The 1,153,433-nt window shown below is 33.3% G+C and overlaps 23 protein-coding genes and 1 long non-coding RNA gene across 31 annotated transcripts; 16 read left to right on the top strand and 8 right to left on the bottom strand.

The window, feature by feature from the left end:
- The first annotated feature begins 10,225 nt into the window (after nucleotides 1–10,225).
- Nucleotides 10,226–13,949, top strand: LOC128984978 (prisilkin-39-like). Its single transcript, XM_054404350.1, has 3 exons — nucleotides 10,226–10,399; nucleotides 12,696–12,810; nucleotides 13,258–13,949. Exons 1-3 carry the CDS (start codon nucleotides 10,226–10,228, stop codon nucleotides 13,821–13,823), a joined length of 855 nt encoding a protein of 284 aa, XP_054260325.1. The 3' UTR covers nucleotides 13,824–13,949.
- Nucleotides 13,950–53,484: 39,535 nt separating this feature from the next.
- LOC128984977 (uncharacterized) lies at nucleotides 53,485–79,803 on the top strand. The gene is made up of 4 exons (XM_054404349.1): nucleotides 53,485–53,583; nucleotides 76,268–76,601; nucleotides 77,553–79,146; nucleotides 79,671–79,803. Exons 1-4 carry the CDS (start codon nucleotides 53,485–53,487, stop codon nucleotides 79,801–79,803), a joined length of 2,160 nt encoding a protein of 719 aa, XP_054260324.1.
- A 6,626-nt stretch (nucleotides 79,804–86,429) lies between these two features.
- Nucleotides 86,430–104,473, top strand: LOC128987344 (uncharacterized). The gene is made up of 3 exons (XM_054408142.1): nucleotides 86,430–86,514; nucleotides 90,166–90,265; nucleotides 102,792–104,473. The coding sequence occupies exons 1-3, from the start codon at nucleotides 86,500–86,502 to the stop codon at nucleotides 103,637–103,639; spliced, it is 963 nt and encodes a 320-aa protein (XP_054264117.1). The 5' UTR covers nucleotides 86,430–86,499; the 3' UTR covers nucleotides 103,640–104,473.
- Nucleotides 104,474–150,549: 46,076 nt separating this feature from the next.
- LOC128984976 (glycine-rich protein 3-like) lies at nucleotides 150,550–153,479 on the top strand. Its single transcript, XM_054404348.1, has 3 exons — nucleotides 150,550–150,589; nucleotides 152,893–152,962; nucleotides 153,247–153,479. The coding sequence occupies exons 1-3, from the start codon at nucleotides 150,581–150,583 to the stop codon at nucleotides 153,477–153,479; spliced, it is 312 nt and encodes a 103-aa protein (XP_054260323.1). The 5' UTR covers nucleotides 150,550–150,580.
- Nucleotides 153,480–155,098: 1,619 nt separating this feature from the next.
- Nucleotides 155,099–159,144, bottom strand: LOC128988025 (uncharacterized). 2 transcript variants are annotated; one of them, XM_054409198.1, is made up of 3 exons: nucleotides 159,113–159,144; nucleotides 156,070–156,349; nucleotides 155,099–155,287 (listed from the first exon to the last, which is right to left on the bottom strand). In XM_054409198.1, exons 1-3 carry the CDS (start codon nucleotides 159,128–159,130, stop codon nucleotides 155,175–155,177), a joined length of 411 nt encoding a protein of 136 aa, XP_054265173.1. In that variant the 5' UTR covers nucleotides 159,131–159,144; the 3' UTR covers nucleotides 155,099–155,174. The 2 variants fall into 2 exon arrangements, with proteins under 2 accessions (XP_054265173.1, XP_054265172.1); XM_054409197.1 differs by having other exon boundaries at nucleotides 156,070–156,355; nucleotides 159,113–159,138.
- Nucleotides 159,145–163,209: 4,065 nt separating this feature from the next.
- On the top strand, nucleotides 163,210–163,986 carry LOC128984975 (uncharacterized). The gene has a single exon (XM_054404347.1). The coding sequence runs from the start codon at nucleotides 163,210–163,212 to the stop codon at nucleotides 163,984–163,986; it is 777 nt and encodes a 258-aa protein (XP_054260322.1).
- Nucleotides 163,987–174,941: 10,955 nt separating this feature from the next.
- LOC128986379 (uncharacterized) lies at nucleotides 174,942–189,437 on the top strand. The gene is made up of 3 exons (XM_054406730.1): nucleotides 174,942–175,000; nucleotides 187,905–188,286; nucleotides 189,155–189,437. Exons 1-3 carry the CDS (start codon nucleotides 174,983–174,985, stop codon nucleotides 189,235–189,237), a joined length of 483 nt encoding a protein of 160 aa, XP_054262705.1. The 5' UTR covers nucleotides 174,942–174,982; the 3' UTR covers nucleotides 189,238–189,437.
- Nucleotides 189,438–197,648: 8,211 nt separating this feature from the next.
- On the top strand, nucleotides 197,649–240,195 carry LOC128985341 (blastoderm-specific protein 25D). Its single transcript, XM_054404757.1, has 23 exons — nucleotides 197,649–197,858; nucleotides 202,824–203,079; nucleotides 203,804–203,967; nucleotides 206,776–206,875; nucleotides 209,044–209,186; nucleotides 210,774–210,961; nucleotides 211,706–211,939; nucleotides 212,863–213,003; nucleotides 213,669–213,831; nucleotides 214,769–214,885; nucleotides 219,105–219,253; nucleotides 219,912–220,084; nucleotides 221,318–221,421; nucleotides 224,605–224,718; nucleotides 232,984–233,034; nucleotides 233,959–234,828; nucleotides 235,713–235,850; nucleotides 236,145–236,274; nucleotides 236,838–236,920; nucleotides 237,503–237,718; nucleotides 238,228–238,363; nucleotides 238,887–238,987; nucleotides 239,631–240,195. The coding sequence occupies exons 1-23, from the start codon at nucleotides 197,832–197,834 to the stop codon at nucleotides 239,763–239,765; spliced, it is 3,933 nt and encodes a 1,310-aa protein (XP_054260732.1). The 5' UTR covers nucleotides 197,649–197,831; the 3' UTR covers nucleotides 239,766–240,195.
- Nucleotides 240,196–247,065: 6,870 nt separating this feature from the next.
- Nucleotides 247,066–318,235, bottom strand: LOC128986417 (reticulon-1-A). Of its 6 annotated transcripts, none has more exons than XM_054406779.1 (6): nucleotides 317,076–318,235; nucleotides 282,689–282,724; nucleotides 259,295–259,502; nucleotides 255,029–255,237; nucleotides 252,315–252,420; nucleotides 247,066–248,229 (listed from the first exon to the last, which is right to left on the bottom strand). In XM_054406779.1, the coding sequence occupies exons 1-6, from the start codon at nucleotides 318,085–318,087 to the stop codon at nucleotides 248,172–248,174; spliced, it is 1,629 nt and encodes a 542-aa protein (XP_054262754.1). In that variant the 5' UTR covers nucleotides 318,088–318,235; the 3' UTR covers nucleotides 247,066–248,171. The 6 variants fall into 6 exon arrangements, with proteins under 6 accessions (XP_054262754.1, XP_054262756.1, XP_054262755.1 ...); XM_054406781.1 differs by lacking the exon at nucleotides 317,076–318,235 and adding an exon at nucleotides 292,752–292,895; XM_054406780.1 differs by lacking the exon at nucleotides 282,689–282,724.
- Nucleotides 318,236–318,563: 328 nt separating this feature from the next.
- LOC128986416 (serine palmitoyltransferase 2) lies at nucleotides 318,564–347,205 on the top strand. Its single transcript, XM_054406778.1, has 11 exons — nucleotides 318,564–318,722; nucleotides 324,740–324,904; nucleotides 326,024–326,178; nucleotides 327,612–327,757; nucleotides 328,236–328,454; nucleotides 342,795–342,958; nucleotides 343,160–343,321; nucleotides 343,749–343,875; nucleotides 344,907–345,042; nucleotides 346,236–346,365; nucleotides 346,984–347,205. Exons 1-11 carry the CDS (start codon nucleotides 318,600–318,602, stop codon nucleotides 347,089–347,091), a joined length of 1,635 nt encoding a protein of 544 aa, XP_054262753.1. The 5' UTR covers nucleotides 318,564–318,599; the 3' UTR covers nucleotides 347,092–347,205.
- A 525-nt stretch (nucleotides 347,206–347,730) lies between these two features.
- LOC128984974 (KIF-binding protein) lies at nucleotides 347,731–394,381 on the bottom strand. Its single transcript, XM_054404345.1, has 16 exons — nucleotides 394,270–394,381; nucleotides 389,766–390,185; nucleotides 381,991–382,237; nucleotides 380,015–380,187; nucleotides 379,006–379,119; nucleotides 378,797–378,847; nucleotides 378,661–378,711; nucleotides 378,525–378,575; nucleotides 378,253–378,303; nucleotides 378,016–378,167; nucleotides 360,100–360,236; nucleotides 358,499–358,602; nucleotides 357,209–357,362; nucleotides 356,501–356,607; nucleotides 349,419–349,569; nucleotides 347,731–348,093 (listed from the first exon to the last, which is right to left on the bottom strand). The coding sequence occupies exons 2-16, from the start codon at nucleotides 390,182–390,184 to the stop codon at nucleotides 347,965–347,967; spliced, it is 2,091 nt and encodes a 696-aa protein (XP_054260320.1). The 5' UTR covers nucleotide 390,185; nucleotides 394,270–394,381; the 3' UTR covers nucleotides 347,731–347,964.
- Nucleotides 394,382–399,961: 5,580 nt separating this feature from the next.
- LOC128985828 (protein mothers against dpp-like) lies at nucleotides 399,962–423,147 on the top strand. The gene is made up of 8 exons (XM_054405746.1): nucleotides 399,962–400,098; nucleotides 407,590–407,874; nucleotides 408,337–408,508; nucleotides 408,809–409,018; nucleotides 410,712–410,827; nucleotides 415,629–415,827; nucleotides 416,333–416,573; nucleotides 418,449–423,147. Exons 2-8 carry the CDS (start codon nucleotides 407,602–407,604, stop codon nucleotides 418,606–418,608), a joined length of 1,371 nt encoding a protein of 456 aa, XP_054261721.1. The 5' UTR covers nucleotides 399,962–400,098; nucleotides 407,590–407,601; the 3' UTR covers nucleotides 418,609–423,147.
- Nucleotides 423,148–427,293: 4,146 nt separating this feature from the next.
- On the top strand, nucleotides 427,294–581,077 carry LOC128988076 (uncharacterized). 2 transcript variants are annotated; one of them, XM_054409271.1, is made up of 15 exons: nucleotides 427,294–427,436; nucleotides 507,245–509,838; nucleotides 514,710–514,834; nucleotides 541,077–541,187; nucleotides 543,893–543,976; nucleotides 554,163–554,273; nucleotides 570,707–570,879; nucleotides 572,812–572,893; nucleotides 573,483–573,605; nucleotides 574,341–574,396; nucleotides 575,266–575,490; nucleotides 575,719–575,936; nucleotides 576,463–576,623; nucleotides 577,344–577,428; nucleotides 578,949–581,077. In XM_054409271.1, exons 1-15 carry the CDS (start codon nucleotides 427,425–427,427, stop codon nucleotides 579,934–579,936), a joined length of 5,148 nt encoding a protein of 1,715 aa, XP_054265246.1. In that variant the 5' UTR covers nucleotides 427,294–427,424; the 3' UTR covers nucleotides 579,937–581,077. The 2 variants fall into 2 exon arrangements, with proteins under 2 accessions (XP_054265246.1, XP_054265247.1); XM_054409272.1 differs by lacking the exon at nucleotides 543,893–543,976 and having other exon boundaries at nucleotides 578,949–581,076.
- Nucleotides 481,703–483,421, top strand: LOC128988077 (5-aminolevulinate synthase, non-specific, mitochondrial-like). The gene has a single exon (XM_054409274.1). The coding sequence runs from the start codon at nucleotides 481,722–481,724 to the stop codon at nucleotides 483,264–483,266; it is 1,545 nt and encodes a 514-aa protein (XP_054265249.1). The 5' UTR covers nucleotides 481,703–481,721; the 3' UTR covers nucleotides 483,267–483,421.
- Nucleotides 581,078–583,882: 2,805 nt separating the features above from the next.
- On the bottom strand, nucleotides 583,883–596,646 carry LOC128986429 (cytochrome P450 4V2-like). Its single transcript, XM_054406798.1, has 10 exons — nucleotides 596,550–596,646; nucleotides 595,092–595,182; nucleotides 593,221–593,406; nucleotides 591,913–591,988; nucleotides 591,316–591,455; nucleotides 590,630–590,739; nucleotides 589,794–589,862; nucleotides 589,037–589,205; nucleotides 584,697–584,876; nucleotides 583,883–584,108 (listed from the first exon to the last, which is right to left on the bottom strand). The coding sequence occupies exons 1-10, from the start codon at nucleotides 596,640–596,642 to the stop codon at nucleotides 583,945–583,947; spliced, it is 1,278 nt and encodes a 425-aa protein (XP_054262773.1). The 5' UTR covers nucleotides 596,643–596,646; the 3' UTR covers nucleotides 583,883–583,944.
- Nucleotides 596,647–609,886: 13,240 nt separating this feature from the next.
- LOC128986449 (pancreatic triacylglycerol lipase-like) lies at nucleotides 609,887–641,823 on the top strand. Its single transcript, XM_054406828.1, has 10 exons — nucleotides 609,887–609,915; nucleotides 610,895–611,022; nucleotides 611,355–611,486; nucleotides 615,599–615,768; nucleotides 616,269–616,523; nucleotides 617,350–617,532; nucleotides 618,290–618,446; nucleotides 619,917–620,047; nucleotides 622,039–622,081; nucleotides 641,805–641,823. The coding sequence occupies exons 1-8, from the start codon at nucleotides 609,907–609,909 to the stop codon at nucleotides 620,038–620,040; spliced, it is 1,158 nt and encodes a 385-aa protein (XP_054262803.1). The 5' UTR covers nucleotides 609,887–609,906; the 3' UTR covers nucleotides 620,041–620,047; nucleotides 622,039–622,081; nucleotides 641,805–641,823.
- On the top strand, nucleotides 625,835–652,075 carry LOC128986448 (cytochrome P450 4C1-like; the record flags this gene model as incomplete). Its single annotated transcript, XM_054406827.1, has 11 exons — nucleotides 625,835–626,021; nucleotides 626,360–626,478; nucleotides 627,163–627,253; nucleotides 627,538–627,723; nucleotides 627,858–627,933; nucleotides 628,677–628,816; nucleotides 631,140–631,249; nucleotides 632,346–632,414; nucleotides 633,290–633,458; nucleotides 651,245–651,424; nucleotides 651,933–652,075. Coding segments are annotated over exons 1-11 (1,347 nt in total), but the record flags the coding sequence as incomplete, so codon positions are not given.
- A 520-nt stretch (nucleotides 652,076–652,595) lies between these two features.
- On the bottom strand, nucleotides 652,596–695,377 carry LOC128984973 (uncharacterized). The gene is made up of 15 exons (XM_054404344.1): nucleotides 695,300–695,377; nucleotides 692,556–692,718; nucleotides 691,601–691,752; nucleotides 689,227–689,478; nucleotides 686,404–686,595; nucleotides 684,342–684,507; nucleotides 683,708–683,796; nucleotides 667,152–667,208; nucleotides 661,934–662,075; nucleotides 658,972–659,120; nucleotides 656,020–656,274; nucleotides 655,355–655,540; nucleotides 654,493–654,661; nucleotides 653,181–653,280; nucleotides 652,596–652,613 (listed from the first exon to the last, which is right to left on the bottom strand). The coding sequence occupies exons 1-15, from the start codon at nucleotides 695,361–695,363 to the stop codon at nucleotides 652,596–652,598; spliced, it is 2,154 nt and encodes a 717-aa protein (XP_054260319.1). The 5' UTR covers nucleotides 695,364–695,377.
- Nucleotides 695,378–696,560: 1,183 nt separating this feature from the next.
- Nucleotides 696,561–711,805, bottom strand: LOC128986706 (cytochrome P450 4V2-like). Its single transcript, XM_054407200.1, has 13 exons — nucleotides 711,717–711,805; nucleotides 710,971–711,154; nucleotides 710,538–710,656; nucleotides 707,038–707,122; nucleotides 706,301–706,486; nucleotides 705,542–705,617; nucleotides 703,439–703,571; nucleotides 700,723–700,789; nucleotides 699,998–700,089; nucleotides 699,271–699,339; nucleotides 698,445–698,613; nucleotides 697,623–697,802; nucleotides 696,561–697,276 (listed from the first exon to the last, which is right to left on the bottom strand). The coding sequence occupies exons 1-13, from the start codon at nucleotides 711,717–711,719 to the stop codon at nucleotides 697,116–697,118; spliced, it is 1,524 nt and encodes a 507-aa protein (XP_054263175.1). The 5' UTR covers nucleotides 711,720–711,805; the 3' UTR covers nucleotides 696,561–697,115.
- A 9,936-nt stretch (nucleotides 711,806–721,741) lies between these two features.
- LOC128986556 (uncharacterized) lies at nucleotides 721,742–726,811 on the bottom strand. The gene is made up of 3 exons (XR_008490139.1): nucleotides 726,577–726,811; nucleotides 723,108–723,270; nucleotides 721,742–721,898 (listed from the first exon to the last, which is right to left on the bottom strand). It is a non-coding gene; the product is annotated as an uncharacterized LOC128986556 (long non-coding RNA).
- Nucleotides 726,812–729,701: 2,890 nt separating this feature from the next.
- Nucleotides 729,702–740,804, top strand: LOC128987141 (beta-1,4-glucuronyltransferase 1-like). Its single transcript, XM_054407866.1, has 6 exons — nucleotides 729,702–729,937; nucleotides 731,141–731,353; nucleotides 732,222–732,569; nucleotides 734,050–734,241; nucleotides 735,095–735,262; nucleotides 740,610–740,804. Exons 1-6 carry the CDS (start codon nucleotides 729,764–729,766, stop codon nucleotides 740,802–740,804), a joined length of 1,290 nt encoding a protein of 429 aa, XP_054263841.1. The 5' UTR covers nucleotides 729,702–729,763.
- Nucleotides 740,805–836,295: 95,491 nt separating this feature from the next.
- LOC128984972 (uncharacterized) lies at nucleotides 836,296–836,799 on the bottom strand. The gene has a single exon (XM_054404343.1). The coding sequence runs from the start codon at nucleotides 836,797–836,799 to the stop codon at nucleotides 836,296–836,298; it is 504 nt and encodes a 167-aa protein (XP_054260318.1).
- A 101,584-nt stretch (nucleotides 836,800–938,383) lies between these two features.
- Nucleotides 938,384–1,074,321, top strand: LOC128987060 (uncharacterized). Its single transcript, XM_054407732.1, has 6 exons — nucleotides 938,384–938,604; nucleotides 1,069,981–1,070,189; nucleotides 1,070,966–1,071,101; nucleotides 1,071,877–1,072,010; nucleotides 1,072,461–1,072,728; nucleotides 1,074,073–1,074,321. Exons 1-6 carry the CDS (start codon nucleotides 938,553–938,555, stop codon nucleotides 1,074,165–1,074,167), a joined length of 894 nt encoding a protein of 297 aa, XP_054263707.1. The 5' UTR covers nucleotides 938,384–938,552; the 3' UTR covers nucleotides 1,074,168–1,074,321.
- A 39,986-nt stretch (nucleotides 1,074,322–1,114,307) lies between these two features.
- LOC128984971 (uncharacterized) lies at nucleotides 1,114,308–1,130,198 on the top strand. The gene is made up of 6 exons (XM_054404342.1): nucleotides 1,114,308–1,114,368; nucleotides 1,125,872–1,126,080; nucleotides 1,126,863–1,126,998; nucleotides 1,127,777–1,127,910; nucleotides 1,128,346–1,128,613; nucleotides 1,129,950–1,130,198. The coding sequence occupies exons 1-6, from the start codon at nucleotides 1,114,308–1,114,310 to the stop codon at nucleotides 1,130,042–1,130,044; spliced, it is 903 nt and encodes a 300-aa protein (XP_054260317.1). The 3' UTR covers nucleotides 1,130,045–1,130,198.
- Nucleotides 1,130,199–1,153,433: the final 23,235 nt, after the last annotated feature.

The raw sequence follows: 1,153,433 nt of genomic DNA, 5'->3' as shown, positions 1-1,153,433 counted from the left end.
ATACACTTATAATACCCAAGTCAAGGACCTAACAAGGCCTTTGCTCGTATCTCGGGAAAGCTCATTACAGTATTAGGTACTCTTCATAGGAGGATAATGCTCCATCTCTATACCCAGTGTACAGTTGTTTATTTACTATGAAATAGCGTTTGATTTATTTATTTTTGTTCAATTTAACGATGCTACAGGACAGGTGGGATGTAGTATTTTGTAAAAAAAGTCTCATTGGCATTCATAGTTAACGTTCATTCGTTCTGAAACAACTTACAGAATTATAACACCCAACATTACAAAAACATCGAACGAAAAAAGTAACTACAAATAAATTTTTTCCCCGTGAAATTTGTCAAATATTTTTATATATTTAGTAACGGTAGTAACAGTACACAAAATTAACAAAAGGGAAAAACATTTTGAACAAGGCGATGCACTGCAACATACCATGTGAGTTAAAATACATCAATGTCAACACTAATAAATAAATTTAAAAGCCGAAAATGTTGTTCGATGACACATCTTTAAGTTTGATAAAGAGAATGAGGAAGAAGAGCAAACGCGAACTAATTCTGTTTTAATGAATAATGCTGCAATAATTATTGCCATCATGAGGTAATGATGGCAATAATGAGAATTCTCCAATAACTGAAATCTATACTCGCTTGAGACTTGAGATTATACTTACCAGTTTTTTTACTACATAAACGAACTCTACAGCTTTGGGCATGATATCATCTTGAAAAGTCTACGAAGTATTAGCCTGCGTAATCATGAGATTCACATCTATAAACTAAACCAACCTACTCTGTTTATCAGAAATGTTTATGTTATTTTTTTGTTTCTCAGAAATTAATTTTGACGGTCATTTGACAGATGTCTGAAATTGGCTCAATCTTGTGTGTTTACTTTTACTTTGTTAAAAAATGAATTTAAAGAGTTAAAAAAATATTTTGGCCAAATTTAAATAGCATTTGAATCTAGAATGCATAAGGGGCATATTTGACTTTATGGTACGGATGGAGTCTGTAGTAATACCGTTACATGATTTCTCTATTTTAGACATACTGAAACAATCTGTACGTACACATAGTGATTTATTAGTATATTTCATCAGTAAGGCGTAAAGTGACTCTTTCTGACCCAAGTTAAAAGTTTCACGTTCATGAGTGAGGGTTAAAAATACACTTTTTGACCGTATGATGAACTATATTTTTGTCATATTGCAACATTGTTTGACAAACCAAGTCAGAGAACGAAAATAGTTTTAATGCAAACATAACCTCTCAAAATTACTTACCCCACTATATTTTCAATTTTATTAATCAAAACAAGCAACTTTCAATAATTTAATTACTTCCATCTAGGACTAAAAAGTCTTTATACTCACTGTTAATAACTGCTTTAGATCCACAACCCATGTACTAAAAACTGCTTTTTTTGCTGCAGATGACGACAAATACCATGATTTTACTTAGATCGATAACTATTCGATAAGAGAAACAATACATAGTGCTAAAGGCATCTACTGCAATATCTCAAAGGAATAAATTAGTTTAAGTATTATATTTGCACTTATAGACACTCTGTATTAATAGGCTGAACTCTTAATTATAATAATTTGTACCAGGAACTTTCAAACTTTGAGTCTTACAAGGCAATGTAATGTTGCCTTTTGAGGTCCAGACAAATGTGAAGGCCTCAGATGTACTTATAATGATAGATATTATGGCAATGGCTGTAAAAACTCTGGTAGCTCAAGAGTATAAGGATGTTAGTAAACGGGGTCGGCAATACGACATACAAGGTGAGAAAATAAACTAATGATTATGAGTAGAAACATATTTTTACACCAAAATTCAAAAATAATCATAAGACTCTGAAGCTTTGGGTTGCATAAAAGGAATATCATACAACATTATGATTATATTTTATAAACGTCACGTCGCTGACTATTGAAAAGGTGTAATAGGCGTACACAACATAATTACAAATTGTAGTTCCTTCCTTAAAGAGTATTGTTAACAATTTTGGGATCCACATGAAATAGGCTATTCGATTAAAATTACCAGTACCGTGTGTTTAACCATAATCTTGATTACCTGCTAATTCTAATGATAATTTAACATTTTATTTAGACAAAGTGATCTTAATATTAAAAGAAAATGCATTAGGCTACATCTAGTATAACTTCAACATGTAGGTATATACTGTATACCAAAGCTATATTAACTTTGGTTTATGCCAAGAATTATGGTCGTCTTGCAGGTTTTACACATCCAAAAGGACGATAATTGCCTATTGTACAGCAGTGTAACATAAAACTATTTATTCTGGTAACCAGATTAAAATTAAATTTATTATTCATCTACATACCAAATAAATTTTCATTATGATGGTTCAATTATTTCATTTATTTTCGTAAACGATATTATATATCACTTTTTAATCTTACTTCTATTTACTTTAGTAGCCTCCCATGGTTTTTTTGTGGGGTGGGGGTAAAAATTACAATTTTGTAAATTTAAATATTTAATGTTCTAACTCCTATTTAGGAAATGTTTACTGTAATTGTCCACAAGTAGGAATGAGTTAACGCAGTTTTTCTGTATTCCTTCTTGCCGTAGCAGCAAACCTACATCTACCTCTTCTGTAGGAATACATAACAGGCACAGTATCGTTTGGTTAGATGTCAAGGTCCTGAGGGTCTCTCTTAATCATAACGTTTCAGTGATTTCCAGACCAACAACTGCTAACCATACAAAGTGAACATAACTCAGAAATAAATCCAATACTTAAAATACATGTCGTGTGTCGTGAACTCGTTTTTATACATTATATGTATAAACAAATCATTGTCTATACAAATTACTACTTTACCTAAAAATAATATTGCGATTAAGATAATGACTGATTAGCAGAGTGCATCAATCAAAGGTGCTTTTACACTAACGAAATTGTGTTTAACTGGATATCAACTAATACATTCATAATCCATTTTGAACATTTGATATGTCATTTATGCCACGATATTGTATAAATAACACGAAATAACTACGTACCGGAAGTGGGAAATACATCAAACATGCTTTAGTTTTTACAGCTAGAATTGTAGTAGAATCAAAAGTCTTTAGTTTGAATCAAAATTATGTTCTTTTCGTTGAAATAAAATTAATAGTCTAAAGATGCATTAACGAATCATATCAGATTGGAGCTCGTATACTCCAAGTTCAATCTAAACATGGAGTTTTAGAGTTGAAGTTCAGACCTGAGTCAACTTCAAAACCGGATTTTCGGTTTTATGGAGATATCTTGTAGCAATTTGTTTGATGGCTCAGGTTGAACTACGGTATTTGGGTAGGTTGAGCTATGTTGATACCTACCGGGGAATCCCTACCTCAAGATGGACTGAAGACTGCAAAACCGTAAGCCACTTATACAAAACCTCGGGGAAATTCGTATGCTGTTTAATATTATTAAAATTCATTCGTTTAGCAGTTGTTTATGATTTTATATAATGCTAGTAAACATAGGTGTCTAATTATTTTTGTGGTTAGTGCGCTACGGGTGGTTTTCAACATATTTCCCATTAGTTTTTTACACTATGTAAATTCCATAGAAGGGGATGGAAAAACTTCTCATAACATCAAATAATCACATAAAATCAATGCATCGAACTCACATAAATAATAAATTTTATGTGTTAATCGGGTTGTGACACTTTTAGTACAAAACCACTAACATACTCAACGAATTTGTAACATAACGTTACGAAGCTAAACTTTGTTCTTGAAATAACACAAACTAATTTCCAAAAGGCTTTTCCCGTTTCTTTTCCTTTCACAACAATTCGCTTAAACTAAAGGGCCACAATTGATTACAATGGTGTTTTGATAAGTATAGGCCATAACAGGAAAGCCGGGTTTTGGGTTTGGTCCATTTTAATCCTAATTACCACTTCGGAGGAAACAGGGTCTGCGTTTAAAGCTTGACTTAGCACAAACGTGGTGAAGATATGGCTTGCCGTTAGCAAGATTGATCTTTCGTTGTTTTCTTTTGAAACCGTAGAGTAAGTGCTACATATTTAATTCAGTTCGGTTATCACATTTCATTTACTAGGTAAGAGCTGAAGTATACGTTTGGTTATTATCAAGCATCCGATATTCCTCCCAATAGAATAACATCTGTTAAACTATGATAGTTAACAATTTGAGTAGCAATAATAATTCAATAAAATTATCTGAAGGGTTTCCAGCTCAATTCTTATCATTCAAAGGATTTTTGATATTTTTGAATGGACCTAGCTGGCCTTGATCATTATGCTTTTAGAAAAATTGTCATGGCCAAAGTCATGGCAAGAACAAGAAAAGCATAAAGATGACCCAAATTCTTCTCTTTAAAGTTGGTTCTTCTCTGAGTGGTTACATTTCTTAAGTATTTTTGTCAAATTAATGAAAGAGTATCTCATAAATTAAAACTAATTCATATTTGTAAAAATTGGCCAACAAATAAATTAAATGGTATGTTCTAATGAAAAAACTTCATTTATTTATGACAATTTATTCTACCTAAAAAGTGTTAAACTTAAAAAATAAATACGTCTATCATCCAATGAAAAACTGAGTACCTAGTATCGACAAAATATTTCAACTGGGTATTAATTTGTAACACTGATCGCCGTAAAAGTGAAAAAAATCACTGGTGTAATTACATGTTCATACAGCTGTAAAGTTTCTGGAAAACCAATCAATGGCGGTGACCAAAGGTTGTTTATCCTTTGATATTGTGATGAAACGCCTCATTGTGGTATGAGCTGTTCTGTGACCTAATTAACTTTTAGGATACAGCTATCCTTCTGGTAGGAGACATTGTAACAGTGGGCGTGGAGACGTCCTAAAACACTTTCACTTTGTGCAAGGTCCAAGGTTGTGATTTTTTACCTCGTTGGTGAATCATTTCTCTGCACTTCAATTTTCTTCTTTCCTAAAGTTTAAATTGTGTTTTAAACGTTGGGAAATGGGGTTATCTGACCTTTACATATGCGAGACTTCAAACCTGAAAAATAAAGTCTAAATTCTGCCAACCCGAATGGATTCCAGGTTGGTTTTTTGCCTAGTTGGTGAATATATTCTTTGAACGTAAATGTTATTCATCTTTCTTAAGAGTATCGGTTAATATATTTTGAAACTACAGAAATACGGGAGGGGGTTTGTCTTATCTAGTGATCAAAATAAGAGACGAGATGATCTTCATGATCTCCATGATATTCAGTCATGGAGGCTGAAGATCAAATCTTGTCAATCACGGATGAATTTTACGTATGCGCTAGTTTTATGACTCGGTGGTTCAGAACCCTTAATCTGTATTGCTCCCTCTCTAGAAAAAAGTATGTCTTTCGTTGCACTGAAAACTTCCTAAACTAGAAGCCTGCTAAAAAATGTACAATAGGAATATATCTTGATTAGTTGCTATAAAATTATATACTATGTAGAAGCTATTTGAGTCAACAGTGTTATTGTACATGACAGTAACCTATTTACGACTAAACAGTTCAAAACGGTACTTTTATCATTGATAATTTTGTACCGTGAAAAGTTTTAAATATGGAATACTAATTACTCAGACCTAGTTTTAGTTCTCTCATAGATTTGGAGAAACATAGAAAAACCAACCAACCTTGAGTTTCCTTGACTGCTGTCCCAACAATACCTATTTCAGTGGACGGTTTCGCCACAGACTACTTCTTCCCGATCACCGTAATCATCGAATCCAATTAACGATCGAGATATCGATATAGCCTATCGCCACTCTTGTTTGAAAGTCCCCGTAGTCACGTTCTGGGAGTATTGTTTCCTGTAAATGACCTCGAGTAAGGATTTGGGTCACCTTAGGACACTTCGTGGTTAGACCATGTCTCCTGTTGTTCCTGGAGGACATATTACACGTCAGTGGGTTTTGGGAGGTCATATTATACTAAGTGTTGAGAAAGATTATCGTCGTATTGTAATGTATTACCTGAAACTATAGACCCATCGTATGATAGCCGAATGAATGTCCTTGTAAAACTGTATTTGGAAGATCTTAGTTCAACTAAGCTGTCGCATAAAACTGAAAGGGCATTTTGTTAAATGTAGCAGATTTACCCGTCGTCGCCGACGGGGAGCATTCTGGTCTAATATAGAGTGCATGGCATGGTCCAAAGCTAATGTGAACTCTAACCCTAGTTAACCAGGTTAACCTCAACCCTAGTTTATAAAACGTCCGGGCTTAAAGCTTATCACCATAAATAGTTCTCTACCAACTAGCATTATAACAATAACTCATAATAGCCTCTTAGCTCATCGAGAGGCAAGTATACAAGTATATGATTCACTTCGAGTAGAAACAGTTGGTAGTTGGTCCATAGATGATATGTTTACTTTAGTATACCAGTAATTAAAAAAGTGTTTATGGTTTCAATTGAGGGAGATACTAGGTGTAGATACTACCTTGTAAAAAGTAAATAGATTTATGTTTCATCAAAAGGTCTAGTTTAAGCTGTACGCCCGTTTATAGTTTAACGATATAAAAACTAAAACGATCTGTTGATTTGATTTCTCAATTAATATTTCTTAAAGCGTGTTCCATTATCAATCGATTTTGATCTCAGGACACTCTATACTTGAAACTAGCAAAAAGTGCAACAATTTTACATAAATATCGAGTTTACCTAGAAGTTTCATTAATTGTTGGCCATTTATATTTTATTTAAGTAAGTACTTTAGGTTCCTTACGTTAGTACTACATACTTTAACAATTATATAATTGAAATCCAAATGTGCATCTCTATGACTAAACTACACACTGCATTCAAATTTTACAGAAATCAAATATTGCCATACAGTAAAATCGTCAAATTAGAAAATATTGCATTGTTCAGGCATAATATTAATAATTATCAAAAACATAATGTTTTCAATTACATTTTCCTTTATGCCAATATTTGTAAATCACTTAACCAAGCCACTGCAACCTTTAGCCCGTTGTATATAACACATCTAGGCTCTACTGACCTCGGCACTAAATTCGGTCATTAATTTCTTCATCTTCCTCTTTTTAACAGGCTGCAGCGTTTCAAAACTGTAGACATTACGTGCTTAGGATGCGCTCTGACGTAGCAGCTGGTACTATAACTCTACGTCAAGACTAGATGTTACTTTTTTATTTGAACGGACAAAGCTACTGTATTTCTCATGCTGTGTGTCCTCCATTTGGCAAACTATCCAGAGTTCTACAGTACATTTAGTTAGTTTCAAGTATTGTTTGATAGAATACATTCGAAACAGCTTTAAGTTAATACTTTCATTGTCATCGTAAAACATAACCATAGGTCACATGTAATTTGAGTTACTATTGAACACTAAATACAGCATAACAATTACTACTTTAACAGATATCGTCCCGTTTTAATTGGCAATGTTTGATAAGAAGCAGTATGTTTATGTATACATAATTTACCAAAGTTGCAATTCAATGTTTTATCTTAAATCTCAGGCATACATATTTTAAACCAGCCGCGATTACCCAGTAATTCAGCAAGCTTCCGGATTAATTTAATCAGACCCACTTGCAATGCAGCGCAGGTAGCTTCTCATGAAATATAACTCGTATTCATAGAACTAGCTATTTTCGTATTTCATACGAGTTTAAAATTCGCTTGTAAGGAAATGTTTCATCCTTTAATTAAATTATTCAAAAATGTTCGACCTAAATTTGTAGAGGAAGAATAATGAAAGAAACTCGAACTACGATTTCTATGTAGCCACTTAATTCTTCATTTAAAATAATTATTAATTGGATAATCAATGACTCCGTTTAGTGCCTAGGTGAATTACAATTCCATGGTAGCGATTACGTAGGTTCGAATCCCGCTATCCCCTCTAAAATCTATTAGTACAGTTCTTACTCTGCAATGTAAACCCTTTCTTTGCTTGACAGTTTCCATGTTCATGTCCATGGTATATTGCGCATAGTATATCTCTGGATGAAATAGATGGCTGAAATAAGTCACCAACCTATTTTATAAAAACAAAAAAAAACATGTCTTTAAGAGTTACATCAAGCATTTGCAAGAATTTTTACCCCAATATTTTTGTCATTGTTGACTTTGACAAATTTAGATTTTTAAAACTATGTAGGAATGATAATTGAGAAATTGTAAATCAACACCTTTTTTGCAAATATTAAATATATCAAAAATGAACATTAAAGTATATTTTATTTTAATCGTGCTACATAGTTTACTTTTACGTACAATTAACATTTATCTCTACATTTTGATAAAAAATTTACCAACAAAAAATATAGCCTAGCTAACGTTTTGTTAAATATGTGATACACTTACAAGCCAGAGAACATTAACTTCGAGTTGTGCCAGTAGAGGCGGCGGGATTTGCAAAAAAATATTCAAAGATAGCAATTTCTAAAATGTTTATGGCAACTAAGCCTATAAGTTAATAAATCTAAAAACTCTTTAAGTACTGGACAAATTCGTTGAAATAATATAATAAGTTATCTCTTCCAAATTACGTTGTTGTTTTAGAAAAAGATTAAGGATTTCTCAAGAAGCCAATACATTTACTGTACGAGATATGTTAGACATAATAGAGTGATTTTGTTAACCATATTAAATGTTGTGTTTTAATTATCAATCGTGTTTAGTATAACAAAGTAATCTACATCACACTGTAATTGTAAATACTCCTTGCCTGCTCATGTAATTACATAAATCTATCAATTTGTACTTTTGTACCTCACAACTATATCTTTGAAGTTTGATAAGCTTGGTCTCTAAAGTGACTGCGTTACACCATTGATAAGGGGGTTTAATTTCAACATTCTCATTTTCCAGCAACGTGAGAGTCCTTATCGTAGTTGTCACCTTTGTGTCCTCAACGAACACTAAAAGGTTAAACCTTCTAACTGTACATTGAGTTTGATAACTGTCCCAACACTGGATAGTAGCATTTAGATTAGTATTCCATCAGATGTAACATAGCGTTTGCCTTTAATACTATGGACGGTAGTAGCCTTGTGCCAAACATTTAATAGGTAATGATTCGACTTGCGTAAAGAAGCTAAGACAAGTAATTATCTCCTTGATGCAATTAAAATTTATTTAATTGTGAAGCGTGTACTATAATTGATAGTAACGGTTCTGGACTCATAAGGATCGTTAAGACTCATTATAATCAATTTACAGCTGCGTGTGACATTCTGAGGTGAATATTAATAAACTTAAATTAATAACTGAGCCAAACCACATCCATATCACAGCCATTATGATTATCTAATACTTCTAATACATCTGATTATATAATAAAGCTAAGAACAAGTAAAACTTCCACTCGCACCTTAAGGGTACGAGTGTGCTAAAAAGTGGAATTTACATACTAAGCCGATATAGTTAATAGTTCCCTAAACCCCTTAATCCCCCCCTCTTTTATGAAAAACTTATGAAAACTTCTGAGAACATATCTATAACTGTTTAAAAATCATATCATAAATGGCGTAGCTGTTTCTTTGTTTCTATGCACAATTTAAAAACCATATAGTGTTCAATTACTAATGCCATTCAATTCAATTTTAATTGGGAGTAAAGTTACGCGATTTTCCCATATTTAAACAGTTTTACAAATGCTCAAAGTTTACTCCCAGAAATCATTATAGGAACTGTATTAATTTTGGACCCTTAACACGTTATGTACAATTATTTTAGATTATTGTGGGTGTATAAACAAGTACGGTTTAATTAGTATAAAAATATATTTTTAATCACTTCGTTTAATATTTAAGGTACATATTATATAAAGCTATGATGTGGAATAAATGTATACTTTCTTTTCGTCATTTTTCTTTCTATTAATCGTGCTTGCCACAATATACATCTTCTGATATTTCTTCTGAGCTATTATTAATTTTAGTCCCTAAGTAAAACAAGTGACTAAAATGTAAACTCCAATTAATTCAAATTGCGCGTTTACACATTTTACCACCTTATTTGAAATAAGTGCCTTAAATAGATTTAATATACCTTTTTAACTCCAACATTTTCAAGTACAAAAAAAGGAGCACTAAAATCAACTGCTGTAAAGTAATCCTTAAAAGCTCCAGGAAAGGCTTAATCTCTTCAGAGTGATGACCTCATCAAATCACCGGTCTGATTAGGGGGTGATTTCGGCGGGACGGCAGGATGGTCAGGAGCCGTGTCCTTGGCATTCGCAGGACCAGGACGAGGATGACATTTATCGTCCAGGCAGGAGAGGGGAGGTCCTGCTGCTCTAGTATAAAGCTCCAGAAGGACCTCAAGTCGTCACTCCTGAGTCCCACATCAGACATCATGGCTTCCTCTCTATACAAGCTCCTGGTAAGTCATGCTACAACTTATTTTGTAACTTCAGAAAAACTTCATAAAAACTTAAAACAATTTTCAAAAACCATACAATACAACAAATTTTTTGTATTTGTAAGGATTTTTTCTATGTTTTCATAGTTTCTTGGCTTTTAGGCATCTAAGTATAGTATACCTTGTTCTGTTTTAATCATAGCTTAGACTTAGACAGCACTAGAATATAAAACATTTTTTTCTTAGATATGTTAATCCGAAACTAATAAAACATAATTATCGTATTCATTGACAAATACAACACGAATCAAACTTATTCAGCAAAATAAATGCTTATTAAGAGTTTGTTTCATATTAAGGCACATATGAGGCAATCTCTGGATTATATACACCTTATTTTACATACTTTTCCCCTAAATAGACTTATGAGGAAATATTAATCAATAGTTATACTAAAATGTTCTATTTCTTCACCACGGTATAGATACAGACTACAGTTGTTAAAGTGTATTGTTGTACTTTGTTGCTACTTACTACAAACAAATAATTTGCAATTTAATTGTCTATAAAAAAATCTGTTAACTTTATAGAAGGTTGTTTTATAAATGAAACAGATTGTTTAACATTTTTCTTTTAGAAGTCACAATAATTTATTTTAATCTATAACGGTCATTAAAAATTCTAAAACCTACCTTAGTGCCTAAAAAAGTAATTATTAGTTATGCGTTGTCATTATACGATTTCTTTAAAATTCTTGTTCATCTAAATTTAAAAAAAATAACATAACATCACACAATATCTTTCAGTTTTTAGCTTTATGGTAGCTGTTATTTTTTTATGTATTGTATTCGTAGAAATGGCAGTAATAAGTGAGATTCTCTTGATCTCAAGAATGTAATGTTTCAAGATATTTGTTGATCTCCAAATTTGTTTTTTAAGGATATTAAAGAAGGATTGTGTCTAATCAAAACTGTTAAAAACATTCTCGTTCATCCACATTTTCTCTCAAATTGTAATTAATTCAAATAATTAAAAATTATAAATAGTAGCAATGCTGTTGAATATGTATGAGAAAGATGGTATTTGTTATTTTGTTATTCTTTTCAAAACGATTTACGTAACATTCATAAATAATTACTGAAAATGTTTTATCCTACTTAATCATTGAACTTAATCATCGACACATACTAAACAACCAAGCTTGTATTAACAATACAATCATAAAATTACTTGTAATTACGCAATATTAATTTCAAAGTGATGTTATTTAAATTTGATACTGCAAATCAATAGGGATGTTATGTGCTGTAACCATTATAACAAGCACTTAATTTTATATCCCTAAACTCATAACCCATAATGCTCTTTTTACTGTTTTAACGTTACACTCTACATGAATTTTCATTATTTGAACAATTGACGCTTATCAAATTGCTACAATGTTGCTAGTTTTAGGTTCACATTCAATCAACATAGATAACATGGCATCTGATGCATTAATGATTAGTTGAATGGACATGAAAATAAACGTGGTGTCTTTTTGTGAAGACCATTGAGTTGAGTTCATGTATGTTATAATCATACTATTTCGTTTTAGGGTTGCTCTACAATATGCCTTCGGTGTACGGGTTTATATAAATTCGTTTATCTAAATCGTATTTCAAATAAAACTTATTATTTGAAGGGGATGAAGTAATTTGGAACCATTTAATGAATAAAATATTACAGTAAGAGGAGTTTATTGACAAAATAATATTGCTTGAGAATCCCTGCAGGCATTGTGTTTAGCATTTGAGAACTTTTTATAAATACAAACAAATAAACGAATTAAGTACGAATAAACGAATCAATAAAATATAATCACTAAATTATAAAGTATTAAAATTCCTACATAAAACAAAAACCCTTTAAAAAATTAAAATTAAACTATTTTAGTAACAAAACATTCTATCCATCATCTCTCAACGAAATACTTTTCCAGCTTGATAAATACATTTTTGCATGCACCAATTACAAAATGACTATCAACAGAGTTAAGTAAACATTTTTTTTCATTTCCAGTTTTGACTTCAATCTTGGAAAAACCTATCAAACCAACGAATGTTAAAATAGCTTATAACAGCTTTGTTATATTTCAAATGGTCAATATGCCCTTTTCAAACTACCTCTTTTCATTGTAGAACTAAATTACTACACCAGTTAAATGCCAGTTGTCAACATTGGCTATTGTTTCTGGATGTTGTCTCACTAGAGTCTTTGTCATCTGTTGTTTACTCTGTGTTCTCTGTGCATTTGACTCACCTTACTCTATGTTCAGGTCGTGCTGGCGGTCGTTGCCGCCGTCCTTTGCGAGGAGGCTAAGGACCAAAAGTCCGAGAGACCCAAGAAGGACACTGAGAAGTCTACTCTCGCTACAGCCGAGACTGGATACGGTAAATATACTTAACCACACGTATAATAAACTAGCATTATACCGTACGTATAGTATTCATACGTTACATGTATTACCTATTATCGATACAAAATGCCGATTACTACACGATAACCTTTACTGCACTACTGGATATTGCAGACAGACTTATCGAACTAACTATTTTTTACTAAGATTATTTTCATTTCTCTCATGCGCGGACAAGTTTGAGGGCTCTGCTATGTTGACAAAACGTGTATCATTGAGGGTTAATTTAACAGTGTCCGCTTGACTGTAATAACTAAGAAGCAGATTTAATATATATCTTTCGTCAATCGTACTTGTGAGGATCCGGACCTAGTAAAACAACAAGATCTTTTTAATTTACAGTGTTATATTTTAGTTAGAAAGTGTTACTGCTGTTGTTTTGGAATACTTTTTGGTTGACTAACTTTATTTTACCTTACAGCTGGCTACCCTTACGGAGGAGGCTACGGTTCCTATGGAGCTGGATACCCTGGATACACAGGATACTCTGGATACGGTAACACTGCCTACGCTGGATACCCAGGCTACACCGGATACTCTGGATACTCTGGATACAAGGGAGCCTACCCCTCTGCTGGATACACTGGAGCAGGATACACCGGGGCTTACCCTTACACCGCCGGATACACCGGATACAACAGTGGATACACCGGATACAACAGTGCCTACCCTTACACTGCTGGATACACCGGATCTAAGGCAGCCTACCCCTACTCCGCAGGATACACCGGATACACCGGATCCTACCCATACACTGCTGGATACACTGGATCTTACCCCTACACCGCAGGATACTCCGGCTACTCTGCTGGTGCCTACCCCTACAACACCGCCTACGCTGGATACAAGGGTGCCGGATACACTGGATACCCATACAACTCTGGATACACTGGATACTCTGGCTACACCGGATACAAGGGTGCTGCTGCCTACGGTGCTTACGACGATGGAAAGTACTACCCTGGAAAATACGAGGGTACCTACTAAACCCTTCTCTGACGTTCCTACAACCTGTCACCAACCTGACTGCCAATTGATAAACTATGATCGGACTCAACCTTAAATTCGTAAATATTTTGTACCAAACCAATAAAAATATCAGTATTAAATAAATTTAGTGTCCATTATGTTCCTATAAATGCAATATGTACGTGTTAAAGTTCTAATGATAGCTTGAAAATACTAATAATTTAAGTTAAGTAATGTGTAAATAATATTTTTCTAGAGACAAGACTGTTTTAGAGGTTAACTGGCATTTCCAATAGCAGCTTTTATGTGACAATTTTGTAGTCACTGGTTTCATGCAATCATAAAACTTTGTCTACTTTTAAGAGAGCACTGCCTTTAGTACTTGGGGAAAGTCAAGTTTTAAAATGATTTGATTCTATACAATTTATACACTTATTAGACTATCAATATATTGAGCTATCTAAAGGGTATTAACTCGTTGTTTTTTCTACTCATATAACGATCATGGCGTGTGATCAAGGAAGTGTTTTCCATATTCACTAAAACTGTTTCATAAGATTTAAATGAAGTTGTTTTTTTTTTACAGATGAAAACTATTTCAATATTTTCCATACCCTTGCGAGGATTGTGTTTTGTATTTCACATGGAAGAATTCCTCAAACAATATAACCCGAGGGATCAAGTTATGAGTCCACATTACTCCAAGATGGCGAACTGTAATATCTTCCAAACATAGTATCTTATAACAGTCACGTCCTATATTACCACTGGGCTGGGCTATTGTTTCAAATGTAGGCCATCGGGCTGTGGAAAAATGAAGAATTTATATTAATAATAAACTAAATATAACGCAATGCAATCCTAGGATTTGAATACAGATAGGAAACAAAGTTATTTTGGTTAATAACATAGTTGCTCGAACGTATATCACGTATAGTTTATGCTATCTGGCTTAATTAATTAAAATCTCAATGTTAGCAATTGTGTGCAACTTGACATAAACATGTTTGCAATTTATGTAAGGCGTGAACAGTTACACGATCTGTTTGGTTTAACTTGACACGCCATCATTGACTTCTGGTTTTAAATTGATTTAACTAGACGTCCCGTTCCCATGGTCAAATTGTAGCCGGTCTGAGACTAAAAATATTGATTAAGTCAAACTTAGCCAACGACAATTGTGCTGATGAGCTAAACAAGCAACATCTTTAGCTGAGCCAAATTAAAAAGCACCATTTTGTAATGAACAAGTTTTTGTATCTCATCAAAAATCAAATAATACAAAAACAGAAGGAGAACAATAAATGTTTTGGGCAGCGCAATCTGCGAATGGCTAATTCAAGCGTTCTTTTTTATGGTGACAGTTGTTACATATAGTATCTACTGCTATATTATCTAAAAGTAAATTATACTGGACATTGCAATGCTAATAAGGCAGACGTAATACAGATACGAAATAAATGGCCTAGGCAAGCTAATGTTGACGGCAGAGATAAAATAATACAAGATATCGGTTATAGCCTGTCTGAATCATTAACTTAAGACTGGTGTTCACATATTAATTATTCAAGGGTATGTTTCTTATCGAAACACTAATACCATTTTTAAATTTACTTGAAGTTTTTTATGATGGATTTTGGCAAATATTATTTAAAATATCCAAATATAAATTATGTATGAATTCATGTTCTAACATGTTCTAGCGATTTTATTGGTAAACTAAAGGAGCATACTATGGATACACAATATGACTTATACTTTATATTGTATATTATTTAATAGAACACTTTAAAATAAATCAAACAATTGACTATTAAATCTAAACGGTAGCATAATTACTTTCCTTCAAATAAATGTAATATAATAATTATTTCTGTAAATCAAATAATTAAAAAAACATCTCCTCTTATATTTTTTTGTGTATGAGCGTTTATCGGATTTCATAGGATGTATAAATTCTTAATTTATATTACAAATTAGGTTATTGTAGTCGGAAAAATCGGTAAACACCAAATAAAATATGTAAATACTCAGTTTAATTTGTTTAAGTTAAAAGGTATGAATAATGTTAGATTGAATATGGTGTAAATTAGTCTGAATAGTCCTGATGGAATCACGATTTGCAGCAATTCAGAGGGACTAAATCTCCCGGGTGCAGTCCAGATGAATTTCGGAGGAACGTGATATGGGTCCAACTTAGATTCTGTTTCAGTTTTCCTTATCGTTACTTTTTGACTTTTGAAAAGACATTTAAAACTGATATAAAATACGTTAACCTACAATTACCGCTTCGAAATTAAACCTCGTCGATGTCCGGTAAATCAAGATTTTTATTAGCTATGGGTGGTTACAAAATTATTTTAACCAAAAGGTTTATGAAAATGTACATTAACATATCCGAAATAGGTATTTCTTTAGATAGCATTAAGCTAGACATTATACTTCCCTGAGTCACCACGATATTAAAATTACCAAAGTTTTTAGTGATATAAAAAAATATATATAATAACATAATCTTTAAAAATATAAAGGCAGGCACGTTGAAAAGGATTATATAAATTTTTATCTTTCATCATGGCTGAAGAAAATGTAAGGATTATTTTCCGGATGAAATAATGGATGATTGCTGTATATAAATACAGTAATTTTAAACTTTTACTCTGATCATCTACTTTACATTTGGGGTGTCTATAGGGGAATGCTGGTCTAGGGATTGAAGTGTTTCCCTTTTGATCTGGAGGCTTAGGATCAAATCTCGCCATTCACCAACAAATTACCATTTTGATATTTCGTCCCACGTGGTTTGGTGCCAGCGATCAGGTGAAAATTTGTTAAAAGATTCCCTAAACTGTACCCCTTTGAATGAATCCCTCCCTCTATTGCAGGATAGTTTTTATTGGTCTATAAATTGTGATAGTTACATTGCTTACATTTATTTTTGACACAATACACTTTGGCAAAATTACTTCTTGAAACTAGAGCTTTCACCCCAACTCCAAGTCTGTCTGACCTATACTTTCGTTTGTTTTGTCTATTTTTATACGGGCGTAAACACTTTCAGAGGATAAAGTTTTATTGCCACGTTTATGAGCCTTCAGAGACTCTTTGGAACTGTATTTCTTGAAAAACATGAAAAGTCACTACAGCTATTACTGTTGTTACTTTTATACTTACCCTTTGCTGCAATTTTTTGTGTAATACCAATTTCGTTCCAGATTTGTAGGCAATAAAGTTCTGTGCACTCTGCAAATATGTAGTAGAAACCAGAAAATTAAGTTGGATAAACCACCTGTTTCCCAAACAAAACCTGTCTCAATGAATTTATAGAAACAAAGAATGTTCAGTTTTGATCGATCATACTGTTCAATATATTTCACGGTTGCATATGTGAGTAAGATTTTATTAAAACTCTGGTCATAAAATACAAACTGATAATTGAAGCGTGGAGTTTCTGCGTAACAGTCTTAGTTCAAATCAAACCGATCATGGCTATTTTCTATGTGATCTCGTAGTAGTTTTGGTAATTCAACAGCTAAAACCCATCGATAGCTATGGGTTTTGGTCTACATTAAAAAATATTACCATTCATCTTTACGAGGAGAGCTTTCTTTGAACTGAATAACACCTTTCATCAAGAGCTTACAAGAAGTTTTCTTATTTTTTATTATTATCTTACTAGGGGTTTAAACATTTTATGTTTATTTAAAGTACGCATAAGTTCGACGTTTACTGGTTTGAAACAATAATGAGTAACACTGTAATGAAGAAAATATACACAAACAAAACTATTTAGTACTAAATAATAATAAATACTCCCCACTTTCCAATTATGTTGATTTATACATACAAATGCAATAGTAATAATATATTTCATAATGTGCACTTGGAACGAGACCTGTTAAGGTACAATACTTTTAAATTCATCTCATGGAGTTAATTAGCAAGGTGGTAAGGTGTTTTAGCCACCGCTTAAAACAATAAAGGCCTAAGTTGTAATGTATAACGTGACGAGCCTCACAATATTTATTTAGCAAATGTTCCGGTTTTTAAAAACTGTAGAAACATTTTGAGTTAGATATTTAAATAAGTAAGAATAAACATAAACATAATCGTGCAGTAATTAAAAAAAAATTAAAACTTTTTTTCATACTGCGTCAACAGCCATTTTTAATGCATGCGTTGCGGGTATAAAGTAGTTATTTTACTCTCTAGGAAGTAAAAATCCGTTTTACTCCCTAGCGAGTAAATATCATTTGGTATGTCCCGTACCTAAAACCGAAAACCATTTCAGCCCGTGGTACGAAGGCTATTTTTCACCACACTACTTATAAATTTATAACAAACCCAATTTAGAAGGAATCATTTTATTGGCCGTCAATTACAATAAATTATGTCTACCAATAAATTTACACTAATTAATTAAAATTTTACTCCTTATCCCAATACTGGAGTTTACTTGAGTACTGCTATTACAGTGGTCTGCGTTATTTTAACATGAGAACGGTTAGCCTATTGTTATGTTTTACAAAAACATCTCCAAACTTTCTGGGCCATATCCTAAGAAGTTAATCCAATACACAATGCTCCTTGAAATTAGGTACTATCTTATAGCATATTCATAAATGTGTAACTGTTTTAAAGACGCTCTAAATTCGTAAACAATTTACATACAAAAAGTATATAAACATATAAATAAGAGAACATAGACTATTTCATTTATCATAACCATTTACTCCTTCAACTAATAAATACGACCTTTTACCTATGCCTAGCTATATTTAAAATTATGTTTTTTTAATAAAAACTACGAGGTAATTATTGTAGTCTCTATGGCCACAAAAACTGAACCACATAAAACTAAACTCATGCATGTATCCCTTCTCATTATAAATGCAATTGGTGAAACCGCAGAGCATTTCTTGTTGCATATGCATGACCTGAAGGCGTAACGTTTCTTAAATATCAATTACTCCTACATTATGTGAATAACCCATTAACTTATATCACCAAATTGCATTTTTAAACAGATGTCATTTGAAAAAAAAACTGTTACCCCTTTTTAAACCGTGTTTTTTATTAGTGAAACAGGTCTACGGGGAAAATTCATTAACATATGTGGAATACTCACGACGGCCGTGCATTCTAGATATCGTAGAACCTTGATAACAAGACTCTCATAGAGATTATAAAATAAGACTTGTTATCAAGATTGACTTCTTATCGAGGTTTGCAATAACATGTGATTAGGGGTAAAATAATTTCGATGGTATTTGAAAATGACCCTTGTAATCAAGGGTGTCTTGGTAACAAGGTTTTACTGTATATAACCAATGATTCTACCCTGTAGAATTTTTTATTTTTGTTTTAAGTTCCACCTTTGTATACTAGGTCGTCAGGTTCTAGCCCGAAACTAATTATTTTATGCTACCCCTAGCTAGATAATTGAGGTATTTTCGAAATGCTAACATTAATGGGCGTTTGAAGGGATTTGTACCAAGAGCCATCAGACCAGTTCATCCCTTCTGTTTATAGGGGATGAAACATTACGGTGGAAAAAATGTACGAGGTAATTTACCATTGATTGTGTAATCATTATTGTGCCGCCTATTTTGCCACTTTTAAGTAAAATACTTTTTTAAAAGGTTACCAACTTTATGATAAACTTTTCTTAAACAAATCTTACAACTTTTATTAATCTAAATCTGATTTATTAAAGTATTAAATACACTTTATACACAAAATATAGAACCTCCTTCCCTAGGACTTCCAGCAGCCATTCATCCATGGTCAAAATATCATGGTAATGTCCATTGAAATCGAACACATGTTACCATTATCTATGCATATAGTAAATTTCATATGTAAAAACAGTATCAATTTAAATGCTTCTGTAAATATTTTCATCGATAGTTTTTCATAAGCATTCATTAAAGACACAACTGCAATTATAGGTCTACTAATCCCAAAGTATTTTTCAAATTGCGTAAACCCCTTTAGTTGAATAGTCGATTCAATGTTTTTCCAAATTCGCTAATAAGTAATGAAGTACACAATAGTAATATGAAAAAACTTGTTCTAAGAAATATAAGATATATTTTCCTATTAACTGTCTTTTCTTTATGCTTAGTTTGTTTATTGTGTTGATTCTTCTTCTTTCTACAATTTAGAGAGAAGGGTAATAAACTATTTTTTATTGGGTTGTTTGAAATTCCTATCGCAATGCATATCAGTTACTACAGTATTAAACACTCAATTATAATACAGTTTTGTTTTTATATTATATATTCAGTTAACCATTCAATTTCAGTTGCGCATTCAATTGTGGCATTCTATTGAACCTATTCAAACGTAAAGTTTGACTCGAAAACTAATTCCGATTGCGTTCCTTTGAGACTAGTATCAATGCAACGATGATTGGCCACTGAGGTATGTGAAAACATGATTGGTTGTTAAAACTTTCAATGTGCGGTGTTTTAATATGAATACGAAATTGGAATTTATATGACCTTCCAATAGCGAGAAATGCTTAAAATGCATCGATCTTGGTGTTGTTTTGGGATTATCTTTCACAGTAGTTATCTTAAAGACTAACAAATGTATATATTTTATTGATATACGTTGACAAGGCACTTTAAGCAAGTAGTGGTTTACGGTGAGTCGTGGGTAGTTGGGGTGGTGATTTAATTAGTTTTTAACTACTAATACCAACCTTGATCATTGATCAACCACAGATTCAGTTTTGAATCTTAATTTTATTCATAACTTATTTGTTTCAAGACTGAACTGACAACCTTGCAAGCACAAGCTGCAAGGTTGCTTACCAATCAAAAGGCAAACCTCCTTAAAAGATCTCAAATTACAGAAACACTCCAAACGCGTGGAAGCAAAATTACCTACCGCACTGACATTTATAAATCTTTTCCAATAGTCAATGGTGATACTCAATCGATGCAAGTTATTATAAATTGTCTAGCCTACTGTTTGGTAGCATGAAACTGACGTATTAATACACAGTTGATATTATGCATGTGGTTTCAATGCTACTTACACCTTGGAAGCGTGAATTTTGACGATGTTGTAAATAATTTTGTACAACAAAAATATAGCGGGCAAAAGTTTTAAAAATTAAAACAGTTAAGCTTTACGATTTGTTGACCTAAAAATTGAAATTATAACATTACCTATTTACTTTTAGTAATAGTATATAGATTATACTAAAACAGTCGAATTGGTCTTTTGCATGTTAATTAATGTAAAATAATAACAGTAAACATTAAAATTGTTATAATACCCAATTATAAGGATGGTAATGGGTTTTTTCGGACGTTGTTTCAATAGAATCAGTTCAAGGATAGTACCTGAAATAGAAAAATCATTTATTTACAACTAATTTAACATATAAAAAAAACAACTACACCTCTCGATTCCAAATCTTTCCTACTATATTTGGCGTTCTGTAGTTCAGTAGAATTGTGTTGTTTCCAAGGAAACTTGACGTGTTTCCCTTGCTCTATTAACTGTTGGCGTTTTTTAGTAGTACTTGACAAATATTATTCTTGACGAATTAGCTATGTTTGCTATTTACCTATGTGGGCTTTTGTACCTGACATACTACTTAACAACACTTCCCCAGTTCTATAATATGTGGCGTTTAGTAGTAAAAATTACTGGATAACCTCATGTTTTACTTGTTTCCTCTACTTCGTTTGCTCTTAGATCTACTGTTTTGTAGTACAGCATTTGATGATATTATTATCGGATATAGCTTTTTTTCTGTTTGACGTTATGTAATAGTTGTTTCATGGCCTGGTGTTTGATGTGTTTCCTCCTTAGCACTGTTTACTCTTGGTGTTAGTAAGGATAATATTGTACTTTCCAGACGTCTCTAGCTATGTTTACTATTTGGTGTTTTGTAGTAATACTTGATGATCTGATGTTTCATGTATCTCCCACCTTGTGTGGGTGGAGGACTAGGCAATGGCTTGGAAGTGTTGGAAGATCTCTTGCCATGGAAGGATCTCTCGTCTGGGTACTCGTGTGCAGGGTGAGGTTCGCGGACGCTTGACTCTGAGTCAGTTTTTATATTGTAGTCTATATACTCAGTAGACTCACTAGCCGAGTAGTGAGGGTTGTAGTCGTCAGGATAGTACTCAGGATGCCTCAACCTATGTTCCGTCTCCTCTTTGTGCTTATCCATTTCATTCTCCAGATTCTCATTGTGTTGTTCATAATCCTCATGACCTTTCTTCACGTCGTCTTTCACCTCCGTTTCCTTCGTGATTACTTTGATGTCGTGTTCGTAGTCCTCTCCGTCTTTAAAGTTGATCCCTTCGAGTGGAGCAAGCTGTGCGCTAAGTTGAGGGTCGTAGTGATGAAAATGGATTTCCTTTATTATCTTCTTCGGCTTACACTCTCCTTTGGCCTTCTTCTTTTTCTTCTTCTTTTTCCCCGAAGGCTTCACGGAGCGGAACTCAGCTGTGGACATCATCACTGGAGTTCTACTTCTGTAGTAGTTTCTCGGATGGTGTACGAAGTTTTGTGTCATAACTTTCACTCTGTTCCATTGAGAACCAGGGAATCTGTAGTAGGTTCTGTAGTTTCGTGGGTAACGCATGTAGACTCTCGGACTCTGAACCACTGCCACGGGATGTCTTCTATTTCTATAAGGATAAGGAGATCTGAAAGACACAGGTTTCGGTGAACCATAATGTACAAGAGGTGGTGCTATCGGTGGTTGTCTGAACGCTTGTTGAAGCATTATTGGAGTGTGGCTATTCGACAGTTCGTGTTCACTTTTCATACTCGCGAATCCTACAATCTGCCTGTATTCATCACTGTCTTCGTCACTGTCTTTTAAATGGAACCGCTCATTGGTAGCATACAGAGGGAACGAGGTAGTTATGACCAAAGGCTTACTCGGGTCAGGTCTATTTCTAATGATAAACTTTATGTCTTTTGATCTATTTCTGGTCTTCTTTACCACAGGTTGAGCTCTCGTTGGTTTCACAGTATCTCTAAACTCAGGAGGTTCTAGGAACTCATCGGTGAAGTAGTGATCGTTGTTAGGAACATTCTCACTTTCCTCGTCCTTCTCTTCGTCGTATTCCTCTTCATCGTCCTCTTCTTCTTCGTCCTGCGGCGGAGGAGGATCTGTGATAAACCCGGGTAACCCAACATGTGGTATTCGGATTTTTGCTATTTCCTCTTCAAAGTCGGAAGGTATAGTCGGTTCTACTGTGAGCACATCGGAGTGATTTTCTGTGGGGGTTGCTTGAGCTACGGTACTTGTGATCTTCTTTAACGGGACCAGAGTGTACTTTGGGGCGTCCGGAGTTACTGGCACTTGAGGTACGAGTTGTACTTCTTCAGGGTAGTTGTAGTTAATGTCTTCGTCAGATCTCTCTTTGAATCCTTCCCCAGGACCATCGTAATTGCGATGGTCTATCAGCAGCTTCTGGTCGAAGCCTAAAACAGTTAAAAATTTTGAATTTACAGACACAGCACGTGCAAGGTATATAGAATCAATTAACACACAATATGGGATACCGTCCAATAGAATGGCAACCGTATCTGTACTAAAGTATTCGAATTTCAATTCTTGTCAAATTTTCTCCTTTCCTATTTCTCAATGAAATTATGATTTATTTGACCATCAAACTGGTTTTACTTTTGACGCTTTAACGAAATTTCTTCGTTACGAAATCGTTGACAAAAATATATTTTTACGTCCATAAACACCACGTTTTTTTAAATACAGAAATGCCATTCTAGTGATAATTTTGTATTCCAACAAAGTCCAAAACACAGTATAGTAAAAAACTTTTTTTTCTCAAGTGCTCTCCGCACGGATAGATCAGAATCAGATCAAACCCAACGTTACGCAATTTATAACGCACATAATAATTACCTTGACGCAACGCCGTTAACGTAGTGGAACCAAACGATAAACTATCACTTTCCAAGTGGTGTTTCGGTTTATCGATGATTCGGTTGTTGTCGATTACCGTGCAGTGATTTGCGGTATTTTTGTTTTTGTAGGCTTTGGTGCTTGATGGTGCGTAGGTCGGACTTTGATTTGACAGTTTGTAATTTAAAATTGAATATATAAATATATTTAATATTTAAATTGATTGCTTCTTGAGTGAATGCACTTTTTTATATGCTACTGGCTAATGTAAATAATTTAATATTACCCAATTCTAGTAAAATCCACGTAAAATGTTATAATGTTTTACGTATGTTGTAGTTTAAGACCTTAGTTTATTCTTACTACTTCAGGTAAAAAAAAATTAAAATGCGTGGTGATATCGTACTCAAAGATGTGACATAGGCCTACAGACTAATGACTTTGAACGGTCACAATATAAAGTCAAAAATTTTAATGCATTGATAATGTATTGTTATCCACCCATGAAATTAAATGGGAATAAATTCTGGACTGGTCGCTAGGTTTAGATGCTGGATTATGAAATACGTTATTAATTGAACTATTGCTGTTTACTAGCCTTAAGTGGATTAGCATGACTTTGGATAAAAGAGCTAGGTCTGGATTGAAATCGACAAGACCAATATTTATGGAAATCATTTAAGTTTTTTTGGTAAGTTTTTTTTTAATAGTTTACACTGTCCACATGGCAAAAAAACATTTATACTCCCGAAATAAGTAACTGGTAATATATACTTGTTAATTGTAAATAATCACACATATAGTTTGAACTATTGATTAGTGTGTATTGCTTTTGAACCCGATAGTGGTGTATATGTTCAGAAATGAATAGGATTAAAAAAGGTTAATGTATAATCACCCTACCTACCTAGTAAAATAGTGACATATCTTAGAAGCTAGTGGATGGTTAAAATACTCTTTTTGTTTTGTAATAAAGTATTATCTAAAATGAATCCCATTGTCTAAAGGTAAGGAGTGATGAAATCACAATTTAATTTATTGGAGTATGAATAGAAACGTCCTTTGCAGAAGTGCTAATAGTAGGACATGCAATACTGTCTATTTTTCAAAGCGCCTGCAACTACTGATGGCAACAGTATTGCAATCAAGTTGAAAGTGTAGTTTAGCCGGCAGGTGCACTACTACCACTTCCACGTTATATTCACATAGGGTCTAACTCTAAGTACAAAGTGTTCAAGTGTAATAGACCCTGACTATTAATTAAAAAAATGTTTCTTCAGAACTGTCAACTGTTATTTCACGTACTTACTTCCTTTCAACTGTTCCGTAATCCTTGAAACGGGCGCGTGGGCGTTTTCGGTAGATTTGCTTTGTTCGGAGGATGTACAAGTACAGAGACAGATGCATGCCAGTAAAGTAACCTGTAACAAATTTTGGTCATGAATTGATAACGTTTATGATTGCTTGGAGTCATTATGGTCTAAACTAATTATTCAGTACTTTGATTTCGGCTTATTTTATTCATTTTAGCGAATTTCCCTATAGGGAAGTAGCTATTACCGTAGGTGGCACGGTAAGACCTAGACCCGGGACCGATTTACTTTTTCATTTTGATGTCCCCAGAGGCCAAAAACACCATTCGTTCAAATTTTTATATATGTATATATATATATATATATATATATATATATATATATATATATATATATATATAGATTTATATATATAGATTTATATATATATATATACGTCCGAGAACGCGATAACTTGAGTAATTTTGGTCCGATTTTGATGAAATTTGGTTTAAATGTGTAAAGGGAGATAAACTTGAATGAGTTCGCGAACCAGCATGATCGGACCATGGGAACGGAGCTTTACGGGGGGTTTTATGGGGTAAAAATTGGTTTTTCTCACTTTTGACCCTCAAAACACAAAATTTCCCAATTTCTCTTTAGACCTTTTTAAAGAGCTTAAAAAAACAAATAATTTAGTATATAAAAGTATTTTTGTTCGGTTATTAGTAACGGAGAAAATTTAAAAAATTGTAAATTTAAAATTCCCATGTTATTCTTATGGAGAATATTGTCAAATGTTGTAGTTTGCTTGTTTATGGATATATTTTGATCAAACTTGGCAAATTTATTTATTTTGTACTAAGCTATCAATATTTTACTCAAAAACACACTTTATTAGTTTCCTTGTAGCAGCAAACCTAGGTACTCGTTAAACCTAATGTTATTAAAATATATTTAACTGAAAATCAATTCAGACAAATGGAAATTCGCTTAGTCGGCAGGTTTGCTGCGGCGGGGGTATTTGTAATATTTTATTTATTTTAATGTCCTGAATACAATGCTTGGTTAGGTAGTTTATTTAAAGATGCTTTTTGTTCACATAGCCTATTTTTTTGTATTAAAACAAGAAAATAGATCAGTTAAAAAATGTTTTGTAAAATCGCATTAATTTGGTTGTATTTTGTATGTAGTATGAAATTGAGTAGGTTCATTAGTTTAAGGTGTCAAACACAAAAATATAATAATGAATTAACTAATTCATAATTTAAATTATAAGAATAATTCATTTGTCCCAATTAAATTTTATTTGTTGAGTTTCAATTTTAGTTAATTATTTTCTTTAGCATACTTGTATTGTTGTCTATGTAAAACATATTTATTGTATTGTTGCATTCAAGGTGATGGTAAAATGACACAAGACATGAGTTATATTATACACAGAGTATATTATATGTGAATATAATGTATCAATTTAATTCAACGTATTGTAGAATTTAAATAAATACAAATAATAAGTGTTCATTAAACGTGAAAATATAACATTAAAAGTGAAATCATGTACAATAACACATTACATGGTTATTAGTGCTTATTAAAAGCGTCCTAGGTGGTTAAATACATATTTCACAATTGCATGCAATGGAACTACAATTAGCGTTTTAGAACATAAAAATCATTTTAATACTTCCTTAGTAATTCCCAGAATACATATAAGATATTGTATCATAAGCATCGTGTTATAAATTAAATATTTAAAAACGCACACATGTTTCTCTAAATTTATCTCTAATTATCTAATTTATCTACTAATCAACAGTTTACACAATTTACCTACTTTTTATTTTTAATTATTTTTAATTTACCAACAATTTATCTACTAATTACTCTAATTTATCTCTAATTTATCTCTAAATCTTCCTAGAAAATTACGTGAATTTCTAACTACTACCTTATTCCCCGGGTATAATTACAACTGCAAATCATCGTAAAAAGGAAAGTACAATTGAATACAAAACTTCAACGGATAATATTTAAATAATTACATTACGGTGATTTCTTTATAGCCTTCTTTATCCCTTATAGCATCCATTTCCATAGAATGCAACCGGCCATAGGATGCAAAAAATAAAATGTATCGATTCATTGTTACTATGCAAGATTTATAATTAGTGTTGGGTAATACGTTTTAATTAGCAAAAGTGCTTACAATTATTAAATAATAAATATTATAACACATATTTACGGAATTAAATATTATCTTTCGTTGATTTCAAAAGCCTCTCTTTTAGAAAATGCTAAATTGACATCGATGTATTTACTTTTCTTTTATAATATATTAACAATTTATTTAGTATCTATGTATTTATTTCATAATTTGCCAATAATAATGAAAGTTTGATTTTTTTTAGTTTCGCGTTTTCCTGCGTTCATCATCTGATCATATGGAACATGCGTTAATAATTTAACAGGTGATTGTTGTACAGTATTGTTATTTCCTAGATTTTTCTACGTTTACATTTTGTTGTTTATAATTTGCATTTGTGGTATAAGTGTGATCCTTATGTTATAAGTTACAGGGTGTTCATTTGAAAACTTCAGTAGAAAATTGTGTTTTCCTATTGCAATTTTTAAACGCTAAGAGATAGAAAGAAAATTTAAATACGTAAAATGTTTGTTTTAAAAAGATCTTACACATTACATGAAATTTGTTATGAACTGCTATTTAAGAATTTTGAGTTTTCAGCTTTCTTTTATTCTTCAAATTTGAAATGTTTTTTTATAGGAAAATAGCACGCAAAATATCCTTACTACAATTCATCTTGAAGAGTAGCTCAAGAATAAGCCTAGAAAAACATTTGACGCTGTTCCATTAGGGTAATAGGTAATGTTAGGTTAGGGTAATACGGTACTTAACTTCAAAGTAGTTTTTTAAAACGTTTGGACCCATTCTGTAAATATGGTTTAAGATGAATAAAACTTTTTGCACCAAAATTATAGGGGTGATTAGACCTTTAAATTGATGTATCACACAAACCATGTTTACATTTTAAATTTTCTCACAAAGCACCCCTACCCCCCATATTCCGCCTTTTTTCGGGGATTTTTCAAAATTGAAAATAATTTTATTGGATTTGGCATGACCAAATTACGTGGAAATGAGAACGAACAAGTGCTAAAAGCCTTACCTTTGTACACAACAGATATGGAAAGTTTTCAAATGAACACTCTGTATATGTGATTTTAAAGTATGTCTTTAATCTGTACCAATAATTATTAATGACTTAAATGGTGTATAGATTCCATAACTATTATTTTTCTAGAGACCGCAGTGGGTTCTGTGGCTAGTTTGAAATAATATTGTTGAATGAACCACAGGCACTTTGTGCTATTGTCAGAATTATTTCTTGTATTTATGGGTTTTCGATACTTTGATCATTATTGCGGTAAAAAATGAGTTGGTCAAAGAATCGGTATACGTCAGGAATTAGTACATAATCAGAACAAACTTTGTTGGCGTTTCCCCAGTTTGTGTTTGAAATTGTTGTATTTGTTTCTTGTTTTTTTTTTTGCCAAATTTTTCAAAAAAGTACTTTAAACTGAAGAAAACTATCACATTTTATACAATAGCTTACACCATCATATTATACTATTAATAAGTCAAGCTAGTACAATCAAATCTAATCTAACAAAAAAGAAAAAACGTTTAGTCAACCGTCTCAAAAGTCTCAAAAGCTACAAACACGAAAGACTCATAAGCTTCAGGTTGAAATACAGAATGAGAAGTCTACTTCGTTCAACGTCAATGATTTAAGTTCTCTCAAGACATTGTTGTAACTCATGGTTCAGTTTCTCCAGTTCTGGTGAACGGACAGACCAGCTGGTCGACAGATTGTTAACTGTTATGACATTCCGTCAGCTTCCGCTAGCCATCTGGCGTTTATAGTATTAGTTATGGGGTTTTTTTTGGCCAGTCATACACATCAGAAGCGGCCTTCTTGATTGCTTTTGTAGGTTTCACTTTTGACAGTTTACTTGGACTTGGACAGTTATGTTGTTTGAGAGTTTACTTTCCTCTGTCAAACCGGTATTATTGATAAAATGTTGACTATGGAAATTATTGCACTTGTAAATGAAATTTAAAGTATTTAAACAATAAATGTTTCAAGTAGCTCCTAGCCATTATTAACCCTTAAAATTAATCTTGTATCTTAGGGTCTCATGCTTCATGTTTAACTAAAAAAGTCATATATTAAGGAAATATTGATGTATTTTTTTCATTTTGTAAACTTCTATTTTTTTCAGAGTCATACCTTAAACATAATAAACAAGATGCAATGGTAGTTTTTCACCACCATCATAAGAATAATTATTTCCTATACAGTTCTGTAATACGAGATGGTTGAATTCTGGAAGCAACGTGCAGAAAATACTTTTCCGAAACATTTACATATACTGGTTTACAACTGCTTAAACAACATTTACAACTGCTTAAATTGCTTAATTTTAAATTTTTAAATTCAACCAGTAGCCAATACATTTTAATATCATGTAGTTAACTATGTTTTAATATCCTATATATTAGTCATTTCGTCCGAAGTTTTTTTATTATTTTTGTTTATTGAGCCACATTAATAATTACCGTATTTGGCCACGAGACGTCGATTGGAGTTGGTCACAAGGCTGGGGAAAATCCAGTTTCCGCCCAACAGCCCTTGAAAGTGCCCATGTTATTAACTATACCTTTTTGTAGCTGCATTCAATAAAAACGGCTTATACAGGTGATCTTATTGCAATCTATAACTTTATAAAGGTGTATTAAAATGTTTTCTTTGTATTATCTACAATACTTTTACATTGTTTACCGTACATAATAATTCTTAATTTAGCTAAATAACTTATCTAAAAATTTTATGTTTAGTCAAATGCGAGTAAAGCTCGGTCTATTGGTACTTAGCGCTTAATCTATTCATTTAATATTTTACAATTGATTTCAAATTACAGTTAGTGTGATATAGTTTTAATAACTTTTAATAAATTAATTTTTTTTATCTAAGCAGTAGTACAATACGTGCAATATATGTGATACGTGTAATGTGACACGCGTAATATAATCAATTAGTTAATAATTTACTGTACCACGTTGTAAACAAACTGAAAATATTACAAAAGCATTTCGTTAAAATATTATTCAATCCCTCCAGTAAATGATTTTTTTTACAGAAAGCTTAGAAAGAGTTAGTACTGTTAACACTTAGTTCTGATATATTTATCACTTGTATGTCTTTATTTTGATTAGCTAAAACCATTCAATATCTCAACAAATGCAGCTATTCGAAATCATATAATGAGACTCAACTTGAATTGCATAAACCTAAATTAAATTATTATCGTATTATAATATTAACTCTGCGGCGTCAATAATCACTCTCACATCTTTCCGTTTCATTAAATGTGTTAATGTGTAAATGTTTATCTCTTTTGCCCTTTTGCGGATGAGTACCAGTTGCATTTAGTTACGTTTTAACTGTCGACCAACGGTTGATATTGTTATTGTTTCGTCTGAATTGTTTAAACATTGTTTAAAAGTATTCTGATAACCTAACAGATATATCCATTGAGCACAGCAAATGCATTTCTGGTATATTATGGTACCTGTTGTATAAAATTGTTGTGTACTTCACGTGTTCATGTGGAGCAATTACCCATAACTCGTAAAAATAGTACAAAATCATATGATCCACTAAAAATCTTAAACAAATCTTAAACATCTTATCTTGGGTGATTTGTTTGATTAAAAGTGGTTACGATGAACTATTTTGCGATACATTTAATTCAAATCACTTGATCCATGAAACGTCAAGATTAATCAGTAATTAAATTTTGAGAACTTGTAACGTACTACTAAAAAAAAAAAACCCAATATTACTTGTTAGATGAGTAATATATTTTAAAGTTCGTTTACCCACAACAATTACAGTAAAATAATTATCTTACACAATAGAGACATTGTTGTTATAGCATAAACTACATACAACGAATCGTTGTCATTCTGTATGTTCTCTTCTAAGATTTACACTACCTAAATGCTCAGGACTTTGGGTTTTTCATATTTGTCATGTTCCATTGATCAAACATGCTCTTTTTATTACTTAGCATTTGAATGGATCAGCGAAGACATATGACGTGTGTCTCTAATTGAATCACAATTACTCAATATGATTGTCAAACTAAGCAGTATATCATAGAATAAGGGAATGATGACAACACGGATATTGGTACGGGAGCTCCAGAGCAAACTAATCACCGTTTGCTAACATCGGTAAGGTTGGATGGGTAATTTAATTACTTTGTATCCTAGCATAAATTTAGTATTACAGTATAACTTTATAAAAAAAATAGTCAAATTATTTATCACATGATTTTAAAATATTCCATCAGATAAACATTTAATAGTACGGTACCAATTAAACAACAGAAAAAAAACATTGAATCGGTAACAAAATAATAAATATAATTAATTGCATAGGTGTTACGGAATTTTTGTCTGGGTGTATCTTTATTTGAATTTTTCCATGATATTTAACGTACTGTTCTAAGTTTAAATTATAAATAATCATTATAAGGCTCAATTTTAAAATGCAAGGTCTATCCTACTAACCAATAACAATAATTAATATAATTGCTGGAACTGCCGGTAGTATATAAGTAGGGGGGAAGCCATCATAGTTCTTGTCATTAATCCATTTTAGTCTGATGATAATTGGCATATCCAATCGAAATCGATCGCTACCATCTTTTATATGTATTTACCGTCTTGTGAGTCAACAGTAAAAGTGTAAATATATTGTGACAAGTGTTATTAGACGAAATTTCTGTACTTTAAGGTTCAAATAAATAATGGTATCGTCCTGTTTATTTGTGTTGTATAACTAATACTTTATTGTGTAGTGTACACGTTAAAAAAATATTTTACCGTCAACATTATTATGTTATTTAGTTAGTGAATGTGTTTCGTAACTTGAGATTACCCGGATGAATTCCGTAACGAAATATTAGTTAGCATTAGAAGCAAATCTTACATGATTTTGTGATAATTTTACGAGGAAATAACTCCGCTTGAACACTTGGAGTGCACAACAATTTCATATTGTAACAGGTTCCGTAATATAACAGAAATGCCTTTGTTGAACAGTAACTTCAAGTCAGCGAACATACCGAAAACTCGTATCATAGCATTCTTTTACTGCAAGGTGATTATCATTAATTTATGGTTGTGCTATGAATCTATGTTTGAGTTAGACCTACAATAGAAACTTTTCTATATTTTCTACTAGGGCTCCAGAAATCTTTTTTTACAAATATTTCAGTTTATCAGTACTTAAAATAACTACGTGTTTGAACAATAAATTAGCCTATAATCTTCATTTTAATTTAAGTGTACGATAAATATTAAATACTACTACATTTATGTACTCATTGTACTGTATGATTTTAAAATTCGGGAGATTATGAATCCTGCAAGAGATTGATAGTTTTTTTTTTGTTTTTTATTACAATGTAATGCACGTGTATGTGTTATAAAGTTAAACCAAAGTTTGCAAATTAATTAACGATATCCGATATTAATCCACTTGAACTGAAGTACATGGAAATTTAACATCGTAACATAGTTGTAGAGTTGTGTTCGCTGAGCTCTAATGCTAAGAGACAGAATAACAATAAAACGTTTTGTAGTAAGGAGATTGTATTAAGCTGCTGCGTATTGTATTGTTGCACTATCAGTGACAGTATGTTTTGGTTTTGATAATGCTTTACTTATGTTATAGGTTCACACAGAATATAAACATGCTTTGCATGAATATAGTTTGTAGCAATCTTAAATCATTACTACTTAAGTTGTGAATAAATTTAAAATATTCCATCGAAATAATTGAACGAAATCACTTAATCGCTGAATAATACAAGTATTCAATTTGTAATAGTTAATAAGGTTTAGACAGATTTTGTTTTTGTATGCTTTACAAACACCAAATATCAATTTAATATATCTGCGTAACAATTTTACAAAGTCTGCTAACATATTTAATGCTATCTACGTTTTTACCTGCGTACATAGAATTTTGAAGAAACTTCGTTTATTGCTAGGCTCACACCTGTCATCAATAATAGTTTTGAAAGTATTTTTTTTATTTTATTTTATTCTAATGAAAAAAAAATATGTTAAAAGTAGACTACTTTTTTCAAAATAACCACACTAACATTATCATGATATATACTCTTAATTATTAAGGTAAAATGTCCTTTTATTCTATTTGTTAAAGGATATTTTTATCACTTTAAATATTTTCTGCAGATGTAGTGTTCATGTTCATTATGAGTTAAATGTTCCCAATGATTACTATGTACATTATATATATTAAATGTTTTATGATTATTTTAAAATTGTATTACGTATTCTTAAATGCTATGCACAAACTGCATTTTCATAAATAATTAGAACTTTGAAATTTGTCTCGCCTAAAAGACCTTAAGTTAACGGTCGGTCCGAACCACTAGGTATACGATACTAAGCATAAGCTGTTATTGGTTGGGATGGTTACTATCCTTCCAGCCATTCCATTAAATATTGTTATACATATTTGTTTTTGCATGACGTTTTTTACTGTAACTTTAAAATAAAATAAATTCTTAAAATAAAATAGTCACAATAATTAATCACAAATTTCTCCTGTAGATTAAAAATCCAGTGGTAACGTAACGAACGAGAAAGTGAAGTGCATTATTCCAGAGATGGTAACAAAAGGATGGTAAAGAAAGGTTTTTATTTCTCCTCGCAATTTCCAGATTGTATCTTCGTCGTTGCAGGTCACAAGTCACAAGGTTTTTGCCCTTCTCTAACTTACTGGAAAACTTTCACTTAAACAAACACCGTAAGTGAATCCAAAACTTGTCATCCTTCATAGAACGGGGATTAAGTACTTTAAAATGTTTTATTACAATGTTGTGTGCTTGAATAATATTGGCCTTTTTTGGGATTTTTGAGTAAAGGAACGGCCTTTTATGTTGTTCGTAGATAGCGTCATTAATTGATAGACCAAATACAAATTGAATCTTGGTACATGATCAACCGCTGTTAGGATATAACCAGCCATCTTCAGATATGAATGCGAGCGCTGTAACCACTCTGATACCCAGGCTAAAGTAAATAACTAGGCACTAACCTTGATTATTCATCACCAATCAAATAATTATTTTGAGTTTCAAACAAGTTTGCATTAGTATCAGTCAAAATTTGTCAGCCAATGTAAATTCAGAAAAGTTGAAATTATGAAAATCAAAAACCAATCTAAGACCCGTTTTGCAAACTCATGTCTCCAAAATATTCTACCGGGTGAGTTTTAAATGAGTTCCCCCTCTACTTTTTTCTACATTTCTTAAGATATCAACTACGGACCACGTCAGATCATTGTGGAGTAGTAAGTACTTCATTTTGACTGGGTATAAAATTTTGGCTGCCATCTTGGATCTGCCATATTGGATACAAAGGTTTTTTTTCAAATGGAAAGGTAGGATTGTGACCCATCGTTCCAAACTAGATTTTTACGCTGAATATGATGCTGCAATCCATTTTTTTTTTAATCTTGATCCATTCTAAAGTTATGAGAACATTTTTTAACTTATTTTCAGCCCATTTTAACATTGTGCAGTTACAAACTCAGACTATAATCGTAAAATAGAGCTAGATAAAGATAAGTATACACCAACAGTCATTATCAACCTATTTTCACTTGGTTATGATCACTTAGACACGATTATGGTCTTAGTTTATAACTGCACAATTTTAAAATTGGCTAAAAATAAAGTTTTAAACAGTACTCATAACTTTAGAACGGATCAAGATTTTTAAAAACGGATTGCAGCATCGTATTTAGCGTAAAATATAGTTTGAAACGATGGGTCACAACCCTACCTTTGCATTTGAAAAAAAACTTTGTATCCAATATGGTGGATCCAAGATGGCGGCCAAAATTTTATACCCAGTCAAAATGAAGTACTTACTACTCTACAATGATCTGATGTGGTCCGGAGTTGATATCTTAAGAAATGTAGGAAAAACTAGGGGGGGAACTCATTTAAAACTCACCCTGTATATATTCCAAGATATGTTAAACAATGAGCCCTTAAACAAAAAAACTTAACCTGAATAAAACATAACTTTTTAATATTCTAAAATCTTAAAAAATCTCTATAAATATAACTTTTTAGGTAGGTGTAATATTGGATAATGGATCATAAATTCTTTTCATAAAATAAGTTAGTAGTTGCCAAATAGCTAGAGGTTAACTGTAAGAAAGGAACATGAGGTCCTAAGTTCGCCTCAATAAAGAAGGATTTTCATTTTCATTTCATTTCATTTAAAATATAGAACTGCACAAACCCACATAGTTACTTTTTAGTTGTTTTCAATTAACTATCGATTATTTGGATAAAAACCCTTAACTCCGAACATCCGAATTACTGCCGTTTTATTGTAGACATTTTGGCAATCCAAACACTATACAACTGCATATTGACATTTCCAATACATTTACGAAACAATTCACCCTAAAACAACTTAACTACACCGGGTTACCGTGCATAACTAACTATGATCATGGTAGCGTCATTCCTGCTATCCAAGGCACAACACTCATCACTAACTCACTATGAAGCGCATGCCAGAAGGACGGTCACTGGATGTTAGCTGACTGTAGATCACTATATAGCTTCACGGTCGCTGGCGCGCCGTCCACCGACTGAAGAAAGCTTTCCGAATTGGTTATAGTACGGTAACCGTTTCCGTAATTGGTGAGCGTTGGTTGGCAGCCGTGACAACTGAAGCAGCGGACCAGTTGGTACCCCTGCAATGGGGGATGTTTAGTATTATGATCACAAAGCTAATAAATATCTGTAGGTACTGGAAAGGATTTCCTGCCGCTTGTGGTCATTTTGTAGTGCCCTGGGAGGGAATATAACGAATTGGAAAAATATTCAAACGGTATGGATTTTAATATAGGAAAAACTAAACTCAACCATATAAAATACTCGTTAAATTATTAAACATTATATATTAACTTTAACTTATTGTTTATCAAATTTCTAAAAATTGATTTTACATGAAGGCATGACCCTGTCTGGACTAGACACTACCACCTTAAACACCAACCGCACGGTTTAGTAGTCAAACTCTAAACTACTGTTACCTCCAAAAATAATAATGCTCAGTGGTTATAAAATAATGTCTTCGTGAATGTTGCTGGTGCATAGTGTGGTTTTGCTATACGTTTGTACATTTTACTTATGGATTTGTCTTTATTGAGGTACAGATAAAATTTAATGAGACAGTATTTTGAGTGTCTGTCTGGTATTTGCAGAGCGTGTTTTGAATTTGACTGTTAAATTATCGTTTCTTTGTCTGTAAAATTGAAAAACTATATTAAACCAAATGATCACCCTTCCTCTTACAATAACTGTACCAAAGTTAAGTCAACTATCGCGTGTCCACTGGCGATATCATTTAAGTATTTCAAATCAACACGAACAAAAAGTATCATATACAAAATCATATTGGTTTTATAGTTTGGAAAGCTAACCTTGAATAAGATTTGGTTTTCACAGTAAGTATCCAATTTGTTGAATGTTCCTATTCCTAATCTAATTACTCTCTTTTTATCCATGTAAATTGACTTTACAATTCAACTTATCGTTTTAAGCTTAAATTTTTCATCGTGAAAACTTTAAATAAATTTACCATTATTGTACAAAGCAAACGTTGTAAACTATTCATCTCCTTAATGGTGTTTGGTCGCAAATTTTCATGTCTGATTTTGTTATTGTTTAATTGTACTAAAAATTAGAGATACAAATATATAAGAAAAAATGTTTTATTTTGAATATTAATCGAGATATGGAGCTTGAAAGTAGTAAATTTTTAATCTTTGGTACCAGTTCACAGGGAGAATGGGTAATGCGATTCTCACCAAAATTTGCATTCAGGTGTGGAAAAATAAGATAATAATCACTAGCTATTAAAAATAAAAAAATTAAAAAAAATTCTTTTTTTATTTTTTAAAATTTTTTTTAAAAATTAAAAAAAAATTTTTTAAATTTAAAAATAGCTCTTTGTTTTTGGGAAAAATGTATCTGTATGTTGGAATAAAAAAAAATGTGATATGTTAACTCGTTTGGGCTGTGAATTCGTACCTTTGATGCCTTGCGCTGTCGGAGCACTACTCGTTGAGAGTTTGTACACTAACACCGGGGCTTTAGAATACTTTAACATCACGTAATTATTAACATCCTTTAACATTGAAAGAATACGTTTATCGTTGTATGCTTTGTTGCAACTTTAATAGCGTTGTAAAATCCATTCTACAATTAGATTTAATTCACTGTTTACGACAATGGCATCGTAATCAAATTACAAATGTCATCTTCACATATTACATCTCATCACTAATATCGATTGAATTATTTCTCAACACTCAATCTTCCCGCGCAAAGTACCATGACGAGATTGCGATTTATCGATACATCGATTATACACAGTTTTCTGATGTAACAAATCATCTTGCACCTTTCACAGAACCTTCTGCGTTACAATGTGGTGAGAACGAGTGTTGCAAATATATTCACCAACTCAGGACATTACCATGTTTTTAGGCCTCGTACATTATGGATTTTCACAAATTTGTTTTTTTACTGGATATGTATTTTGTATTTCTGGGTCACTAAATATAGTCATGAGAGAACAAAATTTGCAATTACGGAAAATAGATAAGGATACAGCTAAGAACACGTGAAACATATATTTACACTTATACTCTTAACTCACAAGACGTAAATACTTATAAATCATGGTAATTGGTAATCGATTTAGATTGGCCACTCCAATCGTCATCAGACACAACAGGCGAATAAAAATTGCATCAAATGTAAAGTATAAAATTGTTAACTTTCACTGTTTTGTGTGAATTTATGGTAAAAACTAGTATTGCGCTGATTCCTGCCATTGGTAAGAAAATAAGAAATATAAACAACGTTTTTTTTGTATCTACAATTAGTAGACTGGTCAAATGTTAAGATTAGGACCTTGAAACTTATATATAAATTAGTGCGATAAGCTCAAATATATAAATATTGTTCCTGAAAGTACCCGTTTCACATTAATAAATGGGAAAACTTTTATAAAGCATCTCAATCATCGTTAAACTGATAAATGATGGCCCCTTAGTAAGTGTTAACAAGTTACCTTAGAACTTTAGTAAACTAGATGCCAAACGTAAATTAAGTTGTTTTTCACTTGCTATAACCTTTAAACTGCCATTTATGATTACACAATTTTACTTTTGGTACATTAATATTATTTTTATAAAAAACAGCATTGGTAACCAGTATCATATAAAGGAAATTTGATTTGTAAAACAACAAACCAATTTACCACACGAAATACACTATAGAACAGTATAATATTTACATAGATTTAATTTATCAAACAATTAATTTTTCAAAATACATAATTTTCTAACTGACAACAATGTCAAGTATAAAGTTTTTTATAAGTTTTCAATCGTGTTCTATCAAGTTATAATAAATTTATGAATTCATTATAAAATTGATTGGAATTTTCCTGTTTACGAAATCCCGGAGATTTTACAGGTTTTATGATTTCAAACTAAATTTTTTTGATGTTTAAACACTACTTTTGAATATTCGATTACGATTTAAGACCATGAAAATAAAAGTTTCCGTAGCACCCTAAGTTTCCTAAACATTAGACGATGCAAAATTTTTTTTGAATTTAATACGAATCCTTATGCTGTACTAATTGCGGTTATGTCCCAGATTATTAGATTTAAAAATCCTTAAAATTAAAACCTATGGAATCGGAAGTGTATTTATACTTTAGTATTTAATAGTTTATGGAGGAACTCCTGCCGTATTTAGGCAAATTGTCAATTGCATAGGATATAAAGCTGATTATACATATAAAACCCAACCGTAAATAATAGGTTAACTTATTTAATGATTGTTTTAAGTCAAACAAAAAGAGGAATCAATTTCTTAGTATACTGTAGCCCTTAGCACGTCGAACAATAGAACATATTTCATCGTTCGAAACACTCCATATCATGAAAGGCAGAGTTAAATCACGCCAACAATGTGAGCTATTCTCATATACAGTAATTGTAAATTTCAATCTCCAGAGAAACATGAGATCCATATCGTAGCATTTTGCATTATACAACTTTAACACTAAAGATTCCCCGAGGTATGTTGAGTTGTAGTAATTTTTTGAATTCATTTGCGAATCAGCTTCAATTTGTTGTAAAAGTTTTATATTTTGGTATTAAAGCTGCATACCATAATTTGGACAAGTGGTTAAAAATTATAAGTATTTGTTGATTATATGTTTAGCTGTGTGAATTGTGAAATAATAACCCAAGATTTGAAGATTTGCAAAAGTTTATTGTTACAAGATATAGGTTTTTAACTCACTTAAAAGTTCAAACACAAATATTCGCTGCTTTATGCATCAAATGGTTACAGATGGTTTGTTTTTTTAATAGGGTTATTGGTCAGTAGCTTACACACACTAATAAATAATCAATATTCTTGCGAATTTATTTGTTCGAATTAAATATATTTAAATAGTTTTTGACTGTGGGAAGGTAAATACTAAATTAAATACTGTAACATCAAATAATAATAAAGTGGCTGATTTTAACTATACTAAATCCTTCTTAATGTAGGAATTTTTACTAGATTAAATCATTAAATACAATATATTATTGTCCTTATTATATGCAAGTACTTGTTGCCAAAATGTGAACCCAAAGATGTATGACGATAATGTCCAACACCATTAACGACTAAGCCACCCAAACCCCAAATATATTTTACAGCGTAATATAATAAGAATTTTACAGAGAAGCCCTTATGGTAAATTAAGACCAGGTTCTGTTTGAGCCATCAAGATTGCTTGGATATCAACAACAAACTGACCACATCTTTATTAGTAGGTGAGAACTAATCCTGGTCAAGAGCACTTTTCCCATCCTCCATTCTTCCTCTAAACAATCGCCGAAATCGAACACAACAATTCGATCAATCATTACTTGGCTTTCCATGGTGAAAGGTAATCTACATCCAATATCAAAGTCTCCACGCTGTCGAGACTTACAATGGACAACGTTCTTACTGACCAAGAAGTAAATCACATCGCACTATGTTACAGAATATTCTGTCCCTGACTTAATATTTAACTGTTGTTTGGTGAAAAAAGTAGTTTAAATGTTGACTACAGTAGTTAAAAAAAAACTATCTGTCTGTTTTCATCAATAAAAAGGTTTAAGTACATTAATTTAATTTCCGTTAACCTGTGCTTTATAATTTATTTATTAAATCTCGTGCCCAGGACAAACTTGTAGTCATTGTAAGTTAGATTAAATATGTTATTAGTTCATTAGTAACGCATGCTAAATGTATCATACAATGTATGTAAATGTATCATACATTTGAAATTACCTTTACTAAATAAGCCTTCAATGATTTATGAAATAAAAAATGTTTACTATGTGACTATTTATATGAAATTTTGTCCATTTACAGATAGGTTCCAGTGAAGTAGTAGAAATGGGCTACAGTAGAAGGGGTCTATATAAAAACACTACTCTATATAATGTAATTTATATTGATATTTGTAAACTTATTTATAGAATTTTGTTTATCGAAAGATTGTTTTTATCATTAATTAAATTTAAGTTGGTAAAATGTTGAATTAATTATAAGTTATAAAATGGCCTAGTTTTAGGCTAACCAGCTAATTAGAACATTTGTCTATACTCCTTAATTAATATATTTACACTCTAAGTACAAACATTTAATTAATAAATCAACTGGTGATTCTAATTTACCACTAAACAAATAGTAACAGTGTCTTGGTCTTATATCCAATGTCAATAGGCATTCGATCTCACAGTCTGTGTGTAGGCCTTCACATACCTAGTAATACGATCCTAAACTTGTCTCGATGTTCATCCCTTTAGCCATTACACAATTAGACATGTGGTACTGATTCATCCATCAAGACATATGATCCTCCTTAGCTATTATACAGGGTGATTCTAAATTATTGTTACACTTTTGAAACTCTATGAATGAAAAATTGTACAACCTATCATCACTGGGTAAAGATCTAATGAAAGAGGAGAATTAAAGTTTTGTTTTACACCACTTGGATAAGCATAGTTGCAAAACTAGCAACTGTAGACATTTAAAAATTTTAACAACGATTTAAAATTAACTATACACTTTTACCTAACTGACTCTCAAAACATGTTTTGGCCACCCAGATCGCTCTGTCTCACAACTTGTGATTTTTTTTTCTTTTGGGCTTTTTTTAGAGAACGTCTAGAGACTAGCGGCCCCTGCCGACAACTCTTGACGATCTCAGACATTGTATCACATCAGCGATAAATCATCGAGAGAAATGTTCCTGCGAATTTGGGACGACTTCAATCATCGAATGAATATGTGCTGTGCAGCCAGAGAGGGTATACAGAGCATTTATAGTTTTTAGCCATCATGTTGTTAATTTTTATATCACCTTCTATTGTGTAAGTGCTTTTTTACGCCACGAGTTTCGAATTGTGTATTAACTAAAAATCTGAGTTAAAATCCAAAAGTCTCTGTAGTGGCTAATCTTGCAACTAGTTTTAATAAAGTGGTGTCAAACTAATTTTTTTAATCTCCTCATTTATTTGTTTCTCATAATTGCAAAAAAGATTGCATAGTTTTTCGTTTATAGAGTTGCAAAGTGTACAATAATTTAGAATCGCCCCATATTAAAAAATTACAAATTTGTAAACATGTCGCATTGGCAATAGCCTAAATCCCTACCTCACTTTTGGACTGATTCTGCAGTCCTTAGTTGACCCCTGTTCACCATTCTAATTCTTGCCACTCCATCCCAAACCAGTGTTATTCATAAGTCAAGTCCATTTACTATATCGTTACTGGAGATACAATTTCAGTAATTACCCACATTGGCTGTTGAAATGTCCAACCAGTGACCTTAGATCAATTTCAGTATTTACTACTAGTAGTAATTTAACAGCCCAATGTTTCATCTTGGTTTCGGTAACCGTCATTGTACAGCATATCAAACATTCAGTATTAGAATCCCATTGATATCTTCAATTAAAATACAGAACATTTCATCCTGTCCTGGTAGTAATACTATACTACAATTATTACATCAATTACAATCCTAAGATAGTTTACTACTAGTTACTAGATATTCAATCCCGACGTCTCAAAATTTTTTTCTGTGACAATTACTTTGCTTTATCATTTGCCCATTAAAATACAAACTGTGCTTTGCATTTAATTCTGAACATGCCCCAGCCCTGATTCCTGAATCTGTTGGCCATTGTTTCATTGGACATTTAACTATAGATCCATCTCCAGTTAACGGTCAATACATTACTGAAAACCCCGATTCTAGAGTTCCAATACCCGATGTCTTCGAGCTTAAAAATCCAGTACTAATATTAAATTAATCCATCCCCATTCCCAATTAACTTACAGTTCATTTGAGTTCCATTACTTAACTTCATTGTACTAGTTCTAGAGTTGCAACGCTGTTATTTGACCATACAATTTTGATTCAAGAGTTCTAGTACTATTCCCATAACTGACTTTTACAATAATGTATATTCAACTCCAAGTTTCAGTTCTGCTATCCATTGACTATTACAATACTGTAAAATCGATCCTATAGTTCCAGTACTGGTACCCACTGTCCACTACTTTACTACAGAAGACCAGTACAGATTCGCTAGCCATTACCTAACTGCGGTATGAGGTTGCATGCACCAGTGTGGCTAATTCCAATGGGTGGCCATGCACGAACCTCGTGTATTTTTTGTCACACATGTCACCGTGATTTTGTGTGGCTTTCATCGTAGCCCACTTACAGTCGGGTGAAACCCTCATAGTGAGGGGATTAATTGAAAACGTGTCTGTCACTGTGAGACGTTTAAAAATGTCAGGAAATAAATGTCCAGTTTGGTTTGTTGTTAACAGGTGTTGAATTGCGTCCAGAATTGTCCTGTAGATTTTTATGCTTTTAGAAACATTAGTGATTAAACATCAGCTAAATTTGTTATGCTCTGAATAAGACATTTGTGACCTTAGTTAATTCCAAAATCACGGTCTAAAATGCCAAAGACACAGAAACGTAACTTTAACCAGGAAATTTAAAATGAAACTAGTAAACGATTTTTGTTGGGGGGAAGAAGAAATAAGCTATTGAAGCATTTGTATTTTGCTTTGTTTACCTCTGCTTTGTGAGAATGGAATCTTAGTGTTTCTCAATGAGAATTTATGTTCAAACATCTCTTCATATTTTCTTTTTTTACCTGGTTGGCAACTGCCTCTGGAAACAAAAAAAAACTCATTGTCTACGAACCTAAAAAAACTAAGACAACAAAATATTGTATGGCGTGGATTATAAAACAATTGATGTTTTCTTGTAGTATGCTGCCAATAAAGTTTTCCAAGTTAAAGTTCCTCCCACGAACCTACTTAGAAGTTGTACATTTAGGAAATTTTGTTCTAAGAAAAAAAGGAGAATAAATGTAAACGTTTTGTTTTTTTTTACCTTTATGCATCAATGTATGCATTTATTAGCTTGACGTGACCAAGCTGTTGGAATTTCTTTAATAAATATATTTGAATGTTTAAAACCTAGAGTACTAGTTCGTTTAACACATAATTGTTTTTATATGCCTCATAAATGTTTCCAAAATTAAACTTTGGTTAAAATGTCAAAGTGGTTTAATAAATAAAAATATAAACACGTGTTAATAATATATCATGATTATTTAAACTTTGTAAGTGATTAAAATTTATGTTTGTTTACTTAGTTGAGTGTGATTTAATTAATAAGAACTTTGCAAAATGTATTGTTCAAGAAAGGGGTTTTTCCCATCCAAACTAAACCATTTAGCTCCTGTTCAGTAATAATAATATTATTTCACTGCATTTCAAAAGTTATATTTACCAATTTTATAGATTTCAGTTATAAGTTACAAAGTACAGTCTTCCGAAAATTGTTTCACATGCAGTGTTATTTAATTAAATACAATATCATTGCATGTTTTATCTCACAATCTATGTCAATACTTTCAGGAGGTATTACTGTAAATGACTTCACCAAAACTCCATTTTGACTCTTGTCTAAGATCTTTTACGATGTGCTTTGGCTTAGAGCCATGTTACGCTAGAACTGTGGTTACAGTAAAAATATACAACTGGAGTGGAGCAAAACGTTAGAATGTGTTTATTGAAAAGCGTACTAGTTGTTTCCTCATTTATTGGAATTTTAATCGTAACTAATTAATATTATTATATTTTTCTTGACACTATATATTTACTATTTTTTCATTCTCCAATTGACGTAACAGCCCAGAAAACATGATAAAAGTGGTATTATACCTTTTTCTGCCAAGCAGTTCTTTAAGTCCTACCTAGGCTACCGGTTTTGGTAATAATTTGAACCTTTAAAGTGACACTTTTCGTTCGATTAGAACATGTCCGTTTTAATAAATCAGACCATAAACAGGAACATATACGTAAACTCATAAATATTAGAACAAATAGGTGAACATTTAATTGTGCAGACATATCCGGCCCTTAGTCCATTTATACTATTATTTATTTGTCTTGTAGAAAGGTAGATATAGTCTTATGAGGAATAATTTTCAATACTTAGAAAAATTTTACTATACATTTATTCGAAATAAATAATCTTCAATCTTGAGCTATATATTTGGTATGAGGTGTTGGTTACCACCAGTAAATTTTTTAAAATATATTTTAACAAAATGTATAATGACAATATTTTAACTCTTATAAACAGATAAAACTATTTCGGAAAACATCAGTCGTGTCACTATTTGTATATAATGGATATAGATAGTTCATACCAAGTAAACAGAAGTTGGCGGGTTCAATCCTGAGAAAATTTTGTGTTGGCGAAGTAAAAATATAATCTAATTTAATTTATGAAGCCAAATCTCTATGTCTAATACATGTCAACTCTGCCCCATACATGGCATGTCTCTGTGTCTGAATTTTAGTGTTAAAGATATATAGGTACTCGTAACTCATCCCCACTTGCATTGCCAGTTCCATAATTGCATCCACCCACATTGGTAGGAAATCGGATTAATAAAGCCCACTCAGGGGGAGCTTCATACTACCCACTGTTATTGATGGATCAAAGATTAAAGAGTGAGAGATATTAATTCTCTTTAAAAGTATTAAAATCATGTTGAGTCAGCTATTACAGCATATAGTTTTATTTTACTTTCTGCAAACTCAAGCTAGTAGCTTTTTGCGTAATAAACAAAATTATGATACATTCCGGGCTGCTAAAGTGTATCCTTGTTTTTTATATGGTCTTAAATTAGAATATTCGTAAATTAAATGCAACAAAATGCTGTGCAGTAATCATTAATATGTAAAACTATTATGGCAAACATGCCATAAAGCTTAGTAACAACGTGTAAAATAACATTTTAATAAAATCTCATATAATTTGGACACTCAAAGGTATAAAGAATTGAGGTTATATGGTCACTTTTCAAAATTACTTATATATATATAAAATAACATTAGACTTGGGCCTTTCTGTAAAATATTACGTTCAAATTATATTAAGAAAGCAAATTAAATGTGAATGCAGCACTTGGTTATATTGAGAGTTTAATAAAACGGGAAAACTGCTGGTTAATTTAAATAACAAGAAATGTTCTTTCAAAAGATTACGGTTCCCGATTGTATTGCTGTAAGACGATTACGAACTTTCTCAGCTAATAAATTGCTGCAATTTCAAATAAGTTTTAATAACAGGCTAATCTTATCATTTACGTTTACTTGAGTTATAGCTTTGACTATTGATACAACTTCAGCATCCAATAGTCAATGGTTATAAATTGTATCAACACTTTGTTTATTTACGATTTATTTTCTACGATATTGATAAGAAAACGTCAATTTGTTAAATTCTTTGCTTGTAAGTTTCTTTTAAAACTATAGTACTGCACATGGTAACGTATTTTATAAACATTATGTTCTCATCATAAAATTTAAAAATATTTATTTATGAACGCTTTGATTCATACAGTCAACTGTACACATTGACGATGATTTAACGAAGGCTAACGTTATTTGTTTGAAATACATGCATTGTGAAAAAAACTAACAATTCGGATTTCAACTAAAATTACATACGGTGGTTGACAGTTGTATTCTTTGGGTAACCAAATGGTTGCAGTGCTTACTTTTAAATTTGATGGTTACTGTTTTTATTCCAAGGATGATAGATTATTGACTCAGATAACAAGATAGCATTTCTCATAGCACTATCAATAATTAATTCTATTTTTTGACCTTGGATGTAACAATTCTCTTATGAAACACGTCAAGAGCTAATAACTTAGGTAACCACAAATTAAATTACGTTAAATTGGTTTATAGATTTTACAAAAACACTTCTAACCCAATAAAGCCCAAGACTAACACAAAATTCATCAACTATATTTTCATAAACATATTCCAAAGAAGCGTCTTCGAGGAACAATCAGTGAAATGAGATGGAGGCTAAGCGGAAAAGACAACCGTCAGGTTCCGGTCGACCACCGACGACGACGTCATTGCCACGGTCAACGCGATCTCTGTGAAAATAACACTTTCGCCGACTCGTGCTGGGATGGTAATGCGGAAATTACAATGCAGAATAAAATATTGGTTGGAAATTAAGATTCGAAATGTAATATTAAACATTGTTTTTTTCTCGTTCTATTAAGACAATGAAGGAAATACGCCAGTAATTTAGGCTGACGAGATCATGGTTGATTTTTATAATTTTCCAGTATTTATTCCTAATTTATTTTATTTTAAGTTTGTGGTACAATGTCATATAGTTTACTCTTGAAATACTTTTGTTGTTTATGTAATTGGTTTTAAAATGTATAATACTTTTAGAGGAAAATTAGTTCCTGTCAGATAAGAAACAATTTTAAGTCCATTTTTATAGATCGTGTTTGCTTGGTTGGAAAAGGGAATTCGATTAAAATGTATTATTTAGGAGGTTTGATGAGGTAGTAACCCCCATAAGGTTTTTTTAGTCAAATAATCTATCTCAGTTTCTCAAGTACAAAATGACGATTTAATTGCAAGGCTAATAATTTAATACATAACTTTGCCCATAAAGTTACTAAAAATGTTTATTATTGTGATATATATTTTTTATTTTCCTACGAATTTTTAGTCTCAAAATATGCATCAAGCTAAACAATGTGTATCCACGCATTGCATTGAACAAAACAGTTCAGTACGATAGTTTCAAAACTTACATGGATTGTAAATGCAAAATATCTATTGAATAAACACCTTTTCAGCACAAAGTGTTATAAACCTTCGATGTCAACAGTTCCATGGTAAAAAATTAATGGAATGAATGTAATAATGTGTTTACAATCATAGAAATGTTCCCACTAGGATAGCACATGGCTCATACTCCACCAGAAGTAAAACCCAGCAATATACATATACAGGGTGTCTATAAAAACGTTTTTGAACTTTAAGAAATGAATCCTCATACTAAAAGGAAGAAAAAAGTGTAAGTAATGGTATGACCGAAAATGCATATTTACCCAGTTATCCGTCTTTTTGTTTTTATACAAAAAAGTTTTATCTGTAAAGTTTTTCATTCGATGATTATGACATTTGGTAACCATGTTAACATACATAAGACCTATTATGGAAAAAAATAATAAAGTTTTTCCGATAGTAAATCTCAAAATGGCGCCCGTTAGAATTTGTATTACTGAAATAACTCAAAAAAAGCTAATTCTATGAAAGAATGTTAGAAATACATTTTTTTTTTTCATTTTAATTCCCTATCAAACCATACCAAAATCAAAAAGATCGGACGACAAATAACTGAAATAGAAAGTTTTTTTAGTTGTAAGACCAGGAACAATTAAGGGTTTCCCGACTAGCTTTGCCTTATTTTTATACAAACTTTTTTCATCCTTTTAGTACGAGGAATCATTTCTCAAAGTCTTAAAACGATTTTTAGGAACACCACATTGAGTAATTGACCAATAGGGTATTATAGAAACAGTGTAAAAGTGAATGCAGGAAACTATACTCGGAGCAATTACAACATGATTGTTGTAGAAGAAACTATCATTTCATACACGACTGGTTCTGTAGGTGTAAAACTGTTGCGACTTGTTTTGCTTAACCACCACAAGAAGTAAGCCTCAAGACGATTACAAGAACTCTACATTCTCCTTTACCACAGAGAAATGTCATTAGAGTTTCTAAGATTAAATAATATCTTTGATTAAATTTTCAATAGGCTTCATTATTGTGTTTAGTATTTGAGAACTCATTACGTATGTCACAAAAGTGTTTCGGGTACTGTAAATGATTTAAATATACCAAAGATAGTTAAATAACATACAATTTAAAATATATATTCAAAAAAGTAAATTAAATGTATTTTTTTCCCCCATTTCTTACCTCACATTCTTAAGTGACGATCAAGGACAAGCCTAAACATATCCCTTTGAAACATAGCCGGGCCGAACCCATGTTTTACCTATGCACATGTAAACATCTTTATTTTTATTAAATAAATTGCCTGTCATTCTACAACACAAAACCACTAGTAAAGGGTTTTCTTAAAGATATACGTATCTGGTATTACTATGAACCCATTCTCGCTTACATCAATCAGGGCTCTATCTGCGGATTTGAGAATTTCTCTGGTTAAACTAAGGATTGTGGAATACATTGGTCTCCATGAAAAAAAGAAACCATAGTATTTATGTTTCGTCTCCTTCTTTAATTTTTCCAAAACGTACAATATTCTTTATTATTCGTTCTGACAAGCTGGTTATTATCAAACTGAGAATAAGTTTGTATAAATTATTAGTGAGTTAATAATGTATAATCAATGTTTGTATTGTTTATCGCACATCTAATATAGAATACTGGCACATCTCGAAATAAGCAACATTTCAGGAGAAGCAAAATAAGACAAGAATTGTAATTAATTGACAGTTTTACGTATAAGAGCAAACATTTCTAAAAAAAATTTACTTGAATTAGTATATTTTGAGATAAAAAACGCTCATATCTAATTTACTATATTATACGCCATGCTCTTTTCTCTAATCCAACCATAAACAATGTGACTTGATTCCAGTGGTCTCTGTGTGTCCAAAATGTCAAGCAAAGAAAAAGAGGGATCTTCACGAAGTCCAAACCGGGATACTTTCACACATGAACACCATTGTTCGGTTTTTCTCCAGCAATTTGGCGGGAGATTGGCGTAGTTTGGCGCGAACGTGACGGTTGGCAGAACTGCGCGTGGCTGGTAACATTGAGGCACACGACACGCTTGCCAACCACCACTCGTCTCGACACAAAGGAAGGGCGTTAGGCGTTAGTAGTTCACTGTAATTACGACGTTGTTGTTGGCTTACAAAATATGTTTTGCAATATCATAAAGGTCATAAAGGTGCAAAAGTCTTATAATTTAATGTGTTCCAATGGTGTGACGTAATCGTGACTTTAGTTTGTGATGAATTTGGAGAGCTTTGACAGCTACTCACTTTTCGATCTTTTGTTACTCATTAACACAAACTGAAATTAATTATAGATTTGTATCACATGTAATGGTTCTCTAATCAGGGGAACAAGCTGGTGTATTGGTAGAGCGTCCCCAAATACTGAGGCCCCCAAAACTTCATGTTCAAAATCAAAGATGCTCAGGCCTAACCTGGAGTAGTCTGTAAAACATTTCTGAACTAAACTAAAGCTGAGAGTCAAGAGACAAAATACTATACAGGTGGATCGTCTTTCAAGATTACTCAATATTTACACTTAAACTGTAAATATACAATATGGTACATGAATATTGTACCCCTGCCGCAGCAAACCTACAGACTAAGCGAATTTCAACTTGTCTGATTACATTTTTACTAAAATATTTCCATAAATAAGACATATTTATTCCCAATTTAGATAACATTAGATTTAACGAGTGCTTAGGTTTGCTGCTACGGGGTTGAATATAACTGGAGATGGTAGTTGCTGGTGACTGTTCATGTTGAGTTGCTGAGGTTGAATATAACTGGAGATGGTAGTAGCTGAAGGTGGCAATATACAGAGGTGATGGTTGCTGAAGATATGAGACCTTACAGTGGTTGCTATTGTTTGGTTGGTTGCAGGTTTGGTTTTAGCTGATTGCAATATTGACTTCAGTGGAGATTGGTCTTTATTATTTTATTTTTTTATTTATTTTTTTTATTGTTTAAACGGACCGACTTGTGCCTTCGGACCGGCACGGCATGTGCTTTAGGTTTGTACGTGAAAAACCGGCTTATGCCTAGGTGCTAGACATATATATATATATGGATTTGAACGGATGGTGTTTTTGGCCTCTGGGGACCTCAAAACGAAAAAGTAAATCAATCCCGGGTCTAGATCTTACCATGAGACCTACGGTAATAGCTTATTCCCTATATGGGAAATTCGCTAAAAAAGACACTGGCTATTGATTCTACCAGTTCCACCCGTCATAACTAGTCCCATATCGAGAATACAGAAAGTAAAAATGACTGGTCTGAATAATATTTGCCAAGGTATCTACATAAATTCCATGTAGATATTTTTAACCTGTTGCTTAAATCTCAAAACTGTTCTGTAATAAATATATATGAATTGAATTGAATACTTAAAATTAGTTCCATCTTACAACTTTTATTAGAGTTGAAACCTACTTCATTAAAAAATCTACCATGATATAAAAACAGGTATTTTCTATTTTGTGTTTAAATGTGTCTAATGTAATTTTACAAAATATTGTATTTCAGTAATTATTAATCTTTTTCGCAATACGAATTTCATTTTATTTTGTTGTTTGCATATAAATAGGATGTAAGAATCAAACCAGTATAATAAATTCAAGATTTTAAAATGACAAAGTAATTAACGAAAAAATTGATGATTCTTTCAAAACTGACTACTTGAAATGTTACTTTTTTTTATTTCTGAGTCACTCGTACACGACATTGTATTGCATGCTGAAACAATTAGCATTTTTAATCAATTTTACAGTTTATTAATTTAAGTATTTAATAAAAATTTTCAATATTCTATTAAATTTAAGGTAAAATATATCAGTTAGCGATAATTGCATCAGATTCTTCTAGAGAAAGATGTTTTTACAACTATTTTAGCAACATGGATTATTGGTATTTTTCATGGGCATTATACAAACATAGAAATACAGAGTACCATTGGAACAAATGTTTCAGCTCATGCACTTACTTCTGAACACTCTGTACCTCAAAATAATATGGTGACAAAACTCAGAGTAAAAGATACCCAAACGTTGAGTTATAACGACATCTAATGCACCTTGTAATTAAATTCATGGCCTTACAAACCAAATGAATCAAATAATTCACTAAGACTACCTTAAATTCATGCCAGGGTTGCATTTGATTTAGATAATTTATTACACAGCAAATAATTAAATATAATACAATTTCTTCGTTTAAAAATGTATATACGATTAGTCTATATATAAATTAAAACTTGTAGATTAAATAAATACAATAATTTTGGTTGGAGATAGTTAAAGCTTTTACAGAATTCCACAACTGTTCAAAAATATTTATGTCAACTGCTTTAGTACTATTAGTCACTGACTTCTTATGGTCATACTGCACTAGAATTCTCATCCTTTTAAAATCTTAAAACTTTTTCTGGGTTTTATATACAGTTACGTTTGTATGCCCTACTTTTGACTAAGATATGTAATTTCCTCTAATTTTGGTCAGATATGATACTATGCACATTATTTCAACTCTAATGGCAGAGGACAATTAATAAATATAACTTAATAAATATTATATTTTATTCAGCTTGAACAGGATTAAACTTAACAAAATAAATAAATAAAGTAAATAAATGCGTGTTAAGTATGACAACAAAATATACACATTAGTAGTGGCAATATGATGGTTTAACATCACTTTAGGCACGTTTTCCCCATAAGAATAACATGGTGAGCTTTTTTTGACCACTTTTTTAAAAATCCAGCTCTCGGCCTATACAAGCCTATATAAATGTTCAATACCATTGTATAACACTATTACTATTTCAAATCCACATCCATTCACAAAATCATCAACTTGACAGTGCGAGGTTTGCACGCGAACTCGTGCGCGCTCCCCCATATAAAATGCATGCTACCCATATAAAATAATGTTAAATTTTTTTCTTACTTTTTGATTTTTTGATGTTGTAATATTGTTTATAATCAAAAGTTGACACCCACTACGTTTGCCAGAATTTCAACTGTTTTGCCGTATCTCAAGCCGTTTTCGAGATATAAGCGTTTTTAGATAGTTTTTACGGACTTAGACGATTTTTCATGGTAAATTTTATTCCTACCCATATAAAATAATGTTAAATTTTTTTATTACTTTTTGATTTTTTTATGTTGTAATATTGTTTATAATCAAAAGTTGACACCCACTACGTTTGCCAGAATTTCAACCGTTTTGCCGTATCTCAAGCCGTTTTCGAGATATAAGTGTTTTTAGATAGTTTTTACGGACTTAGACGATTTTTCATGGTAAATTTTATTCCTACCCATATAAAATAATGTTAAATTTTTTTCTTACTTTTTGATTTTTTTATGTTGTAATATTGTTTATAATCAAAAGTTGACACCCACTACGTTTGCCAGAATTTCAACCGTTTTGCCGTATCTCAAGCCGTTTTCGAGATATAAGCGTTTTTAGATAGTTTTACGGACTTAGACGATTTTTCATGGTAAATTTTATTTGTACCCATATAAAATAATGTTAAATTTTTTTCTTACTTTTTGATTTTTTTATGTTGTAATATTGTTTATAATCAAAAGTTGACACCCACTACGTTTGCCAGAATTTCAACCGTTTTGCCGTATCTCAAGCCGTTTTCGAGATATAAGCGTTTTTAGACAGTTTTACGGACTTAGACGATTTTTCATGGTAAATTTTATTTGTACCCATATAAAATAATGTTAAATTTTTTTCTTACTTTTTTATTTTTTTATGTTGTAATATTGTTTATAATCAAAAGTTGACACCCACTACGTTTGCCAGAATTTCAACCGTTTTGCCGTATCTCAAGCCGTTTTCGAGATATAAGCGTTTTTAGACAGTTTTACGGGCACTGTCACAAGGGTCAAGTGAAGTGGTCACGAGACTGGGGAATCCTCAGGTGGTGACGTCACCGGGGACGAGTCTATATATAGAAGTGGCATCCGGGTGATATTTCATTCTCGAGCGTGATGCCGACCTGTCAACACCGCTCCGCCTCGCTGTCCAAGAAGAGCAATTTGGTCCGCCACTACAAGCTAGTACATCAAATGAAAGTGAAACTGTGCAAGGTATGTGATTTAATCTGTGATGATAATGTGGTTCTAAAATCGCATATATTACAAAGTCATAAGAATTGTAATTTTTGTAAGAAAAATGTGGTTGGTCATTTTAAAAGACATGTCAATTCTTGCAATAATTGTCCATATACAATGATTGAATTTGTTGGTGAATCGATTAGAACTGAACTTAAAAATACTCTTCAGTCTTGTCCTCTGCCAATAAAATGGACTTTAGTAAGGAGAATTAAATTTATAAAATATTCAATGGATCAAAGTGGACAATTAGTTAATGAAAAAGAATGTATTGCAGATTTTAGAAGCCTTACTACCTTAACTATTGAGAAAAGAGATTTAAAGCCTCAAATTGAAAATGCACTTTTAAAGATTGATGCTTCCATACACAAATACCAAGCCCAAGGCAGTGGATGGATATATGACCATACTAAGTATTGGCAGTTGCATGTTTACAAATATAAGCCCTTAACTCCAAAGTCATATATTCCCACACCAGAGAGTATTAAATCGAAACATGCAGTTTTAAATATAAAAAATGATGATAATAAATGTTTTCTTTGGTCGGTATTAGCAGCTTTATATCCAAGGAACTCTAATGAAAATGCTAATAGAGTCTCCAGCTATGCACCCTACATAGGTCATCTGAATATGACAAACATAAAGTATCCTGTGAAAATATCTGATATAGATAAATTTGAAAGACAAAATAATATAAGCGTTAATGTATTTGGGGTTGAAGATGATAAATGTATATATCCATTAAGAACAACCAAACTAAATAGTAATACTCACATCGATTTATTATTATTACAAGAAGGTCGTAAATCACATTACTGTTTAATTCGTGATTTTGATAGGTTAATGTTCCACTCTACAAAACATATGAATAAGAAGCATTTTTGCAAGTTGTGTTTGCAACATTTTTACACTAGTGATAAATTAGAACGTCATATAACATATTGTAAAAACTTTGATGCCCAACGAGTGGAAATGTCGAAACAAGATACATTACAATTTAAAAATTATAAATATCAACTTAAAGCCCCATTTGTAATTTATGCTGATTTTGAGTGCTTTATAAACTCTAACAACCATATTCCATCTGGATTTGCATTTGTTGTAGTGAGAGATTCTAAGATTATTTCTGAAGAGTTATATAGTGGTGCAAATGTTATGGATGTATTTTTCAAAAGGTTATTTGAGACTTATGACTTCATTAAACGTCAAATGTCGATATATATTCCTCTTGTAATGACTCCTGAACAAGAGGCATCTTTCCAAAACTCAACGCATTGTCATATTTGTGAAAAACCCCTATATTTTGATAGGGTGCGAGATCATTGTCATTCATCTGGCCGATACCGTGGAGCTGCCCACAATGATTGTAATTTAAACTATAAAGTAACAAAGAAAATCCCAGTATTCTTCCATAACTTGAAAAATTACGATGGACATTTAATAATGCAACACTTGGGAAAATATGATCGTAAATTAAATTGCATAGCCAAAGATATGGAAAAGTACATTTCATTCTCTGTTGATGATTTAATATTTTTAGATTCCTATAACTTTCTGTCACTTCCATTATATAAATTGGCTTCCAATTTAAATACATTTAGATTCATAGACAATCCTCTACTACAGTGTAAAGGCGTATTTCCCTATGAATATATGACGGGACCAGATAAGTTTGCAGAGTCTCTACCCCCAATTGAAGCATTTTACAGTACTCTAACTAAAGAACATATCTCTCCCATTGAATATGAACATGCTAAAAATGTCTGGACCCATTTTAATATAAATAATTTACAAGAATATCATGATTTATATCTTAAAACAGATGTATTGCTACTGGCTGATGTCTTTGAGACTTTTAGAGACCTGTGTTTAAAGGATTATAAACTTGACCCCGTACATATGTATTCACTTCCTGGATTAACATGGGAGGCCTGCCTTAGAATGACTGGTATAAAATTACAATTATTTCAAGATATTGACATGCATTTGTTCATAGAAAGTGCAATCAGAGGAGGAGTCAGTATGATTTCCACACGTTATGCTAAAGCCAATAATAGATATATGGGTGAACACTATGATCCCAATCAAGAGAGTGTGTATTTAATATATTTAGATTGTAACTCGCTATACTCTACAGCAATGTGCGAGCCACTGCCTGTGGATGAATTCCGTTGGACTAATGAGATAGACTACAAATACAATCAAAATTATGAGTTTGGTTACATTTTAGAAGTTGATTTAAAATATGATAAAAGCTTACATGATTTACATAATGACTATCCATTGGCACCAGAGAAAATGAATGGGAAATTAATACCAAATTTAAAAGACAAAACTAAATATATTTTACATTATAAAGCATTACAAAAATATGAGGAATTGGGGTTGGTTGTTACAAAATACCATAGAATTTTAAAATTTAGACAATCAAAATGGCTTGCACCCTATATTAATTTTAATATTGAAAAACGAAAAAGTGCTAATAATGATTTCGAAAAAGACTTTTACAAATTGTTAAATAATAGTCTCTTTGGTCGAACAATTATGAATCAACGAAAGTTCCGTGACATATATCTCAAGGATGAGTCACTATTAACAAAATATGTCACTAATCCAAGGTTTGACTGTAGCAAAAAGTTCGATAACAATTTACATGCTATACATTTAAATAAATTAGTTGTAAAGTTTAATAAACCAATATATTTAGGAATGACAATTTTGGATATTAGTAAAGTAATAATGTATGATTTCCACTATAATTATATGTCAAAATTTAAGAATAAAAGATTTCTAATGACAGATACAGATTCATTAATGTATGCTATAGTTACAGAGGACTTTTACAAGGAAATAGAATGTGACTTGCACTATTTTGATACCTCTGGATATAGTAAAGACCATTTCTTATACTCTGATAAAAATAAAAAAGTCACTGGAAAGTTTAAAGATGAATTAGGTGGTCATATTATGTATGAATATTGTGGTTTAAGACCAAAGTTATATTCTTACATTCCTCTAAAATGGTTATATGAAGAAGACAAGCAAGCTTTAGAGGTGAAGAAAGCTAAAGGAGCTGATGGTGCCACTGTTAAACATCTCCTCAGACATCAACATTATTTGAACTGCCTTGCAACTGGGCAAGATTACTATGAGAATGTGACAAGAATTAAATCTACAAATCATCATCTTCAAACCTTGACCATGAATAAGAAAGTACTATCCTTTGACGATGACAAGAGGTTTATTCTGGAAGATGGTATCAATACTCTTGTGCTTGGTCATTATAAAATTGATCAAACATAGTTATGTTCAAATGTATGTAGATATATAATAAATACAAATGTTAAAAAACTCCAGTCTTTTATTTATTTACCCTTACCATCCTCTTGATAGAATTGGTCAAACATAAATCTATATTTGCCATTATTCTTTGACCTTTCTTTGTCTATTACGAAAAAGCCATATTTAGTTTTATCCCAACATTGATGACAGAGATTTTTAAATTGGTCAAATGAAAAGTCATTACCAACATGATTGTGATATACATGTTTTAAATTTAAATCATCTTGTTTGAATAATATTAGGAAATTTACATTATCACGTAAATGTTTGTGTACTTTGCTGTAAGATTGACACAAGTAAAAACAGTTAATATTTTTGTGTCGACCCATTGAGAAAAATTGTGTAATATTTGGACTATTTATGTCATCAAATACAACAACTGACTGTGGTTTTACATCATTTGGTGTGATTTCACAGTCAGTAAACGTGTGTAATTTCACTTCGTCACACAAACTAAATATTTCAATTATTTTTTTATATTTTTCTTGTTCTAAAGATTTAGATATTAAATATAAGTTTGTAAATTTTAATCCTTCCTTTCTTACAATTAAATTGTAAATTACAACCGTCTTCCCACTTCCACTTGGACCACAAATAACACATCGAATATTGGTAGGAAATAGACCCAACTTCTTTGGTATATTTTCCTTAGTATGTACTATTTTAAATTTATGTTTTTGTTGAATAAAAGACATTTTTTATATAATAAAAATGGTAAAAAATGATAAGAAAACATGTAAAAAGGGCAAAGGTCTATTCCTAAAGCCTTACAGGGGTCGAGGGTTATTGAATACTCTTATAAATAACCTTCCATTCCCACTTCACATACCATCATATCAGTACTGTGGACCTGGAACGAATATACGTGGGAATCTAGCCAAAAATGTACCGCCAAAAAATAAACTAGACTCTTATTGTAAAGAGCATGATATATTCTACATGAATAATCCTGATACCGCTGCTCGGAACAAAGCAGACATGAGATTAGCAGACTTAGCTTGGACTAGAGTTACGGCCAAGGACTCAAGTCTTGCTGAAAAAGCTGCTGCTTATGCCGTGACAAATTTGATGAAGGCAAAAGCAAAAATGGGAATGGGATTAAAATTTAATAAAAAAGATGGACAACTACCAGCTGTTAGAGGCCGCAAAAGACGTGCCTCACTTCAGGGGGGTGTACCTAAAAAACGAGCTAAAAAATCTAAAACCAAGAGTAAAAGAGTGCGGAATAGTTAATTTGGATAGCTCATCTGGCACACATTGGACAGCATATCGTAAAAATAAAGATATTGTAATTTATTTTGACCCATTTGGAATCCAACCTCCAAAAGAAGTAATTAAATATTTTGAGGGATATAAAATCTTCTATACAACCGATCAAATACAAGATTTAAATAGTTCTATTTGTGGAATTTTATGTTTATCATTCATAAAAAATTTTTGTTTATAAAAATGGATTCATTTACTATAACATTTTCGGGTACAGAGCCAGAGCTTAAGTCAGTGTTCTTTCCTCCCATAGAATTAAATGATGATTATGTAATTGGATTAGTAGATTTTCAAAGTTATAATTCTATATTTAATGTTAAAAAAACCTCTAAATACTTTAACATATTATAAAGTAGAGAAAAAAACATTACCAAAAGGAGATATCTCAGTTGATGATTTAAACCAGTTATTAGATGGTAAACTTAAAGTTATAATGGATAAAAATGGAGACGCATTAATTAATACTAAATCCAAACTTTTATTCAAAGGGCTTATTCCAAAATTAAATCAACTTAAAGGCAACAAATTAACCATTGGAGAAGGTGATGATGTTTTCTATTATGATCACAATGCTCCAGTTACAATAGAAATTTCTGAAGGAACATATGAGGTGGTTGAGCTTGCAAAGGAAATTCAAAAGCAAATCCCAGACTTTTTCCTTACAGCTAATAATAAAACTATGAAAGCGACATTACTTTCTAGCCATGTGTTTGATTTTACAAAACCATGTTTAGGGTCTGTCTTATTGGGATTTAAAGGTGTTTCTACTCCTGGTGTTCAGTTTGAATCTACAAATAAAATAAACATTAATAATGTAAATGTGATTAGAGTAAAATGTAATATTGCAAACGGGTCCTATTTAAATGGCAACAAATCACACACCATACATAGCTTTTATCCAGAAGCTCCTCCTGGCTACAAAATTATTGAAGTTCCAAGAAATATTATATATTTTCCTGTAAATAAGAGAAGTTTAGATGTTGTCAGTATTACATTTGCCGATCAACACGATAAGGCAATTGACTTTAACGGAGAAGAAACTACAATTACTTGTCATATAAAAAAGATATGAGAATTTATAAGAATTTATCTATAAGTGTACAAAATGCTAGGTTCCTAAAGTCAATAGGACTAAAGTTAAAATTTTCTATTAATAAAAATGGAAGATTTTCTAGACGTTTCAGGGAAATCCCAATTCGACGATAGTGTGGTTAAAATTACAAATCACTCCTATGTTCCCCACAACACTTTGGCAATAAATAATTCTGATGAAATTCGAATATGTATTAATAATCAAGATTTGCTAACTCTCCCATGTAGGAGTTATCTGTATATTAAGGGAGAAATTGAAAATCATGATAAGGGTCATTTTATAAATAATGCATTTGCGTTCTTATTTGATGAAATTAGATACGAAGTTGCAGGTAAAGAAATAGACATTGTAAGAAACCCAGGAATTTCTAGTCTTATGAAAATATTGAGCTCTTACAATAAAACTACTAAATTGTCAAATGCAGCATTTGATTCTGACACGAATTTAAAAGAGTTCCATAAAGGTGGCAAGTTTAGTACTTGTTTGCCATTAGAGATGTTAATGGGTGTATTTGAGGATTTTAATAAGGTATTAGTAAATGTCAAACAAGAATTGGTGTTGAAAAGATCCAAAAATGATTTGAATTGTATATTAACAACCACTAGTGCTCCAGCCAGTGGCACTGCTGATACAATTCCCAAAATTACACTTAACTCTATTCAATGGGTCATGCCACATGTGATACCATCAGATGGGGAGAAGTTACAATTACAAAAGATGTTATTGCAAAATAAAAATTTGCAAATTGCATTTAGAAGTTTAGAGTTGCATGAACTTCCATCATATCCCAATACCACAAGATATACATGGTCAGTATAGACATCTTCAAGTTTGGAGAAGCCTAGGTATATTATATTTGGTTTCCAAACAGCTAGGGATAATAGTGCACGAAAAAGAACTGATGAATTTGATCACTGTAAATTAAAAAATCTCAAAGTATTTCTAAACTCTGAATATTATCCTTATAGTGATTTAAATCTTGACTTTGAAAATGGAGATGTCTCTAAAGCTTATGAGATGTTTATGAGGTTTAGAGAGACTTACTATAATACTATCCCAGATCCTATGATTAGTAGGGCTGAGTTTATGAAGAAATATCCACTAATTGTAATAGACTGTTCTAGACAGAACGAAACAGTGAAAGAAGGAATTGTTGATATTAAATTAGAGATTGAAACTGCAGACAATGTGCCAGCAAATACATCTGCATATTGTTTGATAATACATGATAAAGTGTTTGAGTACAATCCTTTGTCAAATGAGATAAATAAAATGTAAATAAAAGATGAAAAACATTCAACAAGAATTGGTTGACTCTGCAAATCAAATACGAGAGAAATATAGAGCTTTAAAACGTGGCAAGTTTCTAGAGGCTGAAGAGAGGTTCCAAACATTCCAACCTTTAATAGAGCCATTACAAGAATTAAAGAAAATCACAGCTATTGGCAAAACAGAGAGGCCTCGAATGGAGATACTCCCAATGACTCCATCTAGAATATCAATGATACCAAGATTACAACCATTACAACCATTACAACCATCCACCCCACAGAAATTAGATTTTGGTCTTTTAGCATCAGACTATTTAGGAAATAACCTCAGTAAAAGTAGTATGACAGACACTACATATGGTATTAGACGAGAAGCAAATAAATTTTTTATTGGAAATAAGGAAGTTGATATTGGCAATGATGATGTTACAGTTGCAAATAAAACCTACAAGGGGACAAAAGGTTTATGGGAATTGTTAACGTTAAAAGAACCTGAGAACTATACTCAGGCTGATTTGCAAAATTATAAAGAGATTTTGGAAGCTACAAATGGACATTTAAAGAGTTACAAAGATGGTGCACCAATTTCAAGTAATAGACATACTAAATATCTTAATATAATTAAACCTCTATTTAAATCTGTTGGTGAAGGTTTGAGACAAGTGACTGGTAATAAAATAGACTATATTTATTGGGATGATCCTAATGAGCTTGTAGATAGGTTAAGACTTCTTTGGCTAAGTCGCCAAGCCGGTAACTCAGGAGTGGATAATGAAATAGATTCCATTATTGAGGAATTGAGAGAAAGTGGAATTATTTATTAAATAAAAATATGTTTATAGATAAATTTTATCGTTTATATAATCCATATAATAAGCCTACAGAACCCAGGGCTAGTAGTGAACCTACTTTAAATTTACAAGACGATAGTTGGAATGGTTTAAACCGTAAAATTGGTAATGTTAAAGATGGGGAGTTTGTAGATGATGTATCAACTTTGAGACAGACATTAACTAGAAAAGGTGATGTCTTTTTACAAGGTAAAACTAAATATGAGTTTTTAGAATCTAAGAATAAAAATTGGAATGCTAAAAAACAGAAAATTACTAATGTGGAAAAGGGTGAAAGTTTAGATGATGTGCCCACTTTACAACAGACTTTAATACGAACAGATGGTGGTACATTTGTACAAGACAATAAAAATTATGAATTTTTAGAATCAGAGAATGGTGTTTGGAATGCTAAGAAACAGAAAATTACTAATGTAGAAAAGGGTGAAAGTTTAAATGATGTGCCCACTTTACAACAGACTTTAATACGAAAAGAAGATGGTAAATTTATACAAGACGATAATAATTATGAATTTTTAGAATCAGAGAATGGTGTTTGGAATGCTAAGAAACAGAAACTTAGCAATTTGATAGAAGGTACAGATAGTAAGGATGCTGTGAATGTTTCACAAGTTCCAAAAATGGAAGCAGGCTATTGGGATTTTAATAATAAAAGGTTAGTACGTATAAAACCCGCCGTTGATGACACTGACTGTGTTACAAAAGAACAGACTATAACTTATGATAAAAAAGAAAAATGTTGGGATGCCAAAAAACAATTTATAAGGAATCTGCCAATGGGGGAATATTTAGATGATATTTGTTTAATGTCACAAGCTATGTATTATGATGGATCAAAATTTGTATATGCAGGAAGAAAATGTAATTTGATGGAATACAATCCTGATTTACTAGTTGCCGACCCCACATCTTTGAGTGGATTTAAGTATATAGATAATAGACCATATATACCAGAAAACTATGTATTTAAAAGAATGGAAGATAATCTATTGATTGGGGCTAATGGTAATATATTTACAGTACAAGGAAAGAGTGATGTTATAAAAAATGAATGAAATTGCATACGAACTTCATAAGCCTGCAAGAAAGAATTTCATTAGAAGGTCTTTTAAAGTATTAGGTATAAACGAAACTGTACAAATAGATTTAATTGATATGCAAAACTATGCTAGAGAGAATTCTGGCAATAAATATATTTTAACTTTAATAGATACATTTTCTAAAAAAGCTTATGCTGCTCCACTAAAGAATAAGACGGGTTTGGTGGTTACAGAAGCCATTAAAACCATTCTACCAAAGGGGGTTAAAAACATTCAATCTGACAATGGAAAAGAATTTTTTAATCAATATTTTAGCAAACTAATGAAAAAATTAAATATTAATCACTATCACACTTTTTCTACAACTAAGGCTGCAATTGTGGAGAGGTTTCAGAGAACTTTAAAGAATTGGTTATATAGGGAATTTAGTGCTCAGGGAAGTTATAAATGGTTGGATTTACTTCCAAAGTTAATTCGAAAATATAATAATAAGGTGCATAGATCTATAGGAATGAAGCCTAACCAAGTGAGTATTAAGAATAGTAAATATGTGCATGAGAGGTTGACTTCTAAAGTAGTGCAAGTTAAAAAGCCAAGATATAAGGTAGGTGATAGTGTGAGAATTTCCAAGTATAAACATGTTTTTAGTAAAGGATATACCCCGAATTGGACAGGTGAGCTATTTACAATAGCAGAAGTTAAGAATACAAAGCCTGTGACTTATATCTTGAAAGATGAAAATGGTAATATAATCAGGGGAGGCTTCTATACAGAGGAATTGTTAAAGACCAAATATAAAGACATGTATTTGATAGAAAAGGTTATTAGGAGAAATGGTGATTTATTATATGTCAAATGGCTTGGGTTCCCAAGTAGCCAGAATTCATGGATTTCCACTAAGGATGTCCAAGGGAGCGCGCCATGAGCCGGGAGCGCGCCCGAGTTCGCGTACAAACCTCGCACTGTCAAGTTGATGATTTTGAGAATATACATGTGAATGGATGTGGATTTGAAATAGTAATAGTGTTGTACAATGGTATTGAACATTTATATAGGCTTGTATAGGCCGAGAGCTGGATTTTTAAAAAAGTGGTCAAAAAAAGCTCACCATGTTATTCTTATGGGGAAAACGTGCCTAAAGTGATGTTAAACCATCATATTGCCACTACTCACATTTCGTGCAGAAATGTACCCTAATCCTCAGGAAACTCAAAAAGGTTGAAAAATCCATAAAGAAGTACAGTATACTGTACAATCTAATGGACGTATGAAGCTTTTTTATTTCTAAATTGTGTTACGTTTAATTACTACTGTGTTAATGACGCAACTATATAATCGCCTGGACTTTGCACTTACACACTACAATGTTACGTCAACGCACGCTTCGATGCGCTTCAACACACTCAATCAACGGTCAAATCTCGATTAAACGTTACTTCCTGTCTCGACCTCACTGACGTGTCATGATCTGATTACTTACTTGATTAACTGGAGGATTGCATTACAATGTTAAAACACACTAAAATACAGTACCGGTATCGTATGAGAAATTTGCATTACGAAATCCTAAAACTACGTATATTGCGATGTAAAGGCTTGTTGCAGACATTTTCCATCACAATGGTAAAATACACAACGTTTAGGGATCTGAAATTAAATCAGGCGAAAAAAATTAGCTAAAACATTGCAACTAACAATACACAACACCCATCCTAAGTTGGAATAGACTACAGAGAGTAGCAGTCGAGTATATGCACTGTGGAGCAGTCAAGTCATGACACTAAATTTAAAATAATACCAATCACAAAACACAATATAGGAAAAAATTAGGTGTAGGATAAATAGCTCACAACAGTGGAGTGCTAATCGCACTGCTCGCAAGATATATTAGATGTAAATCTTGTTGGACCCCACAGATTTTGTAATTGAAAAATTTGTTTAATGCCTGCTTCTGTTTAGTTTAATTTATAGTTATTGTGCTACAACAATTTTTGACCTTTCAAGAGCTCATCTTGAGGATATGTGTCATATTAGGGACTGTCATGATTGCTTTATAAGACATTTGCCATTTTACAAACGATATGTATTATACTGTACATTAATGTAGGTCTACATTATGTAAAATAACGAACTTCAGATAATGCAATTGTGATATTCAACACAACTGAAGATTACTTCTCGAAAATTTGAAACTAATTGTGCCACAATAAGCAAATAAAACACTGCAGAAGCAGGCGTTAAGACCAATTATTTTAGGTTTAAAAATTAGCATTTTAATGGTTTTCATTAAAGAACAAGTGCTCTATTTTCTTGTCCACTTTACTAAAAACCCACATTACTATACAAATTGGTTTGAATGCACAAATAAGCAATAAAACCAAGAGTATATGTAATAATACAAATACAAAATCAGCAGCATTGTTCTGAATCGATCCACAACAAGTTATGCTAGCATTACCATCCTAATGGTCTAGAATGTTTAAACTATATGTCCCATATTATTTACGTATAAACTACCAGAGTTTAGACGTATAAATGACACCATACAACTCTGTAACTGCAGCAAAACATGGTATTTGGCATTTAAGGGTAGTCTATACAACCGTTAAGCCATACGTGTGATTTACTGTTATAGAAGAAGAAGAATTAATGACGTCATGATGATCTAACGGCAAACTGGTGTATAGAAGCAATCTAATCTAAATGTATGCATTTATAAAGCCAGCCAGAGGTGTATTGGGAGGGTGGGGGGGTAGAGGTTTGGGCCCTCCTTAACATTAAAACATGTTTTACATTTGACATTTTTCCTACGATTGAACATTCTTTTTTATGTCTCTAAATAGTCTAAACGCAAGCTTACAGGTCTAACTTTCAATGATTGGCAGCGGGACTCTGTATTGGAGAGGTGTATAGTAATTGGTTTTACCATTAAAGTCAAATATAAGTCAACTGGAAGCGTCCCGAAACATCAAACACATAACATCCAGCTGTCATTTATTAAAATAAATCTTTTCACCTTTACTCAAAAAAAAGTCTGTCAAGCAATGAAAACTAACTATGCTTTTCTGCATAGGACGAGTGCCCCCTTTAAAAGCCATACTAAAATAAACAACCAAATAACCCTTTGTCATTAACGGCCAATGATTTACAACTTTTGCAAGACGTTACCATCCTGCAATTGCGCTTAAACTACACCAACTGTCGTTAAGAAGACCAGTATGACTCCAGCAACTTCTAGTTTACGACCGAATTATAACTCTATGTCAAACTGTGACCTGATGACATTTTTTAACCTAACAGTGTCTCATAAATATATTTTTCCTATCTCCATAAAAAATATTTAGGGAATTTTCAACTAAAGTAGATTAAACTATTTAAATAGACAACATAAACAAAAGAATGTAGGTTTCTCTGTTTAGAGTGAGTTCTTTTAGAAATGTACTTTACGATCTCCAGTAGTATTGTAATTTGTACACTTCATTAAAATCATCCCCCTCAAACGATAGTCTGCTCCCAGGTAAATAAAATAGAAAGTTGATAAGAAACACGTAAACAGTTGGCATATAAATAGGTTTCATAAAGGCATATTTCTGTATTGAATTTCCTAATGCCTGTATATTTTAAGTTTATAATATACAAAGTGTATCTATATATTTTAAAATAATATGTATATGCTTAAACTAATATACACTATACACATATTTATGTATGAATGCAACGTATATTAGCGTGACCATAATTAAAAGGTACCATGAAACAAGCTTATACCTATTTCAAAGTTAATTTGTTCTGTAAATACTCAAAAATACAATAACAGTAACGAAACTAAACTCAAACGCATTTAATAATATTCACTTAATTATTTTGTAAAAGTGCATTTTAATGTATTTATTTCTTTTAATGTACACTGATTCAATCCATACAACAAATGTTATAAAATGTATGTGGGTGTATGTCAAGTTCTGCGTGGGTTAGGTTAGGGCGTGAAAATATACACAAGATTAATTACCTAATACCCCGCCGCAGCAAACCTGCAGACTTAGCGAATTTCCATTTGCCTGATTGGATTTAAACTAAAATGTCTCCTTAAAAATATCACACTTATTCCCTATTTAAACAGAATTAGTTTAGTGAGTACTTAGGTTTGCTGCAACAGGGAGGGTAAAAATTTTTTTTAATGTAAAATGTTAAAAAGTACTGTGGTTTAGTACAAAATGTATTTTCCAAATTTGATCAAAATATGTTCATAAACAAGCAAACTACAACAGTTGACTTATTCTCCATAAGAATAACATGGGAATTAAAAATTACAATTTTTTTGAATTTTCTCCATAACAGTTAGGCGCATTATAACGCTTCAATATACTAAATTATTTGTTTTTTTAAGCTCTACAAAATGGTTTAAAAAGAAATTGTGAAATTTTGTGTTTTTATGGTCAAAAATGGGAAAAACCTATTTTTACCCCATAAAACCCCCCATAAACACCCGTTCCCATAGTCCGATCATGCTGGTTCGCGAACTCATTCAAGTTTATCCCGCCTTACACCTTTAAACCAAATTTTATGAAAATCGGTTAAAAATTACTCAAGTTATCGTGCGGATGGACATATATATATATATATATATATATATATATATATATAAAAATTTGAACGAATGGTGTTTTTGGCCTCTGGGGACATCAAAATGAAAAAGTAAATCGGTCCCGGGCTTAGGTCTTACCATGAGACCTACGGTAATAGCTACTTCCCTATAGGGAAATTCGCTAATAAGACCAAGAAAACAAAGGCGCTCCATGTTCTCGACAATAGTCAAGTAAACAATGATAAACAACACCATAAATATTAACCATTATAAGAAAGGTCTTTCAAAAACTGCAGGAACTGTTTATACATTCACAAAGGTATTTTAACTTTGTCTAACAAAGGTCAAAACTCACTGCTAATTTCAAAATAGCTTGTCTAATCTAAGTTCATAAAACCCTTTCAGATTATTGTACTGCAGATTGTACAAAATATTTGAAGTTTACTTTTTGAGTTGTGTGTTTTTTTTTATAATGTTGTATGGGATTTTAATAATAAAATTTAAAACGAGATTTTTTTTACTAATACTTTTACTGATTTATGATTAAATATAAAATGCAAAGTTGTTACAATAAATTCTCTTTATATTTAAAATAGATTGTCGTTTGCTTCAGTGTTTCAAAACAACCAACAGTTGTATCGGTCAATACATGCATAGTTTTAACAAATAGTTTAATCTAACTTATCATTAGAATTCTATACTAGCCGGTTCCTTGCTAAAACAGTGAAGTAGTCTAATGTATACAGAATTGTTGTTTTTTTAGAATTTTCCTGTATATTTATAATATAAATTTGTATATTATTCCTACTCTTTCATCACTCTCAATATTTCCTCAAGGGCTATACCCATAATAAATTGTCTTGATACAACTATCAATAATACATCTATAGTTTTCATTGTTTGAAATAAATTGGTTTAAAGTGTATTTTTTTAGAAAAGGGAATCATTGAATAATTACAATCTTAAAACGTAAATAAATAGTGAAAAATCAATTGTATGTAAGAGGTCGTGACGTGATTTATATTAATAATTTTATCAATATTAAAATATACATAAAGTCCAAAACTAATAATTTATGTAGCTTTATCCGATGTAGGAAAGGGTTTAGTGGAAAGTCAGTTTCCAAACAGAATGTTATGAACAAAGTTTATATCCCCACAGTAATTTGTAAACCTCTAATAGTTACATCGATCGTTCAAACTCCCATTAACTAGGCATCAACTTAGAATACTGAATAAATTAGTGTATGCAAATATAATAGTATACAGGAAAAGTGTTATACGCTCTTTAAGTTTCCGAAACTAACGAAGATCGTTGTGATAATTAGAGAGTGTAATTTGTTCATTTTAATTAGCAATTCATTCATGAGATAGAAATTTTCGTTTATCTGTTGTAATAATTAATTTTAAGATCATATAAAGGATAAAACGCATTTGCCAACTATAAAGTAAAATTATCCTGACTATTAATGATTGTCTTATTCATTGTAAATTAAACACACACATACAAATGATGTCTTTTGAATTTGTATATTTAACTAAAATTATAAATTAACTAAGCAGTGTAGTAGTTTGGGGTAAACTTATTGTACAAAATGCTCTTCCCCTGCTGTTGTCAGTAGGCAAGCAGAAACACGGACACGCTTGGAAACAGTTTTCCCGTGTTCCGGGCACTTTGATTTGTAGTGTATTTTGTCTACAACAAAGAAATACACTAAGATAATGGCATATTAGTTTATCTTTTTGAAATCAAGCACTGCTTATTTGGGTTGTAAGCTGGGAATGTTGTACTTCCGTTAGTATGCTATGTTGCGTAATCTGTATAAAACAAACTGAATCAATTATTTTGTAGTTCTCATATATTTAACAAAATCAAAACAATAAAACAAATTCTTGGGATAAAAGTAAATGTGTGTCCAGGTTTGTCGTACGGTAGGAGTGGTCAGTATTTATGAAAACTTAAACTGTTAATTTGCTATATAGAAACACCGTATAAACATTCACACAGAATAATGCAATGCCATCAAATATAGCAGCAAACAACGTTATCGTTATAAATAAATAAATTTAATTAAATAATCGAACAGATATCAGTCTCTGAGAGTTAAAAAATTTATGTTTACTACATACAGTAACTAGGTGTAACGATTAGTCCTACATGCACTGGTAGTTTGGACTGGCGTTATCAAGTGTGTTTGTATAAGTTTTAGTAGGTACAAATATTTTGTAATATTTTTAACGAATTGTGCAATTTTATACCAGTTAATGATCCATCGGATGCTTATCAAAGGCTCAAATTACAACAGCTTTGAGCAATGAGGAAACTCAAAGGAAAATGTTAAATTGAGACTTGTTACTCTAAAAACAGACGGTCTGACGAATATTATAGTGATAAGTAAAGATTTACAAATATTTTCAACCTAATATAGAATTTTAATGGTTCTATCAAACTACATAATAACAGTTGGAAACTTATAAAATTAATTGTTTTTTTACAGGTTGCAAGTATTTCAATCATTTGTCTCTTGAAGTGAGGCAAATGCCTTTACCAAAATTTAAAGCTTTTCTAAGTAATTGGCTCTAAGAAACACCTTTCTATAACTATAATGGGTTCTTTGAGACATAAATCCACCTGTAATTAGGTAATGCATATTGTGTGTTTTTTTTACTGCATTTTGATTTCTTTCTCCAAATGTGCATGGTCTTGATTAGATGTTTTTAACTTTTTATATTGTTTGCTGGTTGAATTTAAACTAATCATGGTATGATTTTATTGCTAACCAAGCTCTGATGTATTGTATTTTTATGTAATTGAATTATATATATTAGACATAGCCTATTACTGTAATGTTTAATGGCTAAAAAACATTTGAATTTGAAAATTTTCGTACATCGTTTTCAACAATATTGTAGTTGTGTTTCAATAGCTTTCCATGGTTAGTTTTTTTTCCAGTTTTTTTTTGTTGTTTTTTGTTTTGTTTTACAATTTTTCAATCAGATTAAGTTAGATCTTATCAACTAAATTAATCCATGTTTAGTTCGAGAAATCACCACCCTGTTATATATAATATTTTATTATCATTTTATACCGCTTTGAAATACAAGTTCTAAATACATTGACATACATGGTTTATAATCAGAAACCTCACACGACGGCTATATGACGGATTATATGCCCCAATTCAAACACCAATAAATAGATAATCTTGGAACATACATGCATCCTACTGTTGATGACACTTCACTTACCAGGACAAAGGTTCTCATATATCAAGAAATCCTTGCAGATTCAATCGTACTTTTTTCTTTGAAAAATATAGGTATCGTTTCTATTGATATTTATTTTTTTCAGGTAAATTTTTTATTATTTAAATTACAAAAACAAAATCATATATTTAATCATTTGTAAGACAGAATACGAAATAGTGTCCAGTATTTTACTAGATGATAAGGAATTCAAGCTTTGTCAGTTAATTTTTACTGGAAAGAGTAGTCTGGATACAAGTGGTTGCTGTAGATATTGTAAGTAGAATTAAATATTATTTTATAATAAGATTTCAGAGAATTAATATCCACTTTGAATTTTTATGTAAAGTAAAGTAAGAATAGAAAACAAGTTAAGTTCAGACTTTTCACAAATTATTGTATGGATCTTAAATCCGCTTTCAATTATTACAATTTATAAAGAACAGTTTTTATCGCCTTGTTTGATTCAGATTCAGATTCAGACAGAATTTAACCACTTCTTAGACTTCTTGGTGCCTTCTTGGCTCCTTGGCCCATAAGATTTCCACTTTTGGGTTTTAACATGTCATTTTCTGACCACTAAATCCAGTTCAGGAAAATTAAAATAAGATCCAACCAATTTTATTAGTTTATGATAGTACAGAAATAATAAGAAGTCATTATATTTGTCCTTAAAAGAGTGTTTTGTATGAAATTTGGGAAATCTGAAGATTATATATATTTTAAGCTATTTTGTTTTATTAATTATTCTCACGCCTGCTACCGGCTAAATATGATTTATACTAAATTAAAGTATACCACCTAATTGGAAATATTGGTGGGGGTATAACAATGATTATACTTTTACAAATATTGTTTAAAGAAAGTTAAAAAAGTATACGATTGTTATTTAAATGAATCAAATAGTTTACTTAGATTAATATAGCATGAAAATCAGGTGTCACAAAAGGCTCTAGGCATAGAGGTTGAATATCCGCGTATTTTTTTGACAAGTACTGTAATGCTATTTTTTGTGTTAATTGTAAAATGTAAAGCAAACAAATATGCATATGTAACGTACCTAAAATCACAGAAAAGGTATTAAATACGTATTTCCTTTGGTGAGCTAGAATCTAGAATACACTCACAAAGAAGTGCGGTTCATCTAATTTTTTGAACACCTTTTCCGTCATAGTCAAAGCCGCCAATCACAATAAATTAACAAACAAAAGTTGCATTGTTCATCTATTTTTTTTCTTGTATTTCATTTGAACTTAGCAATGTGTTTGACCTATTAGACACAAATGTTCACCAAAATCTTCTTTTAATATCATCATTCGTCACTATCCTTGCTATTGTATTAATTTTGTACCATTTATTATTCATTTAATGCCTAGTTTTCTAAATGTCTTACTATATGGCTGTAACGTAGTTGTTTTATGTTTTATATTGTTCTGCTACATTGCATACCACGTCTAGTTCTTCATTTCTTGTATGTTTTGTCTATTTGTTGTTGGAAATAAAATAAATAAATAATCGTTAAATCAGCTATGAGATATATGGCAGCCAGGTAGTTGAAAACACTACTTATGGACTATAATTCTGCCTAGAGAATAAAGACCAGCGATTCTCTCAAACAAGGTTAACTGAATCTGTAGTTAACTTACTCTATTAGTCATTCGATAATAAACAATAAAATAACGTTGTGTCACAAACGGCCAATGATTTACAACATTTGCAAGACGTTACCATCCTGCAATTGCTCTTAAACTACACCAACTGTCGTTAAGAAGACCAGTATGACTCCAGCAAACAACTGCTAGTTTACGACCGAATTATAACTCTATGTCGAACCGTGTTCTGGAGATCGTCAAATTTGATATTGTCTCCAGGTATCGCGGGCTTGAAAAACAAATAGTAAAGATGGACATTCTTATGTCAACAAATAAATTTGTAAAAAACCAATTTGTAACAAAATATTTTTTGAAATTAGTGATGGGTGATAAATAAAAACATGTGACTGATTATTGTAGGGAGACTTCCTTTGAACATAATTGTGTGCTTAGTATATGTTTTAATAGTGTCAAGAAAGGTAGAGAAATTACTCTCTTTCGACACCTAGTAGCATCGGTCCTCCAAAATAGAATGACCACTAAATTGCCAGGGTTAGCTGAAGTAGTCGTAAATATGGCAGATCTTTACAAGCATGGTTATTTACTAACTTTATTTATAAGAAAATCACATGATTTATGCCTATCCTACTGTCAAATGCATGTTATTTATCTTTATATATTATTTATCATGTATAATAATATAAGGTCTTATTTAAATCTTTCATTGGTTCATTACGTGGTTGAATTATTTGTATTATTATTAAATATCTTGAGTTATTATTAAAGGATATTATTTGTGTACCCCCGCATATTTTTGAACCATTAAAAATAATTTTCCAATTGAAAACAATAGGATGGTAGGTAATTAGGGTAGGCCTACATTTTTACCAAATCACTCACTTTATAATGGTGAAGATGGAACGCTAATGTTTAATTTCTAAACGTATAACTTAATACTTCAGTTTTAGCTCCGTCTTTTTATGGTGGTGTTGATAAGCTTCATCACTATATCGCTTGTTTTACCTCTATGTAAGTAATACTGATTTCGTGTTGTTTGTATGCATAAAACAATCGTAAGATGTCTAGGATCTTATTAATACAATAAATACCTAGTTTATTTAACTGTCATAAACGGTATCAGTATTCTGACACATACTTTCTCCCATAAGTTTGTCAACAACCTTTATCATGTGTAAGCGGTGAGAGTAAATATACGGAAATGGGATTTGTACAATTTTCTTCAGAATTTAAAGGACTATAATATATTAAATTTTTATCAAAATCGTTCGAGCCAATTTTGGAAAAATCTGATTTTCCGTTATTTTATGGGGTTTTTATGGGAAAATAACATAATTTACAATAACCGTATTTTTTTACAGAAATGGGATTTGTACATTTTGTTCAGAATATAAAGGACTGTAACATACTAAATTTTTATCAAAATTGTTCAGGCCATTTTGGGGAAAATCCAATTTTTCCGTTATTTTATGGGGAAATCCCCATTAAAAATAAAAATTTCTAAAAAATGAAAAAAAATATCAAAATTGTAAGGACCATAACATACTATGTTATACCAAAACCGGATTTTTGTCTAAAATCCTATTTTTCATTATTTTATGGGGTTTTTATGGGAAAATAACATAATTTACCATAACTTTTGAATCGTAATTTTTACAGAAATGGGATTTGTACCATTTTGTTCAGAATTTAAAGGGCTACAACATACTAAATTTTTATCAAAATCGTTCGGGCCATTTTTTAGAAAATCCGATTTTTCCGGTTTTTTATGGGTTTTTATGGGAAAATCCCCATTAAAAATCAAAATTTCCAAAAAATGAAAAAAACGCCTAGAGATACCATGGATTAGAACCTACATACCAAATTTCATCGAAATCGGACCACAGGTGTAGTCTCTAGCTCTGTACACATCCAGACACACAGACACACAGACACACGGACACACACACACACACACACACACACACACACACACACACACACACACACAGACATCACTTCGAAAACCACTTTTTTGGGTCCAGGGGGACCCAAAACAAATATATCCACTCAAAACTCAAACTCGAAAATTTTGACGAAAACAATACTTTCTCCATATACTATGGTATAGGGGGAGAAAGTAAAAATGCAAATGTGCAAAACAATGGTGTACAGAAACTATACCAAATGCAATGCACGTGTTTGGAGACTAAGTACAGCGTGGGATGGGTTGACAGGGGCGTGAAAACACAATACCACACGAGATTAATTACCTAATAAGAGCAAGAAACAAAGGCGTTTTGTCATGTTCTTGTCAACAAAATACACGACGAGATTACCTAACATAGAGTAGTTATTAAATTCCCTAATGGAAACATATATTAAAAGCATACAAAATCTAGTGTTTAATATGTCAACACACATATCAATACATATAAAATATGTCAATATGAAATCTAGTGTATTGATGTCTTTTGCTGAGACATCCGTCTTTCCAGTTTTATTCTAATGGATATTAAGTTAATGTTGTGTTACTTTACTTGGTTATGAATATACAATGTAGTATTTGCCTTCACCTTTCAGTCAAATATTAGTATTAATTTAGTACCTTACAACCTTCTTACCTTAAAACCACGTGATCTATAAATAATTTTGTTCCGTATTCAAGCGCTACCTAGATATTTCCAGACGTTTCATATCATACAATAACCTTTGTCCTGTCACGTGATGTCTGGAAAGTGGAAACCCCAATCTCGCCCCAGTTCTCTTGCATTCATGCAACTACTAACATGTCCCCGGCACAATTAACTCCCAATTGCTGCTCTCATCTCTTAACCCCAAAGTATATTTAATTATTATTAGTGACACATATTAAAAGTAAAAGTGAACTATTGAACATTTGTGAAGTGAAACACTACTACTGCCGGTCCGGGTCTGTGTACGAGCAATACGCAATAGCTGGCCAGCAGAAGAAACTCGTGTACGTCTACCGGCTTCGTCTTCTCAACACTTCAGTTAAAAGGAAGGTACCTCATCAATCTCATTATATCTGTTAAATAATTAGTGACAAGTTTTTAATATTGCTCTTTCAACATACAGTCCATTTGAACATTTTTAGGCAAGTTTACCCCCCATCCGCTGGTCCTGTCGAGTCGGACGAAAATCATATCATTAATAATATATTGTGCTTTTATTAGCCTAGCTACTGTAACTGTTAAAATTGTACAACTAAACTCTTAAAAGTGTCACTTCTCTAAATAATTAGAGCAGTATTTGTATTCTCCATTACTAGTTTTGGTGAATAAATAATATTTTATTTCATTCCCCTGTGCCATCTCAGACGTGAATATTTCATGTTAGTTTCATGCTCATGTCCTCCCACTGCTACATGAATCACGTCATATTTCCTTTCAACTAGTTATTTGAAATCAGGAATTAGTTAGGATATTTAATATTTTCTCTAAGTTTCTCAATCAATTCACCATATCAATTATTGTCATTAACAATAATTTTTGTCTGCACTTTGTTTCGTCCTTAATTTTCTAACATATTTTCACTTATCAGAAAGTCAGGCATTTTATATTTTCTGTCCTTGCGATGCACCTTGGTAGCGAACTTCTCCACTAGAGCGCTCTGCCTACAGTCTGCACGTCGCAAGAACCAATGAGCGTCGAGATTCGTAAAACAGAATAAATCGCCCAATGATATTGCTTCTTCAAATTGATCATATGTAAAACTCAGTTTCAAGCACAGGAAATCAGCTGACTGAATATAAAACACACTCCAGCTACATACAGCTGTGTGAATTGAATCAAAATATAAACGTAACCTTCAAGTTTATTTACATCTTGGAAAATATTGTTTTGTGTGAATATTAAACGAAATATTAGTGGTTGAATCGATTCTTGTCTATATTAAGGATATTGCTCATAATAAATACTTCCCTACTCAATTTATTCTGCGAAAATACTGATTCAAATGAAATGACTTGTGTTAAATAGACTTTACTTTTATTTACTATGTCTATCTTGGGTCTGATGGTAAAGTGAAATATAATTTTACATTCATTATTTCTTATAGAGTGAATGTAAATGAATTGATTTATTCTGAGCTATTAATTTGCTTTATTGTTAGGTCTAAGACTTGGAGTTATTTTGATATTTAGGTGTTGGGGAATATTTACATAGGCCTAAACTTATGATAAACTTAGGCCTATAGCTTACTCTGTTGATTACATAAATGGTCTGTTAAAATGAGATTCTCTACACTAGAGAAAAAGGCAAAACTTGTCAAAAATAGGCTTCAGAAAATAAGCAAGTTTGTGTCAGCCCAAATTATTCTCTCAGAAACTCTATCATTAAATGTTGTTTCCATTCAGCGCTTACACAACTATGATGATGAAGTTAGAGGTTTATTCTCTGATTTTAAAGCTTTATTCGATAAAGTGGTTTATGATGATCCTGGTTCTGATTATGACGAAACTGAAGCATGCTCTATGCAAGATGAAATTTCGGCTTTGTACATTTCTCTGATCAGTGACTTGAAAATAGTGTTACCTGCTAAAACTAAAGAAGTAACACCTCCCACCCAACCATCTCTGCGACTGCCCAAATTTGAGTTGCCCAAATTCAGCGGTAACTACGAAGAATGGGTTAGCTACTACAATATTTTTGAGGCTTCTATTAATAGGAATGAAACTTTGGCCCCTGTGAGTAAGTTCCAATATCTGCTTAGTTCTTTAAGTGGTGAACCCTTAGATTTAGTAAAGAGCTTAAGCATAACTGCAGAAAACTTTGATGTTGCACTTAGGCTGCTTAAGGATCGCTATGACAATAAAAGGCGTGTTGTAACTCAGCTTGTTACAAAAATCATTGATTTGCCATGCATAAGTAGTGGTTCTCTCAAAAGTCTCCAACATTTTCTCACAGTTTATAAAGAGAACACTCAAGTTTTGAAAAATCTCAACCATGACATAACAGCTGAAAATACTCTGCTTGTCCTAACGCTTTTGAAAAAGTTACCTACTGATTTAAGAAAATCTTTTGAGGATTCTCGCATCACAAACAATGACATACCTGCAGTAAATGATCTAATTCAATTCCTTGAAAGAGAATTTAAACGATTAGATGGAGCTAGTATCGGTCTTGGTCCCTCAGCTAACACAAGATACCCTTCAGTGCAAAAGACTCAATCTAATAGTTATAGGCTTAAACCTATTCGAGATAGTAAACCTTACTCCTCTCAAGCTAAAACAGCTTTCGTCACAGTGACTAACACTTGTAAGTTTTGTCAAGCATCCGATCACAATATATACAAGTGTCAAGCCTTTCAGGCTAAAAGTAGAGGTGATAGAGTTGAATTCACTTGTAAAAATAATCTATGCGCCAACTGCCTAGGCCATCTACATGATACTAATAACTGTCCTTCTCATAGAGTGTGTCGAATTTGTTCAAAGCGACATCACACTCTCTTACATGACTCAACTCCCACACAACATCAGTCAAGTTACCCAACCAAGGTTTTTGAAAAAAAATATGGTAAGCCGCCTACAAATAACGCACCCCAAAGCCATGTCACCGCACCAGTGAATAAAAGTGCTCTTGTAGGATTGTCTAGCCAGTTAAACCCAACTAAAACAACAATTTTACTTGGAACATGTTTAGTTCAGGTGTTTTCCAAAGATGGTCAGCAAACTGTACTCCGTGCTGTGCTCGACTCTGCATCTCAACTTACATTGATATCTGAAAGAGCTGTTCAGCTCATCAGTGCCTCCCGTACTCGAGCACATGATGAAATCCAAGGAATTTCTGGCTTACTAATTCATTCTAGAGGAATAGTGCACATTGATATATCTGCAGTTAATGGTCAACGCTTAGCCTACCATCATCCATGCTTGGTTTTGAAGCGTATCACTTCACCACTGCCTCAGATCCCAGTCTCACCTCAAGTGAAGGGATCCTTAAATGATTTTGTTCTTGCAGACCCCTGTTTTGACAAACCTGGAGAAATTGATCTATTGATCGGAGCTGATTTATTCGCTCTCTCACTGACGGGTGAGCAGCACTTCTTAGGCCATAACCTGCCCCAAGTTTTAGGAACTATATTCGGATTTGTTGTAATGGGCATAGCTCCTGTTGCTACATCTGAGTTATCAATCCCAAAAACTGTTTCTTTTCTCACTACACATGATGGAGACCTTCACAGTTCAATTCAAAGGTTTTGGTCAATCGAAGAACCCCCGACATGTGTCAAGACTCAGTCAGAAGAAGATGTTCTCTGCTTACAGCATTTTGAAAGAACCCATACACGTGATAACTCTGGTCGATATGTTGTTAAGTTACCGAAAAGACCAAATCATCCACTATTAGGTGAATCTTGTAGTACAGCTCAACTTAGACTTAAAGCGATGGAAAGAAAATTTGCTGCTCAGCCCGAATTCAAAGATTTATACTCCGAATTTATGGATGACTACATCAAATCAGGTCACATGAGTGCATGTGAGCAACCCCTTTCTGGTGAATGTTACTATTTACCCCATCATGGAGTATTTAAGGAGAATCCCCCTAATTCCAAAATACGAGTCGTATTTGATGGTAGTTCCAAAACAAACAATGGCGTCTCCCTAAACGATATCCTCATGCCTGGCCCTAAGTTGCAGAATGATATTAGTGATGTCTTGCTGTACTTTAGGTGTCACAAGTTTGTGTTCACTTGTGATATACGACAGATGTATCGCCAGATTCTGGGGGCTGAAGATGACAAGAAATATCAGTTAATCTTTTGGCGATCCAACCCTGATGAATCCCTTCAAGTCTTAAAGTTAAATACCGTCACCTACGGTCTCAACTGTTCCCCCTTCATTGCGATCAGAACATTACAACAATTGGTCAAAGATGAGGGTCACTCATACCCCAAGGCGTCTGAGATTCTAACTAAATCAATATTTTATGACGACATCATCGCTGGAGCAGAAAGTCTTGATGAAGCTTTGTCTGCACAGAATGAACTCAAGAACTTGCTCTCTAGAGGAGGTTTTGAACTCCGAAAATGGATTAGCAACGCACCCCAACTATTGGACCAAGTCCCAATTGAACACAAAGAGACTCCAGTGGAGTTAACTGAAAATAGTGAAGCCTTCTTCAGTGTCCTAGGTCTAAAATGGACTCCAGAGTCCGACATGCTTTCTTATAAGGTTAAGGATGTTGAAATAAGTGCTATACTTACAAAGAGAAGAATATTATCTACAATCGCTAAACTGTACGATTTACCAGGATTTCTTACACCCGTAATTTTCTGGGCAAACACACTTATTCAGTATCTCTGGACAACAGGGCTAACTTGGGATGAACCTGTTCCAAATGATGTTAGAACCAAGTGGCATTCATTCTTAGTAGAACTCCCAATAATTCAAGAATTAAGAATTCCACGCTACATTTCTACTTCTCTGCATACGGCTGTGCAACTCCATGGCTTCAGCGATGCTTCAGAGAAAGGCTACGCTGCTGTTGTCTACCTTCGTGTCACTGACTCTCAAGAGAATACAAGGCTCCATCTCATCGTCTCTAAATCAAAAGTCGCTCCTTTGAAAATAATTTCTCTGCCACGGCTTGAACTTTGTGGCGCTCACTTACTGGGAAAACTTCTTCAATATTCTTCAAACATACTCTCTGCTCATATGAAGATTGAATCAATCTATGCTTGGTGTGACTCCACAATTGTCCTAACCTGGATACTTACTCTTCCATACCGCTTGAAAGTCTTCATTGCCAATCGTATTTCAGAACTCCAAGAATTGGTCTCTCCTCACTCATGGAATTATGTCAAATCTCAAGACAACCCGGCAGATTGCGCCACTCGTGGTCTTTCACCCTCTCAACTTGTGACTCATCATTTATGGTGGAATGGACCGGATAATTTATTTTTATATATTGTAACGTCAATATGAAATCCAAACCCTTCTAATTTATGGATCTTCTAAGGGTTTAGGAGCGAGAAGGGTTTAGTTGAAAAACAGTTTCCTAAGTAGAATGTTATGAACAAACTTTAAATCCTACAAGTGCTTATAATGCTAATTTTGATAATCGCTTAAACAATGGTTAATGCATTAATTTAAGAGTATTTAAAGTATTAGTGTATGCAAATATGTTTGTTCATCGCAGCGAAAATGTGTAAGTCTTCTGTATTATTTGAAACCTAAGTTAAAGAATAAAATTGTGAAATTTTTTTTAATAAATGTATACAATTAAAAAAAGTTTTATGTGGAACTGAGCATTATTTTGCCTTGCCCCTGCTATTGTTAGTATGCAAGAAGGTACTCGTACAAGTCTTGTATTAGTGGCCTCCTACATCAGGCAGTCTATCTTTCGTTCTTCTTATGTTTGTATTTCTCCCAATAAGAAGCCTTAACAACTAATTTTGGTTTTATAAAAAATCGAGAAAATAAATAGGTTTGACAAGGGACAGGGATACATAATTTTAAAAAGTAGAATGTTACAGTAAACACCCTTGAGATTTAAATTTTTAATTTTCTGTTTGTACAAAAATATACTCTTTGTTATAAGGCATACTATATCAATTAGACCAACCACATATCAATTACATCAACCCCATATCAATTAGACCAACCGCATATCAGTTAGACCAACCACTTAAAAAAAACACACGTGAGCTGTAAAAGTTATTCAAAACATACATTTACTTATTCAATTTGTTACTGTTACCACTGAAACCAATTAATACAATTCGGTATTTCTCATAGACGCGGTACGTGTGAGAGCGTGGGGGCATAACATCGAAACATTGAGGTCGAAAATAAAACAGAAAAATTGGTCTTTGTACCTTTGGGAATCGTAGCCTCAAGAGGACTTTGGTACGTATTTAATGTTCACCTCCCATCTACCCCTAATATTTTCAATGCCTTTCTCATGGGAGCGATCCTGCCTAAAGGTAGAGTGTGGGACTTCGGTCTTCAAGGTCCCGGGCTAAAACCCCACCAATCACCAATGTATTTTATCCAATTAATAATACCGTGACCTCAAGGCCTAGGCTGAAGTAATGTAAGAAATACTCTAGGTCTAGAGCCTAGTTAAAAAGCTCCTCTCCCGATCAGGATATGACCTTCATTACTTTGTCTTCACATCTCATCCTTCATCTGCTAAGTGGACGTCTGTATATCTGGTGGCACTACTTGAAATGCGTTTTGATGAGTGAAGGTTCAATTCTCTCATTGACACATGACCTTATCTTATCCATATAGTCTGCTAGAGATACTATGTCTGGATGTTTACTGAGCCGTCTGGTTTTTCGCCCCTTTTCATACTTCAGTCTTCATAATTTGATCAATACATTTTGCTGAAATTAATCCACATCATATTTCTCTTTTGTGTATATTTATTTATTTATCATAATGAAGTCAAGTCTATTCAATGATTGGAGGATTTCAACTTGAAATGTTGAATGAGATCGCGTGCTTAACAATAAAACCAGGCGTTTTCCTAATGGTCAGGCCTTCTTTCACTCTCTATGTCAAAATATTTACCTTTACTTCGAAAAATGAATAAGTGTCTGAATATTAATTCATGATAATAATATTCTAATTGCAGTCAACTACATTGCATTAAAAAGTAAAATACATAAACTACGTAATCAGATTGTTGATCAGTTTTTTTACATAATCAGATAATAACTTACGTAATAATGTATCATTATTTCATACAATGGGTTGGATTACACTTGTAAACATTTAAAAACTTTGTGTTTTGAACAAGTTTTTAAAATTTCATGTCATCTTTGCAGTTCTCATCGGAATAAATTCTTTTAAACACAATAAATAAATATTGAAGCTTAAGACACCTATTGTATGTATATGTATTTTATCATAATATACTTCAATTACATAAGGTTGGTTTTTATTTATTTGTACAAATTGTGCCTAGTAGGCTACTACAAAACTATCACGTATTTGCATAGAATAAACAATGATTGTAGCTTAATGTTTTATTAATATTATTTATTATTCATTTATTTGTTCATAACAAACAAACTTTGTATGTGTACTAACTCATATAACTCTACAGTTATCTATTGTTTTTTTTATACCTAGTTTTCACTCATAAAAATGAAACTAAAGCTACTTACTATAGTAAGTTAAAATTACTTGTTGATGAAATCCTTAAGAAGCACATACTCTGTTTAAAAAATACTTTGTATTAATAATGGTATTACTGCAAAGTCAATCAGCTCAAAAACTTCTTTCAATCCAGACGATTGATTGGTAGTTTCTAAACCATTGTTATGTCAAGACTACCTCGTCATATTCTCTCCCGAACCCAAGTATTGGTTCATCACAACATGTTATACTCTATCGGTGGTTTGGAATATAGTGTTACGCCAACTTTATGTCCTCATATTCCCTTCTTGTTCTAGGTACTTCAATGTCTTGGTTCATAAATGTTGTCCTTTATCAAGAGTTGTCCCTTCGATAAGTCAGTAGCGAAAATCATTCTATGTGTTACTGTAGCCTTCACGTGAGCTTCATTGATTGATATAAGTTTTAATTTATTTTTTGTTTATATTATCGTTCAATTTGTAAGCCTGATTAAATAGTAATGGAGCAGAAAAATTCTATTACAATAACATTTTAGTTCTTTTTACATTATGAGTAAATAGATTTCAATTTAGATCAAGGCAAAATATTTATTACGAATTACGCATTTCTGCTTAAAATTAGGTTTGGTGATAACATAGGAAATATATATTCTGTTTCTGCTTTTAGGACTAATGAGTTGTTAGGGCTAACATTTGATTTTTCCTTTCTTTGATATAAATTTAAAAATCAACAAACTTGTTTATTATTTGCTATGTTTGTAATTAACTTTGGAGTGGCTGAAATGTAGAAAAGAGGTTTTCCTATGTTAGGAAAAAAGTGGGACTGTTTTTTTAGCTATAAATAAGTCTGTAATTGTAATACCTGATGAAAGGTCAGTTAAAATTATAAATTATAGGGCAAGTTACCCTGTTAAAAAAGAAAGGTCTTGTTAAATAAATAAAAAACTTGAAGTAAAAAAAATCAATCACTTACGTATAGTTCTCTTTATAGATGATTATTGTTGAATTTTTATTAATCATGTTGTTTTTTCTGTTAAATGTTGACTTCAACATATTTCTTCATATAATTTCTTTTGCACACTGGCAGAATTTTAGATCTGCATTTTGGCTTTCTTTCTTGGTAGGTTTTCACAACATGTGTTCTTCAATATTTTTGAAGCAGGCCATTGCTTGACAATTTGTACCAGGGATAGTCCGGTTGGTTTTGTTCCACATGCAATGATATAGTGATAGCCAATAGTTCAACATTCTTTAAGCTATAGATTTTATGTTCTATAATTTGATTTAGTAAGATAGGACATGTGTTTATTAAAATTGAATTCAAACTGAAACTTTAATAAGTACAACAGAATTATAGGTTACTGATTAAAATGAATACAAACTTATTCTTGAAATACTTGAATTGTTAGATTTAAAAGATTACAACTATTAATAACATTTTATTTAATTCATTCAAAAATAATATGCTATCCTTGAAAATGAATAAGCTATTTACAACATCCCTATATCAATAAATACTTTTATTTTGACGAAATTACTGCAATATTGTTTTACAAAATAATGAAAATTAAAGGTATGATTTCAGGTTTTAAGTAACCTTCAGGCATTCACGACAGACTTCGAATGTTTTGTAAAACAAAACAATGATTCACCGCAGAGAAGATCTGTTGTTGGCAGAAACCAAGAGAGGTGAAGAAACAATTCACCTCCACTTGACGAGTAAATGTGTTGTACAGCTTCTTGTAAACAATATCTCGTTCCTCTGTAGGATTCAAAACACTTGAAACTATCATCCTGTTAATTACACGACATTCATCACAGTAATTTATTTAAGCATTAATAACCTTTAGTTAATTACCAATAGGTCCGCTCGTAGATTATTCATATTATGATTAAAATCCATCTTAGTCACCAAAGTCGGTGTGTTGATTTTTTTATCAATATAAGCGTTGTTTATCAAATTGATAAAGTTTGCTTAACAAGATGAACAAAGCTTATGCTTGGGAAACCAATTGTATTTACTAGAATAACTTAATTTTCGCAGAAAATGTAGATTACTGGTACGTGTCCATTTCAACGCTAAAACCTCATTAGCATTGTGAAACGCATACTGTTCTCTTACAAACAAAAATATATTTTTTTGTCTTCTAATAATGACAAGATTCAAAAACTACTTCATCAAGGATGATAGATAAAAAATTAAATTAAAATATAATGTCAATTTCTCTTATAAATTATAAGCCAAACTACTAAACTCACAACGTATTCATTTCATTTTTAGTTTATACAATAAAAGATAACCTTATATAATCTAATTTAAAATTCAAGTTTTTTTAGACAAATAAAAGTCCTGTTCTTAGACATATCATGAAATAAACTACTGCAAATTAAAATCCCATTGAAACAAAATACCATTGTATTGTCTTAGTGATTCTATTAATTCTCTATGAATGTTTATAAAATGCTATCAAAGCTAGCTGTTAAAAGCTTTATCTCTGCTATATTTTCATTCATTTAGTAATGTGGCCTAATATCCATAAAGAACTTTTAGAATTTTAAGTGTGTTTGTCACAAATATATATATATATATATATATATATATATATATATACATTTATTTTTTATATATATAACGTGTGTGTGTTGACTATAGCTATTTAGAAATGGTAGAAAATTACTTACCATAAAACTATGAATTAAGTTATTTAAATTGTTCCACAATTTAATTAAATATTTGTGCTTTCATACTTATATTTCTTCAGTTTCCTTCAGTAGTCATGGAGTACAATGTGATACAAGGGATCAAAGACTTGACTGTTTGCCTTTATTGTTTTAGTCAGGAAATATTCCGCGACGCATTCAAAGACAGAAAGTAAGACAAGAATTGAATTGCTTTTCCAGATCAAGTGTGTCAATATAAATATGAGTATTTCTGAGCTTCGAAAACAATATCTTCCTTTTCAAACATGAATATTTTATTGCACTTGTATGTTGTTTGTAATATAATGTCATTATCTAATAATATTTTTTTATAAATTTGAATAATATCTTACTAATCACATTGTTCTGTTAGGCCAAAAAGATTTTTGCTTGAATCACCGAACAATATTTTACATAAATTTTAACTAAAATCACTTAGCTACCTTAGACAACTTTTTTCAAGTAATAAGTCAAGGTGACTAAAATATTATAGCCTATGAACAAATTTTAACTACAAATTAAACGTTCTCTTCTCAAACGTTGTTAATAAGACGAAACAATTAATCGTAGTGAGGAGATATGATGCTTTTTTAATCAGTCAGTAAAATTGTGATAGTTTTAATATAACATTATATACTTTTAATAACTCTATAGTAATAATTCAAAATTATTAAAATTTATTGCAGGAGGATGCAATATATGCATGCAACAAAAATGCCTTTTAGATAGTGTACATCAAAACGCTGTAAACATTTCGTAAGGACCAAACTATCAAAGGGAAAAATGACTACATTACTTGCCTTTTGACTTGCAAAGTCGATTTATTTCTTTTTGAACCGTTTGAGGTAGCAATATTTTTACATATTACATACCAAATACATAGAGATGCCGAATTGTAAGACGTTTTGACGTTAGCTTAGTGTTTTATATGCGAAACCTGCATCTTTAACGTTAACTGCTTTTGAAAAATGTTAGAAAACCTCCATTTTGTAACATACCTAGATCTTATTCCGATTTACTTCAATTGCATTATGATGACACAGCATTGTGTATAGATTAATGAGTACACTTCCATAAAGGAATTATCTATTGACTTATGGTAAAGGAAGATTTCCAGCGTAAAAAATGTCTGCTTATCTGAGAGATCTAAAATTTGTCTATGTAACTTAGGTGGATTCCGAACCCCTGAGTAATATCATTATCTTACTTACTTACTTACTCCCATGGCCATAGATACCCTAGGTGGTATTTGGCCTCGCCAACAAGTTGCCTCCGACTCTTCCTGTTCCTTTCCTTGATCTTAATTTTCGCAAATCTTTCTTCACCTGGTCTAATAATAACATTATCACTTAGCTAAAATCCACTGGTGATTGGTTGGGTTCTAACATATGTCTCTAGGATAGAATCCCTGCTCTTTAATCACTACATCACCAGTACTGAATAAATCGGACGTATATTATATTTCTTTGAATTTTTGAAAAATTATCAAACGGTGTTTTGAAAATACTTAAATCTCTATAACACTTTTCGCACCTTTCCCATGAAACTCTTGCATCGATCAAATTCAGCTACAAAAAGTTAACACGTAACATGGTTACAACGTATAGTACTTGTAAAAAATCAATTTCTGACTTTAGCGATCGAGCATGCAACAAGCATGTGTTATGTATAAGAAGTGGGAAGACGGTGTTTGGGCGCTGGAGTTGACTGGAGTCACTGGAGCTACTGGAGTGCTGGAGTTAGACACGCACTGGAGCACAATCAGTCACTCTGTGGCTGCTGGAGGCTACACACAGCTACATCATGGCGGCTACGGTGGTGAGTACAGAGTTTATGGGGATTGTTATGGGGTTTATAGTGGTAGATGCTACAGTATATTGGTGACCGTCTACTTTGGTTTATGTATACAGTAGTACAGTTAAGAATACAACTGACCAACATGAAATAATAAATATACACACAGACAACTGTAAAGGGTAATACCATTATGGTGAATTTATTTTGTTGAGTCGGAACATTAACTCATGTGAAATAAAGCAAACACAGTAGGTGTTACAGCATACCGGCTTCTGTAGTAAAACCAAATTCTATAGGTTTTCATTTAGTTTGTGGTGTTTTTAATCAGTGAATCGGTTCAGTTAGGACTGGAACTAACATCATGAAATAAAATAAATACAAATAGTACACTTCAGCACTGTGTGTGCACAGAACATAATATGGAGTATCATTTGGAGTTCGCAGTTGTTTGATATGTTAAAACTAATACAATTACTGCTATATCTAAACATTTTATATGAATGCCACACACCTCAGGTCAAAAATAGTGTAGTTACCTTAGCGAATAAAGTATTTATAGTTTTTCCATTGGGTTTATTGAAAATAATATTGTTTTTGTTTTGGTTCTTCTAACATATAAATAAGAAAAATTCACAAAGGTATACGCTTTATGACGTTAGCCATGTTTGGAGTTTTTGGTAATATCAGTTATGGATTAAATGTTTGGTTATATTAATAGCCAATGTTGGCTAAGAATTGTCAAATAGTTAAAGGCTGGTAATAACAGCTATAAACAAGAAGGTTGAACGAAAAAAGAATTGTACATAAATACACTCAACAATCTATCTATTTACTACTATCTATCTATCTACTATCAAAACAATCCAATTTTATTAGTTACAGTTAAACTAATACAGTAGTTAGCGTAAGGCAGTCAGATAATGATTTGACATACTTTGAAACCCTCAATGCCAAAAAATAATTATTTAATTTTTACTCCCTCAATAGAGTTAAAGGTCGATTCACACACATCAGTTACGAAACGTCACAGTCCAGTCACTTCAGGCACGTCTCAGTTAACAAATATATTCTTTAATGGAGTTTCTAATTTGCTATCTACACTCATCCGTTGCAGTTCCGCCAGCTGTTCTGACGGCGTCCGTCAGTCAATTTCAGATTTCTTTTCACCGATATTTGTTTATTGTTCTGACGACTGACGGACGTATTTGAGGTTAGAAAATAGTACTTTTTTTATTTAAATGATCGAGTTTATATTTAAATTATTGTTTGTATAAATCATAAATCATTTTATTTTACAACCAACGACTGACGATGAAAATTTTATAGAATATTGTGTTTTAATTAAACATTTCTGACTGTAACAAGACTCTAAATAAAGTGACGGAAGAGTGACTGAAACCAAATGACTGATAGTTTGACTGAGAAATTGCAGATGCAACTGTGACTGGACTGTGACTGGACTGATAGGGTGAATCGAACTGTATAAAGCAAAAAAAAGTGCAGTACTTGTTTTGTAGTGATAACGAAATAATTCCTTTGCAGCATCAAACGCCTTCAACCAACTATCACGATTGTAAGTAACATGAGATAAATAAATAAAACCTTTTAGCTAAAAAATCATTTTGTTTTAAACTAAAGTTTGTTTTTTGATAGAATTGTTTTGTAATATATTATTGTCTTTTATATGATTTAACGAAATGTCAAGAACACTACCAACTAAAAATCCAAATTTCTAACATACAAGTTCAAAACTAGTTTCTATAGAAAAAAATATGTAGGAATTTCACTACCAACACAGAGGTACAGAACTCGGTTTAATAGTAAAGAAATATCCAAGAGACTGTCCACTGTCACAATGGAACTGTTCTGCAGGTGACAGAAAGCTGTAAAATGTTTACAGCCACTTCTCAGGGTTAAGGAAATAATCAACATAGCTTTCCGCTTTATTGTAATTACTGTCAATGCTCAACAGTACGTTTAGCTCCCAGATTAACTATTAAAATTTCTCTTTCGCCGATTTTCACTTAGTATTTTTTACGTAACTTTCACAACTACGTTTAGGGCAAGTCTTAACCAAGTGAATCGTTTAGCTTCTTCGTCCAGCCGACACAATTTGAACACACAAACACACACAATTTGATTAGATTTTTTTTTATTTTTAGAACATATTAAGTAGCTTAATGGATATACTGTGATGAAATTGTATGACGTTGCTATACATGTATTTATAATGTTGATGGCAATAAATGGATTTGATTTGATTTGATTTGATTTGAATCAATTGTTACAGGTTTTGAACTCCGTTCAGTAGATTGACATAGATAACCAGTATGTTTTACTCTGTGATTGTACTAGCCTATCTTAAATTTATAAAACCATATGTAACGATTGAACTATATATCTATGTATTTAAATAAAATCATGTTAAGTTTGCGATTGTTTATTTCACTCACCTACATTACCCGGTTTATTCTTTAATGATATCTTTTAATTTATATCTCAAACGTGGTACCTAATTAACAAACATTAGGTATAATTGAACAAAAATTTCAAATCCAGAGTTTCCTTCGAATGATTTAAGGAGGAAAATATAACGCATTCAATTGTTCTGCAGCTTTACAATTTCATTATACAGGGTGTTAAAAAATGGTTGGGACATATTTTACCTAGTGATTCCTTGGGTCAAAATAAATAGAAAATCAATTATAACATTTTATCCAAAACCGATTCGTTATCCAAATATCCGATATTTAGTATTTTTACATACAAATATTAATCATTACACTTTTCCCACCGATGTTTATGAAACTTGGTAGGCCTATGTATGTTAAAGTAAGAGAGATCCATCTTATAAAAAAGATTCATCTTGGTTCACCATAAAATTTCAAAATGATGGCCATTTTAATTTCTTAAACCTAAATTACTCAAAAACTGCTGATTTTATGAAAAGATGCCAAGAACACTTTAATTTAGCATTGTTAATTCAAAAAGACCAAATAATAAATAGCTGAAATATTACGATTTTAGTTGTAAAAGGGGGCAAAACTGACCAGATAACTCTTTTTACCCCATTTTACAACTAAAAATCTTAATATTTAAGCCATTTCTTTTTCGAAACCGTTGGATAGGGAATTAAAAATCCTAAATAAAAGTGTTCTTGACATTTTTTCATAAAATCAACCGATTTTGAGTAATTTAAGTTTAAAAAATTAAAATGACCGCCATTTTTAAGTTTTAAGTTGAATGGAGATGAATTTATTTTCTAACATGGGTCTCTCCTACCTTAACATATATACCTAGTTTCAAAAACATCGGTTGGGAAAGCCTAAAGATAAATATTTGTATGTAAAAAATACAAAATGGTGGATATCTGGTTAACGAAGCGATTTTGGAAAAAATGTTATTCTTAATTTTCTATTTATTTTGACCCAAGAAACCACTAGGTAATATATTTCCTCACCTTTTATGAACGCCCTATATATCGATTTACATGAGTTTGTTTTTCTATAAACCCTACCCTGAAACTACAAATTGCTTAAACTCGTGTTGCTTCATTGGTATTTCTCGAATAACCTGGACTAACCACTCATAGTATTGTTTTATTTTTTTACCACAATTACGTAGTTTTATACTACTTTAAACCGTGAACAATAACCCTGTCTTTGTTTTTAGGTGAAACTTCTTCTTCTACTTACATGTCTACACCAGAACCATGCGATTACTCCTGGAAGAGCGGCGGACAACGCTGTTGGATACAGCAGAATAGTCGTCGGTAAGTGGCATTTAATTATTAAAATCATTAAATCCCAACATAAAGGTTAGTATGATCTTGGATTTTATTTGTTTAAGGTATACTTTGGGTCTAAATAAAATCTGGAGTGTTTTAATTTGATGTGTATTTCATGTGATTTTACAATTAATTGTGTTAAAAGGTCAGCGTACACGAATTCGTTTACAAGTAGATCGTTCTATTTGGTCTTTGTTAATAAAAATAGTTGAAAAAGTAAAACGCAATAAATAGAACTCATACAACTAAGAGTCGATGGACTTGAATATATCTTAGAATATTATTTCCGGCTGATTTATACGGGTTAGTAAATATAAAACATTGCTATGAACAAACATACCAATTATTATGACACCATGGCAATATGTTCTATTCATTAAATGTACAATTCATAACAACTGTAAGCTAGATGTAATGTTTTATACCACGTCTCAAATCCAAAGTTAATTTTGACTCACGCTGTATTTTAACTGGTTTCGATACAGGTAATTAAACAAAGCCAGTTTATCTATGAACATCAACAGTCGAACTTGTTTCAAAAATATCGCTACACAAATTAAATACTTCTGAGATAATCCAACGATTGTGTTTTCAGATGTAAAACATGCAGTCATGACGCTGAACTGTTGGCTCCAATAATTTGGTCGAATTTCTTTCCTGTTTTAAAATAAACAAAAAGTAACACATTTATAACAATTAGGTATTGTTGGCAGTATACGTTGACTCCTCAAACCAACCAAGTGGTTAATCAATGGGTTTTGTTGTATATCTTCGGTCTATATACAGTAATTAGTACAACAATTACCAAAGAGTTTTTACCCTTTCACTAAATTTTCTTTAATGTATATGGATTTTGCATTAATTGTTATGTCTTGGAAACGAGTTTTTCAACCTTGCAAAATAAGCAATATGTGCAAAGACGCCCTGTTATTTGCATTGTTCTGTTAACCCTCAAAAATAATAGTGACGGGTTGCACTATTAGAACGGCTGCTAGAAGGACCGGGTTCGAATACAGTACCACCAATCCTATTAGATTGTTGCTTTATTTTATGGTACCAGTGGATCAGAGCTCACACTTTAAACAATAAGTTTACCTTTCTCTTGTATGAATAACATAAAAATATATGACTCAGCTGAGTGGGATTTCTCCACTTCGAGCCCAACTTTCTCTAAATCCATTGCTACTTGAACAGATAATATTTTAAAATTTAACATTGCATACATGCATAGCAACAGTTTTTTAAATAATGTGTTTACTTTCATAGTTTATAATGCATTCAAACTATATTTAGGTATAACTAATCTATAAATGTTTAAAATATAGTTATTTATTTTGGCAATACCTTAATATACAATACTTCTACAATGTTGCCCAAATTACCTTCCTACTTGTGGTACTACTGGGTTGGGTACTACTTACAGAAGTAAAATCTTAAAATCACAGTATTATATTTTTCTTAGCTATAAAAAGGCTGAATATTTTTGCACCATGAAAATGCAAAAAGTAAGTAAATCATCGTTGATATCTACTTCAGAACTATTTATTTGTAGAAAGCTTAAATAAGTGATGAAATTCAGCTATTTTAATCGTTACACATGTATGTTGGATAAAAGCCTAGTGGTAGAACAGAGTAATTACGATATAGTTTATCGCCATTTTGGTAATTATCACAACTAATCTTCACAAACAATTAAAATGAAATGCGTTTTAGATGGTCTAGAGCTTAGAACTAATCTGATTGGTTGAACAGTTCAAGTAAATCAGAGAGGTTAATGCGAAGCGCTGAGTTTGGGATTTTGGCAAAGAGAACCCAAAGTTCTTTCTTTATTTGGTCTTTGGCCGTTTGATTATTAGAGTAGTTCACTCCATTATTTCGATCAAAGTTGGATAATTTTATTTTATTTTGTAAATTAATGTTGGAACAGATAATTTTTTTATATTTACATTAAAAATGTGAATGTTTTAGGTTTGATCTTATTATTTAACTTTATCTTTGTATGCAAAATGGTATAACTATTGTTTATGGTCATATTTTTTATGTATTTATACTATACACTTAACACATGAAAACAGTATGGTAGTTTATTATAAATAAATACAAATAGTAATTTTACCGTATTAAAACCCATTTCTTACAATTCCAAACCCGCAATGCTACAGTTTAACTGATATTATAATCATACTGACCAAATTATTAATATCATATCATATTATTAATCATACTGACCAATTATACTTAAATTTAAAATTCAATTTACAGGGTTCAGCATTTGAACCCTACCCAACCATAATTTTATTAGGACCTTCGCAGTTCAGTTACATAACATAAATTTAGTTCAAGTGCAAATAAATTGTCCCTAACTTCTAAAGTATTTCATATTTTGCTTCAGTACTAATTATTTAGTTTTGGTAGATAGGTTTTTAGTGTACGTAAAGTATTGATCCGGTTTAAACAGTAGACCGCCTTTACACTTATAGACTATAGAAGCTTCGACCGTTTCAATCGATTTCGATGATGCAGTGCAGTTTGTCCGAGCGAGTGTGAGACCGCGTGTTTGTCACGTTGTCACGTTGTCATATTGTCACGCTCGCCCGTGACAAAGGACAAGACGTGTGACAAAACGTGGCGAGTGCATTGACAAACCGAGAGAAACTAAAGGCGGAACTCGGTGACTGCATGTCGCATACTTGGCTGTGAAATTTTATGGCCCAGCTTTAAGTAAGATAAAAAATGCAACAGTTGAATACAATTTTTATCAGGGCTTAAATGCTTGGACAGTTAAAGAGTTTTTTTTTTTTTTATTTTAACTAAGAGATTAGGGGTTTTTGGTTTCCTGGATTGAGTAAAATTATTTATCTAGCTTTGTTAATGAATATGATGAGCTGTTTCTTCAAGCAGGAAATTTATTATAAGACCAATTATCAAGGACGGCTAAGACCAGTTTTGAACCATCAAAATAGTTCAGCCTCTTCTTAGGAAAGAACCGGTTACTTTCTAAATCCTAGGTGATCACTATTATGCACTCAATTACCGGGCTATAGCTGCATTGCCTTTGCAATAGGTTTGATCTATATATTTGTTTTGTTTTGTAGTGTTTTTTATTATTTATATTTATGATCCCTTTAATTTTATTATTATTCATTAAGTATTATCCGTGCTTTTACAAAGTGGCTGGAACGCAGGATATGTTTTAACTTCATAGCTAATGCTTCGAGTTATTTATCATACTCTCCGAAGTTCGCCTTTAAATTAAAACCACAATTATTGTTGTTCATGGCTTTACCCAGCCTAAGACAGGAAAAAGCAAAATATTATAGAATTATGATTATTGTAGAAACTCAACGGCAAAATGTCTAACAAATACAATATACAAATTAGAGTTTTTTTTTTTTTTTGTATTTGAGACAGTATTGTGACTGTAAAATATTTTACATGTCTTGACGACATGCAAAGTTGCATTTTTGATAGCAAAATTTAAAAAAATACATTCATTGCTGATAATATCTCGAATATTGACAACTATTATACAATATTCTCCCAGAGGCTGGGTGTCTGCAAATACTGACCACGGGTAACGTTGTTATCCATTGTTCAGCGTTATTGAAGGTGGAGTTCTGGCGGCAAAAACTTGTCACTTTCCCGCCATTATGCAAGCCTGAATCTATTGTTAGACTCTCGGCTGCAGTTTGCACGATGTTGCTTTTGAAGAGCTTTTCTGATAAAGCCTGGGAATCAGTTAGAATATAAGAAACATTCTTTTTCTCACGGATGTAGTAGATTTTATCAAGCATATATAATATATTGTTGATTTATACTATTCTTGATATAGTAATAACCCTTAGTGCATAATTTTAGTATGCATACTTTATTCAATAAAGTCTATAAACAGCACCTGGATATTTTCGGTGAGATACAAGTCTGGCACATAGAATCATAACTTTTCCTGAATCTTTACGATAAATTTTCATTCCTTTTTTTTATTTGTATTGGCATAACTAACAACTGTCCAAGTCTACGTTTAATTCTTAGCCGTACTGTGTTTCAGTAATATTATTCATTTTAACCAATATTATTATTTTTTTACATATTGAAAGTATATTTAATTTACATTTTAGTGAGGTTTCTATGTATGTGAAGTAAAAACATTTGTATTAACTTTTATTTTCAATTCATAAATATATTTTTTTAAGTTTTTTTAAGCAAATATGTCAAAACATTGTTATACTCTGCGAGAGCTTCTTTTAAATGCAACAATGTTAAAATGCTTTCAGCTGGTAAATAGGAAGTCAATGTTGTATCAAAAGTCAATGATGTAATACATAATCACTAAAATACGTGTCAATTTGTCGAGTGTTTTAAGCTCAGTTAGTTTAGAATTGCGTAATTTCTTCCTCGGCCCTCAAGCCCTTGTCAAAGGATCTAGTCATTTAAATAAAAGTTCATAATACCAGATATACTATCCCTTAGGACGTATGAACTTTACGTAAATTACCTATCCTTTGAAGTATTTAATAGTCTAAGTTTAATAATCAATTATACGTACTTTTTTATTTGAAACCGTTTCTGAAAACCTAGGTATTATTCCATATTAACGCCTTTAAGAAGACAAACCCAATATCAGATCAAATGAAGATACATTCGGTTAAGATAGATACTAGAAGAAACTGACACAGGTAGTCCAATAACCTTCATGTAAAACTATAAATAAAGTACTGTAGTCATGTGAAAAAGGTTGCCCTCAAAATTCCTTTGCAATGAATAATACCATGTAATATTCTTCTGAAACAATATGTTGTAACTCAAGGTGCTACAATTAAACTAAGATAATGTAATTTGAGATATTATCAGATCGTTACAAATACTACACGAACATATTTTGAAAACATGCTAGACCCTGGGGGTTCGCGGACCCAATTTAAGAGTTTCTTATCTCTTGAAAGATATATTTCAGACTTTTCGTGCGGGCTGGATTACTTTGGGATGAGAAATCAATTTCATCTTCCTTTCCTTACTCATAATCTACTTTTGTACCATTCCTTATGTATTGGATTGCAAACATTTAGCAGGTGAAATACTCAAGAAAACGCAATAGAATAGTAGGCTACATTATAGTTAGGCAGTAAAATAAAAACTGTGTACCTTAGATAGTCTTGCTAACGTTATATTATTTATTATTTACTATGATATACATATATTTACAAGGTAGGAATTTCAATTGCACGAATGCAATTACCAATTAATCGGTATTTTAAAAGAACACTTATTTATTAGTATAAAAATTATGGAAATGTGTTTGTTTTTGTATAATTAATATTATAAAAGGTACAAATCGTAATACGTTTAGCAAAGAAAGAGTGTATTTAAATAATATTATACAATATCTAAACTGTCGTCAAACTCGTTTCATTAAAGTTCTCTATAAAACGTGGGCTGAAAAATACTAACATGTATGAATTTCCACTATACTGATTGTATCATTAGTTATAAATCAATGATTTTATCAAATTATTGCGATGCAGGATTTTAACATATGATGAAAACATACTGGTTAGTTTTGGATTGCGATTATCTTAACTGGTCTACACCATTTTCTATTTAAATGAGGTAAATCTTATCGTGATAATTTTCCACTCATAGCATACTAAAGGTAGTGCTTATAACAGTAAAAATAAAAAAAAATACTTATATCGTAAGCAGTTAGCAATTTGAAATATGTGTTATTAAAATGGTTTGGGTAAAAATAAAAATAAATCCTAATAACACGTAAAATTAGCCTTAGAATAATTTTAACGCTTAAGTTAAAACAGCACTTAGATTTTGTTTGTGGAACCACTTCACAGTTTTGGAAAAAACTGTTTAATATGTTTTGACAAAACTAATTACACCAAGGATTTCAATGATATATTTCTTTCCCGAAATGTCTTTAGGAACAAATATCCTAAGGATTTATGGTGTGTACGGACAAAACGAGACTGTACAACTGGGTTCTTTATTTACTTGTAATACATATTTATAAAAAAAAATGAAAACTAAATATCCGTATGGAATAACAATTATAAAAAAATATGGAATGTTGCGAAACACCTACACAATGACGATAAGATATATCGAGAAGTTTTGGATGACGTATTCTATTTTAGTATATTTTCATAACACTTAATATAATGGTATTTCCCACCATTTTCCATTTAATTTCTTATAAGCTGAATAAAATAAAACCAGGAAAGAATTTTGCTAAAATAATTGGCTCTATTATCAGGATAAGTCTAAAATTTATTGCTGGAAGGTTTTACAGTAAATATTTTGGCACATCATAGATTAGAGTATGATGGACATACTCGATAAATGGCGTCCTTATTCTGAATTGCTGAAGCTATTATTGTTCAAATAAAGGTTGTATTGTAATTCATGTGTAATCTTCTTATCAACACACAGTTTACACAGCTATCACTTGTGCAGGACAACGTGTTGCAAACCGTAGCGGATTGACAGCTAGGAAAGCAGGCCTCCGTTTACATAAACAAAGACTGTGACAATCTGTAAACATGTGAGCAACAGACGTGGCAACATGGCGAAACATTTTTGCAAACATCAGCAATCCCTCAAATTACAAACTGTTTTGTAAAAGTAACCTACTTACAACATTTTATGAGGTAATCCTATCTATTAATAGGCAAACATGTTTCTTGAAATCATTTTGTCTCAGCTCGTGTGCATCGCAGGGAAAATCTACGCATACTGTTAGAATATTTTCTAGTTGAGATGTGCAGAATCCCTTTATAAATTAAAATCGACTAAAAAATAAGCACACAAAATAAATTTGAAATTTAATAGAAATTATCATGGGCCTTATGGGTTTCCATGCTGGTGAGGAAATGTAAACAGAAAATCAACACAAATTCCAATGACATGTTTTATTTACAGCATGGGGTAAAAATAGAGAAGTCTCTACATTACATTTTTTTCGAGTTTTCAACCAATGGACGACCTCTAGTATATATTAATGGGCAAGCATGTTTCTTGAAATCCTTTTATTCTCAGCTCGTGTTCATCGCAGGGAAAATCTACGCATACTGTTAGAAAGATATTTTCCTGTAGAAATGCAAAATCTCTTTGTAAGTTAAAATAGGCTAAAAAATCACTAAAAATAAATTTTTAATTTACAAAAAATCTACATAGACCTTATGGGTTGCTTTCGTCCTGGTGTCGAAATAACAACGAAATATAAACAGAAAATCAAAACAAATTATAGAAATTCCTGTCAAATGTTTTATTTAAAGCGCGGGGCTAAAATAGAGAAATCTGTACAATACAGTATATAGTATATATGACCACTGGACGACCTCTATATTAATTAATGTACATGGTTCATAAAAGAAGAAACATAAATAAATTATTGCGAATTTTGTTTTATTTTATCTGTTTTTTCTCATTAAAATAAAAATATTTTTCCATACCTTGGTAATCTGAAGTTTATTTCTTCCCTAATATCGATTCCAAAGTCGGAACGTTATCAACTAGGTTACGTTCGATCCCCATGTTAAATTTGTAGCCAGCTTTTTTATCAAAATTGTCGTAGTTGATGTGAGCCACCTACAGATTGCACTGATACAGATTACTGACTTCTGCCAGTTACACGATGGTTTTTACCAAGTCAAACTGATTGAATGACTTATTATGAGCTATAGCAACTGTTATGACCCAGTAACTATGTCAGTAACAACAAATAAGGTACAAAATAGAGTTTTAGACACTAGAGCAATCTGTGACTGCCTCACACAACTAAATTAGTTTTTAGTAAAAAATTGGCGACATATAGATGGGATGTCTTCTTCTGTATCCAATAGTCACCGAAACATTTAAAACTTTACATTTTCTCTTTAAAAGGATTTTACCTTGACCATAAAACAGTGTATAAACACAAAAGGTAAACACTGACATGCATAGAAAACTATGTCTTCCTTCTTGTGTTTGTATTCTCTTTTCTCCTAGTCATTCTTGAACAAGTTAATATTTATACACATGGGCGTTATTTAGGAAGAACGTAAAAGAATTATAAAAAGGGGAATGCCGTTAGCGTCTTTAACATCGGTGCGAGAGGAGTTGACTAATTTTCCTAAAGCTAAACCGATTTGATTGGTTCAAAATTGAGCTTTTTTATAAATTGCCATATACAAAAACATCAACACACAGTCAATTCACACACAACACATTCACAGTCAATTTATTTAACTAAACTAACTCCTTTTTTAGTGAAAACTAATGTGAACATGTACCATTAAATAATCCAATTTTAATATTAAAGAAATGTGAATCCACATTTTAATTTTGTACCAATAAATGTTAGGATAAATATAAAATATAATAATTTGCGCCTGCCTAACGTTGAACCGATTTTAATCCGTCCTTTGATAGCTGACGTGATTGCGTTATAGGGCCAGAGAGATTAATTTCATATTCGGTTCTCGTAAATGTAATATACTCAAAAGAGAAATTCCCCTACACGTTCGTTTGATGTAGGACAATAGTATCACTATATTACACCACTAAACATAGCCTTTTGTAGGTAAAAAGTGTATAAAACGGATTTAATCATCAAATGTGATAGTTTACGAAAAGTAAAATAAAGTATTATTTATGTAAAATCTTATTATATGTATTTTTTTGTAATATTACTTATGTTGTAATCATGACAAAAAACTTTTGAATATAGAATTATATCTTGGTATTAAATATTTCACTAAACATCCAACATATCTTAATTAGTTAAGTGAGTATCATCACAAGCAAAATGATTGATACTTTTATACAAAACGTAGGCCTATTTATTCAAAATAGCGTTATAATAACGGGTGGTTTATAGTAGATATCATAATAAACTCAAAATAAATTCTTGGTGCAAATAACGAAATGGAAAAAAGTTACAGTGGTTAATCAAAATACAATTAAAAACACTTTTTCTCATCTACAAAAGCCATTAAATGTTTACCTTAGAGTTTTCGTCGTCGTGCATTATCAAGTTAATGTAAGCAAGGATTTTTATGTTAAAACACAAAGTACGTTTACTCGTTAAAAGTTGTACATTTTTGTCTCTTACTAGAATTGGCTTGAATTTTACGTTAAGCTCTAAGCTACTTAACATGCTGTTCATTCTAAGCTATTCAGTCGTTGAGGTAGTGAAGTCAATAATCAATGGTTTTAAAAGATATTTTTTACATTTAGTCTCCAATGAATAGTAAAGTTATCTACAACAATTGTCACGGTACATTTAATAACAAAAAGTACGCTAAATATACATCATGAGTATACTATTTGTAAGACGAAAGGTGTTTTTGAATTTGCCAGCAATAGAAAATTGCCAAAAATATAAAAGAAGAAAAATCGCTATTTATTTAACAAAGTGTTTTGGTCAGGCAATTAACATGTGTGTTTTGTATTTTCTTATATATTCAGGAGAAATTATACACTACCCAAACGGAAAGTATTGCATTGGTATAAAAGAGGCTTTCGACAACACTTGAGCGTAAAAAAACCCTTGACAAAAAACAACACTATAAACAAGCCATAAAATTGCAATAGTTCGCTTCTCGTTTTCAGCTTGGTGCTACTGATGAGTATAAGTTTTGAAGGATACAGACGGATCAGTATTGTATATGTGTGGTACAGTCACACCAGGTCAAACACCATAGAACACTGCAGATCCAACAAATGCTGTCCTAATAAGATTTTCTAGGGGATTATTTGTTCTAACTAACACATGAGAGAATGGCTTTCACAGCTTACCGTTTTGTGTTTATCTGTGTGTGAAGGGAAAATCTTGTGTATCCATAAATACTTTTATTTATTATAACTAATCAACAAAAGTTTTTCTCTGACTTAAACCGTATACTGTACTGTATTAAATCCATACAATCAACATCCATAGGAAACATTTTGTCGAACAATTTGTCGATGATTGGTTTAAAAATTTCATAAAATAATCTTGATAAACTTCATGAATATTGGTATTTGATTAATAAATAAACACTTGACGGTGTGAATAATATTGCAACGCTAAAAGCACAATTATCTAGCTTCGCATCGCAAAACCACTGCTTGACAACGCAAACCACATCCGAAGCCGAAGTTGATTGATTTGGCGGTGATAGAACCAACAACCTTACACTCTAGAGTCACGCGTTACTCGAAGGACTGTGAGGCAAAGTTGTCAGTTTCGGGCAACTCTGTGAGGCAACAGGTTAATTGAGGCTGTCTGTTGGGCAACTGTGGTTGGGTGTTGGGTGCTACCGAAACAGACGACTCAATGACTGGGAATTGTCTCAGTCTCCTTTAGTTTCGGTGTTGTGACCTTGATGGTGTAACATCTCTAGTATGGTCATAGTCTAGGCAACGTCTCGATTAAAACTGTGCGTGCTGGTACTGTAATAAAAATGTTACAGAATACTTCATTTAATACTGCTTAATGGGACCGGGATAGAGGTATTAAGAAATAAAATTGTTTATGCAGGAGAAATATCATGGTCTATTGCTGATTTAAACTACAAATAAAAAGTAACATAACCAAGATTGTGGGTATAATAATTTATAAACATTATAGGGATTTTAATTGATCTATATCCAATCGAAAAAGGTTAAATAAGAGATGTCATTAAATTAGCAGTTGGTTACGCTGTTTCTTTTGTTAAAATCTAACTCAGTAACTCTTAAAATGTATACAAATTGGACAAGCATTAGCACAATAAGATAGGAATTAAGTCAAATGAAAAAGCTTTTACAGGTATTAAGAACAGTACAATAAAAGCTTTAGCCGTAGTTCTTACGGATCTTGTTCTAATTAGCCCAACATTAAGCAGATACTAAAAGAACTCCTTTTTACTCTGTAGAATTTCATTTAAGTCTTATAAATCATTTTTTCCGTAGGATCTCTTATATATAAAATAAGTTTTTTAAATATACAAATGTGTTTTAGTTATCGGAAGTAGTTTATGAGTTTTGGTGTGAAATGACTATGAGCACTATGTTATTATAATCAAGGTTTATATTTTGGGAAATTAAAATATCCAATTAGTAAACTAAGACAACGGTGTTGAAACATCGTCGTTAGGGTTTCAAAGTTTTCACCGTTAACTTCAATAACTATTTCTTGTTGTTGGAGCTGTTCCTTGTTATATGGTAAGGGTCCTTGGATCTATAGGTTTTGAGCCGATAACTCTCAAAGGTTTTTGAAGTAATTTTGTTTTCAACTAGACACCAAGGAGCAATAATCATCAGTTTGATCGTAATTGATTATTATCAAGCTGTAAAAAGTAAATATATTTATTATTTATATGTAAATACAGTTAAATTACAAAAAATAAATAAACACAAATACTCCTCTTATATTTTTCTATGTTCAAATATTTAACCTAACTTAAATCTAAAGAAATATTTATTTCGCCTTAGCAAAATAACTGACTGAACAATACGAGATTTTTTTATGATGTCCCCTTTTTGGGTTCATATGTTTAGAACCACTTAGGTGTTTCACGATCACATAGGTAGTAGCCATTAGGGATTGACTATATTTTAACCTGTGGGGGGGGAAGTTTTTGGCACTAATCACCAAATCGCCCACTTAGACCCCTAATCCTTCAACCATAGTAAGATTTTTGCTTTAAAACGTTTTGGTACATGTGTGTCCATCAAATCGTCCTTAGTTTAAAAATATTGAAATATGAACCTGATAACCAATTGACGGCGTTCTTCGTACTTTATTGTTTTCTTCTGTAGAAGTTTTAGCGAGTTATGTCTTATCCTCCGATTATCTTTCGGCTCAATTTCGCCAGTGAAGTAATTTATGCAGTTTATCCTACGTTAGCGACACGCCAGGCTCCGGCAAATCGGCTGCCATTGTTAAGCAACCACAGTGAGCCGCACTAGCTACGGTTAGACGGGGATTGTTCCTGGCCAGATTATAGCAACTATTACCATAACACGTTCTGCTTTTTGTTAATATTTATCTATTACTGGTTACATAGCTCAGTTTATACTGTGGCTGTATAGATTCTAGGTTTTAGATGTTTGCAGTGAGTAAAACTTTTACTCTAAGAGTAAGTGTGGTTCAACAAGAACAAGTGCTTTATGTGTTGCCATTCGTAGTGATATTTTGATTTTGTACATTAATAATATCACAATACTGTAAACATAAATCAGCATTTTGGAATCTTACTTAAAGTTTTATTTGGTTTATTTTGACTCCGATAAATGGAATATCATACAGATATTCTGTACAAAGACTATGTTTGGTTGTTTAAAACAACCATAGACTAGAGCATTTATTTTGTAAACAACTGCTGAACATCCATAGTTCTCGTAGATAAATTTGTCATCAATTATTTTAGACCAATGACAAGTTCTGTGTTACTGATTGCATAAACTACTATGCAATTGTGTTATAACCGAAACCTGTTATAAACACGAGTGTATTATAGCCTACTCTTGATATAAAATTTATTTATTTATGTTACAGCCACACCTGGCATGAGAAGGTACACCTACGACATCGCGCATGACCCAGAAGGTAGAGACTTCTCAATCGACTTCAGCCCGATAGACAGAGACCTGGACCTGAACAATTTCCTTCCTGAGCCCGAGGGGCGATTCCTTCCTCAATACGATGTTATTCCGGTCACAGACAACGAGGAAATTCAACTCCACGTGAAGCACCCAACACACGAAGAAATGGAGAAAAGTTCCAGGGCGATTCAGAATGTTCATGCGGCCTACTCGAAGAAACCTCCGCAGCCCCAGAAAGCTATGCTGGAAGACTTCGACCTGGGTATTATGGGCTATGGCGACTTCATGGACCCTCAGGATGAGCATAGAGTGAACAATCCAGCTTACGTTTCACACTCTCCAGTCAAACAATTCCAGCACCTTGGGCTTAGACCAAACATGAGGTACAAGCAGTACCTCACTCAACCTAAAGCCCCTTACCTACCCAAGAAACTTTACCCTAAAGCAGTGCCTCAAAAAGCGTACGTGGAGAAGGTAGAAACCCCTCAAATAATGTACGAAGCTCCAATAAAGCTTCAGAAACCATTGTTTGTACCTGCTTTTGACGAAGGACGACTGAACGGCTTAGCCGATAAGGCTTACAGCAAGGTCTTCATGGCTCACGGGTTTTCAAAGCCTGTTCCAAGGTTTTACCCTAAACAAGGATTAGAAGGGGAAGGGATCGATATGGCCAAAACACTGTTTGTACCAGTAGTTTTAGTGCCTGGTTCACAGCAAAAGAACAAAGAAAGCATAGACCGTACAAGTTTAGCAGCTTTTGAGCCTAGAAGAATTGTTAAGAAACAAGTACAGTATCAATAATTTAACGGATGTGTTTCAGCATAAGTAAAGCTTTATTCTTATATGAAGTAAATGTTTTATATTTTCGTATGATATGTTGTTTTAGTCATTCAAAGAAATTCCAACGGTTTTCAAAAGAATAACTAAAATTACAAATATTTCATAGTAAACCACTATTTATTTCATTACTTTATTAAAATTTTACTTTGTTTTTAGTTTTTTGACATATTTTTACGAAATTAAATCACTAACAGTAAAATTACTGTGTTTTTTATACTCAAACGTATTTTTATATAATATTTATGTAAATATACGTAAATTTAAAGTATTTACACATTTTAAATCCATGTGTGTAGCCCCTGAGCTGTTGGACATAATGTAAGACTAAATTACTTACGTAATTCCCGTCACAGCTCAATAAAATATGTCTATTCAGGACATGTTTCGGTGTTAAAACACCATCGTCAGCTTCAGGTACATAGTGTAGAGTTGATCAGTTGTTAACATCGTCAGAAGATAAACACAGTACGGACATGAATAAATACATAAAACAATGAAACATTTAAAAAAACAGGCCTGTTCTAACAAAAATGACCGACCACACAGGTAGCAAGGGACAGACTATACACTATACAGGGTGAATAAAAAGTCAAGACCCCCCCCCCCTCTAATATTTTTCCAAGTTAATATACAGAGATATCCTTTTGGTGGTCGAGCAATCTTAGCAGGAAGTTTCATTTTATCATTTTGAAATTTTTGAGTGTCCCCCAAAAAGGGGGATTTGGGGAGCAACTCAAATATTTTAAATGTAAACCCCCTTCAAGTGACACCTCATTTTGAAGTGTTTACAAAAACTTAAAGAATGGTGAAAACTAGAGGTCGCTGTCTTATCTCTATCCAAAATGGTAGCCCGTCAAATGTTGTGGAAAATCAACGGTAAAATTTTTAATATTGGCTGCCATTTTGGATAGAGAAGAGATAGCGAGTTCTGGTATTCACCATTCTTTAAGTTTTTGTAAACACTTCAAAATGAGGTGTCACTTGAAGGGAGTTTACATTTAAAATTTTTGAGTGTCCCCCAAAAGGGGGATTCAGGGGACAACTAAAGAATTTTCATTAGAAACCCCCATCAAGTGACACCTCATTTTGAAGTGTTTACAAAAACTTAAAGAATGGTGAAAACCAGAGCTCGCTATCTCTTCTCTATCCAAAATGGCAGCCAATATTAACAATTTTACCATTGATTTTCCACAACATTTGACGGGCTACCATTTTGGATAGAGATGAGATAACGACCTCTAGTTTTCACCATTCTTTAAGTTTTTGTAAACACTTCAAAATGAGGTGTCACTTGAAGGGGGTTTACATTTAAAATATTTGAGTTGCCCCCCAAATCCCCCCTTTTGGGGGGACACTCAAAAATTTCAAAATGATAAAATGAAACTTCCTGCTAAGATTGCTCAACCACCAAAAGGATATATCTGTATATTTACTTGGAAAAATATTAGAGGGGGGGGGGTCTTGACTTTTTATTCACCCTGTATATATTTATTATTGACTCTGTATATTTTATTGAGCTGTGACGGGAATTACGTAAGTAATTTAGTCTTACGTTATTTACACATTTTCTTGTTGTGTATGTCCTGAAAAATAAATTTAAATGTTATTAAATTTGTGTATAACTATCAAGTATTAATTACTCAGTTTTGAGAAAAGCTAATGGACTCTATGATGACTAACTATTATGTATATACATCGTTAAGCATTTTGTTATTGTTATGTTTTGTTTTTATATTAGCTTTATAATAACTCAATTAAAACGTTGTGTAAATAAAGTTTGAAAAACTGTGTTTGTTTTATTTCAGCAATGTGCAATTACACTAATGATATTCAGAGCAAGAACCCAATGCTTGTGTGTAATTAAAGTTTGAAAAACGGTGTGTTGTTTTATTTCAGGAATGTGCAATTACGCTAATTGTATTCAGGGTAAGACACCAATTTCCTGGAAAGTCGTTATCAATTTTCCAGCAATATCTTCCCACACGCTCAAGTACGAAGGCTTGACCTAGATATTGGGTCTTGCGCTAAAAACACACACAAACTTCCAATAAGTGTGATCAAAAACATCTCTACACTTAAGCCCACACTACGGCAGTATTTATTTAATTGGTCGTGGGATGGCATGTACTGTATTTAGGATTTTCAGCATCAAAAAGCTGTTAAAAAACAGGTAATACCACATTAACAATTAATTGTGTAGATTAATATATTAATAAATATATGTAATACACAGTGTGTAAATAAAGTTTGGAAACAAATATTTATTTAATTCACCGAAATAGATAGAAATGTTCTGTTTGTGGCGTTGATTGTTAACAAAGGTTCCGCATTCGTTTCCATCAAAAATATGTTTTCACCTCCCTAACAAGGTTTAGGGTAGGGAGTAACTTATTTTGTTTCAAACAGCGACCCCTATTGAGTGACCCCTCATTTGGAAAGGTTTTGCAGGAGAAATTCAATGGTGCAAGCCCGAGGTGGATATCTCACCCCTAGCCTAAATAGCAGGTATTCCAAAATTTTATTTATTTGAAAAAGTACCAATTTTACAAATTATATTGAAACAAGTCTGTATTTTTTTACCGAAATATATAGAAATGTTTTGCATGTGGCATTGATTGTTAACAAAAGTTCAGCAATCATTTACATCAAAAATATTTTTAACCCCCCCCCCCCTCATAATATGTAAGGGCACAGAAAACATGAGTATGTTCTCTGTGGTAAGGGGTAGGTAGTAACTTATTCTTTTCAAACCGCAGCCAAAATAGAAATAGGCAGAAATATTTTGTTTGTGGCATTGATTGTTAACATAGGTTTTCGGGAATTTTTACATCAAAAATATTTTTTACCGCCCTAACAGGATAGGGTGACTTAATTTCCAAATAGCAACCTCAAGTGACCCCTCATTTTGAAGGGGCCTTAGAAATAAATACAATGATGCCAACCCGATGTAGATACATCACACCTAGCCAAAACAGAAGGTATTTCAAATTGTGAATTGTTTGAATGAGTGCTTTTTCACATAAATCAAATTTTGTAATAGCTGCCAAGGATGACATCGCGTTTGCGTCATTGTATTTCTTTTTTAGCCTCTCTTAAAAATGAGGGGTCACTTATTAGGTGTTGCTATTAGAAATAATAGGTTACCCCCTACCCACAACTCTGTTAGGGGGGGTTAAAAATATGTTTTTATGTAACAGATTGTGGAACCTTTGTTAACAATTGATGCCTCAAACAGAATACTAATATCTATTTCGTTAATAAACAGATTTGTTTCCATACTTAATTTACACACTGTATACTTGTATTACTCTGCATTAAATTACATCACTAATTAGTAACTAAGCTACTACTTAGTTTTACTAGCTAATACCAATCAATTTATTTCGAATAAACTAACCTTAGAACTTTAAAAATCTGGGAGGGCAGAGCCATACACTTTCTTTTGGTCCTTTAAACTAAAATGAAATAATACTTATGACAGTACATTAAAAGCAGCAATGTACATTAAGGCAATGAATGTTTTTTTTTTCAGACCCAGTGCTTAAATATTTATAAAAAATACATTTGTAAATTTTTGTTTGTGTAAAGACTTACTGTAATTAATTGTTAGCAAAAAGATTCAACATATAAAATATAGTAAGATATAGGCTGAGGGCTTTCCTTTTTTAAAGATTGCTTATGACAAATTTTGCTGATTTATAAATTTTTATTGACTAAAATATTTTATATTTTACCTCATTGTTACATAAATATATTACTTAAATATTTAGGCATTGTCTCAATCTCTGTCTCAATCAAAAAATGTTTTTGAATTGCCTTTTATGTAGTATATCCGTTGAATGATGCATATAATAGAAAATTGCATTTATTACTGAGGCCTACTGTCTATTGAAAGCATTCTTGAAAATTGGCAAATTAAAATCTACTATCACTATCATTGAAAGCTTAGATATTTGCCAGTTCATTGTTTTCATGATAGTTGTGTAAGTAAGGTATCCACAGGTAAATATATTGCAGACGTATTAGGGAGTTCAAGTTAGGATACATGTTTTCATTAGCGCAGTTTATTTAAAACTATGTTTCATTAGTTGCGCAGTTAGAACCAATCAGACATGAAGCTAATAACAGTCAATGTACAATATTTAATATCTCATGTACACTCAATGTTATTTTCTTCTATTAGCTGTAATACTATATACTATATAAGGTCTTATTTATGTTCCCATAAAACTTAAATGCGTAAGACATGTTCTACTTATGTAGTTCACGATTCAAGCCGTACATTATAGAAACATTGGACACTTTGGCGTTTGACGTGGATTATTATTGGAAAACGTGTTTTCTCACTCGAGTGATTCATTTTTCTGCTGTTCTCAGACACACAGCGTGGAAACTGGAAACTTATTTGACTGTTTGTATGTATTATATTAGTAAATATTAGCAGTACTTGTTATAAAAGTATCATTGGGATACTATATACAATAAAGTGTTTTAATAATAGAAAACCAGAATATAACCCCTATAACCAGAATATAAGACATAACCCCTGACAGTGCCTGTTCTTTTCTGTTAATATTATAGAGTAGAAGGAATAAAAATCAAGCACTTTATTAACGACACTGTCTGATGGGCTTAAAACAATTAGATACAGGAACAGTATGTATGAACAAAGTCTTTTTTTCTACGACCAAAGTTGTTTCTAAATGTGTTCCTAAACAACTATCTTAAAACACGGATGATGTCTTTGACAATAGTTTATGTGGAGATAAAATTTTTTTATTTTTTTATTTTCTCTTAATTTCTAAACGGACAATAAAAAAAATACTATTGTCAAAATTGTTTTATGTATTTAACAGAATTTTACCAAACTCAGAATTGTTTAGTTACCTAGAAATTACGATTGAGTTTTTCAATAGTATTTCATTAAATCATGCATTTTTTCTAAATCTTTATCATACCTTACTTAAATTATAAAAAAAAACTACTAAAGGATAACGTTTTTTATGAATATTTTCCAGTAAATACACACCTAATTTATGTAAGTTGAGGTTTTTTTACTTTATATTGCAATGAAAATACTGTGAAACACCAGACTAAACACGGTGGAAAGTTCCTGAGTTAAATAAAACATTTTAAGAAATAATAAAAAAAGAAGAACTGCGAAAAAATGTTACTAAGCACAATGATAATAATGTAGCGCTAAAATCAGTAACACGCTAATTCCTCTCATAGGAAAAAAGCTATGAGGGGAAAATCGTTTAACGTATTTTTTAACCCGGTTGTCCGTTTAAGTTCAGGTTTTTGGAAGTGTATCTTCTAATAAGACCTTTAACTTTTTAAATGACTTATCAACTTGTGCTTATATTTAAAGCTTAATTCTGACTAGCTGACCGTCCCCTGATAGGGGGTGTTTTACTGAATAATGCATTAATTTGTTTTATGTGCACATTAATTTTGTTACAAGCTGGGTAACTTAATTAATATTATTTTTGTGTATCGGCCAATCCCTTACTCCGTTGCACATGGTAATGTAGCCGTTGATTTTACAATGGGTCTGTATAAAAATACACCACTGAATAACTGCTATAAAAGGTAATCTTCAATGTAGAAAAGGTGAATTATTTCCATATCCTAGTACCTTTTTATCTCTTTCTTACTATCCGAGATCTAATTCCTGCAACATTTCACTGTTATACTATAAAAAATAATCCCAAAGACGCCAATACAAACGCTGCAAGCAATAGCCAAACAGTCGTGCATTGTTAAACGTATGTTCTAACATGAAGGCGTATTCCAAGGAGGAAAGCGTAAACTATCTATATGCAGGTGAATATATTGCCTTTTACTATATTGTATTTTTTATAAAGTCATTTTAAACAGCTTAAAATAAATAATGTTTTACTAACTATTTATGTTTTATGCGGTCCAAAATCGCCAAAAATGTCATAGCACAGTAAGATTGACTGTGTTCAATAGATAAAGGATATGCTATTTTTTAATATTTACCCAGTTCAAACCTTTATACACAGTATAAACTGTATCTAAAACAGAGAAAAAACTACAGCGAGGAAGAAAAATATTTCTACTTCTGTGCTGATATCTATTTACTCTGTTTACCACGGGAACATTAATTAATGCTATTAACTAATTATGGTGATTACTTTATTGCTTTTACAACTTACTTTAATGGCACGAATTAATTAATTAATTAATTATCTAATTAATTATACTCTAATACGTGGATTAATTTAGTTCAATTATGGACAATGAAGTGATAACGTCAGTGATCTATCGAATTTGATACTAATAAGCCTAGATAATTTATATCCAATTCAATTGTCACTATGAGCTTTAGACATCATCAAATGCAGGACTATTTAGAATGATTTTCATGTTTTACAGATTAAATAACTCTTTGAAAATGATGTTATTCTGATTATTTGCTATTGTGAGACAAAATATTGGAGTTTTCAATTTAAATCAATCAACTATTGCTATTTATATGCACATTTACAGTCGAATTTGTCAATGCAGTATTAGTGTATTAAATATAGTTGCATTATTTTAGTACTCAGAATTAGATTACAAAAACTGCTCAAATACTGTTCTCGTAATTTGTTATAATTTTATCATTGCCAGTACATCATCGATTTAATAATGCAAATACAATTTTTATACATAAATTACTCCCGTATTGTTTTTCATAATAATTGTCCAAAGCAATTTTTCTTGGTTTTTGTTTTTACGAATACATATTGTGACATTTATTGTCAACTGCTAGTTTTTTTTTATCTTTTGTTAAATAATAGTTATTATATGTATATTAGTTTTTTTAATCTGTCTCCTGTTTTAATCTATTATAATTATGAATACCTTTATACTGTAATAGATATTTAGTAATCGTTTACTTTTTTCAAGTGTTGTGTATAAATAGGATTTGTCAGTAATAAGAAAGAAAATGTTATTTTATTAACTCTTTAAAATTGTTACTACTTATTATGGAGTTTCAGACATTTCACTGTGTGTATGCTCAATGTTATCAGTAATGATGACAATACAAGACAATACCTCCTTAGACAGTTTAATACAGTCGATAATACAATACATGTAATTTGTCATAGCTCCATTCAAACACATCTTTCAACGTCTTATGATAACCTCCATACAATATTGTTGCACAATAGAACGTTTCCGTTCCGATACCTTGCCCAAGTGAGATATTCGCTTAAGATTTATTTAGTCTAAAGGTAAATATCTGCGTCTTTATATTAGTAATATCTAAATTGGTTATTAACTTTATTTTCTTCCTAAGATGTGTATCGTTTCTGGAACATAATGTATACTACATACCATCGATGCAAAGAATTTTAACACTTGGTATTAAGTATTTGGTATTTGGTATTATTTTATTAAGCAATATATAAGCCAATGTAAAAAATATAAGGATGACTATTATAAAGCTAAATTAAAGTCTCAATGGAAAACAATAACGTAATTTAAGGCATAGCCTGTGACGAACGGGTTTAGTTGCACTCTTTACATTAACGTGATTTTATGAGTGATATATTGAGCAATAAAAGGCTTACTTAAAATATTTTTGCATTCTTTACAAGTTAACACCAAGCACAGTTTAAAGCCTCTCGTGTAACTAAATCAAAGTTTCCGGATGTTAACGAACGTTTTTGGGATAAACAAACCTTCGCAGTTCAATGTTGTTTTATCCTAAGTAAATAATGAGAAAGCAGAGTTGTTGGCTTATTGTTTGCGTTTGATTAACTGTAGGCCAACGAATTACAGGCTGATTTCAGCAATTGATTAGGTAATCTTTCAACACTAATAACAAACAATTAGTACGTAAATCTTTTTTTACCTACGACTTTTTTGTTAAACTAGCCTCTTCATAGAAGGCAATTTACAGTAGTGTTTACTTACTTTACAGCATTTCTTTTTACTTAACATCGCTAGTAACGGACCAATTAGGTTCAAGGATTGAGAGAAAAGAAGTAAGATTGCCATAATTAAAAACTGGCGTAGGTAAAGTAGTATACGCAACTCGCGTAAATAGTCTTTAAGCGATCGATGTGTAAACTACTATTACATACAGTAAATACTTTACTTTACATTGTTGATTGGAGGACTCTAACTTGGGTCTTGAAGGCGTTAATGGCCTGATTCAATATACCAGCCAGCCCTGCCTCAAACAAACATTATTGTCAAATACACAAAATGGGTGACTTTTCAGCAGTGAATTTGTCACACACAGGGTGTTAGAGTCTTTACGTTAGTGGCCTGTCTCATTAGTGACATTATAGTTAGTGACCTCGGGCACACCAGTGACATAGTGACGTGATCAACTGTAAACATTGCCATTGTACATCATTTGACACGGCCACTGACTCTTTGGAACCTGCAACACTTTACTTTCCATTTCACATGGTGGTGTATTTGTCCATATGTACTCCAATCTCAAAGTGCGCAATTTTAATTGACACGAAGATTTGGGAGCAGATTAGGATTTTATATATAACTAATTAAGTAGTAATGCACTTTGTTTGTATATAAATCTGTTATACAAACTCATGAATATTAATTAGATATTTTCCTAAATGTTTTAAATAATTTTTTTCCCACCTATACATCCTGTTTGACACAGGCCTACTTCAGTTCAGGTTAGTTCTAGAGGGTCGAGGCATTATCACATACATACAATCTATTGGTGGTTGGCAGCATTTGAACCTGATACCTCAGGCTCATAAGCACGCTCTCTCCACTCTCTACCACTAGACCAACTCACTCCCCACATTTTTTATACTAAACTCTATTTAACATACAGCATTTTACTCATTCTTATCTTCCTTTTCTTATATCCTATTAGACGTAAAGGTATGTTTTTCTATATCGAGAAACATTAGTTTTTTATGTTTTAGACCTTAAATCTTTAATCTACCGCATACAAATATACCAACCAGCCTTTGTTGTGTAAGCCACTGGTCGTTCTTTGGGTTTCAAGAGCGAAGTAAAATTATAAAAGTTACTCTAAAATATTAAACATGTTGTTGACAACGCACCAAAGCGTTGCCGGACGGGGGTCGTACATCAAAACGGCCCTAAAACAGCCCAAATAGGATGAGAAGTCAACTTTTACTAAATAGTCCAGTAAATCTGTCAGAAAAATATGGGGTTGCTGTGCAAAAGGTCGGGTAGTTCTGATTTTTGGATATGTTGTTAGTATTGGGCCCATAACATAAAATCCAAGTTATCCACCTCGAGATACTGCCGCTCGCCGCGGGGCGCGCCACTTGTTATCGAAATATCAAAAGTATGGCAATTCCTATTGTTTTTCACTCAATCTCGCGAACTGTTGATTTTACCGAAAGTTTTATATTATTAAATTAAAAAAGAATAAATTTGTGACAGTTTAAGCCCAACAGCAAGTATGTAGCGTAAATAATGGTCAAAATACAACCCATCAAAATAAATAAATTTTCCAAAGACGTATTAAAATTGTGGTTTTTTCAATATTTCCACAATATAGCTGTTTGAAGCAAACACCGTATTGATTTAGAGAGTATGCCAGTTTATTTGCTATTATTAGAAAATAAATGTAAGTGTGAATAAAAATACCCCCACCTCAGCAAACCTGCAGACTAAGCGAATATCCATTTGCTTGATTTGATTTTCACAAACCTATTTAAATAACATTAGGGTTAACTGGTACCTAGGTTTGCTGCTACAGGGCATATAGTATATAAAATAATAATAGTATGATAAGAAACAAATAAATTTACCCAATTTTATAAAAATGTGTCTATAAATAAGGAAAAAACAATAATTAAAAATCTTCGCTTTGGAATAACTTGAGGTTTTTTAATTTACATTTTTTAATTTTCTCCGTAACCAATAACTGTAAAAAACATTTTAATGTTCTAAATTATTTGTTTTTAAGCTCTACAAAATGGTTTAGAGATACATTGTAAAATTGTATGTTTTGTGGGTCAAAAATACGAAAACCCCGTTCTTAACAAAAAACCTTATACAGCAACCGTTCCCATGGCCTGATCATGCTTCGTGAACTCGTTTTAATAAATGTAGGTTTACATGCCGAAAAAACAGACCTTCAAAATATACCTTCAACGGCAAAACTACTCTTCCCAAAGCTGTTAAATTTTATACATAAACATTTAAGCTAACCTTTGGGTACAATACTTTCACATGAAAACTAAATAAAACAGTTTAACATAGTGAACATTTTATTGAGGCTGAAAGATCAGGCAAATAAGATCTTCCAATTACAATCACTCTACAGATCTTCCATGCAGCGGGTAATTATTCCACGCCAAGTGCGCCCATCTATACAGGACATGCTGAATATGAATTTAAATACAGGATTGATATTGAAGAACACAAAAAATCATAAAGATCGGAAATTTCACTACAAGACGTACAGACAAGTTCTGTTGTGGAATTTGGTCTGATTAGGCCATCGGACAGGCCCTCATAAATACAATGAAAAGCTCTGGTGGATTGACTCGAGGACGAGGGATAACAGACAAAATGTTGTAACTTGATGGGCGCTTGGGATGATCCGTCCTCATCAAATCTGTAGGAAGTTGAGAAATGTTATAAAAATGACGTCAGTTGAACATTAACAGTGAGCAACATGTTGACGTGCGCCATTCTCGCATTGCTCGAGACAACGAAATTGATGAAAAGATTAAATAGTGGTTTCCTCAACACACACCATTCAATATAAATGATATGCAGATTATTAGCAAATTTCTTTTATAGGGAATACGTTATTACAGTAGGTCTCATGGTAAGATCTAGACCCGGGACCAATTTCCTTTTTCATTTTGGTATTCCTAGAGGCCAAAAACACTGTTGGTTCAAATTGTTATAACATATATAAATATATACATATATATGTATATAGGCCTATACCGGGTGTCCGAAAAAGACTCCATCGTTTTAAACATACCTCACGATACTATTGTTCAAATGGATGAGTAATAATCATTTCGTGCTGTGTAGAGTATACTTCAAAGTTTTAGTTTCGTACGTTGGCAATAAGTTGCGTAAACCTATTTGACCTTGAACATAGTTTTGGAAATAAATTATAATACAAGTAATAAAATATTAATGATAAAAATGAGTAAAAATAGCTTGCATGTCTGCAGGGCTACAAATGGTACGCATATTGAGGTGTGATAGTGTTAAAATAACTTTTATTTTATTACCTTTCATTTAATATATCAGCATAGCCTTCTCTATGGTATCAGTCGTTGAACAGTAGTTTGTATCTAGTACAATAAATAAATACATTTCCAAACTAGGTGAGTTTTTTGGAGACCCTGTATCCAAAGATTTTACTAAACTGTATCCAAATAAGTTATTATCGTCCGTTAGCACGATGATTCCCAGAAATCATCCGATTTAGTGGAATTTGGTACAAACATTACTTTTATTTGTGAAACAAGAGATGGACTATTTATCATTTACTTTATTGCTTTTGCTTGATGGCCTAATAAATCAATGAATCATGTAAACGTACATTTATTTATTAAAACGAGATCGCGAAGCATGATCGGCATGATAAGGCCATAGTAACGGTTGCCTTATAGGTATTTTGCCGGTAAAAATATTTTTTTTTCATTTTTAACCCTCAAAACATACAATTTTACAATTGTATCGTTAAAGAATTTTGTAGAGCTTAAAAACAAATAATTTTGAGCATTAAACTGTTTTGTTTTTTTACAGTTATTGGTTACGGAGAAAAACCTCAAGTTATTCCAAAAGCGAAGATTTTTAATTATTGTTTTTTCCTTATTTATAGACACATTTTTATAAAATTGGTTAAATTTATTTGTTTCTTATCATACTATTATTATTTTATATACTATATTACTCTCCCTGTAGCAGCAAACCTAGGTACCAGTTAAACCTAATGTTATTTAAATAGGTTTGTGAAAATCAAATCAAGCAAATGGAAATTCGCTTAGTCTGCAGGTGTGCTGAGGTGGAGGTATTTTTATTCATACTTTCATTTATTTTCTATCAATAGCAAATAAACTGGCATATTCTCTAAATCAATACGGTGTTTGCTTCAAACAGCTATATTGTGGAAATATTGAAAAAACCACAATTTTAATACGTCTTTGGAAAATTTATTTATTTTGATGGGTTGTATTTTGACCATTATTTACGCTACATACTTGCTGTTGGGCTTAAACTGTCACAAATTTATTCTTCTTTAATGTAATAATATAAAACTTTCGGTAAAATCAACGGTTCACGAGATTGAGTGAAAAACAATAGGAATTGCCATATTTTTGATATTTCGATAACAAGTGGCGCGCCCCGCGGCGAGCGGCAGTATCTCGAGGTGGATAACTTGGATTTTATGTTATGGGCCCAATACTAACAACATATCCAAAAATCAGAACTACCCGACCTTTTGCATACCAAAATGTCTTATTTTACTGGACTAAAAGTAAATTCGGCCTAACAGATAATTTTATTTACAGGAACATATTACAGAATGGAGTAAGAACAAGTAAAATGCTATTTGTGAATTTTGAGTCTTAAAAACTTAACATAGTATCAACAGTGCACCATAAAACTAACAACGATAACGACACTACTTTAAACTACGAACCATAAATTACACACACACAAAACTTAGGTTATAATGTGTTTTTTTACTAAAACGTTATGTTTTTATATTATTATCTTTTAATAAACGTGTTAGACAATCAAGTTTAACAATTTCCCTATTCCTTAGTCACCCAACCTGTATAAACAGCCTCAGTATCAAAGGTCAAACCCCAACCTTATCTCTGAAGCTAGTTCCGCGTTAGCCACTGAAGAAGACACATGGGGTACCCCACTACACTACAAGGTCAGTAAGCAAATTTACTCTTGCAAAAGGTATTTATTACTTTCACTTTAATTTTTTGGGCTGTTCCCATTATTATATCCAACATTTGGTCCTTCGAACCCTGATAATCAATCCAGTACCTAACTAAAATATTTCCAATTTAATTTTTAACCCACCATCAAGTCACATTCAAGCATTTCATGTTAGTTCAAGTGATGTGGACAGGACCATTGGACCTTTCAATTCCTTCAATTCCACTGTCTCAGAGTATTTCAATTAATTCTTTCAAGTCCACTGTTCCACCAACAACCTATTTTACTTTGTCCCTCGACAGGGAATTTTTGTGCTAGAAGAGGGTAATTTTTCTTATTACCCAGAAGAGTAGCAGGGAAATTTTTGTTCAAGAAGAGGGTAATTTTTCTATTACTTCTACATCAAGAGGGTAAAGAGAGTCAAAGCCTGCATCACTGCTGGTACACCTGATTTCCCAGAGTTACTTTAACTTATTTGGTTTCATTCAATGTTGACAACCATTCTCTCCAATTTCCATTTATATTGAGGTTATGTTATGACTGTATTCTGAATAATACAAGAAGATTGAAGAATCCCATAGATCAGTGCAACAGCCTGAATCCTCTGGTGATCCCAGAGTATTTGCTGCATCTCCTGTTCAACGTGCTGTTCCTGTTCTCGGGACAGTGGTTCTCACTATGTCTCAACATACCACTTATCGCCTACCACATCAACAGGTATCGCACCCGGCCAGTGATGTCAGGTCCGGGGCTCTACGATCCAACAAGTATCATGAACGCTGATACTTTAACCAAATGTCAACGGGAAGGTTGGGTCAAGCTAGCCTTCTATCTACTCTCATTTTTCTACTATTTATATGGAATGATTCACTCTTTGATCACCGTATCCTAGATCAGTTGCCAGGAAGCTTCGCACACAAAAGTGTTCACAGTCGCAGCTCTGCGTCAACAGTAGCCGTCGATGTGTTATGGATTGTTGTTTGTGTTATCGAAAGGCAATTTTAGTCATTAGGTTAAGAGGCACCAGTACTGTTTAGTATAAGTTGTTAACGGTTTAAAGTATAATAAACCTTTTGTAATAAACTTATTACTTTTACAAAAAAAAAAAAAACAAAAACAAACAAACACCTTGTTCAAAAAGCTAAAAAATCTTCTATGGAGTATGTAAATATACTTCTTCTTACTCCATGGGGAGAGGACAGAGCTTTGAGACTGACCTCTTGAAAACTCCATTTGAAGTTTTGACGCTCACAACACAGACAATACCGTCTTCGCCACGTGTTGAATGGATTCTAAAGCTTTACATGTTACTTTTGTTAAAATATGTACCAAAATGTGGTAATTTTCACTCTCCACTTACATTCTAAACACCATAGCAAGGTGTTAAGGACACTTTGATGAAAGAAAGTAGTTAACACAGTCAATGGCAGGCTATTGTGTGTGGTTTGCACGCTTGCATCGATCAGGATACAAAGTTTCCAACAAATCGCCCTTGACTGAACACCATTAGGAGGGAATGACAAGCTGGATTTCCCAAGGGCTCGACCGTAGTGCCGCATTTCCCCCCTCCTGTACATGTCTAGGCGGCATGTCACTAAACAGCTGATAGAGAAAAAATTGATGTAAAATATTTTAAACATAATTCATCATGCATGTAAGACAAAACACATGAAGAAACACTTATGCTTATTTTTACTTTACACAATAATTTTTTTTTGTGAACTTATGTTACAATGATAATAGCTGCAGTACCCGTGCTTCACAACCGGGAGATGTACTATACCACCTAATTCAAACACTTGTTGAGTAGTTCGAATTTATAAACAAAAAGCCACCGAATTTGTACAAAAAGTAGGATTGTTCTACTTTTTACATTGAAACATATCAATAACATTTTATTTTCAATAAAAATCTGCATTGCTTACAGTTATACAATCTTTCTTTCTCAGCTACTTGCTCAAGTTCGGGAATGTATTATCCTCAACAGGCCTGTTTACAAAACCCCGTTTTGACAAATATGTGTGTGTTTCTTGTATATGTTTTTGTGTTTTAACGACGCCTTTTGGTTGAACAGTCCGACGATGGCACAGTGATGCCGAAACGGCCGTAACAAGTTGAATAAATCAGGAGCTGGATGACAAAGGTAAAATTTCAATTTAGTTATACAACCAGCTCAGGGGCTAGAAAATATGGATTATAATCTTTCTTTATTTTCATGACCAATGACGTAGTGTTAGAATTAAAAATTGATGACAAAGTTTGAGAATAATTAAACTTGCCACATAGTTGGGTTTTACAATCTTGATTCAATTTTATGCACATTTTTCATTTGTTAACATACTCAGTATACTATTTATTACAACGAAAACACTAATGTTAACTAAAATGCAATCACCAGAGTGGTTATTCTAGAGCTGATCATTTAAGCTCGTGGCTATGAACTAAGAATTAACTGACAAAAGGCCGAGTTTAAAATATCAACACCTTGGACTATTCCCGTGCAAAATTTAAGAAGAAAATTCCAACGACATTGAAAACCCCCAAACACTCGTTTTATTTACAGAAAGAATAATATAGTAACTGAATATTAATTGTATCAAATTAATTGACGGGCCTCACTCATTATATCCTCTAATTTCATTTATACTTTGTTTATATACTCTATTAATTGCATCTGAATGGCACAATCTAAATTATGCAATGAGATAAAGCCCTGCAATATGTAATATTATAAATTTCGATGAAAAACTGTTAGATACCAACCTTTAAGAGGGGTAAATATATCAAATACTTTTTGCATAATCAAAAATAAATATTAACAGTTGATCTTGTTCGCATTGTCTCATAGATAGCCAAGGGTTTTAACTGCCTTATAATACTCATTACAATGAGTCTTGGTTAACTTTTGAACTATTTTTTGTCAGATTGTTGATGAATATAAAATAAAAAGTAATTATTGTAGAATTGTTACTACCTTTCATCCAGTTACAGAATTACAAATAGCTTTCATTTAAAAATGTTAGTTTAGACAAAATATTTTTTAGACTTTTAAAGATGATAATATGTGTTGTGACGAATAAAAATTCAAATAACTAGTAAACGATGCTTCCTGAGGAAGAGCATTACTCTATATTCTCTTTATTATGAACCATTTCCTAGAGTTAAGCACCCCATAAGGGACACCCTAAATATTTTACAATACACTAAAATATTGTTTACTCTTTTGGTTTATTATAAATTCTGTTATATTTATTGCGGAGTAGTTGTTACCCTTCACTGCAATAAAATGAGCATCACAGCAATTAGCTCGGACTGTACACCACTTTAGGAACTTAAGTCAGCCTGTGCTCAGGATAGCTTAAATTTCATGATGTCCAAATATACACGATATTAAATATAAGAAACATATAAAAAGATTATAAACAGCAATGAATGGTGCAAACTATCTCGTTAGGATAATGGATTATGTTAATTTTCAAGAGTTATTTCCACTATTAACTTATCTCTAAATTCGTAGACAAAAAATAACACTTTTACAGTTTTTTTACTACCTAATAAAGAAAACTCTTTTTTAACAGCTTTTAATTGATTGGTATGTATATGCATTAAAACAATATTTCAACTTTAGTAACTAGTGGGGCGAATCCCTACTTGAGTTTTAAAATAAAAATATAAAATGTCCATCTATGGTATGCTGGCTTTATTCCTGCAAACTTCCAGCTCAATATAGTAGTTTTCACACTGTGAAATTCAAGACTTACCCATAAAACTCCTGTTCCTACAGTTACCTAAATGTAGGCACAATGTGCATGTTCTCTCACTGATTTGAGAAAGCAAAGTGGTCAATTCGCTCATCAGTGAGACAATGTTAACATTTTCTCACTCTAATTACTTTGTCTCACTCCAGATTTGCAACATGAAGGCACGTTTCTTTACCAATTGATTTGTTTCATGGTAACTGCAGGAAAAACATAATGTGCAACTCGAGTGCAAAGTGCAATCGAATCACTTTGCTCACAAGTAGCACAAATAACTGTTTCCATTCATAATATTAGTAGGCATTTTTTAAGTGTACGTAAATCACATAATCACAACAAAATTCTCTCCCCCGCTGGGTGATATGATATATTGTAGTGTTACAGTCACACTTTGGCCACACACGTCTCCATATCTCAGTTGGCCACAAAAACCTGCGTCCGAGCGGTCACTACATTATGTCAGCCGAGAATTGGAATTGAATGTTGTATAACATACGTTGAAAACTGCCTAAACCAGTGAGCCGAGTGGGAAAAGATTAAAAACTTAATCGATTTTCAAAAAGATTGTGTATTTGACTTTTTTACTCTCTATACGGAGGAGCAGGTAGTGTTTTGAGTTTGGGTATGTTGTACTGCAACCCTGGGTTCAAACAAAGCCAGTCACCAATTATTTCGAACTATGTTATGATGCCCCGGTAGTTTGGTGCGTTCCTCAAGCTGTATGTCCACATTAAAGTGCAAAAGATGATCAAGAACTGCCTCTCTATTGAATATACTCTACAGGGTGTCCCGGAACTCTCTACCAATATTTTAGGGCATTGCTCCTGGGTAAGAAACATACCTAAATATCATATTTAAATTGCCCGGAAGTCCTTAGTTACTCACACAGCCACCATTTTGTTTTTTTTCAGTTATTAATTTTTTTCTAAAGAATGGTTAAACGTACGAAATGGAATTTTTGCACATACATTTATGACAACTAGACAAAGCTACAAAAAAATTAGGAAGATTTTTCAAATTCACAAAACAAAATGCCGGTCATTAAAAATGTTTATAGAATCAACGGTTTTTGAGTTAATTAAGAAACAAAATTTTAAATGGCCGCCATTTTGTTTTATGAATTTGAAAAATCGTCATAATCTTTTTGTAGCTTTGTCTAGTTGTCTTTAATGTTTGTGCAAAGTTTCCATTTCGTATGTTTAATCATTCTTTAGAAAAAAATTAATAACTGAAAAAAACATAATGGCGGCTGTGTGAGTAACTAAGGACTTCCGGACAATTTAAATATGATATTTAGGTATGTTTCTTACCCAGGAGCAATGCCCTAAAATATTGGTAGAGAGTTCCGGGACACCCTGTATAAATTAAATTCTACAATATGTGTTTTTAAAAAATCTTTATTTTTAATATAAATTATTTCTCTATATTGCTAACACTCAATTTAAAAACAGAATATTCTTCTATATGTCTTTGGTATTGCTTAAAACATTGATTATTAACAATGTGTATCATTCGTTCGTATAAATATCAATATACTGAAAATATTAGTTTGGTTCAAAAATAAACCAGCACTTAGGAAATGTCAACAAACAACAGCACCACACACGCATTAGTGGTTGGGGTTGACAAATACAATTTGATCTTTGCAAATGATGTGGAATTGAAACACACGACATGTATTAAGGAATAGTGTTTAATAACTTACCCTGTATCAGAACGTATGTCCCATTATAGCTCATCGCTTATTAGTTGTTGTTTTGATTGTTTTATACATAATTTTTGAAATGTAGTTTTTAAACTTTTGAACATGTAGCCCCATTAAAGTAGTCCTTTACTCTTAATTTAGCTCAAATATGAAATTAGGCTACAATGGGTATTTTGTTGAACCATAAAAGCTGCAAATATTTGGTAATCTTCTAAAATACTATTTTAATTTATATTTTCAAAAAATGTAAGGACCACATGTAGCTGCAACGCAAATCCTAATCGGCGTTTCATATACCAAAACGTGTTTAAAGTGGTTTAGAGTTAACTTTACTGCAGGATAAACAACATGATCTTATCATTCGGTTAAGTGTCACTTAAGCCAAAACCGTCAATAAGTGGGTGGTCATAAGCTGTATTCTATATCCAGGGTAAAAGTACGCTAACTGGGATACCTTCACCATTTACGATCTTTTATACCTATATTTAAAATAAAAATATGTACAACTATTAGTTTTTTATGAAATATTACTTTTAAAAGTACAGGTTCTATAACTTTGTATAACTATCTAAGCATTAGTCTTGTTAAAAAGTTCAAACATATTTCAATTTAAGGTTATCTGACAAATTTATCTAGCGATAGCCTTAACCTAACCTAAATAAGTCCCCTATACGTTTTATCGCATGCCACAGCATAATACCTTATATTTAACAACACTTTACTTACAAGGCAATTGGTACTCAAAATATACTATTATGTTTTTGCAAATGCTTCAGAATAGTTAGAAAAAATTGAATATTTATCCAAATTTCTGTTCAACTGGGTTTTTAGGTGTTTTTATAACGTACTTGCCAACCTCCTCTAATGTATTCGTGCAATTTTTTTTTAAATTACGTAACATTGACTGTTTCACTGCCCGCTTTATTTCAACTTTGTTACAACTCTAATCTACTAATGACGACTAACAGCTAGGGGGCCTGGGGGCTGGGCCCCCAGCAAGCCAAAGGCGAGTAATTCAATATATTTTGAAAGCGTTTTGCAAGATATTGTGGTGGATATGTTTGGTCATAAAATTGTAATTACTGTACCTTTATAAATAAAAGTCACTCAACAAAGGGAAATTAAACTCGTTCAAAAAACAATTAATTTTTCACAAGGCTCGATGTTGTTATTAACTCAGCCAAAATTGAAAGTATTTTAGCTATTGTAAAAATAAAACAATAAAACCTGTGTAGATTAATTAAAAAATACAACCCATTGTAGTAAATTTGGAAACGAAGCATCAAAGCTGACATTTTAACAATGACCTTTTATTTGATGGCGAAGCTAACTGAAAAAATATAATATCTTTTGACATTATTGCTAATTTTTAACCATCAGTTTAACGCCTTTTAGTTCTTAGTGTATGCTGCTTTCAGGTCCTAGATATGAATGTCAACGTTCACTCCATGTTTGTTTGTCCCCCTATATGAGAGCACGAGTGTAAACCAGCGAGCACAGAATATAAATCTGGTGTAAACGTACCTAGTTGTAATTACACACTATACATATTATAAATGCCCGTAAATTTACCAGTTTTACGTACACGCTGGCCCTAGGTTGGAATATATAAATCAGAGTTAAATATATAGTTTTGAGTCAAGTTAAAAACAAGAATTGGTAATAATGTTTTGTTACTAATATTTGTGTTAAGAACCCAATCCTAATGACAATTCGGTGGTCTTATAGGCAGCTTTGTAGCCTTAACTTATATTAGTATTTTAGTTAACAGGTTGACAGTCCTTAGCGCTAGCTAGGAACTATAGACATATGTTTTTACTGCAGTTGTTTGAAGATGAACAGTAAAGCACAGGAACAGCACATTGGTAGGCCTAGTCATTATTTTGTAACGCTTGCTGTGCTAGGCACAAATGTTTTTAAATCATAAATGTCTAGTGTTTTAGTCTGAGTACCATTTTTAACTACCAAGTTCAGATTTTCTAAGATAATTTCATTTTGATTAAATCTTGATTTAAATTGTTAACTTAACAGTGTATCTATGTAGGTTGGCATGTCCAACTAGTACCATATTCTGAATACGGAATGAAAAAGACAAAACTTGTTCATGATTTCTATATTTTTTTTAATTTAATGTTCTAATTTCTCTAAATTTTCTTAGTTTAACTTAACAATTTAAAATAATTGTAACTTAGATAAATCTTTCATTGAAAAAGCTGTATACGGAAACCAGAATTAATTTTGAAAAGTATCAGACAAAACGACAACCGTTTATTTTCACATAAGTTTTCAATCAATGTCTCTTCAACCATTTAATCACAAATGCTGAAATATAAAAAAAAGATACCATACTTCGACAAGAGTCCAGTCGATTTTCGAGTTCATTTTTCAAGTGTCACCCAAAGTAGATTCCGTTGGGTGAGGAAAGCAACCTTTCACAATCAGTTGGATAACGGACGCACAATTTGTCCCCCCCATTGTACCTCTGGACCCCGTATATAATCTCTCCCTGGTTGTTATCAATCAACATATCAGTTCTCAGTGTCTCAGTTCTATACCACCCCGCTGGTCGGACAGAAATGCTTGCAAACAAGGTAAGTTTTTTTATTATAATTATTTTTTATTAGGATACGTGAATTAAACATCTTTGCTCCTTTCCGTAAGGTTTTGAAATAATCCAAACTTTGTTTTCTATAAAAAAATATATTAATTTCTTGAATGAATATTCGATTTAAATACATACAGATAGTTGCAAAAGGATTTTAGGTTTGAGGTCGATATTTCAAAATGGAGACACGATTCATAACTCAAGAGAAAGCTAAATGGTTTTGGTATTTAAAAAAAACTGTTTTAAACTGTTTTTTTAGTTAGGGAACCATAATTCTTTTGAACTTTTTGACTCTCAAATGTAGCCCCTATTACATGTAACAAGAGATGTTGAGTTTTGTGAAATTAAAACTATTTTGGACTCTATCAATAAGAGAATACTATAAATAATAGTTCAACTAATAACATTTTATTACCTTATTCTACTGTTGACTCTAGGTGTGAATCTAAAGAGTGTTTTAAAATACAACCTCCACCCCTATACATATTAACTCAATTGCATCGATATGCATATGCAAAGCATGTATTAAACGAAAACGCGTTCCTTTTATTATACAACTACATAGTACATACTTGATGGATCAATCTAAACGAATTAGCAGATTATTTCTCCAAATTGTTGTGTTATTTTAAAATATCAGGGTAAATTGATTATATTTCTAAAGAATGATTTAAGTGAAAAGGTGTTATAGATTTCTTTGTTAATAACAACGAACAATAACAACGGATTGAAGCTATTTAAAATCTTTTTAAGTTGTATTTTGAATTATTGATGTGTGGTATTTATTGGAATAAATGTTTTGACTTATAGTGCTATAAAAATAAAATGATCCAGTAATAACAACTTTAAAAACCTGACAAACCTTCCTTTTTTTGGGTCATACCAAAAACATTTTCAACATTTCTGTCATAAATAAACAAACACAGATTCCTCAGAGTAATTACGTAAAATTAATTGCAAATTACATTGAATACGCTATTGATTACAACTCAATCACAAACAGGCTGTTTGTTTCCAAAATGGAAGATTTCAACCTCTGAGAGAGGAAACAGCACAACTTAACGAAGCCATTTCTGATATTGGTGCTCTCTTAGCCAACTTTCGCAACTTTTATGCGAAGCTCGCTAGTTCTGAGGGATTAATCCAATTCCAAACTTGTCATTCCCTTTATCTTCATCTTGAATCTCGCTAATTATTTGCCTCTAATGGATTAATATGGCCAAGTTTTGTTTGAAGTGGAGTGGCGTTCCATCCATTCAAAGACCTAGTTTCGAAAGTGTGCCTTTGATTGTTACTTACAGTATTTTTTATTCGATATTTTTCTAGTATACAATTTTTATGAACACTTATTTAAAGCTTTGTAGGACAATACGTGTATAGAATATATTCTAAACATATCTTAAGATGCAAGTATGTAATTTAGACTACTTATCTATGTCCGTTAATAATTCTTTCTGTCCTTACAAACAAATAACGCTTATTCTGAAATTATGTTTTTTATCAAAAAACCACACAAAAATATAGTTACACAAATTATATAATATTCAAACAATGGATGGTCTCCACTTAGGCAAAGCCTGTGTGTGGGGAACAAGTTAAATCAGTCCATAATCTTATGATTTAATAACAACACCTAACTACATACTAATACATAATTACAAAGGAAGAAAACACTTTCACTGGGGAGCCACAGCAGATAACTTAAGCCTCAAAAGTTAAAAGAGAATAAAATAAGGTAAAAATTGTATTAAGGTAAACATTTTAAATGGTAAAGTATTTTTTTATGATTGAATTAAAAAGGATAATCATATTAGTTTTGATTTTAATAATTAAATTATATGAATTATGCTACAAACCAATACAATTTTTTTTATATTTGAACTATTTTCATACACTTGGCTCTTAAAATTTTTACATCTGTTTGCTAAAGCTTTTTGTTTGGACGAATATTCCCATAACCAATATTCAATATCAATATTCAATAACAATCGTTAGAACTTCTGAAAAAATCATGCATTTTACATTTCAATTAATAGACCAATAAATCACTTATATTTGTTTACATAATACTGTGGATCATTTTTTACTCCTAAGAATAAACAACATTTTCCAGATCTTTTCCACCCTCCTAATGGCTGTTCTATCCCTAATATTTCTGGCCGGAACTGCGTTTGGAGGACACGGAACAAGCTACGTATCCGTCCGTAAGTGATTTTGACCACCCAAATTATTCCTTAGTAACTTTATCAGTGAATATTATGGTGCATCTATAAAGAACCTAGGGTTTGTCTTGGTTCAGATCTTTAAGTAAGTATAATTTTAACAATTTTTTATCGTTGATTAGTCAGGAATCTATTGACTACAAAAACTTAAATATTTATATTATTTCTTATCTACACTAACAAACTTGGGCCCGGTTTCCCCAAAATGGTGTAAACTACGTTTATAATAAACTAGTTTATTTTTAAACTCCGTTTAAAATGTGTGTTCGGTTTCTCCAACATTTTACTGGCTTCGTTTAAGATAAACGGCAATTCAAGCGGTTGGCAATCCTGAATGTGTATTTGTAAGGAATCTTCGGTGGGCTTTGGGGCTTTGGGCTACTGTTTCCTACAACCACCACAACGCTACGCTACAACTCAGTAGAGCAGACAGCAAAGAGCAAAATGCGAATGCAGCTAGAATAACATCGCTGTTTAGGGTTATGTTATCAAGATATTATAGGTTGTTGCCAAATTCAGATTCATTTCATTTATTGAAATGGTAAATTCTGTCCCTTATTTTAGTAGGCTCTCTTGTTCTAGGCACTAAAGTGTCATAATCTTTATCTTCTACTTCTTCTAAAATGTCTATTAACTCTTCCGCTTGAGTTAAGGGGCAAGTACTGCAATCAAAGTAGCCTAACTGGAAATAAAATCAAATGTAAAAAAAGAACTTAATAAAAACAATAAATTACAATATAAATAAAACTTAACTTATAAGCTAGCCCTAAACCAAGCATATTTTCGTCCAAATGAATTTGTAGTTGCTTCAATTATTATTGTTTTAACCCCTACGTTTTGTTTTGATTTGAGGTTATGTTACTGTTGTAATTTACTAATTTGAACTCAGTTTATTTTATCCCCGGTAGTTAAACCAAGTCGAGAGGTGGTTTAGTTTGAACTTAGATTAATACCTAGTTTAAATTTGGGGAAACACAAATCAAAGTTAAACTAAGTTTAAATCGCCGTTTAACTTAAAACTAAGTTTAAATGAGTTGGGGAAACCGGGCCTAATAGTTGTTCCAAACAAACATTGTTGGTTTTAGCTTTGCCATAACAGTTTTCCATAACAGTTTTACAGATTGTTAGTAATTTAGTGTGGCTACAGGTGCATACAAGTAAGCTGCTAGGTGATTTTTTCAATAGAATATCTAAGCAATCATTCAATAAACGTGAATTTTAAAATGTGTAATTTTTTAATGTCTGCAGCGTGCTTCAGTCGTTTTTTATCTTTCCTTCACTAGCTCCTACAAATATGGTTAGAACTATTACCAAATTTGGATTTAAAGTTTTCTCGTCATCAAAATCAAAACTCAAATTAGTTATATATAATAAGTTATAAGTTAAGTTATAACTTATATACCTTATACTGGTAGGAGGTATGCCCTGATTTTATTACTACTGATGAGTAATAGATATATATAAGGTAAACGCACCAGTAGCTGACAGTATAAGAAACTATACGCACTTAATAATCCGTGGTTTTGAATAAATAGGAACTAAAGAGATATTACGGATTTTATGTGATTCTAAATTTAGTGTAGTTTTCAAATTTGTCATACAAAAAGGGTTTTTTAAATATATTTTATAACATTTTTAAACTTAATTCAACCTTGGTACGTGTTCCAGTGGCTGACAGTGAAAAAAGTGCTTGTACCAGTAGCTGACAGTCAGTTGTCCCAGTAGCTGACACTGGAACTATACATGTACTAGCTGCTAAACCTAAGGGTTTTATAATTTATAAGACGAATAAAATCTAACTTAATAACTAAATTATAAAATCATGTAAAACGTTATTAAGAAAATTTATTTTACATATTTTAAAATAAAAAATATTTACATTAAAAAATATATACAGGGTGACAAAAAAGTCTGGAAACGGCTTGATATCTTTTTAAAGAAATTCGTTAGAAAATTCAAACTTTTCACATCAACTTATATGTATGACAACTACTTTTTGCAAGCATTACTATTTTTTGACCTCCACCAGGGGACGGCCCATGAGGAGTAGGTACATAATCTTTAATATAAGCATAGGTTGATATGCACGTCATTTTAAAGGTCTGGTCAAGTGGAGTTCATTGCCGGAAACCGCGTTTAAAAAGGTTCATCCGTTACAAAATGGCGGCAGTCCAAAGTTCTTGCGGAATACCAGCAGAGGCCTTAGAATTGGTAAATACTCAAATTCAAAATTAGCCGGGAAATCTGAAACCCGTTTAAATTTGTTTTGAAGATTGAATAATATTAGTCTATGAGCTAGTTGACTTTAAAATACAGTTTCAGCTCTCAAGCTAATGTTTAATACGAGTATTTACCAATAGTAAGGCCTGTGCAGGTATATTCAACAAGAACTTTGGACAACCGCCATTTTGTAACGGATAAACCTTTTTTGACGCGGTTTCCGGCAATGAACTCCACTTGACCAGACCTTTAAAATGATGTGCATATCAACCTATGCTTACATTAAAGATTATTTACCTACTCCTCATGGGTCGTCCCCTGGTAGAGGTAAAAAAATGATAATTCTTGGAAAAAGTAGTTTTTATACATGTGAGTTGATGTGAAAGGTTTGAATTATCTAACGGACTTAGTTAAAAAGATATTAAACCGTTTCCAGACTTTTTTGTCACCCTGTATATATTTTTTATTTATATTAAAAACATATATACATTTTTTTAGATAATTTGGCTTGTTAATTAAAAAATTAAAATCATTTTATAAAAATGTGAGATCACATAAATTATAAATAGCATGCAAATTTCGATGGGTAAAACCAATTTAATATTGTGCAAGTAGCAAATATCCCCTGTCAGCTATTGGAACTTGTATGGCTTTTGTGTACCAAAGCCTGACATTGATATAATTTTTAATCCAAAACCCCTAACACCCCAATTTTATCATGAAATTGTCAACAAAGGTATAATTGATAAAAATAATGAGCCTAATCATTAATACTATTTAAGAAATTTAGCGAAATGACTAAAAACCAAACTTACCTTCTTAACAATTTCATTAAGGGAATCGACTAAATGTGATGTGTACAGACAGGGTCGCTTTCAAACCACCACCATTCAGCGAGTATGGGCTAAATTTCACTGATTTTTTTGTAAACAAATCAAAAATAAACATATGTTCTTCTAACAATGCAATCATGTGTAAATATTTTTAAGAGACCACATTATAATGTAAAGAAACTCAAACTGTCAGCTTCTGGAGCACTGTCAGCTACTGGTGCATTTACCTTAAGTACAATTTTGATTCATCCTGTACCTCTAGTAGTATTGTGTATGTGCATTGTTATATTATAAATTAGGTTTTCGATATTCACAACGTAAGGAACATTATTGTTCAAATTGTGTATCAAACAACGACGTTGGAAGGGAACGACTGAGTTGAGTTGAGAACCTTTATAACACGTTTGATCTTTTCTGAAAAACACTTGTCTTACAAATTGGTGAAAACACGCCAGAAAAGTGCCAGAAATATTCACAAAACATTTATACTCTAAGTATAATCAATTGGCAAATATGTTTGAAATGTGTTCAACATTTCCAGTTACTATTTCACGAACAAAATTCGAATATTAACAATTTTATCAATACCTCGGTTCGGAACGAAGTATTCTGTGTCGAATTTATTACTCAAACTTCGAATCATAAAGTGTTTGTAGTATAAACACTAAAGCTGATATAATTTGTATTATATTGAAAGATTTTTCTTCACTTTCAATATTGTTGTATAGGTTAACTCAACGCTACAAATTAGGTTAAGAAGCTCGTTATTTGTTTGTATTTGATGTTGGAAAGCTGAACATGTGTTGTAAGAGAGGATTGTTAGTTTATGTCCTGAAAATATTTCTGTAGCATGATTATATATTTTAGCAACACGTGAGTGGTATCTTGTACCTTAGTATCTTGTAGCTTAGAGTATATATTTTTGACCTAGTTGTTAAAACCAATATTTTTTTGTGTTTACCTTGAAAATTTCCTCAGTTTTGTATCATTTCTAGTCTTAACCAACGATTAAGAACTGAGGCAATCTTCAAGGCAAAATATTGATTGAAAACCTTTTCGTATTATTGTTTTCTTTACGTGTTTCTTTTTCCCAGACAACAAGGGTGGTGGATACAAGTACGACTACAAGATTCACCATGGCAAGCACGGGCATTGGAGTGGCCATGCTCATCCCCATGGCTATGGGGGTTTTGGGGAGAAACACTACCGCCGATAACAACATAAGCTGCACTGACACTTCCTTACTCTTCTAGTCCAGCAGAGAAGAAACAGAGACTATTACAATATAATTTGGAGCCTAGTTTCCGTCTACTGTATTTAGATCAAAATTACAAGCAACTTAGAAAATCTTTTTTTATGATTAATTAATCATGAATTATATTGTTAAGATAATAATTTCTATTGATTCACTTACTGGATTATTTTCATTATTGAATTGAATTGCACATACAATATGAGGAGTTACTTTTACCCGGAACTAAAAGTGTAAATAGTTAAACAAATTTCCTGACAAACTTGTCAAGGAGTATCAATATGTTAATGTCATAGTTACAATCTGAAATAAATGTATTGTTTTTATCAAAAGGTTTTTATACTGTGATTAGCTTCTTCTCTGCAAATTCTGTTGTATTACTTCATATTAAAGAAAAGTATTTATTTATTTGTGGAATTTGTATTTTTTTCCATTACCTCTATTACTGCAATATCCGTACCTACGAGATATCCTTGTTCTGATAAGGGAGTAAATTAAATAGTTTAATCCCTAACCGTTTCCTGTAACATTCAGTTTTAACATGAGTGTAGAAAATGACAGTTTACCCACTGACAGTAGAATTAGTTTTAGGAGTATGTTTTATCTATGGTTTTAGCTACAAAGTCATTAATAATTAAAAGGTTAGGGGAATATGACAATTTATTCATATTCCTTTTTATCGTTGTTATCAACACTGTAATGATTAAACCAAGTCTTACTGGGCTAACTGTTAGAAATATGAGATATTTTCAGAGACGCAAAAGCTTAAATAAATTGTTATCCTATTGTGACAGTTGCAAGAATATTACTTATAAGCACAACTTATTTCTTTCCCGAGATACAATGACTGAATTATTAAACAAGGAAATGTGCAATTATTGTTTGTAGAATCAGTTGTTATCTTTTATTATTTAAGAAAGTAATGAGAAAAACATCTCCGATAATTGATGTTAGGTTCTAATTGGACTAATCCTTGGTTACTTGGATGTGGTTATAAATATATTAAAACTTGAAAGCCGAAATCATACAAATCTATTATTATGATTGATGAGTTCTGTTTTTCGTACACAGTGGGTTTTAAGATATTATATAATGTTACCTATCAAACGCCTATATTTCCCTTTGTTTAGAAACACTTTTTGAAACACATTTGTATTAAAGGAGCAATACATTTTTCTACATATTTGATCATAGAAAACAAATTATTAGCACACCAATACACACATTTGAGGTTATTAGTTTAGCTAAGCCACAGACCTAGGTTGCATGTGGTGAGGATAACAATCACTGGATGTATCATTGACACAGCCATTGGTTTACAACCACTAAGGATGCTAAATTGCTTTCTACATTGTTAACTCTAGTGGTATAAACGGTCTTTCATTATTGTGTTTATTTTGTCTTTTATCGTTAAATAGGAATATTTTATATTCGTTGAGGGGAAATTGCTTGGTCCGTTCTTTTCTTGAATGTTGAATAGGTACTTAACTATTTTGAATGAACCACATGAGTCTAGGTAACGTTAGGCTAAATAAAATCATTTTCTCTTTAAAGTCTTCGAATGTTTTTTCGAAAAGAAAGTACTGCCCATTTTAACAAAAATACTTATTGTTTTATTGCTGAAATTGCAATTATATTTCGAGATGTTGCAAATCTTAACCTCGGTCTCCAAAGACCCTGGGTTCAAATCTTACCAATCACCAATGGATGTTCTGTCATGACCTTAATCCTGAAGTAATGTTTTAATCAGTCCTTAGATCATAGCTACCTAGCATGTGAAAGGCAGGACATATAGTTTGTAATAATTATGTTAGGTATCCTGGGATCCAGCCTACGAACATATGGCTGCGATAACACGAGGATATAGCCTCATTGTTTCATACACCTTTAAAGTTTGATGTTATGCCACCATATTACCGTCACTCCTGGTACAGCTCCTGACTGAAGGTGTCGGCGTCCTCGTCGTGACCAACGAATCACCGAGTCATGCCGGTGATGCGGTGATGGTCTGGTGACAAGGTTAAGAGCTCGCAGTTCTCACGATCACAAGATCAAGGACAGAATCATCACAAAGTCGGCACCACTATGCTATTCCACTACACTCTGATGTTCTATGCTACTCAAATTGTGTGTTTTTCTTAGCTACCTAGCATGTGAAAGGCAGGACATATAGTTTGTAATAATTATGTTAGGTAGCCTATCCTGGGATCCAGCCTACGAACATATGGCTGCGATAACACGAGGACTTCACTACTCTACTTCTTAACTGCGTTACTACCTCACTACTTCAATCGTACTTGTTAGACAAATCCATCACCATGTGCTATTCCACTACACTCTGATGTTATATGCTACTAAAATGGTGTGTTTTTCTTAGCTACTTCACTAATCTACTTCTTAACTGCTTTACTACCCCACTCAATCGTACTTGTTAGACAAATCCATCATCATGTGCTATTCCACTACACTCTGATGTTCTATGCTACTCAAATGGTGTGCTTTTCTTAGCTACTTCACTAATCTACTTCTTAACTGCTATACTACCTCACCACTTCAATCGTACTTGCTAGGAAAATCCAAATCTTGCATTTCTAGTCACATTACTATTACTTCTTATCATTACATTCCTATTCGACTATTACCAAATGACGATACTCTACTAATCTGTTGCAAATTTACTGAAATGAACCATTACTCTGCAGCTTTCGTCACCTACTCCAATAATCCGTTACTTTACTACTCAATTATTGCTGCTTCGTTACTTAAATCTCATCAACTATTGAGCTATTCTTTTAAAGCTACTCCCTACCATTCCACTTCTGCACAACTGAAATACAGGAAAGCTACTCCCAAGATTTCCTGTCCACATAATTATTTAACTCTTTCATCTACTACAGACACAACCCTACTACAGAACACAACCCTCCTTATTATTATTATTTTTTACTTCCAAACTCTAATGATTATCTGATCATCCAAATCTTGATAGCAACCTCAATGCTGTACTATTCTATAATGTTAATACCATAACTCCATCCCATTCGTTCACTGTTTAGATACACTGTTGCTATGTTTATACGCCAAACCATGGATTAAACATCCTATCATATGGATTTATCCAAGGCCACTAAATAAATTTATCATTCTTATAAATCTGCTAAAAACATGTTTAAAGTATTTTTCCGAATTAAGTATAATGTGCCTGTTGTTTATTATAATTTATTCATCATTTATTAGACAGTATTTGAAACTGTTAAATTCAAATATCTATTTGATAAGCGATTTGTCGTTCTCTGATATAATATTAATAATGAGTTGACTAAAATATAGCCTAAAACAAGAACACATACTCAAACACTCAAAAAGAATTAACATGAAACACCCATCTGTAATATTATTCAATTTAACAAAAACCATACTACCTTACCATAGTACTATTTATGCCATTATTTATATTTCCGGCAAAGATAAAAGAGCGTAAGAAAGGGATATTTTTTATGTTAACATTCAGTTTAAAAAGTATCTATTTTTCTTCGGGAGCATAGAGTAAAAAATATTACACAACTAGCTTGTAAATCGCATAATTCAGTGGATAATGCAGTGGCGGGCTTGTAGTGCTCGTAGTGGACCAGACTACAGGCTTCTAGGCTGTCAGTATCGCAACCTACTACAAAACCTGGAGTTGTTAGTCACGGTAGACGAATTACCGTCACTGGCCCAGACACCCAGGTGAGTTCACATTCACAATCACCAGTGTGATGTCAATGGGGTATCGGTTACTAGTGGATATATTGTACCAATCATTAACGGGAAGACGGTATTGAAAACTTTTGAAACTAAGATGTGATTAAAGTAGAAATTAACCAGGTTACTTAACTGGTAAAGTAAATCCTGTCTTTAAGTAAGTTACTGTCTTTGCAGTTTAATCCAATGTGTATACTCAATAGTACTCAACTACTACTTTTGTTTCTCTCAATACCTGAGTAAATATCAATATAATTTCGAGAACCTACACAATATCAGTTGAAACTAGCAAATGACTACAAGCACAGATAATAAACCCCTACTAGGGGTTTATTATCTAACCTAATATAACCTAGGGGTTATATTATCTGTGCTACAAGACTGCGATGCATTTTTATTCGCTAGCGATATATCATTTAAAGGTTACAGGTAATTTAAAATCTTGAAAGATCAAGTAGGACCATTGGTCGAAGTTTAGGACGACTCGCCCCATCAAAAATAACTTAACAAACTGATAGCTGATAGTAAACATTATTTTAGCTCTTACACCTTTTAGCTCCCTAAAATAAAGCACGTTTTAAGAAGGTTTGACAAAACTCGTGTGGCTTTAAAATATCGAGGGTATAAATTTAAGCCTTTTTTCTAAAATCTGTTTTTAATTATGTACGAATTATATAAAACTGGTGTTGATGAAAAATCTTATAACAACTATTACATTTTCAAAACATGATTGGTTTTTAAACAATTTATTAACTGTGGAAACAAAAACAAATTAGTATTCACATTTGTCATAAATACCTCAAAATAAAACAAATAACCTTTTTAATGACGGAATTTCAACCATACAGGGACTAAACACTGGTAGTCAAACTAGTGAAATTAGTGTTTACATTTTAACTGGCACCAACAAATATTTTTACTCAAAAACCATTACGCTAAAGCTTTGCTCACTTTTTTTAATAAATATTTACGAATAAAATTAAAGACTATGTATTTATAAGTTGTACTTTGGACGCAGAAATAATTTAATTATCAAGTACTTTGAGTCTGAAAGATGAAATATATCAGAGGAGAGTCTATGAATGCACACAATCTGCTTGATCCGTTTGTTGTCTGACTGATTTCTGTCTATTGTCTTTCAAGCTCTCTTACCTTCAATGGCTATTGTTTGAAACTTACAGCTTACCAATATTAATGTTAATATAAAAAGGTTTAGAAAACCACAAGTTTCTTGTATTTCAAAGCAAATATAAGTGCTGACGATGTTTTACACTATATCAAGTAGCCTACGTAAACAAAAGGTCAATTGCAAAAATAGCTTTAAAAATATGGTTTCTATGCACTCTTGCGTTTGTGCGCAACATAATACTTTCTTAATCGAACAAAAAGTTCAAATGACGCGACAAGAACAGGAGATAAGAAGCCAAGCGTTGTAGAAATGAGATCCTCTAGTAGTGATGTGAGAAGGTAGCGTAGCTAAACGACATTTTATTTTATCCAATTCAATGGTCAAAGATGCATCGCTCAAATATTCGGGCAAGTATAAAAGAAAATATCTGACAACACTGGATGTAAGTCATGGTAAATCATCTGCTAAACTGATCATTATTCACGTTTATAGAAGAGTTTATAATATAGAGGTTTTTTTCTGGGAGTTCAAGTGTCTATAGTGACTGCCTAGTCAGAGGTTATTACTATGCGGGCAATACCAACCAGCTACTGTTCAGCTATGGTTCAGCTACTTAACCAATTATCCGCAATGGCTTTGTTGATAATACAGACTACAGGTTCAATTCCATCTCAGGCTGAATGGAACTTAGTCCCAAAACATCCACAGGTTTTCAACCCACTGGAACCCACACCCACACGAAACAACAACAGATACACGAAAACTAACGAACTAGGTATAACGAAAGTAGGTCTATTTAATTGTTTCAAACCCAAAACGTTCCATCAATACAAGAATTTGTCAAAACAGTCTTGTGACTATAATAACGGTGTTCATCATTGCTACCCGTTTTAAATACAAGGACTTCTGACTTTTGTTTTAAACTATAAATGACTTAACGATTTTAATAATTAGCCATGTTATAATTATAATACTTGTAAGAGGAAAAGGAAATTACGGAAATAACCGAACATTTTTGTTAAAACTAAAAACGTATAACCTTCGAAAATTTAAACAAACGCAATTATGAGTAATTTATTTCTGTGCAATTAGGTGAGTTTAGAATTTTTTACATTCATGCAGTGCAACTACGCTAACTAATTTACAAAATCAACAATCAGCGCACTAGGGTAATATCATATTCTTTTTGTAGGTTGTGGCCTAAACTCACCAGAATCCCCACTATCTGCGGTTTATTAATATTTTTAACCTAAAAAAATTGTTTTTAATCATTATCTGGTGTTCACTGCTTTACTATTGTTGATGAACTACTTCATCTTTATTTCCCGCCATGTCTCAGGCTTGAAGCATGATGTCAAGCAAGCTAAGCCCCACTTGATCCATTGGTGTGAAATATAATATTGTATGAACACCCGGTTAGCCAAATTATCTGGGCTGTTAAAAATATGCAGTATAATCATTGATTAGACAGCTATTACTATTTTAAAACGTTTTTATTAGCTCGCTTTCTTGTCCGGTACAAATTTTGCAATCAATTTTATACTAACTTCCCGATGAGCTAGAGACTTAAAACTTGAAACATAGCTCACAAATGGAAGACAATGCAATATTATATCATTTATTTTTCATATTTCCTCTGGGCTACGCCCCACGGGCTTGTTTTTATTAACTCGCTTTCTTGAAAATTTTGATACTTCCCGATGAGTTAGAGACTTAAAACTTGAAACATAGCTCACAAATGGAGAACAATGCAATATTATATCATTTAATTTTCATATTTCCTTTGGGCTACGCCCCATGGGCTTGTTTTTATTAGCTCACTTTCCTACAAATTTTGATATCAATTTTAAACGAAGTTCCCGATGAGCTAGAGACTTGAAATTTGAAACATAGCTCACAAGTGGATGACAATGCAATATTATAGCATTTAATTTTCATATTTCCCTTGGGCTACGCCCCACTGGCTTCCAAATTTTCCATGTTTACATTTTGAAAGAATGTAAATATATCAATTAATTAAAGTCAGCTGTAAATACTTAAATTTGACAGTTCAAAAAGCAGAGGTTAAGAGGTACAGGTTCTGCTCCCAAGAGATTCTTTATACAAACAAACATTTCAAAATAAAGATAAACAATCTGATTGCAGATATAAAGGTGTTTGTTAATAACGTCATTTGTTATTTATTTAGTATTCTATAAAGTAAACAATAAATTAAATAGATTGATATATTTATAGTTAGTAGGTAGCCCATACATTCAATCTAATACATAATTATATGAAAAGAAACTCAAATAATCCTTAGATTTCCCACATGCCTCTGTATTAATCTGATATAGATGCATTAAATAGATTTAACATCCACACACATTAAAAACTAAAAAATAGAAAATAATTTATAAATAAAAAACTGTTTTAAAACAAAACTTTTTTAAATGCACTAAAAAGAAGAAAATAATTTATAAATATGTGGAGAGTATAAACACTTTTAAGATTTAAAACGAAAAACGTGTGGTGAATGCAATTGATAATAATACATTAGTTCAATAGGTGAAGGTAATTGTAAATTATCTATTGCATGCACCCCACGTTTTTCGTTTTAAATCTTACAAGTGTTTATACTCTCACATATTAATAAATTATTTTCTACTTTTTAATGCATTTAAAAACGTTTTGTTTTAAAAAAGTTTTTTATTTATAAATTATTATTGCAGAAATTTTCACACTTTTGTTACAAATTATTATTTGTTTCTTACGTTTGTTTTGCAACTACTTATTTTTTTTCACGCTTAAATTATCTGGATAAACTTGACTCCGAATATATTTTAAGGTGAAAATGTATTTATCGAATTTATGTTTGCATATATTAAAATAAACCAAATTTAGGCTATAAACAATGAATTTCAATATTTTAATAGCATTCTATTTGGGGCTTAGTATACACATGGATGAGTATACATGATGAATATTACTTGAAAGGATGAACGATAGAGGCACTTCAGCATCCACGCGCTGAAACTGCTGTATTGGTTTTATAAGTAATTATAATGTTATAAAAGCAATATAATGTTATCTTTTAATTCCGTTAATGCAGATTTCTTTTTTATCATAATTGTATTTGAAGAACCTATTTCTTTGTAGTGTTTTTATTTTGTTTATGAGTTAGAACGTCTAGACCCCGAAGGACGCTTAAACTGACAAATAAAATCTGTACATATAAATCCAAATACTAAAATGTTGGCTAAATTTTATAACTCTACAGGTATTCTCAGATATGCTTAGTTGTGACTTTTGAAAATATTGGATTTCGTAGTAAAGTATCTTCCCAAACACACTTACAGTAATCTTTTAGAGAGCGCATAAACCAATGTTATTGTATGTAGTACAGGGTGGGGCAATGAGAACGCCACAATTTGTTTTAGCTGTCACATGTTAATTGTTGCAACAACAAATGATCAGCTGTGCTTAAAACATCAATTAAACTATGCCATTTTAGTAAATATTATGCCCGAGGCTATTAACACTGAGATTTTGATGTGCAAACCTATTTTTAAAATAGTGGTTCTTGTGCAAAAACCCAGAGATTGTTTGGACCACATTCCATCCTTGGTCAACATGGCACTGTTCCAGATTGGAAAACAATGGTGAACTGGGTAAAATTATTTAGGATAAACGCGTAACCTTACAAATAATCGGTGGGTGCAGCAAAACTCTTTGTACACCAGCAAATGTTGAAAAGTGCGAGTCGCAGTAACTCAAAGTCCAAAGAGATTTGCCAGGAAGCTGTTGTTGTTGAAAGCTTTACGTTGGCTCCTTTTTTTGGAAGGGGGGGGGTTTCTAATAAGCTACTTGAAGTTCGAAGTTTTTCAAAGTCACCCCACAGATTTGCTTGAACCGAAGCTAAGAATTGTCCAAAAACTAAAGTGATTCCTGAAGAAATGCTGGAGGAGTATTTGATGGAGTTTTCAAGTGCCTAATGTCAAGTAGGACAAGGACGTCACTTGCAGGATTTCGCTCTCAAGAAATGGAAAAATGACTTTGTTAAGTTAAAATGGCAAAAGATAAGCTGGGTTTTGATGTGCTATTTATATCCATAGGGTGAATATTATTGAGTTTGTACTGCTTATAAATTGGGGCGCTTTCATTGCCCCACCCTACATCCAACCAATATGCTAGTTATTTTATGCTTACTTGATTTATCTCCCAATCTCATTGAGCAAATAGCACATAAAAACAAACACATGTTCTGTAATATGAATATCTTCACTTTTATTGCACTTTACTTCCTTTGCATCGCGTATTTACATATTCCTTTATTTTGCGATGGATGCTTTATCTCTATGTATTAAATATTTCTTTTTAGAACTTAATCCCCAAGAATTAACTTTGAATGCATGTTAAGTTCTAAGTAAATGATATATTAATTGTTAATACATTTTTAGTAAAAGGTGTCAACAATCTATTAAAAATTAATAACGTTATAGTTTTTTTTTTTAATTAAATATCCAGTAATAAACAAAAATCAAGGACTTTGTTATTGTAAATGATTCCCTCGTTTCGGAGACGATAATGTTAGTATGATAATTATTAACTTTTCAAGAGTTGTTACCACTTGAACAAGTTGTAATCATCCTTTAACTTAGGTCTACAATGGAAACTCCATGTACAGTATCGAAACTTAAATTTATTAATTATAATACAAAACTGATAGTAAAAGAAAAGAAAAGGGTTCACAATAAATTGTACAAACAGTGGGAAATGAATTTACTTTAAAATCTTTAGGCTAGGCCTATTACAATGGTTTTAATTTAGGTTCAAGTGTTATAACTTACTGCAAGGATCTTTATCTTAGGTGGGGTGATCGAGCGGCATTTGAATTTAATCTTGTGATATAAGCCTAATTAAATTTTGTTTTAAAATATAAAGTATGTTCGAATTATAGATTGGTTGAATTAATAACAGTTCTGATTAAGTTAAGCTTCTATTAGTTCTTGACTTTGAATTTGAGTACAAATGTCCAAAGGTTAGGCCTTAAAAAAAAAATTGTAATGGCTTCCAAAGGGAAAAATGTCTATTGGAGGGATCTCACCAAAATTGATGTCTTCTTTGCAGCAAAATTCTTGATGTTATAAATGATTAATGTTCGTAACAAGGATGGGTCTTCTTTCAACAAATTCCACTAATTTTGTCCGAATAAGGTACTTTTTTTATAAAATTTTGATATTAAATATGTAGTATCCAATCTACATCTTCATACTATCTTGGCTCTATTGGAAGTAATGAAGGTCTGATGCATTGTTGCACTCACATATGTCAATGCTGACTTAATCACATAAAATTGTAGGCCACTGTTTACACATATATATTATAACAAATTTCATTTGCTATATAGCTATATTATAATTTAGAAAAGTTATTTAAATAAAATTATATTGAATTTGAAGCATTTTGTTACAAAAGTTATAGGCTATTATATATTTACATGAAATTATGTTATTTGAAAATTTCTATATTATATTGTATTAAATTGATTACCTATTGGTCTGTATGGACAATTGATTACTATATATGGTTTGAAAAGGGATTTACATTTAGATAAAATGAAAAACATATGGTGGAAATTAAATTATTCTATTACAAAATATTAGTGAAAATATTGAATTGTTACAAAGTCACAATTATAAAAATATAAAAGAGTGAAAAGTAATGAAGGCACTAAAATTACATGAACAATTTATATACATTAAGATGCATCTTTGATTAAAATAATTTATTGGAGATAATTTTTTACATAAAAAGAAATTATCACGTTCATATTATATGAAGGAGTCAATATTTTCTTGCGTTCAAACGAATCAATTCTAAAGCCAAATATATAAAGTCAAATGTATTGATATGCTGAATTTGCAAAGAATTGTACATAGAAAAGGGGGAAAAGTTTCATCGTGCAGGTTACAAATAAGAGTGAATTTATACAACTTTCAAAATATCTTATACTGTATACAGTTAGAGGTGTAAAAGAGTTTAAACGTACAAATTGATTTTTTATTGGGAGTTTGAAACTATGGGGTGTTGAATATAACTGTCTGGTAAACTTGAGTTGATCAATTTGAGTTTTAATTATTAATTTATATTTTACAAACAAGCTTGAATTAAATCATATAAAGAATTAATCGTAACATAATATATAATTGTAAATCAGACCGTTGCAAACAATAAAAATGCAATCATATTGCCAATCTATTGTTTTATTGCATACAAAACATGCAGACATTACAAAAATTATAATGTAAATACTGTAACGCTATTTCTCATAAAATGGACATAGTTCTACGTACCCTTTAGTATAAGAAAGGCATATGCTTCTATCGATGTATGAACTAAACAAAGGTGTTCAAACAAGCATGGAATCACGCCCCCCCCTGGACAACTTAAAAATGTGTCCAGGAATACATTTTTTCGTATCCAAGGAAACAAATCATAAACATTCTAAATCTTGTCCAGTCAACTTAAATTTCAAGTGATTAAAATCCTGAATTTATTTTACCAGTAAATATTATAAATTAATTATGGAAACCGAAAAAACACACCCACAATTAACATAACAAATAACTATTACAATATTAACTTTTTTTGTGTAATATACCTCAATAGACCACACCCTAGACTAAATCAAGAAGAAAACTCACCCACAATTAACATCACAAATAACTATTACAATATAAACTTATTTGGCGTAATATACATAGACAGACAAAACCCCAGGCTTCAAGAAAACTCGCATTAATAGGCCTACATCTACTGATAGAACAGATAGAAGGTCCAGCTTACAAAGAATGAATGACTTCGGTTACCAAAAAATGGCGTGCTTTTGTAAATATCGTGCAAAGCCTATTTTCTATTTTTGGACGAAGTTAAATTTCAGTAAATGAGTTCTTTGATAATGACTTGTTTAAAAATTATAAAGTCAAACGGGGTAGTCATGTACTAGCTTCTCAAAAATCGCTGCGAGAATTTATAAGGAAATACAAGGCTTTCTCTGAAAACTAGTGCGGATTTCAACCGTAGGGATATAATTTTTTTAGGTTTTAACTGGTCTTTTTTTAGTTGAAGATAAATTTATTTATTGGAAATAAATATATAGAAATATTGATGTATAGTATAGTATATTTGTATTGACCTGGCTAATGCAAACTGTATAATTGTTAATTTGGCCCAATAAAATGATTTGATTTGATTTGAAATAAAGAAACTATGATGGATTTAGTAGATGTCGAGGCTAGTGACACTTAGCGGAAATTAGAAGAACTGTTGCGGAGATTAGAGATCACACGAACTGAGTGTGATGATGACGTCACTTGACTAATTATCGTATAGTATTATAACGAATGTAAAACTCTGGTAACTTGTAACCCTAGACAAGAGTAAACTGAATAATTACTTCAACCGAAAGAATAATTCATATTAACACTTGACTTGAGACTTGACAATAATATTTTCTAGAGGCGTAGAGGTTAGTATTTATTGATTACTTTAGAATATTGTATAAGGGTTACTTTGTAGTTTCTGATTTGTTTTACAAATTGATTTGGATTTATTTAAGTCAAATATCCCTATTTACTTGAAGATGGTTAGTTCCATACCAATAAATGTAAAGCCCTCACTGACTGACTGACTGATTCACTCATCACTAATTCTCCTACTTCCCATTTTTAGTTTATAATGATGAAGAATCGAAATACATCGTTTGGTGCAGAAATCACACAGCTGTGAAATAATTTTAGTTATAGGATTTCTACAATATTCAAATGAACTAAGCAGCAACAAGCTGTGATACACAATGAGAACTTTTAAGTATGTTTATGTGTTTAATTTAATAAATAACGAGGTGTTAGCCCGTCCTACGTACGGGAATTCAGTAGTCAGTTCAAACCGTGTACAATTCAGATCGGCTAGTTTACACATAAAAAAGACAAAGTTTCTTGCAGTTTTAATGTGAAAAATCATCTTGTAAACAAATGTTGTGTGACCAAATATGTTTTTATTCCATCATAGGCCTATACGATATGCATTTTAAATCCGATAATTTTACAATAAAATAGCAATTCTGCAATTTTTACAATGTGAAAAGCATTTGAAGTGAGATTTGCAGCCGATTCGCACAGACGCACACTGATTATAAGTAGCCTACAGTAGAGAGAGTAATAGTCAATTGAGAAGTGTATAGACCTAATCAACGATACCACCTTCCATAGCATACCTGCCTCTTCCATAATTATTATCACCACAATACAACTACTATACACAATTTCCAGTAGGTCTGAATAGAAACAACCTAAAATAAAACGTTAATATCCAATAAAATTCACAGTACACATAATTTAACTTTGGTGTCCTAACATCAAAACTAATCGTCACACCTATCTTTAATATCAATTTCACTGCATTAATTGCTAAATGAATAAGCGTAAACAAAGAAAAGTAAAAACAATAACAGTTTGTTTTGAAACCGCTGTTTGGTTCAAATAACATTCATTTGAAAAAAAAGAACTGGTCACATGTAGCAGGAACATAAAAAGTAAACACGCTAGTAAAGCTAATGACGTAATTGTCAATGTTTATTATCCACACCGTTATCAGTTCTATCCTTGTGATTACCCACCCTCATTGAATAAATATATGATTTCAGTTATAATGAGTACTTAGGTTTGCTACAGGGAAGACAATAAGGTTTTTTATTGAAATATTGATAGCTTAGTATGAGGTAAATACAATTGCCAAGTCATTAAAGTACCCATGTCCATAGAAGAGCAAGCTATATCAGTTTATTTATTCTCCATAAGAATAAAATAGTAATTTAAAATTTACACTTTTTTGGAATTTTCTCTTCAACTGTTAGGCATACAACAACGCTCCAATATACTAAATCATTTGTTTTTATGGTCTGTACAAAATGGTTTGGAAATAATGTCAAAGTTTTATTTTTTTAACGTAAAAAATTAGAAAACCCTAGGTTACCCCATAAAACCCCCATAAACCCCCGTTCCCGTGGTCGGATCATGTGGGTTCGCGAACTCATCGTTCGAATAAATGTAGGTTTACGCGTTTATACAGAATTTAAAATATATATATGAATTTGAACTTATGGTGTTTTTGGCCTCTGGGGACCTCAAAACGAAACAAATAAATCGCTCCCGGGTCCAGGTCTTACCATGAGTACTACGGTAATAGCTTATTCCCTATATGGGAAATTCGCTAACAATTAAGTACATAAAAGCGTTGTTGTGTGCCTAACGGTTAAGGAAAAATTACGAAAAAGTGTAAATCTAAAATTGGTATGTTATTCTTATGTATAAAAAAATACCCCCGCCGCAGCAAACCTGCAGACTAAGCGAATTTCCATTTGACTGATTTCATTTACACTGAAATTTCTACTTAAAAATATAACATTTATTCTTGATTTAAATAGAATTAGTTTAACAAGTACTTAGGGTTGCTGCATCAGGGAGGGTAAAACTGTTTTTTTTTTTTTTTTTTGTAAACTGTGAATAGTTAGTAAGAAATGAAAACATTTTCCAAATTTGATCAAAATATGTTCACAAACAAGAAAACTACAACGGTTTACTTATTCTCCATAAGAATAACATGGGAATTTTAAAATTACAATTTTTTTGAATTTTCTCCGTAACCATTAGGCGCATAATAACGCTTCAATATACTAAATTATTTGTTTTTTAAGCTCTACAAAATTGTTTGGAAAGAAATTGCTAAATTTTATGTTTTTTGGGTAAAAAATGAGAAAAACCTATTTTTACCCCATAAAACCCCCCGGAAACCCCCGTTCCCATGGTCCGATCATGCTGTATCGCGAACTCGTTCGAATAAACGTACGTTTACACGTTTGCACCAAATTTCATCAAAATCGGATCATTTTTGCTCGAGTTATCGTGCTGACGGACACATATATATATATATATATTTATATATATATATATATATATATATATATATATGTGAATTTGACCGGATGGTGTTTTTGGCCTCTAGGGACCTCAAAACGAAAAAAAAAATCGGTCCCGCGTCCAGGTCTTACCATGAGTACTACGGTAATAGCTTATTCCCTATACATGGGAAATTCGCTAATAAACTGTTGAACCTTGCTTGTCTATGGACATATTTTAATTAAATTTGGAAAATTTGTTTACTTCATACTAAGCTATCGGTATTTAAATATAAACACACCTTATTATCTCCCTGTAGCAGCAAACCTACTTACTCATTAAAATTAATGATATTTAAATAGGAGATAAATATGACAATTTCAAGGCAGTAATTTAGTGGAATTCCAGCGAGGTAGATGGAAATTCGCTTAGTCTGCAGGTTTGCTGTGTCGGGGGTATTATCTTGAATGTTATCAGTTTTGCAGTAATCTTTTAATGGTAAAGGCCAAATTGATACTGCATTATTGCCCCGATAATGAGTTCTGAACCCTGTAAAAATGCAAAATTTGTAGACGGGCCCTTCGCTTTATTTTATTTCTATTTGTACTCTATTAAAAATAATCGTAAATAAAGGTCGACTGATTACACAGATCTGATTCTTTGTCTGTGGTTTAAATCGTATCTATGGAATATTCCTCATCAGTTCTGGTCTTTTGACGTAGCCACGCCCACCACGATGTTCAACACAATGCATTTCTCACTCCATTTGTTCTCGTTCAATCAATCAATCAATCAACTTCTTTATTTCATAAAATGTACATATTGGTACATGAAATTGTGTCAACATAAGTTTTCTTATCTAGATTACTAAACTAGTGATTTTACAGTAGTAAAACAGAATATATGTAACAATTAATTAATGGCCTTCAAATTGATTTTCCTTTCTTTATATAATAATAAGTCCAGCTGAATAATACATCAATCAAATGCAAATTAAAGTAACAGAAAACAAACATAGAACAATCAATGGAGATACTTAAGTTTTTTGTTTAAAAATAATTCTTGAATGGAGTAAAATGATGATTCAATTAAAAATCTTTTTAATGATTTTAAACATTTATTTGGATTCTTCTCCAATTTTAAAGTTTCTGGAAGGTAATGTAAAAAATTGTTCCCTAAATAACTAGGTTTTTTTCTTATAAAATTCCAAATTGTGCTGCTCTACCAATCGGTGTGATCTTGTGTTATATTTATGAATATTTTACTATAATTATAATATTATATTTAATTATAATATTTATTGAATATTTTTTTGTAATAGGGTTACCTATTACAATTTTATCATTCATCAAAACAAATTTAATTGACTCATAAATGAAAAGACTAGACTGTGAATATTTTATGCAAACAAAATAATTGCCTCACTGAGGCTGTTGATCTTAAATTCAACATTATCTTCAATGCCCTTTTTTGCTGGAGTAAAACTCTGTCCATGTTTTTTTTTTTTTTTTTTTTTTTTTTTTTGTGGTAGATCCATAGACACAGACGCCATAGGCAATATGTGAATGAATCAATGCATAATAGACTGCTTTTAACGTTTCAATATTGATTGACATTGATTAACTCAAGTGATGTTTTCAACTCCCTTGATTGGACGAAAGTCACCCCCCCCCTCCTTCCAGCATTGAAATAGCTCAAGGGTAAAACTATATATTTGTACGAGATATACACGACAATGTAAGATAAAAAATTGACTTGTTTACTCATATTTAATATTTTGTCAAAATGTTTTGCTTTAAAATTCAAGCCATGCGTCTGCTTGCATACAGTGCGTTTAAAAATGAAAGAGCGACAAATTCTTTTCACACAGGCATCAAAAGTCCAGTGCTTGCTTATTTTTAACTGCATAACCAAATACGCTTGAATTTGAAAATCGTAAGGTTTACGTGAGAGTTAATTAAGAACAACGCTATTAAACCTACATATATAAAGGTAGCTATGAAAACATCATTCTGATTTGTAGTTCATAATCAAAGTCACTTTTATACGCAGCCCATTATGAAACTAACGATTTAGAGATCACTATTTACCCCTGATAATACTACTCTCATTTTTGAAACCTACTGATAAACTCAGTATTAAACCTTACTGTACACAATACGCACATAAATCAGTACTAGCAGAGTCTGGATTGGCATATAAGTATAAAATGGTTATTGCAGTAGTTAAACTCAAGCTTTGCGTAAGCAATGGGGGAAGACACAGTTTGATCAAATTTGTTAAATTTACGGTATACTATAGTATTACACATCTACCTAGCTATAATGTTTAACCACTTCACTTTACAAAACAGAAAAATAAATTGTTAAATACTAGAAGAGTACCCGTCCTTCGTACGGGGTTGACATGTTTATTGCAGTTATGCTTAAGCTTTATGATTGCAATGGGGAAGGACACAGTTTGATAACATTTGCTTCTTTAAATTTAAGGTATGGTCTATACTACCATAGGTAGGTAGGTCTATGCTACTATAGGTAATACATCTATTAGCTGCTTTCATAAATGCAAATTAACGGTATCAGCATTCTGACACATACTTTCTCCCATAAGTTTGTCAACAACCTTTATCATGTGTAAGCGGTGAGAGTAAATATACGGAAATGGGATTTGTACAGTTTTGTTCAGAATTTAAACGACTATAACATTTTCGATTTTTATCAAAATCGTTCAGGCCATTTTTGGAAAAATCCGAATTTTCCGTTATTTTATAGGGTTTTATCGGGGAAATCCCCATTAAAAATAAAAATTTCTAAAAAATGAAAAAAATTTTTCAAATTGTAAGGACCATAACTATGTTAAATCAAACCCGGATTTTTTTCAAAAATCCAATTTTTTGTTATTTAATGGGGTTTTATGGGAAAATAACATAATTTAATATAACTTTTGAACCGTAATTTTTACAGAAATAGAATTTGTACCAGTTTGTTCAGAATTTAAAGGGATACAACGTACTAAATTTTTATCAAAATCGTTCGGGCCATTCGATTTTTCCTGTTTTTTATGGGTTTTATGGGAAAATCCCCATTAAAAATCATTCGCCAAAGTAAAACTGTTCACAAAGTATGGCTTTCTGCACTTTAATCTGTGCAAGGAAGCCCACTTTGCCGGGTGACTGTAGGAAAAATATATTGCATTTAACTTGATCTACTCTTTTAAGAAGATAATAATCCACTTATCGAGATGAAAGGATAAGACTTATTCCTTAGTCTCCCGGTCTTTCCGAAGAATATTGCTATTCCATCTAATATATAGAAATATTGAAAGGGTGACTTTTTTTAATTTTTATTTTCATACGTATTTATGTTACTGATTAGTAACTATTTATTGTTTGTTTTTCATTTATTTATTTTTTTAATTAGTTTTTAAAAGGAACTAGGATGCCATGTCATTATTTTTATATGTTGTTCTTTTCGATGGCAGAGGACTTTTTAAATAAGGAACCCTAAACACTTTTTTTTTTAAATAAGTTAAATTCGTTTACTCATATGCAGGGAATCGAACTAGCCCGTCTCACACCATATTTCAAGAAACTAATTATTGGACAATAACCTGCCCCAATTTAACATAATTTAACTTACTTAGGAGTATAATTAATGATCTATAATGAGTATACTAATGAAACTAGTTGACTTATGACAGCTTAATGAGCAGAGTTGACCTTAATATTCTACCCAATTATCTGAGAAGAAAATTCTGAAAATTAGTTTCCCTTGGTGAAGTCGGATTTTGAGTTTCAAGTTCAATTACTTATCTTTTATACTAATTGCATATTATTTTCATTAAACCAATCATCTTGAAAGCTACTTCATTTATTTTATAGGAAGGACATTTTATTTTGATAGTGTTTAGTGAAACATTGACAGTTAAAATGTTGCTTTTGCAATACCTTCAGTTTGGTTGTATATGTTTAAATCATTGTATTACTTTTATATTGGAAAGACCACGTAGAGAGAAAACTCCTAGCTCAAGAGAAATATTTTAACATAGAGACCTTGAGCGTATAGTAAATGCTAAACCATCTGATTACGAACTTACTGATAGTTACGAACTGATCACATAGTTCAAACTCATCGGCGATTGGCGGAATTTGAACCCGATCAACCATGTGTAAAGTTTCAAACATAAGGTAAACCTCATGTAAAATCGTACACATGCATATACAATATAACATATACAAGTGCATTTTACTCGCAAAATTACCTCAAGAATGGCTCGAACAATTTCCTCATTTTTTTGGGGGGAATTACTTAGTACTATCAAAAAAAATTTAATTACTCTAATTTGACATATTGCAAAACACACATGTCCATAGAGGACATTTCCCCAGCACAATATTGGAAGCTAATGTGTCGAATTGCACAATCGGTTTATTTGGAGTCCTTCGCAATGTGTCGAAAGGCATTGTAGTCATTGAGACGTAAAATGGGCCTCATTATGACATTGAGATTGTACATGGCTAGTTACTATAAAGCCCGGGCATAAGTGACAGTGGACACAGTTTGTTGTCATTGGACACTCACGATCACTATGTTCAAGGTAAGTTGTTGTTCACACATCAATATTTTCCTCTGGATTGAAAACATACTAGATAATAAGAAGAGTAAGAATTTCTTTTTTGATTGATTGGTCATTTTCCCAAGATGATGAGCTACATTGGGTATAACTTTAAGTTATAACCTTATAGTCTTGTGGCGAAAAAATATGTTATTGTTAACCAAATGTATATTGGACATAAAGGGTTCCCACGTATGTTATTAAATAGTAACGCAAGCTAAAGCAGAAGAATCATAGCATTATATCTTATTATCAAACAATCATAACATTTTTTTTTCACCAGGACACTTTAGCCAAGTATTACTTAATCGGTTAAATATTAACATAGATAAAATACACCCTTAGTAGATTTCTCATCCTTATGGAACAGCTGAAGCCAATTTTATTGTTAGTTCTATACGGTGCACTGAAGAGGTCGTGTTTAGTTTACAATTTGTTTCTTGTTATTTCAGTCAATTAAATACTCGTTTAACCAAATAAAACTATCTAACCAACTTAAACCCTAGTTATATAACCAAACAATAAAGCACAAATGATGAAATTAACCCTAAAATAATAGAATCGAAAATTCGTCGACGCTATCTATCAGAGACGCCGGACTTGAACTAAACACGAATCCCGAGCTTTAAAATGTACAATGAGATCAAAAGTCTACTTATGTTAGTAAGTAAAGTAAGTTTATATGATATTAATGACTTTTGTGTAACTGTACAAAACCCTAAACTGTACATGAATATTAAATTTTATGTAAAAACATTATTAAATTGAGAAGACTTATTCTTTGAAATTTCGAAGCTGTAAAAACTTAAGTAAAACAAATACGCTTGCAAAATAGAAACAAATTGACTAACAAAAGAATAATATCCCTTGATAAGATGAGACTCTTCATTTCGTCTTCTCTTTCTGACATTTCAATTTGTTCCACGTGTCCGTTTGGAGAAATTCTGGTTTCAAATGTCACTTCGTAGATAATACAATAATCTCTGATTGTTATTTCAACTCTTCATACTGACATTTATGATTTCATTTCGACTTACACTCCAACCAAACGTAAGGCTGTAAATATTTACTTGAAATAATTTCATATTTTATACTGCCTGCAACCATTAATAATTTTTATTTAAGGCGAAAACTCTACACAAATAGCCTATACTAAATATTTGTAAGATTTCAAATTGTTAAGAGATCATTCTTAAAAAAAAAACATGCGTCTTCATTGTAACAAAATAAGGATATGTAATAAATATGTTACGTATAAATATGTAATTCAATTTTTATGTAATTTGTGTTATTGTATTTAAAATACAGCAACACTAGACATACTGTTTCAATGTAAAACATAAAAATATATGTATTATTTTTTCCAATATAGTTGAAACCATTACACAACAGCATATAACATGCAATATCATACATCTGTTGAGTAAACAAAATGGCTCTCTAGTTATTAGTTTTCTGTGTACTTTGCCTAATTAATAACAGTCAGGATAATCGATTTAATACTAAACCAAACCAACTTGTCGCAAAACTATTTTTTCGACTGCCTTAGATTTAACACACTGTATAGCATATTGTTACTTACCTTACGTCTCAACTTTTAATTCTTTTCTGTGAAATACTCCCACTATTTAAGAATAATTTGGTTTTTACTAAACCTAAATGGAAACTCAACTATTGATTACTATTCATATTAAATCTCTTTCTACTAAATAAACTGCCATTTGTTTGTAGTGATTGTCTTATCAAAATATCATTGCATTTTCCACTAAACTCTTTTATGATATACTCTTGTTTTAAGAAGCTGAATTTACTTGTTTCGCAGAGTAACAAATTAAGTCAACTTGGTTTCCTAAAATTATTTGATACTCACTGAGGATATCTATTAGTTTACAGCTTACAAATGAAGAAAAAATTATGTAACCACTAAAGAGTATACTAATGTATGCCGGAGTCTATGACATAGCTTTGTATTCATACTATAATAATGAGAGCGATCTGGTCTGGTGGTGCAGCGCAGGACGTCGGTCCTCGATACCCCAGGTTCAAATCCTGCCCATCACTAATAACTTTTTAGATATATATATATATACAAATATTTATAAATTTGTAAATAAATTTATTTATTTATAAATTTTTAGATTATACTACCAAAACCTTCTAGACATTCTCGTCTAAAAGTGTAAAATGGTCCTGTTCTTGAGTTAAACGTCTTAGAATGTGAATGTAGGACATAAAAAACAATTAATATGATTATTTTTACGATTAAACAATGACTTTGTTTGCAGGTTCTGATTGCAGTCGTGGCTTGCGCCGTAGGCATGGTCTCAGCCGTAGGCCATAGTCATACACAACTTTGTAAGCTAACATTTTAACTACTATAGTACGTAAAGTAATCGAGTTTTGACAAACTACAGTCCCACACATACCAAGTACAAAATTCACCAATCATCTATGGATTTTATCTATGTGATGATGACGTAACACTTTAGGCCTAGCCTAAAGTAATGTATACAAAAAATGTTCCAAACTAAAACTTTTGTCCTGCAAATTTAAAATGGGGTATAAAAATAAACCATAGATTTTAATGGGTTTTAAGAATGCAAGTACTTTACTAAATCTGACACATTTGTGTTTTTCAGCTAACCACCTCGGCTACAAGTTTGGCTACGACATCCACCATGCCTACCACGCCCCTTGGCACGGGTACGCCCATCCCCATGGTTATGGAGGGTTTGGTGACGACCATGGCGCTGTAGGGTATGGAGGAGCTGTCGGTTATGGTGTCGGCTATGGGGGTGGATATGGGGGTGGATATGGAGGTGGATATGGAGGCTATGGAGGTTATGGAGGATATGGTCATGGCGGATACTAAACTGGCTAAATAAATGTTTATTATTTTAAGTTTGCATTTTTATTTCCATTCCTTTTGATTTTTTTTAATGTATTATGACAGTTTTTACAGTTTTACCATGTAAAACTACCATTGTAAAACTACCATTGTAATATTGTTTTTAAACTCGACAATATATGTTTTAAACAATTGTTCAACTATTTATTATAACCATTCAAAATATTTTTTAAACTTTTAATGCAAAATTAATTTATTACTACACTGTTAGTTTGATTACACTTAATATTACACATGATAACTTAATAAACTGAGTTAATGTAGTTATTCGCATGGTCATAGATTAATTTCATTAATGTGGCGAACGTGTCAACGGTTTAAATTATAAATGGGATATCAAAACAACGTTTAATAAAGTATACTTTACTACCAACTAACTAAAACATTTGTTAGAAATTAGCTAAGGAACCAATTACAATGGTTGTTAAACATTTTACTACTTCCTCTTAATTCCAATGTTTTCCTGATCTCACTTAAGATTTATGTTTCCTGAATGCAAATTTCCACGTTACAGAACCGTTTGTCTATCTCGGGACATTGTTCTCATCAAGGTCAGACTTCTGATCATTGTTTTCTGTGGTTTCACTATCCCGACGTAGACCTATTATTATTTCCGCCAGCTGATAGTTTTTTAAGCGAAACGCAAGGCCGAATTACAATCGTAATAACGACAGAAATGATTAAACGATTACAAATCGATCTAATGGGATTGTTAACTTTACTGTTGAATTAAATACGTATGGGATTTAGTAGTTTTTATTGTAGGAAAATATGTGCTACAGTGGTCTCCATGGAAAGATCTAGATTGGAACGAGTAAATACTCCAAAATATACTCCAGAAACACCAATTAAGTACACATGTAATTTAATAAGTAAGTGAGGTAGTCCTCAAGCAAAGTGAAAACTGCAAATCATGTTTCCAATTGTTTTAATAGGTTATGTTGATTATACAGGGCGTTTCAACATGAAAAAGCCGTTCATATTCTTATAATATGCAAGTTTCTAAACATAAATATTTTAAAATCGTAAAATTTCTTTTTAAAAAAAAATAAAAAAACTACCTATTCTAAAACTTAAGATGGTGAACTTTTTGAAATCACATTGCTACTAGGATGTCGGAAATGCTGGAATGATACGCAATCCGGAAGTCCAATTTACAACTCGTTGATCCAGCACTATAGTCACAGATCAGCAATAACGTGACATTTCATAATTTCTAGGTTATCTTTGGTTAAATTATATTCCACCGTTAAATCATAGATAAAACATACTCCCTTTTATTTTTATGATAATTAATCAACATGCCACTCTTTGGGTGTTGTCATCAATTTATTGCTTGGATTTATTAACAGGAAAAAAAGAGTTTATCTTTTTATAAAAACACACCATAGGGCGTGCATTTAATCTATTATGTATGTATGCCTAGTAAAATAGCGTTACCAAAACTAATAGCAGGCATTTTAAATCAAATTTAAAACATTAAACTGTGTGGCAAAGGATAGATACTAAGCCTCAGAAATAATACTCCCTAATATTTTTGCTACAGATATATACTTAATGTAACAACTTGGTAAATAGAGTATACGAAAAATAAAAAAAAGAGTTTTTATTGATGTAAAAGTGGAAACAGAAGATAGGATTCATAAGGCAGGGCAGTGTCTACCAACTCCCGGGCTGTCGCCAACCCCCAGAGCCAAGATTGGTGGGTCTGTAGGAAGACATCTGAGGACCTCCTCTGTCTGCCATGGTCGAGCCCCTGTAGCTCTGTTGTCCTGCAATATGGTTCATATATCATTAGGAGTATACTGCCAGTTTACAAAAACATTTGATTTTTAATTCAATGTCTTTGAGTTTGACTAGAAAAAACTAAATTGGAACTACCAGGTCAATTTAAATCTTTCCCGAAGTTATGAGTACATTTAAAAGCCAATAGATGTAATGTTTCTCTTTGATCAATAGATCTTTGTGTTTGTCTACTCTAAGAACTAGCTAGAGCAGTTTTGATCTACAATACAATAATTCCTTTGTTAGGAGATTGAATTTGACAGTTTATCCCGACCTTAATTTAAAAATCACTTTAAATTTTCTAAAGTATCTAAACAACGTTCATGGAACACTGGCTTTCAATTTTGGCAAAGGAACAGTACGATGGAGACTACCCATTATATGACTTTATACTGATGAGCGAAGCCTAGAAAATTACCTTGTTCAATTTTGACTAAATTTGTTACAGTAAATGTTTTGTTCAAACTTGTGGGAAAAATTTAACCACTGAAACATAAATAAATGTTTAAAAAATATTTGTTGTCTGGAAGTAGTTATTATTTTTAAACATTATTGTTTTAGCATTTTAGGTACCATTAACCATCTTTAGTGTTTGTTTTTTTTTTTCACGGATGCTTCATTTTTTACACCCAAGGTAAGTTAGATGGATTAGCTGACTCAATTGTACCATTTACTATGACACTATCTGTACCCAATAGGTCTACTAATTTGAGTGCATTAATAGGATAAAAGCCAACCTACCGAGAATCTCATACTAAAAAGCACTTACCAGGTCCTCTGTTAGGTCCTAGCAGGAAGAAGCTAGTCCTTCCTCCAGGATAGTTGGATACATATCCGTATCTATCAGGGGCGTCCACAATCTCGAACCCATACCTGCCATCACTCGGGTACCCTTGAACCCCCCTGTACCCCTGGCGGAACCCCTGGCCTGTACCCTGGTATCCTGGAAACCCTGGATACCCCTTGGTTGACCACTGAGGTACTAAAGGGGCCCTGGTAGCCTGCTGAAGGGAAGATCCTGCAAGCGCTACCAGTAGAATGATCTTGACCTGGAACTGGAAATGTTAAAAGAAATTTTTGTTGATACCCCAAAATAAACTATTGTAAAAGTTTTCTAAATTATCAAACATAAACCTATGGCTTAAAAACGAGAAATCTACTTCTATATGTATCATGACTGTTTAAAGTTTTGTTTATTTTTTGTACATTGTTTTTATTTAGGTTATGTAATGAGTCAAAGAATTATTGAGATAAAACAAAATATTGGATGGGTTGAATTAGATATGTAATTAGGTAAATGTGACTTAACAGTTAGTCACTTGAAAACAAGAGGGGTTTCCTTACTTACCGAAACGTAGTTTAGGCTAATCAAAACACTTACTATAGAAAAAGTTAATTAACTAAAACCAAACAAGCGTAGAATGATGCCTTATTTTTCGAATCTCGTTATAGGGAAGCAGAGCTATCAGAGTAGGCGGCGCAAAATGACCCGGGACAATCTACTTTTTATTTTCCCCAGTGGCCAAAGCACTAGTCATTCGTTCAAATTAATATCTATGTCTGAGAACAGAGTAACTCAAATAATTTTGGACCAATTTTAATCCAATTTCGCACGAAAGTGTAGGGTAGCATTACCTTGAATTAGTTTGTGAACCAGGAATACCGGGTCATGGGAACAGGGTGTTATGGGGCTTCGGGGTGAAAAAATTAGTTTCCAAAATGTTTCCCCAAATGTCGATGTATCGATTTTTCATAACAGCCATCGTGTAGAGCTTAAAAACAAACAATTTGCGATAGAAATTCTCACCTGACTGCGCATAGGTTTTCAATTGTTTTGGGTGAACCAGCAACCATCGATATATAACTACACGCAACTAAACTGACCGTAAGAGCAGACGATGCGTAAACTTTTTTGTAGTAGATAAATATAATTAAAGTTCTTAACCAACTTAGTCTGCAACTATCTAACCTAAATAAATAACTCGAAGCTACTTCAAATAATATATAACCAGATGCAATTCACATGAATTTAAATAGTTCCAAAGCATAAAGAACACAACACAACAAACTTCTTGGTTTGTGCTACGTTCTATCTTTGAATAATCATGAGTAAAGAGGTGGCTGTGGTAAAACTAACTTATAACTGAAACAAAGTCAAGCATTTTATGGATTAATTCATTATCATTACGAGGTTTGGATAAAAGTATTGTTAGAAACCTAAGAGCCGTTATATTATAAAATTTTAAAACCACTATAAGTTGAATTTGATTAATAAAATAGTTTCTGAATGTGAATTCCTTATTTTAGTGACTTGATATGTATCATTTATTTATTCATTTAGGTAATACACTGCTCCATCTTATGGAGTAAAATTTTAAAATTCTTTTAAAATATGTTACAGGGTGATTCTAAACTATTGTTACACTTTTGAAACTCTATAAATGAAAAACTATATAACCTATCATCTCGGGGTGAAAATCAATTGAAACAGAAGATTCTAAAGTTTTGTTTGGCACCACTTTGGTTGCAAAATTAGCCTCTACAGACTTTTTTAATTTTCACTTCTTTAGATTTGTTAAGGCTATCCAAACAATTGCTATAATCAGCCTGTAATTCGTTGGCCTACAATTAACCAAACGCAAACAATAAGCCAACATCTCTGCTTTCTCATTATTTACTTAGGATAAAACAACATTGAACTGCGAAGCTGTGTTTATCCCAAAAACGTTTGTTAACATCCGGAAACTTTGATTTAGTTACACGAGAGGCATAGAACTGTGCTTGGTGTTAACTTGTGTAATTGAATAACAAAAAGGAATTTATTCCAAGTAAATCTGTCATTACTGTGCTCAATTTGTCAATCTGTGTGTAATCACTCTCTCAATTAGGTAATGTAAATTCAAGTTGTGCATATAAACTAATTATTCACAGGCTATGCCTTAAATTATGTTTTTGTTTGTCCAATGAGGCTTTATCCTTTAAATTTTTATGTTTATTTATTCCTTTGTAATCCCTCCCAAATGGATTTTATCGTATTTGATATATTTTTTGACAACTGAGATGTCTGTAAATTTAATGTCTTTGTTTGACGATGTTATGTTTTAAATCAAATGGAATCAATAAATTATTTGGTAGTGGACCGTATTGCATAATCAATATGAACATTAACTGCATGAATAGTATTTGGTAAATACATTAAAACAATGAACAATTTACACATGTAGTAAATTTTACTGAATAAAACATTTACATATTCTTAACATCTATTTGTTCCACATTTGTATTTAGAGACAGATATATTTTACTTTTATTTTAATGTTATGAATCCTCAGACAGTTTTCTGTGACGTTACGTTCAATTTATTAATTAATTTTATACATACGGCAAACACCAATACAATTAATTACACAACCAGTAGTACATCAACCCATATATTGATTTACACCAAACCTAGGATTGAACAATTTTTCACATCGTGATAAAGATGAAAAAAGATTAAACATAATAAAACTTGAAAGACAACAGCAAAATAAATAATTCTTGAGCGATAACAAATAAAATAAATTCTGTGATAAGGTAATAAAATAAAAACCATGTGTACGAACTATCAAATGTAACGATACTGCACTATGAAAACGTAACAAAGAACTAAAACATCAATTAATTACCGTCCTGCTTAAGTTAGATACCGAATAGAAAAACATTGTGTATAGTACCGTTATTTACTAGTATGAGTAAAATATTATTACAAATAACATATACTTTACATATTTAATAAATATTTATTTCATTTTTGGGGAATAGTAGCTTACCATGAGCAGGTGAGTCATGACGTGTAAGGATGTGAAACACTGACCATTGTCCTACAGAGGTCCTTCTTATACAGGACCTGCCCCATCCTGACCTTGAACTACCCAGACCGACACATTGCAGGCCAATTAAATGTGGTTACCAGCAAAACATAATAATGGAAATGTTGGGACAAAAAGAAGAAGTTCCAAAAACGTGTTCGTGGAAATGAGCGTTAATTTTTTTAAGTTTTTAAGTTTTGTGTGGTATCACCAGTTAAAAAAATGGCGTAAATATTACTTTATAACTCTCATTCGTCACCCACCGCTACCTTCTCAGTTTGCACCGTAACGTTGTAAATAGTGTAGTGTTACTGTATTACACTAGAGAAAAAATATATATTGGCCTCGAACATACTTCAAGAAGCTGGCGAGTTTTCCTCCTAATTTATGTTAATATTTTACTTAATTTAAAAATCTGTTAAGACAAAGTATGCCGAACTATATGTAAACTATAATTTTCTTCCAACCAAACAAAACACAAAATTTCTCTCAAATGTACAGATGCGTGTAATGGAAATAAATACATCGTAGGTTAAGTTATGTAGGAGTAGACCAGAGAGCACAGAATATGAAATTCTATTGTATCAAGCATAAATAGTATTCTTCAGATTTTGAGTAGGTACAAAGCGTAAATTCAACAATACATATCTTGGTATGTGTCGTATTTCTTCTTCAGCCAACCACTAAAGGCAGCTTAAGTTATTAAAAGGCATAGGCCTATAATAGTGTGTGCTAATGTTAGTTTGTCTCATAAAGTCTAAAATAAATCGAAAAGTACTTTTTCTTCCTTGAGTTTGACAATTGGCTTATAAAATAAATAGTACATGGGTTTTTAAGATGTATCATCCTTTCACAAAGCGTAACACTTAGGGAAAAACATGAAAGGTCAGCTTGGCTTATGCTATAAAGACTGGGCAATCATCAAATCAATTTAATTAGTTTATTGATGAATACTGTGACAAAAGGATAAACATTTTAGGTAATAAGTTTTATTTTCTCCAACGAATAGCACTTGTTGAAACATCATCGGAATAAAAAAGATTTCACATTTTTTAAATTCCCTGTATTCAAAAATAATACATAAGTATTTTTATCTCACTAGAACATGTTTTAATAGGGTAATATTGGGTTTTCTCCCAAATATTTTTTCAAACGAACTACAACTACTGAACGTAAGCTTGAAGAGAATTTAATTCACAGACTATGAAGTATAAATGAATGAGTTACTAACCCGCATTGTTTGAATGGAATCTTGAATTTTTCAACTAAAACTTACTTAATTATTCCTATGTAAAGATTAATTACCAAACAATATTTCAAAGGTGAAATTATGGATTTTATTATTTTTATTAAAAATATAATCTTGAAAACCCTTAACTGTTCATGCAATTTCACTGGGTTTCCCTGATGTGTTATGAGTACCTTGAAGTTTCTCGGAATGTTTGGACAACAATGTGTGTTGTTTTGACGTCACTTGAAGTAGACAATAGATTTTATAGTCATGTAAATGTTACTTAGGCCTCGAGTTTGGCCAGCCCGGAACTACCAACTTGACAACAATCCGACTGCTGACGTTGACTTTTTACTTTGACTTAAGAAGGGTTTAAAATCTTTGAACTTTCATACAGCTTCACATAGTCAGATGTAGATGGATAAGAATGTTTCGGGTTTTAACTACAGTTTAGAACAACGATCTGGAATTTTTAATATGGATAATAATTTCTTGCAAATTCACATATATTCCAGTTTGTATGAAAAACATGAGACTTTTAAGTGATACTTTTTATGATGCAATATTAGCATCATTTGTAATACCGCAGCGAATTTATTCTCGATTCTCAGAATTACTTAGTTACAAATTAGAATCAATATTGGCAGTGAGTGACCGGAGTTTACTATCATACATGAATTACTTCAGCTAAGTTATTACATCGTAGTCAACTATTTAGTTTGTAAGTAACGTGTTGTCAAAACTTGTTTGTTTGGTTTAAACATACACATTTAACTGTTGTTGTCTATTGCACACAGAGATGTGGGGATAAGTACAGTTATACTAAGCTAAAGGCTAAGAAATTTTTCCTAAAAGTTCTACAAACGGGCAGTGCCCCACTGGTCTTCTGGGTTCGGGGTTCTCATAGATTTTATCAAACAAAGTTCAGTTAGTTACACTAAACAGCTGTTAACAACGGTTATTTGTTAACATCGAAAGGCATAAAAGGAAGATTGTAATTTAATTGAACAGTTTAACAGTTGTTGGTAACAATATTTACCTTATATCTTTGACAACAAATAAATAGTCTCTGTTGGATGTTAAGCTATGGATACATTCTAGGTAAACTTTTTTCTATCATTCAGTTCCGTAATCTACCTTAATCTACTTGTGTTTTTTTTACATGACATTTTACATATCGTCGGCCCAAACACGAAGTGGCGTACCTGTAAAACCCTTAAGCCCCGTCCTAGCTGGACGGCAAGTGCGACGCGACCGACGCGACCGACGGTCGCTGCTGTCGGCGGCAAAATGTGTGTCCACACTGAGCGGCGCGACAGAGCGACGCGCCATGGGCGCGGCCGCGCCGTCACCCCGCATTCGGCACTGTCAATCTGTACTGAGCAGTGTAGTATCCATATACAACCATGCTAACTGCGGCTAAAAAGAAAAAGTTGTTTTTGCTTGATAGCTCTACTTTAACATATGCTTATCTGAAAAGGAGGTGTAATGTTGATAGCAGAGGACCAATAAATGAAATATTTAAAGAACGATACGAGTATGGAGAATTTCACCACTTATTTAAACAATTGAGAGAGTACCCTGAGTTGTTTAAAAACTACACTAGAATGTCGATCGATACCTTTGATCATATTGTGGAGGAACTGAAAAACGACTTTCACAAGAAGACGACCAATGTAATGAGTCCAATTTCAGTTGAAGAGCGACTTATTGTCACCTTAAGGTAAGTCAGAATTTAACAATTAAATAGAAATGAATTGAATTAAAAGAATACAACAGCCTGATGCATAAATATTTTTACCATTTTTTTTCAATAAGAAAATAGGTGTAAGTAATGAGTTAACATTTTTTGTACACAAAATGTTTATTACTTAATTAATAGGAAATAAAAGTAATTAAATTTGTCAAAGCATGGCGTTAGTAAAAAAACATGAATATGACTGTCTTAACGGTGTCCAATGCTTATCTACTGCTACTCCTGTCCAAGGTTTGGGTAGTAATAGTCATATGCACTTCCAGGTGTCGAGGGTGTAGTGACAGATTCTCTGTGATTGGTAGGCCAAGCACTCAACTCGTCCATGATAACTTGTTGTATTTGAGACCGCACTTTGAGCTTTTGCAGAGGGGCCATCTGCTTGAAATATGGCACTAACGACCGAAAAAAATGCATGTCGTCGTCTTCAGGTGGATCCTTAAAAAGTTCGAGCTTTTCTTTTTCGTTTTTCAAGAGTTCTCGTTCGAACTGTGACAACGGAGCACTTTCTTTGCCCTTGGTTTTCTTAGTAGGCCTTACAGTTTCGGGGTCCACGCACGTAGTGTCTGTTTTTTTCTTTTTCTTCTGACGAACTTGTTCTGTGTTCGGTGATACACACTCTGCAAGTACAGACACTGACAGTAATTCATCGTCGGGCATCTGGGTCTCGGATCCCTCGTCCAAGGCAGACTCATTCTTTGACTGGCTCTCGGTAATGTTGGACTCGGTCTCCCTTGGTGTGACCACGTCTTTCAAAAAGAGCATCAGATTGAAGTGAGCCCATTTCCCTGTGTAAATGGGCGCGTCTTCTGCTGAAGAGCCAGAGCGGGGCTTAGGTATTTTCTTGTACTCTCGATTGAAAGAGTCTCTGAGGCTCTTCCACCTTGCTTTTGCAGTTTCCTCTGAAATAAAAAATACAATTATAGTATTCCTAAAATATTTTTTTTCAGATATCTGGTTACTGGAATGCAGTTTCGACAGTTGGCGTACTCATTTCGGATATCAAAATCTGCAGTAAGCAACATTGTTATTGAAGTTTGCAAGTCGTTGTGGAAATGCCTCCAGCAAAGGTACATGCCTGTACCTACGAAGAAATGTTTGAAGAAGATAGCTTCAGATTTCCAAGAAAAGTGGAACTTCCCCAATTGCATAGGGGCTATAGATGGAAAACATTTTCGTATCAAACGTCCTCCTAAATCGGGTATTATGTACCGAAACTACAAAGGATCTTATTCAATAAATGTCCTTACTGTTACAGACGCGAATTATAAGTTTCTATTTGTTGATGTGGGTGGCTACGGTAAGGACAGTGACGGAGGGATGTTCGGTGCTTCAAAAATTGGGGCGTTCCTAGAATCAAAATGCATTGATCTACCTGAAGAATGCAATCTACCAAACACCAACATCGTGGCACCTCATGTTCTAATTGGTGATGAAGGCTTCCCATTGCGAACATATCTGATGAGACCATATCCGAGGAGACAACTGTTACCAGGAGGGGAAAAAGATGTCTTCAATTACAGACTAGCAAGGGCAAGAATGGTGGTAGAATGTTCGTATGGGAGTATAAAAACCAAGTTTAACGTGCTGTCACTTCCCATTGAGACGAAGGTGGAAAACGCAGTCGTTATTATCAAGGCAATCATGCTCTTCCATAACGTCATTCGAGAAAGAGATGGGATTAGTGAAGAAGAAGCTCAGTCCTTTAGGGAGGTGGCGGAGAAAGGTTCCAAGGGTGCTCCTCGCGTGGAAAACAACAGCACCACTAACCAAGCTAAGATTATTAGGAAAAGGTTTTCCTCCTACTTTGTGCGCCGGGAAGGTGTAATGCCACACCAGATGCTTCTGTAGGTAATAGAAAAGCTTGTTAACATAAACATTGAACATGGAACGTTAATATTTGTACGATATCATGTGAATATTTGTCTTCTTTTACGATTACATGTGCCTGAAGTTTGAAGTATCTATGAAATAAATTAAGTGTGTAATTTTGTATTTGCTCTTCGTTATTCCATCGCTTTTACATATCCCAAAAACGTATTATAGTAAATTAAATAGTAAATTAGTTAATTAGTAGAAATTAATACTATTCTACAGTAAAACTAGAGTAAAACAATTATTGTTTTCATTGAGTTTTAAGAACAGTCTTAATATTTATAGCTTAAAATGATCCAAAAAAGTTGAAACTTTTTATATTTACTATTGATCGTCCAGTAAAAATCTAGTAAATGTTATGCAGATTACAACGACATCTTATGAGCTTGATTTGGAAAAAAACTGATAAATATTGAATTATTGGTATTTATTTACTATATATGCCTCCAAACGAACTCACAATTTTGATATCTTGCCTTACAATTTTTTACCTCCTGAATCCAAATATAGCAATATTTTTTAGCGCTGATGAATATTACTCAAGATATAGGCGAAGCCATACAACAACATTAGCATAAACAAGGTAGGCCAGATAACATTGAAAAATGGAACGAAGTGAGAATAATTGCATGTAACTTAAACTTATTATTTTAGCAAATTTGTTACTGTATTGCATTTAGTATAGCATTGCAGTTAGGTTAGATTAGGAAGGTAAATTTTAGGTTAAAATAAGTCGAGATTTTTTATGTTATCTTAAGACTGTTTTTGTACAATGAAAACCCTAGAAAAACACTTCAAACACTTTTAATAATGGTATATTTAAATTCAGGAGGTAAAAAACTAGGTACAAGTAAGATATACAGATCAAAAATTCTTTTTGAGACACCTATAGTAAATAATTACAGATTATACAGTCTCTAACTAATTTGTAATAAATATAACAGAACTTACTTGGTAAATTTACCACCTCTCCAACTGAAGCCCACAGCCGATCATTCATAAGTCTGTTGTGGTAGTTAACGTTATGCAGATTCCATAAACTAGGGTGCTTTTGCACCTCTGATATTAGTAATTCATTGGACATCACGAAATTTTATCTCACAAAACAACTCTAGACAATGTTCAACTGACGAAGACTGGGAGTCGAGTGAAGGTGCGGTGTGTTGGATGGCTCTGTCGCCGGTGTAGCGCTACCAAATACAAACATGTTTGTATCTTGAAGCGCTTGTAGCGCGACCGACAAGAGCGGCGCCGCTGTTGCTGCTCAGCTAGGACACTCCCATTACTTAACATGTGTTTGTATCTGTCGCTGTTGTCGGTCGCGTCGGTCGCGCCGCTCTTGCCGTCCAGCTAGGACGGGGCCTTACTTTACAGGGTGGTCAAAACAAAAATAAGCGTTTTTATAACCTCTGTATACCTTGATTTTTTTAAAAGCTAATTTCTACCTTTATTTTTTAATATATAGTTAAAGATGTCTGGTAACACTTTGCTGTCAATTTATGACGAAAATGTATACTATTTATGGGGAATTTTTTTTTATATATATGACATTGCAGTTACGTCACTTTGTGATTAGGAATGTAACATTTTTTAAAACTTACGCCAGAGAGATTGGCACTATTGTTACATTAAATAAATGTATTTTTACCCGAGATATTAAGGGGAATATCAATATAACTGAGAATAGATACAATTATACATTACAGTTATATTATAACAATGTCATCTAGACGAAGAAGGTCTGAGTTGGGCTATAGAACGACTAGCTCTACGTACAAACAACAGATATGAGCAAATATACCAGGACAATATGAGTTAGATGTGCGTTTGAAGGTGGTGAACGTCTGTGAATTGTAGTAAGAGTGTAGCAAGAGGCACAAATTGAACGAAATGAACGATGACGATCAGAACAAAGACGAGCGCGTCGATTCGTAGTTGACAAGCGCAGAGAAAATACCAACATCTCCAACAAGTATATCGAGCATTTACGTCTGATTCATACCATCGTCTGGTATTCAAGTATGAGCTTAATATTAATTATTAAGCTTTCATATTGAAACTCATTAAAATAAATCATCCTAATAAAACCAGAACAAATAACAAAGTGACAACCAGGCTATTTCATCAAACCTGAAAAATGCCAGGTAGAGAGCCCGTGCTTGGATTCAATACATTGAAGGGTGAATATTAAATAGTTAAGAATATGAACTTCAGTATGTAGTACAACAGTTCAGTTAAGAGTAGGCCTACATAGGACCCTTAAAGTTTAAGACAAGGAAAATTCATGATGAATTCTGGGAGGCGGGCAAAAGGATTTTGATCTTTGGATGCAAGAAAAAAAGCTGTCTTGGTTTTTGAAAAATGCCACGATATCAAAAGAAAACACAAGAGGATTGTGAGTTTCAAATAAACCAAAAAGTAGATCCTTGATGAAACGCTAGAGCCTACAGCAGGAGAGTACTTTAATGAAGCTTTTTAGACTGTCCAGTATTTGTATTTCCTTGCGTAAACTTAAGCGATAGCTATAAATATAATTTGCGTTGTCAATGTTTTAATAAATTAATTAATTATTTAAAATATGTTAAATTCCCTCGATGTTATTATTTATTACCTAGGGGGACAAGAAGCTAATGATAATATGGTCAAAACAGATTCCCCACATTGGGATCAAAAATGTAAGTTTGCGTTTTGCATCATTGAATTTGTACAGAAAACATTTTATCATAATTTTCTTCTTTTCGTTGGCCACAATAGAGTTATTTTTATTAAAACTTCTAATATGATATTTGTTTATCGCTTTAATTATTGCTAAAAGTATAAACACATAAGAGTGTTAGTTTAATTTTAATGTCTGTAACATTCTGCATCTATGTTTCCATCTGTTGTATTCCATTAACCGTAGAGCAGCGTAATTTCATTATTCATTCTCGTCTTACATTCAATTCTGTGTCTTTCTCGTTCTACATCTTCTTTGTTCCTTCCTCAGTTTTGGACTTTCCAGCTCTGTTTCGTCTCACCAACGATAATCCCAAAACATAAAAAAATCTTAAATTATTAAGTATGGTGTCATAAAACCTGGCATGTACGTATTAAATATAAAACTAATAAATTCAATTGTGTAAACAATCTATAAACATGGTCACTGAACTTCTCATAGATCAAACTATCATTTTTAAGCAAATGTTGACGTTTTCAAATATTTTATGTAACAGTTGAAGAAATTTTAAAATTACAGTCTCAATAAAATTGGGTTTTAAAATTAATTAATGGTTATGAGAGTTGAGGAAACGTTTTTAACATTTCATGATTTTTTTCATGATCAAAGAAAAAAATATATATATTTTTTTTTTTTTCTGGACATATATATATATATATTGTTGTTGTCATTCTGAAAATATTTATTTGTTGTTAATGGTTTGATAAATGGTATATGGTGATGTTATATTGTTACATGTTCATAGTAGGCCTACACATTTTTAGCTGTTGAATTTACACTTATTGTATCAATACGTTGCTGCTGTTGTTGATTATTTGTAGTAGTTGTATCACATCTTGCCTTGATTTTTATTGTTATTTCTTTGTAATGTAACAACGTAATGGGTTTCCCGTTGGAATAAATAAATAAATAACTTAACTCATTTAATAGTCATCGGTAAAATTATTCCAACAAATTCACATACAAAATTTATTGTAAATTGAAAACACTTTATAGAGATACAGAGCTGTCTGGTGGTAATTTCTGGAGTTATTTTGATTGGTACACGTTCACAGTACAGTAATATTTAAAATACGAGTGCGATGTTGTATAAAAAGTTTTTTTCTCCATAGACCCCGAAATTCACATCCAATTCTCTACTTGAATTTATTAAATAGTTTGTCTCAATCCACTCCAATACTAGAATAGATGTTTTATTGGCGTTACTAACGTTATTTACATGATTTAATCAAGGTTCTCATACTGTAATGTTATGTGTTTACTGTACACATATGAATTGTTATTTTTTCCAGTCAATTGGCATTAACCATTCCCTTACAATCTCTGACAACTGCAAGTTGTACCTTTGGTACAACGAGCGGTTAAAAAATCAAAGTGATTATTAAGATAACAACTTAATTAAGATTTGACACCATTCATCATTGTACATTGAACAACTTAACTATGAATCTCAAATAAATCATTAAACGAGCAGTGAGTAAACATACCAATTTTCTTTAAAATCATTGAAATACAACAATATGTTGAGGAATTAGATGGGGAAATTATAAAAATAAAACAATATCCCTAACAAACCTAACCTTATCTAACTTGCACTCGAGTGTATTAACTTGTGTTTAACTTAGGTTAGTGCGGCTTTAATTTAACCTGACATTCCTTGAAATGCTTCAAACTGATAGCAAAGAATAGGTAAAGAATAAAAACAAGGTAGGAAACTCTAAGGTCTTCCTAAACCTTCTAAAATCCTTCCTAAATCTTCTAAACCTGCTAATAAGTAAGTGAACTTTTCATCTTCAAAACGTACTTACCTCTACACTGATTCCATCAGAACCCCTCAATGCCTAAATTTCGCGTGTCATTTCTGTTTCTAATGCTGTGAAACGTTTCATTACTCCATCACTTGTTATTATAATCTTTTCAGAAAGTTTAATTCTTTTTGTGATCTAGCCTTGGTGTAAAAAATCTAAATCGACTGTGAAGTATTGTATGTTTCCTAGATTTCGGTACCACAAAAACGTCAAATTGTCAACAATTAATTGTTACTTATGTTTTATAAGACTTCAATAACTAAAATTTTCTATAAGTTTATTAGTCGTCAAGGTAATTTTAGTGAAAGGTTATATTTTTTTAAACCTGAAAGATATGTGTAGAAAATTAGTTAGCTAAGTACCGTATGTATGTCTGAATTTTATACACCCACCAGCTTAAATAAACTCATAATAATGTGCGGTAAAATGTGCTAAGCGAGAAAAACTAGTTTTAAATGAGAAGGATAATTGCGTCAAATCAAAATAAACAAGGATTGGAATTAGTTCCTTTGGAAGAAAGTTCGTAGAAATAACAAATATTACCACTAATAAACTCTATGATAGGTCATGTTAATATTTTTTCTTTTACTAACACAATGGTTCATACAAAGGGGTGTATTTTTTCGTCACCCAACACCAATGCTTGATTTCTTAAAATATCAAACTACTGTTAAGGCTTTGCTAAACTACAAAGTTGTATGTTTCAGACCCAAGTCTACCAGATGCCATACTTGTTCGTAAAATATTATTAACAGTTAGTGAACTCTTCTTTACATACGAGGACAATAATTAAGAGTTGCATCTTTTAAAAAACAGACCTGCAAAACGGGTTTTCAAAGAACGTCAAAGATTTTAACTTTTCGTTCCCTTTACATTTACAAAACCTTGCCCTTCCTGAAACAAAACATTATCAACAAGGTCAATATTTTTCACAACCATGATTATAGTTTAAGAACTTCTTAATCTTCCTATCCCTGTCGATCATACTTTTGATCGATAAACTACGTTTGCAATGCAGTAAAATATTTTAAACAATCCAACGCATGTAAAGCCAGTGTAAGGCCACCTAAAATTAAAAAGGAATTCAAAATAATTTCTTAAAAATAAATCCTACTACAGCATCCGTAAGTTCCTGGCTGATAGCTAGCATTTAAATCATCCTTAGACAAAATAAGTTTTGTAAAGTATATATATAAATAATATATCTCACTTCGGTTAATGTATGAACAACATTAACCACCATAAACCTAAATGGAGGTCCTCTCAAAAACATCGAAGTACAAATTCATAAGTAAGTAAAATTAGTCAAAAGAAATTTACAATGTGGCGTCACTTTGAAACAGCAGTTTCAGTGGTTGGCGGTTCTATTGGTAGTGTAACCAATGGTAGGACGTGCAGCGCCAATAGCATTTTTATTGGTCAATTTAAGCATTGGTCATATATCTCAGCCGTCGTGGTCCAGCATGTTGTAAAAACGGATCTAGTTAGGTAAAGAGAGGAAAAGTACAATTTTAGTTGAACTAAATAACAATATTGATTTATTTACGTAGTTTCAAGTCCTGAGGATTTTTGTTATGACTAATACTTGTTATTCTATCCCTTTATAGGTACGGATTCCTTTAGTGTAGGTTTTAGCTCACCTTAATCAATCTCCGGCCGTTGAAAGAAATCTTAATCTTAACTATTTGATCCACTGTTAACGGCATTAGCAATTTGTGAGTGGATTTAAGTTGGAGCAATTAAATATTTAGCTGATTTTACTTGTATTTTTAAAGGAATGGATTTAGATTGAGAGACAGTTGAAGGGGCTTGAACCGTTTCATACCAACGTACAATGTGTGTTGTCTTCAAAGATTTTTTGATATGAATTGGCAAGATAATCCTTACGTACTTTTGTACTCTCACGATCTGCCTTTATACTATAAAGTCGTCCTTATGCGTGACCATGACGACCTCCAACAACGCATATTCAAGTCACGGTGGTCTAATTAGATGTTTGTAACGTATTGTACACGTTCACTTCTGCATGACTCCAAGACTGCGGATGCTGCTAGTAGACTCTTAATCCTTATTTCAAGCCTTTTTAGTGAATTTCTCTGCAGGGAAGTAGCTTTTACTGTAGCATGATCATACCTACACTCGGGACAAATGTACTTTTTCATTTTGATGTCCCCAGATTCCAAAATACTATTCGTCCAAATTTGTATATACAGGGTGGAAAAGTTAAAATATAAAAATATATATTATAAAGATAGAGCTGCAAAGTCATGGGCCTTAAAAAGTATTTTAAAACATTATTTAATGGTGCGCTACCTACCTCCTCAGCAGGACGGACGCTAGGAGTCAGAAGAAAATGTAAGCAGCTCAATATGTACTTCAAATTAAAGGTTTTTATTAGAAAAACTGCAATGACATGAATTTGAGCTCAAAAGACCAACTGAGTCTTTTAACCATAATGGCAGCCGTACAATGATTCAAAATTGCAAATTCAAGTAATCTTTGAATTGATGCCATTTTTGACTCGGCTGTCTATTTTATTTTGGGTTTGCGCCAATGTATTTAACTAACATAGACCTTTAATTTGATGTACTTATCGACCTAGCTTACATTTAATATTTTCTCTTGACTACTAGCGGGCCGCCCCCCTGAGGAGGTAGCGTATCACTGAATGCTGTTTTTGATATTATTTTAAAAGTTTCTCCAACCATTGATTTTGGATTAAGGGAGTAAACATCTCACACTATTGCTGAAGCTTAAATTAATGTGTGAAATACATTGTTTTGTAAATTATAAATTTAAAGTGTGTGCGACGGTTGATAAATTATATAGATGTACTGTATTAGTTTTAAGTTGGTAGAAAAAAATTCAAAGTCACTTAAACATTCAAACATAAATACACATCAAAACTAATTTGATTGATCCATAATCGACCAACAGCATTGTTGGCTGTTGCTTTGTTGTCTATTACGTTTAGAATAATTAGTAATTGGTTACTCTGGCTCATCAAGAACTGTTTGATGCACTACCTAGTGACATGGTTTAGGTACAGAAATATCTTCACACAACACAAACAACCTAGGTACATATTACCCCCCCCCCCCCAAACTGTGGGGGATAATTAGGGGTCGTGTTGTAACGAGGGTAATTGTGATACATGGCTTTGTGGCCTAAAATGGATTTAGGTTGAGCTTAGAGCTGCTTTCAGGTCCATAAACTATTAGGCCTATGGATACAAATTTGTTTAGTAGATAATACAAGTTACTGATTTTTTTGAGTTTTTTTAGTTCAAATGAAGTTATAAATTCAATTTTGTAATATTTTGGTTATTTTTATGAAACTATTCTGTTTTGTTATTCTGTTTTGTCTATGTTGTATTTCACTAAAACTAATATCTAGCTTTATGTATTAGTTGAAACCGTAATTCCACCTATGGGGCCCTTTTACTCATTTAGGACTAAGTATCTGTGGACAGTCTGTCCATTTAAGACTATTTTAATAAGTGAAAAAGTATTTGCCTGCCACTAAACGAATTACTGTAATCTTTTCTTTCATAGTAACGGTAGGTTGCGAACCACGCCAGTTTTAATTTTTCCTAAGATGCTAGGCACGAGCCCGTGATGTTTTTTTTTCACATTACTTAGGCTAAACCTAGGGGTTGCGGATTTATCACTTAGATAAAATCCATTGGTGAATTGGGAGGATTTGAACTCGGGACCTCAGGGACAAAAGTCCCGCGCTATTCCACTAGACCAGCTCACTCCCCAACCATTTGTTGTTTTTTTTTTGTTGTTTTTTTGTTATTTTATTCGATTTTTTTTTACTAAATACTACAACTCCTAATATTTCTCTTCCGACGAAAGAATAATTAGTTTATAAAAGCTAAGGATTACCACGTAATGATTAGGCCTATCCACATAATTTTACTTAAAATTGTATACTTAGAATAATAGAACAGAATCAATTTTACACTAACAAGTAGAATCCAATTACACCAAACAACATGTGTTTAACTTGTTTCAGTAATTGTCTAAAGTAAACTTTAGCAGACTAATTGCTACAGAACAAAGTGGCATTGAACCGATAAACATAAATTATGTAAATTGCTTCAACGTTGCGTGACGTCGAATAATTGGTTAACTACGTTCAGATAATGTGTCACATAGAACGAGGGGATTAATCTATTAAATTGATATGTTGTAAAAAGATTCGTGACCGGCAACATTTGAGCAGAAATGTCATTGACCATGGATAATGCAGAATGTTTTTTTCTCGTCCAATCATTGAATCCAAGTATAATTTAGGTCCAGTAGGCATTATTATAATAGCGATAATAATTTAATAGCAATAAATGATTCTCCAGTTTCTCCATGAAATTATTTACAACGCGTTCTTTACTCTTTGTTCTATAATGATAGGACAAACAATAGTTGTTCATGCATAGATTGTTTAGCTTGGTTGAAGTTGAAATAGTTCAAAGTTGGTAAAACAATTACAAAGAAATACCTTTTGATGATAATAAATATCAAAAGTCACTGTACGTACAAAAAAAATTAGTACTACTGGCAACCGTCGAAGTAACTAACAGTGCGCAGTTGAGCTGTCAACTATAATCTAAAGTCACGTCAGCTACAATCAAGTCAGCGTAGAAGAAATCGAAGATTGCAAACCGATGCTCTTAGTAACACTCCTTAGGGAAAGATTCAAAGAGAGTTCTAAAACTGCACTTTGCTTTTATAATGATGACTTCACCCTCAACTTACTTTAATGCTTTTTACATTCAAATGGCGTTTGCAGTTCCCATTTGAATTGAATTAAAACTCATAGTGCAAGGGGTAAACTTGTCATAAAATTTGTTTTACGAAGTGAAGATTTTTTTTTAAGTATCGTAGCATTTTATCATGATCTTAATACCTAAGCAACAAAAACTAAGACACCACTTATTGCAGTTTTGTGTTGTTGCTGCCATCATAGTAAAGAACGAGTAACTTGTCTACTATCTCAACAATTTACTTGTGGCCACTCTCCTAATTAGAATGTTTTACAAAAGACTTTAGAGTAATATTCACTCATTTATCGGTGAATATTTTATGTTTTGGCGATATTTTATGAGGTAATGGGCATTTTGTGGTACATTTATAGAAGGATGATAAATATATAAATTTCTTTAGCTTTACTTGGAGACAATTTAAGGCAACACTCGAAGCTATTAAATTTAAGTAACAGTACGAATCAACCTTAAACTTGGACGAAATCAATAGAAAAAATGTATAATTATTGGGCAGCTTTGAAGTCTGAAAATATCGGAATATAAAACATCGTCTAATATCCACTAATGAAAAACGATATTTAGGATGGTAGGCATACAGTTTAGCTTTTAACGTTAATACATACTATGCTGATGTAATCAAAGTTCAATTAATTAACTTTCAATTAATGATATTTCATATTATGCGTTGAGTAAATCAACAAGTCACACTCCTTTATCGTTGCTACGTGCCACTTAGTACCATCAGTGTTAATGAACAATTTATTCCCTGTGCCTGCAGAAACATTGAACCATTCCCATCACAAAGCTATTGAGCGTCGTTGCTTGCTCTTTGACACTCTAACCAATCAATACATTTAACTACTCTAATTAAAGGAGCAAAATAAAAGTAGTATGTAGTACCGAATGGCACCGAAATTAAAATCTTTGACACCGTGTCCCGTTTGGGAACACATGCAAAGTTGAAAGATACGTTTTGAGTTAAGCTAAATTGTACATAGCCGAGTGGTTACAGTGCTGACCTTCAGATCTGAAGTTTGCTGGTTCGATTCCAAGCAAGATACAATGAATACAATGAATACAATGAATTTATTTGGCCAATCAACAACAGCATTGTTACAGGCTATGTCTATGTAACATAAAATAAAATAAATATTTTATTTTAAGAATAAAATATCCCTGTATAAGATCAATTCTGTACACCGATGCCATTTGTTATTGGGCAACCACTCAATGATGCAATTCAACAAAAGATTGCCTTTAGACAAGACCAGGGTTTGGACCGTTCCCTTCCAAATATATTTTACACTCCACAGTTGTAGATATACAAAAAATAAACACTCACTCACAAGTTACTAATATAGTTACATAAGTGTAGTTACTAATATTCCTAATAGAGTTAACAAAAATACAAAACATTATAAATATGGACCCTATATTTCAGCCTTCCAACAAACACTTAAGTATCTTGACTCACATTTTTTATGATCAGTAGCCATTGAGACTAAAGGTATTCATTTGAGATTTGACGTCCCATCTCTTTGATGTCTGTCTGAAGTATCCTCCACCAGGATGCTGTCTTCTGCCCAAGGCCTTCTGGAGGTTAAAAACCAGCTCATTGACAATCTTCTGTATATATAGCAACAACTCCTCAGGTTCATCAGTGATAGTGAATCTACCATCATGTACTCTCCAGTCCTGGTACGTAGAGGGAGTTTTGTCTAAGGGATAATAATGTTTTAACTATGACTAATTTAGATAACGGTTGAAATTACAAAAATACTGTTTTAGTTTGAGATGATCATAGTAGTGTCAAGGTTTTATGGATTGTGATTTATTTTAAATTATTCTACACAGTTAATTGGTATGACATTTTTAGTGGGAAAATGTTAAAATAATATTTTTATTAAAGATCATGGTACTGACTATTTTTCTGGTTTAGTGGAGGAAGGTTTATTACCAAGAATTGAAGAGATTTAGAGGTTTTTAGGCAGATTCAAATTATTCTTATGGACGTACAACAATGAGTTGTAAGCATACATGAATTTTATTGTTATCAATCGGTAGGTTCGTGTGTAAAAGCTGGAAATGGAGTTAAAGACGTAGATAGTAGAAAGTCATCACGATGAGTAAATCCTCCAAAAAGACTTGACTTATTAGTGAAGAAGGAAGATAACATATTATCTAGGGTTTATTTACTAAAAAATAATTTAATAATACATCAAATATGTGCATCAATATGACTTATTGGTCATAAATAAATAGCAAGTGAATAGTTAACTTGGTTTAATCAAGGCTTCAGATTTTGTAAGCACAATAACAATTACTGTATTTTAATTATTGTAAAAGTAATAGTAATTCAGTCGAACCTCTATAAGATGAATTTCAAGGGGTAGGGGGGAAATTCGTATTATCGAGGTATTCTTAATAAGGGGGTTTGTTTTATCGAGGTTATTTACTGCTTAGTTGTCTTATAGAGGTTTCTCCTCGTGCCAAACACTGATTGAAAAAGGAAGAGGGATGAGTGGGGTTCATGTTTAGAAAAGCTTCGGTTTGTTTTGTAAACTACGTACTCCATAGTACTGTACGTACAGTAGTGTTAAAAACAAACGGAAGCTAATATCATGAGAAATTCATCTTATAGAGGTTGCATTCGTCTTGTAGAGGTTTTGTGCTAAGAAAATTCGTTGCATAGAGGTTAATTAGTCCTAGCCCATGTCACAAACAAATTCGTCTTATGGAGGTTTTCGACCTAATTACTACGTTGTATAAAGGTGTTTTACCATTGACCTTTATGAAAGTTTCAAGGGGGTCTAAACAAATTCACCTTCGTTTTACATAATTCATTTTACAGAGGTTCGTACCAACCTTCGAACCTCGCTTCGACTGTAACAACAACATCATAAAACAGTACAGCATTTGTTAAATAGGTATAACAAAAGAATATCATTATTGATTTTCCCAACAATCTCCTAAAGAGTAAAACACCTTCTCCAATCCAAGCCTTTACATAAGTTTTAAATTTTGTTAAAGAAAATAGTATTTGTTTTATGTTTTACGGTAGCTTGAAGACCAGATTTAAGAAAAATAAATTCTAATGTTCATTGCTTTTGGAACAAGTGTTGTAAGGGTAATTTGTATTTTTTTATAGTATTTAGTATTGTAGGCCTAACCATACAAAATTAATATATTTCTCTATTTTTAAAGAGTAGTATTTAAAAGAATCAGAGATTCTCAAAACAGTATTTTTATATAATAGTATGGACCAAGCAATTTTTAATTTTTTTTTGCACAACGATCTCTTGGATCTTTGCATAGCCAAAAATAATTAAAAATGTCACATACAGTTAGATCATGAAAGGCTTTTTCAGTGAGTTTTAGTTAAACAAACATTAATCTCAAAATTTGGCACATATGCTTAAATGAGAGCCTCTTGGAATACCAAGAAGACGTGCTTAAACTTAATGTAAGATATTAGATAACAATATTTTGACATGGTGCCTTTTCAAAAAAATCGTAACTGAGCATTCCAACTCCTTAGTTTGTGATGTAAGGTGGCAAAAGAACCATACCAAACACACATCCAACAGTAGGCCTACAGTATTGGAAAATATTATCCATTACTAAAGGCTTTTCTGAAATTGGTTGAATAAATTAAATTAAAAATAATAAGTTCATTCATTCTAAAAAAAAACAAAATAAACGAATCATGTCTCTTATTTCAATACGTTAAGGATTTTTGTTTGTTATTTGAATCGGGACAGCTATAAATGTATAGCATATTTGATGGAAGGGTGGGGGGTCTTGACCTATCTAAAGTGCTTGCAGTTTTTAGATGTATAAATATAAAACCTTTTAACCATTTTTAAGAATATTAAGTGTAAAAACGCATGATGGAAAAAATCAAAGATATTTCTAGTAGAATTGTATTATAATTTATTTATGGGCTCTGATGTAAACATTCTATCCATTTGGACCAGCTGTTAGACAATTATTTCATCCAAAAAGGACATAGGCCACTCACAAAGTGTGTGCTCGAATCAGAAATTATATTTTTCTACAGTTACCTGACAAAGTGGGCTTTTTTTGTACTGATTATAGCACTCAAAGTAGCTAATTGCTGCATTTACTTACTTTTGCCACACTCATTTTACTTTTGACGCACTCATGTCTTTGCCGCACTCCAGTATTCCAACTGAACAACAAAAAACAATGTGCTTTTATTAGCAGTGTTGGGAAGTAGCGCGCTACAAGTAGTGACGCTACAGTAGCGCGCTACTTTTTATGTAGCGTTAGCTGTAGCTACACTACTTTTAAGATTTTGTAGCTTTAGCCGTAACTAGCTACATTTTTAAAGTAGTTGTAGCGGAATTTTAGCTACTTTTCTCGCTACATTAACATTGATTGAGATAGTGATTTTTATCACATCCTTACGTGAAACAACCTCTTTCAAACTAAAATTTTCAAGAACATTAGGCCTACTTTCTTGGCTTCATACAGCTGGTCGCAGCCGTTTCATTACCTATTACAACGTTGCGTGGACATGAAGGCCATTATCTGAGTGTTATCCACATTTTTGGCTCTCATTTCCTTCATTTGATACTCTATGATTACTGTCAGATAAAATAAAATCGCTAGATGCAGACGATGTTTAAACGTTACCGGTGACGAGAGAAGCTATTGAATGCTTGCAAGTGATTGACAGGGAAATTAGTAGGCCTAATCAATTTAGTTTCTTTATTTTATCGATATTTTCAACTTGCGTTTTAATGGAAACCAACATTAAGTATTAAAATAATGAGAAAGCTGGTCTATAAACCTTTGCTTCATAGTGCGTGGAACAAGTGTAAAAATCTTTCACTTCCGGACACCAGCACCATACTTTGGGAATCGGCTAAATACATGTAAAAGAGTGAAAATCAACCGAGAGGCAAGCTTTAAAATAATAAGGTCACGGCAGTGACGTCATCAAAATGGCCGCTCAGCCAATTATAATAACAATCACGGAAACCGCGTAACCGATTTTGACGTATGACATCTTATTTGAAAGGTCTTATCATCTATATAAATAAAATTACAGTTTTGTCTGTACATTGAGTAGAATCATGCATTTTTTGGTTATTTTTACGTTTCATAGCCTGCGAAAGCCGAAACGAGTCTTATCTCAATTTCTGTCTGTCTCTTTGTCTTTCTGTCATTCTGTCTGTGACGCCAAAATGTCATTTTACGCGGCCTACTCCTAAAAAACTAGAGTACCGATCAAGGTTCAAATCATTTTTCTGTATTTACTGGATTGGTGAGAGTGTCTTTGGCTATAAAAACATGGCCTCTCTTCTTTGAAGACAAACTATAGAACCATCAAAGCCCCAATTTTGTTCGATTTTTGTCAAATTTTCTTCCAATGTTTACTATTACATTTTATGAAATAATGATCAGCTCTTTGGATTAGTTCTCACTTCTAGCTAGCTGTCACTGATATGTTTACATTAAATACTGTTTACAAATACCGCAACCATTTCCGATTAAGTTTTATAAGCACATCCAAACCAAGTGAGATTAAAAACGTTGTACCTTAACCGGTTTAATTAATTTCAAGTTCAACGATTGTTGTTGAGTTTTGATAACCGGGGAAAAGACCGTGAATCAGTGTTGTATAGTGCTGGGAAACTTACATTTTTTAATCATCGTCACCAATAGCTTACAAAAAACGTTTACACTCATTGACACTTGAAGAAGGACATTCGTGTAAAGTGCAAAGTAAAAAATCACAACTGCAGTGGGTGATCGTGGATGTGTTGCTGCGATCTTGGAAGATCTTTAACTTACAGATGTAGCTAAACTCGCTTTTCCAATGTGTCACTTTTGGTTTATACTTACCTCTTTGTGCTGCAATCGCTGGACCATACCGCAATCGCTGGACCATAACCTGGAATCTGATCCGATGGTCAACAACAATGCAAAACTATTGACTCCTGCAGACTCCAGTCTTAAGGCTATCACAATTAATTATTGTTTTAGGGATTTTTTTTATGGAAACAGTAGAGACATTTAAGTTTATACGTGTTTTGAATTATTTTGATATTTTGTTTACAAATTTAATTTGCCTTTAATAAACAGCGGTAAATAATAGTGGACGTCTTTCTATAAAAACACCTTTACTTACAAAAATATTTATCCTCGCCAAATTCTATATCTTGACAGGGGGTAAAATTCCAACCAGTACACTAGTACACTCTAGGTTATAATTTAATTTGTTCTGATTAAATTCACAATCGCAAATAAGATGCGTTTAATTCCATCTTTGATTTATTCAACTCCACAACTCAGGTTGTGCAACTCAAAAGTTCGCGGTAAGAATTTTACCCACTATGCTGTAACTAGACCTTACAGACAGAGACTGCTCCTCATTTTTTTTCTCACTGGGTGACAATGACAGACAAGTTTAGTACCGTAGGCCTACTATTTTGAAGACGAAACCTTCCCGAACGGAACGACGGAACGTTAAAATTTAAGACATTTATAATTTTATTTTATGAACAGAATTTTTTTTATATTAGTAAACGTTCATTCGACTTTTTCATTATCAGCAAGATTGGTTAGTTTGGATAGGTTTAAAAAATCTAAAATTTAATTTGAGACATTTATAATTTTACTAGCTGTAACCCGCGGGCTTTGCCCCGTTTAACTTCTTAATTTTCAAGATTATCTCGTTCGCATGCCTCAATCACGTCCTGGTTGAAGTTTGTTCGCTACGCTCACTCACCTTTAGGTTGGAGCTCGTTCGCTACGCTCACTCACCTTTAGGTTGGAGCTCGTTCGCTGCGCTCACTTGCCTTCAGGTTAGCTCGTTCGCTACGCTAATTTTTGACAGCGACAGTGTTCGTGAGATCGTGCAGTGATTTTTCTTGGTCCTAGGACGCTAGGCACGAGCCCGGGATTGTTTTTCACATTACTTCAGGCTAGACCTAGGGGTTGCGGCATTATCACTAAAATAACATCCATTGGTGATTTGGCGGGATTGGAATCCGGGACCTCACGGACCGAAGTCCCGTGCTCTAATCACTACACTAGCTCGCTCCCCATCGATCGTGCAGTGATAGTGAAAACAATTTGCCGCTTTCAGTTTGGCTATGCACGGTATCTACCTAGGTTCTGTTGACAAAAATTTTAACGTAACCATATAAAAGTTCCAACGAAATTCAGAAAAGCTAAGAAAGTGGCTGGATCCTTATCAAATCTAGAAAATATACTCCTAAAATGTTTGATTTTACCAAATATACGAGGTGTTAGCTCGTCCTACGTACGGGAATTCAGTAGTCAGTTAAAACCGTGTACAATTCAGATCAGCTAGTTTACACATATAAAGACAAAGTTTCTTGCAGTTTAATGTGAAAAATCATCTTGTAAACAAATGTTGTGTGACCAAATATGTTTTTATTCCATCATAGGCCTATACGATATGAATTTTAAATCCGATAATTTTACAATAAAACAGCAATTCTGCAATTATTATGATGTAAAAAGCGTTGAAGTGAGATTTGCGGCTGATTAGCACAGACGCACACTGATTATAAGTAGCCTACAGTAGAGAGAGTAATAGTGGTTTGTATTCATTGGTAATAGTCAATTGAGAAGTGTATACACCTAGTCAACGATACAACCTTCCATAGCATACCTGCCTCTTCCATAATTATTATCACCACAATACAACTACTATACTCAATTTCCAATAGGTCTGAATGAAACGACCTAAAATAAAACGATAATATCCAATAAAATTCACAGTACACATAATTTAACTTTGGTGTCCTAACATCAAAACTAATCGTCACACCTATCCTTTATATCAATTTCACTGCATTAATTGCTAAATAAAAAAGTGTAAACAAAGAAAACTAAAAACAATAACAGTTTGTTTTGAAACAGCTGTTTGGTTCAAATAACATTCATTATTTGAAAAAAAGAACTGGTCACATGTAGCAGGAATATAAAAAGTAAACACGCAGTAAAGCTAATTACGTAATTGTCAATGTTTATTATCCATACCGTCATCAGTTCTATCCTTGATAATTACCCAGCCTCATTGAATAAATGTAGGCTACATAGTAATTTCCTATATTAGTTAATTTAAACTACAATATATTTATAGTTGAAATAAAAGTGATATTTTCACGTTTGGGGGCGCTGATATATGCACCCCCAAACGTAACCACAACTGAACACGATTTCATAAAAGGATGGTTTGTCTAATTGCAGTATCCTAGGTCAATGTTGACGTTGTGTTCAATCTATGTCATCCATCTGTTTATCTCTGTATAAAACCCGGCTGAGGTTGGGGTGGTAATTTAAAATCGTGATTCCTGATTATTCTTGATCTTCTTTTTATAACATCAATATTTCCGGGCCTAATCCAAACAAAGTTAAAGCAGACAAACATTAATTGTAAACAAAAAGCTACCATGAAGAATTAAAACATGTAAACATTGTTATTTTTCTAATATTTCCTTGAAAAGTGGAGCAGTAAAATAATTTGCAGTTATCCTTTTTTATTAAGACTCGAGTACAGAGCCTCGATTTGTACTGTGGTTTAATTGATTTTGGTCTAAACTATTTTAAACTGTGGTCTAAATATCTCTACTAACATTACTTATTTCCTATAATCAATGACAAAATAAGAGTAAATAAAATAACCTCATAGTTCCATAGTTTATATTTAACAAGCTGTTAGTTAAAACAAATTATATTGCTCTAAAACAAATCGAAGATTACGAAGATTGCTTTAAAAATAATTTGAACATCCTAGTATTTTACCATGTATATTTAATTAATCTGTCATCCTCTTACAGATGAATTGAACCACAGATAATATAACCCCTACTAGTAGGGGCTATATTATCTGTGATTGAACGTATCAATGATTAGCATTACATATAGTATAAATAAGTCAACCCTAAGTATGTCTTTACATTTTTATCCAAATGCTGAATTTGTGACACAAAAGCCGAATGTTTACAGCTGTTTTGTTAAGCAAATTATTTTATGCCAAAAGCTAGTTTAGAATTTTAGCGTCGGCTGCTAGACTTTTTAAAAATTAATTTCTAAAAAACTGGGACTATAAACTAAAATTATGGCTTCGACATTCCCTAGTTCTCAAAATTATCTTTCTTTCAACACGAAAATCCGTCGAGTGGTTGATTCAGAATTGTGAAATAAAAAAACACTGTTTCGTTTTAATATTGTAGACAGATGATGCGTAAGCGTTCGGCACGGCACGGTGGTGGGGGTGTTCCGATGGGGAAGGTCTCGTTGATTGATTTAAGTTAATAAGCCAATCATCGACCTCACAAGTATGAAGTTCGACTTTCGGCTTTTCAAATAATTATTTAAAATAAAATAATGATAATCTTAATAAAGTTATCCTTGAGGCCAAGGGGGGTGTGATGTAAAAGCTACTCAAAAATCACTGCGAGAGTCGTAAACCAAAACGGCTGATTTACCTAATTGCCAGAGGTTTTTTTAAATGAAAAAAAATTTGAAATGTCATTAATAAATTACATGATAATTTCTTAGTAAATATAAATTTTGTCTATTGTACTAAAGGCAATTAGAATTATGGATAAAATGTCTCAACAACAGATAGTGGATTGAAAATTGGATATCAGCGTTACCTAGCGGTGACTAGACGGACTGTGGCGAACGTGACTACTAGTGACACCTAGCGGTAACTGGGCAAACTAACATCGATGTACTAAATTGGCAATCTCATACACTAAAACAAGCGCGTTTACGGAAAACAAAAAAAAACGTTTATTTTATTTTCGTTTGAGGATTTATATTTTTGTGATTTTACGTTAAACATCTAATAAATGTCTATTTCAATCCGAGCAAAGTTCGGTCTCCTGGCAAAATTCTAATAAAATTTGTGGAACAGTAAATAACAATATTGTTTTTAGGATTTTTTACCAGTCACTATACCAGTGCTTACAACGGGATCAGAACGTAAAGGAGACAATGCTGGTTCTTTGAAAATTAAATAATGAAATAATGAGTGTATTCCTTCAAAACAAATAAATACAAAATAATACAGTCACTTGGAACTACGTTGCCACATTATCTAGTAATCGTGGCAAACGCGGGCAAACGTAAAATGCCGTATTTGGTTTTACAAATCTAGAAATGAAATTCAACTATAAGTTATCTTAATATAAGTCTATGTTTGTTAACTCATGAGCACTTAGGCTACCTGGGAGTACATAAAAGTGGTACTGGTGCACCTATGACAATATTGTATGTTTAAACCTATATTTTATGTTTATAAGATACGCTCATTTATGTACATTCATTTTTTTACATATTGGAAGCAAATTGTGGAAATCCCGAATCCTACAACTATCTGTAGTGTATAAGAAATCATTGATTGTTATTAATCTATCTATACTATTATAAAATACCCCCGCCGCAGCAAACCTGCAGACTAAGCGAATTTCCATATGACTGATTGGATTTACACTGAAATGTCTACTTAAAAATATAACATTTATTCTCTATTTAAATAGAATTAGTTTAACTAGTAATTAGGTTTGCTGCATCAGGGAGGGTGAAACTGTTTTTTTTTTTTTTTTTTTGTAAAACGTTAATAGTTAGTAAGAAATAAAAACATTTTCCAAATTTGATCAAAATATGTTCATAAACAAGCAAACTACAACAATTTACTTATTCTCCATAAGAATAACATGGGAATTTTAAATTTAAAATTTTTTGGAATTTTCTCCGTAACCATTAGGCGCATAATAACGCTTCAATATACTAAATTATTTGTTTTTTTAAGCTCTACAAAATGGTTTGGAAAGAAATTGCTAAATTTTATGTTTTTTGGGTCAAAAATGGGAAAAACCTATTTTTACCCCATAAAACCCCCCGTAAACCCCCGTTCCCATGGTCCGATCATGCTGGATCGCGAACTCGTTCGAATAAACATAGGTTTACACGTTTGTACCAAATTTCATCAAAATCGGATCATTTTTGCTCGAGTTATCGTGCTAACGGACACACACATATATATATATATATATATATATATATATATATATATATATATATAAATTTAGTATATATATATATGAATTTGAACGGATGGTGTTTTTGGCCTCTAGGGACCTCAAAATGAAAAAAAAAATCGGTCCCGCGTCCAGGTCTTACCATGAGTACTACGGTAATAGCTTATTCCCTATATGGGAAATTCGCTAAAAGAGGTGGTTGCTGTATGTGTGTATGTGTGTATGGGAAAAGTAAACTCGAAAAATACTGGTCGGATTGGGCTGAAATTTGGCATGATGATAGCTCACATTCCCGATTAACATATAGGCATATTCTTATTTCAAAAATCCTTTCGGGCTCCGCCCCAGTGGCTCTGGAGTTTCCCATGTTAACCTTATGAGAAATGGAATTATTGAATCTTAACAGCTGTTAAGTTGGTTCTGTTCTATGATGTTCAATAGCATTAAAGTTACAAGGATTACCAACAGGGTGCAGCACTATTATTTCTTTTACATTTATGACAACAGCTAATTTGCAACCAAAAGGTGAGTGAGCGTAGCGAACGAACTTCAACCTGGAGGCGAGTTAGCGTAGCGAACGAGCTAACCTGAAGGCAAGTGAGCGCAGCGAACGAGCTCCAACCTAAAGGTGAGTGAGCGTAGCGAACGAGCTCCAACCTAAAGGTGAGTGAGCGTAGCGAACTAACTTCAACCAGGACGTGATTGAGCCATGCGAACGAGATAATCTTGAAAATTAAGAAGTTAAACGGGGCAAAGCCCGCGGGTTACAGCTAGTGTTACATAAAATAACCACACATACAAAAATAATACTTACAAATAACACGAACGCTTCAATTTACTATGGCCTCCTTTTAATACTTTTTAATACTTTTCATTGAAATGGCGACCATACAAAGTAGGTATTTAAAGCCATGTTATGGATGCAGATGAGTGTAGGATGAGTAGCGCGATCTTTTAGTCTTGTTAGTGACGTAGGCCGACATATTCCTTAGACACAGCTGTTAATTAATTGCCCATATGCTAATAATGGTATTATTAGCTAATATAGCTAATAATGGCAACTAAGGGACCTAGTAGTGGAATCAGAACCACATTTTTGCCTTGGTATTAACAAATTGGTCTAATATCAGGATAGTACTGCGGACAAAGAGTTTAACAGTAAATCTACTGGTTTTCGACAGTAATTATCAGGATAATACTGCGGATAGTCGTAGTACTCACAAGTCGCATCCACAGTGCATGCCTATAAATATCCACAATTCGTGACCTCCTAGTAGTTTGATTGGACGACACCACCGTCCCAGTCTGCATATATTTATAGTAACTTTTACTATAAGTATGTTTCAAATTGTGCAAAAGGAATTTACTTATAAATCCGGATACAATCTGAATGATTTTCCTAAAGCAGATGGAATTAGTGGTTAGTAATAAATATTGACTCTTTCCGTAACATGATAGACTAATTATATGAACTCATTCTCCCATATAGTGAAAGTGGCTTTGGTATGAAACAAACTCATGAAGAAACAATTATAAGACTCCTAAAAAACCTTTTGGGCAACCTAAAGCCGATAAAAAGAAAGGTAGAAAATATTGTGTTAAACGAATTCATCAATCACGTTTTTTAGGGAACACAATCGTCATACTTATTATTGCTTATCCTCCCTTCATATAACTAAGATTTTAATGACTTCATTCTATCCAACGCAGTTAGCTGAATTTACATAAAACCTCAAGATTAACCGTCGATTTCGACGGGACGGGGTTCCACTAGTAATATTATAAATATGAAAGTTTGTGTGTTTGTTTGTTTGTTTGTTTGTTTGAAGTTCAATCACGCATTAACTAATGGACGGATTGGGCTAAAATCTGGCATGACGATAGTTCATATTCCCGATTAACATATAGGCATATTCTTATCTCAAAAGTCCGTTCGGGCTCCGCCCCAGTGGCTCTGTAGTTAAGAGTATGTTAACCTTATGAGTATTCATATTTAAAGGGAATTAAAGAATTTAGTCAGCTGTTCCAACTAAAAAGTTTGTTCTATGATATGCAAAAGTATTAAAAAGTTATGGGATTTACCAACAGGGTGCAGCACTATTATTTTTTTGCATTTATGAAAACAGCTAATTTGAACTAAGCATCAACAAAATACTGTGATAGGCAATGAGAACTGTCAAAATTGGATTGTTAAGAGTTATGTTTATTTTTTTAAATGCATGAATAATTTCGCTTTTAACATTAAAAATAAAGAAAGGCAATAAATTCCAGTTTCAGTAGGCTAGGCTCTGTAACACAAAAAAATATTTTTAAATAATCGTTTTACAGTTTTAGTGTTTTTAATTGTTGATATAAGACATATCTATAAATGAATGTACAATTAAGAAATAAAATTAGCTTTTCAAAATAGTTTGGTTGTATGTCCTTTGAACTCAATGAAATTTACATATACGATGCTTAAAAATATAAATAATGCAATAATTTACAAATAAGTACTAACTTTGACTATTAATACAACGTACTAAATATGAACGAACACCCAACTATTTTGGTTGTGTTGTTGTAATGTTAGGTTTATGATGCCAACAAATTAAATATAATCTTAGGAATAAGTTGTTTTCCAAGTAATGTTAAATACAACACTGACATTTTGTTGTTTGAGTGTTTGTTCAAAAACATTTTGTTGATATTAATTTTACATTTACCTAATGTGCGTGGAATAAAAGAAACGTCTTTGGAAAAGTCTTAGCGAAAAATTAGCTTCCCCAACACTGTTTATTAGGCACGTAATACGTGTACGCTTCAAAATAAGTTGGCAAAATACTACCTTTGACTATTAGTATCCAATAGTCAATGATACTACCTACGACTACGATCAGCTGGTGCAGTGTTTCCATTTCGTTCAACGCTTGGATTTAACCTAACCTAAAACGTGTTGTTTAGTGTTTGAAAGACTAATTATTTCTATGCTTTATAGGACGAATACTAGAAAAACCCCGGTATGATGGACCATAAACATAAACAAATGACGTTTTTGGCCCGAAATTAAACAAAACCATATGTTAATTAATGCTATTAGAATAGGGGTTTTGTTTACTTTCGGGTCAAAAACGTCATTTGTTTAAGTTTATGATACATACCGGTATTTTTCTAGTATTCATGCTTTATAGTAACTGTAGGAAAAATATAATGTGTGTAACACGAGCGCAAAGTGTCACATTGCACACTAGTTACACAAATAACTATTCATCCTTTAGTTTTTTACTGTAATAGTTCATGTGATATGAAAGATAATATAGTTACAATCAAGAGATGACCTATCAGTTTTTGTGGCTTGGTAAAAAGGTTGCATAATGGCCTTTAGTGCACTCTGTGGGTGGATCGACTCAACTAGATACGTTCATTTTTACTGTAAAGCTCTTTCCGGCTTAAACAAGTTGATGGAAATCTATTTTTATTTATAGTCAAAAATACCATAACCTAAATTGCTTTTGCAAAGAGTGTTGTTTCATAATGAATCCTGAAAATCTAAATATTTTCTTTTTCAGTGTATTGCAGCCCTAGTGATGGTTTTGGTGGGAGTTTCCCACCAAGAGCCAATTCCAGGGGGTGGCCAGTTCCAAGGAGGGGGAGGTGGAGGCTATCTTCCAGGGCAAGGTGGAAACGGTGGACATGGAGGGCAAGGGGGGAGTTTCGGTGGTCAAAGTGGAGGTTTTGGAGGCCAAGGAGGTGGTTTTGGAGGCCAAGGAAAAGGTCAGGGTAACGGAGGGGGAGGCTTTGGTAATCAAGGAAGAGGTTTCGGTGGTTCTGAAGGATCAGATGGCAGATATGGATTCAACATTGTAGACACTGACGACAGATACGGCTACGAAGCCAACATCCCTGGTGCTAAATCCAACTACTTTCTCCTTGGAGCAAATAGAGGACCAGGTCTGTATTGAAATTATTTACTTCAGTAATGAAAACTAAGACTGCTTGTTAACTTTGAGGTAATGATAGTAGTAGACACTCCATCTAATAAATTTGTTGGAAGTTTTAGAATAGAAGTTAACTTTAATTAAGACATTGACACAGTGTACTGATTTAAATTACCGATTTATAAACACGCCAACGTTTAAACAACACCAAAATGATCACCTATTGCTATATCCATTCTATAACTTATTGAAACTGAAAGCTTAAGGGAGAAAATATAATGTTAAATAGTACTAAAGCTCTAATAAGAAAATAGGCTACAGTGTAATTGATCTACAAACCTTAGATGGTATGTCTACTTCAGTATTGAGTATCCAAAATGTAATTTATATATTTGTACAGTTTTAGTTTTGCAATAAATTTATTGAGATTCCATTTTTCATGACAGTTTTCTACAGTACATATAAATAAAATTGATATATTCATTTTAAGAACCAAATCTACTTCCTAACCCCCATGCAAAGCTTATGACACAACCAGAGTATAAGAATATGCTATTACATTTTCTTTACATAGTACAGTTAATTTTATATAGATGCGCATATTTTTCTCAGTTAAAATACGATATATTGCCCACAATGTCTTAGTTTCAAGTTACACTGTACTATTTAGCTACATTTTTTTATATTTGGAATACGAATACTTAGACTTTCACAATGTTTAACCATGTTGAAGGTAGTTGCACTTTATACGGACTTGTGGATTTACCAGGTGATAGATTGAGAAAAGAATGGGATAAGCTACAAGTTGTCTATAGTGTAATTTTACAGCTAAATTGATTTATTAAATATAGTAAATATTTGACATTTTATATGTATTGCAGGGGCTAAACGCAGCGGTGGGAGCGGCAGCAGTGGTATCGGCAGCGGTGGTAGCGGCGGTGGTGGTAGCTACGGCAGTTGGTGAACATTCTGATCTGTTGCTCATTATTCTTCCATATCCAATATGAGGGAAAAGTTGTAATATCTTATGAAAGAAATATTTTCTAACAACATGTTTAAATTTGTTTTGAATCGAAATAATTGTACAAGAATTCCTATGTTTTATAAGTGTTTTGTATCTATCGAACGAAATTCTTCAATAAAATCGTCCTCAGTAGTTTAAAAGTGAGTGTTTTGTCCAATGAAAAACCAGGATCCAGTTACAGACCATCAAAAATCTACTGTCAGCTGATGTAGCCCATGTACAACTTATTGTATGACAATTTTATGGTATGTACATCAAATTACAAATTTGCTGGAGGATTTTCGATTAAATATTTTTTCTATGCCTAAAAATGAGTGTTAACATATTAATCAATTAAAAGAGAAAAAATATTTGCTCACAGTCGCCTATATTTATTTAAATAACGCCTAGCCAATTATAAACTCATTCAGATATTTTTTTATTGATTTGTTATTATCTGTTCATCAGTCATCACAAGCTATGTTGCTGAAAGCTTTATGATTTAATGTAAACTTGGTTAGTTAAAAATCCATACACTATCAAAACTTTAACAATTAACGTTGTAGTTTACTCTAGATTTGCGTTTGCAATGGGGGGCTTGAGAGAATTCGGTTCTTTATATTTACGGTATGCTGTAGTATTACAGATATAGTATAGTATATACAGTATAGTATTACACATCTACCGTAGCCATTCTGTGTTCTAACTCTGGACCTGAACAATATAAAAAAGTAAATTATCAAACATTCACACAATATCACAAATTATGTATTAATTATGTTATTAAAAACATAAACATTACTGTAAAAAATCCTACTTTGACAGTTCTCATAGTGTTGCGACGCTACCTTCTGCACTGGAAAAAAAATAAATATTAAAAGTGCAGTCGTCGCAACCGTTTGCCGGGGATAGCTCAGCCTACGATGGCTGGGTAAAGTTCCAGGGTCTGCGATAAGGTCAGGGAAACCACTAGGCCAATAGCCGGGTCTAACCGGTATAGGACTGGCTCATACACGGGCACTGTGAACAAGTCAAAAACAAGTCACCAAAACAAACGTGCAATAATCACTACCAGGCCTACGCCGATTCTCCACACTCCTAGGGGGTCGTTGCTGACTACGCAACTCGGGCTTCGTCCTAACTATCCAATAGTTAAGCCCAGAGTGCCTAAAACACGGTGAGTTACACGACGACTTGCCAATAAAAACCACAACGCGTGTTATCACCAGGCGGGGTCTACTAGGCCACTATAATCCAATACACAACTCTATGGCCCAAGCTAACAACCAAACAGTTTACTCAATAATAATACCAGATAACAATACAAGTGCACTATAGGTAGAGTGACTACACCACTAGTAGCTGGTCTCAATAAATACCAAGCCAAACAAGCAAAGCTAAATGGCAATCGCACTACTATTAAATTATTGAGCTACTTAGTAACAGATAAATAAATATTAAATACGTTCCAAACACTAGATAAATATATTATCTGATAGCCGGTACTCCGCTATCCAAGCTACCAAGCTACCAAGCTAACGTGTTGGATTACTAAGCAAGCTGTTCAGGTTAAATTAAAATAATCAAATGAATAAACAATAACAACCCTACTACTGCTACTACCAACTTTATGTTACTTAGCTGGGCTTCTGTTAATCGGCTAATAATATTAGCTACTAGCCTACTGGCCACGTGTTTCCAACTACGCACGCTAAATCGTGCAGCCTAGGTTTGTCGGGCCTCAGAGTTATTAGTAATATAACTAACTCTAGGTACAACGCAAAATAATATCTACTACAGTCGATTAAATTATATTATTTGCGCTCTAGCACCTGCCCAGAACCGTCAGGAATACACTTTAATATTATTCCTGACTAATATAAATCCTAACTACCGTCAGGCTTTGACCAGCACGGTTACAACTCTAACCCTCGCAATAAAATCAGATAATAATATTATCAAACTAATAATATCGGCTCCTTAACCAAAATCAAAAGAATGTCGTCCACTCACCAGTAGTGGGTCTTAATACCCAACTCTACACCGACACTCATTGTCCACCAGTCTCACCAGTCACACCAACGTACACGCCACTCGTCTCCCAAATCACTCACTTCTTGACTGTCCGAGATCCACCACTAGAATGTCCGTCCTAGGCTATCCTGAGAAACTAGGATATCCCAGGCTTATCGGCACTGATAAGCCGGGTCAAAGGGCGCTCGCTTGCTTCGCCACCGCCGCTTGCTGATGCCAACAATAGGTGCGCGGCCAAATAGCAAATATTTACCCCCCTAGGAAAAATAACTCGTTACATCCCCCACTTACATCGGGATGAAAAAAAAGAAAACGGCCAAAAAGAAAAAAAAATCTTTGAACTCCGGCCAAAACAAAATACTCCAGCCCCTAACCCAATGGTGAATTCTACACCACAGGTCTCAAACTCAAACAAAGAAAAACTCTTTTACTAGCCACTACCAGCCAACATGGTACTGAAAGATTTGGCATCAGGAATCAGACGGGGATTTCCATTGCAAGGGCCTTCGGGGTCTTCGTCACTAATTTTGACACTGTCCATGCGGCCCACTTGACCAGAACAGTCATCACCCACGCCCATTCTTACTACCTCTGTCCCACATGTCCCCAATCCGAGGTCTCGGATAACATCCATACCCAGAATCATGTCTATGGTGAGAGTGGGGACATACAAGGCATCTCCCATCCACCGTCTTCCCGCAGCTTCTCCTGCTAGCCGAAACGAACACTCGGCCCTCGACCGTGACCCATCTGCCATCCTTAGAGGAGTGGCCTTCTTACATGGCTCTATCCCCTGGCGTTGAAGATGTTCGGCGACTCCTCGCCCAACCAAGTTGATGACGGACCCAGTGTCCAGTAACGCCACGAAAACGCTGCCCATCAGCACAACTTCAACAAAGGGCCTAGAGTCCAAAGTTAGCCGGTCCTCGTCTACTCCACCAACCAGGCTGTTTAGTTTTCCGAGCCACTCGGACCACTCTTCTGAGGTCGTTCGTTGTCGGTGGCCTTGCCCAGTTGACCTCCTGATGTCTGGGCTGGCCTGCCGTTTCCCGCCCGACATCCACACTGACTACCGTCAAACCAGGTTTGCCACACCCATAACAGGAGACGGTCCTTGGTTCACCACATTCTCGGGCAAAGTGACCAATGTCCTGGCACCTAAAACATTTCACCGTCCCCTTTGGACCCTCAGGCGCTCTAGCTGCTGTCACGGGCCGTTGACCGTGGACCCGATCCGACTTCAAAGCTACCCGTCCACGCGACTCGGCTTCCGGAGATGGTCTCTCGAAACTCCGCTTCTCGACGGCGGCAGTTTTGGCACGCTTCTCCACCTTCTTTTTGGGTGTGTAGGCGGTTTCCAAAACCAGCGCTACGTTCGGAGAAGGAGGAGGTCTAAAGGCCGCCTTCTCTCGCAGATAGGCCTCGTAATCTTCGGCTAACTCAACCATCTCGGCCAGATTGCGGAAGTCCCGCCGTCGCACCATGAGTTTGTACTCTGGTCGCATGTTGTTGTAGATCAAGTCCAATCTACCATGCTCTGACAACGTACCACTACGCCTAAGCAAGGTACTTATGGCAACAACGTAGTCCCGGAAGTGCTCGCCTTCACCCTGTGTCCTTTTCCGGATCTCCTCATCCAAGTTCCTCCAATATCCTGGTGGGAAGAACTGGATTTCAAACTGACGCCGGAAAGCTTCAAAGGAATACAGGAGCTCCTTGCAATTCCTGTACCATAGAAGCGCTGAGCCTTGCAACAGCTCCGGCAGCGCTCTGAGCAGGTCCTCCGACGATATAGAGTACGAGACCATCAGCTCTTCAAGACGCTCCAGGAATGACACAGGGTCTCTACGTCCATCAAACTTCAAACCCCACTTTCGGACAATGTCACATATCTTGGAGCAATTCTTCGGCTCCACCCTGCTGGCCTCATTCGAGAGCATATCCGATCCACGTGGCACCTCCACGCTAGAAGGACGGACTGGTCTCTCCGAATGATCACTAGGTCGCTGCCATCCCTCGGGTCTACTTGGTAACCCAAAGGTAGGCATGGGAGCAGCCACAACAGGGGACGTAGGGTTGGCAGGTCTTTCGAACCCATAACCGACCTCATTACTCGGCGAGCCTCTCGCCTGTCGCACCACCGATGCCAGATATTCTCGAAGAGTCCGGGTATCAGTCTCCAAAGACAACCCAAGAATCTCTTTGACCGCCTCTAACTCCCTGCTACGTTCCACTATCTCTATTTGGCCCGAATCAGTACTACCCAGTACCTGAGGTACGGTTCTCGGGGGGTCAGGAAGTCCCACAGTTGTAGTAGCCGGCGGTACATATGTCGGTGCAGCAGCCCCAGCCGTACACAGCCTGTCATCGCTGTACCGACGGGCATTCCGCTGCTTCCAAAACGACGAGAATCTCTGCCGTAATTCTGCAGCAGTCCCAGTGGTCACCAAACCATACTGGTCCATCGTCCTCATGAGCTCCCCTTTCGAGAGGTCATATATCCAACCCACGCGACCGTCCCGGGGCTGCGACCCCAAGGACATAGTCGCTGGCGCGGAATAGGTCAGAGACGTTGTCACCGTCGTACCCACGACCGATGAAATAGTCGGCCAAACAGGCGAAGACGCAGGCCACAATGACGACGTCGTCATCACCGACAGTTCGGAGCTAACCCCAGAACTAGTTGTAACAATAGCAGACGTGATAGGCGTACCGCCTAGCACAGACGTCGTGCTCGTAGTCACAACCATATTTAAAATCCAAATACCACGACAAATCCGCAAAAATAAGATCGAAACCAATTAAAATGTATTTAACACCGTTATAATAAATCAAACCAATTATAGGTGTGAAAGTCAAACCACAAATACACAATAAGGGTTCTCACTCAAATAATATTCAACACTAAAGCTCAATTAATTAGCAAAATAATATTTACCAACTAATATCTATGTATACAACCACTAAATAAATAAGGGTTCACAACACACCACGCTGTAACAGAAAACAGGTTAGGCCTACCCAACCGACTATAAAATCACAGCAGGTCTGCCTAGAACTCTGCTCAACAGCTCAGGTCCGCAGCCAATCTGCACAAGTCTGAAGCAAATCTGCAAAAAAAAATTATTTTGTTCGGGCGCCGTTAATACGTCAGCAACTCAGCACCACTGCCAACCTCAGTCCCTGTTCGCAGGCGCCATCTTGCGACGCTACCTTCTGCACTGGAAAAAAAATAAATATTAAAAGTGCAGTCGTCGCAACCGTTTGCCGGGGATAGCTCAGCCTACGATGGCTGGGTAAAGTTCCAGGGTCTGCGATAAGGTCAGGGAAACCACTAGGCCAATAGCCGGGTCTAACCGGTATAGGACTGGCTCATACACGGGCACTGTGAACAAGTCAAAAACAAGTCACCAAAACAAACGTGCAATAATCACTACCAGGCCTACGCCGATTCTCCACACTCCTAGGGGGTCGTTGCTGACTACGCAACTCGGGCTTCGTCCTAACTATCCAATAGTTAAGCCCAGAGTGCCTAAAACACGGTGAGTTACACGACGACTTGCCAATAAAAACCACAACGCGTGTTATCACCAGGCGGGGTCTACTAGGCCACTATAATCCAATACACAACTCTATGGCCCAAGCTAACAACCAAACAGTTTACTCAATAATAATACCAGATAACAATACAAGTGCACTATAGGTAGAGTGACTACACCACTAGTAGCTGGTCTCAATAAATACCAAGCCAAACAAGCAAAGCTAAATGGCAATCGCACTACTATTAAATTATTGAGCTACTTAGTAACAGATAAATAAATATTAAATACGTTCCAAACACTAGATAAATATATTATCTGATAGCCGGTACTCCGCTATCCAAGCTACCAAGCTACCAAGCTAACGTGTTGGATTACTAAGCAAGCTGTTCAGGTTAAATTAAAATAATCAAATGAATAAACAATAACAACCCTACTACTGCTACTACCAACTTTATGTTACTTAGCTGGGCTTCTGTTAATCGGCTAATAATATTAGCTACTAGCCTACTGACCACGTGTTTCCAACTACGCACGCTAAATCGTGCAGCCTAGGTTTGTCGGGCCTCAGAGTTATTAGTAATATAACTAACTCGAGGTACAACGCAAAATAATATCTACTACAGTCGATTAAATTATATTATTTGCGCTCTAGCACCTGCCCAGAACCGTCAGGAATACACTTTAATATTATTCCTGACTAATATAAATCCTAACTACCGTCAGGCTTTGACCAGCACGGTTACAACTCTAACCCTCGCAATAAAATCAGATAATAATATTATCAAACTAATAATATCGGCTCCTTAACCAAAATCAAAAGAATGTCGTCCACTCACCAGTAGTGGGTCTTAATACCCAACTCTACACCGACACTCACTGTCCACCAGTCTCACCAGTCACACCAACGTACACGCCACTCGTCTCCCAAATCACTCACTTCTTGACTGTCCGAGATCCACCACTAGAATGTCCGTCCTAGGCTATCCTGAGAAACTAGGATATCCCAGGCTTATCGGCACCGATAAGCCGGGTCAAAGGGCGCTCGCTTGCTTCGCCACCGCCGCTTGCTGATGCCAACAATAGGTGCGCGGCCAAATAGCAAATATTTACCCCCCTAGGAAAAATAACTCGTTACAGTGTATCACAGCTTTTTGATGCTGCTTACTTCAAATTAGCTGTTATCACAATGGAAAAATATAAATAGTAAAAAATATAATAGTGCTGCCCTGCTACCATAGACAAAAAGAATTAAATAAATTTCATTCTTTTTGTCTATGCCTGCTACCCTGTTGGTAAACCTTATAACTTTTAATGCTATTTGAATATCATATAATACTTTTATTGGTCAAATCAGCTGACAAAATTATTTAATTCCTTTTAAATGTGAATACCCATAAGGTTAACATGGGAAACTCCAATGGGCAAGGCCCCACGTTTTTCTAGTGGGGCCTTGCACTGGGGCGGAGTCTGAAAGGAGTTTTGAGATAACAATATTGTCAATATGAATGATACCCCGAATGTAATCTTTGATTCTCTTACAAATTTCTATTGAAATGAACAACCTCGCCGATTAAATAAGATCAAACCCCACTCCATACATGGAGGACATCACTAATGGGCCTAAATATTGGCAGAATCGATTGGAGAATCAATGGCAGAACACAGGTTGTTTGTAATTGTATTGTAAAATACTATTAAAAAAAAGATAACAGAGGGAGGTTCTAGTTTGGATGAACAACAGTGAACAGAATGTAAACTGCTGCAATTTGTTTGCAAAATAAAAAAGAACGAAGAACAGCTGAACATATTATATTATAAAGACCACAAAAGGGAAATAAAAAAGGCAGGTTGCGAGCCTAGTGGTTAGCGTCTCGGACTTTTTTGATCAATTGTCAATTATTTAAGATGGGGACGCCACTATGTGAGTATTTTAACCCAAATATGAGTGTGGATAAGTGGCGCGATCTTAGTCTTGTTAGTGACTAAGGCCGACATATTCCTTAGACACTTTGGTGCGGGAAGGATGGGTTTTTAATCATAGACAAGGGAGTATGTTGCACATTCACAAAACTTTTAAAGGGTTTGAATGGGCCGCTTTTTCATAACTAAAAGCGTTAGACTTTACTTCATTACAAAAATTCCACAGGCGTATTCCAAATTCCAACTGTGGTAGGTAGGTACACGATCAACACAATACCTATAGGATAGGTACAGTACAAAAGGAAAATTATATAATGGGTAGTGTATTGACACAGTCTCTCTTAATAATTAACAATTGCCTGCTATTGCTAAGCCTGACAGTTTTAATATTAACTGGCCGAGTGCTATTAGTCAATCTTTAATGTATTTCTTTCCACAAATGAATTTGAGTATAAAGTTTTCTTCCTTTAAGTACACACACTTTGGTAAAAACTACCATTTTACATTACGCTATGTTTTGATAACATAATATAATTAATATATATCTATTAGTATATAGATTATAGATAGTTATATCGATGTAATATATTATGTAGGAAATATTATTTCCTAATTATGGATAGTACCACTACCACTTGTACTACTAAAATCAATGGCAATGACTGTTGCTTACATTTTTGTTTGAAGACTCTTTTTAAGGATCAAAAAGTTCTGAAACAGCGAAACAGCTGACTTGACTAGTAAATTGATCATGTGGCGGTTGGCTCGAGTCGATGGCTGGTTGGTTTATTCTGTTTGGTTAGTTACGTTATGTCATTTTTTTGTTGTGGCCTAAATGTTATTCCATTAATACTGTACTGTGTCTGTGTATCTCCCTACCACTTACTTTTGGCTCAAGATAAATTTACTTACACAATCATTTGCTCATGAAAATCAGTTGAAGTTCCTTTATTAGTATCTATAGTTTAAAACAATATTCTTAAGACATACATATCATCTTTAGTCATGATACACTGTATAGCAAACTGTTTGTTTCCCCAAGAAATTATTAATGATTAGATGTTGCACGGTAATGTGGAAAATAAGGTAGGTAATTTCATGTCAACCATACTCTACTGCTTATTGTTAACCTTTTAACCTATTTAAGATTTACCAGACCTGATTTAATGGCCCTTGTTACCTCCAAAGCCTTTTCATGAGGTCTACAGATTTTGGGAATAGGTCAACAACATTTTAGGCTTTTAGAAAATATCAAAATAATCTATCCATCTCTTGGCCTTAATAGGCCCAATTCAGGCATAGGTTCTAGTTTTACATTTTGGAACTAGCCAATGGCAAAAATCTCAAAGAGAAGGTTCTGAAATCGATGAAGGTCTAAGTTAGTTCCTTATTAGTTAAACCAATAGGCTAGGCCTAACTCTAAACCTTTACATCTATTAAGTAAGCTATGTGGATGCTTGAAGAAGCAGTTGACTACCTAAGGTATCCAAAAATTAAATACAGGATTGGCCTAACCCTTCAAAGCCACAATAACCTAGATTTAGTCATACTGGGGAACTGTGATAAAGTTATGTTAGGTAACGGAAGGGGCTGCACTTAAGTTTACGTCCTACATTTACTCACATACTGCAGTTTGGTTAAGGTTAGGCCAAGTTTAGAGTAGTTTCATTTTATAATTAGCTGACAAGTATAGTAGTTAATGTATAGCCTAAACTTAGGCCTAATGTATAGGCCTAATAGTAAATGTAGCCTAGGACGTAAACTAAAGTGCAGCCATGGAATGATCGTTACTTTTCTTTTCTATGTTCTCTATGTTAACGAAAGGATCTGATCATGATGTAGGCTAGCCTAAGTTAGGTACCTACCATAACTCAAATTATAAGTTAGCCTAGGCCTACTTCTCCTCTGTCCTTTGTTAAGGATAATTTCTTTGCAACACTCTTAGTTATTCATTGACAGATTGTTAAGTCACGGATTAATCGTTAACCCTCCGAGTGTCCATAGTTTAGGCCTTATACATGAAATGCATAGATAGGTCAAAATGTTGGTTAATACATCTCATATTCAGTCTTTGAGTAAATATTTATACATTTATTTACTCAAAGACTGAATACGAGATGTATTAACCAACATTTTGACCTATCTATGCATTTCATATGTAAAAAATGATTAATAAATGTCTTATGTCTTATGTCTTATGTCTTATGTCTTATGTCTTAATGTCCGCCTATTTTTGGCGCATTTGCAAGGTTTTATTAAAACGGATCTGAGAAGCTTAAAACAATGTTAATTCTACTGTTCTATATACCATTTTGTTTGGAAAATCATGGGCTTCAATATTATACATAAAACATAAGGAACATTTGTTTCAAAAAAAATTTTTAGGTAAAAAAAAATATTTTGAAAAATTAAAAAAAAAATAAGTTTGCGCTCAATGAAATTGTATAAATTATAGGCCTGTAAATATTTGAAAATAGCCACTTTGTTCTAAATTTTATGAGGATTACAAATATATAATAATATAAGAAAGTAGATTTGCAAATAAATAAGTTATGGGCAAAAAACAGATTTCAGTACATAGCGTTTAGCTAAGAATGCATAGCCTAACCATAGCTAGGAATCTGGCTGATAATTTACATCAATATCACTACCTACTTCTTCAGGATCATCAACCAGCCCTTCAAAATCACTTAAATCTTCTTATAATGCACCACGTATATCACTACTTTTGATTTTTAACACTAAAACAATGATAAACGTAATAAAACACATCAGTCATCGGTCCGAGGGTAACCTAGCTATTTACAAATACGCACGTCAGCTGTCTGCTACAATTACGATCGGCTCGGAGAACATAAAGTGCTTAGAGACAGACCTCTGGAGAAAGCGTAGAGTATAACAAAAAGAACGATACCTAACTCGATCCAGTTCAATCCGATTCAGTCAGTCATAGAGCCTTCGCCGGAAACGATGTTCGTGAGTCGAAAAATCGACGCGTGACACTACACAAAGTGTGTCGCGCGTCGATTTTTCGACGAGTGACGCTCGGAGGGTTAAGGAAAGGAGGATGTTCATTCCAAAGGCCTTGAGAAAAGAAATCTTATCAAGAGTACATGAGGGACATTTGGGCATAGTGAAATATCGTCGGCGTGCTCAAGGATCTTTTTGGTGGCCAGGCTGTTCAACCGACATTAGTTCTACAGTGGAAAATTGTCCGACATGTAGGTGTAGAGCATAGACTACAGCGAAAGGAGCCTCTGATGTCTACGCAGCTTCCTCAAGAGCCTTGGACCCATTAATTCGCAGACATTTTGAAATGTAACGAAAACTGGTATTTGGTAATGCAAGATAATTTCTCACGATAACGGTGGCGTTGTCCTGTAATCCAGCTAGCCTACTAAACTTGTGAGGTCATGAATCGTGGATATTAGGCATGCTCTGTGGATGCAATGCTCCCTGGTGTGGATTAACCTTAGCACTAGTGAGTACTACAACTATATGCACTACCTACTATCCTTTTTATTTATTTATTTCCCAACGGATTGCACCATTTTACAAAATATGTGTTTACAATATGAGATAGCATTTACAATAGTATACTAACTATAAAAGTAATAACAATAGTAGCCTAATAACAAAGTAATAACAAAGTGATAATAAATAGTAATAGCAAGTAATAACGAAGTAATAACAAATAGTAATAACAGAAAGAATAAACTAAAAGAGTACCTAATAACAATGAATTTACTCAGCAGGTTTCAACGATAAAAGATAAATATGCATATGTGTTGGGGTGTGGTTACTCAAGTGAGCAGGGAGACCTTCTTCTTGGACGGGAGGGGCTTCTCACAGGAGAAGTCCAGTTGAGCGGCCTGTTAATGAGACCATTTTGTTAGTTAAAAGGGGAAAAATGTGATTCGGATTCCACTATAAACTATAGGTCCCTTAGTTGCCATTGGTTGTATGAGCTATTAATTAACAGCTGTGTCTTAAGGAACATAGTGGCCTTCGTCACTAACAAGACTAAAAGATTGTGTCATCCTACACTCATATTTGGGTAAAAATACACACATAGTGGCATCCCCATCTTATAATTGTTTGGTTTTGAATTGTGATTTAAAGGATATGTAGGCTATAACTTAAGTGAATGTCTGATATTTGGGAGTTTTTAGTTTCCCTTCTGGTGTCCTGGGCTGAGGACTCTGAGCAAGAGAATGAGAATGAGAATGATTTATTTCCTGAAAGCATAATATGTACAAGGAAACGTCAATACATCAAAATCTTAGCCTAAGCCTGCAACACACCATGCAGAGAATTGAAAAACAAAAACAAAACTTATTTATCATCACACATTGGCACTCATTGGCTAAAAAAACTTACTTACTTGGCCAGGTGAAATTTCAAAAATACTCTTTGAATGAGTAAATTGGATTTGCCAAAAGAAGAGATTCTATCCCCATTTTGAATTTTGCCTCCGGCAGGTTCCGAGCTGTACAAGGGAGTTTGTTAAAAAACTTATATCTCTGTATACAATAGCTAGATTGGACCTTTCTTAATCTAACATAGGGTACATTCAAGTCGTCCTTCCTCCTAGTATTGTGAGGGTGGATATCACTTCAGAGTTCGAGAGAGCCTGACTCCTGCTTAGTACACACTAAGCAGGGAAGTCGTTGATTGTAGTTATTACTGTAAACATGTTTATAGCTGTTGGAAAATTTTGCTAAGGTAATAGGCTTGAGTTTCATAATGTTGGTGACATTTAACACAGTTAACTTAAGGCATAAAAGGCTCAATTAGGCAAACCAAACACTTCCATCGAGTTTCGGTGTGTACCTGAGCTATGACTATCATACTCCACCAATTTTGGAGCTGCTTCAGAGTTGCGCTTGAACGTCCAACCTCTCCAATCTCAGTCCAAGCTGCTTGACCTGCTTTTCCAGTTCTAAGCTAGTCCATGGTGCGATCCATTCTGACAACCTACTGCAGGAAATTCCTTATACTAGAGCAACACGATCTTTGGATAGGCCTAGGCCTACTTACTTTGTTCACTTAGGCTATACCTGGCAAAAATTCCTCCATACATTTTGGATTGCCCAGATACAGTGTCTTGGAAATTAAGTGGATCTCGAGTTGACTTTCAATGAACAGTTGCCGTCTTTCAGAAGAAGAGCTTCGGAAGAAACCTTGGCTTTGTTAAGTTATGCCTGTTTGATAGCTTCATCTTCTCTTTTTATTGTTACTCCTAATCTTAGTAGGGACCTGTGGCGTCGTCCTGTAATCCAGCTACTAGGAGGTCACGAATTGTGGATATTTATAGGGATGCATACTCCCTGGTGTGGATTAATGTCCGTACGAGTGAGTACTACGACTATCCGTAGTACTATCCTGATAATTAGACCAATTCGTATATACCAAGGCAAAAATGTGGTTCGGATTCCACTATAAAATGTAGGTCCCTTAGTTGGCATTAGCTTTATGGGCTATTAATTAACAGCTGTGTCTAAGGAATGTCGGCCTTAGTCACTAACAAGACTACAAGATCGCGCCACTCATCCTACACTCATCTCCATTCATTCTTGGCTTAAAATACCTACTTTGTATGGTTGCCATTTAAAAAGAAACTATAAAGTATTTGATTTGTTTTTTATATAGTTTAATAGATTATCAATATAATTGTCTCATGTAGGCCTAGTCAACTATTGTTATAATAATAATAATTAATGTTGTAATAGTTTATTTTGTTGTTGCTTTCAAAATCATTTTATAGGGTAGGACTTTTTCTGAACTCATATTTAGGCCTAATATAGGCCTAAGGCTCAATATTTTGTTGTTAAGAATTCAATAACCTACTTTGGTGTTGTAATTATCTGGATTAATATTCATGCTGTTGGTGATCAATGCAATGAAATGAACATTAACTTTACTGGTATTTGAACTCTGCTCTTGTGTCTACCAAATATGTAGGCCTAATATTTATAAAATTATTGTGCCTAAAGATACTTACTCCTCCACTGGGGAGCATCTTGTTTAACATACTCTCTTCATTCACAGAGCCAAGACACAGTGACCATGACAGACCCGTATGAGCAGCAACTACGTGCAGTGTTTGAGAGTTGTGATGTGAGAGGCGTCGGCAAGCTCGACTCAGATGGTTTGATGAAGCTATGTGACCAGTTACACCTGGAGGATGGCCGATGTCAGCTAATGGAATGTCTACTGCCGGCCTTCACATTTGAACAGTTCAGAGACGCACTGCTTGCATTGCTTGCTGCCTCCCGTAGACAATCGGACAGAGAACCTTCACCAGGTCAGTGTGCGATGTCTAGGATTTTCTTATTTTAAATGTGTAACATAATGCTTATTGTAGGCTAAGTAATAAAATCAACAATTATTTCATAGTAAAATATGGTGTTGTTAGTTACCTTATATAACTTGACAGTAAATTATTTTTTTTAGCTCACCTTTACATCTTAGGAGTCTAGGCCCTAGCGTGGAACTGTTACTTATTACTTCAGGTTAGTCTTAGAGGGTTGCGGCATTATCACTTAGGTAAAATCCACCAGTGATTGGTGGGATTTGAACCCGGGACCTTGGGATTGGAAAACTTGCTCTGTACCACTAGGCCAACTTGTTCCCCATCAGTGAAACCTGAAAATTTTATGAATTGTGCAACAATATCTCAACCAATATAAGGCTGATATTTAAGTTAGTTATTGTACACATACAGTCTCTCTACTTACCCGGGTTTAACAGACAGCAAGTGATGTGGTGAATTACATTTAAAATCAACAACTGGCTGTCTCTACTTTTCCTGTCTAGTTAACTCGCTATATAAAGACAAGACTTTGATGGGTAACAATTATATCCAATTAAAGAAGTTTTCAAGATCATTAAATTTACATCTAACAATGCAGGAATTGGATCTTGGCCGCAACACATACAATTTCACCTCTATCTAAAGTTAATACAGTTGATATTAACCAAGCAATAGTAATTACCCGTACATTTAAAATTTTGTTTCACAATTTCAGAACGGGAGGTGTCCCCAAAATTTGTGTTTGGCCAGAAAAAGTATGGGCGCAGATCAAGACCAGAAAGTACTGATCAAGAAGATGACGATGATGAGAATTATGATAATGATGTTGAAAATGAAGATCCTTTTTTGCCTCTCTGTGAGGACAATATTTCAACAAAGGTAACAAGTTTTGTTAATTTTAACATATTCAGCTTGCATATGCTATGAAAGCTTACTTCTAATCTCAGATATTTTGCATAATTTAATCTGAATATATTTTATTTTCAAGATTATATTATTAAACCCAAATCACTTCTAGTCTATATAAATAAAATTAGAGTTTTGTCTGTACATTGCTCAGAATCATACATTTTTAGGTTATTTTTACGTTTTATACATTAAAGAAGCCGAAACAAGTCTCATCTAAATTTCTGTCTGTCTGTCTGTCTGTCACACTCAAGATGGCATTTTACGCAATCTTCTCCAGGAAAACGAGAGTACCTATCAAGACCCAAGTCATTTTAATGTATTCACTGGAATGGCGAGAGTGTCTTTAGCCATTAAAATATGGTCTCACTACTTTGTAATTAAAATTACGGACATTCAAAAATGCAGTTTTGTGCGATTTTTGTCAAGTTTTCTTCCAATTTGTATCACATAATCATCTATGAAACAACGAACAGCTGTTCGGATCAAGATTATTTTTTCTAGCTGTCACTGAAATGTTTACAAATGTTGTTTACAAACACCACAACCATTTCCGATCACGTTTTGAAGGCAAATCCCATCCAAGTGAGATTAAAAACGTTTTTATTACATAAAGGATTTAATTAATCGCAAGTGGAATAATATAGTGTAACCGTAATTTAAATAACTAGGCATCATCCAGGTCAGGAACCAGAAATATGTGTATAAAATTGTTTTGGAGTTTTGATAACCAGAAAGAAGACATTGAATCAAGATTGAATCAGTGTTGTATACGGCTGGGAAACTTAAATTTACTAATGACCGTCGCCAATAGCTTAGAAACAATGTTCCACTCATTGACGGCTCTTCAATGGCGGTTGTGTAAAGTGTAAAGCAAAAAATTACAACTGCAGTGGGTGATTGTAACAGAGGTTTACGGATGATGCTGAACTCGATTTTCCAATGTGTCACTTTCTGTTCCTACCATTGACTATATAAAGTCAATAGTTCCTACTCACCGTGTGATGCAATCGCTGGACCATACAGCCAATAGGCCCATAGCCCTTCTCTTGGGTACGTGTGGTACGTATGCTTACCCAATTATTTATAACAACCCTTTCGACAACGATCCTTGATACCGGTAGACTACTTTTCCATAGAATACACGGCCTACCTAGGTACTTAAGAAATAAAATTATAAATGTCCAAAAACCCAACGTTGTGTGATTTTTGTCACATTTCCTTATAATGTTAATATATATACCAGCAACCATTGTTTAGAGAATATGTAATCTATTAAATAACAGAAAATTATGTTGTATAAGGTTTTTTTTCAAACTGACACCGATAAGTTTACATTAAGAGTTGTGTACAAATAAAGCAATTAATGGAAAATAACTTTGATTGCTGATAACTTTTTACGAGAAAAACCAAAACCAAAAGATCAATAACCTTGATTAACGCATATAATTGGTCGGCTGTACTACAGTTCTTAACTGTGAACATTGGTTTTTGGTACGGTACTGGTTCTTTTCCTTTTAACCTTTAGTAGCAGCAAGAATCATTTTTACGTACCAACACATCACAGTAATTTACAAATTATCTTATTATTAAGGAAATTGACAGGAAAGCAGGCTTACCTTTAAATAAGTCCATAGAGACACATAAAACATCACAAGGGTAAGCCTGCTTTCCTGTCAATTTCCTTAATAATTTACAAATTAGTTATCGTTGGTGTTGCACCTTATTTATTACAGGCGTAGGCCTATTCAATTTAATTGATGTCTTAACTGTATAATTTTTGCTTTTTCTATCTGGATTCCAAAATGTTATGCTAAGAAAACTATAACGCATTTTAGTAGAACATTTATTCAGCAAACCATCATGAATTGTTCAAACACTTTGAACGTTGTTTATGTATCAATAGTTCGTGGCCTATTTTGGTAATTTTTATTACAAATTACCAATCTAAATCGTCTATAGTAGGCCTACTGTACTTCATTTCATATAGCTAACCGATTCAGATAGCATTTCAACAGAATTTCGAGTCATCTCCGGTCCAAGCAAATATAAATTGTTATGATCAAATTTTATGGCATTAACAAAGATTTCAAGTACTAATTTTATATGTACTTTTTTATGCTTAAAGCGTAGCAGATTCCCTAATTAAGTTCGGTATTTTCGTGTGTATGTATGATGGTAACGCATTAATGTCCTTGTTTCTCAATGTTTCACGGAAAGGACAAGAGCGCCTTGATAATGAAAATGTCAACCCGAATAAAGTGTTAAATTAAGAGGTTGAGGTAGTACCTTAAATACTTTTAACCATTATGTTATAGTCCTTTAAATTCTGAACAAAATTGTACAACTCCCATTTCCGTATATTTACTCTCACCGCTTACACATGATAAAGGTTGTTGACAAACTTATGGGAGAAAGTATGTGTCAGAATGCTGATACCGTTTATTTAGTTTAATCATTGGATATAACATATGGACCAACAAGATCCGGGTGACATTTAATTGCGAAGCATTAGTTTTGGCTTGAAACTGTCAGATACTGTATTTGCGAAGAAATAGTTTTGTCAGCATATCTGAAAGTATGCAAACCAACTGCTGTGCTTTATATAAGAAGGTTTTAACTGACTATGATAAGATCCCCGTGCGTAGAACGGGCACACAGCTAGTCTAGAACTAAATGAGAACTAGCTAGATTTTTTGTTGGTTTGTGACTGTTATTGAATTTAGTTTAATTTTAATGTCTCAGCTGTTATTTATCGACTGATAACTTGTGATGTTTCAGAAAAAGCCAAGCAGTTTGTTAATTGACGACTTTGATTTGAACGAAAGAGATTCTGTGATTACGCCAACTTCTGTACAGGCTGTTATTTTGGACAAAGAAGGTCTGTAAAAACCTAGTCAAGTCAAAATTTGTATTATATATTCAGGGTGTCTAGTAGTCGGGAAAATCGGGAAACTCGGGAATTAGTATTGAATTTCAAAATGGTCTTGAAAAGTCGGGATTTAGTCTTAAATTTGATTTCAAATTCGGGAGTTTTCATTATTTTGAATCGATCGTCGTCTGGCGTTTACGTAACCGCGAAAGCCAATGATGATGATGTCTACACGGCCTCGGGAAATGTTTACGATTTGGCCGCGATAGTGGACGATGACGATGAAGTTTCCAAAATCGCGGGAGACGACGATGACCTTTCCGTGACCGCTGGGGACGACGATGACGTTTCCGTGGCCGCGGGAGACGACGATGACGTTTCCGTGACCGCAGGAGATGACGATGACGTTTCCGTGACTGCGGGAGATGACTTTGATGTTTACACGGGCGATGGTAATGTTCTCATGATTTTGCCACGATCGCGGAGGACGACGATGACGTTTCCGCGGCCGTGGAAGATGACGATGACGTTTCCGTGACCGTAGGAGTCAATGATGATGTCTACACGGCCGCGGGAAATGTTCATGATTTTGCCGTGATCGCGGACGACGACGATAACGTTTCCGTGACTGCGGCAGTCAATGACGATGTCTAAACGTACGGTACGCGGAAGATTTCTTGAAAAAAAAACCAAATTTGCTAGTTAGAATTTTTTATTGCTGCATTATTTCTTAACTTGAAAACACCACATTATCATAATACTACTTTATGACAAAGACAGGGGCTGGTGTAGTATTATTTAGAAAATTTGGTTTTAAGCTATAAAAATTGGTAACTGTATCAAGAATCGAGAATCGATACATTTTGGTATCAACACCCACTAATTGTTGAAAAAACTAGTCTTGAAAAATCTGGAATTAGTCTTGAAAAGTCTGGAATTAGTCTTGAATTTTATAATGGAAATAAACTAGACACCCTGTATTTTTTCATACATTTTTTCAAACATTGATGCCCCCCAGGATTTATTTATTGTTTTACAACCCCTCTAATCCGTCACATACAGGACCGTCCCAGTCACATGGTCGGAACAGTAAAAAGGTTGAACTATCTGAGAAGCATATTAGATGTCATGGGAGACGATGTTGCTGTTTCTGTCACTGCTGAAGACGTTCAATATTTTGCCACAACTGCGGAGGATAAGATAAATGTTTTTGTGATCGCAAAAAATTATGATGATGTTTCCTTGATTGCTGTGTATGGACAAGATGTTTGCCGTGATTGCAGGAGATGGCGAAGATCTCTACACGACCATGACAAGTAGTCACAAACTTAAAACTTATCTGTAAAATCTTCACGAAGAACTGGTAATATTGGTGTCAATTAAATTTAGGGATGGTCAAGTCTCGAAATTTCGGGAAATTTTAAATCTCGTTACACGAGACGAGATTTATTTTTGGCCGAGATTTTTATCAAGACGAGAATAAAAAAAATAAAAAAATAAAAAAATTAAAAACGCCTGCAGAAAGTCAATGCAATACCCGCAATACAGGAGCGTGTTGTAGTTGCGTTTCCATTGCGAAGGCGTTCTTATTTAATTAATTCTTTAAATGTAAATATTACTTTAATAATTTTAATAATATTACTTTAATAACATTTGAGAAGTTTTGTTAAGTGTAAGCAGTGTGAGGAATGTTTTATTACTATAAAAAGTCAAAACAAGTAACTATTTTATAAAAATTAATATTGCTTTTATTTTATGATTTATTTTATTTTAGGATAAGTTGAACTCTATCCTAACTGATATCACTATGTTTCCTAATCGTAGGCATTTTTAATAAGTTAGGCGTGATTAATAAAAAAATGTTATGCTGATGTTTTTTAATAAAAGATTGTAAATCTTGCCTATTATCATTATTTTTGTATTTAAACAGTCATCTAACAATGTTACAAAATCAGGTAAAAATTTTGAACGTGCATTTCCCGTTGTGTATGAGAAGGGAAATCCCGTCTCGATCTCGTCTCGAAATTTTATGAGAAATAAAAAATCTCGTCTCGTCTCGTCTCGAACTAAAAATCCAATCTCGTCCATCCCTAATTAAATTTAATCTTTAAAAATCTAAAACTAACCTATTAACAAGTGAGTGTATCTATTTCATAGCTTTGTTGTAACCGTTCCAGAGATTGAGTCACCGAGGGGCCAAGGAGAGGCAGAGCTACGCAAGGCTTGGAGGAAACTAGGAGTGGGAACTGATGGATACCTCGACCCAACAGAACTGGCCCTGGTGTGTAGGGCAGTTGGCATGGAGAAAATGGCAGATGAGGTACAGCATGATATGGCTATCTAGAACAATGTTTATAATGAGAGAAATGGTAAGCTGATTAATACATACGAACATATCTTCCTACGGAGGAGGATTCTGGTTGTTTCCTGGATGTTGTTAATGATTCTTCTTCTACCATACTTCCGCAGTTTCTTTTCCTCTGTCTCATCCACAATTTCCTCTTTTATCTTCACTTCAAACCTTATCTAATCATCACCTGAGTTTTCCACTTGGTCTCTCTTGGGATGTGCCAGTTCTCAATACCGATACCAATAATACCACCAATTCTTGGACACCATTGGTATCAAGAATTGATTGTCTAAATGCCAATACCGATAACGATACCTGACACATCATCAAAAGTTCCGGGGTCAAAAAATTCACTTTTTCACCGCAATTGCAGACAACAACAAACATTATCGTTTCCATGAATACCGAAGAGGATGATAATGTCTACAAGATACCGCTAGAGATGTTCATGCTTTTGCTACGATCGTGGAAGATGGTGATGATGTTTCCCTTTATTGAAGGAGACACTCAGGATTTTGCCGCCATCCCCGAAGACAATTGTCATATTCCGTGAACGTACAGGATTTTTGTTATTTTGCCACCCTCGTAAAAGGCAATGATGATGTTTCTGGTTTACATTTAAATTTTAACTAGGCCTTGTTAGTTTCATTGCTGCTTTATTTTTTTCACATAAAAAACACCCTATTAGGCTACCCGAAAATTAATTTGTGTTAGGACCTAAAGACTAGAGGGATTGTTTGTTTGTTTTAACAGAACCATATAGAAGATTTGTTAAGTTAATAAAAAATTGTTTCAGAATCGAGGATAGATTTTTCTGGTATTGGTATAAGGAATCAGTAAGTTTTGGTATCAGTACATCTCTTTTTATCACTATAAACACCCTAAGGATTATTTCTTCTTGTTTCCTTCTATTATGTCGAAGCTATTTGTGGATTCTGATCTTTTCATCCCTGACTATCCACAAAGAATTAAGAAACAGAGGATACATTTAATGAAACACTTAAGTGGTATCTAGCACAATTTGTTGGTGTGCCAATTCTATTCGTTGTACCTGTCCACTCTCCTTTCCTCCCTCGTCATCCTGTACTACAGTGCTCTTACGGGGTAGGAATACCCTGTGCGCTACAACTGCTATACAAATAAGCTATGTATTTGGGCTCTTCCTTGCTCGATACTAGTACATCTCGGCCCCAACATACCAGAGCTGTAGGCGTGCGGTTGTCTCATAAGCTTGAACCCTCTGTTATGCTCTATCACACCTAATATTGCTCTTGGTCTTATATATTCTTCAAGTTAGTAGGTGTTGGTTTAAAAACTCATACACATCTAAACCTCTCCCTTCTGCCACCTTCCCTTGATTATCAAAAATGGTCATTACAAATTTAAATGGTCGTAAAGCAGCCCTTTTCCATTTTTACAGTAGAGACTCTCCAAGAGTCTATTAGAAGGGAGGAAAAAATATTAGACTATAGTTTATGTTAACAAGTGAGCTTTTAAAATTGTCAGCTCCCAGTTAGTTAACTACCTTTTTCTATCAGTCAATGATTTGTTAAACAGGTGGTCAAGCAGGTTTTTGCCAAGCTGGACGTGGATGCTGAGGGGAGGATAAGTTTTGAAGAGTTCCTGGAGTTGTTCCGCAGTACACACACGCAGACGCAGTCCGCAGACAGTGATAGTCCTCGGAACATTCAGCCCTCGTCCTTCCAACATCAGCATCTCTCCAGCCTGGACGTCACTTCCTCTGGGTCAGTTCATTTGCTGTCTGTAAAAAAATCATTGGAAAAATGTATTGTCCTTATGCACTCCGTAGTAGTAGACTCATTTGCCGTAGACTTTTTGCACTGTTTTAGAGGCAATCCATTGATTAAATAGCTTCATATAAATTGTGAAGTTGAGCCATCCCATTTTGTAACACCTGTAAATTTCACGTAATAACCATTAATTGACTCCCAAAAACTATTTATCTCTTCTTTATTTGTAGGCCTACCCTTTGAAGTATGCTCAATTTTTTTGTATTTGATGTCTCATTTTCAATGGTAAGTTTGATATAAAATAAGTTATGATGATAGAACTTTGATATTAATTTAGAGACAGAGTGCAAGCTATAACTTAATATGCAAATTAATCTTTAGGCTATTAAGTTCAAATAGTTTTAAAGTTTCAATTAAATGAGAAATAAAGTAGGCCTAAACATTTGAACTCACTGGCAAATTAACTCAGTTTTCAGTTGATCGCCACGATAAAAAAACTTAAACGAATATGTTTAATCTACAGGTGTGATTGAGTGTTTGGTGTGCTGCTAGCTTAGTGGTTAGTAGAGTCTTGGACTTCAGTGTGAGAGGGGTTAGTTCCATTTTTGGAACAAAATATTTCATAGGTCAGGATTGCTTTTCCTTAAAAGTGGTTTAAATTGCCATATTGAAAATGCTATTAGTGTTGATGCTGTAAAAATGGACTTTCTATGTCTCTTTCTGATTTTTTTTTTCCAGTTACGTGAGCAGTGAGAGCCTAGTAGACCTGTGGGAAGCCGGGGGAGTCGTCAACGCTGCATCACTGCTACTTGACCTCGGTGTGTCCAACCCAGAGGTCAACCTGACCTCACTGTCAGCTGTGTTGGAGGAGGAGGTGCGCTCCATGGCTACCAAGACTGCCAGTGTCTCTCCTCAGGTCAACGCCCTCACTGCCGCCCTTGTGCTTGCTCAGACACAGCTCAAGTGGACCAGGTATAGCCAAATATTATCTTTAGGCCTACTATAATTTGCTATGATTATTAAAAAATACGGAAAGTAAATAAAGATACGTCTTATAACACTTAAAACATATATTTACGCTTATACTGTTACTCACAAGACAGTAAATATACAAAAGATGGTACATATACATTTCGCCTATTGGGTCTGATGATGATTGGAGTATCCAATCGAAATCGATCACCATTACCATCTTTTGTATATTTACCGTCTTGTGAGTAACAGTATAAGCGTAAATATGTGTTTTAAGTGTTATAAGACGTATCTTTATTTACTTTCTGTAAATTTAATAACACGTACAATGCTGATCAAGAAGTTATTTATTAAAAAATGTTAACATATTTTTTCTAATATTGTTCGGTAGACTCCCTTTTGCTTGGGTAACACCAGTTTGAAGTCAAAGTCAATGTCCTGTCTAAAAGTAAAAATGTGTATAATTCCAGTCAGGAAACGGTACTGTTCTGTTACCAACCTTACAAATTTGGTATTTGTACATTGCTAATTTGAGGTTTAACATTGGTTGATAACATGTAATTGATTTTTTTTTTTATTATTATTACACATATTTCTTAGTGATTTTGAGTGTCTCCTGCGATTGTAGCAACATTCTTAAGCATATCTTGCGGTCTCGGCGACAGAGATGATTGTATTCTGTAATCGCGGCAAAACCCATGAGAACTTAATGCCAAGATTGATCAATTATTGTGAGACCATTAGAATTTGTTCTTTATTTTTTACTCTTGTTGAATGTTTTCAACCAAGGTAAATCCAACGGTAGCTTGAAAACGTCTTGATTTCATAATCAGACTAAATTATATTCAAGCTACAAACTGTGTTTGAAATACAGTAAGTTTTTTAGGTAGGTACATTTTTTTCACCTACAATCTGCTTGTTAGGTCTTGCCTGGAACAGATGACAGGGGAGAGAGACAAACTTCACAGTGATCTGGCGGAGGCCAATCAGAGAGCTGCACTGATAGCTACGGAGGTGGATGATAGACACGCACGTATGGAAAGAGCCTCACAGACACAGATCAAGTAAGTCCAGAGACTTGTGAATACGTGTTAAAAGGATTTAAGTGTTCCTCATTTTAGTATTGTAATAGACTAGATTTACACACAAATTGTGCCAAGAGAAAGGTCATGGAAGAAATTTAAATCATGTTTTATTTACAGAGTGGGGTGAAAATAGAGATGTTTGCACAAAACATACTTTTGGTTGAGTTTTCGACCACGGGGCGAGCTCTTGTTCTTGACTTAATTAAGTTTTTCTTCTGGACATTAATTTATCTCTCACTCAATAGAGCTTAACTTATGTACTTTTTTTTACTTTGAGTCTGTGCCTAAACGTACATTTGTATTGATCCTCCAAGCAAAATCTAATCACACATTTTTCCTATATAAGGCCTACTCTTTTCTTTCAACTAACATAATATTTTTTCTCCTTCAAACTTTTTTTCTAACAATCAATCAAGGCAAATTATAAAATTATAAGGGAGGATAGTGAGAGAATATCTGTTTTATTAATAATTGTCAAGAGAGTTGGCGGTCAAGTTGACTTGGTGTATTCCAAGTTATATCATGATTAGCCTCAAAGAGAGGAAGAATCACATTTTACCTTATTCCTGTTAATCTGGTGTTGTTGCTGTTCTTATCTTGCCATTCAAAGTTGTTCGACAGGCTACATTTACTATGATTTTCAGGCTGTTGGAGCAGAAACACGCGGAGCAAGTGAAACAGCTGAGCGCACAGCTGGCTGTAGACAGAGATCAGCTGACTGCCACTACGCTGAGACTGGAACAGAAACTGGCTTTGCAGCAGGAGGAGGAGGCTAGACTTCGGGCGGAGTTAAACACCCTACAACAGGTGGGAGTGTTACGTAAATGATACATTTGAGTTGAGTGAATTGTGGAAACCAAAGGTTCAAGTCAGTCCTTTTTCAATCCAAGTTGTATGAACAGTTGGTACTAAGGTTGAGTTAACTTTAAATCTACTTGTGTCAAATGTCGATTCATCAACGGTAAAGACAGAAGACGGGACACGCTCTGGGGTGTCAAGTGTCAATGCATTGATGGTAGTGCAGATGGTTACGTAATTTATTTTAACTCAGTCAATTTAATTCTGATTTGGACTGGATTTATATCACTGTAAACAGCGGAAAACAGGCTTTCTTCAGAGGTCTGTCTCTTTATCCTTAATCGTTTCTCTGTCTCCAGATGTTTTGAGAAAAAGTCAATATTACGGTTGCCATATTGTGTGTTGTTATTGTTTACAATATTGTTACTTTCTCTATCAAAAATGGATTAGATTTTTATCTAGTTTACACTATGTACCGGTATTTAGATTTTAAAATAACCAATAATGAGTATGGTATCTATCTTGTTGGTTTGATGGTTTGATTCTGTAATGATTTGAAGCTTATCTGCAAAGACAGTTAAAGTAACTGTCCTTAGCCTAATGACTTATGAGTGACTTTACAACTGTTCTATCATGTTTATGGCTTTGGCCATCCTAAAAATAAAGTTCAAGTTGATATACCGTTGCCGCAGGAAACCTGCAGACTAAGAGAATTTCAATTAGTCTGATTGGACATGGGATTTAACGAGTACCGGTACTTACTACTTATCTTTGCTGTTACAGGAAAGGAAATTTTTTTAATTGAACGCTAATAGTACAGTTGTAGGTCTATAGGATGAAATAAATAAATTTGCAAAGTTTAGTTTACTTTTGTAGTGCAGAATAATGCTTCTTTGTGCTCAAATAGATATCAACACTTGTTTATAATAACCGTTGATGTTGGCAGGACTTTGAAGTGATGGAGCGAGAAAACCAAGCACTGAGTGAACAGCTGGCAGACTATGTAGTGTACAAGAACAAGTCTGAGAGGGATGGCCTGCAGATACAACAATTGCAGCAGAGGGTAGGTCACTTAGTATTTTTTAAATTTTTTTCCCCCACCTTCACATTCTAGGACGTAGACACTAGCCCATAATTACACATCATTTCAGGCTAGACCCAGAGGGTTGTGTCACTATCACTTAGATCAAATCCATTGGTAATTGTCGTTATTTGAACCTGAAACCTCAGGGTTCGAAGTCTGCACTCTTCCACTAGTCCAGTTTGCTCACCAATTGCTACATATTAGACAAGTTGGGGGATCATCCATCAGTGCATCAACCTGTGAAACTAAAGCGCTAGAATAGCCATACCCGGGCCTTAATACTTGCTCAATAAAGCTCTTCCATATTTATGGCTCAATTCAGATAATGGATCCACAACTTTATCAGATTGGATTGTGTGTATTATCCCACAAGATTGATCCATATGTACAACATGCTTAACACTGACCTCCCACAGTTAGATAGAAAAATCTTTTGAACCAACACTGTAATCCGTCACCTTCACAGTCAAAATATTAGGATTCTAGCAAATTTACTGTTGGGTATACAAAAATTTAACGATACATTTCTGGTGAAGTAGTTAAATCAACATAGGTATCTATTTCTATACAATAGATTATTGTTTCTTCATAATATTGCCAAACGGCTAATAATTTTCCAAAATAAACTTATCACACACTTTTTAAATAAAACTCTATATTTCGGCATAAGCCTTCTTCAGGGACAAACAATAACAAATATATATGTAGAATCCTAATATATTTGTTATTGTTTGTTCCTGAAGAAGGCTTATGCCGAAATATAGAGTTTCATTTAAAAAGTGTGTGATAAGTTTATTTTATTCAATAGATTAATAAGCTTTGTTTTCAAAAGAGTATTGTTAATTTAATCAAAAACAGCATCGACTCCTAACTGTAGAACATGAACATTTTACTTACGTGGTTTAAATTAATCTTAATTGGAGGGGGGGGGGGGGGGTTATGGTTGTTGTGAATAAATTATCTTTTACCTTAAACTAGTTAAGAAGTCTTTGGAGTAGAAGTGTAACTATACCTTGGCCAGTTGCAAATGTTTAGAACGTAGACATTTGAGTTATAAATAAACAACTGGCAGGATCCCAGCATTGCTGGAGTAGTTATTAGTCTTTCAGTTGAGTAGAGTGCTGGATGTTTCTAGTTTCTGGACATTATATTAAAAAACTAAAGTAATGATTCTTATAGGCTAACATAGGAAATAATTATACTATACAACGTGATAAGTATAAGCAACCATAACCAATAAATACCATAGATTACTACACATACTGCATTATGTTACTATCCTTATGGCTCAGCTGAAGGAAATTTCAAGGTCAGGTTTGTATAGTTTTTGTAGATAGCCTATTTTGTTTATTATTTTATTCTTGTCATTTGACCAACTTTAAAAATGTCTGAATTGAACATGATAATCTATTTATAAACTGTTGTTTTTTTTATATATACTAACCAAACAGTAAAGCACAAATAGTAAAATCTACTCTAAAATTCAAGGAACATTAGTTGACTTGTAGTATCACCACACGAGCCTGTTATCATGTTCCCAACATGAAACTAATGTCAAAACAAACTTCAGATCTTAAAATAGGATGACGTGAAGTCTACTTGCTCTGTTGACAGTTGAAGCAGGGTGTCCAGCCAACCTGAAAACAGGGAAAACGGAAATTGTTTGTGAATTTTTATGACTAGGAAAAATCGCTGAATAGTACGTGAAATTTGTATGGGATCGGAAAGTTTTTATTTTGGAATAATCGCAAAAATCTACCCTAAATTGTCAAATTGTTTTATGTTGTAAAAAATCGTAATTGCGAAAAACTATCATAATTTGGACAGTGCCATAATTGTAAGAAACGATCAAGAATGTTGCTGTGATAATATGAGAGGCTCACAAGTCACAGGTTTGATGGTTATTTTGGCTTTGCCGCAATCATAAGTAATGATCATAACATTGCGATGATCATGGGAAATCAAATAATCACAAATCCTGTGGTCATTTGCAAGTTATGATCACGGATGTGTCCGAGATCGCGAGAAATCGTCATGGATGCTGCTACGACTGCAAGATATGATCACCGATTTAGCCGCGATCGCAAGAAACTATCACGGAACTAGCCGCAATCGTGTGAGATACTTACAACGTTGTTGCAATTCTGGTGTTAACAGTTGAGAACCTATTGTTTAAGAAATTATTTAAAATAAAGTAAAAATCAGTAAGAACATTGAGTAAGAACCAATTTTTTACTGAACGTTCTGTATTTCAGCACATCTGAAATTGTATTCTCAATTTTTAGGATTTTGATTCGATATTTTTTACTCCTGGATTTCACTAACGTCTGTGGTTACCATGATTAAGCAAAGTCTTAAATTTTTGTATGCCAAGGTCCTGGTAATAGAATCGCAGAAGGTAGGCCCGCAGTTTGCATAATGCGCCATGGGCCTAAAAGATAATTAAGCCCATTTCCACATGGCTCACTGGGCTCATTTATTAAAGTGGTGCTGGCATGAAGTACCACCAAATCGTATAAGTCTTGTTAAACTGATATTTGTTAGGTTGCTTAATAATGTTGGTTTTTAACACATTGACCGCTATTTTTTTTTATTTACTATTTACTTATCTCACAGTAGTGAAAGGTTAGATGTGCTGAAAAAAATTTGCTTTGGTCTATTTCCAGTGTGAGGAAGACTTCATAGATTAGGAGCATAAAAGTTACCAAGTTTAGTCCAAGATCAGTTAGTGATTCATCTCTATCTATTTGTAGTATCAGCTTATGTAATCAGCACTGAATGACTAATATAGTTTATATTAGGGAAACAGTAAGTATCTTAAGTATCTGAAGTAGATGTAATGCAAACATTCTTTTTAGCTTTGATTCAAAATAGAAAATCATGTTGTACTAGATAGAAAGTAGGTATCATATTTATGTAGAGTTATATTACCATTTATTTTCCATCATTTGCACTTGTAAGGGATTCTTTAGTTATAATAATCTTTCATGAATGTATTCTCAATGATTTAGTGTTACTCCATGTAGCTGTTCAACATGTTATAATTTTTCACCCTGAGGCTGTTTAAATTGTGTTTTCATAACAAATTGTGGAGATTACTCACTAAATTAAGGTTTTACCCACGGCATCATTTACCGTCACGTCGTACTTATTATATAGCCTTCTGAAGAAACGTAGCTTATAGAATAAACATGTAAATATTTATTTTTCAATCAATTGTGATACATTTTAGTAGATAATTTGTTAACTCCTGCCAGTATTTTTGTAAATACATTCCAGAAATTTTAGAGTTATAATGTGAATACGGTATGACTGTTACTCTATGGATGAAAGAGTTAAAGGGGCTAAGTCGTTCTCTTTGTCTCAAGTAAACGACAAAATTGTAGGTCGTAAAATGTAAACAAATTAAAAGAAGAAGGTAGCTCAAAATGTTAATCTTATGGGACAAAATTTAAAATGTTTTTTTAAGATTTTCTCTTAATTACGGAACAAATATTTTTCAACAACGAAAAGTCGCAAGATATTGTGGTATAGAATCTTTGTGCAACACATCAAGTTAACTTTAGTCATTCTCGAGATTTCAGACAACAGAAAGATGCATCTTGCAACAGTATGAGAATTCACTTCGTTCATTCAATTAGAATTTTACTTAGTTTATAAATTTGGAGTAAGGATAATCAATATTTCATATTGTAATCAATATCAATATTTTAAGTTAATCAACAGATTAACTTGTTATCAAATGCACTCCCTGGACTCCATATTCAAAATACAACTGTTCCCAGAGGTCTCCAATAATCTACTTACTAACTAACTCTACTTATTTATGTTTGCTATAACCATATTGTTTAGAGTTAAAATTTTGACATGGCAATTTAGAGTTAATCTTGAAATCTAGGATGAATACCAGTTTGTTACACACAGTTAAAAATATTTCCCTCGAAACAATTATCACACACTGGTTAATAAATTTGGAATATTTCTTAGGTTACATAATCATTATTTTGGTAATACATCGCAATGTGACTAAATGTAATGCAGGTTTTTCAGTAAAACTTCAGTGTTTGTTCTTGAAAGATCATATTTTCTTTACACTGACCTCGGTGCAAAATGATGTAACTTGTACGTTAAAACCTTGGTGGTTTCACATCTACTTTAAAATAGTTTGGTTTCTCTTAACGGCTTTACTGTTTGGCAGGTGCAAGATTTGGAGGGTAATAGTGAGCAGGTGCAGAGTTTGGTTGAACAGTTGGCCAAACTGCAGACGGAAAACACCAACCTTCGCGACCGCAATGATGAACTAACCATACAAGTGGAGAACCTGACCGCCCGGCCCATCTGTAAACGGTAGGCAAATAAAATAAAAATGTCTGGTACTTTCCTGATAAAGGGAACATTCATTATTATCGATGATTTTTTTTTCGATATATCAATGTTTTTGTTTTCCGATCCATTACAAATTGACAACAAGAAATGAAACTGTTCTAAGCTAACCTAACATAACCAACCATACTTGCTGTACCATTTAAAAATTCCCTTTGGGTTTGAATATAAAAGGCAAGTTTTAAACACGGAATTTTTAAATGTTACAGCAAGTTTGGTTAGTTATGTTAGGTTATTTATATGTTTCAATTTGTTAATATCGATATATTGAGAAAAAAATCATCGATAATAATGAATGTTCCCTTTAACAGGAAAGTACCAAATGTCTTTATTCTTGAGCGCTTCTCAGTACATTACTGGTTTGCAGTATATCTCACGTCACTAAAACTAAATATTTATAAGTCATATCTTTAACAAATTGAAATTAGGTACATGATCTAATATTAAACAAAAATTACAAGCATGCTCTACAATACATTTTGACCTTTTTGTTCAACTACAGTAAAGGTCGAGAAACAGTTCAACAAATCAGGAAAATATATTGGTCAGTAGTTGACATCTTGTGATAAAACTCTCTCAATACATTTTACAAGTGAGTACAGTTGTGATGTTTGACTCGCAGTCAGAACAGCAGTGGGTCAGTGGAGGGGTCCAGTGGTGGTACCAAGCGGAGAGGTCACTCCCCCCTGGCCTGTCCCGTGCCAGACTCCTGGGAACAGGACAGTCCACGTCTAGGCAAGGTGCGGAGATACTGCACAGACACAGACCTCTCACTAGACAGTGTCCAGCTGGAAGGTAAGGTAGCAGCATAGACAAATCTTAGAAGAAAAACACACAAAAAACACCTAGAGCCTTTTTCTAGCAGCCTATTTTATAAATGCATTCGAAACTCTTCATTGCATGGTGAATGTTGGTCAAATCCAATAATTTCAAATCTCAATCCAAATAAATCCTAAATATAAGTATCATTTTGTATAGAACACAATATAAAATGGACTGTGAAATTGGTTCTCGCTATTTTCTACTTAATTTTGAGTCAATTCTAAAACATTGTTATACCTCATTTTCAAAACTAATAACATCAGCATTGTATACATGTCGAGATCATCTTTTTATGATTGCAGAAATTTCTGATCATTTCCCACAATTCAGATAATAATATTGATACCATAAATCTGTTAAATCAACAAGAAACAACAATTTTAAGCCATTGATTATCCCTTTTTAGATTTCAATATGTTCACTGCATTTGAAGAATACATTAGTTGTGGTGACATGGACAAATGGTATGTGTAACTAATTAAGCTGGGACCATAGAATCTCAAATTTGAGATTTTTTTTAGATTTGGGTTGAATATTTAATTTTTGCACATAATATTTTGTCTTTGAAGGCTCAAGAAGAAATGTTAGTACTTTGCATAATTGTAAATGTATTACTTTGCACAAACACAAACTCATTTCTAAGATAAACTGGAATCCTCTGGACATTCCCAGTAGGGTGGGTCGAAAAAATCACTAATTTCTATTGAGTTGTAATACCTTGGAAAAGTTGCTAAATTGTAAGACCAAAACAGGGTAAAAATATTAGTTGTTGTTATTTTCCGGTCGCGCATGTGCTCTAAAGTTTGAGCAAAAAATGAAAAACTCATATTTAATGAAATGTATATTATTTATTCAAATTTTTAAATTTTTTTATTTTTAATATTTTATAGTTGAAATTGAAATCTACAAGGCACTTTAAGAAATTGATATTTAACTTAACAAAAACAACAGACTAATTATTGATGATCAGAATTGATCTTCCGGTCGCGCATAGCAATACATTACAAATTCACTTTATCGCGTCAATTTTGGGTCAGTGACCCGGGCAACGCCATGTAATTCCGAAGTTTAAGATTCCAAGGTATTACAACTAAAAAAAAATTAGTGATTTTTCCCGACCCTTCCTAATCCCCAGGTCTACTGTCTACTATATCGTTTATTTATAAACAATGTATTATTATTGACACACTGGTGTGCTGTTCACAGGCTTGGCTATTGGCAGGACCATGCGCCACAGTGAGAGTGGACTAGAGGCAGACTTTGACACTTTGGATAACTCTCTCACTCTTTCCTCCCCCTCAATTGACAAGGTAGTCATATACTGAACTTAGGCTACGTACACAGGGTGTCATGTATTAGTGATAGATATTTGTAATTTTTTTCCCCTCATACCCATAGAATTCACTTTAAATGTCACACATTTTTAAACTAATCTAGAACAATCGGTTTTTGTTTATACTGTAATTGGCTTAGTAATTAAATAATTGGTAATCCTATATGATTGTAAAGTGTAATAGAAACTATAGTTCGGCCGCTTAGAAAGCGACCTCCTCTAGCATTGGTTTAGCATTAGCACGCAGGTCGCTTTCTAAGCGGCCGAATTATAGTATCAGTACACATGGAACCATCATCAGGCATCACAAGGACAGTAACATCACTTATTTGGAAGGTCATGTTTTTAGGAAAAATCATTTATTTTGGATAAAAGAATTACTTACGATGGAGAGGACACAGCTAAAGGTCGATTCACACACATAAGTTGGGTAGGTCACAGTTCAGTCACATCATTAACGTCACACTCAACCAAAATATTCTTTAATGGATTTTCTATTGTGTTATCTACACTACACTGACGGGTGCAGGCCCGTAAGTCGCTCTGCCGGCGTCCGTCAGACAATTTCAGATTTCATCTCACCGATATTTTTGGATTGTTTGGACTTGTAAGGTGAGTAAAGTGAATGAGGACTCTGTCTTGGTGTCTGTCTAACCTACAGCATGGACCTCTGCTAGGAGTTGGGGTATGGGGGTAACAGGTAAGGCCCCATGAGAGGTACGGTGTTATGTACAGTGATATGTAATTACTCTAAATTTTCATGATTGTTCTTTTCAGATTCTGTAGTCAAAATGCTTATCTTATTTCTAGTGTCACCTTTCAATATCAATATTACCTCAAATGTTAGGTCACGTTGTGTCCAGTTGTTTGATTAATAATTTATTGCATATATTCAAAGACAATAGTATTTATGTTCAATCAATCAATCAATCAATCAATCAATCAATCAATCAATCAATCAATCAAATCACTTTATTTGTCCTTGTACATGTCATTACAAGAAATGGCGTCAAATATAAAGCTAAAAAACAATACAATTATAAATTTTAAAAAAACTACCACTACTGCTTCATAATTTTGTTGTATTCATAAAATTCCTCTATTGAGTAAATGGGTTTGTTGATCAAATATATTTTCAATTTACATTTTAGTTTGTTATTATTTTTTTCTGATCTTAGTTCATTCGGAAGTGCTTTAAAGAATTTATTGCCAATGTATGTCGTCTTTTTTTTTAAAAATTCCAATCTATGCTTTTCAAAATGTCTTTTGGTCTGTCTTCTTGTATTATATTGATGACCTATTGGTTGTACATAAGTTTTTGTTATAAAAAATAAGATACATTCAAAAATATACAGACCATACACAGTTAAAATTTTAAGATTTTTGAAGTGTTCTCTTGCGGAGTCATCATCTTCAAGTTTGAGCATACATCTAATTGCTTTTTTCTGTAGGTTTAGAATTGTATTCAGATTATTTATTGTTGTTGCACCATACAAGCCAATTCCATAAGAAATATTAGAGTGAATCAGAGCAAAATATATTTGTTTTAGTACAGGCAATGAGCATAGGCTGGCCATACGCCTTAAGGCGAATAAACCGGAGTTAATTTTTCTCGATATATGTTCGACATGTTTGTCCCAGCATAGGTTTTCATCAATATATAGACCTAAAAATTTAGCCTCATTCACTTGTTCAATAATTTCCTCTTCAATCATTATATTTGGAGATATTTTTTTACGATTTTGCTTTGTGGAAAATGTAATAAATTTAGTTTTATTTGGATTTAACAAAAGACTATTATTATTGAAGTATTGCTTTATATTAGCTAGTTCTATAAAACTTAAATATTCAATTTCATTTTGGTTCTTTGCTGAGATTTTTAAATTTGTGTCGTCTGCATATAAACATAAATTACTATGGGGAACAGTCTGTAGCACTTCAGGAAGTCCGGTTATGTAACATAAGAACAGCAAAGGACCCAGAATCGATCCCTGTGGGACGCCACATGAGACCAAACATAAGTCCGATGCTGCGCCCGTGATCCTATTTGAAATGGTTTGGTTAATTTCAACATACTGATATCGGTCGGAAAGGTATGACTTAAACCAATTGTATGCAACTCCCTTGACACCAAAGTTCAATAATTTATCAAGTAATAGATAACGCTTTCAAAAGCTTTTGTTAAATCCATAAATATGCCCACTACGTTCTCCCCTTTATCTATGGACTCTATGATGGATTCAATAAAAGAAACGGCTGCAGTGAAAACCGATTTTCCGGGCCGAAAACCGTGCTGGGACATATCTAGAATGTTTGAATTTTCTAAGAATTGGGATAATCTTCTGTACATGACTTTTTCATAAATTTTTGAAAAGGATGGCAGAATCGAAATTGGACGATAATTGGACATGTCTTTTGTAGAATCTTTTTTGTGTATAGGTACAACTTTGGATATTTTTAATTTTTTTGGAAAAATGCCAGATTGCCAGATTGTTGTTACAATGGTTCAATTAGTATAAATCACCATCAAAGCTGGCTCTTTGGGCCTGTGATTAGCCGTAAAATGTCTCCTCTGGTTAAATAAAGAGATTCAGTTGTCGTTTCCTACATGAACGGTTTGGTCGTAACAGTCAATCTATCTACAAAAATCGCCAATAACGAAGCTTAAACGCCACATCCTCAGGTGAGATAGCTGTGTCCTCTCCATCCTGTATAGTTCTATATTTGAAAGGCCGTAATCTTTTGTCATACCCATTCACACGCATGACTAGACTTCACCCCACAGCCGGCGGAAGTTAGGTCTACACTCAAACTCCCTCCCCCTAACAACTTGGGGAACCGCCCAGAACAAATAATTTTGGTGCCCCAAATATTTTGGTGCTTTGTTAGTATAAAATATAAATTAATAATACAAGTTGTACAGTTCAACTGATTGATCTCTAAAAGATCATCGCTGTTTCATACAAACACCAGGCGATTTGTGATTGGCATTTATTAGTTTTTGGTCAAAAATCTTGATTAAAATCATATTCAACATACTTAAACAATCCTGACTAAGCTATAATATTTGATTGGAAAGCAGAGGTTAAAACCACGTCTTCACACTTGTTTATGCTTTTTAAAACTATTTTCTAATAAAAAGTATATTTGTTTTGCCCAGGTAACCTTCAACATTGGAGGATGTGATGATGCTTACCTCATAGAAATCGAGAATCTTCGAGCAACTGTCGCAGAACTCCAGAAAACTAATGATGAAATGAAGACAAAATTAGCGGTAAATAACTGCCTGCACGTATAGTCGATCTTAGTACACCGCTCTGTGGTTGATTATTTATTGTTTCAATAACTCTTTGATTATTTTCTGACAAATTTTATACTGTTGAATATTTAATTTATGTATTTTATGCTTAGAGTATTGTATTAAGTGACATGTGCAACATGCTTTCTTATTTATAACCGGCCAATGTGATTGGCTCAAAAGCTCAACCAGTATTAAACTTAACTATAATTGAGTAAAAAGAACAAAGTTCTGTTAGTTTGTAGTGATACAGGGTGTCCAGCTAACGGAAAAATCAAGAGTGGTACATGAATTTTACTGTTGTTGAGAAAATCTGTAAATTATTTGTGAATTTTGTATTTGACCGGGATTTTTTAGAAATCGCCAATAGGCCAACCAAGTGTTAAAACCTTAATGCTCCAACCAATCCAATTGACCGTCATAATGTCAAGTAAGAGAATAGCGATCACGGAGATTGATTGAGATGTTGCTGTGATCGGGGAAGATGATAATGATTGTTGCCGCCCAAAACCGGATATGATAATGATTGTTGCCGCACAAAACCGGATATGATAATGATTGTTGCCGCCCAAAACCTAATATGATCAGGATTTTGTCATGTTTGAAAAAATACCTACTATGCTTTTGCGATTTCGTTTTTCTTTGTTGATGATTGAAAATATATTTTCAAAGTAGATTCTATATTGTAACTTATAACAATTAATTGACCTTGGATTTGAGATTTGGGACCTGATTTTGTAGAATTTGGATCACTAATGCATCACAAATGTTGACCATGTAAATAGATGAACCTGAAACACCAAGATCAAAGACACAAGATTTAATTAAAGAAGGAGAGGGTAAATGAATATTCACTACAGTAACAGAAATATTCCCCTAGTGTTGTTTAATGGTTGTGATTAGATTTTATTTTATAGGTTTACTGGTATTATTTTAACTTTTTTGGTTACACATTTTTTTACTGCTTTTTCAATATACTAGGTACTAGTTTAAGTTAGCTTCCTTTTTTTAGAAATAAATGTTGACCTTTACAAACCTTGAAATGGTTATAATTTTTAATATAGAACACGATAAATTTTCCTTTTAGTTTAAGCTTCGTGGCTTGCTGGACACCCTGTGATAGTAAATTAAAACGCTTTAGGTTGTATTTGATTTTAATTTTGCATGACTAATGTTTTCTGTAGTATAGTTTTTAATTTGGAAGTATTTAGTGTGACCTAACACAAATTTGTTTTTTATTATGTACACAATCTTTACATGTAGCTTTTAGAAGCCTAATGTGAATTGAATTTTTGTACACTTTATTGTTCATGACTTGTTTAGTATTGTTATAAATCTTTTGCATGTTTTATGCCACCACCCCATGTCATTACCAAGCCAACTTTCAACGATTAGTTTCAAATTTGTTGTCAATCGCACATGTTTATTTTTTTCTTAACTAGTAATAGTATCAAATGTATGCAAAGTGTGGTATAACATTCCATTTGTTAAGCAACACAAACATTAATTTGTTTGGCCTACTTGATATGTCACAAAGATCAGTGTTAGTTTCTGCAACTCTCCTTTTTAATAGTTTCTAGTTTTTTCAATGTTACAATAATGCCTGGGTATTTATTTTTCACTCCTTAACCAGAGACATGAAGTAGGCTTCTTATTTGTGAATAAATTATTTCATTTTCTTTGTTAAGTTTTCATCACCGATCCTTCCTAAATTCCTTCCTAAAAAGTAAAATCATTCATTTAAATGACAATCAATGATTTTCATTTGGGGGTGCTTTGTGATTAAATTCAGTATTATTTTTTAAATATTCTTTGTGATAAAAAAAAGACTGTAGGTTTCTGCAATTTAAGTTTAAAACTATTTTTACATTATTAATTACCTACCTTTTATTTTACTATTTTACATCAATGTAGCAATGCTATGCTTCATAGTATTTTTATGACTATAACATTTATTGTGGAAATGCTAATTCACGGTTATAAACCAAAAGTTTTAGGCATTAAAGATTTTGTTAAGTTGTTATTGTTTGTTTTTAAATTGTGGTAATTTCTTCTACATGTTGAAATATTACTGCATCATTTGTCTTTTGTATTTGTCTACTATGTTTTGTTTATGCTGTGTTTTTTGTATTGCTTTGGGAATTAAATGCATGTTGTGGTACAATTTGAGTTTGTTTATTTATTTCTCTGTCTTATGAGAGAGTTGCAGAAATTAACCTTGGAACTTGACCTTTTTTTATATGATTGTCTGAAGATAAAATTCATACAAAAAGAGAAAAGGTTTTGGTGCATGTATTAAAAAGTAAGCCTTTATTTCCTCATCAAGGCCTCAAGTAACTCTTTATCTCTTTTTTGGCTCGTGCTCAAGTTGATCAAAAGAGAAGTATTTTCATTGTCAAACTGCTCCAGTAAGCTAAATAATTTTAAGCAGGCCGATGGATAGCAGGCTTACCTGAATGGGAAAGAGTACAAACTGGTGCAGGATACCCAAACTTTACACATTACACAAAACCTTTTGTCTAAGGAAGCCATGGCATGTTTAGTGTATATAGTGTAAAGTTTTGTGTGTCCTGTACCAGTTTGGACTCTTTCCAATTCAGGTAAGCATGCTATCCTCATAAAAAAAAAAAAAAAAAACTTGAAAACCTAGGCCCTTGTGCTCTATATTAATTTCTTAACTTAATTTCTTATATTTTAATTTTGATAATTAGTTCCCAAAATGGTTTCCTTCTTGTTTATTATATATATGTAAACGTCCGATACTGCTATATTTGTTCAATATGTCAAGAAAAAAGTGGAATATTTTTGTAGGGAAATATTTAGTATTTTTTTTATCAGCAGAAGAATTTTACAGGTTTACAATTTACAGCTGATGTCTTTGCCTCCAACTGATTCTATTTGGGACTTTGAAAAAACAAGCTGTTTAAGTATGCATGTATTGAAAACAGGTGTTTATTTATTTATTTATTTTATTATTACAATGCTGCAAAACAGGATAAACCCAATTACATTGTAGCATTAATATTCAAACAAAATCTTGACATGCATTATAAATAATAAATATGGTAAAAGTTCATCTTGCTGAAGAAATTATAATTATTAGTGTAATCACTCACAACAATACAATATATGACAAAAACGAATAAATATCAATAAATAACGTACAAATAAATATCTTAAAAAATAACCCCGCCGCAGCAAACCTGCAGACTAAGCGAATTTCAACTTGTCTGATTACATTTTTACTCAAATATTTCCATAAATAAGACATATTTATTCCCTATTTAAATAACATTAGATTTAACAAGTGCTTAGGTTTGCTGCTACGGGGAAGGTAAAAAGTGTTTTTTGACCATACGTGAATAGGATGGGATGAAATAAATAAATTTGCCAAATTTTATCAATATATATCCATAAACAAGTAAACTACAACAATTTTTATTTTCTCCATAAGAATAACATGGGAATTTTAAATTAAACTAATTTTGAATTTTCTCCGTTTCCGTTAGGCATACAACAGCGCTTCAATATACTAAATTATTTCTTTTTTTAAGCTCTACAAAACGGTTTAGAAAGAAATTGCAAAATTTTTTGTTTTTAGGGTAAAAAATGGGAAAAACACATTTTTACCCCATAAAACCCCCCATAAACCCCTGTTCCCATGGTCCGATTATGCTGGATCGCGAACTCGTTCGAATAAACGTAGGTTTACACGTTTGTACCAAATTTCATCAAAATCAGATCATTTTTGCTCGAGTTATCGCGCTAACGGACACATATATATATATGAATTTGAACGGATGGTGTTTTTGGCCTCTAGGGACTTCAAAATGAAAAAAAAAATCGGTCCCGCGCCCAGGTCTTACCATGAGTACTACGGTAATAGCTAATTCCCTATATGGGAAGTTCGCTAATATTCCCTACTAGCTGGCCCGACAGACGTCGTCCTGTCCTATTGTGGTTTTATGTCACATGCTCGTTCATTTTCAAGATGAGCTCGTTCGCATGGCTCAATCACGTCCTGGTTGAAGTTCGTTCGCTACGCTCACTCACCTTTAGGTTGGAGCTCGTTCGCTGCGCTCACTTGCCTTCAGGTTAGCTCGTTCGCTACGCTAACTCGCCTCCAGGTTGAAGTTCGTTCGCTACGCTCACTCACCTTTTGGTTGCAAATTAGCTGTTCTCATAAATATAGTGCTGCACCCTGTTGCTAAACCTATTAACTTTTTAATGCTATTGAACATCACAGAATCAAATTGTTTAGTTGCACCTGCTGTTAAGATTCTTTAATTCCATTTAAATATGAGTACTCATAAGGTTAACATGGGAAACTCCAGAGACACTGGGGCGGAGCCCTATTGACGGATCTGCACCAAACTTCACACAAACCATCCTTGAATAATGCTTAATAATGCCTGAAAGTTTCATTACAATTTGTCGAGCGGTTTTGGAGTCCATAAAGGACAAACATACAAACATACATTGGATTTTATATATATAGATATGGGAAATTCGCTAATAACATTGGCAATTATTTAAACGAGGTGTTAGCCCGTCCTACGTACGGGAATTCAGTAGTCAGTTAAAACCGTGTACAATTCAGATCGGCTAGTTTACACATATAAAGACAAAGTTTCTTGCAGTTTTAATATGAAAAATCATCTTGTAAACAAATGTTGTGTGACCAAATATGTTTTTATTCCATCATAGGCCTAAACTATATGCATTTTAAATCCGATAATTTTACAATAAAACAGCAGTTCTGCAATTTTTACAATGTGAAAAGCGTTGAAGTGAGATTTGCAGCCGATTCGCACACTGATTATAAGTAGCCTACAGTAGAGAGAGTAATAGTCAATTGAGAAGTGTATAGACCTAGTCAACGATACCACCTTCCATAGCATACCTGCCTCTTCCATAATTATTATCACCACAATACAACTACTATACACAATTTCCAGTAGGTCTGAATAGAAACAACCTAAAATAAAACGATAATATCCAATTAAATTCACAGTAACTTTGGTGTCCTAACATCAAAACTAATCGTCACAGTTATCCTTTATATCAATTTCACTGCATTAATTGCTAAATAAATAAGCGTAAACAAAGAAAAGTAAAAACAATAACAGTTTGTTTTGAAACAGCTGTTTGGTTCAAATAACATTCATTTGAAAAAAAAAACTGGTCATATGTAGCAGGAATATAAAAAGTAAACACGCTAGTAAAGCTAATGACGTAATTGTCAATGTCTATTATCGATACCGTTATCAGTTCTATCCTTGATAATTACCCAGCCTAATTGAATAAATGTACATAGTAATTTCCCATATTAGTTAATTTAAACTACAATATATTCATAGTTGAAATAAAAGTGATATTTTCACGTTTGGGGGCGCTGATATAGGCGCCCCCAAACGTAACCACAACTGAACACGATTTCATAAAAGGATGGTTTGTCTAATTGCAGTATCCTAGGTCAATGTTGACGTTGTGTTCAATCTATGTCATCCATCTGTTTATCTTTGTATAAAACCCGGCTGAGGTTGTGGTGGTAATTTAAAATCGTGATTCCTGATTATTCTTGATCTTTTTATGACATTAATATTTCCGGGCCTAATCCTAACAAAGTTAAAGCAGACAAACATTAACTGTAAACAAAAAGCTACCATGAAGAAGTAAAACATGTAAACATTGTTATTTTTCTAATCTTTCCTTGAAATGTGTAGCAGTAAAATAATTTGCATTTATCCTTTTTTATTAAGACTCGTGTACGGAGCCTCGATTTGTACTGTGGTTTAAACTGTGGTATAATTATCTCTACTAATCTTACTTATTTCCTATAATCAATGACAAAATAAGAGTAAATAAAATAACCTCATAGTTCCATAGTTTATATTTAACCAGCTGTTAGTTAAAACAAATTATATTGCTCTAAAACAAATCGAAGATTACAAAGATTGCTTTAAAAAATAATTTAAACATCCTAGTATTTTACTATGTATATTTAATTAATCTGTCATCCTCTTACATAAGAATTGAACGTATCTATGATTAGCATTACACATAGTATAAATAAGTCAACCCTAAGTATGTCTTTACATTTTATCCAAATGCTGAATTTGTGACACAAAAGCTGAATGTTTACAGCTGTTATGTTAAGCAAATTATTTTATGTCAAAAGCTAGTTTAGAATCTTAGCGTCGGCTGCTAGACTTTTTCAAAATAAAACTTAATTTCTTAAAAACTGGGGCACTAAACTAAAATTATGGCTTCGACATTCCCTAGTTCTCAAAGTTATCTTTCTTTCAAGACAAAAATCATGAAAATCCGTTGAGTGGTTGATTCAGAATCGTGAAATAAAAAAACACTGTTTCGTTTTAATATTATAGATATCTATAACAACAATAACGAATTAAATAAATAAAATACAACAACAAAGTCTGAACAGAGTGTTTTTATTGCAGAATAGCAACATATACGTCATCACTAGGGCGTAAAGTTACTCTTTTCGACCCAAAGATTCACCTGAGTAAATGAGGGAGGGATGAAAAGACATGTTTGCCCATGTGATGAACTATATTTTTTTGTCCTAATTCATCATCAATAGACAAACCAAGCTAGAAAACAAAAATACTTTTCGTGTAAAGATATCCTCTCATAACGACTTCCAGATTGTTCTCAATTTTACTTATATAAATATGCAGCTGTTTAGTAAGTAATCCAATAATTTTGTCTATTACAATTATTGTGTTTCTGTGCACAATGCGAATTAGCGCAGACGTGCGTTCTAAAAGAAAGCTCATATCTTGTGAATTATACAAGATAGAAACATACTGAACTGCATTTTGTTACACACACATATTCGTTAAAAAAAGGTCATGAAGAAGAATCGATATAAATTATGTTATTTTGCATTTTAAAAGATTTCCGAGGAAGTGACAGCAAGTACTATAAGATACTTAATTTGAATGAAAATGGATTTGGCCGCTTTTATCAAATCTGATTTTTCTGTTATTTTATGGCTTTTAATGAGAAAATCACCATTAAAAAATCTGTATTACAGCAGAAATGCTATAAAACGTTTGATAAAAGGTGACAATTGTAAATCCTAAAACATTTACTATATTTTGAACAATAAAATATTATTATTTTTTCAGTAAACTATTTATTACCATGAAACCATGAAAAGCTTATGAATGATTTTTAACTAACAATAAATAACAACTGAACGGTTTTAATAATATATCATAAACTTTACAGACTATATTTGCAAGTAAGTAATAGAATATTCTCAAGGTGGAATCTAACATCTGAAATATTTATTCTTTAACCCTTTCAGTGCTATGCGACTATCGTTATGCGTTGTTTTCCTGAAATGTGCTATGCATTAATATGTCGTTGTTCGCGTTTAATCTGAAAAGTGCTAAGCGACGATATATTGTGCCGGCGCAACTTTTGATTGTGTGTTTTTAAATGGGCATATCGGTTGTTGTTTCGATGGATTCTTCTGATTCCTTATTCGATCGAGGCCCTATATATATATATAATTCCTTAGCACTTTTGAGATGAAAAATTGTATTTTTAAATTTTTTTTCTCACACACTAGACTTTGCCCCCGTAGCCTAGACATTGACCAAGTTGATAGATCTTTTAAGCTAAGTTTGAAATATATTATCTGGACGGACTGATAAAATCTTTTAAGCTCGGTTAAACATAAACTGAGTTTTGTAGTGTTTGCTTTCAGTAGATCGTATACTCTGAAATCCATAGAATCTTTTGTATGATTCAAAACTTTACCTATATTTCCTTTAATTTTGAGTTTTTAATTAATTGTCATGTCATAACTAAAGAAACATGTTAACCTACTAACAAAACTACACAGTAGTAGGTACACAGATCATCTCACAACTGCATTTAATATTCAGTTTTTAATAGTACACAAAGAGATCCCCTTTGTGTACTGTTTAGGTGATAAAATAAAATAAATGTTTGTGTTAATAGCTTAACTAATTTAAAATTGTTACCAAATCACAGTAAAAATGTCAGAACACGTGTTGTCTGGTGTACGAAAGATAGAGGTTGTTACTCTTGCAAACAAAACGTAAATTATCAACTATGAATAACCGTCCTACTCCTCCAGATAACAACCGATACTTGAACAGAAAACTCAGCTGAAAATGATTACAGTTGTCAATCTTTAAGTTAAAAGTTAAGTGAGAAGATTTTCTTTGTATTTTTCAGACTCAGTCACAACTAGACTCCATGAGCACAACAGAAACTTCTGCGATGCAGGTAAAGATTATGTACTTTAACTCTATTTCATGATCTCATCTAATCGTGATTATTTTTGTTTTGGATGAATAATAATTTTAGAAACAGTTATAAAACCTTATAAGTATAAACAGTTTATTTATTAGATGTGCAACTTTAAAACGTTTTAGTTTGGATCTCAAATTACATTCAGTTGCATACTGGTTATCATTGGTTTTTAAAGGTAATCAAACTCAATTACAGATCAACAAATACAGTATTTTGTAGGCTTGTTTTCATCTTAGGACCTTTAATCAAAATATAATCTAAGAGCCGCTTTCAAAATAATATTCTTAACTCGTTTTTTTAATGGTTTTTAACGAACGGTTCTAAAGTCTGGTTTTGGCTTACTGTGACCTTTTGTTATTAAGCATCATTAATTGAGCTCAATGATAAGTGGGCATCTAGGTCCAAATCCCATCAAAGTTACTTACCTAGTAACGGATCAAATTGCTTCTGTCATATTTTGTCATCACCTGCACAAAATGCTGTGAATCGCCATGCAAATAAAAAATACTTACTTGTCATTCAACTATACAATTCAGATCGTATATCATGAGTTGTGTTGCTTGTGATTATTTAAACTAACAAGTCTCTTAACTTTATCGAGGGCAATTATGAGTGTTAACAAACCATGACAGGATTCAAGCTAGAGTAGATAATATCAGGGTAAGGTGAATCTAAATCTACAATTTATGGCACGAGGCGGGAATGCAGCATATAATTGTGTTCAACAAACTGCATAATCCCGTAAAAATGCAAACCCTAGTTAAGTCCAATTAGGGATTTCTGTCTGGTATGAATATTAATGTAATTTAGATGAAACCTTATACCTAATTTCTCCTAGTAATGAATTATTTTATCAGTGCCACTTTAATTCATAATTGGACTATAACTTTTCTTCAGTTGGCGAGTGAAGGCGTTGCTGTGAAGGAAGAGAAGTCAGCTGTTGACGACTCGTGTGGAAGCTCCAGTCTGTTTGCTACTACCTTGAAGACAGAATCCACTGAAGTTCAGACATCGTTTGACGACACAACAGATGTCAACCAATTAGAGAGACATTGCCACGAGCTGCGACACACATTAGACGAGGTGCAACAAGAAGTACTCAAAATATTGTCGGAGAAGAGAGCTTGTAACGAGGAGAACTGCGCTTTGAAACAGAGAATTCAACAGTTGAGCAGAAGGTTGCCGAAGACATTGACCGAGGATGTGGCGAGTTTGGATGAAAATGTCAGCGGACCTTTGACTTATACTATATCTAACAATCTAGACACCGTCGTTCCTAGTGCGAGTGAGAATATAAACTCCCCGAATAACGTAGCACTAAAGTGTTTTCCCTTTTTCGAAAAACAAGGAAGTTTGAATTCATCCTATTGTCTTTTCCCCGCCAAAGATGTCAAGGACAACGGAAGTTTTAAGTTTGAGAATCTTTCACAGTTCGCATTTGAACTTTCTCAGTCGCTCAGTGACGCGAATTTAGCCGTCAGCCCTCTTGCGGTGTCTGAAGTGAAGCCTTTATCCCCGTGCCTTAGTGAAGAGAAGTGTAGTGTAATAGGTAAACTGGCGTATGAGAACAGTAATGAGGAAAGTGACATGGACAAGTCCAAAGATAATGACAAGACTGAAATATTGAGACTGACCAAGGAGAACACAGAGTTGAAAGAGAAATGTACCGAACTGGAAAATGCTCTAGAACTGATGAGAGAGGAGTATGAGAAATGTGAAGACTATTGGCAAGGGAAACTAAATGAGGAGAGAACCATATTTTACCAGGTAAATATAAGTTACACTCGTATAATAAAATTTCAAAAAAAAATCCAAACCTCAGAATTATTTTTAATATGTCTAATACAATGGCAGATTATTTGTTATTTAAACCCAACCAAACATTTTCTGTTTTTATCAAACAAGTAGTATTTAGTGTGGTATACATTGCCAGTAAATTGCATAAATTAATTGTTAATTAAATTGTTGTTGATTTTCTAAGTCTTGTACATTTGAACTGGCAAAATATCTACTGTATTATACTTCTATAATTCTTACAGTCCCTCCTTGACAAAATATTTTCATTTATTTGTATTTCACATTTCTTTAACTTTTTGGGTTTGCGGATATGTCAATGAGGATCGTCACAGTGTAGCATGTATATGATGTCTTATGGGCATGCAGAGTACAAGAACATAATTTATTTGGTTTGTTTGATAGTTGGAGCTTTGTTTTTCCGTTTATAATCTCACAGATTACAATATTTATATTTTATTTGGTACTTAGGTATTATACGGAGGCCACTTATTTTACAGCGCGCTGCGGCGGTTATGTTAGGTTGGGTTATCATAAATATGCTTGTAGGAATTTCCTCATTTCGTTATGAATCGAACGATACCAGATAAGTCATACTTTCTATTTATGATAACCCAACCTAACATAACAGCGCGCTGTAAAATAAGTGGCCTCTGTATAATACCTAAGTACCTTTTATTTTCTTTCATTTTGGTATTTCATAATTGTAACTTCATTTTAATGGAATGTAACGTTGACAGTATACAATTCATAAATTCAAGACAAAATGTTATAAATTTTTAAGATGATTAGTAAAATATTTCAATATAAAACTCAAGTGTCATTCTTCATTTCTGATTTACCTTTTATGACTACAGGAGCAAAAAGTGAGTGATGAGAAGTTTGTGGAGCTAGAAACTAAGATTCAAGAATACGCAGAACTGTTTGGAATGGACGAAAGAAGACTTAGTGGCAGACTCCCGACCATAGACGAGAAAGATAACTTGGAGAAGCAGGTATTGGCAGCAGTTATCTTTAGTTTAGAACTTATCAGCTTTGTTTGAGCAGCACCTAAGTGACATCGCAAGAGATACATTGGTAATTTCAAAGTTAGACCTTATTACAGTGTAAGGTCCTTAATGAATAATGTTTAATAAAAAGGTTTTGATATTAATGCAGTGATCTCAGTTTTTAAATTATGTCAGCCATATAAAAAATCAACAAATTTTAACCCATTGGTGGCATTATCAATAAAATATGACTTCTTCTGTTCTTTCTTTCATCTCATTATGTTTGGTTTTCCAAACAAGGTAACTGACTTGGAAGAGGAGTTTGAGGAATACAAGAAAGTTGCACAAAAAGAAACCCAACAAAAAACAGAGGTTATTGAAAGGTTACAGTCACAGTTAGAAGAAATGCATCAACTACATTACCAAAAAGGTGAGCAGGCTAATGTTGTATGTTAAGCGATTTTAATATGTTTTCAAAGATTTGTTTATGGTATATTTTGACTGTTGTAGTGTAGTTTTAGCAGTGTTGTTTTACTGTTCTGTGTCAGTGTAACATTTATTCGTCACTTAAAATGTCAGACATCCGTCAAGCCTCTCATGATTTTCTCATGGAATTTATTGAAATGTGCAAGAGTTTCCCTTGCTTATGGGAAGTAAAAAATAAAGATTATTCTGACTTGTTCTTGTCTTGGGAAAAAGACCTGGCCTATGTAAAATTGATCAACAAATATAAAGAAATCGAACAAAGTGGTTTGAGCCAAAGTTGGAGGAAAAGACGGAACGTGTAAATGGCCCGCCCAACCTCCGACAAAACATAACGATTAGTCGTTATGTTTTATCAAAGCTTGTAAGCCCGCCTTTATATAAAGATGTATGTCTTGCTAACTAGCAAATAATTACAATACAGTTTTAGTTGTTTTGATATATTGAGTGGTTGTAAAAATGTTTTATTTTAACCATACTTGTTTCATTCATACAGTGTGATTTTTTTAGATGTTCAAGATACCGGTATACAAGTAGCTCTGTCTAGTTGTGAATTCAGACTCCACGAACCAAAATCAAACTCAAATACAAAGGTATTGTATACAATACGATCAGTGTGAATAAAAAACATAAATCTAATTTATAATTGTCTTATTGCTAAAATACATGACCAACGGAAGCAATAAGGAATCAAAAGTTTTACTAAATATTATCAATCAATCAGAATCAATCAATAAAACTTTATTCAGAACGTACAGATGTATCGTACATGAATGCGTCATTATGTTATTTTTAAATAACTTAAATATATTACATAAAGTTAAAAGATTTATATAACAGCAATTTTTAGATAAAATAAATACATTACTTAAAGTTAAAAATAATCATTCAGACTGTAAAAAGAATTTCCTATTAAAAATTGTTTCAGTTTCTTTTTGAATTTAATTGTGTTTTGCTCCATCCTTATGCCATCTGGGAGTTGATGGATAAATTTAATGCCAATATACTGAGGACTTTGCTTAAACCTCTAAGACCCTTGTAAAACTAGTTCATTACACCACTTTCGTAACATTATTAATTTTTACTTCATAATATCCACATCTTCCTGATGGACTGTCTTCATGTTACATTAATAACTAACTATCAGCTGAACTTAAACTGATTGGCTATTTCAGCTGAGCGTCCCATCAATAGAGGTGACTGGGCCGGGAGGTGTAGAATGCTGTTGTCCTTGCCACACGGGTGCGATGTCGCGTAAACACATGTCGCGCCTGCGCGAGTGTCGCACGCGACTACAGACAGAGTGTGAGATGCTCCACAGACGACGGGAGATTCTACTTCACCAGATGACTCAGTTGCAGCGTACCAACCTGATATACACTCCATCCATGGTAAGATATATTTATTTTGTTGGTGAATAATTTCTTAAATAATACATGTTTTGAAAGTAAGAGTTACTTTAAACTGGAGTCCTTGTGTGATTTTTTCATCCAACGGATGCAAATAAGACAACAAGTATCCTTTTTGAATTTTTTTCGGAAGTTTTTTTTTTACAGTTACAACAGCTGTTTGTTCAATCTCTGACTCACAAAACACCTTAGGCCTACTTGTTTTATAATAAAGAAGTCTGTCACAGTTAATCAAGTAAAAAAGACTAAGCATAATCAAATCAAAATAACGTTATAAACATTTAATATGCTCATTCCATTGTTGGTTTTAAAAGTTGTGTTAATCAAGGTGAACAGAAAATGAACCTGTTATACAGCAATCTTTTCCTTTTGTATAACATGGTATACAACTGACCATATTAACTATGACAGTAACTCTTAAACACCTTGAATTTACGTGTTTCTAGATGTATTATCAAATACTAATATAGTTAATTAACTTTGTCTGTCAGGGGGATCGCCGGCTGGCATCAGACGTGGAGATGTTTCACAACCTCAGTTCTCGACTGCGCCATCAGGAACTTCGTTGTCGCCATCTACAGTCAGCACTTAAACATCACCAACGCGAGACAGATAAGCTGTTACAGAGTATGTAGCTTCTGTGGTTACACCCATTTATTAGATGAAAATATTGTCTAGATTGTCTAAACTGTTTAATGCGAATAAGCAGCTGAAACTGTAGATGTATTACTTAATTGAGAGGAAAATTGTACAGTGTATTTAAAATAAAAGCTAGATTTAAAAATCGTAAGTTTTGGAAAAAGAGGTTTTTTATGAAAGAATAAAGGTAGGTTTCAGGAAGAATTTCGTAAGGCATTGGTCAATACAGTCAGTAAAATTGACCGATAGACAGCTGCCTTCTAAAGGTCTGAGGCAAGGATTTTACCTTTTTGAGCAATAACATTTCAAGGTTTGACTGAAGTCACCTCTGCCAACTGATTACTTTCCTTAAGCCTATTTTTAGAAAAAATAATGGTCAGGCAGTCAAGTGTCAAAAAGAGTCAGTATGAATGACAGGTACAATGATCACCACAAATGGAAAACAACCGTTTTCTTTCTAAACAAATTTTGTACACACCAGTTTACTCATCTTGCTTATGGCTTATTGCAGATGCGTGGGACCAGCATAGATTGGACCTCAGCTCTATTCAGAAAACACTCCATACAACACAAGAGAAACTAATTCATCAGACAAAATTGTGCAAACAACAGGTAAGTCGACATCCTGCACAGTTTACAGTAGAATAATATAATAAAAAACACCCTGGAAGACTAGGTTCACACACTTCATTAGCTTGTGTACAGTAGTAGTTTATGCAAAGTTAAGTATTAAATCGTGTAAAGATAGTTTTTACCAACCACACAAGTAGAAATTTAATTTAAGTAAAAATTTCTACAAGTGATGTAACGGCTTACTACGAAAGATTCTTATATTATTTTACCTACAACCATTTTTTTTATTATGTTAGAACCACCTGACATTTTCAAAGTCTTTCAATAAACGTTCCAGCAAAAGTTGATTGGCAAATGGTTTAGAGGTCCAGGAAAGTGTGTGTGTTTTTCTTGCAGAAGTCAGCTGATCAACAATTGATTTGGTCGATATCAGCTGGTTAGTTGGTGTTCAAAGCATTACAATTTTACTTCTTAATTCTCAATCCTTGAACCCTATTGGTTTGTAATTTTACCACGCACTAGTGCTGTAAAGTGGATAAACAATGTGGTAAAGTGAATCTTTGTTTAAAATTGTAATTAAAAAGGCTCGCTTAAAAAACGGTAGTATATAAATAGATTTTTACTAATCTGTGTATTAGTTGAGTAGAAAGTGCAATTTAGTAAACTTGTGGTCTGTAAACAGATGGAGAGGCTGTCAGCAGCAGATGTGCTTGTGAAGGACCTGTACAAGGAGAACGCTCATCTTACAGCGCAAGTACTCAAGTTAGAGGAACAGAACATGTTTGTAGACCAGTCTATACTTGGCAGCACTGTATAGCAGCCACGGCTCAACATGGCGTGTGTTGTATAAACTAGCAAGTACTTTTTAAGAAACTATGCAAAGAGCATACTCACCTGACTGGAGTATGCAAGTTGGAACAAAACATATTTGGACATCATTCTATAGGCCTACTATTATTGAGTATTAACTTTTAAAATAATTATTCTGTCTCGCATCTCGTTTCCTTGAATGTTTGGCGGTTGTATCCTTGTCTATTGGGGATGTGTCGGTACCTAAGGGAAATTCTCTACCGGTTTTTTTGTGGACAGTACCAGTACCGGTTATGAAAGAATACTGAAGTAAAAATTTAAGCAATACCAGCAGGACACAAGGCTATTGGTGGGCACAGCCTTACGTATATGGTTACAGGCTGCAGCATCAAACTGTGGTATGTTGGTCAGGAACAGCGACTGCCTGGGGTGGGGGGGGGGGGGTTGCAGATACGTTATTTCGTCCCTGAAAGCCAGATTCAATTCTTAGCTTGAAATTACAAATAAAACTATAAATCACAAAATGATAGGGCTGTGCAAACAGCCAATACTTTTTTTAAACATGAACAAGTCATATAAAAATGTTAAAAACTTACTTCTGGAGAGTGAGTACTATTTAGGAGAGTAACTATGGTTTGGTACTAAGACCCAAGAATCGATTTTTGTCAAGGACCGGTACTGGCACCAACTTTGACAAATTTCTTCCGATACATCAGTATTAGATAATCAATCAATTTCACAACTTATTTAATATTCAGTAAGTGGTGATTTTACATATCTTGTATAAACAATTGTAACGGATCAATATGGTATAATCATTGACTATTGGATACTGAGGTTGTATTAATAGTCAAAGGTTTAATCCAAAGTCTTCTTGACAGAATGTTTAGTTTTTGTTGTTTTTTTTTTTTTACCTATGAAACACATGTATGTTTCTCTAATGGGCATAGTTTGAGGCAATATTAGGAAATAATAGTAATAAAAAACATTTGGTCTAAATTACTTGTGTGTTCTTAGGTTTTGTGATAGCCTACTCTTGAATTAAATGTGTATTATTCTGTTATCTGCCGACCATAATGCAAATATGCAATGTTTAATGTTATTATACTGTACTGTTATTTTAGTTTTAGCTTTGATTAGACTCCTTTATACTCCATTCCCAAAATTTAAGCGGTTTTAGGGTAAGAAATCTATTCCCTCTACTTGATCGTACCTTTAAAACAATAGCTGGACAGCTGAGGTTTGCAAAAATACGTCAATCAGTTTCATGTATTTTAAGAAATAAAAAACACGGGAGCTCCCTCTCAAACTGCCTACATTTTGCAAACAAACTATTTATAGTAGGTTTGTCATCCTTATGGATCAGCTGAAGTCACTTGTTAGTTCCGACCAGTGCCTAACCATGTGTATTTGTTTCTTGTTATGTTATTTACAACCGTATTTAACCAAGTAAAACTATCTAATCATAAACATTAGTTTGTCTCCTGGCTATATACCCAAATGTAAAGCAAACTTTTTAAATCAACCCTAAAATAATAGAATAGAAAGAAACTTTTGTCGACACTAGCGCTCACTGCTCAGTGTCATCAACATGAACTAGACATGAAAAACAAGCTGCAGATTTTACAATAAGATGAGAAGCCTACTTTTGTTGGTTAGTCTATGGTTTTAGTCAGCATAATATAGTAAAATCCTGTTACTTTTCTTTAAAATTGTGTTCGGTTGACACAAATTGATGTATTGGCCATCCTTTTTGATGGCCAAGTGGTGACATAGTTCCAATGCACTAGATTTACGTAAAAGACACCTTTTGAATGTGATTTGTTGTGATTTTGTCCATGACTAGTTGTAGTACAATGCCTTTGTATTTTAAGTAAAATAGTTCATGTTTAACAAGTTATATATAGAACTTTGTAACAAAATAGACAAATCTCATCATTAAGGATAAGTTCAGTGTATTTGGAAAACTTTGATTAAATTATTGTGTACTCAGAGAAAGCGGTTGATATGTGTCTATGTTATAAGTAGCTAATACATACAATGTAATAAAACACTTATAAAATGTATTTTTGTCCTTGCAAAATATTTTGACTCAAGTATACAAATGCTCTGTGACAGTGATAATTTCATTTTATAACTGTTTAATGAGGTTAAGTTATCAGATTTTGTCAAACATGCAACATTTATAATGAATTAGGATAATACTTTTTTTTTACTTTAGTATGGGTAAAATTCCCTGTCTTTACAGTGAAAATGTATCACTTCATCTTATGACTTTAATATTGTAGGTTTGTGGTCTGTATACAAGTTAAAAATAGAAAGTTTGCAATGCAATACTGAAATTTTATGCCATTGCCCATTTTTGTCAACATTTCCAGTGCCTTTTTATAGGTGCTCTCTCTCATTTATCCTAAAACTGTATTATTATATATAAATATATATTTATTTAGATGAAATATATTATTTGTGTTTTTTTTTTTGTATATGGTGTGTAAGGTGTTATCAAGAATTTTGTTGGCTTTGCTAGGTATTGTAAATATTATTATCTATAAAATGTATTATATTGTTTGTCAACTGGTTTTTTTTTACTCGGTTAGACTGATTTTGGTATTCAAACAGTGTAAAGTGCCATAAAATAATATAAATCCTAAATATATTATGGAATAGTACTTTTGTAATACAATTTTTTGAAATACATTGAAAGCAACGATAACTTCTTTTAATGATCATCATTATATGTATGTACCAGTAGCTAAAGTTTTGTTAATCCATTATGTTACCGGTGATAACTTTTGAGATTTTTTTAGAAAAACGAATATCTGTGGCTGGTTAAAATAAAAGTAAGTAATAAATTATTTAATGAGATGTCTTTTCAATAGTTTTACAGTTTTACTTAATTTAACATTTACTCAATGGCAACACAGTAAACAAGCAGACCTTAATTTTCTGTTATTAAATGTTAAGTGTTAATTCCTACGGGTTCTTGAGGAGTAATAATAAATAAGTGAATGTTAATTCTAATTGTTAAATACAAATTAGGATTGCCTCCAGAAACTTCTAAGTTATGTTGTTAAAACAGCTAATACTGGTAAACAGATCAGTTCTCCTTGTAGGAAAATATTGAATGATAACAACATAATGACAATGTGATTCTTTACGTAGTAAATCAGTAATTGTAAATCGTCAAGGAAATAATCGAGGATCGTCCTGTCCTGTGATAATAAACAAAAACTTTGTCAATCTAGCAATTCAATTATTCTAACAAACGATAAATAATAATTATATAACAAGATCTATAAATAACAAATATAGAGTTTAAATATTGAAAACTATGTTCAATATTAATTATTGTCTTTTAAAGTTAATTGATTCAAAAATGTATAGCAGATAATTACAAGGAAAAATAGATAAGCTATGAGTACTAATCGAAAAAAATATCTACCTTATTTAAATGTCTTTGAAGTATGGCCATAGAGAAGTACAGTTACTGGGGATTTTATGGTGTATCATTCACTTTTTATGATTTTTTTGTCTGATTTTTTAAACCCTAATAATGTAGGAATTTTGTTTTGCTAATCATTATAATTCCAAGTCATCTTCGATATGACACATTTGATTGGAGATGGTCAGTTTAAATAAATTGGAGTCATTATTACAAAAAATGTTATTGGTAGAATATACTTTCACATTGTAAAATATATGAATTATTGGTAAGTAAATTATATCTTGGAAAAATAGAATACCATATTTAGGATACGCTACTGTATTAGTATTTTTTTATTATCCATCGGTAGAGTATGAAATTATATTTTAAAGTTGTAAAGTGTACCATCCTGTAATAAGACTATACTTTACTATTGTTTACTACCTTATCATTTTTTATGGTCCATGTTTTGTAAAACGTAATAATGTAGATATTGTTTTGCTAATCATTATAATTTAATGTTTGTATGTAGTATTGATATTTTTTGTACTGCACCGTTTTAACTATTTACTAAAAAGGTTGTTTCAAGTGCCTCCACTATGTTAGTTGCTACATCAAGCCAAAGATTCAATATATTGTTAAACAGAATAAAACTATTATTTAGAAATTGAATCCTTATTTCTTGGTTCCTTGGCTAATGTCAGAATGGAAACATAGTATACTAGTGATGTGCGTATCGATACGTATTGATACAAATATCGATACAAGGACCGCAAAATAAAATATCGATATTTAGTATCGATACGTGGAAGTGTATCGATATGCCCATATCGATGCACCTATAGCCGATATCGTATTGTTTATTTATTAATATAAATCTTATTTTTATGGTAAGAAATTTGTCTTCCCATCTTCCTCCCCTCAAAAGCAGTAGTGAAAATTTGATATTTTACCCTAGCATCTTCAAAAACACTGGTAAAACGTGTATTTTCAGCTGTTTTGCAAATAACCTCAAAACTAAGGCCACCATTAATGGAAGTGGGGACCCTCACTATCCATATTATACTATTTAATGAGTAAGTGGCATACCCACCATCATTATTAGTACTTTTTGGTTCAATTAATTATCCTTGTGTAAAAACTAGGAAAACAATAACAAAATGTTTTCCAATTTTGAGGGTTTAGCAGAATTTGGAGGTTATGTATGCATGTTTGATACAAATAAAAAGACACAGGAAGGAAACGACTTTTCTAAGGTAAGATTACAAGCACTAACCCTCTTTACAAGCTTGTAAGTAACATGGTATTTGTCTATACAGCCTGTATATTTGAGATATTTAAATTTTAAAAAAATTACAAATAAACAATACGATACGATATTTTATCCGATACAGATAAAAATCGATACATGAGGATACGATACGATACATGTATCGATACACCACGTTCCGATACCCACCATCGATACGCAGTATCGATACATTGACCCATATCGCCCATCACTATAGTATACTCTTGATTGTTCAAAATAGGTGGGCCAGGCAAAGTAATTTGAATTATAAAGAGTTTCAAATTAAAAGAAAATTGAAATATCAGAAGAAAAATAAACCATTCGAATTATAAAAAGTTAATTTTTTCATGTATAATGCGAGGTACGTATACTAAAATAGTATGTTTTGGATTTTTTTTTATTAAACCTACAGTCACGTTTTAATTTCTACATTGCCTCAACCACATAACTTAACATTCTTCTAGTTAAGAATATTCCCCGTTAGTGGTTTTTTTCTTCCTGTAACGGCATTCACTCTAACAATTGTGACCTTATTTTTTAAATCGTTGACAACTTTCTTGGAGGGATTTGAAAAGCTTTCACAAGCTCCTGACTTAACTCTACCACTTTCTACTGTTGCGATAACTTTTTTGTGCGATTGAAAGGGACTTGTATTAAAAGTTAGTTTCCATCACAATACAACAAATTGAGTTTCGGCCACGGTTCCACACAACATGCGGAACAGTTATCAATCACACTGACTAGGCTATAATTTTAGCTGTTTTATGACATTGTCAATATTTTTTTTTTATTCCAAAGACAATACATTGTTCATTTCATTTCACAAACAGTTTCAACAAAAAGTACAAAGGGAACTAAAAAACTTATTGCGCAAGCAAACACTACCAACCAGACGACTGCCAATAGCCGGTACCCGTATGTTTTAGTTTGGCTAGTAGCGACCCATCCACGCGCACAGAAGTTTTGGCCGAACTGTACTAATGTACAGGTTGTATAGTTTCCTATTAGTTACAATCCCCTTTTTACTACATTTTTTATGTGAGATCATATCAGTTTTGGTTGTAAGCGAATTAACTAAAATGTATTTACAAACGACAAGTTAAAGAAATAAAAGTGTTGCAATGAGAAATAAATAAACATTTTTATAAGGAATTTATAGAAAGATAATAGAATATTTTTAGACGGAATAACATGTATTTTTTACTACTGATATCCAAGAAACACCATTTAGTATGGTATTGGCATTGGATGAAATACACTAAAACGTCAATAATTGGGACCCCATCCCGATTATCAAATTATCTGAATCATCTAAATTACCTAAGGTACAGCACACACACTATTTGAGTAGACAACTTTGTAAAATTTTATATTTTCTAGGTAAAGAAAGTGCCTAAAAGATAATGTATTCAAAACATATTTTATGTTCAAGCACTGTATTCAGTATTGTATTTCACCTATAGCAACATGTGTACTGTGAACTACATATTTGAGCTTTTAAAACATTGAGTGATAAGCTTTTGAACTGTGGCAGTGGTTCGTCTTTTTATAGGTTCTGAATTTGTTTTAAAAGAAGGTTTGATTTCTTGCTAGGGACAAATCTGGGTTATTAACAGTCCAGATTTTTGACGTCCGAATTATCATTGTTGTACTGTAATTCAAATTAAAAATAACTACATATAAAAACAGTGTTAGAGCAAAAGAAAAATCTGCTTGGAAATGTGAGGGTGTAAAACCTATTTAGCATTGTACACGGGTATAACAAGGAATGGTAATGTAGAGTTGTTGTTCCCTCACTTTGAGATTACTGGGTTGTTGCATCTCAGATCTTATAATTTAATCAACCATTTAACTTTGCACCTTCTCAGTACTCAACGGCAAGCATAACTTATCAAATTAAGCAAGTGTTGTTTATATCGTGGAGCAATCTTTTTCAGTATATGGTTAACCTCAATACATTTAGGTCTATGAGTTTCCAGCTTTTTGTTAGTGTTATTGAATCTTATTGAATTTAATCTTATTGTTTCATACAAAATAGTCTCCATTGGTGGACCTTATATTTTTGACTTGGGACCTCTTCTAAGCACCATCACACTTCATTTACTTTGTACTTACAACAAAACATTTTTGTAACACTGATGACCAGAAAACCTGTAATTTTATCTCTTCAAACACAATTTTATGTCTCCATGCATTCATTGGTTTAGCTAACTGAAAAGCTAGTCAGACCATTTTATATTAATTTACAAAACTGAAAAATAAATCCCTGCCAATTTTTTATTTAAAATTATGAAAGTGAGGGTGTAAGTCAGGCTCATCTTAATTTCTCTATGGCATTAAAGCTCAGCCTTTCTCAAAAGACATATTCAGTATCTCTATATATATCTAGTTTAATATTAAATCACAAAGCAAACAGTTAATTTTGGCATAACACAGCAGGTCAGACTTTGTGAAGGGTTTGGTTTGATGCTCGAGGATCTATAAAACTTGCCTTCTTATAAAATATCACCTCTTCACTACCCTGATGAGAAAATATTCTCTATATTACTCCTACTCAATGACAATATACAAGGGTGAAAATGAAAACATTAGTAGTTTTTAATTTCTGTATTTAGTGTACAAAGCACATAACAGAAACTTAACCTACAGGGTCCTACACTTAGTCTACCCACCAGCAGTACATTTAGAAATAAATAAACTTTACAAGATCTGAACGTGAGAAGCACTCATCAGGCGTTGCACCGTCAAGCCTCCGCCAACACGAGGAGAAACAAAAATGCATTCACTCTTATGATTGGCTTAAAAACCTCACACTCTTGGAAAAAATCTTAAAAAACTTATAGTGCGTTTTCTCAGTCAGAATAAGTCGAACCTTTTGTAGAATATTTATAAAATTGTATATTTTAAATCTTAACACTAAATTCTTTCTTGACAGCGTATAACTACATATAATAAATAAGATATATATTTCAACATTGTTTTACTATACACAAGAAGATAACGTACGTGTATAACCTTAAACTTGAAAAATAGTCTTTTTTTTATCATTCGACCGATATCAAAACGATATTCACGTGACAACGACAATAAACTAGCGGAAAACAAGCAACGTCAAAATAACGAGGGCAGTAAATCAAACGTTGCAATAACAGGCGAATCAACACGGATAGAGTCTGTAGCATGCAACACAACCGATTAAACATTTTAAGTAACATTTTGTACAAAACTCTCCCTCTTCAATTCAAAGCTTTCGAAGCGATTAAGATTTCAGTCGCACAAGAACAGTTATATATATATTTCAAAAGGAGCCGATGACTATATCTATAAAAAGTAAAAATATTGCAAAATATATAGCTCATTTTAAAACAACATTAACGCTTCCCAATTCCAGGAACAACAATCATTAAAAATACAAAATGATTTCACCCTGTTCTGAAACTCAAGACTGAATCGAACTATCTTGTTAATATTGCTCGTTAAGGGATGAATGCAAAATTAAATAGGCCTAGATAATGACTGGTAGCGAAATGAGAACAAAACATATTTTAATAATAAAATAACGAACAATTAAAAATGAAAACGATAAAAAATGACATATAGGACGATACAATTTAGTGACTGAGTGACTGCCAGGCACTAGACGATAGTGCAAGGCAGTTCCTCCGAGCTTTACACTCTCATGTCATGTGTTACTGATTCTACTGCTCCTTGTCTTTCTCTGGCTCTTTCTTGCCGATCGGAACTGCAGCTTTCACTCTGAAAAATATCATTTCCTTCTTAGATGTTTAGAGAAACATAAATTATGTTAAAGGACATTTAGTAGAAAAATCCTGTGTCAACCTATCAAGGCCTGCAACATAAACCATTTTGGCTTTGTCCTAACTAACATTACAACCTAGAAATATGTGAGGACAAATGCCTCGCGTAATTATCATGGAGAAGCTAGAAGCAGCAATTTGGTTGCAGCATGTTGGTATTATATATATAACATCATCCTTGATTTGACATAGTATACTGGTCTCAAAGTAAATACCTGGTTAAATAAAAATATACCGAATGACAGATGGTCGAGAGCCAACAATTTTTAAAAGATAAAATTTGAAGTCAGTGAAAAATCAGAGATCACAGAATCTCTATATTATTTCTTTTGAGCATTTGCTACTTGAGAAACTAATGTACACAAGATGCACTCATCTTCAACCTTAATCCTGGCTGAACATGCTGATATCAGGTTTTGCATGATTGCATAACTGCTGAACACTACCCTGAAGAATATTGCTGTTGTTAGAGCAAGAACATTACTGCAAGTCTTTACTAGTTGTTTACGATTCTTACAACCTAGTTAAAGTCATTATTTGTTGTGTTTTTACCTTATTAAGTTAGGAGTACTGTGATATGGTGTACTTTTTTGGAATGGCTCGTGGCAGTGCAAGAGGAGAGGCAAGATTATATGCAGAACACTATCCGATCAGGCTATGTCCTAACCATTAAGTCATTCGGTGTTCAGACAACAATACTTTTATAAATAACAAAAACAAATGATTCAATCAGCTAAGTTGTTTTGAAACTCCTGATTGACGTATATAAGATGTTTGTAAAGATATTTAGACAATGTAAAAGGAGTATTAGCATTGTTTAAATAGGCTAGATAAAAGTGGTCATGCATTACGGAAATAACACATTTCTCTTTTATTATTTATCCATTCTTTACAAATAACATCATTGAAAATAGCATAAAATTTACTACCTTTTTTGTCTCTTGCAATTTTTTTGTTAAGTTAACGGTTTTTGTGAAATTTAGCATCAAATATTTTAAATGGCCGCCATTTTGAAACGGTTTATGATTTTTACTATAATTATAAATAAAAATAGGTCTTTATAAGATTTTTTAAATAGTAAAGACCATTAAGATCATTTTTGCAAAATCTCAACGCTGTATCTCAAATTGTTTAGGAATTATCAATTTTGTTGTAAAAAACTCATAAATACAGACAGTTGGTAAACTAGGCACCACAGACCCATGTTCCTGCGGTGAAATGTGTTTGTGTTAAACTAAGCAATAACGCTATATATACGTGAGATACAAGAGAGTTACAAGTTTTTTTATGTGTCCGTAAACGCGATAACTTGAGTAATTTTTGTACCATTTCGATGAAATTTGATTTGAAAGTGTAAGGCAGGATAAACTTGAAGAATTCGTGAACCAGCATGATCTGACTATGGGAACGGGTTTTTTTGGGGTAAAAATTGGTTTTTCTGATTTTTGACCCCCAAACACAATATTTTCTGATTCCTTTCTAGACCATTTTAAAGAGCTTAAAAAACCAAATGGTTTAGTATATCAAAGTATTTTGTATGGTTATTGGTTACGGAGAAGTTTCAAAATTTTTTAAATTTGAAATTCCCATGTCATTCTTATGGAGAATATGGTAAAACTAGCTGAGTACCTACCCGTCCTTCGTACGGGGTTGGTATACAATGCTTTTTGTTGTTAAATACTCGTGCTTAGCATTTGCAATGAGAGAGGACACGTTTTGAGAAAATTTTGTTTACTATAACCTACGGTATACTATCGTAGATAGAACATCTACCATAGCCATAATGTTCTACCACTTCATTTAAACAATAGAAAGAAGTAAAGTTCTCACACTCAGGTTTTTGTTGCTGCTTGGTTCAAATTAGCTGTTGTCATAAATGTATAAAGAACTAATGGTGCTGCACCCTATTGATAAACCGTATAACCTTTTAATGCTATTGAATATCATAGAAACAAATTGTATAGTTGAAACAGCTGGCAAAATTATTTAATTCCTTTTAAATATGAATACTCGTAAGGTTAACATGGGAAACTCTAGAGCCCCTGGGGCGGAGTCCGAAAGGATTTTTGAGGTAAGAATATGTCTATATGTTAATCGGGAATGTGAGCTATCATCATACCAAATTTCAACACAATCCGACCAGTAGTTAATGCGTGATTGAACTTCAAACAAACAAACAAACAAATAAACACACACAACACACACAACACACACAAACACACACACACACAAACTTTCACATTTATAATATTACTAGTGGCTTGTAGGGACATAAGTCCCTAAAAAGCTCAATAATATAAAACAATTTATTCCAAAATTTAAACAAACAAAGAAATATATTATCACTGTGTCAGAATAGATATCCCTGTACGCCATATCTTTTGTGTAGAAAACAGTTTGTTGTTTGTCTTTGTTTGCCTTTGATGATGTTATTTTCAATAAATCATTTGAATAAATACATAGCTTTTACGTCTGATAAAGACAGCAAACATATAATTGTTTTTGAATAAATGATGGTTTATTAAAGTAGCTTTGGTCTTGTGGTTGATTGTCATAAAAAAGACCTCCCTGATTGGAACTTAGGAAATTGTCTTCGTCAAATAAGAAAAGGCAAATAAAGGTGTTTTGAGGTAAGCTTAGTTCTTTGCCACACCCGCTAAATTAGCATCCCTACCCAGTTAATAATTCTAAGTTTATACTTCTTTTGTTTGGGTTTATTAGTGTAAAGTAAAGGCATCCCATTGACCAAACTTAACCCTAGATTTATTCTGATCGACATAAAAAAACTACAATTCGTGAAAGTTTATGTGGTGGTATTCCTCTTAAAGGTGCGATTGACGTTACATACTGTATTCTATCAAATTAAGCCTAATCATTGGCTGATTCTTAACTCTTTTGCGAGCAACAGACAGTACCTGTTTAAAATCTCCAAGCATATTGTTTTTCCTCCCATTCGAACTTGTCATAGTACTTACTTAATTAACAAATATATATTTCCCGTACGAACCTATTCCATCTTTATTTCTAGGTTATTTTCTAAAGCCATTGAGGTTATTCATTCCACTTCATACAAAGTATTGATTAAACACTACAATAAATCTCAAATTTAAAAGAAAGAAAGTGTAGAATAAATCTAGAACATATGTTTTGAAATAAAAACAAAGCAGAAGTGTTCCATTTAATCTTGAATCGTTAATTATTTAGTCAATGTGGTTATTTAATGTTAAACGTTAAAAATACACAAATTTGAAAAGTTTCACAGTAAAATTATTTATTTCCCCATTCCATAACGTAACTAAAAAGTCTTAATTTTTACAGGTAACGTTATCCCTGGTTTTATATAGTACGTTGCAGAATTGACTGGCAATTAAGTAATCCAAATGTTAAAATTCCTTACTGGCTTGATGATAATTGATAAATCACGATCAGCTGTATTGAAGTAAACAAAAATCAGCAGTAAAATTGCTTCTAATGCTATTCTTATGGAAAACATTATACGTTATATCTCGTTTTCTGGCAACTTTATGGGAATTCTGCTATTTTTCCCGAGTCCCTGGGGTCAAGACCTTTAATTTAAGACCCCTCCCACTTTTCTGCGACTTACCAGACGTCCACAATTTTCTGGTAAAAATTTGGTCTTACAGAATTATATATAAGGATAGTATGATATTGTAGTTTGCTAGTTTATGGACATATTTTGATTAAGATAGGCAAATTTATTTAACTTATTTTATACTAAGCTTTTGTTATAAAAAAAAAAAAAATACTTTATTACCTTACCTGTAGCAACAAACCTAGGTACTCGTTGAACCAAATAGATTTAATTGAAATTCCTATCAGGCAAATGGAAATTCACTTAGTCTGTAGGTTTGCTGCGGCGGGGGTATTATATGTATTTACCATCTTTTGAGTCAACAGTATTAGTGTAAATATATGTTTCAAGTGTTATCAGACATATTTTTATGTACTTTCAGTAACTTAAAGACTTGTGAAGACTGCAAGAAAGTAATGTTAATTACTTACTTTGATGTGATTTCTGCAACCTTGCTTCGTCCCATATCAATGTATTGGTCGATACTGGCTTTGTTGTTTTCGTAAATCTTCGGCACTGTAAACAGGGCCACGAACGCTGCAAAATACAAGTCAATTAGCAATGCGTACTATACTAAAAGACTGTATACTTCATCAATATTTAGTTACAAATCATATTTTACTTTAGTCAGGGTGTCCACAGATAAATTGTCATCAATTTCTCTGACTTTCCATGACTATCCATGACCATTAACCATTGATTTCCATGACTCACGAACTTAACTCAAAAATTATAATATACCGTACACACACAAATAATACTGCCTAGACAAGTTATTCCACAGAAAATATAACAACGGAGTACAATAGGTACAACAATGAACTAATACAAACTCAAAACCCATAAACTAAGACAACTGTATAAATTGAAATTGTCGTACATTTGTGAAAAATTCGGAAAAATGCTACGATAGTCACGGTTACGGCCGACTAGAGCATTGAAAGGTCCCCTGAAATCCATCCATCATTGGGGATTTCCATGACTTTCTATGACTTTTTGCCTATTTCCATGACTATCCCTGACTTTCCAGAATGTGGACACCCTGTTAGTATACTTGTGCAAATTTTTACTTTAGAGTCAACAAAAATATGAAACATTTCTAAGGAATACTTGGTGTTTTTCTTAGTGGAGATTTCCATATTACAGTATAGGAATATTCATTTTATGACCTAGAGGGGCTGCGTTTGGCTAATAATAACTTGGCATCTTTCCAATTTGGAAATCGACAAGAGGTGCCATAGGCTATTGGTTCAATGTACTAAATGAATTAAACCTTCTATATTTTGTGAACTCTTTTACTTCCACAGTAGGTTAGCCTGATAATAAAGCTTCTGGTCCCATGATATAATCTATCACATGTTAAACACCATTAAAAATATTTTATGAATTCATAAAATGTAAAATACAAAGTTGTGGCAATGGGACAGTGGAACTACTCTGCTTGATCTAATGTAAATAGACAAATTGTCACAATATTAACCAGCAATAAATGTCAGGATCAAACATTCCAGCCCATAAATAATGTTTCAGGAAACTCTAGGTACAACCCGGAATCTTACTCCCCACGTCAAATAACCCGAGCAGATAAGTTTTACACAATATTTATATTAATAATATCAGGGCCAGAATTAAAATTTAATTTAGTTTTTATTGTTCACAACAAATTATGGTTTTATATGTTAGAGTACCTGGTACTCTGGGAGAGTAAAAGGCTTGTTATTGTACGCGGTTCATATTTCTGTAAGTGTTTATTTTTTAAGAAAATTATGTTTTTGTATGTTCAAAGAAATTAGGCCTACTATTCATTCTCATTCTTATATTATTTTGTCAGGGTGAGGAGCTTACTTGGCTGATAAGCTTTAGCATTACAGCCCAAATGCAGTGCTATGATTGGTTGATTTTGGGTATGCATGTCGCATGGTCAATTGACCTTCCAGTTCCTTATTTATTTAATCCGGGTTTTCCTAGACGGGGAAAAGGAGCGCGGAGGGCGGAGAGTGGAAAACCGATTATCATGGCATTCTGCTCTGCTTCTAGGAAAACAGTAATATTAAATTGCCTAAGACAAGAGGAGTCCACTCTCCGCACTCCGCTTCCGCCCCTAGGAAAACCCAGCTTTTAAGTAGGTATCTGTAAAATATCTAACATCCACTGACTCTATCTTAAAAACATTTCTCTAAAAACCGTATGGACTATCCCCTCTCCTGTTCAATATTGCTCCAAAGGAAGCCCTACAAGCAGTAAAAAATTCACCCTTAGTACTAAAACTGGGGACAAATATTAATATATTGGCTTTTGTGGATCACATAGTACTGATGACAAAAAAGGAAGATGATCTTAATATGTTAATATCTTATTAAGATTTCACAGAGATATTAATTAATGAAACTGAATGTGTAAGACTAAAGATAAATGACGTGAAAACAAAATTTATGAGAGTAGCAAGGGAAGAAGATGGAAATAATGCTATTTTTTTTCAAAATAAACAACCACGAATCCCAAAGAGTTAATAATTTCAGATATCTAGGCGTTGTACTATCTGATAGAAATACAGAAGATATAGAAATTCAATTCAGAATAGGATAAATGCAGCAAATAAAAGTTGGTATGCATGTGGAAAACTAATTAAATCTAAGTTGTTATCAAGGAAAACAAAAATTAGAATCTACAAAACAATAATTAGACCAGTTCTTTTATATGTAGGGGAAAATTGAATCCTGAGCGAAAACACCGAAAAGATTACAAACTTAGAGAATAAAGTTCTAAGAGCTATATATGGTCCAGTATGTGAAGATGGAATATGGAGAATCCGCTACTACCAAGAGTTAAGTGAATCGTTCCGAAACCCCGATATTGTAGGAGAGGCCAAAAGCATTTTAAGGCTAAGGTGGGTTGGCCATATCTTGAGGAGAAATGAGGAAAGCTTGTTGAAGAAGGTACTAAGGGGAGATCCGAGGGGAAGGAGACCAGTAGGAAGACAAAAAGCTAGGTGGTGGGATCAAGTCCAAAAGGATATGGAAACATTAGATAAGTAGAAGAAGATTCGGAGGACCGAGAGAACTGCCGACAACGTTTTGGCAAGGCCAAGTACCAGCTTGGGTACAAGTGGCCATAGTAAGCAGTATGTAAGTAAAAACAGACTCACCGAGGATTACTAAGGTCATTCCGTTGAAAATGGCGCCGACGTATGTCAAACACCACAGACATACTCCAAACTTGATAGAGTCGATAAGGTCCTCCACGAGGAAAAGTCTCCTGAGCTCCAGAACGGAGGCGTTGACGTGGACCACTGCAGTATCCACGATCTCTCTCACCTTGTCTTGGGGCAGTGACAGTTCAATGTCGAGGAACTCCCTGCGAACAACACATCACTGGTTGAGAAATGAAACATCAAACGGCACATTGATTATTGTCAACTGTACAGATTTTGAACATGCAAACACTGAGTTACCTTTTTCGTAGCGGTTTTTCTATTCTTATTTTAGTCTCTATGTTTTGACCCAGATTGTGTCTTCTTCAGGGAGTGTGGCATGTTCATCTATTACACTCTTTATACACATCTATTACAATGTATTATACACTCTTTACACTTTACATTGTGGCATTCCACACACCATGGTGTTACAACATAAAAAATGTTACAAGAAGGCTGCTTCAATAAGAGGAAATTCAACAAATGCAAGAGGTTAATAAACCAAACTGTGTGTTAGTTATACTGTTCACCTTGTGTCAACAATTACAGCTAATGTTAGCCAAAATATGTTTCACAATAACTACAATAGAACGTCAATAATGCAGATTTACTAGGACCCCATTCAGATTATCAAAATTACCTTAAAAAAAGGTCAGTAAATACGTGCTGTACTACTTAAAAAAACTTGTTAAAATTGTATATTTTCTAGGTACTGTACAAAGTCTAAGAGAGCGATGAATTTCAAACATGTTTTATGATCAAGCACTGTAGCCTATTGTACTTAGTTGAAAGGAACATGTGTACAGTAAACAGTTTAAACATCAGAGACTACATAAGTTATTTCAGCGTTTAAAAAAATATGTGAAAGGCTTTGTTTAGTTTTTTTATTTTAATTTTTTTATCCAAGTCATTAATTTGTTTTAGAAGACAGTATTTCTTGCTAGAGACAAATCTAGACGAATTATCGACGTTCTATTGAATATATTGTATCCAGCATTGCCTCCAGGATTGATTTATGACAATATAAAATAGGTTTAAGTACCTTATGTCATCAATCCTATTATAGTCTCGGGCGACAAGTTTCGAAACAGTATTTTCATTTACATAAATTATTTTAACACACGGTCGTCGTCAGTGCTTGAATTGTAAAAAAGGAGGTGCCGGAACTGTAAACTATTTAATGTGATTAGAACCTATTTAGGTACCTATTTATGCCAATATTTTTATCTTTCTGAAAGAGAGGTTCAGAACTCCGTCCCCCCCCCCCCCCCCCCAATGGAGCACTGGTCGTCGTCAATACACAAAAATATAACATTTACACACACACACAAAGAACATAGATACATTGATTTGACAAATTTAGGAATGGCGACGTAAGGTATGTAACATATTTTATGCAGTATTGCTATACCTATAGTTTACCAACAGCAGCAAGCAACTTTATTACTAACAGCTTGAAAACTTGCCAGGTTTTTGTACTAAATTGGCTCATAATAAAAGTGTAATATTTTAGCCACTAACAACTATGGGAGTAGTATGGGAGTGTTCAAGGCGGTGTTAATCTTTCTTGAAACTAATAGCGCTATCAGCTTCTTGTGAGCCTAAGAATAGCTAGTACACTTGCCTCAAGCTCAAGTGCAAGGGAGCTCGGTTTAAGTTTACAGGCCCTGTCACACATTGTACAGTATCTGTATATACTTATACCCTACTTATACTTATCCAGTATCGATAAGAATTTAAAATCACAAAAATACAAAATTATAAAATTATGAGGATTGAGAACTGTAAACGGAGTTTAATTAAATCTTCATTCAATCTTTGTTTAACTTAGTGTTGACTTTTTGCTTGAGCTAGCTTACACGTTAATTTCTTACTTTCTTCCCACAAACTTTGGCCACTATTCCAGGCTAAAAAAAGGACTGCCACTTTAAAAATGTTGAAAAAAAGTTTCTTCGTACCCTCAGTAAGTTTATATTTACTCCTTGCATCAAATCACTAATAGTTTTGTTTTAAACAAAGTTCACTCATACAATTGTAAGAATTGGTGCTTCAAATCAGAATAATACAGCTTTGTGTGTAGGTTGGCACTACTGCTTGAATGACTGCCAACCGCGGCCTTGCACTATAATCAGACCCAGCCAACATCACCCAATATCAGCAAAATGTAGTTTTATCTCTTGCTGTGTTCAAATATGTATCTTTATTCAAAATACCACTATTCATTAGTATACCGTTATACCATCCTAATTTAAACTACTCCTATACCTCTGTTTAACAGCCAGAATATCATATTAATCATGAGAGGTTGTAAGGTTTTGGAAGCAACAAAATAACAGGAAGTATCCAGACTTAAATATTTAACAGACCCATATGACACTTGTGCAAATAAAACCATACGGAAAGCCAAAAAGATTTTTTTTCCAATAAGAATGCACTATTATAAATTTAAATTTAGTCAAGACACCTACCTACATGTTTATAATCCGTTTAAATTTATATTTTAAAGGTGTGAGGTAAAAAGCTTTATGTGTGAATAAAGAAAGAGAACCCGGATTGTAAGAACACTTCTGTAAGGAGCTCAAAAGGACTCAGTCTCATTGTTGGTTTTAATTTGTGTCTCTTGGCTTTACTCCACAACCTTTATATAAACTCTCTCAACAATTCACCTAGCCTCTCATCAGTCATTCACTAATTACAGATATAATAAATTACATTCGTGTTTTATGAACAAATTAAACACTTATTTTCAAAAGTTTTGTGTTCACGCTTAACTCTTTAAGCCACGCGGACGATCCGCCACGTGGTGCCCCGGCCTTACATACACTGTAAGTAAAAGTGTGGTTGTGATAGGTAATCTTGTGTCCATTATTTTGGTCTTATTTGAACTCTAAATGGTTCAAATTAAATATATAGTGTATTTCACAAAAAGTATTCTACCTCAGTATTTGCTACTCCGACGAAACAATGTTTTTTTCATCATTAGCCTATATTGTGGTTCTTTAGAGATCTCATGTGAAAGTTTCTACTGTCTTTTTTCATTAGTTAATTAGAGAACATGACGTCTGTAATGGTGAAATAGACTTTAAAACAAGCTCACAAAGCAGAGTAAGTGATTGGATTTGGGAAATTTAGAATGGAATTCACTAACTCAATTTCTATTACACCTTTTGCTCCCACTCAATGGGTTCAGGTGACAATTCCAGATCAGTAAAACAGCCTTCCTATTAGTTTAATGCTTTTTGAGTATGGGGACAAAGTAAAATAATTGTTTCCATGAGAAAATTCCCTGAATTCCTGGTCAGTTTTTTAGTGACTAAGTTGTATAATTTCCTGTGTAGGAACACTTTTTAAGTTTGACTTTGTGTCTGAGCTAACCCAATTCTACTAAAAATGGAGCTTACTTTGTGTATTGGTGGTAACTACAGTAGAATCCCTCTCATCCGGACTCCTCGGGACCGAGGCCAGTCCGGATAACAGTTTTCACAGTTAAACTGACGTACGCAAAAACTCATAAAAACAGACTGTTTAAATGCATATTTAACTTAAATTTAGGAGAGCATTTTATTCAGACACGTGATCACTGGTCTCAAATCTTTCCCACGAGAACTATTGTTTCAGTACCATTCACTTCCTGCCTATCTAGTCCGGTTAAACTGATGGGCTGATAAAAGTTTTCCGGTTAAAGAGATGTCATTTCCACCGAGTGTAGTCCGGTTAAACCAATGTCCGGTTAAAAGGTGTCCGGATAAGAGGGAGTCTACTGTATCAATTATTTACCCCATGATTCATAATTATTCAGTTGTCTACAAACTGCAAAGCACGTTTTGAATGGTTAACTGATCAGTGATCATAGTGTTAAGTTTTGTTTTTAATATTCTTGATAAATTGTGTGAGGATGTTGATTCAATTGTTGGATTGTAACAAACTAATTTGATATCTCTGCATTTATGTTAGAGAATCAGTCGACCATATTTAAAATCCTGTACTGCTTACGTTTCTGGCAAGGACATCAACATTCTGATGAAATTTTGTACTTGATTAACTAGTATAGTTTAGAGAAATGTCTCAAACATGCAAAAGACATAAGACATGTAAAAGACGGGCGTCTTTCAATTTCATCAGACTCGAGACGTGTCTGCGAGACCAGAGTGTAACACATTACTATAACTGGCTATAGCTTATAACTTTAATCTGGGAATAGAATGTCTAGTTACTCACTTGAAGGGGTGGCCTTCACTGGTCTTCTGTACAGCCTGGAGGATGTTCTTGTAGATACGGAAGCAGATGGTGCCGGTGAGAGCTAGGAGAGACGTGTAGGCGATCACACTGATGAGAGACATGAAGCAGAGGGAGAGCAGTATCGCCATGCCTCCTCCGAACACCACTCCGGACTTCTTGGGATCCCTCCAGTATACCAGGGCCTCCACTGTGGACAGAACATGAGGTTATATACTGTGTCAGACAAAAATGGACAAATACAATATTATTCACTCTGTGTTAGATAAAAATGCGAAAAAAAACCTTTATTGTATACTCTATGCCTGACAAAATAGGGAAAAAATGCAATATGTACTATCTACACTCTGTGACAGACAATAACCACAATATATTATAAGACAAAACTGGGTAAAACCACGATATTATTTACTCTGTGACAGACAAAAAATAAAAGAAAACCATCTCGATACTATACTACTTGGTGTGACAAAAAAAAAGGCAAAAATTAGGTCGTGTACTAAAATTACTGAAACACACAATTTTGAACAAAAGTTAAGGTTATATACTTTTTAGTACACAAAACATGGTGGTTAAAGTTTTTGAGACAAATCCAAAAAGATAGTATAGGCTACACTTTTGTTTAGACAAGATTAAATATTTTGAATCAGATAAGACATGATGTTTAAATCTCTGAAACAGACAAAGCATGAGGACGCGAAACAAAAGGTTATTTGATTTAAGCACCCTTTGTCATAAACGTAAATAAAGTCAATTTGTAGCTGACGAAGTTAACAATATTCTGTCATTTAAAACACGAGGCTATGAAGTGTGTGTGGCCTTTCAATGTAAAAAGTAAAAGTAATAGTCATATTCCAAAAGTAATAAGTTTTCCCCAAAAGGGAAATACTGTGCGCCAAAGCACCACCTTTGCAACCAATGAGAAATGTGATTTGACAAGTCAAACCTGGTGACAATTTATTCAGTAGATAAATTAGCAACTGACAAAAGAAAATAGTCAATCTTACTGAAAATGTATTTACAATCACAACACTATAAGCGTAAATCGTGTTGTATCATGTACCAAGGTAGTAATATTGCACACCACGCGTCATATTGAGGTAGGTCGGGATTGTGCGAGAAAGAGAGGAGACAGAGGATCAAATTCAAGGTCCAAGGTTGTTCTTTCAAAATCTCCCCCTCTCACCTCCAATACAACTACTGTACAATTATTGTAGTGCATTCAATACACAACTAAATCATTCCAGAGACGATAATAAACTAATTTTTTTAACACACAATTTCCGATTTCTTTGTTTTGTCATGTACAGTAATTATTGCAAATTGATCTTATAGAACCTTGCTGTATTGCTCCAGGCTTCAATATGAACACCTAACAACTACGTAGGGTGCTACAAAAATATTGGGTACTCCAGTCAATTATTACATACGTACTGTAAATTAGGCCTGCTTCGTTGTTGAGTTGAATGGGTAGGAAAGTAACAATTAAATTGTTAACACAGTGGCGAATCTAGCTTGGGATGTGCTACTATATCGTCTGCATAATGTTACTGGCAAAGTTCAACTAGTTGCGTTATTTTGACTCATCAATTGCTATGACTAAATAAGCAGTTTTACCGACATGACTAATGCAATATTGCTTAGTCACAGCCACAGTAGAGATGGCAATGACAGAAACTGTAATTTACAATACAAAAAGGATTAATGTTACAAAACGTAGATAACTAACCATTTTTTTTTAATTTTTTTTAACTGTGGAGTTCCGATATTCGGTGGGTTCAGATTGCATTGATGGAACACAAGAGATATGATGAAGATATAACATCTGGATGGCATTATAAAATAACCAGTCGATTCGAATAAAAAACATAAAAGCAGCATTTGACAATTTTACTAGTTGTTACTCGATTCTGATCACGGTATAAAATCTATTCTAGGTTTTACAATAGTGTGCCCAAAGGAAGATCACAGAGAAGTACACCATGTTGGCAGCCTTTTAAACTAAACATATACGTTATCCACATCATGCAAGCTACAAGTCTTTCAGTTTACCGTTTACCTTTTATCAAGTTGAACTCAGGTATTCCCCTCAAAATCGTGCGTTGCATCGACAAAACGCGTCCAAAATAACTTAATTCCCATCAAAAGTGAATAAATTACCTCGATGGATTAACAATACAAGGACAGTTTTGTACGGGCAGACGCCCAAGAATCCGAAACCTCCTCCGTCCGCGGTTATTTGTATCTTGGCGTCCAAGTTATTCCGCCTCTATCGTCCAATCCTACTGGACAGTGGACACGTTCACGAACACCAGAGTTTGGACCGTTCCCTCACAGAGAAATGTCGAAACTGTCACTTGGTGTGAAAACACACAAAAGAAAAAAACACGACGGTAACTACATCTCCACCGTAGACACGGTTAAAACAAAACTACAACCATCACTAGCGACATAATACCACAGATTTAAAAGAGTATAAAAGTCAAAGTCTACTAAAGACAAAGCCTACCTACTAAATACGTACCTACCCTACTAAGTCTACTAAAGGCAAAGTCTACTAAAAGTCTGTGATGATCTAGGCTAGGAGGGGATGATACAATCCCCTATGAGGTGTATACTGCTACAGCGAGACTACAGAAGGAATATTGTTGGACGAAAAAACGGGTAAATTTACAACCTTGGTAGTGAAAGTAAACTAGTTCTAGTATCTCCTTTGTCGTTGCAATTGTTTACTTGTATCAGTAAACACAGATAACACGGACTAAACCATAAAGGAAGTGTTTTGAAGAGTCTTAGAATTGGCAAATTTCAAGACTGATTCAGCCACACAAGTAGTTTGACAGGTTGGAGTCGAGTTAGAGTTGCCAGAACGTACTTGATTGTTACCATCGCACAACAAAACCGGTTAAAAACTTTGTATCCACTTGATTACAAGCATAAAGGATAACGTCGTTAACATAAGAAACACAATTTTAAACCGTAAGATTTTAAACTCTTAACTCATTGGTGAGAAATTCAGCAGTAACAATAATTTGGATCTCTTCTTCTAATTACGAGATCTTAAAATATTTACATAAAAAGTGAAAAGGTTAACGACGACTAAAATGTAACTCATAACCCGTGTTACAGCCACATGGACCAAACTTGGCACAGTTCCCAACACGTTTCCACAGTTCACCGACATTTGACCCATCGATCAGTTTTTCCGGCGTTTTTAACACATGCATTTAAACAAAAGATAACACGTAACAGCCACGCTAGCATTGCGAGTGATAACTTTACCGATAAACTGTAAACTAAGTTATAAAACTGAGCAATCAACTTAATTTTTCAGTTAGTAACATCCTTTTTTCGTTGGAAAGGAATCATATATGACTATCAGATTACGATTAACAGATTAAATGTTTACACTCTGTATATTTGTCTAAAATGCAATGAAAAAGGCTTTACACTGACCCTTTTTTGTGCCGAATTCCATAAGATCGTCTAAATCAGTCTGACCGTAACAACAATAGCGCTTTAATGAATAATTAGCCCAAAAACTACTACATTTTTACGATGATTTTGACTGCCATGCTAGTGATAAGGTTTGATTTACGTTACTTTTATGGATTCCATTATTAGTTTAATTAATTACAATGACAATCTGGAGCAGCGTTTAAAGTTTCCATTATCCTACACAATCGCACTCCCCAGACGCTAATTAAGGAGAGTTCAGATTTTAAGTCTCAGGAAAGGTAATTGAATTGAACCGTTACCAACAATTAACCTCTAATTACCTCAAAAGTAGAATATCAGACTATACAGTTTAGATTAGCATAATTCCCTGCAGTCGTTATAATCACAATTCACAATTGTATTAATAAATCAATCAAACTGTCTCTGTGGTTAAATACGTAGAGAAATTATGTAAATCACGTCTTCGTTCAACATACAGATTCAGAAAGCGTTACTCTAATTATACTGCTTTCTACCTGTTTTAATTGCATTCCACCAATCTAGTGTTTGTGTGCCAGACTGAATGATCGTAATAACTTATTCCAAATGTTTGATGGACACATCGGTTTAGAGCACTACAGTACATATATCTAGAGCTATTAAAAATACTGCACTGAGATAAAAGTTTAAGAATACCTAGCCTTATCAAGTTGCCGTACAAAAATCTTTGGTATTGAATTCCATTACTCACGAAAAAAGGATAGTACAGATGATTAATTCAGACAAATTGCATGATAACGTGCTTGAAAATTTACAAAAATTTGAAATTACAAAAATGAACCAATCGCATTGAAACTGCATACAGAACTTGCAATAAGTAAACGCTACCCACTACCTCCGACATTAAACAAGAAATGATACATGTCAAATGACAATGAACTGTTCCATATGTTACACCTACAATTTAGCCTTCGCCCACGTGAAAATCTGGAGGTCGTCTGGTCAGTGGGGCGTAACGCCCTTCTGAAGAAAATTCTTTGGAAAAACTCAACTTAGTTGAGGCAGTTAAGATATAGCAGTTGGGAAATTTTAAGTTGTAAGTGTTAAGATTCCCAATTACAACCTATATTTCGCTCAGACAAATATATCCGCCTGTTATCTGTCTAATTTGAACAGCTGTTACCTATTTATCGTAAACAACCCTATAACGTTACGCGGTCAGTAGAGAAACATTTATCATGATTTTCGCACCTCCTACTTGAAAAAATTTCAAAATACAGCCTTCCAGAATAAAAATAGTTTCCTACGAGTCAACGAGCAAAAATCTGTTTCGTGATTTTTTATGGCACATTTCTTATAGCCTACTACCGTAACATAACCCTACTAAAATACCACGACAATACAGTTTTAGTTCGAATAAATCACTAGTTTAACGCATATAAGACTTTGAAAACACTGCAAAACACCTTCAAACGTAAACATACCACTAATCACATTGCATTGCCACTACACTACACTTCGCGAGACAAAGAACACTTATCCTCTGGTCACTCTTCAGAAACTCCTCTCGTTCTCCAACTTACCAGGACCCCTGGGGGGCAGCTCAACCTGGACGTACGACTTCCTATCGCTCTTCTCATTCCTGCGAACCATGATGGACGGTGGACAACTGACACAGAGGGTCCCGGTGGCACTCCGGCTGCGGCTACGACGTGTATCGACGTGGAGCCAGCGGGGCGGAGTGGGGAGGCCACGGCCGGTGGAGTCGCGGGATCCAGTTCGTCGTGTGCAGATTGCGGTTCACTCACTTTCCCCTCCGCCACCGCTGTCGCTGGTCGTGTTTTGACTAGGATTAACATTTTAAAGGGTCACAAGTTACGTGGGGCCACGTGGCCGGGTATAAGAGACGCGTGGCGGTGAACTGCATAGTCGGTGAAATGCAATCGGTTGCGACAACAACCATACATCCACTATCACAAAGATTAACGTACAAATTCCCAGAGATTTTTTTGCATTTAACTCAATTCACGATACAAATTTACAATCGGAAATTTGCAATAAGCATTATATTACGTTGAGCAGTTTTTGCAACGATGTAAAGAACTATCGTTGAGATGTTTAACGACAGTCGTTTGTCGCCGATTATATAGTGCGTTCTACAATGCCCCAAATATAATATAGTAATCGTATTTAATATTGTCCACTAGCAAAATTTGCACTCGGTTGTTTTATGATGACTACAGTATTACCATTGCTATTACACTACTTTGAGTCATAGTGTAACTGGTGTAACACTAATAGGTCATGTTTGTTCAATCATGTACAATGATGTAGCCTATCATGTTCAGAGCTATCTCAATTATCTCAACCTATCAAATTACTTTTTTCCTGATCGTCGATCGTCGGTTAGCGATGCTTGCAGCCTGGCGTATTCGAGAAAGACTGTTCAAGTCATCTTGAAAATTGCTAGAAACACAAAGTGATGAAACCGCTACCGCTTCCAATTGGCAATTTGGCTACATAAGTAACTATTTCATGGTTTTACCCGTTGACAAATATCATAAACTTAACACTGTTTGTTCTTTGTCTGGAACTTGTTGCAAAATATGTTAATTGATTGTCTCAAGTCACTACGAAACCGTCTTTCATCGTTAACAATACAGACGTTGGTTCATAAACTAAATATTGACTCAGAGTAAATATTAGTTTTTCTAGTGCGTGTCATCTAAATGAAGCGCGTGATCAATTAAAGAATATGCTAGTCACATTGGAGAGATTACGGAAATACTAAGACATACAGTAATCCTCTTTTGTCAATATTGGAACAAAAAAAATGTAAAACCAAGCTGTTCGGATTAATGCTATTCAGTATTTAAGTAAATAAACTTTAACTTATATGAAGAAACACAGCTCAATATCCCGGGATCGTATGGATACCCTCGTTTTTTATGTAATTAACGCATACAAAACCATAAAAATCAGTGATAACTATTTATTGGCAAAGTATACAGAGGTAAATTTCTAACTTGGGTGACATGTTTTACAAACTGCTGCTCAATGACTGTCCGAATCAACCAAAACCCCAAATCCCCCGGGTTTACTACTGTAGCACACGCAAGAAGAGGAAAAAATTGATTGTTTGAAAAAAAAATGGCTTTTGACAGTGGAACGTTTTTTAGAGAACGCTCGGCAAATCCACCAAGACCGATCTCTAATTGCGAACCATCGTCAAGCACCTGGTAGAGATCATTAAGTAAGTGTGTCAAACGTCACAGACTTTGCTCCACATGTGCGATTATTTGCTACAGACTTGATGCCACGTTATCAGAAAACCCTAGGGACGAAATCTGGTGTGAAGCCCTGGGATACCTACTCCAACACTCGATCGTAACATGAGCCACAAATAATGTGATATAACGAGATAATTTTGATATATTTGAAGAAAAGTCATGCAAGGTAGGCATAATAGTTGATCAATTCACGTTACTGAACTCAGTTGCGCGTTTGATTAGCTAATAAACAATGTATCATATGGGAGTTGACTGTCATGGATCAGCTGAAGGTATTGTTGCATTGTTTCATCCAACAATGTGCTCAACTCAAATAGAAGGGGCGGCGTCAAAGTTTATCACGGTGTAATTTAAATTTGATTGAAATTGTTGCTTATTTTCCAACAAAATTATATTTTATTGTCAATTGTCAGTCAACAATTCTAACTTTATGTTCCTAAAGAGGGATAAGGTAGCATAACACGGATTTTGAAGGCTGAGTGTAGAATGGAGTGAGATAATCTGATTTGTTACTAAGATCAGCTGTTTCATTAGTCAGGATTAGTTATTTGTGCAACTAGTGAGAAAAGTGAGCAATTGACTCACTCGAGAGAAATCCTTACTCACGAGCCGTAGGCGAGTGAGGAATGGTTTCTCGAGTGAGGCAATTGTACTTTGAACTCGAGTTGCACATTATACTTTTCCTACAGTTACCATAAAACAAATAAATTGGTGAAGAAACATAACCTATTTTTACACAGAAGTGAACTTTTAACATAACATTTAATGCGAAGTGACAAATACAACAGTACAACAGCTGACCAGCTGATTTACAGCCAGTGCTGCCAACGTATTTCGCGCGCATAAGACGTTGACTGCATGTTACGCGCTCACTATTTCGTGCCTTCACGTTGCAAATCTGGAGTGAGACAAAGTAATTAGAGTGAGACAATGTTAACATTGTCTCACTGATGAGCGAATTGGCCACTTTGCTTTCTCAAATCAGTGAGAGAACATGTACATTGTTAGGTAACTGTAGAAAAAATTTATTGTACGCCCAATTTACAGGAACAGCTGAGTGTAGTTTCGAACCCATAAAAAATCTACTGACTTTTCTCTGGATGGATCATGTGACCCTTTGATTGTTAGGCGAGCACTATAACCTCCGTTACCCAGGTGAACATAAGTTTGTGAAACAAAAATCAAAATTATATACTAAAAAAAGTTAAAAACAGCGATAGAGTAGTGTAGGTGTAGTTATTGTTTGAGTGAGACATAACAAGTTTCTCGATATTTTATGTGCCTCTTGCCCTTATTCGTTTAGTGCTTACTTCATTCTGCTCAATCGTCAAGTTGAATGGAACTGGAAACAACTGCGAACCCTGCAAACGCATGCTTTAAAAATACAAGAATAAAAATAATGTGCCCAGAATTGGGAACGTTAGCAGAGTGACAATACGTTGTTTGTAACCGATAAATAGACAATATTTATCCATATAGGACGTTGTAAAAAGATTATTCAAACCAAGGAGGCTTTATGTAAACTAATGTAAAAATTTGAATCGTTGTCCATCGCTCGTATTGCGATTTGCGAGGCATCAAAGAGCAAGTCACAAATATCACGCTACAAGTTCTAAGTCTATCCAGCCAAGTTTTACACGTTGTTTGTCGCTTTGGTGTTATGGTGTTGATGTGTATGTCAGTTAGGGCTGCAAGATATTTGTTTGTTCTTATAAACATTCTCCACCGCCTGCAGCCTACACTACGTCACTGGTTCCGTTATACACATGACCGTCGACACTACTGTCCGTTCTACGTTCAGGTGAACACTGTGGTGGAAATCTGCGGGAAATCTTTTGAATGATTTAATTCAGTTCGGAATGCTCATCAGGGAAAAAATATTTCAAATTTGCATTCCAAAATGTTCAGTAGCATTAGAGTTAGTTGAGGAAGATAACCAACTTCCAATGGAACTTTGACAGAAAATGCCCACTTCCTTTAAATATCTATTTCTATATAATATAATTGTATTTCTATTTTTGGTTGTATTCACGATAAAGTTGTATTCAATTATATTGGCTGTATGATAGTACTGTACAACAGTGTTGAGCTTTCAAACTAATTTCACAATTTCTCTGTTGTTGTTTGGTTCGGTTGAACAAGGTTAGCTTGAAGTGAGGTTGGTTTGTGTTGAAAAAAAAACTTAGTAGGCCTTTGGTTTATTATTTTTCATCATCGCTGTACTACAAATGTGGGATGCAGGTATCTGTGCTCACAATCAAGGGTTTTTTTCGTTTTATAAACAGTTCATTCAAGATAATATCAAGAGTCTAGAAAATTTTACATCAATTAAAATAAAGTGCAATGCAGCACAAACGTTAAATTTAAATTCTACCAAAATGCTGAACGACTTTTTACGAACCCAGTAACGTATTGAAAGACGAATCAATACTTTTTCCGAGATATATTAAGTCTTCTATTGTTTATTACCACTTATTCGATTGTGGGAAATAGCGGTCCTCTTTCTGAGATGTTGATAAGCTTAAGAAGCTTGTTAAATACAATTCCGTTATTACGATCGTTTTTCCCCTTGGTTAACCAAACAATGAATAACAATGCGCCATTCATTTTTCACTAATAATCTTCTTGACATATATACAGAATTTTGTATTAAACCAATGTTATCTATCTATATATTAATAGGCAAGCATGTTTCTTTAAAACCTTTTTTCTCAGCTCGTGTGCATCGTAGGGAAAATCTACGCATACTGTTAGAAAGCTATTTTCCTGTAGGTGTGCAGAATCCCTTTATAAATTAAAATAGGCTCAAAAATAAGCACAAAAAATGAATTTAAAATTTTGAAAAATTTAACATGGATATTATGAGTTGCCATGCTGGTGACGAAATAACAACGAAATATAAACAGAAAATCAAAACAAATGGAAGAAACTCCAATCACATGTTCTATTCAAAGTGTGGAATGAACATAAAGAAGTCTGTACATTAAATATTTTTGGTCGAGTTTCGACCACTGGACGACCTCTAGTATTAACTTATTACGAGCTACTCAACGAAGCTGGTGTAGAAAGCAACGAAAGAAAATATTTACTTTCACTTCAAAAGTTGAAACGCCCCTCTCTTTTGAACCGAAACCGAAAGTACAAACCAGTTTGATGGAAATTAACCGACGACCTACCAAAATGGCTTTTAACACGCGCGATCGGCTTAGAAACTGACTCCAGCAAAACTTCGGTAGTATAATCCTGAAGAAAACTAAAACAGCGAGAGATGGTAGAAATCAGAATCTTGTGGGAAGGACTGTGTCTCGGTGTCTGACGAAGGATGGATGGAGGGTGTAGAATTACATTACACAAGAGATAGAGATAGGCTGCAGACAAACAAACTCATCTTGCTGCACTGGGTATAGGATTAAAGCCTATACAGAACATGCAGTTGGTGAAGCTATCGCTTTAGTGATCGAATGAGGCTTATATCAATGGTAGTTTTCTATATGCGACTAAGCTATTGCGACCAAAAGAAGTCTTCCATTTTTGGAGGGAATATAATATAACGTGACCTATTCAGTCCAATGATGTAATGCGTTGCACAAAAATGTGGTTTGTATATGGAGAACCCGCTCAAGTTACGTCCTAAAGAGGCGTGCACCCAGTAAAATTTACTGGGTATACCGTACTGAGTAGGCCTATACCGTATATAGTGAGGGAAATTTATAAAAGATAATAAGCTTTTTGAATTGGCGTACAAGGGGATGTAATATAAAATTAAAATTATGGTCCTATCGGCTTCGTCTATGTTTTTGAAATTGTTGGAAACTTTTGGAAGATCTAATTATCTCCAAGGTAGTTTTAATTATAGGCTACCTAATCTTCATTTGGATAAGTTTGGTATAGGCCTAGTTTTCGCCAAGTGCTGATTAAAATCTGACAATGATCATCTCATAAAATATTTGGTGAAATTAATTTTTCCATTATCAATACTGATACCGTGGTTTATTCCCCAAACCTAAAGTTTCATCGTCTACAACCTCCCCATTGCAAAGCACGAACTACTAGTACTACTAGTAGATCTGACTATAAATCTAACAGCTGCAATACATAAATGTGTCAAGTTATGATGTAAATGCCACGTGGTAAATACCCAGGCGGTCTCGTTGCTAAGGGATGTAAAAGGGTTTAGGGTGGAGTGGGGGAAGGTAACCAGGTCACTGAGAGCATTGTCCCTTTCCCCTTATCCTCTTTCCACCCTCCCCAAGCATCCCTGAGGGTTGCGCTACCGATGACTCAACTATGTCGCATTCTCTGGATTCCCCTTGAGCAATACGAATCGCCTCGTTACGATTTGTCTTTGGACACATTGATCGTTAAAAATGTTTTGTGACAAATAAATCTTTTGTTTTCTTCCTCACGGAGTTTTCTACAATATCGTATTTCATGGAGATGTCGATCGCGTATGTCTGCACAACCGCAAGAACCCAAATCTGTAAGTATAAAATATAGCGTGTGCCAACTTATAGATTTTCTTAATTTTATTGGTTGGTAAAAATTACACCGAATTAAACAGTTTAATTTGGTCGGAGGCAATCGATGTTAAAGGTGGAGCAATAGTTTAGAAAAAAAGGATACATTAAGAAGTTTAATTTTGTACCTGGGGTAGGCATAATCTGGTTCATTTTCAGAATGTGGTTGGAACTACAGTAGGTACATCAAGGGTATGAATTCAAAATCTGCTGTTTTAAAGGTTTCAAAAGTTGGGTATTGATATTATTATGTCAGCTTAACAAAATCATGCGCCTTAAACGAGTTAGGCACAAACAAGGCTTGTTTTGAATACTGCAATAGAAGACTTTACTTTGAATCATATCAAATATCATGCCATATGTAAGAAACTACGGAGGTAGGTAGACCTACTAAAGAGTGATGAGCCTTGTTGTAAAACTGAAAACCAGAACACATACGAAAATGATTTCCAAATAAACATTTATTTTAAACTAAAGCTAAAGCCTTTGAATGTAGACAATTGGTCAAGCGGTGGTACCTGTAATATATTGGAATCAGCTGATAATTTGGTTTTATTTTTATTATGAACATGTAAACAAATAATGTTATGTTTTGTTCTATGATTAAATGAGTTTAACTTAGTTCTTGATTTTATTTCACTGGCGACGATGAATAAAAAACGAACCCAAAGATGTGAAGATATTGGTTGGAACAATAAAGAAGAGGTGCGAAAGAGAATGGAAAAGTTTTCAATAGAACCCTATGATGAAAAATTGAACTGGGAGGATTATGAAGCTCACTTCCAATTGATGTGCAAGGTAAAGGGATTGGGTGATGACAGTAATGAAACTGAGGAGGCAAGAAGGGATCTTCTTCTAGCATATGTTGGACCTGTACCCCTCAAAAAGGTATCTAACTTCGTTTTACCTAGGCAAATTTATGACATACCAATGACTGAACTGATTGATACATTTCGGTGTGTTTATAAACCTAGTAAAACAATCTTTGCAGCGAGACTAGACTTTGAAAAATGTGTGAGAGGAAATGATGAGAGTTTTTCAAATTTCGTCTTGCGTTTAAAAGAGTTAGCCTCCTACTGTAAATACGACAGGTATTTTGAGGAAAGAGTAAGGGATAGATTTGCTGGTGGCGTTAACTTTCCACAGTTTGAAGTTGAAATCAGGCAAAGGTGGCCAGAAGGCATAAATAAAGATGGTTCACGTTTAACTTTAAATGAGTTGGTAGATTTAGCTGAAGCGATGGATAGAGCTAAGCGGGAAATGAATATTTTAGAAGAAGCTATGCCTGTAATTAACAAGGTACATAACTATGATAAGAAAAATAGATCTTTGGCAAAAGAAACATACAGCCATTCTACAGAAGATTGTAATCAGTGTGGACTAGTACACAGTGAAGAATTTTGTCCAGCTCAAAAGTCTAAGTGTTTTTCATGTGGAAAGCAAGGTCATTTCTCACGACAATGTGGAACCAAAAAGACAAAACAATGTCACTTCTGTGGAAAGATGGGTCATTTTCCGCGACATTGTCGTTCAAAAAAGGCCTATTTGAACCAAATCAACGACACAGACATAAAATCTGAGGAAGAAGAGGTACAGTTAGGAATTTCTGAACTTAAACCTAATAGGAAGATCCCAAGAGCACAAATTAATGTTACCCTAAATGAAGTACCAACAACCATGGAGTTTGATTCAGGAGCTAGAGCATCGATGATTGATGCACCCCTGTGGAAACAAATTGGATCACCAAATTTGAGGGCATGTAAAACAAAATTTGTCGCTTATGGAAACAATACCCTGGATGTTTTAGGAGAGTGTGAAGTTAATGTTAAAGTTGATGGACAGATTAGGAAACTTAAGGCGGCTGTGGTAAATGGAAACGAATCTCCTTTGTTTGGATTACCATGGATGCTTGCCTTCAACATGAAATTACCACCTAGTGTTACGATTCGTAAGTTGGATAACACCAATAAAGATGAAAATGCTTCTACAGTAACCGAAGAGGAAATTAACTAAGTTATTTCAGAGTTTAGTGACGTATTTAAGAAAGAATTGGGAACAATTAAAGGCTATCAGGCGAAGATACATGTTAAGAGTGACTCAGAGCCTAGGTGTTTTCCTGCTCGCAGAGTGCCTTTTCCACTAAGAAGTAGAGTTGAGCAAGAACTAAACAGACTGGTAAGTGATGGTGTTATAGAAAAGGTAGATCCTTCCAAAACTCCTATCGAATGGGCAACACCAACAGTAAATGTTGAGAAGGAAAATGGCACAATTAGAATATGTGGAGATTTTCGGGTAACCTTAAACCCAAACATCGTTACCCATACAACACTTTTGCCAACTTTTGAGGAACTGACGAATAAAGTATCTCGAGGGAAGCAGTATTCAGTTGTCGACTTGAGAGATGCATATCTCCAAATGGAAGTATCGGAGGAAGACAGAAAATATCTGGTAATATCCACGCACGTTGGATACTATAGATACAAGAGACTACCATTTGGCATAACCTCCAGCCCAGGTATCTTTCAGGAATACATGGAGAAGCTCCTTGAAGGCATACCACAAGTGGGGGTACTTCTAGATGATGTAATCATTACGGGCCGAAACAAAGAAGAACACCTCATGAACTTAAAGGAAGTATTAAAACGAATGAGTGACGCAGGGCTAAAAGCGAAGAAAGAAAAATGTAGATTCATGCAGAATTCAGTCACCTATCTTGGACACTTTATCGATGAACGGGGTATCCATCCAACAAAAGAGAAGATTGAAGCAATACAAAAGGCACCTAAACCTACAAATGTCAAACAGCTTAGGTCTTTTTTAGGATCCATAAACTATTATGAAAGGTTTATCCCTAGGTTGCATGCGCTGTGCTCAAGGTTACATCGACTTACCAGCAACAGATCGAAATGGATCTGGACAGAGAAAGAAGATGAAGTATTTACAAAGGTCAAAATGATTCTTTCGGAAGAAGACACAGTTGTTCCATATGATGAATCCAAACCTCTAGTGTTGGTGTGTGATGCGTCAGAAGACGGTCTTGGGAGTGTCCTAATGCACAAGTGTGAAGATGGTCTGGAAAAACCAATCGCGTATGCTAGCAGAACTCTTTCAGATGCTGAGAAAAGATACTCGAATATTGATCGAGAAGCACTTGCAATTTTATTTGCTGTAAGAAAGTTTCACCAATATGTATATGGACGAAGCTTCACACTTGTCACCGATCATAAACCCCTTCAAAGAATATTTGGAGAAAACCGGAATCTTCCAAAGGTAATGAACAATAGGTTGGTGAGATGGGCCCTAGAACTTAATCAGTACAATTTTCAAATCAAGTACAGGAAAGGAGATGAAAACGTTTGTGCTGATGCACTATCCCGTCTTCCCATCAGAATCAGAGAAGAAGCTACCGATGTAAGGGACATAAAGTTTTTAAACATGGATAAAGTTGAGACATTGGTGTCCTATAAGGAACTCAAACATAACAGCAGTTTGGACAAGGAGATAAAATTAGTACAAAGTTATGTGCTAAATGCATGGCCAGAGAAGGTACCAGATAACATTAAAACATTTAAACAAAGGAAAGAAGAATTATCAGTTGAAGATGGTGTTTTGATGTGGTTTGGTAGAGTTGTTGTGCCAACAAATATGAGAAAGAAAATCTTGAGAATTTTGCACTGTGGCCATCCTGGAATTTCAGCTATGAGATCAATTACCAGATACTATGTATGGTGGCCTGACATTGACAAAGACGTTGAAATGCATGTTAAGACTTGTGAAGCATGTCAAGAAAACAGAGGAAACATTGAAGAAGTCCCGGTCTATCCATGGAACATTCCTGAAAAAGTGTGGGAAAGAGTTCATTTGGATTTAGCTGGACCAGTTGATGGAGTAATGTGGTTAGTAGGGATTGACGCGCTATCTAAGTGGGCAGAAGTTGAATGTTTAAGAACAACGACTTCAACTGCCATAATTCAAAGATTAAGATCGTGGATGAGCAGGTATGGGATACCATCACAAGTAGTAACTGACAACGGGCCACAGTTTGTCTCTACTGAAATGGAAGCATTTTTCAAGAGACATTCAATTCGACATATAAGAACTACTCCTTATCATCCTAGAAGTAATGGCTTAGTTGAACGTCTAATAGGGACTTTGAAAAGGCGTTACAGAACAACAAAACAAGAAATTAATGATTCTTCATTGGCATTGCAAAATGTGTTGTTCAGTTACAGAAATGCCCCACAAAAAACAACAGGACGAGCCCCTGCAGAGTTGTTTCTTGGTCGAAGAATGCCAACTATGTTGGACAACATGAAACCAAACCTTAGACAACAATTAGATCTGAAAATTTGGAAGGAACAACAAAATCCAACTCAAAAGAAAACCTTAAGAGCATTCAGTGAAGGGGAAGAAGTATGGATTAAAAAAGAGAATAACCCTGGTTGGATAGCAGGAACCATAGTCAAACGCAATGGCTTATACTCGTATGAAGTCATGTGTGGTGGAGTGATAAAAAGAAAACATTCGGATCAACTGCGAAGAAGAGAAGGTGCGGTAGACGATGAGGAGGGAAAAGTGTAATATATTGGAATCAGCTGATAATTTGGTTTTATTTTTATTATGAACATGTAAACAAATAATGTTATGTTTTGTTCTATGATTAAATGAGTTTAACTTAGTTCTTGATTTTATTTCAGTACCTATCATTTTTTCCATTGTAATGGAACAATGTCGTATTGGCAATTTCCGCCACATTCATTACAGTACAATCAAACAAAAGACACAATACCAAACTTGCAAGCAAGGCAATTAAACAAATGTAGAAACGCGTGCCAATTTGCAAACGCAGTCAAACATGTGATGGCATTTATTGTGCAAGGACGTTTGAAACAAAGCCAAGAAAGTGCAAGATGGGCGAGTTTAAAACATCGTCAGCAATCAGCATTGCTGAACAAGGCTAGAGAAGAGCTGAAGATGCTGGTTTGTCAGGTTGGCAGCGCTGCGGCATTTGGTCTTTGAGGTTGGCAACACTGACTGTCCTGATAACAATACAGAACACCTCTCAAGGTCGAGAGATCCTACAGCTGTTGCCACCTCGTGTTGCCGAGGGACAAAAATCGTCAAGGACCAAATCGCATTTGAACGCAGAAGACTGATTTGAGAACTATCTACTATCTACAGTACAGTTGGAGAATGCTGCCAACCGGTCTCTATTGGAACTATTTTTTCTTAAACCTCTGTTTGATAACTTTTTAAATCCTTGTGATGGATCCAAATAGGCTAATTATATTTTAAAACAAGACTTATATTGGAACTTTATTGTATTTAACAAGAACCATGCCCAAATCAATCCATGTAATTTTATCAAACATTTTTGTCAATAGATTTTTAGCCCTCCCCCAATGGCAATGAATGTCCAGAATCGAAATTTTAAAAAATCAGTGCTTTAATACGAGTATATGAGGATAATTCCTTCAATACGGGACTAGACCTATCTTATATTGTTGGTTTACCTTGAAAATTTGGTCGATAATAACATTACAGAGCCGACTTCAACAACAAATTCCAAGTGATCATTTTATTACTGTTCAATTAAATCTTATGATCATGATTATCTCTAAAGATGGATGATTCTCAACGCATTAAAATAATTGTGTTTATAAAAATTCACATTGTTAGTTCATTTTGTCGTATCAAGTAGGTAGGTACTAGTTTTGAGAGTCTAGTCAATTTTGTAAATATTCCTAAAGTTTGTTTCAATTGAATGGCACTAGGCCCATATTTTCTAATTCCAGGAAACATGGAATCAACATGGTTCAGTAGGCAGTTCAGATTTGCTGATGAATCCAACCCAGCGATCACCTTAGACCAGTGACCAATCTCCTATCACATAGTAAATAATTCAATTATCTGGTATATACTGTAAGTGTAAGTGATATAACACGTTGTCCAATATTAATAACACCAAGATAGGCCTAGGTAATTCATCAGCAATTAGGTGTTGAATTGGCATGACAGTTGAACGATGGACAGTTGGACTTGCCAACTCTGTCGAAGATTTGTATCTGAGTTTGAGTTAAATGAAACTGTCACAAAAAGTGACATCTCTTTGCTGTTATCACAACTCAAGAATTACCCAACAAAACTTATATTTCAATTTCAGTACAACTATAAAGTACTATATTACTTTCACTGCAAACATCGTATGGGAAATGTAATGTAGGAGTTTTCATTAAGCTCAGATTAACCACGTTCTATTTTACAAACTTTTACAATAGTCAAATTAAGAACTCATTTAAAAACACAATACGATAGGCTTACAATGGAGACCAGTTATAAAAAGATTTCCGCTTTGGCAAAGGCCGCAAAGTTGGCATGCGATCGCGTTTCTTTCGTGCATGACTAATCAATCCAGTAATCCAGCAAACAAATTTCATTCAGACCAACAGGTAACTTACAGTCTTCTTTGCGTATGGGACTCATCTCGGCAGTGAAGCAGCACTAGGAATGTTTGACACAGTCGACACCTGTTTACAACCCCCACTGCCCACCAGAGGGTTCAACTTGACACAGGGGTAGTTTGACGAACTGAGTCACACTACTGATTCACTTTCTCCACACTGCACCCTCTGTACATCCACAGCAACCTCACTCGCGTTCACACCCTGTCACGTCGCACCCCAGACAGTCGAGTAGCCAGGTCCGCTGCGGTCATTTCGGGTTGGCAAAATTCCCGCCACAATTTCACCGCCGGCTGCTAAATTTAAACGGTGAGCTAGCTGAGTCGACCGGTACTCCCCTACTCGGACGAGTCCACTTGGGGTAGATCAATAGCTTGGCGGCGGCGCGATCAGCTGAGGTTTGCCACGCGGTCCGCTAGGGGCGCCACCGTACGGAGGAACCTCACAGATGTTCCTCAATCCTCTCCTCAACCTCAACCTCAACCTCAACCTCAACCTCAAGATCTGTCGTTGGTAGTTGAGGAGGAGGGACTACGTACGACTACGAGTGTGGCACTTCTTTGCCTTTGCTCGGACCTGAGTGTAATTACACAGAGGATGAGTGCAAAACCTCTTTACAGTTTTCATTAACCTCGCTCGACCTTAAACGAGTTTGAAGGTTGCACGACTCTTTTCATCGGAGCACGTACTACTTTTCACACACACACTATAAAAACTTACATCTGCTAAAGAGCTAATTTTAAATTTGAAAAATTTGAATTATATTAAATTTGAAGCAATTTTGTTACAAATAGGCTATATAGGCTATCACACAATTACATAATTAGGTTATTTAAAAATGTTCTATATTACATTATATTTAATTAATTACCTATTAATTGGTCTGGTTGGACATTTATTACCCATGGTTTGGAAAAGGGAGATGAATTATTATATTGGCATACAGAAGAGAAACATATGGTGAAAATTTAATTATTTTATGGACAAAGTGAAAAAATACTGAATTGTTACAACAAATAGAGCACTTTTCAATTGTACTTTAACTAAGTGCAATTATAATAATTTCACCAAGACAAGGTATATATTTAAAAACAAAATCTTTCCATACAGTATCCATTCTAAATAAAACCTACATAAATTGTACAATTGTAAATTAGCATAGAGAACGTATTCAAGTTAATAGACTGGGAACTTACAAATAAATGTTAACATAACATAGTTCAGTAATTAGTACAGTAAAGATCTATTGTCGTGCACAGCAATTAAAAAACGTCTCGTGAAGCGCCCTACAAAACACGGCCGCAAAACTAGCACACGCAAGTATCACAATCACATCACGCAAAATGAAGGCGTCAACGTTATACTTGATAGAATACAAGTGTTTATAGGAGACATTGGCCTTTCTTCATATAAATAAAACTTTGATTTTTCGAAACAATGGCCTCTATTGATATACAGTAAAACTGTGGATTTCTCGATAAAGAGGTAACTTTGCCTTTCTAGATACATAACAAACTTAAGCTTTTGCATGGATATTAACATTAGATAATTCGAACTATTTTTACTAGAAGATAGAAAACACTATTTTCTCAATATACTTTTTATAGGGGTTAAGTAAAAATGAACTACATCACAATATTTTTATATAAAATGTATGGCATTTACAGGACTTTGACTAAAAATCTATCGATAAAAGAAGAAAAATTTACATGATTTTTGCTTACTGAATTTGTTTTTTTAATATTTATCAGGGTTATAATACAAGAATTTAAATGTTAAACAGGAAAAATCAGATTGCCTCTCAGAGGTAAAATAGAATCAGTGGTAAACTAAATTATCACTACTGTATACGGCTTTGGTTAAGATTAAAGTGTACAGACAATTTACTTGAACTATTCTTGTAAGCTTTGTTGTTAAAATTTGTATAATTTAACCAATTATATTCAACGGCCTAGAAGTCAAAGGCCAAAGATAGTGTGGATAGTACATATCAGCTGATATGACTGCTTATGCTGCGCTATCAGTTCAGTTTAAGTCAGTGATAATGGTGACTAATGAGTCGTTCTGACTCATCTATCCCCAAAGCTTTAGTTTCACAACCGAAAAAATAATAATATCAAAAGTAGCATTTGAATCGAAACATAGGTTAGGTAAAATAAATGCAGAGAGGGAAAAAAACTTTTTAACAATTCAAATTTTTTAATAAATGCTGAGTTACTGGTTTTAAATTGCCAGCTGTTATCAAATGTAAATATTTGTATACGAATGCTTATTAGTTGGTAAGTTGTGTGTTGTCTTTTGATCAAAGAAGGTGTTAAAATAGTTCAATTAATTAAAATATTGTTATTACCTACTTTCACTGAGTACTCATCATTTTTGTATTCGTAACAGTTTTAAAAAGTAAAATTTTCGTAGCATTTACAAAACAACCAGATGAAGATTCAAATCCATAAGCAACGAGGGTAATTTGAAATCCCTAACGACGAAATGACGTTTTATTTTTATCATGACTTTTTTATCAAGCTTTTTGCTATCGGTCTGAAGTTATTTCGTGTAAAAGGTAAAATAACTGATTGGGAATGTATTTCGGTTAGTCTACTACAATAATTTACAAATTTAGAGTATTTTTAATTTCACGAATTTTAAGTGTGGAAAATAGTTTTTTTTCAAATTCAATTTAACATAATTATTCAGGTCCAGTAAGAGAAAATTTCGTAAATTTGTTAAAAATAAATCCTGTAACTGATCGTTTAAACGGATCGTGGGCTCATGGGCACTTAACTTGCACTTCTAAAAAATATTCCTAATCATTTAGATGTATAACAAATTCGTATACAAATATCCAAATATCTATTTAGTAAATATCAAGAATACTTGAACAGAACCGGTATGGATCATAAACAAATTATGTTTCTGGCCCGAAAATAAACATTACAGTATTTAAAATTGCTTAAATTGAACTGTCCAAACTATTTGTTAATTCTATTATTAGTACCGCATGGGATTCGGACCAGTAACGTCATTTGTTTATGTTTGATCCATACCGGTTCTGTTTAAGTATTCGTGGTAAATATGTAATAAACTGTTATCTTGGCTCTAATCTGAATTGCAACTGGCTTGGAACGCACAAAACTGGATTAACCAAGGCGGTCTGTATATTTGGCAACGCATTTTGGCAGATGATGTGAAGTTCATCGGTGAGTGAATAAGTACAGCTGTTATATACAACGTACTGACTGTTATACGTCTAAACGAGCTCAATCAGTACGTGAGCTAGTGAGCTTGGGAACTAGTCTGGTGAGTATGTAAACTGGCGACCTTGTTAATTGGTGAGCTAATGGTCACGTGAACGTGAACTCGTAAGCTCGTGGTATGAGATGGTGAGTTTGTTAACAGGTAAGCTACCACGTTAACTTGTAAGCTCGTGAACCTGTTGGTAAGCTAGTGAGCGTGTGAGCTCATGAGCTGGTGAAATAAATGTTAACATAACCCGGGAACCGTGTAAGCTCCTGAACTGATGAGCTAAGCAAGCTCAGCATATTTACTGCTTCCAGTGGACATTAAGCTCAATAGCAGAGGTCAGATGAGGATGATTTGCTGAGTAAATGCATCATTGACTTGCAGATGAAAAAGCAACAGTATGCCTTAAACTACAAATCTATAAAAATTCACACGGGTTTACCAAAACGAGAGCTGGGATGGTTGTAGGGAGTATACTACATCGTCATGTACTCTAGAATCAAACAGTATAGGAATTTAAAATATGATAACAGGCATTTTATCCACAAATCATTGACTTTGGGTACCTAAAGTAGACTTATCCTACATTTGTAAATTAAGTACCTTATTTGGCGTGTATTTCTTGTACGGTATCGAAACACGACTTAGAAATATTTTGAAAACATCAGTTGACGATATGAAACACAAAAGTGAAAAAAGCTTCACTTTGTACATTGGGATGACAATTCCGTAGAACTTAGCAATGTCAAAAATCAAATTGTAAATGTAAATTTTGGTAACGTCAAGTCTAAAACCTGCTACCTTCTGCAATATAAGCAAATATAGTTTATATAAAGTCGAACCTGAATAAATACCAACCAATTCCAAGGCTTTGGTTTAGCTTTGAGGTGGATATTTGAGGGCGTGAGACACCTCCCTCCTACGATAGGGATCTTAATTACATATTCCATCAGTCTCACCGCATGTTGACTTGCCACGATATTGTTGATTGATCTGGAGGTGGAGCAGTTAACTTCACACTGTTAACACTGTTAAGTGATATACCTTTTTAGGCTGCGTTCAAACACAGGCTCGCTGCAAATCGTTAGGCCAAAAAATCCATTCAAGAAACGAGAGAAAATAAAATGTTCACTTTATGTCAAGCTACGTAAAATAGAAAATTATTATGTCAATAAAATCATACTAAGACCTGAAATTGTTTTGGTACGTATTAAAAACTAGATAAGATGTATTTCATGTTTTAAAAATACTGTACTATTGAAACGAAAGGAATATCGTACATTCCAACTTATAGGTTATTTTTTAATCATATTCAATTGCAGCTACAAAAGACAAGTATTTAATAAACAATAAAGCATCGTAAATTTTCTTAGTTACAGGTATGCGCTGTGCATCGAGATATCCTCCACTCAAAAGAATTTATGGAAAGTTTGAAATAGGCCTACAATAGTGCCACATTGGACACAATAGTATTACATTGAAATAACATTTTTCGGCAAGACACTATACAGCTAATAGATTGTGCAGTGTGTCAACAGAAAATTTGTCATTAATTTCCATGACTATCCATGACACTTGACCATTAATTTCCATGACTCACGAACTTTACTCGAAAATTATAATACAACATACACACACGAATAATACTGCCTAGACAAGTTATTTCGCAGAAAATACTGAAATATGTATTAACAGATAACAATGGAGTGCAATAGGCACAATGAAATAATACAGACTCAAAACTCATAAGCTAATACAACTGTAATAAATTGTGAAAAAATCCTAAAAGATGATACAATAGTCGGGGTTAAGGAAGACTAGAGCATTGAATGGCACCCTCAAATTCATCCATCATTGTGGTTTTCCATGACTTTTTGCCTATTTCCATGACTTTCAATGGCCAGAATTGTTTCCAAGACTATTCCTGACTTTCCAGAATGTGGACACTCCGATTGCAAGAATATAACAATTAAATTACAAAAAAAAAATTAATAATCATACAAAACCTGCTGTAAATCACAACATATTTCCCAACGATAAAAAATAACAGTAACAATGTAAACAGCGAAAAGTTCAAAAAACAATACTGTACATACACAAGTCCTACAAACCTGTAAATGAAAACATCTTACCTCTAACATGCAATATCTACTACACAGTTTGCATGCATTCATTTTTCAACAGCTACACTACAATCCGTTTTACTTAGTGCCTATTACAGCCTCAAAGTAAGCGAATTCTAGTCTACAGCGCATGCTCATAAACTACACCACAATCCGTCTTACTTAGGGCCTACAGAACCTCAAAGTAAAGTGGGCTCGACATTTACAGCACATGCTAACTACACTGCAATCCACTATACTTGAGGCCTATTCCAGCCACTAAGTAAGAAGAATTCTACATCTACATCGCATGCTCACTTGCGTTTACCTTTTGGATGTAATCGCTCTGGAGTGAACCATGCGTCTGAAAATATTTAAATAAGTTAGTTGATAAAATATGTACACAGTAAAAGCATTATAAATGCTGAGTGATTTTATGTTAAAGTCATTTATAATAAAATATCAAAACATTATTTTTATTTTGAAACAAATTATTTTCGTATTTGCAAATAGCAGTTAAATGGGTCGATAAGTTAGTTACGTATTTTATAGCAAAGCAGTAAGTTTTGTGTTTGATTAGGAAAACTTGCATTAAAATCACCCAGCATGAATCCAACACCAATGCTAAAGAAGTAGAAGAATCAGTCAATAATTCTTAAATGTATGAGTAGCAACATTATGAACTGTTCAAATAACAACAGATTTGTTCGTGATACATTTAACAGCATAGAATGTGATTCAGAGAGTACGGAATACTTAAAAGAAGACCTAAAATACTGAGCTTACAAATTAAGTGGCAAAAGACGTTGCTGTCACTTAAAGCCAGCCCTCTCCTTGGTTCGTCCATTCTAAGACCTTTCAAAGTGATGGGAGCAACCAATCATTTGATTTATAAACAAAAGCTCGTTCTGGTAGATAGCAATTTCTATGGTTTTGTGTATTTTAAGATATGATTTTTTAAAATTTATTGTTCCTTCTATAGATTGATCAGGCGTCAATTATGAATTTATCTACAACAGTTTCAGTTGCCGACAGAGGCAGAAGTACAAAACAGTTAAGTACTACAGTCGGAAATCATTTCTACGAACAAAATGTACATTTAATGTGTATGTAAAAGAATATTTCTATGGTAAGCAACCAATAAAGTAATTATAATTTACTCCTGTGGCAACTTTGCTAGCAAGAAAGGGATAGAGTATATTTTACATTGCAGATTATCCAGGAGATTTAATAAGTGGATTTCAAATTCGCCAGTAAAACATCACACCAAAACTACAATCTAATCACGTAATTGATCATCTAAATAGTCAGTTACACCCAAGAGTGCCCCTGTGATGACCTTGATTACGTAAGTGTCATTGATGACGTCACTGACTAGCCTGTAAAGTAGGCGGGTCTAAGGATATCAGCACTGCATGACACGGAGATACATATGAGCTTTTTGGCCTATAATATGTGGATATTTTTTCAACGTCAATGACATTTTGAAAGGCTCAAGCCCTAATCTTGTTACTATAGTATATAGCGTCACAATTTCTTTAGATATTCATCATCATTAATTGAGGTCAATGAAGAATTGAAAAAGTAGTATGCAAATACAAAGTCAATAGGATAAATTAATAAACGGTATCGTCCGATTAAAACACACTTTCTCCCATTAGCTTTTCAACCACCTTTGTAATGGGTTAGAGGGAGTACCTGTACTGTGGTGCATTATGGGTAAAATCACAAAATTTGCAATAACTTTTAAATCGTATTTTTTACAGCTATGGGGGTTGTACCATTTTTGTTTAGAGTACAAAAACGTAGGCCTACTTAACCATAACGGTAACATACTAAATTTTTATTAAATTCATTCATGTCGTTTTTTTATATCAGTATCCCAAGTCAATACGATAAGCCAATCCAATTCACAAATATTAAAAAAAAGAATCGTAATTGAAAATTATTCAAAACTTGATGACCACCAAAAGTAAACGTCAATGGAACTCTATGGATTCGTCGTGTAATGATAAGGTTCCAGGAATAAATATCGTATGGTAGCAATGATAAAGGCAGTGATCAAATTATGTCGACACGATGACAATATGACGATGACGTCACTATTGTATGACGGTATTTTATTGGTCCAAGGTCATAACATATCATCACGTGACAGACAGGACTGGAATGGCACGTTGGACACAATGGTGCAATACACAGTCCACATATTCACACTGCGAACTTTGACAGTCTATTTGTGCTGATGGTGCAACAATGAAACAGCTGATCAACAAACCTTATTTCAAGTAACGACAGAACGCATCGCGTCTTTTATTCAACCGTTGACAATGGATGGATATTTGGATGCATTACCGTGAAGTAACATTATTGGTAGAAGCACGATTACTAGAAAAATACCGGTATGGATCATAAACAAATGACGTTGTTGGCCCGAATCTTATACTAAACTAATTGAACATATGTTTTGGCAGTTCCATTTAAGCAATGTTAAATAATGTTTATTTTCGGGCCAAAAACGTCATTTGTTTTTATTTTCGGGCCAAAAACGTCATTTGTTTATGTTTATAATCCATACCTACCGGTATTTTTCTAGTAATCGTTGGTAGAAGTTAGCAGATATACCATTAAGAACTTCATTCAAATGATCCGCTAACAATATGTGCTTCTGAAAAATTACTTTTCCTTTGAAAGACACTAATTTCAAGATGTTTGCAACCTATTGCAACACATCTTTTATTGCTATGTCAACTATAAAAGTATGAAATGACGTACAATCAAGTCTCTATACAAGAAATTCGCTAACACGAAAACAATTCATTTGCAGCACACTATGAAAGGTTTATTTAACAATGCTCTCTTTAAATAACAAATTTTCCACCTCAAATTTTAGATGCTTTATCCATTCAGTCAAATGCTCTCTTTAAATAAAAAATTTTCCACCTACCCTATAGGAATGGGATGTCTTTCTCCAGTATGTAAAGTCAATGATTTAACATAAATAGTTTGTACATAAACGAGCAAACAATAATGAAAGTGAACGTACAATGCTGTTTGTATGAATATTACCTATACTTACGAAGAATCATGCAAATAGCATAAATAATTATATTTTCAAACAAAGATGGGTATAGTTGACAACCAGTTTTGGTTATAACATGTTCACTTTATTAGCCATATATTTTATATGAGTTGAAAAGCTTTCTCAATGGGTCTTCGAAATGATCCAATTGCATCAAACTATTTTGTAGAACAAAGGGTGAAGTGTTCCACGAGGCAAGGGATTGAGGGAAGTGGATGAAACAGAACAATGACGAATCGATGTGAACTGCCTCTCGTGGTACAATGTCTGGCTAGAGGAATACTTCTTGTGTCTTGTGGTGACTTTAGATCAACAAAGTCCGGACAAAAGTATTCAAATACAAGTCGTCGAGCATATTAAAAGAAAAGCTCTTGCATTTTTGCTTGTACATTAATTCTTTCAAGTTTAATATTAGTTAATTAATTTCTTAGGTACATTAAATCGTTTTTGATTCTCAGTCACCCAAATTTACGAAATTAATTACGATAAAAAAGAACTCACATGTTAGGACGAATATCCCCTCGAGTTCAATTTAAAAATAAGATTGTTATTATATTTTAATAATTTTCCAAGCTTAGGTTAGCAAATAGGCGATTTTCAACCTTCTGTCCTTCAATAAGGGGTTGAAAGAGGAATATTGGCATTAAGGTTTTGAAGTCAAACAGTAGATTTTGTAAACAATTTCCGATTTAATTTCATTTCATGGATTATCTGGTTTATGTATTCAAAGGCTACAGGGAAATGGCCATGACAATATAATAATAATTCAAAAAATATAAGAGTTTTGAGTACGAATGTTTATTATTGCGTTTCATCACATCACAGCTTCCATTCTTTATTAGAAGGTACACATATACAAAGATTTATAATAGAGTGGCGCCTTAGTTTTATACAGCAGATATTAAGATTTACAATGGCCTTTTGTGAACGCGGCGCTATTGTCCTTTTGAGAGCACAAAACCCAGACAACGGTTATTTAAATTTTGAAAAATTACATTACTTGATTACAAAAAAAATTATTAAATTTGATGTATGCTATTAAATGTTTTGCCAATTTGTTGAAATATGAATAAAACTACCAAAACATACCTAAATAATATTTATTTTTATTTTTTAGGTTTGTCTTCTCATCAACTCAGAACTATGCAAAACATTGTCAGGGATTCACTGCGTCACAGAAAAACATATGGTAGGAGCTGACGTTTCGGTTACATTGCAAGTACCATCATCAGAGCAGGCGTCAAGCACTACTACCGGCGTAGTCCACGAGATCGCAGATTATATTCACAATATAGTAATTCATCGAACTGTAATGCAATTGTCACTTGAAGCGTTAATCCAGTAAGATTTGCAAGTAACACAAATAATCCAACTAACGCACAAGTAATTATGTATTCTCCCAAAACCTATTAGGAAACCAAGCTTATAAAATCACAAATCCAGTTAAGTTTACAAAATAATAAATAAATGTTACAACTATTTTAGATACAGTAATTGTATTAATTGCACCACTCATACTGCGGCAAAACTTTTTCAGCTATGGATTTCAGAATTTAAAAACCGCCAATTTTCAAGCTTTAAAGTAAAGTCAATCACGGAGCTGTGCAAGTCTCAGCATCATATGACGTCATCAAGGAGCGAAACTAACAAGGGACCTCTCAACTTTGACCCTTCATGCTAAACGTGGCCTCGCAATTACAACTCTAGCAATAGGCTGCTATGTCTAAAAAGTCTAGTCAGTAGCTTTTTGATGGTTCGAAACTGGACCCAGCTGTCCCTGATCATTGAGCTTTCAATAAATTATCCTAACTAATTAAACAGCTGATCTTAGTCAGTAATAAAACTACACAGATCATCTCACTCCATTCTACAATCATCGTTCACTCATATTGGGGTTACATTACACCTAGGTGGCGTCCCCATCTTAATAATAATATTTAATGAATATTATGTTTCATAAACCATTTTTTGAAATACCAGAAGATTCACTATATTTCTCTGCAACGAGGTGAATTAAACAATGGTTATTAGAAACGATTGTGGTCAGCTATTATATAATTTGACTCCTGCTGTAACGGAACACAGATAATGTCACCTTTACATAGTCACCTTTACAGTTAAACAAAATCCTTGATAGAATATTGTTTCGATTGGTGTAAAACGAGTATATCGTGAACACAGGTTTATTGAAAGCCTAGTTTAGCAGCGAGACCTGAATGGATCGATGGTAAAATGATAACTGGCGCCGGCTCGGGCCGTCCTGGCACACAACTTGTATACTTTTATAGCATAAACGTGTCACCCACCCTGTCAAACGCGCACGCATATCATACCTACAAACACGCGGGGCGATCACGGACGATTATTGTCATGGATAATTATTGGTTTGTGAACTATTGATATACGGGAGGTTTAAAAGGATTTACCATGGTTGTGAGTATCGACTCACGAGATATAGTTACAGTTTATCCAATGAATTTCCCACACCTGCATATTAAAGAGCAGCGTATTTACCGAATCGAACAACTTGTCCACATTAGTTAGAATTAAGATAACCCATAATAACAACTAAGGCACATTATAGTTTTAGTTTAAATCTTACAGATATAGGACCTAGCTAACGACAGTGAAACACGTGTTGTCAAATTATTGAAATAGGCTTCAATAACCGTATTTCGTTATGCTTTAGGTAGCCTGCATGAAAATAAAGTAGTTCAGAAAACAACTTAGTAGTTTCGCAAAATTTTGTGTGAAAGCATACACCAAACAATCTTCCCCTCATATTACAGACGTTCCAAAACGTTATCAAAACGTACAACGATCTTACACTTTGTAATTATTTATTTGACTAAACGGACCAAAAAAGTTTTAAAGTATTGCATTTGCAACCGAGGACCGATTTACAGATTTCCATAAGCAGTTGGATCAGTTCAAGAAAATCGTGTCCGAAAATGTTTGCTAAACCCGGATTGCAAATAAATACTGCAGAAAGTGCAGATGACATTGTGCTACGTGCAAGTCTCATTACATCCACTATCAGCTTATCAGTCACCGCGACCTCCGTGTGACCTTGCGCTGATAACAGGGTCTGCCCTCTGTTGTGTTGTACAATGTACTGTACTATCACTAACCTACTATCACTCGCTTCCCTAGTTGATGTTTCCATGACGTTTGTTCAATCGTTTATTTTTAAATTCATATGTATTTATTTTTGGTTCAAATTGACTTTTATCTAATTTTACTAATGCCTAAATGAAACAGCAGAAAACCTGCAGTGTCAGCGAATTTCTACTTGCCTAATGCAAGGATTTTCCTGATTTGATTGGATCCTTACACATGTCAAATTTATTCCTTATTTAAATATTATTATATTTAAGAGTACTTAGGTTTGCAGCTACATGGAAAGTAATAGGGTGTGTTTTGTCTATAGTCTGCGATTTTAGTAAAATTTAATAGAGAGAGAGAGAGAAAATTCTTCATTTTCTTTATAATAAGTTTAGCATTCCATGAAAAAATGTGCAAAATTTAATGAAATCAATAAACAAGCAAACGACAACACATGCACTGTATAACTCATCGGTTTACAACAGTTTACTTCAAAAGAATAACGTAGACATTTTAAATTGATAGGAATTTTAAATCTATATGTTTTTAATACACTCGGTAATTAGAAAGAGTACAAAAACGCATCAATATACTAAGCTGTTTTTAAGCTCCACTAAATTGTTTGGAAATAAATTGCAAAATGATATGCTCAAAAATGGGAAAACCAATTTTCACTCCATAAAGCCACGCTTTTAATAGTCCGACCATGCTGGTTTGCGAACTCGTTTAAAGAATTGAGTTCTCCTCGCCACATAGAAATGTATTTTTAATGTTTTTTTTTTTTTATTAATGTAAAAATCTATTATTTTTTGACATAAATTAATACTACTTGACTTAATTTGAAATAATTGACTTACTGCAATGCAATTCAAAATTAATAGTGTCTAAAGCATCATGACTCACCGTTTGAATTACTGTAATATTGAAATGATTCAAACATGGTAGTTATTAAATTCGTAGAATTACACATGACTCTCCACAAGTGTTTCGCCATAAACAAACACTACTTCCAAGGATTAGTTGACTAGTTTAAAACGGTTTAAATAAGTGTGCTACACTACACACACGTATAAAATTCATAATTAGCATTACTAACCAAACAGTCATATTGCTAGCAAGCTGGCGATCCTGGCATTTATTTAGAGAAAACTCTATTTCGGAAACTCTATTGCGAAGAGGGTCAATTTCTGCATGTAACAACAGAGAAGAAGTCTAGCACTTCAATACCTATGGTAATTTATCAAGAACCACCTTCTTTGGCGATCATCAACGTTTAACTGATCATTTTGGTTCAATATTTTAAATCTTACAAGATATTCTTATAACTCACATAAGATATTCTTATAACTCACATAAGGCACTGTTTCATAATTCACTACACAAATACTATGCTGTGGATACCTGCGAGTGTGATATCTATCGTATCTGTGCCTCCATATTGTGTTGGAATAAATTCGGCAATGACTTGCACTTAGGCTAATGGAAGAATTACGTAAATTGCAATTTGCAATTGAGTGTTCCGCGAAAAGTTATAACAATAAATTTTGTGAAAACTATACAATTTACAGGGACAAGCACACAAGCATTTATCAACAGCGTGTTTTATCTCAAGTGATGCTCACTACCGCATTGATATATTCCGTGATTGCGTCAATGCTATCAGCAATAATCTCAAGATATCATATGACAACCAATACCACTTCCAACATACAAGATTACTGGCCTAATCAAACACTTTTATTTTCAATCTGTTCACTTATTATAATTCTATTATTTTGCACTCAGCAGAGATGTATTTGGTCGAAGAAAGTCTTATCATATGAGAGACTATACAGGGTGTCCCGGAACTCTCTACCAATATTTTAGGGCATTGATCCTGGGTAAGAAACGTACCTAAATATCATATTTAAATTGTCCGGAAGTCCTTAGTTACTCACACAGCCACCATTTTGTTTTTTTTTCAGTTATTAATTTTTTTATAAAGAATGGTTAAACATACGAAATGGAAACTTTGCACAAACATTTATGACAACTAGAAAAAGCTACCAAAAAATTATCACGATTTTTCAAATTCATAAAACAAAATGGTGGCCATTCAAAATTTTCTTTCTTAAATAACTAAAAAAACCATTGATTTTACAAAAATGACTAAACATTTGAGATACTAATACTGGTACTATACTAATATTGGTAGAGAGTTCCGGGACACCCTGTATAGAACTATACAGTATAGCCTATAAGGGTCGACGACGCCATTGAATATCGACGCTCTGCTTTTATACGTAACGGTAGTTGTGTAATTCAACAATTGATTCGATAAGGTTGTCAAACGAGTGACCCAACCGTGACCTTACGACCTCATCCTACGTGTAGTAGCTACTGTTGACTACGCTCTAGACCGAAATAATCATTCAAATATAGTACTCTGGAATTCGTTGCAAAGTTATTACCAGCGAGGACAGAATATAAATTGTAGGCCTATTACTTTCTCTGAATACTGTGACTGCGTCTATTTACCGTTTAACACCCTCTTAAGCGGCTCTAAATGAATTCCAAATTGGCTTGCTTGACAAATGCTCTCAAAACGCAATAGTGTAACGAATACAGTCAGTTAGAACGAGATTTGTTATTTGAATTACCGTGGTTGGAACACGATAAAAATAACTAATATTTTGAGAAAATTTTGTTTTTTGTCTTTGTTGTTTTATGGCGCTCCCTTTCAAATCTTAAGGTTGCCAGTTCGATCCCAAATGGGTTCGAATTTGGATCCAGTTGCCATTATTATTGTCTATCTCTCTATCAGTCATCTTCAAAAGAAACAAAATCAGAAGATCCGAAGTTAATATTAGTTCACTAGATACAAAGGACGTTTGTTTGAATCCAAAGATCAGAAGATACAAAGTGTAGTCATTGCCAGAACTTAAGTTTTAAATTGTGGAGAGACTTATGACAGAGAATGTCCTTTGTACTTTGGATCTTGTGAACGTGTGAGGGCCAGGAGATCCAAAAAAAAAGACTCAGTAGTTCCAAAGATCCGAGGATCCAAAAGTAGGAACTATTGAGTCTCTCAGATTGAAGGCGTTTGAATTTCGACGTCATCAGCCGCGTTCCTTGCTAAAAAAACTTGCTAAACAAACATCAGTTGGATCTTGTGATCTGAAACATAAACTTTGGATCTTTCAAATGTTCCCCCAATGATGTAATTTTAAGACTAGAAGAATTGGAGGGTAAACGTTAGCAAAAAAATACGAGGATTTGGACTGCTCCTTATAAAAATACAAATATACCCTATATTTTTAATAGGAGTGAAAACTGTCTTAGTATCAGTGAACTTCCACTTATGTAAAAACCCCCAATAACTAATTAAATGACCCTCCAGAACCTATTGATAGCTGCTTTGCTTCTATTTCATCATTCAAAATGTGTCGGAAAATGTAATTGTGTAATTTGTGCTGTACTTATGCAATGGCAGAGAGTGTTTGTCATGTGACGGGTGATAACACAAAAACTACGCTAGTTTGCTTTAGTTAAAGTGTCAGCAACAGTGTGTTTGAGTGGTCAGCAAACACGTAAATACATTTCCATTTACGACAGAGGTCGAATGGAATATTAAGTATAAGGATTACGCAACCAGCGCAAGATTATAAATAATAATCGCAGATTTCTGGAATTGAACGAAGCAGTGCGGTCAAAAAGCTGACGAATTAAAATAAAACCTTATAATACTACTGGAATGATAATGTACTGTAGTTTTTAGCTTAATTTGGTATTTATGATTCCTTTGTAACTGAATTAATATAGCAGATCTGAAAAAGATAATTTAAAAACTTGTCTGTAAAGTCTTGATAAGATCCTGTTAATTCCTTATAATCTCGTTGAGTGTTTTCTCATTGAGAATCAAAAATAAATCTATGCAACTCAACTAAATCCAACGATTTCACAGTATAATTTTAATTACGTGTTTGAGGGATTCTTATAGAATTTTCCATTACGATTAATAAAATGCAAGTTCCCCAAAATACCATAAACCCAGCATTACTAAAAATGAACTACAAACATAGAATTTAATGAAGTATTGAACGTATTTTCCTAACAAATATATGATACTAATTCCTCCCGAAAACCACAATAATCGCCCAATTAGGCTACACAGCAGCGCTGAGTATTCAAAGTAACAGCAACAATTTTAACAAAAAATATTTACATGGATCCAAAATCGAGTATGAGTTGTCCTGTGTGGGCTTGGTAGCTCCATTTGTTGAGGTAACTTCTGTATCCATGTTAGTGCACTACACTTCACCAGTTAACCACTAACCAGTACCAAAACTACCAAGGCAGTACAATTAGTAAAGTGTACTGCACTGACAACACTAGCGCTGCTGTCTCCAGTGCCGACTCGGGCAACTACACATTGATCACTGGCCTCACCATTCATACAAACACGTGAATCGGTATGTGATTAATTGCACCAAAGCTAATGGGGATTGGCTAATTAAACCAAGTGGTGATCCATATAAAATGGGGCATTAAAGTAATTTATGAATATTTAAACGATTTTTGTTTTATAGTAGTTGGATAATAGTAATCGTGTTAAACGTTATGCCTAAATCTATATAAATTAAATAAATAAAGACAGATAAAATTTCGCAGTATTTTGAACTAAAATCAAACTAAAATTATTAATAAAACATATTTTATAAAAAAAAACTAAATATTCTTTATTAAAAAGCTTAAAAACTGTATTACTTACTTCCCATTATTGATACACGTATCACGTGTTAACGTAATCTAAATTTTATACCGATATTTTCAATTTTTACATATTTTATGTTTTATATGCTACTGTCGTATTACTAATAACATACAAATACACACTAAAGATGCTTTATAAACAAATATGCGAAAGTAATACATAAACAATAAATTAAAAAATGCAAACTAAATTATTTACGTTCGTATTGGATATAAATACCAAATAATAAATACGAAAATATGCATAGAAACAAGCATTGTAAAATCCTAAATAGATTTACCCATAAAAGGCATAAAAATCAGATAAATAACTACACCTACCGTATGAGTGTATATTTGTCAGTACTGTATGGACCAAAACCTTCACTATAGCATATTTTTTATAAAAACTATTGTATATTTTGAGAGGATGTTATATTTATTTAAATCGTCACATAATTTAACAACCAGTGTTCGTTCGTGCAAATAGGACAGCTTATCTCTCAATTAGGCAAAAAGCCAAGATAGAGGAAGATTACCCAGTTTTAGAATATTCGCCTGCTTTATCACGTTAGTTCATACATGCTCTTTCACGCAGGAAGTCAACAAAAGTCAACCTTGTCGAGACAATTAAACATTTTAACAGAAGTTTTCCCGAATGATTATTTAAGTTTCAACGAGGTGGAATATTTATTTAAACACAATAATTAAAATGCTTAATGATGGAGTAAGTTTTAAAACTTTGGCTAGTTTATTTAATCAAAAACGCATGGTGTTGTTTTTTTCTGATAACCGATCACACCATTAGCATAAATTTGCTGGATGTAAAATTGTCTTCGACATTAATTAAATACTGTACACGATTGTGATTAATTAAGCCTTTTAATGAACCTTTATTGAAAAAGTTAATGAATTTCAATTTAATATTTTCCTAACTATTGATTGTCAATTGCATGAGTAGTTTAACTATCACACTACTTTTAACCTGTTATTTATTTAGTTTACAATATGACAACACTAAAATGTTTATGGTTTGGAGTAATAAACTTTATTTGCCACTTATTGGTTTTGAATATAGTAGAGTAATCAAATACTGAACAGAAATACAATAATTAACCGCATTAAAAACCCATAAATCGTCAATATTCCCTAACCAGATGCTGGGTTTCTGTTAATTGGGTCAATAGTTTTGGGTGGTCTAGAAACCGAACATCCTTATAACGTAGAGTACAGTACAATCCCATTACTAATTAACTAAGTAGACTAAGTAGAGTGGGACGAAAGAAATTGCTTAAGCTACACAAGAGTACAAGAACACGTGGAGGGTTGCATTAATCAAGATTCTACTATTGTCATTGGCTATTTTCAATTCATTGAACTTATAAATCCGTGATGTACAAACACCAACCAGACAACCGATCTGAAACTTTTACTCACCATGGTTTACTAATGACCAATTAGTTAGTGCTGTCTATAATCAAAGACGACACTCAGAGCACAATGCAGGGTGTGGGTGACCTAGATATACTAGCGGATAGTTGTAAATCTGACACAAGACACGCAAGACCCTTCAGATAGTTGAATACAACACGCCATACAATACTGTATGCAATACTGCAGCTTGCCTGCAGGCGTCACTCAATTCATCTGTTAAAAAATTATCAACACTGAACAATGTAATTGAGTTTTTGAAACATAAGTAGACACCCCATTAGTACAGAACATCAAATTTGGGCATGTATTCGCATTAGAAACACGAATTACATTAAGCTAATAATTGTAGTGTCAACTGATCATTATTTAAAGTTTCTTTTTTTTTTTGAACGGGCAATTATTTTTAAGTAGGCCTAATCTAAAGAATGAATATACATTTTAATAAAGGTGTAAAGACTTTTAGGTGGTTTTTGACAAAACTCGGGATTTTATACTGTTTATTTCGGAATAAGCGAGTGAAAAATTACTGGATCCGGTGGCAGTAAATAAATTATACGCTTCCGACGTCTCGACAAATTGATCTTTTCCTTTGCATTCGTTTAAACGTAGTTGCGGTGTATAGAATTTGTAGTTTTTCCTATAGAACATCGATCCACCAACTCACTGAAGAAAATTGTGTTTATGTACAGGGGGGGAGATGTACATTAACTCAAATCCGTTTTTACTGTTGTAATGCGGTAAGCAATTGCATTTTGTGGGTAAAACGATAAAAGATTCGCAAAACAATGAAGTACCTACTAGGTTATTGTGTAGTAAATGTAGTACAGCAATATTAGTCTGTACGAAGCACCAAAAAAGTCAACTTAGGTGCAACTCCTTCCAATAGTGAAAAAGAAAATTAACGCACCACTGTTAAATTACTGCATCAATGGCAAATTTGTAATGCTTACTCATAGCTCAGAGTAAATAAAACAAAACTCATAGTCATTGTCATGAGTCACGACTGAGCATTCCATGACAGTTTCTAAGTTGCAAAATAGACTGTAAAGTTTATAGCTGGCGACTGCCATAGGATGAACCCATAAAACGTAATTCAGCCACACCGAGTTCCGTTCTCTGTAAAATACAGTTAACTTTCGTATACACAAATTGTTAAATCGTACAAGACAGGCATCTGATGCACATCTATTGAAATATTCATCAGACTCATAAACTATCATAGTACGGTATGAACAAGTTAGAAAGAAAAGGAACTGCTTAATTGACAGGCTCGACTAAACCATCGAAGTACTTCGATGGTTTAGTAATCCTTAAGTAATCCTACAGTAACAGCTGGCCAATTAAATGGAAAGACTACTTTAGTATCCAAGAGACATTGGTAATGTAATTCAGGTATTGTTTATTTATGGAATGCATTAAGACACTTTCAATTTGCTTTAGTACTTTTATCAGATTTATCATCTTAATGGATCAGCCGAAGACAATTTAATGTTAGTTCCGCCCTGTTTATGTGAAAATCGTTTTGTTGCTTTCTAATTACTTTGTTTATTGCTTTCTTCAGCTAAATACATAACTAACCAAATAAATCGATGTATGCACAGCAAAGTATACGGGTTTGTTTGTCATCTAGTATTTTAAACGAAAGAGGAAATTTCAAATTGTAAAATTTACCTAGAAAATCAGAAACTTTTTAATTTCATTAGCACACTGAAATGTGACCAATATTAACCACTAAAAATCGTAGATCAAATTTTACGAATTACAAGAATTATTTTAGAAATCTAGACCTAATTTATTTTATGTATCGTACCCATTGAAGGGAAATCAATAAAGGATAATGATGACGGTGAAACTTTACAATTAAATTAATGCGAAGACCACTACAGTACCGGTATCCGTATATATTAGGGTATGAGAAAGTTCTGTAGGTAATGCAGATTGTCGGAAACGCAGATTGTCACCAAGTAGCGCTCCTACAGTCCGACGTCGGTACTGCAGTTTGTACTCTCCGCCGCTAGGTTGCAGCACTGAGCGGTTCCCGACAACAATCGATTCTTCAGCTGATGTTACACCCTCGCCCAGCCGTAGCCAACCCCGTGTACGTGTCGTCCTACCCACCCCGTGCCTTGTAAAAACTGGTGCAATCATGCAATCGGTGCAGTAAACCTAAATATAGAACTGACCTTGAATAGTGTGATCTTTCACAAAGGACATAAGCTAATAGTAAAATCGCTGCGACATTATATTAGGTTCAGGTACTATTTATCTTTAGCTGTAGACGAGCCATAAAACTAATGGGAACAATGTTTTATTTAAAAAACCTGTTTAATTATAATTTGTGTATGGAAACATCACTGAGATGGTTATAAAACTGCAAGTAATCCTAAAGGCTTAATCCCACCAGATGAACTTTGAATGTCACAAAACAACAACAAAAAACATTACATAAACGGTCTTTCCTTATCATTACATAAAGGACAGATAGTTTTTCCACATCCAGTAAACAACAAACAATATCCTGAACACGAATTATCATGTAAACTATTACGCAATCTGCTACAACAAGTGTATGAAACATTGTGCACCCATTGTATAGAGAAAACAAAACACAGAAAAAGTTCAATTAAATATCACACAAAATACGTTAAAGTTAACACGCCTGGGAAAACCTATTGAACATCAATGGCAACTTTAGGTGGTATTGTATTAGTGGTAATTGGAATTGAAAATCGAACTTTTATACTGCGTATACTTCAAGTTGGCCGATGGACCCGGGACTACCTGTGGCCACCCCTATAATCCCTCGCAGTGTTCGCCGGAGCAGCCCGATGTCTAGGCGATGAGTCACCTACTGGCTGTGTTTATACAATGGTAAAACTTTTTAACGAAACGAACGTTATCCAAATTGTTGAAAAACCTTGGTTTCCGCTGGAAAAAGCTCAACAAAAGAAAACTGCTAATGGAAAAACCTAGTATTGCTTTATCTAGGTGTAGATTTTTAAGAAAAATGAAAAATGTTGATTGAAAAATGTAATTTTCCTCGATGAAACGTGGCTTAACGCCAACTCAACAAAGGAGGTGGGATGGACGGACGACAAGTCTGATTGCAACTTAAATGCTCCGCTCGGAAAAGGGAAAAGACTCATAATATGCCATGCAGGAGGATACAATGGTTGGATAAACTCACCACCATTGATTTTTGAATCAAAAAAGACAGTTGATTTCCACGAAGAGATGAACCACGAAGTTTTTGAAGGCTGGTTTTTTGAGGTGTTGTTAAAATCAATCCCAGCTGGCTCTACAATAGTGATGGACAATGCCCCCTATCATTCCCGGGTGGATAATCCAGCACCAACAACATCGTCTAGAAAAGGGGAGTACATTGACTGGTTGCATAACCGTGGAATTCCATTTACTCCAGATATGCGTAAGCCTGAACTCTACAATCTCATCAAACTTCATAAGCCTCAGCTTACTTCCTATGTTATTGACAAGAAAGCTGCTGACCTAGGATTTAGAGTAATCAGACTTCCACCATATCATTGTAATTATAACCCCATTGAAATGGTATGGGGCCATTTGAAGCGGTACGTAGCATCAAAGAACACCACATTCAAGTTGTCAGACGTTCAGACAATCTTCATGGAAGCTGTGAACTCCTATCCCCCCGAAACCTGGGAAAAATGTGTCAAGCACGTGAAGACTGAAATGGACAACGATTGGCTTAGTGAAGGTCTCGACGATACCAGTGTGCAGGAACTTATCATTAACCTGGCTCCAGGGGACTCGGATGTGGATGACAGCGACTGGGACAGCGATGAGGAAGACGACTTGGGAGTCGCTCAGCTTGAATGAGTAAGTTATTTCCCTTATTAAAAAAAGTATTTTTATCAGTTTTGTAGAGTTAGTTTTAATAAATAAAATTATTTTAATATTTAAAACTATAAAAACTTCTACTTATTAAAATACTAGATTGTAAACAAACGTATTATTATTTATAAAAATTATAGTTATCATAAATTACCGTGTATAATCTGTTTTTTTTTTTAGCTTAATTCTATTTTATTTTACTAAGAAGTTTGAAAAGATGTTTTTCTAGCATAATTGAATTTTTCAGCTGACAACTTTGCTCAAATTAAATAAATGGTTTTCAATTTTTCGTCAGTCAATTTGGTTACAAACAAATCGTAACTTACTTTTTACTTACTTATTTACTTAATTACTTTTTTCTCTTGCAGAGAGAACACAAGAATCCATATTTAAGAAGACCTTGCCAGTGAAACTATCAGAAGCAATTACAGACCACTGAAGGTTTAATTTGGTTTAATAGTTAATAATTTGTTGTACAGTATTGTTTTTTTATTGATGCGTATGATTTGTTTTGTATAGTATTTTGCATTGTACAGTATATAGCATGTTGTATATATAACGTTTTTGACTGATTGTTATTGTGATTCGTATTAGGCTTATTATATCTCATTAAAACAGATTTACTATTAACAAATTCTACGATCAATTTAATTTCACCCAAACAGTCCCGAACTTAACCTATTACTATTGATTTACAGCTTATAACTTGCCTAAATCGTTTTGTTCAGGTCGAGTTTTATATCATTTTTCATAACTTTTTTAGCAGATTTCAAATACACTTTTGAAAATGTAAAATTATTACTCTGTTAAAAAGTTTTACCATTGTATAAACACAGCCAGTAGGTGACTCATCGCCTAGACATCGGGCTGCTCCGGCGAACACTGCGAGGGATTATAGGGGTGGCCACAGGTAGTCCCGGGTCCATCGGCCAACTTGAAGTATACGCAGTATAGTGTTAACGTCGAATGTATATTTTATCACCAGGGCTAACTCAAGCAAATTTTGAGGTGCAGTATATTAGGTCCAGATGCAACATTCAACACATGTTTGTACTCAACAGAAGAATGCAAATCCGCATTGCTACAACCCAGTGTTCTATATAGCTAGGGATAAAAAAAAGCCTCTCTCGGTATAGTCATTCTTGCGTTTCTTTCACAACACAATATAACATTGTGGTTTTTTTTAGCATTGCTTGTTTATTCTCAACGATGTAATCTATGTTATTGAGATGGTTTTATGTTTAAAAAAAAATACAACGTCAAAAAGAAGACACACGTTGCATTGAATACTATAGGTCAACTATGTTGTGTCAAGAGATATCGATACATTTGATATAGAAACTGTAGTCTCTGATTACAAGATGGCGATAGTATCCAGTGATGCGGAGGAGGCTGACGGGGTAGGGTTACGACTGCATCACTTGCAGCATAGGTAAATAACACATGATGCTACGGCAGCATAGGTAAATAAACACACGTCGCAACTACACTTGGTTAATTATTACATGTTGCCGCACATTGGTAAATAAAAACAAACACGACAGCACTTAGTGCTGATAAATAAACACACGTCACAAACTTGACTGTTAAATACATATTGCCACACATAATATTGCTATGTAAGCGCATACGGTACCACGTATATAAGTGGTAAATTAACACACGTTATAGCCTTTAACACGTTGGGTGCTGATGACGGGAATTCCCGCAATTGCTTAACATTTAAATAAATGCAACTTTTATGTTCAAACATGTCGACAGCACGAATAGTGTTAATATTGGGGGAAAATACATGTGACAACACCTAGTACGGATGAATAAACACAAGGGACAACCCTTACTGTTGGTAATGGTAAATAAACACATGTATCTATATAACCAGCGTGGAGAAATTAACATACCTGGCAAACTATATACTCATACAAAATATTAGACGCAAAAGTAAACCCTACAAATAATCGCTCGTAAAAACAACTTCTACAGGTAAAAAACACTCGCAATGACAAATACTATATGCTAAGAAATAAAAGTTTTAAAGCCTAGTGTGTGAAAATAAATATACTAGGCCTAGTAACAATTATTAGCGTGGGTAATACGTAATTACATCACTGTAATTCATGAATATTATTAGCGGAATACGCACTGCAGAGAAACTAATCGGTCACGTCCGCTGAAGTTTATTGGATTTGATAGAATCACTATTTGTTTGATGTAAGAAGAAGACGAACATAAACGTGTATTGTACAAACTTCGATAAAAAACGAAAAACGTCCTCCTGTCATCTCGAAAACTATAAGGCTATATTGTTTATAATAGTAGCTGAAACATACTACTAAAAACTCTGTGGATGTATGAAAAACACATTACAGTATATGCTTTGAATTTACATGCAAATTTCTAAGTTTTACTCTTTCTAACAAATGCTTTGCTCAAATCTTATTCACAATTCGCAGCTATCAGTCATGAACTACTTTTAAAATGAAATGCAATATAATTATAAGCTTTCTGATGAATGTAGAATGTAGAGACTAGTGATTGATAAGCTAGTACGGAAACGGAAGCAAACATATCACTAGCGGCTAGCGAGTAGCGAACAGATCATGTAGTGTTCGCCTCTTGGAATAGAACGAGTATATTTGCCACCAACCCACACTTCACACTAATTTGATCTTTCCGCCGCCGTTCTGGAATAGGCCTATACAACGACATATTCTATTGCTATTTCGCATTACCTTTTATTGACTACATTAAAATGTATTGGTGCTTACAATTGTGTCTAAGGAATAAGTCGGCCTTAGTTACTAACAATACTACAAGATCGCACCACTCATCCTACACTCATCTCCATTCATACTTTGCATAAAATACCTAGTTTGTATGGTCGCCATTTCGTTGAAAAAGTTATTAAGTATAAAAGTATTTCCACGAATTTATAAATAAAATATCACACGTAAAAACTACTTCTTTACTCTAAAAATGAACATAAGTTACTGTAGTTGAATTTATGAGTTCGTGGCTGTGTATTACGTATTTTGACAAAGAACAACTTTTGTAACCATGTCGAATTTAAAGAAGTCTCTAGGTTTACACATCAGAAATTTGTGTATCAAAAACTAAGAGGAAAATAAATTATTTTGAGAGTGCGTGTGCGGCACTCTATGAGAGATAAGAAAGACAACTTAAGCGTAGTTTTAAGTCCAATTGTGTTGTTATTAGTGTATTATTTCCAACATATTCCTGTCAGTAGTATTTGATACGGATATATTCTATTTGGACGAAGTTTGATGGGGAATGATGAAAGGTCGTAGTAAGTCAAATGACGTAGGCCATCAATATAAAATCACACCGCCTACCCACGAGGCCTTGTGTCGGACAGCTGTGAGCATGGAAAAGTTACCTTTAAACATGGATAATTTTTGGGTTTAGGTACAATCAAATGGGCAGGGTATATTTCAAAGTTATATGAGCGATTTAAAATGTCGCCTGCACATGTGGATGTCTTTATTCCTACACTTATAGTATTGTTGAATCGAATAAAAGTGAGCATAATTCCGGTTATAAGATGCAGTAATATGATTTTCATTGAAGATTGTAAGGGGTAAATAGCATTGCAATACCGTTTATTCAATAGTAATACGAGATAAATGGTTTAGGGTGTATTTCTAAAATATGACTAGGCAAACAAAATATCCACTAAGTTTTCCACCTATAATCGGTGTAAATTTTGTTAAATCAATCAATTATTTTTTTAAGTTAGCTTATTTCTTTAACTTCTAGATGAGGCACAGAAATACAGGTATCTTCAGCATTAACAACCCTACTTGTATGACTACAGTATTAAATGCCAGAGCAGCACAGTATTTAAACGAGGTTAACATCAACGTTAGAATATATCCGAGAATTTTCCTCAGGCTGGGAAAGGCTGCAAACTCGCTTTGGCAACACTGCCTTGTAAAAACCCTTGCGTCCAATTTGTCGATTTACCAACCGTAAACCACGGTGATTCACTCAACCAGACAGACAGACAGACGGACGCCTGGTCTGGGCCAGTCCATGTTATTGATCCAACAGCTGTACCGTTGCACCATACTGCATACTGTACTACACTAAGTACCCAGCAGTGTTTAAAACGATTAAAATAGAAAAAGTCTTAACAACAGTCCTTGTCACACTATACATGTATGAGGGAGTCGTTAATGCGTCAACGTCACTTGCGTCTCATGGAATAAGTTATTTCACTCAGCTCAGTGATAAAATAGGTCTAGCATTTATGCAATTACTAAACCAATAGTAATAACTGAAATCTCTTATGATAAACAGTAAATGAGTATACATTTATTTTCCGAAAGCACGATGCATTTGGTAAATCAATGTCCTAACTTCTTTCCATGTAGATGCACGTTTGAACCTACAAGAAACAACATGTACATGGGATTCAACGGTCGTTACTGTACTTAGCTGCAGACACTACGAATGCAACTCTAATATAGACATACTTATGTTTTAGGATTTTTACGAATTTTGGTTAAATAATTTATTAAAGTAACGTTATTTTGAATTAAGCCCGTTTTTTGTTTGTTTTTTATTTATTGGTTCCGTGAAACCATGTTAATCGTCAACCTAAAAATCTTTAAGTTTAACAACCCTAAATTGGAAATTACGCATATGGGGAATTTACTAAAAGTTATGCTTGATATGTAATTTCAAAACTATTAAAACCTAGACTAAACTAAATCCTAATTTTAAATGCTCGGCACTTAAACCAAGAATAAGGTTTGAAAACAAAACATCAGTTTTCTGTTTTAGTGGATTTGTGCTTAACATTTTGCAGAGCGCTTCGGCGTCAGGCAGCTCGGCTCGTTGAGTTAAGATTCGACTTTCTACCGGCATGAAGTTTTATACAAAATCACTACCTACCGCAGTTTTATCCGACAATTTTCAAAAACTATTTAACTACATTATAAATGTATGTACCCTGGATTCCTGGATATGTCTCTTATATTACTATAAATACAATTTTCAAGGATATTTTCACAATAAAATGTAAAAATTCAAAGTTTGATTTTAGAAACGCAGTCGTTAGCGACACTTTTTACTACGTCAGTATTGCAACATAGGAGAATCGAGAAACGATGGAAAGAATTAAAGAATTACATTTTTGTATAGAGATGAATGATAGGTCTACTTAATGATAATACTGTGAAATAATCAACCAAGTTTCAAATCCATTTCCAATTGCCAACCAGACTGTACACACGCAGAAGCAGAATGGGGATCACAATCACATAAATTTATGACAAATATCAACTCGTGTTAGGCGTGGTGGGAGGTAAGGGGTAGCTTATCGATCTGTAAGCCCCCGTGTTGTGCTCGTGGAAGATGCTAGGGGTGTAACGTGGCGTGGCTTGGGGAGGCTGTCCCACACTGCGGCAAACCTGCGTGCTCAATAGGTATAAAGTCTCTTTACATTGGCTGCTAAGTTTTACGTGGACAGATTGTAAGATGAATCGAAATTTGAGGAGAAATAAGCGGTTCGATGGCGAAAAATCGAATTGTGTTCTTTTCTAAACAAAGGAATTACAGAAAGTTAATAATTCTTTTAACACACGATAATTAACCTATAAAATTTTTTTCTAGAACGCTAGGTACGAGCCGGGATTGTTTTTTACATTGCTTCAGTAATCAGGCTAGACCTAAAGGTTGCGGCATCACCACTTTGATCAAATCCATTTGTGATTTGGTGGGATTTGAACCTGAGACCTCAGGGACCGAAGTCCCACGCTTTGACGACCAGACCAGCTTGCTCCCACCCCTGACTATTTATTTATAACATTAACACTGTGCAAAGTAAAATTATCATTCCCTTAGCAATATGGCAGTACCCACGAACATATGTATTTTACCTTGGTCTTATGTGATCGTTGATTTTACCTGGTGTTCAGGGACAACTCCCACATTGTATAATAATTTTACTTTGCACAATGTTAACGCTATTCATAAACTATTGTTTACCTTCATTATTGACCTAGCGACGGATCCTCAAAGACAAAATTAATTTCAATGTTTTTTACAAATAAAAGTAGGGTTTTGGATGAAAGAATTGTCAAAATCCCATTGCGAAAAACTACGGCAAACATTAAACATAAAATTTAAACACAAACTTTGTTTATTCCTGATCGCAAATAGTTTAAAACTGAAGTAATTGATATCTTTGTGCTACGTTCTTGAGCGAGCAATCAATAAAACGTTACAAACTTTTCTCATTGGCAAAGCTGGAGCTGAAGTATTGCTACTAACTAGTTGCAACTTCAAAGTAGCTTTTACAACAATGACGTTGGCTACTTACATAGAATTTACATTTAACAGACCAGATATAACTTTTTTCAACTCAAAGAGGACACAATTATACGACCCACGCGTAGAGTAAGCTACTTGAAGATATATTTCTTCCCTTGCCATACCATATAATTGACGAGTATATAAAATATATTAGCCAAGAAAATAAATTTTCCTAACAGATAGCATGATTAAAATGTTGGAGTGTAAAAAATTAACTATATTTTAGAGCAGCTCGCTCAAATTAAACTAAGTGTTTTAAGTGTTCTAAATCCGTTTGAACATTTAACATGGAAATTTAATGTCTCTTACAAGGTAGATCACATGTACTGTATTTGATAACCATTGAACATACAACAATAGGACCTTAACAATAATTAATTGGGATTGATACATTTTTCTACCCTATTTTGCTGATCTGTGATCACACAAGTCATTTTACAGTAATTGGATACGAAACATAACATGACCTGAATGTGTCTATGAACGATCCACGAATTTTGTTCTAATATTAGTGGAGCGTGATATGTAATGAAATGAAATGAAAATGAAACGAAATGAAAAATCATTTATTTATACAGGAAAAGTTAGGGCCACATGGTCCTTTCTTACACTTAACCTGTACTTTAAAACATAATATAAATATTTTAACATAATCAGCTTATACAATATAACAAAACAGAAATCATAGATACAAAAACTTTCATCAAAAATCAGTAAATTTTCAAAATACTTACACACACACACTCACACACACATACATACAAGTCAGCGACCGCCATGCGCACAGGCCCCTACGACAAACTTTAAAGACAAACTTTTCATATGTCTTTGCATAGAAAAACGTGGGGACATGTGCCTGACTTTTCAACAATATAAACTGGCTTCCATGTGTGTCAACATCTTTTCCAGGCTCATATGCCAAAACACATGACAAAACATACGAACTCGACGATGTACGGGTTTAAACAATTATTCTCAACCAGTTCAAGGGAATTTCCACATCTCATTTTGTTAAAAATTTATAGTTTGATTATAATTTGCCGTTTTATGTTCACCGCGCGATTCAATGTGGGTTTCATAATGAGCACACAGCGAGAATCGTTCCAAAAATGCAAAAAATATGATTTAATGATCGCGATGCATGACAGCTGATAAGATGACAATCATGCCGCCCTGCCAATGCGGTGTTATCATCGCAGCATCCACATAATTACACGAGGCCGACCTCCAGGACCACAGCACATCATATGTTTACTGGATGAACATCGCTCTGGCGTTAAATCATGTGAGTATTACATTAATAGTCAAAGGTATTACATTTAAAGTATTGGAATTTTAACAACAGTTTTCGCGTGTTTAGTTACAAGATTTCCAGATAACATCTTAAGATAATTTTACGTAGTGAACCTTGAACTTGAACCGAGATAACGATTCATTTTGCTGGAGTTTCCTCGTCCTACTTGTTTAATCCTATCAATAACTGACTTTTTTTGCAAATATTTTGTTTCATTCGACGATCACATAAAACCAATAAATTGTTGGTCTTATGTGATCGTTGGTTTCACTACATAGTCGATAATATAAGCTATTTTTAACTAATTTAAACAGTAACTCGAAATAACGACTTTTGTGTTTTCTCGATTAAGATTCGTATAACGTCAACACACCAGGGTGGGTGGATAGATGAGATGGCAGATTTCTACAAGGATCAACTGGGGTTTCTTTAGCTAGAGCATTGACTAAGGAAATCAAACTTTTGTTTCCCTTGTCCGTGGCTAAAGCCACCTATTTTTGTATCTTCTATATACTTAAAACAATGAGGGGATTACTCCCTATTTCATCCGTCCTACCAAGCAGATTTCTACCATTGAGATATCATTTTAAAGATTATGATGGAGTGTAAGGACGAATGTTATCTAAAAAGGTAATTTCCTTTAGGACTTCATTCCTCGTTAGGGTTTAATTTGTTCTAGGACTCGCTTACAAAGTTCCTTCAGCATAATTTTTAACCACAGTCAAATTGTAAACAAGATACTAACGAATTATGAAATAAAATTTTAAATAGACTTCTTTTAATCTTCGCTAGAGCCCTCTTGTTTGGAGCTGGGTGCACATTCTAACGAAAAATCGACAGTCTCTTTTTAGGATCGAATCAGATATTACTAGGCGAACAGGGCGAACATTATAACATCAAATTAGACACTTCACGATAGTAGACCTATTGTAGAGCTACGATTGTTGTCGATTAATAGCGGTATTATCTAATTCTGGTTCAATTATTCTTCTTTTTCATTCATCTCCAATGGTAACCACAATTTCCTAAATATACCAAAAACTAACGAATGACTTCCAGACACCAAACATTCTCTTAAGGCATCGTTTTAAGATATGTTTTCTAGCTTAGTATATTAGATGAGAATGGCAAAGCTTGGGCGTGGTTAGTTTGATGATAACATCGTCACATTAAAACAATCGACTAACAATTCCTTCTTGTGGCAGACACGAGCTTTGCTAGGAGTAGGAGGAGGGGGAGGTTAGTACTGCATGTCATTTACTAAAGATCGCTTGAGTCACTTGACTATCACGTTATCACATTGTGACTCAAGACTAATAATAATCTCGTCATACAGCAGAGCTTACTCATACGATGGAAAGCTGTTCATGATAGACCGAAGTGACTTTCCTTCGTGGACCACTTATTCAGCCGCAGCATTTACTTCTAAAGATACTACATTATGTGTAAATCTAAGATGTTTTGACAGCGTTATCCCATCAAAGTTACGAAGACAAGTTTTCATCTTGAGTACCTAGATAGGAATGTCGTTGATTATTTAAGTTTCAATGGTTGATACTTCAACGAGATGGTAAGAAGGTAATCTTTATGCTGCACAGAGATTCTATTGTTTATTGTTCAAAACACACGAAGTAAAACTGCAAAGACTAATCTACCCAAACATACGTTTAATAAGTGTTCCATTTCAACCACGTGTAAAATGAATGTCGGCATGATTTTGTAATATGCCAAAAGAACGATTCGGAAAAATCGACGCACGATTCAACATGCCTACGTAGTCTTGTTGGCCTAGTGTCGGATGATTTTCAGTATTTTCATTACAGTACATATAATTGCATGTGTACATGTTGTTTATCTATAAAATGTACTTAAAACGTGAAGAGTAGCTAAACAGACATAAGATAAAATGCGTAATCCACAAACAGCAATTTAGTGGTTTCGTTTTATTATTCACTTTTAGGGTTGATATGTCACTTATATATTATTTATTCATCAAATTTCTACCAAATACACAACAAAGGACTTGCTACTACATTGAATGGAAATTTTCGAACCCAAATATGTAATTTCACTGATATTCGAAAAAACTTGTTTGTAAACACAAAAACACATAATTTAAACTGAATAATATTGAGTCACGATAGTCACAGCAATTAAAAATGTGCAACGTCCCAAAAACATGCAATTACGACGTAATTTTTATTATATACACAAATTGAACAGCGATAGCCTACAGTAGCTTGGCGACTGAACAGATACATTCATTTAATTAAAAACGTTAAAAACATTTTTCGTAGGCTCAGCTACGTAACTTACGTAATTAGCTAACTGTAATACTTCTAGCAAATTTACAAATATTTTAACAAAATTGCAATCACTTTCTTTGCAACTATACATTTTCTCGATATTCTGTACTACAGGGAGAGACGGTAACCTTACACGGTCTACGGCCATGAGTATGAATCAGCCAGACCTCGTCCTCGTTGTCTGCCTACGTCATAGACACATTCACCTCTGTCTAGCCTACGTGTATCCTGCCTTCCTGTCATCCTCATATACATAGACGGCGTCTTGCATGCACTAGGGTAACTTTGAGTAATGCATTGTAACATACACATTCAGAGGAGTAAGAGCACACGTTGTAATTTGGCAATATAGGAGTGCTTCTAAACACATGTATTCTACCTGTCCTTCAGGGGCACTCCAATATTGCTAAACAGAATAAGCATGGAGTTTGGTGCTGTACTTAACACTGACACTATTAAATGAATTAAAGTACTTCGTTGATGATTTAGGTGTTAAATTACTTCATGTTTAGATTCTGGATCAAGTTTTTATGAGTAAAAGGATAAAAAAACACTTTGTACTGACAATGAAAAACGGATCATTTACAGTACAATAGGGTATTTAACCTTTTCCACTTAAAAAATTGTATGGGTCATGGGCCATACTTCATAACAAATGCAACAGAAATACCCCCTCTCCCCAAATAAATGTAAATAAAACAGCTGCATGTAAGAACTTAAGATGCTAAAAACAAAATTATTTTTTAGCATAGCAATGGGAGACTGTACTTTTTTGGTTCAATTCTTTTTAAATGGATATTCTCTACAAGTTCAAGTACATATAGCACGAAAACTACTAAACCTATCAGACTGATTTTTTGCACACTTAATTAGCCTATCACATCCATATCTTTATGTTAAACCACTTTATAAAGAAATATATCAACATACAAATTATTTTCAATCATTTAAAAAATAAAAATGTTTATGCAATATTCTAAAAATAAATTATTTTTTAAATGAAAAGTGACAAACTAATCAATATATGATTGGTTTAATGTACTCACCAAGTACCCAGACTAATGCATGCAAAATTTTAAGTCTCTATGTATTACAGTTTTTGAACTATGTGTACCTAAAGATAAAAAAAACAAACATCCGGAAAAACACACTTAAAGCTTTGCAGCACACACTTAAAGCCATAAGAATAGTGTGGCCGAAACCTCAGTAGAGTTAGCTTTGTTTATTGTTATCATAAGAAGCATTTTAATATTCTAAGTATTATATATTTTCTTAATCAGGAAGAAACGGAGATTTATTTTAGATGAAAAACAAAAATTTAATTTTTTACGACATAAAAGGTTTAGTCTCCCCTACAAAAACTTGAAAATTATTAAAAAAAAACAATACAATATTTATTCATTAATTCTGATAATCTCTAGTCCATCAATCACTAGACTGTGTTTTTAATCATCTACGCATGGCATATTTTTAAGGAGGCATAGCATAGAGGAGAAGCACAAATGTTTTTTGGGAGAGCGGTCCAAACCCATTTGATTAGTTTTATTATGTCGTTTTATTATACCTAACCCGTCCTTCTCCCACCGAAGTCCGAGACGCTATAACCACAATGCTAGCAACTTACTAAGTTATATCACAGAAATTACAAGGATATTCACAAAAGTATAACTGCCTAAGTATGATAGTGTCTCTCTGAATGTATACAATAATCAATCGATTGAAGTTTTTCCCATTAAATAAAATAGTTTAAGCAGAGACATAAGGGAATATCACATGCTGAAAATAGTGAAAATTAACTGACCCCACCCTTGATAGAAGTGCAACCCCCACTATTTGTTGTCATTCCACAATTCATCAAGCGATTGACAGACAGTTGTTAATTACAGGGGATTCATTTGTTCTCGGAATGATATCGCTAATTAAACTGTTTAAAAAAGGGTCATTTATTTCTTGAGGTTTAATTTAACCCCATTATTGAATTTATAAATAGTGCATAAATTGATAATCAAAATTTTGGTTCATCGTTGAGTAAAGGCGAAGTAACCCTTAGACAGATATGTTGTGCCACCCCAGAGACGAGTTTATGAGTTGACATTTAATACCCTCTAACTAGAGGGGTTGGTATTGGTGGAACCATGTGCTACTCATCGATATCTGGATAAGGCTTCTTTACAAATCGTACTAGCGTTATGTGACACCCACTGAAAACTGTATTACCACAGTTTTCAGTTAGTTAAAAGGTTCAGTGTTTAAAACAAGTAACTATTGAAGTAAATAGTTCAATGATGAGTATTAGGAGAATTCAGAATTTTAATTTTACCTACATAAGTTAAATATTGCACCCCGTAAAAACTGAAAACAATTGAAGGAGATACTCCACAATTCAATAAAATGTAATATTTATTTATTTTTTAGCAAGGCAAATTACAAGTAATTTAGCAGTAGGCCTAAATATATCTTAATTGAATCAAACTGAACTTTTTCCTGAGCCGAACTAAAAAAGATGGCTCGGGACAAATTTACCGAGGGATGGACCAAAACTTTTAGACAGCTGCAATATAAATACTAAAGACCAGTTTTATTGTAAATATATTTGGATTGTTTTAATCTATTTCAACAATTTTAAAACATTTTACTCAAATCCAAGGCATACTACCCAATGAAATCCTAATTAATCCGTTATAATGTTTTTTATTCATGTATGGAATTTATCCCACGAGTGACAGATTATCTCGAGTCCAGAGCTGTATTTTTGTGCTTGACTCACAACTTACAAGTTTAAACTTAGGAGTATTTATATCTGCTATGCAACCGGCCATTACTCCACTACTCAGTACAACAGAATTACTTTTTGACTTAATCCACAAGTCCGGTTAAACTAGCAAGGAAAAGTTGAGATTGGTACGTATGGTTGAGATTGGTGCTACAAAGGGAGGCAAAAAAGTCCAGGGACAGCTAAATATAAAAAAATAATAATAATAAAAATGGACCACAAAACTTTAAACAAAGTCACTGGACATTAAAATAATTTTAACACATTTTTCAGTTGATACGATACCTCTACAGGGGGACCAGTGCTAGGGGTCAGAAGATGATCTTTAATGCAAGTATAGGTTGATATGCACATAAGATTTAAGGCATTTGTTAGTAAAATAAAATACTGCAAATGGACAACCGAGTCAAAAATAACAGCTTACATATTTCCTGAATTTCTAATTTTTCCTCTCACAGGAATTAGATGAATATTGTTACACACTTCTTCACAGTCATAGTTCAACAAAATATGACTAATGCCTGTCAACCTTGTCTTTCTGTCTTATCTATCCGAAATAGTCAAAATGCACTGTTATCACTTTGTGCTACTTAAATTAACTTTGTTCAGCTACTTCATTGTATTTGTGAACACTTCTTCCAGATCTAAAGGACTGTTCACACCGGCGTAGCTAGACGTATTAATACTTTTTCGAAATACGTAGCTGACGTAGCTCTTAATGTAATTCATAGAGAGTGTTCACACCGGCGTATTAATACGTGAGCTACGGAAGCTACGGCGCTGCCGCTACGCCGGCTAGCTACGCCGAATACGCGCATGCGCACAAGCACACCGGGCTGTCACCGCCACCCTCCCACCACCTCATAATTAATTTATAAGTGGTAAATGTTGGACTAAAACACAAAAATTCACTATAATTAAAATCATTAAATCGTGTTAATCTATCACATTCAAATTAGACTATATATAACATAACAATCTTAAGACAACTTTATATGATCAATATAATAATACTTCATCATACGAGTACCTAGTGTCCACTAAATTTTTTTGTTTATGCTTGCAAATCTCCTTTTCAAAAACAATGTCTCTCTCTTAATATGGTTTATTGTGGTTCATATAGTGGGCTGACATTTATAAAACATTAATGAATTATTTCTATACATAGGCCTACTACGTGTTTTTACTTACACCATAGACTATTTTATTATGTAATCCTTATGGATGAGCAAAATTATTGCATGTTCTCTGGTAATTGTTTTTTTATATTATAATATAGCATAGCGCAAATCTTATAGTCTACTATATACGGCTTAAAAATTAGAGTGAAATATTTTTGTCAACATTAACACATTAATCAACAGACTTTTCAGGGTACAGTACTATAAAAGCTGCAAGTGAACCGTGGCAATCTTAACTGAAATTCATGAAACCCTAATAAAATAAACAATAAATAAACAAATATAAAATATTATAATAATATAAACAAACGACAGCCGGCTCACCGGCTACGCAGCCGTCAGACGTAGCTGCGGTGTGAACAGTGCACTGGCGACGTATTAATACACCGAATACGTCTGCAGACGTCTAGCTACGCCGGTGTGAACAGGCCTTAAGAAGCAAGACAGAAGATGACCTCAAATCAGCTTTGCATCAATGGCTCATTAATCGACCTTTTTACTCTTTAAAAGAATACTATCAACAGATCTTTGACTAAACAACACCTCAACCACATATTTAGAAAAAATTTTTAATTGACGCTACTACTATTCCTAATGAATGTGTAAATAAAGATTAATTGTCTATTGTCTTTATTTAGATTAACTGATAGCAGTTTGGAAACTCAATATAACTTTCAGCATAAACAACAATTATTTGTTATAGAACTTTATCTTATGATTGGCATTAAGGTTTCCTTTTTTAGTAGGCCTACTATTCTTGCAAAATGCTTTCTAAGTGTAAAGCAATAATAATGAATTGTGATTGTATTTGTTTAAAATTGGCAGGACTTTTAAATGCCGTTGTATCCATTAGTGGAAAAAATGAGCCCATAGGAAAGTGATTAAACTCATCAAGGATTGCATATTAGCAAAAACTATATTTTGCCATTCAAACCCCTATGTATTTTTGAATCGGTAAGTTAATTAAAACTCAAGTTAAAATACCTACAAAGGTTTACTCAGAGAAATTGATTTAGAATCCTGGGAGGTATTTATTATAAATTTCGACCTCAAAGATCTAATTTTTACTGAGGTAACAAGGCTTCACTTAATTAACTATACTTAATCAAATAATTTAATTATAAGTTACAAATGGTGCAACCCATGCCTGATCAAAATTGAATCTTGTGCAGTTTTACTAAGAGAAGACATTATTAAAAGAACATTTTAAATTTTAGAAATTTGTACTGTAGTAATATGGGATTTGGTTGTTAAAAAAAAATCTAAAGAATTTAACTAGGTAACGTACCGGTACTGAAATGTATCAGTGAAAAATTATTTTCCTATAGAGGACCTATATTAACACACAATCATTTCCATAAGAATAATGTGTGGGAAAATTTAAAATTTTACTAAAGTCACACTTTTCTAGGATATTCCTTGAAGATAGGCGGATAAAGTAATTCGAGAAACAAATGTTGTTTACTTGTATCAAAGAGCATTTAGCTACCTACCAATTATGTACCCAATTTATCAATTTGGTTTTTCTTGACTTAAAGCATTCAAGAGTATTATTATGTGAAACATTAAATGTAGGACTAGCAGAAAAGCTCTTCTGCATACACACATGTATTTAGATTTGTTAAGCAAGGCAACTTTGACAGATGTCCTGGCTGTCACAGAACACATCAACTGTCTCCTAATTAGTTCATTGAGATGTCCACATTTAGAAAACACATTTAGAAAGGAGTATTTAGAGACTTCTAGAAACACTTTTTTTATCTGCGCAGTTAGAAACACACAGACACATGTTTTCCGGATTTTTAATTCTTTTTAAAAGCATTAAGCTTTATGCAAAGATAGCATAAGGCTTCATCAACTACTCCAGTAAACTACTGTTGCATTGTAAACTGCAACTGCATCTTATCCTGGTTTGCAAGGGTCGTTGCCCGAACCCATGAGGCATGACCATCGCCGCCACGGTATCACGCTTTCTACCTAATCCACATCTGAAGTAATGACCGGTCTGGACAAGTAAATTTAACTCAACGTTAAAATAAATAGGCTAAACTAAGAGAGAGACTAAGTCTACTTAAAATAAAAATACGGTATGTAATTTCTTCTACATCAATGAATTTGGGAACAGGAGTCAAAATTACTTCTCCTTTCTCACCTTTTTATGAATAGATGTACCTAGAATAGATGTAGTATTGTTATTAACGGCACTATTTGAAACCGTTTGAAATTTATTAAAACTAGTTCAAAAAAAAGATTAGACAAATTAAATTTAAAAAATTGAAGAGAATCAGAAAGTTTTTGCTAACTAATGGAAAACAAATGAGGCGTAAAGATGTCCTAGCAGTAAAAACAAAAGATATAACATTTACTGTACCGTATAAGCAATTTAAACCAGGTGAGTTTTGACCTAATTACTGCAGTTTTCTTATTCAAAAAGGTTTAAAATGTTGAATAGAAAAGAAAAGCTTTGAAGACTATAGTAAAGGAAGTTAGTTCCATTTCAAAGCGGAGCGATCTTCAAAATTTATTTTTATAAATTAGATATTTAGAGATTCGATTACTAGTAGGCCTAGCATAAACATATTATAGGGCTCTTTTATCCATAGCTAGAAATTTGCTGCTATTTAAGAAAATAAATACACCCTGGAATTCTTCTAGGAGAGAAAACGCTATGCGTCTCTGGGAAAGAAAACTATTTGAATCAATCATACACAGCTATAAAAAGTGAGTTTAAAAAAGAGAGGGGGCTTTGTCTAAAACACCATATGTTTATAATGTCTACATGGGTTCAACAACCAGCAACAACCATCAGACCCAAACTAATTGACTCCGTTTTTCTACCCTCGTTAGCTTCCGCTAGTCTGTGTTTGCTTTAGATCTCACCGCTGGATCATCATTTAATTAAATTAACCAAGCAGTTTCGACTAATTAGAAACCTAATTCCACATCTGGATCTATTTATCCATGCAATATGGGAAGTGCAATTAATTTAAATTAAAGTGTTAATGGGATTCAATATGAAGTGAATTTGTTAAGATGTTGCATAAGTTCAATAAGCCTACAAGTTACCAAACCCAGAAACAAGGGTTAACATGGCAAAAATTTAGGAAATTATAGATACTAGATTTTTTTAATAGACTAAAGAAAACCCCCAAAAGCACTATTCTTAAAAATTAAAACTTAGTGTTTTCAGGATTAATTATGTAAAATTCAAAATTAAAGGCGAGTACAATCAGCTACCTACCTACTAAGACTTTCATTAAATTTCATTGTTTCAGTGTTCCATATTTGGAATAAGCCGGCCTGGGACCAGAGCCGGACACAGGCATGTGCGAAAAGTGCATCTGCACTGGGCCACGCACTTTGGGGGACCCACACTTTGGGCAAAAATATAAAAAAAAATTAAAAGTCTTGGCAAATTTAATTTTTATATAGGTAGTCCCCAATATTCTTTGCCCTTCCTATTTCAAGTAGGCCTAAACAATTGCAATCGTTGAACTTGAACAAGATGTTACCCTACTTATGGGAGTTGCTGGGACACTAAAATTCATCTTGATTATTGCCGCAATCGCAACAAATTATCATCCTATAAGCAAGAGCAACACTACGGTATGGTGATTGGGGAGGAGGGGGGGGGGGGGTTTAGTAGTAAGGGCCAAGAGGCTCTTCTCTAAATGTTTGCACAGGCAGACAGGCCCCCTCACTACCTAAGGCCGCCTCTGCGAGGAACTGATCTACATAATTACATTGAGCTAGTTTTACTTTTAAAGGGGCGTGAGCTAGCCCATTTTCATTCCTTTTAAGTACCTAGCCTAAATAAGTTAGGGAGGCTACGTTTTTTTAAATGCTCAATTTTTAGGTCAACGTTTATTATTTAGTGCAGAGTAAATATAATAAATATAAGTTAGCCTACCATTATTTTGGATCAGTTAGGAAAGATGATAAAATTAAGAGTACCGTTGCTCTAGAAAGTAAACTAGGCTCTAATATTAGATTAAAAATTCCTAACCTAGCCTAAATAAGTTAGGGAGGCTACGTTTTTTTAAATGCTCAATTTTTAGGTCAACGTTTATTATTTAGTGCAGAGTAAATATAATAAATATAAGTTAGCCTACCATTATTTTGGATCAGTTAGGAAAGATGATAAAATTAAGAGTACCGTTGCTCTAGAAAGTAAACTAGGCTCTAATATTAGATTAAAAATTCCTAACCAAAAAAAAAGGTTAGAAAATAGGACTACAATGTTGCACAGTATAAATACTGCACACTCTGAACAGTCCACAACATATGGCAACAGGTAGGCCTACATAACAGCGTAATTTTAGTGGGGAGTTCATATCTATACTAAATTTTGCGACCTCGATGTTGAATTAAGATGAAAAAAAGAGGCAGAATTCTTTATACCGGTATTTAAGTCTGTTCGACTTTTAAATTCTTACATGATTTGAGTTCAGACCAGCGTAAGGTTGATCTAAAGAAAAAATATACATTTTATAGGCTTATACAAATTTAAGTCACTAGTAACCTAACTTGCTGTGACTTAAGCTATGTTTCTTAATAAGTTATGTTAGTAGGATTTTCATACAGTGGAATATAAACTTACCAAGACCAATGCGCTTGAAAACATCTTCAGGTCCAATGATATCATCCAAGTCAGAAACAGAAATCTTCTTAACAGCCGATTTCACATTATCCTTTGACTCAGGGGGTGTAGGTATAATTGTAGATTCGGGTACTGCAGGCTCTTCAACATGTTTGACCAGTGTTTTTATTAATTCTTCGTGTGACTCGAAATCATTAGCATTTGAAAACTCTGACACATTCTTACGCAAATCAATTTCTGGTTCTGAGGGAGCAAAATGTTCAATTTTTGCATGTGGTGGGATTTCTGGTTTTAAAATGTCTGGTTCATTTAGTTCAAGTTCTCTTTTGGTTATATAATCACCCTTTTCTGGACTTTCTCTTTGTTCAAATTTCATATCATACTGTGGTAGGGCATCATCTTCTTTCATAGATTTTGGATTGGTTAGGTCTGAAGGAAGAATGGTGTCACTGGCTTGAGTGGTATGATAATCGGGAAGATGAAAATCATCTTTTTCCGCTGTACTTAATTCTGGTAGGATATCTAAATTGGGAATGTCATGTCCTGTCTTGACATTGTTGAAAGCAATTTCTGAAGAAAGAAAGCTTTTGTTGAGCTCATCATCAAACTGTTCACCATCGGAAAGAGGGTTCTCATTGTCAATTCCAAAGTCAAGTAAACTTGGTTTACCTTCACTATCAAAATGAAAATCTACCTCTGTTTTTATTTGCTTAGAATCCTCGACATTAGACAGATCAGGGGTTGTTTTGCCCGAATCAAATTCTGCTGATTTGGAAGGGAGCCCTAACCCAGAATCGACACCATGAGCTTTTTCAAGAATGTCAACAGGCATATTACTATCTTTTTTATCTGTGTTAGTATCAATACTTGTCTTTACGTGTCCTTCACTAGGAGATAAATCAGGATCCAAATGTTCAAAATCATCAACAGAATCATGATCCCTTTTCATATCTGTGTTACTTTTCTTAGCACTTTTCATATCTAATTCACCTGGCATGTAGGTAAGATCCATGTTTCTTTGACGAAACCTATTCTTCTTGCAGATAAACAGGAGAGGAGTCCGAAAACGAAACAACAAAGATTTGTAACCTCACACCGGCAACCGATAACGCGCGTCCCTACAGCTCGAGTATGAATTTGACGTTTCGTTCGTTTCGCTTGTCTGCTGTAGCGAATGCGAATGTACGAATGCAATGAGGTTTTAGGAAAGGGAGAGGGGAGAACATATGACTCGACTCATAGTTAGTCAAAAATATGGTTTTAAATTATGGACGTTCCAAGTATAAACATCAAGAATGACTTAATTTTGCACAATGGAATCAAAAAATGTTACTTACATTCAACCTGCTATGCTTTTTATTTTAAAACTAATTTGTACATATATTTTTATTTTAAATAACACTTTAAACATTAACTTGACGTTCTAGTGAGAGAAAAGCACACTCCAATCTTCGTTTTTTGCCGATTGCTGCGCTGCAGTGAGAAGTTTTGAAGTCTTGTCCTTACTCGCTCGAGCAGAACAACATGGCTTTGAACGGTGTCAGTGGAGTGGTAAAGAAGAGAAATATAAAGGAAAATGGTTTATTTCCTCCAAGAAACGGGAAGAAGAATGGTCATTCGAAGGAAGAGTGTATTTCCAGCAAAACGGTATGATTATTTTTAAGTTAAATATCTTACGAAAGACTGTTTTGTTAGCAATATTACCAGTGTATAAACAACCTAAGTTATGCTTAAATCCTACATTACTTTAGAAGCGGGTGTAACCTAGACCTAATTTGAAGCCTCAACAACGCAACATTTACATAAACAAATATGCCTATATCTACATAAACTAGGGTTCCTTATGTGGCCGATGAACTACCGGTAGCCTAGTTTAAAAATAATCGATTCTCTTTAGACAAGTCTAAAAGTAAGTTAACTTAAGTCTTGTTTGCTTAAAAGTTTTTAGGTGTTTTCATCCAAATAAAACTAGGCCTAAGGCCTAACTCACAAGAAATTATTAACATTCCATCTCAATTACAAAGTGTTGGTGATAGGCTAAGATAAGTTAGGCTAGCCTATGGCCTGAAACGGGTTGTTAAGTTGAATCTTTCAATGAGTCAGAAAGAAGTAAGTTAACCCTCCAGTAACTTACACGCCCGGCTAATAGTAACACCAGTACACACGCGCGGACCAGCATTCCTTCTTACTGGAAACGCTCTTATACCGTATGTTAAATGCTTAGTAAAATTCATATAAGGTAGGTTTCCTATCATTAAAATTTCAAAATAATTACAAATATTTCAAATTGAAAATGTCCTGTTGTAAACCAATCAGTCAATCGCTGGCCTGTTCTTCACTCTCTTGAAACATGACACGCCTAACTTTACACCCTCGTAGCTCAGGGCCAACTGATGCTAAGACGGTCAAAACACCGCCATTGTCTTTGGAAAGGTAAACTTAGTGGGTTAAGGTAGATGGCACGTCATGCCATTAGCTCGCAGATTCACTTATTTCGGCACGCTTTTTCAAATGTGCGGAATCACAGTCCGCGGCGCATATAAGTTATTGGAGGGTAAACCTAAGTTGCCTTAAAAGTTATTTCTCGGTACTTTGGTATATAGTATACCAAAGTACCAAACTTATTTAGTTTGGCATATTGGTAGGGCTATAGTTATAGGTACCGGGCAGCCGTCAGGGGGTTTTGGCTCCTTCGACAAACAAATGAAATGAAATGAATGGTACTTTGGTATTCCGTAGGCCACCCTTATACAGCGTGCTGCGGCCTGCGGCAGATCATAAATAGAAAGAACATTCTTTAATTGACTTAGGCCCTACTGTTCCAATTTGACATGATTACAATTAATTAGTAGCCTTTGAGTTCTGCCTCCCAGAAGACAGTGATGTCGGTGAGGATTGAGTTGAATGCAACGCCACCTCTAGCTGCCACACCAGATACAAACGTTGACAGACGTGATGCGCACTCTGGTCAACGACCTCACTTTGGCATACCTAGGCTACTCGGAGGGGATTTGGCGAGCGAAAGTAGAATCATCTGGTATTGTTTGATTCATAATGAAACGAGAACAGTCCTACAAGCATATATATAATAACCCAACCTAACATAACCGCCACAGCGTGCTGTATAAGGGTGGCATCCGGATAATACCAAAGTATGCTACCTTTTTCTCTTCCTTGTAAGTTACATCAGAATAAAATCCTGCAGATGTTTAAAAGTATCCTTTTATTAGAGTTAGATTGGTTACAGAAGGAGTTTCCCTAGGATTTTAGTTCCATTGTTATCCCCCAACCCTAAGTCCATCCGCTGGGAGATGATTTTAAGCTATTTCATTTGGTTATCGAGAAGTAGCCTATTCGTCACTTATCAGTTACCTACCTTCGGGTACAGTTCCACAGAGGACCTGCGATGTATTATCAGATTAAATCTATAGGCTATATCAATAAACCAGTTTTCTTTTCACAGTCATAACTTGATAACGGCTAGATGGATTTTAACGTTTGAGGTGTCAAATTAAAGGTATTTTCATGTAAATGTGCAAATACGTCTCAGAATATTAGGCTAAGAAAGGGCATCACTTTAAGTACAGTTAAGGGCTAAAGTTTGGGAAGGGCGGCGCTATCTGTTGACATGACATTAGATCAAACCATCAACCTCAATTCCCTTTGTTTACAACTAATCATATGGACGTAGTTTGAAATAGTTTTTGAAGTTTAACCACAAACTGCAGGACTTAGGCCTATTACTTCCAGAGCAAAGCCGTAATTTTATATCATATCTAGATGTAATATTTAAACGTAGCAGGGTTTTTTTTTATTTCACGATTCTGAATCAACCACTTGACAGATTTTCATGATTTTTGTGTTGAAAGGAACATAGTTTTGAGAACTAGGGAATGTCAAAGCCATAAAGTTTAGGGATTCAGTTTAAAAAAAATAAGTTCATATTTTAAAAAGTCTAGCAGCCGACGCTAACATTCTACTCTAGCTTTTGGTATATTACCATTTGCTTAACGTAACAGCTGTAAACATTCAGCGTTTTCAACACAAATTCAGCATCTGGATGAAAATGAAATAACATGTACGTAGGGTTGAATTATCTATAACTATGTTTAATGTTTTAATCATTAATAAGTTAATTTTTTCATTTAGAGGATGGCAGATTATTCGACTATACATAGTAAAATACTAGATGTTCTAATTTATTTTTTTGAGCAGTCTTTAAAATCTTTAGTTTGTATTAGGCCTAGTGCAATATAATTTTGTGTTGACTATAGTGCAATATAATTTTGTGTTGACTAACAGCTTGGTTGAGTATAAAAATATCATATAGAACTATGAGGTTAGTTTATTTACTCTGTAGTTTTGGGTTTTGTCATTGATTATAGGAAATAAGTAAGATTCTATAACCATTGCTGTATACGAATCGAAGCTCACGAGTCATCAAAAGAAAGCTTATGAAAATTATTTTACTACTCAACTTTTTGAAGAAAGGTTGGGAAAATAACAACAATCACCTATGTTTTAATTCATCTTGGAAGCTTTTCTTTACAATAAATTTTGAACTGCTTAGACCAAGCTTGAATTAGGAGTAGACAATTTATTTAACTATAGGTATACAGTTTTAATGGACTACTCGATTCTTGTACGTTGGACGGGCCAACAGCTCGTTTTTATTTAAACTAAGTCTGGTTCATAAATAAACAGTTTGCTAGGAAGAACTGACAACAAATTGTTTGTAATAGTTGAATTTATAAGTTGAAAGTGATTATTCACCGTGCAGACCGTTACATTACCAGGGTTGGTAGGGTCAGGGAAAACCTGGAAAAGTCAGGGAATTTTTTTGGCCTGGAAAAGTCAGGGAATTATGAAAAAATTCTGGAATTTCTCCTGAAAGACTACTTTTTTACAGATATGGTAGGCCTACATTCTGCACCTAAACATGTTTTTACCAAGGTGATGACTAATGGCAAAAAGAACGACATAAGCACTGATGCACATTTTTATATCGATAGTTATTTATCGGTACGGAGGAGGCATTTATGTACATAGTTTGAAACAAGTTTTTCCTACAGTTACCCGACAAAGTTGGCTTCCCTGTACTGTTTATAGTACAGAAAGCTGCTAATTGCTGCATATTTATACTTTGCCGTACGGTTTATACTTTGCCGCACGGTTTATACTTTGCCGCACATCAGGATTCCAACCAAACAACACAAAACAGCGTGGTTTTATTATGCACGTAATCCGTGTACGCTTGGAAATAGGTTGGCAACACTTAAAGATAATAATACTATGAACAGCTGATTGACTATTATAACTACGATTTAACCTGTCATTTCGTGTTTATAGTTTTGGTATTTCTGAACTTTCTGGACTTTTCTTTTAAACGTTTTTAAAACATTCCTACGGTCTTAATAAACAAGAAAATACCTTTAAAGCATTTTTTTTAGGCGCGGAAACCACTTCAAATTACAAAAACATACGGAACTATATTCTCAAAAGACGGAGCACATTTCTTGCCGAGGAAAAATAGCGGAGTGATACGGACCACGGGTACTACTTTCTCCAGGGCACCATTTGTGTAATTGTGTTGCTAGCTGAACCTAAAAACGTGTTGTATAGTGTTTGAAAGACTAATTATTTATGTTTTATAGTGACTGTAGGAAAAATATAATGTGTAACACGAGTGAAAAAGGCCTTTGCTGCACTCGAGATAATTCCGTACTCGCCTGCGGCTCGTGCGTAAACATTGCTCTCGTGTGCAGCAAAGTGCCACTTTCACCACTAGTTACACAAATAACTATTGTATTCGGGAGTCATTAAATAAGTTAAATATTTACATTTTTTCTAATATATCTTGATTTTGATTGGGTGATATTGACTTGCGGTATACCTGGAAAAAGTATAATATCAGTCTGGAAAACCTGGAAAAGTCAGGGAATTTTGTTTTCCAAATTTAGTACCAACCCTGATTACCATATTATCATGTACGGTAATTTAAATGTGTATCAAAATTCCTTGGTACCGTAGTGTTTTCTGTTGATTGGTCAACTTTTGTATTTTATCTAAATTTAAAATTAAATGCCACCAGTAACATGAAGAACTAGCCTAACTGTAAGTGGCTGGAGGGAACGCAAACGTGATCGCTTGCATCAACCACCCAATTTGACAGATACAGTGGCAGTACCGCTGTGGTGATACATCCAATCTTGGACAAATGAACGTTACAATTTTACATTGTGGTGGCTTACATTTTAAGCAAGAAAAGACTGGCCGTGACAGTTCAATTTTTACTCTTTGTTGCCATAAATGAAAGGTTTGTTTACCTCATTTGCGGAATTCACCATACTTTCAGGAACTTATTGGAAACTCCCAATCTGAAAACAGGGCTGTGAGGTTTGGATCCAGAAGTTATCTGGATATAATTCGTCAATTCAATTCCGCCTTTGCCATGGTCAGCTCTGAAGCTCATTTTGACGAGAGGGTCACACAGGGGATCTAAAATTTCAAGATCCATGACACATTTTACCACCGAGTAGGTAATCTAATTCCTCAAGAAGGTCATGATCCTGAATATGCACAGATCTATAAGTAGGCCTACGACGTTGGCACTGGAACCCAACAGTGCATGTAAAACAATTCAAACAGAAAATGCAATGAAAAAATATGCGGGAAATAGGGTCACAACGCCAACCCATTTGCCCAATCTTTTAAAACTGTGACAGAAATTTGTAGGGACGAGAGCTCCGAGGATCCAGGTTAGATTCTTATGTGCATAATAATAGACAAAAGAAGTGGCTTCCCTCCCTACAATAATGCTACCTGAATAGATGTTGCAGCTATTTTAAAGCTAAAAACTGAGCACCACCTGGCCAAATAAATCTTATAAAAGGTTAAATACCTGTAGTACTGTCTGTGATCCTGGAATTTAGGTCAGCGACCCAGGTTTCGAACCTAAAGGTTCATTTTCAAGCAGGTGCCAGAGTTAAAAACACATGTCCTCTTCATAACTGTGGAGAGTCGTTACCTGCTTGAAAATGAACCTTTAGGTTCGAAACCTGGGTCGCTGACCTAAATTCCAGGATCACAGACAGTACTACAGGTATTTAACCTTTTATTAGTAAATTACGTGATCCAGAGGCTAAACATGTTCAAATAAATCTTAGTTTTTTTTTTTATTTTCAAAAACTCATAGTGTTAAACGTTAATCCGTTTTCTAGATACGTCGTTAAATCCACTTTTATGTTCCTAACCAGAGACTTTGGTTGGGGCACCTAATTTAAACACGCCTAAAACAGAACATATCGTAGAAATAATTTAACAATGCTAATAAAGTAAAGTACGTGTTGTACTGGTTGGCGTCAAGAGGGGGATTTTTAGCTTGCTACATTAGGTCTGAAAAGCTCACTTTATAGTGTGTGGTTGACATCTACTTTCTCATAGAGGGCACCCATATAGGCAGTATAAGAACAGATCTATATTTAAATATTGTTGTACCTTGTACCCTAATGTAAATAGTTTTAATGGTTAAAACATATTTAGCCCTGGCTGGTCAATGGTGAAGAGAATATAATCAGGAAATGTTACTGAGTCTCATTATTTTTTTTAAGTTACCGTAATAATCAGTTTCAATCTAATAAATAATCTTTTTTATCGTTTTACAGGACCATGCGCAAGATCACATCAATCGTCTGTCGCGGGAGTCGTTTGAAGAAGTACCACTTTACACTGCCGTTATGACCTACATAGGATTTTATATGTTAATATTTTTGGGATACTTGAATGAACTGTTTTTTACACCAAAAGTTGCTAAAGAGAAAAACAGAGAGGTAAAATACCGGTATTCATTATTGCTTTGATAAGATGCATCATAATTTTACTTAGTTGTAAAGACGTCTTGTTTGTTTAACAAACTGAATTTTTTAAAGATTTTACATAAGAATTTTGTAGTTTTTAATTTGATTCTGTCATGGAACTTATTATATTATATTAGGCCTATATTAGTTTGATTATATATTATATTATTATATATACAGACTGTCCCAAAAGTCCCGGACCGGCTTAATATTTTCCAAACGACGAGTGTGGTGTTGATGTGCAAAATCTTATTGATTTATCTGTTGTCGTTTATAAAATATTAAACCGGTCCGGGACTTTTGGGACAGTCTGTATAAACTTATTATGTTATAAGAGGATATGAATAATATGTTGTTTGTTTTATATTCAACATACCTATTTTAAAAACAAGGACTTTTTATATACCTGTACGCCTAAGGATCTTTTTATAAAAACGCTTAACAGCAGGCTGATTATAGTGAAATTATTTTTTATATGTGTGATTATCTTTATATTTTTTCTGTAGGCCTACGCCGCCCTCAATTTCGTTTTATTTCAATTTTTAAAATATCTTGAATGAATTAATCCTGACCGAAGTTGTTTCTTTTACATGCATCATAAGAAGTTATAGAAAAAAATGGAGTTAAAGAGTTAACTTATTTAATATTGGAATTAAAGAATTAACTTATTTAATATTACCTACTTATGTTTTCTAAACACCTAACGGCACAGAAGTTCTTCTTATCTTGTTAAAAAGCAGGACAAACAATACAAAAAGTAAACAAAACAAATGTGGCCTATCTGATAAAAACTACCTCCAACCGATCAACATTATTGATGTGTCTCTGAGGTATTTAACTGATAAGTTAAATTATGGGTAGGCATACCTATTTATAAATCTATTTGAAATTTATTTTAGTAGATTAAGTTAGTTGATTCCATTAAAATGTTCTGTTACAAGAGCATTTTTTTTAATTACAGTGTTTTAATTCACACAATACGGCAGTTGCCATTTTACCTATTCCTCTTTTATTTATATTGGATTAATTTTTTTTCTTGTTTCATCCCCGTCTATAACAATTAAGAAAATCTAAAGATTGTGTGATTTTCAGGGATATGTGCCTTTGTATGATAATTTTGAGAAGTTTTACCTTCGTTACGTATTTAGAAGAGTCAGAGATTGTTGGAACATCCCGATCTGTTCAGTTCCCGGGGCTGAGGTGGTGATAAAAGATAGAGTGACTCATGATTATGGTTGGACTTTTGAGTAAGTGGATACATTATAGAGCCTAAGCATCTAAAATATTACTTAGGCCTATGCAAGATATTTAAACACACTAATCTTAACTTATCTGTTTTGTTTGATGTTTGTTTTTCAGTAGAGGCTGTTAAGTAGATTTTTTCCATTGTATCAAATTTTTTAAAGGATAGCAAAACATTGCGTGTTTAAAACTTATGGGGGGTAAATAAATAAGAAAACCACAGGCAATTCATGCAACCACAAAAATATTATCACACAATTTTACAATACACCTAAGTTAATGTAAATAAAAACCTCTAGCCTTATCACTGTTTTGTATATGTACGAATTGCGTAAGAGCAGTATAAACTGTCAAAACAGAACAACAAGAGAAGTTGTTGAAACATTTGTTCCCTAATGTTTATGGCCACAAAAAAATACTGGCATCTAGACAACATATTCACAGATATGACATAAATTTGAAAATTGAATCCCTGCCTAAAAAAAATCATTTGGATTCAAAGATTCAAAGATTTATTTCAACAAGAAACAAGATTGCACACTTGTACAGTTGACGTCAAGATACTAGGACTAATAAATTAACAAGAGTGAATATATATATATATCTAAAGATCAACAATGCCATCTATTTCACTAACAGACAACATACGACCTAAACATAGAAAAGTCTAGGAGACCCTTACATTATTAGGATGAGGATATTCATTTTTGTTATCTCGGTCATTAACCTATTGGAGAAGGAATTAATGAGCTACCTGCAGCACCTTCTGGCGGCAATTAATTTTACCAAATTTTTAGACTTTTACTCTAACTGCTATAGAAAGAAAACCTTAGGTAATAAATTAATTATTCTTTCACCATTTTGTTCACAGTAAAATTGTCTACAGAAAAATGGTAATTGGATAAAGTTCAATCGATTCCCTACGTAGAAAAATCAAAAGTTGTGTACTTTTACTTTTATAAGTAATAACATTTTTTTTAAATTGTTTACCTTACCGCAGCTGATTTTTTGTGATATGTGGTTTCCATGGCAACACAAAATTGTTTGTTATTCGCTAAAATAAATGAGTAAAAACGCAAATCAAGAAGCAAGATATTTATAAACATTATAATAGTAAGAAGAAACAAAAAGGGCGAAAAATAATAATAACTAAATAACTAATGGCGGTGACACGAGCGGCACTCGTAAGTCAGCCGCCGGGCCTGCAGCGGCCGTACGAGTAACGCTCGTAAGTCGGCGCCAATGGGTTAGTAAAAATGAACAACCACAGTCATACAGCTTGGCTTGTAGCTAACAGTAATCACTATTATAATTTTCGGTGTGGACTTAATTAGGTATCCAATTAAATATTCTCACAAGCAACAATTATCAAGCACAATTATAAAAAATGTGACGTCTGCTTCTGATCCTAAATAAAATATCCTGTTTGTGTTTTTAGATTTACAGGCACGGAGTCCAAGTGTATCAATCTAGCATCGTACAACTACTTAGGATTTGCCGAGGCCACCGGTGCTTGCGCTGAATCAACTAAGCTGGCAATAGAAAAGTATGGACTCGCCCTATGCAGCTCTCGTCAAGAATTAGGTTGTTATTTCTACGTCTATAAAAATATTGTTATTTTAGACTTCTAACAATTTAATTTTATAACACTAAGTAATGTTAAAGACTACATTAGTTTTTAAAACAGTTTGAGAAATGCTATACAACAAGGAAAAAGGCTAAAAATAAACTGAAACATAATATAGTACATTTTCGTTTTATTCCTACAATGTAGGTACTTAGTAAACGTCAGGATTGAAGTAAGTCAATTCAAAGTGTCAAAGAATATGACTAGGCTAATAGCTAGTCAACTGTTTGCAAGTAGCGCTAGGTCTAAATGCTAATGTAAAGTACTCTGTAAGAATTAAAACTAGTGAGTTCTAAGTTCCCCTAGAGACAAAATGTTTTGTCTTTGGTGTTTACTGTGAACTTCCTGGGCATATTCTATGTAAACTAGCTGCCAACCTTTTATTCTAACAATCACATTAAGGATGATCCTATTAAATTTGTGATGTTTGCACAGGCACCAACGAGCAGCACGTGGAGCTGGAGCGACTAACAGCCAGGTTTCTGGGGGTAGAGGATGCTATAGTGTTCGGTATGGGGTTTGCTACAAACTCTCTCAACATTCCTGCATTGCTGAGTCCCGGCTGCCTCGTGTTGAGTGATGAGAAGAACCACGCCAGCCTCATCCTAGGGCTGCGACTGTCTGGGGCTACCATCAAGGTCTTCAAACACAACAGTAAGTTACTAGGAATGAGTTTGCCAATCATTTTAATTGGTTAATTTTAGTGATGTGTCGGTTTCAAAATTGATCGATTCTTAAAATTGATACAATTTTTTCAATAGTTTTACCAAACTTAAACTGTCTGAATAAATTGATTAATACTACTCCAACCCCTGTCTATGTCTTTCCATCAAGTATTTTTGAGGTAATAGGGTATTTTTAAGTAACGGTAGCCTAAAAAAACTATTAAATAGGCCTATCACTTTTTCACCTCAATGCAAAATTATTTTAATTTGTTTCTAAAACAAACCAAAATATATTTTGTTCTTTTTGCTTACTACTTTTATATTGCTGGGAGTGCTACTCGTAATAGTGTTCATTTAACTCAAAAATTATTTTGATGCATTCATTGATTAGAGGAAAATTATTTGTATTATTATTATTATTTTATGGCCATCATTAGACCACTTAAGTCAATATAATGGTCAGATTCTTTTTAAATTTTGTCTCTTCTTGTCCGCCCAATACTTCTTCATTCTTTCCGACCGTTGTTTCTTTCTTCTTCCGAAACCACTCTTCCTTGTCTCTGATTGTTTGCTCCTATTGGCAGGATGATATTTTTGTCTTTGAGTACTGCAAGCGCCTCTGACTGACATGTTTTTCCAAATCTTCTAATGATATTTTCAACCTTCTCACGTCGTCCTTAATCTCTGTAATCCACCTAAAGTCACTCTTGCTATTCCACAACTTGTAAATTATTTTCTTGCTTATTCTATTTTCCGGTGTCCTTAAAAGATGTCCAAGAGAATGAAATTCTTTTCTTTTTAATTATACTTGTCAATGGCTCTATTTCCTCACAGTTTTATTTGAGGCCAGTCTCCTAACTCAATCTTTTTGATATTCTTTGTTTATACATGTTCTGATGATTCTTCTTTCTATTTTCAGTATTTTATCTATTGCTACAGTGTTGGTTGTTTTAAATATAGTTTCACTTGCATATGTTATTTGTGGAAGTATGACCGCTTTGTAGCGGTGGGACAAACGGGAGGGACGATGGCTAACGCCTCTTTCACACGAAGCTGCGCGCGCCGTACGGCGTCCGCCGCGCGGCGCTGCACCGGACAAGCGTGTGTCTTCACACTAGTACGATTTCGTGCGGCGCGCGCCGTACGGCACTCCTAAATATTTATTATTTTCTGTTCAGTTGTAGCTTTTAAATGAATCATCCACTTAAAAGTTCATATAAAATGAAGGGGCTAATTTTAAATATAATAAATTACTGCACCTGTTGCTCGAATTTGAGCAATTGCAAAATATTAAAGGAGTTTTTACGAATAATTGTCACAATTTCCGTTGACGTGTGAGAGTCAACTCAAAGATAATGTAACCAATCACTCCACTCCAGTTATAGAAACTGGAAACGAACTCACTCTGAAAACAAACGCTCACTCCACTCCATCTATCGAAACTGAAAACGAAAACTCTTGTGTGTATCATGCGTGTACTATGAACAAATTATTTGTCTGTTTAACTAAACAAAATCTTGTCTTCATAAGATATACATTGGGATTTTGATGGCCTGAGGGGCAAAGCCCGAGGACTTTTACTACAGGAATTGGTGAAAGGGGGCGTGTAACACAACAAATACTTAATGTTGACACAGCCAAACCAAAAACCTCCTTTCAAGAGCCCCTTCCATAATCTATAGGCAACCCCCAAATTTGAGGAATATGCTAGTCCACCCAAAACTCCCAAATCCATCAAAAATACCATCTGAGAAACCAAGACCGGGCTCATACCCATGCAATGAAAACCGATGTAAATCTTGCCAGATACACCATCCTACAGAAACTTTTACCAGCACATACCATAATAAAAATTACAGAATCCAAGGCCATCATACCTGCAGCTCAGAGAACCTTATCTACCAGCTTCAATGTTCACATTGTCCAGCCCAGTACATAGGCCTAACAACCGAGACTCTCCGAAAACGCATGAACGGCCATCGACATGATGTTAAAACTAGCAAAGAAAAACCAGTTGCACAACATGCCTTATCCCACCAACTTCTATTTGATGACAGTTTCACCATAAAAGCTCTAAAATCATTGCCAAAGAACCAATGCAATAGTTCAATGCTCAGAAGATGGGAATTAGCTTACCAGTTTGTGACCAACTCCAGAACCCCACCTAACCTCAACATTAGATAATATCCTCATATCCTCACCCTCACAGCTAACTCTTAAGTATTTATTTTCATGGACAAAACTAATTTGCTTTTCAATGTACATATTATATGTAAATACAATATTGCAATGTGCCTGTATTTAGTGCTTTGTGCAGTGTCAGTTGGACAACCTGTCAGACATTTTGAATTCAAACTGTGTCATCCTATTTAAACTGTTGTTTTGTAACTACCATCTAGGCCTACTTCTGAAGAAGCCTCTGAAAGAGGCGAAATATTAAGTAAATTATGTGAGTGATTTTATGTGTTCTTTGACTCATCTGCAACCTTTCATCAGGTGAGTTAGCTGTGTCCTCTCCATCCTATATTTATTTATTTAATCCAAGCTAAATGCTTTTTCCTAAAAACATAACCTTAAAGTGACAAATCTTTTCACTCTTTCCTTTACTCCTTTCTTTCCTTAGTGTTACTGTCCAACTATCCTATCCACTATGAACCTATCTTCCTTTTGGCTAAAACAAGCCAAACAACATGCTTTCAAATTATCAAAAATTATATGTCATGTACATTTCCTGAGTTCTTGCCTTACTCTAGGCCTAACTCCAGTGGGCCTAACTGTAAAACCAGCCATCAGTGGCATGCCCCCTAATATGTGGCCTGCTATATTAGCCCTAGCCTACAAACAATCAATAGATTTGACTAAATCTGTCCTACAACTGTACTCTGAACAAATGTATAACCACAGAAAGGCTCTTTCTGACCTCACAAAGCTGATTTTGAATGACAAACCACAACTAGCAGATAATCTCAATTCAATAGCACAGAAAGCCTTAATTAATATGAACAAAGAAGCTGAAAGAAAACTCAGAAAACTCTCTAACCTTTGTATCAAACATATACATCAATATGGATCTATAGGCCTAGTCCAACAAACCCAACCACATCAGGTTCCTCTAATCTCAGATAGGCCTTGTCTGGCCTCCCTCTTAGGACTACCTATACCAGTAGGCCAAAAACCCTTTCTACCTAAACCACCGAAGATTCCTACTCCCCCATTCAAGAGCAATTCTGTCCCAAACAACCCTGAAACCTCTACAAATGAACAACAAGTTTGCAACTTATCCAACCACCAGCTCTCAGAAATAGAAAAAACAGTTTTGACCAAGGGTCTCAGTTTTTGTCCCACACCCCGTTTTGACCATTTTGGCCTAGTTAAAGACATCATGTCGCTAGCTAGGAACCTACGTCTCAAACATTATTTCAACTCACAAGATCAAGACAACTCGAAATCCAACAGTGTGGCGCCCTCCCTAGCGAAGTTTGCTCCACCCTCGGACTTCGATCCCCCTCCGTTACCAGCAGACCATCCGATAGAACAATACATCAACTTCTTGGTACAAAACATCTCAGATCCCACTTTCGAAAACAACGTAACCTCTACAACACTCCATAACCTCACCGAAGCCGAGAAAAAAGCCATTTCAACTTTAAAATCAAACACTGATATCATGATCCTTCCAGCTGACAAAGGCTCGACCACAGTGATAATGAATAAATCTGATTATGTGTCAGAAATCCAACGCCAGCTCAGTGATTCTTCCACCTACCTCCCTCTGAAAGAAGATCCAACTATAAAGTACACCGCTGAACTCAAGGAAATAATTTACAAACACTCCAAATCCAACAATATCTCCCCAGAAACAACAAATCTGTTAATACCAGAAGAACCCATCTGCCCTAAAATCTACATATTACCAAAAATCCACAAAGGCATAACACCACCGCCAGGAAGGCCCATAGTATCAGGCTGCGGTTCTTTAACGGAACGTATCTCTTCATACGTAGACGCCTATCTACAACCGCTAGTACAAAACTTGGCCTCATATATCAAGGACTCCAATGATTTTTTGCAAAAACTTAACAATGTCAGACAACCACTCCCCGCTAACACTCTCATGGCCACTATTGATGTCACCTCACTCTACACAAACATACCTCATGTCCACGGCCTAACAGCAACAGAAAACTACCTTCAAAACAGACCCAAAGGATCCCTACCCACCACTTCGTTTATAACTCAACTGATAAAATTCATTCTGGAAAAGAACTATTTCCAATTTCAGGACAAACACTTCCTACAGATCAAGGGCACTGCCATGGGTACAAGAATGGCCCCATCTTATGCTAATCTCTACATGGGGAATTATGAAGAAAAGTTTTTGTCTAGCCGTGAACACCTCCCCATCTGCTGGTTTAGATACATTGACGATATTTTCATAATTTGGACCCACGGTGAAGAATCACTACGGAAGTTCCTGGAAGACCTCAACAGTTTTGGACCGCTAAATTTCACCTGGGATTTCTCTGAGACTTCCATCAACTTTTTAGACCTTACAATTCATCTAAGGAACAATAGCCTCACCACATCTATCCACATAAAACCGACCAACCACCAACAATACCTCCATTTTTCTAGTTGTCATCCGAATAACACCAAGAGATCACTTCCTTACAGTCTTGCCCTAAGGGGAAATCGCCTAATTTCAGAACCGAAAGACCGTACACAATACCAAACCCAACTTCAAAAAGCCTTCGAAAACCGAGGCTATCCTAGCACTCTCGTAAAATCTCAGATCCAAGCGGCTCAGAACCCACGTCCAACTACAAAGAAAAATACCAACCATCTTCAAGTAAATTTGATAACCACTTACCACCCTGGCCTGCAACAACTAAACAACCTCCTTAAAACAGGTTTCAAAATCCTAGAGTCCTCCAGCCAAACCAAAAACCTCCTTTCAAGAGCCCCTTCCATAATCTATAGGCAACCCCCAAATTTGAGGAATATGCTAGTCCACCCAAAACTCCCAAATCCATCAAAAATACCATCTGAGAAACCAAGACCGGGCTCATACCCATGCAATGAAAACCGATGTAAATCTTGCCAGATACACCATCCTACAGAAACTTTTACCAGCACATACCATAATAAAAATTACAGAATCCAAGGCCATCATACCTGCAGCTCAGAGAACCTTATCTACCAGCTTCAATGTTCACATTGTCCAGCCCAGTACATAGGCCTAACAACCGAGACTCTCCGAAAACGCATGAACGGCCATCGACATGATGTTAAAACTAGCAAAGAAAAACCAGTTGCACAACATGCCTTATCCCACCAACTTCTTTTTTTTTTATGACAGTTTCACCATAAAAGCTCTAAAATCATTGCCAAAGAACCAATGCAATAGTTCAATGCTCAGAAGATGGGAATTAGCTTACCAGTTTGTGACCAACTCCAGAACCCCACCTAACCTCAACATTAGATAATATCCTCATATCCTCACCCTCACAGCTAACTCTTAAGTATTTATTTTCATGGACAAAACTAATTTGCTTTTCAATGTACATATTATATGTAAATACAATATTGCAATGTGCCTGTATTTAGTGCTTTGTGCAGTGTCAGTTGGACAACCTGTCAGACATTTTGAATTCAAACTGTGTCATCCTATTTAAACTGTTGTTTTGTAACTACCATCTAGGCCTACTTCTGAAGAAGCCTCTGAAAGAGGCGAAATATTAAGTAAATTATGTGAGTGATTTTATGTGTTCTTTGACTCATCTGCAACCTTTCATCAGGTGAGTTAGCTGTGTCCTCTCCATCCTATATTTATTTATTTAATCCAAGCTAAATGCTTTTTCCTAAAAACATAACCTTAAAGTGACAAATCTTTTCACTCTTTCCTTTACTCCTTTCTTTCCTTAGTGTTACTGTCCAACTATCCTATCCACTATGAACCTATCTTCCTTTTGGCTAAAACAAGCCAAACAACATGCTTTCAAATTATCAAAAATTATATGTCATGTACATTTCCTGAGTTCTTGCCTTACTCTAGGCCTAACTCCAGTGGGCCTAACTGTAAAACCAGCCATCAGTGGCATGCCCCCTAATATGTGGCCTGCTATATTAGCCCTAGCCTACAAACAATCAATAGATTTGACTAAATCTGTCCTACAACTGTACTCTGAACAAATGTATAACCACAGAAAGGCTCTTTCTGACCTCACAAAGCTGATTTTGAATGACAAACCACAACTAGCAGATAATCTCAATTCAATAGCACAGAAAGCCTTAATTAATATGAACAAAGAAGCTGAAAGAAAACTCAGAAAACTCTCTAACCTTTGTATCAAACATATACATCAATATGGATCTATAGGCCTAGTCCAACAAACCCAACCACATCAGGTTCCTCTAATCTCAGATAGGCCTTGTCTGGCCTCCCTCTTAGGACTACCTATACCAGTAGGCCAAAAACCCTTTCTACCTAAACCACCGAAGATTCCTACTCCCCCATTCAAGAGCAATTCTGTCCCAAACAACCCTGAAACCTCTACAAATGAACAACAAGTTTGCAACTTATCCAACCACCAGCTCTCAGAAATAGAAAAAACAGTTTTGACCAAGGGTCTCAGTTTTTGTCCCACACCCCGTTTTGACCATTTTGGCCTAGTTAAAGACATCATGTCGCTAGCTAGGAACCTACGTCTCAAACATTATTTCAACTCACAAGATCAAGACAACTCGAAATCCAACAGTGTGGCGCCCTCCCTAGCGAAGTTTGCTCCACCCTCGGACTTCGATCCCCCTCCGTTACCAGCAGACCATCCGATAGAACAATACATCAACTTCTTGGTACAAAACATCTCAGATCCCACTTTCGAAAACAACGTAACCTCTACAACACTCCATAACCTCACCGAAGCCGAGAAAAAAGCCATTTCAACTTTAAAATCAAACACTGATATCATGATCCTTCCAGCTGACAAAGGCTCGACCACAGTGATAATGAATAAATCTGATTATGTGTCAGAAATCCAACGCCAGCTCAGTGATTCTTCCACCTACCTCCCTCTGAAAGAAGATCCAACTATAAAGTACACCGCTGAACTCAAGGAAATAATTTACAAACACTCCAAATCCAACAATATCTCCCCAGAAACAACAAATCTGTTAATACCAGAAGAACCCATCTGCCCTAAAATCTACATATTACCAAAAATCCACAAAGGCATAACACCACCGCCAGGAAGGCCCATAGTATCAGGCTGCGGTTCTTTAACGGAACGTATCTCTTCATACGTAGACGCCTATCTACAACCGCTAGTACAAAACTTGGCCTCATATATCAAGGACTCCAATGATTTTTTGCAAAAACTTAACAATGTCAGACAACCACTCCCCGCTAACACTCTCATGGCCACTATTGATGTCACCTCACTCTACACAAACATACCTCATGTCCACGGCCTAACAGCAACAGAAAACTACCTTCAAAACAGACCCAAAGGATCCCTACCCACCACTTCGTTTATAACTCAACTGATAAAATTCATTCTGGAAAAGAACTATTTCCAATTTCAGGACAAACACTTCCTACAGATCAAGGGCACTGCCATGGGTACAAGAATGGCCCCATCTTATGCTAATCTCTACATGGGGAATTATGAAGAAAAGTTTTTGTCTAGCCGTGAACACCTCCCCATCTGCTGGTTTAGATACATTGACGATATTTTCATAATTTGGACCCACGGTGAAGAATCACTACGGAAGTTCCTGGAAGACCTCAACAGTTTTGGACCGCTAAATTTCACCTGGGATTTCTCTGAGACTTCCATCAACTTTTTAGACCTTACAATTCATCTAAGGAACAATAGCCTCACCACATCTATCCACATAAAACCGACCAACCACCAACAATACCTCCATTTTTCTAGTTGTCATCCGAATAACACCAAGAGATCACTTCCTTACAGTCTTGCCCTAAGGGGAAATCGCCTAATTTCAGAACCGAAAGACCGTACACAATACCAAACCCAACTTCAAAAAGCCTTCGAAAACCGAGGCTATCCTAGCACTCTCGTAAAATCTCAGATCCAAGCGGCTCAGAACCCACGTCCAACTACAAAGAAAAATACCAACCATCTTCAAGTAAATTTGATAACCACTTACCACCCTGGCCTGCAACAACTAAACAACCTCCTTAAAACAGGTTTCAAAATCCTAGAGTCCTCCAGCCAAACCAAAAACCTCCTTTCAAGAGCCCCTTCCATAATCTATAGGCAACCCCCAAATTTGAGGAATATGCTAGTCCACCCAAAACTCCCAAATCCATCAAAAATACCATCTGAGAAACCAAGACCGGGCTCATACCCATGCAATGAAAACCGATGTAAATCTTGCCAGATACACCATCCTACAGAAACTTTTACCAGCACATACCATAATAAAAATTACAGAATCCAAGGCCATCATACCTGCAGCTCAGAGAACCTTATCTACCAGCTTCAATGTTCACATTGTCCAGCCCAGTACATAGGCCTAACAACCGAGACTCTCCGAAAACGCATGAACGGCCATCGACATGATGTTAAAACTAGCAAAGAAAAACCAGTTGCACAACATGCCTTATCCCACCAACTTCTATTTGATGACAGTTTCACCATAAAAGCTCTAAAATCATTGCCAAAGAACCAATGCAATAGTTCAATGCTCAGAAGATGGGAATTAGCTTACCAGTTTGTGACCAACTCCAGAACCCCACCTAACCTCAACATTAGATAATATCCTCATATCCTCACCCTCACAGCTAACTCTTAAGTATTTATTTTCATGGACAAAACTAATTTGCTTTTCAATGTACATATTATATGTAAATACAATATTGCAATGTGCCTGTATTTAGTGCTTTGTGCAGTGTCAGTTGGACAACCTGTCAGACATTTTGAATTCAAACTGTGTCATCCTATTTAAACTGTTGTTTTGTAACTACCATCTAGGCCTACTTCTGAAGAAGCCTCTGAAAGAGGCGAAATATTAAGTAAATTATGTGAGTGATTTTATGTGTTCTTTGACTCATCTGCAACCTTTCATCAGGTGAGTTAGCTGTGTCCTCTCCATCCTATATTTATTTATTTAATCCAAGCTAAATGCTTTTTCCTAAAAACATAACCTTAAAGTGACAAATCTTTTCACTCTTTCCTTTACTCCTTTCTTTCCTTAGTGTTACTGTCCAACTATCCTATCCACTATGAACCTATCTTCCTTTTGGCTAAAACAAGCCAAACAACATGCTTTCAAATTATCAAAAATTATATGTCATGTACATTTCCTGAGTTCTTGCCTTACTCTAGGCCTAACTCCAGTGGGCCTAACTGTAAAACCAGCCATCAGTGGCATGCCCCCTAATATGTGGCCTGCTATATTAGCCCTAGCCTACAAACAATCAATAGATTTGACTAAATCTGTCCTACAACTGTACTCTGAACAAATGTATAACCACAGAAAGGCTCTTTCTGACCTCACAAAGCTGATTTTGAATGACAAACCACAACTAGCAGATAATCTCAATTCAATAGCACAGAAAGCCTTAATTAATATGAACAAAGAAGCTGAAAGAAAACTCAGAAAACTCTCTAACCTTTGTATCAAACATATACATCAATATGGATCTATAGGCCTAGTCCAACAAACCCAACCACATCAGGTTCCTCTAATCTCAGATAGGCCTTGTCTGGCCTCCCTCTTAGGACTACCTATACCAGTAGGCCAAAAACCCTTTCTACCTAAACCACCGAAGATTCCTACTCCCCCATTCAAGAGCAATTCTGTCCCAAACAACCCTGAAACCTCTACAAATGAACAACAAGTTTGCAACTTATCCAACCACCAGCTCTCAGAAATAGAAAAAACAGTTTTGACCAAGGGTCTCAGTTTTTGTCCCACACCCCGTTTTGACCATTTTGGCCTAGTTAAAGACATCATGTCGCTAGCTAGGAACCTACGTCTCAAACATTATTTCAACTCACAAGATCAAGACAACTCGAAATCCAACAGTGTGGCGCCCTCCCTAGCGAAGTTTGCTCCACCCTCGGACTTCGATCCCCCTCCGTTACCAGCAGACCATCCGATAGAACAATACATCAACTTCTTGGTACAAAACATCTCAGATCCCACTTTCGAAAACAACGTAACCTCTACAACACTCCATAACCTCACCGAAGCCGAGAAAAAAGCCATTTCAACTTTAAAATCAAACACTGATATCATGATCCTTCCAGCTGACAAAGGCTCGACCACAGTGATAATGAATAAATCTGATTATGTGTCAGAAATCCAACGCCAGCTCAGTGATTCTTCCACCTACCTCCCTCTGAAAGAAGATCCAACTATAAAGTACACCGCTGAACTCAAGGAAATAATTTACAAACACTCCAAATCCAACAATATCTCCCCAGAAACAACAAATCTGTTAATACCAGAAGAACCCATCTGCCCTAAAATCTACATATTACCAAAAATCCACAAAGGCATAACACCACCGCCAGGAAGGCCCATAGTATCAGGCTGCGGTTCTTTAACGGAACGTATCTCTTCATACGTAGACGCCTATCTACAACCGCTAGTACAAAACTTGGCCTCATATATCAAGGACTCCAATGATTTTTTGCAAAAACTTAACAATGTCAGACAACCACTCCCCGCTAACACTCTCATGGCCACTATTGATGTCACCTCACTCTACACAAACATACCTCATGTCCACGGCCTAACAGCAACAGAAAACTACCTTCAAAACAGACCCAAAGGATCCCTACCCACCACTTCGTTTATAACTCAACTGATAAAATTCATTCTGGAAAAGAACTATTTCCAATTTCAGGACAAACACTTCCTACAGATCAAGGGCACTGCCATGGGTACAAGAATGGCCCCATCTTATGCTAATCTCTACATGGGGAATTATGAAGAAAAGTTTTTGTCTAGCCGTGAACACCTCCCCATCTGCTGGTTTAGATACATTGACGATATTTTCATAATTTGGACCCACGGTGAAGAATCACTACGGAAGTTCCTGGAAGACCTCAACAGTTTTGGACCGCTAAATTTCACCTGGGATTTCTCTGAGACTTCCATCAACTTTTTAGACCTTACAATTCATCTAAGGAACAATAGCCTCACCACATCTATCCACATAAAACCGACCAACCACCAACAATACCTCCATTTTTCTAGTTGTCATCCGAATAACACCAAGAGATCACTTCCTTACAGTCTTGCCCTAAGGGGAAATCGCCTAATTTCAGAACCGAAAGACCGTACACAATACCAAACCCAACTTCAAAAAGCCTTCGAAAACCGAGGCTATCCTAGCACTCTCGTAAAATCTCAGATCCAAGCGGCTCAGAACCCACGTCCAACTACAAAGAAAAATACCAACCATCTTCAAGTAAATTTGATAACCACTTACCACCCTGGCCTGCAACAACTAAACAACCTCCTTAAAACAGGTTTCAAAATCCTAGAGTCCTCCAGCCAAACCAAAAACCTCCTTTCAAGAGCCCCTTCCATAATCTATAGGCAACCCCCAAATTTGAGGAATATGCTAGTCCACCCAAAACTCCCAAATCCATCAAAAATACCATCTGAGAAACCAAGACCGGGCTCATACCCATGCAATGAAAACCGATGTAAATCTTGCCAGATACACCATCCTACAGAAACTTTTACCAGCACATACCATAATAAAAATTACAGAATCCAAGGCCATCATACCTGCAGCTCAGAGAACCTTATCTACCAGCTTCAATGTTCACATTGTCCAGCCCAGTACATAGGCCTAACAACCGAGACTCTCCGAAAACGCATGAACGGCCATCGACATGATGTTAAAACTAGCAAAGAAAAACCAGTTGCACAACATGCCTTATCCCACCAACTTCTATTTGATGACTGTTTCACCATAAAAGCTCTAAAATCATTGCCAAAGAACCAATGCAATAGTTCAATGCTCAGAAGATGGGAATTAGCTTACCAGTTTGTGACCAACTCCAGAACCCCACCTAACCTCAACATTAGATAATATCCTCATATCCTCACCCTCACAGCTAACTCTTAAGTATTTATTTTCATGGACAAAACTAATTTGCTTTTCAATGTACATATTATATGTAAATACAATATTGCAATGTGCCTGTATTTAGTGCTTTGTGCAGTGTCAGTTGGACAACCTGTCAGACATTTTGAATTCAAACTGTGTCATCCTATTTAAACTGTTGTTTTGTAACTACCATCTAGGCCTACTTCTGAAGAAGCCTCTGAAAGAGGCGAAATATTAAGTAAATTATGTGAGTGATTTTATGTGTTCTTTGACTCATCTGCAACCTTTCATCAGGTGAGTTAGCTGTGTCCTCTCCATCCTATATTTATTTATTTAATCCAAGCTAAATGCTTTTTCCTAAAAACATAACCTTAATGTTGACACATCGTTTGTAAAAATCCGTCCATTATTAACGGAGGAGTAGTATTTCGTAGAAATCGCCTTCACGTATTATATAAGTATTCGTCATATCTGAAAAATATTGTATTCTAGAAGTTAAAAAAAATGTTTCATTGCGTATAAATTACTAAATTATTAATTTAATACTAAATATTATCCTCTAGCTATTAAATGAAAAAATTTGTTTTGATACTTTAGTTAGCCGATTTGCATGGGATGAACATAAAAATATATGTTTTGTAATAACTTAATATATATTATTAATAAATATATTATTTTCCAATACAACGATATATAATTTCTTAATTAACTGTTGCACTCTCTTGGTCAGGTAGTTTGCCTCAATTGAGACAGTGTAGGGGTTGGGCCGTGCGGCGCGCGCCGCACCGTGTGAAAGCTCCTATAAGAACCAATGCACCTTCACCGAATTGTGCGGCGTGGACGCCGCGCGGCGCTGTCGTCCGGCTGAAGGTGCATCCGGCGGTAACTCGCGCGCCGGACATAGTGTGAAAGGACTCATATACTCCCATAGCCCTACGCCGGACCCGGCGGGCGCCGCACGGCGCGCGCCGCGTCGTGTGAAAGAGGCGTAACATAGTGTCAGCGTTCGCCGCTAGAACCGCTAAGTTGAAAAATTTACATTAAGTTAATTTTAAATTTTTAGTTATAAAATTAACTTTTTAATTATAAAATTAAACTGTCATAACCTAACCAACCAAACTTGCTGATAATATGAAAAATATATAAGATAAAAATGAAATTAATGTTTATTTATAATTTTTAATTATAAAATCAAAATTTTGTATTATACAATTAAACTGTCATAACCAACCAAACTTGCTGATAATATAAAAAAGATATACCTAAGATAAAAATCAAATAAAGCAAAATCTTTGACAAAAAGTTATTGTCCCCGGCGGGTTTCGAACTCGAGACCTCCTGATCACTAGTCCGATGCGCTATCAACTATGCCACGAACGCCGCTGGAATCACATCGTCTCGTCACGGTAATCGTGTTGCCTCAAGAGAAGACATTAGCCACTATAGATATAACGTCACCACACTTTTAGTCATCGTCCCTCCCGTATCCCAATCCGCTTTGTAGTGTATCAATTTTGTTGCTATTGATAGGCATTTGTTGTTGTATGTGTAGTAATATGTTGCATTCTGATCAATTTATTAATTCTATTTTGCCATGATGGATTTTCTTTAAGATTGTATGTTATAACTTCATCTAAGTATTTGAAATTTTCTACAATTTTGATGCAATGTCCTCCAATTTTGATTTTGTTAGCCAATGGTGGTTTTGTTAACATTGTTTCAGTTTTCTCAAAATAAATTTTTAGACCTATGCTCTGGGCTATTTCCTGAAGTGATTTTATTTGTTGCTTGGTTTCTTGGATGTTATTAGCTAGAAGAGCCAGATCGTCAGCAAATCCTAAACAGTTTAACTTTATGTCATCTTTTTTTTGTTCCAACAGTAATTTTTTGGGTTTGTTTAAGCCATTCCCTCATAATGTATTTAAGTGCACAGATAAAAAGAAGTGGTGAAAGGCCATCTCCCTGTCTTAAACCAGTTTTGACCAGAAAAGGTTCTGATATTTCTCCTCTAAATTTGATTTTATTGAAGGTATTTGTCAAGGTAAGTTCTATAAGTTTTATTAATTTTGGGTGGAGTCCGAAATGTCTGAGAATCTTTAACAATGATGGTCTATGGATGGAATCGTAAGCTTTCTTAATCTACAAATGTTAAATTATTTGTATAGGGAAATGTTGTTTGTTTTAATTAATTGTGAGCATATGTCGCATTCAGACATTGTTTGTGTACAGACATGGCAAGTCTAGAGAAGCACCTGAGAGACGCCATTATCCATGGTCAGCCAAGAACGAGAAGACCTTGGAAGAAGATCATCATCATGGTGGAAGGTATCTTCAGCATGGAAGGATCTATAGTCCATCTACCAGAGGTTCTCCGGCTCAAAAAGAAGTATAAGGTGCGCAATATTATATGCATTTTGATTTTTAAATAAATCTCAGGGTAGGCATATTTATTTGTTGTTCACAGGTTAATCGCAAAACTTTCATAGCGGAAGGTGGGGCTGTACTGAGATCAGTGTTCTATTCAGTGCCAAAAATAATTGAAATCACAGTGAATACTCAGCGTTTTACAAGTGTTTGTTGTGATTGTATGGCAGGCGTACCTCTATCTTGATGAGGCCCACAGCATCGGAGCCCTGGGTGACCGGGGTCGTGGAGTGGTTGACTACTTTGGCTGTGACCCGCGCGACGTGGACATCATGATGGGAACCTTTACCAAGTCCTTCGGCTCCGTTGGTGGATACATTGCAGGCTCCAAGGTAATTTCCTTGCTGTAAACTGTAGCCTAAAGCATGCTTATTAATAATGGGCAGTCATTTTACGTTTGGTAAAACAAGTTCTTTTGTGCATCTACTGAGGATTTTTAATATAGGCCTAAAATGTGCAACTGTAAAAATACTAACTAACATCAGTTACACCAACTTTTGGACTTTGTCCTAAAAATGAAAACTACTCATCTGGTCAATCACCTTTCTCTCGTATCGACCTTCCAATGAAAGCAAAAGAAGAAAGCCAAGAGCGGCCAATCTCGAACCGAAGCGACATACCAGTAAAGAAGAAATTCAATATTTCCATTTAATTCTTCATAATCTTTAGCTTTCATCACATTTTGTCTTTTTCAGGTCTGTGTGCTAAATTTTGAAATCATTTAGCAATGTCAATTATTATCACAACTGTTGTTTTCAGAAACTGGTGGACTACCTGAGAGTGCACAGCCATGCTCACTGTTACGCCTCCTCCATGTCTCCTCCTGTCGCCCAGCAGGTCATCACCAGCATGAGGATAATCATGGGAGAGGACGGCACTAGCGATGGTCAGTACAGGGAAAAGCAAAAACTTTATACTTACATATGTGGTCGATTTAACACAGTGTACTGTTTCTTTCTTCTATTCTTTGATAATCATTTAGAACTGATTATTTTAGCATTATATTATTATGGTTCTAGTGATGGCTAAGTAGTGATGCTTGCAGATATGGAGTTTTATTTATCATTTATGTCATCAAACTTAGTTCAAATTCGAGTTCAATGTTCGGTTTCTAGTCTAAAGTATCTTAGACTAGTATCCAAACTTGGCAATGTACCTTTTATGTTTATACTCACTTCTGCATTGTTTGCTACAATTCTTTCTTTTATAGATTTTTTATCCAAGTGTATAATTCAATTGAATTATAAAGAACGTATAAAGTGTATATTGGATTCAAAAAGTAGCTTCTGCTTCCTCAGAGATTAAAAAAAAAATGTCCTGCAAGTTCTTCAACACACTAAGGTTTCTAGATAAATTTCGACCCTTCAAATTCAAGCGGAATTGATTTATACCTTGTGTTGCACATAATAAAACAATACTGTATAAAACAAATAAATTTTTATTCTTTAGTGACAGTCAAAGTGTTGCACATAATAAAACAATACTGTATAAAACAAATAAATTTTTATTCTTTAGTGACAGTCAAAGTGAAATGGAAAACCACATCTTCAATCCTTTGCCTTTAATGTATGTTGATGGGCCTATTAGGTCACAGCATTTCAAGGTGTGGTAGCCCCACTAGCGCTTTAAAGAATCTGTTAAAGCAAACCTGTGAGCGTCAATTGTCGCAATCAGGCATTTTTTGCACTCATCCTAGCTGGTCGAAGGTCAAATGGAAGCTGAGTTGTCTAAGACATTGGACTGATAATAGTAGCTTAGAAGCCGTTCTACACGGGTTTGATTCCATTATATGCGCAATGCATATTAAGCTTACTGTGGGACGTCAAACTTGATGGAAGTTGACAGCAATAGTGAGGTTAACAGCTGTTTGTGATAGCCACGGTTACTTGCAAGGTACAACTTGTGTCTGTATTACAGGAGTGCGCAGGATCGCCCAGCTAGCTCGCAATACAAGGTACGTACGCAGGAGACTGCATCAGATGGGACTGATTGTCTACGGCAACGACAACTCACCAGTCATACCTGTTCTAGTCTACATGTTCTCCAAAATTGGGTAAGAAACATCTTTTCGCTTACAATATTGCTGTAGCCTGTCTTAATTAAGTTGAGACAAGCTAGTTTCTTAACAGTCCTCTAAATTTGTTCAAACTTTTCTTAAGCTTAGTTAGACAACAGATTAATAATTTAAACATAGTTTCAAAATCCAGTGTTTTATACAGTATTCTGTTACAATTTTAATTCAGGAGTAAGCTATCAGAAACTGTTTTAATGTAAGACTATAGCCCATGTAACATTCATGACTGTCATTCCTGGCACAGTGTTGTGGGGTTAGCGTGCATTGGGTATCATTCCAGGCTCTTTGATTTCCCACAGGGTCTCATCATATCCCCATATATTAGATTAGATTGAACTATCGACCGTCGCCTATCATGTAAATTTGCATTAGTAGTTTGTAATGTTTTTAACAAATTAATTTTTATGATTTAATATGTGTATATTATTGATGAATTGCCATTTTAACCTAAATGTATTATGAAATTTCAATTAGACTATGTATCTATATAACTCTTTACTCGTCATAATGTTATATGATGTTTACAGCTGTTCCTTACAACCCTTATGATGTGTATTAACTTAAGATAATAAATATTTCTATGCAGTAGAATGTCAATAATCCGGATTAATTGGGACCGGACCCCATTTGGGTGATCAAATTATCCGGATTGCTACCTTAAAAAAGGGCCAGCTCAGACTAGTTGAGTAAAAATCTTTTAAAAGTGTATATTTTCTATTATAGGTACCGTACTGAAATTCTTAAAATTGTGTTTCATAAAGCGTATTAATATGCATTGTATACTAGTTTGGTCCATTGTCTCCCACATTATTTTTGTTGAAATATCACATTTCAGTGGACAAAAATTACATAAACAAGAAGCAGAAGAAATATCAACGGCAAGCTCTAAGGTGAGTCACGCTTGCGCTTTCAATCGTCTGCTCCTCACTGCTGATGACGATATAATGCTTTAGCTGCCTGTGATTGATAAGTAACCGTGGCAACTCGTTAAATGCGTTAGAAGAGTACCGCATTATTATCCGGCATTCCTCAGTTCTGAGCCTTTCTCTAGGAGTAGCTTCCTAGACTTTCTGTTTTGTTCTTTACGGTATTTATTGATGTACAGTGATATCACATTTTTTTAAGTAATTTTTAAATCACTTGCACCTGTATTAATATTGTTAAACGTTTAGGGCTGTGGTGAGAACCCTGAAACAGAAACAGTTAGCCGTGGTAGGGGTTGGTTTTCCTGCCACTCCGCTCATGGAAGGGAGAATACGAATTTGTCTGTCTGCAGCACATACCAAAGAACAATTGGATAAAGTGAGTATGCCGATGTACATCTTTTATTTCCAAATGTGTTATTGATCTAAGGAAATATATAAATATAATATGTGATAAATTTCATCCTTTTGAGTTGTGATGTAACAATATGAACAAGTGTTTTTTAATTAATATTAGGCCTATTCAATTTTTAGCTGATAATGTTAATGTTTAATACACAGTTTTTCTTATCAGTTCTCTTGCTAAAATCCACTAAATTGAAGTGGCCTTTAGTCATGAAAATTATCTTTCAACATCAATTAACAATTTTAGTAGTTCTTTCCTTATTAAATGCTGCAATTTGAACCCCATACTCATTAATTCAGGTGTCGTTAGACATAAGAAGCTGTGAATTGTTTCTACGTTATCTGACTTACACCTTGTCTTCCTTTTTGTATCAGCTTGACATCCATTGTAGCAGCTCTTTTCATCAGTTTGGAATTATTTTATTGACGTAACAACTAACATTTTATCTGATCATTTTATGGTCATTGCTGCTGGTCTCTCCAAGGGTAAAATTGTTTTTAGTCTAGTCAGTACATAATATTGCACCCCATATTGCCACCCATATTGCAAACGGTTAGTATGTAAAATAAGTGATTGATTTGATTTCCGTAGGCGTTATCGTTCCTAGAAGAGGTGGCTGACACTCTTGGGCTGCGGTATTCACAGAAGCCCCGTTCTCCTCTGCCTGTCGTCTACGGATCAGAGGATGAGATAGAATAGCCTCCGCCACTCCACTACCCGCTCTTCGATCATTCCCACTCGCCAGCCACCTGCATTTCACTTTTCAAGAGTTTGCTTAGTTTATAACAGCAATAAAATGTATTTTTTACAGTTCATGTCGGTTTCATTACTTCCCTAACGCAATGTATTGGGCGTAAACTGTAAATATAGAAATTTTTATGTGAGATAGGCTTAAAATGTATTTGGAGAACTGTATGAATATTTTAAACTATTATTAATCTATTGGCCTATTAAATTTAGTTTGATGTTGTTTTTATGTATACTTGTTATTCTTTACTTATTTTGAATATTTATGAGAAGTTTATATACTGTATGTAAATATATGTTTGAAAATATTGTATAATGTTTAGACGCACACAGATTAGAATTACAGATTTGTGGATACATTTTTATTTAATAAATAAGTTTGAAGTAATTGTGAAAGCTGGATTATTTTACTCTTGTTAACTTGGGGTAAAAGATTTTGTTTGTAGTTGTGAGGTGACTATAGCCATTGCTATAGTTAAATTTGTCCATTTTGTTTACTGGCCAAACAATTATACTTCTTTTAGGAATCCGAATCCAGTCATATTTACCATTGTTGTGAGGCTACTAAATCAATACAACTAGACGGTTTTAAAACTTCTTAAGTTTAATATTTTTACACTAGAGAATACAAAATCATAAATAAGTAACAAATATCACAAAAAAGACTAAAAATTATACATTTACAAATGGATTTCATTGATAAAGCATTATTTAGCAGTTAGCGGTATCAGCGCAAACGTTGATTTTAGACACCAGTAACTTCTAGTTTGGTTTTCACTAAAATATAGTAATATCTATATTCAGCAGTCTCGGGGTAGTAAGTATCTAGTGAAGGGCCTCGGCTAGTTTGGTCAGTTTGATGGGTAACAAGTTGACCATTTCTCTGCAACCTCCTAGCTCAGCTGCTACGTTTTCTTGGGCTCCGTCATTACGGTCACAATAACCCACCACTTTCTGTAAAACACACAAAGGTAAAATAGGCCTACATAATAATCAAGTCTCATATAATATCTTAATACATTTGACTTTATGGAAATAGACACATTCCATTCCCACGAGGTTAACTCTCCAGTTTTATAATCAAAATTTACATACAGTAATTAAGATGACAAGAGTGCTGTAAATTAGAGTTTCCTGTCAAATATGCTATGTCACAAACAAAAAATTTACCTACTAACTCTTGAGTTATTAAAATTTTTTTTTATTTCCTCCATTAAGAGTCCTTGGAGGCTAGCGGCATCTTTAATTATTTCAAACCGCTGAGGGTTATTTATCATCCAAAATACAGGTATGCTAAAGAACATATAGCAGACATACAGAACACACAATATTTACTTTGTCAAGTAGTGTAGAGAAACATTCTCTCCACCAGGGGACTAAATATTGTGTGTTCTGTCCGTCTACTCTTTTCCATGGCCTACCTTTATTTCTTCAAGGTAAGCTAGGGGCTATTTACTTGCCTTGTTTATTTATACTCTTAATTGTATAAATGAACAACCATGTTTTGTAAACACCCCCGCCGCAGCAAACCTGCAGACTTAGCGAATTTCCATTTGCCTGATTGGATTTAAACTAAAATGTCTCCTTAAAAATATCACATTTATTCCCTATTTAAACAGAATTAGTTTAATGAGTGCTTAGGTTTGCTGCAACAGGGAGGGTAAAAAAGTTTTTTTTTTTCATGTAAAATGTTAAAAGGTACTGTGGTTTAGTAAGAAATTAATGTATTTTCCAAATTTGATCAAAATATGTTCATAAACAAGCAAACTACAACAGTTGACTTATCCTCCATAAGAATAACATGGGAATTTTAAAATTAAAATTTTTTTTAATTTTCTCCGTAACAATTAGGCGCATAATAACGCTTCAATATACTAAATTATTTGTTTTTTTTAAGCTCTACAAAATGGTTTAAAAATAGTGAAATATTGTGATTTTAGGGTCAAAAATGGGAAAAACCTATTTTTACCCCATAAAACCCCGTTCCCATAGTCTGATCATGCTGGTTCGCAAACTCATTCAAGTTTATCCCGCCTTACACCTTCAAACCAAATTTTATCAAAATCGGACAAAAATTACTCAAGTTATCGTGCGGATGGACACACATATATATATATATCTCTCTATATATAGATATATAAAAATTTGAACGAATGGTGTTTTTGGCCTCTGGGGACATCAAAATGAAAAAGTAAATCGGTCCCGGGCCTAGGTCTTACCATGAGACCTTCGGTAATAGCTACTTCCCTATAGGGAAATTCGCTAAAAGTGATGTTTACCTTGTAGTACTCAAAGCTTGTGTTGAGGTTGGCCAGTTTAGTGGCTTTGTCTGGTGTGATCATCTTGCCATATAACCTGGCCAGGTAGAAGTAACACAGCAGAGCCGGTCGCTCCACTTCAGGCTTGAACTTGTCTGGTAACTCCTTAGTTCTGTTTAATTCAGAGTGTATATATTAAAGCTTAAGTTTAAAATCAACTTCACACTTGTGTTATGCAGGTTTTTAAAACAGAACTGATGTTTTTTATTCATACTTATCTTATTTATAAAGTTTTCAAATATCATACAACAAATTGGGTCGGCATGTTGTTTTACTTGACATACCTATGCCCACGTGGCACATATTATCTTTTACGTATTAAAATGGAAAAAGTGTGTTTTGAAAAGGTTTTAAGAGGCATCCACACCCCTTCTCGTTTTAGAATCGAACAGACAGACATTGGTCGCGCAATAGAGATATAGAAAATAGTGCGGCAGAGCACAGCGCAAGAGTGACGTGTCGGCCAACCCTCCTCCCCCCCAACCCTCCACCGTCATGGCTCTCTCTCTCTCTCTTTCTCACTCCCTCTCTCTCACACACAACACAACACACTCGTCTACTGTACTGAGCTCTGCTAGCTAGTGCCACTGTCCTCCATGCCCTGCGTCCACACTAGGCCTACATTACATCTTTTTCTGTCTTCATTTAATCCTGCAACCACGCACGTGTTTTTCCTTGAAGTAACATTCTAAAACAGTTAAAGGTTACTGGAAAAAATCTATTTTTTTTAACTTGCGATGCTAATTCCCACCACAGTAGTATCCAAATAAAAACGAACTAGCATGCGAGGTAAAACACAATGTTTGTTTAAAAAGTGTAAAAATCGGGATTAATTAAAAATTTCAGCAATACAGTTCTGTAAAAAACAACTTTAATTATGTATAAACTTAATTATATGATATAGGCCTAATACTTTAAGGCAAAACATGTTTTAGAATAGTGCATAGGTTACATCAGAAATGTTTTCCCACGAAATGTATCCGAATATTACCAGGATGAAAATGCAATAAAACATTATTATAAACACAAACGAACAAATGTATTACATTATGACATGTTGTTTGGACAATAAAGCGTTTAGGTTGCATAATTTATATTTACATAATAAGAAAATGCAATAACATTACATTGTGAACACAAACAAAATACTATATAACAGCACAGTATATAAAAAAATGTGTCGTATACACACAAAAGGACCTTATACTTGAGAAATATATTACATAATTTGTTTCATAATATTAATAGAATAAGAAAATGAAAGAACAGATTATTGTAAACACAAACAAACATATATATTAAAGTGTACAAAAAATTGTTTGTAAACACAAACAAGCCTTTACATAGACTTCAGAAATATATCATAAAATGAACCACAATAGCAAGAAAAAAATTAGTAGGCTTAACTAACATTTGTAAATACAAAAAACCAAAATATAACACATTTGTATAACAAATATTAATATTGCAATTAACCATTAGCGGGAAAATCTAATACTATTTTCGTTCTGTACGTTCTTAGTGTCATGTAACGTCCGAGTGATGATCCGTCCGCATTACTTTACGTACATATATCACACAGTGGAGGTACATATTCAAAAATGACAAACTTTACTTTTTTGCTCGTTTATTTTTCTTGTTTTTCAATTTTTCTTCCCTTTTCTCAATAGCGGCCAAAATGTAGTACGGATTTCTGATAGGCATACTTCTTCTCTTCCTGGGGTCAATAAGTTCAGGTAAAATGTAGTTCATGTAAAACTGTGTCAATTTATCAACCATTTTCAATGACCAGAAACTATCGTCTCTTTCTATTTTTTCAATTTTCATCCCCTTAGGCGTCCAAACAATAAAATTACAATAGCTTCGTCTTGTGACGTGTAGTTGTCCTTGCATTTGGAAGTAGTAGTCATGGTTTACATTTATTTCTTTATTGCCAGAAGTTTGGTCTTCTTTCCAAAAGTTTGCAAAAACCCCTTTCTTTTTATTCATTATTTTGCCTCCTGAACTGTTATTCAAAGTATTATCTAGGTGTTTTAATGTTTTAAATATTTTGACGAATCTGCAAGATGAATAATTGACAAATGTATCCACGGACCTGAAGATAGAGCTTAAAAGCTCTGAAATGCGCATCGTCCTTTAGTGACTGTATCAGAACTGTTTTGACTGTATAAGGTACGTAACCTAGATAACCCTTTCTTTTGCTTGATAGCTTCATCTGGAGTCATATCTGCTGCTGCTGATGGACATTTTATTTCAATTATTCCATCATCACCCAAAAGCCCATCAGGTGAAGCTGCCAGAAAGGGAAGTTCTCGGTCGATGAAGAGGCCACATTCTTGGATCTGAAGACCAGAAGACTGCAGTTCTTCTCGGGCCGCTGCTTCATTTTCCCTTCCATACTGTTAACTAGCAGAATCCACCTCGTCAATATATAATAGTTTGGTAACAAGTTTGTCACATTTAGTGTGTGGCAGTCTCTTACAAACCGCTGCAAAGTTGGAGGCAGTGAGCAGTTTTCGCCTCTCCTCTCTCCACAAGGTGGATTCGTGCTGCAACCTAGTCGCCGTTTCGATTTGAACGATTTCCTCGTCAGTTTTATTTAAACTACTTAAGAACTCGATTTTCCTGGATTGAAATTCCTGTTCGTCAATATCGGGTCTTTGGGCGTGTCGCCCGTAGTGTGGATCGTTTGTTGGTTTTGTTGTTATCAAAAGCCGCCTTTTACTCTTTGTAGCTGATCGTCGTTTTATTGCAGCTTTGACAATTTTAGCTTTTCTCCTCTGTTCAAATGTCTTGGCGAATTTGCCCGGGCTGTTCTTATACAAACATTTGTGCAGTTTGTAGTGTGGCGTGTTAGTGTTGTGACTAACAACTGCTGCAGCGCAACGAGCCTGGTAAGAACCCTTCTTAGTGTAGTTCACTCGTTTTCCACCAATGAATTTCGCTACTAACGAGTTGAAGTGTTCGGCATAGTTACTGTTTACATTTACTAGCAAACTTTTGGCATTGTCTACCAGGGAGCCAACAGCTGTCATGATTTTGCTGTAAAGACCCATTTTCTTCAATGTTGGAATGAGATTCTCTTCTTCAGGTTTTTTGCCATTACAAAAGTAATTTCTGTCGGAGCAATGGAGGTGTTCTCCAAAAATGTGACTTGGGCCATTCAGAAGATCTTTTTTTTAGTTCTACAGATTGGATGTTTATTGGTTTGTTTTGGTTTTTCCTATACTCCACAGCCTTCGTAACCGCCGACCTAAACTTTTTTCCAGCCCCTGCAATCTTTTTTCTCATGTCTAGTGTGGATAACATCTCTCCCTTCTCGTTTGTGTATTTTGTGGTGTCTCTAGAAATGTCTTTGATTTTGTTACAGTAATTTCTTAGTAAATGATTGGTACATTCTATTTTTTCTATAGTCAGGTTTTCGTAGGGTCTCTCTTCCAGTAACTGTTTGTAAACACTACTGTCTCCATCAGATATTAGTCTAGCATACTTGATGCCGTACATAGATTCGCTCTGCCTGAATCCTTCAACGATAATAGCGGCCTCCATGCTGCTCGATGAGTCACTCCAATTTCTGTAACAGGCATGGCTTGATATCTCTTCTCCTTCACTTTCGAATCTCGCACACGCTGTGCAATATTTATTTTTCACTCCTATGTAGAGGACTTTTCGAGTTCTGTACCCCAGGATAGCAGCCTACAACAAGGGCAAATCATTGAAATAAATCCAGTCGTGATAATATACTTCAGCTGTGAATAACATTAAAAATATCTGCCAAAGTTGTTATTATTATTTTTTAATTCAGTTTATCATTAAAATATGTATAGCTTTTCCAATATGGCCGACAACTTTATTTTTGTAACAATTAACAATTGTCAAGAACAATTCTATTTAGTATTTAAAATTCAGAATCTACTGAAATTTCCAATTTACCAAATTAATTTTTTCCCCAAATATAAAAATCTTTTACTGTACGGTAATAAAATACGAGGTTTCATAAAGACCGGTTGAAAAAAATTGAAAGATGGAAATGTTTATGTAAAAAATACTAAATGGCGGATATCTGGCTAACGAAGTGATTTTAGAAAATGTTTCAATATTGTTGGGCTCTTTATAATGATGGAAACATTTCCCGGAGTGTGTCCTAGTAGAAGCTGGACACCCTGAATATAAAACAGTTGCCAATACCACATATTTGCCATACGATTTCCTCAACCTGCTATTTCCCGACTGAACTACAAACAGCAAACACTTACAACTCCTGAAGCTGAGTTGTAGTTTGAGGATTTGTAGGACCGTTTTGCCCAGCTGGCATCTGCGACGACGGTGATGAGCGGCACGCCGTCTCGATCCACCTCGCCACTCTCCAGCGCTAATCGTGCTTCCTCCACCGCCGCCTCGCGCATCTCCTCTAGTGCTGTCTTCTGCCACCCTTCTGCAACCTGTGAACCACCATTACCCGAAACTTTACAATTGTGGTCAATATTGCCGTTTGGAAGGTCACATTGAAGTTGTTATCAACGTCTACAATAATATCTATAGGATAAGATTTAATCCTGTAAGTTGGTATTATATAATACACTATACTAGCAGAGAACCCGTCCTTCGTGCGAGATTGGCATATAAGTATAAAATGCTTATTGCAGTTATGGGAGAGGACACGGTTTAAGAACATATGTTTCTTTTAATCTATACGGTAAGCTATAGTATAGCACATCTACCATAGCCATATTGTTCTACCGCTGCACCTAAACCATAGAAAAAAAGTAAAGTACCACAGCTTTTTGTTGCTAGTTGGTTCAAATTATCTGTTCTCATAAATGCCAAAAAATAATAGTGCTGCACCCTGTTGGTAAACCTTATACGTTTTTAATGCTAAATATCATAGAACCAACTTGTGTAGTTGAAACATCTAAAATAATTTGTTAACTCATACTAATTGTCAATACGTACTAATTGAGTTACCATAGAATGATAGCGGTCATAAGTAGTGTTGCTCATGCAGTGGATGTCCATGGATCCTAGCAGCTCCTGGAGACCGGAGTATCCACTACCGATGGACATGATGCCGGCCACCGCTGCAGTGTTGACGTCCATCTGCTGGTTGTTGTTTTCTTCAGACCAAATCACGTCACTCAAATTGCACATTTCAATCTTAAACTTGTACCCAGATTTCAATCTGTTTGTTATTTCACCTTGGAAAACCATGTTTCCAAAATGGCAATCAAAAGGCCCGTCATGGTGGCTAAGCCGCCGGATTTCGTCGAAGAAATGTTTTATTTGCACAATGCGCCAGCCGGTCAATTCAGGGAGGTTTTCTCCAGCGGAAGAGGAAGTTTCCATGGGCAAGGGACTTGAGGATATTACGGGTGTTTGGTATGAAGGTGTGGTTAGGGGTGACTGAGGAAGGGTCTGTGTCTTGGGGGGAGTTACTGGCAGTGGTGCCGGTTCAGATGGAGTTGGTGATGTTGACGTTGACGCCTGGTTTCTATAAGCCGCCGTATGTCGCAGCAACCGCCACTCCGCCAACCTTTCACCTCCACGGTTTTTTTTCGTTTTACCCTTTGGGGCCTCACTTTACGCACCATGTTTTCAAAGAAAGATAAGAATGGCTAGTCTACTGTAGTTGTATAAGATTATGTGTAGTGGCCTATACTAAATAATTAAAACACAACACAAAACAAAAACACGACACAGAAATGTATAAATAGATAGCCCACTATTTATACATTACAAACACGATCTATTTATTTATACAAACACGATGTATTCACATAGACAGGTACAGAAAAATAATATGAGAATATATAGTGTGTACTATGCGAGCGTCCGAGTGCTACTACAGGACAGTATGCCAGGTAGGAACTGCAAAAAACAATATTTCTTGCGAATTTCTTAGAACTGAGTGACTCATCCCTCACCCCCCCCCCCCCCCACACTCTTACCCCAAACACAACTCTAATCAAGTTGAGACTGTCAAGTTTGGCCGTTCACTTTCCTAAAATGTCTAAGAATATTCGCAACTGCATTTTAGCTACTTGTTTATAATTTGGTTGGAAATAGGTGTGCAAGATTTTGTAGGCCTGCTGCGAAACCAACAATGAATAAACAGTTTTACGTAAAGTGATTAATCTCGCCATTGCCAATTTCAAGTGTTAATATACAGTATCTGTAAAGCTTTATTTTGTAGTAAGGCGTAGTTAGAAACATATATTGTTGCACCAATATACCAAAGCTATAGCACTTATAATAATAGTAAACGTTATTAAAATATCTAGGGAATTGTACTTAAACTATATTTTTACTACAGTAGTACTCGCAACTTAGGCCTACCAATAAGTGTAGTGCTTCTATCACACCCACGATACGATGAATATCGTAGTTACTGTAGGGATAAGGTTGTATACGTCATTTAATAGTAACGTCACGGAATAAACTACGTCATTCTTAGTATGAACAAAAATTACTGCGCGAATATATGGAAGCGCCTCACTTTGCCACTAGGATCGCTCTAATCAGTGAGCATTCCGCGATGTAAGGGTTTGCGCAGTCCCATTTTGTGCCCGTATTTTTCAACATATCAATGTAATACAATATTATTTGAATAAATAATACTCTAAACTACTCGAAATGATTTTTTAAATTTTGAAAAAAGACATAAAATAAGCGATATTAATATCCAAAGTTGATGATTTTCAGTTGACAATATAAAAAAACTATTTAAGTTATCGAAATTTCCAAAAAGCAATTCTAGTAGTTTGGACTTTTCTCGTTATGAATATATTTAGTTTATAATTTTCGCTCAATTACTGGGGCGTCTATATGGGACCGCGTGAAAGCTGTTTTTGGAAATTTGCGACTGGGTGTGGAGGACTCTTAACGTTAAAAGTCTATACGGATTTTCCAAAAAATCCACTGATGCAAATATCTCAAAATCGAAAAAAGTGTCGATAAGTGAGTTTTGGAATGGAAAGCCTCAAACATTATTATACTAGGCTGGGTTATCGAGATGCTAGTGTAAGTTATAAGGAAAATTTACTTACGAGAAATCTTTCAGTGTATCCAGGAATTGATTGTACGCTGCTATTGCCTGTTCTGCTATGACATTAACTTTTTGTAGAGCATGTGGTGTTGGTATAACGGAATTACTCTGTAAAAGATGCAGTGAGTTTTAAAATGTATTTGGTTGAGCCTTTGACAATAATATTATTCAATACTATTTTTAAATTGGACTCACAAACAGAAATAACAAAATTATTCCTCAGAAACCAAATAATAATAATTTTGTGAATTTATTATTCCTTAAATTTTAGAGCAAGTTTTAGTCAAAAGCAAGGCAGAGGTGTTAAAATGGTAATTAAATATTTATTTTGGTGTTGATTAATCAAAAACTATAAATTAGTTTTGTTTAAGGAAAGGCTCTAGGCCAGGATTTTAAATTGTAGAAAAAGGAGGATAGCAGCTAGCTTACCATGAAAGTGTGGGTAGGCCATAGAACAAGTAGAAAAACACCCGAAATATTGTGTGCATAGTGTTTTTCTACTTGTTCTATGGTCTACCCACACTTTGAAGGGAGGCTAGCTGCTATCCTCCTTTTTCTACAATTCAAAAACTATAAATGTATGAATAGGTAAACAAAATTAACATAGGCCTATCGTTAGAGTTAATATCGGTTATAACATCGATTTAAATATCTAGTGATTCAAAAGGGTGAATTCATTGTGTTAATTTATAAAAAGATAACCAATCACCTGAAGTTTTTGGAGTTTGATGTCCAGCATTGCAGAATGCGCCTCTCCAAGCTCAAACCACAACTCCTGGCATGGAGTTAAGAAGTATGTTGGGTTAAGTTCCTTGACAACTGCTTCTAAGAGGTCCACTCTCCGTTTATGCATTTTACATTGCCTGTAGACATCATTAGTAGCTTCATCTATCTAATTATGTTAATTAGATATGGCAAGACTGTTTGGGATATAAATGTAATTCAGGGTGTCTAGTTTGTTTCCATTTCAAAATTCAAGACAAATTCTGCAGACTCTTCTAGACTAATTTCAGACTTTTCAAGACTAGCTTTTAGAAACAATTAGTGATGTGTCGATACCAAAATTTATTGATTCTTGATACTAATACCATTTTTTATAGTTAAGATAAAATGGGTTTTTTTCAAGTTAAGAAAAAATAATGCAGCAATGAAAATTCTAACCAGCCAATTTGGGTTTAAGCCCTTCTTAACACATTAAATAATTACCACATCAAAGGTAAATGAAGATCTGAGTGTGCTAGCCTGATATTTTCAGTCAAGCCAAACTAGAGGTAATAGCGGTCGTGGAGACATCATCATCGACTTCTGAAATCTGGAATATATTCCTTTAATCACGTAAACATCATCGCGGCTGTGTAGAAATCATCATTGTCCCCCGTGGTCAAGAAAAAAAAAAACGTGTTCGTCGTTTTGCGCAATTGTGGCAAAATCATGAATATTTCATCAGACTTTACATGGAAAAAGAAAGTAAAGACTAAATCCAGACTTTTCAAGACAATTTTGAAATTCAATACAAATTCCTGACTTTCCCGTTCTTCCCGACTACTAGAATGGAATCATTGAATTGAGATGTAACAGTAGAGATCCTCTCTAAAGGCCAATAAATGGCTGGAGCCAATTTTTTTTTTTTTTTTTTTTTTTGTTTGTCCTAAGACGCTAGGCTTGAGCCTGGAATTGTTTTGATTACTTCAAAATCAGGCTAGACCTAGGGGTTGCGGCATTATCACATAGACAAAATCCATTGGTGATTTGGCGTGATTAGAACCCGGGCGCGCTATAACCACTAGACCAACTCGCTCCCCCGGAGCAAATTTGTATTAAAAATATATTATTTGAATATTACAGAATAAGCTACTTTCGAAATATCCTCTCTTGATTACTACGATAGCTGCTGTAAAAAAAGCAATCAGAGTATTTATCAGCTTGGCATGTTTGAAGAGAGTTTTTGAAGGTAATAAAAAACAGTCATAATTTAGTCAGACTAAAGAAAAGTACTAACCTTTCTTCATCATCTTCAAAAAATATGAGGTTCCTGAACAGCTCACTGTGATCTTGTACTATTCTGATATGGTCAGACGCTCGATCTTCAAGAGAGTAGTAAACCTGCAGGATGAAAAATTTTGGATTGATATTGACCAACAAATAAGCACTGAAAAAATGGAAGTACCTATATATACTTTTGCGAAGGAAATATTTGGAAAATCCATGTTAGGTAATGATGTAATTTTAAAATCTATATAAGAAATATAATAAGGGTTTTCCCCGTTCATCACTTTTCCAGCCGTACTACTTCACTCATTATCAGGATTTAGAGGTATAATTTTAAAGCTTATGAACTTGCGCACCTGCTTAAATTGACTGAAACTTACTTAATTTGGAAGCTTAATACATTTATTTATAGAGTACATTTTCAAAGCTCCAATTACGCTGACCAACTTTTTTAAGCGGATTAAATATGAATTGTAATCTTATACTGCTGATAATTCACTTTTTTGATAATTGCAACTTTATTGATGTAGGTAAATCACTATTCAGCCTTTGTGGTGTGGATCTAAATCTTTGAAACGTAAAAGGGGCATTGCAATATTATTTTTAACTTGGAGTAAACTTTTGAAATTGAACCCTTAAAATGTTGCACTTTAACCCTTTCAGTGCTATGAAACGATATATCGTTGTTTTAAAAAATCTCTAAGGGATATAGAGAGAAAGGTTATTTAAAAAAAAAAAATTGCAAAATGGCCATTGGTGACCTGCATGTTCATAGGATACACTAACAACCACTTAGCTAAAAGATTCGCCCAATCCGATGATTTCGAGGTGTATGTCTAAACCAAGGATTATGAACACCTCACTATGCCCCAGTGGTTGTAGTATATCGCTACAAACACACAGGTCACCAATTATTTGCCACACAGGACGGGATTCGAAACCGAGCAGACGAATGCCACTGGTCAAGTGACACACGCCCTAGTCTTCTCGGCTATCTGTGCTTGAAGACTGAGGAGTCAAAAACCGGTATTTAAGCTGTCGCCACCGATTGCGAACAGATAGCGCTACAGATGGTTGTTCAATGCGTTACTAGGTAGCAGCACCAGTTAGTCACGGACTATTTAGATGAAATCTTTTAGTTTAAACACGACAGTGATCATAAAAGTGTTCCTGAGACTTTGCTGCAAAACATTAGTTTCCCTAAAATGGCTATATTACGATAACCTCGTCCAACTAAATCAAGGTTAAATTCAATATTACATTGTAAACTATTTGTCTTTTGATTTTATGGGATTTTGGTTTCAAATAATGCTATCAACATAAAAATTTATAGGAAAACCAGGAAAATTACAACAAAAACTAAGTTTTATTTAATGTTTACTACAAATACCGGGATTTATCTTTCTTATATATTTTCTTATTGTGTTATTATTCAAAACTAGCCTAATTAATAAAATAGTGACAACATGACAGTTAAAATTCAACAACAGGTAATGGAATTAAGAGGCAAACAAAAAAGTCTTACAAAATATGAATTATTGGCCTAGCACTGAAAGGGTTAAGCATGGGTCCCCTTGTGTTATATAATGACTGGCTACAAAATATGTTTACCTTGGCTTGATTTAGCCACTGTTGGCAGTTGAGGAAGACATTTCGAGCATCTTCAAAAGTTAGGACATAGGCGTCAGTGACTTGATCCTCGTACACAGACAACTCAAGCTGAGAAAACTGAAGACCTGACAGTTCTCCTGGAAATATTTAAAAACATTCAATTATAACTAATTTTGATTTGGTAGTACCATTGACTTTATATCTCTACACTAGACATCTTATCGTGTACTAAAATCCGTCGCCAACGATTTCAGCCGAACTAGTAGAGTAAACCCTCCATGCAGTGTCGCTCCTAGTGGCCGTGGCTTGAAACTCGATCCGGCTCCACCTCCAGTGCTGCGCGCGCACACATAGTGGCATGACGTAACCGACGTGCCCATGCGTATACCTCCCCCCACAACCCTTCCCCACAACCACTACCTCTCCTCTCCTCTCTCCGTACTGCCAGCCACAGACGGCCCGGCGAATGCGTTCTGCTAATCTTTGCAACACGCCGCCGGTGTCTCCGAGCCCAAGCATTGTGGTCGCTCGATCGCATACATGCTAAACTTACCTCTTTAAGAATACAATTAATTGGTTATAGTTTTACACTATGTAATTCCCAAGTAGTTTATATATATTATTATAAAAACTAAGGAAGAACCGTTTTGATGTAAATAGAATAATGATAAAATCAAATTTATTTACAAATATAAGCTTGGTAACTGTATTAATATAATAAATACTGAAATTAGTTTGTACTTTTAAAATGGCAAAAACCTTTATAGGACATCTATATATTTAATACACAGTTGTAAGTCTGTTTTCTCAGTGACTACTGGACCGATATGCAAGATTTATATGTCAAATTAAAGGGAATAATGCCCAGATTTGCCGAATTTCCTTAGTGCAGTATATAAGTTTTTCAAATGCCCTTCAAAGGGCGAGTCATTACAATTCTTATTGAAGAATATGAAATCTATACTATTATAAAAAAGAGGTGGTGTCTGTGTGTGTGTATGGGAAAAGTAAACGCGAAAACTACTGGTCGGATCGGGCTGAAATTTGGCATGATGATAGCTCACATTCCCGATTAACATATAGGCATATTTTTATCCCAAAAATCCTTTCGGGCTCCGCCCCAGTGGCTCTGGAGTTTCCCATGTTAACCTTATGAGAAATGAAATTATTGAATCTTAACAGCTGTTTCAATTAAACAAGTTGGTTCTGTTCTGTGATGTTGAATAGCATTAAAGTTACAAGGATTACCAACAGGGTGCAGCACTAGCACTATTATTTCTTTTACATTTATGACAACAGCAAAAGGAGAGTGAGCGTAGCGAACGAACTTCAACCTGGAGGCGAGTGAGCGTAGCGAACGAGCTAACCTGAAGGCAAGTGAGCGTAGCGAACGAGCTAACCTGAAGGAAAGTGAGCGCAGCGAACGAGCTCCAACCTAAAGGTGAGTGAGCGTAGCGAACGAACTTCAAAAAGAACCGAAATTTCTTAAACCATGTCCTCACTCATAACTGCTATAAGCATTTGATACTTATATGCCAACCCCGTACGAAGGACGGGTACTCTGCTAGTTAGTTATAATTATAAACCATTTGTCAGATGTGAGATATTTGTTACTACTTTTATAAGAGAACCATCAAATTAAAAAAGTAAAGGACAGTGATGGTGTTAAATGTGCTCTGGGAGTACCTACAAAAACACTGACTTTTGAATTGCGATCGTTTAATTGGATTTGTCCTTTGTCAATAGGCCTACTGCAAATCTATGAATTTCGAGACAGAACAGGGGCACAAATACATTGTCCTCATGTTGTCCCAAGGGAAGGTTAAATTAGCTCCTTATCAACATTCTGAGCTCTTGGAAAATCTTATCAACTACCTATATATTTAATACACAGTTGTAAGTCTGTTTTCTCTTTATGTATAAGCATGAGTATGAGATGTATGGCTACATCCTATGTAAAGAAACAAACACAATTTCGAAAAACTATTTGAATAATATAAGATCATACAAGTATATACAATTTGTAATGGTGAGTTCTGCTGAGTCCCAACCAGATAAATCAAAATCTGATTTTCTTCTTTTGGCTCTATCTTTTGATAATGGTTCAATAGTGACTCTTTCAGTCTTTCTAGTTTATAACAATCGAAACCCGCTATTAGCACACAGTTCGTAAAATACGAATAGTAAAAATAATACTGGAACTGTAATTAAAAACTGCCTTCAAGGACGACACTTGATGGCCATAAAGAACACACAGGGATGTTTGTATATTTATTGAATGTTGAAACATGTTCGCTAACATTAAACCTTTTATCAAGCCAAATATATTTTGTCGTTTCAAAATGTTGTATCTTATAATATTTTTGCAAAAGTATATATTTATTTAAATTTAATTTTGAGAACATGAATCGCAATAGGATAGCGCGAAACAGTTTTGGCGGGGGCGAAGAACCTTAACCTCTACGGCGCATGCGCATGTCAAAACTCTTGGCCTTGAGCTCTTGTTCAAAACTCTTGTTCAGGCCAATTCTGAGAAAATTTTATTCATCCATTATTTTATAGGGTTTTATGGAATAAATAAATAAATAAATCTTTATTGTCACATAACGTTTACAAAATATAGCAATGCTATAAAACAGGTGACATTGTAATACAGTATACAAATACCTTAAAACTAAGGAGTTATAAAAGAAAAAAATAAACTAACGCTATGAAAATAGAAATAATTGTTGTAGACAAAATAGATAAATTAAAACATTGCATTTAAAATACGAAATAATTACACATCTTGATCACATAAAAACTCATCTATACTATAATATGTTTTCCTTAAAAGAAAATTAGTAAGGCTGCTCTTGAAATGCTTAGACTGTATTCTGTTCTTGAGCTCTTGAGACAATTTATTAAACAATTTTTTGCCCATGTATGTCGGAGTTTTTTCTACTAATGAAAGACGGTGCCGTGGATATTGAAAATTATATTTAAATCTAGTATCGTACTTGTGCTCGACATTTTTACTACATAATTTTTCAAAATTTCCCTCCACCATCAAAAGTGTTTTAAAAATAGTTAAACTCGGAACAGTCATTATCCCTAATTCTTTAAAAATAGGTTTACATGATGTTCTCCAAGGTGCAAATATCATTATTCTTAAAAACCTTTTCTGTATCTTAAAAATTAAATCGATGTTTGATGCAAAGCCCCAGAATTCAATTCCATACTGAAGAATCGAATAGAAGTATGCATAATATAACATCAAACGAGTTTTTAAGTCAATTGTGTTTCTTAAACATATCATTTGATAACATGCCGAATTCAGTCTACTAATCAAATTTTCAATGCTTTTGTTCCAATTTAAATTTGAGTCTACGTACAATCCGAGAAATTTTGCATCATCTTGAACACATAAATTTTGGTCACTAAACTCTCTTGCCTGAGCAGTACAAAACTTTACAAATTGGGTTTTCTCTTGATTCATTTTTAAACCGTTAATATTGAACCACCGTTCCAATTCCGATAGGGCTTGTTTAATTTTGAGAGATAGTTCTGAATCATTTTTAGATTTGACAACTGCAGTTGTATCGTCGGCATATAAAACAAGGTTGTTTGAAACATTTTTAGGCAAGTCATTTATATATAAAATAAAGAGTAAAGGTCCGAGAATTGACCCTTGGGGAACACCAACTGTAATTTTTTCCCATTCTGATATTGATTTTTCATTATTTTTAAAAATTACTGTTCTTTGAAATCGATTTGTCAAGAATGAAGTCAACCATAAAACAGATTCTTTTGAAAAGTTATAAATTTTTAGCTTTTTTAAAAGTATATCATGGTTGACACAGTCAAATGCCTTGGATAGGTCACAAAACACTCCCATTGTGCTCTGTGACCCATCCAAAGCCCATGAAACCTCACTAATAAAATCTGATAAAGCTTTCATTGTGCTTAAGCGCTTTCTAAAACCAAATTGTTCATTAGCCAAAATATTGTTATTCTCGAGAAAGTTTGAGATTTGTTTGGATGCTAATTTTTCAAACACTTTTGAAAATGATGGTAAAAGGGAAACTGGTCGATAATTGTCCGGATTTTGTCTCTCGCCCTTCTTGAAGAGAGGTTTGAGCTCTGCATATTTGAAATGGTCTGGAAAAGTTTTTTTTTTAAAGACTGATTAATAATTATAGATAAAGGTTCAGCTATGAAATTAGAGACAGTTTTCATCAGATCGATAGGAATACCGTCCCAGCCAGCAGATTTTTTACTTTTGAGGGATTTTATATTATTAATAACTTCTTCTGTACTTACAAAACTAAAGTCAAATTGGTTAGGTTGATTTCCTGCCAATGAATGCCTTGTCATTTTTAGTGCATCCTCTTCATGAGGTATTAGGCCAATTTCTTTTGTGATATTTTTAAATTTTTTATTAAAGAATTCAGAAATTTCCTTGCCATTTTTTAGATGATTGTCATTAACCTTAATATCAGGAAAGTTTAAGTCACTTTTTTTACAACCGAGTTCAGATTTAATGATAAACCACGCAGCCTTACTCTTGTTACATGATTCTTTTATAAATTTAGCATTATACAATTTTTTAGCTTCATTGCATACCTTGTTGAAAGTTAACTTATACCTTTTAACATAGTTAATGAAATTATTATCATTTGATTTCTTTACTAGTCTGCTTAGTTCCCTTTTTCTAATACTAGATATTTTAATACCGGTTGTTATCCAAGACTTTTTTTTTATTAAGCGGTTTGGTATGATAAAACTTCATAGGAAATGCCTCTTCAAATAAATTTTGAAAAGTGCCAAAGAAATTTAAACAGTTATTTTCAAAAGAATTATTTACAGATACATTCCAGAAAGTTTCTTTCACATTATATATAAATTTTGCTGTATTTTCTTCTGAGAAAATTCTTTTTTTACATTTGTTACCATTTATTATATTTTTATCAGTTTTACTAAATATATTTAAAAATAATGCTCTGTGATCAGAGATCCCTAATTCTAAATTCATTGTTGTTGATACAGACAGATGATGATTCATTTTTGGTGATAAAATATTATCAATACAGGATTTTATGGATTTGGTAATTCTTGTTGGAGAGGAAAAATTTATTTTAAAACCATATTGCTCCAAAATAGAAATGAACTCTAACTTTTTCTGTGGGTGGCTAGAAGTATCCAGTACATCAACATTAAAGTCAGCTGCAATATATACATTTTTAGTACATGTAGCTTTAACCAGAAGTTTTAATAACCTTTCCAACTGTCTAAGAAAATGTTTAAAGTTATCAACATTAGGTGTTCTGTAAATAGCAACAACAATAATATTTAGAGTAACAATTTCAATACAAGAAATTTCAAACACATAATCTTCGTTTAAGGCACATAAATCATTCCTTACTTTATATACTAAATTTTCTTTTAATAGTATGCAAGAACCACCACGAATTCCTTCCTTCCTGCAATAAAAGTGTCCTAAAGTATAGTTAGGAATACTATTCAAGATTAAAATATTATCATTTTTTAGCCAGTGCTCGTTCAAGCAAACCACTGAAATGTTAGAATCAGATAATATTATTTCTAAATCATTCTTTTTGTTTACTATGCCACCTTCAATATTCAAATGCATTAACCAATTAAATTTATTATCAGTTTTGGCTGCACTACAAACTGGCCATTAAAAATAAGTATTGGGTACTGAGTCATTTGAAAAGAAAGAAATATGATGGTTCTTACAGATAACACAGAAAGACGTCTTTTTTAAATCTAAGTTGGACTCACAATTTGGTTTGCCATCAAGTTTTTTTTGTTTTACACTGGATGGAGAGGATAGCTGCTGTGACCTTATAGTGGTGTCTGGTGTAGTTGACTGTGGTTGAACAACAGGGCTGGATGATCTTGTTGAGAAAGGCTGTTGATGGAGGTGACTTGAAGTGTCAGCTTCTGGTGTTGGCTGCTGGCTTGTAGAAGAACCACCGGACAATGACTGCTTGGTTTTAGGAGTAGTAGTCCACTTCTCAACTGATTTTTCCAGTGCTCTCAAGAAGTCCCTATGCGAGTCCATTCCTCAGGATTCTGGTAGACCTTTGAAAATATGAAACAACGATGATAGTGGCCTGAGTCGCACGTTGAAATTCGACAAGGTTTTGTATGAAATGGTCTGGTTGGATTATGTCTCTTACACAACCCATCGGTGAACACACAAGAGTCTTAAGTCCACTTGATTTGAATTGTTCCGTCAGCTGTAAAAATGCATTGTCATACTCCAGCCTCGATGGTTTTCCCCAATACACTTCCTTTGTCACCAGACTGAAGATTGTTGCTCCATTTTCACATTGTTTAGTCAATCTGTCAGAAATGTAGTGATTTGACTGAGGTCTTCCAAATTTATTTCTGAAGGTAACAGCAACTCCAGCAGACATATGTTTGGGATCTGCAAAATCCCCAGAAATGGTGTGGGCAAGACCCACTGACCGGTCATATCTCATTTTGTCTATCATGATACTCATGTTTGTTTCAACAATATTAATTTTCTTTTTGACAAAATTCAGAGTAGACTTCTCTTCTGCTGCTTCGTTGGCTCTAACTATTTTTTTAAACTTTTCAGCCAGCTTGATTTTACCCCTGTTGCTGAAGTGCAGTCCATGAGATGTAAATAGGTGTCGGGGTAAAAGATGAAGGGGCAGTAGGGAAACATTTGAGTGCAAAGCCACAATGTCCTCCAAATCTTTATTAATTTTTCGAATTTTAACGTCCAGTTCTGGTTTGTCATGTCTCCATGGCAGGGAAGCAATCATTAAATTCGTATGATTAGATATCTCAATGACATTTTTCACTTTATTTAGAAGCTCAGGGTTATGGGATTCCACGTCATTAGTGCCTCCAATGACCAAAAGATAATCCTCCTTTCCAAAGCCACTGATCCTCTCTCTCGCACATTCAACCACATTACTGAACGTAGCGTTTGGTTTCACAAAAGAGCAAACATTGAAATTAGTTCTTTGTTCAATGAGGTGGCCTAAGTTTCTTCCGTGGCTGTCAGCCAAAATGATGAGTTTTGCCTTATTTGTTCGTGCTTTATATGAATATCACTATTAAAAATCCAAAATGAAAAAAAAAACATCTGGAGAGATCATGGATTGGTACCTAAAATACCAAATTTCATCAAAATCGGACTCGGACCACAGGCGTAGTCTGTAGCTCTGTACCATACATACACATATACCACATACATACCATACCTTACACATACAACAAACACATCACTTCGAAAACCACTTTTTTGGGATCAGGGTTTTTACATAAACAATTCTTTTACCATATTAAATTGTAGGGGAGAAAGTACTTAAAGTTATGTCAAAAAGTTTGAGATATTTTTCTAAATTACCCTTTAATCCACTTCTGAGTTTGGTCCCTTTTAAATAAGTGTAACATTTTCAGTCTCAAAAATATTACTAGGCCTAAACTTAATAGTATATTTCGTGCCCAGGGCCAAAAATGAGCCAAAAAATCGCACTTCCTTACCCTCCCTGCAGGCAGCAAAAACCTAGGTATTCGTTAAACCTAATGTTATTGAATTAGATTTAAATGAAAATAAAGGCACACAAATGGAAATTTACTTTGGCTGCAGGTTTGCTGCGGTGGGGGTATTATGGAGTTGTAATTTATGTAGAAAGAATACTTTGTGGTAGTACATGATTAACTCTAATTCATATTAGATACTAAACAAATCAATCCTGTTGGTGCAATTAGTAGCGCCATTGAACAGCTACTGCAAATCAGCGCTACTATTCGTATTTGCTAGCAGCTATACCCGTGCCTTGCAACGGGGTCAAAAAAGAGACAATGTTGGTTCTTAGAAACATGCCAAATGGTTTTCCAAATGCCAAATTTAGAAACAAAATTTAACTGTCCTACTTAACTTGATAATAGTACGTTTTTGTTAACTCATACTTATTTATGCTACCTACGATACAAAACCAATGATAGATTTTAAGGTATAATAAAAGAATGTATTTCATGGTTTGCACTGTAAACGAAAAGCTATCACATAGTTCCAAACCAAAAAATAGGAAAATAGAAATAAATATGGAAAATAAGAGTAATTTTATAGCATATTTTAGTGAAATTTTAATCAGACAAATGGAAATTCGCTTAGTCTATAGATTTGCTGCGGCGGGGGTTATTACTGTTTACACACAAAAAAAATATAAAAACCTCATAAAACTCACGATAAGAGCCTAGGTTGATACGGCAATGATTATAGAATCTTAATTATTCCCTATATCCATGAACGATTTTTTTTTACAACGAATTATTTCCTGTAAAATATTATTACAGCATTTCACAAGTATTAGAACAGACTCAGTATAATAGATCATAAACATATACAAATGAAGTAACTGAAAGAATCATATACTAATGAAATTCAAATTACATTAACATATGGTTTGACAGCTCCATTTAAGTAATGTTAAATAATGTTTACATTCGGGTTAGTGACATCATTATTTTAAATTTATAATCCTTACCCTCTTTGTTCTAATATTCGTGCAGTATTTAATATGTTTGAACCAGCTGTGTGGAATTATGAAATCAAAATTCATTTGACAGTTAGTTCTGCTTGTTTACATTTTTAAACTTTGTAGGTTTGTTCTTTGTTACCATGGATACCATCAATCAATATTTACTTTTAAATCTTTCACCTCAAATATTTGAAAGCCCACGGGGCAGAGCCCTAGGACAATATCGAAGCGGGAATAGTTCTATATGTATCCTCGGAGCTGTAGCTTCATTTGTGTGCAATTTGAGCCCAGTCGGTTCAGTAGTTTTTGAGATTACCTCATACAAACACACACACAGACACCACCTGTTCTTTATAATAGTATAGATTTCGTGCCCAGGGCCAAAAATGAGGTTTTGCTGGTTCGAGATAGTTTTTAAGTTCGATATGAAGTCGAGGACTTAAAACGATCGAGAACTGCAAAACCATTTCAGTCCGTGGTATGAACGCTATTATTCACCACACTATAACCTATTACCACTTATTCACCTCAATGGTAATGCACTGCACACTGATATAGTCAACACAACTACAACTTTAAGGTCATGTGGATAAATTATTTGAGGAATCAGCAAAAATAATAATAAATAGTTGCTAGGCAGCGGTGACAATAAAACAACTCTATTGCAATGCTATGAATACTGATTGTGTATTTAATATGCATTAATGTTTTAAGATTTAAGCGGGCAGCTGATTTTGCGGCCCTAGGGATGTAAAAACCTGCTCGATCCCCGAATGACGATGACAGCTGGCATGGCCTGCAAAACGTAACTTTCAGCCACCAATTAATGTACCTAAATGTAAAACAGTTTAAAACATCATAGTGTGGTAAAATAGTATATTACGTTAAAACTAGTCCTGAATCCCGTGCGAGACGAAGTCGAGTAGTGGTTTTTTTATACGAGTCCGGCCAACACAATTTATGACGAGTGACGTACGATAGTTTACGCCATACTACTAAATCTATACTAAACCTATATATTAGCACCAACTAAAGGACTAAAAATCACTAGCCATAACCTCTAAGAGATTATGTTTTTGTTATAACCACTCATTGCCACCCAAATCCTATACTCTAATACGAGCAATGTTTGCTTGTATGTATGTATGTATGTATGCTTGCTTGCTTGCACCAAGATCTCGAAAACGGCTCCGACGATTTTCTTCAAATGTTGTAAATAGATTATTTTTGGCCTAAAAACGAGTTTACTACAGTTACAACTGCCAACAAAAATCTAATTACGTAGAAAAACGAAACTGAAAGTCACATTTTTTTAACATTAGTCTTATGGGTTGCTAGGTAACCATCTTGGCTGAATTAAATAACAAGGAAAAAGTAAACAAAAGACTTGTAAGTTGTCTATCCACAGTATACTAGCAAAACAAAATACAGTACAAAAGGAAAAATATCAGTAGTTAGTTTTGAGCAAAGATTATACTGCACATTACTTGATACATTGTAGTCAAGGGTGTATAGAGTGTGGGATCAGTTAATGACGATTAGATTACGGTATCTGCATTCTGAAAATGCTAGGGAAGGGAGGGAAACAGGTCCGCGTCGTAGGAAGTGGTAAAGAAATAGTCAAGGCAAGCTGTCCGGAGTGCGGGAACTGTTTATGACGATTAGGTTAAGGTATTTGCAATCTTAAAATGCTAAGGGAAGGGAGGGAAACAGGTCCGTGACGTAGGAAGTGGTGAAGGAAGTAGTCAAGGTGAGTAGACCAGAGTGTGGGAACTGTTTATGACGATTAGATTAAGGTATCTTCAATCTTAAAATGCTATGGGAAGGGAGGGAAACAGGACCGTGACGTAGGAAGTGGTGAGGGAGGTAGTCAAGGCGAGTAGTCCGGAGTGTGGGAACTGTTTATGACGATTAGATAAGGGTATGGGCAATCCTAAAATGCTATGGGAAGGGAGGGAAACAGGTCCGTGACGAAGGAAGTGGTGAAGGAAGTAGTCAAGGTGAGCTGTCTGGAGCGTGGGAACTGTTTATGATGATTGGATTAAGGTATTTGCAATCCAAAAATGCTATGGAAAGGGAGGGAAACAGGTCCGTGACGTAGGAAGTGGTGAAGGAAGTAGTCAAGGCGAGCTGTCCGGAGTGTGGGAACTGTTTATGATGATTGGATTAAGGTTTCTACAATCCTAAAATGCTATGGGAAGGGAGGAAAACAGGTCCGCGACGTAGGAAGTGGTGAAGGAAGTAGTCAAGGCGAGTAGTCCGGAGCGTGGGAACTGGTTATGACGATTAGATAAGGGTATGGGCAATCCTAAAATGCTATGGGAAGGGAGGGAAACAGGTCCGTGACGAAGGAAGTGGTGAAGGAAGTAGTCAAGGTGAGCTGTCTGGAGCGTGGGAACTGTTTATGACGATTAGATTAAGGTATCTATAATCCTAAAATGCTATGGGAAGGGAGGAAAACAGGTCCGCGACGTAGGAAGTGGCGAAGGAAGTAGTCAAGGCGAGCTGTCTGGAGCGTGGGAACTGTTTATGACGATTAGATTAAGGTATCTATAATCCTAAAATATTATGGGAAGGGAGGAAAACAGGTCCGCGATGTAGGAAATGGTGTAGGACGTAGTAAAGACGAGCTGTCCGGAGTGTGGGAACTGTTAATAACGATTAAATTAAGGTATCTACAATCCTAAAGTGCTATGGAAATGGAGGGAAACAGGTCCATGACGTAGGAAATGGTGTAGGACGTAGTAAAGGCGAGCCGTGTGGAGTTTGGGAATGGATCTATGTGTCTCCAATACAGTACGTAGACTGATTTCAGAGTGGACTAATGATTTTCCCCAAGCAAAGCTCGGTCCCCAGGTACTCTATTCTAAGACTAGTAAAATTTGTTTGAAGCTCTTTCTAGATTCAAGAAAAGACAATAACAAATACAATTTAATTAATCCAGAATCATGTGTTTCAATTCTTGAAGTTAACGTTAACACATAGCCTATCAAAAACCTTAATTAAATTGTCACAGTAGGCCTACTGTATGTCAATTTCTTCCAATGAATAAATGACCCAGGGATAATTATTTGGGAGAGCCAAAATATTATCACAAGCTTTCATGTTGTTGTCCATGTTGTAAAAATAGCAAAATGATTATCATTATCATAATACTGGTTTTTAATGAATCAAGTATATATTATAATAACAAACCTAAAAACCCGTCAATAGGTCCTCAAGACAATGAGAATATTTGAGAATGAGTTCATAATGAAAGGTAAAAACAAACTCAATTTGCAGATACAATTTAATAAGCCAACCATAATCCTTTGACAGCAGTTGGCATGGAGTTGTTCTCACTGTCAAACATGATACGAGTCAGAAAGTGGAAATCCACATAAAAGTATCTATATATTTTATAGCAATTATAAAATGATTTATTAATCAAGATAAAATGTCAAACGGGATTTTGATTGCATAATTACCCCAGTAATAAATTAAGGAGGTCGTAAAAATTATCTAATTAATCTTATATGTGCTTTTAACCAACCACTGGCTTGAATCCCCCCCAAAATCATAAAATCCCCCAAATAAATTTCTGATGTCGCATTTTGCGACATCAAACCCCCCTGTGGGCACCCCTGATCCAACTTCCATTAACTTCCACCAACTTAGGTTAAGAATACGCGAGTATCAACAGGAAAAAGTCGGATCAACAATTAAAATTGTCAACTGATCAGCTGATCAGCTGATTAGTTGACGTTCAAAGCATTACAATTTTACTTCTTTTCTCTGAATCCTTGAACCTGATTGGTCCGTTACCCGTGTTGTTATGAGAAAACTATGCTGTTATGAAATGAAACTATGCTATTATGAAAGTAAACAGCTGTTAAGTGAAACTTTTTAATTCTAAGAACTGAGCTGAAATGGCTACTTTAAAAAACTGTTGTGGGTAAAAATCTTTTCACTATCTTAATTAAATATGCTGAAAATTAATTACAATAATCAGCGTTCTACTCTACATCGATATTTTAACAGAAAATTATTTATTCAAACTTGTTAATATTGTAATATTTCAACTAACGAATGTCAATCAATTTTATACAGGTTTTATGAGCACATGCGAAAAAACGGTTTCGCCTTACCAAGTAATTTGTATTATGCCTACATAGTTTTTTATTAGGCTAAAAATTGCAAAGGACCAAGGACCGTCGTGCTGCTAAAAGGTTTTTATCTGTTAAAAAGTTAAGAAAAATAGAATGAATGTAATGAAACTATAATTTAAATTCATCCAAAAAGAATATTGTTTGAAAACCGTTAGTGTTTTTGTTTTTTAGTGGCAATAACATTTTGCCTCTGTTCCGACGACGTGTTGTGGCCACACAGCTGCATTCAGTACTCGCATCGGAGTCGGATCTAGTAACTAGTGGCATAGACTAAGCAACACAAGGGAGTATGTTTTATCTATGCTAATGGGTAGTGCAAGTGCCAAGTGTGGTGTGAAGAACAAGATATGAATGAATGTCCATGCAGCGTACGGCGCCGGCGGGCGGGCGCAGTGGCAGTGGCAGCGGCTGACGTCACGGGAGGGAAGTGAGAGCCGTAGAGCGCGCTATCTTGTAGAGAAGAAGCGAACTAAGACCGAGTGCTGCGCTGTCTTTCGGAGGGTCAGACCAACTACTTGAACCACCGATTCTGGCTCAGATCCGCTCACTATGGCTGGACCGTTTCAATAAGATGTCTAGTGTAGAGATATAAAGTCAATGGTAGTACTTTTTACAGCAAAAAGAGAATGTCAAATTTATTCTCAATCACATCTTCACTAAGACATTCGTTCTTAGACCTGTGGACCCTCGGTGTTACAAGTTGCAGTATTGTATTTAAAAAGTATATTGTGATGTGGAAAGCGAAAAGGGACCTCGTCAGGAATTTTTGATTTTAAGTTATATATATATTTCAATTCCGAATCCCTTGGTGCTAGCCCATGCATCTAAAATTTTTTTGTTAAAGTTATAGGACTTTGAAATTTTTTTATGGAAATGGGTCATTTTGATAAAAAATATTTTGAAAATATTAATATACGCATAAAAACAGTTTTTTCCTATCTAAGAAACGATTCTGGTATCAAAAGAAAGCTTAAAATGTCCTCTTTAGAGGCAATACAAATTGTTGTTTTTGTTTTAACTCACAGTAGTTTTCATTTAAATAATTGTTTTATCGAAGCATGTCGTAAAAATAACATTTCAGAAAAGGGACCTCTTGTCGGTTCCGCAAAATTTGTGAGATATTTTGTTCTAGTTAACTAGATAACTTTGTTGTAGTTCTTTAAATTTCCACTAGCATGCATTAGAATTCATTTTTGGACTATAGTCTGTTTATAAAGTGAATATTAGAAATGGGGCCTCTTCTCAGTAACATTGAGGGACAAGAGGTACCCTTTCTCAGGCCGTGCAAAGACTAACAAAATGACTTATTTCAACCTTTTACATATTTTATTTGATATTTTTATCGATACTGTTCTGTTCTATGTTGAACGAGTTATAGAAACTGAATTTCGATATTTTTGACCTTAATTACTTCGGCGGGTCCGCGGAATTGGCTAACTCTGGAACTCGCTAACCCCATGTTAAAAGCCCTATCTTCAAATTTGGTCGATGAGAGAAACTCGCTAACTTGTTCGGTTTCGGAATTGGCTAACTCCGAAACCCGCTAACCCGCTCTAGAGCCGGGTTAGCGAATTCCGTCCTCGTACGGAAGTCGCTAACTCGGTCCCTCGGCGGAACTCGCTAACTCCCAATCAGAAGCCTCGCGGGCCGTCCAATGGGAGCCAAGCACGAATATTTTTGGCCAGTGTTACCGAAAGTGTAGTACCTGTATAGTATCGGTACCATAATGTCGTATCCTACGATTAATTAGGAGTAAGAGCAACGTAGTTGATCAAATAAATATATTGAGAAGTATGTTTAACATTATTCTCATGATTATTAGGGTGAAAAATGCATTATAGTCTTACCATAGACTAACCAACACAAGTAAACTTTATATCCCATTGTAAACTTTGAAGCTCGTTTTTCGCGTCTAGTTCATGTCCGACGACACTGATCGCTAGTGTCGCAAAAATTGTGTTTCTATTATTTCTAAAGTTAACTTCATAATTTGCTCTTTACTGTTTGGTTATATAACTAGGGGACGTGTTATTAGTTGTGATTAGAGCGTTTTATTTGGTTAAACGAGGTTTTAAATGTTTTTATTTATTTATTTTTTTATTTTTTTACTTTACAATCTGTTCTATTATATATTGAACAATAAGTAAATGCTATGTAATACAAAAAATTGACTTTGGAACATTAAAAATAGCTGTTAAGCACTCTCAACAAAAATTTTTCAATAAAAACACTTTACAAAAATCTGAAGGGCAGGTCCAGAATAGATGGCCTCTTAAGTCTGTAAATTGTATCCATGTTGTTTAATAAGTTAAGAGCTAAATTATTTTGATGAGATTCCAATTTCGTAATATATCGTTCACTTATGGTCATGATTTCGTCCTTAACTGTAGGCATCTTAAGGTCTTGACTGGAAACAAGAAACAATTGTAAACAAAACACGACCTCTAAAGACAGTGCACCGGACAGAACTAACAATAAAACTGTTTTCAGCTGATCCATAAGGATTAGAAACATACTAATATAAGGGAGTATGTTTTATATTTGGGCTTTTTACTTAAATAGTAGCTTAATGGTATGCAAAAAGATAAAAATGTACATTTAATTTGGATCTTTTACATGTTATGAAATATCTATTTGCGTAGTTCTCCATTTGTTTCTTTTATTCGAATAAATACCATTTTTTGAACTTCTGCAAATAAATTATTGAGTTCGTATTTTATATACTGGGCTTGTAACCTTGAATCTTAAAATTGAATCATAAATCATGATAAAATTTACACGTTAAACGTCAGTCCAGAAATACATTGTAGTGGTAATGTATTTTTAAAAAGAGCTATTGAATTTAAATACATATTTATCAATACAATATTATAAAGTTGTAGGCCTAATTTATTCATAGATTGCATTAAAAATTAGTCTATCCACAAATACAACTTGTAAATTTCTTTTATCGTAGGCTATTAGTGTAGAACCCGGGTCATCCTCTTAATTTTGTTTAATTAATATTAATTTTACCTCTTTTAGTAGGCCTACTTTTTAAAAGTCTGGAGTTTTTCTCCAGGCTGGTTCTAAATCGACCCAGGCTTTATTGTTTGTTACAATTCTTATGAATGGTGGCCATACCTAAAATTACTTGATCTTATCCAAAAACAAAGCTATTGTCTATTGAGTAGCTTAGTACCGGGGAACGGTGAACCGAGCAATGGCTTGGTATAGTTTATTTCGATTGTGAAACCAATGTAAAGGAAACCCAACTAAGAAAATCCGTCAATTTGTTGACTAAGAATCGTGAATTAAAATTACCCTGTCACGTTTTATTATATGAGTATTATATCTTCTCCTATTATTTACTAGTGGTGCTTAGGTGTACAATCTAAAAACTGTTTTAAAACATGTAACATTATTACTAAAAAATTCAACACATTTTAGAATTAGGCAACTATTGACTAGTAGGCCTACAATGCTTTGGCTTAAACTTTTAGGCCTAGATAAAAGCTTAGTCTAATGTCATATTTTTACACGTAAGTTGGACGATTCAACGACGAACATTTAATTTTAAATCTATGAATTAGTTATGGAAGTTACGATGGTTGATGACTGATGGTTGATGTTTGATGACATTACGATTAAATTTGTTTTCCGTGTTTGAGAACTAACGTGTATTTTAGCTTAATTTCGTAGAGGTTTAATTATTTAGTACCTTTATATCTTATATCAATATTTTTCAACTCTATTATTTTCTTTTATACTTATGGCATTTATATTTAAGATCGAAATCATAAACATTTAACTGGCCATTGTAGAGTTAAATAAAAAACACTTTTCATGAATTTTTAATAATTGTCTTTGAATTACTTTGGGCTAGTTATCTGTTAAAAGTGAAATTGATAACAAAAACAATTACATTTACTGTATCTTCATTGACACTGATATTTTGAAATACGGTAATGTACGATTATTTTGTCGTGCAAGGTTGGCAACGCTCCATGCAGTGGGCGCGGCCGGGTTAGCGACTTCCAGAGTTAGCGAATTCCGCCGCGAGACAAAATCGAGTTAGCGGGTTCCGGAGTTAGCCAATTCCTGACTGAGACGGTTAGCCTGTTCCAGAGTTAGCCAGTTCCGACACATGACCGAGTTAGCGAGCTCCTGAGTTAGCCAATTCCTACGTCTCACTTCGGCCGTACTGAAAATTTTGCAACGCTGACAAGAAGTCCCTTTTCGCTTTCCACATCACCTATTATGCTTCTATATTGGACCTCAAAGTGGTGATATTTATTAGTGTATTACATGGCAGCTGCCATAGCTGGGAGATTACAGGTTTAGCTGTTCAGCCACCAAAGTCGGATGTGCAGCACCACCCAAAGAATGTTTAGCAAAAGGACTCTTAATGTGTACTAGTGATATTAGCCGGAAATATTCTCGGTGGGAATGGACATAAATGAGAACATTTAGGGGAATAACAAACACAAATGGCACAAAGTTAGTTAAAAAAAAACATAATATTTTATTACCCTTTCCTCTGCCTATAATTACGGCCTTTTTGTTTTATCTACGTTCAGGTAAGGAAGATAAAACTTATTTTTTGTATTTAATTGTCGGATTAGTATTGAGTAGCTTATGAGTTAGGCCTACTAGACTAGGCCTACTACTAATATTCCAAAGAAGATGCAATATATTGTAATCCAACTGCAGTCGATCACAACATAAATCCCCTGAAATGTATACATTTTGAAAATATTACCTAAAAGTTGTTTGGGAATATTTTCTTGATTTTTATTCATAGGAATTTTTCACCACTAATTTGTACGTGAACATAACCCCTGCCAAAACAACTACCATGAATACTTTTCAATGAAAATGGCGACCATACAAGGTAGGTATTTTATACCAAGTATGAATGGAGACGAGTGTAGGATTAGTGGTGTGATCTTGTACAGGCGTGATCTTGCGTGTACAGCTGTCAATTAATAGCCCATACAGCTAATGGCAACTAAGGGACCTACAGTTTAGAGTGGAATCCGAACCACATTTTTGCCTTGGTATATACGAATTGGTCTAATTTTCAGGATGGTACCTGCGGATAGTTGTAGTACTCACCAGGGAGTATCGCATCCACAGTGCATGCCTATAAATATCCACAATTCGTAACCTCCTAGTAGCTGGATTACAGGACGACGCCACCCGTCCCAGTTAATCAAAGGAATAAACATTTTACCATCAAACAACACATTGTGTTATACCTGGAGGTCGTAACCGCTGAGGTGTAGCGTCAGTGGATGAAGTGTTCTCTTCCGCCTCCATGAGCCTGTCTCTAGACGCAGAGAGCAGCATCAGTCCATACTTGGCCCAGCATCTGGCCACATCAGCACATCTGTGTTTCAGTCTCTCCTTCCTACAACATACAACATCTAACTCAAGTGTTCTCCTCCGCCTCCATGAGCCTGTCTCTAGACGCAGAGAGCAGCATCAGTCCATACTTGGCCCAACATCTGGCCACATCAGCACCTCTGTGTTTCAGTCTCTCCTTCCTACAACATACAACATCTAACTCAAGTGTTCTCCTCCGCCTCCATGAGCCTGTCTCTTGACGCAGAGAGCAGCATCAGTCCATACTTGGCCCAGCATCTGGCCACATCAGCACATCTGTGTTTCAGTCTCTCCTTCCTACAACATACAACATCTAACTCAAGTGTTCTCCTCCGCCTCCATGAGCCTGTCTCTTGACGCAGAGAGCAGCATCAGTCCATACTTGGCCCAACATCTGGCCACATCAGCACCTCTGTGTTTCAGTCTCTCCTTCCTACAACATACAACATCTAACTCAAGTGTTCTCCTCCGCCTCCATGAGCCTGTCTCTAGATGCAGAGAGCAGCATCAGTCCATACTTGGCCCAACATCTGGCCACATCAGCACCTCTGTGTTTCAGTCTCTCCTTCCTACAACATACAACATCTAACTCAAGTGTTCTCCTCCGCCTCCATGAGCCTGTCTCTTGACGCAGAGAGCAGCATCAGTCCATACTTGGCCCAACATCTGGCCACATCAGCACCTCTGTGTTTCAGTCTCTCCTTCCTACAACATACAACATCTAACTCAAGTGTTCTCCTCCGCCTCCATGAGCCTGTCTCTAGATGCAGAGAGCAGCATCAGTCCATACTTGGCCCAACATCTGGCCACATCAGCACCTCTGTGTTTCAGTCTCTCCTTCCTACAACATACAACATCTAACTCAAGTGTTCTCCTCCGCCTCCATGAGCCTGTCTCTAGACGCAGAGAGCAGCATCAGTCCGTACTTGGCCCAACATCTGGCCACATCAGCACCTCTGTGTTTCAGTCTCTCCTTCCTACAACATACGACGTCTCACTCAAGTGAATAGTAGAATGAGTTGGACAACCACAACTGATTAAATCAATCTTACAATGCCTCATCAAAGTAAAAAGAAGTCTGAGTCACATTTTCACTGATAATTTTAAAACGTAAATAATCAAAAGTTGATTTTCAGAAAATTCATTTTTTATTTCCATGCAAATAATAAAGAGATACAAAGTTAGCTACACTTGTCCCAAGCTGGATTTTCCTAAGTGCGGAGGGTGGAGTCCTCTCTCCTCTTGTATTAGGTACCGTAATTAAATGGTACTGTTCCTAGAAACAAAACGGATTGCCACATGACAAGCGGAATATCGCCTCTACGCACCCCGCTCATGCGCCTAGCAAACCCTAGCTTAAGGGAATCATGGTAGGCCTATATTTGATGCAAAAACTGGTTGAAACATTCTATGGCTCAATTATGTTCAATTTGAGGTAGAATCCTACAAAAGGTAATATCTTTTAGATGTTTTCAGTTACCCAACTGTACATTTTTTAAATCAAGCACTTCTTGTAACTGAGGCTAAACAATTAACTTGATTGAAAGGTAAATGTTCAAGACTTGATCTAACAGCAGAACACATTACAAAGTATATATAGTAGAAATTTGTTTGAACATCTTCTGAAATCAATAAACAATTATACTGTACATCTTGAATAAAACACTCTCTCATTTTTAAGGTACCTACACAATTTTCATGTACTAGGTACCACCTTACTAGCCTCAATGATTGAGATCCTAAATCAATTATTAAACAGAACTAAGAATACCGGTTTGAAAATCATGAAAGGTAATGATAAAACAGGAGGGAGGGGAGGAGGAATAAAACAAACTTTTGTTAAGCAGGGAAATTTAACTCATAAATACTTACTTAGCTTCCAACTCTTCTTCAGAACATTCTACCATCTGCAGCTCTTGCTCATATCTGTCAAGTGCGTAAGATGCAGCGGCTAAATGGTGTCGAGCTTGGCGGAAAGCAAACTGTTCCATGAAAAACTGAGCTAAAGTAGCTGAGTTTAGGGCCCACTCTATCATGTCAAAATCCTGCAAAAGACTGATGTTGTTGGATGATCAAGCTCCAAACTATAGGCCTATTTAATAAATGATTGGTTGAGAAATGTACTATATCTGGTTCATATGTCATGATTATTATTATATAGCTGAAATTAATTTTATCATGGAAATGCACGTTAATAATAGGTTTTAGACCTTTGGGATGTGGTTACATCACGGCATACTTACAGTACAGTAAAACCCGTAATTTGGCATCCAAAAGCTTGGAGCGATTTTCCCAGTATTAATTTAGGTGTCATAAAAAAAATTTTTTAATTCTGTTTTAAGCGATATTAGTGTATTTGGCAGAGTCTGGAGCAATCAACAGTCAGGAAGAATCGGCAGACGGGAGGAAACGGCAAATGTCGCTGGACAAAACCCCAGAACAGCAGTATTTAATGCAGTATTTTTGTAGACTCATAATAACAACTTTTGTTAGAAGAGATTCAGTAATCCAATATTTTCAATAATCCGACACTGCCTAAGCCCCGAATGTGCCAGATTAGCAGGGACCTACTGTACACCAAAATATAAGGGTCCCAACAAAAAAATAGTAAAAAAATTCTAGAATGGGAGCACAAAGAGTCCTATGAGTGCAGAACACAAAATGTGTCCCAGTAAAAGGAATAAAACATACAAAACATAGTCAAAATATAACCTGATTCATATTTACTCAGTATCTGACAATTAGAATCCTTTATAAAATATTTTTATCCAAGTCTTCTACCTACATCATAATTGAAATTTTTTTCTACTTTTAGCCAAATCAAGATCCATTTTTGTTTATTTCAAAACTATCCACATTGAAATTTGAATTATATTGTACCCGAGTTCCCTAAAGTAACTAGAGCGACTCAATTCAATTCAAAACTACTTTATTCATTTCCTGTACATAATACATTGAATAGTGTCAACAGTTGCTTAGGCCTAATAGTTATTAAATACATTTCTAACATAATAAAATAAAAACAAAATTTCACAAACTTAATTTTTTTTTTAGTCTAAACAAAAAATACATAAATTGAATTTGTTTTTGACTTCAAAGACTATTCAACTCTTCAAAAGAAAAAATAGCCTTGCTGATGAGAAATCTCTTTAATTTATTTTTAAATATTGTTTTGGAAGTCTCTGATTTAATTTCAATTGGGAGATTATTATAAAATTTTGATCCCGCATACATGGGTTTTTTCTCAAAAAGTTTTAGACTATGGTGGCCAATTGCAAGGTTTTCCCGATTTCCAGTGAAATAATTATGACTATCCCCAACTCGTTCCAAATCATGAAGTCTGTCCTTTACTGATAAAACTGTGTCAAACGTACATTCCGTAAATTGTCATTATATTTTCCGATTTAAAATGTTCTTTATTAACAGAAGTTTCAAAATCTAAATTGCAGATAATTCTAATAGCTTTCATTTGCTTTTTTAGAATAGAATTCAAATTGTAATCACTAGTTGCACCATAAAGTGAAATCCCAAAAGATAAACTTGAGTGGATATATGAAAAATATATAACTTTTAGAGTTTGTTTTTCACAAAAGGGTTTCAATCTAGATAAAGCAAATAATCCTGATGTGATTTTGGCAAGTAACTTTTCAACGTGACTGTTCCATTTCAGATTTTTATCAATTACCAATCCCAAGAATTTCATGTTGTCCATACTTAGAATTTCTGTGTTCTCTCTAACAAAAAAAAAAAAATAATAATAATAATAATAAGTAGGCCTACTAAATACTATACCACTTGATACCACCTACCAGTAATATTTTCCCCATTTTAAATTTGAAAAAACTCACATTGCTTTCAAGCTGGCGTTTGAGAGTGGTGTGGCAGTAGATGGCAGACTTGATGGGATTACCCAGGGTTCCATACACCTGTGCCAGGTAGTACAGGGTGAGTGTGTGAACTTTTTCCAGCGGTGACTCTGCCTTAGTTTGTGGCTGACAACTGTCAGGCGTTGTGAAGAGAGCGTAAACATCAACAGGCTGATCTGATACCTGGTCCACATAGTCTGTATACAGTTGCTCAGCCTGTTGTAGGTATCTGACAAAAATGTTTTTACTGTTGAATGTTTTACTTAACAATCCTATTCTAACGTAACATAACATTTCTGAAAAATTTTTTTGCAAATTTAAAAACAAAATAGAACACGGTTAAGATGAGCTATCGATTGACAGTACCGTAGATTGACAGTACCGTTTGAATTCTGTCCCTACCAGAACTGTTGAGCAACTTCAAAGGAGTTAAACTGTAGCAGAGATTTTTGGGAGAGACTTGCCAAAAAAAAATGGTAAAACTGTCTATATAATTTATTTACAGCAGTAATACTAATAATTAATCATTAATAACTCTCACAACTTAAAATCATCTAACCTCAAATATTCATTTTATTTGTTTATAATACTGATTTCAAAATCTTTTATTATGTAAACATTACCAATCTTTTTGTTCACATCTATTCCACAATTTTAGGAATTGAACTATTTTAATATAATTTTTTTTATTGGACCAATGAAGTAAAATGACTTTAACATTTAAAAGACAAAATGTACTAGGTGACGGCAATTGTCTTTTTAGATCTTTGAGTATATTCTTATTTCAATCTCAAAATCAGTTTAAAAAACTTAGGTTAAATACTGTCGAACATATGTATACAAACTGGAAAGAATATGAACGTTTTATCCTGTATGATGACCAAACTGAGATTGATAAAGAAAAATACTGCCAGGAAATGAAAAAAGATGGTACTTATGGAACTAGTGTTGAATGTATGGTTATATCTGACTTGTTTAAAATCAACATTAACATCTTTTATCAAGCTAAACATTTTAAAACTAGAATCATCCATTTGGAAAATAAACCAACATTAATATCAAGATCTTCTCATAAAATTACAGCGGACCTACTTTTAACCGGCCGTTTGGATTGTGGACATTTTGAACTTTTAATTCCAAATGAAAGTATAGTCAGCCAAATAAATCGAAAAGATAAAATATGTGATGAGATGATTACTAATAGTAAAATTTCTAAAAGCATTTCCAGAGAAGTGAAATTTAGGACCTCAAAAGTAAAAACTAAAGCCAAACCAACTCCAATTTCCGATAATACAAATAAAGCTGTATACAATGAATGCTATGACCACGGAAGTGTTCAATTTCTTGTAACAGCAGACGATGTCAATCAAGATGATATGATTAAAGGCAATTTTATGAACAAGTTATTTACCAGAGGATTCGGAGTTCCACTTCTTAACTCTGTAAGTTCTCAAGAAAACAATGAATGGCACAAACGGTGGCTTTGTGCAATGAAATTAAAAGGAAGACAATATACAATACCACAAGGTTCAATTGGAAGGCAATTTGTAGATGTTCTAGCCAAAGAGATCCAAGCAGTCCCTAATGGTATAAATTCAACCGAAAGAATATTTTTCTTATGTGCTACCATTCTTAAAAAAGATAAAATGATAAAAAATGGGTCTGACATAAGACGTTTGATGAAGAAAAGAATGGAAATGTGGGAAAATGATCAATTTGACGAATTAATACGTGAAGCTGAGAGATGTGATCGGCAAATGAAAACATCACAAGAACACCAAGAAGAAGACCAGAAAATAAGAATTGTAGTACTGTGAGTTAATTATGTAAAGTAATAAGACATTTTCGTAAGAAAAGTTATATTTGAAACACCAAGTAACTATGTTGTTCTGTCAAACGTAAACAAACAACAATGTAAACAAAGTATTGAAAACACATTTAAATTGTATCAGCTGATTCAGTACACTACATCGTCCGAATCTGCAGATATGCATCTTTGAGATCTATGACGGAGAATTCCTGGCCACCTGTAAGTTTTGAGGTGATCTCTTCGAATGTAGGCATAGGATATTTGCTGTAGTACGGTTGTAGGTTAGTGTCTTCATTATTTTCCAAAGGCCAACAACCCCTTTTTAAATAGTTTACTACTTTTGAAAGTTTACAGAACGTCACTGAGAAGATCTACTGGAAAAACTCCAGCATTTATGATGTTTGGTCGCGAATTACGCTCCAAATTAGACATGTTGTTTCCTGACGTTGAGCAGAAAAACGACATGTGATGTAGTGTACTGAATCAGCTGATACAATTTAAATGTGTTTTCAATACTTTGTTTACATTGTTGTTTGTTTATAGTATTTTTGAAATCCGCGCATATGCGGATAGCTCCAGACGGTTTTACCACTATTACTATGGGCGAAGCCCAAATGATAGGTTCATTCCTGGCATCGACTGGTTCTAAAACTCCACTGTCTACTAATCGTTGAATTTCATTTTCCACAGGTTCCCGTAAAGCAAAAGGAACTGGCCGTGGTTTTGAAACTACAGGAGCTGCATTTGAAGCCATGTGAAAAGATACCTTGTGATTTTTAATCGTACCTAAAGAGGGACTGAAAACTTCTGGAAAACCGTTAACAATGTCATTAACAATCTGTTCACTTACTTGTTCTGTTTGCTGTTTGGACAATGTACATATTTGAGCCCCAGGTGGCAGTGGTAAGTTAAAATCAAGAACCCAGTCTAGGCCGAACAAAGGTATATCGTTTTTCTTAACAACAATTACCGGTAACTTACGTTTGGAACCAAAAGCTTCAACTGAAACATACGTTTTACCCATAGTTTCAATTAGAACTCCTGTGTATGCATTAAGATTATCTGTGGGAAATAGTTTAGGAGCTCCTAGATCTCGCCATATGTTTCTGCTAATGATACTGAACGCTGCACCTGGGTCATACAACATTGAAATTGTATGATTGTTTAACTTGACTGAAAGCATTACTTTCGACCCTTTATTAATCGCTTGGATTTGATCTGTATCAGAAAAAGATTTAACACTAGAGTTACAAGACGAGTTTTTTGCCTCTAACATGTTAAGTCGCTTACCTTTGATAATGACTGCATTACCCACTTTAAGACAAGTGCGTGCAAAATGATTCAGTCCTCCACAGGCGTTGCAAGTGGCATCGACAGCGGGACAGCTCGTTCCTTGTGTATGTTTCTTGTAACCACACCGAATGCAGTCAGTTCTCTTGTTAAGATGTAAGATGTTTTGTTTCGAAGTGTTTCCTTTTGTTTCTTGTTTCAACGGTATCGTTTCGAAAGCATTCTTCTTGTTCCTGTTGCTTATTCTGTTGACTGAACGTGTATTACGGAATTGTGACTGTTGATTGTCAACATTTTCCAATAAAGTAGCGGTGTTTGTGACTTGTTCAAATGTAGTATCTGTCGTAGCATGTAAGCGCAAAAGTTCAAGTTGCCAGCGATCATTGTTGATGCCCAGAACAAACTGATCTCTCAGCCGTTCGTCTAAGTTGTCACTAAAGTCACAGAGACCTGCAATTTCGCGCAAAGCAAATTCGAAATGACTAACAGATTCACCTTCTTGTCTGAAACGGCGACTAAAGATAACCCGCTGTGATAGTGGTGCGGATTTTTGTGTGTAGTATTTCTTAAGTATATCAATAACTCCTGTAAAGTGAAGATTACTGACGGGATCAGGTCGTGCGTGGTCAAATACTAGCTTGAAGGGTTGAGGTCCAAGGTTCCCTAGCAACAAGTCTCGTTTTGTATCCTCATTCTTGATTCCTCTGTTTCGTAATGCAATCTTGAAACGTTCGAGCCAGTAAGTCCATTCTTCAGAATGACCATCAAAAGCATCTATACGTAAATCGTCGGTCCGTTTAGTAGACTGCGCCATTTGTAGTACTGTGAGTTAATTATGTAAAGTAATAAGACATTTTCGTAAGAAAAGTTATATTTGAAACACCAAGTAACTATGTTGTTCTGTCAAACGTAAACAAACAACAATGTAAACAAAGTATTGAAAACACATTTAAATTGTATCAGCTGATTCAGTACACTACAAGAATCTTCACAAGATTGGTATTACAAGGAAAATTGCGTGAAGCTACAAGATGGCTCACAGATCGCTCCGGCGATGGAGTACTCACACCTGAAGATATCCTTCCTGATGGTCAAAATGTTTTTCAAGTTTTAAAAAATAAGCACCCACGTCAAATGGTTCCGAATGACAATACCTTTCTAGCTGATGAGAACTTACCATTGATGGTAGATGTGGATATATCCAGTGACCACATAGAGAAGATGGCTAGACGTTTGCATGGAAGTGCTGGCCCTAGCGGAACAAATGCTGATCAATGGAAGAATATGTTGCTGCGCTATGGAGCACATAGCACTCGTTTAAGGGAAGCAGTCGCATCGTTAACTCGATGGATGGCAAACGGGATAGTAAACTGGAACTCCATCAGAGCTCTGTTAGCTAGAAGAGGATTAGCACTGAACAAATACCCTGGTATTCGCCCAATAGGAGTTGGAGAAGTTTTGCAGAGACTATGTGCAAAAACCATGGCTTTTGTAACAGGTGACGATGTTCAAGAAATATGTGGATCTGACCAACTCTGCGCCGGAACGAAAGCTGGAATAGAAGGTGCTATACATGCTATGACGGACCTATTCAATGAAAAGAACCAAAATTGTATTTTACTTGTAGATGCTTCAAATGCGTTCAACGCCTTGAGCAGGCCTTTAACTCTGTGGAATGCTAGGGTGCTTTGGCCTCGTTGCGCTCGTTTCCTATTCAATACATACCAAGGCTATGCAACCATTATGTTTAGAGGAAGCAATAAAATCATCCTTAGTCAAGAAGGAACCACTCAGGGAGACCCTTTAGGCATGCTAATGTATGCAATTGGCATATTACCTTTGGTAAAAAAACTAATATACCCCCGCCGCAGCAAACCTGCAGACTAAGCGAATTTCAACTCGTCTGATTACATTTTTACTAAAATATTTCTATAAATAAGACTTATTATTCCCTATTTAAATAACATTAGATTTAACGAGTGCTTAGGTTTGCTGCTACGGGGAAGATAAAAAGTGTTTTTTGACCATACGTCAATAGTATAGGATGAAATAAATAAATTTGCCAAATTTTATCAATATATACCCATAAACAAGTAAACTACAACAATTTTCATTTTCTCCATAAGAATAACATGGGAATTTTTAATTACACTATTTTTGAATTTTCTCCATGACCGTTAGGCATACAACAGCGCTTCAATATACTAAATTATTTCTTTTTTTAAGCTCTACAAAACGGTTTAGAAAGAAATCGCAAAATTTTTTGTTTTTAGGTTCAAAAATGGGAAAAACCCATTTTTACCCCATAAAACCCCCCATAAACCCCCGTTCCCATGGTCCGATTATGCTGGATCGCGAACTCGTTTGAATAAACGTAGGTTTACACGTTTGTACCAAATTTCATAAAAATCGGATCATTTTTGCTCGAGTTATCGCGCTAACGGACACATATATATATATATATATAAATATATATGTATATATATATATAAATATATATATATATATATGAATTTGAACGGATGGTGTTTTTGGCCTCTAGGGACCTCAAAATGAAAAATTAAATCGGTCTCGGGTCCAGGTCTTACCATGAGTACTACGGTAATAGCTTATTCCCTATATGGGAAATTCGCTAAATATTCCCTATATGGGAAATTCGCTAAATATTCCCTATATGGGAAATTCGCTAAAAAGCCTAAATTGGAAGCAAAACTGGTACGCTGATGATTCTGCATGTTTCGGTGAAATACTTAAAGTTAGAGAATGGTTTAACGCTTTACGTGTTGAAGGGCCAAAATGGGGGTATTACCCAGAACCCAAGAAAAGTGTATTGATAGTAAAACCTGAATATAAAGAAAAAGCAGAAGAAATTTTCAGAGACCTACAAGTGAAAATTGTAACATCGTACAGGTTTTTAGGGGGTATTATTGGTAGCTCAGAAGAAAAGAAGGAATTCGTGAAAGAAAAAGTAAAAAAATGGGTTGATTGTATAAAGAAATTTGGCATAGCTGCACATAAAAGTCCTCAAGCAGCTACTGCCTTTACTAAGTCATTACAAAATGAATGGGCATTTCTCCAAAGAGTAACAGAGGGATTTAGTGAAGAATACGAAGACTTAAAAACTGCCATACATCGCCATTTCACTCCCAACCTTTTCGAACAAGAGATTTCTGAACTTGAACATGACTTGTTCTCTCTCCCTACTCGTTTTGGAGGCTTAAATATTCAGGACCCGACAAAGAACGATGGTATTTCATTTAAAGCATCAAAACAATGCACAGAAAAATTAATATTAGCCATTAAAAATGGACAACCATTAAAGATTAATGATCATGTATCAACACTACAAGATGTAAAAAAGAAGAGAAAACTAGAAAAAGACATGTTGGCTAAAGCAAATAATGAACGAATTATGGAATTACTTCCTGAAAGTCAAAAGAAGCCAATAATTAGAATTGTAGCAGGGAATACTAGCCAATGGTTAACTGTGACACCATGTGCATCTGATCATACGGATTTGTCCCCGGATCAATTCAGAGATGCTTTGTCAATTCGCTATGGCCGCACACTAAGAAATTTACCAGTACGATGTGATGGTTGTGATCAACCTATGAATCTTACACATGCATTAAATTGTAAAAAAGGAGGATTGATCAAACATGGGCATGATCAACATCGAGACCACTGTGCTGCGATAGCAAATATGGCCTGGAAAGGGGTTGAAGTCGAGCCTATTATGAGAGAAGCTGACCCTGCAAACAATGTGCCTGCTTTAAAAGCTGATTTTAAAGTTAATGGTATTTGGGAGGCTGAGAGAGTAGCGTTTTTTGATAATCGCATTGTTAATGCTGACGCTCCTCCCTCTTACGCCAACCAAGAATGGGGAACAATATCTCGAAACCATGCCGTTCAGAAACACAATAAATATGACAAAGCAGCCGAAGACATCAGAGGAAGCTTCACACCATTAATATGTTCCACGGAAGGAGTCCCCCACAAAGAATATGAAGCGTTTCAGAGGAGAACAAGCGAAGCCCTGGCTGTAAAATGGAGAAAACCATACTCCCAAATTATCGGATGGTTGAGGATCCAAAGCCAGCTTTCCATCATTCGAGCAGTTTCGCTAAGGCTACGGGGAACTAGACGAAAAATTCGAAGCATTCAATTTGAAGATGGTGCCGCAATTCCCCCATTGCTCTATTGAGCATTCATTTTATTTTTTTAAACATTTATATTTGATTGAAAATCATAGTCATATGTTGAATTATTTGAAATGTATAAATAAAGTTTTATTGTTTCAAAAAAAAAAAAAAAAAAAAAAAATTTACAGCAGTATAATAATACCTGAAATACCTCCTCTTCATCGTTGACCAGCCTGGGCCGGATGGATAGCATCAAAATCATTAAAAACTACTATTGACATTAAACATATATTTAAAATATACTGACTGCGCAGCGGCGGTGGATGCTTATACGGTAATACGTACTGTAGTAAACTTGTCTTAAGTTAACTACAGTATCCCAGCGTTCAGTAACATTAGGAAGGACAACACTACAAATAAGTGATGCAGTAATTATTTAGCAAAATATGATTCTAAAAGGGCATAAAAGGCTAATTAATGTGGATTAGAAAAAAATATCAGTCTTCAATGCTTACCCATGTGATTTGTTGGGGTCGCCTCGCTGAGACCACAGCAGTCCCAGCTGATTAAGAGCTTTGATTACAATTATTATGCTTTGCGGATTTAAAGCTTTGTCTTCCAGCTTATTCAAGCAATTCATCAACTGCTCTTCTCCGGTCGCCAGTTCTTCTGTATCAATTGAAATAGTTCCAAGCAGTAGCATCACTGCACCATACATGTTCTCTATCAACTCAAAACTCGGATCATTTGAAGGAATGCTATCTTTTATATTTGAAAGGCGAGATTTCATGTCATTTAATACCTCTCGAGCAGCATATTTAGACTTGTACGGATTATCTTCTGGATCCCGCTTGCTCTCCTCCTCCAGTAAGTTTTGAACCTTTTCACACTTCTCCCTTAATTCTATGATAACGTCTTGACTAACTTGGCTCATCCTAGAAATATAAAGATTGATGCAATAAGTTATTACCAAATAAAACAATAAATGTCTACAACAACAACATAAAGTATCTAGAATAAGATATTACTACCGGTATTTAAAAATATACACTGCAGGTAATTTACTAGAGAACCTATCGCATGGAATCGTGCGCAATCTACACACAGGAAATGCAAGACATTTTATTGTTAATCTTTTATTTGACGTTTTAGGGTATTTTGGTTTTGTTCGTAGATAGTGGAAGGCGTAATTGAGTTTGCAGTTTACCGTCTTTACCGTTTTTCTGATAGCTGCTAAAAGATTCTTGTATGATTAATCAACTTTAACCTAAATAATTCTTTTGGATTTAATTTGATTTTCTATAGTAAAATACTGGTTTTTATTGTTTATATTGTAAATTTAAAAATGATACCTTGCGTTCACCAAGTGTGTATTATATAAACAAAGGCTGTTTTTTTAGCACTTTTCCAACAAAACCCACTGTCATTGAGATTTACCGATGTCCATGGCAAACGAAGAAAAGACTGGGAACAGATCTTTCAAGAGCAAAGGGCAGGACAGATTTAAATAACTGCAGTTTGATCCTGGGAATCAATATTTACTTGCCAACCGATGAGCCCGATAGTGTTAAATGCCAATGATGACTATGATGTGACTGAAGAGCTCCATCACCCCACACTCGATAGTGTGCGATACATTCTTTTAACACGCATACCGGCATACATGTTCCATTAATCAAGCCTGATGACGGGATCAAGATTCCTGATTAACATAACAATGACGTTTCCTTGAACTTGAGTACATGAGGTGGTACACCACTAACAGAGAGGCTGTTACAAAATTCTGGATAACTACTTTTCCCAGCGTCGTTTTCTGTAAGTACCTTATCGCTGCTTAAATATTGTTTGCAATGGCCAGGAATATTGTCCATGATTGCGCTACAGTATTCATTTCGGAACAGTCTTCATTTTTTTAACACAAAATGGCACGGTCAATTATGTCATTGCTCTTAACAATTGCATACACTTTCCCATAAATATTGGCAACATGATTGTCCGAACCAATTACTGTAGATTCTGTGGCATCTCAATTACACTGTATCAAAATTCTGGGTAAGTTCCCAGAGTGTCCCATCCCTGAGACGTTAAGGGAAAAGCCATGAATTCTTGTTTAAATGCTGAAGATCTCTTTATCTTTGTGTCAGTTTTGCTTAATCTCATGCAATGCTGTGAAAGAATTAACGCATTGTTATAATGACCCACTCCAGATTCTTATTTGACTGATTGGATTTTAACCAGGCCTAAATTTATTTCTTAATCGTGTCAGATTATTCCCTATTAAACTTGAAATACTTAACGTTAGGTTTCCTGTTACAGGGGAGGTATAAAGTGCATTTTTTATGTGTAGATCAATTTGCCAAAATTTACCATTTGCGGTAGGGTACTCCATAGGCCTACCATTGTACTAAGAAATCTTACTTAAACCATAAGAAAGTTAATAGCTTAAGTTATTCCCTTAGGCCTAAGGGAAATTCACAAAAAATATGAAGTTTTTTGTAAATTTTTTTGCTTGCTCAAATTTAAAAAATAACTCAACTTATCTTATACGCCCGAGAGTCCGATCAGAATAAAAACAACTTAGTTTGCCTATTTAATGCCTAAAGAATCAGTGTACCAAATTTCAGCCTCCTAGGTAAATGGGAAGTGGGAGAATTAGTGATGAGTGAGTCAGTCAGTCAGTCAGTGAGGGCTTTGCCTTTTATATATATAGACTAGCTGTAACCCGCGGGCTTTGCCCCGTTTAACTTCTTAATTTTCAAGATTATCTCGTTCGCATGGCTCAATCACGTCCTGGTTGAAGTTTGTTCGCTACGCTCACTCACCTTTAGGTTGGAGCTCGTTCGCTACGCTCACTTGCCTTCGGGTTGGAGCTCGTTCGCTGCGCTCACTTGCCTTCAGGTTAGCTCGTTCGCTACGCTAACTCGCCTCCAGGTTGAAGTTCGTTCGCTACGCTCACTCACCTTTTGGTTGCAAATTAGCTGTTGTCATAAATGTAAAAGAAATAATAGTGCTGCACCCTGTTGGTAATCCTTGTAACTTTAATGCTATTGAACATCATAGAACAGAACCAACTTGTTTAATTGAAACAGCTGTTAAGATTCAAAAATTCCATTTCTCATAAGGTTAACATGGGAAACTCCAGAGCCACTGGGGCGGAGCCCGAAAGGATTTTTGAAATAAGAATATGCCTATATGTTAATCGGGAATGTGACCTATCATCATGCCAAATTTCAGCCCAATCCTACCAGTATTTTTCGCGTTCACTTGTCACAAACATACATCCAAACTTTCTCATTTATAATATTAGTCCTACTAATATTATAAATGAGAAAGTTTGGATGTATGGATGTATGGATGGATGTATGGATGTATGGATGTATGTTTGTGACAAGTGAACGCGAAAAATACTGGTCGGATTGGGCTGAAATTTGGCATGATGATAGCTCACATTCCCGATTAACATATTATAGGCATATTCTTATTTCAAAAAACCTAAAGGTGAGTGAGCGTAGCGAACGAACTTCAACCAGGACGTGATTGAGCCGAATAGAAAGACCAAAAATATTGTCTACCCACTAGCATTAATATAAGAGCAATAATAAAGAATCGGTTATCCTTTGTACTATATGTGTTTCATTAGTTGTCGTACGTATTTTAATTTAGTTATAAGCACTTCATGTACAATAAGACAATTAAACGTTACGGTACTTAAATTATAAATAGTCAAAGGCAAGACAACGTCTGCCAGGTTCAGCTAGTTAGTATCTAAAATTAAAATCACAGTTTCCCTCTTTTTTTATGATAGTACTTCTTGAAGTTAATATTGCATGAAAAATAATTTAATAGCTTTTATTTTTTTTATTTTTTTTTTACTTTTAAATACTTTAAGTACAGTAAGTTAGCCTAACATATGTGTTTTGGTAAAAAGCTTGGATTTTTCATGTTTGTTTAACTTTTCCAGGAAAACTGCAATCATAATTCATTTCACGACATAATAGTAAAAAAAATGTATTTTACCTGACGGCTGTGTTCAATATAACTTAATTACCGTTCATTTTTAACAATCTCGGCTGCACTTTACTTTAGGTCCTACACAAACAACCGAATGAAAATATTGATTATTTTATTGTTTCATTCGAATGAGTGTAGGACCCAACGAACTATACTAACTAGTAGTATACTAACTATAGTACACTAGTAGTATAGTTCGTTGGTAGGACCTAAAGTAAAGTGCAGCCACAATCTCTCAAATGAAACTGTGAAAAATTGAGGGCAGTAATTAGTATAATACCGGTACACACTATTGTTTCAGTTTTATTTAGAGCTGATTCCACCTACACTAGGGTTACCATACGTCCGGATTTCGTTCAGACAGTCCGGAATTGGAACAGGTGTCCGGTTTGCATCCAAATCTGTGAAATCTCCAGATTTTACTAACTTAAGTTTAATATGACCTGAAAACTTAGCCTAATTGGGGAATTTTACGCCACACGGCAACTAAGTTTGTAACACTGTCAGCACTTTGCGCTCACTGCCTTCTGTCTGCGTCTGTCTGAGGCTTAATTCTGATATATTTGTAATTTTATTAACCCCGATAAGTTTTATTGATCTGAGTTTGATCACATTTTTCATAGGTACCTCAGAATGGCTAAAAACGCATACGGTAGGGCCTATTTCATTGCTTAGTTTTCCAAAATTCTCCGGGGGAGGGCCCGGACTGGTATGGAATACCCCCCAAACCCCCCTGGAAAGCTCATGTCCGGATCTGCCATCAAAAAAATATGGTAACCCTAACCTAAGCCTAGCCTAGTACGAATACCAATATGTTTAATTATTTATTTAGTTGCTTGCTATATATTTAAATAACATAAGGTTCAAAGTTTATTTTGTGTCTACTAAATTTGTCTGCTGTAGAATTCTGAAAAAATAAATTAGGCTAGGCTCATCAAGTTAAAATGAAATTGGACATCCATTTAAGCAGATACATCAGATTATTATCGTAAATAATTAACAACTTACTTTATTCGTTTAAAGTTGATGTTTTAAGCAATAACACAAATTACTTAGGCCTAATCTATAGTTTACTATTTACTACTTTAAGTTTATGCGGTTGTTTATAGTTAAGATATTCAATTACTTAACACGTTAGCTGCCAAGGCTATTTTCCGGGGGGATTGTTGCATTGCCAACTATATGCTCACGTAATATTTTAGTTATATGATGTTATTTATACTTATCTCGGTTAGTTATAATGTTATCTGTCCAAATACCTAAAAGAAAATGGCGGAAAAAGTGTCACCCCGATCGGGGTGACAGTGATTGTTTTCAGTCAAACTTTGCTGGAAAAAATCGCTGTCACCCCGATCGGGGTGACACTGAAATTCGACCATTTGGGATGTATTTCATTTTGTTCGGTTGGCATTAGCGGCATTTTGGTGTGTGAAGACAACAACACCTGCTTATTACTCGACTGTGTTATGTTTACTTCTTCTTGTATTGTACTTTTTAGCTATTTATAGCCTAGTTTTCGTGTTGGTTTTCATAGTGTGTTGTGGCTTTTGTCCAACATGAGTGACAATCTTGGTGATGAAGATATCAAACGTTTTTTGGGTTTACCTATGTCAAGTGAACTAGATTTTGGAGATCTGAGTGATGGTTTTTTGGGAGGTAGTGCTAAAGACAGTGATGAGTCAGACAGGGACGACGAAATGGACATCGACCCTGACTTTCAACCTACCCTCCTGTCAATGTCAGAGAGCGAGCACAGCGACAATGGTCATGTTTTTTCATTATTATACATATATTTAGTTTTTTTTAGCAATGTAATATTGTTTACAGTTTGACATAAAAGATTTAAAAAATATGTTTGTTTTCTTTCTTATCTGTTTTTCATCAGTAGCCTATAACCCAAATACTTACTTTTATGTTTTGGTTAAGGACATAATTTCAGTCATAAGATACAAAAAACCCGTATAAAATATAAACACCAACTGAATAAGATAAACGTTACGTCATTTTATGGTACATATTCCAATAAAGAGTAGATAAAATTGTTGAAAAAAATAGCGTCACCCCGATCGGGGTGACAACATTTCGGTACTTTGTGACGTAAGTTTGGACATGTTATAAACATCAGAATGCAATATAATATTGATATCTAGTTGGCTTGGAGTGTGTATTTATAAGCCACAATGTTTGACTGCCGTTGAACATCAAAGACTGTCAAAAAGCGGCAAAGAAAAAACCCCTTACAAATTACAACTGTCACCCCGATCGGGGTGACAGTGCTCACATACGAGCCAACTGGTGGCACCCCGATCGGGGTGACATGGCAGCTAACGTGTTAACCTCAAAACACTCATGATTTTGACATTGACATTAGCAATTTAGAAGAAAATAGCAAATTTACAAAACGAGAAAGCCTATCAGCACCCAGCAGCCAACTATAGCAACACTTCTTCTCCCTTCTCCAATGAATATACTGTCTTGTAAATTCAGATGATCCATAGATTAAATCTTTGACAATTATTAATATACATAGTATATTATAGATTTGTTCAGATGTGGCCGTGGATATAACGTCCTTTTGTGTCAAATTGACAAATTTCAAAATCAAATTTCCCTATAGGGAAGTAGCTATTACCGTAGGTGGCGCGGTAGGCTCCTTTTATACTCTGTGGCGGGCCACACCGCCGCGCCGCAGCGTTCGACGCGGGCGCTGCATGCATGTTTGTGCAGCAGCCATCGGCATCGGCGGAGGTATCAGGGCTACCAAATTATTGTCGGGACCAGATAAGTTTGCAGTTGAGGGAGGAGCCTATTTACCATAATAAGGTTTTGAATGAACCAATGAGAACGGCACGGTGTTGCCATATCGAATTATACCAGCTGATTTGAAAATATTGCTTTGTATATTTTAATTTGTGTTGTCATTGGCGATGTGGAAACGTCGCACTAGCCTTGTCTTGTGATTGGCTGCCACCAACTGCAAACTTATGTGGTCCCGACTATAGGGATTTCTATATTTACTTCAATCGAATCGTAGTACCATCCGCGTAATTTTACATAGACAAAGCTTGATGCTAAGAAAAGAAAAAGTAAAGCACCTACCATTGCGGCAATCCCGGAAAGTGGAATGGGGGGAGGCAAGGCAGTACCGTTGTGCTGATTATGTTGTTTTGATCAGTTGGCACTTGGCAGCAATCGACAGCTCAGCGCCGCTATGCGTGGCGTGCCGCAGAGTATAAAAGGAGCCTCGGGGCCGGGACCGATTTTACTTTTTCATTTTGATGTCCCCAGAGGCCAAAAACACCATTCGTTAAAATGTTTACATGTGTAAATGTCTACGTGTGTGTGTCCGTGAACGCGACAACTTGAGTTTTTTTTTTTCAATTTTAATGAAATTTAGTTTGGGTGCAAGGTGGGATTAACTGGAATGAGTTCGCGAGCCAGCATGATCGGACCATGGGAGCGGGTGGGGGGGGGGGGGTGGTTATGGGGGTAAAAATTGGGATTTCAAATTTTTGACCTTGAGGGTCAACATCCATTTTTTCTTTTTCTCTCTAAACCTTCTTAAATAGCTCAAAAACCAAATAATTTAGTATATCAAAGTTCTTTTGTACGGTTATTGGTAACAGGAAAAATTCAAAAGATTATAAATTTAAAATTCCCATGATATTCTTGTTGAGGATATTGTAAAATGTTGTAGTTTGCTTGTTTGTGGATATATTTTGATCAAACTTGGCAAATTTATTTATCTTTTACCAAGATATTAGTATTTTACTAAAATTACATTATTTATTAATTTTCTTTTAGCAGCAAACCTATGTACACCTAATGTTATTTAAATTTAACTGAAAATCAATCCAGACATAATGGAAATTCGCTTAATCGGCAGGTTTGCTGCGGCGGGGGTATTTTTAATTTACAGTAATAATTATTGTAAAAGATACTAGTTTAAATGGATTCCAACATTTATGCTGCATCTCATATACATTTTACACTGTTAATAACTTATGCTGGTTCGCGAACCCAGACAGAGCACACTTTCTCCTCAGGACATCCCACGGATATTGCGACAGGATATGCAAGATATCCCATAGTAGTCCTATGGTCAACCTGGGATATCCCAGGATATCCGCAGGAATACGTAATGTCCCCGCCCGGGGATACTACAGTATATAATATGATTCTGTTAATCTGTTTAGGCCTCAAGTAGTTGAATTGTTTTTCTGGTAGTTGGAGAGGATACTGGTATTTGAATATAGATTATTTAATTACTATTAGATTAGCACTGTTATAATTGATTGTTATATGATTAAAATTAGTTTTAGATTATTTTATTAATTTAAAGTTAGAATTAAATACACGTTTCACACAACTATGATAGAACTCTAGTTTTCCTGAACTCAGTGGTAGTAATATGTCAGTAGGTAATGTAAAGTCAGCCCTTGCTAGCCACAGTGTTAACAAGACATATTTACAATTTGGGAAACCTTAAACTTTTAAAACAAATTATAAAACCTCAACATCTTAATGCGTGGGAATCTTATTTAATAGAAAAAAAACAGACCAAAATTATTTGTTAATTAATGAAGACGGCCCAATTACAAACTCGGAATTACTGAAAATAATTACTTTAAGAACAACACTGTAATATATCCAAAATTCAAAAGATTAATTTTTCTAATACTATTTTTTATTTTTCCAATATCCTTTAAATCATCCGTTTTAACATTGTTTAAAATTAATTTATTAAGTAAATATTTACTTTTTGTACCAGTGTAAACACAGCCTGAAGATGAAAACCTAGTTTCTGAAAGCGCTATTGAACAAAACAAATTATTATATATTGGCCTTGTTGAACATTTAAATTTGGATATACATTTCATCAGTGGTAGTAGCTTTTTTCTTCAGTTTGTTACCGGGACATTACGGGACATTACAGGATATCCAGTGGATTTTGTACATGTCCCGGGATGTCATGGGACATTCTGGGATACCCAGGATACCCTATGGCATTCGTAAATATCCCGGGACTTTACAGGATATCCTGAGGTTAACTTACAAATCCCGGGACATTATGGTATATTGTAGGATATCCTGTGGATTTCGTACTCGTCCCGGGATTTTGCGGGATATCCTCAATCTAGCGTACATATCCCGAGACATTCTCAGGACATATGGGACTACTATGGGATGTCCCTGGGATAAAGTGTGCTGTCTGGGAACTCATTCCAGTTAATCCCACCTTGCACCCAAACTAAATTTCATTAAAATTAAAAAAAATAACTCAAGTAGTCGCGTTCACGGACACACACACACACACATTAATAAGGTTATCATGTGATGTATGGGAGTTTATTTGCAAATTCCTGGATTACTATGCTGCATGCGATAACTCAAGCCCTTTACACGTTCCATCCTCCCATTATAAGCTCTTTGGTGTATCTATTTTAGGATGGATTTTAATTACATCATTTTCAGTGTATAGTAACTATAATGCTGTAGTACAAAGTGGGGGACCGTGGATTTGAGATTATTAATTAAATAATATTTTTTTACGAGGAAAATACTTATAAGTGGACTTGATTTTAATTTTTTTAATAAAAAACTAAACAGTAAAATTCATAGTAACACTCGGTAGTTAGTTATCCTGCGTGTAGCATTTTCTGAAAAATATAATTCATTTTTCGTTGTAAAAAAGAATAGTCCGCTTGTTTGACGTGTTTTATTGGTAGTTTGTTCTGAAATATACTTTGCACAACACTACTACACTATTTTTACGAACTTCCCACGCAATAATTTATTCCAGAAAACAGCTATTTGCCGCCAGCTTAATCAAATGGGGTTTCATTACGTACTACTGTACTGTAATGAGTTTTTACCGGACACCAAAAGCTGTTTAAAATGTATTTGGCAATGAGTGGTTATAAACAAAAACATATAACCTCGAGTTGGTGGTAATATATAAGGATTTTTACAGATTTAGTAGTATGGCGTAAATAAAATATCGTACGTCACTCGTCCAAAATGTGTTTACCGGACTCGTCCCGTCTTCACTTGCTGACTTCCTCTCGCACGGGAACGACCAGACTCGTCCGGTAAACACCTATTTTCAGGACTAGTAACGTAATATACTATTTTGTGTCCTCTCATTGATGATTCGCCACGAGTCCATTGATTCATTCTCTTAATATGATAGTAAATTGATTGTAGGATTCCCAGAAGTGATATTAGTCACTCACACCACTTCAGATGACGAGATGAGCATTATGAGTCATTGTAATACAATAAGTTCAGTTTGTTTGATTTTTTACCAGATTAACGATAAGACTGAGGCATTGGACGATCCTTGCAATTATGATACCATTAACATGAGTAAATCATAATTTTTGGACTGATTGTACAAAAACTATTAACCAAAAGTTAATTTTAAATTATTACCGCTCAAAATGCAGACAGTCAGTCGCGTAAGAATGTGCTGTGACTAATCAGAAATAAAATAGTGCTTAATAAATAACGCCTTGCATTATTCTAAGCCATCTCTGTAATTAATAGGTATTGATTTTATTACTTTAACTGTATTTTTTTAAATTATCAGCCAACTTTTACAATATAATTTCTATCAATTAAGTGAATTATGTATATTCCGCGGAGTGATATCAACGGTCACAAGTAGTTCCCGTTTCGTTTAGCTTTAGCAGTCGCCACTGACTCTGTAGCTAGTAAATAGAACTGCACTTTTTGTTTTGTGAATTTTGTTTTGTAACATACGTAATTTATTGTTTGTGTTTCCCTGTAATCTTTACATTCTTGTTTCTTCACTGAAATCAAATAAATTTTAAGGTATGTAGTGTATTACTTATTGCTTATCTAACTTGTAATAATTTCACTGATTATCTGCAATGCTCCACTGCAAGTTGTTGAACAGTTGATTGATTTGTCCAATTCTTACGAGGAATCTATCAGGGACTTCAATACACTTTCTTCAGGCACTTTCGTTTGATTGGAATTGCATTAAGATTTATTGTCGATAATTTATTTTAAACGAAACTTTTCAATTGAAACTTGAGTAACTTATAAAATAGCTAGCAACAATTTAGGTCACTGACTTCTTTGTTTCTAGGCCTAGGTTAGACTAGGCTATGGGAATCCTTTTCAAGATCTTTACTGCAGGGTTAGAAACTGTACAGTCCTATGCATATCGATAAATTACTGTCCCCAGAGATTCATTTAAGCTTACCTAGCAGGGAATTGGTAGAATAAGTTAAGCCTAAGTACATAAAACTTAAATAAGGTACCCTAGGCCTACTTTTGTAAGGTTTAACCAACTTTATAAAATGCCAGTGAGTGTAACTTATTGGTAACTTATAGTGTACCCTATCTTATAGGTTAGCAAAATAGTAGGCCTAAGTTAAGTTTTAGTTTTATAGGTTAGGTAAAGGATAAGTTAAATAAGTCTTAGGCCTAGTAGAAATTAGACTTGCAGTGTTCCCTAACCTTGTAAGCTTATGAACAATTTAAAATGAGTTAACTTTTGTCAATAATCTACTGTCCATTTGAAAGGTTAAGTGATAAATAAGTTAACTTAACATAAGTTATAAGTTTGGACCCTTTAAAAACTTAAACTCCAGGCCGTGGCCTTCGAAGTGGCAACATCACAAGTAGGGTTAAACTTACCAGCTGTTTTTTTTTAGGCACCTAGGCCTATTGGCTATTTGTGGCTATTTATACGCTATTTGTGGCCTATTGGCATTTGTAATGACATTAAGAATACGAAAGCTCGTGGTTACTGGGCTTTATAAATATTGAATTCAGTACAAAAATAACTTTAAATTTAAATGGCTACTTACCTACATTTTCAATTCAAATTATTGTTTTGGTTTTAAATTCTATATGTTTTGTATTTTCAATATATTAATACTTTCATTTTCATAAATTTAAATTTAAATGAATAATAGGCCTACGCAAATTAATGAGCTGGTATCACCTGTCAGCAATGTTACCTATCTTATGGGATGTTTGGTACTAGACATCACTACTTGCAATGTCGCCAATTTTACCAGGCCGCGGCCTGGAGTTAAATGTGGCCGTGGTTTGGATGCGACTCCCTCTTCCTAAGCCTATCAGATTTCAAACAGATAAACTTAATTTAATTGCATTTCTTATCTGGTTAAATAGGCTAGCTTCCTACTGTTTCTGGTATTTTTATGCTAACATCTACTTAGGCCTAGCATCAATTCATTATTCAATCTAGCATCTGTTCACTTTTGTCAAGCTTGCAATTTTGTTCGGCAGTGCTGACTAGGCTGCACTTTACTTGACGTCCTACACTCATTCGATTGTTTTTCAATTCGATATTTTCACTCGATTGTTTCATTCGATATATCGTTTGGTTAGTTAGGTTAGGTTAACCTTACCTAACTAACCAAACGATATATCGAATGAAGCAATCGATTAATCGATATATCGATCAATATTTTCATTTGAATGAGTGTAGGACGTCAAGTAAAGTGCAGCCGCTGACTAACCAACCCATTGCAGGTGACAGTCCTAACTTAAACTTAAGGTTTTTAGTTAGGCTTAACTTAAATAAGTTAAAACTTAACCCTTTGAGTGCCCCAAGGGGGTGAAACAATTTTATTTGAGGTTTGCCAGGCCTACATGTGGTGTTGCTTCTAGGATTGCCGACCATTTTCCACATAAAAATGCAGGTTGTTAGGAAAATCATCATTAACTTAAACACTTATTATTAACATTTTTGGCCTAAATTGGTTTTGTTTTGTAGATTTCTAGATGTTCATTGTAAAATACTAATTTTAGTTGGGGTTCCATGAGTTAAAATAAAATATTTGTATGGACAAGACAGAAATATGGTGCAGTTTATTCTCATTTTCAAAGCTTGAGTTAAAATAACACTTAATTTAAAATTATTCATTGACATTCAATTTTACATTCATTTTAAAGAGCATTAAAAACTAAAGAGAAATCATGTAGCCTAGGCTATAGCAAATTTATTTATTGTAGCCTACATGTCCAAAAAATATGTAACATTTACTACAAAGAGGTCTCGGAAAATGTCTTGGCCCTTGGCCCTACTGAGCAAACAACCTAACTTAAATCATGCTCTAGGACTTGTGTTGTTACAGAAAAAACTAAATCATTTTACATTTTACTCTAGGCTATTTTATGGTGTTATTATTATGTTTATTATTCAAATTAGGGAGAATACTATTATGAACCATGCTTAAAATATACAAACGGTTAAAATAAAATCGAATGTAAGTTACCTATAGGCCTGACTTACCAAGTCCAGTTACCGGTAAGCTTTATGTGATTAGCCAAAAACTATTTACCATTTACCATTTACCATCGATGTCTTCTCCGCCGTCCTTGTAGACAGGGGAATCGTCAAATTCTTGTTAATATGTGTATGCGTGTGTGTGAGTTTGAGCATTGCTCTCCTATTTATTGTTTAGGTTATACTTGTGTTCATTTATAAAGTCAATTAATTTATAATATGGTCGTTTAATCAAGTATTGTTTGAGTTGTTTTTTAAAAGTTTTATTTTCACTTATTTCTTTGAGTTCTTTTGGCAAAAGATTAAACATTTTGATCCCCATGTTGTTTGGTGTTTTACTGGTTTTGTTTAGCCTGTGATAGCCTATGTCAAGGTTTGATTTGTTTCTGATGTTATAGTTGTGACATTGGGTTCTGAGTTGGGGGGGATTTGATTTGATTGAGGTAATTGTTTCAAAAAGGTAAAGGGAGATTACAGTTAGGATTTGGTTTTCGATAAAGAAAGGTTTACAGTGGGCTTGTGGGTTTTCTTGTTCAATTTGTTCTATTATTCGAATTGCTTTCTTCTGTAAGGTTATTATTTTCTCAATGTGAATTTCATTTGCAGAGCCCCAGGCTATGATGCCATATCTGATATGCGATGAAAAGATTGCATGATATGCAGTTATAGTAATTTCTTTGTTTGTTAGACTTCTAATTCTTCGTAAAGCATACACAACTTGTGACAATTTTCCACCTAGCTTTAAAAGGTGATCATGCCATGTTAGGTTTTTGTCCAAAACTATTCCAAGGAACTTAGTATTGGTTTGTGAGTTTTCATCTGTAGTTGAAATTTCATTGTTATGGTTTGTAGGTTTGAAGTTTATTACTATTGTTTTCTGTTTATTTATTGTCAAGTTTATTTGGTTGCAAGCAGCTGTAGAGATTTGTAGAGTTTCATTAGTTTTTAATTTTTGGAGTTCTGGAGTTTTGCCATCTGTTGGTGTGATGATTGTTGTGTCGTCTGCAAACATTATACAGGCGCTGTCTTCTGTAAAATTGGTGGGGAATGAATTTATATATGTTAAGAAAAGCAGGGGCCCTAGTATGGAGCCCTGCGGAATTCCTTTGTAAGTTGTCTGTAGTTTAGACCTGCATTTGATTTCATAATAGTTCTTCGTATATTCTATTTCGACTAGCTGCTTCCTGTTCGTTAGATAGTTCTGGATCCAATCTAATGCTTTGTGAGTAATGTTAAGTTGCTTAAGCTTTTTTATAAGAATTTTTCTATCTAAGCTGTCAAATGCTTTTTCGATGTCTAAGAAGATGCCGGTTGCTTGGGATTTTGTTTCCCATATATTAGTTATTTTATCACAAAGGGTTGCTAATGCTGTATTGGTAGATTTGCCACTTCGAAAACCATGTTGGGATTGGGAAATTTTATTATTATTTTCTAAATAGTTCATCAGTTGGTTATGTATGCTTTTTTCTATGTATTTCGACAATGTTGGTAGGATAGATATCGGTCTATAGTTTGAAATATTTGTCTTCTCTCCTTTCTTATACTTTGGATATACTAGGGCTATTTTTGCTAGGTCTGGTACGGTTGCTTGTTTAATTGAGGCATTTATTACGTTTAAAAGGGGCTCAATTATTTGATTTTTACAATGCTTAATCATTTTGTTATTTATCTCATCAATCCCCGAGGAATTTTTCGGGGGTAGCTTAGTCATTATTTGCTCAAGTTCTTTTTTGGTTACAGTCTTGAATTCCGATAGAGAGTCTGGTTCGGGTAGTGTCATGTCCGGTGTTAGGTTGTCGAAATTGGTGTCCAGTGTCTCAGTAGGTTCTCCTTTGCCTAGAGTGATGAAGTGGGTATTAAATAATTTGCATATCTTGGTAGGGTCGCTGATAAGTTGGTCATTGGCTATTAGTTTAATCTCTTCGTTGTGTTTTTTATTGGGATTTCTTTCTCTATTTATGGTTGACCATAGTTCTTTATTTTTATTGGGGGCATTTTTTATTTTTTTAATGATTGAGTTTCTTTTTTGTAATTTAATTTCTAAGTCATAACATCTTTTTAGCCGTTTGTGTAGTTCCTTATCTTCATCTTTATTTGTCAATAAATATTTTTGTTCTGCCTGACGTAATGTAGATCTTAATTTTACCAGCTTTTCATTCCAGAATATTTTTTTATTATTTTTGTTATTATACGCTCTGTAGGTTTTGGGCATGATTTCTTCAATTTTTCCTTGGATGGTTTTCACCAGGTAGTTATATTTTTTGTTAACATCAGGAGTTGTAAATATGTATGACCAGTCTTGATTACTAAGTGATTCTTTTAGTTCATCTAATTTAGCTGTTGTTATTTTTCTGGTTAGCCTTTTGATGGGGGGGTTAGTTTTCATTTTTATTGCTTCTACTATACATTTCAACAAATGCACAAATAAGTTGTGGTATTATAACTTATAAAAGGTTTAAAATGTATTTTTCAAGGATTCACGACCATAACCTACAATTCTATAACCAAACTATTCGTACACAAACATTTACTAGAACGTAAACAGTCGAACCAGCTGTGTAAAGCTGTCTACTATTGCGTAATGGTTTTTGATTGGTTGACCACATTTTCTCAGCTCCTCTATAGTAAAAGATGAAAATAGCTGTTGCCAACCTCCTTCTGTCGCATTTGATGTGATTTGCAGTCAGCTTTATTGAAATGTGATACTGTATGATACTGAGCGTGTCTCGCTCCGAGACGCTAGCATTTCTCGCGCAACCTTGACCATCTCGCTACGAGATGCTCAGCACTCAAGCTAAGACAATGGTGCGTCTCGGAGCGAGACGCGGCGGCACTCAAAGGGTTAAGTCATAAGTAATTTATTTTGCCATATTTACATTTAACTTCACTCAAACTTAACTTAATGCATGGCTAAGTCAATATACAAAAAATACAGATTGTCTCTTAAACCATAAAATAGGTAGGCTAACTATAAACTAAACAATATTTACATTTAATAAATTCATGAACCAAGCATAGGCCTACCATATGCCCATGATTTTTCATGACCAATAAAATCACGGACACGGTAGAAACACTTGGACACCAGCAATTTTGGAAGCGATTTTTTTTACTCAATTTTTAGTTGGGTTGGCAATGAATTGTAAATCAGTACACTATACCGTTATAAAATTGTTTTTTTTAAAGGGTGGTTTCGAATGCTTTAGTATCTGTAGATTAAGACTGTTTCACAAAGAATACTATGGACATGATCTGGAACTTGAAACATATCTTACATAACTTTGTTTCATGTGAAATTCTTTCTGGGGCTGCATTTGACACTTTGACTTAATTTAAGCTACCTAATAAGCTATTTTAACTACTTAACATTATCTTAATCTCAATTCTGGGTAAAGCTATTAACTTATTCAGAAACACAGACACTAACTTATTTTGTACTGTTTTAAGGCTATTTTGATACAGTAGACTCCCTCTTATCTGGACTCTTCGGGACCGAGGCAAATCCGGATAAGGTTTTCCGGTTAAACGGACGTCCCCAAAAACTTGTTATTTAACCCAAATATTTTACTTACATTTTAATCACTGGTCTGAAATCTTTCCCATGAGAAAAGTCGTTTCAGTACCGCCCACTTCCTGCCGATCTAGTCCGGTTAAACTGATGTGCTGAAAAAAAATTGTCCGGTTAAAGCGATGTAATTTCTGACGAGTGTAGTCCGATTAAACCGATGTCCGGTTAAAAGGTGTCCGGATAAGAGGGAGTCTACTGTAGGCCTAACGTAAATTTCCACTTGTAGCTGTGTTTTGGATTCCCAATAAAATATAAAGCTAAATATATTGTCTTCTTAAATAACTTAATATAGGCTAGCTATCAATAAGTTGTCAGTAGGCTATTAACTTTTAAGTTAACTTTTGCATGATGTCTACCTCACTGAAGTTGAAACAGAAGTCTCCGAACAGTCCCAGATTTTAGTAGAGGGTCATGGAAGTCATTCAATGTCACGTTTAACTTAACTTATTTTCCAACCAAGGTCTCAAAAAATTGAGCAATAACTTATCTGCATGGGCAATACGGGCGTACCAGCTAAGTTAGGAGGTTTGTTATTCACAGAAATATCTATATGTTGACAGTGCTAAATGTCAGGTTTAATAGAAATAGGTTATATATAACTATTTTAGAGTAGGCTACTAATTGGTTTGTAAAATCAAATTCCTTAGCCTACCTTGTACACACTATGAGGTCACCAATCTTTAAGAATTAGGTCCCAAGAGTCCCCAATTTTACTTTTGTTATTGAACTGGCAGACACCCTGTTTTGGAATCCTTTCAGTTAAGTTTTTGTTATATTAAGTACCGTAGACCAGTCTTGACCCGGATACTGTTAAGTTGTCTTAGCCTATAACTTAAATAACCTCAACTGAGTTGTAAACAACAATATGTACCGGTACTCTGACAGTTGGTGCAAAATATGTCGCTCTCTGCCATAGATAAATAAGACAATCTCTCCGACTCAAGAATTGATGACCTTTTTATTTTTTTAAAACTTAGTAGGCCTATGTCAATGATACGTTTATATAACTTAGACAATGAGAGTATTGTTAGCGATTAAAATACTACACAAAATTATATCACTTATAATACAACGTATAATTTTATGTACCATTTAGGCTAAGTTTATGTACTATTTTATTTTTTATATAGCCCAGTACCTTAGTCGGACAAAGATGAAATTTTCACCAAAAGTTAGTGCTTGGTAAATCTGTAACTGACAAATGAAAAACGTATGGATTGGCCACAATTTACATGTACACGGCTATGAAGGTTAGCCTATGTCTTAGAGATTCTATCAACAACGTACATGAATCATTTGTTTATCTTGGTCTTGTATTTTTAATCTAAGAGTAAAAAAAAAACAAAAAACAGGTGCATTAGAATATTTAATTTAATAAGCTATTTATTACTTTCATCATCTCACCTTGTTGGTACCATTGGTCTGAAGTTCATGTAACTTAACTTAGTTTATTTAATTTTGATTTCAGACATCTGACGAGATGGACACAGACGAGGCAGAGTCATCAGGGAGTGGAGGACCGATGTCCTCGCTGAATAGTCTGTTCTCCTTCACTAGTCCTGCAGTGAAAAAACTGTTGGGCTGGAAACAAGGAGACGAGGAGGAGAAGTGGGCAGAAAAGGCAGTGGACGCTTTGGTCAAAAAGCTGAAAAAACAGAAGGGAGCGATTGAGGACTTGGAGCGAGCCCTCAGCTGCCCGGGACAACCGAGCAAGTGTGTAACCATCCCACGCAGTCTGGATGGTCGGCTTCAGGTTTGTTGTGTATTATATCTGTAAAAAATACATTTTATCTAGTGTCAAGTCAGGTCGTTTGGGGGGGAGGGCTTGTGTCCCCGTGCCCCTCCCCCTCCCTTGGATCCGCCACTGGCTGTATTGCCAATATATGAAAGAGTTTATCCAATAAAATTATAATATTCAGAGAGAATGAGTTATCTTGCCTCGAGTATAAAATATACAAGAAATTGAACATTTCTTGAAACACTCATATATGGTGAAAATCCGGTTCTTAATTTGAAAGGTGGGTAGGCCTATTTGGCGAGTGAGAGTGGTTTATGACCCAGGATAAATGAGTACTGTTGTTTTTGACACTAGTTACTGTTTTAGACCTACACTCTTTGTAACTATCTAGATAAGGTTAGATTGCAACAGGTTCATTTTTTTACAATTTCTTTACAGTAATATAGGTACTTTTTTCAATTTTTGTTTTGTTTGCAGGTTTCCCACAGGAAGGGTCTCCCACACGTGATATATTGCAGGGTGTGGAGGTGGCCTGATCTACAGTCTCACCATGAACTCAAGCCTTTGGAACTCTGTCAGTATCCCTTCTCTGCCAAACAAAAGGAAGTCTGCATCAACCCTTATCATTACAAGAGAGTTGAAAGCCCAGGTATGACTTTAAGTTAATTTTTTTTAGTTTGGGCGCTAATATAAAATCTTGAAAGTAGTAATGTAATTTGATCTTGATCTAAAGTTGTGATTGTGGCACTAGTAAATAGTGGCAACTAGCCATGTCAGAAACCATTTCGTCCAACAATCGACACCTAATGTCCTCTGGGTACGAAATATTGGGGATTTTCTGTGTCACCTTTGTGTATTATTGCCTTAGTTGAATTGTTTAATGGTTAGCCTATCTGCTATTCCCAAATTTTAAACCACAATTGGATAAGGTTTATTTAATATTTTACAGTGCTGCCGCCAGTCCTGGTACCTAGACATAGTGAGTTTGCGCCGGGCCACTCCCTACTGCCGTTCCAACAGATGCCAGAGCCTACGATGCCTGCCAATGTGTCGTACTCCACCAGTGGCTTTAGTGGTGGCCCCACCTCACCCCTTAGCAGTGTACCTTCCCCTGCCACGTCCAATCCTCACAGTCCCTACAGCGCAAACGGTCTGTCAGGTTAGTCTCATGCAATTTTTTAACGGTTTTTGTCAGGAAACAAACCAAATCCAGCATTTGGTGCCATACTGTTTCACGAATAATTAAATTATTAGCCTAATTAAATAAATGTTAGCAAATGGCAGTTCCCCTCACTCAGGATCAAACTTGCATCCTTTCTATTTGTTAATGAGCTCTATATTATAACCGCTTAGTTATACATCTTTCTAACACCACTATGTCAGGAAACAATCCAAACTTAATTCCATTGAAATGATTGTAATTTTTAATCGTCACCCTTTTGACTAGTATACATCCGTTGTAGTCGGGTTTGCGACACTGTTCTAATATGACCTCAACTTCATTAGGTTTAGACCTCAAACTTTAAGTATTTAGAACAATACTGAAATTGAAGCATGATTGGCTTCAAACTCCTTGTGGACAGTTCCCAGTATGCAGAAATAAATAATTTATTTGCTTCAATAAGTAAAAATACCACCATACGTAGGTTTACCACATACCTTAATTAATTAGGTTTATATATTTTTTTATGTCCCACCTTCACATCCAAGGACGCTAGATAGTGGGTTATGACATTATCACATGTATAAAATCCATTTGTGATTGGCGGGATTTGAACCCGGGACCTCGGGCTCGAAGCCCCGTGCTCTGCCACTAGATAGCTCACTCCCCGATTACTATATATATATTATGCCTAGAATAATAGTAGACACTTGCTAAATCTGGCTTGTTCAAAACATAACTATGTCGGATTATTAAAAATGCTGTAGGCTACTTAGATTACCTTCTTACATAGCTGTTATTGCGAGTCTAGGAGAAATACCACTAATATTGAGTGAAAAGGAAACCATTGGCCAACAAGCCTTTGTTCTGTGTTCTTTTTATAGGCCTAATTTCCGTTATTTAGTAGTAATATAAAATGGTAAATAAAAACTCACCTTTAATCATTTGAGTGCAATCGATGTCCTCCTTTCTAAGCCATACATACATACACATACATTAACCTAACATACATTTGTGATTTCTATCACTAGTTACGTATTTTCAATGCACTTTTGGTTTTTCCCGCAGTTTGCATAACTTGTGTGATCTATGGTAGTGCAAAAATAACACACACTAACCTAAATGTTATTGAAAACAATTAACTGCATGTGTTTGTGTGATACATTAACACTGTATTTAACAGAAAAAACCTTTTCTCTGACACCTGTTACTGCTAATCAATTACTTCTAAGTTACTACTATTAACTTTGTGCAATGTGCTGTGAATTACTGCAACAAAACGGAATGCCATCCCCATACTCTTTGAAAGATATTGAAATTACTAATCATCTCTGGCAGCACTGCAGAATCCTGATGGGAACAGAATTAATTGATAGATGAAAGTGAGAGAAATTATCTTTTAAAAGCAAAGCGATTAAACTTAATTTAGTGGTGTAATGTCATTGGTGTTAGACAAACTACTTTAGCAAAAAAATTTATATTTAGGCCTACCTAAATTAACTTAAGCTGAGGATCATATGTATGGTGATGTAGTTTTAAACATAAGCTACTCGTACTTATCCTTCTAAACTTTGCATTGATTGACACTATTTAGTTAAAGTTGTATCTAAATAAGCATTTTGATGTAAACGATACAATGATTTCATATCATTAATAATTTAAGAAGTATAATGTAAAAATGATGTTCCAGAATCACCTCCGCCTGCTTATAGTCCACCAGAAGAGAGTCAGCATGCGCCTTCGCCCCCTCTGAGCCGGGATACAATGGACACCACCAGCACAGAGGTCGCCCCAGTATCCTATCAGGTATGATTACAATCTTAAAATATTCCTAAGATTACCTCTAGTTACATATTTTAATGCACTTTGGTTTTTCATACAGTTTGCATAACTTGTGTGATCTAATGTAGTGCTACAATAATGCACACTTTAACCTGAATGTGATTGACAAACAATATACAGCATGTGTTGGTGTGATACATTAACACTGTTGTAATGGCCTAGCCGTTTATACTCCTAATAATTAAATTCTAACCGACTGTTCAGGAGATATGATAATTAAATAACTTCTTGATCAGCATTGTACGTGTTATTAAATTTACGGAAAGTAAATAAAAGAAACGTCTTATAACACTTAAAACATATATTTACGCTTATACTGTTACTCACATGACAGTAAATATACAAAAACGATGGTAAGTGGTGATCGATTTCGATTGGACACTCCAATCATCATCAGACCCAATAGGCGAATGATGGGCAATAGGCACATTCGCCTATTGGGTCTGATGATGATTGGAGTGTCCAATCGAAATCGATCACCACTTACCATCGTTTTTGTATATTTACCGTCATGTGAGTAACAGTATAAGCGTAAATATATGTTTTAAGTGTTATAAGACGTTTCTTTTATTTACTTTCCATATGATAATTAAATGAGGAATTGGCAGGGTAGGAGTAACTGCCAAATTTGTATAAATGGCCTAGGTTGGTGTTAACATCGACTATTACACCTTTATCAATACATTAGTATCAATAATTAATCAATATGATCATCGTCCAAACCAGTGGTCAGAAACTTAAGAAATGTTTATTTGAGTAATTATTTGAAGATAATTGAGTCTCCATATGAATATCCCAGCATCGCCAAACTATCTCCAACCTCGTATAAATTACAACATTATTTTAATAGTAAAAGTTATGAAGCTGGAATATGTTCACTACCGGTGCTGACTCGGGCTTTCTGCTGACGGAGATAGCCTCCGTTGGGGAGTGTATTTGGCGGGCAAAGAGGTCGAGCCTTGCGCAGGGTGTCGCTCAGAGACTACGCTGAACGCTGATTGGCCCGTGAGGCGCATCAGCGCTGCCGAAAACGAAAGAATAAGGAAGTCCGCGTTAAAATCTCAATTAAAACAGACGCGACTCGGCACTCCCTTGAACCGAAATGTTATTTCTTTAGTCTAAATTCATTATCTAAATTCTTTTGTAAAAAGTTGTTGTTTAACCATAATTGTATAATTTTAGTAAATTAATCAAGTAATAAATCCCATTTTTGTACAACTGTGTGCGTGAATTAAGCTCCCAAAAATTCTCTCGGTTAACGCGATCAGTTCGAAGTCACAATAATTTTCGGCTGACGAGGCTAATAACATGAAATTCAGCCTGATTTTTCTACCTCTAGTTACCTATTTTCAATGCACTATTGTTTTTCATGCAGTTGGCATAAATTGTGTGATTTAATGTAGTGCTACAATAATGCACACTTTAACCTGAATGTGATTGACAAACAATATACAGCATGTGTTGGTGTGATACATTAACACTGCATCTACAATAACAACAAAAACCTTTCGATTGATGATTAACAATATTTTAATGACTCACTAGTGATAATTTATTAAAATAACATGGAATTCAGCCTGATTTTTCTACCTCTAGTTGCGTATTTTCAATGCACTTTGGTTTTTCATGCAGTTTGCATAACTTGTGTGATCTAAAGTAGTGCAACATTAATGCACACACTAACCTAAATGTGATTGACAAACAATACACAGCATGTGTTGGTGTGATACATTAACACTGCATCTACAACAACGAAAAGCTCTTTTGATTAACAACTCTAGTTAGTGTTAATATTTTATCTAAAATTAAAATAATGCTATGAAATTTAGCCTGTGTTTTCTACCTCTAGTTACATATTTTAATGCACTTTGGTTTTTCATGCAGTTTGCATAACTTGTGTGATCTAAATTAGTACAACATTAATGCACACACTAACCTAAATGTGATTGACAAACAATACACAGCATGTGTTGGTGTGATACATTAACACTGCATCAACAACGAAAAGCCCTTTTGAGCTAATACTTTAACTCATAAATTAAAATAATAATGCTATGAGATTTAACCTGTGTTTTCTACCTCTAGTTACGTATTTTCAATGCACTTTGGTTTTTCATGCAGTTTGCATAACTTGTGTGATCTAAAGTAGTGCAACATTAATGCACACACTAACCTGAATATGTTTGACAAACAATACACAGCGTGTGTTGGTGTGATACATTAACACTGCATCTACAACAAACGAAAAGCCCTTTTGAGCTATTACTTTAACTCAAAAATTAAATTAATAATGCTATGAGATTTAACCTGTGTTTTCTACCTCTAGTTACGTATTTTCAATGCACTTTGGTTTTTCATGCAGTTTGCATAACTTGTGTGATCTAAATTAGTGCAACATTAATGCACACACTAACCTAAATGTGATTGACAAACAATACACAGCATGCGTTTGTGTGATACAGTAACACTGCATCTACAACAACGAAAAACCCTTTTGATTAACAACTCTAGTTAGTGCTAATACTTTATCATAAATTAAAATAATGCTATGAAATTCAGCCTGTGATTTTTACCTCTAGTTACATATTTTAATGCACTATGGTTTTTCATGCAGGTTGCATAACTTGAGTGATCTAAAGTAGTGCAACATTAATGCACACACTAACCTAAATGTGTTTGACAAACAATACACAGCGTGTGTTGGTGTGATACATTAACTCTGCATCAACAACGAAAAGCCCTTTTGAGCTAATACTTTTACTCATAAATTAAAATAACAATGCTATGATATTTAACCGGTGTTTTCTACCTCTAGTTATGTATTTTCAATGCACTTTGGTTTTTCATGCAGTTCAGTTAGCATAACTTGTTTGATCTAAAGTAGTGCAACATTAATGCACACAATAACCTGAATATGATTGACAAACAATACACAGCATGCGTTTGTGTGATACAGTAACACTGCATCTACAACAACGAAAAGCCCTTTTGATTAACAACTTTAGTTAGTGGTAATACTTATCATAAATCTAAAAAATGCTATGAAATTCAGCTTGTGTTTTCTCCCTCTAGTTACATATTTTAATGCACATTGGTTTTTCATGCAGTTTGCATAACTTGTTTGATCTAAAGTAGTGCAACAGTGATGTACACACTAACCTGAATGTGATTGAGAAACAATACACAGCATGTGTTGGTGTGATACATTAGATAATAGACAATAGACAAATTCTTTATTCCTTCAACATGTGACTATGCAATTTCGTCCTAGGACAAAATTGTACTGTCCAGTCGGCCTCGGATAGCTAATCTAATTGAGTATGTCCAGGGTTAGTACAGTAGAACCTTGATAACAAGACTCTCATGGGGATTGTAAAATAAGACTTGTTATCAAGGTTGACTTCTTATCGAGGTTTGTAATAACATGTGATTAGGGGTAAAATAATTTTAATGGGATTTGAAAATTACACTTGTTATCAAGGGCAACTTGTTATCGAGGGTCTTCTTATCAAGGTTTCACTGTAGTAATAATAATAGTATTTAGTTTTAAAATATGGGCTCAGATATGGTCGTTAAGCATCACTCAGCTTTCAGTAAATGACACATTCATCACTGCCCGGGTTAAGCCTTAATATAAACAAATTAGTAAATTTGGACTAATTGGTGTTAATTCCGTGAGTGAAACACTGATTGTAACTAACTAAAATCGTTAACTTAAAAAATAAAACAAATCTCTAATTAATACCATGTTTCACTTTTGGAATTAAAACCAACGATGCTTAAAATAATCCGAATCGAATGTCGCCGGTCCACGAGTTATTTCGCCCTAGCCTAACACCTGCTATTCGACAATGACAGAGTTATTTCACCACTGGCTTATTACCGGGCTATTCCGCCCTCGACCTAAGGTTTCGCGATGTATATGCGCGGATCCAAGACCAATCCCGCCCTTGGCCTATCACCTAGTGTTCGACTTTACCAGAGTTGTTTCACCACTGGTTTATTTAAAGGGATATTCCGCCCTCGACCTATTGTTTCCCAATATACACGGATCCTAGAGCTATTCCGCCCTTGGCCTATCACCTAGTGTTCGACGCTACCAGAGTTGTTTCACCACTGGTTTATTTACCGGGGGCTATTTTGCCCTCACCCTACAAGGGAGAGATGTTGCTAGCTATTCGCCCAGCGCTCGAGTGTCTATCTGTCCCCTGTCCTGCGCCGTATTTATATGGGTCGCGACGCTAGCGCGGTGCGTGGCTGTTTGGAGAACTAATGACCCTGCGCGGGCGATTTGAAATCCTATGAACGCTGGTTTTCTGATATCTTAATATTTTTACCATTACAAACAATATACGTTACACATATTGTAATAAACATCGTCAAACTTGAATAGCAAATAACAAACTTACAAGGCAGCAAATATTTGTTCTGTCAAAAGATACATACAATACATAAATAAATGTCACAAAAATATATCTAATCCGTCTAGAACAAGGTCATCTTAACTAGGCATCAAAAACGCACCTAGTTCATATATTGTCATAAAAAGTTTTTTTTAGCTTAATGGATTTCATTAACCTCCTAATTTTTAGCTACTCAACTAAGCCTAGAGAATTATACACAAAAGTTTTTCTGACTCAGTAAGTTTCTGGGTTCGGTCTGTATTCTGTGGTAAAACCTATATGGTTTATCTAGCTAAATCATGTTTACAGGTATCTTTAGCAATGTGCTGTAACATTATAACATGTTGTTACTTGGTTGACAGGAACCACTGTACTGGGCCAGTATAGCGTACTACGAGCTGAACTGTCGAGTGGGGGAGGTGTTCCATTGTCAATGTCACAGTGTTATTGTCGACGGATTCACCAACCCCAGCAACAACCTCAACCGGTTCTGTCTCGGCCAGCTGAGCAACGTAAACCGCAACTCCACCATTGAGAACACCAGGAGACATATTGGCAAAGGTGAACAATCCCAGTGTTGTATTATTTTGAGAATTCATTAGGCCTACCTTTTGACAAGCATTATGTGTTTGGACCCAAAAAATTTACTTTAGTTTTTGATGGTGGCCAATACGTTTAAAATTGTTTGTGGCAGCTCATGTGTATACTTTTTTGTTGGCCAAATTGGATGTGTGTCTCAAAATTCTGTAGTTAATTGCATCAAAGTCTCACTATAAAATATCATTAAGGCATTTAAATGTTTAATATTTTTCACAAAGTACAACAGAACTCCCCTCTCCACAAATCTGACACTACAAATAGTTAAGCCTAATATTTTATCAAGCAATAACTTAGAGAGACTATATTGCAATTTGGAGTCAAAGGACAAATTTAACTTCACTTCAATTATTGAGGCTTAGGTGTAAAGTACCCCAAGGATTGAATTAAAAAAAAGTCTTCTCTCGGCTGTTAATTGATAATTAATTGTATTACAAATCACCCTCAATTACTATATGATGGTTGACAGGAGTGCACCTGTACTACGTGGGCGGGGAGGTGTATGCAGAGTGTTTGTCAGACAGTGCCATCTTTGTGCAGTCTCGCAACTGCAACCACCACCACGGCTTCCACCCCTCCACCGTGTGCAAGATCCCTCCTGGTTGCTCGCTCAAGATCTTCAACAACCAGGAGTTTGCTCAGTTGCTCTCCCAGTCAGTCAACCACGGATTTGAGGCTGTTTATGAGCTTACCAAGATGTGCACAATCAGGTGAGCGGATGTAATCCATGATTTTACATGGAGTGGTGTATAATCCTTGGCCTTTTTTACTATAAGTTTTCTGATTTTGTAAGTTACCATACCACACTTGTGGTAATCAAATCAAATCAAGCCACTCCTATACTGTGGCGACCAAGCCTCATGAATATCAGACTTTGTGACCTGTGCACATGTAAGTAAGGTACTGGGTCAACGTTTTCACATGCCACCATATAAAGCTTTAACTGTCATTAGGGGTCTGCGGGTCCCCGATTTTTTCGGGTCGGGTCGGGCCAGCGGAAGGCCCGAGAGACCGGGTCGGGTCAGAGATTTGTTCAGGCCAAGATCGGGTCGGGCCAAAAAAAATAATGATTTATTTTCAAAGAAACACTCCTATATATATTATTACAGAGGAATTAAAACGTTAAAATTAGAATTAAATATTAAGTTTGCTCACGACGTTTAAGAACAAAGACACAACGGAGCAATTGCCGTACTGTCACTAGCCAGAGCCAGTCGTCTACTGACAAAAGCCGTGACGCAACAGTGCAAAGAAAACGAAGTCAATAGAAAGACTATTTATCCAGAGGTACCAGTTTAATTATTTATTGTTTATTCCATACCTAGTTTAAAATATATTTTTATTTTTGTATTTTACATAATAAATTATAAACAAAAGAAATATCTGATATAGTGTACAGATCTGTATCTTGTTCTTTTATTTTCCTATTGTCCTTTTTGTAATTCAGTAACAAAACAAAACAACACTTCTGATCTTCTGGTTCGGCATTGTTTGGTCACCATTTCATTTTTTTTCAAGTATCAAGTATCAGCAAGTTTACAAAGAGGTTAGGCCTAAATATTTTATAATTTTATGAAATTTTTCATCAGTAAAATTATTTTTTTGTTAAGTTAGATTGAGTTTCAAAAAAGATATTTCTAAGATCCAATGCAATATTTACAAGACACAAACTACCTTGAATTAATTTAATATCTTTGGAAATAATCCGTAACAGTTTTATATTTTTGAATAAAGAAATATATCTTTTTGTCTCTACTTCCTTGTTCCGTTACTTGCATTTTATCAGCAATTGGAACAACCGGATGGTGTAAGAGGGGTGGGGGAGGGGGAGGGTCTATGACCTTGAGTGTCCCCGGGCCTGGCTCGCAAGGACCTGGCTGTGAGAGTGATTCATGGTTTTTTTTTGTTTACATTCTACTACCCTTCCCTCCGAAAAAAAGACCCTACAGTTTCAAAAACATTGACTTAAAGTTTAAAAACATTGAGTTGTGTTGCTAATTAGGGCATTATAATGTCTCTGCTGTCTGCTTATGTTGCCAAATTATCATTTAACTGTATTTTCTCTTGCTTTAATATAATTTTCTATTATTATTATTTTTTTTTTTATAAAACAAACAAGCAATCTTTATTTACATTTTTTGACATGGAAAAATAATAAAACTTTTTCTATTTAGATGAATAAAAAGCTGGTACTCCAGCCCCATCTTCGAACTCTCTAAGGGTCCTCCACTTCTTTCTTGTCCTCCTTAGACACATGCTGCTGGCCCTTAACGTCGCACAGATGGTTTTCACCCTTATCCAGTTCATCACTAAACTGTAAGGTTTCTTCCATTTTTCTGTGAGGCGTTCTGCCATTGCTCTGAGCAAGGTCTGAAATTCTTTGCCTAGCATTCCGTCCACAGACGTGACTAGTGGGGTGAAAGAAGCATTTCTTGTTTCTGTTATTGTTAAATATTTTTTCTTCTTCTCTCTTTCTGCATTCTCCAGAACTTTTTCGTATGGGATACGATGGGGGGCTATATAGAAATGATGAAATGACAGTACAGTTTTTGATCTAGTATTTACAAGTGTGTTTTCCTGTGCAGGATGTCGTTTGTGAAGGGTTGGGGTGCGGAGTACCATCGGCAGGATGTGACCAGCACTCCATGTTGGATAGAGGTTCACCTGCACGGACCCCTACAGTGGCTAGACAAGGTGCTTACACAGATGGGCTCGCCTCACAACCCCATCTCATCAGTGTCATAACCAAAGACGCCATCAACATGTTGCGTTCCAAGATCTCAGACTTTACCTTGCCAGAGAGGGTAAACAACGACGGAGTGAATGTTTAAGGTCATTTTTGTCATTTCTAAGTGTTCAGCTCAACAAGTGAACTGTTTCAAAATCTGGGCCTGGATTTGCTTAGTTTTGTATCAGTCAAATTGGTGAAGGATCATGTTAGGACATTGCAATTTTGCTCCTCCTTCGGTTACAATGCTACACAGATGTTATCATTTGACTCTTGATACAACTAGAGTCGGGACCACATAAGTTTGCAGTTGAGGGAGGAGCCTATTTACCATTTGGGTTTGAATGAACCAATGAGAACCGTGCGGTGTTGCCAAATCTAATAATACCAGCTGATTTGAAAATATTGCTTAGTATATTTTATTAGTGCGATGTGGCAACGTTGCACTAGCCTTGTCTTGTGATTGGCTGCCACCAACTGCAAACTTACGTGGTCCCGACTCTAGACATTCCATCCCACCTTAAAGTTAGGACGTAATTGATTTGAGTCACGGACAGAGTGTGTGCTGGTATAAATTGCTGATTTCTGACGAATACGCTGACTTTTTACCAAGTCAACCTGATAGGAAAACTTATGGACACTAAAATCTAGGCTGTCACATCAAATCTCTCAGAACCACCAATTAAATAAGAAAATTGAATATTGTACTGTAGCACATTCTGTGAGGGACTCTTTCAACTATGTTTTTTATAAATAAAAGATTGGCGACATCGGGTCCATATAGATGGGATGGCTACTTCACTATCCAAAGTCAATGATATAATCTGATTTCCATTGTGTGAAGCTATTGCGATAAGTTTGAAAATATAAATCTCGCACACATATATGTACTTTTGAATCCTAAACGCTGTGCGCAAAAACTTCTTATTCATTCAGGATTCTGAATGCGAGCACATCTTGCTTCGTCAAAAGTTGTTATCAAAGAAACACAGCTGCAACTTGATTTTATTTTGCCGAAGCATAATTTTGGAAGCAAATTTACAACTGATAATGCAGGAGCCTTTACACTTGATCCATTGTCGGTTTTGTAAGGGAAATCTATGAGCCTAATTAAGGAGGTTTTTTAGAAAGGTAGTTCAGTAAGCTAACTTGAGAAAGAATAGAGTTTAAAAGCTCATAGGTTTACTAGAAAAGGTCACAAACTAAATATAATTTCAGCATGTGGTAGGACATATTCAGAAAGTATGGTTATGAGAAACTCTCTGAAGATGTCCTCAAGGAATAAATATTGTGGTTCGACCTTTTTTTGTGTATCCATACCCTGAACAATTGGTTACCAATTTTTATTGTTTGGCAAAAACGCAAAACAAAAGATGTTCATCAAAGTATGCAAGGTCCCAAAACTTAGTCTTGATCACAGGTCCAGTGAGAATTACTTTTAGAGCTCATTTTAATGAAATTAAGGAAAACAGTGGTTGGGGAACTGTCATGAAAGTTCAATAACACATTCATAAGTCTACCTTCTAAATAGTTTCAGAACATAAATTCAAATTGTCTGTAAATTTCACCAAATTTAAATGTATATTTTCCAAAGTTTGTTTGTCTATTGTATGTATTGGACCTCTCCAGTCCGCGTCTACCAATCAGGTGCAATATACTCCGCTTGACGGAGTTTGAGATTTATTTGTCTTAGTTTTGTTTCTTAACGTTATCTAGAGGAGATTGTAGTTAAATGTGTATTTATGTAATATTTTAGCACTTGTGTTAAGTTCCTCTGTTGAAGTTTTCTGTTTTTATTTTATTTGTTGTAAATTTGGAACAAACCTGCTCATTCTTTAGATTTAAGGTTGTCAACGAGTGTGTGCGATATTGTGAATAAAATGTCTCGTAAGTCTTGCCCTGGAAACTTATCTTTGGTTAGATACATATTTTATTATATTGTTTTTAAATATTTTAGTGCTGTTGTTCAGTCGAGTATTAGATAGTTTTATGTAGGATGAGTTTTATTTGAATAATTCATATTGTTTACGTCTCGTGTTGGATTTAGTTTAAAGTTTTACGTGTTCATTTGCTCTGGAAACTTCCAAGGTGATCTCACAGACCTAAAAATCAAACCAGTACAAAAGAAATATGTTAAAACAAAGATTTAGATCGATATTAGGAATATATATTGCAGCAAACAAAAGGATAAAAGCTTATTGATTTGTTAATAATGTAGATAATGTTTTCTTGCTAAACTTTAAAATTTACATTGGAAGTAAAAACGATAATAATTAAGCTAACTACAAATAAACATTAGTAAAGGGTTATTTACTATTACAAAAATTGCAAACTTACAATTAGGTCGACAAAATAGTATAATATTTGCATGTATGAAGTTTTTATTATACACTAATGTTTACATGAGATTTTTTATCAGCCATACAAGTTTTACGATTATATTTTTGATACTTAATAATAAATATTATTCACTTCAGTTTTGTCCTGCATAATGAATGGCACAAAAAAGCATGAATATTTTGATATTTTTTTTATTTTGTTTCAATCAATGATAATGTTAGTTGTTAAGAGTTATTAAATAATTTACTCCACATATCTGGTAACACGTGGCATAATCATAATTACTAGAAACTGTAAGTAAATATTGTTTAGTAATAATATTATTTTAAACAGACTTGTAAAATACTACCCTTGATGTGCATGGTAAGGTATTGCATTTATTTCTATTGTTACAGAATGTTAAAACATCCAAATATTTTTTTTTTTAACTGTGTGTCATTCGAGCATGAAATTGAAATATTTTTATATGTTAACTCTTGAATTGTTTTTGTTTGCCTGTATTTAAGGATGAAAGATTGGTTACCACTTTTCTTAATGTTCATTTTATGTTGCTAGACACTTAACTTTATAATTATTTTCAATAACTTTAAGAAGTTTATAATCTATACAAATAAGAGAAAAGTGAGAATTTAAGAATAATTTTTGTACAAAACCGAAATTTATATATACAATCTGTAGAACTGGTTCTCAGCTGGTATTTTAAGTTCTTTGTTGATGTTACACAATATGTCGTAATGAATGTGATTTGTAATTGCTGTTTCAATATCTTTTTGTTATGTACACATTTATTTGTCAGAAGTATTGCAGCTGTTGTATTAAAATAGTTTAAAATTCACAGAAAGTATTGACAGATTTTGACAGTCATAAGTTGTAATTAGGTCCACTTGTTTACTGCAAAAAGTATTGAAAACTATTTTTGAGATTGAACCTGCAACTTGCGACAAGTTTGTGAGCTCATCAACCACTCACCCATCCAGCTCTATTGCGAATGATGTGAATAAACAACTGATTCATTACTAAACAATTTAAATTTTGTGGACCCCTATTGTGCTAATAGATAACAATACATATTTATCTCTATTCAGTAGTCGATGGCGATATTGACTTAAAATACCTGATTGCTTAAAAGTTTGCTATGAAGTTTTCACACATCAACTTTATCCGTCAAGGCGTAATGCAGAACTTCGCTTAGAGAGAGCACAAATTAAAAAGCATATATGTTTTTATGATACTAAAACTAAATGTAATTGCCAAAATAAATCAGGACATATTTAATAATTTTTGTAAATTTCTCATACTTTCTGTGAATTTTTAATCAGAAATGTTTCTATGAACAACGCCTTTATGGTATGTGAATTCAATATACAATTGTCAAAATATCCACTGAGTCTATACAATTCTTGAATCATAGAACTTTTATATTTTTGTGACAACTAATTTGACCTACCCTGGTTGTATTGACAATTGTATACTAGAATGATGCTTATACAAATTATCAGTATGATCTAACAGTTTGCCTTTGTTTTGTGCCTTTTGCGCTGGTACCCTTTGTTCCCCTGGGAGTGAATTGAACCTTTTTAGATACATTGTTAAACAAATTATTTTAGTTTGTTGTTTACAAATTTAATATACAAACCAAACACACTTTAAATGGCATTAAATTTCACTTTTTGGTCAGGACCACAAGTTCGCCTGAGGCCCTAAAATGGGGTATTTTGTGAGCAGCAAACGTTTTAAATAAATCCCCATTGAGTGAAAACTCATGTTTATTAAAGAAGATTATCAGTAGAAACTAGACAACATTCTTGTGTTATTCTTTGGAGGATGAACAAACTGTTGTAGTTTGCTTGTTTCTGGATGTATTCTAATACGATTTTCCAATCTGGCGAACTTATTTATTCTATTCCAAACCATTTTACTATACCCTTTAGCAGCAAACCTATAGTGCTTGTTAAACCTAAAGTGATTTAAATGGGGAATAAATCTGACTATTTGTCTGCAGATTTGCTGCATATAACTGAACAGTTTTAAAAGTAAAATATTTGTAACTACTGTAGTATTTATATTGGTCCGGTTCACTCCCAGTGTTAGCTTGTGTAGCGTCCCGCTGGCCATCAATGTTCTGTGATACAGAACCCAGAAGACATCTTCACAATGATCTGAGTGTCATGTCATTCCATTCCTGTGTCTCATGCTCCATTATTAAAACGTGTGTTTTTCTACCGTGTTGTAATTTATTTCCAGCTTAGAATTGCAAGTTGTCTTTTAAATTTGGTAATTTGTCACAAAAAAATGTTTATCTTGTGATCAGTAAGTGGTAGTTGCTCTCAGTGTCCAAATATGTGCCAATCAACTTTCTAGATTTAAATATTTTTATAGCATGACAATGACAGATGGAACTTTCAAACTTTAAAATGAATTTAAAACTGATCAGGTTGTTATAACTCATGTGTGTATAAGGGCAAGGGGGAGGTCTGCTGATTCTTCTCCCCATAACAGGAAAATCAAACACTCGTTGCTAATTTGAACTCTAAATCTGACCATGAAAACCTACTGTAAAACATGGGAGCTACTGTCAAATTATTATTGGCTCTCTTTCTTGAACAATTTTAATTGTTTCCATTCTAGTGCAAAAAAATTTGGCAGTTTAGTTCATGAAATAACAAAAAGAACTAGGCACGAGTCAGCTGAATTGCTGGTTAGCCTATATTAATAGTTGACTTGAGACAAATATTAAGTCACTAGCTGTAACCCGCGGGCTTTGCCCCGTTTAACTTCTTAATTTTCAAGATTATCTCGTTCGCATGGCTCAATCACGTCCTGGTTGAAGTTTGTTCGCTATGCTCACTCACCTTTAGGTTGGAGCTCGTTCGCTACGATCACTCACCTTTAGGTTGCAGCTCGTTCGCTGCGCTCACTTGCCTTCAGGTTAGCTCGTTCGCTACGCTAACTCGCCTCCAGGTTGTAGTTCGTTCGCTACGCTCACTCACCTTTTGGTTGCAAATTAGCTGTTGACATAAATGTAAAAGAAATAATAGTGCTGCACCCTGTTGGTAGTCCTTGTAACTTTAATGCTATTGAACATCATAGAACAGAACCAACTTGTTTAATTGAAACAGCTGTTAAGATTAAATAATTCCATTTCTCATAAGGTTAACATGGGAAACTCCAGAACCACTGGGGCGGAGCCCGAAAGGATTTTTGAAATAATAATATGCCTATATGTTAATCGGGAATGTGAGCTATCATCATGCCAAATTTCAGCCCAATCCGACCAGTATTTTTCGCGTTCACTTGTCACAAACATACATCCATCCATACATCCATACATCCAAACTTTCTCATTTATAATATTAGGAGGATAATGGTATACTAAACTAGAACAATGGCTACCGAGTGTATTTTTTTCTTACAGCTGTGTCATGTCATTAGGAGAGGTAATGTTTTGTTTCTTGTTGCAGAACTAACAGATATTCAAAATTTAAACATTTAATATTTTAACCCATTAATGAAATTAAACTGACCCGAAATGTGTGTGTCAACATTTTCCCTCTGATAAGAGATTGCGATTCTCCAGGTGTAACTATTAGGATTGTGCAGAAAAGCTCATGGGTTATTTAAAATAAATCATCAACAAATTAAAATAAATAATTTTTTTTTTTTATTTTAATCCCTTTTTTTTTGCTCCTTTCCCCACAGCATTGCAACATATGTTATACCATTTATTTTGATGGTGTGAAGGACAAAATATAACTCAAATTATTTATGAAGCAGATTTGGGGGTTACTGTAATTTATTTGTATTTTAGCTCTGAATACAAACAGATAGTTAAATAAACCAACACCACATTTTGTGAGATCATATACATACTGCAAACTCCCAAAATAGCAATACAAAAAGGTCATTTTTTTAAAAACACTACTGAGGGATCAAGAAAAAATGAAAACAATGACTTGAGACAAATATTAAGTCACTAGCTGTAACCCGCGGGCTTTGCCCCGTTTAACTTCTTAATTTTCAAGATTATCTCGTTCGCATGGCTCAATCACGTCCTGGTTGAAGTTTGTTCGCTATGCTCACTCACCTTTAGGTTGGAGCTCGTTCGCTACGATCACTCACCTTTAGGTTGCAGCTCGTTCGCTGCGCTCACTTGCCTTTAGGTTAGCTCGTTCGCTACGCTAACTCGCCTCCAGGTTGTAGTTCGTTCGCTACGCTCACTCACCTTTTGGTTGCAAATTAGCTGTTGACATAAATGTAAAAGAAATAATAGTGCTGCACCCTGTTGGTAGTCCTTGTAACTTTAATGCTATTGAACATCATAGAACAGAACCAACTTGTTTAATTGAAACAGCTGTTAAGATTAAATAATTCCATTTCTCATAAGGTTAACATGGGAAACTCCAGAACCACTGGGGCGGAGCCCGAAAGGATTTTTGAAATAATAATATGCCTATATGTTAATCGGGAATGTGAGCTATCATCATGCCAAATTTCAGCCCAATCCGACCAGTATTTTTCGCGTTCACTTGTCACAAACATACATCCATCCATACATCCATACATCCAAACTTTCTCATTTATAATATTAGGAGGATAATGGTATACTAAACTAGAACAATGGCTACTGAGTGTATTTTTTTCTTACAGCTGTGTCATGTCATTAGGAGAGGTAATGTTTTGTTTCTTGTTGCAGAACTAACAGATATTCAAAATTTAAACATTTAATATTTTAACCCATTAATGAAATTAAACTGACCCGAAATGTGTGTGTCAACATTTTCCCTCTGATAAGAGATTGCGATTCTCCAGGTGTAACTATTAGGATTGTGCAGAAAAGCTCATGGGTTATTTAAAATAAATCATCAACAAATTAAAAAAAATAATTTTTTTTATTTATTTTAATCCCTTTTTTTTGCTCCTTTCCCCACAGCATTGCAACATATGTTATACCATTTATTTTGATGGTGTGAAGGACAAAATATAACTCAAATTATTTATGAAGCAGATTTGGGGGTTACTGTAATTTATTTGTATTTTAGCTCTGAATACAAACAGATAGTTAAATAAACCAACACCACATTTTGTGAGATCATATACATACTGCAAACTCCCAAAATAGCAATACAAAAAGGTCATTTTTTAAAAACACTACTGAGGGATCAAGAAAAAATGAAAACAATAATAGTATGGTACCTAATGAAAATTCAAAGTGATTTAAACTTAATTTATCTCCCATGATTGCAATAGTACATTTTAGTAATATGTTTAATATTAATTGTCATGAATTGGTAATCAAATCAAAGTACTGTATTAACATAAATAACATACTTTTTCCTGTCACTTTGCCAACATTTAAGCAATTTTATTTAATACTAGCTGGCCCGACAGACGTCCTGTCCTAATGTGGTTTTATGTCAAATGCTCGTTCATTTTCAAGATGAGCACGTTCGCATGGCTCAATCACGTCTTGGTTGAAGTTCGTTCACTACACTCACTCACCTTTAGGTTGGAGCTCGTTCGCTGCGCTCACTTGCCTTCAGGTTAGCTCGTTCGCTACGCTAACTCACCTCCAGGTTGAAGTTTGTTCGCTACGCTCACTCACCTTTTGGTTGCAAATTAGCTGTTGTATAAATTGAAAAAAATAATAGTGCTGCACCCTGTTGGTAAACCTATTAACTTTTTAATGCTATTGAACGTCACAGAATTAAATTCTTTAGTTGAACCAGCTGTTAAGAATCTTTAATTCCATTTAAATATGAGTACTCAAAAGGTTAACATGGGAAACTCCAGAGCCACTGGGGCGGAGCGGGAGCCCTTTTGACGGATCTGCACCAAACTTCACACAAACCATCCTTGAATAATGCTTAATAATGCCTTAAAGTTTCATTAGAATCTGTCAAGCGGTTTTGGAGTCTATAAAGGACAAACAAACATACATACATACAAACAAAACATACATTGGTTTTATATATATAGAAAACTATGTGTTTAACATTTACTGACTGACCTCTAGCAATCAACCAACAACCAATCAATCAAGAAAACTGCACACATTAAAAGTACCCTTAATATTAATTTTATTTAATGACATGCACTTTAACATGAAAGACAGGGTTTATTCTCAAATAGAAAAAAATGTGAGGGGAAGCCTTGTATTATCCCAAGCTAATGGTCCATTATATGACTGATAAAATTAAAATGCACACGTTAAAACTCCTACAAATTTGACAAAAGAAGTCTGGAGTATCCCAAGTCAACGGTATCTATGATGACGGTCATGCGCCCTAGCGGTCGCGGCGGGAGCTACTGTCGCGGACGGATGGCAGAAGCAGAACCCTGTAGTATTGATTTGTGCCGCTCGCTGGAAGTTTAGTGTCGCGCAGTCGATTTCGGTGTTTTGTTCCCGAGGATATTTAGCAGCCAAGTGCAGTTTATTGTGTAATGAAGCCACCTGTGTTTCAATTTGACAGACATAAATAGTTGAAAACCGACAATGGCCAACAGGGTGAGTAGGCAATAGTTGTCACTTAAATAAATTTTAACTCCGAACTGTATTTGCAACGTTGGATTACAATACTGTATTAATACTTTGTTTTGACACCTCAAATTATGATAAAATTTGTTATGAAACCTTTTCATTCACATCCTGCATATTTACTAAATATTAAAGTCTGTACAGAGACGGACTCTAATAAGAGAAATCATGAAAATGCCAGAATTTCGAAAACCATTAGGTACCCAGAAATGTATGGATGAATCCCACCTTCAAACATACAACCTTCGAATTGTGTGTGGTGTAGGTATAGTAAATATATTTTTCTAGTTGACGTGCAAGCTCGAATCATTAACGTTTTATGTTAGCCCAGGTGTATTGTGCAAACATGATCATTGTGCACCTGTTTGTTATACGTGAGCAGATCCAGACATGTCACCAACACCAACTTGCACAAAACATGATCGTGCAACAGCACATTTCATTGTCTGAATCATTCTAGTTCACCGCCAGATAAAATTGGATTCAATCATGTATGATAAATCAATTTATTTTTAAACATAGTCTACGTAATTGTAAGGTTTGGACGATTCATTCATTCTATCACTAAAATCTAAATTATTCCCAATATTAGTCCGCGCGAAAATTGCCTTCTTATTGTTATTATTAGTAAAGGCAATTGACGTCTTTATAACCTATCTTTTAATTTCAGAACAGAACCAAGTTTAATCATCGTATAAAATTACCCATAGAGTATACACAAATTTTCATCCAAAATGGCCATTACCGGTACATGATCGCTTGTGTATGGGCATTTCTATCGGGCAGTTAAATTTTATTTGTTCTCTGTTCTTCTCATGATATTTTGACAACTTTCTGAATACATCATATAAACTTAGCTACCCTACCCTGGCTAAACGGTCTACTGTATGATGATATATGCAGTAATATTTTAAATTTTACGTTAGTTGGCTACGCTGTTGATGGTAGGGTATCAGTAGAACATTTTTGGAATATTATCCATAAGAAAGTAACTTTTTATCTACCATACTATATTATGCTGGGCTATTTCCCCCAACAAATTTTTGTAGTATGCAAAAACCTCTCAAATTGGAAAGTAGTGATGAACTGCTTTAAATAAAAAAAAAACTAAACAATTTTTTAAGGCAACACACCATCGTAGATTTCTTATCCTTATGAATCAGATGTTTCGTACAATGTTCTAACGAATCTTATGACAGTTTCGTTAGTAAATTCTGGACGATTTGTTTATCTTTTTATTTCACTAACTGTAACAAAAATAGAAATTAAACTATTTGCTTGTCCTCCAATATCACAAAAGTAAGTCTTCAATGTAAAATATACCATAGGCCTACAGTTATTGCAAAAAAAAATATATAGTTGACGTTACGACTTTGGCTTCAGATTTACGATAAAATTAGATACGAGTACAGTACTTGTATTAAGGCTATTCAAAATCTATGGGACACCTGAATGTGTCCTATCAAATACATTCTCTCATACATTTTTATAAAAAATAGACACCTCCAACGTGTGATGTTAGTAATGTCAACACCACCATGAAGACCTACGTTCGTGTTGTGAAAGACTGCCACACAGTGATATTCGATACTATATGGCTCCGGTGTCACGGTAGATAATTTGGTCAGGGCTGTCCAGCGGTCATATCCACGGCCCAGACGTAGCCAGGAAATTTGTAACACATTTGAAATAAATTGTATACATAAAAAAATGTATACAATTGCTTGTTACGGTTAGACGGTAATGATTGTAAGCGTTTCTTCATTTGACGTAACAACTCGATGTACAGCTGCGGGCGTGTTGGATCATGCACATGCATGTTACATGCTGCACGCTTTAGGATTTTTATACTTGTATTTAAGCAAAGCACTTAGATTGTTTTGTTACCTATTAAATAAAATATTTTCAAATTTTAAAACATATTTTATAAATAGGCCTATAGATTAGCAAAATTTTGTTCTCAAGATTAGCTTAAATTATTTATTTGTTGAAATATTTATTTAAGAGCACTTATATGTAAAATATGAAGACTGTTGGGCGTGCTTTTTATTGTGTAAACCTGTTCGCTTGCCCTTAAGCAGTTTAGTTGTTTAACAGATGAAATACAGTAGTTCTAGCCTATTATAAAAGGGGACCGTACTTTGTTTGGGTATTTTAAGCTTTAAAATGCATGATGAGTACAGTATATACAGGAGGATTGAGTAAGAATACCTATGTACCTCTTTCTTACTGTGAAGATCAGCTGTTTCTAGCTATAGGAGCATTTATTAAAAGCCTGATCAAGGACAGCTGTGTCCAATCATTTGGTTAGTCAATCGTTCGTTGTAATTTCTAACATGTGTTTAAACTGGTTATGTCATGAACTGAAACTATCTACACATTGTTCGAAACGAACCGCAAACCATTGTAAGTGAAATGTGAAATTGATTAGATCTATTTCGTAACAAGGGTTGACATTGTTACGGCTAGTGGTTGAAGGGGAGGGTAACACAAAAGCTGTATTGTATGGAGCCGCGCCACTGGTGGTACAATACAATATCTGATACTGTAGCAGGGGACAATGTGGCTGAATTATACATTGCCGACAGTAATAAATTAGAATAAATGCTTTCAAATTCATAAAAGCCTTAAAATAAAAATGTATGGAATGCCTGTTTTGTTAAAGTTAACGAATAAAAATCAAATAAAATGTTTCTTGATAAAGCAAACATCCCTGACAAATCCCTGTCAATTTAGATTACTAACAGTAAAAGTAAGCGGATCAGGATCAGTAGAAACTTTGACTAATTTACTCAATATATTGACATTTTAAGTATCCAACAGGATCAGAACAGAATGAGTAGAACCTTAGACATTCCAAACCCATGTTAAATTTGTAGCATTTTTTTACCAAAATCGTCGTAGTTGATGTAAGCCACCGACAGATTGTGCTGATCTAAATTACCGATTTATGTTGAAAAAACAGTATTTTTTACCAACTTTAACTAATGGAATTAAGTATTGTGAGCTATAGAAACTGTTATGACCCATCAACTTGGTCAGCAACAAAGAATAAGGTAAAAAATAGAGTTTTAGTCACTAGCGCATTCTGTGACTGGCTCACACAACTACGTTCATTTTTAACAATTGGCTACAGCTGGTCCATATAGATATTCAGTGTCCAATAGTCAATGGTAGAACCATGGTAGAACTCACTCTGTCCCATTTTCTCGCTACAGTATTTTATCCTATGATATCCAGTTATTTTGTGTGTAGGCCCTATATATGCAATGATGTAGTCTAATTCGCATTGATGTAAATAAGTTAAGTTGCAATCGAGCTCTCAGACCAGTTCCGCTTGGATAGTAGGAAAATGAAAAAATTCGAGTAGCCTATTATTCAAACGACTCAACGTGCGATCGATCAAAATGCCCGAAGGAAAAAAGTACCGTGAAAGCAGACGCAGACGTTGAAGAATTTGTCAAGTCAGCATCAGGCCTGGAGACAATACAATACTTCCACACCCAAGATAATCGCGAGGGTGAACAATATAGAGCACATTCCGATCTTTATATCATTCAATTCAATGATTGAAAACCAAAATAGCAAGAAAAAGGCGTGTTTTATTTCGCCTTTTGCCTTTTTGGAGGGTTTGGAGACTAGATTTGTAGGTCTGTGGTCTGGATCATGGATAAAAATCGTCTGGTTTGTGGAATATATTTAATTAGTAAAGAAAGATTTATTTTTTATATTCAGAGGCAGAGCCAATGTAAATAATCATTCTAAAGTACAAGTTATTATGCAGTATTGTTTCCACAAAAATATGTTTGAAATAATAATATTGAATGTATTTTTCATCCTAATAGCAAAACGTTAATATCCTGCAGCTTTTAAATAGGAAGTAGGGAATAATATGTTTGGTCAGATATCGTAAAAATATCCAGAGTAGGTACTATTATTACGCTAAATCAAAATATGGTTTGTGAAAATGTCTATTAAAACAATATGAACTCTACAGTATTTTTTGTCAAATGTGTCATTTTATGCCTGTTAACACTATTTTCATCGAGTTTATCAAATATATTTTAGTTTACAAGTTATGCCGTGATGCCTAGCAACCACGATTGTGTCGAAAGATTGAAATATTTCACTGTCCGAGATTTCATCTCTGAGAGGCAAAAACGACGATTTCGTGTAACAAAGTGATTAACGTGGCCCAACAAGTCATTTCCGCCGCTAATATTTCATAATCTGATCAGAGCCCGCCATGGAGTATCAAAATGGCGGCGAGTCCATCATTCCATAGAGTAATTAGTCCAGGAGCTGTGGGGGTTTGAGCATGCATGAAAGTAGTACGAAATGTTATTGCTGATTATTGTAATATGGACTGTGGTGATCAAAATTACGTATGTCGCCTATTTCAAAAGTGGTCGATAAGGTGGGGGGGAGGGGGCAAACATGGCGGTTTGCGCTATGCGTTAAAACGCTGATAGTTCGAAAACGGTAAAAGATAGAACATCGGTTAAAACGTCGTTGGAATTCTAAATATGTGGACAAAAATAATAGTTATTGGGTCCGAGGTCGTATCTCTATAAATAAACAAGTTATTGTATAAAATATGTAAAAATGGACTTTTCGTGTAGTTTTTTTAACCGAAAGTAGAATTAATTTGTGAGTGTCGCAAAGAAGTAATATAAAATATCTTTTCTGATAGTTGTAATATGGGCTGTGGTGATGAAAAATACGCATGTCGCCTACTTTTCAGGTGGTCGAGAACTTGGGGGGAGGGGGGCAAAGATGGCGGAACGCGCTATGCTTTGAGACGACTGTAGCTCGAGAACGGTACGAGATAGGACATCGGTTAAAACGTAGTTTTAATCCAAAACATATTACCAATAGAAAAGGTCATTGGGTAAAAAGTTGTATCTTAACTAATAAAAAAGTTATAACAATAATAAGTTTAACAAAATCTACATCGTACAGCTATTTTTTTTCGAAAATCGTATGGATTGTCGATAAATAATAGTGTAATTCCTTAATTACTCGGCTATATATTAACTAGATGCATTTTCTTATAAGAAAACAAATATATTATTACGAATACATTTGGTTTAAAATGTAAAACACGGCCTCCAAACGCCTTGGGGTTCGTCCGATAGGTTGCGTCATAATTGCTGCGCAGTGCTGCTGATATCGGCACAACTGTTAATAAGAACTGAATAACTGGCATAACTGAATAAGAATCTGTTACATAATCATATTATAATAACCTACAACTTTATATTAATTAAAATTGGATTTGTAGTGGTAATCTGTATTATGCATTTGATTGCGGCGAAACCCCAAAGTATTATACGTAGTTTGGAGGCCGTGTTTTACATTTTAAACCAAATGTATTCGTAATAATATATTTTTTTCTTATAAGAAAATGCATCTAGTTAATATATAGCCGAGTAATTAAGGAATTACACTATTATTTATCAACAATCCATACGATTTTCGAAAAAATAGCTGTACGATGTAGATTTTGTTAAACTTATTATTGTTATAACTTTTTTTATTAGTTAAGATACAACTTTTTACCCAATGACCTTTTCTATTGGTAATATGTTTTGGATTAAAACTACGTTTTAACCGATGTCCTATCTCGTACCGTTCTCGAGCTACAGTCGTCTCGATGCATAGCGCGTTCCACCATCTTTTCCCCCCTCCCCCCAAGTTCTCGACCACCTGAAAAGTAGGCGACATGCGTATTTTTTATCACCACAGTCCATATTACAACTATCAGCAAAGATATTTGATATTACTTCTTTGCGACACTCACAAATTAATTCTACTTTCGGTTAAAAAAACTACACGAAAAGTCCATTTTTACATATTTTATACAATAACTTGTTTATTTATAGAGATACGACCTCGGACCCAATAACCATTATTGTTGTCCACATATTTAGAATTCCAACGACGTTTTAACCGATGTTCTATCTTTTACCGTTTTCGAACTATCAGCGTTTTAACGCATAGCGCAAACCGCCATGTTTGCCCCCTCCCCCCCACCTTATCGACCACTTTTGAAATAGGCGACATACGTAATTTTGATCACCACAGTCCATATTACAATAATCAGCAATAACATTGCGTACTACTTTCATGCATGCTCAAACCCCCTCAGCTCCTGGACTAAATGATCCGCGTCATACTGTATGCTAACTCATTAACCTAAAATCATTGATCAAATATGTTCGGTTTCGAAAACAACCAACCTCATTAGCGAAAGACTTTGCAACGCCGAGCCGTACAAAGGTTGTTTGATAAGGGGTTTGATAAGTACTGTATATTTGCCGTGATCATCTGATAAAATAAATAACGTCATCAGTACGTGTTACAATTTTTATGTGTTCCAGTGATTCGAAATGTCATTCAAACAAATAATTCTGTGTAAATATTCAGGAATTTAAACACAGCTAACCACGGTGTCCTGGTTCATGTCCTTCGTCCGAAGTTAACTTGGTGATGTTAGTTGTGAACTGAGGGATTAAATGCAATTTTTCCTCACGATGAACACAACTTGTATTTGATTAATACACTTGTTTATTACTTACCAACCGTGATTGAAATGACCACGTTTAATCCCTAAATCAAAATTTTCTTGTGTGTAACCACCAACCAGCTGTTCCCATTATACTCCTTCCACAATCCACATAGCCCTTCTTTTTTGACGAAAACAACTACACGTAAATTTGTTATCAACCAATCAAAACCGATATTTGTTAAATCCATAACAATTTAGGAGCGAGATTTAGATACAAAATACAGGGATTTCGCCTCAGTTAAATATGCTTTGACGCCATTCCAAACCAATAAACTTCTCTCCCCACGTCCAAAGTGAATGTGATGAGGCGAATCCCCGTTTTATTGGTCTGTTTCGTCCCCTCGTCTCCACGGGGCGGAGGGTGGTTAATATGTTTGTGGATCTGGTTTATTACTGGGACAACTGACTGTTTAAGGGACGCTGGACCGTTAAATAGAGCCATAAACGGCACAACTTGGAAAAATTTTAAAGCATTTGATTTTATCGTGAAATATAGTTTTTACATACGTTATTAAATAGCCAAGTGAAGAATGTTTGGATTAACACTAAAAACCTCTTTTTCATTTGAACTATCCAGGGAATATATTATAGTACACAGGCCTACTATAATTTGTTTTTGTAATGTTTATCCACCTAAAATGCGCAAAATATCACGGAGCATATTTGAGTCTCAAAATGTTTACATCATCAAAACAGTCATGATTTCCAGTACATCGGTTGTTGGTGAGACCATATTTGAATGGCAAGTAAAAAAGATGGTTTTGTATTTCATGATTGATTTTATTTTTGTGTTTGAAGACATTATACTGTATTGGTCGGTGGTGGATTCGCGATGTTCTTTGGAGGTGCTTCTTATTTAGTCTCTTGTACCAAGATATATTTTTTTATATCTTTAAACCATTAGTGTTTTTTTTTTATATTCATGCTATACCTATTTTTAAATGTTAGTTCAAGGTATTATTGGAGATAGAAAAAATTGGTGAAATGATTTTAAGTTTAAGAAATAAGAGACCCAAACAATTTACTCAATAGTACAACTGACACCATTGTATCATTCAATAATTGTTGGACACGTCAATTATTATAAGTTAATAAATTAATCCTACTGTACCTTCAAGATACATAAACCTTGCTAACGGCTGGTTAGGTTTCATTTAATTAAGCATAACCTATGTTCCTATCCCCTATGGCATCACGAACACTATAAAGGAAGAGTTCGAAAATGGCATCACTTTTAGGAATTTTAAAATCTATTTTGTTGAATTTGGTAAAGAAGACAACAGAATCTGAAGCCTACAGAGCAATCTCTATTGGTGAAGGATTGATCGGTTCATCCTCAACATCCATTAAGGAGCTATTCCTAATGGTTTGGACAAAGACAAATAGACTTCCCCTTCGACTTCGACCCCTCCATTGACTCATTCTGTTGAACAAACTCCAAATTTGTTTCTGCGTTCTTAAAAAAATTGAAGCTTGAAATGACTAGTGATTTTCAAATTTGCAAAACAAAATGAACTGTGTTTTTTTTTAATGTTGTACCAAAGATTAACCTGGTCGCTTAAGTATATCACAAAGATGGTGTAAACAGTTTTGATTTAGGAACGTCGAACCGCCTAGCTAGATGTTTTATGACATTTATGACTTTAAAACATACAAAACATAAAGCAATTGTACAGGTTTGAAAAAAAAACAGATGCAGAAACGATGTTTTTTTCAATAACTTTAACCTCATTTAAGTGTGTTTCTTTTCAAGATTCTTGAAAATATGCAAATCAAAATGTTTACAATACTTCGTGCGTATTTTGACTAGGTTCAATATCGTAGTCTGGAGGCTAAAGTGTGAAACTTCTGTCCTATAGAGATCCGGGTTCAAGTCCCGCTAATCGCGAATCAATTTTAGCTATGAGTTAATACTAAGACGTAATATCATAGATAAAAGGAGTATAGACACAGTCTAGTAAAAGTGTCACAGTAAAAAGTGTCTACTTCTTTTAATCTATGGTAATATCCTGTAGTGTATAAGCCCATGTCTACCTTAATGGGTAAAGCGGGTTTTTTGTAATGGCAACTTCCTCCACTTTAAACCATATAATAAAGTCATATAGCATTGGCCTACACTTTTTAGCTTTTATTGTTGCGTACGCAGTAAATAAATTAGATTGTGGTTAAATTTGACTGTGATTCAATAAAAATTAAGGAAAGTAAAACTCCTATATCTGAACGTTGGCCTATAAGGAAAACGGAAAACATGTTGAAATAATTTATAAATAAAAAAACTTGTTTTAAGAAAACGTTTTTAAATGCACTAAAAATTAGAAAATAATTTATAAATATGTGGAGAGTATAAATACTTGTAAGGTTTAAAACGAAAAACGTGGGGTGCATGCAATAGATAATTTACAATTACCTTCACCTATTGAACTAATGTATTATTATCAATTGCATGCACCCCACGTTTTTCATTTTAAATCTTACAAGTAATTATACTCTCCACATATTTATAAATTATTTTCTAATTTTTAGTGCATTTAAAAAGTTTTGTTAAAAAAAGTTTTTTTATTTATAAATTATTTTCTACTTTTTAGTGTTTAATGTGTGTGGATGTTAAATCTATTTCATGCATCTATATCAGATTAGGACAGAGGCATGTTTTAAATCTAAGGTTTATTTGGGTTTCTTTTCGTATAATTATGTATTAGATTGAATGTATGGCCTACCTACTAACTATAAATATATCAAATTATTTATTTTATTGTTTACTTTATAGAATACTAAATAAATAACAAATGATATTATTAACAAACACCTTTATATCTGCAATCAGATTGTTTATCTTTATTTTGAAAGGTTTGTTTGTACAAAGAATCTCTTGGGAGCAGAACCTGTATACCTCTTAACCTCTGCTTTTTGAACTGTCAAATTTAAGTATTTACAGCTGACTTTAATTAATTGATACATTTACATTCTTTCAAAATGTAAACATGGAAAATTTGGAAGCCCAAGGGGCTTAGCCCAAGGGAAATATGAAAATTAAATGCTATAATATTGTATTGTCATCCACTTGTGAGCTATGTTTCAAATTTCAAGTCTCTAGCTCATCGGGAACTTCGTTTAAAATTGATATCAAAATTTGTAGGAAGGTGAGCTAATAAAAACAAGCCCATGGGGCGAAGCTCAAGGTAAATATGAAAATTAAATGATATAATATTGCATTGTTATCCATTTGTGAGCTATGTTTCAAGTTTCAAGTCTCTAGCTCATCGGGAAGTATCAAAATTTTCAAGAAAGCGAGTTAATAAAAAACAAGCCCATGGGGCGTAGCCCAAGGGAAATATGAAAATTAAATGATATAATATTGCATTGTCTTCCATTTGTGAGCTATGTTTCAAGTTTCAAGTCTCTAGCTCATCGAGAAGTTAGTATAAAATTGATTGCAAAATTTGTACCGGACAAGAAAGCGAGCTAATAAAAACGTTTTAATAAAAAAAATATTTTTATATTCATTTAAAAACTGAACTCTATTCGCTGGTCATTTTACGCTGGAAATCAGTACCAATCCATTAGCCTCGCAGATGGTGTAGAATCTCAAGGTACGAGTTCGTTGCAATTTATCTCCAAGATCATTGGAAGCTACAAGAGAAATGTTTCTCTCGGGATACTGGAAGTGGAAATCACAAAGTTCAGATTTATACCTCAATTAGATAATTTAGCTTAGCTGTTTGGTAGGGGTTATAGATTTTGTTCTTCTTGTAAACTTTAGGTGGACAATATTTGTAATAATTTATTCATTTTGAGAAATAATTAATTGGTATTTCATTCACTTATACATCAATTTTACAAATATTTACATCCCTAAGTCAGCAAAAAAGGTTGTTAGATAAAATAACACCATATTTGGCAATACAAGTTGGTACAACAATCAATACATAATTTAAAAAAAAGTTATTCAGATTATGAACGCCTTCATTTCGACTTAGGTGATGTGCATTGCAGTACTGTAACAGATTACATAACGAAGTAAGTGCAGGCGTTTCTATAATTTCTATGTTGCAAATCATTTTATGAACACTGTATTCTTGTTGCTGACTAAGTTTAAAGTTTGCATTTTCTAAACAAAACTACCAAACAATCATTAGGCAATAACAGAGGTAATAAGGTGTTATTAAATTAGTAAAGAATTAAGGAAAAATTCCTAATTGTTAAAACTTTTAGTTTCTGTTATTGCAATGTAGCCCGGGGTAAAATTAAAATAATTTAAAACGTACGAAGTGATTGTGGAGTTAGACATTTTTTTATGAAAGGTGAACTAATTCATAACAGTATTACTGTATTTGCATTTAAAAACCCCGCCTTGAATTTTGGAAGTATTTTTTGTAAATTCTCAGCATGTTTTGCCGTTTTTGCGTGGTTGTAAGACAGACCCTCATACTTAACAATTTTGTATTGATATATTGTACCTACTGATACCACTTCTGATGTAGATTTATAATAATGTAAATTAATTGGAACAGTAAATTGTGAATTGTGATCTTCCACAGTCCTTGTATAATATTTCGTATGGCTGCAGTAGCAGTAATGCATACGCTAGTAATGCTACAACTAGTAATGCAGCGTGCAACTAGTAATGTTGTAGCTAGTAATGCAGTAGGTAAGGTACAATCAAGTCTCCGTCGTTGGACTGAACATCTCCCGTTATGGAGAATGGAGACGCATAATGCTAGATGCTTGATTGATGGAGATGAAATGAGCTTCTGAGTCCTGGAATGGGAATGTTATTCAGTACTGTGCTACTGTCTCGGACAATATTGCTTTCATACATTTCACAATATTAAATTTATTTCTTATGTTGCCAATTAGTAAACGATTACGGTAATCATTGTTAATTATTGATCATTCCATGATACCTATTTGTCGTATGTACAGAAAATGTTTAAAGTGTAACTAATTTATTTACCTGGGCAGTACAAGTGCTTAATCAAAATACACTTTATTGTATTGCAACAATAAATCAACAGTTTAGGCCTTTTAAATTATAAATGTTTAACGATAGATGCTCGCTGTTCAAATTCACACTTTCAAAAATAACTTAGTACCATTGACTATAGAGCATGGTAAGTCAATGTTAATACTTATCCAGTAGGCGTTACATACTCGTATATTCTACAAACAAGGTTCATACAGTACCAGTATTTATAATGAGAATTTAATTACGGATGGACTCGCAGGAAGTAGATGCAAACTGAAGGTAGATAACGTCTAGATAACAGATAACACACTCAGAGTTGCCAACTTGTCGGCAAGACACGCGAGTTACGTTGGCACACCTGTTGCAGTCTGTTTCGCTAATTGTACCCGGGTGAAAACCATGTGAAAACTTACTTTTAATTGTTTTGTCTGGTTATCTTTTTCTCCAGGATATAGTTAAACATAGAAAACGGCTGTACTCAGCATTTAAATACATTTTCGGTGTTTTTTGTATTGTTTGATCGCCTCATGACATCATAATACAATCATACACACAATGTTTAACAAATTTATAATATGATCATACTATCTGTACACAGAATTTATCATTGAGCATCAATCCGATGCTGGAGATGTACCAAAAAGTTGCTTAAAATCTTACATTGTTAACATGAGGTATATTTGAATATAAGTATAACTTAACCTTTTATCCTACAGCGCAAACTGTCCATAGTGTATTTCATAACTTGAACCTACAGGAAGAGACTATTCTTACCAGACAAAGTAGACTAAAATGCAAGTCCAAAGACAAGTCGTGGTTATATGAATGGAACGTTTAATGCTGGTATGCATAAAAAATCTGATCACCAGAGGTATTTTTACATGCTAAATACGTATAGTATGGACTTGGTGGCAGACCTCGAGATTTTAAACTTTCAGAAGCTGTAAATTGGTTCTAAAATGGAAACTATTCTCCTTGAACGGTGCTAAGATTTTCATTGATGAATATGGCTGAAATAAAAAAGCTCGATCTGAGTCAATAGTAATACTATCATATCATTCATTCAACACTCATTCTTCAATCATCTTCACCTAAAATACGCCCCCTGGTGAGTGTCGTACAGATATAATCAATCTGCCCAACAGCAGCAGTGGGTGGGAGAGGTGAGGTAGCGCAATTGTTATAGTGTCGTGCCGAATCAATTCAATCAATATATCAATACTCGTCTTTAATTCACTTTCGTCAGGTAACAGCCAAATCTCAGCGTCATGTTAAAATATTGTGTTCCAAGTTATCAAAGAAAAGGTATTAAAATTTTAATACCTGGGGCATTTATTGTCCATTAATTTTAGCCAGTTTTAGGTCATATAAATGCTTCAAAGTACAAGAATTCGGCAACTTTGGTAATGTCAGCTAATCCCTTCACTTACTTATAAACATTTACGAAGCAGGTCAAAGTTGGTGAACAAACTTTCGGCTCATTTGAAAATCTCATTGTGTAATTTAGCTTTAGGTTATGTTAGGAGTGTCAACTTGTTTGACGTTTGAGTTTATAATCTATTCTGCATTTCACCCTCTTAAACCTATTGAAATAATTACCCAATACGTGTTCGGGATTAACCCATTGATCTATAATAACTACCTATGAATTAACCTTCTTTAAATTTGCAATGTTGACCAGGTTTTGTCCAATCAAATCTTCCATCTCCTTTCAACTTCATCGGCGACTTTCTGTGTACCTTTTTACTGTTGAATTGTTAGTAGTGTAATGGTAGTTGCAAACACCAAAGATAGATACAACCACGGTCACGGTTACACTCTAGTGCCAACCATCAACCATCAACCACACTGCCAAAAGACCACGGTTGAGCGACAGACCGCGTCTGCCAACCACTGGTAGTGAAACTTCATCTGGAGTACGGTATATAACTTGTGTCGTCTGTATCATTTACAACTAACATTGAGATAGACTTCCAATGACTCAGTCTTATGTTAACTATTGAAAGTCAAATTAGGATATATTCCAATAGGAGCAACTGCAACTGAAAACAATATTGTAAATATGACGAGAAGTTATAGTAAACACTCTTGGCTGGAAGTATTCAATAAAAGGACATCTCTCTTTGAAATCCTGTGACACAAGTCCCGGTGACTCAGTATGGGGCTTTTTCTTGATTTAGATTAAATACAATTTTTTAAGCAGATATCCTTGTAATACAGTATTATTATAACCACAACTTATAGAGGAAGTCATGTGTGGCATACATGTTCGTTAACACCCACAAAATAGGATTTCACTGATTTAGGTGTTACTTCCGTTTGTGTACTCTTTAAACTGTACTTTCAAGAATACTTAAACGCGTAAAAAGTATATAATGGAATGAAGACATAGATTTTGACATAATTGTGTCAAATAGTAGGTTACACAGTAAAAAGTGATTTCACCTATTTTTATGTTGGAAATTAAATCAGAGACGAGATATTCGTTTAAAGCAAGGAACTAGAAAGTGTAACGTAGTTATGTTCTGTAACTATAACATATAGCGTGTCGTTGAGTCAACAATACGCTCAGTAATCTTGTAACCCAGTTTTGTCTAACTTCCTTAACTTCCTTGTGTTTTTTCATCGTTATCACAGGAAAAAGAAGGAAGTGGATTATGTAGAAGGAAAATAATTAGTTATATTAAAGGAAACCCGATGCATGAAGTAACATACAGCCACGATCGTTATTATGTTTAATAATCAATTGAAGACCTTCTTAGATATAAAAAAAAACTTTGTAAAAATCTTTGAGATGAAGGTCTTCCCACACTACCTATGAAGACTAAAATTAATCAAAAGTATCAATATAAATTATTATAAATATTTGTTATATAAGTGTCTAGTAACTTTCATAGTTCTTATTGTAAAGTGAAAGAAGATCATGGAACAATAATTGAATTTTAAATCATACAGATCCTTATAATTCTGTAAGACAAAATCTTTACCAGACAATTTTGGACGTCTGGTAAGTCGCAGAAAAGTGGGAGGGGTCTTAAATTAAAGGTCTTGACCCCAGGGACTCGGGAAAAATAGCAGAATTTCCATAAAGTTACCAGAAAACGAGATATAACGTAAAATGTTCTCCATAAGAATAGCATTAGAAGCCATTTTCTGCTAATTTTTGTTTACTTCATACAGCTGATCGTGATTTATCATCAAGCAAGTACGCAATGTTAATATTTAGATTATACTTATTTGCCAGTAAGTTCAGCAATGTACTATATAAAACCAGGGATAACGTTACCTATAATAATTATTAAGACTTTTTAGTTACGTTATATATAGAATATGGAAATATAATATTATTTTACTGTGAAACTTTTCAAACTTGTGTTTAACAAGAAATAACCACATTGAATAAATAATTAACGAGCTACCTTAATAAACCAGTATTTATTCACAACCAATTATATGTTTGCTGCCTTTATAGTGTGGCCTTGCTTTAGCAGAGTTAAATCTATGTAGTGATTCGAATGATTTATTGAAAATAACATCATTAAAGACAAACAACAAACTGTTTTTTACACAAAAGATATGGCATATATACAGGGATATCTATTCTGACACATAGATAATATATTTCTTTGTTTGTTTAAATATTAGAATAATTTGTTTTATATTATTGAGCATTTTAGGGACTTATGTCCCTACAAGCCACTAGTATTAAAATACCTCAAACTAATATACAAAACAATCTTTTTTAGCAACTGCTTGTCACTAAGACACAAATTTGTACTTAAATAAATACAAGCTTTATGTTATTTTAAAATTTTCTGAGTATTGATTGGAGCTCGCTGACAAGTTTTGTAAACTTGCTCAGGCCATCGAATGTATTTTAATTTGTTATTGGGTTGATTGAAATTGTTTAGTATCTCAAAAGAGAGCATAGTTTATTTGATTGTTCCAAGAGGCTTAAATTGACACTTAGCTATCAAAGTCAATACATATTTTATCAGTGATCCAAAATGATCAGTTCTAGAACACAGTTGTAAACATTTCATGTATTGCTTGCAGTTACAGTAACACTATGTTGACAAGTGCGTGAACGTATTCTAGCAGGGAAGTAGCACAAGCTAACATTAACCGTGTAATCGGCAATAATCACAAGCCGTGAAGAAGATGATTGCAACATACCCGAAACGTCCTCATCCGTGACAATGACCATTCGATTATTCTGGATAACTCAGTAGTCATTAATTCTTACTTTGGCAAGGTGTATAAATAAGTTTGTGTAATCAAGTTACGGAAAGTAAATAAAGATACGTCTCATAACACTTAAAAAATATATTTACGCTTATACTGTTACTCACAAGACGGTAAATATACAAAAAAGATGGTAAGTGGTGATCAATTCGATTGGACACTCCAATCATCATCAGACCCAATAGGCGATTGCTGATCATGAAGAAGTTATGTAATCAAGTTAGTAAATTTAATTTTGATTAAAACTAAAAAATAATCAATGTAGAGTCCAAGCATGGCTGTGTTTAGCAATTTAAACTCAACCATTTTATCTTAAATTACTTGAATTGACTCATTGACTTTGCACATACTTTATTGTTGATCGGTATTAGATTCTAGATTCGTAAGTATTTACTTACAATTTAAATTAATGAGATCCCTAGTGTTTTGCATTTTTTGAAACATTTTTTTCATGTAGAATCTAGGTAGCCTACTGTAATCTTCCAATGATTGACTATAATCTAAAATATATTGACGTCAATAACTGGAGCTGACGTTCTCACCTTGTACTATCCGAATGTCTGCATGGACTGTTTACAAACATTGACTCTAGAATGACGTTGTACTGATAGCATTCTTTCGCTATCTGTAATGTAGTAACTAGGAAACACAAAGAAAACGAAATATTAGTTTTCACTTTGTCTTATAAAAGGTGAATATTCATAATAGTTTCCTAATAGTTAATAATCGTCCTGTCCTAATGTGGTTTTATGTAAATGATCGTTCATTTTCAAGATGAGCTCGTTCGCATGGCTCAATCACGTCCTGGTTGAATTTCGTTTGCTATGCTTACTCACCTTTAGGTTGGAGCTCGTTCGCTGCGCTCACTAGCCTTCAGGTTAGCTCGTTCGCTGCGCTAACTCGCCTCCGGGTTAAAGTTCGTTCGCTACGCTCACTCACCTTTTGGTTGCAAATTAGCTGTCATAAACTTAAAAAAATAGTGCTGCACCCTGTTGGTAAACCTATTAACTTTTTAATGCTATTGAACATCACAGAATCAAATTGTTTAGCTGCACCAGCTGTTAAGATTCTTTAATTCCATTTAAATATGAGTACTCATAAGGTTAACATGGGAAACTCCAGAGCCACTGGGGCGGAGCCCTTTTGACGGATCTGCACCAAACTTCACACAAACCATCCTTGAGTAATGCTTAATAATTCCTAAAAGTTTCATTACAATCCGTCGAGCGGTTTCAGAGTCCAAGGACAAACAAACAAACATTGGATTTTTCATATTGTCTTGAAGTGAGTAGATATGCTTGGAAATGATAAAGCATTATCTGTACTTCCAGACATATAGAAACTGTGGCTGTGTTCGTTGGTTCTACTGTGTGAGAACTAATTTCTTGTGTCACTAACATTTTTAAGATAAAACTGGTATAGTATAATATAATTGCATTTAATCAAAAATAAATTACACTTTTGCATTTGTGGATTGGTAGGGTTATTTCACTGTTGAAAAACGTATCTTTTTAGAGGCAAAACAGTGATACAAACAACGTATTAGAGATGAAAACAATCATACTTATGATATATGGTTGAAATATATTACAGAGGCCTATATAAATGACACTAAAATAAATGAGAAATAAAATAAATACATGTAATATAATTGAATATTTTATTTTATATTTGGTACGGTGACGAACCTAACCTAAACTGTGCCTTTTCCGTTTATCGTGCCAAATTAGCTGTAGTTGACGTGTCTGGACCTATAGTCCGACCCTTCCTACCCTAACCTAACAAAACCTAACCTAACCTGCGCCACTCCCCACTAATCGTGCGAAATAAGCTGTGGTTGGTGTGTCTGAACATACAGTCCGCCCCTTCATAACCTAACCTAATTTACACAACCTTATGGGACAACTTTTATAAGGGCCAGACATATTTCTGGGAATACCCAAATCAAACCAGCAATTTATTGCGATGGGTAGTTGAGGTTAAACAAACGTCGAAGGATAAACTAGTTTTCACCAGAATGTAGGTTTACCTAAGCTTGAATGGCCCACTGAAGTCAGTGTTGACCATAATTTCCTGTAGACTGTTCACAATCCAAACATGTCGGAAGAAAGGCCGAGAATAGCGTGAGTGTAAACACGCGAAGAAGGCTTTGATAAAACATTTAGTCGTAACCCAGTTGTGCCGTTCGATAACCTAGCTCTACATCATCCAGCTTGACACAAGATGCATATCAGGGCTTTAAAGTTTAAAGCCACTTTGAAAAGTCGGCTTGCTGGAGTGTGTCCTAGCTTCGGCTGGGGGAAGGGGGTAATAAATGTATTGGCCCTACTCAGTTGAAATAGGTAGACTTTTTGTAGGAAGTTATAATATTACGAATTTTAGGACTATTAAATATTTCTAGATTTATCGCAGATGATGCTTTTTTACCAGAGAGCACTGTGCTCTCTGTTTTTTACCTCAAATTCCATTTACAAATTAAAGACCATCCATGGTGTAATAAATTAATGCAGGTTTAACACACTCATGTACCATTCAGTGTACGAATCATTATTGTAAAAAATAGTAAATAATTGTCAATGTTTATTCATGTTAAACTTCAGCTCATACCAAATAAGTTATTGTAGGTATACTATTTAAACTAATTGAACTAGCTCTCGACTAAGGCACTTATTATTTCTATAAGATTTGTGTACAATCTATCTAATCCCGATATAAACCTATAGTCGGTGACCCAGAGAATGTACGAAGATCATGGGAACTAAACTGAGGTGTAAACCAATTAGATGTTTACTTTCCCTTGTACTTTCCCTGACCGCTGAAGCCACATCAGTGCTGAATGCTGCAGAAAGTGCTGCCGAAGAAAGATAAAAGTGTTAGTAAAATTCATTTTGAAGATTTGTTAGAGTTTAGGACACATTTGATTTTCATTGTGAACACGAAGGACGTATTACAATAATCATAATGGGGTGTTTTGAATTTGTTAACCCGTAAATATTATTGTTATTTATCTTTCATAACATTTTAAATATTTTAAAATAAACATTTATAGCTGGAAGGGCATTTCGCTTCTGCTTTAGTTGGTATTGCTTAAATATTTATAAAAATCTACGATAGAATCATTGACTTTAAATACCAATGTGGACATCGTATCTATAAGGACAGGCTGCTAATTTTTACTTAAATAGTTGAATGAAACACTCACTGGATAAATTCTTTTTTTTCCACTTAGATTTTTGTATTATGCGTTTTTAGAATACAAAATCTCCTATAGTTTACAATAATTTGACCTTTCAGTTAGGTCGGGTTAAAAAGTTAGTGTATACAAAATGATCCGTACTCGACAACAGCACACTGTCGGTGACTGAATTGAACTACGTTTATTTCAATTATATAGCTGGCCATAAGATGGGAATTGATTATAAACTTTTATCCATAGTCCGCCATAGTCAGAGGTATGACGTCTGTATGTTTCACACTGTACCCAGTTTTACATACACTTATCCAATGACGTTATCCTACACTGTGTGACGTCACATCGCATGTTCAGTTCCTGTGTTCCTCATGTTAGTGACGCGGTTCCGTTCCACTGTTCCTATTCCACAGTCGCACTATCGCCATGCATGGGTCGCACGTCGCACGCAACCTCATTTGGTCGTTGGTTTGACAATTTATACTTTGTATTTGCAATCTGACATTACATTACATAGGATTATTATTAGGCCAGGGTTTTTGTTTTGTAAGATCGAAGATTTCGTCGATCTTTGACTTTGTTTTCATGAAACCCCTGGAAACTCATTAAAATACCAAAGTAACCAAAAAAAATTTTATTTTATATCAAGGTGGGATAAACTTGGATGAGTTTGCGAATCAGCATTATCGGACCATGCGAACGTGGTTTTACAGGGTAAAAATTGGGTTTTCTCATTTTTACCCTGAAAACATAAAAATTCCCAATTTCTCTATAGCCCTTTTTAAAGAGAAACTTATAACTAGTAACTTTATAAATACTTACTTATTTTAATTATTTTATAACTTTCACCGTCTGATAATTAACCTTAAATATATAATTTATAACATCTTACAATAAATAAATCGTGATCAAATGTGTTTCCCAAAACTGCTTAAATTCAGACATTTCGTTGTCCCAAGATAAAATATACAATTGCTCGATTTCGAGCAACAGGCACACTAGTATAGAAAGAATACAAGAATAGGCTACATGTCCGTTGTGACCCTCGGAGGAAGGCAGTAAAATCATAGATGAGCTGCAAGGATTTAGAGCTAGATCTTCCGTTACACTTTTTGTATTGCCATTTTCATACTTTTGTAGAAAAGATTTGTCTTGAAAAATTATGGCCAGACCACATCTATATAATTTATTGTTGTTGTCCCAGTTAACTGTCTTGTATATATGCATGTATGAAAATCTTATGGCTAAAGAGGACAAAGTCCTAAAACAGCCTCAGTCCAGTAGGGTTTCAGCTCTCTGGATTGGAACGTCACGAAGAAGAAGAAAATCTTAGTTTTATTCTATGTTCGAAATAAAATAATTGTTGTTGAAAGTAATTCTATGAATTGAAATATTATTGCGACACTGTTTACATATAACGATGAAGTCGAGTCTGTTCCTACTCAAGTACCACCAATGTACCTGTGTGTAGCCTATCTAACTAAAAGTATTTATTTATATGTCGTGTGTTGAAGCCATTAGCGTAGCTATTCAAGTGGTTTTAAAATGACAGCTCACCGCAACATTTAGCACTTTAAATGGTACAATTTGGAACTGATAACAGGTAATGTAAAACCAGTTAGTCAATATTACAAGTTCGGGGGATACTAAAACATATATTAATGTTTTTTGGAAAAAAACCATTTATTCCTCAGATGAGAAAGCACCTCAAAGTAGCAAGACACGATCCCAGCCAAAGCAAGAAAATAACAAAATGAAAATAATGAAGAGAGCTGTTAAGTTTTCAAAATAAGAAAAAAATGTTTAAATAAGTCATTAAACTATAGGCGAACCTATAGGTGAACCCATTAATCATTGGTCATTTCAGGTCATGATAATGGATTAACCGAGACTAAGGTCACGTCTCCTCCAAGCAAATGGTGACAACGAACAGAAATGAAAACAAGCAACATGTAGAAGGGATGTGCAAAGTCGCAAAAATAAACAAATGTTTTTGATTGAGGCAATTGCATTTATTTGATGAGGCCAGGTTCAGGTTTAAGTACGTGAATTTAGTTGATTCACCGATGCTTGATAAGTCTGCAATAATTACTGTAATAAAATATTAACTTTAAGTAACTCTAGATTATATAAGGTACTTGAAAGAAATTAGTTAATCAACACAATTGCGCTGACAAATTGTCATTCATTTATTTGTTTATCTTTGACTTTGATTCATAGTTTTATATTGAAGCACCAACAAGTTTTCTATCTTAGTTATATGTAATTGAAATGGAAAACAACCTAGTTCCTCTTAGAATATTTAAAGTCATACCTAACGTAACCAATTATTTAAATCACGTAATTGGGGTTTTAAACATCAATTACACTAAAAATATTTTAAACATTCCAACTGACCGCAATTTGTTTTCGTAAAACAATTTCTTTTCCCTTATGGACATTTGAACAGCTAGAGTAACGAACAGTTCCAATGGTATACATCTAGCGCCTTCTAGTAACAAATAGATCAACTGACAGCTTATGAACATCTGTTTTGCGTCACATTATCGGCCGGGACTCGTGGCGTAGTCCTGTAATCCAGCTACTTGGAGGCCGGGTGTTTGGATCCCTGTGGTGCTAGTGTGGGTGTCCTCCCTGTGACGTCCGCATTGGGGTGAGGGGTTGGTACGGAATGGTGATTCCATCACGGTAACCTGCCTTGTATTAACTCCATGCGCATCACCCCAGTAAAGACCTTACATACCACTATGGGGAGACTCTCACCTTTTACCTTTCACACTTTTTGCGGTTCAAATCTTTTGTTTGCGATTTTTATTTGAGGTTTGATAATTTTCAAATGTTGATATTGCTTTAATTTTACAATAGGTACTTTTATTTAATTTTTGTTGTGTGATTTGCAAGTTTTTTACTATAAGTATTTTCCGTCTCTAAAATTGTAAACCAATATATTTTTGACACCAAATAGTTGGCCTAAGTAGTGGAGAACTACCGGTTTTACCCCACTTTAGACACGTTTTTCCCATGTTATTCTTATGGGGATTATTTTTGGCCACCAAATCTAAAATCCTGATCTTTGCCTGCAAATCCCTATAAAAATTGTCAAACCTTATTTCTTAGTTATTCCCCATAAATATATTCGATATTAAGCAAAAATAAAAAAAATCATTTATTGACCCATGTATGTGTATATGTATAGTAGTATAGTTTGTCGCTGCCGTTTTTTGAGGTGCGAGGTTTTTGGGCCAACTCCCCCCCCCCCCTCACCCCTCACCCCCTCACCACTCCCCTCTGCCCCATGCACAATTGCTAGTACATCTATCATTCCCCTTTCCAGTTGATATATTATATTTCTATTTCAAAATCATGTATGTGCGTGGTTTGCACACGAACTCGGCTCATAGCGTGGGCACGCTCCGGGCTCCTGCTTCTTGCCTCTAGTGGTGACGTGGTGAAAATGTCACTCCCTTGGGCTTGCTCATTGCTAGTCTTGGATCTGTTGAAGTAATTTTTAATTTCTAGCTGAAAATTTTTAAAATTTCCAAAATTTTGAAATTTTCGAAAAGTCTATAAATAGAAGTGGCACAAATTTTTTTTGTTATATATAAAAATGAGGCCCACCTGTCAACACTGCTCTGTGTCGCTCTCCACCAAAAGTAACCTGATTCGCCACTACAAGGTAATTCATCAAATGAATGTATGTAAAGTTTGTAATTTAATCTGTGATAGTAACATTGCTCTAAAATCACATATATTACAAAGTCACAAGAGTTGTAGTTTTTGTAAGAAAAATATTGTTGGACATTTTAGAAGACATGTAAATTCTTGCAACAAATGTCCATACACGATGATTAAATTTGTTGGTGAATCGATTAGAGCTGAACTTGAAAATAATCTCAAGTCTTGTCCTCTGCCGATAAAATGGACGTTAGTTAGGAGAATCAAATTTATAAAATATTCAATGGATCAAAATGGAAAATTAGTTAATGAGAAAGATTGTATTGCGGATTTTAGAAGCCTTACTATCTTAACTATTGAGAAGAGAGATTTAAAGCCTCAAATTGAAAATGCACTTTTAAAGATTGATGCTTCCATACACAAATATCAAGCCCAAGGCAGTGGATGGATATATGACCATACTAAATATTGGCAGTTGCACGTTTACAAGTATAAACCCCTAACTCCAAAGTCATATATCCCCACACCAAAAACTATTCAATCAAAACATGCTGTTTTAAATATAAAGAATTATGATAATAAATGCTTTCTTTGGTCGATTTTAGCAGCTTTACATCCAAGGAACTCTAATGAACATGCTGAAAGGGTTTCTAATTATGTACCCTATGAAAGTCAGTTAAATATGGCAAATATAAAATATCCAGTAAAAATATCTGATATAGATAAATTTGAAACACAGAATAATATAAGTGTTAATGTATTTGGGGTTGAATATGATAAATTTATACATCCATTAAGAACAACTAAACTGAATACTAGTAATACTCATGTAGATCTATTGTTATTACAAGAAGGTCGTAAATCACATTACTGTTTAATTCGTGATTTTGATAGGTTAATGTTCCACTCTACAAAAGATGACCATAAAAAGCATTTTTGCAAGTTGTGTTTGCAACATTTTTACACTAATGATATATTAGAACGTCATACAATATATTGTAAAAACTTTGATGCTCAACGAGTGGAAATGTCTAAACAAGATACATTACAATTTAAAAATTATAAATATCAACTTAAAGCCCCATATGTAATTTATGCAGATTTTGAATGCTTTATAAACTCTAATATACATATTGCATCGGGATTTGCATTTGTCGTAGTAAAAGATTCAAAAATTATTTCTGAAGAGTTGTACAGTGGCACAAATGTTATGGATGTGTTTTTTGAAAGATTATTTCAGACTTATGATTATATTAAAAATCAAATGGCAATATATATTCCTCTTCAAATGACCCCTGAGCAAGAGGTATCTTTCCAAAACTCAACACATTGTCATATTTGTGAAAAGCCCCTATATTTTGATAGGGTGAGAGATCATTGCCATTCCTCTGGCCAATACCGTGTAGCTGCCCACAATGATTGTAATTTAAATTATAAAGTAACAAAGAAAATACCAGTATTCTTCCATAACTTGAAAAATTATGATGGTCACATAATAATGCAACATTTGGGAAAGTTTAATAAACGTAAATTAAATTGTATAGCTAAAGATATGGAAAAATATATATCATTCTCTGTTGATGATTTAGTATTTTTAGATTCATACAACTTTCTGTCCCTTCCATTATATAAATTGGCTTCCAATTTGAACACATTTAGATTCATACAAAATCCACTACTACAACGTAAAGGTGTATATCCCTATGAATATATGACGGGACCAGATAAGTTCGCAGAGTCTCTACCCCCAATTGAAACATTTTACAGTTCTATAACTAAAGAACATATCTCTCCCAATGAATATGAACATGCTAAAAATGTATGGACCCATTTTAATATAAATAATTTACAAGAATATCATGATTTATATCTTAAAACAGATGTATTGCTACTGGCTGATGTGTTTGAGACATTTAGAGACCTGTGTTTAAAAGATTACAAACTTGACCCTGTACATATGTATTCACTTCCTGGACTTACATGGGAGGCCTGTCTTAGAATGACAGGAATAAAATTACAATTATTCAAAGATATTGACATGCATTTGTTCATAGAAAGTGCGATTCGAGGAGGAGTCAGTATGATTTCTACACGTTACGCTAAAGCAAATAATAGATATATGGGTGAACACTATGATCCCAATCAAGAGAGTGTCTATTTAATATATTTAGATTGTAACTCGCTATACTCAACAGCGATGTGCGAGCCACTGCCTGTGGATGAATTCTGTTGGACTAATGAGATAGACTACAAATATAATCAAAATGATGAGTTTGGATACATTTTAGAAGTTGATTTAAAATATGATAAAAGCTTACATGATTTACATAATGACTATCCATTAGCACCAGAGAAAATGAATGGCAAATTAATGCCAAATTTAAATGACAAAACTAAATATATTTTACATTATAAAGCATTACAAAAATATAAGGAATTGGGTTTGATTGTAACAAAATACCATAGAATTTTAAAATTTAGACAGTCTAAATGGCTTGCGCCCTATATTAATTTTAATATTGAAAAACGCAAATGTGCTAAAACTGATTTCGAAAAAGACTTTTATAAATTGTTAAATAATAGTCTCTTTGGTCGAACAATCATGAATCAACGCAAGTTTCGTGATATATATCTCAAGGATGAGTCACTATTAACAAAATATGTCACTAATCCAAGGTTTGACTGTAGCAAAAAGTTTGATAACAATTTACATGCTATACATTTAAATAAATTAGTTGTAAAGTTTAATAAACCAATATATTTAGGAATGACGATTTTGGATATCAGTAAAGTAATAATGTATGATTTCCACTATAATTATATGTCAAAATTTAAGAATAAAAGATTTCTAATGACAGATACAGATTCATTAATGTATGCTATAGTTACAGAGGACTTTTACAAGGAAATAGAATGTGACTTACACTATTTTGATACCTCTGGATATAGTAAAGACCATTTCTTATACTCTGATAAAAATAAAAAAGTCACTGGAAAGTTTAAAGATGAATTAGGTGGTTATATTATGTATGAATATTGTGGTTTAAGACCAAAGTTATATTCTTACATTCCTCTAAAATGGTTATATGAAGAAGACAAGCAAGCTTTAGAGGTGAAGAAAGCTAAAGGAGCTGATGGTGCCACTGTTAAACATCTCCTTAGACATCAACATTATTTGAACTGTCTTGCAACTGGGCAAGATTACTATGAGAATGTGACAAGAATTAAATCTATAAATCATCATCTTCAAACCTTAACCATGAATAAAAAAGTACTATCCTTTGACGATGACAAGAGGTTTATTCTAGAAGATGGCATCAATACTCTTGCATTCGGTCATTATAAAATCGATGTTCAAAATGTGTAGATGTATAATAAATGCAAATGTTAAAAAAAATCTTTCATTTATTTACCCTTACCATCCTCTTGATAGAATTGGTCAAACATAAATCTATATTTGCCATTATTCTTTGACCTTTCTTTGTCTATTACGAAAAAGCCATATTTAGTTTTATCCCAACATTGATGACAGAGATTTTTAAATTGGTCAAATGAAAAGTCATTACCAACATGATTGTGATATACATGTTTTAAATTTAAATCATCTTGTTTGAATAATATTAGGAAATTTACATTATCACGTAAATGTTTGTGTACTTTGCTGTAAGATTGACACAAGTAAAAACAGTTAATATTTTTATGTCGACCCATTGAGAAAAATTGTGTAATATTTGGACTATTTATGTCATCAAATACAACAACTGACTGTGATTTTACATCATTTGGTGTGATTTCACAGTCAGTAAACGTGTGTAATTTCACTTCATCACACAAACTAAATATTTCAATTATTTTTTTATATTTTTCTTGTTCTAACGATTTGGATATTAAATATAAGTTTGTAAATTTTAATCCTTCCTTTCTTACAATTAAGTTATAAATTACAACCGTCTTCCCACTTCCACTTGGACCGCAAATAACACATCGAATATTGGTAGGAAATAGACCCAACTTCTTTGGTATATTTTCCTTAGTATTTACTATTTTAAATTTGTGTTTTTGTTGAATAAAAGACATTTTTTATATAATAAAAATGGTAAAAAATGTTAATAAGAAAACATGTAAAAAGGGCAAAGGTTTATTCCTAAAGCCATACAGAGGTCGAGGGTTATTGAATACTCTTATAAATAACCTTCCATTCCCACTTCACATACCATCATATCGATACTGTGGACCTGGAACGAATATACGTGAGAATCTAGCTAAAAATGTACCTCCAAAAAATAAACTAGACTCTTATTGTAAAGAGCATGACATATTCTACATGAATAATCCCGATACTGCTGCTCGGAACAAAGCAGACATGAGATTAGCAGACTTAGCTTGGACTAGAGTTACAGCCAATGATGCAAGTCTTGCTGAAAAAGCTGCTGCTTATGCAGTGACAAATTTGATGAAGGCAAAAGCAAAAATGGGAATGGGATTAAAATTTAATAAAAAAGATGGACAACTACCAGCTGTTAGAGGCCGCAAAAGACGTGCCTCACTTCAGAGGGGTGTACCTAAAAAGCGAGCTAAAAAATCTAACACCAAGAGTAAAAGAGTGCGGAATAGTTAATTTAGACAGTTCATCTGGCACACATTGGACAGCATATCGTAAAAATAAAGATATTGTAATTTATTTTGACCCATTTGGAATCCAACCTCCAAAAGAAGTAATTAAATATTTTGAGGGATATAAAATATTCTATACAACTGATCAAATACAAGATTTAAATAGTTCTATTTGTGGAATTTTATGTTTATCATTCATAAAAAATATTTCTTTATAAAAATGGATTCATTTACTATAACATTTTCGGGTACAGAGCCAGAGCTAAAGTCAGTGTTCTTTCCTCCCATAGAATTAAATGATGATTATGTAATTGGATTAGTAGATTTTCAAAGTTATAATTCTATATTTAATGTGAAAAAACCTCTAAATACTTTAACATATTACAAAGTAGAGAAAATAACATTACCAAAAGGAGATATCTCAGTTGATGATTTAAACCAGTTATTAAATGGCAAACTTAAAGTTATAATAGATAAAAATGGAGAAGCATTAATTAATACTAAATCCAAACTTTTATTCAAAGGGCTTATTCCAAAATTAAATCAACTTAAAGGCAAAAAATTAACCATTAGTGAAGGTGATGATGTTTTCTATTATGACCACAATGCTCCAGTTACAATAGAAATTTCTGAAGGAACATATGAGGTGGTTGAGCTTGCAAAGGAAATTCAAAAGCAAGTCCCAGACTTTTTCCTTACAGCTAATAATAAAACTATGAAAGCTACACTACTTTCTAGCCACGTGTTTGATTTTACAAAACCATGTTTAGGGTCTGTTTTATTGGGATTTAAAGGTGTTTCTACTCCTGGTGTTCAGTTTGAATCTACAAATAAAATAAACATTAATAATGTAAATGTGATTAGAGTAAAATGTAATATTGCAAACGGGTCCTATTTAAATGGCAACAAATCACACACCATACATAGCTTTTATCCAGAAGCTCCTCCTGGCTACAAAATTATTGAAGTTCCAAGAAATATTATATATTTTCCTGTAAATAAGAGAAGTTTAGATGTTGTCAGTATTACATTTGCCGATCAGCATGACAAGGCAATTGACTTTAACGGAGAAGAAACTACAATTACTTGTCATATAAAAAAGATATGAGAATTTATAAGAATTTATCTATAAGTGTACAAAATGCTAGGTTCCTAAAGTCAATAGGACTAAAGTTAAAATTTTCTATTAATAAAAATGGAAGATTTTCTAGACGTTACAGGGAAATCCCAATTCGACGATAGTGTGGTTAAAATTACAAATCACTCCTATGTTCCCCACAACACTTTAGCAATAAATAATTCTGATGAAATTCGAATATGTATTAATAATCAAGATTTGCTAACTCTCCCGTGTAGGAGTTATCTGTATATTAAGGGAGAAATTGAGAATCATGATAAAGGTCATTTTATAAATAATGCATTTGCGTTCTTATTTGATGAAATTAGATACGAAGTCGCAGGTAAAGAAATAGACATTGTAAGAAACCCAGGAATTTCTAGTCTTATGAAAATATTGAGCTCTTATAATAAAACTACTAAATTGTCAAATGTAGCATTTGATTCTGACACGAATTTAAAAGAGTTCCATAAAGGTGGCAAGTTTAGTACATGTTTACCATTAGAGCTGTTAATGGGTGTATTTGAGGATTTTAATAAGGCATTAGTAAATGTCAAACAAGAATTGGTGTTGAAAAGATCCAAAAATGATTTGAATTGTATATTAACAACCGCTAGTGCTCCAGCCAGTGGCACTGCTGATTTGATTCCTAAAATTACACTTAACTCAATTCAATGGGTGATGCCACATGTGATACCATCAGATGGGGAGAAGTTACAATTACAAAAGATGTTATTGCAAAATAAAAATTTGCAAATTGCATTTAGAAGCTTAGAGCTGCATGAACTTCCATCATATCCTAATACCACAAGACATACATGGTCAGTAAAGACGTCTTCAAGTTTAGAGAAGCCTAGGTATATTATATTTGGTTTCCAAACAGCTAGGGATAATAGTGCACGAAAAAGAACTGATGAATTTGATCACTGTAAATTAAAAAATCTCAAAGTATTTCTAAACTCTGAATATTATCCTTACAGTGATTTAAATCTCGACTTTGAAAATGGAGATGTCTCTAAAGCTTATGAGATGTTTATGAGGTTTAGAGAGACTTACTATAATACTATCCCAGATCCTATGATTAGTAGGGCCGAGTTTATGAAGAAATATCCACTAATCGTAATAGATTGTTCTAGACAGAACGAAACAGTGAAGGAAGGAATTGTTGATATTAAATTAGAGATTGAAACTGCAGAAAATGTACCAGCAAATACATCTGCATATTGTTTGATAATACATGATAAAGTGTTTGAGTATAATCCTTTGTCAAATGAGATAAATAAAATGTAAATAAAAGATGAAAAATAATCAACAAGAATTGGTTGACTCTGCAAATCAAATAAGAGAGAAATATAGAGCTTTAAAACGTGGCAAGTTTCTAGAGGCTGAAGAGAGGTTCCAAACATTCCAACCTTTAATAGAGCCATTACAAGAATTAAAAAAAATCACATCAGAGAGGCCTCGAATGGAGATACTCCCAATGACTCCATCTAGAATATCAATGATACCAAGATTACAACCATTACAACCATTACAACCATCCACCCCACAGAAATTAGATTTTGGTCTTTTAGCATCAGACTATTTAGGAAATTACCTCAGTAAAAGTAGTATGACAGACACTACATATGGTATTAGACGAGAAGCAAATAAATTTTTTATTGGAAATAAGGAAGTTGATATTGCCAATGATGATGTTACAGTTGCAAATAAAACCTACAAGGGGACAAAAGGTTTATGGGAATTGTTAACGTTAAAAGAACCTGAGAACTATACTCCGGCTGATTTGCAAAATTATAAAGAAATTTTGGAAGCTACAAATGGACATTTAAAGAGTTACAAAGATGGTGCACCAATTTCAAGTAATAGACATACTAAATATCTTAATATAATCAAACCTCTATTTAAATCTGTTGGTGAAGGTTTGAGACAAGTGACTGGTAATAAAATAGACTATATTTATTGGGATGATCCTAATGAGCTTGTAGATAGGTTAAGACTTCTTTGGCTAAGTCGCCAAGCTGGTAACTCAGGAGTGGATAATGAAATAGATTCCATTATTGAGGAATTGAGAGAAAGTGGAATTATTTATTAAATAAAAATATGTTTATAGATAAATTTTATCGTTTATATAATCCATATAATAAGCCTGCAGAACCCAGGGCGGCAACCATGAGTAGTGAACCTACTTTAAATTTACAAGACGATAGTTGGAATTGTTTAAACCATAAAATTGGTAATGTTAAAGATGGGGAGTTTGTAGATGATGTATCAACTTTGGGACAGACATTAACTAGAAAAGGTGATGTCTTTTTACAAGGTAAAACTAAATATGAGTTTTTAGAATCTAAGAATAAAAATTGGAATGCTAAAAAACAGAAAATTACTAATGTGAAAAAGGGTGAAAGTTTAGATGATGTGCCCACTTTACAACAGACTTTAATACGAACAGATGGTGGTACATTTGTACAAGACAATAATAATTATGAATTTTTAGAATCAGAGAATGGTGTTTGGAATGCTAAGAAACGGAAAATTACTAATGTAGAAAAGGGTGAGAGTTTAGATGATGTGCCCACTTTACAACAGACTTTAATACGAAAAGAAGATGGTAAATTTATACAAGATGATAATAATTATGAATTTTTAGAATCAGAGAATGGTGTTTGGAATGCTAAGAAACAGAAACTTAGCAATTTGATGGAAGGTACAGATAGTAAAGATGCTGTGAATGTTTCACAAGTTCCAAAAATGGAAGCAGGCTATTGGAGTTTTTATAATAAAAGGTTAGTACGTGTTAAACCTGCCATTGATGAAACTGACTGTGTTATAAAAGAACAGACTATAACTTTTGATAAAAAAGAAAAATGTTGGGATGCCAAAAAACAATTTATAAGGAATCTACCAGAGGGAGAACATTCGGATGATATTTGTCTAATGTCACAAGCTATGCATTACGATGGATCAAAATTTGTATATGGAGAAAAAATTTTTAATTTGATGGAATATAATCCTGATTTATTAGTTGCTGACCCCACATCTTTGAGTGGATTTAAGTATATAGATAATAGACCATATATACCAGAAAACTATGTATTTAAAAGAATGGAAGATAATCTATTGATTGGGGCTAATGGTGATGTATTTAGAGTTACAGGAAAGGATGATGTTATAAAAAATGAATGAAATTGCATACGAACTTCATAAGCCTGCAAGAAAGAATTTCATTAGAAGGTCTTTTAAAGTATTGGGTATAAACGAAACCATACAAATAGATTTAATTGATATGCAAAACTATGCTAGAGAGAATTCTGGCAATAAATATATTTTAACTTTAATAGATACATTTTCTAAAAAAGCTTATGCTGCTCCACTAAAGAATAAGACAGGGTTGGTGGTTACAGAAGCCATTAAAACCATTCTACCAAAGGGGGTTAAAAACATTCAATCCGACAATGGAAAAGAATTTTTTAATCAATATTTTAGCAAACTAATGAAAAAATTAAATATTAATCACTATCACACATTTTCTACAACTAAGGCTGCAATTGTGGAGAGGTTTCAGAGAACTTTAAAGAATTGGTTATATAGAGAATTTAGTGCTCAGGGGAGTTATAAATGGTTGGATTTACTTCCAAAGTTAATTCGAAAATATAATAATAAAGTGCATAGATCTATAGGTATGAAGCCTAACCAAGTGAATATTAAGAACAGTAAATATGTGCATGAGAGGTTGACTTCTAAAGTAGTGCAAGTTAAAAAGCCAAGATATAAGGTAGGTGATAGCGTGAGAATTTCCAAATATAAACATGTGTTTAGTAAAGGATATACCCCAAATTGGACAGGGGAACTATTTACAATAGTAGAAGTTAAGAATACAAAGCCTGTGACTTATATCTTGAAAGATGAAAATGGTAATATAATCAGAGGAGGCTTCTATACAGAGGAGTTGTTAAAGACCAAATATAAAGACATGTATTTAGTAGAAAAGGTAATTAGGAGAAAAGGTGATTTATTGTATGTCAAATGGCTTGGGTTCCCAAGTAGCCAGAATTCATGGATTTCCACTAAGGATACCATTTCACAGCCCCACCACTAGAGGCAAGAAGCAGGAGCCCGGAGCGTGCCCACGCCATGAGCCGAGTTCGTGTGCAAACCACGCACATACATGATTTTGAAATAGAAATATAATATATCAACTGGAAAGGGGAATGATAGATGTACTAGCAATTGTGCATGGGGCAGAGGGGAGTGGTGAGGGGGTGAGGGGTGAGGGGGGGGGAGTTGGCCCAAAAACCTCGCACCTCAAAAAACGGCGGCGACAAACTATACTACTATACATATACACATACATGGGTCAATAAATGATTTTTTTTATTTTTGCTTAATATCGAATATATTTATGGGGAATAACTAAGAAATAAGGTTTGACAATTTTTATAGGGATTTGCAGGCAAAGATCAGGATTTTAGATTTGGTGGCCAAAAATAATCCCCATAAGAATAACATGGGAAAAACGTGTCTAAAGTGGGGTAAAACCGGTAGTTCTCCACTACTGGCCTACCAATTTTGTAAAATATCTCAGATTTAATTACGTATACAAGTAAATAAAGTTTAAATACGGAAAATGCTAGCTACAGTTTTGTTTTAATTTCAACTTTCCAATAGATTCAAAAGTTTAAAAGATTTCTTAACAACTTTTTTGTAGACAACAAATCGACGGAAATCCTATCTGGTAAAATATATCTTAATTTGTATATATGTATATACAAAAATATAAAATTGCGTGGAATACAAACAAAACGATGAGGTCACTAGCTTCAGCACCATTAAAATAATTGTATACTCAAAAGATAAAAGTAAACATAGTTTCTATTTAATCAAGATTTTTTATTTTAGTATTACAATAACTCCTATCAATTCTCTTATTAACTCATATAGTACTAAAACATAATTATGTTCTAGTACATAATATAAAATACATGTTCACTATAAATTATACGAAACTACTTCTAGCTTCAAGGTCGAAAAACTTAGTTTTAACTTGAACATTACACAAAAAAATATTTCCCTAACTTTTTTACCCACTCAGAAAATTTCATTTATTAGAGAAATAAAGTAGACCCTTTTGTTAAAGTATACCCTTTTTTGAACGCATATAATTTGTAACATTCTTCTTAAAAAAAAATTATTACCTGAGAGTAGTTTATTTAAATCCGTGTTTATTAAATAGGGATCACCCCTACCTCATTAAACACTGATATAAAATGGATTTTAAATCTATGGTAGTATTATACAATATTTGTATAGCAAACTGGTCAGATATTTGCTTTTCGCAAGCTGACAATTGGGGAGCTTATAGATCTATTCGTGATTTTAAATGTTGAATATGGGTAACAGTTTTTGGTTGTATGAACTTAAAAGAATTATAATATTATTTAAAAAGACTGTAGTGGTTTATTTGTAATCCACTACTTACTGTAACATCACCTCTCAAAATTATAATTATAACTAGCAGAGTACCCGTCCTTTGTTCGGCAATAAAATGCTTATTGCAGTAGTTACTCAAGCTTTGCGTTTGCAATGGGGGTGGACACAGTTTGATAAAATTTGCTTCTTTAAATTTACGGTATACTCTTAGTATTACCATAGATTAAACATACTCCCTTAGGGTCATGTTTCAGGGGTCATGTCCCCTGAGGGAGTATGTTTAATCTATGGTATTACACATCTACCGTAGCAATAATGTTTTACCACTTCACCTAATCAATACAGAAAAAAATTATTAAAGATTCTCAAAATATCACAAATTATTCATGAAATTAAAACATAAAAATAACTGTAAACAATCCTACTTTAACAGTTCTCATTGCGTATCACAGTTTTTTGTTGCTGCTTAGTTCAAAATTAGCAAATTAGTGCTGCACCCTGTTGGTAAATCTTATAACTTTTGATGCTTTTGCATATCATAGAACCAACTTTTTTAGTTTAAACAGCTGACTAAATTCTTTAATTCCCTTTAAATATGAATCCTCATAAGGTTAACATGGGGAACTACAGAATCACTGGGGCGGAGCCTGAGAGGATTTTTGAGATAAGAACAAACTTTCACATTTATAATATTAGTAAGATATTAAAGAAGATATGATTTATCATTCATGAAATATATTAAAATAAAATGAAATTAAATTAATATGCGCTTTATTCGACGATAAGGCAATCTGTACATCCAAAAACATAACACTTTGAAACATTGGTTGATAACAACCGTCGCTGTTTGGATGACACAATTTTTCCTTATAAAATGAATATGAGTCTTTAACGACATTTATTTAGCACAAAAAGAAATGCACATTTTTCTATACAACAAATAAAATAATAATGAAACACAATTAGAGACTTACATGAAATATAAAAGAACGTGGTTTTGAACCCCTTGGGAAAAACCAAGCTCGTCGAAAGTTTACTAACCTAACTTTTAAATGTGATACCTTTTTCTAATAAATCCTTAAAGATTTTACAAAGAAGATTGATCAAGAAACTGATGTTACTTCATATTATAAACCTTAAAGAATAAATAATAATTTAAGCTTTAATGTAAAATACCTTATGTTACACGCTTTCATAGAACAAATTGTCCTAATAACAACACTGTTATGGTATATTGAATGAAAATATTTATTGAAATCAAATCAAGAGTTAAGTATTTATTTTATTTATACAAAACATACTTTAGGATTGGATAATGAGTAGTTTTAACCTTGAAGAATCTTATGCAGCCCTTGATTGGGATTTACCTTGAAAACTATTACCTGGATATTTAGTTTTTGTTTTGACTTGGTTTAGTTGTTGTATTACTTATTCACACAAAAATGTATAGGTAGCCTAGCCTAGTTTAGGAGAAAACCCCTTGACACATCATCACACTTGTGTATTCCTACAGATAATATAGGCTATAATGCTTAAGGATAGATAGCTTCCAGAACAAATAAATTCAAGTTTTTACATTTGTCGTTTTGCAACATTTGTTACAGCTGACACGCTACAACGCAAACATTTTTAAACTTTACAGGTAGCTTATAGGAGAAAATCACTGTACACTTTTCAAAATCATCACACTTTTGTGTAAAAAATTATGATACAGATATAGTCGTGTAGATATATAATCAATGGGAACATTGAATAATATTTCGTAAGACTAATTCCTGCCAATACTGATCCCATTGACAAAACTAATCAATCTGTCACTTCAGTCAGGAACTTTCCCATCTGCATTGAAAATTGCAAAAGTCATTCCAATATATAAAATACCCCCGCCGCAGCAAACCTGCCGACTAAGCGAATTTCCATTCGTCTGAATTAAAATTTTAATTAAATCTATTTTAAAAACATTAGGATTAATGAGTACCTAGGTTTGCTGCTACAAGGAAACTAACTAATAGTGTATTTTTAGTAAAATATTAATAGCTTAGTCCAAAATAAATAAATTTGCCAAGTTTGATCAAAATATATCCATAAACAAGCAAACTACAACATTTGACAATATTCTCCATAAGAATAACATGGGAATTTTAAATTTAAAATTTTTTTAATTTTCTCCGTTACTAATAATCGAACAAAAATACTTTTATATACTAAATTATTTGTTTTTTTAAGCTCTTTAAAAAGGTCTAAAGAGAAATCGGGAAATTTTGTGTTTTGAGGGTCAAAAGTGAGAAAAACCTATTTTTACCCCATAAAACCCCCCGTAAAGCCCCGTTCCCATGGTCCGATCACGCTGCTTCGCAAACTCATTCAAGTTTATCCCGCTTTACACCTTTAAACCAAATTTCATCAAAATCGGACAAAAATTACTCAAGTTATCGCGTTCACGGACGTATATATATATATATATATATAAGTCTATATATATATATATATATACATATATAAAAATTTGCACGAATAGTGTTTTTGGCCTCTGGGGACATCAAAATGAAAAAGTAAATCGGTCCCGGGTCTAGGTCTTACCGTGCCACCTACGGTAATAGCTACTTCCCTATAGGGAAATTCGCTAAAAGATGATCCACAAATTTTAAATAATTACCGCCCAATCTCAATCTTACCAGTTATGAGTAAAATATTTGAGAGGATCTTTCTCACTAGGCTTCAAAACTTTTTGGAAAAACATAATATTATCTCAGAAAATCAATATGGATTTAGACAAGGAAAATCCACGATAGACGCTGTAAATAAATTTATTGAAGATGTAATTGAAGGACTAGAGAATCGAAAAAAGACACTTGGTGTCTTCATCGATCTTTCAAAGGCGTTTGATTGTGTTGATCACGACATACTGTTAAGGAAACTGGAGCTCTGCGGCATCCGTGGAGTCCCACTTATGTGGCTTAGATCTTACCTCGAGGATAGGACCCAGTACGTACAGGTGTCGACTTGCAGATCAAAGACCTTAAGGGTCTGTCAAGAGGTCCCACAGGGTTCAATCCTTGGTCCAGTTTTGTTCTTAATTTATGTTAATGACCTCCGCTCCTCTATGGTCGGCGGAAAAGTCATACAGTATGCAGATGACACGACTCTCTATTTTCAATCAGAATCCCAAGAAAGTCTTGAAATTGAAAGTTTTATCAATTTGAACGCATGCATCCAAAAGTTTCAGTCTGAAAATTTAAACACGAATCAGTCAAAAACGACGTACATAAATTTTTCCCTTCGTCACCGTAACGACGAGACAACGCCAACTGTAATGATGGATGAAACCTGCCTGAAAGAGGTTGATTCCACAAAGTTCTTAGGGATGCACTTGGATAGAGTGCTGAACTGGCAAAATCATGTAGATAGCATCTGTCCAAAAATTGCAAAAGGGGTTTTTGCCTTGCGTAATCTCAAGCCTTTATGTTCAACACAAGTTTTGGTCATGGCCTATTATGGCCTCATTCATCCCCATCTTTCCTACGGATTAAGATTGTGGGGGGGTTGTGCCAGACAAAATTTTAACAGGGCATTTAGGCTTCAAAAAAGAGCCATCAGATTAATTGCAAATCTGAGGCGGAGAGAGTCGTGTAGACAAGCATTCAGGGAGCTTGGAATTTTGACCCTACCTTCCCTGTATATGTTGGAAACGGCTGTATACTGCCGGTTTCAACATAAGCCTATCCAAGGCACTGCTGTGCACAGCCACGGGACTAGAGCAAGGGAAAGTTTTCGCACTGTCCAACACCGAACAGCTGCATTTGAGAAACTTCCTTCTCAAGTAGGTGTCAGACTCCTCAACTGTCTTCCTGAAAGGCTTAAAAGTCTGGAAAGTTCCCTTCTATTCAAAACGAAACTGAAGCGTGACTTAATAAATCAGGCATTCTATTCGGTGGATGAGTTCACTGCACACCGTTGGAGTTAAGGGCCACAGTATTATATTCCCCAGGGGTTATGAGTTAAATATTTTAAGGTTTTCTTGATAAATGTATAATGTTTTTTTAGTTTTCCTCCATTTCTTAATGTATTGATTAATTTGTTTAAAGTTAAATTTAATATAAAGTGTAATTTTATAAAATAACCCCTATGTAATTATAAATAATAGAATCACACAATGTAAAAATGCTACACAATGTAAAAATTGTAAAGAGCAATAAATAAATAAAGACTTTAACCATTAAAGACGAACAATTTCAGTTCTCATTATCTATGAAAAATAGATTTAAACCAGTTAAATATTATCATATATTTATTATTACAAAAGAATCAGACAAGTGGACATAGTAATGAATAATAACTTTTTATTAGTAGACAGAATTTAAATAACAAATTATCTTTAAAACGGTTAAATTTGTAGGAAATTGACTAGTATGATATAATAGTTTTTAGTATCACCGCAATACCTCCAAAACGGTGTAGCATAGGGAATCTAAAATGGTATGTGTACAGTAGTATAAATCTTTCTCCGGCACATTCCACATTATGTTATGAGAAATGAACGCAAGTCAAGCTTAAAATAAATTTTTTGTATTTAGAACAATTTTCAAAGTTTCACATGGCAACAATGCTATTGCATTAAAACTCAACATACTTTTCATGAATACACACATAAATAATGTACTACATTTATGTAAACCGACATCTTTACAGGTTCTGTTGTGTTCTGTAGACGTGCGGTGTGTACCTCACATGTGTTTGTGTGTGTAAACGTGTGTAGGCGTGAGAAATACTCATAGAAGGGGGTTGAGATGGAAGGGGGAGGGGGGGGGTGTTAAACCCATATTCGTGTCATGGTCGTTTGAAATCTTACATAATATTGGTCTTCCGCAAACTGAGTCTCACATTGCACTTGAGGGATTTAAACACTAAGTTTGTTGTGTTAAAGATCTCGCAGAGATTTTCATATACTGAAAATCATATTTATTAAACACTATAACAAACACTTGTGCTAGTACACTTCAGAAACCAATATTTGTTCTCCAACGTAGCGGCTATTGGAATGAGGTTTACAGTAAGTGCATTACAAATTGAACAACTTGAGCTTGCAAATTGAACTACTTCTTGATTCCCCTTGAGGGTTCAGAGCGAGCTAAGAGATTCTACAACTTTGCAAGTCAACAGAACTGTTCTCAACAAACAATTAGGTCAACAGTCCTCTCGTTTGTTCTGAACTCTTAATTTTTACAAAGATACTTTTATCTTTAAAATGTTTCTCTCTTATTTTAAGGTGAATTTTAAAATGTGCGACTCTTTGGTTGCAATACCAGAATACCAGTAACAATTGACAAAATAATCTTGAACATGTTTGCATTGATTAAACATATTCCCTTTGGTTAGTCTATGATTGTAAACTGACTATAATCTTACTAATATTATAAATGTGAATGTTTGTGTGTTTGTTTGTTTGTTTGAAGTTCAATCACGCATTTACTACTGGACGGATTGGGTTGAAATTTGGCATGATGATAGCACACATTCCAGGTTAACATATGGGCATATTCTCATCTCAAAAATCCTTTCGGGCTCCGCCCCAGTGGCTCTGCAGTTCCCCATGTTAACCTTATGAGTATTCATATTCAAAAGGAATTGAAGAATTTAGTCAGCTGTTTCAACTAAAAAAGTTGGTTCTCTGATATGTAAAAGCATTAAAAATTTATAAGATTTACCAACAGGGTGCAGCACAATATTTTTTTGCATTTATGAAATGTGCATTTATAATCTGAACTAAGCAGCAATAAAAAACTGTGATGCGCAATGAGAACTAACGGTCAAAGTAGGATTATTTATGTTATGTTTATGTGTTTAATTTTATCAATAATTTGTGAATTTTTTAAAATTTATTTTGTTCTATTGTTTAGGTGAAGTGGTAGAACATTATGGCTATGGTAGATGTGTAATACTATAGAATACTGTAAATTTAAAGAAGCAAATTTTATCAAACTGTGTCCTGCTTCATTGCAAACGCAAAAAGCTTGAGTATACTGCAATAAGCATTTAATACTTATATGCCAACCCCGTACGTAGGACGGGTACTCTGCTAGTCGATCATATGGCTATGTTCATGTCGACACCAATCTTCCTAATGTTTTGTTGTGTTTGTTATTAAGATGGCCTAATGCTTCTCAGGGGCGTATGGTATTCAGTAGAATGCTAAGCATGTTAATGCAAAGTTGTTCCTTTTCATGTTTATATTTGCCTTTCAAGGTCGTTCAGTTCGTGAGTTGCTTACCATAGTGACGTCACTTACACCGATTCTCCTGTTGCTATCCTCAACAACCTTCATTATTCTTATGCTTAAGAGCTGTATTTTAAAGAATTCGAGGCTATTTTTGTTACTTGTATTAGTCGCTTTATAATAGTAAGATTTACTAACTTAACTACTCAATTATAATTTGTTAGGAACAATTTATTTTACCCATTAACAAAAAAAAAATGTAGTCTACCTGAATAACAATCATGTCCATGCCATTTTCGAGCAATGAACGTTGTTTTCACCTGAAATTTACGAGATCATTAAACAACTGTGAAAGGTCAGTGTTAAGGTCAAGGCCCCTCGTCTAGGACAGTCACACTGTGGAAAACGCGAAATGAATTTGTATTATCTGTTTACCTTTGGCCACTGTCGCTGTGGGGTAGTGAACAGTCTTTTATTAGCACAGCTGTAAGCGTTAGATTTAAATATAATCCTAGCAATTATAGATTGGAAGATTAAGTTGCCTATAAAATTAATGTGTACAATTATCAGTGGATAAATAGATAGAACGTATAAATAGCTATTTTTTTAATATTTCGTAAAAGTACCGTTGAAATATGTTGTTTTCCATTTCAGAATCGGACTCGTCCTTCCCTATCAATACAAAAATATCTACGCAACTGACACTTCTCCATTTTAATTACTATTGAAGATAGTTTCAGATTGTACTAAAACAGGTGGATAGAAAATCAATGTTAGTACAATACACCTTCATTTGTGTATGTGGTTCAAATCATTATAATTCATGAAGATCTATAACTTGATGAAGATAAGATGTAAAGAGGTGAAGATAAATTGGTGAATAGTTCAATGATTTACCTTATTACATAACATTTATAGAGCTTTCAACAGATTCACTTTCAAAAAAACTATCTATATATGATAAGCCAACTACTGTAAAGGGGTACACCAAAAGGCCGCAATAGATATACGTAAACTACCTACTTAAGTACAACGTAACCTAAATTTCCGCCACACAATTTTAATTAAATTACTTTATTATCATTATCATTGAGATGGGGACGCCACCTAGGGTCGTATTTTACCTAAAATACCATGATATCCTGAGATGCAGTATTTAATAGTAGAACCTGGAACTTGGACAATCAACATCTGCATCTGTTCACACACATACATTATGACGTACGATGTGTTTTGACATTGAGGCGGTCAATAATCGCGGGAATGCAGACGACATTGACAGGTCCGTAGACGGTGTTACGACCGGATACACACCATACTGGAGCCAGATGATGGCCGAGCTTCGGGTGGTGAATAGTTAATGATTATTGTACAACACTGAACATTGTTGTCCAACAACCTATAGTTCGGCCGCTTAGAAAACGACCTGCGCGCTAATGCTAAACCAATGCTGGAGGAGGTCGTTTTCTAAGCGGCCGACCTATAGTAGGGAATCTCGCTGCTTCCTTTGTATCCATCGGAAAACGTTTCAAGGACTAATGTTTGTGGACTTGTGGTCTACAGATAAATAACAGAGGTGTAATTGCTTGTGAAATTTGTACGCATAAAGCTTCGTGGTTATGTAACTGTAGCCACCACGAACTAATAATACTTCCTGTTAAATTTGTTATTCTTTATTATAAACCTAAAATTATTTTGATCCATGCATATTGTGTTGTTCTAGCTAAATACAAAATCGTATTGCTAGTCCCATAGTGGTTTTATAACTTTCAGTTCATATGCACGCTACACTAGCGAGAAATAAATATTAAACATCATAATACAATACTGGATGTTAACTGATCAATAATAATAAGGGAGTGTGTGTATTACTGCACTCCTACACGCTTGCATGCGTGCTGCATTTTTTAATTCATGTTGGATGAAAGTCTTTGCTAGCAATTCGTTCCGTAGTTTTGTAGGCTTGCAGGGCTTTAATGAGAGGACATTTTGATCGCGTGGTCGTTGATGTTTCCTGGCAAAACGTAAAAAACTGCGAAAATACGACAATTAATTCTGCATGCTCGGCTTTGGTTGAAAGCTCGCACGCGAGGTCTAAGCCAAATCTGTTCATCCAATGATCCAGATCCATTATCAAGGATGGGACATTGATAATATCAATTAAATTACATCTAAAATGTCTAGTGAGTGTTATTGTTATAATTTTGCGTTAAGTCTTTATACATAACTTTATAATTTTTTATAACTTTAAACTTTCGCAGCCTCCAATAGTGCTCGCTGAAAAAAAACTACGGTATGAATAAGAATAAGAACAAAAATATCTTTATTGTCGTTAAATACAAAAGTACAATAGACAACGTCAGAACAAATACAGTTTTTCTATGAATTAGGTATATTGTAGTGATAGAAAATAAGTTGAAACAAGAAAAAAAACTATATAAGCTATTAGATATTTAGCATCTAAAAATCTTCCAGTGAATGAAAGCTTCTCTCAAAAATCCAATCTGTCTTTAAATTTATTAAAATCGAGCTCTTGAAACAATACAGGTAGCTTATTAAAGAGCTGTATTTGGAGGAATTTGTGACTATTGGCACAGAAAACGTACTTTTTCTTGTGCTATTGGTTGATTTTGATAATCTTGCTATCGGAATATCTAGCTGGTTACATGCTCTAGTATTATAACTGTGAAATTCGTTACGTTTTGGGAATGATGAAAGATTTTCTTTAACATATAGCAAATTTTGAAAAATGAATATACATGGTAGAGTCATTATTCTGTGTTTGATAAAGAGAGGTTTGCTGGTCGTTCTGCGAGGAATATCAAACATTATTCTTAGTGCTTTTTTCTGTCACTTGAAAACCTTCTTGGCTCCACTATTACCCCACGGAATGTTTCCATATAGAAGATGGGAGTGGAAGAAACTGTAATAAGAAGTATTACAAATTATTATCATGCAAACTAGTTCATACTAATTACCATTTATTCCATACCATTGACCCACTGATATAACAAAGTGTGTATCTTCGTTAAGCAACCTTTTAGCGAATTTCCCTATAGGGAAGTATTTATTACCGTAGGTGGCATGGTAAGACCTAAGCCCGGGAGCGATTTACTTTTTCATTTTGATGTCCCCAGAGGCCAAAAACACCATTCGTTCAAATTTTTATATATGTATATATATATATATATATATATATATATATATAATATATGTGTCCGTGAACGCGATAACTTGAGTAATCTTTGTCCGATTTTGATGAAATTTTGTTTGAAGGTGTAAAGCGGGATAAACTTGAATGAGTTCGCGAACCAGCATGATCGGACCATGGGAACAGGGCTTTATGGGGGGTTTTATGGGGTACAAATTGGTTTTTCTCACTTTTGACCCTCAAAACTCAAAGTTTCCCAATTTCTCTTTAGACCTTTTTAAAGAGCTTAAAAAAAACAAATAATTGAGTATATAAAAGTATTTTTGTACGGTTATTGGTAACGGAGAAAATTTAAAAAATTGTAAATTTAAAATTCCCATGTTATTTTTATGGAGAATATTGTAAAATGTTGTAGTTTGGTTGTTTATGGATATATTTTGATCAAACTTGGCAAACTTATTTATTTTGTACTTAGCTATTAATATTTTACTAAAAAACACACTTTATTAGTTTCCTTGTAGCTGCAAACCTAGGTACTCGACCTATAATGTTATTTAAATATATTTAATTGAAAATAAATTCAGACAAATGGAAATTCGCTTAGTTGTCAGGTTTGCTGCGACGGGGGTATTTGTTTTAATTGCCAAACTTTATACCCTTGCAGCCTTCAACGACTTTAACTAAAATCGAAGACTTTTGGATTGTTTAACTATGTAACAATTTCGTAAATAATTGATTGAATTGATTGAACAATATTTGTAATTTTATTTTTGGATTGACTGTATTCATTTAGACTATACAAATAGACAAACATGCCCTCTGAATAACACGCTGTTATTGTATCACTTTATACTGTTTTAAATTTCAGAGAAAAAGATAGCTAACATTAGGCGATAAGTTTTAAAAACACGTCACCAGTTCCAATTCTATCAAATAATGCAAGAGTTCGCGATAATTGTGTGAAATTATCAACGCATTCCCGTTGTGAAATCCCATTATAATTGAGTAGCTGAAGGCTTGAGCTGAAGGTACAGGTAGAAATCACCTGATAGTCGCCAAACAGCTGATCGCCTTGACATTTGGCGGGAATGTTGCCGCCACTACGCCGCCGCGCCACGCCGTCTCGCACCAATACGCAAGCGTACAAGCTGCTCCAGACATCACAGACTCTCGTGGAATATCCCGGTTCGGCATTTTGTCTTTCCTGTTGGTGTTAAATATTTTTTTTAATTTTATTTACTTTACACTGTTGACAATTAATTGTGTCTTATGTACCGGTACTGTACTACGTGCACGAACTACTCTCATGGTACATTTACATTTCGATTTACTACAGTTTAGTGGTTATTATTTCTAGAGAATTATATAGTTCATTTTAAATTTGCTCTAAATAAGTTAAATAATTAGATATCTCCAACCTAAACATTATTTAAACTTATCATCAGTAGGCCTACCTTTATTAGCAATCGGATGTCTTTGACGGCGACAAATTACCGTCCTTTTAATTCTATACAAAATGGTTCAACCTCCATTGATGCAGTTCAGGAGTTATTGAAGTTTTTGTGATTTTACCCATAAAATATCACAGTTATTCCCACCACTTACCAATGATAAGGGTTGTTGACAAGTTAATGGGAGGGAAACTATGCCAAATTGCTGATACCGTTTATTTAAAGTTGGAAACAAATTGTGGCACAGTTGTTAAATAATGCTTGTTTTAAGATAAATACATCATGAAACGTGATACTACACTGTAAATGGTATCAATTTGTGTTTTGTTCTTGTTAGGGACATTTTTGTAAAAATGTACGGGGTTGTTTAAAGTTATATTTTTTCAATTTCGCATTACCTTATTTTAATGGACAAGTTTAAAAATTTTATTGAAAAAATTCATTAATTATGAGTAAAAATACTGAGGACAAACATAAGTAGGCCTAAATAATGTTTTGGGATATTCCTACCCAAAAATCCAACACGTAAATTTTGACGGTAAAATACTTTCTCTATATAGGGATAAAGTGAACCCCACTTTATAAGGTGAGAAAGTAGAAAAAGATTCAATGAAATTGGAATTAAAAACAAACGCACAAAACAAACAATTAATATTCCAATGCCACACTTAGTGAGCATATGCCCGTGGTCAACGCGGCGCAATTACTCTACTCCGAGGCATATTATTGGAGGGGAGCGTTTCATAAACTCCAAATTTCACAAACTCCAACGCTTAAAATATTAAATAAACAGAGCGGTTCATAACCTCCAAATTTCATAAGCTCCAAATCTATAACATTCAAATAATCACTGTTTCACAATGTCCAAGTTTCACAAACTCCAACGTTTAAATATTAAATAAACAGGGCGGTTCATAATGTCCAAATTTCATAACCTCCAATGGTACAGTCTGGGCCAGAAGTCTCTCTAGTGGTTGCCACAGTCAGATAGCAGACACCGTTCGCCAGCGCTCAACTACTGATTATACGTACATTTTAATGATTGAAGAACACTCAGATGTGTGGCTCACATATGTGTTAGCACACAATGTGCCAATCAAATTTACATTTTAGCGAATTTCCCCTATAGGGAATAAGCTATTACAGTAGTATTCATGGTAAGACCTGGTCCCGGGACCGATTTACTTTTTCGTTTTGAGGTCCCTAGAGACCAAAAACACCATCAGTTATATATATATTTATATGTGTGTCCGTTAGCGCGATAACTCGAGCAAAAATCATTCGATTTTGATGAAATTTGGTACAAACGTGTAAACCTACGTTTATTCGAACGAGTTCACGAACCAGCATGATCGGACTATGGGAACTCTTAAGAATATATACTTATACTCTTAAGAAAGCAATTACGGAGCAACAATGATACTTCGTGTTACACCGCTACAACAGTAGAACGTGTAGCGCCTACATAACGAACCACGGCAACCTCTGCAGCGACTTCTGGCAGAGACTGTACCGTTGGAGCTTATGAAAATTGGAGGTTATGAACCGCTCTGTTTATTTGATATTTAAACGTTGGAGTTTGTGAAATTTGGACATTGTGAATCGGTGATTATTTGGAAGTTATAGTTTTGGAGTTTATGAAATTTGGAGGTTATGAAACGCACTGTTTATTTAATATTTTAGACGTTGGAGTTTGTGAAATTTGGACATTATGAACCTCACCCTATTGGAGTAGTAAGTGTATAATGTACTCTAAACACGTTTATACTCCACACCTACACATAGAACTTGGCGTATGTCCCAGTAGGTTTGGCAACTCAACAAGTTACTTTTCCAACTTCAAATTCACGCCCGTGATAGTAGCGTTTCGCTCGCCTGTCCCCGCTTCGCTGCACTCGTCTTTCATTGTTATTTGAGTGTTTTTGTTTCACTTGTTTTATATGTGTGGTTTATAAAAACTATTGTTTACAGGTGAGTGATTTGTGTGTCAGTGTCAGCAAAGACAGTAAGTACTTGTAATTAGATTATATTATTTATCTACATTATAGCCAAGTATCCCACAAAAAAAAATTAGATTAATCAAGTCAGACACAAGTTATATATTTTTTATTGTGGATAGCGAGTAATTGATCTGTGTTCAAAATTTGTTTATCGGGATATGCTTTCAATGTAAAATATAATTGTACATTGTAACTCCAATGTCAATAAAATGCATAAAATCTGTTGACAAATTAAGGATTCCTGTTGTAAAATTGCTTAGTGTACACTATACCGTAACTACTCTATACATTTATACAGTGTTAAAAGTACTGTTTAAGTGTAAGTTTTCCGGACATCAATTATTCCTAAACATACTTTTTACAAAGTACGACTTATTAGTTAGTCAGACTCTAAATCAAACATTGCGCAAAATAGATAGATCTACTGCGATTTCAGCACCTACAGTACATTGGGAAGTCAATATAGGCTACAGCATTCGTTTTAATTATACACCTCTTCCACACCTAATAATATTTGTGTAACCAAATTTAGAGATCTAGAGGTTAAGGTGGTTTCCGAACCATCGGTCCGTGATATTACTTAGCGAAACATATGAAATCACCACTGAAGTGGAACATCGGCAATCGATGGTCAGGAAGTTAGCGAGGTTGTGGTTTTGGCTCTGAATCACGAATCTTATTATTTCGGTATACATATTTTCTCTTGTCATACTATGTGAGATCACCATGTATCCAAGGTATATGTTTTGCAAATATGAATGTGAAGAATAAATGAAATGTGACTTGTGATTTTATTGACTAAGGGACTATTTTGCGAATTTTTTTCCATCCTTCGGAACTGAACCACCATTTCATTCAACCTTTTTTAGATAAACTAGGCAAGGGAAAGTTAGTTAGGATAGAGATAGTTCTGGGGGGGGGGGGACTTGACACAACTCAAAATAAGAATGAATAATTAATTTATTCAGTGTAATACCATTACCTATCAAGAGTACATCTCCATTGCTCACATATTTGTGTTGACATCATTTAACCTTCCAATACTATTTTCAAGCTTTGCAGCGAATATACACTGTAATGTAGGACAGTCAGAATTAAACTCATTGTGCGATTTTGGTCATGCAACAAAGGAAATGATTCTGCAAGGTCTTTTATTCAAATCAGAACAATGATGTAACAAATTTAATTATAAGCAGATTCATGTTACGCTTCTTACCAACTGCCAATCGATTTGAATAGGATGAGTTACATTAGTTTTACCAACAGTTGATTGCATTAGTTTACTTTTAAAATATATTCAATTTCGTTGTAATTTCTGTTAAAGTTAACGATTTGATGCAATTTAATGATACCATTTATGAAACTCTTAGTAAAAACTAACATCAATACATTAATATTCCATACGTGTAAAATTTATAAGCGACCAATTTTCGATTGTTTTTAATTTTTTATAACAATCGATTTTTAATTTTGTATAGTTGTAAAACTATTTAAAATTTATATTTCGCACCTCTCATCTTACACCCATCTCCATCCATACTTGGCTTAAAATACCTAACTTTGTATGGTCGCCATTTCAATGAAAAAGTATTAAAGTTTGGAAAAGTAATTGTGTTTGGGGCGCTGCTGGTGTATTGGTTAGTTCGCGTGACTTCTTCCCAGAGCTTCTTCCCTATATAATAAATGGTTGTGTCCTGATTGCGAACAGTCCAGATTGCGAACAAGGGTAAAATCGTCCAGACTGCGAACACCTCAAAAATGCTGTGGACTACCTGAACATGAGTCGTCCAGACTGCGAACATATATTTTGGAATCTGTAAAGATGGTTTAGTAGCTGTTGTTGAACGTGAGTTTTAATTGCTTGTTGAGTTGGGAATGTGATTGAATGATTGATGTCGTAATGTGTAATGCATATACATGTTATTTCGGATGTAAGATGTATGTAAGTATGGTATTTATTTTAGTTGCTATTTAAATTGCTCGTTGACGATGTTTTTTTAGGTAATTATTGAGTTTGGAATGTGATATTGGCAAATGCATGATATTTCGGCTAATTATGTTAAACTATAGTCAGTTTCTCTTATCTTAATATGTGAGGCTATTTTTGTGAACAAAACTTCTCCGTTATTTCTGGACCGATTTTAACGTTTGAGGTGTCAAATAATTTGTCTCAATTTGTAGTACTGTATTGCATAAAGGTTTTATAACTAAAAAACTCTTACCCTTAAGGGCACGAGACGCTATCAAAGGTCGCATCTTCCCCATAAGAATTACATTGAAAACAAATTTTAAAACAAAAACAACTGTATATAAAAAGAAACTCACCAGCTTTTTGGGAGTAAATATTGATGTTTGTAATATTTATGAGGTAATAGACAAATCTAAACAGTCAATCAGTTTTGTTGGAAGAACAGACAATTTCTTGAGTTTAAAGGAGAAATGTTGAAAATAGGAGGAGGAGACAATTAATAGGAAATCTTATACGAATAAGAAGAGTAGAGGAGAGGCCTGGTCTCGAAGTAAGGAATCCAGGTACACACTCACTTGGGGAGATGAATCATTTTTGTCAGTTATGCTAAGCAACTTAAAAACATGAAGAATATACAACAGATGTTGTCACAGTGATAAAGTAAACCTACCTAAAGTCCGATCAAATAAATACATGCAAGAAATGTTTACTGGTTAAAAGCTTTAAGTCGGGAAACATTTGTAGAAAACACTAAAAATTAAGGCCGGGTCCAAAAAATTGCTAAAATACAAGAAGCGTTTATTATTTCAAAGAGCTATTTAATAGCGTGAGTATTACAATTAGTCACATAAGTATTTAGTCGGGTCTTTTAAACTCATCGAAAATTATTACTGTTATTACTGTAGTTTTAAAATAACTTCTGTACCTATAATTCCGGCACTTGACAGTTGCTCGATTTCGAGCAACAGGTACCCTAGTTCATATGAAATGATTGTTTTATTTCTTTTACTCTGAGATTGTTTAGTAGTTGCTTGTTCAAGTCAAACATATTATAGTTAATTTTAAATAAACAGCCAGTAAATACCTATTATCAGAACGAATTTGTGAGTCTGGAAGAATCTGTCTGTTAATGAGGGGCTTTACCTATAATTATACTACGTCTCATAAAGATATGTGTCTTCAAGAACATTCATCCTTTCCATTATGTATATTACCAGTCTTAAGTTGTGATTTAAGCTAAATCATTCTGTTAAGGGTTTCTATGAAAGGGTTGAAAACCCCGACCACTCAAAATGTGTTCGCAATCAGGAATCCTCCCCACCCCACGGACGACCCCCTCCACCTCGTAGACCCAAACATGTTCGCAGTCTGGACTGTTCGCAATCAGGACTGTTCGCAATCAGGAGGACACCTAATAAATAAGCTTGGGTTCAAATCCCAACAACGACCAAATTTTCAGATTTCCATCATGTGTGTGTGTGTATGGTTCTATGTGATTCAGGATAAACATTAGGTACGGATTTACTTGTCTAGAAAAAAAATATTAATCACAGGCATTGAAAACTTCCCCTTTGAAGAACACTCTCTCTAAAGTCATTATAACTTATTTATCTATGGAACAATGAAACAGAAAATGTGTATAGTTAATGTTTTACCGCTATCTATTTTATTAAATTTCAGAATTAATTCTACGTGCTTCACACTTTTATATGGGTCTATAGCCTAACGTGCAAAATATAAGTAAGCCCTCAACAGTTTGCAGCAGGAAGTAAGACAGAACTCCACTAAAAAAGTCAAACGACAATCTTATCAAAGAGTAAAATTGAATCCACCAAATAACCCAATGAATATTCTCTTCGATTTTAGCAGGTTACAATTCGATTGGAAGCACAATCAGTCTGCTGAATTGAGGCAGACCCTTTACCCAGGTGCAGGGACCGTTGTAATGAGCTCTGGGATATTCATGGACCACGATCCTCGTGAATAAACTAACACTACACGACCTTCTACCAACTGGCTCCATTACAATGTCTTACTTTAACATTGTTCGGGCATAATTTATTTGCTCTTGTTAGGGTAAAACAGAGTACGGAGTCCCACTTATCTGGACCCCGCTATTCCGAACTAACTTAACAGGAGATAAAATTATCTGTATGTTAAATTTAATTGTTCTGTAAATGGTTTGAAAAGTAATATAGTTTTATAAAAGATTATAACATTGAATAAATAATAAATTTAAATTAAAATAAAACAACACTGTTTGGTTTAGTCATTTGGCTATTAATTGATTCTATTTAATGACAGATTGACGTTAGATAGTAATAAGATAAGACATTGACTATGGTATCAAGTTAATAAAACAATCTAAAGTAAACTTGGATGTAAATGTCAAAACTATCGATAAAGCTATGGTTATCTAACAGGAAATTCCCCTACATGTACGCACTAGGTTTAAGTATAAGTCATACAGTAGGTATCTACATAATATACAATTTTTACATTGTAGCTGTCGTATTTTTCAATGTACTGTACTACTTGAGTCTTCATAAGTGGTAGCCATATTGGATTTTAGTCCCATAAAAACAATGTTAAATTTGAAACAACATACCATCATTTGAAGTAGCATACCGGTGTTATTTATAAAGATATAGTTTTGAAAATTTGTCATTAGGTTTATAACATAGAGTACTAGAGAATGAGAAAATTATATTTCAAATATTTTTTGTCTTTTCTTAATAAATTATTTGGCTTAAAAAATGGTCATTAACTTATTAAGTGGAGGAAAGATGGCAATCCTAAAATGTTGAATCCCTAGAGGACCATTAAACCTTAATTTTAACACCTCAATCATTCTTTAGCACAACAGGTCTTTTTTTAGAAATTATGTTTCAAAGTAACAATGGTCTTATGGGACTAAAATCAAATATGGCTACCACAGATGAAGACTCTTAAGCCCGGGATCACAGTACTTTTCCGTTTTAAGGTACCGGTACTCATAAGCTGAAAACACTATTTAAACATCTCTTTACATTATTGTGGGAATCCCATCACGTTTCAGCTGTTGACATCAGCGTGCATCAGCTGATTGATGACGTGAGGGGGGAGAGTCATTGTTGCTGAGAGAGATAGGGAGGGGGAAGGCGATTGTTGTGTTTTGTGTTTGTCAGTTCAGTTTGCAACGCGCTGCCGGAGCGATGTAGTCGCGAGCGAACGGGCGAACGCCGGAATGTCTAAATCCAAAAAAAATTTGGCAAAATTTCCGAAATAATCCCTCATAAAGTGGTCTAGCTTTATATTAGTAAAGTTTAGTGTCCAGTGTAGTTTTTGTGGGAATCCTCCAAGCTGATCGGCGTTGTTTTTGTTTCATTTTGTAAGTGTATTCTTTCTATCAATGTAGTATGTACAGATTAATTATTTTTTAAATACCTATAAACATAAGCAATCAAATACACAATAATTTCAACGATTTCTGTTCTGAGATTTCCTTTCTTAACGTGTCCTTTCATTATGTGTCTATTCTGAGATTAAAGAATAATTTAACGTCTCCTACCTGCAAATTGTGTAGTTCTTATAACATCCAAGAACAGGTTACAACAATACATTTTTGCGTTAGTTAATTTTGGTTTCATCTGTGTGCAGTTTCGATGATGGTAATAACTATGCCGAACACGTCACAAGAATAAAGCATCATTACATTTTTCAAAGTTCTCATAGATACTGAGGTTTTTTCTATAATTTATCAAGCCCATTTTTTTTAGTTAAGCTTAATATTTTTATATGAGAATTTGTTTTTCAACATCTCACTTGGTATTAGATTAAGTTACCTCCTTGTCATTTTATTTTGTTTAAGTATTTCAGTCAGGCTTAGCGTAAGAAATATCCACGAAGCCCTCCCTAACTTTGCCTGGTAAATTAACAATTTGTTATATTTTTATTTAATTTAAACTCAATATCCATCAACAGGACTAAAAACGTACGTCCAGTATTCGTTCTTTACTATGAGATACGAAGTATTACGTTCAGGGTCCAAATTCAACGAAAACTTCTACGCACAGATTTGGTGTGAAATCCATCAGTCACTTACTCAAGTACCCAGGCTTTCTCTGAATAACAGTTACTTGTAATGATAACATCCAATTCCAGAAACAATGCAGTTTCTCAACGCTATTCGCCAGACACCCGACCGTGTTGTGTTCAAGACGTGGAGTTCCGTCGCGGTTTTTACCCTGTAACTATTATCTCTTCCAGTTACAAGTTCCGGTACTATCAGAGAGGTTTATTTGCAAACTTGTACTGAAAGAGGTTCAGTATTTAAGACTCTGAGTCTGAACGCTAGGTTTTACTTACATGTCTGCATATAAAAACAAATTATGCATATGAACTTCTTTATGGATTATCACATAGCCCATACGATAGACGTAAAAAGTTGGAAAATTGATTTATATAATAATATGCTTGGGAAGAGTTATATGTCTTATTTCCGATCCTAGAATCCTTAACTGTTTGTCACCCGAGCTTTGAAAGTTAAAATTACGTTACACTCCGTTGTTTAAGTCTAGGTAAAGTTATAAGAGTTTATTAGTAAAGTTGTATTTAGTTCAAACCTAGTAACTGATTTTGCCAGACGATAAGTATTAATACTGAATAAAAGCCTAAATATCATTTAAATAGTGAGCGTACAACCGACGGAAAATTAATTAAAACGTTTTCTCGTTTGACCTCCTCTCTTCTACATTCAAAATGCAAAAACCGCCTACGTGATCGAAAGATAATTTGTGAACACTTTGACACGCCGACGATAAGGTTGGAGTGATAAGCAATAAAAGTTACAGCGCAATACAAAATCGATAAGAGGAAGACTGTAAACGATGATAAGTAATTTACAAGTCAGATAGTCGTGGATGTACACGTGTTGAAAATACTAAATGAATGTTCTCACTTATTGGCTATATAGTCACTGTAACTGTAAAGTAAATATTGTAGAGGCGATAAATACTGTGTGAAGATTCGTGTTACGACCCCCTCGATATAGAGTATTTGAAAACTTACTTACCATAAATTATTTAGTATAGAACACGTGATCAACTTGATTTAAAAAACTTTCAATCACTAATAATGCCAAGATAAGACGTAAACTCATCAAATGTGCGAATTGCAATTTGCAGTCTTGTGAATGACAATGGTTTGGTTTAATCCCTGCTACAATCGATCAATCTAACAGATAAAACCTATTTTATAGAGAATAGACAATGGAAATTTCTTACACGTGGCTATTCCATTGAAGTGGTGAATTGCCATTGTTTTGGGGATTAAATAAAACAGATGTACTTAATGCTTGTTGTAAAAACCTCATGTTGAATAATAAAAATTGACATTTGAAGATAGAGTCCAAGTTTTGACAGTTGGAATTAGCAAATGATAGCATTTCTTATAGTATATTTGTTTGCTCAATGACCGTGGTTACTAAATGAATACATGTAGTATGTTTTATCTGTAATTTGTCGTGAACGTTGTATCAGCTGTTTATATTGTTTTTATTTGGAACATTACAGAGTTGTTATTGTTGTGCTTGTAAACATTCAAAATAAGGTTAAACGCGTTTTACCTACTGTTCAGGTGCCATAATAAAGTTTTCATCATTATCAACATTATAAAATAAGAAATGCCTTGTCCGTTCTTGAAATGTCTGCCGTCTACTTATGTTCACAATTATTGTGACTTACTTAAGGTCTTCTGGAGCCACTGTCCCGTGATGTCACGTTTGGTGTTTGGTAATAGTCGCAACATTACAACACAAAGTTCCGTGGCATTTGCAACGAAATGTCCTTCTCTTGATGACATAAGGGAGGTGCGTCAGAAAACTCAAGAAGATGACATAGAACATCCAGATGAAGCTGCCATTGGTGAGGAAAGAAAGCAGCGAAGTGACATTAAGAATTCTCCTGAAAAGTCTCCAATGAAACAAGACATCGGTAGTAAATTTAACTACGAAGATTTCTTTCACGATCAGATAATACGAAAGAAGCGAGACCACTCCTACAGGGTGTTCAAGAAGGTGTCTCGACTGGCTGAACAATTTCCATTGGCACTCGAGCACAGCTGGGGTGAGAAACCAGTGACCGTTTGGTGTTCCAACGACTACTTGGGCATGTCTTGCCATCCCACTGTGAAACAAGCAGTCAGAGACGCCGTTGATAACTACGGCTCAGGAGCCGGAGGAACTAGGAACATTTCTGGAAATTCATTGTTGATAGAGAATCTTGAACAAGATCTCGCACAATGGCATCAAAAAGAATCTGCTCTTTTGTTTACATCGTGTTTTGTAGCGAACGATTCAACGTTGTTCACCTTAGCTAGAGCTTTACCAGGGTGTCATGTATTCTCAGACGAAGGAAATCACGCCTCTATGATCCAAGGTATCCGAAATAGTAGAGTTCCAAAGCACATTTTTCGCCATAATGATCCAAAGCATTTGGCTGAACTTCTCTCCACAGTGGACAAAAGCGTTCCCAAGATTGTCGCGTTTGAAACCGTCCATTCTATGAGTGGGTCAGTATGTCCTGTTGAACAACTCTGCCAGATAGCTCATGGGTTTGGAGCCTTGACATTCGTGGACGAAGTTCATGCTGTAGGGCTCTACGGCCATACAGGAGCAGGTATTGGTGAAAGAGATGGTGTTTTAGAGAAAATGGACGTAATTTCCGGAACTTTGGGCAAAGCGGTTGGAAACGTCGGAGGATACATAGATAGCACTAGCAGGCTTGTCGACATGGTTCGTAGTTACGCTGCTGGGTTCATCTTTACCACATCACTTCCTCCTACCGTAGTGGCAGGTGCAATGGCAGCGATATCCGTCATTCGTGGACCAGAGGGTCGCAGCCTGCGTCTTAGACATCAGGATAACGTGGCTTTCATGAAGACCAGACTGATTGAATGTGGTTTCCCAATTGATCATACTTCTTCACACATCATCCCCATAAAGGTTGGAGACCCAGCTCGGTGCACGGCTTTGTCAGATCTTCTAATGCAGAGAGGACACTACGTTCAAGCCATCAACTACCCCACTGTGAGGTTAGGGGAGGAAAGGCTACGACTAGTTCCAACACCGCATCACTCTCAACAGATGATGGAATCTTTTGTGCAAGACCTCGTTGAAATCTGGAACGATCTTAAACTACCTCTTGTCCCAGTTAGAAGTATGGTTTAGGTTTCAAACTAGCTTTCTTCAAAATTGCAAACTATGTTATTTCTTAATTTCCCAAACTTTCCTGATATGTGCTTTGGACGTGTACCGTTCAATTTATGAATCGTGATATGGTAGTCTATAATAAGTATAATTATGTAGTTTTTCCCCATTTAATTGTTGAATAAAGAATTTTTAATACTGTATGTTGCTTAATTTGTCGTTGGAAACATAAATATGTAGTTTCAGTAACTGCCCTTCCTTTAAAACAACGTCAATCCTTTGAATTTATGGAAACAGATAGGTGTAAGCAAGGATAGAACACAACTATTATTAGTAGTCTATGTTGGTATTTTATTAATACGTGAAGAAAAAGTGGGATTTTAATATTGAATTTACTTCTTATTTTTTAAGTGCGACAGCTTGTTCCTCTTCTTCAATTTTAAACGATTGTTTAATATATAGCATGTTTAGCCACTAAATGTAGTACGATATATTTATAGAGCTAACTGTTCGCTTGTTTTCACACATGGAAAAACTTAACGGTTAAATTTTACCCAAGTTGCCTTTTAATAATGAACTTATAAGAATGACATTTACCGGAGAGTTTACAATGTATGTGTCGGGGGCGGCGACGTAGACCAGGTTATTCTGGGGCAGCTTTGGCCGAGATCGAGTCCAAAAACAACAGCCAACTGCTGTACACAAACCGAAATACCCGCTCATTCTTTTCTGTAAAAACTCAATTCCTTTAGCCTTTCATACTAAAAGGAAAACGTGCATAATTGGTTTTGTAATGGCTCGCCAGATTCCGTTGATCAGTATCATTATTCATCCGCAACTCAATGATACAATGATAGCCTACTTATTGCAAATTTAAAAAAATCCAACCCATCTTAAAGTAGAGACAATTCTTGATGGAGAAGTGTAATCAAATGTCCATTAGATTTGAGAGGGTCTACTTTGATCTGCTTACCCTTTTACGACATTTAAAATAATTTCACTGGACAAAAAATGTAAAACTTATTGCTAAACAGCCTTTTGACTTACTACACATATTTTGCATAAACATTCTTGTAATTTGACCGTTACGTCACGTGACAATGCAATGTTAGAGTTGAGGGATTATAGTGACAATGCTGTAACTTCTAAACGCTTCTAATTACGTTTACGTTGCTTATAACTCTGTTTAGCTAATTGTTGGCATTGACATAGATACCGACCAAGTTAGAGTACTTACAGTTGGAAATTCCACAACACCTGTTGTTACTCTATAACTTCGACTAACAGCTGTTTGGACGTTGAAATTGGATTCAGTCACGTATGTACTTAAAACCCTGACACAGGTAATCCTGAAAGTACTTACAAAGTGCCTTCTTGTAGAAAGTGCATTCAAATGAGAAAGTTCGCAGTTAAAGATAACTACTGTCAGCAATTGATTGTTAGCAAGTCAGCCGCGTCAGGGTAATTTCAATTGCAACTTCCCAGTTTATTGGTTTGCGCGCTAAGCAGACGCTGCGATTTGCACGTTGGCGGGAAACAGTTTGCAGCATGGCGGTTTCTTATGACAGGTGGACGGCGCGTTTTGAGGTTATGTTTCTCAGGCGAACGTTCTCTGACACAGTTTTGCCAACCACGGCACTCTCTCTGTGCGTGTGACGAGATATGTATAACGTGGTGCGACGCTGGATGACATTTACTCAGACGTTGATGGCATACATAGTCGTTTGACTAGAACGAAGGGAGAAAAATGTGCTACATAGTATTTTTACAGGACATTTATTTGCATCGTCAGTGATTCCATATAATTTTGGGTCTCTGGAATTATATGCAAATTAATCTATGATAAATTTCTATCAAAAGTCCTCTTCTCATCTTGTTCAAGTAAACGGTTATCGGAACGATGTAAAATAGGGCATTTCAACACATTTTAAATGCTTTAAAATACGATTCTTGTACTAAATTCCTTAAAATGCAGTTCATTTGTTTAAAGGCCGCTAATCAAATACGTCTACCGTATAACTGGTATAACTAATGAATTTCTTGGACTTGTTTAATTATTTAGTGGTTGAGCTCTTGCCATAACACTTTGATGGTTAAAGCAATCTCAATATTTTGTCGTAGTTTTGAAATATTTGTAAGAGGCTGCTCCTCTCTATATTCCTGTGTTTTGAGAAACTTACAGAAACTCACTACCTACTCCTCTTTGCAGACCATCTAGAGTGAAGTGTGATTATTTCACATTGTCACCTAAACCCGTGACCACCACTTCACTTTACCAGGTGTGACGGTTTCACTGGAGGCTATAAAAGGCCATTATCAACAGTAGCACTCCTCTCTCGACAGGTGTACAGCTGATCTATTACGTCACTACTGTAGTTGCCGACAGCGATACGCCAGGGAAACCGCCAATCGCATTCACTTTGAAGCAACTTCAATGTGCTGTTTGCGTCAGAAGCTTGGTGTGCAATCAAACATTCCTTGAGATGAAGCTTGAAAATTCCGGAACATGTACGCTTGAATTTAGAGAAATTTGAAATGATATAAATGGTATAATTCGCTGACGCAATACGGTGACTTTTCGATGAGGTAATCATGCACTTTGCATATAACAGCTGTTTTACTAATTTCCTTCTATTCTATAGCATACCACGGATATTAGAACAGAAACGGTATGGATCATAAACATAAACAAATTACGTCACTGGCCCGAATGTCTAGACTAATAACAGTAACTGCTGTTTTGGACAAGTTTTTGACAGTTTCATTAAAATATTAATAACACATGTTTACTTTCGGGCCAGCGACGTAATTTGTTATGTTTATGATCCATACAGTTTCTGTTGTACTATTCGTGTGGCATGCAGGTGTAAAGGTGGGCTAGTAAAACCCTTGACGTGGATGCTTAAGTCTATTCTACTGTATCGTGATGATTGTGTATCATTTTAATGCACAATTTGAATTTGAGTTGATTGTGGATGTGGATGTGAGATAGTCCTTGTCTTACTTTGTTACGAAGCCCAACTGTTTCTTTATCGAAGACCATTTATTAAGTCCCAAATCATCAAGGAACGCTGAGTCAAATTTTGAAGCATCCAAAAAGATAACTTTTTTTAGAATCGATCCGGCAGCCCCAGATTGTAAATTGAGCATCCCAACCACAAACTTACTCTATAATCCAAGATGCTCGATGTATAATAAACCCCCTTGAAAGGCAAAAACGTACACAAACTGTTTCAGTCATAAAATATCTTTGTCATGTTGGTACCCACTGGACGTCGGAGGTATTCGTCACGCACGGACGCGTGGCAGGTGAGGACAAAGACGTGTCTTATCTCATCTCAAGGTCTCGGCCCTTCACTGATAACACAGCTACAGTGTACGTCACGCCACAGCGATCACGGATCTCATCTGGTGAATGTTCTACAGTGAGCGAGCTATCACTTCATATCCAAGGGCCATTCTGAGGTGGTTCCAAACAGGGCTTCTACGGAGGAAAGTGTGTAGTGAATTCTATATTTAAATAAAAAATAAACTAGTTTTGGGTACGTTATGTATAAATAACCAGCAAATCTACGTAAATTGTTTACTTTCAATGGTAAATTTTGTTTAAATTTTAAATGTTAGGTTAGGTTAGGTTAGGTTAGGTTAGGTTAGGTAAATTTTAAATGTTCTACGTCTGTTATTTTTCTTCAAAAACGCGTGGAAAAACGCCTGAAAGTACATATAATACTTTTTACAAGGATGTTATTTTGTTAGAAGGATGAAACCCTCATTCTGACTCTATGAAACTTCTCATACTTGATTTTTCATAGCTAAGTGGTTGCTCCTCTAAGCGTTTGTGAATGTAAACATTGACTTAAGAATGTAAAGGCTTTTTGTCTATGGTAAAAGACACTCCACCGGCAAAAGATCGTATTAGTCAGACTTATAAGAAATAACCCCTAGCACAATAATGATAGTAATAATTAAATATTTGTTCATAGTCATAGTATGAAATTGAATTTAACCACAGATGAACGATTTGTGCAACACACAAATCAACGAAGTAAACAAACCAACCCAACATCCTCCTTGTTCTTCTTCGAAAGATTTTTTCGAACTATGCAGACAACTCTCCTTGACACTTAATACCTTTTAAAGTGTTCAACACAATTTGAACTCTCATTATTTCAAGCACGTCGCTGTTTTAGAAGCCATGGTCGCCGTAGTCTGCGACACGGTTCGCCACGCCGCGCCGCCGCCGGATACGTAATTATAGCGACTAGCGGGCCACCCGCAACTGATACCGTCGCGGACACTGGTGAATAGTAGTTACTGTATACATCGATGTATATGACAGTGCGTGTACAGTGACACTGACAATTAACATTCAGTCAGCATCATTGGCCGCTTGATAAACCATTCGACAACAGCCTAAAACGTATTCATTCAATGTTAGTATTTCCTACTTGAACTCAATTCAAAATTCCGTTTTCATGGAGTAGCGAGAATCCAATTAGTATTTGCCATATGTTGTACCATCATAGATAATTTTAATTCCTTATCTTATAACTTGAATGAAGCGCTTGCACGGCGCCAAATCTCTACAATATTACGAGACCCCTACCAATATATTTTGTCCAAGATAGAAGATTCAATGTTTATACGTATTTTCGAGTTTTATTTCTTTAAATTTCTCACACGCATTGTTAAATAATATTATAGTGCACCCTATCAAATTGTCAAAAAAAATCTGCGCTCGAAAGATACTTGCGTCGAATCTGCAGGTAAACGCTGATCAGTTTTGGAGGTCCTCAGCAGAAGATCCTGAGTCTCGACAGCTTTCACTTGTTCGGCACGTCTCCGTCTTTGGCCAATTTAATTGGGGATGTCCTGTAATTTGGAGAGATTTTCGGTGCGTGAGTCGCTTCGAGTTATGAGAAATTTACAACTCATGATGGATGTTTTGTGAAATAGAAGGGAAACTCCTATTAGACTCTTGCACAGCCACTCTTGTTGTAAGAGGATCGAAAGAAAGTCGTAAACTCTTTGACGAAATGTGAAGTTTGAATCTAGAAATTGTTTTGGTTACATTAAACTCCATTTATTGGTGTTAAATTTGTAGAAGAAGTCATTACACAATTAGATAAATGAATTTGTCCGCTTTTTCGCATCTTGCTTCAGATGTAGTTGTGATTGCACAGTCGCTGTGTCGTCGACGGGATTCCTCTTTTACCTGAGGTATGCTCGGAAGTCAAACACTATTCCTGTCACGCTTGTCCTTGAAGACTAATAACCAATCCTAGTTGTTTCCTTGTCTAGCTTTTCGTCATGTGATTGTTTCGTAACTATGAGTGTATTTCGAAAAACCACAGCTTGAATTTGTGGAGGTGGAAGTAATGTCAATCCTTCTTGTGGGAATCATTGCTTCAAGAATGTTGGGTGGTGAATAGTTTATTGTACGTTTCATGTTAACGGTTTTATTATTTGGGCTCCATTACTACACTGTCATTTGTCACATTGTAGCACAAAAGCAAGAAATGTGTAACTTCGGGTTTTTAAAGCATTTTGGGAAAATAGGAATTTTGATTCAATTCAAACAATAAACGTATTGGAAAATTCAAACAAATTTCCTCTGAAATTCAGGAGTACTTAATCAATTAATTCTGCTTGGAAGGGAAATGGCTATTTTGATTGATCCCTCAAATTATGACGATTCTAATGATCACGGTTCATTCTGAAATTGAATAATTGTTTCAACTGCCATTGGCTTGAATACCATTAAATTTCAAAATCTAATTTTTCACTCAGAAGACCTAGTCTCGTTCTGGCAACTCATTTCACGGTCCGATTCCCTGCAGTATATCAGACAAGTAACTCGAAGCTGTTTTGGAAAGCCCATAACTCAGCCTCTCTATCCGGTAAGTCAGCATGGGACCTTCATCGGGGAAAGTTCGGTCCCCAAAGCCACCTTTCCCTCATATTTGCACACAATAAGCCGTTTCTGCAGGGCTCCTCACGCTCTATTTTGGGCACCGTCGATCGGGAGGAATTTAAAAAAATCTATTCCGTCGCTTTGCTGAAGGTAGGCTGGTATTGGAAACTTCAATAGTCATGTTCAAGATATGAGATAGTGTAGTTAATGTAAAAAGAGGTTTGTTGGTGTTATGTTAAATTATCAAATTAACATTATGTTAAATTGGTGTATGTTAAAGATCATCTCAATAATCCAATTTAAGCCTATTCCTTATAGCTTCCGTTATAACTTTTTTTATGTTGCTGTAAAAAGTAATTTAAGTACTGTATTATAAATTTTAGCAGTTTGAAGTAGGCTACAAATTTTAGCAGTTTGAAGTGACAATTTTAGCTCCTTTGATAACCTCAAGATAATCAGTTTGCTTTGCTTCGAGGAACCATGGACGCAATCAGCTTGCTTCGAGGAACTATGGACGCATCCAGTTTGCTTCGAGGAACCATGGACGCATCCAGTTTGCTTCGAGGAACTATGGACGCATCCAGTTTGCTTCGAGGAACCATGGACGCAATCAGTTTGCTTCGAGGAACTATGGACGCATCCAGTTTGCCTCGAGGAAGCATGGACATAACCAGTTTGCTCCGAGGAACCATGGACGCAACCAGTTTGTCTTCGAGGAACCATGGACGCAACCAGTTTGCTTCAAGGAACCATGGACGCAACCAGTTTGCTCCGAGGAACTATGGACGCAACCAGTTTGCTTCAAGGAACCATGGACGCAACCAGTTTGCTTCAAGGAACCATGGACGCAACCAGTTTGCTTCAAGGAACCATGGACGCAACCAGTTTGTCTTCGAGGAACCATGGACGCAACCAGTTTGCTTCGAGGAACCATGGACACAACCCGTTTGTATCAAGGAACCATGGACGCAACCAGTTTGCTCCGAGGAACCTGGTCAAATCTCATATCTACCCCAAAACCCAGTAAAATACAGTAATCTCCACATTGAACTCTGATAGTGTATTGATTTTCTCAAAAAGGTTTGGGCTGTCACAAAGTCCCCAGCAAAAGCATGCATTGCTCTATGTCCGACGGGAGACGAAATCCACAGAGCACATAGGGGAGGCTGTGGCTGTTACTGTGGTAGTGGTGCAAAGCGCAAAGGTCGCGCCGACACAAAGCCGCCGGAAGTGTGGCATGTGGCACCGGAAACAGCTGTTATATCCCGCGAACAGGAACAGGTGATCACACTCCGTTGTCACTTTGATGTGACATCTTCACGCAGTGTGAAACTGAAATTTCGTCCTTTCTTTAATCTCGGGTTGACTTACGACTGGTATTATTGGTTACAGTTTAGTTTGCTACATTTAAGAGTTGTTGATTACTTTATGCTCGTTTCCAGCGAGGATTCTTTTCTGTTTGTAAGCCTGGAGTTATTATTTCCGCAGTTCAGACTACGGGTGACAAAATTATTGCTGGGGTTTGAACGAAAACGAAAGTAAAGTCTTCTCAGATTTGTTGGTCTTATTTTAAAAGCGTTTTGTGTAGGTACAACTATTTGTAAATGATGAAGAATAGGAAAGTGTCAAACTTATTCAATTTTTTCAACCGTTCGATAACCACAGTGTATTCATTGTGCCTTATTTGATTATTGTACAAAACTAAGGAGATTAAAATAAGTTGGACTTTATGTTCATGTTTATGTGTATCTATCTATATATTAATTTGAAACTGTTTTTCTTTGTCACAGCTATTTTGAGAGAACGGCTGGGCGTAGAAACTCTGTAGAGGTGTCTAAAGAAAGGTATTGGTCTGTAGATGAGCCATCAAAAGAGAAACATGGTGAATTTCCTTGGGGCTCTGCCCCCGTGGCCTTTAAATTCCCATCCCATGTTATTCTTATGGAGGAAAACGCGATCTTTGTCACAGCTAATTTGAGAGAACGGCTGGGCGTAGAAACTTGGTAGGGGTCTCTAAAGAAAGGTCTTGGTCTGTAGATGAGCCATCAAAAGAGGAAAGAGGTAAATTCCCTTGGGGCTCTGCCCCAGAAGCCTTTAAAGTTGCCTCTTCAGATTTGTTTACATTACGACCATATGCATAATTCTACACTACTTTTTAATGCAACAGCTGTTAATATTTAAATTGTGATTCATTGAATTTGTCAAAATGAAGTACAGTATTTGCAATGGTTTTTTTCTGATTTTAAAATTGATTTTCTTCTGCATCGTGTCATGTTCTATTGCCAAATCAGCGGAAAATCCTAATATCACAGTAACTCTTAAAATTATTTCTTATGGAGTTAACTTATGTCTTTTGTATGGGTTGGTTTCTGCCTTTCTTTACCACTTCTTGGAGATTGTACGTAGGCGTATTGCACGTAGACGACATTCTTTGGCGTATTGCATCTGTAGACGATACTTGGGTTGGTGTAATTATTACAATGGAAAACAGCGAGAAATCCTGGACAATTTGATATAGGCCTACTAAAAATAAAATTGAATTAACACTGTGCTACATTTCTTGAGCAAACATTAAGAGCCGATTTGCAAACAATGGAAACATAAGAAAGTCATAGGACACAACCAAGTAGAAGAAATAGAAATACTGTTTTTTCTTCTTCATTTATAACAGTTATTATAGAGAACCTAATGCGGCTATGAGTGGGAAACGTTTGTAGAAAACTCTAAACAAGATCAGCTTTTGACAAAAAATAAGATATTTACAAACAATTTTGATTATATCTAACCGTTTTGTACATCGTGAGTATTTCCATAATCTTTGAGTCGACTTTTATAAAGTCATCGGAAATTATGACCGTTATTCGTTTTAAAATAACGCCTGTAATGCTTCGCAATTGCTCGAATTCGAGCAACAGGTACACTAGTATATATAAAATCCAATGTATGTTTGTATGTTTGTATATTTGTATGTTTGTCCTTTATGGACTCCAAAACCGCTCGACAGATTGTAATGAAACTTTCAGGCATTATTAAGCATTATTCAAGGATGGTTTGTTTGAAGTTTGGTGCAGATCCGTCAATAGGGCTCCGCCCCAGTGGCTCTGGAGTTTCCCATGTTAACCTTATGAGTACTCATATTTAAATGGAATTAAAGAATCTTAACAGCTGGTGCAACTAAACAATTTGATTCTGTGATGTTTAATAGCATTAAAAAGTTAATAGGTTTACCAACAGGGTGCAGCACTATATTTATTTTTAATTTATGAGAACAGCTAATTTGCAACCAAAAGGTGAGTGAGCGTAGCGAACGAACTTCAACCTGGAGGCGAGTTAGCGTAGCGAACGAGCTAACCTGAAGACAAGTGAGCGCAGCGAACGAGCTCCAACCGAAAGGTGAGTGAGCGTAGCGAACGAACTTCAACCAGGACGTGATTGAGCCATGCGAACGAGCTCATCTTGAAAATGAACGAGCATGTGACATAAAACCACAATAGGACAGGACGACGTCTGTCGGGCCAGCTAGTGTTCCATAAAATAAATCTTCATTTTATGGAAAGATTTATAACTAAAACAAGCTTACTCAGCTTCATATAATTATCAATTCAACAATCAACAGATTTTAAACATCAATAGTATTCAACAAGCTGTATTTCGTCTCTACTCAGTCTAATTTAAAAACTGTTCCCATGAATAATTGTGTGTGCTTTGAAACCAAACATTTCTAAATCAAAACTTTACAGCGGTTGAACTCAATTCTTGAGGGGAAAAATAATAATAAAACAATAGGTACAGAACACACAAGCTAAAATCAATTTGAATAAACCATCGATGTATAATACTCTACAGTATTATACATCGATGGAATAAACGGTATCAGCAATCTGACACATACTTTCTCCCATTAGCTTGTCACCAACCTTTATCATGGGTAAGCGATGAGAGTAACCATGAAATTTAATAGGTAAAATCGCAAAAGTTTCATTTAACTTTTGAACCGTAGTTTTTACAATCCTTACAAAAATCTTCACTGTCGAAAAAAACAAATGTGGTAGTGAACATAGCAACAGTTAACATGGTGGTAGTTGAATACATAATCTTTAATCATAGGTGGAATTGCAGCTTGTTTTACAGCATTTAGAAACATGTTATCATTAATGGTTCTGAGAGCTCAACTAGGGACAACATGATGGCGAGGAGAGGAGGTTCCAAATAGAATGACGCTCGGGCATCCACACATGGTTTGCGGGCCTTTTAGCACAGACAAAAGAAACCCTACTACAGCCGTGCCAGGGACCAACATTCACCCCTCTACACATGGTTTACGGGCCTTTTTTTGTCAGTCGCGCCAGTGACCAACATTCCCAGTCTACGTCACAAGGGGTTCTCAAGTCCCTCTCCCTCCAGATCTGAGCGCCCCAATGTAGACTCACACATTTAAAAAAAGCCCCACACCAGTTGAGCCTCATCCACCATGTGTATCAGATCGTGTTTCGGCTGGGTATTTTCTATTAAACATGACCAACCGTCTCCAGTTATTGTGAAGAGCCGGGTAGTGTTTCTTGCCAGTGGAGCCGTTGAAGAAATAAAACCAAAGACTCTTTGGCTTCCGCCGTTACCACCAAGAAACACAGCATATGCCACCATCAGGTATGGCGACAGTGGAGAGGGAAGCGCCACACATGTGCGTGTAACATGTGTTCAGTTGCAAAGATGATCTCTCTGGTGTTAGTAGTTAATGATTTCATTCAAATTATCTGTGGTGTAGGTTTTGTTCATTTTTTAAATATGAATGAAGATGATTGGGATTCTTATTCGGAGTTTGATTTTCGTTGGGGCCCTGGTGGATGGAATGGTTGGATTGAAGTGGATATCGGGGATTTTGAGGATTTGGAGGATTTGATTGTGAGTGACAGCGAAGATTCGGGAATAGATACTTGGGTGAGTTTTTTTTTTTTAATTTCAAACCCATATGGAAGTACAGTATATCATAATTGCTACTGTGTTTCCTCTTTGGTCCCGTAATTTTAAACTGTTTTACTTCACAGTGAGATTGTAACTATATTCCTATCCTTTGTTCGTCTGATTCTATTTTCCCCAATGTCCATTTTTTGTGCAGCATCACTCTCTTTCAAACTGTCAAAACCAATCTTTTTAGAAGTTTTCATGTTTAATGTAAGCCCTTTTACTTTACAAACGGGAATCAATTTCTGTTTATTTTTCGACCACACAAGGTACGCATACCTATGTTTTTGGCCATCTAGATACAAATTCTACTATGTATGAACCGGGTCCATACTCGGCCAACTTCGGTCATTTCACCAAGATAATCCCCTGAAAGGATCTCTGTACCAGCATTGTACCAGCCACCCTCATATATACATATAATTCAGAATCAGTATTGTAATAAAATAATTGACCACCCAGGGCATAGAAATGGAAGTTTTACAATTTTGTTCAGAATTATAAGGGCTACAACATACAACATTTTTATCAAAATCGTTAGGGCCATTTCTGAGAAAATTAGATTTTTCTTTTATTTTATTGAGTTTTATTAGAAAATCAACATTAGAAATTAAAATTGAAAAAAAAAAATGGAAAAAACGTCTGGAGATACCATGAATTAGTACTACAGTCTGTAGCTATGTACAAATCCACACACATACATGGACATAACTTCGAAAACCCTTTTTTGGGCCCAGGATGGCCCAAAACGGTTATATCCACTCAAAACTCAAACTCGAAAATTTTTACAAAAACAATACTTTCTCCATATACTATGGTATATGGGAAGAAAGTAAAAATAAAAAATTTACTAATATTTTTAAATCTTGCCCAAGCACAACACCTATTAATTTTCAAGTTTACGTTGATCAAATACCAGTTTGCTTGCTAGAGGTAGTACACAGGTACCGAGGTTTGCCCGCGTCGCTTGACCTCGGCACTCAAGGTCAAGTACGCTTACCTCGTTAATTACCAAACATTAATAGAGATATTATCAGGTAATTGATCGTAGGTCAGTCGGGTAATTGAGTTGTAGACCCTCCGCGGTGGTCTTGGACTTTCGGGAATTAGAAACTGCAAATCAATGCAGTATATTTAAATGAACAGGTTTTGAATTCAGCTGTTGAGAACGCTTGGGACGTGTGCCGAGGTAAACAAATTTGGGATTATTGATTTTTCTTTTTTCATTTTTCTTGAATTATACTACTGTATATTAAAAATGAATTATTGTTATTCCAGATGACAGTGATAGTTATAATTTTATGTTACATTATTTATACCGTTACAATTACATTGAAAAGGCCAAATTTCTTAGGAATACCATTTAAAACCCTCATCTGAATATACCCCCACAGTAATCACATTAGCATAATTGAACTAGACTAATTCGATGCCGGCCGCCTACGTTATCTTATCACAGCTGATAATTCTGTTGCTATCACAGACTATAGAATACTCTGTGGTTGTATCGTGTCTTAAGATCATGGCGAAGAAAAATCACCCAAGGCGTGGGGTTGTTAAGGATTATTAAAAAAAAACTATTTGGATTTTTTATTTGAGTCAAGCCCACACGATCTTAGAAAAAAACTTGGAGGATCTTTGAGTTTTTTGGAGATGATGAAAATTGTATGCTTAGGATCATACATGATAACAAATTAACCTTCTACTCCTACTGTTAGGAATAAGGTATTAAACATAGCGAATGCAGCATTAATTAGACCATATTATTCTGAGAACAGTATAGTGTGGCAATTTTTAATGGGAAATCGTGCCTGCAAACATCTTTTATCTCAAATAGCTGTCAAACAGCTGTAGACAGCTGTCGAGATGGTTTTTAATTGACACCACAACAACCAGTTCTGTGTCGCCAAACCAGCAAGCAGCTGTTTTCAACTTGGCACTCAAGCGTCTGTAGGGGTATGAAGATAAAGCATTGGCTAAATAACACTAATATAGTCAATAGTCAATGATAAAAGTCATGTTTTAGAGGATTAGTTCAAAACACAGTGCAATGTGTAAACTCAAGTTTGCCTGTCAATATAGCTTTAGCAGCTACAAGGGAAATATTTGGTACACGTTGTTGTATTGTACTTGCTTCACTAAAATTGGTTACTGCTTCTAACGTCTCTGATTTTCCTCGCTTCGCATTTCAACAGGACTACTCTGGAGAAATGCAAAACCTTTTATGGTACTTCTCGGTTTTTATTTTTTACATTTCCTTGACAAGATCAAGGTGATAACGTTTTGTTGTTTGACATCTCAGCTAATTTCGATGGAGGATAAAATTTCACGTTGTCTTTGCGCAGATTATTAAAAGGTGATTTGTTTTTCCCGCGCGGCAACTCTGCTGTTGCGCGCTATGGGACCGCGCGAGGGAAAGTGACCGATTCGCCGGTGGAAAGTGCCAACTTCCTCCCAGGGTAACATTAATTTTCCCACCTATCAAGGCTAATTGCCCCGGACGCCTTTTAAGGCCCTAATTGAACGGGTCAACTCAAAACGTGTGCGTTTGCTTTCTATCTGGAGGCGGCGTGCAAATTGGGATGATCGGATCACTCGTAGGCGATTGCTGCACGCCCACAGGATCTAATACAGGAACATAGTGAGTGTAGAACATTGGTGATTCCTCCCAATACCCAATTGGGACATTTCATACCTTGACGGGGGGGGGGGGGGGGTGACCACACTACCGACACTCCAGGGTGTATTGCCAAAATGTTAATGCAATGAAATAGGAGTTTTAGTACGTTACTATTCATAATGTAATTTTACCTATTTAAAACTATTTTTACTAAATTTATCTATGTCTATTTCTAAACAATTTCAGCCCTCTAATTTACAACAAAAGAGTAAAGCCTAAAGCTTAAAATGTAACCTAAACTATTTGTTCAAAATCAGCGCACTCAAAAGTAACTTTGAATGTTAAACACAAATCTAAATAGCTACCTATAGGGAAATTTTAGATGCAATATGATGATACGTATACTTTTGAGCTTCATCTATAGTTCCAGGACCTTAAAAGAAATTCTTAAGATCGAATGTTTCCCATTTCTCATGCGTACTTGATAAGCAACAGAAATTAATTAAAAATAAGTTTTAAATTAGGTATGAAGTAAAATCATACACAGATATTAGAAAATCTGACGCCAGACTCGGCAGCAATAATTGTGACTAAACAACGGTAACGGAATGTTTTACATGTTAACGCCAAACTCAAGGTCTTCTACATTGAACCAATCACGTTTTACTGGCAATACCCATGCACAACCAAACAGCGTGTCAGACAACCTTGCCAACGTCCCGAAGTATCATGTTTGTACTTATACATGCATAAGCTATATTGAGTATTTATTATATCGCAAGGCCATTGAATATCCGAGTTGAATATCCAGTAAATTATTGTTAGGTGACACAAACAACAAATAGTTAGGTGAGGTTTTACTAATATTGTTTGGATAGTAACTTTTTCGACTAATTGAAAGTATCAATAATTCATTTATCTTCAAATTAAGCTGTAACAAAGACGTTTGGAAAGTAATGTGTCGTTTTAAGCACCTTAAATGTTAATTTTCTAGATTGTAAAACTTTTACAAACATTATTTTAATCTCGGTGGACACTCAGAAGAAAAATACAGGGTGTAATTATTATCACCCATTTTATTACGAGCAATGCAGTAGCCTAACCCTTAACTGTTTTTAGTAGTGCTATCACATAGTTAGAAATTAAATAGTTTCTACTCTTTAACCAGTGGTAATATCGATTATGTTCACATGTGTAAATAACATGTATAAAATGCAACAAGCTAGCAAGGGAGTGTATTGGTTAATTCTACCAGTAGTGTTCAGCAGTGATGTAAGCGCAAGGGACAAGTAAATCCCATTATGTCCCTTGACACGACATAGCTACGAAGGCATTAGCAGGGACCCAATACTTGCTTATGTGGCCTTAGAAACATCTACAGGGTTTGTATGTATAAATTGGATGTTTTAGTGTATGAGCTCGAATTTTTTATTAATTTTTGTTTGCCCAAAAGGTAATATTGTTTTAAAACCAATGTACTGCTATCCAATCTTCGCCGAAATACCATGGCGCTTAATGTAAGCCGAAGATGAACGAAGAATAAGAAGTTACGCTTTGTCATACCAAGCTGGACAAAATATAATAACATATCTCCTAGTGTATTCATTTAATCGAAAGTAAGGCTTTTTCCCATGGCTATGAGGACATTTTCTCGTAGTAGGTTTGTTATTTATTTTCTAATATTAGTGCCTACTGCCTTTTAGTTAGAATGTTGTGGGTTCAATCCTAAAGAAAGTCAGTAAATTGTTATAGTTAAATAGGCTTTTGATAATTAATTTGACCTGACTAGTTAATCAGCTGATCTTAGTGGCAAGCCTGTCTAAATCCGTTCAACACTAATATTCTTCACCAATCTTTGTTTTAAATTACGCACTCTGGTATCGGCGTCATATAAGTCTAATCTAAACCAATTATACAGGTAAACGAAAGATATCATATCACTAAGATTAATGCTAATCCCAACGTATACATGTTTATCATCCAGCTTTTGTAGTCTAATTAAAAGTGGCCTTTACCATCCCAACATTTCTATTTTACACACCCAAGATAAACCACAGCTGTGTTTTAAGACCGTCCATTTGGGCCTTGTCAGATGAGTGTTAACGGCATGTTTGTATGTGTGTGTTTGTTTACATAACTACAATGGGAGGACATTCGGACAGGTGTAGAAAGTTGGGAAAGAGGCACAGAGTAAGATGATGTAAGACGCGGCGAGGGTTCGGCTATCTTCATACTCTATGTTTACCTTAGGGCTTTACTCTGTGTACCTAGGATGATAAGGTTGCTTATCACTGTCGAAGATGCTTCGGTCTTTAAAGTACAGGTCATGGCTCCTAGTTTTGTTTATATTTTATTTGAGTTATATAAAACAGCATAAAATCAAATACTATGTCGAGGCTATATTCTAGAATTAAGTGAAACATCGGTTCGTAACATTAATGAGACATATTCTCTATTTCACCTTTTCATTCAGTAGAAATATTTATCGTATGGTTTTAGCAAAGAGGGTTCTGAATCAATTATATATTATTTGAAATGGGATGCAGATGCGTATTTTAACCGAAATATGAGTGTAGAATGTTTTGAGATGTAGCTGTGTAGCTTTGTTACTGACTAAGGTCAGCTAGTTGATCAGTCAGGATAATTTATTTAAAGCCCAATCATTAGGGGTCAATCAATGTATCACCCATTAAATGATAAAAAATATAGGAAATACCTAGATGCCTTCACACCAAACAATTGTTAAAGTTTAACATGAAACCTATTCTAAAATGACTGTACGTACTTATATAAACTATGACTATATAAAAAATCTAGTTTCTTTCCGCAAGTAAAACGGTAAAACACAAACTTTTACTTTCTTGGATCTCGATCAAATTTAGTCTTTTTTTTAGAAAAAAATTGTAGTAGTTAATAGGCTTAAATTATTAATTTTAGCTTGATTTTTCAATAATAATTGACAATCTTATGTTAAAAACATAATATAATGTAACCCTATTGTTGTGGGAAAAACCTAAAACCCTTTTTATAACCTTCAACAAACACCGCTAAGTTACAGAATTCGCGAAAGTAATAGTAATAACCGCGAGTCAAAGTTGTGGCGATATTACAGTAATGAAGTCATGCTGACGTCATGTAATGGAACTACGAAGGTCATTGATTGCCTCACTGGTGCGAACTAACACTTCGGGGCTGGCTTGTGATTGAAAACTTTCATGGTATACTTGGTGGCAGATCGAGGAACAACTATGTAACGTCTTGAGCTATACAATGGTAATACAGTACTACTTTTTTCTAAAAAACCTTGTCAAATATATCGGGGAAACATATTTGAGGATAATTACCAGTCGTGAATTCACTGAATCGTAATACAAAGATACAAATTATTAAACTGTGTCGGCGTTAGTTATGACTGTCGAAATATATTTGTATGCCTTGTTATTATTATAACGTAACAGACAGAATCTTAGTTGTATACAATATTCTACTTACCTTAATATCGTCTTATTTATCGAATTTCTTTATATCGTGATATGCTAGTAGTGATACCCGTTCTTTGCAATTGCTCCATTATATTTCTCATACTAAAAATTGTTAATTTTCATCTACGAACTCTAGTAACGACTGGTTATAAAATTTGCTTCCCTTTCTTAGTCGGAGAAATATAGGATATGACCTTAAAAAAATTGCAAGAAAACGTTTTATGGTTTTATTTTGTAGAGTTGGGTTTGCAAAATGACATACTAAAAGTTGCCAAAAATCGGTGCACGAGAAAACCACTAAAATCAGAATTAAAAATGGGGGCTTTTTCCAACATTGGACAAACTAAAAAACATATTTCACATGCATTTGTTATGCACATTTTTCGAGATATTGACTTGGGACCACCGCCTGTATTTATTGGGTGGTTAGTACTTCATTTTGATAGGGAACATGTTTTTGGCCGCCATCTTGGATCCGTCATATTGGACATAGATATTTTTTTCAATGTAATGATAGTGTTGTGACACATCATTACCAACTACATTTTTACACTGATTTCAATACCAAAATCCGTTTTTAAATATCTTTATTCATTTAGAAGATATATTCAAACGAAAACTCTCCACCATGCATTTCTTATGGACGTTTCGTAGTTTGATAATTTTTTTAAAACTTTTTTCTTATATCTCCAGTTATTATTGACGCTTGTAGTTTGTTATAGGCTTAAAATATTCAGTAATGTAAGGGCTTTCATTTGAGCTCTTGATCATTAAAATCAGACGAGTTAAAGACCAGCTACGAACCTCAGAACAATATTAAATTTAACTTTTTAGAAATATATATTTATTAAAAGATTTATAACTCGGGTTGTTAATACGTCACCAAGTTCTTTCTGGTCTCAAATTACTTAGTGAATGTTTACCTTTGATTTTATTAATCACTAAACAAGATCTGACAATTTTAAAATGAGTCATGGTTCTTAATTTGACATTAAAATGTATTTATTTTGAAATTTGTCTTTAGTTAAGGACATATATCCCAAACCCTAATAACTCCCGGAAAGTAATCCATACCTAAAATAAAAGTCAATAATTTGGCGAATTATTTAAGACTATAAAGAGTTTTGGGAGTTATTTAGAATTGGGGATATACGTCTTTAACTAAAGACAAATTTCTAAATAAATACATTTTAATAATGACTTATGGTCCATGACTCATTTTAAAATTGTCAGATTTTGTTTAATGATCAATAAAATTAAAGCCAAACATTTACTGAGTAATTTGAGACCAGAAATAACTTTGTGACGTATTAACAACCCAAGTTATAAATCTTTTAATAAATATATATTTCTAAAAAGTTAAATTTAATATTGTTCTGAGGTTCGGAGCTGGTCTTTAACTCGTCTGATTTTAATGATCAAGAGCTCAAATGAAAGCCCTTACATTACTGAATATTTTAAGCCTAGAACGAACTACAAGCGTCAATAAGAACTGGAGATATAAGAAAAATAGTTTTAAAAAAAATATCAAACTACGAAACGTCCATAAGAAATGTATGGTGGAGAGTTTTCGTTTGAATATATCTTCTAAATGAATAAAGATATTTAAAAACGGATTTCGGTATTGAAATCAGTGTAAAAATGTAGTTGGTAATGATGTGTCACAACACTATCATTACATTGAAAAAAAATTATCTATGTCCAATATGGCGTATCCAAGATGGCGGCCAAAAACATGTTCCCTATCAAAATGAAGTACTAACCACCCAATAAATACAGGCGGTGGTCCCAAGTCAATATCTCGAAAAATGTGCATAACAAATGCATGTGAAATATGTTTTTTTAGTTTGTCCAATGTTGGAAAAGGCCGCCATTTTTAATTCTGATTTTAGTGGGTTTCTCGTGCACCGATTTTTGGCAACTTTTAGTATGTCATTCTGCAAACCCAACTCTACAAAATAAAACCATAAAACGTTTTCTTGCAATTTTTTTAACGATCCCTATGTAAGTTTGTTTAGTTTGCCTGGACTATTCTAGACGAATATAATATTCCTACTTTCTATAGTTAAAGCAAAAATTACGCAAACATTCATTATAAAAAAAAATTATCACCTATTTGTAGGTTATCTTTGTGAAAGATTTCAGCTGATTTGGTCCAATAGATTGTGATGCAAAGGCACACAGAAATTCATAAAACGTAGATGTTGGAAACATTCAAGCACAACCAAGCACAATAAAGTATAGTTGCATCTTGAATGATACGGGATGCACTAAGGTTGCACATTCGTAAATCTTTGTTGCGTTCAATTACCCCAGAACACCAAACGTTCTGCTGCGTAAAGTGATTACAATGCCATTACTATAATTTGTTCTGGTGGATGCTTCTTACACAAGAGTTAATTGATCAATTCACCACCATGTTGTGGTTGTGTAGCCATTGGAAAGGTCGACAGTCTCTGTGCTTTGCCATTTACCGTATGTAGAATGAAGGTGTAACCGAGAGCTTTTTAACTGCTGTACTGTAATGCGTTTTGTACTTTTCCAACACACAATGAATAATTGTCTCTTGGAATGAAATGTAAATGCTTTCATCTAGAATTAGTGAAACGGAATTTGAACGCTGATATTGGAGTACGTTTCCTGCAATTTTTGGCCTGTTTTAAAAACATAAAGCGACAAAAATTTGCTTGTACCGCAGGTTTACTGCCAATGGACTTATTTTTTTTACATTATGTATCGCCTGTTACGTTTTTACTCTGTTTAAATTATACAGCAAACATGTATACTTTCATCCAAACACAAAGGTGTAGGTTAGAGTAGTAGCCTATTATATTGTTTAAAGGGGTTTCTTACAGAACTGAATATTGACCCAAGATCCATGAAAACTATGGCATGGATCCAAAACCTCTTCTTCTTAGATTTGCCTTTACAGATAATGTTAATGTTCTTTATTTGCTCAAAGAATTGTGCCGTAAAATTATTGTACTTTAACATTATGACTTTATTTATATATGTAATTTTTTACTAGATTTTTTCTACTCCTAAATGGTGGTAAAAAGGTTATATTTTGGCCAATCTATTTTGTTCTCATTATTTCCTGAAGTGGAATGGGTTGGTTTATTGGAATTTAAACAAGTAATCTAATTAAACGGTAACGTTAACTCACTAACACTTTCCTAGTCGTCGCGTCGACATGCTTGGTCGCCTCTGTAATGTGTTTTATGTGTCTACGTCTGTTATCGACTGTGGCTCACCAACCATGGATGACTTACTTCCAACATTGTCTTCACTCTAGTGCACACAGATTTTCGTCAGGAATTATTAGTGTTAGATGGTTAGGCTGTACCATTATCATGATCCAACTGAAATTTATTCATAGCAACCGAGTCTAACAATTGAAAATACACTTGGGAGGTCAAGTAGAAGTAAAACAAAGCCAACCACACAACAGTAATAATAGATAGTCAAAACAAACAACACTTTAGAAGTTTACGGTGGTTTTGCTTAACAGCTTAACCTAGAATATTTCAATCTTTATAGTAAAATAAACAAATAAAACAATTTGTGGCAGATGTTATAAATAAAAATGGGCTGCACTTTACGTCCTACACTCATTCGAATAAAAAAATCGATCGATATATTGATTATTCGATAAGTTATATAGTTTAGTTAGTTAGGTAAGGTTAACCTAACCTAACTAACCAAACGATATATCGAATGAAACAATCGACACTCGATCTATTCATTCGAATGAGTGTAGGACGTAAGGGAAATTGCAGCCCTTTAAGGGCTTGTGGGGTGCATCCCTTTAGTAAAATCATGATGAAAACGGTTTAACTTTCCTTATTTGACCTGAATAATGAGTATACGAAATTTCAGCCTTCTAGCTAGTCTGGAAGTTGGAGAATTAGTCAATCAATCAGTGAGGGTTTTTACTTTTATCAGAGAACAATTTCATTCCCTTTCATTTCTAATTTTGATGGCGTGGCACGAATTACTATTATTTCAAAATAAAACACAACGACGCTACGTTGACCACTTTTGTCATCGTATTGACTCAGCAATCCGCAGAGAGAAAGTTTCCTCGATTCTCAGTGATCACGTCTGCTGTCTGCAGGTAGCGTTGTGGTTGCAACATTGCAACAAGTGACAGCTGCAGTTGCAGTAGCAGTTGCAGTTCCTGGAACCGTGGACCGGTCTGCATTGACAGTGACAGTCAAGGAACGCGGTAGTTGCAGGTGTTTGAAGCAGTTCCATCGTAGTGCAATGACCAGGGAGAGCGATGTGATACAATCACATAGTGTGGCTCTGCTCTCTGTCATATGCGTTGGATGAACCCATAGATTAGATGTAGTAACACTTCGGCCCAGGAAAATTTTGGCCAAACTAGAATTTCTGAGAAAAACAGTAACACTTCGCCCCACTCGCCTTTTTAGTTGATTAAATGAGCTAATGGAGTAACATTTCGGCCCGTCGGAAAATTGCTAAGGGTTTAGGAACGCAGTTTAGGTAGTAAGAGGCTCATAACCTGTATACGTATACTTTGCAGCCTACTAGTATTGACTATTGGATACTGATACTAGAACCTGACCTGACCTAACCTAACCTAACGCGGTTCGTGGTGAGTCAGTTTTAAATCTAATGCCTTTTTATAGATTTTAAGTGTTGTTAGTTTTTTTTACTATACCCCCAAATAGTTACTAAAAACCTATTAAATATTTTTTGTGACGAAGTGTTACTAGTGAGCAGGTAGAGAGTAGGACCGTAGGCCACATCTGAGGATTTCGGACCGAAATGTTACTGGGCCGAAGTGTTACGACACGGTATAGGAGCCCGGAGTCCTACGACAGTCCTAGCTAGAAGGAGTTGGGTTCCACTCTCAGTCTGCATGTTTTGTACGTAGAGAAGATGTTTTGTCACAACTAGCGGAGGCTTTGACGATTTCATTAGCCATTGTCTACACGTGATTGGCGCCAATTATCATAGTTCCCGCGGAGACCGCCAGGTGTGCCACTCTCGAAAATTATCACTTACCATTATAAACATACATATTCAACAGCTGTATTGTTAGTGTTGTATAGCGTTGCTTACAAAGCGTTCTAAGTGTAATAACGGGTACAGTTTAAAATATTGGATAGATTATTATTGTTTATATATTGTATATATTGTGTATAATATTGGATTGTATATATTGTTTATTAGAATGACATGCTAAACATACTTACCTTTGTACTTTCGTAACCAAACTGCCCTTAGCACTGATATGATACTTGCAGATTTGCCTCGTTTAATTTCAGTATTCGAAATGAATCTCTTACGTTACAGTTTGGACCTAATTCTGAAAAGTTGCATCATTCAGTAAAAGTTACAAGGAGACACACACTAATTTGCATAATACTACTGGCGAGCTTTAAAACCAGTTCTTCCTACCTTAATTTATTTTAATTATTCCGGTTTTGCAACACAATACAGCAACAGTCAATGATTGAGTTATGTTATACATGTAGAATTGTATAGAATCGTGTGCTGGTTGGACGTGGACTTGTTCGACTATTTCATCCACAAACCCTCAATTATTTTTGTTCCAATATAATGTCAGACTCGACTTAATTAGAATTATTTAATGGAACAAACATTTATTTTGTTACATCCAGTAAGCGAATACTAACTCGTACAGTTAATAATATTGTTATAAATCATGTTTTCTCCATAAAAATTCAAAAATAGAATGTTTTGGTTTTCCCTGTAACCTAAAGTGCATTATTAATATTTACAAAAATACTGTCTAACCTCAATTACCTTTACCTTGATCAATATTATCGACTTAATTATACCACATAGAGCATAACATAACCTTAATTGAATACAATTAAATTACAATACAAACATTTTATTTTGTATCAAACTGTCGCATATTGAATCAACGATGGTTTTTTTAAAGTATAACTTTACTATAACTTCAAGCAAGATCGATCTGTATGGAAGTACAGTAGTTCTAAAAATTAGTCTGAAGCACACGCAGATGCCTCATCCGTTATTGTGGAAACTAAAACCCCTTAAACAGAAACCATCAACGTCACAACCAACCATTTGTCAAACTCCTTCATATCTCAGGACTGTTTATCCTTCCACGAACGTCATGTAAATTCAAATTCCGTCGTTCCAAATGTCAGTTTTTGGCACGAACGTGTTGAGAATACATCACAATTCAACATCTTCAAGCCGAGCCGATTCATGGGCGTATCGGCGCCGAGAATACATGAATTTGAAAGTTACGATGTTATTGTCGAACTATTCTAGGAAGTGACGTCGACTTCGTTGATCCCTTGACTGGGAGTGGGCTCTGGTTGACCTCCGTTGACATTTGACTGAGGCCATTCATGATCACGATGGACAACTCATTTGACTACGGAACAGAGCGACGTTGTGAGGCAATGAAGTCATTCTGTGCTTCAGTTGTTGGCCAAAGAGCTGTGAAACCGCGGTGTAATGGCGTGATACATGCTTTGATGATAAGCGACGAATGAGTGGACGCGGTTGTGATAAGTTTAATGTTGTATATTAGTGGAAATGAAAGTTACTATACTGACGATGTATTTTTAAGAGTAAGTGAGGTTAATCTAGAAAATATTTGATTACTTCCTATCAGAAAATACCAGATGTAGTAGCCTACGTAATCGCCCAAAAATAATTATGGTATTTCCTGCGAATGTTATGGAAATGCAGTAAACATGGCTATATTCGTAGCCAATGCATCCCTGTAAACCTCAGCTGTGTTAACATTCAAATTCTTTTATCATGGTTTATTATTTACAATAAACGGCTGTGTGTACTGTATATTTTTGTTTGTGTATGTTTTGATGACAACTGCATACAATATTCCTGTTTATTGTCCCCACATTTACCTCTGTGCTCTTAAAACTCAATACATTGACCAACTCGTCCTACCCATAATAAACAAATACTATCAAATACCCCAAGTGTGTTGTCAAAGTGCTGACAGTGTCGTGTCTTGTTGCAGGGTCCGGCGGACAGTAGGATCCCAGTGTTCTGCAGCAACCCCAAGCCTCTAGCCCGCCTGTCTCGCCCGCTGGCCAACCTCAGCAACAAATTCCGCGCTCATCTCTCTTCAGACTCCACCTCAAAACATCGCCAACTCTTCGGAATACTAGGAAGTGGCAGCGGCAAACCCTCCAAGTCCAAGACATTCCTTCAACCGACTAGTCAGTCGTGCCCCTCAGAACGACCTGCCAGACCTACGCGCTTCTTCGAATCTTCCGATCAACCTAGAGAGTCCCTCAGTCTGACTGAAGTGAGCAAACTAGAGCCCAGGATATCCCAGTTGCACTTAGGCAGGCGAGTATGTGTAGCTGGGAACAAAGTCGGAATCTTGAGATATCTCGGGAAGACCGAATCCGACCCTGGAATATGGTGCGGGGTCGAGTTTGACGCTCCTATCGGTCTCAATGACGGATCGATAAGAGGTATTAGATACTTCACTTGTCCTCCTCTACATGGCGTTCTGATACCCGCGAGCAAAGTGGCTCTCGTGCAAGAGGAGTTGAAAGAGTTTGTTAGTGAAGTTTCAGACTCAGGGCCTCATAGTCTACTAGGTGTTACTCAAAAGAGGCACTCGATGGGTGAGGATTGGCTGCAAGACGAGGCGACTCCGCCCGCCGGCAAGAGAATCGGAAGTGTCAAATCTGTCAGTCAAGCGTCTACTCCCACACCTAGTAGCACAAACAGCAACGGTGCTCTCATCTGGGACTGGACCATCGGGTCACAACACTCCTCCTCTGCCGGGTCTCTGGTCCCTTCAGCGTCAGCACGTGGTCCTAGCTCCGTTCACGACCTCAGCCACGTATCGCTACAACTCAGCAAACACAGCAGCTTTGAATTCGATGATAGTCTGGGGATCCTCACGCCCGACCAAATGGCGGACTTCACGATCAACTCGACTCTTCCTCGCACACCTTCCACAGAGGAAGTTCCCTTTCTCATCCAAGACTTGGATTATGACAAGGAAAACGACTCTCGCAGAAGGGGGTCCAAGCGATCTTCTCTCGAGATGCAGTGTGAAGAAGCATCCGTCTCGAAAAACGCTCTACCCCATCCTGAAAATATTACGTTAACGAAAAGAGATGGGAGCCTTGAAGAGAAAAAGTATACAAATGAAATAGTCATGAAGGAACCAGAAGATGCCAGGGACGTCCCGATAAAAGACGAGTCGATGGAGCACGAAATCGGGAAAGACTTATCCGAAGATACGGAAATGAGTGATAGCAACCCTTCGAAGAAGACTTCAGCTATGTCCGTTTCGTACGAACCGGGGTCTGAAACAGTAAGTAACAGTGAAAACATGGATTTTATCAGAATCAATCGAACTCCTTCTTTAGAAGATTTGCCAATGGATAAAGTTGACGGGAAGATAGAAGCTATGGCGGGTCCCTCGAAGAACGTCCTCCCGCCCCCGACGAGCTTCGTGACTTCAGTTACGAGTATCGCTAGTCTGGACAACGGGTACCAAGGCGACGGAGAATGGAGTCGACCGGCCAGCAGAGGGGCCGACCACTCGCCTTTGGCCAACAAGGTGAAGACCATGGACCCCATGACCGACTCGGACTTCTTCACAGAGAGTGATGCAGACATGCACGACGACGCTGTCGGCCAAGCGGGCTCAGGCACTGGCAGAGGAGATCGTAGAGCACAAGTTATAGATGGAACCCTCTACGGCGGAGTGTCAGGAGGCGCACAAAACCCTGGAGGCCCGACCTTCATGCCGAGCCAAGGGAACCACCGTTGTCCTGTGTTCACTCCCAACAACGAAGAAATGGACTCTAGTGGTATTTACTCGGACCTCGAGAGGAAACTCGAAGATCCCAATTCCGATGGTGGAAAATCCCTTCCAGACGAAAACATCGACGATGCGAACGAAAACGAGAAAGATCTTTCTCCGGAAGGGTCGACCAGAACAGGATCATCGATACGCTCCGACATGAGTCAAACTATAATCACATCTTCCACCTTTACCAACTTACTGGACCAAATGAATACAGTCAGGAACCTAGCGGACCTGGCATTAGAGAGCAACGAGCAAGTGGATGAATGCATGGAGGAAGAACTTTTCCTCAACGTCAGCTCTACAACAGACATCACTGACGTGCTCTCAGAGAAATCTGTGGTTGAGGTCAAAGATGCGTCGAAAAAGAGGGAAGATCTGGGGGTGAAAAAGTATAAGATGCCCAAAAGAAACGTCGTGTCCAAAATTAAAACCATGATCACTTCCAATCCCACGAAGAAAGAAGTGGACGATGAAAATCAGGAGAATAGGAGACCAAATAGGACGGTGAGGAAGAACGGGAAGTGGGATGCAGTGATGAATAAGATCGCTCAGGGGAAAGAGGAGGAGAAGACGAAACCAAGTAGGCTGAAGGAGGTGAAGAGTAAAGTGTTTGCGGGTATATCGGTGGGCCCCGCGGCCCCGGCCCCCGTAGTGACGACCAGGGCCCCCGGGCCCCAACAGCCCTCGAGGAAGCTGAGCACCAGGAGTCTGTCCAACGCCCAGTCTGTGTCCACCCGCTCCCTCAGAGACGTGTCCTCGCTCAAGTCAAAGAGGTAAATAAACTTTTTTGAATAATTAGGTAGATAATTTTATGTTATGATGAGTTTGGATAGCTTTAAACAGTAGCAACGCTGACGAAAGCACAGGACCTAGTATGTGATTTACTTTAGCCTACTCTATATTTAATTGATTCATTTTGAGTATATTTTTACCTAGCATGTAAGATTTTTTACAGATTCCCTATAAATTATAAAAGAACTGACTTAACCACAGCTTGGTCCTATCTATAACCTCGACCTTTTGCTGAAACTGCTTTGATTGTTAGTCCTCTTTAATAACACATACAGTATTCACGTTTTTGAATAAACTAAGCGTTGGTAAAATGCAATCCAATTAATTTTTAGAATGTTCACAAGCATGAAAATTTTCAATTATGCGATGGAGGGGACGCCATTCGTGAGACAGTAACTTGTATGCCAAATCAGTTAATTGTTATTTTAATTTATGTAAATAGATTTTAAAACTACTTTTAACGATAGGCATCAATCATCCACTTTTTATCAAGAAATAAGAAGGTAGTTCTGAAAAAAGTCTTTCAGTTGTTTTTTGTAGGACAGTGTCCGATTTTCAACTCGCTGTGAATTAAACAATCGTCAGCAATTTAAATAAACTCAACTAAGTAATTTCAATAAGTAACTTCAGTAGTTTTCATAATAAAAATAAAACCTCATCGGGTTTTAGTTAGAGAAGAATTAGTTAATAGAGTGTTGTCTGGGGCAAAGTTAATTAACTAAACTAATCCAACTCGAATCTCTTCTTGTAGAAAAATCGATCTGCGACCTATTTCTTAAAGTGGCTACAGTATTATATTTGAACAGTGGCGGGTGTGGCTATGGAATGGGTTGGTTATAGAACCATACTCTACACATAGAAAGGCGGGAAGGAAGTTATTGCTGTTTGGTTTTTCATATGACCTTTGTAAACAGCTTCGAGTTTGCCTGTAAATTGTTTACGTCTTCTTTGAAATGCAATTTCTCGTTGCTAGAAATGCTCTTCGCTCTTCTAAATGTTATTTATCGTTCCTCTAAATGTTATTTCTCGTCGTCGAAATGTTAAAGATCTAGTTATGCTAAATAGGTTTCTAGATTTTACGGTATTACTTGTATTATGGTATTACGTTGTACAGTAATTTGAAAATTCTGTACGCCTATAAATAATTTAATAAAATTATTTTGTTTAACTAATTCAGGCATTGAAAAATAATTTAATGGTTCTTGTGTTGAACTATAACCAACCAAAAAAACTTATATTGGCTTGATTTATTATTTATCAAAATAAATTTATTGATTTAACCTTAGTGAAACTCGAAACCTGTAGTTGTTTTAGTTGCAAATAATGTAGCTGAGCTCTTTGATGTAATTCTAAAACAAAGCCAGTAATATAAGTGAAATGAAGTTTTACATATCTACTAGTGGCTTTTAGGGGCAATAGCCCCTATATATATATTATATATCCTGTCTCATGGGTTGAACCTTGAACCATTGGGTTGATCTCCATTGGGTCAACATGAATTATCGTTTAACATTTTTGTATATTATAATATGTATAATATATTACATACCTGCATAATGCACTTTGTTGTCTGCTCTGTTTAAAATAAAAGTTCCAAAAGACTGTTCATGCGGTATTATAAAAACTTTCTAATCATAAATACAACTAAGGAACATTTTCAATTATAATCTTCATGACAATTAATCAAATATATATATATAAATCTCTTTGAATATAGACAAATTCACTTAGATTAAACACATAGAGATAATGTCATCCTCCAGATTGTAAAATGCTAATTACAATGACAGAAAAATGTTGTATTTTGTATTTTGTTTATAACAAAATCTCTCTGAAAACAACATTTGTCGTATGGTATCCATTTTGGTCGATTCCTTCATCTTTATTTGATTCTAGTACTATTTTAACATCATCTGGCCGCTTTACCTGGCTAAAAGCAACATAAAGTTGACCATGGGTAAACACTGTTTTTTTTTTCAAAAAAAATTCCAAGTTTTGTTAAGGTTTGGCTTTGTCCGTTGCTTTAATAATAAGTAATATTGAAAGCTAATCGAATTTTGTTTATAACAAAATCTCTCTGAAAACAACATTTGTCGTATGGTATCCATTTTGGTCGATTCCTTCATCTTTATTTGATTCTAGTACTATTTTAACATCATCTGGCCGCTTTACCTGGCTAAAAGCAACATAAAGTTGACCATGGGTAAACACTGTTTTTTTTTTCAAAAAAAATTCCAAGTTTTGTTAAGGTTTGGCTTTGTCCGTTGCTTTAATAATAAGTAATATTGAAAGCTAATCGAAATGGGAATTGAATACTTGTAAACTTAAACGGCATATCAGGATCTATAGATATTAGTTTTTTTTTTTGGCATGGAAAAATATGTTCCCTTTGCCTACTCCAGTAATCACTTCTAACTTTACACTTTGTTCAGACATACCTAACACAACCAATCGTACTCCATTATCTAATCCAGACCCTTAAAATTGGGAAAACGTCTATTTCAAATTTATAATAGTATGCATATTACAGTACATATTACATATCATATGCTTTAAATAAAGTTAAACCACGTGTTTTAAAGTAAACAAAGCAGACATGACCTAGATTCCCATGTTATTTAAATGTGAATTATTTTATTCCGTAACAACCTTTTGGCGCATAATTAAGAAAAATGAATATTTTTCCCCAAAATTTCATGCCGAGACCTTTAAAATGAGACCTCTCCCAGCTTTCTACGTCTTCCCGTTCGCTCACAATTTCATTGTAAAATTTTGGGCTTACGGAATTAGATATATAGATATCAAATGTTTTATGTAATCATTTAAAAGTGGTCTGATATTTATTTGGTCCCCGTTTTAAGTTTTAGAAAGGCTAACACTTTGTGAAAAATATTTACCACTATGTGATTTTTTAGGTGTTTATATTTGGTCCATATAAACTCAATGTCTTATTCAGTAATGAAAGTCAATACTACAACCTGCATTGGCGTAGGGACAGATTTAATTGCATTGCCATTGCAGAGACATGCCATTCCACATTAGAACAATTGTCTTCCCTAAAAGTTTCAGAGGGCCCCATAGCGTGCTGGGTTCTGTAACGCACTTAGCAAATCCATCTGTGACAAACATGATGACGACCAAGGCACATGTTTGTTGAACAGCTGTTATATTTACCATCAGCTGTTATATTGGGTCTAGCCTGTTCATGCTAACCTGTTATATTTACCATCAGCTGTTATATTGGGTCTAGCCTGTTCATGCTAACATGTTATATTCACCATCAGCTGTTACATTCGGTTTAGCTTACATGTGTTTACTAAAAAAATGATCAAAACAACATCCACAGTTGTGACTTGTGAGATAAATGTTAGATTCGTGCTTGCTTGTTGAATACGTTGTATCGTAAGTAGCTTTCTACATTATTATACTTTTATAGAGTAGCACTAGCAGTCCACCGCAGTATCTTTTATATAAATTACGGTCTGACGTACGATATAAAGAATGATATCACTGACAACAATAGTTGTCGTCACCACACTCAACTGTGCTGCAATGCACTCATTGGTGAATACTGTGTGAAGTAGACGCATTCGTCGGTTCACGGATACAGTACACACATTTATTTATTTGTTCGGAAAATAAATTAACCACCGGTATTCCTATATGTACTTCATAGTGTGTTTATAGACAAACCTCTGACCTTACAAAAATGATTGAAATGCTGGGATCATCTAAACATGACTCATTTAACACTTTCGTTGAGTAAACAATTGTCATCCTTCTGGTCCATGTAATGTCAACGTTAGCTCCAAAATCAACTGTTACTAAAGGACGTTTGTCGTACAAGTGGTCACTCTCGTGTTCGCGGCAGCTAATGAGAGGCTGTCAGTCTGACGAGATGATGCGATTGTAGCCAGGAAGTGTCAACTGGTTACGACCCCGTGGGCGGCACAAGTGTGAGTCTCCCGCCAAAAATTACCCGCCAAATTGAGCCGTCACATACGAGACTTACTATTTCCCAATTTAAATAGTCGTATGCGAATTGGGCACAAAATTGATAGTTTTTAAAGTTGTTTATTGACTCCTCATTTTAAACATACCTCGCGCCTCGTTTGTAGCCTACTTCTAAAGTTCGTAATAATGATTATAATAATAAGTTACTGTAGCGATCTTAATTTATCAAGTTGTGGATCAAATAAACTTTCCCATTATAATTGGCTTAAACATGTTTCGTTTGTTAAGCGTTTTACAAAAGTATAAGAGACAGTTATGCCTACAATGGTGTAAAAAAGTCAATGTATCAACACAATGTTTGCTGGTATTGTAGATTACATTATGATTTGTTCGATGGTGGAGGTGCAAAACGCTTCATCATCCTAGTAAATGAGAGAGGTCTCACGGTAATTTCTGGACGGTTTTCATATTCAGATGCTAAAAAACATGAAAATCATGTAGTGGACAGTTACCAGATAAGGTGCAACCAAATCCAATGATCTGTCCAAAAGTACCTTTTCCATGGACTAAAAATATGTTTGTTACTTTTTCAAACATGTTTTGTACTAACAGACAAACCTGGTGGTTTGTTGTTATACATAATTATTGATATGCAATGGAATAAAACAATAAAACACAGCATTTTTATAGGTAGCGGTAGCATTAATACATTATTGGTCATGTAGTTGCATTGTCAAATCTAGCTCTGTAACCCTGATTGGATTGGCTGTTTTGCCCAGATTTTGGGATCGAAATAACCAACCTGATATTGCCAGACATCCACGTACAGAAAATAGTTCACTGTACATTTCTTACCAAAGTTTAAAACCTGTGTGATTGAATGTTCTCGTTGTTCCAGTCGCAGGTCCCGCACCCGTGGGTCGGAGTGTTCACTGCCTCCAGGACAGACTCAGTCGCAGAACAGCTCCAGGAACAGCTCGCTCAGTGACGTCAGTCTCACTAAAGTCTCACCTCAGAGTCACAGTGAGTACTCGCTCTTTAGCTCATTCTGTAGATGCTTCAGTCTGTGGCAATTTATAAATAGTCAAAAGTAATAGTAGTTTTAGAGTGTACTTGACACAATATTACAAGATGACTTGTTGTAGGCCTATATCCTTTTCCAACAGTTTCTTGTCGTGGTGTTTTGGGCTATGGCCAGAATGCTGGGGGGTCAGGATGGATTTTGTAATTACCTTGAGTATTTTTTTACCTCCACATATTATGAAGCTGTACATTATACCCCGGTACCGTTTTACCATTGTGTTACACATTACACATTGAGGTTAGGCTCAGCGAGTCGTGGGATTATTACATAGCATTGGTGATTGGCGGGATTTGAACACGGTATTTCTCCCCAACTTCGACCAGGTTAATGGACCCAGGATAATAACACAATATCAAAAAACATTTCTAGATTTTCATATCTTTAGTGTTGTAAAATATCTCTAATCTTGCACTTAGGCCTACCTAGTAATATTTACCACTTTTAACAACTCAATTTTTGGATTTCGATGATGGAGGGTTTTGGAGGTACAGTAATTATAACTAAACGTGCAGTTTTCCTAAGATGTTATCTAGATTAATGAAATCGAATCTTTTTATAACCAGAAACACAAATAACGATAACTAACAGCCGTAACACAGGCTAGACGGGTTGAATTAGTGGATAAGGTGGTAAGTTATGGCCTGTAGATGATGAGGCTGTGATCTCAGGGGTGGTTGACACAGGTGGGGGGGGGGGGGGTGGCGCCATGACGGGGTTTTCATTGATCTAGACGGAGTCTGCTAAACTTTTCCAGATGGTTCCCTTGAGGTGTTCCTAAGCGGTTTTAAGCCTGTTTTAAACTTCTCAAAGTGTAGTGAATTTCCGAATCAATCTCTTTAAAAAAGTTATCCAAACAATTTTTTTCGTATATTTTAAGGTGTGATTGGATGTAAACAAATTGCAATAACTTGCATACTCTTTCGTTGCGTTATGTTTCTATGCGCATTTTATGAGAATATTGTCCTTTCGGCACATTTTCTTTAACATTTGACAACTACAGTATGATCCTTTTCACAGTCATAACTCGATAACGGCTTGACGGATTTTAACGTTTGAGGTGTCAAATTGTATTTTTACCTAGATGTGCAAATACGTAACATATAGTTATTAATTAATATTTTATATTTTGCACTAAAATAAAAGGCTATTTCAAATAAAATATAATTTTACTAGAGCAATATACAGTATACTGTTAGTCCGTCATCTACAATGTGTTTTTCCAATATTTGATGACGATTCTGTAACGCCTTCATTACTAGCAATGCAATAAGGCTACATAGCTGCACATGTGTTGCCGTGATACAATCGCGCGGCGCCCTGTATATAGAGTAGTGCAAAACGGAAATCCTATAAAAGTTGAAAACCGTACACTTATTTTGATGTAAAAACCATTTGTGTTTCGACTAGTTGAGAAAAGTTTTTCACAAATTTTTATATATATAGTTTTAATAACGTTTTCTGTCATAGAAATCTGTGAAGTATGCATAGCCTATAGATAAATAATGTGTGTTAGTGATCTACATGGTAATAGGTAGTTTAAACGACATAAAAAAAATCAAAAATTAAATTTACCTACCCCCACCCCTCATCGGTGCATTCAACAAACTTGTCATATTTACATTTAGGTAGTTAAAAAACTCAAGATGACTGATGATTTTTTGCAACTCGTGACCAACGAGTGGTAAAAAAAGCAACCAACCTAAAATTTATTTCTAAAGGCCTGTTTCTTCGAAACAAAGTAGTAGGCGTATTGCAATAGGATTGTAAACGTAATAAGATACAACATTTAACCATAGATTAAAAGAAGTATACTGGCCATACTCCTTTTATTTATGATTATTAGTTCACACAGTGAAAGCTACGACTTTTTCATCATTATCTTGATTATATTTAGCAAATGTCTGTAATTTACAAAACTGATTTAACGTACCCCTATACTTTAACCGTAACCCAATTTTCTTTCCCGTCACGCACGATGTTTGCGTTCCTTAATCCACTCAGAAAATATTGTCGTAGGCCTCGTCAGGGCGGTGCACTTTTCGCGGATCAATGTGATAAGTACTCCCGCGACACTAGCGCTCCTACACGGCTCGACCACGAACTACGGGGGATCGGTTTGCTGGAATCACGACAGGTGGCGCGAGTACCTCACCTAGCGGTTCCGTGTTTTGATGACACTCGTTTTAATTCTAATTGCGAAAACCGGTTGGTTATTTTGACCGGATCGTTGAAGCGAGGTTATGTTATTCCCCGCCGGTGGCGCTCCTAGCGGTGTCGTCGCCAACCACGCCTCAGTGCGACGTGCGATGCCGTCCGGTTATTTGATCATTCCGTCCGTTGTTTTGTGGTGATTTTATTTTTTTGTGTGTTGTGGTTTGTGTTTTATTTTTTATTGTATGTGTGAAGGTCATAGTGTAACAGACTTGTAACGTAAAAGGTTTACACTTTACAGTAGGTCTTATGCGTAATAAATCTATTTGTTCTGTAAGCACATTTTAGGCCTATTCCACGTGATTAATTTGTAGTTTATATTTAAATAGACGTGATATAATATTTGTCGTATGAATGCCTTTGACAGAACCAGTAGCATTTTCGAACCAATTTTGTATTTATTTGCTATTAACATATTTTTGCCATATCAAATCGAAACCAATACGGTAATTAATTTTTATTCAGCCAAAGCATTAAATTGCATTTAGCTATGTCATAAAAATACAAAATCAATACCATACTTTTTTAACAGTTCTAAGGCAAGGTATAGGATACAAAGGTAACTTACAACTTACTCAAATATGCACATTTCAGGGTTTACCATATTCCAGCTATTTTGGTCCAAAAACTCTTGGAAGCTGTAATAAAATATATTTATTAGATGCTTTATTAGGAATAATTTAAACTTGGTTTGAGTTGATTCCAAATCTAAGGGAAAGGGAAGGCTATTGTACAATTTGATGACTATTGTAATGACAATGTTATTTTAGATGTTGAGTGTTTAGGTTGGCCAACGATATAAACAGTGTGGCAAATGTGGGAGTTGTGAAGATAATACATACCATTTTTGCGCCGTTTGCGGTGTTTTTCTGGATAAAAATTGCTCTTATGGCTTTCCAAAAAAAATATCTGATCATTAAAAATTAGTTTTTCTGCCACGATACGACATTTAATCGCATTAGTAGTAGACAAGACTAAATTACAACGACAGTTTATATATGCGGTATAAATTGAGGATAAATGGACTACGTTTACTATTGTAATACATTTGGAATGAAACATGTCCAATGACGTTTTCCATACGTAGTTTCGAATAAAATTATCATTTATACCGTATACTATAACACTTTTCATTTTTCGGTACCCTCACCTTTTTGGGAATCCATGAGCAACTATTAGCCTATTAGAGTTGCAAATTTGATCATGCAACACCTCCTCACCGAGTTATATAAATTATTTTTGGTAATTGATTTTTTTAATTCTATGTTCCTTTGAAAGTCGAGTTGAACTATTGCATTCAAACTATTGTTGCCATCTTTTAACATAATTTCATATTATCAATAACACGTCGAATATATTTTAAACCGTCACAAATTATTTCCAAGTTCAACTCCAAGTGTAGGACACAAACTAATTTAAACTCAACTGTAGTGAGATCGGTTCTCAGCCGGCGGTTGTGTTAATTACTGTGATAAGTGTTCTTTAAATTAGTAATTACCCGGTAATGCGATGGACGTCCTAGTGAAACTTATGGTTGGCTCTCTACTTTCCTGCGGTTAACGTTAATAGCTTGCGCTTGAGGGGCAATCGCTTAATAAATACAGACAGACAGTGTGGAAAGAAAACGATTGTATAAAATAAATGACTTTTCACTGGTCGTAAAAAAAGTCCTAACAAAATTGCCAGTTCCTTAGAGGATTAGCTGGCTTACTCATTAGTACGTGGTTTTGGTATAATTTCGTACAGAATTTTATTATTTTTCAATTCAAGCCAAACACTTCCAATATAGCCCCCATGGATGCTGTGCTGAACAAGCCATGGCAAAAATACCAAGTATTAAGAAACAAAACTGCTGACCAGGGGGTTTTAATGTATTTAAGACTCGTGAACGTTTCACTCCGCAGAAAGCTTCAAAATTGGTTTTTATCTTTTTGCAGGCTTAATAAAAGCCATTATGTATGCATCCAACGTTACTGTAAGACTTTAACGCTAGGGCGTACTTCCTTGAGTAATTTAATTGTTGCTAATTAATTATAAGTCATTCGTTGAGTATATAACTGACCGCAACAATGGTTCACCGGTGAAGCCATTTTTCATCCTGAAAACTAAAGATTTTGAAGTGATTGTTACATGTTGGTACCAAAACCAAGCGGTTTAACGTCAGCAGACTGTCAAAGCTGTAAAGTACGGTATTTTTTTAATCACGCACATGCCAGGGCGTTCCATTCTCACATCAAAACTCCTTTTATCTATGGTTGTAGTTAAAAAAAGACAGAATGCTCTGTTGTAAAATAATGTCATGCATCAACGTTCATCAACTATCGTAATATGATAAATCAAAGAGAAATTATAACTTGAATACTAGTACACTTAATTAGAGGGTAATTCGTCTAAACTATTGTAAAGTTAAAAAAATGGCTACTACTATAATATACCCGCAGTATGCACAATAAACGGTGTCACTAAAGTAGGTAACAGGACCCTCGATGACAAGTGTCATTTTTAAATCCCCAAGAACTTATTTTACCCCTAATCACACGTTATTGCAAACCTTGATAAGAAGTTAACCTTGAAATCAAGTCTTATTTAATAATCCCTATCTTGTCTTGCTATCAAGGTTCTACTGTACTAACAAGTATTTTGGATAAACCGTGAATCTGTGATCTTCACACTTTTGTACGTTACATGTTCATAGAGTGGCCAGAACAATTCGTTGAATTCGTTGTTTCATATACGAATTGAGAGAACGACTAGCAAATAAATGACGAAAATATAAATTAACTTAGGTGCATCATAAAGACAGCAATGCAAGAGTGCTGCAATAAATGTGCAAAATAGATGATAGCCACATCCTACTCGGTCGTAAGATAATCTCCCACTGTAGATCAAGGGGTGGGAGGAATGAGGGGTGAGTCATGGAATATTTTATGTGTAGGACCACGTACCGCCCTGCGTTTGGGGTGAATTCTGGAGAGAAACGGAATCTTTGGGGATCGTTGCCAACATTGTACAACGCATGGGAAGTCACTATGATGATTATTGTACCCGGTTGAAAATGGTTGGTTTAAATTGATTTACCTGTCATAGAAAAATATTTGAGTAAACTCGCGTTTATTTTTGCCGTGTAAAAAGTTCTAACTTTGGCATTGTTTATAGTTGAGGGCCAAAAAAAGTCAAAACTATACCATAATAATGCATAGTTAACTCACCAATGGCACGTAAAACCATTTACTAGGGTTTCACTTAATCATGATTTATTGATGTTTGTCCGTAACTTTATTTATTCGTTACAGCTCGATTTGAAAAAAAAAAATTAGAAGCTGGCTAATTAGGTTTAAGTGTACAATAGTCATAAAAGTTTCATTTCATTGAGTTAAACTGAAAAATCAATACAGTATTAGCTTTCTTACTTAAGTTCTATTCTTAGTTCTTACATACATGTTCTAATTTTATTGACACACGCGGGCATTGGTACGTTCAGGATTTATTCTCTGGTTATATTATTTAAACCAGTCTATGTTCTATACTTAATACAGTAGCCTACTAAACATTTTCCTGCGGTGTCTGCAAAGGACTAACTTTTTCTATTCAGTGGCATAGCTCATTCCGAAGCATGGTTGAATACTAGTAAACAAATACAATGTTAGGTAAGTTTCCGGAAATGACGGGAATCTTCGCAGTTTAGAGTGAATGACTCTATTTAATGTGACACCTGTCCTTCAGGTTTCTTTGTTTGAGTAGCTCCATATTTGAATTGCTAAGCGGCGTCGTTTGAATATGTTACGCCTGAACGCAAATGGTGAATCGCTCTTTCGGACTAGGGTAAATGTGTATGCATTTTCTCAAAGATCAAATGAACTGTAGAATAAAAGATTAAGGAGTCGTGATGATTAATGAATTCATGCCTAGCCATCCATGATGATTAAAAAATTACAAAAACTTTTCACAATGAAGTATGCAAAAATGGAATAAATTTACAGGAACCCGGAATAATTTTCTATGTCTACGACCATTCTTACTAAGGGAGGACGTACGTTTTAACCTATGCTTGTCCCTTTGGGCAACAATGTTTCATGTTAAGGGATATTCCTCACTGTGTGTTTTGCTTACATCCACGATCCACATCTTCTCACTTTGAATCTTCTGGAACCAACTCCTCCAGTTCGATGGGGTCAAGGATCCAACAAACAGACAACACATTACTTTACCTTTTACCTGTTTTGTTTTGTGTCGAGTTTGACCTTAACCAAACAGTTTAACTCATTACTCGCGGTGCATTGTAAGGCTCGATGCCAGCTCCTCCTATTCACGCTCTTTGCATCCACTCTCTCTATTTCTCCCCTTCTTCACTCACAGTCATGCCTCTCTTTCTGGCCAAGCACAAGTTTACAGTTCTCAACATCCACAGTCTTTTCTCAGGTAATGTTTTGTTTTCCTTGTCAGTTTGTCTCCCCTAGAAGGAAATCTAGCTGTTTTAGCGAATTTCCCTATAGGGAAGTAGCTATTACCGTAGGTGGCACGGTGAGACCTAGACCCGGGACCGATTTACTTTTTCATTTTGATGTCCCCAGAGGCCAAAAACACCATTCGTTCAAATTTTTATATATGTATATATATATACATAATTGCTTGTTGTATATATATAGACTTATATATATATATATACGTCCGTGAACGCGATAACTTGAGTAATTTTTTTCCGATTTTGATGAAATTTGGTTTAAAGGTGTAAAGCGGGATAAACTTGAATGAGTTCGCGAACCAGCACGATCGGACCATGGGAACGGGGCTTTATGGGGGGTTTTATGGGGTAAAAATTGGTTTTTCTCACTTTTGACCCTCAAAACACAAAATTTCCCGATTTCTCTTTAGACCTTTTTAAAGAGCTTAAAAAACAAATAATTTAGTATATAAAAGTATTTTTGTTCAATTATTAGTAACGGAGAAAATTAAAAAAATTTTAAATTTAAAATTCCCATGTTATTCTTATGGAGAATATTGTCAAATGTTGTAGTTTGCTTGTTTATGGATATATTTTGATCAAACTTGGCAAATTTATTTATTTTGTACTAAGCTATCAATATTTTACTCAAAAACACACTTTATTAGTTTCCTTGTAGCAGCAAACCTAGGTACTCGTTAAACCTAATGTTATTAAAATATATTTAACTGAAAATCAATTCAGACAAATGGAAATTCGCTTAGTCGGCAGGTTTGCTGCGGCGGGGGTATTCTTTTCTTGCAGTGCTGTAGTGTATCTTTTAGTTACATCCAATTTGAATTTTATTTAGTATCTGTGTTGTTTAGTGTAAATTGCTCGTCAATACTCTACGATTCTATCAACCATTTACTTATCGCTTGTTTTTCCAAAATACTGTAGTGACAACTGTAGTGCTGATGTTTACTACTTTCAAAACCATTTAACGGGAGTAACCCCCGAGAAACGTGATTCTCCTCTTAGTTTTCTCAAGTGACATTCCTTTCTTTGTAGTTATTAATACGTTATTAAATTTAAGAATTTAATTTCCAAATGCTAATCGTACAAACTATGTAAAAACATGTTTAACGGTTTTTGATTTCCCCTAAAGTGTACAACGAGTATCCTTCAAGTGTTAACACATGGAAAAGAAACAGTGAACTCATCCGGAGTTATGTGCCTTGGCTAGATGTTCGACTACAGAAGTATTATCTGTTTGTTTACCTTTAACAGAAGGTCAAAGAAGTTAGAAACTTCTTCGTAAGGAACTGTTTGGTAAACATACACTGCGTTTAATCTTCTATCAGATCTATCAGTTTATATCTTTGGCCTTGTAGAATCTTGTAGTCGTTTATGATAACGTGTAAACTACGGGACTTGTCGAAGCGATAACTCGAGACTTCTCCCCTAGAGTACCGGTACCAGGTTCGAATCCCGCATTCACTAATGTTTTAGCCATGCGACCAGTTTGTTCGGAACCCAGGTCAACCAATCAATAGTAAACACGAAGGTTTCCCAGGTGCTTCTCGTCGGGGACTCATTTCCACAACAAGTCTTGTGTTGTGTAAACCAAGTAAATAGCACCATAACCTACTTGGAATTACGGTTTGTTTATGATTAATATTGTTACTACGAACAGCTTGGAAAGCACTTCATCAAGAGTCGAGAGTACAGTATTTAAAGCACATTGTTTTTAAAATTAAACTATAGTCAATGTTTTAAGTTCCATACGATGTTTGTAGTTTTTGTTTTAATTTCATGTGTCCCATATCCCAATATTTTCAGTGATTTAATTTTTAAGAAAGTAGGCCTACTACTCAAAGGGAATAAAAAAAAACAATCTGTTTGAAACTATTATTGGTATTTAACGTACGAGAATTAACTATTGGTTCCGTTTTTGAATTTAAGTTTGAAAAATATTAAAATTGTTTGAAGTTTTCCTAAACAAGATGAGCTTAGCGCGTGAACCTTTGATGACATCAAACCGAACAAGATTGTCTGTCCAATAAAATGTATACCCTCTTTGTTTTTCGTTCAAAACTATCAATTCTCTATTCTATAATAAAACTGAATATGAAAAAGCTTGACTTTGTACTCATATTTTCATAGCAAAGACAGACTATATTAGGAATTACTTTATCATACATTATAATTTCACAGCAATTACCTCCTATAAATCCTTAAGCACCGTATAATAACCTACAAGTACTGAGCACCATTACTAGATTAATTAAAGCTCCTAATGAAGTCATATAAAATAATTAATGTTCTTTTGTCTCGGTTAAACATTTGTACATCGTAAATCATTGTACCGTTGCACGCTATATTTCTTGACAAACAACGGTACTTGAGTTATCTTATCTTCTATCATACAGATGATTATCATTATGCTAAACATTTTGTTCAATTCTCCACCTCCCTTAGTGTCTTGTTCAGATAAAATTGGAGATGTGTTTCTAGATCAAGCAAATTAAGTTAAACGTCGTTATATTTTAGTGTAGGTCTATATGATGATTAAACTTATAGTTGGGTACCTATTCAAATTTTTAATTGGAAATAGTCATTCGATTGATTGTATTGCTATGTTTTGATTGTTGTTCGTCTAATTAGGCTGACTTTTCTTCATATCTAGGATCATGGCCATGGCCAAATTGTCAGGAAGATTATTTTTATATACAAAATTTTTTCTCACAGTAGAAATTACTTAATTTTCAACATTAAGGTTTTGGATATCTTCATAAACTTCAGCGGTAATCACCTTACCACCGAGATATTTACCAGATAACAGCTAGTGATTACGAATTGAAAGTGATGGAAAGTGAATAACAACCAACGAAAGTAGAATTAGTGAAGGTAATTATAATTAGTAAAAGGAAAGACGAGTGATCAGCCAGCGTGTAACCTGAATGTTCGTCCAGGGTCTGAGGTCCATCCTTACCTTCTACTGGGGGATTATTGTTACTTGAGCCTTAATCTTTGTAAAGTAGAGATTAATAATACCAGTTTCACCTTAGACTAAACTGAATCTAAAGAAATCATTGATCATTGGTTCATTGAGAAGTATCCAAATCAATGATTCAACCCACTACCTAAATATTCTTCTTCTTTTATTCAGCATTGCCTCCAGGATTGATTTATGTCAAAATAAATAGGTTTACGTATCTTACGTCGTAAGTCCTTATGTAGTCTCGGCAAGGAAACATGCAACGTTGAGATCTGTCGAGATGACGTGTTTAATGTATAAAAGATATGCGAGGAATTGATTGGATTTATATAACGGACCTTAAATATCATATAAATCTATTTCGGGATAATATTTAGTCTCTTAGCGTTTGTTTGATTTTATCTATCTTTAACAAAATAAATCCCGAAACAACGGTCACGAAGAGGTTTTAAGCTATAATGATGGTTTAAAACAAATCAACTCTTCAGAAGTTCATGTGCTTATCATCCGACGTATACACGCACAAAATTCGCAAATATGTAAATTTTTCTGACCTCGATTTTTGGCCTAAGAAACCTAATTTCCTGCTCAACTTTTATTTTTTACCAGAATCTGAAGTGGCGGGAAAATATTTAGTAAATTGCTTATAATCTACTGTGTGTAGAACAATGACGATTTACAGAACTAATTCCTGGTAAAATGTATTCGTACAGTGCAATAGTCAAACTTACTTTACTTGCTAATATATCCATTAAAACATAGTATTCCTCGGCTTAACCCAGCTTGTCCCACATTCTATGCTTTCAAGGTTTCCATAAATTTCTTGGAGTAAATGGTTCTCATACAATACATTAGACGCGAAATTTAGTAGCTCCTTTGAACCAGACGATACTTGAAGTGATTCGTCGTTTCAGCTGATGGCTTCTTTGATGTTTCTGATTGGCGAGAAGATCTATTGAGACAAGAAGGTGTAGCTCTTCTAGCTGTTAGAGATACTGACTCAGACTCATTGACCGACTTCGGTTAGCCTTCGTATGTAAACCATCGATATACAGTATTACTACTGTAACTAGTTAGCTATACATCGATGATATACACACGTGTGATCGTGAAGAAGCAATCTGGGTTGGAATTTAATTGTAAGACATGCGTAGAAGAGAAGAGAATAAGTCACGTTAAAACGTGTAACTCTTTTCAATTCCAATTATATACAGTACAGTTGTTATACTTGTAAATTTAATTGGCTAAAAATACATTTGTGTTTTACCTATATTTGTTGACCAAATGGAACCATAATACACGGTACAGATCGTGTCGAGTCATCTCATCAATAGATTGTCGTAGGATTAGATTCATACCACTAGCGTCTCCTATTAAATTAGGGATGAGGGAAATGGCCCTACAATTTCGTTGGGAGCATTTCCCTCTTCTTTCCCTACACGTTATCCTAATTGACACTACACTAATTGAAAAAGGTACGATAGCATTGATCAACAGTGTCATTGTTTAAAACATTCAAATATCTTTGAGTATAAGAATGAAATCTTCAATAGAAATATTTATTTGAATTATTTTATGTACACCGCGTAGTTTCTTCAATACAACGTTCGTTAATTTATCTTACATTGTAGTACAATTCAAGCAAAACCATTACAAAAAATATATCTTTTCATAAAATCTATACAAGGCGCCAAACCAACTCTGACTGGGCTTATCCACAAGGAAGTTCCATTAACGGCCATAATTGACAATTTGTTTCATAGTCTACATTCTACAGCCACATGATGGATCATCTGTCGTTTCCAATTTCAACCTCTAGTAGTTCATTTGAACAGTCCACCCATTAGGCAACAAAATAAAGAAGACCTCACTCGATTATGTGATGAACCGTACAGTGCCATTACAATTCCACGTCATTCTTTGGCTCCTGAGTATGGACAATTGGCATGGACTTTGATTTTTTGACATGTTTTGTTAATTTTAGTGATGGAAAATCGTCGTTTCAATTTTACCACGATGTTTGTAAATCTGCATTATTTCATGGAACTAAAATCTCAAGTAGGTGAGTGGAACCGTTTCCTCGCGTGCAGCGGCACATAACTAGAATATCTGCCAATTACAATTGCATGCAATTTGCGTAGTGTAACACAAACAACGTGGGAATGTCCGCCAAGAAGGTGGTGAGGGAAGAAAGGAGAGGCAATGATGAGAAGGTTGTCTGCGGTCTGTCTGTGGTTGACACTTCCGTCGAAGAATTGAATTTCACTTGTCTATTGTCAAAGACAACAGTGAATGCAATCGGGAATAGCACTGCAGTGCAGTTGCTGGTCTTGAAATTGGATATTTCTTGGAATAATAACATTTAGTGGGCAGGTATTTGGATAAGAAACTTTGCATACTCTCACTATTCTTCGAACTGTACAAATTTTCGAAGCAGTTCAGAGTAGGGCACCAAGCGAACACTTTTTAGCTCCCTTGATCACGATGCCTTTCTTTCCACGATGTGTGGTGCTCCAAGTTTGTGATATTTTCTATATGCCACCATCTACCTGGTTTAAAAGTTGTCCAACGCGTAACAAAGATTACTTGGCCCTTCTCTGACCTTCCATCACAATGAGAATGCTGTCTATTTCGTGATTTGATTTGTGTTTCTCAGTTGCTTTCCGATCTTGAAATCTGGCAACAGTTCAAATTTGTTCAAAATATTTCGTACAGTTAGTTATGCTAAAATGAGCACTAGAACAAAAACTACAATTTCATCACAAATTTACACACAAGTTGATGGTTCTAAGCTTAACATTTTGATTGATGGATTCTCAGACCATTTTGCAACATCTATTACAAAATAGCCGAAAATTCTATACTGTAGGAAATCACTGCAAACGCACACCCAAGATAGTATGAAACATCTTAAAAGTTGCATTTATTCCAAGAATTATTTTGAAAAGCAGTAGACGGAGCATAACTTGCATAATGCCGATTACATGTTACACAACTTTACATATTAGAGTATTACTACATAAATATTGCCTATAGCTTTTCTTGGAGGGAGATCTTCATCAATACAGTGGCATTCCTTGTCTAGTAATTACAAAGGACATAATCAAGTCCCCGGACGCAGCAGCGCCGGTTCAATTCATCAATCCCTTGTCTACTATTCAGCCACCGCCTGTTTGGTTTATTCGTGGCCAGTTCACTGTCCGTGTCCAGTGTTCCCCTCCCACCGTTCTGTTCCCGCCGTCCCGCGGTCTAGTCTGTCAGTTCTGGTGTGTCGGTGTGCGAACGTGTGTGGATTTGTGCGTGGATTACTTGTACCTAGATTTTGACAGATTTTCGTCGTTGAAGAATACTTTGTGGAAGTGTTGTGCATTGGAAAAATCATCAAGTTTGTGGTTATTTTGTAAAAATCTCAATGCTTTAGTTGATTTGTAAAATTTTCGATTATTTCACTGGTATATATTTAATAGGTCCCGAATTTTACTTAATTTTGGCGTATCGATTACAAATTATAGTTTGTTTACCTTACTTTAGACCTTAAAGCGAGGTAAAAAAAAACTACCGACCATAGGGTCCATCCCTATAGTCTTTGCCAGTGCAATTGTACGAAAATAGGTTATATTTGAAAGCTTTGATATTTTTTGACTGTAACTTAGCAAGTGCTAAAATGTAAAGTGAAAACATATTAATAGGTTTTGGGATATGAAAGGAGGTTTGAGATGTGTTTTACAGAGTTACTTGGGGTAGTTGGGCCTCTAGGGGATTTGCCCTATATGTTTATTTTTTTCAAATCCTATCCATGATTGTAATATTCGACTACACTTTCACTATCACACATTATCACAATGTCGCAATACATCATATGCATAGATTACAAGATTACAAGATTAGTCAATGGCATGAATCACTCACACAGTTACAATCGATCCAGATAACTTGCTTACTTCTTTGTTTGTTTTAATAACTTGAATTTGAATGTTTTAAGCGTATTTTTAATTTAAGACTCTTTGGAAAATAATTATTACTTATTTGAATGGAAAATTAGAAAAACATTACTAAATATCTACCGTACCAGAAATTAATGTTCTAACTTCTAATTAATTTACCGGCGTGCTTAGCTGAGGTCGCGCATTGTTGTGGTTGTAATTGGTAGGGGTGGTTGGTGGTTGGTGGTTGTGATGGTTGTTGATGGCTGGGTGGTTGTATTGTAGGAAGCCACGAATGCCAAGCTCGTTGCCTTGGCCTTGCTGAGTGGTTGGCCTTGCCACCTATACAAGTGTCCGCCCTCTCGTACCGAGTGGTTCGGAATCCATTTAACTTCATACACACCCTTATGACTTATGATATAATACACAATCATATTTAAGACAAACATGTGGGCCACAGGTATCTCCTTCGAAGTGCTGCGTATAAAGCTAAAACATTATATTCGCTCTTTGTTATGGATAGCAAAGTGCAGATACCGTAAGATATTCTGTAGCTAATTGTCTGGTAGTTAATTGAACGGGTTAACACATACACAACCAAACAGAAGAAAAGGTTGTAGCTCCGATATCATAATTTGTACTCAAAGTGCATAAGTATTCATAAACCACTTGAAATGTGGCCCTAATCTCACATCAATGCCACACCCATGCTATCCCACGTTGTTTGAAGGTTCGCCGACAAACCTTCGTTGCCAAACAGAGCGTGAACACGAGGCGTGCTGGGAATTATCGAGTTTGAGACTGAAATTATCGTATCCACTGCTAAATTATTGTTCGGAAGTGGTTGCAACTTGATATAAACTAACTTACAAGTTTTTCATAATTTTATAGGGTAAATTTTACCTATTCAGTTACAATAGTAGAGGTCAATAAACTCAACAGGTTATAAATCGATCAACATTCATTTAGTTAAAAACAGTTTCGAAAAACTTTATGAAAGAAGTAGATTTCCTAAACGATCGACGGTAACATAATTTCTCCACAAATTACCTACCCGATTTTTATTATTTTACAACTGTCATACAATTTTACAAGCAGAGCTTTGTTCAGTATCATCGAGCAATGCGAAGATTATGGTATTCCTATTGTGTATACGGTTTTACATGAAGAGCAACAGCCCAACCAGGATTATCGTGCGATACGGTATTATGGTATCCTCTGTGGGCTACGATCGTTTATACGTTTATACCGGTTATCTGTGTCAGATTCACCCACTTGCGAACAGTTCGGCCCGAGGACCCGTCTCTTCCGGCTCGGAACATATTTATAGACGTTTTATGGTAATCGGCAAAACGCCAGATAAGCGGTCAAAGTCTGGAGAGGAATAGTTTATTTCCGACGTCGAAGATGTAGAGCAAGTTTTAAACTAAAAGTCTGTTGAACGAATGTCAATAGATTAAAGATTAAAGTGATGTGCAACTGTCATTTGTAAACAGTTCAAAAATAAAATTCATCGAGAGAAATTACTCCGCTGATTTTACACACTTTCACCTGTATTTTCTGTGCTCTCTAATTTTTAAATTATATGATACAACTACAGTCCAACTTACATACAATATTTGTATCGTATTTTGGAAAAAACAATCATAAATTTCAATTTTAGTTTTTCACAACTCAACAGTTAATGGAACTGAAGATGCTATAGTCTACAATACGTTTTTCTATATTTTTTATTTTATTCAAAAGGTTCTTTGATAAAGTAAGATATTTCGACAGTACACTATGGTCGGTAGCACAATTTCACAAATCTACAAATGCCTAGTGTATCTGTAGTCAAATGTGAAAAAATACAACTTTGAAAGAGTCAAGATAACGACGCTCATGAAGAATAGGCAAAATAACTAGGAACTCAGCCTTGCTTATTAGAAAGATGATGAGGATCTATCTAGACATTTGATCCAGTTCTAGCCGTGCAATGCGAAGAATGACGGTATTCCTATGTCAAAACACCGTCACTACTAATTATTGTGAGCCTATGTCTCAAGAATGTTACGTCACCGTCTGTTAGATTACGTAAATATTCGCTAGTTACACAAAACAAAAGTAAGAACCTCCAAAAAGATCCAAAACAGCGTTCAACCATCGCTTATTATTTTTTCAAGTAAACTTTGAACCAGTAATGTTTTACTAAAATAAATAGTTTGGTACCTTCAAGCAAAAAATCGTGAGATTTGAATTAGTTTTACTGTAACTTTTTAGTTCCATTACTTCAGGATGGGATCATACTAAACAAACGCAAAATGAATGTCTAAAAGATATTGTTAACATTTACTTTTTTAATTAAATTTACGTTAGAATCAAATCAAGATAACACTTTTTACCACAATAGATTGCATTGCCCTACCTTTCCCAACTGAGCTGAGCGAAACTACACAAACCTACTGGACATTTGGTATGCAACGATATTATATTATTTTTATATAGTTGGATATTATTGTTTTATGCAAAGCTTAAACATGAAATTCAATTCCTTAAAACCAAAGCTTTATTAGATTCAAAATTGTTTATAACTGCCGTTCTAACAGTTATGCAAGAAAATACAAATTAGGATAATATAGCTTTTCAAAGTTATACACCCGTGATAGCGTTGTCTTAAAAATATTATTTTTTCAAGCTATATTATAGTTTCAAAACATAACACGATAAACGTATGTGTAATAGCACTAAGTGAATCATGAGTGCGAAGGTTGCAATGAATAGTGGAGCCAAGACCCCACTACACTACAGTAGTGTAGTGGGGTCTTGGTGGAGCACCAATTGACTCTCTCTTTGTCGCACCCACAGAGACGCGTATCTCCCCTCTTTGTCGCACTCATGGCGCGTGATGGACCGTTTCCGCACCGTATCTGCGCAATTGGCCCTTCACAACTGATTGTATGAAATATCGCAGATGTCACGGCGAGTTGGGCGAAAATCATCTCTAGCTAAAACGAAAACTCTACCTAATGAAAAGTATTTACACTTTTTACGCAGGTACAACGTCGAGGGGTGTAGGACAACCTTCAATACAATAATCCTATTAGTGATGCTCGGCTGACCTGTCAGCTCTATCCGTGACTGCGTTGGGGTTGACGATGAATAAGCGTAGGACAGTGGAGGGGGTGAAACGCCGATGTAGGGGAAGTTGGAGCGTGGTGGAGGATAGAGTGAAAGTGATGAGAGAAGAAGAGAAAGAGGTATAAAATTCAGTAAGGAACCAAGGAACTAACTAATCAACAACTCACCCCATCTTTGTGATCTAATGGTCTTCATAATACGTGTACAGGGGTGTCATTCATCCATTGGGTCTGATCAAGTCCGCACTTATGATAGGAGTGTGTCCAATCGAAATATAAACCCACTTACCACCTGTTATATGTACAGTTTTTACCGTCTTGCGTGTTGACATTAAAACAGTGTAAATATCCTAAATGTTTTATTGTTTCAATAGTGTTATTATACCTATTTGTATTTACGTTTTGTGTTTAACTTCCTAATACATATAAATGTGACACTGTTCTCGTTTTTTTACAATTATCAAATTCATAGTTTTACCCCATATGTAAGGAGTTTGTCTATGTTTTAATAGATGACCAGATGCATGGAAACGTCCACAAAGTTTTGCTCATGACATTAAATAGGATAATGTCAAGGGAATTTACTATGTCGGAAAAAAGTAATTACCGTATTACCATTTACATTTGTAGCTAAAAACATAAAGTTTGCAATTTCTTTCTAAACAATTTTGTAGAGCTTAGAAAACAAATAATTTATTGAACCGTTTTTATGCTCTTAGTGGTTAAGGATGAAAATGAATAACTGTAATTTTTAATTTCTTATAGTGAACAAGTAGCCTAAATTACGACAATTTGCTTATTGAAATATGTTTTCAAAACAATCAGTTTGCCTGTTTATGAACTTATTTTGATCCAATTAGGAAAATTTATTTAATTCATAATAAAATATTAATATATTTTAATAAAAAAAACACTTAATTATCTTTGCTGTCGCAGCAAACCTAAGTAATCGTTAAACTAATTTTTATTATAATAGTGAATAAAAATATGACATCCTAAAGAAGATATTTTATTGAAAACCCAGCCAGACAAATGGAAATTTGCTTAGTTTGCATGTTTGTTCCGGTGGGGGTATTTAAATGACCTATTCTGTTAAGGAAAAATCCGTGCTCATAAAAATATATTCCATTGTAGCGTGTGTCTTCAATTGACACCGTTATATGTTCAGTTCAAATGTAAATGTAGAGGTATTAAATTAAATACATAAACTGTCTCGTAAATATATTGGTTCGTAATATTGTGTCGTTTAATATTGGAATTGTATTCTTATTCATTACAGACGAAAAATATTCATGTATTTAAAAATTGATAGAAGATAAACTCTACGTGGAGGGTACAATATTCACCCAAATATGTTTAGTTAAATAATGTAAAATCTTAAAATATATACAATTTATACAATGCACAAAAAAGCCAAAGAAAGGTAAAAAATATAATTGGAGCATACTTTTTTATTTACAATACATTTGAATCAACTCGTTAGTGGTTAGAAACTGATATAAAAACGCAAATAAAACCATAATAACCAGAAATTTCTGCACAGATGAAAAGTTATTTATTTAAAACAATGATTGGAGATAACTTCTGAGGATACAATGTCCGCCCAAATATATTATATTATGTTAAATAAAAAAATACTTAAAACTTATACAATTCGAATAGATAAATACATGTATAAAAAGCCAAATAAACCTACAAATTAAAATTAGATCATACATTTCTATTTACAATACATTTTAATCAACTCGTTAGCAGTTACAAAACTGTAATAAAACACAAGAAAAAAAACCTTGGTAGTCAAAGTGACAAATGTTAAGGCTTTATTATGCCCGCCAATTAAGATAAAAATACACAATTTGGATAGTTATATCTCACTCCTACTTCCGGCAACAGCCATTTTTATATTTTTATAAATTTCTTGAAATTGTCCAAAAAATATCGTTTTTCAACTTTTAGCCACAAAAATATTTCCAATCACTTTTTAAGAATCTTCATTGGATATTCTATCGCAAAACGTACAGTTTGTTACAGCCAAATCCATAAAACACCTTGTAAATGATTGAATAACAAAAATTTGGACAAATCAATAATAAGGGCGCCACAACTTGCTTTAGAAAAGTTTGTTATACACCGTGTTTTTACACTGTCAAATAGGATAAAAAACTTCTTCGCATTTTAAGCTTTAAAATGATATACCCTATGTTACATTTTATGCCTGCCTAAGGGGAGGCATATTCCGTTAAACATTAAATTAATCATTTTTTCAATAGCTTTTATTAATTACAGGAATCCATCTAGTGAAAGTTGTGTGCAAAAGGTAGCTGTATAGTTAAGTTTACCCTAAGTAAACTTGTAAAATCTAATATCGCCCTAAACAATAATATCGTATAAATATAAATATCGTTCAGCCTAAACTGGTCGTAGTACATTGGATTGTTGTGTATAACCATTACACAGCCAGTGAGAACTCTTTATCACGCACAGGTAAAGGCCAATTTGTTACTTTTTGTATCAAGCTAATGCTGCATTATTACTTGTAAATAAATAAAGAATGGTTTGATTACAGTATTTATTAGCGAAGCGAAACTCCCAAAAATCGACTTAAATCGAATAGTCATCGCATCACGCAATGTCGTTAACTAATAAATTAAACTAATGAAATATTTATTTTTGTATAGTTGGAGTAACAAGTTGTATAATTATAAAGTTCAAAAGCTTTTTCGTCATACTGCAGCAAAAACAGCCATTTTTAATGCATGCGTTGCGGGTCTAAAGTAGCATTTTTACTCCCTTAGGAGTAGGAAATCATTATTAGTCTCTTGGGAGTAAAACTCAGCTGTTGTAAACAGTTGTACATTTTGATTGTGGCAATCGTATCGGTCGAAATTATTATCGAAATCTATTCACAATACTCCATGACGAACTTGCCCATAGTATATCCAGGAATTATGCTACAGTTATACATTCTTAGGCAAACTGATTTCCCTTCAAAACATTATTTGCTAACGGAAGTCCATTTAAATACTTCAATTCTAAATGTTGTAGTCTCTTCCGGGGTCATTACCTATCCTTCTGGGAACGTCAGACGTCCGGTGTCGCTGGGGGCGACAAACTCCATCCTCTTCGCTCTACCCCCACTCTAGCACTTGCTACCCCTCAACTGCCGGGAAGGACCATAAATCTGGGGATTAGCTTAAACAATGCCTGGGTAGGATTATTGGTAAACGTCCGTCTCCCAACGTCGAGGCAACTCACAGTTAATATTAACCTTTTTGTGTATAATTATACGTTATCAAAAAGTCGTTTATCTAATTTAATGTTCTGCTTGGTCATTGTCCTCATATTACCACACGATTGAAATAGTAATACTCATATCAATAGTGTACATTTTTTAAACTAAATTTCTTTCAACTAAATTAATCTTTTTCATATAATTGACCAATTGACTACCCTCAGGCAATGGTGTGTAACATTCAATCTGGAAAGTAAATATTAACTAATTTTGTTGAATTAGGTACTTTACTCCTAGTAATTTCGTACTGATGTGTTTGTATTGGCCGTTGACAATTTTGAGTGGTTGGAAAAGTATATTTTTCCCGGTGACAACTCTGTGTCCAACATTGTAAGCCTAGTATCGTCCCATATAGGCCGCCTCTGCCAGGCCTACTCTATATCTATATTGGTGCGGCGTGTCGCAAGGCAGGTTTCTCAACTCCATTCTGTTTCCGCGGCCCCAGTGGACAGTTTGGTCCGGAGGTCCACCTCCTCGGTGTTTCTCCAGTCTAAACAGATGAGTACAATCTACACGGTGAGTCCAATAGTGTCACAATCTACTCAAAGACAAACATTCTACGTATTCAAATTAAATTAACTAAAAAGGTTCTCGTTGCCCTGGTTCAACGTTATGTGGACGTCGGACAACATTAGTTAAAATTAAATTTCCAGAAGCCTAGATCTATGTATCATAGAAAAAGATTATTTTTATTTACGAAATCTACATTGTTCTTGATTGATTGTCAACAATTGGGATGACAACTAACTATTTCAATACTCGTATTGGTAGTTGCACTTATATTTGGACAGCTTGGACTATACTGTAAAATATATTTTTACTTATCGTGTACATTTTTGTATGCGTTTGCTAAGTCAATGATTAAGAACGTTGATCCGGAGTTTCAATTAATTTTTCCTACAGTTTGTAGTCCCTACAAGCAAAAGAATAAGGCGAAAGTTAATTGTAGTATAATCAATACTTTGTGGGCCATGTATTTAATTTATATTTATAATTTTGTGTGTAAACCATATGGGTTTACATAACACATGATGGCAATAACAAACGTTGTTTATTTAGTCAAAACATAATAAACTCGCGTATTACATAGAGCTGGAGATAAACAGTTTTTCTGGAAAATACAGTTTGATTTTAGGGAATTTTGACTTGCTTAGACTATTAATTAGTCTACCCTTCTTTGTAAAGAAATTGTACTACCAAGAACAAACAATATGACAAAAATCATTACAAGAGGAAGAACGGTTCGCAACAGTGTTTGCGCGTTGTGACGTGTAGTGACGTGTTATGTGTCACGTGACACGTGTGTTGCGCGCGTGTGCGTGTGTGAGTGCGTGCAGCTGACGTCATGGGTGCGCACAACACCAAGGACCGCAAGTTGAGCGCTGCGGTTTGTACAGAGTACATACCCAACACCAACAACAACGTCAACAACCGCATGCGGCTCGGCAGCTTCAAAAGAGGTTTGTAATTTCAGAAACGATTACGAAATTATTCTGTAAACTATTTGTAAATTTTGGGAAATAATTGTTTGCCCTTGAGTTAGGCCTATGCATGTAGCTAAAGAAAATATATTTGAAGGATTTTTGCAGATTTTGTCCATTTCTGAGAAGTGTAAACACAATATTTACGGTGTTCCGTGCGCAAGAATTAAACGAATCTGGGCGCGACGTGTGTTGCTCCAGGAACTCTGATTCTGGAATGTATTCATTCGCCCATCTCAATTACACGGGTCGTAATCTTGTGTAGTACCTATTCAGTATTGATGGATCACGTATCTTATCCTTTCTGTGATTTCAGCTTTTTTGTTTGTTTTCCTTTTTTTTTAATTTGACCAATCTAAGCATTTGTTGTTTTTATTTCAGTTTGGGTTTCCTTCTCGTCCGCGTTTTGCACTAATCCAGTTATCCTATTTCACAGTCTAGGTTCCTTTTCCTGATGATTGGGTTGTATCTTAGATCCCTAAACTTAGCAAAACTTGCATACTGATGGAAGATGTAATTCTTTCCCCAACTTGAACTCACTATCCTAAATCGAACTTTAAATCAATAACGCTGGATGGATTGGAAAAAACTAATTGAATTGAACATTGAATTTTATGTTAAATAGTTGATCAAATACATACGGTATGCCTATATACTGACTGAACTGGTATTGCCGTATTGAGTCCGGTCGTTGTGACAGTGGCTTACAATTCAGAGATATAGAACACATTTACGCGTTTTTACATTTTTATCGCTAGGTGCTACAATGTTAAAACTTAAATGCAACTGGTTTGGTACAAAGCTTTTGTTAATATTACCAATTTTTTGCCTGTTAATGCCGGAAGTAGACCAAGATAAACTTAAGCAGGGGTTTATACCTTTTGTGGTGAGAATGGCCAAGAGGGCTATTCGTAGCAGAATGGCGTTTGACGAAAATTTGAAAAATAGAATTTACAATTGCACTACTAGCTTTTACGCTATCGCCCCGAGAAAAGAAACTTCCAATGCCCAGGAGACCGGCCAAGCCTGTATTACTCTCCCGCTGATTTGTACCAAATTACCGGCAGCTGGAGACCAGCATAATGCAGCCTTGTTTCCTTACAAGGGTTCCAACGTTCGATCCTCGAGCGATCCAGCGATCGGTTCACACAGCTCGTGATCATGAGTCGTGCTTGTGCCGCATTCCTGCCTGTGATTGCACCGTGATCTTCTACAAATAGAGCTTTACAAAGTGCAGTTTTCATGAGATTCTTTAAATAATAGTTTTTATGATCAAACTGCATAATTTTGTGTTTTTTTTTTGTTGAATATTGTCTTTGAATACATAAGTAGTCACTTAGATTTGCCCCGAACTAAAGAATGGATTGCCTTTACGTCAGTTGCACTAAGTTGGAGTTTTTGCCTATCCTCAATCATCGAATCATCCGAGACACCCAAAAACATCTGTAACAGCCTACACAATCTTCTTTTGTGAATTTTCTTTCTTGTGTGTGTGTGTTTTTATAATTCATCTCAAGGTGCTTTGCTTTATCATAGTGTTTTGAGATACTCATGGCAGGCGGTTCCAGGCGAGATTTTATTCAAACCATGAGTGGTAGATTCGTAATTCAATCACTTGATATTCCAGACACAGATAACGTGTTGACCTGATGTAATACAGGGTGTTGTCAGTAGTCAGCTGGGTTGGCTGGGTTGGTGGCAATGCTATATCCGGATTGACCACGTCTCTGAGGCCAGGTGGTTGACCCGCTCTTCTCTAGACCTTAGTCTCTTATCTCTATATCTAGCATTCAGTCTCTCAAGACAGGTGTCGTGGTATATTGAGGGTGTTGTCAGTAGTCAGCTGTGTTGGTGGCAATGCTATATCCGGCTTGACCACGTCTCTGAGGCCAGGTGGTTGACCCGCTCTTCTCCAGATCTTAGTCTCTTATCTCTATATCTAGCATTCAGCCTCTCAAGACAGGTGTCGTGGTATATTGAGGGTGTTGTCAGTAGTCAGCTGTGTTGGTGGCAATGCTATATCCGGATTGACCACGTCTCTGAGACCAGGTGGTTGACCCGCTCTTCTCCAGATCTTAGTCTCTTATCTCTATATCTAGCATTCAGTCTCTCAAGACAGGTGTCGTGGTATATACAGGGTGTTGTCAGTAGTCAGCTGGGTTGGTGGCAATGCTATATCCGGCTTGACCACGTCTCTGAGGCCAGGTGGTTGACCCGCTCTTCTCCAGACCTTAGTCTCTTATCTCTATATCTAGCCTTCAGTCTCTCAAGACTGGTGTCGTGGTATATACAGGGTGTTGTCAGTAGTCAGCTAGGCTGGTGGCAATGCTATATCCGGATTGACCACGTCTCTGAGGCCAGGTGGTTGACCCGCTCTTCTCCAGACCTTAGTCTCTTCTCTACATCTAGCCTTCAGTCTCTCAAGACTGGTGTCGTGGTATATACAGGGTGTTGTCAGTAGTCAGCTGGGTTGGTGGCAATGCTATATCCGGCTTGACCACGTCTCTGAGGCCAGGTGGTTGACCCGCTCTTCTCCAGACCTTAGTCTCTTATCTTTATATCTAGCCTTCAGTCTCTCAAGACTGGTGTCGTGGTATAGGGTGCGTACACAAAGAACGCCGGTTGCCGGCACCGGCAAACCGGCAGCTTGCTCCTCGTGCTTACAAGCGCGGCAAAAGCTTGAAGCCGTACATAAAGAAAGCTGGTAACAAGCGTGACAAGTCAGTTCACTTTGAGCCGTGTCAAAGATGTCTTCGTCTAGTGATGATGTGTTTTTGGCGGAGAGTGTTCATGTAAAATTATTGCAAAGGAGGAAAGTCGGTGTTCATGTTATTAATAGACATAGGAAGAAACTTGGTGAATACCATCACTTGTTTCATCCGCAACTAAAAGGTGACCCACAACGGTTCTACACATACATGAGAATTCAGTAGCTATCTCCATCCAACACTTATCTACATACACTCTGTTCGCGTGCAACTTCTCCGGTTTATCCCAAATCGCCTTATTTTGATAAACTTTGGAAATTAAATCATCTGTATCAACCATCGCGCTATGACACCCACCAACTGCACAGTACAGAGACCACTCGCGGACTGAGCCGGTTGCCGGAACCGGCTTATAAGAATGTTCTCTTCGGGTGCGTTCACAAAGAAAGCTGGTTACAAGCGCTTGTTGGCAAGCGCTTACAAGCTCGAACCGGCGTGAGAAAAGTTAACATAGTATCAAGCGTGTGTGTTCACAGACAAAGCTTGTGCCGGCTAGCAAGCGCTTGTTACAAGTTCTGACAAGCACGCAAGAACGTTTCGTACTTGTTTTCCGGCGCTTGTTGACCGAACCAGTCAGTAGTGCAGTATGGATGTCGATGAGTTGATAGCTCTTAGAGCTTCCAATTTCCAAAAAAATATACTACCCACATATTGTGGGTTTTCCCTAGAATGTTCAATAACGTAACCAATAGGACAAATATAACATATATGTATTAATACGATAGACAAACACATTTAATTTAATATTAATTAAGTGTTGTGTTGGATTTTTTATAGATGAAACTTGTATACTTTTACTTTATTTACCTAGAAAATTAAAAAATTTGAATATATCTCACAATATTATTTGCATGATAATTAATCAGCTACATAGGGTGTTTAAAACTCCCTTCAAGTATTTTTTAGGTTTTATTATTGACCCAAAATTCGTTCTGGTGCATGGATAGGTTGCTTTTGCCAATCCCCCCAAAACTTCACTAAAACACATTAAATTTTCTTGAGGATGTAATTAAACGTGATTAACTTCCGCGGTTAATTGCATGAACACCTTCCTAATTCTACATCCTTTTAATTCTACATTTTCAATAAAAAAATAACTCTTCATCACTTGAGGAAGATATTGTCTCAACCAAAGCTGAGACTAAAGCGTTTGTTGTGAACACACAACAGCATTCTCAAGCGCTTGGAACAAGTGCTGAAAGTAAGTTACTTGTAACCAGCTTTCTTTGTGAACGCACCCTTCATACTTGTTTGCCGGTTGACGCCGGCAGCTCGCGCTTGTTAAGTTCCATGTTAAGTTCTTCTCGAGCCGGGACGCGCTTACAGCGGCCGGTTTGCCGGCGCCGGCAACCGGCGTTCTTTGTGTACGCACCCATATACAGGGTGTTGTCAGTAGTCAGCTGGGTTGGTGGCAATGCTATATCCGGCTTGACCACGTCTCTGAGGCCAGGTGGTTGACCCGCTCTTCTCCAGACCTTAGTCTCTTATCTCTATATCTAGCCTTCAGTCTCTCAAGACTGGTGTCGTGGTATATACAGGGTGTTGTCAGTAGTCAGCTGTGTTGGTGGCAATGCTATATCCGGCTTGACCACGTCTCTGAGGCCAGGTGGTTGACCCGCTCTTCTCCAGACCTTAGTCTCTTATCTCTATATCTAGCCTTCAGTCTCTCAAGACTGGTGTCGTGGTATATACAGGGTGTTGTCAGTAGTCAGCTAGGCTGGTGGCAATGCTATATCCGGCTTGACCACGTCTCTGAGGCCAGGTGGTTGACCCGCTCTTCTCCAGACCTTAGTCTCTTATCTCTATATCTAGCCTTCAGTCTCTCATGACTGGTGTCGTGGTATATTATACATATATATATATCAAGTATTTTAAATGTATTTTTAGCATTTGCCGTGTTAGGGACGGGATCGACCCAGCTTGTAACTTAGCTTGTTGTGGTTTTAACGTGATGTGTTTCTTGTTGCAGGAAGCACCAAGAAGCGAGATGGTGTCAGGTCCGCATCCCCTCAGAGCGACGTCGCCGCCCCCAACTGCCGCCCTCACACACAGACGCTGCCCCCGAGGCTGCTGCCCTCACGTGAGTTGATTTTCTATACTCTACTTAGTACTAAATGTGCTTGTATGTACTTGGCGTTAGGTCCCCCATAGAGCGACAGCCCCGGGTGCCAACACTCCCTAGTTCTACACGATTTGTTCTTACTGTACTTAGTGTCTGTAAAACGACATGTTATTTGTTTGAACATAGTGTTAGGTCCTCGCCCTTTCGATTGAATCGTGCATAAGAGTGGTTTGAAGGTTCAATATGATTATGAGAAGTCTTAATCAATTTTATCCATCTATCCATGTTTTTTTTAGAAAAACTGACGTAAGGGATGTTTTTCATGAAAGAAACCTGTAGGGTAATTAACATGCTGTAAACCCCCTATTTTCATTTAATTCTAAAATTCAACAAGGAAAACGTAATTCCTAATCATAAGATTTCAAAGGGTATATAGACTCCCTACTTGCTTCAAATCTATAAAGAAAATATGTGTTTGGACTGTTGTATGAACATTGAATTGGTAGGGTTGATATGTCTTTCATATAGGCATAAACTAATAAATTTTATATGTGACAATTACACTTTTGGTGTTTTATACTGTGTGTTTATTTTTCGTAATTTTCTTAAGGCGAAGTATTTTATGCCAGGAGTAACAGTTCAGTCGTGGTACTCCCAATCACAAAAATGTTAGTTTCAAACTTTAATTGGAAGAGCTCGACAAGTTAACCCAAGAACAAAATTGATATCCACATTTTCCACTAATAATCTGTGATGTATACATTTCCTTAAAAATCAGACAAAAAAAATACGGCAATACAAATATATTTAGGTCTATTCACTTGTACATAGAGAGAGTTACATTTATGACGGTGCCTGCAATGCGATGGAAGATTATTCACAGACTGTAATGTACTGCGGAGTGTGGCGACAAAATTTGCAGGCGCTCTCGTATTGCCGCTAACGATCACATTATTACCTGGTAGTTGGTCTAATTTGTTATCTTATGTTATCAGTTATTCCTCGTAACCCCCCGATTGTAGTTTAGTCTATTACATTGGATTTATTTGCTTAGCTAAATTTTTTTTTATTTTGTCGAGCTTTTCGTTTATTTGCATTGATGAACGTGTATTACGACCACGACACACTACTAAGGCTGTGGTTTCCTAGACGCGTAATAGATGCGCAGCGATTTAGATGCGCAGCGTCTTTTATCCAGGTCCCAAAACGCAGCCGCCGTGAGTGGTTTCCTAGACTGCGTACAATACACATGGTTGGTGCGTAACATAAGTTCACGGGAGAGATTACTAGGGGCTACTATGATGTTATACGATGATTTAGATAATGAAATTGATATTTTGGCATTAAAAGCTTTGAAGAAGCGTAAGCAGTGAAAAAACTTAAAGCTTCTGTTAGTAACTGTATGTGGCCCTCACGCATCTTTTAACCGTAGTATTAAAGCAAACATGTCAATTTAAAATTCAAACAATACATCTTAATTTACCTCTCCAACTTTGCTTTTACTGTTATTATATTTACCTATTCGGGATTTACCGAATCGATGAAAATACCTTTTACAACTGCAATAATCATTTTATACTTATACGCCAACCCCGTAAGAAGTTTGGGTACTATGCTAGTAATTAATATAGAGTTATTACTAAGATGTTCATGAGTTCTTAAAATAATTATGGGTGCACTTATATTTGGGAGTTGGTTGTGCTGACTTGAAAAGAATATTATTTGTCAATATTAGGTTTATTTTTTAATACAGTAACAACAATAAGAAAATATTTAAGGACAAATTAATTGTAGGGAACATGTAACAAGGGGATTAAATATTAAAATCACACATTATGGGGAAATTAACACTACATAACGAATGATATGAAATATAATACTATACAATTTTATTTGTATGAACAAAGTATCCATAATATGTCATTATAAGAGACAAATTCAATCAATTTTTCGTCGTTGTTGGAGAATTTTGCCTTCTGTACAACATTTACTTCCGAATCCATTGCACAAGACATGTCTAAAACGCAGCGTAACTCAGATTCGACTGCTCTGAAAGCAGTCGGTCAAATACGCAGCTATTGGTGCGCGCGTATTAGATGCGCGCGCATTAGATACGCAGCCTAGGAAACCGCTTACACGAAACTCCATAAGATAAGTGTGCTGCGTCTTAGATGCGCACACGCAGCGCATCTATTACGCGTCTAGGAAACCACAGCCTTATACAATACTTTATGGCCAACGGAACATTACCCAAATTGCTTATTTGACTGCTTAACCTACTGTAAGTATAATTTACAAACTTCAAAAAAAATATTTTACTTTCCAAGCATCCAAGAATTTAGTAGCTTGATTGTTTTATCCATGCACCGTAGCACGTCTTTCTTTTTTCAATAGAAATTGGGTCTTTTGTCAAATAAGTCATATTGCTGTATTGATATGCACACAAACATTGCTTCCATTTAGGACGTTCCCTTGTTGACGTTTGTACACGATGTTTCTCACATGATATATCGTAGAATCTGTTAAAACGTTTACCTCAACTGCAGCTAGAGTGGTAGGCCTACTCCTTTTCAATTAAGGAACAACTCAATTTTTCGAAAATTATTTGCATTTTTGTTATACAATTTTTATTTTTACGTGTTGCTATTTTTGTGTTTGCTATGTTTCCTATGATTTCGCCTGTTGTCATTGTGTTGTTTGTGTTCACCCCATGTTGTCTGCAGGCCCCGCTGTCCGCACTCTCCAGAAGATCGCAGAGGGTCGAGCCGTGGGTCACGGGTTCGAGTACTCCCTCACCAGACACATTGGTGTGTAGCGTGTTGGTTGCTGCATTGTTGATAGTTGATTGTTGTAGCGGTGGAGGCCATTGTTTAGAGTTTGCAGGTTTGCCGGTTTGATCACTGTGTAGTTTGGACTGTCGCACCTGACACCTGATAACAATGGTTGCAACAATCACGTTTTAGGTGGGGTGAGCACTTGGAATTAGGAATAGTCAACAGATTTTAGTATGTTATAGCTAATTAAAATAACCACTTCGAACATACCGCGTTTTGTGATATAAAATCTAATACTACGTCTACATGTTAAATTGTTTATGTATAAAATTGTTTACAAAGTGTTTTGGTACACTGGGCCAGTGGAATATCAGGTCAGACTGTTTCTAAACTTGATTTTGCGACAGTCTAACATGTAAGTAGAAATATAAAGCAATTTTACGAATTTTCACGTTATATTTTTTATTTTGCTTTGAGGTGACTGTTTTTGTAATTGGAGTGCGAGAATTCTATCATGTTGGCTGAGTTTCATCTTCTATCCTGCGTTATGAATTAGCAATGTCTTCAGACTATGTAATACATTGCACCAGTTCTTCGAATCCCATCTAAAATTGCAAGTGATCCATTTACAAAACAAAAAAATCGAAGATAAATTTCTCCGTAGTGGAGAACCCTCTTTACTAAAGCAATGTGAGAGTTTGTACAAGGAAATGTCAATAAAGAAGTTTGTTAGGAAAATTATAAGTTTCTGAAATCCTTTGAGTCACAAGAAACCAATGTTAATTCAATCATACAGTCCAGTAATTATAATCCACTAAATAAACGTATTACGTGTGTGGGGATAATGAACCATCCAAACGCAAAAATTGCTATTGCAAACTGTAATACAGAATTATTGATATTATAAATAAACTGAAATTATAATGTAACATTGAGAGAAAGCCACCCCAAGGTATGTGAGGCGGAGATTGTGCTGTAGTCGACCGTGACCCGCCATTCATTGATCTTTTGATAAGGTTGGGTGAGGAAAGATACTACTATAGACACGAATTCTACTACTTTTACATATCCTCACTATTAATAATCTCCTAATACCTAATTCGCACGGGTAAAGAAAAATACGAAAACACTACAGACATATATACTGGCCCACTTTTAGCACTTTGAAAAACCTCCTGCCTAATTTAGGGTTATGTAAGGTTATGTAGACTCTCTCTGTTGTTCGTCTGAGTAAATCCATACTCCATGCCACCATCTCTTTAGAGAAATAAATTATCCAGAACGTGCTTTAAAATGACTTTTCCATTTTATTTTATACTAGGAACTTGTTTGGTAAACCTTACAACCAATTAATGCCATAGTGTAGGCTACAGAAAAATAAAACCTCAACAAAACTCCATGTACCCGGTAATAGAGCCTCTTCTAGTATTTAGCACGAAATAGAAAATCCGTTCAGTTTTCAAAAACCGACTAAAAACGGAGTTTTCTTGATTTCTTAAAACTATCCATGGAAAGCTACGCACAGTTCAAAAATCCTCACACACACTTATCACATGAAAACGCAGGAAACCTTAACACATTGCGTGCGGGTCAGTCGCCGGCGACCGGTTCCTTATCATTGAGATAAGTGCAATTTTCAAGAGTAAACATGACGGCCGCATTGAAAGAGTTAAAGCTCTTTCAGAACATTTGTCGCAACCGCAAGTGATTGAAACCAATTATAATTCTGTTTATGTCGGTTAATGTCAAGTTGTCTTAAAGCTTCCTTGTAAAGATAACATTGTCTCATCGAATAAACACTGTAATCTTTCCAAAGCGGTTGTTAAAAAACAAGTGTGAGAAATCCGTGTCCAAGTTTTAATTGTTTTAGATTTAAGCATGGAGCACATAAATACTTGTACTTGTTGAGCTATTCGGAATGTGAACGATTGTAACGCATTGTCAAAATCGATCTTGACGATAGCAGTTTTGACCTCAATATGTTTACCTCATGATGTTACGTAGATTTTTGCGTACGTAACGTGAACAGATATTGTGGAAATTTGAACTTGTAGATTCGGCAAGTGACCTGGACTCGTCCATATATGGACTTGACCTTCCTGTAGGACCGGCCGTGTGTGTAAAAACCATCGTCTCGAGGTTTCGACAATCTTATCCGCATTGTAGTTTGCATTTAAAATAAGTTTTGCTTATGTGTAATTATTTGAGGCGTTGTACTTAAAGTAAATGAAGTATTAAGTAATATTTCTTGAGGACTGAACCTTTGCCCTCAACTTTTACCCTATTGTTGAACTCCATGATAAATATTGACACGGCCTTGTTTACCACAAGAATAAACAAACAAAGGGTTTAAAGAACATAAGGCCCTAAATATTGTATAAGGTATTCACTGCATTTCCTGTGATACTAATGGTAAATAGAAAAAGAAAGTCGACAATAGCAAAATTACAGGATGCTAATAGCTTATTCCTAATACCTTTCCTGGTCATAATCGCATATGTAAACCAACTTTAAAGTTAATCTGTAAAATTTGCTTCAGTTTTCATTGCATTAATAGATTGTAAAAAAATCAACTGCTCTTGAAGTTGTTCCAATGCAACTCTTTGCGAAGTGTTATCCTAGCAAACCAAAAACATTTGCTGGTACAATCGAGATATTTCCCCTTCACATTGTTTCAATACAGGAGCACTTCCTATATCGTTCTCGACATTGCAGAAATCATTGAACAATCCGACAGACGCTAGTGAGCGTCAGCTATTCCCTGCAAAAAACTCAGCTTTCCACTTCATTTACTATTTTATTCGCAAAGAAACGGGTTAGTCGAGTATTTTCTCCAATAAAGCGTTGCTAACTTTTTGATCGCTGCCATTAATTGGAGAAATCCACAGGTTGTAAAAGCCGGTCCGAAAGCCACTGCCATGTGTGGCTAGCCGGTAAACCAGCTGATGTAACCCGGCGATAAACAGCTGATCAGTCCCCGCCAAAACGTCAACCACTGCCTGTAGTATCACAGCGACTCTAGAGCGCGCGCGTCGCCTAATCGTGTTAGAACATAGTGTTAACCTTACTTTCTCGTTTGTTGTTACTTGGTGATTGTTTTTGAAAAAGTTGTTTGAGTGAACTTACAATAGTGTGTGTGTTTTTTTTCTGACGTGTGGCTTGTGGTATTTTGCGGTTCGCTTTGTGGAAAACTAGTTTTTGAATTGTGTTTACATAGTAAATCTATACTTATTTAATACGCAAGTTACATTTAAATGCTGTTCACATTATATTCATAATTGTACGGCATAACTTTAGTTTCCGTTGTAAAATAAATTTGGCATAATTTGCTGAAGTAGAAAATTACTTTAGATTTTTCAGATGTACGGTAGCGATTTTATATAGGTTGATTTGGGGTTTACAGTTTACAATGTTGTAATAACTGTTTTGCATTTTGTATGGTGATCGCAGTAAGTAAACTAAAATTGATGATAACATAAACACAACAATAAATATTAAACCATCAAATTTGTATACTAATATCAATAATTTAAACTCGTACAGTAATTCGCTATTGGTTATCCTAGTTGATCTATAGAGTTTAGCTATTTTTAAAAATGGGTTTGAACTTAAACAAATCTACATCTTCCCTAACTTACATAGGTACATGATATAAAAAAACATTACTGTGAAAAACGCTCCCATTCAAATTTAGCTTCAGAATAGCTACAGTTTTGTCAGTTTATAGATGACCAGTACACAATCAATTCAAATGTTGACAGCGGCTGCAAACATGCTTGTACTTCTGATAAACTCAGTCCGAAATTGCTTTCACTCGAACCTCTTGACAAAGGTCAACCTCAAACTTGTAACGACTTTTATTATCTGTATAGTTAACCAAGTTTTAAAGAGGAAGTTTTTAATTTATTGCTGCGATTAGTTACTATACAGAATGTGGCCCACCACTATTGTCAAGTTACAATTACTTTGTGTTTACTTCCACTAGTGTTGTCAATGGTAAGCCTACCTCTAAACCACAACTATCCGACAGTATCCACGTTATGACCCTGTATCCAAGGAGGTCCATCTGCTTGTTCCACTTGCCTTGCGGAGACCGAGGTTGACGACATACCTGACAATGTAGACCCTCACGATCGATAGCGAAATGTCAACAGTGAACTTAACACAATGTAGGAACCCTTTTCCCGGCTCTAATGCACGTACTTTTCAATGTTGAGAATGGTTTTAGAGAGTGTTATTTTTCGTGGACAAGCTAATTCACGACTACTTTCTAAAGACCCATAAAGTTTTACCGGTAAAATATTTAGGTCTACTTTGATTGAACATTTTGATCTCAGCTTGTTTGTAGTTGGCTCAGTAACATTAAAAGCCAGGATAAACTGTATGAACCACAAACGTTTCTTTTAAATCACGTTTCACGCAAAAAGGGCCTACACTTTACTTCTCCCTCGGGTGGTTTATTAAAATTGGTTTTTTATTTGCTTTTGTGTTACCTATAATTTACCACATAGTTAATTGTGCAACCTATTATCTAATAACAGGTTCTTTTCAGATTATCTGTCCGAATTAAAATCTTTTTGCCGTCTAAAGTAGTTGTTTTATCTGGGAGCAAATTGAGCATATCCTCCCTTCGCATTTTAATAAATTAAACTACAAGAGTGCCATATCAATTGAATTTCACAGATAAACCAAACAACAATGCTGAATAGGCCTATATCAGCAGTGAATGTCATATTTATCAATCCTTAATTGATACATGATAAGTTTTGTGATAATTATGATTATAATCTAAACTATACAGCTATGTTTTAACTTTTCAATCACTAAAGCCTCGCTCCTGCCAATCTAACTTTATAGGCTAGCATAACATTTTTTAATTAGATTACGAATCGGACAGATGCAATTAGACCACAATAAAAACATACTACATAAGAACACATACTCTTTGGACTTTTTTTTACATCCCCTTTACAATTTTCTAACCCGTACCCATAAGTGCAAACGAGTTGCACGCGCTATCCAGTAAGTCAACGAACTCTTGTGTACAGATGTTTAACTGAGCAATGCAATGCTGAACATGAGTTGGGCAACTGATAACCCATGTGCGGAACCTCCTCTTCGATTTACGGAACTACTGTAGATGTAGAAAAAGGGGTTTGCTATAGGAAGGACTTTGGGCGTTAAGTTACACTCGCAGATATTTACTTTAATAAACAGTGCTTCAGTATTATGATTGCAGTGTGAGAACTGCAAAACAGTGGGCAAAATGTTCCATTATGACTCAACATAAAGATTTCTAGGGTTGTAAAAATTCTAGCCTGATAGACACAAGTAAAGGACACCTCATGTTTAATTGAAGCATCAACTGTTAGGCATTAAAATGTTGGAATTTCATGATTGGTGTTGACAATTTTACATCCAAAAGAGTAGGCCAATTACGGGATTTTGTCATCACGATCGGTAAAAAAAAAAACCTTTTTAAGATTTGGAAGTTTTGCACCTAAGGACGGGGTCAGATTACAGATTTACGAAACGTCACGAAAATATTGTTTTTTTACCAATTTTCTATGGGGAATTTCCGCAATATTCTTATGAATAAGGTAAACTACTGTATTACCTTTTCGACTCTACAGTACTGTACTGCTAGGAGGCAGGTCAAATTAAATTAAAGTCTTGTATCCGCTTATGTAAAGGAATCACGTTGCGAGTATGTCGTTGTAGAGGTCTTCCCAGTGAAAGTATCAACAGTTCAACACCCACGTGCAGTTTGTAGAGACCGGTTTGATTAAAGATGCAGATTTTGTCAGAGGAGTGTCAAATTTTATGTTCAAATCATCCGTTTGTAGTGGTTGAATGGGAAAATCATAATCAAAAAGGGTGTGTTGTGTGTAAACTCAATGAGACGGCCAACAGTTTAGATACTGATAAAATCTTTTTAGCTTCATGGTTTGGACCCAGATGTCCTTAGCTAGTGAGTCTTGCAATGAATAGTCTCGGCTTTGGCTAAATGAACGTCTTATCTTAGTCAGTAAACGAAGTTACACAAGTACTATCACTTCATTCTACACTCGTCCTTCACTTAAATTATAGTTCTCCATCGTCATCCTCAATAATAACTTTTTACGAACTAAATAAATCTATACAGTTGGACGTAAATTTACATAATTATTTCAATGTGTCCGTGTAGATGCAAAATTGAATTTCATTACGTTTTCAGAGCAACATTTTAGCCTTATACAAGTTTTCAAACACATAGATGGTCCAATCGTCTTCAAAATTACTGATACAACGTTTCCAATGGAAGTACCGGGACCTTACCGCCGCACCCGAAGTGTCCGGTCTACATTGATGAACAGTGTGACTACAGTATGTGTTGAAGTGTGAAGTCAAGATGAAGTGTAGATGGTGTGAGGCAGTCGGGGTGTCTACAGGACTGTGGGTGTCTAGCGTGTGCAGCATGTTGGTTCTGGTTCTCTTCGTCAAGAGGTTACTGCTCGGGAAGTACCATGGTGAGATTATGTATTGTTTGGACGTTTTAGAGCTGAGAGGGAACATTATAGGTCGGCCGCTTAGAAAGCGTCCTCCTCGTAGCATTGGTGCGAGAGAGAGATACCGAGCTGTGGGAGTGAGACAGAATATGGCTCTTCCCCCACTCCGCTACCACCCCACCATCACCCATTATTTTATTTTAACAAATCATATGTTTTCTTGTAATTTTCCAAAGACTTTCGAATGACAATCATTAGGAATCAGCATTGAATATATAACACTATTTAGTTTTATATATCCAATATAGCGTTGTATTCAACATTGAATGAATATACTGTAGTAGTGTTATACAATATAACACTACTACAGTTAGTTATATTGTACAGTTATATGGTACCATTTAACCGAAAAACAGTAAAGCAGTAAATACTTGATTGGCTGATTGGAGGGGTGGGGGATGTGCGTGCACACACCTTCTTTTATACGCCTAGCCATCCTGGGTCCAGAGGTATTACCATGAGTACTACGGTAATAGCTTATACCCTTTATAGGAAATTCACTAAAAGGCCGTCACTAAGATGTGTGATCGTTGGTGGCAACGCCATTATAATTGCAATCACGTTATATGCGTCTTACACAATCGTGGCAACATCCGCGATAATCTCCTGCGATTATCTCAGCTTTCATGACTCTTTGTGATTGCGGCCATATCTTAATCGCGGCGAGATTCGTGATGATTGGCCGTATCGCGGCAACAGCCATTGCGGTGGGTCCTGTATTCGTGATTGTTTGCTGTGGTCATGATTTTCCACTTCTTAAAACGAGAGAGGCCATTCGGTAAGCGTCTAGTAAATCTTTGAAGTTATTAAGAAAAACCATAGTCCGAGGGGATCCTACGGGTTTAGTAGTTTAGTGCTTGGGTTTAGTGTATGTCATTTTAGTGTAATAAAATCTCGACAACTTACGCTATATGTCGTTTTGTGCTGTTTTTGTTAAATATATGTAAAAAGAATCTTGTCAATTTATTTGTAACTATTTATTTTCCACTAATGCTACTTAAATGAGAGATTTTCAATTATATCAAACATAAGTAGGAGCTGCAAAAAAGGTTCCGTCGTGATTATCTGTATGGATAACACCATTAAACAGATTATTATTCTAACTAATCTGTAGGGATGAAAATTAACCTTAAAATTCGTGTAACTGAGCAGTCAGACATTTTCGGCAAGCCTCTTGTTTTCGGGCGGGCCTGCGAGGGACTGTTTTCCACAGCAGTACGAACTCTGTCGAATGTTTATTGTCTGGCATCCGATCTGACTTTGGTCGGCCTTTCAGCTTCCTTTTCAACGCAGAAGCCGTTGTTCTAAAGTTAGTAACCCACCGCATTATTGTTATATGCAACGGAACTTCTCCATGTCGCCTTACGTTCCCTACCGACCGTCACACTACTCTGTTACTGAGGGATGAGTATAGTTGGTATACTAGTGTAATAGTAGTGTTAATTGAAAGAACGCACGAAACTGCTTATGCTGCTGAGTTGCAATGAATGAATTCAATACTTTTTCAAAACAACTCCATAACAACCTCTCGTAGCTCAGGCGACCACTGCTCTGTGACTAGAAAAAATGGCATTGTGTAGACTTTCCAACGAGCTTACTCCCACCACTTTCAGACAACCTGTCGCTGAACAGTGCTTTGCAGAAAATGGATCGGTTTTTTGCCACACCCTGTACTTTATAACACTATGACTATATTCAATATTGAATACAACACTATATTGGATATAAAACGCTAAATAGTGTTATATATTCAATGCTAATTCGTAATGATTGTCATTCGAAAGTCTTTGGGAAACTACAAGAAAACATATGATTTGGTAAAATAAAACACGTTCAGCTAGCACGTGACGTCACTATGCACACATTTTGTGAAAACAGCAATTGGCGGAGAGGGGGAACGTACCCTCCCTCGCCGTTACCTCCCCTACATGCGCTAAAAATTTCGCGCAGGTCGTTTTCTAAACGGCCGACCTATAGTCGTGTATGTTTTAGTCAGTTGTTTTTGGACAAAGATCCTTGCAATTTCCAAGTCTAAGAAAAACATAGGCAGCGCCAAGTTAGATTTGTCTTATTCCCCTTCCCGATTTAACAAATGAATGATATTCATTTCAGACACCATACTATAAACTGCAACACAACCTACTAAACATGGTAAGTCCTATTTTGAAAAAAAGTTGGCATCAAAGAATTACTAAAAGACAAACTGTTTTTCACTGAGACCCCATTTTAAGGATTACCGGACACGGCGACGGGTGGACATACATCAAAATACTATAATGAACATAGTACACAGAGCTATTACATAGAGCTTAAACACAGAGCTGCGTGGGTCAGGTTTTAGGAAAAGAAATATAAAATTAACATGATATGGGAGAAAATTTCACAAGAGGCAATAAATAACATAAACAGCAGTTTTAAGATTCTTCTAAAGATCAAGAACGGAAGGTGATTATAACAAATAACTGAGGTCTGAAGAAATAAATCAGGTTGAGATAAAAAGTCTTTATTTCGATAAGAAAATACGGTCACTGTTTAAAATTACAATCCTAAACTGTGGAATTAATCACAATTATCTTCCTTGTCACGTGATTGTACATAATTATTTTCTGATTCACATCGATTCTCGTTTATTCGAGGACTTTTTTACCTCTTTTGCTATTACTCTTTTGTTTTTTCCTCAAATCTCTATAATTAGCTACGCTGTAATCATTATCGTTATTGTAAAAAATATTTTATTTATGTAACCCACCACGCGAATTTGTTCAAGTAATGATATTCTGTAAGTTTAAAGTGAATTAATTCAATTAATCCTATAGCAGATACGTTACACTTAGACTCGCACATGTTATGCACAGCACACACCTGACACCATCACCGTATACTCCAAACTATATAACATACTATGCGAAATTATGCCTCCTGGGTGTGCGTACATTTTGCAAGTTTCTCCACAAAATCGTAGCACAATTTGCATACACCGAGGCGAGAGCGTAGCCCGTGTTTATACGTCGACTTTCCCGCTATAAAGAGTCGCCCTGTATGGAACGTACAAAGTGGTCGTTGTAAATTGACTTGGTCTCGGGTTGTCTGACTTAAATCTGTTTTATCGCTATCACACAGCTAGCAGTGTATATTTTCGATTTCTGTTTGCATTTCGGTAGAGTGAGTTTTGATAGAAAAAGTCTAATAGCCTAATATGAACTTATATTGATTTCCCTAATCTGTCAAATCCTAGACTACCGTATTAGAATAATGGAAGAAAAAAAAATTCCCGTGAAATACGTTATTATAGGCCTGCCAAAATTGTTATTTTCATTTTAGGATTAATATTTGTTTAACAGCTAAACTGACAGCTTGTCTTGTCTACCCGGTGTCGTATCGAAACCCTGTGCAGAAGAACATTGACAACAAAACTCTCGTGGGGATTGTTCAAGAAGACATGCTATAAAGGTGGACTTCATATCGAGGTTTACAATCACATGTGTTTAGGGATAAAAATGACACTTTTTATCGAGAGTATTTCAGCGATCATAACCCATAACACGTTCTTCCACAACTGAGGCAGACATGCGCTTGAACATCAACAACATTGCTATATGACATCTTGAACATGTGTTGATTACGAACATGGTGTGATATTATCCTACCTTACAATTTTTCTTGTTCCACAGAAAAGACCGTGGTCCCAGTGGGGGTGGCTGAATTGAAGGGGTCGCCCGTCCGCAAGCCCGCCCAGCGACGCCCAGTAACCGCCCAAGGCGCCAAACCCGCACCTCTCAGGGGTGAGTGTAATTTTAATTTGTGTCCTGATTGTTTGAAGTACTTATCACGATAGTTAATAGCGAAACGGGTTGATAAGCCATACATTGCTGGTTCTGGCCTAGCCCCCTGCACTATGGCACTGCTGGTACCACTGACTTGCTGATGTGACTTGCACCTTACACGACAAGGCTTTATATATAAGGCAAGTGGTATATAGTGACAGCCAGTTTAAGCTTAAACTACAGCACATTGTTTGGAGTCGAGATGAAATTCTGTCAGCTCGATTGAATCTCGAAGACATATCTTCGGTACGCAGTAGCAGATTAGCAAATACATTGTGCAATACGCTTATCGTACCTCGGGATGTCAGCTGTGCCTACGGTTGACACTGAAAACGTTCGTAGTAACAGTTGCGAAAGGTCGGTGCGTATGGGCGTATAAACAATACGCCCAGCGTGCCGTTCCCTGCCATTAGTTATTTTGACTAACAAATTTTATTGGCCCTGAATTTATAGACACTATTTAGTGCGCAACGGGCAGTGGACTAGTTTAAATACGAGTCGTAGTGGACGAAGCAGTGTCCGAAGTTTACAACATTAAAGATAATAAGTCGTAAATAAAGATAAGAGTTTAGGTTTTGTTCAAGTTTAGTGGTGCATGAGTTGCGGGTAAATTTAATAATATCACTGTATAATTTTGATGTTACTCGTATAGACATGTTGTGCCATCCCAGATGTTAACATCAAATAGTGCCATTTTCATCTCGTGTTCGCAATCTCGGTATGCACGAATATGCATGCGTGACCCAGACCTGTTTGGATGGGAACCGATTACCTTGGAACCCTGTTCTACTACAATCTGCAAGCTACAATTACGCTTAGGATGATTTATGATTGAAATTGCGTATAGATTAATGTTGAGAAAATATGAAACGACTTTCTCTATAATATGGACTACAGTATTTAATGTCGAGACCTTGCAGAGGTAAAATGTGATTAAACGTTACTTTGATTGTTGGACAAAAGCGGACAAACTCTAATGACAAACACGTTCATCTAGACATTCTTAACACAAATTCGTACTTTTGTAAGAAAGTGTCATTTACACAAAAATAATGGCTTCGATTCTCATGGTATAACGTTTATATCGTTGGGTATGCAGGTCAACTCAACCAAATAGAAAAAAATCCCTCAAAATACTCCTAAATCTGGGATTTTACCTTACCTTCAATAACAGTAAGTTTGTCTTGAAGGAAACACAATTTTCAATCAAACGAGAAGAAAGAAACCCCTAAAAAGTTGTAGGTCTATTATTTCAATGTTAAAAGTTGTTAAATGCATCGTTTGCACCATTCAGTTCTTGTAAAATGTGCAGTACGAAAATATTTAAAATACTGAACCTATAGTAGCGTTACTCTATCTGTAGTCTGTGGCTGAACGCACTAAATACGTTCTTTCGCCCCGTCATCCTCAATGAAACAAAATGAATGCAATATGTTTGTTTTGTTTTGATTGCCTCGTAGGCATCCTAAGTTCATTGGTCCGATGGTATTCACACTGAGCTTGGACCTGTGTACATTTTCTTTTATGAACGTCTTTGTACTGTAGTCACTCTGCATATGCGTTCGTACTAAGAGTGTACGTCACTATCCTATAAGACAAGGTTCAGTATGCTCGAGTAGAACGCCAATAAAGCAACAAGAAATTGTCCGAGTACGCAGGTTTGCTGCCACGGGGGTATTGTTCCATATTGTTGTGAGTTCGCCGTGAATGATCGATTGAATTACTTTCAATCCGCCGCTCGTGGAAATACCGTGTCCAACGTCCGGACATCCGTTACACTTCGCCCTTCCTCGTCCATCGCTTGTTGTCTGTCTGTTGTCTGCTGGGATGTTGTCTGTTGGGATGTTGATTGTAGTTGGAGATTCTCCGCTGCTTGAACATCAGTGTCACTTTCCTTCTCGCCCTCTGCTTGAACCAGATCAGTCGTCTAACCACAGACAACTCACGGTTTAGGATCTGCAGGATATGCCGAGCAGAGAAAAAACTGCTCCGAATACGCTTAGTTAACCAACGTTACTGAGCCTGAATTTGTCACATTTTGTAGTTACAGTACGGTATTATGAAATAAAATGTCATAAACATAATTTTGCCAATTATCACGTTACGCCACGCCACATTCAGCTCCGAATGAACGTGTACGATCAGGATCCGTATGTATCTCCGAAATTTTGCACAGAAAAACACGACTCTGAAACGGATTTATAATTTCCATTCTGAGCAATGCTTGAATCTCCTACCAATTAAGTATGAATAGTATGGCTACCGAGCTTAGGTGCACTCAGAAGAAAGGTTCGGGAGCTGTAGTAGCAAAAATATCTTGGTAACAAATTGGTGTATATTTATTCGCCAGTTAGGTATATATGGAGTATATTTTCTACATCGTCGCAAGATCGTGCACGTCTCCATCAACAGATGTTAATACGGTATTTTCTTCCAGTTTCTACCAACGGTTTCTACTGCTAGAGCTTAGCTAGAACGTTATCGATTGCACTGTACTGTATCCTAAATGCATGTAGCTTTCAGATTTGTAAATTATTATAATTCGTGTAAAACACAATAAATTCTTTAGAAGAAGAGGTTGTTTCCTGAAAATAAGGTTTATTGCCCCTTTAGTCCTTCAATACGCCCTTGCATAAGTTTCTTTTGTTTGTCTGCTCAGACGTTTATTTCTTTGAAATGTACTCTGTTGTAATTAGCGGTTCCTGGGATGTTCCTGTTTCCCACCGCGATTCCCACGTTGACGTCTCAACGTCTCACGTCGGGATAAATCCTAGTAGAAAGTGTTCCCATGTGGACGTGGGAGACTGATTAGCAATGTTAACACCTGTTGTTCTTTACCACTTACGTAATGCAATCCATCAGCTTGCATCAAAAATGCATAATGCATTGCGGTACTAGATGCTGTAATAATGTGCAACACAAATAAAATATCTGTCTATAGTTAATTAAAGCAAACCATCAGTTACAGTAAGATTTATTTTTAAAAACACCACATTCAATCAGACTAGAAGTAAATGCCGAATAAAAATTGGGGTTTCCAATACTGAACTAACTTGTTCATCCCTGTCTCAACCTTTGTCAATCTTGTTGATATTATTATGCAAAATATTGATAGGAAATAGGCAAAAAGAGCTGTCACCAATTAGGATAGTTTTTATAATAATTGATTAGTTCATAAAACCAGCTATACAAGTTGTATAGTAGTCCAAACTGAAATGAGTAGAGAGGGTAGAATCATAGAATGAAATAGACGCCTTGTGCTCTTGTGCACCGGTGGCTTTGTCAGTTACCAACGATACAGAACTCATATACATCACACAATGCATACAGCATACGCGTAGTGTAAATAGTTTGTAACTTCAGTATCTAATAGTCAATGGTCAAGGAAAAGTTTTGAATCATAAAAAAGCTACTGACTTTTGTCATTATGAAACCGGCCACCCTCTGAAAAACGAACAATTTAACCACTCAACTTGACTATTTCCCTTTGCCAACTCTGTTAACTACTAATTCTCACATTACATTTAGCGTGCAACACTAACTGCGAGTTGAATCGTCGTAATGCGTTTGGGAGTTATCGCCTTGGAGAAGTGACAACCTGTAACGTGAAGTCATTATCATAGGAACGAGCTTTAAACAAGACAAACGCCAACAATTGTATTGCTAATCGAAACCTACGTACATCGCAGTGGGCGGCCTATCTACGTTCTCACAACCTATCACGCCGACAACCGGTTTATGGCGATGTGTACAGCGCATGCGCGGTAACGCCGGTAACGCACTAGGCATGCGCTGTAATGTGCGCGGCAGGTGAGCGGCCAGGTTCGCAATGCGGCGCTGTAATTATCGCCCGTGGGATTATGCACGACTTGGAATTCAATTTAGCAACTCGTTCGCGATTGATTGCGAACGTTTTCAGATCTTTATCGCTATCAAGAAAGTTACGATCTGTGTGGACGATTGTGTGATGTATAATATTATGGTTAGGGAGGGGGGGTTGTATTTACAGTATGGATCCGACAAAGTCGTGGTTCTAGGGAAGGGGGTTGATTCGATGTGTCTGAAAAATATTTTGATAGCTACTGAAGAATTTCAATTATTGTCATGCTGACGTACACGTCAGAACTAATTCAAAACAAATGTGAACAGTGGTACTTTTTTATAAACTTAATATCGACATTTTTACCAAACGAATGAATATTTAGATAACATACCGATGAAATAATATGAGCCCGATCTTATAAAAACTGTACATGGAATAGAAAGTTGACATCTGGTTTTGGACATTAAAATAACTCTAACCTCCTCCTTTATGAATTCGTGATTTTCGGAAATTTTTGAAACAAAACATTAAGTTCAGGATGACTCACTTTAACCCAACAAAAAATGACTTAAGTACAAAACGAGTAACATTTACTCTGTCCATACAGTATTAAATATATATTGAGAAATATCTTTTTCTCAAGGAGTGTTTTTTTTTTATTATATAACAACGCCGAATTATTTCAGCCTTATCATCAGACAGTAATATTATGGCTGGCATACTGGGCTCATTGTGGGTTATTCTTGATTAGGTTAGATGGCCTTTTGTCTCCAAACTACAATCATAGATAAAAGGAGTATAGACACTTCTACTTCTTTTAATCTATGCTACAATGGAATCTTCTCATTGTGTAGCTTTGGATTGTACACATTTAAATACTGTATCGATGAAATTATAAACAAACAGTTCCTCTGTGCCACTTATATCTACAAACCTGCTGCACTTCCACTTTACCATTCCCGCCAGTCGGAGTCGGACGTCGGACGGCGCTTGTTGCATACAAAGCTGCACTTCCCCTGTCAATCGCACGTCTTGACAGAGTAACGGACACGGTTCATTTGATATAGTACTCAGTCTGATCGGACCGCTGGTCGCTGGTGGCGGGCTAACCTCAAACAGCTGACCCACATTCCTCGCACAGCTGTTGCGTTCGCGCCAAAGTGCAGACCGCGACCCGCCATTTCACCTGCGCATTTGTTTATTTGAGGTTATGTCCGTCCGCTTGTACAACTTGTAGACCTCGGTGTGGGTGTGCTAGTGGTGTGGTGTGATATACATGTGTTTACCCATAGCCGTCTCTAGTATACCTAATTACTTGGGTATGTAGGAGGGAGTGGTTAAGTGACATCCAGAGTATGTAGTAATTTTAACACTATTAATTGTGAGTCTGTGAGTGAAGTGTTGTTTTATCCAGAGAATAAAGAGAGTTACTTTCTCTTTATTCTATGGCGTATTTCTTGATTTATATCATTAGTCAATGTTTATATTTAAAACGAACGAGTGAGGTTTAGTTGTGGATGCATAAATTACAATGATATAGAAATATATTCAATACACAGTCGGATGCTAGTTTTACATATAAACTCTTATTAAATCACAACATTTTGTTAATCCGTAACCACGGCGTATTTAAATACCCCCGCCGCAGCAAACCTGCCGACTAAGCGAATTTCCATTTGTCCTAATTTATTTTTTAATTAAATCTATTTAAATGACATTATGTTTAACGATTACCTAGGTTTGCTGGTATAAGGAAACTAATAAAGTGTGGTTTTTAGTAAAATAATACCTTAGTGTAAAATGGATAAATTTGCCAAGTTTGATAAAAATATATCCATAAACTAGCAAACTACAAAAATTTACAATATTCTCTATAAGAATCACATGGCAATTTTAAACTTACAATTTCTTTAATTTTCTCCGCTACTACTACTAGAATTTTCTCCGTTTAAAAAAATACTTTTTCAAACAGAGAACGCATTTTTAACGTTTTCAATACAATAAAAGATCTAAACTAAATTATTTTTACATTAGTGACATTATTTTTATGTTCTCGTTCTGTCCCAATCTATTTGTGTGGATATTGCACATATTGTCAGACTGTTCCAGTCTCCTGTTCCATGTCTAATGGGTGATCGACTTCAATACCAGCGTCCCAATGATGTAACTCTCACAAGAGAGTATGGGAGAGTGGAACGTGGGAAATTCGTCATATCCACGACCAATTGTTACTTGGAACCCTTCTTAATTGTTATTACATTACACATTACTTAATAGCTTATTCGTGGACAATTAATTTAAAAGCTTGCGGGTAGTGAACGTGTAAAAACATTATATACTATAGTACGAAAATTCGGAAAAAAATTAAATATAACTATAACTATACTATAATTAAATTTGGACAAAACAATTAAGATTGTTTTCAATTAATTAAAGTGCGGAACTTCTTTACTTGAGACCTATGTAAAAAAAACAATGAACACAGGCTTTTAGATATGGCGTCATACTGTGATCCATCGTTTCGGAGCCAACCTTTGCCTGTAAACAGTAGATTCATACGTATTTAGGAATACAAAAAAGACAGACCTAAATCTAGGGGTACTTTCTCTGTTTTGGAACTAAACTAAGTGCTCTCTGGTAATGATAAAAATATTTAAATTTGGATAAGCACTTTTGTTTAAAACCAGAGTAAAAATGGAACTTGAAATTCTTACCTGTAATTGATATGTTAATTGAAATGTGTTCAAAGAGTAAATTTTAGAAAAGAGGACTATACTACTTGATTGAACTTTCCTAAATATTGAAAATACATTATTAGTTGTTTTATAGGATATTTAACGTGTGTTAGGACTGTATCTTTTGGTATCCCAATAACCCGTAGTATTTCTCACAGTCAGGTTCTAATATTGTTCTACAAGCCAACTCGCATAACCCGCTAAATAACCACCGGGTTCAAACCGGGTTGGTAATTTATGCGGGGCGAAATAGAGGGGGGGATTGAATGAAAGTGAAAGGTCACTAGAAAGTACACTTGTAGGCGGAGGTCTACAGTCTACAGTTGCAGTATGTTAGACACAATGGACACGGAATATTCCATCGAGGGTGTGCGGGAGATCGTGGCGTCTCATAGCTCCGATTCTCACAACTCCGAGTGACTACGAGCAGAACTTGAATCAACTATGACCTTAGGATTCGGTACAGTCGGTATTATAGGATCACCTATCGGGACTTAGTGCAGAAAACTAGCCAAAAATGGTGGGAACTTTGTCCAAGATTGCCGCGTTTTTCGGCAGCAAATCCAGTCTGCAGTCATACCCAAGTGCGTACTCCGTCCAGACCACCAGGACCGAGGACCTTCAGGACTTTCGGCCCAGGACGTCAAGGACTCGCAGGAGCTCCGTCTTCGCGTCCTTTCGGTCATCTAGGAAGACGAAGGGTGAGTCTCGTTGGGTTTGGGACTCTGGGTTTGGTGAGGTTAAGGTAAACGCGATGATCAGTTGTTGTTGAGGAGGTTGAACAACGTTTTCGGATAGATGTACTTGAGAGAAATAAATATCAACAAACAAGGGACTATAAAATATGTGATAGAAATAGCTGGGAAGTTCAGAATTGGAGCTTTAAATTGTGTTAATCTTTCGTAGTCTTAGCGTCAATTAACATTTTAATGGGTTTGTTCAAAGAGTGTTCATCTCAATAAAAGCTAATAAAACGATCAATTGGTCGCAGTGGAACCTACGTAGATCTTTAACTGTCATGGAATTTTTAAGCCGAGATGGTGAATATTTACAGCGATTATTGTTTTCAGTAGGTATGGTTTAAAAACGCATTTCACACGTTGTTGCTGTTAAACTACCTAATGTGGGTTTGGGAACTCAACACTTAAGTTAATAAAGTTGAAAATAAAGAATAGATTAATGTTAATCTGACTTTTAAATTGAATATGAATTACTAAGTTTTTTTTGGAAGTCGATAGTTAGGTGTATAAAACTAACGTCACATACCCTTTGAAAACCATCCCAAAACAAAACGGTCACCTTACCTAAAATGTGTACCAAACAAAGAACCTCCTAGCAAGGTAGAAGTTAACCAGACGATGTCGTCATTTGTTTGGTGTTACGACATAAATTCAACTTTTCAGTTTGGAGTCGTACGTTTGTAAAATTAATTCTCGCCGCGTATAATCAGACCTCCTCCGCTGTCGTAAAGTGCTTTACAAAGCGACTAGAGAGCCGAAACATCCGAACCGCCCACGGGAGCGTCCCCAGCTACAGGTTGTGTTTAAAATGTAAATTTGCCGCCCAAACAGAGGGATTGGCTTTACGCAGGGGGTGCGCCGCGGTTGTATAATTTTGTTGACGAATAGACAAGACAAATCGTTTGATAGACATTGATGATCTGTCTACCTTCATATTGATCAAACTTAACCCATTAAAATAACCTTTAAACTCAGTGAAGTTTTTTAATGTTCAAGACAGTTACGTCTTCTTTTGTCCACAACCAATATTTTGTAGTACATAGTATCCAGAAGTATGTTCTAGTCTCATAACACTGCCAAAGTCCATCTGTCTAAAATTTTTGAACATTATGAGACTTCAGTATACTATTTTCTCACTGATAATTTGATTTGTGTTTTTTTTATACGGACACTGCAGTCTCGTACATTAAGAAACTTGGACATTTGGAAACTCTCTAATATTTTGTGATACAGCAGGAATTTAACTTACCACGTAATCCAGAGTTATGCATAAACCCGTGGCTTAATATTTACCGATATATTTACATTTGTTCATATTATTGCTGTGAACGTAAAATTCCACGACGGGAATCCTTAGGATATCCAATCAAAATATTTATAAATTTTCCGTTTCACATATTCTCCAGTCGGTCCATTCATTTAACGTGATTTCAGGGAGCTGGTTTTATTATTGTCAAAATGGGCAAAGTGATGTCTACAAACAGCTGATTCAACAATCAGCTGGTATTTAGATTCACTTGTCGGCTTGCGCGGGCCAGTGCCAAAGTGATATCCCCTCCATTGACAAGTCCAGTCTCTAGTCAGTTGTGTTGTGTGTGTGTTCGCCGGTGAAGCCGCCGGGTTTGGTGACGTGAACGCTCGCAAAGTGTGTTTTGTAGTACAAATAGTTGTACGTGATCCGTCGCAAAAATTAAGGCTAGGTAAAGTTAGTTTTGATGTTGACGCGCTGTTTTCCTTTACTTAAAAAATACTATTATATCAAGGAAGAGTGTATAACTTATGTATTCGTCCAATTTATAGCCTACCGCCAGGAAAAAAACTTTTATTTAGTAGGTTGTATTATTTTACGTTTAAAAAATATATTGTATAACGTAGTCATACAAGTTTCCTTTTTTCTGTCTCTTAAATAATCGTTTAGTTGATTTTGATTCAGCATCGTAAAATTTCAGCTCAATTTATCAAGACATTGTATATTTTATAATTGATTATAGAATTGACCAAAAACAGTAGACATCGCGGAATTAATTTAGTTTTCCCACTAGGCAGATTCACAATAAAAATCCTTAATTAACCCATCAGTATTTAAACATAATTTTGTTTGTTTTATCAGCTGATCTCAAATACATCTAAAAGACAAGCAAACAAACTTATCATCCAAAATCAAGTGTTTGCACATGTTTCGTGTACCGTTCGTAATTAATTCAGTGGGTTTCAAGTGGTTTTCAACAATTAACAATCATTTAACGCAATTTTTGGCGCCGCCGCGGCGCACAGTTGTACGACGATGGACCGACAACGGAAGAACACACCTCAAAACGATACCGGAAACACCTTTTTGTAACGGAAATTAGTGTTATTGTTGTTCTAATAGCCTGGCGCTAGACCAAACGTTTTACGCGGTCTGCTAACTGCTGTACTGGCAATGGATACTGGCACTTTGATAAACTATAAACGTGTCCTGTTAGGTATAAACAAAACATAGTTTAATGTAACATTTTTACCTACCTCCATTATTGTTGATTTTTTTCACTTATTGTTATTTGGATAGTTCACATTTAAATGTTTACCATCAAGAAATAAAATTTTGACGAAGTTCGGTCAGTTTAAGTCAACTTTAGTAAATAATCAGCAGGTTTTGGCGAAAATTGTCTTCAAGCAACTAACGACGTTCGTAAAACGACACTGTCATTTTCCTCTGATTTTACTAAATTATGTTTTGTAGCATAGTTAGTTGAGTTCGATAAAGTTTTGTAGAATTCGTCAGCGTAAGTTATATGCCCGTTAGGAATCAAGCAGTCTTATTCGCTATTTATATGAAGTTAAATTACTCTAATTCACTGCACTGAAATAAGGACATTGTAGGCTTCTCTTTCTCATGCATTTATGTCAAACCAATACAATATACATGTAACCTTATTATCATTATTGTACTGTACAAGCCAATTGACATATCGTTTTAAAATAATTACGGAACCTTTCACCGGGTGGAATTGGTTGGTTTGGTCTTTATTACTTTTTAATTGCGTTAGGCTAAAAACACGATATAATTAAAGATATCACGTATGGGGAACAATTCACAATCAGACGATTCAACAGCGATATTTCAATGAAGGGACTCTCACTCACAACTCTTTGTATATTCAAGAGTTTCCGACATTAGCACACAGTAGAGGACGTAGTACTACTGACCTAAAAACACAATGAGTAGTATTCAGCCATTATGCTGAGGCACTGTGAACTTTGCCGCCGCAATGTGGCTACGCGCAGCGGAATGCGGAATCTACGCGAGAATCGAACCTACGCGTAGTTGCTGAAACTGGAACACCGCGTGGAATCATGTAGAAGCTACGTTTTGGGTGAGATTCCTAATTCGAACCAATGAAGATGGTCACTGTTTTGTCGGAGAATGAGAATGGTAAGTTGCTTCTGTCGTTGTTGACAGACTTTGATAAGATTTTAGTAAATCTGTGTGCTGTAGAAAATGTAAACAATGTAATCGCCAACACGCCTCCAGTTTAGATTACAATGTTTACATCTCTGGATTGCAAACAACACTGAAAGTCAACAGGCATTAATGAACAACTTAGAATTTGTTTACCATTCGCCTTAATGGGTTAAAAAGTAGTTCGTGGTTATATTCAGATTTGTTACAAATTTATTTTCATGACACAGCAAAAGAATTATGGTCCTTTCAAATTTACAAATGTATGTGTTTTGAACCAAACTTTCGAATTTTACTTCTTGTAGTTTATTGTATTTGTTTAATTTGTGTATCTTGAAAATTTGCTTCAATGAAGGTTTGACGCATTCTTCGTCACTTTTTCCTCGATTTCATAATTTAATATTTGATAATGTTGCATAATATAATTCGTTCGTATTCCAAAAAGCTGAACATGAACGAATAGCAAGTGTAGACTAAGAGCTTTCTCACTGACTAACATCAGCTGTTTATTAATTAGACAGGAACATTTATTTGTTAAACACCCAATAGTAAAAGGCAGCTATGTCTACCAAAAGCTATTGATTATACCCAGGATTGAACCGAAGATCTTCTGAAATTCATACAATCACAATAACGAATCAGCCACCCATATAGTATATCATTAGTCGACTGTTTCATCATTCTATACAGAAGTACCAACTACAGGTACGAACATGAGTGTTTTAGCGTTGAATTGTTAATTATTAAATTTATATGCACTTTGCTCCAGCAGTTGGAAGTGCAGTTACCCGCTACACTCAATTTAAACCAGCTTAAGTCTAGCCCCGTCATGTTCTGTACACTCTCCACTGCAATCTTCTCCGCTTAACCTCCTTTCACTCGATTCGTTCATCCTTTCAATGCTTAAGTTGCGAAATGATTCTCGGTCGCTGCTCAGGATCATCTCAATCACAATATGACTTTAGAGTGGGTCTCCCAGAAAAATGACTGCAGCGATGGCCTATCTAGTATCTTTCTATGGTTAATTTTAGATAATCTAAAATTTTGTCCTCTTCTCCCACTGGACATTTAATTTTCCTTTTCAGTCGTAATTTACTCGTGAATGTTTTTTTTCTTTACTAATTACTGTATCTTTACTGAGTAAAGACGAAAATAATTTTTGTTGGACGAATACTTGTTCGTGGCTACTCTTACAGTAGTTCTAGTTTCATGGCTAATTACTTGATAGTTTGAGGCTAAATTACTCCGCAGAGTCACAGACTTAAACGTATAACATCTTTGCTTGTAAATATTTAAGTTAAAAGCATGGAATTAAGGGTTAATAAGAGAGACTTCTTCCATATTTGGTAATATCTGATAGGTTAGTAGGTTATTTATAAAACTTGACTGGCAACTCTTGTTTATCATCCCCTTTATTGCGACGATTTAAGCTATTTTCATACGAACTCAACGAGTCGTCAGAATGTTACATGAAAGGAAATAAAAATGTTGATCTTACTGAAGACACAGAAACGCAGCATGGCAGCATCTCATTTCAAAACGGCCTCTGTAAAAATCACAAAGATATCGCCATAGCGCACCACGTCAAATGTATCATGCTAGGAAGGTGTCAAGTTATATTCAACCCTCGCCGGAAACATAATTAGGCCGCATGACCGGAAGTGGCGGTGTCGTTGCTCTAGGGATGTCCTTATTGGCTGACAGTGGTGCGAGGTTTGAATGTCATAACAGATCTGAACACACATACAGAAAGATCGTCCCCATAGGAATCACCGTAGGAACTCGAGATCGTGTTTTGATAGCATCGAGTTTTTTAAAAAGGTTCGGATAATGTATCAGTAAAGGGATGCCGTATAGTTGTGTTAGTTTTGACGTTTCATTACGGGAGACTTCAATGATACATGGATTTGAAGTATATCCCAGATAAAATCTACAAGTTTGTTGTTATGTTTAATGAGTTTAAAGATCCATGAAAACTCATAAGTCATGTGGCCGTTACGGATATTGTTACTAAGAACCGTTGCCCAAAGAGCTTAAATATTAATCAAAAGGAGATTATATAAACTATAATCTAACATTAATTTGGAAAACATTCAAAATATATTTTTACCGTCCTAAGCATTTTAATAATTTTTAGATTTAAGCTGTTGTTTGAAACTCGTAGGCATTGGAAGTCAGTCATGCATTAAAAAAGAACACCTTTGTCAGAAGCGTACGGTTTTTGGTATTATGGATTCAAACATTATTGGCAAAATAAATAGAACACTCACACATTTTATTTAAAATATACACGATTCCAAAGAAAATTGTCCTTGCAAAAATGCACGTATTTAAATTGTTTCTTATCTCACCATTGTGAACTATTGAATTTTTTTTATTAGGAATTTATTACCGCGCTGCATACTGATTGATTTTATATCGGTATTTAACAGCTTGGTGTCAACAAAGGTAATTTATACTTGTATTATTCATTACAAGTATAAATTACCTTTGTTGAGCTGTTGAACTTGTTGAAAACATTATTCATATAATGTTTTCAGTACCCAATGTAGGCCTACACATTAGTAAAGATCACTAAACATTTTCAGTATACGTTTTCATCATGTTGTTGGCACATGGCCATGCCACTAAAAGGCTAACAGTAGTTTTAGTGGTACAGGTTGGTAAGATGTAAACATGACGCAAGCAAATCGGTATATCAAAACACTCGAGCTAAATTTAAACTCGCACTGGCTATGTCCAGCAGGAGCTGCCGGCAGACTTTGTTTTGGCACAGATCTGCAGCGATTCAACCTACAATTTAATGATCTGCCTCCAAAAACTACGTTATGAAAACATGCCAGTGTTAGGGTTCAAGGGAAATCAGTAATTTGGCAACTTTACATGTTACTGTATTTTATAGATTTTATTTTATTTGTTTACGTTTCAGAAGCCTATAGGCCTATTCTCTTTACTGCTCAATGATTTCTCTCTATCTCTCTAAAAAAATAGAGTTTCAACTTAAAATTTGTTATTATAGATAATAATCTACTTACGTATCACGTATGCCAGTAGGTGTCAATTATTAAAACTTGATATGCTGTACATGTTTCAAGCCTAAATACGGCTCATCTTCAGCAGCATTTTTCTATGTACAATTTTCACATCGAGAGATGATTGTCGACTATATACAGACCACATATACACACAAACACAGAACGTTTTAGCATGCTATTTTTATTATTTACATGTGTTTTTGTAGCGTACGCTCGTTTAAACAATACCCGACCGGACGACATTTGTAGGCCTACTGAGGAACACGAACACGGGAGGGGGGGAGTGACGTCACGGTATCAGCTGACTGGTGGTTGTCATTTCCAGTTTTGTTATCTACATCGTAATACAGCTGATAGGTGATTTTGTCCGAATATTCCTCTCTCGTATTTAACATGGTTTCATTGCCGTGTTCTTTCACATGTTGGTAAATAAATAATTCCTCCCATACTTTGGCTTTGTTTTTCTGGCTACAACTTTTCAAAATACTTAATGATTTTTCAAACTCGATTTTATGACCTATGTTATCCTTAAGATGTTGTGCAACAATCGACGTAGGTTTATTCTGTTTAGAGGCATTATGTTCCTTAAACCTTTGAGAAAACGACCTATTTGTGTACCCGACATATTTTTTGTCACATTTGTCACCACCGTTGCATTGTATGAGATATACCCCTTTATCTTGCTTTTTATCAATGGATCGTTTCTGTCCTTGGAGATGGTTTCTGTTGATTTTGTATCCAGGGTGGAATCCATAATTTTTGAAAATGTTGCCAATTGTTTCAGAGTGTTTGTTTACATAGCAGAAGGGGATATATTTTTTATTTGTAGAAGGATTTTTCGGTTTATTTAGGTTCTGTTTTGTTTTCCTAATTAAGTTGTCAACTAATTGAACATTGTAGCCATTGTTAAAAGCAATCTGTTTAATAATGCTCTTTTCTTTTTCAAATTCACGGGGACAAAGGTTGTATGTAAGAAGTCGGTAAACCATGGATCTGAAAGCTGCTAATTTATATTGATTAGGGTGATTGGAACTTTTCGGTATTACTAAGTCAGTTTGTGTGGGTTTCCTATAGATGCCAAACTCATATTCGCCATTGTTTGCTTTGGTTATTTTAATGTCTAAGAAATTTAGGCAATTGTTGGTTTCCAGTTCCATTTTAAATTTGATGGAGTTATGAATCTTGTTTAAATGTTTTATGAAAACGTTTGCTTGTCAGCTGATATCGTGACGTCACTCCCCCCCTCCCGTGTTCGTGTTCCTCAGTAGGCCTACAAATGTCGTCCGGTCGGGTATTGTTTAAACGAGCGTACGCTACAAAAACACATGTAAATAATAAAAATAGCATGCTAAAACGTTCTGTGTTTGTGTGTATATGTGGTCTGTATATAGTCGACAATCATCTCTCGATGTGAAAATTGTACATAGAAAAATGCTGCTGAAGATGAGCCGTATTTAGGCTTGAAACATGTACAGCATATCAAGTTTTAATAATTGACACCTACTGGCATACGTGATACGTAAGTAGATTATTATCTATAATAGTATATTAAAGGTGTCAAGGCTGATTAATTTGATATTAAAATTTGTTAGATAACAGAAATATTGTATAACTCGTTAACAGCTACAATTTCCTAAAATTGGTGCCTCTAACGTTGGCAAATTAAAAATTATAAGTTAATTTTCCAAACGTGAATGATCATTGGATTACTTTTCACACATCAGTTTCTATTTACCAAGTAGTTGTTGGTACCATTATTACAGTATATGGAACAAACATTGCACGTAATTCTTGGTGCAAGTGTGTAGTTGTGTGTGTGCGCCATACAAGGCGAGAGAGCAGAGAAAGCTGTGATAAGGCAGGACAGGAAGTGGGAAGTGCAACTTTGTCATGATACTGAGACTAAGAAGTCTGTAACTTAAATTCAGCGAGGTTGTCTTTGGATCACCAGAACAAAATTGTCTTGTGTAATCATACCATGGATTGAATTTTAAATATACTGTATACTGAAAACTTAAAAACAGAGTTAATGCATTAGTTGTCCACTGAATGCAAAATAAATAAATAAAAATTCCTTTATCTCCAAGTGAAAGATTGATATTTATGAAAATAGATTTTTCTATTGATTAAAAAGAATACAAAAGAATTAATGTTTTGTTTGTAGGACTTGTAACAAAGAATAGTCAAGGTGGTATATAATTTGAGGTTTTTAAGCCTAATTATGTTCTCAAAAATACTGCCTTCAGTGCCTTCTTTCTCATTACTCTTAACCGGGGCCAACGTTTTAACCCAATAGCCTAGCATGAAATTTTGTATTAGTAGCAAAACTCAATATAATACCCCTAGTATTCTGAGAATCAACACACCAGCAATCAAAACTCGCCATGCTTGTTTTTGCATTCAGATTTTCTTTTTAGGGTTTCTCTTACACTCGTACTGATACAATCCATATATTACCTATATTTTTGGCACCCTCTTTTTGTTTGAATTTTTTATTTGAACTCGTTAAATAGATTATGTTGTTTGTTATGGCTATTCTTCTATGGAGCGGGTTCTAAGAGCCGTTGCTATGAAGATATGTAATATCCTTTATTCATGTTCGGTTGCTTGTTGCAGATGTCAACCGTGTGGCTTGCAATGCTGTCGCGGCTGTTGGCAAGGTGGAGGTGCCTCGACCGGTGTCGCAGCCGTTGCCCTCTGTACGGCTGGATGTTGCCACTAAGGAGCTGCGCCACGCTGCGCAGGGAGTCCAGGCATTGGGCGTCCTACTTAACTACCTCGTCTACGACGTAAGTTTTTTTACTGAAAATTCCTCCTTCATCCATTATGTGACAATGCAGAGTCCAGTTGTGAGCGTTAACCTTTTAGATAATGTAAATTTACTAGTATCTGGAAGGATTCTAACTTGAAACCATTAACTGGATTCTGAAACAAATTTTGTTAAGTTATTGAGCTTTCTGAAAACGTCCAACGGTGTTGGACCTTACCCTACCCACCAGCGTTAGTGCTAGACACTTGAATGTTTTCTCTCTACCTTACTTTTCTTTGTAAGTCCCAGAATGAAAAAAATAGTTCATAATGTGTTTGGAAGTTCCATATTACAATACCCTCTATATTCTAATTTGGAACCTCCCAACAAGTTCTGGACACTATTTGATCATTCTGGGACTTCCGTAAAGAAGTAAGGTACAGAGGAAACATCCAATAGGACATTTAAGTGGTGTCTAGCACTAGTCGCTGGTGTCAAGGGCATAGTCCAACACCTTCCCTCTCGCCCTCATGTACTGCAACACTTGCGGTGGAGGAAGACTCTGCTCCCTGTGCAATAGGAATTTCATCACAGTATTCGTCGCTTGAGCTCTTGCTCAGCAAAAGTATAATTCCACAGTCGTCGATAAGAAAATGTCCTCTCTACCTTACTTTTCTGTGGGACATCTAATTGGGAGAGTTCTAAGGTTTTTAGCAAGAAACATTCTGGGCACTTCTAACATGCAATGTTTTTCATGTGGCGGCTAAAGGGTGTTGCCTTTAAACTAAACATGAGTTTACCGAATCCCTGCTACTGGCTATTAAATCCTACAGGTCTGGCTTAAAAATAGGGGTTAAGGTAAATTGTAGAGGCAGGGTAGGAAATGTCAGTGTGACATTTACTCTCATTTGTTCCCTTGTTAAAGAGGTTTTACAACATTGATTTAATGTAACACTGTTGTGTTTCAAATCGTCTTTAATTTGTAATGGTGAATAAGGATGTACTGTGTTTTCTTATTTTTTTAGTACTGGTTTTGGTTTATAGTTTTAATCTATGTCTACAGTTAACCAGTCTAATTTGCAATGTTTTCTGAAAATGACGGTGAATCAAAATCGCTTACATTTAACAAATATAGGATTGGTTTATGAAAATGTTCATTGTTATAGAAGAAGATTTAGAGTGGTCAGTGTGATTTAAATCATTCTTTAAACACATTTTTTAATTTTACAGTACATAAATTTTAAAGTGAAATCCCTAGATATGTAACTGTAATTGTAACTGAATCTTAATACAATTAGTGCTCTTTTTAACACGTTCACTGCTAATGACGCACTTGTGCGTCATAAGTATATTAGCAGATATATAATACATGATGTATATAATTACATAATATATTTTAATCCACAATTTATAGTATAAAATTTATTTAATTAAAGATATATTGTCACTCAATTAACATGATCATGTTAATGTTTATGTTTTTTAGCCATTTATAAAAGTATTACATATCATTAGCAGTGAATGTGTTAAAACGTAATTTGAGCATTATCTAAACTCTAAAGAATGACTTTGCCTGGTCGTGAGTCCTTACAATCTTAATGATGAATGTGTCGTGATCTGTCCTTTACTATAATGACAAGTGCCAGATTGGCATGGATATACTAAGTGGAACAATACCTATAACAAGAGATTCAGCTCATCTGATTGAACTACAACTGCTAATTCAGTATCTCAATCTGCTGAGATGAAACTTCAACCTTGGCTCCAAACCAGCTGACTCGTCTCCAAAACTGATCTAGAAGCCGTAGATTACGCTTACACTTTTAGAAACTTCATAAAAATAAACACAGCTCTTTTGCCGATTTCTGTAATAAAGTGCACACCTCAAAATAAATATTTACCTAAGTATCTATGTCAAGGGATACACTGATGATTATTGTGGTGATCATTATAAAATAATTTTTTTTTGCAGCTTGATGCATTTTCAAATCCTCAACTGAAAAAGGACTTGGGCAAAATGAGAGAAGATTGGCTGAACACTAAACTCCAAATGGGTGAGTAAAAAATTAAGATAATCAATTAATTGTCACAGACAATTTGTTGTAACAGACTTATGGACAATTATTTTTCTATACGGTGATTGTTTTGCTTGTTTCCTCATATTATGTTGTAAAATATTGGAATACAGTACTATTCAGTATATATTTCTATTATAATATGTTCAAATTATGAGACCTGGTAGTAATATTTTACTTGTGATGTTGATCTAGCATTTTCTTGTTTTTTTTCTGGATTTTGGTTACTTTTTTGCACTGGCATGCTTAGAAACCAAGTAGGCTTACAATATTTTGACATCTTCTATAGCTTAGATGCCAGTCTGGAATTTTCAAAGCTTTCTATTTACTTCACAGTATTATTTCAGTAAACAGTAATTTTACCAACATTTTACCAATTTCATGTAATTAGAACTAAATAGCTTCCATAACAGCTTCTGAATAACATTCTATACAAATATCGTACATAATTAGTTGAAATAAAATCAAGATATTTGTCGATACAGATTTAGTTTGCTATGCACTTGCTATTTTCTCATTTCAGTTGTTTGGTATGAATTGTTTCATTCAACAACCATTAAATTTACAGAGGAGTTCCAAGCGAGTTATCGTCGGTCGGAGGAAGAGAAGAAGGACGTTTTGTTGCGGCTGGAAGAAACTCAATCCCTACTCAGCTCACAAGCAGACAGCCACAAGGAACAGGTGCAACAACGTAAGTGTTTATGATGATGGACTTTCAAAAATTGTTAAATTCATAACTGTATCATGTCTATTTTACTGCCTTCAATCCTTTCCCAGGCTCGCAGTTTGCTGATGCACTCTGGGCCTGATAGATAACTACGCCCCCTCCCTCCCCTCCTTTCTCGAAGGGGAATTATTTTGTTTAGGGCCCATTTACTAAATCGGTCCTGTCCTTACCTACTATATTTTACCATTTCTATTTCTTATATTTATACCATGGCCATTTACATCCAAGAAGATATTTGGTTGCACTGATCCATCGAGTTCTTTTGATCCTAATTGTGTCTTCTTCATCCTCCCATTCTCATGTCTTTGCCTATTTATCCTTCCATCGCTTTTTTGCTGTCCAGGGCAACAACTAACTAATAAATAAGTTTAACTATTAAGGAAATAATACTATTGGTGATTGTTGAAATGAAAAGAAAAAAACTAACTAAACGAAAGAGATTCTATTTTTGAAACTCACTTTTATGTAATGCCTTGGACTTATGTGTTTTGGACAACTACTAAGGGCAAAGTCCGCAGTCGATTATCATAAAAATATTTTCTCATTATATTATTTTCTAACGCATAATTGATGCATGATAAAACAAGATATTGCTTTTCTGGTTTTTAGCATGTTTACAAAATTCTAAAGTCAGTTGTTACTCTAAAAGTTCTAGGTTTGTATCACTCTAATGGTTTTTATCAAACTCTTTTTTTCCAGTGCAAAAGATCCATGATGAGAGAGTTGAAGAACTGGAGAGGAGGCTAAGCAGTAAGGTAAGTGTTTAATTTTGTAAAATTGTTCTAGAGATTGAAGTTCTCTTTTCTGTTTTATCCCGGTTATATTTAACTCCCTACAACTTATAATATTTTAATATATCAAGTGTGCTGCCTACTAAGAATTGCTACCTTCAGAGACCTGCTGCGGCTGGGGATTTAGCTTCTCAGTTCAGATTGTTAAAGCAATAATATGAAAAGTGAATACATACATTGTGTCATGAGTAGTGCCAATAGTATTATTAAGAGCTGTATGCTCTTGAGTATGTTTTCATGTTCACATGATGATGATGTGTGATAAGTCACCCACAATGTCCAACATTAAACCAGAAATAGTGTGATAATATACTATGCAGTTGAATTTAGAAGAACCAATTAAAATACCCACAGAAAATCATAGATTTGTTAGTGGTTTAGTACTGAATATTATAATTACTTTTAGTCTTAATTTTATTGTGAAGTTATCAGATTCAAACCCAACTAGAAAGATTTTGACCAAAACTTGATTGCTTTTCTATATGGTTTTGTTCAATAAACCATTCCTAAATATTCAAATTTGTACCTTAAGGCCACTTAAATTTATGTTCCTGTCTCCCAAGAAGGTGTTTGTCCTCTCAACCTTCACTCCCCACAATCCTTCTTGGTTTTGCTTCCCTCCCTATTCAAAACTATACTCTTGTTTCTTTCTGCACTATCAACCCATGACAGTCTAAAATATCCCAGTGGTCTGGAGCCTTGCATATTATTTTCTATTTCAACATTCTCTCAGTTTAGAGTCCATTTCTCATGCATACAAAACTATCTCATTAGTCTTTTGATTTTGATTGCAAAATTTTGCAATACAAGACTAACAGATGGTTTATTTTCAGGTGGAGAATTTGCAGCAACAGCACGCTTTGGAGTTGGAACATCTGAAGAAAGAACACGCGTTGGAAGTTGAGAAGCTACAGACAGAGGCAGCTCAGCGGCTCACGGAGACAGAAAAACAGCTGACTGAGCGGATAACAGCTGTTACTTCGGACTACGAACATATCAAACTGCAGAGCAAGTCACTGCTGGAGTCCATGCATTCTGACAAAGACGCCAAGCTGCAGGTATACATTTGTGTCTAAATATCCTTGTGGTCATAATGCGTTCTCATCCCGCTCATAACTTATGGACAAAATAAGCATGAAACGTTCTATTGGTTGTCTTTTTCAATAAGTTGTTCCTGCAGTATACTAACTTTTGATTGCACAAAAAACCCTGGGAGGCGTGAACTTACAATCAATAAAAAATCCAATTGTTTTGCTGTTGGTATAATTTACCCCGGATGTCCGCAGGCAACAGCAGGTCGCTGCAGAATGTTGGAAGACGAGGTGGCAAGTTTACGTGCAGTGTTGGAATTGCGCAGCACAGAACTACAAGATCTGCGCCGCAGCAGTGAGGTAGCACATAGAGACGCATCACAACTGCCACATGCACAGCAACGCATCACCGCTCTGCAAGCTCGCGTAGAGGACCTGGAAGTGCAGCTGGAGAGGAAGACAGCTGTGGAACAGTGAGTATTTTGGCATAACAAGTGAACTATATTGAAAAATATCATGCCATCCCATCAAAACGGATTGTGTAAAGCATGTAACATAGAACACAAAGGGCTAGGGTTGAAGAGGTTTGTTGGGATAGCAGTCTTCCATGGATGGGAAAGAGTCCATATACAATCTAATGAGGATATAAAGAGTTAATATATTGGTACAAGAAACACAAAACTTAACTCAGTTAAGATTTCTATCCCCCAAAAATATGTTAATTGTTAATTTATTACAAATCAACAACAAAAACCAGTATAAACGGCCTTCTATGATTCAACAGCAGTATTGGTTATATGAACTCGTTAGCTTACTGATCTCGGCATTTAAAATATAAATAGGTCCTGAGTAAGAAATTAATCATGAACAAAGACTAAGAAATGCCTTGAATATTCACGGACTCACAATAAAGTAATAATAGCAAAGAATGAAAGTTAACTCTGTAGATAACCAATCATCACATTCTTGGAATGGCTGACAAATTACCATTTTGTGTAGATCGCTAGCGGCTGAAAAGGCTGCTATGGAGCAGAAAGTACAGCAAGAGGATAACAAGAACAAGCGGCTGTCTCAGTACAACGAGGAACTCATGTGGAAACTCAAACACAGCTCCGAGGTTGTCAGTGCACTAGCTGCACTCTCGCAGGCGGACCTGTCTGGTGAATATGTCTTTGAATACTATAAAATGAAGTAACGTACAGAGGTAATAAGTAATGAACACATAGTGTGTCCGCATAGCCTGTCTGTACAGTAATCTGTTTTTGGTTTTAAAATAGATGATTGAATTTTTTTTAGCTAAAATTATGTTTAGTTTAGTTTTGTTTTTATTTCTCAAGCTTTTACCAGCCGTTTTTTGTGGGGGGGGGGGGGGGCGTAATACTAGCGCTAGCTACTTTGGCCTGTTGATCTTTTGTAGCACCCCTCCGGTTTGTCTGACAGCCCTTAGCAGCTGTGAGTCACCTAAATTTCTTATCTGCTCAGGTTCGAGTTTTTGCCTTCCCAGAGATTTCGATCTTCATAGGGCCACAAGTTTTCGGAGGTTTACACCTTGGTTTTACAGAATCTGCATTGGTCTGTGACCTTCCAATTATGTTTACTTAAAATTATGTTCAATTTTATTGATCATACACATATACTTTTTTGTATTAATGTTTTAAATGATTGTCTAATGTTTTAACACCCCAAAAAAATTTCCTTGTATTACCGATTGTGTTTCTAAATCAAAGACACCTATGAAGGATTAAAATTGTCTGTATTTGATTGGTAAAAGAAAAAGAACTTTTAGAATACTTCATGATGATGATTTTTTTATTTAGTTAATAAATAATAATACTATATGGTTATATGCAAACTTTTTCAACTTTATAAAACTTTTTTAGGGTCGAAGAATGTTCATTTACTGCCAGTGTCACCACACTCCAATTTCACAACCCCTAAACACTGCCAGCAAGAATCTCATTACAGGTGGGTTAAAATATTGGTATGCATTTTAAAAGTTCTACATACATTAAATTTGACTGCTTTTGTAATAGAAGTATAGTGTTAGCAAAACGGGAGTGCCGATGGAGACCTGTGGGGGTGCGTGCGTTTGAAGGGACTTGACCTGGTCTTCATCGGCACTCCCGTTTTGCTAACACTGTAATAAAAAACTAATTAAAAACTAAATATTTTTGTACTGGTATGTATTAAAAGTAATAAGTGAACGTTATGCAATTTTTTTAGGGGTTTTATAGTTATAGAGACAAAAATAGGGGGGTTAACTTACAAACGGTCCGGTAGTTCTAAATTTGTTATATGTTGTCTAGGATGGTAAGTAGGTGTTTAAAATGCAAAATACACAACTCCCCCCCTCTGCGCCCGCCACCATATTGATAAAATCGGCACTTTCTTGAGATTTTTGCATCTACCGGGTTAGCTTTCCGCTCTGGCATGAGTTTTAAGCCTGTGTTAAATAATATCACGAACCACGTAGAAAACTGTCGCTAATATTTATGAGCCATTTTTAATCATGGTTAGAAATACAAATTCAAATTAGCCGTTATTTGAAAGTCCACATAGCGTATATATAAAAAAAATCGGAATAACTTTATTTTTTCCCCTTTTGATTAAGTTAATATTTTCTTAGCCATAAGTCGTAGAAACTTATTAAACGTAATTATAGGAAATTTAATTGTCTATAGCATTGACTAAATCTTCTTTTTCACTAAAACGTACCAAGACATACTGAGATATATGCGATTATCTCAAGAAAGTGGTATTTTTTTTTATTTATTCAAAATGGTGGAGGGGGAAAATTGTGTATTTTGCATTTTAAACACCTACTTACCGTCCTAGACAACATATACAAAATTTAGAACTTCCGGACCGTTTGTAAGTTAACACACATCTATTCACTGGTTTATAACTAATAATTATCTTTAACTGCATCTGTAAATAAGTGTGTCAATTGGTGAGTTATATTTATACTGTTTTCATACAGAAATTATCCAAATGTATCCTTATAAAATTGGCCAACCTACTTGTTAGAAGTTGTCAGTTTATTATATACAGCTAGTGTAATAATTTGAATAATCTGTTAAATATTTTATACTTTTTAGTCTTTGCAGTTGTTGTTTCATTGCTAAGATTCAGTTATGATTTAAATGCTCATTATTGTATTGTTGTGAGTTCAAATTGGAAATAAAAGTGTATGTTGAAAGTAATAATTGCTCTCTGACTTAACGTTTTTGCTTTTACTATCCTATAGAATTTAAATATAAATGTAGATGTGATTCCAAAACAACTCATCTTCAAAGTGATTTAGAAAATTACTTATTCAAAAGTAAAGGATATAGTCTCAGTCATAGTACGGTAAAATATAGTCACAGGATATAGTTAATTTAAAGGATAGTCTCTCTCAATGTGGAAGAGGGCATTGCGAGCCTCACGCAAGGTTTCAGCTATCAGAATTTACTTTAAACTGATAATTATTTTATATTTTCCAGAAATGGAGTCAAGGGAAGCACCAGCAATGACGATTCCCCACCGCAGTCTCCCAAGGTGAAAGGGGTCGTAGAGAAGAGTGACTCTGTGTCATGGGTGTTGGATCTAGGATTGGACGAGAGCCCCAACAACATTGCGACACGTCTGGTGCGCAGAGCTCACAGCATGAGAGCGGTACAGTCGGCCACTCCTTCCCCTGCTCACCACTCGCGCACCCTACCCAATCCTCACAAGCGGCAGCGTAGTCGGACAACCACCTGCGTATCCGGCTCACACAAGCCCCAGCGCACAAGGTCCTTCTCCTTCGACTCTGACTCGTCTGAAGTGTCTGTGCCGAGAAAGTTGGCTGCAGATTGGGACGGAGAGTTCTCCCCCGGGAGAGATAGTACGAGCCCACCGTCTCGCACAGGCAGTCAACTAGACGACATTGAAGATCTAATCGTCGTGGAAACTATCGGTGAAGACAGACTCAGTTTTTTAGACCTGGAACGTCACATAAATAGAGAGAAAATGGAAGTGATGGGCGGAGAAGATTTTGCTTCCCCTAAACTATCTTCTTCCAGCGGTGGATCAGAAGCGTCCGTTCACACTAGACGAAACGAACAGAAAGTCATAGAGAATGAAGAGATCCTCATGATAAACAGAGTGGACGGACTCGTGTCTTCCCTGCCCAAGGAATCTGCTGGGGAAGCGATGATATCGGAAGAAGCGTCAGACAACGACTCCGGGACCCGAGATTCGGACGAGGAGGTCCAGAAGTACTGTTCCGATGATGATAGCTTATCGGGGAGCGCCTCTGAACTGATTGAGAGAAGGAGGAAATATTTTGAGCACAAAATCAAAGACTTGAAACATCAAAATTTGACTGTAAAAAAGGTGAATGACCTCATGCCTGGTTCCAATTCTGGCAGTGTCTCAGCTGCTACCACCGCAATGGATCTCAGTTGGTCGGAAGATATTGATTTACTCCCTTCCGAATCGGAAGGTTAGCCGGTCTTGTGCCAAATGGAAATATACTTGAATCAAAAGGACTTATGAAACATAGCTTGACTTGCATATTACCATCGCAGATTGCTTGCAAAATTTTATATACAAATTTTACCGTGGGCAACCTAGCAATTGATAAAAACTTAAAAAGCTTTAATTATGCTGCTATGGGATCAACCGATTTCTATATTTTCTGTGGCTTATCTTTGTCTAAAATAAGAAAAACCTAATTTTAAATTTAATACAACTTTTAAACTCATATTTATGAAGAAGAGAGTGGAAAGTTAGGTTTTATTTTTTTAGGCTGGATTCAAGTTTAGGTGAAGGGTCGTCTTGTTTATTTGTGTAAATGTGAATTTGTAAATTAATAGAAATGTTGTGTACTATGGAAAGTCTAAACAATGTGGGAAGTTGATTCTTAAATTTGTCTAATGAGTTTGTACAAAGACTTGCACATTTATGGGTTAAGGGAAAATCTTGTATCTTGTGTTTTAATAAAGTTTTACCAAGGATAAATGTGTAGGGATGCGTTTTGAGACATTGGTAATACTTTAATTTCATTTCCAAGTTACTGTATAATATAGAAATTCAGTATTACTTTAGGCACATAAGTTGCTAGTCATAGACTTTGTATTTATTTATTATGGATTTCATTTGTTGTGGTTGTGAATGATGCTGTTTTGTATAGTGTTTAATTTTTGTGTACTATATTGTTAAATTTAGTTGTAATTAGATTCTTGTCTCATATTGTAAAGGAAAATTTAAAATTTTTAGTATTTTACAGCTGTTTAAATACTTTTATCGTTCATATTGTAACACTTTCTAGACTATACATGAATGTTTTTATGACTTTTATTGCTGCAGCCATTTAATTTTACAGTACAAAATCATTAGACACAAATTATCGTGTTTGATTATGTATTTAAAGATTTTAAACCGATTTCAAGTATTATTTGCTGTCTTTATGTACTACTATAATAAAGTTAGACCATATTTATGAAAACCAAATTTGTTTCTATTCTTTCCAAACATTATTAAGATTTAAGACCAACATAAAAATTTTGAGTTCACTAAATCATAAAGCTTGGCCATGATATACTTACTTGATACTTGAACTAAAAAAGGTATACTTAAGACACAATCCTATTTGTACTTCAAAGTTTAATGTACCAGAAATTAGTACTGTAGATACAGTACCAGAATATTTGCCAACAAACTCTCCAAATTTATTTGTCTATCAGTCACAAATTTTTATTGATTTATCAATGCGAAGAGACATAAGCTTAGAGCAGAGACGGAATGGATGGAAATCAGAGAAAGGTGGCGACTTGATATTGGCGAGGCAAACTTACTGAGGTTTGAGGATTGACGTTAGTTACCTAAGTCTATGTTAATTGTAACCATTTAATAATTTAAACATTTCATAATCTCTTTCATCTGTAGGTCCATTTATCTGGAAATACTTAACACCATGAACCAGTTTACGAAATAAATCACTCTGCCAATTACTCCCTTGTTTTAAAGTTGTGATAAAACCTAAGATTTATTTGCACTACAAAGAGGTAGTGTTATTTATCAAAATTCCTTGGATGGATGTCTCAGGCCTAGCGTTCTTGAATCAGAACGGACTTTCCTGGTATAAACAACCAAACAATAGGAGTAATTTAAAAACTACCTATTTTATATTTTAGTATTTTAGTCTATGGCTTGCATATTCTTGTAATTTTGACATAATAACTAAACAAAAAAAAAATATGGTTTTGTTTTGTTAATTGATTAAAATCTTTGACTTATTTTGCTGATACATTGATATCATTCTCTTTAAAAAAAAGTTTCAAAAATATACTAGCTTTAACTACTATGTACCATATATGAGTGAAAATTTAAAAACGTACGTTTTCAGGAAAAGCACTTTTAAATTTTTTTGTTCTGTTTTTTGAAACTTTTTTTATTTTTTTAAATTTATTGACATTTGAAGTTTCATAAAATGTCCATGGTAACGCAATATCTTTGGTGATTTTTTATTAATAGAGCATCTTTGATGAAAACACACGAAATTTTGTCACGACCATCACGGACATAAAACTGAATATTAAAAATAGTTAATATTATTTTTGTAACTATGTTTTGCTATTAATTAATTTACTTTTATGGCCATCATACAATAAACAGCTCACTAAGCTTTTGGTATATATGGTCTTTCTAGAAAAAAATAAAAAAACTCAAAAAGTTGAAAAAAAGCCAATAACATCTTTTTAAGTTTGTATAACTCCGAAAAAACTTACCTGAGACCCGAAAAATCGTTATGTTTTTATAGAGGTGTACTTCTTTTGTGTAAAAAACATTGAAATATGATGATATTTTAATTTTTGAAATTTTTATGATAGAAATCATCAACGTGATGGTCAGGGACAAGCGGTACGGTCGTGAATTGTCTGAAAAAATTTAAATCTTTGTAAACAATCCTTCAGTTATACTGTTAGTTATAATAAAAATATGTGTTTCAATTGAACTAAACTGTTCAATTTACAATGATATTTAAATTATTGTCACGACCAAACACAGTATAATCCATAAGGCTGGATTGGTCGTGAAAAAACCCGCGATGGTCGTGAAACTTTGGTCGTGACATTACGTGTTATTTGGCTCTGTTCTGGCGGTAGCCCTGCACCTCATGTTCGAGGATACAAAGTGGACTTCTAGGTTAATGTAGCAATTGAAATATCATATCAACAAAAATTAACCCCACGTCTACTTCATCAAATGACTACGTATGGTCATGGACACACCAAAATTACAAAAAACACAAAATTACGTTTATTAATCTTGTAACTACTTCTTTCAACACAAAACGACCGGCACAACAAACTTGACGTACACCCCGAACTAGTCTCTAAAACGAACTGACGCAATCGATGCCAGGCTTGCCACTGTCGTGCTCCAAAGTTGAAAATTTTTCCCAAATGGTCGTGACGCAAAATCGAGGGACAGACTTATTTTGTCATGGTAGTCAGTTTGCAATAACACTAAAATTATAATATGCTCCTTTTTTGTAAGTTTAATAACTATTGATGACATAAAAATATGGCTTTATATATTTCAGCATAAATAATTGGTCTAAAAACAGCGTGAAAGTTGGAAAATGTACCCTAGGGACACGTTATGGTCGTGAATTTCGAGACTTTAAAAATACGAAAAAAATACCTAGAACCTATTTAAAACCAAATAAATGTGTGTAACATGTTGCCCCCGTCCCAAAAAATATTAAAATACATAATAATAAACTACAAATCCAGTATCTACGAAGTAAAAGGCCAGGGACATGAAAACGTACGTTTTCAAATTTTCACTCATATATACATATATACACATAACTATATATATGTATAAATATATATAAATATGTATGTATATATATGTATATATACATATAGTCTAAGTCTAATATGTATAGTCTTCATCAGTAACCAAAAGTCTATGGTTGAACTTGGGCAATGGCACACACTGCCATCCGGTAGCTGCAAAAATGTGCATCTGTGATATTCTTATGATTGTGTAGCACTGGATCATCAAATAATTCAATTAAGTAAAAACTTAAAAAATATTAACAACAATGACTTCTGCAAAAAACACTTTTCTTTGTCACTGCACGCATATTGCTTTAAAATAAGCAATGTGGTACAGTACTTGAACATGGTACCAGTTAAAGAGGGTTATTTTGGTGTACAGAAAAAGAAATTGTTATTTTATTTTTATGCAAAATTGCACAGGTTCTCCTTGTTTATTGTGAACTGCCATATACTGTACATTTAAATTTAGATGCCGATCAACATAAAATAAAAGATGAAAGAATAAAGCTTGAAATATGGAAGTCTTATTACTTTGTACAACTTTAACATAAAATGCGAGTAGAGGATTAGCATAAAGACCTTAATGAATAAAAGAAACATTGAAAAATTTTATTTTAATTTAATTAAAAGCGTCGACTAAAGTAGTTTTAAAGTTATGTTTTCATTTATTTCTTCTCTGCAAACTTATTTTGTAGCCATCAATGGATAAGAGTGATATTACAAAAACATATCTTAGATTTAGAATGTTATCAGTGGCGTGAATCTTGTATCTTCTCAGTATATATGCCAACATGATTTTCATAGAGGTCATGGCATACTGCTTGCCTGAAAAAAAAAAATCACAATGTTTAATCTTGTTGTAAGTAATTAAAACATTGCTGCAAAAGTCGATATCCCGTTCCTAAGTAAATGCTGTAAAGTAAGGTTTATAAAAACTGACGTAGAGCTGAATTAAGCCACCGACAATAGATGCTGTCCATTCCTGATTTGTGTCAAATACACCAACATTGTACATGGCGAAACTGAAACGATACCCAACTCGTCAATGTAAACTATATACCGTTAACGTTACTTAAACTCTCACAGCAACAAAAACTAAGCGGGAAACAGAAAATAGCATCATGAAAGGATCACATCACCTTTTTAGAGGCTTAGGCCCTACTAATTTTTTTGTTTGTTTATACTTTTGATACTTTTAATTGAAATGACGACCATACAAAGTAGGTATTTTAAGCCAAGTATGAATGGAGATGAGTGTAGGATGAGTGGCGCAATCTTGTAGTCTTATTAGTGACTAAGGCCAACTGTCTCCTTAGACACAGCTGTTAATTAATAGCCCATACAGCTAATGGCAACTCTGGGACATACCGTTTATAGTGGAATCCAAACCACATATTTTTCATTTTAACTTACCAATACAGTTTCGTGGACCACCACTGAATGGTAGGAATGAATATGGATGTCTTTTTGCAGAGTTTTCTGGAGTGAACCGTTCTGGTTTGAACTCATAAGGATCTGGGTAAACCTCAGGGTCAAAATGAAGTCCTATAACACTGGTTACCAAACTGGCACCCTTGGGCACTGTATATTCACCTATTAAAAATAATAAACATGTTGTTGGTTTTGTTAGTAAATAAAAACATCAAGTTTGATGTTAAAGTTATTTTGTTCTCAAATTTGAAGCTGATACTTCCTAGTTAAGTTATATTCTTCCGCTACTGTAAGCTAGGTTTTGATATTTTCCCCTATGTTTTTTTACTCAGGTAAGGAGATCAAATAGGAAACCAAAAATAAAAATACAGTAACTCTAACTCAGATATCCTAGGAGCTTACTTTATCATGGGATACTAAACACTTTCAGTATTTTCTAAATTAATCAGTAGGACCACAGAGAAGTAAGGTACAGAGGAAACAGGGGATGCTTACTATACCCCCCGGAAAACCACCCCCCCCCCCAGATGAAACGTGATGTCACGAAATTTGCCAACTTTACAATATGGGAGCTGTGTCCACGACTGGAATACTACCTCCCTAGCAAATTGTGATGCTATGTAATTGTAATTTTAATTCAAGTAATTCCGTTTGATAACAGAAAATGCCTGTGAGGAATATCAAACAGAACTTTGAAATATTAAATTGCTATAAATTCCTATCCCACAGGGCAAAGGGTCTTTGTCCACCATGAGCGTTGTAGTACATGACGTGAGAGCGACGCGGGCGGAGTAGGACTTTCCCATAGAAATCAACACTATAGTCTGTTCACAAAACTATGCAGGTTGTGGGGAAGTGCCTCCACAACCCTTTTTGCTTTATGCAAAAAGCTCACATCAACACCCAATCACTCTCATACACATAGACGAAGTCAGAGTAATTTTTCGGCCTCAAAATTTCGAAATTATTGCAGTTTCTGAAACTTGGTTGAAGCCAAGTATTTCATCTGGATTGATCGCACTGCCTGGCTATTCAATTTTCAGAAATGATCGCCTGGGAAAAATAGGTGGTGGCGTCGCTGTCTATGTAAAAGATGGTTTGCAAGCCAGGCAGTTGTGCGAGTCCCCGGGTGAGTACTTGGCGAAACCCAAATTTATTTTTTTAGAAATTGGTTTGTGTGGTTCAGATGCTCTTCTCCTGGGGGCATGTTACCGCCCTCCGGGAGTGGGTCATCTGGCCGACTTTGAAAATTCTCTCTTGCGCCTCATGCCAGGCTACAGTCGTGTCTTGATCATGGGTGACTTTAACTGTGACTTACTCAAACCTGGAAGTTACTACTGCAGACAATTGACAAACATGTTTGACTCTTGCAACATGACGATACTCCCACTGGACCCGACCCATCACACTGCTGAAGCTGATACAATACTAGACCTTATTATTTTAAGTGATCCCGAATTTTCAGTCCACCATGGCCAGCTTCCAGTTCCTGCCATTTCACTACATGACCTAATTTATTGCGCCCTTGCCATGAGAGCTCCTAAGCCCAAACAAAAATTCATCTCTTACAGATATTTTAAAAATTTTAATGAAGCAGAGTTTTTGTCAGAAGTTATATCAATACCTTGGCACTCCATACATACCCTGGAGTCAGTTGATGATATGGTTGATTCACTTAATGAAACCATAATAAAATTATACGACAAACACGCTCCAATTGTGAACCGTAGGGTTAGTAAAAGTCGCCCCGTTCCGTGGATCACTGAGGAGATTATTAGGTTAATGGCTCGGCGGGATTCAGTCCATCGCAGAGCTAAAAGAACTAGAGACCAGGGGCTTATGGCCCAGTATCGCCAGCTTAGAAATCAAGTTAAACAACATTTGCGCAACTCTCGACTTCAGTACTTTCATAGATTGTTTTCCTCTTCTGCTGTTCGCTGGCGTAATCTGAAACGTTTTGGACTTGGAAAGGAAGTTAAACCTGTTCCAATAACAATACCATTGAATGATTTAAACGATTTTTTCTTATCAGTTTCGTCAAATGCAAACGTCACAGTAGGATAGAACCATTTAACTCAGTTAAAATCACGTCACTTTCCCAATACTATTCCTCAATTTAACTTCAAGCCAATATTGCAGATTGATGTTTTGAAGGCTATAAGGCGGATAACGTCTGATGCCACTGGTTCTGACAGAATCTCGATTTCGTTGATTAAACGTATCTTGTTTGCTCTCCTCCCAACATTAACCTTCATATTCAACACCTCACTCAGATCAGGTATTTTCCCAGAAAAATGGAAGACTGCGCTGGTCCGCCCATTGAATAAGATCTCATCCCCATCACTTCCGCAAGACTACCGACCAATTAGTATTCTTCCAGCTCTTTCTAAAGCTCTTGAAAGAATTGTCCATTCTCAAGTTTCCGAATTCTTGTCAGTAAACAATATCCTCAACAGTTTCCAATCTGGATTTCGTAAATATTACAGCACTGAAACAGCGATGCTCCATATAACTGATGAAATACGATTTGCTATGGATCACAGCCAATGCACTATTTTAACCTTATTTGACTTCAGCAAAGCTTTCGATACTGTAAATCATAGCATTCTTCTAGCCAAACTCCATCTTTTAGGTTTTTCTGATAATTCACTAAAATGGATGAGATCATATCTTCAGAGCCGAAAGCAGTGTGTATGTCATGACAACTTGACGTCCGACTGGAGAAATGTTCCCTGTGGAGTTCCTCAGGGTTCAATTCTTGGCCCACTACTTTTCACTGTTTACATCAATGACATTAGTACAGTACTACACCACGTAAAGTTTCATTTTTATGCTGATGACCTGCAAATTTATTCTCATTTTAAAGTCAGCGATATAAATGAAGCTATAGACATAATGAATCACGACATTGACAACATTGTTCAATGGGTAGCACAGAATGGACTTAGGCTCAATCCTGACAAAACAAAACCAATCATTATAGGTCACTCACGTTTACTAAACAAACTTGAAGAAGACAATTTACCAAAACTCACTGTAAATGGAATTACTTTGCAATATCAAAACAAAATCAAAAGTCTTGGATTGTTGATGAACCGCACATTAGACTGGACTGACGCGGTGGTAGATACTTGTAAAAGAGTATTTGCCGCCATTCACACAATGAAGAAGATGCAACGACTCCTTCCTTTTCACATTAAACTCTTACTGGTCAAATCACTTGTGTTTCCACACTTCAATTACTGCAACACTGTGGTTAATGATATGACTGTGGCTTTGGCAACAAAACTACAACGTGCACAAAATTATTGTATTAGATTTCTGTTTGACCTTAGGCAGGACGACCACGTCACACCTTATTACATAAATGAATCAATTTTGAAATTAGATGACCTCAGAAAACTCCGAATACTTTCAATCACTCATTCGGCTATCAATCTTGGAATTCCAAATTACATTGCAAAGAATTTTGAATTTTTGAATGAAAGAGGTGCAAGGGATACTCGCTCTGGCTCGTCTACGTTGCACATTCCTCGTCACAGAACAACTATTTATAATAAATCATTTGTAGTCACAGCATGCTGCCTATGGAACTCTATACCCGATGCCATTTAATCCATAGAAAACCGATCCCGACTGAAGGCGACACTGAAAGAATATTATCTCAACCGGATGGTAGTGGCGTGGCGGGATGGCGTGCGTTAGGCTTAGCTGCTGCAAAGAGTGTATGTGTGTGTGACTGTATGCTAGGAAAAGAAATGTATGTTATGTTGTTTATTATTAATTATGTTACGAAATGTGTATTTTACTTTTGTTCATATCATGTATTATTGTTATTACTATTATTATTTAGAGGTTAACTGTAAGAAAGGACCATGAGGTCCTAAGTTCGCCTCAATAAAGAAGGATTTTCATTTCATTTCATTTCATTTCATTTCATTTCATTGACATTTTGGCAAACCTCAACTGTTGAGCTATCGTTGTAATAGTAGAATCAGGTGGAGGGGCTGGATTTCTTCCCGTAAAACTGCATAAAATTTTGTGAAAAAAGTAAAGTGCCAGACGCCATACTTAAGTGTATCATTTAATGTTTCCTCTGTACCTTTTATTTCTCCGTCTTAGAAAAATAATATTTTTTTACTTACAATATTATTTATTTTTATTACTTTCTCCGTGTTTGGAAAACAATATTTTTTATAACAAATTGGAAACTAAATAAGTTTTTTTTGAGCCTGACTTAAAGGATTGCTTTGCAAATGTGCGCATATAATGAGACTTAACTTAATTATACTGCAATACTGTATAACTGTAACTAAACATACTTAATTTTAAATCATCACTCAATGTCCTTTTAAAACAAAGGACTACAGGTGATAATCGTAAGCTTTCTTTCAGAACTTGATCAAAATACGGTAGAGAGTTAAGATCTTCAGGTGTCACCTCTTGATCTTCTGAGCCTATTACACTCGAAATTTCATTGTAGAGTTTTTCCTGAATACAAAAAATGTTGTTAAAACATGAACAAAACAATAAAATAATATTTGGTAACTTGGGGGTATCAGGGACTTTTTGAACACCCGGTATATTACTTCTTTCTTGAACTACTTTAAGAATGTATAGATAAATATAGTACCTAAACAGTTTAACAATTTATAAATCAGCTTATAAAAGTTGAATAGGTAGTAATATTGTTTTGGTAGGCCTAACTTGTTATAAAGATATCTGAACAGTCAAAGGTAACTAATTGCAAATGGTATTAAACCGAGACTGTTATCTAATTTAGATCCTTCAGAGGTGTTATAAACTGCATTTTAACACCTTAATATACCAACATTTTTGGGGGGTTCCGAACCCCCCCTATCTTTTTAAGTAGCTCGCTAAAACAACCTCTCCAAAAACAACTTCCAATAAGATATAGTAGCATAGCCAAAAAAGTGATTATTGTAAAAGTGATTATAAAAGTGATTGTAAAAGTGATTATGATTGTAAGTGGTAGTTTGGTTTTGTTAGCTTTTTTTACAACCGTATATTGAGTCGAGTTCGAGTTAGAGCTCAAAGGGTTCAGTAAGTACAGACTACCTGAATTTCAGGATGGGTTCCTAGAAGCAGTAGACATGAACTGACACCAATGGCTGTTGTGTCACTTCCCTGGAACATAAGAATAATTGCTTGAAAATAAATAGGATAATATTGCACTGTTAGTAATAATTAGTAACAGAGCAATATAATTAATCAAATCATATCAAGTTTTTGTTGGACCATAATTTTTTGACACTATTTATATGTACCTATGTGCATGAAATAAAGAATTTTTGATTTGATTTGATTTGATTTGTTGTGAGCTGATTATCATTCTATCATCAATTGCAATGGGGACACCACCTATGTGCATATTTTAACCCAAATATGAGTAAGGATGAGTATAGAATGGAGTGTGAGGATCGTTATAGCTTTGTTCCTGACTATGAGATCAGCTGTAGCTGTTTTATTGGTCAGGATAGTTTATTTAAAAGCCCGATCAAGGACAGCTGGCTCCAGTTAACTGCTTGCGTAAAAACAAAAACATAATACCAAAATCCTTGATAGCTGCCAATTTCCAAAATAATATTAAACATATTTTGTAATACTGAAATTAATCTTTTTTGGATATTTGTCAGTTATACAACTTTAGTAGGTACCAAAAATAATTGTTATAATGTATAGAGTACTGGTAGCTCAATTTTAACTCCAAGAAGGAACATGTCTTAAATTCAGGTATAAAATCAAAAGTTAATTATTGTAATGCTCATCTGGATTCTAAAGCTTTTTACATCTTTTACCAGTCTTTTACCAGTTTACAAAGGTACTAGCTCTTAAACCTTAAACACTTGTACTGAATCTTTTATGTACAATGTACAATGATAATAGAAACTTACCGCTATCAGCACTGTCTTCATTTCAGCATGCAAATCTTCCTCAGAGAATGTGTTGTGCTCTTTCATGATGCTGCTGTATGCTTCTGGTACAGTCATAAGCTCTCCGTTTTCTGAAATCATTTGGTGACATGAACGATTTTGTTCTCAAAGTTGAAGCTGATACTTCCTAGTTAAGTTATACTGTTCCTATACTATAAGCTAAGTTTTGATATACTCCCCAACGTTTTTTTTACTCGAGTAAGGAGATCAAATAGGAAACCAAAAATATAAATACAGTACCTCTAACTCAGATGTCTGGGACCAGATCCTTGACATACTAAAAATAGGTTTGTAATACTACTACTGTATGTGTGAGTACTATTGATAAAACCTGTACAGAACAAACAGTGATATACAATTGGCTTGTGCAGTCAATGCAAATGGACAACAATTAATGTGATTCCTTGCAAATGAACAAGGGAATTTACGTTTGAAAATGCTTGAAGCAAGCACATGCATTCTGCTTCCAAACTATCTGAAGACTGAACCATGTATGACTAAGCACTTAGGAGTCTATTTATTTTACTTTATTAGATCCTGTAGATAAAAAATAACACGGTACCAAATTACAATTTCAAAATTTGTATATTTAGATTTTTTAGAATTTACCTAACTAAATAAACTACCATTGCAAAAGTTTAGTGTACCAATTACTTTCATCGGTTGACTTGTAAACCGACTCCACATCTTGTCCAATTCTTCCAACTCACTTTTGTAGAAGTAGTTGAAAAAGCAATCTAGCCACAGCCACGGGCTAGCTGCTCTCTTAATTATCAAGTGAGCAATCCTGGAACCCAGACATGTTCAATTGAAATCTCAAACATAAATCACTGTAAATAAACTACTATAAGGGGCTATAGAAATATAAATAAATTAATTAACTATCTGTAACATCCCTTTTTCAGATCGAGGGAGATTGCGGTGGTGGGACCAAGTCCGAAAAGACATGAGAAGAATGAATGTTATGGAAGAACTGATGGAAGTCCGAGGAAGATGTGAAGATGTGAAAGCTGTTGGCGAGGCCAAAAGCCTGCTTAGGTTTGAGTGGCCAACTAGGTTTAAGGTAACATCCCTTTTTCAGTTCCTTTTAACCCAAGAATATTCAGAGATTGGTTTTAACTTAGATCGGATCAAACTTTAGGAACTCATTGATATGATATTTAATATTCGATATTGGTATTTATTAATGAACTATACAATGTATTAGATTGATTTTAGTACTGTAAACATTTATTTTTATTTACCTCAATGTTATAGAAGCTCCAAGATCAAAATCTTCGTTTCTCATCTTACTTTGTATATCGAGACCAAATAAAATACCTGCAAATGCATTTAATGAAATTAAAACTGTAACCTAAAAAGCAAGAAATGCACTGTTACAGACTATATTGGTTGCAATAAAGGAAAATTAGACTCCCTTAAATATGGTACAAACATATTAATAGCACAAGTATAGGTAAAGAAAATAATACTCAGATTTTTTAAAATAAACAATAAACAAATTTTAAACAATACACAACCTCTACAGTGCACCAGACAGAACTAACAATAAAATTGTCTTCAGCTGAACCATAAGGATGAGAAATCTACTAAGGAAGGATGTTTTATCTATGGTCTTACTTATCTGGTCTACTTATCTCTACTTTTTTCCTATTTTAAAATCATATCTTACCAACAGAAATTTTCAAATTAAACATAAATATTACTTAACTGATCTTTACCCTATAGAATCAGAAAGCGTACTTGGACCATACTTGTATATTGTCTATACATCGGACCTACCAGAAAGTGTAAAAACTATAGTTGCCACATTTGCGGATGACACTGCGATTTTATCTGTACACGACAAACCGGCTCAAGCTACAGAAAATTGAGCTTGCTTTATACACATAGTATAAATAAGTCAACCCTACATTATGAAATTTTTATCCAAATGCTGAATTTGTGTCACACAAGCTGAATGTTTACAGCCTGTTACGTTAAGCAAATGTTATTATACCACAAGCTAGTCTAAAATGTTAGCGTTGGGTGAAAAACTTAAACAAATTAAAACTTAATAATAAAAAAAATAAACTAAATTTATGCTTTCGACATTAACTAGTTCTTAAAACTATCTTTCTTTCCACCCAAAAATCCATCAAGTTTGTTGATTCAGAATCGGGAAATAAAAAAACCCTGTCGCGTTTCAATATGTATATATAATTATTAAGTTAGTCTGTATAAGTTTTATCGTTTTACTATAACTTAAACACTTTGAATATACATTCAAATATGAGTGTTCAGTCAAATTTTAAATTGTTCATGCTGTAACTCCAGCTGTAAATTGTTCATATAAATTGGATGAATTTAAAGTTAGTCAATGGTAACACAGTTTCATGACTTAGGTTTAATAAACAAAAATTGTCTGGGTATCGAGAATAGAGCTTGCCTCCAAATCTTAAGATTGGTTATTCAACCCCAATGAAAAAAAAAATAAATACAAAATTGTATTGTATGAAATTGTATGGTATTACGCCACTGTATGAATTTAATTTAATCTAATTTATACTTACTACAAACGGAGGTGACCGATGCCTTCAGCAAAGAGTCAAACACATCAAACACCTTCCCATCATCATGACTAGCTAAATCCTCCACCAGCTGTTGACTGGAGCGATTAAACACTCTTGTTAGGTAATTGAGGTTTTGACGATGGAATATAGGGTTCATATTGCGTCTGCTTATCTTCCACTTAGCACCTACAAAGATACAAAGAATAATCATCTTGTCCAAATGATGATGTCATAAGGCATTACATTTGATTAAGTTTGTTTTTGAAATTTGTCATGTAATTGATTAATAAGATGATCAAAGTCTGTATGGTACATTTCTTATACTTAAATTAAATTATTATATGCCTTTTTAGAGGCAAATCTCCAAAATAGAGACAGCCCTCCCGCCTTGCCTTATTAAATCTATCTCCTTGTTAAAGTGGACCTAGAGAGCTTTATTAAGGTGAGTTTCAAGCAACCGGATTACAGCATTATGATGTAGTAAATTACAGCATTATGGTGTAGGATTGAACCCAGGCCCAAGGGCAGAAGTCCCACACTCAAACTACCATAATATCCACACAGCTTGAGATAATTTGTGTTAAAGCTGCATCAAGTTGGGAGTAGTTATATAAATATCAATTCAAATAAATAATTAATACAGTTAAAAGGTAGAAAAAATATTATAAGAAATGCAGATTTAATTATAAACTACAGAGTTTCCTGAAAACAAAAAAATAAACAATAATTTTTGTCATGTCATGTTTTATAGTGTGTAAGCCGCTTTAGACAGTGTTTCAATCTAACAGGCTGCGTACACGTACAACAACTTTCTGTTCCCCATCATTCATTCTACATCACCGTTCTAAAAAGGTAGGATACAAAGTTTGTTTCTTGTTTACTTTTTATAAATAGAAACTTATTTGTAATGGTTTTTTATGTCTATAGTTAGCTGTACAGTAAAATGTCAACCGTTTTATAATCTAGATGGATATACATGATTGGATAGCTTACACAAATTTTAAGGATGTCAACAATTGTTTGAACTATAGTAACTACTACGATCAGTGGCGTATCCAGGGAAGGGGCCCAAGGGGCGGGCACCCCCAAAATTATTTTTAGGGATGGGTTTTTTCTTGATACAAATTCTCGATACTACCAATATTTGGATATTGTTAACTTATTGGTGTCGAGAATCGATCGTCAAAAGTCGATTCCGATACTGATACTAGACACTTTGGCAAGGATCGGAAAATTACCGCTTTTGCAGCGATTGGGGAAGATGATGATGATGTCTGCACAGCCTCAGGAGATGATCAAAACCTTTTGCGATCTCGGAAGACAATGATAATCTTTACACGACCACGGGAGATGATCTGAATTCGGCCCCGATCGCTGAAGACTATCATGATGATTCCTTTCCGCAGGGCATATTCATTAGTTTTCCGTTACCACGGGAGACAATGCCAATGTCTTTATAGACGCAAGAAATTATCAAAATTTTTGCGTGATTTGAGAAGACGATTATGATGTCTGCATGACCTTGAAGATGAAAATGATGTCCACACAATCGCAGGAGATGATCAGAATTTTGCCGCAAAAGATTACAATCATTTTCACATGACCGAGGGGGACTGGAGATATTCGTGGTTTTTTCGTGATCCTATCCTTGGGAGCCACTGGCTATGATGTATGTACAATTTAGTAGTTGTATGGTAAGATTATTTTATAACTATCACATTTTTCATGAATAAAATCATAAGTTTAAGACAAGCAAGTGTGTAAGCGTGTTGAGATCCCCATTGCCATTTCAACTCTTATATTTCGCATGTAACATTAACTTTATGCAATTTCAAACTTTATCCTATTTAAGAAACTGTTTGATCATATACCTGGAGCTGTTATGAGCCCATCACGAAAAACAAATTGGGCAAATGTATACTCTGGTCCCTTCTCTAGTGCCTTAGAACTGGTCAGCAAAACCTGCAAAAAAAATCAAAAACTGTCATAAAGCCCCATACTTTTAACTTACTTAAGGATTTTTTCCGAGGAATGCTTGTTGATCAGTGTTAAAACCAAGCTTAACTAGTTTAAATCTGATACAAAAGTTGTGTTCCTTACCTTTATTAATACAGCGACCCCCTCTTAACCGACCTCACATTAACCGATAATCGGATTATCCACCCTCGCTCGCAAAATATCACAGTTTTTTTAACAGACCTTTTTATGAGAGCAGTTCAATTTGGGCTTATTTGTGACTTTTATGTTGTCAATACAAAATACCCCCGCCGCATCAAACCTGCAAATTAAATGAATTGTCATTTACTTGGCTGGGTTTTTACTAAAATATTCCCTTTATTTGTCAGATTTATTTTTATTTAAATAAAATTTATTTTTAATGAGTATTTAGGTTTGCTGCTACAGGGTAGGTATTGAGGTTTTTTTATTGAAATGTTAATACTTTAACTTCCATATATGAATTTGGACGGAGCTCATGTGTTTTCCAAAGTATGTGGTTTTGGCCTCTGGGGACCTCAAAACGAAAAAGTAAATCTGTCCTGGGTCTAGGTCTTACCATGAGACCTACGGTAATAGTTTATTCCCTCTATGGAAAATTCGCTAAAAGGAGATAAGTTTAGTTTATTTTGTAAATAATGCACGCACGACTTCAGGATAATGATTATACGGCATAATTCTAAATGAAAAGCATTTCATGTTTTAAAGTCTTTAGGGATTGCCCGTTTTAATCAACCTTTTGAGCTATCCAACCTAGCTCCAGTCCCGTTAGGGTCAGCTAAGAGGGAGTCTACTGTACTAAGCTACCTGGTTTCCATACATATGGGAATCTAGAATAGCAGTAAATGAGGTAAGGAACATGGTCTCGGAATCAAACTAGCTTGCTCAATTACAAAGGGTTCTGTGAGTCCTTAATTTACGAACAACCCTCCGTACAATGCAGTCTCTTGGCTGGAGAAATAACTCCTTAGCTCATCTATTTATCTGACCTCTTTGGTCTACTATACTAACAATACTGGTAAACACAAAACCTAAGCATACTAGGCCTATGCTTGGCTCTAATGTTGAAGAACATATCAAATACAATTTGCAGTTGCTATTGAGTTACGTGTCCATTAATAGTTGAATTTGTTTTCTCATGTTAGCTATGATGTCCAATATATTTGCTGAGTAGAGGGAATAACTTCTTACTAAATGATATAGAGGTTTAAAAATGTCTATTTAGATGAATTTTTTTAAACAAAAAATGCTTAGATGGGTTTAATTTAGTATGTATACTTATGAATTTATTTTAGTATTTCAACACAAATTACTATAACTGTTAATTTGCTTACTTGGACGTCTTGTGGTTTTTGAACACATATTTCTGGTATAGGTCCCGCCCACATGCAGAATAGAGAGTATGTATGTGCAGCAGCTGCTTTCATTCCTGTTCTAATAACATCTGTAAAATCTGCAAAAGCCAGATTAACTTAGAAACCCTTACAAAAAGGAAATATTTTGCAAAAAAATAGTGCAACCCTCAAATTGCTGTAACAATTACGGTTCAAAAGTATTGCAACTTTTGTGATTCATCCCTATAGAATATCATAGTTACTCCCTACGCTTCCGCTTACCCATAATAAAGGTTGTTTACAAGCTTATGGGAGAAAGTATGTGTCAGTTTGCTGATAGGCTACCGTGTGAAGGGTTCATACATGTGTTCCGGGTCTAGGGAGTGGAAAGCGTTTTAGTCCCTAGGGAGTAAAAGTCAGTTGTTGTACATGGTTTTAAACATTGATTGTCAGCAATCCCATATGTATCGGCATGATTTATCGATTCAATCTGTTGTAGCCAATTGTTGCATTATTGTAAATAGTTCGACAAATCAATTGTATAATGTATAGTAACACAATCGTAATCGACAAAATTATTAAATCATTAAACAACAACTTATTTTGCATTAGTAAAAAATTTTCAGAGGTTATCCTCGCATGAAAAATATTTTTGTTTTGTTTGTAACTCAGTTTGCATAATAAATAGTGCAATATAAAAATTGAAAAAATATTGACGAAAAATATAGTTCATCTCAAGCCCAAAAACTACCTTTTCAAACCTCGCTCATTTTCCAACCTCTGCTTCCTATCAATTGTAAAACTTGAGCTCGGGTCGAAAAGAGTCACTTCACGCCCTGGTGATGAAATATCTATCTATATATTTAATACGCGACATGAAACTTTGTGAACAATAAGGCTTTTTTGTTTTAAGATTTAACCCCACATATTATATACCAAAATGTTCGTCTAGGTGTGTAGATGTGCAAACTGGCATTAGATTTTCGAAATATATCTTTTGAAGGGCGTGGGCTGCCCTCAAAGTTCCTTCCATAAGGATATAGAGCAGGCCCATAATTAAAAAATCCCTCTCTATAAGGTGCAAGAAGCATTTCATGTAACAATTGGGGAAACAACGATGTTAGGGTATTTCGACCCTGCTGAGTACGAATCTGCCTGTTGCCAACGCGAAATTTGAACCGGAAGTGCGGTATCCAAGATGGCGGCCAAAACTCTTTTTGCCCCATATCTCCCTTGTTAGTTGGCCTAAAATAATGGTTTAAACGTGTATATAGGGGGTTTTCAGATGCCAAGCACATTAAAAACACTCAAAATTTACTTAAATTATGTTTTGAGGGCATATCTTCCAAGATGGCACCCGAGATGGCCGCCAAACACTCTTATTTCCGTATATATATATCGCTTGTTTGTTTGTTTAAATTTATTATTTAAACGTCTGCAAAGGTATTTTCTCGGATGTTAATCACATTGCAACATTCATTATTTACTTCCTTTGAGTTTAGATTACATATGTTTCTAAGATGGCAATAAAAACTTTATTGTGCTTACATGAGCTCCGTGCGTATTATTGTATTTAGTGTTTAAAACCAGTCAGATATATATTAGTGGCTGAATATTTGCTAATATTTTTGAGATACCAATTGAAATTTTGCAATGTTAAAGTAGAAGGCGAATTGTTTAATGTACTCTGGTGGCACTGTAGATAACGCGTAGTATAACAGAACCTGTAATTAAGTAATTGTAGAATTAATTGTGTATGATGTTGACGAATTTATCACTTATTTAATGTGTCCAGTTATGTAAATAGATGTTTATTGTAAAATATGACGATGCCATACGTATGTTTTGTATGTTTTACGGCAATAAATAATTGGATTTGGTTTGATGTTATTTGAACATTTGGTTCAACAGAACCTGTAAAAATTATTTTTTTGACCATACCTCGAATCCGCAAGAGGTGGTGCATGTAATTAAATTAAACAATGGTTCTGTTTAACACATTAATAAATAATATTAAACAATTTGGTTATACTAATAACAATGATAATGTACTGTTGTATTGTATTGATCTTGTGGTACCAACCATCAATGGAGGTTTGTTTACCATAGGTCTCAATTGATGAAAAAAATTTTTTAAAGGTTTTTTTTATGGCAGCATTGTGATGGCTGCACTGATCAACATTAATCAGCAAACAACTCTTATTCTTTTTAATATCTTATGTTGACCAACCGTCTATAAAAGTTAGTTTATGAAGAGAAAGTAAACAGTTGTATACATGTGTACAAAATAAATGTTAATAAGGTAACATCTTTTGTTATCCAACCGCCTATAAAAATTTTTTTGTGAAGAGAAAGTAAACATTTGTAAATTTATAAGAAATAATTATTTGAGGTAAGTACAATTTGTATTAAATCCTTAGTTTATTCAAAATTAGCAATAGGGAGTATTTGAACCATTCGTTAAATAATCACAGTAAACGCTATTCGTTATGTTTTCTCGTTTATTAAATGTGAAAATAACGTATTGCGTTTACCGTGATTGTTAATAATTTTTACAGGTTCTGTTGAACTAAATGTTCAAATAACATCAAATCAAATTTTTTATTGCCGTAAAACATACAAAACATACGTATGGCATCGTCATATTTTACAATAAATATATATTTACTTAACTGGACACCTTAAATAAGTGATAAATTCGTCAACATCATACACAATTAATTGTACAATTACTTAATTATAGGTTCTGTTATACTATGCGTTATCTACAGTGCCAACAGAGTACATTAAACAATTTGCCTTCTACTTTAACATTGCAAAATTTCAATTGGTATTTCAAAAATAGTAGCAAATATTCAGCCACTAATATATATCTGACTGGTTTTAAACACTAAATACAATAATACGCACGGAGCTCACGTAAGCACAATAAAGTTTTTATTGCCATCTTGGAAACATATGTAATCTAAACTAAAAGGAAGTAAATAATGAGTGTTGCAATGTGATTAACATCCGAAAAAATACCTTTGTAGACGTTTAAATAATGAATTTAAACAAACAAACAAGGGATATATACTGGGTGTATATAAAGTCCCGCACGGGCTTAATATTATCTAAACGACAACAGGTAAATCAATAAGATTTGGTACATCAACACCACACCTAAAAATCTACTTTTTCAAGGAACTATCAATTTTCTGTCATATCATGGGGACGTCCCACAAGAAGTCGGAAGAAAATCTTAAAAGGAAGCATAGGTCAATATGCACATCAAATGAAAGGTCTTTTTAGTAGAATACAATGCCGCAAATTGCACTTCAAAAGGTTGATCCTGCGCAAAATGGCAGCCGTTCAAAGATTTCTTGAATCTGCCATTTTGAATCTTTGAACTACTGCCATTTTTACTCAGGTGTTCTTTTGAGCTTTAATTTACGGCATTGTAATCTACTAGTGAAGACCTTTAATTTGATGTGCATATCGACCTATGCTTACGTTAACAATTTTCTTCCAATTCCTAGGGCTGTGCATCATTATTATATAATGAGGAGTAAGCGTATAATAGCGATGTAAATTAAATGAATGTTTGAACAACTGTCATTTTGCGCAGGATCAACCTTTTGAAGTGCGTTGCGGCATTGTATTCTACTAAAAAAGACCTTTAATTTGATGTTTATATTGACCTATGCTCTTATTTAAGATTTCCTTCTGACTCCTTGCGGGACGTCCTCATGATATGACAGAAAATTCATAGTTCCTTGAAAAAGTAGATTTTTAGGTGTGGTGTTGATATACCAAATCTTATTGATTTATCTGTTGTCGTTTAGAAAATATTAAGCCCGTGCGGGACTTTATATACACCCTGTATATACGGAAATAAGAGTTTTTGGCGGGCATCTCGAGTGCCATCTTGGAATATATGCCCCCATAACTTAATGTAAGTAAATTTTGGATGTTGCAATGTGTTTGGCATCCGAGAAAACCCCTATGCAGACGTCTAAATAATTATTTTTAGCCAAAAAACAAGGGAGATATGCGGAAATTAGAGTTTTTGGCGGCCATCTTGGGTGCCATTTTGGAAGATATGCCCTCAAAACTTAATTTAAGTAAATTTTGAGTGTTTTTAATGTGCTTGGCATCTGAAAACCCCCTATATACACGTTTAAACCATTATTTTAGGCCAACTAACAAGGGAGATATAGGGCAAAAAGAGTTTTGGCCGCAACTTGGATACCGCACTTCCGGTTCAAATTTCGCGTTGGCAACAGGCAGATTCATACTCAGCAGGGTTGAAATACCCTAAAAACGTTGTTTCCCCAATTGTTACATGAAATGCTTCTTGCATTGTCTTTTTTTGAAAACGGGCCTAGTCTAATACAATTGTGATTGATTTGAATGTTATTATATTCTGAAGCAGATGTAAATATATAAGTAAAAGAAATCCCAGCTGTTTTGTTTGGTTTTGAAATGTAAACAGTTTGCATGTTTTTAAAAAATAATTAGAAATCCGGCAAAGAAATATTACCTGTAGGACACGACGGGAGAAAAGTTTTACATTTTATTTTAGTTTAAACATACCAAGGACCCGACGACAAAGAAATATTGCAGGTCGGAAACGGCGAGTCAAAATACGGCAAGCAATGCAAAACGTAATGCACCCAGACGAGGAGATGGAACAGTTAGTGGCAACGTGTACTTACAAAATTACACTGACAAATACAAGAACTCAGCAGCATTCACTCGGCGAGATGGCATTAAAATGTCAGAAATGTGGTGTGGACAAAGAGGACGAGGCGAAGGATTTTCATCCTGCTGCAATAAAGGAAAAGTGAATCTACCACCATACCGAGAAAGTTATTATATCCAGAGCCTCCTTAATGGAGCAAATAATTTGAGCAGAAACTACAAAGAGAACATTAGATCGTACAACTCTGCGCTCGCAATGGTCAGCACTCGAGCTAAAATTGAAGAACATAACGATGGAGGGCCTTTCATGTATAAGGTGCACGACACAATTCATCACTCTATTGGCACCTTTCAACTGTCAGAAGGGGAGCATCCCACATATGCCCAAATGTATATCTACGACGTCGAAACCGCTGTTCAAGAAAGAATTCTAAACAAAGTAATGGCTTTTGCAGCACTGAACTCATGCACATTTTGACTAAACATTTGGTTGATATTAATCCATTTGCGCAAGTTTTCAGCATGATAAGCTCCGTCCTGCAAAATACTCCTACTGAACAGCAAAAAAACGTAATGTATATAGCCAACGATCGAGCTCAAGACCAACGTCGATACAACGACGTAACTTCTACGTTGCTACAATATATCCTAATTTATTTGTGCGAATTCGCACGGGTTCACCTAGTACTAATTATTCACCTTCAACAGTATATCTCAAAAGTAGTCTTGACTTTGGGTTGTACCAATTTCCCAAAATAGAATTCCTAGGAATTGGCACTGGTAGCTTGGCAGCGATGTTTAGTATTTTTCTATTTCTCTTCAAATACAATTTCCACCTTGTGACCAGGAATATAACCAAGATAAGAAGAAGCAGTATCAGCCACTGAGTCTAGAACAGAGAATAACTATCGAAACATTCTAAACAATGCTTTTAGTACTATTCACAATGATTTTATAGAAATAAATATACATTTTTATAGAAAGGGAGATACTTGTAATATCTTCTGCCTAATAACTTGGACAGTTTAACCAACTTTCCTTTCAACCCATATATTATTTCTAATAGTCACAGATCAATGATATTTTAATAAAAAAGAATAAAACTTTTATTGCTCCGGTAAGTATCTACCGCACTGTAATAGTGCATATGAATAAAATTGGTAGATTTGTTTAAAAAATGGTTTAATCTAGCCAAGGTTTGTACTGAAGAGTTATAATAATTTAAGGGTTTTTTTTTAATAAACAATAATACTCACTAATGTTATGTCTTTTGTAATTCTAAAGTTCATCCTGTGATAGTAAAATCCTGTAACAAAAAAAAAAAACAAAAACTAATGAGTTCAGTGATTTGTTGCAGTTAGTACGTAGATTATTACTAACCATTTCATAGTATATCAATATCAATTGAGATAGGGACTATAGGTCGGCCGGTTAGAAAACGGCCTCCTCGTAGCATTGGTGCGAGAGAGATATACCGAGCTGTGGGAGTGAGACAGACTATGGCTCTTCTCCCACTCCGCTGCCGCTCTGTCCCTCCCGAGCACACACCCCCTTAAATCGCAACTAAAATATTAACAGCAATTAAATTATACAGCTGATCAAAATGTAAACAAATACGCGGAGAGGGGAACATACCCTCCCTTTCCGTTACCTCCCCTACATGCGCTAAAAATTTCGCACAGGTTGTTTTCTAACCGGCCGACCTAAGGTGTGTATTTTAACCCAAATATGATTGAAGGTTTAGTGTATAATGGAGCAAGATGATCTGTGTAGTTTGTTACTGACTAAGATCAGCTGTTTCATTAGTCAGGATCATTTATTTAAAGCCCAATGATAAGAGACAGCTGGAACAAGTTTCAAACAATAAAAAGCAACTGACTGTTCTCTATAATACCCCTCAGCTTCCCATTAAAATTATTTAAATACATAATTTCTTTTTAAGCTTCACACTAGCAGCGGTTAAAAAGTTAGATTTATTTGCTTTTAAGTAAAATTTTATTTAATGAGTAAATAGGTTTTCTGCTACGAGTAAGGTAATAAAGCGTGTTCTTGGTAAAATGTGAATAGATTAGAATAAAATAAAAAAATGCCAAATTTGATCAAAATTTATCTATAAGCAAGCAACTACAACAGTTTACTTATTCTAAAAAAAAATAACATACTTTAAAGTTTTTTGAACCTTTCTCCTTAACCATTTGCGTAGAACAACACTTCAATATTCTAACTTATTTAAGATAAATTAAAGGTCTACAAAATGGTTTGTAGAGATATTGCAAAAATTCATCTTTTAAGGGTCCAAAATGGGTACAATATAATTTTACCCCCATAAAACCCTATACCCATGGTATGATGATGCTGGTTCTTGAACTTGTTAGAATAAACATAGGTTTACATGTTTTCTCCAAACAATCGTACAATTATTTCTTGAGACAACTAATCAATCGTACAACAATTAATTCTTTCGTACATTAAACAAACAAGGAAATAAATATACAGTATATGAATTTGAACAGATTGCCTCTGGGAACCTTCAAACAAAAAAGTAAATTGGTCTCAGGGTTGGGATAGACCTATGGTTATAGCTTATTCCCTATAATATAAAAATATTTGCTGATTCCCTATAGGAAATTCGCTAAAACAGATTATGGATGAAACACATGTTCAAAATCAATTATATTATCATTTGAGATGCCCATAAGTTGAAATACACCAATCCAAAATATATTTTTTTAGAAAGTGATCAATAAATATATAATGATGTATTGTGTCAAATGATATACTTGTCATAGTGATAGTACCGGTATCTACGGTGTTAGCATTATAAAAATTAATACTATGACCAAATTGATAAAGTAGCCTGTATTACCTTCAGTAGACACCAAATCCAACTATTTTTTGTAGAGGTAATAATGAAACACAGCTTTCTTGCATCACTACTTTACGTCACACATTTTGATGCTCCCTCAAGATACTAGATACCCATGTTCATGATACTTTTTTATCATTCATGTAAACACACAAGTGGTATCATGTATATAGTGAGCAAATAGGTACTGAGGGTTCTTCACCTTTCAACTCCTCTCTAACACATCATTTGCCAGAGAAAAAATAAGTAGTGAATTCAAAATATTAAATGAATAATCTTCTAACAATTATTATTCATAGTGGAACAATTGGTACACTACCATTGATATTTGACCAATAAATATTTGGAGCAGCTTTATTAGATTTTTGTATCTTTTTTAGGTATATTTTTTACAATATTTATTGTAAATATATATTTTAATATGAGATAAAAAAATTCAAGAATCAGCAAATTTTAATACATTTTAAACTATCTCAATAAGTAACACGAAATAAAGTAGAAAATATAGTATTAGACACATGCACATTCTATGACTGGCTCACATAACTACGTTAATTCATGTTTTTTTTAAATCATGTAATAGTTTCTCATAATGTTTTAAAATAGTTTATACTACTTAAGCATTATAATACCTATATAATCTATTAATTAATCATGTGGTTATTTTATTATGGAAGTTGGTTATCTATACAGAAAATTAATCATCAGCTGTCAATTTGACATCTAAATAAATAAACATTTTCTATTTAAAATTTCGATGAATGTTTTGTGATGACAAATATATATTACGATTTAAAAATGTGGAAAATTATTAATCCATAGTTAGTGTACAATACAGTTAGTTACCATTTCAAAATTCTTGGTGATCTTTCAAATTTTGTTAAGTGTTAAAGTTTGTTACATTAGTATCAGCTTGTGCCAATGTCTAACTGCATGTTGTTTGAGAATAAGTAAGTACCATAAATTATGTTTTTATCAAAATAGTAAAATTTAGAAGTATATAATTTTTAATTAAGTAGGAATAAGCAATGAATCCATTAAAATTATTTAGATAGGTACAACATTTATTTGTAGAGGTTTTCTAGAGCATGATAGTTATTGAAGAAGCATACAACCATAGCCTCCTCTAATACAGGGCTGCAGGCGGACAAAATATGCTACACCATAGACCTGGAATACTGAATCAGCCCTTGCACTAATTTATAATGGATCATGCACAATGTTTATGTTTACAAGTTTGTTATTCCTGTTATTACCATGGCAATAGCCATGCCACACACCATGTGTAGCGATGCCACACACCAACACCGTGGCCTTGCATTAGACGAGGCTATGATACAACTGATCTAAATGTTTACCAGTACCAGTCAGCCAAACCAAAAAAAGTAAAAGGAAAGACTTGCTGAAGATGTCTAGTTTCACCATTGTTATACAGCTAGGCTGTCATAACATTTTTTAAATACACAGACTGCTACTGCAGCTATAGATATTTTGTTTGTGTATATGCAAGGCTATATTGTGAAGTGAATTGTGCCTGTATGCTGACGATGCTAATTTAATTATTTCCTCTCATACACTGGAACAAACGGAAATTTCTGCTTTTCTAGAACTTGGAAATTTGGGCAGTTATCTGGTGTGCCAAAACCTAAAATTAAATAACAAAAAAACTAATTTTATCACTTTTAAAACACCACAAAATAAAAATTCCAATCACCCAATAATAATGTATGACTCGCAACTTATTGAGCAAAAGACCAGCACAAACTTTTTGGGTCTAACAATAGATCAAAATTTGAATTGGAATGATCATACAAAAAAAATAGTTTCAAAAATCAACTCTGGAATTTTTGCCCTTTCAAAAATGTCTGTGTACTGTGATGTCAAAACTTTGAAAAACATTTACTTTGCATATATCCATTCACATATTTCCTTTGGTATCTGTCTATATGGAGCAACAACTCAAATCAATCTAGATAAAATATTAAAACATCAAAAAAGAGCAGTGAGAGTAATGCTCAGACTAAATTCTGATGTCTCGGCAAAAGAGCACTTTAAACAGCTAAACATACTAACTGTTTATGGGCAGTATATTTATGATTCAATTTTAATTTTTAAAAATAAAACCTCATCTGATGTATCCAATCTACCGGTTCACCAATATGAAACGAGAAAAAAAAATCAGATTTTGCAAAATAGGCACAGATTAAAGTTTTATGAAAAAAAGCCATCATTTGCTGGTAAAAGTTTTTTTAAACATATCCCCGGAGGAATTAGAAATGAAAAAGATCCAAAAAAGTTTAAAACAAAACTAAAAAATTTCTTAATAGCCTAAACATGGCAATTTATTCTCAAGAAGAATTTTTCCACCTCCCTCAAGAATACTAGATATTAAGAAGGCATCTGTATGGGGAGATGTATTTTTTAATTTAAGATTTATTTTTAATCTGTATTTTATATTTTAATAATTGTAATCTTTGACACTATTCAAATGCTGTATTATGTATACTTCTCAATGAATAAAGAAATTGAAAATTGAAATTGAAATATATATTATACAATAACAACGTACAATATACAGCTAACGCAATGGTAGACGTGTTTAGCACTGCATGCGGATAGTAAGTTAGCACAAGTTAATTTATAAGCTTAAAAGAACTCAATTGGTTCCTTTACATAACTTAAGTTCCATAGTTGAGGAATTAGCATAAAATTGGCATGAAAAAATATTAATTTGAATAGACACATGAAAGATAAAAATTGTTCCGCCTTGGTAATTTGTTTTACTTCTTTTCAGTTTAATGACTACAGTCTGCCTTGGAGAAGTTTTACTTATATTTTGTCATCTACTTCCCATAGTAGGCAAAACTGATTCCGAATCAAACAGTTTAAACACAGTAATGGAGTTTAACAGAACGGACAACCAAATTGTGGACAAGAAAACACTAAGGATTTTTATGAATAACAACCCCACCACAAAAAGGCTCCTCATAAATACTCAAAGGAAGAAAATAAATTTTGAAAATCTGTTGAATAAGTACCATAACAAACCAATCAACATAACATCAACTTGTACCCCTTTTTTTGTTCAAAAGACAAAGATGGCTCATAGAAAAAAACAGAGATTGAAGAAACCCATATGTATGAGTACAGGAAAAACAATTGATCCACCATCAACTGAATCACTACAAGACAAAGGGAAAATTATTCATTCCAAACACTCAACAGCATATTTGTCTGCTGCAAGTAGTTCAAGTACCTCAGATGATAAAATTATGAAGAAGAAAAAGATATCAAACACATTTGACTTGCTAAAATCTTGTTTACCAAAAAACAGCTCCTACATTGAATCCGATTTGAGTAATGATGGCTTGTCAAACACTCCTTTGAATGGAAACCAGATCACCCTAGACCCTAGAACAGTCAAGTACAATATAACATCTGGAACAAAGATGTATTCCGCTACAAAAGAAGTAGGTGATGACCATTACACATTGCAATGCTATACAGCTAATGAGAGTTTAAAAACACATCAGTCAAAAGAATATTCTTCTCTTAGTTACAAGCCAGTAATTAATCGCAATCAGTTCAATATAAAAAACATTTTCCATGTTTCCAAAGCTTCATCGCCCACTAGGACAGGAGGACATTTACAACATTATAATATCTCGCAAAAAAGTCCAAGTAGTATAAAAACAACTCAAAATGAAACAGTCAAACTTGAGCCAATAACCAACGCGTCCACAACTTTTAGACCAACAAGTGTCCTTCAATTTTTAAACATATTTCACAAACTAAAACAGTTGAAACATTTTCCAACTGTAACTAGTAATCCTAATCACTTTGATTCAACAGAGCCTGTTGTCTTTGAAACACAAATCCCATCTTCTCCAATTCAGGACGTTCTCGACAAAGAATGTAGGCCTATCACTGAAATTCCTTTAACTGCAGAGTTAAGTAAAGGTTTAACGAAAACCAGTAGTAAATATATGCGTTTAAAAAACTTGGTACATAAAAATCCAAGAACATCAACTAGCAGTTTTGATACATTATCTAAAGATGTTGAAGGTTATTTCACATCAAAACAAACTAATTTTGATACAAAGTGTGGATCCGAGACAACCTTTACACCCTCAATAACAAAAGGAAAACATGGACTGAATAGTGACATTATTAGAGAAAACAAAAATAAGACACACCTAATGAAGCCTCTAAATCAAGGTGCAGAAAATGAAGAAGAAAGCAACCAGATATTGGTGAAAACAACAATAAGTAAAGGAAACAAAGAATTTGAACAGAGTTCAATCAATAAATTGGTTGGATCAAAAATCAGTTCACATATTAAACCAGAAGATACGATAACTCGTAGTCCGTTTAAAGTCAAATATCTGATGAGATTTAAAAATTTTAAGTCTAGTACACAGCATTGTCCTAGTGATTCAACATTGTTGTCTTTGGCATCTAGTGAAAATTATGAAAAATATACTCCAGTCACCAAGGAAAATTTCAATTTTGACATTACAACAAAGCCTATGAGTGCCGTTAATATTCACTTCGACTCCAAAACTTCCAATCCAACCTGTAATAATACTGCAAAACATAAAGTAATGAAAAATAATCCCACAACTACAAAAGGCTTTGAAGGCCTCGGTAGCTTAGAAACAAGTGAACATACAGATAATACTCTTGTTGTCAGTACTCAAATATATGAAGACATTAGGGGTTTGCGGAAATCCACAGAATATGATCTCAGAAGGTACAAATACCCAGGAAGGATTGAAAATCATAATTACAATAACAGGAAACTAGATAACTCTGCTTCAGACAGTTTCAAGGAAATGTTCAATGTAACAGTGCATACAAACAGTGGTGACAAGTTTAGGGATTGGTTTCTAGGTAAAAATAAAATACCTGCTATCAATAAGACTTATAACAAAAAAGATAATTGTACATTCAGATGGTGTTTCCAGCTTTCCTCCACTAACAGTATAACTGTAACGAAACCTCTTCCATCATATGTAACTACAGAAACACCTGTCCAAAGTAGCGAAGAACATCTAATCCAGTCCACTTTTGCACCAAATAAAAAGATCAAACATTTCTTTCATCTTAAACATTCCCACAACACTCTGCCTTTAATAGTTTCAGAAAACAACACAGTGGTGGATTCAGCTCTTAGTGATGTAACCAAAGAATATATACATAATTCTAATGCTCCAGAAACATCAACTAGACGAGGTGGAAAAGACAATACTCTTAATGTCAACCTTATTCCGTATAATTATGATACTACCACCAATGAAAATCAACGAGGAACTCTGTCCAATAGGACACAGATTGAATTTGCTTATACGACTGAACCAAATATGTCAGTCAACAAAACTGGCCGTGGAAAAGTGAAACAAATTTTTCATAAATTTTACACGGATAAAATACACGTTATAAAGTTAAACAAAACCAATTCTTTGCAACAGGAAAATAGCACTGCTTTAACAAAGTCAGTGGCATTTGCAGATAATGTGGAATCAAAAGTAGAAACGAAGAAACATGAATTTTATCCAAACATAACAGATGTGCGTAATGCCGCTGATATCAATGACACATCTTTCAATGTCATGGCATTTGTGATGAAACCTTTTGACAGTCTGGTTGGTGTGTTCAAAGCACTTTCTCCAAACAGCATCACTAAGATTGGGGATGTAAATGCCACTGATATTAAAAACGGTAGCTTACCGGATCACCTGCAGCCTCCAAATTCTTCAATCGTCATACTGGCTGTTAATAACACAAACGCTACTTCGAAGGATATTCATGAATCAAGTAAGTATAGCCTATTGATCTAAACTTTTCCCTTCAATAGCAAAAACATTTTTGAATTTTCTGTAAGTCTCAGAGGACATTCTTTATATCTAACTGTACCTAGTGCAACTAAAAAAAGTGTTTTAACAAGTTAATATAGTTAGAGGTTAATAATACCTAAAGTGAATGGTTCCAGTTTCTAGCAATTGGCAATTTAAAATATATACAAACCGTTGACCTGATTAAACTCTTTGAAATGTAATGAAAAATAAAGAAATAAATGATGATTTTCACTTTTCAGAAATATTAATTGTTGTCTGTTGTTTCAAAGCCAAATCTAGCTCTCCAACAAAGTTAGCAATTCATTTGGGTTGTGAAGGGAAGCTAATTCACCTAGTAATGCCTGTAAAGAACAATCATACGACTTATTATCTGAGTTTTTGCCCCAAATAGTCTGACTTCAACAATCGTATTGACTTTCTTAGCCCAAGTATGGCCTCGGAGAACTATGCTTTACACAGTTTCAAGTGCCCTTTCCTGGAGCATAACCCTAAAGAAGTTGAAGCTGATCTCAGGGATCAAAGAGGCTTGGCAATTATGCCACCTGTCACAGAAGAAGAAGAAGGTGTGCTCAGCCTTGTCTGCAATGCTGAGACAGTACAGACAGCTTGAGCTGGCGGTCTTCCCCATTCTGTACAAAAAAGCCCAGGAGTACCCATGATCCAGCAAAAACTGGGTCACAAGATAGCCCACCATACTACTTCCGTTCTACTTATGGTCGGATGCTGGGAACAAGCCTGGCGGTTCAAAGTCCCTTAAAGTTGTCCTTTTAATTTCTAGAAATTTGAAGTCTTTATAACACACCTTTGTGTTGTGGCTGTGGGTACAGACTGCATTTGTTTGAATTATGAAACAAAAAATTTTTGTTTGAATTATGGTGATTGTAAAGAAAAATGTTACATCATAAATTTGTAAAATGTTAATTTTTTCCTCATAAAAGATGTGTGCTTGTGTTGCTGACGTAGAGCTGGATATGGCTCTGGATCTGCTGGGAGGCATGTACCACTGTGTGTTCAGTAGTTTTGTTGAAGCAAAGCCAGAAGACGTTCATTTCCACTTGTACACTAGGTAAGTGTTTGGAGATTAAATCTTAGAACATAGCAGATTAGAACCAATTTTTAAAACTAATGTCGAGTTAAGCTAGTTAAATAGATTGTGAAAACAAGTTTTAAATGTCCACAGACTGATGGAAAAACACACAGTGTTTTGCAACACACCACAGTTTAGATGCATAATGAATTTAATGAACATTTTTTGACTTTACCATATGGTACTCAGTTGTGTCATTTTCATCACATATTTTATCACTCTCACTAAATACAACGAAAGCTTAAGCGCTCTTGTTAGAGAGTTTAGCTTACACAACAGCAACTTTTTAATAAATATTTGAGGAATTCCAGGAAAAATCCAGAGGAGCCAGAAGAACTATTTCTCCCCCAAGAACAACCCCTGGACAATGTGACAGACAATACTAATATTCCAAAACCTGTATTGGAGGAAGAACTCAAGACAGAGATTCCCTACAATAAAAGGTAAGGTGGATCTTTAAATGCTTTAATTACACCGCTGTACTGTTTGAAACAAACAATGTGGAGCATGCAGACTCTTATAACATAGCAAAGAACGTTTAAAAAAGTTATAAAACTTATAAAGTCATTTTATAAAAACTAATACAGTAATACAAATTCAGTCTAGTAGACTCTCTGTTGTTTTGAACTTGGGATTGTTCAGACAACTGATTCACACAAGCTCTTATAGTCCAGGTAAAATACGAAAAATATATACCTAACCTGGGAAAAATTGCTTTAAAGCCAATCAAAGCAGAATTCTTGTCATTACATATTAGGGGAGGTCTCTACCAAAATCCGACAAAATCCGGCCATGGGAAAACCTCCAAAATCACGATTTAAAATGGCGGCTTTTCCCAATATTGGAATATTTTCAAAAAAAGACACCCCACTGCATTTTTAATCCACATTTTTCGAGATATTGACTTGGGACCACCGCATATATTTTTTGGGTGATTGGTACTTTATTTTGACAGCGTAATCGTTTTTGGCCGCCATCTTGGATCCGCCATATTGGATATAAATATAATTTCTTAAATGTAAAGATAGTGTTGTGACACATCATAATAAAGTAGATTTTCACGCAGATCACAATGCCGAAATCCGTTTTTTAATATCTTTATTCGTTCTAAAGATATACTAAAATAAAAATTCTACCCTATACATTTCTTATGGACGTTTCGTATTTTGAACATTTTTTAAGATTATTTTTCTTATATCTCCAGTTCTAAATGAGGCTTCCAGTTCGTTCTGGTCTCAAAATGTTCAGTGATGTAACGGCTTTTATTTGAGCTATTGGTCATCAATTTACATGGAAATTGCTTTCCCTCACTCTTGTCCCTTTGGTGTCAATAAAATGTGTTAATAGAAAAGAATAATGCACAAACACTCAAATGATATAGTGATAATGTTTATTACTTAATGTACATAGATATCAAAGAACAAAAATACAAAGAAGATTAGTTATAAATTAATGTTAAGGCATTACATCACTCTAGGTCTGAGTTGTTGTCAACGTCTTTATCCTTCTCAATGTCCATTTCATTCTCACAGCCGGCCTGCTGGCAGTGTCCACAAGCTCTTGTACAGGGTAAACCATTCTTCCGGCAACTGCAGCGTGTTGTTACACAACCAGAGGCACAATTACATCGTACCTTTGAAAGTAAAGAGGCGGGAGCTGGTGGCAAGTCGCACATTAGAGGGTAATACTCATTATTTTTCTCCAACCATCCCCAGTCTTGTGGATTTGCAGCGTCACTATCTGATTTCCACACATGAACTTGATAATACACACGAAGTGAATGGTATTTTGTAGCAGATTCTTTTGATTCTTTTGGCATTGAATAATACGAATGAAGAATCGTATTAGCTGTTTCTCGCAAGGTGATAACATCAACTTTTCCACTCTGTCCAGATATTACTATATTGTCTCCATAGTGTTCAAGTAGTTGACGCTTCATGTATCTTCTGTCATACGCATTAAGTTCTGTTCCCTGCAGAAACCCCTCCATTAATGACACGAGATATCTCCAACTGTCACCTGTTCGTCATTATGTGATTCTAAGTGAGCACATATTTGTAGGAATGCATCTTTTTGAAGTTCATTTTCTGGACGACCACTCCTTCGTTTTTTTACGGATGGATTTTCATTACATGCATATAGCTTAGGGATGAGATTGCCAGTGCGAAAATTAACACTACCTACACGAATTATGGTACACACATTCTGCAGCTTGCAGGTCAAGTCCAAGATATTCCAGTCGTCCTCAGACGATATGTGACCATTCATCTTGTCGTTGCTTACAACATGCCATAATCGAGTGTGCAAAGGTGTCTGTTTGTACTCGGATGCCTTCGCCATTTCGCCCGTACTTATCATTGAAGTGTACAAAAGTACCACATAATAAACAGTCTAGGTTGCTCCTGAATGAAACATCAGTTGACCGAATGCTTCTTTTTTTAACTGGGGAATCGTTTCTTTGCTTCTGGAGGATAGAAATATCTTTTTTGTCCGTGTACCGTTTTCGGCACGTTGAGTGTACTTTAAACCCATCTGCTACAATTATAACATCTTGGCGTAGTTTACTTGCATTGTTAATTCCTTCAGCACCTTTTGGGCTTAAAACTATGAGGGTATCATTGGTATCAGACTTCTTACATATAGCACACTGACCTGATAAGACTTCCATGGTGATATTTTCTTTAGGTTATGAAACATACAACGATATTTGGCAGTTTTGCCAATGAAATAGTATAATTCATTGGTACAAACCATTACAAATGACACAATTGTGGTAATTTTAATTTATTACTATACTAAAACTAAACAAATGTCCACAACATAACGTTAAAAATACTTATTATTCGTATATCAAAAAAGTAAAGCACTTTTTATATCAACAACATTGAAATACGTAATATTTGTAAACACACTAAATATGTTATTGTTAAACAATAACAATCAGCTGTTAAATACAGTGGGTGTTAATCAGCTGTGTAATTTCCACTGCTTTATATGCACAAGTACATGACTAGGGAGGGAAAGGAAAATGTGAGAGAGGCGGAGATAAAATAGACAAATTTCAGCAACTTGAAATTTATATATATATATATATATATACATATATATTTATATATAAAAATTTGGAGGAATATTATTATTAGCATATAAAGGGATCTAAAAAAATCTGCCAACCATTTTACTGCCTACTTACAAGAAATAAATAGCTGCTTTACAATATGTGGGGAATACACTACTGTATTTGTCTATTGTAAAATATTGCATTTTGTTATGTTACAAAACCCCAAATTTCTCAGTGTTACCATGCTCGGATTTTGTCGGATTTTTGTTTATATATTGTCCTGTATGTATAATTTGAAAATATGGCTTAAATTTGCTTAAAGCAATTTTGCCCACCTCATAGTGTATTTTACCCGGACTATTACTTTATACTACTTTGTACTTTACTTTAATACTTTTCAATGAAATGGCAACCATACTTACTTAATTACTCCCAGGGCTATTTATATCGGAGGTGATATTTGGCCGCACCAACAAATCTTCCCCAAGTTAACCGGTCTTTCGCATCATCCTCCGTTGCCCCAATTCTCTCCAAATCTACTTGCACTTGCTTCCACCACCTCTGCTTAGGTCTTCCCCGGGGTCGCCTTCCTACAGTGTTTCCCTTTAAAACTGATTGACAGTTGACTTTGTCAAATGTATGGCCATCAATTTCTATTGGTTCTTCAGTATTATCCAGGTTTCTTGAAAAGTGCATGTACTTAGTTTTGGAATAGTTTGTTTTTAGGCCTACTTTTTCTGTTTCTTTCATAAATAATTCGGTTAAGGCCTTCAGATCTTCTAGTTTTTCTGCAACCATACAAAGTAGGTATTTTAAGCCAAGTATGAATGGAGATGAGTTTAGGATGAGTGGCGCGATCTTGTAGTCTTGTTAGTGACTAAGGCTGACTTATTCCTTAGACACAGCTTTTAATTAATAGCCCATACAGCCAATGGCAACTAAAGGACCTACAGTTTATAGTGGAATCCGAACCACATTTTTGCCTTGGTATATACGAATTGGTCTAATTTTCAGGATAGTACTGCGGATAGTCGTAGTACTCACTCGTGAGGACGTTAATCCACACCAGGGAGTGTCGCATCCACAGTGCAAGCCTATAAATATCCACAATTCGTAACCTCCTAGTATCTGGATTACAGGATGACGCCACCCGTCCCAGTCTTTGATTATTCCTCAGCGCTTTGACCATAGCCAAAAAATAAACCTGTTCATATAGCGCTCGTGGATGTAATTGCTGTTTGTATTTATTGGTTATTCAGTACAAAACTGTAATTTAATTTTTTGCAGTTTTATAACATATCTGTTCATTTTCGTATTAACTTTTGGTTCAGACTTTTTTTGCATTAGCAACATTGTTTTTCATTATAAAAACATTGAACAGTAAAAGAAACAACTAAACCTTAGTTATAATGATTTATTGTTTTAATACACTTTGCTTCAATCATGTCCAACTAGCATGATATTCATTGATAATTTTGATGTTTACTTTCAAAGGGAAATTGAAAATGAAGAGGACTATTACGAAGATGATGAATTTGAGCCATTGAATCCAGCTAAATCGTCAATTCAATCAAAGTGGTTCAATGTTTTTTCTGAAACAAAAGTTCTCATTCACGGTTACCTTCAAGATTATCAGACAGATGTTATGGTCAGCATGAAAGATGGTAACTATGCCATAGAGTTATTCTTATTATTATGGAAAATGTGGAGGGTAAAAAATTTCATTATGCCCTCAAATTTTTATTGAGACATTGGACGTAAGTACCATTTACACTAAACTATAATTCTTAAAAAGTGATTTTTCTTTAAGAGTTTCGTGTTTATAGGTCCATTCTTTTTGTGAAAAAAATTGATCAAATGGTTTATGGTTTAGATGCGAAGTCAAAAATTAATAAAGGTTTTCCTGAAGCCAAGCCTTATTAAGAGAATTAATAACAACTAGTAACTGTAACTTGTGTAACAGAATTAAGTGTTTGTAGTTGCATACATTACTATCCATATGGAAAAGGAAGAATGTACCCTTTGTATCAGTATGGTTTTATGGATCATTCAATCCATTCTTTCTAATTTCCCTACAGTTTTTTCAGTGGTGGAAGTAGCCCTTAACTAGTTTTATTTTGACCCAACAATCCTTCAGATGTTTCCAGTTGGTTACTGTTTGCAGCCTATTTGTCCCGCGGGCCGTACAACGTGGTGGTGGTAGACTGGTCCGTGCTGGTAGGTGAATCCTCCTGCTACCCCATTGTCGCCTCACGAGGACTGCAGCAGGTGGGTGGTCTGTTGGCCCAGCTGCTGGACCACCTCGTATACGCAGGAGTGTCGCCCAGTAACATCCACATCGTAGGGTTCAGTTTGGGAGCTCACGTAGCGGGTCATGCTGGAACTTTTCTCGGCCACGGACTGGTATCCCGGATCACTGGTTTGTAAAGTTTCACAAGTAGATTAATTGTTTGAAAAGTTACATTTATAATTAGTTATATTGTCAATAATAGTTTTTTTAAGAGTGTGATCTTTATATGAGCACAGACAAGTAGAATGCTTAGTATATAAGAAGCAGTATAGTTATCCTCGTGGTATGAGTTTATATAGTCAAATATTTCACAAAGTAAATATAAAACAAGACTAAATAGTAACATAGTGTTCAGGATGCAGGACTGGCTGGGTACTGAGTGGTTAATGTGCTCGCCTAACAATCAAAATTTGCTGGATCGATCCTGAGAAAAGTCAGTAGCTTTTTGGCAGTGCTAATCTGAAACCCAGCTGTACCTGATCGTTGAGCTTTATAATAGATGATCCTTAATGAAATAGCTGTTCTTAGTCAGTAACGAAGCTAAACAGATCATATGCACACCATTCTAAACTCATATTTGGTTTTGAGTTTAAACCAGTTTGAGTTCTAACCAAGAAACACTTATTTCATTATGTATACAGTTGGATATTACCTAGAATATTGCAGTGGATACATGTAGTTCACCTGTGTAGAATCTGTGATATAACCCAGTTTCAAGAACAGTTTTAATCAATTACCTTTTTGGTTTTTGTTGCCTTGAAGTTCTCTCGTGTATATAAACTGTGTATATATTAGGATGTAAGTGTAGGATAGTAACCTCTGAAGATGCCACAACCTGTGGCGAAATGCTCATCAGATATCAAAAGCAACAAGAACTTCCAAGGCAACAAAAATCAAAAAGGTAATTGTGTAGAATCATTGTTAGCAAGTTATAAATTTGATGTATTTGGAGCAGGTTTGGACCCGGCACTCCCTTACGTACCAATGGAGAATGACGTCAGCTTGGACGCAGGCGATGCTGTGTTCGTAGACATCATACACTCGGCTGCGGGACTGCTGGGTCAGTCTGGGCCGATGGGTCACATTGATTTCTACCCGAATGGCGGGTCACAGCAACCCGGATGTGAGGTGTCTTCCTGTAAGTGCCTCCCTAAGTGTCACCCTGTGGTATTTAATGTAGAAGTGAATCTTGTTAATGAAGAAAGAGGAAACTTATGTATTAACAATGTCTTGGAAAACATCAGATCAAAACTAAAACAAAATTTCACATATACACAGTGAAAACGATTTGAAGCTTACATGAGGTACTTCTGAAACCAAAGGTGGAAAATATGTAACATAAATAATAACCAATTCCCTTTGGTTTGCTCATTGTTGACCTACTGGTGTTGGCTTCTAGTAGCTAAGAATAATTTCTTTCTATTACAAGTTTTACTGCATAAAATTAAAAATATTACTGATTTGCCACTTTCTGCTGAGGCATTGGAATAGGACTCAATTTCGTAGGAAAGTCTTTAGAAAGAGGCTCTGGCATGAGCACACCAAGACCTTTCCAACAACAAATGTTTTTTTATATTCAAGAATTAAAATATTGTTCATTAAAAATTAATCTGCTCCAGATTTAAAAATCTCATCATCCCTGTATGTTTTAGCTCGACAGTGTTTATAGATGGTACATTTGATACTGACAAAACCCTTTGCCATGATTTCTCCCTTTTAAAATTGCAATAGTAGCTGCTAACAAACGATAAAAGTTGTTTATCATCACAAAAAAGGGTCACACAAACTGTTAGGAAAGGTTCAATTTAGAAATTACCGTAAATATACTATCAAACTAGATGGAAATGCATGGTGTTTACTTGCATGAATGACAAATGATTGTGTTTCGGTTCCAGTGAGCTGTTCACATCGTAGAGCAGCTTTGTACTTTATCGAATCTATCACTTCGGAGGTTGGCTTTCCTGCTACCAGATGCGACTCGTGGCATCACTACCAGACTGACAATTGTAGCATCTCAGCGACTGTTCTCATGGGCGATCCATGTCCTGCCAAGTAACTGTCTTGAAAATACTGTAGTAGATAAAATAGTTGTGTGGTAGTTCAGTGGAGACTGCTGATCACCTGCTTTTCGGTTGGAAGGTAAGGGTAAAGATCGTGTTAGTTAAGATGGTGAGTGAAAGGGATGAAGAAAAGCCCCAACATAACTGAGAGTCACTAATTGTTGGGAAAAAGTACAAAATAATAAAAACAACAGCAATAGAAGAGTTCTGGTGCGCATCCTGCTTGCCACTTGAACTGACACGATCTAAAACTCTTGGGAATCTGAATCCAACAAATAGAAATGAAGCGCCGAGATACACCCATTCCAAAAAAGATAGTTGTGGGGAGAGAGTTGTGTTCTGATGGAAGTAACAAGGGCTTGGTTTATTTTCAAATTTGGACTAGCAGCTGTTCTATCGCATCCTTACCATTGAACAGCAACACCTGCATGATGCAAACAGAGAGAGAAGGACGTCAGCCCAGTATTGAGAGTGAGGGGAGTAAGGAATGTGTGCTGTATATCTAGTGGACCTAAGAATAGCTACAGGCGTTGTTGTAATTTTACAACTGGTTAAGACTTGTCTGGCTCAAAAAATCTGTAAAGAATAGTTTCAATCAGATATTCTCATCAACTTTTGGTCCTTTTGGAAAGAAAAGATTCAAAGTATACAGGGTACAAGGTTTGGGAGTTGGTGAAATCATAGTACACAATGCATCCAAATTCCACACTTATGTATAAGAAAGTTCATGTATTTGTACATTTATTGCAAATCACCCCAATGAGAACTTTTATCAGTTATGCTTCATATTTAACTCCCTGGTGACTTTAAAGTTTGATATCATACATTTGTATTATCTACGGTTGACAGTGTATACATACGTAAAATGTGTAGATTTCCAATTAGCCTAATTATGTTTATTTTTCCCAGCTCAAATTAAACAATACAACTACAATAGGGACTATTAATTCTAGTAAATCATCAGCTTTGAAAAGTTCACTAAATCCTTGTATTAATTAATGTAATCCAGAAAATTGTGGTTTTAAGTAGTTATCTGAATTAAAGAGAGTGTATATTAAATTGAATATTCTTAACGTAAGAGCCAGCAGACTTTTTTTTAGCATGAGTTGAGTTTGTCTTGTGTCTTAATTAAACATCTTTTCCCAGGAAAAAAACCTTAAATAGTGTATATCTAATATAAATGAATAACATTAAAACTTAGTAGTTAACCTCTTAAAGAATAATTTGTGGAATACGTCTTAATGTTCATGAAATCAATACAGTTCTCATTATTACTATAGTCTCAGTTTAGCGGTTGATTGTGTAACTAAGTATCATTTTGGTCAACTGTGTGCGATTTGCTGTGCATCAAAACTGCATAGTTTATAATGGGATCTGGATTAACTAAGGTTTACTGTAGTATATTCTTCCACTATTTTTGTATAAAGTAACGGAAGATAATCTGAGGTGTACAACATTGCAGTGCTAGTGGAAAGTTCTACCTCGTCACTGGTTACAAATCACCATTTGTCCTGCAACCAGAGGAACATGTCCAGGTGAAGAAGTCTCTCCTACTGGACTTGTTTTACGACTCTGAAGACCTGTAAGACCAAAGTAAGTTATTTGAACAAATGGGCTTTTATTACACTTATAATTTTTAAATTTTAAGACACTAAAAACCTTTAAAGGTCTGTTTACATCTTGCCTGTCTTTGGCAAACAGGAAGCAATCACATCAGTAGTTCTGTAGACTTCAAGGATAAGTGCTGTGGCTGACCTTAGCTTCTGCAACTTATTAACACAACTTATTGTACAATACTTATTGTACAAATAAGTATTATTTGTACTTTAGTTAATAATGCACGACCTTTTTAAAAGTACACTAATGCATATCCCCAAAAGAGAGCTTAATCCCAAGGTATCCTATTTCACCCATCTCATGCTTTGATAGAGCAATGTAAATGCTTGTGGAATCAGGGTTGCCACCCGTACCGATTCTGCAGGGACAGTCCCGATTTTGGTTCCTTATGCCCGTAATATAAGCCTATTTTAATTCGGGTGGAAGGTGGCAATGTCCCGATTTTTCCTTAACATAAGGTGGCAACCCTGTGAGGAATAGAGAATTTTGAAGCTAATAAACTTATTGAAGGACCATATCCCAGGGGGCGTTGAATTTTGCGGAAAAAACTCATTTGGCCACTTAAAGTGTTATAGCACTATTCTAATAAAGTTTTAGATCAGAAAAGTTACAGAAAGAGGAAGAAATTTAAATCTATATAGTTATAAAAATATTCAGGGTAAGGTAAAGTATAGCGATAATATCAATTAATTTAATGCCACATTCTAAGAAGTTGATGTGAAGTGAACAGCCTGTCTTTTAATCGGTTAAGTCTTTTACTTGGAACATAAGAAAAAAATAATCTAATAAAAACTTAGTTACAATCATGTAAATGGGGGAAATGGGTCTACCTTAAATGTTTTTCAAGGTCCCTGTCATTGTTATCTAAAGTGTGCAGTTATAGTTTTCATTTCAATGATAATTGCAGAGCATAATGTGTTCCTGTATTTGCAAGCTCGCAAGGCTATATTTACATAATTGATAAATCTTTTGTGTCACACATGTGATAAGAGTGTTATAGTTCAACACTAGTGGCAGTGTGAATTCAAAAATTGTGATGAGATAATTTTAATGTGATGTGTTTTTATTTTTAACTCAGCAATATAAAGTTTATTGGATTTTTTCCTTAAGTTAAGGTAATACTAAATACTATATTAGATTAGATTCAATTCATACACAATGTGGACCCACCAGGGTGACTGGTGAAGTGAAGATGTGTAAAGGATGTGTGTTAAATAAAAATGGAATTATTGCTTTATTACTGTCTAAGATCAGCTTGTTCTCCAGGCAGGACAATTAAGTGAAAGAATAAGGACAGCTTAGTTCACTTACTCAGATTTATAAATTTACAAATGTTTCTTATATTTTCAGATAGAAATTCAGCAAACAAATATTTTCTGAGGCAAGATAGGGATTTGATAACATGAGCTGTTCTTGGTCATGGTTTACTGTGGCATCTGTTGGGATTTACTGAGTCCCTAACAAACCAAATAAATGTAAATTGAATTCAATCAATGTTCATGGGGAAAATAAACTATTATATATAAAATATCAATCGATTCACACTGCAAAAGAACTGAAAAAACTGTCTCAATTATTATTATTATAAGAAATATTAACTCGTTCCTCCTTTATGTGAAATATTATCACATTTGATAAAAAAAAAACAACTTGTTGAATTTTGTTTTATTTGTAAATAATGCCAGGGATTAACTGTTATGGAGTCCAAAACATGTCACTTCCACAAAATATAATTATTATTTCAGAGCGCTCAGTTGTGCTTTATTTAATACTTTAATATATCAGCAGCCTATTTTGTGAAAACCTAAATCAAAATATTTAAACCTAGTTGTTTATTTACCTTTATTTTTTTGGTGGACAAAAATTAAAGTTAATAAACCACACAAAAATAAAACTATTGCTTTTGATGATGCCGTAAAAAACCCCTACCCACTGTAAGATGAAGTTGTATAATTTTATTGTTACAGATCGTAGGAGATGTACTTGGAAATAGTAAAAGACATAACAATAGTGAGTATACATTTACAATTTCAGACAAGTTTTGGATGATTAATTTTTTGTTTTGGTGTTTCCAGACCTATTGATTGATAATTAAATTAAAAGGTTAAAATACCTGATTGTCGCCTTGTTGTTCGAGGTCTGTCCTACTGGGTTATGCACATTTCGGAGCGAATGTCATCGTCAGATCCGTATAAGAAAGAATACCTAATCTTCCCTGAAGAGGTGTGTTGAAAGTTTTCAACACAAAAAACACCGGTCAACCATAATTTTTCATAGTTTTTCGTTTTTACTTCGTGTGCACCAGGCAGGATATGGAAGCGCGCTAGACTCAAAATGTACATAAATCACATTCTATACATATATAGTGTTCAGGATAAACCTTGGACCACAAGGCCACAATCAGGTATAAACCTTTTTATTTAGTTGTATGTTTTGGATATTTATATCATCTTTGTCATCTTCTTGAAGTCTTAGATTAGACTAGATAGACTCCGGGATATCGTTCAATTCATGAGAAAATAATGAAAACACACATTTCAGGGACTCTTGTTTCCAAAACAAATCAACTGCCTAAACCATACAAATTTTGTGTTTTGTCTGTTCTATTTCTTTTATCCTATATATTAATAGGCAAGCATGTTTCTTGAAAAACTTTTCTTAGCTCCTGTGCATCGGAGGGAAAATCCACACATACTGTTAGAACGATATTTCCCAATAGATGTGCAAAATACCTTTATAAATTAAAATATACAAAAAATAAGCACAACAAATGCATTTAAAATTAAATACAAAATTAACATGGGCCTTATGGGTTGCCTTGCTGGTGACGAAATAACAAAAGGAAAATCTAAACAGAAAATCAAAAAAAATGGAAGAAATTCCAATCACATGTTTTATTTACAGCGTCGGGTGAAAATAGTGAAGTCTGTGCATTACCTATTTTTGGCCGAGTTTTGACCACCGGATGACCTCTAGTTTAAATTAATTCTTTGAACAGCCAGAGAAATGTGTTTTTTCAAAGATAATAGCAGTAGATTATAACATGTTTTATTTTTATCAAAGCAACAATCAAATACCCCCGCCGCAGCAAACCTGCCGACTAAGCGAATTTCCATTTGTCTGAATTGATTTTCAGTTAAATATATTTTAATAACATTAGGTTTAACGAGTACCTAGGTTTGCTGCTACAAGGAAACTAATAAAGTGTGTTTTTGAGTAAAATATTGATAGCTTAGTACAAAATAAATAAATTTGCCAAGTTTGATCAAAATATGTCTATAAACAAGCAAACTACAACATTTGACAATATTCTCCATAAGAATAACATGGGAATTTTAAATTTACAATTTTTTTAATTTTCTCCGTTACCAATAATTGAACAAAAATACTTTTATACAGTAGACTCTTGATAATTCGAAATTGGTGGGCCAAGCATATAAATTTGAATTATCAAGAGTTTTGAATTATCAAGAGTTCGATTTATCAGGAGAAAAATAAACCATTCGAATTACAGAGAGTTAATTTGTTTAATACATACAAAGGTACAGCACGTTACAATAAAACATCATACCGTATTTTTGTACACTTTTAAACAATCAACGGCTTATTTTTCAGTTACTATAGTCTCAAAGAAATCTGTTATTTAGCGCTATATATTTCGCCAATAGCTGAACTATCAGCTGTCGACAACGACGTTTGTGCTCAAGGAGATGTCGCGCAATCTAGAGATCGGATTGCCAACTTAGAAAAACAAGTCAGCGAACTAACTCAGACTACTGCTCTAACTAAACAAACATCAAAACGTCCAAAACTAGCCTACCATGGGAACAGGATGTACTGTACTGTATAGTTTCTTGTTATAACAGGAAGAGATCACTTCGAATTATAGAGTGTTTTGCCGACTAAACTTTTAATTACTGCGTGACTTTGATTTATAGAGTGTTTTTTCGACGAAACTTCGAATTACAGCATTACTTCGAATTATAGAGTGTTAACCGATAAAACTTCGAATTACTGAGTTACTTCGAATTATAGAGTGTTTCTCCGACAAAACTTCGAATTACTGCGTGTTACAAATTGACCTGCCCTCTATTTGGACTTTGAAATATCGAGTGTATCAAAATGCATGGTAAAAATTTGAAATATTGAGAGATTCTCTAGGGACTGAGCCTTCATTTTGAATTATCGAAAGTTTTGAATTATCAAGTGTTTGAATTACCAAGAGTGGACTGTATACTAAATTATTTGTTTTTTTTAAGCTCTTTAAAAAGGTCTAAAGATAAATCGGGAAATTTTGTGTTTTGAGGGTCAAAAGTGAGAAAAACCAATTTTTACCCCATAAAACCCCCCGTAAAGCCCCGTTCCCATGGTCCGATTGTGCTGGTTCGCGAACTCATTCAAGTTTATCCCGCTTTACACCTTTAAACCAAATTTCATCAAAATCGGACAAAAATTACTCAAGTTATCGCGTTCACGGACGTATATATATATATATATATGTCTATATATATATATATATACATAAATAAAAATTTGAACGAATGGTGTTTTTGGCCTCTGGGGACATCAAAATGAAAAAGTAAATCGGTCCCGGGTCTAGGTCTTACCGTGCCACCTACGGTAATAGCTACTTCCCTATAGGGAAATTCGCTAAAAAGAACAAGAATGTGTTCTTATAGTAGTTGTGTGTTAGTATAGTGGTTAGCGTCTCAGACTTCTTTGTCAGAGGTACAGGGTGACTCTCCAGAATATCTAAAAAAATCACTTTGGGTTTGGACCACTTTCCCTTGAAAGGGTTTGCAATATTCAATGTTTATTGAGCCTTTCAGTCATTTACAATTAGCCAAGTCACTAAAATTAACAAAAACAGAGATGCACTTCCTCTTGACTCACATGCAAAAAGTCCAAAAAGCACACCATGCAAAAATAAATAAATAAATATAACTATACTAGCTGTACCCGCGGGCTTTGCCCCCTTTAACTTTATAAGTGAGCTCGTTCTCATGGCTCAATCACGTTCTGGTTGAAGTTCGTTCGCTACGCTCACTCACCTTTAGGTTGGAGGTCGTTCGCTGCGCTCACTTGCCTTCAGGTTAGCTCGTTCGCTACGCTAACTCGCCTCCAGGTTGAAGTTCGTTCGCTACGCTCACTCACCTTTTGGTTGCAAATTAGCTGTTGTCATAAATAAAAAAAAAATAATAGTGCCGCACCCTGTTGGTAATCCTTGTAACTTTAATGATATTGAACATCATAGAACAGAACCAACTTGTTTAATTGAAACAGCTGGAAGATTCAATATTTCCTTTTAAATATGAAAAATCACAAGGTTAACATGGGAAACAATAGAGCCACTGGGGCGGAGCCCGAAAGCCCGATCAAAATAAAAACTACTTAGTTTTCCTATTTAATGCCCAAAGAATCGGTGTACTGAATTTCAGCCTCCTAGGTAAATGGGAAGTGGGAGAATTAGTGATGAGTGAGTGAGTCAGTGAGTGAGTCAGTGAGGGCTTTGCCTTATATATATATATATATATATAGATAACATGCAGAGGAAACAAAGTTGCACATCAAAATGCCTGATTAAACACACACTACCCCCACCCCAACAAACCTGCTGACTAAGGGAATATTAATTTCCTATTTTGTATTTTTACTAAAAATGCCATATTTATAAATTAAATGATTGAAATAACATCAGTTTATCAAGTACTTAGGTTTGCTGTTACTGTGAAGGTAATGTTACCTTCTCTGTTCTAGGCTCAGTGGATATTACTGGTTCCTCTATCTTTGGTGATATTCATCACGATTCAATGGAAGTTATACCAAAGGAGAAATAGAAATATTCTCAATGTTGCTTATAAACTACCAATTCCCATTCCATGTAACATGATTTTGGGCACATGGTACAACCCACATTCAAAAATATGGGTACCAACATATACTGGTGAAGGTAATAATGACAGTTCATTTCAGTCCAATACAGTTTTATTTGAAGAAGAAAATGATATTCCAAAATCAAAGTGATATATAGTTGAATTCCTATGATAGGTGACAATTACACATATTTCACCAGAATTAGAAACTACATGGTCACTGATTCTCACAGAACACTTTTTTAATCACTAATTCAATAAATACCTACCTGTTTCAAATCCAGAATTTTATTCTTAAATTTAAATGGAGTGTTATAGTGTGTAATAGCACTCCCTCAAACTTTTAGTCATGCAATTCAATTCATGATTACAAAAAATAGTATTATCAATTGTGTTTTTATTGTTTTTGTTCCAGATTTTACAAACTCCTCAACAATAGCAATGAAAACAGCAGCCAAGCAACCGTACAGCCTGTACTGTATGTGGGCTGGTCCAATACCACAAATATTTGTACAGAAACCACAAGATGCTCAGGTAAAATAAGCCATGGATTAAATCTTTGACTGTCAATCTAAGTAGACAGAACAGTATCTAAAATCCAATGATTAAACTTAACCCTTCCCAGACGTAGGTCTCATGGACCAAACAAACTAGGAAAAACTTGAAAAAATGAAAAACCAAATTTTCGTATTTGTATATATTTTGGGGGGAGGGGCTGCTTTCCACTTCCACAGAGTGTGTGGAAAGTAGTGCCATAATGGCATGAAACTATACAAACACAAACTATAGTCCCTCTGTAGAATCAGTGGAAATATCCGCTTCCCTTTCTCTAAATAATATCCTAAGTATTTTGTGGACACACCACCCATTCAAGAAGATTTAATAAATGTATGAATCTAGATTGTTTTTAAAATTATGTATGCTTGTAGCTACTTTCATTTACAGCCAACATTTACTATATTTCCAAATTAGATTGTGACAATAACATTTATTTCTAGCATCATAACTCTAAGCAACAACTAATGGATGGTTTCAACATATTTTATCTCATTCTCGAGCTATTAATTTGTTATAGTTGTCTGTTTGTATGTTTGTTACAGCAATACAGTAGCTTTAATAGCTACCAAACGTTTTTCATTCAGGAGCCATGACCAATTGCGAAGCATAGGTAAACCTAGTATTTTATTGTCGAATATACAGTAGTCATGGTGTTTTCAGATAATACTGACCAGTTCTAAGGCTCTAGAAAAGGGACCAGAGTACAGATTTTCCCGATTTGCTTTTGGGGATGGCCTTATAACTGCTCCAGGTATGCAATGACAAGCATCTTTCAATAAACTATAGTTCGGCCGCTTAGAAAACGACCTGCGCGCTAATGCTAAACCAATGCTGGAGGAGGTTGCTTTCTAAGCGGCCGAACTATAGTATTAGTTTAAGAAATTTTACAGTGGTTGCGGTAATCATAATATTACTGAAACATAGAGACACTGTATTATTACGATGTATAACTATTGACTATGTGTAACTTAATCAAACTGAACTTTGTTGTACCAGTACAAATAAATAATTTTAAGACATGATTCTTTTAAACAGGTGCTAAGTGGAAGATAAGCAGACGCAATATGAATCCTATATTCCATCGCCAAAACCTCAATTACCTAACAAGAGTGTTTAATCGCTCCAGTCAACAGCTGGTGGAGGATTTAGCTAGTCATGATGATGGGAAGGTGTTTGATGTGTTTGACTCTTTGCTGAAGGCATCTGTATCCTCTGTTTGTAGTAAGTATCATATGTTTAGCAATATGTTAATGTAATGTTATGCAGTTTGAAAAACAATTATTTTCTCAGAAAAAATCTGCTATAGTTAACAAGACTATTCCAAATTAGTTTTCAATTTTAAGGTGTATTTGCAGGCATTTTATTTGGCCTTGAAGGTCAGAAGGAGATGGATGGCAAAGATGTTGACCTTGGAACATCACTCATTTTTAGGTAAGCAATTTTAAGTTTGAAAGTGAATTTTTAATGTTTCACATTTTATCAAGCTATGATTTGCCTTTTGGACAGGAAGTTCCTTGTCAATATTTTAGCTTAATTTTTTTCTTCACTGTTTTCTCAATGCAAGTTTTGATCTTGATGGTAAAAACCTTTGAATTAAAAAATCAATCCATAGGTTGAGCGCACCAGTGAATGACCGACCCCCTACCCCCTGGTGAATGCTGACTGCTTATAAAACATAATAAAGCTTTTTGTTTTGCCTAGTATATCACAAGCTCTAAAAATTTACTTTAAGGCCTGGTTGGAATCTCTCTGTCACTGGTTTAAAAGGAATTTCTCAATCATAAAGTCAAAGTCCTTTATTAAGCCAGATTAACAATACATTGCATTGGCCAAGTCAAGAGATTACATTTATTATGAAATTAATTAACTACTAAATACGGTATATACTAATTGTTTTCTTTTATGTTTAATCCTTTTGTAACACAAACCGAATTGAATGTTCCAACCAGTTCATCTTCAAGCTTCCCACTATAGAGTGTCACACAAAAATGGATGTTAACTGCAATATATGTATTCTTCCATAATAAATATGTTAAGGTAGGCTACAATTCCTTACTTATTTTAAAACCAAAATACTATTCTTGATCTTTAAATTAATTCAAACATTAACCTTGTCCAGCGAAGACTTACACTATATTTACTATTTTGATTGAAACTGAAATCTTTGTTTACAGAATAGGTTACATTACATCAGAGAGAGCATTCCGTCCATGGCTGTGGAGTGATCAAGCTTTCTACTACATCTACAAAAATAAACTGCAGGAACTAGAGAACATGTGGACTCAGTTTATTAGTAAACCGATGAAAGTAATGGGTATATGAATTCTTAATACTGGTAAACTAGTTAGGAAACATACAATTGTGTTACGTTATTGATTTTATTAAATTAAAACAATTTTAAAAAGACCCACATAGAGCACATAGTAATAGTCAAAATTACAGACCAATTTTTTTACTCAGCAGGGTAATAATAAAAAATCCAAGCACACATAAAACGTTTTAGTGTCAATGAGGCCTTGGATCAGTCACAGTTGACTGCTGCAGTTTTCTATGACCTATCCAGGGCTTTTGACTGTGTGGACCACAAGTCACTATACTGATGGTCAAATTGAAAAATATTGGCCTGGAGGGAATGGCTCTAGAGTTATTACAGTCTTAATCTATTCAATCGAAACAAAAAATGCACAATAGTAACAAACAATTCAATAAAATATTACTGTAACTGGGCCAGGGTTAGAGACGGTGTTCCACAAGGTTCCATACTTTGGTCATTTATTTGATTTATTATATATATTAACCCTTCCTGGACGGGTGACGGATATATCCGCCTAAGTCTTTGGCGATAAAGGACGGGTGGCGGATATATCCGCTTATGGTATTTGATGTTCCGGACGGGAAGCGGATATATTCTTTGCCTTCTCTTCAGACAGACTGGCAGGTGCTTCAGCAGTAACCAGATGTTTTGTGGTACCAAGGCACAATTTTCCTACTCTCTCCATGGTTGCGCTCTCTCCCACACTCCCCCCTCTCTCCCACACTCCACCCTCTCTCCCACACTCCCTCCTCTCTCCCACACTCCCCCCTCTCCCGCGCAATACGTACCTCTCCTACGCTCCTACCCCTCAATGCTTCGCTCTCAACACTACGTTGTCTTTATTTATTGTTTACATATTGTTCTTTATTTATTGCCTAACGTTGTCATGGTCATATCTTCAAAGACGGGTGGCGGATATATCCGTATAGTTAAAAAAAGTAAACAATTATTTCGACAGTATGAAGTGTTCCATTGTGTTTATTTTATGTATACTTGTATAACAAACCACAAATAAGGAAAATTTATTTTTATTTTTTCCTATAATTTTTTCTCGTTCTATGTCACGATTTCGCCCGTCCGGAATGGGTTAATAACTTGCCCAATTGCTTTAGCACAAATACCTATACTTTCAATTTCTATGTAGGTCGCACTACTGCTTGTTTGAAGAACGTAAGTGAACTCTAATTAACTTGACAGCACAATTGTAAAAATTAATGAATTTGGTTTGAGAGCCATGGTCTGAAATTAAACCAATATTCTTCAATTAAAGCTAAGTGACAGCCACACAATCAATAATGAAAAAATGTTAAGTTTAAGGGTTTAAATTTAGATTAAAAATTATGTTGTTCCGACCCAATTCACTATCTAAACTAAATAGATAGGGTCAGCTAGGTTCATCCATTGAGTTTACTAACTAAAGTCACACCTATAGAATTCTGCTTGATAGTATATCATGCATATGTTAACTGTTTACTCCTTGTCCACTTAAAGGAGTTAATCTATGGGGTCCCTCAGAGGTCATGTAAGTGTTTACTTGCTAAAAGTCCCCTCTTAGGACTATTTTCACCTTCACCAGAAATCTAAAACCAACGCTTTATGTATGTAATTTAAAATGGCAAGGTATGTTCATTTAATCCTTCTTTATATGAAAAATACAAAATAAAAATAAGTTAGGTATCAAACAAAAAATGATACCTAACTAAAATTGTCTATGTCCCAGACGTAAACACATAAAATTTGATACTAGAAAAATGTACAATCATATTCCTTACAGAACCAATTTGTTTTTTTAGTTGTTTGTTAAATACCATTTTATCCTACAGAATTTTATCAAAATAAAATTTTACATCTAAGTTAAATGAGACTTAGAGTCAAAAAGCGTATTACAATGTCCATACTTTTTAAAGATACATTTTAAAGCTTTTCACTTGTTAGGATAATTTTGATATTTAAAATTACTATACCAGCTTAGAAATTACTTTTGTAATTACTGTGTCAGGCGATATAAAGCTTTGAAAATATTTAATATATTATCACACTTCTTTTTAGATCTACTTTCAAGATATTTCTCCGAATGTTTTGTTGTGAAGTCAATTTATGTCGCATATATATTTTTGATATCATACCAAGCTATATCATACTTTAGTTTAGGTGTCATAGTTACTTTATGTTTCATGCGTAGCTATATAATTCATAGCTTTTTAAAATAATCGTTGATCGGCTTACTAACTATAACTAAGAGGATCTGCAAATTGCTTGACAGTTAAAATAATTTTAAAAATCGTATTAGAAATCTAGGTAATATACTTTGGAATATTTTTAGGAAATGAAGGTCTAATGACATTACCAGAAGCATACAGCAACATCTTAAAAGAGCATAGTTTATTTTCCGAGGAGGATATGCATGCTGAAATGAAGACTGTGCTTGCGACAGTAAGTTTGTTTTTATCTTACTTGGTATTTTGATATAAAAATGCGTAACAATTAGATACAAGATGTCCTGACTAAGGGAACAGTGTCTTAGTCAGCAACAAAGCTACACAGATCATCTCACTTACACTTATACACTTTCGCAGTGTATTCACACTTGACTTATACAGGGTGTCCATAAAAAACGTTTCAGAACTTTGGGAAATGAATCCCCATACTAAAAGGAAGAAAAAAGTTTATGGGAAGGTATGTCCTAAAATCCATATTTACCCAGATATCCACCATTTTGTTTTTTATACAAAAATATTTTTTTCTGTGGAGTTTTTTATTCGATGATTATGAAACTTGGTAAAAATGTTACCATACACAAGACCTATAATAGAAAAAATAATAAAGTTGTTCCGATTGTAAATTTCAAAATGGCGGCCGTTTGAATTTTTCTAACTCAAATAACTCGAAAACGGCTAATTCTATGAAAAAATGTCAAGAATACTTTTTTTAGCATTTTTAATTTCCTATCAAACGATACCAAGATCAAAAAGATCGGACAAAAGATAACTGAAATATAACGGTTTTTGTGTAAAAATAAGGCAACAATTAAGGGTTCCCCGACTAACTTTGCCTTATTTTTAAACTTTTTTCTTCCTTTTAGTGTGGGGATTCATTTCCCAAAGTCCTGAAACGTTTTTTATGGACACCCTGTATAATACACACCCAAGTGGTTTGTTGTCCCTGTCTCTAAAAGTTCATTGATTGTTTTTTTTTCACATCATAATACTAGCTTGACATAGTGCAGTTAGTACAAAATATGTCAAATAGATAGATATATAAATTAAAAAGTCCTAAAACACTTCAAACACACAGATAATGTATCAATACTTGCTATACATTATATTACTGCCAGCTTAGTAGTCAGTGTCTTGGGGCTCATTGCAAGGAACAAATATGCTTTGATAAATTTTAATTGAAAATGTATGGATTAGTTACAAAAATAACTATCATATACTACTCTTGCTTCAATATGTTTGACTAAGAAGTTAAACAAACATTCATCCATTTTTTAGAAATAAAGCAAATTAAATAACTTCCCGTTTTACAGGGAAGTGACACAACAACTCTAGGGGTTAGCTCCTGTCTACTCCTGCTTGGAACTCATCCAGAAATACAGGTATTATTTTGATATTAGGAAAGGTATAGCTAAATTCATATTAAACATTTATATAAAAGAAAAAAATCAATGGGTATTATTGCCTCATTCATGTAGGTAAAAGGGGTCTATGACTAAAGATTATTGGAGAGGGAAAATTAAGGTTTTGTTAGGTTTTGAATTTTAAAAACCATTAACTAAATAAAAGTTAGGTAGTGATTGTGTCAATGAGGATGACAAGCATGAAAGGTAGTGCCAGGGAGACAGAAAACCTCCCCACCACTACCAAAAACGTAATTTAAATTAAATTAAACCGTTTTTTAGACAAGCTTACTGTACAAAACAAATGTGCAAGTCACTCGCCACTATAAATGACCATACTTACTAGCTTATGCAGAAGTAGCAAAGGCATTCAAAGGTAAACAAGCAGCATGATTATTTATAAAAAGAGTCCCATACGGTATTCAGACTTTCTGTTCAATTTAAATGTTTTTATAAAACTGTGTTTCTGATTATTTCTCCTATCAAATGTTATCTCACATTGTTGAATAGTAAGGTTAAGTTTGAAACATATTAGTACAGTTTGTTAAGATATAGTGAGTTAGGAGTTTTACATAGAGTTTTATTTTTCTACAATCGTAACAACTATAAGTAAAAAAAATCAATCAGCTGCTATATATCCATGCCTTTGGCGCACTCCTGGGGAACGGTAAAAACTAAAAGTCCTTCACTTCTATTGGGTACAAAAGATTTAAGAAACATACAACTTTCTTAGTCCTATTTTACTTAAACTTAAATTCACTATCTTAACAAACTTTACTAACGTTTAAAACTTCAACCTAACTAATCAACACATATAGTGACGAATTTCAGTAAATTTAATATTATAATTTCAGGATAGACTCTACAATGAGATAACTAGTTTGCTGAACTCGGATGATGAAGATATTACGATTGAAGATGTGAATTCTTTGCCATTCCTGGACCAAGTAATCAAAGAGAGCTTGAGACTATCAACAATCGTCATTGCCTTTAAAAGGACTTTTAGTGATGATATAAAACTGAGTATGTCTATCTTTGTACTTTTTTGTTTACTTTGCAACTGAATATATAATAGTACGGTGCAATTAGACCTAAACCTCATCATCCAAAGTGAAAGCTAACTTTTGACTCCAAACTGTTCGGTATGGTCCCCTTTTTATGTGGTAAGAAGTTACACTATTTTGAGTGTCTGGTTAAGGGAATAGGGTGGTTAAAGTTTAAAAAAATGTTGTACTGTAGTATTTTTGGATTTGTAATTTTTTATCAAATATTTCAAAAATTATATGGTTTAGTGCAAAATACACTATTTTCAAATACTCGTCCATAAATTTCAAACAAGAATGCTATCTATCTTTTAGCGAATTTCTCAAACAGAAAATAATCTATTAATTAATATCTCTTTTATAATGATATATTTGTTTTGAAAAACTTAACATACATACAACTTAACATAGCCTACATACAACTCAAAACTTAACACATAAAAAAAAATAAAAAATACAATTTTTAAGATTTTTTCTTAGGTAATATTTCAAATTATGAAAAGTATACTGTTTCTAAAACTTATCTATTTAAAAACATTATATTTTAAAATTTGTTAAAATATTGCTAAGTAATAACAGAAAGTAAAAAGTATGAAAAGAATGCAGTTTTCAAACCTTATATCAACAAATATTTTCAAATGATATAAATTCTTGCTAAGTAATTAAATGAAATTAAAAAAGTATGAAAAATACTCTCTTTAAACCCTATCATAAAATATTTTAAAATCTGTTAAAATCTTTATAAATAGTTAAATAAATTAAATGAAAACTATAAAATGAATGCTGTCTTACATTTTTTCATACCAAAAAATAACAAAAATAATAAATAAATTATAAATAAAAATAATTTGATAAAATATTGCTAAGTAATTAGGTGAAATGGAAATCTATGAAAAATATGCTGACTTATAACTTTGTCCTATTAAAAAATATGATAGAGTACAAGTACATAGGAGTTATCTTTCTTGGAATGATCATCCTAAGGTAAAAAAGAGAGTAGGTAAATTTGCTGTAAATTCAGTCTGGAGTGCTTTGAAGTGGTAGTGCAAGCTTTGCTCTGCTACGGAGAATAGGTGTAGAGTTATGCTTGTGTGGAAAGCAATAACATAGAATCCGTCCAAAAAATATTCATGAATTCTTGTGATCACGGGAAAATGATGATGAAGTCGTAGCTGCAGTAAACGATCACAATTTCTCCACAAACGCAGAAGATGTCCACAAATTAGTTGCGACCGTGGGAGGCAGAAGGGATGTGCCCACAGCAGAGATTTAGTTGTAATTGCAGGAGACTTAGCATGTCTTCGCCATTGTGGAAGATGCTCACCATTTCGCCGTGAACATAGGAGACGTTCTCTATTCCTCCGCGGTCACGGAAGATTATGACAATTTCACTGCGACCAAAGGGGAAGCTCACGATTCCATTGTGACCAAGGATGATTTGATTTTTTTTTCAATTTCAAGTCGCATTCTACAATTCTAGAAACATTTTAGACCAATTGCAATAATTTAACAATGAATATTTTCCAAAGCAACCCAAATTTTATCAGACCTGATTTTTGAGGTAAACATTTGGACAGTACCTGAAGTAAAAAAGTCTGGCCTGCTTACCCTGAATAATGAATAAGGGCATCACACTCCATTCTACACTCACCCTTCACTCATATTTGGATTAAAATACACACCTAGGTGGTGTCCCATCTCAAATGATAATAATAATAATATTATTATGAAATATGGAATTATTTATTGGTTAGTCTCCTAGCTTCAGGTCTATTCATTAATCAAGAGTTGGATCATCAACAAGGGTTGAGTTCATCGAGTTGGAGCAACCCTTGTGTATTTATAAGCCCCCTAATCTCTAGCAAACGAAGAATCAGAGTAGAGGGGCCACTCTGGTGAGGGCTGCCAGGGGCCTGATAGATTCTGTTTACGACCCTGTGAATATAAAGGAATGTGCGGCTGGCCATAACATGCATAATAAGAGACAAGATGCAACTGAATGCAAGGCAAAAAACATATCATGGGAAGATAGCGCACGGAAATTTCAATCCCTTAAGAATAATCCAATAAGAAAAATAAACAAATATACTTAGCTGGGATGAATTACCTCCAGAGAATAACTGAAAATACTGTATTTTATGTTCCATCATTGATATTCTAAATGTAATTTGAAACCGTTTGTATACTCATATTATTACTTACAAACAAAATTGATATTAGGGATGTTCACTTTGTGATAAAAGCTTCTTCTTAATAAGTTCTTAATGTCTGAAAGTAAAAGCCAATTTTGGGATTGCAAAGTATCCAAAACCAGTCATGATCTCAAGTTTGAACCTCTTCAATAAGACTTTTTAAGCGATGTTTTTAAACTTAAATTTAAGGGAATTTGAAAACCTTTGTAATGTGTTGTTACTGTATTTAATTGTTTACAGCTGAACACACCATTCCAAAGGGCGCTAGTGTGATGGTGAGTGTTATAGGACTTCATTTTGACCCTGAGGTTTACCCAGATCCTTATGAGTTCAAACCAGAACGGTTCACTCCAGAAAACTCAGCAAAAAGACATCCATATTCATTCTTACCATTCAGTGGTGGTCCACGAAACTGTATTGGTAAGTTATAACAAGAAAATATAGTTTATTATTTCAGAATTCAAATGACATGAAAATTAACAGTTCACATCTAGTACATCAACATTATTTTACTGTAAGTTAAAAATATTTCTATTTATTAGATTTATTTAGTAGTTTACTAAAATTGTTTCAAATGTGAATTTTAAAACCAGTTTTGAAGTGAAATTGATTTATCTCAGTCCATTCCAGAGCCAAGTCTTTTGCCTCTGCTAAAAGTTAGTAAAATTTCCATTCAGGGTTTGCTGCAAATAAAAAAAAAACTCATAATAGCATGACAGAGTTATCATACTTCAGTGATTTAAGTTGTAGTTGTTGATACAAGTGAACTTTGTGAGGAACCTTGCATTTAAGTAAAATATCACTGTGAATATGTGTTGTTTTCAGGAAAGCAGTATGCAATGATCTCTATGAAGATAATGTTGGCTTACATATTGAGAAAATATAAGGTACATGCGAAAGATAATCTTTTAGATTTAAGATATTTTTTTACAATATCTCTCAGATCCATTGACGGTTATAATATAAGCTTGGAGAGAAGAAAACAATAAATCCAAAGTACTATTGTTGTCTTTCATAAAACAGTGTTTAATAAATCTAAACTTTCAAAGTGTTTTACTTATTCCACCGATTTTTAGTCTATAGATTTGATATAAGTATTTGACCAACTAAAAATTATTTTTTCACCAAAAACCACCTGAAACCCACACATCCCAACCTAAAAAACTGTGTATATTAATGCAGTAAACTCCATTGAGTTGGCGATTCCGCTTCCAAAAGATGTAATTTGCTGGGAAATTGAATTCCCCCAACAAGTACCAACTTTTTTTAGTTTCTTGTTGAATAAATAAGTAAGCAAACAAAACAAATCTATCTCAGTTCAGTTGAGATTTGCTTTCCAAGCTAAGTGTAATTCACAGTATAATTTGACTCTCTGTTAGTACCGTATGGTTATTTTGGTACAGTTCACATTTTATTTTGATGTTTCCAAAAATGAAATGCTTTAAGCTCTAATTAGTAATGTACCCTATAAGGAGTGTGTGATTTAGAGCATCTATACTACCTAATCCAACAAGTACTGACAGTATAGTAGAGGAGAATATTCTACCTTGATGACAGTGTACTCGGATCACTGTTAATAGTTCTGACTTATGCTGCCACATATAAGTAAGTGGTGCACAGTGGCTGCACTAGAAACTGCTTTAGTGTATGAAATCAGTTCCAGCCTGTAGAGAGTATTTCATCACCTTCAGTTGGGCAGTAAGTAAACAGTTTTTCACACCTTATAGTGATCGACTCAAGAGTAATGTTTCATACGTCTTGAAATAGACCAGCTATTGTTCAGTATACCCACATTTGTAGCTAGTTGATGAGAATTAATTAGGGGATGAATGAATTGATGAAGGTTTAGTTTTAGCGTGCTGAATCTGCTACCGATTAAGAAATAAAGGGGTTGTAGTTAATGGATGAAGGCATGCTATGTCTGTGTCTAACCTATATTGTAAGTTCTGGTACCAATCTACATCTTGTTTGGATTTAACCTAAAATTTGTACAGTAGATTACTCAAGAAATGGCACCATTTAGTTTTCTAGTATATTTTTTTAAGTAAAATATTTCTGTCGGGACCACGTAAGTTTGCAGTTGGTGGCAGCCTATCACAAGACAAGGCTAGTGCGACGTTGCCACATCGCCCGTTGACAACACTAATTAAAATATACTAAGCAATATATTAAAATCAGCTGGTAGTAACAGATTTGGCAACACCGCACGGTTCTCATTGGTTCATTCAAACCCATATGGTAAATAGGCTCCTCCCTCAACTGCAAACTTACGTGGTCCCGACAATAAATAACTTTTGAAGACCAGTCTTGCACACTAATTTTGTTTGGTCAGTTGTGAACAAAACGTTATAAGTTTCATTGTGCAAAGAGTTTTAAAATGTTCTTAGAGGAAAAAAGTGTTTCACTTTTTGGAAAAATTGTTCTACTCAGTTAACATTACCTTTATAGCCAAGGTAGCCAACATAAGCTATTGACCCTAGGTACATGACATGAGGTTGTGATCCATGGTGCATGACCATCATGTACCATGGAGCAATTGTAAACAAAATTAAGAAAGCGCATACAGTTTTTTTTCTTATCTCTACTCAATTTTTTGTGGAAAACTCTCTGCTGATTTGAGATTGTAAGAATTAGTGAGAAAGATGTAGGCTAGGCAGACATGGTGGTTTAGTTATAGTCAACTAACTGATTTTTTTTATAGTTCAATAACCATGATTGCAAGCACCACTTTACTAGTGTTAATTAAAATAAAATGCATAAGACTCAGGAGAGATGGGCTCCCTCAGCAGGATGAGTTCTTCTGTGTTGGACACTTTACAGAAGCCATTGGTGTAGAAGTTCAAACTCCAGCAGGCAAAGCCCCACAAGCCCACAGGTGAAGTGATTGACTCGGCAAAATACTCAACTGCTAGCTAAGGGTCACAATTACAGTCTACAGAACCATAAAACACCATAAAAACAATAAAACACCAACAAAGCAATATATCTCGTTACGTTTACTGAGAACATTTTGCTCAGTGAATAACTGAACCAGTGCTCGATTTACGGCAGAGCTTGGTGGAACGGCATTCCGGTACATCTCTTTTTTCTCCGGAAAAATAAAAATATTGGCATAAACAGTACATAAATAGGTAGTAATAACATTAAATAGGTTACAGTTCCGGCACCTCATTTTTTTTTAAATCGATCACTGAAACAAATTATAACAAAAGTATACAAGTAAAATAAGTGTCTTCCAACAATATTAGATAGATATTATTCAATATATTTGTCAAATAATTATAAGAATAATGTATACATTACTGTCTATAATTATTTTGATATGTACCAGTAGTGTAGTTACATTTTGAATTATTGTACTCAAAGTTCAATAACTGCAAGCACACTTGCCATGTTTACATAAATGATAAATATCTTCAGTATATTATGTGTGTGATAAGGTTCTGGAACTACCTCCCCGATACAGCACTGAAATGGGATGTGGCAGTGTGAAATAAACAAATTGTGATCATAGTAACAAAAACTACAATGTGATGTAGTGAAATGTTTTTTTAACACAGAAATTAAACATTTATTGGATTTTACAATATTTAAGGTAAGTAGTAATACTATTACTAGATTAGATTACAACAAAGCTCGACACACCATTTTGCATATTTTAAGGCGATTATGAATGTTAAATGAATGGAATTTATTAAGCTGATAATCAAGGACATTCATAACGGGTCCATAGAATAGAGAAATAGAATAGATGAGTCCAATTCCCGATTATGCCCCAGTTTGCACTAGTATTGTTTAACTATACTGAACCAGTATGTAAAACATGTTTTAATGTTTTGTTTTCCAAACAAAGCTGTCCAAAGATTGTGCCAGTGTAGTTTCATAGCGCTACTACTAAATGAGTAGTTTCCCAAAAATATCAAGGGACAAAATGTCCAAGTAAAGTATCATAAAAGAAAGCTAATGTTGGTTAGTAAGGATGTTTTTAAGGAATAGAGATCATCTAGCTTACTTGAGATATTAGAATCCAAGGGCAAATAGAAACACAATAAACCGCAAAACATAACGTTGATATTTCGTCCCGATGTAAAAGGTTAAACCAATTAAACCCACTTAATGTTATTGGTTTCAAATGGTCAACTAGTAAAACTCCTTCAAAAATCCCTTTGTTTTTTTTATTAAAAAGTACCTCTTGAGTCATTTAGCAATAATTATTTGTTCGAGAAATATAATTTCTTTGTTGTAGGTTTTGGGAGATGGATTTGAAAATTGTAAAAGACATAACTTTGGTGAGTATTAATATATGTTTCACAATTAATAACATATTTTGCAAATTTAAATGTTTTATGTCCCTCTAATTCAAAGTCTTAAATCCTGGGAACCCCATTATTCCAGGGAGAACCCCTATTTGTGAGACAGAAAAAACTCACATTTTGACTCTTGTTTCAGGTGTATATATAGGGTATTTAATTATTTCAATTTTCAAACCACGAGAACAATATTTTAATGATACAAATAGAAGGTTCTAGATGCTTTTGGAGAAGGTAGCAGGCCTGCAAGGATTTAGAAGAGCTGAGTTTAAGGGTGTGCTCTACCTCAGCTCGGGCTTCACTAGCTATGTTGCGCAATTGAACAGCGCTGCAAGATGCGCTTGGTTTTAATCCTCTCAAATTACTCAGTTAATTTTTTTTAATCTTTTCATCTGAATAAGGTTTCTTACTCCTTAGATTCAAATTTATGACTGAATCATTTTAATTTTCGTCTAAAAATTCATTTGTACGTGTAAAAGGCTTTAGGAAAAGCTTATTTTGAGGTATTTACCAGTCACTTCCCACTTAAAATAATTCTACTATTACCAAAAATTTTAATGATACAAGCCTACAAAAATAAGAAATTAGTGAATTACATCGAGTGAATTAGCATTGGGTACTGAAAATAAATTAATAACATAAATATATTTTCAATCGGTTAAGAGCTAAGCCGACAATTACGGTGATCCTAAACCCTTGCATTAGCGCGCAGCGAACAGGTAGAGCACTCCCTTAAGAAATAAAACATATCTAGCATGGTAAAATTAACTTATGGCCTGCTATAAGCCGTTCTTGTAAATCTAAATACAAAGTGAATCTCAATGAGTCACTAACATAAAAATATAACACGTAAAAATTAATTAAAATATTTCATTTAACGAGTTCTTACTTTAATTGTCATTCTTGATAATATCCCAGCACAGATGTTGTTTGGCGGTGTGGTCATTAATTAGGTTGATTTATCAATCGTAAATATTTCTTACTGTGTTTTCCAGGCTTTTAAATTTTCTTTAGCTACTCAATGCAGTTCCTTAAATCAACTGAATCTAATTAATGTTTACTTACCCTGTGCTATATTGCTATGTATGTTGCCAGTTTTCATGGACATTGTTCTTTAGCCAATTTGGTGTTTTATTTTTGGATTTGTTTTTTATTCAGGAAATTTGAAAACTTAAGTATTTATGGCGGGCAGGACCACAGGGTCAGCAAACGCATTGAAGTGGAATCCTCATCCGTCCTGCGCACAAAATCTGGTTTGGAAGACAATGTGATTATGTCGCTGTAGTTGCCTACAAGTATGCCCTAGAGAAGATCCGATCATTGACAAGAAAATTATAAATGTCCTTTAGGTCAAAATGCAGAAAAGAAAGACAGCCCAAGCCAAAATGTTGTTGAATTAGTTTGCTAATGAGCAAGGCACTGACATTATTTTACTATGTGAGTATGAACAGAGAACACTTCTCCGCAGCAGTTTTTGGATACTTTCGGCACTACAGCTATTTGGTATCTTGAGCTTAGGAAGGTCCCTGTCATCAAATCTGACTGAGGCTTCATGTGGGTAATGGAGCAGACGTTTGACTTTCTCTTCTTAAAGCTTGACACCTGAATTTTTTACTTATACCTTGCTTACTCTGAGATTGTGGCTGGAGCTTGGTCTTCATTATTTGCGAGAGATGCGACTAACGGACACAAACTCTCAATGGACCGTCCTATCTCTTACCTTTGTGTGGGTGAAGCCTGCATGTGTGTACATATGGCCGACCCTTTGACCAGCCTCAATCCCTGAACAAACAGGGTATAATTCCAACACATGCTCTGTTCTAGGCCCAGTGGATTGTACTGGTTCCTTTGTCTTTGATGATATTTATTACAATTCAATGGAAGTTATACCAAAGGAGAAACAGAAAGATTCTCAATGTTGCTTCTAAACTACCAATACCCATTCCGTGTAACATGATTTTGGGCACTTGGTACAACCCACATTCAAAAATATGGGTACCAACATATACTGGTGAAGGTAATGAGGATTATCTAATTTTAGTCTGCTACTATAGTTTTATTTTACAAAGAAAACACATGATAGTCAGTAGGTATAATTTGAAAGAGATTGTAGTCAAATTGATCCTTGAGTTATAAGTTGGTTAGTACACAAAAATACCAAAAACAAAACAAGAAAAATTACTAACTCCAAGCGGAAAGCCTTAAGTGCAGCACTAAATTGAAACATTTTACCAAGTGGTGTTAAAACAACTGTCATGGGAATACCTTGCCTCCATTAAAAAAATTGATTTACCTGTTAATTCTAATAATTATTAGGATTATTGAAAGTAATCCATAGACACAGTTTAATGGAGGCTGTTTTATCAACATTATAAAATATTTTTTGTCATACTGTAGCAAAGCATTTTTTTTTATACATGCATTGTGGGTCTATAGGTCAGTCGCTTAGAAAGCGTCCTCCTCGTAGCATTGGTGCGAGAGAGAGATACCGAGCTGTGGGAGTGAGACAGAATATGGCTCTTCCCCCACTCCACCCCCACCCTTTATTTTATTTTACATTTTATTTTACCAAATCATATGTTTTCTTATAATTTTCCAAAGACTTTTGAATGACAATCATTAGGAATCAGCATTGAATATATAACACTATTATTTAGTTTTATATATCCAAAATAGCGTTGTATTCAACATTGAATGAATATACTGTAGTAGTGTTATACAATATAACACTACTATTTAACCGAAAAACAGTAAAGCAGTAAATACTTGATTGGCTGATTGGAGGAGTGGGGGATGTGCGTGCACACACCTTCTTTTATATGCCTTGCCATCCCGGGTCCAGAGGTATTACCATGAGTACTAGTCAATGGTACTACGGTGATAGCTTATACCCCATGTAGGAAATTCACTAAAAGGCCGTCACTAAGATGTGTGATCGTTACTTGCGATGGTGGCAACACCATTATAGGCTAATTGCAGTCGCGTTATTTGCGTCTTACACAATCGTGGCAACATCTGCGATAATCTCCTGCGATTATCTCAGCTTCCATGACTCTTTGTGATTGCGGCTATATCTTAATCGCGGCGAGATTCGTGATGATTGTCCGTTTATGGGCTGTTTTATGGGGTAAAAATAGGGTTTTCCCATTTTTGACCCTAAAAACGCAAAATTTCACAATTTCTTTCTAAACCATTCTGTAGAGCTTAAAAAACAAATAATTTAGTATATTGAAGTTTTATTATGCGCCTAACGGTTACGAGAAAAATTCAAAAAAGTTGTAATTTTAAAATTCTTATGTTATTCTTATTGAGAATAAGTCAACTGTTGTAGTTTACTTGTTTATGAACTAATTTTGATCAAATTTGGAAAAAACATTAATTTCTTACTAAACTACAGTACCTTTTAACATTTTACATAAAAAACACAATTTTTTACCCTTCCTTGTTTCAGCAAACGTACTCGTTAAACTAATTCTATTTAAATAGGGAATAAATGTGATATTGTTAAGGAGACATTTTAGTGTAAGTCCAATCGGGCAAATGGAAATTCGCTAAGTCTGCAGGCTTGCCGCGGCGGGGGTATTTTATTGTTAGTTCTGTAAGTCCAACTGTAGAGGTTATGTTTTGTTTACATTTTGTTTCTTGTTATTTCAGTAATTTAAAACCTCATTTAACCAAATAAAACGATTTAATCATAAACAATAACTGGTCTTCTAGTTATATAACCATATAGTAAAGCACAAATCAAGAAAATAACCCTAAAATAATAGAAACAAAATGTTGTCCACCCCAGCGATCGGTGTGGACGTACATGAACTAGACACGAAAAACAAAGCTACAATATTTACAAATGGGATGAGGAGTCTACTTGTTTTGCTTAGTCTATGTTGCAACTCAGTGGCAGTTCCTTGCTTTTATTTATTAATTCGGCATGGAGAGGTTCCGTCGTGATTATCTGTGTGGATAACACCATTAAACAGATAATTATTCTAACTAATCTGTAGGGATGAAAATTAACCTCAAAATTCGTGTAACTGAGCAGTCAGACATTTTCGGCAAGCCTTAAATCCGTTTAAATCTGTTTTCGGTTGGGCCTGCGAGGACTGTTTTCCACAGCAGTACGAACTCTGTCGAATGTTCGTTGTCTGGCATCCGGTCTGACTTTGGTCGGCCTTTCAGCTTCCTTTTCAACGCAGAAGCCGTTGTTCTAAAGTTAGTAACCCACCGCATTATTGTTATACGCAACGGAACTTCAGTGCTCTGCAGAAAATGGTTCGGTTTTTTGCCGCACCCTGTACTGTATAACACTATGACTATATTCAATATTGAATACAACACTACATTGGATATAAAACGCTTAATAGTGTTGTATATTCAATGCTAACTCGAAATGATTGTCATTCTAAAGTCTTTGGGAAATTACAAAGAAAACATATGATTTGGTGAAATAAAACACGTTCAGCTTGCACGTGACGTCACTATCCACACACCTTGTGAAAAAGGCCATTGGCGGAGAGGGGAAACGTACCCTCCCTCTCCGTTACCTCCCCTACATGCGCTAAAAATTTCGCGCAGGTCGTTTTCTAAACGGCCGACCTATAAAGTATATTTTTGTCCATAGGGAATAAAAAGTATAATAAGTCAGCTGTAAACTATGATTATAAACAATCGCTTGTATCAAAAGTATGAATAGGTTATTTTAATCGCTTGTAGCTTATTGTTGCAATCGTAAAAGAGAAAACTATTGAAAAACTTACTAAACAGCTGCTGGATTGCATCAGCAAAATTGAAAACAAGTTGTAAGTCGTTATGAGAGGTTATTTTTACATGAAAAGTATTTTATTTTCTTACTAGTTTGCTCAAATAATGGGGCAATATGATGAAAAATATAGTTCATCACAAGGCAAAAGGTGTCTTTTCAACTATCCCTCATTTTCCTACCACGGCGAAACAAGCTCAGGTTTAAAAGAATCACTTTACGCCCTAGTGATGAAATATACTATTTCCTTGTAAGGATAGTTAATTTGATGTTATTTGAACTATCGAATACAATCATGCACTCTGCACAATACTGTAGACTTGTATACTTGTTATTTTGTGGTACTATCATGTGAATTTCACTGAGGTGATTGGATATACACTCAATAATAATAGCCAGCTTGTTTTACATAATTCCTGAAAAAATATTATTAACTAACTTTAATTGTGTTTTTGCAGATTTTACAAACGCCATAACAATATCCATGAAAACAGCAGCTAAGCAACCCTACAGCCTGTTCTGTATGTGGGCTGGCCCCATACCAGTAATATTTGTACAGAAACCACAAGATGCTCAGGTAAATAACCTACAAATAATATGTATAGATTAAAAATTAAGATTTATAAATATAAGAGTAGTTTATTTTCTAAAAAAAATGTGCACATCTGTAGCTGTTACCCTCACACCTCACACTCAAAATTATATTTTTGTAACCAGATCACAACAATTACGTCAATTTATATCGGGTGCTTATCAAAATAGTACAAGTAAATCTACTACATTAGTACATAATATTTTTGTAATGATGTAATGTTTCCAGATAATACTGACCAGTTCTAAGGCACTAGACAAGGGGCGAGAGTACAGATTTTCCCAATTTGCTTTTGGTGATGGTCTTATAACTGCTCCAGGTATACAAGAACAAGCTGCTTTCAATTTACTTTTAAGTCTGGATTGATTAACATTCTAAATTAATGCAATACCAAAATACGAATTGAAAATATTGAAGTTTTCGAAATATTAATTAGCTAATGAAACATACCTTACTTGTACAGTTATTTTCCTCTGGTCAACAACTAACAAGTAGCCTACACTATAGTTTTAAAACAGAATTCTTTGAAACAGGTGCTAAGTGGAAGATAAGCAGACGCAATATGAACCCTATATTCCATCGTCAAAACCTCAATTACCTAACAAGAGTGTTTAATCGCTCCAGTCAACAGCTGGTGGAGGATTTAGCTAGTCATGATGATGGGAAGGTGTTTGATGTGTTTGACTCTTTGCTGAAGGCATCTGTATCCTCTGTTTGCAGTAAGTATCTTATTTTACATGTTTTCTACAGATTATTAAGTGTCACATATGCATTACCATAAGGTACCAGTAATTCTCACAGAGCAGGTTTAAATATTTGGTCATTACACTAAAACTTGGTGTCACTGGGTTGTATAGTAAAATCCCGCTAATCCAACATTCATTGGTCCAAAAGCCAAAGAAAATATTTAATGCATTGTAAATGATATTACTGTACTGTACCATGTTCAGCAAAGCTGGGAGCCATCGGTAAATGTCGGCAAAAAGTCTAAACATATTTATGGTTCGAAACTGGGCCCAGCTGTCCTTGATCATTGGGCTTTTACTACTGTTATGGAAGAATAATTGTGTACAGTATCATGTATTTATGTAGCTGACAGGATTCAAATTGTGCTATTGTTTGGTTTTAAATTTCATAATATTAGACCACTGATTACAAAATATATTTCCAGGTATTTTATTTGGCCTTGAAGGTCAGAACAAGATGGACAGCAAAGATTTTAATCTTGGAAATATGATCGTTTTTAAGTAAGCACTTTTAAGTTATAGTTAGAAATGGTATCATTTGAACATCTACCAACTTAATTTAATAAGATAAGGGTTTTCTGGGTAACATCCCTTTGCCACCTGTCATGTTTAACCGATGTTAATGATTGAGTTTTCAGTGTAAAGCTTCTTATGATCTAGAAGAGTGATGAGGTAACTAAAAGGGCCATTTACTTAAGGTCTTGACCCAAGCATTGATTTGTTTCTAGAGTTTGCTTTCAAAGATCCAGTGATCCTTACCATTTTGTTATATGGAAAATCTACCCTTTTCCAGCATAGAGTTTTTATTGCATCCAAAAACCTATTTTGATTCAAACTGAAAACTTTGTTTATAGAATATGTCAGTTTACTTCAGAGAGAGCATTCCGTCCATGGCTGTGGAGTGATCACGTTTTCTACTACCTCTACAAAAATAAACTACAGGAACTAGAGAACATGTGGGATCAGTTTATTAATAAACCGATGAAAGTAATTGGTATATGAATTCTTTATACTGATAATTTAACCTAGTTAGAAATATCACAATTAGGTTGTAGCAGGTAATTTGTTTCTTTTTTTATGTTTAGCGTTTGAATTGAAATTTAATAATACTGCTGTAAGGTACGTTCTGAAAGTAAGTTCCAGTGCAGATGTATAGGCCTACTACAGAAATTTACTTTAAAAAAACCAACGACTCATACACTATTTTTGTGTATAAATCCCGTGATTTTCCACATGTGGTACAAGTTTGAATATACCCGCCAGGTAGAATGCTACTTGTACAGTATAGTCAACCATGAGGTAACATGTTCTTTCAGATCTTCAAAGCTGTTAACTGCTGACTGCCAAGAAAAGACAAAAGATGCAGAAACAAATTAAAACTGCTCGGAGCGAGGTTGGGCTGTACAAAGGATGGTCAAACACGTCCTAACCAAAGACCTGCATTTGAATATGGTCGGCATTGTCGGGAATGAAAACCACTCCTTTTGTGAGCATTCCTCGGCGCTTATTATGTATTGTCATTGCTTATTATGCGGTGGTTTTTGTGCCGTTCGGTAAGGGTTTTAGGTACCCAACGAGCGCAAAGTGCAAGAGCACTAATCACAAAATTACAGTGTTCTTTAATCTTCTCAACTGTAAGAAGCAGCTAGTTCATCATTCCCAACAACACTTCGTTACTCATCATGGACTGTATCTTGCCCTTCTTTGAACTGTCGAACTTATCTTCTCATCATTGAATCACCCATCACATTTTCTCCATATTCCTCATAGATTTTTCGGGAATGTCAATTGTTTTGAAATTTTTTGCATTAAGAAAACAAATCAGCAACTGAATTTTCCAATTGGCAGGATTCTCAATTTACGCAGCCATTACAAGCAAGCGCTACAAAGTGCACGACAACTATAAACACAGAGTAACTGCCATGCATGTGCTGAACTGGGATCGCAACGCTACTGCAAACAATTTTGGAAACAGAACTTACTTTCCAAATGTTCCTCATGTTTAGCATCACCCTCTTTTTTATATCAGCAAATATATTTTCAGGATGTATGTAATTAGTTTATTACTGTGAACCCAAAGGTTTTTTATATTGAGTTTTTACCCTAAGGAAGGTTGCAACTAAAGCCACTACATCTATAAAATGTGCTATATATTGTGTCTTACAATCTAACTTCCAAGGTCTGAATCAATTTAACTTGTGAAAAATAGGGTTAAACATTGCTTTGGGTAAGTATATTACAGTAATATCAAAGTCGGCCAGTACATTTAGGTTATGTGTTACTCAATACTCTGTATGGATATAAAGCTATTGACTAAAAACTTGTATAATTTTAATATCACACTTCTTTTGGATATACGTGATACTTTAGTTAACATACTTAGAAAGAAGATCTGCATACTTTTTAACAGTTAAAAAGAAAAATAATCCTTGAGATCTAAAATTATACCTTGGAACAATTTCAGAAAATGGTGAGCTTTTGACAGTGCCAGAAGCATACAGTAACATCATAAAAGAGCACAATACATTCTCTGAAGTCGACTTGCATGCTGAAATGAAGACCATCCTTGCAACAGTGAGTTTGTTTTAATCTTATGCTGTTTATTAATTTACAAAATGATTATATTCAAACTGTCCTCGCTAAAGGAATGGCTGACTTACTTCAATAACAAATAAACTACAAAGATTATCTCACTCCATTCTAAATTAAGTGTTCCAACCAGTAGTTCAACTTCATCTCGTACAAACAGAGGTCTATTTATTCATACAGACGGGGGCATCACAAATAGAAAAATGTCATTTTTTTTGTATAAGTAAAAAAACTAATTTTTTTTTATTTCAGGGAAGTGACACAACAACTCTAGGCGTTAGCTACTGTCTGCTTCTGCTTGGAACTCATCCGAAAATTCAGGTATTATATTGATACCAGGGAGTCAAAACAAAATTTAGGGATTTTTTCACTAAAATGAAATATTTTTTTATATGAAACATGAAAGGTACTTGGAAACAAATCAATAAAGATGGCAATTAAAACATCATCTTTATGGTGAATTAGGGATGCATTGCTTGCAAATCCACATTAAAACTACATTGGCTGTATTCATTACTGGTGCTAACTAATTGTTATTCAGTCACCCCTGCATAGAAGATTATAGAAGCTTTGTCCATGGGCTTTGAAAGTTTCAGTGCTTGTTTATAGATTGCTTGACTATTGCTTATGAAACACTAGTACGGAACCGGCCTAAGTAATTGTGGATTCATACAGAGAAATCTTATAAGTTTATAGAAGCTTTAATTGTGCATGGGTTTTTAAAGTTTCAGTACCGGTACTACTTTGTAGGGGTCCATCCTTCACTTGACGATTGCTTAAGAAACACATGAATGATTAAGACAGAGATGTTTTTGAATAAAATGTGCTGACCTTAGATCAATCTTGTTAAATACTTACACTTATGCTATCCCCATACAGTCCAATAACTTTTATTTGAGTTGGATTGATGATACCACTTTTTGTACTATTCAAACTTTTAGCTTGACGAAGGTACCAAGTTTTACATAGTATAGTAGAAGAAATGTAAGATTATGCTATTAGACTATAGTACATTTAATGCAGTAAGTATTTCAACACTGTCCTGTATCAGCTGATTTAGCCTTATCCTACAGTACTGTACTTCTAATAATTTCTTCTATCTACATTGAAGAAACTCATATATTTTAATATTTCAGGATAAACTGTACAACGAGATTACCAGTTTGCTGAGTTCAGATAATAAAGATATTACAATTGAAGATGTAAATTCTTTGCAATTCCTGGATCAAGTTATCAAAGAGAGTTTAAGACTATCAACGATCGTCGTCGCCTTTATAAGGACGTTCAGTGAAGATATAAAATTGAGTATGTTTTTTAATCATTCTGTGTTGAATTTATAGGAAAGATATTTTGTTCTGAAAGACTCTTAAGAGTAAAAAAAATCCAGTGAACAAAAAGCACCCCTCCAACCCCTCCCCCCTTCTTAGCGAACAAAAGGTAGTCAAATATAATAATCAGATTGCCCAGAGTAAGTAATTTATCGATAGATAACATGGTAGAAATCGGTTTTGTTGTTAAAGTACCCTACATTTGAATTCATTGTATGTACCTACATTTTTGACTATAGATCTCAACCTAGGTACCATATTTTTGGGAACCTGATTAGCTTGAAATAATAATGGTATAAATTGGGCATTGCTGAACTTTGAATGTATTTGCAACATGATAAACAACTTTAAGAGTATACTTAAAATTACTTGTTACTAAATTGTTAATTAGATCAAATTTAGAGCCATGACAATAGAGAAAAAGGTTTTACAGTGACCTTAACGTTTAAATACATTATGGTGGTATTAAACTTATTGTAAACACTAGCAGAGTACCCGTCCTTCGTACGGGGTTGGCATATATGTATCAAATGCTTATAGCAGTTATGAGTGAGGACATGGTTTAAGAAATTTCGGTTCTTTTTGAAGTTCGTTCGCTACGCTCACTCACCTTTAGGTTGGAGCTCGTTCGCTGCGCTCACTTTCCTTCAGGTTAGCTCGTTCGCTACGCTCACTTCCCTTCAGGTTAGCTCGTTCGCTACGCTCACTCGCCTCCAGGTTGAAGTTCGTTCGCTACGCTCACTCACCTTTTGCTGTTGTCATAAATGTAAAAGAAATAATAGTGCTAGTGCTGCACCCTGTTGGTAATCCTTGTAACTTTTAATGCTATTGAACATCATAGAACAGAACCAACTTGTTTAATTGAAACAGCTGTTAAGATTCATTAATTCCATTTCTCATAAGGTTAACATGGGAAACTCCAGAGCCACTGGGGCGGAGCCCCGAAGGATTTTTGGGATAAAAATATGCCTATATGTTAATCGGGAATGTGAGCTATCATCATGCCAAATTTCAGCCCGATCCGACCAGTAGTTTTCGCGTTTACTTTTCCCATACACACACACAGACACCACCTCTTTTTTATAATAGTATAGATTTAATTACTTACATATTAATATATAATTAAAACAATTTTTACGCTAGCATTTCCAGCAATTAATGCGCTAATTTTGTAGCCTTATCAGTGAGTTATTAAGTTTAAAAAGGGAAATCTCAGAAATCAATTTTATAATATGTTTCATTTTTTATAGCTGAACACACCATTCCAAAGGGAGCTAGTGTGATGGTGAGTGTTATAGGACTTCATTTTGACCCTGAGGTTTACCCAGATCCTTATGAGTTTAAACCAGAACGGTTCACTCCAGAAAACTCAGCAAAAAGACACCCATATTCATTCTTACCATTCAGTGGTGGTCCACGAAACTGTATTGGTAAGTTATAACAAGAAAATACAGTTTGTTATTTTGGAATTCAGGCAACACTAACATTAGCAATAAATAGGATCAATTATCTTGTATATATCGCCACGTCATTTTATAGCAGTAGTTGATTTTACCTTGGTTTTGAAGTTCTTGGTGGCTTGATAATCAAGTTCACACGGAGGGTATAGGCATGGTGAATCCTCTTTATTAGCGGTGGTGTGAAGATTTGTCCTACAAACACGGATTACACACTAACAAAACATTATTTAAAAACTGGCGGGGCTATGATTAAAATGTTCTATCACTCAATAATTTGTATATAGAACTAAAAATGTATGTATAAAACAGTAAAAAACTCATCTTAGGGTGGCAAAATTAGCATACTTCAGAGTATACATTTGTTATTGTTAACAAAAACATTAGGATTGTATATATTTATTTTTTATACTGAATTGAACCTTTATTAAATTTAAGTAAAATATTACTGTCTCTATATATGTTGCATTTTTTTTTTCAGGAAAGCAGTATGCAATGATCTCTATGAAGATAATGTTGGCTTACATATTGAGAAAATATAAAGTACATGCGAAAGATAATCTTTCAGATCTAAGATACTTTTTTGCAATTGCTCTCAGATCTATTGACGGCTACAAAATAAGCTTAGAGAGAAGAAATAAATCAAATCAAAATCAATACCGGTAACTGTTTATTTTAGAAAAGGCTGTTTAATAAATCCAAGTTTTCAAAGTGTTTTACTGTGAGATATTGAGATATTTAGATCTAAGTATTAACCATCAACTGAACAGCTCAGCAGGCTTGTTTTGAAAGAATTAATCATAAAACTATGACATTGGAATGCCTGTTTGATTGAGACATACTCATCTGCTTATCATGTTGAAAAACCAATGTTATAATTATGGCCATTGAAGTGTTAGGGAAAAAACCGTCATTTGTAATTTCTGGTTTGTTCTATGATACATACTCTACCTAGACAAGTTGATAATTGTTTATTTTTGCAATAAACTCAATCTAGTTTGGATGGCCTAGTTTAAAAAGCTAGCAAATGAAGCTTCTCCAAGAATCGACTTATTCTTTAGTTGCCTGTACCCATATAAGCAAATAACACAAAATATCTATCTCAGTTCAGTTGACTATTGCTTTCCAAGCTAAAAAGTATTACTCAGTAGTTTCTTATCACCTGCAAAAATTCATCATTACATTGATTACTACTGAAAAAGAATGTTTACTATGCGAAAGTAATGTTTCTTTTTTGGGATTTTGCCGACGTAAACAAACAAAGATTTGTTTTTGTTTGTCAACGGTTTCAATTTTCAACAACTTAAACCGTACAACCAAAGTAGATAATAACTTTAATTTGAAGGTATAACCTAAAAAATTTCTATGCGTTTTTTTAACGTTCCTAACTGTAATAAAGAAATATCCAACGACCTGTTTTAATTAAGAAAATTATTAGTCTATATGTAGTGTAGCGAAAAATTAACCTTAAAAAAAAACGTGAGTGAAAGTGGGTCTATACACATTCTCGACCATTTAAAGTGCTCGATAAATCTCGCACTTTAAACATATGGTCTCAAAAATATGCAATGACTCACTTTCTACTCTTGTTATGAAATATACTATTTCCTGAGCCATTAAGACAAACAATAAGTGATACCCAAAAAATAAAAGTGTTTTGTATAGGTTTACATTACAAAGATGCACAATTTTGATTAATATTTGTATTTTAAACCCAACTACAACTAACATCAATCTTTTCTGTGATGTTGTCGTCCTCGACGTACACTGAGGGAGGGAGAAGGAATGGAGACGAGTAGTTTGTGAATGCCATGTAAACTCCATGTTCCCTGAAACATATATAAGCTATTAACACATTAGCTAACACAATCATGCTTTGTGTATGTTAGAGGGGTTGAGGTTAATGCTAATGGATTCATTTATTTTTGTTCTACTCCAGCGAAACAGGCTGCTTTCAATACATGCTTTGTGAGGCTAAGGTAGCTCTTTTTCTCACTAGGGGAAAAAAAATAAAAAAGAGCCACTTTTTCCCCTAGTGATGAAATATGCTATTTGTTGATTGGAAGTAGGCAGTTTGAAATTCGAAACGGCACACGGAAGATTTCTCAGGTGCCGTTTGACGTCACTAACTGCTGACGTCACTTTGAGGGAACACCAATATCGCAAAGATACGGGATTGAGCCATCGGCCTCGGTGGTGCAGTGGATAGCGTTGCGGGCTGATAATCCGAAGGTTCCGGGTTCGAATCCCGCCGGCAGCACTAACTTTTTATCAAAAATTTTTTCATATCAGCAAGTTTGGTTGGTTTGGTTAGGTTATGACAGTTTAATTTTATAATTAAAAAATTATAAAATTGAATTTTAGGCAATTATAATTTTATTTTATGAACAAAACTATTTTTTAGATTAGTAAACCTTTATTCGATTTTTCCATTATCAGCACGTTTGGTTAGTTTGGTTAGGTTATGACAGTTTAATTTAATAATAGAAAATTATAAAATTGTCTGTTTCTTCAGACGAAGCAGTTAGTGACGTCAGCAGTTAGTGACGTCAAACGGCACCTGAGAAATCTTCCGTGTGCCCCACCGGTTTGAAATTGCACTAATCAGCTGTTATTCCTTTACAAATTTCTAATGATTCTCACAGCTGATTGCACTTCAATAGTCATGTAAGAAGTAAAAACTGAAAATGTAGATGTCAACAGGGCGGAGCCTAAAAGAATTTTTATGGCATCAGTGTGTTTACTAGTTTTTACAGTATGGTTTTAGAGAACAAGAGAAGGACTTGCAAGAGAATAATTGCCAACTGCCAGGTTTCTTTTCTAAAAATATGCCCCAAATATTTTGTTAGGTACTAAGAGAGTTATATGAGTTCCGCACCACAAAATAAGCATGTTAAAAAACAACAAATTTACAATCAGCAGAATTTAGACTCATGCGTCTTTGATCCAAACCTTTTCTACATAGTGCTTCACTGTGTAAATACATGAATTATTAAGGATATCGTAAAATTGTTTGTCAACTACAGTAAATAACCACTAACTCAGGAGAGATGGGTTCCCCCAGCAGAATTAGTTCTTCTGTGTTGGACACTTTACAGAAGCCATTGGTGTAGAAGTTCCAACTCCAGCAGGCAAAGCCCCACAAGCCCACAGGTGAAGTGATTGACTCGGCAAAGTACTCAACTGCTCGTACATGGTCACAACTGCGGTCTAAGGCACATTTAAGACATACCTTTTAAAGCAGTATCAGCCAAAAAGTTTACTTATTGTAATAAAATATGTTTTCTAATTTCATTTAATCAGATTTACACTACAAATTTAATAAATTTAGAAACATGGTAATATGTATACATTAGTTACAGTAGGGTCTCCACTATCTGATGTTCAGCTATAAAGACTTTTGGTTATCCAATCCTCACTATGATTCAAAAACTCATAAATGACTATGAATTGCTGTGAAATTTCTAATGTGTAGCTACAATATACAGGGTGTTCAAAAAAGGTGGGGACGTATTTTACGTACTGATTCCTTGGGCCAAAATAAATAGAAAATCAAGAATAAAAAAAAAATATAATTTTGTTATATCCGCCATTTTGTATTTTTTACATAAAAGATTTTTATCTTTAAATTGTTTTAACCGATCCTTATGAAAATTGGTATGTATAGAGAGACCCATCATAGAAAAAAATTCATCTTGATTCAACTTAAAATTTCATAATGGGGCCATTTTAATTTTCTAAGCTCAAATAACAAAAAAATGCTAATTTTATGAAAAAATGTCAAGACTACTTTTATTTAGCATTTTTAATTCCCTATCAAACGATACCAAGTTCAAAAATAGCAAATAAGAAACAGCTGAAATATTATTGTAATGATTTTTTTGCATAGTGTTTGATACATACTGCAGTTACAACCAGGCTGGTTGGCGCCATTGTTGAGGTAGACATCGATGGTTCCACCCACCGCCTTCTTGCCCTTGTGTCCCATATTGCTGTGGTACACGTCCACAAACATTGCGTCCCCAGGGTCAATCAGGGATGCCAGTGAGTTGGTCCAGTCATCGAACAATGGGAGAGCTGGATCCAATCCTGGGAATATAAAATTTTAAGTTTGAGTTTTGGGTACCTCTGAACACATAAAAGTAGTTTCTGAAGTGATTACTGTGTGTGTGTGGATGTGTACAGAGCTACACACTCCATCTGTGGTCCGATTCTGATGAAGTTGGTATGGTGGTATCCATATAGTATTTCTATGTGTATTTTAACTTTTTTTCAATTTCTTTTTATAAAACCCCATAGAATAACAGAAAATCATATTTTTACAATAACAGAATCAAAAATGTTGATAGAAGTTTTGTATTTTAAAGTCCTTTTAACCCAAATGTGCACAGCCCCCAAAGCTGTAAAAATTACTGTTCAAAAGTTATTCAATATATTGTGATTTTTTTTTTCCATGAAATATCATAAATAAATGTTTTGCTCATTTAAGTAGTACTGATGTAAAGTAGTAATTATAAGTTGGTGTAAAACAGCTGGTCCATGTAAGGGATCTGGATATGAGACTGTACCTGTGAGTCTCGGCACTTTGCCAGACTTGAGGTTAGAGGCGACTGTGGCGGCAGTGTGTGCTCCGAGACTGAACCCCACGATGTGTGTGTTGTTGACGCTGATATCGCTGCGTGTCTGGTACAGAAGGTCCAAGAATTCCGCAGCGCAGTGGCCCACAGTGTCCACATTGTGTGCCGCCTCCCAGTAGCACGGCTCGGCGGCCAGCGGACTCCAGTCTACTGTCACAATGTTGTACTCTCCATGCTTGAAGTACGCTGCAGCATTCACATACAAAACACGGATAAATCATAACACAGGGCACAATTTTTTAATTGATAAGTTGAAAATTGTCTATTTTTCCAAAACAGTTCAACATAATCATACCTATATTAACAACAGCTTTTATCCATTGTTGATTTTGTTGATTGTTTGATTTTTGGAAGGGATGATCTTTTGATAGAAGTCTATGTTAGAGAACTTTTAAAGCTGCTACTCAATAACTTGAACCAAAAGGTAGCGATTTCGACTTTATTTGACAAATTAGAATGTCAAATCAGAGCTCTTGACACATTAGGAGTAACTACTGATAAATGTGCGGCTATTCTTTACCCATTAGTTGAGTCGTGTTTGCCAGAGGATCTTTTAAGGGCGTGGCAACGTCATTCCGACTTTGATCCAGAAGCTGATTTGAAGAATAGACTCGATGCGCTTGTTTCTGCGCATTGAAGTGACAAATGAGGAGCGAATTTCACTTGCTACCTCAGGTTTTGGGGACTCGAAGAGACAATTGGGTAAGTCATCCAAACCATTCTTAAGTAACAAAACAGAATCAATTCCCACTGCAACCGATCTTGTCAACCAAAAGGTTGGTAAACCCCCTATGAAATGTATTTTTTGTGGTGAAAAACATTTGACAGAAAATTGTAAGAGTTGTAGTAATCTGACACATTTAGAAAAGGTAAACCTATTATCAAGTAACAGATGTTGTTATCGTTGCACAAAGTATGGCCATGTCAGTAAGAAGTGTCATGTTCGATTAAACTGCTCTCTTTGCAATGGTCGACATGCAACAGTAATGTGTAACAAGTCTCAAGATAAATCTAATGTAAATTATGTTAATGATAACACTTTAGTACCTTGTGAAAGTAATTTAGCTAATAATGCACACTCTGAAGTATTTTTACAAACTGTACGTGTGAATATTAGAGGAAGTAATAAAGAACGAGCAGCACGAGTCATTTTTGACTCTGGTTCTCAAAGGTCCTACATTTTGAAGAAAACTGCAGAAGAAATGGGGTATGTATCATTTGGAAAGGAAACCCTTAATCATGCATTGTTTGGTGGATCAGTAACAAATGCTGTTGAACACAATCAACATAAAGTAAGGTTAAGTGATTTGGGTAGCAATTACTATTGCAACTTTGAGGTATTAGATCAAGATGTGATATGTAATAATATTTCAGAAATCAAAGCCCTTGGATAAACAAATTACAGTCTTTTGGTTTTAATGTTTCTGACACTGTAGAAGGGCCAATTGAAGTTTTGATTGGATCTGATATTGGTGGAAAGTTGTTTACAGGGAAACGTCATGTTTTGACAAATGATTTAGTTGCAATGGAAACCTTACTTGGTTGGGTGTTAATGGGGAAAGGAAAAGTAAAAGGAGTGACATGTAGATCAAGTGTAATGACTATAGGCCTAACATCTTTGTTAACACCTATTTCTGACAAGTGTAGTGTAGACATTCCTAATATAGAGGATCCTGTAACTGTCAAGATGGAATCTGAAAATAATAAGATTTGTGAATGTGATGAAGACGCTTTTGGATATGAATTTAAAAAGTCTGTATCATCAAGTATAGCAATTTTGAACTCAGAAAGTTCAAACAAAAAAGAAGTAGAAGAAGTGCAAGATAAAGAAAGTTCAAATGGAAAAGTTGTAAATAAAGTTAAATTTAGAAAACGAGGAAAACAAATTAAGTTACCAAAAAGACTGAACTTTTAACAAACTTTTAACTTTTCAAACAACTTTAGACTTGTTCCAGTAGGTGCTGGCATCTATCGGCAGCTCAGAGAACTATTACAAATGTCTCCAAGTAACACTGCCGGTAAGGTAGATCGAATAAAAAAATGTAACCTCCAGGTGACGCCGGGTCCGAAGAGGATAATATGTGTTTTGAGTCTTTAAATAATGGAAACTTAAGACTCAAAAGGTGGGAGTATGTTGAAAATTACTGTCTCTAGATGATTATTTATATGTTAATTTAATTCATCAGATGTTTTATTTGTTTACATTTTGCAATTAGTGTTTTCCTTTTGATGGATTGTTAGAGTTGGTCTTGAGTAGTTATGTCTGAATAAAATTGAAGTTCTTTTCGTTCTATGTTTTCTTGAGATTATTTAAAAAGTATACCCCTTTTAGAAGAATCAGTATCGCGTTTTAACAGAAATTATGATAGATTCTGACTGCATATAAAAAAAAGATTGTTTGTTTACAATTTTAAATTTGTCTAGTTTACCTGTTCATAATGATCTGATGAAAATGCAAGTGGTGTAAATCAAATTTTATTAAATATCATGTTTTTAGAGAAGTTTGGTTCAGCCTCACGTATAAGGGAAGTTTTGTTTAATGAAAAGAAGTAAGTCCCTTGTTCATTCCATCTAGCATAATATAACACAACTGTGCCAATATTGTTTTAATATAATTTTATTCCTCCACATAGAACAAAATGAGTTGGTTTAAACCAAACCAATTTTCTTTTATTGGCCTTTAGACTACAATCAATTACAAGAAAACAAATTTGGAGTTTTTTGTTGTTTATTAAAAATTCTTTGAAGTAAAACGTTTAAAAATCAGAACATAGTACTAGAATAAGCACGTATCCAACTCCATTTTATTTGTGATTCCTCTCTTGTATTCTATCGATGGTTCTTAAAAAGTTCATTAGACTTTCAGTTCTCCCTCTGACTGACCTGGCCTTAGTTCCATGTTAGGCGAGTAGTCCTTGTTGCCAGTATATCCATGTATGATCACTTTGAGAGGCACTCCCTGTACAAACTTGGCTTGTCGTAAAGTATCTGAGTCTAATGGGTCCAAGCGTTGGGGAGAGTTTTGCGTATCTCTGAAAAGTGTTAGTTTATGTAATTATATACTTTTATAAATTGTAATCCCTTTTTATAACATCTATTACAAATCTAAAAAGCCTTTGGACTATACCTCTGGGTTTGTGATGTGATCTTAGGGCTGTGAAGTTCTGTTACAGCTTTTAAATCACACAAGCCAGTAGAGAAGGCAATGATCGGACAGTGGCTCTCTAACTAGCAATGTTTATGTTTGGTCCATTTGCGTGAGATGCTGAGGTACAACGTTTGGTTTATGGTCCTTGGAAATATCCAATAAGTCTGGTATCATATAAAGATAATTAATTATTAAATAAATTAAATCCTTCTTGTTCCATCACAAGTAAGCTGCTGAACACTAAGGGGCGGTTCACGAGCTCGGGACTATCGTAGTCCGAGCCCAGAATCCGGAAATAACCGGTATTTGGGCCGCGACTTAAAAAATCGGGTTCACGAGCTCGAGACTATATAAGCCGCGGACCAGACTGATAGGCGGCTCACAATTAGTGCAGGGATAAAACCCGGTTTTAAAAGTTGGGTTCACGAGTCCAATTACAGATAGTCCCGGCTTTGATCATTAGTCCCGGTGGGTTCACGAGTCAAGTCCGAGCCCAGATAAGATGGTTCGGGCCCAAAAGAACAACGGTGTTTGGTCTCCAACTCAGACCTGGTAGGAGGCAGGTTTAACGTGACATGATGCCGGTTTTATCTAATTAGCTCCTTTATTTTTATTATTTGTTAAAAACTAATGTTTAAATATAGTTCCTCATTAAATTCCGAACAATTTCATTACCCACAACACCGTATTAAAAAAATATGTAAAAATGGTAAAAAGGCTAATAAATCATGAAAAAAATCATCAAACAGCTTAAAACGACTGATAAATTATGCACGTAACGAAATAGTATCATAAAAAAGATATTTTACTGACAAACCCCATGTTATTACTATTTTAACGACAAAATTATGTGTAGAATATAAATATAACTAATCAGCCACAGTTAAACCATCGTTATCCAACATAATTATCAGAAATAGTTTTTTGCCGTGGGAAACATCAAGCAAACCGTCAGTCGTTGAGTACGGTTCGCGGTGATATCACTGTCTTGTGTTGTACTCACTGGTCGCCGTGTGTATTGAATATGACTATGAAATATCTATACTGTATTATGTTCACAATTATGTACGATCAATCCACTACCTCGCATAAGACCAGCTCGTTATCATGACTAAAACCCTTTTATGACTTGATGAATTTAGAGATAGATTAAAATGTTCCAAATATACCGTCAATGAGAAATTTGAGGCGTTCACTCCAAGGCACGGATTTCCCGACAGCAAAATCCGTTACAGTATTCTAAATTGAAAAAAAAATTTAGTTGCACTAATATTTTTGGCTGATGGCACTTTTCATCGAGAAACTGGTGATTTATTGGATGTTAGTAAAGTTTGGATGGTAGCTATTTGTTTGGTAATGAAAGCAGAACAAATTAAATTTTCAGTTCGAAACTATGCCCAAAGAAAAAAAAAACAATGTTTTCCTACTACTGTAGTAAATATAATATAATACTAGTAAATCCTTCCTACCTAGTAAATATAAACGCATTGTAATGAAACTGATTTTAAAAATCGCAACAACACAAAATGTAAATTAAAAACCATAGCTGTTAACATAAATAATATTACGAGCTAATTGCAGAATATTATTTTCAACATTTTACAGTTAGATTATTATAGAGTGTAAGAATAACGGAAAGAATATTCTTTGGTTACAGCCACGATTAAATCCAGCACACACATAAGATTTTTATATCTAATAATCAGTACCTCTAAATACATTTTAGTTTCAATAACTGTACCATTAAAATAAGTTTAGTTAAAATTATCCTATCCAAAAATCACCATCCTAAATTATCGGGCAATTATGCAAAATATGCATTCATCCGGTTATAAATACCCGGTTATTTTATGTCATGCATCTTAATTAAATTATAATAATGCAAACAGAAAAATATATTTCACTAAAGACTTCCATTATCTGATTTCATACAAACGTGGATTGTTGTGTTTATAAATCTGTAAATAGATTATCATAGGCGAGCACTGGACAATGAAATACGAGAAAAATAATCGTTTTGGACGTTTTGGTTCAGTCTTTTTTCACACGATCATCCTATTGTATGGAAGTGCGTATGTCAACAGCAGTGGCTTCAGATGTATTTCCAGACTGTTGTTACTGGTTGTTACCAACGTCTCAACAGAAATTCCCTGCGAATCCCTGTCATTAGGCTCCGCTATGGATTTGGTCTCGACCTACAATGGGCCCGGCTTTCACATCATTAGGCTCTGACTCGTGAACCCATTTTTTGGTCGTCGCTTATATAGTCCGGGACCAACGTCTGGTCACGGACTATGAAGTCCCGAGCTCGTGAACCGCCCCTAAGGATACAACATACAACAAAAAACAATTTAGGCTAAACCTAAAAGAATTAACTAATTAAATCTACGCAATAATTTTGATCTTGATCAGTTAGAGTATAAATGGTTTCTTAGGATTGATATTGAAGTGTTCAATGTTACAATGGAAATTTTCTTTAGAATGTTTCTAATTTTTGTATGTCTTTTTTATCCGTTTTTACAGTTCTTCTCCACACAATAGAGAACAACTGTAGTGAACCTCAAAACAAAAACGTTCTCACTTTGTCAAAAGGTGTTGATTACTGCTTTTAGATAATCTTCAATCCAACAATACAGCAAGGAAGAAAATATAAAAGTTATCTGAAGCACTTATAGCTTAATAAAATTTGATATTTACCTAGTATAAAGGTAAAAGGAGATGTTTGAGTTAGGGCATGTACCGTCGGCACTGGGGCAACCATCCTGGCGGAATAAATAGTTTGTCACAGGCTGCATTATGGTTCCTGTCCATCCTGCTAGGGTAGTCCCAAGCTGGGCAACTGTCACAGAACATATGTATTGTCAGATGTTTTAGATTATATAACATAAAATTAATAAATTGGTACTGAGATCCGTCTTTGCCTCAAGCCTAAAAGGCTGATATGTCAGCTATCATGAATAACCAGTGTAGCCATAAATTTTCCAGTGTGGGAATTCACCATCGTCTAGGGGAAAAAAATTCACTTTTTAATATATAGTTTTTGGAAAAAGCACAGTTGGAACACCCTACATTCTCACCGCAACTAATCATGTGAGCATAGCTCAAGAAGATAGCTGAAAACTGAATCTTACAAATATGCTACCTGATGGGATACTCTCTGGTGTGGATTAACGTCCACACGAGTGAGTGCTACGACTATCCACAGTACTATCCTGATAATTAGACCAATTCGTATATACCAAGGCGAAAATGTGGTTCGGACTCCACTATAAACTGTAGGTCCCTTAGTTGCCATTAGCTGTATGGGCTATTAATTAACAGCTGTGTCTAAGGAATATGTCAGCCTTAGTTACTAACAAGACTACAATATCGTGCCACTCATCCTACACTTATCTCCATCCATCCTTGGCTTAAAAACCTACCTTTGTATGGTCACCAATTCAAAGTAAAGTTTTAAAGTAAAGTATTAAAGTATATTTATCATCAAAGGCGATACAAATTAAAATTTACTTGATGAAGAGAAATGGCTGTTTTTCAAGTAGCTAATTCATCTTAGTCAGAGTTCCATACTGGTGTGGTAAGTAAGTAGTGGTGATGCAAATTTACTCAAGAAGGTGAGTATCAGTGACAGGGGGCCTGACTGTTCTTATCAGGATGATAACAGCGTTCAGTAGTCAACATTACCATTGCTAATGGCTCTATATATCATGTGACGACAGCTGTGACTTTTACTACTTTTTAACCAGCTGTCTAATTTGATTAATTAGAAGCATAGTTCAAGACTGCAAAGTTTGGGAAGCAGGATGGGCACTTGAGGTTGAAATATCTTTCAATCCCGTAAACAAAAACAAATCTGTTGAAGAACAAAAGTAAATAAATTTAACTTAATTGAGCAATGTGTTTAAGGAATTCAATTTACACATTTTAAAGTAACTATGTCTGAGATTTGGTTTTCATTAATGTGTACAAAAAAAGCATCTGTACTACTGAGTTTTACAATAATCGTCCAATACCAATTCATATGATTTTCCAAAACATATGATTTTTCCAAAACAAGCAAATATCCCGTTAAGCTTAACAAGAGGACTCTAGCATTTCTCTTTATGTGAATTCATCTCCATTCATACTTGACTTAAAATGCCTACATTTGTATGGTTGCCATTTCAAAGTAAAGTTTAAAATGTATTAAGAAATTTGGATTTTGTTAAAAATTTAATTGTTCAAACAGCTGATCTTTAAAAAAATTTTAAAGTCATGCAACTATTTAGGTCCATTCACACACATCAGTCCAGTCACTCAACTAACTGACGGACAGTTTACTACCGCTACAAAAATCTGGTGGAAAACTAAATTTACATAAATGTTTCTAAATCACCAATGAAGATTGAGACACAACAAATCTTAGAAGAGCACAGTTGGATTTTTTGGGGAATTTTTATATGGGATTAAAAGGAAAATATAAAACATAGATGTGATCCTTGGTTATAAATCTACATGAAGAAAACAGTATAATGGAACATAATACCATGATTAGTTTTCGTTTTAATACAAATAGATAACCACCAAATAAATTAATTAGCAACAACAGGGATAATTTCATACAATTACAGAAACTTTGGTGAATTGTATGACTTTGGGTGGGACTTGTATGAACTTTTTTTTGGTAGGCGTGATTATTTATTACACACAACGACCCAAAAAGAGAAATCTTTGTTAGATTTTACTAGCTGTTACCTAACGGGGCTTCACCCCCAGTGGCGTAGATACGGGGGGGGATCAGGGGGATATATCCCCCCCTTCAACCTATAATGGGTAAAAAAATTGTAATAACATTAAAAAAATAATGTTTTAACGTATGCAATGAAATAGTGAATCTTTTTAATTTTACTTCTATTGTATTATGCTTGTTTTTCGTAAGTATACTTTCAATATCAATAAATCGTAAATAAACTGCAATGCCAGTGAAAGTAGTATGGTTTTTGCGCGCGAAACAGAGTACAGACACAAGTCACAGAAGGTCAACAGCCTATCCGCCCCTCCCCCTTCCGCCGCCACTTCACCTTTTACACCTACCTGAAATTAATCGTTGTAAATAATAAAATAGTTAATCAAATGTCATGCCTATTGTACTAAGCTTGTTTGTTTGTACGTATACTTTATTATCAATCAATAAATGGAAACAGATAAACTACATTCCGGTAGCCGGTAGCAGTGGTGGGGTGGGATATTTGCGCGCCAAACAGACCTGAGTCACCGGACGTTCCGCGTCCAACCGCCCATCGACACCCTCCTCCTCTAACCCCGTCTCCCACACTACGCTTGATCTGTCGTCTGGTGTTAATTATTGTGCCAGTGTGTTTTTATCACTGAGCTATAATTCTAACTGGAGGTAGCAACTGAAGGTGAATGTCAAAGATGCGTGTCGCCAGCCGCCATGTTTGCGTGAGGCGGGTGTCATAAGAAGCCATGTTATTGCTATGACAAAAAAACTCACTGCTATACCAACCTAGTTATAAGAAGCCATGTTATTGCTATGATAAGAAAACCCGATGCTATACCAACCTAACAAAATCAGCGACACGCTTTTGACAGACTTCTGCCATGGCAGTGCTACCTCCAGTTATAATTTTAGCTCAGTGGTTTTTATGATTTTCGTATTCCGTGGTGTCTCATGAGTGTTCTGAGTGTCTGTGAAGTAAACTGATCGGGTTTTTCGCCCCGAAACAAAAATTTGGAGGCGTTAGCTGGTGTGGCAATGGAACAACGAAGTAAAGTGATTTTATTACTCGCCTTTGAAATCGAGTACGGGATTACCTTGCGAGTTAGGCAAACACATTTTGGACGAGTTACGTACAATAGTTTACGCCATACTACTAAATCTTTACAAATCTTTATATATGACCACCTGTTTCTTGTTTTAAAATAAAACTAAATCTTTAGATAAAGAATTACATTTAATGAGCCACAAATAAGTTTGTTTACTAAAACATTGTTTACAAAACAACATAATAATAATTTAAGAACCATATGACTTTATAGTCATATGTCATCTCCCTTCTTCACTTATAAAGGACTAAAAATCAATAGTCGTAATCTCTAAGAGAGGTTATGTTTTTGTTTATAAACACTCATTGCCACACAAATACAGTGTATAATCAGCTGATTGGTGACCGGTAAAACTCATTACAGTACAGTAGTACGCAATGAAACCCCATTTGATTAAGCTGGTGGCAAACAGATGTTTTCTGGACTAAATCCTTGCGAGGGAAGTTCATTAAAATAGTGTTGTGTGGGCGTGTGGCGTAAACATATTAATCAAAATATTCAGTGTTAAAGGAAGTGTTAGAGAAACATAACGTTAAATGTTATCATATAACGAAAAGCCTAGCCTAAGTACTTTAAAAATAAATGTAATAAAAAAACTAGTCCACCTGCAATTAAAGCGAAAAGCTCCAACAAAATTGCATAAAATGTATTAAGTATTAACACCAGATTTCACTTCCTAAACGCTTAAAAATAGTGTTTAGGGAAGTTATTTTTCTCCAATTTTCTGATTTTCTCCCGGACCCCCCTTGCTTGCTGGGGGGTATTCCATACCCACCAGACCCCCCGGTATGCCCCCCCATGACAAGAGTCTATCTACGCCACTGTTCACCCCGTTTGACTTCAAAAGTATATTAATAAAACTATTGATTGGTTACGTTAAGCGGAAATAAACAAAACAGAATACAGTAATACAATAGTTATTTGTGTAACTAGTGGGCAAAGTGGCACTTTGCTGCACACGAGAGCAATGCTGCGAGTGCGGAATGATCTTGAGTGCAGCAAAGGCCTTTTATATGCACTCGTGTTACACACATTATATTTTTCCTACAGTCACTATAAAGCATATAAATAATTAGTCTTTCAAACATTATACAACCTGTTTTTAGGTTCAGCTGGCAACACAAATAGGTGCCCTAGAGAAGGTAGTACCCGGTCCGTATCGTTCTATTTTTCCTCGGCAAGAAATGTGCTCCGCGTTTTGAGAATATAGTTCCGTATGTTTTTGTAATTTGAAGTGGTTTCCGCGCCTAAAAAAAAATTCTTTAAAGGTATTTTCTTGTTTATTAAGATCGTAGGAATGTTTTAAAAACGTTTAAAAGAAAAGTCCAGAAAGTTCAGAAATACCGAAACTATAAACACAAAATGACAGGTTAAATCGTAGTTATAATAGTCAATCAGCTGCTCTTAGTATTAGTATTTTTAAGTGTTGCCAACCTATTTCCAAGCGTACACGGATTACGTGCATAATAGAACCACGCTGTTTTGTGTTGTTTCGTTGGAATCCTGATGTGCGGCAAAGTATAAACCGTACGACAAAGTATAAACACTATAAACCATACGGCAAAGTATAAATATGCAGCAATTAGCAGCTTTCTGTACTATAAACAGTACAAGGAAGCCAACTTTGTTGGGTGACTGTAGGAAAACAAATAATCACACCTGATTTTAATAAGGTTAATAAATAATTGAAAGAATAACAAACAAATAAGTACAGCTGAGGTATTTTTAACATTAGGTATATGGAAAGTTCCTTTATAAAGGAATTAAAGGGCAATACAAAAATACACCATGCTCAATCAATGCTGTAAATTTTAATTTTAAACGTTTTATTGCAATTTTTTGACTTTCCTTATAAAACTCCATAGTTTCACATCTGCTTATCCAAGATAATCTTTAGCTCTTAACAGTTGAAGGATGATCAATTGTAATGTAAAATTAATGGGAGATAGTACCGGTATGTGCCAGTTTGCTTATAGTGTTTTCCATAAATAATACTTACTACTATAAAAATGCTCAGCAATTAATTACCCTACAATTTTAATCACAGTTTCAAAATATCAAACTTTTAAAGTAGTTTGTGTAATCTTACCAAGCCTGAAAAGTATGAACAGAGTCCTAAGAAGGTGCATGGTTGAAGTGACCAACAGTAATCAGTGTAACGACTTATCAGCCTATTTGTCAACCAGTGACAGGTGCTGAATTAAGGGGGCATTTTCCGAAAGAAGGGTCTTATCCAAAACTATAAATCTAACGGACACTTCTGGTTGTCCGATTTCCTATCAAAGTAGTAATTAAACTGTCCAAATTTTCTGAGTAGTAGAGAACAAAGACATCAATCACATTTAGTTTACATGTGAGAATATATTCAGTTGCACGTTGATTTACTCAAACTTTCAATATGGTCAAATTTTCTTATAGCAAATTTAAGCTACTTAATTACAGTATTAGCTATTTAATTTATTATGAGATTAGTACTTCAAATTATAAAATACCCCCGCCGCAGCAAACCTGCAGACTTAGCGAATTTCCATTTGCCTGATTGGATTTAAACTAAAATGTCTCCTTAAAAATATCACATTTATTCCCAATTTAAACCTGAAATTAGTTTAAAGAGTACTTAGGTAGGTTTGCTGCAACAGGGAGGGTAAAAAAGTTTTTTTTTGTAAAATATTAAAAGGTACTGTGGTTTAGTAAGAAATAAATGTATTTTCCAAATTTGATCAAAATATGTCCATAAACAAGCAAACAACAACAGTTGACTTATTCTCCCTAAGAATAACATGGGAATTTTAAAATTACAATTTTTTTAAATTTTCTCCGTAACAATTAGGCGCATAATAACGCTTCAATATACTAAATTATTTGTTTTTTTAAGCTCTACAAAATGGTTTAAAAAGAAATTGTGAAATTTTGTGTTTTTAGAGTCAAAAATGGGAAAAACCTATTTTTACCCCATAAAACCCCCCATAAACCCCCGTTCCCATAGTCCGATCATGCTGGTTCGCGAACTCATTCAAGTTTATCCCGCCTTACACCTTCAAACCAAATTTTATCAAAATCGGACAAAAATTACTCAAGTTATCGTGCGGATGGACACACACATATATATATATATATATATACTAGCTGTACCCGCGGGCTTCGCCCCGTTTAGCTTCATAAGTATTCGCATGGCTCATTCACGCCCTGGTTGAAGTTCGTTCGCTACGCTCACTCACCTTTAGGTTGGAGCTCGTTCGCTGCGCTCACTTGCCTTCAGGTTAGCTCGTTCGCTACGCTCACTCACCTTTTGGTTGGAAATTAGCTGTTGTCATAAATTTAAAAAAAAAATTAATAGTGCTGCACCCTGTTGGTAATCCTTGTAACTTTTATGCTGTTGAACAGAACATCATAGAACAGAACCAACTTGTTTAATTGAGACAGCTGTTAAGATTCATTAATTCCTTTTAAATATGACTAATCATAAGATTAACATGGGGAACTACAGAGCCACTGGGGCGGAGCCCGAAAGGGTCTTTGAGATAAGAATATGCTTTAATGTTAATCGGGAATGTGAGCTATCATCATGCCAAATTTCAGCCCAATCCGTCCAGTAGTTTATGCGTGATTGAGCAACAAACACACACACAAACACACACACAAACATACACACAAACATACACACAAACTCACAAACTTTCAGATTTATAATATTAGTAAGATAGATATATAAAAATTTGAACGAATGGTGTTTTTGGCCTCTGGGGACATCAAAATGAAAAAGTAAATCGGTCGCGGGCTTAGGTCTTACCATGAGACCTACGGTAATAGCTACTTCCCTATAGGGAAATTCGCTAAAAGTCTAATTTGAAGTGATATTTATGTTTTAAAATTAATATAAGAGGGCTATTTTAATTGATAATAGATGATGATGTACCGTATCACAATATTTAAAATCTCAATTGTTAGTTAAGCTTATTATTTTTAGTGAAAGTAACTTACTACATGTAAGATGTAAGGATATGTAGTCTTGGAGTGATATAACAGTAGTTGTGTCTTGAAAACTTGACTGTTATATCTTAATAGGTCTACTCCTACTCAACTTTGTACTTATGTATAAGATATAAAAATTATGTTACACTAGCCACTATACCCATGCTTTGCAACAGGAAGAGAACACTAAGACTAAAGAGTTATTTTCTATAGATCTGCTTTATGAAATAGCTGTAATTAACACATAAATGTCCACAACTTTGATAAAGCACCAACAAAATCATTTTCAAACACTTGGCTTATATCAATTTGGCAATTCTAATACCAATTTGAGTTTGGTGTATTTATAAGAATACCATAACAAACTTTGGAAATCGTTGAGGCAGATCCCCAGTAGAGTACTAAAATGAAAATATATATAAAAAAATTTTAAAATATGAATTCTTTACTTTGAAATGGCGACAAATGTGGGTATTTTAAGCCAAGTATGAATGGAGATGAGAGTAGGAAGAGTAGCGCGATCTTGTAGTCTTGTTAGTGACTAAGGCCCCCAATACCCATAAGGTACACATGGAAAGCTCCAGAGCCACTTGGGCGAAGTCCAAAAGGGCTTTTAATATAAGATAAGAATATTCCTACATTATGTTAATTGGGTAATATGAGCAAAATTTCAGCCCAATCTGACCAGTAGTTAAAGTGTGATTGAGCCCCAACAACCAAACACACAATTTCTCACATTTATATTATAGGATTACACCTCGTTCACAATATTTAAGCTGTTTTAGAAAAAGAAATCTATTACTTCCACTTGACCCTTACCTTTAAAATAATAGCTCAACAGCTGATTAAGCAACATACATTAAATACAAAAACGTGGCGGGGGGGGGGGGGACTTTCCCTCAAACCATATGAATAAATAACTAGGTGGCGTTCGCAGAGGCATCCACAAAATTGAGCGGAGTCATCAAGGGTTAATATTATATTGTTTTTGTCATACTGCAGTAAAAACAGTCGTTTTTAATGCATGCGTTGCGGGTCTAAAGTAGCATTTTTACTCTTTAGGGAGAAAAAATCGTTTTTAGCCTCTATATGGAGTAAAAATCAGCTGTTGTCAACTCAGTTGTAAATTTATATTGTAAACGATTCCATGTATCGAAATATGTATCGATTCGTGCTTAGTAATCATTTTAACCTACAGTCTACAGTCTCTTCCCATAGCGTTTTAGCATTGCAGATACATTAATCCATTCCCAAACTCACCACTGCTCACCTTTACTACTTCCTTCACCACCCCCTACGTCGTGGACCTGTTTCCCTCTCTTCCCATAGCATTTTAGGATTGCAGATACCCAAAAAAAAAACCAAAGACAGTTCCTACACTCTGCACTGCAAGACTTACTACTTCCTTCACCATTTCCTACGTCATAGACCTGTTTCCTTTCCTTCTCATAGCATTTAAGTATTGGATACATTAAATTTATCTAACTGCACAAACAGTTCTCCCACTCTGCACTGCCAGTCGTTACTTCTTCCTTCACCACTTCCTACGTCATGGGCCCTGTTTACTTCCCTTCTCATAGCATTTTAGGATTAAAGATACATTAATCTAACTGCCACAGACGGTTCTCACACTATGCTCATACTTTACTACTTTCTAAGCCACTTCCTACATCGTGGATTAATCACTTTCCATAGCAATTTAGTATTTTAGATACGTTAATCTAATTGCCACAAACATTCCCCACACTCCGCACTGCTAGCCTTTACTACTTCTTTCACTATTTCCTATATCTTGGGGATGCTTCCATCCCTTCTCATAGCATTTTAGCATTGCAGATACATTAATCTAACTGCTACAAACGGTTTCCAGTTCCCACACTCCACACTGCTCACCTTACTACTTCCTTCACCTCTTCTTACGTCGCGGACCTGTTTCCCTCTCTCCCCATAGAATTTTAAGATTGTAGATACCTTTAATCTAATCGTCATAATCAGTCCCCACCTGGAAGAGAATCCTTCTAGACCTGTCAGCCCTGCGGTGGTAACTGTTCAACCCAGCTACAGTGAGGCACTGAAGTCAACACCAGTGTGTGCAGTGGAAAAGCAGAGTAAAGTGTCTTGCATTCAAAATAGTGATTTATTTTCTTCTGTAAATTTAGATTTAAACTAAGCTGTACTGACAAAGACCATAAGTCTGCCAGTCTCCAAAATTTTACAGTAACAGATATTAATAATTTTGACATAAATTCAACTGAAGATAATAAAAATCCACAACTTATTCATCCAGGATGTAATTCAGATCTTATAATGTTTTATAATATTCAAAATTTAAGCTCGTCAAAAATATCAGAACTCAATTTGTTTTTAACTCAGTCTGCTTTAAAAATTAAAGTAATATCACTTGTTGAACATTGGCTTGACAATGACTCTATTAATCTGGCTAACACAATCAATAATTTTTGTTTGGCAGATTTTTATGTAAGAGAAAATGGTGTAAGAGGAGGTTCATGTATTTTAATTAATAAACAATGTAAATTTATACCTTTAAAGGATTTCTCTGATTTGAATGAAGATTTTATATTTGAAGGTTCAGCAGTTGAACTCCCAGATTTCAATTTAATTGTTATTTCAGTCTATACAATTCCAACCTACAAAATGAATAAATTGTTTCTGGTCAGATTCGAAAAGCTGCTTTTGCTTCTGCAAAAAAGAGTAAAAAATAAGTCTGTTTTCATCACTGGTGATTTTAATATTAACATTTTGGAAAACAATCCTATATCTTGTAGATTTAGAGAAGTGGTTGAGTGTGGTGGGTTCTGGCTGCAGTTTGAGGAGCCCACAAGGATAGACCCAAATCGCAATTCAGAAACTTGTCTAGATAATATTATTACGCAAAAGAAATATGAGGTAAACTTTAAGCTAAATACTAATTTATGCATGTCAGACCATAATGCTATTTTCTTAAATCTCCCCAAGCCAACTAACTGTAAGATTGCTGTAAATAATCCGGCACCTTCTAGTAAAAGAATATTTTCAAATGAAAAAATTAATTACTTCATAGATTTTTTTAAAAGTAATTGCAATTTTAATTTTGATCCGAGCTTGAACCCAAGTGAAAACTATTCCAACTTTCTGCACCAATTCCTACTAGCATTCAATCACGTTTTTCCTCCAAAAACTTTGAAAAAAACACGTAAATGTAAGCCAACAGTTTTGAATCGGGTGACACAAGGCATCAAAATATCTAGTGTGAGGAAAAGAGAACTCCACTTGCAAGCTAAGTATAATCAAGATAGACAGTTTTTAATGTATGTGAAACAGTACAAAAATATCTTTAAAAAAGTAGTAAAGAAGGCAAAAATAATTGCAAATGGTGACTACATATAAAAGTCTGAAAATAAGTCTAAAGCTGCTTGGCAAGTTGTTAATAAAGAACTTGGTCACGTAAAAAACAAAACTGATGGCAAATTATTTTTAATTAATAACGACAAAGATATATGTAAACCTCAGGATATAACTAGAATATTTAACACTTTCTTTGCCGAAACAGCTTTGAACATTAATGTACCAAAGGCCACTGTGCAAGGAGTTCATGAATCTGTTCGAGACTATTGTAGAGATGAAGGAATTTCGTTGTGTAATCTGCAGCAGATTAGTAAGGGCGAAGTGAAAAAAATTATTCTTTCCCTAAAAAACAAAACTTCTGTAGGTTGGGATGAAGTACCGATCAAATTAATTAAAGCTGCTGTAAATTTAATTTCTGAACCCTTATCTATTATCATAAATCAGTGTTTAACAAATGGAATTTTCCCAGAAAAACTTAAATACTCACAAATAACTCCAATTTTCAAAAAAGGCTCTAGGTCAGATATCAACAATTACCGTCCAATATCAGTTTTAAGCAATTTTTCTAAAGTCTTTGAAAAAGTTATAAATAACCAATTAGTTTGTTTCTTTGAACATAATAATCTGTTTTATCAAAATCAATTTGGTTTCAGGAAAAACCTTGGAACAAATACAGCTCTTGTACACTTTATTAATGAGGTATCGGAGGCTTTGGATGGGTCAAGGAATGCAGCTGGTGTCTTCTGTGATCTATCCAAGGCCTTTGATTGTGTTGATCATTCGCTTTTGCTTCAAAAACTACATGACTATGGAATTTCAGGAAGTTGTCTTTCCCTAATTAGATCATACCTTTCAGATCGGAAACAAAGAACTGTAATTTCTGATGAAGGAACTAGGCATTTCTTACATTGGAAATGTATAAAGCTTGGGGTGCCTCAAGGCTCCATTTTAGGTCCCCTTTTCTTTTTAATCTACATAAATGACCTCCCTAAAGCTATTAATAGAGATTTGATTCTGTTTGCTGACGATACTACTGCAATTATTAAAGAAAATAGTAGAGAAGAGCTTCTTACATCTCTCACAGAAGTTATGAAAGAAATGGAAAATTGGTTTAAAATAAATGGCCTTAAACTAAATGTGGATAAAACCCAAATTATAAAATTTTCAGCCAGAAATGAAAGAGAATTAAATAGTTTTTCCAATTTAGTCCATACAAATAAATTCCTAGGCATTCATCTAGATGAAAATATTAACTGGAAGGTGCATCTAGATGCTATAAAGAAAAAAATTAGATCTGCATCATCTGTCTTTGTCCACTTGAGAGAATGTGTCCCCATTGAAGTACTTAAAATGGTTTATCATGCCTATGTAGAATCCATCTTGAGGTATGGTGTGATTTTGTGGGGACAGGCAACTGATGCAAAAACTATTTTCAGACTTCAGAAAAGAATCATCCGCATTATGACTAATTCCCACCCCAGAAGTCCTTGTAAATTACATTTTCAAAATTTAAAAATCCAAACACTCACAGGACTATACATATTTGAATTATTAAACTACATACACAATATAAAAAATAACCTCCCGGATTCATTCAAATTCACACACAACTATAGTACAAGAAACGAAACAATTTTCAGATTACCAAATCACCGTTTGACCTTATTTGAAAAAAGTCCTTTGTATGCAGGTTTAAAAATGTATAATAAACTACCGGTATATTATAAAATAATGAGTTCAAACAAGTTTCAAGAAACATTGAAAAATGGACTCCTTGAACGTGCGTTTTATAAAATAGAAGAATTTTATAACCATCCCTTGAGTTAATTTTTTTGTTTTTAATTTGCTTAACTACTGTACTGTATTAACATTATTTGGCTAGGTATTTTTTCCTGTTACTTTGTACTTTGTATTTTTCTAGTCTAGGCTCAATTTTGACAATGCACCTGTTCTATATGTTATCACATCTAAAAGAATGTTATGTGCAAATAAATAATGTCTAATGTCTAATGACTCTCCGAACAGCTCGCCTTGACAACTTTCCTACGTCTCGGACCTGTTTCCCTCCCTTCCCATAGGATCTTAGGATTCCAGATCCCTTAATCTAATCGTTATAAACAGTTCCCACACTCCGGACTGCTCGCATTTACTACTTCCTTCACCACTTCCTACGTCACGGATCTGTTTCCCTCCCTTCCCATAGCATTTTAGGATTGCAGATACCTTAACCTATTGGTCATAAACAGATCCTACACTCCGAAGAACTCGCATTTACTACTTCCTTCACCACTTCCTACGTCACGGACCTGTTTCCCACCCATAGCTTTTTAGGATTTCAGATACCTTAATCTAATCGTCATAAACAGTTGCCACATTCCGGACTGCTCACCTTGACTACTTCCTTCGTCACCACTTCCTACGTCGCGGGCCCGTTTTCCTCCCTTCCGATAAAATTTTAGGAATGCATACCTAAATCTAATCGTCATAAACAGTTTCCACACTCCAGACTGCTCACCTTTAGTACTTCCTTCACCACTTCCTACGTCATGGACCTCAAGCTAGTGTCGTCCTTTGATTATATTATTTATGATCCATACCGTTTCTGTTCTAATATCTGTGGAGTAATGCTATCAGCTATTTCTTTATCTACTGCATTCAAAAGTCAACAGCTGATCATATGTCTTTGTTTATGTGTCAAATACCGCTTCCATAAGGTTTACATTGAAACTTTGAGACCCAGTGGGGCGGATTCCTGAGAGACATTTTTAATGCCATATAGATGTTAGCACTCACCGATATGGTCTTTATCACCATGCAAAATTTGAAAACGATTGATACAGCCGTCTAGGAGGAGTTTGCGTATTACGAAATGCACAAGAGTCGACGTATAAGAGCTTCGCTCGCTCCGCTCAATAAAATATGACACAAAGAGACATTTACTTTTACAATATATACAATACACGAGGCCGGCCAAGGACAAATTCTAAAAAAGTAAATCTAAATGTTTTGTGTGTGTTTCTTCGTTACGTGTATAGTATTTTTAAATTTGACAACGGCAAGGGCTGAGTAATTCATGTTAGACGAGAAGGAATTCAAATTAGGATTTGAAAATGGGGTTAAAACCCCGAATCTAGTTATCCTCTAGAATCAATGGGATTGATTGACGACTGGTTAGTTATCTCAGTTAGGTAACAATCTATAGTTATTGGATTTAGGGAGTGAGTAATCTAATCTAATGGAAAAGTTATTATAAAACTTGAAGGGGTTTTTTCCTAAGCTTATCAACCACATAATGGTTTTTCATGATCTTTCTTTTGAAGGAAAGATACTTTTGAGAGGAAGGGAATGTCAAAGAAAAAATGTTAACTTTGGGTTTAATTTTCTCGGCAGTTTTAGCGAATTTCCCATATAGGGAATAAGCTATTATTGTAGTACTCATGGTAAGACCTGGACCCGGGACTGATTTCCTTTTTTGTTTTGAGGTCCCTAGAGGCCAAAAACACCATCCGTTAGCACGATAACTCAAGCAAAAATTATCCGATTTTGATGAAATTTGGTACAAACGTGTAAACTTACATTTATTCAAATGAGTTTGCAAACCAGCATGATCGGACTATGGGAACGGGGGTTTATGGGGGGTTTTATGGGGTAAAAATAGGTTTTTCCCATTTTTTCCCCTAAAAACACAAAATTTCACAATTTCTTTATAAACCATTTTGTAGAGCTTAAAAAACAAATAATTTTGTACATTGAAGCGTTATTATGCGCCTAATGGTTACGGAGAAAATTCCAAAAAAAATTTGATTTAAAATTCTCATTTGTTGTGAATAAGTCAACTGTTGTACAGTAGACTCCCTCTTATCCGGACTCCTCGGGACCGAGGCCAGTCCAGATAACGGGGTTTTCAGTTAAACCGATGTCCCCAAAAACTCGTTAAAACGGACTGTTTTACTGTGATATTCGACTTAAATTTAGGAGAGCATTGTATTTAGACACGTGATCACTAGTCTCAAATCTTTCCCACAAGAACAGTTGTTTCAGTACTGCCCACTTCTTGCCGATCCAGTCCGGTTAAACCAATGTGCTGATAAAAATTGTCCGGTTAAAGAGATGTCATTTCCGCCGAGTGTAGTCCGGTTAAACCGATGTCCGGTTAAAAGGTGTCCGGATAAGAGGGAGTCTACGGTAGTTTGCTTGTTTATGAACATATTTTGATCAAATTTGGAAAATACATTAATTAATAGTATTAATTTCTTACTAAACTACAGTATTAACATTTTACAACAAAATTCACTTTTTATCCAACCTGTTGCAGCAAACCTAAGTACTCGTTAAACTAATTATATTTAAATAGGGAATAAATGTGATTATTTTAAGGAGACATTTGAGTGTAAATCCAATCATTCAAGTGGAAATTCGCTAAGTCTGCAGGTTTGCTGTGGCGGGGGTATTTTTTTTGTCTCACAGCCGATGCTAACATTTAGAGTTATTTAAGTGCTTATAAATGGTTTATAAAGATACTTAATGCAGCCACTCATAGAGTTCGCTACTACCAAAATCTCTTTTCGCCCTTAATTTTTTATACTTTGAAGGATCAACTAGAAGGTTGCAGATTTGATTCCAAGTGGGATTGTTTCTGGACCCATGATACCATCTGTTATTGGGCCGTAAATATTAATAATTATGGTCTATCCAAAAGGTTGACTAAATTGTAACAAGACTAGGGTCCTGTGTGAAAATAAACTTGAGATAGAACTCCTTGTCTTGTGAGAACCAGGAAACAACATAAAACAAAACCTCAAGTAAACAAGCCCAAACGTTTGACATCAGTCACCTGCTGAGCTAAAGTGTTGTGTGAAGATTTCTGGCTGCTAGTGTACAAGCAACCAACTTTTGAAAATAGATGTTGTGAATTGTGATTTTCAAGAGAGAAAAAAATGAGGACGTGGCTAATTTTAAATTCTATGATTCAAAATCGTCATTTAAGTTTATTTACACAGCTTTACAGTGTTTTATAGGTTAAAAATACATATGCAGCTTATTATTGACCGCGCCGAACTATCAGAATCCGAACCTCCCAATATCCGATCCGATCCGAACCGAGCCTCAACTATCCGATCCGAAATAAAATTTTTACTATCCGCATTTCTCTAGTTTGGACTGTACATAATATTTAAAAAATCTTTGAAGAAATGCTCATAGTGTAGTAGAATGGAAGCACAGAAACAAAAAATACCCTGTGATGTGAAAAGGTCAATGAAGTGTCGAGTTCAAGTTTTATTTCAACATTGAAGCTCATCCATATATCCATTTACTTTCGGTCCAAAGATAGCACTGATTTATATAACTCTTCATTCACTTGGGGAAAATATCCATATAACTTACTTGTGGGTCCTGACTGAACAACTCACTTTATTTATTCATTTATTTAGCACAGTCATACCCAGACAGGAATAGGTTGGTTACTATGGGAGTTTTCAGAAATACGTATAATACAATTTGATTCGAGTCTTAGACATACTTTCCGTTGGCTAAAATCATCCTCAACCGTGTAATAATGACTGATGTAAGAATGATCAAGAAGTATGGTGGTTGGTTACCAGATAATTTTGAGGGAAAGGGAATGTCGGAGCCAAACTTTAACTGTGGGTTTCCTTTTTTTCAAAATTTAATCATACGAGATAAGTCTTACAGCCGATGCTAACATTTTGAGTTGTTTCAATGCTTTATAATTTGGTTTAACTAACAGCTGGGTTAAAAAAAATTAAAACAGAGCATAGTTGATTAAGGTCACTCATAGAGTGCACTGCTGTTCAAATCTCTTTTCTCCGTTAATTTTTCAGACTTTGAAGGATCAACCACAAGATTGTAGATTGGACTCTTAACCGGGTTACTGGACCCACAATACCATTTGTTATTGGGCTATAAATTATTGATGGTAACCAACAAAAGGTGAATAATAGATAGTAACAAGACTAGAGTTTGGACTGTTCATCATAAAAAAAATAAAACAATTAAAAAGGCCAATGGTGTAGAAATACAAAATCCTTCCTGATGTAAATAATCCAATGGAGTGTCGAATTCAAGTTTTACATCAACAATGAAACTTATTCCTCATCATCCATCCATTTTTTACATTTGGGCTTTAGATAGTGCTGATTTATCTAACTCTCCACTCTCTCGGGAACAATATATTACTCATATACTTGTGGATCCCGACTAAACGACCCACTTTCTTCAGCACAGACAGGCCCAGGCAGAAAAGAGTTTTTTTCGTGTTCGTGTATGTGTTTTAAGTGTATCGACGAATCTAACCAAATTGGTTAGATGACCTATTGACGTTTTTGTTAACCTGAAGATGGACTTATTTTCAAGTCCGGAACTATAGTAGTCAAGGGTGTTCCTAGACATATATTTTGGGGGGGGGGTCACTGGTGGGCCTGGGGGGGGGCCAGCAAAGTAGGGGGGTCCGGGGGTTCTCCCCCGGGAAAAATTTGGAAATAACGTGCTAAAATGAGTGGTTTTTAAGCTATTTTGAGGACCTAGTTTAATGTGTTCAAGCTTCCCAGTTTATTTAAAGGTAAAATAAATGTCTAAAAATAAACTTGTATAATGTCATGTTTTTGCATTATTGAGACTTGTGGTTTTAATATCAAAGGAATTCCGCAACATTACAACACATTCAAGCATTATTGATTCACGAAAACACCCTTTCAACTGGTGCCAATGTGCATGCTAAACAGAAAATGTCCAAAATCAGACCAAGATTTCAAAAAAGAGAACTTATTTTATCTAAGAAGTGTTTAAGAACTTGCACCAAACACGACTGCATTATACCTGCCCATAAGCAACAGTTAACCTACACAAAGTACACTACCCAACTAACGTTGTGTCGGCGTCCCGTCACTGCTACCGCCTGAAGAATTGGTTCTCAGTGTTCTAATTTTTTCCTACGCCAGTGCCAGTGGCATTTTACAAGGGGTCAACGTGAGAATAAAGTTTTTTGTGCAACGTTTTTGTGGTTGTGCCGGGAATTAAATCCGTCCCCTCCGCATCTAAGTCTGAGACACTACCATTTTGTTGTTGTTTTGTGGCTAGCAACATGCCTATTGGGTTGTGTTATTCTTAAATATGATATCAGGTGCTCTAAATATGAATACTATTTAATATTGAAAGTTTTGAAATTTGCTACGGTAATCATTGAATTACATTACTGTAATAACAAATTTCTAACGCTGAACTCAGATAAATTGATTTAATCTACCTTTCAAACTTTGACTATTGATACAACTTCTTTTCTTTATCCAATACCCAATTCAAGTTTTCAAACATCTGGGTTAAAATGAATTATAACATTAAATGCCGAAAAATTAAATAAGAAGCTTAGAAGCTAAGAAATTAAATGAGCTTTCACTCCTACCTTTTATTTATTGTTTATTCGTTACACTTCTTTTTAACGCTTTTAGAATTAAGTTTAGCTGCCAAAACACTCTTGTTATTAATAAGTGCCTGCCACGAACCGCCTTAGAACTAGTTTTCATAATTAATTCATTGTACTTAGAAAACAAAACAAAAGTAAAAGAGAAAAATCTGTAAACTTTGTTTGTCATTTTTTTGAATCTATTGGTCCTCGCCGACAAGTTTTGTAAACTTGGCGAGGCCATGCTTGTAACATCCTAAATAAATATATTTATTATTATTATTATTATTTATTTTTATTATTATTATTTATTTCCAAAAAATACAAATTTACAACACATAAATTCCAAGCCACAAAAGCCAATATGGCTTGTCTGCAGCAATTTGAATTTGAATTTGAATTTGAAGAAGAAGAATGCAGCCGAACGTCGAACGTCCGCATCGGACACTGCCGTTGCCATATATGGCTGAAAGCGTCCGTTGTCTGCCGATCTTCCCTACTTTTCAAAACGTACAAAAACATAGTCAGACTTGAACGATCCCAAGTTTTAGGTTAGACTTTGTAATTAGTCCTTTCGTTCGCTACAAGTGTAAAGACTACAACAAATTTCAATTTGGTAAAACGATTTGCAATAAAAATTATTAATGTTTCCCTGGTATAATAGTTTATGTATATAAAAAATATTTTGGGGGGGTCATGACCCCCCTGACCCCCCCCCCTGGGACCGCCCTTGATAGTAGTGTAATACTGAAGCAGGATCACTTGACGAAGCCAGGTAACTTAAACCATTTAGAAAAGAGTCTTCGGTTACTAAGGAAGTTCTAGGAAATAGGTAAAATACATTTTTGATTGGAATATTAGCTACATTTTTTCTTGACCGAAATCATTGTGATCTAATCATTGGATGTAGGAAGGGTTAAAATTATGGTTATACACTTCTGGCCATCTAATTAGGGTTTACAAGAGTAAGGTTCTGAATTTGAATCCAAAGACAGAGCAGTGAATAGTTTTTAACTTGAGTTTAAAAAGTATCCTCTGAGTTAGAACTGACAGACAATGTGACTATCTTTAAACTCAACTTTTGTCTGAATTCTGAAATGAACTGTGGTAAAACTAGACATATTCCATTCCTGTGTTAAAAGTTTTGAAAAGTTTTAAAATAAATATAAACACATTTGGACTGAACCAATGATAGATGTGAATTATTGGTTTCAGACAAATACACTGACTTTTTAACCAGGGCTGCGTTAAGGATCAGTGGAGCCCTGGGCAAACCCAAAAGTAGCGCCACCTTTGTTTCCTAGTGCAGGCGGGCAATGGTTAGGGGGCACCCTGCAGACCCCCCTCAACCACCGGCGCCCCTGGGCATATGCCCAGTCCGCCTGTTTATAAAAGCGGGCCTGTTTTTAACTGAAAGAACAACTAACTGTACATTATCGCATCTTTTGTGTTACATAGACTATCACATTGAAGACACTAAGGAGAACACAGGGAGCAAGCTGGTCTATTGGTAGAGTGTGGAACTTTGGTCCACAAGGTCCCGAATTCAAATCCTCCCAATCACAAATCGATTTATCTAAGCAATAATGCCACGGCCCTCTATAACTAGCCTGAAGTAATGTGAAAAGGATTCAGGGACTTACATAAATACAATACAATAATCTCATATAATAAAATGAATAATGATACACAATAGCTGTCTGTACTGAGGATTTTAACGCGCTCCTGTTGCTCCTGTTAATGTAAGTTCATACTTGGTTGATATGTTCCCAATTTCCTATAATGATCATAATATGTTGTAAAGATGTGGGCACAGTTTGAGATATTATTGGGGAAAGTAACTTACTTCGTCTTTACAGGGGCTCAATTAATTAGACCTCAAAACAAAAAAGTAAATCAGTCCTGTGTATGGATCTTACCATGAGACCTACTGTAATAGTTTATTCCTTATATGGGAAATTCGCTAATATCCAGAAAAATGTTTACAAATAATCCCAAAAAGTGCATTCTTTTCGATGATCAGTTATGAAAATCCAAACAATCATCTGATCACTAACCTTTAGACCATCCAAAATCTCTAATCACTTGGCTAAATTATTTACCACTTTCCGGGAATTATTTCTTTGTGTCAAAATTGTAAATTATTGTTTATATCTTTATTCTCTGTTATTTTTTTGTTGCCATTTTGTTAGATTTACAAAATTGTATACCTTGTTAAGTTTGAATATGTTGTATTGTAGCACTAAATTTTAAACTGTGATGAACATCTTAGGAACTAAGATTTATTTATTAAGAACTAGATATAATGTATAATAATTAAGGACTAACAAACAATTTTAAGAAATCAAGACGAAGCACCTGTACATGTGATTTTCACAAGTTTTGTATGTTATGTGCAAATTATCATTATCATTATCATAACCTCTGACAACTAGATATAATGATGCAAAAAAATTGTATAATTATAATTCTGTAAACAAAATCATAGTTTGTCTTGTTTTACAACCAAATAATAATTGAAGAACACGTACCTACAAGGCTTGGAGTAGCATGCAGCAGGAATGCATACAATTGGATTAACTTCATTGCCAAAAGTTGTAATAAGGTTTATCTATGGCCGCCCCTCTAACAATGGAAGGAAGCCTGTGCAAATGTCACTCCAACACTGTCACCTTAGGTATGTAATTTATTTGCAAAAATGTGATACAAGTGACGTATTGGGGACTTTATTAGTCGCTTGATAACTTTATGAAGGGAGGGCCAGAATTTGGTTCAAAACTCTTGCTAAGTTTAGTAAAATAGTTTAATGTCTTTCAATTTCAAACTATATCCTGTATTATGTTAACAATGATTGCGTTCTTCTAAAATGCCAAGTGTACGATTTAGTATTATTAGTGTATTATTAGAATATCGGTGGTGTATGCACTGTAGTAATATACATCTATACCACTTAACTTTCAACTCGATTAATTTTTGAAAAATAGTTAGACGATTTCTTGAACTTGTAAGGTAACTGTCTCAGCCATGTGAGAAAAAAACATTTGTAAATTTAGATATATTGATCTTATAAAGATTATTAAATTTATGTTTTTCCTTTATACAGCTAATATTGAAGATAGAGTGAAATAGAGCTAACTTGTTCGCATTAGGATGTGGTTAGGTATAATGAAAATGAATATTTATTTTGTGGGTTTAACGTTTATCTTTTCAATGAAGAATGAAAATTAGATTTTAGCATGTAGAATTTGATTCTTTGAGAAGAGAGTTCTATTTGATTGAAAAGAGCACCATATGTTTACCATCTGACAAAAGGAAGGATTATATATTAAGAGGGTTCTACCTTTCTACCCAGTCAATTCAAGATGGCGGCTAAACATGCTAATGTTAAATGTTTCTAAACATAGCCTACCTCTACAGTACAAGCTCTCAACACTCTAAAACTAATTTGCTTCCAACGATTGTGTGCTTTTGGGGCCTTAACATATCAGAGCTTGCAATGGATGGGAATAAATTAATGTTTAACTACCTACTATTTAGAAGCTAAAATCATATGTAAAAAAGACTAATTTACGGATTTTCAAAATTATTTTGTAAATACTTAAAGAAACAGTTACAAAGTTTCAGTTCATCCAGGGCATATTTTGGATCTTTGTGAATATTTTACAGTTTATTTGAACTCAATAAACACTTTAATCATGCCACAAGGTTCTTTTTTGTAAGACCATGATAACAGCCGGCGGGTGGAACCCTCTAAATATTCTGATATACCATATATATTCATATATTCATATTCATTAGAGATGGGGATGCCACCTATGAACTTATTTTAACACAAAAGGTATCCAACATACAAATTAGGAAGAAAATTATTTTCTTTTAGTTTTACCAATTTTTTATTTCTCATAGTCAGTCATCAGTAGATGGTCTCCTTTTTGTTTTTGAAGATCGCCCAAAAGGTTCACCTGGATTTGTCTCCAAAAAGTATGTTCCTCGAGCCCTAAAAATCAAAGAAAAATTTATAGAGGATTTATAACACAATTAAAATAAAGTGATAAGTTTGGTACAGTAGAGTCCTAATAGTCCGAAATGGTTGGGACCCATTTCGGATTACCGAATATTTCGGATTAAGCTAAATGTTTACTAAAATATACAACGTTTAAGTTGGCTACAGAATTCTTCGACGAGGTACAACTAACTGTTTGTCACACAACAAAAACTGATGACAACAGCTGAGGAAAATAATGTTAAACAAATTTCTTTTTCGGTTTCGGATTAAGCAGACTTTCGGATTACGGATGTCATTATTCATTGGGACACTCCACTGTAGTTGTTTCAGAAATTGTTTTTTTTTTACCATTTATTACGATCAGGATCAAAATGACTAGTCATCTTCTAATCACAAAGCAAGGACTATAATCACTTTGCATTCCCTTTAAGTTTACGTCCTTATAAAAGTGCATAATGAATCAAGAGAGATTCAATAGTAATGAAAGTGTTGCATAATATAGCCTAGCTGAATGCTGATACAAAAAGTAGTCTCACTTTCCGTTCTTGATGTCGTTTGCCATTAAAATGGCGTTGTCTGAATTCTCTTTGCATTTTCCGCTTGAGAAATCGCTCCAAGAATCACAAGGAATGGCTTTGAATCCGTTTCCCTTCTTCAGAGCTTCCTCGTAATAGTAGTAAGCCCTTCGGTGGCTACAAACAGCTGGAAAAAATACAAAATTAGATAAGGTAAATTTTTATATGCTAGTAATAATAAATAGGGTATTGTCCAAACATTATGAAAATAAATAAGCCAAGGCAGTCAAATTTAAGAGTGGTTTTAGACACAGTTCCTGCAAGCAGGCGACCACTGGGCAGACCGAGATTGCGGTGGTGGGACCAAGTCCGAAAAGACATGAGAAAAATTGATGCTACGGAAGAATTAATGGAAGACTGAGGAAGATGCCAAAAACCTGCTTAGGTTTGAGTGGCCAACCAGATAAGGTAAAGTAAGTAGGCCTAATAATAAATGTATAAAACTACTTGTACAATATCCGTAGTGAAACTAGTTACAAATATAGGGACTATGAAACAATAACACTCTACTTGTAGTCGCTATCCCCCTTATGAAACAAATTTGATTATTGTTTTATGGTTTGTCACTAATGGCCAATATCTAGTGTGTGTTTGGTTGTTTACCATTAGTTTCTTGTTGTTTAACTAAATAAAACAATCTAATTGTTAATTGCTTTTCCTGAGCCATATTGTTATACCAAGGAGTAAAGTACAAATTTTACCCTAAAACCTCTAAAACAAAAGTGAAATACTCAGTCCACACACATCAGAAAACTCAAATTTAACTAACGATATTTCAAAAGAGGTTTCAGTCTGACAAAGCATTTGGATGTTTTGATTGAATCAGTGCAATCGATGCAATTAATTAATTGTAATCTTTAGTTTACTTTTGTAACTATAACCCTCCGAGTGTCATGCGTCGCTGCAGCGACGCGTAACGGCGTAACGCACTTTGTATAGTGTCGTGCGTCGCTGCAGCGACTCGCGAACACTGTTTACGGCGAAGGCTCTATGACTAACTGAATCGGACTGTACTGGATTGAGTTAGGTATCGTTCTGTCCGTAATATTCTAAGCTTTCTGCAGAGGTCTGTCTCTAAGCACTATTCATTTTAGTTCCGAAAATATTGTAGCAGACAGCTGACTGAGCTGACGTGCGTGTATTTGTAAACAGCTAGGTTACCCTCGGACCGATGACTGATGTGTTTTATTACGTTTATCATTGTTTTAGTGTTAAAAATCAAAAGTAGTGATATACGTGGTGCATTATAAGAAGATTTAAGTGGTTTTGAAGTGCTGGTTGATGATCCTGAAGAAGTAGGTAGTGATATTGATGTAAATTATCAGCCAGATTCCTAGCTATGGTTGGGCTATGCATTCTTAGCTAAACGCTATGTACTGAAATCTGTTTTTTGCCCATAACTTTTTTATTTGCAAATCTACTTCCTTATATTATTATAGATTTGTAATCCTCATAAAATTTAGAACAAAGTGGCTATTTTCAAATATTTATAGGCCTATAATTTATACAATTTCATTGAGCGCAAACTTATTTTTTTTTGAAAATTTTCGAAATTATACATTTTTTTACCTAAAAAAAATTTTTTTTTTTAAATCTTCCTTATGTTTTATATATAATATTGAAGCCCAAGATTTTCCAAACAAAATGGTATATAGAACAGTATAATTAACATTGTTTTTAAGCTTCTCAGATCAGTTTTAATAAAACCTTGCAAATGAGCAAAAAATAGGCTGACATTAAGGCCAAAACACGTGACACTCGGAGGGATAATGTCCAACAAATCAGAAGTTAGAATATAATAGAGTTAATGATGTTTATTTTAGTCGTTTAAATGGCATCTAGCCTTATTGTGAAGTGAAAAGAATAACACTTTTCTTTGCTGAAATTTACAATAACGATTCTACAAGTTCTATCGCTATTACTAAGAGAATCAATCTGTCATATGCTCCAATCAATTAGATCAAATTGAATTAACTTAAAACATTAATTGTAAATCCAAATTAAACACTCATAAACTGCTAACCTGCATAATCCAGAGTGCAGCCGGGTTGTGGCCATGATCCTCCGTTAGGGTAGAAGTCTCGATGTCCGAGGGCTTTCTGGAAAGCGAGATATCCACCCGATGTGTGAACAACTTCCACGTCATCAGCGTCAGATGAAGCCAGCATGTCATCAGGGCCAGCAGTCTTAAACAACACCTGTGCAGGGTCTAGAGCTGCAACAAGTCGTAAGTCACTGTAGACATTTAATAACATATGGTTAACACGTTGACTGCTAAATGATATAAACATCTTTTAGGCAGACCTGACATTTATTGTTGTGAAATTTATATTGAATATCAATGCAGAATACTTATTCAGTGTCAAGACAAATATATATACATAAACTCAGCAGGAAAGTGGCCTCATCACATTATGGGACTCCAGTCACCAAGCACCGAGTAACTCTCCCCCATGAGGCACACCGATTTTCTATGAGCCCTGATGAAGTCATTCACTAATTCACCCTTAACCAAATGACTCTAAAATGTGCCATATTAACTATTACAAAATTAATTGAATTAACTACTATAGTACAAGAAAAAACACACGCTTTGCCCCTTACACACACATAAATATAAGGTTGTGGTTGACATACAACAGATCCCGCTAGTGTACAATGGGATTACACAACGCAAACTGAGAACAATATTTCTCCACACGTACAAAATATCACCCTCCTTTGACCGAGCCTGAGCTTACACTGAGCTCTTGTTGTTAGGTGGATTGTTTGGGAAGGGGGCATCCCATGCCATTTGCAGTGAGACCTTGATGAGAAGCCTGTGGTCCATACACAGTCAAAAAGTGTTTAATCTACAATAGATAAATATGTAGATCATTATCAAAATTATTGGAACTGCTCTGTTCAAAGCTCTTCCACCTGTATTTAGTTTTAGTTAAGTGGATATTGTTTCCATAAGTTTTGTTATTTAATTTTTCTCTTTTTTATGGTCTTATGCTTAGAAAATTACTTTTTTCCAATTGCAAGCTAACTATAGGAATAGATTTAAAGAGGGTTAAAAAGCTTTGAAGTATACCACACATCTCCTTGCTAACTTGCTTATTCCTATGTCAACTTTGAATGCAATGTGCAATCATTCTTCTAACAACCATGAACCAGTAGTGTACTTGTAAAATGGTCAATCTATATATTTAATACGTGACATGAAACTTTGTGAACAATAAGGCTCTTTTGTTTTAAGATTTAACCCCACATATTGTATACCAAAATGTTTGTCTAGGTGTGTAGATGTGCAAACTGGCTTTAGATTTTCAAAATATATCTTTTTAAGGGCGTGGGCTGCCCTCAAAGTTCCTTCCATAAGGATAACATTGTGATTGATTTGAATGTTACTGGTACTGTATTCTAAAACAGATGTCAATACATTAGTAAACAAAAATAAATCCCAGCTGTTTTATTTGGTTTAGAAAAATTCTCAGCAGCACTCACTTGGCGAGATGGTATTAATTAAAATGTCAGAAATGTGGTGCGCTTTAAAGGGGAACAAAGAGGACGAGAAAGGCGAAGGATTTTCATCCGGCTGCCATAAAGAAAAGTGAATCTACCACCATACCGAGAAATCTATTATATCCAGAGCCTACTTAATAGAGCAAATCAATTGAGCAGAAACTACAAAGAGAACATTAGATCGTACAACTCTGCGCTCGCAATAGAGTCAGCACTCGAGCTAAAATTGAAGAACATAACGGTGGAGGGCCTTTCATGTATAAGGTGCACGACACAATTTATCACTCAATTGGCACCTTTCAACCGTCAGAAGGGGAGCATCCCACATGTGCCCAAATTTATATCTACGGACGTCGAAACCGCTGTTCAAGAAAGAATGCTAAACAAAGCTAATGGCTCTTGCAGCACTGAACTCATGGACATTTTGACTCAACATTTGGTTGATATTAATCCATACGCGCATATGAGCTTCGTCCTGCAAAATACTCCTACTGAACAGAAAAAAGAACTTAGAGCATATAGCCAACGATCGAGCTCAAGACCAACGCCGATACAACAACGCAACTTCTAAAGACGTTGCTATAATATCCTAATTTATTATTCGTGCGAATTTGCACGGGTTCAACTAGTACTTTTTATTTTGACTCTTGGGAATAGCAAAAGGAGGTTCAGAAAACATTATTTACAAAATAGAAATGCGTTAATGAACCCCCACACTGCTTATAACAAATTTTGTAAATTATTATTGAAATTTTGCAAACAATTTAACCCTCCAAACAAAACCAACACTGTAACAAAAGTAATCAATTACCTAACACACTCATAAATAGATACTGTATTCCAAATTCCTCTATTACAAAAATTCCAAAGTTTCAAACAAACAAGGTTTAACTGTACAATGCTTCTCCTTCTAAAACCATCGTAGCAACTCATAAAACAAATATTTTCTACATTCGTAGGCTTGAACGACAGGTGATGTCACTGAATTTTCGGTCTTCTGGCGAGAGACTGTTTCAGTTTGGCCACTGAAGATGCCTGATTATAGAATTGGCGAAATGTCTGGTTTTGTAAATAGTGTAAATACACGACCTCTATTCAGTTTTAGGCTCCAAATTTTTCTTTTCAACTATGAACAGCAAGCTATTCCTATTTTTACTTAAGCCCCAATCCATCAAAATTATCAACAATAAGCCAACATTCTGTATTGCACTCTCAGAATTAGCAATATTCCAAGAATAAATTCAACCCCATAGTAACAATACTCATTTTCCATCATTTTTGTTATATCTTTTAACTCTGAAAAACCGAAGAGCTTTTGAAATCAGACAATTTCACATACCTGTGATTTTCTTGATCTTGCCGCTACGGACGTTTTTACCAGTCAGTCCCACGACATGCGCGCCCAGACTGAACCCGACAAGATGGAAGTCCTGCATGTCTGCACCTGTCGAGCGTGACAAGTGATCCAACATGGCCGCCGTGTGACGCCCCACCACAGCTGTGTTGCGTGCGGCTGTACGGTACCACGGCGTAGCGGCCATCTGGCCCCAGTCTACCCAGAACACATTGTAGTCCCCACGAGCGAGGAAAGCTGTACAGATTTCAGAAAACAATTTTACATTTTATTTACCAACAATAATATACAGTGTGATTGAAAAGTCCCGGGACGGTTAAATATTTTAAAAAATAATGCAGATAGAGCTAAAATACTTAGTACAAAGTTACAGGGCATAAAACTCTATTTTAACACATATTCAGTGATCCAATAATTCTTCAGGGGGACGGCCCACAAGGAGTCGGAAGAAAATCTTAAATGGAAGCATAGGTCAATATGAGCATCAAATTAAAGGTCTTTTTTAGTAGAATACAATGCCGCAAACCGCACTTCAAAAGGTTGATCCTGCACAAAATGGCAGATGTTCAAAGATTTCTTGAATCTGCCATTTTGAATCTTTGAACGACTGCCATTTTTTACTCAGGCATTCTTTTGAGCTTGAATTTACGGCATCGTAATCTAAAAGTGAAGAACTTTAATTTGATGTGCATATCGACCTATTCTTACGTTAATAATTTTCTTCCGATTCCTAGGGAGAAAGCGTATAATAGCAATGTAAATTAAATGAATCTTTGAACAACTGTCATTTTGCGCAGGATCAACCTTTTGAAGTGCGGTTTGCGGCATTGTATTCTACTAAAAAAGACCTTTAATTTGATGTGCATATTGACCTATGCTTCCATTTAAGATTATCTTCTGACTCCTTGTGGGACGTCCCGCTGAAGAGTTATTGAGTCACTGAATTTGTGTTAAAATAGAGTTTTATGCCCTGTAACTTTGTACCAAGTATTTTAGCTCTATCTGCATAATTTTTTAAAATATTAAACCGTTCCGGGACTTTTCAATCACACTGTATTGTGGAGCAAAGATTTCTTAAGTGTGTGAAGGTTAGTTAGTAATATGAGAGCTATCTTTATAAAATTTAAACTTTATTGAATGTTTTAGATTAAAGCTCGCTTTATTGATAAAATGGACAGGATCGCTAATAGTGGACGTTTTATGAAACTGGAAATGTTCAGTTATATTAATTTTTATATTTGACATTTTTTGTTTTTTTGTAAAGGAACTGTCTTAATCCTGATTTTGATACTTTCTAGCCTTGAACCTTTTTTCCTTCGGATCATCAATTGATACCCCAATGACAAATGGCATTGGGTCCAGAATTAATCTTCCTTGGAATCAGATTTGAAGACGAGCACTATAATTGACAAACCAGGCAATATATTCTATTGACAATGTATTGTTACCGCCGTTGCCAGTATCTAATTTTTCTGAGGCTTAATATTGACTGGCTGCTGCAGTACCATATCCATGTTTGTAAACAAAAATCTTAATTCAATAAATTAATATGTGATTTACTATTTCTTGGTTAAATATTTAGGGTAAAATGCTCTAGGATAGATTTTGAGAGGAAATTAGCTCATCTCCGTACAAGATTAGCTTCACAATCACGCTTCCTTCTTAGTGGTTGTCAAAGTGGTCAGTGACCACGAAATATTATATTTTGTTGTATAGTATGCCTGTGCATGAGTGTAAAAGGTCTACTGTATAAAATTCAGCCTGTTCTTACTTTTTTTTGTTAATTACAAATTGGATAAACACTCTTAGTCCAGCATCTATAGAGGCTTGAGTATGCACTGAAAATATAACACGTTTTGACTTATGATTCTTAACATGTTTTAAACAATATAATGTCAATGTTTGTAATAAATTGATGTTTAGAGCAAATTGCTATCGTGTATAGTTCGCAAGATATTAAAGCTGTTTCAGAACACACCCTTATGCTACCTCCCCCTCCTTTCCAAGTTGCACTTGCTGGGAGGATGACAACTTCAGTCTTGGTTTTTTTTAAAATACCTCCAACAAAAATCAGGAGTAAAAGTAAGACTGTTGATGATTCCATTTGAGTAAAAGTAAGACTCATTACATTATAGAGCAGTATGGTACTCATAAATGATCCTGACTAATGAAACCGCTGATCTTAGTCACAACAACACAACAACAAAGATACACAGGTCATCAGACACCATTCTACACTTATCCTTCACTCATATTTTGGTTAAAATACGCACCTAGGTGGCGTCCCCATCTCAATGGTTGATAATTAATATTAATAATTACAGCTACCAATAAAAACTTAAATATCACAAAAACGTACCATCTCTCAAAATGGGAAACATGAGTGAGTTCTCTCCACTGTCTCCAAACCCGTGGACCAAGAGCTTGGACTTCCGTTGTGGCTTGAAGTACTTGAACACGGGGAGGCACGAGTCATTCATGGATCTTCTCTCAGCCCTTGTCGGGTTGTCCCTGCAACCCAAGCTACAAGTTAGTACATTCCAGCTATCCTTATTCTCACTCCAGAGACAAGATATTTCCAAAAAGAATCTGAATGTATTTTACTCAAAGTAAGGATTTGTGATATACCTGATGGCGTTGTAAATCAAAATTTAGAAGAAATAATATGTACGTATGAACATTGACGATCTAAGCTTCACCTGTTGTAATAGAGGAGTGCTGAAGTGTACATTGATACACAGTTATTTGCAAAAACTCAGACAGTGAAATAATATTAAAAACTACCTTTGCTAGACCTATTAGGTGGGTTACCTTGTCTTCACAAAGCTGATTTAGATTAGGATATAGTTTTTACAACAGGACTGATTTTTATGTGAATGATTTCATTGTTATAGTACTTATCAGATTCAATGATAAGTACAAGATAAGATCTTGGGATGATTCAGATATTGTTAACCACTATCCATTAGCGTTGTTTTTGTTAAGGGACTGTTCTAAACTCTGGTCTTGCAAAATTATATTATATAGCAGCAATTAATTGATGCTGAATGGAAAATGACAACTGGGACTGAATCAATCTCACTTTGGACTCAACCTCACTTGATTGTCCCAGAGGAACCATTGAATTTGTAGACGATCATAACCCCTTTGCTACCCAGTTAGTATATTTTGGATATTGATTTTCAACTCTTACCAATTGCTAAATAATAAGATTATATTTAGATGAAATATTATTTATATTTGTAAAATTTTGAATCTTTTCAACAACCATAATGTTTATTTCCAGCCATAAAGAATTGATTGTGTCCTCTAACCTCGTGTACAGATAGAAGTTGACACTGTCAACCCCAGCCGAGTTGCGAGGTTCGACCCCAGACAAGATGGCCACCTGGACGTTGCCTTGACCATCTGGCATCAACATCCATTCTACATCCTCTCCATCAGCAACTGGCATCTGGTTGTCCACCACCTCGTAACCTCGTGACAGAGTTGAATAACCATTGATTATATTATGGATGCAAGGTAAAAGCATGAGCAAGATGAGAAGCGATTTCAGCAAGTCAAGTACCAAAACGTACCTGCTGGAATCGTCCCTTGCATTCATAACCATGACGCAAACTACTTTTTTTGAAAATTTTCCTATGTGACTAATGAGCCGAATTCAATGTTTCAGGTTTCAAAAAGACTGTTCTTTTTTGATTAAATTTTCGGTTTTGGATAACATTTAAAAAATTTCAAATTGTTTTACCCTGAAAGGCCTCAGTTGCTCTCAGAGTTTTGGAGGACCAATACTGTGATCTAAAGACAGGATGCGGTAACTAGAAGAGCTTTAACACAACCTTTAATTCACATATTAATATATTACTAGTGGTCGTCCAGTAGTCGAAAACTCGACCAAAAACATGTAATCTACACGTATTGACTATTGGATAATGAAGTAGACATCCCATCTCTATGGACCAGCTGTCGCAATTTTGTTTTTATAAAAAAAAAACATGTACTGTACCGGTACTGTAGTTCTGTGAGCCATTCACCGAAAGCATGACTTAAATTCTATTTTCTACCTTACTTTTTGTTCCTGAAAAAGTTGATGGGCCATAACAAATTAATATAGCTCATTCAAAATGTTTTCTATCTTTTTCACCCCACGCTGTAAATGAAACATGTGATTGGAATTTCTTTCATTTGTTTTGATTTTCTGTTTACATTTCGTTGTTATTTAGTCACCAGCATGGCAACCCATATAGCCCATGTTAAATTTTTAAAATTTCAAATTAATTTTTTGTGCTTATATTTGAGCCTATTTTAATTTTTAAAGGGATTCTGCACTCCTACAGGAAAATATCTTTCTAACGGTATGCTTAGATTTTCCCTGCGTTACACACGAGCTGAGAAAAAAGGTTTTAAAGAAACATGCTTGCCTATTAATATATAGATAGATAGATTTTGGGTTTAGCTGGCTGTGTAGAGACTAGAGAGTGTATAGTGAACAGAGTAACGCCCTTGAAATCTCTAAAACCAAATAAATAAGAATAAAGCTGAAGGAATACCATCTGATTTGAGTTTTCGAAAGAATGCCATTGCCTGGACCAATAGGTTTGTAGTTGGTGAGATTCCGGTGGGGCACACGGGAGGGACTAAGGCTAACATATCTTGTAGTGTCAGCGTTCGCCGCTAGAACTGCTAAGTTGAAATAATTTAAATTAATTTTTTTTTTAGTTATAAAATTAACTTTTTAATTATAAAATATTGTTTCAAAATTATAAAATAAATTTTTAATTTTTAAAATTAAACTGTCATAACATAACCTAACCAACCAGACTTGCTGATAATATAAAAACTATATAAGATAAAAATCTAATTAATAATTACTTATAATTTTTAATTAATTATAAAATTAATTTTAAAATGTAGTATTATAAAATTAAACTGTCATAACCTAACCTAACCAACCAAACTTGCTGATATGAAAAATTTGTTGACAAAAAGTCAGTGCTACCAGCGGGATTCGAACCCGGGACCTCCTGCACACCAATCCGATACGCTACCAACTATGCCACGAACGCCGCTGAAATCACATCGTTTCGTAACGGTAATCGTGTCGCCTCAAGAGAAGACATTACCCACTAGAGATATGACGTCACTACACCTTTAGCCTTAGTCCCTTCCGTGTGCCCATTCCGGTGAGATTCCACACAATGGTAAAATCAACATTAGAACCTGACAGGGCATAAAGCATTTCCCCATTGTAAAAAAATCATCAGATTTTTTATGTCAACTTTTTATTGGATTATCATTACCAATAAATGTTTGGAAAGTGTTACCCTGAGTGATGTAAATACACTTTGTACTTTATTGTTTTTAAATTTATGTTATGGGATTGGGAATATATTTATTTGTGAATTCAGTCCTTAGCTGTTTAAAATAGGAAAGACACAAACATCTGCAGCTCTCCCTACCTCATATGGTACTTTGCCTCGCCATCACTTTGCCTCTAGACAACAATAATACAGACAGATTTTACACAGTGTTTGTTGGTAATTGGTTTGGACAACAATATAAAATCTGGCAGATGAGATAATGCTTTCAAAGGTTTATTTTTCAGAAGTGTTTAGAATATAAATTGTAAAAACTTTGTAGTCTGATCAATTTAGAAACCAAAAAAAAAAAAAATCAATTTAGAAAATTTAGAATCAATTTTAGAAACTCAACCAACTAGTTAAAAGTTAAAAGCTAAGTACATTTTTACAGATGTATCAACACTGTGATTTACTACTTAAAAAGAAAACATGATTCTGTTGGAATAGTTTTTGTACGGTACTGCAACAGGTGTAACAAACTTACCTGATTAGGCAGAGTCTCGGTGACAACAGACTAAAATATTTGCTAAACTCAGGAGATTTTCCTGCTCTTGTGGAAGGTCACCAAAAACATAATACATTGTAACTGTGTTTTATATATTTTAACTGCTTAATTGATTCAACAATTTTGATCTTAAAGTAGTAAGGGTTATCAGCAATAACTGATGATAATAAAGATCATCTCATCAAACACTTACCCTCACACCAGTAATCCAAATATATGAGCACCAAACAATAGAAACCTGTCAAGAGACGTTTCATCCTGTCCTAACTTGACATGCTAACATATACTGTTTATATAGGCCAGTATGTTGTCTATCTGAAGGTGAGTGCCCCCCATTGCTGCATATCTATCAGCACAAAGTGCCTGTCACACTAATAAATTGTGTACATGACTTACAATGTGTTAACTATCGTATCAGACAGGCCTTGTACCTAGGCTTATTCATGCATGATACTTCAATGAGCTAATTTATAGTCAAAAGTGTGTTGTGATATATGCTTCAATGGGAGAATTCAAGGTCGAAGGTTTAATCTCCAGTAGGTTTGTTGCATTCCAGTCAGTGAGATTATTACAAAGAGTGATCGAGTTTTATACTTATACTGTAATTTCAACAGAGCAAAGAGTATAGAATTTTGGGCGAGTGAAAAAAAAATAGTACACTAAATAAATACATACAAGCTGCTATACCCGTCCTTTGCAACGGGAAGAAATGTAACCCAGAGAGCTATTAAAGTGGTGCTGATGTGTTTTAAAATACAACAACTCTATATGATTTAGTATGAAAATATAAACGGATTTAAAAGTGTAAACCTACACTTTGATCTTAGCCAACAGGCCGAGAAGTGAAATTAAATCATCTCAACTTTAGAAGCATGCCAGGCGTAGCCCTTTGGAAATCAGCTTGTAGGGCAGAGCCCTTAGGAAATTCATCCATATCAATACTTTTCGGCAAATCTACATACTCTAAGCTTCATTTTGATGTGATTTTTATTTGGTATATGGCCTTAACCGTTTACATAAAATTTGATTGTATCACTTTAATAATATAATAGATTGCATAGATTCTCATAAAAAAAATGTATAATGGTTATTGCAATAATTGTGCTTTGTGAAAAGTTCATAGGTAAATATAAACCAACAATTTCAGTTTTTAATGTCAATGAGCTGCATGACAAAAGCAACAGCCACTAATAGAAGTACCAAATAATCATTAGTTTTTTTATTTTTAAAATTTATGGGTATCGAAAATTAAATATTTTTCTACAGTACCTAATTTAAATCAATTATTTTTTGTTAAAGAATGGACTAGCATCGCAATATGTAAAATTTTAAAAAAATCTTTAAATTGTGAGGAGAATGTTAGCATCACTTTGATGAGAATGATAGTAAAAATAAAGTTGTTCATTTATTAAGAAACTGTATTATAAATGACAATACAAACTGTAGGTAGTAAAAGTAGTCAAGTAATAGTTTAACGAAATATTATTAATTAAACTCATTAAAATATAAAAAGAACAAAAACCATAACATAACAGGGCATAACAAACATGGGGTGAAGTCTACTGTGCGAGAAAAAAATCGGTAAAAATAAAGTTTTTTAGCACTCAAAAGTGCTAAGGAACGATATATCCAGTCTCGATCATATGAAGAATTAAAAGAAACAATCGCTGTTTCGAAACAACAACCGAGTCAACCAATATGCCCATTTAAACTCACACATAGAAAGTCATCGAAACATCGAAAGCCGGGCCAGCATGACATAACATACTGTACCCATAACACTTTTTGGAAAAATATGCACTACAATATATCGTCGCATAGCACTGAACTAGCAAACTAGGGTTGACTATATAGCAAAGTTCCAACTTTTTCTAGTTTAATTTGCAGTACACCATTTATCAGTATCACTCAATTACCAAATTTTACAGATTTATTTATCGCTACACCAGCAAAATTTTATTTTTGACTGAAATTACGTAATGACATAATACATATATTGACATTTTTTCTTACGATCTCCTCTCAAAAGCCACTTTATAACCATCCAGATTGTTCAGAGTTACAACGAAACCAAATCTCATATTTTCTAGGTCACAATCACTGCTAACTTTGAATGTCTTCAGAATGTGTATTAGTGCAATCTTCAGTAACATGTACGCATATTGTTTACCTGGAATGAAAATAAAATAAGTCAGACAAGTCTATGAGTTGTAATGTAATGTATAGAAGAAAAAAGTTAAGCGGCGTTTACACAAAAACAGTAGACATGCAGGTTACCTCAGTTAGTGTATTTCAAGTTATAACTGAGAGATCGGCAACCTGTCTGCCTAAAAAAAGTGTTTACTAAATGTTTTTATTGACAGCTATAAGAATCAACACACACATATGTTGGATGCATTTCTGTATATGTTCCATTTTACTTTTGATCGATTTAGGCTACTGTACAAGTGTACAGTACATTAATTTAAACAGCATACCAAGTTGTACGATTTTACCCTTAATTTTATCACTCTTACCGATACAGTTCCTTGGACCACCACTGAATGGAAGGAAGGAATAAGGATGCCTTTCAGTTACGAGATCCGGGGTGAATCGATCCGGGTTGAACACGTGAGGATCTTGATACACTTCTGGGTCAAAGTGTAATCCGACCAGACTGAGGAAGATCATTGCACCTTTGGGAAGTTTGTATTCACCTGGAAATTATATTATAAATACAATTAAATATTTATAGTTCAACTTTTGTTATATAGTGAGTTGCACAGTTTGATATTTTGTTTTTAGGACCTGCTTTTTATGATAATGCAGTGTGTATTTTGACTTATATGTTGTTTGGTCCTTATGGATTTTTCACATCAATGGTTTCATGTTATGCGTTTTATAGGCTACATAATTAATTTATCAATCATTTTCCTGACAGTTACCCTGTGATTTCCTCACCTTTCATGAGAAACAATGTAATTATTGCTGATAAAATAATGTTACGCTGAAGTTGTAAACAGACATTATAGGTTTAGTGTTAACTGCTTGGTGAATTGTATTCAAATACATTAAACTTTTATCTAAAATTGGCAAAAACAACTAAACAGTGGTGTAAGTATACTCTGGATGGACTACTAGTTTAACAGGTTTAAAAGCGGTTTAACTTTTAACCACAGATCATTTCAACCTCAACACAGGCCTTAAAAGCCGCCATTCCTCATAGTTTAATGAACATGGAAATATCTGATTGATATATCAGATGGAAATATAAAATGCATATAATCCACGCAGCTGCAAATTTTTTTTACTTTTATAACAATTTCAATTTATCCTCTATAGACCTTTGTTGTTCTTACCCAACTGAATGTCCTCAGGAAGAGTCCTGGAGACAACTGGCAAGACCATACAAACTCTCAAGGTTTCCTTTATAACCCGGGTCAAGTATGGAAGTCTGTACAAGTCGTCAACTGTTATGTCCTTTTCTTCGGTACCCACCACACTTATGATATCCTGATACAGCATTTCCTTGAAAAATGGAAAAACTGTTAAAACCTAGTTAAAATGAACTCTTTGAACACTTCAAGAACTATGTGAACTAAAATAAATCTGTTCTATTAGATTAAATATATGGACAAGCTTCAAATTCATACACATTGCATGAGCAAAGGTAGTAAACTTTTTCTTGGCTTTTTTTCTCAAAGGTAGGCGGCCTCTTTTAACCTTGGATTTGCCCGTTACGTGGGCCACAGAGGCCTGTGCGTGGAAAATATCCAGCAAAGCAACGGTTGAGCCGATACAGTTTGAGGGTAAACTGTACTGATACAACATAATAGCAGGTACTAGGATCCGATGCCTTGGGCCTGAAGTCCATAGCTCACCTACAGAATTACACCAAACGATAAAGGACACAATTTTTAATATGAAAGTGGATGGTATGTGGTACGTTGACAACAATCGTTGCCAAACAATTTTTAAACATTTTGTTGCGAACAATTGTGTATTTCATTGTGAATCGGGCTTTACACATAATTCTCCACAGCAGCTTTGTTCAAAAGTCAGTTATTCTTAGGTAATTTTTTTGGCTTTGCTACAAATACGTCTCATGATTTTTCGCCTGATGTATTAGGCAATGAAGGGATTCAATTTATGAAATTAACTAAAGTGAATCTGAATATAACATACCTGGACATCTTGGTGTTTGCCTAGCATTAGCAAACAGGAACTCAAACTGACAGCTATTGAGTCTGTTCCCTAGGAAAAGCAGAGAGTACATATTAGTTCTCTTCCCTAATTATTTTCAAGGCAACATCATATTGGGGGAAAATAGCTACAACCGTACCTGAAATGAGAACACTATGTGTTAAAACATTACAAAATGTCACTCAAAATAAAATTTTTTCCAAGATTAGTATTACAGTAAAGCATATCGAATTTAAGACATTATTTGTTGCTGGCTGTGAAAATATTGAACTCATATCACATTCAGGTTTTGAGATTCTGTGCCTAAATTAAAAAAAAAATATTGTTATATAAATGCATAATACTTAAAGCCTTTAGCTCTGATTCAACAAGAACAGTAGGTGGCATGCAGCTCCCCTGTAAGAAGTGGGTTTTGTTATTCTGGTTTGTTTGGTAGGAGCAACATCTGGAATCAAAGTGGACACAGGTCATAGAGCAGTCATGTGACTATATGAGCTGCAACTTACACTATTGGTTGTATAGTGAACAAATTGCCCTTTACATGAAAAACCTGAAGGGGTACCTAACTCAAGTCCTCAACCCAGACAAAGCAGGGGGACATATGCAGAAAGTAGGAATTGTTTTTGAAAAATTTTGGAGTTTGTGTTATGGGTGGAAATATATGTTTTTTTTGGAATAACCCATATTTAAAAGTACATAGCATTATTACCGTTCCAACAAAAGTTTTCATCTCCCATTCCACATCAGCTGGACTGAAAGCTTCAGAAACTAAGCCAGGCACACTTAGCGGGGAGTATACATCTGGTACAACATCATTACAACAAATTAATATTCACAGATATAGAATTACAACACAATGCAGATCTCTCACCGAGCCTAAGAAAACGTTAGGTAGGTCTTTATATAAGCTATTGTACCTTGCACACTAGTAGGCAATGAAGTTAATTCACATATTAAAGCGTAGGTGTAGCGGTGTTGCCAATTTTACAATAAAAAAATAAAACGCTTATAGAAATAAACTCAAGTATTTCAGCTGAGCAAATGATGGACTAATTCCAAAAATATCTTAATGGACATAGTTGTTGAAGTAACTTAATTTACTTATTATTTTGTTTCAGCTCAAACAACTTTTCAAACACTTTTTTAAGTATTTACTGTGATAAGTTATATTGATTGATGCATATTCTTGGACTCTCATCTTTCACCGACCAAACAAAACAGTTTACTGTTGAAACAATCAGTTAACTAGTTAAAACTTTTAGAATTTACTATTTCCTAATGGGGGATAACAAGCTTTTAAAAACAAGAATCAGAGTTTATTTATTTACCTTATGTGTCTTTTTGAGTAAGTCATCATGTTATGCTTAAGGTATTAAGTTCCACTGAAACAATTCACTGGAACAGTTTAACAAAAGAAATCCCTGCATGGCATACCGTTAAATTTCCCAGAATCTGCAGATTCATCTTCTTTATGGTCTGTCAATCTTTGCCTTTTAATAATCTGCATCAAAAACAGTCATTTCACTATTAAACTTTTGTACTAAGTTCTGACAAATACATTTTGGCTGTCAGTACTGCACTCAGCTTAAAACACATACCTTTGGTCATTGAAAAATAATCAAAAGTAAATATAATGAATCATTGTTCATCTTTATGCATGTCAAGTAGAGTAGATATTCTCAGTTTTGATATTAAAATTCTACTACAAGAAGTTACTGTTATACAGGGTGTTGAAAATGTCTGGAACCAGCATTATATCTGGTGAGTGGTTAAAGAAATACAACTGATATTTTGTGTACGGATATACTATGGTTTTACCTATCTTTTGGTGCCTTATGACATTTTTTACCACTTATAGGGAACGTCCTGTGGAGGATGCAGTAAAAAGTTTTAATGGAAGCCTATGGTAAATGATACATCATTTAAAAGGCCATTTATTTCTGAGTAAGGAGCCACAAGTTTCATCTCAAAAGGACCACCCTAGCGAAAATGGTGACTGTTTGAAGTTTTTGAAAATAATTGAATTTTAAATTTCAAACAGTCGCCATTTTTGCTAGGGTGGTCCTTTTGAGATGAAACTTGTGGCTCCTTACTCAGAAAAAAAGGCCTTTAAAATGATGTATCATTTACCATAGGCTTCCATTGAAACTTTTTACTGCATCCTCCACAGGACGTTCCCTATAAGTGGGTTTTTAAATTTCAAACCGTCGCCATTTTTGCTAGGATGGTCCTTTTGAGATGAAACTTGTGGCTCCTTACTCAGAAAAAATTGGCCTTTAAAATGATGTATCATTTACCATAGGCTTCCATTAAAACCTTTTACTGCATCCTCTACGGGACGTTCCCTATAAGTGGCAAAAAATTTCATAAGGCACCAAAAGATAGGTAAACCCATAGTATATCCGTATACAAAATATCAGTTGTTTTTCTTTAACCACTCACCAGATATAATGTTGGTTCCAGACATTTTCAACACCCTGTATATATACTGTACATAAATTACTGAGTACAATTATGAATCATCTATAATTATTAATTCTATGAGACGACGACGCACACGATGGGTATTTTAAGCTGAAAATGAATGCTAGGTAAGAGAAGAATGGAGTGAGGATGATCCATGTAGTTACTGACATCTTACAGCTGTTTCATTGCTCAGGATCATTTATTAAAAGCGCAATGATCAATGAAGGCTGTTTCTCAATGGCAACGTCTTGGTTAAAGTTGTTATAAACCTTATTGTTGTTACCTCTGTTCTTGCATTCTAGTTATATTACCACTGACTGTTCGATATATTACCCTACGTACATTTTGACAGCTTGTGTGGCATCTTTATGGGATCTTCTTATCCTATCACACTTAAGGCTGTATACAGAGACAGAATGACTCATGAGAACAGACTCCTACATGCAGACGGATTATGTTGTAAAGCTGCAGGAGTCCGTTAGCAGGTGGACTAGCTCTTCCCTTCTCCCTCACCCCTCCTCACTTCTTCAGTGTTGTGAACCGTGATTTTCATAAATGCATTCCGTGGTTAGGGGAGTACGTCAATTTTAGTAATGATGATTTAATACTCTTGTACTCAGTGTCTAATAGGAATCATTGGGAATACACCTATTCATTGAGATTACTATCTCGGTAAGTTGATAAATGTGGATCCCAAAGAACATGATGACGTCTCACAACATTAATCAAAACTTTTAAAAACGTAACATTTATAATCATGCAAGTCCGAAGGAATATTCACCGAGAGGCGATTTAAAAAAAAAAAAACGTCTGCAAACTCAAGTGAACTCTGGCAGGCGGACAGATTCCAGGGTGCGTTGACAAATTTGATAGTTATGGGGAGTGAATTTTAGTCGATTCGTCTGTGTGACTCATTCTGTCTCTGTGTGCACTGGCTTGGCCAGTTACACAAACACTATTATACTCATATTTACAGCTTTACATTGTCACTATTGCAGTCTGGTCAATCAAGTAACACTATGACTGAGGCCATTCCTGTACTGTTTTATTTCTTGGACTGGGGGTGTTGAACTAATGGTGATTTGACGATGAGGGCAGGGACTTCCCAGGTTTATGGTCAGGCAGATGCTTTGGTCTGTGTTGTGTTGCCGTTTTTTTTTCTGTTTTCCTAGTTTTGTCCTGGTTTTTTTTCAAATGTACGTAGGGTAATATACAACTATAATTCAAGAACAGAGGCAACAACAATCAGGTAGCTACTTTAGTGAAACTGAAGTTCTTCAACCTGGGATGGCTCCAAGCATTACTGGTTTAAGACCAACTCCAATATTTTATGCCTCCGCACTTTCCTTTGCCTTTTACTATGTGACTTAATGCTCTTTGCTGTATTTAAATCACTACACAGTCCAGCTACGGATATTGGAAGATTATTTTAATAATTTATTTCCGTCAATCATGGATCTATAAGATGATTAAAATTTATGATCCTAACTAAATTCATATCAAGGTCATAGTGGGGTAGGGATTAATTTACTATTAATAGATTATTGATAAACTTGTCTCTAAACTAAGATACAACAAATCTAAACAGTTTATAAATCTCATCATTTTGGTCAAACGGAGATAACACAAATCTCTTAGTTTCACACATTTGTAAAACACAAGAATAAGTTTAAAACCGTCATACCTCAACAGGTTGTGACACAAATTGTTCCCAAGTATGTTGGAACTCCCGAAGTGCTCGGTTGTACATAAACTCCCATACTCTGTCCAGCCACAACCATGGCCTGAATGCTCGGGCCTGCACCAAGTCACTTCCTCTGAATAAACATTCATGTTTTAGTCAAATATTACAAATGTTTTTTTATTAGCTTAGCAATTTGAAGTTGCAGATTACGATGTATGGGAGTTTAATTTCTTTCACTAACTGTCAGTGATAGTTCAAGCTGTAAGAAAAACCTTAAAGTGTGCACTTCCGTTAATTTAACACTGACCAATAACCCAAACAAATTATCTCTACTTCACAAAAGCTGAACTGAGGTGCTAAATTATAGAAAGTCCTGAGTGAAAATTTAAAAACGTACGTTTTCAGGAAAAGCACTTTGCAAATTCTTTTCCCCTTTTTTCAAAACTTTTATTATTATTTTTATTTCATTAACATTTGAAGTTTCATAAAATGTCCATGGTAACGCAATATCTTTGGTAGTTTCTTTTTAAAAGAGCATCTTTAGTGGAAAAACACAAAATCCTGTCACGACCATAACGGACGTTTAAATGAATATTAAAAATAGTTAATATTATTTTTATAACTATGTTTTGCTATAAACTTATTTACTTTTATGACCATTATACAATAAAAAGGTCACTGAGCTTTTGGTATATTTGGTTTTTCTAGAAAACAATAAAAAAACTCAAAAAATTGAAAAAAAGCCAATAAAATCTTTTTAAGTTTGTATAACTCTGAAAAAACTTACCTGAGACCCGAAAAATCGTTATGTTTGTATAGAGGTGTGCTTCTTTTGTGTATAAAACATTGAAATATGACGATATTTTAATTTTTGAAATTTTTATGATAGAAATCATAAACGTGATGGTCAGGGACAAGCGGTACGGTCGTGAATTGTCTGGAATCATCTAAATCTTTCTAAACAATCCTTCAATTATCCTGTTAGTTATAATAAAAATATGTGTTTCAATTGAACTAAACTGTTCAATTTACAATTATATTAAAGTTATTGTCACGACCAAACACACTATAATCCATAAGGCTGGATTGGTCGTGAAAAAACCCGCGATGGTCGTGAAATTACGTGTTATTTGGCTCTGTTCTGGCGGTAGCCCTGCACCTCATGTTCGAGGATACAAAGTGGACTTCTAGGTTAATCTAGCAATTGAAATATCTTATAAACAAAAATTAACACCATGTCTACTTCATCGAATGACTACATACGGTCATGGACACACCAAAATTACAAAAAACCCAATCTTTCCTTTATTAATCTTGTAATTCCTCCTTTCAACTCGAAACGACCGGCACTACAATCCTGACATACACCCCGAACTAGTCTCTAAAACCAACTGACTCCATCGACGCCAGGCTTGCCACTGTCGTGCTCCAAAGTTGACAATTTTTCCCAAATGGTCGTGACGCCAAATTGAGGGACAGACTTATTTTGTCATGGTAGTCAGTTTTTAATGACAATAAAATTATAATATGCTCCTTTTTTGTAAGTTTAATAACCATTGATGACATAAAAATATGGCTTTATATATTTCGGCATGAATAATTAGTCTAAAAACAGCGTGAAAGTTGGAAAATGCACCCTAGGGACACGTCATGGTCGTGAATTTCGAGACTTTAAAAATACGAAAAAAATACCTAGAACCTATTTAAAACCAAATAAATGTGTGTAACATGTTGCCCCCGTCTTCAAAAATTATTAAACACATAATAATAAACTACAAATCCAGTATCTACGAAGTAAAAGGCCAGGGACATGAAAACGTACGTTTTTAAATTTTCACTCTCCTACATAGACATTAGGAAGAGGTATAATTTACAATGTGATTCTAGTCTGACGCCTACACTAATTAATTTTGGGGGAACAAGTATTGTCTTTTTTGCCATTTGAATCTTCAATTGTTCCATTTACCCACCAAAGTACTACTTGTAGTGGCTCATTTTTCTTTTATTGTTTACTTGAAACGAAAATTCAAAATTCAAATTTGTCTTTAGTGTTTGCAATTTGATTTCAGTTACCTTTGTATTTACAATTAATCTTAAACTTACCTGTGCACACATTCCAAACCCAAGTCAAATGTTTTGTTATTAAGCTCACAAACTGCGTCAGTACCAAACACAAGGGCTGAAAAGATGATAATTTTTAAGTTTTCATTCTGTAAAGCTGGGTTTTCCTAGGCGCAGAAGCGGAGAGCGGAGAGAGGAACACGGAGAGCGGAAAAGAGATTAACATGGTGTTACGCTCCGCTTCTAGGAAAACAGAGTAACATTAAATTATCTAAGACAAGTGGAGTCCGCTCTCCCCGTTCCTCTCTCCGCTCTCCCCGTTCCTCTCTCCGCTCTCCACTTCCGCGCCTAGGAAAACCCGGCTTTAGTGCTATAATAGTGTTTTAATCCAAGAAGCTTTTCTTTTGAGTGATGTCCATAAAAATAATATATTTAAATTTTAATAAGTCTAGTGTTATACTTAAAACGAGATAAAAATAATAAATAAGCTCATTTTGATCTGACAATTGTTTTGTTTCATAATGTAGTTGTAAGCTTGATCTAGACAGGATAATTTGGGTCAAGAAAAGTTTGGGCAGGCACCCATTTCAAACTATTGGGTGACAAAATAACAAAAAAAGTTTTGTCCCATAACCAAAGAATTAGAAAGTTGAAGCGGATATCCTCTATTTACTGCTTACGTATGCTTTCCATTGTGTAAACATTTCACTGCCGGTACTTTATCATTTTAAGTGTAAGACACTTATTCAATACGGAAGATTTTTTAATCAAAAACATATAATATGTTTGTGATATCCTTACCACATATGGACCTAACAGAGAGGCCTAAAGCACGGTCAAAAACATCCGTGAAACCTTTTCCCACCAGACCAGATAAATTACCAACTAAAACTTCTGCGTTTTTATTCATCAAAGGCGCCAATCTCTGAAGATTTTGAGGATGGAATAAAGGACTGATCAAACGTCTTGTTGCTTTCCACCTTGATCCTTGAAAACAAAAACATAATTGAAGAATGTAAAAAAATATATTAAGAGAGAGGTATACCTATAGAGGGGGACACAATATTAATAACTATAAATAAAATCATTTAAGGTGGAATCTGATTATTCAGTTAGACAGAAAGTTAAAATTGTATAGTGATTTTAAAGTTTAGCTCATTGTTGACATCAGTCCCACAATAAAAAAAAACACTATATTCAAACAAAACAGAAGCGAAAGAATCATAAAATCTGATAAGGAAAATTAAGTAATGTTTAATGAGAGCAAAAGAGTAAAATTACTTTGCATTCAAATTTCATATTTTCAATTAAAATTTGCATTTAATTGGTTTCAAGTTCTAACACTAACTTTCAACTATTTTGAAAACCATTTGTGCTTTTTAAACCCTTGGTTTGGTTGCACTGGGAGTGGTTAGTTTTAAGCTAAAAAATAACACACACCATATATTAGTGAATTTTTCACAGATTCAATTGAACAATTTATAATAAAAAATACTTTCAACTCGGTATGGTTTGTATCACAAGTAATGATGACTTACCTGAAGCAGTAAGAAGTCCTTGGCCGAACAAAAATGTTATTATCGAGTAGTTTTTAAAGATCCCCTTAGAACTGTTTAGAATAATCTGTTCAAAACAAGATAATACAATGTCAGTTGTAAAGTGTATGAAAATATCAGAAAATCTATAATGAAACTTTAAAGAGGTTTAGAATTCTTTAATGAATTAGGTGTATAATGCCCCTATTTAAATTGTTAAAACTACAGAGGGCCATATTTTTACTTCAATTTCTCATCACCGCATTAGAAAACCAATCCCTTATTAACAATAATAATTTGTAATGATTAATAATGATAATTTCAAGTGTAAATACGGTTTAAGACATTTCAGAAAGGAAAGTTGTTTATAAAACATTTCAAACACAAAAAGACATAAAATTACATAGTTATAAACATACTGTCAAAAATTTATCAGGGAATATGAAAATGACCTTCTATGACGGTCCCTAGCTTAGGTCTCCCTGTGGGTCAAACCAATAGCACATTTCTATAAGAGATAAACTAATAACCATCAAATAACCCAAATTGTATCTTGTTATCTTGAAAAGTATTTTTGTTTTCTAGTTTAGTTTATTGATTAATGATGCAATATGATGAAACAGTATATTTCGTACCTAGGGCCAAAAATAAGGTTTTGCTGGCTCAAGATAATTTTTTATGATCTAGAGCTGCAAAACCCTTTCGGCCCGTAGTGAGAACGCTATTTTTCACCACACTATACGAAATTGAGAAAATATAGGCCTATAGAGTATGCACACTAACAAGTCATCCAACACAACAGCAACTTAAGGTTATGTGAAATATATATAGGAATCAGTAAAAATAATAATAGTTGCTAAGCAGCGGTGACAAAACAAGTCCATTGCAATGTATATATGGATACATTATTGTTTTAAGTATACAAGTGAACAGCAGATTTTCAGCCATAGGGCCGCATAAAACCTGCTCGGTCCCCTAATGACGATGACAGCTGGCATGGACTTAGCAATACTTAGCTTTCAGCCTCCAATTAATGTTTGAAAAATGGCTAAAAACATCTTAGTATAGGCAAAAAGTGTCTTCTCAACCCATGCTTATTTTCCGAAATCGTCTTTCCCTTGATCCTAAAATTTAAACTCAAAAAGAGTCACTTTACACCCTATTGATGAAATATACTTTAAGTGTCTTCTTATTTGCAGTAATTTAAATGCAAAGTTTGTTTGTATCATTCCTTTTAGCGAATTTCCCTATAGGGAAGTAGCTATTACCGTAGATCTCATGGTAAGACCTAGGCCCGGGACCGATTTAATTTTTCATTTTGAAGTCACTAGAGGCCAAAACACTATTCGTTCATATTTATATATATATATATATATACTAGCTGTACCCGCGGGCTTTGCCCCGTTTAACTTCATATGTGAGCTTGTTCGCATGGCTCAATCACGTCCTGGTTGAAATTCGTTCACTACGCTCACTCACGTTTAGGTTGGAGCTCGTTCGCTGCGCTCACACGTCCTGGTTGAAGTTCGTTCGCTACGCTCACTCACCTTTACAGTTGGAGCTCGTTCGCTGCGCTCACTTGCCTTCAGGTTAGCTCGTTCGCTACGCTAACTCACCTCCAGGTTGAAGTTCGTTCGCTACGCTCACTCACCTTTCGGTTTGAAATTAGCTGTTGTCAAATAAAAAAAAATAATAATAGTGTGCTGCATCTCGGTTGGTAATCCTTGTAACTTTAATGCTATTGAACATCATAGAACAGAACCAAACCAACTTGTTTAATTGAAACAGCTGTTAAGATTCATTAATTCCATTTAAATATGAGTACTCATTAGGTTAATATGGGAAACTCCAGAGCCACTGGGGCGGAGCCCTAGAGTCCGATCAGAATAAAAACTACTTCGTTTTCCTATTTAATGCCTAAAGAATCACTGTACCAAATTTCAGCCTCCTAGGTTAGTGGGAAGTGGGAGAATTAGTGATAAGTGAGTGAGTCAGTCAGTCAGTGAGGGCTTTGCCTTTTTAGCGAATTTCCCTATAGGGAAGTAGCTATTACCGTAGGTGGCATGGTAAGACCTAAGCCCGGAAGCGATTTACTTTTTCATTTTGATGTCCCCAGAGGCCAAAAACACCATTCGTTCAAATTTTTATATATGTATATATATATATATATAGATTTATATATATATATATGTGTCCGTGAACGCGATAACTTGAGTAATTTTTGTCCAATTTTGATGAAATTTGGTTTAAAGGTGTAAAGCGGGATAAACTTGAATGAGTTCGCGAACCAGCATGATCGGACCATGGGAACAGGGCTTTACGGGGGGTTTTATGGGGTAAAAATTGGTTTTTCTCACTTTTGACCCTCAAAACACAATGTTTCCCAATTTCTCTTTATACCTTTTTAAAGAGCTTAAAAAAACAAATAATTCAGTATATAAAAGTATTTTTGTACGGTTATTGGTAACGGAGAAAATTAAAAAAATTGTAAATTTAAAATTCCCATGTTATTCTTATGGAGAATATTGTAAAATGTTGTAGTTTGGTTGTTTATGGATATATTTTGATCAAACTTGGCAAACTTATTTTTTTGTACTAAGCTATTAATATTTTACTAAAAAACACACTTTATTAGTTTCCTTGTAGCAGCAAACCTAGGTACTTGACCTATAATGTTATTTAAATATATTTAATTGAAAATCAATTCAGACAAATGGAAATTCGCTTAGTTGTCAGGTTTGCTGCGACGGGGGTATTTATATATATATAGTAGTTATTTATAGTATATATGTGAGTCCGTGAAGACGATAACTTGAGTAATTTTATTCCGATTTTGATAAAATTTGGTTCAAAGGTGTAAGGCAGGATAAACTTGAATGAGTTCGCAAAACAGCATGATTGAACCATGGGAATGGGGTTTAACGGGGGGCTTTATGGGGTAAAAATGGGTTTTTCTATTTTTTACCCTTAAAACACAAAATTTATAATTTCTCTCAAGACCTTTTCAAAGAGCTTAAAAAAATTTTCATTTTAAATTCCCATGTTATTCTTATTGAGAATATTGTAAAATGTTGTAGTTGACTTGTTTATGGATATATTTTGATCAAATTTTATTTATTTTTTACTTTAATATAAAACACACCTTATTACTAATATAATGGTTTAATTACCTTCAGTCTCCAGTTCAAAATAAGTCGATTGCGACCTAGGTTTCAGCACAACGTCGTGCTGAAACCTAGGTCGCAATCGACTTATTTTGAACTGGAGACTGAAGGTAAAATTAAACCATTATATTAGTTATAAACCAGTTCAGGGGCAATTCCACATCTTATAATGTCAAAACTACACCTTATTAGTTTCCCTGTAGCAGCAAACCTAGGTACTCGCTAAACATAAATGTAATTTAATAGATTTTAATTGAAAATCAATTCAGGCAAATGGAAATTCGCTTAGTCGGGAGGTTTGCTGCAGCAGGGGTATTTCTTATTGATGTTTGCAATTACCTGGATATCAGCTGGCTTTTGTATGAATATCAGGGGCTTTGGACCGATCCAGTCACAAAACACACTATACTTGTGCTTCGCTGCTAGCCTTGTAACCTCGATGACATGCTTGGCAAAAGCTGGAGGCAGACATAATGTATTTCAGCTTTTTATACCCTTAATACATAACATTTAACTACCGTATATTTTGTGATATAAACAAAAATTTAAGGCTAGAATTATTTTAAGTATGTTTTTCTAAACGTCTTTGCAAAATTAAAAAATCTAAATTTTGACATAGTGGTAAAATTAATACTTGGTATAATCGTTATTGACAGAAAATTTGTAGTTTAGGAATCATTAGAACCAATGGATGACAACAAATAAATATAGTTATATTAATTACATCTCTCATACGCTAGTTACATATCGACTTAAAATAAAATGCATATACTTTCTGAATTATAAACGAGGGAATTATCCGAAGGACAGTAGTAAGTGCCGATGAGAGGTCGGATGGGGAAGGGGGTAGGCAGCTTCCGAGCCAACTCTTGCAGACGATGGTTCTTCCTTCGGTACAATGCATCCAAGAGGACAAGAAGTAGAACCAGGGAAACACAAACCAGAACGAGACTCCACTAAACATACCATTTATGCAGTTACAAGTAGTGTAGACATATATACACAAGGCAATATTTACTCAATCACTTCATAAAGCACTGTCACACTTTGAATACAAAGATGATTAAATTGAGATGGCCTGTGTAACTTTTGTTACTGACTCAGAATCTGAAACATTTGTTCTACATGGGTAAGATAAGCTGTTTCTCTATCCAGGGCAAATTATTAAAATTCCAACGATCAAGGACAGCTCTGTGTCCAGCTTTTACCATAAAAAAGCTGTTGACTTTTTCAGGAATCAAACTGAAGGCAACATTATGATTTTCAGGCAAGCATTACAACTGTTTGAAATCACTATGTATAATAGCCCTTGGAAAATCACAAAACTTATAGCTAGTACTATACTAGAAAGATTGAATTGGCAACATACATTTATCATTTCCTCAGCAATAATAAAGCTAGTTTCTAATTTTACATAATTACAATTCTAGAAATCGGACCCATCAAAAACCCACGATAAAATAAAATAAGTGTTAAACTTTTCTCCTCAAAAAGCTCAAACAATTTTACCAAGCTTACCATGGTGGATTCTTGATGAAGGCTGAATTAAGGAACTCCAACAGTAAAACAAAAATATCAACCAATACTGGTTCTTTCCTACAAATGGTTCTTCCTATGTATGGCGGGTGATACTGTAACTACTGTATTCTAGTCTCTTATCTTTTATCATTATACAAACACGACCAATTGAAAAAAAGGGAAAATGTAATCCCCTCTTATGTGAACAATGTTTCCTTGTAAGTTATGTATTGTATGCTTGCACAAAGATCTGAAAAAGTGAAAAACAACCTTTTTTCATTTACTAACCCATGCATATGCAATATTTAAATCTTTATTGTTTTTGTGTTACTTTGACAATTTCCTTCAAATGTTGTAAATAATTTTTTTCTGGCCTAAAAAGGTCAGAAAAAGGATTTTGCTTTACAGCTCATTTGAAAATTTTACATTGGCTTTATGTGTTGCCAAGTAATTATGTTGGTTAAACAAAATAACAAGGAAATGTAGTAACTTAACATGTGTTTTTATAACAAGTCATCTACTGTTACTATATTGAGCAAAGATCCTGCTGAAGATTACTCGATATAGGGGAAAATAGTTCCAATCAAATAATGATTATTTTAATTGACTCCCTCCTACCAAAACTAAATCCCCAAGTACTGAGGCAATTGTTGGTTTAACAGTGAAATAAATATTTAACAATATTATTTGATGTAAATTATAATTGAAACCAACAATTTCAATAAGCTGTTTTAATTTAAACAAACTGTCAAAAGATGTTAATGCAAGTATAGGTTATTATAAACGACAGGTTTTTGCTATCAACTGTTAGTAATAGTATATTTCGTACCTAGGGCCGAAAATGAGGATTTGCCGGCTCGAGAGGTGCAAAACCATTTCGGTCAGGTCCGTGAAGTTGGCGTACCCATATCAGCGTATCCACTTTTGATCATACCAATCGTTAGTTCATCGTTAGTTCTCGATAGTTCCCAAATTTTTTCGTTAGTTCTCAAAAAATAAAAAAGTTATAGCCGATAATAAGTGGGTACGCTAACTTCACACTTCCAGGTTCTAGCGCGCGCCGTTTTCTGATGAGAAATGTTTACATCTATATATCAATCGTTAGTTCTTCGTTAGTCCTCGATAGTTCCCAAATTTTTTCGTTAGTTTAAAAAAAATAAAAAAGTTATAGCCGATAATAAGTGGGTACGCTAACTTCCCAACTATACAATTTCCAGCGGGCACCGTTTTCTGACTATAAATGCTTATATCTATACACCAATCGTTAGTTCTTCGTTAGTTCTCGATAGTTTTCAAATATTTACGTTAGTACTCAAAAAATAAAAAGCTACGAGGCATACAAAGTGGGTACGCTAACTTCACAACTATACAATTTCCAGCGGGCACCGTTTTCTGACTATAAATGCTTATATCTATATACCAATCGTTAGTTCTTCGTTAGTTTTCGATAGTTCTCCAATATTTGCGTTAGTTCTCAAAAAATGAAAAAGTTACAAAGCATAAAAAGTGGGTACGCCAACTTCACAATTATAGAATTTCCAGCGGGCACAGTTTTCTAAATAAAAGTGCTCATATCTATATACCAATCGTTAGTTCTTTGTTAGTTCTCGATAGTTCTCCAATATTTACGTTAGTTCAATCGTTAAGTCAGCTTCAACTCATCAGGTGCAATTTTTTAATTTTTAGGGAATTTCCCTATAGGGAAGTAGCGGGGCGATGTCTACTTGTACCGGCGTCTAGTTGTACCTGCTGCATTTTGGTGACAGGCGTCTAGTTGTACCTCGTCCAAAGCTGTAGAGACAACTTGACGATGGTGCGGACGTCTAGTTGTCTCTACGTCTAGTTGTCTCTACGTCTAGTTGTACCTCTTAAAAATCTACAGGTACAACTAGTCGGGAACGTCACCGTCTACTTGTACCTCATACGTCTGCGTCTACTTGTACCTACGACTACTTGTACCTACGACTACTTGTACCTACGACTACTTGTACCTACGACTACTTGTACCTACGACTAGTTGTACCTACGCCTACTTATACCTACGTCTAGTTGTACCTGCGGCTAGTTGTATCTCCCCTTCAACTTGTCACCGGTTTAAGAGATTTATTTTATTTCTTTAAAAATCATACAATCTTACAACAATTTATTATAAACAACTTGCTACAAAAGCCAGGAAAATTTGGCTTGTCTGCAGCTCATTGAGAAACCCCTGTTCTTGACAACAACGTACTTGTGTCCCTTGGTCAGTCCTTATCCATATTACACTTTGGTTTTCCTTATTTCTTGTCAAGATCTGCTATCATTGTTTTTTCCACTTAAACTCTACCTTTCTATAGAAAACTAACATTAACTAACTTAAACAACAACTTTAAACAATTATCTTAAATAAATAAATTCAGAGTTTACAAAAACAAGTAATTGAATACTAGTGTACCTGTTGCTCGAATTCGAGCAATTGCGAAGCATTACAGGCGACTCAAAGATTATGGAAATACTCACGATCTACACAACAGTTTGATATAATCAAAATCTTTTGTAAATATCGTATCTTTTTTCAAAAAGATGATCTTGTTTTTTAGTGTTTTTAGTGTAAAAAAAACATTATTTCTATTTCTTTTACTTGGTTGTGTTCTATGACTTTTTCTATGTTTCCATTGTTTGCAAATCGGTTATTTAAATGATTGCTCAAGAAATGTAGCACAGTGGTAATTCAGTTTTATTTTTAGCCTATATCAAATTGTCCAAGATTTCTCGCTCTTTTCCATTGTAATAATTACACCAACCCAAGTTTTGTCTACAGATGCAATATGCCAAAGAATATCACCTACGTACAATCTCCAAGAAGTGGTAAAAAAGGCAGAAACCAACCCATACAATAGATATAAGTTAACTCCATAAGAAATAATTTTAAAAGTTACTGTGATATTAGGATTTTCCACTGATTTGGTAATAGAACATTATATTGCAAAACATGACACGATGCAGAAGAAAATCAATTTTAAAATCAGAAAAATCCATTGCAAATACTGTACTTCATTTTGACCAATTCACAATTTAAATATTAACAGCTGTTGCATTAAAAAGTAGTGTAGAATTATGCATATGGTCGTAATGTAAACAAATCTGAAGAGGCAACTTTAAAGGCTTCTGGGGCAGAGCCCCAAGGGAATTTACCTCTTTCCTCTTTTGATGGCTCATATACAGACCAAGACCTTCCTTTAGAGACCCCTACCAAGTTTCTACGCCCAGCCGTTCTCTCAAATTAGCTGTGACAAAAATCCCGTTTTCCTCCATAAGAATAACATGGGATGGGAATTTAAAGGCCACAGGGGAAGAGCCCCAAGGGAATTCACCATGTTTCTCTTTTGATGGCTCATCTACAGACTAAGACCTTTCTTAAGACACCTCTGCCGAGTTTCTACGCCCAGCCGTTCTCTCAAAATAGCTGTGACAAAGAAAAACAGTTTCAAATTAATATATAGATAATAAAGTGTTTTTGTACGGTATTAGTCACGGAGAATATTACTACAAGTTCAAATTAAAAATGTATATGTTATTCTTATGGATATTACGTAAACTGGCGTAGTTTGGTAGTTGATGCATATACTTTGACAAATTAGTTTATTTCACACTTAACTAGTAACTTTTCTAAAAAAAAAACATCTTAATTACCTTCTACGCAAACGTAATTAAAGCTCAGTATTGAAATACCATTTAAAAAAATAACCCAGATATGACTTTTTTTGCGCGCGCTTATTAGTTCTTAGTAAAACTAATCTTGGTTTAGTTGCAGACTACATAGCCAGTGACCTAGCTCAGTATAAAATTTAGTTTATATAGTTTAAATGTAATGAAGAAATATATAAAAAGAACAAAATAATTATGAATGTAAAAAATAATTTACATATAATTGAATTTAACAAGAACATGTATTCAAAGGGAAAAATATACTATAATAGAAATTAAGATTCAGTTAAGTTTAATCATTACGAGCTGTTGGCCCTTCCTACGTAATAGCTAAAGGTTCAGTTAAAACTTAAGGATAAATAAAGAAGCTTACTAATCCGTTTGGGTAATAATTATTTTTTTCATTTCTGGTAATAATTTCAAGATTCAAAACAGACTTATTATAAAAAAAATATATATATATATTATATTGTTAGAAATATACAGTATAAGGAAAATACAATTGAATGAACTCTATCAAACACTTATTGAAATTAAAAATGAAATAAAAATGTATAGAATATTGTAAAACCTAACTATTAATTTATTTCTTATTGAACTATCTTATATCTATTGTACTGGATGGTGTCTGCCTTTTTCACCACTTTTGCCTACATTTTATCATATTATTCTACACATATCAAATATTTATGTACAAATATCTGCTCTTATCATGTCCAATAAAATCCAAACATAGAAACATTGCCTAAAATGGTACCTATCTTGACAAATTATTTGCACCTGCCTATATTACGAACTTTGGCGCACTGGGTTGGTAACATTATTGAAAATAACACGACATGTTGGCTGTAAGATATGGTACAGAGAGAAAATACTATTTATGCAGCTACTGTCACGACAGAAAGGTCATATTCCATTTAAACTAGATCACATAATCCTTTATAAAATACGTTGATTAACAATATTTAAACGTCAATGTATACGTAACAGCCAATTTACAGTATTTTTTGTTTTTGGAAATGTCCCATTGCTATGTCATTTGCATTATTTGCTGCCAATAAAGTCAAAAGGCCGTATGAACTAGGAGGCTCCTAACAGTTCAAGAATAAAATCCAACTTCACTTCAAGTATTACACTACACCTAACATTCCGTAGAGAGATTATATTGACAACTTTATGTTATTGATAAGGCTGAGACAACTAACTGACATCCCCCATGTCAAGAAATTCCAGCTTCAACAGTAACCTCAAAATAAATTTCTCAAAAGTAAGCTAGAGGGTGCATTCGTTGGCACAGAAGTAAGATATGAACTGACGCGACGTGACGAAAGAAAAATCAAACTTACACTGTAACGGATATACCTCCCTTTGAATATGTCTTCCCAAAAAAAGTTTTCTTTTCAAATAAAATCATATTACACTGATGAAATCACGGAAGTGTTTAACTACAAAAGATCCACCAATACGATTTTAATACTATTTAAAGGTTCTTCCAAAGGAAGAGATACCAGATAACATACTAATAATAACTCCGATGACGTACGGTAAGGGGAATATTTTATTCATTGAATGATCAACCGAATTTGGCGACTAACGCAATTAATATCAATATTGTTTTTACACTTATTATTCTTTAAACAATGCTAAATGCTCAAAATATGTAGCCTATATTTTATCCAATTTATCGCAGTTAGGTGAATTAACGTAATCCTTGAAAGTAACCGTCGATTTCGACGGGTTTCACCTAGTTACTATTAAATAGTATTAGTTAATATATCGATGTTCACATGACCGGATGAGTCATCAGCTCTATCCCTAGTTCGTCGGTCATTATCCCTCGAGGCATCGGCCGATGGACCAGGGAACAGCTATGATTTACACTATCACCCTCTACTACGACATTTTTTTTAGGTAAACATTCCAACGCTCATGATGACATCGAACACTCATGCATATTTGTATATAGGCCTAGCCAGTCCAAAACCTGAATATACTGTAGGTATGAATCAGACCGCTTATATCATAAACAACTAAATATTAAGGCTAGTTTCCTAACCAGAGAACACACAAGAATGGCACTTTACAAGACTTTTTATACCAAGCCTTCATAAACTAAGAGTATTTCATAAGTTACGTTGCCTGTGTAGATTTAGACTTAAAATCAGTATAAAATCAGTAATGGATTGAAAATCTAAGTGTTATTTACGTTTTGTTTGCACTATAATGTAGTGTACCTGTTTCTCGAAATCGACAAATTTTTAAGCTATGTGTATTACCAGGAATTATTTCAAAACTAATAAATAAATAACGTCTTTGTTGGGCAGCGTACATCAGATTATAGATCTGTTTTACATTAAAACTTTTGTCATTCAAGGAGTTTAAAATACTCAAAAGCTTATGTTATTAATAAAAAAAACACACTGTTCATAACAGTTTGATATAATCAACATTTTTTTTGAAAATGTTTAATACTGTGAGTGAAAGAGTTTTTTTAGCAACTACCACAGTACTACGTAAAATCAAAACAATATTTAGGTTGATTGGAGGTCAATCACTTTCTCGCAACTACGCGATAGAGGGCTGACCCAACACCCCAATAACTGGAATGGATTGTTGTGAAAGGAAACTCTAAGAATTTGCAAATGAAGTCCATCCTGAGTAACGTGTGGGGATTAACGGGACATTCTGTACGCTGTTTACAAAATATTTCCTTTGCCTTTCCAAGTACTGAATCTATATGGTTTTGCTTATATTAAACAATAAGTCAAATACGTTGTAGCAGATGTCTTTAGCTGCATTTTACAACAGGTATTTCATTCACCTTTCTCAGAAATAGCTGTTCATCGTGTAGCAGATGTCTTTAGCTGGGTTTAACGGGTTGCTATGCTGGTGACGAAATAACAACTAATTGTGAAAATAAAATCAAAACAAATGGAACATATTCCAATCACATTAATTTATTATTTACAGTGTATAGAGCAAGAGCCCATGACTGCCAGACCTTCGTCATTTTATAAAAGCTGAAAGTTTCTCAGCAAATGCTCCCAGTTCAGTTAAGAATGATCGGCAACTATGACATTTGGATTTTGGTTACTTTGGTAACAAAAAGGTAACAAAGGTCTGAAATTTGCAAATAACCATCGTTATAGTATAAAGCTTGGTTCTTTCATATTTTCTTCAGAGGAATGTTAGAAATCATTTCCCCCATTGCCAGACACTTTGTGCGGTTTCAACCCTCTGCCAGACACCCTTAAAAACTAGGTATGACGAAGATTAATTTTCGTCATTTTATAAAAGCTGAAATTGATATATGTTACTTGGGGAGCTATCAAAAGACGTTTTCTCAAAAGCCAGACACTTTCGTTGGTAACTTCATCTAGCCAGACACTTTAAAGTCTGCCGTAATAAGCTTAACTGTTACCTGCAAACAGTGAATTCAGTTCCAGTTTGGAACAGGTTTCTGTACCAAATGTAAACAGTTAAATTACTTACTTTCTTCCTCACAGTCTGTTTTTATAATAAACCATATGTTTGATGTAAACATATGTTATATTTGCATTTAAATGTTTGTTTATTCCTGCAGTGTTTTGAACATATGTAATTATGTTCTAAAACCATTGGGCACAGAAAACTATTCCAAACTGTAACAGAAGTCACTGTTCGTATGTAGCAGTTAAGCCCACAACTACCTATTATATTACAACAGACTTTTAAAGTGTCTGGCCAGATGAAATAACCAACGAAAGTGTCTGGCTCTTGAGGAAATGTCTCTTCATAGCTTCCCAAGTAACATATATCAAATTCAGCTTTTATACTATTATGTTAATTAACGTAATTACGATTTGAAATAAGTTGTGATTTCAACCTGTTACATTTGGTGAAGAAACCAGTTCTATACTGGAACTTAAGTCACTGCTTGTAACTACTGTACCTATTACACTACTACAGTCTTTTAAAGTGTCTGGCAAGATGAAATAACCAACGAAAGTGTCTGGCTATTGAGAAAATGTATCTCCACAGCTTCCCAAGTAACATATATCGAATTCAGCTTTTATACTATGATATAAATTAACAATTACGATTAGAAATAAGTTGTAATTTCACCGTTTACATTTGGCACAGAAACATGTTCCAAACTCACTCTTTGCAGGTAACAGTTAAGCTTATTACGGCAGACTTTAAAGTGTCTGGCTAGATGAAGTTACCAACGAAAGTGTCTGGCTTTTGAGAAAACGTCTTTTGATAGCTCCCCAAGTAACATATATCAATTTCAGCTTTTATAAAATGACGAAAATTAATCTTCGTCATACCTAGTTTTTAAGGGTGTCTGGCAGAGGGTTTAAACCGCACAAAGTGTCTGGCAATGGGGGAAATGATTTCTAACATTCCTCTGAAGAAAATATGAAAGAACCAAGCTTTATACTATAACGATGGTTATTTGCAAATATCAGACCTTTGTTATCTTTTTGTTACCAAAGTAACCAAAATCTAAATGTCATAGTTGCCGATCATTCTTAACTGAACTGGGAGCATTTGCTGAGAAACTTTCAGCTTTTATAAAATGACGAAGGTCTGGCAGTCTTGGGCTCTTGGGCTAGTATGTTAAATGGAGAAGTATGTGTAGTACATTGCATAGTTTTTGTCGAGTTTTCAGCCGCTGGACCTCAACTTCATTGTACACTTCATTGTTCATTTATCACTGGGAAATCCATTGTAAACTATAAGATATGCACACTAATCAATGCAAATACTTTAAGGTTATGTGAAAAAATATTTAAAGGAATCGGCAAAAATAGTAATACATACCCAAGTAGCACAAATATGTATATAATACGTATAATTTACCTACCGGCATGGTATAGCTTTTGTATACAATCTGTATAGAAATGTATACAATACAGATTGTATCTGTAAATATGTCCCACCTAAATATGTATTATTTGCATATTGTATAAGGATCCAACTACAGATATGATACATATTATACATCTGTATATAATCTGTAAATTTTGATAGAAATTGATGCATACCTTAAATGTATAAAATACATATTTTATACATAGATGATACATATTTGATGCCATATTAATAAAAAGTGGCTCAAAATACAATTGTCATAAAAATCAATATATAAAATTATATACATTGATTTTTACTAACAGTTTTCTTTGAAGGCATTTGTTATGGGAGGTGAACTATGTGTCATGAGGGTTGGTGTGTTGTATGATGGTAAAACAATATTTTAAGTCTTCATTAGAAATATGTGTTTTGTGATTTGTCAGGTAAATACATAATTGATCTAGTTTAGGGACAACCTACTGCTGTTCAGTAGTTTCATCTGAAGCAGGCCCGTAGGACCTCGGGGTACGGATCACATCCGAGGCTCCTAAGGTGAACCAGATGGGCCCTAGTGAAAGTCTAGAAGGGGAAAGAGCACCTATTACAGTTACTACATCATTACAATACAGTATGCAAAATGTAATGTTATATTGTTGGTGTAGGCTAGCTATCACACACTAGCATATGAGAGAATTATGCAATTTTTGTAGACTTCCTTAAAAATTGTAGCAGCCACAAAAAAACAAATGATTTTACCTTTAAAGAATATGTGTTTTAATGAAGTAGGGAAGATAAAGAATATGGCAACTACCTTAACAAATATTAGACCAAGACAGCTTTAAATTTTTTTAATTATCGTACATTGAAGATTATTTGAGAAAAACTTATTAAATTACCTTGTTGAGAATAGGTACCACTTAACAAGCATTTTGGATAGTGCATTTATTTGCACTAAAAAAGTAAATAATAATGTTAATTATTACATTAGTGTTTATATTACCAAGCATTATTCAGCTGATAATAATTAATAGTAATAACTAGCTTGAATGTTAAGAAGATTAAGTTGAAATAGTTTAGAAAAATAACTTATTATTAATAATAATAATACAGTATGATTATAACAACTGAAAGTGTAAAAAAAAATACTAACTCACTTCTCACAACTGATGAATAATTTCTAGTTTTTTTTAACTGAATCTTATTCTTACATGAAAATGTTGTTTTTTTAGTTTCCCATTTTCCCTGTTGTTTATTTAATGTGAGTAAACAAGAAGGCTAGGCTCAACAAATAATAATAGATTTTGAAGTAACTTTTTAGACCTATTCTAAATTGTGCACAAAAAATACTTGCACAAAAATACAAAAAATGAGTAAAAATATTTGTTCAGATGTAATCACAAGTACCCTAATACATTCAAGTATAAAAGTTGTTTTTATAAAATTGTTTCTGTTGTTTATTAACACACTTTTTAAAGGAACATATTAATGAAACAATGAAGAAATGTCAAGAAAAAACTATTTAATTGATCATCTGCGGTAGGCCTAAATTTTTATTTTTGACATAAATCCTTGTTCCTGCTTGGCGTAACCATTCGCTGGTTTTTTTCTCAAACGTTGTGAGATCGAATGAGGACGGGTGTTGTTGACGAACTACACCTGAAACAAAATTCACACTTGTGTCAATGTCTGTATTCCTGTGTATAAGGTAATATTAGGGTACGCACAAGATTCACGCTTAGAGCAACATATCTTTTGGTAATCAATCCTTTGTTTTCTTGATGGTAAAACTTAGATTAATTCATTTTTAACGTTTTCATTTTTAACGTTTTCATTTTTAACATTTTTTTAACACGTTTAGTGCCGACTACATCAATTGATGTAGTCGCGACACGAGCGGCCTACATCAATTGATGTAGTTGAGCAACCCCCACTACATTAGTTCAGTATGCGCTCAGCCATTGCCGGGGAACGTTAAAATCGTTGCTAGCCCGTAGCTTAGAATGTAAGCTTTATTTTGGTGTAGGTTGGTACTAAAATTTCCCGTAAAATCCCGTCCGACAATGCTTTTGTACCGGTTTTGGGGATTTTCTCTCTTCAAGCCATATTACAAAGCCACTGACTACTGATCCAGGCAGTGCTGCTACCTTTGGGTGTTTTAGGGAACTACGTTCAATCTCGGGGTATCGTAGTACAATCGCCGCTGCTCTTTTATTTTTGGTCAGATTGAAATATTTGAATGCCAATTGCGTTTGCTGTTGGTACGGCACCGCGCCGGGGCTTCGCCGCCATTGGCGAGCGCCTGTTGGAATGCCTGCCGCACTGAATTAAGCAAAATCGTTTCTTTTTGAGCTAAACTAACAAGTTGCAATCAAGAAATCAAAGGATTGAAGAGGTTTAAAGAGTACAGTGCAGAAAAAAAGGATAGGTACGGTACATTCTACAGACAAAAAATGTGTGTAACATCATAAATTAATATCATATAGCCTATGATAATTAATTATAAGATGATAAATTAATATAATTAAAATCCATTGATCTAGCCCCTGAACCTTTTTATTGACTAATAATTGTTACGTAACTTTACGCCATACTGCTAAAAATGTATGTAAAGAATAACAAGATGTTTCGCCAGAATGGCATTTTCAAGTGGGGGTATGAAGTAAATGTAGGCTACTGTATGACGTATATGTACATACCAATTATTAGTTAAATAATAAAACTTATGATGGTAAAAACAGGGTTAAAAAATAAATTACTTACTTTGGTTGAGTTGACTTTATAGAAAAATAAATAAATGTCAAATATAGGCCTATCATTGAAAGAATAAATAAAAGTAACATTATAAACCAAATGTTAAAAACTTACGGCAAATCAACTGCACCAGTGCAGAGTTCTGCAGACTCCACTTCTTTCCTCCTCTTCCTTCCCAACTAAATTCTCTCGCAAGCTCATTTTTGAATAGTCTTACAAGGATCCGTCTTGTTGAGTCCTCAACACTGGCCCTGCCAACCGTGCGAAGATAACTGACCTGAAACACATTATAAAAATGCTTAACTCTTCAACCTCTATTACTATTATATTAGTTTAACAAGTCTGGTGTTTTATAAAAAGCTTTTTTGTTTAAAGGTACGGTATGTTATTATTTTCAACAAGGATGGCAGAAAAGTTTAAGTTTACAAATCTGTTTGTAAGAAGCTTAGATTATAGGACCTTCATTTATAATAAACTAGTGTAGGCCTAGCCTACATGTTGCTCAAAATCGGGCAAATGCAAAGAAGTAAAGTAGTGTATTTGGGCCCAGCATTTAGAAAAAGAAACGTTCGAGATTCCATACATTATTTAGCACAACAAAATCAACAGTGGCGTAACAAATCTTTACGGGCCCCCCTGTAAACTTATTTTTTGGGCCCCCCTCTTATGAGTTATTTTTAGACCACCGATTCAACATAGTGAATCGCCCTCCCCCTCCCCCCAGAGCTATTTTAGGACCACCGATACAATGATCAAACAGATTAATCATAAAAAGAGTGGTACCCTAAACAAATTAGTGGGTCTCTCTGCCCACCGCTCCCCCCCCAGCTCCCGGGCACCCCGCATTGCGGGCCCTTCTGTTACGCCACTGAAAATCAACGGGCAAATTATATTTTATACACAGTTGACTGTGAGTTCAATTCTTAAGTTTTTCCCTTAGCAGGTTCAGTCCCAGCCGTCACACTCCTCTGTATTTTTAGGTTAAGTTATATCTACACTCGGGGGTAAGTTCAGGCCCGCGGTCAGTTATGTGATACGCTACCTATGGGGCCAAGTCATAGTTGCGCTCATAGCCCCCCCCCCCACCCTGCCGACATTGATTTGAATTATAAAATGAATATAGACATTTTATGAGTTGCTCGCGCATCTGCAATATAGGCCTAACAAATATAAGAAGACTCATTGTGTTTACTTTTGATTGTTAATTGAATTACCCGCTTAGTAACTAAAAACGTAAACCATCAATTAAAGTTTAACTGTTACTTACATACCGTACACACTTATAATTCCAATGGTGCGTTCTTAAAAGTAAAATTGGTTTAGTTGTAAAAAAGTGTGAATTAAAACATAGTTTTAATTTATATAAGTTATAATTGCAAACATTTAAAACTCCAAAAAGTCAATACCGTAAAATGGCTTAATAAACCACAGTACCTTTTAATATTTTACATTTAAAAAAAACTTTTCTACCCTCCCTGTTGCAGCAAACCTAAGTACTCATTAAACTAATTCTGTTTAAATAGGGAATAAATGTGATATTTTTAAGGAGACTTTTTAGTTTAAATCCAATCAGGCAGATGGAAATTCGCTAAGTCTGCAGGTTTGCTGCGGCGGGGGTATTTCTACATTTTTTTTCGGCCAACTCGTCAATAACTTAACATCATCAAAGTTCATTTTCAGATTTACCTACATCACTTTCTGTACACATCATCATTTAGGCCTAAATGATTTTAATGACCGTAAAAACTAGGCTACTTATTTTAGGAACTTTTTGTAACACTTTTACCGTACGAATCTTTTATGTCGCCCTATTTCTAAACTCACTGCCACTTGGTTTTTTGCTCATTTCACAGAAAAAGGGTGTGATATTCCAACGTAAAATAACATTCTTCAAACGTAAATAAAATCATAAGCAAAAACACGGCCAGTATCTTTACTTGCTAACAAATTGATACTGTAATAAGTTTCTCGCCATTTGACAAAAGCAACTGACATTGAGTAGCCTATAATGAAAAAAGGACATAACAAATTAATAGGCCTAGCCTACAAATAAAGACAGACGATTAAGTATAGTTAATGATAAGCCTAATATGCAAACAGTGGCAGTGACGAGTCATGAGTGGAAGACGAAGTGAGGAGGTTTCAGATATTTTCCAATTAGTGTCTGTTACTAGCGCACCCAACAAAACAAGAAAAACTCTTGCGCCCCTGGACCAGGGCCCATTTTTAACCGCGGTACTGGGTAAGTTAAAACTTTCATCCCTAGATCTTAGAAAGACAGCTGTGATGTCATAGGCATATTTGATATACATTTTGATAGCGTTGTTACCCTTCAAAGTGCCATCTATAAATAAATCGTACCTTAGGCTATTATGTGCCAAGCCTTGATAAAAATTACTCTTGACTTATGCAAACTTTCGTTCAAGTTTATTAATTACTAAACGTAGCTGCGATGTTGTTTCATAAGTTAGACCTAAGTTAATCGTAAACAAAAAAAAACATACCGGTAGCTAAACCTAACCTAACCATAACCTACTGATCGCAAATGCGGCACCTTAAGTTATTTGTTGGACATTTCCTTTCGATAGTTTTGAAGGACGTAGGCCTCATTATAAAGCTGCAGCCTTCTGGGGTTACAGTTCCGCAGAGAACCTGCGATCTTATTAAGTTATCAGATCAATAACGATTTATCAATATTTTTATAAATATTAAGTAACATAGGCCTAGCCTAGGCCTAAGTTTAGGCCTAGTTAGGTCTAACTTTAATATTGCATTGACTTTAATTTTCCCAGTTAGCTTATACATTAAGTTATAGGCCTAAGAGGCTAACTTTATGTTTTCTTTTGTTGCTTTTTCATTAAATAGGTTAGGCTATATTTTGCTATAGTAAGTTACCGTCTCAGGCTATATTTTGTTTGTGGTTAAATATGCTCATAGGCTAGTTAATATCGATAGAAACGTAGGCAAAACAAATCATAGGTCAATTTGATGTTTACATTGGGAAGAAGAATAAACATTTAATTTAACTTACCAAAGATATTTATTATTAAGTCATCCATCTGTTCACAGATCACAGGTTCTCTTCGGAACTGTAAGTTAAGTTACCCCCTTCTGGTCTTAAAATATTCATCTGCCTACAAGACTAGGCCTGAATTTTAACATAAACTTACCAATTAACATCATTTTTAGTCTTAACTGTAAGTTAGGCCTAGGCTAACTTATGACAGGTTCTAAGTAACTTAGGCATAAGTTTAGCTACGGTATTTGTTAAGTAGACCTAGGCCTAGCTTGTCTCCAAGCTAAATTAGTTCAGACCAAGGACATATTGCAATGAATTAGGTCTAGGTTATCTCCTGAAGTTGGCTTCCTTAGTTTTGTAAACTACAGCCTAATTTTTCCCTAAAAGAGCCTCCATCCGTAGAGTTTTTAAGGGGTTAGGAAGACTAACTTAATTTGTAACCTATTTCCACTTATAAAGTATTTAAATTAGATTACCACCATTCGAGTTATTAACAAAACATATGCTAAATCTCTTTTTTAATACCTTACAATAGGCCTAACGATAATAATTTGTGTAACTTACCTTAGTCCTTAACTCAAGTTAGTCGAATCGCCACTGAAGTTAAAAAGTCGAAGATGTAACGCAAATCTTAAAGAATATAATGTAAAAAGTAACTAATAGACCTAATTAATAAGTAAATAATAACAAAACAACGAATTCTTCACGTGTAACACTGAAAATCAGAAGTAGATGCTCTAGTAGAACAAAAGGGAATTTTGGATTACTTAACTTCTAAACACAGCCACAAGGACAACGTTTGTTGTGATTGTGAGTTGTGAGACAAAGACAGACAAACAATATGGCGGTGGCGGATCGGATGCTGACCCGCTGACCCCCGCTGTTTTGCTCCCATAATGCATCAGCGAACATCGTCGAACCTATGAAAACGCAGAGACTCGGGTATCTCGCGCGGCAGAATATTTTGTTCATCATCTATGAATATTATAGTACAGTATGTGTTACAAATACATTTTACACAGGATGTTGAAAAAATGCAGGGAAATAAATACAACACTACAATTTTTTTCGTATTTTTCTATTGATATAAAATACATATATTATCTGTATCATCAATACCTTTACTTATTTTACTGCATTCTCGAAAGTTAATTTATGCCCTCAAAACAACATTTAGGTGAAAATTTACACTTTGTTTCTTCATTTTACAGTATTTTATGCAAAATTTATTTTGGATGAAACCGTATTTTCATATTGGTATATAATATGCATATTATCTGTATCATTAATACAAATACGTTGGTTATACCTTAATCCCGAATATTTACGTATTATATACATTGCTTGCTACATGGGTAGTTGCTGGGCAGCGGTCTATTGCAATTCATTAGGGATATACTGCTTGTATATTTAATGATATGTACTGTATAAATGTTTTAATTAAATAAGCGATTTTCGGTACTAGGGCTGGAAAATTTTAATCACAACTATAGCTGCCATTTCGACCCTGGACAGCAATGCGTAGCTTTCAGCCTCCAATTAACGTCTGTAAAACTACTAAAACATCGTATTGCGGTGAAAAATATTTGCCAATCGTACTCAATCGACTCGGAACACTGCAGTTCCTGATTTAATTAAGGGTATTATTAAAAAGTACTCGTGCAGTAATCAATTAAACAGGGTAACGAATTGAAGGATAGATACAACTAGACTATAAGGACGCAAAATACGCGTAGGTACAACTAGACGTAGGGACTACTAGACGGAGGGACCACTAGTCGTAGAGACTACTAGTCGTAGGGACTACTAGTCGTAGGGACAACTGGTCGTAGGGACAACTGGTCGCATCCGTACAAGCTAGGTGATACTACTTGTCGGTGGGATACACGTCTAGTTGTACCTACGTCTAGTTGTACCTCCTAAAAATCTGCAGGTACAACTAGTCGGGTGAGCCACCGTCTACTTGTACCTACGTCTAGTTGTACCTACGACTAGTTGTCCCTAGGCCTCGAGGTACAAGTAGACGGAGGGACAACGAGACGGAGGGACAACGAGACGGAGGGACAACGAGACGCGGTCCCGAAGTAGCTATTGCCGTAGGTGGCACGGTAAGACCTAGGCCCGGGACCGATTTACTTTTTCATTTTGATGTCCCCAGAGGCCAAAAACACTATTCGTTCAAATTTTTATATATGTATGTATGTATGTATATATATATACGTCCGTGAACGCGATAACTTAAGTAATTTTTGTCCGATTTTGATGAAATTTGGTTTGAAAGTGTAAGGCGGGATAAAATGAGTTCGCGAACCAGCATGATCGGACAAGTTATTGTTTATGATTAGATCGTATTATTTGGTTAAAGAGGTTTTAAATGGCTGTAATAACGGGAAACAAATTGTAAACAAAACACGACCTCTACATAAACCGTACATGAACTAACAATAAAATTGTCTTCAGCTGTTCCATAAGGATGAGAAATCTACTAAGGGAGTATGTTTTATCTATGGTCTTACCGTGCCACCTACGGTAATAGCATGTAATAGCTACTTCCCTATAGGGAAATTCGCTAAAAACAGTAAATGGACGTTAGATACTGATATGATGGAGTGATGGAGCATTGAAGCCTATTATTTCATCACAACAAGTTTTATTAAATAGTTAGTTATAGTCCATTTTTTAAAATTCAAATTTAAATTAGAAAAATATTGTTGGTTTACTATTTTGTTTGCTCTGCTCTATTATTGAACAAAACATACTCCCTTAGTAGATTTCTCATCCTAATGGAACAGCTGAAGACAATTTTATTGTTAGTTCTGTACGGTTTATGTAGAGGTCGTGTTTTGTTTACAATTTGTTTACCCTTAATACAGTCATTTAAAACCTCGTTTAACCAAATAATACGATCTAATCATAAACAATATATTGTCCCCTAGTTATTTAACCAAACATTAAAGCACAAATCAAGAAATTAACCCTAAAACAATAGAAACAAAACTATGTCGACACTAGCGCCCAGTGTGGCGTACATGAACTAGACATGAAAAACGAGCTTCAAAATTTACAATGGGATGAGAAGTCTACTCTCCCACTCACACACCTAACCTAGTCTTACTCTATGGCGGTTTATTACTCAATGCTCTATCCAAAAGGATTTGGCTTCTGGATGGAACATGGAACTGGCTTCTGCTAAGTTTTGTTCTTTGTTGTTATTATTTTATATCATAAAAACTTCATTCACACTATTCACAGTCTTCAGTCTTGCTAAGTCAGTCAGTAGGCTAGGCCCTAGTCAGTAGTTAGTCAGCAGACTAGTCAGAAAAAATCAGTCCGGTGAATGGCAATCGGTAGTTGAAGTTGATTTTATATTTATAAAAATAATGTTGAGTTGAGGCTTCAGTCATTATAGATAGGCAGGTCGTCTAGAATTTCATCAGTTTGTTTTGTAGCCTATACGGTATTTGGATTCTAATTTTGGTAGTGTTGGCAGATTATTAAAAGCCTCTAAAATAATTATAACTGCCAGCTCATGCTTATTAGAATAGCCTAAGTTAAAATTGTAAATAATTTATTTCTCACTATTCAGTAATAAAAAAAAAATAAAAAAAATGGTAGGCCTAGGCTTATGAACAATTAATTAGGACTATGGTACATTTATAAACCTTGCCCTTCACCCTTTAAATCATAAATTAACTTATCTTTTTCATAGACTTTGATAAGGAAGGTTTTTAAAACCTAGTCAGAATTAATTATGCAGCAAATTCTGTGGGGAAAGTTAGTTTTGGTTTTGGTTGCAATAGTAGCCATTTTACAAGTTGTACATCTAGTACTTTTAAGTCGCCTAGAGGCTCGACACCACATGCATCACCATGTTCATCGAACTGCCTCAAATCCTGGGGACGGTTCTGACTCTCAGATGACGGAGGTAAGTTTAAGTTACCGGTTATCTGTTGTCCTAAGCTTACTCCCTGAGCTAAATATACACTGGAGGTAAACTTAGCACTGAATAAGAAAATTGAGAGACGTTGACGACCATATGTAAGTTACGGTACTTAGGGTAGGTACTGTATCTAACTTAACTTAGTACTTACCTAACTTAACTTACCATTGCAGGCATAACTTAGGTAGGCCTAAGTTTAGACACCTGTGTTCAAATTTCACCAACCACCATGGATTTTATCTAAACGTGTTAAAGCTGCAACACTTTAGGTCTGTGACTTAAGGCATAGCTGTTCAGGCTAGTGCCTATCGCCCTAGGATGTAAAGGAGGGATATAAATAAATACTCAGAGGATACACGTCCGGTAACAGGACGTGGATTAGGCGTCCGGCAGTTACTGTCATAACCTAACCTAACCAACCAAACTTGTTGATAATGAAAAAATCAAATGAAGGTTCAATTCTATTCATAACATAAAATTATAAATGCCAAAAGTTCTAACAAAAGATGTACAGTTAAGAAGAAATTACATTCAAAGCAAAATCTGTCACAAAAAGTTGAAGAAACCGATGGGTTTCGAACCAGGGACCTCTTGGATATCAGCCGAGCACTCTATCCACTACACCACGAACAACGCTGGCCGAACATTGTATCGTTGTGGTAATGGCATTCCGGGACCCCACAACCTGGTGACGTCACTACCGGATGCCTAATCCACGTCTGGTTACTGGACGTGTATCCTCTGTGAAACAAATAACACACCCTGGAATATAAACTTTCTTGCCCAGAGCTGTAGAATCCAGCTTCTGATCTTATGTGGACAGCAGACTTTGTCATCCGTTTTTGCACAACCTATAAGATTCAGAATGTAGTCTAATTTTCAGGAGGTGCTTATTTAGTGACCAAGCTGTGGCCAATCAGCCAACATCAGACTTAGGCCTACGTCCCTTTTTTTACAACTTAAAGGTGGCATACTCGTCAAGTTGTATCTGCAGATTTTTAATAGTCAACGAAGATACAACTTATGCAGACAAGGAAGGATACAACTTGATGTTGACACACCGAAATGCAGCAGATACAAAGACGGTGACCTGTTTTTTGTGGGTGGATTTAATTCCCAAGAGAATGATTTACTACTTGATATAAGGTTATGATTTGAAATCTTTTCTATGTAAGGATCACTTTCCAGGTCGACGCTGTGTTTGGAACCCTTGTTCGTACTGTGGAACAAGGCCGAGTGCTTGATTCCAGCGGAGAGTTCCAAATAGTGCCATCTATTGCAGCAGCCACCAAACAACCCCACCCAAGAGGCCTCATAGCTGCCACGCCTGATATAAGTCTGGTCACACAGTGCTCGTTCAATCACGTTTATCGACTTATTGAGCTATCTCAGAGGTGGCAAGTAGGTTACTAAATTAAAGTAATCAATATTTAAGTTATCACTATCTTCTCAAAGTGATTACTTTTCAAAACAGTAATTCAAGGAATCCTCTCCAGTACAATCACAAGTTGGCCTACATTTCCAACAACTAAAATTGGCTGACCAACTGAATGTTTTTGTGTCAATGATAGCATTTTAACCAAACTGTTTCATTAGAAACATTTTTGTGTGGTTGAAGTGTACGGAAATATAAATTTATGAAATAATGAAGCTGTGATCGAGTTTTTAAACTTGTATGAATGGGACCTGTATAGTGGAATCTAATACTCGAAGACCAGTTAGGCAAGTTTTTTTTTAATTCCCCACTAAGGGACACAAAGTATGCTAGCACATGCCAACTCTTTATCTTTAAAAGTCGCTTAAATGTTAAAAACACTAGGCACTAGGCACATTCAGGGATAGCTATCAAGCTATCACACCTCACTGTCATTTAAACTAATAATGCCTCAATCCCTTGGCCTTTCTCTCCAAGCCCATCAGTGGCTCTTAAATCTACAATCCACTATTCGCCGTGAGGACAAGCAGGTTCGCAAACTCTACTCGAAATTGACCTACCATGTGTTGTGAGAACGAGGCTTCACCCCCACCCACCCAAGTTGTTCGATCATAGTTTGGAAAATGCTGCACTGTGAACAATCTTTAGTTTGATTTAGTGGTTAAACATTTTATCTAATTTAAACTTTTTGGAGAGTATAAAAATTGCAAAACCCATTATAAACAACAAACTAAATTATACAAATAGGCTAAACGTAATTTTTACAAATTTTTGTGTGGTCTCAGTATTTTACCCATACCTTGATTGAGAATTAAATATCACTTGTTTTGGCAGGGTCCGATATCAGTTGCTGTGTTTGCCGAGGATCACCAAGTTTCCGAGGCCCTTTGGAAGGTTGCTGAGCTGAGAGCTTGTATGCCTGGTATAAGACACAACGTCACCTTCGCCCTAGTCTCCCCCCTACCAGCCAAAAGCTCTCCCCCTCTCTCCATGCCTTCCCCCCCACCACCTCACCCTTGCAGTCTTGGTAATGATATAGACACTGTCACCACGTCCACCAACTACGCAACAACCCACAACTATCCAGTGAACTTGCTGAGAAATGTAGCTCGAAGAGGAACTGCCTCCGAGTTTGTTCTGGTTATTGATATTGACATGCTGCCGAATGAAAATCTTCGTCAGGTAAGTATCTAATCTATGTTAGCCCTATAATAAATAGATGTGTTACCTAACTTACTTTATCATTGTAGTATAATATGTAATTAGTTTTCCTAAATTGACCTTCCTAAATTGACTAACATTTATAAACTGATCGGTTAAGGAGACAAGGCGATTTCAGATAGGCCTAAACTCTTTTTCTCTTACGGTTGGAATCAAAGGCTAAAGGTTAAAATACGCACATCGTGTCGTCCCCATCTTAAATAATTGATAATTGTTTAAAAAAGATTACAACAGTAGTTTTTTACGTTGTTGTAACTAGCTGTTACCCACGGGCTTCATCCCGTTTGAATTCATAAGTATTAATAAAACTTTTGATTTGCCAAGTTAAGCTGAAATAAACAAAACAGAATACAGTAATACAAACAAATAATCACAAATTGAAAGAATAGTACCGTACAAATAAGTACAACTGAGGTATTTATAACATTAGGTATAAGGAAAGTTCCCTTTAGAAAGGAATTAAACAACCTTAAAGGACAATTTATGAAATAATGGATAGTTTTGCGCAAGGTTTCGCGTCATGACGAATATTTTAAGTTTATGGTTTATGGGGGTGTGACTTATAGTTTTCTCAAAAGTTCATGGGTACTTTGGGATTTATATATGGATTACTGTTAACTAAAAACATCTTACATCCTGTACAAAAGTGTGTACAACAGTACACACATAATATATTTCTTTAAGTAATTAATGATAGTTTTTCAACCTTTATCCTCACAATTCCTGTGACAATGAGCCAAGCCAAGCCTGGCCAACTATCTGCACTCAGGTAAACATCTTCCGTTGCTTAGCTCATTTCCCATTAATTTTATTATGATTTTGGTTAACCTGGGTTTAGATCTAACAAGATGGGTTAAAAGATTTTTTACTGTAGGCTATATTAAGGAATATCCATAGACAGTTTTTGCTCCTATGGAACTTTAATTAAAATCCCATGGAGAATCAGTGATCTATTGTTACTTATTTATTACCAAGTAGGATTCTGTAAGAATTAATTAGGGATTAATTAGGAATTAATATTTCTAGAAAAAAAAAATTAATACTGATAATCAAATTAGATTTCTTTCAAATTTATGAATTGTTCTCAAGCAGCTTTGGTTCATGTTATATAGTTTTCAATAGCTATTTGGTTACATTATCAGAAAGAATATTTTTTTGATTGCTTTAGCTTGTAGTACGGGTAAAATTGTTGACAAATTTTCAGATTACTATATTAAAATCAACTTACTGCAGTGTTGTAGTAAAATGCCTACAATAAAGATTATGGGCCTTAATTAAAGATTGTGGGTGTACAACAAAAAGGTTGTACACCTAATGGTCATTAAAAGATGGAAAATATTAATTGTAATATAACTATTACTTTCCTTACTTTTAAAATACAATTCAAATCATTCATTAACACAAATAAATGCTACATTAAAACTGGTTTTAACCTGTGCAGGATTTCTTTGCATTCGCATCTCAGAGAGGACTGTTTCGTAAACGAGAACATGATGAAAAGAATGTGTTTGTTGTTCCTGCGTTTGAGGCGAAGGAAGACACACCTGTACCTCGTCACAAGGCAGAGTTGCTGAAGTTGGTGGAAGCTGGGGATGTGCGGCCGTTCTATGTCCAACTTTGCCTCAAATGTCAGGTGAAGTGACGAAATAAGCTTCTGATGGGTCACATGTCAAGTTATATGAATCAGAATCAGTTCTGTCCAATCTCTATCTAGAGATTGCCGTGTTGTTGAACTGGCGAAAATACTGGCTGATTTTTAAAATGCATTGTAGCAATCGATTGTAAACACTGGCCTGTATTTTGTACAGTTCATTGACAATTTGACCAACTACATTGACTTAGGAAGCCTGCCCGACTACATGTTCGTGTCAATACTTATTTACAGAATAAAAAAGTATATATTATTCTAACGCTTTCCTGTATGAGGATGCAAACCATTTAAGTATGTATAATGTAAAGTAGAGATTGCTTCTGTTTCTATCTGTAACTATTTATTCTGGGTCATCTCCACACCATCATCGCCATATTGTTGTTTGGAGGTTAACTGTAAAAAAAGACCATGAGGTCTCAATTGCCTCAATAAAGAAGAATTTTCATTAATTCATTAATTCATCTCCTAAATACCATGATTGAATTTTTTTTACCAAGGAAGGCCACCTTTTGGTTTTGTCAGTTTGTTAATTTATCCAAACCTTTTTCATGTGAAATTAGTAGTAAACATTAAAACGCCCAAGTATGATGATTAAAACCATTTGGGTAGGCTATCTGTAATATTATAGAATTAAAATGTATTTTGTGACTTCAAGAACTATTTGTCTTGAGCGAATACAAAATTCCTAAACCCACTAGGCAGAAAGCCCCTACAGTTCCCTGTGTACAAGTCCCTAGTGTTATTTTACACTTCCTCAAAGTTAACATGAATGGAGCACAACAATTTCAAAATATGTGAGGTTATACTAATATTCATTAACTTATGATGTTAACAGGTGCACACGGATTACGAGTCTTGGCAGAAAGAGCCCCCAGCCCCCGAGCTGGCTCCATTGTTCGAAGTATTGTGGAAGGACCCATGGGAACCATTTTACATCGCCAGGAACACGATACCATTTTACGACGAACGCTTCAAGCAGTACGGGTTCAACAGAATTAGTCAGGTAGGCCAAGTCTTTAGTTAACTCGGAGTCTCTACTCTCAATAAAACAATTAAAAAAGCTGGAAGCTTGTTGAACCCATGTTTTGGAACAAAAACTTACCTCAATAGAAATCTCTTGACAAAAAAAAAATTGAAGTAAAAAGTAAAAAAAGTTGGATGGTAAGAAAATTAAAAAAAATATTGAATTGAATAATTTTACTCAAGGGAACAATTTTGGCATGGAGGCATTTGGTTTGGACATCACTATAAAAACTTGCCTATCAGATGGTTCAATTACTTCTATGGTTCTACTTTCTCTTGTTTTATTATTTTTATGCTTATATCTCGGTTCAATTTAATTATTTGGGACATCTGTTTGGCTCTTGAGATAGTATACGATGTTGGTGATGTAGGCTATAGTTTCATTTAACGGTTAACACATTTTTTGTTATTAATTTCAGACTTTTTATTACAGTACCAGTAGATTTACCCTTGCTTTGGAATGGAGTAGGCCTAATAACGCTAAAAATATTTGATTCTTTAAAGCCACTAGAAAATATTACTAATACTTTACACTTCACCATTTGATAGAAACTCATTCAACTTTTGTACTTTATTGTAGCTAATAATTTATTTATTTAGAGAATGTTATTAAATCATTAATGACGTGACATTTGTCAATATAGTATTATAATAGGTACTCAAAACTAAATGGTAATTTCCATTAAAAAAACAAAATACCCAACCTACCCGATTTCTAAGCTACTTATCATTCAAAGAATAAAGTGGTTTAGTCAGCAACCTACATCTTTTCTTGGATTCTTGTTGATATTTTTTTATGATCATCAACCAAGTTGAACAATTTTGGTCCAATACATTGCAGTGATGTTTCAAATAGTATTAATCTATGGCTAGTAGGATTACTTTAGTTCTTATGTCTAGTGTTTTACATATGGTTTGTGGGATTCTTTTTGAAAACGGACAAGTTGTTGAATACAGAAAATAGCCTACTGCTTCTAAAATATACAGGCTGTAAAATATTAAGACTTGAAAAAAGCCTGAAAGATGATTTTACAACTTCTTAATGCTAAATTATAATTGCCTTCTTTTGAATCCTCAAAGTTTCAGTACTTTCTCGCACTGGAAAAATATTACAAGTAAGTGCAGTCGCAAACGTTTGCCGGGGATAGCTCAGCCTACAATGGCTGGGTAAAGTTCCAGGCTCTGCGATAAGGTCAGGGAAACCACTAGGCCAATAGCCGGGTCTAACCGGTATAGGACAGGCTCATACACGGGCACTGTGAACAAGTCAAAAACAAGTCATCAAAACAAACGTGCAATAATCACCACCAGGCCTAAGCTGATTCTCCACTCTCCTAGGGGGTCGTTGCTGACTACGCAACTCAGGCTTCGTCCTAACTATCTAATAGTTAAGCCCAGAGTGCCTAAAACACAGTGAGTTACACGACGACTTGCCAGTAAAAACCACAACGCGAGTTATCACCAGGCGGGGTCTACTCAGGGCTAGAGATATACAAGGGCTAGGCCACGCGAGCTCAGAAAGTGATGCCAGGTGGCTCCCCACCACTCCGCCGCTGTGACATCACGGCGATACCTCGGGCTCCCGGCACCGTATATCTTAGCCTGTGTGAGCGCTGGTATTACCGCACATTTAGCGTTCATTAAGCTCTATGTTGGACATTTTTTATTAGGTATTAATGTATTTTATAAAAGTAATTGATTTTCAAATAGGATTACGTATAACATCAATTTTAATAAATAAAAAATTATTAACTTTAGTAGATATTTAAGGATGGGAGTGGAATGTAAAGCGATGGCTAACATTACTGTAGTTATTGATCCAATGCATTAAAGTTACTGTGTAATATCTGTGTTCATATTGCTCGAATGTATCTTAATATATGGATTTTTTATTGTATTTGTTTATTACTTATTCATACCTTTTAGGATTCATTGAGGTTATATAAAATACATTGAGGTTGTATAAAAATACATTACCTATACTTAGTATGTTGTAACTTTTACAGGAAGGAAAAGAATTTCAATGAATCAATTACATTTTATTATAGGCCCTACATATTTCAATACATTAAAATAACATATAGTTGCAAAAATACATTCAGTTGCCTGACTAACTAACCTCAATCTCTGTTGACCAATAACTAAAAAGTCGAGTTTTGGTGTGATTTTACTTCATCAGTTTACATTGTGATTTACGTTGTAAATATTTAGTTACGATATTATTTATTGTGCCTCGACTGTAATGTGACATTACTTTTAGAAACTTGAGACACTATTTTTTAGCCAGTTTTTGTGAACTTCATTGACTGTTTACCAACAACGAATATCACGGGTTTGACTTTATCACTTTAATCGTATTTATTAGTTGTAAAAATTGTACTTATTTAGTTTATAAATTGTTTTATGTGGATATACTTACTTAATTTGAGGCCTGGGACATTACATTTAGCCCGTTTTTGAAACATTTCGTCATAAATAACAAACGATTTAATCGCCAAATGAAAAAGGCACAGCAGCATTTTATAGAAAAAACTATAAATATTTATTTTTGTATATTTGTCTTTATAACTATGTATATTCATGTAGGGGAATAAGTTTACTTTCATTTTATATAGTTGGTTTGGGTTTTTAAAATAATATATACGTGTGAATAATAACATGTTTTTCTAGACAAATATAAAGACAAATATTTTAATAAACATTTATTAAAAGTCATAAACATCTATTGAAATGATCAGTATACATAAACAATTCTTACTTTATTTGATCTCCAATGTTATTGCCTAAAAAGTTTTACTTTTACTTTATCTCTTTATAATACATTTTTTTAGTTTTTATTTAAAATTTGTTGTGCAAAATCGTGAAACTTGTCATTTTATTGTTATTGGGCCATAACTTTGTATGGTATGTATTGTAAAATGGTAATTGGAATCTTTTTACATTTCCATGTAGGGAAATAAATTCCAAACAAATTGTATATCTTATGAAACATTTTTGGTTCATGCAGCAATTTTTTTACCTACTGACAATATTTTCTACAATATTTTTAATATTTATTTCGTTGCCATTTTTAAATTCTTCATTTCATTACAAACACTTCAAGTTGGAGATAATAAATACGGTTCGTAGGTTTGATCTGTTGGTTTAATTTATATGCATTTTCGAAAATATGACTGCAAAATCGCCAAAAATGCCTTGCCACTACAGAGTTCGACCTTTGCAAGTTGGAGGGTTAACGAAACCCGCTTTAAAAATCACACTATAAAACTACATTATTATAAACACAATTATTAATATGCGCGTAGATGCCGGGCGACATATGCACTGCCGTGCTAGGCCTCGCACCAATGTATCTCCGCTACGTCACTGAGGAGGGGCAGGGGAGGGGAAGTAGGATCAGGCGGCGACCGCTAACATCAAAGGAGTGAGCCAGCCCTTGTATATCTCTAGCCCTGGGGTCTACTAGGCCACTATAATCCAATACACAACTCTAATGCCCAAGCTAAGAATCAGAAAGTTCACTCAATAGTAATACCATATTATTATATATGGCCTATAGTATACTTGTACTATTGTACAAGTATACTATAGGCAGAGTGACTAAACCTCTAGTAGCTGGTCTCAATAAATACCAAGCCAAACAAGCAAAGCTAAATGTCAGTTGCACTACTATTAAATTATTGAGCTACTTAGTAGCAGATTAATCAATATTAAATACGTTCCAAACACTCGATAAATATATTATTTGATAGCCGGTACTCCGCTATCCAAGCTACCAAACCAACATAACGTGTTGGATTACTAAACAAGCTGTTCAGGTTAAATTAAAATAATCAAATGATTAATCAATAACAACCCTACTGCTACTACTACTACTGCTACTATATCAGCGTTATATTACTTAGCTGGGCTTCTGTTAATAGGCTAATAAAATTAGCTACTAGCCTACTGGCCACGTGCTTCCAACTAGGCACGCCAAATCGTGCAGCCTATGTTTGTCGGGCCTTAGAGTTATTAGTAATGTAACTAACTCTTGGTTCAACGCAAAATAATATCTACTACGGTCAATAAAATATATTATTTGCGCTTTAGCGCATGCCCAGAACCGTCAGGAATATACTTTAGTATTATTCCTGACTAATAAACAAATCCTAATTACTGTCAGGCTTTGACCAGCACGGTTACAACTCTAACTCTCGCAATAAAATCAGAGATTGATATTATCAAACTAATAATATCAACTCCTTAACCAAAATTAAAAGAACGTCGTCCACTCACCAGTAGCGGGTCTTAACCCAACTTAACACCGACACTCACTGTCCACCAGTCTCTCTTCACACCACCAACGTACACAGGACACTCGTCGTCTCCACAGGACACCAACACTAACTTCCTCACTGTCTGGGATCCACGACTCGAATGTCCGTCCTAGGCTACCCTGAACATCTAGGATATCCCAGGCTTATCGGTACTGATAAGCGGGGTCAAAGGGCGCTAGCTAGCTTTACCATATTTGAGTCTTGTCAGGGTTCAAGGTGGCTGTATATTAATTTAAAGGCTGTATATTTGGGGTATAAACCATTTCCACCAAACCAGTCACTTGGAGTGGCCAACTCTGTATCTACTGTGTGCTGCAGGGATTCACCATCGGGTCCTTTGCATAACATCATCGTGCCATCAGCAAACTAAAAGATAACCATCTTTGACATCTTTTGGTAGGTCATTTACACGTACAGTAGACCCCCTCTTAACCGACCCTAATGGGACCGGACCTAGGTCGGATAACTCAAAAGGTCAGTTAAAACGGGCAATTCCTAAAAAAATAACATAATTATTTGCTGTTCATTTGGAATTGTATAATCAATGTTTTGAAGTTGTACTTGCACTATTTATAAAATAAACTACATTTATCTATTTTTATTTGTATTGATAGAAACGTCGCAAAAAAACACAAAACACGGTTACATCAAATACTTTCAGTGGAATAAATTATAGTTGTAGGCAAGGATCAATAAAACTTCTTATTTTAGTTCTGTAATATTAATTGATGCTTGTCAAATCTATTGTAATACAATACAGAACATTTCGTCGAAATTAAAAATACTAGCAAACATTTTATTTCTAGCAAAGAAAATATTGTGATTACGAGTAGGTAGTGAACAAATACGGAGGGACAGACAGGCATCCCATTTTTAAAATAGTGTGGATAGATGTTTTTTTCCAATTCACTCCAAGAAAATTTAGCTTGAGTTAATTTGTCAGCATTACTCTGTCCAGTATTTATAGCAAGTATCAACAGGTTGAATTTCAGCTGAATTGGTGTTTAGGTGTGTGAACTTCACGTTGCGGGATACAAGTTTTCCGTTCTCAACAATGCGTTCCTTGTCCACCGAGGAGTCAAGACTCATTCCTCGTTCCACCCAGAGAAAGATGCAGAACTCGAGAGGAACCGAATGTTATTCCGCCAGTTCAAAATGGAACTCAAGTCTAAATACCCGGAATCGTCTAGACGATGCTACTAAACTTCTGTAACCTTAGTTTTAATTCTATAAAACAGAAAGCACATCTAGTAATACTCTGTGCACTTTTGAAGTAAATAACATATCTACTAGAGTTTAAGTTGTGACAAGTGAACAAGCTTTTTTTGTAATAAAACGTTATTTTGCTGAGCATGATGTAAGTTAATAGGTATTACGGGACATCTTAGTGACTAAAGATCGCGCCACTCATCTACATTCATACTTGGCTAAAAAACCTACATTCGTATGGTCTTCGTTTCAGAATTAAGTATTAAACTCCCTGGAAAATGTGCACTAATGTGGCAAAAAGATGATCCAGATTTTATAAAGCCCGGTTTCCTAGAACTCTTCTACACACTGTGATGTTAAAAGATCTATTCTGACTCTGTCTCTTGGTTAATGTTTCCATGATCAATGCTTAATCCACATTTGTAATTAATTATCTAATGGGGTTTCTATGTGGGATATGTCCCTGATTCCTATTTGGCATCTGCCAAAGATTTAACCCTCTTTAGGCCAGGCCATCGGTTTGCATGTGATGCGCTATGGGCCTGAGTGATAATTGCACCCTTTTTCATGGTGGGGGAATTGTTCTCTTCTTTGCGCCCCTAGGCCCATTTATGTGATGCAGGAAATCATTCAGAAATAAAAGAAAACCAGCAAATAGTGTTTTAACCCTTACAGATTGTTATTTGTCAATTACAAAATTTATCATTACACATTTTATTCTAGATTTTGCAGTTTTTAATTTTTAGGGATCCCGATTTATGAGAGTTTTCTGTACAGTGTTCCTGATTTTTTTTCTAAAGAAAGTATTACATCTTATAACTCTGAATAAATCAACATGATTTTTTTTTTAATTTATAAAAAGTCTTCCACGTAAGTAGCGATTTTTACAAATAATCTTTATGTTCATAAATATGCAAGCATTTGGCTACCTTACAAGTTTTCCGAACCCCAAATAAGTACGTGGTTATATTTTAAAACCCATATGTAATCCTTATATTTAATTCACATGTTGTTATTTTAATCTAAACTATAAATGGTTCTAAACTGGACAGCACTTATATGAGCAAATATTTTCTAGCTGTACAATTGTAATCAAATTTAGTTTGAAAGAATCTGTGATATTAATTACGTAGTGTAGAGTTAATGTACATAGAATTACCCAAACAAGTGTTTTGACAAGTGGTTTTAAATGTCTAGTAATAATCAAATTCGACGAAACAAATATCTAGTACAGTGAAATTAGACCTTAACCTTAACATCTAAAGTGAAAGCTAACCTTCAACGCCAAACTGCTCAATATAGTTCCCATAATGTACCGTTAAAGTTACACCATTCTGAGCACTGGGTTTAATGGAAGTTTAAGTTGAAAAATTAGCAGATTTTTGCTTTTCATGAAATGTATGGAAAAACTATGTTTTCAGCACAAAAAACTTCATTTACAAAAATAAACTTCCCAACTTTAACCCTCCTCTACACCCAAACCAGACGCTCGAAGTGGTGTAAATGTTTACCTGACATTACGGGGACTATATTGATTAGTTTGGTGTCGAAAGTTAGCTTTCACTTTGAATTTTTAGGTTAGGCGGTGTGTTTTTGGCTAATAGCGCCGTATTTATTTTACAAAATATTGTGAATCTTATTTTTATGCACTGTATTTTGTTAAAGGACAAAAATTAGTTTATGTCCTGTTGTTTTGACAGTACTTTATTCAGATCTCAGCACAAAACTTTATGTGCCATGATGGGGTTGTGATTGTAACAATATTAAAATTATATGTTTGTTTAGTCCACCATTTGTATGGTTAAAGTTCCAGATTTTATTTTATGCTATTGTTTGTTTATGACGTCTCTAAGCCAGTTTTCAAGGATTCTGTGGTGAACAGGATTATCAGCAGATGGATCAAATATGTTGGTGAATAGATTTCTGAATAATTTATTTAATTTGTAAAGCTTTGTGTTGGACGGAAGAAGAAAAAAAATGCTATGATGTCCAGTCTATGTGGTTCGGTTGCCATTAGAATGTCATAAATGTGATTAACTATTTTTTACAGTTGGCAAAATTTGTGTGTGTCTGATAAGTTTTTAATCTATTCCCGAACTTTTATAATCCTGCTGCTAATCTAGTCTACGATAATTTAGTTAATATTAGTTACTTACCTGTGTGATTTTAGACATTTTACTTACACCAGTATTATGTGTTCATTAACCTATTGCTTTTACGACAGCTTTCTAATTTATAGATTAGGTTTAAGTAAATGCACCAAAGATTTGTGTACGTGTGTATACACTAGTAATTATTGTAAGTTTGGTATGTAGAATCAATCAATGTACAATGTAGGAATAATTTATTTGACTGAGGGTGTGACACGTGACAGTGTATTAATGATACAGTTGTGTAAAATACAGCTAAAGTTTGTTTATGTTGATTGTTATTTGCTTGTGTCCGTTATACTTTTGCAAAAATTAGTTTTCCCATTTTTACCCTCAAAACATAACATTTTGCAACTTCTTTAAAAAAAAAATGCGGAACTAAAACAATTGTATATTGAGACTTTTTTGTACAGACAATGAATAGTAACAGAAAAAAACTTTTTAATTAAAATTCCCATATTCTTATGGAGAATAGATGTTGTAGTTTGTTTGTTAGATTGTTAGATTTGTTTTATTGAAATATGGAATTTGACACAATAGAGGACTCATTCAAGTAAAAGAAAATTAATGGAAATTCACTCAGTCTGCAGATTTGAAGCAGCTGGGGTATTTCTTTTATTTGATTAACTAAAAGATTACGTGAGAATGATCAATGAGGTGTCTGATATCCTTTTTATAGGACTGAAAGCGAGTATATTGACTGGGTTTAGGTTGTCTTGGTGTAAGTTTTGACAAAGTATTATTGTCAGTTGCATTGTGTTTTTGCAATTTATTGTAGATTATTTTTGTAAGTAAAATATTTTAAGCTATGTCACATAGATTACAAGATATTTTATAAAAAGAAAAAATGTAATTTTTTTGCATTAGGCCCCACCTCCATCCCCCCAAACAAAATTCTCAAAATGGTGTAAATTTTGAACATAACATTGCCAATTACAGTTTAGTATTTTATAATATGTTTTACAATTTTAACTAATGAGAAAACTGTCACACCTTCTAGTACTATAGCTCAAACAGTATTGAATAATTGATAGAATTGTAAGTAGTATTTTATTATTTTTCCTATTGTATATTTTTTGTTACTCAGTTAAAGGAAATAAAGAACAGTTTTACAAAAAAAGTTCATTTTCTGCTGTGTACAGTGTTATACATTACTGTTATTCCATCACAAATGTTTTCCTTTTTACAAGTCATTAGTTGCAGTTTGTTAATGAGGGGTACATGCCTTTAAAAAACCCCAATATTCAATGTTGAGAATTAATTCCAAATACTATATAAACTTTGTAATAGAGAGTAGTCCATCAAATAGTGAAACAAAATACATGGTTTAGTTTAAGTCTTGACAAGCAAGCATATGCATTCACCTAATGTTAAGGAAAAATACCCTTTTGATCGTCTTAACTCGTTATTGAGATTCAGAAAGTAAAATATTTCTTCAATGAGGAAAACTTGAGTGGCTTAAAGGTGAAGACTTGAAAAGAAAATTAAAGAGGTTTGGCCATTTATTAAAACTAGAGGTCGTCCCTTGGTCGAAAACTCGACCAAAAATATGTTATTTACAGTCTTCTTTATTTTCACCCCACACTGTAAATAAAACATATGTTATTAGAATTTCTTACATTTGTTTTGATTTTCTGTTTATGATTCGTTGTTATTTCGTTACCAGCATGGCAAACCATAAAACCCATGTTAAATTTTTAAAATTCCAAATTCATTTTTTGTGCTTATTTTTGAGCCTATTAGAATTTTTAAAGGGATTCTGCACATCTACAGGAAAATATATTTCTAATAGTATGAGTAGATTTTGCCTACGATGCACACGAGCTGAGAAAAAAGGTTTTAAAGAAACATGCTTGCATATTAATATATAGATAGATAAGATTAGAACAACTTTTAACAGGCTTTTGATTGATACAAATATAAACAATTTTAAAACAGGTCTCCAGCCGATAAATGCCAATGGTCATTATGGAAACAAACATATTTAAAGCCACTCAAACATAATTTACACTTATCCACTGAACAAAGTGTGGATTTTGCTACCCAAGCTATTTATAATACTGAAAGATAAAACTAAGAGAAATACCACACTAGCTTTTTCTAATAGGTATAAAGAGTACTACTTAGTTTTATGAAGTAACTTTCTATTATAGCCATAATTTTGATTTCAAAGTTTTATCTTGAGGTAAAAATATTCAAAAACTCTCATTAAGAAGTCTCAGGTCACAAAGTTTGAACATTACTGGAGTTGTTACCGACTTCCTGTAATAATTATAACTATCAGACCTCTACCTTTGTAACTCGGGATTGTAATTGTCAAAGAGAGCTCATTTGCGGAGAACAAATCTAGAAGTCTGATGAGCTTAACAAAGAACTCCAAACTCTAATTATTTTGGTAGTATTATGTCATAGATTGATAATTTCAGAAAATTTAGTCATAAAAATGTAGGTATTTTTATTTATGATAAAAAACCTTATACTCTAGGAAAAGGAATGAAAACCATTCTTCATGAAGTAATTTCAATTGTTTTAAAACTTAAAAAAATAATATATTACAATAATTGTTGTTGATAATATTTGGTTTAAATAATAAAATGGTTAAGATTTATTATTATTATATACAATTTGGTCTACTATTGACTTAGGAAACTGCAAGTAACCTCCAAATCTTATGACATTGTAAAAAGTAAAATCTGAAGACTTGAACTATTATATGGTTCTTCCATGCCTATTTGGTTAGGTATTTATTTTATTTTATTTACATATAAATAGGTTTATATAATATACCTTGCGTCATAAATTCTTTAGTCTTGGGCGACTAGTTTCGAAACAGTGAAATTTTCAAGCCTCTTGCCTCACAAAAAATTATTAGAATACTTGATGGCCTACTGCACATTATTTTATGTTAGTAAATTGTATCTTTGTTTGTATGTTTTAAATGTCTTACTTTTGGGTATTGATGACGACAATGTGTTCCAATGATTTTTATGAAGCAAAAGGCTTGACAAAGAAACTGTTGTTCCGAAACTATCGTCCAAGACTAAATTAGGATTGATGACGTTAAGGTTGTAAACCTATTTATATGGGAAAAAATCATTCCTGGAAGAAATTATTAATAAATTTATTTAAATGCTTCAGCTTTAATAAAGTGTTAGCGAATTGAAGCAGCACTTAAATTTAATTTGAACATTGTTCTTCGTGCATTCTCACTTCACTTAGGTGCTTAAAATTTCATGCCATGCACTTAATCTATACTATTATAAAAAAGAGGTGGTTGCTGTATGTGTGTATGTGTGTATGGGAAAAGTAAACTCGAAAAATACTGGTCGGATTGGGCTGAAATTTGGCATGATGATAGCTCACATTCCCGATTAACATATAGGCATATTCTTATTTCAAAAATCCTTTCGGGCTCCGCCCCAGTGGCTCTGGAGTTTCCCATGTTAACCTTATGAGAAATGGAATTATTGAATCTTAACAGCTGTTTCAATTAAACAAGTTGGTTCTGTTCTATGATGTTCAATAGCATTAAAGTTACAAGGATTACCAACAGGGTGCAGCACTATTATTTCTTTTACATTTATGACAACAGCTAATTTGGAACCAAAAGGTGAGTGAGCGTAGCGAACGAACTTCAACCTGGAGGCGAGTTAGCGTAGCGAACGAGCTAACCTGAAGGCAAGTGAGCGCAGCGAACGAGCTCCAACCTAAAGGCAAGTGAGCGTACCGAACGAGCTCCAACCTAAAGGTGAGTGAGCGTAGCAAACAAACTTCAACCAGGACGTGATTGAGCCATGCGAACGAGATAATCTTGAAAATTAAGAAGTTAAACGGGGCAAAGTCCGCGGGTTACAGCTAGTACTAACATAAATAGTTAAATTATTAATGACTAGAATAAAAATGTATGTTGAAATAATGTAAATTTAAATAAGGAATACCTAGTACAAATTAATACAAATAAAAAAATACATTTACATATAGTGGTGTTATGGCACTAGAAGAGAAGTTTGTTTCTGCTATTGACGGCGGGCATTTGATTTGATAAAACCGACCGGCCAGCTTGTACAGTTGGCGCTAATATATTTCTTAAAGGCATTATTAATAAATATATGTTTGTTTATTGTATACAGGAAAACCTGCCCCATGATTGTTCTCCTCAGGTAACTTTGAAGCTTAAACGTTCTAACAAATCATTATTTAATTTTGTAAGTGTAAATATTTAAACATTGGTAAAATAACAATTTCAAAAACTTCTTCTGATATATTTCCAAAGAATCTTTAAACTCCATAAGGATTCCAAATTACCAAACAACTTGATGCAAGCTAAAATTTGTCTCTCATTTTGAGTAAAATTTAGTTTAGCATTTCCCCTTTTTTTAAAAAAATATGTAAGTTTAGTTATAAAAGTTAATGAAATAAAACATAAAAATTGACAGAACAATGTAACTTTTGTATAACTACTGGACAAAAACAAATTAAAATTGTCTTTTGGCTGATACAAAATATTGACCAATCGTAGAAATAGGTTGTACGATTATTGATACCCATCAGGAAGAAGGAAAGGGATAAGTTAAATTAATAGCAAGATTAACTTACTAATAAATTAAAATTATTATTGCATTATGATTCAAGTTTTTCATTTGCGATGTAAGGTAGAATACAGTTAATTAATATTTATGACCACACTTATTTCAATTAGGCCTGATTTTACTGCTTACATTACACAACAATCCACTTTATATAGTAATACTGTTTTATACTTGGAATAACAATTTATTTTTGCAGACGCTGTTAAAAAACAAAAGTAGCTTCATTAAACAACGAGTAGTTGAGATGAATAACCAACTTGTTTGGTAAGATAGTATGTTGATTCATTATCAATGTTACAATGCATTAATAAATTAAACAAAAAATTAAATCATTACAGAGCCTTTATTTGACTATTAAACACAATTAAGAGAAATATTTATTGATAAAGGTATTTCAGTAAACGGTAACAAACTTATCAAGAACATACCGGTCAATCATTATATTGAATAATCTCAAGTTCATTTTGTTTTGGTTTTGGTTTGGTAACATTTCAGTTTCCTTAACATAGAATGTGACATATTGTTTGAGTAGCTTTAGTCGTCACCTCAAATCTGAAGATTGCTGGTTCAATGACAATACTAGACAATTCTTGACTCAGATGCCAATTTTTATTAGGCTACCAATTAGTGATGCTATTTAACAATTTGTCGGTGTTAGATACAGTAAAAAATCAAGGTTTTAATTAAACATCTCCTTCACAAAATTGTTGTAGAACCAATCGATCGTGGTAAAACACATAAATTCTAAAAGACCTAAAAAATCTCATGTTTAAGTTTTTTGAAAAGAAAAATACATAGCATCTCTTATTTTACACAGTTATAACTTAATGATATCTCTTAATCAATACTTTATTGACGTTACACATTTAAGCTGTATTTATTTGACACAACTAACTGTCTGTTTCAAGACTAATGTTATCGGATGGTATTACCTTACAACACTCGGTAGAAAAAGTTAGACTGCTGAGAATAGGACTAGGAAGTTGTCTGACTGATTTAGCACCCAACTTTGAAAGCATTATTTCCCAAGTGACAGACTTTACCAGGCCTGCAGGTAATGGAATCTGTTGTCCAAAAAATAACGATTTATTTGTGTAAAAAAACTGTTTAGCATTTTAATTATATGTACTGGCGTATAAACAATCAACTCACTTTTTTTCTAACTAACACAGCCATCTTTATTATATTTTTTTATGAGTAGAGTATATAATAGATTAAAATAGGTACAGTACTATGGATAAAAAAAAATATATTTCTTGTTTATCTATACAAAATCTTATTGTTCGCCATAAACATTGATCACCAAGCCAATTTTTCTATGGGAAGTAGCTGAATTGTAACTCTACAGTAAATGGAAATTCACTTTTTCCCTAAGTTGGCGGCAGTATTTAGTTAACTTCTGCCATGCACACTTATAAACTACTTCATCATACTTTCAATACAAAATAATTTTACCAACGAGAGATTCTGAAGAATAGCATAATAGTTTAACTCATAAATTCTTTTACTAATCTTGTGTGAATTACTACTAATGTAAAATTACTATCTTTACGACTGGAGCACAATTTGACGTAGAAAAATGTTTGTATAATATTATTACCAGACCACATAATTGTAAGAGAAACTATAAGATAAGTTGAGTTAACTGAAATTAATTATTTTTATACCAATTAATTATTTTATTGAGACGTAAAACTATATCATACAAATGGCACCCATTCATCTTAAACCCATTAAGGAGATGGTCCTGAAATTACAGCACCAATCACCAGCTACACATAGAGTATTTGCAGACCTCTTGCATGTGTTGACAGAAGCGGAGAAACCAAGCAAGCTGTTTAATTACTGAATCAGCTGGGTAAACAAATTTCTTGATTAATCTTGTGTCTATATCTCGTTTTATCATTCCGGTTCAAATTTTTAATGAGGGAATTAATTTGGTTAAAACTAGGACAGACTGATGCTTTCTCTATTGCCTCATGGGAGGTTTTTGATTGATCAATTAAAAATATTGAGAGATGGTTGACAATATGTTGATGTTCTATGGAATAAATACAGTTTTTTGGACAGATTTCTTACAAATACAGTAAGTGTAACAGTTTATAAATTATTTCATCGAGCCTCATTTGATTCAGTTAAAACTTAAACTGAAATTACAAATTCATACTAAATAAACTGTATTGACAATCTGACTTATACTTTGTCCCATTAGCTTGTCAACAACCCTTATATAGGGTGGTCTGAGTAACTAATTGTATTATTGAGAAAATAACAAAATTTACAGTAAAATATGAACCGTAATTTTAACAGCATTGGGTGTTGTTCTACTTTTTTAGAGTTTAAGCGGCCATAACAATTAAATTTTAATAAATGATAATTCAGGTAGTTTTTGTGAAATTGTTATGGGAAACATACATACATACATCACATTGAAAATAACTTTTTTGGTTCAGAGGACCTTAAACGGATTCCCAAAACTCAAACTCGAAAATTTGATAAATTTTGAAAAAATAAATTATGATAAAGATGAAAACAATACTTTTTCTATGTATATAGGCCTACCATGTATGAGGAAAAAGGTAAAAACTATTCATCCGAATACTTCATAAACAAATACAAAAAAGGAGTATGTTTTTAACTGATTGTCAAGTTTCATGAAGGAAGACACTTACGATTAAAACTTGACTATAAATAGAGGCAGACATAATATTTCACCCATGTGAAATCTGTAGCTGGGTTCAGATTAAAAATAACATTTATTTGAACTGCCAGAGTTTGCTGCTACTAATTACTTAATTGTTACTGATTAATGCAGTTACTGATTTATCTCGAATACGGAAACTTTTTAAACCAAGTCAAACTAAAAGGATAACTTTGTGCAAACTATAGAATAAACTGTAATAGTATCCAAGTGCAAGAGAAGATGGGGATTCGACAGCAGTGCATTATGTGAGAAGTTCATTCAACTAAATTCTTAAACTTAAAAGTGTTTTTAAATAAAATAATATCCACAGCTAATATAGACGAGATGTTTACTTCAAAGGCTTAAAAGTCAACAATAATGCTATTGCATAAATTAGGGTTTACAAAAAAACTGTGTGATTTTGCCCTTCCTCATTCCAAATTAAATTTGATACTGCAAATACATACCGGTACTCCATTTTACCAATATATTTCAAACATAGTATAAAAATAAAATAGATTAAATGGATACAGAAAAATAATGTTTTTTTTCTAAAACTTATTAAATAATAAAAAAGCCAAACACACTATTACACTTTATAAAAATACTATGTTGGTTTTAGTTTAATGATAAAAGTTAAAATAATGAATGTTTGATTTCTCTAGAGAAATACTTAAAAGTTTCAAACTGCAATAAGATTAACTTTAATCCTCAAATAAACTACATCGAACTATTAGAACAAAGTTCTGTGGGATTTTAATTGGATATTTAATTTTTTGGAAAAATACAAGTACTATTATTATTTGTACTGTATAAAGTTTATTTTTAAAACTAAACACACTCGGATGATTAAGAGAATAATAAACTGCATTGCATGAGATACTATTACATTATTTTTACTACATTTAGGCTTTAAAAAACTCTCTGTATGGCCTAGTGAGAATAAAACTCAAGTTAAAGAATAAAATATTAGCACCTGGTTCCATCAGCTACGGTGAGATTTGTGGCTTCCAAATAAAAAAAAATATATGAGTAAACTGACACATCCTTCTTACAATAGCTTGACTAATGACAATCAAATTTAACATCCTATCTTTATGAACAATTTTTAGCGAATTTCTAGCAAAGTACCACATATGGATGGATACAGTTTCCAGGACGCTTAATTCTATGACAATACAATAAAATAATGTAATATAGTTCTCTAAGCCTCTTGGTATCAGGATTTACAATAGATAATAATTTTTAGTGTTGAAAAAATCCACACAGTATTTTTTTTGAACTGTAAATCATTTTAGAATAGTGATAGATTTACATAGTAATTCCACAGCTAATATATAACGCACGCGCATTTGCACGTTAGAATGGATCAAGAATGAGTAGTCGTATACAATACTTTATACAGTGTGTAAACTAAGTCTTGAAACAAATCTGTATTTTAAAAACAGTAATAGATAGAAATATTCTGTTTGTGGCAATAATATTTGACAAAGGTTCCGCATTTTTTTTACATCAAAAATATTTTATGAGTGACCCCTCATTTTGAAGGATTTGTCAAAAGAAACATATTGAAGCAAACCTGAGGTGGATATCTCACCCTTAGCAAAAATAGCAGGCATTAAAATATTGGATTTACTGTATGTGAAAAGGCATCAATTTCACAAATAATGGAAACAAATCTGTATTTTTAAAACCGAAATAGATAGAAATAATCTGTTTGTTGAATTAATTGTTAACATAGGTTTCGCAATTTTATACATCAGCAATATTTTTTCAACCCCTCTAACAGGGTAGGGGGTGGGGGTGACTTATTTTTTTAATAACAACCCCTATTGAGTGACCCCTCATTTTGAAGGGTTTGTTAAAAAAAACAATGACGCAAACCCGAGGTAGATATTTCACCCCTAGCCTAAATGACGGGTATTAATTTTATGTGAAAAAGCACCCATTTTGGAATACCCACCATTTTGAATAATGGTGAGATATTCAGCTCAGATTTGCGTCATTGTGTTTCTTTTGACAAACCCTTTCAAAAAAATGAAATGTGGGGTCAATCAATAGGGGTTGCTATTTTAAAAAAAGTCACCCCCTACCACCAACTCTGTTAGGGGGTTAAAAAGTATTTTTGATGTAAAAATTGCAGAAAGTTTGTTAACAATTATTGCCACAAACAGAATATTTATATCTTTTTCGGTTTTAGCGAATTTCCCTATAGGGAAGTAGCTATTACCGTAGGTCTCATGGTAAGACTTAGGCCCGGGACCGATTTACTTTTTCATTTTAATGTCCCCAGAGGCCAAAAACACCATTCGTTCAAATTTTTATATATGTATATATATATATATATATAGGTATATATATATATATATATAGATTTATATATATATATATGTGTCCGTGAACACGATAACTTGAGTAATTTTTATCCGATTTTGATGAAATTTGGTTTGAAGGTGTAAGGCGGGATAAACTTGAATGAGTTTGCGATCCAGCATGATCGGACCATGGGAACAGGGTTTTATGGGGGGTTTTATGGGGTAAAAATTGGTTTTTCTCACTTTTTACCCTCAAAACACAAAATTTCCCAATTTTTCTCTAAACCTTCTTAAAGAGCTTAAAAAAACAAACAATTCAGTATATCAAAGGGTTTTTGTACGGTTATTGGTTACGGATAAAACTAAAAAAATTGTAAATTTAAAATTCCCATGTTATTCTTATGGAGAATATTGTAAAATGTTGTAGTTTGCTTGTTTATGGATATATTTTGATCAAACTTGGCAAATTTATTTATTTTATAGTAAGCTATCAATATTTTACTAAAAACACACTACTTTATTAGTTTCCTTGTAGCAGCAAACCTAGGTACTCGTTAAACCTAATGTTATTTAAATAGATCAATTGAAAATCAATTCGGCCAAATGGAAATTCGCTTAGACGGCAGGTTTGCTGCGGCGGGGGTATTATAAATACAGATTTGTTTCAAGACTTAATTTATACCCTATACATACCTGGGTGTTTATAGTGCTCGCCTGCCAGACAAAGGGTCACCGGTTCGATGACTAACAAAGTGAGTATTTTTGTTGGTTTGAATCTGGTGCTAATTCTCCTTCATCATTACACTTTTGATGGATAGCTAAAGAAACTGCTGATCTTTGTTACAGCTCTCTCTCCATTAATGAAGCTACTTAGATAATCTCACTTCATGGCAAACTTATGTTGTAATCATATTCAGCTTATAAGAAATCAGCTGTTCGTCATTGTCTCAACGTTATAGAATGAAATAATGAAACTCAATGAAAGAATCTCTACTCAAATAAGCTACAGGTATACAGGGTTAGGCAAAAGTCTGGAACCCCCCTATTAACTTTTTAACGCGTTGCAGTAGGAAAACCAAACTCGGCACATATTTACAACATAAAAATTGCACTTTTTCATTAAAATTAATACTTGCCCCCAAAATGGGGTATTTTGGGGGCAGTGCCGAATTTTCAAACGTAAATACCTATCTTGTGACACCTCATTTTAAAGGGTTTATCAAGAGAAATGTAATGGCGAAAACCAGAGGTCAATATCGCACCCCTAATCAAAATGGCAGCCGATTTAATAATTTAAGATGAGTAAGCAAGATAAAGTCTGGACACCCCCAGTTAACTTTAAACATTTCAAATTTTAATACTGACGAAAAGGCGAATTCTCTTTTTTTATAAAGGTATGCTGAGTTTAGTTTTCCTGCTATAACCTGTTAAAAAGTTAATAAGAGATATTTCAAAATGGGGTGGGGATAATTTTGATTAGGGGCGCGATATTGACCTCTAGTTTGCGCCATTTAATTTGTCTTGAGAAAACCTTTAAAATGAGGGGTCACATGATAGGTGTTTACGTTTGAAAATTTGGGGCTGCCCCTAAAATACCCCATTTTGGGGGCCGGGTAGAAGTTCTAGCTTTAATGAAAAAGTGAACTTTTTTATGTTGTTGTTTTTATGTTGCGCCATTCAATTTCTCTTGATAAACTCTTTAAAATGAAGGGTCACAAGATAGGTGTTTATATTTGAAAATTTGTTGCTGCCCCTAAAATACCCCATTTTTGGGGCTACAATAGATGATAAATTATGCAACATATATTACCCTAATTTATAACTGGAACTATCATATTAGCTGATTGACAATTCATTTAAGAAACAGGGGTACCATAATAGAAGCTAGATTGTTGTTTAAAAGTGTGTCTCAGTAATTGTTATTATTTGGGTTGAGTTAAAAAAGCACCCGGTATTTGATAAATTAAAAATAATGTAAATCAAGTTTTTAATTACAGCCTAATTACAGCTTAATTAAGTTTTTTCGTACGCTGATATAATTACAATTCGATGTTTGCTCCCAGTTCAAAAATGTATAAGTGAGAAAAGTCTCAGGAAAGGTCACGAGTTGAAATATCAATCATCTGTCAAGTCTTGTTGTAAAAGGATGGAAGTTGTCAGTGTCCCTCTCTCTACGAGAATATAAACTAAGGCCAGTCTAATGGAGAAATCATTCTCAACTTTCTGTTTTCGAATAATAAAACTGACGTCAACATCAAAACCTTACACAAACTTAGTAAAATTCCGTTGTATTTGTCTTTAGTAAATGTGTTATACATGAAGAGTAAAGTTATATTGATATTTAAATTTTATGAAACAGTAAATAGAAATACGATCATTTCAACAAAATATTAATCCTCCTTTACAGTTTAGATTTCAAAAAGTTTGATTTATTATTTTATTTCTGCGTTTAGGACCAAACATATTCTAAAAGAAATTCTCTTAACCTGAGTTCAATTAGAGACTGATCAGTTCGGGTTGGCAGGGATTAATTTTAATGACAACTTATATATTTAGCAATACGCAAATAAAATAATACTATTCTATCATTTGCCGTTTTTTGTTGTCAATATCATGAAAGGACCATTCGTTTCGATGGTATGAATCAGATATAACGTACAATAGAACAGGCTCAAACATGAAAATATGTTTAGTTGAAATACATGAAATTACGTTTCTGTAACAATAAATGTTAAAACAAACCTTTTCAAACAGGACATAAAAAATTGTTAAGTTCAAGACAGCGTTTCAAGACGGTGTAGACCCGTCCAAGTTGGTTTATGCGAACTTTTCAAAACATCTACAATGAAAAGGAAACGTTACAAGTTTCAATCTGAGACCAGGAAGAATATAAAGTTGATGGCGTCGGATCTACCGACATTCCGCAGTAATACATCTTTCTAACGTCATCTTATGTTTTCAACCTTTCTTTGCTTTGAATATTACAAAACAAAATATCTGCATTTTCTTAACTTAGTAGTAGCCTACAACGTAGAGCGTAGCTGGTAGCTGGTCTGGTGTTTACAAAGAGGGCGGCGTTTTCCAATTCTACTATTCAGCCAATTTGTTGTGATAACACCGGTTATTCGGAGCCCATCTTGAATCGTTTATCATAACGTAAAACGAAATAGTTCTCTTGGGTGGACAAACTACCCTACACGAAACGTTATAGCTGATTTAATTTAGCTATAAATAGAGAAAGGCTTTAAATTACTTTAGATTAAGAATTAAAATCATCCAATAGAGTGACACAATGATTTAAAGTGGTTGGGGGAAGAAATACAATCTCCAGTCACAAGTTTGCCAAAGTCGTACTTACAATTAAAACTAACAAGGTCGATAATGTTATTGTATTTAATATGTTATTGATTTTCAAAATATCACTAGAGGACCCATGCTGCTCCGCAGCGTTAAAATAAATATAATATCCGAGAAATAATCAAATTTATAATTTTTGATTGAGTAATCCAGTATCTTGAGCTTAACTGATTCAAACGATCAATAGCTCAATTTAAAGCCTATAATTTACTGATTATTTTGAGTCTAAAATATATAAAGAAAAAAAACAATACTGGAGAGATTGATTTTTAATCATAGAAAAAACTTATAAAAAATAATTGTTATGTTGGTTTTTCACCTTGTGTTTGCTTGAAACTAGTCCGATTTGAATGACTAATAGCTGAAATGAAAGCTGGTATTTCACTGAAGGTTCTTAGGCCAAAATATATATGATTATAATTATAACTGGTGAAATAATCTTAAAATGAAGTAAAAATTTAAAAATGAATCAAATTATGTTTTTTGGTCAAAAATACAGTAAGTAAATATATGCCGAAGTTTGATGGCAAATATGTGCGTGCATACCTTCAATTTGAGACCTCAATCATGAAAATCAGTTGGATAGAATAGCCAAACGAACCAAACGAATGAAAAGAAAAACCAAGTTTTTTAATATATAAGATTACTGGTTTTATGCATCCCTTATGATAGCGAGTCTACAATTCAAACAGTAAATATATTTCAGTTTAAATAGAAAAGAGCCACCGAATTATTACACTTTGATACAAGAATTTTGATTTAAAAAATATTGTAATTCGGCGTTTCAATTAGTAAAATTGTTTGATCTATTTGATTGATATTTTTGAAAACCACAGGTAACTCAACAATAGACAGGTTGGTTGGTTTCCAGAACAACGTGTGTGACGATTTTTCCGCTCAGTGTCCGACAACAATACATGTTCTAATCCTTTGTTTAGACCTCCACAGTCCCATTGTATATTGTCCACAGTCCTGTGTACAAGTCCCTGTACAGCGTTACAGCCACCTTTCATCTTTTGTCTTACATGATTCACAACTGTTTTGATATTTATGCTACACATTGTCGCTGCATAAAATGCTTAATGAATTAAATAGTGTTTCTAAAATTCCACTTGTATGTGGAAAAAACTTTATTTAAAATTTTGGGCATGAAATATTTCTATTTTTATTCCTTTTAGTACAAATTCTAAAATACTGTTTTGCTCTATAGTTATCGTGCTAACTGACACACACAGATATTGAACAGATGGTGTTTTGTCCTTTGCGGACCTCAAAACGGAAAAAGTAAATCCGTCTCGGGTCCAGGTCTCACCATAAGACCTACGGTAATATAAAAAGCGTTCTAAAATAAGAAAATAAGAACCGTTGGTTAAATGGTAAGAATGTTGACCATATACATGGGCAATCCAACACCACGGTAGTGATATAAGTACAATGGAATACTTATTACAATGCAATACTTATTACTTTATTCAGAAAGTTATCTTAGTGATAAACAAAAGGTCAAACTTAGCATAAAAGTTAATAGTTAAATAAACAAATTATACATGCAAATTTAATTATAATCAATGTTATTATAATTGTGTAAACAAACAGTAAATGTCACAATTTCAATTAGTATCTCATGTTGTAGTTTAATAAATGTCAAATTTCGTACAATTTCTCATCTTTGGCCTCAATTTCACCTTGTAGCAATTATAAGGATTTAATCAAAAGCATCCCTCGGCGAATAATTTGTTATGCATCAATCAAAGTGTTATTCGTTTGTCAAATCAATTTCAATCTAAAATATAATTTCTTTGAATCTTCTGTGGTAATTATTGCCACCAGGCAAGTAGGTCAAACATATAATTAATTAAAGTACACATTGTATGTAATATATGCATGGAAGCATTTGTTAATTTGATATCTTTCTACTGCTGAAACATATCAAAACTGGATGTTTTGGTAAATATAATACAACAGAACAAGCTAAAATTATTTTCTGTTAGCCATCCAAAATATCTTTTAATGATTCCAAAGGAAAAGTAAAAGTTGACAAACCAAACTAGCAGAATGTAAATAGAATGATCTGCGAGTTATAAATCCTTTCTTTATTCAACTCGTGTTTTGAACTTTTGGTTGGCAATGTGTACTGCATACACAATTTCTTCAGGAAATCTTGAAACAAGAATATTCTTTTGTAGACATGAGATATAAACTTATTCATTTTATTCTGTCAACTTTTGGAGTGCCTCGGTTACGGTTAATATTGCATGTTTTACTTTAGTTAATTATTTTATGAAAAATAATAATTAACTAAATAATCCTTTATTAATGTATACATCGATTTTAAAACAGTGAAATCGTTAAAGTAACTGAATATAATACTCTAAAAATGTAAGCAGAAAATTTATCCACAAAGCGAAATTATTCTAAGTTAATTAAGTCACATAGCACTTAATTATGATGATGAACATGAAGGTAAAAAAAATATTGCTACCCGGTAGCTCGTATCAGATGTAGATCCACCAAATTAGAAAACAGAAATGTTGAAATTTTCACAGAAGAAAAATTTATCTGCAAAAAGCCATGCGATGATGTTATTAGCCATTTTAATCTTACAAAATATAAAATTTTAATGCAAATGCAAATAATTTATTTAGATTATTTTTACATTATTTTACATTATTAGATTATTTTCCATAGTTAGAGAATAACAATATACTTCAACATTTCACACTTATAAATGTGTTAAAAATGTTAGTTAAACACAAACAAATCTCTAAAAGAAACCCCTTGAGAGTCGTTGATTAAGATTTCGAAGGAAATGTTTAAGACTGAACATAATTTAACGTGGTAAATAATTGAATCTAAAATAATGCTAACTTTAAGTGAAGTCGGATGCACTCTTGTATTGTTGTTTTAGAGGAACTTTTGAAAACATCAACCGAGAACAGGAAACGTGACAAGTTTCAATCCAAACATTTCCGTAAAGTTCAGGAATAAAAGAAAGTTTATGGCAGAATCTAAATAGGTCTGAAAACTTTCTTTGTTTTAAATGGTTTCTTTTAGTTAACTCAATATTATACCTTGACAAACAATCCAGCCACATAGAACACTTTTAACGAAATATTTAACGCATTTAATTTATGTATATTTATTTAATTGGTTTAGTAACTTAGCGGTGCTTACTTTAAAGTATGAAAAGACAGGCTCGATAGTGAGGAATAACCAGCAGAAGGGATGTCCTTGTTTGAGTGTCATCCCTATCATAACCTAACCTTACCTAACTTAACCTAACCTAACCTTCTAAATTATACAGTCAAAGAGGGCCGCCACTTGGCGCAGATAATGAACTTATCAGATGACTCTCTGGAGTAGTTGGTGCAATCCAGGAATACCCGACTACCTGACTCAGACCAGTTGGAATAATTAATGCCCACCATTAATTTCTGCTGAATATTTAGATTGTTAAACAAACTATATTGAAAGAACGACATATAGTGAACAATACCATAATTTTTAGTCACATCCTCCTTTATTGTGTAAACAAAAGTAGGTGGGATTTATACTTCAGTATCCAAAATTCATTGATAAAACTTACCTTAAAATTACTAAACTAAATGTTATTTTACCTAAAACAAAACGTTCATGTGATTGCATCTTTCAGTAAACAATGTAAACATACTTAACATTGCTTTGTTGGGTATAAATAGAATCATTCCATTAGCATTAAACAGCCAGAAGTGCCTCAAGGGAAATAAGAGGCTGAATACATCTGCTTGGCGCTAAATCAATCAGACTATCTCAGGCGCAAAACTGAACATAATGGCAATGTTATCTCGAAACGCATATTTTCATGCTAAAGGTTAAGTTAATTGTTAGATTTAATCCCATGGACGAATCCAATGTTTTAATGTGAAAAAAAATACATCTTTACCGTAGAACCAACAATTTGTTTAAATATGTGGAATTGCGTCTTGAATTGTAAAGTTATAAAGTCTTTAGTCTTTAAAATGTAATCTTATTATACGATATAATTACATTATATTTGTGTACCTGGAGCTTATCACTTTACTTAGTTAGGCTATCACAACCAAGTAAAATGGCTCTTCAGCAAGTGAACAATGGACAGTAGGTAGCTGGGCTATCCTCCCAAATGACCTACTTTCGATAAGGATTTGTTTGGAATTGATTCAAATTCTTTCCCAAAGAGTTCACAAAGTATAAAGTAATGTTTATAACTAATCGTGTCATTTTGCTATGTTTTTGTTTCAACTGCATTGCTAAACTAAACAAAAGATCACGTTTTGTCCCAGCATACCCCAGCTCACTGTATACTGTAGAACGACACTGAAACCACTTAACACAAGGAAATGAAAAGTCGTTTAGTCCATGGAAAACATTTCTGTATTAAATCTGTATTAAAGAAATTCGCCACTAAGAGCCATAAATCATAATTTAATAAGACTTTTCACAACTCAAAAGGGGGTTTGTTTAATTAAATAAAATCAAGAACTTATTTTTTCATACGAAAATCTAAAATGTACTGTAAATAACATTGATTTAATATTGATTACTGAACGAATTAAGTCTCACAAGTACAGTAAGTAAATGAACCTCTCTCTACTAAGAGCCATGCTAACCCTTTCAAAGTAGATCTAAGGCTAAGCTGGGCCAAATTAGGAAGTAGAGCGCTGTGAAATACAGATAGCCAGCTTAACACGGACGTTTATGGGCTCAGATTAACATTGAGTTTAGTTTTTCATCTGCCAATATAATCTGCACATGTTATGTTATTTACTGTGTACCATAGAACCTCAATTTATGTACAGTATTTTATTAATATTGCCTTCATAAGATCGAAACTGGCTTCATTTAGATCACTCCAATTATCCAAAGCACTGGTTAATGGATTTTAGTCACTCCAAGTTTGACTTCATAGCAATTATTGTTCTTATGGAACTGTTTGTATTACTGTACATGATGTGTACAGTAAAAATCGATTGAAATATGGGTAAAAGACAGATCAAAGTCTGTTACTCATGAACACATTCTGTATTGTTTACACTATTTTGACTCTTGAAGAATGAAAATTGAATATAGACTTACTGATTTAATTTAATTTAAGGTGTACAAGGATTGTTACTTTGTAGCATTATTTATTACCTAGTGTGCTACAAACTTTTTTCTAATCTAAATCATTTTATTGTTGTATGCTTATGCTTATCAATAGTTATTTGAGTAACTCGTGCGCGTAGTGGCACTTTGTGTTTTGCGTGTTTGGTTGGAAGTGCGGCAAAGTAAAACGTGTGGTACAAAAGTAAGTAAATGCAGCAATCAGCTACTTTGTGTGCTATAATCAGTGCAAGGAAGCTTGCTTTGTCAGATAACTGTAGGAACAATTCTCTTTGTCCTTGTTTTTATTATTTCCCTCGTTAGGTTTTAATTAGTAAGTGTTCCAATTGATGAAAAGTAACTTAACAGCAATTGTGATAGAACCCTTATTGTCTTTACCTCGTGTGTCGCAACCTCAAAGAGGGCTTCAAAGAAAAAGGTCTATTGTTTAAATACATCAAATACGGCGTTCATTGAAGTCTATTACAGCATATCTACTATGATTTTTAGCGTTGATTTTGTTGCTATTTTAGCTGTAAGTTATATAAACCAGGTCTTAATTGTCTTAACTTATAACGAGCATTCGCTCAATATTTTATGACAATTGTTTTTGAAGTTTGAGAACACATACTGTATTTTATTGGTGACAAGTACTAAATAAATGTCACATATAATACTAAATTAGAATATGCATTATTATAACTCTTTTTACTTCATAATCTAATATTCGTTTACTTTATGTTTTGTTTGTAAATAAATTGATAAAAAAATATATCTTATCATAGAATCCACAACAAAAAACAAAGTTCTTCAAGTTAACTTTTAAAGTTGTATAGGTATTGCATTTGCTTATTGTTCAACTTTTGAATAGATTGTAAATTAAATAAAGTAAAAAAAATCATTGTTAACTATACCTGCATAATGTAACTTAAAAGTTGTCTATTACCATTAAACGTTTATGTAAAAGTTTATTACAATAGTTTTTCTATTGCTTCGTGAGAATTTTTTTGTCACAGTAATTTCAACAGTTTGTCAAAAACATTCGGTTAAACCATTGCAGGTCTTCTAACTAAAACTATTCGAAGTGCAAAGATAACCAGCACTAATTTGCTAAACAAAATCTCAATATAACAACCGGATTTTATTACCAAGCCTAAACAAGGATTAGACAACCAAGCCAGATGTAATGGAGCTATAAATGTCTACTGAAGGTTGAGACTGTTAATTGCTTAGATAAGAACATCCACACTTATCCTAGTCTTTACACTTAACATAGCTTGTTGGAGAGCGGTTAAAACATAACAAAGCTGTGTTAAGGTAGAAAGGATAGTTAACCTTAAGGTTTCTGGAAACGATTGGCAGTACTATTGACTTAGGCGTGACAACTGGACTTCTCATCCTATTGTGACGCCTGAACACAATAAATGCGTTTCATACCTGAAAATGGTCTATTAAATATGCAACGATACGATATATACATAATTACATTCTGCAGTTAACTTAATTAGCAGTAATAATTACGCTATATTAGTACACAGTCAAAGAAATTACCTAGAATACCTCTGGATGTAGAATTTACCAAACCACGAATTAAATAAACAGAATGTTCCAGAGAAAATGCCTATCAAAATGTAACAACAAAAAGTTGTTTGTTTATTGGTTTAAATTTTAGCTTAAAGTACAATTCCAATAAAATGTTGTATATTAATTGACAACAAAATATGAACCACAAATAGTCCACGAGAGTCAATAAACAATTTATATTTTCCATCACAAACTCTATCTCCGGATTATAAACAGTTGTAATAACGATTGTAATAACAAATCAAGCTATAAGGCTGACTCGGGAAATGAAATGTGCATCAAATCCCTAACTGATGAATTGTGGATTTATAATTTGCTATACTTTGGTATTCATGAGTTCTGTAACCTCTTTTATCCCAAAAATACCCCCGCAACAGGAAACCTGCAGACTAAGTGAATTTACATTTGCCTGATTGGATTAACATTAAATTTCTCCAAAAAATATCACATTTATTCCCTAATGAAATAGAATTAGTTTAACGAGTACTTAGGTTTGCTGCAACAGGAAGGGTAAAAGTAGTTTTGCATGCTAATAGTTTAGTAATAAATAAATACATTTTCCAAATTTGATCAAAATGTGTCCAAATGCAAACTACAACAGTTTACTTGTTCTCCACAAGAATTACATGGGAATTCTAAATTTACAATTTTTTGAATTTTCTCCGTAACCATAAGCGTAACCATGATAACGCTTCGACATACTAAGTTATTTGTTTGTTTTTTTTTAGTTTACAAAATGGTTCGGAAAGAAATTGCTAAGTGTTATGTTTTAGGGTTAAAAATGGTAGAAACCAATTTTTACCCAATAAAACCTCTCATAATCCCCCGTTCCCATAGTTCGACCATGCTGGTTTGCGAACTCGTTCTAATAACTGTAGATTTACACGTTTATACAAAATTTTGTCATAATCTAATCATTTTTGCTCGACTTATCGTGCTAACGGACATATATATATATATATATATATATATATATATATATATATATAGGAATTTGAACGGGTGGTTTTTGGGCTCTAGAGACCTGAAAACGAAAAAGTAAATCGGCCCCGGGTCCAGTTCTTACCATGAGTAAGACGGCAATAGCTTATTCCCTATATGGCAAATTCGCTAAAACTACTCTAGAAGGATTGTATGGTTGCAATTATACCGTTTTGTTTCCTTTAGCATATTTTATTTTAAAATACTTCGTATGAGCTCAGAGTTAGATATTTTGTTACACCAAAACCTTTGTGAAACTAAGTGGACAGTGAATCTACCACAGTACTGAAGTTTTGGTAGACGAAAAACTAGTGTGTGATTTATAACTGTTAACCAAGGGGTCAGTTTTCTATGAAATAACCAAGGGTGTTTAATGTACTGAATGCTGGGTATGTCAGCAGTTATAGGGTTTGCCTCGTATACAGAAGATTACAGGTTCGATCCTGAGAAAAGGCCTACACCTTACCAAGGGATCGGAAATAGACCAAACTGTCTTTTATCATTGACATTTTGCTAAAACTATGGCTCAGTCCAAAGAACATACGTTTCCTACCAATTAGGTCGAAGCAAACTTAATTCATGTAAGAGTTTTTGATTTAGTTATTGGTTTCACTCGGTTCAGCCTCCCAGAGCCCTTAATTTATCAAGTATTTTTGGATTTAAAATTGAATCGCTTCGAATATAATTTATCTTTTAAAATCTCTAAAAGCTCGTAAATGGATGACTGACAAAAGCGACCATGTAATTGGATTTGCGTACAATCTCAATGTTCTTTAACCCCGGGAGTATTAACTAGAAATGTATCATACAGGTTTAACGTTCACAAAGAAAAATCAATTTTCATTTGTAGGTCTTAATCCTTCTCAGAGACTGATAGGTTTTTACTTTTATACCCCTCAAATCAACTGATATAAAAATGAATTTTGGGCTAGTTACAAAGCGCTGTTTCATTCCTACTGTATGTTAAAAATAAAGATTTTCAATGATCAAACTCACTAATTAACAAAAAAGGTTAAAATTGAAAAAAATAATTATAATCATCAATATTAATACATACACCTTAACTGAGATTATGGACACTACTGTGAGGTATGGTATGTTAAATTGACTCTAAATGTTTTCATTCTATTAACTTATGAACTGAAGACATAAAACTATACAAACAAAACTCTAATTTATTGTTAAACAATTTTAAACACCAGTAATGTGCCCTTACCACAACTTGGGTGTGATATATATGATTTATGAGGTAATTGTAAACACTCCATACTCTTGAATTCTTTTTGGATTGCTGGGATCCGAACCCACCACTTTCGTACTTGGTCGGGCGCACTAACTAATACGTAGACTAACACACACCAGAAACTCGTGTATTACTGTTTCCACCATAAAATGCAAAATAAGCAAACAGTCACGACTGGGGCGTTATCATTGCAGCAGGACGTACATTTATACATACGTTTATAGAGCTATTAACGAACAAAGCACCATGATAATAGGTCCCATTAACTAAGCTAAGGTAGTTAGCCGCAAGTTTAAAGCAATAAAACGCTAAATATGGGAAACGTGCGACCATATTTGGTCTGATAAGAAATTTATTTGTTTGGATTATTTGATATATTTGTAAAAAAGTTTAATAAGACTTAACCACTGTTTCAGTCAAAAAACCATTCCTGAAGAAATAATAAAAAACTGAAAATAAATGTCGTTTGAATAAGGAAATATATGCACTGTATTGAGGTGAGTAAAAACATTGAAAATAAACAGTTAGGTATAAACAAACGTAATTTATTTAATTGTTTGACAAGTTGCTAAAACATCAGTTTCAAACTGGATTAGTAAAATTGAAATTGAACGAGTGTTTCCAAGTAATGAGTATCTAATCCAAAAACAAATTATTAGAAATAAAACTCAGTTTAGTATCGGACAAAGCTTTGGATCGTTTAAGCCCCCTCGGGATTCTGATTTCCAATAAAATCTTGACTTACGCCCTTCTAATTGCGCTCAGTAAAATCCTGGTACGTAATTTATATTTTATATGACATTACAATTCTATCACGCTGGTACCGATATCCATATCACATGTTAATAATCTTTTGGTAAGTGCTGCATTAAATATACCCTTATTATAAAACTTTACATGGAAATTGATTCGCGGTTACTGTTTTGATCGTCAAGGGACTAAATCATTTTTGAGAACAAATAGTTTACAGTCACTGTTGTAATGTTTACCCTAAATCAAGAATGAACATTTTTTCAAGATACTTAAAAATTTGGTTCATAAGTAAAACCCTACTCTGTTGAAGTACAGCAGTCTTTCCCTTCACCGGAAATAAACTTAAATTTAAAAGAAAGCATTTCAGTTCTCAGAAATGGCCGAAAATGTATTTTAGTGTTATATAAAAATTAATGTGTCGCTGTAAACTTGTGTAAATATTATAGCCCAAACATAAAAATTCCTATTTTTTAACTTCATACAGGGTGTCAAAAAAGTTTCAAGACTTTAAGATAAGATTCCTCGCCTGAAAGGAAAGAAAAAGACTTTATAGAAAAATATGTCTGGAAATGCATATTTACCTAAAAGATATACACCTTTATTTTCTATACATAACCATTTTTTGTAAGTTTGTCCGATTTGAAGTTTTCAAATGGCACCAATTTTAATTTGAACAGCTTAAAATAATAAATGGCCGAATCTTCGAAATTTCAATTTGGAATAAAAATTTTTCTAAAATAATTATTTTTACTTTTGAAATACATACCAAATTTCATAAAATCAGTTTGAAGAATCCATCGGTTGGATAAAAGTGTTTATGTATGAAAAACAAAATTCTCGGTAAAATGTATTTTAGGTGAACTTGTTTCCTTATTTTTTGAATGAGAGATCATAATCCAAAATTCTAAATAGTTTTTTAATACCCTCTATATTATTTAGACTATTATGACCCTCATTTGTTAAGTTTCAAAACCCAATTGGAAGCCAATTTATAAATTTCTAGGTTCGCGCGATTGTTATTTTACTGCAGTGAAGGTTTTGGTCCTAGAAATATTATTAAAAGTTGTATAAATAGGATAGAAATTGAGCTCTCAAATAATATAGGATCCCGTTGGATTGGAAAAGCTTGTAGATTCATTTGGAATAATCTTCCTGCTTTTATATTGGGAGGATTACGAATATTATTCCGGGTAAAATGAACCAGTCATGTACATTGGTAAAATAAAAAGGTTTAATGGACACCTTTAGTTTTGAGTTACATTTTCGTTTCGTATTTCTGATTTAAACATCTTTTATTTGACCATAGTTTATTTAGTAAATTTGTAGGTTAGGCTGTAGTATTAAGCTATAAATTATGGTTTATATGTGACAATAATGAGATGCGGAAATAATAATTAAGTATGGTAAAATAATTGGGTCCTTTTTCCTCATTAGCACTATGTTTTTTAAAACTTAATAATAATCATCAAGAACTTCTGTTTAATTGTAGACTACTTTAAACTGGGTTAGTTAGGTTAGTCTAGGTTTGGTTAGACTAGGCTAGAACCAAAGACACAAATGCAAACTTCAATTATGTATTGTATTTTGTAAATACAACAGTAAATATGTTTTCAGCAGAATGAAATGTAGAACACACTAGAATAAACGTGTCACATTCAACTTTAAATTTATAATCAGAAGATATGTCAAAGAAACTATAAACAAAAATATAATTGCAGTTAAATGGTTTTAAGAATCGAAAAAGTGGATTCGGTAATTGCTAAATTAATAAATAAACTAAACCATTTCGTTTTAAAATTAGGCTCTATAACTTAAGGATGTCATCAATTTTATAAATGTTACCAACCAATAACTAATATTACAAATACACGTTAAAAAAAATAATAATCTGATATTATTATTTTGTACACGAGTATTTCCAACCGCGGAGGTTGAATAAAATCATCATCTCAAATTGAAATTGCAGCTTCTGATGATTTTTATTATTTGAAAACCATTAATGCTGACAAAGGAAGATTTTAATTTTTATTCTACCAACAGCATTAATTGCAATCTATGTTTTTAGTTGATGTTGATATTTTGCACATCCTGTTTTTTCGTTAGGAGGTCCCGTTTTTCACTAGAATATCACACGTTTCCCACACATTTTAATACTGCATAAACAATGTTTGTTTGAACCACACCTGGTTTATTCTAACCATCAGATGTGGCAGTCCCAGGCTAAACAGTCCAGTTCCCCAGCATCATACTGTAATATTCGCATCGCCGCAGACACAAAAAGCATTGTTAATGTTGACAAACGCATACATTTGTTAACACTTTTTTAGCAAATGGATACTCTGAAAAATAATAGGATGATGTTAGAAAAATTCATACAAAATCTTTCACAGATGTAACGAAAGTTCTATAAATATATTTTAAAATCAAGCTAATCTGTTTTAGCCGCAATATAAATTAGTATTTTTTTTTAAATGTTTTGCCCCTTAAATATTTTTATATATTGAATTTTTACTCAAAACTATAAAAATAGGAAATTATCGTTTTGAAACAAATACTTTTTAAATATAACCATACAAAAAAAGGGATTAAATTTATTGTAATTTATTTTTACAGTTTGTTTAATAAAATTATAATACAAATGAAAGGGCCTTTTGAACAACACTATAGTAATTTTTAACTGAAATGGTTGTTTATAAGAAAATATTAAAGATAAATAGTTTGATATAGGCAGTTATCCAATCTAAGAACACTATATACATATCTGATAGCCGTTTTACTACAGTACGGTTATACATAATATTCATTACTGGACACTATAAAATATGTCATATATATTCATCATGTCACTGTTACCATATACTAACTTTAGATAAAAACGTGTAACCATTCTGACTCACTATCACTACAGATAGCAAATGCACATTAAGTCCTGTGTGATATTCGTTATGCAATAGAATGACATGGCCTTTCCTTAGTTCCTATGCCACAATCACTTTTATAATACAGATAGCGAATGCACATTAAGTCCTGTGTGATATTCGTTATGCAATAGAATGACATGGCCTTTCCTGAGTTCCTATACCACAATCACTTTTATAATAAACTAAACAAACTATTCGTTTTCAGGGGCACCTTGGATAGATAATTCATAGTATGCAAATTTACTATTTACTACATTAACACTATGTTCAAAAATGTTTGCAAGACAAGTTTAAATAATCAACCAGTTATGGGTTACAAACGATTTTGATTACCTTTGAAATTTTTTAATTTTGTTTATAAAACCAGAACTACTGCCACCACATATAACATCCTAATATTGGAATTGTGTTAAATTTTGAAGATAAAGCTGTGAATATTTTAGAAATCGCTGAAAAATTTCCAATGGAATTTATCCATAACTACGATTTCTCTATCTAAATAAGCTCAATGTTCCTAGTTTAAATTTGTATTTACAAAACATGGTAAACCATAGAGTATTTTAATTTGCTAAATCCTTTACTCGCTTGAAAATAATTAAAATACAAACTTCATGAAATCTTTGTTTTTTTAAGCTTTATACGATTGATAGCAAACACAAGGACATATAACTTCTGTTGTACTTTAACTCAATTTAATATCAACGTTTTAAATTAAATTGTATTATTTTTGGTGGAAATATTACACTTAATTTATGATTAAACAAAGTGCTTTTATTACGGTGTGTTAGGCTTTTAAAGACTTATAATATTAGTATTGAAAGAAAACTTGATAAATAATAATCTTGATAAACAAGAGATTGACGTGCTTGTCCAATTTTATTAAATATTTGTCCTGTAAAAAAAAAACCATTGAATACAAGGCAAATGCAATGAAGATATTATTTTTTATTTACTAAAATTAAACCATATATGAGGATACTAAACATAGAAATTTAGCTCAAATCTTGAAGCAAGCTTCAAATATCGTACAAGAGTTTAACATATCTTTCATCAAGTTTTGATTTTAGAATCTAACAAATAGTTTTAGAAAAAGGTCGATTTCACTTTTACAAGACTATTTCTCACTCAGAGCGTGTGAAGAAGAGATAAGGAAAAGCCAGACGAATATTGCTGGTGTGACAGTCACTCTCGCTAAACTGTGAAAATGCACAACTATTTAGAACTGTGTTTACTTTTATCCACATCTATTTATTTCATTAAATCACAATTTTTATCGTTTTCTTTGAATCTTAACTGTTTGTCATAATATTAATTGGTATGAGAATAAATATATCCCTTACAAGAAGTTCATTAAAGTTAATTTAGGAATTTTACGTAACAAATCTACGTTAAATACATCGTTATGCCCGTATTTGCCTGTACAATACTTTGCTTCTTTGATGAAAGCAAGTTAAAAATGTGCCTATTCCTCTCGATATTAACATACTGGATAACTTAAACAACGCTTTTCCTTTGTTACGAATAACCTAACATAAAAAAATTGAAATTAAAATAAAATAGTTTGTTTCATCGTTTCAAATAATAACTTTAAATCCGATTTAATCATATGTATTTGTTAAAGGAATAAATGTAAGCAAAATGGCCACTTTGAAAACAGAAAGGATATGACGAATATATGACAGAGTATTTTTTATTGGTAGAAGACAAGTTTAAAGTTTTTAGTCATCCTTAATAACCTTTAGTGAAACTTTCACTGAATATTGGAAAACAACAATTGAATGAAACCAACGAAACGATTACGCAGTAATGATATTCAAATACCTTTTCGACACCCAATTATAGAAATCAAGTTACCAATATAATCGTTTGCTGAACTAGAAATGTAAACAGCTTTGGCTTGTGCGTTTGTATTATCCTTTTACAGGTGGTTGTTTAACTCGTGGTTTACTAAAAGTTACCTAACTTAACAATACACAAACATAGCCTATCTTTTAAAATCCATCATAATCTTGGGCGATCAATAAAGAAATGTCATATTCCTGTTTAATGTATTGATTAATTCGGTTATCAATATTTGTCTTTCACATCCAACGCTACTTTGATACATAAAAGGTAATTATCGCTCACAATTATCGTAAAGACTAACAATAGTAATTGTTATAATATTAAAAACACATAGAAAATATTTACTTATAATTCGTTTGTAATATTTTTGCACAATGTATTTTACTGGATGAAATTAACACAAAAATTAGAATAGTTTAACGTTTAATAACCTTATAAAATAACTATAGAAACTATATGAAAGATTTACAAAAACTTGTCTTTCCATTCCTAAATTACAAACTTAATTGTTACCATCACAACAAAAGGTATACACAGTAGCCAATGTAGCAGATGTAACCAAGATAACAGGTATTCTCTCAGACCATTGTTGAGGGAAAACAAAGCAACACAATCCTCAAATGGGTTCCATCCCACAAACACGGGCTTTACATTGTACATTTATTTTAAAACTATAACAGAAATATGAGGCTATGTTGAAGGAACTATGGGCATGCAATTATCGTTTGGATATATATCCAATACTGAGTAAATATTCCTCACTTGAGGGAACTTACCTGGTTTTGTCTTACAGATGGGTGCGGAGCGCGGCACTGATCCGAAATAAATTACATGATCAGGCACTACTTCGAAAGGTAATTGTCCCAAAATGAATGTCGTTGCAGTGCCTGGATCTCGATGAGTGGATCTTAAGCTTAGGTTGGGCTTCGATCCATCAAGTCTTGGCAATATTATAGCTGTATTAATATTAATTACTAATATTAAAAGCAGTTTGAGATAGGTGTGATTTGATTTTGGGCCGCAATAGCATAAGACCCACTATCCACTAGGTTAGCTATATACAGGTCATGGTAAAACGAAATAAAGCATAAGAATTAATGACACATATTGAAAATTAATAGTTTAATACTTTTGCTAAAGCAATTTGTGTGATACAATTAATGAATAATGTTTCAGGCATATCATATTATTTGAGGAGATTTCGTTTGGTAACATTCCTGTACAATGAGAGTAGATCCCTGAAAAATCACTGTATACATTTTTGACAGACGTGTGATATTCATTCATCGGAAAGAAAAACATTCCGAAATAGTACTTTACACATCATATTGTTTAAAAAAATATTTGATGTTAAGGTGGAAAAAGATCAATACAAATGTTTAAAAATATGTACGCATAAAACTTGTATTAGTTCAACAGTATGGATACTATTTTACATATTGAAGGCTAAATTTATTCTATCAATATAGTAACAAAAATTATAAGTTCCTTTCTTCACAGGCAGACAATATAAAAAAGTTTTAAAATCCGTTTAAATTAGTACCAACACAACAAAAATTAGTTTATTTAACTGTCAACAGTATAAAAATTAAAATGACAATTAACAAAATCGATGGCATGATCATTAAGTACTTAAGTGGATATAATGTAGTTAAATTTAGAGATTTTTGTTCTATCATTTAAATAAATTAATTTAAGATAACACGATTTTTTAGCCAAAATCTACATTAATTCCAAAATCAATTTAACCCCACAGCAGTTTCTACAACCAAACAAGTCAAGCAATATTTTCTACTCAACAGGTTTGCGCACGTTTGTAATGAATACATTTTCTGCACTGATTAGTTATTCTTCCCTGTAACACCGCGTCAAACAACACGGCAGAATCAGTGTATGATTATTGCAGTAACAGGCTACGCTATGATTTCCCTAGGTAATGCTAGCTCACGTAGCTCCATCTTAAATTTCTAAGTTTCTGACGAACTCAATTTCCTTATCCCTATGTGGATTTAAGTGAAGACATAACGCGGATATTTGCATGTAAATTAAATATTTTATTTGTTATACGAGGAAAAATGTTTGTTCTGTAATTAGCCTTTCAATTTGTACAAACATTTTTTTACTACCAACAACTATGCAGGGGAAGAGAGTGGGGTGTATTTTTGATAAATTATGAATCAAACTTTAGTGGTGCATGAAACAATGCCATGTTTTGTTTTGTTTTTGACTGTTGTCTTCTCTTTATTGTTTAGGCCCTGTTTCTTAACAAAGACCTGAGTTTCTAAATGTAGATAGGCTAAAACAATTTTTGTTTTAAAATTTTTCTACTAGTCGTTTACATTAAAGCTTATTACTTTCTTAATTCTATTTTTGTACATTTATGGCGTACTTTAACTTACTAAAACTTTGTTCTTAGTGTTTGCAATATCTTAAATATTTAAATAAATATAACTTTTACTAATGATAAAAGATACACCTCTGCAAAGTACACATTCAATTTCTGTATAACCCTACTATAACAATTTTATAATTAAAAGTATTTTTCTTTCCGAACTGAAATTACCGAGTCATTAGAATCCAAAATGTTTCTAAGAGTTTTGCTAATATAACGTTATATTTATTATTGCTACATAAAAAATACAAAAGAAAATTAACATTCATAACCGTAAACTTTGGTTAATCGACTCAACTATATACCCACATTTTGTAAGGCACTATCTAAAGCTGGAGATTTCCACTGTTATATTAATAATTCTTAATAATACAAAATTATACTTTAACAATATATTTGGCACACAAAACGACTTATTTTCTGCCCACATAGGGGTTAAATGTCAAGTAAATCTTACAATTAATTACAAATAAAAAAATACATAAATTATTTTGATTTCAGCTTGATATTGAACATAGTAGATTCAGTTTTATGAAATTAGTTCAAAATGTCGTTTGTAATAATGCATGTTCAGATTGTAATATTACAGCACATTTAAGCTTTGTCACGTTTCATTGGATCCCAACATGGGTTTTGCGGACGCTATTTTAGCGTAATTATAATTTTACGACGCACCATTGAGTTGAATAACATAATTTCAGTTAGCATAAAATAGAATTGTTTTTACAATCCTATGCGTATCAGTTCATGTTAATGAGCGTGATAGCCGTTAATATAAAGAAATTGGAATTTTATCATAGCACGTTTGAAATTCCATAGCCTTAAACTTAGTCATGTATGGGTATTAAGTTGTAAGATATTTAGATTAGCATTGGATTATTTATACAGGTTGTTTTTAACGCAACCCAAATCACACAAACTGTGAGACACTTACTAGTGATAAGACAAGGTCATATGTTGGTGTTGGTATGACTGTTTTCTTTAATTAATTTCTAATCAGCTAACATGTCTTGTTGAACATTACTAATCTATGAGGATTCGTGTGATTGCGATTTATTTTGTAAATAAGACTCAGTATCGTTTTTGCAAGCTCAAATCTATAATGTAAAGCAGGTCTACGTTTTTGTTTTATTCAATTCCGGCTTCTTTGAATTTTTGGTAAGTCCATAAATAGTTTTTTATTAGCTACTGGAATAACATCTGGAAAATTAATTTAAACCATTCTTGGTATAAAACCAATGATTTACTTTTAGATCATTCTAAAATACATACTCTTTGATCTTGCGTAAACACCACGTTGACAATGAAACACTTATTTACAATAAGTTCCCAATAACACTAAACCTCTTGATAACCATGCCTCAATGGCTATCAGAAAATATGAGCTTACCGGCAATGAAGTAAAATAACAGATACTTATATACGCTCTTGTTTCTTTTTAAATTTATCTCAGATAGTTGTAATTTTTATTACGTTAAAATTTTGGTAAATAGATTGTGTATCAAGGAAAGAGTAATGCAATATTCGTAATATGAAACATTTTGTCAAGATAAGGTTATATGTATCACATTTATGTATACGATATTCCTGTCGTCATATTTCATTCTTCAGATTCCTTTCTTGGATTTACTCCATAAATATATTCTAGAAATATCCTTCAGAAAACCTCGGTAGGGTTGAAAAAGATATTTAGAGGTGAGAGTCGTTGAACTATACCCTGGATGTTATTTTAAGATATTGTGTAGAAATATAGCTGAACTAGTAGTTTTAAAGTCATATAACTAATTATTACGCTGAATTGAGGCTGATAAAGACTAAATTACTTCATAATAGTGAGTAATAGTTATTAATTATATTTTGTTCAATTCCACGAAAATACCATTTCCTGAAATTTTCAAGACACTCTAATTCCAACACGGAATCAGTACACGCAACTGATTTTGGTACCGGTCTAGTATATTAATTTATAGTTAAGTCATTGTATTATAGAAATTTATGTGTTCGGATGAATAACTATAAGCATAACTATTCCCATTTCATACTTAAATTGATAGGTTCCCTTTTAATTCTATGTATTTTTTCAATCTTATCTGCTGTTTAAATATAGTACGGACATATTTGATTTGAAGTGAAAGGAGTATTTCTATTAATTTTAAATCATTAAAAGAGATAAATCTAGAAGACCGTTCCTCTTTTAATCTTATAATCGGATGAACTGGTTGGAGGATTAGAACAGAAAATCTGTTGTTAAAAGAATTCCATTTCAATTTCAGTGAGTTTTCTTTATTTTCACCAGGCAAAACAACTGTAAATAGAGGAAATAGAAAATAATCTAGCTATACCACATAGTATCAAATGGTCCTAAAACGTATTAAATAACGCAAGCGTTATGTTTTATATATTCGCTGTAGTACTAAAAACATTTGTTATTACATTGTTACTATTCTATGGCCTCTTTATTTTAGTCATTAATGTCTAGATACAATATTCCTTCATTTTATATAATACTCAGTTTTATTTCCTCTCTTAGAATAACACTCACTGTTCTGTTACTTTTGGATTAAATTTGTATTCGTTAGAAATTTGATTCCCTTGATTTTTATTCTGTAGTATAAATTGTATTTCATCCCATCAAACAAGTAAAACATCTTATCTTTTATCCATCTCTAAAACATAACAATACATATTAAATCCATTTATTGTTTCAATTATTTTATAAAATTCTCAGATTTTAATACAAGTTAATTCCAAATTTTAACTGTAAAACGTAATACACTTAAGCTGTCACAATGAAGAACATGTCAATTTGATTACACTAAATGCACGAAAAAATAAAAAATAAAACAGCTATGACATGCAATTTAATTAAAATATATATTTATTCTTTGAACATACTCAGTTAAAAACTATTAGTAATAGAAACTATAAAAAACTATAAAATATATCAAGCAAAAAAGCCAAATAAAATTCACATATATATCGGACAAAACAATTTTTTTTCTATTAGAATTATTTTCATTTTTAATGTCCCACATTCACATCATAGTTCTAGTTCTAGCAGGGAACTGTTTTAAACATTACTTCAAGCTAGTCCTAGAGGGTTGAGGCATTATCTCACGAATTAATCCATTGGTGATTGACAGGATTTCAACCTCTGGCACTAAGTGTGAAGCCCCGCGCTTTACCTCTAGGCCAGCCTAAACCTTGGATAAAAAAAAACACTAAATGTATAAAAAAATTAAATAAAGGCAACATTCTGTTTGATTTACCATGGATTTGTAGTAGAGCATAAAAAGTAATACATTATATCACATTGGATTATGCTGGATAAACATCCAGCAATAATCTGCAGATTTTAGAATGAGTTACGAACATCGAGTATGGCATCGAATCTGGTTATGTATGTATAAGTGAATGTTAAAATAATACACAGATACATTTAGTATTTTGAGTAGTATTTTTTAGAATTTTTTATGTTTAAAATTGCAGAATATTTAATCTATTGTATTAGTCAAGGATTAAGAGGAAATGAGTTTCAGCTAGAACAAATAAAGAATTCATAATCGTTGAAAACTCGCTGATTAATAATCCAACACCGGGGATATTGTTTTGTAATCCCAGATTGTTTTGTTTGTGAAATCGCACTATTTAGTAATTTTTATATCACTCAAATCGTGGTTTGAGATATGCATCCGATAATGTATTAACCATAAAATAAAATGTACGAATGCATGATATACGTCTAGTGTGGTTTGCATGTAAAGGGGTAAGAACTGAAAGGGATTAAAGTTGAAAGCTAATTTGTAATGTACAGAATGTCTAAGGAAAAAGATAATTTTTTACGTGCTTAACTGTAAAATCCAGTATTTCGTAATCCAGTAGTCGTAGTAAATAGACAAAGATGTAAAAATTATAAAAAATGTGCAAATCTTGGTATACATTAAGTTAACCCAATTTGTCATTTTTAGAAAAATAAATTGATAGAATGACGCCCACCGAAATATCTCCCTTCTCTTCCTTATCTCTCTCATGGGCAAAATTTTGAATTTTCATGACAGATATACGTATAAAATGGTTAGTTAGTGTCTGAAACCACAGACATCACAATATACACAACTAATACTTATAAAAATACACAATTAAGTTAAATTTAATGTACGAATGCATTTATTTAATATGTTTTACAAATTTGATATCCAATTAGATTGTTTCCATTCAAAGTAGGCCTAATTGGACATTATCACTAACTCGTTATAAGTTAATCGCTTTTTTACGCGAACTATTTTAGAAAGCTAGAAGATTATTGGAGCGCTACTGGTCAAACAACCGACAACTGGACTTCTGGCTAGGAGCAGCAGGTTCGAATCCAGACAATGACCGACGCCTAAGATAATATGTGAATGTGATTTTCCATTTGTCGTTGGACATAAGTTGTGGTATAACATAACTAGAGAATTATAATATATTATGTTCATTGAACAATAATGAATTTTTCTATTTTATTCTACTAAAAAAATTAGCCAGATAGAAGGGTTTTTCGCGTATCCACAGTAGGTGGGTCCAGATCTGAACATGGGTGCATATATTTGCTTGTTATAAGTTTAAGGCACGTTTATTGGAACTATAACAAAACAATTTATAACTTTAATGTAGACTTTAATGTTTTAGATAATATAAACAATTCATATTTTCAAAATACGTAATGTATGATTAAGTATAAGTCCTCAAACATCTGCTGATTCACTTTTCTCACAATCACGTACAATGAACTCAAGCTTGCCTCAGGCATAAACTTTTAATAAGATTACAAATAAGACGGTTAATTCTGTTACCAAATTTCCTTTGGCAAAATTTAAACTCGATTCGGGAATGTAAGGTTGAAAGGAAAAGAAATCTCGAAAACTATTACTACTCTTGTCCTTTTGACATTAAAAAATGTATTCTGTTTCATAGAATAAAACATACATTCTTACATCCCTTTCTACAATATATGTTTATTACTGTAGATATATAAAACCTTTGTTGGAAATATGTAAATTCACAACACTGTAAAACACTGATAACGCATATGGATGTGGAATGCTGGGAACTGTGTGTGAATATGGTTATTACTGTCACATTTCGGAATATTTCATGCATCATATTTGGTTATATTCGTTTATATGATAAATATGGATTGATGTTTTCTTTTCTTTCATTTTATACATTCAATATAGTATATTCGATACCGTTTTAGTAAAATTTCTTATTACATTGATTACGGTCTAGAGTTAGTTCTATGAAATTGGATGAATTTTACAATGGATTTAATGGTTTATAAATACCTAAATACAAAGAACGTTATTAGACAGTTACGGAAATAATTAGAATCTATATTACCATATTCATTTTTACCTGTTTCATCTCAAATTAATATCGTGTTCAATAGCTGATTTAAGTAAGTCGTTGTAACATTACCATTAATCTTCGAATATTAACTTTTAATTGTTTTTATGTTTATGCTGGACGAGTAAAAAAATGCACGTTTTTATTGTGACTGAGTTTGTTGAAAACTCGAATAAATACTGTTTTTTGAAGCATAGACAATGATTATAATTTGTTATATTTTTTTAGTAGTAGAGAAAAAAATAGTTTAACATAGTAATGTCAAAAATATATAACTCGTACATGGATTGAAGACAATAAACATACTGTATTATTTGGAATAAAATTGCATCCAACCGTTTCAGATCAGAAAATTATAGAACAATAGGAAATTCAGAACATAAATAAATATCAAAACTACAAACAAAATCAGGAATCAAATGGCCAAACTTCTACTTTCAAAATATTATCACGTTTTAATTAAGATTTTTTATTAATATTCATATTGGATAAATATTTTTTCCCGCCTTAATGCTAAGTAATTATTTACAATTTAATATTCATATATCATATATATTTAATAGTCATGTAATATTCTCTCTAACTTATTGAAATATTATGATAAAAGCTATTTTTAACCTTTATTATTACACTTGTCAGTCCTCTCACCTGTCTAAAGTACCTTAAAGGATTTCCACATCAAGTCTTCTCTTGTCAGCGAAGATTTCCCAAGACATTACAGTTGATCTTCTGCCTTGGAAAAACATTTGTAATAAATTATTTATATCAATGCGAGGTTTTAGTAGAGAGTGGTTTGTTTTACATTATATTTTTTAGGTAATATTTTTCCTGCTTATGTATTAATTATAGGTTAAGTTAAGAGAGGTCTGTTTATGGGTATACTACTTTACACAGGGTTGATTAGGTTAGGCTAGGATAGGTTAGACTAAGTTATGCTATGTAAGCCTAGCCTAACCTAACAGGCTAGGCTAGAACCAAAGACATAAATGGAAACTTTAATTTTGTATTGTATTTTGTAAATACAACAGTAAATATGTTTTCATCAGAATGAAATGTAGGACACACTAGAATAAACGTGTCGAGCTCAACTTTAAATTTATAATCGCAAGAGATGCCAAAGAAACTATAATAAAAAATATGATTTAAGTTAAATCGTTTTAAATATCGTAAAATTAGATTAGGTAATTGCTAAACTAATAAAAAAACTAAAACATTTCATTTTTAAATTACGCATTATAACTTAAGGATGTCATTAATTTTATAAAATGTTAACAACCAATAACCAATATACAATATACCAATATACAATAACCAATAACAATAATGTAATATGTTACATACACATGTTTTAAAACGTTTTAAACAATAATACGGTCCTAATATTTTGTACGCATGTGTTTCCAACACTGGTGGTTGGATAAAATCATCATGTCAAATAGAAATTGCAGCTTATGGTGATTTTTATTATTTGAAAACCGTTAATTTGGACAAAGAAAGATTTTAATTTGTATTGTAAACCAACGGCATTAATTGCAAACTATGTTTTTAGGTGAAGTTGATATTTTGCACATCCTGTTTTTTTCGTTAGGAGGTCTCGTTTTTCACTAGAATATCACACGTTTCCCACACATTTTACTACACAAACAATGTACGTTTGAACCACACCTGGTTTATTCTAACCATCAGATGTGGCAGACCCAGGCTAAACAGTCCAGTTCCCCAACATCATCCTGTTATATTCGCATCGCCGGAGACACAAAAAGCATATTTAATTTTGACAAATACGCCTGTTTTAATGCATTGTTGTAGATGGTTATTAAAATGTTATTCAACTTTGTCAATATTTTGTGCAGGAAAATGTGCATTTAAAAAGAAACGTTTGATAGTTTATTCGGTTGACTTATTTTACTGCGATTGTTTAATACCAAATCTCTTAATAAAATTTTGGGTTTATATAATAGTTTCATCGTTATTATACATTTTCCATAGGCATACGTTTTTGATTTTAGAATCTAACAAATAGTTTTAGAAAAAGGTCGATTTCACTTTTTACAAGACTATTTCTCACTCAGAGCGTGTGAAGTAGAGATAAGGAAAAGCCAGACGAATATTGCTGGTGTGACAGTCACTCTTGCTAAACTGTGAAAATGCACAACTATTTACAACTGTATTTACTTTTATCCACATATATTTATTTCATTGAATTACAATTTCAAGTTACAAAGTTTAAAAAAAATCCTAACTGTTTATGATAAAATTTGGTTTGAGATTAAATATATCCATAACAGAAAGTCCATTAAAGTTATTTTAGGAATTTTACGTTATAAATAGTAACAAATCTTTACACGCCCTTATTTATTTTTACTGTCAATACTTTGTGTTATTGGGTGAAAACAAGCAATGACGACACAACTAACAGGCTTTAAAGACTATGCACATATTCCCCTCCATATTAACATACTGGATAATTTAAACAAAAATGTTTCTTTAATACGGACAACCTAATATTAAAAAAATAACTTATTGAAATTAAAATAAAATTAGTTTACTTCTCATTTCAATTAATACCTTTAAATCCAAATTATTCATATGTATTTGTTATGGGAATAAACGTAAATAACATGGCCACGTTGAAAACAGAAAGAATATGACGAATATATGACAGAGTATCTTTTATTGGTAGAAGACAAGTTTAAAATGTTAAGGCATCCTTTATCTTTTAGTGAACATTTTCACTGAATATTGGAAAACAACAATTGAATGAATCCAACGAAAAGGCAGTAATGATATTCAAATACACTTTCGACACCTAATTATAGAAATCAAGTTACAGTTATAGAGATCAAGTTAATTGTTTGCTGAACCAGAAATGTAAACAGCTTGGGCTTGTCCGTCTATATTATCCTTTTCAAGGCGGTTGTTTAACTCTCGGTTTACTAAAAGTTAAAATTTTACCATAACTTAACAAAACAAAATATGTAGCCTGTCTTTTAAAATCCATCATAATCTTGGGCTATCAAAAATAAATGTTGTATTCCGCTTCAATCAATTATTTATTAACTTCGTTGTCAATATTTAAATACACATCCAATGCTACTTAAATAGATGGTAATCATCACTCAAAATTATTGTAAAGACTAACAACAGTAATTAGTATAATATGAAAAACACGTAGAAAATAATGTTTTTTATGTTTCGTATGTAGCTTATATTTTTCCACAATACATTTTACTGGATGAAATGAACATCAAAATTAGAATAGTTTTAAGTTTAATTTACTATAAAATAACTATGGAAAATATATGCAAGATTTACAAAAACTTGTCTTTCCATTTCTAAATTACAAACTTAGTGTTTACTATCACAACAAAAGCTATACACAGTAGCCAATGTAGCAGATGTAACCAAGATAACAGGTATTCTCTCAGACCATTGTTAAGGGAAAACAAAGCAACACAATCCTCAAATGGGCTCCATCCCACAAACACGGGCTTTACATTGTACATTTATTTTAAAACTATATCAGAAATATGAGGCTATGTTGAGGGAACTATGGGAGGAAATTATCGTTTGGATATATATCCAATACTGAGTAAATATTCCTCACTTGAGAGAACTTACCTGGTTTTGTCTTACAGATGGGTGCGGAGCGCGGCACTGATCCGAAATAAATTACATGATCAGGCACTACTTCGAAAGGTAATTGTCCCAAAATGAATGTCGTTGCAGTGCCTGGATCTCGATGAGTGGATCTTAAGCTTAGGTTGGGCTTCGATCCATCAAGTCTCGGCAATATTATAGCTATATTAATATTAATTACTGATATTAAAAGCAATTTGAGATTGGTTTGTATTTAATTTTGGGCCGCAAGGACATAAGACCCATTATCCAGTTGGTCAGCTATACAGGTCATGGAAAACGAAATAAAGCGTGTAAATTAATAACACGTATCGAAACTTGATCGCGCAATACTTTTGCTAAGCAATTTATGTGATACAATTGATGAACAATGTTTCGGGCATATCATATTATTTGAGGAGATTTCGTTTTGTAACACTCGTGGAGAATGATAGTAGATCACTATTAATGATAAAAATCACTGTATAAATTTTTGGTAGACGTGTGATATTCATTGATCGGAAAGAAAAACATTCCGAAGTAGTAATTTACACATTATATTTATTTGAAAAAAAATATTTGATGATAGGTTGGAAAAGATCAATAGATAAGAATACTAATATTTTAAAATATATTCACATTAAACGTGTATTAGTTTAACAGTATGGATACTATTTACATATTGGAAGTAAATTTATTCTACCAATAAAGTAACAAATTACATTTTCCTTTCTTCACAGACAGACATTATAAAAATGTTTTAATTCTATCCGTTTAAATTAGTACTAACTCAATAAAAATTAGTTTATTTAACTGTCAACAGTATACAAATTAAAATGACAATTAACAAAATCGATGGCATGATTATTAAGTACTTATGTGGATATAATGTAGTTATATTTAGAGATTTTTGTTCTATCATTTAAATAAATTAATTTAAGATAACACTGATTTTTAAGCCAAAATCTACATTAATTCCACGACAGTTTCTACAACCAAACAAGTCAAGCAATATTTTCTACTCAACAGGTTTGCGCACGTTTGTAATGAATACATTTTCTGCACTGATTAGTCATTCTTCCCTGTAACACCGCGTCAAGCAACACGGCAGAATCAGTGTATGATTATTGCAGTAAGGCTGTGGTTTCCTAGACGCGTAATAGATGCGCAGCGGTTTAGATGCGCTGCGTCTTTTATCCAGGTCCCAAAACGCAGCTGCCGTGAGTGGTTTCCTAGACTGCGTACAATACACACGGTTGGTGCGTAACATAACTTCACGGGAGAGATTACTAGTGGCTACTATGATGTTATACGATGATTTAGATAATGAAATAATGACATTTATATTTTGGAATTAAAGCTTTGAAGAAGCGTAAGCAGTGAAAAGTACATGATTAGGAACTGTACGTAGCCCTCTCGGATCTTTTAACTGTAGTGTTAAAGCAAACATGTAAATTTAAGATGTAAACAATAAATCTTAATTGACCCTGTCCAACTTTGCTTTTACTGTTATTATATTTACCTATTCGGGATTTACCGAATCGATGAAAATACCTTTTATAACTGCAATAAGCATTTTATACTTATACGCCAACAACGTAAGAAATTTGGGTACTATGCTAGTAATTAATATAGGCTTATTACTAATATGTTCAGGAGTTCAGAAAATAGTTATGGGGGCTCTTATATTTGGGAGTTGGTGTTGTGCTGACTTGAAAAGAATATTTTTCAATATTAGGTTTATTTACTAATAACAACAATAAGAAAATATGTGAGGACAAATTAACTGTAGGGAACATGTAACAAGGGAATTCAATGTTAAAATTACATGTTATGGGGAAATTAACACTACATAACGATTGATATAAAATATAATACTATAAAATTTTAATTGTATAAACAAAGTACTTCCATAATATTAGAAGAGAGAAATTCAATTAATTTTTCATCGTTTTATTGGAGAATTCTTCCTTCTGTACAAAATTACTTCCGTATGCATTGCACAAGACATGTCTAAAACGCAGCGTAACTCAGATTTGACTGCTCTGAAAGCAGTCGGTGAAATACGCAGCTATTTGGTGCGCGCGTATTAGATGCGCGCGCATTAGATACGCAGCCTTGGAAACCGCTTACACGAAACTCCATAAGACAAGTGTGCTGCGTCTTAGATGCGCACACGCAGCGCATCTATTACGCGTCTAGGAAACCACAGCCTCACAGGCTACGCTATGATTTCCCTAGGTAATGCTAGCCATACGCAGCTCAATCTTAAATTTATAATTTGCTGACGAACTCAATTTCTTTATCCCTATGTGGATTTAACTGAAGACATAATTTGGATTTATACATATATATTAAATAATTTGGTTTGTTATAGAGGAATATACGGGGAAACATTTTTGTTCTGTAATTAGCTTTTCAATTTGTTCAAAAATTATATTACTACCAATTATGCTAGGGAAGAGACTGGGTGTATTTATGATAAATTATGAATGAAACCTTAGTGGTGCATGAAAAAATGCCATGTTTTGTTTTGTCCTAGACGGTTGTCTTCTGTGTATCAATTGGGTCCTATTTCTTAACAAGAATCTGCTTTTCTTAATTTAAGTAGGCTAAATTATTTTTTTTTAATTTGTCTACTAATCGTTTACGTTGAAGATAATTTCTTTCTTAATTATATTTTTGTACATTTATAAAGTACTTTTACTTATTACAACCTTGTTCATAGTGTTTGCAATATCTCAAATATTTAAATAAATACAACTTTTACTAATGATAAAAAGATACACCTCTGCAAAGTAGACATTCAATTGCTATATAAGCCTAATGTAACCATTTTAAATAGAAAAGTGTTTTTCTTTCAAAACTGAAATTACTGAGTCATTAGAATTCTCAATTGGTCTACGATTTCTGCTAATATAACGTTATATTTGTATTTCTACATAAAAAATACAAAAGAAAATTTACATTCACAACCGTAAACTTTGGGTAGTCGACTCAACTATATACCCACATTTTGTAAGGCAGTGTCTAAAACTGGAGATTTCCAATGTTATATTAATAATTCTTAATGATACAAAATTATACTTTAACAAAATTTTTGGCACACTAAACGACTTATTTCCCCTTCCCACATGGATTAAATGTCAAGTAAATCTTACAATTAATTACAAATAAAAAAAATACATACATTATTTTGATTTCAGCTTGATATTGATTATAGTACATTCAGTTTTATGAAATTAGTTCAGTTTTATGTCGTTTGTAATAATGTATGTTCAGATTCTAATATTACGGCACATTTAAGCTTTGTCACGTTTCATTGGATCCCAACATGGGTTTTGCGGACGCTATTTTAGCGTAATTATAATTTTACGACGCACCATTGAGTTGAATAACATAATTTCAGTTAGCATAAAGTAGGATTGTTTTTACAATCCGATGCATATCAGTTCATGTTAATGAGCGTGATAGCCGTTAATATAAAGAAATTGGAATTTGATTATAGCACGTTTGACATTCCATTGCTGTAAACCTAGTCATGTATGAGTATTAAGTTGTAAGATATTTAGATTAGCACTGGATTATTTATACAGGTTGTTTTTAACGCAACCCAAATCACACAAACTGTGAGACACTGACAAAATAAGCTCATATGGCATGACTGTTTTCTTTAATTCATTGCCGATCAGCTGATTGTCTTGTTGGACAGTAGTTATCTATGAGGATTTGAGTGATTGTGATTTATTTTGTAAATAAGACTCAGTGTCGTTTTTGCAAGCTCAAATATACTGTATAATGTTAAGTAGGTCTATGTTTTTGCTTTATTCAATTCCGGCTTCTTTGAATTTTTGGCAAGTCCATAAATAGTTTTTTATTAGCTACTGGAATAACATCTGGAAAATTAATTTAAGCCTTTGTTGGTATAAAACCAATGATTTAATTTTAGATCATTCTAAAATACATACTCTTTGAGCTTGCGTAAACACCATGTTGACAATGAAACATTTATTTACAATTAATTCCCAATATTACAAAGCCTCTTGATAACCATGCAACAATGGATATCAGCAAATATCAGATTATTGGCAATGAAGTAAAATAACAGATACCTAAATACGCGCTTGTTTTTTTTTAATGTGTCTTAGGTAGTTGTAATTTGTATTGCGTTAAAAACTTGATAAATAGGTTGTGTATCAATGAAGGAGTAATGTAATATTCGTAATATGAAATATTTTGTAAGGATAAGGTTATATTTATCACATTTATTTACACGATATTCCATTCTTGTAAATCCTATTCCATTCTTCAGATTCCTTTCTTGGATTTACTCCATAAATATATTCTAGAAATATCCTTCAGAAAACCTCGGCAGGTTTAAACAAGATATTTAGAGGAGAGAGTCGTTGAACTATCCCCTGGATGTTATTTTAAGATTTTGTGTTGAAATATAGCTGAACTAGTAGTTTAAAAGTCATATAACTAATGATTACACTGAATTGAGGCTGATAGAGACTAAATTACTCCATAATAGTGAGTAATAGTTATTAATTATGTTTTGTTCCAATTCCACGAAAATACCATTTCCTGAAATTTTCAAAACACACTAATTCCAACATGGAGTCAGTACATGCAACTGATTTTGGTACCGGTCTTGTATATTAATTTACAGTTAACTCATTGTATTATAGAAATATATGTCTTCAAATGAATAACTATAAGCATAAATATACATACTTCATGATTCATACTTAAACTGATAGGTTCCCTTTCAATTCTATGTATTTTTTCAATCTTATCTGCTGTTTAAATACAGTACGGACATATCTGATTTGAAGTGAAAGAAGTATTTCAATTAATGTTAAATCATTAAAAGAGATAAATCTAGAAGACCCTTCCTTTTTTAATCTTATAATCGGATGAACTGGTTCGGGATTAGAACAGAAAATCTGTTGTTAAAAGAATTCGATTCCAATTTCAGTGAGTTTTGTTTATTTTCACTAGGCAAAACAACTGTAAATAAATCATCAAGCTATACCACATAATATAACATGGTTCTAAAACTTATTAAATAACGCCACTGTTATGTTTTACATGTTAACTGTAGTATTAAAAACATTTGTTATTATATTGTTACTATTCTATGGCCTATTAATTTTAGTCATTATTATCTAGAACCAATATCTCTTCAATTGATAAAATACTTAGTTTTATTGTATTTCCACACTTCCAGTGTTCTTTGAATTTTTAATTTGATTTGTATTCATTAGAAATTTGATTCCATTGGTGTTTCTCTATAACATAATTCGTGTTTCGTCCCATAAAACAAGAAAGTATTTTATCTTTTATTTACCTCTAAAACATAACAATATATCCATTTATTGTTTCTTTTATTATAAAATTCACAAATTTTAATACAAGTTAATTCCAAATTTTAAACTTACAAAGTCAGGTTATACTCTTAAGCTATCGCAATGAAGAACATGTAAATTTAAATACACTACTTTAACGCCTGAAAAAAAAATAAAAACACTCATGCTATGCGATTTAATTTAAAAATATATTTATTCATTCAACATACGCAGTCAAAAACGATTAATGATACAAAATACAAAAAGCTTTAAAATATATCAAAGAAAAAAGCCAAATAAAATTCGTACATATACTGGACAAAAACACTATTCGAATTATTTTCATTTTTAATATCCCACATTCACATCATAGTTCTAGTTCTAGCATGGAACTGTTTTAAACATTACTTCAAGTTAGTCCTAGAGGGTTGAGGTCATGGAAAAATCCTTTGGTGATTGGCGGGATTTCAACCTCTGGCACCAAGTGTGAAGCCCCGCGCTCTACCTCTAGGCCAGCCTACTACTTGGATGAAGAAAAAAACACTAAATGTATAAAATAAACTTAAATAAAGGCAACATTCTGTTTGATTTACCACTGATTCATAGTAGAGCATAAAAAGTAATACATTATATCACATTACATTATGCTGGATAAACATACAGCAAAAATCTGCTGATTTTAGAATGAGTTACGAGTATGTAGACAATATGCCGAGTATGACATCGAATCCGGTTATGTATGTATAAGTGAATGTTAAAATATACACAGATGCATTTACTATTTTGAGTAAGTATTTTATAGTATTTTTTTATGTTTACAATTGCAGAATATTTAATCTAATGTATTAGTTAAGGATTAAGAGGAAATAAGTTTCAGCTAGAACAAATAAAGAATTCATAATCGTTGAAATCCTCGCTGATTAATAATCCATCACCGGTGATATTGTTTTGTAATCCCAGATTGTTTTGTTTGTGAAATCGCACTATTAGTTAATTTTTATATCGCTCAAATCGTGGTTTGAGATATTCAACCGAAAATGGATTATCTATAAAATAAAATGTACGAATGCATGATATACATCTGGTGAGGTTTGCATGAAGAGCTAAAAGGGACCAACGTTGGTAGCCAAACTTGGTGGACCTTTGTTATATATATTGTTATAAGTTTAAGACACGTTTATTGGAACTATAACAAAACCATTTAAAACTTTAATGTAGACTTAAATGTTTTAAATAATATAAACAATTCATATTTTCAAAATACGTCCTCAAACATCTGCTGATTTAACTATTCACTTTTCTCACAAGCACGTACATTGAACTCAAGCTCGCCTCAGGTATAAACTTGTAATAAGATTACCAATAAGACAGTTAATTCTGTTACCAAATTTCCTTTGACAAAATTCAAACTCGATTCGGGAAAGTAAGGTTGAAAGGAAAAGAAATATCGAAAACTATTACTACTCTTGTCCTTTTGACATTACAAAGGTTCTGATGATTCATAAAACTAAAACATACATTCTTACATTTCTTTCTACAGTATAACTGCAAATAGATAAACCTTTATGTGGAAGTATGCAAATTCACAACACAGTAAAACACTGATAACGCATATGTATGTGGATGCTGGGAACTGTGTGTGAATATGGTTATTATTTTCACATTTCGGAATATTTCATGCATTATATTTGGTTATATTCGTTTATATGATATTAGGATTGATGTTTCCTTTACTTATATACATTCAATCTAGTATGTACGATACCGTCTCAGTAAATGTTACAATGGCTTTAATGGGTAATACCTAAATATAATGAATGTTATTAGACAGTTATGACAATAGTTAGAACCTATATAACTATATTAATTTTTACCTGTTTCATCTCAAATTAATATCGTGTTCAAAAGCTGATTTAAGAAAGTCGTTGTAACATAACCATTAATCTTCGAATATTAACTTTTAATTCTTTTATGTTTATGCTGGACGAGTAAAAAATGCACGTTAATATTGCGACTGAGTTTGTTTAAAACTCGAATAAATACTGTTTTTAGAAGCAAATTATTATTACCATTAATCTTCGAATATTAACTTTTAATTCTTTTTATGTTTATGCTAGACGAGTTAAAAATTGAACGTAAATATTGTCACTGAGTTTTATCAACTTAAATAAATACTAGAAGCAAAGACAATGATTATAATTTGTTATATTATTTTAGTAGTAGAGAGAAAAATAGTTTAACATAGTAATATTAAAAATTTATAACTCGTACATTGATTGAAGACAATAAACATACTGTATCATTTGGAATAAAATTGCATCCAACCGTTTCAGATAAAAAAAATTATTTAAAGAACAATAGGAAATTCAGAACACAAATAAATATCAAAACTACAAACAAAATCAGGAATCAAATTGCTAAACTTCTACTTACAAAATATTATCACGTTTTAATTAATATTTTTTATTAATATTCATATTGGATGAATATCTTTTCACGCCTTAATGCTAAGTTATTATTTACAATTTAACAACAGTCATCTAATATTCTCTCCCACTTATTGAAATATTACGATAAAAGCTATTTTTAACCTTTATTATTACACTTGCCAGTCTTCTCACCTGTCTCAAGTACCTTAAAGGATTTCCACATCAAGTCTTCTCTTGTCAGCGAAGATTTCCCAAGACATTACAGTTGATCTTCTGCCTTGGAAAAACATTTTAAATAAATTATTTATTTCAATCCAAGGTTTTGGTAGAGAATGATTTGTTTTACATTATATTTTTTAGGTAATATTTTACCTGCTTATGTATTAATTATAGGTTAGGGTAAGAGAGGTTTTGAATTAGGACCTACACTGTTTAGTTTATGTAAAAACGTGAAGCAATTACCATGTGTTTTGACATCTAAAGGCACTTTAGTTATCATTATGGCTGAAACTGTCTAGAGGCTATAGAGGCCTAGAGGCCAATACTACAGGTACACAAAAAATACGACGATTTAAAAATGACAGAACTTTGTATTCATCACTAAAACTATATTTATTCCAGCCTATAAAGTCAGATGTTTAATTTAAAATAACCAAGGTAGAATGTTTGACGAATTATGTATTCCCTTTGTATCAGCAACCATGCGGATGTAACAGGATGATTTGGTGAATACATGCGGTGAATGGTTACCCTGGGATTGTCATGTAAAAATAAACCAACAAAATGTGAGGGGAATGTTGTTTGTACTCATTTATATTTCAATGATCTCTTATTGAATAATGGAAAATTTATCCACGGAGTGATGAAAAGTACGGCGAATTTCCATCCAGTGCAATTGCTGATAAACCATTCTTCAAGATCTCAATTGCACTTTATACGACAAGTGCACAACGTTTGTTGTTTTAGTACACGTTCAATACTTTCAGTATATGTTTAATCTATCTTTGGGTTACATTATGTCGTCACGTTGACAATAATATTGTAAAAAGGTTAAAATACCAGTAACTGCCCCGTAATTCCCTTGCTCCTATACTGTACTACGCGCGTTTCAATAGTCCAGTATTGGAGCAAGGGAATCACGAGGTAGCTACAGGTATTTTAACCTTTTTACAATATTAAATTCATATCGTTAAGAGAAGTTTTTATTTTGAATCAATTCAAGAATAAATATTATCAATCTTGTCCAAACTCGAATGCTACAAATACCTGTAATTTGTGTAAAAAGCAATCAAGCCAAAAGGATTTATTTAAAGCTTCAAAAGATGCTTTGTATACTTGGAATATACCAACCTTCATGGCTTTGACAAATGGCTCACAATATGTATTAAACAGTTATTTGAGGTATTTTGTTGTAATACGATGCGCTTAATATAAGTTGTTTATCACAACTTTTAGAGTACAAGTGTATTCACAATCTTAATAGAATACATAAATTTATTTGGTATTTGGTAGTATTCTTACGCATGTTCTGGCTGTAAAATCTTTGTTGTTAGAGGTTTTACTGATATCTTTGTAAAAGTATGCCATACTTATTTTTAGGATTTATATAATATTTTATACTTTTGAAAATAAAAATGGGAATTTTAATCTTTTCTGGAATTAAAAGAAAGAATTTTACCTCATTAAGCTGCAATATTGAGCTTTTTAACAAAATGAATAATGGATGTTTAACTATTTCTTACAGCAGATCTAAAAACAGCAATATTTTATTTCGTGTGACCTAAAAAACACTAGTATCTTTATACACTTCTGCTTCGATATTATTTCTCAAAAGAGTTCATGGAAATCATAATTAAGATCTATTTCATCTTGGCTAAATTAAATAAATATATTATTTGCAATAAATTTGGTCCTCGGGAAAATTTCAAATAATTGTTATTCTAGGACTCAGATTTTAGCTGATATATTATCTTTTTACACTATAACTAACGATTTACAGCAATTCATGGTAGATAAGCAATGTTCGACAACAATGGGAACTTTAAGAGTCGATACTTAAAAGAACAGGTGTTTCATGATAATTTATATTTAACTCGGACCTAATGATACATTAAGTAGATCAATCTATCTACATTACCACACAAGAAGTGCTAACAGTTTGGTTTACTCAGCACTTAAGCTTGTTGACAAGCGCGCGCGATTGAATATGTGTGCGTGTGATGAGATGAAACTGACTCCAACCACTTTGAGAACTTCACAAATTAGTTCCAACCCTAAAACTTCTCAAGCTTGGTTAGTTAGTTGCTGAACGTAATGTATTAATTTAGATTAATTTTTAAAAATTTACTATTAACCATATTTGTGGTCAACATATTTTTTATTCACAACTTGTGTATAGCAAGTTTCCTTTTGATTTATTTTTCCGAACAAAAACAATTAATTGTATTAATTAAGAGTTTGTATAAGCGATGTCAAAGTAACTCGCGTTATCGTGGCGAATCCAATAGTAAAGTCAAACCATGACGGGCATCTAAAATTAATCAATACATCTCACATACACATACTTTTTTGAAGGAGAAGAATTTGAAGTAGTATTTTTTTTTTCGGGTGGTTAGTTCTGTCCGATAATACTATTTAAATAGATAATATTTTTTAAATTGATAAAATAATAGTGTTGAAATCTACATAATACAATACGAAATATAATTTGACTGTATTGATGACATATGGCTTACGTATTAAAAAAATTATTAATGTACACTAATAGAAAAAGCATTCTACAGCACTACTTGGCGTGGCTAAGCAGTGCTGTGAGCTGTGAACAGTAACCTCAAAGAAGTAGTACAAGTCAAGGAGAAACTGGTTAAAACAACCGTTTACTGGAACAATCTACATTCTTAAATAATCACAAAGGAATCGGGGACAGACCACTGATTACCGTTATGTTACTGAAAGTTTCATTAAATATGTCATATTAAATAGATAAATTGCTACTCAAAGCTTTAAGATGAATTGATTCATATCAAATAAATTAATCTCGGAAAATGTAACAAAAGATTTTGCCAAATGTTACAAATTAATGATGATTAATTAATGATCAATTGATGCAATATGATTAATTACACTCTATATTTGTACTCATCAATGTCCAAACTGCTAGTGACATTTCTACTTTATTTAGCTAATTTAAACGCTGATACAATATTTACTTGACAATTTTGCAGTTGTTCCATATTTTCAGAAAATAAACCAGCAATTTCAGTTAACATAAGTAAATAATACAAACTCTGACTATTTCAATCGTTTGTAAATTTGACATTGCTAGTATACTTTTTAAATATTTTAATACCATTCGAGGCAGTGCATTTTACATGTTGCCAAACAGGCCTATTAAAATACCTCTTTATTTTTTCACGGTTTTGTAGTACATTGGTAAGTATTTAGGTGATAAATGTACATTTAGTATCTTACTTAACTTTCATCCATATTCAGGTTTGAATTCTCCACAGTTATCTTAAAAAATAATGTAAATTTAAGTTTTGATCTTGTATTTTTTCTTATATACTATAATTAATAGTTTAATGTATAACAAGTAATCTTTAAGGGCTTGTAAGAAATGGTTCTTAAGATTGGAAAAAAAATAATTAGTATTTATCCAGCGGCAATCTTTGTTCAAGTGAGTTTTTGCGTTCTTTTAGATTTAATTAAAACTGCTGATGCCCTTGAAGACATTCAAAGAAGTTTGTGAGCATATTAATGTGCTTCTATGCTTGTTATTCTTTCTCGATAAAGCTGTCATAAGTTTTCGCTCGTTTTTGTCATGGTTGGTAAAGTTTTATTTTTATTAGTATGCTTTATTCACATACGTTACTGCTGCTGTGATTTTTTTTATTTGCAGGCCTACAAATGTTAATTGATTTAATGCATATCAAATTCATGTTAGGTACCAACTCATTAACTTTCGTCGTTGATCTTTGAGATGAAATGTAGTTTATCGTTTTTATTTCTTATTTAATGTTATCATTTACTGATATTGTTGCAGTTACATTGCCATTGTCATTATCATATTAAAATGTTAATCTAGTTACAATTTGTACCTTTATCAAAGTATAATATATACTAATAAAAAATAAAGCCAAGATATATTTTGTTAGTGTCATGGACGGGGGTTTTTAGTATTAGCTACCATTTTAAGCTCTATTTAGATGTTGATAAAATACAAATGACCACAGTTTTTAAAACAGGCCAATTAAGGGACCTAAGCCAAGCTTTAATGGGGATTGAAATCCCGTGGGTGCTTAGGCGATCCGGAGCTTTGTCCAAAATGATTACATCAGTTTTACTTTCGGAAAGCTTAAGTTAATGACTGAGTTTTATTAGGGCAGTTAAACTCTTTTATAAAGCTCATATACATTAATCACTGTGCAATTTTATTTTTATAATATTTGTGTTAAGGCTAGCCTTCTATACGAAATTTTTAATGATAAAGGGTAACCATTTTATTAGAATCAATTAGTATTATATATTGCATTATTAGTTTTCATGTATCCGTAAAAAAGGGTTATGAAATAAAAAAAAAATCGTGTTATCCAATAAAGTAAGTGTATGAGCTTATTCAGGTCAAAATCATATAGCACCTTTTATTGACGACATTTTTCCTCGTATTTAAATTTGTTATTCAACTGTCCAGAAATGAGAACAAATTGTATTTGTTAAATTGGTCGTTCCAAAATAAGGAAAGATTTTCTTTTCTATGGGGAAATTCCATTCTACGATTGCACTTTACGCTTAAATTGGACTCTAATCCAGGAGGCTGTTGCATAATCACACCTTTTGGTGGAAATTAAACTCGGAACTTTAGGACAGCAAGTCCCTTGCTTCAACCTCTAGACCACACCCCTGACTAATTTAGTTAAAACCGTGTATAATCACAACACGTAATTCTCATTGTTTATCATTATAATACCATATGGTTCTAACTGTTAAGCCCCACCTTTATGACTGAGCCATTACTTTAACGCCAGTTATCTCGTATATTCACAACATGTTGTCAAGTGAATACAATATTTCAGCAGAACACAGATAACACACGTCCAGCTAAATCAACGGGTATCAGTGGCTGTAACTGACGTCGGGTGGTCTGTTCTGCCATTTTACATTATTTTAATCCTAAACACACATATTTATTATAATGTCTATGAGAATAAAAAGTGCCCGTACACAAATATGATGACCATAATTAATTTGTGGTGTCTAGTTTGCAAAAATTCAGGTTTCTAGTGGTAGGTCTACGGGTTTCTTTAGAAGATTTTCTGTTGCTAATAATACTTATATATTTACCTTAATATAAATAAAAAGAAAATTTTTATCAAGAAAATAAGTATTTGGGTTCAAAATGTAAAATTAAAATACAATTAGAAGTATCTCACTGAATATTTTGATATTTCTTATATCACATTTAAAGTGTTTACTTTATTTGATGACTATAAGAATGCATTTTTATTATGACTTTGTTTCAAAATTTGATTCAACACTCAGTACTAAAATTAATAGCCTATAATTAAAAATCATAGAATAAAAAATGGTGACATAATTTAATTTACTATAATCATATTACATTGCCTGGGATGTTCCTCCTCTGTGAAATACTTTTTCTAAACAGTTAAACGTAAAGCTTGAATCACCATGACACGACTTAACAACAAATGTTTAAATTTTATTATCCTTAAGTGAACGTTTTATATTTCCAGCAAGGGGTGCGGGTCCATTACCTAAAATTATTAAAAAAGCATTTGAGGGCGTTTGGTTGGTCATAATATTTCAGTTTTTTTTCGGACAAAATGCCACTAGTGTAGATTAAATAATAATTATATACTAGAGAGACTAGTCACGGTAAACTATTGATGCAATCCACTGAATTTAAGTCTTGTTACAATTGAAAAGCAGATACAAATTGGTAAACGTAAAGCAGCTGATGTAACTACTATGTTTTAGTAATAATGAAATACCTCTCACTATGATAATTATTAAAGATCCCCTTTCATGTTACAGTAAGTATTTGCTACATTTTAAGCCACTAACTAAAATGGGTATGTAATTATTTTTCTACGGTGAACCTTCAAAGGTCTTTTTAGGGGGACAAACATTGTAATGCGATAATCTTGTTACAGCGAATCCTTTGATTAAACTTTCACTGACGAAGGAATCAGAATTCTTTGACAATTTGCTGTCTTTGAGAATTTAGTAAAGTTAAGCATCTTTAGTCGATGGACGTATGTTGAATTCCCCAGTCACGTGCATTTGTCACATAAGATACTTAACGTTGTGAAAAATTGTCTTTTTTCTTTATCACAAGCTTTAGAAGAGAATAAATACTATCGTCTTCTAAAGCTTTTATAAATAACTTTATTACAAATAAATCATTCAGTGTTGCTATAATCACGTTGTACAATATGTATTCTACACTCCTCGGCCCAGAACCAAATTAATTATTAGTTTTGGTGTCCTCAGAGGGCCAAAAAACAAACCATTTAAATTCATATAGACGAGGTATACATGAGATGTGTCCGTTAAGCTCGAATTAGCACGATAACTCGAGCAAAAATCATCCGATTTTGATGAAATTTGCTACTAACATGTAAACCTAGGTTCATGTGGTTTTTATATGTTTAATTTCTTTTAAAACCATGATTTTTTACAGCTTAAAAACAAATCATTTAGTCGTCATTAAAGTGTTTTGCACAGTTATAGGTCACGGAGAAAATAAAAAGAAATCGTAAATTTAAAATTAAAAAATAAGTAAGCTGCTATAGTTTTCTTGTTTATGGATATAATTCAATCAAACTTGGCGAAAATATTTATTACTAACTAAGCTATTAGTAACAAAAATAAAAATATACTTTATGCAAAACTAGGCACTATTTACAGCTAAACCCGGTTAAATAGATTTAAGTGAAAATCAAATCAGGAAAACGTAAATTCCCTTAGTATACAGGTTTGCCGCAGCGAGGGTATTTTTCTATACCTAAAACAACTTATATTGAAACTCGAGCTCCATTTTTAACAACTTATCATCCAACACCAAAATAACAATGAGACAAAGATATATTTTTACAATATTCATAGCGTAGGAGGTTGCTTTTACCACATTAAATATTCGTGAACTCTGTAAAATGATAAAATAGTGTTTTAAGGCGTCATTAGCATCGCGTTGTCACTATCGAATAAATAAACACCTATTACGGTGAATATTTTATAATGACGTCACGGTATATCTAGTGCGGTCTTGCGTCACGTCAGTCCGGCGTCAAGATACATTCATGCTATTATGAGTCGGTTCCACGAATCACTGGCCTGCCACTTACACTAACATGACTACATAGAGTGAGTCAAATTTGGCAACCAAACAGATTATCCATATTTATTCAGATAAATTTCTCCCATCATATTTTGTAAGTAAATCAAATAAACTAAGTCACTTTTGATGTGAATGCATGGCCAAAAACAGTTTTGCGTCAAACATATTCAAATGTCAGTAGAGTTTCTGTGGAGGTTCTGTTTGTTTGTTTTGCACGCTGTGATGCATGTAGAACGTATTCCCTGAGAGCGTCGCGGCGTCGCGGTCGCCTGCATTGACGTCGACCTGGGACTGGAATAATCAAACACGACAAGGTTCGAAACTACACCACATGGTTGAAAACACGCTGTATTTTTTTCTGATTTTTAATGATCACTGTTGGCTAAATATTGACCGTTGTAATTCTTGTGATGCAATGCAGTGTGTGAACGGTATAATTATTTTAATTATGGATTTTAAGAGTATGTATACAGGTTTCTTTCATGTTTATTTACATTTTTTCTTGGGGATAATTTTAAAATAAGACTTTATATCCGATTTAAGATTCTTTAAAGTAGACATTCGTTAATAGTTTTAAGTGTGTTTTAATTAAAATAAACAAAATTAAATTAGTACACCAATCTTGACTGAAAGTTTTCTCTTGTTTCAGAGTGTAGTTTGCATTGTGTTTTCACTTTTTCATAGTATAGTATACTCAAGATCGCATTTTGTGAAGGGACTTCAAAAACACACAGTGAGATGGTTTAAAGATAGTCTATAAGGGTTATAAAACCATTTAATATTTTGAAAGCTATAGTAAAATAAGAGTGCACTACACAAAACGTGTATGGAAGAAATCAGTTTAATTTATTAATTTGTCATAAAACACGGATTAACTTTTTGGTTGTATCATTGACTATTGTAGTCAATGGTCGTATATAAAATGTCATTTAGGTTATGTTTGCCTTTTCTAAAGCTCCATAGCTACTATTACTGGCATCTAGTATTTTAATAGATGCGCCATCAGTGAAACAAGGTAATTTATTTATTTTTATTACAATGCTTTGCAACAGGTTTAAGCCCAATTACAAAGTAGCATTAATATTTTACAACAATTATTTTACACGCAAAATATATATTACAAATCGTATTATAGTCCATTTTGTTGAAGAAATAACCTCCAACATCTACGATTCAGCGTTTTAGCGGTTTAAATATAATATTTATGATTTAGCGAGCAGGAATGAATAAACTTGTAATGAGCTGTTTGGCGTATCGGTACTGTTTACAGGTGTGGCAATGTGATAATTGTCATGCAGTGGCAGGAAAAAGATTTTTGTTTGCTATGAATCTGTTTCAAACTGCATTCAGCTTAAACGACCAAGTGAATGAAAATATTTCGTTTCGTATATCCTCTTACTTTTAGAAGAGACAGTTTAGGCGTAAGAATCTCCAATTGAGTCTTGTGAAGTGATGAATGCACGACATGCCATGAACAATTCTGTAATAAATTTCCCAAGAGTCACGGACCTTACAGAAATAATGTAACAGATAAAGTAGCATTGTGATCTGCAAGAAGATTGACTTTACAGTTACAATCCAGATATTAGTAGTCTCTTTACCTAAAATGATTGAATGAATACATATTCAAGAATACTCTTTGTACATAAAATGAAATTAATAAAATTGTGACATGTTAATAAAAGAAAATATTATCTTTTTGGTATAAAGCATTTACATCTATAAATATTCCTATTTATAATATGCACTTGCTTAATATATTTTTAGCTTATATGGTTGTTGAATGAAAGATATCTAATAACCTAGTTGCTTGGGAATGCACACGCTAAAATTAATACATAATACCTTAAGCAGCATAAATAACTGGACACTTTGCATTGACATTTATAAATGTCATATGGAAATGCCAATGTGCAAAACAAACACTTATCCTTCCCGTATGACTTCCTCCATGAACTATTTGACAAATTGTTGTGGATGAAAAAACATTCATTTGACAATCAATTGACAATTGTTATTAAATACCCAACCTATAAATTAAACAACTCATAGTTGAAGTTCTACCATTCAACGATAAACTTACCTGTTCAAATACGTGGGGTCTTTACTCACCACCGTAAAACATTCCTTTGCATCCTAGAGAAGTAGGTAGACAACGAAAAATAGCGTAGACTGTAAACATTATTTTATTTTGACTCTACCCATTGGGTAGAGTCGTTACAAAAACTTTTTTTTTGTAATACTCAGATTTACTTCCTTTAAAATGATTTTCCTGTAGAAAAAGGTAATTTTAATTCATAAATTGATTAATGAAACGTAGATATAATTTAAAGTTTAAGTTATGCACATTAAAAATATCATAGTATGATGTAACCAACACAAGCTACACTTGTCTAGCAAAGGATGATTTAATTCAACCAATGCGACTGTCAACATTCAAGAGTGTTTGGTAAACAAGGAATCGTGGTCGAGTCATTAGATCCTAGTCTTAATGTCGCTTGATACACTGGGCTAATAAGAACGTTAACTGTTAAAGCTTCACATAAGATTTGACGCTTTTTATGGCCAAAATATGTTTTAATGCAAATTAAATGTTACACACTTTTGGGGGAGAGGCTATGGACTTATGGGAATAAATATATACCCTGTATTAAGGTTAGTAAAAATAAAAAAATAATAAAAAAGTACAGTCAAAAAATTAAAATAAACAGTTAGGTAAAACAATCTTAACTAATAATAATATTTGGATTATAATTGTATTTATTTGACGGCTATACATTTTCAAAATATCAGTTTCAAACTGGATTAGTAAAATTGAAACTGAACGAATGTTTCCAAGTAATGAGTATCTAATCCAAAACAAATTACTAGAAATAAAACTCAGTTTAGTATCGGACAAAGCTTTAGATCGTTTAAGCCCCTTTGGGATTCTGATTTCCAATAAAATCTTGACTTACGCCCTTCTAATTGCGTGCTCAGTAAAATCCTGGTTATTTATATTTTATATGGCATTACAATTCTATCACTCTGGTACCGATATCCATATCACATGTTCATAATCCATTGGTAAGTGCTGCATTAAATATAACCTTATTATAAAACTTCACATGGAAAATTGATTCGCGGTCATTGTTTTAATCGTCAGGTGATTAAAAAATCTTTGAGACCAAATAGTTTACAGTCACTTTTGTAATGTTTACCCTAAATCAAGAATGAACATTTAAAGATACTTACACATTTGGTTCATAAGTAAAACCAAATACAGTTGAAATAATCCAGTCTTTCCTTTCACCGGAAATAAACTTAAGTATAAAAATGCTATCTACAGTTCACAGAAATGGCTGAAAATTTTTAGTGTAATATAAAAATTAATGTGATTAAATACTATAGCCTCAATATAAAACTACTTATTTTTTTACTTGATACAGGGTGTCAACAAAGTTTCAAGACTTTAAGATAAGATTCCTCGCCTGTAAGGAAAGAAAAAATTAATGAAAAAATTTATGTCCAGAAATGCAAATTTACCTATGAGATATACGCCTTAATTTTCTTTATATTCATAAGTTATCGTTCTTTCTGTTCATAACTTCATAACGGTTATCTTTAAATTTCCCAGCCGATTTCTATGAAAAATGGTAAGTATTTTAAAGGTAAAGATACATGTTTTAGAAAAATGTAAGTTTGTCTGATTACAAATTTTCAAATGGCACCCAATTTAATTTGTTAACTTAAAATTTAAAAAAAATACCGAATTAATAAAATTTAAAATCGAAATAATATATATATATTTTTAAATAGGTATCTTTACCAAGAAATATTAAATACGTACCAAGTTTCATAAAAATCTGTTTGAAGAATCCATCGGTTGGATAAAATGGTTTAGGTATGAAAAACAAAATGCCTGGTAAAATGCATTTTCGGTGAACTTTTTTCTTTTTTTTTAGTATGAGAGACATATTCTTAAGTTCTAAAACGTATTTGAATACCCTCTATATTATTATTAATATATTACCCTTCTTTGTTAAGTTTCAACACTTAATTTCTGTATTTCTAGAGTTTTGCGATTGGCATTTTACTGCAGTGAAGGTTTTGGTCATAGAAATATTATTAAAAGTTGTATAAATAAGATAGAAATTGAGCTCTCAAATAATAGAGGATCCCGTTGGATTGGAAAAGCTTGTGGATTCATTTGGAATAATCTTTCTGCTTTTATATTGGGAGGATTACGAATATTATTCCTGGTAAAATGAACCAGTAATGTACATGGGTAAAATAAAAAGGTTTAATTGAAAGCCTAGATTTGAGTTACATTTTCGTTTCGTATTTCTGTTTTAAACATCTTTTATTTGACCATAGTTTATTTAGTAAATTTATAGGTTAGGCTGTAGTATTAAGCTATAAATCATGGTTTATATGTGACAATAATGATATGCGACAATAATTAACATATTCTTTTATAATTTAGGTATGGTAAAAAAATAATTGGATCCTTTTTCCTCATTACCACTATGTTTTTTAAAAAATTAATATCATAATAATAATCAAAAGATCCTGTTTGGGTGTAGAATGCTTTAGGCTAGGTTAGGCTAAGTTAAGGTTAGGTTAGACTAGGTTAGAACCAAAGACACAAATGCAAACTTCAATTTTGTATTGTATTTTGTAAATACAACAGTAAATATGTTTTCAGCAGAATGAAATGTAGAACACACTAGAATAAACGTGTCACATCCAACTTTAAATTTATAATCAGAAGTGATGTCAAAGAAACTATAAACAAAAATATAATTGCAGTTAAAGGGTTTTAAGAATCGGAAAAGTGGATTCGGTAATTGCTAAAATAATAAAAAAACTAAATCATTTAGTTTTAAAAGTACGCACTATAACTTAAGGATGTCATCAATTTTATAAATGTTACCAACCAATAACTAATATTACACTTACACGTTTTAAAATTTTTAAAATAATAATCCGATCTCATTATTTCGTACACGAGTATTTCCAACCCTGGTGGTTGAATAAAATAATCATCTCAAATTGAAACTGCAGCTTCTGATGATTTTTATTATTTGAAAACCATTAAATCTGACTAAGGAAGGTCTTAATTTTTATTGTACCAACAGCAATAATTGAAATCTATGTTTTTCGTAGTAGTTGATATTTTGTACATAATATTTTTTTTAGTATTTCCAACCCTGGTGGTAGAATAAAATCATCATCTCAAATTGAAATTGCAGCTTCTGATGATTTTTATTATTTGAAAACCATTAATGCTGACAATGGAAGATTTTAATTTTTATTCTACCAACAGAATTAATTGAAATCTATGTTTTTCGTTGTAGTTGATATTTTGCACATAATGTTTTTTTTGTTAGGAGGTCCCGTTTTTCACTAGAATATCACACGTTTCCCACACATTTTACTTCACAAACAATGTTCGTTTGAACCACACCTGGTTTATTCTAACCATCAGATGTGGCAGACCCAGGCTAAAAAGTCCAGTTCCCCAGCATCATCCTGTTATTTCGGCATCACCGCAGACACAAAAAGCATATTTAATTTTGACAAATACACCTGTTATAATGTATTGTTGTGGATGGTTAGTTAAAATATTATTCAACTGTGTCAACATTTTGTGCAGGAAAATGTGCATTTAAAAAGAAATGTTTGATTTTTTATTCGGTTGACTTAGTTTACTGTGATTGTATAATACCAAATCTCTTACAATAAATTTTAAGTTTATATGATACTTTCCTCGTTATTACACATTTTATATAGGTATAAAAATTTAAATGAATAATTTTATTTTTAATAGAAATTCAGTAGTAATGAGTTTGACTTTAAAGATTATTTTAGGATCTCTACATTTCAATGTGAGGTTATATAGGCTGATTGTGTTGCAGTTTTAATTTGATTTAGAATAAATATTTCGTACAGTTTTAGTTTTTCCTATTTGACCTTTAGAGAAAATAAACAGGCAAAATACACTCGATTCCGAGGATATGATTACAAAAATATAAAATATAAATAAACTGAATTACCTCGAAATTGGTCTCAAGTTTTTTAAATATAGAAAAATGTTGAGTTTTCTTATTAAATGGATTATTAATTAATTTGTAATGACGTTCCTTTAAAAAAATAAATATAACAAACTTTTTAGAATAAAATTTCTTAAATTAACAGCTTAAAATCAGATATAAAGGGTTTAAAAGGAGAGACCTGTGTTTACAACAATAAAAATAGTATGCTCCTTCTGTACATTTATTTTCTGTAAAAATTTAAGTAAACCGTTTTTTTTTACTTTTGTAAACAGCTTGGGAGTATTCTTATTGTTAACACTTTTTTTGCAAAACAGATACTCTGAAAAATAATAGAAAAATGTATACAAACGATGTAATGAAAGTATAAAGATATTGTAAATTCAATTTGCCTTAATCGAATCTGTTTTAGGAGCAACATAAAGTGGTATTATTTAATTTTCCGCCTTTTTAATATTGTTACTTATTGAATTTTTACTTTAAATAATAAAAAAATGACATTACCGTTTTGTAACAAGTAATTATTAAATATTAAAATAAAAAAAAACACATTAATTTTTATTTTTAATTATTAAAAAAAAAATATTTTATTAAATTATAATACAAATAAAGGGTTCTCTGAACAACACCATAGTCAATTTTAACAAAAATTATTGTTTATAAGAAAATATTAAAGATAATAGTTTGATATAGGCTAGTTATCCAATCTAAAAACATTATATACACTTCTGATAACCGTTTTACAGTTATACATAATGTTCATTACTGGACACTATAAAATATGTCAAATGTATTCATCATGTCACTGTCACCACATTAGATAAAAACGTGTAACCATTCTGACTCACTATCACTAGAGATAGCGAATACACATTAAGTCCTGTGTGATATTCGTTATGCAATAGAATGACATGGCCTTTCCTGAGTTCCTATGCCACAATCACTTTTATAATAAACTAAACAAACAATCCTTCTTCAGGGGCTCCTTGGATAGAAAATTGTTTGAGTTAAAAGTAAAAAAATACTGAAATATTCTTGAAAATTCCAAAAGTTAAATAGCTTAGTAAAATACTTCTCGAAATACAAATTAGCCTTTTACTACATTAACACTATGTTTGAAAATGTTGCAAGACCTGTTTGAATAATCAGCCAGTTATGGGTTACAAAAGATTTTTGTTACCTTTGTAATTAAGTTTATCTATTTATAAAACTTGAACTACAGCTACCACATAAATATTGTGTTACAGTTTGAAGATAAAGCTGTGCATATATAAACCATAAAGACGATTTCTCTATTGAAATAAGTTTGTGTTCTCGTTTCAAAGTTCCTAGTTTAAATTTGTATTTACAAAACATGGTAAACCATAGAGTTTTTTTTTTAAATTTGTTAAATATTTCCTAGTTTGAAAACAATTAAAATAAAAACTTAATAAAATCTTTGTTTTTTTTTTAGCGCTATACGATTGATGGCAAACACAAAGACATTTTATAACTTCTGTTGTACTTTAACTCACTTTAATATCAGCGTTTTAAATTAAATTGGATTATTTTTGGTGGGAATATTTCACTTAATAATTTATGATTAAACAAAGTGTTTTTATTACGGTGTGTTAGGCTTATAAAGACTTATAATATTAGTATTGAAAGAAACCTTGATAAATAATAATCTTGATAAACAAGACATTGATGTGCTTGTCCGATTTTATTAAATATTTGTCCTGTAAAAAAAACATTGAATACAAGGCAATTGCAATGAAGAAATTATTTTCTATTTACTAAAATTCAACCATTTATGAGGATACTAAACATAGAAAGTCAGCTCAAAAGTTAAAGTAGGCTCCAAATATTGTACACAAATCAAACATACCTTTTATCAGGTTTTTGATTTCAGCATCTAACAAATAGTTTTAGAAAAAGGTCAATTTCACTTTTACAAGACTATTTCTCACACAAAGCGTGTGAAGTAGAGATAAGGAAAAGCCAGACGAATATTGCTGGTGTCACAGTCACTCTTGCTAAACTGTGAAAATGCACAACTATTTAGAACTGTAATTTATTTCAATAAATTAAACATTTTCTCGTTTTTTATCCTAACGTTAACATTTGGTTTGAGAATAGATATATCCATTACAGAAAGTCCATTAAAGTAATTTTAGGAATTTTACGTTATAAAAAGTAACAAATCTTTTTACGCCCGTATTTGTTTACCGTCAGAAATTTTCCTTATTTGATGGGAGCAAGCAATGAAAACACAACTATAACTAACAGGAGTTAAAGACTATGCATATTCCCTTCCATATCAACATACTGAATGATTTAAACAACACCTTTTCTTTTTTACAAACAACCTGATATTGAAAAAAAAACTTATTGAAATTAAAATAAAATAGTTTGATTCTGCATTTTAATTCATAAATTTAAATCTGATTTAATCATATGTATTTGTTAATGGAATAAACGTAAACAACATGGCCATTTTTAAAACAGAAAGGATATGACGAATATATGACAGAGTATCTTTTATTGGTAGAAGACAAGTTTAAAATGTTAAGGCATCCTTTATCTTTTAGTGAACATTTTCACTGAATATTGGAAAACAACAATAATTGAATGAAACCAACGAAATGCTTAGACAGTAATGATATTCAAATACCCTTTCGACACCCAATTATAGAAATCAAGTTACAGTTATAGAGATCAAGTTAATTGTTTGCTGAACCAGAAATGTAAACAGCTTGGGCTTGTCCGTCTTTATTATCCTTTTCCAGGCGGTTGTTTAACTCTCGGTTTACTAAAAGTTAAAATTTTACCATAACTTAACAAAACAAAATATGTAGCCTGTCTTTTAAAATCCATCATAATCTTGGGCCATCAAAAATAAATGTGGTATTCCGTTTCAATCAATTATTGATTAACTTCGTTATCAATATTTAAATTCACATCCAATGCTACTTAAATAGAAGGTGATTATCCCCCAAAATTATTGTAAAGACCAACAATACTAATTGTTATAATATAAAAAACAAGTAGAATAGTTTTTTTTAATATTCTGTATGTAATATTTTTGAACAATATATTTTACTGGATGAAATGAACACCAAAATTAGAATAGTTTAACGTTTAGTTCACTATAAAATAACTATGGAAAATATATGCAAGATTTACAAAAACTTGTCTTTCCATTTCTAAATTACAAACTTAGTGTTAACTATCACAACAAAAGGTATACACAGTAGCCAATGTAGCAGATGTAACCAAGATAACAGGCATTCTCTCAGACCATTGTTGAGGGAAAACAAAGCAACACAATCCTCAAATGGGCTCCATCCCACAAACACGGGCTTTACATTGTACATTTATTTTAAAACTATAACAGAAATATGAGGCTATGTTGAGGGAACTATGGGATGAAATTATCGTTTGGACATATATCCAATACTGAGTAAATATTCCTCACTTGAGAGAACTTATCTGGTTTTGTCTTACAGATGGGTGCGGAGCGCGGCACTGATCCGAAATAAATTACATGATCAGGCACTACTTCAAAAGGTATTGTCCCAAAATGAATTCCGTAGCAGTGCCGGACCTCTATGGGTGGATCTTGTAGGGCGAGCTTCGATCCACCAAGTCATGGCAATATTATAGCTATATTAATATTAATTACTGATATTAAAAGCAATTTGAGATTGGTTTGTATTTAATTTTGGGCCGCAAGGACATAAGACCCATTATCCAGTAGGTCAGCTATACAGGTCATGGAAAACGAAATAAAGCGTGTAAATTAATAACACGTATCGAAACTTGATCGCGCAATACTTTTGCTAAGCAATTTGTGTAATGCAATTGATGAACAATGTTTCGGGCATATCATATTATTTGAGAAGATTTAGTTTTGTAACACTCGTGGAGAATGATAGTAGATCACTATTAATGATAAAAATCACTGTATAAATTTATGGTATACGTGTGATATTCATTCATCGGAAAGAAAAATATTCCGAAGTAGTAATTTACAAATTATATTTATTAGAAAAAAAATATTTGATGATAGGTTGGAAAAGATCAATAGATAAGAATACTAATATTTTAAAATATATTCACATTAAACGTGTATTAGTTCAACAGTATGGATACTATTTACATATTGGAAGTAAATTTATTCTACCAATAAAGTAACAAATTACATTTTCCTTTCTTCACAGACAGACATTATAACAAAGTTTTAATTCTATCCGTTTAAATTAGTACCAACACAACAAAAATTAGTTTATTTAACTGTCAACAGTATAAAAATTAAAATGACAATTAACAAAATCGATGGCATGGTTATTAAGTACTCATGTGGATATAATGTAGTTAAATTTAGAGATTTTTGTTCTATCATTTAAATAAATTAATTTAAGATAACACTGATTTTTAAGTCAAAATCTACATTAATTCCGAAATCAATTTAATCCCACGGCAGTTTCTACAACCAAACAAGTCAAATGATATATTCTGCTCAACAGGTTTGCGCACGTTTGTAATGAATACATTTTCTGCACTGATTAGTCATTCTTCCCTGTAACACCGCGTCAAACAACACGGCAGAATCAGTGTATGATTATTGCAGTAACTGGCTACGCTATGATTTCCCTAGGTAATGCTAGCCATACGCAGCTCAATCTTAAATTTATAATTTGCTGACGAACTTAATTTTTTTATCCCTATGTGGGTTCAAGTGAAGACATAATCTGGATTTACACATATAAATTAAATATTTTATTTGTTATAGAAGAATATACGAGGAAACATTTTTCTTCTGTAATTAGCTTTTTAAACTGTACAATGATTATATTATTACTAACTATGGTAGGGAAGAGACTCGGTGTATTTTTGATAGGCTACATTATGAATGAAACTTAAGTGGTGCATGAAAAAATGCCATACACTGTTTTGTCCTAGACTGTTATCTTCTAAGGACCTGGTTTTCTAAAATTAAGTAGTCTAAAACATTTGTTTATAAATTTGTCTACTATAACATTGAATCTAATAAGCTTCAATGGGTTTATAGGGGTTTATTGTTTATAGGGTTATGTGTTTATAGGGAGTGTATGAGGATTCGTGTAATTTCTTAAATATTGAAAAATATAATTAAGAAAGTAATACCTTTCTTAATTATATTATTGTACATTTATGGCGTACTTTTACTTATATAATATTGTTTATAGGGTTTGCAATATCTCAAATATTTAAATAAATATAACTTTGACTAATGATAAAAGCTACACTTCTGCAAAGTAGACATTAAATTTCAATATAACCCTGCTATAACAATTTTAAAATGAAAAGTGAAATTTAAAATTCTTGCCAAACTTATAATACTGAGTCATTAGAATCCTCAATGTTTCAACGAGATTAGCTAATATAACGTTATACTGTATTTGTATTGCTACATACAAAATTACAAAAGAAAATCAACATTCATAACTGTAAACTTTGGGAAATCTACTCAACTACATCCACACTTTTTGTAAGGCACTATCTAAAGCTGGAGATTTCCACTGTTATATTAATAATTCTTAATAATACAAAATTATACTTAAACAATATTTTGGCACACTAAACGACTTATTTCCCCCTCACATAGCGGTTAAATGTCAAGTAAATCTTACAATTAATTACAAATAAAAAAATACATAAATTATTTTGATTTCAGCTTGATATTGAACATAGTAGATTCAGTTTTATGAAACTAGTTCAAAATTTCGTTTGTAATAATGTATGTCCAGATTCTAATATTACGGCACATTTAAGCTTTGTCACGTTTCAATGGATCCCAACATGGGTTTTGCGGACGCTATTTTAGCGTAATTATAATTTTACGACGCACCATTGAGTTGAATAACATAATTTCAGTTAGTATAAAATAGAATTATTTTTATCATCCGATGCATATCAGTTTATGTTAATGAGCGTGATAGCCGTTAATATAAAGAAATTGGAATTTTACCTTAGCATGTTTGACATTCCATAGTTGTAAGCCTATTCTTGTATGGTTATTAGTTTGCTACACATTTAAATTGCCATTGGTAATTATACACGTTGTTATTTAACCTAACCCAAATCACACAAACTGTGAGACACTGACAAAATAAGCTCATATGTTGGTATGACTGTTTTCTTTAATTCATTGCCGATCAGCTGATTGTCTGTTGGACAGTAGTTCTCTATGAGGATTTGTGTGATTGTCATTTATTTTGTAAATAAGACTCAGTGTCGTTTTTTCAAGCTCAAATATACTGTGTAATGTCATGTAGGTCAATGTTTTTTGTTTTATTCAATTCCGGCTTTTTTGAATTTTTGGCAAGTCTACAAATAGTTTTTTATTAGCTACTGGAATAACACCTGGAAAATTAATTTAAGCCTTTGTTGGTATAAAACCAATGATTTAATTAAATACATATTCTTCGAGCTTGCTTAAATACCACGTTGACAATGAAACACTTATTTACAATGAATTCCCAATAACACAAAGCCTCTTGATAACTATGCAACAATGGATATCAGCAAATATGAGCTTATCGGCAATGAAGTAAAATAACAGATACCTATATACGCACTTGTTTTTTTTAAATTTATCTCAGGTAGTTGTAATTTTTATTGAATTAAAATCTTGGTAAATAGATTGTGTATCAATAAAGAGTAATGTAATATTCGTAATATGAAACATTTTGTCAAGATAAGGTTATATGTATCACATTTATGTATACGATATTCCTGTCGTCATATTTCATTCTTCAGATTCCTTTCTTGGATTTACTCCATAAATATATTCTAGAAATATCCTTCAGAAAACCTCGGTAGGGTTGAAAAAGATATTTAGAGGTGAGAGTCGTTGAACTATACCCTGGATGTTATTTTAAGATATTGTGTAGAAATATAGCTGAACTAGTAGTTTTAAAGTCATATAACTAATTATTACGCTGAATTGAGGCTGATAAAGACTAAATTACTTCATAATAGTGAGTAATAGTTATTAATTATATTTTGTTCAATTCCACGAAAATACCATTTCCTGAAATTTTCAAGACACTCTAATTCCAACACGGAATCAGTACACGCAACTGATTTTGGTACCGGTCTAGTATATTAATTTATAGTTAAGTCATTGTATTATAGAAATTTATGTGTTCGGATGAATAACTATAAGCATAACTATTCCCATTTCATACTTAAATTGATAGGTTCCCTTTTAATTCTATGTATTTTTTCAATCTTATCTGCTGTTTAAATATAGTACGGACATATTTGATTTGAAGTGAAAGGAGTATTTCTATTAATTTTAAATCATTAAAAGAGATAAATCTAGAAGACCGTTCCTCTTTTAATCTTATAATCGGATGAACTGGTTGGAGGATTAGAACAGAAAATCTGTTGTTAAAAGAATTCCATTTCAATTTCAGTGAGTTTTCTTTATTTTCACTAGGCAAACAACTGTAAATAGAGCAAAATAGAAAACCATCAAATGATACCACATAGTATAACATGGTTCTAAAACTTATTAAATAACGCCACTGTTATGTTTTACATGTTAACTGTAGTATTAAAAACATTTGTTATTATATTGTTACTATTCTATGGCCTATTAATTTTAGTCATTATTATCTAGAACCAATATCTCTTCAATTGATAAAATACTTAGTTTTATTGTATTTCCACACTTCCAGTGTTCTTTGAATTTTTAATTTGATTTTTATTCATTAGAAATTTGATTCCATTGGTGTTTCTCTATAACATAATTCGTGTTTCGTCCAATAAAACAAGAAAGTATTTTATCTTTTATTTACCTCTAAAACATAACAATATATCCATTTATTGTTTCTTTTATTATGAAATTCACAAATTTTAATACAAGTTAATTCCAAATTTTAAACTTACAAAGTCAGGTTATACTCTTAAGCTATCGCAATGAAGAACATGTAAATTTAAATACACTACATTAACGCCTGAAAAAAAAATAAAAACACTCATGCTATGCGATTTAATTTAAAAATATATTTATTCATTCAACATACGCAGTCAAAAACGATTAATGATACAAAATACAAAAAGCTTTAAAATATATCAAAGAAAAAAGCCAAATAAAATTCGTACATATACTGGACAAAAACACTATTAGAATTATTTTCATTTTTAATATCCCACATTCACATCATAGTTCTAGTTCTAGCATGGAACTGTTTTAAACATTACTTCAAGTTAGTCCTAGAGGGTTGAGGTCATGGAAAAATCCTTTGGTGATTGGCGGGATTTCAACCTCTGGCACTAAGTGTGAAGCCCCGCGCTTTACCTCTAGGCCAGCCTAAATCTTGGATAAAAAAAAAACACTAAATGTATAAAAAAATTAAATAAAGGCAAAATTCTGTTTGATTTACCATGGATTTATAGTAGAGTATAAAAAGTAATACATTATATCACATTGCATTATGCTGGATAAACATCCAGCAATAATCTGCAGATTTTAGAATGAGTTACGAACATGTTTAATTCGGATTGCCGTAGACAATCCTCCGAGTCATATTATTTGGATAATACGATAAACTATGATATAAAACTCAGGATAAAATAAAAAACAGATACATTTAGTGTTTTTAATAAGTATTCTGTAGTATTTTTTATGTTTAAAATTGCAGAATATTTAATCTAATGTACTAGTTAAGGATTAAGAGGAAATGAGTTTCAGCTAGAACAAATAAAGAATTCATAATCGTTGAATCCTCGCTGATTAATAATCCAACACCGGTGATATTGTTGTGTAATCCCAGATTGTTTTGTTTGTGAAATCGCCCTATTTGGTAGTTTTTATATCACTCAAATCGTGGTTTGAGATATTCAGCTGATGTATTGTATGGTAATGTATTACCTATAGAATAAAATGTATGAATGCATGATATACGTCTAGTGTGGTTTGCATATAAAGGGGTAAGAAATGAAGGTAGCTAATTTGTAATGTACAAAATGTCTAAAGGACAAAGATAATTATTCTTTACGTCCTTAACTGAAAAATCCACTATTTTGTAATCCAGGAGTCGTAGTAAATAGACAAAGATGTAAAAAAAATTTAAAATGTATTAAATTTTACTATACTATTTTTTTAGTTTAATCAATTTGTCATTTTTAGAAGAATAAATTGATTGATAAAGCCCACCGAAATATCGTCCTTCTCTTCTTCATCTCTCTCATGGGCAAAATTTTGAATTTTCAGGAAAAATTTGTTTCAAAGCCGTAGTAGGTTTGACTGATACAAATTATAAACGTTGACTGTTGTATTGAAGGGGCAGTTAGTATAAATAATGGGATTCACATTCATATAAGGGAAGAATGAACATTGAGAGAACAGATTACTTAAGACAATTCAACAAGAAAATGTAATTCAAATTTTTCTTAAGATTAATGAAAAGAGGAAAATTTAATGCCTGAAACCACAGGCAACACAAACTACAACTACTCCTTACAAAACAACATATTTTAGTCAAATCGTATTTCATATGTTTACAATTTAAAGAAAACCAATTAGATTGTTTCTAGTCAAAATAGTGATTGTCTATTATAAGTAACTCGTTATAATCGCTTTCTTACGCGTACTATTTTAAAAAGCTAGAAGGAGCGCTGCTGGTCAAACAATCAACAACTGGACTTCTGGCTAGGAGAAGCAGGTTCAAATCCAGACTATGACCGACGACTAAGATGATATGCGAATGTGATTTTCCATTTGTCGTTGACATAAGTTGTGGTAAACATAACTAGAGAGAGAAATTGATTAACCAGATAGAAGGCTTTATCGCGTATCCACAGTATGTGGGTCCAGATCTGAACATGGGTGCGTATATTTACTTGTTATAAGTTTAAGACACGTTTATTGGAACTATAACAAAACCATTTATAGCTTTAATGTAGACTTTAATGTTTTAAATAATATAAACAATTCATATTTTCAAAATACGTAATGTATGATTAAGTATAAGTCCTTAAACATCTGCAGATATAACTATTCACTTTTCTCACAATCACGTACAATGAACTCAAGCTCGCCTCAGGCATAAACTTGTAATAAGATTACCAATAAGACGGTTTATTCTGTTACCAAATTTCCTTTTGACAAAATTTAAACTCGATTCGGGAAAGTAAGGTTGAAAGGAAAAAAAAATATCGAAAACTATTACTACTCTTGTCCTTTCGATATTAAAAAAGTTTTTCATATAATAAAACCTATATTTTTACATTCTTTCTACAACATAAGTTCATTACTGCAGATATATAAAACCTTTTGTGGAAATATGTAAATTCACAACACTGTAAAACACTGATAACGCATATGTATGTGGAATGCTGGGAACTGTGTGTGAATATGGTTATTACTTTCACATTTCGGAATATTTCATGCATCATATTTGGTTATATTCGTTTATATGATAAATATGGATTGTTGTTTTCTTTTCTTATACAGGGTGATCAACTCAAGGAGGCCACCATTGGCATATCGGAAACGGTAAGAATTAGAGAAAACTTTAAAAGGGGGACATTCCTTTATTTTTTGTGGCAGTTAAAAATATGATTTTATTTTTTCGAAATTCAGCCGCCATTTTCCAAAATGGCGGCCAACTTTGAAATTTGTTATGGAACACCCTATATTTTATGATGTTTTCGGATAGAACAGGCAATTTAAAAACTCTTTTATTCTTGACATTTCTTCGATAAACCAACTCGTTTAGGAGTTACAGCCTATTGAAAAATGACTTCCGGTGTACATTTTACATCATGTAGCTCCTAAACAAGTGGGTTTAGAGCGAAAATGCGAAAAGTAAATAAGTCAAATAAGTCTTAAAATTGCATCCACATCCCAAAAAGACCATAAAATACACAGTTTTCCACTTTTCAAGTTTGCCGCCATTTTTGAAATAATAGAATTAATAGTTTTAACGAATTTTATGGTCTTTTTGGAATGTGGATGCAATTTTAAGACTTATTTGACTTATTTACTTTTCGCATTTTCGCTCTAAACCCACTTGTTTAGGAGCTACATGATGTAAAATGTACACCGGAAGTCATTTTTCAATAGGCTGTAACTCCTAAACGAGTTGGTTTATCGAAAAAATGTCAAGAATAAAAAAGTTTTTAAATTGCCTGTTCTATCCGAAAACATCATAAAATATAGGGTGTTCCATAACAAATTTCAAAGTTGGCCGCCATTTTGGAAAATGGCGGCTGAATTTCGAAAAAATAAAATCATATTTTTAACTGCCACAAAAAATAAAGGAATGTCCCCCATTTAAAGTTTTCTCTAATTCTTACCGTTTCCGATATGCCAATGGTGGCCTCCTTGAGTTGATCACCCTGTATACATTCAATCTAGTATGTACGATACCGTCTCAGTAAAATTTCTTATTACATTGATTACGGTCTAGAGTTAGTTCTATGAAATTGGATAAATGTTACAATGGATTTAATGGTTTATAAATACCTAACTACAAAAAATGTTATTATACAGTTATGGAAATAATTAGAATATATATTACCATATTAGTTTTTACCAGTTTTATCTCAAATTAATATTGTGTTCAAAAGCAGCTTTAAGTAAGTCGAAAACGTTGCAACATTACACTTAATCTTCAAATATTAAATATTAATTCTTTTTATGTCTATGCTGGACGAGTAAAAAATTGCACCTAAATATTGCGTCTGAGTAAAAAAAGAAACTCGAATATATACAATTTTTAGAAGCAAAGACAATGATTATTATTTGTTATGTTAGACCTATTGTATAGAGAAAAATAGTTAAACACAGAAATGTCAAAAATATATAAAACTCGTACATTGATTGAAGACAATAAACATACTGTATCATTAAGAATAAAGTTTCTCCCAACCGTTTCAGATCAGAAAATTATTTATAGTAAAATAGAAAATTCGGAACATAAATAAATGTTAACAAAACTACTAAAAAATCAGGATTCAAATCGTAACATAGCGAAACTTCTACTTGAAAAAAATTATCACGTTTTAATTAATATTTTTTATTAATATTCACATTGGATGAATATTTTTTCACGCCTTAATGCTAAGTAATTATTTACAATTTAACAACAGTCATCTAATATTCTCTCTCACTTATTGAAATATTTGATAAAAGCTATTTTTAACCTTTATTTTTACACTTGCCAGTCTTCTCACCTGTCTCAAGTACCTTAAAGGATTTCCACATCAAGTCTTCTCTTGTCAGCGAAGATTTCCCAAGACATTACAGTTGATCTTCTGCCTTCGAAACACATTTTAATAAATCATTTATATCAATGCGAGGTTTTAGTAGAGAGTGATTTGTTTAACATTAAACACTTTTGGTAATATTTAACCTACTTTAGGGTAAGAGAGATTTTGAATTAGGACCCACACGGTTTAGTTTATGCAAAAACGGCCAACAATTACGATGTGTTTTGACGTTTAAAGACACTTTAGTTGTTACTAGTGATTTCTAAAAATGTCTAGAGGCTGTACAAGTAAATACTAGAGGTACACAAAAATTATGACGATTTAAAATGACAGAACTCTGTATTCACCACTAAAACTATATTTATTACAGCCTATAAAGTCAGATGTTTAATTTAAAATAACCAAGGTAGAATGTTTGACCAATTATGTATTCCCTTTGTATCAGCAACCATGCGGATGTAACAGGATGATTTGGTGAATCCATGCGGTGAATGGTTACCCTGGGATTGTCATGTAAAAATAAACCAACAAAATGTGAGGGGAATGTTGTTTGTACTCATTTATATTTCAATGATCTCTTATTGAATAATGGAAAATTTATCCACGGAGTGATGAAAAGTACGGCGAATTCCCATCCAGTGCAATTGCTGATAAACCATTCTTCAAGATCTCAATTTCACTTTATACAACAAGTGCGCAACGTTTGTTGTTCTCGTACACGTTCAATACTTTCAGTTTATGTTTAATCTATCTTTGGGTTACATTATGTCGTCACGTTGACAATAATATTGTAAAAAGGTTAAAATACCTGTAACTGCCTTGTGATTCCCTTGCTCCTATACTGTACTACGCGCGTTTCAATAGTCCAGTATTGGAGCAAGGGAATCACGAGGTAGTTACAGGTATTTTAACCTTTTTACAATGTTAAACTCATATCGTTAAGAGAAGTTTTTATTTTGAATCAATTCAAGTATCAATATTATCAATCTTATCCAACCTCGAACGCTATAAATACCTGTAATTTGTGTAAAAAGCAATTAACCCGAGGGATTTATTTAAAGCTTCAAAAGATGCTTTATATACTTGGAATATACCCACCTTCATGGCTTTGAAAAATTTTGCTCACAATATGTATTAACTAGTTTAATGGAGGTATTTTGTTGTAATATGATGCGCTGAGTATAAGTTGTTTATCACAGTTATCAGAGTACAAGCGTATTCACAATTTCAAAATTTATTTGGAATTTGGTAGAATTCCTACGCATGTTCTGGCTGTAAAATCTTTGTTGTTAGGTGTTTTACTGATATTTTTACAAAGGTATGCCATATTTATTTTTGGGTTTTATATATTTTATACGTTTCAAAAAAAAGGAAATGTCATCTTTTTCTGGAATTAAAAGAAAGAATTTTACCTTACTAAGCTGTAAAATTAAGCTTTTTTACAAAATAAATAATCTAAAAATACAAATATTTTATTTCGTGACGTACAAAATACTAAATTATTCATACAGTTATGCTTGGATATTACTTCTCAAAAGAGTTCATGGAAATCATAATTAAGTTCTATTTTATCTTGATAAAATTATACAAATATATTATTTACAATCAATTTGGTCCTCGAGAAAATTTGAAATGTTATTTTAGGACTCAGATTTTAGCTGATATATTATTTTTTACACTATAACTAACGATATACAGTAATTCATGGTAGATTAAAGGGCGATCACCAAAATGGGAAGAGTCGATACTTAAAAGAACAGGTGTTTAATGATGATTCATATTTAACTCGGACCTTATACATTAAGTAGATCAATCTATCTACATTACCACACAAGAAGTGCTAACAGTTTGGTTTACTAAACACTTAAGCTTGTTGCCAAGCGCGCGATTGAATGTGTGTGCGTGTGATGAGATGAAACTGACTCCAACCACTTTGAGAACTTCACAAATTAGTTCCAACCCTCTCGAGCTTGGTTAATTAATTGCTGTACGAAATATATTACGTTTTAATAACTTTTTAAACGGTACTATTCACCATATGTGTGGTCATTATGTTACTGAAAGTTGAATTAAATATGTCATATTAAATAGATAAAACGCTACTCAAAGCTTTATGATAGATTGATTTATATGAAATAAATTAATCCCGGATAATGCAACAACACATTTTACCAATTGTTGCAAATTGCAATATGTTTAATTATACTGTATATTTTACCCCTCAATGTCCAAACTGCTAGTGACATTTCTACTTTATGTAGCTAATTTAAACGCTGATACAATATTTACTTGACAATTTTGGAGTTGTTCCATATTTTCTGAAAATAAGCAAGCAATCTAATGTAAGTTAAAATAAGTAAATAATACATATTCTGACTATTTCAATAGTTTGTAAATAATATATATTGTTTGCCAACTTTTGAGAAATCTTAAAATCATTCAAGGCTACATCATTGTACATGATGCCAAATAGTCTTATTATAATACGTCTTAATTCGTTCACAGTTTTGTAGTAAATTGGTAAGTATTTAGGTAATAAATGTACATTTAGTATCTTACTTAACTTTCATCCATATTCAGGTTTGAATTCACCACAGTTATATTAAAAAATAATGTAAATTTAAGTTTTAATTTTGTTTTTTTCTTATACACTATAATTAATAGTTTAATGGATAACTAGTTATCTTTAAGGACTTGTAAGAAATGGTTCTTAAGACTGGGAAAAAATTAATTAGTATTTATCGAGCGGCAATCTTTGTCGAGGTGAGTTTTGGCGTTCTATCTAGTATGTAGATTTAATTAAAACTGCTGATGCACTTGAAGACATTCAAAGAATTTTGTGAGCATATTAATGCGCTTTCATGCTTGTTATTCTTTCTCGACGAAGCTTTCATACGTTTTGCTCGTTGTGTCATGGTTGGTAAAGTTTTCTTTTAATTAGTATGCTTTACTCACATACGTTACAGCTGTTGTGCTTTTTTTGTGCTACGCAGGTCTACAAATATTACAAAGTAATTGATTTAATGCCTATCAAATTCATGTTAGATACCAACTCATTAGCTTTCGTCGTTGATCTTTGAGATGAAATGTAGTTTATGGTTTTATTTCTTATTTAATGTTATCATTTATTGATATTGTTGCTGTTACATTGTCATTGTCATTATCATATTAAAATGTTTATTTTATTACAATTTTGTACTTATATAAAGGTATAATATATACTTAGGCTATAAAAAATGAAGCCAAGATGTATTTTGTTAGTGTCATGTACGGAGGTTGTAAGTAGTAGGCACTATTTTTAACCAGATTTAGATGTTGGTAAAATACAAATGACCACAGTTTTTAGAAACAGGCCAATTAAGGGACCTAAGTCAAGCTTTAATGGGGATTGAAGTCCCATGGGTACTTAAGCGATCCGGAGCTTTCTCCAAAATGATTACATCAGTTTTACTTTCGGAAAGCTTAAGGTAATGACTGAGTTTAATTTGGACAGTTAAATTCTTTTATAAAGCTCACATACAATGCATTACTTAATTTTATTTTTACGTTATGACCAATAAGGTGAGGTTTTTACACGACATTTCAAAGATAAACAGGGCTTAGACTATTTTTAAAAGCACAATCAGTATAATATGTTAATATATTAGCTCTCCCCTATTCATACAACAATTAATTATAAATATTTAAAATGCATACTATGGTTTCTCTTGTTATAAATAGTTAAATTCTTTAATATCTTAATGATGGTGATGAACTGCAAAAAATGCTTTATTCAATTAAGTAAGTATATGCGCCTATTGAGTTAAATCATATAAAATATATTATTTACGACATTTCACGTCATAGTTAAATCTTTGTATTCGATTGTCCAAAAATAGAAACCAAGTGCATTTGTCAAACTTGCTTCAAAATATAGAAAGTTACCTTTTTCTATGGTGTAATTTGACTCTTAAGTTGAACCTACAGCTCAATTTTTGGACTCTGATCCAAGAGGTCATTGTATAATCACTTTTTTTAGTAGACCGGAATTTCAGGACAAGTCCCGTTCTTTAACCTCTAGACCAAACCCCTAAATAATTTAGTTAAAACCTTGTTTAATCACAACATGTAATTCCCATTGTTTATCATTATAAAGCCCTATGGTTCTAACTGGTAAGCACCACCTTTATGACTGAGCCATTACTTTAACGCTAGTTATCTCTCGTATATTCATAACATGTTGTCAAGTGAATACAATATTTCAGCAGAACTCAGATAACACACGTCCAGCTTCATCAACTGTTATCTGTGGCTGTAACTGACGTCGTGTGGTCTGTTCTGGTATTTTACATTATTTTAATCCTAAACACACATATTTATTAAAATGTCTATGAGAATAAAAAGTGCCCGTACACAAATATGATGACCAAAATTAATTTGTGGTGTCTAGTTTGCAAAAATTCAGGTTTCTGGTAGTAGGTCTACGGGTTTCTTTAGACAATTTTCTGTTGCTCATAATACTTATATATTTACCTTAATATAAATAAAAAGAAAATGTTTATCAAGCAAATAAGTAATTGGGTTCAAAGTTTAAAATTAAAATACAATTAGAAGTATCTCACTGAATATTTTGATATTTCTTATATCACATTTAAAGTGTTTACTTTATTTGATGACTATAAGTATGCATTTTTATTATGACTTTCTTTCAAAATTTGATTCAACACTCAGTACTAAAATTAATAGCCTATAATTAAAAATCATAGAATAAAAATTGGTGACATAATTTAATTTACTATAATAATTAGGTCCATTAGGGATTAGGTTCATTGCCTGGGATGTTCCTCTCCTGTAAAATACTTTTTCCAAACAGTTAAACGTAAATCTCCATGTCACGGCTTAACAACAAATGATTAAATTTTATTATCCCTAAGTGAACGTTTTATATTTCCAGCAAGAGGTGCGGGTCCAATCCCAAAAAGTATTAAAAAAGCATTTGAGGGCGTTTGGTTGGTCACAAGATATCAGTTTTTTTTCGGATAAAATTCCACTAGTGTAGATTAAATAATAATTATATACTAAAGAGACTAGTCACGGTAAACTATTGATGCAATCCACTGAATTTCAGTCTTATTACAATTAATTGAAAAGCAGATAAAAATTGGTAAATGTAAAGCAGCCGATGTAACTACTATGCTTTAGTAAATGAAATACCTCTCTCTATGATAGTAATTAAAGATCCCCTTTCATGTTACAGTAAGTATTTTCTACCTTTTAAGCCACTAACTAAAATGGGTATGTAATTATTTTTCTACGGTGAACCTTCAAAGGTCTTTTTAGGTGGACAAACATTGTAATGCGATAATCTTGTTACAGCGAATCCTTTGATTAAACTTTCACTGACGAAGGAATCAGAATTCTTTGACAATTTGCTGTCTTTGAGAATTTAGTAAAGTTTGAACATATTTAGTCGATGCACGTATGTTGAATTCCCCAGTCACGTGCATTTGTCACATGGGATACTTAACATTGTGAAAATTGGGTTTTTTCTTTATCACAAGCTTTAGAAGACAATAAATACTATCGTCTTCTAAAGCTTTTATGAATAACATTATTATAAATAAATCAGTCAGTGTTGCTATTTAATCACGTTGTACAATATGTATTCTACACTCCTCGACCCAGAACCAATTTAATTTCTAGTATCAATTTTAATTTAATTCATATTTAACTCGGACCTAATGACACATTAAGTAGATCAATCTATCTACATTACCACACAAGAAGTGCTAACAGTTTGGTTTACTCAACACTTAAGCTTGTTGACAAGCGCGCGATTGAATATGTGTGCGTGTGATGAGATGAAACTGACTCCAACCACTTTGAGAACTTCACAAATTAGTTCCAACCCTCAAGCTTGGTTAGTTAATTGCTGAACGTAATGTATTACTTTTGATTAATTTTTAAGTATTTACTATTAACCATATTTGTGGTCGACATATTTTTTTATTCACAACTTGTATAGGAAGTTTCCTTTTGATTTATTTTGCGGAACAAAAACAATTAATTGTATTAATTAAGAGTTTGTATAAGCGATGTCAAAGTAACTCGCGTGAGGTGGAGTATCCAATAGTAAAGTCGAACCATGACGGGCATCTAAAATTAATCAATACATTACACATACTTTTTTGAAGGAGAAGAATTTGAAGGAGTATTTTTTTGCGGATGGTTCTGTCCGATAATACTATTCAAATAGATAATAGATTTTAAATTGATAAAATAATAGTGTTGAAATCTACATAATTCGATACGAAATATAATTTCGACTGTATTGATGACACATGGCTTACGTATAAAAAAAATATGAATGTACACTAATAGAAAAAAACATTCTACAGCACTACTTGGCGTGGATAAGCAGTGCTGTGAGCTGTGAACAGTAACCTCAAAGAAGTAGTACAAGTCAAGGAGTAATTGGTTAAAACAACCGTTTACTGGAACAATCTACATTCTTAAATAATCACAAAGGAATCGGGGACAGACCACTGATTACCGTTATGTTACTGAAAGTTTCATTAAATATGTCATATTAAATAGATAAATTGCTACTCAAAGCTTTAAGATGAATTGATTCATATCAAATAAATTAATCCCGGAAAATGTAACAACATTTTGCCAAATGCTGCAAATTGCAATATGATTAATTACGCTGTATATTTGTACTCATCAATGTCAAAACTGCTAATGACATTTGTACTTTATTTAGCTAATTTAAACGCTGAAACAATATTTATTTGACAATTTTGGAGTTGTTCCATATTTTCAGAAAATAAGCAAGCAATCTAATTTCAGTTAACATAAGTAAATAATGCATACTCTGACTATTTAAATCGTTTGTAAATTAGATATTACTAGTCTACTTTTTAATTATTTTAATACCATTCGAAGCAGTGCATTTTACATCTTGCCGAACAGGCCTATCAAAATACCTATTTATTTGTTCACAGTTTTGTAGTACATTGGTAAGTATTTACGTGATAAATGTACATTTAGTACCTTACTTAACTTTCATCTATATTCAGGTTTGAATTCTCCACAGTTATCTTAAAAAATAATGTAAATTTAAGTTTTGATTTCGTATTTTTTCTTATACACTATACTTAATAGTTTAATGGATAACTAGTAATCTTTAAGGGCTTGTAAGAAATGGTTCTTAAGATTGGAAAAAAAATAATTAGTATTTATCCAGCGGCAATCTTTGTTCAAGTGAGTTTTTGCGTTCTATCTCGTAGTTAGATAACTGCTGACGCGCTTAAAGACAGTGAAAGTAGTTTGTGAACACATTAATGTGCTTCTATGCTCGTTTTTCTTTCTCGATGAAGCTGTCATAAGCTTTGCTCGTTGATATCATTGTTGGTAAAGTATTCTTTTAATTAGTTTGCTTTACTCACATACGTCGTGATTCCAGCTGTTGTGATTTTATTTTTATTTGCAGGCCTACAAATATTACAAAGTAATTGATTTTATGCATATCAAATTCATGTTAGGTAACAACTAATTAACTTTCGTCGTTGATCTTTGAGATGAAGTGTAGTTTAACGTTATTATTTCTTATTTAATGTTATCGTTTATTAATATTGTTGCAGATACATTGTCATTGTCATTATTATATTAAAATGTTAATTTAATTATAATTTGTACCTTTATCAAGGTATAATATATACTTGTAAAAGATAAAGCCAAGATACATTTTGTTAGTGCCATGGACGGAGGTTGTAAGTAGTAGCCACTATTTTTAACCGGATTTAGATTTTAGCAAAATACAAATGACCACAGTTTTCAGAAACAGGCAAATTAAGAGACCTAAGTCAAGCTTTAATGGGGATTGAAATCCCATGGATACTTAAGCGATCCGGAGCTTTGTCCAAAATGATTACATCAGTTTTACTTTCGGAAAGCTTAAGTTAATGACTGAGTTTTATTTGGGCAGTTAAATTCTCATATAAAGCTAATATACATTAATCACTGTGTAATTTTTTTTAATATTATGTGTGTTAAGACTGGCCTTCCATACGAAATTTTTTAAGATAAAGGGTAACCATTTTATTAGAATCAATTAGTATGATATATTGCATAATTAGTTTTCATGTATCAGTAAAAAAGGATTATGAAATAAAAAAAATTGTGTTATCCAATGAAGTAAGTGTATGAGCTTATTTAGGTCAAAATCTTATAGAATCTGTAATTGACGACATTTTCCCTCGTATTTAAATTTTTTATTCAACTGTCCAGCAATGAGAACAAATCGTACTTGTTAAATTGGTCGTTCCAAAAAAATAAGGAAAGATTTTCTTTTCTATTGGGAAATTCCATTCTACGATTGCACTTTACGCTCAAATTGGACTCTAATCCAGGAGGCTGTTGCATAATCATACCTTTCGGTGGAAATCAAACTCGGAACTTTAGGACAGCAAGTCCCTTGCTTCGATCTCTAGACCACACCCCTGCCTAATTTAGTTAAAACCGTGTATAATCACAATATGTAATTCCCATTGTTTATCATTATAATACCCTATGGTTCTAACTGGTAAGCCCCACCTTTATGACTGAGCCATTACTTTAACGCTAGTTATCTCGCGTATATTCATAACATGTTGTCAAGTGAATACAATATTTCAGCAGAACACAGATAACACACGTCCAGCTTCATCAACGGTTATCTGTGGCTGTAACTGACATCATGTGGTCTGTTCTCGCATTTTAAATTATTTTGACCCTACACACACACATAGGTATTATAATTTATAGCTATGAGAATAAAAAGTGCACGTATAAAAATATGATGAACATGACATTAACATATGATGATAAATATGATGAATATGAATTTGTTATGTCTAGATTGCAAAAAATACAGGTTTATGGTAGAACTACGGGTTTCCTTAGAACATTTTCTGATGCTCATAGTACAATTATATTTTTACCTTAATATAAATAAGAAGAAAAAGCTTAGCAAGGTAATCAGTATTCTGTTTGAAAATATAAAAGTAAAATACAATTGGAAAAAGTATATCACTGTTTTTTTTTTAAATATTTGATATATCACATTTAAAGTGTTAACGTTAATTTTATGACTACAAGAATGCAATTTTATTATGACTTTGTTTCAAAATTTGATTCAACACTCAGTACTAAAATTAATAGGCTATGATTGAAAATAATAGAATGAAAATAGGTGACACAATTTAATTTACAATAATAATTACGCATGTCATTGCCTGGGATGCTCCTCTAATGTGGGATAATTTTTTTTTACGGTTAATTATAAAGCTTGAATAACTATAACCACAAAAGTTTAAAATTTATTGTCCTACGTGAACTTTTATATTTCCTGCAAGGGATGCAGGTCCAATCTCAAACATGAACACAAAAGGATATGAGGGGGTTTGGCCACAAGATTTCACAAAATGCCACTAGTGTAGATTATTCTATACTAAATGCGTTATACAGGGCGATTTGTACTCAGTGTGACAAAATTTTTTTGGTGTAAGTACAAAGTAAATGAAGTGTGATGGTGTTCAAATTTTCCAAGTCTAAAAATTAGCTTCTAAAAAAATATTTTATGTTTTTCAAAAATAGCCATGCTTTTAAACTTAATACAGCGATTCCTCAATAACCTGTATATGAATTTAAGTAGATAATGTCATTTTCGTGTTCTACATTAAATATTGAACAAGAATAATAGAAAATGATAGAGGATCAGTTGTAAAAACTCCATTGTAAATAGATTCAAAGATAAAAATTAAGATGTTTGATAAAAATTTTAAAAACAATGGTCGATAGCATTTTTCACACCCTATATACAAGAAAGTGTCAGAATATGTTAAAAACTGCGCATTTTATAAGCTTTCCAACCATATGCTATACTATTGAGGTTTAGATATTGTTTTGTTTGTTTTAGGGGAATGAAAACCAGAAAACAGGGAACTTTTTTACTGTTTTTACTGTTCAAGCTGAAACAAAAATACAACATTTGCTTATATTAATACATGCCGACTTCCTATGTTTTAAATGTTAAAGACACCATGCTTTGTAGTCTTCAAACCACTAAAGCGTACATAAGCAGACATAAAGCTCAATGGTGTAGCATATGGTTGGAAAGCTTATAAAATGCCGCAGTTTTTAATATATTCCGACACTTTCTTGTATACAGGGTGTGAAAAATGAAATGCAATAGACCATTGTTCTTTAAATTTTTATCAAACATTTTAATTTTTATCTTTGAATCTATTTACAATGTAGTTTTTACAACTGATCCTCTGTCATTTTCTATTATTATTGTTTAAAATTTAATGTAGAAAACGAAAATGACATTATCTACTCAAATCCATATACAGGTAATTGAGAAATCGCTGTATTAAGTTTAAAAGCATGGTTATTTTTTAAAAACATATAATAATTTTTTGGAAGCTAATTTTTAGACTTGGAACATTTTATATGCATCATCACACTTCATTTACTTTGTACTTACACCAAAAAATTTTGACACACTGAGTACAAATCACCCTGTATTTGTGTAAGATTATTCACGGTAAACTATTGATGCATCCCGCTGAATTTCAGTCTATTACAATTATTGAAATTATTGGTAAATGCAAAGCAGAGTAAATCCACTATACCAAATTCAGATGTAACTACCATTACAACTTGAATTTTAAATCAGGCCTTATGTTTTAGTAAACGAAAAATCTGTCCCAATGATAATTATTAAAGATCCCCTTTCATGGTATTTGCTACCTTTTAAACCACTAACTAAAATGCCCATGTAATTATTTTTCTACGGTGAACCTTCAAAGGTCTTTTTAGGTGGGCAAACATTGTAATGCGATAATCTTGTTACAGCGAATCCTTTGATTAAACTTTCACTGACGAAGGAATCAGAATTCTTTGACAATTTGCTGTCTTTGAGAATTTAGCCAAGTTTGGGCATCTTTAGTCGATGCACGTATGGTGAATTTCTCAGTCACGTGCATTTGTCACATGGGATTCTTAACATTGTGAAAAGGTGTGTTCTTTACTATATCACAATTATTAGAATATGATAAATACGTTTTAGACAGTGTTGCTATTTAACACGTTGTACAATATGTATTTCACACTCCTCGACCCAGGACCAATTTAATTTTTAGTTTTGGTGTCCTCAGAGGCCAAAAATACAATCCGTTAAAATTCATATAGACGAGGTATACATAAGATGTGTCCGTTAAGCTCGTATTAGCACGATAACTCGAGCAAAAATCATCCGATTTCGATGACATTTGCTACTACCATGTAAACCTAGGTTCATGTGGTTTTTATGGGTTAAATTTATTTTAAAACCACGATTTTGTACAGCTTAATAACAAATCATTTAGTCGCCATTAAAGTGTTTTGCACAGTTATTGGTCACGGAGAAAGTATAAAAAAAATCGTAAATTTAAAATCTCCATGTTATTTTTATTAAAAAATAAGTAAGCTGATATAGTTTTCTTGTTTATGGATGTAATTCAATCAAACTTGGCGAATATATTGATTACTTACTAAGCTATTGGTTAAAAAACAAAAGCAAGAAAAAAAAACACAAACTTTATGCAAACCCAGGCACTATTTACACCTAATACCAGTTAAATAGATTTAAGTGAAAATCAAATCAGGAAAATAGAAATTCGATTACTATATAGGTTTGCTGCAGCGAGGGTATGTTTCTACACCTAAAACAACCCATACTGGAAATAAAGCTGAACTTTTTAACAACATTTATCATCCTACACCAAAATAACAACGAGACAAAGATATATTTTTGAAATTTTCATAGCGTAGGAAGTTGATTTTACCACATTAAATATTCGTGAACTCTGTAAAATGATAAAATATTGTTTTAAGGTGTCATTAGCATCGCGTTGTCACTGTTGAATAAATAAACACCTATTACGGTGTATATTTTATAATGACGTCACGGTATGTCTAGTGCGGTCTTGTGTCATGTCAGTCCGGCGTCAAGATACATTCATGCGATTATGAGTCGGTTCTATGAAGCACTGGCCCGACTCTTGCTCTACATGACTATAGAGTGTGTCAAATTTGGAAACTGAAAAATTATATCCATATTTATTCAAATCTGTTTCTTCCGTCATATTTTGTAAGTAGATCAAATTAACTAAGTTACTTTTGATGTGAATGCATGACCGAAAACGGTTTTGTGTCAAGCATATTCAAATGTCAGTAGAGTTTCTCTGCCAGGGAATGTTTGTATTTGTTTTGCACGCTGTGATGCATGTAGAACGTATTCCCTGAGAGCGTCGCGGTCGCCTGCATTGACGTCGACCTGGGACTGGAATAATCAAACACGACAAGGTTCTACACAACATGGTTGAAAACACGCTGTATTTTTTCTGATTGTTAATGATCACTGTTGGCTAAATATTGAATGTTGTAATGCTTGTGATGTAATGCTGTGTGTGAACGGTATCATTATTTGAATCATGCATTTTAAGTGTATGCATAAAGGTTTCTTTTATGTTTATTTACATTTTTTCTTGGGAATAATTCTAAAATGAGACTTTATATTTGATTTAAGATTCTTTAAAGTAGACATTCGCAGACAGTTTTGAGTGTGTTTTATTTTAAAATAAACAAACCTAAATTAGTGAGTACATCAATCTAGGCTGAACGTTTTCTCTTGTTTTAGGGCGCATTTTGCATTGTGTTTTCACTCTTTCATAGTATAGTATAATCAAGATCGCATTATGTGCATGGACTTCTAAAACATACCGTTTGATGGTTTTAAGATAGTCTATTCGGATTATAATTGTATTTAATATTTTGAAAGATATAGTAAAATAAGAGTGCACTACACAAAACGTGTGTGGAAGAAATTAATTTAACTCAATAATATTTATCATAACACACGAATCAACTTTTTGGTTGTATCATTTACTATTGTAGTAATTTGTCGTATATAAAATGTCATTCAGGTTATGTTTGTCTTTTCTAAAGATCCATAGCTACTATACCGGATGATAGTATTTCATAGATGCGCCATCAGTGAAACCAACTGATTGATTTGCTTTAAACAGGTGTAAGCCCTATTACAAAGTAGAATTAATATAAAAAATATATATACTACATGCAAAATATATACTATAAATAGTATTTATAGTCCATTTTGCTGAAAAATATCTTCCAATACCTACGATTTAGCGTTTTAGCGATTTAGATGCAATATCTATGATTTAGCGAGTAGGAAAAAATAAATCGGTAATAAGCTATTTCGCGTACGGTTTACAGGTAGGGCAATGTGATAATTTCCATGCAGTCGTAGGAAAAAATATTTTTGTTTGCTATGAATCTATTTTAAACTGCATTCAGCTTAAACGACCAAGTGAATGAACATTTTTCGTTTAGTATAACTTGTAACCTAAAAGAGACAGTTTAGCCATAAGATTCATTAATCGAGTCTTTTGAGGTGATAAATGCACGACATGTCATGAACAATTCTGTATTAAATTTCCCAAGAGTCACGGACCTTACAGAGATAATGTAACAGATAAAGTAGCATTGTGATCTGCAAGAAGATTGACTTTTCAATTACAGCCCAGATATAAGTAGTAGTTTCTTTCCTTAAAATGATTGAATGAATATTCAAGAATACTCTTTGTATATAAAATAAAGTTAATAAAATTGTGGCATGTTAAAAAAAGAAAATATTATTTTTTGGTATAAAACATTTACAATCATCTTTAAATATTCCCACTTATAATATGCAGATGCTTAATATAGTTTTAAGCTTATATGGTTCTTGAATGAAATATATCTATTAACTCAGTTGCTTGGGAATGCACAGGCTGAAATAATACATAATACCGTAAGCAGCATACATAACTGGACACTTTGCGTTGACATTTTCAAATGTCATATGGAAATGCCAATGTGCAAAACAAACACTTATCCTTCTCGTATGACTTCCTCCATGAACTATTTGACAATTTTGTTGTGGATAAAAAAAGCATACATTTTAAAATCAGCTGACAATTAATTGTCATTAAATACCCAACCAATAGTTTTAAAAATCCACATTGAAGTTCCAACATAAAAACGATAAACTCACCTGTTCATATACGTGGGGTCTTTGCTAATCACCGTAAAACATTCCTTTGCATCCTAGAGAAGTAGGTAGACAACGAAAAATAGCGTAGACTGTATTATGTAAACATTATTTCATTTTGACTCCACCCAATGGGTACAAAAACTTTGTTTTTCAAAAATATTCAGACTTACTTCCATTAAAATGATTTGACTGTGGCAAAAGGTAATTTTAATTCATAAATTAATTAATGTAAACGTAGATATAATTTTAAGTTTAAGTTATTAACATTAAAAAAATATCATAGTATGATGTAACCAACACAAGCTACACTTGTCTAGCAACGGATGATTTGATTCAACCAATGCGACTGTCAACACTCGGGAGTGTTTGGTAAACAAGGAATCGTGGTTGAGTTATTGGATCCTAGTCCTAATGTCACTTGATACACCGAGGTAATAAGAACGTTAACGGTTAAAGCTTCGCATAAGCTTTGACCCATTTTAAGGCCAAAATATGTTTTAATGCAAATTAAATAATGTTATACACTTTTGGGGAAAGGCTATGGACTTACGACAGCAATACGATGCTTATGATTTTTTTCCAAACCAGTAGTATATCCTTTAGGAAACATACTGTGCATTTTACCTGTTACTAACTAGCCTATAATTTTATAAAAAAGACAATATGATAAGTTTTAATCGACTCATCAGGTTTGCTGCAATAGGTATATTAGTATTTTGTAACCTCAGAGTCTTCAAATTGGTTCGATAGTTCAACCAATAAACAAAATATTGTGGATTTGTTTTAACAATCCATGAGAGCGCAAATAAATAACAAATTATTAACATAAAACGTTTTTTAATTGATTTGATTAACAGTGTTTACTTTGAAAACCCTAATATCTAAAATATACCCACATTTGGTTAACAGGAGAGGGCAAATAAATATTCAACGTCATGTCCGACAAAATGAACAACAATGTTTAACTTGCTTATTTTATGTTGAATGTTTATATTTATATAAGTAATTTTTTGTCTGTTCTGTCTTCATGTATGAGACGTATTAATCCTGAAATGTAAAGTTTGGCCATAATTGTACGAACATGTAAAATGGAGTTTTCCGTAAATATATAAATTATTGTTGATTTGTTTATTCGTTTGTTCGATTCGTCGTTCTTAATTTGATCGTTCGTATGCCTGCTGATGTGTTATTTTTTTGCCTGTTTATCTACCTTACTACACGTTCCCATGGTTGTTAGAAGCTTAAAGGAAAAAAAGCTTGTAATAAATGATAATACAGGACTTAATGTGTATTCGCTATCTGTTGTGATAGCGAGCCAGAATGCCCCCACGTTTTTATCTAACATTATATGATGACTGTGACATTAAGAATATGTGTCACATAACACCTGAAGTAATAAACCTCACGTTTAATATTAGGAATCTATTCATACTAAATCGTGAAATACCATTTAGGAATTTATGATAACATACCATTAAGATTTGCAGTCTTATTGATTATAAAAATACTTCGATTGATAAGTTAATACATTTAGTGTGTAAAATGAACAAACGTTTTCACAACATCTTACGTCAAAACGTAAGACTAATAAAGCGAAACTAAATCAAACTACACAAAATTTACTTTTAGAGAAAGCAAATCAAAAGTTTTCAAGATAATAATAATGACAAAAAGGAAGTCAAATCCATTTCTTAACCAATTTTAGACACCAATAAAATTTACCTTATTGTGACTAGTTGCCAGAGGTTTAAGGTGCCTGGGAAAGTAATTTTACAATGACATTACGAAATGGGATAAACTTATCCTGCCTAGCTTTAACCTTCGCTTCTATGGAAGAAGCTTTGGTTTGAAATGAATTGTTATGAGACCTCATCTTAGTTGTCATGTTATTCACAAGATTAAACAGAGGGGACATAACTCTTATTCACAGAAAAGTTATGAATCTTTTACTAAATATATAAATTATTCTTAAAATGTTTATACATTGCTTGAATCGTAAGACAAGCAATGTATTCGTTATATGTATACGTTAATGCCTATATAGTTGAGCTTATGGTTTAGACCTGAGAGTTTTGATATATGTGATTTTAATCTACCAAATAACGCAAAGTGGCATCATTAAAGTAATTACCTTCTCATTAAATTAAGTAATATACGATCACACACTGCTTTCTTTAAAGGCTTTAACAGAGATTGTCAGACGGAGAAATGTCTCAACATATACCTAAATGTAAACTAGAGTAACGCACACAGTTTCCTCTTGTAAGTAAGATTGAGATTTCCCACGGGTCGAAATAATATATTTCGTACCTAGGGCCGAAAATGAGTTCATGTTGTGTTGTTTATTCCGAATCACGTTGACAATAATATTGTAAAAAGGTTAAAATACCTGTAACTGCCTCGTGATTCCTCTGTTCCTGTACTGGACTACGCGCGTTTCGATGTATTCACATCATCATCAGGTCACAAACTTGAAGAACTTAAACCATTCTTGAATTGGTCGCGTCAAAGTTTACAAAAAAATACACAAAACATTTAAACATTTAAAAAACAGGGACAAAAACTGTAGGCCTACAGACACTGGTGTGCACATGACGGGTGCACATGACTGAGTCGAGACTCGGCACCCGTCATGTGCACACCAGTGTCTGTAGGCCTACAGTTTTTGTCCCTGTTTTTTAAATGTTTAAATGTTTTGTGTATTTTTTTGTAAACTTTGACGCGACCAATTCAAGAATGGTTTAAGTTCTTCAAGTTTGTGACCTGATGATGATGTGAATACATCGAAACGCGCGTAGTCCAGTACAGGAACAGAGGAATCACGAGGCAGTTACAGGTATTTTAACCTTTTTACAATATTACCGAAAATGAGGTTTTGCCGGCTCGAGATAGTTTTAAGTTCGAGACGAAGTCGAGAACTTAAATCGATCGAGAGCTGCAAAACCATTTCGGTCCGTGGTACGAACGCTATTTTTCACCACACTATACCCTATTACCACTATTCACCACTATAATAATGCACACTGATAGTCAACACAACTACAACTTTTAGGTTATGTGAAGAAATAATTTGAGGAATCAGCAAAAATAAAAATAAATAGTTGCTAGGCAACGGTGACAATAACACAATTCTATTGCAATGCTATGGATTTTGATTGTGTATTTAAAATGCATTCATGTTTTAAAAGTAAAAGGACAGCTGATTTTGCGGCCCCGGCCTGTAAAAACCTGCTCGGTCCCCAAATTACGATGACAGCTGGCATGGCCAGCAAAACGTAACTTTCAGCCACCAATTAATGTATGTAATACAGCCAAAAACATCATAGTGTGGTGAAAAGAGAGTTAATCAGCTGTTTATTTAGTGGCAAAAAATTTTCTCTGACATAAAAGTTAAAGACGTAAAAATCAAGTTCAGAGATCAAACATTGTAGCATTATTCTACAATTGTCATGTATGATTCTTACTGTATTTTCGGAGAATAATTTTGCAGTGAACACACATCTCTTTAAGATGCTTGGACCATAATTAGCAACTTATGGACTTTATAAGTTGTTTTATGATGATATAACTCATGCAGTGGTTCACAATCAACTCAAAACACAACAATCTGGATTGTGTGAACTCCTATAAAATACGTTGCTATGTGTGCGAATGGATACTGGTAGTATTCAACTATAATATTATCAAACACATTAGTAATAAAAGACATTTATCAAATCGACAATGTCACATATGGTGCTAATGTATAAATGTAGCTCGTTGTCTTTCATTACTAATTAAAATGTATAAAAAACAATTTTGTATAGTTTTGTATCAAGTAATAAATTACTTGCTGCAAATCGGTGAATTTGTTATAGTAAAAAGATTCATTTTAGAAATTTTGATTGTCTATTCCATAATAGACAATCAACATTTCTAAAATGAATCTTTTTACTATAACAATATCGTAAAGGTTTACAATTAATTAATGCTCTTCCCATGAAGAGCATTTATTAATTGTAATGTCAATACAATGCAAATTGTCAAGGCAATAAATTATTATTATTATGTTATCTGTAATAACCTAAAAGTATATTCTCATGTGTATACGCATAATAGAAATTCTCTTATATAACTAACCTAACTGAATAAGAAAAAAATCTCTAAGTTTAATATACACTAAAATTAAAATGTGTTTAACTATTTAGTAAAAGTATAAAAATATAAGTAAACAAAACTAGTTGCAATACAAAAATAACGGAAAAAAGAAATACATTTTCATACAAGATGTAACAAATAAATTAATAATAAATTTTAATAGTTTGTAAACGAATCCATACGTAGTATATGGTATATTCAGTTATTCTGAAAAATTAAAAAAAATTAAAAGAATAGCCAAAATGTAAATAGTTTTGCATTGTCACAGATGTCCCAGAGTTGGGTTTTCAGCAATGTTCACCTGGTTTGTCCTTATCTCCAAACCACACATTCGCAGTGAAGAATCCCCTGGAAAAAGTAAGATCCATCAAACTTTTAAAAATACTTTGGTCGCCATATTGTGGAGGTGACCAAATGAACTTTTTTCAGGATTTCAAGCTTTAAAGACTCATCACATTTTTTATTTAAGGTTACTTGTGTAAGATAACTAAAAGGTAATATATAATACCTACCATTATTTATTGATAACTTTTAAACAGTAAAAGAGAAAAAATCCTAAAACTTTTGCCAATAACAAACATGGTTAGGAGCTGCGGTAAGTAAAGATTTCTAATGTTTACATATTAACAATAAAAATAATATGGGGAGCGCGCTGGTGTAGTGTTAGAGCACAGAATTTTGATCCCTATAGTCCCGGGCTCAAATCCTACCAAATCACCAATGGATTTTATCTAAATGATAATGCCCCAAGGTCTACCTTTAAATAATCTGATGATTGATCCCAGGCTAGAGCCTGGCGTCCTAAGGAAAAACAAATACAATAAAAGGTCAATATTAAAGTTTTTTGATAACAACTTCTTATCCATCAATAATGAATTATACGAATAAATTACCAAGCCTAATATCATATCAATATTATATCAAATTATTACAAAAGCCTTTTTCTAGGTTGATGTTATGTAAGGTTATATCTATAGCCACCTATAACATAGCAGCGAAAAGGGCATTCATCACTCCTTAAAAATCAGCTTCCTTACACTGTATTCATGAAGCTGGAAACCAAAGATAAGTTGTGAACGAATTCTATTGAGACCCAGTAGAGCTCGAACATAGATACATCTAACAAAACCGTAAGATTAAGTTCAACTTTAATATTGATAGAAGGTTCATTCCCAGTAAATATAATTTTCATACGAATAAAAAACATTATCTACAGTAAATAAAAAAAAAATTGAAAATTTTGATTTGTTTGGATTTAAATACAGTTTTTTATGAAGAACTAAGAACATGGAGCAGATAACATGGACGTGATTTATAAGTCGTGTGTATGATTGATTTTAATAAGAGTAAATTAACACTCATAAAATATGATTAAATAAAATTATATAATAACACTTAAGTATAAAAGTGTCAATTACAATTGAATAACACTTAATTTTCGCGTGTCATTCATAATATATAGATGAAAAAAATATTGGACGAATACAAGCTTCAGCTGCTAAATTCCTGACAACATTAGGGCAAAAACAACGGTATTGGATTAGTTAAAATATATAGCAGAACAAACATATCCAATGTAATATATAAATAGAAAAAAAAAAAACAAAAGTAAACGATTATCATATACATGTTGTCTTGAAGTAAGTGCAAAATAGTTAGGAATAATTTTTTAACCGGCGAGAATAAAACGAAAATAAAAAATAACACTTCCAAGAACAACTGGTTTTAAATATACTCGCTATTTTGGTTTTTGGTTTTTAATAGAATGAATGAATGGCAAAAGCTAGAAAATGTTTATAGGAATGTAGTTATTGCTATTATAGCCTCCAACAAATTCTGTATCGAAGACAATATAGTTCATTAAAAACTGGCGACTCAGCCCTATAGAAAACTACGAGACTATGTTCTTTGAAGTACAATTAATTAATTTTCATTTTACTTGTATACGGCCTGCTATACTGTACCATATAATTAATTTTCTTATGATCTGAGAGGGTATAGTCTATGGTAAAAAATGTTGGGAAAGTCGGGTAAAAATTTGGACAGCTTTTGCGCTTCTGTACTGGGTAGCGTTAACTAGAAGGCCAAAAAGCTATTTACGCAGTGGATACCTTTTGTACACCTGTCAAAACCGATTTACTTGATTTATCATAGTATAGTCCAGTCAAATGGTAGTTGAACGTTACAAAAAATAACTGTTACGATTTTTTTCTTAACTTTATGTTTTTTAGGGCGCTGAATCCGAATCTGAAGAGATCTAACAAAAATTCCTTGTGCGTTTTGAGCTAGACGAAAAAAATAAGAACATTTTTGCACATTTTTCACTTTCTTGATTATAACTTGGAAACTATGCATTCTACTTAATTTTACTAAAGAGAAAATGAAAGATCATGAAATTTACTACAAAATATCCCATTCCCCTTTCTCATCTCTTCACATGACCATCCAATCTCAGTTTCCTACTTTTTATTTGCGATATTATGTCTGGGTCTGAATAGATTTCCCATAGTTCTTTGCCTGTACTAACTTTCGACACACAGAGGTTTTATAAACCATCCCTTGCTACAGTTAGGGGATTTACCTAGGATTTATTATAATTTATTTAATGATGCATTGTAATATTTTATAAGAACAAGATAAAATCTAGTGTATTCAATTTATTCTCCATTTCAATCACAACTCAGTTATTATTGTTATTTACAAAATTAACAATCAGAACAAAACAAAAGTCTTTAACATCTGGAATGCAACCAACATTATAAAATCAAATGCTGCTTCTTGTACAATTAATATAAACATATATTACACTCGCCAACACTTAAAATTTGCTTGGCTCATAATACTTTAAAACTTTAAAATTTCTTCTGACTCTTGGCTTCTCCAACTTTATAGATCCAATTTCTCCGGCTTGTGCACAGTCCTCTGTGATCTCCTCAAAACTGTAGATGGACTGTATTGTACACCCCGTGGTTTCCCAACATCAGACTTCAACCTAGGCAAATAAGGTGAAGCATCATGTCTTGATATTGATGGTGATGTAGACTCCTGAAGAATAGGCAAATCTCTATTGAATTCTTGTTGATGTGCCTCAATAGTCCTTCCAACTTCCTCTTTCCGCACAATGATTTCGTCCTCCTCTACCTCCGTTGGCCTAAGATGGTCTGCATGGCAAACTCTTGTTTTGCCAAGAACACTAACCAAATAAGTAACTGGACTTTTACACTGTAATATACGACCTGGAACCCAACTAACTTTCTCCTGTCTGACTGTTTTAACCAACACCTTCTGATTATCATTAAAAATTCTACACGCACCTCTATGCCTATCTGAGGCTCGTTTCTGCATTTCCTGCTTCTTCCTTGACTCGTCTAGTAGATTAGGTTTTAACATAGTCAATTTTGTTCGAGGTTTCCAACGTAAGAACAGTTCAGCCGGGCTCACCCCGGTTACTGATGATGGAGTATTACGATATGCGAAAAGAAAGTTATCCAATTTATACTGCAGTGATGTCTGCTGAGATGATTTTTCACCCAAAACTTGCCTTAACAAACTTTTCTTAACTTCTTGAACAGAACGCTCGGCTGCTCCATTGGAGGCAGGGTGATATGGTGGAGAAAATGTTAGTTTCACACCATTTTTTCTAAGAAACTCCCTGAATTCTAGACTGGTAAAAGACGTGCCGTTGTCACACACCAACTCCTCAGGTAAACCATAAGCAGAAAATAGTGTACGAAGTTTCTCAATGGTCTTCCCCGTGGAAATAGAACCCATTAAAAATACTTCCATCCACTTTGAAAAACTATCCACTACAATCAACATTTGCTGTCTGGTGGTTGGATCTTCAGCAAAATCAATATGAATTCGGCGCCATCTCTCGGAAGTTAACGGCCATTGCTGCAATGGAACTTTTGAAGCAGCATTTCTTGTACTTTGACAAATCAAACAAGATGACACAGCATCCTCAATTACTTTTTCGATCCCAGGCCACCACACGTGGCTGCGTGCCAACAATTTCATTCGAGTAATTCCAGGATGTTGTTCATGCAATATCTGGATGACTTTACCTTGCAATTTCTTAGGTATGACTACTCTACTGCCCCATAAAATGCAATTTTTATCCACTGACAATTCATCTTTCCTTCTCTGAAATGGAATTAACATTGGGTCTACAATTTCACGCCACCCATACAACACAAAATCCCGAACTTTAGACAACAGTGGGTCTTTATCAGTCAATTGTCCTATCTCTAAAGAAGTGATTGGAGAATCGTCACTCCCCGAATTGAAGAAGTTCATTTCTCTTACACAAGATTCCACATGAGATATATAATTTTCATCCAACTCCAAAGTTTCATTCTCGGGTAGTGGTAAGCGTGACAACGCATCAGCGTGAGGCAAACTGGAACCTTTCCGATATTTTACCTCAAAATTGTAGGCAGACAAAATCAGGGCCCATCGTTGTAGGCGAGCAGCAGCTAAACTAGGCACCCCCTCGCTTCGATCCAAAAATAGCTGCTAGTGGCTGATGATCACTTTGTAAAATACAATTGGTACGCCCATAAATGTATTTATGGAATTTCTTCACTCCAAAGATCAGTGCCAACGCCTCCTTGTGGAGCTGTGAATAGTTCTTCTCACTGGCACTCAGTGTTTTTGATGCAAACGCTATAGGTCTTTCTTCTCCGTTTATTATATGGGACAAAATGGCAGAAACTCCTTTAGGACTAGCATCACAAGTGAGCACTAAAGGTTTCAAGACATCATAGTGTACTAAAACATCAGAACACAGAACCCAAGATTTACTTTCTTGAATGTTTGAGAACATTGCTCGGTCCATTTCCATGGAACATCTTTCTTTAACAGTTCATAAAAACAATGAATTTTAGCAGACAAGTTTTGAATAAATTTTCCATAATAGTTTATTAAACCAACATAAGCCCTTAGCTCGTCTTTACTAGTAGGTTCGGGAGCTTTTTGAATAGCTTCAACAATACCTTGTTGTGGACTGACTCCTGATGCTGAAATGACGTAGCCTAAATATTCCACTTCAGGCTGTAAGAACTTGCATTTACTCCCATTAACTTGTACTCCAAATTCCATAAGACGCTGTAACAATTTCTCCAATCTATAAAAGGCTTCCTCTCTTGTTGAGCCGCCAACCAAAACATCATCTAAATAGGCTACAGTACCTGGTAATCCGTTTATAATTTGATCGATCACAGCTTGAAATATAGCTGGAGCTGAAGAAAGTCCAAATGGCAGACGTCTTAGTCGAAATAGTCCCTTGTGAGTTGTTAACTTCAACAGAGGTTGTGAATCCTCCGCAACAGCTAATTGTTGATAAGCATTAGTGAGATCCACAACTGAAAAATATGTACAACCAGACAGAGAAGCAAATATATCCTCAGGTTGAGGTAATGGATAATGTTCCGTCTGTAGCACCGGATTCAATGTTACTTTGAAGTCTGCGCACAATCGGACACCATTAGTCTTGGGCACTGTAACTAACGGAGTAGCCCATTCTGAACTAGAAACTCTGTACGCTATACCATCCTCGACCCACAGTAGTTAATATTTCCTCTAACTAGAGGTAACATCAGGGTATGTTAACAATAAAAGTGATCTAGCACGTAGACTGCGATCTTGTGTGTTGCAGTGGCCGCGAACCGGTGCGGCGACCTTGTGTAGTCAGTGGGTTAGCGGATCCGTTGTGTAATGTCAAGTGCAGCTGCAATGCGGTTATTAGTCCAAGGTGTGTGCAAGGTAACCGAAAACTGCAATTCGGGTTATGGCCGGTGAGTGGAGCCGATAGTATAAAGACTAAGTACTCCAAACTTAACATCAGTTTGAAACATGATCTTCAACGTCTTGTTTGAGTTCGAGTCCATCGCCGAGGGGAGGGAAGCTCTGGCGAAGCTTCGACGCCACTTCGATGTTGTACCTTCAAAGACGTACGAAGTGGTAGAAGACGTCACCAGCTATTCACCAGGTAAATAAGGTAGTGGAATAATAACAAATGTCTGTTAATATGTGTCTATATTTTCTCATTGAAATATTACAACATTTGGAGAGCGGTTGGTGATGCCGGTACATTTAACTTTGTATGTCCCGTTAGCCAGCGTATCTACATCCGATTGGGACAGAGTTTGTCCGAACCGTTTTGGAAGAAACACCATCCTCACTATGTTGTCCACTAATACCTCTAGAATAACGCTAATCCCGTACTGTGCGTGGCTGTGTAATCGTGCCGCTGTAATTGTGTAGCCAGCAGGGTTTGTAAGTTCGGTCATTGCAATTCTAGAGGGTCCTTCGACAACCACTAGCTTGTTCAGTTTTGTACGGAGATCAGCAGACATGGTTCTGAAACATATAATCCTGTTAGTGCTGCGATCGTGTCACTTGCCGCTGTTTTGTGTTTGGAGACCGGGGTTTATTTATCTAGTACGCTAAATTGTGATTTCACCACACTATGTTTTTGGCTGTATTACATACGGGCTGAAAGTTACGTTTTGCTAGCCAGCTATCATCGTAATTTGGGGACCAAGCAGGTGGCAAAATCAGCTGTCTTCTTACTTAAAACATGAATGCATTTTATACAATCAAAATCCATAGCATTGCAATAGAATTGTGTTATTATCACCGTTGCCTAGTAACAATTTTTATTTTTGCTAATTCCTGAAATTATTTCTTAACATAACAAGTTGTAGTTGTGTTGACTATAGTCGTGAAAAGTGGTAATAGGGTGTGGTGAAAAATAGCGTTCGTACCACGGACCGAAATGGTTTTGTAGCACTCGATCGATTTCCCGACTTCGTCTCAAACTTAAAAATATCTCGAGCTGGTAAAACCTAATTTTTGGCGCTAGCTATGAAATATACTATTGTAGTATTGTCCGAATAACACTTGAGCAGTTGAAGATTAACAAACGTAGTGAAAGTAAATATGAGAAAATAACAACCTTCCTTCCCGACTTCGTCTCAAACTTAAAAATATCTCGAGCTGGTAAAACCTAATTTTTGGCCCTAGCTATGAAATATACTATTGTAGTATTGTCCGAATAACACTTGAGCAGTTGAAGATTAACAAACGTAGTGAAAGTAAATATGAGAAAATAACAACCTTCCTAAGAAACCAATACAGCCTACGATCCATCACTACGGTAAACTTGCTAGACGAATGACAGTAATAATAAATCTGATCAAGGCGTAACTACTATTTTTCCACCGACTGTCAAAACTCCAGCCAAAACCACAAAGTATTTGATGTTAAAAATACAACTAGGCAGTGAACGGTAATATTCTTTGTAAACCAGATAAACTATTTTGTCAATGTTATAGTTAAAACTCATACAACATTTGTAAACCAAGACACACCAATATCCACAGTAAAACGCTGATTTGACAAACTGTACTCTAAACTAAACAATCTGTTACAGCTGGAAGAATGGCGGCGGCTATGCGCCACGAATCACTGGTTCGATACCGTGGGGGAAAAAGACCGACAGAGGGACAGGGCCCGCCTGTAAAAAAACAATGTTTGACGCTCTGCTCCATACTCAATTCCCCCCCGCTGCAGCCACGCCCAGACACGTCCGAGCCGTCAACCTCTACAGCACCACCACAAGACATACGACCTGCACCATCATCACCGATCATCATATCTGATGATGATGATGATGATGATGATGATAATGAACTGCCAGAGGAGTTGGATCAAATGATATCAACACTTTCATCGTCGGGGTACAGCTCATTGGATGATGATGAGATTATCGATTTATTTAAATAAACATAAATGTACTGCTGTTTACTGTTATTGTTACTTTTACAACCCAAAAGTAGTGTAGTGTAACTAGAAACCAGAAAACAAGAGGTCTGTAAACCAAATAAAGTTTAGCATGCATCATAAAATGGTCAAACTCACAAAACCCGTATACGCTTCAGCTTTTGTTTATAAAAAACGTATGTATACACAAAACCACGCTAAAACCTACAAATAAAACCGAGCCGCGCAGTAAACATGATAAAAACTGTAGGCAGTAATTGGAAAAATGCCTCTTACAACTGCCAGCACAATTTGCAAAAGACTGTGGCAATTCATAAACAACTATCGTTAATTCTTACGAAAACCTTTTTTAAAAAATAGAGCTGAAATAAAGTAGTAATTAGTAATCAAGAGAGACAAACAACTGCTACTCACCAGCGTGTGGAAGGTTCGTTGAGTACGAGTACCAAGAGTAGAATGAGTACTCCAGTAATCCTCAACGTGTTTATATGCACACTTCGAGGTCTAGGAAGTTGATCCACTAATAGGTCGAGGACACAAAAGGGGGTTAAGGACAACCCTTAAAATGGGTCAATGACAATGTAAGATTCAGGTTAAGGACGACCATGTGTCAAGGGTACACCCCCGACATAAATACCCTCAGCACTCTGTGATCAGCACTCATTCGCTCAGTGCTCAGAGTAGTAGTAACATCTGTGTGCTCGGTGTTCGTGTGTGTGACTCGGTGTGTTAAATGTTCTTTTATGATGGAGTTTATAGAATGTTCCATTTGTCATGAAGCATATTTTATATCAGTGAAAGCGTTGGCGAGACACCAGCAAATGTGTCTTGCTACTAAAGTGTATTCAAAAAAATTCAGCAAGGGTAGGAAACATACTCTATCTACATCGTCTTCTGATGAGGACGTTGCTCATCCGTCTTCTAGAGGAAAGAAGCTACGGAACAGCAGCCCACCACTTGCTGAGAGATTCGAGGAGTCTGCAGCTGTGCCTCCAACCTCTCGACTACAAACTCCAGAAACGTCTACAAACGTCCAACTACATACGACTCGACAGAGCGCCACCACATCACAGCAGTCTGGAACACCACCTCGATTAAAATGGTACATGAAAAGAGGTCTACTAAGTTGTCGGGATTTTATCATTGACAATCCCAACGCTTACTACCGTGACACGAAAGCGTTCCTGAGTGTTGCACTTCCGGTTGCTGAGAAACTGCTTCGAGAAGAGTTTAAAACATCGCCCAGTCTCAAATACAACATGGTGGTGTTGTCAGTCTTCAACCATCAACATGAAGGAACGCAAGAAGAATTCAACTTCAAAACATCTACCAGGACAGTCTACGGCGGCAGCGATGATCTCCAAGACATTCTCGCCCAAGACGGTGCCAAGCTACTCACTGAGGAGTCTGAATTCGAAGGGAAGGGGTCTGGATGGACACTGGACCATCCGTCAACGCTAACGCTTAGAGTAAGTAGGTTTACTTTTAAGAAACCCACTGGGAAAGCATACACAGTACTGCCAAAACGTATAACACAAAGGAAAGCCACAATCAATGTTCGTAATACAGACTCTAAATGTTTTAAATATAGTGTACTAGTGAAACACCTCCCGAACGTAGATGTTAATTCAGTCTTGACTGAAGAATCGTTCGTTGACTATGAGCACGTATACAACTTTGAGGGAATAAAATTTCCTGTGACAGTGTCCTCAATCGCAAAGTTTGAATTAAATAATCCCAATACCTCGGTAAATGTTTTCGAAACAGCTCCAGGCTGTGATATAACACCACTACGGGTAGTTGATGAGAAACAGGACCACATAGATTTATTATTGTATCGCGAGTCAGCCGAAAACGCTCACTATGTTTATATATCTAATTTTTCCAAACTGATACGTCCACAAGTGGCTGCCGGACACAATCAGATCGTAATTCGCAAACGGTGTTCGACGCACCGTGAGGTTCGAAAATGTAAACCGGATCCAAAGTCATGGCTCGAAGAGCACCTACGACTTTGTAAAAAATTTAAACTCGCAAACACTCGCCTACCAAAGGAAGGTGAAAACCTATTAAAATACGAGGAGTTTGAAAATCAAATCCCGGTGCCGGTCATTGTTATTGCCGACTTTGAAGCTACTCTTGTACCAATAGTAGGCTCTGATCGTTCATTCGAATGTCACGAACCCAATTCCTATGCTACCTTAGTAAAGTCAACACCACCTGACGAGAAATTGCACGAAGTAGGAATCAGTACGGAGCCGCAGGTACACCGTAGTCCCAATGCTGCTCAGTCGTTTATGTTTCATATGCAACAAATTGCAGCGAGTGTCGAACAACTTTATACGCGATTCGAACCGGTCAAACCACTAACAGCTCAAGAGACGGAGCGCTTCGAATCAACCATGGCTTGCGAGCTGTGTGATCGTGCTTTCAATGACAGCACCTGTGTCAGGGTCTTAGACCACTGTCATATATCGGGTAACATGAGACACGTGATCTGTAGTAAATGCAATTTACGTAGCTCTACCATAAACTAAATCCCGGTGTATTGTCACAACATGTCGAATTACGATGGTAATTTTATCATAAAAAGCTTATCATCAGTCCCAGACTGTGAAGTAAAGGTTATCCCTTGTACAAACGATAAGTACATATCGATATCAGTCCGAGTGGGTCGTATGTGGCTGCGCTTTCTTGATTCCTTTAGACTGATGTCTTTGAGTCTGGCAAAACTGGCCGACACCTTGTCAGAAAATGAACTCGTAGAATCGTCGAAACTCGTACCCACTGAACATTTAAATCTCATCCGACGTAAAGGGGTTTATCCTTATAGTTATGTAACGTCAGCAAAAGTATTTGATGAAACAAGCTTACCAAACCGTGATGCATTTTATGACAAACTCAATAACGAACCGTGTTCGGTGGAAGATTACACATTTGCGATGGAAGTTTGGGAAAAATTAAAAATGGAAACCTTTGGAGATTTCCATGATTTTTACTTGAAACTTGACGTCTGCCTTCTTGCAGACGTTCTGACATCATTTAGGAAAACGTGTTTGGAAGCGTACAAGATCGACTGTTGTCATATGTACACCGCACCTGGACTTGCCTACAAAGCGATGCTGCGTATGACACGTGTAACCCTTGAGTTACTTACCGATCCTGATATGTTACTGATGATTGAAAGTGGCATACGAGGTGGGTTAGTCCAATGTGTGACCCGCTATGCCAAAGCAAACAACCCTCATTTAATCAATACCGCTGACTACGATCCCAATGAAAAGCAGAGCTGGCTGCTGGTTCCCATGAGTTAGGCTGCTGATCAGAACGCACAGCTGCTTTGTGTGGCTGGTGTATACTATGAGAGTGACTCACCACAGATGTTGTCGGTGCTGACGACGAAGACGTATATGACACTGAAGACGACGTTGAGGCTGGTAATGAAGATAACTTAGCTGCTGATGTATTCTGTAATAGTTGTTGCGAATGTTGAGGGGGCGGCGGCGGCGGCGGCAGTTGTGGCAAAATTGAGGCATGTAGATTACTTTGATGATATTTCTGGCGAAAAACCTGGCTCGACCTAGCACGTGTGGCAGATTTTGTTGTTGACGAGTTGACTGGAGTTTTCTGAATTGACGGTTGTTCCGGCCGGTACTCTTCCACATCCTTTGAACCGTAATCCTCTTCCCCTGCGTTGACATTTTGACTGCACTCGCGGGTATAGTAATTTGTTTCGACCGCACCTGCTGTTGTGTGTACGGAATCAGATACGTCTTGTAGAGTCTCACCAGTTAAAGATGCAAGAAGCTGGTCAATGTCCATAGTATTTACATCGGAGTATATTACATTATGCACTGGTAAAGCAGGCGGAGCTTTAGTACGTTTACGTTTCACTCGCGAAAGATCTTTACGCGGAACTGGTGCCGACCGCTTCACTGACGCTTCCATACTGGCTAAACCAGCAAACCAGTTCTAGGTTTTATACGGAGTGCAGGTCTGGACAGGTACGATCATCGACCTTGCGATGCAGATGGCGTCAAGGATAAATCCACTGAACTGAAAACAAGTCTAGACAGGTCGCGCGCCCGCGCGGATATTTTAAGAGAGAGATAATTTTGGTGTCGTAAGTAATACAGTGAGCTTTGCATCAATATTTGTAAGCAATTTTAAAGTTTTGACATCTGATTCATCCAACGTGTTTATCCTTCTATCATAGGTTCCTAATAATTTTGATGTTTTCTCATCTGATTCTTGCAGTTTCTTTATCTCTTCTTCTAAAGATACCAACGATTCAGATGTTTTCCCGTCTGATTCATGTAGCTTTTTGATTTTTTTATCCAAAGATACTAAAGATGCAGACGTTTTCGCATCCGAGTCTTGTAGCTTCCTGAGCTTATCATCCAAAGATACTAACGATGCAGAAGTTTTCTCGTCTGATTCATGTAGCTTTTTGATTTTTTTATCCAAAGATATCAAACGTGTAGACGTTTTCTCATCTGAGTCTTTCAGCTTCTTGAGCTTATCATCCAAAGATACTAAAGATGTAGACGTTTTTTTATCCGAGTCTTGTAGCGTCTTGAGCTTATCATCCAACTCTGTAATTAATTTAGATGATTTCTTATCCGATTCTTGTAAGTTGTTTAGTCTATCGTGATAGGATACCTGTTTTTCCTTTATGTCGCTTAGGTCGGTCTTAATAGTTTCCTCTATGGAGACTATTGATTTTTTTACATCCTTAACTGCTTGATGGAGCTCTTCGAGGCTAACAGCAAAGGTCTTTAACTTTTCTTCTACCTCATTTAAATCGTCTTTGTTCACATAGAAACGATTTAGATAACCTTTAGACACTTTTTGACGTGATACGTCAGGATCCACTGCAGCTCTGAACCTCTTGGTTCCATCATCACTCAACACATACGCATCGTCGTCTTCATCATCAGATAAGTGACGCTTCTGTTCTTGATACAAAGAGTGTCCAAACTTGTCTATAACGTGTCTTCTAATCATAGTTTGTACAATATATGTTTATCATAACAATATCCAAACCAGAATGGTGAAACGAACATGATATTAGCCTATTTAAACCCACTAAGGGAAAACCAAGGCATTTGACATAAATCTTGATCCTGTTAGACGTCCTAGCTAGTTTGTGTAGCTCGTTTTTACTATACCCAAGAGTTGAACCGAGATGGAAATCCCAACCACTTTACGTATATTTTGTTTCCTTTACGTCTGAGTACTTTTTCAACAAGAAATGTGTCAGGATAGTTAGTTTTTTGTAGTTCAGGTTCGTAAAATGCGCCCTTTATATCGTTTCCTTCTTCGTCTTGTAAGTAGTATACAGGGGGAGATGACTGACGTACACGAACTACTTTAAAAAGCTCGGTACTCCAATTTGGAGTGTAGCCTTTTTCAAACAACGTTTTATATTTTGAGATCCTCACTTTGTCGTTTACTTTAAACTTAGCGACACTACCAGTCTTAGACATATTTAACTTTTTTACCAAAAACTGTTCATTTTGTTTAATGACGTCTTTTGGTTTCATACCTATCTGTGCACCCTAAAATTGTACTTTTTAATCAATTTAGGAAGTAATTCTAGCCACTTGTAGTTACCCTGTACGCTAAATTCTTTATACATCCAGTTCTTTATCGTTTTGTTGAGTCTTTCAACGACTGAGGCCTTTAATGGACTATACGTACTATAGTGGTTGATACCATGTTTTTTCATTAGTGTTTTAACCTCTTTATTGTAAAAGTCAGTGCCGAGATCACTTTGAATATTGCGTGGTATCCGACCACTTCCTTCAATCACACTTTCCAATGCTGATGCAACAGTTTTTCCAGCTTTGTTATTTAACGCCACTGCCCATGCATATTTTGATAACACATCTATCACCATCAAAACATACTTTTTCCCTCCATTTATCCTAGCATAAGGAATCATTTCTATCAGGTCGGCTTGCCACAAATCATCTATACCGCGTACAAAAACCTTTCTTCTAACGAATTTCTTTCTGGCTTGTCTATGCAGCTCGTTGACAATTCCTCTCTTGGATGCCGACAAAGACTCCTCAGTTGATCTGTCACTCATTGTGTCAAGCTATTATTCCGTTTAATTTTAACAAACCTATTATGTATTGTATTTCTTCACTGTGAGCTGTGTGACCTGCTTCTTTCGAGAGAATTAAGGTCTTAAGTCGTTTTACCAGTAGATTGGCATTGCTTTTATACGGTTCAATGTTTTCCACAGTTATTCCACTCCCAGAGGGTGATGCCGATGTTGCCACACTGTACTTTGGTGGAAACAGCACTGAAATAACAGTTGAGTAATTTTTACCTCTGTTGCTATTTATAGGTTTTTCTGCGGAATACATTTGACGATGGGCGTTGGAAGCTTGCAGTATCTCCTTATAAGACTGTAGGTCTTGTTGTGTAATGGAAGCTTTGTCGGGAACCTGCATGAAAAGAAGTTCCAGGAGTCCTGGTGTAGCCTCGTAGCTACGATCTTTTACAATTACATGCGAGTTGGTAAACTTTATCCTTAAACTGCCAATGGTCATATTACCTCTCCCATCGAGTTTAACTCCATATGTGGAGTCTATTTTGTCCTTATATGAGGGGCCGGAAAGTCGTTTAAGGTATTTTTGTATTTGACTAGGTGTAGGTGTTTGTGTAGACATATCCATTGACTTATCCGCTTCACATTCTTCATTTTGTATCTTTTCTATTAAAATGTTTTCTTTTTTTACATCTTCCGGTTCTTCCTTCTTAATGTATCTATAAGAGTCATTCAGACGTGTTTCCAAAGTCTCTTGTAGGGGTTTTACAAGCGGTTTGGCTTGGGCTTCCAACAATTGTTCTACATGCTCAGCATTGTTCCTTAGTTGTCTGTACTTCTTTCGAACGGAATCGGTCAACCTCAGCAGTTCTCGTTTGATTGCCTGCTCTCTACTCAGTGGTCGTTGGTAGGTTTTTAAGTTAAGCTTGAATTTTTTACCAACCTTCTTCCTAGGGCGTTTTCTTGTCGGGACACTAGTATATACGTCCATTCTCTTAGCCAATCTGATACTGTTATAACATGTGAAGGCAAGCAGTTGACCTTATATATCAGTAATGAACGTGTCTATACCACACCTATAACGACCTTTGTTTATTTCACAGTCCTTATTGATGGTTACAAATCCATACTTTTGCTTTTGCCAACAAGCTCTACAAAGCGTTTTAAATTTTTCAAACGTCATATCGGTGTTTACGTGATCTTTGTAGACATGATGTAAGTTGAGCTCATCCTGTTTAAACAGAATTATGAGATTTGCATTATCTCTAATTAGATGTTTTGGCAAACGGGTGTAGGTTTGTATGAGATAGAATGTGTCTACATTTCTATGTCTACCCATACTAAAGTATGCTCTCATGTTATCTTGCTTGTCACAAGCCACGTCGTCAAAAATCATTATCGAGTCCTGTTTTGCCTCTCCTGGATCCGGTACCTCTTCACTGTTGTTAAATGTGAAGTACCCAATATATGGAAGATTACTAATTATTTGCTCTAACAGCTTGTACTTTGGTTGCATTAGTGATTTACTAAACACATATATGTTGGCATATTTTAGTCCATTCGGTTCAGTCAGAAGGCTGAACATTAAGTTGGTTTTACCACAGTTTGACGGTCCACACACAATAGACCTAATGGACCGAGGAAGGAGGCTGCCATGTTTCTCAACTTCACTGTCAGTGGTGATCAGTTTGTCCACTGAGTTGTCCACAGTGAACGTGTCACGTTGCTTTTGAAATTTCATCCTTACACCACAAGCGTCACACACAAAGTGCTGCTGTGATATATAAGGATTCAGTGATATATCACTAGCTCAGTATGATCAGGATCTCGAGAGGTCGAGGACTACTTAATCGCGGGATAGACTCTTTGCCTATCGAACTTCACTTGCCCGGGTATCAGTACTGTGGCCCTGGGTCAGATTTGAGGAAGCGTCTGGAGCGTGGGGATCAAGGAATTAACTTGTTGGATCGGGCATGTAAAGAACACGACATAGCTTATAGCAAGAACAAAGATCTTCCTAGTCGTCAAGCTGCAGACAGAGTTCTTGCTGACAAAGCTTGGACACGTTTTAGCTCTAAAGGTGTACCGTTTGGTGAGAAGCTCGCCTCCTGGGTCGTCGCCAGTGCAATGAATGCAAAGTTGAAGCTCGGTGCGGGTACGGTGAAGAGAGGGAGAAGAGCTCGCAAAGCCAAGTCTGGAATGGGTACAACCACTAAACGTAGAAGGACCGTTTGCAGAAAGAAGAGGAGAAGTGCTACTAAGAAACTAACCTCCAAACCTTTTACCTTTTCCGACATATTGCGACGGGCAAGAGACGCTGTACAGGGCTCAGGACTGAAATTTTATAAGGAAAGTAAAGATGGAGGTAGACGTCGTTTGAAAAAGGCCGCCACGTCTGCTCTACAAGCTATCAAGTCCATGCGAAGAGGAAAGCGTGCTGCGTTTGACCATTTGCGTCGTAGAGAACGCATTCTCGCATTACCCAAGTCAGGAGGTGTGTTGCCATTATTGCCGATTTTCGCGGGTTTGAGTGCACTGGGTAGCTTGGCAGGTGGGGCCGCTGGTGTGGCTAAAGCAATAACTGAAGCCAAAGATGCAAAGAAACGCCTGGGAGAGCTGCAGAGACATAACGAAACCATGGAAGCTATCGCTTTACGCAATGGAAAGGGTTTGTTTTTTAGACCTTACAAAAAGGGACTCGGAATTTACATGGCCCCATACCAGAAGCAACCAAAAAACTTATAAACTTCTTGCCCAAACGTGCTTTATACGATTTTGACTTGGTGTATTGGGCAAGGAAATTAAAGATTCCACACTTTAGAGGGGTATTTATGCGGGATGAACTACCACAAAGCCCGTGGAAAAATGAGTCTGCAATAGTGAACTTGGACGACAGCACTGGTCACGGCACACATTGGGTCTGCTACAAGAAGAATGGGGAGTTTGTAAGGTACTTTGACAGCTACGGAGATCTTACACCACCATTGGAACTTCACAAATATCTGAAGGGGAATTATGTCTCTTACAACAAGACTGCTTATCAGGATGTAGACAATAAGAGTGAAAACTGTGGGCGTTTGTGTTTATATTTTTTGTCTACAACCTAATAAATATCTGTTATAAATAAGATGTTTTAGTCCCTTCCCGTCCAGTCATGTCTCTGACGTTTGTACTTTCGGGTAGGAGTTCTACACTCTCTGTTGACTACTTCCCGCCGGTTGAGTTGGATCCAAATTGTGAGTACGAGATTGGCCTTCTCAGCTTTGAGACTTACAACTCGATACCTAATATTGATGAAACCAATAATATGTTTCATTTTGACAATGGGAAAGTGATTAAAATCCCTACCGGCACTTATGAGGTACAGGATATTGAGAGCTTTTTTTCAATTCAATTCAATTATTTAAGATGGGGACGCCACTATGTGCGTATTTTAACCCAAATATGAGTGAAGGATGAGTGTAGGATGAGTGGCGCGATCTTGTAGTCTTGTTAGTGACTAAGGCCGACATGTTCCTTAGACACAGCTGTTAATTAATAGCCCATACAGCTAATGGCAACTAAGGGACCTACAGTTTATAGTGGAATCCGAACCACATTTTTCCTTGTAATTTACGAATTGGTCTAATTATCAGGATAATACTGCGGATAGTCGTAGTACTCACTAGTGCGGACGTTAATCCACACCAGGGAGCATCGCATCCACAGTGCATCCCTATAAATATCCACAATTCGTGACCTCCCATTTATAAGGGAGAAGTTTAAGCTATTACCACAGTCGTCTGAGAAAAAGTATTGGATACGCCTAGGGACTAACAATAATACTTTACAGACCTCCATGAAGAGCACTGTACAGGTGGATTTCTCTCAACCAAACTCTGTAGGATCTCTTTTGGGTTTCCAAAAGGAAGTTGCAGAGCCAGGGAATGAAATTTACTCAAAGAACGTAGTAGATATCTTTAAAATAAACACAATAAGACTGGAGTGTAATATATCGAGTGGGTCCTACGTAAATAATAGACAAGCGCACACCATCTATCAGTTTTTTCCCTCTGTACCTCCCGGATATAAGCTGATTGAAGTTCCAAACTCCGTCATTTACCTGCCGATCACCACTAAGGTCATTAGTAACATTACGCTTAAGATTGTTGATCAGGACGAAAGACTGGTGGATTTCAGAGGTGAACGTATAACAACCTGTTTACATATTAGAAGAGTCACAGGATTGAAATAGACAATGGGTTATGTTTATTTCCCACCCACACCTTCAAAGTGTGCTTCTAATCTGCAGAGAGAGAACAAAGGCTATTTATTGGACACCCGCAAGCCAAAGGTAAACAGTGTTAGTCAACCACCCAAGCGGTTAACACGTACTAATCAACGGTTTTTACGCTCGTTAGGATTTCAAGTACTTCAGTAATGGATATATTAAACATTTTGGGAAGTGTTCCATTTGATGATACAATATCACACATGGAATACCACACTCATTTCCCATATGCTTCTAGCACACTTGAGAACAACGATGAAATTAGAATACCTATACAACAACAAGATCTGTGTGTTCTCCCTTCAATGAGCTATTTGTACATCGAAGGAAAGCTTCTTACTAAAGACGACGCTAAGCCTACAAGAACTGGATTTACAACAAACGCTTTTGCCTTTTTGTTCGATGAAATTCGGTATGAAATCAATGGTGTAGAGATCGATCGCGTAAAGAATCCTGGTATAACATCTACTCTTAAAGGTTACGCTTCACTAAACGAGACCGTGTTGAAGGGATTAGGAAATTCAGGCTGGCCATCTACAGTTGACCGATTGTCATCAACACTAGAATCACATGTAGTGGATTCCGAAGGAAATTTCAGTTTTTGCATACCACTGAGTAAACTTTTAGGGTTTGCAGAAGATTACAGAAAAGTAATTGTCAACTGTCGTCATGAACTGGTTCTGATCAGATCCGCAGGGGATAAGAATGCGGTTTTGTGGACTGCTGCCAGTGCCACTGACACAACACCTGAAGACGTTAAGGTTAAACTTGAAAAACTGTGTTGGAGAGTCCCATACGTTACACTGAGTGACAAACAAAGGATCGCCTTGCTTCGCCATTTGGAACGGGGTACAAGCATTCCTGTAGAATTTAGAAGCTGGGAACTCTATGAATATCCCTCCCTACCTTTGTCTGATAAACAGTCATGGTCAGTAAAGACTGCTTCTCAACTGGAAAAACCTAGACATGTTATGGTAGCGTTCCAGAAAGAGCGCAAAAACAACATCAAAAAGTCAGCAGCATGTTTTGATCACTGTAAGATATCCAATCTTAAGCTTCATCTTAATTCCATAAATTATCCTTATGATGATTTAAAACTGAATATCAGTAAGAACCGGTACGCAATCTTATACGATATGTACACTCGTTTCCAGGAATCATACTACAATATTCCTTCACAACCACTTTTGAACGTTAGCAGTTTCATAAATCACGCTCCTGTAGTTGTAATTGATTGCTCGAAGCAGAACGAATCCCTCAGGTCTGCTCCGGTCGATATTCGTTTGGAGTTTGAAGCCAGTGAAGCTTTTCCCTCCAATACTACTGCATACTGTTTAATCATACACGACAAGTCGTTCACATACGATCCTTCCACTAATTTGGTTCGCAAAATAATGTAAGTGTGGAGGGGGAAAGGCTATATATCCCACAGCTTCCAGTTAGTTCACTCAGACGTTTTCCTACAGTTGGTGCGGGCAACACAATCATGATTGCTAAGGCAGTAATAGATTTCAGTGCTTTTGTCGGAAACAACAAGAAGGTTATAATCAAAGAGCTTACAATTTTGGACTTGGATTCAAGATGTTCTCAACATTGGATATTTAAATTGCCCAAGGACACAAGCACATCAGTATATACTGGACCTGACTGTGGAGTATGGCACACCTCGGCGTTTGAAGGACATAATAGGTGGCTGAGCAAACACTATCACGGCATCGGATTTGACACAGGGAGTGTCGAATATGAATCTCTACTTCCTGCACTGCAGGACATTTGTTGCAGTACACAACTACTTTACGCTGCTTCAAATGAGAAGGCAAAAGTTTTAGAAGAAATACTGGATCATCAACGAGCTGTGATCAGTCTCGAGTCTTTGGGATGTCCACCACTTTCTAGTGACATTTTAATACTCCCACCCATTGATGAACAACAGGCACATCAGTGTTTGTTTCATCATTTGTATGCACCCGGTTTCTACTGCACTCAGTCCAACGCTCACATACTCGCTGATTGGTGTGTAAACAACCCTAAACTAATAGACTTGAACGATCCTGCAGTGAGGGAGAAAACTTTTACTGACTGGAAACTCAAATCACCTTCAGCCAAACATCTTGCCGAAGGAGGCTTCATTAGGATGGTTAGTTTGAAGGATACTACCAAATGTGTCTATTGCGGGGCAAGGCTTTTCAAGTGGGAAGAAGGAGATGATCCCATCGGCGATCACAACTAAAACTCACCGTTTTGTGCATTCCTTCGCTTCCGAGATCAGCAGAGATCAGAAAAGGATGAACGTGGTGATATTCCAGCAGACCAAGACGTCACTGGCCGATACATCGTATCTCCAGAAGTAACTCATGAAGATCTGTTAAATATGTGCAGAGCTTAAGATCAAAATATATGTTTTTACTCAAACTTGTCTTTAAATACACTACCCCTTATTCACTATCAGCAGACCTCTTCCAGCTCTCTTGCAACATGTCTCACAAAAAGGAACTCACCTTTTCAAATCCCCTTGACACTACGTTTTACTTCTCCAACTACGAAGATCGGAGGTGTACCAGCTTATTGGACCGATATCGTTTCAGACAAAGGATTCTTCAAGTTGAGTCAGTTTTACACCAATCGCTTTTACTCAAGATACGACATATTACCCAATGTTCTCTTGATGATCATTCTATGTGCTTAATAAATAATTATAAACATTAACACTGTTTATCACTACTCCTTCCAGCTCCCTCCCAACTCACTGCATCGAGGCTCGACCACACGAGATTGCCGTCTCCGCACCGGATCACTTTTATTGCTAACATACCCTGATGTTACCTCTAGTTAGAGGAAATATTAACTACTACCCACCGATCTAATTCTTGTTCTACTTTTTCCCTTAACGAGTAAGGCACAGACCTAAATTTGCAAAACTTAGGAACAGCATTGTCCTTGAGAGTGACTTGAGCCTTAACACCTTTTATTTCTCCTGGCCCCCCTTGAAACACTGCATTGTATTTTTTTTTAACGCCTCTACTTCAGCCTCAAGTTTGCCATTAGACAACACAACTTCACAATTAGATTGCTTCAATTCACATGTGGTAACATTCACTGTAGACTTATATTTAGTACCAGTAGTATCATACGATCTTGAAAATACAGCATGCCAATCCAACTTTAATTTTGCTAACCAGTTCCTTCCAAGCAAAATAGGCTGGTCTTTACGACAAACCTCAACAATCAATAGTGGTAACACTAGGTTCTGGTTTTTATATAAAACTCTAACCTCAGCTTGACCTAGAACAGGCACGTCACCACCTGTGTAAGTTCGCAATTTCATAGAAACAGGCTTTAATTCAATATGAGAAAAATGTTCATTAAAAACATCTGAAGGACAAACTGATACAGCTGACCCGCTGTCAATTTCCATCTCCACCAGAACCTTCTCTATAGTTAGCCTTACCTTGTAAGCTGCCATACCTGTGTTTAATCCAAAGTTGTACAAACACACATTATTTGAAACTTCATTGCAGCTTGAGCTAAGCTCATTGACATCATCTTCGGAGATTTGATGGACTCTATTAGCACCTGACTTGTCCTTCCTTCCAAATTTTGCAACTTTACTTTGGTTTCGGCAAGCTCTTAGTAGATGCCCAACCATGTTGCACCCACTGCACTTATAATTTGCATATGGACATTCATTGGCCCTATGTTCAACTGAACAACATCTGTAACACTTAAATTTAGCATTAATATTAGTCATACCAGCACCAATAGCTGAATTGAAATGACTACCAGTCTGCCTATTTTGATTCACATGTGAAGAATTGGGCTTGGAATTTAAATGACAAATTTCCTGTTTTGGATTGAACAAACTTGTCTGTTTTTCAGCCTGCTCTAATCTGAGTGTCAAACTATAAGCTTCATCAAATTCTTGATCCTCAGACAATAATTTTTGCCTTATGACCTCATTACTTATCCCTGAAATAAGCTTGTCTCTAAGAGCCTCTTTTAAGAATGTGCCAAATTTACATGAGCTAGCTAAATGTTTAATCGCTACAACAAACTCTGAAATACTCTCACTAGGTTTTTGCACACGAGAATAAAAAGTGTATCTCTCAGCTACCACCAATTTCTTTGGAGAAAAATAGTTCTCAAGCACTTTAACTAACTCTTCATAACTTTTGCTATCTACAGCTGCAGGTGAAACTAAATCAGACAAAATTGTTAAAACTTTTGGGCCTACAACAGTTATTAAAACAGAAACTTTAGTATCGTCATCAATCTCATTAGCTTTGAAATAATGCTTAAGCCTCATTGCATATGATTCAATGGACTCATCTTGTGGGTTAAATTCACCAATCTTACCTATTCCTAACATCTTAGTCTTTAAGTTTACCTCCCTTTTTTTTGTTTAGATTTATCTTCTTCAGAATCTGGTATAAAACAAAAAAAACTTTACTTTTACTAGAATTACTATCACTCGGAACGAGGTCCGTTTAATTTGACTGCGCCATTGTAATATTTTATAAGAACAAGATAAAATCTAGTGTATTCAATTTATTCTCCATTTCAATCACAACTCAGTTATTATTGTTATTTACAAAATTAACAATCAGAACAAAACAAAAGTCTTTAACATCTGGAATGCAACCAACATTATAAAATCAAATGCTGCTTCTTGTACAATTAATATAAACATATATTACATGCATTTTAACTATACGTCAACATTACATATTAACAATAGTGTGGACACTTACCTTATAAAAAAATTAAAATTTCACTCACTACCTCTTAGTTTGTAACATTTAGAATAATTCGTTTATATAAAAATAGTTAGTGGGTGGCTTTAAAGTCGTCTGTTACTTGTGTTAATTATGCCTTAAAATAATAAATTGTTAATTATAGCCTGCATATATATAAATGATTAGATGATGTATAATGGGATTAATAGTGTAACTGTATCAACATTGAATTTCGTGGTTTACAAGTTCAGGAGTTGTTTACAAACAACGTTTAATCTGTAACATTTAAGTTATGTTTACCCGCATCACATGAATTAATAAACTTACGGTTCCCCAGCACTGAGTTTAACTTACCTGCCCAACGTGTGAGTTGTAACATATCTTTGTAAGATTGTGTGCAACAAAAATTAATAATTTCTGCATGAATAATGTTACTGAATTCTTTCACAGTTTAAGTCAGTGAGAACCAAAAGTTCTAGGATTTTCTTCAACGATATTTTACGATATTTTTCAATTACGTATTCAAACTTCAGTAAGACCTGCTGTTGATATGTCTTGTGGATTTTAACTCTTTTATGAAGCTCTAAAAAATGTATCAGTTGTTGGTGGGAAATTAGGCCCACTATGTAATCATCATCAATATTAAACATTTAGTTTCAGTGTTTAATTTTGTCTGCTTTATTATCTTAATTGAATAATAATAACTATTTTCCTCGTCACATTTTGGAAAGATCAGTACTTTACTTTTGCAGTCATATTATAGTATCTGTAACTCATACAACAATAATATAAATAACCATGGTGATTAAAATTGTACTTCAATTTGTATTAATCATGAACCTAACGTACATGTTATTTAGAACTTTTGCGTTTTTTCACTATTATGGTTCTCTAGTTATGGACGTAGCCGCCTTTCCCTTGAAGTTGTGCATCACTTTTACCCTGCCTTAAACTACCTGTTTTTGATTCGTTGGAAAAGGTACCGTCGACTCTTGGGTAAGTGTCTTTTCAAACTTGCGTACAGAACAAGAATACCACTACTTGAATAGCTTTAATAAGCAAAGAAGAATCTACTATTTAAAGATTTATTAAAGAAAAACTTAAATTTTTCAATCTCAAAGAGGGACAAAGAGAAGAATACTCGTAAGGAAAATTTGTGCTCCTGAAGAACAAAAAAAAATACTCATTTAAAGGCTATCTTTATAAACCTCAATTAGTGAGTGAAACAAGAATTTTATTAAGGAATACCTACAACTTTCAAGGAGCAAGCAAGGAATCATCATATAAGAGCTAACTGTTAAAACCTGAAAGAGTGAAAAGGAGAATCTTCGAAGGGGAAAAAACCTGCAATTCTAAGTAAACGGATAATACTGGAAGAAAAATATGTGAAACTTGAAACCTTAATTAACAAAAATAAATACAATGTAGTCAGTATAATTTTATGTATTTTTTTGCAATTGAAAGAAAATAAAAGACAGCAAAGACATTTTACTTTTTGGCAAAGTTTATAATGGATTTATAACTCGTGATTCGTTATACATTCGCTGTGGGATTAGGGGAATCGTTCAAAGTTTGCTAATAACGTAGAAGACAAACTTTCATTTTTATCCTAGGATGGTAGGATATAGCCCGGGATTACTTTAACATTACTTCAGTCTAAGTTAGGTGTTTCATCACTTAATTTAAAAGGCATTGATGATTGGTGGGATTTGAACCCGGGACCTTAAGGACCTTAGTCCCATGCTCTACCACTAGGCTACTCTTCCCTCCCAGAAAAAAAAACTACCTTACCTTAAGGGGCCTTCAACATTTGTTTTCTTAGGTAAGGTAATCCAATAGATGTATAACTCCAGCCCCGAATGATAGGTGTAAATGTACAGAAATTGCAATGGAGTGTACTCTGTCTGGTTACAAATAAAACTTCTTAGAAATCAATTTTTAAGATAGAAGGTTTTTGTGTAATTCAGAACCTATACATGACATTCTAGTCATCAGAGAATTCAGCGTTTCAATAAATATTAGGTCGAAATCAATAAAACAAGTTAAAATACAGAAAAAATGTTTAAAGAAAAACTCGTATACTAAAGTCTCTTAAGGATTTCCAAGATGAATGTGTACGAAGCTTGTACGAACGTTGGAGAATTTTATTTACCCACAAAACGAATTATTTAACTGACGGTTCGCAGCGACATGCTGAACACTTGAATGTATGTCTTGAGATAATGTTTGATATTTCCACTTTGTTACAATGTTACTACATCGCTTCGACATTGTGCTTATAAAATATACAAAGTTTCTATCTATAATAAGGTGTTTTCTTTTTTTTCATTTAAAGGTATATGAAACATACTAGACAAATGCAATGTTATCCTTTTAAAAAATCGTAAAAAAATTTAAATAGTGAAAAATCTTACTACCCTGTTTTTGCATAATAGTGTTCAATAAGAATATCATTTCACACTAGTTTCTCATATACATTTTTTTACTCCTTACTTATTTCTATTAGGAAATACTATGTGAGGTAGAGTAACCCGATTGGCCGTTTGATTTCGCAGTCCCTATCTGCATATCACGCTATCGTTCTGGATAAAAATGTTCTCAGAATGGGCTTAAAGAATGATGAACTATCTCCTAATCCTTCCTTGAAATAACGATTGTTTTCACCTTGTGTTTAGCCTTCGTATAACTTGTTCAACTGATCAGTGACGGAAATCTCCGAAAACCCTTTGTAAACAACACAATAACATAGTATAGAAAGCATAATGCCAACCTCATTTATATAATGATTGCCCTGGAAGTGGGTTTCAAAATTATCTGTTTAATTACATCTCACTTTGAAGGCACATTGCGCAGAGAAAACCCAATATTTTGAAGAGATCAGCGATAACGATGTGTACCATCTGACAAAGCGTTTATTTTCAAACGCTGATTATTTTCTCCGTTTTGATTGTTTACCTATCCAGTCGGAAGTTCTACAGTAGTAAATTTATTCGTCAAAATTTTCCTGTGCTAAGATTTGCATATCATTAATTACTATGCTTTTGAAAGGTTTCAGGCATCTATTAGTTTGTCTATAACCATCGCAATATTCATAAATAGTTTTAAGTCAAAAATTACTTTTATATTTTTAAAATTTCTTAGGCCTACTACTCATGGATTCGCATATTTTTACAGGAGAATACTGATGTGTATATAAAAAAACGACACGGGGAAAGACATTTAATTATTGACATATCGGGTGTTTGTTAACTAAATAGCTTTAACTTCCTGACCTGTGACACAGGGTAAACATCTCTCAATCCTCTGACTTTGTTAGACTTCTAGTTATGTTATTTTTTCTACGCTTTGGGGTTTGGAGATTATTTTAGCTCAACATTATTGATTGATAAGTATTTAAGTTAGGTAGACTTTTTTAGCATTGTATTTGATCAATTGTAAATGTAGGCCTAATCAAACAGTAAAACTAATCTGGATTATATATTACTTTGATTCATTTGTTTCAAATGGAATATTTTACGCAATTTGTATTGTCTTCTTGATATGTTAAAATGCTCTAAGAAAGTGATTAAATCTCGCTTGATACTTTTGTTAGTGTGAATCTATTATAACAGTAATTTAGATAAACCGTTTTTAGGAATGATATACGTCACAAAACAATTATACAGTATATTGCAAACATAAAACAAGGCAACCAAATATGTTTAGTCTATAAACTATTTGCACTTTAAATAATAATAAAAAAACATCAAAATAAATATATTTACTGGTTCCATTATGTACATATGGAATTTCGGATGATCTTGCAGCGTTAAATTTTCCAACACTTTCCACCTTCTTCATTGAGTAATTTAAAACTTTCCACATCCACTTTTCGCTCAAAACCTCTCTTGTTTATGACCGGACTAACTAATTTATGTACGTTATAATGCAGTGAACACAATTAATATTCATTGCCTCATTATTTTCAATTTACCTAAATACGGTTTCTGAAACAATGAAGAGTGTTAGCTGCAATTCTTTTCATCGTGATACAGTGGATGATTTTTATGACAACTTAGCTCTGGTTCTATAAGTTAAATTCACCTTATTGTTTGTGATAGGCTTACAATTAAAATTTTTAGTAAACCTACAGATAATAACTCTAATAAATAGTTGAAATTTTACCATTTTTAAAGAGAAGCGTTTAAACTTACACCTACTCACATTACACAGATTGACATAAAAATATGATCCCAGTAATGACAAAACGTCTTCCCGTGCCGCGTCATGTGTTATTTCAACCGTCTGTCAGTATGTTTCGTGTTTTATTTATTTAAATTTTAATGTCTTTGTGTGTTCTTAAAACTTGTCGATCTCGCAATAGTGACACCACCACAATAGTGACACAATGATGATGAGATTATAGCCTCGAAACCGGTTTTTGCTACAACAAATTTAGGATCACAGACGGAATCAGGTAATTTTATGCAGTTTTGATATAAAATATGAGAGAAATATTAGTTTACGCAACGATCGCGTAAGGATAGTCTTTAGGACACGAGTAGAAAATTTTAAGGTACAAACCTTGGCGAGTGCCTTTAAAACTTCTACGAGTGTCTTATAGACTAATTACTTTGCGTACACTACTTTACCTACGACAGTTTTTTTGGTAATCTCAACGTCTAAGACAAGTTATGTTTTAGTATATAACCTCTCATTGTCACTGATTGTGATGCAAGGACTTCAACCACTCACTTATTGTATAATCAATGAAATTGGCCTTTAATGTTGATAAGTTGATATTAAAAGCATTACAATTTTACTTATTTCTCTCAATCCTTGAACATCATTGGTCCAAAATAATCTAATAACTGAATTGATAAGACTTGTTAAAAGAAAAAAAAAACAGTCGTAGGTAAGGCGCTTTTCAATACAGGTAAGATTTTATGAATAAAAAAATATTTACAGTGCACTACAAGTTTTATGAATGGCATTTAATTAAGAAAAGTAATCTGTTGCAGGAAAGAGTAAAAACTACTAATTTCGGCCCCAGAATAAAATTACTGTTCTGAAGTAGGTATGCTGCATTATCTGCACTCTAGATGTATAATATCGATAGACGTTTGAAACCAGAAAACTATGTGCTACCAGAGAAAAACTATTTCCATACTAGTAAAAAAAGACCTAATAAATATACAAGTAATACGTGTATATGCTGTTTGATATCCTAAAGTGTATAAATAATTGGAATATATCTTAAAATTTAAAAAAGGGATTTGTACAAAGTTTTTTTTATTTATTGAATTATATTGTAATATGATTGTAATAACATATCCCAGTGTTTGGGCATTAATTCTATACCATCAGATAAATTAGGTCAATGGATATTTCGATTAATAAGTAATTATTGAGAATGCCCAATGGTAATACTTCGATATCCAATAAAAGATGAAATTATCATGGGTAAATGAACACTATTAGGTTGTTGGCTAATAACGCGTTTATTAATGTTAGTTTGAATATAATTTCAAATATTAATTTCCAATCTGTTATTTGAATATAAATTTAGTCCTGAAAACAAGAATTTAAAGAAATTACACTACGATTATGCTAAAAGCTATAGCTCATAGTTTAGAAAACGTCCTTCCATTCATAATATACGAAATAGGTACAAATGTACAATTCATAATTGTTATTCTTATATGTTTAATCGTAGGAAGGTTTCATAACAGCAGATTCTGAATCAACCACTTGACGGAATTACACAATTCTTCTGTCGAAAGAAAAATAATTTTGAGAGGTAGGGAATGTCGATACCATAACTTAAATTTTGTGTTTCTTTGAAATTTAATTTTGAAGTTAAGTTTATTTCAGTGCAATATAATTTTAGTTTAACGACCGGCTCACATTCTTTCTGCAAACTGTCACTGAAATGTTGAAGTTTTAAGTTGTTTACAAAATATTGAAATCTAGTATATTTTTAACGATCGTACTAAATGAAGAATAAAAATTTAAAGGCATTGACCAAAAACAAAGGCTAAAGTGTGCAAGCTAATTATGCAGAGAAAATATGCCACAATCTTTTTAATTATATTCCAATGAAACCCACAATACCTGTACTATTCTGTTTGATAATTATTTGTTCTTGTAACTACAAGAATAGAGTTTGGACCGTTCCTCTACAAAAAAGTTAAGAAATTCCAATTTATGCAAATAAAAAGTTAATGATCTCGATCAAAAACAGTTTTAACCGAATACTTGGTTCCCGTGCGTATGACGGGCACACGGCTAGTTGTATAATACAGTACATAAACAAAATACATTTAGTTTACTGACTTAAACCATCACATAATCCTTATCGTGACCATGCTGGTGACTATTGATGATTTTCTTGAAATCACACCTTACAATGCGTCCATACAACGGAAACCCAAGATAAAGTGTGAGCGTTTTACTATTGGAAGTCAGTAGAGCAAATACATGGATATATCTGATAAGGTTGTGGTGTTTTATAGGTTGATAAAGAAGTTATGTGACGTTACACCTTTTATATTTCTTTGATTGATTGTTGATTTAATTGTCAGAAGTAGGGTTATTTCGTGGGAGTAATTTGTGTTAAATTTTTTGCTACATGACTATTTTAGCTGATTGCCTCGCCGATTGTGGTTTTGTCATAAGAACTATTTCAACTATTTACAGAATGCGTTTAGGCTAAAAAATAATTGAGTTTAGCATTATTTCGAAAGGAAATACTGTAAAATATTTCCCAAAAAATACAAAAAAACCGTTGGGTGGCCATCGGCACACCCATGAATTAAACATAAAACAGGCTTGCCATTTTACAATATGATGATAAGTCCACTTACAATTTTCAAAGGCAATAGAAAAATACATGTGGTTTTTTTACTTGTATGCACATGGCGTTAATTAATGTGTCTTGTATTCATTATTGATATTTTTATTTAACTTTTTACAAAGATTTTTATTGACTCTAGCAGGTTTAAACCTTCTAACTTTGACTGTAATTCCAGTGCTAATTAATACCATTCTGATCCAGCCAATGTGTACAACACAGAGGTCAAATTAAAACCACAACCACATGATTTGTGACGTAATTAGTCAGGTGTCACGTGACAGATTATGTAAACCGTGATTGGTGCGATCTGTATCTGTTGTGTTGTTGTAATCAATAATGTTTTGTTATGGGTTAATATTTTTTATTTATATATTAGTACTATTCTTCTTATGAACGTAATGCCAATGCAAAAATGCTCCTCCTATATTGCAATCAGAGGGACTACCTTTAAAGACTTTTATTTGTACTATTTAAAAATGGAAAATAGTAGACTATCAATCGGATCGATGGTATAATTTATTTTAACCTTTTCTTGATACTGCGACACGCTTCACGAACATTAATTACACTTTACATTATTAATAAATTGATAAATTATGTTATTTTGTTAACACAAGCTTCTTGTAAGGTTTTGGCTTTGAGCCATTTAATTTCAAATTATATTTCCTATAGACCTAGGTTTAAATCTAGCTTGAATGAAATGGATTTTTGCCATTTGATTCCATAAACTAGTGGTTTGAGCACTTCTTCTTTTGGTTCAGCTATCTAGACAATAATTTTTACTAGTCTAAGAAATCTTACAAATATTATTAAGTAGTTTCAAAGATTGGTTGGAGTAATATAATACAATTGGCTACACTAACCAGAAAAAATTGCTTTTAAAAAGGAGCGAGTTCGAGTAGCGTAATGTCTACATTCAAACATATTCATATTCTTTAAAAGTGAATTTACAAGGATGAACACCACTTATTCTTATACTTAATCAACTGGTGAGGCGTTCAAAGTAGATCCAAGACTAAGCCGGGCCAAATTAGGGAGTAGCGAGCTGTGAAACACAAATCGCCAGCTTAACACTGACGTTTATAGACTTTGATTTACTTTCAGTTTCGTTGTTATCCACCTATACAATCTGTCCATGAATTTTGTTCCTCTTTGATGTAGTCGACTAATGTTAATTGTCATAATATTATTGGAAGATCTACATTTAGATTACCTCAATTCACAATTTTATTATGAGATACTTTTCACATATTTAATGCACTTTTTTATCGAAACTAATATTTTTTAGTCATTAAATAATAATATATTTAAATCTTGGCATTCTCGTGACATTGATCTCACATTTGAATACTTAAAATCTCAGTTAAGTATTCAGTTAAGTTTGAGCGTGAATTGAACATTGTGTAGTTACTTATTAAGTTAGTTATTAATTATTATTAACGTAACTTGTCTATTTATTTAATTGTTTTACTAAATACCGAAAAGGCTTTCTCTGGACATGTCTTCAAGCAAGGTTTGAAGTTCCTAGAAAGTTTCGAATAATAAGAATTTTAATATTTCTTTTATGCTTAAATACGTGAAAATCTAAAAGGACTGTTTCCCTTTTAATATATAAATAAAAATCAACTCAATGAAGATTTTTTAATAGACATTATAAAGAATAGTTTCTGCGCTTTATAGTATTCAAGCACGAGATAGCAAATTTTACCAAAATATTTTTTAAGTCTTTTATTAGCATATATATAAAGTTATTCGTAAAGGAATGAAATCACAAAATAACTCACATGAATTAAATATACAGACGGATTTTTGAAATCTAAATAAGATTAATGGCATAGTGCCAGGAAAGTATTGTCTTGTAAATTCCATATTATTTTAATACAAAAAACTAATATTGATGGAACGGACCTATTTGCACAATAACTGTGTCCAGAAGGCTGAATCTGTGTGTTAAGCTGTACACAGCACTTTTGTACTTTATACTTTTGCAATCATATTTGAGTACCTAAGAACTCATAAAAAACAATAATTTTGTAATTCGTTGAAACATATTTCTATCTATTGAAACCCCTCTCCACTACAAGTCATGTGATAGTTAACTGTTCGAAAATTTTAAAATTCATAATCGCTCATTTTTAACAAAACCCGCATAATATAAAATATAAGTTGGTTAAAGGCTTAAAAAGGTAAAACAACGTGCACCATATTACTCCTTCATAAACATATAGATAAGCGTTTTATAAAGTTTTAATTTTTACATAAACGTTATGTGGGTCGTATCGTTCATTAGTTGGCCAGACTGTACGGGTGAAACAGAATTTCAAGTAATTTTATTTCCAAATCATTCGTTGTATCAATTTAGTCAACACCAATAGGTAATCTCAATCAAACGGCCAAACTTGGTGACCTAGTCTAAACTAGGATTAGGCAGCCAAACCAAATGTAATGGAGATAAGTGTGTTCCGGCAAGATTCAGATTGTTAATTTTGCATAGATAAGAACATCCACACTTTCCCTAGTTCTCACACTTAAATATGGCTTGTTAGTAGCTTTATTTTAATTTTAACATTGTTGATTCAACTGAAGAAATAGTAGCCTTAGGTGTAATTTTAATAAAAGACTTATGTTGTTGCATGTTTATTTTTCAGAAAATCAATTCAACATGATTTTTGTAAATGCTTATCATTTTAAAAGTACCCTAAATACTACTCATACAAGCCTCCCAAAGCTTTGCTCGAAGGGACATTCCCGGTAACTCTAACATAAATATGATTTGCAATTGAATCGCTTTGAATATAATTTCTCTTATACATCTTTTAAAGCTCGTAAATGGATGACCGACAAAATTGACACTTTGATTGGATTTATGTTCAATCGTTAAGTTCTTTAACTCAAGTATTGGCTGGAAATGGATCACGCAGGTTCAAATTTCAAAAGTAAAAACAATAGATTTTCGTGTGTAAGGCTTAAGACTTTTCAAAAATGAATTAATAATTATACTTTTTTATATATTCAAGAAATGTACCCAATATCAGAGTTTTCGCTGTTGCTTGCAATTTGAGATATTGTAAGGGTGCAATTTAGTTTGTGAATTTAATAACTATGGGATCTATACTTCAAATATGTGTGTACAAAAATTAAAACTTAAGCTATACATGTTTACATAGAGTTAAACAAAATAATTTCTTTAGTTATTAAATTCAAAAATGTACAAATCGATTTATAAATTTTAAATATTTATTGGATGATTTACAATTACTACCAGGCTACTGTCTAATAGGTAATTAATAGTTCACTTGTAGACCTACTGTAATAACAAACTCAATATTTTATGACGAGGGAGACCTTAGGTCTCTCAGTTTTAATTAGTTTTGAAGTAGTGCCATAAAATATTTTATTTTTTTATTATTATTTTTATTTGGGAAGCAAATCTAGTACAAAATATTTTACTAGTTTTTTTTACCGTTCAAGAATTAATTTGATACAATAATTTAAAACAATTATTAGTTTTAATTTTTTTTTAGATTATTAAGTTATCTTGGATGACGTTCTTCTCACATTGACATATGAATCGGGCGTACCATTTAAATTCATAGAATGTGGTCATAGGGTACAGTATTGGGTAGAGACTTTATTCGTATAGCATTCAACGCCAGAAAGATAGTCCTTATCTTGATTCACTCCCAAAAGTGGAGTCTAGTTTATAAAGTCAGAAAAAATATTACAAAATTATGGCGGTTGTCAATTGGACCTTAGGATTTTGTGATCGTTTATATTTGTTAGAGTAAATGTAAAAAAATTTAATGTTCAAAACCTGTTTATGTAATGGTAATTTTATTAGAGTATGCTTCCTTTTCTGGTTCTATGCGTTGTCCTTGCCAGTTATATGTAAGTTCCGGCAGAATGTAAAAATATCTCTAAATTTACATAGTTATATTGCAATTTTATAATTTAATAGATAATTAAGTTGTTTGAATTTGAATCGCTAATACTTGTATTCACTTCTCGGCTGACCTAATTTAACAAAAATGTAAACTGTTTTGAAGAGTGTACAAATATATTTTCATATTATATATATGTACAACTACTGATCTTTTATTGTTAGGTACAATGGGAGAGTGTTGTGTAAATTATGTTGTTTTACGATTTAATAACAAAATAAACAAACTAACAGTCACGCACGGGTTGTTATTGTTGGGAAGGAACGATACATTTATAGAGGTATTAACTAACAAAGCACCGCGATAATAGGTCCCATTAACTAAGCTTAAGTAGTTAGCCACAAGTTTACAGCAATAAAAGTGTTTAATACGGGCAACGTGTAACCATAAATGGCACGATAAGTATTTATAGTGTATTTAAAAATTTTATTTATAGATTTGTGGAGATTCTAAAGACAAAAAATAATTTTTATAAGTCAATAATACACATTACAACAAGTGATCTAAATCTGTGAGTTTACCTTTTGAACTTAACCATTAAAAATCATCTGGAGTTTTAGGTATGCTGGATATAAAAGTATCTATTACGTATTAGGATGTAAAATTTTAATTTAAATTGGAGAAATATACAGGGAGTTCATAAAGGGGTGTCACAAACTTCAAGGGCTGATAGTAGTAATAAATTTAAACAACAAAATTCGTTACGCCGCTAGCCGCAATTTTTTTACGAAACAGTTTATACCTAAAGAATTATTCAAGCTATGGAAACTAAACTTTGCACATACATTTATCATGTCAAAAGACATTACAGATATAATTCTCTTTTTAAAATTAACAAAATGGCGGTAATTTAAAATCCATAAACTCAAACTACTAAAATATGGCTGATTGTATGAATTAATTCCAAGAAAACTTTTATTTAGCATTTTCAATTCCCTATCAAACAATACCAAGTTCAAAAAGATCGAATGAAAAAATAAATGAAATATCACGATTTCCAGTTGTAAAATAAGGCACACCTGGCTAGCTTAACCTTATTCGACCCCAAATCATGATATTTCAGCTATTTTTTATTCGATCTTTTTGAACTTGGTATCGTTTGATAAGAAATAAAAAACGCCAAATAAAATTAATTTTTATTTGGCGCAAATAAAACAAACGTATTATTAAAACGCTGTTAAAACATTAAAACGTATAAAACGCTGTTATTTATAAAACTCGACGATCTCGCAAGAGTGACGACAAGAGCCTGAAGATGAGGTTATAACCTTGAAACCGGTTGATCTATACAACAAATATAGGATCACAGACGAAAACAGGTGATATTATACCATTTTAATATTAATTATTAGCATTTTTTCATTAAATCTTCCATATTTTAATTATTTAAGTTAATGGCCGTAATTTTCTAAATTTAAAAGAAAATAACATAACCTATTTTTGTTAATTTTGACACAATAAATATATGCGGAAACTTTGGTTTCCATAGCTTGAATAATTTTTGAGATATAAATTGTTTCGTAAAAAAATGGCGGCTATAAGCTATACGAAATTTTTTACCAATGTTTATACGAACTTTTTTGTTATTACTACCCTGTATTCTAATGAACATTTTCAACTGCATTTACTGCCACTGACAGGCATTTTTAAGATACATTACTATGCTGAAAATACAGTGTTCTTTTCAACACCAGCATCTTATCCATGCCAAATTAAACGGTGGCATATATAAAAAAACTATACCTACAACAAAGTCCCCATATACTTAAAAAAAAAAAAAAAAAAAAAAAAATAGTGAATGAACCGTGAGCACCAATTCCAACTGTGGTATTTTGGTTAGAGTAAATATCTAGTAACAGCTGACCTGAACAGATAGCAGGGCCCTAACTAATTACAGTTAATTATATTATGTAACCACCAATTACATAAAATCAAGTAATTTATTTACATTGCTAATTCAATCTATGACAAAACCACTTTGGTATCTCTGACGTTTACAACACATACAAGAGTTCTGCAAACACTTCACCAGTCTCGGTGATAGCAATCTGTAATTACAAGCAACTCTCAGAATTTGATTAAATAACACGTTATACACAGTTTTGCTTTATGAAGGAAACACAAACAATCATCATTTAGCTAGGAGTATGTGAGAAATTAAATAATTTGTTATGGGTTATAAAAAGTATCATTTACCGTCCGTTTACTAATATATTTTGTGTCATGGAGTTATTAAGTGAAACACACCATCTTCAAATCTTAAAAGTTAGTTGGATAAGGTTTTTTGAAGGAAAAAATCATAAGTACTTACAATAAATAATAATTTTGAAATTAACGATCAAGAACAAATATGACTTTATAGAGATTTTAGAATTGGGAGCGAGGAACCCCTGTCAATCAATTCCCGATATCACCGATTGCCTTTAGGTGTGCAATAATGTCATGACTCTAAGCATTGGAGCCAGCCTCAGACTGTAGTTCAATTTAGTATCTGTTAGAAATAGAAAGGATAGGTTTTTCAGCTAAAAAGAATCTTAAAACAATGCAACTAATATATATTTTTCAATTTGGTGCCTGTACAAAACTTGGGATCATTCCACTCAACCATTCTAAAAGAAATAAAAAACCAGGACTTTTTAAATCAGGACTTTCTATAAAAATATCTTCAACAAGCGACCCGTCTGCCAGCATATAATTTTGGAACGAATCAAGTTCGTATAAGTTTCATTTTGGATTAGTAAAAATTGAGTTGACCATTAGGTTGTATTATATTAATGAGTTTTTAATCCAAAAACAAATTACTAGAAATAAAACTCAGTTTAGTATCGGACAAAGCTTTGGATCGTTCAAGCCCCCTCGGGATTCTGATTTCCAATAAAATCTTGACTTACGCCCTTCTAATTGCGCGCTCAGTAAAATACTGGTCATTTATATTTTATATGGCATTACAATTCAATCAAGATGGTATCGATATTCATAGTATCTTGCATTAATCCTTCATATAAAAACTAACATCAAAATTGCAAATGATGTGGATAATATAAAGCAAAAAGCGTAACTGACTCACTTAGGGATACACATTTATTAATAATATCACCTTTTAAAATTATCCACAAATTATCACTTTATTACCACATATATCGGTCTTTATTTTTTAACGGTGAAATGATTACGATTTTGTGAACGAATTGCAATGCATTGGCAATGTTTGGTCAACATTTTAGGAAGAGCATTAAAAGTTATTATAGTTAAGTAATTTGTAAAAAACGATTAATAGAATTAAGCCATCTCAGTCCTTATTGCACTAGGAATAAGCTCATGTATATTAAAAAAGCATGTAAGCCCACAAAAATATCCTGTTATAAAAACTGTGAAAATAAAGCTATTTATAGGTAGTAGTATAGTATAACTTATAATTATTATTTACTGATAAATAAACCTATTTTGAAGCCAAATACAGTATTTTAGGGTTTTGTGATTAGTATTATATTATAACAAAAGTTTGAATCCAAAAATACAATTAAAAGTTATATAAGGAGGGCGGAAACTAAACTTTCAAATGATAAGGGAGTACTGTAGTATTAGAACTGTTGGAAATGATTTAGAATAATATTTCTGTTTTATATTGAAAGGATTACGAATATTAGTCAATATACAATAAACCAGTGATGAATATCAGTAAAATTATCAAGGTTAATGCATGTTTTTTATTTACTTTTTAAACTACTTTTATGTTTATACACTTCATTATTTGCATGGTAAAAATATTTCTTTTACTAGAATCTTGTATTTCTTTCGATTGTTTTATTATTAGTTATTCTGTAAGAAAAATAATGCTCGTTTTAAGACAAAAAGGGGTTTTGTTGTTACACAAACATTTATACTGCCACAAAGGCCAGTAATCGTTAGGAGGCCCTTCCCTGTTAACAAACAGAAACAATGTTACATGTTTGTACTGTTTCTTTCAGCGAGATTGTATTTCTTATAATTCAAAATGCATCAAAAGGAACATATGTTTCTACTCACAGTGAAATTTATGATAACCAAGTTTAAAAATTATTTATGGAATGGAATAAATACTTATGATCAGTAATAAACTGATATAGGATTGACAATTTGGTTAATATTTTAAATAATTTTTAAATTAATTATTAAAAAAACCATTTAAATAGGCTATCAAAATAAAATGCAAAAGGTAACAATGTTAGTTTTTAAGTATCCAACTTTATCTCTTATTATTACTTTAACACACCATTCACTTCATATGTGTCCTTATAGTATTGATAAACAAGTTAATAGGACAAAACGAGACTTGAACTAATCTGGTATGACTGTTAATTTGTTAATGTAAATCAACATAAAAATCTAGCTCATATATAATATTTTAGAAATCCAAATATAGAAAGGTATACTCTTCAATACATTTATATCAACATTGTTTTTACAGAAATGGAAATAATTAAATTCGATTTAGCCATCCTATATATTGTAAAAGAGGGATTTCTATATTAAGTCTTTGCTTTACTGATTTATAAATAGGCGCACGTAAAGCTGGAGAGGCTCCATTGAATTATTCTGTATCACATAGCTTAAGTAGGTGTTTAACGACCTCATTTGAACCCAGTGTCAAAATAATCTCTTTATTACCACTAGACTCAATTTGCTCCAAACATCGCATGGTTAAGAATCATTAAATTAAGATTCGTTTTTATATACAAAGTGCAACTCTGAAAATAACTTTCTTAAAATACTTCGTTAAGAGTTGGAAATAGTTTTACATTAAATTAATATAATAACTACAGACAAGCTTCAAAGAGTACCTTCAGGTCTTATTTATATTCATAAAACACACAACATTAAACCATAATGGATTGTTCAAAAATGAAAATAAGGAATTTTGTTAGAAATGAATAGTATATAGGCCGTATCGGTTTAAGTACGGCTATAGGTTAATACAGTATTTTCAAGTTATAAATTCGAAGATAACATCGCCATTATGTTCAGTTTCGCGCCTGAGATAGTCTGATTGATTTAGCGCCAAGCAGATGTATTCAGCCTCTTATTTCCCTTGAGGCACTTCTGGCTGTTTAACGCTAATGGAATGAATCTATTTATACCCAACAATGCGGTGCTAAGTATCATATTACCAGTTACTGAAAGATAAAAAAACTCTAATATAGGTCATACAGTATTTGCAGATTATATAATGGAAATTTTTAGTAATTATGTTTGCACTCAATGACTTAATATTTTTTGCATTCAGCAGTAAATAGATAACCTATCAATACAATTTTGAACCTATCAAGATAATATAATTATATTATAGCGTTAATTAGATTGAACGTTTATCCAAAAGTCAGCAGTATGCGTAGAGTATTTTCACGAGTTCAAAACTTGAGTTGACTAAGGTAAAGATTTATAACAGAAAATGCGTGCAAACCTATTTATATTCTGTCATCCACTTTATTTTCTTCCTCAACTTTACGGAAATGTTTGGATTGAAACTTGTAACGTTTCCTTTCCTGGGTTCATGGCTTTTAAAAGTTTCCATAAAACAACGCCCCAAAATTGTATCCGACTTCCTACGACGTAAAAAATCGAGATTCTCTTGAAGTTAAGAATTCTAATTTAAAATTGTTTAACATTCTGTTACTATAAACTTTTATGCTTTATTTAACATTTTCCAAGCTATTTGATGAAAAACACATTCAAAATCTTGTAAACATTTTATAGAGCCAATTAATTACCTTTGTCGTTCAATCTGAATATAAAAATGAACTTAAATATAAAATAGGACAAATTAAAGTTATATAGTAAAATAAATTAAATAGGAAAATTATTTTAATACAATCCAACTTTTGTATGTAAAATGTTCTCTAATACAGAGTTCTTTATTGATAATTGGACCGAAGTAGTTTATTAGTGCTTAAGGAGGCATCTGAACTCCCAGGTTATAGTGTATTCATATTAATAAAACTCAATGTCGGACCTAATACGCTCTATCTACTAGAACGTTTTTGGGTATCAATAGTAATAATATAAAAATAAATATTTAAATTGCACTTAAACTATATTTTGCAATGTGCCAGGATATAAATAGTAATCATAACATATTTATGGTACTCGTTAAATTGTCTATGTACGTGATTTGCTTAACTGTCAAAGGAATATGATTCTTAAAGATCAGTAATTAATTAATTTATTTATATATTTATATATGTCTCTTTGTTTATCCCCTTTTTAACCATCCTACTTCACTGATTTTTACGAATGAGGTGTTATTGTAAAGCTTACGACCAAAGCTGGCAGACCAAAGAATTTTCACTAAAATGGGAATTTTCTTAAAGTCTTCGACCCCTTCGATTTTATTTTAGATTTGGCATTCAAAGATTAAGTGATGCTGATCAACTAACATTATTAGGCTTTAAATTTAAATTCAAACGAGAAGGGTTTGAATGCTTAACCACAGAAAGAACGTAAGCAGAAGACAAAACGGTTTAGTGAAAATGTGGTTGGAGTTTAAAATAAGAAATTATGTCCTCCCAAAGACTGTTTATAGCAAACATAATTTTCCAAAAGTACGAAGATATCGCATCATTCAGTTGCCTCAAAATCAAACTCTATAAAAATAGGCAAATTAAGTAAGGGTCCCTTCGTATCGCTTATTTTACCTAGCGCCCTCCTTTTAATGCTAGAATATTAAATAAGTATAATCAATACAAATTATATTATTATTATAGATAATTAGTATAAGTTAGATTCGATCGAATTATGTCCCCTTTAAAAGATCAAAACCGTTACGTTCATGATATTGATTTCTTTTGTATTTGTCTTCAGCTATAAGGACATACATGTTTATTTCATACAACAGTGTTCACCCAAATAGTTTATTTTAAAAGTTAGTGGTAAAAAGAAGACCTAACTAAATTTTATAAACAACAAAAAATAATGGACCTGAATACAATAGTAAATAAATCCAATTTAAAACAAAAGAAATAAGATAAGATATATAGATATATATGCCTGTACAATGTTTTCCTTCAATAATATTGTAAATGTTTGTACTTGGGTCAGATAATGATTAAAATGTTCTATTTTTATGAAATCTTTGTTTTGAACGACATTTCCAAATATAGATTATTTTAGTTAAAATAATTATGTTACCAGTGTACCTAACAAAGACGTAACCTCAGGATCAATAAAAGGTGGCAAGCATTTAGTTAAGCTTTCATACCATATGTTATGTAAATATACCTAACGTTAATAACATAGCATACATTTAACCTTTTTGACTGCTTGGAATTTAATTCCACAGCAAAAGCAAAGTAATACTATTTCAGATTGATGCAGATTTGACAAACGAATAAATTACCCTTTTGATTAATGCATAACATTTTATTAGCCTAGGGCAGCGTTTTCATGGCATTCTCATAATAGTGATACTATATCAAAATATAAAAAAAATACAAAGCTTGTCATTAAGTAATGGCAAATGAATATTCTCTTACAAAAACTAAATGAAATTTAATTTAATGAAAATAAATGTTATGCCTATTTAATTTTAACTATGTTTGTAATTTAATTTGATTCATTCATTTGTTATATTGTTTATTAGAAAACTTATTTAGTCTTCTAAATCGATTTAAAAGATTTAAGTTTAAAATGAGTTCACTTTTTTGAAGTTACACAGAAATCTCTCTATCATTTCAGCCTCTGGATTGCTTATATAATCAAATAAATTGTAAACTCTTACCTTAGCAATCCTTATTATGGTTGTCCGATATTAATTTCAAACCCGTAGGTTCATCTTCAGTCGGAACTTTAGGTAGACCAAATGCTTATTATAAAATCCACCCGATGGGTTTCGTAGAAATGTTGACATTTAACACGAACACGACACACATTACAATTGACATAAATAATATTCGGAGTTTAGGGATAAAAACCATGCTTTTATAAAACAGTGGGATAACCTCACTTCAGTCAGGGAACACGCTGCCGGCAGAGCTGTCAAAATATAGTCAGGATTGTGGGTTGAGGTTATGTTGACATTTTTTTTTTTAACAAGTATTTATTTACAATCTATTCAACACGAGAATAATAAGTAAATTCAATAACCATTTTAACATGGGTTAGTTTCACTCCATCAAGTGCACTAACGTACAAAAACTAATAAAAAGTTTAACTAAAAACGATTTGGAAGGTCTATTGGATTGACTCTTTTGAGCCTATATGTAGCTTCACTATTGTCGAGGAGGTTAACAGCCAGGAAATTGGGATGGGTTTCTAATTTTCTTTGGTATTTTTCACTTCGTTTCTTTATTTCTTCTTTAACATAGGGTAATTTCGTATCTTGATGAATTACTTTATTTGTGACAAACCAAGGTGCTTGTAAAATCTTTCTCAGTGTTTTCGATTGAAACCTTTGAACTATGTCTATGTTTGAGTTGGAAGTGGTTCCCCAGAGTTGGATACCGTAGGTCCAAATAGGTTTCAATATAATTTTGTATAAAAGTAATTTATTTTCAACAGATAATTTTGAATTTCGACCAATGAGCCAATTTAGTTTGTTTGTTTTTAAATTTAAATGAAGTCGTTTGTTCCAAATGTGTGAATGCCATGTAAGCCGTCTGTCGAGATGCATACCAAGGTACTTAACTTCGTTGGATTGTGGAAGCATGACATTATTCAATGTTACTGGGGGACAAGTTCTTGTAGACATAGTAAATGTAACTTGAACGGATTTTGTTTCATTTACTTTAATTTTCCAATTCTGTAGCCACTGAGACAAATCGTCTAATGCAGCCTGAAGGTTTGATGATGCCAGAATAGGATCCTAAATGCTCATTTTATTATACTTTAAACATTGAAACTTTAAACCTTTTACTAGTTTGTCTTGTGTTAAATATTAAGAATTTTCAAACTACCTTTTAATTGAATTGGTACTAATTGTAATTAAAACAAACTTTACACAAAAAAGTTAGAATATAAACGTACTAGTTTGAATTAGCTGGAGAGTTTAATAATAACAACATTGTCTTTTTTATAAAACGAGGATGTAGCATAAATATCAAAACAGTTGTGAATCATTTAAGGGTGTTTGGTCAAAAATTTGATGTCTTATTTTTTGTTATTGTTCAATTGTACTAAAAATTAGAGATACAAATATGTAAGAAAAAAATATTTATTTTGAATATTAAGCGAGATATGGAGCTTGAAAGAAGTAAATTTTTAATCTTTGGTACCAGTTCACAGGGAGAATGGGTAATGCGATTCTCACCAAAATTTGCATTCAGGTGTGGAAAAATAAGATAATAATCACTAGCTATTTAAAATTAAAATTTAAAAAAAAATTTATTTTTTATTTTTTATAAATTTTTTAAAAATTAAAAAATTTTATTTAAAAAAAATTTAAAAATAGCTGTTTGTTTTTGGGAAAAATGTATCTGTATGTTGGAATATAAAAAAATGTTATATGTTAACTCGTTTGGGCTGTGAATTTGTACCTTTGATGCCTTGCGCTGTCGGAGCACTACTCGTTGAGAGTGTGTACACTAACACCGGGGCTTTAGAATACAACGATAAACGTATTCTTTCAATGTTAAGGGATGTTAATAATTACGTGATGTTAAAGTATTCTAAAGCCCCGGTGTTAGTGTACAAACTCTCAACGAGTCGTGCTCCGACAGCGCAAGGCATCAAAGGTACAAATTCACAGCCCAAACGAGTTAACATATAACATTTTTTTATATTCCAACATACATATACATTTTTTCCAAAAACAAACAGCTATTTTAAAATTTTTTAAAGTAACATTTTTTAATTTTTTAAAAAATTATAAAAAATAAAAAATAAATTTTTTTTAAAATTTTTAATTTTTAAATAGCTAGTGATTATTATCTTATTTTTCCACACCTGAATGCAAATTTTGGTGAGAATCGCATTACCCATTCTCCCTGTGAACTGGTACCAAAGATTAAAAATTTACTACTTTCAAGCTCCATATCTCGCTTAATATTCAAAATAAAAAAAAATTTCTTATATATTTGTATCTCTAATTTTTAGTACAATTAAACAATAACAAAAAATCAGACATGAAAATTTGCGACCAAACACCCTTAAGACAAAAGATGAAAGGTGGCCGTGACGCTGTACAGGGACTTGTACACAGGATTGTGGACAATATACAATGGGACTGCGGAGGTCTAAACAAAGGATTAGAACATGTATTGTTGTCGGACACTGAGCGGAAAAATCGTAACACACGTTGTTCTGGAAACCAACCAACCTGTCTATTGTTGAGCTATCTGTGGTTTTCAAAAATATCAAACATTTATTTAGTCATATATTAGAAAAACAAACTAAACTTAAATAATTTATTTTAATTATAAATACTGTATCTGAGTATATAAATTTTGGTATATTTTGATTATACTCGTAATATTTGTTTATTAAATACTAAGTTATTAATATAAAAAATATATATTACCCTCCCTGTAGCAGCATCCCTAGGTACTCGTTACTTCTGGTGTTATTTAAATATATTTCAATAAAAATCCAATGAGGAAAATAGAAATTTGCTCAGTCTGCAGGTTTGCTACGGCGGGGATATTTTGTTTTAAGATGTATGTTAATGAGGAATTTTTTTTCTGAAATTTCCAATAATATATAACTACTCACTTGCAAAATCTAAGAAAAGAGACATAACAGTTTTACCAAGCTTGTGAAAGTTTTCAGTGCTAACGTAAGTTTTATTCTTTAACGGAAAGTTAAAAATGATTAGCCTTCAGACTAGTCTTAGTTTATATTCTTGTAGTAGCGTTGCGGTTCTAAAAATGTCCATCATTTGTCGAACAACCAGGCTCGATATTCCAACTTGTAACTTGTTAGACTTTTTCACTTCCAAATTTTTGTCTGGGAATCACAAGGGTTTTAGTTTTCAAGCCAAAGAGAAAGATTTGCCATGGATATTATCAAACAAAAACACTGAATAGTATTTTCAAATAAATCTTTATTATTTCAATATAACAAATACAACTGCACGACCCAGAATTACACAATGTGTTGAACAATAACCACCAAGATTAATCAACATGCATTGGTGGGTTTACACAATCTAGTCTGAAATAATTTAGCTCAAAGAGGATGACGGGTGGCACAACGGTAAATTATTATTCATAAATAAATCAAAATTATTTTATTTTCGAGCGTATTTCGGTACAAATGACTATTTTACAAAGTAACTCAAGTCAATATAACTAACTTAATATAATATACAACTATTATAAATTGTAAAGGATAGTATGTGTTATAAAATTAAAATATATATATATATACAATTATTTTGTTTAAATTTCTTTTAAAAGCCAGGACCCCCAGCCGTTTTAGGTCCGGGTCTCGCGTCAAGTCACCTCCCTACGTGTGCCACAAGTTTTCCACCAAGTACTTAAGCTCTTGCTGAACCAAGACCCAGTGGATGAGGCTGCTACAAGTATGCGCCCTGCACACGGCGTCCATTGAAAACAACCCCGCACCATCCCGGAAAGAGCATACCCGTGTTTTATTAATCTATAAAGACAAAAAACCTTAAAAACCTCTAAACATTACCTCATATCTTAAACTTCACCACATACTTTTTCATAACAACACATATCTTTTCTTTGAATATTTGTTTATACATTCGTGTACACAATTTTGCAATAGGTTTATCTGGTAAAAAGCTGTTGATAGATTATCTCAACGTCCGTTACTTCAGGTTGCGTACAGAATTTAGAAACGATTGATGAACGCTATTTTCAACAAGATAATCATGGTTACGATGGGACTTTAAATAAAATATGTTTTATACGTATTTGATAACTTATAATATAAACAAAAAAAGGTAATTTTTCCCGATATTGTATTTCATGACTAATCGTTTATAGTGTAAGTGTTTGTTGTCAACGATAATAAAATGGTAAATACAATATTTTTAGTATTATTGTAATGTTTATTGTAAAATTAAATTATACAAGAATAATATTTACCTATATAAACTAAAATACTAATCAAATAATAGAACAAAACCATCATGCAATCCAATTTAAAAATAAATGTTCTCTTTATTCGTTATCGACTTGCTTTCGAATCACGCAGTTTTAATCAAAAGAAGCCCGTGGCAAGTAATTTGGTATGCATTAACCTACAGTCTGCATTATTCATTTGTCAATATAATGAAACTAAAACTTCATCACACATTTAGATTTGTTTTGAATAAATTTAGATTTTCAAACTGTAAAATGTCAATAGTACTTATTCCTAATATATAGTCCCATGCATAGGCCTGACTAGGAAACTTTATTTGACAAGGTTTGACTTAGTATGAGTTGTTATGAACATAAATTTTAATAGCTGATTAACCACATCTTCTCCATTCAACACTCATTTTCCTCATTTGTCGCTTCGAAACAGCCTAACTATTAACTAGAACTATTTTTCCGTTGATAAAATTTTTCTTACATTTTGCACTTTTAGTTACAAGACATTTTAATTCGCCACTTGATACACCATCACGTTCTAGTAGCTAACCGATTTGCGATTCGAGCGATAGACATGTGTTGGCAATGTCAGATTTTTAAATGCCAACAGTACTTGTAATGTAATTTTATACCATATGAAGTTGATAATAGCATACACAAATTATTATGATTATGGCAAGACCTTTATTAGCCATCGCTTGTTCTTCGCAATACCAAAAATAAATTTATCCCACTTTATGATCATTACCAAAACGTGAGTATTACTTGAACGCTGGGTCATTTACATTCAGTTTTGCAAACTGCGTTAAATTTGTTTGAGTTGCACAACAAGTCAAAAGGCTGTAAACCTTATCATTATAGTTTAACTGACTCAACTAATAACTATTTGAAGATTATTTTGCAATTTTTCAACAGATCCTATGTTGATGTAAACAAAACCAACGTTGCTGTGATATCACAAACTAATAGGATGTATTTAATTGAGTTAACATTCAACTACTACACGGGTAGTATTATAACGAAACAGATTTAAGCTCAGTAGAAATAGCAATTGGTACTTAGATTTGTAAGTATACGAGGAAAAGGTTTGCGTCCATTTATGCTTGGATTTATAAACAGTAACACCAAGAAATCGTGAAATTGGTGTATATGAAACCATAATTTCAATATAAGGTGTTAGTTACCATATCTCATATACCATGCGTAATTGGAACATACTAAACCATAACAGTATGTTATGTTTAATAAGTTAACTTTGTTTTTGTTTACAATCATTGTTATTTAGGATTCATTTCAGAATACACCTATTTTATTTAACACATCTTTTATTTAATATGTAACAGTTTCGCGACGAGGAAAACCAGTTTTTATTTTTTTTACATTCTATTTATTACAATTTATTTTTTAATATGAGTGACTAAAGTAACACTGAACGTTTGACTGATTTAAAGAAGATTAGAGTAGTAGTGAAGGATCAGTTGTCTAAGGCTGAAAGATGGCTAGCAAACCTACAAAAACAAAGTTAACTTATTAAACATAGCATATGGTATTTTTTTAAACATACAGTATGTTAGAAAAGACACATCAATTTTCCCGTTATACCGTATAACTAAACGCTACAAATTAACTTAATACATCATTTCTAAAATTATTTTTAAAGATTTTCAAATAATAAGATTATTAGATTTACCATTATTAATATTTACTTAGACTATTTAATTCATATTTTCAAAGATTTGTATATAAAAAAACATTATTAATACGAGATCAATACATTAATCAACCTCAATACAAATAGAAATAAAAATTTAAACCAAAAATATGGATTTAAATCTTTTCATTTTACCAATGTAAATTACTGGTTCAATTGGTTTGGATTAATATTCGTAATCCTCCCAATATAAAAGCGGAAAGATTATTCCAAATGAATCCACAAGCTGGTTCTATCCTGGGATCCTTTAATATTTGAACGCCCTATATACAGTATATACCATTTATATGATCTTTTATTGTATTCTTCAAAATTAAACCCTTTACTAAAGTAAAATACCAATAACAAAACCCTAACAATGAATTAATTCGGTTAACACTGGGCTCCAAACGAATAAAAAAATTTAAGTTTCTGTTCACCCTAAAATGCAAAAACATAAAAAGTAAAAAAATGTTATTGGATGCAATTTATATTATACTCTACAATTACATATTTTCATATTTGTGTTAAAATGAAAGATTTTTTGGAAAATTTTTTGAGTTGAAAGACGAACGAAATGCCAGAGCTATTTTTTGTACGAGAGAGGACTACAAATATTTGATTGCATTTGTTGAATCATTATTATTGTTAAGAAAGATGATATATATCTTTTATTTCCCTGTTTGAAGTTCATTGTTGGTGATGGTGAGTTAATGTTGTTCAAAAGGTTGATTGCGGACATTTTCCATAACATTAGAAAAAAGAAATACACAACGTTTTGGGATCTGGAATCTGATCCCGTCCTCAGGTGAAAAAAACTTAACCAACAATACACAAAATTCCAACTTTAGATGAAATACATACAGTTAGTAGTGGTCAAATTGGCTATATGCACTGTAACGCAGTCAAGTCATACAACATACAAAAAAAACCCATCACGAAACACAAAAAGGTCCAGGTTATGGAAAATGTCTTCAATAAACCTTTGAACAATATCTTTGAATGTTTCCTCCTATTTTAGAGCAATATTAGAGAGAAACTTGATTGTATCTGGTCAAAGAACAAGGTAATATTACGATAAAAAACCCCAGATGAAGAATTTATATTTTTAGGAGAAAATGTTTTTATGATTGTAAAAATTAAGTATACATTACTTCACCTGAATCCCTCAGTAAGCCAATTACAGCTGTAGCTGTGTGAAAATTAGGTAATTCGAAGTTTTTCCCTATGCAAATTTATAACAAGACTTATCAAAAGTCGTTGAACATAACGTTATGAAAATGGATACAGGCTTAGTTGATTTTTAAAGCCATATGAAACATAAATGACCAGGATTTTACTGAGCACGCAATTAGGGTGTAAGTCAAGATTTTATTGGAAATTGGAATCCCGCGGGTGCTTCAGCGAGCTAAAGCTTTGCCCGATACTAAACTGAGTTTTATTTCTACTAATTTCTGTTTGGATTAGATACTCATTACTTGGGAAACACATTTGTTCAATTTTACTAATCCGACTTTCAATTGATATTTTAGCAATTCAATGTATAGTGAAATATAAATTTGTTGACGATATTCTTACTGATGGTAGTTTTTGACAAAAGATGCCAGCATACAGTTACTATGTCATTGAAAAGAGTTTTAAAATATAAAAAGGATTCTTCTTAGCAGAGACACGCGTTCTTTTTATACTCTACACTAGATAGCCGGAAGTAAAATATAAGGTGGGCCCCTACCCGTATGATCACTATCATTGTAGAACTAAAAGCCATCATTTGGCGATTGGTTGGATTTGAACACTTAGATCCTTGCTTATATTCATAGATTAACCATGACGCAGTAGCTTTTAAGATTACGAACCTTTTGCTTTTAACATTCTAAGACGACACGTTACACCTAAAACATACTGTTTAGGTAAGTGCGGATCACACAATTTTGTTCAAGGTAGCAGATCTCATCATATAAATGTATCATGTACAACTTAAATGTGTGTATGATTGGTTTTGTTAACAAAGTATAGTTGTTGAAAACATGTAATTTAATCGAATGCTAAGTGTTTCTTGTAATTACAGATTGCCATAACTGAGACTGGTGAAGTGTTTGCAGAACTCTTGTATGTGTTGCAAATATCTGAAACGCCAAAGTAGTCATTTTATAGATTGAACTGTGATGTAAATTTACTTAATTATATAAGATAATACCATGGCTTTTAATTATTTCAAAGTAATGGTAGGATGGTTATCGTTTGTCGTATTTACTTTGGATTCTGAAGTGGCGTGCCACCTGTACGGATCAGCTGATTTTTACTAGAAGAGAAAATAGTTTAAAAGAACTTCTTATCCTCATGGAACGTACTATTGATGAATTTATATTTTTCATAAAGTTTTTTTAGTATGATTTAATAAGGAAATGAGGACATGAAAGACACTTAAATAAGTTATTCTTTGAGTTTAGTATGACTAAGAAGATCATTGATAAAACAAAAAAAGGAAAAGGAAGGAGGTTTTGTTGGTGTAAAAAAGGAAAAAGCATTTTAAAGTAGCCCAAACTTTCGGTGCCTCAATCAAACTAAGCTGTTTTTTTTTATGTTGGCTACAAGGAAAACGTAGCAAATGGGAAATGGATAGTATTTCTACCTCACGTTTGATGATCTAAAACCGAAGTCTGTATGTAGTAGTAGAATCAGTTTAAACAGGTAATAACATGCACAGGCAAATGTTTTATTTACATCACGATGTTAAAGTTTATAGATCCTATTATGTTACTTCCTACTTAATCTAGCATACCAAAAACGCAACTAAGGTATTGTTTATATTTACATTCCGAAGTTTAAATTATTTTACTATAATGTACGTGATTATAGGGTCATCTCACCACAGCTACAATCTCAGGAGGAACTTTAACCTACATATTCCACTATCTCGTACCACTTTCCATAAAAACCAATCATTCTCCATGTGTATCCGTCTTTTTAATTCTCTTCCTAACTCAATCAATGGCGAACATGATTTAAACAAATTTAAGCGTGGTCTGAGGGAATATCTAGTTGATAAGGAATTTTACAGTGTTTCTTCGTTTTTAAATTGTAAATAGTTTGTACCTTTTGAAGTTTGTATCTTATTTTAATGGGTCTGATTTTATTTGTTTAGTTTTAGTGACTTTTGCCCTGTACATTTATGTATTATTATGGCAATAAAAAATTCTGATTCTGATTCTGATTCTGATTGTTAACTTATCCGAAACATAATTGAATTTTAACACAATTTGCATTAAACCATAAAAACTATGTAAAGTATAAATTTCTTATCGAACCAATTATGGTCACACGTTGTCCATATTTAGAGTTTTATTGCTGTTAGCTTGAGGCTAACTACCTTAGCTTAGTTAATGGGGCCCATTATCGCGGTGCGTTGTTAGTTAATAGTTCTATAAACGTATCGTTACGTCCCAACGATAAAACTCCGATCGTGACTTAAGTTTGTTTAGTTTGCATATGTTTAAAATCTAAAAGCAACGGCATATTGTCCCACTATGCTTAAAGTCTAGAACTTTTGGTCTTGGTTGCTGGTAATGTTTTACTTTAAACATTTAGAGGAAATGAATTGGATGGTTGGTTGTTTGTAACAGTCAAGACACTGTAATATTAATAGTTTACCCACCCGAAGATGAATATTTTTTTTCTTTGGTATTTATTAATTATTTTCGAATTGAAAAAAATATAACACGGTAATACCTATGGAAATTAGTGGTAAAAGCAACTACTTATAGTATGTGGAAAGGTGAAACTACGTAATAAAATGTATATAAAATATGTGAATTGTTGGCTGGAAAATATTTTTTACATCTAGTTTAACAAATATATACGTTCATATATCCCCTAGGATAATTTGAACACAAAAATGTATAATTATCATTCTTCAGTTATCAGTTTAAAGGTATTGTTTATGATGCTATGAAGTGGACTCCACTATCAGTAGGAAATCGAAATAAGTACTATCTTTGCAAAGGCGGAATACGACAACAATAAGGTATTCGCCATACAATGCGTGGCCAATTATGAGGTTCACCAATGAATTTTTATAAAACCCCTGAACCACACCTAGTGGGAAGCAGGATTTACTCTATGATAAATATTAAAAAATCTAAGAAACAAATAAATAACAAAATATTTTAAATTAATATATCCACGTGTATCATTGCCAGTTTTCAAAATAATGATTAAGACAATTATACCGATTTCCCTATTGAAATTTGAAATTGGAATGGAAAATATTTTTATGTAACAACTTCATATTATAATAGGTTTAAAAAATCGCCCGAAGATATTTTATATATTAATCTATTAGAAAGTAGGGCATGTGGATCGAGGACAACTGACAAAGTTAATGGTAAATATTTTAACATTAAGAATCGAAAAAATGTTTGGATTTAATAACCGAGGAAAATATATGTTAATAGTGAGTGTGGGAAAGATCATTTTACAACTCACAGCGTGTATTCTGATATTAGGTGCTTTGTGGATGCATACAAGTAAATAAAAAATTAATAATTCAAAAATAGATTTTCTTTGTGAACGTTATAACTCTGTGTGATCCATTTGTAGTTAATGCTAGGGGAAGAATATTCAGATCGCACACAAATCCAATCACAGGATCACTTTTGCCGGTCATCCATTTACAAGCTTTTAGGGATTTTAAAAGAGAAATTATATTCGCAGCGATTCAATTTCAAATCAAATTCTGTTACTGTCATTGGAAAATCTCCTTTATCATGCAAAAGCTTTGAGAGGCTTGTCGAGTAATACATACGGCTAGTCAATAGCTTTTACACAAATTATGTTTAACAAAATTGGTAGATAGCCTATGTAACATTTTGAATTTAGAGTTGGGAAAATGGTTTGCTCTTTAACATTACTTTGTCTTGCAGAAAATTAGTATCTAGTTATCGATCAAGGTTTATAATATTTTTATACTAAAGACTTTACACTTTAATCAAAATTTTCTGACCTTATAATTTATAAGTAAAAAAGTATAAATTATAAGTATTCTTATGATTTATTTTGCAATGTGTCTGTCTCCAAGACATAATATGTTACCTGAAAGTACACAAAATTCGTCTAATAACACTTGCAATAATATATTTACACTTATAACGTTGACTCACAAAACGGTAAATACATATAAAATATGGTAAGTGGTGATCAATTTCTATTGGACGGTATAATCATAATCAGACCCAATAGGCGAATGAGTTGATCACCACTTACCATAATCACCGCCTTGTCAGTAAACAGTATAAGCGTTGAGTAAAAGTGCAAATACATGATTACAAGTGTTATTAGACGTATTTTTTTACTTTCAGGTAACTTACATAGGTATGCTGTTTAAGAAGCTATTTACTTTAAACTCATTCACTTTACAAAACTGACCATGTTAATTGGACACAATAAATGTTCTTACAAAAATAAGATACATGATAACACAATAATAATGGTTTTTGTTAGTCAAAAACTTGTTAATAGGCTATTTAATTCATAAAGCAGGCTACGAGAGAATATTTGCTTTATTTTAATCAAATTATTTTATTAGTGCTAAACCTCAAAAGTTACTATTTTGTGAAACAAACAATTCTGGTTACTTTCTTCAAATTAGAGCAGTGTTGTAGGGATAAAATAGGTTTTCTATTTTATTATTAAACGCATAGTCATATTTATAAACTGTAATTATAAAATCTGTATACAAGTTAATATCTTTTGTGAATCATACACTCCTTACTAAATTTTTATAACAAAAGCGGTATTGTAGGGATAAAATGGGCTGTGGAACTCATGAATACCGAAGTATAGCAAATTATAAATCAACAATTCATCAGTTAGGGATTTGATGCTCATTTCATTTTCCGAGTCGGCCTTATAGCTTGATTTGTTATTACAATAGTTATTACACCTGTTTATAATCCGGAGATGGAATATGATATTGAAAATAAAATAGGAAATATTGGAATAAAATAGGAAACATTCATTTCAGACATTGTTATAAAAGATTGGCCTACAAGATAATATTAAAATGTTTTTATTAAAGAGTAAATATAAGAATGGGCTGCACACGTTTTAAACTTAGTTGCAAAAGTGTGTAAGTTTAGTGTACAAAACAAATACGTTTAGTACAAAATACGTATTTTATTAGTTTTTTCTATAAAATACTTAGGCTAATACGTAGCTTAATTGGCATTCTTCTACTAATATTATAAATGAAAAAGTTCGGATGTATGTGGATGTTTGTGACAAGTAAACGCAAAAAATATCGGTCGGATCGGGCTGAAATTTGGGGTGATTTTAGCTCACATTCTCGATTAACATATAGAAATATTTTTATCTCAAACTCCTTTCAGGCTCCGCCCCAGTGGTTCTGGAGTTTCCCATGTTTTTTGGGTATTCACATTGAAAAGGAATTAAATAATTTTGTCAGTTGATTCGACCAAACAAGTTGGTTATATGATATCAATAACTATTAGTCAAAGATGATGTTCAATAACATTAAAATTTATAAGGTTTCCCAACAGGGTGCACTGTATTATATTTTTGCAATCCATATATAAATCACAAAGTACCCATGAACCTTTGAGAAAACTACAAGTCACGCCCCCATTACCGTATACTTACAATGTTCGTCATGACGAGAAACATTGCGTAAAACTATCCATTATTTCATAAATTGCCCTTTAAGGTCATAATTTCTTTCTAAAGAAAACTTTATATATACCTACTTTAAGTAGTAAATGTACTATAAGGCATTTTACGTTTAAAGTTGAAATATAAGTTAGAAAACTTAGTACATTAATGAGTTCATCAAGTTACATACATAAGTAAGGTAACTAGTATGATGCTTACTTACGTAATGAGATATGGACCCCTAATTCAAACATCCTTTGAAACCGTAAACAAATTATAACCTTTGTTTGTACGATTTGTATAATCACCGAAATTAACATAACATATAACACAGAAATGTTGCAGTTAGTTTTGCAGAGTATTCGGTTTAGTTTTCCAATAAACCGTTTGACATTGTATAAAAACAGAAAATGGAAACATTGTAATTAGTTATTCTTGTGCTGCCTAAAGTCCAATTAATAAACTTTAATGAATACCACAACAGAACGTTTCAAATACCAAGAGAGAATCGCCGATCACTTGGTTGATATCGTAACAATCATTTACTAACAATTCTTGGGACATAATCTATCGTATTTGGTTGTGTGGCTTTTAAGTAATGAACCAGTTAAATGTACTGTACAGTTACATCATCTCTTAATAGTAAATAATTATTTTCGCTAACGTTGATCCCTTCTATGATGCACTAAAAAAACTGCATTCCAAGTAGTACGGATATCTAAATAAACAATATGTATTTATCACAAAACAATCAACCTGGCTGATTGATGATAATAACACAACAGTTTGCACCAATCGTGGTTTACATATAATCTGTCACGTGACACGAGACTAATTACGTCACAAATCATGTGGTTGTGGTTTTAATTTGACCTCTTTGTTGTACACATTGGCTGGATCAGACTGGTATGAATTAACACTGGAATTACAGTCAAAGTTAGAACTTCATAGGTTAACACCAGTTTTAGTCAAGATAAATGTTTGTGAAAAGAGAAAATAAATAAAAATCTTTACATTAAATACAGGTTGCTACTCCAGTTGCTGACTCTTATACGAACAAATTAAAATTAAATGACACTTAGATTCTGCAAATTACTTTGCAATTTGCTAAAGATTTTTATAATTTTGCAAAATCTGAAGAATAAATAAACAGTATCAGCAAACTGACATATACTTTCTCCCATAAGCTTGTAAACAACCTTTTTGCCACACTATATTGCTTTTAGCTGTTTTACATACGTTAATTGGTGGCTGAAAGTTTTTTGGTTTTTTTGGACAGTGCAGGTTTTTTTAACCTTAGGGCCGCATAATCAGCTGCCCGCTTACTTTCTTAAAACATGACATGCATATTAAATACACAATCAGAATCCGTAGCATTGCAATAGAATTGTTTTAGGCTATTGTCACCGCTGCCTAGGAACTATTTATTATTACTTTTACTGATTCATAAAATTATTTCTTCACATAACCTTAGTTGTGTTGACTATCAGTATTCATTATTATTGTGGTGAATAGTGGTAATAGAGTATAGTGTGGTGAAAATAGCGTTCGTACCACGGACCGAAATAGTTTTGCAGCTGTCGATTGTTTTAAGTAATCGACTTTGTCTCGAACAAATCCGGCAAAACCTCATTTTCAGCCCTAGGTACGAAATATACTATTATCATGGGTAAGCGGTGGGAGTACCTATGATATTCTATAGTGATAAATCACAAAAGTTGCTATAACTTTTGAACCGTAATTGTTACAGGAATAGGGAGTTGCACTATTTTTTTAGAATTATAAGGGCCATAAGACATTAGTTTTAATCAAAACCGGATTTTTTCTAAAATCCGATATTTTTTATTATAGGTGTTTGTTTTGTGTTTGAAATAATATATACACAATCCATTTGTAAGTACTATTCACAAAAGTGCTACAAGGTTTGATGGAATGTTTCTTCTTTGAGCTTGTGCTGCACCTCAGCATCTATAACAAAGAGATCTGTGGGTTGCAACAAAGAAATAACATAAGTTACATAACATACAATAACATTTGAACCGTACTTTTTATGGAAATGGGATCCGTACCATTTTTTTAAACATTTTAAGGGCCATAACATAATAATTTTAATCAACATCAGCCTTTTTTATTTAACACTATCTTTCGGTTTTATGGGGTTTTTATGAGAAAATTACATAAGTTACAATAAATTTGAAACCGAAATTTTGTGGAAATGGCCTTTGAAGCATTTTGTTCAGAATGACTATTATATGAAAATTTTTTTAAAATCATTTGGGCCGGGAGAAAATCCTATTTTCCCGTTACTTTATGGGTTTTGATAGGGAAATCACCATTGAAAATAAAAATTCATAAAAAAAAAATGCCTGGAGACATAATAGATTAGTACCTACGTACCAAATTAAATCAAAATCAGATGACAGGTGTGGTCTGTAGCTCTGTACACATCCAGACACACAGACATCACTTCGAAAACTTGTTTGGGTTCTGGGGGACCCAAAATGGACATATACACTCAAAAATCAAACTCAAAAGTTTTGACGAAATCAATACTTTCTCCATATACTATGAAAAGGGGGGAAAGTGACCCAAAACGGATATATCCACTCAAATATACTTGAAAATTTTTAAGAATACAATACTTTCTCCAAATAGGCCTACTATGTATAGGGGGAGAAAGTAAAAAAAACTAGTTGAAATTAGAAATGTAAGGAGTAGAGTTACGGAAAACGTGTAAGAACCGAAAGAATAGAAAAGACAGTGCATAGTATAAAAAACTTACTCGCCTTTGGCTCGCCCCAGGCGCCTCGCCCTAGCTGTTAGTCGTCATTCAGAAATTTAGGAAGGGGTGAGAGGCCATCACCAAGAAGCCGGGAAAATTTCAAGCCCGTAGCACACCTAGAAGTGGTCTAGAAAGCACTCTCCGCATCTCTAAATTCTTTGTGGGGTTGTAATAGCGAAAATCGATATTGAAGTAATAACCATTTCACAGGCCCCCTTTTTTGGTTGGGGTTAAATGAGCCACGGGGGACAGGGCGCAAGACCTACAATCGGGCCAAATTTCAGACATCCAGTTAATTTAGAAATGGGTAAACGTGATTTAGACTTACGCACCTGTAAGAATAACATTGGGGCGGGGGAGGATATAATATTAGGGAGGGGGGGGGTTGGAAATACGATAGGGGGATTAAACTTTAAGTAAACCAGAGTATGCAAAATATTAATAATGTTTGCAAAAAGAATTGACTTAGATTGGGAAAAGTAGCGAAAATTGGGGGTAAAATTTTGTAAGTACAAATGTGCCACAGGGGGACAGGGTGCAAATTTCAGGATTTTTAGCTAATCTAGAAATTGGTAAACGTGTTTTAGACCGATGAATCTGTGGTGGCTATAGGATAGATATAAGGTAAGGATAGATATAGGTATGTTTAGGTACTGTAGTTGAATGTCTGTTTTGAGTTATTACAATAACACAATATAATAGTGGTGTCATTTTATTACATTCTCCGTAATCTATGTGATATTTACAGTTTAATAACTGTAGATTGACTATTGATATTTGAAATCATACCCAGCACACAAGTACTATAATATTATTAAAACTTGATTTCATCGAAACCAAATAGTGTTCATTTACCCTTTATGATTTAACTTTTTTTATTGCATTAATGGGTATTATGAATTACCTAATCACCAAAATACCCATCAACCTTAATTTGTCTGATAATAAAATAGTTATCTGACGAATGATATGAAATGCTGATACAATATTGTAATACAATGCAATTTTGTTTTGAAAATTAAAGACACGAGTTTAAAAATGTATTGTTAAATCATAATTAAAATGATTAAATATCACCCAAAAATATACCATTGAAACTACGAAGATTGTAATTGTACATCTTTATTAATATATGTATTTATATAGACAATCAATATTTTTTTTATTTATTGACTACTATTTTCTGTAATTGAGAAATTATTTTCTTGCATACTACATAATTATATGGTTTCAAACTTTTATTGATATTGTAGATCGTGGAGCAACAGTACTGCAAGTTTTTTAAGTAAGATAACCATATGACAATATACTCTAACCCTTCTGAGTACAACCAGCTCTTGATTCGTTGTACACATTTCGCTAACAAATCCTATCAATGAATAATCTATTAAAATTAAGTTTATAGCTGCTAAGCAATGCAAACACTACAAATTGACAGCTGACACATAATACCAAACTGGGTTAATTGTGGTACTGGGCCAAAAGTAATAATTTGTAATAATATCCTTCAACACATTGTTTGTATTAATTTTACGGATTTAAGTACTGGAGTATAACTTCAAAAAACAGTAAAAAAAAACATTTTTCCTACTACAATTGAAAAAGTTTCGTTTTTAACCTGCCTTGTTTTGTACTGGACCTACGTTTACGCTTGTGTAAAAGTTTAAATATTGATTATTTTATAAAGTTTTCCCCTATTGGCCTACTGTTAAGCCCATTACTAAATAATAACTAAGCGAATTAGACTTATGATCTATGATAGGAGTGTCAACTCCTAAAGTGGCTTCAATAAAATTTTTAACCAATCCCAAAGTAAAAGCATTACTGATTTAATATAAGGACCACATTTTATTAAAGTTATTATTTCCGTTAACACTTTTCATACAATACAAGTTTATAAAATATTCATACTTAAAAAAACAACATAGACATTATTCACTATTTCCTGATGAAGTACAACGCAGCTAACAACACTCTTCATAGTTCAAAAAAGGTATTTAGGTAAATTGAAAATAATGAGGCAATGAATATTAATTGTGTTCCCTGCATTACGACGTACATAAATTAGTTAGTCCGGTCATAAACAAAAGAGGTTTTGAGCTGAAAGTGGGTGTGGAAAGTTTTAAATTACTCAATGAAGAAGCTGGAAAGTGTTGGAAACTTTATCCATAACATGACGGAAAGTATTTTAAAATGTTTATGGAATATTTTTAATGATGTCTCACAAAGAATTATTAAATCATACAAACGTGCTGCAAGGACACATACTGATTCATACATACGAAATGGAAACAGTAGTGACAATTAATTGATAATAGTAAAAACACTAAAAGTGGTTGCAAATCTAATGATTGAGCTTAATATGAAACTTTATTGCTTGTTTAAAATTTGTGAAAAACTGTCATTTTTGCAGTTACTTCATAATATAGTTGATGTATTGTACTTATAAGTAAAAAAATTATGTCATCGAACTTTGGTTTTTTATATTTCATTATTTCAATATAAACAAGGTAGTATTGTAGGATCAAGTGAATTTCGCAAATTGTCGATTTGAAACAAATGAATTCAAGTAATATCTAATCTAGGTTAATTTGACTGTTAATTGGCATTTACAATTCATAAAAGTCCATTAGATCAGAGGGCTTAGCCTAAAGTGCTCTTGGATTTAGGATCTCTAACCGATAGAAAGAAATCCTACATTGAATCTAGTTACTTCAAGTAAACTTAAAATATTACTGTAAAGTTCTTAAGAGATCTGTCATCTGTTTTGTTCCTAGTTTATGTGATGTCCGGTTTGGGTTGGGGTGATCTGATTTGTATTTAATATCTTCCTCGTGTTTTAGAGATTTCATTGTGTTCACTTCAATATTTATTTAGAATATCAGTGCATAAGGAATAGTTTGGAAATGACCTTTTTGTGTTAATACTACCTATCTTTGGATTCTGTTAAATGATGTCAAAACACTTTGGATACTCGTATTAGACTTGTCAATCTCCTGTAAGAAATAGTTAATTCTTTTAATTTGCAACTGATGTATAGTTTGTTTGAATATTTGCAAAATACTTTAAATATCGGAACCAAATAGTTCTAATTTAAATTTTTTCTATGCGATTTTTTCATGAACACCATTATTTTGCCATAAAGTAAGTTATAAGAAATTTAATAAATTCTAAAATAACATATTGACGATATTTTTTAAACCTTAAACATATATCAACATTACAATGGCTAGAGACAACAACACATCACAAATGAATCGATCGTTGAAACCTTTCAAAAGCTCAGTAGGTAATGATATGCAAATCTTAGCTCAGATGAATCTTGGGAAATCAATTCACCACTGTAGAACCTAATCTGACTGGTTAGGTAAACAATCAAAATGGAGAAAATAATCAGCGTTTGAAAATAAACCCTTTGTCAGATGGTACACATCGTTATCGCTGATCTCTTCAAAATATTGGGTTTTCACTGCAAAATGTGCTTTCAAAGTGGCATGCGATTAAACGGATGATTCTGAAAACAATTTCCAGGGCAATGATACTTTTTAATTATGTTTTTGTATTGTTTACAGGATTATTGTAGAGATTTTCATAATTGATTAGTCGAACAAGTTCTATGAAGGCTGGGCAAAACTGTTAAACATTACTAATTTGAAAAAGGACCAGTGAAGGTTTTATTAATCCTCAAGCATGTTATGGTAAGTTTTTTCAACCAGTTTCAGGGGGTGCAATTTAAACAGGAATTGAAAACTCAGGCAGCAAAGCAGGCTAGTATAACTGTGGTATAATTCACATTGAATAGAACAACACAAACAAGCATATTTAATACTCATTGTTTTATAGGCCTGTATTTGAGTGGCCAGTCTTCGTTTTATGAACTATCTTATATTTTTTACTGATCTAGTTTTGTCATCCTTTATTCCTAACATTGTCAGAAAATTTGTTGAGGCTTGCTTGACCATACTATTTTTTTACTTGATGACAAATTAGAGCTGTTTTTTTATATTTTAGTTGTTGTGAGACAATTTCTACTACCATAAATCATATACACGACTTATAAAGCACGTCTTAATCTGCTCAATGTTATAATTTAAACAAACAAGCAGTATTATTGTACCTCAAGCAGTGTCATTAATTGTAATGGAAGATATTAAAGGAAACATGGATACAGTTATGACTGTAGTGTCTCGATATGTGTCAGCACATATGTCTGTGTTTAATCATTCCTTTGTACGTGTTCATTTAAAAGATAAAGTTAGTTATATTTTAAGATTTGAATTACACTTTTGGATTTTCTTTTGTTTTGCAATATAATGTGGTTACAGAAAATATCAAGCTAGCTCTGCAATTGATAACCATTAAAATATTTAATTTTAATTTATACTAATTACAATGAGTTAATAAGCTAAAATGTTTTTTTTTCTTTTTTACATTAATCGTTTAAAATTAGCTATACGATAATTTGATTTTATTTATTACGGCTTTCACAACAAAATACTGAGTCAAAATTGAGTTTCTATTTGCGCTATTTAGGTAAATAATATCATAAAGGATAGAGTAAAAGTAGTTTAACTATATTATTTAATTTCTTTATTATGATTGTAAAGTGTTTTGTAATATGGGAAATAAATTAATTTATTCATTTAATGTAAATTATTTAACTGAATTAAATAAAATCATGTATTGGTTTTGCACAACCTATACAGTATATTAAAACACCGTGGTTGAGTAGTTGTTCCTTTGGTATTTTGTAAAAAACGTCGCGAAAATTTATATTCGCGATTTTGGAAAAAAAAACTACCACTTCTGCAGTTTATTCTTCGTGTGGTTCTTATCCCTTAAGCTTCAAGTGAAAATAGGCTATTCCATCAAATATTTCAACTAGGTAAATCAAAGAGTACACAAAAACCATTTATATTGAGCATGCACTAAGCATACAAAATTAAAATTTCACGTTTTTTCGCCAATGTGTTTGATCTTTCAAACAAAAGAATTGAGAGGTGGTAATAAGGGTTCTTGTATCCGTAATTATCAATGAAACATGAATCAGCATTTGTTTTCAAATAATTACCACTTCAAACCACTGGCTACTCACCAGGGCATAAATAAGCCCATAAAGTGAGTAGGCGTACTTTGGATTGATTCAAATGTTCAGAACCGTGAAACTAGATTATACTGCTTTGAGATTAAGGCTTCTGAGTCTACCTAATTGGTTTGACTGAATCTTGGCTGTAAAACGCATTGAATCAATAGAATGTTTCACTAATCTTTAATTAGGCCGAGTTGGTTAGTTCACAACAGCTTTGACAGAAGTAGTTGTTGATACGAATTTAGTTTTATTTTACATAGGTTATGGCTTAAATTTAGTAGTGGTTAAAGTTAAGAAACTATGTTTGATGCAAAATTACTCATTCGACGACGTCAATGCTATGTTGTGAACAAACAAAGTGGACATAATTTAGGCTCAAAATAGAAATAAAATGACTAATGTTTACAACTGTGAATGTAATAACGCTATTGTTATTTTCCTAACTTAATTCAAGCCAACCGAACACACCCAACCTAACTCACACCAACATAACGCACCCAACCCAACCCAAACAAAACCCACTAAACTCAATACAACCTTATCCATTCTTTTCACAGTATTACCTAATCTATTAACTTCAGTTTTACCTTAATATGTAAAATATCGGTGTGTACATAGTTAATATTAGTACGTACTAAATTGTATGAAAGCTTCCAAGGCTGAACCAATTTCACAGCAGTATAATTTTCAAAACATGAATGAGGTTTTCAGTCATGTCGTCCATCACCATTTTACATTATAAACGCTTAATTTACGTAAACATGAGGAGAGTCTTTGAGATTGACGCAACTTGTCTTTGAGAAACTTGTAATGTCAATAGGATTTGTAAACAAGTCACTGATTTAAACGAGGTGTTTTTTCATTTTGCCCAATCTAAGAAAATTTTAATCTTCAATCTAGGATTTAGGTTTTAGCCTTTATTTTAGCTTAGGCTACATTGAATCCATACGCATGTTCTTATACTTAAATCCCTAATTATAATCTTAATCTGAAATATATAATTTATACTTTACAAAATTTGAGACTTGTATAAAGTTATTTAGGTATCAACATCCATAAATAACTCCAGGAGGTTATTAAATAATTTTAATGTGAATTTATGTTGAATCTGAAAGAACCAACAATGGATGCGTGGCGTGTGTATAAATGACCTCGTGACTTTCACCCATTGCCAATGACGTAATGGACCCAGATTACAACGATATAATGATTAAAACTATAGGCCTATACTCAATTATAAAGAAGGAATAAATATTTTTTTGAAATAAAATACTACTTCCTAAAGAACCAGTTAATATTTGAATGACAGGTTGCAGTTATTTAATTTAATAAATTGAAAATAAAGTAGTCAAACATTGAATGCAAACGAATTGAAGACATTGTAAAGCTGACTCTCTGTATTATGTCGCAATCCTCGATCCTCTAATTTAACCAAGCTTAGCTCAGGACCCGCGTTTGATAGGATTACCAGCTGACTTTACTGCGGACGTTCAACCTTTTCTTGGCAAAATATTTACAATCTGTTTACCTAAGGTTATGCGTCTTCAGCATTATATTTATTTCGTACGTTTTAGTGGAATGTATATGCCATAAAGTTCATTTTGGCTAATTGAGCTGACTAATTAAAGGCTATTAAATTTTTAAAAGAATGAATTTACTGCTTAGTAAGTATTATTTTCCAGAATTTTCCTTTTTGAGACTTATTTACAATGATCTCACAAAGGTAGTATGCATTTCTTTATTAAAATGTAAGAGCAGTTTGCTTTTGGCATAAACCCATTTCACATTACCTCAAGCTAGGCTAGAAGGGTTGATGTAATATCGCAACGCTAGAATAAAATCCATTTATTGCCATCAACATTAAATACATGTAAAGCTACATCATACAGTTTTCATCACAATATTTTCACTAGCCTAATTGATATGTTCTACAAATTCTTTGAACTTATACACAAATAAATCACACAAAATCTTTCTAAGGGTAAATTTAAATTGTTTTATTTCAAGAAATGTAATGTGAACCAGTAACATTTTATACAATCTTTTGCCAAATTCAATAAAGTTATTGATTTTGGTCATAAAATTACATTGGTTTGGACGGAGAAACGAGTTTTGTCTGGTAAAATAGCAATGAGTTAAATCATTAGTAGTGAACTCTCTAGTATTATTCAGGTTTTAAACCAGGGTCAGAAGTCTTGTACTCTACTACTAGAAAAGCTCGGAACCCCTACATAAACAACAGACATTTAGGGCTATAGCTACTCTAACAGAAATACAGTATTATAACTACTAAAAGAATAATTTACTTGTTTTAATACTCAAGATACAACTTAAAACTGTTTAAAACTTTAAAGATGTTGTAAGTTGCAAGTAGAGAATATAGAGTTGATAATTGATAGCCTAGAAACAATAATAGACATTTGCCAACATAAGATTAGCAAAGATAGTTGTAATTGTTTTAAAGGTAGTGAGCTATGAGGTGTGGGGAAGTATCTGATAAAAGACTAGTTCTTGACAAATAATACCAGAATGTACGAGATTCGTCAATAAACAACAAAACAATAGAATAATGATTAAAAATATTCGAAAATATGAACATTAACACTTGAATTAAAATTTTAAAACTTCCCAACAGTGAAATCCGAGTCACCAAGGAAGGCCTAAGCTTATTACAGCAGATGTAAGCCTGAGATAAATCTGGCTCTGAGAGCTGGGGAAGCGTGAAACGGAGTTAGACTGTTTTGAGATTGAGGCCTGAGCAACTCTCAGCTCGACCGTGTTAATAGTTACCAAGCAATGAATTCAGTAGTGGATACTTTACAACAAATTAACCGCGCATTATTATACAGTATTAAGAAAACTACTCACAGTAAATGTCACAAAACAATAATTAGTCGACCAGTTTATATTCTGTAATATATTAACAAGTTACAGGTCTCGAGGAGGAAGAAAGTTGGTGGATACCTGTAATTTCGGTAAGGTACAAGAAAGACTTGTCGAAAGGAGGGCGGAGTCCAAGGAAGGAACAGAAGAATACTGACCCATGCTTCTCAAAATCATTCTGGAGAAAGGCGGATGTAGTCTCTGCTGTCATTATGTTGATTTTTAATAAAGGTCAGTGGCTGAGTTGAAACTATTGATCATTGGGCTTTTGAAAATAATCCTAATAAATGAAAAAGCTGCTCTTAGTCTGTAACAAAGCTACGAAGATCATCTCCCTCCATTTTACACTAATCTCTTACTCGGGTTAAAATAAGTACCTAGGTATCCGGTATCGTTTTATTGATAATCCCAATTTCTTTACGTTTTAAGCGCTGTATATATTGTTTCATTCATAAGTTTCCCTTTATTATGATATGTCTTGAGATGTTTTTTTTATTCATAAACATTTTTAAATTTTTTTAGTTGAAATGTCACAAACATTATGCTACATTTGTGCTTGTTTTAATTATATGTTCGTTTTCAAACTATGAATAGTATATTACGTTACTAGTCCTGAAAATAAGTGTTTACCGGACGAGTGTGGTCGTTCCCGTGCGAGACGAAGTCGAGTACGGGATTACCATACGAGTCCGGTACACACATTTTGGACGAGTTACGTACGATAGTTTACGCCATACTACTTAATTCGTACAAATCCTTATATATTTCCACCAACTAAGGGACTAAACATCACTAGTCATAACCTCTAAGAGAGGTTATGTTTTTGTTTATAACTAAATCATTGCCACGCAAATACAGTATAATCAGCTGATTGGTGTCCGGCAAAACTCATTGCAGAACAGTATTACGCAATGAAACCCCATTTGAATAAGCTGGCGGCAAACAGCTGTTTTCTGGACTAAATCCTTGCGTGGGAAGTTCGTCAAAATAATGTAGTGTGGCGTAAAAAATATTAAATATGTAATTACATTTGTATTTATCAGAAATAAATCTTCCAACAATATTAAAGTTGCACTTAATCTTACGGTTTTGTTAGATGTATCTATGTTCGAGCTCTACTGGGTCTCAATAGAATTCGTTCACAGATTATCTTTGGTTTCCAGCTTCATGAATACAGTGTAAGGAAGCTGATTTTTAAGGAGTGATCAATGTCATTTTCGCTCCTGTGCACAGCATTACATGGCATTCAAGAATGCACCAGAGGGTTTAAACGTCTGGTGTGTTATCTATTATCTATCATAATAAATTATTGTATATAATATTTGCTAATCTATTGAATAATCGTGTATTTGACTCCTTATATTAAGTGATACTTGTTGGTTACTGATCTTGTTTGAGGCTTCAATGGTAACGTGTTTGAGTAAAAAAAAACTCATTCGTAAACAAAATATTTGATTTCTTTTCAATTTCAACCACGCAAACTTTAATCATTATGTTAAAATGCATATTTAAAATCCGATGTATATTAATTGTTATATGTTGAGCTGATAGATAACTTAAGAATAACAAGTAAAACATGATCCAAAATTAAGTAAAAATGTGACCATACTAACATATTGTTTTGGCGATTACTCCTAGGTAGTTGTAAAAAGTAATATTGTAATTAAGTTTAATATAACATTGTCATTCTGCTCTGCACGATTGGATGGATGAAGAGAAATGTTAGTTTACCCTACAAAAACGAATAGAAAATTTAACTATAAAATTACTTGTCAATAATCTGCATTTTAGTGTCACTTAACATCTTAAATGGTCAGGAGAAAATTTCGGAACAGGGTCGTAATAATATGGCTTTAAAAATACGCAATTTTTTAAATATTCAGTTTCAATTATTGTAATGAATGTGTCTAATGAATAACTGTAGCTGAAATCCACAAGGGATCTCATTTTAGTAGGGCAGGTTCATAACCAACCGATTGCCGAAGGCTGGCCGAATAGTTGGGACTTAATCCGTAGGGTTACCTATCTACGTAATAAAATGTATTATTATATTATTTGGAGAGATCTATCTCTTTATCTAAGACCTCCTTCAACCGAAAGCCTTTTGCTTGTAACGACAGTTGGTGGGACCAGAAGTGACATGTGGTGACTGCATATACACGTGTTGTTTTATATGTAAAAAAAAAAATCATTAGACCTATTCTAAAACTCTCTCACACAAATTTTAGTATTCAATGTGGAAAATATTATAAACAATACATATTTTCAAAATACGCAATGTATGGTTAAGTCTCAAACGTTTGCGGATAAAACTATTCACTCTCCTGTAAAGCACGTACATTGAACTCAAGCTCGCCACAGGCATAAACTTGTAATAAGATTACCAATAAGACGGTTAATTCTGTTACAGAATTTCCTTTGACAAAATTTCCATTCCTTTTGTAAAAAGTAAGATTGAATAGAAAAGGAAAGAAGGTAAACCACTGTATCTACTTTTGTCTAATTTATTTTACTCCTTGTTTCATTTTATCTATTACATAAAACGTTTATTCTTAAATTTCGTTTTACATTCATAATTTTATAACAGAATAAAAAAAGCCTGAACGTTAAAATATGTAATTTTACAAGACTGTAAAACACTGATAATGCATATGGATGTGGAATGATGTGGACCGTGTGTGAATATGGTTATTACTTCTACCTTTCGGAACATGTTATGCATAATATTTGGTTATACCGTATTCGTTTATATGATAAATACAGATTGACGTTCTCTTTTGTTATACATTTGAATATATTTGTGCAATACTGTTTCAGTAACATTTTGTATAAGCGATTACAGGTAAGAATTGGTACTGAATATAAAATGTACTATACAATGGTAAAAATTTACTGAAGTCAACATAGTATGTATATAAGTACTTTATATTTAAATAAAATATAGGCCTACAGAAACAAAATCTATCGACCAAAAGGTTTCTATTACTGGGAGAATTGTAACTTTGGAATCAAATATTGTAAAATGTTTACGGTTAAACATTGTCATAGTTCCGATGTATGATAATCCAAAAATTCAAAAATACATTTTAGATATACCTATTTTCTAGGATTGAAATTTTCTAAGATTGGGCAAAATGAAAAAAAAAACACCTCGTTTAAATAATTGTGTTTCATATCTTTTCATATTAGTAGATTTTTAAATTGCAGCTTATAGGACTTGTAAACATTTTAGGGAAATTATCAACGAGTTGGTTTATCCTAGTTGATAAAAATCTACCGGCTGAGTGTATCCTGTGGTTAAGGCTATTTAAAACGGTACAAATAATACCGTAGTCTGGCATGGCTAAAAAAGAGTTCAGGTATATATTAAATAGACCCATATATTGTTAAAGGAATCCTTATTTTTAATCAATACTTTTCTATCTCGGAAGCTTTACCTGTGCGATTGATTATGAAATGCAATCAACCCAGAGGATTTATTTAAACCTGAAAAGTCTCTTTGTAGATTTGGATTAAGCCCGCCTTCATGGCTTTACCAAATTTGGTTCACGATTTTTATTAATGAATTAAATCGAGTTGTTTTTGTAGTATAACTAAAATATGTTCCTCTGAATGTCTGATTGGTGAACTGAAAAGAAAGATTAATATCTTTTCCTACAGTTACCTAACAATGTTCATGTTCTCTCACTGATTTGAGAAAGCAAAGTGGCCAATTCGCTCATCAGTGAGACAATGTTAACATTGTCTCACTCGAATTACTTTGTCTCACTCCAGATTTGCAGCGTGAAGGCACGAAATAGTGAGCGCGTAACATGCAGGCAACGTCGTATGCGCGTGAAATACGTTGGCAGCACTGGCTGTAAATCAGCTGGTCAGCTGTTGTACTGTTGTATTTGTCACTTCACATTAAATGTTATATTAAAAGTTCACTTCTGTGTAAAAATAGATTATGTTTCTTCACCAATTTATTTGTTTTATGGTAACTGTAGGAAAAGTATAATGTGCAACTCGAGTTCAAAGTACGGCTCGTGAGTAAGGATTTCTCTCGAGTGAGTCAATTGCTCACTTTTCTCACTAGTTGCACAAATAACTATTTCAGAGAATTATTTCCACCATCTTTAAAGAAAAACATTTATATGTTTACGAGCTCCAATTAGCTATTTTCCAATATCATGATTATATCTCCCTACTTTAAAATGTATTTTAGTTTTATTTTCTTGACATTAGAAACATATAATGATACTCTTATTATTGTTCTTGTATTTTTTTAAGTTTTCAGTACAAAAGATTGTTAAATTTAACAAAAAACTTAAATTGATTTGATGATCGTACTGCTTGATAATTCATTAATGATACATTTTTTTATCTGTGGATACCTACACTAATCAAGTATAACCAAACTGTAACTTTAAACAGTGTGGTTAATGCTTGAATGTTGTTAATGCCTTCTTAGGAATAAAAATAAAAGTGTTTTCATTCCACATAGTTTAGTCAAATTAATTATACATTGTAAAACCATTTGTTCCTCATGAAAAGTTTTAATTCGTAATCTAGTATTGAGATTACACCAAATACTCCGTTTTAGTACAAAAACTTACAAAAAGTAAAAGAAAATATAAGCGTTCATCGCAAATAAACATTCTTTAGATGTCAATACTTGTCTCTTAACATACTTTTAAAATTGATGATTGATATTAAACTTGGGCTAAGTTAAGCCCACCATTAAGTTTACAGTTAAGTTGATGTCATCATAATATGTTCACTATTATGATCAAGGATGGAAGTATCAATTACACTACTGCACAATTAGTACTATGAGTTACCTGTTTCGTTTACTCAACACTTGTGCTTTGGTGTGTGTGTGTGTGTGATATGTCGATACTTACTACAATCACTGTGAAAACGTCACTTACCAAATTAGTTTCCAGTTCCAACATTCTAAAGCCTAGTACCTAATTGCTCAATTAATTATTTTACTTATTATTCAATCTTTGACAATTATTATTCATTGTCCATTCTAGACGTAATCGTAAATTTCAATCACATGATAAAAAGAGTAAAATCAATTAAAAACTACTAACAGAATATATACCGCTTATGGACGTTTAGCTAAACAACCAACGCGAGCGTTTTCAAGGTTATTGCTGGATGGTGTATCAGTTGAAAAAACTTCCATTTCCTGTTTACTAAAACAATAAAGTCCCAAGTAATCACAAACGAATGTGGACAATCCATTGATTACTATCATGTTACTGACAATCTCATAAAATATGTCATTTAAGTCAAACACAAAAAAACTTTTAATCTATTTCCAGCAAAGCTGAAAAGTCACATATTCAAGCAGAGGTAAATTGATTGATATTACATCCATTAATCCTGGAAAAAGTAACATAGCATTAGCCAAATGTTGCACTTAGCGATATAATTAATTTTACTGAATATTTGTCCTCATCAAAGTCAAAACTGTAACGTTTATACCTTATTTAGCTAATGACAACTAATGATCACTTTGTTTGACAGTGGATAAATATTATCTTGAAAATGAAAATTAATAATTTCACCGGCTTTTAAACTATTTTATCATATATTATTGGTATATAAATTTGGGAGACAAGACGACTTCCAATTTAATAACAAAAAGTAAAGAAATCGTTGGAGGCTTTATCCTAACGCATGAAAACAATGGATCTTAAGCTGCTCACCAGACTACCATAAAAAATAATGGTATTTTAAAAATATAATGGGAAATCTTCTTGCAGTAGCAAATATCAAATGTTTTCCTTCTTGGCTGATCAAATATAATTTCCTTTAAAATATTATATGAGTTCCAGTTTAGCCTTTATCCACTGTAATATTGATCCGAACAAATTGAAAAAAATTGTTTGCACTTAATATTTTCAATACGATTGATAGTTTGATTAATTTGAAAGCATTTATTTTACGAAAAAAGTAGTGGCCAACCATCCATGAAATCTCTTGTCCATATGAGCCGTCGGCCTCGGTTTTGTGTGTAAGACGATTTCAGTTATAGCGACGGTTCAGTTGGAGTGAGTTAAGTTGTATAGTGACGTATTGAGATGCGAAGCCAAGACAACGCTGGTTTAACAGTTATCAACCTTGACTAGTCAAAGCTATTAATAAGTCAACCACCGACTTTTTAATCTGTTTTTCAAGCAAAACACGTGTTGTCATTGTTTTTTTAAAAGGGCTTTGTATTACCATAAATTAAAGGGACTAAAACACTAACCAGACAATATTTAACCGATGGGTGGTGGGATTTTGGGTATTAGAGTCAACTAGAAATATGATTTACCATAATATAATTCCGTACAGTCCTGAAATGTCCAATGAATGCCTCGACAACGAGCCAACAAATGCCTTGGGCCCGGTGGGATCAATTAGGAAGTCAAAGCTTGATTTATGTTTTGCAATCAAGCTTGCAAACTAATGTAATGACCCTGGTATAACGGGATTTGTGATTGCTGTTAATACTACTTTAAAATGAAAAAAGGAAGTTATCATTGAACAAATGTATTTCTTCGTAAATGATTTCGAATAACAATAATCTGTGCCAACAATGATACATTTTTTTTTCAAAATTAATTATTTAAGTTTTGGTTCAAACTGCAGAAAAAAGGACGATTTTAATATTGCTTTGTAGGCGTATGTAACAAATAAAAAATCAGCTGGAAGGACATCGAAGCCCATTCAAGCAATCACTCAAGATCAAAATTCCTGCACTGATATAGCCGAAGAAAATACTGTAGTTCCGATCAACAAGTAAGCCGTATAATTATACGATCTCCTATGTATGTGGTTATTTTACATTGTATATTTCACTAAGAATAGACCCCTTTATTAACAATAAACAAATTTAAGCTCAAAGAATTCCATTAATAACACATTAATGTATTATTATGTTGGCGGAGTCTGAATCGAAGTCTTTTGTGATGGTGGATTTTTCTCCACTTGCAGTGAAAGTATAAATCATAGTCTCTCGAAAAACTAGATTCAAGGCAGTAGTTAGAGGAGTTATCTTTCCATAATGTATGAGTGCCACTGAATTTTGACAAGGTCCTCAGATATAGAAGTGGGGTTTCAGAGGTCAACTTTTTGGGGGTTCTTATGACTCTTTTTAGAGGAGAGAGGCAAAGTTGTAACTGTAAAGTGGTCAAGCTCTGTGCAAAGCTTATTGTTTCTGCAGGCTGTAGGTTTTTTGGCCTTCAACGTTCGTGTGACACATATATTTTAGTTTAATTTAGTCAAAATAATATAAAGAAATGCAACCATGACTATGCTTTTTAATTTTGATGTTTTAATTTAAAATAATCTAAAATGATACTATTACTTTATTTTGCTTCTGAAAGATATCTAACTTTTTGTTGGCAACTTGGGAATTTCGTTGTTATAGGTTTTGTTGTAATTTGTTACAGTGTTTTTTTTTTTAACTGTACTGATTGCCTACACAACGCCTTATTCGTTACCAGCTTATTATCTTAGTTATAATGTTTATCTTCTTTATTGTTGAAATGTAAAATTGGATGTTTATTATTCATTTTGTTGCTTTTATTGTATTACTTCACTTTTACTATTGTAAAATGGCATTTTAGTATCATTCTTTATTGTGGTGTGTGCCATTGAAATAATTTATTGAAATAGACAAGCTTCTCGATGTATTTTATGCGTATTTAGGCGTTTTAGTTTGATGTTGTAAACAGTAACGAATATTATTGGCCAGATTTAGATGTTGTTAAGATACTAATGAACAAAGTTTTTTGAAATGGGGCCATTAAGAGGCCTAAGCCAAGTTTTAATGGCGATTGAAATCCCGGAGTGCTTAGGCGATCCGAAGCTTTGTCCGAAATGAGTACATCAGTTTTAATCTAAGGAAAGCTTAAGTTAATGGCTGAGTTTTATTTAGACAGTCTCAACCTTTGGTAATCCATGTACAACTGTGTAATGCAATTAATTTACCATTATAGTCGTTAGAAGTGGTATTTGCATGACATTTTTTTTAGAATCATAAGTAACATAATTTAATTTGCATTAACAAATCGTATAGCGTATTACATTGTTGTTCACCTATTGGCATATCGGCAACGAGATAAAAAATATATATATTAATTTGGCTGTAAAATAAAAAGATTTTTATCTTAAAAGTAGCCGTATATGATTGTAAAAAAATATATATATTTCAATGAAGCTATATTTCAATATCAAACTTCCCAGTTACGAGAGAGGTATATTTGCTGAAATTTTCTTCTTCGAAGCAGAGACATTTATCCTCAGTAAAATTTGTTGTCTATATCCTATTTAATTGAAACTATAGCTTAATTTGGACTCAAACCCATTGGGTAGGTCAAATCAAATCCAAATCACACACACACATCATCAAATCTCAATCCATACGGCGGGCATCGAACCCGGTAGTTCAGAACAGCTTGTTCCTTGCTCTAGCCTCTAGATCTCATCCCTGTCGAATTGAGTGAAAAGTCTGTTTGGCTAAATCAGGTTCTCTTACAATGTTAATCATTATAATATACTAGTTCTGTCCCTTATGACCGACCCATTACTTTAACGCTAGTTATCTCTCGTATATTCATAACATGTTGTCAAGTGAATACAATATTTCAGCAGAACACAGATAACACACGTCCAGCTTCATCAACGGTTATCAGTGGCTGTAACTGACGTTGGGTGGTATGTTCTGGCATTTTAAATTTTAATTTATGTTAAAACTACACAAATATAGCATAAAGCTGTACATATAAAGTACTTATGCATATAGAAAACCGTGTTGTCCATACGAGAAAAATTCCTTAGACAAATTTTATAGTTATTTTTAATATTAAATGGGTAACACATTTTAATTATTATAATTATTATTACTGTATACCACTTTTAAATAACACCATAAGCACTATCCCCTGTGAGCTTTATTTCTAATTTGAAGACCATACAACTTACGACAGGTTTTAAACGCCGTACTTCCAAGTTATGGATTTATCATACAATTAGTCTTTGGTGGTTGATGATATTTCAACCAGATATTACTTTTACATTGTAGGAAAACAACTAAACTATCAAGTTTGTTAGATCTTGGGTGAGATGATAGAGTTGTGTTTAGCGTATCGAATTTCATCACGAATAGGAGAGGACCAAACCCGGGCTTGTCTATACACTTTTTAAGGGCTTGAACCACTTTCTTTTAATCCTTTACTTTCCTTTTCACAAAATGCTACTGGTATGGACAAAAAATGTGATTATGTTAACCGCATGATTTTTCGGTTTAATTAATTTTGCGTATCTATAAATATATCTCTCATAAAACAACAGTTTGTAAACAGTAGTCAATGGATATGCAGGGTGTTCAAAAAAGGTGGGGACACGGATCAAAACTTAGTGAAGTTTTCAGTCATGTCATCCGTCACCATTTTACATTATAAAACGCCTGAATTTACGTAAACATGAGGAGAGTCTTTGAGGTTGACGCAGAACAAGAAACTTGCAATATCAATAGGATATGCAAACAATTCATTGATCCGTACTAGGATTTAGGTTTTAGGCTGTTTTAGGGTAGGCTACATTGAATCCAAACAATGCATGTTCTTATATTTAAATACCTAATTATAATCTTAATCTGAAATACATAATTTCTACTTTACAAAATTTGAGACTTACAAAACGTTATATTAGGTATCAACGTTCATAAAAAATTCCAGAAGGTAATTAAATAATTTTAATGTGAATTTATGTTGATTCTGAAAGAAAGAACTTATAAACAATGGATGCGTGACGTGTGTATAAAAGACCACGTGACTTTCACCTATTGCTAATGACGTAATGGACCTAGATTACAGCGTTGTAATGATTATCACTATGTACTCAATTATAAAGAAGGAATAAATATTTTGTTGAAATAAAATACTACTATCTAAAGAGCCAGTTAATGCATGAATGACGGGTTGCAGTTATTTAATTCAATAAATTGAAAATAAAGTAGTCAAACATTGAATGCAAACGAATTGAATACATTGTAAAGCTGACTCTCTGTATTATGCTGCAATCCTCGATCCTCTAATTTAACCAAGCTTAGCTCAGGATTCGCGTTTGATAGGATTACCAGCTGACTTTACTGCGGACGTTCAACCTTTTCTTGGCAAAATATTTACAATCTGTTTACGTCAGGATATGTATCATATCATCAGCATCATATTTATTTCGTACGTTTTAGTGGAATGTAGATGACATAAAGTTCATTTTGGCTAATTGAGCTGACTAATTAAAGGCTATTAAATTTTTAAAAGAATGAATTTACTGCTTAGTAAGTATTATTTTCCAGAATTTTCCTTTTTGAGACTTATTTACAATGATCTCACAAAGGTAGTTTCTTTATTAAAATGTAAGAGCAGTTTGCTTTTGGCCTAAACCCATTTCACATTACCTCAAGCCAGGCTAGAAGAGTTGATGTAATATCGCAACGCTAAAATAAAATCCATTTATTGCCATCAACATTAAATACATGTTAAGCTACATCATACAGTTTTCATCACAATATTTTCACTAGCCTACTTGATATGTTCTACAAATTCTTTGAACTTATACACAAATAAATCACACAAAATCTTTCTAAGGGTAAATTTAAATAGTTTTATTTCAAGAAATGTAATGTGAACCGGTAACATTTTATACAATCTTTTGCCAAATTCAATAAAGTTATTGATTTTGGTCATAAAATTACATTGGTTTGGACAAAGAAACGAGTTTTGTCTGGTAAAATAGCAATGAGTTAAATCATTAGTAGTGAACTCTCTAGTATTATTCAGGTTTTAAACCAGAGTCAGAAGTCTTGTACTCTACTACTAGAAAAGCTCGGAACCCCTGCATAAACAAAGGGCATTTAGGGCTATAGCTACTCTAACAGAAATACAGTATTATAACTACTAAAAGAATAATTTACTTACTTTAATCCTCTAGATACAACTTAAAACTGTTTTTAAAACTTTAAAGATGTTGTAAGTTGCAAGTAAAGAATATAGAGTTAATGATTGATAGCCTAGAAACAATAATAGACATTTGCCAACATAAGATTAGCAAAGATAATTGTAATTGTTTTAAAGGTAGTGGGCTATGAGGTGTGGGGAAGTATGTGATAAAAGACTAGTTTTTGACAAATAATACCAGAATGTATTATTCATCGATAAACAATAAAAACAATTTACTGATGATAAAAACTATTCGTAAAGTGAACATTAACACTTGAATTAAAATTTTAAACTTCCCAACAGTAAAATCCGAGTCACCATGGCAGGCCTAAGCTTATTACAGCAGATGTAAGCCTCAGATAAATCTGGCTCTCAGAACTGGGGAAGCGTGAAACGGAGTTAGACTGTTTTGAGATTGAGGCCTGAGCAACTCTCAGCTCGACCGTGTTAATAGTTACCAAGCAATGAATTCAGTGAAGAATACTTTACGACAAATAAGCCACGCATTATTATATTAAGAAATCGGCTTACAGTAAATGACACAAAACAATAATTAGTCGGCCAGTTTATATTCTGTAATGTAATATTAACAAGTTACAGGCCTCGAGGAGGAAGAGAGTTGGTGGATGCCCGTAATTTTGGTAAGGTAAAAGGAAGAGTTCCTCCTTTTCATAAATCCAGTTTGTTGTTCTCCAATTAGCGTTTCTACACAGGGGTTTAGTCTTGAGACAAGGATTTTTTAAAGTAGTTTACATGTATTATTTTAATGAAGAAACTCCTCTGTAGTTCTTGCAGTTTTGTAAAAGAAGTATCGTAAAAGAAAGACTTGTTGAAAGGAGATGGAGAGTGTCATATAAAGACGGAGTCCAAGGCAGGAACAGAAGACTACTGACCCCTGCTTCTCAAAATCATTCTGGAGAAAGGCGGATGTAGTCTCTGCTGTCATTATGTTGATTTTTAATAAAGGTCAGTGGCTGAGTTGAAACTATTGATAATTGGGCTTTTGAAAATAATCCTAATAAATGAAAAAGCTGCTCTTAGTCTGTAACAAAGCTACGAAGATCATCTCCCTCCATTTTACACTAATCTCTTACTCGGGTTAAAATAAGTACCTAGGTATCCGGTATCGTTTTATTGATAATCCCAATTTCTTTACGTTTTAAGCGCTGTATATATTGTTTCATTCATAAGTTTCCCTTTATTATGATATGTCTTGAGATGTTTTTTTTATTCATAAACATTTTTAAATTTTTTTAGTTGAAATGTCACAAACATTATGCTACATTTGTGCTTGTTTTAATTATATGTTCGTTTTCAAACTATGAAAAAATATTAAATATGTAATTACATTTGTATTTATCAGAAATAAATCTTCCAACAATATTAAAGTTGCACTTAATCTTACGGTTTTGTTAGATGTATCTATGTTCGAGCTCTACTGGGTCTCAATAGAATTCGTTCACAGATTATCTTAGGTTTCCAGCTTCATGAATACAGTGTAAGGAAGCTGATTTTTAAGGAGTGATCAATGTCATTTTCGCTCCTGTGCACAGCATTACATGGCATTCAAGAATGCACCAGAGGGTTTAAACGTCTGGTGTGTTATCTATTATCTATCATAATAAATTATTGTATATAATATTTGCTAATCTATTGAATAATCGTGTATTTGACTCCTTATATTAAGTGACTTGTTGGTTACTGATCTTGTTTGAGGCTTCAACGGATAAGTGTTTGAGTAAAAAAAAACTCATTCGTAAACAAAATATTTGATTTCTTTTCAATTTCAACCACGCAAACTTTAATCATTATGTTAAAATGCATATTTAAAGGCCGATGTGTATTAATTGTTATATGTTGAGCTGATAGATAACTTAAGAATAACAAGTAAAACATGATCCAAAATTAAGTAAAAATGTGACCATACTAACATATTGTTTTGGCGATTACTCCTAGGTAGTTGTAAAAAGTAATATTGTAATTAAGTTTAATATAACATTGTCATTCTGCTCTGCACGATTGGATGGATGAAGAGGAATTAGTTTACCCTACAAAAACGAATAGAAAATATAACTATAAAATTACTTGTCAATAATCTGCATTTTAGTGTCACTTAACATCTTAAATGGTCAGGAGAAAATTTCGGAACAGGGTCGTAATAATATGGCTTTAAAAATACGCATTTTTTTAAATATTCAGTTTCAATTATTGTAATGAATGTCTGTAATGAATAACTGTGGCTGAATATTCACAAGAGACCTCATTTTAGTAGGGCAGGTTCATAACCAACCGATTTCCGAAGGCTGGCCGAATAGTTGGGACTTAGGGTTACCTATCCACGTAACAAAATGTATTATTATATTATTTGGGGAGATCTATCTGTTTATTTAATAACTCCTAGAATTAAAAGCCTTTTGCTTGTAACGACAGTTGGTGGGACCAGATATGGCATCTGGTGACTGCGTATACACGTGTTGTTTTATATGTTGAAAACAAAATCATTAGACCTATTCTAAAACTCTTTCACACAAATTTTAGTATTCAATGTGTGAAACATTATAAACAATACATATTTTCAAAATACGCAATTTATGGTTAAGTCTCAAACGTTTTCGGATAAAACTATTCACTCTTCTCACAAGCACGTACATTGAACTCAAGCTCGCCTCAGGCATAAACTTGTAATAAGATTACCAATAAGACGGTTAATTCTGTTACTGAATTTCCTTTGACAAAATGTCTATTCCTTTTGTAAAAGTAAGTATGAATAGAAAAGGAAAGAAGGTAAACCACTGTATCTACTTGTGTCTAATTTATTTTACTCCTTGTTTCATTTTATCTATTATTCTTAAATTTCGTTTTACATTCATAATTTCATAACAGAATAAAAAAAGCCTGAACGTTAAAATATGTAATTTTACAAGACTGTAAAACACTGATAATGCATATGGATGTGGAATGATGTGGACCGTGTGTGAATATGGTTATTACTTCTACCTTTCGGAACATATTATGCATAATATTTGGTTATACCGTATTCGTTTATATGATAAATACAGATTGACGTTCTCTTTTGTTATACATTTGAATATATTTGTGCAATACTGTTTCAGTAACATTTTGTATAAGCGATTACAGGTAAGAATTGGTACTGAATATAAAATGTACTATACAACGGTAAAAATTTACTGAAGTCAACATAGTATGTATATAAGTACTTTATATTTAAATAAAATATAGGCCTACAGAAACAAAATCTATCGACCAAAAGGTTTCTATTACTGGGAGAATTGTAACTTTGGAATCAAATATTGTAAAATGTTTACGGTTAAACATTGTCATAGTTCCGATGTATGATAATCCAAAAATTCAAAAATACATTTTAGATATACCTATTTTCTAGGATTGAAATTTTCTAAGATTGGGCAAAATGAAAAAAAAAACACCTCGTTTAAATAATTGTGTTTCATATCTTTTCATATTAGTAGATTTTTAAATTGCAGCTTATAGGACTTGTAAACATTTTAGGGAAATTATCAACGAGTTGGTTTATCCTAGTTGATAAAAATCTACCGGCTGAGTGTATCCTGTGGTTAAGGCTATTTAAAACGGTACAAATAATACCGTAGTCTGGCATGGCTAAAAAAGAGTTCAGGTATATATTAAATAGACCCATATATTGTTAAAGGAATCCTTATTTTTAATCAATACTTTTCTATCTCGGAAGCTTTACCTGTGCGATTGGTATGAAATGCAATCAACCCAGAGGATTTATTTAAACCTGAAAAGTCTCTTTGTAGATTTGGATTAAGCCCGCCTTCATGGCTTTACCAAATTTGGTTCACGATTTTTATTAATGAATTAAATCAAGTTGTTTTTGTAGTATAACTAAAATATGTTCCTCTGAATGTCTGATTGGTGAACTGAAAAGAAAGATTAATATCTTTTCCTACAGTTACCTAACAATGTTCATGTTCTCTCACTGATTTGAGAAAGCAAAGTGGCCAATTCGCTCTTCAGTGAGACAATGTTAACATTGTCTCACTCTAATTACTTTGTCTCACTCCAGATTTGCAGCGTGAAGGCACGAAATAGTGAGCGCGTAACATGCAGGCAACGTCGTATGCGCGTGAAATACGTTGGCAGCACTGGCTGTAAATCAGCTAGTCAGCTGTTGTACTGTTGTATTTGTCACTTCACATTAAATGTTATATTAAAAGTTCACTTCTGTGTAAAAATAGATTATGTTTCTTCACCAATTTATTTGTTTTATGGTAACTGTAGGAAAAGTATAATGTGCAACTCGAGTTCAAAGTACGGCTCGTGAGTAAGGATTTCTCTCGAGTGAGTCAATTGCTCACTTTTCTCTCTAGTTGCACAAATAACTATTTCAGAGAATTATTTCCACCATCTTTAAAGAAAAACATTTATATGTTTACGAGCTCCAATTAGCTATTTTCCAATATCATGATTATATCTCCCTACTTTAAAATGTATTTTAGTTTTATTTTCTTGACATTAGAAACAGATAATGATACTCTTATTATTGTTCTTGTATTTTTTTAAGTTTTCAGTACAAAAGATTGTTAAATTTAACAAAAAACTTAAATCGATTTGATGATCGTACTGCTTGATAATTCATTAATGATACATTTTTTTATCTGTGGATACCTACACTAATCAAGTATAACCAAACTGTAACTTTAAACAGTGTGGTTAATGCTTGAATGTTTTTTAATGTCTTCTTAGGAATAAAAATAAAAGTGTTTTCATTCCACATAGTTTAGTCAAATTAATTATACATTAAAAAACCATTTGTTCCTTATGAAAAGTTTTAATTCGTAATCTAGTATTGAGATTACACCAAATACTCCGTTTTAGTACAAAAACTTACAAAAAGTAAAAGAAATATAAGCGTTCATCGCAAATAAACATTCTTTAGATGTCAATACTTGTCTCTTAACATACTTTTAAAATTGATGATTGATATTAAACTTGGGCTAAGTTAAGCCCACCATTAAGTTTACAGTTAAGTTGATGTCATCATAATATGTTCACTATTATGATCAAGGATGGAAGTATCAATTACACTACTGCACAATTAGTACTATGAGTTACCTGTTTCGTTTAACTCAACACTTGTGCTTTGGTGTGTGTGTGTGTGTGTGATATGTCGATACTTACTACAATCACTGTGAAAACGTCACTTACCAAATTAGTTTCCAGTTCCAACATTCTAAAGCCTAGTACCTAATTGCTCAATTAATTATTTTACTTATTATTCAATCTTTGACAATTATTATTCATTGTCCATTCTAGACGTAATCGTAAATTTCAATCACATGATAAAAAGAGTAAAATCAATTAAAAACTACTAACAAAATATATACCGCTTATGGACGTTTAGCTAAACAACCAACGCGAGCGTTTTCAAGGTTATTGCTAGATGGTGTATCAGTTGAAAAAACTTCCATTTCCTGTTTACTAAAACAATTAAGTCCCAAGTAATCACAAACGAATGTGGACAATCCATTGATTACTATCATGTTACTGACAATCTCATAAAATATGTCATTTAAGTCAAACACAAAAAAACTTTTAATCTATTTCCAGCAAAGCTGAAAAGTCACATATTCAAGCAGAGGTAAATTGATTGATATCACATCCATTAATCCTGGAAAAAGTAACATAGCATTAGCCAAATGTTGCACTTAGCGATATAATTAATTTTACTGAATATTTGTCCTCATCAAAGTCAAAACTGTAACGTTTATACCTTATTTAGCTAATGACAACTAATGATCACTTTGTTTGACAGTGGATAAATATTATCTTGAAAATGAAAATTAATAATTTCACCGGCTTTTAAACTATTTTATCATATATTATTGGTATATAAATTTGGGAGACAAGACGACTTCCAATTTAATAACAAAAAGTAAAGAAATCGTTGGAGGCTTTATCCTAACGCATGAAAACAATGGATCTTAAGTTGCTCACCAGACTACCATAAAAACTAATGGTATTTTAAAAATATGATGGGAAATCTTCTTGCAGTAGCAAATATCAAATTTTTTCCTTCTTGGCTGATCAAATATGATTTCCTTTAAAATATAATATGAGTTCCAGTTTAGCCTTTTTTCGACTGTAATATTGATTAAATTCTACGAACAAATTGATCAAAATTGGTTGCACTCAATATTTTCAATACGATTGATAGTTTGATTAATATGAAAGAATTTATTTTACGAAAAAAGTAGTGGACACCCATCCGTGAAATCTCTTGTCCATATGAGCCGTCGGCCTCGGTTTTGTGTGCAAGACGTTTTCAGTTATTGCGACGGTTCAGTTGGAGTGAGTTAAGTTGTATAGTGAGGTGTTGAGACGCGAACCCAAGACAACGCTGGTTTAACAGTTATCAACCTTGACTAGTCAAAGCTATTAATAAGTCAACCACCGACTTTTTAATCTGTTTTTCAAGCAAAACACGTGTTGTCATTGTTTTTTTAAAAGGGCTTTGTATTACCATAAATTAAAGGGACCAAAACACTAACCAGACAATATTTAACCGATGGGTGGTGGGATTTTGGGTATTAGAGTCAACTAGAAATATGATTTACCATAATATAATTCCGTACAGTCCTGAAATGTCCAATGAATGCCTCGACAACGAGCCAACAAATGCCTTGGTCCCGGTGGGATCAATTAGGAAGTCAAAGCCTGATTTATGTTTTGCAATCAAGCTTGCAAATTAATGTAATGACCCTGGTATAACGGGGTTTGTGGTTGCCGTTCATACTACTTTAAAATAATAAATAAACGAAGTTATCACTGAACAAATATAATTCTTCGTAAATGATTTCGGATATCACTATAATAATCTGTACCAACAATGATACAATTTTTTCAAAATTAATTATTTAAGTTTTGGTTCAAACTGCAGCAAAAAGGCCGATTTTATAATATTGCTTTTTGGGCGTAGGTAACAAAAATCAGCTGGCCCCGGACATCACACCTCATCCAAGGGATCACTGAAGATTAAAATTCCTGCACTGATATAGCCGAAGAAAATACTGTAGTTCCGATCAACAAGTAAGCCGTATAATTATACGATCTCCTATGTATGTGGTTATTTTACATTGTATATTTCACTAAGAATAGACCCCTTTGTTAACAATAAACAAATTTAAGCTCAAAGAATTCCATTAATAACACATTAATGTATTATTATGTTGGCGGAGTCTGAATCGAAGTCTTTTGTGATGGTGGATTTTTCTACACTTGTAGCGAAAGTAGAAATCATAGTCTCTCGAAAAACTATATTCAAGGCAGTATTTAGAGGAGTTATCTTTCCATCATGTATGAGTGCCACTGAATTTTAACAAGGTCCTCAGGTATAGGAGTGAGGTTTCAGAGGTCAAATTTTCCCCGTTCTTATGACTTTTTTTAGAGGAAAGAGGCAAAGTTGTAACGATTAAGTGGTCAAGCTCTGTGCAAAGCTTATTGTTTCTGCAGACTGTAGGTTTTTTGGCCTTCAACGTTCGTGTGACACATATATTTTAGTTTAATTTAGTCAAAATAATATACAGAAATGCAATCATAAATATGCATTTTTCTTTATGTTTTATGTTTTAATTTAAAATAATCTAAAATGGTATTATTATTTTATTTTGCTCCTAACTTTTTGTTGGCAACTTGGGAATTTCGTTGTTATAGGTTTTTGTTGTAATTTGTTACAGTGTTTTTTTTTTACTGTAATGATTGTCTACACAACGCATTATTCGTTACCAGCTTATTATCTTAGTTCTAATGTTTATCTTCTTTGTTGTTGAAATGTAAAATTGGATGTTTATTATTAGTTTTGTTACTTTTATTGTATTACTTCACTTTTACTATTGTAAAATGACATTTTAGTATCATTCTTTATTGTGGTGTGTGCCATGGAAATAATTTATTGAAATAGACAAGCTTCTCGATGTATTTTATGCGTATTTAGGCGTTTTAGTTTGATGTTGTAAACAGTAACGAATATTATTGGCCAGATTTAGATGTTGTTAAGATACTAATGAACAAAGTTTTTCGAAATGGGGCCATTAAGAGGCCTAAGCCAAGCTTTAATGGCGATTGAAATCCCGGAGTGCTTAGGCGATCCGGAGCTTTGTCCGAAATGATTACATCAGTTTTAATCTAAGGAAAGCTTAAGTTAATGGCTGAGTTTTATTTAGACAGTCTCAACCTTTGGTAGTCCATGTACAACAGTGTAATGCAATTAATTTACCATTATAGTCGTTAGAAGTGGTATTTGCATGACATTTTTTATAGAATCATAAGTAACATAATTTAATTTACATTAACAAATTGTATAGCGTATTACATTGTTGTTCACCTATTGGCATATCGGCAACGAGATAAAAAATATATATATTAATTTGGCTGTAAAATAAAAAGATTTTTATCTTAAAAGTAGCCGTATATGATTGTAAAAAATATATATATTTCAATGAAGCTATATTTCAATATCAAACTTCCCAGTTACGAGAGAGGTATATTTGCTGAAATTTTCTTCTTCGAAGCAGAGACATTTATCCTCAGTAAAATTTGTTGTCTATATCCTTTTTAATTGAAACTATAGCTTAATTTAGACTCAAACCCATTGGGTAGGTCAAATCAAATCAAAATCACACAGACGTCATCAAATCTCAATCCATACGGCGGGTATCGAACCCGGTAGTTCAGAACAGCTTGTTCCTTGCTCTAGCCTCTAATCTCACCACTGTCAAATTGAGTGAAAAATCTGTTTGGCTAAATCACGTTATCTTACAATGTTAATCATTATAATATACTAGTTCTGTCCCTAATGACTGACCCATTACTTTAACGCCAGTTATGTCTTGTATATTCATAACATGTTGTCAAGTGAATACAATATTTCAGCAGAACACAGATAAAACACGTCCAGCTTCATCAACGGTTATCTGTGGCTGTGTCTGACGGCGTGAAGGCTGTTCTGGCATTTTCAATTTTAATTTATGTTAAAACTACACAAATATAGCATAAAGCTGTACATATAAAGTACTTATGCATATACAGTACAAAACCGTGTTGTCCATACGAGAAAAATTCCTTAGAGAAATGTTATAGTTATTTTAAATACTAAATGGGTAACACATTTTAATTATTATTACTGTATACCACTTTTAAATAACACCATAAGCACTATCTCCTGTGAGCTTTATTTCTAATTTGAAGACCATACAACTTACGACAGGTTTTAAACGCCGTACTTCCAAGATATGGATTTATCATACAATTAGTCTTTGGTGGTTGATAATATTTCAACCAGATATTACTTTTACATCGTAGGAAAAAATTTTTAATAACTAAACTATCAAGTTTGTTAGATATTGGGTGAGATGATAGAGTTGTGGTTAGCGTCTCGAATTTCACCACGAATAGGAGAGGACCAAACCCGGGCTTGTCTATACACTTTTTAAGGGCTTGAACCACTTTCTTTTAATCCTTAAATTTCTTTTTCACAAAATGCTACTGGCATGGACAAAAAAAATGTGATTATGTTAACCGCATGATTTTTCTGTTTAATTAATTTTGCGTATCTATAAATATATCTCTCATAAAACAATAGTTTGTAAACAGTAGTCGATGGATATATAGCTCTACTAAAATTGGAAAACAGCAACACTTGAAACATGAAGAGCACAGATAATAATAAATACCCCCGCCGCAGCAAACCTGCAGACTAAGCGAATTTAAACTTGTCTGATTACGTTATTATTAAAATATTTCCATGAGTAAGACATATTTATTCCCAATTAAAATAACATTAGATCTGACGAGTGCTGCACGGGGAAGGTAAAAGTGTTTTTTGACCATACATCAATAGTATAGGATTAAATAAATAAATTTGCCAAATGTTATCATACAACAGTTTTCTTTTTTCCATGAGAATAGCATGGGAATTTTAAATTACATTATTTTTGAATTTTCTCCATGACCGTTAGGCATTCAGCAGCGCTTCAATATACTAAATTGTTTATTTTTCAAGCTATACAAAACGATTTAAAAAGAAATTGAAATTTTCTTTGTTTTTAGGGTCAAAAATGGGCCCATTTTTACCCCATAAACCCCCCCCCCCCATAAACCCCCGTTAACATCGTCCGATTATGCTGGTTCGCGAACTCGTTCGAATAAACGTAGGTTAACACGTATGTACCAAATTTCATCAAAATCGGATCATTTTTGCTCGAGTTAGGCCCCGGGTACGATATGAGCGGCGAGCGGCATGAGCGGCGCCGCTCTGACATCGGGTCTAATTTAGTTGCGTGTAAATTTGTTGAGGGTGGCCACGATACGTCTGAGCGGCGAGCGGTGGTGAGCGGCACCGCTCAGCGCCGCTCATGGTTCCAAGTCAAAACAGATTTTTGCGAAAACGCCGCTCGCCGCTCAGGTGAGTCATGCTTCAGTTCGGCCTAAAATGACAGGGAAACAGCAGCAAACATGCGATACGAGTCGATACGTGAGGTGCAGTCCAGGGAATGTTTGTGGAATGACCAGCAAGGAAGTGTTAAAACACTTCAGTCACCAGAAAAGTATGGGAAAAAATTAGGGTTAAGGTTTTTTCTAAAAACTAAGTTTTTCTTTAAAGGCAAACAATTGTCAGATAGCAACAAAAGTTGCAATACGTCTTGCAGGTAAGCATAGTTTACCATTTTATACTAAACTAACACATAAAACTTGGGAAACTTGATGAGCGTTATAAATGTGCCGCTTGTATCGTAGCCACCACCACCGCTCACGTGCCGCTCAGGTTGCCGCTCGCCGCTTGCTGCTTACCGCTCGCCGCTCGTATCGTACCCAAGGCCTTATCGCGATATGGTGAACGGATGGTGTTTTTGGCCTCTTGGGACCTCAAAACCAAAAATTATATCGGGCCCGGGTCCAGGTCTTACCATGAGTACTACGGTAATTGCTTATTCCCTATATGGGAAGTTCGCTAAAACAATAATCGTGGCATATTTTCATAATCAGAAATAGTGTTTTTGAAAATAAATATAAAAACTTATTTTGTGATATTTTAGGATCCCTTTTTATGCCAAGTATTTCCAAGCTTATAAACAAGTAAAAAAAATGGGTATGCAATTATTTTTCTACGGTAAACCTTCAAAGGTATTTTCAGAAGGACAAACATTGTAATGCGATAATCTTATTAAAGGGAATTCTTTGATTAAACTTTCACTGACGAAGGAATCAGAATTCTTTGACAATTTGCTGTCTTTGAGAATTTAGTAAAGTTTGAGCATCTTTAGTCGATGCACGTATGTTGAATTCCCCAGTCACGTGCATTTTGTCGCATGGGATTCTTAAATACTTTACTTTAATACTTTAATACTTTTCTTGAAATGGTGACCATACAAAGTAGGTATTTTAAGCCAAATATGAATGGAGATGAGTGTATGATGAGTGACCTACAGTTTATAGTGGAGTCCGAACCACTTTTTTTCCTTGGTATATACGAATTGGTCTAATTATCAAAATAGCACTGCGGATAGTCGTAGTGCTCACCCGTGCGGATGTGAGATTATTAAAGATTTGAACACTGCCCATGTAGCTATGAGTCTTGTTTTCTTTACCTTATAATACAAAAAAATATTTTAGATTTATTATAAGAATCTTTTAATACTGTGTCATATATATTAACTTCTATATTTAGTTATGGAATGATTAATGTTTTTAAACTGGGACATTGTAAAAGTAATCTAAAAAGTACCTGACATCATTATTGTTCATCTCAATACGGTATGTGTTGCCCAATTAGTTGTAGTTTAGTTGTAAACAAATACAAATATCGACAATAAAAAATGATATTGTTGGTGCAGTTGAATTATTTTCAACGGTTGGTCTAAACAGATAAACATTTATAAAAATGGGGTGCGAGTATCATGATCATCAACGTACCTGTTCAACCAAATATTACAACGTCAGAGAGCCTAGATAAAGAGAACACTGATTCAAGTTCCAACACTCAACTAAATGGGGAGTTCATTCAAGTTTTCAAACAATCTCGAATGTTTGGATTAATTGATACTTAAAAGAAAGAGAAGCTTAAAAGAACATCAACTCTTCTGACAACCCCCTTATGGTGGTCTTGGCATCAACTTCAAGTATTTTAAGGTGTCAAGCACAGCTTAGACGTCTCATCTGACGTATCACATCAGGACCAGTGCACCATCAGGTAATCGATAATCTAGCCATTCGATATATGAGTTGGTTCCACACAAATCACTGTCCTAACAATAACTCTACGTGACTACTTACAGTTTACGTAAAAGTCGTTAATAATTAATTTTTATGTACATCTATGATTTTTCTATAATCTTAAGTTTTTGGAAGTTTAAAATAATGAAACTACTTCCAAAACAGTTTTGTGTCAAGCATATTCAAATGTCAGTAGAGTTTCTCTGTCGGGGAATGTTTGTATGTGCTGCACGCGGTGATGCATGTAGAACGTATTCCCTGAGAGCGTCGCGTCGTCGTGGTCGCCTGCATTGACGTCGACCTGGGACTGGAATAATCAAACACGACAAGGTTCGAAACTACACAACATGGTTGAAAAACATACCGAGTTTTTTCTTTAATTACTCCCGTTAGTATTAAATATTATGGAGCCACATACTACTTGCCAATGTGTGGTGTGCATAGAACTGTCGTTATTCGCATAATATCTTTTATAGTATTTCGTTTTTATTTTATGGAGTTAAGTTAAAGTTTTGACATTTTATTTACTTCAGACATTAAAAGTAAATCCTGTTGAAAATTAATTCTCTTCCAAATGAGATGTAATGAATAGGTTACATCCACGTCATCTAAATTGGTATATCTTTTTTTGGGGTCTATTTTCACTGCATGGTTTTTTTTCTATAATAGTAATAACAATAGTTTATTTATGGATCAAAATTTGTTTTAAAACACCGTTCAAGCTAGCGAGATAACAAATAACATCCTGCATAGTAAACACAAAACTGCTTTCAGCATAAAATATTGTACTGAATAGACACATGCCTCATTGTATTTAGATGGTCTATAATGATAATAAATGTATTAAATAAATGCTATGGTAACATAAAAACCATAATTTATATTGTTATAAATTAAATTAATGCTATGGTTTAGCGATGAAACAGTTAGTCATAAGAGTAATGTTTACCACACAAAACCCGTCCTGTAGACATTGCAAAATATATGTTTCTAATACAACTAAAATGTTCAGTGGTTAAACTGTGGTTGAATTGGTTTGGCTATTATTACCTTTTTGGAATGAGTTTTATCATTGACAAAGGTTGTATTTGCTGCTCCACTATAAGGCTGCTCCACTTTAAGGCTGATCCACTTTAAGACATTTTACCCTTTAAAACTTTTGTTTTTTTCCTACAATAATACAGATATTGAAAACATATGAATATTTCGAAGTTTTACTTTTACAAAATTACCTGGTATTAATTTATGATCAACCACCGTGCTGTTTTATATTATATTTAGCTCAACCAACCAATGAAATAAACATTTCATTCAATATAACTGGTGATGTAGAAGAGACAGTTTAACTATCAGAGCCTCCTCCCAAGTCTAGTAGTGGGGTGAATCCACGATATGTCATTAAAAAATCCGTATTTTATTTCCCTTGAGCCACGAATCATACAAAGACAATAAAACAATGAAAGTAGCATTGTGATCTGCAAGGGTAATCTTGCTTTACAGTATCGATGCATGACTTTACAATAACAACCAGTTACTCCCTAAAATGATGGTACTCAATGAATACATACTCACTTATACTCTTTCCAAACAAATTGCATTTTAAACATGAGCCTAATTTTTTACATCTAAATTGCATTAGCTGCAACTGTTCGTAATTATTTAAATGTTTAATTTTTAATTTTATGTACATTAAAATAGTTATCACTATAAAGTCAATTAGAATCAACTAACTCAAAGGATTGATGCTTGGGATTGTGCACATTGAAATAATACATTGTAATACCTTAAGCAGGATAAATAAGTGGACACTTTGCGTTGACATTTCCAAATGCCATATGGAAATGCCGTTGTGAAAACAAACACATATCCTTCTCATCTGACTCTCTCTATGAACTTCATTAATACAACCTCCTTACTATAATCATAAACAGTTTTTGCGGCAGTTGAATGTAATTAAGAAAAATATAATTGATGCAAAAAGATTATACAAAAACTCATTATCTTTCTTAAAGATGTCTAAGCAATGAGATTTGGAAAAATAGTATAAAACTACTAGTAAAGTTACGGAATTTTCAGCTCGACTTGACATCTTTCTAACAGCCAAGAAATAGAACCCAAGAATAGAAGAAATATAATAGATAAAGAATTATTATTAAAATAAAATAAGTTGTCGAAAATAAATCATAAAATAAAACATCACACTATTATTAAGAAATAAGTTCATTCAGTACATACACATGCATGCACTCAAAATAAAGACAAAATATAATAGATAATATTTTTGTGTGTGTATACAAATTACAATAACGTTTTGTGAAATAAAAACTTGGGTGTTTCTTCGTTCAAATTTCAAAAGGTATAATTGTGGGATCCTCTGAAAATTATGTGTACCCGTTATCTTTTTTGCAGGAGAAGTCAAGTGCAAGTTGGTCACTAAATAAACAGCTGACTAACTGTCTGCTTGGCCCATGGGAAATTCAAAATCTCAATCTTATTTACAAGAGGAAACTGTGTGTGTTACTCTAGTTTACATTTAGGTATATATATTAAAACATTTATTTAAATGGCAGCTTTGTTAAAGCCTACAAACGAAACAGTGAGTTGTATTTTAGTACTTTGTTATCTATTTGTTTTTATGTCCCTCCTTCACATACTATGACTCAAGATTCTAGCCCGTAACAGTTTTATACTTAATTTCAGGCAGAGGGCCATAAAGGAAATATTGTAGGGGAAATACCATTGAATTTTCAATTTGTTTGTATTTTAACGACAGTTAATAGCTTACATATATCTAGTTAAATAATTTAACTTTTATTTCCTAATTTTTAGTTTTACCTTTGAATGCTATAAAAAAGTATAAACCTGCGGAAATCTAAAAAAACGGACGATTTTGTTAATTATTGATTTGTTTAAGTATTTTGTATGCTTAAGGAGTTGTAAGGCAAATCTAGATATTTTTTTTAATATTAATGTTATTTAGTATTTTACGAGTATGAAACAAAAAGAACATTACTTCAGACGCTATCACATATGTGACATAGTCTATATTCGTCATGTCACAGTCACCGTATAACTTTAGATAAACACGTGGAGGTCATTCTGGCTCGCTATCACAACAGATAACACACATTAAACACTGGGTGATACTCGTTACACCGTTGAACAAAACCAGCGTTTTTTGTAGTAATGAAACAACCTATTTTAAACTTACAGAATGTATGGAATTTCGCTCACAGATAATAGTTCAGTAACATGTATACATGAATGTATAAAGTCTGTATTGACCCATGTATATAGTATTAAACTAAAGCCATGCATTCCTTGATGTGCCTTTTGTGCACTAAAACTATTGTAAATTTCATGTTATTGTAAAATAATATAAACATAAGTACCCAACAAATATTTCAATCTTTTATCTATCTATAAGTATAAAAGATGATGTTGATAAACTCAGACACCGCTTGACCGATGACCACGAAACTTGGTACAGACATGTAGAATTTCATGGAATAGGTTTATACATCATCAATGTCGTGATAACTTTCAGAGCTTAGTCCTGGGACCATTTTAAAGGTACACATGTCAGGGATTTTGAAAGAATACATAAATACACCCGCCGCAGTCAACATTTTACTTATGTAAGATTATTAGGTGGTTGATAATTGAGAAAAACATGCTGACCTGTGTGGACCTTAAAGCTTGTTGATTAACTTAGTACATCAAGTTACATGAGGACCAAAGGACTATTATCCAATAACTCAACCACGATTCCTTGTTTACCAAACACTCCCGAATGTTGACAGTCGCATTGGTTGAATCTAATCATCCCTTGCTAGACAAGTGTAGCGTTTGATAATTACTTTACAATATTTAACAATAATCATTAAAATGCATTCTTGGTTTAATTTTACTTAGTTTCACACAATTTGAAAATTTTAAAGACTGTTGATTTTTATGTAGGTGCCTAATATTTTAAATAATTATCATCTTCATACGTATTTTTAAAGAATTAAGTAATTGTATTAGTAATAGAGTATATTGATAATTAAGTCGTGTTTTCATGCTAGTTAGTTATTATTTTGAATTATGTTTCACCTTAAATAGTATACTAATGACAGTTTTAATTACCTGGTTATTGTCCAAACAATCCCGTATAGTTTGAATGAATACATCTATACGGGATGTACCGGGAATGAAATGTACCGGGATGTACCTATCCAGGACATCAGAAGGTTTCTTGGACTTGATACCCTGGCCAAGAGGAGGGAAATCAGTGATGGCATGTTCCTGTTCAGATACTAAGTGGACGAATCAACTGCGCTGATCTGCTTGCGCTGATTGACCTGCATGTTTCACCACCTAGATCCACTCGTTCCAATGTGTTGTTTGCTCGCCAACACTGCTCCACGAACTATGAGTTTAATAGCCCTCTGCCTAGACTGCATCGACTCGGCAATCGGCTCTGTCCTTATGTGGACTTCTTTGACTGCGATCCACGGGTTGTCAAGAGGATTGCGTCTTCGGTTCTTGAGGAACAGTAATCTCGTTCTGCTGTGATTTAATTGTACAGGTCTTGTGTAATATTTAATTCTTTGTCAATGCTTCCTTATCAATGCTCCCTAGTCATTATTGCCGTCTGTTACTGGTTTATTGATATTGTTTGTACTATTGATGTAGTTATTGTCTTTCTTGTTATCTAGTCGCATGTTTTCTTGTAGTATTTATCAATTGTTATTGTTTCCAAATTTCTATCTATTGTTATGCTTGCTATTCAACTAGTTTTTTTTTCTATTATAATGTGATGTTGGTATTGAATTGATGTATGTATGTATTGAATTGTAAAAATGGTGTAACCGCAAAATAAATAAATAAATAAATAAATCTGTTACGTTCTGCATATTGAGCACATCAACAGGTAAGAATATCAGTTGATATTTACAAATGCCACATAGTGGATTAAAAAAATATACATCAACTGGCAACTCACCTAATGATGTACTCAACTCACAGCGAGATTACAGCTGTTGATCAAACTAAACATGATCGATTTAGTAGTACCTAACCATGAAATTAAAACGTCATTCATTAGTTTACTCAAATGATCCAGAGGGCAATCCACCGTAAAATAAAATTGTCCGCAGTTTATTTTTGTTTAGTATAAAGCATTAAACGATTATTTTACAATTAGGAAGCATCATTATTATTGCACTGAATGGATACTAATGGTCTAGTTGCTGTTGCTCTATTTAAAATGGCTAATTTAAATTCACAATTTATCTATGTCTTATAGTAGTTAAATAATTTTTTAACTTGGTATTTTCAAACCCGATTAATAAAAAAATAAAACAATAAAATATCTCAAGTTAGTTGATTTAATTTAGTTTCAAACTTTTAAATATGAAATTATTTACTAAAGCTCAAGCTTTCCTAAATGCAGTTCTCAGTTAAACAAACAACTCAAATACGCCATACAATTTATATTCTATGAAAAATTATCATCACTATTACCAAAATGCAATTATTCAGCTTCAAACGCATTGACAATAATATTAATTACCCTAATGAAAGTAAAGTGGTGACAGATGGCGCTTTTGTTTTTATGTGGCTTAGTGATATTGTCTTTTGTAAGTGATTAAATATATACAAATCAATTTGTATGTTATATTGCATGTGTTATTTATTTAGTTGATAGTCATTTTACTAAGTTGAAAAAATTTTTACCCGTTCATTCTCTATAAAAGTATTTGGCACAACAAGAATTTTAAAATAACATTTAAGATAGTAGGCCTAAGCTGGTATGTGATTTATTGGGAATGTATTCATCATAAAGCGATTGCCGTTTGTAACTAGTAAATATAATATGAAATTGGCTTAGTACGCAGCGTTGTTGTGGCAGAGGTATTTTTATTTATTTAGTGAATGGTAGGAGGAGTCATTTCAATTTGTTCATTGTTTATTGAAGTATTAACAAATGTAATTCTTACATATCATGAAGTGAAAAGAATAAGTTTTCTACCTACAGCTAACGAAAATACGTACGTAAATAATTTTATCAATGCTTAAATGATAACATTTTACTAAGAAACAGCCATTTATATATTTTTATGTTGTAGCCTTATTAATTAGTGGACGATGATATAGATTTTCTATAGCTAATCAGTGCTTAGAGTGCGCTACAAAAACATCTATTGTTTAGATTAAACTTTTACATTTTGATTGATACAATAGTAAACTCTTGAATTACACCCAACTAAAGTATCCATACGATCACGTCAAAATTAGACAAACCTATTATATTGAAACCACGTCAAGCATTGTCATTAAATAGATCGGTCATGTATTGGGTTGCTAAAACGGGAGATTTTATGATAACTGGCTATACTGAAATCTTGTTTCAATTTTGTTATTTAACGGTGCGTCGTAAAATATCGACTAAACTATAAGTGCGTCCACAAAACCCGTGTTAGGTTTCCAATAAAACGTGACAAAGCTACAATCATCCCTAATATCACATACACATTATTACAAACAACGTTCTGAATCCATCGTCAGAAATTAAAATTACTATTGTTGATTAACTTTATTAGGTATTTTTATTTATAGCCAGTGATAATAATTATTTACCTACGATTACAATAATTTTGATTAAACCCCGTTGTGGAGTATAACGGAGTCTTTTATGTGTTATATTTTGTGCAATATTTGTATAAAATTTAATTTTTTAATATTATAGACTTTTATATTGAAGTAGGAATCACCATATTTTACTAGTGTTTTACTTCATGAGCACATATATTGAAGAACTGTTCAAAGTTTATTTTTGGGGTCTTATATAAAGCACTGTGATAGTTCATTGCGATATTGAAGGTGCATTACAATCATACCTACGAATTTGGTATATCATGAAAACAGTATATTACACCAACACACTTGGTTTTTCTTTTTATTCCAAAACTGATTGCGACTTTAACATAGAAGTTATTGGGGAAGTTTAAACGGATTTTTATGATGTAGGGATATATTTACGTGCTAAAGTGTAATTGAACGAAATTAAACCATATCATTGACTATCCTTAATTTGTAGTATGGTAAATAATATTTTACAAATTGACACTCTAGTTAATATAAAAAATATGGATCCAATAAGCTTCTTCTGAAAACTAAAAAACAATGAAACTAATATTTATGTAATTTTGAGTAATTCCCTTAAATCCACGAAGAGGTGAAGTAATTCGGGTTGTCAGTAAATAACAAATTTAAGATGGAGCTATGCAGGGCTAGCATTATCAAGGGAAATCATAGCGTAGCCAGTTACTGCAATAATCATACACTGATTCTGCCGTGTTGTTTGACGCGGTGTTACAGGGAAGAATAACTAATCAGTGCAGAAAATGTATTCATTACAAACGTGCGCTAACCTGTTGAACAGAAAATATTATTCACTGCTTTGAACTGGAGAACATGTAATGAAAGGCATAATCTTCTTTCCAAAGGGAGCGTACATTCGAGTAGATGTTTAATAGACTGTTTTGAATCTCAAGTTAGCAAGTTTGGGAGAACAGATTTCGTGATCAATTTTATTTGATTTTAGAATTTTTAATCTATTGCTTGAAAAATCAAACATAGTAACACCCTACAAAAGTGGTTCAAATTAAGCTGTTCATATTCAATATTTCGATTAGTATTTTTTTGACAAATACGAGTAGATAATAGGTTTTGGTCATCCTTCTTCCTACTAACAAACTTTTGAACTTTTTGAGTTTTAAAACCATCTTTTATATTGGCTCATGATCGTACGTATGTACTATTTTCGTACTGATATAATAAAATAAACTTCCTACATGTAATCTGATTATAAGAATCAAAATTCATCTTTAGAAAATATTTTTCTTTTTGAGGACACACCTAATAATTCATTCTAATAAACCATTTTTGTAACATTGTTATATTCTTAATTCCAATTTATTCAAAAGAAAATTGTAATTTTAGGTTTTTATATTTACCGAATCTATGTTGGCTGAAATATAATGTTGGAACTTAAATATTATCGACACAACTTTGATCTTGTATACATTTTGATGTGAGTTAGATCAAAATTAATTAGTATCATCCACAAGTATTTCCCAAAACCATATTTATAAACGAAAAACATGCATTGAAAGCTTTAATAACTTTTAACACTCGCCATTAATTTACATTATAAGGGTCACATGGCAACACTGAACTCGTAAGCACACAAAAATGAGATTCGAGACTAATCCTAAATTAATTGAGGTTTTAAAACGTGAAACACCCTGACTTAGAAACACTTTTTAACAAATGCTCAAACAGCTTGCTTGGTGTGAACAGGATGCATGTTACAAAAATAAATTTGACATTGATAAGCATTTTATTGAAAATTATGTTAACAAGGGATGCATTTTTGCTTGGATCAAGTACTTATATTTACTAGTGATTATACCCTGAAAACATTCCTAAATTAATAGATCCCAAGTAAAGTCTCTCCATCCAAACCTTTTCAAGCTTTATAAAAAAATTCATCTTCTGTAGGTGCTAAGGCCAAGTACCCCCTCCCCCAACATACAAAGAGACATCACTTTCAAAACCAAACTCAAAGATTTGGACAAAAATATATTTTTCCCTTATACAGGTGTAGAGGGGAAAAGTAAAACTGAAATATATAAACTCGTTGCACCAGTGACTGTTGTTCAGCTCGTCTCGTAACTAGAGACGATATCGCCATGCCTAACTGTTTGGAGCCTACCTTAGGCTGCAAGTATACCTATCAAAAAACAAAAATGGGTAGACTTCCCAAAAAAATTTTAATTGGTGTATACTATTGGTGAACAGTAAACAAATAAACAGATCTTTCAGATTAGGAATTATGTGGTTAGTATTAGAAATTCATCCAATCAATACCATTCTACAATTGTTTAATTCTTTATAAACATTATATTTCTTAAATAATTTTGAAATGAATGCAGGATGAAACCTGCGTGTTTGTGGGATGGAACCCATTTGAGGATTGTGTTGCTTTGTTTTCCCTCAACAATGGTCTGAGAGAATTCCTGTTATCTTGGTTACATCTGCTTCATTGGCTACTGTATACATTGTGTTTGAACAGTAAACATCAAGACTGTTGTTTAGAATTCGGAAAGCCAGTTATTTGATACATTGAAATCTAGTTGAAACCATTGAAGTAGAAAAACACTCCTCCTGATTGAATAACATTAGTATATACAGGGTGAACATTAAGTTTTAGGACGACTTTATAACTTAACAAAGAAAAGGGATATCACAACCAAATTTTGCATATCATTACTAGTAATTGTAAGCTAAATTTTGTGTACATGGTGATAGGATTTCACCTATGTGGAAAGGCCGTTAGGGCCTAAGTTGAAAATCTGAAAGGTAAGCATGCGTTGTAATGCACATCAAATCAAAGTCCTTATTAAACTAAAGACGATGCCACAAACCTGACCCTAAATGGACAACCGAGTCAAAATGACAGGCAATCAAAGATTTCTTAAATCTGCCATTTTGAATCTTTAATCTGCTGCCTTTTTTTACTTAGAGGTTCTTTTGAAATCGAAACTACGGCATTGTATTCTACCAGTAAAGGCTTTTAATTTGATGTGCATATCGACTATGATTTTCTTCCGTTGTCTAGCGCCCTTGTGATAAATTTGAAAATGCAATGAATATTTCAATAGCTGTAATTTTTACTCGATTGTCCCATTTAGGTCTGGTTTGCGGCATTGTTTTTAGTTTAACACGTTCTATTATTTAATGTGCATATAAACATATGCTTTCCCTAAGATTTTCAACTTACTCCCTATGGGCCATCCCCCAAAAGTGACATCCTATCACCATGTACACAAAAAATTAGTTTACCATTATCAATAAAAATATGCGAAATTCTTTTGTGATATCTCTTATAGCTTTAAAATTTTAAAGTCATCCTAAGACTTAATTGTCGTCCTGTAATCGAGCAGAATGAACTATAACTAAATTTAAACAGATTATATGGACTTCATGGAATTTATCAGAAATTCTTATTAATCAATGCAATTAAAACAAAATACAATATGTTTTATTGATGTACGATAAAGCCTTAAAAATTCAATATTTTGCTGTTGAATTACGCTCATCTAAATTAAGAAGAGTTAAATAACTAACCGTTTGGAAAAGGATAATACAAACGGACAAGCTTAAGCTGTTTACATTTATGGGTCAATAAACCATTCCACTGGTAACTTGATTTCTATAATTGGGTGTCAAAAATGTATTTGGAAATCATTACTGCCTAAGCGTTTTGTTGGTTTCATTTAACTGTTGTTTTCCAATATTCCGTGGGGATGTCACAACAATTTTAAGTATGCTTTCATATTGTAACCTTATCTTCTAATGAGTTTACCTTCCTTGTAATTAATACGTTTTGAAACTTTCAAGGGTTGATTTGACTCAATGCGGTGCAAGTTCTTTGTAAATAATATATCATTAGTTTATAATAGTGTAAATAGTGCAAAGTTGTAGTGTGAAGAGACGATATGGTTTCTAAAAGCTATTTACAATCACTCTTATTTTGGTTGAATCAGTTTTAATCTGTATTTAACCACATATTAAATATTACATTTTTTACATCCTGATTCAAAATGTGAAACAGTTCAAAATAATAAAAACTCTTGAACCAGTGGGGTATGAGTGGACACGATAAGACCAGTCATTTAAGTCCAGTTATTAATTATTGTTAAAGTCTAACAACAATACAAGTACAGATTATGGACACTATTATAATTACTGGACTTCATGTTGATAAAGAGAAACGACGCAAAATATACTACAACATAGAAGTAACTGCACTCATTAAACTTTTGATTAATTAAACAAATCCTTCTTGGAAAACCCACCTTTTTGGGGCTAATTTAGGAAACTATGATGAATTATTACATTAGTTAAGTTGTATATAAAAATGTAAAATAGATACTATAGTTTTTACCTTTTAAATTAAGGTGGTGATTTATTTTTTTTTAAACAACTTCTCTATCCTGAAAAGCCCTTTTTTATGCAAACATTTTGCCCATATTCTCTGTAAACATCCTCACTTAATCTTTAGATACCTAAGATTTCTACCACTTAAAAAGAAACATCTATATGACAGGATGCCGCTCTTTTTGCTTAGCTGACAAATTTAAAAATTGAGTCAAAGCCCATAAAATAAAAACTCTGGAAATAACTAACATCTAACTGCTACCACAGTGTCCGTGAGTTTATTGTTGATTGGCAGTCATGTGTAAAATTAGTGCATGTTTATATGTGTTCTACAACTGTAAATACTTTAAGACAAGTAGAAAACACGCTTTTGTATTTGATTATTACAGTAAATTTAGGTAACAAATGCATTTATGTGAATCCGGTAAAAAAGGCTAATTGAATTTTGTTAGTGACAGTAATATATAGTTTAGAGATTTTATCCTTTCAATGTCCAAGAGTAGATAACCTCTTGGAATATATTTTAGGTCAAACAACGATATTTACTGGGTCTCTTATTTAACCAAATACACTTAAATAGTGAGAAAATACTTGTCAGCAAAATACAAAATACATTCTTGTGTAACGTAAAACACCGTAGAAACCTAAATAAAAATGAAAATATTCATTTATAGATTACATTTTGTTAAGAGAGTTAGTTGAAAGGACACGAGAACAATAATAATTTATTAGTATGAATACTAGAAGGCAAAAGTAAATACAGTTCTAAATAGTTGTGCATTTTCACAGTTTAGCGAGAGTGACTGTCACACCAGCAATATTTGTCTGGCTTTTCCTTATCTCTACTTCACACGCTTTGTATGAGAAATAGTCTTGTGAAAGTCAAACTTAGCCCTTTTTCAAAATGAATAGTGAGATTCAATGATGAAATAATTTATAAAAGGTATGGTTTGATATAAAAATAACTGTGTATTTTCAAATATATCCTATTATATTATCACTTGTAAAAAAACGATAAAACAACCATATATATATCAAATAATTTAATGTTGAACTAGAACAAAATAATTTTTTATTAAGTCGCCAACATATATTATTCGTAAATAATTAAGAATAGTTTTACAGAGCTCCAAAATATAGCCTATATTTTACTTTTATTACGTTCTTTTTGTGGACAAAAGTTTTTCTTACAATCCAAAGTCATTGTTATACATCTCTTCGGAAACCATAAAATATTTTGCGAAAATAAACTATATATACATCTTTATAAACGAACAAAATTATATGTTAAGCTTTTTATCCTTAGTTTTCATTAAATAGCTTAAACTTGGAATTGTGGTAAAAAAACCTGTACTGATAGTTGATTCGATTAGTAATTACATAAAGATGAAAAATAAATCTTTTTTGAAGTATATTTTTATTAATTTAAGACGAGAAGACACTTTGATTAGCATACTATACGATTCAGTATAATTTGTAATTAAACTTTGTAGCAATAAACAAAACCCTTGAACTTAGTTTAATGAAAATATCGCTGGAATAAATGTATGTATGTAAAGAAATTAGTGAATATCAGTCCTAAAAAAATTGGACAGTAATATTTTGCTGGTATTTATTAAATTGCTTGGAAAAAAATATCAGTTTACTAACCTATGATTTTTCGTACTGGTCTTGTAAAGGTTGACGGGGTAAGTTAGTATTTTTGTTAAATATTACAAATTTACTGTTCGTTTTTTTGCTAAGGGTCACTAAATTTTATCCAACACCTACAAAATACTGTTTTCAAGTCATATGCAAATGTTTTCACACACAAAAGATTTAATTAAAAATCCTTTAAAAAGCTAACAAAAATGCTTGAAACAAAATAAACGTATATTTTTTTATTGTGAAGGTAATCGCGGCATAAAAGCTAAAATAATCTCGTAAAAAAAAAATATTTAAATGTATATACTGCGCCATTATTAATATCTTACATACTTGATAGTGTCTAATATAATGAACATCATGCATCATGGTAATGTAGTCAAACGCTTATCTACGGTACCTACATAATGTTTTTAATTATGATAACGTTATTAAATTGCATACTAGTGCACCTGTTGCTCGAATTCGAGCAATTGCAAAGTATTACAGGCGTTATTTAAAAAACAATGACAGTGATGATTGCCGATGACTTAATAGAGTCAACTAAAAAATAATGTAATCAATCACTCCACTCGAAGTTATTGAAACTGAATACGAACTCACTCTGAAAAAGAACGCTGTTGTGTGTATCATGCGTATACTATGAACAGCTGCAATTAATACAAATTTGTCGTCTTAAGTAAACTAAATCTTTTTTTTTCATAAAAATACATTGGAATTTTGGTGGCCTGTGGGGCAAACCCCGATGACTTTTATTACAGGAATTTGTGAAAGGGGGTGTGTACACAAAAAATACTTAATTTTGAAAAATCGTTTGTAAAAATCTATCTATTATTAACGGAGGAGTAGTGTTTCGTATAAATCGCCTTCACGTACTATATATAAGGATTTGTTTTATGATGGTCAGTTCATATTGTCTGTAAGGTTGTACAAAAAACACTAATTGCACTATAATTCATATAAAAAATAAACGAATATGCTTTACTGTATTACATTTTTGCATGTTGTTTACATCTATTGCCGAAGCAGTTTTAACGAGTCAGTACTACTGATATGTAACCAGGAATTTAGTTTGAACTTAAACATAAAATGTTTATGATGTATAGAAGTAAAAATAAATCACCATACTATTTTCTTACCGTTTTATATCAATATCTCTATTGGTAAAATTTTCAATAAGTTAATAATATTTTAGATTTAAGGCTAATTTTAAAGCAACTTTGTAAAGATTGCCTAGCACACGTTTTGGGGTAAAAATGAAAAGCATTTTAGTAAAAAATTATTAAATCCCAGACTATCGTTCAACCTTAATTCAATGATTACTCCTTCACTTAAATGGGGTTAAGGATCTTTTTAGATGGTTTTTTCCATTAGCATCTTTTTAAACGATATTTATTATACAAGGCACAAATAATTTACATATCTAACAAATGGAAAATATACATAGATGCAATGCTACAGATTAAATCCATAAAAAAATTTAATATCAGAGGGTTTTTTGTAATTTCTCTAACTTTAAAATATTTAAATTATACTGTGTTGGTTGCACGCATGGATAAAGCTATCAGGATCTAAAGGTACGTATAAACATAGGAAAATACTGGAAGAAGGATACCATTTATCTTTAATGGAAGACAATGTGACATTTTAAAATGCCAACCCACAGCCAGCTTCAGTTTGGATTGAAGTTCTGTTATATTGATTTGTCTCAGAGGAAAATTGTTAAAGACCCTTTTTCAACTTGTGTAGCTCTTGCGAAAACATTAAATGTCATGTAAACTTTACAGTCCTTGTTTCCAGCTCTTAGTTAACAAGTTTCAATATACTTTTTACAATTTTAATGTCGTATGATCTTGACTCAGTTTTTTTGTAATAATTCATACGTTCATGACCCTTCAATACAACATTTCAATATGAATAACATAAATAAGTTTTATCATATTAAATAATTTTTATTTTTATTCAGAATAAAGGGTTCTTCTTTACTTTTTGTATTTAAGGCAATGTGAAGTAAAAACAATTCCTGATTATGCTTTTGATGAAAAAGGTTACCACCTTTAGTTTAATTTAATGGAATCATACCTACTCATCGTTACAAACGTAATGAATCACTTTGGAACTCAATATATGGGGTGTGTGTATATTGTATGTCCATTTTTTTCTTTATAACCGTCCACTGTCATTCATGGTGGCACTGCTAAAGGTTCTTGCTTTGCACTAAAAAGACTATTCTCACTTCGATATAGACCCAGAGCTCGGTCCCATGATCTTTTAAAGTTCCAATGTGAGGGTCTTAAAAGTATATATTGATAGGTTTACATGGCAACATTCAGGAAACTCACAATGTTACATTTGCATTTGCGAACGAAAAATGCACCACACAGCTAAATGAAACATAGAAAAATAATAAATTGTGCAACGACGTGGTAGGTTTAAAATATTCTATCCAAAAGAACACAAAAATATTGACACAGATGAAAATGTGTTGTTTAACCAATCATCCACAACAATGCTTTTAAAACAGGTGTATTTGTGAAAATTAAATATACTTTTTGTGTCTGTGGCGATGCGAATATAACAGGATGATGCTGGGGAACTGGACCGTTTAGCCTGGGACTGCCACATATGATGGTTAGAATAAACCAGGTGTGGTTCATACGTACATTGTTTGTGCAGTATTTAATATTTGGGAAACGATTGATATTCAAGTGAAAAAATGTACTGTGCAAAATATCAAATTTTACAAAAACATAGACGCATTTAATTAAAGTAGTGGATTTATCATCAATCAAATATTTGTTTTAATAACAGCTCTTTAAACCCATAACGTTAAACAATAGATACTAACGGTATACTAACAACTATCAGCAGCTACGTTTTCAAGGGGATAGTGATGAATTGATTCAATAACTGCTACTGTAAATACAAATGTTCAAATTAAGAGGTTTTTTTATAATTGAAAATATGAACACTCGTTTTAATTAATATTGGTTATTGAGTTTATAAAATTTAAAATTGTTTTAAATTCTTATAACCATTCTGTGGCCTTTGTCAGGTATTTAAAACGATTAAAATAAAAATCTTATTTAACTTATCCTAAAATTATGAATTAATGTGTAAGTAATCGGTGAACAGTACTTTATTTTGCATGAACTGTGCATGCATGTTTATGAACTTTGTTTAAACGGAAAACTTTCATCAACTTTCTCCTTTTTTAACAAACTAAGAATATGCAATTTTTTTACTAATATTTGCATACATGATTTCATATCTGACCTTGAGATAGAAGTAATATTTTACCTAAACCTTTCGTGAATTATTAAAAGTTTTATTACTCATATTCAGGTTTGTTACTGTATGTTTTTTACCATACTAGTTGCCAAGATAGCAAAAGTGCACAAACATGTCACCCTTATGAAGATAGATTATTTTACGTTGCTTTTACATAGATAAAATTAAATTTCATTGTATTCTCAGTTATGTTAGGCAGTTGGAAGCCACACAGTCTTAAAATCCATTTTAGCAATGTCGTAGATTGGCGTCCTGGTTCTTATTACTAAATGTATTAGTACAGTTTATTCTTATTTTGTTCCGGTTCATCCCTTGCTTTGCTACGCTCCCCCAATGAGGAATATTCATATTTATGGATACCATTGAGGACGATGATAACGCACGTTGAGGTGTCTCATTGCACCAAGTTACAGTTTCCTTATAAAGGATGAAAAGGCAAAGGTAAGTCCAAGGAGGCCAACAACCTCTTTATAAAACAAATTAATCGGTCGGAAAAAGTGTTGTTCTTGTTCTCCCATCAAACCTAAGTAGGCATACACAGGATTTTCTATTAAATAATTGATGTAATGAAAAACAAGTTTCTTGAAAAACAAGCACCAGTTACAACACAATTATATTGAGCAAACAAGTTTTGATTAATTTGTGTTAAACAGATATTATAAATATTCCTACTAAACAGCATCTGTAAAAATGCATTTGACATAAATAAATAATTTGAAACTATCTTATTTATATATGCAAAGAGTACAGCATACTTTGCAAACTTCTTTCCGCAAAGGATTGTTTTTTTTTTATTTATCACGCCATTTCAACCTCAGGAACGCTCAGTGTTTACGCAGTCGGTGTAAAACCGCAAGTTACACTAAACCGTGTTGATCTCGGTTGTTTGTCTGGGGGTGGTGAGGACTCCCGAACATTTCCGAACGAGCTCGAGTAAGCCCGAGGATTTCCGAAAACAGCCGAAATCTGACAACTGTTGAATATGTCAACTCAAACAAGGATCGCTCAGTATTGCGCGGCGAGCTGTCACCGCAGGACATAAAGTTCTCCTTCGGGACCCCAGGACATCGTTCCCGAGAACCCCCTTACAATATCATCTCTAAGGACTCGCAGTTTTGCTCTTAGACTTCACGATGATGATGCGAAGGCTGATGTTTTACGAAAGTGTTAACGTTGTGTGATTGGCTTCAACTTCTCGGTGCCAGGATGTCCCTTCAACTTTGGACAACTCTGCTGGCTCTAAACTTCTTACAAAAAGGTAAATAGTTTGATAATAACTTAAATTTGTGCTTTGTTGGCATATTTATTAAATGGTTCGGTTTCACTGTTACGTAGTAGTGATAATTTATTTCATCACGTTCAATAATTAATGTGAAAAGCTTTTAGAATAACCATCAAAACATTGAGATTAAAGTTTTAACTTAAGAGAATATCTGAGAGACTTAAAAGATAAAGAGTAGTTCTTAAGATTTTAGACGAAAACCTTATAATCTGTATTAGAGAAAATCGGTCTACAGACTAAAAGGTTAAATTTAGACGACATCAGTAAAAAATTAGAGATATAGTTTTACAAATTATTTCAGCCGTTATAGTGAAATGCAATTTTATGACAAAAGACTTTTTTTACTTACAACATACTGTCTGTTTTTATGTTATGAGTATGCATAATCAAATAATACCATACCTAAATAATATTAAATGTATATACGGTAGGTTATTATAAGAAAGCTGATTATTGTCAACTATATTTAAAAAAGTAAAGTTTTTACACTGTGTGTAATATTTAAGAACGCGTATTCATTAAAACTAGTTAATTTATAAGTTTGACTATAACTTCTATCTCTGACTATTTTATTCTGTATCCACTACTTGTATTAAACCTTTGACATGAATATTTGTTTGGTGTTTGTTTTTAACTATCAATTATCAATAAATACTTTTGAAAAATAATGTTATTGTAAAACGAAAGGACAAGTATAAAAGACAATCAATAGGCTACAAAAGATGTATTTAACAAAATTGGACAATGATATTAACAAATCATAAATATTATTAAAAACATATGTTATGTCAATTAATTAGAAAACTAAAGGCAGGCATAAACTATTACAGTCATAATTTAAAATGAGGAGGGTATATGTATAAGTAGGCCATACGTCTGGAATTGAATTGATCTTTCTAAGAATAAATCATTGATCAAATGGCATGATGCTGTAACAAGATTATATGGGTAATTATTGTAAACCGGGAAACACGTGGCTGGTTACGTCACTAATTTCCATCTCGTGATCTTTTTGATTCGTGTCGGTTTATCAATTATATTTGAAGGGATACGTTGTTCCTTTAAAAATATGTTTAAATAGTAAGATAATTTAAGGTACATTAGCATAATATTCCTTTACCATAGTAAGATCTAACGTTCTGCCAATCATAACTTCTTTCCTATGAGATACATTTTCAAAAAGTTGCTTCAAGAATTTTTTACATCAAATTTTGCTCCTAAGATTGTTTTCTTTGTTACTCAAACAATTTTAACGTTTTGGGCACTTTTTGAACCACGTTAAGTGTTGTTAAAAAATATTTAAGTTTAATTGTATCATTGGTACAATTATATGATGCCAATTTAATAATTATTATTTTACACAACTAAATACCTAATATACTTCTGAATTGCTAACTGCATTCTTTTGGTTTACCATCAAAACCCAGTGTAAAAAAGTGAACGGTACTTTAAGGCAGCTTTATTGTCATTAAAAAATAAATCAACATGCGTAGTATTGAACTAAAACTCATTATAACATTTTATGTTTATTTTAAAATATCTTCTTTCAGTGTAAGTTAGTAAAACTTTATTGGGGAGAGAGAATGTGGGACTTTGGTCCCCGAGGTCCTGGGTTCAAATCCCGCCAAATCCCCAATGGATTTTATAAGGATTTTCAAGATTTTATCTAAGTGATAATCCCGTAATGCATGGGTCTAGCCTGAAGTAATGTAAAAACAGCCCCAGGCATGTGCCTAATGAAAACCTTTAATTTGCTACATACAAAGCTATGCTTACATTTAGGATGTTCCTCTATAATAGCGGGCACCCAAAATTGCAAATTTATGAAATCTTTCAACGGCTGCAATTTTTTACTCAAGTGTCCATTTGAGTTCAGGTTTTCAGCGTTTTGAGTCAGGGTTTATATCAGTAACAAATCCCTCTAATTTAATGTGCATATCTACACAACCTGCTCACCTTGAAGATCTTCTTCTGACTCTAACTATCGTTCTAAGGAGGCAGCGTATCACCGAATAATGCTTACAAATAAAAATTATTGTTATGCCCAGTGGCTTTATACCATGTTTTGTAGCTCTATCCTAGTTATTTATTGAAATATTAAGCTATCCCGGGAAGATTTTTTTTTCAAACCTTAGTAACTCCGTAACTATTTAGCCTACTTTTACAAGTCGTAGAAGAGGACTATTCTTAATTTGAATTATTCAACATAAATCAATTTTGTATATAATGAATTTTGAGCTCATTGCATGGCTTAAAAATAAATAAACAAATAAACTACAACTTTTTCAACTTAAACCCCCCTTTCTCCAAACCTGACTCTCAAAGTGGATGTAACATTTTCCCAAACAATACGGGGACTGTATTAAATATTTTGAAGTGCAAAAGTTAGCTTTCACATTGGATGTTAAACATTGGAACATGGAACATGGAACATTGGACCTTAACTTCAACATCCAATGTGAAAGCTAACTTTTGCACTTCAAAATATTTAATATAGTATTAATATAGTATTAATTATTAATTTAATTAACAAATTAGAACGTTGCAGTACTAATTTTTGAATTAAATTTGTAAAAGCAATTTAAAATCAAAGCTACTTAAATTTGTTCTGATTTTCAGTTATCGTAACGAAAACATCTCTCTTCATCATCTCTTGAAACGTTACTTAGCTACGTTACCTTAACTAAGTCAAACTCTCCTAACTAATATAACATTGTTTGGCAGTAAAGTTGGTGTAAGCAAGCCACAAAGCTCTAACTTGATCGATAGCTTGTTGAGCAGAATTTTAAGTTTATACAAACTACAATAAAAGCTTTGCTTACATCCGTTTGATGAAACGTAAAGCGATTTATTAAGATCAATTAATGCAGCTCTGAGTAATTCAAACCTATCAATCATAGATAGAAACCACACAGCAATATTTACATAATGTTTTTATGTTTCAGAGTATAATTTTCATTATCATCAGCAAATTAATATGAGTATTTTATCAGAAGAACATAACATGACAATTTAAATTCTAAATCAGACGCAATTCATTATTATAGACACAAAATTTGCAAAAGAATAATTATAATAATTTATTTTGGGTGTGTGCCAGGAATGAAACCCACCATTCTTGTGTTCTAAGAGGTAGGACATCAAACTACCCGAATAAATTTTTTTATAATTAACACCTCATTATACATACATACATACATAGTCGATTGCAATAATATCTGTTAAATAATAAAACATCTAACTCAACAACCAAGGAGAATCAATCATTCTATTACCTAGTCAATGCATTTTGCTATTTTATTCTGTGTATTTACGTAAACAATGAACACAACGATTTTAATTTCTCACCCAATGTTAATTTTATAATTACATTCAAAAAAAGCTCTTAATTCTCTCTTCTTAATTCGTTGTCTGGATATTATCATATACTTCGTACGGATACAGATTTGTACACATCCAACCGATCTTTAAGAACTAAAAACTTTTACAATCATGTGTAAAACAATATTTGTATTTATAAAAGCGCGGTCACGCAAATCAAACAACACCCTGTAGTTAATGAACCACATTCAAAAGGTTTACAGCTGGAAACATTTCATGATTAAACTAAAGTGAGATTTATATGTAAATGAATCCGATGCTATAATCAAACCTGGTTTTAATTAAAACTGATTAAAATTTTTATTAAATTTTGGGTTGCGTTTGCTGTAAAATTATTCTATTTCCATTATTAAGGATAAATTGTCTCATACCGTTTATAATTAATTTATAGAAACTATGAGATGATTTTACAAATCTCAATGAATACATTGATTGTAAATATAGTAGTACTTCCTTGTAAAGTTTTGTTTATAGAATTACAATTTTTAATTCAATGCTAACTTGGGATTCTTTGCGCAAAAATGTTTATATAAAATGCCAGGCGAACGTTAATAAATACCAATTTTGTATCTATGATGCCCACTTTAAGTAACTCAAATCTGTAAGTGTTATTTTAAATAGCATACCTAACATATAATTGCAAAATTATTTAAACAATATAGATCGTAACAGGTGTCAAGGTTCAACGTGCATAGACAAAATATGCAAGTTTAGTTTCACTCTTGTACTTTTCTAAACCTTTTGGAACGTTTTTGTAATCATTACAAACTAAGGTCTTTTTGATATTAGGATGAAAACAATTTGAATGTTTATGGGAGTTTAGCAATCATTTATAGTTTCAGCCTGTAAAGAATTGTGACATGATTGGTAAATGGTGTAGTAAAAATAATATCCAAATAACAATGCCAATATTTGAAAAGCTGATAGAGCCTGTTGATAATTTCTCTTAAGACAAGACTATCATATTTTCTGCTTATGGTCCAGAAAACAAAATGACAACACGAACAAAATGATAATTGTTTTAATGAAACAATCAACTCCGTGTATTCCGTTGAATTTTTAGTAGGGAAATTTCTTGGAATAAACTCCAGGTAATTAGAGTCTTATGTTTTGCCAATAAGCTCCAAGCATGTTTTACTGTTTCCCATAATGTAAACGCCTTTTATAGCCGCACTTAAAGATAACCCCTGAACCAAACAGATGCTAGACTGTAATTGCTTTCTTCCTTCATAACGATAAGCAAACTGAAATAGTTAAGTATATTTTATGTGTCAAAAGTTATTAAAATACTAGTATTAAAAATGTATAAATTGTTCTGTAGTAGTTTGGAAAAACATAATACTTGACTTTCTTAAGGCTTACACTTATTACATAATTATTAGCTTTATGAAGTTACATGTAAAAATATGTGAAGACGCGTTTTTCGCTAAAATTGGAAGACATTTAGGACTTTTTAAACATAAACTATTTATGTGGGAGATATTTCCGTTTTGGTAAATCAACAATACAAAGCCTCATTGAAAAATAAAACGATAATAATTTCTTAATATCATTTTGCACAACTTAAAGTTGTATATAATAGCATTTTAAAATATACAATATACTTGTTTCAGCGCTTGTAATATGTTTTACAATGTTGCCATCTTCAGACCAACTAAAACATCAAGATATTTCATTGTTGCATAATGTATTATTATGTTGTATAAAATGTATGTACGTATATTTAAATGAACGACACATATTAACCGGTGGTTAAGTATTATTTTATAAGATAACCCACGCAAACAAATGTTTATTGGACAACTAAACATAGGTCCATTTAAGATAACAGCAATTATTAAATACCAGTAAATGCTGTTGTTTTTGTAATTCAACTAAATATTTACGTTGCCCATGTCTTCATTAATAAACATGTTTTCAGTTCAAAATTTAAATATATATTAAATATAGCTATCTATAAAGTAATACAGCATTTTAAATTTTTACTTAATATATGAGGGTTATCCTACATTGAATGTATGCTATCTTAAATAGCTTCATTAATAATTAAGGGTACAGCAGATTATCAATAACACTGAATTCGTATTTCTCCTAAGAATATGCACAACGTAAAATAAAATTCACCTAACAGAGAAAATGTACAAGAAGATGTAGGATAGATAATTAGTACGTTTGTAACTAAGTCACACTCGGGTGTAGGCTGAGGACATAACTCTGTATTAGCCGCTGCCTATACGAGAATCCTGGAGTTAATCCTACATCTCTACTTCCCAGGGGTGTAATGATGGAAATGTAGTCTAACCATTTGGTAGTGCTTATAGTTTGCTGTATCCAAACATGTACTTAATAAGCCTTAGTTAAACATAAGGTAAAAATAACAGTGGTTTTAACTGTTGAAACATTTTGACTTCAAGTAAAGAAAGTACACATACAAGGCTAGTTTAATTTTAGGTTACGAGGATCTTAAAACAAGATTTTAGTTGTTTCATAATTTAAACTGTATTTAAAATTCATTATAACTCGTCGGACCATTAGAGGGTTCCCTTAAATTAATCATATTTTACGGAAAATCCAAGAGGGTCTTTTTATCAATGGTCTAGTTATACTCGCTTATTAACATGCATTTCATGAGCTTATATGATTCATGCACATTAAACATATTAATAAAACTTGAAGGTTAAATTTGCCACCAAAAGACGTGAATCTTACGAAGTATGGTTTTCCAATAACCGTCAAGTATCGGTTTGCCGTTAAATATAATGTCATGTTTTGTGCCCTTTGTTAGACATCCCGTTGGCGAAATTTGTTTTGTCATATAAAAAAATATTGTAATTTAAAGTAAGCCTCATTGTTCTTATTATTCAGGAATATCGCTTGACAATTGTGTTAATAATGGTAAATTAACAATCGTGAATAATATAGGAAGTAGGCGAAGAACTTAATGGTAAAAGATAAAAATATAAGAGTATTTTAGTAATAAAATATTGTATAAAAAAGAGTAGACTAATTCGAGGTAAATTTTATATGTCAAGTAGAATTTTACAAGTTGACTTAATAAATTAATTATTCATTTTATTTATTTATCATACCGTTTTTTTTTTATTCACTACCTATATTTATCAAAACACTATAATAATAAAATAGCTTGTTAGTTATAGCAGGTTACGGACTACGGTTAAACACTTTGGGTTGTATTTTCTTTTACAAAAAAATCATTTTTAAAATATGTATTGTTGAAATTTTAAATTCTGAAAGGCTATTTGATCCATCAAAAATTGTATTTACCTCTTTTGCACTAATATTGAAAAGGATTTTCATATTATAAATTTTTCTGTAATATATTTTGTAGTAGAATTATAATAATTGATTTTGGAACGGAGTACAATGGCGTTAGATATAGCGTACAATTTGTAATTTGTTATTTTAAAAGGTTTTACATTTTAATGGGTCACTAGTTTACGTATGTAACTAGTTAACAAGATTTCAAAGGAGTCTTCAACGTTTCATCACTACAGCTATGCCTGACCATAATGAATACAGGGTGCACCACTAGAAGATTGCTTCATATTAACACAATGTTTGACGTTTTAGTAATCAAACAATCCTGAAGTTTGGGAAATCACAAGAGTAGATAGTAATATTAACATTAGGTTGTTTGAATTAACGTTTTTTTTCATGTATTGTTTGTAAAAGTACTATCCAAATATAAAATTTATATTCTGTTAGTATTAATATTAAGTTTTAAGCGATACAAATTGAATTAGAACACGAGTTTGTTTAAATAGAATGGACGGGTATGTGAAGACAAATATTTTTGGATCCGATAATCGGTTAGAGCGTGGATCTTCTGTTCTTGAGTCACATATCTTAAATCTGAATCCTAACAATTACTAGTGGTTTGATAATAAAAACATTTGTCGAAGTAGGGCCTACCTTAAACTGTAGCTACATATATATTATTTCCTATTCCGATATTAAAATTGCAATTGTCTTTAATCTACGATTTTTAGAAGGTTGTCTTTAATCTAAGATTTAAAGAAGGGATTATTCAAGTTTGGTTACTATGGACATCTTCAGAGTTTGGGAAAACTATCGATTAAAATCCAGAACATTAATATTTCTAGACAGTTTCAATTATTCTGAAGGGGTTTCGTGACACAAAAATAAATATCCATGCAGAAATAAATGAAAAACATATTTTGACCATATAAAAAATTCGTAAATACAAAATAATGATTTAAAGTAATAGAATGGACTATTTAATTAATGCAATTTAACTGCTTATAAAATATGTAGTTTTGTTGGTGAATGATTTTGTCAAGAAAACTTTTATGTTTATACCTATTTGCTTACATGTGCGAATTGAAAAAAAATTTCAATCAATTTAAGAATAGGGGAGCGAATGAATAATTTCCTGTATTCTTTTAGGAAATCTTATATAACCTTTGAAAACAGTGAAAGACTTCAATAAACTTTCTAATACGCTCGTACAAGAGTTACCTCTGACGCTTATTACTTGGGAAACCAAATGTTGACTTTGCGATGTAGTTTAGCGGGACAAAGTTTTTGGGGTTTTCTTGGTTGTTTCTTGATATCATTAGACATTGTGACAGTCCGAATTTCCAAGAAATTTTCTTATTAAAAGTTGCATGACACAGTAAATACAGTAAATATTAATACTGGTATAGCAAAAGGCGTATTTTAACACTATTCGATACATTGACAGAACTCCTGTAAGGTTCTATTAGAGAACGTAAATGGTTCTGCAGCTGTGGTTGATCTAGACTTTAAGATACTTTGGCCATCATCAGGATAGGAGATAGAGTAAATTTAAATGCTGCTCCTGCCTTTTTATTATTTGTAGCTTAAGTTCTTTGTCCAATGACGTTCTTTATAGGTTCCGATGGAATCTGAGATAAATATTATTGTTGTTTGAATCTGACTACACATTTTATTTTTAATCTCAATCATTTACTGCATGTACTTTTACATATCTCCAGTACCTTTGAGTTTTTTCATACTAAGTATTTCAACATTATTTACGAACCATCGAACGTAGAAATTGTTGCAATCCGTCTGCAGACCCGACTATCTTTAATGTCACTTTATCTTCAAATAGTGTATTCAGCTTTGTACCCCATGAATAATTAATTTAACAAATATATCTAATCCAATTTGAGGTCGTTGGCTTAAAACAATTGACTAGCAACATTTTCGTCCAAAACAATAATTTGTTTGATTAACTTTTAGCTTAATGATTAAATTTAAAAACTTTAATTCGTGTTAACACCACCATTAGTTTTCTTATAGAATACAACATGTCTTCTATTCATTAAAAGTCCTATAGGAGGTACCGAAAAGTTTACAAGATGAACGTTGGATTTTATCCAAACCAAAGTGTGGAAAGCATAAATGTAAGGCTACAGTATATAGATGGTCTTAAACAGCGTGCATAGAGCCAAACTACCTCTATTGGCTGAGGACATAACTCTGTATTAGCCGCTGCCTATACGAGACTCGTGGAGTTAATTCTACATCTTTCCCTCCCAGGGGTGTAATACGAAACTGTTTTAGCGCTTAATGTGATAACTGTGAATACATTTACATGGTTGTAAAACTACGGAATATTTTTGAAGCATAACAGTTTTGGTACTACAATAAATCTCATGGAAACTGTATGAAGTTTATTTAGCTTTTTATTGGTTGCTGTAATTAGATACATTAAAAAGTGTAGTGGGAGTGCTACACTCAATGCTTTCCATTTTTAGGAGGTATGGCTTCTTATTCTTGTGCAAGGAGACGAAAATAAGAGTCTAAATACTTGTCTTGGCTAATGCCTGTGATCTCACTAATCTCTAATTCAATCCTTTGCTAGAGATGTAAGAGCATGATTAAAGATCCCACAAAACCATATTAATACGTGTATAGTTCCATGCAAGCTTTATACATGTATAGGGATCATTTATCAGTCGAAATAATGAGCTATGAAGAAGTAATGTGATCTGATTTTAATTTTAATTCTGCTTAACGAATCTTCTGTTATTAAATAAATAAAAAAATAATAACGGATTGATTGTATTCAAATATTTCATTGTATTAGAATATTTTGTAGTAAAGTTTAAAATCTCTTAGGACCTAAATTATATTTTTTAACAGAAAATTTGTTAATTAAAACATTTTATTTGAAGCATCTACATTAACATAACTTTAATTGATCCATACATATATTTGTCCAAAATAAAGTTAATAGCTTAGATTCTCCTATTATAGTACCTAATGTTAAAAATTATAAATAAGTTGCTGGAAATATATATATTGAATGAGGTTAAGCTCTTCTCATATTTGTTACTGAAAGTCTTGAATATATTCTTATTTATGGTTTCCCGATAGATTCCAAGTATCGGTTCGCAGTTTACCTTTAATGTGACGCCATTTTGTGTCACATGTCCGTGATATACTAGGGAATCCAAAGTATTACTAAATATGTCTTTAAGAATTTCGTAAATAGACAAGGTTAGGGATTTGAAAACTTTAAAGAAATAATTGAACTTATTAATTACATCGTAATAGTTGGTATCGTGAAGATATCAATTCAACAAAAACTAAATCAGTATATATCCGGAGTATATCTACTGTATAATCAATACTTATGAACGTTTTTATACTATACTTCATAGGTTTCAATCAGTTTGTAGGTAAAAATAAAGACAATTATAAAAGCTTTAAGATATTAGATCAATCTAAACAGTTATTTGTTTTGTTGGTAAGGGGTGGAATTCTAAGTCAAATTATATAATGTATAGAGTATGTAAGTGTAGTGTTTTCCAGATCTAAATCCTATCCATGGGTTATTTCTGTACAAGTTCCAGTAGATTCCAATAAATTTGTGTTACGTGATGGAATAAAATACAGTCATACATCATTTTGATAGTTACGTGAAAAATAAAACAATTCAATTTAGAGACCGGTCTTAATGATAAACAAGTTTTTTGCATCATGCAAACATTACATACTAGGTGTAAAGGTAACATTACTACCTAATGCACCACCCGTAGGTGTAGTATGATCAGAGCCGGTGCATTACTCCAGATTACTACACGTTTACACAGCGATGTTTCTGATAATCCAGTAATGCTTTAACCCTCATGACTCCACTATACTTGATTATAAAATAAACTAGCTTGATAGTGGGGTTGTATAAAACTATTTGTACGCTAATATTCTAAATGAATAGGCGACTTATCGTTCCGAAATTATATTTCTTGATAGTTGGGAAAGTATTTAGGACACGTTAACAGTATACAAATATACAATAGTCTTCTTCGATGAACCTACTTGAGTTAAGGGTTCTAACGAAATCATGATATTTAAAGGTTTTTTAATACAATGTCACATTCATACTACCGGATAGTAAATAACTAACTGAGTATTTTAGGTGAGTAAGATAATTAAATCTGGCAAACTGTAACGGTACATATGTAACAATTTAATATGTTCACTAGTGATTATCCTAATGACATTACATTTGTTGAAAAGTTAACTTCCAACAGATGTAAATATTAATACAATAACTAACAATGAATTATAGTCTTAAAAACTTCACAATAGTTTAATCAAATTGTCTTTTTATGCCTTCTCAAATTTGTAGGTTAACGCAGCCATTACCTTCGTTGAATATCGGTGCAGCTTTCCTCAATAAAGTGTTTGAGCAAAATTTACTACTGACAGCTATTGACTTTGAAAACTGAATTCGCTTCTGATCAACGGCCTACTGAAGCAAACTTTACTGGATTGTACGTTTCTAAGCTGATCTTAGTTTGAAAATCGTTTATAACCATTTGTACTTCGTCACATTTTTCAGATTAACATTTATTTCAACAAACGTAAGTATGTTTTGAATGTACAGTAATTCATATAACATTTCAGTTGCATGTAGTAGGGTATTAAAAAGGCACAACTTTGAAAGCAATTTACTCCGAGCACTAAAAAATACATTTACATCGGAAACAAATGATTGGTAAAGATGCAGGAGATAAAATGTGATCAATTTAAAACGACTCACTGCGTTCTGGAAATACCTTTACTTAAATATACGAACAGAAGATTTTACAATGCATTAGTTGCCAAGCCTAACAGTTTCACAAACGTGTCTGTGAATTTCATTATGAATGTTTTGTCATATGTAGGCCTGTAAGGTAGTGGTAAATTAAATCGATGAAGTATTTTTGTGCTTTCAAATATATATGTCACTATATATTTAAAATCTAATTGTAATATATTCCAAAAATATTTAAACTGTATTCCTAATATATCATTCATTTAATTTCATTCATGACAATAGAACGACCTGTATGTTCTAATGTAATCAATTTAAGCTCTTTATCTACATACAGCACGAGAGATGTACAAAAAGGTAAGATTCTTATCCTAGAGAACGCAAAGAACTTCCTCTACAACTTCCATACGATAAATTATGGAATTTATATAGAGAAGTGCCTAAGATATTTTGAACAATTCCTCATTTGGTGGTAAAATACTTAACATAAGAATTTTAACTACTGTAGGCATAAAATTTGTTCAATGTCTGCATAAAAGCTTAGTCATTATAAAAAAAACCACACATAAAAAATAAAATGATTTATTTTAAGTATACTTCCAGCTAAAGGATTTTATACAAAAGCAGGTTTAATATAAAAACCAATGTAAACAAATTAACAAAAGTGTTTTTGGGATGTTTTTGTTTTAATATCATACGAAAATGTATTTTAATTTGTTTAATTTAATACACGATTTATTAGATTTTACCGTGTTTGTAGTTGTCTCGTCAAAAGAATAAGGCCATTAACTACATAAGTATGTACTTTTATCTTACTTTTTGCAAATTAGAGTAATGTTTTTAGTGGCAAAACGTCATACCTGTTATTTCTGTTTATTAAATTTTACTGTGTTGTCTTTGTAATTGTTTTGTCAAATGAAGATAAGTCCATCAACTACGTAAGAATGCTCTTTTATCTTACTATTTTGCAATACAACGTTATTATCAACTGTTGAAATTCGAGTTATTTATTGGTGGTAAAACATTTTTCCAAATATTTTAAAATTTAAATATAAAACCTAAATTAATACCTACAGAAAAGTCAGTTACTCGTCTATAATCTAGGTTCATTTGTTCTATTTTTTACCGGCTTGTTCTATTTGAATCCTAAAATAATTGCCTTGATAAAAAAAAAAAAAAAAAAAAAAAAAAAAAAAAAACATCACAAACATGAAAACACGATACTGTAGTATACTTTAAAACATTGGTGTACAAAGTAAGATTGCACTTTTACTTTTGTAAATATTGTTATAGGTTGGATAATCAATTGTTATCCATGCATATTGCCAGAAGTTATTTAGGAATACTGTATAGGTGAAATATTTATAATTACCATTTAGGGTTTAATTTGTTTGAAGATATTAAAGACATTGTGGTACGTGGTTAATTTAAACAGTTTACTCAAACCGAAAAATCAATTTATAAATAGGTTATTTTATCCGCATCACTGTTTATTGAAAAAGATCATAACTATAAAACATGGATTTCAAACGACCTCCATACGGTTTTTGAATGGGAGGAAAAAGCCTAGCTAGTACGAAACCACACAATAAGTGAACCCAAACAACAGTTTTATTTTTGGTTAAGTTAGATGTAATCTGTTTACGACCGCATGCGTTGGAGCGGTTTAATAAAAGTAACTAGGGACCTAGATTTTCTTGGGTGAAATTATTATTATATTTTAAGAGCAACCTTTGGTCAATTTAATTTGTCTAAATCTCCTTTTTCTGTCTAACTTTAGCAGTCTTTCCATTTTTTGCTGGCCAGATTTGAAGTTGCAATAGGCTACAACAATGATATGCTGTGGAGGAAGGTGCGTTCCTTCTCTTCAGATTGTATAGAGTATTCCACCACAACAATGCAAAATACTACGTAAAACTATTTAATTGACGAGCACGTAGAGTGTTTTGATCATTTACTATTTAATCTGTATTAGAATATGCATTATAATAGGGACTATTGTGAAATTCTACATGAAATAATAGTGAAGTCGGAAAACAATTTGGTTCAAATTTGCTACATGATAAATTTAATGCCAGGTATGAGCATGACTGGGGTATTAAGTTTGATCCACTCACACGACATAGGTCTAATTGTTTATTTTTTTGTGTATTATAAATAACGGTGTTATTACGGTTGTTCTTTGCCTTTGCTCTGTTTCCATTTGCTCTGTATAAACATAATATGATACGAATCTGTTTGTTTACATTCTTAAAAAAGCTGTCACAGTGGCATAGAAACCTAAGAGGCCATAGTTTCAAAATAAACTTTCGAAATTGTATTTGCCTATTATAGCGTAAATAGATTTTTCCAGCTATACCACTGGTCTAGAACTTATTATTTAAGCAGAACTTAGCTTAAAGCGCAAGCTTAGACTATTCCAATAGGCAGTGGCGTAAGTAAAACATTTGTTTCTTGATGCCGATTTCCAGATCAAAGTAACACGTGTACAAACGTTATTCATATTATATATAAAAACCGTCAATTACTTTATTTTCATGTTTAAGTAACTTTATTTTGTGCTCAGCGTATAATGACTGTGTGTGTTGAAAGTAAACAGACTTACATCGGTTTACCTCTTCAATACGTATAATTGTTGGAGCTTCAACCACAAAGTTGAGTTTACTCTGCGTTTGCGTGCTTTGTTTACTTAAACAGTCGCAAAACATTGTTCCTATTTTTTGACAACAACATGCAACAATTGGTTTTATTTTGTTTATGAGGAAGGATAGGCTTAAATTAAGCTTTTCATAAGCATTATGGTAATAACTATTCAACAGATCAAAAATAAAAACAAGTAATATACAGCCAAACAGAATAATTAAAAACCTGTCCATAGAATAAGGGACACATACAACTTTAAACATTTTCAAATGTATTTTATAAAAATCATAAATTTTCTTCTGAGTTATGATTTGATTGCAACCCAAAATTACACCAAGTAAATTAAAAGACGGGTTATAACCACGTGATTGCCTCTAAAAATTTAATAAAACTATTTTACGCTTGTTTTATTGTATAACTGTGACAAGAGTTATGTGATACATAATAATGTTCTATGATTGTATGATATTACTATATTTATATATTTTCAGTTGCTGGTGGTTCAATACGAGTAGATAGAGCGAGATATTCTATTCATATTCTTATATTTTCATGAATACAAATTCAAAATCATTAAATAGCCAAATTACCTAGTTCATCTGCTCAACGATTAAACTAAGGCTGTCTAATATGATATACCCTACAAATAGCAAAGGTCTGAAGTATCAATTGATATCGCAAACAGTGTTATTGTTTGTTTTCCCGGTTACAGTTTCATTTAATTGCTTTCTACTAATTAATACACGGTACGGTAACAATGCCGTGGTGACAGAGCAGTTTGTATGGGTAATTAGATTATTAAATGCACAGCAAATCTGAGTCTGGATTTGATTGGGTAGGTTAGTGTAGATGTTCCAATTAGATACACATGTTTTCCCTTTTATTTTAAGTAGCTTCATGGTGTATTATATTGCCTACATAAAACTGGTGAAAATCATAGACATAGGCACCTTTGGTACATTACTTGTGTATTCGATTTGGTGCAAAACTGTAAGTTACAGTCAGTGGTATGCCACCAACATGATTTTTTATTTGCCACCATACAAATTTGGTTTAGGTTTCATACACGACACCAATTGTTAATACAAAACGTAGTAGCTGGTCAAATTAGTAATTTTTCTCAATTAAAATTCGTACCTGAGAACCTCAGAAGCTTCTTGAAGGTAAAAAATGAGATCATAGTTATCAGAAAAACAATCTATACGCATTATTGTATCAATGTTTTAGTGGACTAATAAATTATTTGACCTTTTAATAAATACTTATATATATAAGAACTCTCAATCAGGACTAAATCAGGTTTTGTAGCTCCATTCAGATGTTTAAGATTTATATGACTGAGGTTGTATTAAACAGATAATTTGTGGGAATCTAATTACCTCACAAATAAACCAGAACAAAGCAATATAGAGTCTCCCGTGGAGCATAGTAGTGTGTTTAGACCAAATGCATTACTCCAGATTAACAAACGTTTACACGGCCATGTTGCGGGATATCCAACACCTAGGGAGGCTTTTGAGTCGATTAGTAACTAATAATCTCGTCATTCATTTATGCTAGCTACATGGGCCATTGGATGTTGAGATGTGTTAATTAACTCGTAAATACTGTATTACATAGCACACTTAGTCATGTCCATATACAAATTCGAATGGAGATAAAATTAAATAAATATGATTTAACGAAAGAAAATAAAAAATATTTATTTACCAGCTAAACATCAAATTATAAGCATACGGATTTTTACTACAGTCAATTTAACTATACGTATAGCTTGGATTTATTTATAACGATCAAACACCAGAATCTAATCAAGAATAAGTAGAATTCCCCAATTGAAACCTTAGAAAATTAATGCCATAATTAAAGTGTTTTATCAAACCAATATCAGGCCCAAGTTTTGATTGAATGATGAATTATGAACTTTTAAACTTTTGCGGTTCTTATGGCAAGAATTTAGAAACTTTATACGAATGTAAAAATATTACTCCTGTATTTGTAAGTGTGTTTTTGCCAATAATTATGCTTAATTTAAAAGAATAGAATATAAGCTAGTAAAGGCATTTCTCTCGCAAGATACATTTTTAGTGCTTTAGTGAGCTGGTCAATTAGTAGACCATGTGGCCCAAAATCCGGGTTCAAATTTCAACAATCACCAATGAGTTTTGTGTTAGTTATGATGTCACAACCTCTGAGCGTATCTTTAAGTAATATTAAATAAATCCGTTCCCCTGATCTAGTGTAATGACAGCATTATATTTCTTATTTTCTTGCTATTTCCCGATCATTTATATTAAAATCTATATCAGCAATGAACAAAATTGAATTACAAAAAATTAAAACCAACAATAGATATTTGAGTATGTGAGCTTTGCATATGGTGTAAAGATTAAAGCTAAATTACACAGCATTGCAATCATTCCAAAAGTGTAATTTCTGAGGCGAAGTTTTATTGAAGCCATATCATATAGAAAGTTTTCAGTAGATGTGAATTATTAGGGGGGTTTACTCCAATTTCAATTGCTAAAAATTCTGGTTCGATTAATGCCTGGAGCTTTGATTTTTATTGGAATATCTTATCAATGTTAAGTGACTTTCCTTCAGATGTGGCTAGAGTAGGCTTTTCATGGTTGTATTTGTGTGAAACATACTAAGTAAAAGGCTTACTACCTATTTGGTATGCATTACAAAGACACATGTAATGCATACCAAATATGTTGTAAATTTTAACGGGATTATTAATTGTTTTTATTCCCATTAAATTACTATAATAAGGGTACAAAAAAGTTAAGGAAAATGTTCTTACACCAACCTTTTAAAAAGAATATGTCAGTTTTGATTTTATTTGTCCTGAAAAAATATTCCTAAAAACTCTATCCTAGAAACTAAAGATATACTAAACATTTTGTCTTATTGATGAGCAAAGTTTCAATTAAATTCGTTAATATTTGAATAGAAATGAAAAAAAACTAACTTGTTTAATTTTTAAATAATTCCCATCATAAATTGTTAAGTTGTAATGAATAAATTCAATCACAATAAATATAATGATACTAACGTATTATAATATCCATAATTAATATATTAACCATGTATAATAACCTTAATGGCAAAGTGTAAAGTTTAACGTTGTACACAAAAGTAGTAGATGTATGATTAAAATGGAATAGAGTGCATGAATGTTGAATACCTTCTCCTAAACTCTACATCTTTTCTATTTCTAACATTCCAAAACAAGAACTCTGAACTCAAACAGAAGTTTAACAAGACTCTTAGTGTTGGCTGTAAAGTAAACATTTAGTTTGTGGGCTTGCTATCTCATCAACGCTGACTGCAGGGTAAAAATAAACATGGAAACAACTCGCTTTACACTTTCTGTTGTTCATGAACTCAACTAGAAATTTATGTTTACTTATTAAGCCACATAACAATTTTTTTTCTAAGATATGATTTATTCTACATGATATTGAAAATGAAAATGAATTATAAAAATTCAACTATTTTAGTGCAAGGTGGGAATATTCTTCTAAATAAAGTGATATTCAGTTAAAAAATAATTATCAAGTTTCCCAATGAATAGAAATCTCTTATACGGAGTTACCAATAAGCTGTTTTCTGGATGGTAAACCTACAGTTTAGAGGGAGATGTAAGCAACTAACTGGGTTAGAGAATCAACTTATAGGGAAAGCCATTGGATGTCGGGAGGTTTTTACGACTCTCAGGGTAGAAGACTAAACACTAAACCACCTAAGATTAAACTAAATGAGATATACACAGTTTGTTTCTTTTAATTTAAATTGCGTTTATAAAAGTATTACAATTTTTTCCAAAGATGTAATTCCTTATATAATTATAATAACTTTTATTAATCATTAATATCAATTTTAGTTAGTCCCATCTCATTATCACTTTCGGTCCTTCCTGTTTCGTTAGATAATTTTCATTACTTATGTTTAAGACAGTAGCTGGTTGCTTAATGCTAATTGTATAGGTTATTCTTCATGTAATACACCAAGACATACACCTATACGGTTCATTTGTGTTATTTCTTCACTGAGAAATACAATTTGGTTAACTTACTGGTATATTAAATAATCTTTATCCGGTATACCCTACACGTTTTAATACAAATATTATTTTATCAAACTAATGAATTATTATTGATTCAAACATTAATTTTAGTCAAGTTTTTTGTTTCCACACAAAGAATACTGTAATAGGTAATGGCCAACAGCTAAAGGCCGGTTTTGAACCACTACTAATTATCTACTATTTCGTCTACTGGAACATTATGTAGATACTAATTACAGAAAAATTTTAAGTGTTAGGATTTTAATTTTTTTGTACTACCTTTTTGATGTATAAACTTGCATAAAATAGGTTGATATAATCATGGAATAAAATTAATTAATAAAACCATGGAATGCCTTGGTTCTATACGGTATATTTGTGAAAACTCCCTCAAAACATTTTTTCCACTCGCTTTCATAATTTTCAGCAAATGTACTAAGATACAATACATTTTAATATTACTTTGTGAAATTATAGTAAGATTATATTTAGTATTAAAATGAGGCAGAATAGTTATAACTCATGCACTCGTAATAAATAAGCGGTGTAAAAGATAATTGGGCTCCTTAAGTGAGCTTCTTCTGTTGTAAGCTCTTAATAAAAGGCTGAACTGCTGAAGCAGCTACACTGTAAGCACGAGTGCAAGGATATTAAAGTCCACGAGGCTTCAGTAATATCCTCAACTGCACCGTACTTACTTGTTACAGATGGAGTATATCACACTGAACTAGGCTACCTGAACTAGTAGTGTTTATTCTGCTTGGAAATCTTACTTGCCATTTTACAAAATAATCTCATTGGTTTGGTAAAAGATTGTTTACTTATTATTGCGGTATTTTAGTAAAAGAAACATTCTTTGAGTGTATATTTCATAAGTTTTTTTCACAAGTTTTTTTTTAAGAGAACGTATGGGATCCCTAGTTATGAATCCATCTTTCGTTGACGTTCCAATTATACCATAATTAATTGATGACTCAATACAAATTGTATATGGTTCAAGGATTAAGCCAGTAACCATCAAATTTCAGGCATATATCATACACACTCATCTAAATAGACAATCCAGTTGCAAATACAGATTTGATGTTTGTCAATCAACTTTTGAATAACATATAATAAGAATGTTTTTGAATTAAATGAAATAAATATGAAAGTTTAAATTAAATATTGACATACTCTTTTCATATATAACGAAATAATTCTTTTCTTGGCTTTTATTAAAGATATTGCGAGTGTGGATATTGCCATTTTACAACTGGATTCATTAGTTGGCAGGAGGAATTTAGTGCGTTCCTGTAAACAACATCATTAAGTTTGCATAATAAAAAATTACGCCTACACAACATCTAACCGTGTTTATCCTCATTTTGCCCAACGTTTAAAATACTGTACGTTACAGGAAATCCTGGAAATTCCGTCTGATTCTTTTTATTTAGAATATTCATGATTCGTGTGATATATAATTTCAATCATGTGAATTCTACATTGTTACAACGCTATTGTTAAGTTTTATAGAACCGCCTTTTTATTTCGATAGGATGGCTCGAATTTAGATCTATTACATGTAGTTAATTATTATTTGTAAAATATGCATATATAACTATTGGCTACACGCGGTGCTGTAAATTATTCTATACAATTAATTGTTTTCGACATTTTGTTATAAAAACTTACTTTACGTTCAGTGTCTTCACACACTTGGTTTACTTTACTTAAAAAAAATTTAAGATTTGCCGGATCAAATCAATAATCAATTGGTGTTTAAAAACCATTTGCGCATACTTATGGTATAAAATATCAACCCTGATTCATCGATGTTGTTTCAGTTGGATAATTTTAGGAATGTAAAGAAACAATATACTGACTAAATACTCTTAGACTCCGATTTTACCTAAAGTAAGCCAATACAGTCAGCTTACTAGATTTTTTTTATATTTAATTTTTAGGGTAATATATGTTAGATTTATCTTAATGTTAGAGATTTTTGCTTGGTGTTCATTTTTTTATTTAAATCTACATTTGTTCAATTTTATCACGTAAACATCCAAGAATGAATACATTTGGAGGAATCAGCAGAAAAGTTAACTTTTCATCATTTATCAAACTTAGTTCTCAAAACTACTTTCAGTTGTAATTTACTGCTGACACTTATGAACTCCCAAAGAAACTTCTTGCCTACTTGATAGATTGATGGTCTTTTGATTTATTTATAACTGACACTACAGTTTTATACTGGACAGTTTCAGAATAATCGTTATTTACAGCTAACCTACTTTTCTATTTGGTTGTTATCTTTGTCTCACGAGTTACATTATTTTCTATATATTATGCTGTGTGTATATATATGTATATATCTACCTTGTATATTTGTTAAAAAAACACTTGACCTCATTCTCATAAAAAATCAACAACATCCATACAACACTCGACATAGAAACACCCTTCATTTCCCTATCCATAGAACTGTTATTTATGAAATAGCTCCTTTGTATATGGGTAGGAAACTATTCAAACACTTCCCTAACCAAATCAAATCGACAGAAAAGATGGACATTTTTTTAAAACTACTTAGGGATCATTAGAAATTACTTTGTCCTTATTAAGTTTTCAATAATATCCTTTTGTAACTAACGTCACTCTTTTTTTTTGTATTTTTAACTTCACCTTATTTTTAATATATTACTAATTACAATGTCATAAAATATATAATATAATGTATTTTGTTGTGGAAAACTGACGTGTCATATGTTTACTGGTGATGTATCACAGTCATGTCAATTCTATGTGACAAATAAATGTTTCATTTCATTTGCTTTTTATATACGGTATACATGCCCAACTTTGACCATTGTTTATTGAATGTTTAATAATCTATAGGTCATTTTTTTACCATACATTTGAAATTGAATCTGTAAATACAATTAGATCTATATTGATTTGATCTTTAATGATAAATGTAATATACGATGTGAATCAAATAACTTTTGAACGGTTTCACAACATGTTTAATATGTGTTGAGGGAATCTGAATATTTAAATTAGTTTACAGCTTTGGCTTGATATTTTATGAAAAACTCAGATATCAAAGAAACAATTAACTAAACAGATTTTCTTATTGATAAGCAAATTTTCAATTACATTAAACTGGTTAATATTCAAATTCAAATTAAAAAGAAATTTTAATTTGTTATTTTGTGAATGATGGCTGTCGCACATTGTAAAACCACTTATTTTGAATACATTCAATCGCAATAAATATATGAAAATATGGTTTTATAAAATCCTAAATGTTTGTTAACTTAAAGATAATAGCTTAACATTATTTACGAAACATTTAGTTGACTCAAAAGTAGCAGATCTATGATTAAAATCAGATCAAATGAAATCAGTTCATGCAAGTTGAATTTGTTATCATAAAATTAACACCTTTTGCATTTCTAACATTCCAAAACAAGAACTCTGAACTCAAACACAAGTTTAACAAGACTCTTAGTGTTAGCTGTAAAGTAAACATTTAGTTTGTGGGCTTGCTATCTCATCAACGCTGACTGCAGGGTAAAAATAAACATGGAAACAGCTCGCTTTACACATTCTGTTGTTTATGAACTCAACTAGAAATGCATGTATACGAATAAAACTACATACAAAAATAATGCTATACAGTTATCATTCTTTCGACATGAAAGTAAAAATTAAAATGTACGATAAACAATTAATTATTTTATTTTAAGATGCATATTCTTCTAAATAAATTTATATAATCGGCCATAATAATTCATTATTAAGTTCTCCAATGAAATCTCTTACACGGAGATACCAATATTTTTTTCTGGTTAATAACCTAAAGACGTAGACTAAGCAACACAAGTTTAATAAACTAGGGTGAATGTTTTATCTATGCTACAGATTAAAGGGAGATGTAAGTAACTGGGTTAGAGAATCAACTTGTAAGGAAAACCAATGGTGATCTGGAGTTTTTTACGATTCAGTGAAGTAAAGTGAATTGTAGAGTCACTTATATAGAATAAAAGAAATTCAATAAATGTGACTAATAACCACCAATAATAACTCCATAACTACCAAAGATTAGACTAAATGAGTTATAAGCATTTTTTTTTTATATTTAGATTTCGTTGATAAAAATATAACAAGTTTATACAAAGATGTATTCCGTAATACAATTATAATAATTGTTATTAACCATTGAAATCCTTCCTGTGTTGTTGAACTATTTTAATTATTAATGTTTAAGACAATTGCTGCTTGCTTAATGCTAATGGTATTGGTTATTCTTCATAATATAATATAAACCATACGGGTTATTTGTATAATTCTTTTGCTGGAAAGTACGATTTCGTTATATTATTGGCATATTTGATGATCTTTATCCGGTATATTATATAAGTTTTTATACAAATATTCTTTTGTTGAACAATCTTTTACTAATGAATGATTTTTCATTAAACAATAAATTGTAGTCAAGCTTATTTCCTAACATCAAGAGTATTCTCTAGTCCTCTAGATTTCTTTATTTGTAGGTATTAACCAGCTTAAGGCTGGATTTGAACCACGTGCTCATCTCATTAATGATAAGCTAAAGTGATAAGCGTTTAATTCGTAGAACCATCTTGTCGATATATAAACTTGACGCAAAATAGGTAGATGTAATCATGGACGAATATAATACTTAGCTTTATATTTTTGTTAAACTTTTTCAAAAGGTTTTTCGGTTCGGTTGAGTAATGTTTATAAATTTTACTGTACTAAGTTTATATACATAGTCTGCTTCGTTGTACCATATGATAACGAGGTAATCTAGAAATAACGTATCAATTTACTAAATAAGTGGTGTAAATGACAATTTGGTGCTCTAAAAGCAAGCTTCTTCTGTTGTAAGCTGTTAATAAACTGTTGAATTGCTGAAGCAGCTACACTGTAAGCTCGAGTGCAAGGATATTAAAGTCCACGAGGCTCCAGTAATATCCTCGGCTGCACCGTACTTACTTCCTACAGATGGAGTATATTACACTGAACTAGGCCACTTGAACTATAAGTAGTGTTTGTGCTGCTTAGCAATCTTACTTGTCTGGAGAGATTATACATTTACTATGCGGTGTTTTAGTAAAAGACACATTTCTTAAGTTAATTTTGTTTTTCTGAAATTGTTTGTAAGACAACAAATAAAACTCTGATCTTGCTTTTCATCTTTCGTCTACCTTCTAGATATAACACCATTATGTTAACTCAATAAAAGATTTAATCTGGATCGATAATTGAGCCACATAACCTTTTTTTATTTAGAATGCAATGGCCGCATGGCTTTTTTATAAACTATATATCTTACTATACACATGGTGGTGTTAACTAATTTTCCAAAAACATTTATCTATAAATTTCGTTATAAAAACTTGCTTTACGTCCATTGTCTTTAAGTGATGATATCCTTATTTAAAAGGGTTTCAAAACTTGATGGATGACAACATTGATTAATTTGTCATAAATTACCATACACAAAATAATTAAATATAGTACAAAATATCAACCCCGATTCATGGATAATGTTTCATTTAGATATTTTAGGAACTTTATGAAACAATATACTGACTAAAAAATCTAAAACAAAGGTTTTTACCTAAAGATAGTTAATGCGGTCAGCTTATAAACAATATTTTAATTTTAAAAGATTATCTTATTTTTATAATATTATGATTTTTATTGATTATAAATCAAATTAAATATACGATATACGTTTTTAGGTAAATAGGTTCATCTAAAATTATATTTGAACGTAATTGTTATAAAATATTTAAATAGAAAAATGTTTTGCATTATGTTCATTGTTTCATTAAAGTCTACAGTTCAATTTTATCAAATAGACATTCAAGTATGAATACATTTGGAGGAATCAGCAGAAAAGTTAACATTCCATCATTTATCAAACTTAGTTCTAAAACTACTTTCAGTTGTAATTTACTACTGACACTCCTAAAGAAACTTCTTGCTAATTTGATATATTTATGGTCCTTTGATTTATTTACAACTAACACTCCAGTGTTATAAACTCTTTCGGATATTTTTTTTAGAATAATAGATATTTATAGCCAACCCTCTGTTTTATTTAGTTATTGTCTTTGACTCACTAGTAACATTATATCCGACATTCCCAGCATTGAAATATTGTTTACTGAATAAACAATGGTATATTGAAAGGCCAGTTTACAATTATAAACTTGAAATGTAGTCAATAAACACGAATGATAAATTCACTTTTTGAAAGAATTTTATCATGCTAATTTCGGATGGTTTCTTAACAAGTGTAATCTTATTAAAGGCAATCTGAGTGTTGGGCGTTGTCTTAGTCTTGATATTTGAAGTTGTACATTTTAGGCACGTCCAACTTTGACTCATTGTTGACAAAATATTTATTCATATTTTCAAATTAAGGCTAACAATTGCTATCGGTACCTATTGAATATATTAGTTTGGGTTTACTTTATTGTAGTTGAGTTCTCAACTAGTACCAGGAATCACAAAGATAGCTTATCTCGTCTGACCTACTTTTCCAGTCTGCAAAGTCAACTCTTACTACTAATTTTCATTATCTTTCAATATATATATACAGTAGAATATCTTTGACTGTATTAAAGTTAACTAATCGACTCAGAATGTAATAATTTGCTCAAGTTATGAGTTTTTATAATCCCCCCCCTAAATGTGTAATATAATAAAATATTAATGATTTTTTATTAATTAATATTCAATATAAGGCATACTAATTATTTTAAATATTGACTATACATATTGTTTATCTTATATTATAAACATTTCATTCATAAAAAAACGAATACATATAATTACACAAGATCACATATAAAACATGTTAAAATGCTTTGCCGTACAACATAATTGCAAAATAATTACAGAAGGGTTGTGCGTACAAAGTGAAAGTTATTGAGCTAGGGGTCAGTCATTACAACCTCCTACGAGGGATTGAAGTTAAGTTTTGGACGCCATATACGTCGAAACCGGTCACCATATTGACGACTCGTGGTTTACTGACAGACAAATTTAGCTTTAACCTCTTGTGATTAATTTGTAAAGTGATATGGAAAGCAATACAAGATATGATAATCATTGCTGTTCAAGCTTCTGATAAAACAACTGAGAATCAGATGGACTTTAAACCTCCATTAATTTTTACTGTACTATGTTTTATTTTAATTGTTGTGTAGCCTATGGATCAACATTACAAAAGTAGGTTATGTTATCTCTTGTATCGCCAAGTGATCCTGGTCTTGTCCTGCTAGTTAGACTACCATGGTTTTTAGACTTTATGTCTTCTTTGTTAAATCTACGTAGAAATTAGGTATCCTTAACATCTTCAACCTAGACGGTGCGAAGTATCGTCGTTTGAAACAACTAACAACAAACATGCGAAAACATTTAAAACATTTGGAAGATAGCGTTGTCATGATTAAAGAATAAGTCGTGCCGAAGAATGGTCATGACACTGGGTCACTGTCCTTCATGTGTCCATATCATATAGTAATACCCCCGCCGCAGCAAACCTGCAGACTAAGCGAATTTCCATTTGCCTGATTTGATTTTCTATTAAATCTATTCAAATAACATTAGGTTTAACGAGTACCTAGGTTTGCTGCCTACAGGGTAATAAAGTGTGTTTTTCAGTAAAATATTAACAGCTTAGTATAAAATAAATCGATTGGCCAAGTTTGATCCAAATATATGCATAAACAAGCAAACTACAAAAGTTTACTTATTCTCCATAAGAATAACATGGGAATTTTTAATTTATAATTTTCTCCGTAACCAATAACCATACAAAAACACTTCAATATACTGAATTATTTGTTTTTTTAAGCTCTTCAAAATGGTCTAGAAGAAATTTGGGAAATTTTTTGTTTTGAGGGTCAAAAATGAGAAAAACCAATTTTTACCCCATAAATCCCCCCATAAAACCCCGTTCCCATGGTCCGATCATGCTGGCTCGCGAACTCATTCGAATAAACGTAGGTTTACACGTTTGTACCAAATTTCATCGAAATCGGATCATTTTTGCTCGAGTTATCGTGCTGACGGACACACATATATATATATATATATATATATATAAATAAATATATAAATATATATATATATGAATTTGAACGGATGGTGTTTTTGGCTTCTAGGAACATCAAAATGAAAAAGTAAATCGGTCCCGGGACTAAGTCTTACCATGAGACCTACGGTAATAGCTTATTCCCTATAGGGAAATTCGCTAATATTAAAAAAAGAGCTACTTCATTTAATGAGATGTTCAGTTGAGTAGTATATGTTTTAAGCACGTACCACAAAACAACTGTAAGTAAACTGATATGTTATAAAAGTTTAACAGAATAATTTACCAAAACGTCTCAATGTTCCCTCAGGGTTCAATAAAGAACAGAATAGTCGAAGCGTTTTCCTGGTAGCAGATATACATGGATATTGAAACCCTGTAGCTCTTCTGTTCATTTACTTTATGACTATTCTTGCATTTCAGTTTAAAGGAATAGTGTGTAAAATACGAAATACGTTTTTCTATCTATGTGGATTTTCCTTATTTGTCAATTTTGATTTTGCTTCATCAAAGATCTGAAATGTCTTAAATGTCTTCTGAATTACTCTATAATAGTCTAGGAGGACTAGTAAGAGTATGGGCTTTTTGCAATTATTACTAGTATACAGACGTGTTATTTATATGAACTGTATGAATAATACATTTTTAAATATACAGTATAGTTATTACATTCGTATAATTTCTTCGTCACTCAAGTGATGGATAAGGTTTACAATGTTTTTTAGTACAATTCAATTTGATGCAATAATTCAATTTAAATTAAATTATAAAACAGAATTAATTTTTTTACCTCAAAAAGCTAAATCCTAGACGACAAGCCGTTGAAGTTAAGACTCAATCCATCCACCAAATTTACGACACATCGTTTGGATTTTAAGACTACAAATAACAAGTTTACCTTGAAAGGAAATTATATTTTAGGATAAGGTACAGTAACGTGATACTAAAAGTGAGTTCTTACCATGAGGATATACATATAAATATGGACCTGAAGAATACATAGTACTCTATGCTATGTATTAATCAGAAATGTGCTATACATTTATGCATACAGTTTATAATAATGTAGACAGATTATAATCTGACCAGATAATATTCAGTTTATAAGGGACCCAAATTAAATGTTCTCTCTTATCTTAGAGGCTTATTAAAAAAAAAAACCAAATAGTTTTATATAATACCAAACTGTAGTGTAAGCTCAAAATATGTTTTTCTCACTATTCAAACATAATTTTAATTTATTTTTAAACTTCAAAAAGTTTTAATTTTGTAAGTTATACTTTTTAATAGTTCCATTTTGCAAATGTCTCAAGTTTGAACAGCATTTATGGAAATAAATAACTTCAATTTTATTAATATTCTTATTTAATAGGAAAACAGGTTAGCACTACAGTTCCACAAATATCTCTCAAGATATTATCCAAACACAAATTAACACGTGCAGTTTATGACAGTAAACATTTCAGTTATCAACGAGTGATGATGCAATTATTCATGAACACATAAGAGTGTCATCATCATTACAAAGTTTTTAGAATTGAAATAAGGCTTTTTGCTCAATATATGGTTTTAAAGTAAATGCATAAGAACAATAAATATGGATAAACAATACTTTACCGATGAAAGGATATTTTGAACACTTTTTTGTGGTTTAGTCAAAATTTATTTTTGTAAACGTTGTTTCTGTTTGATTTATTTGGATTACTACTAGAAAATGGATGAAATGAATATCATATTTTAAAGATGCATATTGCTGAAGCATCTGAATTTGTATGTGCACATTAGCATGCTATTTGACTTGCACATTTGGCTGACAATCAAATATTCATGTTAATTTTATATTTTTTACGATACTACACAAAAACAACATGAAATGGTGTTTTTGATTTAATCTTAATTATGTGGTTGTACATGAAAGATAAAGTCTTCAATGATAAGAATCAGAGATTGTATGTTTTGTAATTCTTCTTATAAAAGTTTCTTCGCTTTTTGTATATTATCTTTATTAAAAAATACCTGGCTTAAAAGTTTTAAATTGTTATTGAATATTTGTTGAATGTACTAAATGTTTACTGCCAAGTTAAAATTAAATGACAACTACATATTTGGGACTACCAACAAGACAACGTCAGTACAAGAATTTGTTTTGAATATAGAGAACAACGTGTATTGAGGTTACACTACAATCTGGCAACAAACCAACCTTGTACATGGTCTTGGATTGTTTTGCGATCTCGGAGAATATTCCACATGCACTCCTTTACAATTGAAGATTTATATTGCTTACTGGCCATTGTCTGTCTACGATATCATAACCTACTTACATATGTTTGAAGGCTCATTTATGTTGAAATAATTCACCTTTCAACTAAGCAGATTTAGATATTTTAGTGTCAGCTGCTTCACCATTCGCTCGAATCTCATAGAATAAGCATTTGTTTTAAGAATTAAAAAAAATATTTCAATAGTTGATATGGATGTATGCTAGATATAATAGTTTATATTAATATCAAGCATGTAAAAGATAACCAAAATTAAACAATAATTTTAATTTTTAAATTTAAAATTCAAGTTTTATTAAGATAACCTTTTTCACCAGTTTTCTCTTATACGTAGTGTTATTAATATCGAAGTCCAATACTGGGACAGTATCATACATGCAGTGATTACGATGGTCCTTTGATATGTCAGCTGTATTATGTGTCTGTGATGGACAAGTTGATATGCAGTGTGGCCTTTGGTGTAATCATGGTGCTCACTACGACACAGATTGGAGATATCTCTGTAATCTGTGCTATGACTCAGATAGCTTCTACTTGACTTACACTTTACTGAGTGAATGATTTCTAGGTTGACTAACACTTTACTAAATTAATGATTTAGTTTTATTAAAACGACGACAATTAAAAACTATTTAAATATAGGCCTATATTACTATAATAAATAAATCATTATAGTAATTATCATGTCAGTTCAACCAATTGTTTTTCTATTTTTCGAAGGATAAACACATTATTTGTACAAAATAAAGTGCTTCGTGGTAAAAATTAGTAATAGCATTTACGTACTAGCAAAATAATAATATATCACTGTAGTTTAATTAAATTTTGCATATTAACCCCCGAAGACGAGTTTGAACTCACAAGTGTTTCTATCGTAATATGTGTATCATATTTTTATCATAATCCCATGAACCATAAGTTTGCATCCAAAATTTTTCTGTGTTCGAAATTTCCCTGAAAGAAATATTCAATAAATACGTTTTTGGGATATAAAATAAACTAATACATGTTTTTGGTTTGTCTTATTTAAATTATTTTATCCTGCAGTTTGTTTTATTTAATTTTTAAAGGCCAATTGGTAAGCCTAGTTATTAATCAATTTTTATATAAGTTGGTAGTTCTAGCATCTCCATTCTTTTAGGCTTTTTTATTCATTCTTATGTTTAATCTCATGAACATTTTGCTTTAGAGTACAATCTTACTGATGTTTAACTATTACTATTCAAAACCATAACATTACACTATTGCTAAAATAACTGCAGAACATTGTTTTTGCAGAGTTAAACGTGAATTTTATCTATACAAAGCCTTATCATCAAATTTGAATTGAATAGTACAATTTCTCTGATCATACAAGTACTGAATATAGAACACCACAAAACAGTAGAGGACTAAATCTCTTGAAAACTTAAGCTGCGTAAATGAAACATATAAGCTTCTTATAATGAACACTCTTACATTGAAACGCAACTAATTAATTCTTAGAATATTCTATGTTTACGTTCAGACGGTGTTCGAAATAAGCTTATAAGATGCGTGGTATATGGAATGGTGTATTTTGTAAAAAGAAGGTATTTGACGTTTATATATGTTTTAATCCAGCATTGTTCTATCAGTAAAAAGTATAAAATTCCTGTAAGTAAGTGAATTATAAAACATACAAATTGATATCCCACGTTCAATGTCAGTAAATCATCTACATATATAAAATCCAATGTAATGTTTGTTTGTTTGATTGTCCTTTATGGACTTATAAACCGCTCGACAGATTGTAATGAAACTTTCAGGCGTTATTAAGCATTATTTAAGCATGGTTTGTGAAAAGATTGGTGCAGATCCGTTAAAAGGGCTCCAACCCCAGTGGCTCTGTAGTTTCCCATGTTAACCTTATGAATATTCATAAAATGGAATTAAATAATCTTAACGGATGCTTCAACTAAACAATTTGATTCTGCGATGTTCAATAGCATTAAAAAGTTAATGCTAAACCTTAACCAAAATTTAAGGTTTACCAACAGGGTGCAGCAATATTATTTTTTTTATCCATGACAACAACTAGAACGAGCTAACGTGAAGGCAAGTGAGCGCAGCGAACGAGCTCCAACCTAAAGGTGAGTAAGCGTAGAAACGAACTTCAACCAGGACGTGATTGAGCCATGCGAACGAGCTCATCTTGAAAATTTACATGTCGGGCCAGCTAGTATTAAATAAAGGTGGTTTCCGAACCGCTCCTTTTCAGCTTTAACATTTGTGTTAAAGACCTGACCTTTAATACAGATCGTACTTCAACCGCTATTCTTTTACTTAGGCGGTTCAGGCTTTTAATTTGCAAAACAAACAACTAATTAATCAAAATAATATAATATTTTCCACATGACTTATTTTCTAATATTGTTATGTTTAAGGTAAAATTAGTTGGTGGGTGTTGGTTTATTAATTATATACATGAATTGGAAGAGATTTATTTATTTACTTATTTAGTAAAACCAAAGTAAGGCCTATGTCAGCTAACCAATGGTTACAATAGCCGATGAATCTGTGCCCCCTGCAAATCCTTTACAGAAAATTAGAAACAATACATGTCAATGCTGGAGTACCTATCTATGATGCTTCTTACTGACTTATGAATTTATCATATTATGCCCCGTAAAATAAAGTTTTATAGATAAGTAATAAGCCTGACTAGGTTCTTGTACTATTAAAAGTACTTCATCTTCAAAACATTATCGTTTCACTTGTTTGGAAATATCATCAATTCACACAGCTTATTTCAAGTATCGTGAAACTTACATTACTATTGAAAATATTGTTAAAACCCACTGTTTTTAATCTTTGAAAACAGTTTAAAGCCTTTAAAAGTAATGTGAGAGTGCTTTGAACGGGAAAACTTATTTCAAATTAAAACCCTCTTTAAGCTATGTAATACCCTTGTGATCGGATTCAGTATTGTCTTCCACTTTTCTGGAATCGCGATAAAGAATATCCTTGGTTTTTAAATCTAAATTCAAAATAATACGCATTTGAGTAAATAGAAAAAATATAATCTGTCGATTATTACTATATTAGTTATTATAACGTTGTACCCTCACACAGCAATGAGACATTTTAGTTCTTGGTCCGAGGTTAAATTTTAATTTCAATTTGGTACTTGTTTTCATGGTTTTAAAAATGTATAGTAATACAACTAAAACTGATGAAAATATTGAGATATTTGTAATTCTTTATTTTTAATTTATTGTATTTTATTTTTTTATAACATCGAACATGAAATATCTGAATGTATGAATGTTTACTAATCTATAATTATTTTTTTACAAACTCTTATGTATACCAACTATTTGGTATTTGTATTTGTTTAGTTTGTTAATTATATTTTTGTTTACAGTATTTATGATTTAAACTGTATTTGATTGAAAAAACCCTGGCCTATAAATTTCGTTGCTGCTAAAACGAGTAAAAAGTAATTCGTACTAATATTTAATTAATTTGTTACCAACCATTATGTCTTCCATCCTTCATCTATCTATATATATTTCTATTACACTTAAAATTTTTATTGATATACGAATAACACAAATTTTTCTTTTAATGGAACCTGGCCTTACATTTTCATCTAATTAATTATCACAAAAATCAAAATTTTTGAATTAACAAAATAATTTAAGAGTGGATTGAGCAATATTTTTCACAATTAATTGAGTTCATTCGATTTTGAACTGAATGGTAAAAATTGAATAAACGCAAACTGAAAAGGATTGCTCAGTGAATCCAAAGAAACAACGTGCAAATGCGAAATAAACACATCGGCTTAGACGGGACACCTGGGGTGGATTGTGGTTTATCCAGCCTTACCTCTAAACTGAGGCTTACTCTAAAATATTTTGTTGATGGATGTAAATGGACTACGTAAATATTAAACAATATTTTTGACATAAAGGAATTCCCTAAATAAAATGTAATAAGCATTTATATTATTGACTATAACAATATTGTCAAACAGATCCCAAACAGAATGCGAACCCTTAATAGATTTGGTATAATCCTGGTATGGATTCACCATACACACCATACATATAACTGCAAGTGGCCTCCTTTATTTTATCAACAGACATCAATTTAATAGTAAGTTACAGACCACAACCTGTAAACTCTATTTGAAATTGTAGAGATTTTGCATTATATTGATTTTTCCCAAATATAATACACTTAGGTTGTTTTACAATTAAGTGTATCTTTGTAAAGACAAATTTTTACTTGTTCAACACTATGCTTTGGAAGGAGCGTGGTTTGCATTTGTTTTAGGACTATTAATGTAATTTTAAAATAATAAGGCTACCAACTAGTTACACACATCAACACAGATATTTTAAGCTATGTAATTAGACATGTTATATCTATTAAATGCCCCACGAGCTGTATAATAGGCTTTTACCATTTTTCCGAATATTTAAACAATCAGTTAAATGTTGTAAATAAAACTTTGAATACACTTTTTTATAAGAACAAATAAACAATAAAAAACATTAGGTTTTTAATTGATTAGGCAACACACTGAGGACTTAATACAAACAATACGTTAAACTATGTTAAATATCAAAATCAATAATCCATTTTGTTTGCTGTAAACCAAATATTAATTCGTTTTTTAAACTACATTAGTTTTCAAATGCTGTCTGTGGTTGGACGTTGGGGAAATCTAGAACCTCTGAAACCCAGTTCTAGGATATATTAGTTTTTGACTTTTAATTGGTTCAACATCAGTCTAATGTACTTTGTATCTTATCATCTATGATAAAAAGACGAGGAAATGGGATTTATAAGTCAATTATCAAATTGACTGTAATAGAATACTATATGACTTATTAAATTTTTGGGGTAAACTCGAAGGCAATATATACAAAAATAAAACTAATTGGTGCTCAACCCCATGCAATTTTAGGGCTGTAAATCTCTTAACACTGTGTAAAAAATATGTTAAAAGAATTTCGAAAGTTCCTATTTTAGAAAAACCATTAAAAGCCAATAGTCTTGAAAACCACAAAAAATAAACATAACATGTAATAAATACATACAATTATTTACAAAATATAAATTTTCTGTTTATTTGTTTCAGGTAAAACTTGAAATCACAAATGGATGAGAAGTGAGGTAAGTAAGGTATTGCAATGGCTATTTATGTATTAAGAGTATAGAGTACGTCATTGCCGCTCGAGATCTGTAAATGGCCATATTTTTTGATAAGTAGTGGCAATTATTACTGTTTGCGTTCATTTTGTACTCAAGAGTTTTCCTACCACCATAACTATAATATTATAGCACACACTATACCTTTTTAGTTGTATATAAAATTTTATTAATGTTACGCTTGTTTTTTTGTGTTGGGGTGAATCCAACATAAATCGTCTCTATTAGACATATAACGCCAACAGTGAAATTACCTAAATTAGCAGGCTTGAAAGAATAAAGATGAAATTAGCAATTTCCAGTAATTTTCTAAGGTAAAACAATGTGATAATTTCCATGCAGTAGTTGGATATAGCTATTCTGTTAATTATTTTATTGAACGATTCGTAATTATTGTTTCAAGTGTTCCTAGTCATGGCTATTTGCTACGACGGTAGTATAGGTCACTGCATCTTAACATCAATTGTTTGGTTGACGAACGATTCGTACAGTAAATGTACAGTAAATAGTTAAAGTTGCCTTTATAAATGTAAAGTAGTTTAACTAGGTAAGAAAGTGTACACTTTTATTTGGTAAACTGTGGTTTCGCCATCATTAACTACCAGATGTATTTTGGAACATTGCGATTTTTTTAAATTCATATTTACGCCGTTAGAATATTTTAATTGCCATTTACAGTACTTTAACTTGTTAGCAATATGTTTTTTTTTTCTTTGCTTATAAATAAAAAAAAATGTAAATACTATAAGTTAGGCAAATGAGTATGGAACTTACAAAACCTGAGTTTTACTAATAACCATAATTTATCTAATTAATACTAAAACAAAGTAGTCAGATTACTAACTAAAGAATTAAAACCTCTAGTGTCAGTTGCGAATAAATGAAAGGAACATAAATTTATTATAAAGGCTATCCGTTTATTAAGAAGTTCATAAGTGTCAGCAGTAAATTAGAACTGGGAATAGTTTTGAGAACTTAGTTGGATAGATTATAAAACATTAACTTTGTCCATGTTCCTAAGACTTGATTCATTCTTAAATTAAAAGCATGAAACAAAATTAAAAGAAATATCGTTAAATTTTTTATGTAACTTTAAAAAGACTTCGTTAAGTGTTAATGACTATTTGGAAATTAACTACTTGTAACGTACGTATTAGCCCATACGTTTATAATTATTTTATCTAAGGTTAGACAAATCATTTCACTACGATTTACTAAATTCCCATAACCTACACGACAGTTACTAGCCTTAAACGTAGAACCTCTTACCATAGACTATTAACTTCCACTGTCAGGAAACACCCTGGTTAATAGGCAGCTTTTTAATGTGTTTTAATGTAATAGTTAGAAACTATCACTAATTTATAAACTTTTAACCAAGAAAAAACGTAAATGATCTAAGCTTATACTTTAAAAATAATTAAGATCAACTCATATATTTTATCCACATACCAATACAAAATGCTTAAGATGCTTATTATTAATAGTAATTTTTAGCTGCCATTTTTTATTAGTGTTCCGATATTTAATTTCTTTTTGTTAATTGTTTAGTTTCTTTAGGACTTGTAAAATTGTATGAAACTCGATTATGGTTACCTTTTAAAAATAAAAATTTTGAGCTAACCCCAACGTCCGCTACCTCTAAGGGCAAATTTGTCATAATCAACCATAATTGTTGCAGCAAGTCATATCTAAAAAGGATGCCGCAAAACGATTTCAAGTATCCCAAATAGTTAAAGTGGGGGGGGGGGGCGCAACTTACTTTTTGGACACTTTCATGGTTAATTGAATATAAATCAGTTTAGAATGCCTGTTCTTATTAGTTATTTATTTTTGTCAATTGTTTAGTTTCACCAGGAATAAAATTATATCAAAGTCAACCATTTGATCACTTTAAGCTAACCTCTCTACCCACACCTTCACAATTAACCATCATTATTGTAGCCCTTCAAATCTTAGAAGGTTGTCACGAACAGATTTAAATTTCTAAAAGGGTTTATGGAAGTTATGGAAGGGGGTGGAAGTATACTTGTTAAGACCGTAGGTTTTGTGAATCGGATTTCTTAGGATTACAAACACTGCCTTTAGTGTAATGCTACGAGTAGCCTAGTTCAGTGTAATATACTTCATCTGTAACAAGTAGTAAGTACGGTGCAGACGAGGATATTACTGGAGCCTCGTGGACTTAAATATCCTTGCACTCGTGCTTACAGTGTAGCTGCTTCAGCAGTTCAACAGTTTATTAAAATCTTACAACAGAAGAAGCTCGCTTGTGGAGCCCAATTGTCTTTTACACCGCTTCTTTACTACACTTATTACAAACGTTACATCAACTTGGCTTCATTGTTTTATCGCGCTAAATGTTTTATTCTAAGAAAAATCTACGTTCATTTTAATGAACGCTTTAAAAAACATGTTACATATTGCGTCATGTGTGTATTTATAATAATAAAATATAGGATATCCTATTAAAAAGGAGTAAAAGCAATGGTAAAAAAATTAAAACCATCCATCATAGTACGTATACTTGTTAGTTAACAAGCAATGCAAATACAATAATCAACATTCAAACATTATTACATATTAATTTTTTTTGTGAGTCAGTTGCTCAGTCGGTAGGGTCATGGACTTCGGTTTCAAGGTGGTGAATTCTTAGGTTTTGAGCCTGGTCACTGCCACTACTTTTTATCAGTACACTTCACCCTTGTACTGTCCCGGCTCACCTTTTGCTATGGATACGTTCCAGACACAGGTTCCTCCCTATGTAGGCGGACAAATGCAAGGTTAAAAGACGCCACCAATAAAAAAAATATACGTACCGTACTTCAACCTATTGTGTTAAGGTTGTTATTTGAAATTATGGTTAACATAAGGCTATAATGCAGTTTTAAATGTTTCTACTGTAGTTCTTAATTTCTACCAGAATTCTCTATTTAGGCTACTACTAAATACTATCTAAACATACATTTACCAAAAACACCACACTACACTAACATTATATTTAAGTAACCTGTTATAAAAATAAAATTTTTATAATTGGCATTTTCGTTTAAGATAATAAGTTAGTTCCTTTAATTCTTTCATTACGTCGTCTCTCCCTGTCAACATCTCTTCAAGTTTAAATAATAAAAAAAAAAAAAACAATATATTAGGTAAACATGGCTCGCTTGAAGCTATTTTTACCTAAGGAACATGCCCACGGAGCTTTGGGGGAGAGTTTCGTAAACCCCTTTAAAAAACTGCAAGATTTGGTTTTAGTAGGAAAGCAATGAAACTGCTGGGCTTTAAACTTACAATTATAAATGTAAACAATATGTGTTTTGCATTTCGAGCATAGCGCCTTCAGTTATTTGCCAATCGGCACAACCTACACGTGTTTCGATGTATAATATCAAGAAGAAAGTAAAAAAAACTAAAGAGCATTACCGGAAACAAACTGTCCATGGAATGATTAAACTGATATAATTTCAATTAATTGTTATTAAACCGAATTTATGAAGTAAACACATTTATAATACAAGGATGAACATATTTACAATCGTTCAAAAGTCCTGGATTCCTGCCTAAAGAACTGGAAACTTTAACTTAGTTGTTTTACAGCAAGCTGAAAACTCGAGCTTGGTGTTGTGTAACTAAAACATTGATTCAAAAAAATTTTTTCCAAGGCTATATTTGTAAATCACGTTTGAGACTTGATTCTCAATCCATGAGTTTTTTTTATATGTAATATGATTGTGGCACTGATTCCTGCTAGGAATTCCAAAACATCAACTTGAATTGATTATTGTGGTATTGGGGTTTCGGATTTAATTGTGGTGGTTAATTGTGGTCAATTGAATTAGATTACTCGTGCATCTAATAGTCTATGATATAATGTTTGCTGCATAAAAGTTGTTGTTGCGTTATGGGAACTACCTTATTGCATCCCTACATCATTTGTTTCATCTTTGAATCATGAAATATGTACCGTAATTTTTTATAACAACCAAAAAATTTAATAATTTGTTGTTCTCAAATCAATTTACGAATGCCTGTTAGATCTAGACGAATAAGCTGTCCATTGCTTCGCCTATTGTTCAAGCTAACTTATTTAGTGCTCAGTGTCGACTGACTTGTAGTGATGTGTTGAAAGTAAAGAGACTTACATCGGTTTACATCTTCATTACTTGTAATTGTTGCAGCGTCAACCACAAAGTTGAGTTTACTCTGCTTTTTACTCGTCGTTCTTTGTTTACTTAAACAGTGGCAAAACATTGTTTCTCGGTGAATTCTTTGTGAAGTGAATATAGAAATTTAGCTCTTTATACGTATTAGGGTTTTAATTAAGAATAATAACATAAGTAGAATTTATTTTATTAATATTGGTTCATACCAAGATTAGCAATGATTTAATAACTAATATTAAGTTTCAAACAATAATGAAATTTTAATGTAGTTTGCTTATGCTTTTTATTATTAAAAAGTGAATAAATTCTCCGGTTGATTAGTGACAATAAAGTTTACTATAAATAACTATACAATATGAACTAACACTGTACAAAAGGCAAACTTTTCACGCTCATTAACCTAGTTCTACAGATCTAAGACTAAACTATGACTTTACAAATTATTATACTATACATACTACAAAAGCTTAGATTTCTAAAGTATACAATTGATGTAGCAATAAGCGTTATTGCCTTGATTCCCCGGTTGTAGTTTCATTTCATTACCTTTTATTGATAAATACACGCTTACTCTGTCGCTATAACAGTGTTGTGGATGATCAATTATTAAAGGACCATATTTATTTTTGTGTCTAGATCAACGTTATAAAGGTCATGTGAGTATATCATACCAGTTTTCATACAAAGCGTAATTTTTACACGGTCTCCATGTTTTTTTCCGTATTATTCATTAACTAAATTTTGTAGCATAATATATATAATGTACATATTTAATAGCCGATTATTGCCCCAACATGTAAAAAAAATGTTGGCAGAGACTACTAAAATACATTTTTCGATATGGGTAGTCATTGGATCATCAAGATACACTATAAGTGGTTTAAACTTCTGTATTTTTGGTAATTTTAAATGGTGATGCTGTAACTAGTACACAATGGAGCCATCTTATGGCTTTACACGGATGTTGTCAATTTTTCAGTAGTTCCAACCTTATGACTCGGGACTCAGGGTATAAAACGATTATTAATGAAAATCCATTTACCTTATGTATAAACCAGCACAATACATTATAAAGTATCCCGTAGAGTATTCTGTGCTTAGACCAAATGCATTACTCAAGATTAACACTCGTTTATACGGTTACGTTGTGGGATATCCAACATCTAGAGAGGCTTTAGAGTTGATTATAAACTCTCCTCATGATGCATGTAGCAGATAGGTTGCCACAAATAACTTATCAATCACTACGTAAATTATGTATCCACCTTTTTTGGACATTATAGCAACCGATTAGACGGATTTTTTTGGTTATTGTTTGACCTATTATCACCAATCAATATAGAATACATAACACGGTACAAAAATACTGAAACTGTTCCGTGACAAGTTATTTTCATTACAGCCTTCAACATTTAAATTCTTCCTTTTGTCCTAAAGAATACATCGTGTAAGAAAACTAGTGTGATATCCAACCTAACCTGTCCATACAAACAATTGATCCATTCACTCAAATAAATATTTTTATTAATATATTATTTCCCTTTTCGTGTTATTTTGTTATTAGGCACCATACCCCGTATAAACAGGTGAATGCCAGTTTATCTACAGTTGCATAAATATTTAAAAACAAAGGGAAACAATGTTTTACAAATGTTTAAGTAAACAAAGAAAAATGAGTAGCGCAGGGTACCCCAGCTTTGTGGTGTAAGCTGCAACAATTACACGTAATGAGGTAGTAAACGAATGTGATGTAAGGCTGTTTACTTTTAAAATAACACAGTCTGAAGAGACTGAGCACAAAATTAAGCTGCTTGAACAATTAACAAAGCCATGGACAGTTATTTTTTTAACTGTATCATATTCGAAATTTGGCTGCATTTAATCAATTTAAATGGGAAACTGCTTTCACTTTTTTCAAGGGTCACAAAAATTGATATTTTTCATGTTACAAATGTTGTAGGGGACGTAATGCAGTAAGATTAGTTTAATAAAATAGCAACAACAAATATCTAAACTTAATATTCACGGGTAGATGATTTCACATATCTCGTATCATTATGTATGATAAACAACAAAAATCTAATAATTTCATGATCCTTTGCTTGACACTATGCCTGAAAGCACATAAAATACGTCAAATAAAACTTATAATAATATATTTACACTTATAATGTTTACTCACAAGACGGCAAATGCATACAAAATACGGTAAGTGGTATTCAATTTCGATTGGTCACTCCAATTGAACTCCATCATCAAACCCAATAAGTGAACATTCTTATTTTATGTGAGTTCAGGTAATTTAATAACACGTACGATGCTGATCAAGAGTTCATTCAACACTATACTTAACAAACATTTATATAATCCCCTTGATAAAAAATTACATGAATTCCTCCTCTAAACAAAATTATATTACAAATAATATCTCTTCAGTTATATTAACTGTTCTAATGTATGGTAAAATATTCTTAGGTGAACCCATTTTCAAGCTAGTTGATTGTATAATCGGGAACTGAGCGTAAAGCATAAACATGATAAACATCTAATAAACTGGATTATCAGAAGCATCGCAGTGTAAACGTGTAGTAATCTGGAGTAATGCACCAGCTCTGATCATACTACACCCACAGGTTGTGCATTAGTTAGTAATGTTACCTTTACACCTAGTATGTAATGTTTGCAAGATGCATGTTTACTTTTATGATTATAACTTTTTTTAGTTAGTCAGTTATTTGATCAAAATTGTTGTAAAATATATCTTTGTAAGCATTTCTTTGCATCATATAAACCCTTTTGGTAAAATTAGCCAAACATGTAGGCACCTCAATGAAAAAAAAAACAAAAAAAAACAAATGTAACAGTGGAAATACTACATATTTGTAACCGTATTCGCATTGTGGCATTTTCTAAGGTATGAGATATTTGTACTCATTTTACAATCAAATATTAAGTTTTTAACTTGGTAACGTAAAGTGTATGTAAAACGATGAAATTAAAATCATAGTATGCTTTTTTACTAATTTGTTTACATGTGATTTCTTTTTACTTTATTGAATACAATAAAGTGCGTTCATCAAATTTGTAATAAATTATACGCTTTTTTATTCCACCTGAAAATTTATTTTTGATTTCTTCGTCTATGTCTTGCTATAAGAAATCCTTAGCGATTCAATGAAACAACTTTAAGTTACAAAATATTAAATTGCACTTAACCGTGTTAACAACTTTATTTTTAGACTACATTTCCAGCATTACACTCCTGGGAAGTAGAGATGTAGGATTAACTTCAGGACTTTCGTATAGACAGCGGCTAATACAGAGTTATGTCCTCGGCCTACACCCGAGTGTGACTTAGCTACAAACGTACTAATATTGTTACATCCTACATCTACTTGTCCTCAGATGAGTTCCCATTTGTTTGTTCGAAAAAGATATTCACTTGGTTATAATTGGTTAGATATAATTGTAAAATTGTTAAAGCTGGATGTGTCACGAGACCACCATTGCATTGCCCGAAGCAAGTGCCAAAGGTATGTTTAAAACAAGATTACAATTTAATAACACCACAGCATGGACTTATTTTACTGTAATTATAATTGACTATTTTTATGTGAATCTTCTTTTATCTTTGTAGCTTTACCAATTTTAAGGGAAAAATGTCAACAGATCAAGTCCATACTTTCTCTTATTGTAAAATATACTCCAGAACAAAATTACCTTGACAATAATTACATTGGTGAATGTCTTGTGGATGAATTAAGTGTGCTGGATCATTTGCAAGGTGGAAATATAGTGTAGTTAGGCCAAGTTAGGCCTATATGCGATAAAGTAGAGAATATAATCCAAAATAATCACTAAAAATATAACTTTTCACCCGCTTAGTTTTAACTAGTTAAATTGATTATTTTTTTATTAGTTTCAATTAGTCAGACATTGTAATGATAAAGCTTCATAAATTATATTTTATTTATTGGTACTGAACACTGGTTTTTAATAGAACTCACCATGAAAACTCCAAAACTAACATAAACACAACAAACAATAATAATAATAAATATTACATCATCTGATTTAAGACAGAATAAATGTCACATGTCCTTTTTTTCAATTTCAATCTTTTTTCTTTTCCATTTTAAATTGTCTCAGTTGGCACCAGTTTCTTCTGAAAACTGCTCCGCTGTCCATTTGTACCAAATAGGAGTTCGGGCTTTTGTGTTTCTTGACAACTTTTCCTTTTGCCCATTCTCGAGTTCCCTTTTGGACATAAACTTCTTCGCCCTCCTTTAATTCTGGAAGTGGATGAGCCGATCTGTCATAATATGTTTTTTGTTTTTCTTGGGCTTGCTTCAAATTTAGAACTGTTTCATTGGTAGGGAAGAGTGGTTTCATGGAATCTTTAGTAGCAGGAAGAACAGTCTTTAGTAGTCTTCCCATTAGCATTTGAGCAGGTGCTCCGAGATTAGCTTTAGGAGTATTATTGTAATCGATTATGGCCAGGTTTGGATCTCCCTTGGTCTTTAGCGTTTTAGACAGCATTGACTTTAAATTTTGTATAGCCCTCTCCACCATCCCGTTAGATTTTGGGTAGTACGGAGACGAAGTTATATGCTCAATTTTATACCTTTCTGTGAACGTGGAAAACTTGTGGCTATCGAACGGAGGGTCATGATTTCAATTTTCTTAGGCAGGCCATGAGATCTGTGTCAATCCTGTAGTTACTGAATCAGCTGTTGTTGTACTCATCTTCTTAGCTTCCACAAATTTGGAATGATAGTCAATCACTAGCATGTGATTGGTATTGTTAATTTTGAAGAAATCAACTCCAATTTCTTCCTATGGGATTTCTGGCACTGGATATGGTTTAAGAGGTTCTTTTGGGTTTGATCTTTGGTATTCCTGGCATGTTGTACATTGGTCTACTGTGTTTTTTATGTCTCTCATCATTCCTGGCCAGTACCAAGCCATCTGTGCTCTGTTTTGGCACGAATTAATTCCTTGGTGTGAAGCGTGTAGTTGCCTCAGCATGTCGGCTCGCAGCTCACTCGGAATAACAAGTCGGTCTTCCATATATATCAGATCATCGTATAAATGTAATTGATACCTTTTTTCCCAAAAAGGGTGAGCTTTGTCATCACAATTTTGTTTGTGTTCAGGCCATCCATGTTCTATGTAAAAACGTACTTGCTTTAGTGTGGCATCACTTTCTGTAGCATATTTATGTCTATTTACTACATCGTCATTAGCAAAAACTGCCAGGGAGTAAACTACCTCAGCTCCGTTGTCCAGATAACTTGTGTTTAAATGTTCATCAATGGGAGCTCTCGAAAGGGAGTCCGCAATGAACATTTTTTTCCCGGTACGTGAACTAACTTAAAATTGTATCTCATCAGTTCCATCATCATTCTCTGAAGCCGTGGTGATAGACTTGCTATAGGTTTGTTTAAAAGACCAAGTAGAGGTTTGTGATCTGTCTCTATTGTGAAGTCTGTTCCATATAGGTAATAGTGGAACTTTTTACAACCATTTACTACTGCCAGAAGCTCTTTTTCAATCTGGCTGTACCTTTGCTGAGTTGCTGTTAAAGCTGAAGAGCTGTAGCCGATAGGATGGTCATTTTGAAAAACAACGGCCCCAACGCCAAATTTGCTAGCATCTACAGACAAAGTAGACTTCTTTCTTCCATCAAAATAGGCCAAAACAGGAACCTTTCTTATCTCCTCCTTTAATGCTTCAAAACATTTTTGTTCTATACTTGTCCATATAAAAGACTTGTTTTTGCTCATCAGTAATCGTAGTGGTCCTGTTTTATCAGATAGATTATCAATGAACCTTCCTACATATGTAATCATTCCCAAAAATCTTTGGAGGTCATTTTTATCCCTAGGGCTCGGGTAGTCCTGAATAGCCTTCAGTTTGCATTCGGTTATTGAAATACCTTTTGGAGTAAGTTTGTGACCTAGATATTGGACACTTTCACGGCCAATCTGGCTTTTTTCTTTAGACAGCTTAAGTCCAAAATATCTTGCCTTTTCTAAGAAAGTAGCCAGTCTTTCATCATGTTCTTCTTTTGAGTTACCAAACACTAGGACGTCATCTATGTATGCACTCACTCCCTCCAATCCACAGGTCCATTGCTTTTTGGAAAATCTCTGCGGAACTATTCAATTCGAAAGGTAGTCTACAATAACTAAATCGGCCAAAAGGAGTAGCAATGGTGCATAACCGAGAACTATTCTCTGATAACGGTATCTGTAGAAATGCTGAAGAAGCATCCAGTACACTGAAGTATCTTGCACCATCCAACTGTGAGAAAATTTCTTGGAGCGTCGCCATTTTGTAGTGTTCCCTTTTAATATACTTATTAAGAGTTCTTGGATCAATACAAATTCTAACTTTACCATTTGGCTTCTTTGCTATTACAATCGGATGTACCCAATCAGTAGGTTCGCTTACCTCTCTTAAAATACCGTCTTTGACCATTTTATTTATCTCTTCCCTAACTGTATCATTTAAAGCTTTAGGGATAGCTCTGGCAGGAATAACTTTAGGAACTGCGGTATCTTCAAGTTTTATATCATAAACGAATGGTAATTTTCCTAGCTCATCACCAAATACATCATAAAATCTATCGTACACACTTTCACTTGGTTTAGTTATTTCATTTACTCTAGAAATGAGATTCAGTTCTTGGCATGTTTTAAGCCCTAATATGGGACAGGCATCTTCATTCACAATGTAGAATTCTGCTAAAAAATTTCTTTTAGAACCCCCCAGTGTACAATTTAGAAGGCAATTACCTACAAATTTGATGTCATGCCCACTATAAGACTTGAGGCGTTTACCTGGAGTCGTCATGTTAGCGTCAGGAGCTAATTGTTGATAAAGCTTGTAAGGAATAACATTGACGTCGGCGCCAGTATCGAGCTTAAAAGATATGTCAACCCCACTTACGGTAATATTCTGACACCAACTATGTTATGAGTCTACAGTGTTGACAACAATAGTTTCAATACTTAAGTCCTGACTCTCGCCACTAATTCCCACTTCATTAGGTTCAATGTCCTCATTAGATTCAATGTTATGAATGTTTTGGGCCTTACAGGCGTTTGCAAAATGATTAAATTTCTTGCATTTTATACATTTCTTTCCCCAAGCAGAACAATTTCTGTAATTGTGAGTTTTTAAACATTTAGAGCAGACTTTAACTTGTCTTTTATTTGTAATGTTACTCGAATTTGGTAAAGTAATGTTATGAATTTTAGATCCTACATTAGTTGTTTCGTCAAGTTGTGAATCAAGTTTCATTAGTTGCACTTGTTTTTTACTCTCCTCCCTAGCCGTGCAGTAGTGAATTGCTTTATCAAGTTTCAAATCACTCGTCATCAACAACCTTTCTTTACACGCTTCATCTTTAGTCCCTATTATCAATAGATCTCTTACAAGGCTTTCTTCCTGATCCCCGAACTGAAATTTTTTTGCCTGATCTTTTAGACTAGTTACAAATGACTGAACTGATTCGTCGGACTTTTGCCTGAGGTTAATGAAAGTATACCTATTAATAACAGTGTTTACTTTAGGCTCAAAGTATTCGTCAAAACATTTAATTACAGTGTCTAAATTGTTTTTTTCCCCATCATCCAATTCAAAGGTGTTGAAAATGTCTAGGCAACCATCCCCCATTAAACATAGCAGTAAAGCAACTTTGATTTTCCCCGACTTTTTAGATTTTTCAGTTGCTTCCAGGTACAACAGAAATGTTTGCTTGAACTTAGTCCATTCATTTAATGTGTTGCTATTTAAATCAATAGCTGACGGAGGTTTTAAAAGGTCCATTATTCTATTTAAGTTTGTATATTACCTTTACCGCTGCCACCAATGATAAAGCTTCATAAATTATATTTTATTTATTGGTACTGAACACTGGTTTTTAATAGAACTCACCATGAAAACTCCAAAACTAACATAAACACAACAAACAATAATAATAATAAATATTACATCATCTGATTTAAGACAGAATAAATGTCACAATGGTCACATTGAATATGGATTTAAAAAAATAATTGTAAATTGGTTTGTTTGGACCGATGGAAGCAAAATAATAAACAAACGCTTCCTAAGCTAATAGTGTTGTCTACTTGGTTGAAATACAGTACTTAGTTTTTGCCTAGTGAACTCGATAAAATTAATTCAAGAAGTGTAGTCATTATGCGATGTGTTTTTTCATCACACACTTATTTATCTTTTCGATCGATTTCCAGCTTTTTACATAACAACACAATCACTTATATGACATAAATAGCTCCATGTTTTTTGATAACTTGAGTAACTTTATTAATTTGGACTAGGTATATCTTAATATCCCCGGACCTTAAAAGCTACTTGGCGTCTATAAAATATTTTAATGTAAAACAATAAAACGCGAAATCGCCATTTTTAGAACGAAAACCACGATATTATCAATCCCTTGTGAATGTAATTCTTGAGTCTTGCCCTTTTTGTTCAAGAATATCATTTTTAACAAATGGAGTTTATGAAGGAGAAGTAGATTATAATTTTGTTGTACTTCACTCTAAGGGGTTGTTTATCGTTTTCAAGGATGGAAGCAATTACACCCTAGCATCTCCATTGGTTCAAGGGTTATCTTCAAGTGTGCTATAAAAGGTGTTTACACCATAAACGGTAAAACAAGCTTGGAGCTTATTGGAAAACATTAAACTTTAATCACCTAGAGTTTACTACATGCAATTATCCTTTCTAAGCCTTCGATTAATATTACACGAATGGTATTCACTTGAAAGCTATAACAAATATTGGGCCAATAATATGTTTAACCTATTGTTCTTTTCTTTACACTTGGCCTAATAGTGTTTTTTAAATAGGCACCGGAAATGTGTTGCCCGTATGAAAATACATTTCCCTCACCCAATTGAATTTGTTCAAAAGCACACGCTCATAAAATTAATACACTACAAATAGTATATTGGGTGAATTATGTCATTTAGCAACTGTATGAAATAATCTTGATGGCCAATCAACCTGTGTAATTTCTTCTCAACCGAATACAATTAAATGTTAATGGCTTCATAAACTTTGGTCTTGTCACTACGAGGCTAGAGCGTTTTGAGTAAATCACTCAGGCTCAGGATGATCGTTTCAATAATGAATCTTACAATACAAACTATAATATTAAGAAAAACCGTTCGTCATATCCTAACATTCTAGTATAGGCTATGTTCTAGGATATGGTTTCAATTTTAAAGTGTAACATAAATAAACGAACAGTTTTTATCTGTTGAATGTCAATACTAAGAAAACAATCTACTAGTTTCAACAAATAAAACATGAAATAATGAATGCGATTGAAAAATTACAATAACATTCTGGCTCGTTATTAAATTATAAAATGTATTGATATTTCAAATTATAAGCAGAATCATTTATGGTAGTTGTAACCCAACAATACTTATAGAAATGTTAATAAGTTTTAATTAAAACCAGGTTTGACTAAACTACCATCAGATACATTTACATATAAATCTCGCTCTAGATTAAACACGAAATGTTTCCAACAGCAAATCTTTTCAATATGGTTCATTAACTATGGAATGATTTTTAATCGGCGTAACGGGACTTTTATAATTTCAAATATTTAAATTTCATCGTGTCTTTAGGTTTTGTTTGATATAAAAACCATTATGACCTACGTATACTGTACAGTACTTAGTTAACGTATAGAAAAATATATTTACTTTAGTCCCCAGTAAGCAATTTTAATTGGATTTTATTTTTACAAAGGATGCAAAATTTATAATCAAACATTGAATACAATAAAAAATAAAAAAATGGGGTTTTTTAGTTAATTTTTTCCATAGATTCGTATATTGTGTGTATGTGTTATTTGGGAAATAAAGGTTTTAAGCTAGGAACTTTTAATTGGTGGTGAACAAGTGTCAATAGCTGTCAAATTATCTCATTTGGGCTATATGTTCTGGTACATAATTTGTAACACGTCACAATAACCTTACTTTTAAGACAGTTCCAAGTATGATGTAAACCTACACAAAAGATACTTCGAATAAAATATGGGTTTATAAAAATATTAATTCTTTAAAAACTTTTTCTATTCAAAAGAAATGCAAACAAAACCTTTTCTTTCAACATTAACCTAAAATGCTTCTCAACAAGCTTATCCATCAAGTTGGAGTCTTGTGGCTTGCTTGCACTAGCTTTACTGCCAAACAATGTTATATTAGTTAGGTGAGTTTAACTTAGTTAAGGTAACGTTGGCAAGTAACGTTTTGAGAGATGATGCTAGTTATTACGTCTGCTGTAGACAAAACGCTATATTTAGAAAAAATATAGCTATTCTGGAATACGAATATTTTGTGGTGTTTTCGTTTTATCAAACATCTGTTTAGTTCGCAAGCTACTAACCAAGTGTAATTAATTATTGAAGACGAGGGAATCTGTGCGTAATTTGCGCATTTTAATTTGGTTCGAACCTTGTTTCCAAGGTATAACATAATGATGCAATTCAAAGATTACATTAGTTTACCACAGTTATTTTGTCGACAAAAGTACTGATTTAATATAAAGTTCACTTGTTATATCCAAATCCCGTCAATCAGGTAACAATTAATTATCAATAAAAGTGGCAATCAGTTCACCCGTTTGTCTCTAATTTAAACTATGATTGTGAATAAACATTCAACTGACAAATCATGTTTTATTATTAGAAATTTTCCATTTATGCTCGATAAAAAAAGAAAGCCATTTAGCATGACTAGACCTAATTTCAAGAGAAAGAAAAATTATCTTTTAGTTGCCATTCTACCCTTCGCTGGATTAAAAGCTTATGAATCTAAAATATAAACAATATTTTTATTGGGAAGGGTGGAAAAGTGATGTTACGGAGAAAACACTGTTTTATTATGTATCAAGTACGAATGTTTCTAAACTGAGGCTTACAGTAGTCCAAAAATGTGTCTAGCTTAATAATTATTCAAAACTGACATGTTGTAATGCATCGAAACGCGTCAGCTTTGAATATGAAGTAACACACAATTTTGGACTACTGAAGAAGGGGGTAAGCCTAAAAACTCATTTATACGTTGTATCATATACAATTTGTACGGTTGTGTGAATACTATGTATCAAGTACATATAGATAGATATATGACATATATACTACAGTATTATATGAAATTTTTCTCATAAAACTGCTTGTTACAACAAACTATGTTTACCTAAGCTAACATTTTTTCTATTAAACTTTTTGTCACTTTGTTTAAATTATTTTAAAGTAAGCCTCAGTTTAGAAGGAAGGCAGGATAAACCACAATCCACCCCAGGTGTCCCGTCTAAGCCGATGTGTTTATTTCGCATTTGCACGCATTACTCTGGATTTGCTCTCCTCTCAATTTCAATTTTTGTTTAGTCAAAATGTTATAATACACTTTTAGTTTAAAATTAAATAAGTGCTGGTTCTTATCATTAAATGTTTATGATGATTTTTGTTTATATTTTTATACGAGTTTTTGAAAGTAGCTAGTAATTGATAATACGTGAATTAATAATTAATTCTCCACATCACCAACTTAACGATATTACAATATTTTTCTTAATAACACAAAATTAAAGGTTTTTCACACATTATTGAATACCTTATTCAAATTTTATTTGATATTTTATACTCTTAATTTTTGTTACATTTCAAAGAGTTTCCTGCAACACGATTCAAGAAATGTAGAAGATAGTACACAATCCGATCACAATAGTATTACGTAGCTTAAAGGAGGGTTTCATTTTGTATTATATTTCATTGCTTAGAGTAATCTCTATTATTCTTAGAAAATATTAATATTTGTTGTTTATAATTTAATTTTCCAATAAATTTTCCTAATCTAAAACAGCAATGAAACATAAAGAATAATTAATATGAATTACGATAAAATGTTGACACTTGAAACAATGTGAGACTTCCTTTATTATTTTCATAGAAAGTGTAATTAAAAAGGAGTATAATAATAAAAAGTTTAGTTTTAAGATTTAGCGAAAATATATAAAACTAGCTATTACCGCAGTCTTAAGAGGTTTATCTAAACCCGGGACTGATTAACTTTTTCGTGTTAATGTCCTTAGATAAAAAAAACACTATCCATTTAAATTATTGTATATATACAGGGTGAATTACGAAATGTGTCCACTATTGATTCCAGTTGGTCCCACTGTGATGAAATGTGTATTTCCCGCTAAATCAACCCCTACGGAAATAGCTTGGGAAATATTTTAAATGTTTCTTGAATACAATATGTTCCAAAACCGGGGGTTTACTATGTTAAATCTTATAACTGTGAATACAAACATATTATGTAGTGTTATAAATAACTTGTAAGTTCTTGCTTATAAACAAATTGGTGGAATCATTATTAAATCAGTTTAATAATGGCGGCTCTTAATGTGAAAAGATTTTTTTTGTGAAACCCTTTATTTTCTTGAAATATTTACTATGATTAAAATGTAACCATAAAAAACACCATCCATGTGGGGTACACCATCCTGTTATCTAATAGTTATGTGAGAATGCAAGCAAGCATATGGAAATTTAATAGGTCTGCAGGTTTGCAGTTGTAGGGGTGTGACGGTATAGATATAATAAATTATTACATCTACCCTACAGGTATAGTCCCAATGGTCTGATTTGAAGGGTATGAAAACCCTTTGCTCTCAAAGCACTATCTTCTCTTTGATTATGCGAAGCTATTACATAACCTATATGTAGCACAGTAAAGGTCAGAAGTGAGCGTATATTTGAAGACTTCAGAAATATTCTCCGTAATACCAATAAAAATAAACACGGTCAGACGTTTCCATGCAATTTAAATTTGACTAGACAAAACGCCAATACCAATGAAAAGTATACTTAATTGTCATTTTGGTACCCAAGAGTATGATAAAATATTGTATCACTCTTTTAATTTTTTATAGGTGCTGTCATATTTAACTATTAAACCTTGTGGCAAGGTATTGCTGGTTCAAGACTTCATCTGCACTGTCGTAGCCCTACAGTCACCACTGACATTTCTCAAATGTCTTTTTACACTCTGATATCTTTAGACCACTGCACATATCTGTAGGTCCTAAGCGACAGAAAAATAAAGTTTAAAATATAATTTAAAAAAGTTTAAGAGGAAAAAGATGTCTTGGTAAAATCATCGGTTGTATAGAGCTTTTTAATAGAGCGGTTAAATAGAGCTTTTTCAAATGAACCCCAATCTCTAGCATCTAGCTTAACGCGTAAAACATATTATTAAAACCTATATCGCAATAGTTTTCCTTATGTATACATCTATATTTGATGAATGATTGTTTTTCAAACTTAATAATCTAAATTAGAAATTAAAGTTTGCAGGTAATCATAGGCCTTTTTTTTCCAAGTCTATTTACTAATTTGCTAAATGAAGGAGCCGTTCTGATTTTTTTTTCAATCAAACGAATTTTTGTTAACATCCGTAAAGCAATATGATTTAGGTTTAGTATACTTTGCTACCTTTTGGATTTTTGCCTCGGTGTATATATTTTTTCGTGGGTAAATTCAATAAAATAACCCAATCTAGGCTGTAAGCTCTAACAGTTAGCCTATTTTTAGGCTGTAAGCTCTATAACAATAGTTAGCCTATTTCGTTAATACTCTAACAATATCAATATTAAGCCACCATTAACTAACTTTCCAAGAAAAGGGAGCTTTTTATTATTAAAAAAGATAATTGCACATCATACCCTTATGGAATTTTCTCCATTTATTTAGTTGCAATTGTAAAATAGAGGAAGAATGTATTTCAGCCAAAATTTCCTAACCCATTTCAAGCTGTAAGATCTATAAATATTAAACTATTTCTCAAACCTATATCAATTCTAGCATATTTTATAATTTTACTAAGTAAACGTTTTTATGACGATTTTAATATATCAGTATATTAAATTTATACAACATATTCATTTCATAGAATACATATAGACATAAGAACCATGTACTGGTATAGTATACATGAAGTATTACAATGGTCCCTTTGATTTATGTCAGCTGTCTGTGATAGACAAGTTGATATGCAATGTGGCCTTTGGTACACTCGTTGTACCTTCGTGATAAAAATGCACAATGCAAAAATTATTTGTTATTAGAATGTGTAGTAAACCTCATAATAGAAAAAGGGATGGGAAAAAGGGGGGGGGATATACGAAAATTTCATACTTTCATCAGTTAACTAATGAAAAGTTACCATGAAATGTAAGCTCAAAAACACACACACACTTGTCCACATAAAACCGTAGATTTTATTTACACATTTAAAGTTTGGGGTAAAAGATGTTGTTAGTGATATTATTTTGAATACAGGGAAAACGTTGAACAAGGATTGAAAGTAGGTACTTCATCAAAACATGATTTATTTCCTTGAAGGCAGATTATCCTTATAATTGTTTAATTAATGTGTTGACGGAGCATAACCAATATCTATGTCCTGCGGTATATTTCAGTAAAGATGCTTTTTTAAAGTTAGAAAACACTAATTAGGGTACACTTATTGTCAATAAAAGAAAGCACACGGCACTGACTATTAAGATATACATTCCACAATATGTTTATCGTGACATTTTGTTTTTGTTAAAGACTAAAAACTTAAACTGCTTTGAAATGTAAAACAAGTAATCAAAGAGGGTTTTTAAAATTACAAATATCGATTGAAAATTCATCATAAAAGAAAACTTAAGGAATCAGGAACGATTCGGCCAGTAGGTGCTCGAGAGGTTTACTACTGTTACACAGTGATTTGTAAGCATGAGGATTACATCAATACATTTTTTAATAAATTGTCAGGAAACACAGATTTAAAAAAAAATATATAATATATAATATATATACACATGAATGTACAACTTGTTCAACCCTTATACTATTATGTTAGGCAGTAGGATCTAAAAGTGAGATTCTGCAGGACCTAACACAATTTCTCTCGTACAATATTTTGCCAAAAACTAAAAGTATTCACCCGGTAAAAACCCTAAACCTTGCTACTCTATAAAATAAATAATAAGATATGACATTTTATCCAAAGTAAACAGTTATATTGAAACGTAGCTTCCTTTGCACAGAACAAAACCATTACTAATCAACAAAACAGGTATATGTCATTGGGCAACAAAAACAATGTGAAGAAATGGGTAACCCCTAATTCATGTTATAAGTTACAAATTGATAGATATATTAATAATGTAAATGTTAAAGAGGTTTTAATAGTCAGTATTAAGAGTTTTATCATTATTTTAACACACTGAAAATAAATATGAAATGTTGTGATGGAACAACCGTGCGGTAAATTCAGTTAACAAGGAACTTCCTGGATTTATATTTACGACTGAAGTCGGGGCAACCTTCTATTCAAGTTTATGATCTTCTGTGTTAGCTTTACACAGATATAGTCCATGTTGAAAAATTAAATCTTGTAACAAAGCAATAGGTAGAATGTACAGTGATAAATCAATATGTTTGTTCAAGATGTAGAGCTTAATAAGTGTCGTGAAAACAATTTAATAACAGCCTCTTTAGAAGCCAGTTTCGAAAAGTTCATCACAATCAGTTTTAATGATTATTTACCAATTTTTTATCTGGCAAAGTAAACTATTTTATACATGAATTTATTTCACAATTGTTATATAGCTAAGTATATCTTTTTTCAAATGGTAGCTTTTATGTTGATCTTATGGTGAGTAAATTAATTGCTAGCGATTTCTTTATTCCCTTTATTGTTGGATGTAATAGGTATTATTAGAATTGTTTGTTATGTGTACATTTTAAAAATGTATAACTGCTTACATTATGTCATAAGAGCCTTGTTAGATTTTAGGGTGTGTTGCTAGCTATCGGTTAGTGACTTTGGACTTGGACTTTTGGTTTACTGGAGGGACGTGTTTAATTACAGGTACATCCAAAAAACTTTAATGGATTTGAACTGTTTCACTCTAAAACCGTTTAAGTTGGCTACATTTTTAAAATGACACTGTCATAGGTACAAGTTAAGCAAAGGAGTTGAATAGGTAAAATTTTCTATTTTAGAAGGTAGAAGCTCAAAAAGGAATTTTTAAATTACTTTTGAAGTGGATTTGTTCTTAATATTCGTGTCTCAATACAGTATTAGAGTAAGTATGCCGATGAAAGCCGTTATATCCCATGTGATAACGGTGAAATCAAGAGTGTTTATCATCGTTCTAGACCATACATGGTTACTGTAATCTTTTGCTCAAAACCGAGACACTCTAACTTAAACCAAATAAATAGCAACGTATAAAAAATATAAGTTTAATGTATAATATTCTTTTTCAAGATTGGAACTGATGATTGGCAGCCGTGGTAGAGGACCCGATGGTACATTTCAATGGAGGGAATGCTCCATACAAAGAAAGTCTTGCTCTCCTAGAAGGCCTAACATTTTTTCTGCTTACCTAAGAACGTTTTTGTATACAAGTATTGCTTGACTTGTAAACAACATTGGTTTCTTAATCCTAAAATAAGCAATCAATAACCTATTAACATAACTTGAACTATGTTAAAATTAATTTGAGTCAGTTCATTACAATGCTATCGTGTTCTATCTTTGTGTTAACATGCAACTCACAACAGTTATAAATAAAATAGGCATACACAGTTTTTAAAACAAGGCTTTTTAACCTTTTTGAAAATAATTGTTTACTCGAGGGAGCAGAGTGCTGATCCGCAGTAATACGTGCAAACACGAAAATAAACCCATCGGCTTAAGCTGAACACCTGTGGTGGACGTAGCTTATCTTACTTTCTTTGTTTAACAATTTGTATTTCATTATTAAGAGTTCCATTTTGCGGTAACTTAGAATTCCTGGCATTTAAATTAAACAAATGAGTGTTGTTTTGTACAATTTTCTAATTTTTATTTTTCCTGATGATTCCTTTGTAATGCAATATACATCTTGTTGTGTGAATACATGTTATATTTTTAACCTCTTTATAAACTGATTTACAATTTATGTTCCAGGTTTGAATTGCCACTGCTGTAGGATAATAATTATTTAGTGTACTTTAAAAGAAGTATGTTTCGAATTTTCAGCAAGTATAGGACTAAACTTGTCATGAAAAAACCTATACACAAGATATAAGAAATATTATGATTTAAGAAGTAAAATGTCGGTTATTCGTGTTAATGTTTTTCTCCTCATATGACAACTATTTTGTGGTTCAAATGTGTTCAGTGGTTACATCAATGCAGCATATATGTAAAAAAATATTAAAAAAATGTAAAATACAAAATACACGAACTTAATGTTTTTATGCCTATAAGCCAGTTGAAACTTATCTGTAGGCCTATATATCAGCTTTGAGCTTAACATGATTTTCTAGAAAAAAACACACAACAAAGTTTTGATTACATACAAACAATAAACATCTTAATCTTTGTCATTCTAGGTCACTAAACAAAAGAATGTATAAGCAGCGGGTATTGTAACAGGTTTGAAACATTTCCCTGCAAAGCTATTACCAGCAAAAATTATGTACAAACTCATTGCTTGAGGCTACAATTAACTCTTTGGAAAAGACAAAAAGTAATTAAAAATACGAAAGTTTCCAGTGTAATGTTTTCCTCAATCGCACGAAACTTAAGAATGTACAATGTAATATTGCCATGTCACCCGTGCTAATTACTTCATGATTGTTTCGTGGTAGTATTACAATATTTAAATGTGCTGATAGATTCAAATGTGGCTTAGAAATCGTTTCATAAATATCGTTTGAAATATATTTTCCCTAGTTATCAGTATTGCAGCATCATAGGATTTCTCAACCACAAATTTGCGGAAAACCTTTTTTCCAAAGCCCGTATGTAATAATAAAAATAATCCAAACCATTTTAGGCTAACGCTAGGATTTATTTGTGGGTAATATTTAAATATCCAATAATTTAAAATATACTTGACTTAAAAATATTTTGAGATATAACACCTGTTTAAAAATTACTAAGCTATTTAAGGGTAAGGAAATCGTTAAACGTATGTAAAATAAGTACAATTTCATAACCTTGACAGGAATTTTACCACATCATTTAATATCAAGATTTTTCCAAATTATTTAATAATTCAAAATTCTACCACCATTATTTTAAATATTTTGATTTTAAACTACCATCGTATAATATTTGGTAAAAAAATGTTTAAGATGCTACAACGAAGAATGGCTATCATTCTTTAAATTGACGAAGAAATAAATAATTATTAAAATGTAATGTCTGGTATAATACTGTCGAAAACCAAGGTTAATTTTATATGGTCATAAAAGCCATAAACGATTGGAAGAACGAACTCGGGTATGGAGATAGTAAAACTTGAAGGCGAAAGAAATCAACTACAAACATTTATTTGTGTTAAGTATTAAATTTAAATTTAAAAATATATTTAAATGCTTGTTTTAATCAAATAGATACAGTTTAAAATTGCCTGCCTTATTGTAGCGGCGCAACATCACCTGGTTGTGAACAATAGTTTTATTCCTACACATTTACAAACAGCCCAGTGAGGCATACAATGTCTGACGTTTGCGGCTGTATTCTCGGGGGCTCAATATATTCATGTGTTTACGAGCTGGCCTTGTAACATAACCACCAAACAACTCTGGGGCTTTGGTATTTACACGTTTTATAAAATAAAATAAGTTTTAAATAGAAAAATAAATCCAGTAATATCACTGACATGTTTTAGGTGCTACAAAATAGTAGTGAAAAGGGGATTTTCAGCTCTAAGTACAATCAAGACATTCTAAATAGTCTATTCTTCTTATAATTATGTATTTCACATATGTAAGTGATGTAATACATGTATTTAATTATTGAACAGTCGTTACCTTAGCCTTCGTTCTTGCAGAAAGATGTTAAAATCTTTCTGCAAGAACAAAGGCTAAGGTAACAACTGTTCAATAATTAAATATTCTAGTGGTTGCCACTGGGAAATACGTTAAAAGATTTACGGTTTTTATGTCCTTTCATAGATTCAATGAGTACTTTTCATTCAATTGATATGAAAGTGTTACATCATGTACACATGCTATAGCACTTTTAATTTAGACTTGAAACGTAAAATAAGGTAAACCTCAAAGTAAAATGAATGATTGTCTACAATACTTCATAAAATGGTCCTTTTGAAGTAATAAGAATTCATAGTGTACAGTCTTTAGTAATGGAATCTGTATCAATTGTAGGCGTCAACTATAAAAATCTGTAAAATTTTTGGGAAACGTAGTTAGACATAGTTGGACCTAAAAAAACTCAATTTACAACGTTTTTTAAATATATATATATGATGGCTCTAAAATTTACGATGTTCTGTCTTTTTGTACTTTTTTGTTTTTAAATATGTGTAGATTTTTAAAGAAGTTTCATCTTGTATAAACAAGTATTATATTTTTATTTTTTTTTGCTATCGTATTTATAAACAAAGAATTATTATTTGTATTACACTTCAAACTTCTGTATTTATTTATTGTTATCAAGGAAAGAAACAATTAAACCCTGCTATCTGTGAATGTTCAAGTGTTATCTTTAATTGAGCTATACGTTACGTAAGACGTTTACAATATGTGAAACTGTAAAATATGCTTGGAGTGTATTGGGAAAACATAAAACTGTAATTACCTGTATTTAACTGCATGCAGTTTTCTTTTATTTTACAGCTTTAGTATATATTACTTGTCAAATATTGACACTTTCACCGAAAAATTAATAGTTTAGTATTTAGTTCAGTCTAGCAATTTTATTTTATTCCATTTACATTATTTCAACTAATGGTAGAGTTGTTGTTTATGGATAAATCGCTCTCTTGGATCAATCGATGGCCATAAAATGTAGATTTAAATATTTTTGAACGTTTTTTAGATACTGCTTACAGCCATGTTAAAATATCTGGTTAAACCGTCTTTCAAACAAAAATATCCTTTTACCAAAATAACTTAAGAGTTTAAATGTGTACTAAGATCAAATTTAAAATATTTAATAGTGTAATTGTACCGTAAGCTTCTATTATGTAAAACAGAAAATGCCAAAGTGCAAAATATAATTAATATAACTTAATAATATCAAACAATAAGTACAGTTATCTTTAAAAAATTATCTAACCAAGAGATAATGATGGGAAGTCACCATGTTAAATTTATTAATATTTATGCAACCCTGATGAGTTCTCCTAGATTGCATAACTTCCCGCTGAGCGACTAATGAACACTGTTGTGGAATAAGTCATTGCTGATAGGGTAAAATAATACACCAGGAGATGAATAATATATACTGCATCAATTATTTCATTTTAACATAGGAGTTGACTTAGGTTATGTTCAACAATTTGACAGTTAACAAAAGCTTACAACAGCTCGTTTGCGAAGCCCAATTTGTCTTCCTTCCACGCCGCTTCCTTACTCCACTCGATTCAAACATTAGATCAAGTAGGTTACATTGTTTTTTTTTCATTTATAATAATATAACGTCTCTTGAATAATATATTATGATAAGAAACAAGAACTAGGTTTGGAAGATTCGTAGAATAAAAAAAAAAATACAATTGTTTTATTTGTTTACTAACAACTAAAGCAAATAATGAAACCTTAATTTATTAGAGTAAACCAACATATTTAGTTAACAAGTTGTTTTAAAACGTAGTTTACATTATCAGCCTAGTGTACTCATTCATAGGTTCACCAGAGTTCACTAGCTCGTCAGTTTAGTAAGTAGACACACCACCAATAGTACTGAAACATTCATCTACACGAAAAGTAGTACATTAATGAATGACGAAAGCTACAGATGCAATTTGTAAAATTTTCTCTAAAATGTATGGGTTGGTATTTAGGGCACAAGCTAAATGTTCTTGAAGGCCGGGAACAAATATATTCAATTACAAATTACTTATCTGATGTGATAATTCTGAAAGAAACATTGTTCGTAGCATATTTTTTGGATAAACAAGATAAGCCAATCAAAGTATATGACCTGAAGCGAACTTACTCTGTTATGGATAAGTCCCTCCACTAAGATTCATACAATTAATTATTGTTTAGCAAGTATATACATTATCTATTACAGTAAATATATTTGAAAAATAAAATTACAAAACTATAAAAAAATTTATAATTTTATTATAGAATAAAATGGAAGCGAACAGTTTGCTCATTTCTTTTTCGCAGACGGTGTTGATGAGATAGCAAACCCACAATCTAAATGTTTACTTGAGACTACGAACTAAGTCTCTTGTTATACGTTTGTTTAATTTCAGAGGTCCCGTCTTTTCAAATGTTTGAACTACGAATAAAAAGCATTTAATTAAAGAGAATGTATTCAACAATTATGGAGTATTTTGAATGTACATTGATATTTAATTATCATTGTATAAACCCATTAACCCTTTGGCATGTATTGACCTAATTAAAATAAGCAATAATAAATGCTTATTTAAAAATGCATTATGATATGTATTTGTGTATACAAATTATATTTACAAATAAAATACAAATACAATAATACAAATAAAATACAAATACAAATTAAATATTTTTACAAATCGCCCAAAATGAGCTGTAAAATTAAGGTTCTCACCAGCATGTGAAACTGTGTATTTTGCTACGTAAACTCTTATAAAATTGTAAAAAAATGTAATGTATATTAATATTTAGTTCCCATATCGTTATAACTAATAAAATTTAAACTGTTTGACTTAATGTAAAAAACATATTTTGGAAGACCACTTAGAATAATAGACATTATAGATGGTATCCAGTGGTATTTTTACACAAATAAAACTATGTCTCATCTACTCAATAGCGGATATCCAACACACTTGAAACGCATGTAACATGGAAGTAAAATGAAACCAATCATGGAACTAATGAAACCAGAAGTTTGAAATTGAAATTCAAGTAAACGCCCTTAATAATTCACCTATATTGTAAACTTTCTATGCAATAGGGCTTTAATTAATTTCATCTAAGGAATATAACTCTTGAAAACGAACGGCTGCATTGTACGATTTAGTTCAACCAATTTAATATCAACTTTAGTTAAACTTTTTTTAGTTAAATTATAAAAAAAAACTGTATTTTTAATTTTAAACTATTATTCTCACTAAAGTAAAAAATATATGTTTCATATAAGCTGTCCATTCAATCAGTGGTGTAGTAATTTACCATGTTGAATCGCTCACCATCGTCTAAAAACTGACCAGCATTATAGGAATCTTGGAAAAGCAGAATGGGAACCCCGATTCCACATGTTCAACACTACTCATGTACCACTAATGCATACAATTAGATGGAAATATAGCACAAAAGGTTTTAGATATACATTTTATTATTTGCCGAAAAGGTTTATACCTTTAAAATTCGTACTTACATTCAACCTAGTTGCTAATATTATGCTTGCATTAGTGTTATTTTACCATACGGTAATCTAATTTATATATCAAAAGTAAAACGAATTAAGCATACAAGTTTCTTTATTTTTATAAAAAAGAATTGTTAATGAAAACTTATTCATATTACTAAGCGTTACATACTTTAAATCCATCAAAGATTCTGAATTCCTGCCTAAAGAACTCAGAACTTGAACTTCGTTCATAATTTACAGCTCGATGAAAACTTGGACTTGATATTGGCCCAGTAAAACATTGTTCAAAGAATCAATTTTCTTGGTTTCAAATATTGGAAACGTGTTTATAACTTTATCCATAGATATGTTGTTTTTTTACTCTAGAAATATTTGTGTAAGATTGCATTAAGGGTAAGGGATAGCATCACACATCAAAATTTTGGTTTGCATTTTTTACGACATTAAATGGTTTAATGGAGTATGAAGTTATGAGCTTATAATCACCTTTCAAGCATCCCTAGATGTTGGATATCCCACAACGTAACCGTATAAACGTGTGTTAATCTGGAGTAATGCATTTGGTCTAAACTCTACGGGAGTCTATAATTGTATTGTGCTGGGTTATACATGGGGTAAATGGATTCTCATACGCCTAATCCATTTAAAACCCCATCTGTCCCTTAGCGATACGGGTAGAACTACTTTTAACGCTAAGACATTAAACAGGGTTTTCTTAACAAACTTAAATACGATTTAATTTTAATTTATTGGATTTAGTTGAAAATATAATCTATAAAGTGACCTCAGGGTTAATACAAATATATATCAATGAAAGATATTAAATTAAATTAATGTCTAAGTAATGTACGTGTTTAAAAATAATATTAACTTGAACTAAAATCAGGGAAATTAGGGTAGCTTCTTATGTCTATAAAATGTTGCGCACAACATAAAATTGAACATTATCTTACATGAGCACCAAAGCGATGGCTTTCATCTCAACGTTGCTTTTTTACGTGAAAAAGTACTTTTTTAATATTTAATAAGTGTAAATCATTATCAGATTAACTTGCAGAAGGTGTATAATCCTGGATGAAAGTAATATAATCTGTTACTACATGGAATATTACTGTTTTATCTGTCTAGTTAGAGCTTATTGGTTAAAACTAGTACCTAGTTGCTAAAAGGAATATTTAAAAACAATATTTACATAAATAACGATGAACCAAAAATCGAAGTTTATTTTCAGTAAATTGAACTTAACACGAGCGTGAGCTTGTGACAAACCTGCTGCTTAAAGCAGTCCATCAACGTAAAAGCGTTGTCTCTATTTATGTTTGATATACCAACAAATATGTAGTTTAACACTTTATTTATAGCCTATGATATAAAATATTATAGTATTCAAATTTTTTTTTTTAAATAATACTAGTTCATTTTTAAGATGAGCAGAGGCCTCTGTGAGAAAACAATTTGTCATTTGAATTTTATGATTATATAAAATATGTGACTAAGAAAAATATTTTAACAAATATTCTATATCAAACATTCAAGATCAAATAAGCAACCGATTCAAATTGACACATCAACGTAGCTTAGAAACTTAGAAAATGCATTTACATTTATAAAACAACATATGTTATACATTACTTACTCAAACATACATATAAACAACCATTTTAACAACCATATAAACTGATCATATTTTATGTATTCTACTATCATATATATTGTTTAATCATAAGTTAGACTATCCATAAAAATAATACTGTTATAGTTGCAATTAAAACAAGCCGTGTATTAATCAGTAGAAGGCAATTAATGAAACTTAAATGGGGAAACAAGCAATAACGCTGATTGCTACATTAATTGTATACTTCAAATCTTAGCTATTTGTAGTGTATATCATATTAGACAGCCATAGTTTAGCTTCTGAGCTTTATAGCCAAGTTAACTAGCATTATACAAGTTAGTTATTAAATATTGATAATGTTTATTTATTTCTAATATACTGTAGGGTTATTAGTTATCTTTATTAGTATATTCCATAACAAGGGTAGAAACTGAGTAATTGTAAGTTTTAGACCATGTTTAAAGTGCAAAATTTATCGAACACTTTAAATATGAACGAGAACATGTATTGACCCACTTTCACTCGTGTTTTTAACGTTAATTTTTGCAGCAATACAATAATAGTTTTTGAATTTAAAATAAGGATTGAAATGTTTATTTTTACAGTTAGGAATATTCCAAATCATTTCAAAACCCAAAAACTGCGATCCAAGAGATCTTTTAATATTGTTATTATATTTAAATAATATTTTCACAAACAATTACATAATACTAGGCCTATAGCGTGCAACATACACTTTATTTAAATGCTTAAACTTGTTGTGTGACCTAAAGCCATTACATTTGCTTTATTTTCTCTTGATGAGCGCCATAATGATATTAGAAACTGAATGTCAGTCTATGTTTGTTATACAAAACATCTGCGAACGAAAGGAAACAATGTTTTGCGACTGTTTAAGTAAACAAAGAACGCAAACGCAGAGTAAACCCAACTTTGTGGTTGAAGCTCCAACAATTACACGTAATGAGGAGGTAAACCGATGTAAGTCTCTTTACTTACAATGAATTCCTCCTTACATTAAATCACAGACAATAAGGTTCCTTAGTCTATGATTAAATGTACAGTTTTGAAACACAGAATGCTTTTATTCAATAATTATTTAATCATAAAAAATTCAGCGTTATTTTTTAAATAGTTTTGTTTGTTTATATGCCTAAATTAATCATATGGGTCGTATTTAATATATGTGAAGGGATTTTGTCAAACGTTTGTCAAATTTAGTCAAACTAGAAATTTCCTAAGTGTTTTTCTAGAATAAATTACAAATAAAATTATGTTAAATATATTTGACGCAGAATAATAATTCATAGCATTAGAATTTGTGATTAAGAATTCCTTACAAATATTTGATCATTTATTTAATCAGATTATTTGTACCTTCTTCACCATATATAAAATCAATAATATCACAGATTAGTGCTCAAATATGTTTACTTAACTCCATTTTCAAGCTAGTATAAACAAGTCTAGAGCAGTGCTGAGCGTAAAGCATTACTGGATTATCAGAAACATCGCAGTGTAAACGTGTAGTAATCTGGAGTAATGCACCAGCTCTGATCATACTACACCCACAGGTGGTGCATTAGTTAGTAATGTTACCTTCACACATGTTATGTTATGTTTGAATGCTGCATAAAATTGTTTTATGAGTGTAGGCTGTGAGTGGAATGAGTAAAATTAATATTTTCTACATGACTTTTCATTTCCTAAAATCCATCAAACCAGAATAATTTAAACATGCTATATTGTCATAACGCAAAGATTTTTTAGTTAAATCTGTTAAATTTAACAAAAGACATTTTATTTACCAATTCGAAAAATTAGGGGATAACAGCATTTTTTTTGGCTTTCGGACTTTGTCTAAGGTTGCCAGAGTGTTTGTTCATGGTTTTTTAGATTAAATATTTAATGTTCAATTAGGTAGCTTAAGAGTTATTAAAACGTTTTAATTTATGAACGTTAGAATGTGATCAGAAGTAATTCACCGATTCGTTGTACAACTGATTAATCCTTACTTTGTAAAGAAGAGTGCATTTTATTTCCAATTAGTAACTCTATTATCAAATCAATTCACAGTGATTAATAAGACTTCTTAATATTGCATCACATAAAAACATATTTACACTTACATATGCAGGTAATGTTCAAACTACAGTTCCAACATTACACCCCTGGGAAGTAGAGATGTAGGATTAACTCCAGGATTCTCGTATAGGCAGTGGCTAATACAGAGTTATGTCCTAAGCCTACACGCGAGTGTGACTTAGTTACAAACGTAGTAATACGTCTCACACTTATTAGTACATATTGTACCAGGCCATTTTCGTATCCAAAGAAAGAAATCCTTGCAGTTATTATTTGTTTGTAATAATTCGAAAAGTTCTGAAAGTAAAGTCACATCAGTGCTCTATTGCAGTCATTTAGATCACTATAATGTGACTAAATTCAATGGTGTATAATATTTATTTGTCACAATATTTGTCACCTAAATATGGTGTGTACTTAACTGTTTTCACGTAAATTACGATTTTTTTTTTTTACTTTTGAAAACAAAAACACAATATGTATTAAGTAAATAGGTAGCTCATATACAAATTAAAGTTGTTCTACCGCAAAATCTAAATTTTCAATGTCTTTGAAAGCTGATTTGATAAATTGAAGAGGGAAATATAGCGTGATTGAATATACATATTAAATATATATACAGTATAAAGTAGCAGACAATATATGTATATTTACGGCAAAAGCAATGACATACCAAATGTTGTACCATTTAGTATTGTCAAACTAAAATGCTCCCCCAGTTAGCAGTTTAGACTAGTTCATTCAAATAATATGTCTTTGTTAAGTCTTGTTAATCTTAGTGTATCAATGGTACGTAGTCATTATGTAGTTGGGACTAGTTCTATTGATGTAGTTTCATTACAACCATATTTATATGTTTAAACTTTAGCCACTTTTTACAATAAAAAATGTATTGTTTAATTTGTAAATAAACATTAAATTAAGGTTTTATATTTTCTCCAAAGTGCAGATATAATCTATCACAATTTTAATTGTCATTAAAAACATGAGATTTTTAAAATAATTGGAAACGTTTAACACAATACTGGAATATCATTAAATAAGTTAAATGTTAATGTGTTATATGAAACGGAATAATTTTACGGTCAATATAGCCTGAAAATATTAATAAAAACGTTAATCAGTTTTAATTAAAACCTGGTTTGATGAAACTACCATCAGATCCATTTACACATAAATCTCGCTCTAGATTAAACATGAAATGTTTCCAGACATAAACCTTTTCAATATGGTTCATTAACTACGGAATGTTGTTTTAATTGCGTATGTGCTTTGATAATTATTTCAAGCATTGTTGACGTAGAAGATATAGGCACCATACAAATGTATGCTATTGTGTTAGTTATAAGGTATTTTTACAAGAAGTGTTGTGAAATCCGTGGACAAGTTAAAGTTGTAAGGATTACCTGCTTTAAGTTTTAAGTTGATAAGTTAAATAAACTAGATTGTAAGTTTTGTATTAACTTTTTTTCACTAAGTTTACAATCTTAATTATTTTCTTAGCAACGAAAAGTAAACAAAACAAAATGCAAACTACAGCTGTCTACAGACATTGCTGTAACAACAGGTGTAATTAATTAACATTAAATAAAATTACAACAATATGAAAAAAAAAACAGTTTCCTTATTGTCTACAGTTTTATTTTTTCATAGATTTTTTTAACAGTGTTTTTCAGTAAAACAATGTAAGGAAAATGTAATCAAGAAGCTACGTTTGATTCCTTGTAAGGATTAAAAAACAACATTATTATGTTTGTCCGTTATATCTTTAAGGTCTTATGCAACTTATGCTTAAAAAATATATTTTTTAAATTCGGGTTGTAAGTCCATTCGATGAAAAAAATGATGTTAAAGTTTCTCCAAACAATTAAAGTAAACCAATCGATATAGTAAATTAATTAATTTTGATTTGTTTTTTAGTACTGTGTTTACAGCATTGGATATTCTTTTGAGACTGGTACCTTCGATCTTGGACATATCCGTGACAGAAGTAAGATATTCGAAGAGTTTTCCCCTAAAACTCGCTTTAACAACGAATTATCACATAATTCATACTGATTTATATTGAGTATTTGTGGCACATGATGAATTTTTTTATAATTTTACATCACATAAACGATATTCCCAATTAGATTTGATTTAAACTAATTTTAATGATCGTTCTTCAGAGCCTTGTTTACTTTTTTATCACCTAACCTTTGATCAGATTAAAAATTTTCTCAACAAACTATCCACCAAGTTTGGGCTTGTTGATTTCTAGGTTTATCTTTACTGCCAAACGACGTTATATTCGTTAGAATAGTTTAATTTAGTTCAAGTAACTTCTGCAAGTAACATTTCCAGAAATGCTGCAAGTTACCTCACGTTAGTTGAAAGTCAGAATGTTATCATATCACTTTCAAGCAGTTCTTTAGATATTTGCGTGATGCGCTTCCCAGTACTTCAATTTAAATCGATTCTTTACTAAATGACTTTTTGATCACAATCGTATGTGTAATTAAATTACTATAAATTAAAAAAATAAGTCAAATAATACTTGTAATAATATATTTAAACTTAAACTTTTTACTCCAAGATGGTAACTACATATAAAAGATGGTAGTTGGTATTCGATTTCGATTTGACATTCTAATCATCATCAGACCTAATTGGTGAATGATATGAATTCATTTTACCTTTCACCTCAATGCAACAGAATTACAAACATCTAAACTTTCAAAATACTGCAATATTATAAAAATGATAGAAGATGTCACTATTTGAAAAGGTCCTTTTAAGCGAAACAACTAGAAGAGATTTCACAAAAAACACGTTTTTAGTACTGTATTGATTATTTACAGGTAAGCAGGATTAACCACAATCCACCCCATGTGTCCTGTCTGAGCCGATGTGTTTATTTCGCATTCACACGTATTTCTGTGGATTTGCCGTAGGCTCTATTTCAGTTTGTTTTTATTCATTATGCTGCAATACTGTTTAGTTCCATACAACACGAGCACTAGATAGTTAAATAGGGTTTATTTCTTTTAGTTATACCGACCACAACAGGTTATGTTGGATTAGGTTAGGTAAACAAATATTTTAGTGAAATAAAATATATTTTTGATGTACAAATAGCCTAACCCAACCTCATTGGTCGGCTAAAAATGAAAACCTTAAAATTAGTTTTGCTTGTTTTTTTATTTACCGTGTAAAAATATCACTCAAGGTATGAGTTATTTTAACAAGTGAAAAGAATAATGATAAAAGTCTGAAAAGAGAATATACACCTTTTGTATATCCTTTAGATTGTATGCAATATTTTATATTTAGTTACTGGTATTAAAACACAAAGGATTCCTTATAACACAGTTCAAGAAAAAAAAACACTATGGGCCGGTTGCTGAGCTCCGGATCTATAAGTTCTGGACTTATTGAGTCCAGGACTCAAATAAGCTCTCGGATCTAAATCGTCTTGCTGAGTCGCGGATCTATCTCTGAAACTCCAGGATCTATAAGTCCTGGACCTATTTGAGTCCAGAACTTAAAGCAATAAACATTGAGGGAATCGTAGAGTATTTGGCGTTGTGATGTTGGCAATGGGTGACAGCCGAGCCGGGCTGTCTGCTCCGCGCTTCGTAAACAATAGACATCACCCCACGATGCATACTCACGATTGGCTAAGGCTAGAATTTCAAAGTGACACTTTCTTCAAAACTACTTATATCGTGCGTTTTTGGTCACTTTTGACAGTTAGACCTATCAGCTGAAAGTGACGGAGAGAGTGATAACGACCAAATCATATTTTTTTCAATTAAATTGAGTGGCAAACTTATTTTTTTAATCTTTTTTAATATAGGGTCGTAATATTTGTAACGAAAATATTATAGTTAGAGGTAATGGCTGAGAAAAGCGTTATAATAAGGTTGAAATAAAAAATCACGGCAAATCCAGTTAAATGCGATTTGGAGTACCATAAAGGTACTCCAAATCGTACAATACTACAATTAGTACAATACTAAGCTCATGTTCATTCATAATATAAATTAATGTATTTAGATAAATTATTATTTATATAAATTATGTATATATTAGATAACCAATATCGAAAAGAGTAGTTTTATAATGTGTTGAATATTCTAATTTAACAATTTCTGGGTAGGTGCAAACTTACCGAAAGACTCAATTTACTGGAAACTATTTAAATGTCAAAACTTGTAGAGCCGAAATAGTATAGCTTTTGTACAGGAAATACAAATGAATGAATGGAAGAAATAATAACCTAAATATGGCCCATGTTAGTTTTTCAACATAAAATTCAGCATGAACAAAACAATTTCCCTAAACAAACACAACATATAAACTAAAACTAAAAATACCAGGTCTGGGACCTGTTTCATAACAGAATACAAACTAATAATATTAGTCTTGTTATTTGTAAAACTGAAATTTTGTTTCATAAAAGGTAAATACTAACTTACAAGTTACACAAATTACAAAATAAAGTTATATTGTATGCTTGTACGTGGCCTCGCCCAAACATTTTCAAATTTGTAAAATGTTTGAAATCAGTTCAAATAGACACGTATCTACTCATGAATAGTACCGACCCTAACACCTACGTGAAAAAAGTAATCTAAAGGCCAAGTGGTTAACAGAAAAACTTTTACAGTTAGGAGAGGGTAAAATTGGGCTATGGACTTTGTAAAATGTGTGTGGTATAGAGAGCTTGTGTAGAAAATAAAATGCAAATATAAGGTTAAGTATTGTGTATATAGTTCTTGTGTTTTTGTATATAGTTAAATCAATTACATGAATAATATTTTAATTACTATTTATATTACATAGGTACTCTTTTTCAAGTTGATTTTTGTAAATTATAAATATGGTTACAAATGGGACTGGTCGAATATACTGAGATACAAGTATAATATGTAATGTTTTAATAAGCCCATGATAAAATACTAGTACAGTCGTAGAAAAAGTTTAATATAGTACATAAGTGCATGTCGCATTTAAGTATGAGTGAGTACTACGATAACGTAGACCATTAGTTCACAATCGAGTATGATATTCAATAAGAAAGCAAGTCATAACTGTGACCCATTTGACTCTGCATGTTGGGTGTCTCAAACTACTTATACGATAGAGCAGGAATTACATTTACTAAAATTTACTTCTAGGATGTTACTGAAACAATGTTTTGTTGCAATATATAAAAATTTAAACATTGTCATTTTTGTAAATTACACAAATCGGTTTCGTAGTAAAAAATCACGCGCAAACAAATATTCCTTTTTGTTAGCGGATGTTTGTCAATTAACAAAAAATAGGATGTCTTAAATTATCAATTCCAGTTTCTAGGATGATACATAATATGGATACCTAATATATACGGCCTAATATGATGATAATATAACGTGCAAACAAGGTTAATAGACTCTGTAAAGTCTAGAATCTAATTTAAATCCTGCCCCTGGCGAGGATCTAAAATCGTAGTGTTTTAAGTTCTGGACTTAACGGATTTTGCTAGATCCTTGTCTCAGCAAGAGACGAGAATCTAAATTAAGTTCTGGACTTATAGGTCCTTGGCTCAGCAAGTCAATTTTTGAACTCCAGAGTCTAACCAGCCAAATAAACTCCGGAGTCTAATAAGTTCTGGACTTCGCTAACGCCCTATCTCAGCAAGCCATTTCTTAGACTCCAGAGTCTAAAGCCGGTTTAAGTCTAGAACTTAGCTAAATCCCGAGCTCAGCAACCGGCCCTTTATCTGATGACAATAATATTGCGTAACTTACAAAAAGAAATCAGTCTAAATTATGTACCGTATCTTTGGAATTTGTTATCTGTAAATTTATTTACTACTTAACGAAAAGTTTTCCCTCTTTCCTATACGATTTTGGTTTATTTCAATAGTAGGCTACCCTGAAAGTTCTGTTGTTATAAAAATAAAATCAGGTGAATAAATATATTTAAAAATGGATATAAATTGTAATTGAGGGTTGCTGAAATAATACTAATGAATAAGAGTGATGTTTTTACACAATAGTATGTCTAGGTTATTTTTTCGTAAGAGTTTTTAATGAAATCGACGAGTATTGAACTAGGTTACCTACTTATAAACAGCATAAGCAATTTTTTATGCTATAATCTGCACCTTAACACATAGTAAACATAGTAGTTTTTGGAGCTCCTAAATGTTCTGGTACATAGTGCACGTAAGAGGATCTGGAATATTTTATTAGTAATATTTCGTTTGCATAAACTTGATTTTCAAAGTTTATAAACTCATTTATTCTTCTAAATTAAATAACTGACACGTTAATGTAACGTGTAAAGATGGAACATGAAGTTAAACCTTCAAATATGATTTGACTAGTTTACACTCTAAAACATCATATAAAAGCGCTTCTATTTCAAGTTATAATTCAAAAGTTACTCTGTTTGGAATTTAGTCCAATGTTTTGAACTATTGTAGTGTATTTTTGGATTGGGACAACTATTAACTACATTGGTTACCAAATCAATACTGGGCGTTACAAATACTAATTGCAGCTTTGACATTTATTGTTCTCAATTTCCTGTAAGAGATTTACGGCTATCAACTTGATTTCCTTGTCTACTATTATCCATAATTTAACATTGTATAGCCTAATATGTTATGGAGGCCTATATTGTAACTTATGAAGTAATATTATGAAATTAACCAAACAAAAAGTAAGATGTGATAATGAGTTCATAATTTATGAGATATTAAACCTTGTCTGCTGCACTTGATTACTTAAAAACTATACAGTCTAACAATATATTTAATTCTTTTGTTAACACAAAACATACCTAGCCTATATAGTTATTTTATTGGCAATTAAGAAATATTTTAAAGTTTGAAGAATAGTTTTTTGTACAATTTAAACATTGCAAATGCAACAATGACTAAATACCGTTTGCAGGATATTCGATGTGGACTTCATAGTATGAGACATGATAAGTTCAGTTATTGGATGACTGTCTTAGAGAACAAAGGACACATACACATACATAGGATCTAAATACACAAATCTCTTACCAGATAAAATTAAAAATATTCCAAATCATAACAAATTTTTAAAACCTTAAGAAATTACCTTATGAACAGACCATTACTCAACAAAGGAATACAAACAAGATCACACTTACACACCTACATTGGCTAGCTGAAAGGCTGCCAAGAGGATGAAGAAGGAGAAATGTTGACGACTCCCTGATCTGAGGATTGTGGCGAAGAAAGAAGAGGTAAAAGAAAAAAAATGAAGACTTGTTAATCTCTAATTCGATTGATTTTTATGTTTCTACACATAACAGTTTTGCTACGATACAAAACTGTTACCCAATGGTTATAGTTGCTTCATATTTTGAAAAACAAAACCCAAATCAGGAGTGAGGAACTTTCTCTGTATACGGGAATTATTACTTTAAGAACTTCTATAATAAAGAATTTCAACATAAAGATTTTTCGTAATTTATTTACTTTAGAAAAAGAATTTGCATTTTCACATTCCTTGTCTTTTTAAATACAAGAACAGTTCCAAAGTAGATGCTCAGTGGAGCCTCCAGGGTTTTAATATCCGAGTATATCTGCTTCCATGGAACCGTTCTGTCTGTTGTGTTCCTTATTAAAACCTGGGGAACATTGACACTTTCTGGCAACGTTTTCTTTTAAGAGTTTTATAGGCGCCTTAAAAAAAGAAAATAAATAGCAAAGCCTAGAAATAATTATAGCACAGGTGAAACCATTGTTATTCAATAGTGAAAGGTATTGTGAATAACATATCAAAAGTCTCCAAAAATATCTTTGGTTGAAAACCACCTTTTTTCCAAAATGGCGGCCAAATCCGTTAGTTTTTTGCTTTTTATTGAAATTCTGACTTTCCAGTCAATATTGGTGAAAAGTCGTAAATACATTTTATTTTCCTCCTGAAATTACCTTTAAAATAATACCAAATACATGTACCTGCAACCAAAAATAAACCCCGTGGAAATAATAAAATATTTCAAATAATAATATTTTTAATAAATTAACGTAATAGTCCAAGCAAACTAAAATTTCTGACATAGGGTCCGTGTAAAAAATTGCAAGTAAATGTTTTATGGTTTTATTTTTATTGTTGGGTGTGCAGAGTGACATACTAAAAGTTGCCAAAAATCAGTCCTCGGGAAACCCGTGAAATAATAAAAAAATGCGGCTTTTCCCAACATTGGACAAATTTTGAAAGATATACAACATGCTTTTTTGCAAATTGTTTCGAGATATTAAGTTAGGACCACCACCAATATTTATTGGGTAGTCAGTACGTCATTTCGATAGGGAACGCGTTTTTGGCCACCATCTTGGATCCGCCATATTGGGTATAAATATTTTTTAATGTAATTATAGTGTTGTGACACATCATTATGAACTAGATTTCTACGGTGATTTCAATGCTTAAATCCGTTTTTAAATAAGCTTTTTCGTTTCTTAAGATATATTAAAACGAAAATTCTCCCCTAGACATTACTTACGGACGTATCGTACTTTGAAAATGGGTTTAGATTATTTTTCTCCAGGTCTTATCAATGCTTGCAGTTCGTTCTAGCCTTAAAATATTCAGTGATCTAAGAGTAATTTTCTCCAGGTCTTATTGATGCTTGCAGTTCGTTATAGCCTTAAAATATTCAGTGATTTAAGAGCTTTCATTTTAGCTATTTATAGTTAAAACAGACTATTTGGAGACGAGGTACAAACCCCAACACAATATTAAATTCCCCTTTATTTAAATCAGTTTTTGTTAAAAGATTTATATCTCGGGTTGTTAATATGTCAACGAGTTGGTATCAAAGTATTCACATATGCCATTTTTTTATCATCACCCTCTTTTGGCATTTACACTTACTGCCACAACCAGAATGACGTTTTCAGTGGATGAGCCTTAATAGAGAAGGTAGTGCTGGTATAAAGGGCATATGCACCATCAGTCAAACACCAACCCCAATCTCTTGGTTCTGCTGGTGAACTATTCCCACGCCATACTTGAACCTGATGGTACACCCTTAGGCTGTGGTAGTTTTCAGTGTGTGTTTAAATATTCAAAGTCCAAAACGTCCATAAGCAAAGTATGGGGGAGAATTTTCGTTTGTATAAGTCTTAAAATAGAAAATAGCTATTTAAAAACGGATTTCAGCATTGAAATCAGCGTGGAAATCTTGTTCATAATGATGTGTCACAACACTATAATTACATTAAATAATATTTATATCCAATATGCAAGATCCAAGATGGCGGCCCAAAAGGCATCCCCTATCGAAATTAATTACGGACCATTCAAAAAATGTCGGCGGTGGTCCCAAGTCAATATCTCGAAAAATGTGCAAAAAAACATTCGGTAGGCCTATCTCTTTTTGTAAAATTTGTCCAATATTGGGAAAAGCCGCCATTTTATATAATTAATTTAGGGCTTTCCCGTGGATTGATTTGTTGCAACTTGATATGTCACTCTGCATACCACAAAAATAAAAATAAAACCGTAAAACGTTTACTTGCAAATTTTTATACGATCCCTGTGTCTGTTTTATTAGTTTGCTTGGACTATTACATTAATTTAGTGGATAACCTTTATTTGAAATATTTTATTATTTCTGCGGGGTTTATTTTTGGTTGTAGGTACATGTATTTGGTATAATTTTAAAGGTTATTTCAGGAGCAAAATAAAATGTATTTACGACTTTTTACCAATATTGACTGGAAAGTCAGAATTTCAATAACAAGCAAAACACTACTGGATTTGGCCGTCATTTTGGAAAAATGGTGGTGTTCCACCAAAGATATTTTTGGAGACTTTTGATATGTTATTCACAATACTTTTCACTATCAAACTACAATGGTTTCATTTGTGTTCTAATTATTTCTAGGTCAAACCATATATTCATGGGCCTATTAACTGAGATCACGTAATTACGTATACAACACGGCCTCCACAAATTAAGCACTAGGATATTTATGTTTTAAAATTGATAAGCTTAGTAGCTTCCCACTCTATAGTAGTAGTTAAGATGGATATCAAATCCATCCATTATTCGAATTGTATTTCTGTTGCAAAAGATCATTTTAAAATAAAAATAAAATAATAATTTGGGTCGTGGAGATAAATATAGTCTGTTCTTTAACAGCCGTTAAAATTTGTTAAATAATAAAAGCACTTTCACTTATTACATGTTTAAACTAAATATCGTGTATTTTTTACTCAAAACCAGTTTTTAGTGTCTAACGAGCTAGAAATTCATGTACCGTACAAGTGTACAGGACTTACAATACCTAAATAAAGCTTTACCCAACTAAAACTATCTATGAAAACAATTATAATAGCTTAATTTGTGTTACCTTAAAAGTGTTTAGATCGTTCATTTAAATAAATAGGAAAATGGTTAAGTGCCATGGAGAAATTCCAAAAAGTTAAAACTAAACGTACATATTAAACAAATATATAAAGTAATTGTTAAGTGTATCGTGTAGTGTGAACAAGTACGAAAATTTAGTGGAAGTTTTAACATTTAACCGTTCTACTTACACATATATCTACACTATTTTGTTCTTTACCTTTATTTACCACATTGCACTAAATTATACTAAAGTTTGAATCCTGTACCAAAGACTTCATTCTTGTTACAAACGTGTTATTTTGTACCAAGCCTTCTATCTATATTGTAAAAAATGGTTATCCCATTCCAAAAATCGATACAGCTATAAGTTGTATATCCCCTATTATTCTAAAAAATAAAAAAAATCAACATTTAAAGTATATGGCCTACTAATTGGATCAAAAGGAACGATTCTTAAACAAGTTGAGAAATTTTGGAAGTAATTCAATTTGGAAAATCAATTGCTATATGTAATATCTTCAACAACCATAAAATCTTTTATTAACATTATAAGAAACCACCTATATGACTAATCATAATTAGGTTTAACAGACTTCTAGATTTCATGTCATATTATCCTTTGTTCCACAGCAGACTACAATGTGCAGTAAGATTTAAATTTTTAAAATAAATTTGAATTTATATGTATAGTCAATTAAGCATAGGACTTTGATAACCTTTTATCTATGCGTGTTTACTTTTTAGATTTACTATCGAAAAATAAGTATTCAAAAAACGTCGGTCTGAAATGCAGTGATTTGTTATTTCATAGCTAACAGCAACATGTAGAATATCTTTTTTACGAACCAGTACCTGTGATATGCCTCTCGAACCAATTGCATGTCTCTCGGTGACTACAACGGGATACATGGACGGGTTTGTCGTTGTTATTGTTCTATCTGGTACTGGACAATCGTTTTGATCCTCCACTCGTGCTCATTTCAGCTCAATTGTTCTTATTCCTGATGTATTGTTCTTGGATCCACGTACTGCTCAGCAAAGAATACATGATTTACAGTTTAATATAACTGCTTTAGCCGAATATAATATACTCTTTATAAAATGCATTACTATATTACATGGTTGTTATGATATTTTCAAGATTAATTAACAACAACCAAAACCAAGTGATTTTTAGTGTGGAAAGTCAAATCCATCACACCAAGTGATTTTTCCGTGGAAGTGTAGTGTTAGTCAACAATATCAAATATGAATATATAAACTACTGTACTAGTATTTACATTGACATAATGTTGTCTCACCTTGGCTGTTAGGCAGATAATTGTGTGGTATAAAAACGACAGCGTAATTAACTAATGAAACTCCTGTGAATCCTTCAGGCTACTAATGGTTGTTTCTAAAGCATTGGTTCTTAAATGTTTCATTATATGAATTTTTTACCAGAAGTATTAGAAAGGTGCTAAATAACACTTTTTGTAATTACTCAACGTAACCAAATGATTTACAGGAAGAAATTCCAATTTTTTTTAAATAACTAAGATAAAGTACATAAATTCCGATGTTTGAAAATAGAAAGTAGAGAATGATAGTTTATTTATACTTATCAATATTTATGGTAGTTGAATAAAAGTATAATAGTAAAAGTTGCCTCTTAGTTTTTTAATCGAATTTTATTAAGATAAATTAACCAAAAATCGTGAGCGACTCAAGCTGTAAGCCGTATTGAGTAATTGTAAGCATAAAACAACACAAACAGCCCAAAAGTCGAATTTCATACGGGTTAAAAATAAATGAATGGAAGTATTAACACAAAAAGAATGTTTGGATAATAAAATCAGATTTTTGTTTGAAACCTATCAGAATGTTTACAATAATGTATGTATAACAAATTACAAAATAGTTTGTGTAGTTTATTTTGGAATCATACAACACAAAACATAACACATTTATTATGATGTAGATAGATGATTCTGTTAGTCCATGTTTATTATACTAATACATTTTTAAAAAGAATAGTAAAAAAAATTAACATTAAATTTAAAAACAAAATAAGTTGAATTTTTCTATGAAAGATTATCTTTAAATCAAGTGAAATAACAACAATCATCTGATTGAAAATATCTTGCATAAATGTTAATGTTTTTGTAATGTAATGTTAATTGACCTATGACTTACTCTACGTGATTTCACTCCACTTATCACTACATAAAACTTGATATTTTTGGTAATCATTCGATCCACAATTACGTTCTATTTAGTAATTTAAGTTCTTTCGTTCATTTAAGACAGAATAAACTTGCAAGTTTTGAGGAAAACCGTATAGCAAAATTTCAATTCTATGTAACAATAAATTCGCTCAACCTACACATGGCCAAAATTGCCTAGTACACATAGATATTGAGTACCCTCGCTCTCAAAGCAGTCAATACATCTTCTCTTTGATTATAAGAAGCTATTAGGGATGTAGCAAAGTAAAGGTCAGGAGTGAGCGTCTATGTGAAGACTTCTTAGAACTATTCTATTCTCCGTTGTTATCAATGGAAATAAACACCGTTAGACATATTAATACAAGATAATTGACTAAATAAAATGACGAAGAGGATCATTTGTTAACTTAATAGTGTTGTTTATGTACTCAACAGTACGATAAAATTTATAGTTGCTTTTTTATTACTTGTCAGTATCATATTAGACTGATTAGCTTGTTGTTGCTGGTTCATATTCTTCCATCCGTAGTATCAAATCTCTGCAGTCCCCACTGAAATCTTCCAAACAACTTATGACGTACTTAAATATATTAAAATCAATAAACACATCAGTAGGTCTAAGGTTGTATGAATAAACGTCAATATTTTATGCTGATATCAACATTCGCTGACCTTTACTTTACCTTTACTTAGGCTAGTACATACCAACATAGGACTAAATATGCAATACCTATGTTTTCTGGATCTCCAATCTTTGGAACTATCTCAATTTGTAAACACCTGTTTAGTAAAGTGGCAGTTTTTGTATGTTTTAATGATTTTACGTATATTTTTTCTTATACTTAAATAATCAATTTATGTGGCCTTTGGTGCAATCAAGGTACAAACCAGTGAATAAACCGCATTTTAAGATGATTCTTATTCATAAGCATCGAATATTCTATTGTTCCAACTAAAATTTAAAGAAAAAATACTAGTATACAGTTAAAGAAATATTTACATTTACATCGCAATAATTGTTAATAGAATGCTTAAATGTTCAAGTAGTAATAGCTGAAATGTAGGAAATTACTTCAATTTCGTCAGTTATTACTCATAAAGAGTCCACTTAAAAATACATAAGATGTAAACTAAAACCGTAGTTTTTAGTTAGAACTGTAAATAATGAGAACAGACATTGTTAGTAACATAATTTTGAATTAAATTGTCAACGAGGATAAGACTAAAATGTACCTAGTCGATCATTCCCTTGCATGCAAATGATTCTTACTATTTATTATTGATATTTAGACGTTGAAAAACCTATAGGCCTATCTGTGCTTTATAAGAGACAGAATACTGTATTTTATTTTAAATTTTAAAAATAAATGAAACAATATTAAAATGTAAACTGTCAATAAAAGGAAAACCATAATCATTAACTTTTAAGGTGTATCAAATAAGATTTAATCATAGGTTTATTCTGATAAATATGTATGACTAAAAACGTTATTGAAAAATAGTTTAAAGTCAAATATATCCAATCAAAGAGGGCTTTAAATGTAATATCAGTTAAAAATCAATCATTAAAGAAGCTTAAGGAATCGGGAATTGTACAGCATGCAGATCGACGGATGCTCGATGGGTATTTGTGCAGTGTTTTGTAAGCAATATTCTTACACGTATTATTATTTGTAATACACAACAAGCCAACTCTGACTTTTTAAAATATATCTTACTTTGTGTACACAATTTTGACGAATAATACTATATTATGTAGTGGGAGCTAATAGAGATTTTGTAGGATCAAAAGCGATTTTATGAGCTCAATATATGGCCAAGAGCTTTAAAATATCACGATTTTTAAAACCTTTTAAACTGAATCACAATCATTAATCACCAAATTACTAAGAAAATACTGAACTATGACCTTTTATTTGAAACAAATAGTAACTCTAATGAAACTTTCGTATTCCAGAACGAAATCGTAAAAAATATTACTAGAAAAAAGAAATGGAAATATTAAGTTACCACAAACCCAAGATAGAAATAACCGATTTACAGGTATATCCAAGTTGTAAATGTCAAAAATGTTTTAGAAGTTGGAATTGAGAACTATAGAAACTATTGTTTAAGCAATGAAAATAAATATATAATATTTATAATGAAACAACCGTGTGAAAATTCAGTTAACAGGGAACTTCCTGGATTTATATTTACGACTGAAGTCGAGGCAACCTTCCATTCTGGTTTATGACTTTCATCTTTGCTTTACACGGTAGTCCACTTTGATAATTTGATCTTGTAGCAAAGCAAGATGTAAAATTTACAAAAACAAAAGGAGGGTAAGAGCAACATTTAAGCTATACAGTTGTACAGTGTACAGTTGTGAATGTAAATGTCGCATAAATAAATGTGTCATAAAAACCCTTATATAAATCCTGTACTAAAAGCCTGGTTTGAGCAGTTAACAATAAAAAAAATTATATTTCTAAGGATTTACTAGTAATTCAGTCCTAAAAACCATTATTATAACAAACTATTTTATTCAGCACACATTTGTTTTTATTTAACAAACAATTTTGTGCGAAACGCTATAGGCCTACGTTGTTTAACTTTTCCTCCTTATGGAGCGTAAATAAATTGTTACCAAATTACTTTATTTCATGGGTGACGTTTAAATCATAATCGTGTGTTTTTCCCTGGTTGCTGCAAACATACGTAGCCTACCCATAAATTACAAATGTATCTTGGTTCGAAAATGTCAAATATCCTGCCGTTTTAGAGTTTTTGGACAAAAGTTGCTAAATTGCAGTGAAAATTTCTTTTTAGCAGGTCATTTAACATTCAGAACACATAGTCCATGAACATTCGTTCAAATAAATACCTAAAGCTGTTAGCTAAAGAAAGTCCTAAAAACTACCCTCCGAAGGAGAAATTTATACTCCAAACACTTTACATACTCGACATTTTCGAGTGTTTACATGGATGTTGTAAACTGCTTTCATAGCGATTAAATCAATTTTGTTTAGCATTACTCCCTTGTTGTTTTTCTTCACTGTACAAATGAATCAACCTGCTTGAATAGATGTTTTTTTTCAAACGGGAAAAAATAATTCTCAATGAATCAAATAATGTCTGGGTAAGGTAAAATTACAAAAATGGTGCCTGCATAGACAAAATCAGATTAAAAACGATAACTGTCGTAGGATGCAACTAACCACTCCTACTTTTTACAGCTTATTACGCAACTCTCTGTTTTTTTATTTTAGAATGTGGTAAAACATTAACAAAAGACAATTAAATGATCGTAAATTAACCAAAAATCACAGTATACTTTACATCTATCTATTTTAGGGATAGCATTTATTTATCAATCTTGTGTATTATTTTAAATAGGTACTTGGAAAATGTTAAAGCATTTTTTTGTACAGAATTAACATCCCTGGTATTTGAACAATCCAAATAGAAAGAGTATTGGGTTTTTATCTTGAACCGTGCAGTAAAATGTTATTGTATTTTTTTAGGATCATTCCATGGTAATGCAGATTATTGGTTAAATCAATTGTTCTACTTACTAACAATGTGTATTTTTTAGGTTTGACTTGCTACTTTTCCAGAATAGTAAGTAAACAAAGCAAATAAAGAGAAAAGAAAATATATATGTATTTAAAGATATGTAAGGACCAACTTGCAATAAAAGTATTTAACAAAGGTGAACCATGAGGATGTTCATACGGCATTTCTCATAATACAGTAAAAGTTAATCGAAAGGATGGTTATGGTTGGGTTTAATTATGCTAGAACTAGAATTATGCATGTTATGGTATATAATTTTAGTTTACCAAGTATGAAGCAATTATGGTAAGAGTAAGAGATAGGATAGACTAAACAGTAAATTAATAATGTCATTTTAGCCCCCAATGATCAATATACAGTAGCGTTTATAAATAGCCTTAGTTGCTATTGTGATATTCGTACTCACCTCAAATGCTTTTGCGTTAACCGAAATTATGAATCTTTATCTACTTCTCTATTCTACATAACCACCTATGTTTTAGGTTTTCGTTTGCTTAGGGTTTAGCTTACCGAAATAGAAATAGGTGTTATATTGGAATAGTATTATCAATTATAAATATTCATTTGAGTAAAAATAATGGTATATTTGGATTTGGGAGATAAGATACTATAAAATAAATTGTAAAAAGTAAGATATTACATTGACGTGCCTATATAGAAATTATAAACATTTCACTTTTTTAATGTGCAAAATAAAAATAAAAGTAATTTAGTAAATTATATCCACATTAATTGAGAAACATTTTTGTGTATAGCAAGCTAAACATTACTTACCGAAAAAGGTAACAGGATTTTGAGTAAATATTTGGCATTCAAAGGTCAGAATAACTTTCATTGCGGATTTCAAAAAACTATGAATAAGCAAGAGTTATTGTTACAGCATTTAAACTTTTTCAATCATGACACTATTTACCTGCAGAAATGAATTTGCAAACTCATTGCAATTAATTCTTGGAAACTGAAAAAGTAATTAAAAACTAAAATATTTACTGTGTTATGTTTCCTCAATTTCGCTCAAACAAAGAATACATGCACAGTGTAATATTGTCATGTTGTCCATGCTAATTACTTTCAATAGTTTCATTGTGTTACAAATTAAATGTATGGCTGGATTCTGAAGCAGCTAATGTTTTCTGAAAACCTAAAAAATGTTGTTTAGTTATCAGCAATGCAGCTTCATGTCATTTCTCAATTGCAATTCAAGGATGTACCTATATGCAACACGTTTAGACTCAAGATTTCGGGTAAATTTTTTATGTTAATTAAAATACTTTTTATATGGTTAAAGCCATATAGTTGCATAATACTGCATTTATGTTAGCAATCGTTTTATTCTTTCACTTTTTATACACAGCCCAGTGAGGTATACAATGTCTGACGTTCGCGGCTCATTATATTTATGTGTTCACGAGCTGGCCTTGTAACATAACCACAAAACATCGCTCGGGCGTTGACTTCAAGTATTATAAACTAAAATAAATCTTAAACATGAACTTAGTTTTTTTACTAAAATATAACATATACCCACACTTGAATCTTTTAATACTAAACAAGAACATACGACAAAGAATTCTATTAAGGATGGCTATTTTAATGCAAATGTAACAGGTGACGCATATTCAATGATTAAATACACACCTTTAAAATTCGTGTTCTTAGGAGAGAGTTTATCGAAAAGATTTTTTACCGGGAAGTTCCACTAAGTCATTTAACTGAAGTATGCTATAAATAGGTACAGGTTAGTAGCTTACAGTTTTCTCAAAAGTTCGTGTTCTTTTTAGCTGTATTTACAGATAGCAGACGAAAATATATACCAGATCCTGGTGTAAAAGAATAATAAAACTAATATTTACCGAACACCCCAGATAGCGTTCATTTTGTTTTACAAGTAAAGCATCCTGCTGCAGCTACAAGTGAAGCATGTTTAAATCTACATCAATTAGTGTCCGAGTGAACTGGTGTCGCTATTGTATAGTGAGTCCAAACAGTACGGTAGTTAATTATTTATTGATTGTACACTTTCTAATAACGGATGCTATATCAAACAATTTGAGATGGAGTAATTATATTCATTTTCGTTTAACTTATATTTTGTATTGATGTTTTCAGGTTTTTATTTATACTAGTGTACATGTTGCTCGAAATCGAGCAATTGCAAAGAAGTAAAGTAGTTACAGTATTTAAAAACAAATAATTAACTTATTTAAAAACGAATAAAAGTCATAATTTCCGATGAGTTTAAAATACTCAGCTCATAGATTACGTGACTAACAGTTACATATAATCAACATTTCTAGTAAATATTTGATAATTTTTCAAAAGCTGATCTGGTTTTTTAGCGTACTAAGCAAATGTTTCCTACTTAGCCGCATTAGGTTGTCCATGTTGATCTTCGTCAATGTCACACATTGTTCTGTTTTCTTTTGACAAATTTTAGTGAAAGTGTAGCGTATACTTATATTTAAATACACAAGATACATAAGATAAAATTGTATTTTCAAAAAAATCATGACATTAAAAAAACCCAAATATATCATTTTTCAAAATAATGTTTTGTAATAACTATATTATTATTAGAAATAATTAGTATAAATTATACTGTGTAATTGATACAAGGAGCCAAAATTTTCATTCTACAAAAATATTAGTGATCCATCAACTAACATCCAAAGCAAAGTAGACTAGTTCAAACCAAACTATTTTATTATAGATATTGTTAAAGAAAGTGTTAAGGCAAGTGTTTAGACAGCTAAGACTACTGTGGGTGTAGGCTAAAATGAATTTCACGTGAATCTGACAAAAACAGCTAATGTAACTCCCCAGCAGCCAAACTTGCAAATGTTAACCTAATATTGCTCTCTTTCTCTCCTTTGTCTGCTTTTTAACTCTGGATGTTATGTATTTATTTTTAATAAATATTAAAATAATAATAGTTGAAACAAATGCTAAAATACTTAAATCATCGGCTTCAATGTAAAAGTGACTGATTTCGTAAACTAAAATATTTCATTGAACATATATTAAAATGTAATGATACATAAATCGTGACAGTTCAAAATCCAAATACCCGTTGACAAATCTGTTTAGATTATCACATTTTAGGCTTAAAATGTACTCATGAAGCCTTAACTGTTTTTATCATACTACTAGGCATATTGCTTACAATACACACATTTTATGGTTGTACCTTTAGCTAGGTATTTTTTTTGTGTTGCAAACTCTTACTAAATTCAATAGTTATAACAGTTTTTTCAACTAAACGAAGATTATCATGAAATCTATAAAACATGTATTAAAACATTTCTTATCACAGATTGGTGACAACCGTTTATCGAATACAAATGTTATCGAATACATATAGAACCTAATAAATAACGTTTACGATTAAAGGCAAGAAAGGAACAGAACTGCCTCTTAGCTAGGCGATTTGTGTAATCCAAGGGTTTACAACGACACTACGGGCTTGGCATTCAGTAGTGTCCCGTCGCATTATTATATTACTTATCCTTTTAGCTTATTTTGTGTAAATCCTTTTAAGTAATCAGATCCTGTTGCTATATTTGCGAATCCGCTTTTTTGTAGTTAAATAAATACACGTTATTTTATTAAATAAATTAAATTAAAATAAATCATAAGAATTAGGAGACAATAATAAAATAAAAATAAAAAACCTAATAAAGGGACACCTTTTATAAAAGTAAACCGTGTTACTTTAATATTTAACCTTTGACTAATGTTGATGTAAAATAAATGTGTTTACTGATATTCTACAATACAGTTTTGCAGTAAATACAGTGCTACATTAGTGATCTCGTATGAACAATTATAATCAACTATAAACATAGAATTCACAATGTTAGCGAATTACCAGATTTATTATCCAACAGAACTATATGAATCACAGTCAAATGTTATGTAAAATATAAGTGCGTATAGTCATGAATTAATAAATTTTAATTTTTACATAACGTTAAATAAACGCAATTTCAGAAGTTTTTTTATGTTTTTAGCAACACATTCAAAAACATTAACGCCAGTAGGTAAAAAAACTTTTTTAATACGACAGGAAAATAATATTGCAAACAAAAACAAGAAAAGATCCATTAATACAAAAAACTTATCGTAAAATCCAAATTGGTTAACAATACTATGCTGGATTACACAATATCATTTAAAATGTACACTAAAACATAAATGTAAACACATTTTGAATAGCATAATGTGATTGTAACAGTTTGCTGAACTATTGTACAAGTTTTAGAGGATTTGGTTGTATTAATTAATGCAGAATTAACCCGCTTTAGATTATTTACACAGAACAATAAATACTAAATACGTAATAATATGTTATGGAAAAAACATATAAATACGGTTAAGCCATAAACATTTGGCCTCGTGTTTTATACAGTCATGATTATATAGTGTAATGCCCACATCCCACAAATATAAACCATTTATTTCATAACGAAATATACTGTATACGATTAATGATAACAACTGATTAAAACACATTTAAATTAAATAAAAAATGTTAAAGCACAAACTAATTCTAGTACTGTACTCGTAAATCAAATGATTTAAATGGAGTTTTTTTTAATAAACAAGAAAATATTTAATCCTTGCCTACGAGTACAGGTAAACACAAATAGTTAATCAATAACAACGAAACTGGCCTAACAGCTAAGATCTTTTGACAGTAAAAACTTTTTTAAAGGTAGATAATTTTTATAACTTCAACTTTCAACGTTTACTGCGAATATTTTTTACTTTAAATGATTAGATTGTATTTACATTTAGTGTTTCGCATCAAATATTGAGAAAGAAATCTCATAATTAACACAATGTGCAGTTGCAAAATTAGCTGTTTATTGCCAGTCATCCTAGAAATTAGCTTTTATTCCATGGATTAGCAGGTAGGAGACGATTATTTTTATTTGTCTGATGTGTTAATATGTGTCTGGTGTTAATATGTGGACTTGTTTATAATTCGAATTCAGGTTGAACCACATCGTATGGTACAAAATAAATCCATCATTTTCCGCCCAAAGAAAATGCATGAATAGTTTCTGATTAAATGACCGGAACAAAGTTTTCTATCTACAGAAGTCATTCAGTTAATAATCTGATAGATATCCATTAAAAGCAATTTCGCCACATAGTTGAAGTAAAGAGTAGGTCACGACTCTTTTAACACATAAGATACTTCACGTCGATTTACATTCTAACAGTTTATTTAATAAAACGACATATTGCAGATCAATACATCAAGGATAATCCTCAGGTCGCATGCCAACCTGTGACACGCTAACTAACTGTGACAGATTCGGTGATTTATTTGGAACCTGTTACAAGAGGAAATGATTACATCGTTAACTGATATATTTAACGTAAAGATTTGTGGTAATCATTGTTTTAGCGTCGTTAACTTATGCGTTGGCTTGTTATTACTTTATTAATTTAGGCTAATACATGATTTTAACATTTATATATATATACAGTATAATGTTCGTATTTTAAATAATTTAATCTTGTTGTAGGGCGTTTTCAATTACATATAAACATTAAGTGTGTTCTTTGAGTAATGTTTGACTTAAATTGTCGGGCATGTTTATGAGTGTGCTTTTAATTAGTCTTTTTACAACCGGAGGACGAGAAGTAGTTTACAAAAGTGTCATTCTATTCGGTTACAGTGAGTTTATAGAAAGTAGTTACTTGCTTATAATTTACAAGCAATATTTGCAAAGAGTGCTACTAAAAGAATGTAGTAAAAGAAAGGTAACAAATGACATATTTTAGTACTCATATAATCTATTTCTTCTTTTCTCTTAATATTTTTTTTAATATTAGGTCCTACAATAAGAAAATATCCTTAGGGGTAGAGCCTTTTTAAAACAATATCAAAGACTTAGAAAGAAATAAGGGATGAGTACTTTTCCCTCTTTTAACATGTCTAAACCTAAAATGTAATTAGATCAAATTTAATACTGTAAATCTAAGAGAAACGCATGCATATATGTGTACCAAGTGTATTTATAGGTAGAATATGACGTCACCTCTGTAATGAATCATTTTCATCCGGAAATAGCCATTTAACGGAAACGCCCATACGTGACAGCCTGATCGAAGTCTAATTTAGCTTCTGATCCGACCTAATATTGTTCTATTACTTTATGATATGTGATATGATAAATTTTCGTGCTAATTACCTTTTATCATAGTATTGGCTACTTTATTCTGAGTTCTATAAAAGTATTTGAAGAACAATCAAAGGGTAAAATTACTAACGTATAAAGAAATGTTTTGATTAATAATAAGTTAAACAATAATGTAATGGTGGATAAAGCGTGTTTCAAGCGTTTTTGCTATAAATAATCTCCGATATTTTGTTACGAAAGTGCTTTAAATCGTTAATTTGTTTTTTTACTAATCCCAAAAATAACATTCTAAATATTGTCTGCCGTTTTTTCATGATATGAATATGCAACCGTTATTTAAAAATGGGGTTTTAAAACCAATTTAACTTTACAAGTCCATGCTATCAAGTAGAGATTAGAAAAGGTATTTAAAAAAATGTGCCAGTAAATAAATATGTTAGTCCTTAGTGACTGTATAAACTAAGTCTCATGTGGAGGCCCTTGGGTCTAATGTGGTATTGTTGACTATAACACAGAAACATCTTCAAAGCGTCTAGACAACATCTAGACAATATAGGCTACACCCATTTATCCTAATCATTGACAGTACAATGATAGCGTCGTACGGATAGTTTTTGCCTACAATTTTAATCCACAACATTAATTGTGTAACAACCTGTTTTTGAACAGAAACTTAAAAATAATGCTAGAAGGCATTCTAGGTTTTTTTTAATTGACCTTAACCAAAAAAAGGTCGTTGAAGACTGTCCTTTTTCGTGATCTAAAGATAGGGAAATAACACAATATAAGTTGTTATGTATGTTACACCGTCAAAATAGAGGTTTTAATCAGTAAGCCTGTGGTCACTTCAACTGAGCTGCAGTGCTTAGTAGAAAACCCAAAAATAGGTGTTAATATTCAATTAAACTTCGATACTCTCCCTTTTCTCCCAGATTTAATTAAAAATTAATAGTGTACAATAAATCTGAACATTCTGCTCAACATGCCAATTGCTAAGTCCCACCACTACCTAATGAAACTTAAGAAATAGTGGGATTTTTCGTTGTAAGATACTTCTGTCAAATACTAGAACTCACTGAAAATACTAAAGTGAATTATCAGACGAGGCTCGAGACTATTTCTATACTTGTATTTTGGTGACCAGAGAAATGCTCTGATTAATCTGGTTTATTCAAACAAAGAAGATTTTTTTAAAATACATCGAAATTACTTGCGTCCACTTATCATTTAATGCTTACTGTACCTTGTCTCTACATTATGATTAAATGATAAAGCTTAGTTGAATTTCCATTAAATCAAAATGTTAATAGGTAAAAAGTATATGTTAAAGTTTCATAGTTTTGTTTCTATAACCAAAAAGATAATAAATGAGAACAAAAATAACTAAAAAGAATAACTATTTTCTCATTCAATTATTCAATTCATCGATTGATTTATGCATATAATTCCTATTAACATATGTAGTCTAATACAGAGATAGTATCATACAAGCGATATTACGACGGTCCTTTGATGTATTATGTGTCTGTGATGGACAAGTTGATATGCAGTGTGGCATTTGGTTCAATCGGGGCACTGGCTGTAATATGATGTACTAGCATGAATAGGATCCCTACAGAATATTTTGGTTTGAATTGAATAAACTATTACAGAAGGCATCTAAACTGAAAACATGTTGACATTTTCAACCATTTGGGAGGCAAAATAGTCACAGTAATTGTGTTTAAATTCACTTGTCATTGGGAAATTGATAATCATCAAATCAACATTGTTGTTGGATCAGAGTTTTGACGGTTCCATTAAGTTTCAAGCTATATATCAAACTAACTTATATTATTTAAGAATTTAAAATGTATTTTGTTAAAAGTTATTAATCCACATTTAGTTCCTCCTAATGTACGTAATAATAATTTTAACAATGTATTTATTTGCCAATGATACTTTTTCTGCAGTTGTATAATGAACCAATATTTTCTACCTTAAAACAATTTAAATTCTTAATGATTGTAATGTTTTTGAGATGGTCTGCAAACTGATATTTTCGTTTATAAAATGACCAAATACATAAGTAAGTATGATAAAAATAAATGTTCGAATCTCCTTTTTATTTTGAAGGTGGATACAAAAACCTACTTGCAGACATAAATGACCGAATAATGTGTGTGTGGGTGTGTCTGTAATTGCAAATAATATGGTATGTTTTTGAATACATTTGTTAATGAGAATAACCATTCCGTATAAATATTCTAGGATAAAACTAAAAATCATGAAAGGGGGATCAACAACTTACAACAAAATTAAACATTACAATTTTACAAAAATGGCCATTTCAGCCAGCAAACAAACGATGTATATTGTATAAGCAGGGTCATTTTTGCGGGTTTTAAACTTTGTCAATCGTCAAAGACACTATTTACCTGCAGAAATGAATTTGCAAACTCATTGCTTGAGGCTGCAATTAACTCTTTGAATCCAAAGTAATTTAAAACACAAAAGTTTTTGTGTTGTTGTTTCTTTAACTGTAGGCTACTAAAAAAAACTTTCACAATGTAATGCTGTCATGTGTAACATGCTAATTAATTCATGGTTATTTTTTGGTCCGACATTGTTACTGTATATTGAACTCAGAGGCAGCTTGACTGTTGTGACAATATTTTCGGACAACCAATTATATAGTGATTAGTTGTTTAGTATTGTTGCAGTTATACACTAAAACACTCAACAAAAGAAGTTAGTAGGAAATGTGTGTACCATTGTATTAGTTAAACATACTTTTTAGAAGTTAAAAAATTTAGTAGTAGATAACTATTAAATGACAGCTTTTTTACAAATGTATCACAATTCATTTGTTTATTAATAAAAAAACTGATCGAACTAAACTAAAATATTAACAACCTCATTTAAAAGAAAACGTAATTGCCATAAGCTTATTGGAATATAGAGAGCGTTCTGTTAAAGATGGTTATGTAATTTTCTTGTATAACTATATAATAAAATTAATTGGATATAGCGATTTGTAATATTATGCTTACGTAAAATAATATTCTAAAATGTGCTGTATGTGAGCTATAAAGTATAAAGAGTCCTAGACAAATAGTTGATAAAAAACAAATTACAGTATAACAACATACCAACAGTGAGAATAATTTGTATAACTTTTATGCCAAGAGGTATACGTAACACATGTTCCTATTGCTTTCCAGGAAAGCCAATGCTTTCTTAATTCTTACATAAAATGAATTTTGAGTTAGTTTCCCTAACACAACATAGCTCTGTATGTGAACAATGGTTTTATTCCTACACATTTACACACAGCCCAGTGCGGCATACAGCATAGGCGTTCGCGGCTCTAGTCTCAGGGGGCTCAATATATTCATGTGTTTACGAGCTGGCCTTGTAACATAACCACCAAACAACTCTATGGTTTTAACTTTACACGTTTTATGAAAAATAAATCCTAAACATGTGGATTAAGTATTGTATCATTATGACATGACTTAAAATAAAACGCCAAAATGCAATAATTATGTTGTTGTATAATTTTTGTCAAAGTATTTAGTCAATATTTTCAGGTGTATATCTCATGTATAAGAATTAGTTTGACTTTTCCCTTCTCATAGTAGTTTATTGTTTTCTATTGGTTAATTTTCATAACAAATTTCTACAGACCTTCAGTTCCAAAACAGCATTTATCTCAATGTCCCTCCTGGCTTGATAACCATTGTCATATTTATCAAGTGTGCCAGGAAAGCGCTCTGCGGCAGAACAGGTAAAACTTGTTTCAATATAAATTAAGTTATAAGATCTTTTCAAGTGCGATAAAAAAAGGAATTACAGTAAATAAATAATTGGTATACATACTTGTACGTAATCAATACGCCATACCACTACGTCAACAAACATTGATTGATGTAGATCGGTTAAAGTTTAACAAAACATGAATTACGGTAAACGTTAACAAGTTTATATTTAGCAATTCAAAGAACATAATTTTAAAGGTTATTTTTTAGCTTTTTACGTGTCTTAATATTGAACCAAAAAAATTTTATTAGAGGCACGCATCAGTTTCCATTGAAGTTTGTTTGCTTGATCTGGTATAAAGCATGTTATTGTCAATGGGAAATGTAAAGTATTTCTTGTTTCACATCTGTTCCAGGCTATTTCAGCACTGATTTAGCTAAAAATATTTATATGAAATAGAAATATGTATATTTATAAAGTAATTATTATACTTTTTGTCCCCATTGTTATTATTATACGTAGAGATGGACTAGTGTTTGGCGGAAAGTGATGGCCAATATTCTGGTGGACTGGCATAAATCACCAGTCCCGACATCGGGTTCCTCAAAATTTCATCCATAGCCAATTAACATTAATTAATCTTAGTGATAGAATGTTGTACAAAATAAAATTTGTATTTACCTCACTTCGATGTCTGGTAATTTAGTAAAGCTTTGTATTAACAAATCCTTTGATGGTGGGACAAACATGTTCATAATGGGGAAAAATATTGTTTACGTAGAACGATTTCCTCGTTGCTTTTTAGAGAAGATGAAGTGCTATTAAATAAGAATTAAATAAATATTTTTGTCATATACTAGGCATTTTTGTTGTATACACTTTTGTATACAATTCTAAAAACATTGTAATACCAAAGATTATAATTTTTGATGAGGTAACAGTGTTATTATTAGGCATTTTAGCACAATTTAGATGATAATTGGACTTTAAAACAATGGGACGAGCCGAGTTCATTTGTTTTACGGGTTAAAGGTAAAACTCCCATGGAGTTGTTTAGAGGGTGGAGACTACTGTGAGTGGAGTCTGAGATAAATTCACTAAGAGATAAGTTCAACGCGTTTAACTCTGACAATAGCAATTTAATTAACTCTACACCTGCTAAACGTGTAAATGTTAACCTTCTCGGCTGTTTAGAGCCCTCCTTCTTTTACTTTTGAACCAAACATTTTTTTAGTTTTTTTACTAAAAGATAAATATAATTTATTGTTAATCGATTCCTAGAAAACTAAAATCATTCACTCTCGTCAAATTTGCTTAGAATAAAAAAAAACTATATATATTAACAATTAAATAGATTTTATTAGTTACAGTTAAGAAAATGTGTTATTGAAAAGATTAATAAAGATATTAATGACTGATCATTATTTACTATTATTGTGCGCAAGAGAATACAACATCCAGTCCTAGTAGCACACCTTTAATCTATGCTAGAAGTGATAAACATGTTATTCAGCATATGCTAAATCTGTACCTAATCAATTGTAGTGTTTGATAATTTATTTTCACGTTTAAAACTACATCACAAAATTGCCTTTAGGTTGGAAATATTTTAAAATACTTCGATATGGACCTTAGGTTTGTTTTTGAAAAACCTGTAGTTTTATTTTCCTATAAAAAAATAATCGTAGCGAAAATTATTTACTTCTTTTACACCGTTTCATTTTAATAGCAATTTTACTCATGTAAGTAACGCATTTGCTAACCTTATGCGAAACTGGGTACATTAGTAACAAGTATTAGTAAATGAAACCTGAAATGTTTTCATATTGTCATATTACGAAGAATTGCGTGCTAAACCATCGACGGATTGTAATACTAATGGATTATTGATAAATATAATTTCAATTTTGGTTGCCTGCGAGACATCAAACGAATGTAACCGATCTAACTGTGAACCAGGTAGTTTATTTTTATATTCATCAAATCTCTCTTGATCGTACATTTGGATTTGATTTTTGACAAGATAAAACAAAATGTTTTCCACGGATAGTATGAACTATCATAGTACTAATTAATACACCCACCAAACAGAATTCAGACATTAGAATACGTTTACCCATAGTTTTCAAAGTAAATGTGTTCCTACACATATTAATTCGTAAGGATTTTTCTCGGCTTCCCGACTCATAACAATAAATTCCAAGAAGAGCAAACAACATTCACAAAGGTAGCGTGGGAAGAAATACTTCATTAACTCTATATTATCATGAAACTTACTCGATGACTTGGAAGTAGAACCACTTACGAAGTGTACAGTTGATGAAATATTCATGATGAACCAACTATACTTTCGGATCTTGGGTTCTATGTTTATCTGAAAAAAACTCAATTTTAAATTTAAAATCTCAACTCATTTTTGATCATACAAACACGTCTATTAAAGTCGTCCTGTTTTTGCAGGCATTGTTAAAAAACAATGTTTTTCATTTCCCAAAATACTGCATCATTATCTACTGTAGACAAACGAACGATACAGTTTAGTGTAGTGCATTTCACCTACTATCTTTACTCACATATATTATGTCAGAAATTTCCCTAGCCTAATGTATTTAGTAGCTTATTGCTTGGCATAGTGACTAATAAAATCTGATTTAGCCATTTTATGTGTATTTATTATTCTTTTATATTTAGGTGAACCTTTATATTGTTTTAGCGAGCTGAATAATGTTTAATACATAGACACTCTTTTATAATGAAGTTGTAAAAGTGTTTCATTAAGTAAATGCCCATTTTTATTAATTTACTTATGGAGCGCTCTGTAAGCTAACTTGTTCATGGATATAACATTAGGAAATATTATCAGGGCAAAAAATTAAACAAAATGTAATAATTGAAGAAAATGTGTTTTACTGATTACCGGTACTTCATACTCTTTTTCAAGCAAAGAGGAGTTAAAATTTTACAATTTAAAAAGTAATGTTAGAACACAATAAAACATTGACATTTAAACTTAATGTGACACATTGTATTATTAGTTGCAATGATTGTATGTCTTTGTAGTCATTTCTAATCATTTTAGAAATAATCATTAATCGGAAAAAAACAAACGTCATAATCTGACAAATCTCTCATTTAATTTGCGATCCTGTATCGTATTATCATAGGAGTATGATATTAATCTATGGTATTATTTTATGACTAGCCAACGTAATATGATTACTTATCTAGATCATAGTTTATTGGTGTACGAAAAGCTACCACATCATGTTATATTACAATTTTCTAAAGCATTAGGGCATGATAGCATAATCACCCTAAAAACCAGACTTGTAATCCAAAAATTATGGTTTACAAAAAAATATGAAGAAAAATTGTTAGTGCAAGTTGTCAAGCCAAATATTTTATACTGTTAGTAAATACGCTAGTTTTTAATAATTTATATTTATAGTGCATCACTTTAGTAAACCGTTTTTCTAATTATGTACGACTGAGATGCGGTTTTCACATCAACATAATTTTATTAGGCTCTGTTATGAAATAAAGATAACCGAAGTAAGGCAACAAAGTGCTCTAGATGTTGGTCTCCAGTGACTGTATGAAATGAACCTCATAAAGTTTGATGCGGCAGACCTCGGTTCTACTTCTGTATTGTCTACTATAAAACACAGACATATACAAAATCGTCTAGTCAATATAACACAGTGTAAGTTGGTCTGTGACATTACAGTTGTATCTTCGAACGGTTTGTTGTTACCATTTACAAATATCTATAATGTTAGTTTTCTCTAACAATCCATTTTTGAACAGAAAATTTCAAAAGACATTTCTTGGATTGAATTACCTTTGATTTCCTTTTAACTCAAAAACCTGCTACAATGGACTACAGGTTTGTTCAATGATCCAAAAGTGGTACCGTTAAGCATCGTCAAGCTAGAGTTAACACAATATCGAGAATACATATGAAAATATCTTATATGAAGTAGGTGACTACTTCATATCAGATATTTCTGTGCACATGTTCAATCATATCAACCGTATCCACATATGCAGTCCAATGTACTGAGATAGTATCATACATGCAGTGATTACGATGGTACTTTGATATGTCAGCTGTATTATGTGTCTGTCTTGGACATGTTGACATGTAGTGTGGCCTTTGGTTTAACCATACCGAACTGGCTGTATCTTATGTTAATTACTAGATTAAAAACATAATTAGCGTTATAGCTATTGACTGTAAAACAATACATATCGCATGATTGTTTGGCCTTTAGAGTCATTGTTGTTTATAATGGTTGTTGTATACAACAATTACAAATGTTCAGGTATTTGGATTCATATAATGAAACAGAACGATTTTAAAATTATAATGTATAAATTTTCCGCAGAGAAGTAATGTATTAATACAAAAAAAACGCATTTCGTTTAAAACTTTCAATACATAAATTGGATTCTGCATTAAAAGTTAAACTAAATTCGTCATTTCTTATGCGTTAGTCGGACACATATGTAATATATTGAAGATAAGTCAGTGCATACAGGTCATACGATTCATTAATCATTCATTATGTAGTAGGTATATTGTATGTTTAAAAAAATATAACTTCCATGATGAAGTATTCCAAATCTATCAATTTTTCATCGGTATTTTAAGAATTAACGGTCATGCTTGGCAAAGTATCTCTAGTTAAGCACACTGCAAGCTGTAACATTATAAATCTTCTTATGTTCTGAATCTGTTCTGGTAAAAAATCAATAAATCAAACATACGTTCAAAAATAATCAGGTAAGTAGCTTTTGTTGAATTGCGTTTACTATAGACAAATAATCTGGGCGCGGAAAAATCTAAAAACAAATGCAAAAAACAATCCCCTTCTGAAACACATACTTGAATGCTCAACATGTGTTGTTGTACTTGTAAGCTGCTTTAATAATAATTATGTCAAGATTGTTCGTTTAGCATCTCGTTGCGTCTTACAGGCTCGCCGTTTAACTGTTCTTGTAATGAAAATATTGTAGAATAAAGAAAACGGACACGTCTATTTTTGTATAGTGGTGGGATATTTTATATTCAAACCAAATAAGTATTGACCTACAATATTGCGGAAGTAAGGGGGATGAAAAAAATCACGCTTATTATAAAAAGTAGTTTTGTCTATACAACGAAAGTATCTTATGGCTAGTAACATTTCCATAATAAACAGTACACAGTAATAAAGATTTCCTATTTAAAATTTTGTTTACAAATTTCCCCATTAAGGTAATTAGCTATAACTGTAGGCCTAATGCCAAAACGTAAACTCAGCACTGATTTACTATGGGTTTCGATGTTCTCAGAAGTAAAATAACCCATCCATTCTTATTCAAGTGTCCATTAGCACATTAACTAGAGTAGAGATTATACAATTCTGAGTACATTTTGAATATAAATGTGAATCTATGTTAATCCACAAGGGTTCATTAACTAGCAAGATCAGCTTATTGCAAATGGGTTTTATTAGTAAACTTGGTTCACATTAACTGCACTATATATTTACCATCCACATTTTCCAAAAGTTACGAATACATGATGACATCAACAAAGACATTTTTTTGCTGTATCTTCATTGGTGTGGTACTATCAACCTTAAGAGACACAAGAAATCCTAAAGTTAGAACAACGATTTTTTTCTTTGCTTTCAGAGTTAAATTCTGTACCTGAGGCAAAGCTATATGGTCAAAAGCAAACTTTGACCAATTTAGAAATGAACATGAGTAAGCAAGCAATATTTGCAAACGTTAGAGTATTTCCATGATTTGGCCCAGTTCTGTTGAATAAACATGGCAAGTTGAAACAACAGTAGTTAGCTATATTGTTGAACAAACTTACAGTTTTATAAGCTATAAATATTTCACAAAACAGCGTGGATCAGAAAAATCTTGAATTCAGTTTTAAGAAACCTTAGAAGAATGCAATTAACAGCTTTCATGGACTGATTGTGACATTTATTTATTATTGACGTAATATTAATCGTTATAGCATTTTCAACCACTTTCTTAGTTATTAAAATTATCACTCGTTTACGTCATATATTTTAACATTTAGTAAAATTATTTATAAGAATCAAGTTCTTTAATTAACTAATTGTTCTAGGGAATAATAATAAAATAGTATATAAAACACTAAACTTAGTCACAGTTAAGGCATCATCCTGATTTCTTTACCTAAGATATTCATAAGATCTTTAATCTTTGTAATGCCGTTGTTATGAAACCGCTTCTGATACTCTTATATATACAGTATGCGTTCGTGAATGCGATAACTCGATTAATTTTGGTGACATTTGACCTGAATGTGTAGCGCTGGAAAAAAACTTAATGAATTCGTGAACCAGAAAGATCGGGTCATTAAAATGGCCGATTATGGGGTTTTGAAATTTTTATTTTTTCCCATAAAAAAAGAAAATGTTCGATTTGTTCATTACCACCATCTTTTAGAGCTCACAAAGAAAAAACAATTATATTGTTGGTGCAAAATTAAAGATCTTTGAAAATATTCCCGGAAAATGTACATGGTGTAATGGGTCAAAATTATAGAGGGGTTAAGTTTTTGTATTTATTATTTAATTATCAGTAGGCCTATTCCTTACCTGGTTGGTGATAGTGGTAAACCTATCATGGTAAGGTAAATAGGCTGTTTTAGGCCTATCCTAGGGTTTCCTCACTTTTGGCCCTTGCTTGAGAAGTAGGGATAACCTCACTTTTGGCAAATCACTAAAGACACTATTGTTGAGATTCACAAGTCACAGTATAGCATCGTTGTGTACAAAACGAGTGATAAACCGTTTCCGGGTAACCCCCATACCTAATATACACCTTTGGGAAGTACGGTCAAAGTTGTTGTTTAGGTTAGGGTGGTGAACCGCGATCACGAATACAATATCACGTACATAACATGCATACACTTTGTCGGACCCTAAGCTACACGTCACGGGTGGAAATTATACTTTTTGTTTAAACCAGCAATGATATTAAAGTTCTGCGTATAATTTCACAGTCGGCGCAGGTGCATAACAACATTAACAACATAACCTGTACTACTAGTCGGCTGTCTTGGCGTTGTATTGTGACAGCGCCAAGTTTGAACTCGTGACGTCACCGATCAGCTGGGAAGTGAATCAGCTGATTCCCCATCCCTAGAGGATTAGGGAGGGGGAAGTAGTGGAGATCCCTTGTGGGCTAGGGATGCGACGACATTCTAATTCTGCGATTTCCAGCGTTAGGACGTTACGTAGTGTTCAGTAGTTTAGTAGTGATTTTGCCGCTAAAGCAAATTTACGTAGTGCCAAGAGTGGGTGAGTGAAGATCCCTGGAGTATACAGGTAATTCACCGGCTTTATCTTAATAGTGTGTACTATTATTTTTTATTATTTAGCGATAAACCCTCACTTTATTAGTTTGGCTAGAATCCTATATTGGGTGTTAAGAACCTGTTGAAGACTGTGTGATAGCGTACGCTAGGGCTCGCACGGGATTTATTAAAGATTCAATACGTATAAATACAGCGTTTAATAGTGTGTTTATAATATAGATTGAGGGTGACGGGGTTTTAGCGAATATTTTGCCGGGATATTCAGTAGGTGTTGAACTGCTGCGGCAAAGCGGGCAAAGTTGAACCCGTCTCTGCCGGTCGTGCAAACACGAGGTCGGGTGGAGCACGCTAAGTGTATTCAGAAGTAATATTCTAAGTGTTGAGGTTGACGAAACTGCAACATTAAGTTGTTTCAAAATTTCATTGAACGGGTTTTCGTTATTTTTAAATTTAATTTAATTAGCTGTTCCCAGGTGTGAACGCTGATGATGGTAGAGTAGCGTTGTTGGTTACCAGTACTGAGTTCACACCTGATTCACACTACATTTTTGCGTAAATACAAATCTGTACCTGTGCTAGGTTGTTGAGTTAATTAAATAAATTATTTTTATCTGAACCCTGGAAACTTCCCAGCACGCCGACTTGAGCGATCCGCTGGCGAGAGTTGGTGACGTCTTTCCCGCTTTAACTACGGAATAGCGCATATATTCCGAGCGGGAAAAACGGCACGTTACAATTTAAGATTTTTATATCCTTAAGGTGGAAACGACAAACTGTAATTTGTTTGTTTCTAGACATATGCTGATTAAACATGGCTAGTTTATTTACTTAATCCTATCTATACTATTTAGATAATACCCCCGTCGCAGCAAACCTGCATACTAAGCGAATTTCCATTTACTCGGCTTGATTTCTACTAAAATATTCCCTATAAATTTTCAGATTTATTTCCTATAACATTAATTTTAGTGAGTAGTTAGGTTTGCTGCTACGGGGAAGATGCTGAGGTGTGTTTTTTCAATTGAAATATTGATAGCTTAGTATGAAATGAACCAAATTGCCAAATTTGATTAAAATATATCCATAAACAAGCAAACTAGAACAGTTTATTTATTCTCCATAAGAATAACATGGGAATTTTAAATTTACAATTTTTTTAATTTTCTCCGTAGTCAATGAACATTCAAAAACACTTCAATATACTAAATTATTTGTTTTTTTAAGCTCTACAAAATGGTGTAGAGAGAAATTTAGAAATTTAAAGTTTTTAGGGTCAAAAATTAGAAAAACCCATTTTTACCCCATAAAACCCCCCATAAACCCTGATCCCATGGTCCGATTATGCTGGTTCGCGAACTCGTTCGAATAAATGTAGGTTTACACGTTTGTACCAAATTTCATCAAAATCGGATCAATTTTGTTCGAGTTATCGCCCTAACGGACACATATATAAATATATATATACAGGGTGATTTGTACTCAGTGTGACAAAATTTTTTTGATGTAAGTACAAAGTAAATGAAGTGTGATAATGCATATCAAATGTTCCAAGTCTCAAAATTAGCGTCCCAAAAAATTATTTTATGTTTTTCAAAAATAACCATGCTTTTAAACTTAATACAGCGATTTATCAATTACCTGTATATAGATTTGAGTAGATAATGTAATTTTCGTGTTCTACATTAAATTTTGAACAAGAATAATGGAAAATGACGGAGGATTAGTTGTAAAAACTCCATTGTAAATAGATTCAAAGATAAAAATTAAGATATTTGATAAAAATTTTAAAAACAATGGTCTATTGTATTTTTCACACCCTGTATACAAGAAAGTGTCGGAATGTGTTAAAAACTGCGCCATTTTATAAGCTTTCTATCCATATGCTACACTATTGAGGTTTAGATATTTTTTTGTTTGTTTCAGTGGTTTGAATACCAGAAAACAGGGAACTTTTTTACTGTTTTTACTGTTCAAGCTGAATCAAAAATACAACTTTTGCTTAATACATGCCGACTTTCTATGTTTTAAGTGTTAAAGACACCATGCTTTGTAGTCTTCAAACCATTAAAGCGTACATAAGCAGACATAAACCTCAATAGTGTAGCATATCGTTGGAAAGCTTATAAAATGGCGCAGTTTTTAATATATTCCGACACTTTCTTGTATACAGGGTGTGAAAAATGCAATAGACCATTGTTTTTAAAATTTTTATCAAACATTTTAATTTGTATCTTTGAATCTATTTACAATGGAGTTTTTACAACTGATCCTCCGCCATTTTCTATTATTCTTGTTCAAAACTTAATGTAGAACACGAAAATTACATTATCTACTCAAATCCATATACAGGTAATTGAGAAATCGCTGTATTAAGTTTAAAAACATGGTTATTTTTTAAAAACAAAAAATGATTTTTTTGGAAGCTAATTCTTAGACTTGGAACATTTGATATGCATCATCACACTTCATTTACTTTGTACTTACACCAAAAAAAATTTTTCACACTGAGTACAAATCACCCTGTATATATATATATATATGAATTTGAACGGATGGTGTTTTTGGCCTCTGAGGACCTCAAAACGAAAAAGTAAATCGGTCCCGGGTCTAGGTCTTACCATGAGACCTACGGTAATAGCTTATTCCCTATATGGGAAATTCGCTAAAAACACAATTGTTACATTTCCCATAGCAGCGAACCTTGGTACTTGTTAAATCTAATGACCGTTATTTAAATGGGATAAAAAATTACGTCTATTTATGGTAATGTTTTAATATAAATCCATCATAATAATCCATTAGACAAATCTAAATTTGCTTAGTCTGCAGGTTAGCTGTGGCGGTGTTATATATTTAATGTCTACTGTTTACATAATTTTCTTTGCTTACAATGTCAGTCTTAATGAGAGTTCTGCAAAAGATTAGTGAATTTTTTCACGCACTTCAAAGTATAACGAAATAATTTAATATCCCTTAATGTTTAAATATACTCAAAAATATTTTATGTTTCAGGTTTGAAAAAAGACGGATGACGGATGTATTAGTAAGTAAAAATTTGATTTGAATGTTTTAATTTAAGTCATAAGTTTGACAGAAGATCGATCTTTATAAACAGTATCAAACAAGGAGGTGTGTTGAGGGTTAGAGAAAAACTAGAATTGATAAGTGTAGTCTTTAAATGTAGAAATCTTAAGAGATTTTGTAAAATAAAGCTATTCAACTAATTTGGTAAAAATTTTTTGTCTGGCCTAAAATTAGATGTTTTTTGAAAGGTGAACGCAGACAGTTGGAATGTGGTTTCAAGTTTAGTTTAGGAGAGTAATAGTAGTTAAAAGCATATTTGTAGTGTATGATAATTACCGTATAGTAAAGCTGCATGTGCAAATCTAGATTATTTTTAAATACCGTTTCCAACACCTACTGTAACATAATCCACAGTATCAAGCCTGCATAACTAAAGTAAATTCAAAGTATTGTAGTTTAGAAAATACGCATCTAAATTACCGTCATTAAAAACAATGATCAAGGGTGAGGTGTTCTCATCTTGCCTAGTTTTGCTCGTAAATAGACCTAACAATGATGATTTATTGAAAACTAATCTTATTTCACAGTTAGTTGGAAGTTATAAACTTTGCATCAACTATATACTCTTGTAACGTAAAGTTACAACAGGATACATAGTTGATGCAAAGTTTATATTAAGTACAATAATGTAGTGTTGAATAACACATATATGATTACAATAATTTACTAAATAAAAATTTATACTTCAACAGTATGTTACTTAGTTAGTCCACATAATACATTATAAACAAAATGATTAAAATTCCTAAGTTTGAATCGTGCAAAGTAAAAATAGCTCGCTAACAAGATTTTGATAATTCCTAAAAATGTTTTATTTTTGATTATATAAAATACGGCTACGAGCGGACTATTTCCTCAACTTTAAAACTTTTTCAATCTTCAAAGACACTATTTACCTGTGGAAATGAATTTGCAAACTCATCGCTTGTGGACACAATTAACTCTTTGAAAGTCAAATCATTTAAAAACACATAAACGTACTGTTTTGTTCTTTCCTAATTTGTACTCAAACAAAGGATACACAATGTGACATTGTCATGTTGACTATCTTTATTACTTTGGGATTGTTTTGTAATTACGTAATTGTTTTTCTAAAATTTGATTTAGAAGTAGTTTATTGTTTGTTTTTATTTTTACCAGATATATTTTCATTTAATGATAACATCAGTTTTAAAATATGATTTATATTTATTATAAATATAAAATATATCACAGCCCTTTTGTAGTCTAAAAATATGTTGAATAATGTTTCAAGAGTTTCTAACTTCAAATATTTGTAACTTTATAGCTCAATTATTGTAAAATAACTATAAAGATTATGCAGGTATTGATGGGCAAGATTTGAAATTAACTCACCACCTCTTCATATTGGAAAGATTAGGAAATTTTGATTGCATAGCTATCAATCAGATGGAAATAAAATAATTAATGCTTCGACAATTCTCTTCCTAGCAAAAATGACGTTTTCCTTTTGATAGGGAAAATTATACAGCTTAATTTTACATAATTTCTGCAATTTATTTGAAATGCACATAGCGTGTGGTTTAACAATAGTTTTATTCCTACACATTTACACACAGCCCAGTGAGGCATACAGTGTCTGACGTTCGCGGCTCTAGTCTCGGGGGCTCAATATATTCATGTGTTTACGAGCTGGCCTTGTAACATAACCACCAAACAACTCTGCGTGGTTTGACTTTAAAATATTTTATAAAACTCAATAAATTAATAACTAAAGGGTACTAAATGTTTAATTAATTTTTAATTTCAATTGCTAATTTATAAAACTAATAATTTTCAAAATAAGAAGGGTTTTAGCGTTATATTTAATTTGTAGCCTATTTGTTATTATCGTTTCAGATTGTTTTTGTTGTAGCGTGCCGTAATATATCTTTGAGATTAGTATGAAATTTAAATGCCTCTAGCTTGTTTGTAAATAAGTTTCATTGAATTAAACGTTTTATTTTGAAGAGTTAAAGTTAAAATATATTCTATAATATATTCATAAAATCCGTATTTGGATGAAACAAAAATATTTATTAATTGTTTTCCTGCTGATTGACCCATGCGTTATGTGGGGTGTAAGAGCTTTTTATAAATAGTTTTTCCTCCAGTCACCTGACAAAGTGGACTTTTTTTGTCCTGATTAGGCCTATAGAGCAGAAAGTTGCTTATTGTTGCATTTACTTACTTTTGCCGCACTATTTTTACTTTTGTGGCACTCTTTTTTTGCCACACACCAGTATTCCAACCAAACAGCAAAAAACTGCGTGCTTTTATTATTCACTTAATCCGTGAACGCTTTACTTAAAGATACTACGATCAGCTGGTCCAGCGTTTCCCATTTCGTTCAACGCTTGGATTTAACCAAACCTAAAAACGTGTTGTATGGTGTCTGAAAGACGAATTTTAATATGCTTTATAGTAACCGTAGGAAAAATAAAAAGTGTAACACGAGTGCAAAACGCCTTTGCTGCACTCGAGAAAATTTCCACACTCGCATGAAGCTTGTGCACAAACGTTTCTCTCGTGTGCAGCAAAGTGCCACTTTGCACTCTAGTTACACAAATAAATATTTAAAGCATTACATGAATGTGATTTTCTTCATCGGAAAGTTGTGTCATAAAATAAAGTTTTCATAGTCATCCGTGTAGCAGTATGGATTCATTTAAAACTTAATTTAAATTTGTCTTCATTTTCAATCAATATAATCTTTCTTAAGCTATTTAGAAGATTAACAGTTTGAAGAAAATCATTATGAAGAGTAAAATACATAAACAACACTATCTCTTTCACAATTCCGGGCTTTTTATTTTGTTAAATATTTACTAGCTCATTTACGTCTTACGTGACCAACAAACAAACAGATTTTTTATAATAGTCAGAAAAGATTATCATAAATGCATGTGGAAACAAAAAAAAAATAAAACTTTGTCTAATTGGAAAAAACAAATCGTGTTCATTTTGTTTTACAAGTAAAGCATCCTGATGCAGCAACAGGTGAAGCATGTTTCAATCTACATCAATTAGTGTCTGAGTTAACTGGTGTCGCTTTGGTTTAGTGTATCCAAACAGTACAGAAGTTTATTATTTATTGATTGCACACTTTCTAATAATGGATGCAATTTCAAACGGAACAATCTCAGTTTTGAGATAGAGCATTAATATGTATTTTAATCCAACGTATATATATTTTGTATTTAGCATTTTAGGTTTTTATTTCTGTTTTATAAAATCGGTATTTTTAGCTTAAATAAAACCTGTGTATAAATAGTTAATTTGAACTAATTTAATTGTTATTTGCTATTCTATGATATCAAAACACATCGGTTTGTTAAGAAAAACAATATATTTAAAAGATCATTTAATGATAAGTCAATTTAAGATGCGTTACTCATTAAACCATTTGTCACTTTTGGACCAGTTTATTTGTCACAGACTAATGGGTATTAACAATTGGGAACATTTAAAAATCATTATAGTGTTTTTAATGTATCTACAATTTTTTCAGATTTTCTTTAGGAAAAAGGTTATTGTCAGGTGTATACGCTAAGAGGATATTAAAAAAAAGATTAAAACTTACAAAAAATCGCATTTTAAAGCCCACTCGTAATTAGCCTGTACAAAACAAAATATTTACAAAAACTAATTAATGTTTCACACAAAGTTTAATACAAACCTTATAGGAGATCTTTTAGTGCTGATCCATTGTGGAGTCCCACACTACAGGCTGGCCCCCGTGTGCGTAGAACAATTGTCCTTCTTCTCTCTAAAAGCACAAATAAACATAAACCTTATGCATTTACACTTTACTGTCCAAACTATTTATAAATGTTTATTTCATTATGTGTGTGTTATGGGTGTCCCGAAACTCTCTACCAATATTTTAGGGCATTGCTCCTGGGTAAGAAACATAACTAAATATCATATTTAAACTGACGGAAGTCCTTAGTTACTCACACAGCCACCATTTTGTTTTTTTTTCAGTTATTTTTTTTTTTTTAAGAATGGTTAACTGTACGAAATGGAAACTTTGCACAAACAGTTATGACAACTAGACAAAGCTACCAAAAAATTTTCACGGTTTTTCAAATTCATAAAACGAAATGGCGGCCGTTTAAATTTTTTGTAAAATCAATGATTTTTGAGTTATTTAAGAAAGAAAATTTTAAATGGCCGCCATTTTGTTTTATGAGTTTGAAAAATCTTCATAATTTTTTTGTAGCTTTGTCTAGTTGTCATAAATGTTTGTACAAAGTTTCCATTTCGTATGTTTAACCATTCTTTAGAAAAAAAATAATAACTGAAAAAAAAACAAAATGGTGGCTGTGTGAGTAACTAAGGACTTCCGGACAATTTAAATATGATATTTAGGTACGTTTCTTACCCAGTATCAATGCCCTAAAATATTGGTAGAGAGTTCCGGGACACCCTGTATATTAGCTATAATTGCAATAAGTTCCATTATCAGTAAGTATTTCCCAAACTATGATGGTTGGGCAGGGATTACCAATATCCTGCTGGGCATATATCATCAGTCACCTTACATTAGGGCCAAGAGTATATGAGTTGCAATATTTCGTATACGTAATGATTGCTGAAAATTGAATAAAAGAAAATAATATTCAAAACTAAATTATATTTTTCAACAAAAACGCCATTTATATGAATTTGATTAGCTATCAATGAAACAGAATTAATTTTAAAGTGAAAACTGGCAAAAAACTGGGGAAGTTGTTTTGTTTATGTCTACATATATGTTCATGTGAAAGAAAGGGTTAATATGTGTTTTATTGTGTAGCCTTTGTATGACGTTATTTGATAAATTTTTTACTATATTCAAGGAAGCTTTTAAAATTATTTTTTTTTAAATAGAGCTTATTTGAACAAACAAAAATTTGAAAGATTTCATATTTTGCGAGTAGTATAATATTTACTGAAATATCCTCCTGGCTCCAGCTTTAACATCGATTTGTATGATTGTAAAATCGTGTCTATAAAATCGAACAAAATTTCACTTTATACCTTTATACTTGTTCACGTAGACTATTCATGTAGACGTTGCTCTCATTGTCAAGTCTACTGAGAGTAAACTCTGCTAAGATACATTCACTAGGAGATAAGTTTAACGCTGTTATCTGTGACAATATCAGCTAATTAACTCTCCAGAAGCTAAACGTGTTAATGTTAACCTTATAATGCCACTTGACCTCCCCGCATTACTTTCTTAAAAGAATTGTTTTGCATCTGTTTTTATTTGCACCGTTATAAATCTGAAACCTTTGCTGAACTTACTTGAAATGCACATGTAAAAAAAATGCTGATTTTAAAGTTGGTTTTGATACGTCTATCAAATCAATTCATTTTTAATTAAAATGGTAAATACAAAACTGAGTAAGCTTGGACTATAGATCGAATCGTATTTCTTCATTAGTTGACGTGTTAATAATATTAGCATAGATGAAGTAATATAATATATTACTGTTATAGTAATATAATATAATATATATATTAATATATATTATATTACTTCATCTATGATATTAGGTACCTATAGTTAGGGAAGCAGATTTCAAAATTGAGGTCTTCGGTAAAAATATATTACTGTTCGATTGCATTATCTTGGAAAGTTCCTTTTATTTCTTTAAAAGTACTTATTAAAGAAGTAATAGTTCAAAAATTCAAGCAAACAACATTTTAGATTTTAAATCATACATATACCTGTAATCTACCCTTATTCAAGTATACTTATTTTTAGCATGTATATTTGTGAATCGAAGTCGCATTTTTTTTTTTTTGCAACAATGCTAGTTGTAGCACTCTAAAAACTCAAGTATTTTTTTTACAACTGAATTTATTATACGCAAGGTTAAACTGAAGAAAATTCAACATTGTTTGGATCGTTTATGAAAGCTAGCGTGCTGGGTCATCGCATGGCTCTGTCATTTCTTCGGCGTATTGATAAATATAATTTCGGTTGCATGTAACTGATATTGTTTTATGAACAAGAGAATACAAAATATTCTGTTACAGACGGAAATCGAAGCATTGTGTGAAAATTGGCCTTCTTTTTTAAGAAGAATTTTTAATTCTTCTTCTAGTAAGTGGTTCACACCTTCCTCCAGATGGGGTATTAACAAGGCATTTACGTACCATACCGGGTATCGTAACGTACTTGTTATTTTACCGAATAAACAATAAACTCGAAATTCGAGAAATGAAGAAACACAAAATTTGTTTAAAAGTAGAACAAAGTAAACTATATTTGATAGTGATTTGTTAGGCGAGTTTTAGTGCTTTTACTTAAGTAATATAACTATAAGTTTTATAATAAGTAATAATAAGTTTTAGTTAAGTATTTTAGTGATTTAGCGTTTTGAGTTCGACTAGGCATTTCATTACAGGTTTTGAGATCTATTGATGTAATACAAATTCAACACACTCCCTTATACATCAACTAAATATATTTTAAAGATGCTTTTATGTTCTCACTCAAGATGGCGTCTGCTCTTTGCCAATGTCGATTGAGTTGCATACGGTATAAATGACATGATCATGATCAGATCATACATACTTGCAAACCTAAGACTTTTACCTACATATTCTAACCATAGATTAAAACAAAAAATAATAAATTATATACAAATTTTATGGTAAAAATTAAATGACACTTGTAGTGGCACCGAATGTCTAACATAATTTAAAATTTCAATGAACAATTTAAATATAATTGCGGTATCCAAGTCAATGAGTGTCCACATAACTGCCCCCTGAAGGGGGGAGTGAACCCTCTAGAAAATCAAACAACATTTAGACAGGTAGAGTGGGAAGAGATAACTTAATTAACACTCTATTAACATGTAACGCCCAGAGTTACACAAGTAGCTCCTCTAAAGGCGAAAGTTAATGGTTGCTCCATCATGCAGCACGAATTTGAATACACATATTTTCTAGCTCATAACATTTTTCATCGACTTAACATTTTAGATATGGAAATATGTGGATGCAATTTGTTGGTACTGTAAATTAATATGTGAGTCATTTCGTGTTTGTAAATAGTAGTTTTTGCTACACTACCGTTAAATTGCCTTAGTTTTCGTTACATGTTTATCACCTTCGAAATCTATTGATTGCATTGCTTACTACAGAAAAAGAATGTTTTCGTTACACTACTTTGAAATGGCTTGCTTTCGTTATATGCTTATTACCTTCGAAAATTCATCATAACATTGTTTACTACGAAAAAAAATGTTAACAATGCAAAAGTAATGTTATTTTTTTTATTTTGCCGACGTAAACAAACAAATATTTGTTATTGTGTTGTCAACTGTTTCAATTTTTAACAACAAAAACTCTACAACCAAAGTAAAAGGCTAGTTTGCAAACGGCCAAGATAACCAAGTGATTATAAAAAATATTCGTTTCAAAATATAGTAATTTACAAAAACCAACGTTAGTTGCTCGGTAGATTTATAAAGTTTCGAACTTAATTTGGGAAATCAGCTTGTTTAACTGTTTAATTCGCTGCAGTGAAAAATTTGTACGAACAAACCTTATAATTATTTAAACCGTTTCAATCTTCTTTATCACCATAACTAACACAAAACAGTTTTTACACAAACACTTATTTTACAGTGGCATATTCACAAGATAACAACCATAAATAAGCCAACAGGTTTCAACAAACTATTGGGCAATTTTGCACCGATTGCAGATTTTAGTCAGTACATAAAATACATAGGGGTAGTAGGGTCCCAGTGACATTCCTTTATCCAGGATGGAGGGGTGTTTAGCTCTAGGAGAGATGGAAGTGCATCATATTCTCTAACCTACCTGTGTCTGTGGTTCTTTGGGCTTCGGCCTGCTTGTTGTGTGCGACCAGCATTCAGTGGGCAAATCCTCGACTTTGGAAGTAACCTTTCCTGGAGGTGAAAACGGGCAAGTACCCGTAGCTCACGGGGACACTCAAGGGCAACGTAACTTTCCGCAGTGTGAGGGCAACGGTTTGTAGGCACTTATGCAAACCAATCCCTGTCTCTGAGCACGGACGGTATGGTTATCTTGAGTGTGGGGGGTTCTTCCCGGAACCTCAATTGAGTCAAGGGTGTCACCACCTCTGGTGGATAGGTTCATCCGGGTGGGTCCCACTTCTATACCTGCCTCCTTTGGGAAACCCTGATGGCCTGGCAGTGATGTTGGGTCTGACGGGCAAACGAAGTAGATCGGGTGCTGGGTCCGAGCCCGCCAGGGGTATCTGGGGATCTATCGCTCTGGTTATCTCCGGTTTCCCAGCAATGGGTAAGGCCTCGATCGGGTAGTGGTGTAAATGGGAGGTTGGGGTTCCCCCCGTCAGTGTGCTGACGGTCCCCTTCCTCCTGGCTATTGATGGCGGGTTCTGCCTGTCAGGGATTAGATAGGTCCCGAGTGTTGCTTGCACTAAATGCGTCGGGGCGCTCTACCATGGACCTCTAGGTCCCGACCTAGTGGAACCCAGGTGGAGTGACGCTTAAACAAGCAGCCGGAATCCCTGGTTAGGATTGAGGGGCAACCCTCCTTCCGAAGGGTCTGCTTCGGCAGCCGGCGAGCCTGATGACCTTAAGTCATCCGCCCATGATGTGCTAAAGGTTGATGCGTAAGCTTCGGTCTACATCATGGGGCCCGGGTAAGTCTCACGATAGGTACCGGGTATGCAGTCAGGGGGCTTCGGCTCTCATGACAAATAATGTAATGTAATGTAGTACATAAAATACAACAGTTATGTAAAATAGTTTCAATCAACCACAATAAAATGGCACAAGTCATGGCTATACAATTAAGACAACAGGAGATATTGTAGCAAATAAATTCCCGAGTTGTTTGTCCTCATTGACTGTATAAACTGAGCCACATAAAGCTTGATGTGGGGTCCTCGGGTCTGTTATGGTATTGTCTACCATAAAACGCAGACGTCTACAAAGTCGTCTAGACAATATAACACAATGTGAATGTGATGTGTGTTTAACAGTAGTATGGTGTCATTGAACTTTGTTTTAAAACATCTTCAACAATATATTTCTAAAAGGAAAAGAAAGCTTTTTTTAATTTACTGTATGTGTTTTGCATTCAACACATCTTGTAAGCATTTACCCAATACACCAACATTGAATTGTTTTTAATCTTGTCAAAAATCCAGAGTTGTGACATTACAATAGCTGAAATTGTAGGTATAGAAGGATGTTAAATATTGCATGATGTATGTTTGCAATCAATTTTTTTTGTTAACATACTATAATTGCAATGGTAACTGCAACCCCACTTGATGTGAAATGTTAAACGTTGCGTTTAAAACGAAAGTAATAAAGAAGAAAAAGTAGAAACTAACGTGCTGTAAAATTTGTTTCATGCAGTTACCAGGAAAGGTCATTACGTTTTAGCTGTAACGTTTCCATATTTATTTCATCTCTCTAAACGTTTCTTTTAGCGAGTTTTCCATATAGGGAATAAGCTATTAACGTAGGACTCATGGTAAGACGGGACCCGGGACCGATTTTCTTTTTCGTTTTCAGGTCCCCAGAGGCCAATCACACCATCCGTTCAAATGTATGTATATTTATATATTTGTACGTTAGCACCATAACTTCAGCAAAAATTATCCGATTTTGATGAAATTTGGTATAAACCTACATTTATTTAAACGATTTCGTGAACCAGCATGATCAGACTATGGGAACGGGGGTTTATTGAGTGTTTTATGGGGTAAAAATGAGGGTTTCTAATTTTTCAACCTGAAAAAATAAAATTTTGCAATTTATTTCCAAACCATTTTGTAGAGCTCAAAAAACGAATAATTTAGTATATTGAAGCATTGTTGTATTCCTAACGGTTACAGAAAAAATCCCAAACAATGTAAATTTAAAATTACCATTTTATTCTTATAAATAAACTGTTGTAGCTTGCTTTTCGATGGACATATTTTGATGAAGATTTTAAAATGGTTTACTTCATACTAAACTATCAATATTTCAATTTAAAACCCCTTATTTTCTTCCCTACATGAGCAAACCTACGTACTAATTAACATTTATATTATTTAAATATGAAATAAATCTGACAATTTTAAGGAAATAATTTAGTGGAATTCTAGCCAGGTAGATGGAAATTCGCTTAGACTGCAGGTTTGCTGAGGCAGGGGTATTTTGTATTTGTGGACAAACCCCATTTGAACGCAGTTATTTATTTAATTTGATACCATACTTTAAATAATACCTCTGTAATTCATAAACTAAAGACATGCGAAATCAAAATTGATGTATTGTAACGTGTATTACGGTTAAAAGATATGGAGAACACAATAAGTTAGTAAACGCTCATTTTAAGTTAAGTTTTAAAACACTTACTGCCAATATTCTCTTATTTAATGTAATTTGGAGCCATTAGTGACCAAAAATAAATTTGTTGGATAATACCAATCAATATAAATTAATTCAAGGTGAAAAGTGCACAAGATATTTGATTAAAATGTATTCATAAATAAGTAATTTTCCTTATAATTATATTACATTATTTTGTTTAGTTAAATTATGTTTAATATGTTTATAATTGGGTTTACATCTGTCTCAAAGCATAAAACACGATTTATTTTAAAATTTATTATATCTTCTATCTATAACAGAATCCAACAAACCGAGTTTTACTAGTTTAAATTTATTTAGATTTATCCTGATAGGCCTAATTATCCTGAATAAATTGCAATTCAGTTTTATACAACATGATCCATTCAGTTAGTATGTAGCTCGTTGGATTACGTTTTTGCAATTAAACATTATCACGTAACCGCTGTAAGTTAGAGCTTATATTGTGATTATTAGTAACAGTTTTGAACAGTTAATAGGATATATCGTTTTTTTAGATCAACAAAGTGTTTGATTTTAAATAATCACTACCACCGACTGTTTAACGGACACATTTTACACTTTGACAAATCACTCATCACCCAAGACAGTAAAAATAATACTAAGAAGTCAAAACACATTTCACTCAGTCTTTTAAAATCACCCTCTTTCAATTGCAAAGTAAATACCTTTTCTGCACGAAACTCTATGAATATTCATCAGCAAGCAGCTAAGTTTCTAAAGTTACTGATTGCAATTCTAGTTACAATAGTCTCTTTAACATAAATAACTCATTAATGACACATTCAGCATTTTCACAGAGATAGAATTTTGCCCTCGAAACGATAAGTTAATCGAATCATACACTTGTTCTGAACTCAAATCAAGTTTTAAATAAATAGTAAAATCAACTCTATAAAACATTCCAGTATCTAATTTTCTTAAGATTATAATAAAGTATAGACTTTATAAAGAAATCATTTGATAGCGAGCTTAACCTTTTTGTTGTCTTGAAAATCATATAATATTCAAGTGAAGCTTTAACATTGAAACGGATTAAAGCTGATTAGGATAAAAGCCTTAATGGAACGAAGAGAGTAAAGAGAGATTACTTTATAGAACTATAAAAGTGCATCTTTATTACTAGGATCGGTAATATATAGTTAATGAAGTTAACTTCTGGATTAAAAGTTCTAGAGTGGTTAAATTCAAAGAGTACTCAAATTTTGGTTAGGGAGGTACTTTATGAAAAAACTTTCGAAAAAGACCCAAAAAAACTGATGATGTTCTATTCATGCAAAAGTTGTTTTTTTATCCATTTGCAGCAAAATTGCTAGTATTCTTAAAGTTGTTAAAAATGAAGAATTATGATCATTTTAACATTGTTATTTTTATTTGCTGTGCTTAGGGCCTAAACCACTATTCATTGTTGCCTCGCTAGGACTCTCTGAATCTTACAAATCTTACAAATCTTACAAAGGTTCAATTTTGGTAACCATTTTTGAACTCTAATAAAAATATAGCTTGCTGGGTTCTAAGCTGTATAAACGGTTTAATAAGGTAGTTACATTCACCTGGGTTTGGTTAAATAAATAAATTGAATACAAAAACTAAAAATATATAAATGACAGTAACACTAAAAAGTATTTCACCCGTTTTCATAACAAAACAAAAATACCAAAGGACGATTTTAAACATATCAAGCTATATATTGAAACATTTTATGAGTAATCATGTAATAATAATACTCTGGGGACGTGGAAGCCCAAGATGAAGTAGTTCAAGTGGCTCACTTCTACCGCCCACTAATGTTGTCTGACTTTGACTGAGTAAGACATCAGGAAACATCGGTTGAACACGCAACACACCAGTTTTCACCTCTGAACACGCCATCTTAACCTCAACATTAAAGAAAAGTAATTTATTTTGATTTAATACAAGTCTTGATGTCTGTTGAAAGTAAAATTGGAGTACAAAATCAAAGATCTACTGTATTTCTTTTACCAGAGCTGATGCAACGTTTACCAAGGGTTAAATGCGACTTAATTATTTTAAGAATTTGATTAGGGAAAGTATATGTTGTTGCAATGATGATTTTGAAGTATCGGTAACATAAGATATTGTAAAATAAAAGACAGTTTGGTAGTATACAGAAAATTCCGCTCACCTAAAAGACTAGCCACCAATTTTGTCGTTTTATAGGTGGTTTTGGAATTGGAATTAAATACCAATGTTATTAACACAGAGCCATACACTTTTGGTGATCGGTTTAATTCAAACTCAAACCCTCAGCTTAGAACTCCATGTGCTGACTACTATTTAAAATAGTGGCAACCTTTCTATTCAATCTTTTTGTTGATTTAAAAGTTGTACTGTTTTTAAGATCCGTTGCAATATAAAAATACTTGAACTAAAACGATTAAAACAATTAGATTTTTTCATTCTTTTAACAAAACATCTGAGCTCTATGTACAGCAATGGAACAAATAAAGTGAAATCTGAGAGACTCTCAAGATCGGTTAAGAGACTAAATAGTTTCCTTTATCACCTCCTATGAGCACTTCCTTTATAACATTAAAATGATTCTGTTCCATCTTCTTTTAAAACATTAGTAGCATTATCAAGTGTAATATTCACCCTTCTCCATAAGATGCTTATACAGGGTGTTTTTGAACTCTCTCGAAAAAAATTTACAGGATTATTCCTTGGGTTAATACATGAATATTTTACATTATAAACATGGGTCGCCGGAGCCTCGTTTTCCGTCTGTCTGTCTGTATGTGTTTTTCATAAATAACCTTATAACTCGAGTTTGAATCGAGGTACAAACTTTGACACACTTGTGTATTTTAACGTGGTACACAAACATGCAAAATTTCATTTCGTTGACTATAGCCGTTTCAAAATGGCGGCCATCTAAAATCTTTGACCTCAAATTCCATGAAAACCACTAGAGTTACAAAAAAACTAACACAAACCCTGTATAACATTCAAAACTACAACTGAATGAATTCCGTGAAATAATTTCATTGTTATACTGTATGATATACTGTATTGCGACACCTTGCATCCATAAATACGAAAGCTTTAAATGTACCATGCTATATGGCAAGGAATATATAATGAGGTTTTTTTTTCTTGCTGGTTGAAACCTTGGCCCCTGTTTGTATTCTGGTATTGAAATATAGACAAAAAAGTTTGCATAAAGGATCCTACAGTGAGATAAGGACTAGGAAATATGGCGAGGAAAAGGAAAAATACAATGATAAAATTTAGATTGTTACAAAATATAATTTTAGGTCTTCTGTAGTTAAAATTTGTTGTTAAAAGTTTAAAATTGTTTACTACAGTTTTTACCATTGACCGAAAGAATTCTTAACTAAGAAAGTCTCTTAATCTTAGAGAAGATTTCTTAACTAAATTCAGCTTTTAGATAAACTCTCTCCTAAGGGCGCAAACCTCAACTATAGGACTGTAATTAATCACGTAAAAAACATTGAATTTATGCGTTAGATGTTAAAGTTGTTGTATATTTTTAATAGTTTGTTTGCATAGGATAAATGACACATCTTATTATGAATTTACATACATGTCATTTTTCAATATCTGTTACTTGATTCTCTTTGGTTTTTGGATGTCCTCACTAATGAATCGTGAGGAAGAGTTTGAGTCGATCAGGCTCCGATGTTGATTAGGTGAGACAGAGATAGAATAACAACATTGTGAAAAAAACAACGACTACCCGTTATTTTACACTGCTTTTATTGTAACGTAACAACACTGTTATTCTAACTGTTCTAACTGAAAAACACGCTTCTAGCACTATGGATTTGTCGATATTTTACAGATGAATCTTGATGGAAAATTACCTTACTTTTGACCAAGGTTTTATTTTTAGGAACGATATAAATATTATCCTAAAAGTCTTGTATATTCCTGGTGACCAGTATAATTCACACTCGTTCTGTATTTCCGGCTATACCTACTTTACTCTTTTTAGCTTGGTACGTTCCACACAAAGGTCCGTGGCATATTTAAACGAGTAAATATAATGTTACCTTATAACAAAACCTTTGCAGCTATAGCATTTGCTTTTTTATAATGGGTATATAACGAAATTTTTTCAAAAGTTAAACGTATTTTATTTTTCAATTAACATATTAAATGAAACGGTTACTTTATCAATGGTTTAAATTAAATCTAGAAACAATAATATGTTTAAATAGTTACCGTGGACATTTTGGTTATTCAAAAAGGCTTTTGAGGTGTTATAAATAGTTGTACGTTACAACTATAACTTTTTTTAAACACGGATAGCTATGCTGTCAGATCGATGAATCTAACCTCCTTAGTCCAAATCTCACTAATATGTCTGTCAATGCCAATAATTCCTCCTCAATGAGGCACCATAATTTATCTACTGAATGCTGATATAATAGTACAAGCTCAGATCAACTCACCTAAGCAAATGACAAGGTGTAACAGGGAAGACGAGTTAATTATAAGTTAGAAGCAGCAAGCTTGTTGAAAGTGTTTGACATAGTAAGTTCACGATGTAAAAACATGTATGTTTCGTTTCTAATATTTGAACAAAACCTAAATTTACATTTTAACATTTTACTAGTTTGTATTGTTTTGGGGATAAATTTAACGAATATTTATTTTTACTCACTATTATACTAACAGGTAATACATACCATTCTCATTAATATTATTCTGACTAAACATACATGAACAGGATCAAAATGTGCTTTGCACTTAAACCTTAAAACATGTGCAAAGAAACAAAATTTTATTTATTACTTTTAATTTCCATGAGTGTTTAAAAAAGGTGGGGACATAATTTACTTCGTGATTCCTTGGGTCAAAATCAAGAAAGAGAACATTCAAAGAGAAAATTAGGAATATCTTAAATGGGTATGTTATACCTTAACATACATACTTAGTTTTATAAAGTTCGGTTTAAAATTCAAAGACAAAAATGGTTACGTCAAAAATAGAAAATGGTGGATATACTATATTCTACGAAGCGATTTAAAAAAATATTCTTCTTTTTCTCTTTATTTTGACCCAAGATATCACTATCTAAATTAATTACGTCCCCCCCTTTTTGAACACCGTTTATATACTTAAAAGTAACTCCTAACCCATGTAGTTAAATTATCAAAGTATGAGAAGTTTGCATAAAATATTCCATTTTAAGATTATTAATTGAAATGATAAAATACATATCCAATACTGCAATAAATCATAATGAATTACTTTTCATTACCGTACTTGCAATTTTTTAACCGAATGTTTTAAATTAAAAAGAACAGCATAATGAATTATATAAGGTTTACAAAGGTATGGGAGGTATGACACATTTAATTGTGATTTTACTTCCATTTGATTGGTTTACAGCTGTTAGATGAAAGAGGAAACCTCTGGTTCTCTTTGATTGCTTTACGTCTTCACTAATGAATCGTGAGGAAGAGCTTGAGTCGATCAGGCTCCGATGTTGATTGAATGAGACTGAGATAGAATAACAACAGAAAAAACAACGACTGCCAGATGTATTGAAACATTAAGAAATTCAAAACTCTTCGTGATAAAAAAGAGAAGCCCGTAACATGGATTAATAATTTTTGATTCGTACAAGATAGCTTTTTTCAATAGCAAACTGCTTTAGTAGGTTAATCGAGTTTTCCTATAATTATATTTTTATTTCATTGTTTGTGCCAGTAAATTAATTATTTATTTTAAAAAATACCAGTATTTCTTTAAATATTAGGCCTAAAATCACATGGTATATAATGTGAGTCACGTTATAGTTATGGAAATTAAAAGCATGTCATAATTATAAAAAGGTTTGGACTTTTATTATAGTAATACACCTTGATATTTTTTGAAGGTATATTTTTTAGTAAACAGTTATACCATTAGCACACATGTCTACCCTTTTAATACTAAGGGAATCATAAAAAATACTGGTGTAAATGTCTGGAAAATACTTTTATGTTTTAACATTAAAAAGGGATAGACCCTATGCTTTAGCATTTTAAACACAAAAATAGAGACATGCGTTATAACGTTTTAAATTAAAATATAAAAAAATAAAAATGTCGGTTGCACGTGGTTTAATTTATATTAACAAAATAAATAATATGTATTACATTTATAAATATTCTAAATACTAAGACAGATAATGGGACTGGAGACACTTTGTGATATGAAAGTTTTGACATTATAATAAATAATTCCAAGATCTTAAATTAACTGAAACAGCTATCCTAATAGATAACGTACTTTATAGACTTATGAATAGTAGAGTAATACACTAACTTTTCTCATTACTGACCTAGTTGTTCTCTTATCGCATTCATACATTTTCATAAGTCTTAATATATTTTCTTAAAGTATTGGATAAAGTATTTTGAGTATTGATTTAAAAATTTCAAATGCCATTATGCAAGACTTTCATACCTTTTTGTAGTAAAAAAAAATATATCGGGTTAGTAAAAATACGGAAATTTCCAAACTTCAAATTTCCTGAAAAAAAACCTTTAGTTAATATTGAAAATAAACGGACAAGTAGGAAGTATTGTTTTAGCAAAATTTTTTAATCTTACACATTTAAGTACCTGATATAAGAGTGTTTTTCTTGGTTTGTTTATATATTTTTTTTGTTTTTGTACGTTTGGTATTACAAGGATTGCCAGCCAGCAGCAGGTAAACACTGTACAAACTACAACCAGACACGAACATGTAACATGGAATTGTCATGGGACTGGGTTATTGTGGCTGACTGGTGATGTATGTACAGACATATACAATCAACACGACACATCCACAGTGGGTCTCTAGTGGCAGACTAGTTAAGTGGTATGATGACTGATAGCATTGACAACCAGCAGCAGGTAAACACTGAACAAACTACAACCACACACGGACATGTAACATGCAATTGTCATGGGACTAGGTTATTGTGGCTGACTGGTGATGTATGTACAAACATATACAATCAACACGACACATCCACAGTGGGTCTCTAGTGGCAGACTAGTTAAGTGGTATGATGACTGATAGCATTGACAGCCAGCAGCAGGTAAACACTGAACAAACTACAACCAGACACGGACATGTAACATGCAATTGTCATGGGACTATGTTATTGTGGCTGACTGGTGATATATGTACAGACATATACAATCAACACGACACATCCACAGTTGGTCTCTAGTGACAGACTAGGTAACTGGTATGATGACTGGTAGTATTGACAACCAGTATTACCTGCTGCTAAAAGTACAAACTACAACCAGACACGAATATGGAATGATATTATGACTGATTGTTTTTTGTTACATCCAGTCATAAGTAGACAATAGATTTGGATGAATGAACTGTAGTGACACACAGCTCTGGGAATTTTTGTAAACAAGATTTTAAGCTCTCAATTTTTTGCGGAAAGGAAATATGGTTCGGTGAATATGAACTTTATCACATAAATATTGGTTTTTATTCTAAAATATCAAGTGGGAGTAGCTTTGTTAGATGAATTCAACAAAATAACTAGGAATCCTTTGTTAATCTACTATCTGGGATCAGTTAGGTTTGTGCAGTAAAAATTTAGAATTTTTTGTATTTAAAATATTTTAAACCTGCAAAGTAATAGTGTTCTTTAATTTAAAATAAATGTTAATGGTTTAAATGATGAATTTAGTGTGATTATGTTATTTCTAAGTGCATTAACTGGATGGTCACTATTTATTTTCCTGCATTATTATGAATTGAAAACCCAATATACGCCATGCATAATTTAATGTAAATATTATTTGATTGATTTAACTTTGAAACCAATAAAAACATAAGACTTGGCTGAGTTGTTATAGTGCTCGTCTAAAGAAAATGCTGATCATAGTCAGTAACAAAGCTACACAGATCATTACACTTCATTCTACACACATCCTTCACTCATATTTGGGTTGAAATACGCGCATAGGTGGCGTCCCCATCCCAATGAATGATATAGAATTTATCATGTAACCTATATTGAATATACTTTCAGTGGCGTTGCCCATTATTTTATTTCTTTGGTTCTCTTAGTAGACTACCGTAAGTATTTTCAACCAATATTATAAAGGAAGCGTTAGGTTAAAAGGCTATTCATATACAGGACCACAGATACAGATCTGTGTGATGGCGGGTAGGGAATTGTAATATTATTAAAATTTCCCTTCTTTATCCTATTTAGGTTTGGTGAATATCTTGTTTATTTTTATCAAGATTTTAAAAAACTATATTGTATAAAAATATTGTTTGGATAAGGTTACAACTTACAATATACAGAATTTTATGCGTTTAAATTTGATCAGCAAAGAGATGACGCTGCTTTAAAGAAAGAAAGTAAAGTAATGGAAAATAATTATTTTACATAACCTTCCCAAACTAAATTTAATGGATAATAGTTTTTGCACTACAAATAAAAAAATTAATAGCATTGTTATTATTATATTGATTGTTATTAAATTATACGGCTCAAAATGACGCACTATAATAAATTGACGTAAAAATGTACATTGTAAGCAATGCCGGTAACTGTTAAGTTTAATAAAACAGTAAAGACAAACCGTCTCTTGTTTTGGCCTTTTGTATGCAAATCAGACCCCGTTATTCGTTAGACAAGAACGACAGTTATGTCGGCCGTAAACTCCGAATAATTGAAGACGCAATTTCAAAATAATCATACACGTTTTAACTTGTTTTGTTCAATGATTTTTTTCATTTTTTATTCTAGAGATGTGTTTGAGATTAACTTAAAAGGGGATTTAACCTACAATGTCCTCATTCGCATGGACCTCATGCCAATTTTTAGAGCTGAGAAAGAAGAGCAATGGCCTATATGGATTTATTGTAAGATACAGTAACATAAACTGTTAGACAAGATACAATGTCCTTACAATTTGTTTAGTTCGTCCAAGAATACCTGTATCCAAGACACTTTTTTATTGTCATACAGACCATCGTAGTAATGACTGAGCCACCGACTGACCTATTTATCGCTAATTATATAGGTATGTATGTATGTGTTGCTGATGGGTTTGTTTCCTAGAACATCCACAAAACATATGAGTATGGACCGCTTTCCCAAAATAAGCATTTTTGAATAACTAAAATTCATCTTCTCTGTAAAATTACATTGGTGTAGATAAGAAAAACACAGTAATAAAAAATGTGTTCCGGGTGTTTCAAAAATCAATTTTATTTCTCGTAGATTCTCATACAGTCACCGAACTTAGATCAAGACTCCCTAACTTTACTCCAAAAAGAAAGATGTTTCAACCAAACCAAAAAAGTAGGTTATAGCTGAATAAGATATCGTCGATAGTATGTTACATGATAATCACAAATTAACTTGCTTTATAAGGTTCTTCGTGTCAAGCAACTGTATGGTTAAAATAATGATTTGTTTACCTGTTATTTATTCATGAACGCTACGTTATATTTATCAAGGCTCAATACATTAATGTTGCCACAACACGATCACACGTTACCTGAAAAATAAAAAAACTGTGGCTAACTAAAAGTTCCATATATAAGTATAATCGCTATTTGATAGCAGCGGAAATAAAAAAAATATTCATTACTGTTATAAATCATGCCTATATATTCAAGTTGTTTATTTTTATTCATTTTGTGTCATGTAATTTAGATTATTTTAACAACATTTAATATATTTACCGTGAATTAAGGACTATTTCACAATGGTTTATCAAAAAAATAAATATATTTGGATTTATTGAATATAATAGTATATAAAAATGTATATCATAGTAATTTTTTTTTTTTACTGTTGTTGGAGTGTTTTAAATCAAACAAATAATAAAATTTGTTGGCCGCCATAATAACTTACACAATTCCCAATGCTACAAGTGTTATTAGTTAATTACATAATACGTTTAAATCATTAGGTTTGTCTTTATAGAAAACACCATCAAAGCTATACTATTTATTAGCATATGTTATCCAATTTAGTCGATTCATTGCATTTCATAATCTAATTTGTTTATAAAAAGAATAACAAATTCACAATTAGGTTTGAGTTTCATTTTATTACAATTGAAATTATAGACAAATTAGAGTTACAATATTGGGGGCAACTTAATCATTTGACTGAATATGTTTGTTAGTAGTAATATATTATTAATATTGATCTTGGTTCATTGTTTCATTGTTGTTGGTTTGATTGTAGTCGAGTGTTGCAGTTGACAAGCATGACTAATTGCATGGCACGTATAAGTAGTGTTTTAGTATGTAGTAGTAGTTAGTTAGTGTCATATAGTAGTGCTATGTTCCAACGAGGGTGAAACTAAAACTACGAACATTTACATTTGACCACTTGTCCATTACGGTAAAATGTTCCATAACAAAAATGTTTAAAATGCACGTTGTGGTAAAATGTTCGTTTGGTTATAACCATGTTAACGGTTATTGTAAAAATTGTTTTATTCAACTTTATCTGTAACCGAGTAAACTAAAATTTTTTTTATACACTAATACTACACTATCAAATATCTGTAAAAGATTTTTGCTTTTACTCGTTATAAATTTAAACATGAACTTATTAACTAAAAACTAATCAACTTATAACAACAGTAAAGCTTTACTTTGGAATACGATGTTGATATTTTGACATTCCGTATTCATAGTGAAGAATTTCTTGGTTGGTAGTATTTTAGTGAAATAATAAGCAAATATATTTTAAGCGTGTTACTTCATTCAATGTCATTTTTCAGTTTTACACAGTATAATTTTGGGGTTCGATGAAACAGGATGGGTAATAATAAAACCCCGCTAAGGAGTAAAGAAATGCGTGCTGCAGAATCTCATAAATAATGAATACCTCAATAACAGCCTCGAGGAGAATGTTGACACTTTCCAAACATCTACTTTGTAAATCGTAAACCACACTTTACTCATACTCTTGGTATCTAAACAAATATATTTATTAAAGTTTTCATAAAATGATGTTTAATTTTTATATTTCAAGCTGATGTTTTACACCTTTTTATTTTAATCTGCTGTAAAGCTGTCGGTTTACACCAATGGAAGTGACTAGGATAATTCTTCGGATTTATCTAATAGGTATTGTTTATTACTTTAAATGACGTACAATGTAGTTTTCGATAATAATATTTAAACCACAATAGCATGTTTTAAATATTTATCTCAAGGAACCAATCGATAAGAAAACTAAGAAACCTCTCATGTTATTTTAAAATAATATCTTCACTATTTTTACAATTTTGTTTAATTATATTCATTATAAAAAAAAATCTCCAAGTATGCAGTGATTATTTGGTAATCAACCTACACTCGTCTTCATTCATACTTGGCTTAAAACACCTAACTTTGTATGATCGCCATTACAATTAAAATAATTAAAGATTCAAAATGTCTTTGTTGAACAGAGCATTCTTGTAAATAGTTTCAATCTTCGTTACCAATGTTATCATGATATAATACTTAGTAATTTGAAGTTTATTAAAAAAAAAGAATTTTTTAAGATAAAGAAATAATAAGTTATTTTTTTACTTTCCAATCAAAAGTTCGACTACAATTTTAAATATATTTTTAGACCCTGCCATGTTATGCAATATTTTGTATGATAATCACATTATCCTTATTTCTAGTTTAGGTAACTTTTCTTTTATGCTCAGCCTTTAAAGTCACGTCACGTTTTGCTTATACTGTAGAATGATAAAAGAAGTTTTACCCGATCTCATTTCGTACTTTTGAATTTGTATAATAGAAAAGCCGATACTTACAGAAATAATTACGTAATAGTTTTCCTTAACCCTGTAATAATTAAAATTCGTGTATTACATTTGTGATATTTAGTTCTCAAATTGCCTGTTAAACGTCTCAAATTCACGTTTCGGAGAATGAACAGTAAAAATAGAGGAGCTCAAAACGCTCAATTAAACTTCATCTTAACCGAACGGCTTCTCCCAGGGAATTTCATCGTTCGTGAAGCCCTAAAATGTACTTTCTTGGGAATAATTTTCGCAAATAACATTAATTTAGTTTTAGTTTCTGGGTAATGTGAACAAAGTTCTGTAAGTTAAATGTTAATACAAGTTGTATATCTAAAGATACTATCGAAAAATAACGTCTTTCGAAACACTACAAGAATGTTTTTTTATTTAGTATGGTTTTTTCACACATAGAACGAAATAGCAATGAAGAACTACCAAAAATGCTAAGTTTTTACTGGAAAAAAGTATTCAAGCATTTAAAACATTATTTTACATCTTACAAAGACGTCCATGATTCTACAACCGGACACCAAATGCAACTTAGGGTACATAGTTGTAAGTTATAAGCTATTCCGCATACGTTCCTTTGCTTTTGGCAAAGCCTAATTTATAAAAAAGATTGATGTAAAATTTAGAACAGTTATCCAACGAGTTATGAATATGCGTCTACCTATAATGAGTAGTGATTACACTCAATGACTAAAAGGTGCTCTTGATACTTAACTACAGATAAGTTGATGTTTTATTCTAGGTTTCTGCTATTTTGTTTATTGCTGTAAGTTCATCCAATTGCTTATACATACCTTAAAACCTAGACGTTCATTCCTAAACTATATTTACTACTTACTTATTTTATTAACGTAATAATCAGGTTGAAAACGTTGTGCTTGAGTGTTGTGGTGGCTGATTTTAAAACTCTTTTGTCCAAAAAATGTATGTCTCCCGTGGTGCTTATACCGCCCACAATAACATCGAGGGTTAAGTCATTCTCACTCTTTAGGATATCTTGTATTGCATTTTCTTGTATTGAATAGGATTATTGGACTAAGAATGTCAAGAAATTAAAAGAATTAAGACAATTAAGTACTTAAGACTGTAATTATGCTAAAAGGTACAAAAACTTTTTAATCTGCTTAAAAATATATACGTAAGCCAATTAATTTATATTTTTTGAACAAATTGGCTTCATAATACATTTATTTTTGTTTGTGTTTGTACAACCGACAGACTTTAATCGTTGATGAAACTCCAAATTGGGCTAGAAGTGATGCTGTTTGGCGCTGCTAGTTCCCACACAACATCATTACCATAGTCATAATAGGGGTTCAAAGGGGCATAAAGTAAACTTAACCCTGTGTAGGGTCGGTTTGGTGCTAATAGCAAGTAAATATTCTCCCTAACAAGACCATCGTATTCACAAAGTTTGTTATCAGTTTACTTTCGTAAAATCTTATTACCCTTTTAAATATACATTGAACGAACGTAAACGTCATTTTACGTTCTGATTAATGACAAATCTGGTTTCGGAATCATATTTGGAGCTGTTTAAAAATATATAAGCTAATTAACCTTTTTATATCTTAAGTATGAAAAAGGTCAGGTAAACTACCTATAAAAAAATTTAACTGAAATTGTAAAAACAATTAGCTTAAAATATTTACTCATCACTATAGTTGTTGTCTTTGACACTAAATCTAGCTGCACCACAACAACGTTTAACCATATGGCCATCGTGCATATAATATGTTATGGTAACATGAATTTAATCTATTTACAATATTTTAGTCGCATCAATTGCAAAATATCACATTTATCTGTATGCCCTTCGTGTCTACTAATAGTTGTGGCAGCATATTTCTACTTATTTTACAATATTTGCATTATAATAACGTAACAAACATGACAACGCTGAAGTACAAATTAAAAGAATGTAATGCAGATCAATACGATACAACTAATTGTACCATAGCGTGTTTGGTTGTAGCACGCCAATCCTCTGGGGCTGGTGTAATGTGATACAGACGTTTACGACAGGTATAAAATACATATGTATCGTAAATCCTTGGATTTACGGCATTATTAATAATAAATTAGTTTTACATACGAAATAAGGTTGTTTTTCTTTATATTTCATGCTTTTTATGAATCATAAATTTGTTATAATAATGTTTTCTGTCAAAACAGTTGTGATAGAAAACAATTAAATGACCTTCGTAAATTAGAGGTGGAAGACGTTGTTATTATGAACTTTATTTTGAAGTGAAAATGAAATACACCCCTTTCGCATGTTGCTGCGAATTTCTGTTCGTAGTTTAATCATTTTTACTTTATACAAACATTTGCGATTGTTGTAAACATATTTACATGGGTGGCAAAATTTTGGCTGAAAATGAGGAAATTAGTGAGGAAATTAAATTAATGGAAATTAGGTAAACTAGCTGTTACCCACGGGCTTCACCCCTTTTGACTTCATAAGTATTAATAACACTATTGATTGGTTAAGTTAACCTGAAATAAACAAAATACAGTAAAACAAACAAATAATCACACCTGGTTTTAATAAGGTAACAAATTGAAAGAATAACAAACAAAGTACAGCTGGGGTATTTTTAACATTAGGTATATGGAAAGTTTCCTTTAGAAAGGAATTACGACCTTAAAGGGCAATAATGGATAATTTTGCGCAAGGTTTCTCGTCATGACGAACATTTTAAGTATATGGTTTATGGGGGTGTGACTTGTAGTTTTCTCAAAAGTTCATGGGTACTTTTGGCTTTATATATAGATTTCCGTCTGTAAAAACGTTAAGTTTTTCTTGTTTATGAAAAAGTAAATGGAGAATATGGAAGAAAACATCTTTATAAAGCTAATAACGTAATATTGATACATTCTTATATATCGTATAAAGTTATTGGGAAAATATTTATTTATTTAAGGACACTTCTCCAAACGTATACACTGCTTACAAAAATTGACTTTTTTTAAATTTTAATATATGGGAAAAAATATTTAAATAAACATTTTTAATCCAGCTTCTCCTCCACATTCATGTTAACCATTAAACTAAATATGAAATTAGATCATGTAAAAATATTTTAATGTTTGCTGAGGATTGCTTGGTCTTTGGTGGCGATTTTATAATTTTTTTCAGCAACTGTCCATTACCACTTTAAGGCTTGTGTGAATAAATTTGTTTTGAACCCAATGATCTGGCTTTATTTTGAATCTTTTGTGACAGCTCTATAATTACGGAGCACTTCGAACATTATGGTCAAAGACATTAAAACTAGAACACAAACAATCATGATGGGCGTGCAATGGATTATCCTTACATAATTTGTATATTCTATTTGATCATCCTTTTATCCTTAGAAGTCGGTGTTTTTTGTTTGTTTTAGTTTTTCATACTTGCATTGTCAATGCATATCTATGAAGGTGATTTTTCATGTTTTTATGGCGTTTTTAAACATATTACTATAATATAACAACCATAATTCACTTCATTGTGTTTTATTGCAGTAATTATTAAGATCTCTCATAAGTAAATTTGTATTCGGTTCTATTAATCATTATCAATCCCTGAGTCATGGTGGCTGGTATCATTGACTATACACCTCTACGTAGAGGTGTATAGTCAATTCTGGTATCTACAGTAACCACGATGAGGCACTTTTGGACGTATTGTTTCACTGTATTTTACCAAACTTGAATCTATTTAAATATCTATGAAATTCAGACCTATATTGAGTATTTTAATTAAATCCAAGTAGGGACCATACTATCTACTCTACTTATTCATATGATTGGGTCACTCTTGTAACGTAACTCGTACGTACCTATTTAATTATATTTTTATTCCATCAAAAAGTTATAAGATTTTCTGTCATATTCGTTGTAGTAAGCTAAATTATGAATATAAGAAAATGTATATAGGTATTTAATCTTTTCTTTTAGTGATGACTTAAAGTTTAAAAATATAAGTGATAGCTTAATCTTTTTTTACTTTTCAATTTTAAAAGTATGATTTTTCTAATGTTCTCTTTGGATGATGCATGTTCTCTTTTGTATCAGTTATATATCGGTTTTTCGTTACATTTAAATGAAAATTTAAGTAAAGACTAATTTATTTGTTTACTCTTCAGTATTATAAAACACAAGATTTTTTAAATAGGTATTGCCTTTAAATAAAGCGTGTTCATTTTGTATTGTAAACTAAAAGTTTTATTTCGCATTTACTTTGTAAATTTTGTAGAATCCAGATCCTTATGTAAGTTAATTGTGCACATTAATAAAACATGCTGAAAAGTTTTATTTATTGTTATAGTTCACATATAAAACAGCAGCTATTCTGCTTCAGTAAGCAAATGCGTTTTCTGTGTCAATTAGCTCACAGTTACTTTATTTTTCCCACTAGGACGCTAGGCACGAACCTGGAAGTGTTTTTTTTACATTCTTTCAGGCTAGATCTAGGGGTTGCAGCGTTACCACAGATCACAGTTATATTGTTGTGATAAAAATTAACTTGGCACACACATTCAATCCCCCACATTGATTCCTTTAGCTTTTTGAAAACGAAGAGATTGCAATAACTAGATTATTTACTAATAATAATTTATAGGCTTCATAAACTATACAATCTTTTGATATTGTCCATCAAATTACTTGCAACTGAGTTCTCATTAGCTGACATCAAATGCTTGTTAAATACCTACTAATTGCGTCGAGTGTCATAACATTCCCTTTGAACAGTAAAGTAATTCATTAGTTAAGCTAATGAACACCATAATTTAACCTTTGCTAGAACTGTGTATTGTATATTTTATCGTGGCATTCGTTTGTGAATTATATAACCTGTTAATCTTTTGAGCACATGTCTTTAAGCCTGGATCGCTGTTACATAAATTAAAAGATCAGTTAATTCCTTGGCTATTTTATATTCAGTAGATTTATCTTCAAATTTGTAAATCAATATTAAACAAGTCATAAATTTCTCCTGTAGAGCATATTGTTGGTGTATATACACGAAATAATTTGAACTTATAATGACTTGTTGTACAACATATTTTGAACTGCCTGAACTGACTCAAATACTCTTGACCCATTAACGGTTGATTCAGAGTTCATCAGGAACATCAATTTCGCTAATTGCAATATTATTTGTTCAAGTATATAGACTACATGAGAACAATCTTAGAGTTGAAGTCTTATAAAATGTTGGTTTTTATAATCAGAAACTTAGGAAGCCTTTGCAAAATTAATGAATAAGTCATTATATCGTATTACTAATTTTTGTTAGATGTAAGCTGGAAGATGTAACTAGTTTTTGTTGCAACCTTAAATTTAAAAAAAAAATAATAATAAAAGCAAAATGTATTATAATTAACCAACATACCAAAGTTAAAGTTGAATTTTAAGGTTACTTTTATCTCGCAGTAAACTCCATGCTAAAAATGAGCAAAAATACCTTTTTTATTTATTTACCCTGTTTCCTTTTTAATATACATTGTTAAACAATAAAAGACTGATTCAATTCATGAAAATAAACGGTAAATAAACACTATTACGAATATTGGTCAAATATAGAACTGATTGAGAGCAAAGGAAAGTAAATTTACTGCAAGGGAAAGTTAGCTGATATTTTCCTTGCTCCAAATTAGAGCTTTATATAATTTTTTTCTTTAAAATCAGCTGTCATAAAAAATAGCTACTTTTCATACGGATCGATGATAAATTATCTTTTTAAAATAGTAGCCAAAACTCAAAAATCCGAAATAGCATTCATGGTCAAGCCACAAGGCACATGTCATTTTGATGCTATTGCGATTTCGATATACTTTCAAATTTAAACTTCAACCTTATTTAAATTTTTTCCAACTTATCAATGAAAAACACGTTTTCCAAACGTAAAAGGCATGCTAATTCTTAAAAATTATGAATCACAAATTCTGAAGAGATACGGACGACACTGTAAACAATATGATGAATCTGGGATACTATCTGGAACTTTAGAACATCTCTGTACATAAATATCCTCAAAACATATCTTTCATTTTTTTTAGATGGGCTAGAAAAAACAATCAGGAAATTTGGAAATACTTGATAAATGTATAAATATTCTTAAATAAAGTAGTTGAAAATTCCGATATTTTAAAAGGAAATACTCCTTTGGATAAGCAATATTATGAATTATTTATAAATTATTTACGCATCTTTACAAAGGTCTTTTTCCTTTTCAGTAAACATTAATCGTATATGGAAATAATAATACTGATGATTTGTTAAAATGTTGTTTTTAAATTAAATAAACGCGTAAATTGTCTAATAAAAATGCATAATGTACCAATAAATATTTAGTTTTTACAAATAAATGCTTAAGTTATTTTAATTAGTCTGCAAATTATATCCTGCTCAGAATTTATAATCGTTCATTAATCTTTAAGTAGACTCACATCTTTTGCCATAATTTATCCTTGTATTTCAAATGATAACCGTAGTGGAACAGTTTGTTTCGTGCCTCAAAGAAATAAATCTCCTACGAGCGTTCATCAAACCAATTTTCACTAAATATTCAAAAGCAGGCGGTTAATACTGTTTCAAAGAGCCACTAATTGCGTTACTTATAATAGAGTTTGCTTTGAACTGTGAAGTAACTCATTAATGTTGGTTCAATAACCAGCTTAAATACCTGTAATGAAATAATCTGGTAACTCATCGAGAAGAAAATAGCAATTATGTGCAGACATTTAACTAAGTACATGCCAACTTTGCTGTACTAACAACGATTTTGGACGGTCATGAAAATTATTATTCATGTCAAGGTGTCTTCAAAATGTAATTTAAAATCATTAATTTTTTGTTGGTAAAAAGTTATACTTATTATCCGCTCGATAGTTATTATCGTTTTTGAAAAAGGAAAAATAATTTCCTTTTGGGGCTTTTTACGAAGAAAATAATCATTGTTGTTATTTTGATTGAAGAATGAATTAATAAACAAAAACACCCCTTCATCAGAATGTCCATGAAGAAATGATAATTGTTTTGGGGGATGCTTTACATTTAGAATATTTTTAAGGTAAGACTAATTTTTAGAAATTACAAATGAATTTAAAACTGAATAGATTGACCGAACTATCGTTAAATACAGACCCATTCAAAAATATGGACCCAATTTCGTAACTTCATAAAGAATAAATTGAGCAGATATGAACATTACACCATTCAAAAGAGGAAATTCTAAAGTTTTTCTGACCATATTGCCGTAACCGGCCGAAAAGGTTATAGCAACAATGGGCAGGAATTTTGATTTTACCATCAGTTGTTGGTAAGATGGCTATACAGCAGAATATTTTCTGTTTGATAGAGTTTGCAAAAACAGAGTCTCCTATTACAGTGCAGCGGCCTTTTCACCTCGAATTCGTTATTGAACAACTGACTAAAAAAAGTTTTACTCGGTGTTGTAGGAAATTTTAATAAATTAGCAGCTGTGAAATCAGTGATACATAAAATATTTATGGGGCAAATTTCTGGCTATTGCTTAGATGTTTGCCATGCAGCACAGGGGGAAATTAAGCATTTTTGTAATCAGCGTAAATACAACTTTGAAATTTTTTCTTTCTAACGGTGTGAAACTTAACTTTTCCTATTTATACTTTTCGAGATACAAAATCCCGAAACTGGGTCCATATTTTTGAATAGCCCTGTAAAATAAGGAGTATGCTGCGAATCAATAAATAATGGAAAGTACACTAGTTACTTCTGCGTTCGTATCATGAAAGTGTTAAATTAATAGTTTACTCATGCCATATTATCAATCATCATATGAAATACATATAAAATGCTGTATGAATACATCCACCAAAATTAAATCACCAATTCCATTACATTGATTTGACTGGATTTATCAAACTGTCTTTGAGTATTTAAATACACACATCAAAATGAATAGCGTTTACATTAAAGTTTTAAATTTGTACGTTAGATATTGGTTATCAAGTGATTACTAATGACAAAGCTGATGGTATAACAGTTAGAACACGAGACTACTGACCCAGAGGTTACGGGTTATAATCCTGCTAATTACTATTGATCGATTAGCGGGCTTACACACCACGACATGATGTTTCGTTTACGTTGGCTGGAGATTATTTTAAACGGTTTGACGATTTATCTACGAAAACAACAAGAGATCTTCTATTACAAGTAGAAATGTCCCTGTATTTGAAACACCCTTATATACAGACTTAAGGATTATTAAAATGAAAAATTAGGATGAAATGTTAACGACGTAGTTGAAAAAGCTTAGCGCTAAGAAACCCAATGATATGATTGTTGTGATGTGTTATTTTGTGTTTCCATCATTAGCTTATTTTGAATTTGGGTAGACAGTTTTTTCAGTCACTAACAAAGCCATCAATCCATTCCAAGAATGATGTTAATCAATTCAATTAACACTCATATATACCTTAGAGTACATTATCTGGCCGACCAGCGTCGTAAAAAACATCTTAAATAAAAATAATCCTTTTTTTACAAATAAAAGTGTTTCATTTACAGCTTTAACACATCCACCCAAGGGGTTTGTATACTCATAAAAAAAATATGTTTGCCAAACTTTGCCATTTAGTAAAACAATATATTTTAACATAATTTATGTTTGACAGGTGTCGTATGGAGTCTTTCCCTCACTCAAGTCCGAATAGAGAACCATGCCATGATGGGCAACTTCTCCGTGCTGGAGTGTCACTACGATCTCCAGGGAGAGACCCTCTACTCCGTCAAGTGGTACAAGGACGGTCAGGAGTTCTTCCGCTTCCTCCCGAGGGATAAACATCCCGTCCAGGTCTTCCCCATGGAGGGAGTCGATGTTGATGTAAGTTGTGTATACAATCTTAGCTAACACTGTAATTTATGTAATGTTTTCCTTACTTGTGATTGGCAAAAAATTTTTTATGCTTGATTAAAATGTAAAAAAAGATAAGCCTTAGGATTACTGGACATTTTTATGGATCCTTAATTAGGTGTACAACTAGTTAGTTAACGGTTAATAATAGTAAACGGTAGTTAATATCCACATACTCTAATGATTCTTGAGATTATTTAATAGAATACTACAGCTATTTTCCATCATGAAATGAAAAAAAAATAAATACTCTTGTTTTGAAAATAACTGTATTCTTCATTTTTCGTAACGATACTTTAGGAGGAAATATTCTTGATTAGGAATCCAAGTTGAGATATTGTAATAATTTTAAAAATCTTGTAATATTAATAATTTTCAAATTGCCTCTACTAAACTTCTTAGATCAAACATTTTAAATTGCCTAAGTCTTTAACCATTGTTTTACAAACAGGAATTTGGTTTTGTAATTTAATCATACGTCTATATATTTGTAGATCTAAATTAACCATAATTTAGGCGGATAACTAAATGACACACATAAATCATAAATAAAAAACTATAACTAAACTATCTCCCTACTTTACCAAGATAGGAGGGGTTAACTTATAGTTTAAACACATAACACATAATGTCAGGTAGATAATCGAATCGTTACGAGTTTGGTCGATACTACGAATCGGGTTTAAGAAATGTATACTTGTAGTTATACCTTAGATAAAATTATATTTTAATATGTTTTTTTACAGATTTCTGCCAGCAACGCCACTCAGGTGGTTCTGCGATCTCTTCTGCTTACCTCCACAGGCAGATACAGATGTGAAGTGTCTGCTGAGGCGCCTTCTTTCCAGACAGTGTCAGACCACGGGGATCTGCTGGTCGTAGGTATGTTAGCAATATTGTGGTTTGGTCCCCAGATGGACTCAGGTTCATCCTTTGTGATAAGCTACCAAGAGCTGTTGGAAACAATCATACCGAGTTTTACGTCACAGCTCGTACTCGACCTTCATATGGATAGCTGGGATTACAGTATCTATCAAGCCAAAATCACATACTTCACGTCAGCGTCTTGGTGAATGATTATTTTAGGCAATGGAGAGTTATACTGTTATGGCTTCATCAAAATCAAATGCCAAGTTATTCACTTCGATGATGAGTCTGAGCTGTGACAGAAAACTTGATAGGTACATTGATTAGTTAACTAACTAAGATATATAATAAGATAATATTACCACAGTGCTGTTGAGCACAAAGGTTTTTAATTACCTCAGAGCTCTAAACGAGAGCTTTCTGAAATCACGGCCATGATTTTATCTGTAAAGGATGTAGCATCTATCTGTAAATCTGTTATCTGTATAGTTGCAAACCACCAGAGCTCTGAGTTACCGGTTAATTGAATAACATAAACGTACATATAGACCACAATTGGTATGAGAACCATTATCTTAGCTAGAACCATAGCTTAGATAGAAGAAATTATTAACACAATAGACACACTTTTGAACTATCGTTGAGTGATACAATTTGCTTGAAACCCGTGGTAATTTTTTTCAGGCCTGGCAGATAAGAAACAGTGACAGTCCTTACAGGTAAAACCAACAAACAAAAGCCTCACCGTATAACTTAAAAGGGTAATTTTTTACGAATACGTGTGTTTCAGCTTTGCCCAAGGAAGGTCCCAAGATCAGAGGGGGCAGACCCAGGTATCAGATGGGTGATACCGTCAGAGTAAATTGTACATCAGGGAGATCCAAACCTCCAGTGCATCTTATATGGTTCATCAATGGAGAACAGGTACCATTTAAACAATGTAAAATGCATACTCAACGCTGTAGACGAATTAATATAAAGGTTGTATGGGACATTCCCCCTGAGCTATTAAAAAAAATGTTAATGCAAATTTAGTAACAAAAACCTTCAACTAGGATAAAGGAGTGGTTATTTACTGAATATAAAATTTAAAAGTGGAAATGCATTGCGTAATCGGGTCCTTAACAACATTAAATTATTTTTCTGTTTTATCTTGAGTAGAAACAAAGTAGTTTGTTATAATCGCCAATTTGAAGAGTTGCTGATTGTTGATGTACCAGTGGTCTAATCCTGATACGAAAGTAGTTTTATAATCAATAAAGTTGGGGTTTTCGGTTCTTTTTTTAAGATTTAGAAATATAAATAAAAACAAACATTTTTATATAATTTTTGAGACTTCTCATCAACCTATCATGAAATGTAATCTGATTCCAGGCAGATCGTTCATTCCTGAGAGGGCCACAGTTTGCCACAGCCGAGGATGGTCTGGACGTGACGTCACTTGGGCTAGAGTTCAAGGTGGAGTCGAGACACTTTTTGAAGGGTGACTTGAAGCTTAAGTGTCTAGCGACAATATCCACCATCTACTGGAACAGCAACGAGGAGAGTGTGGAGGGGGAGAAGCCCCAGAGGTCGCCGGCGATGGAGGTCAAGGAGACGACCAACAGGTCCAGGGCGGACAGGGTGCAGGGACAGAGGCCTGGTGAGTAGGGGTCAAGGAAGTAAACAAGTTTGTCACAAGCTAATTCTCTATCCAACCGAAGGGCTTGAATGGTATATCTGAGGCGGCCTTCTAGCAAATCTTTTTAAGCGTACATAATATAGTACTCAAGATGGAACTTTAATTAATAATTTTAAATTTTAAATAGTTCATGACCTGAAAAAGGAGGGTACGTAACATAATCCGCCTAAGCTATTGTCAAAAAACAACTGTATACTTGTATCATGTCAAGCAGCAGCATATAGGTTTAGAACTAACTCGATATATGTCCAGATAAAACACTAAACGTTCAGGGGGATGATCTGGTCTAGAGGTTAGAGCACGGGACATCGGTCCCTGAGGTCCCGGTCAGTGATATGGCATCAACCCCTAGCTTTAAACCCCCAGCTCTAAGTAATGTGAAAAACAATCCCGAGCTTGTGTCTAGCTTCCTAGGGGGAAAAATAAAAGTTTGTCCAACGATTACTAACATGTTCTACCTCTTCGATATGGTAGCTTGCTTTACTTTAGTAAACTACCGATTAAAGTGTGTTTGCTGTTGTACCAGTTCATTAAATTAATACGATGTATTTCGTTACCTTGCAACATCCTGGATGAACTATGTGTTTCATGGTTACTGTTACATCCTCAAGTTCAACCTCTTTTACAAATCGTCATACAATTTAAAATTCAATACAAAACATACGTTGATATAGACACAAACTCTGAAACAGTGCGTGCACCCGTTTGGCTGGGTGACTAAGCTATCTAAGAATATTGTAAGGTGACATAATACTTTATATTGATATAACTAAATATAACTAAATACCTAAATTGGATTTAAAAATGCATTCTGGTTAGTTAAAACATTCGTTACTGCCGTTAAAATACGAAATTCGAACTGGGGGAATCAAGCATATGTCACACATTTTGAATAACTGTATTGACGCCTCTGCATTTTACTTATTAAATTTGTATTTAAAATAAGACCTTTTTAACAGCTAGTGGACCAATTTGAGGTCAAATAAGTCCACTAGCTGTTAAAGGCTTCTCATAGTTGGTTTTCATTAGTTTCCATCACCGTGATAGTTTAATGAGGGTAGAAATTATTTGACGGTTTTACTAAGCTGGCACGATTCAATGGTTTGTTGTTCACAACGGCATTTTACAAAAAACATATCCTGTTAATGGCTTTTATAGAATTGTATATATTATAAAACTGATTCCACGTTAAACATCTATATTTCACTTTTATTTCATGGTAATGTGTCGTAGGCTAACATCTAGACACGACTATTCTATCAAGAGAAGTTCAAAAGAGTATTTGAACATATTGTTCTGTTCCAGGACCTGTGACGATAGGTGACGGGTCTCACACAACCCCTCATTGGCTCTTGCTTCTGTCGACCTTGACCTTGACCCTGACCTTGGTCGGGAGATAACCACTATCACCTTCGGTCCCTCGCCTCCGCCGGTAGACCGAATGACTCTTGGGGTATGGGCTGTGTTATCCAAAGATCTCGCTTAACGATTCGTTTGGTTTTTGACCCCTGTTGTTCATAATGTAATTAAAACTGTCCAATGTAAATAGTCAAAGTCCTCCTGGCTTTATATTTGTAAAATAGTTGTTAAAAGACTTTTAAATTTTGTTGAATAAATGTGATTTTAAGATTGGTTAAAATGATTTTTATACCTTGAAACCAGGTGCTGGTGCTGATGTAAACAAATGTTTGTACTGTATTGATTTTACCTAATTAATGCAGCAAAAGAAAAAGAAGTTTTTAATAAATTTGTGGACGAGTAAATAATAGCCGTGTTCTATCTTAACAGATGTGATAATGTATGATAACATAATAAGATGCATAAATAAAACGTCACTCTCGGAACTGTAATTACTTCTTTTTTAATTATTTCTTTATTATTTTTTTCTATGGTTTCTTTTTTTACCTACCAGTTGGTTATACATTGAAATATAAATATTTATTACATTTCAATTAATTCTTTTGGAGGTTCTTTTAGAATTTAAAAGAAAAATAAACCTATATAGCTCTTTTACAATTATTAGCTTAATTATTAATAAGTATAATAGGGAGACGATGAAAATAGATATTTCGATATTTTAAAAATATTGAGTTATGTATATTTTCTTTACAGCAACACTTGACACATGGATTAATTTATTTCTATGCTAACAGGTAACTTGCTATCATGGAATGGACCAACCCATTTACCTAACCTGCATTTTCAAACAATAACAAACATTGATCTGGAATGCACTATTCAAAGAAAGGATTTCATGTACTAGAAGTCAAGTGGAGACATGTTCAGGAGTAGTCATTTGACTGTAGTAAACTCCATACAATGAGTTGTATAGTGAACGATTTTTCTCAACGAGCTTTACAAGTGGATAAGCTTTGCTCAACAATTCGAATGAATCAATAGTAATTGGTTTACAACGATAGGTTAGGAACAACCACTAGACTACTAGACTACTAATTATGTTTCATCTACTGTAGTAGGCTACAATGCAACATATCTTAAATTACACATGGCTGACAATTAATGCTACTGGTTTACCTATGTTATATAATGTTTATATAACAGTCTTATTTTTTTATGTAACAAGGGACGTGTTTCCCAAATAATTTTGATTTATTCGTTTGCACATACATCAACCCACTACCTCAATAACCTAGTCCCATGATGATTCCATGTTACATGTTCGTGTCTGGATGTAGTTTCGTATGTGTTTACCTGGTGAGTCACCAATGTTGCCAGTCAGCACACCATTATTGGTTATTAGGTTGATTGGTGTCTAGATATTACAAAGAATAAAATGTAGGTAACATTTAATATTAACGCTGTATTTAGATTCATTGAGTCTTAAAAAAATACGTATGAGAATATTTGTCATTAACTTATTGTTTTCGGCATCCAATAATAATAATGTCTGTCTGAAAAAGGTATTCAACATATTTTTTAAACACATTAAAATTATCTAGCAATGTTATCTTTTTTTAATCTTTCCATTTAATCAAATTTAAAAAATAAAAAATAAAAAATATTTAATTATGAAATCTATATATATAAAGAGGATAATGTTCATCTTGTGTATTGCCTTCCGGATTACTTCATGAATGTATACAAGAGGTTAAGTTACCTTGATTCAGTCCAAGTAATCCTTAAGTCGTCATTAGTGCGACCATTTTCGATGTCTATGGCATCATTGTCAAGCTGAACGTAAAAATCGCTCCTAGGAGGTCGTCATGAGTCTTGAAACACACGTAACACGTAGCACATAACACCTACATAAACAAAAAACGATAAAATGCATGGCCACACAACTAATTTACAACACGGTGGCGGTACAGAGTGTAGGTCTAGACTGACGCCGTGTCTTCCTCTCCCCACCGATTGGTCATTGGATAATGTTCTTATATTTCAAGTTGTAGGGGGTAGGCTAGTAACTAACTACGTTTTAGATTTTCGTGTCTTTTATAGCCCACTGGGTACAACGATAGCTAAGGACAAATAGATTTTTTGAAAATTAAAATGAATCATTACAGTTGATCGTTGCACTAGGTGTATAATCATAATTTATCAGAGATTTGAGCTTGTCCAAAATAGTAGGACCTAAAACCAGAATTAAGCCTTTTGGCTTCTGATTGAGTAAAGTAAGTGTAAAAAAACATTTGTAGGAAAAAAGGGTTTTTTAATGTAAATCAGGTATTTTTTTTATTTCTCGTTAAACGTAAACATTTCAAACAATTTAGTAACAAACTGCTTTACCTACCAAAAATCCATTCGTTTAGGGAACTCATGGTTCCACGATTCCATAAACACGTGGTTTTTGGTGGGCACGGTAAAGCTTAAAAATAAATATCGTATTTAAAATATAATTATTAAAATTATCTAAATATTTCAGCAGCCGAAACAAGCAAAAACAGTATTGACAGCTGAATCATCTAGATATTAGCCATTATAGTACTGTACAAGAAAACGTGCAATAGTAAAAAGATTCTATAAAAAATCTAAAAAGTACTATAAAAAATTTAAACAATGTTTTTTTGCACAAAAATTACTTGTAAATCTAGGTTTTACTTAAAAACCCCGTTTTATTTTCGATATTTTACAAAATGTCTATATTATGTGAGTGGTTATTTTCAATTTATATTTAAAGACGAACACGATTTTAAAATTACATTCACAAACTTGAAAAATATATATTCAACTAATAAGCTAAGCGTGCCAAAGATTACCAACCAGAAATTAAAAGAGCTTTAAGGACCACCTACAAGTTGTCGGGACGAATAAAACACTACAGTTTAGTATGCTGGAGTCGCATTAAAAGAGAATTGGATTTTCTTATCTACCATTGTCACACCAGCTTACATGAAAATATACATTTCATTTCATTTACTCTTTGGCATTAAGATTATGGTATTTTTTTATTTCTTGCATGATGGTGATTCTTATTTTTCAAAATTTAATCCTGTATTTTATTATTTTTAAATCACATTACTGAGAAAATTTAATAAACAGTATAAAAAATCTTTCACATGTTTCTTTCACATGTGTAGAGAAAAATCACAAAACATTTGCTAAAAAGTCTTACATGTCTATGTTATTAAAGTATTAAGCTAAGTAAGCTTAATAAATGCTTTATAGGATAAAATTGAGTTGTCCCATTCAACTAAAAATAATATAAAACATTTAATGAATAGAATATAAATTAATAATTGAAGATTTAACTATTGTTACTTCTGAAAACGGGGTGTTTTACTACAACCAAATTTAATATTTGAAGAATTTCATAAAAAATAATTAAACAAAACACTAGTGATTGGAAAGAGCATTACGAGTCTGATTTATATGAACAACTTTGCTCTCAAATATTCTATAAATTATATCTAAATTGTTTTCAAAACGTAAAATATTTACTGTATAAAATATTATGTTCTAATGTATTAGAGATGTTCTAGTGTATAAGGGAGTTTCTGGTGTATAAAAGATATTTTTTGGTGTATAAGACGTGTTCTGGTTAATTTGAGATGTTTAGATATTTAGAGATGTTCTAATTGCAGAAGGTCATTTTTTTTTCTAAAGAAATACTTAATCCACCTCCTTTAGAAACCAATAGCCAGCCTTCCAAAGGTTGGTGGTGTAGATTAATTTGATTTCAGAGTAGGGAGCTTCAATAGACTCGTCACCATTTTGATCTATTCAATGTTCCTAAAGTGCTTACCATTTGACTATGGGTTTAAAAATATGATCATGTAAACGTCAGTCATTCGGACTGCTACTAGTTACTTACATCTTTTCACAGCCAATGCAATGTACACAATTGTAAAATCCAATAATCCTGGTTATTTGTAGAACAATTTGGAATCCCAATCAGAAGAGTAAACCCAAACTTGAAGGTAGTATGCCGTGCTGAAGTTTATTCATATTTGACTGGAACCTTTGCAAAACTAATTTAACAACTGCCAGTAAATTATTTTATTGAATATTTAGCTGGAAACACTTAATGAGATGTGTTTATCATATGTATTTCACTTACACAATATTTATTGTATATTTTTCCGTCATACTAAAGCAAAAACAGCGATTTAATGCATTGCTTTGTGGGTCTAAAGTAGCTCCCTAGGGAGTAAAAACTCGTTTTTCTCTAGGGATTTTGTATTCTCTAGGGAGTACAAATCAGCTGTTGTAAACAGTCTGGTTTTTCTACTGTTGGTCTAAGAAATCACATGTATCACAATTATTGGTCAATTGATTTAATTGGTGTTGCTTATTGTTGCATTTTTGTCAATAGTTTGACACATTGATAGTATAATATTCACCACCATAATTGTAATAGGTGAAATAATTGAACTACTTACTCTTTAGCAACTGGTTTGCATTAGCAAAATTATAAACATGTCAGACATCATTTTGAGATGTTATCCTTACTTGAAAAATATTTTCGTTTCTATCTTGGTTTGATAAACAATGTTGCAATATGACGAAAAAATATAGTTCATCACACATGTAAAAAGTCTCTTTTCGAACCAAACTCAAGTTTCACGACCAAGGTGATATACTATTTCACAGAGTTGCATTTTTGAGATTAAGTGTTACTTTGTAAATGGCACAAGACCTTTCAATTAAGATTTATTTATTTATTTATGTACTCCCATTTAGATTGTTGATACCTATACCGATTTACCCAAGACAAAATTTGATTGAGGTAAGTTAAATACTACAAGGAAGATTCGATTTACCCACTTAAGCAGTTATATAGGGTATCAAGAAGTTGTTCTGAGACGTTGATTTCTACAATACAACGTTAGTGGATGCTCATCCTTGCTGTATTGATCTTAGAACACAACGGATCACATAATAAGATCTTGATTATTTGTGTTCGTAGTCAACGATGTGGCTAAATTGTAAGAGCTTGACCTAGATTTGTGGTGTTTATTAAAGTAATAGAATCCATAAGTCAAGCATACCACAGACATTCCCAAACATTTATAAGATTACAAAGAATAATAGCAGACTTTGAATGTTTAGTTGTAGTGATACTGAAATACCCTTTATTTCCATTTCGTGTACATTTTCGTCTGTGACAATATTTAGGTCATATGTAAGGTATCATTTCAACACTTATACCAAACCTTCCAATGTTTACCAGCTTAACAGAGCAATTATAATTATTTTTTATAAACGCATAACTGTTTGTCATTGAGTAATTGTTTTTTAACTTGAAATATCTCGCGGTCGCAAACAAATAATATTATTTGTAAACATATTGAATACTCTAATGACCTATGTATTAAAAACAAAACAAAATGAACAAAAAGGTAGCTAATTGAAAATAGGCCTACATAGCATTAAAAAGGTAATTATTTTATGTGAAACAGAAGCATAATACGTTTTGTGCAGCTTAGACACAAGAAAAAGCTACACACTGTAAATAATATCTAACAAATGACTTAAAATATGTTAAGTATTAGGATAGCCTAAGCTACAAAAAAACTGCTGGTTAAAAGAAGATATAAAAGGTTTGACAAAAAAGACAAAGTATTTAATCAAAGTTAAATGGGTCAGTAACGTAACGTAAAAAGACTTCATCTACTCGTGTGAAAGAGCGAAGCAATTTTAGTTCAAACTCGATTTTCTGTGTCACTATTCGTCCCATCAGCTTCACTTAGCCCAACATGGACCTTCACATGGACCTTTCAACCCTTGTAAGTATCGTAAGAGGATTATCCTTTTAGTTTGTTTTAATTTTTATTTGTTTTGGAAATATGGAAATACATAGTGTAAAGCTATGTAGATAGTAATAAAATTTTCTCAGTGTGGGTCTTATGGATTGTGCATACTGTATACTGAGATAGGTATATGTTCTTTACAGTTATACAACAATTTATGTAGATTTTCCATCGAATTTCAGGATATGTAGAAATTAATGTGCAGATGTTAAGTTGGATTGGAATATATAGAGTGGTAATTTTATACTGTAAGTCTTTGTTCAAACTCCACTAAAATACTAGTTGATTTTTATACGTAATTAGGGTACGGCCCAGTGGTACGGACCCTATATAAGGTTTAAAGTGCACTAGTACAGAAAAATAGTTATTTTAGTGAGGGGACCTATATTATTTTGTAAAATGTTATATTCTAAAACACAAAGCACCTTCTAAAGTTTACCATATACGTGTTCAATAATAAATAACTGACACCCTTAATTTCAAATAGTTATTCTACTTATGGTCAACTTACTTACTTACATACATAATATTTATTACGTAATAAAATGCTTGGATATAATCTTAATCATGCCTATATTATCAGCTTAGGTATGTACTTGAATGAAGGTGGAGATATGTTTAAATGTTATAAAATAAACAGGTATGTATATGTTTTTATTGTACATTATAAACCTGTGTCCTAATGCTTACTGACCCTGACTGAATAAGACATTTGGAGTTTTTGTGGATGTCATGCAGAGGGACTGTAATCACACGCTAACATGGAACCAGATGTTTCAGTTGAATGGTATGAAATTGAAAACCTTCTGAAGGATATATATATATATATATATTTACTTTATAATCTTTTCTATAAAATTGTGAACAATAAGAAAATGCGATGCAATAAGGCAAGTCAGTAAAATTTGAGCATTAAAATAGCTGCTAAGCACTGCCAACAACACTATTATTCAACTAACTGTTTCACAAAAAACTTAAAGGTAGATCCAGAGTTCTGTGTCTCTTAAGTCTATATACAGGGTGACAAAAAAGTCTGGAAACGGCTTGATATCTTTTAAAATAAATTGGTTAGAAAATTCAAACCTTTTTACATCAACTTATATGAATGAAAACTACTTTTTGCAAGCATTACAATTTTTTTAACTTCATCAGTGGACGGCCCATGAGGAGTAGGTACATAATCTTTAACGTAAGCAATGGTTGATATGCACATCATATTAAAGGTCTGGTCAAGTGGAGTTAATTGCCGGACACCGCGTCAAAAAAGGTTCATTAGTTACAAAATGGCGGCAGTCCAAAGTTCTTGTGGAATATACCTGAAAAGGTAAAATACTCATAGTCAAAATTAGCCGGGAAATCTGAAAACCGGTTAAATTTGTTTTGAAGATTGAATAAACTTAGTCTGTGAGCTAGTTGACTTTAAAGTACAATTTCAGCTTTCAAGGTAATGTTTAATACGAGTATTTACCAATACTAAGGCCTGTGAAGGCATTTTCCGCAAGAACTTTGGACTGCCGCCATTTTGTAACGGATGAACCTTTTTTGACGCGGTTTCCGGAAACTAACTCCACTTGACCAGACCTTTAAAATGATGTGCATATCAACCTATGCTTACATTAAAGATTATGTACCTACTCCTCATGGGCCGTCCCCTAATGAAGTTAAAAAAATGGCAATGCTTGCAAAAAGTAGTTTTCATTCATATAAGTTGATGTAAAGCCGTTTACAGACTTTTTTGTCACCCTGTATAAATCGTGTCTAGTATGTGTGTTTGTTAAGTTAAATGCTGAATCATTTGGATGAGATACTAATTTCAAAACATATATTTCACTTTAGGTTGTATAGTCCTGGTTATCTTAAGGTCTTCATCTAGTGTTCTATTTGTGACGTGCCAAAATGCTCTTATTTATCAGAATTTTAGATTAGTACCTTTGGATGTAAAATGTTTGGTGTTAAATTTGACAATGGATGAGACTCATGGCAAGCGAGGCAGGTCAACAAGGTTCTTCCTCCAGCAATCAGCATCAGCAGGGAGAATCTTTTAAAATGCCTATTCCACTTCAAAAATTAAAATTATCATTACCTGGAAGTTACCAGAATAGAATTAACAAAGCATATTATTATCATTCGTCAAAGCACATCACATTTATGGATAAGCTATAGAAATTGCTTAATAAGATGTTGGAATCACGCAAACCTTCCATTGGCGCCTCCATCACGCGAGAGGGCACTCTTCAAAATAACCACCCCTGGCTGAGGGGGATGATGCTGTTATATTGATTGAGCTGAAATGTCTTTCAAATATTTGTTAGCTCACTTGTGTTTGGTTTTGTTCTAGTAACTATTTTGTACACAACGTCAGGGATATAGTCTATGAAATTTTGTTTATTTGATTCATAACAACACAACAACTACATCCAGTTAAACAACAAATAAAAATGTGTTGTGTTATGTTGTCTTGACTATGGCTGTTTAAAGCATGTCGGGGTTGAGAGAAAAATCCATTTAAAAAGTTTAATAAGCGAAACATTTGTTCATACGCTAATAACAATGAGCTCTTTTACGCATATATTAATTTTTAGGCTTAAATATTAGATTTTTTAAAGTAATCTTAGATCACCTTAAATTTTATTCTATTTGAATATACTGTATGCAATGCGATAAGTTAGTTAATGTAAATTTTAACAACTACAAGCTTCGTCTGATAAAAATTATCGTCTTTTTGTACCTTGAAATCTGTTTTATTAACGTAAAAACACTATGTCTGAACAACAAGTAAGAGTGCATACACAGTATAAATGTAAAAACCACATAATCCATAGTTGTTCAAACTACATTTTCTGAGCAAGTTACTAACGGCAAAACTTTTCGGACCGAAAGTTGTTAGAATAAACTATTATAACAATTTTTTCAATGTGTAGGTGATTATTTTCCTCTAGCGGTAGAATGATCAATTTACTTTTTTTAATTATTATCTAATGCCTCTTGTTGAAATAAATTCTCCAATATAGCTATATTTGTCCCCGCTGGAAAATTCAACCTTAATTTTTCCACAGAAACAGCTTGAAGTATAACATAAAACAAGGTTCCATAGAACATGTCACGAAATTATTATATTGCTCAAAGACATGGAAGATTTACAAGATTTGAAGATAGCCTTATACAAATGAGGCTTACGCCCTATCTACGTGATTCAATTAAGATCAGAATCATAACAATCACAGGTAAATTAATCTGTTATAGCTAAGATCTCGCTATATCGATTATGTTATAACTATTTTTTTCCACGATAACATGCAATCGTGCAATGCAAAATTGGTGTGTTGATCTTTGATGTGAGATAGCTTTCATAAATATATAATTGGTAAACAAATAGTTATTTTAACCATACAGTAGCATGACACGATGAACCTTATGTGGCAGGATAATTTGTGATCAACATGGAATGCATGATATAAAGTTATATTTTAACAACCATCATATATCTTTAATCAATCAGCGTTTTATGAGCAAAGTTAATTAGTCTGTACATTACACCTTATGCATTATTAGTGCATCATCTTTCGTGCACGATTTGATCACGATTTGCTATACTTTTGTATGGATTTTACTGGAGGATAGTAACTTATGCTAGCTAGTGATGCAACTCTATTTTTATCTCTATGTACGTAGGCCTAAAATCGTATTATGAACCACGATCCATCGCATGGTAGATTTAGCTTATATAATAGCCAAAATCCAAAAGTCTTGGCCGGATTTCAACGTTTTTTCCTCAGTGCAAAGATTACGTGCTTCAACTAACTACAACAGAAGAACCTTAGTGAATGTTGTACAGTCTAAATATATTGCTATATTCTGTGTTCTACTGTACCAGATTATATATAGTTTAGCTCGTCCAAAACGTATACAATACACTGTAAAGAAGATAGAGCTAAAAGGCTTTAATTTAAAATTAGGTTTTGTCATTTAATGTCCACGAAATTACATTATAAAGAACTGTGCACATACAATTATTTTATTAATTCGCACCTACTGTCAGAAACATATGAGAAATATACTAATAGAGTTTATAAACACACGAAACTAAATAGTATTAATATATAATCGTAACAAGAAAAAAACATTTTATTGACGTAGTAACTTGGGTTTTGAAATAGGTTCTTCAATTATTCAGGGATTATGGCGATCATAACTGGTTTTCTTGTATTACGACTTGCACAGAAATTTGCATATAAAAAGCAAAAACTTGAGACAACTTTTCTCCGAAATGTTGGTTACTGATTTATCTGCCACTATAAAATAGACCTTTTTTAATAATGTTTTGATCTACCAATTTAAATGACTAGGTCGCTTAGTTTAATTGATTAACACATTTTCTTTAAAAATAAATATATCATTCCTTGCGATTTGGAAACGCCGCTTTAAGGTATAATTTCGTTCAGTAATAGGCATTTTCATAACACAATTTTTACCCAAGGGTATGTTTTTTACTCGTGGGTATGTATCCATTTATGATCTTTACACTCCCCACGAGGGAAAGCAGACACCGTAAATTGTTTTTGAAAAAAAACAGAGATATTTTTTTTTTAGTTCAGTTAACTGAATTATAAAGCGGGTAAAATAATGAGCAAAACAGACTTAGACTATAAAAAGTATAAAGCTACTTACAGTGATTCAGTGGTTTTTATCTAAGATGATTGTAGGGAGAAAAAAATTATTAAATATTTAATTTAAACATTCATCAGAAAATATACACAATTGCCGTTACCTTCCATTTTCTACCTAGATTTCTTAGCAAGAGTGTTGATATGTAATAAATCCAAAGAGTGCTCCGGGTAAACTCAATGTTTTTTTCAAACACAGTTTGTAATAATATACTGTTTAACTAAGTACTCAGTTTATATAGTTCAATATCTGAACATAACATCAGTCGTTACTGGTCCCCACGACTCTAAGGCCCATGTCTGTTCTAAACAGTTTGCTGCTAACTTTGGCCATTAGCCTACGGATATAAATTGGCTACATATCTCTAATACCTGGCTGTTTGTTTGTAGGAAGAGACAATTTGTAAATACTATGTTTTGTTTAAAATAATGGGTAATCTTTGACAATGGGGTTTTTAAATTTAAATGGCTACATATATCTAATACTTGGCTGTATATTTGTTCGAAGAGACAATTTGTAAATACTCTGTTTTATTTATAATATACAAGGTGTTTCCAAATTGACTAAATATTTTTTTACCTGTTCCTTGGGCTAATACAAAAAAAACTGCCACAGAAGGACAAGACTAAAATTCCTAGATTTCCGTAAGCTGGTCCGTTTGTTATTTTAAGAATTTTTCATGATAGAAATTTCAAAGAAGACCAAGTTTGTTAAAATCGGATGACAAAAAAACTGACTTATCATTTTTTTTTTTTGCTAAGCAAGTTAATAGGACCTAACATAAAAGCAGAATGGTAGTCCTTTTAAATTTCTTTACCGAAGGGTGGCTTAAAAATGTACAACCCCCTTAACTTTTCAACCATATGAGTTGTTTGAAATCTGTTTGTGGCAACCTTCTTAGGAGTAGTGGGGGTAGGGGTTTGGTATCATTTTATAGGTCTTGATGAAACATAAAAATTGACATAAAGAAAACCAAAATCGGCACACTAATAACAAAGTAGCGCCCTAAAACGTTTCAAATCCAAATAATCATGAGAGTGGCTGAAAATTAACTTGCACCCCCCTTTAACTTTTTAACTACTGTATTTGAGATATTTGAAATCAGTTTGCTGCAACTTGTTTGGATATGAAGGGCTACAATAATTATGGTCAGTTTTGAAGATTTTGCCCTTAGGGGTAGCGGGGGTAGGGGATAGCTCAATGTTTTCAAACGACAAATATAGTCGAGGTTGGTATCATTGTACAGGTTTTGAAGAAAAACAACAATTAACATAAAGAAAACAGAAATCGGACCATTAATAACGAAATGGCAGTTCCCCATTTTCTTAATCAAATTTAGCTAATTTGCCCAAATGTTAAAAAATAGAGTAAAATAAATATCTTTTTGAATGAATGAATCAATGAATTTTGTGCGTTATTTTAAAATAAACATTCCTCTCATAAACATAATCAAACACTTTACATTTTTGAACACGATTGAACAATAAATAAACACAACACAACATATACAATAACAGCATGTATAAACAATGGTTTATGACCGTCTGTTTGGTTGGCACACCTAAATGTTAAAAAACACATTTATGAAAATAAATTTGAATCAAAATACACTTAATTCCTAACATACACAAATTAAATACTCGACATCCATTTTATACAAAACTAAAAAAAATATAAATATTCAATATAGAAGACAGGCTGACACGTTTTTCACTATTTTTTTGCTAAGATGTATTATATAGAATGGGAGTATGATATTATTTTTGACTACATATCGATTTCTCATGTCAAACCCTATAGCCACTGGATTCCCAATACAGTCCACCCTTGTCATGTCAAGTTTATCTTATGGGTATTGGTCCAAACAGTACGTGCTAAACAGTACGTGCATGTAGTAAAGTAAAGAACAACTAGGTCAGTAATGAGAAAAGTTAGTTTATAACCGTGCTATTCTTAAGTCTATAAAGTACGTTATCTGTTGAATGAGTTTCGTTGTTCGACTGAATATACTGTATACGCTTAGAATTTATTTACTTACTGTAATAACATAACTATGATGTATCTATGAAATCGTCTAAGAGTATAAGGTGACGTAAATCAGATTTTTGTTATGAATTAAAACTAATACTGAATACAATTCAGATTTAATTTAGTTGTTGTTATTTTCCAAAATGTTTTGTTGGTTATTTATACCCACAGTATTTTTAGCTTAGAAACCGGAAGAGCTGAAAATATTATAAAACTTAATTTTGAAGATAATACAACTTTTTAAACACTGTCAGTATAGTGTCAATATGCCATAGTCAACGATTCATATAAAACCTAAATCATGAAGATACTTATCCTAATTTACCATTTTGAATACTTAAATGTTGTCCACACTTTGTCATTTAATGAAAAAAAAAATTACCTGGACCAGTAAAATTTTGAACTGTTAGTAATTTTTTGATAAAAAGCTTCAAGCTGTACAACTATCATTTATAAAGCCGGTCTGTAATTTTGAAAGCAAGAATTAACATTTAAGTCACGTATTATGCTTTTGAAATACCTAGTTATAGGGAAAGAAATATTTGTGAAAAATTATTAGGTAGGCCTAAATCAATTTGGATATACCTTCAGGTCGTAAAATGCAAACATCCGAAAAACGTGCCTATTTTATAATCAATTAAAACAATTGCAGAAAAAAACTATTTTGCAAATGACGGTATTTTCAAACTAACTATTTTTTATGTTGTATAACCAACATAACCCCCAAACCACCAAAACTGCAGCAGTAGTTTTTTCTCGTTGTTGTTATTCCATCTATGTCCTATTCAATCACCATTGGTTGAGCTGTGTTGCCTGATCGACTCAAGATCTTTCTCTTGATTCATCAGTGAAGACGTACGAGAAACAAAGAGAATCAGAGTTTTCCTCTCAGTGCTGCACACCAGTTAATAAGAAGTAGATTTAGGAATAAATATCTCATGGATGCCTTTTACTTCTTATGGATAACTTAATATAAATTGTAAGTAAATCGCTATTCTTATGCCATACGTTTCATTTTACTAATACAAAATCTAATAATATAAAGATTAAATAAAACTTATTTAGTATTATTAAATAAAACCAATAAAAGTGTATTTGTTGCGCAAGCGGAAGTACATTGTATATTTTCGAGAAATTTTAGCTTAATTAAACGTATATTTCTCTAAATATTCAATATTGTTACATATATTAAAGCCTTGTGTGCAATTGTAACAAAATGTTGTATTAGGCTAGATATACGCTATATAAAACTGCACATAAATTATGTATGGCGATCTGTATCGACAGTATCTTAAGTTTTGTTTAGATTGTACCAATTATGTATATAAAAAAACAACTATACATAAAATATAGTAATTTAGACCAAAAATTAAACATTAATAATGTTTTCTTTGTCGACGGCAAATTAATTAACCTTGTTGAACAATTTGCTATAACTAAACTCTTAACTAACTTGCTTCAACTCTTACTCCTTGTCACTGGTTTGAGGTTCCTTTATCAGAACTTATTCTATTAACACACCAAACACAAGAAAGTTTCTGCCTCATCAAACGTAGGGAAATCATCAGTAATGGATTATATTCCAGGAACAAATAGCGGATAGAATATAGCCTCATACACTCACCTAACTACACCAAACACAAGGGGTTTATAAGATTGGAAGTTAAGTTTGGCTTAGAGGTATACTGCAAAGCCTTATGAGAGTTTGGTACCCATTTCGATTCTCAATAGCGCCACAAAGTAATCAAGACAGAGACAAAGCATGTCATTTCCGGTGTGAATTATATTGCTTTTGAGTCTTGGATACATAAACTCATATTACTAACTTGTTATGTACGTAAATAGTATCAAAATCATTTTAGATGGGCTCCACATCACTATATAGCATTATACATAGCATTATTATATTGTTACTTTGTTTGTTATTATTATTATTCGTATTGCTATTGTTGTTGCCACTCTTTAAAATGCCACGATTGTACTGTTTTCCATGTAGTGTTAGCAGCTTGGGTACGTGGGTATTATTGCATTCTCCTATGAAAACTTATGTAAACCGTTGGGGAATAAATAAACAAATATAGTGATTACCATTTGTGGGGATTTTTGCAAAGTTTTCAGGACAGGATAACAGAAGTCACGCACAGTCGTCATGTGATAATGTCATATAATTATTTTCAATGACTTCAAAATTGTTTTATGGTAAAGGAATAACAAATGTCATTAAAAAACATATTATCTTCAATTAAAAATTAAATAATCAATAAAACCAGTTACCAGTAGTGAATGCAGATTAAAGTTTTATCATTTAATCATTTCGACCTGTTGGTCGTCTTATGCAAATAGAATATACTTTATTTTAATCCTAACAAGTATCAAACAACTTACAGCAATTAGTTGTAGTATAGTATTTTGAAATACATAATGCTGTAGAAGGTTACTTCTCGTATATAAAAAAAGCTAAGCGAGGTTCTAAACTACATTATCACTGCATGATGATTAACAATAGTTGTTTTGCGATTTGTGAATCTGATTACTATGTGACAATAAATATATTGAATTGAGATTGTATATACCTTAATATAGAATTATATTTTCCTTTCATTTTCACAAACAACTTGCTAAGTATAAAAAAAAAACTTCTAACAAAGAGTGTAATTACGTTATTTTGTCATGGTAATATTGTAACATTACTTATAAACAGAAAATTGTAATATTTTCCTGTACGAGTATTGCGTGTAATATACAAGAAATATCGGGCTACGTGTGAACAACCCACGAAGATATGGGCTAATAAAAACGGGCGTAAATTTGCATTCCTAACAATCTATATTTTAGTTTTATGTAAGATACTGGTTCGTTACAAAGTTAGTTTTTACAACACATTAATATATATCAGTTTTTTTTTTATATATCCTTCATAATGCATTGGTTGGTGACACTCACATAACTTAGTATGACGTGAAAACAATATTATATATTTCTTAGGTTAGTTCATTCCCTTTAGATGGTGTAGTATATAGGTATACTATCCAATGGACTAAGTTATTTAGTTAAAGAGACCTTTCAATCATCCTTTCTGTCGATTGTGCCACCACTTAAGCTTAATTTTGTCTTAAATTGTTTCATACTTTCATATTTTATGGCGACCTTAGACCCGTTACAGTTCAAAGTAAGTGCCCTTTAAACATCGAAAAGGTTTAAGAGTTTGTGAATAAGACACAAAACGTCATTTTTCAACAGTGGATATCCTCCGTGACCCTATCCAACAAGGGTATTTTTACTGGATACATCTGCAACGAATAAAAGTACAATCTTTTCTTACAGTGGTGTTTCTACAAATATAACGAAGTTTTCTGACAATTTAAAAAAATTAAAACTAAGATAGCTTAATAGTATCCAAAGTGAAGGTAGTAGAAAGATTTTTTTAAGGTCTAGAGGAATCGGTTATAAAGCCCTAACGTGATAAAGAACACTATTTTATCTATCAACCGATCCTGAGAGTATCTCAAATTTCACTTTATTTGTTCTAAAACTGTGTTCTAAAAATGATAAATGACAGCTAGGCCCAGTTGTGAACCATCAAAATATACTAACCTTTCTCAGGAACAAAAGACAACATTTTTATTAACATTTAAGCATTATAATCTAATAATCAAAACCGGCAAGCGTTATATCCATTCCTCTAACAAGCTATTGCAACCAACTAAATTGTGAGTTTTACTTTACAATTTTACCTTAAACATACACCAATACATGTCAAAGATGGCGTGTTCAGAGGCGACAACTGGCGTGTTGCGTGTTAAGCTGATGATTCCTGATGTCTTACTCAGTCAATGCCAGACAACATTAGTGGGCGGTAGAAGTGAGCCACTTGAACTACTTCATCTTGGACCTCCACTTCCCTAGAGTATCATTTGCAACCATTAAAATTACGACTGCAGTTTATCCTCTGGTTAGTAAAAAACAATACAGGAAACCGTTTTTAATCATGAAAACATAAGAATGTGCTGCACGTTTAATTTCTAAGTGGAGTTTGTTTGTGAAATTAGACAAATGCATGTTAATTACCCTGTTTAATAAATATTCATGTGATACAGGTTTTATTATTCTACGACTACTAACGTAGTCTGCAACACTGTAGCATTGTATAAGGGATAAAACGCTTAGAAGATCGTTGAACCCTGTGCGCTTAGCATGGCAATAGGCAATGCAACATTACAACTGCAAAATTTAAATTTAATCTAATAACCTTACAAAAAAAAATTGATCACCATACCTAAAGATAAATAAAGTTAGTTCACATAAATAAAAAGTTGCTATACGAATGTTCTATGAATGTAACAAAATTTCAAACCCATGTTATTGCACCCACTTACACATCATTATACAGGGAAAAGGTGTTAAATAGAGTATTCGTTCTGTAGTCTAGTGACAAATTAAATTAATGGATTTGAATGTTGAAAGTATAGTCTCACATTTTTTATAAAAAAGGAATAGAGTGTTGCCTATTTTCAGTTATAATAAAGTTAATAGACCTAGTGTCCACTTTCCATTTCATTAAAATCTTCAACCTTGACATCATCCCCTTTGATTTAGGCTTTCATTGCATCCTATAACAACCAAGTTACTAACAAAACCTCAATTTTTTAATGCAATACGTTATATTAATATTTTAGTAAATTATGGTTAGGCGATGCTCGGAGGTAGAACCATAATTTTCTTTCCATGGTAGAGAAATAATTAAAGTGAAAAATGCAAAACTTACACCAACCCAAAGATTTTATATAATTTCAACACTCTGAGTAATGATCATGAAGTTAGTTGAATATATTTTTTTAAATAAATAATACTTCTTATAGCCCATATGAATCCAGTTTCAAAAAAGGTTGAAAACTATTCATGCAATATAATCTAACCTCCCAAGGGGTTGTTTCTAAAATACTAACCTTTTTGCACGTTGATTGAAATGTTATTGAGAAAAGGGTTTCGCTGAAATACAAGTCCGTGTGCACAATTATTTCATCAAAGCATTGTCATGAATAATAGGCCTACAATTGTAATACCGTAATAAATGTATTAGATAATAATAGTTTAGGACACATACCGACTAATACACTCTGTGCCATACCAGCTGATACACTCTGGATTATAATGTATATTTGTTATTATTTTTAAACCTGATGACAAATGGCTATTTGGAAAAGTTTGTGTGCATAATGGCTTTTTAATTAAATAAGAGAGAGAATTACGTCATTGCTCTTGGACGAACAGGGTTTGGAATATATGTTTTGAGCGACGACTTAGCTTTTAAAGATTGACTACAGCTGATGAAATTAACATTAATGTTATAAACATTCTAAGAAAACTAAAGTAAAGTTTCATTTAGAAACGGGTTAGAAATAAAGCCACAAATGGCCACTGTTATGGCCAGGGGAGTATGATGACAGGGTCTTTGTCTTCTTCGAATGGCGTTATATGAGAATATAAATATGTTATGTTAAAGTCATCCTGCAATACATTCTGTACTATGTACTGTCTCAAAAATTGTGCTACTTGTTGTAGCTTCACTTTGCGTACTTTATTTACAAAATGTCCTCCGAAGAGGATGTTGTTTTTTAATTGATATTCAAGCTTTTTTTTAAACTGATACGGTCTTGAAAGTCAACGATTATATTAAGTACATGTAAAAAAATTAGTGAGTCTTATTTAATTCTAGTTAAGACCAAAATTAGCGAAAACATTACCGGTATGCTAGTGATAATGCTAGATAACTAAAATATTTGAGACCTTATTCATCATCTCAAGGGACATTCTGAATGCCTCATCAATGAGATATTTATGTCTAAAGAGACTATTGTAACTGGAATCGCAATCAGTAACTTTAAAAAGTTAGGAAACTGATTATTTATGAATATTTATAAAGTTTTTTTTCTAAAAAAAGGTGTTTATGTGGCCATTTAAAGTTAATTAATAATTTCATCTCTTAAAAAAATAACTGTAAATCTTTAACCTTTAAAATATATTTTTTGCTTAATGATGTTTTTAATAGATGAAGGTACATTTCAGCAGCACGCAATATGTGTTAGCATTAATTATTATAATATTCTAGTATATTTTTCTCCATCAAGATTGCCTAAACATTATAATTATTAGATTGTGTAGTATATAACCAAACGTGCAAACCACTTTTGATACATACCTAAATGTTTGCTACTCCTTATAAAGAGAGGATATTATAAACTTGTACACAGCGCTGCCATACAGAGAATATTTACGTATAAATTGCTCTCAAGTAAAGCAATATTTCTACATGAAACGAGTTCTACAATCTATTTGCAATAGTTTAGTATTAGTACGATGGTATACAACAGTACTGTGTTTTTATACATAGACAAAGTAAATAAGTCTTTGTTTCAACTCTCAATTAAAAATTCAAATGTGTTTGTCAATCATGTCAAATTACATTCATACAACTCTTAGATCATACTTTTGTTGTACATTAATAGTCATCATATTTACCTACAATAGACTTCTGGTTTAACCATAAAATCTTACTAAATATTTTAATAACGTAGTATACCATTCATTTTAATAGCTAAAGCAGATTATCTACAAGAATAAAGTTAATATGAAAGCTATATGAACACATAAATCAATCAATAGTTCTGAACACAAGAACACAGGAGAAACAGGAGAAATTATACATTGCAGTTTTACTGCAAATTGGTCTTGATAGTGCACTAATAATAACTTTAGTTTAAGCTGTGTTTTACGATTGAGTTTACTCAATATCTCAATAGCTCTAGCAACGATGAACATATTTCAGCTTCTGAATCCAGTTTTAAGGAAAATCCGCTAAATACTAGGTTAAAATAATCTTTTATATCTCTTCACCCGTAGTGAATGGATGTTTCTAGCTCAGGAATAATTCCCTCGTCACTTTACTTAGAGTCATGATTTGGGAGAGTTGAGCCTCTGGCCTTTGGAGCTGAAGGAACGTGTTCCATTCCGATGGAATTTTACTTCCTATTGTCTACGCATATATTATTTTTAAGTGTAATATTTACAGATCATCTTTCCAATATTTGGGTGAAAAAAAAACTACAAGCACGTAGTAAATGAATAACAAGATTGAAAAGGAAATAAATTCTTTAAAGTGGTATACAGCCAAGTGAGCTGTTTTTCTTATCTTACGACTTACTGAATCACATTTGCATACAAAACACTAAAACTTTGGACGATTTTTCTCCGTTAAGTGTTTTACTGTCCCGTATTGTATATGGTACACATTAACCAAGAAAAATACAAATTACAGCTCCTCCAGTGTGTTTTATCTATTTATTTGAATTTTACAATCCTTTCCCTCTTAGGTTTTAACTTTTACATAAAAAATTTATTTCTCAAACATTGAAATTCCGACATTCAATTACTTCCGTAGAGTCTATTATTAATGGAAGAACTTATTGCAACACAAGTAAAATAACTTTGAAATATGTATTCTATTACGATGATTATTAGACATGATGGTTATCAATAAACTATTTTTGTGGATTACTTATGGAAATACGTCGAAAAATCTGATAATTATATTTTACATTTTATTTTATATCATTATTTTTTAATATTCAAGCATACTATACTAATTTCTTTTTCAAATGCTAAAAACTTTAGGAAAGGGTGTAATATTGAACTGAACCATATTATCAATTGAAAAGCCTGTTAAAATAGTGTTTTACATGACTAGACAGTATTTTCTTATAGCTAGTAGTATCTTTAATTCCATTATAAACATTATTTGTTCACCCTTAAAATAACAAGGGGAGCCGTTGTGTAAACTTACAGTTTTTTTGTTGCAATTGGAAAGGAAGAGAGATTATCGAATGCAACAGGTGGATTCACTCAAAAGAAGATTTATGAAGGTCATAAATAGCAAGGATACAAATGATTCAACATTTCACTATTTCCGATACGTCAGTAAAATGTTCCCGGCTGTCAATTTAACATCAGTAGCTAACAATGTATAACCGTTTTTGATAGAAATCTATCAATAGTGATTAGCCACATTATGTTTATTTAAGCTTTGTAAATAGTATCAATTACATAGAACACATTTAATGTCCCCCAACTAATAGGGGATTTTTAATTTCTGTAGTCCATTTAACTTATTTCATCAACTTACAAATTATAAAAAACTTAAACAACTATTTGAGCAGAAAACGTGTGAAAACTTTGTAGGATGTTCTTTGAAAAATATACGTTGTAGATGGTGACATGGTAAAGAACGTACTTTTCTATAAACTTATTTTACAGGTGCGTGTGGTTTTGTACCAGGTGTTGCAAGAAGTGAACACACGTATGGTTATAACAAACCATAGTAAACAACGCGATCTAACAACATTTATAGCTTGTCATGTCAGCTGTGATCCACGTTGTGGTATTATTTTTATTATATACATATTTTAAATCTAGGAAACTTAAGTTAATTAGAACCATATAGATTCTGTTTTTATATCAACTTGATAACGTTAAATTTGGCGCCTACGTAAAAAAATATTGCTTTCATGATAGATATTGCTTAGGCTAGAGCTATACATGTTTTAACCATGGTTATTTCAGCTTTATTAGTCTGTTATTTTAACCTAAGAAATCCAGCTGAAAATTTTATCCAACAAAGACTACATAACTAATAAATTGTAAACTGTAAACTTATAACAACTACTTACGCATTTTAAGTAACAATCTGAAACAAACTGATTGTAAGTTTGAACCAAAACTTGTGCTATGATTGCAGCACAATCAATATGGATTTAATATATAAAGTAAGTTATGAGACAAGCGTAGAAAAAAGGATTATTAAATTAAATTCTTAGACCTAATTTAGATGATCTTCATAAATCACACAGACAAGGTTGTTGAACCCTGTTTATTTTATGACAGCCCTTTTTCATGAAGTTTCTTTAGAAAAATAAATAAATGGTGTCAAATATATGATTCAGGTCCGAAACTATGATTCTAGGGACGTTGGCAATGCACTATACCTGTCAGTAAGCTTAGTTCAATCCCAGCCTGAGGTTCTACAGACAAATCTGTCCTACAGCTACACTCTGTCTTGATCATGTTCTGACGTTGTATGTATATTATCCTACACCACAATACCATGTCCTTGTACAAAAATGCTGTATATGAAAAGCCTATGCATAGATTTATTTTGTAGTAAGTTTGGGATATAATTGTATCTATTAGTTTAATTTGTCAATGGCGTTCCGTTAATTTATTCATAAATTTAATTGTGATTTATCATTTCATTTACTTAAATTCTTTGATATATATTAACATATTTTCCCAGATTTTTGAGCACTTATGCAACTACATTAGTTTTACAAACTGTTATTATCACACATTTATCGTGGGTAACACATCATAATACACTTTTATCAATTAAAGTACTGAATTCTTTTATGACTGATGACCAAGTCTTGTGCTCAAAGTCCCAACACATGTATTTTTACCATTGCACATCAGTGTCAGGCATAATAATTTCTTATTTGTAGGAAAATTACTTTTTATTAAAAATTTTAAAAAAATACCACAATTAGGGCCTTTTATCTTATACCAGAAAATCTGCTGACTTACCAAAGTGTCTGAGAGTGTCAAACACTCTCAACAACAACGCAACTTCTCAACTTGTAATTAAGTTGTCTGCCTTGTTACTTCCAATGTCACACGCTCAAACAGGCTAGTGGCAAAACCTTTACGCCTATGGATTCCATTAGAGTTTCATAAGGTGAAACCTTGCTAACCTATTTAGTGTTTACTAAGAAAAGAAAAGTTTATTTTGAACAATTATGACATTTATTGATTTATATACTGTATATATTTTGTATCCAGAACTCCTATAGTTACATTATTTAACTTACATTTTTATTAGTGACTTATTTTGAATATTCCTCAATTTGGGTTGATTATTTTTGTTTGACATAATTACATATTTTGTATTAGTAGAAGATGGGGGTTTTCAAGTTGAAAAAATAGTATTTCAAAATAATATTACCTCATAAAACATATAAATCTGGTTAAGACATCATTCATGACATAACTTTCCAAACCAAATTAGGAAAAATTTACATTAGTACTGTACCTTTGAAAATATAAAATTGCCCCTGCCATAGCAAACTTGCAGACTAAGTGAATTTCCTTTTGCCCAAATTTACTTTCAATTTAGTATTATTTTCAATAAATGAGTAGGGTTAGAGAGTTTCTCAATAGGATAAATGTACAGTTTTAATTAGTTTTTAATTTAGTTGAATGATTATTATATTACGATTGCTATTTTTAGAGCAGTTATGATTGTCTAATTTGCCATTGACTGTCAGTTATTATTTGGCAATTATTTTAAGAATAGCCACAGTATTGGACAAATATAATGCGTACACATAAAAGTAATTTGCATACACCACCCGCACTGCGTATAAGAGCGTATGAAGAGAAATGTGCCATTAAAGAAGATAAAAGCCTCTACGGTAGGGGTTAGCGCATATAAGAACATACTAGGCTATATAATAAGTGTAGAACATAGGCTGTGGCTTACGAGCAAATTATAGAACAAATATTTGGATCAGGTAAGCAGTAATTAATATGTAATTAATTAAAGATAGGTAATGTGTATATATTTTTTCGTTTGTAGTCTACTTACTTACAAATGTATTACATATTCTATCGTCTTATGTGTATTAAATACGTACTAACTTATATTATATTTTAACCTTTGGGGGCACCAAAACGAAGTAGAAATCGATCATGGGTCTTGGTCTTACTAAAAGCTACGAGCTACGTTAACAACTTATTTCCTATATGTGTATACACTAAAATTACCAAAACGCGTATTTTCTTTTCGTTTAAATGTTGAAAAACAAATTTTGCCATGGTGCAACCCTATCTTATAGGGACGAACCCCATACCCCTAAGGACTCCCGATGGGTTGATATCCGCATTAGTGAGTACTACGACTATCCGCAGTACAATCCTAATAATTACACCTATTCGTTAATTAACCTGCAAGGCCAAAATGTGGTTCGGATTCCACTATAAACTGTAGGTCCCTTAGTTGCCATTGGCTGTATGGGCTATTAATATATCTGTGTCTAAGGAACACGTCGGCCTTGGTCAGACTACAAGATCGTGTCACTCATACTACACTCATCTTCATTCATGCTTGGCTTAAAATACCTACCTTTGTATCGTTGCCATTTCAGATTAAAGTATTAAAGGTCTGCGACAGAAAAATTAATAATCCAAGCCCCTTCCGACAAACAACATCCAACTACACCCTTGATACGAGGCTTTCAAATTGAAGAATTGAGTAATTCATTTTACTCCTTGGAATGGACTTGGAATGGACTAAAATTACCTCCTAAAGTATGATTGTAGTAAAACTTTCATTTTAATATAAACGTCATAAATAATATTCCTAAAGAACGTAAGTGAGATTTTGTACTACCAGTACCTTGAAACAGGTTAGGAATGTAGTCACAAATCTCTGGGATTGTTATTGCCAGGAGAGCGCGATGACAGATTCTTTGTCTTCCTCGAATGTCACTACTTGGAATGTTATATACGAATATATATATTTTATACTTCGCTCATCCGACCTTGCGCTATGTACAGATTCAGTGTATCAAAGTTCTGTATTGATTGATTTTTTCGGTTGTGCTATTTTTGCAGTCTTGTCAATATCCTGTAGTATAATGTACACTTACACAATCGTAAATAAATTTAATGGGTATTGTTAAGCTTTCTTAATTTTTGTAATTTACGGAGAAATAACCAATTTTAAGAAATATATCAATTTCTTAAATTTATGGTTCCATATTATTGTCAGATGTATCATAGTCCAAAACGTAGGAGTTGATTATTATTGACCGATACTATATTTTTGATCACTTCTCATTAATGGAATTTAAAAAAGTCTACAAAAGTATTTTATACAGTCAATTTTACCTATGCAACTCGACTTAGCTCTGAATAAGGGACTAATCCACATAACTAAACTATTTAAGGAAAAAGTTGTCATTCCCGAGAAATTTTGAATGCATTATTAATGATATATTATGTCCAAAGAGACTATTGTAACTCTAGAATCGCAATCAGTAACTTCAGAAACTTAACTAACTGCTTACTGATGAATATTCATAAAGTTTCATTCAGAAAAGGTTTTTAGAAAGCGATTTTAAGTAAATCAGTTTATCATTTGATCAATTGTAAGGCTTTTTACATTTGAAAAAGATTTGAATAAAAATTATTGTTTTCATCGAAAGATTTATATGTCAGCAACAAGAAATATGTTTTGACATTCATCTTTCCGAGTATTTTTAATCAACAAATGATGTCGGTCCACGATTCATTTTTCATGAGGAACCTAGTAACCGGGTTTTAAATCAACATTAATAAATATGGAGGCTTTTTTGGGTAATAAAAACGGTTTATGATAAAAACCACACAATAACTGTTAAGTTACAGTTGGGAAATAGTTTAGTAAATTGTTAAACAATAAATCACCGATAAAAAATTACTAAACATTGTGCTACATGATCAAACCTGTAAACCAAGGTCTGATACAAACTTAAATATTTGCTACTTTTACAAGGACAGAGGAGAGTGTTGGCATACAGAGAATATTTGCATATAAATTGCTTTGTACATTTGTAACACAATGTTTCTACATTTAATGCGTTCTACAATGACCAAACCCATAAGCTATAGATTGTGCGCAAAACTAAAGTAAAAGAAGTGTCTGTTTCAATTCTTAATTAATTTATAAAAAAAAATTTGTTAAATAATTGTGTCCGAGTAAATCTATGGTGGAATCAAACTTTAAGTTTAACATTTATAATCCAAAGATTTACCTGCTATATACGACATGACTAACACAAAAATCACACTAAAGACCTTGGTAGTTTATAATTAGTAACATAAATATCGATATAAGATTCCCAAAACAAAAATGCATTTTAAATTACAAAAGAAAAAGTTCAACACTTTTTATTTGAATGCTAATTAATATTTTTTTACAATATAAAACCACAGACTTTGAACGAAGGTGAGATTTTTAAACAAATCGGCAAAGTTATCATAAATCATATTTATTTCTGAAGCTGTAAAAAGCTGTAGGTGACTACTTCATATCAGATATGATGCACATGTTCAATCATATCAACCATATCCACATATGCAGTCCAATGTACTGAGATAGTATCATACATGCAGTGATTACGATGGTACTTTGATATGTCAGCTGTATTATGTGTCTGTCTTGGACATGTTGACATGTAGTGTGGCCTTTGGTTTAACCATACCGAACTGGCTGTATCTTATGTAAATTACTAGATTAAAAACATAATTAGCGTTATAGCTATTGACTGTAAAACAATACATATCGCATGGTTGTTTGGCCTTCAGTGTCATTGTTGTTTATAATGGTTGTTGTATACAACAATTACAAATGTTCAGGTATTTGGATTCATATAATGAAACAGAACGCTTTTAAAATTATAATGTATACATTTTCCGCAGAGAAGTAATGTACTAATACAAAAAAACGCATTTCGTTTAAAACTTTCAATACATAAATTGGATTCTGCATTAAAAGTTAAACTAAATTCGTCATTTCTTATGCGTTAGTCTGACACATATGTAATATATTGAAGATAAGTCAGTGCATACAGGTCATACGATTCATTAATCATTCATTATGTAGTAGGTATATTGTATGTTTAAAAAAATATAATTTCCATGATGAAGTATTCCAAATCTATCAATTTTTCATCGGTATTTTAAGAATTAACGGTCATGCTTGGCAAAGTATCTCTAGTTAAGCACACTGCAAGCTGTAACACTACAAATCTTCTTATGTTCTGGATCTGTTCTGGTAAAAAATCAATAAATCAAACATACGTTCAAAAATATCAGGTAAGTAGCTTTTGTTGAATTGTGTTCACTTCACTAAAGACAAATAATCTGGGCGCGGAAAAATCTAAAACAATCCCCTTCTGAAACACACACTTGAATGCTCAACATGTGATGTTGTTGTAAGCTGCTTTGATAATAATTATGTCAAGAGTGTTCGTTTAGCATCTCGTTGCGTCTTACAGGCTCGCCGTTTAACTGTTCTTGTAATGAAAATATTGTAGAATAAAGAAAACGGACACGCCTATTTTTGTATAGTGGTGGGATATTTTATATTCAAACCATATAAGTATTGAACTACAATACTGCGGAAGTAAGGGGGATGAAAAAATCACGCTTATTATAAAAAGAAGTTTTGTCTATACAACGAAAGTATCTTATGGCTAGTAACATTTCCATAATAAACAGTACACAGTAATAAAGTTTTCCTATTTAAAATTTTGTTTACAAATTTCCCCATTAAGGTAATTAGCTATAACTGTAGGCCTAATGCCAAAACGTAAACTCAGCACTGATTTACTATGGGTTTCGATGTTCTCAGAAGTAAAATAACCCATCCATTCTTATTCAAGTGTCCATTAGCACATTAACTAGAGTAGAGATTATACAATTTTGAGTACATTTTGAATATAAATGTGAATCTATGTTAATCCACAAGGGTTCATTAACTAGCAAGATCAGCTTATTGCAAATGGGTTTTATTAGTATACTTGTTTCACATTAACTGCACTATATATTTTTACCATCCACATTTTCCAAAAGTTACGAATACATGATGACATCAGCAAAGACATTTTTTTCTGTATCTTCATTGGTGCTTTCAGAGTTAAATTATGTACCTGAGGCAAAGCTATATGGTCAAAAGCAAACTTTGACCAATTTAGTAATGAACATGAGTAAGCAAGCAATATTTGCAAACGTTAGAGTATTTCCATGATTTGGCCCAGTTCTGTTGAATAAACATGGCAAGTTGAAACAACAGTAGTTAGCTATATTGGCCAACAAACTTACAGTTTTATAAGCTATAAATATTTCACAAAACAGCGTGGATCAGAAAAATCTTGAATTCAGTTTTAAGAAACCTTAGAAGAATGCAATTAACAGCTTTCATGGACTGATTGTGACATTTATTTATTATTGACGTAATATTAATCGTTATTGCATTGTCAATCCCTTTCATAGGTATTAAAATGATCACACGTTTACGTCATATATTTTAACATTTAGTAAAATTATTTATAAGAATCAAGTTCTTTAATTAACTAATTATTCTAGGGAATAATAAAATAGTATATAAATCACTAAACTTAGTCACAGTTAAGGCATAATCCTGATTTCTTTACCTAAGATATTCATAAGATCTTTAATCTTTGTAATACCGTTGTTATGAAACCGCTTCTGATACTCTTATATATACAGTATGCGTTCGTGAATGCGATAACTCGATTAATGTTGGTGACATTTGACCTGAATGTGTAGCGCTGGAAAAAAACTTAATGAATTCGTGAACCAGAAAGATCGGGTCATTAAAATGGCCAATTATGGGGTTTTGAAATTTTTATTTTTTCCCATAAAAAAAGAAAATGTTCGATTTGTTCATTACCACCATCTTTTAGAGCTCACAAAGAAAAAAACAATTATATTGTTGGTGCAAAATTAAAGATTTTTGAAAATATTCCCGGAAATTGTACATTTAAGATTTTTGTATCCTTAAGGTGAAAACGACAAACTGTAATTTGTTTGTTTCTAGACGTATGCTGATTAAACATGGCTAGTTTATTTACTTAATCCTATCTATACTATTTAGATAAAAAACACGTTTCACATTTCCCATAGCAGCGACATTTTACTTGTTGCTGGTAATTGGTACTTGTTAAATCCAATGAGCGTTATTTAAATGGGAAACAAATTATTTCTTATGGAAATGTTTTGATAAAAATCGATCAGATAAATCGAAATTCGCTTAGTCTGGAGGTTTGCTGTGGTGGTGATATTTAATTTTTATTTTTTATTGTATTACATAACTTTCTTCGCTTAGAATGTTAGTCTTAATCAGTGTTCTGGGTGCAATAAAAGATTAGTGAATTTTTGTATGCACTTCAAAATATAACGGAATGATCCATTATTGATTCAATTTACTCAACAGATTTGTATGTTTTAGGTTTGAAAAAAGACGGATTTATTAGTAAGTAAAAATTTGATTTGAATGTTTTAATTTAAGTCATAAGTTTGTCAGAAGATCGATCTTTATTAAGTGTATCAAACAAGGAGGTGTGTTGAGGGTTAGAGAAAAACTAGAATTGATAAGTGTAGTCTTTACATGTAGAAATCTTAAGAGATTTTGTACAATAAAGCTATTCAACTAATTTGGTAACCATTTTTTGTTTGGCCTGTATTAGATGTTTTTTGAAAGGTAAACGCAGACAGTTATAATGTGTTTTCAAGTTTAGTTTAGGAGAGTAATAGTAGTTAAAAGCATATTTGTAGTGTATGATGATTACCGTATAGTAAAGCTGCATGTGCAAATCTAGATTATTTGTAAACACCGTTTCTAACACATCACATAATCCACAACTGTATTAAGCCTGCATAACTAAAGTAAATACAAATCTAATAGTAGTTTAGTCAATGCTCATTTAATTGCTGTCATTAATAGCAATGTTCAAGAGTGAGGTGTTCTCATCTTGCCTAGCTTTGCCCATAAATAGACCTAAAAATTTTGTTTTATTGAAAACAAAACTTATTTCACAGTTGGCTTTACGTTACAACAATACATAGCTGATGCAAAGTTTATATTACGTTTCATTAATGAAGTGTTGAATAATTCGTGTATGATTACAATAATTTACTAAATAAAAAATGCATACTTCAACAGTATGTTACTTAGTTACTCCACATAATACATTGTAAACAAATTCATAACAATTTCTAAGTTTAAACCGTGAAAAGTAAATATAAAGCTAAGTAAAAAAAATAGCTCGCGTACAAAAGTTTGATAATCCCTAAAAATATGTTATTTTTAATTATATAAAATACGGCTACGAGCGGACTATTTCCTCAACTTTAAAACTTTTTCAATCTTCAAAGACACTATTTACCTGTGGAAATGAATTTGCAAACTCATCGCTTGTGAACACAATTAACTCTTTGAAAGGCAAATAATTTAAAAACACATAAATATACTGTGTTGTTCTTTCCTAATTTGTACTCAAACAAAGGATACACAATGTGACATTGTCATATTGACTATGTTTATTACTTTGGGATTGTTTTGTAATTACGTAATTGTTTTTCTAAAATTTGATTCAGAAGCAGTTTATTGTTTGTTTTTATTTTTACCAGATATATTTTCATTTAATGATAACATCAGCTTTAAAATATGATATATATTTATTATAAATATAAAATATATGACAGCCCTTTTGTAGTCTAAAAATGTGTTGAATAATGTTTCAAGAGTTTCTAACTTCAAATATTTGTAACTTTATAACTCAATTATTGTAAAATAACTATAAAGATTATGCAGGTATTGATGGGCAAGATTTGAAATCAACTCACCACCTCTTCATATTGGAAAGATTAGGAAATTTCGATTGCATAGCTATCAATCAGATGGAAATAAAATAATTAATGCTTCGACAATTCTCTTCCTAGCAAAAATAACGTTTTCCTTTTGATAGGGAAAATTATACAGCTTAATTTTACATCATTTCTGCAATTTATTTGAAATGCACATAGCGTGTGGTTTAACAATAGTTTTATTCTTCCACATTTACACACAGCCCAGTGAGGCATACAATGTCTGACGTTCGCGGCTGTAGTCTCGGGGGCTCAATATATTCATGTGTTTACGAGCTGGCCTTGTAACATAACCACCAAACAACTCTGGGTGGTTTGACTTTAAAATATTTTATTAAAACTAATAATTTTCTTAAAAAAAGGGTTTTAGCGTTATAGTTAATTTGTAGCCTATTTGTTATTATCGTTTCAGATTATTTTTGTTGTAGCGTGCCGTAATGTATCTTTGAGATCAGTATAAAATTTAAATGCCTCTAGCTTGTTTGTAAATAAGTTTCATTGAATTAAAAGTTTTATTTTGAAGATTTAAAGTTAAAATATATTCTAAAATATATTCATAAAATCCGTATTTGGATGAAACAAAAATATTTATTAATTGTTTTCCTGCTGATCGACCCGTGCGTTATGTGGGGTGTAAGAGCTTATTATAAATAGTTTTTCCTCCAGTCACCTTACAAAGTGGACTTTTTTTGTCCTGATTAGGCCTATAGAGCAGAAAGTTGCTTATTGTTGCATTTACTTACTTTTGCCGCACTATTTTTACTTTTGTGGTACTTTTTTTGCCACACACCAGTATTCCAACCGAACAGCACAAAACTGCGTGCTTTTATTATGCACTTAATCCGTGAACGCTTTACTTAAAGATACTACGATCAGCTGGTCCAGCGATTCCCATTTCGTTCAACGCTTGGATTTAACCAAACCTAAAAACGTGTTGTATAGTGTCTAAAAGACGAATTTTAATATGCTTTATAGTAACAGTAGGAAAAATAAAAAGTGCAACACGAGTGCAAAACGCCTTTGCTGCACTCGAGAAAATTTCCACACTCGCATGAAGCTTGTGCACAAACGTTTCTCTCGTGTGCTGCAAAGTGCCACGTTGCACTCTAGTTACACAAATAAATATTTAAAGCATTGCATAAATGTGATTTTCTTCATCGGAAAGTTGTGTCATAAAATAAGGTTTTCATAGTCATCCGTGCAGCAGTATGGATTCGTTTAAAACTTAATTTAAATTTGTCTTCATTTTTAATCAATATAATCTTTCTAAAGCTATTTAGAAGATTAACAGTTTGAAGAAAATCATTATGAAGAGTAAAATACATAAACAACACTATCTCTTTCACAATTCCGGGCTTTTTATTTTTTTAAATATTTACTAGCTCATGTACGTCTTACGTGACCAACAAACAAACAGATTTTTTATAATAGTCAGAAAAGATGATCATAAATGCATGTGGAAAAAAAATAAAACTTTGTCTAATTGGAAAAAACAAATCGTGTTCATTTTGTTTTACAAGTAAAACATCCTGATGCAGCAACAGGTTAAACATGTTTCAATCTACATCAATTAGTGTCTGAGTTAACTGGTGTCGCTTTGGTTTAGTGTATCCAAACAGTACAGAAGTTTATAATTTATTGATTGCACACTTTCTAATAATGGATGCAATTTCAAACGGAAAAATCTCAGTTTTGAGATAGAGCATTAATATGTATTTTAATCCAACGTATATATATATTGTACTTAGCATTTTAGGTTTTTATTTCTGTTTTATAAAATCGGTATTTTTAGCTTAAATAAAACCTGTGTATAAATTGTTAATTTGAACTAATTTAATTGTTATTTGCTATTCTATGATATCAAAACACATCGGTTTGTTAAGAAAAACATATATTTAAAAGATCATTTAATTAGAAGTCAATTTAAGTTGCATTACTCATTAAACCATTTGTCACTTTTGGACCAGTTTATTTGTCACATACTAAGGGGTATTAACAATTGGGAACATTTAAAAATCATTATAGTGTTTTTAATTTATCTAAAATTTTTGCAGATTATCTTTAGGAAAAAGGTTATTGTCAGGTGTATACGCTAAGAGGATATTAAAAAAAGATTAAAACTTACAAAATAGCATTTTAAAGCCCACTCGTAATTAGCCTGTACAAAACAAAATATTTACAAAAACTAATTAATGTTTCACACAAAGTTTAATACAAACCTTATAGGAGATCTTTTAGTGCTGATCCATTGTGGAGTCCCACACTACAGGCTGGCCCCCGTGTGCGTAGAACAATTGTCCTTCTTCTCTCTAAAAGCACAAATAAACATAAACCTTATGCATTTACACTTTACTGTCCAAACTATTTATAAATGTTTATTTCATCATGTGTGTGTTATGGGTGTCCCGAAACTCTCTACCAATATTTTAGGGCATTGCTCCTGGGTAAGAAACATAACTAAATATCATATTTAAACTGACGGACGTCCTTAGTTACTCACACAGCCACCATTTTGTTTTTTTCAGTTATTTTTTTTTAAAGAATGGTTAAATGTACGAAATGGAAACTTTGCACAAACAGTTATGACAACTAGACAAAGCTACCAAAAAATTTTCACGGTTTTTCAAATTCATAAAACAAAATGGAGGCCATTTAAATTTTTTGTAAAATCAATGATTTTTGAGTTATTTAAGAAAGAAAATTTTAAATGGCCGCCATTTTGTTTTATGAGTTTGAAAAATCTTCATAATTGTTTTGTAGCTTTGTCTAGTTGTCATAAATGTTTGTGCAAAGTTTCCATTTCGTATGTTTAACCATTCTTTAGAAAAAAATTAATAACTGAAAAAAAACAAAATGGGGGCTGTGTGAGTAACTAAGGACTTCCGGACAATTTAAATATGATATTTAGGTACGTTTCTTACCCAGGATCAATGCCCTAAAATATTGGTAGAGAGTTCCGGGACACCCTGTATATTAGCTATAATTGCAATAAGTTCCATTATCAGTAAGTATTTCCCAAACTATGATGGTTGGGCAGGGATTATCAATATCCTGCTGGGCATATATCATCAGTCACCTTACATTAGGGCCAAGAGTATATGAGTTGCAATATTTAGTATACGTAATGATTGCTGAAAATTGAATGAAAGAAAATAATATTCAAAACTAAATTATATTTTTCAACAAAAACGCCATTTATATGAATTTGATTAGCTATCAATGAAACAGAATTAATTTTAAAGTGAAAACTGACAAAAAACTGGGGAAATTGTTTTGTTTATGTCTACATATATGTTCATGTGAAAGAAAGGGTTAATTTGTGTTTTATTATGTAGCCTTTGTATGACGTTATTTGATTTATTTTTTACTATATTCAAGGAAGCTTTTAAAATTATTTTTTTTACATAGAGCTTATTTTAACAAACAAAAATTTGAAAGATTTCATATTTTACGAGTAGTATAATATTTACTAAAATATCCTCCTGGCTCCAGCTTTAACGTCAATTTGTATGATTGTAAAATCGTGTTAAAAAATCGAACAAAATTTCACTTTATACCTTTATACTTGTTCACGTATAAACGTTGCTCTCATTGTCAAGTCTACTGCGAGTAAACTCTGCTAAGATACATTCACTAGGAGATAAGTTTAACGCTGTTATCTGTGACAATATCAGCTAATTAACTCTCGAGAAGCTAAACATGTTAATTAACCACCAAGAGGTTAACGTGTTAACCTTATAATGCCACTTGACCTCCCCTCATTACTTTCTAAAAAGAATTGTTTTGCATCTGTTTTTATTTGCACCGTTATAAATCTGAAACCTTTGCTGAATTTACTTGAAATGCACATGTAACAAAAATGCTGATTTTAAAGTTGGTTTTGATACGTCTATCAAATCAATTCAATTTTCATTAAAATGGTAAATATAAAACTGATTAAGCTTGTACTAAAGATCGAATCGTATTTCTTCATTAGTTGACGTGTTTATAATATTAGCATAGATGAAGTAATATAATATATTACTGTTATAGTAATATAATATAATATATATATATATATTAATATATATTAAATTACTTCATCTATGATATTAGGTACCTATAGTTAGGGAAGCAGATTTCAAAATTGAGGTCTTCGGTAAAAATATATTACTGTTCGATTGCATTATCTTGGAAAGTTCCTTTTATTTCTTTAAAAGTACTTATTAAAGAAGTAATAGTTATAAAATTCAAGCAAACAACATTTTAGATTTTAAATCATACATATATCTGTAATCTACCCTTATTCAAGTATACTTATTTTTAGCATGTATATTTGTGAATCGAACTCGCATATGTTTTAAATTTTGCAACAATGCTAGTTGTAGCACTCTAAAAACTCAAGTATTTTTTTTTACAACTGAATTTATTATACGCAAGGTTGAACAGAAGAAAATTCAACTATTGTTTGGATCGTTTATGAAAGCTAGCGTGCTGGGTCATCGCATGGCTCTGTCATTTCTTCGGCGTATTGATAAATATAATTTCGGTTGCATGTAACTGATATTGTTTTATGAACAAGAGATTACAAAATATTCTATTACAGACGGAAATCGAAGCATTGTGTGAAAATTGGCCTTCTTTTTTAAGAAGAATTTTTATTTCTTCTTCTAGTAAGTGGTTCTTACTAGAACCACACATTCCTCCAGATGGGGTATTAACAAGGCATTTACGTACCATACCGGGTATCGTAACGGACTTGTTATTTTACCGAATAAACAATAAACTCGAAATTCGAGAAATGAAGAAACACAAAATTTGTTTAAAAGTAGAACAAAGTAAACTATATATTTGATAATGATTTGTTAGGCGAGTTTTAGTGCTTTTACTTAAGTAATATAACTATAAGTTTTATAATAAGTAATAATAAGTTTTAGTTAAGTATTTTAGTGATTTAGCGTTTTGAGTTCGACTAGGCATTTAATTACAGGTTTTGAGATCTATTGATGTAATACAAATTCAACACACTCCCTTATACATCAACTAAATATATTTTAAAGATGCTTTTATGTTCTCACTCAAGATGGCGCCTGCTCTTTGCCAATGTCGATTGAGTTGCATACGGTATAAATGACATGATCATGATCAGATCATACATACTTGCAAACCTAAGACTTTTACCTACATATTCTAACCATAGATTAAAACAAAAAATAATAAATTATATACAAATTTTATGGTAAAAATTAAATGACACTTGTAGTGGCACCGAATGTCTAACATAATTTAAAATTTCAATGAACAATTTAAATATAATTGTGGTATCCAAGTCAATGAGTGTCCACATAATTGCCCCCTGAAAGAGGAAAACCTTCTAGGAAATCAAACAGCATTTAGGCAGGAAGCGTGGGAAGAGATAACTTAATTAACACTCTATTAACATGTAACGCCCAGAGTTACACAAGTAGCTCCTCTAAAGGCGAAGGTTAATGGTTGCTCCATCATGCACCACGAATTTGAATACATATATTTTCTAACTCATAACATTTTTCATCGACTTAACATTTTAGATTTGGAAATACGTGGATGCAATTTGTTGGTACTGTAAATTAATATGTGAGTCATTTCGTGTTTGTAAATAGTAGTTTTTGCTACACTTCCGTTGAATTGCCTTAGTTTTCGTTACATGTTTATCGCCTTCGAAATCTATTGATTGCATTGCTTACTACAGAAAAAGAATGTTTTCGTTACACTACTTTGAAATTGCTTTCTTTATATGCTTATTACCTTCGAAAATTCATCATAACATTGTTTACTGCGGAAAAAGAATGTTTACAATGTAAAAGTAATGTTTATTTTTTATTTTGCCGACGTAAACAAACAAAGATTTGTTATTGCTAAGTCAACTGCTTAAATTTTTAACAACAAAAACTGTACAATGAAAGTAAATATTAACTTTAAATTGAATTCTAAGAACTGAATTGAAAAGCTTAGTTTACAAACGGCCAATATGAGATAAACAAGTGATTATAAAAAAATATTCTTTTCAAAATATAGTAATTTATAAAACCAATGTTAGTTGCTAGGTAGATTTATAAGTTACTGGTACGAGTTATTGAGCCCGTTTTGAACTTAATTTGGGAAAATCAGCTTGTTTAACTTTTTATTCGCTGCAGTGAAATATTTGGACTAACAAAGCTAAAAATTATTAAAACCGTTAAAATTTGTTGTATTACTATAACTAACACAAAACATATTATACACAAAAAACTTATTTTACAGTGACATATTCACAATAATACAACAGTTATGTAAAATAGTTTCAATCAACCACAATAAAATGACACAAGTCATAGCTATAAAATTAAGATAACAGGAGATATTGTAGCAAATGAATTCCCAAGTGGTTTGTCCTCAGTGACTGTATAAACTGAGCCACATAAAGCTTGATGTGGCGGTCCCCGGGTATGTTATGGTATTGTCTACCATAAAACGCAGACGTCTACAAAGTCGTCTAGACAATATAACACAATGTGAATGTGATGTGTGTTTGACAGTAGTATGATGTTAATGAACTTTGTTCTAAAACGTCTTCATCAATATATTTCTAAAAAGATAAAAAAAAAACAGCATTTTAAAATTACCTTATGTGTTTTGCATTCAAAACATGTGGTAAGCATTTACCCAATACACCAACATTGAATTGTTTTTAATCTTGTCAAAATCCAGAGTTGACATTTCAATAGCCAATATTGTAGGTATTTATTAAGATGTTAAATATTGCATAATGAATGTTTGCACTCAATAAAGTGATTTTGTTTTACCATATGATAATTGCAATGGTAACTGCAACACCGTTTGATGTGAAATGTTGAACGCTGCGTTTAAACAAAAGTAATAAAGAAGTAAAAGTAGAAACTAACGTGGTGTAAAATGTGTTTCATGTAGTTACCAGGAAAGGTCATTACAGCTGCGACGTTTCCATTTTTATTTCATAACTCTAAACTCTTCGCTCCCCCACTTAATGGTTTACTAGTATTACAGTATATACACAGTTGCTCATCGGTGTCAAAGACTAAAACTTGATTTATTTTTTATTTATTTATCTTCTATCTATAACAGAATCCAACAAACCAAGTTTTACTAGGTTAAATTTATTTATTCTTATAATGATCCTGAATAAATTGCAATTGAGTTTTATCATAGAAAAATTTGTCAATGGTTGTATACAACATGATGTATGCAGTTAGTATGTAGCTCATTGGATTACGTTTTAGATATTAAACATCGTCACGTAACAGCTGTAAGTTAGAGCTTATATTGCGATTATTATTGAAGGTTGTGCACAGTTAATACTTGATTTTGATTTTTAAAAATCAACAAACGGTTAGATTTTAAATTATCACTACCACCGATTGTTTAACGGACACATTTTACACTTTGACAAATCACTCATCACCCAAGACAGTAAAAATAATACTAAAAAGTCAAAACCCATTTCACACAGTCTTTTAAAATCACCCTCTTTCAATTGCAAAGTAAATACCTTTTCTGAACGAAACTCTATGAATATTCATCAGCAAGCAGCTAAGTTTCTAAAGTTACTGATTGCAATTCTAGTTACAATAGTCTCTTTAACATAAATAACTCATTAATGACACATTCAGCATTTTCACAGAGTTAGAATTTTGCCCTCGAAACGATAAGTAAATTGAATCATACACTTGTTCTGAACTCAAATCAAGTTTTAAATAAATAGTAAAATTAACTCTACTAAAACATTACAGTATCTAATTTTCTTAAGATTATAATAAAGTATAGACTTTATAAAGAAATCATTTGATAGCGAGCTTAATATTCAAGTGAAGCTTTAACATTGAAAGGGATTAAAGCTGATTAGGATAAAAGCCCTAATGGAACGAAGAGAGTGAAGGGAGATTACATTATAGAACTATAAAAGTGCATCTTTTTTACTAGTATCGGTAATCTATAGTTAATGAAGTTAACTTCTGGATTAAAAGTTCTAGAGTGATAAATTCAAAGAGTACTCAAATTGTTGTTAAGGAGGTACTTTATGAAAAACTGTTCGAAAAAGACCCAACAAACTAATGATGTTCTATTCATCCAAAATGTTGTTTCTTTCTTAATCCATTTGCAGTAAAATTGCTAGTATTGTTAAAGTTGTAAAAAAATGAAGATTTATGATCATTTTAACATTGTTATTTTTATTTGGCGAGCTTAGGGCCTAAACCACTATTCATTGTTGCCTCGCTAGGACTCTTTACAAATCTCACAAGGCTCAATTTTGGTCCCCAGTTTTGAACTCTACTACAAAGATACCATGCTGGGTTCTAAACTGCATAATCGGCCTAAAAATGTAGATACAGTCCTCTGGGTACTTATAAGAAGAAATTAACAAATATATAAACAACAGTAGCACTACAAAGTATTTCACCCGTTTTCATAAATATAAAAAATACCAAAAGACGATTTTAAACATGTCAAGCTATATTTGACTATAATAAAACATTTTATGAGTAATCATGTTCTAAATAATAATAGTCTGGAGAAATGGAGGTCCAAGATGAAGTAGTTCAAGTGGCTCACTTCTACCGCCCACTAATGTTGTCTGGCATTGACTGAGTAAGACATCAGAAAACATCAGTTAAACTCGCAATACGCCAGTTGTCGCCTCTGAACACGCCATCTTAACTTCAACATTAAAGAATGGTAATTTAATTTGACCTACCACAAGTCTTAATGTCTGTTGAAAGTAAAATTAAAGTACAAAGCCAAAGATCTACTGTATTTCTTTTACCAGAGCTGATGTAACGTTTACCAAGGGTTAAATGCGACTTAATTATTTTAAGAATTTAATTAGGGAAATGTTGTTGCAATGCTGATTTTGTAGAGTCGGTAACATAAGATATTGTAAAATAAAAGACAGTTCGGTAGTATACAGAAAGTTCTGTTCACCTAAAAGACCAACCATTTTTGTCATTTTTGATATGTGGTTTTGGAATTTGAATTAAATAGCAATGTTATTAACACAGAGCCATACACTTTTGGTGATCGGTTTAATTCAAACTCAAGTCTTCAGCTTAGAACTCCGTGTGCTGACTACTATTTAAAATAGTGGCAATTTTTCTATTCAATCTTTTTGTTGATTTAAAAGTTGTACTGTTTTTAAGATCCGTTGCAATATAAAAATACTTGAACTAAAACGATTAAATCAATTTGATTTTTTCATTCTTTTAACAAAACATCTGAGCTCTATGTACAGCAATGGAACAAATAAAGTGAAATCTGAGAGACTCTCAAGATCGGTTAAGAGACTAAATAGTTTCCTTTATCACCTCCGGGCTCTATGAGCACTTCCTTTATAACATTAAAATGATTCTGTTCAATCTTCTTTTAAAACATTAGTAGCATTATCAAGTGTAAATATCCTTCTCCATAACCTCCTTATACATAATTCAAAAATACAACTGAATGAATACCGTGAAATAATTTCATTTTTATACTGTATACATAAAAAACTAAATAATAGTAATTCTACATGCATGACATAAGCTTTAAATGCACCAAGCTAAATGACAGGGAATATATAATAAAGTTTTTTTCTAGCTGGTTAAAGCCTTGGCCCCTGTTTGTATTCTGGTATTGAAATATAGACAAAAAAGTTTGCATAAAGGATCCTACAGTGAGATAAGGACTAGGAAATATGGCGAGGAAAAGGAAAAATACAATGATAAAATTTAGATTGTTACAAAATATAATTTTAGGTCTTCTATAGTTAAAATTATTTGGAAGTTTAAAATTGTTTACTACAGTTTTTATCATTGACCGAAAGAATTCTTAACTAAGAAAATCTCTTAATCTTAGAGAAGATTTCTTAACTAAATTCAGCTTGTAGATAAACTCTCTCCTAAGGGCGCAAACCTCAACTATAGGACTGTAATTAATCACGTAAAAACAATGAATTTATGCGTTAGATGTTAAAGTTGTTGTATATTTTTAATAGTTTGTTTGCATAGGATAAATGACACATCTTATTATGAATTTACATACATGTCATTTTTCAATATCTGTTACTTGATTCTCTTTGGTTTTAGGATGTCCTCACTAGTGAATCGTGAGGAAGAGTTTGAGTCGATCAGGCTCCGATGTCGATTAGGTGAGACAGACATAGAATAACAACATTGTGAAAAAACAACGACTACCCGTTATTTTACACTGCTTTTTTGTAACGTAACAACACTGTTAACTGTTCTAACTGAAAAACACGCTTCTAGCACTATGGATTTGTCGATATTTTACAGATGAATCTTGATGGAAAATTACCTTACTTTTGACCAAGGTTTTATTTTTAGGAACGATATAAATATTATCCTAAAAGTCTTGTATATTCCTGGTGACCAGTATAATTCACACTCGTTCTGTACTTCCGGCTATACCTACTTTACTCTTTTTAGCTTGGTACGTTCCACACAAAGGTCCGTGGCATATTTAAACGAGTAAATATAATGTTACCTTATAACAAAACCTTTGCAGCTATAGCATTTGCTTTTTTATAATGGGTATATAACGAAATTTTTTCAAAAGTTAAACGTATTTTATTTTTCAATTAACATATTAAATGAAACGGTTACTTTATCAATGGTTTAAATTAAATCTAGAAACAATAATATGTTTAAATAGTTTCCGTGGACATTTTGGTAATTCAAAAAGGCTTTTGAGGTGTTATAAATAGTTGTACGTTACAACTATAACTTTTTTTAAACACGGATAGCTATGCTGTCAGATCGATGAATCTAACCTCCTTAGTCCAAATCTCACTAATATGTCTGTCAATGCCAATAATTCCTCCTCAATGAGGCACCATAATTTATCTACTGAATGCTGATATAATAGTATACAAGCTCGGATCAACTCATCTAAGCAAATGACAAGGTGTAACAGGGAAGACGAGTTAATTATAAGTTAGAAGCAGCAAGCTTGTTGAAAGTGTTTGACATAGTAAGCCCACGATGTAATACATTTATGTTTCGTTTCTAATATTTGAACAAAACCTAAATTTACATTTTAACATTTTACTAGTTTGTATTGTTTTGGGAATAAATTTAACAAATATTTATTTTTACTCACTATTATACTAACAGGTAATACATACCATTCTCATTAATATTATTCTGACTAAACATACATGAACAGGATCAAAATGAGCTTTGCACTTAAACCTTAAAACATGTGCAAAGAAACAAAATTTTATTTATTACTTTTAATTTCCATGAGTGTTTAAAAAAGGTGGGGACATAATTTACTTCGTGATTCCTTGGGTCAAAATCAAGAAAGAGAACATCCAAAGAGAAAATCAGGAATATCTTAAATGGGTAATTTATACCTTAACATACATACTTAGTTTTATAAAGTTCGGTTTAAAATTCAAAGACAAAAATGGTTACGTCAAAAATAGAAAATGGTGGATATACTATATTCTACGAAGCGATTTAAAAAATATTCTTGTTTTTCTCTTTATTTTGACCCAAGATATCACTATCTAAATTAATTACGTCCCCCCCTTTTTGAACACCGTTTATATACTTAAAAGTAACTCCTAACCCATGTAGTTAAATTATCAAAGTATGAGAAGTTTGCATAAAATATTCCATTTTAAGATTATTAATTGAAATGATAAAATACATATCCAATACTGCAATAAATCATAATGAATTACTTTTCATTACCGTACTTGCAATTTTTTAACCGAATGTTTTAAATTAAAAAGAACAGCATGATGAATTATATAAGGTTTACAAAAGATATGGGAGGTATGACACATTTCGTTGTGATTTTACTTCCACTTGATTGGTTTACAGCTGTTTGATGAAAGAGGAATCCTCTGGTTCTCTTTGATTGTTTTACGTCTTCACTAATGAATCGTGAGGAAGAGCTTGAGTCGATCAGGCTTCGATGTTGATTGAATGAGACTGAGATAGAATAACAACAGAAAAACAACGACTGCCAGATGTATTGAAACATTAAGAAATTTAAAACTCTTCGTGATAAAAAAGAGAAGCTCGTAACATAGATTAATAATTTTTGATTAGTACAAGATAGCTTTTTTCAATAACAAACTGCTTTAGTAGGTTAATAGAGTTTTCCTATAATTATATTTTTTATTTCATAGTTTTTGCCAGTAAATTAATTATTTATTTTTAAAAATACCAGTATTCATTTAGATATTAGGCCTACAATTACATGGTATATACTGTGAGTCACGTCATAGTTATGGAAATTAAAAGCATGTCATAATTATAAAAAGTTTTGGACTTTAATTTTAGTAATACAGCTTGATATTTTATTGAAGGTATATTTTTTTAGTAAACAGTTATACCATTGGCAAATATGTCTACTCTTTTAATACTAAGAGAATCATAAAAAAAAACTGGTGTAAATGTCTGGAAAATACTTTTATGTTTTAATATTTATTTAAGTTTTCATAAAATGATGTTTAATTTTTATATTTCAAGCTGATGTTTTACACCTTTTTATTTTAATCTGCTGTAAAGCTGTCGGTTTACACCAATGGAAGTGACTAGGATAATTCTTCGGATTTATCTAATAGGTATTGTTTATTACTTTAAATGACGTACAATCTAGTTTTCGATGATAATATTTAAACCACAATAGCATGTTTTAAATATTTATCTCAAGGAACCAATCGATAAGAAAACTAAGAAACCTCTCATGTTATTTTAAAATAATATCTTCACTATTTTTACAATTTTTTTTAATTATATTCATTATAAAAAAAATCTCCAAGTATACAGTGATTATTTGGTAATCAACCTACACTCGTCTTCATTCATACTTGGCTTAAAACACCTAACTTTGTATGATCGCCATTACAATTAAAATAATTAAAGATTCAAAATGTCTTTGTTGAACAGAGCATTCATGTAAATAGTTTCAATCTTCGTTACCAATGTTATCATGATATAATACTTAGTAATTTGAAGTTTATTTAAAAAAAAAAAAATTTTAAGATAAAGATATAATAAGTTATTTTTTTACTTTCCAATCAAAAGTTCGACTACAATTTTAAATATATTTTTAGACCCTGCCATGTTATGCAATATTTTGTATGATAATCACATTATCCTTATTTCTAGTTTAGGTAACTTTTCTTTTATGCTCAGCCTTTAAAGTCACGTCACGTTTTGCTTATACTGTAGAATGATAAAAGAAGTTTTACCCGATCTCATTTCGTACTTTTGAATTTGTATAATAGAAAAGCCGATACTTACAGAAATAATTACGTAATAGTTTTCCTTAACCCTGTAATAATTAAAATTCATGTATTACATTTGTGATATTTAGTTCTCAAATTGCCTGTTAAACGTCTCAAATTCACGTTTCGGAGAATGAACAGTAAAAATAGAGGAGCTCAAAACGCTCAATTTAACTTCATCTTAACCGAACGGCTTCTCCCAGGGAATTTCATCGTTCGTGAAGCCCTGCAATGTACTTTCTTGGGAATAATTTTCGCAAATAACATTAATTTAGTTTTAGTTTCTGGGTAATGTGAACAAAGTTCCGTAAGTTAAATGTTAATACAAGTTGTATATCTAAAGATACTATCGAAAAATAACGTCTTTCGAAACACTACAAGAATGTTTTTTTTACTTAGTATGGTTTTTTCATACATAGAACGAAATAGCAATGAAGAACTACCAAAAATGCTAAGTTTTTACTGGAAAAAAGTATTCAAGCATTTAAAACATTATTTTACAAATTACAAAGACGTCCATGATTCTACGACTAGACACCAAATGTAACTTAGGGTACATAGTTGTAAGTTATAAGCTATTCCGCATACGTTCCTCTGCTTTTGGCAAAGCCTAATTTATAAAAAAGATTGATGTAAAATTTAGAACAGTTATCCAAAGAGTTATGAATATGCGTCTACCTATAATGAGTAGTGATTACACTCAATGACTAAAAGGTGTTCTTGATACTTAACTACAGATAAGTTGATGTTTTATTCTAGGTTTCTGCTATTTTGTTTATTGCTGTAAGTTCATCTAATTGCTTATACATACCTTAAAACCTAGATGTTCATTCCTAAACTATATTTACTACTTACTTATTTTATTAACGTAATAATCAGGTTGAAAACGTTGTGCTTGAGTGTTGTGGTGGCTGATTTTAAAACTCTTTTGTCCAAAAAATGTATGTCTCCCGTGGTGCTTATACCTCCCACAATAACATCGAGGGTTAAGTCATTCTCACTCTTTAGGATATCTTGTATTGCATTTTCTTGTATTGAATAGGAATATTGGACTAAGACCGTCATGAATTAAGACAATTAAGTACTTAAGACTGTAATTATGTTAAAGGTACAAAACCTTTTTAATCTGCTTAAAAATAGATACGTATGCCAATTAATTTATATTTTTTTAACGAATTGGCTTCATAATACATTTATTTTTGTTTGTGTTTGTACAACAGACAGACTTTTATCGTTGATGAAACTCCAAATTGGGCTAGAAGTGATGCTCTTTGGCGCTGCTAGTTCCCACACAACATCATTACCATAGTCATAATAGGGGTTCAAAGGGGCATAAAGTAAACTTAACCCTGTGTAGGGTCGGTTTGGTGCTAATAGCAAGTAAATATTCTCCGTAACAAGACCATCGTATTCACAAAGTTTGTTATCAGTTTACTTTCGTAAAATCTAATTACCCTTTTAAATATACATCGAACAAACGTTAAACTTCATTTTAGGTTCTGATTAATGGCAAATCTGGTTTCAGAAAGAAATTTAGAGCTGTTTAAAAACAAATAAGCTAATCAACTTTTTATAATTTAATTATGATAAAAAAGACAAGTAGCTACCTATAAATAAACTAACTGAAATTGTAAAAACAAATAGTTAAAAAATATTTTCTCGTCACTATAGTTGTTATCTTTGACACTAAATCTAGCTGCCCCACAACAACGTTTAACCGTATGACCATTGTGCATATAATAGGTTGGTAACATGATTTAAAGTTATTTACAATATTTTCGTCACATCAATTGCAAAATATCACATTTATCTGTATGACCTTCGTGTATACTAAGAGTCTTTTACTTATTTTACAATATTTGCATTATAATGACGTAACAAACATGACAACGCTGAAGTACAAATTAAAAGAATGTAATGCAGATCAATACGATACAACTAATTGTACCATAGCGTGTTTGGGTGTAGCACGCCAATCCTCTGGGGCTGGTGTAATGTTATACAGACGTTTACGACAGGTATAAAATACATATGTATCGTAAATTCTTTGATTTACGGCATTATTAATAATAAATTAGTTTTACATACCATACGAAATAAGGTTGTTTTTCTTTATATTTCATGCTTTTTATGATTCATAAATTTGTTATAATAATGTTTTCTGTCAAAACAGTTGTGATAGAAAACAATTGAATGACCTTCGTAAATTAGAGGTGGAAGACGTTGTTATTATGAACTTTATTTTGAAGTGAAAATGAAATACACACCTTTCGCATGTTGCTGCGAATTTCTGTTCGTAGTTTAATCATTGTTACTTTATACAACGATTTGCGATTGTTGTAAGCATATTTACATGGGTGGCAAAACTTTGGCTGAAAATGAGGAAATTAGTGAGGAAATTAAATTAATGGAAATGAGGTAAATTTTCGTCTGTAAAAACGTTAAGTTTTTCTTGTTTATGAAAAAGTGATTGGGGAATATGGAAGAAAACATCTTATTAAAGCTAATAACGTAATATTGATACATTCTTATATATCGTATAAAGTTATTGAACAAATATTTATTTATTTAAGGACTTCTCCACACTTATTCGCTACTTACAAAAATTGACTTTTTTTAAAATGCCAATATATAAAGGTGAATCTTCTTTTAATATGTGTGGAAAAAATATTTACATAAACATTATTAATCCAGCTTCTCCTCCACATTCATGTTAACCATTAAACTAAATATGGAATGAGATAATGTGAAAAATACAAACTATTTTAATGTTTGCTGAGGATTGCTTGGTCTTTGGTGGCGATTTTATAATTTTTTTCAGCAACTGTCCATTACCACTTTAAGGCTTGTGTGAATAAATTTGTTTTGAACCCAATGATCTGGCTTTATTTTGAATCTTATGTGACAGCTCTATAATTACGGAGCACTTCGAACATTATGGTCAAAGACATTAAAACTAGAACACAAACAATCATGATGGGCGTGCAATGGATTATCCTTACATAATTTGTATATTCTATTTGATCATCCTTTTATCCTTAGAAGTCGGTGTTTTTTGTTTGTTTTAGTTTTTCATACTTGCATTGTCAATGCATATCTATGAAGGTGATTTTTCATGTTTTTATGGCGTTTTTAAACATATTACTATAATATAACAACCATAATTCACTTCATTGTGTTTTACTGCAGTAATTATTAAGATCTCTCATTGAACTTAAGTAAATTTGTATTCGGTTCTATTAATCATTATCAATCCCTGAGTCATGGTGGCTGGTATCATTGACTATACACCTCTACGTAGAGGTGTATAGTCAATTCTGGTATCTACAGTAACCACGATGAGGCACTTTTGGACGTATTGTTTCACTGTATTTTACCAAACTTGAATCTATTTAAATATCTATGAAATTCAGACCTATATTGAGTATTTTAATTAAATCCAAGTAGGGACCATACTATCTACTCTACTCATTCATATGATTGGGTCACTCTAGTAACGTAACTCGTACGTACCTATTTTAATTATATTTTTATTCCATCGAAAAGTTATAAGATTTTCTGTCATATTCATGTTGTAGTAAGCTAAATTATGAATATAAGAAAATGTATATAGGTATTTAATCTTTTCTTTTAGTGATGACTTAAAGTTTAAAAATATAAGTGATAGCTTAATCTTTTTTTTACTTTTCAATTTTAAAAGTATGATTTTTCTAATGTTCTCTTTGGATGATGCATGTTCTCTTTTGTATCAGTTATATATCGGTTTTTCGTTACATTTAAATGAAAATTTAAGTGAAGGCTAATTTATTTGTTTACTCTTCAGTATTATAAAACACAAGATTTTTTAAATAGGTATTGCCTTTAAATAAAGCGTGTTCATTTTGTATTGTAAACTAAAAGTTTTATTTCACATTTACTTTGTAAATTTTGTAGAATCCAGATCCTTATGTAAGTTAATTGTGCACATTAATAAAACATGCTGAAAAGTTTTATTTATTGTTATAGTTCACATATAAAACAGCAGCTATTCTGCTTCAGTAAGCAAATGCGTTTTCTGTGTCAATTAGCTCACAGTTACTTTATTTTTCCCACTAGGACGCTAGGCACGAACCTGGAAGTGTTTTTTTTTACATTCTTTCAGGCTAGATCTAGGGGTTGCAGCATTACCACAGATCACAGTTATATTGTTGTGATAATTAAACTTGGCACACACATTCAATCCCCCACATTGATTCCTTTAGCTTTTTGAAAACGAAGAGATTGCAATAACTAGATTATTTACTAATAATAATTTATAGGCTTCATAAACTATATAATCTTTTGATATTGTCCATCAAATTACTTGCAACTGAGTTCTCATTAGCTGACATCAAATGCTTGTTAAATACCCACTAATTGCGTCGAGTGTCATAACATTCCCTTTGAACAGTAAAGTAATTCATTAGTTAAGCTAATGAACACCATAATTTAACCTTTGCTAGAACTGTGTATTGTATATTTTATCGTGGCATTCGTTTGTGAATTATATAACCTGTTAATCTTTTGAGCACATGTCTTTAAGCCTGGATCGCTGTTACATAAATTAAAAGATCAGTTAATTCCTTGGCTAATTTATATTCAGTCGATTTATCTTCAAATTTGTAAATCAATATTAAACAAGTCATAAATTTCTCCTGTAGAGCATATTGTTGGTGTATATACACGAAATAATTTGAACTTATAATGACTTGTAGTACAACATATTTTGAACTGCCTGAACTGACTCAAATACTCTTGACCCATTAACGGTTGATTCAGAGTTCATCAGGAACATCAATTTCGCTAATTGCAATATTATTTGTTCAAGTATATAGACTACATGAGAACAATCTTAGAGTTGAAGTCTTATAGAATGTTGGTTTTTATAATCAGAAACTTAGGAAGCCTTTGCAAAATTAATGAATAAGTCATTATATCGTATTACTAATTTTTGTTAGATGTAAGCTGGAAGATGTAACTAGTTTTTGTTGCAACTTTAAATTAAAAAAAAATAATAATAAAAGCAAAATGTATTATAATTAACCAACATACCAAAGTTAAAGTTGAATTTTAAGGTTACTTTTATCTCGCAGTAAACTCCATGCTAAAAATGAGCAAAAATACCTTTTTTATTTATTTACCCTGTTTCCTTTTTAATATACATTGTTAAACAATAAAAGACTGATTCAATTCATGAAAATAAACGGTAAATAAACACTATTACGAATATTGGTCAAATATAGAACTGATTGAGAGCAAAGGAAAGTAAATTTACTGCAAGGGAAAGTTAGCTGATATTTTCCTTGCTCCAAATTAGAGCTTTATATAATTTTTTTCTTTAAAATCAGCTGTCATAAATAATAGCTACTTTTCATACGGATCGATGATAAATTATCTTTTTAAAATAGTAGCCAAAACTCAAAAATCCGAAATAGCATTCATGGTCAAGCCACAAGGCACATGTCATTTTGATGCTATTGAGATTTCGATATACTTTCAAATTTAAACTTCAACCTTATTTAAATTTTTTCCAACTTATCAATGAAAAACACGTTTTCCAAACGTAAAAGGCATGTTAATTCTTAAAAATTATGAATCACAAATTCTGAAGAGATACGGACGATATGATGAATATGATGAATTTTGTTATTTAATATTATTTAATATGATTTAATTTAATTATTTAATATGATGAATCTGGGATACTATCTGGAACTTTAGAACATCTCTGTACATAAATATCTTCAAAACATATCTTTCATTTTTTTTAGATGGGCTAGAAAAAACAATACAGGAAATTTGGAAATACTTGATAAATGTATAAATATTCTTAAATAAAGTAGTTGAAAATTCCGATATTTTAAAAGGAAATACTCCTTTGGATAAGCAATATTATGAATTATTTATAAATTATTTACGCATCTTTACAAAGGTCTTTTTCCTTTTCAGTAAACATTAATCGTATATGGAAATAATAATACTGATGATTTGTTAAAATGTTGTTTTTAAATTAAATAAACGCGTAAAATGTCTAATAAAAATGCATAATGTACCAATAAATATTTAGTTTTTACAAATAAATGCTTAAGTTATTTTAATTAGTCTGCAAATTATATCCTGCTCAGAATTTATAATCGTTCATTAATCTTTAAGTAGACTCACATCTTTTGCCATAATTTATCCTTGTATTTCAAATGATAACCGTAGTGGAACAGTTTGTTTCGTGCCTCAAAGAAATAAATCTCCTACGAGCGTTCATCAAACCAATTTTCACTAAATATTCAAAAGCAGGCGGTTAATACTGTTTCAAAGAGCCACTAATTGCGTTACTTATAATAGAGTTTGCTTTGAACTGTGAAGTAACTCATTAATGTTGGTTCAATAACCAGCTTAAATACCTGTAATGAAATAATCTGGTAACTCATCGAGAAGAAAATAGCAATTATGTGCAGACATTTAACTAAGTACATGCCAACTTTGCTGTACTAACAACGATTTTGGACGGTCATGAAAATTATTATTCATGTCAAGGTGTCTTCAAAATGTAATTTAAAATCATTAATTTTTTGTTGGTAAAAAGTTATACTTATTATCCGCTCGATAGTTATTATCGCTTTTGAAAAAGGAAAAATAATTTCCTTTTGGGGCTTTTTACGAAGAAAATAATCATTGTTGTTATTTTGATTGAAGAATGAATTAATAAACAAAAACACCCCTTCATCAGAATGTCCATGAAGAAATGATAATTGTTTTGGGGGATGCTTTAAATTTAGAATATTTTTAAGGTAAGACTAATTTTTAGAAATTACAAATGAATTTAAAACTGAATAGATTGTCCGAACTATCGTTAAATACAGACCCATTCAAAAATATGGACCCAATTTCATAACTGCATAAAGAATAAATTGAGCAGATATGAACATTACACCATTCAAAAGAGGAAATTCTAAGGTTTTCTGACCATATTGCCGTAAACGGCCGAAAAGGTTATAGCAACAATGGGCAGGAATTTTGATTTTACCATCAGTTGTTGGTAAGATGGCTATACAGCAGAATATTTTCTGTTTGATAGAGTTTGCAAAAACAGAGTCTCCTATTACAGTGCAGCGGCCTTTTCACCTCGAATTCGTTATTGAACAACTGACTAAAAAATGTTTTACTCGGTGTTGTAGGAAATTTTAATAAATTAGCAGCTGTGAAATCAGTGATACATAAAATATTTATGGGGCAAATTTCTGGCTATTGCTTAGATGTTTGCCATGCAGCACAGGGGGAAATTAAGCATTTTTGTAATCAGCGTAAATACAACTTTGAAATTTTCTCTTTCTAACGGTGTGAAACTTAACTTTTCCTATTTATACTTTTCGAGATACAAAATCCCGAAACTGGGTCCATATTTTTGAATAGCCCTGTAAAATAAGGAGTATGCTGCGAATCAATAAATAATGGAAAGTACACTAGTTACTTCTGCGTTCGTATCATGAAAGTGTTAAATTAATAGTTTACTCATGCCATATTATCAAACATCATATGAAATACATATAAAACGCTGTATGAATACATCCACCAAAATCAAATCACCAATTCCATTACATTGATTTGACTGGATTTATCAAACTGTCTTTGAGTATTTAAATACACACATCAAAATGAATAGCGTTTACATTAAAGTTTTAAATTTGTACGTTAGATATTGGTTATCAAGTGATTACTAATGACAAAGCTGATGGTATAACAGTTAGAACACGAGACTACTGACCCAGAGGTTACGGGTTATAATCCTGCTAATTACTATTGATCGATTAGCGGGCTTACACACCACGATATGATGTTTCGTTTACGTTGGCTGGAGATTATTTTAAACGGGTTGACGATTTATCTACGAAAACAACAAGAGATCTTCTATTACAAGTAGAAATGTCCCTGTATTTGAAACACCCTTATATACAGACTTAAGGATTATTAAAAAGAAAAATTAGGATGAAATGTTTACGACGTAGTTGAAAAAGCTTAGCGCTAAGAAACCCAATGATGTGATTGTTGTGATGTGTTATTTTGTGTTTCCATCATTAGCTTATTTTGAATTTGGGTAGACAGTTTTTTCAGTCACTAACAAAGCCATCAATCCATTCCAAGAATGATGTTAATCAATTCAATTAACACTCATATATACCTTAGAGTACATTGTCTGGCCGACCAGCGTCGTACAAAACATCTAAAATAAAATAATTTTGTTTAAAGATAAAATTTGTTTCATTAACAGCTTTAACTCATACCCAAGGGGTTTGAATATTCATAAAAACTATTTTTTGCCAAACTTTGCCATTTAGTAAATCAATATATTTTAACACAACTTTATGTTTGACAGGTGTCGTATGGAGTCTTTCCCTCACCCAGGTCCGAATAGAGAACCATGCCATGATGGGCAACTTCTCCGTGCTGGAGTGTCACTACGATCTCCAGGGAGAGACCCTCTACTCCGTCAAGTGGTACAAGGACGGTCAGGAGTTCTTCCGCTTCCTCCCGAGGGATAAACATCCCGTCCAGGTCTTCCCCATGGAGGGAGTCGATGTTGATGTAAGATGTGTAGACAAACTTAGCTAACACTAGAATTTAGGAAAATTGTGCCTTACTTGTGATTGGCTAATCATTTTCTATGATTGATGAAAAAGTAAAAAAGATATTCTTAAAGATTACTGGATATTTATGGATCCTTAATTAGGTGTACAACTAGTTAGTTATCCAAATACTCCAATGATTTGTTCGATTATTTAACAGAAAATTGCAGATATTTTCCTTCGTGGTATGTAAAATTAAAGTTTCAACAACGTATATGCTCTAAATGTGCCAGGACAAATAAATACTTCAGTTTTGAAAATTACTTTATTCTTCATTGTTTGTAACGATACTTTAGGAGGAAATATTCTTGATTGGGAATCGAAATTGAAACCGTAATAATTTAGAAAATCGTGTAATATTTCAAATTTTCAAATTGCCGATGCTAAACTATTTAGATCAATCATTTTAAATTGCCTAAGTCTTTAACCATTGTTTTACAAACAGGAATTTGGTTTTGTAATTTAATCATACGTCTATATATTTGTAGATCTAAATTAACCATAATTTAGGCGGATAACTAAATGACACACATAAATCATAAATAAAAAACTATAACTAAACTATCTCCCTACTTTACCAAGATAGGAGGGGTTAACTTATAGTTTAAACACATAACACATAATGTCAGGTAGATAATCGAATCGTTACGAGTTTGGTCGATACTACGAATCGGGTTTAAGAAATGTATACTTGTAGTTATACCTTAGATAAAATTATATTTTAATATGTTTTTTTTACAGATTTCTGCCAGCAACGCCACTCAGGTGGTTCTGCGATCTCTTCTGCTTACCTCCACAGGCAGATACAGATGTGAAGTGTCTGCTGAGGCGCCTTCTTTCCAGACAGTGTCAGACCACGGGGATCTGCTGGTCGTAGGTATGTTAGCAATATTGTGGTTTGGTCTCCAGATGGACTTAGGTTCATCCTTTGTGATAAGCTACCAAGAGCTGTTTGAAACAATCATACCGAGTTTAAAGTCACAGCTCGTACTCGACCTTCATATGGATAGCCGGGATTACAGTATCTATCAAGCCAAAATCACATACTTCACGTCAGCGTCTTGGTGAATGATTATTTTAGGCAATGGAGAGTTATACTGTTATGGCTTCATCAAAATCAAATGCCAAGTTATTCACTTCGATGATGAGTCTGAGCTGTGACAGAAAACTTGATAGGTACATTGATGTACCGTTAACTAACTAAGATATATAATAAGATAATATTACCACAGTGCTGTTGAGCACAAAGGTATTTAATTACCTCAGAGCTCTAAACGAGAGCTTTCTGAAATCACGGCCATGATTTTATCTGTAAAGGATGTAGCATCTATCTGTAAATCTGTTATCTGTATAGTTGCAAACCACCAGAGCTCTGAGTTACCGGTTAATTGAATAACATAAACATACATATAGACCACAATTGGTATGAGAACCATTATCTTAGCTAGAACCATAGCTTAGATAGAAGAAATTATTAACACAATAGACACACTTTTGAACTATCGTTGAGTGATACAATTTGCTTGAAACCCGTGGTAATTTTTTTCAGGCCTGGCAGATAAGAAACAGTGACAGTCCTTACAGGTAAAACCAACAAACAAAAGCCTCACCGTATAACTTAAAAGGGTAATTTTTAACAAATACGTGTGTTTCAGCTTTGCCCAAGGAAGGTCCCAAGATCAGAGGGGGCAGACCCAGGTATCAGATGGGTGATACCGTCAGAGTAAATTGTACATCAGGGAGATCCAAACCTCCAGTGCATCTTATATGGTTCATCAATGGAGAACAGGTACCATTTAAACAATGTAAAACGCATACTCAACGCTGTAGACGAATTAATATAAAGGTTGTATGGGACATTCCCCCTGAGCTATTAAAAAAAATGTTAATGCAAATTTAGTAACAAAAACCTTCAATTAGGATAAAGGAGTGGTTATTTACTGAATATAAAATTTAAAAGTGGAAATGCATTGCGTAATCGTGTCGTTAACAACATTAAATTATTTTTCTGTTTTATCTTGAGTAGAAACAAAGTAGTTTGTTATAATCGCCAATTTGAAGAGTTGCTGATTGTTGATGTACCAGTGGTCTAATCCTGATACGAAAGTAGTTTTATAATCAATAAAGTTGGGGTTTTCGGTTCTTTTTATAAATAAAAACAAACATTTTTATATAATTTTTGAGACTTCTCATCAACCTATCATGAAATGTAATCTGATTCCAGGCAGATCGTTCATTCCTGAGAGGGCCACAGTTCGCCACAGCCGAGGATGGTCTGGACGTGACGTCACTTGGGCTAGAGTTCAAGGTGGAGTCGAGACACTTTTTGAAGGGTGACTTGAAGCTTAAGTGTCTAGCGACAATATCCACCATCTACTGGAACAGCAACGAGGAGAGTGTGGAGGGGGAGAAGCCCCAGAGGTCGCCGGCGATGGAGGTCAAGGAGACGACCAACAGGTCCAGGGCGGACAGGGTGCAGGGACAGAGGCCTGGTGAGTAGGGGTCAAGGAAGTAAACAAGTTTGTCACAAGCTAATTCTCTATCCAACCGAAGGGCTTGAACGGTATATCTGAGGCGGCCTTCTAGCAAATCTTTTTAAGCGTACATAATATAGTACTCAAGATGGAACTTTAATTAATAATTTTAAATTTTAAATAGTTCATGACCTGAACAAGGAGGGTACGTAACATAATCCGCCTAAGCTATTGTCAAAAAAACAACTGTATACTTGTATCATGTCAAGCAGCAGCATATAGGTTTAGAACTAACTCGATATATGTCCAGATAAAACACTAAACGTTCAGGGGGATGATCTGGTCTAGAGGTTAGAGCACGGGACATCGGTCCCTGAGGTCCCGGTCAGTGATATGGCATCAACCCCTAGCTTTAAACCCCCAGCTCTAAGTAATGTGAAAAACAATCCCGAGCTTGTGTCTAGCTTCCTAGGGGGAAAAAATAAAAGTTTGTCCAACGATTACTAACATGTTCTACCTCTTCGATATGGTAGCTTGCTTTACTTTAGTAAACTACCGATTAAAGTGTGTTTGCTGTTGTACCAGTTCATTAAATTAATACGATGTATTTCGTTACCTTGCAACATCCTGGATGAACTATGTGTTTCATGGTTACGGTTACATCCTCAAGTTCAACCTCTTTTACAAATCGTCATACAATTTAAAATTCAATACAAAACATACGTTGATATAGACACAAACTCTGACACAGTGCGTGCACCCGTTTGGCTGGGTGACTAAGCTATCTAAGAATATTGTAAGGTGACATAATACTTTATATTGATATAACTAAATACCTAAATTGGATTTAAAAATGCATTCTGGTTAGTTAAAACATTCGTTACTGCCGTTAAAATACGAAATTCGAACTGGGGGAATCAAGCATATGTCACACATTTTGAATAACTGTATTGACGCCTCTGCATTTTACTTATTAAATTTGTATTTAAAATAAGACCTTTTTAACAGCTAGTGGACCAATTTGAGGTCAAATAAGTCCACTAGCTGTTAAAGGCTTCTCATAGTTGGTTTTCATTAGTTTCCATCACCGTGATAGTTTAATGAGGGTAGAAATTATTTGACGGTTTTACTAAGCTGGCACGATTCAATGGTTTGTTGTTCACAACGGCATTTTACAAAAAACATATTCTGTTAATGGCTTTTATAGAATTGTATATATTATAAAACTGATTCCACGTTAAACATCTATATTTCACTTTTATTTCATGGTAATGTGTCGTAGGCTAACATCTAGACACGACTATTCTATCAAGAGAAGTTCAAAAGAGTATTTGAACATATTGTTCTGTTCCAGGACCTGTGACGATAGGTGACGGGTCTCACACAACCCCTCATTGGCTCTTGCTTCTGTCGACCTTGACCTTGACCCTGACCTTGGTCGGGAGATAACCACTATCACCTTCGGTCCCTCGCCTCCGCCGGTAGACCGAATGACTCTTGGGGTATGGGCTGTGTTATCCAAAGATCTCGCTTAACGATTCGTTTGGTTTTTGACCCCTGTTGTTCATAATGTAATTAAAACTGTCCAATGTAAATAGTCAAAGTCCTCCTGGCTTTATATTTGTAAAATAGTTGTTAAAAGACTTTTAAATTTTGTTGAATAAATGTGATTTTAAGATTGGTTAAAATGATTTTTATACCTTGAAACCAGGTGCTGGTGCTGATGTAAACAAATGTTTGTACTGTATTGATTTTACCTAATTAATGCAGCAAAAAAAAAAGAAGTTTTTAATGAATTTGTGGACGAGTAAATAATAGCCGTGTTCTATCTTAACAGATGTGATAATGTATGATAACATAATAAGATGCATAAATAAAACGTCACTCTCGGAACTGTAATTACTTCTTTTTTAATTATTTCTTTATTATTTTTTTCTATGGTTTCTTTTTTTACCTACCAGTTGGTTATACATTGAAATATAAATATTTATTACATTTCAATTAATTCTTTTGGAGGTTCTTTTAGAATTTAAAAGAAAAATAAACCTATATAGCTCTTTTACAATTATTAGCTTAATTATTAATAAGTATAATAGGGAGACGATGAAAATAGATATTTCGATATTTTAAAAATATTGAGTTATGTATATTTTCTTTACAGCAACACTTGACACATGGATTAATTTATTTCTATGCTAACAGGTAACTTGCTATCATGGAATGGACCAACCCATTTACCTAACCTGCATTTTCAAACAATAACAAACATTGATCTGGAATGCACTATTCAAAGAAAGGATTTCATGTACTAGAAGTCAAGTGGAGACATGTTCAGGAGTAGTCATTTGACTGTAGTAAACTCCATACAATGAGTTGTATAGTGAACGATTTTTCTCAACGAGCTTTACAAGTGGATAAGCTTTGCTCAACAATTCGAATGAATCAATAGTAATTGGTTTACAACGATAGGTTAGGAACAACCACTAGACTACTAGACTACTAATTATGTTTCATCTACTGTAGTAGGCTACAATGCAACATATCTTAAATTACACATGGCTGACAATTAATGCTACTGGTTTACCTATGTTATATAATGTTTATATAACAGTCTTATTTTTTTATGTAACAAGGGACGTGTTTTCCCAAATAATTTTGATTTATTCGTTTGCACATACATCAACCCACTACCTCAATAACCTAGTCCAATGATGATTCCATGTTACATGTTCGTGTCTGGATGTAGTTTCGTATGTGTTTACCTGGTGAGTCACCAATGTTGCCAGTCAGCACACCATTATTGGTTATTAGGTTGATTGGTGTCTAGATATTACAAAGAATAAAATGTAGGTAACATTTAATATTAACGCTGTATTTAGATTCATTGAGTCTTAAAAAAATACGTATGAGAATATTTGTCATTAACTTATTGTTTTCGGCATCCAATAATAATAATGTCTGTCTGAAAAAGGTATTCAACATATTTTTTAAACACATTAAAATTATCTAGCAATGTTATCTTTTTTTAATCTTTCCATTTAATCACATTTAAAAAGTAAAAAATAAAAAATATTTAATTATGAAATCTATATATATATAAAGAGGATAATGTTCATCTTGTGTATTGCCTTCCGGATTACTTCATGAATGTATACAAGAGGTTAAGTTACCTTGATTCAGTCCAAGTAATCCTTAAGTCGTCATTAGTGCGACCATTTTCGATGTCTATGGCATCATTGTCAAGCTGAACGTAAAAATCGCTCCTAGGAGGTCGTCATGAGTCTTGAAACACACGTAACACGTAGCACATAACACCTACATAAACAAAAAACGATAAAATGCATGGCCACACAACTAATTTACAACACGGTGGCGGTACAGAGTGTAGGTCTAGACTGACGCCGTGTCTTCCTCTCCCCACCGATTGGTCATTGGATAATGTTCTATAATGTTCTTATATTTCAAGTTGTAGGGGGTAGGCTAGTAACTAACTACGTTTTAGATTTTCGTGTCTTTTATAGCCCACTGGGTACAACGATAGCTAAGGACAAATAGATTTTTTGAAAATTAAAATGAATCATTACAGTTGATCGTTGCACTAGGTGTATAATCATAATTTATCAGAGATTTGAGCTTGTCCAAAATAGTAGGACCTAAAACCAGAATTAAGCCTTTTGGCTTCTGATTGAGTAAAGTAAGTGTAAAAAAACATTTGTAGGAAAAAAGGGTTTTTTAATGTAAATCAGGTATTTTTTTTATTGCTCGTTAAACGTAAACATTTCAAACAATTTAGTAACAAACTGCTTTACCTACCAAAAATCCATTCGTTTAGGGAACTCATGGTTCCACGATTCCATAAACACGTGGTTTTTGGTGGGCACGGTAAAGCTTAAAAATAAATATCGTATTTAAAATATAATTATTAAAATTATCTAAATATTTCAGCAGCCGAAACAAGCAAAAACAGTATTGACAGCTGAATCATCTAGATATTAGCCATTATAGTACTGTACAAGAAAACGTGCAATAGTAAAAAGATTCTATAAAAAATCTAAAAAGTACTATAAAAAATTTAAACAATGTTTTTTTGCACAAAAATTACTTGTAAATCTAGGTTTTACTTAAAAACCCCGTTTTATTTTCGATATTTTACAAAATGTCTATATTATGTGAGTGGTTATTTTCAATTTATATTTAAAGACGAACACGATTTTAAAATTACATTCACAAACTTGAAAAATATATATTCAACTAATAAGCTAAGCGTGCCAAAGATTACCAACCAGAAATTAAAAGAGCTTTAAGGACCACCTACAAGTTGTCGGGACGAATAAAACACTACAGTTTAGTATGCTGGAGTCGCATCAAAACAGAATTGGATTTTCTTATCTACCATTGTCACACCAGCTTACATGAAAATATACATTTCATTTCATTTACTCTTTGGCATTAAGATTATGGTATTTTTTTATTTCTTGCATGATAGTGATTCTTATTTTTCAAAATTTAATCCTGTATTTTATTATTTTTAAATCACATTACTGAGAAAATTTAATAAACAGTATAAAAAATCTTTCACATGTTTCTTTCACATGTGTAGAGAAAAATCACAAAACATTTGCTAAAAAGTCTTACATGTCTATGTTATTAAAGTATTAAGCTAAGTAAGCTTAATAAATGCTTTATAGGATAAAATTGAGTTGTCCCATTCAACTAAAAATAATATAAAACATTTAATGAATAGAATATAAATTAATAATTGAAGATTTAACTATTGTTACTTCTGAAAAGGGGTGTTTTACTACAACCAAATTTAATATTTGAAGAATTTCATAAAAAATAATTAAACAAAACACTAGTGATTGGAAAGAGCATTACGAGTCTGATTTATATGAACAACTTTGCTCTCAAATATTCTATAAATTATATCTAAATTGTTTTCAAAACGTAAAATATTTACTGTATAAAATATTATGTTCTAATGTATTAGAGATGTTCTAGTGTATAAGGGAGTTTCTGGTGTATAAAAGATATTTTTTGGTGTATAAGACGTGTTCTGGTTAATTTGAGATGTTTAGATATTTAGAGATGTTCTAATTGCAGAAGGTCATTTATTTTTTCTAAAGAAATACTTAATCCACCTCCTTTAGAAACCAATAGCCAGCCTTCCAAAGGTTGGTGGTGTAGATTAATTTGATTTCAGAGTAGGGAGCTTCAATAGACTCGTCACCATTTTGATCTATTCAATGTTCCTAAAGTGCTTACCATTTGACTATGGGTTTAAAAATATGATCATGTAAACGTCAGTCATTCGGACTGCTACTAGTTACTTACATCTTTTCACAGCCAATGCAATGTACACAATTGTAAAATCCAATAATCCTGGTTATTTGTAGAACAATTTGGAATCCCAATCAGAAGAGTAAACCCAAACTTGAAGGTAGTATGCCGTGCTGAAGTTTATTCATATTTGACTGGAACCTTTGCAAAACTAATTTAACAACTGCCAGTAAATTATTTTATTGAATATTTAGCTGGAAACACTTAATGAGATGTGTTTATCATATGTATTTCACTTACACAATATTTATTGTATATTTTTCCGTCATACTAAAGCAAAAACAGCGATTTAATGCATTGCTTTGTGGGTCTAAAGTAGCTCCCTAGGGAGTAAAAACTCGTTTTTCTCTAGGGATTTTGTATTCTCTAGGGAGTACAAATCAGCTGTTGTAAACAGTCTTGGTTTTTCTACTGTTGGTCTAAGAAATCACATGTATCACAATTATTGGTCAATTGATTTAATTGGTGTTGCTTATTGTTGCATTTTTGTCAATAGTTTCACACATTGATAGTATAATATTCACCACCATAATTGTAATAGGTGAAATAATTGAACTACTTACTCTTTAGCAACTGGTTTGCATTAGCAAAATTATAAACATGTCAGACATCATTTTGAGATGTTATCCTTACTTGAAAAATATTTTCGTTTCTATCTTGGTTTGATAAATAATGTTGCAATATGACGAAAAAATATAGTTCATCACACATGTAAAAAGTCTCTTTTCGAACCAAACTCAAGTTTCACGACCAAGGTGATATACTATTTCACAGAGTTGCATTTTTGAGATTAAGTGTTACTTTGTAAATGGCACAAGACCTTTCAATTAAGATTTATTTATTTATTTATGTACTCCCATTTAGATTGTTGATACCTATACCGATTTAACCAAGACAAAATTTGATTGAGGTAAGTTAAATACTACAAGGAAGATTCGATTTACCTACTTAAGCAGTTATATAGGGTATCAAGAAGTTGTTCTGAGACGTTGATTTCTACAATACAACGTTAGTGGATGCTCATCCTTGCTGTATTGATCTTAGAACACAACGGATCACATAATAAGATCTTGATTATTTGTGTTCGTAGTCAACGATGTGGCTAAATTGTAAAAGCTTGACCTAGATTTGTGGTGTTTATTAAAGTAATAAAATCCATAAGTCAAGCATACCACAGACATTCCCAAACATTTATAAGATTACAAAGAATAATAGCAGACTTTGAATGTTTAGTTGTACAGTAGTGATACTGAAATACCCTTTATTTCCATTTCGTGTACATTTTCGTCTGTGACAATATTTAGGTCATATGTAAGGTATCATTTCAACACTTATACCAAACCTTCCAATGTTTACCAGCTTAACAGAGCAATTATAATTATTTTTTATAAACGCATAACTGTTTGTCATTGAGTAATTGTTTTGTAGCTTTAAATATATCGTGTTCGCAAACATATAATATTATTTGTAAACTAAACATGGAATAATCAAATGACCTATGTATATAAACCAAAGAAAATAAACAATAGGGTAATTAATTGAAAATAGGCTTACATAGCATTAAACGGGTAAGCATTAAAAATACTGTGGGTTAAAAGAAGATATAAAAGGTTTGACAAAAAAGACAAAGTATTTAATCAAAGTTAAATGGGTCAGTAACGTAACGTAAAAAGACTTCATCTACTCGTGTGAAAGAGCGAAGCAATTTTAGTTCAAACTCGATTTTCTGTGTCACTATTCGTCCCATCAGCGTCACTTAGCCCAACATGGACCTTCACATGGACCTTTCAACCCTTGTAAGTATCGTAAGAGGATTATCCTTTTAGTTTGTTTTAATTTTCTTTTGTTTTGGAAATATGGAAATACATAGTGTAAAGCTATGTAGATAGTAATAAAATTTTCTCAGTGTGGGTCTTATGGATTGTGCATACTGTATACTGAGATAGGTATATGTTCTTTACAGTTATACAACAATTTATGTAGTTTTTTTAAAGAATTTCAGGAAATATAGAAATGAATGTGCAGATGTTAAGTGGTTATAGAGTGGTACTTTTATACTGCAAGTCTTGGTTCAAATTAATTCCACTATAATACTAGTTGATTTTTGAACGTAAATAGGGCACAGCTTAGTGGTACCGACCCTACAAAAGGCTTATTTGGCTTAAAGTGCACCGCTCCAGAAAAATAGGTATTTCAGTAAGGGAAAAAAGCCTTCCAAAGTTTACCATATACGCGTTCAATAATAAGTAATATACACCCTTAATTTTAAATACTTATTCTACTTGCAGTAAGGTCACCGTACTTACTTACATACATATTATTTATCACGTAATAACAAGCTTAAATATGAAGCCATCGTTAAGGAAACCAGCTTAGGTGTGTACTTGAATGAAGATAGAGATATGTTTAAATTGTATATAATGTTATACATGTTTTTATTGTACATTATAAACCTGTGTCCTAACGCTTACTGACCCTGACTGAATAAGACATTTGGAGGTTTTGTGGATGTCACGCAGAGGGACTGTAGTCACACGCTAACATGGAACCAGATGTTTCAGATAGATGGTATGAAATTGAAAATCTGCTGAAGGATATATATATACTTTATAATCTGTTCTATGAAATTATGAACAATAAGAAAATGCGATGGAATAAGACAAGTCAGTAACATTTGGGCATTAAAAATAGCTGTTAAGTCAACAACAATATTCTTTAAAGTTTGCTCAACATGCATTTTGTATGGCAACATTGTAATGTTTACAATAAGTTCTATTATCTGGTGTGGATTAACGTCCACACGAGTCAGTACTACGACTATCCGCAGTACTATCCTAAAAATTAGACAAATTTGTATATACCATGGCAAAAATGTGGTTTGGATTCCACTATAAACTACTGTAGGTCCCTTAGTTGCCATTAGCTGTATGTGCTATCAATTAAAAGCTGTGTCTAAGGAATAAATCGGTCTTAGTCACTAACAAGACTACAAGATCGTGCCATTCATTTTACACTCATCTTCATTTATACTTGGCTTAAAATACCTACTTTGTATGGTCACCATTTCATTGAAAATTATTTAAATTTTTTTAAATAACCTTTTTGATAAGTTTCCACATCAAAAATTGACATTTATAATATCTGGAAGTTGCCAGAATAGAGTTAACAAAGCATATTATTATCATTCGTCAAAGCACACCACATTTATGGATAAGCTATAGAAATTGCTTAATAAGATGTTGGAATCACGCAAACCTTCCATTGGCGCCTCCATCACGCGAGAGGGCACTCTTCAAAATAACCACCCCTGGCTGAGGGGATGATGCTGTTATATTGATTGAGCTGAAATGTCTTTCAATATTTGTTAGCTCACTTGTGTTCGGTTTTGTTCTAGTAACTATTTTGTACACAACGTCAGGGATATAGTCTATGAAATTTTGTTTATTTGATTCATAACGACACAACAACTACATCCAGTTAAACATCAAATAAAAATGTTTCGTCATGTGTTGTCTTGACTATGGCTGTTTAAAGCATGTCGGGGTTAAGAGAAAAATTAATTTAAAAAGTTTTATAAACGAAGCATTTGTTCATTCGCTAATAACAAGTTCTTTGACGCACATATTCATTTTTAGGCCTAAATATTAGTTTTTTTTTGTAATCTTAGATTACTAAAAATTTTATTTTGAACGTGGATATACTGTATGCAATGCGATAAAATATTAAATGTAAATTTTAACAACTACAAGCTTCGTATGATAAAATTATCGTCTTTTTGTACCTTGAAATCTGTTTTATTAACGTAAAAACACTATGTCTGAACAACAAGTAAGAGTGCATACACAGTATAAATGTAAAAACCACATAATCCATAGTTGTTCAAACAACATTTTCTGAGCAAGTTACTAACGGCAAAACTTTTCGGACCCGAAAGTTGTTAGAATAAACTATTATAACAATTTTTTCAATGTGTAGGTGATTATTTTCCTTTAGCGGTAGAATGATCAATTTACTTTTTTTAATTATTATCTAATGCCTCTTGTTGAAATAAATTCTCCAATATAGCTATATTTGTCCCCGCTGGAAAATTCAACCTTAATTTTTCCACAGAAACAGCTTGAAGTATAACTTAAAACAAGGTTCCATAGAACATGTCACGAAATTATTATATTGCTAAAAGACATGGAAGATTTACAAGATTTGAAGATAGCCTTATACAAATTAGGCTTACGCCCTATCTACGTGATTCAATTAAGATCAGAATCATAACAATCACAGGTAAATTAATCTGTTATAGCTAAGATCTCGCTATATTGATTATGTTATAACTATTTTTTTCCACGATAACATGCAATCGTGCAATGCGAAATTGGTGTGTTGATCTTTGATGCGAGATAGCTTTCATAAATATATAATTGGTAAACAAATAGTTATTTTAACCATACAGTAGCATGACACGATGAACCTTATGTGGCAGGATAATTTGTGATCAACATGGAATGCATGATATAAAGTTATATTTTAACAACCATCATATATCTTTAATCAATCAGCGTACAGTCTGTACAATTAGTCTGTACATTACACCTTATGCATTATTAGTGCATCATCTTTCGTGCACGATTTGATCACGATTTGCTATACTTTTGTATGGATTTTACTGGAGGATAGTAACTTATGCTAGCTAGTGATGCAACTCTATTTTTATCTCTATGTACGTAGGCCTAAAATCGTATTATGAACCACGATCCATCGCATGGTAGATTTAGCTTATATAATAGCCAAAATCCAAAAGTCTTGGCCGGATTTCAACGTTTTTTCTTCAGTGCAAAGATTACGTGCTTCAACTAACTACAACAGAAGAACCTTAGTGAATGTTGTACAGTCTAAATATCTTGCTATATTCTGTGTTCTACTGTACCAGATTATATATAGTTTAGCTTGTCCAAAACGTATACAATACACTGTAAAGAAGATAGAGCTAAAAGGCTTTAATTTAAAATTAGGTTAAAATCAACGTTTTTTCCTCAGTGCAAAGATTACGTGCTTCAACTAACTACAACAGAAGAACCTTAGTGAATGTTGTACAGTCTAAATATCTTGCTATATTCTGTGTTCTACTGTACCAGATTATATATATAGTTTAGCTCGTCCAAAACGTATACAATACACTGTAAAGAAGATAGAGCTAAAAGGCTTTAATTTAAAATTAGGTTTGGTCATTTAATGTCCACGAAATTACATTATAAAGAACTGTGCACATACAATTATTTTATTAATTCGCACCTACTGTCAGAAACATATGAGAAATATACTAATAGAGTTTATAAACACACAAAACTAAATAGTATTAATATATAATCGTAACAAGAAAAAAACATTTTACTGACGTAGTAACTTGGGTTTTGAAATAGGTTCTTCAATTATTCAGGGATTATGGCGATCATAACTGGTTTTCTTGTATTACGACTTGCACAGAGATTCGCATATAAAAAGCAAAAACTTGAGACAACTTTTCTCCGAAATGTTGGTTACTGATTTATCTGCCACTATAAAATAGACCCTTTTTAATAATGTTTTGATCTACCAATTTAAATGACTAGGTCGCTTAGTTTAATTGATTAAAACATTTTCTTTAAAAATAAATTTATCATTCCTTGCGATTTGGAAACGCCGCTTTAAGGTATAATTTCGTTCAGTAATAGGCATTTTGATAACACAATTTTTACCCAAGGGTATGTTTTTTACTCGTGGGTATGTATCCATTTATGATCTTTACACTCCCCACGAGGGAAAGCAGACACCGTAAATTGTTTTTGAAAAAAAAACAGAGATATATTTTTTTTAGTTCAGTTAACTGAATTAGAAAGCGGGTAAAATAATGAACAAAACAGACTTAGACTATAAAAAGTATAAAGCTACTTACAGTGAGTCAATGGTCTTTATCTAAGATGATTGTAGGGATGAAATAATCATTAAATATTTAATTTTTTTAGAACGGAGCAAAGAATACAAAATGTATGTTATATCATATACTAAAGTGAAATAAACATTCATCAGAAAATATACACGTTTGCCGTTACCTTCCATTTTCTACCTAGATTTCTTAGCAAGAGTGTTGATATGTAATAAATCCAAAGAGTGCTCCGGGTAAACTTAATGTTTTCTTAGACACAGTTTGTATTAATATACTGTTTAACTAAGTACTCAGTTTATATATCTGAACACAGCATCAGTCGTTACTGGTCTCTACAACTCTAAGGCCCGTGTCTGTTCTAAACAGTTTGCTGCCAACTTTGGCCATTAGCCTACGGATATAAATTGGCTACATATCTCTAATACCTGGATGTAGGTTTGTACGAGACAATTTGTAAATACTCTGTTTTGATTGAATAATAATGATGTAACCTTTGACAATGGGGTTCTTAAATCAATTGACTACATATATCTAATATTTGGTATATTTGTTCAAAGAAACAATTTATAAGTACTACTTGTTTTTTATATGCAAGATGTTTCCAAATTGTCTGGAAATTTTATTTTACCTGTTCCTCGGGCTAAGACAAACATGAACTGCCACATAAGGATGGGTCTAAAATTCCTAGATTTCTGTATTTTTCTCCGTTTGTTATCTTAGGAAGTTTTTGGAAAAAATTTATAAATGTGTAGTTTAGAAGGTAACAAAGAGTTTAACAAATTTTGTTACAAAACATCAAGCTATTTAAATATGGTGGCCATTTAAAACATTATATATTAGGCAAAATTTCATGAAAACCATAAATATTAAAAAATGTTTTCATCATCAAATAAGACCATGTTTGTTAAAATCGTATGACAAAATCCGAGTTATCAGTTTTTTTTTTACATTAGTCCAAGCAATTAAATAGGACCTAACTTAAAAGAAGTATAGTAGTCATTTTAAATTGCTTAACCGAATGTATATGAGGTAAACTTTCACAATGGGTTTTTTTTTTATTTGGTCTCGGTATTTAACTTCATTGCCATTTTACTATGTATAGTTTTAATTGTTAGTAATACAATAATAAGTCATGATTCATATTGTTTGTAGTAACTGGTAATAATAATGTGTTGATACTATCACTCTACTTATTGTAGCTTACAAAAAACATGAATGGACCAACAATTATAAGACATTTCATTATTTGGCTGGAGTCTTCTCTGAAACAGTGAGTCATAAGTATTAACATTAACATTAATTTTACTGAAAGAATAATACTCTACATGAAAAGATTATAGTAAGATGGACCTAATAGCTTAAAGTTTTGAAGGGTGATGATATGAACTTGGTATGAAAAGTAGGGAAATGTGATATTTAAATATTGTAATTAAATTTGATAATTAGATTAGGGTTACCTAAAAGAATGCCGTAAACTAAACAAGTGTTATACCAATACACGAATTCAGTTATCCAATGACTGTGCAGTACCGATTAATAACTACTAGCTAGTTAATTATTGTAATGGGATATATATATATATATATACATTTTCATTAAGTGTACAGAGACCAAGCAACAAGTAATAAAATATTATATTTTGAACTCCCTAAGGTTATTGATGTATTAGCATATTTAAATAAATGTTTAAAGTATAAATTATTGAGCGGAGCGAGCGAAGCTCTTATACTACACTCCTGCTTTTTTATTACAAATACTTCTCCTGAACGGCTGAAGCGATCTTCACGAAATTTAACACAGTCATAGTACCCAACCATGGGAAGGTATAAATCTGAAATGGTACAAATCGGACCATAGGAATATTCCCTACATGAATGCAAACTTTTAGAAATTTAACATGGGCCTTATGGGTTAATTGGTTGCCATGACATTATTTGCGAGTAAACAATAAAAAGTAAACAAGAGCCTCGACATATGTTAGTGAACAAATCTACCACATTATAAATACAGTACAAAAGAAAAAATCTGATGAATACTAAAGAGCATATTAGTTAATTGCATGTAATACGAAGTGATTAACAATCAGTCATATATTGAGTGATTAAAATCATGACGTTTATATTTAATTGTATAATCGTTCTGTTCTTTTTAACAACAATGAATAGTCAACTAATTAGGCCTAGGCCTATGTAGCGTGGAGAAGGAGAAGTTAAAACGAGGGCATTAAAAAACACTATAACATAATTATACCGACAAAAATCACACTGCCCTTGATTTGCAAGTAAATTTGTAAAAAAATGTACCTGTAGCTAAAAATACAAAATAATTTTACGAAATGAAATCACAACCACTTGGTTTACAGATAAGATTTACAACTAAATGGTGTAACTTAGACAATAAAATCCCAAAGGATTAACACTAATATTGCTGTGTGCACTTCGAAAAGAATTAATCATTAATTAAATTAGGACTATATGCTCCTCTGTCAAATTCATGAGAAGATGTAACAACGTCGTTTTAAACCAAATATGCCTACTGGTAGGCCTATTGTCTACCACCTCGCTTTACTCTGCGATACTAACTTACAAAATAGTTTTAAACATTGCCATGTAGTAGTCTAAAGTTAGGTTGGAAAAAATATATAGGTTCCAGCTACTAGGAATAATAAGGTTTCAAGTTAAGCAAACTGCTTATTTTGATGTCATTATAAATGTTATGTAACGTACCGGTAAACCAATTCCTAAAGTTTTCACTTATTCTTTGTAGTCTACATTATAGTCGTATTGATAAATTGTATTGCACCAAAGGGAAATTTTGAAAGTGGTTGACAATATATTTCTTACTTTTAACTGCTGAAATAAAACTAGACCTAATTGTATTATCGATTAGCCTATCTCAATTATTCGCTGTTAGGAAATTATTACAAACAAAAAGTTAATGTATTTATATAAAAAATGCATTCTTATCACAAAATTAAATTATAAATGTCTCAGATAAAAAAACTGATTAGTGAAGTTAAGAGAAAATCATATTTTAACAAAATCAGAAGCAAAACTTTAAGGCCGCCGAGGAGATTCGAACCTGGGATCTCAAATAATGCACGTTATTGCCTTTTAATAATTCAGGTATCGCATAGGTTTACCATGATTCATTTGCAGGATATAGAAATTATTGAGCAGAGCGTAGCGAAGCTCTTATCATTGACTTTATAACTTCTCTTATACTACACTCCTACTTTTGATTAATAGCATTGAGCATAATTTACTACAAAATGAATAACCATAAGGGTTGCCAGAATTAGGCTAATGCACCATATTGCGTTTGGTACAGTATTTTATGTGAGCAAGACGTGCCATTAATGTAGACTTTGAATATGTACTGCAATTCCTATTTGCAGTGTACAAATAGGAATTCCATTAAGGTGAACCAAATATAACACTCATAGTTTCGATACTGCAATTACACAATTCGTTGACATGAACCCGACGCATAATTGACTTTAAATACTGCACATAGACATCCCATATAAGTGAAGCAGAAGTAGGCCTAAGCCTACCATTGACTTCGGATACTGCAATTCGGCATTTTATTTAAGTGAACGAAATAAATGGACCATGAGGATACTGCAAGTAGACTATTCATTTACATGTACCATTGAGTTTGGATACTACAAGTAAACAATCCATCTACGTGAACCGGACGTACAATTGACTTTAGAATCTTTAAATTGGCATTAAATTTATGCGAACCAAATGTATCATTGGCATTGGTTACTGAAAGTAGACATTTAACTTATGAGAACCAGATGAAACATAGAATATGGTTCCTGCAAGTAGACAATTCATTCACTTAATCCTGACTTATGATTGACTTTGGATACCTACTGCAATTAGGCATTCTATTTAAAATGCGAACCAAATATATCATTGACATTGAATTAATATGCCGGCTCCGCTCAATATTGCAAGCAGAAAACTGCATTGTACACCTAGTATTTACAGGCACACATTCTATATATTTTATTTGTACAAAGTAGCATTACGACAAATTTTCTCTTTTCATATTCCTTATACAATGTCGCAATGTGGTTAGATCATCTTAATGTGTTGTCCACCTATTGTCTGGGTAGCAACAGGAAACTATGTTTCAACAAGCTATATTCAAGCTTCTAAAAGGATATTCTATGCTGTCTAGAATAGTTGCAACTACTGCCAATGTATGGTTTCAACAATATATATTCAAACATATTTCAGCTTTTGGTAGGTTCTCCGATGAGCTAAGTAGTGCAATATAAGATTATTTTTAATTGTATTACTACAAATATATATTCCCCGACTTTATATTGCTATCAGTTATGTTCAGTATAACTTAATACTCATTATGTGTCTGTATTGTGTTGATTGTACGAACGTATATTTGTACATTCGTCACCGGTCAACCACAGTACTCTAGTCCCATAACAATTCAATTTCACATGTTTGTGTCTGGTTGTAGTTTGTACAATGTTTACCTGCTGCTGGTTGCCAATGCCACCAGTCGTCATACCAGTTACATAGTCTGTCCCTAGAGACTCACTGTGGATGTGTCGTGTTGATTGTATATGTTTGTACATACATCACCAGTCAGCCACAATAACCTAGTCCCATAACAATTCAATTTCACATGTTCGTGTCTGGTTGTAGTTTGTACAGTGTTTACCTGCTGTTGGTTGTCAATGCTACCAGTCATCATATCACTTACCAAGCCTGTCACTAGAGACCCACTGTGGATGTGTCGTGTTGATTGTATATGTCTGTACATATATCACCAGTCAGGCACAATAACCTAGTCCCATGACAATTCCATGTTACATGTTCGTGTCTGGTTGTAGTTTGTACAGTGTTTACCTGCTGCTGGTTGCCAATGCCATCAGTCATCATACCAGTTACCTAGTCTGTCACTAGAGACTCGCTGTGTTTGTAGGTGTTGATTGTATATGTTTGTACATACGTCACCAGTAGATCACAATAACTATTTCCAAGACAATTTCATGTATGTATAAGTTCATGTGTGTTCATGTGTGTATAAGTTTTCAGAAAGAATTGTTGAAAAAATCCAAAAATAAAATGTTAATGCAAAAAATACAAAATGACGGATATCTGGTTAACGAAGTCATTTTGGAAAAATTGTATACATACTTTCCTCTTAATTTTGACCGAAAAAATCACTATGTAAGTCAAGTCATTTTTTAAGCACGTTGTATACTAAAAGATAAATAAATAAATAAATATACGTTTTTTAAAATAACCATTTATTTTTAATCTTATAATGCACAATTCAATTAATATGTTTGGTGCTATGACTTAAACTCTCAATGAACAGGCAAATAAATAATATACAGTAAGACCAATAAACCAATTAGGTTATTTGTTGAAAATAGTATCTAATTCCCTACTAAACCCCTATTTTGTACGATTTTGTAGATGTACGTGTTTGTGCTATCCTTGAAACATATCCTTCCTGAACTCTAGTGGAAAAGTAGCAAACTATATTGTGTGGTAGGGTGTTGATTAGTGCTGCGATCAAGTTGAAGACTTATAAAACTACTTGTCTGGGGAGGTATATCCACTTTCTCCTTCTCTTTTCCAATCATGACTTGAAGCAAGCACATGTCCAGAGTTCTTCCCTATTTTATATAATTGTAATGTAAAGTAAATTCAAAGTAGTGTTTTCTTTTTGTGTCATTAATTGCCTTAAATTAAACAAGTGGAAGTAGGTAAGATCTCTCCAGCTTTTTCTCTTAAGTTAACAGTGAAAATTATTCATTTTTAATTCAGAAAAATCTAAAGACTATACGGCCACTTCCCATCTCTTTCCTTTCTTAAAGCCTCTAACATCAAACTAATTGGTAAATAATAACCATAAAAATCTTGCCATATATACAATATGTAATAAATTCTAAATATTTTATTAAATTAAGAATGATGATTTAAATTTGCCAAATTGTTAAAAAGTAGATTAAACAAGTTTATTTTTGGCCTCATATCGATTTTTTTATGTCAAACCCTCAAGTCACTGTATTCCCAATACAGTCCACTCATGTCATGTCAAGTTTATCTTTTGGGTATTGGTCCAAACAGTACGTGCTAAGCAGTACGTCCATGTAGTAAAGTAAAGAACAACTAGGTCAGTAATGAGAAAAGTTAGTATATAACTGTGCTATTCATAAGTCTATAAAGTACGTTATCTGTTGAATGAGTTTCGTTGTTCGACTGAATATACTGTATAAGCTTAAAATTTATTTACTTATTGTAATAACAAGTTATGTTATTATGTTAAATTATAGTTATGTTAATACATCATAGTTAATGATGTATTTATGAAATTGCCTAAGGCTATAAGTGACATAAATCTGATTTTTGTTATGAATTAAAATTAATACTGAATACAATTCAGATTTCATTTAGTTTTTATTATTTTCCAAAAATTTTTTCTGGTTATTTATACCCACAGTACTATTTGCTTCGAAATCATAAGAGCTGAAAATATTATAAAACTCAATTTTGAAGATAATATAACTTTTTAAACAGTGTCAGTATAGTGCCAATATGCCATTGTCAAGGATTTATATGAAACCCAAATCATGAAGATACTAATACTACTGTAATTTACCATTTCGAAAACTTGCATGTTAGTCTACACTTTTTCGTTTTATTAAAAACATTATATGGGCCAGTAAAATTTTGAAAATTGATGATTTTTTTATAAAAAAAGCTTCAAGCTGTACAACTATCATTTATAACGCCGGTCTGTAATTTAGAAAGCAAGAATTAACAGTTAAGTCCGGTAAAATGCTTTTGAAATACCTGGTTGTAGGGGAAGAACTAATTATGAAAAATGTTTACTTAAATCAATTTGGATATATCTTCGTGTCGTAAAATGCAAAAAGCTATCTTTTAATCAATTAAAACAATTGCAAAAAAACATTTTGCAATTTACAGTATTTTCAAAAGACCGCCTTTTTATGTTGTATAACCAACATAACCCCCAAAACACCAAAACTGCAGCAGTCGTTTTTTCTCGTTATTGTTATTCTATCTCTGTCTTACTCAATCACCATTGGTTGAGCTGTGTTGCCTGATAGACTCAAGATCTTTCTCTTGATTCATTAGTGAAGACGTACGAGAAACAAAGAGAATCAGAGTTTTTCTCTTTCATTTAACAGTGTTGCACACCAGTTAATAAGAAGTAGATTTTGGAATAAATATCTCATGGATGCCTTTTACTTCTTATGGATAACTTAATATAAATTGAAGGTAAATCGCTATTCTTATGCCATACATTTTATTTTACTAATACAAAATCTAATAATATAAAGATTAAATAAAACTTATTTAGTATTATTAAATAAAACAAATAAAAGTGTATTTGTTGCGCAAGCGGAAGTTTATTGTATATTTTGGAGAAATTTTAGCTTAATTAAACGTATATTTCTCTAAATATTCAATATTGTTACACATATTAAAGCCTTGTGTGCAATTGTAACAAAATGTTGTATTAGGCTAGATATACGCTATATAAAACTGCACATAAATTATGTATGGCGATCTGTATCGACAGTATCTTAAGTTTTGTTTAGATTGTACCAATTATGTATATCAAAAAACAACTATACATAAAATATAGTAATTTAGACCAAAACTTAAACATTAATAATGTTTTCTTTGTCGACAGCAAATTAATTAACCTTGTTGAACAATTTGCTACAACTAAACTCTTAACTAACTTGCTTGAACTCTTACTCCTTGTCACTGGTTTGAGGTTCCTTTATCAGAACTTATTCTATTAACACACCAAACACAAGAAAGTTTCTGCTGCCTCATCAAACGTAGGAAATTCATCAGTAATGGATTATATTTCAGGAACAAATAGCGGATAGAATATAGCCTCATACACTCACCTAACTACACCAAACACAAGGGGTTTATAAGATTGGAAGTTTAGTTTAGCTTAGAGGTATGCTGCAAAGCCTTACGAGATTTGGTACCCGTTTTGATTTCCAATGGGGCGACAAAGTAATCAAGACACGTCATTTCAGGTATGATTCATTGATTTTGAATCTTCGATAAATAAACTCATATTACTAACATTAGTAATATGGTTTTGTTAATAGTATCAACAGAATTTTTAGATGGGCTCCGCATCACTAGATCTTAGCATTATTATATTGTTACTTTGTTTGTTATTATTATTATTCGTATTGCTATTGTTGTTGCCACTCTTTAAAATGCCACGATTGTACTGTTTTCCATGTAGTGTTAGCAGCTTGGGTACGTGGGTATTATTGCATTCTCCTATGAAAACTTATGTAAACCGTTGGGGAATAAATAAACAAATATAGTGATTACCATTTGTGGGGATTTTTGCAAAGTTTTCAGGACAGGATAACAGAAGTCACGCACAGTCGTCATGTGATAATGTCATATAATTATTTTCAATGACTTCAAAATTGTTTTATGGTAAAGGAATAACAAATGCCATTAAAAAACATATTATCTTCAATTAAAAATTAAATAATCAATAAAAACCAGTTACCAGTAGTGAATGCAGATTAAAGTTTTATCATTTAATCATTTCGACCTGTTGGTCGTCTTATGCAAATAGAATATACTTTATTTTAATCCTAACAAGTATCAAACAACTTACAGCAATTAGTTGTAGTATAGTATTTTGAAATACGTAATGCTGTAGAAGGTTACTTCTCGTATATAAAAAAAGCTAAGCGAGGTTCTAAACTACATTATCACTGCATGATGATTAACAATAGTTGTTTTGCGATTTGTGAATCTGATTACTATGTGACAATAAATATATTGAATTGAGATTGTATATACCTTAATATAGAATTATATTTTCCTTTCATTTTCACGAACAACTTGCTAAGTATAAAAAAAACTTCTAACAAAGAGTGTAATTACGTTATTTTGTCATGGTAATATTGTAACATTACTTATAAACAGAAAATTGTAATATTTTCCTGTACGAGTATTGCGTGTAATATACAAGAAATATCGGGCTACGTGTGAACAACCCACGAAGATATGGGCTAATAAAAACGGGCGTAAATTTGCATTCCTAACAATCTATATTTTTGTTTTATGTAAGATACTGGTTCGTTACAAAGTTAGTTTTTACAACACATTAATATATATCAGTTTTTTTTTATATATATCCTTCATAATGCATTGGTTGGTGACACTCACATAACTTAGTATGACGTGAAAACAATATTATATATTTCTTAGGTTAGTTCATTCCCTTTAGATGGTGTAGTATATAGGTGTACTATCCAATGGAATAAGTTATTTAGTTAAAGAGACCTTTCAATCATCCTGTCTGTTGATTGTGCCACAACTTAAGTTTAATTTTGTCTTTAATTGCTTCATACTCCCATAATTTATGACGATCTAAGATACGTTACAGTTTACAGTGAGTGCGCACTTAACTTGGAAAGGTTTAAGAGTTTGTGAATAAGACACAAAACGTCATTTTTCAGCAGTGGATATCCTCCATGGTCCAATCGAACAAGGGTATTTTTACTGGATTCATCTGCAACGTATGAAAAGTACGATTTGTTCTTTGCGGTGGTGTTTCTACAAATAGTTACATTAACGACGTATTCTGGCAATTATAAAAGTGTTAGGTACAGAGAGTAAAACATTTTTCAAGGTTAAAAGAACCAGTTATAAAGCACTGACGTGATAAAGAAAACTATTTTATCTCTTAATCGATCCTGAGAGTATCTCATATTTAATTTTATTTAAGTAGTGCTTACAACCCAGTAATTACTCATTGCATGTCAAATGGTAAATGACAGCTAGGCCCAGTTTTGAACCATCAAAATATGCTAACCTTTCTCAGGATCAAAGACAACATTTTTATTAACATGTAAGCATTATAATCTATACTATTATAAAAAAGAGGTAGTTGCTGTGTGTGTGTATGTGTGTATGGGAAAAGTAAACTCGAAAAATACTGGTCGGATTGGGCTGAAATTTGGCATGATGATAGCTCACATTCCCGATTAACATATAGGCATATTCTTATTTCAAAAATCCTTTCGGGCTCCGCCCCAGTGGCTCTGGAGTTTCCCATGTTAACCTTATGAGAAATGGAATTATTGAATCTTAACAGCTGTTTCAATTAAACAAGTTGGTTCTGTTCTATGATGTTCAATAGCATTAAAGTTACAAGGATTACCAACAGGGTGCAGCACTATTATTTCTTTTACATTTATGACAACAGCTAATTTGCAACCAAAAGGTGAGTGAGCGTAGCGAACGAACTTCAACCTGGAGGCGAGTTAGCGTAGCGAACGAGCTAACCTGAAGGCAAGTGAGCGCAGCGAACGAGCTCCAACCTAAAGGTGAGTGAGCGTAGCGAACGAGCTCCAACCTAAAGGTGAGTGAGCGTGGCGAACAAACTTCAACCAGGACGTGATTGAGCCATGCGAACGAGATAATGTTGAAAATTAAGAAGTTAAACGGGGCAAAGCCAGCGGGTTACAGCTAGTCAAATAATAAAAACTGGCAAGCGTAATATCCATTCATCTACCAAGCTATTGCAACTAACTTAATTGTGAGTTTTACTTTACAATTTTACCTTCAACATACACCAATACATGTCCAAGATGGCGTGTTCAGAGGCGACAACTGGCGTGTTGCGAGTTTAACTGATGTTTCCTGATGTCTTACTCAGTCAAAGTCAGACAACATTAGTGTGCGGTAGAAGTGAGCCACTTGAACTACTTCATCTTAGGCTACCACTTCCCCAGAGTATCACTTGCAACCATTAAAATTACGACTGCTATTTATCCTCTGGTTAGTATAAATAAGAAAGTAAACCGTATAGTTTATCATAAAAAACTATAATGTGCTGTACTTGATCGTTTTATGTGGGATTGGCTTACGAATCTACATCTACATGCATTGCAAGTTTCATTTACTATAAATTCCATAAGATATGGGATCATTTTTACATGAGTTACAAATATATTAAACGAAAAGAACATGTAAAAACACGAAACTGTTACAAGATTTAAACTGTTGTTTCATACAGTAACGTCTGAATTGAAATAACGCAAACTACTTAAAATTGTAAATTTGTATTAAACATTGTTACTAACTGTTATGATTTTATTACTCTGTTACTAAGGTTGGATTGATTATTTTGTCAATCTAGTTACATAACTTAGTCTGCATCACTGTAGCCTTGTAGAAGGGATCAAAGGTTTAGAAGATCATTGAACCCTGTGTGCCTAGCAAGGCAATTGGCAACGCAACATTACAAGAGAAATTCAGATTAACCGATAAGGCAAAGTTTTTAAATTTAAAGATTTAATCTAATAGGCTTACCATACAAAATTGATCACCCCACTTAAAGATAAATAGGGTTATTTTTCATAAATAAATAGTTGCTATACATGTTCTACGAATGCGATCGAATTTCCAAACTATGTTATCGCACTCACTTAAACATCATTATACAAGGATGCAATGTGTTAACTATTAGTTCTGTTGTTCAGTGACAAATTAAGTTAATGGATTTGTATATTCAAAGTAAAATATATTTTATAGAAAAGGAAAAGAGTGATGCCCAATTTCAGTTATAATAAGGTTAATCGGCCTACTACTGTTCACTCTCAATTTCATTAAAATCTTCAACACTGACATCATCTCTTTTGATTCTGGCTTTCATTTCATCCTATAACAACCAACTTACTAACAAAACCTCAATTTATTAATGCAATACGTTATATTAGTATTTTAGTAAATTATGGTAATACGATGCTCACGGGGGTAAAACCATAATTTTCATAACATGTTAGAGAAATAATTAAAGTGTAAAATGCAAAACCTTCGCCAACCCAATGATTTTATATAATTAGTTTTGAAGCTCTGAGTAATCATTAAGCTAGTTGAATAATTTTTACAATGACTAAATATACATTCTCGTAGGCCGTATGAATCCAATTTCAAAGGAAACGTTTAAAACTATTCATGAAATATAATCCAACCTTTCTATATACGCTAGGGTGTTGTTTCTATACTAATCACTTTTTGTACTTAAATGTAAATTTTATTGAGAAAAGGGGTTACTTGAACAATTATTTCATCAAAGCATTTTCATGAATAATAGGCCTACAATTGTAATACTGTAGTAAATGTATTAGATTATACTAGTTTAGGACGCATACCGTCTAATACACTTTGTGCCATACCAGCAGATACACGCCTCAGTTTTACTGTTCTATATGGATTATAATAAATATTTGTTATTATTTTTAAACCTGATGACAAATGGCAATTTGGAAAACTTTGTGTGCATAATGGTTTTTCAAATTTAATAAGAGAAAGAATTGCGTTATTGCTCTTGTATGAACAGAGTTTGGAATATGTTTTGAGCAACGAGTTAGTTTTCAAAGATTGACTACAGTTGGTGAATTTAACAGGTTGTAAATAAATATTCCAATAAAACGAAATTGAAGTTTTTGTATTACTTTGAAACGGGTTAAATAAAGCCACAAATATCTCTGTTATTGCCAGGGGAGTGTGATGACAGGGTCTTTGTCTTCCAAGAATGGCGTTATATGAGAATGTAAATATGTTATGTTAAAGTCGTCCTGCAATACATTCAGTACTATGCACTGTCCCAAAGATTCTACTACTTGTTGTAGCTTTACTTTGCGTACTTTATTTACAAAATGTCCTACGAAAAGAGTGTTGTTTTTTTAATTGATATTCAAGCTTTTTTTGAAACTGATACAGTCTTGAAAGTCAGCGATTATATTAAGTACATGTAAAATAAAATTGTGAGTTTTATTTTATTCTAGTTAAGACCAAAATTAGCGAAAAAAATACCGGTATGCTAGTGATAATGCTAGATAACTAAAAGACTTGAGACCTAATTCATCATCTCAAGGGACATTCTGAATGCCTCATCAATGAGATATTTATGTCTAAAGAGACTATTGTAACTGGAATCGCAATCAGTAACTTTAGAAAGTTAGGAAACTGATTATTTATGAATATTTATAGAGTTTTGTTATAAAAAAAAGGTGTTTATGTGGCCATTTAAAGTTAATAATTTTATCTCTTAAATAACGGTAAATCTTTTACCTTTAAAATATATTCTTTGCTTAATGATGTTTTTAATAGATAAAAGTACATTTCAGCAGTACGCAATATGTGTTAGCATTAATTATTATAATATTCTAGTATATTTTTCACCATCAAGATTGCCTAAACATTATACTTAAACATTATAACATTATAACATTATAACATTAAACATTATACTAGAGAACCCGTGTGGCTCAATGAGCCGCTTAGTATGAAACATAACTCCGAGGAAAACGTTATGCTTAAATTCAAGTAATTCTAGTTACATCTTAGAGTGGTTTTAGTACTTGTTAAAAACTAATTTTAAATATAATAATTTGTAATACATTTTAACTAATTTGCGTCGTAAAAGGTTCTCCTACGTTATTTCTGCTCTCAGTTTTAACTGATAACTTCTAATAAATGCTGAACAATCTGTTTC

The sequence above is a fragment of the Macrosteles quadrilineatus genome, unplaced genomic scaffold (assembly GCF_028750875.1).
Source record: "Macrosteles quadrilineatus isolate MER2022 unplaced genomic scaffold, UCM_ALF_1.0 Scaffold_2__2_contigs__length_208266976, whole genome shotgun sequence".
Lineage (NCBI taxonomy): Eukaryota > Metazoa > Arthropoda > Insecta > Hemiptera > Cicadellidae > Macrosteles > Macrosteles quadrilineatus.
Note: the sequence above shows the minus strand (reverse complement) of the source record. Positions and strands in the feature narration are given on the sequence as shown.

What these genes read in the sequence shown, in the direction of transcription:
- LOC128984978 (XM_054404350.1), top strand. Translation starts at nt 10,226, where the DNA reads ATGGTCAGGAGCCGTGTCCTTGGCATTCGCAGGACCAGGACGAGGATG. An exon ending in CCTCTCTATACAAGCTCCTG is followed by an intron (nt 10,400 to 12,695) that starts GTAAGTCATGCT and finishes CTCTATGTTCAG; the next exon opens with GTCGTGCTGGCGGTCGTTGC. An exon ending in TACAGCCGAGACTGGATACG is followed by an intron (nt 12,811 to 13,257) that starts GTAAATATACTT and finishes TTTACCTTACAG; the next exon opens with CTGGCTACCCTTACGGAGGA.
- LOC128984977 (XM_054404349.1), top strand. Translation starts at nt 53,485, where the DNA reads ATGCCGACCTGTCAACACCGCTCCGCCTCGCTGTCCAAGAAGAGCAAT. An exon ending in TGAAACTTTGGCCCCTGTGA is followed by an intron (nt 76,602 to 77,552) that starts GTAAGTTCCAAT and finishes GAACATGTTTAG; the next exon opens with TTCAGGTGTTTTCCAAAGAT. An exon ending in TTATCTACAATCGCTAAACT is followed by an intron (nt 79,147 to 79,670) that starts GTACGATTTACC and finishes ATCGTATTTCAG; the next exon opens with AACTCCAAGAATTGGTCTCT.
- LOC128987344 (XM_054408142.1), top strand. An exon ending in ATACAGCAGAATAGTCGTCG is followed by an intron (nt 90,266 to 102,791) that starts GTAAGTGGCATT and finishes TTTATGTTACAG; the next exon opens with CCACACCTGGCATGAGAAGG.
- LOC128984976 (XM_054404348.1), top strand. An exon ending in CCATAGTCATACACAACTTT is followed by an intron (nt 152,963 to 153,246) that starts GTAAGCTAACAT and finishes TGTGTTTTTCAG; the next exon opens with CTAACCACCTCGGCTACAAG.
- LOC128988025 (XM_054409197.1), bottom strand. An exon ending in AGGACCTAACAGAGGACCTG is followed by an intron (nt 155,288 to 156,069) that starts GTAAGTGCTTTT and finishes ACCATATTGCAG; the next exon opens with GACAACAGAGCTACAGGGGC.
- LOC128984975 (XM_054404347.1), top strand. Translation starts at nt 163,210, where the DNA reads ATGCCTGTACCTACGAAGAAATGTTTGAAGAAGATAGCTTCAGATTTC.
- LOC128986379 (XM_054406730.1), top strand. An exon ending in TGGAGCAAATAGAGGACCAG is followed by an intron (nt 188,287 to 189,154) that starts GTCTGTATTGAA and finishes TATGTATTGCAG; the next exon opens with GGGCTAAACGCAGCGGTGGG.
- LOC128985341 (XM_054404757.1), top strand. Translation starts at nt 197,832, where the DNA reads ATGTTGCACGGTAATGTGGAAAATAAG. An exon ending in CTGGACGTCACTTCCTCTGG is followed by an intron (nt 210,962 to 211,705) that starts GTCAGTTCATTT and finishes TTTTTTTTCCAG; the next exon opens with TTACGTGAGCAGTGAGAGCC. An exon ending in AATCAAACTCAAATACAAAG is followed by an intron (nt 236,921 to 237,502) that starts GTATTGTATACA and finishes TGGCTATTTCAG; the next exon opens with CTGAGCGTCCCATCAATAGA.
- LOC128986417 (XM_054406779.1), bottom strand. Translation starts at nt 318,087, where the DNA reads ATGGATCTTACCTACATGCCAGGTGAATTAGATATGAAAAGTGCTAAG. An exon ending in AGAGCGATTACATCCAAAAG is followed by an intron (nt 259,503 to 282,688) that starts GTAAACGCAAGT and finishes TTCTGTCCACAG; the next exon opens with TGGAGGCCCTGGTATACTGG. An exon ending in GTTGCAGAAATCACATCAAA is followed by an intron (nt 248,230 to 252,314) that starts GTAAGTAATTAA and finishes GATATTTTTCAG; the next exon opens with AGTGAAAGCTGCAGTTCCGA.
- LOC128986416 (XM_054406778.1), top strand. Translation starts at nt 318,600, where the DNA reads ATGGCTTTGAACGGTGTCAGTGGAGTGGTAAAGAAGAGAAATATAAAG. An exon ending in AGTGTATTTCCAGCAAAACG is followed by an intron (nt 318,723 to 324,739) that starts GTATGATTATTT and finishes ATCGTTTTACAG; the next exon opens with GACCATGCGCAAGATCACAT. An exon ending in CAAGGTCTTCAAACACAACA is followed by an intron (nt 328,455 to 342,794) that starts GTAAGTTACTAG and finishes GTTTGTGTACAG; the next exon opens with ACATGGCAAGTCTAGAGAAG.
- LOC128984974 (XM_054404345.1), bottom strand. Translation starts at nt 390,184, where the DNA reads ATGAGCCAAGTTAGTCAAGACGTTATCATAGAATTAAGGGAGAAGTGT. An exon ending in GTGGCCAGATGTTGGGCCAA is followed by an intron (nt 378,168 to 378,252) that starts GTATGGACTGAT and finishes TGTATGTTGTAG; the next exon opens with GAAGGAGAGACTGAAACACA. An exon ending in TCAGCGGTTACGACCTCCAG is followed by an intron (nt 360,237 to 378,015) that starts GTATAACACAAT and finishes AAATATTTCCAG; the next exon opens with GAGAACTGTCAGGTCTTCAG.
- LOC128985828 (XM_054405746.1), top strand. Translation starts at nt 407,602, where the DNA reads ATGGACACAGACGAGGCAGAGTCATCAGGGAGTGGAGGACCGATGTCC. An exon ending in CAGCGCAAACGGTCTGTCAG is followed by an intron (nt 409,019 to 410,711) that starts GTTAGTCTCATG and finishes ATGATGTTCCAG; the next exon opens with AATCACCTCCGCCTGCTTAT. An exon ending in ACCAAGATGTGCACAATCAG is followed by an intron (nt 416,574 to 418,448) that starts GTGAGCGGATGT and finishes TTTCCTGTGCAG; the next exon opens with GATGTCGTTTGTGAAGGGTT.
- LOC128988076 (XM_054409271.1), top strand. An exon ending in AGTCTCACCTCAGAGTCACA is followed by an intron (nt 514,835 to 541,076) that starts GTGAGTACTCGC and finishes TTCTTGTTGCAG; the next exon opens with GAAGCACCAAGAAGCGAGAT. An exon ending in GAACACTAAACTCCAAATGG is followed by an intron (nt 572,894 to 573,482) that starts GTGAGTAAAAAA and finishes TTAAATTTACAG; the next exon opens with AGGAGTTCCAAGCGAGTTAT.
- LOC128988077 (XM_054409274.1), top strand. Translation starts at nt 481,722, where the DNA reads ATGCCTTGTCCGTTCTTGAAATGTCTGCCGTCTACTTATGTTCACAAT.
- LOC128986429 (XM_054406798.1), bottom strand. Translation starts at nt 596,642, where the DNA reads ATGAAAGCAGCTGCTGCACATACATACTCTCTATTCTGCATGTGGGCG. An exon ending in GGAGCTTCTATAACATTGAG is followed by an intron (nt 591,456 to 591,912) that starts GTAAATAAAAAT and finishes TCTGGGTTCCAG; the next exon opens with GATTGCTCACTTGATAATTA. An exon ending in TCAACCGATGAAAGTAATTG is followed by an intron (nt 590,740 to 591,315) that starts GTACACTAAACT and finishes AAATGATTTCAG; the next exon opens with AAAACGGAGAGCTTATGACT.
- LOC128986449 (XM_054406828.1), top strand. An exon ending in CGGATGTGAGGTGTCTTCCT is followed by an intron (nt 617,533 to 618,289) that starts GTAAGTGCCTCC and finishes TTTCGGTTCCAG; the next exon opens with TGAGCTGTTCACATCGTAGA. An exon ending in GGCGATCCATGTCCTGCCAA is followed by an intron (nt 618,447 to 619,916) that starts GTAACTGTCTTG and finishes ACAACATTGCAG; the next exon opens with TGCTAGTGGAAAGTTCTACC.
- LOC128984973 (XM_054404344.1), bottom strand. Translation starts at nt 695,363, where the DNA reads ATGAAACGTCTCTTGACAGGTTTCTATTGTTTGGTGCTCATATATTTG. An exon ending in GTTTCCCATTTTGAGAGATG is followed by an intron (nt 689,479 to 691,600) that starts GTACGTTTTTGT and finishes AAATCTGTACAG; the next exon opens with CTTTCCTCGCTCGTGGGGAC. An exon ending in TCCTTTTACCTTTATACTAG is followed by an intron (nt 659,121 to 661,933) that starts GTAAATATCAAA and finishes AACACTTTTCAG; the next exon opens with AGATACGCAAAACTCTCCCC.
- LOC128986706 (XM_054407200.1), bottom strand. An exon ending in CCTCGTTTATAATTCAGAAA is followed by an intron (nt 710,657 to 710,970) that starts GTATATGCATTT and finishes GTCTGCCTCCAG; the next exon opens with CTTTTGCCAAGCATGTCATC. An exon ending in TGAAAACTTTTGTTGGAACG is followed by an intron (nt 699,340 to 699,997) that starts GTAATAATGCTA and finishes TGCTTTTCCTAG; the next exon opens with GGAACAGACTCAATAGCTGT.
- LOC128987141 (XM_054407866.1), top strand. Translation starts at nt 729,764, where the DNA reads ATGCAGCAAATTCTGTGGGGAAAGTTAGTTTTGGTTTTGGTTGCAATA. An exon ending in CTGACTCTCAGATGACGGAG is followed by an intron (nt 729,938 to 731,140) that starts GTAAGTTTAAGT and finishes ATCACTTTCCAG; the next exon opens with GTCGACGCTGTGTTTGGAAC. An exon ending in AGCTATCTCAGAGGTGGCAA is followed by an intron (nt 731,354 to 732,221) that starts GTAGGTTACTAA and finishes TTGTTTTGGCAG; the next exon opens with GGTCCGATATCAGTTGCTGT.
- LOC128984972 (XM_054404343.1), bottom strand. Translation starts at nt 836,799, where the DNA reads ATGTTAAAACCTAATCTACTAGACGAGTCAAGGAAGAAGCAGGAAATG.
- LOC128987060 (XM_054407732.1), top strand. Translation starts at nt 938,553, where the DNA reads ATGTCCCTTCAACTTTGGACAACTCTGCTGGCTCTAAACTTCTTACAA. An exon ending in TCTAAACTTCTTACAAAAAG is followed by an intron (nt 938,605 to 1,069,980) that starts GTAAATAGTTTG and finishes TATGTTTGACAG; the next exon opens with GTGTCGTATGGAGTCTTTCC. An exon ending in TGGAGGGAGTCGATGTTGAT is followed by an intron (nt 1,070,190 to 1,070,965) that starts GTAAGTTGTGTA and finishes GTTTTTTTACAG; the next exon opens with ATTTCTGCCAGCAACGCCAC.
- LOC128984971 (XM_054404342.1), top strand. Translation starts at nt 1,114,308, where the DNA reads ATGTCCTCACTAGTGAATCGTGAGGAAGAGTTTGAGTCGATCAGGCTC. An exon ending in TGGAGGGAGTCGATGTTGAT is followed by an intron (nt 1,126,081 to 1,126,862) that starts GTAAGATGTGTA and finishes TTTTTTTTACAG; the next exon opens with ATTTCTGCCAGCAACGCCAC. An exon ending in GGTGCAGGGACAGAGGCCTG is followed by an intron (nt 1,128,614 to 1,129,949) that starts GTGAGTAGGGGT and finishes GTTCTGTTCCAG; the next exon opens with GACCTGTGACGATAGGTGAC.